This window comes from Thermobia domestica, chromosome 5 (assembly GCF_964235325.1).
Source record: "Thermobia domestica chromosome 5, izTheDome1.hap1.1, whole genome shotgun sequence".
In the NCBI taxonomy this organism is placed as follows: domain Eukaryota; kingdom Metazoa; phylum Arthropoda; class Insecta; order Zygentoma; family Lepismatidae; genus Thermobia; species Thermobia domestica.
In genome coordinates this window covers 194,419,298-195,572,730 of record NC_137458.1, presented here as the reverse complement: position 1 = coordinate 195,572,730, position 1,153,433 = coordinate 194,419,298, and the positions used below count along the sequence as shown (strand labels likewise).

General features: G+C 36.0%; 2 protein-coding genes, 1 long non-coding RNA gene and 1 other non-coding gene across 5 annotated transcripts in view; 3 read left to right on the top strand and 1 right to left on the bottom strand.

Moving 5' to 3' along the window:
• The window catches only part of LOC145686329 (thioredoxin-2-like), a gene marked incomplete in the record, with an annotated part of 476,938 nt that extends 460,041 nt beyond the window's left edge, over nt 1-16,897 (top strand). Inside the window, 1 exon segment of the mRNA XM_081759540.1 lies at nt 16,670-16,897. Coding sequence (XP_081615666.1) covers nt 16,670-16,741 — 72 coding nt within the window.
• A 223,668-nt stretch (nt 16,898-240,565) lies between these two features.
• g (adaptor-related protein complex 3, delta 1 subunit-like garnet) lies at nt 240,566-1,136,475 on the bottom strand. Of its 2 annotated transcripts, none has more exons than XM_081759537.1 (26): nt 1,136,214-1,136,475; nt 1,116,165-1,116,260; nt 1,053,591-1,053,719; nt 1,008,177-1,008,317; nt 987,954-988,083; nt 944,667-944,806; nt 862,269-862,342; nt 744,664-744,713; nt 644,855-644,904; nt 531,807-531,855; nt 500,465-500,610; nt 482,272-482,420; nt 464,820-465,050; nt 408,681-408,843; nt 395,671-395,885; nt 372,760-372,928; nt 357,927-358,077; nt 352,765-352,851; nt 343,544-343,706; nt 333,198-333,459; nt 316,461-316,808; nt 289,505-289,642; nt 271,052-271,186; nt 251,421-251,594; nt 249,648-249,767; nt 240,566-241,922 (listed from the first exon to the last, which is right to left on the bottom strand). In XM_081759537.1, the coding sequence occupies exons 1-26, from the start codon at nt 1,136,307-1,136,309 to the stop codon at nt 241,812-241,814; spliced, it is 3,717 nt and encodes a 1,238-aa protein (XP_081615663.1). In that variant the 5' UTR covers nt 1,136,310-1,136,475; the 3' UTR covers nt 240,566-241,811. The 2 variants fall into 2 exon arrangements, with proteins under 2 accessions (XP_081615663.1, XP_081615665.1); XM_081759539.1 differs by having other exon boundaries at nt 644,855-644,883.
• On the top strand, nt 888,853-888,926 carry TRNAR-UCG (transfer RNA arginine (anticodon UCG)). Its single transcript has one exon. It is a non-coding gene; the product is annotated as a tRNA-Arg (tRNA).
• On the top strand, nt 1,065,885-1,108,314 carry LOC145686328 (uncharacterized). The gene is made up of 3 exons (XR_014131589.1): nt 1,065,885-1,066,103; nt 1,101,736-1,101,976; nt 1,108,067-1,108,314. It is a non-coding gene; the product is annotated as an uncharacterized LOC145686328 (long non-coding RNA).
• Nucleotides 1,136,476-1,153,433: the final 16,958 nt, after the last annotated feature.

The window sequence follows — 1,153,433 nt, the reverse complement described above, 5'->3', positions numbered from 1 at the left end:
CAATACTTGAAGTATCATTATGTTTTTTTTTATTCATTCTTCTTTTACTTTCAATGTATTTAAATTCGTTAATATCTATACATATAATGTAGTAATTCCATACTGTCGTATCTGTGACTATTGATGACAAACATTTTTTTTAACTTATGCAATTGTAACTTATCTGTATTCTGCTAAACTAATATTTTTTTTAATAGATGTAATAAACTGTTTTGTAAATTGTAGTTAGGTTAGTTTAATTTAAATATACAAATCCTATACGCTGTCCTGTATGAGTATGTGTGTGGCTGGACATTAGATTTAGTTTGAATTGAAATATTTGTGTTTACCTATATGTAGACTTGCTCATTAATGGTAATCAGTGGCTGCAGTTTACTACTAATAAATACTAATGAAAACCGCTGATTCTATCTGAAATGGCTCTATGAGAGGAGCGAAGAGAACAAAAGAAGCCGGAACTAACCATTGTTTATTAATATTTTGGAATATTGAATCTCCAGAGACCAATTAAATATTTTTTTTTTTTCCTGCGACCAGTTTAACAGTACAATCGATCTCAGAATTTAAACCTCAAGTGTTGAATTAACATCGAACAGTTTTGAAATGATAATATAAAATTTCTCATTTATTTTCGGCGCTAGCCTGGGGTCATCCCCAAAAATGTGGTCATCCTGGTGCTAGGTCCGGTGTGTGTGAGTCGACATGTGGCTATCTCGACCATCGAATACCAAATCATTACCGAATAATCATTGAAATCAATTTCAATTCGACAACTTTTCAACTCCTTTTACCATATCCCCTAAATTAACCAATAACAGATTTTCTCTTTCCTCCATCTTCTTACTCTCCCTCTTTTACCTTCTTCCATTTTCCTTTTCTTCTTCTTCTTCTTTTCCTTTCTCTCCTTCTTTCTCCTTTTAAAAATAAAAACTGAAAAAGGGGGTCGTGACTGGGAACTCAAGTTGAAATAAACACGGTCATACATTTATTACATTTTTATTTTCTCTTCGGAAGTCCGATAATAAGAATTCTTTTATTTTGATGAAATCTAGAATACTCTAAGTTAATAAGATAATGATATATCATCCCCACGAAGGATGAAAGGTTCCCACTCACGACTTGACTTGACTTGGGTTTACACTCTATTTCCAAATACACTATGCAGTACCAGTACCATACAAAGTTTTTTTTCTTTTTCAACCAAACTATAAAAAATCTCACTTTTATTCTGTGGGTTCGAGGAGCCTCCCTTGTTGGACTTACTTGAGACCAAAAAAAAAAAAAAAGCTTGGACTTCCAGGGTTAATCAAACTTGGAAAACAATTCAGTTGGTATTTGACTCTGGAAAATCGAAGTCCCGGATACTCGACGCAAGAACAAACAGCAATGAAAACCATAACGTCAGGTCAGGCCCGTAGCCAGGGAGGGGCTAGAGCGGGCAATGCCCGCTCTAAAATATTTTTTGCCCGCTCTAAAATATTTTTTTCGCTCTAAAAAGGACGTTGTTCAGAAGTTTCAAATTGTTTCAGCAAATCCCAAATAGGAAAATCTTGTGATTTTATTTATTAAATAAAATTGAACTTAGAAGGCATTTACTACTACTAACAAATGAAATTGAACGTGGCGTATATTTCTACGAAAAACAGCAGTTATTCTTATTGCTAGATATACTCAATAATCTCCCATATTACCTTTCCTCACTCCAAGAGTTTGAAAAATCACAACCACGACAAGCATTCAAGGCGTTGGACAAGATGCCCTTCCAAAGAATACCCATATGAAAATTGACCAGAAAACAGGGTATGTTACATGAATGTGAGTGCCTGGCTTGGGCATGTGTAACATCCTTCACGATGCAATGAAGGCATATGCCTTAAACACTTCGATTCAGCAACCACTGAAACGCAAAGCACACTCCCCAGTCGCTTAGCTGATTCGGTTGTTGATTTGGAAGGCATAAATTTGGAGAAGGGAAAGGAAGACGAGAAGGAGCTGAAAAGATTATTTAGCGAAGTTCTCGATATCTCCGTCGAAGAAATTCGGAGCAGATTCAGTGAGACAGGGACAGCTGTGATTGGTGCCATTCACCACTTACTGAGCGAGAAAAGAAGTGAAGAAAATTTGAAACCTCTGTGTGATGTTGTAAAGTACAAAGACCTGCATTGCAAAGTGCTTCAGAATTTGAAGCAGGAAATAGAGCTAGCAAATCGACTGATCAAAAAGACATCATCTCTGGAAGAGCTCACAAAACAAATTGGAAAATATGGCGAGGCTTTCCAGGGCCTAAAGATGCTTACAAAAGCTGCTCTAATTATTCCGTCTTCTACGTCCACGGTCGAAAACTGTTTCTCACATCTGACAGCACTCCTCCGACCGCAACGTCTGTCTATGTGATATGAAAGAAAATCGGACCTCGTTCTCCTGGGTTACAACAAATATAGGAAAGGGGGGCAAGAGTACGCAAATTTCAATTAAACTTATATATTTTGGTAAAAAATAGCTACATCGGAAAACTTTTACATTTAACACAAAACTTGAACTTTGCTTTAAGAAATGTGATCTCAACTTTTGTATACCTCTATGCTTGGAGGAACTAGAACTCTTAAAATGAAAGTATTCAAATTCGTACTCTTACCCCTGTATGTACGCACCCAAATGAGCATTAACAATTGTGCCCACTCCTTGAACATTAACAATTGAGCGCTTGTAGTGAGGATCCAGCGTTAGTAGCTGAAGGTTTTTCACAGATGAAGGTGCCCACTTCTGCATATAATGTGCATTGTTCATGCCACCATTCATTGCATATTGCTCACTGGATCCAATCTGCTGTTGGAGGATCGCTGTAGATGATATTGCATAATGGACACTCGTACACTAGTTTCTCATTGACCTGAGGAGTTGTTTTTGATTGTAGTTTTCTTTGGTGCAAGTTGACGTTTGCCTTGGTGTTTGGAGAGAGCCATCTCAGAAGTAAGTTCTGTTTGAAAGAAAAGGATGTCAGAATCTCAGATTAACCTCAAGAAGATATGGCTTGGTGGCAGACAGAGAAGGACTGACAACCACCAGAAGAGTGCATGATGTGACTCCTGTTTAATTCCAGTGAAGGACCAGATTTACTGGTTGAAGGTTTGGACACAGACGAACGACCAACCAGCAGATGTGTGTTTGAAGAAGAGAGTCTGCATGAGCTCTTGCTTGCTTCTAGTGAGGATCCATCATTACTGGTTGAAGATTTGGTAACAGATGAGAAAGAATGAGCAACCGGCAGAGGAATGTTTGAAATGGACAGTCCGCATGAACTCCTGCATGCTTGTAGTGAGGATCCAGCGTTAGTAGCTGAAGGTTTGGTAACAGATTGAGAACAAGCAACTGACAGAGGAGTGTTTGATGTGGAAGCACCGCACGGGTTCCAGTGTACTTCCAGTGAATCTTCCGATGAAAGATTTTGGACTCTATTCGGGTCTTCTGCTTGATTCGTTGCTTCAGGAATGCTTTCATCTTTAGAGCTGGCTTCTACATTTCGGTCTACGACATCAACAGTAGAAGGAAGAAAATCTTTAGTGAACACATCTGGGTTCAGTGGGACAATTCCACATTCTTGAAAGCCGGACACTGCATTACTAATGGTTGCAGCTTTGTAATAAGCCTCAGTGAACAAAATCGCAACTTGGAATTGTGTAATTAGGCGGAATGGATGTCACACACTGTTGAATACCAGGATTTCAGTGGCCAAAAAAGGAGCAATCTAACGGTTGCAACTTAGGCTGGTATGGAGTGGTAAACTTAACATCACAATCCCATTTTACCTGCAGAAATAAATCACCTCGATTGAAATGTGAGAGGACTAATTGTCAAGATGTAACAATACCTTTTTCATGACCGGATACGATTCGACATGTTGGTATAAATGATGCTGTCATTCTTCGAAAAGTTGTGAGTTGATGAAACCAGAATCAGATATTCTCACAGAACTCGGCGGCGCTCCATCGAGTAACTCCTTTTTCATTCGTTCTCTGGGAAATATCAACGCAGGTGGAATAAAGGAATCAGATGCACTCACGCAGCAAACAGTTGTGGTACTAACTCCATGATCACTACGTACAATTTTATTCACAACTGATTTTCTTTTAGTCAACAACACTTTTGGAACTTTATGAGGAATCGTATTTATGTAGATCCTCTATATTGTAGATCTCCTGTGGAGGGAAACCATTTTCTCTTACAAGATCTTGTAGACTATTAAAACAGCGTTCAATTTGTGGCTTGCTAAAACCACGAGCTCTTCCCAGACCAGCTTTGAAGGCTGGCGCAAAGCAATGGTTGTATTCTACGACGGAAAGACTCTGTTCAATCTTTTCCTGCCATTCGATTCTTTGGCTAAAGGGGTGGGATAACTGGTTACGTTCAGCAAAATCGTACACAATTCTTCTTACTGTTAGATCATTAAAGTTAATCAATAGAAGAGTTGCTCCAGTAATGTGATATGTTCCACTAATTCGTTCTCCATTTCTTTGTTAAATACTGACTTCATTGTGCCCAAAGACGCTGTAGGTTCTCCCTGAGAAAACAAAGGAAGGAAAAATCCTTAATTCTCCTCATATCAGTAATGAAAACGCATAGGATACAAAAAAATCAGATAATATTTAGATATATAACAAAAAGTATATTTTCTAACTTAGGCTTATTTCATCAGTTTCTTGTTCTAAAGAATGCTTGTCAACTACGAAGGTAACATAGAAGCGAAGCTCTTCTTGCTCTCGCCCACTCCTCTCTCTCTCTTTCTCTCGCTTCTGTAAACTCTTGTTCTGTAAGAAGCCGCCTATTTGTTTCCTTCTGATAATTGCGCACCATGATTTGAAATATATATATATAGTCTTATTTTACACCGTAAAAGACACCTTCTAAATGGACAAGTTTATAGGATCATCTGGTGAGCAATCGTAGGCCCCCTGTCGTATTCATAATGCACCTAAATGTATTAATTTTACACTATGTCGATGCATTACTGACGCGATCGGGGCGTTACGATTGCTCAGAAGATAGTCTTCCTGACTTGCTCAATATCTCTAATGGCAAGCGTTATGTATTCATTTTACTCACTTCAGGCTAAGTAAAATTAGATGAGTTTGCTTTAGATATTGTTGTGTAAGAAGTGGTATTAAGAATAACAATTTTTCCCTCGTACATAAGAAAGTATCAGGATTCTTCAGAATTCTTAACGTTATAGGCTACACATGGGAACCAGTATTCGTAACACTTGCTGTCACTGTCTATTACAACGGAATCTATATTCTTTTTTGATTGTTGGACGTAAATTAAATTGGATTTTTTCTTAAAAACGAAGGGGCAAGAGTACGCACGCGTATCCTTGCCCCGTCGGTATCTGCGTACCCTTACCCCCTAACTACACAATGGACTTTCCCCTGATGTTGCACAGCCAACTGTTGGAAGAAAGTCAATTTACTTCATCTTGTCAAACAATGGACATGTTAGAAACTAATGCTTTACAGTACTTTGAAATCGTTAAAAAATTGTGTAAGTTATTCCTTAAGTACTTATGTCCCAATATTATATCAAACTATTAGGAAAACATAAATACTTACCTAGATAGCTTGTAGTTTTCCGCAGCACACTCAAATTTGTTTAGGTACTAGACGCCATTAACATCAAACTCCACGTGACGCATTATTGCGATGCGCGAATATATTCCCTCGTTTTTAGGGAATCGTATTCTTACCCCCCGCGTACTCTTGCTCCCCTTTACTCTATATTCTCCGTGCACTAGATCTAGACCAGTTTGTAATTGAATTTGCGAAGTGCTCACGTAAGCTCCTTTTGTACATAAGGACTGTAAAAAATATTTATTTTACTTATGTCAGGGTTGTTTCTTAATTTTTATACATAAAAATATTCCATAATCTACTTGTAATAAAAGTATTGTAGTTCTAAAATACTATAATTTAGATAACAGTTAATAAATGTTCCTAAAATAAATTATTGTTTTTTACCTTTAGTACTACTTAGTGTATTAAAAATATATGTTGAATTATATACCATCATTTTAACAAAAAATGTTAACGATGATATTTGATAGTCGTGGATTCGTACTGTAATATTTATCAGCATAAAATGTTTCAACTTTCTTACAGATTCCATAAATAATAAATAAATATATAAATGAACATAGACATTGACAACTACAAGCGCCTCAGGGAACAAAAACTATATATATATTAGAGAGAGAAAGAGTTTATGTGTTCCTTGAGGTCCCTGCCATTGCCCCCTCACAAGTAAACCTTACGTTTGGGTGAATCGAGTTGCTGACTGAGACACATATGAGAAAGTAGTACTAATGTGGTCAGTATTTCAGTGAAGTTATAGGTGCGAAGCTCCAGGGGTTTAGGAGATACAGCTATCAGAACATCACATGGAAGTACAGAATAGTCTTCATACAGTTGGAGGTAAAAGCTCTGTAAGACCTCTTGTAACAACAAAAGGTGAATAACAAATATATGGGTACATATTAGGACTAGAGGGAAGTCATATAGTAAGGGTATACCTGACGGCGGCCATCTTGAAATCCGCCATTTTGAATTAAGGTTAAGTTTTTGAAATAGGAATAGGGTCATGTGATACATGATTTAAGACGCAAATTTAATCAGAAGAACAATGGTGACGTTAATTTTGATTTACGCGCAATTGGTAAAAAGTTACAGGGAAATTAAATATTGTTGCAGCATATGTATTAGTCCTATACCCCACCTTGTAAATTTTGTGTTAATGATAATAATTAAATAAAAAGCAGGTGGATAAATATTAGGTCTATGCTAAGAGTTGCCTTGATGGCGGCCATGTTCAAATCCGCCATTTTGAATCATACAAAAGTTTTAAACAAAACGCATAACAGTGACACCTTATTAATAGCAATTTTTACCATAATTCCAACGGTATAACCATTTTTGCTTTATCATTAACCAGCACAAAATTAAATGGATCGCTCCATACGACTACTGCTTTGACGGAAATGTTAACGACAAATGTGTGAAGCAGTGTTGCCAGATCAATCAGTTGGAAAAGCAGGAGATTCGAAGATAAAAAACAGGAGAAAGCAGTAGACACATATAGTGGTGGCGTTTGAATGTAAATCCGGGGGAGTGGGGGGGGGCAATAAAATTTGCCATTATTAAGGGAGCAGTAGACAAAACAAGCAGTACAGAATTCATTTCCGATTAACTACGTTGAGCAAATAAAAGGGAAATTCCCGATTTATATTAATATTATTTGATACACACGTTTGTGAAGTAAACGTAGTGAAAGAGCAAAGTGGAGTGGGAAAATGTCTTTTCATGCACGTAGCGATAACGTAGCTATATGGTCCAGTCACACGTGACCGTGGCGTAAGACGATTTCTTGCTGACGATCGTGGAGAAACGATCTAAGCCACTCTTCAAACCCAAGTCCTACTCTAAATCTTACAGAAAGTCATAAAAACGCTAACCATAATGCATATAGAAGATGACGTACAGTTGTATTCTTTGGATTCATATTGTATACAGTAAAGCTCTATAACTACATGCTCGACAGAGCTTTGTGTATTATAACAGAGAAATTTCATCTTTTTATGTGAGGAAACATTAAAAATTCAATATTAATAATCTTCAACTTCTCGAAGTAAGGAAAAAGCAGGAGATTGTTCACTTTTCGTTTTATTTCGCAGTAGATCAGTAGAACGTAGAAAAAGCAGGAGATCTCCTGCAAAATCAGTAGATCTGGCAACACTGGTGTGAAGTGTAACTCGATTGCCTTTGTCAGGAGCAGAGCATTTGTGCAAGTCATGCACTCTTTTCTGAACTTCATATTGATTGTACTAATTGAGCATTTTTCTGGAAGAAAGACCGAAGTTCAATTATGACTCAATTCCACTTTGGTCATTTTTCTTTAAATTAGCAACTTGTTTATGCGATAACAAATGCTGGTTAATGATAAAGCAACAATTGTTATACCGTTGGATTTATGGTAAAATTTGCTATTAATAAGGTGTCAATGTTGTGCGTTTTGTTTAAAACTTTTGTCTGATTCAAAATGGCGGATTTGAACATGGCCGCCATCAAGGCAACTCTTAGCATAGACCTAATATTTATCCACCTGCTTTTTATTTAATTATTATCATTAACACAAAATTTACAAGGTGGGGTATAGGACTAATACATATGCTGCAACAATATTTAATTTCCCTGTAACTTTTTACCAATTGCGCGTAAATCAAAATTAACGTCACCATTGTTCTTCTGATTAAATTTGCGCCTTAAATCATGTATCACATGACCCTATTCCTATTTCAAAAACTTAACCTTAATTCAAAATGGCGGATTTCAAGATGGCCGCCGTCAGGTATACCCTTACTATATGACTTCCCTCTAGTCCTAATATGTACCCATATATTTGTTATTCACCTTTTGTTGTTACAAGATGTCTTACAGAGCTTTTACCTCCAACTGTATGAAGACTATTCTGTACTTCCATGTGATGTTCTGATAGCTGTATCTCCTAAACCCCTGGAGCTTCGCACCTATAACTTCACTGAAATACTGACCACAATTAGTACTACTTTCTCATATGTGTCTCAGTCAGCAACTCGATTCACCCAAACGTAAGGTTTACTTGTCAGTATTCATCATTGCCCGCTCTAAGCAATCAGGCTGGCTACGGGCCTGCGTCAGGTTCAGCAAATGTTAAAAGCACAGGAAAAATGGGCCGCTAATGGATTTACATATCACTATTTACAAATAGTAGGTTTTGCCAATATCAAAAGTTCAGAACAGAAAATAGCAAACAAAATATAACTATTTATAATGCAATAGGTGTTTTACATGTCCACTTTCTATTATTCATATCATTATAAGAAACAACAAGCAAAAATTTTTCAAACATTTAGTTCCAGTGTTATACGTTATGCACAAAGACTGGAGTCGTTTCTGCAAAATCTGAAACACTCTTCCAATTTTCTCTTTTGGTGGTTGACCCACAGCATCTTGATGAAGCGCAGTTGAAACCGTTTCTTCAACTTGTTGAATTACATGAATAAACTTCCAAATAGTTGGGTGGGACATTCCTACCAAATGATGAAACTTCTAGTTCCACGATTTACAAATATTATTTGTCCTAGTTGCTGTTCAGGGTGGCTTGGTGAACATTCCAAGTGTCTGGGGAATATAGAAGGGGCACATTACGTAAGCGAATATTCCCAGACCAAGCTTTAACACGGCAATACGCGCCGGACACGTAGTACTATCAAAATAGTCCAGAAGTTCCAGCTCTTCCTCTGAATTCTCTTGTATTAATTGATGCACATCTGCTATGAGAAGAAATGCCAATCCATTCGTTTTCTCGCAAAATAGACGAATATTTTCATTGCTCTTGTACCGTTCTGTGAGTCCAAGCTCTTGGACCTTCCTTCATGTTGACTGAGTCAGATGAAAAACCCAACGGTGTATACGACTTGAATTTCCAAAAGTTGCTTTTACAGCCGCATTTCCTCTATCTTGAAATCCATAACCACAGTTATAGGGTCTGGATATTCACTAAATTCATTGCACTGATGCACCACCACACGAAACAGTTCTTCATATGAATTTTGTGTGTTGCAGTGCATTAAGGCGTAGGCCTACACCTATAATAGTAAAGGAAGTCTTACCTCAAATAACATATACGTGATTTTTTTTAAGGAACCATTGAAAAAATGCCGTCCACCATCCATGTTTCACTTCTCAATAGCTCCATAAGGCTATATTTAAAGACGCTTATGCTTTGCCTCTATTTAGTTCAACAAAGGTGAAAAATAACCGTGACAAAATTTCCTATATGATAATATTTCTGTGAAAGAATTACTGGAAATTTAATCTCTTGTCTCAAATACGATATCTAAAATAGGGCTATGTAACTCATTATTTAATAATAGAGGAAGCAATTACAGTTTTAGAGGAAGCAACTACAGTTGCCCTGTACAAAAGCTCCAATTTAAGCAATACTTTACATGCAGTAAGATAACTAGGTGGTTGCGTGTTAAAAGGACATTAGAAGAACTTAAAACACCAAAACGGCGTAATCGAATTTTCCGAAGAGATAAAATTAATTTCGATTATTTTTTCCAAACCAAACTTTGACTTTCCACTGAATAAAGTCGAAGTCACTACTCCAAAAATGAAATGAAATGAAATCTCTAAGTTTTACATCCCACGGTTATGCTGGCTACGCTAAAAGAGGCAGTGATGAAGAGAAATGAATGAAATGGTGAAATGAAGAAAGTGTGAGGAAACGAGAGAATCCCGAGAAAAAACATGCACACGATATTTGTCCTCCAGAAAGCTCACGTGGCGCGAGTTGGGATCGCACCAAGAACCCCATGCACCAGAGGTAAATGTTCTACCACTGAGCCATTGCTGCCTCTATTAATAAAATTGCAAACCTTTATTCATGTTATAAGTCTACAGTATATATATACATTGTATTATTTATACCTTTTATAAACTATGAGATGTAAATAATGCCACGGACCTTCTAACGTCGTAAATATATTTCACGTGAATTACTTTTCTATATTGAAAGTATTTATGGCCAAAACCTATCAACACGATATTTTCAGATTTTGAACATCCAAAACTGGAACGTTACGCGCTTAAAAGTAGGTCAGATAAGCTAGTGAATTTGCATGCATAGTAAAATTAAGTGAAGTTGACTGATAGTAACTCCCCCTCCATCACATTTGGTCCCTAAACTCTCTGTGCTATTCGCCTATCTTCACAAAATTGATTCCCTCCCTTCACAGTGTTTCACGAAAAGCACTTGGAGCCAATAGAGCGCTCAACTCTTATGCGTTTGGTCCATAGGTCAATTTCGGCCACTGACAAGTGAGCTTTTGGTGGACAAACACTGTGTGCTTGGGATTCTCCTGTTGCATCCAACTTTATTCAACCATTATCACCTATCTCATCATCAACCATAAGTCACGTTAACATGTTACTAATATATTAAACTTAAAGCGAGTTATACTAAAGTAATCGGTAATTAAAGGAATATTTAATTGATGTTATAATAACTGTTGTACTTACTCAGGCTTTTGTTTCCTTCCTTTGTTCTTTTTAGTTGTAAACAAACCTCGTTCAGTAAATGACTCATCATCATCATCTTATTATTATTATTATTATTATTATTATTATTATTATTATTATTATTATTATTATTATTATTATTATTATTATTATCATTATTCACCAATTTAATGCCCGAGGCTACAAATATCGTTCGGTAGTTAGTAAATATATGAAGTTTATAATAAACTAATAAGAGCGTGTTGCGTAGTAAAGTATTAACAGCACGAAGTAGAAGATATAGAATGAGGGGTGTTACGACCTCCCATGCCATGATACGATATGCATAAACCGACTCGCAAGAAAACGACAGTTGTTCTTTGTTCAATGACGTCAATCATGCTGAAAGAAACAACTGTCCATAGGCGGTCAGAATCTCACATACAGATGGATGTATGAAATATATAGCTGACGTATATAATATACGTATACAAGTGTAGTATACGGAAATTTGTTAGATGTCAGACACCCTGCAGCGACATGATATAATGTCTAAATGAGAAAAAGGCAGTAACTATGTAGTATATGGATAACGTATGCTCCGTACAGATTTCCGTACTAATCGTAAGGATTCCATATATTTGTACAACATACCGCTGTCCGAATAACGGATTTTTCTCAGTGTACACATAATTCTATACTATATGCAATAGTATCATATATACTTTGATTTTCATATTTATATTGTCAATGTAAATAGCAGCAATACAAAATATCAATATCAATATCAAAATACTTGTATGTTTTTTTGTAGTTTCAATCAAATCATAGGGTCAGATAATGGGGGATCAGGGCCGTCTTACGCATCCTTTTGTATTGTTTGCTTAATATATGGCCAAACATGTCTTGAGGCTGTGAACTGTGGAACCTTTTACGTACTGCGAGCAGTGGCGGTTTTAGCGGGTAGACACGGGGCTACCCAAAAATATATAAAACTGAAAATATATAAACACTAAAAGATATAATAAAAAGTAAATATATTTTCACTTTTTCTATTAATGGTAAATAATTATTTAATAAACAGCATCAACAACTACTGTACAGGTAATTTCCTATTGTCATTAATCAATCGAATGTGCATATGTATCCATACGCGAGGAGCGGACCTACCCAAAATTAAAATCCTAAAGCCGCCCCTGACTGCGAGCTTTAGCATGTTGGAGGTGAACTTCTGGAAAACAATACAATTGAAATGACGTGATACTAGACCGAAGTAAGTTTGTTTTATCTTTGTTTCAGCTATAATGTCAAACGGTTTATTTGCAACTGAGTCAGTCAATTTTCAATTTCTATGCAGTTAGCTTTCTTACTTTTTTTTTCTTTTTCTTTAATCACATTCATTTTTACTGATATAGATGTGAATAACGCTGCTAATAAGAGAATAGTATCTAGGTATTTTTCCAAGAAGAACAAGTAGAATAACATCTAAAATTTATGATAAAACTAAAAGAAAGAGTTATTCTTCTTACAGAATTATTGCGAAAAAATGAAATAAAATCTTTAAGTTTTACGTCCCACGGTTATGCCGATTAGGCTAAAGGAGACGGTGATGAGATATGAATGAAATGGTGGAATGAAAAAAGTGGGAGGAAACGGGAGAACCCCGAGAAAACCCAGGAGCATGGTGTTTGTCCACCACAAAGTCCACACGGCGCGAGCTGGGATCGAACCAGATACCCCAAGCAACGGAGGTGAACGCTCTACCACTGAGCCACCGCAGCTTCTATCTACAATCAAAATATAGGCATAATTAGAATAATTGCAAAACCTAAAGATTTCTGCTCAAGTACAACCCTGAAAACTATGTACATCGGTTCAAATTTCCATTTAATCCATCATATATATATATATATATATATATATATATATATATATATATATATATATATATATATATATATATATATATATATATATAATATTATTTGGTGACAATCAGTTTATCGGAAAGACATTATTATTATTATTATTATTATTATTATTATTATTATGAAAATTAGTAATTGTGAAAGATAATAACTTCGATTAAAGCTGCTATGATTACAGAATTTAGCTTGCAGTACCATCCTGAATTCAGTATGCTATTTTCATATCTGTGAGGAAGTTAAATTATTTCGATGCCTACATTCATGGAACCGAGCTGTTAACAAAAGAAGAGAGACTTGTTTTCCCTGGCAGTCGTAAAAATGTGTATTTTGGCTCTTCCCCCTCCAGCCCAAAAGAAACCGTTGTTTCGGAAGCGGCGCAACTGGATTTTCTTTTATGTCAGCGAGAGGGCGATAGCAGGTAGCAAGCAAGACGGCCCAAAAAGTTGGACACTGTTGAACTTCTTGCAAGATGGAAAAAATGTTTTATGACCCTATCAAGACTATGTGTACACGGGGAAATATGGTAGGGTTTCAAGATTTTTTTTTATGACAGCTACAAGATCTTGTACAAGAAATTGCTTAATGCTCTAAAAAAAAAAAAAAAAAAAAAAAAAAAAAAAAAAAAATTAGGGGTATAGATCAATCCAGGACGAATTGCTGGTGGCTTTTTGTAAGTTAGCTAAAGAAACAACTAAGGGTGAAGTTGAATAGGCAAAGTATTATCAAAGTATTATATCAAAGGACATAAGTAAAGTGGAACAGCTCTCGGTCGTTGTACGATATTACTTTGAAGGAATAGTGCATGAGAGATTCCTTGGTTTCCATTCTGGTGAAAATTTAGATTCCGAGTCACTGTATCGGTATATGAAAGAAACTCTGTGCAGTTGGGTATTTTTCTAGAAAACTGTGTTTGTCAAACATACGATGGAGCCAACGTTTTGAGTGGGCAATCTCGTGGAGTCCAAGCACTAATTAAGCAAGAAGTACCTCAAGCCATTTACGAGTATATCCATTGTATGAACCATAGATTAAACCTTGTTATTGTGGATGTCTATATCCAGAACACTCTCATTGCCCCATTTACGTTAGTATATTATGACTAAGCAAATATCGGTTGAGGAAGAAGATACCCAATCGCAAGAAGACTACAGACTAGGATATTTCTTCCTGTACTAGACAGAATACTTTCAGAAATGAATGGGCGTTTTACAGAAAATGCAGGTAGGCCCTATTCTACGTGGGATAAGCAGTCTTCAACCTAAAAGTGAACACTTCCTCTCATTTGAGAAAATTGAATCACTTGCGCGTCATTATGGATGTGATGTCGATAGTGTAGAGGTGGAACTGAAACTTCTCCCGAAAGTTTTGAAACGTTATGAGGAAGAAAAGCAATGCAAATTACCTCCGTTTCTCAGTTTACTGAAGTGATAAATCGTTTCAAAATTGCTTTTCATGAAATTCCCAAATTAGCCATAATTGTTGTCACCATTACCGTATCTAGTTCACCACGTAAGCGTTCTTTCTCGTGTCTTACACGGGTTAAAACACATCTAAGAAATAGATTGGTAAACGGTCGCGTAAGCGATCTTTGTTTCCTTTCGGTAGAAAGAAAACTTGAAATGAATATTGCTGTAGAGGATGTGGCAAACGCATTCCATGCTGGACATAAAAATATACGCATTGCACTTCATTAAAGTGCAGGTATAAGAGTTTATTGTAAGCTTGTTCATACCATGTGATCACCCATTCATAGTTTAAAATACGTTGTTGTTTCTGTGGATCATGATAAAGTTTTGTTAATTGCTATTTACTTCTTTATTTTTATTTATTTATTTATTTATTTTTATAACTTGCTTCAGTTTCAAAGATTTCTGTATAAAGTATAATCAAACAATCATGCTGTCCAATTTCTCAATTCTTTTAGTAACATAGGTCTTTGCTGTTGCATATAGAGATCACGTCAAAAAATCTAATGTGCACAAATTAAGAATATATTAGAGAAAACATAAATGATTTTTTTTGTCTCTTGCTTTCTTGTAATAAATCCTTCAAAGATAAAAATGTTTGCAGTACCCTATTTTATCATTGCTTTACTTTACCTACTTATTGTGTATTTTAAGTTATTAACGAAAGGTAGAGTATTATCTGTTAGTCTGAGTTGTTTGAACCTTCTTTTATTTCTATGCATTCTTGTGCATTCTTGAAGAGAAAGGAGGTAAAGCTATCTTGAACTTCATCGACTACACAGCACACACCGTTATTATTGTTTTTAAAAAATTGGAAGTAGAGGTAGTGTGTCTTCCACGCGAAATTCGATAGGTCGAGCATATAGCTACGAGCTCCCGCAGCCCATCCTAAGTCCTGCATTTCTTCAGTCCCACCAGGCGAATGCCGGAATTGGACATTCTACAAGACCAAGACAGCTTTTTCCACATCCTTGTTCCTCCCTATTTCGGTCAGAGCCTTAGCTAACTAAAGAGTATAAAAAATTGAAACTCAATTGTCAAAAAAAATCTACATTGCCCAGTTCTCATTTTCATTGTCCGCCCACCCAGCAACTAGGTCCGCCTCTTTCCGCCCACCCCGTTAAGTGTTTCTGGCGCCGTCCCTGTCGTATGCCCATTTAAGACATTAGATACATCGTATCCATCCTTTACCACCTTTGTAAAGTTTATACGGCTGTTAACAAAACATTGAAAATCTTGGATACCTTGAGAAACAACATGTTCTTTTCCTTGACGGCAGCAACAGCCTGGAGCATAGCCTCAGACCCTTCGAGTAATTTTTGTCATCTGTAATAATCGAAAAATGACATCAGCAATACCGTTCCCTAATATCTGATATTCGATATTCGGAACCTCTGTACTGTCCGATATTTGGCAACATAGGTTGTGTGGCAACTTTCAACTATATACATCAAATAAACAGAAACAAACTACCAAAATATTATATCATTTAAAACTACTCTTCTTAGACTATATTATAATTATGGTATGAATATGATTAGGTTATCTTTATGGATGACATAATGCAATCAACTGCAGTATTAGAAATATTTCACAAGGTCAAAATCACAAAACACTTCACCAGACAAACAAACATGTTGCGAGAGATATCGTCTTTCAGGCATCTAATAGTCCACCGATTGGTGGCAGTTACGATAACGGCTGCTACGCTGCAGCACCTTACACGGAATATTTCTCGGTATCCGATATCAGGAAACCATCCGATATTCGGCATCTTAAATCTAATGTTTTGGTCCTTTTTTTTTTTTTTTTTTTTTTGAAGTTTTTATTGAATAAAAGAGAAAATAATTTTTCTGGATATCGTCCTTTGCTCCACTAGAGCGTGGCAATATCTGTATCACTTGTCACAATTGGGGCTGTTCCAGAAACCCCATATTCATATTCGAAAAAAAGCTTCTAGATACGTCTTAACATTTTTCTCCCATACCTTCATACCATGACGAGAATAAGATTAACGAATACATGGATATAATTGTTTTATAAGATTTCCGATACTTAACATAGCGTAGTTTGGGAGTATAAAATTAGGGGCTTTTTAAGTAGTAATTAAACAGTAAAGAAAATAAAAGTTCGATATCTACATTTTGTGGCATCATATGATTTCATTCAATATTTTTCTACTTCGCAGGTGGGCCAATTTATCGGTTCAAACCTTGACACGATGCGAAAAATTTTCGAGGAATGCAAACAGAAGATGTAAAGTTATATAAGCCCATATTGTTAATTTTTCTTTTTTTTTATTACTATTATTCTATAGTTTCTGTTAGAATGAAATAAGATTTAGTAATAACCACATTTTTGTTGTAGTTATATTTGCAAGATAATAGACAGGCACAAATAAAAGAACTATCACGTAGTCCTCTAATCGTTTTATTTAAGTAGCTTCATATAAGTACTTTCATTAAAAACTTTTGAAGACCTACTTTAAATGTAAACAAGTATTTGGGCACTTAAGATTAGAAGTTTTCTCGCAAGTATAATTTATTAGAAAAAATATGCAGATCAATAATCATAAGACTCGTCAGCATAAAACTACTGCTATTCTATAACATATATTTGATAGGGTTTTCGTCAACTTAGAGAAATAGTTATTTCAACTGATTTGCATTACATTTAGAAGATGCATTTTATTTCAAAAATGATCTTATTATGTATTTCGCTTTGAATTAGCTAATAAGAATGTGTCTAACGTTTTTAGCAGAAATCAGTTCTACGTATATCATGATACTCTGAATTAGTTTCCAAAAAAAAAAAAAAAGTATAAAAACTATTTGTCTAGACAGTTTAAAAGGGAGTAGGGCAAGAATCCCAATAGACAAATTCTCGAATTGTCAAAACGAATAAATGAAACCATCTTTCATTGTGGACAAATCCCCCTATGGTCTTAAACCTTAATGGACAAAAGCGCCAAATGCAAAAATAGGCAAATTCCAAATTTTATTCTGAATCGCGAATGTGCAAACTCCTAAATGTGAAAGTCAACAAATCTTTCAATGAATGTCCTTTTAGGAAGAGCAAAGATAATGTAGCTGGGAAAAGGAGAGGGTGATTATGTGTTTTTGTTTTGATTAATTCGTAACTGTTAAAAAATGAATGCTCCTTATTACTTTTGGTCAAAGTTTAGTGACTTTTCTCCACACCAAGTTTATGTGAGACGTGGAGCAACACTTAAGATGCAATGTCAACCATAATACATTTAAGTTTGAATTCCCTGTCAGGAATTGGTATACAGATCAAAGGACTCTGCATGAAGTTAATGCATTTTTATTTATAATCCGAACAAAGCAACGTTCATTAAAAAAAAAAAAAAAAAAAAACTATAACAGTTTCGCATACCAACTGAACATATTGGCTTCATCAGACACCGCAAAAACAAGAGAGAGTTGCATCTAAATAAACCAAGATCCCAGAAACCGGTTCTGAATGCTGATTGGCTGGTCAGAAGGGACTCTGCCCATCAGAATAAAAGTTGACAAAAGGGAAACTAAATACTATAAATCGCTTTCCCTCCGTCGTCCGGCAGAAAAATTAAGACTTTAAAATAACTTGTCGAACTATTCGTCAATTTTAAATCCTGCATTCCAATTCGTAGCACAACCCTGCTCTTTTTCAATAAATCTGGCCTTCTTACAATTCCTTATCATCATCCTTTGTTCCCATAACAACACTTCAATCTCGCACTAATTAATATTATTCCCGTGTCCCTCATGTGGTTAGAAATTGCATTTCTTTCTCTCTCTAATTCTAAGCCATATTTGTGTTGCTTTTACCGCTCTTTTAGCTTTTCTCCGTTTCAACAATGTAACCACTGTTACATTTACTACACCTTGTTTTGTAAACCAATCCCCTTCGTTCCATCAGCTCCCATCGTCTTTGCACTTACCCTTCTTTCTTCTTTTTCTTCATGCGTAACACATCCAGTAGCGTAGCGTCAAGTTTCGCAATGGGTAGACAGGAGGATATATATATATATAAATTATATATATATATATATATATATATATATATATATATATATATATATATATATATATATATATATATATATAGAGAGAGAGAGAGAGAGAGAGAGAGAGAGAGAGAGAGTTCAGTGCTCCACGATTATGCTCTGAGACTAAGGCAAATGGTGATGAGTTGGATGATAGTGGTGGAATGACGAAAGTGGGAGAGAACGGGACAGAATCTCGAGAAAATCTACACACATACAGTGTGTGTCCTGTATAAAACCAACTTGGTGGGATTTGGAATCTAACCAGGGACCCTACGCGTCAGAAGTGATTGCTCTGCCACTGAACTACCAAGGCTTCTCTTTAAATACTTGTTACAAAATTTTTCCATTTACATTATCCCATAATAACAATAGCTTTAGACTTTTCGATTTAACCCGACCATTTTCTTTATTTATTTTGGAATTATTTGCAGATTAAAACCTCATATCAGTATTGAGATAGTTTGACATCTCTTGTAACCTGAAATTCACGTTTATACTCCACATATATCCAAATATATGAAAATTATCAATTATATAATATATTATTTGTGGTCGCGGTGGCTCAGTGGTGCATGGGATCCTTGGTTCGATCCCAGTTCGCGCCAAATGAATTTTGTGGTGGACAAACACCGTGTGTGGGGTTTTCTTGTAGTTCTGCCGTTTCCTCCCACTTTCTTCATTCCACCATTTCATTCATTTCTCATCATTACCGTCTACTTTAACCCAGCCGATATAATGTGGGACGTAAAACTCAAAGATTTAATTTCATTTTTAATCTATTATTAGAAAGAGCAGACACATGGTGCAAAATATCGCATCAATATCTAGAACCTAATAAAATTATGAGTGTAAGGGTTTTACTTCTTGATGAAAACCTTTTAATGAGTAACATTATAGAAACTCTGTTTTAATAATAATTTCCGAAAGGAACATTTTTAGTGTAACAATTTTTACATTTTCATATACCGGTATATATATTTGAAACTCCTAATAAAATTTCGTTAGAAACTTATTTTCGCGAGGTTACAATACTATATATAATGTACAGAAAACTAATTTCGATAAACACATTCCTTAGCGATTATATTAAACAGTATATTGATATAAAATTATTCTGACAAATATCTGTATATACACTAAATACATTAAATTGAATTAATAATTTACTTTTATGTATAATCTTCCTATTAGCTTTGCACGATTCCTGATTCAAAAAGTAAACTCATAAATTGGCTATTTTTAAAGTTAATACTAATTTTTACATGTGAGCTTAGACATACCATTTAATAACAACTGGTGCAGTAAATCTATTTCCAACTATTTGATTTGCACATAATAACTAACTAACTCAGACAGACCCAAATACAAATTTACCTAACGATTTTAAAAACAACAACAAAATAGCAGACTACAAAAGCTCCTGCTCATGCTTTTACCTTTCCCAGTGTTGACACACTCTGGTATTGCGATTAAACAGAAGTTGAACTTAGATCGTGAAAGATTTATATGAATTACTGTATCGATAAAACATTCTTAAGGTAGTTATTAATTTAGGTTTTTATTTCCTTCTATTTCTTAATAATTTTCCTTGAAATATGATTGAATATCTAAAAAGAAGAATGTAAAGTATACTGGATTTAAAATGGTATCATTTCGCTAAGTATGGCATCACTGCTACTGAGACATTTTGCCCCATAATACTCTATATACATTGCAATGTCTCTTTGCTAGGTTGTTTCAGCGAGTGAGAAGCCTACAGCCACATGCGCGCGCTGCTTTCTTACGTGTATTTGTTTCAGTCGCGTTGAGACATATTTCTTGTTGTCTCTCTGCAGCCTGTTTGACGGAGATAGAACTTTTTTTCCCCGAGTTTTGAAAAGTAAAATTATTTAAAAAGACTCTACTACTATTCTTATTAACCAAGCTATCGCTGGCCCTAGTATTTCCATATTTTTCTTCAACATGAAATGTATATTAGTCCTTATTAGTAAGGAAATTCTAAAGCTATGTTCTTTTAATTTGAAAGGGTAGACACTGTCTCAATGTCTCATACCACACTACGCTACTGAACACATCCAATAGTCTCTCACTCCCTTTTCTGTCTCTTGAAACGCTTCCCGTTTTCTTTAGTGCTCTCTTAATTATCTACATATCATCCCCCATACTCTCTATTCTTCACCATGGCTTTTCCCCCTCCATCTTCTTTCTTATATTAGTTCTTACTATTCTGTCCTTTCTTATCCTTTCGTTTATCATAGAAAAAATATCCGTTGGTTTTCAATTGTTTGTGGAGTCCCTCTATATCTTCTGACTTCCTTCTGTCACTACTAATCCACATGATCCTATTATTTATATTTCCTATGAAATTTCTCTTTGTTGATCGATCAACATCGTTCCTTGTATGACCGAAGTTCCCTTATGCACACTTCTGAAACCATTCTGTGACCCGTCTTCCCACCTACTTATTGTTATATCTAGAAGTCTTTTTCCCTTTTACTTCCAGTTCGAGTTCTATGCCTCTATCCTGATCTCCTGTTTCCTTCACAAATCGCGTGGGTGGATAACTACAGTGAAATGGCGCCAAATGAATCTTGGAACCACAAGTTTATGCTATGTTGGTACCCCCAAGATATATTAATCCCTCACTTTCAAACCTCAACTCTGATTGGTTGATGAGGAATGGCGCAAAATCGGGAAAGTGGGATTACAGTAATTTATTTCTCAAGAATGGTTCGATCGATTTTATTCAAACTTGGATGCATGTATAAGTATATACAAGGACTTTGTCTGAAAAATTTAACATTTCCCCCCACCATTTCCCTCCCAAAAAAATTTGATTTAATATTTTGAGCCCTTTTGACCTATAATAGTCTGCGAGCACAATTATGAAAAATTAAATTTTAAATGTCGCTTTAACCCTAGAATCACATATATTTTCCAAAATTGTATTACGGGTACGCTATGGTCAAAATTAGCCAAAACCAATCAGGTCGCACCTATAAGGGGGCAATCGTAAAAAGAACAGCTATTGATGTAGCTTTTGCATATTTGCTATGTGAATGAATGAGAAATCACACCTGAAAAGTGCCAAACTCGCTGAGGCTCCATTTGATGTCCTGTGCCACCCCCATGTCTATTTTCAGCCGAAATGAAACTGTTGATATTGGTGTTTATTTCATATGAATCAATCAGAATTAACATTAATATGAGGTTAAAAATTACCATTAGACCCCGTGAGTACCCTCTTTGAGGATGCCTGAAATTTCAATGTGAGTGTCCATATATATATATATATATATATATATATATATATATATATATATATATATAAATCAGTTACCTATATCTACGGTGTCCAATCAAAGTGAAATAAACTCAGCTGGAAGAAGAATAACCATTATCAACAACATAATGTAATGCAATCTTCATTGTACTGTCCCTCATAATGTCCTAAGAGAGGATGTGGGGATAAGAAGGTCACTATTGTCAGAAGGTGCTATAAATTTATTATCTTCTTGTATTCCACAAGTCATGAAGTACTGGAAAACTGCAACATTGGAATAAAAAGTGCATTTCATCCAAGAAATATAAGAAAATATAATGCAAACGGAAAGTAAGTTATATGTAGGAAGTGCAAATATTTCACTGTGTAAAACAAATAAGGATGAAAGGAACATTATAGTATGTACTTCAGTCCTCGTCACTGTTTTCATTTATGATCACACAAATATTGTCGTGATCGAATATGTTGCTTAATATTTGCGCTAGTTTTGCCATCCTCGACAAATATGTTCCATAACTAAGGTAATAAATAATGGCTGAAACATGGGAGCAAGAGCCAACCGTTCGCAAACTATTTGTGGAGTCACAACAACACGTAATGACACTTCTGTAACCTTCTATATTTGATATTCGACAAAGCATTTGTACGTCTTGCTTTGTGTATGTCTCGAATGCACTATTGTTTTCAATATCTTGTTGTCTTTAACGTACTGCAAGCTAATATTACCTCTTTCATCCAATATTTCAGTCAAATAACAAATCGGCTGTTTATATTGGAAGGATCCACAAAACAATGCTTTCAAATCTTTTTCTGCCATTCGAGGATCCTCAAGATCCTGTGAAGAAATAGATGTAAACGGGATTTCTTGTTCGCAGTTTCTTCTGTTCAACAAAGACTGCAAAGGTATTTATTTTCGATTCCTGAAGTCTTCACAGATTTCATGATTGCGGTGATTGCGTAGTGGTTTTTATCTAGTGTCACACGTTTGGAGACTTTATTGTGTTGAGAACTAGCCATTCTATAAGACATACTAGCTATCATTTCATTGTCAAATATTTCATTCAACAGACGATACTTTTCTTCCAGCATTCCATATGTAATTTCAACTGCCCAACGAATTCTTATAACAAACCTAGTATCATTTGCTTTTGCAGTGGACAATTGCGACTTTTTGCATTTAAATACAGCCATAAGAACGTTTCAATCTTTATCCTCAATGTAAGTTTTACAAGGTCTATATTTTAATACATTATTACTATTAATTTACTAATATAAAAGGTACAATTCTATGTAGATGGGGGATCTTTCCCCCCAAGAAAAATTGCAACAGGCGCTCCTGATTGTCAGTATTTCTTTTTCTCGTGATAAATTCATACAATCACAATCACTCATTGTTACGTGTTTGTTTTTAGGTGACAATAGCAGTGTGACCATCCAGCAAAAATATTTCGTACCAACCTATGCAGAAAAAAGAACCAGATCTGGAAAAAAAAAGTACTAAAATTTTTATCTGCTCTCGTTTTACCCTATTTATGACATTTTGCGAAATTAATATCTTATTAGAATGTTTTCGACAGCTTCCCCCTTGTGACTGTGGGAGTTATCCCCACATTCCTGAAAGAATCCCTGAAAATAACTTTAGTCAAAATTCGATTCAAACCGTGCAAACCACTTACATCCTCCCAATTTTCACTTTATATCCCCAAAATAAATATCCTGACGGAATCCCTGCTTAATTGTCGTATTAGAACTCACTGTAAAAACACTAAAGTAACACAAGTATGACAAATATAAAGGATGTCGGGAGAAAACAAAAATAAAATTGGCTTATTGAGAAAATCGAGCCTTAATTCCTTAATAGCTTGGTGTTTAAACGGATAGCCAAATATATAATATTGTTTACTAAGGTCATTTATTAGTTGTAGGAAGCGACCGGACGGCACCTATGTCCCACTTGCGCTCTTGTAAATACAGTGAAACCTGTCTATGTTGGCCACCATCGGTTCCATCGAAAAGTGGCCAACTTAGACAGGTGGCCAACTTACAGAAAATAAGTGTGATTTGTGTATTTTTAGAATAGGATTTCTAGTATTACTTGATTGTAAAATTTTAATAAGCAGTGGCACGACAGCTACTTATAAATAATGTATATAGAGTAATCATAAAAATATACAGTACTAGAAAATATTACTATAGTATCCAAGAGCGCTGATTTCTCTGTAAATTTGGGGAGCCCATTCAGATGCAGAAGGTATATATATATGAAGATTTTAAGACGAATTGCACTCAAATTATACCAAATATTGTATACTCATAAATAAAATAGGGGCCACATGAGCTTTGGGGGGCCCGGTCCCCCTCGGTCCCCCCAGGATCGGCGCTCTTGATAGTATGTTTAATATATATGCATACCTTTTTCTTCCTGAAAACTAGTCTGGTACATTGGATTATTCGGGTTGAAAACTCAATAACACAAACAACTATGAAATAGAATTGTATGTACGCAGTTTATTGAAATTGATATTATAGCACACTGAGTTATTCAGATTGAAAACAAGAAAAGCTAAATTATAAATTGAGAAATTCATATGCAATTTATATGACTTCTTTTCAGTTGTTACTGAATAGTGTTTCATTCTAGACATATTTGCTTTATTCTTTTTGGCAGATATGCACATTCTAATATTGTAGTTAATTACCTCTTGTTAACCCTAGAAAGACAATGCTCGCGACAGCTACGTGAAGTACCAACGGGGGGTCAAATTTGCCCGCGCTCGATTCAAGTAATTTGCAGACCTTATTTATTGACTCATGGTTAAACTGTTGAACAAATTTCAAAACCGAGAATATTTCCAGCACTGGTAGTGTATATATACCAAAAATGCGTGAAATCACTGATATATTATACGAAAATGCTTGTTTTATTTATTAAAATATAAAGTTCAGGTTATATAAGGTTAGGCAAAAATTTAAAATTATTGAGATCTAAGTTACTCTCGTTTATATGCTGTCCCATTCATACTTTTGGCATACTTCTGAACATTTATCTATTAGTCTTTCTCACTATATAACAAAGGATCAATATATATACTTTATATTGTGTATTCTAGACGTAAACACAGTGGTCTTTTCTAGATTTTGCCCTTAGGCCTTTTACATATGCACTGTTGTGTGTGTATGTGTTACAAATAAGAAAAGTTATTTCTATGTGTCATCACCAGCATCACATTTCAAACACAAGATCTTATGGGTACAATGGGATTCACAAATAAAATGTTCACACCGTTCACATCTCGTTTTTACTTTCTTGAGATTGTCCTTCTCTTTCTTAAATGTTCACACCGTTCACATCTCGTTTTTACTTTCTTGAGATTGTCCTTCTCTTTCTTGGTCTGAGTTTCCCGAACACACAGATCACAACGTTTCCTTGAAGGAAGCTCATTTGGAGCAATTCTTTTCCTAAATTCTTTAGGACGGACATTCCTTCCCAGAACGCTTTCCATTGCTGATACTACTGGCTTTTTGAGTCCGTCTATGTTCAAGACCCGTTCTTCAATGTACGGTTTTAAAAGAGATTCCCCAAGTTGTAGCAGAAACAGTCGTCTTCTTTCCATTTTGTTGCTATTCCATTCGGGGAAATTTAGTAGAAATAGTGTGTAGCTATTTAGAGCAGCAACATCCATGAGTGTGTAAAAAAGCGAGAGAGGCCATCTTCTTGTTCCCCGCTTCGATGAATACTGTCGAACCATTTGGTCAATGATGTCCACCCCACCCTTTGTTTCATTATAGTAAATAATTATATCAGGTTTGTTGGATTCACTTGGGTTCACTTGATCGTCGTTATGCTGGGTGGAAAGCATAAGTATGTTTCGTAGTGGTTTTTTCGAAGCAATATATGACACTAGCGTAACAGGTGGCTTACCGGTATAAGGGTCACTGAACGCAAACTTTGACGAATGTTCTGCACGATCTCTAGTGTCCTTCAGTTCATTTGGTATGCCTTTCCTATTCAGTTGGAGAGTTCCAACGACTGTCAGATTGTTGTTGGTGTATAATTCGTCAGCTAACTCAATGGAAGTATAGTATCGGTCCATTGTGATATTGTAAGTAATGTATCACTTTATATAAAAGCGATACTTACTTTCATGGCCATTTGGTTATCTTATCCAATCAGAAAGATATCATGGTATTTTAGGGCCGGCTCTATGTAAGGCTAAGTGTTTATATAAAGGAAAATTCAATATAGTTTAAAAGAAATAAATTTTGGACATACAAAATCAAAATTAAGAAATCATCGAAAAATAAAAGAATGGGTAGCATCTATGACCAAGGAAGGGGGGGGGGGTCAAATCAGCCCGCGCAACATGTATGTTTTTTTTATATATATATTTATATAAAACCACACTGCTTTAAACATAGGTGGAAAAATTCCAAAATGATCTTCTAATCAAAAGTAACAATAACAAAAAAAATGAGAATCCGTAAAACATTTTAAGGTATTCAAATTGAACAAAAAAAGACGCGCGGGCAAAATTGCCCCCCCCCCCCTGGTATTTCTAGGGTTAATAAGATAGAGGTGTTTCCCTCGGAGCAAAAGATGTTTTGAGAAAATCTTGAGGGAATTCATATCTCAAAACCTCCGCTACCTTTCGACATGCAGTCGGGTGCCAATAAATGACAATTGAGCTTTAACCTTGAGAATTTTCCGGAATTACTAAAGCTTCCCACTGATGAAAGGAGCCGATATAGCTAATGGTTTTACCAAAACAGACATTAATATGTACGACCATTTCCTGAATTCCTGTACGTGCTTTTTCTTATTCACATCTTCCTTCACCATCCTTTCATGAGGGTAGTGTTCTGGCCATTGACCTCCAAGTACAAATCGTGCGAATCTATGCTTCTTTGTGTCCAGTCACAAATACAGAACATCTGCCTCTCATATGGGAATTCGAAAGAGTTAAGAAAAATAACAAAACTGTATTTTTCGTGGCCAAGATACGCAGGTAAATTTATCATAATCATCATAGGGTAGACATTGCTTCAGTGTGGCCAACTTCCAAGATAGACAGGTGGCCAACTTACAGAGTAGTAAGTAACGAATGTCTTATGGGAAAATGCAGGTTCAAGACGAACTAGGCCAAGATAAGCAGGTGGCCAACTTAGAGAGGTGGCCAAGTTGACAGGTTTCACTGTACCACCGTTGATTTGAAAAAAAAAAATCAGGCTGAAAAGTTACCGGAACAGTGAAATTTTAGTACATTGCCAAATTTTCGTGATATTTTTTCTTTCATAAATGTATTTATCAAAAAAGAAGAGGAGGAGGAAAGTACTAGATTTTTTGGTGAACGTACTGGAACACTAAATTATTATAATAGGTGCTAGATCTAGTACGAAAGTACTAGCGATGGTCACACTGGACAATGGTGTTCATTCCCAAATAAATTGATAAAAATCAACAGTTTCACTATATCCCAAACAAGGGATGGGGACGCCACAGGCCATCAAATGGGGGCCTAAGTGAATTTGGCACTTTTTAAGTGTGATTTCTCATTCATTCACGTAGCAAATATGCAAAAGCTACATCAATAGCTATTCTGTCTGCAATTGCCTCCTTATAGGTGCGGTATGATTGGTTTCGGCTAATTTTAACCATGGCGTAACTGTGATACAATTTTGGAAAAAATATAGGCTATGTGATTCTAGGGTTAAAGTGACATATAAAATGTATTTTTTTTCTATAAGTGTGCTCGCAGACTTTCATAGGTCAAAAGTGGTTCAAAGTATTGAATCGATTTTTGAGGGGGGGGGGGAATGGTGGTGGTGGGAGCTGTAATATTTTTCAGTCAAAGCTCTTATCGATCGAACCATTCTTGAGAAATAAATTAATCCCACTTTTCTGATTTTGCGCCATTTCTCATGAACCAATCAAAGTTGAGGTTTGAAACGTGAGGATTAATGTATCTTGGGGATACCTCTATACCACCAACTTGTTACCCAAGATTCATCTGGGACCATTTTACTATACTTATCCACCAACACGGGCGTCTCTGGCGTACTCAAATATTTTGAGTACGAGATAAATGGATCAATGCTGAAAGTATTTATACCTATATTTAAGAAGTAAAAACATAGGCAGAACAAATTAAAATTCGTCTGTTCTTAAACATTGGGTTAATGTGATTAGAATGTCCGCCTTACGTGTAACACCTTCAAAGATTTTTATTTATTTATTTATTCATTTATTTATTTATTTATTTATTTATTTATTTATTTATTTATTCTTCTTGGTTAGTCAAAGTAGTCTCGCCTGCAGGCACAATTTTTTTCATTGCTTAACCAGCAACAATTGGTTTCCATGACAAAGACTGACTGGAGAAGGAAAGGAAATGATATATAGAAAGTTTATCTACGAATTAAGAAGGAAAATCTACAAATACAAAGAAATATACAATAGAAGCGAAGGTGACAAGAATTGAAGAAGATAGAGAAATTTGGATATTATATATGGTAGTAAATTTCATGCAAATACCGTAGAAGGGCAGCAAGGGACAATTACTATGACAATATAGAAACTAAAGATAGAAATGAGTGTTTAATGAGTGAATTGAGTTTGAGGAAGATGGAAACAATACATTGAGTAGCCGGATGACAGCAAGAATAAACTTTGTACATTTAAGACATTAAAACGGAAAACGAAGTAATCGAGGATGGTTCATTGGACAAGTTAAAAACATACAGCGAAATGAAGAAAAAAAGGTAGATAATACACCTTTTGAGTTTATTAAGAACATAGAAGAAGAAGCAAAATAAAAATTCGAAATTCACGATCAAATCAAGTGTCAACGTAAGACTTCTTTCAAGATTTTATTCGCTAAAAAATCGAAATATATAAGGACTATAAAACTACACTGCTGCAAATGCGTTTATAGGGGAATTTACCTGTAGGAATGTCAATGTGAAGAAATTACCTAAGAACCATATTACAGTGGAGTCCCGCTAATCCGAACTAATTGGGACCAAACCCTGTTCGGATTACGTGATTGTTCGGATTAGCCGGAATAACAGTAAAATCGCGGGTCTATTGGGTTGTAATACATAGCGTATAGTATTTAAAAACACGTTTTCTGACTACAGTATATATAATGTACTGGAAAAGTGTTAAAAATATTGGGAAAACTTAATGCTTTTATTTTTCCAAGTACAGTACGTACAGTAGTTACAAATCTTTCCGTTAGGGGTATTATTATCGCTCTGCAGCGGTCGGCAGTTTGTCAGCTGGTGTCATCTTTTTAGTTACCGGTATTAATTTCCTAAAATTGAGTAATTTCACCACAAAAAATCCTCCTAGACCTGTTCGGATTAAACGTGTTCAGACTACCGGTACCCCACTGTATATATAAACTTTTTTTTTTCTCGGCAAGTAGTCTAACAGTGATGGAAGAAAATTATGATGAATTGTGTTGCTAAAGGTAGAAAGAGCGGATACAATTAGTAAAGTAGATTCCATTTTACTCATAATTTTGACGTAACTTTAGTTTGAGTCTACTAGCATTCTAGTCGTCCCCGTTCCCCCAATTTTAACATGCTAGAGACGCCCATGTCCACCAATGCCCTTTGTTAACTTGCGTATAGTACACTTTCATATCCCGAAGCAATTATCGACATACCTGCTAAAAAGCATAAGCTGTGTCCTCCTTTCCTTTTGCTTCCTTTTCCTATCAGTTCATAACTATCTCCACCAATACAGGACTCGTTCTTGATTCTGTGTTCAGGCCCTCCTTGTTAACTTCTTTCCTATAACGCAGAAACTATTTCTCCATATGGTCTTCAAAACTTCTTTGAGTTTTTCTACATCCCAACCTTGTATTCTCTTTTCTACCATTTTCCTACTTCATTACTTTCAATATATACTCCTTCTCAGGGGCATACGCACGGGGTGGGTCCTGGGGTCCGGTTCCCCCCGAAATCCCGACTTTTTTGTAAATGTAGTCTACTTTAAGGGGCAATTTTAGAAATTTTTATATAATTTAGCCTCAAATTGTATTTGGACCCCCCCCCCCCGAAACGCTTTAGACCCCTACCGAAATAAAGTCCTGCGTACGTCCCTGCTCCTTCTCCATGCTCGGGAACATTGGCTTCACATCAATGCTAATCAAGAATGTCCTACCATTTATACATGCTATGTTATCCAGTCTGTCCTTAAGCTCCTTAGAATTTTAACACTATAATCTTTTGCTCTCTTCTCAACTTCTCCTGACTTCCCCTCCAGCGGTTTACACCGATTCTCTCGAAAATCTAGCACCGATCTCAAGTTTTAACACTTCCTTATGTATCTTGGGAAATCCTTTCATTAATGGAATTCTTCCTCCCTCATTTTAAACCTGTTTGGTAACCTTCTTTCTTTAAAGAACAAATAACCTTTTCTTTTATTTCTCCCGTTAAATTCCCCCTCCCCCTATATAAATTTATATGTTCCATCACACAGAACATCTACTTTTGTGTTGTATCATTGCTTTTGCATCACTACCAGTATCCTTTTGTAGCATTCCTTTGTCTGTGTGCTGTCTGTTATTTCCTTTCTCTTACTCATTTTTTAAAAGTATCTCCCTCTCTTCTTTCGTAAGATTCCCACTTTCTATTTCATGTTCTTCTTACCATTATCACAGACTTTCTTCTAATTTTGTCTCTCATCTCTTCATCTTATACCTGGCTAATGGTCTGTTCAACAGAATAAATCACTTTCTCCACATTCAATTTGTCCTCTTTGATTTTGAAATTGTGTCCTAACCTTTGTAACTTCTTTTCTTCCTCTGACACTTATACTGTGCGTAATGGACATGAAGAATTCCAACGAAACTTTGTGTATAGACAATACGCAAAAGTAAAAGAATAGTTTTTTTTTTTTTTAATTTTCGACCAAAAATTGTTTTAGGGCGCCAAAGAACCCACACGAAAATTTTGAAAGTTGGCTCCCAAAAGCTAAGAAGAAATGAACCAAAGTGAATGAAATTTTGCACAGATATTGCAGATATAAAATGAGGGAATACGGGTTTCGTATCTTCCTTGAAGAAACGGCTAGGTGGGGCACTGACCCCTCCAAACCTATGATTACTTAATATCAAAAGTGCTAGTAACAGTATGTCAGATGTGTGTAAAGGACATTAAGAATTGCAACGAAACTTTTTGTATGAACAATACGCAAAAAATACACGAATACCGGTTTTTTATTTTCTGGGGATAAACAGTTTTAGGGGGCAAAAGCTCCCACTCAAAAATTTGAAAGTTGACGCAAGAAAGGCAAGAAGAAATGGACCGTAATGAATAAAATGTGCACAAGTAAGATGAGGAAATACGTGTTTCGTATTTTCCTGAAAGAAAAAAAAAACTGCTAAGTGGACCGAATTTTTGAGTGAAGGGAGGAGTGGATCGAAGCGAATGAAATTGTATGTAGATATTGGGTATGTCTTGTCTCCATCCGATTTCTTTAAATTTTTCAGATCAACTACAAGCACAAACAGTATAGCGTTTTTTATAGTATTTCAGGAGGCACTTTTAACCCTTACAATGTTTTTGCGCATAAACAAAAACACGTGTCGATTTATTTCCAGTTTGCCCTTGATCTGCCAAATTTGAAACAAAACGGATAAAGACACTTGAGAAACGCGAAAGGACTTATTTTACATAGACTCTATATAATATCTACACACTGATTTAATTTGCTTCGGTCCACTCCTTACTGCGCTATTACGGTAATGTTTACTTCTTTTTCGGATGTGGCTTAGGCCCCAACACTGTTTTTCCGGGATGGTTGTATAAGAATTTGTGATTAATTTTGAAGAGTTTTTATTTTGAATAGAAATTAACATAGGTATAGGGAGTAAAGACATAGATTTGAAGCATCAGTGCACTATCATCTTTGAAAAGATTCGTATTCTCAACATTTCTATTTATTGTTTTATATGTTAAGTTAAACACCACATGTATCACTGATATCGTAGATCGTATTATTTTTTTAAAATCGTGTCTGTAGCGTGTTGTCGAAACATTTATATCCAGACATGATGTAGAGAGAAGAGAAAGAGATACATCTGTAATATATGTATATATAATTTATGAAGTAAGTGTAGGAATTACGTAGTTAAAGGACACGTAAGAGAGCGAAAAGGAGATATAGAAGTCTGAACTTTCAGAAACTTCCTAAATAATTGAAAATATAGTTAAAAATTGCAAAAGATATCACTTAATTTATCTTTCCTTAGATTCTAGTATACTTCTTTTCACATCCAAGCATCTCTATCCAGAATTACGAGATAAAAGTCAATAGAGAAACATTTCCATTTGAAGGATTAAATCAGAAAAAATCTCTAGTTTTGAGCTCACAACCCTTGAATGCATGAGTCATCGCTCTACCGATTGAGCTAACAACTGCTGTTGCAAAAGACTCATTTCTACAACTACCGGTTGATGAATGGTGTATATTAACGAAATTATTGGCCGAGATAATTGCTTCATATAGCTATTGCTATAATAATAATAATAATAATAATAATAATAATAATAATAATAATAATAATAATAATAATAATAATAATAATTATTATTATTATTATTATTATTATTATTATTATTATTATTATTAGAAGAAGAAGAAGAAGAACAACAACAACAACAACAACAACAGAATTTTAAAAGTCGCATTTGTTAAAAGTTTGTCTTGCGGAGTAAGTTCTAATATGAGATTTTAATAAATATAAACGTAAGCGTGGTTTATCCGTGCTTGCTGCTCAAACTCCGCAATTCACTACCATAGTCCCATAGGGGTTGTACGCGTATGGTACAGTAGCCTTGCATCCTCCAACCATGTAGTAAGTTTCGGTTTGAACCTATACGTGTCCTAAGGAGGTGAAGAGGATTCAAAGAAAGAAAAGTGGTTTAGAAATTATAGAAAAGTAGAATATCTCACGAGGTGGGGTGATATAGAGTTTAGTGTCCCTTTCAGCTGCGAGTCTATATAAGACATGGTTCTACAACTTAACGTGGAACCCGAATTACACGACTCCCGCCGGGAATCGAAACCCGGCTGTCATGGCGAACCGAGGAACATGTAGAAATAATCGTAAACGATATTAACGATATTAATGTCATATTCATAGCTTTTGAAGTCTGACATAAATTCTGATACTCCCGATATCGTTCATATCAAAGTTTAGCATTATCGGCATAGAGGTTTAATGGGAGGGGTGAAAATTTAAAATTCCTAGTTGAAAGATATGAGTGTCTATTCAATAGTTTTTGGGGTCGCTGAAGTGAATAATGACAATTCCCGATACTATTAAAGCCCGAGGCTTTATTCTTCATTAGCGGCGAGTTTATTCATTTACTTAACTCAGGAGACCTTAAAGTTAAGGATATTAAACTCGATGCATATATTTCTAATTTAAAATTATTAGATACGTATTGTAGCTTAGAGTTGTAAGGAGGGGAAGGGACAATTTATACAACGATTTCCTTCACATTCGAATAAAATACTGTCCCATTATATTGCGAAAACTTAATTCTAGTAGTGTCATTGCTAATAGTGTTCCGTATTTGTTTAGACCCCTACTCATTTATAACTGTATCTCACTTTTCCTGTGACGAGAGCAACTCCTAAGCGAGCATTCTGTAAACTGAATGCCATTAAAATCTATATTCGTAGCACAATGGTGCAGATGAAGTTGAGGTTTGGCCATCTTTGGCATGGAAATCGAAGAAATCCACCACATTGATATTAAAAAGTAGTTAAGGTATTCCTCTCCCAAAAAGATATCCCACACATTTGTTTTACAGATGGTGATTTATAGGTTATAGCTATACTTAAGTTTGTTGAAATTTCTCCATAGTTGTGGGGGCGACACCTGAAGCCTTCCTAATCAGGGAGAAAATGCCATGCAAAAATAGTCAAATACGAACAATATTAGTGTCGAAATCATAGTTTTTGTGGTCGCAAACATGATACATGAGAGAGAGTGACGCTGTTGATGCTGCTTAATTTCAAGTTAAGCCTTCGTTGATATGGAGGTCAGAATGGAAGGGTGACAGGCAAAAAAAGAAAAAGAAAAGAAAGAAAGTAAAAAGAAAGAAAGTAAAAAGAAAGAAAAAGAAAACATCCTATATTTGTGTCGAATACATACATAGTTTTCGGGATCATTGACATAAATATTCCAGATATGGTATATGACCAAGGTCGGCCACATTGGCATGGAGTTCAGAGGAGAGAACCGATGAAGATTTCCGATCAATTCCTTTGACTTAGGTTTCAATATACTGAGAGTGAAAAGTGGTAATGCACAAATACTGGTGTCACATGGAGACCTATCAGGTATATGATTTCTGGGAAACTGTCGTTGCTCAGGGAGGCATTATATTGATCAGTCCCTAAAATTCTCACTGCTTTACAGGGGCGTAGACATGAATTTATTTCAGAGATCGAAAGCTTTTTTAGAAGTAAATTGTTCAGAGTGAAATTTATATGTATACTAAATTCGTTTGAAATTCCTCCAGGAGTCCACGTTGCATCGTACGTTCAACTGTACACTTTTTCTGAGTCAAAACTTTCTAAATATGTATACATATATTATAGTAACAATAGAATTTTGTATTATCGTCCGACTATTGTTGTGAAAACATTCATCATGATATGACGTAGGGAAATGAGTTGCATTAAGGTTGTAAGATCTAATATCAAAGTTGAAACATCGCAAGTAAAACAAAAACATGTAATACCAAATATATTTGAAAATAATTTCGGTTTAAACTAGCTGCGACTACATTTAATTCAAAATTGAACTTCCGTAATGCAACATATGAGCGTAGCTAAAGGAAAAAATCAATAAGAACGGTCGGAATTTGAACCTAGACCATATAAGTAGGAGACCCTTATACTAACCATTCGTCTACTATATTTTATTTACTAAAAATACTTTCCATGCAGCAAAATGCTATTTCACACTGAAATATTAGCAATATAATAACAAAGTTTCTAAGAAAATTTGTCAAAGCTTATGTATTAAAGGTATCCCAGCATTCGCCCAGTGGTACTGCATAATCACTAGTTAAGATGCCTCGTATAGAAATTTGAACCTGGAGACTCCCAATTACTAAGCGTAAATGCTAACCACTAACTTAGTTCGTTCAGTAAATGTCATCAAATTACTTCCCTGTAATTGTTTTTGTAAAATGTTTATTATTTTCATGAAGCAAAGAGTACATCTTCTATTTGGATTGAGAACTATATCTACTATACTTCTAAGAGTCAACTAATAGTTTAATTCATTATTTCTGTCGCTTTTCTGAGTCTATTATTTTAATTTATTATAAGTTTTCCCTTCGGGTTATGAAAATGATTAGAAATAGTCTCCTTTTGTTATTCAATTCTTGATGATTGTAACCTTTTTTGAGGGGCGGATCCAGAACGGACGGTGGTGAGTGGCGGTTAGTTGTAATACTGCTACTTAGAACCATTTTTAAGAGCTCCAAACTCTGGGATGGATTTTATTTATGTATAAAATAAGAAAGTTTATTCTTGTGGGGGACAATCGCCCCCCCCCTGCATTTTAAAAGTCAAAATTCTGAATTATTGGAAATATTTAAATTAATTAGAATGAAGAGGATAATACTAAATAACATGATAAAAAACATTGTTGTTTAACGAAATTGATAGAATCAAGCTTTTTCAAAACAAAAAATACTGTAGGGTATGGGATGATCGTGGAAAAAGTAATAAAAGCAATCGAGGATACACTAACCAACTACTGTACGCAGATAAGTCAAGGTTCGTTAACTTGGTAGACGTATCTGAAGAAACTACTAACAGAAAATGCCTGATCGCATTACGCCTAACCATCTCAGCGACCTCGAAACTATGAACTCTGCATTATCATCGGTCGTCTTTTCGATCATTTTATGTTACTACTCCCTTCCACTCTCCCAAGGTGTGCAATGTGTCTTACCCTTATCCCAATCCATAAAAAGCAAATAATATTCTCGCAAGCACAGCTACGGGCAGAGAGAGAGAGAGAGTGACACAGAACGCACACAGCTCTCTGTATAGCTTTAGGACAAATACCTAAAGGCACAAGCAATAGGCCACATGACCAAGAGCAATGTTACCAAACGTATTTTGCGATGAAAAATATCAACTATTAACACTCATGGTAGAAATAAGACAAGGTAAACCCAGGCGCAGCCTGTCTTTTCGCCTGACGTTACCTACGACAAAATCACTAATTCTTCGAAGAAGATAACATTGCCGCGCCCTCTCAGTGACAGGTTGTTAGTTGCATTTGTGTTAACGATACACGTTTTCTTTGTTTTTTAAACATTTGATGAATTTGCTATATACTCTTGTGTATGACACTTTCTATGTGGAATATTATTGTGTATTTTGTACTGTATATATATTGTGTAAATAGAACTTATCTATATTTGTTACATTGACTTTGAAAACTTTAAAAGTGCCTTCATGTAGTGTGTACGGCTTTAAAATGAACACACACAATAGAAAAGTTGGTGAAGAGAATGTCAAATCCCGTTCATTTCCAAAGCAGGAAGATTTACAGCAATTGTAAAACAATAGGGGAGTAATGTTGTCATCTGTGGTTGGACCCAAAAAGCCGTAGGTCCATCCTGCTTATCCCCTTAGCTGAGCTGAGCTGATTTTGAGCTTAACGTTCTGTTCAGCAGCGAGGCTATATGAGACGTAGACCTATTGATAACGTGAAATCCGAACCACATGATCTCCCTCCGGGAATGAAAATTGGTGTTTAGGTTTTTCATGTGAAACTGTTAAGGCATGTTTCTGCGTTTTTTAAACGTTTTCTTAGAAAAAGGGTTCAAATTGTAATTGTTAAAATAGAATGGCCATATTCCGAGATCCCTTAGGAGTAGAAACATCTTGATTAAAGATGTATTTCAGCGTTTTTTTTTATATTGCACTTAGAAGAAAAACAGCAGGAAGATAAAGTTGGGGGTTGAAATTGTTACAATAAGATAGCTATATCCCGAAACCACTTAAGATTAGAGACCTTAGGAATATGAGAAATGAGATTCCGGAGAAAGAGCAAATGCAAGCGTCAGATAGTAGGGTATGTATGTATGTTCTAGGACACTTTTCCCCCTCCACACCTAACTGTCAAATAATTATGAATCCACCACTGACCATAGTACTTTAACAAAGAAGAATAGCACAAAGTAGATTGAGTAATTGCACTGCACATAGGCTTGTATGACATTTAAAATCATAAAAATGATCTAAAAACTTATAACTAACTTACATCTACTTCTTTTCTATCCCATAATGCCCCCAAGCTAATGTATTTACACCATCTCGTAATATATATCTTTTATCGTCTGAAGAATCTAATGCTAGCTTATGAACGGTTATATTATATACATCATGTTTATAACTTCTAATGAGGTTTATATCTTTATATGTTTTGACATTTTTAAATAAGCTTTCTTTATAATCATTAAAGTGCAACTCCTTTGATATTACAGCTATAGTTACTCCTTTAGCCTTTTTCCTTTCTTTCTTTTCTACTTTAAAAGCATACATCTTCGCTCTTAACCGAATAAACTCCGTCATTATTTTACCCTTATTCTCTTCTTTCATCTTACCTATTACTTTCTTGTTTATTAGTGGTAGTCCATATATGTTATTTTCCTCGTATTCGCTCGTGTCAAATTGGTCAATTATTTCTACCATATCTTTGTAAAAGTCATCAGTCTCAATCTCATATATAAAGCTATGAGTATCCATGTAACATAAATCTATATTGTTTCCATATTTCGGCTTCATATTTGTTATAGTGAAAATCATACATTAATAGTTTTGATAATTCTAATACACTCATACCAACATATATTGGCTTATTAAACGTCGATCGCTCTTTTTTCATATGTATAGCACACATATTCTCTGTAAATATTGTTCTGTAATCAAAATTTGGTTTTGCAATTAATTTTTCTACTCTTTTAGGATCACATTCTAATTGTATGGGTTGTCTCTTTCGAATATTTTCCATTGTTTTCCCGAATACTGAGTTATTCATGAGCTTATAAAAATCTTTTTCAAACTCATTTTTAGTTTGCGTTCTCATATTTGTATTTAAATCAATGTATTTCTTTAACCAGTCTGATGGTTTGAATTCTAATACTCTATGCACTTTCTTTAATTTCATTCCAAGCGACATATGTAGTTTTAAGTTTCTATAGTGAATTACATATCTTTCCTTATTGTAAAGTGTTGTTAATAGTTTTGATTGTTTAGATTCTGGTGGACACATATTTTCTGGAGCTAATGGTAAATCAGAATGTTTGTTGTGTAAATACTTCGGATATTCTAAATCTACTTCTAATATGTAACCTGTTTCTGAATCATCTGGAATGTTCATTATATCTATGTAAGGTTTAAACCACTTAAAACCTTTATAAGGCATGTATTGACTCATTGCCCAACCATACAAGTTATATGCATCTAGATATGTTAAATATGTCGAACACTCATCTTTATTATAATTTGTCATGTATTTATTGTTAGCTTTTACATATCTTTTACTGCATTGTGAGATTCCTCCTCGTATACCCTTTTCTAGCATTAGTATTTTATCATAATCAGTTAACATTTCTAGCTTAATTTTAGTCATCGTTAACATTTCATCCCACGATAAGCCAGGAGCTGTATAATACCAAGCAGGATCAAATCCATATACCTTTAAACACACATCTCTAAAGTTTTCAAATATATCTGCTAATTGAAGGACATCTGTTTTGTTATAATGTTCAGTTAAGTCTCATACTAACTTAAGATCGAATTCTTTACAAACTCGTACATGAAACTTATGGCGTTCAGGACTCATTTTTTCTCCTGTTAATCTGTTTGTAAATTTGTCTGGAGATAATGGAACAGGTTCTTGTAATTTTTCAAATGAATCAACAAACTCAAATTGATAATCACCTTTAGTATTAACTAGATCAAGTTTATCAATCGGGAAAAACTTTAATGTTTCTCGAAATTGTTCTGGTTTTAAATTACTAGTTAACTGTGATAAACTCTTTGACATAAATCTAAATGAATCAACAAATCTTAAATTTATTTCATCTTTTGGTCCTGCTTTTATATATTTTTCATATGTTATGTACACCTTGTCTCAAAAAGGTTGAGCGCATTCTTTATTGGTGTTTTGAGGCAAAAATTTTCAAAGTCCAGCTTCGGGTATCTTCGGGAAAAAGTAAGCCAGGTTCGAACCTCCAAGCCAGCCTTTGCAAAAGGGTAAAAGTTTGCAGATGTGTTTTTCTTCTTTTAAATATAATAAGACTTGTTACCAAGTGTTTAAAAAAGCAACATTGATTGAAATACTAAATGATACAATATTTCGAAACGTTTTTATTAATGTGAGCACATGCTTGTTTGTCATTTAGCTCTCTATACGTAATGGAACATTTAAATACGTTAAAGAATCTTTCCATATGTAAAAGAATGCTCAAAATTAAGAAATAGAACATAATTATCGCCTGAGTACTAAAATAAAACTCAAAGTAGAACAGAAATTGCGTTTGTAATGGATATGAATGTCATAATTATCATGAGATCAGTTATACATCGCTAGAAGCTTAGTTCTAGAAGTCCTTGTGTTAGCTCATTGGTAAGCTGTCGGCTTTCAAATCATACGGTTGAGAGTTCGATTCTCGTCTGGGCCAATACTTTTTTTAAAATTATATTTTCCGCAATGCATGAAAAATTATATAAAATAATTACATTAAAATACACAAGTTGTTTATATATAACATAATAATTGCAGAACATAGTAAATATTATGTTTAAAATATAACATCTGAGATAATTTTCACAGTAGGTCGGTATTATATATGATAATGTTAAATACAAGTTAGGAAAATCGTTTAATAGCAATAAATAAGTTATGTAGTGTATTTATTTGCAGCTATTTGTCATACAGATTTAACTTCTCAATATTCTCATTACAGTATGTTATTTATATTCGTGAAATACAGTATATTCCTACGGATATAGAAAGTGTATAAACAGAGTATCCAAAGTCGTATCCTGCTTCAAGACACAACTTTTCCCGATCCCCTTAACGTCACGGGAAGAAACACAAATTCTCTTTAGAACGGAATGTCGTTACTTAGAGTCTCATTCGAATACGTTGAATATGCTTTTGTGTATTCATATCTCTCTCTCTCTCTCTCTCTCTCTCTCTCTCTCTCTCTCTCTCTCTCTCTCTCTCTCTCTCTCTTTCGCTTTGTTTATGTGTGTGTGTGTGTTGCGGAATATCCCAAGTTGAATACAACATTTGCAAAGTATATGAGCATCATTGTCATCGAATACCAGAAATTGAAAGTCGTGTTTCTTCAGGTTGGGTTTGCGTGTTCATGTTAGTTCACTGGTAGAGTACGGACTTGCCACTGAAGAGGTATTGAGTTCAAAGCCTACAGCTAATTATCATTCTTTTGTTAGTAGGATTGCACAGAAATCGGATACAAGGAGTGGTTTACTTCTAGAAATATTTTCAGAAGCGTTTAGGTAGCCCTGAAAAGGGCTTTTTTCGCGAGTTAAGGGGGGGGCATTAATATTGTGTCCAAGACCCTTCTGAATTTATTACACGCCCCATTCTTCTGGGCATGGAATCTATTACATGGGTGACAAATCTATCTCCTTCCCCTACCTCCAGCCATGCTTCGGAAACAAGATGCCACAGGTCATCCTGAGTTCTTGGTGGATCTGCCTCAGGCCAACTTTCCCTTAGAGTACGCTTCACTTCTGCCCACATATTTTCCATGAGATTGAGGTCTGCTCCACGAGGCGGCCAGTCGATTAAATCAATCTCAGGGTGCCCTGCGAACCATTCATGAACCACATGGGAAGTATGTATTGGCGACTGGTATTGCTGGAACTGAATTACACCATCAGGCTGAAATACTCGTACAGATGGCACCATGATATTACTGATAATGTCTAAGTACTGAGCATTGTCCAGATGTCCTTCAATTCTATGAAGCTGTCCTGCTCCGCGACTGGAAATCCAACCCCAACATAAAATAGATACATGGCCACTGCGATTGCAAGCAGCCACATATCCATGGTCATATCGGGTGCCTCTCGGACGATACACAAAACGGCGTCCCTCCTTTGATGTTGTGAATATGGATTCATCTGAGAAAACTACGTTTTCCCAATTGAGACCCACATTCGCCTGTGCAAACGCGAGACGGTAAATTTTGTGGTCGTCTGAGAGTTTTTCCTTCACGGCAGTAACACGGCCACGTAACCCAGCATGACGAAGCCTTCGCAGAGCTGTATGCTTACTACCAGGAAAGAGAGAAGCTTCCCTTAGCTGTCCAGACGTCCTTAGTGGGTCTAACCGGGCTTCGTTTACTAATCTCGCATCTTGGGCTTCGGTTGACACATGCGGACGACCAGGAGATCGTAAATTACCAGTCTGACCTGTAACACCATATTTCCGAATCCATCGCCTTCCTGTAGAGGCCGGGACACCTACTCGCCTGCTAGCTGCAGTTGCAGAATAACCTTCCAACTCCCATAAAGTAATTACTGCTGTACGTCTATCCATAGTTACTAATGTTCTGAGCTGTGAGAAGGAAGCATAAGGTAAAAGCTAGTACCTGGCGTGTGATTGGTTACTTGCACGACACGCCTATTGTGGGGAACAGCGTTGCCAGATCTAGCATAATGATGCTAGATCTAGCATAATTTGCATGTCTCTAGCATCTAGCATCTTGCTTTTAGCATCCTGCCCAAATCTAGCACAATTTCAGCAAGTTATCAAAAAGCCGTAAAACCTGGAGATGAGAAAGAAGTTGGTCGTGGGAAGAAAAAGAACGGCAGAAATGTATCCTCTTCCATTGATTCATACACTCGGTAAACCATACAGGCAGTCTTATTTTCCGAAGTAAGTTCGGAACGGCTTTGGGCTTTTTTTTTTGTGGCTCCACCCAGGGTTTTCTAATCCTTTAACTCCGAGGCATGGGCGGAGCTATGGGGGCCATTCTCCCCCCAACTTTTTGGCAACTTCACCATCTTTATTTCTGACTTCATGATCATATTTATTCCTGAAATGACAGCTCCGAGACCGACCAAAAATCTGCCCCCCCCCCCAGCAGATGATTCCCAACTCCGCTTATGCTGCGAAGTAATTTTCTTTCAAAATATGTAAAGAAAAACTTTGCATTCATTTATACGATATATACGCCATTGAGTCTGACAACGACTGCAGTAATTTAGTTGAGTTAAAATTTTGGTGCGTGAAGTATTGAGTTCTATCCATGCATTCTTGCTCTCTGTGTATTTTAAGTTACGTTATCGTATCTCAACTTCCTTTTTTTAAAACTCCTGAATTAGTAATTATGAGGATCTAGCATAATTTGACCGAATCTAGCATAAGTTCGATCAGGTTTTGGAATAATTCCGAGCTGTGAGTCTGGCAACGCTGGTGGCGAACGACTTGATCAACGACTCGCGAAAGAAATCTGAAAATGGTGCGCCGTAATAATAATATTAAAAACAGTTTTTATAAAGAAATATTAATACATACGAAAAGCTGTTTAAAGAATGAATTGTTATACTGACTTTACACGTATAAAAACATATACCATATACCAAACAGATTGAGCGATATGATGATAGCTGTTTTGAGACGAACACTTTCGAAGTCCAACTTCGGGTATCTTCGGAAAACAGTAAACTAAAGCTGTTGGTTCGAACCTCCAAAGCCAACCTTAGTAATCGGGAAAAGATGTACAGATATGTTTTTCCTTCTGTTAAATATAATAAGACATGTTGAAATGGTATTAAGTGTAGAAAAAAGTAACATTGATTGAAATACTTAATGATACAATATTTCGAGACTATGTATTCACACTCTCGTTTCGTCATTGTGATTTCCATACGGAAAAGAGCATTTACGTATGAGCTCAGTTATATTTCAGAAGCAGATTCCGAAAAGCGGTCATGTTAGCTCAGTGGTACACCACCGAGTGTTTAAATCGTGAGTTCGATACCCGTTCAGGTGAGATTATTTTATGATATTCTACTTTCCTCAATGCATGAAAATTATGTAAAATAGTTACATTACAATTCATCAGTTGTATATATATTTTCATACTCACTTGTATATATGAGTTGAATATATATATTCATATCATTTCACGACATAAGTAATTCTTATCTTTAAAATATAACATCTGAGGTATTCACAGAACGTCGGTGTGTTATGTGTGAATATTGAATACAAATTTAAAAAATCGTGTAATAGCAATAAATAAGTTATGTAATGTATTTATTTGCAGCTACTTTCATCGCAGATAACTTCTCAATATTCGCATTACAGCATTTAGGTCGAGCATATCGAAAATCGGATCGTGGTTCAAGACAAAAAAAAAACTAGCTAGCCCCAAACTGTCACGTAAGAAATTCACGAATCGCAAAAGTAAAGTGAAGAGATTGAGAGCGGTAATTCCTTAATCGCTCTCTCTCAACTCTCTCTTATCTGCATTTATGCATATAAAAGTGTATGTATGTATGTTCCATCATAACTCATGTGTGCCTAGAGCAGGGTTTCTCAACCTGGGAGTCGCGGCCCCTAGGGGATCGCGAAGATAGGCGGAAGAGATAAATATAGTTAGAATCTAATACCAGAAATTATTTTTAAATATTATTTTTAATTTTGTTCTGATAGGCATACTTTTATTTTTTATACACACTGTAAAGAACAATAAAAAATAAGTCTACTGAACATTTTCAAAGGGTGTAGAATTCGTGTTACTATTCGGTTCAAAGTATCTTGTCGTCGCGAATTCTGTCGAGAAATTTGAAGCTTAAAATATACAAAACGATAATCATGCCTGTTGTTCTGTATGGTTGCGAAACATGGTCACTTACTCTGAGGGAAGAACATAGACTGAAAGTATTTGAGAACAAGATCCTTAGACGAATATTCGGACCCAAGAGGAACGGGAATGGGGAATGGCGGAAACTTCATAACGAGGAACTACATAATTTATACGGTTACCCAACATTGTTAGGGTCGTCAAGTCTAGGAGGCTTAGGTGGGCAGGTCATGTAGCTAGAATGGAAGAAAGTAGAAACGCTTTCAAAGTCTTGACAGGAAGACCAAACGGAAAACGACCATTAGGAAGACCTAGGCGCAGATGGGAGTAGAATATTAAGATGGATCTCGCTGAGATAAGAATACAAATTAGAAACTGGATCCAATTGGCTAAGGATAGAAGTCAGTGTAGAGCTTTTGTGAACGCGGCATTGAACCTCCGGGTTCCATAGGCCATAGAGTTAGTTAGTTAGTAGAGTTGTTTAAAAATGAATTTAAATCAAAGAGGTATGATATAAAACTAATGAGAACTGTATATAGAAATACTAGAAAAATACACATGAAACAAAACCTGCACATTGAAATACAATTAAAATTAAAACCTAATGAGATACCTAAGCATGGTGTAATTTCACTAGTGCAGCAATGCCCGGTTCAATCTTCATGACGAACATTATCAAGCCATTTTCAACTGATAAGCGATTTCTTATCTTTGTTTTAATGTTTACCATAAAAAAAACACTTTCGCACAAGTACGATATAGCAAATGGAATTATTACTTTTAAAGCAGCAATCACCAGACCAGGATATTCTTCTCTCCTCATCAGGCAGAACTTGTCCAAGTCTTCGTTACAGAAAACCAGTTGCAAAGACTTGTCGCATGATCATTCTATTATTTGGTCAAGAAGTTGTGGGCTTAGATCGGATACGTTAATGGCCTCTTCAATGAAGGAGTTTAACATCCATCTTGAACCATCACCTTCGTCGTTGGGAATATAGATATTACAGTTACTGTATCCACTGTCAGTGCCGGACGCCTAAAAAAGGGGCCACACATTTCGGAGGAAGTGTGTTACTCATGTTAGGAAAGTGCATGTGCACATGTGTAAAATAGAAGGAAAACGTAATAAAATGTGCTCAAAATTAAGGAAAGGTAGGGTTTATTTTGAAAATGTTATTGAGCTTCGTGCCAACCATGGTGGCGCTTCGTAGCTAGTCTGTCGACGTCACTCATATATACGGTGACATCGTACTATACTCTCGCCCCGGGCAATGATTTTCCATGGCACTGTTCACTATAAACCAAAAAAATGGATTCTACTATTATAGAAGTAGGTATGTTAAAAATCCCACACAAGCTTATTATAAAACAAATTATAAAAGGGTCGCTGGCAAGAGCGTGTGATAAAAGGGGATCGTGATAGGAATTAGATTGAGAACCACTGGCCTAGAGTAATTTTAACCACATTTCTTATAGTTTCAAAAAGAGTGCTGTCGGGTTACCTATGGTGAATGGGAGGGGGATACATATAAAAGATTGCTAGAAAATGATCGATATTAGATTCATAGTTTTCGGGGTCGCTTAGATAAATAGTGAGACTTTCAATTTCGCTTAACTCCGATTAAGCTCTCATTAGTAGGGATGGGCACGAACGACTTTTCTTTGAAACTCGACTCGACTCGAAACAGACATCTTTGAGGTCTACTCTTGGACTCGGCGCGAAAAATATCTTCCAACTCGACTCGGATTAGAGTCAAGTCGAACCAAAACGAGCCAAATCCTGTGTGTAGTCCTACCTAGACAATACATAGACAATAATTATTCTATCATCAATTATACTACTGTTACTACAAATAATAATAATAATAATAATAATAATAATAATAATAATTATTATTATTATTATTATTATTATTATTATTATTATTATTATTATTATTATTATTATTATTATTATTATTATTATTATGACAACACCGTGTACAAACATGAACGATAGATGGTTAATAAAGGAATACTAAAAGCTAGTTGACTGCCGACGTCGGTAGTCATGAAGTCTACAAGGCAAGGACATCGTTCATTACCCTAAGCTGTAAGCGTCGGTGGAGTACAGATGGTCAACTATTAACCTCTCGCCAGAAATTGGTGGCCCCGCAGCGACGATCCGTGATGGCCCAAGTTCAATTTTGAAAACTTTACTACCAGCGGCAGAGACGCGATGAAACGCCAACGAACCACAAAAATTACTCTCCCAAAATATGTTAAAATGCCTATATGTGTGATTTGTTTATATTTAGGTGAATCAAAAAAACACAAAACAAATACGCCGGGGTGGACGCGAACTATCAATATTACGATTACTAGGCACGTGTTCTTCTGACTTCCCCACGGAAACGATTATAAAAAGCTTGGTTGTTGAAGGATAAATCATTGACGTCTTAATTTAGCCAATCAGACAAACCCCTACATCTCGAGTTCTAGGAGGTGATACCGTGAACCGTTTCAGATTTATTGCTTTCTGGTAAAGTACTATCCATGCGCAAAATTTGAGCATAATAGCCGACATGCATCTTCGGTGCCTCTTATCTTTAGTACAATTTTAGCCAGAGATGGTGTGGGTCAATGAAAATTTGATCCACGACCCACCATGACCCACTATCACCCACCACCCAAATGACCCATTGGCCCACTCTGACCCATCAACCATCGTGATCCACTCTGACCCACCACCAACTATGAACCACTCTGAACCATTGCGACCAACTCCGACCCACCAAAACCCATCGACATCAACTCTGACCGATGACCCACGTCCTCCTCTCCATTGACTAAAGAGATTACACTTGTAATAAAACAAGACTGTGAAATTATCACTTATCGGAGTTTGAATTTCTACCGTCATTGGCTCAAGCACCTCTTTGTTACAATACTGGTGGGTCTGACCTTTACGATATATAATGGCAAAGTGTTTCTCATTTTCCGAATTAAAATGAATTTAAATTTATCATATGTAATTATTTCTTTGTTGCCTTACAGACACATTCAGTAGAAAATAGGGTGAAATTTAAAAGTTTCGAATCAAGGAAAAGTAGACCAACGTAAAAAAAAAAAAAAATTGAAAATGCCCATGTAATTACGTTTAGAATACAAATTTTATGGCCATTTTCTCTAACTTTATGGCTTGATTGCCTTATGCTCGGAACGCTCCATATATTAAACACCAGCTTCAGCAATTATAAATAGAAAGCAGTGGGTATAAAATTCAAAAAGAACTTTAGTTTGCATTACTCAATTTTTTTCTCAACTAATATCAATCGTTTTCGATTATTTTTACAAATCAACCCACTATTAATTTCCACTATATAGAAAAGGCACCCCCGTCCCCCCGCTCATAAAAGACAATTTTAAAAAATGCCAGGGCATATTCTCTTTATTTTTAATAAAGAGTTGTATGCTGAATTTCAGCTCTCAGTTGAACGGCTTGTGAGATACCAAATTTTTCGCAAAAATTCGGACTTCAACTCCCCCTAAGGATATGTATTATAATGAAAGTGACACGCGTATGATAACTTCCCAGTTGGGATTGGAGCCTGATTATATACCAAACGTCAATTCATTTGACTTTGCAATTTGACCGTGATGATTACGCAGACATAGTTACTTTCAATTTTTTATGATACATATCCTTATTTCATATGTTACAGATGATTCAAAAATATTTTTTCAAGCAGTTAGCTCCTCTAGAATCTCACAGGCTGCATCCCAAAATCCAACTCCTACTATCCTATGACAATCCAAAAGTGACTGAACTTTTTTTATTAGGAACAAATGACAAAAGAAAAATGGAGATCTTGAAAGTAAAATGTAGAAAAGCTCGGTGCCGCCAATAACTGCATATTTCTCCGCCCCTTCATTCCGAACTTAAAAATAAAACTTAATTCGAATATGGTTAATTACTGAATTTATTACAGTTAAATTCCACTCACTACATGCTATAGCTACAACTATGTAACAAAAATAACAACTGTGAAACATGTTCTGAATTACTATTACATTTCTTACGCAATTATTAAACATATTAGAATAGTAAAAGAGGATTGTTCGTGAAATAGTATATTTGCTCATGATTTTTAACTTTTTCATACGGAAAAAATTAAAATATTATTCAAGTTTTAAAATTTGCACTCTGCAAATATGTTGCCCTCTAGGCAATGGGACTAATGTGGACTAATGGGAAATGCTACACTGTTAGCGGCGCTGAAAACTTACGATTCGATTCTAATATCGGTTGATTTCGATATCTTTATGTCGCTACGTAACCACCCTGGGTGCTAATGGGAGCTTAATTGGACTTGAATTGAAAGTAGAGCTATTCACCTAAGCGACCACGAAACTATGGATTCGATACTAATATCGAACCGTTTCTAGCATTTTTGATATGTATCCCGACAGTACTCTTTTTCCAGACTGTAAGAAATATAGTTAAAATTGCTCTAGATATATTAGAATTATGTTGAAACACACACATAAATCCACTTTTATATTCTGTATAAATAGAGAGTGAGCGAGCGAGCGAGCGAGAGAGAGGCGACTCAAGGCATCACCACTTCCACATTGCAAAAGCATATATCAGGAATTGAATTGAAAATCTATGTAAAGACTTTCTGCTGTGGCATGCTTCATAAGCACAATTCCAGTCTGCTCACGTGACCATTGGGGTTCATGAATTTTTTTTGCGAGCGTTCCGACTTTGGATTCTCTGTTTATACCCTCTGTTTATGCATCGAATAACTTTTCAAGAACATAAATGACATTCTCTATTATGAATGTTGAGAATTACTCTCTATATGACAAATAGCTGCAAATAAATACACTACATGATTTATTTATTGCTATTGAACGAGTTTCTTAACTTGTATTTACATCCTCATATATCATACCGACCTACTGTGAAAATTATCTCAGATGTTATATTTTAAACATAATAATTACTATGTTCTGCAATTATTATGTTATATATAAACAACTTATGTATTTTAATGTAATTATTTTATATAATTTTTCATGCATTGCGGAAAATGCAATTTTAAAAAAAGTATTGGCCCAGAGGAGAATCGAACTCTCAACCAGATGATTTGAAATCCGACAGCTTACCAATGAGCTAACACAAGGACTTCTAAAACTAAGCTTCTAGCAACGTATAACGGATCTCAAGATGATTATGACATTCATATCCATTACAAACGCAGTTTCTGTTCTACTTTGAGTTTTATTTTAGTACTCAGGCGATAATTATGTTCTTTTTCTTAATTTTGAGCATTCTTTTACATATGGAAAGATTCTTTAACGTATTTAAATGTTCCATTACGTATAGAGAGCTAAATGACAAACAAGCATGTGCTCACATTAATAAAAACGTTTCGAAATATTGTATCATTTAGTATTTCAATCAATGTTGCTTTTTTAAACACTTGGTAACAAGTCTTATTATATTTAAAAGAAGAAAAACACATCTGCAAACTTTTACCCTTTTGCAAAGGCTGGCTTGGAGGTTCGAACCTGGCTTACTTTTTCCCGAAGATACCCGAAGCTGGACTTTGAAAATTTTTGCCTCAAAACACCAATAAAGAATGCGCTCAACCTTTTTGAGACAAGGTGTACCTTTCTTCATTATTTGCAACCAATTTAATTTTCAGTGTGTCATAAGCTAACTCCTTAATAAACAAATGTGTATCATAGCCAGTTAAGTTGTGAAGAAATACTGGAACAAAATTAGGATTTTTATAGTTTAAATTGCAATAACTGTGAGCTGCACCTCTAAACTTTCCAGTTAAAGGATCGTGATCTCTTAGTTTAGCTTTATTTATCTGATACAAACATTTTCTTAATTTATATTTCCATGCTTTTATATTTTCACTCATATCATCTCTATCCTTGTAGAACCGTATTTTCTTCTTTAATATATTTATTTTTTCTCAACGGCTGGTGGTAAGTCATTTAAGTTTTTCTCACATATATGACAAGTATCCGAACTGTTATAAGCTTCTATTTCTTCCTCGGTAAGCGGGTTCATATTAACTATCCTTTTATATATTTTCATAATTTCTGTTGCTTCTTTTTGTAATATTTCAATAAATACTTTTGCAGCATCTGGACCTATATAACTAACAGGACTTTTATAATCTCCATTTGAATATTTGACATAACAACAAAAACTCATTGGCTCGTGCTTTTGATATTTTACTGTTTTAGTACAATTATGCTCTATTTTTAACTTACATAAGATACATTCAAAGTCAGCAATTATCACAAATGGAACTCTTAATGATCGATTATAGTTTTGAAACTCTATTTGATTGTCATATGATTTAGGAAATTCTATTCTAACAGCCTCATGCTTTTTACAATATAGCTCATAGTTTTGCAACTGCTTCTCATTTCGAAAGTGTCTTGTTAAACATCTATCACAAAAGTATAACTTCTCAGTATGTTATGTGACCTGACTCCTTATTAATCGTGATAGGTCTTTTATCCAACAAAAATGATTATTATTTTGATCATATTTTCCATATAATAAATTAACATGTATTTCTTGCTTTGTTTTTGTGATTTGAAGTGGATATACATTATAGTTCTTGTCATAGCTGTAAACATTGATAGAAATATTACTTCTTCTTTCAAATTTTGGAATATCTTTTAATTGTACTGGAAATTCAATGTCATCAAAATACTTCTTTTCTAACTTACCAACAAGTTGTTTATAGTGTGAAGGTCTTTCAGGATGTATTTCAACAGGTTTTAAGTAACTTGCAATAGTGTATAAGAAACATTTATTGTCTTCATTTTTAATATTAATCATTGCTTTCTTATCTTTAATTGGTTTAGGAAGTTCAATATAGGAAGATGCTCTTAATGGTACATACTTGTTTAATCTGATTTGTAAGTATCTAATTTGGTGTAATGTCCATCCTGATCCTCTACCTTCAAATTCTTCCATTTCTCTACGAAGCTTTGCTTTGCATGAGATATATATTCATTTAAGTCAGTTGATTCTAATATTCTCTCGTTTGATGTTTTGAAATTGCGCTCTTGTATTTATCTTTTATATAATCACAAATGAAAACAAGGTTAACTTTAACAGGGTGAAATTTTAATTCATCTTTGATTTTGTTAATAGCAACTCTTCCACTTGTAAATAAAAAAATTATTGGGTCTTTATATCCTCCTATATTTTCAACTTTAATAGTTTGTAAACGCTTCTTGAGTGCTGTTTCTTCTAATTCTATCTTAATTGGTATACGTGTTGGTTTCGGTTCTTTAAATACTTCTTGTTTAAATGGGAATATATTTCTAATCTTTCTTCTGCTTTGTTCATCGTCATGTTGTTTAAGAAGGTTTATTAGTTCTGCTTTTCTTAATCGGGAATATCTTTTGATTCCCTTTTCTTTACATTGTCGTCTTAACTCTACTACAGTAAATCTATTATAATTACTCATCTTATTTATTATACAGAAAATCAACGATCACTCTTAAATTTTTATCTTTCACCAAAAATTTTTAAATCATTTTCATTCATTTTTTCTAACACATCATTTAAACATCTGCACGCGCCTGACATTGCTTACATATGTTTACTCGATGTGTTACTATAGAGCTTTCACGGGAAGACCCATCGAAGTTACATATACACATTTTAAAATTGAATCATTTTTGTAAACTTACTCATCATCATAATCATCACTATCATATTCGTATTCACCACTATCTAAATCAGGTGTTTTTTGTTGTGTTATTAATAATTATTTTTCCTTTAACAGTATTTATTTCTCTATTAACAGTGCTTGCTTCTCTAGTAGTGCTGCTGAGTTTAAGATCTTCATGAATTAGTTTAAGTCTATCATGTAATAAATCAAAATGTTTCTCCATATTTATTATATAGAAAGCCAAAAATGAAATAAATTTTTAAAAACCTAAGAATATAAACGAACAGGTGAATATGACTAGTGCTAAGGAAATATTATCTTACAAACCTATATTTGATTGTGTATGTAAACATTTAGATATTGGTGGCTATAATGATGAAGACAAAATAATCTTTTGCGTGTCCATAGGTATGTTAGATCATTTGTTCAAGAAAGCTACTAAAGAAAAGAACTCGTATCTTATACAAAACATTCTCTATGCAAACGTTATGAACTTGTCCGATGAGATGTTAGATTCACTTACTGATGAACAATGGTTATCTATAGGTTATGATGATTATGAGGAGGAATATAACTATGATCACATTACAGAAGACTTCATACGTAAATGTCAGCAGAAAGTTAATTTGAGTGAAATATGTTTATGGAAAAAATTACCAGAAGAGTTTATAAGAGAATTGGCTGATAAAGTTGATTGGGAGATTATTTCGGAAAGCCAAGACTTATCAGAAGACTTTATAAGAGAATTTGCAGATAGAGTTCATTGGAAAGAAGTATCGTTAAATCAAAACCTATCTGAAGAATTTATTAATGAGTTTCTAGACAAAGTTGATTTTGAATCTATATCTTATCGAAGCAAATTCTCTGAAGCTTTTATACGAGAACATGCAGATAAACTTTCTTGGTGGCGCTTATATGGGAGCGAGCAATTATCAGAAAACCTTATAAGAGATTACGCTGACAAAGTAAATTGGACAATGATTTCAATGATTCAAAATTTAACAAAATTGCAGAGTTCACTGGCATAACATTTCAATTTATCAAAACCTCTCTGTAGAGTTTATATATTTATTTAGACATTTTGTAGATTGGAGAGTTATAATAAGATACCATAATAATTCCGATTTAGGTAGTATATTGAACTTAGCATTCGATGTTACAACAGATGGTTTGCTTAATGCTTAACTAATTACCTTTTATAGCTATTATACCATAAAAGTCGTAACTTTAATTATCAGAAATAGCCTATCATACAATCAATTTCTTTAACCAAATCTTCTTCTGATAGGGATGTCCAAAACTCATTGCCCTTACCTCTACGAATATCTAACACAAATCTTATTGTTAATTGTCTCTTATATTTAAAAACAAATCAATAACAAACTCATCATCTTCATCTGCATTCTTTAGGTCTACATGACAACCATGCGAAATAACACAACCATATTTTTCCTTTACTTTATTTAGGTTAATCGAGTTTGGGTCTTTGGTTTTAGACAATATAGTCATGTCTGGATATTTTTCTTGTAGACATTATAATCTTGTTTTTATATTACACTCTTGAATTCTTCCAACCCAATATCTGTAACTCTCATAGCTCTTTACTTGTTCTCTTTTGTCTGTTTCGTACTTTTCTAATATCTTTTGTAGTTGAATAGGGGAGAGATTCTTTTTAATAATAACTATTTTGTGTACTTTCCCTGGATCTTCTGTATGTTCAGCTGCTATCTCTCTAAGTCTTGTGTTTTCTATTCTTAAATCGTCCATTAATCGTTCTATCTCTTCTACTCTTGTTTGAAGCTCTTCGTTGTTTTCTTGAAGATGTATAAAATCTTTATTTACCTTTTATGGCTATTATACCATAAAAGTCGTAACCTTAATTATCAGAAATAGCCTATCATACAATCAATTTCTTTAACCAAATCTTCTTCTGATAGGGATGTCCAAAACTCATTGCCCTTACCTCTATTAATTTTGATAGAGGTTAATAATTATTTGATTGCATTTAAGATAAAACTCTAAAGATAACCATCGTGATATATCTAGAATCAATTCTTTACAAACATACGTTAATCTTATTTCATTCCATATTTCTCCTTTGTCACCTGCTACTTTTTGATAATTTCTACACCCGGAATTCTGGCACTGGAAATATAAGCTATTAGTCCTTTTGTTGCTTTATTTTCTAACCAGTGATCAAACCTTTTTCCACCATCTTTACATAACTTGACAGCGTTAAAGTATCCTGTACTCTTATCTATAATCAATTTGAAATCGCCAAAAATATCATACCAATAATTGTCTTTAATCTGTTCGTAGCAAATATCGTTTAAACTAAGAGAACTATCCATAGTACTCATATTTATTATATAGAAAATCATTATTTTTAACCTTATTTCGTTCATTACCCGTATCTCATTCAAACTAACCTACCGCCTTTGGCAGTCTTAAAGTCATCCCCACGAATTCGGTTCAATGACTTTATATAAGAAATTAGCTCTTTAGATTGTTTATTTTCTAACCATTCATAAAATTTCTTTCCTCCATCATGATACAACTTAGTTGCATTGAAGTATCCTGTTGTCTTATCAATAATCAATTTAAAATCAGTAAAAAAACATACCAATAGTTATCTTTAATCTGTTCGTAGCAAATATTAATTAAACTAAGAGTACTATCCATAGTACTCATATTTATTATATAGAAAATCATTATTTTTAAGTTTATTTCGCTCATTACCTTTATCTCATTCAAACTAGCCTTTTATAGTTGTTATTCCATAAAAGACAACATTTATATTTACATTACAACATTACTTTTATCTATCCAGCTATTATATGAATCATCAAATCCTAGCCATTTAACGTATACTTTATCACCTTTCTTTCTCAACACTTTTTCCACCAAGTATTCATCTTTGTGTTTCGTCTTTAATGGTTCTGGTTCGTAAAATCTACCTTGTACACCTTCTTCTAAATCTTTAATTCTATACGTAGGTGGATTAGATGGAATAACTTCGCTAATAACAAATACTTCTGTTGACCAATTAGGTGTATATCCTTTCTCAAATAATCCTTTCGATTTACTTATACGAACATGATCGCCTAACTTGTATTTAGGTTTAACACGCTTATATTCTTTCTTATACACTTTACCCAATATTGTTTGCTCATTCTTCTTAAGTACTTCTATAGGCTTTAAACCAATTCTTCTATGTACTCTATTATTATACTCACTAACCAATATCTCTATCCATTTATAATTTCCTTGTGTTGTAAACTTCTTCCACATGTTTTGTTTAAGTGTTCTATTAAATCTCTCAACAATAGAAGCATTCTTACTACTATAGGTTGAGTAATGATTAATCTTATTTTCCTCCATCAATTTCTTAAATTCTTTATTGTAAAACTCTTTGCCTTGATCAGTTTGTAAGCTACTAGGTTTTCTCACTCTTAAAATGGATTCAAATGCTTCTGTAACATTCTTACCGCTCTTATCTTTAACAAGAACAGCAAAAGCATATTTCGAAAACACATCTATAATCGTTAGCAGCTACTTATAGCCTTTGTTTAATTTGGAAACACCTTTTAATACTCCGCTATCCATTTCCACAAGATCAGCTTGCCAAAGATCATTGATACCTTTTATAACCACACTTAGTCTTTCAAAGTTTTTTCTAGATGGTTTGTAAATTTATTCTATAATGTCTTCTCTAATACCTTTACCTTCTTCTAGTCAATCTTTTTTTAACGAATTGTGTTTTATTAATTCCAGATACAAAACATATACCTTTCTTTAGATATCTACCATTCTTTGTTCAATTTTAATGGTATCTTTCTTCGTATCTGTTGATTTCTTACATTTAACACAATACATTATCATTATTATTTATTGTATAGAAAGTCAAGAAAAAAATTAATATTCATCATCATTACCTAATACTAAACTCTTAACATTATCATCAGCACTTGATTTGTTTTCATCTTCATCTTCTCTTTCTATATACATAATAAGCAATAATAATTTACCTTCTTTCAAATCAGAATCTTTGGATGGTCTTATTGTTAACTGATCATACATATTAAAGTGTAATGGAAAACTTTTAACTAGTGCTTCATTTAAAAATAGGTCTACAAAATATTTATTGAGACTTACTTCTATATGCATTATCCTACCTCTATAAAGAAATTTGTATGCGGCAGCTAAATTACATACAAAAAAGACTGGTTTCACCACATCATCTTCAGCCAATCCACATGGTAATTCTACAATTTCTTTTCGCGTAAATAAATTAAATTCTTCTTTTGCTAATTCAAGCTGTTCTAATGTTACAGCATCTTGTTTATCGATAGCATTAGATACATTAACCACTCTTTAGTTTTTAAAATAAACCCAGGATGTATAATTTGATCTAAAAACTTCTCTAGACTCTTCTTTTTTACTTTTAACATTACCAAAAATATCCATTTTTATTATATAGCAAACGTCTTTAGGAAAGCTCTCTCTCTATGTACACCTTGTCTCAAAAAGGTTGAGCGCATTCTTTATTGGTGTTTTGAGGCAAAAATTTTCAAAGTCCAGCTTCGGGTATCTTCGGGAAAAAGTAAGCCAGGTTCGAACCTCCAAGCCAGCCTTTGCAAAAGGGTAAAAGTTTGCAGATGTGTTTTTCTTCTTTTAAATATAATAAGACTTGTTACCAAGTGTTTAAAAAAGCAACATTGATTGAAATACTAAATGATACAATATTTCGAAACGTTTTTATTAATGTGAGCACATGCTTGTTTGTCATTTAGCTCTCTATACGTAATGGAACATTTAAATACGTTAAAGAATCTTTCCATATGTAAAAGAATGCTCAAAATTAAGAAATAGAACATAATTATCGCCTGAGTACTAAAATAAAACTCAAAGTAGAACAGAAACTGCGTTTGTAATGGATATGAATGTCATAATCATCTTGAGATCCGTTATACGTTGCTAGAAGCTTAGTTTTAGAAGTCCTTGTGTTAGCTCCTTGGTAAGCTGTCGGATTTCAAATCATATGGTTGAGAGTTCGATTCTCGTCTGGGCCAATACTTTTTTTTAAAATTGCATTTTCCGCAATGCATGAAAAATTATATAAAATAATTACATTAAAATACATAAGTTGTTTATATATAACATAATAATTGCAGAACATAGCAATTATTATGTTTAAAATATAACATCTGAGATAATTTTCACAGTAGGTCGGTATTATATATGAGGATGTAAATACAAGTTAAGAAACTCGTTCAATAGCAATAAATAAATCATGTAGTGTATTTATTTGCAGCTATTTGTCATATAGAGAGTAATTCTCAACATTCATAATACAGAATGTCATTTATGTTCTTGAAAAGTTATTCGATGCATAAACAGAGGGTATAAACAGAGAATCCAAAGTCGGAACGCTCGCAAAAAAAATTCATGAACCCCAATGGTCACGTGAGCAGACTGGAATTGTGCTTATGAAGCATGCCACAGCAGAAAGTCTTTACATAGATTTTCAATTCAATTCCTGATATATGCTTTTGCAATGTGGAAGTGGTGATGCCTTGAGTCGCCTCTCTCTCGCTCGCTCGCTCGCTCACTCTCTATTTATACAGAATATAAAAGTGGATTTATGTGTGTGTTTCAACATAATTCTAATATATCTAGAGCAATTTTAACTATATTTCTTACAGTCTGGAAAAAGAGTACTGTCGGGATACATATCAAAAATGCTAGAAACGGTTCGATATTAGTATCGAATCCATAGTTTCGTGGTCGCTTAGGTGAATAGCTCTACTTTCAATTCAAGTCCAATTAAGCTCCCATTAGCACCCAGGGTGGTTACGTAGCGACATAAAGATATCGAAATCAACCGATATTAGAATCGAATCGTAAGTTTTCAGCGCCGCTAACAGTGTAGCATTTCCCATTAGTCCACATTAGTCCCATTGCCTAGAGGGCAACATATTTGCAGAGTGCAAATTTTAAAACTTGAATAATATTTTAATTTTTTCCGTATGAAAAAGTTAAAAATCATGAGCAAATATACTATTTCACGAACAATCCTCTTTTACTATTCTAATATGTTTAATAATTGCGTAAGAAATGTAATAGTAATTCAGAACATGTTTCACAGTTGTTATTTTTGTTACATAGTTGTAGCTATAGCATGTAGTGAGTGGAATTTAACTGTAATAAATTCAGTAATTAACCATATTCGAATTAAGTTTTATTTTTAAGTTCGGAATGAAGGGGCGGAGAAATATGCAGTTATTGGCGGCACCGAGCTTTTCTACATTTTACTTTCAAGATCTCCATTTTTCTTTTGTCATTTGTTCCTAATAAAAAAAGTTCAGTCACTTTTGGATTGTCATAGGATAGTAGGAGTTGGATTTTGGGATGCAGCCTGTGAGATTCTAGAGGAGCTAACTGCTTGAAAAAATATTTTTGAATCATCTGTAACATATGAAATAAGGATATGTATCATAAAAAATTGAAAGTAACTATGTCTGCGTAATCATCACGGTCAAATTGCAAAGTCAAATGAATTGACGTTTGGTATATAATCAGGCTCCAATCCCAACTGGGAAGTTATCATACGCGTGTCACTTTCATTATAATACATATCCTTAGGGGGAGTTGAAGTCCGAATTTTTGCGAAAAATTTGGTATCTCACAAGCCGTTCAACTGAGAGCTGAAATTCAGCATACAACTCTTTATTAAAAATAAAGAGAATATGCCCTGGCATTTTTTAAAATTGTCTTTTATGAGCGGGGGGACGGGGGTGCCTTTTCTATATAGTGGAAATTAATAGTGGGTTGATTTGTAAAAATAATCGAAAACGATTGATATTAGTTGAGAAAAAAATTGAGTAATGCAAACTAAAGTTTTTTTGAATTTTATAACCACTGCTTTCTATTTATAATTGCTGAAGCTGGTGTTTAATATATGGAGCGTTCCGCGCATAAGGCAATCAAGCCATAAAGTTAGAGAAAATGGCCATAAAATTTGTATTCTAAACGTAATTACATGGGCATTTTCAATTTTTTTTTTTTTTTTTTTACGTTGGTCTACTTTTCCTTGATTCGAAACTTTTAAATTTCACCCTATTTTCTACTGAATGTGTCTGTAAGGCAACAAAGAAATAATTACATATGATAAATTTAAATTCATTTTAATTCGGAAAATGAGAAACACTTTGCCATTATATATCGTAAAGGTCAGACCCACCAGTATTGTAACAAAGAGGTGCTTGAGCCAATGACGGTAGAAATTCAAACTCCGATAAGTGATAATTTCACAGTCTTGTTTTATTACAAGTGTAATCTCTTTAGTCAATGGAGAGGAGGACGTGGGTCATCGGTCAGAGTTGATGTCGATGGGTTTTGGTGGGTCGGAGTTGGTCGCAATGGTTCAGAGTGGTTCATAGTTGGTGGTGGGTCAGAGTGGATCACGATGGTTGATGGGTCAGAGTGGGCCAATGGGTCATTTGGGTGGTGGGTGATAGTGGGTCATGGTGGGTCGTGGATCAAATTTTCATTGACCCACACCATCTCTGGCTAAAATTGTACTAAAGATAAGAGGCACCGAAGATGCATGTCGGCTATTATGCTCAAATTTTGCGCATGGATAGTACTTTACCAGAAAGCAATAAATCTGAAACGGTTCACGGTATCACCTCCTAGAACTCGAGATGTAGGGGTTTGTCTGATTGGCTAAATTAAGACGTCAATGATTTATCCTTCAACAACCAAGCTTTTTATAATCGTTTCCGTGGGGAAGTCAGAAGAACACGTGCCTAGTAATCGTAATATTGATAGTTCGCGTCCACCCCGGCGTATTTGTTTTGTGTTTTTTTGATTCACCTAAATATAAACAAATCACACATATAGGCATTTTAACATATTTTGGGAGAGTAATTTTTGTGGTTCGTTGGCGTTTCATCGCGTCTCTGCCGCTGGTAGTAAAGTTTTCAAAATTGAACTTGGGCCATCACGGATCGTCGCTGCGGGGCCACCAATTTCTGGCGAGAGGTTAATAGTTGACCATCTGTACTCCACCGACGCTTACAGCTTAGGGTAATGAACGATGTCCTTGTCTTGTAGACTTCATGACTACCGACGTCGGCAGTCAACTAGCTTTTAGTATTCCTTTATTAACCATCTATCGTTCATGTTTGTACACGGTGTTGTCATAATAATAATAATAATAATAATAATAATAATAATAATAATAATAATAATAATAATAATAATAATAATAATAATAATAATAATAATTATTATTATTATTATTATTATTTGTAGTAACAGTAGTATAATTGATGATAGAATAATTATTGTCTATGTATTGTCTAGGTAGGACTACACACAGGATTTGGCTCGTTTTGGTTCGACTTGACTCTAATCCGAGTCGAGTTGGAAGATATTTTTCGCGCCGAGTCCAAGAGTAGACCTCAAAGATGTCTGTTTCGAGTCGAGTCGAGTTTCAAAGAAAAGTCGTTCGTGCCCATCCCTACTAATGAGAGCTTAATCGGAGTTAAGCGAAATTGAAAGTCTCACTATTTATCTAAGCGACCCCGAAAACTATGAATCTAATATCGATCATTTTCTAGCAATCTTTTATATGTATCCCCCTCCCATTCACCATAGGTAACCCGACAGCACTCTTTTTGAAACTATAAGAAATGTGGTTAAAATTACTCTAGGCCAGTGGTTCTCAATCTAATTCCTATCACGATCCCCTTTTATCACACGCTCTTGCCAGCGACCCTTTTATAATTTGTTTTATAATAAGCTTGTGTGGGATTTTTAACATACCTACTTCTATAATAGTAGAATCCATTTTTTTGGTTTATAGTGAACAGTGCCATGGAAAATCATTGCCCGGGGCGAGAGTATAGTACGATGTCACCGTATATATGAGTGACGTCGACAGACTAGCTACGAAGCGCCACCATGGTTGGCACGAAGCTCAATAACATTTTCAAAATAAACCCTACCTTTCCTTAATTTTGAGCACATTTTATTACGTTTTCCTTCTATTTTACACATGTGCACATGCACTTTCCTAACATGAGTAACACACTTCCTCCGAAATGTGTGGCCCCTTTTTTAGGCGTCCGGCACTGACAGTGGATACAGTAACTGTAATATCTATATTCCCAACGACGAAGGTGATGGTTCAAGATGGATGTTAAACTCCTTCATTGAAGAGGCCATTAACGTATCCGATCTAAGCCCACAACTTCTTGACCAAATAATAGAATGATCATGCGACAAGTCTTTGCAACTGGTTTTCTGTAACGAAGACTTGGACAAGTTCTGCCTGATGAGGAGAGAAGAATATCCTGGTCTGGTGATTGCTGCTTTAAAAGTAATAATTCCATTTGCTATATCGTACTTGTGCGAAAGTGTTTTTTTTATGGTAAACATTAAAACAAAGATAAGAAATCGCTTATCAGTTGAAAATGGCTTGATAATGTTCGTCATGAAGATTGAACCGGGCATTGCTGCACTAGTGAAATTACACCATGCTTAGGTATCTCATTAGGTTTTAATTTTAATTGTATTTCAATGTGCAGGTTTTGTTTCATGTGTATTTTTCTAGTATTTCTATATACAGTTCTCATTAGTTTTATATCATACCTCTTTGATTTAAATTCATTTTTAAACAACTCTACTAACTAACTAACTCTATGGCCTATGGAACCCGGAGGTTCAATGCCGCGTTCACAAAAGCTCTACACTGACTTCTATCCTTAGCCAATTGGATCCAGTTTCTAATTTGTATTCTTATCTCAGCGAGATCCATCTTAATATTCTACTCCCATCTGCGCCTAGGTCTTCCTAATGGTCGTTTTCCGTTTGGTCTTCCTGTCAAGACTTTGAAAGCGTTTCTACTTTCTTCCATTCTAGCTACATGACCTGCCCACCTAAGCCTCCTAGACTTGACGACCCTAACAATGTTGGGTAACCGTATAAATTATGTAGTTCCTCGTTATGAAGTTTCCGCCATTCCCCATTCCCGTTCCTCTTGGGTCCGAATATTCGTCTAAGGATCTTGTTCTCAAATACTTTCAGTCTATGTTCTTCCCTCAGAGTAAGTGACCATGTTTCGCAACCATACAGAACAACAGGCATGATTATCGTTTTGTATATTTTAAGCTTCAAATTTCTCGACAGAATTCGCGACGACAAGATACTTTGAACCGAATAGTAACACGAATTCTACACCCTTTGAAAATGTTCAGTAGACTTATTTTTTATTGTTCTTTACAGTGTGTATAAAAAATAAAAGTATGCCTATCAGAACAAAATTAAAAATAATATTTAAAAATAATTTCTGGTATTAGATTCTAACTATATTTATCTCTTCCGCCTATCTTCGCGATCCCCTAGGGGCCGCGACTCCCAGGTTGAGAAACCCTGCTCTAGGCACACATGAGTTATGATGGAACATACATACATACACTTTTATATGTATAAATGCAGATAAGAGAGAGTTGAGAGAGAGCGATTAAGGAATTACCGCTCTCAATCTCTTCACTTTACTTTTGCGATTCGTGAATTTCTTACGTGACAGTTTGGGGCTAGCTAGTTTTTTTTGTCTTGAACCACGATCCGATTTTCGATATGCTCGACCTAAATGCTGTAATGCGAATATTGAGAAGTTATCTGCGATGAAAGTAGCTACAAATAAATACATTACATAACTTATTTATTGCTATTACACGATTTTTTAAATTTGTATTCAATATTCACACATAACACACCGACGTTCTGTGAATACCTCAGATGTTATATTTTAAAGATAAGAATTACTTATGTCGTGAAATGATATGAATATATATATTCAACTCATATATACAAGTGATGGTATGAAAATATATATACAACTGATGAATTGTAATGTAACTATTTTACATAATTTTCATGCATTGAGGAAAGTAGAATATCATAAAATAATCTCACCTGAACGGGTATCGAACTCACGATTTAAACACTCGGTGGTGTACCACTGAGCTAACATGACCGCTTTTCGGAATCTGCTTCTGAAATATAACTGAGCTCATACGTAAATGCTCTTTTCCGTATGGAAATCACAATGACGAAACGAGAGTGTGAATACATAGTCTCGAAATATTGTATCATTAAGTATTTCAATCAATGTTACTTTTTTCTACACTTAATACCATTTCAACATGTCTTATTATATTTAACAGAAGGAAAAACATATCTGTACATCTTTTCCCGAATACTAAGGTTGGCTTTGGAGGTTCGAACCAACAGCTTTAGTTTACTGTTTTCCGAAGATACCCGAAGTTGGACTTCGAAAGTGTTCGTCTCAAAACAGCTATCATCATATCGCTCAATCTGTTTGGTATATGGTATATGTTTTTATACGTGTAAAGTCAGTATAACAATTCATTCTTTAAACAGCTTTTCGTATGTATTAATATTTCTTTATAAAAACTGTTATTAATATTATTATTACGGCGCACCATTTTCAGATTTCTTTCGCGAGTCGTTGATCAAGTCGTTCGCCACCAGCGTTGCCAGACTCACAGCTCGGAATTATTCCAAAACCTGATCGAACTTATGCTAGATTCGGTCAAATTATGCTAGATCCTCATAATTACTAATTCAGGAGTTTTAAAAAAAGGAAGTTGAGATACGATAACGTAACTTAAAATACACAGAGAGCAAGAATGCATGGATAGAACTCAATACTTCACGCACCAAAATTTTAACTCAACTAAATTACTGCAGTCGTTGTCAGACTCAATGGCGTATATATCGTATAAATGAATGCAAAGTTTTTCTTTACATATTTTGAAAGAAAATTACTTCGCAGCATAAGCGGAGTTGGGAATCATCTGCTGGGGGGGGGGGCAGATTTTTGGTCGGTCTCGGAGCTGTCATTTCAGGAATAAATATGATCATGAAGTCAGAAATAAAGATGGTGAAGTTGCCAAAAAGTTGGGGGGAGAATGGCCCCCATAGCTCCGCCCATGCCTCGGAGTTAAAGGATTAGAAAACCCTGGGTGGAGCCACAAAAAAAAAGCCCAAAGCCGTTCCGAACTTACTTCGGAAAATAAGACTGCCTGTATGGTTTACCGAGTGTATGAATCAATGGAAGAGGATACATTTCTGCCGTTCTTTTTCTTCCCACGACCAACTTCTTTCTCATCTCCAGGTTTTACGGCTTTTTGATAACTTGCTGAAATTGTGCTAGATTTGGGCAGGATGCTAAAAGCAAGATGCTAGATGCTAGAGACATGCAAATTATGCTAGATCTAGCATCATTATGCTAGATCTGGCAACGCTGTTCCCCACAATAGGCGTGTCGTGCAAGTAACCAATCACACGCCAGGTACTAGCTTTTACCTTATGCTTCCTTCTCACAGCTCAGAACATTAGTAACTATGGATAGACGTACAGCAGTAATTACTTTATGGGAGTTGGAAGGTTATTCTGCAACTGCAGCTAGCAGGCGAGTAGGTGTCCCGGCCTCTACAGGAAGGCGATGGATTCGGAAATATGGTGTTACAGGTCAGACTGGTAATTTACGATCTCCTGGTCGTCCGCATGTGTCAACCGAAGCCCAAGATGCGAGATTAGTAAACGAAGCCCGGTTAGACCCACTAAGGACGTCTGGACAGCTAAGGGAAGCTTCTCTCTTTCCTGGTAGTAAGCATACAGCTCTGCGAAGGCTTCGTCATGCTGGGTTACGTGGCCGTGTTGCTGCCGTGAAAGAAAAACTCTCAGACGACCACAAAATTTACCGTCTCGCGTTTGCACAGGCGAATGTGGGTCTCAATTGGGAAAACGTAGTTTTCTCAGATGAATCCATATTCACAACATCAAAGGAGGGACGCCGTTTTGTGTATCGTCCGAGAGGCACCCGATATGACCATGGATATGTGGCTGCTTGCAATCGCAGTGGCCATGTATCTATTTTATGTTGGGGTTGGATTTCCAGTCGCGGAGCAGGACAGCTTCATAGAATTGAAGGACATCTGGACAATGCTCAGTACTTAGACATTATCAGTAATATCATGGTGCCATCTGTACGAGTATTTCAGCCTGATGGTGTAATTCAGTTCCAGCAATACCAGTCGCCAATACATACTTCCCATGTGGTTCATGAATGGTTCGCAGGGCACCCTGAGATTGATTTAATCGACTGGCCGCCTCGTGGAGCAGACCTCAATCTCATGGAAAATATGTGGGCAGAAGTGAAGCGTACTCTAAGGGAAAGTTGGCCTGAGGCAGATCCACCAAGAACTCAGGATGACCTGTGGCATCTTGTTTCCGAAGCATGGCTGGAGGTAGGGGAAGGAGATAGATTTGTCACCCATGTAATAGATTCCATGCCCAGAAGAATGGGGCGTGTAATAAATTCAGAAGGGTCTTGGACACAATATTAATGCCCCCCCCTTAACTCGCGAAAAAAGCCCTTTTCAAGGCTACCTAAACGCTTCTGAAAATATTTCTAGAAGTAAACCACTCCTTGTATCCGATTTCTGTGCAATCCTACTAACAAAAGAATGATAATTAGCTGTAGGCTTTGAACTCAATACCTCTTCAGTGGCAAGTCCGTACTCTACCAGTGAACTAACATGAACACGCAAACCCAACCTGAAGAAACACGACTTTCAATTTCTGGTATTCGATGACAAAGATGCTCATATACTTTGCAACTGTTGTATTCAACTTGGGATATTCCGCAACACACACACACACACATAAACAAAGCGAAAGAGAGAGAGAGAGAGAGAGAGATGAATACACAAAAGCATATTCAACGTATTCGAATGAGACTCTAAGTAACGACATTCCGTTCTAAAGAGAATTTGTGTTTCTTCCCGTGACGTTAAGGGGATCGGGAAAAGTTGTGTCTTGAAGCAGGATACGACTTTGGATACTCTGTTTATACACTTTCTATATCCGTAGGAATATACTGTATTTCACGAATATAAATAACATACTGTAATGAGAATATTGAGAAGTTAAATCTGTATGACAAATAGCTGCAAATAAATACACTACATAACTTATTTATTGCTATTAAACGATTTTCCTAACTTGTATTTAACATTATCATATATAATACCGACCTACTGTGAAAATTATCTCAGATGTTATATTTTAAACATAATACTTACTATGTTCTGCAATTATTATGTTATATATAAACAACTTGTGTATTTTAATGTAATTATTTTATATAATTTTTCATGCATTGCGGAAAATATAATTTTAAAAAAAAAGTATTGGCCCAGACGAGAATCGAACTCTCAACCGTATGATTTGAAAGCCGACAGCTTACCAATGAGCTAACACAAGGACTTCTATAACTAAGCTTCTAGCGATGTATAACGGATCTCATGATAATTATGACATTCATATCCATTACAAACGCAGTTTCTGTTCTACTTTGAGTTTTATTTTAGTACTCAGGCGATAATTATGTTCTATTTCTAAATTTTGAGCATTCTTTTACATATGGAAAGATTCTTTAACGTATTTAAATGTTCCATTACGTATAGAGAGCTAAATGACAAACAAACATGTGCTCACATTAATAAAAACGTTTCGAAATATTGTATCATTTAGTATTTCAATCAATGTTGCTTTTTTAAACACTTGGTAACAAGTCTTATTATATTTAAAAGAAGAAAAACACATCTGCAAACTTTTACCCTTTTGCAAAGGCTGGCTTGGAGGTTCGAACCTGGCTTACTTTTTCCCGAAGATACCCGAAGCTGGACTTTGAAAATTTTTGCCTCAAAACACCAATAAAGAATGCGCTCAACCTTTTTGAGACAAGGTGTACATTACAACAAACAATAATTGTCCTTCTTCCATAGCAGAATGTTTGTTTGGTTTAATCGTAATTATATCGTTCTTCTTAAAGCTAAAAGGTAACTGTTCAATTAAAGTATCACCTAAATATATTTCTAAAAAGTATTTATCCAAACTTAATTCCAGGTGCATTATTGTACCATTATAGAGAAATTTGTAGCCATTAGAGAGATTAAATATTTTAAAGATTGGCTCCTTAACGTTTTTAGCTCTCAATCGAAAAAAAGGTATAGTTTCTTTCTGCATAATCAATTTTGTAGTATCCATCTTAATCTTTTGAAAATCTTCTTTCTTTATGTATGTGTCTTGTAACGTTTCTAATACATCTTCAAATCGTTTTGTATTGTTTTCTAATTGAGCTTGTATTAACCTAAGTTGACTTACGCTAACAACATCATTTATATTCTCCGACAATTTTAATTTTTCTTCACTAATATCAACATCACGTTTTCTATTTACAACATTACCAAATATATCCATGCTCATTTATTATAAAGAAAATGTCCATCCTAATTTTTCAAAACATTTCTTTAACATCTCTATTTGTTTAGGTGAGTGTTTAAAATCAATATCAACATGAACATCATACTTTTTCAACAGATAATACAATACGCATTTTAAGTTAATAAACAATACTCTTTTCGGATACAGTTCTTTAAAGACCTCGTGTAAGTTTTCGAATTTGTTTATAAGTGTTTCTTCTATGTTCTAATTTTAATGGTTTTCGATCGGTAACGTGATAGTGTATTAAATAGACATCATCATAATATTCTATGTATTTGTTTTTTTAGTACTTCTAGAACATCTTTTGTTGATATTAAATCTTTTGGTATATCTTCAAATTCATCATTTAACACCTTGAACACATCTTTGGAAATAATACTATCCTGTAAAGCTTGTAAACGAGATAACTGTAACTTAAATCTTTTGTAGTATCATACCATGGTTTTCTTGCACAACCAGCTTTCATTTCTTCATTAATACTGTAAACCCAACCACTCTCTACAGAACAATCATTACAAATGTAGCTATGCATACCTTTTGTTAATGAGTTATTAGCACAATTACTGCATTCTAATGCTCTAGAGCTATAATTTGAGAACAACTCCTTTAAGGTAATTATTGGACGTAACTTTTTCAACTCTTCATCCGTGTACAAAAATTTAGGTATTAACGTTTTTCATAAATCAATAACTTTATATACGTTGTTTCTATCTTTTAAGTCTATCTCACTAACATACTCAAAATACTGATAAAAATTATATCTATCTAGTGCATCTAGTTCATCTAGTTCATCTCCATGCTTCCCAAAATAATCTAAAAATCTATTGTGTATAGCTTCCATTTTTATCTTAAACAAAACTTTTATGGATACAAACCATTAAAGCACTTAAACTTAATAATATTTAATCATTTTTAATCATATATATAACGTCACTAAAAGAATGCCCTTGATTTAGAAGATTTAAAACCTTAAAACAAAGATGACCACATATGACTGAATTCAAATCTTGTATTCGTTCGTCATTGTAAAATAAGTTTTCGGTACCAAGATATTGTGCTAGTTGTTTAGCAGGAACACCACCATAAGAAACGAACACGTACTTTTCGTTATTATCTTTCCAATAGCATATCCATTGAGTACCAATGTTTTCTGATTTATCGAAGTTAACTATACCACACTCATTTACATAGGGTTTTTGTAGAAGTTCGTCAGTCATTAATACACCTCTAAACAGTTTTATCTTTAATTCTATAACCAACCTCTCTATATCGAAGTTGGTCAATGGTTTTAGTTTTTTGACTTCTTTGGTTTACCTGCTCCTTGTTTTTCTTCTATAGCCATATTGTGCCTTTTTGTTCTTCAAGTTCTTGTTTATTTTTCTTAGCATCAAGTACAGTTTTAGTAATCGCTGCTGCACCACCTGCTAATGAACCAACTGCTCCTAAAGCTGCTAAAATGGCCGGAATTTTAAAGATAAAACCACACATATGCTCTTTCTTAATCTTTTTCATTTTTGCAGTAGTTAGAGTTAAATCCATTCCTTCACCTTCTTTAATTTTCTTGGATTTATTGTTAACTTGTTTCTTTGTTAATACATTATCGATATTTAAATCCTTTAGTTCACTGTAAGGAACACTAAACATACAACCTTTAATAGAACACATCTTCCTATTTATTTAAGAGAAAATCTTGGCTTGTAAAAGTAGAGTTGTTATAGCTCCACCAAAATCAATTAAGGAGTCATTCTCATCTGTTATCCTTATCTCAAAATTATCAACCTTGTGTTTAGATATAGGGAAAAATAATGGATAAGTAGGCTCGTAAATAATACTATGTTTAAACTCGGCATCTGTTTTAAATGATGCTATAATTTCTGTTTCTCTATGCGTGTACTACGTATCTTTAACAAACTTACCATCTGCTATATTACAGTGAACATTAATTGTATCGAACGGATAAAACTTTGGTAACATACTTCCAATATGTGTTTTGTTCTTTTCTAACAATTCATAAAACCTAAATGAAGAACAGTATTTAAATTTCCCATTCTGATATCAATATCACCTGTTTCTATTTTTACTCTATGTGTGATCCTCTTTTAACGTTATGTTTATGGAGCGAGATTTTAAATAATCATTAAGACTGTTTAAGCCGTATTGTTCATTTGGTATAATAACAATTTCGTTTCCATAGTAAAACGACGCATTATGTGTAAGGTTTGGAGTTAGATATGTACTGTAAAACCCAACTAGTCCTATACTTAAATAGTTGTTACTGTTGTCTAATTCGTAATGGAGTTTATTCTTTAAAACAGAAGTATCACTCGTTACCTTAAATACCTTAGCCATTTATTATATAATAAATGAACGAGTTTGATTTACCTAAAGATATTCCAAGAGAGAAAGTAATCAAGTTAATAGAAGATATTATTCAAAAGTTAGAATACAGCTTAAGGGAAAAAAGAGAAAATTACAAATTGTTGGATATGCATACTATACTTTGATTACGTTATCGGTTATACTTTCTGCAACAACTGGATTTATTAATATGATTATACCCGTAACAATTTACTCAATATTAACAACGTCTCTTGCAACTGGTAGTGCTATTATAACAGGTTTGTTTTCTAAGTTAAACATAAGCAAAAGAAAAGATGAATAAAAAACCATTTCACTTGTATTAATTCATTTAAAGAACAGTTAGAAATGATAATAACATTAAATGGCGAAATGGATGAAGAATATATAAAAAATACGTTGCATAAGATCAGAGAACAACTTAAAGATATAAAATCATAAAAGATGCTGGCATTCAGGGCTTAACTTATAATATAAGGATCCGACGATTTACCGGGCCTGAATCAGAATTTTCTCTATAATAAATGAGTAAGAAAACTATTAATTGGGATGTAAAAGAGATGATAAAAGAAACAACAGCTAGGAAAAGAAATGGAGAACTTATACCTGATGATATTCGATGTCTTATTGTAGGTCCATCTGGTTGTGGTAAGACTTTTCTGTTATTTAACTTCTTATTACAGCCAGGTTGGTTAAACAATAATTACTTTTACATATATTCTAAAAGCACGAATCAGTCAAAGTATGAACAATTAAAAGAACGATTTGAAAAAGCAGAACTAAAGTTCAAAAAGCAAATAGCAACGTTCTTAAGCAGTAATGACTGTCTTGTACGTATTGATGAATGTGAAAAATACTCTGTCGTTGTGATAGACGATTACATTTTAGAGAACCAAGATACTGTTAGAAATTACTTTATGAGAGGTAGACATAGATATTTAGACTGTTTCTATCTTGCACAGACATATTCAAAAGTACCTAAACAGCTTATAAGAGATAACGTTAACTTCCTATGCGTATTTAGACAAGATGATACTAATCTTAAACATGTGTATAACGAGTTTGTTGGAGGAGATATGCCTTATGATAAATTTAAAGAAATATGTTCAAAATGTTGGCAAGAAGATTATGGTTTTATTGATATGACAAGGAAGGTAAACAATGGTAAGTATAGGAACAAGATAAAACACTTTATAAACGTTTAATGTTTTTTCACGTTTGTTGACATTTGTTCGTTTTCTATATAATAAATGGATGAGAAAGAAATTAATAAAAATATTAAGTTAAAGGAGTTTTTGATAAAGAGCTTCAAATCTTGGAAGAAAGAAAGAGCAGGTATATACGATAAAATTAAGACACAAGAACAAGCTGTAATTGATGCTATCCAAAATTTAGGAAGTGAGATCAAAGAAGTAGCAGAACAAAATAAAAATCTAATAACTGAACTTGTTCCAGTTGTACATAAGACGGCTTCAATAGATCCTAGTCTACTAGAAACACCTAAAAAATAACTTATGATAGTCGTCCAAGTAGTAGTGATACACCTATAACAAGAGAAATAAAACAAATGAGAAAACAAATTAAAGACAAAGTTGAAGGAGTAGAGCCTTTAACAATAGCACTATCATTTGGTAAGATTGCAAAAAAATATTATAGTAGAAGAAATGATAGTGTATTTGGAATAAGAGCTGTTGAAGAAGATGGAAGAATAATAAATATGATAGGAAATTCTGAAGTTAAAGTAAGTGGCGATGATTTGATAATTAATGGTAAAACTTATAAAGGAACAGAAGGTCTATGAGAATTGTTAAAGATGAATACTAATAAAACCATTGGAGATTATGATGATGACGATTTGAACAGTACAAGGAAATAATAATAGAATCAGAAATTGGCTTCCAAAAATATAATCGAGATAAAAAAGTAGCATCTAATAGAGGTTCTAAGTATAATAATATTATCAAGCCTATTTGGGATGATTATATTAAACCATATTTACCTCCAACACCAACAAGAAAGAAAACTCCAAAGTCTGGGGAAGGAATAAAAATATACAACGAATTACCTGAAGAATATATATGGATGGATGATGTGAGAAAGTTAATTGATCGGTTAATAGTTATAGATGGAGAAGAAAAGGCTGGTAATAATAACTTTTATAATGAGAAAGTAGGTATAGTGAGTATGATTAATAACAAGCTTTCACATTTTATTCCTAATGATTCGAAAGGTATAGAGTATTTTATTAAGATCTTAAATGCGTTATCACCACTATTCTGGAATGATGAGAAGCTTGAAAAAGGATCAGTAAATGACTTAATTAATAAATTACCGTTTGAGCTACATATTCCTGGAATGTCGTACTGTGGTCCAGGCACTAAGCTACAAGAAAGGTTAGAAAGAGGTGATAAAGGTATTAACCTATTAGATGAGGCTAGTAAAGAACACGATATATACTACAGAGACAATAAAAATACAGAGTCAAGACATATTGCAGATAAGGAACTAGAAACTAAAGCATGGAATAGAGCATTTAGTAGTGATGCATCAATTGGTGAACGATTAGCGGCTTTTGGAGTTGGTACTGCTATGAAGGCTAAGGTTAAGTTAGGATGGGGATTATAAGTTTTTAAATGTTATTATGTATAATTCTTTTATGGGTACATTCCATAAAAGCGTTGTTTCAAGATTTTCTTTATAATAAATGGATAGTATTGAGAGTTATGAGTTACAGAGTTTTAAACCTAACACAAAAACATTTAATAATTTGAATGAAGCTAACAAAGATATTGAGTTTGATTTCGATGTGGGGGATGGGTTTATACATCCACACAAAGCAGATTCTAATATGACTTTTGAAGTTGTTGGTGCATCAGCTGGAGGAACATTTGGTGCAAATGATACTATAAAACTTGTAGATAACTTCTTACCATTCGTCTTTTCTCAAATTGAGGTTAGAAAGCATGGAGTTGTTATAGATAAGATTGAACTACCTGCAATAACATCTACAGCTATTGGAACATTAAAGATTTCCAAACCAGAAGTTGAATATCTAAAACAAGCAGGATTTGAAACAGATGATAAACTAGGTCTACGAAAGAACTTTAGCGTTTTGTACCCATTAAGATTAATTGCCGGCTTTTTAAGTGATTATAAAGAGGTTATGTGAAAAGGTGGATTGAAAAATACATTTACAAAAGCTAACAATAATAACGACGTCTTGTACAAATGGACTGGAACAGGAGCAGGTGCAATAGCTCCACATGATTGAAAAATAACAATAAAGAGTATAGAGATAAGTATGCCTATTATTGAATACGAATCTAATTATGAAAACAAGTTAAAGTTGAATATCCTTAAAGAATCTAAAATCATGTTTTCATTCCATAATTATCAGTGTGTTCAGAAGACTCTTATAGGTTATTTCTTGGAGTTCCGTGTTACTCCTCAATTTAATTATAAACAGTTTGATATGCGTGGTTGTTTCGTAGTTGCAATGTTGCAACTGATAGAAGTGGTAAAAAAAACAGCAGATGCAAGTAAGTTCGATCATTGTAAGGTAAGGAATATCTATTTTAAGAATGGAAGGAATGAGGTATTTCCAAAAGAATCAACAAACTTAGATATTGCTAACAAAGATTATTTTAAGATGTACGAAGATTATATTGCATTTAAAGAATAACATGTGGTAATACCGAAATGTACTATGATCCTAAAGAGCTTATAGATAACAGACCAATGTATGTGATTAATTGTAGTAAGAGGAAAAATGTATCGGTAAATGAGAGAACAAACATAAAGATTGTAGTAGACTTTGCAGAAGCTGTGGCTGATAATACTACGCTATGCGATTTTAATTGGACAAAAGAACTTTACATATGACCCTAAGAATGAGAAAGTAGTAGTAGAGTTTTAGATAGTTAAATGTATTTTTTGTAATGTTTATGGAGGTTTCCCATAAACGTTATACTAAAATTAGGAGAAATGATTAAAAGATTTTTTGTTAAAGATAAAATTTGAAGAGTGATCATTGATTTTCTATATAATAAATACGATAGCGAGTCATATTGAGCTTTTAGATAAACTTGTAAGTCTTGAGCAAAAACAAATTATTGGATTAAGAGAATTAGAATTAGATACAGAATATAAGATTGTGAAAATGGAAAAGATTAAAACTAGATTTGGAAAGAGCATTTTAGTTGAATGCGAAGAGTTTAAGGTCTTTCTTCCACCTAGATTTACAAAACACTTAACAGATAAAATGATTGATGAGATCATTAAAGATGGAATAAAAATCAAATACACTGGTCTAAAATATAATTATCAAACTGTTGAGTTCTGTATGTAAATTTCAAATGGGAAGCGGTTTTATGAAATTTTCATAAAACGAACATTTTCCTTATAACAAATAACAAGCTATGGCTAATTATTTGAATAAGAAATAAAGCATTAAAGCATTGAAGCAAGAATTAAAGCATTGAGATTCCTTCGCATACATGAGTTAGAAAAAGGTAAACCGTACGAGATGACATTATGGAAATTGATTCAGACACAACGTTATGGTCAAGGTGTTTTAGTACATTTAGATGAGAAATATAAGACGTTATTACCACAAAGATATAATGATGATACTGAGCAAGTGTTGAAAGATATGAAAAAATATAAGCTGTTTGATAAGTATGAAGGTTTAAAAGATTTAGATAATGGTTATAAAATACATCAGTTTTACTTTAGAAATGAATCCAAAAAATAACAAAAATGATTTAAAAAATTTTCTAAAGTAAAAAATGGAGTGGTTAGTATGGAGCCCCAAAAGAAAGTTATTCTTACTAATAATTTCATTGTAATCATTAAGAATGTTCAAGAAAGCACAGAAGTCGTCTTCAAAATTAATGGTTGTTTATTCAGCTTAAACTATGAACAATGAACTGAGTTTAAGAAATCATTGTTTCCCATAGAGAACGAAGTCAGCAGAAGATTCCATTATCAGTATCCAAACTTGTAATTTTAAGTATGTTCTAAGTGTATAAGTGTTTTATGGGCACAAACCTATAAAAGCTGAGATATTTAGACATACACAACGCTATGTAATTTGAATTTTAAAGATACATGCATAAATAAGGGATTTATTTGGGTTTTTGTAATAATATCCTTAGAGTTATGCAACCTACAAGACATTCGGAAGATAGCAGATTTATTTCTCTATTGATTGTCATTTGAATATTGAAAATCGGTTAATAAACAACGGAGATATAACGATTTAAAAAAACACCCTCCAATACGCCACTGATGACAGGGTTGGTTATCGTGTTCAAAAAATTATCATGTTTACCTTATTTGGTGGTAATTCATTGGTAATAGTCTCAAGGCTTAATTCGTAATTTTAGCACTTCTGGAAAGACATGTTAAAAATAATTAGTTTCCAACCCTGTTTTTTGATTACATGAACTCTCTAAAGGATTATATGCCAGCAAGAGATATTTTGTTGTGGATTTAATGACGTCATGTGTGATGAAGTCTAAAGAGCATTAGACAACGTCATCAATGTAGCGCCCTCTGGTGAAGACAAAGAGAGTGCTTGAATATGTATGTGTGACGTTGTCTAAGAGGCATTATACGACGTCATCGGTACAGCTCCATTTCACGATTGCCAGCTAGAAGTTCTGTTGAAGGAAAGAGAAAAGAAGGAAGGGAGAAACCAGATTGTGAGTCACGTCTAAGAAAGAAAGAAAAAGCATCTTGCTTTTCAACTGAATTGTATGTGTGTGCGTGTGTGGCGAGAGTATATATGTATGTAACAGCGAGTCAGATGAGAGACAATATATACAATTGACTGTGTTCATACTAAATTTTAACTTCTCATCATTCAACCATCTGTGGACCGATTTGGATCAAACAAAAACTATCTGTTCAATCAAAAATAGCACTATAAGTTATTAGTTATAGATGTAAGTTTTTATGATTTTAAATGTCATAAAAGCCTATTCAATCCCACTTTAGCATTACAGTTATCTAAATACTTTGCGCCTTCTATAGTTAGTTAGACCCTTCTGTAAAATGCTTTGTGCTTTCCTGTGTGCTGGTCAAAAAATATTGGGAGGAAGGAAAAGTGTCCTAGAACATACATCCATACCCTACTTTAGATGGCGGATTCCCCATCTAGCCGAAAGCTAGTTACACAATTAAAAATCTGCATCAGTTAGACTTTACACGGCGGTTTCTGGGTTTGGTTTTTGAAGCTCCAAGTTAATCACATAACTTCAATTTACATGTGTTTATTTTCTAAAATGCAGTAGTGGTTTACAAGAGGACATTCTTAACCAAATTTTACATTTAAATTCACATACTTTTCTCGTAATTTATATCAATTTTATTTTCTTTATCAGGAAGAAAGAAGATAATTTATTAGAATATTTTCATAGCTAACTCTTTTGTTATGCAATAGTTTCAATTTAAGTACCCTTCTTTAATATGTTACATGTTTCATTTTTTAAACATAATATTATTATTTCTAAAATTATTTATGCAGATCAAGCAAGGAAAAGAAAGAAGTAAAGTTTGCCTTTTCCCGTTTGTATTTCAGCTGCTATTTGTTCCTTTTGTTTTGACGAAGAATCAAAGTACAGAATTGTGCAGGAAAAATTGCTTTTGACAAGGAAATTAAATGAAGATTGTATAGAAAATTGAAAGGGCAACACTTTCGGTATCGACATTTGCGACACTGCAACATTTGAGTACTGCAATACTTCGAGTATTTGTATTGAGTTACTGGGACATTTGCGTAGTATTCGAAATAACTTCTCATTCTCCTTGATGAGAGAAAATATTTTCGAGTGTTCAGTTAGAGGATAAGCACGCAGTATAACTGCTACACAAAGAACAAATTTTGTAACATTGGTGTAGTCAGCACGTTGTTCTATGGGAACATAACGTGACATTTTTAGGGGACTCGGGGGATATTTTGCATACTAAAAGTAGACTAAAAATCTTTCAGAATATGAAACCATTATTAACTCACCATACACCCACGAACTTTAGAACCTGGAGGTTGGATATGTAAGAAATGCTAGCTTTTTCCAGTAGCAGAAAGCATTTCACTGTATGTCTGATAGTTGGACAACCATCATGAAAGCATATACATACCCGAAAACATAACATGCCAGGTTATCCCTCCACTTCGAGGGAAAAGTATTACTATCTGAGAGCATCACTTAGAGAAACAACCACGAGATAAATCTACAGAAATTCCATTCACGTTAAGTTCTAAGAGATAGGAATTAATGCCAAGAAAACGAAAATAATAATACGCATCATCAGAGACGAAAAAGTATGGTTGGCTAAACAAAATGAGACAAACAGGGAAGAGGGAAAGGATAATGCAAAAGACATGGAAATAAATTAAATTTTAACACTTAAGGATACAGTCTGCGTCTTTCCCCCATGCCCCCTGTATCTGTCTTGGTTGTTCTCCCATCATAGGGTATATCTCTTTCAGTATCAAACGCGAACATCATTTATATTATTTAATTCCTTGAAAAAATGTAACTCAGTCTAGGGTGAGACTCGAACGCAGAGTCCTTAGAACAACAGTCACACACGCTATCTACTTATCTATACACGCTATAACAAATGTGTTTATAAATCAGCTATTACACGCGTTGTTATCAAACGTGTTAAATCAGCCATTGTTGGTGAGTTACCCCAGTTACACTTGAAGTCTGAATTTCATTTACGGCTTTTAGCCATCTACGGCAACAGGCCCCTTGCTTTCATTAAAAGCATTTGTTCTGTAGATTAAAATGAAGAGACTGAAACCCCGTGGGTCGAAATTTAAAAGGAACGCCTCTAGTTCCCAGGCGATGGGAGCTGTATTTAGAAGCCAACACCTCTGAAAAAGTCACCATTTATTTCAGCGACCGTGAAAACTAAGGATTTGACGGTAATATAGGTCATTCTGGATTATTTTCACGTGTTGCGGTACCTCCGGTGACCCCGGCCCGCATACAATGGTTGCTGATTTTGAGTCATCGTTACTGGAAGTGTCACCATTGATTTCAGCGACCGTGAAAACTATGGATTTGAGACAAATATAGGTGATTTTTGATTATTTTTTACATGTCTCGGTAACCTCTCTCCTTTCGGTGACCCCGGCCCGCATATAATGGTAGCTGATTTTAAAAGTTATCGCTAATGGAAGTGTCACCGTTGATCTCAGAGACCATGAAAACTATGCATTCGACATTAATATCGGCCATTTTCTAATATTATTACATGTTCCGGTAAACGCAACCCTCCCCTAAGACCCCTGGTTCGAATTTAAAGAAAACGCTTCGTCCTGATCTGGGGCCTGGACAAAAGTATCCGTGAAGGCAAACTCGTGCTTCATACACACAACAGATAGAACAAACAGCGTCCTTTCGCATAGAACGTTGCTATGTTGCTTCCACTCAGTTAAGCCTTCTACTAAGTGTCGGAGGGCATTAGTCTTTTATACGTAAAGACGTCTGTTGAATTTGCCTCTTCTATCTAAGTAATGGGTCGCGTGTACTCCTAGTATTAGCTATTTGGTTGTTATTGACCTTGAAGAACCAACAAATGGCTTTTCATAAAGTCACGAGTCGCTTTGGTCCGTGAAGTTGATATACAGTAGAAATGACCTATGCATTACTAATCAGTTGTAAAATAGAAAGATTGTTGGTTTTACCTGAACACCCACAAATCTGTAATAGCAAGAGGCCTTTCCACAACTACTTCCAATCTGGATTAAATTTCACGGTTAACTTTTTGAATTATACACAAGAGTATCATTGATATGTCACTGTTAATAATATTTATGGAATCAAGGACAGGTTTTAAACTTCCAAACTATGCTGTGCATAAAAGTAGGAAAATTTCGAGAGCCCTACAAACTCAGACCCGAAGACTGTGCCCGGCTTCTTCTGTCTGTATTCTGTGCCCGGATCTGTATTCTGTGCCCGGCTCTACCCAACCCGGGCCGGGCTCTAACTAGGCCGATCACAAACGGGCCGGACCCTAAACTGCCGGGCACAAACGAGCCGGGCGTAACCGCCTGGGAACAACAAAATTGATAAGTCAAGTCAACCATTCAATATGCAATGGGAAAGGAGAAATGTGTCGTCATAATATTGCAATGTCTATTCGTCCTTCCCGAATAGGAAAATCGTGTGAAAGGTTAACCAAGGTTTGCTTTCTATGTCCCTATTCTGTTTGTCTATTTGTTATCTGTGCTTGCTCTGTCCAGCCTGTTTATTATACAATAATACAGCTCATGGACGTAAAAGTCTTATACTACTCTCATTAGTGCATTACGAGTAACAGAGAAGATATGTAAAACTACTTCACCGTATGAGATACTAATACTGCAACTACTACTGCTAATACTACAATTACTATTACGATTACGAATGCTAGTGTTAATTCCACTATTGCTGCCACTGCTACTACTATTACTACTACCACAACTACTACTACACATTACTAATACGACAGCGTATACCACTACTGTTATTACTAACAATACGAAAACAAAACAATGAAAATGAAATCTTTGGGTTTTACGTCCCACACTTATGCCGGCTAGGCTAAAGGAGGCGGTGATGATGAGAAATAAATGAAATGGTGGAATGAATAATGTGGGAGGAAACGGGAGAACGCCGAAAAACCCCACACACGGTGTTTGTCCACCACAAAGTTCACTTGGCGAGAGCTGGCATCGAACCAGGGACCCCACCCTCTAGAGAGAACGCTCAACCACTGAGCCACCGTTCCAGGAACACCTAATCGACCCTGGCGTCTTGGTGATTTATTTGATCATTATATTTTGTTATATTTGTAGTATCATACTATAAACAATACAGGTACATGTAACACTATTTGGTAGTTGCCTTGCTAATTGAACATTACTACAAATTGTACTGATCTTATGAGCACGCCAGTGCACGGTTTTGGCCTCCGTGGTCTTATGGTAGGTCAAGTACTTGACTCTATCATTCGTTCTTTAGGTAACTACGGCTCAGGCCGTATGGATGGTGATGAATTGATGGAATGAAAACTGTGTTAGGAAGCGGGACCACTCGGGAAACCCAGGCACACGGTGTTTGTCCACCACAAAGCTCACATAGCACAAGCAGGGATTGATCCGAAGACCTCTAGCACCAGATGTGAGTATTTTTCCTATTGAACCACCTTGTCTCTCGTAGATCAAGAATCGGTTAACATTGTATGCAGACCGGCCATAATAACTAGCATTTCTCCGTTTTTTCTGTACTTAGAAGGTAAATTCCTACCACCAGACATGTCAACTCTGACGCGAAGTTGTAGCAGTTGTAGTAGAATTAGCAGTGGTTCTAGTAGTAATAGTAGAAGTAGTAGTAGTAGAAGTAGTAATAGTAGTAGTATTACAGTACTTTGCAGTCTTGAATAAAGAGTCAGTTTCCCAAACACATTATGATTAATATAAGCTGACAATAAGACCGTACGAACACGGTAAAAAAAAGACTGAAAACATTAGTTTCCAATCCGTCTTTCAGAGTGACCGGGTCCGGCTCGGCCTGCAAGTACAGTGCCCAGTTCGACCCTATATCATTTGTGCCCAGCCCGGTTCGACCCGGAATGTGCCCGACCCGGTTCGGCCCGGAATATGCCTGGCCCGGCCTAGTTTGATATTACTTGAAACGGGCCGGGCCGTGCATATACCGGGCTGAACCGGGCGCGCCCGGCCCATGCAGAGCAAAGACAGTAAGTAATATAGAGAAATGATTTCCTGCCATCGATTCTGCATCCAACGAATAGCTTCCATCTCATCCATTAACTATATTCAACCCAAAAGTGGTTCAAATTAGCAATACCCGGTTCTAACATTTAACCCATAGATGAAAACAGCAACATACAGGGAGAAGACTTTTTTGTAACCGACTGCACGAGTATAGGCAACATATCATAGCCATCCACAATACTCTACTAAAATTGAAAATGGTTTAAATTTATTAATACTTCCGGTTTCAACAACAGTTTCAACTTTTATTGTCATAGCATGAAACGGTAACAGCGAGAACTGATTTTTGAAAACGAGCTATCATCTAGAGTCAATATCAAGAGTATCCAAAATATTCTACCGAAACCATAAATGGTTGAAATTTACTATTACTTCCGGTTTCAATTTCCAATTTCCGCCTAATAGAAATAGTAAATGCTTCAAGATGTGGTCTTTTGCAATTAATTCAGTGTCCAAAGAATAGATTTTATTTCCTCCGTTAACCTTCTACTCAAACTGGAAATGGTTCAAATTAGCCATTTCCCGTTTCAACGTTTGTCGATATATAAAGAAAATGATAACGGATAGTAAGAAGTGGTTTCTGCAAACGATTTAAAGTCTAAAGACAACATATCATGAATATCTACAATACTCTGCTAAATTCGGCTGTAGTTAGAATTTACTATAACTTCTGGTTTCAATAACGGTTTCAACGTTTATCGCTATAGAACGAAAATGGCAGCAGATAGCGAGAAGCATTTACGCAAACAATTCAGTCTCTCAACAAACATACCGTTACTATCCATATAACTCTACCAAATCTGGTAATTGTTCAAATTTACTAGTACCTTCGGTTCCAATACTGATTTCCGTGGAGCAAAAATTGTAAAAGATATTAAAAAGTGGCTTTTTGCAATTGATTCATCGTCTCAAGAATAGCCTCCTCGTTCTCCGTGGCAACTTTGGTCAAAGTAGAATTTGCTAAAATTAGCCATATTCTGTTTGAACGTCCTCGTCATAGAACGAAAACAGTAACAGATAGCGAGAACATCTTTGTCCAAACGATTTAGCGTCCCAAGGTAACATACCATAATTATTGTCAACACACTACCGGAACAGGAAGTGGCTCAAATTAACTATTGCTTCCTATTCCAATTCTTTTTTCCATAGATCAAAACAATAGGAGATATCAGGATACGCCTTTTTTTATGATCAACAAGAAGTGGTTCAAATTAACTATTATTTCCTATTTCAATTCCTGTTTCCAGGAATGAAAACAATAGGAGATATCAAGATACGTCTTTTTTACAATCAATTCAGGGTCGTAGGAAAATGTTCCTCCAAGAATTCAGAATCCCAAGAATAGTTTCCACTAATTCCTATTCAAACCAGAAGTAGCTGAAGTTAGCCAAGTTCGGTTTCAACGTGTATTGCTACAAGTTTCTAATCTATGACTAAGTGTGTCAACTTGTTGCATATATTAGACGAGTTACCAGTATCAATACCAAACTAAAATAAGTGAGTATCGTTTCACAGTGTGAAACGAAGATTTCCAAACTATATGAATTCAATAGTCAAACTTGAAATACTATTATCATCTGTCACAAAGGAAAATGCATGTTTTTCGAGGGATAGTATCTTTCTATCACCTCTCGATTTAATTAAATGTTTTAAAGGACCAATCCGTAACCATAAATCAATAAATGTATTATCTTTCGTTTTGCAGCTCAGATAATATACGATAGAAATGCCGTAAACCTTAATAGAAAGACAAAACAGCTACGTTCTTTTACAAGCTTAAAACTTACGTATATTAGCAATATATATTTACGGAGTAGGGAGTTTCTGCTACGTTATTCCGTAGTTCATTGAATCCGTACGGAACTACCACCCAGATGACACGTGTTCGAAACTTCGTGCTTTACTTGTGTTAAAAGAAAAATCTGATTACAATTGTAATTTATTCGACATTCTGCAAATTTTGTTGTTGTTATTAAGCGCAAAAGATGAAGTAGAATTTTACAAACGTAAACACCGTTCTAAATTTTAATATTAATAAAAACTATGACGAGGTTTACAGCTGAAAACTATATTGAATTATCTTCAATTTTAATCCAAGAACGGCTATGATGAACGAGATGGGTTTCAGTTATTTTGAGTGTGGTCAGCACATTGCCCTTCAAAATTTTTATTTCTGGAACTAAATATAACAAAAAAAATGTTTTCTTTCGATATTAAATACTCATATTTAGTTCTAAACAAAACACAAAGCGCAGTTCAAAATGTCCCTACGCCACATTTCTTTACATAAATTATTGAAACAAATGAATATGTTTATACGTGTAAATGTAGAATATAATGTGACAAACTCTGTAATAAATTAAATATTAGTTTATAATAAAGTGAACTGCAATGAAGTGCAAGGTATTGAAAGTTAGGGAAAATATTTGTCGTTATATGCTAAAACACAAGTTTATTCAATAGGTAGGGACACTTAACCTTCAAATCTATAAATTGAATTTGGTTATCGATAGAATCTGAAATATATATATGTTAAGAGCTTTAAATCTTGAAAACTCAGCACAAGTTTCAAGTTGCATGGTTGCAAAATTGTCCTTACAAATGACCAAACTAATGATAAATCCACGAGTGGTTTATTGAACTAGTTCCTGCTTCCTGTTTTGTCTATAAATCACAATAGCTAATTACATTATTACTACAAGCTGTATTTTAGGTCAAGAAATATTTTTTACTTTGTATATAGTTCAAGAAGAAAAGTAAAGTCAACATTTAGCAGATGTTGTTACTCATCTTTAATGTCAAAATTAGACGTCAAAAATAGCGCACTTCGCTTGCTAGAACCTATTTATGGTGGAAGCCCATATATTAAATTTTTAAAAAATTTTTTGAATGCTGCTGAATTTTTTACTGAATGTTTATTGTTATGTATAAATGTTTGTTCTGTTTGACATGAAGATAACTTTATTATGAAGAAAATGATATGCAGATCCCTTTCTAGAATATATGTTATTAGTTGTGGTAGTTGATTTGAGTTTAGCGTCAAGTTCTGTAACGAGGCCATATGAGACATAGAAGTACAGCATTAACGTCGGATCCGAACCGCATGAGCTCCCGCCGAAAATTGAACTCCGGTTTTAGAAAAGCATATCTATCTCACTATAGGCAATTCTCACTTGTTAGGATTGGAACAAACGTTGTATTGGGAAGTAGGGATGAAACTGGTTAAGAATTTTGTGACCTGGAATCAGTCAGACATGTGACTCGGTAAGACTCGAGCAAATCTGAGGAAAACAAAACTTCATACACACGAAGAATTTGTATGACATTATCAATAAGTTCTATCCTTTCCTGCTGGTCTAGCGGCTAGCGTGTGCGCATTTGGTGTATGTAGTCTGGGATTTGTCCTGTTAGAAAACAATTGAAACTTTAACTAGCTAACTAACTTTTATTAATTGTCCATCTCTTTTAGCCTAAAGGACTTGGTGCGAGCGATCACTGGTTCGATTCCAGGTTGTGACACTCGGTCGAAAAAATGTAAAAAGCTTTTTCAAGCCAGCCATCCTGAATGAGATATTGCTGGGTTTTCCTCATTCACACCAGGCAAATGCCAGAGTGGGACCTAACTTACAGGTCCGAGGCCGCTTTCTTCCTTCCCTTTCGCCGGATAGTGTGCTCGCCGTGGGACGTCATCCCTCAAACGTGACCAGCTAAATGGCCATAGATGCCGAAAGCCCAGAAATCTAAATCCTAAAGGACATAAACGTAAGACGTTAAACTAATTTTCCATTAATGTTCATTTAATTTTGAAACGTGATTCTAGAAATACGATTCTGCGCTCTTTTCTCACTATATCTATGTTTCGCTACCTCTCTTGATGTGTGTCGTCTGTCACATAAGTTTATGCATGTTTTCCGCGGGATAGTATCTTTTGTCCCTTGAACCGATGAAAGATATAAGAAACTCAGTTGGGTTAATGTAACTGACCTTAAAAACTTTTAAAACTGTGATCCTGGTAAAACAACAAAATTTATTACATTTGCCAATGCAATTTACACAACAAAGAACACAAATAGTTTAACAAGCGAGGAAAGCAGACTGCTATACGATAAGACGACAGAAACAAAAATCATATGCTGAATATTTAAAGTGTATAGCGAGAAAACAAGCACCTGAGTATGTGGTGTAGTGGGTAACGCTCTATCCTACCAATCAGCTGTTGCATGTTCGAGTCTTCAAGTGCCCTTTTCTCTTTTCGTCGAAAAAACAGCCATTACTTGTAGTATTAGAGTTTTATATATGGTGTCATTCTGTTAGATTTTTTAAATTCTTGTCTAAGCTAGTAATATAAGGCTGCAAGTATGATTCTACCTACGTATATCAAAAGTAACGATGTTCTAGATTTCTTTCCATTAATAAAATATAAAAATAATCTTACTTCCGAAACTAAATATACAAGTAATTGAAATGAAAGTAGCAGGTTGGCCCAAAATAACCTGAGGGCAGACGAGCAACGCAAATATAACCTGAGGCGCTTTCAAGTAGCTGTCTTATCTCTGTCTTAACTGTGAACTGAACACACCTTTTTTTTAAAAAAAAAAAAACACAATGTTATCAATGAAATTCTGATCTCTGTGAAAACATACAGAGAAAAAAAAACAATATTAGTATATTTTGCTTTTATTATTAGATGTTTCAGTATGTTGAAAAAAAGACATCATGTCCACAATTTAATGAGAATATGATTAATAAACTAGTGTTCATACCGAGTGGAAAGACAGTTTGTATTCTGGAAGGTCATATTCTATTTGGGAACATTCACGTGAGAGTGAAAAGAATGTAACATTTATGAAATCGGCCCTATCAAGAGATTGATTTCTGATGGGAGTTCATTTAGTTTAAGGTCCGAAGTTAAGTTGTAGAACCATGTCTCATACAGTCTCGGTGCTGAAAGGGATGTTACGCTCCCAATGAACCAAATGATCAGTCTTAGAACTATCAGTTTCAGGAAAAATGATTGGTTTGTGAACTGTGAAATGTCTCTATTAATCTACAAGCCAAGCTTGGACCAATTTCCATGCTACCCTAAATAGATTAAAGCCATAAATCTGCGTATAAAAGTTGATCGCTCGCTGAACTATTGTGACCCATAATTAAACTTGATTCTTAGCTTCCTAAAATTGTGCTTCTCGATTCACTGGAGCAAATCCTGGGGGATGAGAGGGATACGTCCCCTTTAATCTTGGAACTGAGAGGGACTGTCCCCCAATTAATCTGATTTTAAATGTGCTTTTGGGGCAGAAAAGTGATGATTTGTGTCAGATTGCCACAAAAGAAAGTAAGATGAAATTGAGGTGCCCCAGAATAAGCCTCAAATCTGCCTGCCTCCCAATGTTGAAGACAATTCTGTTCTTTTGATCTTCCACAGCATTGTTTTTCAACTTCATAAATATTTTGAACATCGCTTAAAAAAAGATTATGTGATCGGTCTTACCCCTCCCCAATGTTGAAGACAGTCTTGCGCTGATGTCTAGGTTCCTAATACGGGTTCAAAACACCGGTACATATATTCTAAAAATTAAAAAACTGAATACACAATTCGATTAAAAATATGGGCTGGAGCAATCTTTAAAGGTGAGACACAAACTAGTTGAAATGCTCATTCTTCGAACGAGAAGAATAAGTTTATGGAAATGTTATTTGCGAAATATTGAAACCTTTTCCCCAATAGAATAAAATACCAATAAAAGTAAAATGAAAAAGATCCAAGTGAATGCAACTGCTAAATATATTCTAGTTTTATTTTAGACAGCTAAAATCCTTACTCACTTTGGCCGGTTTATGAACACAAAATAGGAAATTGAGATATTGTAGCAGTTCCCTCACTTTCTCTGCTAGAGTTGGAATTTCCGAAAATGATGCACGACGTATTCACCGATTTGTAAGAAGGAGTTTAAATGCCGAGTTTTATCTTCCTATGGTAAGATATTCGTCAGAAACTGCCTTTCTTTATATTTTTAATACTCCTTTCCTCGCTTAGAACATGTATTGTATGAAAGTAACGTGAGGAAAGCCCACAGAGAGTGAACTAACAAGGGGAAAACATACTTTGGTAAAAAAAAATCTTTAAGGCCATCCTCCGCGAGGTAGTAGTGCACATTTAAAGTGTTAATATTACAAATTGGAGGAGCGCAATAGCCAGAAATAGTGGAGGAAAAGCGTCTTAAAGATTCCAACCTGCGCATGTATGAGACGAAGCGTAAAGTTATCAAGTGACGGCGTCTCAGTTAGAAAGATACACGTCTCATGTGGAAAGGGTCCTGGGTTCGATTCCTGCTCGAGCGTTTTTTGTTTTTTCCCTTAACCAACAAAGTAGCCATTTTCAGCTACGAGTAAAATATTAATTCATCATATATTTGTGAAGTTTTGTCAAGATTCCAGTAGACATCAGCTAATCATTTTCTTCCAAGTACGAAATGAATTCAAATATTCATTTTAAACAGTTCACTCGATTTCCCGTGATGATCGGACAGACAATCACGATGTCACTTTTACATATTGACCGCGTATTTAGAGCTTGTCCCCTTTTCCCCTCTAAAGCGGATTTTTAAGGACAACGGAAGATGAGCTCACATATTTGAAAATAATGTGTTTATGTTCATCTCTTTCTCTAATGATATATGCGTTAATGAATTATAGAAACTCGACTAGACCAAATGCTAAATACAATATATTAAAAATATTATTTCAAGTGCTTCATCCGTTTTGCTATGATGACAAGACAAAAACTCGATGTCATCATTCTTAACTATTGAGCAAAAATAATACAAATTACCCCTATTCTCCACTTAATACCGAAAGTTCTAAACACGGTCGGAGGTGTTATGTTTAATGTTTAACAATACCTATCATTTTTCATGTTGTCAACAGTCAAGTAGCGAATTTTGTGTGCAATATGTATATTACATTTAATTTAATGTGTCACGCTAGTAGCAAATTAAGCATGAATGCCAAAGCATTGTTCAGTTTCAGTTCTTAAGAGATCTTCTTTCCTGTCTTTCTATTATTTTGTCAATAGCTTACAAAACACTGGCACGTAACTTTTGTATGCATAGTCTTCCACATTTTAGTAGGAAAGCCGCTACTTCTATACAACAAAAGAATTATTGTCTGGTTAATTGCTTTATTACTGTTTACTTTTCATGTCTGTAGTGCCGCCCGGCCTTGGGGAGGTTTCTGGGGGAGGTGGTTTTCTTACCCTGTTTGTTAGGTAGTTACACGGGTTCCTGGAAAAGGTTGAGTGTTAGGAGGGATGGAGTAGTTTCTAGAAAAAAGTTGAATGACCTGTATTACGTGATTTTGATAGGGGTTGTTTCTAACAGCTATGCTGTGATCAAATTAATTATTTTGTATTCTTTCATTTTTATAGGAAACTTATTCTTATTTGCATTCTCGTAATAAATTACTCGGAGCAACTTATTGGATCGCTTGCAGTGGAACTTATATTTTGATGGATCGTATGTTAAAGCATTCTCCATAGAACAATCTTTGATTGTGAATATATTAATTCTTTCGTATTATTTAATTTGATCATTTGCATAGCAACTTGTATTTTGATGGTTCGTATCTTTTTTATTGTTTCGCTTCATTAGAAGCTCATTTTTATTTATATTTTCTTAATAAATTAGTCGGAGCAACTTATTTTACGAATCGCTTGCTAAGCAAGCTAAGAACAGCTACGCTGCGATCCTATGAAGAATGTGAGCATACTAGAAAGCTCGTTGTTAAATTTCATTGTGATCATATTAATTATTTGTTCTTTCGTATTATTTATAATAATACTCGTTGTTATAAATTGGAAGGAATAAACTTTATTCATGCGGGACTTTTTTCCTTTTAATTCGATTATTTGCTTAGTATACTCGGTGAACTTGGTAAAAGCTCGTATACGGAGTACATATACAGAGCGTGGTTCTTGTACGTCTTTCGCTGGTGAACTCAAGACGTGAACTGAACTTTTCGCGCGCTTTTTGGAAACTGGTTGGGCGAGAGTGAAAAATGGCGTTGTCGGGTAACAGGTGCATGTTAAAATATGAAGACAAATACAAAGGAAAACCGACTCCGTGTCGAGTATACATCACAGAGCGCCGACAGAGTAATAAAAACAAGTTTGGCGCCCGGGTAGGTGAACACAAAACATTGTCGGCGAAGAATACAAAGAAGATTGAGCTTGTGGTAGGTAAACAAGTTGAATCAAGTGCCTATGCTAATTGGTAATAGAAAAGAAGTTTGGTGCCGCGAATGATGAACACAAGACATTGTCGGCGGAGAATACAAAGAAGATTGAGGTTGTGGCAGGTAAACATGTAGAATCATGCCATTATGCTAAATGGTAATAGAAAAGAAGTTTGGCGCCACGCTAGGTGAACACAAGATATTGTCGGCTGAGAATACAAAGAGGATTGAGGTCGTGGCAGGTAAACATGTTGAATTATACCTGTATGCTAATTGGTAATAGAAAAGAAGTTTGGCTCCGCGTTAGGTGAACACCAGACATTGTCGATGGTGAATACAAAGAAGATTAAGGTCGCGATAGATAAACATCACAGAATACCGACAGAGTAATAAAAACAAGTTTAAGGGCATGGGAAATGAAAATAAAACATTGTCAGCAAAGAATACAAAAGAAATTTGGCACCACGAATGGTGAAATATGACGAGACACTGAACGGAAATACAAAAGAACTGTTGATCCTGTTGAAACATGAAGCGGTACTGAATGCGAATACAATAGAAGATTGTCACATTGATATGATACCGAATGAAAATACAAAAGAAGTTTTCCAGTATGAACTGTGTTGACCCTTTTCTTTGTACGTAGATAACATCTGATTGATTAGTACAGGATATGAATAACATTATTGAGGGAATACCGTTGTAAGATGTGAATGATAGTGGCACAATGTAAATAATATTGATGATGTTTCAAAAGAATGTTTGATCAATAAATGATACATGAGAACATAAATGAAATGTAAGTATATGTTTTCTCCGTTCCTTATACCTGTTGAAAATTCTATAGAGAATTGGGAAATTACATGTGAAAATATTTTAAATGATGGAAGGGGAGTGTTTTGAAGTACCATGTGATATGACGTCGACATAGGTTTTCCTTATATATAGGGTATGATGAGAAGACTGGCATAGTATCATCATGGACTCATCTGCCAGTATAGCACAACGAGAAATTCAACTTTGGAACGGAGTAGACTGGGATTCTTCATTTGACTATGTTGAATCTCCCAAGAAAAAGTTCAAATCGAATAGAAAATCTCCGGACTTATTTATTGATGAAGAAACTTGCTATTTTTCTCCGGCTTCCCCAAATCTTATTATAGAGAAAGAAAGTATTGATTTAAGAGAAGACCCAATACTAATTCCAACTTCGCCTGTTGGATCAAGAACACCTTGACCAGTACCAGTAGGAGGAACACCAGAGCAAAAGTTTCAAGTTCCATCGATAAAGTGGACACTTTCTGAAGAAGAAGAAGAAAGACCAACATCTGATTTATTTAATGAGGACGAGGAGGAAGAAATTTGTAAGTTATTCAGTGAGATAGAAGAGTGCAAACCCAGCACGCCATCACCAAGTGTTTCACCGTTGGATTTTATAACTTCACCCCAAAAGGCCCCACTGGATTTGCGTGTGCAAACGAAACAGTGCCAGTGCAACTGTAGTAGTGACTTTGTAAGTGAAACATGTGTTAAAGACAGTATTTTAAAGTGGGAACCGAATACAGTTTTACTTTGCGTGGGATGTACCCTAAAGTATTTCAATCAGTTTGGTCACAGGTGTCTTCTTGTGAATATATTAACTCTTGAAGCAGAAGCATGGAAACTTATGGCCAGCAAAAGTGTGAGAGACAAAGTGTATGAAAATTATGTGAAATCGCATTTCGCTAACAAAAGAAATGAACATTTATTTAATGAATACTATGACAACTTATTAAACAACCCAAATTATATTGAAGGACTAGTGGGCATGTTACTAGAAAAAGATAGAAACGCCGCAAAGTAATTTCTTTTTGTATATAATCTGTATATATTATTTTCTATAGTTGTGTGTGTGTGTGTGTGTGTTATTGTGTTTGTACATATATATATTATTTTCTATACTTGTTTGCTTGTATATATCTTTATATCCAAATAAATGTATACAAATTTCATTTCTTGATTTTTATTTAATAAAAAATCTTCCCTAAATAAAAGGTATCATTGGTATTTTACAAGGTGAAACTCATTTATGCTTTGTATTGTTTACTTTTGGAAACTCGTTTAAAAATTGGTATTTGATGAGTGTTTTATATTTTTCTTGATTTTTACTAATACTTTGAAGTATTGAAAAGTTTGATGAGTATTTTACATTGAATTATTTACAAGTTTGCGATTTTCGAAACATAGTTCCTCAAAGTTTGTGTAACAAACAAACATACCTTGAATAAGAAGAGTTTATGTAACGAAAGATCCACATAAATGAATAAGAACGAATTTGTGCAACAATTATTTGATGGATTACACTCTATGAGTATTGTGTTAAGAAAGGTAAGCAGAGTTTCTGCAAGAATTTTTATTATATTCACAATCATAGATTGTTCAGAGTTCCACAGAAAGAGAGAATAAAATATTCACAATAAAAAAATTAACACCGACTTTGCAATGAGAAAGGATTTTCTAAGTTCACACTTAAGTGTCCTTAGTATTTTACATAGTAACTATTTAACACTACATAACTATGTTGTTGTAAGAGTATTACTATAAGTAATACGAAATAATAAAATAAGAAGATTGTTCATCGAGTAAATTTTACGAGAGAGTAAAATACTCACAATAAAAAAATAACACCGACTTTGCAATGACAAAGGAGAATATATAAAAAAGACAGAAACTGATCTAATAATGAATTTTAAAAAACTCTGTAATATTATAGTGTGATTTAGATTCTTACCTTACAAATACAACAAGTTTTCACATGCATGCAATATAAAATGCAGAAAAGTGTTTTTTACAAACGCGAATCATGACATTTAGAAAGTTTTCCACATACGAGTAATATAAAATGCAGAAACTGTTTTTACGTACACGCATAAAAAACAGGCAGAAAGTTTTTCACATACATATTGTAATATAACATGCAGAAACTGTTTTTTTACAAACGCGAATCATAACACGCAGAAAGTTTTTCACATACATGTAATATAACATGCAGAAACTGTTTTTTACAAACGCGAATCATAACACGCAGAAAGGTTTTCACATACATGTAATATATTATGCAGAAACTGTTTTTACAAACGCGAATCATAATATGAAGAAAGTTTTTCACATACATGTAATATAACAGGCAGAAACTGTTTTTACGTACACGCATCAAAAAAATGCAGAAAGTTTTTCGATACATGTGGTATAAATGTCGAAAAGTGTTTTCAAAAACAAAATACAGAAACGTAAACTAAAATGCAAGTTGATAAAATGAAAATGTAACTTTCAAAATTAAAAATACAAGTTGTCAAAATGAAGATGTAGTTTCCAAATTAAAAAATGCAACTTGTTAAAATGAAAATGCAATTTTCAAAATTAAAAATGCAAGTTGAAGAAATGAAAATGGAACTTACGAAAATGAAAATGCAACTTTCAAAATTAAAAATACAAGTTTAGAAACAAAATGGAACTTATGAAAATGAAAATTTAATTTTCAAAATTAAAAGATGGAAGTTGTCAAAATGAAAATCCAAGTTTAAAAAGAAAATGCAACTTACGAAAATGAAAATCTAACTTTCAAAACTAAAAATGGATCTTACGAAAATGAAAATGCAATTTTCAAAATTTAAAATGCAACTTACAAAAACAAAAATTTAATTTTCAAAATTAAAAAATGCAAGTTGTCAAAATGAAAATGCAAGTTTAAAAACAAAATGCAACTTACGAAAATAAAAATGTAACTTTCAAAACTAAAAATGCAAATTACGAAAACGAAAATGTAATTTTCAAAATTAAAAAGTGCAAGTTGTCAAAATGAAAATGTATCTTTCAAAATTAAAAAATGCAAGTTGTCAAAATGAAAATGTAATTTTCAAAATTAAAAATGCAACTTACGAAAATGAAAATGTAATTTTCAAAATTAAAATGCAACTTGTCAAAATGAAAATTTAATTTTCAAAATTAAAAATGCAAGTTGTCAAAATTAAAATGCTATTTCAAAATTAAAAAATGCAACTTGTCAAAATGAAAATGTAATTTTCAAAATTAAAAATGCAATTTAGGAAAATGAAAATGTAATTTTCAAAATTAAAAAACAAGTTGTCAAAATGAAAATGCAATTTCAAAATTGAAAATGCAACTTGTCAAACAAAAATACAAGTTTAAAAACAAAATGCAGAAGCGTAAGCTAAAAATGTGAAAAGTTTTTTCACATCCATGCATTATAAAATGCACAAACAAATTTTATGTACGTGGATCACAACATGCGGATTTTTTTACGTTATAAAAATGCGAAAACTTTTTTCATATGCACATGTTAAAGTTTTTTTGTTGCATGAAATAATTTTCACAGAATATTTTAAGTACGATAATGTAAAACGCATTTACACATAAGAAAGTTTTAAAAACATGCATCTAATGAAATAAAAAATGAAAACAAGTAATATACAGTGATAAAATTTTATTTACAAATTACAATAAGATATATAGTTTACATACAGATACATTTGTGATTTTAATAATGTTAACATTCCTTGATATATTGTTTAATACAATCTATAATTATATTAGTATATGTACAATTACATGTTGGCCAATTTATTGCTGAAAGTCTTTTATCACTTGTTTTTGTTAATTTATACACTTTGTTTTTACTATTTTGTAATGGATTAACAGAAGAGTTTTTATTTTCCATTATTACTATTTCACAATTTATGCAATATTTAAAATTGCATATTATATTGTAAATTTTTGTAAGAATAACTGTAATCAACTGAATATTGTCTTTGTTGAACAATATGTTTTATAACGCGTATGTAAATGCCCAATCATCAATTTCAATATCACAATGCACTGTTGCAAATTCTTCATATAAGTCATCAAAAACTTGCACATTAACCATAGCACGCCATGCATTATAGCATAACATATCATTGTCTAAAGTAATACACTCATGTTCATCTAAATTAGCGCGGTTTTCAAAACAACCGTAACACAAAAGTTTATGCTGTGGTTTCCAGCGTGCAATACGTAATAACACGCACTGTTCATCTATAGAAAAAGAACAGTGATATTCGCAATGGTCGTACACATTTAGGGAAAGACATTGGTACTCACAGTATGAATTGTTGATACACATTTTTATCTTGCTCAAGATATGCTTCTCTTAAATCAGAAATATGATAATCATTAAATGTAATCTCCTGATATTTATAATTAAATTTGTTTATAAGATGTGGAATAATGTTTACGTCTATATATTTCACATGAATCTTTAGATATTGTTTTAATATTTCTTCACGTGTTGATTTCTTAAATAGGAAATTACACACAATAGTATTTAAATCTTCATCAGTTTCACGTACACATTTATGCTCAGTTTCTTTCTCACTACGAATTGCACAACTTTCACAAAGTAATGGTTCAGAAAGTTTATATTTTTCTAGTAACTGTTTTACACAAATTTCACTTACTTCATTTAGAGTACAAGCACACTTCACATCATTGAATATCAGAATGTCATTAGAAATTGTATTTTGATCTACCACTACTACTTTCTCTTCAAAGGGTATTTCATTTGGGTATCTGAAATCTCGTCTATACACAGCATCGTCTATGATAATTTCTTGTGTTGGATAAATAATCTTATATCTTTCAGCGTCTTCTTCAGGAATGTCAGGATCATTTGGATGTAAAAGAATAATTTTCTTTTGTTTTTCAAGTTCAAAACGTTTTTCACGTGGCGAAATGTATTTATACTTTACATGTTTACTTTGGGACAAGGAAAGATTGGTTTCAATTTCACCTTTCATTTTCTTATTATGAAAAGAAGAATATGTTCTTACTTGTTTAACATTATGCAGGTCTTTATTTATTTTTCGCTTTGCAACCGCTGAAACAGCTACCTTTTGACTTTACATCCTAACACCGTATCACTCACTTTATTTGTCCTAATACAAGTACACGCATGCGCGGGATTTATAGTGCAAGGTAGGAGATGCGCGAAACAAATGCGCAGAAAATAAGTATGAATATTTTAAAAGTTTTTCCCCTTTGCAATATTTGTTTACGTATTGAATTAGATTCCGTGTATTTTAAATATCAAAAAAATATTTAATTCGATACGTCAGACTAACTGCACTTTTATTTTGATTGAATATAATAATTTAAGAATTACATTATATACATGATCTTATGAAAATATAGTGTGAGAAAGCATGATTTTTATTCATACAGATTTAATTGGGTGACAATTCAGTATTTGGATGTTACAGTACTATATCCATTTGTAATGTTTCATGATACAACACATATACACAAAGTAAAGAATAATACATGTAACAGTATACATATACGTGTAACGGTTGACTTATGTTTGGCTTACGTCGCACGTGTATGGAAGAAGGTATCATTGATTGCACACATTGCGACGCCCAGCGTGCCTAAACAGAGATGTATTGTACCCCAGAACATCATAAAGCGTTTAATGCTGGATATAAAATTCTGCAAATTATTGAAGTATGGGAATTCGAACTGTTCGGTTCTGAGCTTAGTCATTTAAATACTTTGTCTACGTGAATTCTTTTCTTCAAATGAAGCAGGAATCTTCAAGATTTCTACCACATGTCAAACCAAAGGAGACAAAGAAAATTACATGAAAGAGCATCATGTACATGAAGGAATAGAATTAATGGAGGATAACATTAGGACGAACCCGTGCATGAAACATATTGGAAAAACATTCTACACTTCAATGTATGGAAAATGGATATAACGATCAGACTTACTGCAAAACAAAAAATTGTTTTACTTACTGTTAACGCAATGCCATGTTACGGGTGTGAGGGTAAACACTGTATTATATGTAAAGTTACTGCAGGCAGTATTCTTGCATTTTGGTTGTGTACCGGCTATTGTATTGAAAAGTTGCAAGTCCGCAAAAGATATTGTTGATTTGTATCGTGTGAACTTCTTTCGTTAAGACAATATGCTGGAAGCAGTGCGTGAAAAATTTAGTGAATTTGTGTCTGCAAGGAAGATTACATGCTTAACTGATGATGACTCCGACGAGTTATTGGGTGTTTTTCCGAGGGCTAGTACGAGTTTTGCACCTGAACATAGTACATGTTTTACATTGGATCCTACATTGTATTGTGCAGGCAAACGGGATTACTTTCGGATTGTCAATAGTAAAACTAAGCATTATCCTTATTTTGCTCTGCGTGGAAAGGAAGTTACCATTGAATGTATGCGCACTAGTGGAATCTAAGACCCGCAAACATATGTCTGCTCATTATTTGAATTTGTACAAGAGCATACGCTAAATGAGGTATTACTATTAAAAGTTCCGCGTCAAAATTAAACAAACCGATGTACATGATATGACGTCCTAAAAATTAATTGAACCCCGATATATTGTTCCATATAGTTGAAAATGTTTTAAATAGTAATGAACGTTTGGAAAGTAGGGAGATCACAATGCTAATCCATGCAAGCGAAGGAGTCAAACACGTGGATCAGCCAAATATGAGGATTATGCAACGCTTTTGGAAAAGAGTACGATCCCAATGGAGAAAAATGTCTATTTTCTTCCTAAGGCTATCATTTTCGGTAAGGCAAGGGTTGATCAAAAATATGAACAACTGTATAAACTAAAGAATCATCCTGAGCGATTGTTGAAGCAGGCCAAGGATTTGTGCAATGATACCAATGTTACTATTGAGCATCAAACTGGTTGTACTATTGCAGATGCGAAGAAGTTCGAAAACAAACTAACCTCTGAATACCAGATGGTCATTTATGAGAAGAACAAAATGAGTTAAGAGTATAATATAGCCGTGAATTAAAGCTGGCAAACAAAATTTACATCTTGTATGAGGACCAATTGATAACCAACATACATAAACGTTTGGAACCCAATGTTTTTTGTGGTTATTTTTTGTAGGATCTTAAATGTATTATAGTGAACATCTTACTATCACTTATTTAGTAAAAAATGTCTATTCATTCTTACATTATGAAACTTTTAACAGATGCTAACAACTCCTCAAGACTTATAAACACTTATTTCCCAAAATAATTCTAGCAGAGGAGTATCTTTCAATATTTTAAATTGGGTTATACATAGTTTTCATTTTGTATTGATGTTAATCAGTTCTTCTTTTGCAACATTTACCACTTTCTCCACATCATTATCAAAACATATGTTTAAAATTATCGCACTATACAGTAAGATTCATTCGTTATAAGTTTTTACGCTCACAGAAAAAAAAATAAAGTCATACCAAGTCCTTTTTTACACTTTGTATGTGTAATACGCCTACAGAATACTGGCAAGATCATTCAACGAAAAACAGTTCTATCATTTGATGGATTCTTTTAATCGTGAACACATTTCAAAGTTTTTTCTATTCACAACAATGTTCTTAACTTAAAATCTTTTTGCAAGAATATTTTTATCAATTGTTTAAGAAATGTATCATTATGAACTGTTGCATAAAGTACCGTCATGCATCTTCTGAAACTGAAGCACAATTTCATCTTGCATTCGTTTATATCCGTAATAAAACTTATCATATTTGTCTTCAATATATTTTTTTATCTAACAGAATACAGTCATGGTTTATTTTGCTCGCTTGCACATACACTGCAAAGTACGAAACTTCTTCTTTCAGATTCTCACATTTGAAACGTATTTATTAAACATTGAATGCTTATGCAAATGTTATTGCAGTAACAGACGCACACACCTTCACTACTAATTTCATTAGACATTTTTGACTTCTAATCTTCAGTACAGACAAAAAGATGTCTATTCAAACACTTTTTTTGAAAATATTGTCTTTTTATATGAAACAGTGCGAAGTTTTACCATGCTGCTTGAAATACAGTCACACAAAGATTCATCCTTTCTTATCTGCGGTATTTATTTACTTTACTGACTTCGTTCTAGAACTTTCAACCGATCTTTTATTGTTTTTTTTATTTGGAAGGCTTAGTTAAAACAGGTTTGAACAAGTATGACCCTGAATCTGACAGTTTGTATTACCAATAGGGTACACTCTTTCATGAATATGTTCACTTTAAAAATACTTTTCTAAGTTCAATGAAATATTTTGCGACCTAATATTCACATTTCCGCTTTTACAGTATTCACTTAATTATTTTTCAACGTATTTGTGTTCACAGGACGAATTCACATTATATGGTGAACCAGTAATATTATATTTTAATTTGTTTTCGTTTTAATAAGGACTATCCCACATATACTGTAATATAAAGCATTTAAAAGTTAAAGGAGAGGTTTTAATATTCTCTGTCTACTAGATTCTCCTATTCTTAAGTAGTCTTTGCTCTTGTCATTTTCCAATATTGATTATCTTAAGCTGTACCTATTCATCATTTTCTTACTTTTGACCATACTTAAGTCTCTCTGATGCTGAGTTTCCTACTTTGTCCACACTCGTCCTATCCTAATAGCCATCTTAGCGGATTACTCCCCTTTCTGTTTGCTTTTGGCATTGCCTGCAATACAATACGTCATTTCCTGCGTAAAATTCAACAGAGTTGTCACCCGGAGGGGGTAGTTGTTCTACTATTGCAGAAAAGTATGTGCACAGATAACTACAACAAACAATACCTGAAAATAATACTGGTCATAGGCAAGATCAAATGGTAATAATAAATTGTTTAAGGATCTGGGAAGTGAACTTTGTGCCGGACAATATTATGTTCGTAACTTTTCTTGGGAATTTTCCCGTTTTCCCTCACAGTTTTCTGCATTTCATCATTTCCTTTAGCCTAACCGACATAAATGTGGGACGTAATATTCAAAGATTTCATTTATTTTATTGTTTAAGGAGAACGAGAATGTTTGTTGGTATTGGTTAGTGTAGGTTGCGAATATATGTTGCAGTTCCATTTGCTGTCCAAATCAGCTATTGTGCTACAAACTCATACAAATTCTCATATTCAGTTGATAAATCTCCGTATACTAATATTGATCACAGTGCAGTACACTTTTTATAGATAAATAGATACTGAGACCTTCATAGCTAACATGTCCTTAAATACTGATAAGCTCAAACAAAGAAAGAAAAAATCTAATTCCTAATAATATTTATAGTAAACTGGGCAAGTTATAAAACTTTCCAACATCATCCTCTGCCCCCTATCCTTCTTACGTCCAAATATTTGTTTCATGAAATTGGAATTTATTTTTACGGATAAAGTGTAGTATATCGCGTATTTATCTGTTTTCTCAAACATATATGTTGTACAATCAAATAGATTTTTATGTAATAGGGTACACATCTCTGATGTGCTAGTTTGTGATTCGATTCCCAACACTCAGATTTTCCTTCATTTTATTCACCCACTTGTCTTAAGAGGAGTTCTTCATACCCATTAGAAACAAAGATTTCAGTTCAAGTATACTTTCTGACTTCAAGTTTTTGAGCCCATTCAGCTTGTTGGTATTTAATAGCTTTAGCTATATATAATGTATATTGTGTATTAGGTCTAACTTTGAAGTGTTTACTTATCATTATTTAGTGTTCAAGCAATTTTAACAAGGAGTCTACTAGGCATATGCAGTCTAAAATAATACGAAAAATTACAGTGAGAACTATGAAATTGTTGACAAATCTATCATTAGGTTAGCTATAGCTTCGTATTGCTTAGTCAAGGAATTCAATTGAATCTGAAGATCGCCATGTTGGGAAGAAATAAAATGATGTGAACTATCAAATTGTTGTAGAGAAAGATAGGAACATATTTCGCAAAACCATGAAGTTTACAAACTTCTTGTAGACTGCATTGGATCAGTGGTAGTGTACATCCTCTTTCTCTCCCTCTCTCTCTGTACTTCTCTCTCTCTTCCTCGAAATGAACATTTTGTTTTGTTTTGATTGTCAGCATTATTCATTTCTCTTAGCTTACAGAACATAGGGAAAGGAAAGGAGATTAAATGATAAGGTAGTCAGAATAATTCCACACACTATAACTAACCGCTTAGCGAACCACGATAAACCTGGCTTAGTTCCTGACAAAATATTAGATTTCACGTCTCATATAAGCTCACTAGTAAAAGTAATAAGAATAGTTTCTCTCTTTGTTCTCTAATGTCAAGCTTGCCTATGAGACGAGACGAGACGAGATGAAACAAAAGTTTGTATGGTTAAGCGGATAACGCACATGTCTTTGACATCTAAATTTTATTCGTACTTACATTTTCTAATATCACTTTCCATTTATTTAACAAATAGCTCTTAATATGTTCACAGACCTTAGTGGTTCGAAGCAATTTTAATCGGCTCTCAAATAAATTTGTTCAGAGCTTGAACTCTTAAAAATTGAAATCAGTAAGTCAAAATATATGCTGCAAAAGCAGATAATCCAATAAAAAAAATAAATACTCAAAAGAAGAAATAAGTAATAAAAGGATTCGATTCCCAAGTGGAAGGTTTAAAAGAACTTCAAAGTCTATCAGTTTACTGTCTAAGGACTACAAAGAAAATAGCTTTGATGATGGTGAACAGGATGCTAAACTCCAAACAAGTTCATACATATCAATGACTATCTTACGAGAAGTTTTCCTTAATCCTACCACGCAAATGTGATGTCAAATAAAATAAGATTGTTTTCACATTACGCTCACACATTCAAAACCAAGGGAGGTTTACACCAATTAAATGTTAGAATGAGACTTGACATACAACTTGTAGCTTACTGTTCACTCCTCACGAATACATATTTTCAAACTAATTGTTGAACCAAACTTCACCTTAGATGGTTGAGATCCCGGGTTCAATCCTTGACCAACTAAAATTATGGCTGAAAATATCGTGTCTGTAACTTTTTTTTCTTGAGCATTTCCAAGCGTTCCTCTCACAGTTTCTTCATTTCGCCATTTGCTTTAGCCTAACCAAAATAATTGTGGAGTGTCAGATTTCATTTCATTTTAATACACAGTCAAGGGAAATCATTTCAATACATAGCGAAGAGAGAACACTAATTATTTATTTAACTAGTAAAGAATCTGATTTCAAATTTCAATATGAGACAGCAGTGACTCAGTGGTAGTTTTTCCCATCGCTGCGAGTACCAACAGTTAGGCTTGTAGTGAACAACATCGTTTCCACTCACTTTTTCAAGATTTTCTTTTTATAAGACGACACAACATAAAATCATTCATTTCTCATAATTACTGTCTCCTTTAGCCTAACCATGTTTAAACTTTGATTAGTTTACCACAAGACAAAGAGAAATATTACTGGTGAAAAATCAAATAAGCAGTTAGCAATAAGAAAATACTGCTTCAATTCTCTCTCTCTCTCTCTCTCTCTCTCTCTCTTTGAATTGTTTTGAAATCTTCATGGTTTGTACAGTATAGTTTCGTGTACACTTTGTTTTCTACTGAAAAAAAATCATGTAAGTACCAATTAAAATTGTTTTCATGGCTAAGTGATTAGTGCGATCGTCTTGGCTAACTGGATAGTACAACAGTGTTGGACATTTAATATTTTTTTTATTTGTACGAAAACATTTTCTAATATCACTTCCTAATGTTCACACTCATCGAGGAATCGCTTCCCGGAGATAGGTCATGTGGCAACAGATTAATTCTTACGAGAAATGTTCTAATAATTTTAAAAAAATAGAGACTTCTTGCTGAAAAGAAGAATAAACTCAAAATTCATCAATTCATCAAAAAATAGAACTTGCATTAATTTCAAGTATATATAAAAGAAGAAACCTTATATGTTTTGCACAAAATGAATTTTCATTACACATTAGTTATTGAGACTATTATCAAAATACCTCAGCACTGTTAAAAAGTTAGAAAGGTTTTAAAAATTCATAGGGAAAAAAACACAAATTTCCCAGCACCCATCCAACAACACACGATTTATTTACAAAATATATACAACTTATTTTATTTAAAAAAATTTCTTTTAATTTTCTCGCCTTCTCTAATCTCTCCCATTTTCCCCCTGCCTTCACTATAGCCCAATCTTCCCCATCGTTCAAGAATATTTGAAGTTCATCTGCTCCTCCGCTATTACCCCGCTCCCCCACTATTTCCACTGCTACTTTTTCCACTGGGCGAAGTTCTTTTCTTTCTTGAACTACTTCTACCACTGGTGAGTAGCGCTTCTTTTTCTTCATTTGTAATGTCTCCTCATCTCTTCTCCTTTTCTTTCCCTCTGCTACATCTAATAAATTGTGTATTTTTTCAAACCAGTCGATGTGGTTAAGGGAGGAGGAAGAGGCGGATGATGATGATTGTGGTTGAGAGTCCATCTTTTCTGCAAAATAAAAAAATAAAAATGTTATTAGTACAATATAATTTCACCAAAATAGTGCAAATTATAATTAATGTTTTTAATGTGCACAATATATACTTAATAGAAATAGAAATAAAAAATTCTGTTATTCTATCCACGTACGAAAATCAGTTTCTTTTAGCGTACAAAACCTATAAAAATATCTTTAGTTTGCAAGAGCTATGTAGGATTCTGGAACAGTACTTCATACATTTTCGAATTCTCAATAAATCTGTACAAGCAAACTATCTGTGCTGTGTAAGACCCAAAGCTAAACGTGCCGTTAAACTTAAGATCAACTCTAGTGTTCCCTCACAATATAATCGTTAACGCTCTTGCATTCAGTGCAAGCACCCCCGGGTTCAATTTCCGGTAGGGGGAACTAGTGTTCCCTCTCACAGCGTAGTCGCTAACGCCTTTGGCTTTAATGCGGGTGGTCCCGCGTAGCGTAGTTGCTATCGCTTTTGCGTTCAATGTGAGCGGTCCCGGGCCCGATTCCCGGTAGGAAGGTGTTGCTACGGGGACGGACCCGAAAGGGCATGCGATGCAAACGGGTCCAAAAGGGCCTGCGGTACAAACGGTTCCGGTCCAATTACCGGCGGGGCATTCGGTCAAAAATATAATTTTTTAGGATATTCTGAATAATGTTTTTCTCATTTACACCAAACAAATGCCTTGCGTGGTACCTAATTTCCCTCTTTTCCCGAATAGTGTGCACGCTGAGGGTCGTCAGCCCTCATAACGTCACAGGTTAAAATGTTTAGAGGGCGGAAATATAAAATCAAGTCAATTTTTCACCAATGTATAAAAAAGACAAATCTAATTCGCCCATAAAAACTCTTGCACTTGTAAAAATCCTATATCTCAATCCCAATGAAAACTTATATGAGTCCACCTCAACAACAAACAAACAAAATTTTGATGCTATAAAACGGAATTCATACAAAATTATTTATTTATTTAAGAAGTGATAAGGCGTTCACTTCATATATTTGGGGGGTCTGTAGTTCAATCTTAGGTAATGCCAACTGAACAAGCACTATGTCTGCGGTTTTCTTATACTTTTTTATACTATTACTACCAATATTTTTCCAAGATAAAGAATTCAGAACCAGTACACTAGCAATAGTAATTTAATACTATTTTAATAGAACTACTAGTGACACCTAGCGGCAAAATTCAAAATTAAAGATTAGTTGTGCGTTGAAAGTCCACCACTGCTGACGCGTGTGTGACTGAGTTCCGTATATTTCTACATATTGTAAGGTGAGTATAGTATATTTGTATTATATATATATATGTTTTCAACGTGTAATAAAACCATACCGCGTATTCATTATTTCAATCTTAATGTCCCCTGTGCGTAAAGTTTTCTCTCTCACATATGTTTGTATATTCTCTTGGTCTTAATATTCTATGAAAGTATTGAAGATCAATACAAGTATAACTATTGGGTTAAATAAGGAATATAAACCCATGTCTTTCAGTAACGGAATGCGTATTTTTGTTAGGGGGCTCCCTTACCCACATCATTTCGGGGGCACGAAACCCAGTCTTTCAGTAATTGAATGCGTATTTCGTTAGGGGTCCCCTACCACATCATTTTGGGGAATATCCCCTCTGCCAGTATTGGGCCATACGTTTACTTTGAAATCCTAGTACCAAAAAACGGGGTAAACCCGCCATCTCTCACTGCGAAATCCATGTATAAAACAAGTAACGCTCAATAATGGGGGCATTACTCTTAAACACGGGCATAGTCTCCTCTTCTCCATGCAAAAGAGAGCGTTCACTAATTGGAAAGTTTAGGGGGAATTCAGTCTTAAACACAATGGTTAAAGTCTCGCTCTCTCACAGTCAGTCACACTGCATTGGATTCTCTTTTTGCACCCCTAAGAAGATATTTCGTATTTCATTTTACAAGTACGTTGCAATCATTTACTTTTCTGTAGTTCCAATATTTATTTTTCTCACTCGTTACCTTGCTTAATATAGAGTTAGTATGTACAAAAAAGCACGTGAGTAGCACATGATTAAAATTCTGAATACTGCAACACATGTTTGAAATACGCAAGTTCATATTTCTTACATTTTTCAAATATATTCTCAACACTTATTCAAAGATAAAGAACATCTAACTTAAATTTCTCTCACACAATTACATTCTTTTATTCGTCATGTCTTGGAAAAACAGTTGAGTATTCACTACGTTTCGCAAGATTTTCGATGGGCATACGCAAATTCAAAGGGAAAAGTCCACCGTACAGTTCTACAGGGTGCGGCACGTAAAACCGGCCCGTAAAGTGAACACATAAAATGAAATGTAATGTATTGAATATGATTAACTACAACACATAAATGAAATGTAATGTATTGAATATGACTACTCACCTTCACAGTAGCCTTCACAGCAGGTGCTGAAAGTGTCCTCCGCCCACTTCAACACACATGTGAGCACGATTGAGGAGATTCATATATACCCTTGTCAGTTCTTGTGTTGTAATGCTATTGGTGACATCCTGGATCCTGGTCTTGAGTTCTTCAATTGTGTGTGGATTTGTTTCGTATACTCTTCCCTTTAACAGTCCCCATAAGTAAAAGTCACACGTGGACAAGTCTGGTGACCGAGGAGGCCACAAGCCTTTGCTGATTGTCCTCTCTGGTGTAAACATCTCATGCACAAGGGACAATGATGCAGCTGATGTGTGGCATGTTGCACCGTCCTGCTGAAAGTAACAAAACTGACGCTCCTCTTCGGTCAAATGTGTATAAAACTCCTCCAGGATTCCCATATACACGTCACTGTTCACTATCGTCTCAAAGAATAATAACGCGTGTGGCGGAAATGGCACACCAAACACCAATCTTCTCATCATGCAAGGGTACCTGGTGGATTGCGTGTGGATTTTCTGTCGACCAATACCGGTTGTTTTTGGGAATTTACGTACCCAGACAGGTGGAACCACGCCTCGTCACTCATGATCCAAGAAACCACTGGCAAGATTGCTCAACAGCCATGAACAGAAATGCACCCTCTTCTGCAGGCCAGGCTCCTTCAGTTCTTGCACAACACTTATCCGGTACGGTTTTAACTTCAGTCCCCTTAAAACACGTCTGCAACTTCTCTCACTCGCATGAACCTGTTGACTCAATCTCCTGGTTGACTTTCGAGGACTTCTTGTCATTATCTCCTCCACCTGCATCTTTAATTCAGGTGTGCAGACAGATGGTCGTGTGTTCCTGGGAGCATTTTGAACCGATCCTGTACGCCGCCATTTTTCAATCAATTCGTGAATGGTGCTTTTTGCTGGCACAGAACGTCCTGGAAATTCCTCCCGAAACAAATTCTTTGTTTTCACAAAAGATCCAGTGAGAATGAACCCTTCAACAATGGCAACACGCTCGGGTATCGAATACGGAATTATCACACACTGACACTCACCCGGCTTAACACAACGAGGCCTTTTTCTCAACTGGTTTCGACAAGTTTCACTGGCTGCGGCTGCACGTGACTGCTGCAGGTCACGTAAGTCGACCCGACCTCTACACGCCATCTCTTGGTAGGAAGGTAGATTATTTAAGTGTTGACAAAAACACAATATACCAGAATATTACGACGAGCCGGTTTTACGTGACGCACCCTGTATGATCCAAAATGAATAAATGAACGTAGTTCTTTTCTTTCGAGTCTAACTGTGGAAAAGTGTCATACATCTAAAGGAAAAAGCCTACACATTTACGTAAAATTTGCAATATTCGCATGTATCTCGGGAAATTTCGTCCACTACAACTGTAAACTTTATATAAGTACATTTTTTCAGAATGGAAACACTTTATGAATAGATCTGTGGCCTTAATACTGACTGATTTTCTAAATATTAGGGAATCTTTTAAATCATCTTGTCATACAAACAAGACAAAAGTTTATCTTTCTGTTGAACTTAATTATTTTACACTACAGTAAATAAGACAATATATTTTGAACATTATCTGTAGTAAATATTGAATATCTATCTGTTCTAAAAGTGTTCTTTATGTGTAAATTGCTTATTTTCCGAAAAGAGTTCGCAATGTGAATACGGATTCTCGACAAAACATTCAAACACAATGTATTTATATAAAACCTACAATATATTTAAACAATATATTATATCTACAATCAAAAAATATTGGACAGTACCCAATTCTGTTTAATCGCGATTTCAGTTAGAAAGATTCAGACAAATTGCAGACTAGATTTTTGCCGTAAAGTCCGTCAGTGGTGGCTCTTAAGTCACTTTACCACGTATTTCTAAAAACACCAAGTATTCTGCCGTAAACTCCGTCAGTGGTGGCTCTTAAGTCACTTCACCACGCATTTCTAAAACACCAAGTATTCTGCAGTAAACTCCGCCAGTGGTGGCTCTTAAGTCACTTCACCACGCATTTCTAAAAACACCAAATATTCTGCCATAAACCTCATCAGTGGTGGCTCTTAAGTCACATCGCCAAACATTTCTAAAAACACCAAGTATTCTGCAATAAACTATAAGCCCCTCAGTGGTGGCTCTTAAGTCACTTCACCAAGCATATCTAAAACACCAACTATTCTGCCGTAAACTCCGTCAATGGCGGCTCTTAAGCGACGTCACCAGCCATTTTTCTCTAAAAAGATTAACACTACCAGGATATTTTCCGTGTAAATAAGACACTACTTAGTAAAGTTCCCCATATATTCTTAGCTAAAATAATAATAATACTAGTTCCATCCTTCACTCTTTTCTTGGTTAAGTTGTCAAACAAACGAAACGGAAAGGCCATTTTTCAGTCGAGAGGGAATCGAAACTCAGACGTAGTCTTCAAACAATATAAAGTATGGACCACCTATGAAATAAAACGTAAGTGAAAAAAAACATAGTCTTCAAACATCGATTTGGTGCTTAAGTTCACCACGACAAAAGTAAGGATTACTCTTCAAACAATAATTTAATTAATCGTAAAACAATTCAGTGGTAGGGGCGCTAACACCCTCAACTAATCTCTTTTAAAAGCAAATATTTCGTTCCTTCGTGGGGCAAGCCAACCCGTTCAGGAAGCTGGCTTTTCCCGGTGTTGGCAAACACAACGGGCAATATAAGTCAGGGGTGGTTCCCCCGATTTTGGCAAACACAAAGGGTGTTATAAGTCAGGTGAGTAGATATCCCCCTGTTCATCCCCGTGGGAAAATTTTGGCCCTAAACTGGCCTAAACCAGTATGTTGCTATGCTAGAATAAGGAAGTATACTCTTGGACGCCTACCAGATGAAAAAAACAAGTTAAAACATGCCTTTTTCGTCTCCTCATCTTATATTGTTTAGTTGTTTGAACCCCCACCACCCCCTGCTCCTTCTGGAAAGCCGAATATGTGGGAATCAAGTTTCGACAAGCCTTTAGTTGTTATGTGCATAGCCTTTTACGGCTACCACAGGAACCCGTGGGAAAATGTTGGTCTGTTTCTATGCTCATAGTCTTGGATGCTCATACTCTTGGACGGCTACCGGATCTTCATCAGAGTCCTATCAGTTATCACGATCGAAGCTTCCCATTTGATTGATTGATTGATTTTCGTCTTTTCGTTATGTATTGAATAGCTATTTTGCATAGCATTGGGTCGCTATTTTAGACCTTTACCCCAATCCTTTGATATTCAGTGATCGAAGCACTCCAATTTGATTGGTCTTCGTCTTCCCCGCGCAAGACCAGTACTTCACGATTTAGAGTTGAATTAATCCTTGCATGAAAAAAAAAAAAAGAATTTCACGTATTAATTTTAGCGTAGGTAGGGAGCTGGGATCGACACCCCCGCCACCCCCTACTCCTCATGGAAAGCCAAAGAGCATAAGCGATTTAGCCCCTTGGTCCTATTCCCACGACATGTCTGTATGTTATGAACTGAAGGCATGATAATCAAATGATCGCAGCTTCTCAGCAGATTGTATGAAATTGGTCTTAGTTGCTAAGGTAAATATTATATTTCATGATTTTTTAGAAACGTGGGATTAGAAACAATATATGAGTCTCATAACGAAACACAAACCCATGCAAAATCGTGTTGCTTAGCCCCTTGGTCGTATTTCCACGAAGTGTCTGTAGGTTATGAACCGAAGACGTGATATTCAAATGATCAAAGCTTCTCAGCAGATTGTATGAAATTGACTTAGTTGCTAAGGTAAATATTGTATTTCACGATTTTTTTTAAAAACGTGGGATAAGAAACAATATATGAGTCTCATAACGAAACACATACCCATACACTCCTCCCCCCAGACCTCCTGTGAATGGATTCCATTGATTGAGCATGTTCTAATCGCGGAAGCTTCTCATAGCATATCATATTGTTAAAAAACGTAGGATGTGAAATGTGTTATATGGATATTCACATGATGATGACTGTTATGACAAGTAATTAAAATCACTTATGTAGAGAAATTAAAGATCAGATTATGCCAAATGAATTTGCTGCTTATGTTAAAGCCGTGACGAGAAATTGCAATATATCATATTCCATAGCACAAAAAACTACGTCAACGAAATTTAGAATTGAAATACAGTCCCATATAGATACCTGTATAAGCAAATGAAACATGACTTTCCCAAGTCTTGATGTGAAAGATATCTTATGTATTGAAATCGTAACGAGATATGTTGTCGATTATGGTAGACATGATCGAACTTGTTATGACATGTTTCTCTAAGGCAAACACGTTGGTGTGTGTATGTGTGTGTTTGTATACAGAGAACATTTGTGATTCAGAGTTAGGAGAGTAAACGTGTGTGTAGATCCTCTTCCGCGTAAAAACTTTAACTTCATATTTGTAATAGTGAGTGTGTGCCTTTGTGCGTGGTTATTCCGTTGGATGACTAGAGCTGTGAATAAGTGTTATCATCAGACGATTTTATTAAAATAGGTAAGTAAAAAAATATAATATTAAAAATATTACGGTCTATGATTATTCCTGAAAGAATAAAACAATATGTTAGGTCTTCATTTAACTAAAAATGTACTTCAGACAGTGTATTTATTTTGCGTTTCCGTGTTTGATAGAGATGAAATTCTAACGTTAAAAACACATACATATAAGCGAGTTTGTATGATGTATGATGCTTCTGTTCGCTGCACATGGATTTCTGAGAAAATTATAAGATGGAATTCTTGAATGTTTTCTGACTCGCATTGCAATTAGATATCAGCTCACGCAAGAAATGTCTAGACTTGTATGAAGCAGATAGTAAATGTGCTGGTGAAGCCGTATCACTTATAATTTACGTTAAAATATTATAAAATGAAGAGGTATATTATGTGTTTTAATTTTGATAATATCATGCATACTGTCTGTCTTTCTGTGTGTAAATGAAATCTTTGAACAATGAAATGAAATTTTTGAGTTTTACGTCCCACAATATAGCCAACAAGGTTAATGGGAAATCTTTGAGTTTTACGTTCCACGGTTGGAAATATTTGAGTTTTACGTCCCACAGTTATGTCGGTTATGCTAATGGAGACGGTGATGATGAGAAATGAATGAAATGTTGGAACGGAGAAAGTGGGAGGAAATTCACGTACACGGCGTTTGTCCACCACAAAGTTCATTTCATTGGAACAGGATTTTAAACCTGCGACCTTCCATGTAACGGTGTTTGTCCACCACAAAGTTCACTTGATGGGAACAGGATATTGAACCTGCGACCCCATACACCAGAGGTGAACGCTATACCAGTGAACCACCGTCACCCCCAAACCCCCCGAGCTAAGATCGAACGAGAGAAACAATGAAATGAAATCTGAGTTTTACGTCTCACTCTTATGACGATCAGGCTAATGGGAAATCTTTAAGTTTTACGTCCCACAGTTATGTCGGCTATGCTAATAGAGACGGTGATGATGAGAAATGAATGAAATGTTGGAAAGGAGATAGTTGGAGGAAGTTCACGTACACGGTGTTTGTCCACCACAAAGTTCATTTTGATTGGAACCGGATTTTGAACCTGCGACCTTCCATGTATACGGTATTTGTCCACCACAAAGTTCACTTGATGAGAACAGGATATTGAACCTGTGACCCCAGAACCACCGTCACCCCCAAACCCCCCGAGCTAAGATCGAACGAGAGAAACAATGAAATGAAATCTGAGTTTTACGTCTCATGCAGGGTCGCTGTGTTCAATGATGATACTCTGAACTCAATAACCCATCATCTAAGGGGGGTTGAAGTTGGGGGTCTCCAGGGTTGATATCGAGACACGTAAAAATAATTTAAAATGAGCGATATTAGTGTCAAATACATAGTTTTCGGGGTCGCTGCGTTCAATGGTGATACTCTGAACTCAATAACACATCATCTAAGGGGGTTGATGTTGGGGGGTCTCCAGGGTTGATATCGAGACACGTAAAAATAATTTAAAATGAACGATATTAGTGTCAAATACATAGTTTTCGGGGTCGCTGTGTTCAATGGTGATACTCTGAACTCAATAACACATCATCTAAGGGGGGTTGAAGTTGGGGGTCTCCAGGATTGATATCGAAACATGTAAAAATAATTTAAAATGATCGTTACTAGTGTCGTGAGAGCTTTCGTAATCATTCAGACATCATACCATGTTAAAAGAGAGAGAGAGAGAGAGAGAGAGAGAGAAATATTTCAGTTTAACGTCCCACAGATATGCTCCTTACGTTGTAAAACGGACGATATTAGTGTCAAATACATATTTTTCGTTGTCGCTGAAATTCTGAAAGAATAAGTATAAAATTCACGTACAGAACGTTTATACATTAGACAACACACTTGAAGCAATCTGTGAACATGCATTTGTTTCACTCCCGTGGAATACGAAAAAAAGTTACAACTCATTTTAACTACTTAAAAGGTATTCTATTTTTCCCTTGAAATTTCCACTTTTTCATATAACGAATTGAAATCTATGTATATATATATATATATATATATATATATATATATATATATATATATATATATATATATATATATACTGTTTATATTTATAAGTAACGAGGTGCATTTCTTTTTTACTTTAGGTTGAATACAAATAAACGATACGTGTAATCCTTTCCTAATCATTACTTATACACACACACACACACACACACACACACACACACACATATATATATATATATATATATATATATATATATATATATATATATATATATAACCCTTTTATTTATTCTTATATTCTTTTAAAGCGCTTGTATTTATATTCTATTTGAAATAACACTTATATATCCACTATTTACATATACATATTAGAAAATTTTTGTTTTGCATTACGCATGGTGGAAAGACTACAAGGTGGATGCAATGCAATGCTACATTCTTGTCGCTCTGGCGCATGACGTCAACTTGGTCGCAGACGTGGCCAGCGAGAGTCAGATGAACTTTTAACAAGCGCTTGCTCGCTAGTATCTTACACGCAAACTTCTCTTCTATTTATAGTGATCTTCAACGAAGTAAAAATTATAGTACAAACAATAATTATATAAATGTAAAGTAACCAATGCTTAAGCTAAGTGAATTCAAAGGAAGGTATTTACAATAGCAAAAGAAACAGCAATATCAGTTCATATTAAACAACTTTGAAGCTTGAACAAGCCAATATTGCTCACTACATTTTGTTATTTTCTTCTTTTCTTTTTTTCTTTTCTTTTTCTTTCTTTCTTTTCTTTTTTAAACATCTGAAGTAATACAATCGAGTATGTATAGGCCTGAATAATCTATAACACAGTGTGTCGTTAATGCATTTCATTAATATATATTTATGTATGCTCAAGTATATTTTCGTAACGCATTGATCGGTTTTGATTTACTATTATTATGTTGCTTGAAAGAGAATTCTTTACTGATGACCCCATATAAATTTTGAGAATATCTCAAGGAAGAATTCATGGTTTTCGTAAACAGAAATGTACGTACGTATATTTTCGTTATGCTTGGGCAGTTTTTTAAGAGGTTGCTCTCACGTAAGTTTTGTCAGAATCTCAGGGGAGTTTAAAAACTTTATTGAGCAGGGACGCAAGTATTTAATATTTTAAACATCGTTTTAATTTTTGATTTATATAAAAAATTGACTTATTTGAAGTCGCTGATCGCTTATTTATAGAATTTGTATTTAAACTAAAAGTTTGGTGAAACTGACAGTTCTCTGAATATTAGTGTCAAAATTTACGCCATAACAAACTATTATTAAACATTTGTACGAAATAAAACGTTACATATACTATTGTGTTCTAAAAATATATAGAAATAAATATGTATATACAAAGCATCTCAAACAAAGAAATTGCAACTTGACTATTTCAAGCAAAAAACAAAGTACTAGGCGTAGGTGAAGACGATGTAAGGGTGTTACAGCTAGACTAGAAAACATATAAACCATTAAATTACATAATTGTCTTAATTTTCTTGATAAGTCTTCTCTTTTCTGTCCTGTGGACTAAAAAAGACAAAAGATAAATGCAAGTGATTGATTATGTGGAACTCTGTGGGATGAGAATGCGAGAGTACCCCGAGAAACTCACGGACACGATGTTGTCCACCACAAGCTCACTTGACCGAGAAGCGGACCAGTATCCCTAGCACCAGAGGTGAGAATTCTGCCACTGAGTCACTGTGTTTCCTTGATTGGTTGAGAATCTACCATATTTTTAAATTTACTGCAGTCATTCTTAATTTTGTAATTCTGGAGGGGACCCCTAAATATGTATATGTAATTATCCAAAGTTATGATTAAAATGAACAAAAAATTTCAAAATCTGAGTGTAAAAATGTCCCGACAATGTCGCCCTGACATGGTAGGTGGATACTTTATTCTCTTGATCTAATACATTGTTATATATCTTTGTAATCGTTAATCGTTATTACGAACCTTACATTCGTTAGTTAATTTGAAATGCAACATCCCGTTTTAGCACCGAGGCTACAGGGAATGCAGACTCCCAGAATGAAATGGGACCTGAATTACTTTAACGCGTTCAATGCTCTCCATTTGCGTAACTCGAGGGAGGTAAGCCTCCTAGATCATTGCGCCTCCCTTCTCGAGTCACATGCCTGCCTCTGTGGGGAAAATTTTGTCTCAATATCTTATGTAGAAGGAAATGATGGTAGAAATGATCACCTCTGTCGGTTACCCTCCCTCATGATTTCGAATCCGGGTCTTGCCTCAAAGTTCGTCTTTTTAAATCGTACTGTTGGATTTTTGTATGCAGAATCAACACAAGCTACTGTAGCCCTATATACTACTATTACATACTATTAATACTAAAAAGAAACTACATAAAGTAATCGCTTTTTTATAATTTCATTTAACATTGCATTTATTTAATACCCATATTTTAGGTTTATTTTGTCCTGTCGCCTGCAAGCTAAAATCCATTTCCGGAGATATTCCCCCTCTTTTTGAGGAAATCTAAAGTATTTTATATTAGTTCCCTTAGTTTTTCTGTAATAATTACTACAGCCGTACACTGCACAGTTAGGCATTATCGATATCATTTAAAATAACAAAGAATTTCCACTTGTCACTTAAAGCCGCGCCTTTTCATGTTCTCTTTTGCAAAGCAGATGACGTCACAGCCACGACAGCGCTCCAGGCGACATGCGCAAGCAACCACCTTGTAGTCTTTCCACCATGGCATTACGTATATACATCCGGGGAGAAAAATGGAAAACAAGTGTACGCAAGAGCTATTAAAAGAGATTACTGCATTTATTAACGATATAGAAGAAGAAGAAGAGGAGATTGTGATGAATAAAGAGACGCAAGTTCTTCTAAAAGAAATAGATGCCGTAATCGGAATAGAAGAAGAAGATCATCATGAAAGGAGGGAAGAAGATGAAATGAAGAAAGGTACACAAAAGGAGGAAGAACTCATAGAAGAAAAAGAAGAAGAAGAAGAGATGATTATCAATACCGAAGAAGAAGAAAGAGATGCAGCTAGTGAAATTCAAATTGCAGAAGAAAAAGAAGAATATGAAGAAGAACAACTATTAGAAATATTGGAAAGTGCAGGTAATAGAATGATAACAGAAGAAGAAGAAGAAGAAGAAGAAGCATCCGACCGTATTGCCCAAATTAAAAAACGGTTAGAAGAAGGAGCAAAAGAAGAAGAAGAAGACGTCGAAGAAAGAACAAAAGAAGAAGAAGAATTGCTAAATCTAACGTTCTCCCAAGTAATAGGAGAGACTTACAATGGGGAAGAGAACAATACAGAAGAAGATGAGTTCTACGAAACTGAACTAGAAAAATAAATTACCAATTTATTTCCTAATCCTGAAAAAGACGAAGAAAAGCAACATGAAGTAATATATCCATCAATTATGGAAATATTAGCTGAGGCTAATACAGAACATACAGAAATAGAAATCGATTTAGAGAAAATAGAAAAAAGAATGGACGAGTTGCTATCCGTATTTGAAGCAGAACGGAACTCAAATGTGCAAGTAGGATTTGGAAATAACAGACGTAATGATGGAAACAATAGATTTCATATAATAGAAGAACGTAGAAGACAATACAGAAGATACAATATGGAGGGTACAATGTTAAGATTCCGTCTATCCCCCGTACGTGCAGGTGAAATTCCTTTTACTGCAATTGAAACAAGTCTACGGTCTTTAATAGATTATTTGCTACGTAATGTGGACCAGCATGATTACGTAGGAATAACAATCACAAATGAGAGAGAAGGACATCGTCCATTTTGGTTACCGTTCAGAGAAGCAAGAAAACTCACAGCAGAAGTTCTATGGACAACTTATGAAAAAGTACTGCAAAGTAATGCGGCTTTTCTTATAAATGAAGATTGCATCGTGAATTTTCATTATGTACGCATGCCGAGAGGACAAGGTGGATTGAAATAACATATTATGAATACCGAGGAATATGTAAAGGCAAAACGTGGTATTGTTACAATTAAGAACAAAGCTACAAGGTGTTTAGCACATGCAATCGTCGTTGCCATTGGATTAAAAACTACAAAAGAAGAAATCAAGCCGAATACAGAAGATATGTAAAACAATATAAATATATAATTGAAAAAGAAGCAGAAGACCTATGTGAATCTGCTGATGTAGATCTCAGTCATGGTGGTGGAATTCCTGAAATTCGTAGATTTCAGGAATACTTAAAGGATTATAAAATTACAGTGTATAGGGGCTTTTCAGGAAAAAGATGTTATGTTTGAAGCACCACCAAGTGATAATGAAAGAACACCTTTAAACTTACTCTTCGTAGATAACCATTACAACGTCATTGAAAGCTTCACAGCATGCTTTAGCTGTAAGTTTTATTGCGAAAGTTGTCATAAGAAATATGAAAAAAAGCATGAACATTTGAAACATTGTACAGTTGTGTTATCGTTGTCATCAGAAGCCACCATGTGACTTTAAAGAAACCCATATTACTTGCAATGATTGTAATCGAGAATTTTATGGCCAGTCATGCTATGACTATCACAAGTCAGCGCCGTATCAAAATGGAAAGCCTTTATGTTCAACTGTGATATGTTGTGCCCAGTGTGAAAATTTATGTATTGAAAGAAAAACGTTCTCACATATGTGGAGAAACTTATTGCAACATTTGCTATGATATAGTACCGCCCAATCATGAATGTTACATGAAAGTGAATGAAAGAAGAAAATCAAAAAATGCCAATGAAAAAATTATCATGGAGAAGAAAGCTATGATTGTGTTTTACGATATTGAATGTACACAAGACACGAAAATAGAAGATAAGGACGTAAACATATATGAGCATATATCTAATGTCTTGGTTAGTCAGCATATATGTTACAGATGTTATGAAGACAACGACATCAAAAATAATTGTATCGTTTGTGGAAAACGAGAAAATATATTTGACGGAGAAAATGTAATAGAAGACTTTCTAAAACACCTTCAACAGCGACGTCCAAACATTAAATCAGTAACATGTGTAGCCCATAATTCTAAGGGCTATGATGCACATTTCATCATTAAGAGCATGGTTGAGAAGATGAATTGGACTCCAGAAGTAATCATGAATGGAGCGAAAATTCTATCTCTTAAAATAGGGAACGTAACATTCATTGATTCACTAAGCTTTCTTCCTATGCCCTTAAGTAAATTAAGTGGTGCATTTGGTCTTCAATCGTGCAAAGGATATTTCCCACACTTTTTCAATCGACGTGAGAACCAAACATGTGAAGGTACACTTCCAGACATTAGATATTATGGAGCAGATACCATGAAAGTAGACGAAAGACGCAAGTTTCTCCAATGGTATACTGAACATCGAAACGATACCTTTAAAATGAAAGAAAAACTCATCAAATATTGTGTACAGGATGTTGAAGCATTACGCCAAGCATGTATTTCCTTTATGAATACATTTGAATCTGAAACAAATGTAAATCCCTTACTTGAATGCATTACAATCGCCAGTGCATGTAATTTGGTATATCGTAGAAATTTCTTAAAGGAAAATACGATTGGTATCATACCAAAGAACGGGTATCGATGGAGAGATGTCCAATCAGTTGAAGCAGTACAATGGATAGCTTGAGAAGAAAAAACAAGAAACATACAAATTACCAATGCTGCTCGTAGTAAGGAAAAACGAATTGCATCAATGAAAGTAGATGGTGTATGGACAGATCAAAACACAGGAAGAATACACGTGTGGGAATATGAAGGCGATTTCACACATGGATGTATCTACTGTTACCCTAACGACAGAGATAAACCCATCTATAACAATGCTACAAATACCATGGAATTTCGATATGAAGCAACAAAGAAAATTCAAAAATTAAAAGATTTTGGCTGTGAAGTGCATGAAATATGGGGCTGTGAATTTAAAAAACAATTGGCAGGAAATGAAGAAGTATGTTAGTAATCATCCATATACAAAGAAATCACCATTTAATCTTCGTGACGCTTTTTATGGAGGACGTGTGAATGCCACACGCTTGAATCATAAAGCACAAGAATCTGAAGGAGAAACAATTGAATATAAAGATGTTATTTCGTTGTATCCATATATCTCTAAGACTAAGAAGTTTCCAATTCGTCATCCTACTATCTATCTGCCTGGAGATTCAAATATTCCCACCATTGAAGAAGTAGAAGGATTAGTTAACTAAGTATTCTACCTCTAAAAAATCTCTTACACGCAGTACTGCCTTACAAATCAAATGATAGATTGATGTTTCCAGTTTGTCGTACATGTTGTGATGAATTAAACCAGTCATCTTGTAATCACAGCGATGAAGACCGAGTTCTACATGGTACATGGGTAGCAGATGAAGTACGAAAAGCATTAGAAAAAGGATACAAAATAAGAGATATTCATGAAATTTGGGCATATGATGTTGTTCAATATGATGAAGAAACAAAAAGTGGCAGCTTATTTGCAGAGTACATAAACACCTTCCTGAAGGCAAAAACGGAAGCTAGTGGATGGCCAACATGGTGTGAAACAGATGAACTAAAGAAGAAGTACATTCTGCAATTTTATGAAAAGGAAGGAATACGTCTCGATGAAAATAAAATTCAACATAATCCAGCACTTAGGAGTTTAGCTACATTAAATGTTAAATTCATTTTGGCGAAAATTTGGACAACGTGAGAACATGGGTCATGTAAGCATTATTAATGATCCAAAGGAATTATATGAGAAATTAACATCTCATGATATAGACGTTCATCAAATATTTCCAGTAAATGATGATATATGTATATTGGCAATACACAGATGAAGTTCCTGTTTCACTACCAACAGTAAACGTCGTCATAGCCGCATGCACAACAGCACAAGCAAGATTAGAATTGTACAAGTATTTAGATCAACTGCAAGAAAGAGTATTGTATTTTGATACAGATTCAGTCATTTATACGCAAAAACCTGGTGAAACTACAATCCCAACTGGTGACTTTTTAGGCGATTTAACAAATGAAGTACTCGAGTATGGTAAAGAGGCCTATATTTCAAAATACGTCTCGGATGGACCCAAGAACTATGGATTACGTATTTTTGATCCCAGTACGAAGAAGGAGTTTCAAGTATGCAAGATACGGGGCTTTCCATTAAACTATGAATCTTCAAAACACCTACATTTTGATGTAATGCAGATAATGATAGTAGCTAATGAAGAGGATGCGGAAGAAGAAGAAGAATCTCGTCCCACGGAAGTCAAAATTACCAATGAGAAAAAAATTTGCCGCAGGAAAAACCATACAATTGTCAGCATGCCCGAAACAAAAATTTATAAGACAAATTATATTAAACGACGTAGAATACCAAATTCATATGATACTCTTCCATATGGCTACACTACTTCCAACAAAAGAAGAGAAATTTAATAAGGCCCTTTATAAATATACGTATGAAGAAAGAATGATCATACTCTTTAACATGGACACGACGTGGAAACATCCCTTTTCATGTATTGTTGCCGGACCAAGTGGATGTGGAAAAACTTCCTTTGTAATACGATTCCTGTCCAATTTATCACGTATGGTTAATACATCGTTTCGTCATATTTATTGGTACTATGCAGAATGGCAAAATGCATACAGAGAAATTTCGACAAAAGTACAATTTATTGAAGGATTACCTCGCACAAAAGACTTTTTACCTGAAACTGTACCACATATTATTATTGATGATCAAATGTGTGAAGTGAACCGCAATATAGTCGATTTCTTCACAAAGGGTTCTCATCATAGAAATCTTAGTCTACTATTTATTACACAAAACATATTTCATCAGGGAAAAGGAAGCAGAGATATGAGCTTGAATTGTTCTTATCTCGTATTATTTAAAAATCCAAGAGATAAATCACAAATTAAACATTTGAGTTATCAACTAACTCCTGAGAATCCAAAATTTCTTCAAGAAAGTTTCAACGACGGAACAAAGTTACCATATGGATATTTGTTTATTGATTTAAAACAGGATACGCCAGATGAACTTCGTTTTCAAACAAATATCTTTCCTGATGATATTTATCATTACGTTTATGTTCCAACGAAATAGAAGAAGATGTGTTTATAATGTTTGTTTTAAACTGTGTTTTTTCATTCTGACAATATGTCTATAAGAGTAAAACACGGAGATCTTCTTCGTACGCTGAGCAAAGCAAATCCTAAATTACGTAATGCTATACTGGCCAATGCACACTCTTCAGGGATTCGAAGTATTTGCGAATGTTGTTATAATGTATTAAAAGTGAATGTACCTCTTACAAAGGCACAGAAAGCAAGATTAAAGCGATACAAGAGGACGCTTCGATATCTTGTGAAGAAAGGAAACTCCATCGAAAAGAAGAAGCATTTATTAGTGCAACAGCAGGGTGTATTCCTACCGGCATTATTAGCTCCTATTTTAACTGGTGCATTATCAAGTTTACTATTCCATTAGTGCAATGGAACACGCAAAGAAGATGATTTTAGTTCCACCTGAAGTTCTTAATCGTATACAAACACCATCATCATCATCATCATCAGCCCTGGAGAAACGTGAATCTAATTTGGATCAAGAAATGCAAGAGATTTTACAGTTATCATCGCTTAGTGATGAAGAAAAGTGGAATCAATATAATAATATTCTTCAAAAATATTTACATTTAGTACGAAAACAAGAAGAACCTGTGACACTTTAAATTACGTCAACTAAATCAGACAAGCCTGAAGTAGAAGAAGAAATATTATTATCTATACCAAAAATGTTTCGTAAAAGAGATGAATTACTACTACATAGAATGAAACATGATGATAAATCACGTGGGATAATAAAGGAACTGTTTACATCAGAGGTGATAAACTAGAAGGATCTCACATTGTAGATTTAATTTCTGATGTGTCGCGACCCCGGAAACACACAAATCCACCGGGATGGGAGAAATTTTGTAATTATTTATCTTCTAATAACACACCTCAAGAACTTATTGGAAATCCAAAACGTTTGTCATATATTTTACGCTGAACTAAAGCATCACCAACAGCATCATCGTCAAGGGAAAAAATACCTCTGAAATCGTTTCCAGAAGACGACGAAGAAGCAAAAGAAGAAGAAGAAAAGGAAAAAGTAGTATCTCCTATAAGGAAAAGGAAACGTGCCTGTAAACGTCCAGTATGGTCAAGATGGAAACCGTAAACAAACCGTTAAGCAAGATTTACTACAACTCTTCACATCCTGCCTCGTTTTCAACTGTGAAAAAATTGTGGATAGCTACAAAGAAGAAAATTCCTATACATTGTATAAGAAGATGGTTACTGCAACAAACAGCATATACGTTACACAAACCTGTACGTCGTCGTTTTAAAAGAGATTTCTATGTAGTGAATAACATTGATGATGAGTAGGAAAGTGATATTAATGATCTTCAATCTCTTCATAAATTTAATGATGGATATCGTTATATTCTTACAGTGATAGATGTATTCAGTCGATATGCATGGGCTATGCCATTAAAATCTAAAAGTACAAATGATGTCTTAAAAGCATTGCAAATTGTGTTCAAAAACAGAAAACCAATTACATTCCGAACAGATAAAGGAAGTGAGTTTACTAATAAAACAATACAGAAGTACTTAGAGGACAACAAAATAAAGCATATTACAACTAAAAATCCTGATATAAAAGCTAGTATTGTAGAACGTTTTAACAGAACTCTAAAAGAAAAAATGTGGAAGTATTTTACAAAGTATCAAACGTATAATTATTTAAATGTATTACCTCTCCTTGTGAAATCATACAATGAAGGTTATCATTCAAGCATAAAGATGTCACCTGCAAATGTTTCTCAAAATAACCTATTACAAGTATGGCATAAACAATATGATAATAAAATAAAGAAGAAGAAGAATCCAAATTTCTCAAAACATCTTAAGATTGGAGATACAGTACGAATTAGTAAAACTAAATGTACATTTGATAAAGGATATATGCAAAATTGGAGTTGGGAAATATTTAAAGTGAAGATGATAATACCAAGAGATCCACCTGTATATGAAATTGAAGATTTAAACAAGGAACCACTGGATGGATTATTTTACAGAGAGGAATTACAACCTGTAACGTTATCAAAGACATTTTACATAGATAAAATCATACGTACAAGAAGAAAAGGCAGCAGAAAAGAATATCTTGTTCATTGGAAAGGATATCCTTCTTCTTTCGATTCCTGGATACCCGCATCATCCGTAAAGAAGATCGAGAAGTGCAATGGAACCTGATGGAGATTTTTATGTTACGCTTCCCAGTAATAATTCTATGGAATATTTCGCTGACAACACCTTAACATCATACACTACGAAACTTCATCAAAGAATGGAATTCCATGAAAAGTGGGAAGTGGCTATTGTTGAAATTCATTATCCTCATTCAATATTAAATATTAATGAAGAAAATAATAATTTTTACAAACCTGCAAAAAGTGATGAATGGAAATTCATAATTATTCCTGTACGTTATTACACTGACATATCAGAATTGATAAAGATAATAAATACGCACAGCAGATTCACAAATTTACATATTTCTTATACTCGTGAGAGTAATACCTGTTTTATACGACGTCTTCATAAAGACATAGACGTAAACGTTGCATTATCACCAAGTGTTAGTGCGATGTTGGGGTTTGATCCAAACGTTGATTTAAAGGATATGCAACAAGGCCAAAGCATTCCAAATTTACGTTTAGGACTTCCATTTACAATGTATGTGTACTGTGATATAATTCAATCTGTATTTGTTGGAGATACAGTAGCACCATTATTACGTATCATAAATATGAATCCTGTGAATCATACATTTGGAAGCAGTGTTATAGAAATTTTTAATCCTCCACATTATGTATTATCTGTCAGGAAAGTAAATGTACACCCATTTTTCGAGTCTGGCATTCCTGCGCTCCATCCGTGGAGAGTATGAGAATTAAATCAATCAAATGTTTACTGAGGGGCAAAAAGAAAAGTTTAATCTGAATAAGACATTGCAGAAGGGCACAAGCTGTGAATACGAATAGTGCATAGTGTAAATAAAGGACGACACCAAAAGAGAAAGCCAGAAACAGCTGTTAAACTTAGAAAAAAGAGTAAAAATTGTCGAAGTGGGAACATAAAACACAAATACAACAAATACGCTGACAACTAAACATTCACCACGCCATGATCTTGGTGTAGTGGTTAAGGTGCTGGCTTACAACTGCAAAGGACGCCAGTTCGAATCCCCGTCATGGACATTTTTAAAAGTTTTTGTTAATAATACATAAAGCTCATGAGAGATGGTAAAAGAGGTCGTATTTAGTCTTTCGTAGCAATTATTATTGGTAATGTTTAGTACTGATAATACTTTTTGTCTTTGCGTATTGCTTTTATTCTTTTCTTCATTTGGAAAGAGAAGAATATCCGAACAAGTGCCACCAAAATTCCTCATATCTTGAATGTAAACGCCATTTGCAATTAGTAAAGAATAAAATCGAACGTTCCGATATAGCTGCAAAAAGTAAAAAAGAAAAACATGGAAGTGGAGTGTTCGAATCCATACTCATGGTTATTAAAAATACAATTTCTACATGCCTTACACCTCCCGACCACGTTTCTACTTTAGCAAGAAAGAGGCTTGTGTTTAGGTTAGGCTGGTCAATACGTTTTGCAAAGGGGCTCGGTTTAGCTCTGACGCACCACAGGTGCGAGAAGGGAGCAAAACACATTTTCTCTCTCTCCCTCTGTGTGTCTATTTATCTATCTATCTGTATAACGCTATTTATGAATGACATAACCATCCTAATTTTCAGCGGATTGAGACGAAAATTGACACAAACATTAATTGTTGAAATATCTTGATGAGTTCGTTAACCAGAATAATCAGATGAAAATGTTCAAAATGGCGGCCCTTCAAACTCTTAAAAACTTCCAAGGGAACCAAATTTTGCCCATAAATAGGTATTCAGAAAGTTTGAATAACTTTTCCTATTTTACTGAAATATTTGTATGCAGGGACTTATTGAAATATTGGACCCGATTAATCGCCTAAAGAAGGTTCACGCCCTTTCGCTACAATCAGGCTTTTTTTTTTTTTTTGCAGGAGGCGGTTACTTTCCTATCGGAACAAGATGATTATTAGTGATGATATGGAATTACACATTGAAAGTGAAGTAACTTGTGAAACGTGTTATTTGAAAGAATAATATAATAAATGTGCCTTTCCCTAACACAGAGAACTGTAAATAATATATTTCGAGTTCGGGAGTGTGAATGGCTAGGAGTATTATTTGATTTGCTTTTTAGTAACACATTGCATTGCAAATAAAGGTAGGTAACATTAGTAGTAAGTAAAACAATAATAATAATAATAATAATAATAATAATAATAATAATAATAATAATAATAATAATAATAATAATAATAATAATAATAATAATAATAATAATAGGTGCTGTTTGTGGCAAGGCAATATCTTCCTCAATTGTTCTTCAAACGTAATGATTGTAACGCCATATCTCCCTTACAAACAAAATATTAGCAATTTATATCGAGAGAACGGGAAGTTGTAAGCTATAGTGATGGGAGGAACGTTGGATAGTATGCACTCATAGTACTCAGAAAAATATGCGATTTCAATCAAAAATGAACGGAGTCATTGTCATGGGTAGTCATGGGGCCACGGCAAGTCCCTCTTTAGGCAAAATGTCAATAACTTATATCAAGAGAACAGGAGGCGATAGTGAGATGGGACCAACGTTGGACACCGTGGACCCATAAGGCGCATCGAAAAAAATTAGGGGGAGGGCGCCAGCCAGCCTTACTTATTTCCATATAATAATATAAAATTATATTGTCGAAATACGCACGGGAGTTAGCTAGTAATATTTCATATTACAGTATTATTATTATTATTATTATCGACAGCGTCTTTTCATTACGTGTGCATGTTTGACATGAAGCCAAAGAGAAGATCCATCATTCGTGGAAAGAATAAGAATAGTCAGTTACTTTAACTGTGAACGACAGCGAAAAATACGAAAGGAGTGAGTGCCTGTAGCGAAAAGAAATAACACTTTCTCTCAAATGGATAAAATATCAAGCCGAGATAGATTCGAACTCGCATGGACGGCGGGACAAGCCAGTGCTTGGTCCACTTTTTTTTTAACTGACTCACCGAACGTGTTTCAGTAACTTACTTCTTGCTAATTTTAAGTGCTTCACTCGTTTAACTTGCATTTTCTAATAACTTATAACGACAGGGACACGAACAGAGAAACATCGAGAGCAGTTAAAAATCATAGATACTCTCCCGCCGGGAATCGAACCCGGGACACCATACACCAAAGCCGCACGTGGTAGCCACTAGACCAGCGGGGAGGCCACCGCTCGTTCTCTGTGTCGTTAGGGATTACGACCACTGTATTGCCAGCTATCACTTCTGTGGGTTGTATACTATGATCACATGTTTCTTCTTTGCTGGAAGAGTTAAACCTACATTCTATGTAATACATGAGGTATTTAGACCTACATGCTCTTCACATAATGTAATAAAAGGGTCATGCTGGGAATAAAAAAAAGAACATTCCTTGGACAAAACGGAAACTATTGGCATCAGAAATATTTATCTAAGAGGCATGCGCAGTAGTATATTTCAGAATAGTTATTGTTTAGTTCAGTAAACGAAGAAAGGGGTATAGAAAAGCAAATATGTCGCGTCAACGAGAGCGACCAGAGTAGACAGAGGAGGAAGCAGATGTGTAGTAATACAACAACTTGGTTAAATTGATAATTGGTTCTTTATTCTGTAGTAGATCGTATCACAACTTTACGGGAGAGCTGAGAAAGACTTACTAACGCTATCGTATAGTAAGCTTTAATAACACGATCATATAGATACAAATGGATGTAACTGTGAGTACTACAACTTGGATTTAACGAAAGCCGTTTAGATATTCAGTGGTTTGCAGGGTTGTATAAGACACAATACAATTCTTCATATCTCAGCTTCCAGTAGTTAGATACATGCAATTTCTGGTTAGATACTGAAACTGCTGTCGGATTTTAATACATGACATATTGCAGGATAGAAAATGCTTTGCATTACTTGTTTGTTTGTAGACAGCTACTAGCTTAGTGTTCTGAAAGGTTGTGTATAAACTAGGGATAGCCAATTCCGGAATTATTACTTTTCGGACTCCCGAAAGTAAAACCGGAGAAATTCCGGAATTCGGAAAATTCCAATTTTGGATTAATTCCGGAATTCGGAAAAATCCGGAATTTAGAAACTTCTGATTTCGTTAACATTCCGGAATTCGGAACGATCCGGATTTTTTCCGAAATCCGGAGTTTTTCTCAATTCCTGAATTTTCTAAATTCCGGATTCTTCCCGAGTTCCGAAATTCTTGTGAATTAGGGAGTTTAACTGAATTCCATAATTTTCCGAAATCCGGAAAGTGAAAGTTCCGCTTCCGAATAATGAATTTATTTTGGTTAATATGAATCGTGGCGGAAATAAGTCTTTGACCAGGTAATGGCGACTGCTTTGAAAGAAATAGAGAGTATGAGAATTCAATCTGTCATATTTGTAGTTTCGTGTGGAGAAAAAACAAACTTGTGAACCAACGGTTTAAGAAAAAACTCAAGTTATTAATGTAAACTTTGCCGACATCATAAAAGAAATATGAAAGACATTTTGAATCGAAGAAATATAACATACAAGTTTGCAAGTGGAGACAAAGAAACCTAACGTAACCAGACAAAAAACGAATCGTTTACCGCGTAGCAATCGCGGTTCAGTGGTCAAGGTGCTTGTGCGAATGCACGTTGTATTTTATTTTTTTTAAATTTAGGATTTTTGATGGCGATTGATCGGCGATAACATACGTTTTATTATATTCAGATATTTGAATACTCGTATGTTTGAATACTTGAACTATCAAATCTTCAGGAATAATAATAGTAGTAATAATAAACTAATAATAATAATAATTATCTCGTAGAAGATTAAAAGCTAGGAGCTAATTACAGCTCAGGTCATACCATTACAAGTGACATTTGGAAAGAATATTTCGGTTTGGTTTAATGTTGCCCACGAGAAGAGGAATTTCTCATCTCGTTTCTAAAACAAACAAAATAACATGAGAATTAACATTTTACATTCGAGACGGGGCAAGGCTAACTCAAAATTTTCGCCTCTCTTTGGAGATGAGAATCGAGACGAGACGAAAAGTATCGTAAACATTTCCCGTCTTGTCTCGATTCTCGAAATAGTGTATGTCCATTCTTTAAGTAACAATTGCTCTGTAGACTGAATCTCATAGGCTATTTCGTTACATTGTATTTGAGAGCTCATTGAATTATGCTCTGTGTAGATATTTTTGTAGCAAATCTTTTATATTTATCTCTCCATATCCTAAAAATTAGTTTATTATATGCCTTACTGTTGCGTGATATTCAGTTATATTTATTACAGTTATTTTCCTTAAAATATACAGTAGAATACTTCCTACATGAAACTTCAATCTAACGTTCTAGTTTAAAATGTTGGTAGCAGCAGAGGTGTGTCTTGAAGGTACGGAACCCTTTCCCCGAAATCTACTTTTAAGTAAGTTTTGCCAAATTTCAGGGCAAGTTTAAAACTTAATAATAATAATAATAATAATAATAATAATAATAATAATAATAATAATAATAATAAGAATAAGAATAATAATAAGAATATTATTATTATTATTATTATATCAACACCGTGTATAATCTTTAAAAGATATACGGTTTGTATCTGAATAGTAAAAGCTAATTGATTGTCGATCTCGGTCGTCGAGAAGTCTTCAGGAAGGAAGGACATCGGTCACGTTCTGGGTTTGAGTTCCGAAGGGGCAAGTATTCGGGCTCGAGCCAAAAGTGCTTAAAAGTTATAGGCTTCAGCCAAACATGTTCAAAACAGCTGGGACCGAGTTTAGGCTTCTCTGGGCTTTGAGCCATCGGCTTAGTTGAGCTGAGCCGAAACGTGCCGATGGACTAGTTTCAACTTAGCTGGCTCGAACCGGTTCATATGAGGCGAGTAGGTGACCCATCCCAACCGAGAAAGCTCGAGCCATGGGCTCAATTAAGCTGAGTCGATGGCTCGTTCCAACTGAGCCGGCTCGGGTCATGGGCTCATCCCAACCGAGCCGACTCGAGCTGTTCGCTCAGTTGATACGAGCCGAGCCGGTTGATATCAATAGCCGGGTTGGTCTTCTGCTTGGGCTCAAGAATTCGACCGTGCAGGTTTCAGCCTTGATTTTAAGGGGATACGGCCAAATCTCGCGGCCGAAACATCGCCTCCCAAAACCTCGCGGGACAAAATCTCGCTGGGCCAAAACCTCGCCGCTCAAATCTTTGCGGGAGAAAATCTCGCCGGGCCAAAACCTCGCCACCCAAAACATCGCGCGGCCAAAACCTCGCCGCGAATGAAACTTTTCTTTAACATTTACCCAATGAGTTTCTTAATGTGCAATTCCACATTACAAATAATAATAATAATAATAATAATAATAATAATAATAATAATAATAATAAGATGATGATGATACAAAACATCGTGTGCGTAGGCTTTCTCGGGTTATTCCGGTTTCCTCCCACTTTGTTTATTCGATCATTTCCTTCATCATGGTTATCTACGTCTCCTTTAACATACAGGACATAATCAAAGGACGTCGTAAAAACTCATATATTATTTCATATTTTCATAGATATTATTAGATTTTTGTTAAAATTTTAAGTTTTCAAAGTTGTTCAAAGGATGTTCCAAAGTTCACGAAACTAACCCCGTTAGTTGTCATTACTTTACTTATGCAGACTTTCTTTCCCTATAACCAGTTTAAAAACATCCTGTCGCCCTACCTTCACATTGAAATCATCTAATACAGAAATAGAATTTTCATATGGTATCGCGGGACTTGGTCAAATAGCCCGTGATACTTCTTCTGAAACAGCGTCTTTTATACCGTCATCCTTATCATCTGTTGGAACATTTACATTTTGGTCAGGCGAGATTTTGGGTATGGCGATATTTTGGGGCGCGAGGTTTTGGAAGACGAGGTTTTGGCCCGGCGAGATTTTGGGCCGCGAGGTTTTAGGCGGCGAGGTTTTGGCCAGGGGGTTTGGCCCGGCGAGATTTTGTCCCGCGAGGTTTTGAGCGGCGAGGTTTTGGCCAGGCGAGTTTTCGGACCGGCGAGATTTTGGGCCGCGAGGTTTTGGGAGGCGAGGTTTTGGTCCGCGAGGTTGTCGCCGCGAGGTTTTGTACCCAAACCGATTTTAAGAACTACAATATATACTTATATTGGTGATTACGACATTTGAGGCTGTCTCGTAATAATAATAAAAAAACTATTGTCTTCTCGTTATCTAGACGAGACGAGATACACTAAAATTGCCCCACGAGATGCACTAAAATTACGAGACGAGACGCACCCCTGTCGTGAGCAACACTAAAAGTATTCCACATTAGTGCTTACATTTCTCATGGCTTTCGCTTTCCAGTCTAATCAGGGCATTATTTCAAAACGAGTTAAAACGAGCTGAACGAGCGAGCGAGTCTCCGTTTACCTGCTATTTCTAGATTTCTCTTTCAGTGTCGTCCTTTATTTACACCTTGCACTATTCTTATTCCCAGCTTGTAACCCGCTTCAATGTCTTATTCAGTTTAGGCTTTTCTCCTTACCTTGACTACACATGTGATTGATTTAATTCTCACTTTCCGCGCAGGACCGATGAAAATTTTATTATTATTATTATTATTATTATTATTATTATTATTATTATTATTATTATTATTATTATTATACTATTGAACTTGCACGGCAAAATTACTGTATAATACGAGTAGTGAAAGTGCGGAAAGTGAGAATCGGCTCGGTTGGGTGAGCTGTTGGCTCGGCTCACTTCTCGGTTCGGTTCGATAGTGAATGAGCTGTGAGCCGAGCCGCTCGACCCGTTGTGAAGCCTAAACCCGGTCCCAGCTGTTTTGAACAGGTTTGGCTGAAGCCTATAACTTTTAAGAATTTTTGGTTCGAGCCCGAATACTTGCCCCTTCGGAACTCAAACCCAGAACGTGACCGATGTCCTTCCCTCCTGGAGACTTCTTGACGCCGAGATCGACAGTCAACTAGCTTTTACTATTCAGATACAAACCGTATTATACACGGTGTTGATATAATAATAATAATAATAATAATAATAATAATAATAATAATAATAATAATAATAATAATAATAATAATAATAATAATAATAATAATAATAATAAAAGTTTTGAACTTGCCCTGAAATTTGGCAAAACTTACTTAAAAGTAGATTTCGGGGAAAGGGTTCCGTACCTTCAAGACACACCTCTGCTGCTACCAACATTTTAAACTAGAACGTTAGATTGAAGTTTCATGTATGAAGTATTCTACTGTATATTTTAAGGAAAATAACTGTAATAAATATAACTGAATATCACGCAACGGTAAGGCATATAATAAACTAATTTTTAGGATATGGAGAGGTAAGTATAAAAGATTTGCTACAAAAATATCTACACAGAACATAATTCAATGAGCTCTGAAATACAATGTAACGAAATAGCCTATGAGATTCAGTCTACAGAGCAATTGTTACTTAAAGAATGGACATACAAAGTTATCCTTGTCCGGTCTCGAATGTAAAATGTTAATTCTCATGTTATTTTGTTTGTTTTAGAAACGAGATGAGAAATTCCTCTTGTCGTGGACAACATTAAACCAAACCGAAATATTCTTTCCAAATGTCACTTGTAATGGTATGACCTGAGCTATAATTAGCTCCTAGGTTTTAATCTTCTACGAGATAATTATTATTATTATTAGTTTATTATTACTACTATTATTATTCCTGAAGATTTGATAGTTCAAGTATTCAAACATACGAGTATTCAAATATCTGAATATAATAAAACGTATGTTATCGCCGATCAATCGCCATCAAAAATCCTAAATTTAAAAAAAAATAAAATACAACGTGCATTCGCACAAGCACCTTGACCACTGAACCGCGATTGCTACGCGGTAAACGATTCGTTTTTTGTCTGGTTACGTTAGGTTTCTTTGTCTCCACTTGCAAACTTGTATGTTATATTTCTTCGATTCAAAATGTCTTTCATATTTCTTTTATGATGTCGGCAAAGTTTACATTAATAACTTGAGTTTTTTCTTAAACCGTTGGTTCACAAGTTTGTTTTTTCTCCACACGAAACTACAAATATGACAGATTGAATTCTCATACTCTCTATTTCTTTCAAAGCAGTCGCCATTACCTGGTCAAAGACTTATTTCCGCCACGATTCATATTAACCAAAATAAATTCATTATTCGGAAGCGGAACTTTCACTTTCCGGATTTCGGAAAATTATGGAATTCAGTTAAACTCCCTAATTCACAAGAATTTCGGAACTCGGGAAGAACCCGGAATTTAGAAAATTCAGGAATTGAGAAAAACTCCGGATTTCGAAAAAAATCCGGATTGTTCCGAATTCCGGAATGTTAACGAAATCAGAAGTTTCTAAATTCCGGATTTTTTCGAATTCCGGAATTAATCCAAAATTGGAATTTTCCGAATTCCGGAATTTCTCCGGTTTTACTTTGGGAGTCCGAAAAGTAATAATTCCGGAATTGGCTATCCCTAGTCTATACACGACCTTTCAGAACACTAAGCTAGTAGCTGTTTACAAACAAACAAGTAATGCAAAGCATTTTCTATCCTGCAATATGTCATGTATTAAAATCCGACAGCAGTTTCAGTATCTAACCAGAAATTGCATGTATCTAACTACTGGAAGCTGAGATATGAAGAATTGTATTGTGTCTTATACAACCCTGCAAACCACTGAATATCTAAACGGCTTTCGTTAAATCCAAGTTGTAGTACTCACAGTTACATCCATTTGTATCTATATGATCGTGTTATTAAAGCTTACTATACGATAGCGTTAGTAAGTCTTTCTCAGCTCTCCCGTAAAGTTGTGATATGATCTACTACAGAACAAAGAACCAATTATCAATTTAATCAAGTTGTTGTATTACTACACATCTGCTTCCTCCTCTGTCTACTCTGGTCGCTCTCGTTGACGCGACATATTTGCTTTTCTATACCCCTTTCTTCGTTTACTAAACTAAACAATAACTATTCTGAAATATACTACTGCGCATGCCTCTTAGATAAATATTTCTGATGCCAATAGTTTCCGTTTTGTCCAAGGAATGTTCTTTTTTTTATTCCCAGCATGACCCTTTTATTACATTATGTGAAGAGCATGTAGGTCTAAATACCTCATGTATTACATAGAATGTAGGTTTAACTCCTCCAGCAAAGAAGAAACATGTGATCATAGTATACAACCCACAGAAGTGATAGCTGGCAATACAGTGGTCGTAATCCCTAACGACACAGAGAACGAGCGGTGGCCTCCCCGCTGGTCTAGTGGCTACCACGTGCGGCTTTGGTGTATGGTGTCCAGGGTTCGATTCCCGGCGGGAGAGTATCTATGATTTTTAACTGCTCTCGATGTTTCTCTGTTCGTGTCCCTGTCGTTATAAGTTATTAGAAAACGCAAGTTAAACGAGTGAAGCAAGTAAAATTAGCAAGAAGTAAGTTACTGAAACACGTTCGGTGAGTCAGTTAAAAAAAAGTGGACCAAGCACTGGCTTGTCCCGCCGTCCATGCGAGTTCGAATCTATCTCGGCTTGATATTTTATAAATTTGAGAGAAAGTGTTATTTCTTTTCGCTACAGGCACTCACTCTTTTCGTATTTTTCGCTGTCGTTCACAGTTAAAGTAACTGACTATTCTTATTCTTTCTACGAATGATGGATCTTCTCTTTGGCTTCATGTCAAACATGCACACGTAATGAAAAGACGCTGTCGATAATAATAATAATAATACTGTAGTATGAAATATTACTAGCTAACTCGTGTGCGTATTTCGACAATATAATTTTATATTATTATATGGAAATAAGTAAGGCTGGCTGCCCCCCCCCCTAATTTTTTGCGATGCGCTTTATGAGTCCACGGTGTCCAACGTTGGTCCCATCTCACTATCGCCTCCTGTTCTCTCGATATAAGTTATTGACATTTTGCCTAAAGAAGGACTTGCCGTGGCCCCATGACTACCCATGACAATGACTCTTCGTTCATTTTTCATTGAAATCGCATATTTTTCTGAGTACTATGAGTGCATACTGTCCAACGTTGCTCCCATCACTATAGCTTACAACTTCCCGTTCTCTCGATATAAATTGCTAATATTTTGTTTGTAAGGGAGATATGGCGTTACAATCATTACGTTTGAAGAACAATTGAGGAAGATATTGCCTTGCCACAAACAGCACCTATTATTATTATTATTATTATTATTATTATTATTATTATTATTATTATTATTATTATTATTATTATTATTATTATTATTGTTTTACTTACCACTAATGTTACCTACCTTTATTTGCAATGCAATGTGTTACTAAAAAGCAAATCAAATAACACTCCTAGCCATTCACACTCCCGAACTCGAAATACATTATTTACAGTTCTCTGTGTTAGGGAAAAACACATTTAATATATTATTCTTTCAAATAACACGTTTCACAAGTTACTTCACTTTCAATGTGTAATTCCACATCATCACTAATAATCATCTTGTTCCGATAGGAAAATAACCCCCTTCCTGCAAAAAAAAAAAAGCCTGACTGTAGCGAAAGGGCGTGAACCTTCTTTAGGCGATTAATCGGGTCCAATATTTCAATAAGTCCCTGCACACAAATATTTCAGTAAAATAGGAAAAGTTATTCAAACTTTCTGAATACCTATTTATGGGCAAAATTTGGTTCCCTTGGAAGTTTTTAAGAGTTTGAAGGGCCGCCATTTTGAACATTTTCATCTGATTATTCTGGTTAACGAACTCATCAAGATATTTCAACAATTAATGTTTGTGTCAATTTTCGTCTCAATCCGCTGAAAATTACGGTGGTTATGGCATTCACAAATAGCGTTATATATATACAGATAGATAGATAAATAGACACACAGAGGGAGAGAGAGAAAATGTGTTTTGCTCCCTTCTCGCACCTGTGGTGCGTCAGAGCTAAACCGAGCCCCTTTGCAAAACGTATTGACCAGCCTAACCTAAACACAAGCCTCTTTCTTGCTAAAGTAGAAACGTGGTTGGAAGGTGTAAGGCATGTAGAAATTGTATTTTTAATAACCATGAGTATGCATTCGAACACTCCATTTCCATGTTTTTCTTTTTTACTTTTTGCAGTTACATCGAAACGTTTAATTTTTATTCTTTACTAATTGCAAATGGCGTTTACATTCAAAATATGAGGAATTTTGGTGGCACTTGTTCGGATATTCTTCTCTTTCCAAATGAAGAAAAGAATAAAAGCAATACGCAAAGACAAAAAGTATTATCAGTACTAAACATTACCAATAATAATTGCTACGAAAGACTAAATACGACCTCTTTTACCATCTCTCATGAGCTTTATGTATTATTAACAAAAACTTTTAAAAATGTCCATGACGGGGATTCGAACTGGCGTGCTTTGCAGTTGTAAGCCAGTACCTTAACCACTACACCAGGATCATGGCGTGGTGAATGTTTAGTTGTCGGCGTATTTGTTGTATTTGTGTTTTATGTTCCCACTTCGACAATTTTTACTCTTTTTTCTAAGTTTAACAGCTGTTTCTGGCTTTCTCTTTTGGTGTCGTCCTTTATTTACACTATGCACTATTCGTATTCACAGCTTGTGCCCTTCTGCAATGTCTTATTCAGATTAAACTTTTCTTTTTGCCCCTCAGTAAACATTTGATTGATTTAATTCTCATACTCTCCACGGATGGAGCGCAGGAATGCCAGACTCGAAAAATGGGTGTACATTTACCTTCCTGACAGATAATACCTATAGAGAAGATGCATTTTGAACACATCAAAATAGATATAAGATTTAGTACAGGCTCTCCTCTGTCATTCACTTTCGGAACTGTATGCGTTAAACTACATTTTCGACCTGTGCGTCAACATCGACAAATATGAATAATCCATATTTACAATATTATCAAAAGCAAGCTCTTTCTGGAACTGGAAACGTTTATGTTGGATCCCCTTATCAAGTTGGACATGGTATTGGAATTTTCCTTGGAGGATTATTTCGTTCTGTTGTGCCACTAGTAAAACAAGGAGCTAAAACAGTAGGAAAGGAATTATTAAAATCTGGAGCGAACGTTATTACTGATGTCATCATCGATAGATAAACCTATTAACGAATCCTTTTACCAACGAATGGGTGAAGCGAAATCCGTCTTGCAAGACAAAGCAAGAAATAAACTGAAATCTATGCTAGGATCTGGATATCAACGAAGGAAAAGAAGAATTACACATCATTCCATCTTTAACCCTTCATCATTACACATCATCAAGCGCAAGAAGAAGAAGGGCAAGAGGAAACGTACACAGAAAACAAAGAAAAAGCAGTCTTATAAGAAGAGGAAGTTATCACACGATATCTTTGACTAAATCATCAACATCATGGCTTTCTTACATCATCAATCCTGCGAGTGTGTAAAAAGTGAACTAGATATTTTTTCTACAAAACCAACGCAAACCAGTATATTGGATAATCATGTTGTTACATACAAACCAATCAGTTCAATAGCTGATAATGCTCCTATAGAATTTGTCATCCCAGGAAAAAGTGATGAATACATAGATCTACCACATACTCTTCTTTATCGAAGCTCAAATCGTTAAGCTTGATGGATCAGCATTTGTTGAAAGTGATAAAGCTGTGGCTCCTATTAATGACTTTTTAAATTCTGTTTAGTGAAGTGGAAGTGTATTTAAATAACAAACTGATTTCATTTCCATCTCATAATCATCCATATCGATCATACATTGAAAAACTGTTAAATTATGATGATTCTGCTAAAAATACTCGTCTTCAATGTGCATTCTGGTTTCAAGATACTGCTGGACATATGGATGCAACATCTAGTGGTAATAGAGGATTTCAACAACGTTATGAATTAACAAAAAAAGTGCAAAATTCGACATGCTTGGACATTTTCATTGTGATATTTTTAATCAAGATAAATTTTTAATCCAAGGAGTAGAATTACGTCTCAAGTTAATTCCTGCAAAGCCAAACTTTTGTCTCAACGCTAGTGATTCGTCTGTTGAGGCTAAAGTGAATATTTTAGACGCTGCTTTACATATTAAAAAGATTAATGTTAGTCCTACAATAAAACTAGCACATAACAAGCTTCTACAATCAACAACAGCCAAATATCCTCTCACAAGAGTGCAAATGAAGTCATTCGTCATTCCAAAGGATCTTCAATCAAAAACAATTGATAATTTATTTATGGGAGTATTACCAACTCGAGTGATTGTGGCATTTACACAAAATGATGCCTATACAGCAACAATAACTTCAAATCCATTTCATTTCAAACATTTTGACATCAATTTCTTCTCTCTATACATTGATGGAAAACCTGTACCTTCAAAACCATTACAACCAAATTTCGAAAACAACCTCTATGTTTCCTCATATCATACCTTATTCTGGGGATCAGGTATTCACTTTTCCAATCATGGCAAGAATATTCCTCGCCTTGACTTTCCTCAAGGATACACTATCTTTGTTTTCGACATTACTCAAGATGGAGAAGCCAGCGCTGTGCAGCATTGGAACCTTATACGTCACGGCTGTGTTTGTCTGGAAGTTCATTTTACGAAGCCTCTACCAGCACCTATCTCATGCATTGCGTATGGAGAATTCCAATCTCTCTTAGAAGTGGATCATCAGAGGAACATCATCATGGATTTTTAAAGGTACGTTATTTAAATATCATATCATATATGTACATGTCTGCATATTCATACATGATGTCCTCTACACTAGATTTATTGAATGCTTTGCAAACAAATTCTTTATTTCACAATCATTTTGTTGGCGTATATGCAGCCAATCAATTACCAACACATGTTCCACTACCTGCAGCTATCATCATAAATACAGATCCCTCGAACAAACTTGGCACACACTGGATTTCCGTATATATTCATACTGATGGACGTGCCCACTACTTCGATACATTTGGATTTCCTCCATATGTAATGCAACATATTCAATTTCTACGTAGAAATTCCACTTCTTATACATTTAATAATAAACAAATTCAAAGTGTGAAATCGTCCCTATGTGGGCATTATTCATATCTTTTCCTATGCTTCAAAGCTAAAGGAAAGTCCTTAAATGAATTGCATTATACTTTCTCATCAACTCCAGAAAAAAATGATCGTCGCTTGCTGTATTTACTTTTACAGGTAATCATTTCTCCTGTATACATATCATGTCTTCATTCTTCTTCGTTTGTTTTGGTTACTTTTTTCATATTATTGCAGGTAATCATTTCTTCTTCTTCTTCTTATTTATTATTATGTGTTTGTATATATTATCATTTGTTGTTTTATTTGTTCATGATTATAGATAAAACAAATTTTAAGTTATGTTTTTCAATTTTTTTCATTTCAGAGAGTAAAAGATCGTCATCGTGTGTATGGACATCATCATTGTACAGTATGACTTCTATCTACGTTTCATCACCATCATCAACAGCAGTAGTATTATCTGTGAAGTTAGTAGCATTAATTGAACTGTGTAAAAAAAGACAGCATCAGTGAACAGTATATGGCAGCTGTGAAGTTATCATCACCTGAACAATGAAAAAAATCTAACGTTCTTTTAAAAATGTACTATACTTACCGTCGTTTTAATTGTGTAAATAGTTTCATCAGCAATAAATACTTTGTATTCTTTTTTCTCTTTGAAAACAAATGTTTTATTTCTTATTTTCTCCGTTTCCTAATAAATAAATGTGTTTTATGATCAATTATGTAATTAAATACACATATCATAAAACATATTTTTAAGTCATTGAATTAAAGAACTCCATAGTGTTTTTTTAAAAAAAGATTCTAAAACTGATTTTTTAATTCAATGATGTAATCACATAACTACATAATAATAATGAATTCAAATACTTAATCAGTTATTCTTTCATAAATTAAATCAAGTATGTGAATTCCATATTATTATGATAGGACTTCTGTTTTTAAAATTTTAATATTAATTATTTTAGTTCCTTTTTTTTAAAAAATAAAAAAGTCCTATCATACTTAAGACAAAGTTGTATAATAATAATAATAATAATAATAATAATAATAATAATAATAATAATAATAATAATAATAATAATAATAATTTCAAATACTAATTTCATTTTAACATTCATTTCAAGAATTTGAATTCATTATTATTATTATTATTATTATTATTATACGTATCACATAGTAACGAGGAAAAAAATATGTTAGGATTTTTTTCTTATAATAATTAGTATACTAATTAAAAATTCTATCATATTGAGGTGTATGAAACGAACACAAAACATACAAATAAAACATTTCACTTTCACTATATATTTTATTACATTTGATATTACGTTGTTTAGTATACATGTAAAAACAAATCAATGTTCTTGTTCTTTATGAAGAGACGTTCACTTCATTAATGCCCTCCGAAGGTTGAGTATCGGTTTCCCCCACCATGGCTGTGTCGATACACTATCAAATAAATCAGCCATAATTGAATCTATGAGTTTTTGTTTGCAAAATACTTTCATTTCCAATTTTAATCGTTCACCATCAATGTTCACATCATTGTTCTTATCAAGAGAGACACTTGGAAAATTGATGTTCATACCATTAATAATACTCTGTTCTTCAACACAGGTATGTATTCCGGCATGTCCTCTGCATGCAAGACACTGCAATTGTACATGATTACGAATAGTATCTGTACACAAGTCAAAATATTCACGTAACACAACACTACAAACTTTACTGTCTTCACAGCATGTTCAATACACGGTAATATTTCCAAGAAATAAAGCCAATCACTTGAAGTTAAGTACACAGTGTTTCGAGGATAATGAAGTGTTCCTTTCTTCTCTAACATCACTAATTTTTCACCCATTAGTTTTCGCACCAAAAGTTCGTTTTTCCGACCAAGAGATTTTATAAATGTAATTTCCACTTGAGAATTTAAATAGTCCGTAACAAATGGGGTCAAATGTACAAGTTTCTCCCACTCTGCCGAATTTAACTCCACTCCAAACACAAGTCCTTTGCCAACACGAATCACTGGTTCAAAAGTATCACTATCCAGTCCAATACAAATTAATTTGGTTTTCATTGAATTAAGTCCATATTCAACATTTAACAAGTACTATTTCTTGGTATCCATAGTTGATGCACAAGCACTCAAAGACATGTTACTCCAGTCGCTGGCCAACACAGAATAACGACATTATGCATACAGATGACTGCGCTTGCACGAAGAGGAAGGGGGCGAAGAGGAAAATTCATGTTTCATCTTGTTTGTACATGTTACCATACACTTACGATGAGTAAACCAGTTCAGTAAATTCAAGATCGTGCATGTTACGCCCAGATACATTAATCTTCATTCCTTTATATATTAAACAGACATTCCCACTTTGTAAATACGTTAATAATGCACCATTATCTGCTTCCAATTTTTCAGTAAAACGTCCTGGTAAAATCACTTTTTCGCCTCCTTCAAATGTCACACATGCCTTCCTACCATATACCGTTGTAATTATCTCACAGTTTACAATACGAAATGGTACTCGAATCTCCAAATCTCGCATTTTTGTAAAGGGTACCATTGATGGCTTATTAAGCTTATCTAATAAACTCATTGACGATGACATCTTTAAATTTTGACGTTTCTTCCTTTGCAACAGCTGCTAACAGAATGATCTACACAAGCACATACGTTCCGCTTACGCTCTTCGCAGGAGAGGTGGGGGGTTTGGGGATTCAAATTATTAGCCAATACACGACAAGAACACGAAAAAGGCATGTTTTATCTTGTTTTTTACATCTGGTAGGCGTCCAAGAGTATATTTCCTTATTCTAGCATAGCAGCATACTGGTTTACACCGGTTTAAGCCCCGTGGGAACGTTCCCACGGCCAAAATTTTCCCACGGGGATGAACAGGGGGATAACTACTAGGTGTTGTTCCCCCAGTTTGGGGCGCTATGATTCCCTCGCAAGTTTAAAACATATTGGCAAAAATTCTTGGTTCGTTTCTACACTGTGTTAATTATTTTCATAAGAAAAAAAACAATATGTATCAATTTTCTTGGGTGGGTCCCCCCACTCGATCCTTATGCAAATATATCAAATCAATTATAATAATATAAAACTTACTTGAATATGATATCTTCTTTGAACAGGACAGACAAAAATCCAGAAAGAAAGACTTTAAACAAACAACGTAACGCGTCGCAACAGTAAAGTAAGTTTACCAATGATTGTGTATTGCATTTATATAATACATTTTTTTATTTATTAACATAAGAGGAATGGAATAGGGGAGAAAAATAAAGTAAATGAATTTGCCTTGTAATACCGCATTGCATCAGTCTACAAAAGAAGAAAAGAATTGGGGTATTTCGTTTGTCGGTATCTTCCCGAATCGGAGGAAACATTTCTTTCTTTCTTTTTCTATAGAGGTAAATCTATAATACATTTCGTAAAGTAATAACTAATATCAGGGAATCTTCACACAATGCCTAAAGTTTGAAAAAAAATCGTCAGTATGTCTGAATTCGTGTATTAAAGGCGCCAGATTAGCGTATTTTCACAACATATGGTTGTTTACCAGACAGTCCAAAGAAATAACCATAAAGCGGGACTCAACCAGCAATTTTCATAGATTTTAAACGTAAAATGAAGGCCAATGTCGGCTTTATTCAGTTAAACTATATAGTTATCATTTTCAACATCTGTTTCAATAACTTGTATTTTTACCGAAAAGAACAGACCAATTATTTTATGTGTCAATACACAGAAACCATTCTACAGGTCTTTGTGTTATTTTACAAAAACTAGATATGCTGGCCGTCCGAAACAAATACAGAAACCCAAGCGTTTATTCATCAGGTTATTGGCATTCAATCCAAGGGTAAAGTATGCCAATCACCTTGTTTGTCAACCATCGTAATGGAAGGGGAGGTGGCGCCCGGAACCAACCATCAAAAGTGGTTAGAAAGTCGAAGGAAAAGAAAAAGAAGTAAACATCCTTTTGTGACAAGAAATGTATGTCAGTCACTGTGGAGGGAAGGAATGAACGTGTTCACACAAGAAACTCTGAACATTGATGGGGGCGAAGGGAAGGGGGAGGAATGTTCCATTCACTCAAACTAGAGGCAATGAGTGACAGGTAACTATCTCCCCTTGGTTAAACATTGGAGGCGGAACAAACTGGTCTTTGCTTGGCCAATCATATTGCAAGGTTGTTTGCGTAGGGTGTGAGAGAGCTGAGTTTCATTCTTCCCCATTCAATCATGCATTGGAAGCTGGAGAAAACAGAGCGCTCTGCGTATTTTCGATTTTGTACTGAGCAGCGTCGAGAAATAGCGAAGTTAAGCGGCAGAGTCTGTCATTTTAAGAAGCAAGCTATAACGAATGGACTGCAGTTCGCAAACAAAAAAATAAATGAAAAATAAATAAATAAATAAATATTCCTTCCCATTTCCTTATTTCCAAAGTCAGTGTAACTCATCTTAATAAATACTTTACGTAGTAAAACAAAGCAGCACTAAAAATCAATGCTAAACATAGGAAATTCATACATAATGCAGGAGCTTGAAGGGTAATGTTTCAGAGAGTCCTTCAACGGTGTAATCATATTCATTATTCATAATTTTCTAGTTCAAATAAACTGTTCAATTAGTTACGAGCTTTACAAGTAAGATCATAATTAAATTAATGGGAAAAAAAGCTTGTGGGAACTAGGGACCGCGTTTTAAGCCATACACTGAAGTTCTAATTATCTGAATCATAGTTTTAATTTTAATTTGATTATAATTGTTAAAATTTCGGTTAAAGAAACGTGTTGGATCATGTTTGAAGCTAGGGATCGCGTTCAAAGCCGTATACTGAAGTTCTAATTATCTGAAACAGTTTTAATTTTAATTTAATTATAATTTTTAAAATTTCGATTCAAGAACCGTGTAGAATCATGTTTCAACAAGAAAAGAGGTCATTCCACTTTCCAAAACAACCTCTATTGCACAACTAATAAAACCACCTCCAACAGAAACCTCCCCAAGGACGGGGCGGCACTAAAGACATGAAAAGTAAAGAGTAATAAAGCAATTAACCAGACAATAATTCTTTTGTTGTATAGAAGTAGCGGCTTTCCTACTTAATTTTTTCCCATATACTTTTCTCATAGTTTAAGTCCTTTAGGCTAAAAGAGACTGATGATTAATGAGAATAAATCCTAGTTAAAGTAAAAATTTAATTGGCTCTTAAAGGAAATCCACACGAGATTCTTTTCTGTCAAAAAATATGCATGCGTTATGCATTTTTCCGCGGGATAGTATCTTGCCCTTGTTGCTAGAAAATAAAATACTACACATTACCCCATATTATTTCGCCAGTAGCTTGCTATTTGCTGATTAGTTAAAACAGTATTCCTAGGCATCGTGGCGAAAAATGTATTTGCTTTTTCGTGCTGTCGCAACGCTACCACACCTATTTGAATTATTACGACTGTTTACCAATCTATAATGGGACAAGTTAAACTGAAGAATTTCAGATCCAACACAGAGGGCGGCTTTCTGAGGAGTCAAACGTACCAAAAAATACCAATAATACTTCTTGCCTTTATCTCAATTGATATCAATTCAACTGATAACGAAATAGAAGATATTTCATTAACACAACAATTTAAACATAGAACAGACTTTATGGTTGAAGAGTAGAAATGTAAACTCGCATAAACAATTGTATAAATTTATTTTCATTAACTTCAAATAGAAATCTAACAATATTAATTTTGACTTTAATTAACGAGTATAAATTCCTAGGTTCAACAAACAACTTGAAATTTCTTTAAAAAATTCAATAATTTAAATATTTTCTCATTTAAATATTTCTGATTAATTAAGTTCAACAACTCTAAAAACAATAATCAAGTAATGGAAAATTACCCTTTCACAATTTTTATTTAATTTATCAACCAAATATAACCAAACGCAACCAAAAGTCAGCCATCAATGGTTAGCCAAGTTTACTTTAGAATCACGATTCTATGCAAAATTATTTAGTAAATTAGGTAAGAAGTAATTTTGAATTTAATCATGTTTAGTAATTTCCTCGTCAGAGAAGCTTCAAAAATTTCAACTTTGATTCTTTAATCTTTAACTAATATGAGTCAAATACTAGTTTAAGTCAGTTATTCTAATCAACGAATAACGAGATCAAAATCCTAGCCATTCAAAATCGGTGCACAAAATAGGGACGTTAAATATGCTGAATTTTATTCGAAAGGAGAAAAACTGCTGAACAAATCGGACTGCAATTTATGTCAAACTGAGAATTCGAACAAACGACCACACAAACGTAAATTGGACAAGGAAAAGGAATTTCCACATGTTTTGCTACTTTACACTTACCGTAAACAGCTCCCAATGGTTTCCCTTTCTCTGGCTTCAAATGTAACATTCAACTAAAGGGTAGTTCGAACAGACAATCTTTCATGAACGGAGACAAACAACACCTCAGCAGCAAAGAAAGTTTCGTCCTTTTATACAGCTCACACAGATTACGATAATAACAACTCCGATATCGCCTTTAAATTCCTCCTCTATCAACTCAAAGCTTCTCAGCTCGACTCGGCAGCAACCTAAGTCCAGACAATGACAACGAACGTTCACGGTTGAAACAATCACAGGTTCCGTTTGACACCCAAACTATCCCGTTCCAATTCTGGCTTGCAACTGAAGCTACACGAAACGACCTTCAGCCACAAGGCAGAAGCGCACGGATACTCCATTGAGTGCTGACGTCATACATACAATCGTTCTTTCTTTCTCTTTGTCTTTCGCTCTGAACAAATTACAAATAGCATTTAATTTTATTCTTTTAAACATTCAAATATTCATTATTTCAATTCTCCTCTTTTCTTTTCTAAAAAAAGAACAAAAATAGTTACAGAATTATTTAGAAGAAAATTAACATCATTATTTAAAGGTCTCTCTCATCAAAGAAAGAACTATTTCTTCCTCTTTTTGTTTTTACATTGCACCCCCGATCATGGGCGTCGGCAGGGTTTCCAGGAAATCTGCATGGATACAACCATTTCTGATCCAAACTTCGTCCAAATTTATTTCCACCTCTTGTGGCTACGAAGGCACGCCACAAACCTCCCTGGCCGAAGGAGAAAAAGTCTCTGGAATTTTTCGGACAAATAACAATCCTCCATACTGTAAAATTCACAACAAACAATAAAAAGGGAAAACACATTAAAATTCGTTTAAATTTTCATAACATTACAATATACATATCACTTAGTTCTATTATAGGCTAGCCTAAAATTGTATTAAAATTTTGTTTTATCCTTTACTTTCATACTTTCTTCGAATACATATGACCATGGCCTAAAATTTAATCAAAATATTATTTACAAATACTCAATTTCTAAAAGAAACACAGAATTTACAATCTCAAAGATATAAAAATTTTCTTTTTCTATTCACTAACTATAACAGATCAATTTCAACTTAATTTCTCAATTAACAACCTTACATATTCAGATATTTCTTTATGAATGGATTCAAACTTAGATCGAACTTAGATTCAATTATTCTGACGCCTCGGAAAGAATTTCTTTAGATCGGTCACGTGAACTCTTTTAAAGGAATTCTGATCATTATTCAGATTCGACACTAAAACAGTATTTGGAGTTAAAAATCTTCGAATAATAAATGATCCATCACATTTATCACTCAAAGACTTTGTAATCTTCTCTGTCAACGACGACTTACCATGTGATCTTATGAGAACTTCATCACCAACTTGAACCACCACTGGGTCTCTTAATTTAGAGAGTACATTCCTTCTTTTAATCCATGCCATTTCCATATTTTTGAGAGCACTTTCCCAAGTTTTTGATTTATCAAAATTAAACAATTCTGGACTATTAAGCTGCCAGCGATTTTCTAAAGGGTTGTTAATCGGACGTCCTAAAAAATTTCTTTCGGCTTTCAGACCAGAATGCTCACAGAGATTCAGAGAAAGCTGTATCTCCGGAATATATTTCGACCAGATGTTTTGGTTATTAGAACAATAAGCTCTCAATGAAAATTTTAGTCTTTATAAATCTCTCCGCAATATTAGCTTCCGCATGGTAAGGACTTATTCTAATATGTTTAATACCCAGACTAAACAAAAATAATTTGAAATTCTCCGATACGAAAACAGAAGCATTGTCTGTAGACAAGGTCTCCGGAAAACCTAGTCTGCTAAACACTTCTAGTAGCTTATTACAAATAATTTGCGAATTCAATACTCTTAGTTTTTCTAAGAAAACAAATCGAGATGCGTTATCGACTTTTATAAGTATAAACTTATAGCCATTAGAGACAGGCATTGTCCCAATAATATCGATCATGTAGTTCTCACAAACTCGTTCAGAAAAATTTGAAATCAAAGAACCCATTTTTCTTTTATTATGATCTTTAACTTTCTGACACTGAACACAAGATCTTACATATTCTTTTACATCCTCCACAATAGTATCCCACGTGTATTTTTTCATGATTTTCTTAAGAGTACGATATGTACCAGAATGTCCACCTGACCGAACTTGATAATGAAAATATTCTATTACCAACCGTTGTAAATCCTTCGGAATATATATTTTATACGGACAATTAAATGCTCTACTCTTCTTCATTAATATACCTTTGTTCAGGATGAAATTTCGCACATTTTCTCCATAATTTATCCTCTCTATAATATTCAATAATTCCGGATCTTTTCTCTGTAGAACATCGATAGGTTCTTTTACTAAAGGTAAATTCCAAGTATTTGCGATCTTCATATTTCTTTTAATTATAGCCATTCCTACCGGCCCATCAACCTGAACAAATTCAAATGCGTCATATACTCTTGTTAAAAAATCGGCAACAATGTTATTTTGCGACCTAAAATGTTGAACTGTAAAAGATAATTGACAGAGTGTCTCTACCAATGGTCCATATTTAAGCAATCTTTTAGAGTTTCCCAATATCCAAGACAAAGCTTTATTGTCCGTGAAGACTACAAACTCCCTACTGAGATAATGTCTAAACCCGTTTATTGACTTAACCAAGCTAAGAAATTCTATTTCGTATATACTCCGGTGTATATCGGCTTCCGTTAGTTTTTTAGAATAAAACGACACGAGAACGAGTCGGTTCCCACTATCTAATTGTGACAGGCAAGCTCCAATCGCTTTCTCACTTCCGTCACAATGCAAATAAGAGGTTTTATTCAAATCCGGAGTTCTTAATATTACATTATTTATCAAAATTTCTTTTAATTTATCTAATGTTTTCTGGTGTTCTCTTGACCATACAAATTTTTTACGCTCCGAACGTAATTCACTTATGGGAGCCATACTTTCCTGCATCCCACTTACGAACTTGGAATAATAATTGAATAGTCCACAAATTTTCATAACACCTCTCCTATTTCTAGGAGGTGGTATGTTTTTAATGGCTGCTATTCTTGATGGATCTATTTCAATGGATTCACCATCCGCCACAAACCCTAAATACTTAACTTTCTTATAAAAAAATAATCTTTCATCCGGCGAAATGGTAATTCCATTTTCCCTCATTCTTTCCAATACCGAACGCAAAATTCTTTTATGTTCTTACACATTTCTACTAGCTATAAGGAGATCATCAAAATAACATCTTACACCCTCATCTTTAAGATCTCCAAAGACCTTTTCCATCGCACGAGTTAACAAACTACTTCCAGTCTTAATTCCAACAGGAACTCTGGTATATTGGTAACATCTTTTCGGAGTTACGATTGTAGTAATCTCTCGCGAATCCTCATGGAGGGCCACCTGAAAATATGCCTTACGGTAGTCTAAAACAGTAAAGATTTTCTTCCCTGCAAGGCTCGTTAAACAATCCTCCATATTAGGAGACGGATACACATCGTCTATAATCAAAGAATTAGCTTTACAGAAATTTCCTACAATACGATGCGTATTATTTTTGTTTTTTTTTACAAGAAAGCAACTACTTCCGAAATTAGAGTGATCTACCTCAACCAGAATTCCTTGTGAAACTAGTTCCTTAATACATTCATCAAAACTTTTTTCCTTGTTTTTTGGTACTGGAAACGGAGCTTCTTTAAAAGGTTTCTTTTCCGTTAGGTACAATTTAGCAACAAAATTTTTTACACACCCTATATCGTTTGAAATTACATCACTAAATTCCTTTCGAATATCATTCACGAATTCCTGAACGTCTTTATCCACATATTGTTCTAAACCATTCGAATTTTCCCTACTTTGTGACCTTTCATCTTTCTGTTCTAATTTCGTTAAATTTTCCTCAAAATCAGAAGCAAATTATTTTTTATTTTTGTTAACAAGTTCATAAAAGTTGTTAGATTGTTCAAGATCCATATCCGAAACTTCCGAATCACTTTCAGCTTTTTGAATAACATTCACAAAATTGTCTCCTGAATTTTTCTGAACTGACTCCTCATTTAACAACACTGCAGCCAAATGTTTATCTTTTTCCTCAGTTTCACTCCGATCTCGAGTTGCATTTGAATTATTATTTTGATCGTTCCTAATTTTTGTCCTTTTCTTTTTCTTATTCTTCTTTTTCTTAAATCTTCCAAATATCCCCTTATCCGAACAATGTCCATCCTTTCTTTCATATGAACCTTCCCTGTGCACTTCAATTCGATCTTCATTGCGCACATATCCTAAATCTAGATTAGTCACTGGATTTGGATTAACTAAATATTCAAAGTCTCCATCCAAATCCAAAAATGTTTTCACCGAAGAAAATTCCAGTTTAGGAACACCCACTAAACTGTCCTTAACAGAAGATCCATTTAACGATGACCACCTGATTCACTTCCAAAAGAAGTCGACCCAAGGTCTTGTTTTACGGTTTTATCAAACATTGTCCGAAGTTTCCTCAACTGTTCTTCATTAGGAGCATTAATCTCCAATAATTGTTTTTCGATATAGTTTATTTCAATATCGCATTGAATTGAACGATCACACTTACTAGACTTGTCAGGATTCCACTTCAAAAACAAAGAAACCATCTTCTGACCCTCTTTTGTATCTAATTCACGATGTTTACCAAACTGGCCAACACGGTCTCCGGAACTAAACCTTGAAACACCACCATACTTCCTGTCTAAATGTTTTTCCATCTTATCATCATAAAAAATCATAACTGATTTCCTGTTATTCCTTAACAAAAGTTTATTTCTAGAATAATCAATGACGGAAAACGTTGTTCTCAAAAAGGGTACACCAAGTATGCATTCACATGGTAGGTCGGCCACTACCTTAAAGGTTACCAATTCAAACCACCCTGACAAATTCACCATAACACAAATTTCCTTGCTAGCATGATATTCTGATCCCAAAGGAGCACGAATCATTTCAGGCAAAGTTTCTACAAGTTGATGCTCCAACTCACATGTCCGAACAAATTCTTCGGTTATCAGGTTATAGGAGGACCCACTATCCAAACAGATCATCACCCTTCTATTATTAATTCTTCCATCCACAAAAGAAGCTATAGAGTCACTCGTCTTCGGAGGAACTACCCGATTATTCGATCTATTAAGACGTTCAGGCATCGTCAATGGCATTCCTCTTTTACTAATTTCTTTTCGATTTTCATTAACCCCCGTACTAATTTTCTTTTTATTAAATCCCAAAGAACTATTATTTTCAGATTTAAAGGATGGCCTTGTCATTACTAAAGCAGATGCACCAGATTTAACCCCCACTTTTTTCATATACTCTAATTGTTCTTTAAACTGATTCGCATATGTGTTACACACTTGTCTCAATTCACTCAAAGACTGAGGTAATCGATTAGAAAACAATTTAAAGTTTATGGAGGGATTCATCCCATCCAATATAATTCGGATTATCTGCCCCTCACTACAACTGAAATTCAAAACCACTGAAAAGTAATAAACATCTTCTATAAACATATCAACCCCTTCATTTAATTTTTGCTTTCTAAAAATTCTCTCGGCCATTAATGAATGTCTAGCAGTACTTGATATAAACTTATCTACTATTCTATTCCGAAAATCCTCCCAAGAAATATTTGCACAAATTGCATGTTGAACTTCGATTTGAAATTCACCCTCACTTTTCGATAACAAAACTCCATACAAAACTCCAACCGGATAAGTACATTGTTCCATTAATTTTTCCAAAACCCCCAAAATTTCAAATGTTAAGTTACTGTTTCTTCCACCTATTTTGGTAAATCCCTTAATCTTGTTCTCCAATGATTCTAATAATTTCTAAAAAGTATATTTATCCATATACTTCAACGCTACTCCAGAACTCGCTACGTTCCCTTGACAATTCCTAGCATCTGAATTATTTATCGGAATTGAACTAAAATAATTATAATCTTGAGGTAAATGCCTTCCAGTCCTATACCTTCCTATAGGTGTTGAGTTCTTAATGGCCGAAACCCTCTTATAATAATCCGAAAGGCGATAAAAATTTGACCTAGTTCTATTTTGTGAAATTATTTCAGGATTTTCATCAGATAACTGAAACTCGACCTGCCTTGTTACGTTAGGAACACAGTTACCAACTCTAAATCTATCTCTATTCATAATTTCATTATGATATTCCGAAAGTGCCGGAGTTGGAGGTTGAGCAACACGACTAAGGTTGGGAAAACATGAATTTTCTGAAGGTCTTGAAGTTGGAGGTTGAGAAACACGACTAAAATTGGGAAAAGATGGATTTTCTAAACTGCTTCTATTACTGTTAGAATAAGAATCCAATGTATTAAATACTAAATTCTCTTCTCTATTATTTATCTGAAAAAAAAAATGAATTATGGGGGGGGTCAAACTCATCGGAATACTCGGAAAACTATTTCCAGATACGAATCCCGTTTGATCTAAGGTATATACACCATCTTCTATGTCATCCATATCTATTCGCACCGTTTCGTCTCGTTCCGCCATATTTATTTTTTGCGCCAAATTATTTAAAACACAACTGTACCAGAACACTATAATTATTAATTTCACCGAAACATACATTCATAAATAAATTCAAAATTTAATAAATTTCTACATTTATAAATATTAATTATGACAATTACTCTACCACTACTCCACTACGTTCTACTACAAAAAGAGAAAAGGTAACAACCCACCAAGAATTGCAATATACCAAATCTAAATTTGAATCCTTCATAAAAAAATTTACAGAAACGCTGACTTTTGGTTAATTCAGATTTGAACTAAAATAAATTTTCCACAAACAAAATTTTCTCAATGGATCTATTCGACTTTTCACGAAATTCCAATAGTTTATAATTAATGATTCTTTCCAAATGACAACCCGGAAGTAACAACGTGAACAAGCAAAAACTTGACTCAATACAAAAAACGTTGAAAACTTTAATAACCAATTTTTCTTTCCTTTTTTTCTAAGTGCAAAAATAGTGAGTCGCTGAGTTATCTCAGTTAAAAATCTACAGTCAAGAATAAGTTTAATATGGTTAAGTTGCAATTTAATAGAATTGAGTTGAATGAGATGAACTTGAGTTGCAAGCCAGAATCTTGTTGCAACGCTACCACACCTATTTGGAATCCGCAATATTACGACTGTTTACCAATCTATAATGGGACAATTTAAACTGAAGTATTTCAGATCCAACACAGCGGGCGGCTTTCTGAGGGGTCAAACGTACCAAAAAAATACCAATTATACTTCTTACCTTTATCTCAATTGATATCAAATCGACTGATAACGTAACAAAACTATTCCAGTAATACTTAACAATTCAAGCATAAAACAGTCTTTATGGTTGAAAAATAGAAATGTAAACTCGCATAAACAATTGTATAAATTTATTTTCATTAACTTTAAATAGAAATCCAACAATAATAATTTTGAGTTTAATTAACGAATATAAATCCTAGATTCAACAAGCAACTTGAAATTTCTTTTTTTTAAAAAAAAAAAGTTCAATAAGTTAAATATTTTCTCATCCCAATACTTCTGATTAATTAAGTTCAACAACTCTAAACACAATAATCAAGTAATTGCAAATTGCCCTTTCACAATTTTATTTTAATTTATCAACCAATATAGCAAAAAGCAACCGAAAGTCAGCAATCAATGGTTACCCAACTTTACTTTAGAATCAAGATTCTATGCAAAATTACTCAGTAAATTAGGTAAGAAGTAATTTTTTATTTTTATTTTTTTTAATCACGTTCAGTAAATTCAACGTCAGAGAAGCTTCAAAAATATCAAATTTGATTCTTTAATCTTTTACTATTATGATTAAAATACTAGTTTTAAGTCAATTATTCAATTCAACGAATAACGAAATCAAAATCCTAACAAATCAATGCCCAAAATAGGGACGTTAAATAGCCATTCAATATTAATACACAAAATTGGGACGTTAAATAGCAATTCAATATCAATGCACAAAATAGGGACGCTCAATAGCCATTCAATATCAATGCACCAAATAGGGACGTTAAATAGCAATTCAATATCAATGCGTTAAATATGCTGAAACTTTATTCAATGGAGAAAACTGCTGAACAACTCGGACTGCAAATTATGTCAAACTGAGAATTCTAACAAACGACCACACAAACGTGAATTGGACAAGAACAAAGGAATATTCTACGGGTTTTACTACTTTACACTTACCGTAATCAGCTCCCAATGGTTTCCCTTTCTCTGGCTTCAAATGTAACATTCAACTGAAGGGTACTTCGAACTGACAATCTTCCATGAACGAAGACTAACAACACCTCAGCAGCAAAGAAAGTTTCGTCCTTTTATACGGCTCACACAGATTACGGCTAACAACTCCGACATCGCCTTTGAATACCTCCTCTATCAAATCAACGCTTTTCAGCTCGACTCGGCAGCAACCTAAGTCCAGATAGTGACAACGAACATTCACGGTTGAATCAATCACAGGTTCCGTTTGACGCCCTAACTATCCCCTTCCCATTCTGGCTTGCAACTGAAGCTACACGAAACGACCTTCAGTCACAAGGCAGAAGCGCACGGATACTCCATTGAGTGCTGACGTAATACATACAATCGTTCTTTCTTTCTCTTTGCCTTACGCTCTGAACAAAATACAAACAGCATTCAATTTTATTCTATTTAAACATTTAATTATTCATTATTTCAATTCTCCTTTTTCTTTTCTAAAAAAAGAACAAAATATTACACAATGATTTAGAACAAAATTAACACCATTATTTAAAGTCTCTCTCATCAAACAAAGAACTATTTCTTCCTCTTTTTGTTTTTACATTTCACCCCCGTTCATGGGCGTCGGCAGGGTTTCCAGGAAATCTGCATGGATACTAACATTTCTTCTACAAACTTCGTCCACAATTATTTTAACCTCTTGTGGCCACCAAGGCACACCACAAAATATAATAAAGTGTTAATAAATTAACATAGTACCGTTCAGAATGTATATTTTAAAGAATCCTCTTTGGACAACACTAATAATATGCTGTGATATAAAAATTAATTCAACTTTGAAATCATAATATAGTAATAAAATGCCATTTTCTTTCTGATTGAACATAAATTCACGGATAAATTCCCAATTTGGGAATGTTACCGGGAATCTTCCCTGGGAATATTCCGGAAAAATATCTTCCCGGGAATTTACCCATTACTAAGTACGATCGAGTGACTAGACGTCACTTGAGTGAAATTTATATAGGAAGTTTCGATACAGCGTTCACCGAAGTGACGCAGGCGTGGTGTTGAAGCATCTGGTAGGTCCTATTTCGTAATGGATTTTACGTCAATGAGATTTCATTATACGTATCAGAAAGCTCTTTAACTCCATACTAAAGGCGTGTCGTATGATTTATTCAAACCGTCAGGTATTCGGACAACCATGAGCCCAATTCGTTTTGCTTCACTGCTCACAAGTTTAACTTGAAATAAATTCTTTCTTTTCCACGCAAACACAAACTGTTTGAATGCTGATTTTATTATGGGTGAAATGTATAATTCTGCAAGTAATAAACATTTTCATGTCCTTCTCCGAGATTCTATCCCTCGTTCCTTGGCTCAGCAGTTCGACACGTAAACAACTAGACTAATTGTCGTTGTGTAACAGCTTGGAGGAAAATTGGTTTCAACTGCACGAAGGAAATTGAGGGCATGGGTTATAGCTGGATGGAGACAAATACCATTTGCTCCCAAGTTCGTAGTGCCACTTGCTGTTTTCGGAAGATGAAGACAGCCTTAGGGAAATCACGTGTACTGATTGCAAGCACCTGGAAGATTTTGTCGTAGATTTGGCAGCTCCAAATCAATACATTCAGTGAGTGAACTACGAGTGCAATCATACCGGTACTCTATTTTACTTTGATTGGTGTTGTTTTTATAAAGATGGAGAACAAAAATATTTTACCGTTCGAACATTTGAAAGAATACTTTTTTCTTAAGAGCTGAGGATGATGGTGGACAAAATTTAAAAGTAAACAGTCTGAACTGCCCCGGCGGAAAATATTTATCAACAACTAGGGTGCCATAATTAACGATTTATAGTAAGGGGTTAATATGAATAAACTGTGTTCTGATGAGCAGGCCTACTTTATTACTAGAAAATAGTTTCCTGATGGTATGTAATATTGGGGTTCTTTGAGATCAGTTTGCTTATCCTAGAGTCCAGTTGATTATAGAGTTCGAAACTAGCTTTAAAAAGCATGTACCGATTTTAGAGTTACTGGCAAGTTTTGATTCACTCCCAGTTCATGTGTTCTCATTTTATTAGTTGTAGTGTAATGTTTCTCTATATTCTGTATTTTTAATTTTGCATATCAACATTGTTATTATTATATAATTAGTTTAGCAGAATAATAATAAGCAACATTTTTTTCTAACGCATAGGGATGACCACGAGTCAAGCTAAAACTCTACTCGACTCGAATTCAAATTGAGTGCGAGTCAAGTCAAAAGTAATAACCTTGAGTCGAGTTCCGAGCCGATTCAGTTTTTCGCGTCGAGTTCAGTCGAGTTTGAAAAATGGTTTGTTCGTTTTAACTCGTATTGAAATCATGGCCTGATTACACTGGAAAACGAAAGCTATGAGAAATGTAAGCTAAACAGTAATATGGAATACTTTTAGTGTTGCTCACGAGAGGGGACACTGTTTGCATCTCGTCTCGTCTCGATAGCGAAACCACAAGAGATTTTTCATAACAAACTCAGCTCGTCTCGGCTCAACTGAGAGGATGGCTCGAGCCGGCTCACTTGGGGTGAACCATCGGTTGGAGCTGGCTTGGTAGGGATGAGCCGTCTGCTCGGTTCGGCTCAACTGAGCCGAGGGCTCTAGCCGAGTCGTTTGGTGAGCTGTTGGCTCGGCTCACTTCTCGGTTCGGGTCGATAGTGAATGAGCTGTGAGCCGTGCTTCTCGAGTCGTTGACAATTCTAAACCCGGACCGAGCAGTTTTGAAGATATATGGTCAATGCCCTATAACTTTTAACAGTGTTTGGCTCGAGCCCGAATACTCAACCTAGACAATCAACCCAAATTCAGAAGCTAGTGAACAATGTCCTTGACTCCTAGACTTCACGACTAGCGAGGTTCTCATTCAACTAGTTTTTTAGCATTCAAATACAAACTGCCTATCTTTCACGTTTACATACAGAGTTGTTACAAGTAATAATAATAATAATAATAATAATAATAATAATAATAATAATAATAATAATAATAATAATAATAATAATAAATTGTTGTGGTAGTAATGTCATTGATAATAACACTAGTCAACAAGGTTTTTGCCACATGAAAGAGGAATGCTGATCTTTAAGGAACTTTGGCCGCTGAATTCGAATCTGCGATCCGTTTTTCTCTATCACGCACAGTTTTCCCGTGACAGAGGGATTTTCGGGAAATTTCTCCCATAATTTCCCTTTTTCTTCATTTTTGTACCTCTAGCTCGGGTACCCTTAGGCATATAAACATACAAATTATATTCTAGCTTAGCTTGATTTATACTTAGTAAACCCTTTAAGTTTCATCTGAGTCCCATCATTCTTCATTGAGAAATAAATATATTTCTATAAATATATGCTATGTTTAGTTTCTATTTTACCATATACAATAGGTGCAGAAAAATCACATGTAACTTTCACGGGAATTACAATATAAGCAAGGTTTATACTTCATTCGATTTGTAATGAAACATACTTTACAATGATGTATACACCATGTCCGCCATTTTTATAAGAGGGAAATTCTAGAGGGATTTTTCGGGAAATTCCTTAAAAAAAGTAGATTTTTTGCCTCATGTCACTGTTCATATAGTGATACAGAAACGGGAATTGCGCCAGATTAATCCTATTGAAATCTGATCTTTAACTCCAAAAGTTACAACAAAATTCTTAGTTTCCACGCCTTTTAAACGTTATTCAAGATAGTAAACAAAAAATTAATATTGACCTACAAAAACAAATATCAATAACTCATAATGGATCAAATGCACAATTGCTTTACAAAGTATGAAAATATAACATTTGTACTTACAATTAATTCTTCTTTTTGTAGTGCCAGTCACTTTCTCTAACTAAAAACCAGCAGTGGTCGCCCATCATATGAGGATTCCATTTACCTTGATAACGTTGCTCCATTTTTTGAATGTCCTGATGGAATCGTTCCCCTTGTTCGTCACTTACAGCTCCTAAATTCTCGGGGAAAATTCCAAGTGGGAATGAAGAAAGTGAATTTCAGGGACATTCTACATCCTAACCTTTGATAGCTATCCAAAAGCTCTTGAACGAATTGACGGTAATTTTCTGCCTTATGATTTCCCAAAAATCCATACACCACTTTACTGAAAGCTCTCCAGGCGGATAGTTCATCATTATTTAACTTTGTCTTAAAGATGTTGTCCTTTAATAGTTTCCGAATTTGGGGCCCGACGAATATCCCCTCTTTTACTTTCGCGTCACTAAGTTTTGGAAACTGACTTCTAAGGTACGCAAAACCTTCTCCATTCTTGTCCATGGCCTTAACAAAGTTTTTCATAAAACTAATTTTATATGTAAAGGCGGCAGCAGAATTTTTTCTGAATTAACTAAGGGAGAATACTTAACATTGTGTTTCCCTGGCATATATGTTTCTCTTGGGGACCATTCTTTTTTAATGTAGTGTGATTCAGTTGCCATACTGTCCCACAAGCAAAGAAAACAACAGTATTTTGTAAATCCTCCCTGAAGCCCCAGTAATATAGCAATGACCATTAAATCACCACAAATTTGCCAACAGTACTTGTTATAATGTATCACAGCTAACAACACAGACAAACTTTCATAAGTTTCCTTCATCTCTACGGAATATGCCATTGGAATTGATGGTTTAGTGTTCCCATTATGTAGCAAAATAGCCTTAAGGCTTGTTTTAGAGGAATCGATAAACAACCTCCATTCTTCAGGGATGTGTTGGAAACCTAGTGCATCCATTAAACCATCTATATTTGTACATGCACAGAGGGAATTTTGCATTATATAGTAACCTGAAAATTGTTTATGTCGGTTTCTGAAAATTGAAATTCTGGTGGTAGGAGCCAGTAAATTCCATTCTTGAAGTCTCGATCCGAGCAACTCAGCTTGTTGCTTACTCAGATTTAGATCCCTCACTAAGTCATTCAGTCTGGACTGGTTAACAAGAAGAGGTGTGTTTTTGGTTGGGCTATAGTTTGGATCAAAGGAAGTTGATGGTTCGGGCAACTCATCTACTTGCTCTTCTGCTCGAGAAGATTCTTCTGACTGTGCGATTGTTCTGAAACTTGCGAGGTTTCTTAAGTATAAATCAAAGTTTTATATGGTGTCATTTTTGTATTTATATTTCAAGGGCCAGTGGTACGAAAATTTGGAAAAAAGGTATATTTTGAGGGAATTTCTCAGCCCCCTCCCCTTGTCACGCAAAAAACTGTGGGTGATGGAGAAAAACGGATTGCACTTTCGAATTCAGCGATCAAAGTTCCTTTAGGATCAGATGTTTTCTTTCATGTGGTGTAGCGATTTCCAATACGCTACATTATTTTTATGATATATATATATATATATATATATATATATATATATATATATATATATATATATATATATATATATTAAATTGTGGTGTTGTAAAGTAAATTTACTGTTTAAAAAGGGCAGAGAAAGAAATTGATTAAAGTATTTTTTTTTAAAAAAAAAGAATTGTAATATGTAGGAAGGAATTCGTTTTGTTTTTCTTTCTTTCGCTCTTATTTCTGTAAAAGCTTGAAGTTGTAAGCGAAACACCTTTTCTTTTCGTTAGCTGTGTGTTTGAATGACGTAGCACGGGAAGACGAGATAGTGAGTGACACGCCCCCTTTTGTGGCTTCGGTTGCCTCGTGCTAGCTATGCCTCGTCACTTGGTTTGAAGGCGATACGGGGAACAAGTGGAAGATTACGTACATGCAGCAGTGTTTGGTTAAAGTCGGGAAATTCGTATTACATTTTTCTCTTCCTTGTCAGTGCAAAAATATAAAATATAAAATACCGTGAACTAATGTAGTGATTGTGGAGTGTTTTTTTTTTCTTTTTAAAAAATGTATGAAGAAGTAACTTAACGTCAATTTGCTTCAGTTTCTTACTGCAAAATTGTTAGGCTATGTAGGCTGTCTCAATTTAATCAAAGTTAAGTTAGGACTCCTCTTATACCGTCTTGTTGCTAGAAATTAACAAAGTTAACAATTAATAGTGAGATTAATTTCTAAAAGTGAGATTAAAAAGAAAGAAAAAAAAATTTTTTTAAAGGTAAGCTTGAAAAATTAAGTAATCTCTAAATGACTTTCCTACCTACTTCTAAGTTTTTTTTTTAAAAAAAATTGGAATTAAACTACGTAGTGGAATGGTAGTGCTAGTACGTAGAAGAGTGCCTAAACACGTTAGTGGATGTAAATTGAATTAGGTAGTTTTCGCTAGGAGTAGTGGTTAAAGAGGTCAAAACTAAATTAATAAATGGTAAATTCTAATTGAATAAATTTAACGAGACTACATAGGGTGTTTCAAGAGGAGTAGGGAAATAAATTACAGTACCAGTTTGATCGAATTGAGGCAGAAATTACGTTAAATTTAGACATTAAAGGAAATTATTTAACTGAAAAATTAACGCAATAAGATTATACAGGGCGTTTAAAAATTAATAAGCACTGAAATAATTAAATTTATTGCTAAATCGTGTTGCACTATAGTAGAAGAAAGAGAAGGTCTTAGACTGTGGAACCAGGAGATGATTGGAGCCTTTGGGGTAAAAAATAATCTCTCCTTTTCTGTTTCTAATTTTCCAAATGTGAAGTGGTAAGTACTTAATTTATTTTTTTTATTACTTAAAAACAGTAGAAATAGACACTGGGTGTTGAATGCACACGTTAAAAAAAATCTTAAAGTATACACTGAATCTTTTGAGCCAAATTTCTCCACATCGATTACATTTAAATTTAATAAATTTGTAACAAAGAAAAGGAGTTCGCAATTCAAGCTTATAATTTCTCTATTGGTCATTAAATGTTTGGTTTTATAGTCCAAATTAAACTGATTTAAATACAATGATTTTCACTCCTGATACTATATATATCGTTGAAAGATTAGTAATTGTTAGCTATTGTTATTGTTTGGCTACATTTAATTGTATATTGTAACTTAAATCTAAAAATTTTTGAAGCTAATTAAAACTGTCCCAAAAATTTAATTTATCTGTTTAATTCCTATGTTTTTGCATTCACAAACCAGTTTTTTTTATTGTATGAACGAGAGAGAGTGGAGTGCTATAATATTAACTATTTGCCTTTCATTATTTTTATTTTTGGGAGGTTTTCAGGTACGCTGCTGCTGTAAAGTTTTCACTGGTTCAGAGTCACTCGCGATTACTTTTTGGTTTTTGTTTGTTGTTTTTTTTAAATTATTTTCCTCAAGCCATATAGTAATTGCGATACCGAAAAGTGACGCTTCGAATAAACCAAGTCAATATTTTATTTAAAATTTCTTTTGATGAAGTTCTGGTTGATTACCTAGGAGATTTTTTTTAATTTGAGATGCTATTTCAATTCCGACCCAGTGGGTATATGGTATTATAAATTGGATCAGTCGAGATTCTTATTAATGTTTCACTAATGTACTAAATGCTACAACATTAAATTCAAACCAAGTCCGTTGTTGACGTTTTGGAGGTTGGGCTATTGTAATTAGTAATAATAATAGTCCCCCTTGTTGCAACGTAATAATAAGCATTACTGCTTTAGAATTTTCAAAATGGATAAAATTACTGTTAATTAGTGTAAGGATAGACTGGATGAGTAGAATATTGAACGAGAAATTTTATTATTTTTTTTAAACTTGCTTTCGGATAAATATGGAAATGGAATAGATGTTAGTTGTTCAGGATTTGATCATAGTGTTATATTCAGTATTATGAAATTTATTTGAATAAGTATCCCTTTAAGGTAGTCCGTGGAAGATTAAAAATTGAAGAAACCTCTATAAGTGAGTGACTTTATCAGTGACTATTGGGGCCGATTGCTAAATTGTAATTCAATAAAGAAAATAAAACCCAAATTTGTTACGACTTGATTTGTATGATATATTTATTGTATTTTGTGAATATTTTGTGTGGTTGTGTGAGTGAATGAAAGTCGGGTAGCTTGATAGTATTTGGAAATATTTGTATTGGTAGTAGTAGAAATAATTCTTAGATTTACTATCTGTTGCATTTCGTTGAATTTTTTTTAAATTGTGAAAATATTAGAGATGGCATTTTCCGACCACTCTGGCGAAACAAATTATTTGAGTTTAGAATTGGATCCGTTTTCTGAAATACAATTTCTTAGTGGTGAACGTGGTCCTGGACGGAGGAATGTTGAAGTGGTTCAGCATAATGCTAATGATTTACTTGAAAATAGGGATCAAGCGCGTTTTACTACGGACTTTGTACAGTTTGATAATTTGTTGCCTAGTAGTTTGGAGGCACAGTCTCCTCATTTACGCAGTGATGAGTTGAGGTCACATTTTTTTGAGTAAGAAAGAGGAAAGTGACTCGGATTCTGATAGTAATAATGATCGTAAAGCCCAATCAAAATATTTCAGGGAAACTATTAATGAATTTTGCGATTCGGTTAAATATGTAAATCCAAGATTAACCTATCAGCCAAATTTCTCAGAAATGTATGGTTTCCACAAGGGAATTTCGGACTTAGAAACTGAAGTTAAGGGAGTTCCTAGTCATCTATATTATGGGTTGGATAAAAGATTGAGTCGTAACATGGAATCGGAAAATACGGTTAGGAAAGTTGGGCGAACAAGTTCCATAAATGAAAAAATAAAAAAGGAAAGTAAATGTGCGGATTTATCGAATATTCAGGGTGAAACTATCCCAGACTCTAAAAAATTCAGTGATCTGTTATTTAATGCCAGAGAGGGTAAAAATATAACTTGTACGCAACTTTGTTGTGGAATTTCAGAAAATTCACTAGATCCTTTGATTAATAAATATGTCTTTGGGAAAATAAGTTCTATTGTTGATTCGAAACTTAGTAAGGTACAACCAACTGATGGAACTGATAGTTATAGGGTTTTTGACATGATGGTAATATTAAATGATTTAGTTGTGAATTACAAATATCCCCTGCGAATGTTGTTATACTCAGTGTCGGTCAAGACTTCGGGAATGTTATATTCTGAAATTATGGATGGATTACCACATAATAAGTCTTGGGAAGATCTTAGGCAAACGATTAGGGGTAGATTCATATCGATGACAGTGCGTGGTCACCTTATTGCTACCAGAGTATTTCGTCATATGAAACAGACGGAGAATGTAATTGAATATATTGATTCTGTTTATAACTCAGCTATAGTTCTTGGGTTTAGTGATAGTGGAAAGGATATTGTAAATCTGTTATTGCATGGGATGAACCCAGAATATAGGTTTCAGTGTTTTTCTTATCAAATACCAGAAAATGTTCAGCAAATGAAGGGTATGGTAGAAAACTTCGATAGATATAAGCATTCTAAAAGAGAGTATGAAAACTTAACTTCGTTTAAAGGAAAAAATGTTAGGTCTTGCCTTGTTACTAAGGGAGATTATAATTATATGGGTTCATTATTTAAAAAAGGCAGACTTTCAGAAAATTCTACTGAAACTTCGCGTGTTGAGGAAATTTGTGGGAAATTGAAAGATGTACAACTTGGTAAGCAAAAAGTTAATTATGGTAAATCAAATGATAATAAACATTTTAATCCGAAACAAATTGTAACTTCTACCTTTTCTGGAAAAAATAAGAAATATTCGACGAACGATGAGAGATTTAATAATAAAGGAAACCCTACTTCTCTCACTCATGGCAATTCGGGAGGAAACGGAAGGTGTTTAAGACTGAATAAACCTATGTCTGATAAGAAACTAGAGGTTCCGGCAAGTATGGATGACAGTTCGGCTACCTTTGTTCTAGCAACAATAGCAGGAGTTACTGTACCGTGTTGTATAGATTCTGGAAGCACTATAAATCTTATTAGTTCTCGTTTAGTTTCATTGTTGGATGAATCTAAATATAGTTGTAGGAAAACAGACTCAATTGCGATTAACTCCATGATGTGTTCTAGTAGAACTGAACCCCGCATGGTGACTGTAGAAGTAAATTTTGGTGTACTGCGATTCGACATAAGCCTCTTCGAAATTGCTGAGATTCCGTGTGATATTATTTTGGGAACGCCTTTTTTAAAATCAACGAGGGCTATCCTGGATGTGTCTAGGAATAGAATTTGTTTTAGAGACAGTAATAGATATCTAATATTACGTAAAATGTCATCATTGACTGACTTTTTTGAAAATGATAGGCAGCATATACCAGGAGAGAAACCTAATCGAAGAGAAAGAGACTTACCGGGAGAGAAACCAGATCGTGCTGACAGGAAACCTGTGTGTATTTATCTAACTGAAAATAAGAACCGGATTTCACATAGATGTATGAAGAAAGTAGATGTTTCTGTTCAGTGTGAATTGGACTCTGCTTCAGCGTTTGAGAATGTGAAGTCACGTGGGACAGCTAGATTAGATGAGACTTATCGAGACTCTTGTTGGATGACGGAGAGTTCTGTAAATCAAGGAAATAAGGGTGTCGACCGTATAGATCCAGTTAATGGGAGTGAAGACCAGTGGTCTGTCCTTAGAAGAAGAGTTTTCTCATCGTTTTGCGGAACTTAAAAGGCAGTTAGGAATGAGTAGTTCCAGTGACATTGTAATTGAAGAGCATACTGAGGAAGAATTGCCGAGGGACAAAAACGAAAGATCGAATATGGTTGAATTCAGTGATGTTAAAACTTCAATGGACGGAAGTGAATTTTGGACTGATTCGGATATTTTGGAATTTGTTCAATCGTTAAAACGTTCCTACCCGGATGTCGTGACTGAGAGGGTGGGCTGTTATAAAAATTTTCAGTGCAAGCTTTATCTTCGAGAATCTGGATACTTTAAGGATAAGCCTTTTCCCATTCCCAGGGAAAAGCGTCAGATATTTGAAAATGTAATAAAAGAACTTGTTGCTCAAGATGTTTTAGAGGAAGTAGATCATTCTAGTTTTGGGAGCTCGTGTTTCTTGGTTAGGAATCGTGATGGTTCGCACAGATTAGTTGCCAATTACGTTAAACTTAACAGTATGTTATCTGACTATGTGTATGCCACTCCAAACATGGAAGAATGCTTGGGAAACCTTGCGGGATGTTCTTATATGTCAATCTGTGATTTACGGAAAGCTTATTTCCAAATTGAGGTTGAAAAACAGAGCAGGGACTTGACTACTATTGTCACACCCCTTGGAACTTATCAATATAAGAAATTGCCTGCAGGTATAAAGCTTGGGTCAAGTATTCTGGCTCGTTGTATGAAAGATGTCCTTGGAGATTTAGAAGACCATGGTATATTTATTTATTTTGATGACATTTTAATAGCAAATCGTACGAAAGAAGAGCATATGAAAGCTATAACTTTGGTGCTTGATCGCCTTAGGGAAAATGGTCTCACGCTCTCGCCAGAGAAATCCTTCTTTTTTCGAAAAAGAATTAAATATCTTGGATTTATTGTAGATAGTGAGAACATTATTATGGACCCCAAAAGGATTGAAGCCATTCTAAATTCACCAGTACCGAAGACTCGTAGAGGAGTTCAGCGTTTTTGTGGAATTTTAACTTTCTACTCTCGTTTTGTTCCTGGGTTTCAGGAAGTAGCTGCTCCTATTTCAGAATTGAGGTCAACTAAAAAGAAGTTTGTGTGGGGTGAAGCCCAGCAGTTTGCCTTCGAAGAAATTAAAAGACTTTTTGCAGAAGAGTTAGTTCTAAAGGTTCCAGATCTTAATAAACGGTTCGTGATCCATGTTGATGCCTCAAGTCGAGGATTAGGAGGGGTAATTTCTCAAAGAGATGATAGCAATGAACTTCGTCCAGTTGGATTTTTTTCTAAGAGATTAAGTGAAGCTGATAGACATCGTTCTATATATGAGCTTGAGTTTTTAAGCTTAGTAAAAACCATTGTCCGATTTAAACATTATTTGTTTAAAGAGTTTGACCTTTATACAGACAATAAAGCCTTGAGTTGGATAATCAATAATTCCAAAAGGTTGTTAAAATATGGGTCTTTAATAGAACAGTTGTCTCAATTTTCTTTTAAGATCCACCATCTAAAAACAAACGAAAATAAGGTCGCTGACTTTCTGTCTAGACAATATGATAGTTTCAATTTTGAAGTTGAACCAAAACTTGAAGAAAAATCCGAGAGGAAAGATTTCGTTCTAGTTAACCTTTGGAAACTACCATTCTTGAGTGAACCTTTGACTGAGTTGCAGCGTAAGGACCCCGAGCTAAGCGATTACATTAATAGGATCGAAGGAGGTGAGAATATTGCGGATATGCAAATTAGAAGTGGATTCTTGTTGAAGAAAACTAAAGCCAAAAGGAATGAGTGGAAGATCATTGTTCCAAAGGACCTTCAAAGGAACCTAGTGGAGTACTATCACCTTCAGTATCTCACAGGAGGGCATTCTGGGATATACAAGACGATACAGAAGATTATGAAACGATTTACATGGACTGGGATAGTAGATTATGTCAAGGAGTACGTGAAATCTTGTCCAGAGTGTCAGAAATCTAAACCATCGAATTCCAAGAAAATGGGTCGTCTTGGTTCAAGTGTCGTTACTAGGATTAATTCGAACTGGATGGTGGACTGCTTAGGACCTCTTCCGGCTTCCAATGGATTTTCTTATTTGTTAATAGTGATCGACAATTGTAGTAGGTTTTGTATGCTCGAAAGGCTATGAAAATTGTCATCTAAGATAATTAGTGATAAAATAATTATATGATTTATTCACACGTTATGGATTCATTGAATCCCTGTCAAGTGATAATGCATCCGTTTTTACGTCCGATTACTTTCAAAAATTTTTGTATAGTTTGGGTATTCGTCACATTAAACTTAGCCCTTACCACCCAGAGGCGAATGTGGCGGAACGTTACATCAAAACGCTAAAATTCTCCATGAAATCGTATTTTGCTGAACGACAAAACCAGTGGAGTGGTGTAATACGAGATCTTCAATTTAACCTTAATATGTGTGAACATGAAGGTATGCGTGCAGTACCTTCAGAATTATTTTTGGGAAGAATTGTTAATAGCCCCTTGGAAATTAAATGGAAAGTTATGGAGATTGATATTTGTGGAGAAACTTCAGAGGACGTGTGGAAAAATGCCTTGGAAAATATGGTAAAAAGCTGGGAGAAAAGGAGGAAATTGTTTGAACAAACTAGAAGAGAAGTAAATTTGGACGTTGGGAACCTTGTATTAGTGAAAAATCATGAGAAGCCTTCGTTGAAAGATAAAGTTACCAAATCGTTAATGTACCAATGGGTTGGTCCGTTTAAAATAGTCAAGTTTCTGACTTCAAATTCTTTGTTGTTAGAAGATGTAAGCGATCCATCAAAGGTTAAACGTAGTCAAGTTACCGATGTTAAGAAATTCTTTCCACGTAGAAATTGAATTCTAGGTTAAGCTTGAACAACTGATTCAATATTTTACTCATTGCAGTTCAACCTTCAAAACAACATCAACGTAATTAGTGATAACTATAGAATAGAGATTAATTTAGATTAAGTTAGATTGTTAGGTTAGATATTAGATTTAGAATTAGTACGTAGAATTGTTAGAAATGTTAAATTTTTCAATTCATTCATATTCATAATCATCTCATCTTTCATAAATCATTTTCATTGGTGCTATTCATTAGTTGTTTGAAATTATTTGTAATATAAATTCTTTTTTTGTATAATTATAGGAAAATCTGTTGATGTACTAAAATTGATTTAAACAGCTGTTTTTCTACTTATGCTATGAAGATTAGAAATCTTGACCAGATATTGACTTCTACCAATGGAATTCCAAAAAACTCAGACATGTTACTTTGCTTGGCATTGATTCATATCCATGGAGGATGAACGAAGAATACTACTAATTCGCCTGAAGATCTAAAAGTGGAATAATTTTAAATGGTTTGTTATATAATTGTGAAATGTTTCTCGAGGAAGACTTAACGGCCGAAAAGACAATTGATATAAAATGTTATATAATGAATTTTAGAAAAGTTTCTAACTAATGAAAGACTTTTCAATTGTTCCAATATGCAAATTTGAAATATAAAAAATTCCGTTTAGTATTTTTTATATTTTTCGGGGCAGTGGTGTTTGTAGCGATTTCCAATACGCTACATTATTTTTATGATATATATATATATATATATATATATATATATATATATATATATATATATATATATATATATATATATATATATATATATATAATATATATTAAGTTGTGGTGTTGTGAAGTAAATTTACTGTTTAAAAAGGGCAGAGAAAGAAATTGATTAAAGTATTTTTTTTAAAAAAAAGAATTGTAATATGTAGGAAGGAATTCGTTTTGTTTTTCTTTCTTTCGCTCTTATTTCTGTAAAAGCTTGAAGTTGTAAGCGAAACACCTTTTCTTTTCGTTAGCTGTGTGTTTGAATGACGTAGCACGGGAAGACGAGATAGTGAGTGACACGCCCCCTTTTGTGGCTTCGGTTGCCTAGTGCTAGCTATGCCTCGTCACTTGGTTTGAAGGCGATACGGGGAACAAGTGGAAGATTACGTACATGCAGCAGTGTTTGGTTAAAGTCGGGAAATTCGTATTACATTTTTCTCTTCCTTGTCAGTGCAAAAATATAAAATATAAAATACCGTGAACTAATGTAGTGATTGTGGAGTGTTTTTTTTCTTTTTAAAAAATGTATGAAGAAGTAACTTAACGTCAATTTGCTTCAGTTTCTTACTGCAAAATTGTTAGGCTATGTAGGCTGTCTCAATTTAATCAAAGTTAAGTTAGGACTCCTCTTATACCGTCTTGTTGCTAGAAATTAACAAAGTTAACAATTAATAGTGAGATTAATTTCTAAAAGTGAGATTAAAAAGAAAGAAAAAAAATATTTTTTTAAAGGTAAGCTTGAAAAATTAAGTAATCTCTAAATGACTTTCCTACCTACTTCTAAGTTTTTTTTTTAAAAAAAAAATTGGAATTAAACTACGTAGTGGAATGGTAGTGCTAGTACGTAGAAGAGTGCCTAAACACGTTAGTGGATGTAAATTGAATTAGGTAGTTTTCGCTAGGAGTAGTGGTTAAAGAGGTCAAAACTAAATTAATAAATGGTAAATTCTAATTGAATAAATTTAACGAGACTACATAGGGTGTTTCAAGAGGAGTAGGGAAATAAATTACAGTACCAGTTTGATCGAATTGAGGCAGAAATTACGTTAAATTTAGACATTAAAGGAAATTATTTAACTGAAAAATTAACGCAATAAGATTATACAGGGCGTTTAAAAATTAATAAGCACTGAAATAATTAAATTTATTGCTAAATCGTGTTGCACTATAGTAGAAGAAAGAGAAGGTCTTAGACTGTGGAACCAGGAGATGATTGGAGCCTTTGGGGTAAAAAATAATCTCTCCTTTTGTGTTTCTAATTTTCCAAATGTGAAGTGGTAAGTACTTAATTTATTTTTTTATTACTTAGAAACAGTAGAAATAGTCACTGGGTGTTGAATGCACACGTTAAAAAAATCTTAAAGTATACACTGAATCTTTTGAGCCAAATTTCTCCACATCGATTACATTTAAATTTAATAAATTTGTAACAAAGAAAAGGTGTTCGCAATTCAAGCTTATAATTTCTCTATTGGTCATTAAATGTTTGGTTTTATAGTCCAAATTAAACTGATTTAAATACAATGATTTTCACTCCTGATACTATATATATCGTTGAAAGATTAGTAATTGTTAGCTATTGTTATTGTTTGGCTACATTTAATTGTATATTGTAACTTAAATCTTAAAAATTTTTGAAGCTAATTAAAAACTGTCCCAAAAATTTAATTTATCTGTTTAATTCCTATGTTTTTGCATTCACAAACCAGTTTTTTTTATTGTATGAACGAGAGAGAGTGGAGTGCTATAATATTAACTATTTGCCTTTCATTATTTTTATTTTTGGGAGGTTTTCAGGTACGCTGCTGCTGTAAAGTTTTCACTGGTTCAGAGTCACTCGCGATTACTTTATGGTTTTTGTTTGTTGTTTTTTTTAATTATTTTCCTCAAGCCATATAGTAATTGCGATACCGAAAAGTGACGCTTCGAATAAACCAAGTCAATATTTTTTTTAAAATTTCTTTTGATGAAGTTCTGGTTGATTACCTAGGAGATTTTTTTTAATTTGAGATGCTATTTCAATTCCGACCCAGTGGGTATATGGTATTATAAATTGGATCAGTCGAGATTCTTATTAATGTTTCACTAATGTACTAAATGCTACAGTGGCAAAAACCTTGTTTACTAGTGAGCTATTGATTTATTGAATTGATATAAATCTATATTCTGGCGCAATTCCCGCTTCTCTATCACTATATGAACAGTGACATGAGAAAAAATCTACTTTTTTAGGGAATTTCCCGAAAAATCCCTCTAGAATTTCCCTCTTATAAAAATGGCGGACATGGCGTATACATCATTGTAAAGTATGTTTCATTACAAATCGAATGAAGTATAAACCTTGCTTATATTGTAATTCCCGTGGAAGTTACATGTGATTTTTCTGCACCTATTGTATATGGTAAAATGGACAGTACACATAGCATATATTTATAGAAATATATTTATTTCTCAATGAAGAATGATGCGACTCAGAAGAAACTTACAGGGTTTACTAAGTATAAATCAAGCTAACCTAGAATATAATTTGTATGTTTATATGCTTAAGGGTATCCGAGCTAGAGGTACAAAAATGAAGAAAAAGGGAAATTATGGGGGAAATTTCCCGAAAATCCCTCTGTCACCGGAAAACTATGCGTGATAGAGAAAAACGGATAGCAGATTCGAATTCACCGGCCAAAGTTCCTCTAAGATCAGGTGTTTTCTCTCATGTGGCCGAAAAAATTTAAAATTTGTTGACTAGCGTAATTATACTGTCTATGTAATATACTTGAAGAATATACCAACTTTCACAATAGTAAATCCCCACGTTAAGCGGGTTTCCATATCCAGGCTTCTAACTATGAAAACATTTACGATCACTCCCCCAATCATTTCACAGATTCAACCTGTTGCATATAACTTATTAGGACGTAAAATTGAATATAGTTTATACGAAAAAGACCATTATGCATTGCAAGACCTTTAAAGCCCAAATAATCACCACAAACTTATTGCGGTATCGACATAAACACAAAAAAGTGTGGAGCAGGAAACTACTTTACACAAAACTCAAAAGAAACTCAATGAAGGCGTACGAACCGGTCGAGCGGTTTGGGTCAATAGTCTATCAATCAATACAAGTTTATGTGTTCAAATCCTGTAGGAAGTATTCGTTTTGTTTTTTCCTTAAAAGTGTGTTCCTTATTTTCATCAGAGGACTGAAAACATTTCTTTGAATAAATCTTTGACAACTACTTTTCTCTCAAATTCGATTAGAAGGGAACATTATATGAATTGCAAATTTAAAATCCAAAACTGAAAACAAAATATTAAGTATGTTCAATATTTCATTATTATCTTTTGATTTGTAATGAAAAGCTAATTATAAGCATTGATGATTTCAGAAGATTTTCTCCGTGTAATGGTCAATATATGAATGAAAGGGAATTGATAGAACATTATTAGTCCACTTTGAGCATGATCGAAGATATGGCCACGAATTTATGTCGACAGAGTCTCAAATTCTCCCACAGGTCATGCCCTGAAATCATCACTGTTTCAAAGGTTTCCTTAGCAAATACCTAGGTAGAATATTACATTTATTTCTCGTTCTATGTTTTGAAATGACAAAATAATAATTTTAAAGATAATTATAATACGATAAGCATAAAGGTTTATAGAACTAATGAAGTAAATAGAATTGTGTAAGTTATCGGTTTGTAATCGGATTAAAACTAGAATATTCATTTGCATCGCATTTCAAAGTAAATCCTCTCTCTATATATAATTTTTATTGGAAAGCATATTTAACTCCAATTACTTAATCAATATATTTAATAATATTTTTATTATAATATTTTTACTATTCAATGTCGTATACACTTCATTTCCCAAAGCAAATCCTCACAAATTTATAGTGGGCTAGTGAATATTATTTGGTCTAGGAATTAATACGTGTGGTTGGTACGCACACATTGAAGCTGTAGTACAAACACAAAATACATAAATACCTTAAGAAAAATATTGTCCATCGCTAGCCACCACTTTCGCCCATCTGTCAGGCAATGTACGGATTCCGTGGCGAAAGAAGTCCTCATCCTTGGAAGCGATCCAGTCAGAGACCCATGTTTCGATATCTTCTGAAGAAGTAAACCGCTGTCCAATCAAATCGTTGTTCATGCAATCGAACAAGTAGTAGTCCCAAGGAGCAACGTCTGGTGAATACGGCGGGTGGGGTAAAACTTCCCATCCGACATTTTCTAAATAGGTTTTGACCGGTTTTGCGACATGTGGGCGAGCGTTATCATGTTGAACAATAAGTTTATCATGTCTGTTCTCCCATTCTGGTCGTGTTCTGGCCAGAGCTTGCTTCAAACGCATTAATTGTCGTCGATAACGTTCTCCATTCATAGTTTCACCCGGTTGCAGCAGCTCATAGTACACCACACCTTTCATATCCCACCATATGCACAGCATAACCTTTGCACAGTGAATATCTCGTTTTGGTTGTGATGGACCTGGTTCACCTGGTTTCACCCAGGCCTTTTTTCGTTTGGGGTTCTCGTAATGGATCCACTTCTCATCGCCCGTAATAATTCGATGCAGAAACCCCTTTCTGCTCTGTCGTTGAAGCAGCAATTCGCAAATGGTTTTTCGTCTTTCAACGTCTCTGTCTTTCAATTCATGTGGAACCCAATGTGACATCTTTTGAATCATTCCCATGGCTTTCAAGCGTTTGGAGACTGTTGTTTGATCAACGCCTAATGCTGCTGCAAGTTGTTCCTGCGTTTGACACGAATCCTGCTCGAGCAATGCTGTCAATTCTTCGTCTTGAAATTTTTTTGGCTGTCCAGCTCGCTCTTGGTCTGCCAAGCCGAAATCACCACTTCTAAACCGTGCAAACCACTTCTGACACGTTCTCTCAGCTAGAGCATGGTCACCAAACACTTCCACCAAAATACGATGACTTTCAGTCGCACTTTTCTGCATGTTAAAGTAATGCAGCAGGACACCCCGCAAAAACACTTTATCAGGCACAAATTGCGCCATGTTCACTTAACTACAAACTGGTGTTGTTGACGCTTTAATCCACTGCCCTATACTACGAACGATACGCGATGACAGGGGTTTGCAACACATGTGTGGATACACGGAACTGTGGGACGCTCCGTTCGTTGCGCCATCTCTTGTCCACCCGCACGAATTAATTCCTAGACCAAATATCAAATAAATTATCATTTAGTTTAGGTAAATACTGCATCACCTGATTTGAAACTTCGTACTTTAACTAATAATAACAATAATAATAATAATAATAATAATATTAATAATGCCAGGTATTAATATTTATTTAAAGCAAGTCTTTAGCATACCCTCTTAGTACAGTATTATTTTTTAAACGGTCATTATAAAATTGTCAAGCTAAATTTTAAAGAGTCATTACAAGTGGTGCTTTATTTATTTCACAATTCATTTCTGCCAGTGGCTTTCGCCCCCCTTACTCCCTCTTATGCTTAACCAGGAGGAAGCTGCGCGTCCTCAGGTTGGGAACCACTGCTTCCGTTTGACAGCCTGTAGAAATTTGCATTGTGATTCGTATTAGTAATGACAGTAAAGTGGATTTTTCTACTGTGCATCATCGGCATCATTACATCAGAAGTATTCCGCCATTACCAGCGGGTCACTTACCGCGACTGAGAAATTGCAATGCTCCGCGATCTTCTATTAACCTTTCCATCTTCACATACGATTTTTCTATTTTGATATCGAAAATAGCCTAATTCTGTTTCTATATAGTCTAATTAATCCCCTTCCTCTCTTTCCTGCCACCATACCCTCTAGCACATCCCTCATGATACAGTTCCTTCTTAACCAATATCCCAACCAATTTTTCTTCCTCTTCTTAATAATATTTTTCTCCTTCCATCTCTAACGCCCTCTCATTCGTTTTCCTCTCGACCCAGCTATTCCTCTCCATTCTTCTCGACGCACATATTTCGAAACCCTTCAATTGTTTCTCATCATTTTTGCATAATGTTCATAATACAGTACACGAAACATTTTATGAGTCTTTTTCAACTCTATTCAAGGTCCCACAAAATAGTATTTTCTTCATCCTAAAGGCTTCTTTCGCAATTTCTATCCTTGCTTTTATTTCACGTTCGCATATCATATAATCACTAATAATACTACTCAGATATCGAAAGCTAGTCATTTTTTCTTTTCTCCCGCTCCTACTTCTATATTTCACACCGATCGCTTCGTTTCAATCACCATGGATTTTGCCTTTCTAACATTTATTTTCATCCCATATTCTTCAGAAACCTTTCTCAAGTTTTCTACATCGTATTAATTTTCTTTTTAGATTCTGCAACAACAACTATATCAACCACAAACCGCAAACACCTCATCGTTTCATCTCCTACCGAAATTCCATCTTCATTAGGTTTTCGCTATCTCTTCTATATAGCTATTAAATAATGTCGGCGAAATACATAATCCCTGTTGAACTCACCTTCCAATTACACTGTCCGTCTACTGTGCATGCACGAGCGAATTTCCATGAAAGATCATGAATAATTCTGATAATTTATATAGTATTTATGGACGAATACGTAATAGAACCTATATAAATAACATATATAGTTCCTCAAAGTAACGAATACGGTAAACATAAAAACACCAGTAGACATTACATCAGGGCGAAATAGGCATAAATTTCAGACACTTCAAAACAGATTTCATGCGTTCTTATCGCTGATCTAGTGGCTAGCACGTGTGCCTTTGGTGTACTGGGTCCCCGGTCCGATTCCCGGTGGGGGGATTTTAATTGAGCTAAATGATTTTGCATTCGTGTTCCTGTCGTTCAAGCTTAAAAGAAATTATTGTAAAACGTGTATAACCGAGTAGAAAATAAAGACAACTTACTCAGATACGTTCAGTGAATCAGTTAACTTAAAGACAACAAACAAAGTGTCTAAGGCATTTATAACTTGAAAGGAACTCTAAAGGTTAGTTCCAGTCCCACCAAAGTAACATTTTTCTTTCATCTTTTCTCGAAGTTTCTCTTTGTATTTCTATCGGATTCGAATAAATAGAACTTCGAATAGAAACCATGTTGAATTCATTTATTCAGTAAGCCTGAAATTATTATTATTATTATTATTATTATTATTATTATTATTATTATTATTATTATTATTATTATTATTATTATTATTATTATTATTATTATTATTATTAGTTAAAGTACGAAGTTTCAAATCAGGCGATGCAGTATTTACCTAAACTAAATGATAATTTATTTGATAATATTCACTAGCCCACTATACATTTGTGAGGTTTTGCTTTGGGAAATGAAGTGTATACGACACTGAATAGTAAATATATTATAATAAAAATATATTATTAAATATATTGATTAAGTAATTGGAGTTAAATATGCTTTCCAGTAAAAATTATATATAGAGAGGATTTACTTTGAAATGCGATGCAAATGAATATTCTAGTTTTAATTCGATTACAAACCGATAACTTACACAATTCTATTTACTTCATTAGTTCTATAAACCTTTATGCTTATCGTATTATAATTATCTTTAAAATTATTATTTTGTCATTTCAAAACGTAGAACGAGAAATAAATGTAATATTCTACCTAGGTATTTGTTAAGGAAACCTTTGAAACAGTGATGATTTCAGGGCATGACCTGTGGGAGAATTTGAGACTCTGTCGACATAAATTCGTGGCCATATCTTCGATCATGCTCAAAGTGGACTAATAATGTTCTATCAATTCCCTCTCATTCATATATTGACCATTACACGGGGAGAATCTTCTGAAATCATCAATGCTTATAATTAGCTTTTCATTACAAATCAAAAGATAATAATGAAATATTGAACATACTTAATATTTTGTTTTCAGTTTTGGATTTTAAATTTGCACTTCATATAATGTTTCCTTCTAATCGAATTTGAGAAAAAAGTAGTTGCCAAAGGTTTATTCAAAGAAATGTTTTCAGTCCTCTGATGAAAATAAGAAACACACTTTTAAGGAAAATAACAAAACGAATACTTCGTACACAATTTGAACACATAAACTTATGACTGATAAACTATTGACCCAAACCGCTTGACCAGTTCGTACGCCTTCATTGAGTTTCTTTAGAGTTTTGTGTAAAGTAGTTACCTGCTCCACACTTTTTTTTGTTTGTTTATGTCGATACCGATACCGATAAGTTTCTGGTGAATATTTGGGCGTTACAGGTATTGCAATTCATAAAGGTCTTCTTCGTATAAACTATATTCAATTTTACGTCCTAATAAGTTATATGCAACAGGTTGAATCTGTGAAATGATTGGGGGAGTGATCGTAAATGTTTTCATAGTTAGAAGCCTGGATATGGAAACCCGCTTAACGTGGGGATTTACTATTGTGAAAGTTGGTATATTCTTCAAGTATATTACATTAACAGTATAATTATTATCAATGACACTACTACTACTACTACAACTTTTATTATCATTATTATTATTATTATTATTATTATTGTTATTATTAATTGTAACAACTCTGTATGTAAACGTGAAAGATAGGCAGTGTGTATTTGAATAATAAAAAACTAGTTGAATGAGAACCTCGCTTGTCGTGAAGTCTAGGAGTCAAGGACATTGTTCACTAGCTTCTGAATTTGGGTTGAGGGTCTAGGTTGAGTATTCGGGATCGAGCCAAACACGTTAAAAGTTATAGGGCACTGGCCAAATATCTTCAAAACTGCTCGGTCCGGGTTTATAATTGTCAACGACTCGAGCAGCACGGCTCACAGCTCATTCACTATCGACCCGAACCGAGAAGTGAACCGAGCCAACAGCTCACCAAACGACTCGGCTAGAGCCCTCGGCTCAGCTGAGCCGAACCGAGCAGATGGCTCATCCCTACCAAGCCAGCTCGAGCCGATGGTTCACCCCAAGTGAGCCGGCTCGAGCCATCCTCTCAGTTAAGCCGAGACGAGCTGAGTTTGTTATGAAAAATCTCTTGTGGTTTCGCTATCGAGACGAGACGAGATGCGAGCAGTGTCCCCTCTCGTGGGCAACACTAAAAGTATTCCATATTACTGTTTAGCTTACATTTCTCATGGCTTTCGTTTTCCAGTGTAATCAGGCCATGATTTCAATACGAGTTAAAACGAACGAACCATTTTTCAAGCTCGACTGAACTCGACGCGAAAAACTGAATCGGCTCGGAACTCGACTCAAGGTTATTACTTTTGACTTGACTCGCACTCAATTTGAATTCGAGTCGAGTAGAGTTTTAACTTGACTCGTGGTCATCCCTATGCGTTAGAAAATATGATTGCTTATTATTATTCTGCTAAACTAATTATATAATAATTACAATGTTGTAGAATATAGAGTAACATTACACTACAATTAATAAAATGAGGACACGTGAACTGGGAGTGAATCAAAACTTGCCACTAACTTTAAAATCGGTACATGCTTTTTAAAGCTAGTTTCAAACTCTATAATCAACTGGACTCTAGGATAAGCAAACTGATCTCAAAGAACCCCAATATTACATACCATCAGGAAACTATTTTCTAGTAATAAAGTAGGCCTGCTCATCAGAACACAGTTTATTCATATTAACCCCTTACTATAAATCGTTAATTATGGCACTCTAGTTGTTGATAAATATTTTCCGCCGGGGCAGTTCAGACTGTTTACTTTTAAATTTTGTCCACCATCATCCTCAGCTCTTAAGAAAAAAGTATTCTTTCAAATGTTCGAACGGTAAAATATTTTTGTTCTCCATCTTTATAAAAACAACACCAATCAAAGTAAAATAGAGTACTGGTATGATTGCACTCGTAGTTCACTCACTGAATGTATTGATTTGGAGCTGCCAAATCTACGACAAAATCTTCCAGGTGCTTGCAATCAGTACACGTGATTTCCCTAAGGCTGTTTTCATCTTCCGAAAACAGCAAGTGGCACCACGAACTTGGGAGCACATGGTATTTGTCTCCATCCAGCTATAACCCATGCCCTCAATTTCCTTCGTGCAGTTGAAACCGATTTTCCTCCAAGCTGTTACAGAACGACAATTAGTCCAGTTGTCTACGTGTCGAACTGCTGAGCGAAAGGACGAGGGATCGAATCTCGGAGAAGGACATGAAAATGTTTATTACTTGCAGAATTATACATTTCACCCATAATAAAATCAGCATTCAAACAGTTTGTGTTTGCGTGGAAAAGAAAGAATTTATTTCAAGTTAAACTTGTGAGCAGTGAAGCAAAACGAATTGGGCTCATGGTTGTCCGAATACCTGACGGTTTGAATAAATCATACGACACGCCTTTAGTATGGAGTTATAGAGGTTTCTGATACGTATAAAGAAATCTCACTAACATAAAATCCATTACGGAATAGGACCTACCAGATGCTTCAACACCACGTCTGCGTCACTTCGGTGAACGCTGTATCGAAACTTCCTATATAAATTTCACTCAAGTGACGTCTAGTCAGTCGAACGTAATTGGTTTGTTAGCTAACTATATTGAAGGGGTATAGACGAACAAATAAAAAATCCATTTTTCAATTTTGTCAGGAAACGAATAAAATGTGACACCCTTGTGTTTCAGAATTGTTGAACTTTTGGGGGGGGGGGCGAGATTTCACTCATCTGCTGTAAGTAGTGACTACTGCTGTTAACCATTGCTTTCTTTAATTTTTCATTTACACATCGTATCCTCTTTCAAGTTCAGTTCCACATGCCATTCCATTTAGTTTCATATATTCTGTTCGATTACATACACATTCCTCAATCTCTTATAATATGTTCAAATTAACAAAACGGTTCTCTTGCTTTCTTTCTAATAATGATTATTTAAATTTCAAGAGAGTTAATTTTAAATAAACATGCAACCAATTTGTTAATTACTACGAGCATTGAGTTCTTCCTCATTGTGCGTTAATATATATTCTTCAGTGTTCCCATTCTCATAATAATAAATATTTATGCCAAACTTAGATATAATTGCAGTATACGAAGATTAAGTGGGTAATAAAGAAGTTCAAGCCAATATCTTACTTTAATCTGTATCGTAGATTACTATTATCGTTAAAAGAAATTGAATATTCGTATCCAAAATTGATTTTATGTAGGTAGGATGGATAGGGATGCGCGACACAAGATTTGAGGTCGTCTCGTCTCGACACTATGCTGTAAAAGTGATGTCTCGACTCGAAAAATGTATATTTTTCTATTGGAAGAGCTGTGTCCCGACTTGAATTTTGTCAGGAAAATTCTGTCTCGACTCGACTCTGCGAATCCCTAAGGATGGACAGTTTGAAGAGCCCAGTGTTACAAAGCTGGGGGGGTAACCAACTACACCATTACGCAACATCTATTTCAGATACAACCATTATTATACACTTCATTTTCACAAGTTTTTTCTTATAATAACTATATCGATTTCCTACTTAAATTCAATTATAGATAATTCTTTCTTATGTAGCAGTTTATATTCATGCTATACAGTATAAAACAAGTACACATTCAATGTCAATAAATAATGTAAGATATTACAGATTACTGGCATTGCGATTTAATCCGATTTTAAGCAGTACATATTTTCTAAATAATTGTTCAAATTGCTTTAAAAGAATCCAGATTATGAGGTACCCTAAGGTTTTGTAATGCAAAAAAAAAAAAAATGCATGCATATATATTCCCTGTGTATAGATCTGCGGGAATTGTGACGGATCTAGGCTCACTTTTTCGGACTTCGAAAAACAAACTCGGTTGTTTATCATCGCGACCACTGATTCACCCTCGCGGTCGACCTCTAGGGTCGCAATGTAGCGTACATATTCCGCATGTGCATACCCGTTTGAATCCATGTTTTTGTGCCAGTATCGAGAGTGACGCCTAGACCTCGATCGCGAGGTCTCTTCAGTATCTTTGTGCCCTTGGGCCTTATTTGAACAACTTGTGCACATGTCCGGAGGTTCCAGACCTCCTGGCTACGCCACTGCTTGGTAGCATGCATTCTTCGTAAACATCATCAGTCTCTCTGTTCACTTCTACGTTCAGCCATAATTTTATTCTATCAAGCCAAAGAAAATACATTCATTCTCCTTCGCATTTGGCGTTCTTAAAAATAAAATTGTTATAATTAAACGTGCGATTTTGCCATTTTCAATGTAAATTTCTGTCCCCTCCTCCGCAAAACAAATCTCATGGGCGCAACTTGCGTCTATGGTCCCCCTGTTCCAAATAGAAAAATTAAATTTCCATATTTTCTGCAAGACTATTGTGCAGAACAGCCATGAATAAATGTTTTGTGCTGCTATATATAAATGTATGAAAATTGTTAGGAAAGTTTATGGGGGGGGTGAAAATATTCTTCTCAGGCTGAGACAACAGTAATTAAGTTAGTGCCAGGGAAAGAAAAACTAGAGACGGGGAATTTCCTTAGTTTTGCCCCTTACAAAAACGTATTGTTAGTAACAAAGGTTCTGTGTCTGACGTATGACTGCCTGTCGTTCAGCGTAGTTCCGTGGATGAGTGAGTAGAGTTGTTGGTTGGTAATCGGAAGGTTAATAGTTCGAGTCCTGTTCAGGCCACTTCAATTTTTTCATTGTTTGTTTCCCATATCTGAAGATGTTTCTTCCCCTCTGTAATCATCTGATAGTCTCAACTGAGTTCTCCACTTGAATTCAACAATTGGTAGTGGGATGCTCTCAGGTTCGGGTGAGCTTTTAGATGTCTACTTACCAAATCAAACTTTTCGATAAAATATGGATGCTATTCGATCATTTTGTCTCAAATTCTAAATTTGCACATGTGACTGTATCATCTTTCATCATATTTGCATCTCTCGTTCTCCAAGCTATGACATAAGATGGCTTGGGAGCAAAAATTGAAATCATAAAAGTGCTATACCAATGGGCTCACTCTCACTAAGCATTTGATTAAATGTATGTGTTTTCACACTGATGGAGGGGGGTATCCGCTCTTCCTACCCTCCTGAAGTGACGGAATATTTCTGGAAACTCTGCAAAGTAATTTCAGATCAAACGACAAAAAGAGTGTTCATTCCCACAGCAACAGGATTGGACTTCAATTTTTTGTTTCAATTTATCTTCACAAATAGGGCAAGTATCAATAATATGTTTACCATAAGAACTACACGTCTAAGATTTATTTCATTTTGGAGAAATGATGCTGTAGACAGTAGTGGGAATTTCGCCCGTGTACGGGATTTTTCAGCTCCTGGCGATATGCCACCCGCCTTCCTTTACAGCTAATTTGGTTGCATACTTTCCGTTAAATGCTTGGGACTCAGTTGGTGGAGCACTATAGCTGTAAATCTCCATATGGCTGTACCATCCAGAAGTGTCCCTCACTGTACAGCGCAATTCGCAATACAGCCGGCCCAGTTTCCTGTTTCTTAATGACCTTGGCAAGGTTGCCATCTAATGAAGAAAACTCATATCTCCACACCACACCGAACTTCATTCCAATTGTAAGGTACACTGGCGAAAATTTGCTGTTTTTCCTGAAGCGTAATCGGTATTACCCCGGATGAATTTAAACCAGTAAACATAGTCCAATAAATCTCCCATTCTTCCTTGATCATTAGCCACAAACTGCATGAAAATTGGACTTCAGTTAGGAATTCTAGATCCAAATGAAATCCGTGAGTTTTAAAAGAATCACCCTTTATTTTATACTTTTGATAACTCCACATAAAACTGTATAATGGGAAACGTCAGATTAAATTTGGGACTATTAACAATGCTCGGGGACGCGGACACGAGAGAGGGGTCCACCGGGTTCGAACTTCCCAAAAATTTCCGAACTCGGCAAACATTAGTAGATCCTCTTGACGAACTATACTTGTTTAAGAGAGAAATTATTGATGTAGGCTAAATATTTTATTTTATGCCTCATCATATACTCTTTCTTTTCATATAAAAATAATCGTTCTATCATTTTGTTTCTAAAAATATAGGTGACAGTAATTAACTACTTATCGTCTTTTCGGCTGCAGAATAAGACAGGTTCGATATTACACAGACGTATTGAACCCCTTCAAATACTTGGACCCTTCCCAGCAAACATTTCTGGGTGTAGAACTGGCAATGCTGTTTGTTTTTACTTACTTTGACTTTTGGCTTCTGTTACATGCTGATTCTACCTCTGGCGGGTATCCAAGTTTGCTTTCCAGAACGTATCTGGAAGGTTTCAAAGTTTGTTTTCCAGAACGTATAACATTAATAAGCATTGTTTCACCTCGTGTGGGAGTATATTGTGTTCATCGTGCATTTGGTTGATTTGGAATGTAGTTTTTCTTTTACGCACGTATGTGGGTTGGTGTATATATGACATTTGCGATTCATATACTTCTTTTGTATCAGCTGCTTTTCCGGTTTAAATTCACAGGGCATCTTATGGCAGCAATGTTGTTTGCCTTAAATATATTTCTACAATTTGTTTTAAATTTTCCTAAATAAACTGTGAATAAAGTGTGTTCAATTTACACTTCTTGTAACACCAATCTCTGCCACGAACTGTCTTCAATCTACGCTGCAGAGGAATTTGGATCACTGTCAGAAACTGGGTTTGCTAGATTGAATTGTTCGCAATAATCTAGAAAAATTATTTAGTGAATTTACAAACCTTCTGAAATTAATATTAACTGTACAGCCACTCATATAAGTATCTGGGCCTCTGACTGTTATAATTCCATTACTTGAGGTCCAGGTCATTTGCAGTTTTGAGAACGCCTAGACAGATGCAACCCAACTTACACGTAACTTTTCTCGGCACTGACAGCAGTTGGTAGCCCTGATCCAGGTGTTTATGCAGGTAAAATTGTAAAGTAGGTGACTAACGAAACAGTTCTCCATACTAAGATGAATCTCTGTGGTTCGGATCGTCCTTATGAGTGTCACAATGACTTACTCGAGATTTCCTTGTTTAACTCGAAAACAAGTTATATAGACCTTCGTCAATGAGGAAAATATTACGAAACGTTCTTCAAGTTGAAGCTACCTCATCGTTTTTAGCTGCTCCCGATTTACATTACTACTATTCTTCCTCAACGTAACTTCTAATTTCCAAAGAAGAAAAGCCGGCAGCATTTACGCCCATCCCAAGAGTTTCAGTATTCGCGCGCTACCCTAGCCAGCTGTTTGAAGTTGGTAATGTAAAATGTACAGAAAAATTTGGACAAGAGAACCTAACCTATTCCTGCTCCTCCTCCTCCAATTATTATTATTATTATTATTATTATTATTATTATTCGTACTACTACTACTTTTAATATGGATCCGTATAGTAAAACTGTAAGCTTATTTTAATGAAAAATAGTTACGAAAATTTAAAAAATAATCGGTAAATCACTTTTTTGAGTATTATTTTCAATCCTATTTTAATGAAAAAAATGTTATGAAAATTTAAAAAAAGTAAAAAAAATCCTTGGGCATGGTTTGAACCCACGCTAAAAACGACTTCCATTACTAGGATGTTGCGCTGGGGATGCGGCACAGGATCGACACGGCACAGGATCGACACGGCATACGACCGACAATTCAGCTCAGAAACCTGTTTCGGTCCTGTGCCGTGTCGATCCTGTGCCGTTTCGGTCCTATGCCGTGTCGATCCTATGCCGTGTCGATCCTGTGCCGTTTTGCTCTCACGCCGCTGCTCTGAAATAATTTAACTTTTAATCATGTGCCTAAAAAAATAATATTTTTATTATCTGTTTAATCTTTGCTCTTACAAATTATAAACTCCTGTCGATTCTATGCCTGTGCAAGTTATATGCATAGAATACGTACGATCGAAACGGCATAGAGCCGACACGGCACAGGATCGACACGGCACAGGATCGACATGGCATAGGAACGAAACGGCACAGGATCGACACGGCACAGGATCGACACGGCACAGGATCGACACGGCGCAGGACCGAAATGGCATAGGACCGAAACGACGCACGATCATCCCCACTGCGTAGTATCTATAAAACCAAATATTTATTTCTCATAAAAGCAATCAGAGACCTGTCAATTGATTTTAAAATATAAGAATTATAAGATATTTACTATATGAATATTAATAATTGTGAGTGACAAAAGAATGATAGTGCTAAATGGACAAAATATAATTTCTTGTGTGCTTGGTCAAAAGCATTTCTATATGTATGGAATACTTATATTTATTATTATTATTATTATTATTATTATTATTATTATTATTATTATTATTATTATTATTATTATTATTATTATTATTACGTTTTAACTCGTTTTGAAATCATGGCCTGATTCCACTAGAAAGCGAAAGCCATGAGAAATGTAAGCTAAGTAGTAATATGGAATACTTTTAATGTTGCTCACTAGAGGAAACATGCTCGCATGTCTTCTCGTCTCGATATCGAGACCACAAGAGACTTTTTTAATAAGAAGCTCAGTTGGGAAGTAATAACTGAGCCGATGGCTCGAGCCGGTTCGCTTGGGGTGAACCATCGGCTCGAGCTGGCTTGGTTGGATGAACCATCTGCTCGGTTCGGCTCATCTGGGCCGAAGGCTCTTGCTGACACGGTTCGGTGAGCTGTTGGCTCGGCTCACTTCTCGGTTCGGGTCCATAGTGAGTGAGCTGTGAGCCCAGCTGCTCAAGTTGTTTACAATTGTAAACCCGGGCCGAACAGTTTTGAAGATATTTGGCCAGTGCCCTATAACTTTTAACAATGTTTGGCTCGAGCCCGAATACTCAACCTAAACCCTCAACCCAAATTCACAAGCTCGTGAACTTGACTCCTAGAATTCACGACTACCGAGGTTAGCAATCAACTAGTTTTTTAGTATTCAAACACAGACCGCGTTTCTTTCATGTTTAAACACAGTGTTGTTATAATTATAATTATAATTATTATTTATTATTATTAATAATAATAATAAAAGTTGTACTAGTAGTAGTACTAGTATCAGTAGTACTTGATAACCTATATTGTCTATGCAAGATACTTGAAGAGAATACTCGAAACTACAAACCAGATTTGGTTCGACTCGACCCGAATTCGAGTCGAGTTGAAGGAAATTTTTCGAATTGCGTTCAAAGATGTCTGTTTTTAGTCGAATCGAGTTTCAAAGAATACTCGCTCGTACTCACTCGTGCCCATCGTAGGATGACCACATTCTAACAATCGAAAAGTAGGACACAAGTATAATAGTACTGTATATGATATCTTACTGCGTCGGCAATACGCATATCATTATTTCAATTAATGTTAACCTTAAGTTAATGAACATTTTTGTTAAGAAGAAGCACTGAACAAAATTATTAAAGGAATTAAACACAACTCCAAATGCTTTGATGAATAACAAATTGGTTTATTTTATGAACGTACAGTCAAAGTTCGTGTTGGGCTAAATAATAATAATAATAATAATAATAATAATAATAATAATAATAATAATAATAATAATAATAATAATAATAATAATAATAATAATAAATTTCGAAGCGTGGTATTATTTTAAGAAATGAAAGAAAATTTAGACCGGCACAAAGGAACTTCTATTTAACTTGGTTAGCATCACTGTCATAAGTTCAATAAGAAACCTTTCCTACTTTAACGATATCTCAACAAGGCCTTCTCAGTAAAAGCGATGTATTGTAAAAAATGGTTTGTTGATTGTTCTCCATCCCTAGTCTTCTGAGGAGTGTTAAAAAACACAGCGGTTCATCATTCAGGAAAAGAGTGTGTTTGATTCAAAATATTGTGAATAAAGAATGAAACATTAAGATATTGCAAATAAATTAACTCTGGACATTTCGCAGGACATTTTAAAGAAGAAGGATATTTCTCGATTTCCTAGACATCTTCGCAACACGCAGGACAGCTCTTTGAAAAACAGTACTGTACTGCGAAAATCAGTACGTCTGGTTACCCTAGCCCATCCGTACGAGTAACGCAGTATGGCATTTTAGCCAATGTTACCTTATATGAAAATATTCATAACTTATAGCTGTCAAGTAAAAATGTGTCCTTGCATTTACATAAAGCAATTCAGGAAGGGCAATAATAATAATAATAATAATAATAATAATAATAATAATAATAATAATAATAATAATAATAATAATAATAATGCGATAGTAATAGTAGTACGGAAAATTGAAGTGATAACATTTGTTCACATACTCTAAGTTTCAGACCTAAAAGTAACGCGTTACTTTCGAAGTAAAGTAACAGTTACTTTTTGGGGGCAAGTAACGCGTTACATTTTAGGAAAAAGTAAAGTAACTTGTAACGCGTTACATTTTTACATGTAACTTACCCAAAACTGTCCATGGGAAAATTGTTCACTGCTCGGGCCAAGATTGTTTCTGACTGTCGACAGATGGATGCCGTTTATGGCAGACCTTTGCCTGAAGTACTGCCCAAAGTTTGTAGTCCAACGGGTTAAGATCCGGGCTGCTAGAAGGCCAATCAATGGTAGAAATGAAGTGAGGGACGTTCCGCGCCAGCCAGTCCTAAGTTGGTTTCGCTGTGTGGCCTGGAGCGGAATCCTGTAGGAAGGTCCACCTTTCTCCAGGGAACATGGTAGCAGATAGTGGTTACACTATAGGTGTTAGCACTGTGTTCTGGTATACCTTGGCAGATGTTTTAACACCTTGTTCGCAAAAATACAGCTGGGTTGTGCTTGAGTAGCTCACTCCCCACCAAACCATCACTGAGGCAGCATGATGTGTTGGGTGTCATCCAGAAGTCCTAAACGGCAGAACTCCTAAAAACATAGGCACTAGACCTGAATTTTAGTACCGGTACTTCTGCAGTTTAGGACTTGTGGCACGGTATGATTTTTAGGATTTCTGCCGTTTAGGACTTGTGCCGCGATATGATTTTTAGGACTTCTGGCGTTTAGGACTTCTGCCTTTTAGGACTTGTGCCGTTTAGGTTTTGTGCCTTTTTCATTCACTTGCTTTAGTTCTGAAATTCGCCACCACCCCACGAAATTGAGACGATGCAGCAACTAGTTGGCAATAATGTCACGAACGTAGCTAATTCCAACAATAACAACTATATTTGTACTACTAAGATTATTATTATCACTATCTGTTCTGCACTTATACGTGAATTACATAATACAACTTATTTCATTCTAAGAATTAATTACATAATTAGTTAAGAAATTCGTTTCTTTCGAATGGAGATACGAGAATCCCAAGACAAATTCCTAAAACAAAAATAAATAAATAAAAAATTGAAAAAATGTTTAAAAAGCATATTTTACCAGACTTCTGAAAGCAAGAAAACATTCAGAATTTCAATATATACTGTGTGGAGCGAATTTTATTAAGAGTAAGACAAAAATCCACCAAAGTTTACTTAATTAAGACAAAAGCTCACTAGACATTTCACGAGTGAACATTAAATACCAACGGTATACATAAAGAACGCAGTAGATTTAAAATTGAACAAAGAACATTTACTATGCAATACATTGGGTGACATTCATAAGTTCTAAACGGCACAAGTCCTAAAAATATAGGCACTAGACCTAAATTTTAGGTCCTGTGCCATTTTTGCAGAAATTACTACATAGTCATTTAGGGGTGTAGCCTGCAATTTTTTCTAGGGGAGCTTGATTTTTATATATTAAAAGCAAATCAAAAGTTTATTTTCAGATTACAAAAGCTTCAATAAGACAATAAATTTATACATATTACACATGTACATAAATACATAATATTATTGTATTTCCAGTTACTTCCTTTTTGAAACCTGGACCTTGACAGAGCGTAAATTTAAAACCACAGCTTGTGGGAAATGTACGAATAAGTTAGTTATAAGAAATCGGAAACTGTTCATGGAAGTCCATTTGTTTGACTGTATTTATCTTCTGTACTCTTATATAAAAGAGTAAAGATGAGTGATTTTTGTGCATACTACTACAAGTAGAGTCGATAAATTTTAGTTATAAAATATAATTTTCTTATGAAAGCAGTACATAAGAAAGAATTTTTGGAAATAAGTATCGTAAAAAGGGTGGGGTAAGATTTTTTTAAAGGGTAGTGTATCTCGCAAGTTTCTAAAGCTAGTAAAATAAAACTTGGCATATAAGCTTTCCTATTAAAAAAAACTGAAAATTGAAAATTGAAAATTGAACACATAAAAGGGAAAGAGCAAAGGGAGCACATTTTTTTATGTTCGATTTCCCCATTACTTACTCAGAAAATATGTAAATAAATTAAGGAAGGATTTGTTTAAGCTAGATGCGTGAAACTCGGCATTTGAACTTTTAACTAAAAGTAATAAAATACTATATGTTTCAGCGTCTTGAAAATTACACTTCTAAGCGAAAGGAGGGTCAGTTTCTATAATATTAAAATATCCCACTGCTTATGAGATTTGGGCAGAAAACTCTTTTTCCTTTAGGCCTCGGTTCATCCAGTTAAGCAAACGAGAGTACAAAGTGGCTGATTAATTAGGTTCTTTTAATTATTTTAACATGTTGACGTAGTTTAATTCTTTTAAAACTGTATTCTTTCACATTCTATTATAAACATATTTTATTTGCTGTAATTATTAAACACGTTTAATAAACATAAAACAGACTAACCTCCGGTCCCGGCCAGAATATGTTTTTGGTGTTAAGCCATCATTTGCCGTCCGTAACATAACCTTTGATTTAAACTTCACGTACTATCAAGACTCAAGTCTCAGAAATGTAGCATATATGAAATATACTACTTCTACTACTACTACTATACTACTACTACTACTACTACTACTACTACTAAATATTAATAACAATAATAATAATAATAATAATAATAATAATAATAATAATAATAATAATAATAATAATAATAATAATAATAATAATATGTACTTCTGAAATACATATGTATCTATGTGTTATTAATTCTTTCATAATCTTGAAAGAAAATTTTGATTTGTTTTTAGTTTGTAAAAATGAAGGCCCTCTAGAAAAACTTGCTGGCTATACCCTGAATGACTATGTATTGGTTTCTGTACACGTATTGTGTTATCACTTACTAGTCTAGTGTTATTTTTAGAACAAGACAATGGTTCTTGTCTTGGAATATTACTAGTTTGGTTTGGTAGTACAGTGATAGAGTGTGACCTATGATTTTATTTCCCTGTAGGGTATGCTATCTGCAATGCAATAAACTGTATATGCTTCTTCTTCCTAACAAGGCTGGGCGATAAGCCCCTGCAATTCCATTACAAATAAGGACGATATTATTTTATAAACTACTTGGTGAACCTTTGTTAATATAACGCTATTAGTTCTTACAACCTTTTGTTAATCTTATTTAACAATTGCAAAATGGAATAAGAGAGAAAATATATAATGATGATGATAGTTTATTTACATAAGGTATACATACAACAAAAGGGAATCTGTTGGTCACTACTGTGTATCTGCTAAACAGGGTCAAACTCTGTGTGTCACAAAGGTTAGTTTAACAGAGTTTAAAATAATAATAGATATTTTGTTTGACTTACAAAGATTATCATATTAGCAAAATGATTTGAAATAACACGCCAGACATAGGATAAGCCTTGGGCTATATCGCTTAGAATTGTTTTAAGAGTAAATATATCATTTATGCATTAAATTTCATTACTGGCTACTTACACGTTTCGGCCTCGTATTGGAAGTCAGCTTCTCGTGTTCTTTTCATATTCCACGATAACTGTTTTAATTGCACACTCCGCCAAATTACCTTTCCGACCTTACAATACTTTCTTGGAAAACTTCGGCTAACATATATCACCAGACGTTTGGAAAACCGACATCCTTTACTTCAGGATACAATGCGTTATTTAGCATTTCACCCAACACCTCACCGTTACTATCATTCTCCACTTTCGCTCCTATAATCTACCACCGTTAGATCCCTCTTTACTTATCATCGCCGATTACGTCATTCATGAACATCTTCCTCTCATTCACCCATCATTTCCAGCACAGTGATTACCATTATTTACTAACATGGGACTCATTCATTTTCATCATTGAATAGAGCAGCCTCTAGGCTAAAGATAAGCTCATTTGTCTAACTAATATCACCCACGTGTTGTCCTGTGTATGCATCTCGCCACATCATTCACGCCCATTACTATATCATACGTATCGTGCATTCTATACCTAATCCTTCGTTATGATCATTAATGTTCTTTCCTTATAATATACTGCCTGATTATTTTCTTATTTATCTTCTTACTAATAACAATCATATATATGTAAAGTAACTTGGCTTCAGTTATCGCATCCTTATTGGTATGCATCCGTGCACATCACATGGCATCAGTTTGAGGGAATATTATTGATGAATTGGCAATGGCTTTCATGTTCTTGACGCTAATCCTTACATTTCCGACGATTTGAACTCACGTTTACTGAGTATGAGTGCATTCTGGGGATTTTTCGTAAAGTGTTTCCACACATTTGAATCACCCTGCTTCACTGTTATGCTCTACCGACATTGCAGATGTCTTTCTAGAGCATTTGAGTACAAATTCGCTATACTTAATACTCAGAACATCACTGTTGTCCGGCATCCATACCTGGCGATTATGCAACCACACACAACGGGCATGGTGTCCGCCATTTTATATTTGTTCCAGATATCAACTTAACCTCCTGAGACCCAAGCAGTTATGGTAGGGGGGAAAATGTGCAACTCATATCACCTTTCATTCATTAGTGCCTCAAAACAATAATCAGTCGCCATTTTTCCCCTCCGTCGTCGGCAAAACACAAAGGTGGGACGTACTGCATGCAATACATTGGGCTTATAGTTACATGTATTGCATGCAATACAAATACTATATTTCATAATAAAAATACCTGTTTATTTTTTTTAAATCTACATTTCCCCGTATTTTTTATTTCAAAAAATAGATTACAATGCATTTTAAGATTTTGTAAAAAAGCCAGTCTTTTTTTAACGTTTCTATTATTAAAGTTTTAAACGGAACAATGTTTCAAATAAAAGTTGTACAAATATTTTATACAGAAATTGTAAAGTTTGATATACACACACTATACTCCTAAAATTGATGAATTCGTTTACTTAACACTGATGACTATTCCTGGACATATTGTTCTTCAGCTAAGAACTTTTCAACGACGGTGGTACTTCCCGAAACAATCTCTGTCTGGTGAAATACATAAGAAGACACTGCAGGTTGTGCATCGGAATCGCGAGTGGTAAGGGCAACCAACGTTTCTACATCGTGGAATAGCTTTACCTCTTTCGAATTTGACAGCTTCGGGCATATGCAGCACGTTTTTTCTTATGATCTCTGGGCTTGGAGAGGAAGTGTCTTTTATCCTTTTCGCTGGGGTCTCTTCTTCATGGCTGCTGTCGTCCATTATCTCTTTGTCTTCAGAGCAACGGATTAGCTTTCTCCCCAAGTATAATTTCACATCCAACAACTGGACATTCTTTGCTTGAAGGTTTAACGCTTCTGCCGTTTCCTTATATTGGATCCAAACATTAGAGCATATTAAGTCCACCATGTGAAGTATTGTTCTGATCGTCCATTTTTTAGTACGAGCCTTGGAAGGGAAAAAGCTGATCATTCTGTCACCTAGATCAACTCCTCCCATGTTAATATTGTATTTACGAACAACATTTGGCATTGGCACCTCTACGTGCTTTTTCTCTGATCTTGACCAACGTTCACAGGTTTGAAGAGGGTCGGGTCCGAATCCCGATGAAACTAGAAGTACGCTTCTGTTATCATACCACTTGGTTATGCACATATTGCTACCAGGATCAACTGCAGTTCCAAATGAACCTTTCCCTTTAGCTTTCAATGTTTTGTCGGAGGGTAAGACAGTCTTTGCCTCCGGAGGAACACGTGAAACCATTATTGTGCCTGTTCCCACAAATCCTGTGTCTGTAAGATGTTTTATCAACGGTATACTAGAAAAATATCTGTCAAAATATAATCTATAACCTGGGTTTAATGATTTTATCAAAGCCATGACAGCAGCCCCACCTAATCCAAAACTCTTCTGAATATCGCTGTCAAATGTATTCTTCCCCTGGTAACACACAAAATCAATTACCTTTCCAGAAGGACAAGCTAAAATAAACACTTTTATACCAACAGGGTTAGGTTTTCCGGGAACATACTGACGAAATCCTACTCTTCCATTAAAGCAAATTATTTGCTCATCAATTGAAAGGTCTGTAGTTTTTCTTTGCTTTACGCAGGCCTCTCGAATACAAACCATAATTGGGTCAATCTTCCACAGTCTGTTTTTCTCTTTCACAGCTTCCGGAATGTCATTATCAATAACAACTTTTAAATTGCTTCGAATGGAGAAGAACCTGTCTCTGGACATTGCATTAGCTACCAATGGAATTCTAGTGTCTTTCTGCCAGTACATTCGAATGCGAGGAAGCTGAAAAAAATAAGATATTTTGAAATAGTTAAAAAGGCAAACCTCTTTCATTTTTACTAATTGAACTAATAACTTTAGGAAAAAGAAATGAAAATTAATGATTAGTACTTACTTTTAGACAACTCATCACCATGTTGATTCCAAAGAATACTTTTATTTCTTCCTTCATAAAATTTGGGGACTTTCCATAATCCAAAACGCATCTCTGGTTTGTACAGAAAGCAATGGTTTCATACAATGAATCTGGAAAGTATTCCTCATACATTTTGAATGTGTCTTTCAAATCACATATATTGTCAATCTCCGATGATGGATACGTTGGGCTCTGTGGAAGGTTTGGAGTAAACCTGAAAATGAAAAGAAAAAATATCGGTTAAATGAGTTACTATACATAACGTAATTAAAAATTGAGATGGTTTAGCAAAAATATACTCATGAGTCAACATGTTCTTTACCAGCACGGGTATTTCAGGCAGGATTTCAGAAATTTGGAACAGTTTATCCAACATTTTTGAAATGTTCTTTTAGCCGTTTGAAGTTATTACTGAATATGTATTAAATTATACCCAAACAATAATTAAAAAAAAATGTTTACTGTTTCTTTTGGATCACTCGTAAATCAGTTTGATGAATTATTAAACACTATATCCTTTAGTTATAGCAAACACTACGGGAGATACTATTCGTAGAAAGTATCTTCATAGCAAATGAAAACTCTTCCGCTATCACAGCTTCTGCGCAAGACTTGGTTGAAATGCGTTTAAGAAAATCAACCAAGTACTCTGGTAAAATTATTGCAGATATTCCTGTGAAACTGTCGAGTCTCCGATTTTAAGATATCTTATCGGAAATATTAGTTACTTTTCAAGAATGTCTAGAGCTAGGCTATATTTTCCCCTAGAAAGTACAACCAAAAGATTATTTATTACCTTGTGTTGGCACTCCATTTCGATGTAGCTACCGGAACCGAAAAGACAGATATTTCCTCTGAACGTTCGTCTGTGTCAGAAAATCGTGATTCGTCAGAAGAGGCATCTAAATTTGGATCGTATTCGTCGTCGCTTCCGCTGCTTAAGCCAATATCTGAGTCGTCTAATTCATCGTAAAGCGCACTGGGTATTTCGTCAGCAGAAAGAGGCCGTCGTGTGCAGCGGCGAGGACGCCCTTTAAAACAGAACACAGAGTATAAGTTCAACAATGATATGAAATCAATGAATGTGTAGTGAATATTTCAAGAACAAAAAAGAAACATGTAGTATGACTCCAGGAGAATGATATTTCTTTACATAAACGAGATTTTTAAAAACAAATAAGTATAATCGAAAACTTATTTCCTAAACTACAATTATCAAAGTACTTCTAGCATTAAAATTAGCATGCAATACTACGTGGAGAAGTCCCAAAGTAATGCAGACAATACAAACATGCATACAATACAAATGCGAGAAGTCCCAAAGTAATGCAGGTAACACATACATGCAGGGAGTACAAGTGTTCGAAGTCCTAACGTATTGCAGGTAGTACATTGTAATTTGGCAAACAATAACTAAAATCTGAAAACAACAATAGCACAATAAATTCTCTAACAATAAACTATATACTTTTAAGAGTTTATACACATAAAATGAAGAGATTTGGAAAAAATGTGAAATAATAATTTGTAATTTACCTGATGAAGTTGTTGTTTCGTTCCTATCCATTGCGACGTCACATTTCATACAAGCGGGAAAAAGTAGGAATTACGTCATTTGCACAAACAACAGTTGCCAGATACAAAACGGTATCTCGTGGCGTGCTGTAACAAAAATTACCAAATTCCACGAAACGAATGAGTTGTGATATCGATTTATATAAAATGATGTTTTTGTATTGTATGCAGTACGCTGGGTTCCAGGAGGTTAATACAAACGAATTATTGTTACCTGGTACAAGCTTATCAATTCATATCCATTTAGACCAAGTTTCACTTGGAAGATTATCCGGGACTCCCTACGTTCCTTTGGGGAACCCTTGCGCGTGCATGGTAGGATTGTGAAACATGCAAAATTCAATGGAGCAGGTATGACTTCTTCAGTGAATTTTTTACCCGCCCTCTTTATGTTGGTTAGTTTCCGAACTATTGGCGTCCGAAACTCATTTTTCCACGCTTTGTAGATCCGAAACTATGTCCGATAGCCGAAAGTTCAAGAGAACTTTTTTTCTTGTCTCAGTGGCAGGAGTCACCTCTCAAGAGTTGTAACACTTATTTTGCAACACTCGATATCTATCTATCTATCTATCTATCTATCTATCTATCTATCTATCTATCTATATATATATATATATATATATATATATATATATATATATATATATATATATATATATATATATATATATATAGTAAGTAAAGATCTAAGGGTTTACTTGTCCCTACCATAAACCCTTCATTGTAACCAGATTCCGGCGTTGCCGCTCTAACTCAGGTAGAACTGTATAAAGCTCTCAGTATGGCTAGCCCCATTACGGTTATCATAGTAGCCCGAGCCCGTGCACACCTATAAACACATTACCCCACAGAAATGAGTGCCATAAGTCCATGCCTTCTAAAGGCTGTTGCGCCATGAATTTAGTTATCATTATTATTATTGCTAATATTAATACGTAATATTAGTAATAGGCTTAATAAAGATTCTCTGTATCTCTCTCACCCTATCAATTGAGTCAAGCGCTGCTAAGCGGAGGAATCCGTAACTATTACAGAAGCTGACCAGTTGCGGGAGAAAATGCAATCGCAAGAGAGCAATACGGGAAGATAGGAGCGATGCAAGAATAAATCCACTTCTCCATGTTAAGAAATAGGAGCTCGCTGCAATATGCTCAATGTTACTGCTTCCAGTGACAACGTTGGCTGCCACTGGAAATGTAAATCATCTCTTTCTTTCCGTTTTTTAATTGACTTTTATCAGAAATGCATCAATACTGTTTTGCGCTCAAGATCAAAGGTTTATTTTTCACTGATACACTACTTTAATACTTAAAAATATTTTAAGTATTAAAAAAATGTCCGGTTGCACAACCATGCAACATTAGTACCAGCCGCCGCTGCTATTTGGTATTCTATCTTACATGTTATATGCTTAATACTTATATAGAATGGGTCTGCGTCATTTATATGTATATTGAGAGATCGGATTTTGTCTGCACGTGCACGAAAAGAAAAGCAAATTTCTACATTTTGTGACTGAATTTTTTTGAATTTCTCCGGGGGGTATGAATTTTCTTCGGTGGGAGATTCCCCCGGGCCACCCCCTGAATTCACCCCTGCCTGGCTATATGTCCTGCCCACCTAAGCCTCCTAGAGTTAATGATCCTAACAATGTTTGGTAAGCCGTATAATTTATGTAGTTCCTCGTTATGAAGTTTCCGCCATTCCTCTTGGGTCCCAATTATTCGTCTGAGCATCTTGTTCTCAAATACTTTCAGTCTATGTTCTTCCCTCAGAGTAAGCGACCATGTTTCGAAACCATACAGAACAACTGGTATGATTACTGTTTTATATATTTTAAGCCTCAAACTCCTCGACTGAATTCGCGACGACAAGAGATTTTGAACTGAATAATAACACTAATTCCCTGTTTTAGTTGACATTTAATTTCTTCGTGAAAATGATTTTCGTTATCCTAGATATTTGAAAGTATCCACTTTATCAGAAGTATTATTTAATATTTTAACGCATTCATAATTGGCCGTATTACGTTCCCAACCCACTTCCATGTATTTAGTTTTCTCTGCATTTACTTCTAAACCCTTGTCCTGCAAGCGTTTAATAAGACCTTTGCATTTCTTTCTATTGTTCTCCCATCATCCCCTATTAAATTTACATCATCAGCGTACGCATAACCTGGTACCATTTCTTTCTTTACTATACCTAGTGCTCTCAACGGGTCGGGTCGGGTTCAAGACCGACCCGACCCGACCCGACTAGAATTGACTGACCCGACCCGACCAGTGATCCGATCCGATTGACCTGACCCGACAACCCGACCCGAGCTGACCCGACTCTACAACTCGACCCGACTAACCCGACCCGACAACCCGACCCGAGCTGACCCTATTGACCAGACCCGATAACCCGACCCGATTGGCCTGACCCGACAACCCGACCCGAGCTGACACGATTGACCCGACCCGACAAACCGACCCGAGCTGACCCGATTGACCCCGATCCGACAACCCGACCCGAGCTGACCCGACACGACAACCCGACTTGAGCTGACCCGACTGACCCGACACGACAACCCGACGCGAGTTGACCCGACCCGACCTGACCCATTTGAGAGCACTAACTACTCCTTACATATATGTAATAATAAGTAAGATGTAGTACCCAAATAGTATAACAGTTGAAGTACAATGACATTATATTTCTGTTCCCATGTTACCTGCTATTTAGTGGGGAGGAAAGCTTTTATATATAAATATTTCGATGGGGTAACTTGCAACATCTGTTGCAACATGCCGCATGCCATTGAAATAGAAATTTTTGCGGTTAAGCATTGTTATATGAACAATTGTTGTTGGTAATAAAACTAAGAGTATTATTATTATTCCATTATTATTATTATTATTATTATTATTATTATTATTATTATTATTATTATTATTATTATTATTATTATTATTATAGGACAACAGTGATGGCTTATTGCTTGCAGTGCCTAGTAGTAGTTGTTTCCTTTCATCTTCTCAGTTAGAACTTCAGACTGCAGGTCAAAGTGAGCTTCATGGATCACCTGCAAATGCATCTAAGAAGATAGTGTAGAATCCTTCAGATGATCGCCTGAACATGTATGGTTCTATCCAAAATCTGGAACTAGAAAACTGACAGCTCGGAAAAGGAAGAGATGTGCTATTCTTACAGACACTCTAGAAAAAAGTACTTTCGAAATGAAAAAGAAGCATCTAAAAGCAACCGAAAACGTAAAATCATCAGCTGAGAAGAATTTATTCTCAAGTCGTCTGTTTGGTTTCTGAAGAACCGTACGAAGAACAGGATACAGAAGAAGACTGGGTACAGTGTTTATGTTGTGAGAAGTGGTCTCATTGGTCGTGTTCCGAGAGAAATCCGTACTATTAATACATCTGTATAGATTATAGACATTGACTGCCACAGTGAAAATGAGTGAAGCGATGTTCAAGCTGTAGATTTGATAGCATTAAATTTCTGAATCAAGTCCGATTGTTGCAACTTACCGCAGATGATGTTGCAATTTACCCCATGGGTGGGGCAAGTGTCAACAGTCGGACTTAGTTCAAAAAGTGGATGCTATCAAAACTGCCGTTCGATGTTTTGCACTTCTCTTTTTTTGGTATGTAGTTAAGGCATGTACTTTTTAGTACACTCAATATAGTTTTTATATCTATAATAATTTTCGAGTAAAAAAACAGACCTGAAAATTGTTGCAACTAGCCCCATCTTCCCCTACAATCACTTTTTCAAAAAAAAAAAAATGTATAAAGCCAGTAAAGCAATTAACATGTAGGTCTATTTTCGAAGATAATATAGGAATTTTTCGTGCTGCTAATTATTTATTTTTGATGCTGAAACCAATCGATATAGCGCAGTTTAAGCAATTCAGTTTGTTTTATTTAAAAAGAAAACTCTCTATTTACAAATTTGATTGTTCCTATGTATTAGAGTAGTCTTCGAAAAATCAGTGCCTATTGTATTTCTAAAATATAGCTGGAGCCGCGGTGGGTCAGTGGTAGAGCGTTCACCCCTGGTGCATGGGGTCTCGGGTTCAAACCCTGCTCCCGCCAAGTGAACTTTGTGGTCGATAAACGCCGTGTGCGTGGATATTCTCGGGGTTCTCCCGTTTCCTCCCACTTTCTTCATTCCACCATTTCATTCCTTTCTCATAATCACCGTCTCCTTCAGCCTAACCGGCATAAGCGTGGGACGTAAAACTCAAAGATTTCATTTCATTTTCTAAAATATAGCTGTATTGATGTATTGGTATATATTTACCTTCAGTTTGTTTGAGAGAAAATTATTACCAGAACTAAAAAGTGTTTCTCTAGTAAATACGTTTTCATAGTTTAGCTATTTACGTTACTAAACAAATTTGGTTTTTTTAATACATAAAATGGCGCCCGTATATATATAGGGTGTAACTTAATTAATATAACAAACGTCGTTAGGTGATTCCTGACACCGAAATAAAACAAAAATTATACAACAACCTGGGTGTAACACACGAAAATTTGTCGGAAAAATGTATAAACCGCCATAACTCATGAACAAAACGTCGGATTGAAGTCGGGCAAAAGAATGTCCATTGTTTTTAGTCGTAGATTCGATTAGTGTACAGTGACAATGCAAGGATGACTTCCAAAGAAACTGGAGTATTCCTTTGAGTATTTTATCAAACGTTGAATGAAGAAATGATCAATCAAGTACAAGATTTAACATTAAAAAATAATAGTGCATCGTTCAAGTTAGAAGATCACTCAGAATTCGAAAGAAAGAGAGATACACATGTGTGATTCATCTATTTTGTCTCAGTACATAATGACGTCTCGGAAGAAGATTTTAAATGGAACAAAGTCTTTAACGTATCACACTTATATCTTCTAGGCTAATGGTAACGGATGATAAATGAACGGCTTCCTGTCCAAGAGTGTGTGAAAAAGGAAAAATAACTTTGATCCAGATTAGGTTTAAAACGACTGTGCATAGGACAGTCAGGCGGCATGTAAATAAATATAACATCGAAAAATGCAAAGATCATATGTGATGAACGAGTGTACAAGGAATTCTCCACATGACCCAGGGATTCAAAATATTGTGTGAATAGATATGGGGCAAAAGTAAGCTGCATTAAACGGTTTCTTCCTCGTAATATGTAATTCCGTGGAATATGGTACTTCTGTGCACAGAAGCAACAAAAGTGGGGAAACAAGGGATGTTGTACACGTTGCATAACGATACCAAGAAGTGCGCTGGAATAGTATACTTGATTTATCCGTTAGATGAATCTTCTCCCAGGAATACTTTTGATGGCGTTTTCCCCTTCCTTCGAGTTGGCAAACCTCAACTTTTCCCTGAGCTATGAAAAACTTCATTGCTATTGTGAATATACCAAAATACTATCCTAGTGTAGACCACTTACATTTTGATTTTATCATTGCCGAAGAAATTTTCTCAAAGGAAGCTCGTTGAAAGTACATTTTAAAAAAAGGATAGTCTTTTTTCGACATTCTAATGTACATACCTTAGAGCTGTATGGAATACCTACACGGAGGAATACCTACGGAACTATCGTCCCTTGTGTGCCAATTGCGAGTGGCTTACAGAAGGCTGTCTTGAAGTTTTATTGTGGAATGGCTTCAGTTAGCATGGCTGAGTTGTAATAAGCATCTACGCAACTTGTGAGTGATATACATAGTCAGATGCTCTACTGTTACACGTGTAATTGCTGTATAACAGGATGGGAAATGTTGTGTTCAACGGTAGAGGGTTGTGTCCAGGTATTTAAGGTCGTGTAAAAGAGTAGACGTTGGTGTTTAAGTAAAATTGATTGTGTTAACCTGTACACGCCTGCGCGATGGAAGATTACCCTGTCCACGAGCTGGCAGATATGCAACTCATTTATGGAGTAGCAAAGGGCAATAGCCCAGAAGTGAGGCGTTTACATCGTGACCGTCGCCCTCAAAAGAGAGTAACTTTCCTTGTATTTTTCCACGCCTCCATATTCGACTTCGAGAGAGGGGTCCCTTCGGTTTCTCGTACGTGAAATCGGAGGAAATAGCCCCATATGGACAGCTGAACTTGAAGACAGCGTACGTCGAATGATCAAAACCGTCTTGAAACTATCATGTGTATGGCATAAAAACCCACATGCAACTCTAGTAAACGATCAGCAGCAGAAATTTGGTGTGGTGTGGTGGATAATTTTGTAGTAGGATCTTATTTATTATCGGTCTGCCTGTGTGGGAGTACGTATCTTGTATTTTTACATAATTGTCTCCCAAAATTGATAGAACATGTGCCCTTGAACATAAGACAGCAGATGTGATTTCAGTATGATAGTACACCTGCACATTTTGACAGGAATATGCAGACTTACCTAAATGAAACATTCCCAGATTGGGAGAGAAAAACGTGTTATGACAACCTCGTTCATTCTACCTCACGCTGCTTGATTTTTTATTTCGGGGATACGTATGAAACTCTGGCCACGACAGTCGAAGAACTTGTAGCTCGATGTAATATAGCTGCGGCAATCATCTACGAAATTTCAGATGTGCTTGATCACAGGCGGAAAAATTTGCTTCGCCGATGTCATCTTTGCAATGCGGTCAACGGTCGACAATATCAGACTGTGAACTGTTATTCTTCATAGCTGTCTCGTGTACACATACTGCATTGCGCAAATACTGTACAAGGTACCTCTGAGTATTTCACAGTTATCCTACCTTGTACGAAACAGAATAAATCGATAATTTGAAATTGTATTTCTTTCTTTCCTTGTGCAACACGCGCAACACCTTGAGTATCGTCGAATTTCATTCCTTCTGTACTCGTAGTTATTATCTTCCACGGATTTACGCATTACGGGGAGGAAATCTTTTAATCTAGCTTACTTTGGCTCAAATTATATTCACATAATTTGTGGGAATCACTGTTGTTATGTGAAGAATCCCTTATACTCTAGTTCATCGTACATGATCTTTTGCCCCTGACTGTCTTATGCACAGTCGTTATAAACCTACTCTGGATCAAAGTTATTTTTTTCTCATTTTTACACACTCTTAAGTTGAACAGGAAGCCGTTGATTGATCATCCGTTACCATTGGCATAGAAGTTATAATTATGATAAGCTAAAGACTTCGTTTCATTTAAATTCTTCTTCCGAGTCCAGGAATCACCTCCAGACGTTCATTACATTAATGAAGTTACACACTATATATATAATGATAAAAAATAATACCGATATTAGTGTCGATGAAATAGTATTTGGAGTCACTCAGACGAACAGTAACACTCCCGATGCAGTTTAAATCCATACTCAGATTCCATTGCCCTTTATGCTCAAAATGAAACTATACTCCCCGTGCGAAGAACGGGTATTCTGTTAATAATTTATTATTAAACATCACACCATAAAATACAAAGTGTATCACGTAATGTACACGTTATACTGTTACTTGCTTAATGTATAAATGGAGGATGAAGGACTATTATTGGATCAAAAGATCCAATATATTTCAGACAATAAATTTCTTGTAGGCTTTATATCTGGAGAACAACATATAGTGTACCCAAACCTAAACTATGACTGAACTCAGTATGATGTGCTTAGTGCCTGAATAAAACGAAAGCTCGATTTAGGGGCCATTCAAAAATTCTGTTGCCCTTGATCCAAAAAATCTAATATATTTCATTCAATAAAAAAAAATCTTGTACGTCTTATATCTGAAGAACTACATATAGTGCAGCCAAACCAAAACTATCACTTAACTCAGCATGATGTGCTTATTCCGAAAGTAATACGAAACCTTGATTTAGGGACCGTCCAAACGTTTGTAGCCCCTGATCCAAAAAGTCCAATATATTTCATTCAATCAATAATTTTATTGTATGTCTTATATATGGAGAACTACATATAGTGTAACCCAACCCAAGATATCACTTAACTCAGTGGGATATGCTTATTGCGTAAAAAATATGAAAAGTCGATTTAGGGACCGTCCAAAAATTTTGTGGCCCGTTATAAAAAAAAAATCCAAAATATTTAATTAATCGAAATTTTTCTTGTACTCCTTATACCTGGAGAACTACATATCTGGAGAAAACTCGATTTAGAGACCGTTCGAATATTTTATGGTAACTGATCCAAAAATTAATATTAGCCAAGATCATAATACTTTGATCCATTTTTTAGATCATTCCTAAAATTCTTGTTTTTATCCAATCTTTCTTTTAAACAGTGTCACTCTCTTTGTTCTCAATTTGAAATGTATCAAGCAATTATAAAGCATTGCTTATTATCCAATTTGTATTCGGTGTAGAGCTTCAATTTTCTCAAAGTTTCAAATAAGATAATAAAATATGATTTACTATCGGAATTCGTGTCAGGTATTATTATTACTTTTATTGGTGTTTTCCTTTCTTTCAATTGTTAAAACAAGAAACTACCTTGCACTGTCATAAAATATGTGCTCTTTTCCAATAGCATAATAAGTGCTCATATAATTTTGAACTTTAAAATTAAGGATTGAATCAGTACAAGAAGTACAATTTGGATAACGAATGACTTATAATTGATGTTTAGTGGCGTACTGAAGTAAAGGGATTAAGGACTTTGAAACCCCCCTTGAGTAAGGTATTATGCAAAATTAAGCACGTTTATCATATTAGCACGTTTATATATATAAACACTTGATATTATATAAACTTGTGTTCCTAAAGCCCCTGAACCCCCTAAACATTTGCGTAGAGTACTGATTGTGTTTCTCTTATTATTTTAACCGTTTTATGCTTTGAACGAAATTTGAAGTGCAGGAACCCTGTGAAGGTGACCACCTTTACTATAAAAATTTCTTTAATGGTTCTTAGTTTTTCTTCAAAACAATCAATAACGAACGAAAAATAAATGATTGAGTTTGATTTTAAATCGAAATTTGAAATACCACCAAAAAGTTGGCCCACCCAACCTTATTTTGTAAATGACTCTTAATAATTTTCAAAACAAACTATTTCCTCTTCAAATCAATCAATAAGAAAGGAAAACATGTTATTAGCTTGAGTATTGAATCGATATTTAAAAGCAGAAAAAACAGTATGAAGTTGACCACCAAATGTATCCTGGAAATAGATATATTTTACTGGTTGTTTTGAAACAAGTGATTTTTTCTTCAAAATAAGCAAACCGCCTCGAAACAAATCACCTTCATCAACATTATTTCTTAATTATATTCTTATGTTTTTCGAATCAAATTACTTTTCTTCCAAACAAGCAACAACAAATCCATATCAAACGATTGATTTTGGTCTTGAATCGAAATTTGTAAGTAAAGGAATCAGATTGAATTTGATCACATTCTAAATTTATTTTGTAAATCTCTTTCTCTATTTTTTCGAAACAAGCGATTTGCTCTTAAAAACAACCAATAAGAAACGCTTGGCTTCGGTTTTGATTCAAGATTTTAAAGTGGAGCCAATATGAAATTCCATCACCCATTTCTCTTGAAAAGACTCTTTAAGTTTTTCGAAACAGACTATTCTTTTTCAAAATAATTAGTAGCATACGCATATCAAACAATTGATTTTGATTTTCAATCAAAATTTTAAGTGGAGGAGCAAGGGTAAATTTGGCCATATACCAACTTTATTTTGTAAACATCTCTTTATGTTTTAAGAAAGATACGATTTTTACTATTTTTCTTCAAAAAAGTCAATAACAAACGAAAAACAAACGATTGGCTTCCGATTTCAATTCGAAATTTGAAAGGAGGCAACTTAACATAGGTGCATTGCTTTGCTTAAAAAAAATCCAAACGCAAATTCTAAGCCTACAGTTTTAAAATTGCAGTTACATGTACATACTTCAACTTAGTATACATAAAAAATTACAGCATTATAAAAATATCAGACATATAATATTATTTATTCGGTATTGAAAACCTCGAATCAACTATTGGAGTTATTTAGCGTATTTTTTTTTAATATCACAAAATTAAAGGTGTATTTATTACGGCATGGATATATTACGCACAATATTTTTATACAATTTGTATATATATATATATATATATATATATATATATATATATATATATATATATATATTTTTTTAAAAATATACCATTTAGAATTATTTATCCTTACAATTTTTTATATCCACAAATTCAAGGTGAGGGATATGCGATATTGATATTTTCAGAAAGTGTTGACCACCCTACAGAATGTCGATCCTGTGCCGTGTCGATCCTGTGCCGTGTCGATCCTGTGCCGTGTCGATCCTGTGCCGTGTCGGCCCTGTGCCGTTTCGGTCCTATGCCGTGTCGATCCTACGCCGTTTCGTTCCTATGCCGTTTCGATCGTATGACGGTTCTCTCCTATATATCCTTGAGAAAATAATTGTTACTTAATATTGCGTAATTATAAAATAATGTATTTTTTATTATTTCGATCGTATGAAAGTTCTGCTGTCGATCCTATGCCGTGTCGATCCTGTGCCGTTTCGGTTCTGTGCCGTGTCGATCCTATGCCGTGTCGATCCTATGCCGTGTCGATCCTACGCCGTGTCGATCCTATGCCGTGTCGATCCTACGCCGTGTCGGTCCTGTGCATGTAACCCGTTGCGCTAACCTGCGCGGCTACAAGGGCCGAGTTACTTTCCGCTACATGTAGATCATGACTCTTGATGTCCTATCTGCGTTGGCCAATAATATCAGAGGATATCTGAAATTCTTGGAATGCGCGAAAATGCAAGCCGGCAGATATCATTTTCGCATTCTTTGAATTGCATCAACACGTGTAGAAAAAGAAAGTTCTATTTTTATCTTCCGTAACTACTAGTTTATTGTTTTATCTTTGTATGAGGAATTTGTGATAGATTGGCAAATTATGAAACTCGCATGGCAGAGAGACGAGTTTGAATCCCGTCGTGGCAATCACTTTTTCTTAATTGGAAGGTATTCTTTACGTAATTGATTTTGTAATTGTTATTCCTTTATTATTATTATTTGCAAAGTCGAGAATTGACTACATATTTTATATTTTATGAATTTTCAGATTGGATTTTAAGTCTTTTGGTTGAATAATCAACACACTCCATTTTAGGGGGGTTAGTGGCGGGAAATAGTATTCTGTTGCGTTTTATTTGTTTACTTACACGCTACATCAAGCCTGGATACTGCATTTCGCCTTTCTATATCTACTGGAAGTACCCTAAAGGTTTTAATGATCATAAGAGAGTAAGTGAATAAGTGATGAGATCAATGAACTTTCCGTATTAAGAACATTTGAAATATCAGGTTGTCGGAAAAGTCATAACGTATTTCGGTAAAATATCACAAATGATGATTTATGGATATACTAGAGTTATTCGGATCATGCAATAGTTATGTCATGATGCCATGTCATGATGTCATAACGTAATGTCATGATGTCATGATGTCATGATAGTTATGTCATAATAGCTAAGATGTTGAGCGTTTTGTGTATTAATAATGCTCTTTGTTTGGTTTGGTTTTACAGAATTGACCAGAGATGGCGTGGGTCAATGAAGATTGACCCACTACCCACTGACCCACCACCCACCGACCACCACTCACCATGAACCACTAACCCACCAAAACACATCGTCATCAACTCTGACACATGATCCACGGCTACTTCTCTACGGAACAAAGAGTTTATACTTGTAATAAAACCAGGTTTTCAAATTCTAACTAATCGGAATTTGAATGTCTACGGTCAATCGCTCAAGCACCTTTATGATGGATCTGACCTTTACGATATAAAATGATAAAGTGTTTGTCATGGGTAAAATTACGATAAATTTCAATTAAATTATCATAGTCCCATTATTTCCTTGTAAAATTATCGATACTTTTCAGTGGAAAAACGGATGAAATTTGAACGTTTCAAATCAAGGTAAGCAGACCAACATATAAAAGCTTACATTACAAAATTTATGTCTATTTTCTCACAACTTTATGGGTTGATTGCCCTGTGCTCTAAGCGCTCCATATAATAAAGAAGCTTCAGCAATTATTATAAAGCGCATGGTAAGCATATATTGATATATGATGCGAAGCACTGTACTTTTGAGTTGAGTTGAGTTGATTTTAACTTCGCTTTCAACGGTGAGGCTATGAGACGTGGACCTACGGATTAACGTGAATCCGAACCACATGAAGTCCCTCCGGGAATCGAACCCGGCTGTATATCTTTTTCAATTTGTTTCTAAACTAATATCGATCGTTTTCGATTATTTTTACAAACTAACCCTCTATCTATTTACCACATATAGAAAGTGCACAACTCCATATAAAGGAGAATGTTTAAAAATGCTACGAGACGTTGTGTTCATTTTCCATAAAGAGTTAATATACTGAATTTCAGCTCCGTAAGTTTAACGGCTTGTGAGATACTCATTTTTTTCGCAAATACTTGGATCCCCACTATCCCTTAGGATATTATTATAATGAACGCAATATGATAACATTACAGTTTGGATTAAGACCTAACTATATACCAATAGCCATTTTATTTGACTGCAATTTGGCCGTGATGATTAGGCACACAGAGTTACATTCAATTTTTTATATAATAATACTGGCCAACAAATAAAAACTGTTTTTATATCTCCGCGATCAAAATAGATAATTCTTAAGGAAATAGTCACGGTGATTTCGAAAATCACCATAAAAATATCCTGTCACGTCACGTTCAAAAGATATGAACATATTTAGTATTCGGATTATAAACAGTATAACCACGATCATCCGACAAAATTTTCGGAATATTTCTCAGCCCTTATTCAACCGATTTACAACATATTTGAAAGATTTGCTTCTAAGGATATCTAGTTATATTCCCCAAAATATGAAACGGATCAATTGAATAGGGACTGAGATATAGCCCACAAACTGTATCGGATAATCGAAATCCTGCTGTATTATACGTACATTAAAACGTTTCGATACAGACTGTTACATGGACACGCGTGTAAAGTTTTAACATACTTATAAAATCGTGCAATTCTGTTTCTAAATCAACTTACTGAACCATTCGTAACAATGGCGTAGAGAAGAATTGAAAAACTTTGGGGTTCACGTAGGTAACATGTTTACAAAAGCCTTGGAAATAACTATTCAAATTTATGATTATGATTTCATTATTAAGTGTCCCCTTTTGTCAGGCTATATCTACACAATTGATACCTTATATTGTAACGACATATGCCTCTTACTTTTCTTACAAACGCTTGCTTTTGTGCTGCCTCTTGTAATCCTCTTTACTCTTGCTCAGAAGGATCCAACAATAGCCTTCCATCATTGCAGGATCCTTACGATCTTGGCATATTCTCCATCACGGAAATGCCTTGGTGAAACTTTTTTCCTTGTTTATCACTAACATATTCTAGATTGCCAGGGGAAAAGTCTAGATGTGAATCAAGGAAGTGAATTTTGAAGAATATACTGCAACCCATGTTTTTGTAGCATTCTAAAAAAAATTCTGACCAATGTTTCGTAGTTTTCTTCTTTTCTGTTCCCACGAAACCCGCGCACGACACTTTTAAAGGACTTCCAAGATCCTAAATCAGCTCCTTGTAGAAAATTTTCAAACGTTTCGTCCAAACTGACTTTTATAATTTCGAACCCAATAAGAATTCCTTCCTTCAATTTAGCATACGTCATCTCAGGAAACATATTTTTCAGGTACGTAAAACCGTCACCATTATTGTTGAGTTCCTTCACGAAGTTCTTCATCAACGCAGTGGAGAATTTTATGATGAACCATACACGCGCGAAGAGATCTTGTCAACAACTCTAGATTCCTACACCTCAGAGTTTTTTCTTTTTTTGCAAGGTAAACTGAACGCGATAAGACGATGGTGCATATATTTTCTCACTTTGAATCATCGATGAGCTATAGAAACGAAAAAGAACATAATGATATGCTGCGCTACGGACCGAATAAATGAAATGTTTATAACTTAAAGGGCTAACAATTAATGTTGCTAATTAGAGATTTTGTCGCTAAATCTAGCGATTTGATAACATATTTGAGACGATATTTGTTTGTTTACTATTGTTAAACTAGGGATTTAGCGGCTTTTAAAATGTACAGCGAATAAACTAGCATCATTTTCATTACAATAAAGTTTGCAGAGACTTTTCGCAGTACCTTTAGTGGTATAGTTGATAACGTTGTTGGCAACACTGCTTATAATTGTTATCTACTTGAAAAAGAAATAAGAGGACCTTGAGAGGCACAATGTCCTTATGGCAAAGTGTTTTAAACTTCTACTCTTCAATTATTGACTGTTAACTGGGTTTACTTTACGTTCTTTGTTTCAATAAATTACACGCATGAGCGAAATATGTATCATCCAATATCTCAGAACTGTGACGTGATGTGCAAAAATTGTTATCATTTTCGTTTTCTACGCACGAAAGTCATTCAGAATCACATATTTTCGTGGAGGTAAAAATCATGTTGGGCAGTTTAATTTATATATTACAGTGATTCAAAAATTTATTTTTCCAGTAGTTAGCTCCTCTAAAACTCACAGACTGTATGTCTCGAAAGCCAATTAGTAGTATACGTCCTAATGCTATTATTACAATTACAAATATCAATATCCAAATATGCCTGAAGTTCTTTTTTCACTTAGAGGTACTCATCTCAGGTAAGTAAACAGCAACAAATGAAAAAGAGAAAAGGAGGACTTGAAAGTAAAACGTAGAAAAATTTACCAGTGTTCAGAAGTATATTTTTAAATCACGCTTGACCCTACTCATAGGGTCTAAATATGTGGTTCTGGTAAGTTGGAGTTATTCGTTTCTCGCCACGAAAAATAATAATAGCAAACATCAAGTGTCTGTTACTGGCGGTCTTCGTGGCCGAGCAAACTAGCACAATGGGAAAGTAATTATAAGTGCTTTTGGTGCGGCTTCAAACCCGGGCCAAGGGAAGTTTTTTTTATTTTTATATTTTATTTTTAAAATTTTCAAATCACTTCTTTTCATTAAAATAAGATGAAAATAATACTAAAAATGATTGCGTTATGTGTGCAGTTTTGTTATACGAATCCACAATATAAGTAGTAGTAGTAGTAGTAGGAGGAGGAGGAGGAGCGGGTTAGAAGCCCCGCAGGGCTTGTTTTGTTCCACCTTGACTGCCATGATATAAATTTAACCTCAATTGCTTCTTCAATTTTCTACTTCTTCAATTCCAACAAAGTGACAATTGTCTTTTATTACTACTATAATACACAATACATACACCAGAAGGACAATCGCAAGCTGCAACCAATCAGAAACGTGTTTTTAGTTTCTATGGCTAGTGTCGCGGGTGAAAAAAATATGCTGTCTACAATGCAGTGAGCAGAGTGGGTCGTGGGTCATAGTGAGTGGTGGGTCACAGTGGGTCACATGCTGTTGACCCATGACCCAGTCAGAAAACTCGATCTATATGACCCTCTGACCCACTCCAACTCTGGACTTAACACAGAAGATGGAGGACCAAAAATTACATGGTCACCATAGTTTGTTTTTCTTCAGGCAGGGGAAGAACGCGCGAATAGTGTTTGTGATTTTTACTGTCCTCAGCGTTTCTGTTTTTGTCCCTGTTCTTAAAGAGTTAATGGAAAAACTTTAAAAGTGAGTAAAACGCGTAAAATAGGAAACAAGGTACTGAGGAAGGTTCGTTAAATTAGTTAACTTTAAAAAAATAATCCAGAGCTCTGAAACATCAGATTGCAATCAATATGAGTATCTGTCCAATGCGGTGCTGTGAAAAATCAGGGCCCGAGGCGAGAGCTTACGTCAGCTTCTCCGTACATATGAGTTGTCAATTTAAAGTTGACTTCTCTGGACTATTCTTTCTGCATAATACTTTACTATTTTATCATACTGAAGTCAGAAAGTTTCAGCATTATTACACTGGAATCGTAAAAGTGTGTAATTACTGAATTCATTGCACATCCATTTTTTTCCTTCTCCCAGAACAATGATGTCTTAGAGTAGTGGCTTAAGCGTTAGTTTCATAATGTTGGGGACGTGGACTCGATTCCGACTGTGACAATTCAGGATTTTTTAATATATAATTTCCAATATTGATACTTCTGAAGTATACTAACATGAAAAATATTCAATTTCTCTGGGTCTAAGAGTTGAGACGACTTCCTTCACAGGTGAAATGCTAACAACACAAAATTACGTGATCCGTATCACCTTCATTCGTAACTGTCTGAGAAGTGACGTGTTTGGACAGGTTAATGAATACATAAGGGCTAAACACGTCCTTACTGCTGTAGTATTGGCCAAAAATGAGTTCCAAGGAATTGTTCCTAGCTGTGCACAAATTGCAAATAGTGATCGAACTTACAACGCTAGTCACGGGAATGATCCTACTTCAGATGTAATTTCACTTTTCTACCTAAAAGGACGAAACAAAATGCATTACTGCTACCAGCTAACAAATATTTATATTCCATTTCTTGTTGTCATAAAATGATAATTCTATCTGTAAATCCATAAAGGTAATATTATTATTGCGTTTATGTGTAAACCCAGGGGTGTAGTCAAGGGGGGCCCATCGGGGCCAGGCCCCCCAAATGGTTTCCTGGCCCCCCCAAATGACCAGCTTTAAAACATCATAGTAAAATTATCTCGCTTCATTCATTTAAAAGTAACAAAGTTTATTGACAATGAATAATGTATGGTAAAATAGTATGGAGAAATATTGTTTTTCCATACCGATCGAAAAATAGTATACAGTAGTATCTCTTCCTTATACCGATCGAAAAATAGGATACTTTTTTGTGACAGCAGATTACACAATTTACTGCGATTTATATTTGACAGTTTGAAGACAAACGTCTTAACAAGGTACTATAAATACAGCCATAAAACAAAAGGTACTAAACTGATTTGTAAGTACAGTATATTTTATATGCTTTAACAAGTGTTTTAAAAGACATAGAGAATGGAAAATTTGGTGAGAAACAATGCTTTTATTCAATTTGGATTTCATTCGCTCTCTCTTTTATTTCCACCTAGTTTAATAAAATAATTGTGTTTTTTTAGTCACAAAGAATAAATAAATATTTTTGTCAAGAAACCGTAAAGAAATTAATTGAAATTTCAAAGAAAATCAACCTTGTGTAGATAGGTTCTGTATACTAGGTCTTAAATTTAAATATAAAGGTAACCAAGAAACGTTTTGTTGCTTTTTCACACACCAGCTTCGAACATCGATATGTCATCTAACCTGGAAGATCAAAAATAGTCCCCATCAGCATCGATGACCTTCTGAAAACGTTCTGGAAGGCCATGGAATCCATCGCGGTAGAACTTGGTGGGCCGTGAAACGAAAAGGGTATCAGGTGCATTTTGGACTTTTACTAGGGATTTGAACTGGCGTCCTCTAAGGTGATTGTCCAAAGAATGGAACAGGTGATAATCGGACGGTGCAATACTCGGGGAATATAGTGGTTGCAATATTGTTTCCCATCCAATGCGGAAAATGGTGTCCTGAGTCATCCTAGCCACGTGAGACTTAGCGTTGTCCTATAAACGAGGACCCATTTGCAATTCAGAAGTGATTGGTCCAGAGTTTTGAGTTTTTGTTGAGCACAGCTCAATTGCTGACACTACACAGCTGCATTGATACTCTGACCAGCTGGTAGCAGTTCCCGATGCACGATGCACCAAACACACAAAAGGACCTTCTTCTGGTACAGTGCTGGTTTCGGCTGTTTTGAAATCGGTTCATGGGATGGTAACCAATGATGACGGCGCCGTGAAGCTTCGTATAGGACCCACTTTTTATCACATGTCAACGCCCTATCCAGAAATGACTTCGAAACAGTAAATAAACACAGGCGACTGCCGCGTTGCCTTCTGGCCAGGAGTCAAAACATTTGAGACCCATCGACCCAACTTGTAGTGCTTCCCAAGTTGATGGATGTACTGCCGAATGGTTTCTCCACACACTGAATTGTAGTCTCAATTCCTCTTTGTACATGTGTTGGTCTTCTGGCACGGTGTTTTCGGGTGTTTCGTCATAGTCCTTAAACTTGTTAAACCATTGCTGCACTGCAGGGGTGTAGCCAGCAGGTTTGTGTAGGGGGGCCCGTCGTTTTTGAGGGGGGGCAGCTACAATGTACAAAGCCAAAAAAATGTGTTGCTGCTAGTCTGCAAAACTAAAAACACTATTTTAGCTTATTATTATTATTATTATTATTATTATTATGCATAAATTATATTCAATATAGTTTTTATTATGCTTAATCAAGAACTACTGCCCGGGACCAAACGTTATACTTTTTATCCATAACTATAAAGGTAACCAAGAAAGTTCTGTCCCTTTTCGTGGAAGTCTGTGTTCAATTGGACCTCACATCGTGAGTTGAATGCAAGTGGAGATAAGACGAACGTCAGTTGTGGTTGTGGGTATATCCAACATACTACCTGGTTGTGGCAATTCAGACACATCGTGAACTTGCGTAAAGACAGAGGGAACATGGGACTTCCACAGAGCGTCATAGGAGCATGCTGAACGAGTTCAAGTGGAGGTCAAACGCCGCTGTAGAGGGACAGAAGATATGCCAGGCCTTTGTCAGGGTGTCGTGATGACGCGGACATTGCAGCGATGGTTTAACAAGTTTAAGGACGATGACGAAACACCCGAAAACACCACGTGCCAGAAGACCAACACATGTACAAAGAGGAACTGGGACTACAATTCAGTGTGTGGAGAAACCATTCGGCCGCACATCCATCAACTTGTGAAGCACTACAAGTTGGGTCGATGGGTCTCTCATAATTTGACTCCGGGCCAGAAGGCAACGCGGCAGTCGCCTGTGTTTATTTACTGTTTCGGAGCCATTTCTGGACAGGGTGTTGACATGTGATAAAAAGTGGGTTCTATACGAAACTCCACGGCGTCGTCATCATTGGTTAGTATCCCATGAACCGATTTCAAAACAGCCGAAACCAGCACTGTACCAGAAGAAGGTCCTTCTGTGTGTTTGGTGCATCGTGCATCGGGAACTGCTACCAGCTGGTCAGAGTATCAATGCAACTGTGTAATGTCAGCAGTTGAGCTGTGCTCAACAAAAACTCAAAACTCTGGAGCCATTACTTCTGAGTTGCAAATGGGTCCTCGTTTACGGGACAACGCTAAGTCCCACGTGGCTAGAATGACTCAGGACACCATTTTTCGCCTTGGATGGGAAACAATATTGCAACCACTATATTCCCCGGTATTGCACCGTCCGATTATCATCTGTTCCATTCTTTGGACAGTCACATTAGAGGACGTCAGTTCAAACCCCTAGTAAAAGTCCAAAATGCACCTGATACTTTCTTCGTTTCACGGCCCACCACGCTCTACCGCGATGGATTCCATGGCCTTCCAGAACGTTTTCAGAAGGTCAGTGGCGTATTTACGATTTTGTTTCGGGAGGGGCTTTGCTAACTTTCGAGGGGGGCTTTGCCTGAAAATGTGAAAATTCTGCAAGACATTTCATATACTTGACTGCAGTAAGTAAGATTTCAGGGGGGCTTAAGCCCGGAAGCCCCCTCCCTAAATACGCCACTGCAGAAGGTCGTCGATGCTGATGGGGACTATTTTTCATCTTCCAGGTTAGGTGGCATATCGATGTTCGAAGGTGGTGGGTAGGCATGGGCGCGAGACCAAACGAGACGAGAGCTGAAACAAGTCTCGTCTCGTCTCGCAAAATCAAAAGATGTTCTCGTCTCGCGTCTCGTCTCGTCTCGCAGACCTAAGTTCTCGTCTCGCGTCTCGCAAAATTTTGGAAGTCTCGTCTCGCGGTCTCGCGCGAGACTTCTCGCGTTGGTCTCGCGGTCTCGCAAATCAATACTGGAATAATGTAGTCTTCATTCGACCCTTTTAAAATAATGTATACTCAAAGTTTACATAGTTTTGTTTCATAGTTGCATTGTTATACAATGCTTATCCACTCATTCCTATTCACAATGCTTGATTTTACACCCCACATTCTTGGTATTAAAAAATGCCAGTTTTCTGTAGTCTCTGTCTATGTGAAGTATGAATGAAATCGGCATGTTACATTTGAGTACCTTACTTGCAAGATAAAAGCTTTCAAATAACTTGGTAAGAACGGTAACTCAAATAGGCGTATTTATAGTAAACATGCAGCGTTATTAATATATATTTCACAACTTAAATGCACTTTCATCTAAACGTTTTCTTAACAATTGAGAGTTAAGAGATTAATCTTTAATAACTACAAGAAAGACTACAATGAGCTTAAATAAAAATGTATTATTATTATTATTATTATTATTATTATTATTATTATTATTATTATTATTATTATTATTGTTGTTGTTGTTGTTGTTGTTGTTGTTGTTATTGTTATTATTTAGTCTAACCGAATTACATACAAGATTTCCAATGCTTGGAATTATTGTCACATGGAATTAAACAGTTACAATTTTAGATCTAACTTTGTTACAAGTAACACACGTTGGAGATACAGAAAGCAACAATGCAGAATCGATAGTCACCTTCAACAACTAACATAAATCTGAATCTTACTTACATACTCTACAAAGACAATCACAAATATTACCTAAGAAATTGAAATTTCACATTAATTCGTCTTCAATAAGAAATGAATTCATTTTCTACAAAACACCCTTCCCCCTCACACACACACCAAAACAATTGGTGAGAGGATCCGTCTTGCAGCCATAAATCCATTTATCCTAAATTTATGTTTACGGAAAGAAACAACTGTTTTATTTTGACTAAAAAAATTTCCTTCTTAAACAAGCCAATGGGCCCTTTTTCTGCCTTCATAAAACGTTACTGTAAGAAAACAATTTGGTGGGCAAGGGAAACAAATCTGTTCTAAACCCAGAGGCTTTACATCACATTGGAACTAAACACGTGTCTTTTTCCCTCATATATATATATATATATATATATATATATATATATATATATATATATATATATATATATATATATATATATATATAATGAATTGAAAATAGGAAGAAGAAAGTCAGAGTGTCAGAGACAGACAGAAACAGAGAGAGAGAGAGAGAGAGAAGATATCGTATCATCTGACCGACGCCTCGAATTTCTGCACTGAAGGAAAAATCAAAGCGAGCCGTATATTTTTGAACTAGGATATTTTTACCGAGGGTGCAATAACAGAAGACCGGAAACCGCAGCCGCGAATATGCAATGTTACGTAAGTTCATTGTTTCCGTCTACAAAATTTTCCGAAAAGACAGCTTCCAAATATGTCCTCAATAAAGGAATTTAAAAAAATGTATTGTACTGGTGTTTGCTATCCTGCTTTTATGATTTGTCAAGATGTTGTCTCATCATCAGGAGGAGGGTGGATACACAAGACAAAACGTGTCGTTTTTTTCCCTATTTGCCTCCCCCTCCTCAAGAACTTTATGACCAAAGACCTTGGCTCACGACCCCAAAGAGAAAATAAAGAAAACAGTGTAGATAATGGAAGGATCTATTTTATTGCATTTTGGGAAAGTAGTGACAAAAAAAAAAAAAAAAAAAAAAAAAAAAAACTAACGCAATCTTTATTTCTTGAATCTTTTGTCATGAGGAAATCTCCTAAAATAACTAGATTTTGATTAACCTTGTTAACTTAAACCTATCATGAAATCAGTAATTGTGACAACCTGACCAAACCATTTCAAGAAACAAGAACAGCTAACTAAGCAACTATCAGTGTTGCCGAAAAGTCACAAGACTTACCCCGTTAACTAGATACTTTGAAACTACCAAAATAACAGTAAAACATAAAAAAATCAATACAAATTTCATAATACAAAGGAAAATTGTATTTTTTTTTATTTCCACTAGTCGACATAATTTATAGTAAATGTTCAAATAAATGCTAGCCCAAAAGTTTAGAAATAAACTATTAGTTACTGACTTGCCTTCGTCTGCGATTGTCTCTACGATTTCAGGTGATGATGATGTGTAGAAGGGATGTTTCGATGAGAACCATGCACTTCTAAGGTATCAATTTTGTAGAACATTAACATCTTTGGGGGAATTCATAATTATGACAGCATTGTTCCGTACTGCAAAGTACAGCACGAACGCACAATATTGATTTACCTTTTCTGGACCCATTCTGTTCGAGGGTTGGGGACGAGCAAGTTCAAACAAATTTTCTTTAAATATTGGCTTCACTCGAAATAAAAGTATTTTATATCCACTCGAGAACTCGGTTCAAAAAAATCTCCAATTCGACTCGATATTTGCTCAAGTTTCGAGTAGTGTCGGGTCCAAACGAGTTTAATTCTATAGTATTAGTAGTTTTTATATTAACTAGTGATGCTCACGAGATGCGACAAAAGGAAAAATTAGTCTATCTTGAGATGTCGTTAATGTATCATCTCGAAACAAATGTGAACTGTTTCTTGAATATCACCAGTCCTGGTCACGAGGCGAGACAGGTTTGATTTTGTCTCGCCCAGTCTCTATCTCTCGCCTCAAAAACAAAAATGAAATCTTTAGTTTTACGTCCCACGCTTATGCCGGTTAGGCTAAAGGAGACGGTGATGATGAGTGAGGAATGAAATGGTGGAATGAAGAAAGTGGGAGGAAACGAGAGAACCCCGAGGAAACCCACGCACACGGTGTTTGTTCACCACAAAGTTCACTTGGCGGGAGCTGAGATCGAACCCGGGACCCCAAGTACCAGACGCCTCAAAAACAAGATTAAACAAAACAAAATACGGAAATTTAGCTGTTTGTTTAGGCAAATAGTAAATATTTTCACTTTCGGTATGACCAGGCCTGAATTCAATTAATTTTTGGTGTTTATTTAGCGTGGTAATGGTACAGGAGGAGTTATATAAAGAATAAACACACGAAATCAATGGACAATTTACTGAAGATATTTTCAACGAAACAATTGTTGTTGTTCTCCTTCTTTGGCGAAAGCCTCATCCTCAACCATATAAGTGTCTACACGTTCAGCCGAATCTTTATCGAATTCATCGTCTGAACCGTCTGAATTCTTGTCAGCTTGTCAGAATTTCTCTCGAAACTGTTTTCGTATTGAAAACATGGATGATAAGTTCCGAAGGCTTTTGGCAACAACATATTCTTTCATTTCTTCTTTGGGCAAATCATTTCATAAGAAAATGAAGAATTTGTCATCTGAAGCTGTAAACCTTTTAATTATTTCCAACACGGAAGCTGACAAAAATTTAGACGACTCAAACGAAGGTGATGAAGGGAATAACTTCCATGGAGATTCGGCTGAACATGTAGACAATACCTATAGAGTTATTCCATGTGGAAACAACAAATTATGCCAAAATCTTCGTGCGGTCGCATTCGAGATTTGAGTGTTTGTCTGAACACTTATCAATATGTGATAGGAAGGAAAATGGAATGGTTTGTAATGCACGTCATTCATGTTGAAGATACGGCCATAGTTAAATCTTAAGTTATGTTCATTTTCTTGGAGCTCTATCGAAAATGAAAAAATAATTAATTAAATAAATAAATAAATTCAAAATTGCACTATAGATATGTGGACAGTCTTTTTTTTTTTTTTTTTTTTTTTTTACCGCGTAGTAGTGACGCAAATACACATTTCGGGTTACGAAATATTTGGATCTTTTTAGTCCAAGTCGATGAATTAAACCAAAATTATATTTTCGGAAGAAATATTGAAAAAATTGCTGTGTCAAAGGGAACATAATTTTGAAAGAATAATAAGTATCATCTGTACTTTCTATAGAAAAAAAATCATCTTTTGTTTTTCTAATTCCTATTAGTGCTAGTGGTATAAAGTATATAGTGGATAGAGAACGGATGCTGAGCTATGCCCCCTCTAACTTCTGATCGGAAATGACTAAAACGCTCAAATTTGTGTTTCTGAGCCTCACTAAAGTATCTGTTTTCATGTTGTCACTTTATATTGTTGTTGTTGCTCAAAAATTCAAAAAAAGAAAAAGAAGAAGAAAGAAAGAAAGAGAGAAAGAAAGAAAGAAAGAAAAGAAAGAAAGAAAGAAAAGAAAGCAATACATATCAATCTCCAAAACAGATGTGACCATTACAGCCTTTTGAAGCTCCAACGCTACATCAAGATTGTTGTGTTGTCTGCATTCCAGGGTCTGAAACCGCTATAAACAGAATCAAATTTTGCAAGCAATTACAAACAATCGTGAACTGAGTCTACTAAAAGGAGTGAAAACAGAAAAACACGACTCTCGTTTGTGATTGCATTCCCTTTTACACCCGGACTTTGTTTACAAGAATGTTTTTGTGGAATTTTACAGTTGCTAAGGAACGTGAAACAGCAAGAAACGTGCAGCCACGTAAACGCATGCCGGGACAGAAGTAAGTTGAAATACAAATTGAAATTATCACCACTTGTGGAGGAAGCATATTTCTTGCTGGAATCAAAATATTGTTAATATTCCACTGTGCCTTTTTGTTCCACACGGTTTAGAACTTTACATATATTTCTGGTTATTATCATTCACATAATCGACCGTCTTGCCCGATTTTTCGCTTTCAGGTGGAATGACTCTATATGGTTGAGGACTAAGCTTTCGAAAAATAAGGGGGAGAAGAACAATTGTTTAACTGAAAGATTAAAATGACTTCATTAAGTTATATTTTAATTAATAAATGACTGGTAGATTGACTCTGTCCTAGCTATTGAAGTAGACAAAGTATCTTTCCCTCTCGAATCTCAAACTTCCGCTATATGGATCCGCCATTTTGAATTTTTAAATTTTAATGTCAAATTAGTAAGTTTGTAATCAACAAAGTCAAATACACCAATGTATCAAGTCCAGTTCGCCAATTTTACTTTCTCCAAATTTGGTCCTCCATTTTTTTTATTTGATGTCAAATTGATAATTAACAAGATCAAAAGCCTCATTAGAGCATTTTTTGTCCATTTTTACTGATTTTGAATTATGATCACGTTTCAAGCATTTGATCCATAGTTTATCGATCTCTGTGCGTCGCCCTTTTGGCCCGTCGCTCTCCTGGCTGTCGCTTTCTTTGTGCGTCGCCTTTTGACCCGTCGATCTCTTGGCTAACGCTCTCCTGGTCGTCGTTCTTTTGTCATCACTCTCTTTGCTGGCGCTCTACTGTCGGTACACCCATGTTTATTACAAAACTCGATCCTGACATTATTAACTATCTTCTCTTCAATATGTATGATGGTACTTGCAAAAGAATACCATATCAATATCACAAATGTAAACTATGCGAGACCGCGAGAAGTCTCGCGAGACTTCTCGCGCGAGACTTGCTCAAGTCTCGTCTCGCGTTCTCGTCTCGCAAAAAATATCAGGTCTCGTCTCGCGTTCTCGTCTCGCAAAATATTATAAGTCTCGTCTCGCGTTCTCGTCTCGTTTGCGAGACGAGACGAGACGAGACTTCTCGCGTTCTCGCGTCTCGCGCCCATACCTAGTGGTGGGTGAAAAAGCAACAAAACTTTTTCTTGGTTACCTTTATATTTAAATTTAAGACCTTGTATACAGAACCTATTTACACAAGATTGATTTTCTTTGAAATTTCACTTAATTTCTTTACGGTTTCCTGACAAATATATTTATTTATTATTCGTGACTAAAAAAAAACAATTACTTTATTACACTGGGTAGAAATAAAAGAGAGAGCGAATGAAATCCAAATTGAATAAAAGCATTGTTTCTCACCAAATTTTCTATCCTCTATGTCTTTTAAAACACTTGTTAAAGCATATAAAAATATACTGTACTTACAAATCAGTTTAGTACCTTTGATTTATGGCTGTATTTGTAGTACCTTCTTAAAACGTTTTGTCTTCAAACTGTCAAATATAAATCGCAGTAAATTGTGTAATCTGCTGTCACAAAAAGTATCCTATTTTTCGATCAGTATAAGGAAGAGATACTATACTATTTTTCGATCGGTATGGAAAAACAATATTTCTCCATACTATTTTATCATAAATTATTAATTCTCAATAAACTTTGTTACTTTTAAATGAAAGAAGCGAGATAATTTTACTATGATGTATTAAAAGTTGGTCATTTGGGGGGGCCAGGCCCCGATGCCCCCCCCCTTGGCTACACCCCTGCTGCACTGTCCGCGTCGTCACGACACCCTCACCAAAGGCCTGGCATATCTTCTGTCCCTCTACAGCGGCGTTTGACCTCCACTTGAACTCGTTCAGCATGCTCCTATGACGCTCTGTGGAAGTCCCATGTTCCCTCTGTCTTTACGCAAGTTCACGGTGTGTCTGAATTGCCACAACCAGGTAGTATGTTGGATATACCCACAACAACAACTGACGTTCGTCTTATCTCCACTTGCATTCAACTCACGGTGTGAGATCCAATTCAACACAGACCTCCACGAAAAGGAACAGAACTTTCTTGGTTACCTTTATAGTTATGCACAAAAGTATAGCGTTTGGTCCCGGGCAATAGTTCTGGATTAAGCATAATAAAAACTATCTTGAATATAATTTATGGATAATAATAATAATAATAATAATAATAATAATAACAAGAAGAAGAAGAAGCTAAAATAGTGTTTTTAGTTTTCCAGAAGGAAACCAAAATTTTCCTTTCTTTCAGGCCTCAAAAACACTAGCACCAACACATTTGTTTGGGCTTTGTACATTGTAGCAGGCCCCCTTTCAAAAACGACGGGCCCCTCCTACACAAATCTGCTGGCTACACCCCTGTGTAAACCTAAGAAATATCTGACATACTGTATATCTTTTCTGTTCCTATGAATGCCTTCGATTATGTTACTTTTTCTTTCCTTCTGTGGTAATAATAATAATAATAATAATAATAATAATAATAATAATAATAAAGGAATAACATTATTACAATACCAATTACATAAACATTATCTTACCATTCAGAAAAATTAATAATTGCCACGACGGGATTTGCACCCATGTAGCTGCAATGAGAGTTTCCTGCTTTCACAATTTTTTTAAAAACAAATCGCCCCAACAGGAATATTGTTCGCCACTGGCACCTCATGTCCTTTCGACGTATTCCAATCACTACAGGGACACGAGTACAGAAATACTGAGGACCAGTGGCGTAGCAGCTGCCCCCGCAACCCCGGCAGTGCGGGGGGGCCGAGGTATAGGGGGCCCCGAAGTCTTGCTATGAATAAAGATTTAAAGAAGTAGAACTTCAACCTTACTTCTGTCGGCTTTACAGCTAGGGCCCCTTCTCGGGGGGGGGGGCGCAAAAGTGTGCTACGCCACTGCTGAGGACAGTTAAAATTCCGACCTTGCTCTTCAGAGGAATTCGAACCCCTAGTGGATTGCGCCTCATGATCAGAAGCCGAACGCCCGAGATCACTCGGCTAGTGCCACCGGCTCAATTTCCACAAATTCCTCATATGAATATAAGAAAATAAACTAGTAGTTATAGAACATAAACATAGAACTATCTATTTCTACACGTGTTGATACAATTCAAAGAATGTGAAAATAATTTCTGTCGTCTTTTCTTTGGAAATTAGAAATTATGGTAAAGACAAAATGTAATGTAAATCGGGACCATCCCTGCAACCGATGACGTAGCCTCAACTTGAAGAACGTTTCGTGATATTTTCCTCATTGAGGAACATCTATATAACTTGTTTCTGAGTTAAACAAGGAAATCTCGAGTAAGTCATTAAGACACTCACACAAGCATTTGTATCTTGTTTATATTTTTCCATGAAACGATTTTAACTAGGTATTAGTTTGGGTGGAGGTTAAGTGGCGCGGTAGTTGAGTGGTTAGCGCATTGAACTTCTATTCGGTATCCACAGCAATACAGAGATTAACATATGATGTTCATTGGACAACACGCTCTGAATCAGAGAGATTCATCTCAGAATGGAGAAATGTTTCGTGTGTCATCTACTCACAATTTTACTTGCATAAAGACTTGACTCAGTGCTGCCAACTGCTGTCAGTGCCGAGAAAAGTTACGTGTAAGTTGGGTTGCATCTGTCTAGGCGTTCTCAACTGCAAATGACCTGGACCCCTAGTAATGAAATTATAACAGTCAGGGGTCCAGGTACTTATGTAAGTGGCTGTACCTATGACGTCAGGAAAAGGAGAAAGACATTTTTCCACATTGAAAAAAATTGACACTTTCAAGGAATTGAATGTTCCAAGAAAGGTTATCACCATTGGTTATGCTTTCCATCGAAAAAGGCCTGATAATGGGAATACCAGAGTTCAACCAGCATGTATTAGGCAGATTTGCTCCAGAGAGAGGACAATGAACTTACTAATTAAATAAGGCGACTAATCGGATAAAATGTTCTGCGTTATTTCTTATTTTTTTAAATCAGAATTTTATTTAATTTCACGTGTCACATGGCATTTGCATCTAAAGTTATGCTGATTAGTGCATGAGTCCAAGTTTATATTTTCTGTCTCTGATCGTTCGTACTGCAACACCCGAAAACACAATCCACTGCAATCAGTTTAGAACATTTATTTATTTTTATAGAAATTCTGCCATTTAAGTGGTGCAGAAAGCTAGTAGGCCCTATATTAGGCTAACCCGCATGATTAGGAATTTGCATCTGAATGATTTACAGCTGGTTGTAATATTAAAGGAAGATACAATACATTATAACGCATTAATCATGAAGGGAATTGCAGTTGGATGCTAAAAAGAGAAATATGTTAGATTAAACGATTGCTCATTATATTAGGCAGACATGAAACAACTCCGCAGGTGTTTAGGATGCATAACAAGGTTACGAATAATTCGTTATTTGTTTTGAAAACTGGCGGACAGATCCCGACGTATGATAGAGATCCCTTTTGAGTGTTTCCATGTATGATTTGGTGTAACATGTTCAATAACTAAAGCGCTTATCTCATTCCTTCGATACATCTGGATGGTACTCTACAACAATTGGAAACTCAGTATGGCACCACATACATTTACATTTTTTTAAAATTATAATGAATTTACAATGAATGTCTTACAGAGGTAATATTAATTTGTATTCCAGACAATAGGAGAGATGGGGCACAATGAAACAAGGGGTACAGTGAAACAAAGAAGTTTCCGCCGAGACTAAAGCGGAGAGATCTGGTATTTCTGTGTTGGCAACATTCCACACATAGCCACATGACATTTCAGTTTGCAAATGGCCGTCGTTAGTGGTAGTCGCGTAAGAAGGTAAAATAGGATTTCCATACCTGGAAGTAATTTTTCGGAGTCTTGGTTATCTCGTTGTTTTGTTTAACGGACGAAACTTGTCAGCACGATTTCGTGTGTGTTTTTGAGGAGGATATTTGTCCTTACAAGGTAAGTAAACAATGATGATTTCAGTCACTTTGTTTTGAAGCACAGAGCTCCTATTCTTACAAAAGTGAAGGAGGGGCACAATGAAACAAAAAGTTCTGGGGCGGAATGAAACGTTCCACTGTACTCCGTTGAAGTGTTTCATTGTACCTCGCATATAACAGTCACATAATAAATTAGCAAAAAATCGTGAGAATTACAAAGTAATGCCATAAATAATGAAGATTATTTCTCAAGTTACAAAGCGTCATTTTTCGTTTTGTACTGTTCGTTTTGTATATACAGAGTGTCTCAAAAGTTTCCTGATACAGGACAATTCTGTTATTATCAGAGTTAAAACAAAATGTAAGAGGAAAAACCGTTTCCAAATATGTTTTCAAACTAAAGTGAAGGATTTTTTTTTTAAATCGGACGAGCCGTTTGGGCTGTATACCCCTTATGGGTCCAATGTTAAATGAAAATGCAACGTTGCCATAGACCTAAACCCACAACGTAAGTAAATGAAGTTACTGTTTGAAATGGGGGATGACCATCGACACGTTAGTTTAAAAGACAGTAACTTTATTTACTTATGTTGTGGGTCCACGTAAATGACAACGTTGCATTTCCTTTAACATTGGTCGCATAAAGAGTGTACAGCCCAAAAGGCTCGTCCAATTAAAAAAAAAAAAAATCCTTCATTTAGATTCAAAATATATTTGAAGACAGTTTTCCCTCTTGCATTTTGTTGTAACTCTGATAATAACAAAGTTACCCTATGTCAGGGGAGTTTTGAGACACCTTGGATATAACAAACGTTCACTTTACATGTATTTTTTTTTTTTTTTTTGTTAAGAAATATATGTTTAATAATAACAGTTATTATTCAGTTCAAAATATCTTGTCGTCGCAAATTCTTTCGACGAATTTGAAGCTTAAAGTATATATAACGATAATCATGCCTGTTGTTCTGTATGGTTGCGAAACATGGTCGCTTACTGTGAGGGAAGAACAAAGACTGAAAGTAATTGAGAACAAAATCCTGAGACGAATATTCGGACGCAAGAGGAACGGGAGTGGGAAATGACGGAAACTTTATAACAAGGAACTACATAATTTATACGGTTTACCAAACATTGTTAGGGTCATCAAGTCTAGGAGGCTGAGGTGTGTAGTTCATGTAGCCAGGATGGAAGAAAGTACAAACGCTTTCAAAGCTTTAATTAAAAATCCAATCGGAAACCAACCATTAGGAAGACCTAGGCACAGATGTGAGGACAATATTAAGATGGATCTCGCAGAGGTAGGAATACAAAGTATAAACTGGATCCAGTTGGCTAAGGATAGAAGTCAGTTGGAGAGCTTTCATGAACGCGAAAAACCTTCTCGTTCACAGTAAACCGTGCCGCGTTGTTGCAGAAGCACTGCAACGACCAGAGCCTATAACTTCCGGGATAGGGGAAAGGAGACTTAACATTTGCTCCAATTGCCGCGCTGAAGAAATCTGGTCGTTGTAAGCTCGCTGCAACGCAATATAAATTAGATACTCTGTGAGGGATTTTTTTCGCTTTTTAAAACGGATTAATGGATTTTAGTTACAGAAGTAAAATATGTTATTGAAAGTAGCTATACGAGAGTATTAGAAAATATTTTTTTCTCTTCTTTACTACTACTGCTAATAATATTTTTTGTTGTTGTTGAAATACTTTGGTGCTTGCGCAACGCTGCAATACTAACATTAGCCACCACTGACCGATTGACTGATACACTTACTATAATCAAAAACCGTTTGAAATATTCCTGTCACGTATAATAGGCTAATGTACAGATACATGACCTAATGAAACGAAAGAGAAATGCATATACAGCGTTGGAACGTTTAATGCTTACCAGAGCTATTATAAACAATGAAAATTCTAATCAATTCCCTGCAAAACACGTAATAAGTTAACACTAGATTAATTCACTATACAATATCAAATTAATAAGTGCAACATAAATTAAAGAAGCTACCTACCAAGCCGTCTGGTCAGTTATTACAGCACCCTTCTCCAGCTATCGCTACTGCTTGGCTATTTGACTCATTAGAGGAAATTCCTATTGGTCAGGGGCAATTTAAACACATATTGGTCGCAGTGGAAATGTCAACACGTTACTGCGTTACAACGGTTGATAAAATTACAGCCGAAGCAATCGAGCAGTTTCTCTTAGAGATCATTCTTCGATATGGAGCTTTCTCATATCTATATCTTGAGAGATATCCTGTTCATAGCGCCAAATGACTACATAATTTATCAAAGCTCTACCATTTGAGTTTATTCTGCTCTGCATTCGATCATAAAAGTCTAGGTATAGTAGAAACATTCCACAGGATTATACAAAATTCGCCTAAATTCTTTGTTCAAGATCAGAAACAATGACCGTACAATTCCATATGTAATTTTTGCTATTAACTCTCTTATATAAACGGGAACCAAGTATTCGAGTATTCCTTGCTTCACCGATACGAACCGAAGACTGTTTCTGATATTGCAATTGCCTCGACACCTACTTTATGCATTAACCGAGAACACTTAAATAGAATTAAAGAAATTGTGAAAAGTAACAATTCTGCAAGTTATCTGCCTATCTGCAAGTTACGAAAAACGAAAGAAATATTACAATGCCAAACTTAACCAAACTAGCTTTGAACCAGGGCAGAAAGTACTCGTCTTCTATCCAAATCGCCTAATTAGTGTCCCGGATTCATTTTCCTCAAAATACGCTGGCCCAGTCACTATAATTTCGAAGCTCAACCCCAAACTTTACAAGATTCAGTTCCCGGATTCTTATCGCCATTAGACACAGGAGATTTCAGTAGAAAGGACCTTATTGTGACAGTTAGTATAAAAATGTATAACTTTCTTTCTCTGTACGAGCAAAGACATTTAAACGAAGGAAAAGAGAATAGAATAAGAAAAGAATGCACCTAAATTACTTCATTTAGTCACGAACATTTTATAGCATACATTTTAATCATTACCAGTTTTTACTTAAGAAACATTCACCATTAGAACCAATACGAAGACATGCTCAGTTGGACAAATCACTTTTTGTTGCGATACGAATACTTCCTATTGGCTGTTATTTACAAGAAGCTGATTCATTATTCTTCATTGCATTTCCGGACTTCAAAGGCACATGATCTCAGCAAGGCCAAATAAACTACAATTCTACATTCCTCAATCATTTTTCTTCCTCACTTTGAATTACTTAATTATTACTGACATTATCCCATATAAACACTATATAGGGTATTCAAAAAATCAGGATCACAGTTACATTGTACAGGATGTCCAGGAATTTAAGTTCATCATTATGATCATTATTGGCATTCAATATTGGATTATTTTGTTTAAATAGTTGTTCAGTACAAACTTCAAGAACATTATATCTTATACAGAATGTCCAAGAATTCACTCTGTTCGCAACAAGAAATTTCCAATATGGACCTTCTTTACATTCCAGTGATAATTACAACTTTTTAGTACTCACAATTCTTTTTATTTGACGCATATTATAAAGGTAACCAAGGAAGTTCTGTCACTTTTTCACCCACCACATTCGAACATCGACATGTCACCTAAGACGTACCTGTAAAGATCAAAAATAGCCCCCATCAGCATCGACGACCTCCTGCCAACGTTCTGGAAGACCATGGATTCAATCGCGGTACAACTTGGTGGTCCGTGAAGCGAAGAAGATATCAAGTGCATTTTACACCTCTACTAGAAACCTGAACTGGCGTCCTCTACGGTGATTGTCCAAGGAAGGGAACAGATGATAATCGGATGGTGCAATGTCCGGGTAGTATGGCGAATGCAATATTGTTTTCCATCCAAGGCGTAGAATGGTGTCCCGGGTCATCCTAACGTTGTCCTGTAACAGGACTACTCCTTTGCGATTCAGAAGTGCTGCCTCCAGAGTTTTGAGTTTTTCTCGAACACGGCCCAACTGCTTACAGTACGCAATTGCATTGATGTTCTGACCAGCTGGTGGTAGTTCCCGATGCACGATGCCTCGAACAGTCCACCAAACACACAGGAGGACCTTCTTCTGGTGCAGTGCTGGTTTCGGCTGTTTTGGAACCGGTTCATGGGATGCTAACCAATGATGGTGGTGCCGTGGAGCTTCGTACACGACCCACTTACCATCACATCTCAATACCCTGTCCAGAAATGGTTCCTTCCTCAGACGAGACAGCAAAGAAACACAGGTGTCTACTCGCGTTTCCTTCTGGCCCGGAGTCAAATCATGTGGGACCCATCGACCCAACTTGTAGTGCTTCCCAAGTTGATGGAGGTGCTACCGACTGGTTTCTCCACTCATACTGAATTGTAGTCCCAGTTCCCCATATGTCTGGCCACTGTTCGGCTTAATTCCTGCCTGAAGATCTTCATTTTGTACATGTGTTGGTCTTCCGGTAAGTGGTGTGTTTTCGAGTGTTTCATCACAGTTCTCATACGTGTTAAATTACCGCTGCACTATCCACATAGTCACGGCATCCTCGCGAAAGGCCTGGCATATCTTACGCCCCGCTGCAGCGGCGTTTGACCCCAGTTTGAACTCGTACAACATACATGCCCTTATGATGCTCTGTGGTCTCATGTTCACTCCGTCCTTACGCAAGTTCACGGTGTAACTGCACTGCCACAACCAGGTAGTATGTTGGATATACCCACACCAACAACTTACCTTCGCCTTATCTCCATTCGCATTCAGTTCACGGTGTGAGGGTCAATTGAAAACAGACCTCCACAAAATGCGATAGAACTTTCTTGGTTACCTTTATATATCGCCGTATTCGCTTGACACGAAAAACATCGAAACGACCCCGTCTAGATACGTCACCGCTAATTCCATTGAACACTTTTCCTGACAGTACTACTCTAATGAACATTCCGTTTCACAGACTCCACCACCTGTCACAATTAGTGAGTTAGTATACATATGTTAAATTATGAACGCCGAAGCTTCCTCGAGGGAAATGACGTGACATACCGATGCTGTCTGTGTTCAGGGAATAACTGTTTACTGATTTTTTCCACTACCTTTCTAGTGCTTCGACAGTAATATTTTTTTTAGCGCTTCCAGTGCTTTTAGTGTTTTAAGAGTGGTCCCTCAGCCTCTCTCCCCCTAAGAAGTAAAAATAATCCTTCAGCTTATTTTTTAAATTAGCCAGGGTGTGTAATGCACCGCGTGCTTCTGTATACAAACAACGCCATGTACTCTTGTTTGTAAAGATCACCACATGGATTTACTACACACCAGGTGAAATTACTACGAGCAGTAGACGATGGACCACTGGCACCTCCTACGAAGCACATGACGACAGGACAGCAGCACCACCACTGCTCTGGATGCCTATAAATTGGATAGCAAGCAGCGGACCAGTACCGGTTCTCTGGAGTTCCTCCTACTGCTTGCCTTGGAGCATTACGAGTAACCTACCCCCAAAGCCTCCAGTCTGCTTCGGGACTCTTGGCTATTCCTTTCAGTTGCTTAGCCTGTTTGGGGCTCTGTGATTTTTTAAACCCCTCACTGTTTGCTTCGGAACATTGGGGTTTCCTACGCCACTCGGCTTAGCCTGCTTTGAGGCTCTGTGGAGATTCTGGCCGCGACGTTACGGTGAATAACTACCTAATTTGTACCTGATAAATTAGAGAAAGCATTTTTGTAGTATTTTCTGTAAATACTATTATTATAGAGGATTTTTATAAAATAAAAAGGTAGTGGGAGTCGACTCCGGACCTTGATTTTATTAACCTAGCTCTACCCACCAAGAAGTTTTCCAATATAATCACAACGCATACACAACACTCCACTAAAAGCAGAAGTGGTTCAAATTTACTACTAGTTCTGTTTTCAATACTGAGTTCCATAGAGGAAAACCAGCAAGAGACATAGAGATGTCGTTTTCTGCAAACAATTCAGTCCCAAAAGAGTGTACAATCACAACCCACAACACTATATGAAAGTGAGACGTGATTAAAGTTTACTATTATTCCCTGATTCAATACAGATTTCCAGAGAACGAAAACGGTAAAAAAACATCGAGGTGCGGTTTCTTGCAATCAACTCATTGTCCAAAGAATTGGTTCCACCCTCAGGTTAACACTATTAAAACCGAAACACTCAGGTTAACACTATTAAAATCGAAAGTGGTTCAAATTAGTCATTTTAAGTTTCAACACTTAGCGCCGTAGAAAAAAAATGATAGTAGATAGCCACAAGCGGTCTTAAAAGTGCATATAATCACAACCTATAACACTCCACCAAAACAGGAAGTGGTTTAGATTTACTACTACTTCCGACTTCAATACAGATTTCCATAGAACAAAAACGGTAATAGATATCGAGACTCTTTTTTATTTATTTATTTAATTTTTGCAATTGATTCAGCTTTGTAATAATAGGATCTGCATTCTCTATTAACTTTTTATTCCAACCATAGGTGCTTCAAATTAATGATTTCCGGTTTCAGGGATGTGCACGAGACGAGTCGAGACAGGATTTTCCTGACAAAATTCGAGTCGAGACACGGCTCTTCCAATAGAAAAATATACATTTTTCGAGTCGAGACATCACTTTTACAGCACATTTTCGAGACGAGACATCCACAAATCTTGTCTCGTGCGCATCCCTAGGTTTCACCATTTATCGCTACGGAACAAAAATGGTAATATATAGCGAGAAGCAGGTTTCTGCAATCGATTTAGGATCAACAAAACATACCTTCACAAACTGCAACACTCGACGAAAACCAGAAAAGGTCGAAATTTACTACTAATTTCGGTTTTAATACTGATTTCCGTAGAGCAAACTTGGTAAGATATCGAGATGCAGTTTTTTGGAATCGATTCCGTGTCCGAAGTCCGGTCCCATCTCTTCCATTTACCCTCTATTCAAACTGGAAGTGGTTCAAGTTAACCATTTTCGGCTTCAACGTTTATTGCCACACAACAAAAATGGTAATGGTTAGCTGCAAGTGGTATTCTGCACTAGATTTAGAGTTTCAAGGGAACATAACACACCTACAACACTCTATCCAGGGGTGTAGTCACGGGGCGAGGGGGAAGATCGGGGCCAGGCCCCCCAAATGATTTTCTGCCTCCCACAAATGACCAGCTTTTAAAACACCTCGTAAGATTATTTCGCTTCAGTCATTTAAATATAACAAAGTTTACATATAATTAATAATTTGGCTGAGAGTTCTTTGCTGGAAAAATATGACACTGTCCTTGAATCAATTCTGAACTGCTCCTTAAATGACGACTCTTGGATGCAAGCATGTTTACCTGTTGGCTTGGGCTATCTCAGTATTCGACGAGCTGTGGATATGGCGATTCCTATATTCTTAGCTTCATACCAAGGATCTCTGGGTATAATCGAAGCTCTCCTTCCATAGGGTTATTGTTTGGACCCAGATGATTCAGTTTAGGAAGGCTCTAATAAATGGGCAAGCTTAGCAGATACAAACCTCCTAGAAATTAGCAAAAAGTGTTATCAGTCATCTTGGTATACACCAATTGCATCTCAATTACATAATCATCTGTTACAATCCGTTGTTGTTCCGGAAGATAATGCCAGGCTCCTTGCTGCCTCATCTCCCGAAGCGGGTGTATGATTGATGGCGATACCTTCTCCGCCTTTAGGCCTTCATTTGTCAAATGAAAGCTTTCGAATTGCTGTTGCCTTACGTTTAGGGTTAGCTGTTTGTGAGCCTCATCGATGTCCAGCTTGTGGAGATGAGGTTAACCAACGTGGCCTGCTTGGCCTTTCATGCATGAAGAGCGCTGGTAGATTCGCCCGACACTCTCCGTTAATGATATAATACTAACAGCCCTTAACACAGCTGGAATTCCTTCAATATGGGAACCATCTGGTTGCTGTCGTTCGGACGAAAAGTGACCGAATGGGATGACACGACATGACATGGATTAGAGGTAAATGTTTATTGTGGGACTTCACATGCGCTGATACATACGCTCATTCAAGTCTCCCTCTGTCAGTAAAGAACGCTGGAGCTGTTGCTAATCGCAGATTAGCTGAAAAGCAAAGAAAATACATAATCTCAAAATTTTGTTTTAACTCCAATTGCTATTGAAACCAGTGGTGCTTGGGATGCAAAAAGTCTTGAATTCATTAGGGAGATAGGAAGACGCATTTCTTGTGTTTCCGGCAAAGTTCGCTCCACATCTTATCTAATACAGCGCATATCTGTTTCTATCCAACGTGGTAACGTCTCGTCGGTCCTTGGCACTTTACCACCTGGAAAGGGACTGGATGAGGTGTTTGTACTCTAATAAGAGTAGTTTTATATATATATATTAGTCCCTGGACAATAGTTTTTTTTTTCTTTTGGCGTTATAATTATAAATTTTAATTCATATGAATGAAACATCAGTGTAGTTATGTCACTTCCCTGTTAAATAAAAATTAAAATTAAATATGTTGTAAGACAATAATAATAATAATAATAATAATAATAATAATAATAATAATAATAATAATAATAATAATAATAATAATAATAATAATAATAATAATAATTTACGGTAACATAGTATGAAAAATGCTATTTTACCATACCGATCGAAAAATAGTATGGTATCTCTTGCTTATACGGAGCGAAAAATAGTATGGTATCTCTTCCTTATGCCGATCGGAAAATAGCATGATATACTTTTTTGTGATAGCAGATTACACACTTTACTGCGATTTATATTTAACAGTTTGAAGACAAACGTTTTAACACGGTACTATAAATATAAAGGTGACCAAGAAAGTTTTATCGCTTTTTCACCCACCACCTTCAAACATCAATATGTCACCTAAGGCTTACCTGGAAGATGAAAAATAGTCCCCATCAGCATTGACGACCTTCTGCCAACGTTCTGGAAGGCCATGGACTCCGTCGCCATAGAACTTGGTGGGAGGTGAAGCGAAGAAGATATCAAGTGCATTTTGCAGCTCTACTAGGAATTTGATCTGGCGTTCTCTAAGGTGACTGTGCAAGAACTGGAACAGGTGATAATCGGACAGTGCAATGTCCGGTGAGTATGGCAGATGCCCAACCAAGGCGTAGAATGGTGTCCCGGGTTATTCTAGCAACGTTAGGCTTAGCGTTGTCCTGTAACAGGAGGACCCCACTGCGATTCAGAAGTTCTGACTCCAGAGCTTCGAGTTTTTCATGCACACGTTTCAACTGCTGACAATGCACATTGCATTGATGTTCTGACCAGCTGGTAGCAGTTCACGATGCATGATGCTGCGAGCAGTCCACCAAACACACAGGAGGACTTTCTTTTTCTGGTGCAGTGCTGATTTCGGCTGTTTTGGAAATTGTTCATGGGATGCTAACTAATGATGACGCTGTGGAGCTTCGTACACGACCAACTTCTCATCACCTTCAATACCCTGTAAAGAAATGGCTCCTTCCTTAGACTAAACAAAGAAACACAGGTGTCTGTTCGTGTTGCCTTCTGGATCGGAGTCAAATTATGTCAGACCCATCGATCCAACTTGTAGTACTTCTCAAGTTGATGGAGGTGCTGCCGAATGGTTTCTTCACTCACACTGAATTATAGTCCCAGTTCCTCACATCTCTGGCCGCTGTTCACCTCAATTGCTGCCTGAAGATCTTCATTTTGGACGTGTTGGTCGTCCGGTACGTGGTGTATCTTCCAGTGTTTGGTGATCATCTTTAAACTTGTTAAACCACCACTACACTGTCCGCGTAGTCACAACACCTTCACCAAAGACTTGGCATATCTTCCTCCCCACTGCAGCGGCGTTCAACCTCAGTTTGAACTTGTACAGCATACACGCCCTTCTGACGATCTGTGGAAGTTCCATGTTCACTCGGTCCTTACACAAGTTCATGGTGTGACTGAACTACCACAACCAGGTAGTATGTTGGATATACCTGCACCAACAACTGACCTTCGCCTTATCTCTGTTCGCATTTAACTCACGGTATGAGGGCCATTGAACACAGACCTCCACAAAAAGCGACAGAACTTTCTTGGTTACCTTTATACTAACATAAAACATTGATACTAAATTAATTAGTACGTACATTATACTTTTAATATGCTGTAACTAGTGTTTTGAAAAACATTTTTTATCAGACGGTAAATTTGTGAAAAAACAAAGTTTTTATTCAGTTTTTCAGTTAGGATTTCATTCGCTCTTTTTAGTGCTACTTAAAACAGTAAGTGAAATATACCAGTTAATAAAATAATTATAGTTTTTAGTCACGAATAATAAATAAATATTTTTGTCAGGAAATCTTAAAGAAATTAAGAGCAATTTCAAAGAAAATCAGTCTTATGTATAAAGGTAACCAAGAAAGTTTTGTCGCTTTTTCTGGAGGTCGGTGTTCCATTGGCCCTCCATTCTCCATTATCACCTGTTTCAATCTTTGGACAATCACCCTAGAGGACGCCAGTTGAAATTCCTAGTAGAGCTGCAAAATGCACTTGATATCTTCTTCGCTTCACTTCCCACCAAGTTCTACGGCGACGGAGTCCATGGCCTTCCAGAACGTTGGCAGAAGGTCGTCGATGCTGATGGGGACTAATTTTGATCTTCCAGGTACGTCTTAGGTGACATATTGATGTTCGAAAGTGGTGGGTGAAAAAGCGACAGAACTTCCTTGGTTAACTTTATAGATAGATTCGGTGTACAAGGGCTTAAATTGAAATAGTTATGCACAGAGGCAGGGACGGATTTAGGCATGGACCCAGGACCAGGGCGGAAAATTTTGAGGGGCGGCAATTTAAAAAAAAATATTTTAAAAAACGATAAAATTATTGAAAATACATATTTCACCAACGACTCAATAAAATAAGCGAAAACCATTTTTTAAATGGCCGTGACTACGATAATATCGTAGCAGATTAGTCGTAGCAAATATTATCATAAGTGAGTTGGTTATTATAGTGGTTTGATCAGTTGTCGGTGGATCTGCTCAAAAGGACGGCAGTAGGCACAGCTCAACACTCGTACTTTCACAAACTATCGTTCCCCTTGTTTCTCCAGAAACTTCCTTTATGGCAGCCTTATGGGGAGACATTCTCAGTACATTTAATTCTGTAAGTGAAAAGGTACAATCCCATAATATGACGGTAGCTACAGTTGTGATCTGTACACATCTCTCATTACATTTGTGGATGAACCAAAAGATATATTTAAGTCTATGAGATGGCTGGTGAGAAAAAACTAAAGACTGTCCAGACTGTTCTTGAAACTGATAGTAAATGCACAGGAAACAGGCCTAAAAGATTAAGAAAAAGGAAGAAATTCTTTGATGAATCAGAAGAGGAAAGGAAGATAGAAAACCCAGATCATCGTCTTCAAGAGACCTTCGTTGTGGTCACTGACAAGCTTCTTTCCGAATTGAACAAGAAAATCGCGGTCTACAATGAATTTCTCAGCAGATTTTCCTTCTTAACAAATCTATGCAGCTGACATAGAGGAATCTTCGTTTGTTGTTGAGTGCCTTCATTTAAAAGAACTTTTAGCTCAAGAGAAGTTGGGAAGTGCTGAAGAAATGTCATTATCGCAACTGTGCGGCGGAAATATTATTTTCCATACTATTTGAGATCTATTCTTTCTCAGAAGAGACTAATTCATCTAGCTGTTTTAGCAATCGAAAATGACTTCACTATTAAACTTGATTTTGATAACGTGAATAATGATTTTGTCAATGTCAAAGCCAGACGTAAACAATTTTGATACGCAAAAGTTTCAGAAACGTCATTTTGTAAATTTTTAGGTACAACAATATAACTCTTTATATCATTTAAGATTGCTTTATATTTTGCCGTCTTTTACATCATGTAAGCGGAAGCCAACTAAGTTTAATGAATCTACTCCAAATGCTGGCCAGATATAGGAATTAAAATATATTACATAAAATGAGTAATAAGAAATAAGAACAGTAATAACTAGTAATAGTAATAATTATACTTTAGTAGTAAACATGAAAGTAATGTTTTAAGGGAATCCAGGAGAATTGATGTTTGGTGTGGTTAGGGGCGGCAATTTCGCTAGGGCCCATGAGCGCAAAATATGGAAATCCGGCCCTGCACAGAGGTATAATGTTTGGTCCGGAGCAGTAGTTTTTGGTTAAACATAATGGGCCTTATGCAGTCGTTGTGACGCGTGATTAGGGTCATACTAAAGAGTTCAACTAACATGTTTTCCGCAGTAGTCAGACTTTTAATATGACGCTAATCATGCGTCAAAACGACTCTGCATAATGCCCAATATAACCTGGAATATAATTTACGGAGAAAAAGCAATAAATAAATAAAAAATAAAAATAATAAGTTAAAAACAGTGTTTTTAGTTTTCCGGATTTTTCAGGCCTCAAAAACACTAGCTATATTATTGTTGTTGTTTTGTTTTGTACATTATATCTGGTCCTCCTTTAACAACGACGGGACCCTCCTACATAAACCTGCTGACTACACCCCTGACTATTGAAAGCAGAAGTGGCTGAGTTTACAAAGTAGTTCACAACAATTCAGTTTTCCTTCATGTCAAATTTACAGGTGGCCTCACCAGCCAAAATGATCACGACCTTCCACTGAAATTGAATAAATATTTTTGAATCAGATTTTGTGACACCTAAATACCGAGCTTCTTTTAATAGCGAACATCCTCCAAATGGCTTAACACTGTTTGGTAACGGATGTTTAGATCCTTGGCGATACCATGACTTTACATGCCGGGTTTGCTTCACATCTTCCAGAATATCATACATTTTTGTTGTGATTGGTCGCCCACTACGTGGAGAATTCCGGACATCGAAATTTCCGTAACAGAAGCAACTGAACAATCTTTTAACTGTTGCTTTTAATATCATATTTTGCCCATAAACAGCACGAATTTCTCCAGGCGTTTGCGCAACATTTGCTCCTTTATCGAAACAAAACTGTAAAATGTAGCGAAGTACTGTAGAAAGTTCAAACATATTCAATATCTTACGTCTGACTACAGGAATTCCAATACTTTTTACACGTCTACCAGCTACAACCATCATATGTCACATAACGTTAAGCTTGACTCGCTGCAGCTCATATAACATGAGATTTGGGCCACTAACCAATCTCGTTCGCAGAAGTCATACTATTTTTTAAACTAACTGATATTAAAAGCTTGTGTTTATTAAACCAAATATTGGTGCCTAACACCCCTTTTCTCTTACCTAATTTCCCGAACATATGTTTTAGCTAGACTTTTTGTAGAAGAGAAATAGTGACGATTTGGCTACGTTACCGCGTTTACCGCCAGTAAACAAACAAACAAAAAACGTAATTTATTACGGAAATTCCTCGAAATACATAATAAAAATATCCCTATTACTTTCATGATATCCTCTGGGCTTCAGTCAACCAAGACAGAAAACATTAGCGGCTTCTTGCAGGTAAGAAACAATCACTCAAGTAAATCGCTACAGCACGGCGAACAACTATCTATACGTATGAACGCTACGAGACGCGGAAGAGCGTTGGAAACATGCAAAACGTCCCAACTAACAGGCACGTTGACCGCTACGTATTTGCGAAAACTTCGAAGATTCCTGCTCAGTTCTGACAGGGGAAAACAGTTTTGATGGTCTCCTGGAAATCATTTGAAACTGCAAGCAAACGATGTAACTATTTCTTCCGTTAACACAAAAGTAATTATATTTAGTATGTTGTATATTATTCAGTAGTTAAAATTTCTCCAGTATCAATTTTCAAAAATGTAAAAGGAAAGAATATAATACTTAATAGCAGTATTTTACGTTTTCCCTATGTTGTTTTGATACTACTTTGGTCACTTTTTGGATATTACCCTCCAAAATAGAACAGATGAGGTACGCTACAGCGAAACGAAACGAATGATTGATTTGCATTTACGGCCTGTATCCTTATTAAGGTCAAGAAAGTGAGATCTGCAGTTCACTGATCACTGTAGTGCGTTCGAACAGGGGCCCGATGAACTAAAAGAACGCAATTTGGCCACAAGACTAAGGAAAGGACTGAAAAGAAATAAACTACAGCATAATTTGTAACTAGCCTTGTGTTGCTTAAGTATTATGGGAGAGCTCCATTTTCATTAGTGTGTTCTTGTTTCAACCGAATCAAAGTGTTTCTACGTCAGCATACCTCTTCCAAATGTAACGTTAATTCTGATATGTTGTTCAGAAGATGGGAGGAAAAGGGTTTAGAGTATGCAAAGGTCTATCTAGGGGGAATGTTAAGGGAGAAACCCAACAAAAACAATTTCAAATTTATACTGCGTAAAACTGGATTCTAAGTCAGTTTCAAGTTACTTTTCTTAAAAATAAATACTTAGGTAATCATAATTATAGTAATAACAGATATATCCCTTCGGCATTTATTTTCCGAGTTTCAGGTAAGATGCGATAGTTTCAGGTAAGATGCTTAACTTACAACGTATAGTAGATAAAATACATAATTATTACGAAGACAGCATTAATGCATGCGTTATAAAATATTAAAATATGATACGTGGGCTATCGAGAAATGCTATTGCACCACTGGACAGAAAACAGGATGCTACTGTGAGCTTCTTTTCCTCTACAATTTTACAAAGACAAATTTAGGTTATTCATTTTAACCCTTCATTCGGCATTGTTACTCTCAAGCAACATCGCATTCTGTTGCGTTATCCGCACATATTATAACTTCAGTGATCATTTAATTAGCATTATTGCTTTCATACAATATTCATATACATGATTTAAGGGTCGCTTGTTTAGATATTTCTAATCTTCGTCAACAGGGAACAGTCAAATTTAGTATTGTAGAAGCTCTATCTCCTACGTTCTGCGAAAGTTCTTTTTTCATTTTTTTATTTGTGATTTCTTGCTCTGTAGGAAAATATTTCAACGAAACTGTTGCTAATTACTGAGAGTATTCTTATGATATTTTACCATAATAGCGTAATGCTGCTCAGTAGCTACACATAAGACCTATTTTATGGCAATGTTGCTTTGAAATAAACATCCTGTATTTTGTAACCAAAGTACAAAAGTACTTTAAAAATTTCGAAATTATGATCAGGAAGACATGGTTCAACCAAAAAAGCAAACTAAATATTCTAATGGTAATGCTATAAATGCTTGCCAATTAAACGGTTAAGAAGGTATGCTTTAAGGTATTTTAAGAACTCTATTTAACCTTCTTTCAGTCGCATGGATACTATTATTTTAGCATGGGATATTAACATTATTCTTGCGTTTTAAGTAGAATTGCTCTTTTTGACAAAAATACAGTTGCTATGAAATGTGGATTACAATAGTTTCTTGGGTCACAATTTAAAGGAGTTCTTCACAACAGTATTTACATCTTTATTTTCAATACTAATCAAGCTTGCAGTAGGAATTCTTAGAACTTATTTGATAATACTTACAAAAAAAAAAAAAAAAAAAAAAAAAAATCATCTTTTACTTCGCTGGACTGAGTTCCGACTTTTTTTTTCTAAAGTTGCTGTATCCTCAGCAGAGCTTATACAGGGTGCGGCACGTAAAACCGGCCCGTCGTAATATTCTGGTATATTGTGTTTTTGGCAACACTTAAATAATCTACCTTCCTACCAAGAGATGGCGTGTCGAGGTCGGGTCGACTTACGTGACCTGCAGCAGTCACATGCAGCCGCAGCCAGTGAAACTTGTCGAAACCAGTTGAGAAAAAGGCCTCGTTGTGTTAAGCCGGGTGAGTGTCAGTGTGTGATAATGCCGTATTCGATACCCGAGCGTGTTGCCATTATTGAAGGGTTCATTCTCACTGGATCTTTTGTGAAAACAAAGAATTTGTTTCGGGAGAAATTTCCAGGACGTTCTGTGCCAGCAAAAAGCACCATTCAGGAATTGATTGAAAAATGGCGGCGTACAGGATCGGTTCAAAATGCTCCCAGGAACAGACGACCATCTGTCTGCACACCTGAATTAAAGATGCAGGTGGAGGAGATAATGACAAGAAGTCCTCGAAAGTCAACCAGGAGATTGAGTCAACAGGTTCATGCGAGTGAGAGAAGTTGCAGACGTGTTTTAAGGGGACTAAAGTTAAAACCGTACCGGATAAGTGTTGTGCAAGAACTGAAGGAGCCTGACCTGCAGAAGAGGGTGCATTTCTGTTCATGGCTGTTGAGCAATCTTGCCAGTGGTTTCTTGGATCCACTAATGCTCATCATGAGTGACGAGGCATGGTTCCACCTGTCTGGGTACGTAAATCCCCAAAACAACCGGTATTGGTCGACAGAAAATCCACACGCAATCCACCAGGTACCCTTGCATGATGAGAAGATGGTGTTTTGTGTGCCATTTCCGCCACACGCGTTATTGGGCCCATATTCTTTGAGACGACAGTGAACAGTGACGTGTATATGGGAATCCTGGAGGAGTTTTATACACACTTGACCGAAGAGGAGCGTCAGTTATGTTACTTTCAGCAGGACGGTGCAACATGCCACACATCAGCTGCATCACTGTCCCTTGTGCATGAGATGTTTACACCAGAGAGGACAATCAGCAAAGGCTTGTGGCCTCCTCGGTCACCAGACTTTTCCACGTGTGACTTTTACTTATGGGGACTGTTAAAGGGAAGAGTATACGAAACAAATCCACACACAATTGAAGAACTCAAGACCAGGATCCAGGATGTCACCAATAGCATTACAACACAAGAACTGACAAGGGTATATATGAATCTCCTCAATCGTGCTCACACGTGTGTTGAAGTGGGCGGAGGACACTTTCAGCACCTGCTGTGAAGGTAAGTAGTCATATTCAATACATTACATTTCATTTATGTGTTGTAGTTAATCATATTCAATACATTACATTTCATTTTATGTGTTCACTTTACGGGCCGGTTTTACGTGCCGCACCCTGTATAAAGGTTCTTTAAATATTCTAACATAAAGAACTTTACTGTGTTATGAAGATTGTAATACCGACATTACACCTTGGTGGGCTTTTAATCAATTACTCCTTGGTTTTGGCTCGAAGAAAGGTAATCGAACAAGATCATATCGTGCGGACATTGGAATTGGCAGTGAAACAATAAACAAAACACATAAAAAAGGTAGGTATTATAGTCTATTTGTACTTTGTAAAAGAGATTATTGTCCCTAATTCCCTCTCTCTCATTTTTTAATCATTCTAGGTTTAAAATATAAATCATGCACCAAATTTGCGACTTGAAAACTACCATATCTTCCTGAACAGTAGCTACGTTTTGGCCTATAAGGTAAGGACAGTTAAATTCTGGTGTGTATACAGTAATTATTGTAAAATATTTGAGTCTGTGATAAAAATGGCAGTGAAAAAAATGTCAGGGAAAATCAGTCTCCCTGGAAGCAGACGGATCTAACCTATTTTTTTTTTTTTTCAGACTCGAAACTCTGGAAGGAACCAGAGTGACCAGAAATGTAGACCTCTGGAAGGAACCATAGCATTCTTGTGACCAGAAATGTACAGAATGCTTATAGGAATGACCGCAGTAAAATACCATGCGATCCAGAAGTCGCGCACATCCAAATTCAATTGGCTAAAAATAGTGTTATAGCTGAAAAGTTCCATCAGCTACCGCAAGATGGCACCATGATTATTAACAACACACCTAGATGCCATTACATGTGTATTGAGCACACGACGCTTTCATTAGTGTTTCGTGTATTCCTTGGTGAACATGTTGTTTCCCCAAGAGCAAAGAGTTTTCACTGTTCAACATTATTTTGGAAGTGGATTCTCTTACGCATGTGTTGCAGACGAATCTCGTAGGAAATATCCTGATGTAGCAGTTCCTAACAACAATCATTAAGAATCGTCCGGTTTCAAGAATGCGGATCTGTTGCAGAGAGACCGTTCATCTTTTTGACTGATACTAAACTGACTGAGTTTTAAGTGATGCAGCGTTCGCCTCAAAAAGCTATCAGTGCACTCTCAGATTTCATATTGAAGTGCTCAGAGAGTGGTGAAGAGGTTACACTTTCGTGCACATCATGTTCGCAGTGTTCACGAATTGAAAGAGTCCGACGTGTACTGTACATGGCTTCGCACATTTGTTGACGAGCATGAAATTGCAGAGCTTGGACATGTTTTCTTCACTGATAAGGCGTGATTTCACCTTAGTGGCTACGTGAACAGTAGGAACACCCGAATTTGATCAAATGAAAATCCACATGTGTTAGACAAACCCCCCCCTTACACTATAAGAAAATTGGAAAATTGGTTTAGTGTGCTATATCAGGTCGTTGTATAGTTGATTCCATTTTCTTTGAAACTACTCTGAACAGTATTTTGACCAAGATATCTTGACAAGGATGAACATGATTGTTGGTTCCAGCAGGACAGTGCCACATATCATACATATAACGACACCGTGAAGTCTTGTGCGCATTCTTTACGAATTCATCATCTCTAAAGGATTATGGTCCCTTTGTTCACTCGATTTAACGTCCCCTGATTTCTTGCTATAGGGTTATTTAAAGGTAAGGTCTATATAACAAAGGAAACTCACACACTGGATAAACTAAAGATGAATATTAATCATGAGACTAATATCAGTGTACACGTGCTACATAAAGTGGCCTCAAACATGGTAAAAAGCGTTCGTACTTGCATTACAGAACGGGGCAGCTGGTTTGAGTGTATGTTGTGAAAATATATCTCAACAAGAAAAATGAAATGAAATCTTTATAAGTTTCACGTCCCACGGTTATGCCAGTTAGGCTAAAGGGGACGGTGATAACGAGAGATGAGTGAAATGGTGGAATGAAGAAAGTGGGAGGAAACGGGAGAACCCACGAGCACGGTGTTTGTCCACCACAAAGTCCACACGGCGCGAGCTGGGATCTCAACAAGAGTTTCATATATTGTGAAAATATATAATACTATATCAAATAGTATGACTTAATGTCTGTTTTTTTTTAAATTATTTATTTTGATGTGTGGGACTTTTGGATCACATGTGTCTCTAATTTTGTCTTCCGGATTTTTTTGGAGGGGGGGGGGGAGAGGGCATAACTTTCAATACACCAGACCTTGAAATAAATATGAACTTCTTTTCAAAGTTACAAAACGATTTTCGGAACAAGAGATCAGGTGTGATATCTGTACCTACTCCCGTGCACACGACTATCACTCCCATTACCCTAGAGAAAATCATTCCATTATCTTGTTTAAGAGTATTATAGAAATAAAATAAAGTTGGAGTAGTCGTAATTTGAAGACGACTAAGATTCTTGAAATTTAGCTTTATCTCGTCAATGTCCTTCTCGGCCTTACCAAATTTCTAGGCATCACGCCAAAATCCCCTCTCTGTCGCTAACTCTATTCACCAGAATTATTTAATCCAGCATATCTCTAGAATCGCCGTGTATGAATTGTCTCTAGAAAACTTACATAGAGTAGACATAATTATTGATATCTGAGACACCATTTTTCCTGCAGATGATGAATGAATGATTCCCTCACAATGAATATTCGTTTATTTCCATTATCCACGAGGTTCATCTTTACAAGAAAAACGATTAATTTCCCCTTACTGTACTGTACGATTAATTTGCCCGTACTGTACACTCTCATAATCAAATTTGTTTGGAAAATACCTCACATTAAATTTCTTTCTACAAAATACTGTGGAATCTCCACCGAAGTTTTTTTTCTTATATATATATATATATATATATATATATATATATATATATATATATATATATATATATATATATATATATATATATATATATGTGTGTGTGTGTGTAAGAGAGAAAGTACATCCATACTTTGAAACAGGCTAAATTGAAACTAGAAGCTGACAATGAACTATGATCATTATTTATCTAAAATCTGAACTCATGACGCAACAGACCTTGGAGGACTAGTGCCTGGTAGCCGGTTTATTGCACCCATGCCTAGGGTGATATGTGGTCAGCACATAGTCTTCCCTCACCGTTAAATGCTGCCTTTCTAGATCGGAATTACTATTTACCTACACTATCCAAATTCAAATGAATGATAAAATGATTGACTACATGAGAAAGTGAGAAGAAACTCCATTTTGCAGTATTAATCCTCCACGAAAAATACTTGGTGAATTACAATGAAAGTCTCGACGATAATACATTGGGACAACAGGTAAGCACTATACCACACTAACTTTCGTATAGTTTGGCTCTCAACGTAATACTGATCTCTTTGCTTTAATTTGAAATAGAAAGGATAAAGGAGACATTAATGCATAATTTATAATGAATACATACAAAATATAAGGACTACTGATATTTATTCAATTATGACAAATGCATTTATTTACACATTATTTTTTTCTTTATCATAGAAAAATGCTTGGAATATTCTGTGAACTTATTTTTTATTTCACAATTCCACAAAAATAACATAAATGCTATATCATGTCTTAAAAATTTTATTTAGCATGACCAATATTTATAACATTCCCTTTATCCAGTTTTTTTATACAGTATATTCAAAATGAGTATGTACAAAGACAATCACCAAAGAGACTTTTCACATTGCATTCTATGAGAAGAGTAAATAGTATCATATGCTAATTCAAAATACCCATGTATATAAAATGAAAAGCAACATAAGTATCCCCTGCGTGCCTCATTTATAAATCTGCTTTTCTTCAAACTTCTTGAGATTGTCTTACTTCGCCTATGAAGAACGAATAATTTAAATAAGATTTCTAATAGTTTTGTTTATAAATAAATGCCTATTCTTAGTGTGCGCTGGACAACAATGAAATTTCTCGCATGAAGAAAGTCGATTTTCTTCTTTGCCTTTACAACTTCCACGTCCCATAAAGAAATTAACAACTCAGTGTGTAACCACAGTGCAATAGCTAATGATTAGATGTGCAAAGAATCTTGAGTATCTTGAGAATCTTGAGTTTAATGAATCTTTTGTATGATGTTCATTAGTGTTTTAGTGAAGGCAAGGCAGTCACGATGCAGACATAGCACTGGTAATTAACCAAATAAAGCAAGACTAGCAACTTACGTGAACTCATTGTCGAACCTCCTCAAACACTAATGAACGAGGTATTCAAGACTCACCAAATTATGTTTTAAACCTCTAGTAAATTTTACTGCCATCCATACTTTGTTTGCACAGGAATTTGCAATTACTCGTTCTTGCACTGACTGACCCACACTTATTTGCAGTCTTCTTTCTGACATACATGAATTTCTGTAGGAACGAGGAAAGTTATGTTCCATTAGTTCAAGATTCCATTGTTGCAAAATGTTAATAAATAATGGAAGTATATTTCCGAGCTAAATTACTAGAAACAAAAATAGAGGAAAAACTCAAATGTAATATCGTTACGATAGTAATTCGGTAGAAAAATTTTAAAGATAATACCTGGTTAAATCTGAATACTTGAAGAATGTGAGATTTCATTTTAACGACTATTGAAAATATTTTGATGTACAGCAGATTGCATAATGCACTTTACGATTTTCTGGTCCTCTTTACTCAAAACTTGAACGACAGATCACATACTAAATGAAAACATTTTTTTTTGTTGTTTTCATTTTATAAAATCTCACACATATTAATCAAATTACAGTACATGTCATTGTTCTGCTTTTGTGTATGGTAACAACAAAGTGGAAATTTCTTCCATTAATTGATTAAGAAGTTCTTCACTGTTGCTCTTCCCATCAATATTTAATCTCCGATCAGGCTGAAAGAAAATAATAATAGAACAAAATGAAAGAGTTATGTTAATGGCACCAACTAAATTGAACAAGCAAAATAACTATACGCTTCGAAGTCTCGGAAGATTCCAAGTTTATTTCCTAACTCATTTCTTTATATAAATACATTTTAAAAAACGGTGGTCAGTAGTCTATATTAGTACTATCACGCTTTCTTTCCTCTAGGCTTTAATGTGTTTTCCTTGCTAATACAATGAATTGGCCACCACAAATGAACACATCACAGAAAACAGATATACTCTGAAGCAAAATGTATTACAGATCGTAATATAAGACCCACAAATGAATGAATTAGTATCTAAATATTAGTTTTCATTTTATAAATAACATCTAGAAAAATTATTTCTGAAATCTAAAAACCACCGTATATAATAAGTTTCTACCTTAATTTGCTATTTGTCACAATTTAAATATTGTGATTTCCTGAAAGCCCGAAGAAAAAAAAAATCTTTGTCAATCTAAAATTGATGCTGTACGAGAATCATGCCACTCACTGATACTGAAATATACCCTCATAAAGCTCTTCATTATGAGATTAGCAGGATGACATTACATCAAAATATAACTTTAAAATTTTAATTTCTATCTAAAACATTGTTTAAGAATAAGACTTATGCTTATGGGAGCGCGAAAACAAGAGCTGTGTGCGCACGTAATAATACATATATATTAAGTATTTGATCCTTGACAAAACATATTTTAGCAGCACTTATATTGTGGTTGTAGGCTGCGGTGCTCAAGTTTCATATTTTGGTGCAATAGCAAAAATTTGTCCTTAGTAATTATTTAGTACTTAGGAAATGCCAGTTGGTGAAATAGTTTAAGTTGTCCATATATTCGACACTCTAAAAGAATAAGTCTTCAATTCTTTTAGACTTGAATTCAAGTCAGCAATTATGATTTCATTGCCTTAGATGACGAACTAAGCAAGAATGAAGCCTATGACGAACTAAGCAAGAATGAAGCCTATCTCAAAAACATTGATTAATTTACTAGGTAGTATCTGGTATGCTCTAGAAAACCACATAAAGAAATAATAATATATTTCTTCCATTTCTGAGCTATTTTGAAAAACTAAAGATGGGATTCATAAGTACCTAGGGTTTGAATTAACAAGTCATAAGTTGCTACAAAGACACTAATGTCAGACTGTTTTATGCAAGTAAGTTCGAAGTGAGTAAGCCTATTATGTCACAAGCACTTGTCGCTAGCTTTTGAAATACTACATACAATCAAGACACTCTCGATTATTGGCATACATAACTTGATGGATATCAACACAGAGCGGCCTCGTAACTATGTAGGTAGCACAAAACTCGCGTGCGATTCGCGTTAGTGTTGCTCACGAGATGAGATGAGACGAGATACAAGAGGAGATCAAGGTCTTCCATTAGAAATAATTTTCGAGATGAGACTGCATTTTCAAGATATATTATCGAGAGAACACAATGCTAAATTTTGTCTCGTGGGTAAAAATAATTCACGGAATTGGTTCATGTGGTTTCGATTCCACGTTAAGCTGTATGCCCATACCTCACGTAAGATTAGTGCCGAGAGAAACGTTCAAACCACCCAAGTAATCGACCTTCGCATATGAATATCACGTGGAAACTAAAATTAAAGCTATTTTATAGTGTATACCACTGATGTACACAGTTTTACCAAGTCGGTAGAAGAAACCAAAGTTCATATCGATAATACTCGTATTTTAAATAATAATAATAATGTAATAATACTTAAAGGTAAATTATTATGCGTAAGTTTTATATAATGTAACCAGAGATGGAGTGGGACAGTAAGTCGTGGGTCAACAGTATGTAACCCACTGCGACCCACCACCCACCATGACCCACCGACTCACTCTACTCAGTGCATTGTAGACAGCATCTTCTCAACACTGGTGAATTTGTCTACGTTTGTACGTTTCAAGGCCCCCATTTTTCTACCGTTTTCATTTGTTTCTGTTCACTTACCTGAGATGAGTACTGGTGTATCTAAGTGGGGAAAAAAACAAAACTTTCAGGTACTTTTAGATATTGGTATTTGTAATTGTAATAATAGGAATAGGATTTACTACTTGGCTTTCGAGACACAGCCTGTGAGTTCTTAGAGGAGCTGGCTACTGGAAAAATGTATTTTTGAATCACTTGTAATATATGAATTATTATATAAAAAACTGAATGTACGTGTGTACCTGATCATCACGCCAAATTGCAAAGTTAAATGAAATGGCTTTTGGTATATTGGTATATAGTTAGGACCTAATCCCAACTGGAATGTTATCAGATCTCTTTCATTATAATACATATCCGAAGGGGGGGGGGGGAGTGGGCGTCCGAATTTTTGCGAAAAATTCAGTATATTAACTATTTATTAAAAATCAACAGAAAGTGTCCTGGCATTTTTTAAAATTCTCTTTGATGGGGGTGGGGGGGGGGGGGCACATGTATGGGAAATTGGTAGTGGGTTGATTTGTAAAAGAACAATCGAAAACGATCGACATTAGTTGAGAAACAAACTGAGATGCAATTATTGAGAAATGAAAACTATAAAACTTCGCATTATATATCCACTGCTTTCTATCGTAATATTTGCTGAAGCTTGTGTTTATTATATAGAGCGTTCAGAGCACAAGGCAATCAAGCCATGAAGTCGTGTGAAAAATTGACATACAATTTGTACTGTAAGCTTAATTACACGGAAAGTTTTTAAGTTGGTACGGTATGCTTAATTATGTTGAAAATTTTACATTCTCCCTTTACGTTGGTCTACTGTACTTTACCTTGGTTTGAGAGTCTCAAATTTCATCCTATTTTCCACTGAAAAGTATCTAATTCGACAAGGAAACAATTACATGTGATAATTAAATAGAAACTCATCGTAATTTGGCCCCTGACATACTATTTTATACCGTAAATGTCAGATCCACCGGTATTGTCACAGAACGGTGGTTGGGCGAGTGACCGTAGATAATCAAACTTCGATTAGTAATAATTTCATAGCTTTGCTTTAATACAAGTGTAAACTCTTCATTTAGTGGAGAGAAGGGCGTGATCATGGGTCAGAGTTGATGACGATGGGTTTTAGTCGGTCAAAATGGGCGAGAGTGGTTCATGGTGGGTGGTGGATCACGATTAGTGGTGGGTCAGTGGGTCATGGATCAAGTTTTCATTGACCCACGCCATCTCTGAATGTAACTGCACGGCTCTATTGTTACACATAACTAATACAGCTTGATTTCGAAACGTTAACTATTATGTTTAGACATTTTCTGCTCTTTCAGAGTATTCACGCTGATATTGATTCCAAGACAGATAGCTCTTTCTGAAAGAATAATTCCTTCGAAATACTTTTTAGAGACTGTTTTTTTCGAAGACACTAGAGTCAAGATGAGACATTTCACGAGCAGCTTCCGAAAGGAAGAGGAGACTATACGTTGTAAAACAGGAGTCTACTGCTTCTTATTCAAGCTATTCAGTAGAGTATATAGACGAAACTTAAATAGAAGATATGATGGAAGTGGAGACGGAGGAAGACCAGCAGGACACCAAGGACGACGCGTCTTACACATTTGCAAGCAAATCCCTTCAGCATTCCTTATTGAGTGGACAAATGTGTTTAAAACTGGATCATACAGCTCTTGTCAGTCAAAGATATGGTGTGTCCAATAGTGCCACGGCTGCTATTACATCGAGTGTTATGCAACAGTTGGGTTTAATATCGGATTCAGACACCAGCCTGGTCACAGATAGAGATAAAATACGGAGGGAAAAATCGGGAATTAACAAAGAAATAGTCTTTAAATCAATGAAAATTTTCCCATTGTATCGGGCCTTTATTTTGATGGACGCCATGACAGAACTTTAACTGAACCACTTGAGAGCAATCAGTTCCAAAAAACAATTTTAGAAGAGCATTACAGTATTTTATCGGAGACTGGTTCCACGTACATGGGACATGTTACACCTCAAAGGGGATCTAGTCTTGACATTTCCAACAGTATATACTAATACGTGAGAAATGTGTTATTGGATGATTTTAGTAACCTTATTACTATCGGATAAGACGGCACGGTAGTGAACACAGGAGCATTTAATGGTGTAATTCGGATGCTTGAATTGAAACTTCAGAGATCAATCCAGTGGATTATCTGCTTATTACATTTCAATGAGTTGCCATTACGACACCTATTTCATTCAATAGACGGCAAGCCGTCCGGTCCCACGTCTTACAACGGAGACATTGGACGCAATATGAAAGAGTGCGAAAAGCTTCCGCTTGTTCCCTTTACTAATATTGAATGCGATTTGCCAGACATTGATCCTGCCACCCTAAGCTGTGATCAGAAATACTTATTAGACATTTGCACCGCCATTAATTCTGGCGTTTGTTCTTCAGGTCTTGCTAAGCGTGCACCGGGAATGTTGAATTTGTCCCGTTGGCTAACAACTGCCAATCGAATACTGAGATTGTATGTATCTACATCAGACCCATCAAATGAGTTACTGACTTTGGTTGTCCTCATTTTAAGAGTCTATGCACCCTCATGGTTCCGTATTAAGATTCATCAGTCCATAAAGGACGGTGCTAGACACCTGTGGCATTTTATCAGCTCATCTCGGTACTTGTCTAAGAAGTATCTTGACATAATCGACCCAGTAATTTCTCACAACGCTTACTTTGCAGCTCCAGAAAACTTGCTTTTGGCCATGTTAACTGATGAAAGATGCCATATTAGGACTCTTGCAGTTCGGCGGATTATCAAGGCAAGGGAAACTCTCCAAGATGGAAATTGTGTTCGAGGATTTGTTATTCCTGCTGTTGACTTTGAAGCTACAGACTATGTAGATCTCATTGATTCGCAAGCTTGTTATTTGACATCACTTTCAGTTCTCAGATATATGAAAAATCATGAACTTCTGAAGATGACAAAGGACGGTGTACCAATGGACGGCTGGGACTTTATTAAATTTCCTTCACACGCGCAAGCAGTTGAGAGGATTGTGAAGCTAATCTATGAAGCCTGTGGAAAAACAGTTGGAGCGCAGAACAGGGATCAACTTATGAAAGCAATACTAGAATCAAGAAAACGAATGTCAAAATCTGAGTCCAAAAAAGATTACAAACAATAATGCTTTTATAGTATGTGTACTTGAAAGATTGAGTAAAGTTTCTACTCTCATTAAAATGAAGTAAGTGCAACGTGTATTTATTCAAAAATTTGCTTTCAATTTCATTATTTGGTGCCTTTGAGGAGGCATAAGCTACTAACCTATAATTGTAAAATATTGTACAGTTGTTCTTGTTTAAAAAATAACTTTTAAGCAATATCGCAAATCGATCAACGAAATTTCTGATCACTATTTTATGTATTTTAAGTATTTTTAGTCCTACTTTCGAAATTTCGGCCTAATGAGTCGACAGAAGATCTCAGTTCAGAGCTGTAAGTCTTTGCACACTTTTTAATGATGGGAGTTCACCACTTTTCCTCTCTACCGCAAAAACATCTAACATAATTCGAATTTTTCCTCTTCCATTAAAATGAGGTAAGTGTAGCATGTATTTATTTGAAAATTTGCCTTCAATTTCCGAAATTCGGGGCCGTTGAAGCGACAGAAGATATTAACTTATAATTCCAAAATTTTGTGCAGGTGTTATTGTTAAAAAATAGGAACTTTCAAGCACTATAAGTAACATTTAAGCACTACCGCAAACTGATCAACTGACTTTCTGATTAGTTATTGATTTTTGTATTTTAAGAATTTTTAGTCCAATTTGGGGAATTTTGGGCCTATTGAGGCGACAGAAAATATCAATCCAGAGCTGTATAATTTTGCACAGCTTTTAATGGTGAGAGTTCACAACTTTTCCGCACTACCGCAAAAAGATGTATGAGACTTCGATTTTTTTGAGCCGCCCTAATATACAGGGGTTAGACAAAAAAAAATCTAAAAACACTTCATACAGGACACGTAAGTTTGGCCCTTCACTGTACAACACGTGTTGCGGTTGCCGATCGTTTTTTTGTTTTCAATGTGTCATATGGACTTTCCTCTTCCGTCAGCAGTAACCAGTTCACCTGTGAGTGTCGTGGTGTGAAAGTGGTGCGGTAAAATGAGCGACCTGACAGACTTCCAAAGAGGCACGATCCTTGGTGTCCGTCTGGTTGGAGCTTCAGTGGCAACAGTGTGGGAGTATCGAAAGGCACTGTGTCCAATGTCACGAGGGCATACATAATTCATGGGCAAACGACGTCTGCAAAGCACAACAGTGGTCGAAAGACAATCCTGTCAGACAGGGACCGGAGGGCATTAAAACGGATTGTAGCAGCTAAAAAGACCACTGCAATGAAAATTAGGTCTGAACTCAATTCCGACCTACAGAACCCGATTTAATCGAAAACAATGCGACGGAAACTTCATAAAATGAAAATTCATGGCAGGGCCGCTATCGCCAAACCCCTGGTTACAGCAGTAAATGCGAAGAGGCGTATCCAGTGGTGCAAGGAACACAAGGCGTGGACTCATGAGCAGTGGAAACACGTTATGTGGTCCGATGAATCGACCTTCACCTTGTTTCCAACAACCGGTCGTGTTTACGTATGGAGAACACCGTCGCAGGCCTATGATACAGACTGTCTGCTCCCAACTGTAAAGCATGGTGGTGGTTCTATTACAGTATGGGCAGTGATATCGTGGTTTTCCGCAGGTCCCATCGTAGCCCTGCGTGGAATGATGAATAATAAGGCGTTTGAGGCCATTTTGGGGGACCAGGTTCTACCCATGGCCCAAATATTGTTTCCTGATGGTGATGGTATCTACCAAAATGATTTGGCACCCTGTCACGCTGCAAAAACGGTGAAATCATGGTTTGAGGAGCATGACCAGGAGCTATCACATCTCCCCTGGGTCCCACAATCACCAGATCTGAACATCATTGTGGTCCGAGCTAGAAAGGCGTGTTCGGTCTTATTACCTCCACCAGCATCCCTTAAGGAACTGGAGCATGTTTTGGAGGAACAATGGTACAAAATTCCACACACCGCGATTCAGGAGCTGTATACGTCCATTCCACGTCGGATCCAAGCTGTTTTGGACGCAAATGGAGGCCCACACCATACTAGATATGATTTTCACATTTTTGCAAACGTTTTAGATTCTTTTGTCCAACCCCTATATTTTATATTATATATATATATATATATATATATATATATATATATATATATATAGAGAGAGAGAGAGAGAGAGAGAGAGATAGATATAGATATAGATAAATAAATAGATACATCGCAAAAAAAAAAAAAAAAAAAAAAATTCGCAAGCCTGGTAAGTTACATCCTGCCAGTGTTGTAAGATTTTCTTATACATTCGGAATCATGGATTGAACTTGTAAATTAACGGAATGTTATATCTTGTATTCTTTTCTCAGAAAAGCAGTGTTTGTAAAGAAGACAGTTAATAAATATTATGTTTAATATATAGTTAATAAGCACCGAACTAACCTTTAATCTCGTCACCTATGTCATATTACTATCAGTATATTTCGAACTAAAAATGAGCACCAAATATTAACATTATGTTATTTCCAATGATTTTCTTTTTTTTTAAAAAAAAAAAATTCTAAAAGAGACTGTTTACAAATATTATTTATTAACTTTTAATAAGTATTCAGTTAACCTTTTCACTTACCAGACCTTTAATAAGAAGGCAGACGTGATGACCCTGCAGAGAATGGCTATACATTGATGCAGTTTCATCAACTTGCTCGACAAGAGTGAAGTGGCATAAGAAACATATTTTGGCAAGTACCTTTAAAAAGATATAATACTAGTAATAGTCAATACGTTAATACGAATATTTTAGACAATGTAACTAAACAGAAGTACACTTATTGTCACAATAACCGTAATACCATTAACAAATACTTATATAGTGGCACAACTTTTAAAACGCATAGCTACCATTTCCCAATATATGATCAAGGTTGATACTTCTGTCCTACAGAAATAAATATTTTATTTGGTACATCTTTTGTACATTTTCGTACGCAATGCGGCAATTAGGAAAAAAGACTGAGTTTATAAAAATAAACGAATAACAAGTGGAATCAACTTACCTCGGTTTATTCAAAATATTGTTTAATACAGCTTTGCTCGATCCAATAAATAATGGAATGACTTCTGAAGGTCCTGGATTATAATGATGATCAAGATCGTCGTTATTTTTGGATGGTCGGAATCACCAGAAAAGGAAAACTTCCCGTAGTGTTTTTAATTTTGAGAAAAGAAAGTAATCAGACGGTACAGGTCTGGCAAGTATATGGCGTGTGGTAACACAGTATTTTTTTTTAATCCCAAAAACTCACTAATAATCACTGCCTTGTGTGCTGAATCGTTAATGAATGGGGCACCAAACGTACACACAGTTTTCGTTTCTCTAAATTTCCTGTTGTTATTTGGTGAACAGTCTCCTTGTTAATTCCCACGAGGTCAGGTATTACTCGAAACTTGTATTTTGGTCATTCGAAATGATGTCTCGAACTTCACTTCAGTTATTCTGACAGATCTGCTTAAAATTGAGTGATCGCAATCTTTCACAGAATCGCTACCAGCACTGAACCTCGTATATCATTCAAAACAATGGCAGAGAGAAAGGTCTCAGGACGGTCTTCCTTTTTATGGAAGGCTCCAGGTTCTGTCTGCATAAAACTTCTTCAACCCTTCAAATGTTTTCGTTGAGTTTTCCATAAGCGCGCCAAAAATTTAATACATACTCTCTGTTCCATTATTCAAACGGGGACGAGGTATCACAACACCAATCTATACTTTTACCACGTCACACGCTACAGTGGCAAGCGGCAAAGCTGGAAACGTGTGCACGAGTTTCCAAGGCTACACTCAAGATTCAACCACTACGAAGAACTTTCGTGCCAAAACTAACTTTGCACTAAAGAAGTCTAGTTTCCTAAATGCCGCACTGAGTAGTAGTACAAGTGATACATTATCGGCCATTTGATGAAAGGTTTGGTAACATTCTAACGTATTCACTTTTCCATTTCATTATTTATTCTACGCATGGCAAATGTGAAAAAATTGTCATTGCTATCTTACAATTGTATTTATCAGGATGAATACAGTAAAAGAGAGAGAGAGGAGATGATGAAAACTGTGAGAAGCTTTAAAAGTTATGGATAAATGGAACATGTGATAGTATGCTACAGAGAACTGTGCTTCACATTCGCCAGAAAAAAAAAAAAAAAAAAAAATCTCCGTTGATTTTCATTAATAATGTACGAAATTGAAAATGTGCTCGTGTGCATACTTTAGGGCCTCAGGGAGAGAAGCATTTCACTCTAGAAACATGTAGCCAATGATTTATTCATATATGGGTCAATGGTATACTGGGTTAGGTTTATTTAGACTATGATTATGTTGTAAATTAAATTACATAAATAAAATTCACCTGAGAGAAGTCACATGTTAATTCTTCAAGTTGAACTGAAGTACGAAACGTTAACTCTCCGCCGGAAAGTAAGTCAGCAAATGTATCTCGATGAGCCATTGTGCCAAGCATGAAGGAAGAACATGGAAAAATCAACCAGAAATCCAACTTTTCGTGAGCAGGTAAGTCGTCAGACTGCAACAAACATGTATTACGAATGCATATTATATATATATATATATATATATATATATATATATATATATATACCAGTACACAGAAGAAGTTCTCAAAATCCTAGACACTCAATTCTGAAGTACGGTTATCATATTGTATTTATTGCTTCTCGTGTAGCAAATACATGTGCGAACTGATTTTGGTATAGAACATAAACCATGGAACTGATTAGTAAATACACATCATTAACAGATTACAGTATACAAAAGTACATACACGAGTGTATTTACATTAATGATACTGTGTAGAACAAGTAATCGCAATATTTGTTTCAGGACAACTGTTTTGTGTTCTTCATCAAGAAACTTCTTGACAGATTAAAACGCACTATTTAATAGAAATTTTCTTACTGCTGTTTTGAACTTAACGTTTTTGTTCATTTTAATGCTGTGTTAAGTGATTAAATAATTTAATGGAAGTCAGTTGTATGATAAGCTGGTTCGGCGACACACCCTTTTTATGACCCCCACACTCATAATTTTTCATCCCTTAAAATTCATGTATGCACTACATTTCAGATCACTCAGGTAGTCTAAACTTCTGTTTTGGCAGATTTTGAAATGAATGAGTGTGATACCTAAGTAGAAATGAGTAAACCCGTATCTTTGAAAGTATGCGCACAGATAGACCAAAACATGACCAAGCACTAAACCCATCACAAAACATATATGCATTAAGTCTCGACCACCTACAACATGATAATCCTCCAAAATCTGACATTGGGCAAAAGAACGATCCATCTTAAAATTGGTCAAAAATCGCACAAATAGAAAAATTTTCCCCCTTGCATCAACCTGAAAAATTTCATGAAGGTATACATATGTTTCAAGTTTCAACCTCCTAGGTTAACATTTGTGATGTGTACCTTATAGGATGAAGATCCAAGTAGAGTAAGCATTACATTAGGTAGTCATTGATCGAATATTTCACCCGAGCGTTAACGACGAAACAAGTTATCACTAGAGTAATAGCTTCTGTCACCGCTAACCACACGTAGGCAAAAATTCAAACAACAGTCTTAGACTTGTGAACAGCATCGTTTCGACTGAAAAAGAACACAAAACAATAATTCGCTGGCATTAATATTCTGCACCATGCGCAACATTATGGAATAACATGAGGCTGCAATACACAATCAATCTGACACCGTATAATGAATAGAATAGTGCTCTATTTTGAATAATTTTATACTTACATTACCTTTAATGACAAGGAAATTAAATTAAAATTATTAAAATGTGTAGATGCACAAGATACGTAAAATTTACACCGGATTCACGTTTGTTAACTTTTCTATGAGTTTTTTTGAGCAGCTATTGTAAAGTGTTGGCCGTTTTTAGGAGTCTTGGCGCCGAATGCCGGCTACGTCACGCAGCTTCCGCTTTGTCCCCGCTGCTCACGTGAGTCCCACCTACCAAAGTGACGTAAGCACAGGTAAGACTGTGACTGGCTGTTGTCGATGACCAAGGCCGTCGGCTGCTTCGTCTGCCTCGTTGCTGATATATCAGTTGCAAGAACGTTGACACGGCGCAAGCTAACTTTGCACTTTGAAACCGTTACTTCCCGAGCGAGTGAGATGAAAATGAGAGGAAATGGTTGATACTACGCATGCGCAAGATATGTTGCCAACCGCGATTATCCAAACTTCTCAGTAGTAGATCCTAAATCGTTTATTTAAAAAAAAAAAAAAAAAAAAGTTTGTTTATTACTGAATGTTTGCCTCTTTGCAAAGCACCATACATCCTCTCCACTATTTTTGCAATTGGTACAATTGATAACAATAGACCATCGTTTGCTCTTTCTTTCTCAAAGTAAGCTTTGACATTGTATATCATTTCCCTACTTAAGGCTTCTGATCGTAGTACTGCTCCCGAATTTTTTAAAAAATATCTTTTATCTTCCATATCATAGCGTTAATTAACCAAAGTATAAGATAATTTGAAATCAATTATTAAAATTAAGAATAACTGAATGTATCAAACACCTGAACGTGCCGGCATAAAAAAAAAAGGGTAAAGAACTCATACAAATATATCCACACAATCCCAGATATTAACACACAAAAGAATAGATGCACACAGTATTTTAGTTCTACAAAACACAAAAATTCAGTTTTTTGTACACCACTATAACAATGCTAAGTAATACTGAGTGGAAAACATTCTTTCACCCTTCTTATTTTGACCTTTGGGTTACAAAAAAAAAGTAAGCCTCCCACACATCTGTTGGTCAACAGAACACATGGTACATTTTGGCAATCGTAGCATTCCATTCGCTTAGGGTCTACAACAAGAGACATGGCCATCTTACCTCTCGAAATAAGATATTTCTGATGCTTGTCGAGGTATGTTCTTTGGCTAGGTTTCGTGTAGTGTGCTGGTAGGTTGAAAATAAGGTATTTGTTGTTACGAGTGTGTTATTGTCGTATTCCGGTCCAGTGTAGTGTGGGTAGGATAGTGTAATAGTTTGTAGGTGTCTCGGTGTGTGTTGTAGTGAATTAACGTGACTATGAATGTTACAAACTCCAAAGTGAAGCACTAAAAGATCCATTCACAGGCTAGAGAGATTTGGAATGTTATGAAATTTATGGAGATGGAAGCTTGAGAAGGTACCTTCACACTTCCTGTTGGAAAAGCTTTAGAAAGAACAGCGAAGGCTGTAGGGGTATCGTTACGGGCGATCAAAAAAATTAAAAAAGAAGGGCAGACAGTTGAAGCTAAGAAAACTTGTTTTGAAACTCCGAATAAAATCCGGCGTGGTCAGAAACCTGTGGTTGGGGTAGATGAACTTGACTGTGATGTTATTCGGAGAACAATTTACAACTTTTATAAAACGGAACACAGAGTTCCTATGTTTCGACACTGAGGGAAAAGCTTTCAGAATCAATAGGTTTTCAGGGTGAGTGCACAAGCCTTAGAGAAAATCTAAAAGATCTTGCGTTTCGGTGGAGAAAGACTAAAACTAACAGAACCGTACTTGTCGAGTTTCAAGAAATTCGAGAAAAAAGAATTTCCTACTTGAGACGTATAAAGGAATATCGAAACCAAGCGCGAAATATAGTTTATGTAGACGAATCACACATATTATCATCTCACGTTTCAAACAAATCTTGGACCGACGACAGCTCTCACTGTCTATTAGCATCAGTCTCTCGGGGTCAGAGGTTAATTATGATTCATGCAGGAGGGAAAAATGGGTTTGTACCCAATGACTTATTAATGTGAAAAGCAAGTCAGTCTACAGGTGACTACCACAACCAAATGAACCAAGAGAATTATGAAAAGTGGATTACAGATACATTCATACCAAATCTCCCTCACAATTCTGTCGTGGTTTGTGATAATACATCCTATCATAACGTTATTTTGGAAAAAGCACCTACCCCTGGTTCGACTAAGCAACAAATGATGCAGTGGCTGACAGAGAAAAAACATTTCTTTTGATTGTAATATGCTGAAGCCGGAACTGTATAATTTAATCCAATCACATAAATCTAGATTTAAAAAGTTTGCAATTGACGAAATTTTCAAACGCCATGGACACTCTGTGCTTCGTTTACCCCCTTCCACCCGGAACTGAATCCAATTGAAAAAATTGAATCTTTGGTGAAAGGATGGGTTGCGTCACGAAACACAACTTTCAAAATTAGTTGTGTTCAAATTAGGTTCGGGCAAATCGGGAAGAACGAATGGATATCAGTTTCGAATAAACTTAAGAAAACCTGTGTTAATTTACCAGCTAAAGTTATTTCCCATATAAAAACATACAAAAGAATATATCAGAATGTTATTCGAACAGCCAAAAGAATCCACAATGGCACTATAATACACGGATATAAAAACAAAATGAAAGGTGCGTGGAACGTAATAAACAATTCATCAAAGACTGTTCCAATGCGCGAAATATCACAAGTTAATTATAGAAATAATTCTTTTGCTGATCCTGCTGCCATTACTGAAGTCTTTAATCAGTATTTTCTTAATACTAATTTACCACCTGGAAAGTTGGATCTCGCTGTAGAGTCAAATATTCCATGCAACAAACATAGTATGTATGTAACTCCGGTAACTGAAGAAGAATTGTTGGACTGTATCAAAAGGCTTTCTAGTACCCGTTCTGCAGGTATAGATGAAGTCCCATCCCTAATTATAAAAAAGAGTGCGCATTTAATAGTGAAACAACTATGCTTTCTTGTAAATGTATCATTTGAATCAGGCGTTTTCCCCGACAGATTGAAGACTGCAAAAGTTATACCTTTGCACAAAAAAGGAAATACTTATGATGTTCAAAACTATAGGCCTGTTTCTATTTTGTCTGTTTTCTCGAAGATTTTTGAATCACTAATGTTATCGCGCTTGAGAAATTTTATATCCTGCCATAACCTAATCTCGTCTTCTCAACATGGATTCCAAAAAAACAAATCAATTGATACAGCGTTGTTTAACTTTATTAAAGAGGTTTCTACAGTACTTGATAAGGGAAAATATGCAGTAGGTTTATTTGTTGATTTCTCCAAGGCATTCGACAGTGTTCAACATTCTCTTCTACTGGCAAAACTCCAGAAATATGGTATTAGGGGTGTAGTACATGAATGGTTTCGCTCGTACCTGACAAACAGAAAACAAGTAGTAAAAATACAAAAAATAATTAACAATAAACAAGTCACATTTTCATCCACAACTGCTACTATCTCTGCTGGTGTACCTCAAGGCTCAATTCTTGGGCCAATTCTTTTTTTATTTTACATAAATGATCTTGTTCAATATATGTATCCCCAACATATTGTACTATATGCTGACGATGTAAATGTCATAGTAACAGCGGACAATACACTTGAACTAGAAAGTAAATTAAAACAAACTGTGGAGCGTTTGATAAAATGGACATCTCAGAATCAACTGCTGATAAATGCAAAGAAAACAAAAGCACTAAATTTTCATTATTCATGTACACCTCGAACAGTACCACCCATTGTGATAAATTCAACTGATGTAGACTATTCAAAATCCACTAAATTTTTAGGTGTAACAATAAGCAATAGGCTTACATGGGATGCACATATTACTGAGCTAAACAGCAAATTAAGTCGTATCTGTTTTGTCATTTATAGACTACGTGGTTCAGTGTCAAAAGAAACTTTGCTGTTATTGTACTATGGTAAGTTTCAATCATTGTTAAATTACGGAATAATTTTCTGGGGAGCCTCCTATTCCAGTGTTACTACTTTTCGTCTACAGAAAAAGGCAATAAGATCTATTTTTAATCTATCACCAAGGTCCTCATGCAAAAGGGTCTTTCAGTCAAATAAAATTTTAACTGTGCCTTGTCTGTACATATACAAAAGTATCATATATGTAAAGAGAAATGAAAGTAGTTTTCTTCATGTTGACGATGTACATTCATACAACACACGACAAAAGAATAACATATTCACAGCATACCAAAACTATGCGTGCACCAAAAGAAGTGTTCTTCCTATGTCCGCTAAGTTGTTTAATAAGCTCCCAAGTTATTTGAAGAATATCAAAAACATACGAAATTTCAAAAATGAACTATTTAATTTTTTGTGTAACAAAATGTATTATCATATTAATGAATACTTGGGTGATAGTTTGTAAAATAATGTAAATCAATTATATTGAAATGTCTTATTATTATTTGACAAGTCCTATGTACTGGTCTCTGACCAATAATGTACGACATGGATGAATAAACAATGAATGAATGAATGAATTTGTAATCACGTGAAGCAAATTGAAACTCAGTATTGGGAAGCAGAAGTAATTATGGATGAAATTTCTGAGAGGGTCGTTATCAGTCTCGGTGGTGTCCATAGTGATAGCAACAGTGATTCAAAAGAGAATACTGACGGTGACTTATCCGGAATAGAAGAAATGTAGGTGAGTGTTTCCTTTATGTACGCATACCCATAGATGAAAAATATTTGACATTTCATTTTTATTTGTGGAATGCAACGTCTATTATTAATAGTAATGATCTAGATATACATAGATGAAAAGGTACAACGTACAAGTTATGAATAATACCTCACATTTCTAGATTCATGGCGAATATTTATTTCAGTTGGCAACGCTGATAAGTTCACTTTTCTGCCTCCTAAATCACGGTCAGATGGGAGCCAAATCGCGAACAGCATGACGTCACTCAAGTGCAGAGTTGTTGTGCGCCGTGTCTACAACGACTAGTTACACTGTGAATGGAAAAGTAGCAGCCTTTAAAATAAAAGGCGTAATTGTCTGAGCAGGGCCCACCAAAAATAATGCACAAATAAGTTTATTACATATGGCTCCCGAACAGCCGATAGGTAAAGTTCTGATGAGATACGTTTACCTTAAGAACCCTGGCAACATTTATCGTTTATACTTCCGTATGGTGGGGACACACTGTAAGTTATTGAAGTATACACTGGCTAAGTCATAGTCTGCGCAAGCACTAGAGTTAACACTGCACTCACTAATATAAAATGTTTATTCAGTCCTGAATTATATGATATACGAATAAATGTGTATTATATATATATATATATATATATTTTACTTGTTTGTTAAAATCATAATAATAATACTCTAAATGCAAATTCACTAGATTAATAATTGTAGAAATGAATATTTAACACATACACTTAAATATTGCAACATAATATAAATAAAATGAGAAAACACATCAAATACTGAATAAACTTCAACTTGTAAAAGACTTATCACTTTCGTTGGAATTAATTGAAAAATAAAAAGATAAATATTTAACAAGAACTGGTCGCAAAGAACTGGCTAATATTATCAAACATAGAACCCATCATAGCTAATTGGTACCACTTGAGCAGGAGGGTGATGATGTGTGACAACGTTATGGGAATTTTCGTGTTCTTTGAAAGCTTAGTTTTGGCTAAAACGCTTTGTCACAAGATCAACAACACTATTGTAACGCTTTGGATCGAACGGAATAGAACGCAAATTTTGCAGGCGCGTAACTTTCACATACATTCTGAAACTCTTATCACAAACTCTTGGAATGTTTGACACTTCTTACCGTGCAAATCATACCATTTCAACGCACTATCCTTACGAATGAGCGGCATAATTGGTAGATATTCACTTTGCGACACTCCAGCGATTGACATTTCTCTACCAAAATTTTCTAAAAATGCACTTGCACTTTCTTTTATCATGTCACCTGAAAATGTCGAAAGTTGTTTAATGTCAGCTAACCGTAACGAATAAGCCTTGCATTAACTTCACTGTTTCTCGCATGCTTATTATATGGGCCTTCCTTTTTAATTTTTATTCTTGACACAGTCCTCCGTATCGTATCACTTTCCACTTCGGCGTCGGACGCCGTTTGAGACTCGCTACTCGATTTCTTTTCACGTTTCATACTTCGAACGGAGCCGGTATTTCTTTGCGACTTATCACTTTCTGTATCTTGGCGCTCATTTACTAATTCTGTGCGGGACACTCGCTCTGTTAACCTTTCAACCTCTTGTTTGACCTGTTCACATAATTCACTAGCACGCAAACAAGTTTCGTAGGACTGGTGGCTTAACTTTCTTTGCTCATTACACACACGAATATATTTTTGCACTGCCACGTTATATTCACTCTGCTTTATTTCGCACTTTTGCAATCTACTTTCACGGAAATTGTCCAAACTTTCTACCAAGCGCAATCTCTTCTCATAATCGCTCACTTTATTATGACACTCGTTTATTTGTCGCTGTTGGTCATTCACTTGGCGTGTGTTTTGTTCAACTGTGCCCCGTACATCTGCATCGCTTCAGCTAATTCTCGGATACTTCTACGAACTTCTTCACTTGATTAAAACATTTCAGCTCCACTCCATTAAGTTGCTCCGTTAATTCCTGACGCACTGCTGAAAGACACTTGCTCAAATTCTTTATTTCACTTTGCATTATTTCATTCACTTCATTAATTTCATCAGTTAGGCCTTCTTTACATTGGGTTATATTTTCACGGCACTCGCTACGTAATTCCTTAAGATCATCTTTCATTTTCTCTTGATTTTCACTCACACGTTTTTGATTATCACTCAATTCATTCTGATTTTCTTTAACTTTATTAATTGATGCAGTCAATTCCCGCTGCATCGCGAGTATGACTATTCTAAGATCACCTTCAGCCATGACGACGTGAATACAACAAATTTGCTAATACAAACAATTTGCCAAATTCTCTAAAGAATCTAAGGTTGCTAATTATAAAATAATAATAATTCTCTAAATTTAGAAAGAATTTTAAGTTATCAAGCTTAGGATGAACGTATTAGAATTGGATTTCGCCACGAAATTTTCATGTACCCTAAAACACATAAAGATCGCGGCACACATTACGCAGCAAGTTTCGATCACCAAAAATACATAGGCCTACACCAATTAACACAAAAACTGAGAATTTACGAAAAAGTATACTGATTCGACACATATCCCGGTACCATTTTTGTGATGTTTACCCTATAGGATGAAGATTCAAGTAGAGCAAGCATTACATTAGGTCGAATATTTCGCTCGAGCGTTGACGACGAAACAAGTTATCACTAGAGAAATAGCTTCTTTCACCGCTAACCACACGTAGGCAAAAATTCAAACAACAGTCTTAGACTTGTGAACAGCATCGTTTCGACTGAAAAAGAACACAAAACAATAATTCGCTGGCATTAATATATTCTGCACCATGCGCAACATTATGGAATAACATGAGGCTGCAATACACAATCAATCTGACACCGTATAATGAATAGAATACGTGCTCTATTTTGAATAATTTTATACTTACATTACCTTTAATGACAAGGAAATTACATTAAAATTATTAAAATGTGTAGATGCACAAGGTACGTAAAATTTACACCGGATTTACATGTTTGTTAACTTTTCTATGAGTTGTTTCGAGCAGCTATTGTAAAGTGTTGGTCGTTTTTAGGAGTCTTGGCGCCGAATGCCGGCTACGTCACGCAGCTTCCTTTGTCCCCGCTGCTCACGTGAGTCCCACCTACCAAAGTGACGTAAGCACAGGTAAGACTGTGACTGGCTGCCGTCGATGGCCAAGGCATCGGCTGCTTCGTCTGCCTCGTTGTTGATATATCCGATGCAAGAACGTACAATCATTAATTACACTATGAATGGAAAAGTAGCAGCCTTTAAAATAATAGGATTAAGTTGTCTCAGCTGGGACCACCAAAAATAATGCACAAATAAGTTTATTACACATTAACGCCTCGAAATTTGGCCTGAATAAAAATGAACTATTTCTCCAAAACTATGAAGTATCACACACACACGCAGAAAAACAGACAGACCCTTCGGGTTCAAACACCGCCACAAAACATACGTAGTAAGCCTCAAGCTCGTACAATTGGGAACCCCACAATTTGGCAACGGACAAAATGATTCGTATCTTCGAAGCGGCTTCAAATATGACAAAAATATAAATATAAAAAAAAATCATCTACTACACCACACTATATGTTGCATTTCCTTAATATATACACATACCAAATTTCAACCTACTAGGACAAAATTAACCTCCTGAAATTTGGCACTGAAAAACTACGTGTCTATTTCCGAAACTACAATATTGCACAAAACTAAGATCAAAACTGACCGTTTAGGATCAAAACCCATATCAAATATATGTACTAAAGTCAACCTCTTACAACAACTTGGACCTCACGAAATATGACATTGAACAAAAAGGTCCACATTCCCCAAAAAATGGGGTCAAAATATCACAAAAATTACAAAAAAACTATTACAGCACCCCTGACGTATTTCATTAATATATATACGCGTGTATCAAGTTTGAACCTCCTAGGCAACATTTTTGCAAGAGCTCGCTCGTGGCTAAGCAGTTAGTGCATGTGCCTCTGAGCTCACATTAACCGGATCGCACCTTAAACTGTAGGTCCACGTCTCATATAGCCTCTTTACTAAAACAGGATGTCCACTCAAACTCAATTCTGAAATTCACTGACATTTCCCGGTTTTCCCTGACAAACCGGGAAGTTTTCATTGACATGCAATTTCAAACCTTTGAAAGACATTTTTAATATACAATATTAAACTCTATGATTAAAAGATAGAATGTTAATGCATACACTAAGAACGGGTATCATACAAGGATTGTAATTACATGTAAAATGACAAACTATTGTAAACTGGAAATATTAAACTTTTCTACTTATGTACCTTTGCCTTTATATCAGTTGAACACGTTGTCTTGGACTTGTTATAAATATTAACATGATATAGGTACGTACGCACTTTGTTTCATGTTTCTAACTGATGATCCTTAAGACGCTCTTAATTATGGGTTTTGCATCTTTCTTCCTTTCTCTTATGTAACTCTTACACACACACACACACACACAAAATACCTATTGGTATTGCCAGTAACTATATTCTGTTAATTAATGGGTGATATCAATAAAACGGAGAAGTTAAAGTCTTGTAGTAGTTGTAGACTAGTCTTGAAGAGTATATTGCCAGGTGTGAGAATGACATAAATATTAAAATCTTGAATTTACTGAATGAAAGTAATTACATTTAAAATTAGATAAATCATTATGGTCGTTTTCAAGTAAGTAACGAGGACTGAAAATTGCCTAAGAATTCTAAATGGAATAAACTGACAACAACTCCTTTCAAATTAGATTTGAATATTCTATTTAACTTCATTATTTTTTAAAATCATGATCTGAAAATCGATATTTCAAGGTACTTGCACTAATGTGAGTTGATTTAATCACTCCTGATGTTACTCATTATTCAATATTGTTCAATAAAAGTTGACCGAAAATTTCTTTGCGTTTGATATTTGTTTTGAATATTATTATTTAAATCAGAACTGTGCTATGCATATTGGTTATGAGTGACTGAATGCATGTGTACAGGAGAGTACAACTATTCTCTTTCAGCTGATTATTTGGTAGCTACAGAAATAAACAATCTTAAACTACTAAATTTGTAAGATCCTAGCATTGTTTGTTTAACAAATCGCGAGGTAATATAGCACTGGGTAGTTTCCTCTTTTAGAGACAGATTTCTGTAGCAATCATGGCCATAGAAAATGTTCAACCTCAAAGATATGTAACAAAGAAAGTAATACAATTGTACATGTAATAATTTTTCAATTAGTAAACAATGTTAGTTGTTTGGTTTTACACAACGGAATTTAAAACTGCCAATACTTTGTTCTGCATGTGTGAGAAGTGATAATGGAAAGGAACATTCATGTTTACTGAAATTTAAGCAAGTTTTAAAAACCATCACTTGGAACCGAGTAATAAAACTTGATACATGAAGAGAAAATTTTATTATCTATGTGGAGAAACATTTTAATTGTAAATGTGTATGTTAACGAAGAATTTTTTAAAAAGAGATTCGTGCTTATGAAGAAATTTATTTCAACAGAGAATATATTTCAAAATTAGTAAAATTGTTTTTACATATAAATCTTTTGTATATACTTCAGTGAATTTTAATAACCCTGAGCAAGTACTTTTGTAGTCTTGCGCGAAAATGTTAACCTCTTAATGCTTCTGCGTGAGTATATTTTTACACATGGGAAATAAACCTGTATTTATATACTACTATACTTAAATAGTTTCTTATACATGAAAATAACTAGCACTTAAATACTGCTTTCCGAGTAAATCTCACCGAAACAAAAAGAAATCACATTTCAGAAGCAAAACGAACTTCTGAGCTCATTTCATGGTGATACTGCCAAAAATACTAATGATGTTGAATTTATCTACACCTAGAATTAAATATTTCGTTTAGGCGTTTTTACACATATAGTGACGAAATTTCAAATGAAAAGCTATAGAATATACATATTTAAATACCAGAAGTGGAGTGAATTCAGGGTTCCCACTCTTTTTCCCCAAAAAATTCCAGGACAAACCACCAATTTTCCAAGACTTCGACACAGGAAGGTGTAACAAAAACTCAATTGTAGGTTCAAAACTCACAACAGTGAAATGAAAAGTACAGTAGCTTATTGATATTAAGTGAATATTAATGCAAGTACAGTATTAGTACACAATAATTGAATACCCTACGCGGAGCGAATGTGTTTTTTTTTTTTTTTTGTGGCTCCCAACTCCCCTTATAGTTACCCGATCCACCCACATCCAGCACATGTGTTTTCAATCTTTCTACCTAATATTTTAATTGTGCACCGAACAAATTTACGAACAAAAATTTATTTTTCGTTCGTGGCATCTTCATTGCATGACAGTGTGACATTAGGGGAAAAAGAGGAATTCTATTACAAGTTTTTCAACTAAGAATGAAGTTGTGTGATTTCCTCATCTATACACATAATCTCTTTCTTCTTTAGCGAAGCTGCTCTACGGATAGCATTTGACTTTGTCAATAAAGTAAAGCAAGACTTCTGGTCTGCTTCATGTGCAAGCTGGTTTGCTTCAGTCTCCAAAGTTTCGCTTGTTTCCATCAGTTTCCTTTTCTTTCTCTGCAGCTGCTGTACATTTTCACTTATCTCTTTCCTCTTGTTCTGCACTTAGACTTTCTCTTTTAACAGTCCTTATTTTCTCCAGCTCTGCCATATAGCGCTGCCTTGCATGGAAGGCATGATGCAGCATTTCTTTCGTTATATTGATTGAAGTAATGTCTTTATGGGAAATGTTATCATACACCAATCTTAAATCGACCAATGATTTCTCCTTCATATTTTCAACAAGCAGATCTTTATTATTTATGTTGTAGCCTCGTTCGACAGCAGCCGTCCATGAGACAAAACCTGAAGCTTCTTTATGATTAACAACAAATCTTTAAATTCTTCCGAACTATCCAACAGATTTGTGTAAAAACAATCCAGCCTCTTAGGGTCCAACTTATACCGTACCCCAAGTGCATCTTTAAACTGCTCAGTAACTTTTCCATACAAAACAAACATTCTTTGGGTGTAGCCCATTTCTTCTCTAACAGTGACTGAAGGACATCACGAAATTTTATGGATGACACACTATCTGGATCTAGGCATGTAAGGTCTCTCATAAGCCTATATTTCAGTGGACTCTTCTATATGACATACAACAGCAATATGCACAGGAATGCCTGGCATTCAACTCTAAACTGGAGTTTTTTCCTTTCAGTGAAGTTCTTCACTTTGAATGTATTACGGAGACCTTGTGAAGCTGCAAATTCCAAGTCCACATTTGATGCACTCACCATGTTGCTTTTTGATGGGATGAACTGTGATAGTTTAGCAGCAGAAGACAACGTCTCAAGAGCAGATTTCTGGATGATTATGGGTGCCACTTTCATTCCAACTTCATACATTTTTTTTTAGCTAGGAATGGAACCAGAGGTTCAACACTTTGGTACCGCTGGAGGAGTGGGATTAAGAGACTAGTTACAAACACAAAAAATGAAACTTAAACTGCATTAGACTATCAGCACAAGCAACTTTCAAACACTGGAATGCATTTGACTGGTTCAGAACTCTTCCCAGACATGCTCTTAATGTAAGTTTCCACATTTCCAGAGCTCTTTCAGCTATCACTTGCGTCTTCCAACCACCTGTGAGCACAGAACTTCAATAAAAACTTTTCGCAGCCAGTATCAGAAACAAAATCCTAACGTTTTGCCGGATAGTCTTTAAACAGTCGCCACAGAAAGTTAACATTGATTGAGGTCCCAGTCTGTTGATTCACACGCCACACGAAAAGCTCCATGTAAAGTGTGCAAACCACAACTTCCGAAGTTCACCAATGAAGAAGAGTCTTCACCAATGTGACATCTTAACAGACTCAGCAGTTTCCAGTTAACACGTGGCCCATCCATCGACACCTGAATTAACTTCTCTGTTCCTTTGAGGAAAGCCTGCAGTAAATCTTCTGCCGTTGTATGACCTAAAAACTGGGACTCAATCACCATATTTTCATCAGTATTTCAGTATCTCAGAGCCATATCCATTTGTACAGACTGAGATACTTTGTCCAGACACTTCAGGCACTCACTGAAAGATACCACTAAACCTTGACTCCTACACACACTGTTCACAAGAATCTCTAAAATATATTCACCGAGAGCCATAGCAAATGATTTAAGATAACTTTGTAGGCCCACATTTAATTTTTTGAGCAAGTGCACTGTCTGGGAACATGGTCCTAAATAGATCTCCAATGTCTGAACATGAGTTATATGAGTACTTTGATTTTACCACCTTCATTGCCCACAACAGTTCACTTTTACGCATGTATTTCTGCAGATACATGTTGCAGCAGAATGTTTTCTGTGACTAATAGCAATTCTGTTGTGGAAGGTTTCTCTAAAGCACTACACTGTTTTTCATCCACACTCACAAAATGTGAAATTAAACTTCCTTCTCCTGGCTGTGAAGATTTATACTTAAAATACAGACGAGCTTTGGGAAAGAGTTTCAAAGAACAACTTCAATTTTTGAATGTTAATTTGGCCTTTCATGTGGCTTCGAACAGCTGCTAAACCCATGTTTGAAACATCAAAATTTTTGCCACATACCCAGCCAACCACCCTGTTAAAAAAAAAAAAAAAGCCCACCAACCACCACCACATGCAGGATCATGACAAATTATTATTCAGCACAAAAAAGGAACAGCAAAGAATAATCAATTAAAATTTTCATTATAATTATGAAAAATCTGACGTTCAATATTTCTGTAAAGGACCGTACAAAAAGCATTGCATTTCCTCGTCTGTCAGATTTGGGTGATTTTGGGATATGTTGTAGCTGAGGACCCCCCAATCAATTGTTTATATGGGGCCAAATCCCTATGACCAACTCTGAGCTCCAGAGGTCAAGAAAAGTCACACCGTTATGAGGATTATCCTCATTTGACGTAGCCCAGTATAACATACAACTTTTTTTGTATGTCAAGTTTGAACCAGTTCCACCAACACCCGTTTGTGACCTTTAGTGACCTCTGGAAGTCACAGGGTTGGTCATAGGGACTTGACCCCATATACATAATTTCCCGGAAGGTCCTCAGCTGGAACATATCCAAAAATCTCCCAAATGGGGCGGATAAGGAAATGCAATACTGTTTGTACGGTGTGACCTTTGGTGAACTCTGGAGATCACAAGGTTGGTCGTAGGGAGTTGGTCCCATATAAACAACTGACCAGGGAATCCTTAGCTACAACATATCCAAAAATCACCCAAATTGGACAGACGAGGAAATGCAATGCTTTTTGTACGGTGTCCTTTCAAGGACAGAAATGCATTTTCAAGGGCATTCCAGGATGTTTCCAGGACAAAATCAATTCAAGGACGTTTCCAGGATTTCCAGGACAAGTGGGAACCCTGGTGAACTGCAAATGCAACCGATAAAAGGTGAGGGAAATTTGGGTTAAAGAATTATTTGCACAATGTAACATCGATTCACAAGTATTTTCTAATGATGTGCCGTTCTTGAAGATGAAAATGTTCATAAAATTCAATATTCTGAGAAGTTATATATGAGAGTTTCTAAGGCGTGAATTACAAAATGAGATTTTAGAGCTCGTCATGTTTATCTGTAATACGCAATTTGGACTGGCGAGAGTGGTGTAAGCTTACTGCTGAGTATCCTATTAATGTACACTCATGTCCAAAATGATTGTCGCATATTTATAACTGTCTTCTTGTAAGAATATAATTTGATCATGATTTTGCAGGGTACTTTTAATACTGATACTATGTGTATAATCGGGAAATGTGTACCGTATTTGTGAATTTGTAAATTTCATAGGAAAAGAATTATAAATACGAAAATTAGAATGAGTAAAACAAATTGTTGCTAAATGGACAAGAAAGTTTTCGTTTTATTGTTTCTTATTTACTACTCTTTTGACATGAAATTTGCCACATACATGTCTTTGCCGATTATACACATACTAACATTATAAGAAATACCGGGCGAATTCATTATCAAATTATATCCCTACAACAACATATTTATAGACATGCTACAATTATTTTGGACATGAACGTATATGACATCTTAGCAGGGTGGAAAAAAAAATCATGATTTTTTTTATTTAAATAAAATCTTTCTCCTCGTATAATACAAGTCGCGAACTGAAGAAAAAGCATTACGAATTAGTATTAAATGCCAATTATGCCATTTAAGTGAAAGTATTGGGGTTGAATTTTGAATTAATCCCCAATCGTTAACCTATATCAATCCCAAATAATGTTTCTTAACAATTTTAAATTATTATTATTATTATTATTATTATTATTTTTGGTAAATTATAGACTTTCAGTCAAGCATCATCCCTATTTATCCTAGGATCATGGTTCATACCTCATTCTCTTCAGAATAGAACAGCCTTTAAAACGGTAAAATTCACATTTTCCCCTATCATGTCCCTGAAGCGGAAAATTTTGAAAGAAGTCGGGATTTTTTCTGATTTTTTTTTTTTTTTTTTTTTTTTTTTTTCAAATTTTGATCTCCTCTGGACTCCACTGTGTTAACGCACAGATCTTAAAATCAACTGGGAAATACTAAAGGTGTACTACATGTGTGTACAAAATTTCTTGAATAGTAAGGGCGGGAAAAATATTTAACAATGAACTAAGAACATCCCCACAACACCCTAGATAACCCGGATGTAATATAAAAATTTCCTCGGACATCCCTATTTATCCTAGAATCATGATTTGTATATTATTTTCTTCAGAATAAAACAGAGTTTCAAACGGTACCATTCAAATGTCTCCATCGTGTAGACTATCTGGGACTTGGGGCTGGAAAATCACGAAAAAAGGGATTTTCTGTTAAGAAATATCCCCTTTTTTTTAAAAATTTTTACCTCTCTGTACCGCCTCTGTTTAAAGGAAAAGACATGAAACAAATCTGAAAAATACTAAGGGGTGCAGTGGATGTGTCCAAAATTTCAAACTTCTAGATGCAAAAGTAAACCCGCGAAAAATAATATCCCCAAATGCCCCAGATTCCCGTATAAAACAGGATCTCAGGTAACAGTTTCCTGAGACATTCCTATTTATCCAAAGATCATGGTTCGTAATCATTCTCTTCAGAACAGAACAGCCTTTCAGATGGTATTATTCATATGTCTCCATCTTAGGCGGAAAAATCTCGAAGCTTTTTACTTTTTTTTTTTTATTTAACATTTTTGCCCCACTGGATCCCGCTGTTTTCAGGCAGTGATCTGAAATCATCTAAAAAATACTAAGGATGCACTGAACGAGTGTGCAGAATTTCAGTCTTCTGAATGCAAAATGTAGGCCCGCCAAAAAATAAAAATAAGCACAACAAAAAAATATCTTTTTTAAATTTATGACGTCATTACACCCTATGTCTCGACGCAGAGAGGCGTGAAAGAATATGTAACGTGCTCTACAATGCCTTCCGTCCTGAAAAACGAAGTAAAAAGCTTTATTGGTACTTTTTTAATCGAATAATGAATATTTTATCCTATCATCTAAAAATAGGTGATATAATTTAAAAGGTTAAGCGTTAAGGAAAAAGTACAGCAACGCTTATCGAAGTGACACTTTTTTTCCACAAAAGTTACTGATATTTGGCAGAGGCATATTTTTAAGGAAATTGAACTAGCTTGCGACACGAAATACATAAATTTTGCTTTAAGTTATAAAATCTAAAAAAAAATCGGAAAGGGGATAGGACACTTCTAAATACGTCCTATTATCTGGGAACAAATATATAGACGAGCACACAAAAGAATCTTCGTCTTAAATGTGGATGGTGATTTCCCCGCTGGAATAGTTAACGATTTACAATATAAACCCTATGTTACGAAGAGAAGAAAACAGGATTGCCCTGTCACCCGTTCAAAACGGGATTTTCCTTAGTCATCCTCTGTATGACACTTGTTTTCATACTATGCTGTACATACTGTACATTTGAGTCTCATTGTATTATGATTATCATCTTCCATAATCGAAATAATAGAACAGAAACGGGACTTTACTTATTTTCACTTTAAATTATTTCGGAATTTGATTAAAATCAACGATTTTTATATTTAAAAAATCAAGTGATTAAAATCTTGATTTAAATCAGACTGATTTAAATCAATCCACCCTGTATCTTAGTATTATATGCATAAGAATTTCTGGTAATTTCCGTTGTGCATAACTTTGACTCTGTTGTGTCCTTTAAATGTGACGTTGCTATCGTTACCATGGCAAGAAAGTTGGTCAGTTATCAACGATTCTGTGAGTTGTAGGCTCATGGCTAAATATCCTATTATTATGTGCATTATTATACATGGGAATGTCTACCAACTTTTGTTGTTGGTAACTGATTCTGCTGTTGCTATTGTTGCTGATTACCTGTTGGGATTACAAATTATCGTATTATTAAGTCAATTATCAGACATATGCACTTTTGACACTTTTCATTGTTGCTATACTTGACTGCGTTGTGGCCTTTACAGATTTGTTTCTACCGTTACCAGGGCAACGAGAGTTGGTCAGCTATCAACGATTCTGTGATACACATTTCAATATACAGTTCGCACCTTCGATACTGGCACGTTACGCTTGTTAATAAAAAAGGATACATGCGACCTTTAAGAACTTTACAGAAATTCTTCAAGGCTGCTATAATGAATCAAATTCTTATAATCAATTCTCTTTCAATTATATTTAACAGTTTATGAAGGGATTACATTTAACGATCAATATATTTTGAACCTGGTCGAACTTTTCTTGAACATGAATAAAAATATGTACAGATCACAAATACAAACTGTTTTCAAGGTCAAAGTTAGAACTATTCAGATATACAACCAAAGATTGCTAGCTTTCGGTTGCACATAGGATATTAGATAACCATGAACATTCGTAATGACACTTGGGAACACAGTAGAATACGAGACCGGGAGAGGTGGTAAGACTTGGAAGGTTAATTACTCACTTATACAAATTAGAGCAAACCGTTTGTACTCTTATGTGCGTTAGAAAGAAAAATGTTTCACTGATGTGAATGTATCCCGAAGTACAACTGGTGTCTACTGTTTGCAAGATTGTATTAAAAATTTAACAAAATATTCAATGTTTACCTAAATAATACACAATTTAATATATATATTGGCATCTGGTGACATAATTGTAAAATTTAACATTGCATTCATTTTTATTTTATTTTTCCTTTTCTTTAAAAATCTATTAGTGAAACGTACTTACGGTATTAAGCTAACATCTTTGAAGGTGTTTACGAATCATTTTTATGTAAGAAAGTGGTTGCGTAAACAAATAATTCCTTATAATCTTAACTAATACAATATTCAGTTTGCCCCTTCTGTGTTACTGCAGGTATCAATGTATGTTACAAAAATTACATAAGGAAAACGTTAAAAAGCAACGAACACATTTTACTACTCTCAAATATATCTTTACCTCAACTATATAGGTTATAGTTCCTCGCATTTTCTGAGGCAGGGTTACTTCAGACACAGAGAAAGCGAACTGAGCTTCAGTGGAACAACCGGAAGGCAACTGGAAGTGCAATTTGATTCCATACTGGTGGCTGTACTGTGAAAACAAGTATTTACATACATCATTACGTTCTTCATTCATTTATATAAAATACATATGTAAAAAAATGTTGAAATGATTCTAGATCAATTTACATTCTAAAAACACATGTTTTTAAAGAATTGACGATTTCAGCTATTTTAGGACTAGCTTGTGAAATTATATCAGCTTAATCTATATTTCATTGGTTAACACTGGTATTTGTTAGTTTATTACAGAAACTGACATCTTGTGAGAAACCTGGAAAGCACAATGGCAGGTTGCACATTCACACCAGTCGTGTATTTAATGTACTGGAAATATGGTACACAATAAATGTGTTGTCTAACACCAGAAATGAAGGCGACTGTATTAGTGAAGTACCAGGATAAGAAGTGTACATTGTAATTAGTTCTATGGAAAGTTCATTTGTTGAATAAACAGTTATCTAAAGTAACTGGATCGTGTACAAATGCTCTTTTTCTTCTTCTTCTTCTTCTTATAATAATAATAATAATAATAATAATAATAATAATAATAATAATAATAATAATAATAATAATAATAATAATAATAATCATCATCATCATCATCATCATCTAACCTACAAATAACTGCATACATAAGAAAAATCTGTAATGTTCCGGCAGGTATTTTTGGCGAGGGCTGTCAATCGAAAATCTTGCAATGTACATCTCCTTCGCTTACACTCAGACTGTTAGTAAAATATCTTGGAAGGATTTCAAAACATAAATCATTCTTCCGATTTAGCCCGGGAATTCAATCTATAAGCATTCTCATACATCACCACTTGGAAATACAAGAGAACTTAACATATATAACGGTAGAGATGAACCGGGAAAATATTATAAAACATATTTATATAATTTTCATAGTTCCAAACTAAGCTATGCGTTAAGTATACAGAGCCTTTTAGAATGGTTATATTCGTCCGTCTGTCGACAAGTATCAGAGCACTAATGGTAAGAAGCAGTTTCTTGATATCGATTGAGTATTGCAACATTATGTTTTTTTTTTCTTTTCTTAATACTCTATATTCAAACCGGAAGTGGTAGAAATCAAACATTTCCGGGTTTAACGTTGATCGGCATGGAGCAAAAGCCTAATAAATAATGAGAAGTGGTTTTCTGTGATCAATTAAGCGTCTCAAGGATAGATTCTATTTCCACCCTAATTAAGAAAGCAGGAAGTTGTAGAAATTGAGTACCAATTCAGGTTTCAATATTAATTTCCAAAGGGCAGACACGATAAGAGAAAGTAAGAAATAGCATTTTGAAATCTTTCAATTTAATGTCCCACGATTAGGCCCCTTAAGCGAAGAGAGACTATGATTAAAGCAAATGAATGATGATGGAAGAATTGATGGAATTAAATGTGAGAGGAAACGGGAGTACCACGGGAAAACCCACGGACACGATGTTGTCCACCATAAGCTTACTTGGCCGGGGATCGAACCAGGGACCCCACGCACCAGAGATAAGCGCCCTACCACTGAGCCACCGTCGTCTCAAATAGTTCTCTGATATGGCTTGAGTGATTCAAGTATAGATTTCTTCTGTTTTTTATTCCTATATTCAACACGGAAGTGTTAAATCTACGATTTCCAGTTTCGACGCTGATCGACATAGTAAAAAAAAGCGGTAACTGACAGCGAGTAGTAGTTTTTTGATATGGATTCAATACTGGAGGATTTTGTTCCACTTTCAACTTTGTTGTTCTTTAAAAATCAACCACTTCCAGTTTCAATTTTAATTTTCATAGAACAAGGGCTGTAAGTAAAAATAAGAAATGATTTTTGTCAGTTTCGACGTCTCAAGAATAAATTCTGTCTCTAGCCTTCCTCTTCAAAAGTAGTGGATGTCATATATTACCTATATCTATCTATCTATCTATACACTATCTATCTATATATTACGTTTAAAGGAAATTTAAACTTTGCCACTTTCAGAAATTTCATATGTACACTTGTGCTCACTAAGCCTTGCGCATATACTATAGTTCTCGAATTTTCGCATTTGCTACATTTTTCCTTCCGTCTTTGATTAAAGTGGAGTGGTTAGTAACTGGAGATGATAGAAGCATTTCTTGTAAGAAAATGTTTCTTTAAAATACTAAAAAATAATTATAAGCAAAAAACAAAATTAAGCTCGAGTAAGTGAATCCTGGCAATTGTGTTTTCGATGGATTTGTATAGTAATAAAGAAAAAATTCATGAATTTCTAAAAAGAGTTCCACAAGGGACGAAAGAGAGGAAGGAAGGGAGTAAAATGTTGAATATATTGGTTTAAATCTGATCTCTAAATTGTCTGCCAAACATATATTAGCTTTTGTAATCAAGATTTCGTAAGAAAATATAGAAACAGAAAAACCCTTCTCTTGAGTTTCCAAGTGAAGCGTTACGGCTAGGAGAGCTTAATGTAAGGTATAAAGTAAGAAGCTCTTTTAAAAGAGTCCCCGTGGATTAATGAGTAAAATGGAAGATACAAACTTTTTGAACTTTCTGATACCGAAACGAATGCTATTATTATTATTATTATTATTATTATTATTATTATTATTATTATTTCTTTTAGAATAGTAGGATGCTAGTAATATTTTCATATTCCTAAAATCTTAAACAATGTAATAAGAAAGTAACTTTTATTAAGTTTTTCCTTTCATCTACTCAGAAGTAGAGTACTATTGGAAATGGCTCTTCTATACTTGCTCCTCCATTCCTTCCCCTTCGTTACACAGCAAACAGGCCGACTTTCAACTTAGGTTAACTCAGGGGTGTAGCCAGCAGGTTTGTGTAGGGGGGCCCGGCGTTTTTGAGAGGGGGGCAGCTACAATGTACAAAGCCAAAAAAAAAAAAAAAAAAATGTGTTGCTGCTAGTGTTTTTGAGGCCTGAAAGAAAAGAAAATTTTGGTTTCCTTCTGGAAAACTAAAAACACTATTTTAGCTTCTTCTTCTTCTTCTTAATATTATTATTATTATTATTATTATTATTATTATCCATAAAATATATTCAAGATAGTTTTTATTATGCTTAATCAAGTACTACTGCCCGGGACTAATACTTTTGTGCATAACCATAAAGGTAACCAAGAAAGTTCTGTCCCTTTTCGTGGAGGTCTGTGTTCAAGTGGACCTCACACCGTGAGTTGAATTGCGAGTGGAGATAAGGCGAACGTCAGTTGTTGGGTTGGGTATATCCAACATACTACCTGGTTGTGTCAATTCAGACACACCGTGAACTTGCGTAAAGACAGAGGGAACATGGGACATCCACAGAGCGTCATAAGAGCATGTATGCTGAACGAGTTCAAATGGAGGTCAAACGCCGCTGTAGCGGGACAGAAGAGTTGAGTTGAGTTGATTTTGAGTTTAACGTCCCGTTCGGCAGCGAGGTTATATGAGACGTGGACCTACTGATTAACGTGGAATCCGAACCACATGAGATCCCGCCGGGAATCGAACCCCGGGACAGAAGATATGCCAGGCCTTTGGTGAGGGTGTCGTGACGACGCGGATATTGCAGCGATGGTTTAACAAGTTTAAGGACGATGACGAAACACCCGAAAACACCACGTGGCAGAATACCAACACATGTAAAAAGAGGAACTGGGACTACAATTCAGTGTGTGGAGAAACTATTCGGCAGCACATCCATCAACTTGTGAAGCACTACAAGTTGGGTCGATAAGTCTCACATATTTTAACTCCGGGCCAGAAGGCAACGCGGCAGTCGCCTGTGTTTATTTACTGTTTCGGAGCCATTTCTGGAAAGGGCGTTGACATGTGATAAAAATTGTGTCCTATACGAAGCTCCACGGCGCCGTCATCATTGGTTAGCATCCCATGAACCGATTTCAAAACAGCCGAAACCAGCACTGTACCAGAAGAAGGTCCTTCTGTGTGTTTGGTGCATCGTGCATCGGGAACTGCTACCAGCTGGTCAGAGTATCAATGCAATTGTATAGTATCAGAAACTGAGCTGTGCTCAACAAAACTCAAAACTCTGGCGCCATCACTTCTGAATTGCAAGTGGGTCCTCGTCAGAGATGGAATGGGTCAGTGGGTCAAGTTTTCTGAGTGGGTCAGTGGGTCGTGGGTCAATAGCATGTGACCCACTGCGACCCACCACCCACCATGATCCACTGCGACCCACCGACTCAGTATGATCTACCGACCCACTCTGCTCACTGCATTGTAGACAGTATTTTCTGAAGACTGGTAAATTTGTCTTCGTTTTACTTTCAAGACCTTCATTTCCCTTCCTCTTCCATTTGTTTCTGTCTACTTACCTGAGGTGAGTAAATCTAAGCAAGTGAAAAAAGAACTTCAGGCACTTTTGGATATTGATATTTTTAATTGTAATAATAGCAATAGGACTTATACTACTACTTGGTTTTCGAGACCTGTGAGGTTTTAGAGGAGCTAACTACTGGAAAAAATACATTTTTGAATCACTGTAATATATAAATTATTTTAAAAAATGAATGTAACTATGTGTGCCTGATCATCACGGTCAAATTACAAAGTCAAATTAAACTACTTTTGGTATATGGTTAGGGATGTTATATTGCTTTCATTATAATGCATAATATCCTAAGGAGGTAGTGAGAATCCGAATTTTTGCGGAAAAAAATTAGTATCTCGCAAGCCGTTAAACTTACGGAGCTGAAATTCAGTGTATTAAATCTGTATTGAAAATAAACATCCTAGCATTTTTTTAAAAATTCTTCTTTATGGGGGGGGGGGGGCACTTTCTATATATGGAGAATTTGTAGTGAGTTGGTTTGTAAAAAGGGTCGAAAACGATCGATGTTATATAAGAAAAACAATCAGAAACAAAAAATACAGTGCCTGGCTTCATATATCCATTGCTTTCTACTATAATAATTACTGAAGCTTATATTTATTATATGGAGCGCTTACAGCACAGGGCAATCAACCCATAAGATTGTGAGAAAAATAGGCATAAAATTTGTACTGTAAGCTTAATTGCACAGAAATTTTAAGTTTGGGTTGTACGCATAATTATAGGGAAAATTTTACTTTTTTTCCTTTTACGTTGGTCTACTTACCTTGATTTGGAATTTTCAAATTTAATCCTTTTTTCCACTGAAAGGTATCGATAATTCAACAAGGAAATAATTATACTATGATAATTTAATTGAAATTCATCGTAATTTGGCACATGGCAAACAACAGTGTGGTAATTGAAGGGGAAGAAGGAAGGAAATTCCCATTCACCTCTGAACACTTTCCAGGAACCTCGTTCCCTTTCGCTTTCTAGACGGGGGAGGGAACTTGATAATGGCATCCAACCTTTATGTGTAATTACGAAAATTAAATTGGTAAACAAATAAGAAATCATCAGTTTATCATGCTTTAATTGATAATTTATTCACAAGATCCCCTATCGAAGGCGTGGTAGATGAAGTTTCTGTTCTCCATGTGTCCATGGGCGGCTATTAGGGGGAAGCAAAGGGGGGCAGTTGCCCCCCAACTTTTTTGAAGTGACCCATTAATGTATACAGAGTTTCATTTGGAAATGTAAAGTTTTTGTGTGTATTACTGGTTCATAGAAAAAAATGTGCCATATAATATTTTTCGTTGCGTGAGTAGGCCTATGTATTGGTTGCCTTCCCGTGGAGTTAAGAAACTACAGGAATTGCGTTTTAATTGCCACGGAAAATGGTCCAAAAATTATCCTATTGGAGCGCAACAATTCCAGGATACTTTTATTTCTTTTAACAAGGGTTCGATAATCTTAATCAGCCGCTTTGAAACTAATTCAGAGAATATTTCGTCAAAAAAAGGTCTTTCACGAGTTATTCTTTAATTGAACAAAAATCGAAAGTTCCTAAAATGTCTTTCATCTTTCTAATAGTAAGGAATATTGATTAAAAAGAGAGTAATAAAAAACAACTTCTACCTTCTCCATTGAGTTGTTGATTTTAAGCTTAACGTCCTTTTCAGCAACGAGGCTATATGAGACGGAACCTAGTGATTAACGTGGAATCCGAAACACATGAGCTCCGACCAGGAATCGAAGCCGGGTCTCGCATACTTTTTCCATTGTTTTGCAGTGTAATATACGAGTGAAGTGGTGTGTTTAGGGGTGTACGAGTGTATATACAATTAAATTTAGTGAATTCAATATAATTCTAGGTTTTAGGATTATTTTCTATAGCTGGAGTATGGAGTGATTCTAAGTATTGTGTTTTGGTGTATTCCAAGAAAGTGAAAACTGCATCTAATGGCAACGAACATGTTTCGGGAAGCTGCAAAAGCAAATATTTCTTTCAATGTCGTAGCATATGCTTGTAGTATTTACTGTCTTTAATTTTCTAAGAGTAATAACATACATTTAATAGCATGTGTGGAATTAAAAATGTAAGTTGTTCATTAATCCCCAGTTTCAATATAACTTCTACGGAACAAGCTTCATTATTCATTACTCTGATTAATATTATCCTATCTATTTATTTGTTTTGCAAATTTCTTATTAAATACTCTGATCACATAATTTTCCAGACAGAAATTTAAGATGTTCATGAGCAAGGAATCAAATCTCTTCTTACACCTTCGTTGTTTAAAAGTACAAAGGGCTAGTCCCTACTTGCGTTGCTCTTGTCAATTTGCTTAATAAAATATGAAATACGTTATACAATATTTTAACTGAAAATATAGTATCCTATTAGTTATACAACCTTTCGTCAAGTAGTGTTAGAAACAAACAAGGAAACTAACATTAATATACAAATATTCAGGTCTTGCCCCCCCACTTTTAACGTTCAATTGCCGCCACTGCATGTGTCGACATTACCAACTGACATGGTCGATATGGAAAAGATGTTGTATGGTGATAGAAAGATGATACTTCTTGCTGAGTATTTCAAAACTGACCCAGAAAAATTGTTATCAGACTTAAGTCTAACAAGCAGATTGTCGACGAGGAGTTGCAGAAATCGGGTAGAAGTATTATCAATTTCCACGACAGAGTGCGAACGGGGATTTCCCCTTATGAATTTACAGATGACTGATATTAGAAATAGACTAAGTGCTCAAAGATTATCTAACTTGTTGTTCATCAATGTTAATGGCCCACTGCTAGACAAGCTCAAAGCAGACGAGCTAGTTATTTCTTGGTTGAAGGATAGACATCGTTCAGCTGCGGATGATTTACCACGAAAAAGTTACCAACAGGAAATAAACCCGATTTCAGATTTGTTTTAAGGTGGAAAATTACGAGTTATGGAAAATGTATACTTGTATTACTAATTGCTTATTTGTGTTATTCAACTTTGTACCTAATTTTTAGTAAGTCTCTTCTTTGCTTTAGGTAAACTACTTTGAATAAATATTCATAATAATTGTAATTATGCATATTTGTAACTTAAATTTAACATGGTGTTTTAGTGATTACACAAATTACAATTATGAGCATACTTTATGGAGATGCTCTCACATAGGGTATCCGAGCACGTTTATATGCTATGAAAAACTGATTTTTCAAGTCTTTTGTGAGAAAAATATTGTAAACTGAGAAACCATAACCTTTTCCATATTGTACAGGGATATTTACCTGCAAATAGAAGTTTCTTTTGGAATGCGTTCAAAAATTAACACTTGCAAGAATACTCTTTTAGTAAAAGTATATTTTAGGCACACACTAATTTCCCCCCACCTCGAACTATTTCAATTTCCTCACTAACAAACACTTTACCATTTTATATCGTAAAGGTCAGATCCACCGTTATTATAACAGAGTGGTGCTTGAGCGATTGACTAGAAATTCAAACTCCGATTAGTGACAGTTTCACAGTCTGGTTTCATTACAAGTGCAAACTCTTTAGTCAGTACAGAAGGGGCCGTGGATCGTGTTCAGAGTTGATGATGGATTTTGGTGAGTCAGAGTAGGTCACAGTGGATAAGTGGTTCGTGGTGGGTGGTGGGTCACGGTGGTTCATGGGTCATGGTGGGTCACAGTGGGTCAGAGTGGGTGGTGGATCATGGTGGGTCGTGGGTGAGAGTGGGTCACGGTGGGTGGTGGGTCAGTGGGTCGTGGGTCAAGTTTTCATTGACCCACGCCAACTCTGGTCCTCGTTTACGGGACAACGCTAAGTCCCACGTGGCTAGGATGACTCAGGACACCATTTTCCGCCTTGGATGGGAAACAATATTGTAACCACTATATTCCCCGGGTATTGCACCGTCCGATTATCACCCGTTCCACTCTTTGGGCAATCACCTTAGAGGACGCCAGTTCAAATCCCTAGTAAAAGTCCAAAATGGACCTGATACTTTCTTCGTTTCACGGCCCACCAAGTTCTACTGCGATGGATTCCATGGCCTTCCAGAACGTTTAAAGAAGGTCGTCGATGCTGATGGGGACTATTTTTGATCTTCCAGGTAGTCTTAGGTGACATATTGATGTTCGAAGGTGGTGGGTGAAAAAGCAACAAAACTTTTCTTGGTTACCTTTATATTTAAATTTAAGACTTTGTATACAGAACCTATCTACACAAGTTTGATTTTCTTTGAAATTTCACTTAATTTCTTTACGGTTTCCTGACAAAAATATTTATTTATTATTCGTGACTAAAAAAAAATATTATTTTATTACACTGAGTAGAAATAAAAGAGAGAGCGAATGAAATCCAAATTGAATAATAGCATTGTTTCTCACCAAATTTTCCATCCTCTATGTCTTTTAAAACACTTGTTAAAGCATATAAAAATATACTGAACTTGCCAATCAGTTTAGTACCTTTGTTTTATGGCTGTATTTGTAGTACGTTGTTAAAAGTTAAAACGTTTGTCTTCAAAATGTCAAATATAAATCGCAGTAAATTGTGTAATCTGCTGTCACAAAAAAGTATCCTATTTTTCGATCGGTATAAGGAAGTTGCTCAGAGTTTTTGTTGAGCACAGCTCAACTGCTGACACTACACAGTTGCATTGATACTCTGACCAGTTCGTAGCAGTTCCCGATGCACGATGCACCAAACACACAGAAGGACCTTCTTCTGGTACAATGCTGGTTTCGGCTGTTTTGAAATCGGTTCATGGGATGCTGACCAATGATGACGGCACCGTCGAGCTTCGTATAGGACACACTTTTTATCACATGTCAACGCCCTGTCCATAAATGGCTCCGAAACAGTAAATAAACACAGGCGACTGCCGAGTTGCCTTCTGGCCCGGCGTCAAAATATGAGAGACCATCGACCCAACTTGTAGTGCTTCACGAGCTGATGGATGTGCTGCCAAATTGTTTCTCCACACACTGAATTGTAGTCCCAGTTCCTCTTTGTACATGTGTTGGTCTTCTGGCACGTGGTGTTTTCGGGTGTTTCGTCATCGTCCTTAAACTTGTTAAACCATCGCTGCAATGTCCGCGTCGTCACGACACCCTCACCAAACGCCTGGCATATCTTCTGTCCCGCTACAGCGGCGTTTGATCTTCATTTGAACTCGTTCAGCATACATACTCTTATCACGCTCTGTGAATGTCCCATGTTCCCTCTGTCTTTACGCAAGTTCACGGTGTGTCTGCATTGCCACAACCAGGTAGTATGTTGGATATGCCCACACCAACAACTGACGTTCGCCTTATCTCCACTCGCAATTCAACTCACGGTGTGAGGTCCAACTGAACACAGACCTCCACGAAAAGGGACAGAACTTTCTTGGTTACCTTTATAGTTATGCACAAAAGTATAGCGTTTGGTCCCGGGCAGTAGTTCTTGATTAAGCATAATAAAAACTATCTTGAATATAATTTATGAATAATAACAATAATAATGATGATAATAATAATAAGAAGAAGCAGCTAAAATGGTGTTTTTAGTTTTCCAGAAGGAAACCAAAATTTTCCTTTCTTTCAGGCCTCAAAAACACTAGCAGCAACACATTTTTTGGCTTTGTACATTGTAGCTGGGCCCCCTCAAAAACGATGCCCCCCCCCCCACACACAAACCTGCTGGCTACACCCCTGATCAAACCAAAACCAACTAGTCAAACAAACAGAAACTGTGCTGGGAAAATGATACTGGTGCGACTGAAACGTGTAACTGACATGTGTCACTGTCAGTTTCAAAGGTGAACAAAAAAACTGGAAATTACAATACCACTTAGTCTATAATCTCAGGCTAAAGCTACACTTTTTGTCATATTTCAACCAACGATTGGATTCCATGACGAGAGAAATCTGCGATTGAAAGAAATAGTGAACCTCATATTGCACCATCCGTCATCACGAGGTTCTTCCCTGACAAAAAAAGTGACCGAAATACCGAAAGATGTAATCGGTAGGATAGATAAGGTGAGTGAAGAAGGGTTTATTCCATAGATCATGGACACACTCTCTTGTACTTCTTGGGCGTGCATTGAAGTGCATAATGTAAGCGTCCATTGAAGTGAAATTAGAACATAACGTCTGTTCATCATCATTGCTAGTTACTTGCGGAGAGGTTTGAGGTGCATTTCACGTAGTTGAACATTGTAACGATACACAGTGACAGTTTCACTTCGAAATGAAATGAAATGAAATGAAATCTTTAAGTTTTACGTCCCACGGTTATGCAGGTTAGGCTAAAGGAGACGGGGATGAGAGATGAGTGAAATGGTGGAATGAAGAAAGTGGGAGGAAACGGGAGAACCCCGAGATAACCCACGAGCACGGTGTTTGTCCACCACAAAAAGTTTACTTGGCGGAGGCTGGGATCGAACCCGGGACCCCAAGCACCAGAGGTGAACGCTCTACCATTGAGCCACCGCGCCCCCAGTTTCACTTCGAATGTGAAAGACATTTTGCTACCATAGATTACGACAGTAGCAACAAAACCTTCTGTGGTTGGAGAGATTGTTATGAATTTTATCTTGGACGTTGATCACGATCCAAAAATGTCCTGTTGTTTTATGGTTGTCGTAGCAGATCCATTTTCATCAGATGTCACAACACAGACAGGAATCATTTCTAGTTATTCCGTACGCTTAAAGAATTTTACACCTTCAGATGGTGGTCTTTGTTAGCTGGTGTTAACACTTGTGGGGACTGTAAGTCCTTTTTTTTTTTTTTTTTTTTTTTCATCTTACTTGTTCCACAGATCTGTCAAACGACTGTCATAGTGTATACACATATCATCTTCAATAGCATGAATCTTCGTTTCTATTGTTCCTTAGAATCTCAGGCGGGAAGTGACAAAGTATGTAGATAGTGAGGTTTGAACGCATTGATTGTGTCTTCAGTCACAACGTTGCGTAGGCTTTTGTCTAACAATTACTTTGTTGGTCGGAAACCATGGACCTTAGTTTTCAATAGTCACAGGCACTAAATGTTACACATCAACGACGTATGGTGTGTTCATTCATTACTCCTGACCGAAATCCACTCTTGAGATTTCTTACGGCTAAATGTGCAGAATGTTCCAGTTTGAACTCCTACTACAGGAAAATCACTTGCAATTCTATTGTCTCCATTGTGCACTTTCACATGGCTCTCATCCAGTGTTCCCCAAACCAGTTTACCCCATCGTGGTGAAAGACGACGCAAAATTTTACCTTCTCCAAGAAATTAATTATCATGTTTTAATTAATGGCTCTCATCCAGTGTTCCCCAAACCAGTTTACCCCATCGTGGTGAAAGACGACGCAAAATTTTACCTTCTCCAAGAAATTAATTATCATGTTTTAATTATTATTATTATTTTATGCTAGCTAGTTTTACATACTCGTACAGTATTTTATTTACTTTATTTTCTGTAACAATATTTTCGTCGTTTGTTGGAACAAAAACAAAAAATGAAAATGTTCATGACGATTGCTTTGTTTGTTCCGGAAAACGTACAGGAAAACAATTATAAGATACTTGGAAGTGCGGTGGCCAGTAGAAGAGCATTCAACTCTGGTGAAAAGTCCAGGAATCGATTTCTAGATAAGAGAGTCTGTGGAGGACAATATCGCGTCTGTGAATTTTCTTGGGAGTTTTCCCGTTACTTTCCATACTGTTATTCCACCAATTATTTAATAATAATTTACTTACATTAATTATCAATATTGTTCAGATTAACAAGACATAATAGTAAGACGTGAAACTAGGTATTTCAGTTCATGTTTTATTTCATAAGGAGTCCGAGCTTATCGTCAGGCTGTCTGCAGATTGACCAGAGAAAGACCACCAATCGAGATAAAGAGAGGCAGAATAGGATATGCAGAAATACACATGAGTACTTACACTCAATACACTTCATGAAATATGCCAACAAACCGTAAGAGGGGATTCTCCACATTAACCCTTAATACCGCAAGGTGTGTCCAATGGACACATAGCTTTGAATTTTTGGAAGCTGTATCTTTATTATTTAGAAAATTTTCTTTTCCTTCCAGGTATGCTTCTAACTACTCAATAGCATTATATTACCTGAGTAAGTTCGTTCTAGGTGCTGATTCTTATTGCATATGGCGGGATTAATACTTTTAGTTCGTTAATGCCGCAAGATGTGTCCAATGGACACATATTTAAAATGTATTGAATAATTGTATTTTCAAAATTTTTGAATCAATAATCAGACGTTTTATCATCCCCTCGTTCTTACTTGAGTTCTCTTTTCGTGTTTTCTTTCTTTCTTTGTCTCTTTTTCGATATTTAAGTTGATAAAATTTAGTAAAGTATCTCTTGTATGTAGTTGCTTTCTTGCCAGATGTTGCTGGCAGTATTGGTATGCGCCTTTAGTAATTCATTTGTTTTCCCTTGCTTTTGTAGTGATGGAGGTTGTTCTAGATTATTTATCTTTTGAAATATTTTCCTTTGTGTTTATGAGTATATTTTATGTGTAAATATGGCAAAAAGAAAACTGAATGATACGGAAATCGAACAAATACTTGCTGATGATAAATTGTGTTCAGATTACAGTATAAACTCAGATGAAGAACTGCTATTCGATGAAACAGTTGAAAGTGATTCGAGTGAGGCGGATTACGTGAGTAATGTAAGTGAACATGAAGATGAAGAAAGTGCTTCGGATAGTGATAATGACATTCAAATACCTTCTCGTTCAAGAGTAAGTGAATATGCAAGTAAAAATAGAACCCGTTGGAATAAGGACATTCCGACTTCTACCAAAATAAAAGCACGAAATATTGTTAGAGGCAGTTGCAATAAAGTAGTTCTTCCTGCTAACTGTGAAATAAAGACACCTGAAGATATCTTCCACATATTAGTTGGGGATGATATTATAAGTGATATTGTTACAAACACAAATGCAGAAATTAATCGGGTCTATAGGGATAAAAAGAGGGAAAAGGTGTGGAAGATGTGTGATTCTGAAGAAGTTTTAGCATTTATTGGACTTCTTATTACTGCTGGTCATCTGAAATGGAAAAACATCAAGTCCCTATGGAATATGAGTTATAAAAGATTTATTGATATACTGTCTTTCATCAGGTTTGATAATAAAACTACTAGGTCGAAAAGAAGGAAGGACAAACTTGCTCCGATAAGAAACATTTGGGAAAAGATTTGAAAAAGTTAACAAAATATTATCTTCCTGGTAGTCGTCTAACAGTCGATGAACAGCTTGTTCCCTCTTCAAATAATACATGCCGTCAAAGCTGGATAAGTACGGTATGAAAATTTGTGACTCCAAAACCCATTATCCTTTGAAAGGTATACCGTGCTTAGGCAAAGAAGGAAGGAAAAGAGCAAATAAGTTAGCTACAGAAGTTGTTTTATCGTTAGCGGAACCATATTATCGAACTAACTGAAATATAACTTGTGACAATTTTTTCACAGACATGGAATTCGGAAAAACCTTACTAAGAAACGGTCTAACAATAGTAGGCACTGTGAGAAAAAACAAATTATTTGTTCCTGAAGAATTCAAATCAAGCAAGAACAGGGTTGAGCAATCATCTATCTTCGGGTTCACAACTGATTTCATATTAGTTTCCTATTGCATGAAACCGAAAAGGGCTGTTACTCTTTTGTCAAGCATGCACAACACTGACGATATAGTTGTTGATAAAGAAAAGAAGCCAGAAATAATACTGTAATATAATGAAACAAAAGGCGGCGTTGATAGTTTAGATCAATTAGTACACTGCTACTCCTGCAAAAGGAAAACCAATCGATGGCCTCTAGCGTTCTTCATGAATCTTCTGGATGTATCTGCTGTTGCCGCCTATGTCGTGTGGTTGAATATCAATCCTCAGTGGAACATAAGAAAAGCGAACTCGAGACGACATGTTTCTTGTGGAGTTGACGGAAACCTTGGTTCTCCCTCAAATCCATCGAAGAAAATTAGGACTTCAGAGACCTGTTCTTACTGCAATCGACGTGACACGTGATACTTCGGCAGCTCAGTCCAGTGTATCATCCACAGGTATTGGCACATTCAAATCTACGCCCAAGAGAAGATGTTACATGTGTAACCCCAAAAAGTGCAGAATGCAGAGACAAGTGTGTGATATTTGCAAGAAGAATGTCTGCCCTGAGCACTCAAGTGTTATCAGAAAGTGTCTGAAATGCTCCATGGGTAACTCTAAAGGGGAAATATACAAAAATGTAATGTCAATGATATATCAAAACATATGTACTAAGAAAATATTAAATATTTTCAAAGTTTTTCAAATGAGTCGCTTATCATATATTAGATACTTGAGGGTGGAAACCCTGAACAATATATATATATATATATTGTCTTGTATTAGAATGTAGAATGTAGTGATGTTAAATGTGTGAAGTGTTGAATGTTTTGTCAACAATACCAAACAAGTCTAGGAAGAAAACATTAGTGTTCAGTTTTTCAAAGTAGTTGTTTACCTTTGGTAGTACAAAGAGATGGAAACACTGAGTATTATATATTTTTCCTTATATTAGAGTATTTTGATGATCAATGTACAGTTTAATCCATGTTATGTCAATAATATACAAAAAATATATCTATGAAGAATACATTTGTCTTTATTTTTACAAATTTTTTGTGGCTTATCTTTCGTAATGCAAAGGGGTTAGAAACACTGAATATTACATTTTTGGCTTATGTTAGAATGTATTGATTTTAAATGCACATTTCTACAAATTTACAGTTAAGAAAAAATAAAATATTAAAGTATTGAAAACGAAATGAGGTGAAAAATCGCAATGTGTCCATTAGACACACCTTGCGGTTTTGTGTAACTAAAATACCTTGCGGTATTAAGGGTTAAAATAAGGAAACAGTTCATATCGATTTGTGGCAAAATTTCAGTTTCAGATCTAGAGCCGTCTGAGAGCATGAAAAAAATTACACGTATTATACACGTTATCCAATAACTAACAACCAACTATTCAGATATACTTACGAATTTTTAAGCATCACCAGTTAAACAGATCCTCGTGTTCGGAATACTGATGTAATATTTTTCGGTATATTTCGTGCTTTTTTACACTTATAAGTGTGAAACAGTACATCGCATTACCTGTTATTCTGAGCACCAGGAACCGAGGAACTGGCGGTCTCTAACACTCTTGACTTCCCGTCGACGCATTACATGTCCACTGTGATCAAGGCTTAGCTTTTACCACTTTGGACTCACCTTCAATTCAATTTCCCATAAACACATTACGTGTTCCGTGCAGTCACAGTTTACCTTTTTGCCTATATTGAATCCCCTCCATTTAAACGTATATCTGATAAATCTGTTGGAACATGTCTGGGAATTATGCGCTCTAGAGAATTCCTTATGCACTCTCTACACCTTGGTGAGATATGCATTTTTGGATGGCGTATGGATGACGTCCTTTACACTGATAATCACCGCCACTCCATGGTATACTAGTTTTTGAAATAACGCGTGTTGTAATAGTTTTCACCACGCTGCCACTGAATGCTAAAGGCTGGCACTCTGAGAACATGAGGGATTTTATTTCATTGTAGTTCCTGTATGATCTTGATTGTAACCTCAAAACGCTATTGTTTTTTTTTTTTTTTTTTTTTTTCATAATAGAAAACTAGTTATAGAATACATAACTACTAACAAAGAAAACAAGAACTCTTATAACTTTATATCTACTTTTGCATCCTCTGTGTAATTTAGCAACGTCAGGTAGTTGTAATGATGAAAACTGTTGTACCTACCGTTGCTACCTAATCAGGCATTTTCACTTAATGATAGTTACTCGTATTTAATTGTGCTTTTCCGTCCCCTACCTTCCCAGTTTTACTAATATGAGCACATGTTACCCTTTACATATTTATAAACCCTCTTTGTCTTTCTTTACAAGTTGTTACCCGCAAAAATTGTTGTACATGATTCGAAAAACTTTTCTATCCCATATATCTACTAACCATACTTTAATATAGCTTCGAAAACACACAGTGTAACGCACGTAGTATTTTTCGAACTACCTTACGTGCAGCCATATAGCTACTGCCCTGATAGGGTGCCTACCTCAAAAACAAAACTAATTTTCAGAAAATTTCTCCCGAATTTAAGGACGATTCATACGATATCACTTGAAAGCCTGATTTATTCTAAAGACAATGACGTATGAACGACACGTCAAAGGTATTATGAATACGAGCAGGAGTTTCGTAAATATTTTTTAAATTATTTTTTTAAAATGACATATTTGATACATATAGTTCGAAAATAATTTTTATCTTCATGCACCTACTAACCGTATTTCAATCACTTATCAAATAGCAGACTAGGACATGAAGTATTTTCTGAGATATCTTTCCTAAAGACATCTAAAAGTAGAACCCTAACGGGAGAATCAAAATTAAGAAAGAAAAATCTCTCGCGAAAACTTCAAGAATTTATGAATCATGACACATGGTACGATGCCATTCGAAAACCTGATTAATTATAACCCACAGTTTGTTTTAAAATAATGTGATTTTGAAAGGATATCCTCAAATTCTATTAGTACATCAATGCTTCGAACATTTTTTCGGTCCACGGAACTCTTACGTGTTCCATATATATCTTATAGTGATTTTTATTATGAAGCAATTTTTAAAACATATACTTTATTTGTGCAATTGACTCGAAAAGGTGTATTTAGTTTTCTGCATTTTCTTTCATTTTACATTACAATGGATTCTTTGTTCACGTTTAATCCTTACCCGTGAAAACTGAAGCGATAACGCACTCTCATAGACTTATACGTCATAATAATGCTCCAGCCAATGAGAGTGCATGTGGAGACGAAAATAAATAAATATTTATATGAATTCAAGGTTTCAAGATTACATTTTAGGCCAGGCTTCTAGACCTGTGGGCGAGGCTTCGTAAAAGAAGCGGGAACGGCGACATCCCATTGCGTAAGATGGCTGCTTGAGACTCAGACCTGCATGGCTTTTTTTGGGGGGGGAGGGAGGTAGTCACTATTCTTTTTCTTTTAATTCTTTGTGAATCTACACCAAACAAAGTAAGTATGTAGAACTATTGTTATAACATGTCAAATATAATTAACTAAACTGCGGATGCATTTGATTTAATGATTTCCTCGAGCTTTTATGTGTGTAGTCCGCCTACAATAGGTTTCATATTATGTTACTTAATCACATTGCTGAAGTTACTGTTTGTAAAATAACTCCTAATATTGTGGTTTATAGCGGTTGTTTGTAATGAGGTTGAAACAAAACTTCATTTAGTTTAAACGATATCACAATTTGCAGGGAAGCAGTATTTGTGTGGAGATAGCTTTCTAAGTATTCAGGTTGCCATTAGTGAAGCTATCAATGCACAGGTGCTGGAAGTTCCATTCCTGAGCTTGGTTATCACGTTGTTTTATTTTGTCTCCTGTAGTAATCATTATACATATATATAACAAAAATGAGACACATATGTTAAATACATAAACCATTTATGAAGAAAGCGCGTCAAACTTAAGATCACTGTTTAGTTTCGTGATTAGTAGAACGGATAAACCCGTTGCTTACTGAAAATGTTTCTGGTAGAATCAGAATTGGTTATAGTGATTCTCCTTTTCTGATTTCACGTAAATTTTTGATTGATACTTATCTTTTATCAGTAAAAGTATAGCCCAGCTCGACTTCCATGTAAGTCAGCCAGGACGCACACAGAATGTACATTAAAATTAACGATGATAGTTCTCGCAACAGTCTATTAAATCTGAGAAGCATTTTTTTTTTTAAATATATATAACGTATACAATCTTGATATTATATTATAGTGAATGAATATTATCGTCTTTTGTGAATAATTATTTCTGATGCAAGTTTTGGACTCGAATAAAGATCCAGATTTGCAATTCATTATACAAACCGTTGAAGTATTCATTTACTTCTCAGTATAACAAGCGTACTTACCCCTTTAAGTAGTCGTATATTTGGAGTATCTAGGACATTAAAATCTAACTGTTTTACTAACGAGAAGCTTCGGTTGGTAAATATTATTGAAACTACAATCTGGTCCCTTTCATGAGGAAGTAATCTCGTCTCATACATCTGAAAAAGAAATTGGAAATGATAATGTTACTATTTTATATGCGTACACTGAATTAAAAAGCGCTAGGGTGTTCTACAGTTTATCTTAAAATAACTACATTTTTGTTTCGTGTTTACAGTGAGACGTCAACAATTTTAAACTAGTAATAAACCTCGCTTTGGTAGTATACTCAATGTGAAGACCAGTCTACAGCTGGTATTACACTATCAGAAACTGACAATTAGCCCTAGTGATTCTCTCCGAACCTCAAAATCTTATTTAGAATATTTGATAAAGCTTCCTGAGCTCTATTTACAATGAATGCGTTATTTCTTTAACCTCTACAGTATAAAGTTGCAGAAAAATTGTATTTACAATTAAGGGTAATAAATGCCTCTACTGATACCCGAAAGGATATAATAAGAAACGAAAATTTACTCGATTTCTGACTGTCGGAATGAGCCTGATCAACTTACTTTTGACGTATAACCGTATGCATATTACAAATACAATGATAACATTGTTTTACAAGGGTTGTATTTCTGAAATGAAATTTTGTACTATGAAAGGAATGCGACATGAAAGTTCAAATGAGACATCCGATTTGATCCGTCAGGGATAGTTTACGAGTAATTCAAGCATTCATGTACATATATTCATATACATGCTAAACACAGTATTTGGTGACAAAAGGGAATTTGGAAAGTAAGACCTTGCAACATTGACAGCTTTCAGTTTTCAGAGGTTGGCAAAACTTGCCCGACAGTGTTTTGTTGTTGCAATGTGATGTTGGGAGTAGTTTGTGAATTAAACTGAGCGTGTGAATCTGGTATTTTATCGGGTGTTAGTACTACTTACTGTATGTAAATTGAATGCTGTGGATTAATTTTGTTTGTGTTTAAGTGAAGTAAAAAAAAAAAAAAAAAAAAAAAAAATGCTTCGCACTCGGGCTGTAAGTACGCAGCTAACAACTTCTGTTACGTTTGTGGCGAGTTCACCTTCGTGAGGAACAGGAAGAAAATCACACCCATCATCAAGAAAGCACATAAGCAGTACTTTGGCGTCGGAGCTGGTGATTTTGATAAGAAGTGGTCACCTAATATGTGTTGTGCTACATATTATTGTAAATTAATTAAGTGGTGGCAAGGAAAAAATGTTTCATTATTTGCTGTACCGATGGTTTGGAGGGAACCAAGGGACCATTTGACAGACTGTTATTTCTGCTTAACCAAAATTCAGGGATTCACGAACAGCAAATCAAAGAAACATATTGTTTATCCGGATCTGCCGTCAGCAAGACAACCTGTGGCACATTCTGAAGCTTTACTAGTTCCTTTAACGCCCACAGATATAGAAGAGATGAGTGATAGTGAAGAAAGTAGCACTACAGAACTTACATCTTCTCCGGAAGAAAGAAGGGATCCCCCGTATCAAGGCACGAGTACTCCCATGCCACGTGTATTACAGCAGGATGATTTAAATGATTTAGTGCGAGACTTAGGACTCAGTAAACAAAAAAGAAGGAACATAACCTCCACGAAACAACCAACATAACCTTCAGGAACAGAGAACGTGCTTTTGTGTCTTATTTTGCCAGTGATAGTTCCGTGACATTCTGCAATGATGTTCATGGATTAATGACAGCCTTGCACATAACATACGAACCTGGTGAATGGAGATTATTTTTGGATGTTTCGAAGAATAGCTTAAAAGGTGTATTGCTGCATATCGGGAATAAACTGCCTTCAATCCCAGTTGCATATGCCACTTTTATCAAAGAGAGTTATGGAATTTTCAGAAAGATATTGACCTTAAAAAGTGAATACAACAAAGTGAATAAGTACAGTGAACATAAGTCGAAGTTGTGTTGTGACTTCAAGGTAATAGCATTATTATTAGGGATGCAGCAAGGTTACACGAAGTATGCATGCTTTTTGTGAATGAGATTGTCGGGAAAGAACTTCCCACTATGTGAAAAAGGAGTGGCCTAAACGCAATTGGACAGCTGGTGAAAAGAATGTGCAACGGGACAGTCTTGTAGATCCTAGAAATGTTCTTGTTCCACCCCTACATATAAAACTTGGACTTATTAAACAGCTTGTTAAGGCAATGGATCCCAATGGGCCAGGTTTTGCATATCTTGCTGACAAATTTCCTCGACTGTCAGCTGCAAAAATAAGAGAGGGCGTGTTTGTAGGTCCGCAGATACGAGAACTGCAGAAAGATAGAGGTTTTGAGACATGTCTCACAGAGAAAGAAAAGCGCGCATGGATGAGTTTTATGAAAGTAACCCAAAACTTCCTTGGGAGAAGACGGGACCCTAAATACAAGGAGATGGTGGATGAAATGCTTGCAGCTTATCAGGATTTAGGGTGCAAGATGTCCTTCACGGTGCATATCATGGATTCACATCTGGATTACTTCCCCAGTAATTGCTGTGACATTTCCGATGAACACAGAAAGATTTCATCAAGATATATCTACCATTGAAAAATGCTATGAAGGGAAGTGGATGCTTACCATGCTGGCAGACTATTGCTGGTGTATCATTACAGACAAGAGAGACAGTACAAAAGAAAATAGTAAACCATTATGTACGGTCGACAGCTGTTTCGCATACCTACAATTCTATGTAATATATAGTGTCAACAATATATAGTAATACTTTACAAACACAAACATTACGTGCTGATTACTCCAAAACTATCCCTGATGCAGAAAAACTAAAATCAGATTTGAATTCAGGAGTGAAAATCCTTTTAGAATCACTACTTTGTTACCCAGGAATAGAACTTTTTTTTTTCTTGTAGAACAGTGTAATTAATACGGAAGTCAATGGGACACACTTCTGTTTCAGGTGTAACTGCTCATATCAACTTGCATCCAGGAACAAAACAAATGGAAAACAAACGTTCCTACACTCAATCGAGTTTGCCACCAATTCAGGCGCGTCTAACTGCTCTACTGGAACAGCGTCTGTTCAAATCATTGTGCATGGTGTAAAGGAACCCTCCTGAACTTGACTATTATCTCTTACTAGGACAAACATATACTATCTGTATTTTCAAATATGCAACAGTTAGCAAATTTCTGCTATTCTATATGACTACAATCAATACTATACACAGTGTCTACTGGAGTTGACTTGGATATTTCCAGTGTTTTGCTAAAAAAAAAATTCCAATAAAACATGATAAACTGGAGAAAAAATCGGTGAGTTAAAATCGACGAAAGAACAGTATTTTTTTTTTTCTGGACGTTATTTCTCCCAGAATGTCTGTCGTAATCCACACCAAACAAAGTACAAATTAAAAACGACAGGAAAGAAATTCTTGTTGAATTAACTTTTCCAAAGAAGCCGATTAACAGATCATCTGAAGAAAGAAAAAAATGGCGATGAAAGTAGTAGTAGAAAGGAGTACTAACGATGAAAGTCTAGAAGGCAGGTTAGTACGAAAAATGAAATAGTGATTACCCAAAAACAAAGTCCCAGATCGCAAAAGAATGTGTCTCTGAGAGAGCCTTTTAACACCATAGTCAGGATTGATTGATGTCAAAATTAAAGTGTTATAAATATTATTAATTTTCTTTCTCGAATTATATAGTTTTTCAATGACTGGTCAATTAGCTCTATCACCCAGATGATAACGGTGCAATATTGAAGGGTCTCAAAGGGAACTTTTACATTTCTCCAGTGTTATACAGTAATTTCCAATACATTTACAGCATCGATACAAATTTCCAGTTAATTTTAAGTATTTCAAGTATCAGTAGGCACCCTGCAATAGTAATAAATATATGTTTACTATTAGGATCTGCGACTCTATCATATGGTAGTGGATGTTATGTAAGAGATATAGATTGACATCTAGCAGTGATATCGATCCACATCTGAAATTAACGTCGATCAACATCTAGAAGGAATACCAATATCGATCAGACATCGAAAGCCATCATCGATCGACATCGACATCTATAATATTCCACGGCTCGAGGTTGGGCTTAGTTCGAATATTCACGATGCGATATCGCAATTTCATTTACCCATCAGCTGCCAATGAACATGTGCTACTGGGGTTGGAAAACCTAGTGCCTTTATACTAATCTCCACTACTATATTTCTTTGTACAAGTAATACAAAGAAATTTTTCATTTTAATAACAACTGACCACGTCCGTTAGAAGGGTCGAATGGTGTGTGTGTGTGTGTGTGTGTGTGTTCCCGCATTCCTATCCTTGTTGGTACCTACATATGGTTTAACACTTTATCAGTTGGGACAGGAAAAACTGTTGGGACATTTTCCAGTGCCAACAATTTTTAAGCCTACAGGGGCTTCGTGGCGATCCCCTGGGCATCCTGGGCGAATTTCGGGAAGGTCCCAATAATTATAGAAAAATGTGAGAATGTGTGTAAACCGTGTGTACGCTCTGCCGATTAGCTGCCTCCTGGTGGTCTCACATTTTAACTAAGGGGTGGTGGCCTGGTGGTTTAACTAAGAAACGGTGTGTAAATATGACGCATTCCGCATCTATTTGCACTGCCCTGCTTACGGGATGGAGAAGCGTAAAGGGAGTGGAAAGAGGATGTGAGTCGTGCGGGGGAATAAAAACACAGAAGTAAAATTGCACAGTACTCGTTGGTACCGATACAACCTTGAATTTTTCGTTTGCGCAGTCGCGTTGACTCTCATAAGCCTGCCTATCACATGACACACAGAGGCTGCTCAGTCTACATTTGGCCAATTTCGACTTATCTAAAAATTTAGAAGAATTCATTTTCCCAAAGCCCGCTCCAGCAATCTAAGTCCACAATAGTCCACAGGACTTGCATCTGGAGATTTAAAAGGTACCTCAATGAAAGGTATCACTTGTATACCACTTGCCTCCTCCATCTCCCTGTATAATACGAGGGACGATCGTGAGGTATGTGATGAGGCCTTGTCCATGTGAATGCGCACCAGATTGGCGTCATTTCCGTACATTGTTGGAATCTCATGTTCGTAGATCGGCTCTGATCTGCTCCTGAAAATACTACGAATTTACCTACGAATCTTCAGTTTACCTCGGTAACAGTAGTCAGTAACGACCATGAACCCTTTTGGGAAAGATTCTTTAGACACGGACCCACCTTCTGAAGTTCTTGGCGCCTTTCTCTCAGTGCATGATGGCTCTCGGTTTGCCGCAGTCGGAAAGGTAAATCCATGCTTCATCGAGCGTTACGACGTTTGCCAGATGCCGTTTGTACAGCTTCCGGACATTACACTTTTATTCCTTTTGGTGGGCATCCGTGACAAGATGGCCGCGAGCTTTCATGACTGTTTCCAGCTTGAGTTGATGGTGTAACGTCCGGCTTCCAGTTCCGAAAGACACGTCAAGACGATTAGCCATACACCTTGTGTTGGCGGATTTTCTTGCATTGCCATTTTGCGAAGTTTCCTCTGCATGGTGGAGGTGGCCTTGGTGCATTCCCGCTTCCTAGGCATCTTCGTTGGTGATCCAAATGGTGGAGCTTCGTTGCCCTTGTACTTTTTAATAACATTTTTTATTCCACTTAAACTGATGTTGCAACCATTCTTCTTGCACTGTTTTCTAATGATAGAAACACTAAAGTGGGCGTCATAAAGAGCCGCAACATAGCCTTCTCAAAACCGGCTTAGTTTGGGCGGCATTTTGGTCACAGAGCGGAAACCCACACACTTGGAAACAAATTTAACACAACATTCACAACAATGGTCCTGTTTTGTGCGTTATTGTCGTCCGCGCGGAAAAACAACTCCGTTCCCAGGAAGCCACTGTACAACACTGTAGGACGCCACGAGCTAGGTCGGGTGAGTCCACTCTGCCCGGGAGGGGGAAGGAACGAAATCGGCCAAACGTAGGCTGAACAACCTCTGTAAGTAAAGGAGAAGGTGGGTTGAAATCAGGGGCAGCATTGATCGCAATTGGAGAAACGTGTATGCATATGTTTGAAACTCGTACTTCCAGAAACGATGGGAACAGAAACAAAGATTGTGATAAATGAATGGAAGCGAGGCTAGCGTAAAACATATACAGCGCATGATCTTATCGGGACACAATTATTGTTTCTATCTGCACACGTATTTCGACCTTCTGTTGCTCCAGATAAAAAGGTCTGGGACCAGTGTCTGAAGCGAAAGTTAATTCATTTGAACAAGAGCAGAAACAAGTGTATGCTTAGAGGTACACTAGAATGGTCTAAGATTTAAGCCTTACAAACACATTTGCCAATCACAGATTCATACATAACTACATAAGGTGTTCCAAATTTCACACTATTTTATTCCCTTCTTTTGTCGAACAGAACTCATTAGTTTAAACATAATAAACTAAATATTTATTTTAACCTTTAATAAATAAAAAATTTACAATGGTAGTATACCAATATGTCGTATACGGATTCGTTAAATTAATTCAAACATATGGAGTAGGAAACACGTAAGATGTCGCGAAGGACAGGCAGCGACCGCAGTCCGTGATTGTTGGAGGTGGTGATAGGGCTAACTACGTATTCTGTGAGTCTCAGTAGAATAGTGTGTGCTTGTATCGAGCAAATGGTCATAAAGTAAAATAAGTTAACTCTAATTTCCAAAGAGGTCATATTAACGCTCGGCTATATGGTGTGAGCGTGGTGAAAGTAGTAAGTGTGCTGAGTGTGTCGCGAGTAACAACATTTAGGTGACGGTCAAAGTGATGAAATCTTACAAAATTTACGGGGAAACCACATCCTCGAAAAGGAACAGTGGTTAAAACAAAATAATCGGTGACAGGTCCCACCTACAGCTGTGCGATATTTCGATATGTCGATTGATAGATATTTTTAAGTATCGAAAACTTTTAAGATCGATGTTTTTAATATTTCGATATTTCAATATTTTTCAATATTTCGGTATTATTCAGTACTACGATATTACGATTCTTTGATACTTTTATTGCTTTAATATATTCATGTTTAGCAATATTTCGATATTTTCTATTTAACCTCTTCAATCCCAGGTATTCATCTGCAATCGTAAATTTATATATTTGTGCATTTGTATCGTAGAAAAAGCAAATTTGTATATTTTTAAATTGGAGTGCTATAAAACATACAAATGACGTTTTGTAAGAAGACAATACCTAGGTATATTTATGTTTATAACCCGAAGCTGTATAATCGAAAAAATAAAGAAAACCTGTGAATTTCAGTATATTATCTAGTGGACTATGTATTTTAGTATTATTCAACTGTCAAAATACGAGCACAATATGTTAAAGGTGTCTACCAAAGGCGGCTCGTAAGGTAAATTACGACAGTAAAAAGTAAAGTGGTATTGCTTCAAACAGACGAAAAATTTTCTTGTGTTCTAACTGTTGAGAACGAAAATAAGAACAGTAAGTAACACTTCTTCTCTCAGTTTGATGCGACAAAATTTTTAATTTTTACGGAAACGACTTCCCTCCTGAGCCGAGTCTGGTGTCTAAATGATAATATTTATTATTATTATGTCCCTTCTTTCTCCTTCTGTATTTCATATGTGTTTTACTTTGTATGCAAATCGTAAGGGCAATTTCTATTTTTCTCAATGCGCAAAAACATCTTTCACTTAGCGCACTTGAAACTTATTGATTTCGAACACCCAACCTTACTCCATCTTTGGTAGATTATGTCTTCGGCTTTTCTTTCTTTCTTCACATATCTGCATCACATTCATCCTTTTCTTCAGATCTTTAGAGTTGTTGATTGATTCAGGGTTTAGCATCCTGTACAACACCGAGACTATAGGAAACGTGAAATACAGGTTAACGCGGGATCCTAACCACATCAGCTCCCACCAGAAATCGAACCCGAGTTTCACGCACTTAAGGCGCGCATGCTAACCATGTAACCACTAGGGAATATGAAAGCGGAAATCCAGTATCCTTCTAAGAGTATCCGAAATTAAAATTCCTTTCTATGGGCTATCAACGAATTCACTAAATACACCTCCACTCAATGCCAATGTACCCAACACTACAAGAGAACTGAAGAAGAAAACTAAAATTATCCAAAATATTTGTGTTGGAAAGGACGCGACCCTAGCTGTGCAAAACGCAAAACGAAAGAGCCCATAGGGAATGAAATAAAATCGTTTACAGTTACGTACCACGGTTATGCCGGCTAGGCAAAAGAAGACAGTAATGGTGAGTAATAAATGAAATGGTGGAATGAAAATGGGAGGAAACTGAAGAACCCCGAGAAAACCCATGCACACGGTGTTTGTCCACCACAAAATTTATTTGGCGTAATCGAACCAGGGCCCATAGGGAATAATAGAGAAGAAAATAACATAACTGGAGACAAAAATAGGTTAAGCCATCACTGCTGAACAAATTGTATTGTGGGAGAGGCGATAATACATCGGACAGGGAAAGGGACAAATATTACAATTTATGGTGGTATTAAAGCTGACAATTCTCATATCAGGACGATAAAATTGCTGAGAATCGCAACGATGAAAATTCGTTTCAAGTGGTCTACTTGTGCTGGCAAAGAGATATAATGAATTATATAATACTGTAGTAGAGACAACAACAGTATTTCTTTTCACAATGTGAATACGGTAGACTTCGAAACTATGCACATTCAATATTAAAATTGGTTGCAGAAGATATATAGCTTTCGATTACAATAGAGGAATAAGATTAGAGATAACATGTTCTTCGGACGCTGAATACACAACAAAAAGTTTTATATATTATCGTTTCTGCTCTATGGATATCAACAACGAAACTGGAAGTAGTATTCGGTTTTACTCGTTTTGCTTTTAGTGCCAAGATAAGAGTAAAAAAAATAAATTCTTGGGACGATGAATCGAATACAGAAAACTGCTTTTCGCTATCAATTTCCATTTTGGTGTATGGAGATCAACGTTAAAACCAGAAATTGTCTACTTTGACCACTTCCTATTTAAACTGGTCAAAGATGAGATGGATCCTTGGAACCTTGAATCGATCACAGAGAACAGATTCTCATACATATCTTTCAGTTTTATCTCAATGGGGATCAATACTGACACTAGAAGCAGTAGTAATTTCTTTACCATTTCCGGTTTAATAGATAGATAGATAGACATAGAGATAGATAGATAGATAGATAGAGAGAGAGAGAGAGAGAGAGAGAGAAGATGGTATATTTTCTCGAGATGCTCAATTACTTCTAGAAAACCGCCTGTCGCTATCTGTTACTGCGTTCGTTCTATGGTAATCAGTGTTGAAACCGTAAAAGGCTGATTTATACTACTTCCGGTTTTAGAAAAGCGTTAACGGAGGAAATGGGATCTATACTTGGATGGCGAATCAATTCCAGAAAACCGCTTCTTGATATACCTTGCGGTTTTCTCCCTGTACGGAGATCGATATTGGAACCTTAATTATAACTTTCTTCAAACGCCAAGTTAAATAGCTTAGAAAAGGTTTCCTACTCCTTAAACAGCAGTGAAGCGACGTTGTCATTTTGTGGCACATGACGGTACAGACACACGAATTTTGTACTACTATGATTTTTGTCAATATCTGTCGCAGTACCTAGATATATGGCGTATGATTGGCTACCACTCATGTAGGTTCTAATCTTTTAAAAAAATATAGTAATAAATTTCTGTTTTTAGCAGACAGACACGGGTGATGATATCTTCCCTTGACACTCTCAATCCATTCCAGAAGACAACTTGTCGTTATATATTGCCGCTTTTATTCTATGGCGATTAATCATGAAACCGGATTCGGTTGACCGGTTTAAATAGAGACTTATCAGAGGTATTAAGTCTATTCTTCAGCCGCATAATAGATTCCAGAAATCGCTTCTTTCTATATCTTACTTTCGCTCTCTCTCTCTCTCTCTCTTTCTATGTAGATCAATACTGAAACCGGAAACAGTAGTAAAATATTACAATTTCGGATTATAGTAAGGAAATACAGATTTTTTTTGAGACACAGAATCGATTTCTGGAAACTATTTGTCAATATCTAGTACAGCTTTTGTTTCATGCCAATCAATGGTACCTGAAAGAATTTCTACCATTTCTGTTTGAACAGGATATTAATGGAGTAAAACGGAATCTATCTTGGGACGCTGAATCAATAAAAAAATTGGTTTTCGATATATCTTACCGTTTTTTCTATGGATATCAATGTTGAAACCGGAAGTAATAGCAAATTTATAATGCTTTCGGTTTTAATACCATGTGGATGAGGATTCTATAATCTTTCAATATTGAATTGATTCCTAAAAGCAACAACGTGTTCTGCAGCTCTTTTCAAGTGAGAAGTTACATGAGTGGTAGCCAATGATACGAGATGTTTCCAGGTAGCTCATCTGGCATTGACAATAATCATAGCAGTGCGAAAAGTCCGTGTGTCTATATACTGTCACCTGCTCCAAAATAAAAATGACGCTTCACTACTATTGGATGCAGCATAAAGTCCGCTCAAGGCCATGTAACTTGTCATTTGAAAAGATTTTTGATTATTACTGTTAGTTTTAAGGCGATCAATGTTGAGACTGCATAAGGTTGACTTTTACCACTTAAGACTTTAATAGCGGATTAACAGAGGATAAGATGGTACCTATTCTTGAGACGCTGAATCGATTTTCGAAAACTACTTCTCGATATATCTTACCATTTTTTGGTCTAATCCCCGTCGACAAATGGAAGGACGGTTTAGTCGTTCTGTAAGACTTCCGATATCAGGGTGTCTACTGCAATACCAGAAAGTAAATTCATGACTTTTCATGACCTTTTTGTTCAAATTTTCATGACCATGGCGATAAAAATTTACCATTAGTAATAATAAACCCCTACCATCAGTGGTGCATCGGTTAAGATGAAGATCACGTTATGTTCTTATTTGTCTAATGTACATAATGTCGATTAGCTGACAACTAATTTTAAAATGCAAGAGCAATTTAAAAGGCAGTAAACAAATTTTTAATTGCGGTTTAAAAAGACAAAACAAATTATAAAAGAAATTAGTTTTAAAAAAATAGATCATCAAATTTAAAATATGCAAACTCAAACGAATAGGATTATTTGCATACGTCTAAAGGCCCAAAAATACACAATTTACATTTCTTAGAAGTAAAGAAATAGCAGATCAGAAAATTGGACAGTAAAAAGTTGTTCCTATATTACAGAGACTAGAAGATGAAATGGGAAGCAGCTAGGAAGACAGTAAAGTACCAGTTAGCCAGCACTAACTGGTGGGGGAAATTCTCACAATTACTGACCTGATACAACTGTTTCAGTACATGCAATATGAGGTATAAAAGTATGAAGTATAAAAATATACTCTGAGATTTCAGATTTTCATGACCAGTTGGGTAAATAAAGGACTTTTTCATGGCTTTCATGACCACTAAGCAAAATATATGACTTTTTCATGACTTTCATGACCAGTAGACACCCTGGATATTTATGCATAGCATAGTTTGAAAGTTTAAAAATTGAAACTCACTAGCTTTTAATTCAAATATCCATCCAATTGCCTTATCATTTCAACAAAAATTTAGTTAACTCTACAGGCATTATAATTCTTTTATTGTGCCCATCAATTATAATATTCAAGAGACGCCCATGCTTATATAGAGTTACTCTATGCTCATCCGGTAACATTTTGTCTGTTATGAGAATTTTTTTTTTTTTTTTTTTAACATTTTCATATTTTTTGATTGAGTAGCCTAGAGCTTCAGCAGAACCCGTGTCATGACGCGCTCACACGTTCCCTCATTTTAGTGTTTACAGGAATGTTTCCCTTTATCATAAAATATTAGTCCATTATGAAGCATTGGATAATTCAATTATTTTCAAACACAAGCATACCTAAGAAAAAGGTATTTAAAAGTTTTGAGCATTTTGGTTTGGATCAAGTTTCAGCTGCCTTTTTATCATAACTTAATCAACTGAGGTATCAGCAGATTTAGCTTCGTATCATGAATAAGAGTATTCCTTAAATATTTCTCGTTCTACTCTATTCTATATTCTTAAGAGGAGACTAAGGCTACTTTGGTCATTAGTAACATGTAAACGAAAATAATAATAAATGGTATCTATTAAGAATGCCAAATTTTTGAGTGACTCAATTAAAATTTAAGCTTCGTAAAAAAATCTCAGATTTAGAAGGCAAAAATCCTCACCACCTGGAACGACATTTTGGGAGGGCATAGAGGGTAATTGTCACTCCTAGTTTTCACAAATACAGACCATTTAATAAATTATATACTACTATACTATATAAAGCGTCAAATTCTTATGTCGGTGAACGATCTTGCCCCACCCCACCGGCTAAAATCTAACACGATTTGAAATGACGCCCGTGCTCATCACTGAAACATGGCATTCAATAAGTATATTACAATATGAAGCATTTGATATAGGTTACAGTAACCGTAACACTTGGATTAAAAGCAATTGTAGCATAATTACAAGAATTCTTTACTGTTTTATTTCTGTAAGGTTAAATCTTGCGTCCAAATCATTTTGTATGGAATACTGTTTTAACAGTTGTGTTTACCTTTATATGTAGGTATGTATTGAATGCATGCTTTCATTTTTACTTTAAGTCCATGTACACACCAAATTTACAATCCTTTTAGAAAGTTGTAAGAAAATAATACACTCGTGTCCCAAACTTAAATGACCTAAGACCCTCATATATCAGGTTTCATGAATGTCGGTTAGGGTCAGCAATAGAATACATGAGGTAACATTATAGTCATTTTGTTCATGGTGTGTCTGTACTAAAACAGTGTATCAAATACTGCCAATATTTAAGGAAACCGCATCTTATGTCGAACCTCATGTCCAGAATGCAAAAAAGACTAGGACAGTAGAGCATTCACATGCAGGACTCAGTATGGAGTATGCTCTCCTCGAAGAGAAACGCACTACTAACATCGACGTGGCGTACTGGAAACGATTGACAAGCAGTTCTTGTTGCAGGGGCTGTCACTTCTCCGTGAGAGTTTGTCGAAAGTCTGGAAGAGTACTTGGTGGAGGTATATGCTGGGCAACACGTCTCCCTAGAGCATCCCAAAAGCATGCTCTATGGGGTTGAACTCCAGGGAATACGCTGGCTATAAGATTTAATGAATATCCTCATCCTCAAGAAAGACGGCCACGGCAGCTGTACGATGCGGACAAGCATTGACATTCATAAAACGAAACTTTGGACCGAAAGCTCTACGAAACAAACGAACATAACGGAGAATGACATCAATGCAACATCTGGCCTCTGTTATAGTCCCTCCTTCTACGAACTGCAGCTCACTAAGTCCGTTCAATAACACAATTGCATCTTTCGTGCCCTTACCTAGCTGAACACGAACTCGGAGACTGATTGTCAGCTGAAAGAGAAATTTTGTAATTTCATTATTAGCTGAGCCTAGGTCTATTCTCACCATCTTTTTACAAGTAGCATTAACAACGTTTCAGCTGTTGTGTGTGATCTATTGGTCTTAACAGTAAGTTCGGATATCTTATAACTAGCTTTCTGTAGTTTTTGCGAAACACCGGGGTGTGTGTAAATAGGCAGATATATTTCTGGAAACCCAGTTATATTTTTCTGTACCAAAAAACTTGTATTATAATTAGAGATGCGAGGGCTCGGAAAAAAAACCCGGCTTTTTTGGAAAAAAAACTCGGTTTTTTCTGCTTCGCTTTTTTTGCTTGGGAAATTTTGGGCTTTTTTGAAAATTCTGCTTTAAATTGATAAACCAGATTTTGTTTCGCTTCTCTACAACACAAAAAGTCATTTAATTAGTGGTTGATGCCGATAATAATATAAAACCTCGAAAATAAACCATGAATTTCGAAAAGATATTTCAAACAGTTTTACTTCTCAACATATTTACATTATGAATTCCAAAGGATTAACCAATGTATATAATAAGATTTTTTTTTAACCTCCTACATACAAAAGTAAGCAGGGTTGGCAAGAGCCATGGTTGTTTTTGAAAATGCCAAAAACCCGTTTTTTGGGGGGAGTTTAAACTAGGCTTTTTTGGTTTAAAACAGGTTTTTTGGGGTTTAGATATTTTGCTTTATGTATTTATATTAAATATTGACAGAAATAAGTTTGTTTCGCCTTGGTGTTATTATGCAACAACGGGGTTATGCTGGAAGAGGTCACATAAGCTTAAAGAAGTCCGGTCAGTAAATTTCTTAAATTGAGAAACTCCCGCCCTAGCCATCGGGAAAATCCCGTCATTACTCTAAATGTAAAACAATAACGGAAAAAATCCTGTTATTGCTTTGCATGTAAAATTTAAAGGTCAACGTATCATAATCAGTACGCTAAAACTGAGGTATTAAATTACAAATTTAGTGCGTACATATAATTGAAAATACAATCCAAGCTAATGTTGGAAGCTACGTAGGCAATCGATAAATTTTGTCAATTTATATCAGTATATTTAAGCAACCTTGGCTTCTTTATAAAACAACAGGCATTCAGGCATGCAGAAATATACAATTTAGTTTCGTTTCGTATGTTTAGGCTTAACATCCTTACGTAATACCGAGGTTATCAAAGAGAAGACTTTCGCTTAAAGTGACATCCGAACCGCTACTTTGTTTACGCATGAAAGAAAGGTTGTGGTTCGACCGAGAATTGAACATGGAATACCTTGATTAAAAGGTGAAAAGGGAATAAAACTAATACAGATGGTTTGATGTATGGAAACGTCACCATGAAGTTCACACGATTCGCATTTTTCGTACCTTTTATTTTTTTTTCGGTTTAAACCAGTTGTTTATTTTTTAAAAAAAGAAGAAAAACAGCTGGTGTAAACCAGCCAACCCTAAAAGTAAATACTTCTTTTTAAAAAATACTCAAATAAGTAGCAAAATTCTATGTAGTATTTTTACTTCAAAATATTCCATACCCTCTTTTTGGAACAAAATAAAATTAAAATAAAACATAAGAAAAATACTTAGATTTATATGATACACTTAAAGGCTGCACACCTAGAGCTTTTGGTTTTGTATATTCTTGAAATTCTACAGTTTTATATAAGCACCATCACGGTTTATTCAGTCCTCAAGTTTTCTGTATTTTTAACAAGAGGGATTGAACATGAAGGGTGTGAGATAAGAACATGGTAACCCATAATTTTACTATTTTAAGAAATTAGAAATTTTCTGCTGCACAATCCATTTTGAAAGTCGGAAAGCTGATTTTTCACATAAGTCTATACATGAGGGATTAAACGAAGCGGTATGCGTTGCTGCCTATCTGATGCTGCGTAACTCAGCAATTGAAAATTTGTTAGTTACCATGTTCTTGGCTCACACCCTTCATATCATTATGGAACTCTCCCCACCCCACCAACACACACACACACACAAAAAAAAAAGGACTACGGAATATATTTAAGTTAAGATAAATACAACTGCACAACAAACATGATTGACTGGAGCTTTTGCGCTTCTATCGAGAAGTCCGGAATTCAACTCAGCATTCGACCATTCTGACAAAACTTTTCTTCATTCCATCTATGAAGTAGAAATAGTGCGTGTACTGTGAGTTGGCTGACTTCATTTCTTATTGTTTTTAAATCATTATTATTACTAATTACCAGCAGTGACGGTTTTGCGAGGGTTAGGGGGGGCGGTCTTTCGGACTGAAGCCTGTTCCCCAAAATTACGGAATGTCTAAAACAAACGAAATATCTATTAGTTATGCCTTTACTCATTAACTTTTAAGCTGCCGTCAAATAAAAATTACGAATGTTTAGAAAAACTAAACATTAGTAAGAAAAAAACCCTCCCAAAATACTTTTCTAAATCCGCCACTGATTCTCAGTATAAAATGATCTTCAAGGTTGTATCCGGAAGATTATCGCTAAATATATAAACGAAACGAAATACAGTATTAGTTATGCCTGTACTCATAAACTTCAAGCTCCTCCCAAATAAAATTAGGAGATTTTAGAAAATGAAACAATCAGAGAAACCCGTCCCAAAGTACGTTTCTAAATCCGCTACTGATTATTTGTATAAATTAGTATTCAAGGTTGTATCCGGAAAATTATTGCTAAATCGTTGCACAGCTACAGTATAACAGAAATGTGGAAGTACGGTTAGACGGATATATTGAAAAACGTACGCTTTGACGGATATATAGAAAAACGTAAGTTTAACTTCTGCGTTAGAAGCTACAGCACTAAGCTCTTAGAAATGAAACAGACGACAAACTGAAATGATATCGAGAAGAAAAAATATCGATAAATCAAAAGTTAAAATAAAGGTAAATAGCCTCTAAAATTGCCCTCAAATACTACATTCTTCATGTTAGCTTTAATTCGTAAAACATGTGCTCCATCCATCTTGATGGTGAATTTTAGAGCGAAATATGGCATTTAGGTCATGGAATTCTTATCTAAGTACAGAATATACTATAAGAAAGCTATTTAGATCGAAAAATCATGAAAATGAAAAAAGCCAAAATTTCCAAAATTCTCGTTTTTTTCCCAAAAAAGCCGGCTTTTTATGTGAAAAAAACCATCGATTCAAAAAAGCCGGCTTTTTTGCATCTCTAATTATAATACAGCATGCCTGGGGAGGTTGTCACGAGGACAGATAGCGAACAATGTAATCGGAAGTCGACCGTTCTCCTGGTCCCCTCTAATGTCGTCACTGCGTAGCAGTCATAAACGTCTTCGTTTTTTGTTCCAACAACCGACGAAATTAATATATAGAGAATAAAATACGACAGAGAACGAAATACTGTACAAGCATATGAAACATATTGGAATAACAATAATAATAACTCTCAAAATAATTTCTTACGCAAATGTGATTAAAACTTTGCATCACATTTTTCACCTTGCCATAGCATTCTGGCGCCGCGGTACACCGGTTGCAGATCATTGGACTAGTATACTGGGTGCATCAAAAGACCGGAACTTTGTTATGATAAAGATACAACAGAAAAAGGAAAATTGTTGGAAATAGAATGTTTTCAGTCTAAAATCTCGGATTTATTCCAATTGCTCCAGCCGTTTACGCTCCACACAGTAAGGTGTCCGGTTTAAACGTTGACGGTATTTTTCTGTTTAATCTGAACGATATACGAGTATACCGTATATATCGTATATAATACTCATTGTCAGAGCTGCTTCAAGATAAATTCCTGGCGACATCACCAGCAAACAGGTCAGGACTTTGGAAATACATTAGTAAGGCGGGGATGGTAACTCACACTGCAATGTAAGTTCGATAACTCTTTTTATTTTCAGTATAAAGGTCGGAATCCCTAAATATATATCTTAGCTATGTCACTGATTTAGATACAATGAAAATCACCAGTAGGATTTTATGAATTATAAATCTCACGACCGCGGCTGAAAATTACATGATTGCTTAATTTGATGCATGATTATACAAATAATGGTTAATGCTTATGAACTAAACCTTAAAAAAACAACAGAAACGGTAATGAAAATGAAAAAATTATCATCTTGAGTAACTAATAAGGACAGAATTCTTATTTGATAAAGAAGGAGTACGGAGAAGTTATAGCCATGGTTTTTAAAAAAATTTATGGACCGAAAATAGCCTAGTAAATCTTCAATCTGAAATCAGTGTTAATTGTAATTTTACGCTACCAGAAAGCACATGCGATAGTGAAAATGTCTTTTCAAAAATTGCTGTCAGCCGCCAACATACACAAATTGTGCTCTGGCATTGAAAAAATATACTGGGAAATGAAGATTTTTCTATTTCCTTTTCTTGTTATTTCCATATTATTTTTTGTCATTGCATCCAGTAGAAGATGATGGCACAAAGGAGTGGCAGAAATAATAAGTTTTGGAAACAAAATATATATATATTTTTTAAACATATTAAATTGCTTCTTTCTAGGAAAATCGTTCTCTGAAAGCTATTCGATAAACGTAGAAAATCGATATTTGCGGATAATTATATGACGCAGAAAATAACATTTTGTATTTCTGTTTTTCTTACTTTGCAAGTTTCCTAAATTTATAATTAGCATAATGTGGGAAATTCAAGAGCAAATTGGGAATTTCTACACCACGAGATGGGATTTTGTGACGTTTGAAGTTAGCATAACTGACTTGAACCCATAGTCACAATCTGTCACGAAGGATATACAATGGCGGTAATTATGTGCAATTATTGGTAATGTGTGCGGGACAATGTATACCAAAACTCCATTCGCGGTCTCATTGTTAAGTCCCGTACTTCGAGGTCATATATACAAGGAATTTTGAAATGAAAAGGTACGAAACGTCGTAGAAACCAAACGTCGTATGTTGAAATAAGAATATATCGCTTTGGAATAAAGTACTACGACATCTAAGGAGAGAATGTAGTGTCCGGCCTGGTTGTGCCCATGCGTGGGTGCCTCTCACATGATGCAGGAGAGAATCAGGCAATTATGTATTCCGTCCAAGTCGAATTGACTTGGTAGTGCGTGTGAGAAAATAATAACATCGTGAAAAATTCGACGATTGAAGAGCAGCGAGGTATTATCCGATTTCTGACTGGGGAAGAGGTTTAATCGGTTGATATTGATCGTCGAATGGTGGCTGTATATTGGAGAGACTGTCTCTCCAATAAGTCAGTGAGAAAGTGGAGTGATTCTGCTCCACAACTACACTTGTCCACACGTCTCGCAGGTCACACGAAGTGTACTGAACAAGTTGAAGTGGGAGCAGTTTGAGCATCCGCCCTACAGTTTGGACATATCTCACTGAGACTTCCATCTGTTTGGTCCGCTAAAAAGACATCCCAAAGGCAAATGCTTGAACTCGGACGAGAACTGAAAGACACAGCGGAGGACTGGCTGCTATCATAGCCACTGGATTTTTGGGAACAGGGAATCCTGTGGCTCAAAGTACAGTGGGATAACTGTGCTCAGGCGTCTGGTAATTACTTTTCAATAAAGACTTCGATTATACCCACGGTGTCATTTTTCACCTTTCCATCTGAATACCCCTCGTATATCTTACTTAAATAGAATAAAATCAATATATTTTTTGTATCGGGTCAAGTTAGAGAGAACGATGAGAAGCAAAACTTGGCTCCCATTATGGTTCTCTCTTGTGTTTGTTGATAAGAACTGCTTCCTAACTGTTATATAACGATCCAACTTTTTTTTTAAAATCCCCAATTTTTTAATTCGATAAATTTATGTTCTTCTATCGGAAGCATGCATACTATTAAGTGAACCCACAGTGCTAATAGTATTATCAAGCAAGCAGGTGGTAGCAACGATTCTGCAGACCCCTGCTGAAGAGGTGAACCTCGAAACTGTTTTGCACAGGGCTTGGGTGTTATTCCAGTGATGAGAAAACTTATTTAGGGTCAAAAGATAAAAAATAAACACACTCTGGCGGGCCAATATTTAAAGAAAAACAATTAGGGGCGTATACATTTTCCTAAAAAAAAATCTTTTAATACTAAGTTCTATGATTGAAAGACTATAAAGTGGAAGTGGTAAATGAAATTTGTACAGCATTTCTACAAGTTTCTCACAATACTGATTAAAGTGGGATTCCTGGATTTGCAGAACTGAAGTTAAATTCTGTAGATCAGGACTCATATAGCGGACTTGATAGAATGCTTCAGCCTGTGGCATCTGGCCCGTAGTTTGCCCATCACTGTTTTAGACTACAGATGGAGAAGAAGAAACCGGTTCCGTCACCACTGTGCCAAGTTGCTGCATAATTAATATCAGCGCCGTACTTTCGTGATGTGCTGGAAACTTTTGTTTACTTTTGTAAAGTGTTGACAAGTCTGCACTCTGCACTCTTGGTCATAGAATGTTTTCTTTCTTTAACTGCAGTGACCATAACGATTCGCGAAGCCTGGGCTCTTCACCAATCACAGAAATGTTTTGCTTTACCTTTGATACATCGACAGATTTCGGTATACGATTCGTAGAGCCGTCTCTCAAACGCACGCTTGAGAAAACGTGAAACACCAAAAGTTCATCAACAATATTGCCAAACTTTGAAGACGTGTTGAATGATAAGGTTTCGCAAAAACACATCCTTAAAAAATCTAAAGATACTGTATCCTCGTGAGATATTCTCCGTACAGCACGGGAGACGACAGAGGCAAACTTTCATGGATATGAGTTGTCAACCGACCCCCCTTCACGTTCTTAGGGTGGAAAATCGGCATATTTAGGAGAATTAGACAATGTAGGCAGTGTTGAATGATATTACGAGGAGTGTTCAAGAATTCCTGATATAGAAGATCTTTCATTTTCCCACATAGTCCCCTTTCACTATAATGCATTTCTCCCAACAATGTTTTAGAGCATGAATACTAGCTTAAAAAAAAAAAAAAAAAAAAAATACGGAAGGCTGTGTTGGAAGCCATTCTTCGACAGCTTGCATAACATGCTCATCGTTGGGAAACTTCGTTCCTCGCGGGTGCTACTTAATCTTGGGAACAGGTGAAAGACACTTGGGGCAAGATCTGGAGAGCAGGGAGGGTGCTCAAGTATTTCATACCCGACATCGGCGATAGCGGTGGAGGTAAGGTGACTTTTGTGAGTAGAAGCATTGTCCTGCAGCAGCAGCATTTTCATGTGTAGCATCCCTTTGCGTTTTACCTTGATTGCCTGCCTAACTTTTGGAATCAGTTGTGAATAATAGTCACTTGTAATTGAATCAGTGAGTAGAAAAAGAACATTCCCCTTCACGTTACTTTTGAAAAACGAAAAGTAAAACTGCTTATCGGAAATACCATTGCTTACGTAAAAATATTTGTATGGGATATTTGTAGCGTTTGTTAAGACCTTTCATTTCCCAAAATTCCAAAAACGTAATGGGATTGGATATTTAGTTATGTAGAAATTGTTATCTTGGAATGTTATCCTTAATTTTTGGAATGATGTTCTTTTTCTACTCATCGATTCAATTGTCGTTGGACCTGGAGATAATCAATGAACTGTATGCTCTTACTATACCCCATTCCAGACAAAAATCTTGCCATAAGCTTGCCAGCTGATTGCATTATCTTGAATTTCTTGAGGGGTGGAGATCACGGTGCCGCTACTGCATGCTATGTTGATTGGACTCTGGACCACAATGATGTACCCAGGTTCCACACAGTCATAAGAATACATAGCCAGATCAATTTAATGCACTCTCTCCACTGTTCGGATTTTTGCGTCCTCGTGCTATGTGAAAGGAATTTTAAAGTTTTCAAGAGAAGAAGTATCTTTGTTTTAATTGAACGTTACTTCAGTTTCCGTATTTCAAGATAACACATTAAGAGTCTTGTTTAAGATAGATTAACTGTAAAAAGAATAGAAATATTCTTATTTTTCTAATGCTTTTTCGTAGTACGTAAGATGTCAGTCAGAACTGGATTAACCTATTTGTAGGAACGGGGTTAGAAAAAATATGTGGCCCCTGCTGACTTCACCAAATAAATTTCTGTCAAGAGTACAGTAGGAAAGTTAAGGGAATATATTTAATATTTTTAGTCATATTTTACTTTATGATGATAATTATATCTTCATGATTTTCTTTAGAAAGCCAGTTCAGATATTGATCAGATTGGAGGCCCCTATTTATCCGGAGGCCCGGGGCTATAGCCTCCCTTAATCCAGCCCTGGTGTTAGTGAATGTGCTTTTATGTGCATTGCTTAAGCTGCTATTCCGATCCTAGTACGTTCTCTAATTTAACACTAGAGGCGTTGAAAAATTTCGTATCCGATTTTCAGAAAAATATCGTCTATTTAGGTTCATATCGATAGTTACCGAAATTCATGTTAATTATTTAGTATCTGCCCTCATACTGATGTTTTTTAACATGCTGTAGTGGAAAGTCTGCATTTGATGTTTCGATTGGACTATAGGATATAAATACACTTACCAACTGGTCAATATTTGTTTTCATTTCATTCTTTCTTTCTTCTTCGATTTTGTAAGATTATTACATCGAAATTGTCGAACAGTGGACATACCTTCAGAAAATAGTTGGCTTTTTATTAAAAAGCTGGACTTTTTTACATGGAAATTTGAAAACATTTTACCTTATAATTGTGGGGATGAAGCTGAATCTGCATTGGTTCTTTGATCTGAATTGTACTTCCCCCAGCCAGCATTTTTTGACCGAAGTAATGCATTATGTTGTTGGAACAAGTATTTGTAAAATTCTTCATAATTCATGTGCATGAAACTACGTACATTTTAGTACAATGACCGATCCCGTAACTGACTGTATTAATGAGCTTTTTTCCACTAAGCATTGATTAGAGAAAACACTCTCTACTCGCTGCATTACCATACTGCTAAAATCGCAAAATAAAGTTGAGAAGTTGATAGTTCACTGGAGATTTCAATGCTATTGTTGCTTCTAAAAATTGTCCATCACCACTCTTCAGCAACAGTTAAATTTTCATTGTACACTAAGAACTCATATAAGATAAGGACATAATGAGTTATTAGGCCTAGGCTATATGCTTAACTACTTACATAACACAAACGGTTTAAAAACTTCTATCATTTATAGTTTCGTCTTTCATTGATTATTTTCTCAAACATGAAGGGGAGTTCTACAGTACGAATTCAACCAAATTCATCGATCTGAATCTAACTTGGCATGGTTATAAATCTTGACAAAGTGGTACTCATATGAAATACTATGATGTGCAGGCTTTTAGTTTCCGAGTTAGATGAGATCAAATTTGAAGTTTGGACTTCGACACATTTTCGATAATCAATTTTAATAAAGATTAGATAAAAATCAATGAAGGACAGCTTCCTAACGCAACTGAGAAACATACTAGTTTTTAAAGCAAAATATTGAACAAATAGAAATATGATTAAATGTTAGACTATTCAAAAATAATTGAAATGACGTCTGGACATATTGAAAAATCACAAAATGCCGGACATGCCCGACAAACGCCGAAAGGATGGCAACCCTAATTTTACTGAAAATATCTGTGAAATATTGATATGATCCAAATGCCGGAAAGAGATGGATAACTACTTATCTATTAACACGATGAAATCAAAAGAACTATATCTACAATTTAGATTAAATTCTAGTTCTCGGATACAAATTAAAAAAAAAAAAAAAATAGATTGTGAATCTGATCTGAACACTTCCACCTCACAAGTTGGCAATTTTCCAAGAGAAACGCTGCACATACACACGCTTTCGTTATTGTTATATAGAAGGCATATGCACGTTCGGCGCAAGACGCTGTTTTATTCCAGGCGGGAGCTCATGTGGTTCGATTTCCACGTTAATCAGTAGGTTCACGTCTCATATAGCCTAGCTGGTTAAAGAGACGCTAAACTGAAATCAACAACATTCCCAGTGGAAACTGAAGGGGTTCGGACATGACGATAAGGCGGAAGTTCGTTTCAAATGATTCAGTGCTTAAAAGGCATGTTAAAATCCGAACCAACCAAACAATCAAGCTGCAGAGGCACATGAGATGTCCATGTGTGTGTTCCGCACGACAAAAGATTGCGTTAAACAACTTATATTTTCTATGGCACGGGAGCAACAGTGAATATTGAGAAAAGCGTTATATTATCAAACATTAATAAAATACATATTTTAGATAAATTTTAATCTCAAAAAGTTAATTTCAGAGACAGATTAAACATTTATGGATAAGATGTTTATCTCAGAAGGAGACTTGCGGAAATTGAACTCACCGGTTTGAATGAAACTTTGTAGACTTGTAGAACATCGAAAAATAATCGACAAGCATTTTATTATTATTATTATTATTATTTCGACAATGTGCGGGTTTGAGGGTAGAAACAACCCTTTGAACGTTAGGGGTGGTCTTGAAGCATAGACAGAAAACAATCATTTAATATAGAAGAAAACATACTCCAAGGGGGGTTCAGGACAGCTGATACAGAATTTGAAGTCAAAATTAGAAAATTCAAAATGGCGGATCCAATATGGTGATTACAATTACAAAAGTCTTCTGGTTTGAAATGGTCTGCAGTTAGCAAAGAACATTTATAGTTGGCAGGGGTTACTGCGAGAAGGTTGCAGAACGATTTGAAACATCTTTCTGTACTTATTTTAACGAGATGCTTGATTAAAGTAAGTCTCTGCACCTCTTACTATTCGGGGTGCTTGTTTATAGTGAGTCCCCTCGCTTGTCAGTATGTCAGAGTTTCATATATATCTTCAATTGCTATAATTATGAATTTATTAAGAAAACGTTTTACAGTAATGATATTCCGTAAAAAGATGTGTTATGCATAAGCATAGTTTACACAACGCACACCTTATTACAGCAATAACTGCGCACAAATTGCAAAATGCTGCACAATCTTTGAAACAAATGTTACGGGATTGTCAAACGCAGATGGTTTTTATACCGGTTTCGTTGCACATACATCTAATAATATTTGCGAATGTGGGAGAAGAAAACTGATTATGAATCAGTGATTGGACCTTAATTACAGTATATTATTACGGATATGTAAATTTATGTTATGGAGAAGGACAATGTCAGAAAAATGTCCCAAGAAGTTTTTCCAGGGCCTAAAGAAGAATACATCAAGGTGCTGAATCCACTTGTTCCTGAAGGAATGATTTCTATTTTGGGATACTCTTTTGATTTTTAACACGGGACTCAAATATACTATAAATCACTTAAATAAGCACCCCGACTAGTGAGAGGCGACGGGACTCACTTTAAATAAGCATCCCAAATAGTGAGGGGACTCACTTTAAATAAGCATCCCAAATAGTGAGGGGACTCACTTTAATCAAATATACCGTTAAGATAAGTACGGAAAGGGGTTTCAAATCGGTCTGCAACCTTCTCGCAGTAACTCCTGGCAACTATGATTGTTCTTGGCTAAATGCAAACCATTTCAAACCAGAAGAGTTTTGTAATTGTAATCACCATATTGGATCCGTCAATTTGAATTTTCTAATTTTGACGTCAGATTCTGAATCAGCTGTTCTAACCCCCCGTACGAGTATGTTTTCTTATACATTAAATGATTGTTTACTGTCTATGCTTCAAGACCTTCCCTAACGTTCTAATGTTTTTTTTTTTTTTTTTTTTTTTTTATCCTTAAACCTGCACCATTGCCCAAATAAAAAAATGCATGTCGATTATTTTTCGATGTTCTACAAATCTGCAAAGTTCCATTCAAATCGGTGACTTACACTTCCGTAAGTTTCCTTGTTAAAGACGCATTCAGTAATGTAAGAATGATGACTACAAGAATGATGACCAGGATTATAACAAGAACATTTTCTAATTCTAGAATTTACATACAAACTGTGGAAACAAAGTTGTAACAGTCATTTTCTAATGTGCAATTTTTGTACTGAGTGCTCATGTTTCAATGTAATTAAGTTGTTCCTTAAAGTATCAAATGTGGTATACATTTAAATTCATATGTTGGATCTGGTCAGTACAAGAGCCCGATCAAATGTCCGGTTCATTTATCTGAAACCCAGTTTCAAATGCCCTAAATTGAACGTCTAAGTACTTAGCAAGGAAATACAGAAAATAGCTACGCGTTAAAATTCTCAGCAAGTCCTATTTATGTATCTGTGTTAATATTTTTCTTCGAAACAGTTGAGATCTTATTCTTTTCATTTCTATCGACGAATGATATAAAAGGAGTCTCACTGTCGTGAGAATGTTTCTACGTCATCGTCACGTAGAAGATAGAGGAACTGTTTGAATGGCGGGAGTGTAAATCGAAAAGGCGGGTACATCCTTCTGAGCGTTTATTAACAAATGCAGCGAGCAGTTGTGGTAATCGCAAACCTCGAACTGCCTCTCGCCAAGTTTACGACCGCGTTGTTTCTATCCCGGTAGAACTTGTTTTAAATACCCACTTCTACTCCGATAAAGCGAAGTGGGAATTATACAGTCTCCCGGTTTAACGTGGTTGCCAGATTTAAGGAGTAGTGTAGGAAGTTCAATTGACGAATATCTGGTAATTTAAATATAAACAACTACGTAGTTTCTTTCCATATACTTTCAAATTCTTGTAGACTTATTTCCCCCAAACTGCGTGTAATTTTCTACTTTGTGCTATTATTTTACACTATAGGTAACTGAAATATTGCAACACTGTAGAAATCCTCATAACGCCTAAAATTCTGTAGAAGAATGTTAATAGTATGTGTGTGTGTGTAACATTACATCATCCAGATATGTTATTGGTACCGGTACCATTTATGTCTTGCAGGTGATGTTGGCACCAGGATCTAATAAATATAGTACGATACCACACGTATTTCCGAAGAAACTGCCAGAAATAGCGAAATAAGTATTTTCTCACCGCAAATCAGAATAAAATTCACGCATTTTGACCTGACTCTCGTTTTTGTATCTCTTTTAGATTTTTATGCACATTTGGTTAAAACAAGTCGGTTTCCCAACTCGGAGCTAACAAGTACGCACATACGTACGTGTGTGTGTGTGTGTGTGTGTGTGTGTGTGTGTGTGTGTGTGTGTGTGTGTGTGTGTGTGTGTGTGTGTGTGTGTGTGTGTGTGTGTGTGTGTGTGTGTGTGTGTGTGTGTGTGTGTGTGTGTGTGTGTGTGTGTGTGTGTGTGTGTGTGTGTGTGTGTGTGTGTGTGTGTGTGTGTGTGTGTGTGTGTGTGTGTGTGTGGTGAGAGAGAGAGAGAGAGAGAGAGAGAGAGAGAGAGAGAGAGAGAGAGAGAGAGAGAGAGAGAGAGAGAGAAAGAGAAAGGAGAATAAACTAGTTCGTGTAACTGAAGTTCATGTATCAGACTTCTTCAACATATAATTATTTACTAAATGGCACGAATGCCTTAAGTACTTATCGTCTATGTTACTCACCATTTGCAATGTTTGATCTTCAGCTAACACTCGATAACGAGAAAGAACTGGCTGAGCTGGAATCATTTCAACTTCCGAGATTACTTCTTTGGAAGGTGTGGATATACCTGCAGCCTCTTCATATCCTTCCTTAATTTTCGAAGATTCTTTTCTACGATCTTTCTTCTCCCGCCCTTTCTTTTTTTCTTTCTTTCGTTTAGGTTTTGTTGCTTCCAAATTAGACAGATTTTTAGTATCGCCACTCGAATCTTTATTACACATGCTATGAAAGAGTTCCTTTTTATCATTTTTCATATTGCACGAAAGGGTTTCATCGTTACTTAACCAAAATTCAATGTGATCCTCATGCTGCAGAAATAAAACAGAACAATTATTTCTTTAACTGCAATATAAACATGATTAATAATAATATTCATTCACTAATATAGTATTTATTCCGTAAACAACCGATCATTTTGTTCCTCGAACGACATTACAACTTGCTACTACTTATGCGTGTGCCTTTGGTGTATGAGGTCCCGAGTTTCAATCTCGGTGGGAGTGCACCGAAAGCACAAAAAGAGTTCAAGTTCCATTTTTAAACTGTAGTTCTTACCCTGTGTGTAAATAATGGATGTAAATATAAATCAATCAATCAATTAATTAAATAATTAACGGTTTTCACACAATTTTAGAAGAAACTGATATTTTAACTTTGTTCTATATACACTAGTGATTATTCATTAGTGTGTTTATAAAGTCAGAGGTACAACTGTGAACAAAATTTAAACACGAAACAAGTAATTTGAGCATACAACAAAAGCAACAATTTCAAGATAGAAGCGCCGAGTGTTCTTTGTAGTGGACAAACACTGTGTGCATGGATTTCCTTGGGGTTCTCTCGTTTCCTCCTAGTTTTTTTCGTTCATTCATTTTCATAATCAGTTTCCTTTAGCCTACACTGCGTAACTGTGGGACGAAAAACAAAGATTTCGCTTCATTTTTTTAGGATGAAAGAATACAACTATGATCTACCGGCAAATTTATGCTAAAAAAAATAACGAAGAGAGGTAACTGGAGTTAATGGAAAGAAGGGATCATTCTATGGAAATGAGATCAATGTTTGTTTCTGAGAAATAGAATTACGCACAAAAGCACCGTTAAACTGGTACCCTGAAAATTCAGAACTGAATTTTTATATAGTACTTATCAAGGCTTTTGACACTGGGTCAGGTTTGCTATAGACAGGTACGGCGCCAAGGGTGGGCCGAAGTAGGCGATTGCCCAGCCGGTGTAAACACTCGCCCACTCCAGTAGAATAATATATGCAATATTATATACTTCAAAGTAAGTAATTTGTACTTTCAATTATAATGTTGAAATAGAAAATGAAGTAGGCGAGGATGATAAAGGATTTAGTATTCTTCGGGTTGAGTTTGAAAAGGCTATGTCCGAGATTAGGAATGGAAAGGCAACCGGGATAGATAATACATCAATCGAATTCATTAAAAATATAGGAGACAAGGGAAAGAAAGAATTGTTCCGACTATGCAATGAAATACATGAAACAAGGGAGTGGCCAAAAGACTTCCTGAAGACGATCATGATACCGATGGCTAAGAAATCGAACCCAAAGAGATGTGAGGATTATAGAACTGTTAGTCTCATATCTCATGCAGCTGAAATTTTGCTCCGAATACTAAACAGAAGGTTATATAGAAGAACAAATGAAGAAGTGGAGGAGGAGCAATTCGGGTTCAAAAGAGGTAAGGGCACAAGAGGTGCTATTGGATTATTAAGGGCGATCGGTGAAAGATTTATAGAAAATGAGAAAGAGGTGTGTGTTGTATTTATTGATCTATAGAAAATGAGAAAGAGGTGTGTGTTGTATTTATTGATCTAGAAAATACGTGTGACGGCTTTTGACCGCGTAAATTGTTGTTTGGACTTCTAAAGAAGATAGGGTTGGAATGGAAAGATCGAAGACTCATAAGAAACTTATACATGAACCAACAAGTAAGTGTTAGGATAGGGAAAGAATTAACGGAAGAGAGTGCAATTGGAAGGGGAGCTCGACAAGGATGCTGCCTCTCGCCACTATTTAATGTCTATCTAGAAGAGATAGTGAAAAAGAATTTACATGATGATGATGGCATTTCGGTAGGAGGTAGAACGATTAGATGCGTAAGATTTGCAGAGGATATGGCGCTTGTTGCAGAATCTGAAAAGGAAATCAATAAAATGTTAGAAAACCTGAGGATGGGTTTTGAAGAATATCCCATGAGATGAAAATAAATGTTAGAAAGACAAAAGCCATGGTGATTGGAACGAAGAGGTCTGTGTCAAATATAAAAGTGGGAGGGGAGCAAATAGAACAAGTGAATAGTTTTCGATATCTGGGTAGTATTCTTAGTAATAACACAGTGGGAACGTGAAATAAAAACAAGGAAGGAATAACGAAAGAAGCCTTTAGGAGGAAGAAAAGTCTGTTTTGTGGGACCTTGAATAGAGAGTTGAGGAAAAGACTCAAAAAATGCTTCGTGTGAAGTGTTGTACTGCATGGGGCGGAAACGTGGACATTACGTAAAAGCGGTGAAAAACGACTGGAAGCCATCCAAATGTAGATGTGGAGAAAAATGGGAAGAATTAGTTGGGTCGAGCGGAAAAGGAATGAGTGGGTGTTAGAAATGGTGGGGGAGAAAAGAACACTTTTAGATATTGTAAAGAAGAGGAAGAGAAACTGGTTGGGACATTGCCTAAGAAAAAAACTGTATCACGAGGGACGTCCTAGAGGGTATAGTGACAAGAAAGAGAGGGAGGAGGCGTACGAAACTACAATTAATGGATGATACAAAAAAGATCATACGTGAAGACGAAGAGGTTAGCGGAGGACCATGGGGCATGGAAGCTTCTCAGCTACTGCAAGTGACCTGCCAATAAGGGCAGAATACCTATGATGATGACTGTAATGTAGTTATACGGTTCTAGCACCATGTTTAGTTCCCCAATAATATAATCTTTCAGGTATTTGTGATAATAATGTCAGAAGTCGTGGTAACGACTGAGTAGAACATTCTTTATCACTGATATAAAACACAGTTGTGTTACTAGAGATGAATTTGTTGCACTGAAGGAAAGGACATTGCTTTTCAACAAACTGGTTGGACAATGGATGATGCCGAGCGGTATTGTCTTATTTTCGAAATAGAAGGAATAGTTGTGCTTTCTGTCGGTAATAGCATCGTTGGAAAAGGTTACAACTGTTTATAATAACATATCGCATGTCTTATCAGGTATCATTAAACAATAAACAAATGCGTGTAAAAATCCTTTATAGTAGCATTGTATAGGCGATCTTCGTTGTGCTCAGAAGTCTCTGTGTGTGTTCAGCTGAAGTGCGTTATATATATATCCTTTCACTGTTTTTATCATTTTCAACGAAGCGACATTTTCAATCGGTTCATGTCAGATATTTTCTTTTCCCTATAACAGGAATAAAAAACGACAAAAAATACAAATACTTGTGAACATAAGATTTTAGAACACAAAGTGCTCGATGTGGAAGAAGGTGAAAATCAGCCAGAACCATGTGAGCTGGAGAAAGCGAAGACAACATTGCTTCTGATGTCACTACTATGAACTTGGCATTGAAATCAGACGTGCCTTTGTGTCGAACGCAAGATCCAATATCAACACTATGTGCCGTGTCTCCGATTTAGTATAGTTCCCATTCAACGAACCCAATCAACCACATTTGCATTAATACCCTACAACAGAATACGGCAGGGACAATCGATCATTTAAAAGTGATTGTTATAAAGCATTTCCGTGGACTGAATACAGTGTAGGAAAAATGGAGCCTTCTGTTTTCCGTGTAGAATGTTTACGTTGCCTAGCAAAAAGAAAGGGGGGAATGATGTGTTGACATCAGATAGTTGCAAAACCTGGAAAAGAGGTATGGAAAGGAACAAGTTTCCAAAAACAGCGAGCTTCACAACTCTTCCCAGAGTGCCTCGGATTTGTTCAAACAAATGAAATCCAAAGGTATTAATATGTCTGCGCTACGTGTGTAAGTGAAGTGTATGCCAATCAGGTGAGGGAAAGCAGTCACCATGCATGTCTTGTGAATTTGTTAGGATACATCGCGGTGCAGGGAATTGCACAGGAGGGGGGAGACAGAGAAGGGGAAGATGGTGAAAATAGGAAAAATTTTCTTAGATTGGTTTGGTTGGTTATGAAGAGTAATGAGATACAACATAAGAAATTCTTTTAGTGCTTCAAAAAACGCAAAATATTTGCATCATTCAATCTAGAACGAACTGTTGGCAGATTTTCTGTAAGCTAGCTAAGGAACCACGTAAAGTTCAGGCAGAAAAGGCAAAATAATATAGTCTAATGATAGATGAATCCAAGGACATAGGTTAAGTGGAAAAACTCTTGAGTGTCGGGCGGTATTGTTTTGAAGGGATAGTGTATGAGAGATTCGTTGGTTTTCATCCCGTTGAAAATTTTTAATTCTGAGTCATTGTAGAACTATATTTTAAAAAAAAGAAGAAAAAAAAGCAGTTATCCTATTTTTCTAAACGTGTGGCTTAAGTCATTTATATCCATTGTATGAACTATAGCTTAAACCTTGTCATTGTTAATGTGTGTAAAGGAATGACTCACAGCAGAAACTTTTTTTGAACTCTTAGAATCTCTGTATGTATTTCTTTCTGGATTAATGTCACACAATGGTGCTCGAACTCATGGGAATGGTGCTCAAGTGATCGAAACTCATGTTCACGCAATGAGTGTGAGGTTGAGTGACCGTGATGTCGAAAGAACGTGAGCGTGGAGTCGAGCGATTCTGATGTTTGATTCATTTTGAAACTATAAGGTCAAGTTAGTGATACGTCAAAATGATGTGATGTGAGGTAGAGTAAGCGTGGTGACAGGATGGGACGTAAATGTGAGAGCGAGTGTGGACTGGTATTGTAATCACGGTATTAAGGACGTGCAATTAGCATTTCCGGCAAGCATTCACTCTGTTGTACACTATAGGTTAAAATCTTGTTTAATAAGAGGCTCTAATTATTTACATTCAGCATTTTATTTTTTTGTTTGCCCACAAACCACCCCAAACTCCATACCATATTTATGCAATTATTCAAGGATTTATGTATAGAAACAAGCAATAGCGCAGATGACAACATATATTAATGTCAGTATTAATTACTAGATTTGGAGTGATGCAAACACAGACGTCTGCCGTTTACTGTTGGGATGTCGATTGATGTGAATGTGATGGAATAATTATGTAAGCATGAGGAGTAATATGATGTTGAGTCGTAATTTATTGTAATTCGTTTGCGTGATGTTGAGTGAGCATAATCTGCACGTGATGTCAGCGATATTTAATGTCGATCTGAACAGACTGTACAGTTTGATTTTTATACCCATTCTAGCATCAATTACCCGTTTCGCTGGGTTAAATTTAAAAAAAAATAGTAATGGGTTCCGTTAGTCAATCATTTTTTACTATTACTAAAGCGCTCTTTACTATTACTTGAGATATCGGTCATCTTCGATCATTTTTATAGTTCTTCCCCCTCATCTTCCGCCATGTTATGTGGCTGAATTTGGATTTAAACGGCATCAGAGGTGTTAACTGTCCATCTTATGACCCCGAAAACTATGGATTCGGCACCAATATCGATCTTTTTCGATGATTTTATATCCTTCTCTCCCATGTTACGGAGCATGGCATCACAAGTGTCACTGTTCATCTCAGTGACCCCGAAAACTATGCATTCTAATGTAGTTAGGTGTGGCCACTATCTCTGCAAAGTAGAGGTAGAGTACCCGGTTTCCTTTTCCTAGTATTGCCCACGAAACGAGAAATGTATTTTCATATTCCAGACGAAACGGGAAACATGACAATTCTAGTCTCATTTTCGATATGAGAATCGAGATGAGACGAAAATTTCTCGTGACAACATTAATTTACCCAAGTCTTAGATCTGAAACATTGTTTGAGTGCTACGAAAGTCATTACAGAGTACACTTCAATAATAAACGCGTGCGTCTTCGGCGGGGGGACAGGGGGGACGCGTCCTCCCAAATATTTTGAGTACGAGATAAATGGTTCAATGCTGAAAGCATTATCTATATGGAAGAAGTAAAAACATAGGAAAGAATAAATTAAAGTTATGTCTGTTCTTAAACATTAGGTTAATGTGATTAGAATGACCGCCTGACGTGTCTGTCACTTTCAAAGAATTTTTTTTTTTTAAATTATGATTCTTGGTTAAAGTAGTCTCGGTTGTAGGCACACAATTTTTTCATTGCTTAATCAGCAACAATTGGTTTCCATGACGAAGGGAGACTGGAGAAGGGGAGGAAAGGATGTATTGAAAGTTTATCTGTGAATTAAGAAGGGAAATCTACAAAGACACGGAAATATACAATAGAAGTGAAGGTGACAAGAGGAATTTAAAAAGATAGAGAAATTTGAATTATGAGAGTAAATTTCATGCAAAGAATGTAGAACGGCAGCAAGGGATAACTATATGACAATATAGACTCTAAAGATAGAAATGAGTGTTTAATGATTGAACTGAGTTTGAAGAAGATGGAAAGAATACATTGAGGAGCCGGATGACAGCAAGAATAAACTACATTTTACATTAAAACAGGAAACGAAGTAAACGGAGATGGTTCATGGGACAAGTTCAAAAACATACAGCGAAATGAAGAACAAAAAGGTAGATAATATACCTTTTGAGTTTATTAAGAATACAGGAGACTTATAAGAATCAAAAACTCGAAATTCGCAATCAAATCAAGTGTCATCGTAAGCTTTCTTCCAGAGAGTTAAGATTTTGTTAGCTAAAAAATCGAAGTATATGAGGACTATAAAACTACAATGCTACAAATGCGTTTAAGAACGCTGAGCAGGAATTCACCGGTAGGAATGTCAAGGTGAAGAAATTACCTAAGAACCATATTATATATAAACTTAATTTTTTTCGGCAAGTAGTCTACCAGTGATGGAAGAAAATTATGATGAATTGTGTTGCTAAAGGTGGAACGAGCGGATGCCATTAGTAAAGTACACTCCAGTTTAGTCATAATTTTGACGTAACTTTAGTTGGGGTCTACTCGCCTAGTCGTCCCCGCCCACCCCCAATCTTAACATGCCAGAGACGCCCATGATAATAAATATTGTTATATCACAACCTTTGTAGACTTCTCGATTCTCGGAAAGATTCTGGACACATCAAGGCATAAGTTTTGTACTAAATTTACAAGATGAGAATGGAAAATTTCAATGTGGGATGAGAAAAGCTTTTTAAAGAACACAAGACGAGACGCGTATTCAACAAAAATTTACAAAAAGAGACGAGCAAACCTTTTTTTCTAGTCCGCTTAGCGTCGTGGGCGATTCTACTTTCCACTGGGTATCGAGTGATAAAGATAACGTGTGATGAAATTGAAGAATCCGGAGAAAATCTACAGACACGATGTTGTCCACCACAAACTCCCATGGACTGGGATCGAATCAGGGATCCCTCTCACCAGAAGTAAATGCTCCACCACTGAACCACAGCGATCCCAATTGAAAAAAAAAAAGTTTCTTTGTCCGTCTTTGTAAAATTATGGGCTGAAGTGCGGTCCAATTATAAATTAAGGAAAATAACAATCAATCTCACTGGTTCAATTTCGACAAGATGTAGCCCACAAATATACATACCGTTGAAGAATAATCCTAATCTGAAGGTAGAAAGAAAAATTTAGTGAACTGTAGCAGGAAATAAAGTGTATACTCACGAACGAATACATGGTTTGTTATTACTGCGATTTGAATAACAAATTTACTGTAATGAACTCTCAAAAATTTTTAAACTTTACATACGAAGTCAATCCAGCAAGTTGTATTTGTAGTGCAATAATTGAAAGTACAAGATACGTTTGACGAAGAATTCACAATTATACAGATCCTCGGAACTATTCAAAGGGTCTTCCTAACAGTTCTTTTTCAACAAAATATTAGAATAACACAATAGAGCAAATAAAGGGAGTACAGTGTTACTTATACATCGAATAATAGAATTTTGTAGTTCATATTATTATTATTATTATTATTATTATTATTATTATTATTATTATTATTATTATTGGTGCCTTCCATCTCAATTCAGGCAGAGCATGTACCATCACCATCTCAGATATTGTTGAAACTTTTTTTATAGCAACTAGACATGTTTTTAGGAGATCCATATTTTTTTTGTTTTGTCGAAAAAAATTTTCCCGCCAAGTAATGGGCCATCAAAGACGGGGAGTACAATTTATGAATTGTAAAAGACATGGAAAATGGTCAACTTCGGAGCCCCACCATTCAGCTATGGAGACAGGTAGAGTTATAATTCTTGTTGTGGTATGTACATAGGGATATAAATAAACTATATTTTATTATAGTTTGGTTTTCGCATGCGTATCTTTTTGTACATAAATTAACAAATGAACGTTAATTTATCTGAAAAGTCGAAGTTTGCGAATTTTTTTCGAGCACTTCCGGTTCGAATTTTAAAGTTCTGTTTTCACTGTTGGTAAGACCTAGTTACCCGCTTTTCGAAAAAAATTTTGTATCGCTTCTGTGTGCAACCGTTTTGTCGCAAAAAATTCGAGAAATTGTAAAATTCTCAAAAATCGCCATTTTTGGGCGCCATTTTCTCGAAAACACCATCTTTTAAAATTCTGAAATTTTGTCAGATGGTTTAACTTTACATGAATAATAAACACACCAAATACCATTCTCGATCAATGCTTCATGAATTAACTACAGCCTTTTGAAGTTAGCGAAGTTTCGTTAACTTTGATATCACAGTTAGCAACACTGGAAACAATAAAAATGCAATGATTTGATGATGTTTGTGGTTCACATTAATTAAATGAAGAATAAAAGGTTTTCCTGACTGTTTTTTTATTATTTTGATCAAAAAAGCTCTCTGGAATAGTAAAATGAGCCTCCCCCTTACTCGTCCGTTTTCTTAAACCGAAGTAATCTCAAATGGAAATTACGATTACGAAACACACAAATTTTAAGTTTACTTAAAATGGCCATCCAATAAATTCTGATGATCTATTAAAAGCCTGAACTATTACCTCAGTGATGACTTGGAATGATCCAGACAAAGTTTCAATTAAGTGCTATGACATTACAGTGATCGAAAAAGGACAAAAAGTTAAAAAAAAAAAAAAAAATCGAAACAATTTCTGACGCGTTCCATCAAAGATATTTACGGACTTTCTTTTAAACAGAACAATCTCAGCATAAAAATGGGTCACTTGGAATTTTATAGTATTCGACTAAAGTGGGTCAGTCCGCAATCTGCTAGAGAAGAGTGTGTGTGTGTGTGTGTGTGTGTATTGTGCAAATTTTAAGTTATCTGCTACTGCGTTGCAACAAATCAAAGGTGCAACCTGTATTGAAGCTGTCATGAGTGACCTATTTCCTTTAGTAGTATGATCCGCTGAAAATGACAGCTGTCTTCTTCAAGAATGTAGTGAATGTCCTGGAATGAAAGGAATAAGTGTGGAGTGTACGCCATATGGGAAAACAATGATCTCGTTAAAAAAAAACTGTGCCACTCTCCGTTTTCGTATCGTACATTGCTGGTTTAACTGTAAGAATTGTAATTCATGACTACATCAAGAGAATCCAAAGAGAATTAATTTCTACCGAAAAGCATCGTATAAAATGTCAAGATATTTCGTTGAAAACTGGACTGTTATTCTGCAAAGTGAAATTCAGTTATATCACCGACAAACACCGTGTGCGTGGGTTTCCTCGGGGTTCTCCCGTTTCCTCCCACTTTCTTCATTCCACCATTTCATTCATTGCTCATCATCACCGTCTCCTTTAACCTAACCGGCATAACCGTGGAACGTAAAACTCAAAGGTTTTCAGTTATATCACCGGAATATGGAACAACTGACAGTTTTGTTGTAATAAGCGACGACAAAACACACGATTCGGCTCATGTACTCATAGCCATTGACAAGATTCTAAAAATACTCGAAGAAGAGCGAAAATATAGGTTATAGAAAAAGGTTCGAACACGTGGAAATAAGTGTCTGCAATTTCGCAAACCGTGTCAGTGATTTATGATGGTGCTGCATCCCACTGTAAAAATCGCTTTCAGATGTTCGAGATGCAGACAGGTCCGATAAAGCAGTGAAACTGGCCATGCTATGGTCTCTGCGGCAGTATTAGGGGGGGGGGGGTTGTAAAGAATGTGGCAACGCGGCACAACCTTAGGCAAAAACTGATACACAGTATTAAAATCGCAGAATTCGTGAGTATAGTGCAAGTACAAACTCCGGGTATTACTCTCGTTTTGCTGCCTGGAACTGAATTCAACAACTTCCGGAAGAAAAAAAAAAAAAGAAAAGAAAAGAAAAAAAGCAAGAATAGGAAAGTATGCGACCGGTAACTGGTATTCAACGAAGTCACCTTTGGCTTTCGGAAAATAGCGAAGTTTTTATGGCAGTAACGGGTCACCATAAACTAACTTCATGCTTTCCCCAAAATTGAGCTTCTGCAATTCAAAGTGTAGATTTAAGAAGTCTGTAAAAAGGAACTTTTGTTACATACATATGCGCAAAGGCGCCGATTTGTCTGTAGATTGGGGGGGGGGGGGGAGATTCAGATGCAGAAGGTATATATATATATATGAGGATTTTAAGACAAATTGCATTCAAATTATGCCAAATATTGTATATTCATAAATACAATAGGGGGCCCACATCAGCTTTGGGGGGTCCGGTCCCCCCAGGATCGGCGCCCTTGCATATACTTATGATAACCAGTGGTGCGTAGCAGAATTATGAATAAATCATGAATTACCTGCAGTTGAAGTGCTGTTTATGCTTCCACATGGACTTTCAGCAGGGTACAGGTTTCCAGAAGATCGTAAGAGAAGTGAAAATAAGTGTTTTGTGATTATCTACAATGTGCTACGCAGGGGCGGATCCAGGATGAACTTCTGGGGGGGGGTGTAATACTGCTACTTAGAGCTACTTTTAAGAGCTCCAATCTGTGGAATGGGTTTTATTTATATATAAAATAAAGTTTCTTCTGGGAGGGCGATCGACTCCTTGGAACCACCTCTGGACGAGTTGTGAGTGTACTACTGCTATTAGCGAAGAAGACACCAAGCAAGCAAATGATTGGTCCATGTGAAAAACAAAATCAGTGAAATTTTGCTTCCGAAGACCATTTTAAGTAAGTGAACTTAAAATTTGTGTGTTTCGTAATCGTAATTCCCATCTCAGATTACTTCGTTTTTAAAAAAACGAAGAAGGGGGAGGCTCATTTTACTATTCCAGAGAGCTTTTTTGATCAAAATAATAAAAAAACAGTCAGGAAAACCTTTTATTCTTCATTTAATTAATGTGAACCACAAACATCATCAAATCATTGCATTTTTATTGTTTCCAGTGTTGCTAACTGTGATATCAAAGTTAACGAAACTTCGCTAACTTCAAAAGGCTGTAGTTAATTCATGAAGCATTGGTCGAGAATGGTATTTGGTGTGTTTATTATTCATGTAAAGTTAAACCATCTGACAAAATTTCAGAATTTTAAAAGATGGTGTTTTCGAGAAAATGGCGCCCAAAAATGGCGATTTTTGAGAATTTTACAATTTCTCGAATTTTTTGCGACAAAACGGTTGCACACAGAAGCGATACAAAATTTTTTTCGAAAAGCGGGTAACTAGGTCTTACCAACAGTGAAAACAGAACTCGAACCGGAAGTGCTCGAAAAAAATTCGCAAACTTCGACTTTTCAGATAAATTAACGTTCATTTGTTAATTTATGTACAAAAAGATACGCATGCGCAAACCGAACTACAATAAAATATAGTTTATTTATGTCCCTATGTACATACCACAACAAGAATTATAACTCTACCTGTCTCCATAGCTGAATGGTGGGGCTCCGAAGTTGACTATTTTCCATGTCTTTTACAATTCATAAATTGTACTCCCCGTCTTTGATGGCCCATTACTTGGCGGGAAAATTTTTTTCGACAAAACAAAAAAATATGGGTCTCCTAAAAACATGTCTAGTTGCTATAAAAAAAAGTTTCAACAATATCTGAGATGGTGATGGTACAATTTTATTTTTTTTTTGCCTGAGTTGAAATGGAAGGCACCTATTATTATTATTATTACCCAAACCTTATCTGCATTTGAAATGAACTGAAAAATAGTACAGTTTAATGTTATTATAATACCAGCTTTTGAAAACTGAAGATTCATTACAGGATGAATACAGAGGATAGCCATTCTTCCTAAGGGCTTGGGCTCAATCCCTCAAATTTATCATTCTTTCCCATCCAATTTAATCATTCTCCCCGTCTCCCCCAATGTACCTTTTTCTGCCTAAAATTTACCTTTCTCCAGTTTGATTGTACTATTTTAAAATAAAATTAAATCTCAGTAATTATTCTTTGAGGCAAAACCTGTGCCCTAAATCCATTTGTGGACATCTCTGTGAATACATATTACTATCGAATAAACAAAGTATTCTATGCCTGCCTGCAGAAGAGAAAACCATCAGGAATAGTAATATATAATGTTGCTTCCGACAAAACACTTTAATTTCTCAAAGCAAGAAATAAGTGAATCCATCCCTCTTCAGTAACAGAAGGAACCGTTGTCACGTTTAAGGACAGAATTACAGAAAATTCCACCATAACAGAGCGGTCAGTGGAATAAAGTAACGTTCTCTTAATGGAATAAGAAGCAGAAAAAAAAATTAGGTTCTGTGTTCAACTTTATTTTATTTTATTTTTTTATTTTTGTTTGCAGCGAAATAACGTTGCTTTCAAAGATCCCGATTCCAGATACAAAAATTCGAAGTACAAGATTAGCAACTTCTGTTCATATGGCATAACATGATAAACGCTACTCTTCCCTGTACGAAAGCTAATAGCAGCATCACTGTTGTAAATTATCACCGACATAAAGCTCATTTTTTGGATTTAAAAAGGACATTGGGAAAAATAGACTTAATTTCGAACTTTATTAACCAAGCCTCGTATATTCTCTACCATTCTAGAAACTCTTCCCTCATCGCTTTGGTATGTCTCTTCGTCTGTGTTGGTGGGCCTCAGTTCGATTTCATGGCTATAGATAGACATATGATGTGGACACAGCGACTCCCTTTGTGATTACTGTCCTGGGTCCAGAAAACGGGACACTTGCAATAACACCTACATGTTGTTATCGCCCATCGCTCGTTGGCCCATTCGAAGCATCCGCATCTTTTAAGCCAAAGAGCTCGAACTCAACATTATACGTCATAAGCGGGAAACTCCAGCCCCAAGCATTCATACACAATAGCCAACTGAAAAGAGCTTCAGTGCTTCGGCACCTTTGGGAGGATTACCTTCGTGTCGCTGTTTGCTCCTGTGCTCGTCGCACTTTATCGAAAGCAGTGTTCATGCTGCCTACAATCATAGCGTTACTATAAATATTTATGTGCATATAAACATTTTCTTTTAATACGCCGAATGTGAAAACAGAATTGGTTGATTTCTGTATGTGTTGAAAAAGGATAGTTCGTATTTTATCGCAGTAATCTTTACGATATGTGGACTTGTGTTATAAGGCGTCGTCTACAACCTCATGGATTAGGGATTACAGTTGTGGCGCCAGCTTGGGATATCCATTACAGAAGCAGCATTCAGGACTCAACCCCAGGACAGTGGTGGAACAGCACTATTGGCTAGCCGAAGAATGACGTGAGTTGTTTAGTTCGTATGTCCAGCCACCTACCTCGTTGATATAATAAGCAAAACATTGTTAACTCATTTGTTTCCTTGGTTAATGTGCATGTTATATGTGTGTTTATTAAGTGATATTATACATTCATTATTTAAATCTTAGTTTTATCATTTGTTGTAAATCTAACGCATAATTTAATCACACACAGTTCAGTATAATCTCTTTTACGTTGCCTGCATCCGAGTCAACTGCGTTCCCAGCTTCAGCATGACAAAGATGCTGGCATGGGTATGGACCGTGTCCGTTGTGGAGTAGCTGGGGAAAGAAAAGAGGCGAAATAATAAACTAAAAGTTGTTCCGAACCACAACGTACATGACGGTAACATAATTCAATAAAGAAAAGTCACGTTCTATACTTATCAAATGAAAATGAAAAATATAATTGTCACATTTATGATATCATATCCAATTTCTGAATTTTGACATCGATTTTAAAATATTGACTATTTTAAATACAGTAAAATCACGTCACACAGTACATAGACTTGATATTATTAACTATGTATTTTTCGTACTGCAAGATGGAATATTTTGATTTTTTCTGTTATTAATAAACCAAGGGTTGATTCACAAAGAAAATGGCAGTCCTGGTTACAAGGTAGAAGGACAGAATAATGTATTTGTTGTGATATAGAATTGCTTATATTCTTGCCTTTATTCAAAGTCATACTAAGTTATGTCGTTGGGGTCTAAGAGCCACAGCAATTTCTTCAGTGTCGAATGTTCAAAATACCGTTGTATGTACTGCATAGCCCTTATTAAAATAATAATAATAATAAGAAGAAGAAGAAGAAGAAGAAGCATCATTCGTTACTAGAAATTCGTAACAATTGTGCCTAAATCAGTAACTACAAATGTACAAAAATAATAAATACTACATAAGCATTATATTATAAGCAGAAACTATACTTTGGTGTCTGTAGACGTATTCCATATTTAATGCTCAAGGGTCCAATGCAATTAGTCCACATATCTACTGAGTATTGACCCAATGCATACACTGATTTGTCAAATTTATTAGCAACTTTCTCATAAACTCTAAAGCACTAAATTAAACTTCCTTGTAAATTAAAATATATTATCTGTAATATTCTCTATTATACCAGCTTTACCTATTAAACAGGGTGTTTCAGATAAAACGTCCAGTGCTTATAAATCCGAAACGGCTGAGAATAAAAAGATGAAACAAAAACTGAGATAGGAAAATGTCATAGGGCGCATTACATGGTGTTGTCGTGGTGACCCACAGGGCTCTCCTTCAAGGGGGCCCAGGGGCCAACTTCAAATTTTCAAATGGGAACATGTATTGAATCATACCTCATTCAATAGTCCTTGAAATACGAAAGAACTTTTGTAGGAAACAATTTTCGATTTGGGCCACCGTTCTTAAATGGCCGCAAAAAGTGGGTCCTATATCAGATAAAACGTCCAGTGCTTATAAATCCGAAATGGCTGAGAATAAAAAGATAAAACAAAAACTGAGATAGGAAAATGTCATAGGGCGCATTACATGGTGTTGTCGTGGTGACCCACAGGGCTCTCCTTCAAGGGGGCCCAGGGGCCAACTTCAAATTTTCAAATGGGAACATGTATTGAATCATACCTCATTCAGTAGTCCTTGAAATACGAAACAACTTTTGTAGGAAACAATTTTCGATTTGGGGCACCGTTTTCAAAATAGCCGCAAAAAGTCCTGTATCAGTTTGAAGTTAGCACCTAGGCCCCCTTCACAGAGTTTCCTGAGGGTCACCATAACAACACCACTTGATATGCTTTATCATCGTTTCTATCTCAGTTTTTGTTTCATCTCTCTATTATCAGCCGTTTCTGATTTAGGCCTATAAGCACTGGACGTTTTATCTGATACAGAACCCACTTTTTACGGTCATTTTGAAAACGGTGGCCCAAATCGAAAATGGTTTCCTACAAAAGTTGTTTCGTTTTTCAAGTACTATTGAATGAAGTATGATTCAATACGTGTTCCCATTTGAAAATTTGAAGTTGGCCCCTGGGCCCCCTTGAAGGAGGAACCTGGGGGTCACCACAACAACACCATGTGATGCGCCCTATGACATTTTCCTATCTCAGTTTTTGTTTCATCTTTTTATTCTCAGCCGTTTCGGATTTATAAGCACTGGACGTTTTATCTGAAACACCCTGTATACTACAATTAGAAGTAAACTAATCGCTGAGGAAAGTAAACCAATTTATTAATACAAAACTAATGTTTTGTTCTACCCGTATTAGTTGACAAGATATTAGGTTTATAATAATGGTTTGCTTTTTTCAACGAGTAGTTTATTTTTAATTTAAAATACATTTCAATGAAAACACATAAGGTCAAATATGAGCAACCGGATTTCAAAATCCTTTCATTTGTGTGATAAGTTACTTAATATAGGAAAGAAAATCCGATAACACCGAAAAAAAAAAAAAAAAAAAGTGGGAACGAAAAAGGAGAAAAGTTGGAATTATGCATGCGTCGAAGATTATTTTACCATCGCATCACTGATTAACTGAATTTTATGGGTGATTCAATTGCACAAGCGAAACGTAATGCGCACAGTTGCAGAACGTAAGTTTGTTACACATAGTTGGTGGAAAACATAGATAGATTTGTAAGTTCTAAATAAATAAATAAAGAAATAAAAAAGCACTCAACCATATCAATCTTAAAATTTTCATTTTTAAATGTCTTTAAAATCTCTTAGTAGAATTCCTTGATTTATTTTCAGAAGCGGTTTTCTAGGTTTGTAAACTTTGAAAATCGGTCGGAAACAAAACGATCAACCTTCTGTATTTCAGGTGTTATAATTGTCGAACATACCGTATCGAAATGTATTATTGGACTGTAATTGGAGGTCGTTGTTAAGTTCCTGTAAGTGTACATTTGAAATACTGTAAGAAGTAAGTACTAACCTTCGATTTGCTTTCTTTCTCTAATGTTTCTTCACTCGTATGTACCAACTCCATGCTTTTGTTTTCTAAAGTATGTTGCTTTTGTTTATTTATCTTTTGCTTCTTATGTGATTTCTTCTTCTTTTCCCTTTCCCCTTTAGTTTTCTTGTGTAGCTTTTTTGATTCTTCTAATGTATGGTTTGAGCGAGACGGTAGTCCCGAATCTAAAGTAATGGGAACTCTGTGTGTACGGACTGGTAACTTTTCTTCATCACGAAGTGGCCTGTAATATACAAAAATAGCTTTAGATTCTATATTTATTTTGAATACGTACAAATAGATACATCGATTACTTTTATTCTTCTATATTCAGTTATTTAAAATAAGCAATTGCTGAACAGAAAACCTGTCATTTTATTAGGTCATTTTACACATAATTTGAGGTTGAAATTCGAACATATTCTTACGAGTAAAAAATGCAATCCGATGAATTCCAAATACCTATTTATTTCTCTTCCTTATTTAGTTTTTGGAATGAACAGTTCAAACAAATCAGTATCCTACAGTTTTTGGGATAGCTGTATAAGAACTGAAGATCGTTTATCTAAAACCTGAAGTGTAGAGAAGCAAAAAGACTTCCATATAGGCGACTTTCAAGTGTTTCATCACTTACGACAGTCCGCTCTTCGACCACCAGTTGTATTCTGTCGCAACAAGTAGTCTTCGGAACTGTTTTATGGCACATCTTCGACTCAAGACATTTCTTTTCAGGTGTACAAAGACTATATTATTCTATTATTAGGATGTTTCCACTTGTCGTTGTCCGTTCCATACAATGTAAGGAACAACATTGATTTTTACAATACAATGAACAACATTGATTTTTACATTGTTAGTAACGTAACGTTGTTTTAATTTTCTCCAGTAAGAAAATCCACCCACAAGAATGAAACTGAATGAATAACTTTCGGTGCACGTGAAGAACATAACTGTTTCGTTCTTTTGGATCAACACTTCTGTACGTATTTGTTTGAATACTTTCCCAACTGCTCAGATGTATTTCACGCCTCGTATACGGTGACTACAAACCTTCACCGATCTCCTATCGTCAAGTAGAACTTGTACAGTTTTTTGTAGTTAGTTTTCCGTTGCACGACATCACTGGTTAAAATTCACCTTATGCACTAACTTGACACGTAGTATCTTCTGAATGCCACTGTGGATTCTCCGATTCTGTGAACCGTGTAATTCCCCGGTGGTGTAAGCTTCATAAGGTCCACCTCGAATATGGTTTAGTCAGGTTTACAGTCCAGGGTAGGTAGTGCTATACATCGTAGTGTAATGGTGTTCACAGTATGTCTAACATTAAAGACGTGTTTCGAGGCATTGTTAAGTTGGAACAACTATAGTGAACACTGAAAAGTGCTTTGCGGAATCGATCCACTTTCGATACCTATAAACTTCACGCAAAATAACTACTTTATTAGCAGGCTTCAGAGGGCAAAGTATGAAGTAAAGAGTATGAAAATCTGAAGTCCAAAATATGAGAAATATGAAATTTTAAGTACATAATTTATAAAACAAGAAGTATGCATGTATAAATCACCTTACATTTACGTAACGTATTCACTGATCTTTTGTGAGCATATTACATGAAATTGAAGCTTTGGAAAAATAATTTCCAAAGGCCAAAAAGGCCAAAGAATTGAAAACTATAATACTTGGTTAATTAAAATAGTCCTCATTTGCAACAACACAATTTTGTCATCGCTCAGCTAACGATTAGGTTCCATGTGAAACAAGTCTGGAGTCAATGAAGAGAAATCACCCTGTAAATCCTGCTCGAGTTGTGTGCAGTCATCTATTGTGCTTATTTTAGAATATAATTTGAGATCATCGGCAAACAACAGAAAGTGAGAGTTTTTAACATAGGTTGAAATATTAATTACAAGAGGAAATAATAGCGGACCTAAATGGGATCCTTGAGGAACACCTGATAATGTGGTAAATTTCGTGGTAATATATCCCTTGTAAGAGAGAGCTTGCTCTCGATTGCACAAGTAGGAAGCGAAGTACTCTATTGCTCGTTTAGAAAAATTGAAAGATACCAATTTCTGTAGTAGCACGTCATGGTCAACTCTGTCGGAAGCCTTACTGAAATCCGTATAAATGACGTCCACTTGACCGCCTTTGTCTAACTCTCTTGCTATGTAATCCGTTGTTGTTGCTAGATTGGTTGTTGTGGATTTATTCCTTAAAAATCCGTGTTGATCTTCAGATATGACAGGCTTTACATGGTTTAAAATTCTGTTGTATAATATGGTTTCAAGAACTTTTGCAAAGGGAGATAGGATGGCTACGGGTCTGAAGTTCTCTATCTCATTCCTGTTTCCAGATTTACGAATAGGACAAATGATACTTTCTTTCCATTTATTTGGAAATATATTGGTTTTAATGGACATATTAAAGATAATGTGGAGTGGATGCTTGAATATATATAAACAGCCCTTCACCACATACGGTGGAATATCATCTATACTACAAGATGTTTTGGATTTCAGCGCTTTAATAGCCTGCTCAATCTCCTCTAATTCTATTTCCTTTATATGAAAAGTGTCTAATATACTACATTCCGAATTATTTGTTATTAGATAATCCGTGTCGTATTTAGCGGGTACACTACTATATACTGACTGAAAATAATGTGCGAATGCCTGAGAAATTTCTTTGTTATGTTTTAACTCGTTACCATTATATGTTAGAGAATCTGACGAAAGATGCTTGGTTTTACTTTTAATAAAATACCAGAACTGCCGTGGGTCTTTTTCTATAGTAAATTCAGAATGTGAAATAAATGCCTTGTACGCTCTCGAAATTTCTGATTTAATTTCTTTTTGTAGTTCCAGGAACTGTTCACGATGGTATGCAATATTATTTAGCCCCTCTTTCCACTTTTTACGATGGTAAGATTTCCGTTTGATTTTTTTTATTATATCATAGGTAAACCAGCACGGAGATCCTTCTTTTAGGCAGAAAGCGTGCCAAGAAAAAACAAACGTACTCTAAGTCTCTTCAAAACAAACAAGGATTCTGTGACCTGAAGTATATCAGTTGATGAGGATGCACCAGCTATATCTGAAGCAGGTGCCGATGGGGATTTAAGGGACTGAGTGAAGGTAAATGTAGTAGCAAAATTAGTTTAAGTAGAGACCTCTACTGTCTGGGTATCGTGAGATTTGATTGCCGTCACTACCGAAGTAAAACTAACTGTAAACGAATAGATAGACTGCAACCGTCTGCATGCGTCAGCAGCAGGAGCGAGGGTACAGGAGATACCATGTTCAATCGACCGACCACAGTTATCACAGAGTCTGAGGCGAGCGATAAGATTCTGTAATGTGGCCAAAATATTGGCATATAAAACTATGTAATTGCAATAGAATATACGGTTGTAACTTGAGAACATAGTAAGCTGCACTCACCGTTGATGGGAGTTCAGAAATACCAAAGGTAAGAATATAGGAATGAGTAGGCGTGAGAACGCACATTAGTTTTCTGACTTCTTTTAACATCAATTACATGGTGATCGTGGAATTTGTCTTTTAACTGCTCTTCGCTGACATTTTGGAGATCAAAACGAGTAGTGACGTCTCCACTAGAATTCAGTTGACAGTGGGTTTCGACTAAGGTCCCAACGACGTGCAATTTAATAACAATTTTGATTGTCTGACGGTTAGGAAGTGCCATTTCGTAATTTCTTAATACAGCCAGGGAAAGAAGTACCCACAGTAACATACAAGAGCTCTTTATGAGTAACAAAAGGTGACAATTTACTTTAATTACCTGAAGTCATTTGATCGATCTTTGACTATTAAACACGGGGAGTAAACTCCACGGTCGGTATTTCGATATATTTACTTCCTGAGGACGGTAAATCACGATACGTAGCCATATAATGAAATAACCAAAAATCTCTATTTCCTTGTCATGGCTCAAAACTAGTGCAAACAGGGCTTTAGAATCCTGATTAGTATTAGTTGAAGAAACTGCCGTCCCATTGACTACGGAGATGAATCAAGCTTGATACTGGACTTTTACAAGGCGCAATCCCAGCTTTCCCTTTCAGGACATCAGGCAGTACAGATGGGTGCTACCAAAATTTCTGTTCGCAGTCACCTGACTCCGGGTCCGAACGTCAATGGGAAACATGTCCAAAGCTGTACCATTAATCATAAGCCAAAAGAGACAAACAAAATAAAACAGACAGACAACAAGACGCACAAAACAAACGAATCCGTCCAAATCCGAGGCTCTATTTATTACATGCTCGATGCGATGCTGCAAGATAGAGTTTTGCCGTGATTAGCCAAACACAGCCTCCAACCTGGGGGACCAGAGGTTATTGTAGCAGCTGGGCAATGAGAACGCAACTTTCCTGACCCCGGGAAAATTTACCTCAAGTCGTGGTTGAAAACATTAATATGACATTTGGAAAGGGCAATACTAATTGAGGACCATTCGTCGTTGATTTCAAGTATTTCTAACGGTGGCACATTCTTTCAAACAAAAGGTCATGAATACCCACTACGACTACACTCACTAACAATAAACGACCCACACGAAATGAAGGAAATTAAAACTTCAAAGATCGCACGACTACACAACTTTATTGTAGTGATTACAATATCAGATCAATCCGACAACGGATTTGGTTTTACGAGCGTAACACGTTGAATATCAGTAAGATCTAGCACTCCTCGGGCACGGATACGTGCGTTAATGCCACTTGGAAGTGAACCGTAGGATCGTCGTATCTTTGCCTGAGGCAAGTTAGTTCATAGCTGTTGTAACTGCGCCTTAGATTTCGCAGATTGGCAGTGGCGTGAAGTTGACGGGTATCAAGCTGGTCCGAAACGTGGTCAATTGAGGAGAGATTAGGTGACTTTATTGGCTAAGGAAGAACCTCAACATGACGCAGACAGCCCAGACACGTGCCGTATGTGAATGAGCGTTGTCTTGTTCAAAGATTGTACTAGCATGCTCTTGCAGGATGGGTAACATATGCGTACCGTTCACAGTATAAGGTAGATGTCACCTCTCCCCCTTCCTAGTGCTGCCACAGACGCACAACATAGGCATCTGTCATAACGCAGAATTGAGACTTTTCACTGAACGTAATCAGTTGTCATTCATGGGGATTTCATGTATGCTGCTTAGATGCGATACCACTTCACCAGTTTATAGACTGGTGTTAATGGCAACCTATAAAGGGATGATGAACTCGCAATCCAGCTAATATTACCTGACCAGGATAGCAGTGCGGTTTTGGGAGGATGGCGCTGCTGTTGTGTTTACATCAGTTTCTTGGCAAGCGCGGTGGGACAAGGGAGCGGAGAGTTGCACTCTGCAGTGTACCCAATGGTTTTTAAAAGTTGAAGTTTAGATGTAATGCATAGCCGAATCTCTTTACGCTTAGTAAAGAACGCCGTAAGTTATGTGGTCGTAGTGAACCATTCCTGCAGTAATGCAATGTATTGTGAATAGTGATATATGAATGGAAATTACTAGAGACAGTCACCAGAAAATAATGAGTACACATTCTACATATCCTCTCGTCAAAAACTTCGGAACGAGTCGAATCGACCAATTTTAATTCAGTTTTTCTTTGCCACAGAGAGCGTCTGATCCTTTGTACAATACTGGGGTTAGTTTGTTCGCAAGTTAATATGGAGTTTTTATTTATTTATTTATTTATTTATTTTGCTTGTTACTTAAAATGTTCTGCAAATAACTTCAATAAGTTTTGAAACTGTTTGTCATAACTTGAGCCAGGGGTTGATCCAGGCTGAATGTTTGGGGGCGGCGGTCGTTCGAAGTCAAATGAAGGTAAGAGTATATTGCAATAATAATAATAATAATAATAATAATAATAATAATAATAATAATAATAATAATAATATTAATATTATTATTATTAATAATAATAATAAAAACAAATTTAGAAAAGGAGAAGTAGCTATTGTTTGCAATTTCTAGAACAGAAATGGCACCTGCGATTTCGAAGGTGGATATTTTTTTGAACAAGAACGCTAAGGCAAGTAATTTCTTTCTATTTATTGCTTCATTTGGCTTCTGCAACGTAAAGCAATAAAGTAAGGCCTACCTATTTTAGGTTTTATTTTACATCTATAATACAAAGGTGAAAATTCTTAGGTTTTATTTTTAAAATAAAAAATATCCTAATCTGGGGAAGGGGCAATCGTCTCACTGGATCCGCCCCTGACTTGAGCATATGAATGAAGTGGTTTATTACGAACAGGACAAAAAGAACTGTGATAGATTGATTACAAGTAATCCGGTTAGAAACACCGCTGCTTGCATTTTAGTTCCAAAACCGGCTACCCGCACTCGTTCGCTGGCCAGATAATACCAGTCGTTGAAATACGGTGTGGGATAACACAAGGTGTTGTAAAGAATCTTCTAGTTTTGTCCGGATAGCAGGCGCAGAAGTTACAGGGTTACGTAATGCTTCATGCACAATGCGACGACCCTCCTGCATTCGACCGGAACCTTCGCATCATGCATTGGTGCCTTCAGGTATCCACGGGTCCCATAATCGGGCCACAGTGACATCGAAATGATCCACACGTCTGGCAATCGCACGAAATATCCAACAGATCTCGTGCAATCCCACCATGTGGCCCCTTTTGAATGCTGTCAAATATTGGTAATGCTGTCTAATGCGACGACGAGGTATTGTGTTTGTTTCTTGACCTTCCTTCACTGAGCTAATGCACCCTCCTACGCTTTGCAACTGATTGACAAGACCAGAGTTCAATTACTTACTCCCTTTTGTTAATTTACAATGTTCGCTATCTTTGAAACTAATAGTTACACACCCTCCAAAGCGCTGCAAAACTACCGAATTGCAATTGAATTTGACAATTTGTTTTTGTTGCTTTTTTCTTCGTCAGTGAGTGTATTTTCCTACTACATCCGGAAACGAAATGTGGAGGCTGATTCCTATCAGAATGTGTTTAATTTGCACGGATCATCGGTATGCATCATACAACAGTGGTTGGCACATGCACCTAAAAAGGAAAGTGAAAATGTTGTATACATGGATATCTGACGAACTTACAAAAAAACTCATATTTGAAGTTTGCTCTACTCTTAATAGATAAGGCACGATCTTGAACGAATAATATATCGTATTGTAACATGTGATAAAAATTAGGATTCTGATGACAATAATCCAAGGTAGAAGTCTGGTATGGATAGGTGACCAACACGATGTTCAAATCCATCTTTTCGCTCCACGAAGGTTACGCTGCTGATGTTTTGTTTCTTTGGTTTAACGTCCCATGATTAAACACCAAGCCTGACAGGAATGGTGAAATGCTGAAAGTGAGAGGAAACGAGAGAACTCCGAGACAATACACGTACACGGTGTTTGCCCACTACAAACCCAATTTGGTGGAACTGTGATTGAAATAAGGACCACACACGCGAGAGATAATTGCTCTATCACAACTACCGCGGCTTTCTTTGTTGTGGTGATATTCAGGTGGCATCATTCATGTGTCATCCTCCATCAAGGGGAAACTATCAATGCAGAATATTATGTTCGGAGCTAAAGCAAATGAAAGCAAACCTCATCCATATACTGCTGTCGCTGGTGAACAGACATGGTTTGCCCGTTTTATAATTTGAAATGCTTTCACTCCGGTAAGTGGTTTGACAACTATAAAGTTGTGTTTGATGTAATGGATGAGTTCCTAACTTCACAAACGCGATAGTTTTTTCACCATGGTAATCACCCTCTGGCCTAACAATGGAATACATGCCTTACTGCGCATGACTACTTCAGTTACATCTAGAACCTTTTTCCACATTCTACAAGCATTTAGAAAGCAAGTGAAGAACAGTAAGATTTACCCAGGAGACGCTGACTCAAGACCATAATTTAGTTTTGATGAAGAGCGAACTCCGACTAAAGAGGAAAAGAGTGGTAGCGCCAAACAAGATGGAACACAATCAAGCTAAGAAGAGATGAAAACATGAAAAGGAATTTGCAAATGCGACAAGAAGACGTCTAAGGTAGCTTTAGCAGGTGATGGCATCGACTCGAAATGGGAAGCCATGAAAGCAGGGATTACAAACGCTGCTGACGAGCACATAGGAGGAGAAACGAGAACTCAATATAAATCTGGATAACAGCAGAAATACTGGAAATGATGGAGAAAAGAAGACAATTCAAGATAACAAACAAAGAAGAGGAATACAGAAGTTGCAGAAATCACATCAACAAAGAAGTAAAGAAGGCCAGAGAAAACTGGATAGACAACTTGTGCAACGAAATTGAGGAAAATATAGTCAAAGACAATACAGAAACGGCATATAGAAAGGTTACAAAACAGTTCGGTGTAAAAAGGCACAGACATTATCATAGACAAGGACGTGACAACGTTAACAGAAGAGGAGCAGATAACAAGAAGATGGAAGGAATACATTGAAGAACTCTACAAAGAAGATAGAGTGAACAAAGAAGAGATAGAGAAGGAAGAAGACGTCGATTAAAATGAATTAGGATCATCAATTTTACAGTGCGAATTTGACAATGCTTGGGAGAAAATGTAACATAGTAAAGCCCCAGGAATAAATCAAATACCAATGGAAATGATTAAGAATCTCGAAATAGCAACAAAGAAGAAACTATTTAATCTTATTAATGAAATACATCTCAGGAAAAGTACCAAGAGACTTCGAGAAAAGCATATTGATACCTATCCCGAAGAGAAAAGGTGCACAGAAATGCGAAGAACATAGAACGTTAAGTTTGTTTCTCATGCATCAAAAATATTGTACAAAATTATCGCACAACGAATAGAAGAGATAATCGAAGAACTGCTATTGGAGGACCAGTTTGGATTCAGGAGGAACAGGGGAAGAAGGGAAGCAATATTGAGTCTACGGTTGATCATGGAACAGCACATCAGAATAAACAAACCAATTGTGAAAGGATTTGTAGGTATAGAGAAAGCTTCTGACAACGTAGATTGGAATATCATGCTCAGAGCATTGAAAAATCTGAAAGTGAATTAGAGAGACAGGATCATAATATACCAACTTTATACGAACCAGACACCTGTTATAGGAAGAGATCAGAAGGAAGCAAGAATAAGTAAAAGAGTAAAGAAAGGATGTGGATTTACACTTCTCCTGTTTAACGTCTATATAGAAGAGGCTATGAAAGAATTCTTTGATAAAAACGAGAAAGGCGTAAAAGTAAATGCTCAGGTTTTCAGCACAATAAGGTTTGCTGATGACATATCATTGATAGCGGAGAACGAAAAGGACTTGCAGGAAGCACTTTCAAACTTGAACGACTAACTGAAAAAAAAAAAAAAAAAGAAAAATGCAAAATCAAGATAAATAAGAAGAAAACCGAAGTGATAAGTGCACAAGAGCAGGACAGGAAGAGGCAAACATATGGCTAGTTCGTCAGAAAATCGAAGACATTAAGACGTTCCCCTATTTAGGAAGTCTAATATTCTCGGACGGAAAAAATAAAAAAGACGTAAGTTCCAGAACAGTGTAGGCTAAACAAGCATTCAATAGGAAAAGGGGACTACTAACATCAAGAAATGTGTCGTTTAACGTTCGTAAACAGTTTATTAAGACACTGGTATGAAGCGTGGTGCTTTACGGATCAGAGACGTAGACATTGAGAAAAGCTGAAATATCCACGTTGGAAGCATTTGAAATGAGATGTTGGCGCAGAATGTTGCACACATTATGGACTAAAAGGAAAAGAAATGAAGACGTAAAAAAGGAAGCTAATGAAGAAGATAATAGGAAAAAGATCATAAAGATAATAGGAAAAAGAAGAAACAGCATGCTTGGGCATCTTATTCGGCACTCCGATTGGATCACCGTGCTGAAAGAGGGAAAGACAGAAGGGAAACCTGGAAGAGGAAGACCAAGGATAGAACATCTAGATGCAGTTACGAAGAAGAGGCCTTATCAAAGTATAAAACAGCTCTCCCAAGTGAGAGGAAAGTTTTGAAGTTTCCATGTTGCCCACCAACCTATGGTTGAGGTGAACAAGAAGAAGATACACTTGTGTAAACAGCTGTCACATCCTGGACATATGAACCAATACGATACTTACATCTGTGTGTCCAATAAATAGTTAAGTACAAGGTACGTTGAACAGTAATTTACAGGACTTCGTGGTCTGGTTTATTGTAACTATCACACTCATCGTGTAGATGTTACACATCTCGTAAAAGCTGCCTACAGAGATGACATAGTTTTAAATAAAATAGAATATATGAATGTGCATAATATCAATAAGTTCTTACTCATCTAGATTAATATCGAGAGCTTTATGAGGATCGTCATTTGGCCTTTGGTCTTCTTCATCTCCTTCAGATAACAGTGCTCCTTCTGGCATTTCCCCAATATCTGTATTCACTATTTGAATAACTGGAGCATCTTCTTCACTGGATGACGTAACAATATGTCCTGGAATGCAGAAACAAATAACAGAAAATCAATATGGAACAATAAGGAAAGCTCTTGAAAACACATACACAACACTGATTATAGTTTAGCTATAAATTCTGAAAAGTTATTCCCTACTAACAGATTTATAACATATAAATTTTCCTAAGGAATAGTAGATATACGCTTCTAGACTTCTGGGAAATCATTTTATTAGGTGATGCTCGGAGCTGACCTATTACTAGTCTCCTCCCACTAGATGGTAGTGAAACTAAGGTTTTCTGCGAAAATGTGGTTTGCTAACGAATTCAATACATCAATCTGTTTGGGAATCAAGTTGTATTTGGGATAAGCATCAGAAACGTTCTGTTATTTGAGAAAAGAATAAAATATTTCACTGTGTTGACGAAGAAAGAACAAAAATTGCTTGATACTTTCCAATATCATCATATTGTTTTGTGAATATGACACTGTCAATGAAAGATCTCTTTAATGCCATTGTAAAGGAACGAAATATATGCAGCTATGCCGTAAGATTAGTCAGGGGATCAATAATTTTCTTCTATCCACGTAAGATTTCATCAAAGAAATAAATTGTAGTATTAAATTTCTTATGCATATACAAGGTGGACCATTTATCTTGATACATTCTTGTAACTCATTAACTAGTACACAAAACGCTGAAATTTCGTACAATGCCAACATCAAAAGGGGGACATTATTTGATATACTCTGCAATACTAGACTAACAATGTTGCCAACCCAATATGAAGCTCCATTTTTAAAATGGCATTAACGTCAGGTTATTTACACATTTCAAATTCACATGTAAAACGAAAACGTATAACACCAAACTTATTATACAGTGTTGTAAACTATAATATCACTATAGTATTAAGGACACTATAATATCAAAAACATAAAAAAAGAACCCAATTTTGAAGGGTCCTATAATAATACTAATAACGTAAGTGGCATGAACGGGGTAATGTACATCCAAATTGTTTTAGTGTGGAATACTACGGTTATCATTTGACTTGTTTCGAACAAATAGAAACAAAATTACAAGAAATTGAAAATTTGACTTTTTGATTTTTTTCAAAGCACTTTATTTAAAAAAAAATATTTGGATAAGTATCACATCCAATTTCACAGATAGATATATAAATATATATATCATAATGCCGTTTATAGCAATTTCGTATCTTAAATCATTCCGGGGTATGAAAAAAGAAACTGATATATCACTTAATATAGTGTATTAGGAGGAACTTTTTAAAACAAGTTTTGATTTACTTTCCTTCTATAATACAACAACAATCCTTTTTTGGTAGGTGTAATTACAAGTTGTCGGAATTATGTATTTTTTAAGCAATGCTGGAAACTTTAAGATTATTTATCATATCGAATTCCTATAAACGATATTCCGATCTTCACATTTATTGGAAGCCGTCTGTATAACTGGAGAAGGTACTCAATTTAAGCGGTTTTTCGAAATAAAGACCTTTAAAAAAAAGTCAAATTTTCAATACCTTGTATTTTTGTTCCTATGCATTCGAAATCTGTGATGATATGACCATAGTATTAGACACTGAAGTGTTTTAGACTTTAATTGCTCCATTCGTCTCACTTCGTTAGTACTGCTATAAAGATCATCTATCTATATATATAAAAGAGAACGCACAAAATCCTTTGTCCGCTCATCACGCTAATACGGCTGAACCGATTTCTTTCATTTTTGGGGGGTTGTTAGGATTTGGACCCTAGATGGTTTTTATCATATCACTTTAATTTTCAATTACCAGTGTCTTGAGATAATTGACCAATCAGGTGTCAATACGTACAAAAAATCCTTTGTCCGCTCATCACGCTAATACGGCTGAACCGATTTCTTTCATTTTTGGGGGGTTGTTAGGATGTGGACCCTAGATGGTTTTTATCATATCACTTTAATTTTCAATTACCAGTGTCTTGAGATAATTGACCATTCAGGTGTCCATACGTACAAATCCTTTGTTATTAGTTCATCATAGGTATAAAAATAAACGTATTTATATGCAACCCGCATGACCCTGTGACTCGGCGGGTTAACATAACTGACAGGCGCTATAAATCACTTGAAAGCGAAAAAGTAAAAATTATCTAAGTAACAAAGTTTATTGCGTTCCGGGATGACCGCAGCGAAGCGGGGCGGGTTGGGGTGAGCGCAGCGAAGCGGGGCGGGTTAACATAAATGACAGGCGATATAATGTTAACATTAGTGCAATCTTCTATGGTTTTTATCATATCACTTGAAAGCGAAAAAGTAAAAATTATCTAAGTAACAAAGTTTATTGCGTTCCGGGGTGACCGCAGCGAAGCGGGGTGAACGCTGCTAGTAATTTTAATATTTGTCATATTGTAACGTCTTTAGTTTGCAACTCTGGATAACAAATATGATACTGGAAGATTTTGTTTAAAACATAGATCTCAAATATGGAATTACCTGACGTATTCCAACGTAAAAAACATGTTGGATTGGCAACATTCAATCTAGTGGTATCAGAGTATTCAGATAATGTCGCTCTGTGAATATTTGCATGATAAAAGAATTCAGTGTTTTTTTGTCTATTACAAGTTACAAGGATGTTATCAATCCTGTCAATCCTGTATAGGGTGAACGGAAGTCTCTTTTAAACCCGAACTAAATGTGTATAACAATGTAAAATGTTACAATATTGAAGATTTGACCATCCCCTATCCTAATTATTGATATGGCAACAGTTTGCCTCATGTGAATTGCCACGTGACTGCCCGCGGAGGGAGGACAATAAAGTCTATACGTTGCCCGGTTTATTGTCTCGCATTGTCGTGTTTGGTGAACAACAATGGCAGATATCAGTAACTTCACTTTGGAGGAGCTTAATGGCAAGTGTGTGGGTTCATGAATGGAAGCACAACAACGAAAATATGCCGCAGGGATGGATAAGTTTCGTGAACGGTTCGGTAAGGAGCCACCAAGTAGTCAGATTCTGATCACACGGGAGAAGAAAGCTTTTCGCCTGGAAAGGGTTTTGGATGCCTCTCGTTCTAGTTATCCATCAATCCGAAAGAAAACGTGGGTAGAAGTTAGTGCATCAGTGATGTGTTCACCCTGCAAGTCGACCAGAAAATGTTCTGCAGAACTTGGAATTACAAGGAGCACAATGCAGCTCCACATGAAAATGGACTAGGCCTGTATGCATTCCCGCCAATGATCATCGTTGAACTAACCGACGATGATTTAAACCGCCAGCTAAGAAGCATGCAGAATCTTGTTGAAGGTCTTCCCCACCATTCCTCCTCGGAAATGCGTTCTTCTCTGATGAATGTGCTATATAGGCCTATCTGAGTTCGCGGGATAGGAACGTCTTATATGATGGTTTGCGGGATAAACCCTCCGGGGTCTCCTTCAGCCGCTATGGGGAATCAAACTTTCACAATGTGGCAACCTTCGCAGATTAACTTGGAGACATTAACATTACTCTATGAATACAAAACAGTTGAATCGACTGCTACATTAATAAGTGATGCTAGTGCCAATCAATATCGACTTTAGCTGCCATCTGGAAATTATCGATATAACTATTTGATAGATTGGTAGATCTAATCTATGGTTCTTTATTGGCGACGTTGCCACACAGTGGAATTTGTGTCTTCAGTTGAGGACTCGAGACTATATATTTTTTGTTTTGGCTTGTAGAATAATGTTTTGTAGTCCGTGGGCGCCATTTTTAGAACACCGATATATATTTACCAGGATATAGTAATACATGGTGCGGCAGCTATTTGAGAATATATAGTATAAGTGACACAGTATCCTGTATGTCATTGTAACAAACTCAGCCCTTCTTGTTGCAGGTAAATATGGCAAACCCTACGCTAACCGAGGAAATGAAGAGGCATGCAGTCATCGTCTCCTTGGCTACAGGGCACGCCGATTCCAACATCGCTGCTTTCCTGAAAGTCGCCCGGTCATTTCTATTCGGAGAGAACTCGAGGCCGCCAGTGGTGATGTGGAAACAGTTTCCCACAGGAAACGACATTGTCAGAGCTCGGACACGACCAAGACGCCCGAATTAATCGTTTCCGTTCAAACTGGTGTCTAAGTGGACCCAGGGAAGTCCATGAGGGCACTCGCAAGGGAGAAGCAGGTGGATGAGGCCACTATTCGACGTGTGGTGCATAAAGACCTCCATTACAAGTCGTACGTGATCCGGAGAGGCCAGTTCATGTCCGCGCGAACCAGGGAGAATAGAGTGACCCGCATCTTTTGAACAAGCTGAAACATCCGGCGTAGCCAGAAATGCTGTGGCTCTTCTCAGATGAGAAAATCTTCGTCCAGGACCAGAAGGTGAACCGCAAAAATGATCAGTGGCTGTGTAAAACACCCAAGGAGGTTCTGACCGTCATGCACAACAAGTTCCCTGCCTCCGTGATGGTTCTGGGGGTCGTGAGCAGTGAGGGCGACGTGATGCCTCCACATTTCTTTAGTCAAAGTGTTAGAGTCAATGCCGTTGTTTACACCGATGTGTTGAAGACGGTTGTGTAGCCCTGGATTACTGCTAAGGCACGTGGCAGGCCATATGTGTATCAGTAGAACTCCGCTCCCACCCATACGGCCCATTCAACCCAAGAATGGCTGGCCATAAATTTTCACGACAACGTCACCCCAAATACGTGGCCTCCCAGCTCCCTTTATGTCAATCCGTACAATTTTTCGTCTGGGGCGTCGTTGAGAGGGCCTCCAATAAGCATCCACACAACACCGTTGCGGCTCTCAGCGCAGCCATTGTGGATGCCATGACAAACAATCCCAGGACCCACCTCATTCATGCCTGTCGACGGTTTCGACACCGTTTAGAGGCTGTTATTGCTGCAGATGGCGGTTTAATTGAATGATATCATGTATTGGGTCTGGCTTTACGTGAACATAATGCTCAATGGTCATTAAATGCTCTATCTTCCGTCTCTGCTTCTTTTTCCGCGGATGTTATTTTGTTCTCAAATAGCTACCGCACCCTGCAGGTATCAGGAACATGAATAATATTCATTTTGGACGTATGGTTTCAGGTTGGTATTCTACTCAGAAATCTGCTCTCATTATAACAGTTTTAACGTTCCTCATTTTAGCATCTTCGGATATTAATGGTGGACATGGTGAATAAATATGGCTGAGCTCTGAAACGTTACAGTTAATCTGATTTTGTTTTATCAAACACTTCAAAATAGAACTTTATATTAAAAAGAAAAGAAAAACTTTCCTATACTGAAAAAAAAAAAACAAAAAAAAACCCTTCTGCAGCCAGGCTCGAACTGCCACCCTTTGATTTTTAGAATTTCAACGGCATTATTAAACCCACTTGAACACGGAGGTAACTTTTGAGAGAATGCGTTGTAGTATTGCCAAAGAATCGTTCCAAGCGCAGATTCACACTTGGAGTTTTAAATAGCCATATTAATACTACTGATGTCTTTTTGAGTAATTTCAGCTCAAGGTATTAATTGAGTTTGCAAATTGGAACTATGCATGAAGTGTAAATTGTATGCTCATCGCAAAAATACGTAGTTTCTCTTCTTTGAACTCCATATCTTTGTGAGCATTCCTAACACATGTGCAATATGTCGAATCATTTTGCGTCTAATTTTCCCCGGAATATTCTTCGCGCAGTAATTTATCCAACTCAGGTTTCATAATAGTCAAGGCTTTTTGCTTATACTTTTCTTAATATGCTTTATTTTTTCTCAAAAATCAAAAGTAATCATTCATTACTACACCGCTTTGTTAAGGAAAGCACAAAGTAATAGTATATAAAGAAAACAGTTATTAACGAAAATATGGAAGTTACATTATACGTGATTTTTTAAAAATTAATGAACAGAGGTTGTTCAGCCTACGTTTGGCCGATTTCGTTCCTTCCCCCTCCCGGGCAGAATGGACTCACCCGATGTGGCTCGTGGCGTCCTGTAGTGTTGTGCACTGGCTTCCTGGGAATGGAGCTGTTTTTCCGCGCGGACGACAATAACGCACAAAACAGGACCATTGTTGTGAATGTTGTGTTAAATTTGTTTCCAAGTGTGTGGGTTTCCGCTCTGTGACCAAAATGCCGCCCAAAGCAAGCCGGTTTTGGGAAGGCTATGTTGCGGCTCTTTATGACGCTCACTTTACTGTTTTTGTCATTAGAAAACAGTGCAAGAAGAATGGTTGCAACATCAGTTTAAGTGGAATAAAAAATGTTATTAAAAAGTACAAGGGCAACGAAGCTCCACCATTTGGATCACCAACGAAGTTGCCTAGGAAGCGGGAATGCACCAAGGCCACCTCCAACATGCAGAGGAAAATTTGCAAAATGGCAATGAAAGAAAATCTGCCAACACAAAGGTGTATGGTTAATCGTCTTGACGTGTCTTTGGGGACTGTGAGCCGGACGTTACACCATCAACTCAAGCTGGAAAAAGTCATGAAAGCTCGCGGCCATCTTCTCACGGATGCCCACCAAAAGGAACGAAATTCGTAGGGTGGCGAAAAACTGCAAATAAATTCGCAGTATTTTCAGGAGCAGATCATGCGGCCGATCTACGAGCATAAGATTCCAACAATGTACGGAAATGACGCCAATCTGGTGCGCATTCGCATGGACAAGGTCTCATCACATACCTCACGAACGTCCCTTGCATTCTACAGGGAGATGGAGGAGGCAAGTGGTATACAGGTGATACCTTTCAATGAGGTACCTGTTAAATCTCCAGATGCAAGTCCTATGGACTATTGTTGATTTAGATTGCTGAAGCGGGCTTTGGGAAAACGGCATGTGACAACTATGGAAGGACTTTGGAAAGCTGTGGAAAGAGAATGGGACAAGATTCCCCTCCAAGTTCTTCAGAGAAGCCTATTACAGTGGAAATTACGCTGTCGGGCTATTGTTAGGAGCCAAGGGAAACACATCGAGCACTTACGGACTTGGCGCCATGGATTCTTCTAAATTTTTAGGTAAGTCGAAAGTGGCCAAATGTAGACTGAACAACCTCTGTACAACAGTTAAAAGATATATCTTTCACTGTTTCAGATTTTGGCTTCGAAAAAGATATTGATTTTTGTGTGTGAGTGAAAAATGGAATACAGAAATGGAACTTCAGTAAAATATTATGCCGGTTTTACATTGGAAAATAGCTATTGTAGAAGTAAATATATAAGCGGTCTGTTGCTTTTTGTATTAATATCCATATAGGGATCGTAAATTAAGTTAGATATAACTTTTCTTAATGTAGAACGTGAATTTGAGTCAACTGCAAATTTTTTCTAGATTAGCAAAAGGTAGCAACTGTATTTGTTCATAGTTTACATGAAGGTAATCCAAATACTTTTATTTTTTAAGAGGAAAAGTGGAGCAATTATTGATATTTCAGAACAAGTAATATAATTATGAGATCGTACAAGAGGTGATGTAAACGCACATTTTGAAATCAGTACTGAGAAACGAACTGTATATATGCTGCTGACACTGCTTGGATGTTCGAGAGTTTAATTATAAAATCGAGTCCTTAACAAATAAAATATATGAAATGTTTGAAAATAAAGAGTTTTGACTTTAATGACATTCTGCGATTTCAGTAAAGAATTTGATTGTGTAGATCACTGATTTCCAAGTTTTTTTTCTTTTTTTTTCTTTTATTTCATCCGAAGTTCTGAAGCAAAAATTCCTTGTGAGGCCTCAAGAGTGTTTAGTTCTACGAGGGTCACTGCAAAAGCCATAGCCAATTACTTTTGGTTCTAAAAAAGAAAACCAGAAATTCTGAAATACGCAAACGTTACATGTAGGGAGCTTAATAAATATATATATTTCAAGTAGAAAACTGCATGGAACAAAAGTATAACGAATTGTTTGTTTCATAGTGCTTTACCTCGAATTATAATATATACCTCAAATCATTACAAGTACAATTATGTATTGTACGTAAACCCCAGAAACACATACCAATGGCACCTAGAGTCTCTAATAGTCTTCCAAAGAATCCACTAGATAGTAGGATCATGATGACAAAGTAACGCTACTAAACCAGAGATTATGAGCCAAAACTGAAACTCCAATCAATGGAGTAGAATCATTGAGGCTTGCCACGCAGGCAGAAATCTCGTCGCAATCCTTCCTCTGTCAAGTAAATGGTCATCTTAACATAGGATATTAGGGAGTAATTTAGGCCATTTCGTCCCATATGATCGAACCGACAACGCACTGTACTACCTCTGCACTTTCCTGTAAGACTCTTACATCGGATATTCGGGAGCAACACCACGATTTACTCACCCTTCATGATAACACGACAGCCCATACAGCAGCGTGTATGCATAATCTTGTTGCGCAATGGAAGTGGGAAGTACTCGAGCATCCATCTTATTCGCCAGACTTATCACCTTGGAATTTCGACTTCACACTAAAACTTAAGGATCTGAATACGAGAAGACGTTGCCACAGCATTTGAGTACTGAATCAGAAGACTCGCTCAGTGAGATCACGAGTATACGTTGCCTTCCACATCGTTCGGAGTAGGGGATAGATTTCTGGAAGACTATTATGCGTTTCTGGTTCCAACGACGAAATTTCAGAGGAGTTCCACTTGAGATCATGGGAGATCGGAAATTCCCAAATTTACAACTTCCAAAATTCCCAAATTTACTCGAAGTTATTTAAAACAGGCAGACGCAATTACTATGACTGGTTTAACACTACTGGCGATCTCGTTTAAATAAAGTATATTGGTGAAATTATTCCAGTAACAGTTACACCGATGTTATTCTTTTTGATAAATATATGCGTCTCTAAGAGAATTAAATGAATTTCTTCACGCAAAATTCTTACGCCGAAAGAAAAATATTTATTCAACTACGTAGATAATTGAAAGATATAAAACAAAAATAGTTAATGTTAAATTTAAAGCATTATCATAAGTCATTTTGTACGCTTGTAACTAAAGCAATAGACTAAACATATTTCTCTGATAAGCCTTCCACCGAAGCACGGATAAATCAAGATGCTAAAACTACCTCAGGAGAATACTTAACCTTTCCTTCCTTTTTTCTTTCTTCTTCTCTTAACCTGCTTCTTGACTTCGTTGTCTATGTTGAGATATTTATCTGAGGACACAAGACCTTAAAAGAAAGAAATATTATATCTATCTATCTATCTATCTATCTATCTATCTATCTATCTATCTATCTATATATATATATATATATATATATATATATATATATATATATATATATATAATCTATTCCAGGTTAACTACTGGGAGAAAACAGAAGAACTAATGTGAAGAAAACAAATTGTTCCAATAGTGAATAAATAGAAAAGTCATATTAATGTAATGGAAGTTTTAAGAAATGTAACCTTATAATGTACTCGAACTTAATCCAAGTTATGACATAGAAAATACAAGAATTAAATTGTGTTCTTCCATAGTGCAGATAACTAACTATGAAGAAAATTTTACTGCTTTCGACCGGCCGTCGTGAACATACAGAAACTCCAAAATCTGATACAGATAGAGTAATTTTTGTGTTGTTTCATTGTTAATGTGTATATATATATCTTTGTTTTCTTTTTAATTTATGTTCTCAGCAGGAATATTCAGTTACCAATATTTTCTTCAATAATTCTTTACAGAGATTCGATGAGTTTTAATGATTAAGAGAAAGTAGGAAAATTAGGAATCTTTAGTCAAAAATTTAAGTACGTAGGATCACTAGTATACATCCTTTCTATACGTACGCTTACGCAACTAGACCTTTTTCAAATAAAGTGAGGTTGTTTCGTAGTTCGCATCATCTTTATTAATTATTGTGTTTCCCCAGAGGTTATCAATTCTGGCTATTTTTCTGACGGGAGTTACGTAAGGAACTTCATGTACTACTTTCTCCTTTTCATCTTCTCTTTTGAGAACGTCATTCCTTGGCTAATATATATCTGTCTGTCTGTCTCTATGTGCGGCCTTTATTTTTCGAATTCCAATTTATTTTGAGTCACCTCCTATAATTGTTCCATATCAGATTGAAATATCCCATTTTAAAAAATTAGATCAGTTGAATAATATTAAATGGTGCTCCATGCAACTTTAAGTTTTGATCTATTTACAGTGCACAGTATGGCGGAAAGGTATATTGTAAGTTTAGAACAGCTGGAGAGTGTGACACCGTATCTTGGATAGGGGTAATGGAAGTAAGTCTACATGTATTAGTGTGTAGTACCATCACGGCGGCCATTCTGAAGTAAATCACCTTGGATTCAGGTCCTAAATTTTTAATAGAAATAGGGTCCGTAATATACCATTTAAGGATTGGTTTAAACTACCAAGACACAAATTATGTTATTTCTAAATTTGAAAGGTATCTTTGCTTCATATTGTATATTGTAAACGCAAATGTACACCTGAAGTCGCTCGGGACATCATTTAAAATTATTCAACTGAGCTAATTTTTCTTATGGGTTACCACGGTCTGGTATAGAATCAGTTTAGGAGGGAGACTAAAAAAATATAAGAAGCAGAAAAACAACGGCAACCCTGAGTGTATTTCCACCCTGAGTGGGAATTCTGGGAACGTGAATCAGGCTTTTGTCTACAAGTTACAATGGGCACAAAAGTAGATAGATAAGTGAGTTTGGCAGTGGTATACGGAGGCGAAAATGTGTAAACAATTCAAACTCCTTATGTTATACATATGGGAATTATACAATAAGAAGTCAGAAGCGAAATATTACGCTATTTATAAAAAGCTTTTACTTGGCATATTTTATATGAAGTTAAGTGATCAGGACAATGATGTTGTACCTCATATACTGTGTGTAAAGTGTGTGTAGAAAACCTGAGGAAATGGTACCACAGGTTACTGCCATCAAAGCCATTCGGAATTAACAACGATTTAGCGGGAACAAAGGGATCATGTTGATGACTGTTATTTTTATGTATGTAAAGTGTTTGGTTTCAATAAATTAAAAAAAAAATGTTATTTACGGTGTTATTTATACTGTTTTCCCAAACATCGAATTCTGATATTATCAATACAGCTATTATTTATCAATATAACAGCAAGTACTTGACAAAACATCATCTGATAGCTATGTTACATCAACTGCAACTGTCCAGCTTTAGAAATATTTGGAACGTGAACTGTTTTCAGATGAAATCATTTATACTCATTACATACAATTCTTTTCAAAAGTTATTTATTTATTATTATTATATCTCGGGTGTTTGTGCAGAGGGTGTTAAGTCAAAAATACACTTTTTGGGAAAATTGATTTGAAAGTTTAAAAAATCGTGCTAAATCAGGATGACGAGTAAACACTACTTTAATATAAGATTTATGAAGAGACATATGTGTACAAACAGTGTGTATTATATCACTAATATCATGTATTACGTTTTATGCTTATAAGAGAACAAAAATGTACCATTTGAAAAATTCTTACTTATCCCGTTTTGCACTTTTGAAAATCAGACCCCTACACCATACTATACAGACACGCACTTTCTATCTGCCTTACACACATACATTTTTGTATCAAACTAAAAAAATATTTGAAGTTACAGTTCTTCAGGCTCTGAAACGTTCCCCATTGTGTCCGGTTGTCAGAGATTTGTAAAAATCGTGAAATACATTTGACACAAATGGCAGAAGATCAAGAAGATCTTTCTTCTTTTCGGTGGTTATGGGTACTGGCCCATCATATGTAAAAGTTGGAGTCAGAGTAGAGCTCCTTCCTCTTCTCCTGAAACTAACTTGCTTGAAGTCTTCCTCTTCATTTAAGCTAGTTTTATATTACATTATTCCCAAATTCTTCTTTTCATAATGAAGCCACTTCATATCCCGCCACGTTATCTTGCAACCACTTTCATCAACTGTACGGAGTTGGAGGGGGCCCTTAAGAAGAGAAGAGAAGTTCAAAAATTCTTCGCGGGACATTTCTTTCACAACAAACTGCTTACTCTTTCCAGCCTGTCTGATAAGTTGCGCCCAATCATGAGGGTGGTCAATACTACCGTTGAATTTCTTCTCTCTCTTTTCTATTAAGCTGTGATCCATGTCGCTCTCCATATGAGTATGTCCTGGTAGTAGAAACTTATGGTCGATAACTTCTAAATGGGGAGAATTTTGCAAAGCAGTCATGCACATTACTGCTACATGGCTGTTCCTGTTTTGTCCATTGCAGGTGTCGGAATACATTGTGACATGTCTGACATCCGGTTTCAGGTAGTGAAGAAGAAATTGGTACAAGCAGGAACCGACATCATTTGCCCCCCTACCAGCTAAACCTTCATGCCATATGAAACAGTAACCTTGGCCATCATCACAATCGTGCACTGTTAGGTTAAAAGTCCATAGTTGCCTCTTATTGAACGCTATTGAATTTTTAACCAAAGGTGTCGGTAGGCATTGCTGCATGTCAAAAATTACGGTTTTCTTTCCTCGATCGTGTTTGGATAGTTCCTTGTCTCTAGCTTTAGCCTGGTAGGCCAGCTCAGCTTGCCTATAATGTTCATTTAGTTGTGTTTTTGAATCTTCATCACCGGTTGCTTTTATCCGCAATGACAACCTGTCGCACAATTGACATGTATCCGCATGTGGTTTCTTGATTTTTAAATTCATTTTGCGAAACTCTTTTTCATAAAGGGTCCGACTCACAGGAGATCCCTTGCAGGTTCTTTTGTACTCGTCATAAAGCTCCGAAATGGTGAGATATGATGGCAAGTATCTTCTGTCCGAATCTTTCCGTGAGTAATGGCTCTCATATTTAAGAACAGCTTGTAGATGTTTTCGAACTTCCTCCACTTCCTCTTCAGATTTTGCATTAGCAGGCTTGTGGACACCCCTTGCATCCGGAGCAACTATGTCCGAAATACTGGATCGTTTCTTTTGAATTACGGTTTCAATAAACTTCTTTGTTTCGCCAAACATCTTCATAAAGCAGCCTTTACAAACCTTTTTTCTTTCTCCATTTACATCGACATGATATGAAACTGTAATTTGACGGAAATGTTGCTTCAGTTCCAAAAAAAGAATAAATAAATAAATAAATAAATAAATAAATAAATAAATAAATATGTAGACTGATCATAAGGTGTGATATAGGTAGTACCATCTGTTGGTCAGCAGCAGCGTCACTATTAAAAAGGTATAATGTTTACGCCTGTGTGACTTACCCAATTCCGCACACAAGAACGGATTCTGCTTAGGGAAAAGGGGCGACTTAGCCCACTTTGCACACACACATTTGGGACAAACTGTGAGGGTAAAGAGTGCTAAGTCAGTTCAAACTTGACTTACAACTCTTTGCACAACCGTATTCGAAATTTATTGAACTACCTCATAAAACACAAGTTACTAACTTCGGTACATATTCGAATTTGACTTAGCCTCTTATACACATGTGTAGAGAAAAAAAATCTCTTTCCAGTGATAGTAAAAACTCAAAAATGGAATTTTGTGACTTAACACCCTCTGCACAAACACCTGAGATATATTGTTATTAGTATGTGATGCCGTGAGCCTGTATACGCAGACTAATGTAGATGACGAACGGATAGCTTTTCTCGAGAATTGAAAATTTCCCGTTTTGAACCTCAAAGACAGTAATGAAACGTTTCAGCAATAATTTTCCAAGTTGAAAAATCAGGTATTATTTTCAATATACTGGATATTCTACTTAGGGAGAATTATTTTAGAAATAAAGTTCTTTGAATCATACACTGTTTTAGGATAAATCGTTTTCTTAGCTCTACCTGGAATAAGGTCATATAGTAGGCATAAAATAACCCGCAGTCAAAATGCATGTCAGTAGTGTTTATGCGTACGTGTTTTCTTTTGAGTAGAATTCACGCGACAAAATTAGGTTGTGTGTAATGTTCTTTATAGTGTTGTTACACAAATGTGTCCACTTTTCAATCATTAACTGGAAAGTTGAACATGTCCTTGATGGAATAGTCTGGATACAGCTACACACAGTAACAAACTTATCATATCCCATTTGGTAGCTTCAAGATAACAACAACAATTTTTTATCTCTTATTTAGTAAGATATATAGCTACCTATATTACGCACATCAGAAAGCTATGGACTATTCTGGATTTAACAACAGAGCTTCGCATTAACGGGAACTTCTTGAAATCTTACACACGGACACATTCATTAAAATTGTAAATATATATATAAACAAACCTCATACCTGGTATATTTAAAGGAACTGATAGCTCTATTTCTGCCATAGGAATTTCTTCCAACTCTCCAGTGTTTAACTTGTTCAGTATCGTTGCTTTGCAGTCAGACTTCAAATAATGTGGGTTGTTTGCTTGCTCTAATTTCCTTGCCTGAAGGCGCTATTCAAAGCAACAGAAACAATTAAAAACCATGATACAGTGTTGTCAATTACATAATTATGGATATTACCGTTGTAAACATGGACATCGTTTTCTCTTTTTTCTTTCACATAATTTTAGGGTCTTATATTTAACTATTTATGTTACAAAGTACTTAGGTAGCATAGAACTTGACTGAAGGGGTGACACTCTTACCAAAAAAGAAGAGAGCTCTACTTAAATATATAATATTGATTTCTAGGTGCAACGGGTTTTCGGAAACGCAGAAAAAGTAACTTCGAAGTTCAATATCTCCGAATGTTCAACGTGTTTTGCGGCCTTCATTACGTTATTTTTCTAATGTGCAAAAGTCTGAAAGATGGGCGTGTCATTTTGCAGCCATGTAGAACTGCTACATTCAGTTCGTCTCCACTCGACTCGACTCATTCATTTTCATGTAATGTGGGTTCCTGTCACCACTGCATAGCGCGCCCTCAGATTGTAAATCGAGGAGAAGACTTTTAGATATACCTAGGTAGAGGTTAGCTGCAAATATATTGAATAAACAATCACGGACAGACAAGAGGTTGTCCTTCAGCTTGGAAGTTTGCGTGAGGCTAAGAGCATCATCCTGTAAAAAAAATGCACTAGTTCAGAAACATTCACAGAGGCCTCGGACCAGGACTGATAATTTAGCATGATTTCGGCAAAGTAAAATGGACATGAGGTTTAGAACATGGAATATAAGAAGACTTTACAGGGCAGGTGTGTTAAAACATGTAACAAGTGCGTTAGAGAAATACAGGACGGACCTAGTAGGAGTTCAGAACATTAGATGGGAAGAAACGGGAGCAGTAAGTCCGGAAATTTTACGTTCTTTTACGGGAAAGGAAATAAAAATCACCAACTAAGAACAGGGTTTTTCGTTAACAAACGAATATATTAGCAATTAAACAGGCTGAATTTGTTACTGATAACTAACTCAACTCTATGGCCTATGGCCTCAATGCCGCGAGATCTCCATTGACTTCTGCTCTTAGCCAGCTGGATCCAGTTTCAATTTTGTATTTCTATTTGTGAGATTCAACTTAATATTGTCCTCCTATCTGCGCCTAGATCTTCCTAACGATGGTCGTTTTCCAATTGGATTTCCAGTTAAAACTTTGAAAGTGTTCCTGTTTTCTTCCATTCTGGTTAAATGATCTGCCTACCTGAGTCTCCTAGACTTCACGACCCTAACAATGTTTTGTAAATGGTATAAGTTATGCAGTTCCTCGTTATGAAGTTTCCATCATGCCCATTCCCGTTCCTTTTAGGTCTAAATATTCATCTTAAGATCTTGTTCTCAAATACTTTCAGTCTACGTTTTTCTCTAAGATTAAGTATGTTTCGCGTCCATACAGGACAACAGGCATGATTATCGTTTTATATGTTTTTTAAGCTTCAAATTCCTTGACAAAATTCGCGATGACAAAAGACTTTGAAATGAATAATAACACGAATTTCTTGTTTTTAGACGACATTTAATTTCTTTGTGACTATGAGTTTGGTTTGTTGATAATGATCCCAGATATTTGAAAGTATTCACTTTGTCGAAAGTACTATTTGATATTTTGACGCATCCACAATTTGCTGAATTACGATCCCGACGAACTTGCATTATTTAGGTTTCTCTGCTTTTACTTCTATACCCATGTTGCTGCAAGCGTTTAAATAAGACCTCTGCATTTCTTTCTATTGTTCTATTATCTCCTGTTATATATTTAATTCATCAGCAACATGGGCGAACCATTTAGTTCTGGGCCCTAATTGCTGTCTTTGATTTTTCTTACAGCGCACTCTAAAACAAAATTGGAGAATAACGGCAACAACTCTTATCCTTGTTTCAGGCCATTCTGGATGTGAAAGCTCGTGGACAAGAATTTGCCTACTCCGATTTTACTCGGACTAAAGACCTACGACTCGGTTAGAAGGTAAACATTATACAGCATTTGTTAATGATTGATTTTTTTTTTTGTTACGGTTAAGAATCGGTGGTATGACATTATTGTCTTACATGTACATGCCCCAATAGAAGATAAAGATAACGATATAAAGGACAGTTTTTACGAAGAAGTAGAACGGGTATTTTACTAACTTCTATGATATCATATGAAAATTCTACTAGAGGATTTCAATGTGAAGGTAGACGAGAGAATATTTTCAAACCAATTATAGGAAATGGAAGTCTGCACGAGGAAAGTAATGACAATGGTACTGAACTCGTGAACTTTGCAATATCCAAAAACTGATCATGAAGGGTACAAAATTCCCACATCGCGACGTTCATAAATATACTTGGACCTCACTAGATAGGAAAACATGAAAAATCAAATTGATCACGTTTTAATAGACAGAATACAGTCTAGCATAATTAATGTTCGGTCGTTCAGAGGAGCTTACTGCGACACTGATCACTATCTGGTAACAGCGAGAATAAGACAGAGATTATCGTTAAATAAAGGAAATATTCAACATCTGAAAGAGGTAAGAGGAGAATACCAGACTTAAGTGTCGAATAGATTCTCGGTTTTAGAAGATTTAGAGCACACTAATGTTCAAGATACTTGGACTAAAATTAGAGATAGCATTAAAATTTCAGCAAATAAATAAATAAAAAAAAAAAGGAAGAAAGAAAAGGAACACGAGGAAATACACAGAAGCATACCATGTTTCACCAGGAATGCACTAAACTAGCGGAGAAGAGAAAACAGACGAAACTGCTATGGTAAGAAAATCAGAACGATATTACTACACAAAATTTTGTTTACACCAGAAGGAAATTTCCAAAACTTTTAAAACAAAGAAACGCGATTTTTTTTAAAGCTAAAATTAATGAACTTGAAGATAACAGTAAAAACAAAAACATTCGGGACATGTATAAAGGCATCAAGAATTTAAGAAAGGCTATCAACCACGTGGTTATATAATAAAGAAAGCCGAAGGAACAACTCTCACAGATACAAATCGCATCTTGAAAGATGGGAAGATTTCTTTAACGGTTTACTTAACACACAGCCAAAAACTAATGTTCATGGAGAAAGTGAAATACACAGAGCAGAATTGTATAATCCAAAGCCTAACCGAACAGATGTAGAAATCGCTATGAAGAAATCAGACTAACACAAATCTTTGGGTGTAGACGAAATTCTGGTTGAATTAATGTTAGCTGGAGGAGAAAAATTGTAGAAAAAGATATACAAACTCATTCTTCTTATCTGGAACAAGGAGAAATTGCCACAAGAGCGGCAAGAGTCAATCAATGCTCCAATTCACAAGGAGGGGACAAAACTGACTCTTCTCAGTTTGGCTGACAAAACCTCTGACAAATAATCATCGAGGCATTTCTTTTCTGTCAATATCCTATAAAATCCTCTCTAACATCCTATTAGCAAGATTGGTCCTATACAGAGATGAAACTATTCGAGATTATCAGTGCGGATTCAGGTGAATCGATCAAATATCGACCAGATATTTATCATTCGATAAATACTCGAAACGAAATAGGAATACAATACCCCGACACCTAATTGTTTATTAAGGCATACGACTCGGTTAGGAGGGAAACATTGCACAACATTCTTACAGAGTTTGGAATACCGAAAAAGCTAATTAGATTAATTATGTTAAATGAATCCGAACGTAAAGTCTGGGTAGGAAAATTTTTGTCTACTAGCTTCCACGTCGAGAATAGCCTGAAAAAGGAGATACGTTGTCGCCATTATTATTCAACTTTGTTCTGGACTACGTTATAAGGAAAATCAAAGACTGCAACCAGGGAATAGAACTGAATGATATTCACCAGGTTATGGCGTATGTTGATTATGTAAATACAATAGGGGACGATAGGAAAACAATAGAAACAAATGCAGAGGTCTTATTAAACGGTTGCAGAGACATGGGTTTGAAAATAAATGCAGAAAAAAACTAAATACATGGAAGTTAGTCGGGATCGTAATGCAGCAAATTATGATGCGTCAAAATATCAAATTATATTTTCGACAATGTAGGTACTTTTAAATATCTAGGATCGCTGTTAACAGGTCAAAACCATATCCACGAAAACGGTAAATGTCAACTGAAAGTAGGAAAGCCGTGTTATTATTCAGTTCAAAATCTTCTGTCATCGCGAATTCTGTCGAGGAATTTCAAGCTTGAAAATAAAATAATCATCATGCCTGTTATGCTGTATGGTTACGAAACGTGGTCGCTTACTCTAAGGGAAGAACGCAAACTGATAGTATTTGGGAATAAAATCCTGAGATAATTATTCAGACCCAAGAGGAACGGCAATGGAGAATGGCGGAAACTTCATAACAAGGTATTGCATAATTCATACCGTTTACCAAACACTATTAGGGTCATGAAGTCTAGGAAGCTTAGGTGGGCAAGTCATGTAGCCAGAATGGAAGAAAGTAGGAACTCTTTCAAAGTTTTAACTGAAAATCCAATCGGAAAACGACCATTAGGAAGACCTACGCGCAGATGAGAGAACAATATTAAAATGGATCTCACAGAAATAGGAGTACAAAGGTGGATAAGGACAGGAGTCAATGGAGAGCTTTTGTGAACGCGGGATTGAACCACTGGGTTCCGTAAGATATAGAGTTAGTTCGTTATGTTTCATTTCTTATAAAATTAGAAAAAAAAAAAAAAAAAAAAAAATCCGGGCAAGTTTTGCCTACACTGTAAATCTTAATAAATTCGATGAAAGTTGTTCATCTGTGTAACAGGTTTAATATAAGTATTTAATCTGATTTTCATAATGATTTCTTTTTAGTAAATTAAAATGTAGTTCGATAATGTCTACTACTCTATTATTATTATTATTATTATTATTATTATTATTATTATTATGAACCATATTTCTAGTAGGTTGAATCCTCTGGAAAATGATATATTGATTTTGGAGATTTCAACATATCCAAAATTGACTGGTTAAATAATGAACAGCTTCCAGGAATACATTATTATTCCAAATTGAAGTTTCAGCAATTGTCTGTTTTTTTGGAAAATACTAACCTGTGTGCTGAACCCTCAGTTTCTGCTCTTGATCTTGTTATCACTAATGCTACTTCTATGTCAAGAAAAACTAATCAGTGCATGGTGCATCCTGATACTTTTCATTATCCGATTGAAACCATTGTGTTTTTAAGGTTGTAAAGGTTGTAAAATGAATAAGTTCTCTGAACGTTTTCAATTTGTTAGAGGTGATTATTACGCATTATATCAGCAGCTAGCTAATACTGATTGGTATAATATCTTGTTAAAACCAGATATAAATGATTTTGAAAAAGCAATTGTATTAGCTATGGTAACAAATATTCCGAAATCTAGGCCAAGAACATCTAAATATCCTTGTTGGTACTCCAAAAAATCTGTTTCTTTATTAAAAGCTACGAATTTAGCACACAAAAAGTATAAAATTACATCAAATCATGAAGACTATTTATTATTTGTCAATTACCGCAAGGTTTTTAAGACACAATTAAAAGATGACAAACGTATTTACTATATTAAAATGGAAAATCAATTAAATAGTAATCCTGAGAAATTTTGGAGATATGTATCCAAGGGCAGAAACAAAACTGCATCTGGAATTGTAGTAAATGATTCTTTGGTTACTGACTGTGAGTCTTTGGCAAATTTGTCGAGTACTTTGCATCAGTCTACGAGACATTTTCAACTATTAGTAATACAAATAATTATTCAACATCACCAGAAACTTTCTGTGAGAGGAAACTATCTCCTATTACAACTAGAAATGTAAGAGATGCTATTAAATCCTTAAAGACTAAGTCTGCGTCTGGTATAGATGGAATACCTGTTTTTATTATAAAAGGTGTGGCTGAGGTAATTCCACCAGTGTTAGCATCCTTGTTTAATTGGTGTTTAAATGAAAATATTTATCCTCAAACTTGGAAAATTGTAGCCGTAACACCAATATCCAAGACTAAAGGTGACAAAATTAATGATTATATACCAATTTCTATAATGAATGTTATTACTAAAATTTTTGAAAAAATAATGTACAACTACTTGTATAATGCTGTATGTGATCAGTTAGACATAAATCAACATGCGTTTATCAATGGTAAATCAGTTATTACAAATTTGGCATGCTTTGTTCATAGTTTGTTCTCTGTTATTCGATCGGGTGGTCAGACTGATGTTATTTACTTCGATTTTGCCAAAGCTTTTGACAAATTATCTCATCACTTATTAATAAGTAAGTTGAATAAGTACAAATTATCGAATCAAATAATAAAGTGGCTAGATTCGTACTTAAATAATAGGAAATTCAAAGTAAGGTATAATGGCTATATTTCTTCTATTCATAATATAACATCTGGTGTACCCCAAGGTTTCAATCTCGGTCCCTTGTTGTTTTTGCTGTATGTAAATGACCTACCTGAGAAGTTAACTTGTAGATATTTGACGTATGCCGACGACATAAAATTTTTTAAGGAAATTAAAACACTTCACGATCAAGTTACGTTACAAGAGAATATTGAATCAGTTGTCAAGTGGTCAGAAAATAATTTTTTGTCTTTGAATATTACCCAAACTAAAGGTATAACTTTCTCAAGGAAAACTTATCTGCTTTTATATAATTACACAGTCGGTAAACAGAGAATCGATTTTGGAACCTATGTCAAGGATTTATGAATAATTTTAGATAACAAGCTATTATTTTGTAAACGGCTAGGCTAGGAAAAACTTAGCAATGTTAAAATAGCTTTGCCGTAATTTTCGAATATCAACACTTGTACAACTTTATACATTTGCAACGTGGTCGTCATTTGGAGTACGGCACTGTTATTTGGAATAGTGAAGCTAAGTACTTTATAAATGCTATAGAATCTGTTCAAAACAATTTTTTAGCCTGGTTACGATGGAAGTTTAAAAATTTCAAAGATATGAGCTTGTCTTGCATATCTAAAGAGCTACATCTGTTACCTCTAACGGATAAGCGGTGTATTTTTGATTTGAGTTTCGTTCATAATATTCTTCAGGGTGTTTTTTCTATTGATGGTCTATGGTCCATAATGTGATGATGTGCAGTCTCTTTTTTTGTTTACTTAGCTCGTTAAATTCCACATTCATTAGAGAACTGCTCACGCTATAATTTAGCGGGTGTCACAAAAGTATTATAATTAAATTACACCATGATTTCCATGGGAAAAGTGGTTTAACCTAGGGGAAATGACAACATAAAATTTAAAATATTTAAGTTTATTACATACCTGAATTTGAAATATACAACAACATTTAGTTGAATTATTCAATAAAGGTGATTTGATATCTGCTAGTTCATTAATAGTTAAGTACATTAATATAGATTGATTAACAGGTTGGACATTCGAGTATTTAAGTTATTGTAAATGGAAGATGAAATATGAATATGCGACTTTCAGTTCTCAATCTTGAAAGTTTTACTATAGGCTGATGAATCATTTTATAGTACTGCATGACATTCCTTTACTTGAAATTAATATTGCAACAAGTGTTTGTACATACCTTGTATTAGAAGTCTTCTAACACTTAGCAACTTGGCGTCCCGAATGTCTGAATTTCGATGCTCCTAATCTTTGCGTCTCTGGGCGTCCGAATCCGAATCAATCATTGAGACCTTGAGGTCCCTTTTTATTATTTTACGAGGGACACATCCTACCGCGTATCAATCAATACATCCGTTTTATCATCTCCACAAATATGGAAACTTATTGCTCTTTTGGAGCCGCGGTGGCTCAGTGGTAGAGCGCTCACCTCTGGTGCTTGGGGTCTCGGGTTCGATCCCAGCCCCCGCCAAGTGAACTTTGTGGTGGACAAACACCGTGTGCGTGGGTTTTCTCGGGGTTCTCCCGTTTCCTCCCACTTTCTTCATTCCACCATTTCATTCATTACTCATCATCACCGTCTCCTTTAGCCTAACCGGCATAACCGTGGGACGTAAAACTCGAAGATTTCATTTAATTTTTTATTGCTCTTTTGCATTCTAATTGGCTCTTAGAGACTGCCACATCCAAGATACGTGGGGTGACACACATGTACACACGTGTACTGTCACAGCCGGAAGAATTTAATAGCATGATTTCTAGACTTATCTATAGATTCTTAACTATTTAACCAATTTCAACATATTAATGCGGTGTCACGTTGCCAAAATCATGATTATGTATCCTGTAGGATGACTATGAGTAACCTTCGACAAGTAAACTTCCTACTAAATTGCGCAGCAAAAGCAACATTAGTCACCTTCAGAAAGTTTTACGTATTTCCTTTCTCTGTTGCTAGCTTGTGGCAAGTCAAGAGAGAAAAAATGTCTTTTAAAATGCATATTAATCAAAATAATCTTTTTCAATTCCTTCAATAAAGAGCAATGTAACCATATTTTTAAACTCAGCGTCACAATAAGAATTCCTTATCGTAATGTCAGAAATTTTGTACCTTTTGTTTCGAATGTTTCTACCTTGAAATATTCAATCTATAAAACTATAGATACAGCCAACAAGTATTGCTATGTTTTAGATATCTTTCAAAATAACTTTGCTAAAATCCGTTCACAATTAATTAAAATTCTAAAAGATTTATAATATTTTTCTAATTAACTTGTAAGATGCCATTTGAACGATTTTTTTTAGGTCTTTTAGGTTGCGTTTTTTCTTTCTTATACTTTATTTTCCTATCATCTTTTCTTCTTGTTCTTTTTTTCTTCTGATACTACACTTCTCTTTTTTTTTTTTGTCTTGGACATGAGTTTTTATTAATATGTTATATGCAATTCTTTTACTTTTTTGTATACTCATTTTATTTTGTTATCATTATTAGTCTTATGAATGAGTGTATTTTACTTGAAGTGTTATTTGAGATGATAATTACGCTTTTCTTTCCTTTTTTGGGGCACTTTGTGGCTGTAAAGCTGTTTGTTCCCAATAAATATATCAAACATTTTTCAAACATTATTATTATTTTTATTTCGAAAGGATGCAATTGATAGTTTTGGAAGTATTAACATATAGCACTCGAATGTCTTTTTCTCAACCTACCCGGTTTACTACTTACGTATGAACGTTCCGTTCAAAACAGCTGACTAGTTCATTGTATCATAGCAACTCACTAGTTCATTATAGCATTAGTTTTCTAGTAAAACCAATACTATTAATCAAAAAATAAAAATAAGATCAGTGCAGATCACTTTTAATAAATAATAGTGTTAATAAATTGTAACTCTACTATTTACTAAAAGAGATTTGGTCAGATTTTATTTTTTAATTAAGGCAAAGAAGTTCCAAATCTAGAATGAACGCCTTTCGTAACACCATTAAATGTTACACTACTGTGTACTTTTAATGTAAGAACAGGATCTGTTTTTTTTTTTTTTCTTTTCTTCTTCTCATTCAAATGTCATTACACGTTTTGTAAGGTAACGTATACTCAGCATGATTTTTATTTATTTTGTTCATGTTGCTCATTTCATGACTATTGAGAAAAACAAAAAATAAATAAATAAACAGAAATATTAAAACAATCAGTGAAATCACGTAAAGGAATGAGTTAACCTTCTTAAAGTTTTACATTTCCAGTGTGGCGGGACTAAAATTGTACTACTTTTTATACTATGGTTAGGAACTTTGAAGACAGTGTTATGTAAACAATATTTATTATTATATATATTTTCAAGTACCTTTTCTTTATAATAAAAAAAAAAAAAAAACCTTTATAATAAACTTTTGTTGTGTTTGTAAGTTGCTCTAAACTACAGTTATTTCAGTGTTCATAAGCATTAGAGTAGTAGTTCATTTTAAAATAATCTAATAATAATAATAATAATAATAATAATAATAATAATAATAATAATAATAATAATAATAATAATAATAATAATAATAATAATAATAATATCTAAATTTCCCTAGTCTATTGTTCTTCCTTTAAGTCTGATGGTGTAGAAATATTAACTGCGGGGATCAGGGTGTCTACTCAGTTTCAATTTCAAAATTCCAGTATATTCAGTATAACTATCAGCAAAATTTCAGTACCTAATACAATGATTTATTTTTTAAAGTTCTTTAGGAATAATCACACTCTTGATGATTTCAGGTTTTGTAATTGCTTTACCATCAAATAAATATTTTATTTTTAATAAATTTAGTTAGCCTTGATTTATTTAAATACAAATGATTAGGTATATGTAGCTGCTCATGAAAGCGCTGAAACCTTTACACATTCATACCAAGCATTAAAACTGGCCCTTAGTTTCCCATTATTGAGCATACTTCTACTGACTTTACTACCTAGGTTGCAACCCTGTATACTGTATTTGAAGCATTGCATATAATATAATGCACCCATTGTTATTATACGTGAGATATTGAAAAAAAATAGAAAGAAAAAAAGAAAAGAAAAGAAAGAAAGAAACGGAAACTGAAAACAGTATTAGTAGAAAGGGAAAAGTTGGTGACTATGTGCAATCCCAAGAGAGATGGTGTCACGTGTTAACGCCGCCACAATTTATTATTTCAATAACTGCAATGTATTACATAAGTATTGTTGTTCTTTAAAATAACTTTTTTCATGATCAGAAGCTCAATTTCACTACTTTTCTTTGACCGACAACCTCAATTCCTGACTTTCATGGCCCGTAGATACCTTGCTCGGAGACCTGATACAGTGAGCCAAGTGCATTATTTGTATTATATAAATGTATTATTAAGTTATAATATAACTTGTATATATAATTAGGTCATTCCACGCCAGTTCAACCAAGGCTTTTAACCCACTATCTCAGATTTGGATGAAATTTGGTACTGTTACAAAGCTTTTTTATGCTCATTACAGGTGTGTAAATTTTATTGAAATAACATGAGTCGTTCAGAAGTTATTGCATTTCAAAAATGAGAAGAAAATCTATTTTTAACAGTCGCGACACGATAGTGTTCCCGTTTTGGAGGAACACTAAAACAATCATATTTCGGTTCCTATTAATGACAAAAACATGATTCTTTTTTTATTCAGATTATCTTGAAGATGTTTACCATTAGAAACGTTAAAACTTTCCTTAGAGCTGATAGAAAATTTATAAAGTCATTTGAAAGGTAACATTTTGAGAAAAAAAAAAAAAAAAAAAAAAAAAACTAGAACGCCATTTTGTAAACTTCAAACCTTTATTTCTCAAAATCACAATCATGAATTTCAATGAATTTGTTTTTGTTTGAAAGCTTATTACATCTAGTTTCACATATACAAAAAATGTGATGGGCCATCCAAATACTGAGGAGATATCCCAGTTAGTGTTACCAACTGATTGCGAAATAAACATTTTCCAATAACTTCCATACGATTTAATATATCCACTCCAAAATTGGTGTAAGTACTCTTCGGTATCCTAGAAACACGTCTGTGAACATTACCACTCCTCCCAAGCAACCCAGTAGTCAGGGTTGCCAACCAGTTTCAGGCTTGGATGTCACAGCGTTAGACGTGTGTGTGCCACATCTTGCAGTAAGCTTATTACATCTATTTTCACTATACAAAAATTGTGATGGGCCATCCAAGTACTGAGGAAATAGCCCAGTCAGTGTTGCCAACTGATTGAGAATATAACTTTTTCCAATAACTTCCATACGATTTAACATACCCCCTCTCAAAACAATATTGGTATAAGCAGTCTTCGGTATCCTGGAAGTACGACTGTAGGCATTACCACTCCTCCTCAGTTATCAGGGTTGCCAACCAATTTCAGGGTTGTCGTCAGAACGTGAATGTACGAAATCGTGTGGACCAAATACCCCTAATTACTGAACTACCAATTTCGTAAAAACATAATCTATATATTCAATTAATACACAACGGTGTGTTCGACACCTTATTTATCTGTACGTAGGGCTCAAAACCTGTATTTACTCTGTTCTCATTTCCAAACAATAGCGAAATTCATCTTTTTCTTTCTTTCTTTCTTTGAAAATGTTCATGACACTAGAAAAAATACTACATGGTTCAACGCTCTAAATCTTTCCGAAAGTCAGAGTTAGTGAATGTATTTGAAGATCTTCCAAATATTGCTTACCCCGCACAACGGAGGGCGTATCAGCTAGTATATCTATAACAAGTAAAGTCTTATACTGCTGTTCTGATGTAGTATATAGTTACTGTTAGAATTAAGGGAACTATTGTATCTCAATGTGATTTCTCCAATTAATTATGACTATTCAACGGAACATGACGTACCAACAGTCTTTCGAACACAGAAACTGGTAATGTCGGATTTAAAGCAAAATTTTCCTTGCGTTACAAAAGTGGAATATTTCACTGATGGGTGTGGAGCCCAATATAAAAACTGCAAAGTCTTCTTTCTTAAATCTTTACTTCCACGTAAGTGATTTCCATGGTATGATTGCAAAATGGTCTTCTGCTACCAGCCTTGGAAAGTCCCCATGCGATGGAATTGGTGGGGCTTTTAATCGGGTTGTGACAAAAGCAAGCCTTCAGAGACCATTGTCTGATCAAATAAATACATGTGCCCTTATGTTCCATTTCTGTGAAGGAAACATCATTAGCACCATGTTTTTCTTTGTGTACAAAGAAGAAATGGCTGTTGTTCGTGCCACAGTTCAACAAAGATTTCTGAGAGCAAAAACTATTCCGGGAACACGTGCAATGCATCGTTTTGAAACAACTGGCCCATTACGTTGATGCGATTGAAGCGAAACGTACAGGTCTGGATGAATATTTTAGTTAGTGAATAGTGATGAAGGTGATGCATCAGTAAATTTCCTACATCCCCATGATCCATCCATCTTCCTTTATTGGGCTGAAAATGAAAATTGGGCTGTTGTGTTCCGTTTACTCACATCTTATGTAAAGTTGATATAATAACTGCTACTGGCACAACATACCAGTTATCTCCAAAGTCTCTGCAAGCAGTTACTTCAATGTGGGAAACGTTCACAAAAAGTACTTGATGTTAATATCTAATTACAGCAAAACCGAAGATTTATATTATGTGCCATAACATGTAGGCCTATAATACTATCAAGCTTTATTATATTTGCTTCTTTGGTAGTTATTCCGATTAACATTTAAAAATGCTAATGCTCATTTAGTGTTCAGATTATTGTATTTTTTCCCTTACCTATAAATTTTCGAAACTCCTTATTTCTCTTCAGTGCTTGGATGGCTCATCACAATTTCTGTATGGTGAAAATAGATGTAATAAGGTACACACTGCAAAATGTGGCACACATACGTCTAACGCTGTGACATCCAAGCCTGAAATTGGTTGGCAACCCTGACAACTAGGTTGCTTGGGAGGAGTGGTAATGCTTACAGACGTGTTTCTAGGATACCGAAGAGTATTTATACCAATTTTGGGGTGGATATGTTAAATCGTATGGATGTTTATTTCGCAATCAGTTGGCAATACTGACTGAGATATTTCCTCAGTGCTTGGATGGCCCATCACAATTTTTGTATAGTGAAAATAGATGTAATAAGCTTACTGCAAGATGTGGCACACACACGTCTAACGCTGTGACATCCAAGCCTGAAACTGGTTGGCAACCCTGACTACTGGGTTGCTTGGGAGGAGTGGTAATGTTCACAGACGTGTTTCTAGGATACCGAAGAGTACTTATACCAATTTTGGAGTGGATATATTAAATCGTATGGAAGTTATTGGAAAATGTTTATTTCGCAATCAGTTGGTAACACTAACTGGGATATCTCCTCAGTATTTGGATGGCCCATCACAATTTTTGTATATGTGAAACTAGATGTAATAAGCTTTCAAACAAAAACAAATTCATTGAAATCTATGATGGGGATTTTGAGAAATAAAGGTTTGAAGTTTACAAAATGGCGTTCTAGTTTTTTTTGTTTTTTTTTTGTTTTTTTTCTCAAAATGTTACCTTCCAAATGACTATAAATTTTCTGTCAGCTCTACGGAAAGTTTTCATGTTTTTAATGGTAAACATCTTCAAGACACTGAATAAAAAGAATCGTGTTTCTGACATTAATAGGAACCGAAATATGATTTAGTGTTCTTCCAAACCGGGAAAATATTATGTCGCGACCGTTAAACATGGCTTTTCTTCTCATTTTTGAAATGCAATAACTTCTAAACCGCTGATGCTACTTCAATAAAATTTACATACAGTATTTGCAATTAGCATAAAAAGTTTTATAACACTACCAAATTTCGGTTGAATTGACGTGGAATGACCCAATTGTGTATTATTCTATTCTAATTATAATGTAAGATTGTTATTACCCTGGACTTTTGCAGTTCAAAAATCCTGGGTAGATTATAAAGAATGATACTATTTATATATTTCATAATTTTTCCAGTATGTGGATCAAAATTTCAGTATTTCCAGTATCAAAATTAAATTCCAGTATAATCCCAGTATTTCAAGTACTTCCAGTATCAGTAGACACCCTGAGGGGTTGAATATTACACAGCGCAGAAGACGTTTCTTGCAATAGTGACACCTCATCTCGCTTCTGGGATTATTTGGTCTGCATTGTTTTCACTTGTCTTGTTCAGAAACGTTAAGGTATAAAACTGTTCCTAATTAACGTTATTGTTCTATAAGTAGCAAAATAGTTTCGCATTCAGAGTATGACGTAACCTACAAAAACATTCTCTACGCCAGTACATACCTTTTGAAGTTCTTCTTCGGTGGGTTCATATTTGTTTACATCAGCATTGTAATAATTATCGTTATTAAATTCTATCCTGTCAGACTTCACAAATATATCAGTACCAAGATACTCTTCATCCTCTGAACTTTCTGACGGTGGTTCATTAATCCAAGTATCAAGATCGAGGCTAGAAGAGAAATAATATATAATATAATACACACACACACACACACACACATATATATATATATATATATATATATAGGTAGATAGATACAGCCTGTTAATGAACTAGACCGACAAACTGAAACAGGTGAATCCTTACATCAGAATAAGGAAGAAAGTTCATATGGATCTGTGGTCAGAAGTGCATAGTTTCAGAGTTAGGGCTGCCTAAAAGCATGGGAAAATTCTTTTCGGGCAAATATCTCCAAAACTACTAACCATTAAACTGAAGCGGCATGTTAATGTCTTAGACTTGTAATCTGCTCTATCCAAAAATGCATTATTCTGAATCGTTCAGTGGAGGCGCAATGGAGTCCCTCATAGGAAGTGGGGGAAGGGGGGGGTCCGGGATATTCCGTTAGGACAGATTTATGACAGATAGAACGACGTCCGAACAAGTAATAAACAGTTGTTGATAGACCATCGATATCTTGAACATGAATGAAAAATCGCGAAGGATTTTTAGTGTGTTATGCGCGGTTGCATAACTACAGCAGGGACTGAATGTAGTGGATAAAATAAAGTGAAATAAAATCCTTACATCTGCAGGTTCTCGACCCACACTCATGACCTATGTGCTAAAGTAAATAGACATTAATGATACTTAATGATTTTGAAAGAATTGGTGCAATGAGAATTTGCTAGAAAATAGAAGTATCCTTCGAAAAAAAAAAAAAAAAAAAAATGATACAATGTTCATCACAAACTCACTTGGTCGTGGATCCAAGATCATATAGATGCACACTACCACTAAGTAACCATGTACCCCTTATTCCCCTCTAACGTAGCGAACAACAGATTGTTGACAACGTATGGGAGGTGATGACGCATAAAAACAATACTGGTTATGTGACAAAAAGAGGGAAAAGTCTTGTTAAGAAGGCAGATATCTCAGAGGGGTTGGTAATTAATTGTCCTAGATTTGTTTTAAACAAATTAACATTCCAGTGTTGAATGTTACGCTAAAGGAGGAAGCTGATTTAAAAAATATGAAAAGAGTTGAGGGAATGAAATATACTAGACAATCGGAGAACCGCGAGGAAACTCATGGATACTCCTTAAAGACACCTGCGTATTTCGGTGAACTAACATGGAAAGTTCCTTGGCCATGTGGACCACGTGGTAGGTAGTAATAAGAAAGAGACACATGGTATTGCCAAGCAATCATAATTGTGAGCGTGTCATTGAACAGATCAGACACTATCAAAACCAGCACGTACACAGTTTCATGGAAGAGAACACGGACATGTCTGGAAACAATAGTACAATCTACACTGAAAGTAATTTTCCTCTCTTCATCTTCCCCTTTCCGCCTTTGAAGTATGAACATGAGATTATTACAGAGGTAATGAAAACAAATTGCAAGTAAATGGAAAACTCGTTGTTTACGGGTGCACTCACATTGGCCACAGCAGATAAATAATATCACGCGGTGCCTTGTAACAAGGGATCTCGGCTTCGATTCCCAGAGGTTTAAAGAAGTTCAAAGCCAACAATGTATCATGACCTTATTTGTAATGGTATCAGTACTGAAAAAAGTTGTTAAACCATAACATAATGAGTGCAGTAACCAAAATACGAAAATCGTGACAGTAGTTGGCCTCTTCCCTCGTCGTGTGCCATAATGAATACAGCTGTCATGGGGCATAGGGAAATTACTGAAGATAAGTGTCAAATCCCTATAAAACACCCTTTGCATTTTCAATGTTGGCACAGCATGTAGCAGCAATGCATATGAACATGCACATGGCCACATAGAGTATTTCAAGGTAAAGTTGAGTAATTGTGCTGACTGTCATGTCCCTTCTTTTCTTACTATCGTACAGCGGCGTCATTTCGTAGTTTGCTTGGAAGTGCAAGACCCCAGTTTGATGCGTTTGATGACGCAAGCTTCTAAATTCGTGTGTGGGTCGGCAAGTCGCGACGGATTTATACGCTGTGCCTTGCTTTCTCGTAAGGAAATGCCAACATTTGGGTCGAAAAAAAGACTAGCCGACCCTTTAGAAAGGTAAAGAAAGTAAGTGAGAGCACAAGGCTATAACAGAAAATTAAACAGGGTGGGAGGGCGAAACTCGAAGTGCAGTCACCTCCTCGTGATGAGTTCTGGGTTATTTAGACCTAAGAATAAATGATCGAGAATGTTGGGCCTAAGAATAAGTGATCGAGAATACTTACAGCAAAAAATATACTCTACTCTTAGAATAAAAAATTAAATCCATTTTTTTTATTTTTTTTTAAATTTATTTAACAATCACCAGAAACTCTGAGGGCATTTTACACTGGATAACAACAACAATAACAATGGAAAGGATTTGGGAAGGTATCGGCCAGGGCCTGTTTACTAGGTACCATCCCGGCATTTGTCTGGTAGGACTGAGGGAAACCCTGGAAAACCTCAGTCAGGATGGTCGGCAGCGGGATTCAAACCCACGACCTCCCGAATGCAAAGCCAACGCTCTACCACTTGAGCTACTTATTCATACATATAAAAAACGCAACTTTCTTGCCTTAAGCGTTGAAATTTAGCCTATTAAAGCGAAGAACTGCACATAAGTGGGCTTTGGGAAGGTGAATTACGTATAGCTTAAGCAGTCTCTAAGGTTGAATCTAATAAAAAAAAAATTAAAAAAAAAACGAGAATATATGCAATTTACACAGCCAAAAACGTGAAATATGGTACCGTGTAGTGCGTGTTGCATACCTTTCAATAAAATCTCGATGCGGCACATGAAAGCGTTGACTAAAAATTTTGAAAAAAAAAAAAAAAAAAAAAATATGGTACACTTTACCCAGTAAAAGACTAACTTTAACTGGTTCGCCGAACCGATTTTCGAAAAAAGTTGAAATTCGGCCCACCCTAATATACACAATAGGTAAACTATTTTCGGTGTAGACATAGACAACAACGTAAAATATAATGGCTGCTCCACGTCTTGTATAGTCTCGCTCGATACTGAAAAGGGACGCTAAACTTCAACAAACAACCAAATAAAATTTTTTTCATCTTAGCAGTACAGGTATTCTTCTACTGAAGTTAGTAGCAGTAAAAACTAATACGAAAACGAAGACCCACCTGTTTAAAATTTGAATTCTCGTTTGATGAGATTATTATAGTCAGATTCTTATTTCTTTGTCCTACCGTATATAAAACATCGTTAGAACAAATAAACCATTCAATAGTATTTTGTTAGTATTAAATTGCCTATTTTTAAAAGCAATCAAATTGTTTCTGATACTGACTTAATTAGTTATAGAAAATAAGAGAAATGAATGGGGAATCTTAGTGAAAAGTCTTTAGAATCAGTATCAGTACATATAATCACTTCATGTTTCATATTTTGTTAAAATCAATTGTTAAAAGTCAATTTATTACAGAGTTGTCTGATACTATCACGATCAGTTTACTTGTATACAGGATCCTTCTATTTGGTAATTTGTTAGTCTTTTTTTACATTATAAAATATATTGTCGGGTTAACTGCTGTATCGCCGGACCAATTTTAGGAAATTTACCGAGTCAATTGCATAATTTATTTAAGTTTATTAGGAAGAGTGCTTGAAAGTCAGGTAAGGAGAATAGTAAAAGCTCAGACAGTGATTGTATTTGCTGGTTGCTTTTGATGTTGTAAGCGGCACTGTATGTGGAGGCGGATGGATTATTTCGCGGAGAGGTACACTTGTTTTACTATACGGATCCATAATTGTAAAATGTACAGAAAAAATTGGGCAAATTTTTAATTTGCCTATTTCATGTCGATAACAGAACCCAACCAACCCTTGCAGGGCTTCTAACCCGTTCCTCCTACTACTACTACCCCTACTCCTCCTCCTACTACTACTACCGCTATTCTTACTCCTACTACTACTTATACTATGGATCCGTATAGTAAAACTGCGCACCTAAGAACATAATCTAACGTAACTTAATGTAATCCAACCAAATATAGCCGAATGCAGTATATTTTGCTCCATTTTTTAGATTTTCAAATTGGTCCGGCGATACAGCAGTAATGCCAAATTGTCGATAACACATTAATAATCACTATTAGTAAATAATTATTTTTTAATATTCGATAAAATATAAATTTTACACTGTTTACCTTTGTGAATTATTATTTCTAATTTATATCCCTCAAGAACCGAGAACCAAAGCATCACAATATTTCGTGCTGAGCTCGCACGCGTACCAGACTCGTGAAAAGTCTATGACCATATTAACTTTGGCCAATATCGGACGAGTTTAACGCGATTTAATGAAATTTCTTGATTTTACTAAGTTCAAGTCCAAATTTTCTGGACAGTACTTTGAGAGAAAAAAATACTGCTACCAGCTAGTCAGAGTATCAATGCAACTGTGTACTGTCAGCAGTTGAGCCGTGTTCAAGAAAAAACTCAAGACTCTGAAACCAGCACTTCTGAATCGCAAAGGGGTCTTCCTGTTACAGGACAACACTAAGCCCCACGTGGCTAGGATGACCCGGGACACCATTCTACACTTTGGATGGGAAACACCCGGACCGCCATACTCCCCGGACATTGCACCGTCCGATTATCACCTGTTCCATTCCTTGGACAATCAGCTTAGAGGACGCCAGTTCAAATCCCTAGTAGAGGTGCAAAATGCACTTGATACCTTCTTCGCTTCACGACCCACCAAGTTCTACCGTGATGGAATACATGGCCTTCCAAAACGTTGGCAGAAGGTCGTCGATGCTGATGGAGACTATTTTTGATCTTTCAGGTATGTCTTAGGTTACATACGGATGTTTGAAGGTGTTGGATGGAAAAGCGACAGATCTTTCTTGGTTACCTTTGTAGTTACTAAGCTCGTCAAGATCTACCACCTTGCCAAGTTGGGTAAAAATTGGATGAGTTCTATCTTTCGCGCTTTAATGAAATTTCTTGATTTCACTGATTTCAAACCTAACATTGATAGCTAATAACTCAGGAACAAAAAGCCTGTACACCATAATATTTTATACTGAGCTTCCATGCATACCAAGCTTGTCAATATTTACAATCCTACCAACTTTCGTCAAGATCATTTGAGTTTAATCAAATGCGTCTTAGCGAAATTTCTTGATATCACTAACTTAAAACACAAATTTGATTAGCAATAACTCTGGAACCAATGTTCCAAACACCATAATATTTAATGTGTGTACTAAATACATCGCAGTCCATAACCATACTAATTTTGGTCGTGATTGGATTAGTTTCGTCAATAGTAGGCATTATACACTATCCTTTCATTAAATCCAAATCCAAGGTGGCATGGTAGTTCAGTGTTAGAACGCTTAGCTCTTTGCATTTTATCCCAGGTCAAGTAAGTTCGTGGCAGACAACATCGTGTCCGTGTGTTTGCCCGGGGTACTCCAATTTCCTCCCACATTATCATTCCACGAATTCCGAAAACTTTTTGAGAAACGAAAAATCATCGAAAAACGGAAAACGCATGTTTTCGATAAAACGAATTTTTTCGGAAAACGAAATTTTTTTCGAAAAAACGAAAGAAAAATTTTCCGAAAAACGAATTTTTTTTTCGAAAAAGCGAAAAACGAAATTTCCGAAAATCGAAAAACAGATTTTTCGAAAAAGGCCATCCCTAGTCGCTGCACCCCTGCCCTATTATGTACAAAAGGCTCCTTTTCTTATTTTTCGCAGAAATATGAGCCATCCAGGGACACTAAAGATTATCACACTGAAATTAAATTTGCAGAAGTCATTACAGGAAAAAATATGTTGTAAGTCTAACTTCTGCAATTGACTCAGAACTTGTAAGCTCAAAAACCACAACAACTTATTTTTCGCATACTAGTAGCACAATGAGTGGCTCTTACTCAAAATACAAATGATTTAAACGAAACCTACAAGATATGCTTCTTTATGTGTATTAACTAGTCCGAAAGCTAATGGGAGAGCAACTTTAAGTTTATGTGTTCGCCATATCGTAGACACTTCTATTGTAGAGATATTCGCGTTGCTGTACCCTTATACTCCGCAAAGGTCGAAGATATAACGGAAGTTATTGCAAAGGAAATCCATGATATTGGTTTGTCTCTGAAAAATTTGGTTACATCATCTGATAGCGTTTCTAACTTCAGTGGCATCCATAAAGGTGTGCAAGCTCTCTTGCGACACGAATCTTCCAAATGATATTCGTTCACTGCTGAGCTCACTTGCTACACCTTGCTTTCCTAGAGCTTGTGAATCTTCGCCGGTAATCAAAAAAGTAATAAGTGCAATGACTGACCCACTTGCATTGTTTCGATCCAGCAATAAAAGGATGAGTATATTATAGGAAATTGAAACGGTTCTTGATAAATTACTACATAAAGTTGTTCAGCTAGGAACGACACGTTGGTTATCTTATGAGGGTAGAGTGTCATTATTTGCAAAGACTTCACCGCTATCTGCTTGTTCCTTGAGCAGATTTATAGCGATGGTGCGGACTACTCTAGTTTGGCAGGAGGATTGCTAGCACTATTCAAGAAGCCTCCTACAGTGTTTGTTTTGACTGAAGCCATTAGCAAAACTGAGTAAGGCTCTTCAAGGTATCTCGAGTAACTCGTGGATCCATGTTTATAAATACAGTTGTATCGGAAGTTTCTTCCTACAATACAGAAGAAATTCTTGATGTGTCAAATGCAATGATGGCCTCTGCAGAAGAAGAAAATGTTACTTTTTGTGATGATATCACCAAACAAAAAAATAATCAAGATTGGGAAGTATTGTAGGAAGGCAATAGCGCAAAATATTAGAGACAGTTTTTTTGACTGTCAGGTTGTTGTTATTTCAGAAGACTCTTAGAGAGGAAGAGGAAAACCCAGATTTTAAGAAGCTCACTGTAGTATTGGACATATCTCTGGAAGACATTTCTTTTTAGATACGATTCTACTATAATTGCCAAATTTTTCGAATATGAAATTTCTGTGTAAACTCGTTTCGGCTGATCAGAAGAAACCGATGTTTCCACTGTTGTCCTTCGTAGTGAAATTGCTCCTACTTTTACTTGTTGGTACAGCTTCTGTGGAAAATGTCATTTTCCACGATGAACCGATATTCCGACTCCCTGATCATGTGAACGCACTGATGAAAGTGTCGATCGAGGGCCCGGGGAGATACCCGACGTAAGGGAACGAAATTATGAGAATGTTCGACAATTAAGTAACTTCATATCAAAGTCATACAAGAGCAGTTGAAAATACTACTACTACTACTACTACTAATAATAATAATAATAATAATAATAATAGCAATGAATCCATGACGGAAGCTCGCTACATGATGGTATGTCTGGTTCTTAATGTAGGAACTGGAGAACAGGCTTGTAAAAAACTCAGCGCGCCCAGCGTGTTACTTCCTGTGTGGTGTAGGAAACTCACGTACAAACCATGAAGTGCTCAAGAACTGATGAACTTAAATTTCATTGTTATTCCATCCATCTATACATACAGGCTATGGCAGCTTGGTGGTTTAGCCTTTCCTATTCCCTGCTTTGTTTACCTATTTTTCAACCCTTACCCGTGATCATATCTTGCAGTGAAAGCTTGCTATGTTATTTATTACTAAAGTGTTTGGATCTTCTAAAATGCTTGTTATAGGTACCTTTTTCTGTCTTATTTTATTACATATATAATTTCGTTTACGCTACATTGTTATCCATGCATCAATATCTAAACACCCCTCAGCAAAAAACAGACTGAAAATTCTCAAAAAACCACTGTCAAGAATGTAGCTTTGAGCGTACCGTAGGTTAAAGGTGAAGGGAGTGTGATCAAGATTATGTTATTTTCTACGCGTAGTGCGGTTACTTGTTGTCATATTGAAACTTTTTAGAACTACATGCAATGCATCTATAACAAACATTTGCAAAACAGTAAATTGATATTAAAACAAAACAAACCTTACAATCAAGTTACAGTTATGCGTACGAGAAAAACTCCAACGATAAGCCTTCATAACAAAGGAACACAATCTGGAAACAGTGCAAACTTACATCTCGTAATCGCATTGTAGTGTGAGAGCTGACTTTTTTATTACTCAATCTGAACTTTTAAATGTTATCGTTTGTAGTTCGCGCGGGGAAAAGTGTCCTTAATAATGTAATTTTGTCGCCTGCCGTAGTAAAGATCTTGAAAGAATACAGCAGTGCGGACAACTTATAAGGTGTGCACTCAGCTATGAAACAAAGCATACTACATAACATTCTTAATTTACATGATAATAAGTCTGTATAGAATATGACTGAAAATAATGGATTAACTAACTTTTCTCTCTACAATGTTTGTGCATCAATATAGCGGTTATCGTTCAGACGACATGTATAACGCATGCGGTTACTTGACATCAAAATTAGTGGGTGCTTGTTCTTTGTCCGGTATTCAAACCCTACCGTTGGCATGGTATACTTGTAGTAACTATATCAGAGATCTAATGCTGGAAGAACCCGTAGCTATTTACAACTGTTGATGCACATGCTATGGGGAGAAGTGGACGTTCAAACAGGAAGAGGTGGTTTAAAATGTATGGAAGAAATACGGTATGGAACATCTCAATAGCTCCTCATGTAAGGAAAATGAAACTCCGTATGTAAACTTATTTTTAAAAGTAAATGAACCTACATATATGACTTACTATCTGATAAAGATATTACATAAGTTAGACACCGCTAGCATCTCTAAGGAGTGAGAAGGAGGCAACGTAAAATAATCCAACACAACCAATGTTCGCCCTTATTGTGTTTATTTTGTGAATAAATAATTAAGTGTACAAGTGTATATAATATTGTTATTGATAAAGGTAAGTCTGGCCAGACATATATTTAATTACATATATCATGTTATGTGTTATATATATTTATAATTTCTTATTGGATATTGCTTATTTGCATGTGTATATCTGCTCAACCTATGTATTCCTGCTTGGATTTTCTTTTCAGCTATATTTAACGAACTCTACCTTCAAGTTTTTTTTATATAGATTTTCTTATAGTGATCGATTAAATTTTCCAGAGGCTAGCGACGGTTGCTCGTTTTTTCAAAACTTTTTTTGCGGGTTTTTAAGCGAAAATAAGTTAAGTAAACTAAAAAGGGAAGGGTCATCGACCATATAAAAGGAAGCCTCTCGCCGCATAGGTGGATACAACTGGGTGACTATGGCTGTTAGAGCCACTCTACGTTATTAAGGTCCTGCCTTTTTTTTTTTTTTTTTTTTTTTTTTTTTACTTTCCTATCTTGTAGGGAATGGTCTGAATGATGACCGATGATAGAGAATAAATGATTTCTTTGGAGCCTGAGTGATGGCATTAGAATTTTCTGATATTTAATGAAATAATAGGGACTGGCCTAAGTGATGGTCAGAGCAAGGAATAAGTGATTTCCTTTGGTCTGAGTGATGACCAAGTTGAGGACATTTAGCTAGTCAGGGTTATAAGCTTAAATGATAACTTATTGGGATAAGTGATTCCCGTTATCTTCTAGTGAGGAGAAGTAAGTTATAATTTTTTTTTTAACCTCAGAGGCAGAAAACACTTACGGTTTTTTTTCTTAGATATTATTATTATTATTATTTTTTTGCTAGGCCAGAGAAAACCTAAGTGATTGTCTTCTCTTAAGAGAAAGAGAATCAGTCACAGGGCTAAGTGATGTCCATTGACAACAGGATCTCTTACATTTATGACGGAAAGTTGTAGTCAGGCTTTCCTGATAGAGGTAGGCGTCAGAGGAAACTGTGAGGGAATGACGGATCGGTGGAGTCTGACTAAGAGATTTGTAGGAGTCTGTTGGACTGAGTGATGATCTTCCGACTTAAGGGATAGGGCTCTGAAGTGAAAGAGTTCCGTATTTCTTTTTTGCCTTAAAAGAATTTTCATCGAATCACTTTTATTTACTTATTATCTAAATAAATATTTATCTACCCTGATATGACTAGCAGTTTTCATTTGAGAATATAACAACCCATATATTTGATGGAAGTTTAGTAATTTGATTGTGGTTTACATTGTGAATTGATACCCTTAAAGAGCCGTAACAGATTAGAAGGAGGAAACCAAAACATGTTAGAGACGAATCCATAGTTTTTGAAGCCGCTGAGATGAATGGTGACCCATCGGAATAGGGTGAGTAATGCTTAAAAATTAAAAATTTAAAATGAACGAGATTAGTGTCGAATCCATAGCTTTCGAGGTTGCTAAACAGATTGCTGATAATCCTGGTAATTGAAAGGGGCAATGCTAAAGTAATTGTTTATTGTTTTCTATTCTATTTAGTTCTTTATTTTAACAGAGGCAACCCCAACAAATTTTCTCGTCGTTCTTCATTCTACTCGGTTCTCTGTTTTCAAATATTGTTCATTGTCATTATTCTTCACGTGCGAACCCGAGCACTTGTGCTAGTTTTATATATAACATTTATGGCACGATCATCTATTTCCTAGATATTTTGTTATCCCTAAGGGACAGAACAACGAGTGTCTCCATTTAGTCCCGCCTTATCCGGAGTGATTTTTACAAATAAATTACTGCGTACTACCACTCTCTAACTAGTAATATGCAAAAAAAAAAAAAAAAAAATTGTTACGCCGAACGTCTATTGAAGCGAGTGAGTGAATTATAAAATACGATCCTTTTCTTGGTAGTTACTATTCATTATCTTGGAGGCTTCTTAAATCTTTGTATACTCTGTTGAAGTTATGGAACAATAGCTTTAAAATTACTTGGTGAAACTGAGCCTTCCACTATCTTTATAATTATCTGAAAGGCAGTTAAGTGAAAGTGGAGTACTATACAGTTAGTGTAGTAGATATGAACCAAATAATGTGAAAATATTTCATTACTGGCTACAAGCGGGAAATTTTTCAGGATAAAAGTACATTTATAGGAAGTGTGAAAAACGCCGGGCACAAGCTGGTAGTAACGCCACATGGTCGCAGTGACGTCACAAACATGGCCGACGATCTGAAACTTTAAATAATCATAACTCAGAAAACGTTAATCCTACGGACTTGATTCATGCACCATTCGAACCGGAATCACAAGCTCTACAAATCATTATATCAGAGTCATATTCGTAAAATAATATCTTCATGGAGAAATTTGAATACAGTGAAACCTCTCTAAAGCGGACAGCCATGGGGAATCAAAAATTGTCCGCTATAGAGAGGTGTCCGTCTTAGAGAGGTTTCGATATTTTGTTATGTAAATTAGCAAACAAGGTGATATGTAATTACAAGCTATTGAAGGTAATTTATCAAACCGTTCTATTACTGTGGGCATGTCGAGGTTGCGGATTCTCTACAAATCGCTTTGAAAGAAATTTTGTCTAATCCGAAACTTCTCTAACCACTCGTTCGAGACCTTGAAATCTGAAACATCCATTTCTGTTGCTACCTCCAAATTCTTAGCTTTTAACATTGATCTTAACACAGGATTTTTTTTTTCATTCCGCACTCTACAAAACCATTCACTTGCACACCAACTTTGCTCAAAGCAATGAGACACTATTTTCATTGTTATTTTCACAATTTACTTTATTATTTTGTCTTGGTTTTATATTATCTCAGGTGCTTGTGTTTTACCGATACAAAAATTTTCAGCTATCCTTCGCACACCTCAGTATTCTTCGAAAATTCAATCAATTCGATTTTAGCATTAGCGCTTCTCGTGGCATTTCGAAAGCTCACAACAACTTACACCTTATTGTGTATTCGATGCAGAATGACTTAAAAAGATTTACTTTTACAAATCGAGGCACTAAGACAATATGCGTATACGCGGACAAAAAATACCAAACACGTCTTCTGCTTGATTCCAGCGGAACAGTAGAATTGTAATCCCAAATGGCAGGCAACTGTCAATCACTTTTGATGCTAACACAGGTTGGGTGGGAGTGGAACGCAAGCAAAGGATATGAGGATGTTGATAAACAAAGACGCTTCATCTGAGTTTCTGAACAGCCAGTTGACAAGGAAAAATGTTATTACAATGCTTCCTTGGTGATACATGTAAGCATTACTGAAAATGTACTTTTTCTATACTTTTCAACTTGTTTCTAGAAAAAGTGTCCGTAATATGGAGGTAAATAATATCTATAAGAGACAGAAAGGACTGTCCGTGTCCGTACTAGAGAGTGTCCGCTTTAGAGAGGTTTGTCAACATGGTTTTTCCTATTACAGTGTTTGGGGATTACAAAATATGTCCGTTATGAGAGGTGTCCGCTTTACAGAGGTGTCCGTTAGTAGAGATTTCACTGTATTTTCATTTTTTGTATCCATTTCAGTTACCCATTATTGCATTTCAACACACAGCGGACTCACAAATCAGAATATTTCAGAAATCTTCAATTACGAACACTTTAAAAAATTTCCAGAAAAACAAGAAAAATAGAGAATTAAATAGAAAATAGAAAAACAGAAAAAAGGAGGGAACAAATATTTAGACCAGTTCTTTATCAAACCTTTCAGTGCAACATTTACAAATCTTGATTTCAGCATGCTTATGCTAAACAGTAATTACTTTAATTCTTATGATAAACGTGGAACAGTATGTGGATCTGAAATTACAGTTTTCTTAAATTACGCTAACAGTTTTCTTATTTATTTACATATAAATATATATTTTTTTAAAATAGAAGTGATATTATTTGTTTTTAGCAAGTACACTAGTCACGGACAAACATCTGTAATCTTGGGGCAATGGATAAACGACTATTTTTCCTGGAAGAGGAATAACTTTCCTCTACCCCCTGTGGCTTAGCAACCACAAACTTCACTGGGGTTAGCGAAGGCGTCAATGCTGAAAAATTTCTAAACTGAATTAACGAAGGTTTCATTTTTTAAAAGGATCTTCTTTCCTTCAGAATGACATAAAAAAAAAAAAAAAAGAAAAGAACGAAGAGTGTAAATGCCTCTAAAAGGGTAAATATTCATTCTCCATTCCTGCATGCAGTAGTTCTTTCAGAAAAAATGTTCCGGGGGGACTGCTGGTACTATTCTATTTATTATTACATTATAGACATTATTTTGGTCTCCTCCAGGGGCACCCTCACAGCTCCGGGGGGAGTGCCTCCCCATAAGCATGTCTGGAAGAAACACTGCCTGCAAGAGTCTTTGGTGCTACAATATACAACTTAAGGCAGGTAGTAGGGTTATTTTCCGTTTTTCCTCTTGAGTTTTATAGTTTTCCGGATTTTGCAAACCATAATAAAATGAATCACATTCTTGTAAATTTAAACATGATTTCTTTTTTAATTTATATATAAAGGGGAAAAAAAAGACAGTTTGTCTTAGGTCTTCATCCATGAATGAGCAGTAACACATACAATGAAGTTAAAACAGTTTTTTCTACTGTTTTGAAAATTAAAGAAACGAATAGAAAGAAGGAAAAAAAATCTTACCTTAAAACGCTTTCTCAATAAACTTCGTTCCTTATAGAAAGATTGAATTTATTGTCTATAGCCAACAATAGTTCACTGACGCAAATCCCGGACGTATGAGGGGGACATGGCCCCCAATCTTGGAACTGGGGGGGGGGAATTTCCATCCTTTTTTTTTTTTTTTTTGAAACGTGATGATTTTTTAAGACATCCGACACTAACTATGAATTTCCTTATTCCATCAGAACATCACGTCGTCTGTTACATAGTATGGGGTTTTCGTATAAATCAGTGCCAAGAGAAAGCGCGAAATGTCAGTCCATTGAAGTTATTACTTAGAGATACCGTTATCTCGAAGAAATTAAAGCTTACCGTTCCGTGGGATACTGTGACGTATACCTAGACGAAACTTGGTACGATAGCAAAACGTGTAAAATCAAAAATTGGTCCGACAACTCTTGACAATTGCACAGTTGCAACCTCGGACAAAAAGGGGAATGGATCGTTATTATGCACTTTGGTGGCCGATTTGCTTTTGTGGATAGTTCTTTATTTATAACTCTCAATAAAATCTCTGATGCTCCTCCTGTTGATTATCATGGAATAATAAACGCGGAAAGTTTCGAACATTGGTTTGAAAACTCCATACTAAAACGCTTAAAGGAGGTATCTTCTATATACCGTATTTGTATAATGCTCCTTCCCCTAGTCGTGTAATTAATCCGAAGCCTAATACTTCGTGGAGAAAAGAAACTATTCTGAATTATATGCGAATCTACAATAGTGCCATATCTAGTCCGGTTCCGATAATACCTGTTCTCCGAATTATTGATGAACAACTGCCTGCGAACGGAAAAAGAAAAAGGTACGCAGTTAGACGAACTGGCAGCATCATATGGGCATGTTGTTTTAAGATTACTTCCATATCATTGCGTACTTAACCCAATTGAAATGGTGTGGTCACAATTAAAACAGACGGTAGCATCCCAAAAGATGAAAGGCGAACCCCTACCAAAACTGGTGTCTTTATTAAATAGTGCATTCAACAGAATTAGAGTTATCAATTCGGGAAATTACATAAGACACGTGGAGGATATTGAAGACAGTTACAGAAATCTTCAGTCAACTCAAGTAGAGTTTTAGTTGAAATTACAGATTCGTCAACAGACGATTTTGACTTAGATCAGAAGTAGCACTTTTCCAGGGAAGACAGTACTTCATAGTTTTTAATATTCTCTTATTTTCGTAGATCATGTACCTTATAAAATTTGTGGTTGGTTACTGTTTAATTTTTTTCTTGTACAAAATATTTGTATTCACGAATGGGCGAACATATAACTGCATGTTTTTACAGAATTTCCTATGTAAAAATAATTTCCCTATATATTTTTGCCTTAATTAAAATATTGATATATTTTATTGTACGTTTTTATTTTGTAATATGATAACGCTTGCTCTTGTAGAAAAATTTACATACAGTTACGTGGAAGTTTTATTTTATTACCACTGGTAATACAATATATTTCTTTTATCTTTATGATTCATTAACCGAAGACCGAAAATAACATAGAAGCAAAGTTATCTTATATACAACCAACAAAGAAGTGAAAATTTCAGGAGGGCTGAAAGTAGTCGAAGATGAACTAACCCTAGCTACAGATCTGATTTCGATATGAACATTGCATAAGAAACATGGGCGATATGTATCTTTAATTAATGCTAATTATTTTACACCTATCCCAATAAAGTATTTAAATTTCTTATTGCTAAATGTAAAAATTTACCAAGATTACTTTTAAAAGTAAAGAATATAAAATTACTGGACAAGATGACAATTTTTTTTTGAGACGAGGTGAAAAAGAATTCTTTGAGAATCGAGACGAGACTTCTTCAAACTTAAGACGTCTCTTCTCGTGGGCAACACTAGTCAAGATCGAGTTAAATCGTTTTCGCGCGTCCCAATCGGGATGATATACAATAAATCTAAACAACATTTCTTTAATATTGTCTATTTATTGGCTACCCAGCCCAAGCCACTAACCTAAGGATACGTTTTCATGTAAGACATTTGCAAGCAACTGAATTATATTGTTTTCAATACAATAGTAAATTATTTACATACAAGTCATCATTTTCACACTAGCCTGTTTTAAATTTAATTTTAAGTTTAGTTTACTAACGGCTTTATCAACCAAGTGCTAATCAAATTGCTATTTTCCGATATTTTGCACTAATGTTTGTTTTTAATTACCTGGGACTATTTCTTCAATAAATTTTCTATAATATTATATCTACCTATAATATTATAGGTATAATATTATAGAGGTATAATATTATAGAAAATGACTCTACTTACCCTTCTCAGCAACGGAATTTTTAAAATAAAATAACTTCAAGGATTAGTGAGATACTCTATTCTTAGCAAAAGCTATTTGAAACTTCTTTCCCTTTTACTCTCCTATAAGACAAACTTCTAAACAATCTATTCTTAGTCCTTGATTTTGTGACAAAGGAACATACATACAAATTCATATTTCTATCCATAAGTTATTGATGAGTAAGTCATTTTAATCTTTTTTATATAATAGTGTATATGTCTTTCTTTTTATTTTTTTTAAGAAAAAAAGAATGATTCGTGTTGAGTTTTGATATTTTCGCCCGATTTGAATTATGTTGTAGGCAATGAATCACACAACATTTTTCTCAGATCATTTTTTATTACACAATTCACGCGTCAATACGTTTCTACTACGCCTTTCTCTATGGCTTTCTCTAGAAGACAACATATGGTGTTCAGACATTTTCACGAGAAAAAAAAAAAGTGACAACCTTGTCCTCCAGCACGTGCGGAAAAGACTTTTGTGGTCATTTGTGGTTATGCTTGCGGAAGGGGCTTTTTCTTACGAAGGGTATGGGTAAGGGCCGTTTATCGGTGGCCGCGACTGTAGGTCACTTTGTTCCTGTATAATACCTATTACCATACTTTATACGAGGAGAAAGTGCATCAGTTGCTCCCAGAGCACTGAGCATCACATGCACATAAGACTGTACAAGGGAGAGAATGCTTTACACACTTGCAATTTGATGAATACTCTTTCTTACAACTGCACGATATGAGTTCTTGACAGGAGCATGATGCCTCAGGAATAGCAGAACATAGGGGTTAATATCCAGAAATCTCCTGGCAGCTATACTAAACAGGATCTTTTAATTTAGGGTTGCATACATTCCACTATCTCCATATATTTGCATGTAAAGCTGCTCTTTTTGTGTGCTGAATCAGACCAGCTTCGGTTGGTTGAATATGCTCTACTGACATTGTATTCTTCGTAAACAACATTCGTAGCAAATCGTTGTCACAGGTACTAGTTTTATCATACATTAGAATCGTGAACCGCTGAATGAGCTGAAAATCATTATATTCATTGGAACTGTCATCTTCTGATAGCCTATGGAATGCATCAGTTATTTCCAGAAATTGCTCCCGTATGGGTCATTCCATGTCAAATCACCTAGAGCACTGTGCTTTAATGTCTCAGATTCTCTTCAAAATTTTTTCATACATAAATACCAATGAAATTATGCTAAATTATTATTTTTTTTTCTTCTTTCGATTTTTTGAGTGAGAAATAGGCCGGTGAGAAATTTCTGAAAAATGTGAATTTTGCTTCAATTTCACTTTTTGTTACTCAGCATCATGGAATTAAATTACCATAACTTCCTTACTTTTGAAGTTATTGGGTTCATCCAGGTGTCAAATGAAAGCTTAATTTTTGCTCTTTAAGTAGATCTTAATTAACCTTGCAAAAGGTTACACTGTCAAACATTAAGGGACATACAAAGCAAATTTTAGGGTTTATACAAATTGTGCCGTTGCTCAAAAATCACAACTATGAAACTTTTGAGACTTTTTTTTGTACATTCACCCTAATACGTACTTCGTATGGTTAAATTAGGGTGTTATTTGTATTTTTGTAATTATTATTTTTTATGTACAGAAATATACAGTTTTAAGTATTGTTACAAATTGTGTCATTGCTCGTAAGTTACAACTATGAAACTTTTGAAACTTTTTAAATAGAATAATCTTAGCACATACATGATTGGTTAAAAAATAAAAAGGGTGCTTTTGGTATTTTTGTAATTATTGTTTTTGTACGTCAGAGTGCAATTCATGTATCGCTCTGGGCCTTCTATATTCTACTGGCTAAAAAATGAAGACTTTTGTTGGATACCTTTTGAAAATATCATCTGGGAAGTTCCTGTTCCATCTTTTACAAGCCAATCAGCCCGGACTTACGCAACTGAAAGCAAAGTTAAAAGAAGACACCATATCATCACTGAAAAGAATGAGCTGTTAAATATAGGACACAACATTTTGTATGTAAATCTATGTACATCTAAGAAGTATTACTGGTATGTATGTTTATTGTTTTCATCTATGTACATTAGTCTATTGTTTCTTATTTCTGTTGTTAGGGTTTGTAATAATCACTCAATCCCTTACATTGCTAGGCCTATATTTTTCATTCACAAAACTGCAAGATTATTACAAAAAAAAATCCTTTTTGTTATTTAATCATACCTAGTAAATGCAAACTAATCCAATAAAAAGTTATAAAAGTTTGAAAGTCGTAAGCGATGGTACAATTGGGAAAAAAGTTGAAAGTCATAGTTAAAGTACAAAAATATAATATTAGGGTAATACCACAACTACACATTACACCAGTTCTATTTTTAAGTATACCTAATATTTACTAAGATGATTATTTGAAAAAGTTTTAAAGTGTGACAGTTGCCACTTCAGAGTAGGGATGGCCGAAATTTTTCGAAATGGGAAATTTGACTTTCCGGAATTTTTCCGAATTCCAGATTTTTGCGAAATTGGAATTTTTCCGATTTTACTTTCCGGAATCCGGAAAGTAAAAATTCCGGAATTGGCCATCACTACTTCAGACAAAAGGCATAATCTGTTAACAACAGTAAATCTGTATATTTCTGTACATTTAAAATACAAATACAAATACAAATAATAATAATAATAATAATAATAATAATAATAATAATAATAATAATAATAATAATAATAATAATAATAATAATGATTTAATAATAAATTTTTTAACCATAGCATGTATGGACTAAAATGATACTATTTTAAAAAGTTTCATAGTTATAACTTACGAGCAATGACACAATTTGTAGCAACACTTAAACCTATATTTCTGTACATAAAAAATAATAAATACAAAACTACAAAAAACACCATCTTTATTTTTTAACCATACCGTATACGTGTTAAGGTGAATGTACAAAAAAGTTTCAAAAGTTTTATAGTTGTAACTTTTGAGCAACGGCACAATTTGTAATAATAATAATAATAATAATAATAATAATAATAATAATAATAAAACTAAGATTTGCTTTGTATGCCCCTTAATGCTTGACAATGTAATGTTTTGCAAGGTTAGTTAAGATCTACTGAAAGAGCAAAAATTAAGCTTTCATTTGACACCTGGATGAGCCCAATAACTTCAAAAATAAAGTAGTTATGGTAATTTTAGTTCCATGATGCTGAGTGCTGGAAAGTGAAATTAAAGTAAAATTCACATTTTTCAAAAATTTCTCCCCGGCCCATTTCTCATCCAAAAAATCGAAAAAAAAAATTAATTTAGCATAATTTCATTGGTATTAATATATGAAAAATTTTGAAGAGGATCTGAGACATTGAAGCACGGTCATGTTTTAAAATTAGATGATTTGACATGGAATGACCCATGTTTTCCATGCTATCGTTTTATCTATGCCTGCAAATGCAGACACAATATCACACCCTGTTAAAGCATGGGAGAATGGTAAACCTTTATGTATATCTGATGACATGCGGTGGGCTATAGCATGGATTAGAATGTAGTTCTTTTTCTTTCCAACTCCAAATTCAATCCACAATTCTTTCAAATTTGGTATGAAGTCATATACAAATACTGCTAACATTACCACGTCAGAATCTACCGTCACTATCATAATACGAGTATGGCCAGCAGCAACAGTATCTTTCACGTGAAGTAAATGTCTGATGTCTGCTTCCTCATGGGTGGTTGGTGATATTCTGCTTGTATGCAGAACATTTGAAGAAGTTTTTACCACATCATCGTATGTACATATAGTGGATTTCTCATGAGGTTGTACCTGCACTACACAGTCAGCCAGTAAATGAAATAACTGTTCTTTGTTTTCATCTACTGATAAAAAACTATTGAATTGTTTTGGCACGCAAGTCGTTGGGCGCACTAAAATTTTTTGACGTATCTCACGAGCACACGCTTCCAGTCTGTTTGTAAAATACCTATCAAACACACGATCCAGCATTGACACATGTCTTAATTGTTGCTGAACATACGAGACAAATACGCCAGAAGTATATTCAGCAAATGCTTTTGATGATTGTGATGGCAGCATGTGTACTACGGCTGCAGCATCAAGCATTACTGCAGTGGCATTATGTAGGTCATCAGTAACAATGTCAATGGAGGTGCTTTCTTCTTCATGCATTCGATAATATCTGATTTGTTGGATGGTTTTCTTAATCGTCCAAACTCAGATATGGATGGTGGATAGGCATGATTCTCGTGTGCGAAGAAGGCGTCGATGTCACATTTACGCTGCTAACAGGTAACATAGAGCTTGCAAAAGATGTTCGAATCATGGCGCAGGAAAGATATTTTTCTTTTTGCTTGGAGAAAATAGGGCTTCGTTTCACTTGAAGAGCTGATGGATTTGTTGAGTTCGGTTCCCTTACATATGTATCATACTGCTATTTACTCACTGCTGCTGCCTGACGAACAGAGATCTCTGCCGCAGTTGACATAATTACTTTGGTAATAGCTGTCATAAAACTATCTTCTTCAAACGGGTTTCCTTGTTCATGAAATTGCTCTACTACATCTGACGAGTGTTTTCGGTACCGCAAATCTAACGCGTGTGTGTGTTCTCTGTGCTCTGTATCTACACCCGTCTTATCAATTAAACCAGCCTCTTGTTCGTAGTCATAAATAATACTTGTGATTGCTGGGCCAGCCACCATCCATTTCAGACGGGAAGAAGGTTTATCCAACATATCTACAGCACCACCATCGGTTTTCACGATTTTATTACTTAGCTCATGTAGATGATCACTGCGATATATGAAAAGCCCTCTCACTTTTTCTACTTCAGAAATGATTTCGGAGTACATTTGGAGATATCTAGTTTGCAATTCAAGAATATTTTGTATGTATACTGGAATCCACCTGGCATATTGAACATGGGCACAGGTAAAGAACCGCGGACAAACCTAAAGAAGAGTGTCAAAGAATAGACTGAAAATTGCCAGCCGTATACTCTTCACAAGCTGAAGCAGCAAAATTTCAAGTTCTGGTGTTGTAATCCAAAACACGAATTGTGACGATTCGCCTATTCTCTTATTATCCCATTTACCAAATGCAATATCTTGATCACTAGAGGCTTTACAGTAACAACTATATACTTCTCGCTGAAGGATAGCTGATGACACTTGATGACGATATCTAGTTCTTTTAACATGAGAGGCTTTCAGCAGATTCGGCCTTCCCTGATGTGGTGACATCAGCGTTGATTAATATCTTATCTCATTCCGATCCTTCTAACCAAATCCCAATCATACTCATGATAGCCATTTCAATATGAAGCTCTCCCACCATGACCAAAATTTTGTCTTTTCCATACTTCTCTGGATAATTCCATTGCACTTGTTTCATCAGGATATACACTGGTTAATCACTTGTAATAACTGGTGAGAGTTAAGATGTGAAACTACTGATGAAACAATATCCATGGCATGTCGAACCATCGCTGGAGAATGAACGGCTTCCTCTAGTAACGGTAATAATGCGTGTTGAGATTTTGCATACTATGGTTCACATCCTTTGGAGTGGTAGGCTGCCTATGATATCGTCTCATCAGGATTCAGTTTCACTTATAATTGCTGTGTACACAGAATCAAGCCAGTCTGTTGCTGCATCTATAGGACTCGAAGAAGCTGGGTAAATAGGGTTAACTGTTGACATATGTGGATCACATATGAGAATAGGAACTGTGGTGTTATGTCTGTAAGACTTTTCTTTATTTTCCTGTCCATCTTTTCTGCACTAATACTGGGAAGTCTGTAGTATGAGAATTGTAGGTTAGAATGTAGCACGGAAAGATGTTGAATAATTGAAATGCTGGCACAGTGGAACCTATCTGTTGATATTAAAGATGAAGGATTTGTGGTCAATATTGTCTATAGCAGCAGTGCTGAAGACATCAGTGAGGAAGTTTGGAGAACACACAACTTTATAATTTTCAAATAATTCACACAAACTATTAGTTACTGTTGCAGAAACCTGCTGCACTCTGTCGTAGGAGGTACAAATTCCATGTTCAGAAAGCAAATCCATAATGCCATGTTTTCTAGTTTTGACATGGAGCATAAGACCTATGTGTTTCTCGTTCGATAGGATGATGCTGAGATTTTGTAAGATGGCGCCGTTTACGTTTAACTGTTAAATCGAATCAACTGTGTTATTGACAAGGCAACTGACTTTTGGCTGGACAAAGGACAACACTACGGTTGGCACTGATGTGGCAGGAGTGAACTGGTTGGAACCGTCAAATTTGAGGAACTTTGTTAAACTTATGACCACGAAGGATATTTGCAGTTCGAGCCGAACACATGCCAACACTCATAGAATTAAAAGAACAAGCAGCACGAATGGCATCTTCAAGTTTTTTGAAGTGTTCGTAATTGAAAATTTCTGAGATATTCTCATTTGTGAGTCCGTTGTGTGTTGAAATGCAAAAATGTGAACTACAATGGATGTAAAAAAAACAAAAATATTCAAATTCCTCAATGAAGATATTATTTTACGAATATGGGTCTGGTATGATGATTCGAAGTGCTTATGATTCCGGATCCAACGGTGCATGGATCAAGTATGTCGGATCAATAGTATCTGCATTATGCACATTTGAAATATTTGAAATTTCTGCACATTCAGGGCTTTTACCTAATTTTTACAACTGAGTATCAACAATTAATAGTATTTGTAATATATGATAGGTAGAGAACAGGAAGACCGTAACTTGACTGTTTGCTCACTATGTAAAGTAGTGGCCGAAACTGGGAAGGATAAAAACATTTCACTCGAAAGTTTCGGATTCTCTCTAGACTTACGAATTAACCCATTACCTATATATCTGTTAACAAGAACCTGAAATGCAATAACATGCAACAGAACATACATGCCAAACTTTTAAAATCAAATTATACATACCCATCTGGAACTTGCACCTTCTTTTGCGCTTTCGGGGCTACTGGATTTAGCTCCCCAATGAAAAGAGCGGATACTTCTTCCGACAAACTTTCTCCTTTTCCATGTTGCTTCTGTAAGAATTTGATCAGCTGAAGGGCACAACTTGCTCTTTCTTGGACTTCCAAGTAAGCACTCGAAACGAACTGCGGCATCTTTTCCACAATCAGAGAAGAAAGCTAAAACGTATTTTTAAAATAAGGTGCGAGTAATAGCAATTTATCTTTCCACTCATATATTAATCTTCAAGAACACATACAAACAATTAGAACACATCTCATTTCCTTTCGTGAAATTACAGGATGCGAATCTTTAAATGTGCTATCTGAAACTTTCAGGTAAAGTTCAATGTAATATTAACACTAGCGAAAAACACATTTAAGGATATCTGGCAGAAATCTTAAGAACTGGTGGACAGTTGATAAATGAACAGCAGGTAACAGTAGGTGGTTAGATCGAACCATGGCGGCCGTAGGACATACCATGATCTACAGAGTTTACAAAGTACGTGCAGTATTAACCCTCATAATACATGTAACCAAACTAAGTGACCACACAAGCAGATTTTGGAACAGGTATTATATATATATATATATATATATATATATATATATATAAGATTTATCAAAAGTCTGGGACCATAGACCAACGCTGTTGCTTTTTCATTCGATATAGGGTGCCAATTCCACTACTTTAGATTTAAAAAAAAAAAAAAAAAATCTAACAACTTTCTTTTCTTTCTATTTTGGGGGCGCGGAGGCTCAGTGGTAGAGTGTTCACCTCGGGTGCTTGGGGTCTCTGATTCGATCCCAGCTAGCGTCGTGTGGACTTTATGGTGGACAAACACCGTGCACGCGGGTTTTCTCGGGGATCTCCCATTTTCTCCCACTTTCTTCATTTCACCATTTCATTCATTTCTCATCTTCACCGTCTCCTTTAGACTAATCGGCATAATCGTAGGACGTAAAACAAAGATTTCATTTCATTTTTTTCTTTCCATTTTTTTTTCATATCTTTACTCATAACTTTCTATGGTTCCGTATTTTTTATACACACAGTATATATTGGTTTCTATTTGCGTTTACTGTTCCGTTCAGCAGCAATGCTCAACGGAGCTACACGTGGACCTACAGCATAACATGGGATTCGAACCGCCAGGAACCGAATCTGGCTCGCCGGCGCCAAATGCTGATACACCATTCACACAGCCACGAAATAACTCACTCCGTGTATATCTAACTTATTGAATCGTTTACGAGAGGTCCCATAATTTTTAAGTCAAGGCGCTTTAAAACGTGATGTTTCGCATTTTCAGTGGGTTATAAATCTGCAAGGGGACGTATTGTAACTAACCTTTATAAGTATTTTCCCGTTATTTGATATACGAAATCACCGTCTAAATTTATGACACTGAATTCATTAACATCCTATATATATATATGTATTAGCAGAAATCCATGAGCTAAGAACGAAGAAATATCGTAAAATGAATACTACGTTTGAATTCTCACCTGTGTGCCTCCTCGTGGCACACTTCCTACATTATCGGCAAACGTTTCCGGTTTCCACGAACTGGAGATGACGGTGTTTCGCGCACTCCACTTCCTTTGTACTACTTTCTATATCAAATAAAAAGAAACGCAGAAACACGAGTTTTAGTTACTTTAAATGAAAAGTGTAAATATCAAAATCGACTTGTCTAATCCTGAGAAATTCACAGCTTTTTTCTTTTCATGTCTGAATACTGAATTTCACGTGTCTTAAAGTACAGGATTCCGAAATATACACAATTTCTTATGATAATCGCAACCCTTGTTTCAGCCCCTTCGAAACTGAATTTCGAATAACAAAGCGTCCATCATCTCGTCCCTTTAGATTCGAGATATTAAATTTGAAATTTTGAATTTTCATTTGAAATAGAAACGTGTTTCAATGCTTTTTGATATCTGACCTACATAAATGAATTACATCCTGCTTCTTTTTCTTCTTCCCTTCTAGGTCAAACAACCATGCTGATACACTATTTTTTTCTGTATTTTAAATGTCTAAGAAAGAAATTTCGTGTTTGCAATCTTAAAAGATTCTGAGATAAAGCATCTTAATATAGTAATTGACATACTTCTTTTTCTTCCTTTGCAAGGCAATTAAAAAAAATCGAAACACTTGCGTAGTTGATTTAAACGAAAAGCCTATATACCAAATTTAGTGTATCTAAAGTTAAGGTACTCAGTGGTATGGGCATCTTAATATAATAATTGTAATTCCACTCGTTTTTCTTACCACCTTTTCTCTTCCATTCTAAGTTTAAATAAAAATAAATAAATAAATAAAAACTTTAAATGAAACGTGTAAGTACCAACTTTTATGTCTCTAACCTTGAGAGATTCTGAGATATGAACATCTTAAGATAGTTGAAATCAAATTTCAAAAAATTCTTCAATGCTATCTTACGTCCCAAACCATATGTATTGCCAAACTTTCGAGTTTCTAGTTCAATCAGCTTGGCTTGAACGGTGGTCAGTCAGCCAATTAATCAGGATAACTAAATATATTGGAAAAAAATAAATGACATTTCTATTTTACTTTCAACGGTTATACCCTTTAGGCTATGGAAGACGTACTCGTATGACTAATGAATGGGAATTATGGAATTTATTAACTCGAGGAATAAGAATATGAGACGGAAGTAGAGAACATTGAAAAAAGAAAAAAAGAAACAATGTTATTCACCACAAACTTGTGGAGTCGGGGATCGAATCAAGAATCACTCACACCAAAGGTAAGGGCTCTACTACTGAGCAAATCATACCTCATATCGCTCATTTGCTGCAAGAGTGACAACTCAAAAATCGCAACTTTTCAGGAGCGAGTTTAAAGGTTTCGACATGCTATAATTTCAACAGTAATTTATATAGAGAAACTGCTTTCTCTCAGCCAATTTTGCAATTTCAGACGGACCGCTCTAGCAATAAAAAGTAGATGCATAAAGGGCTTTTTCTTCCCATTAACTCAATAAGGGTCATTTCTGAGTTCTGTCACTGTTGCAGCAAATGAGCGATATATGTATCAAACAAAAACGTACTCTATTATATTATATTATATACATACTAATAGGCTGCATGAGAAATTCGAAGAAAAATACTCAAACAAGGAAAGAATAGGTACAGGTAGTAACAAAGGCGGAAACATATTAAAATTTGTATACAGCAGGCTGCAGAAGAACTAGTAGGTTACCACGAACACAAAACGGCTAAGAAACCATGGGTTACAAAACAGATGCTGCAGAAAATGAGGGAAAGGAAGATGTGGGAACAGGTTGATATAGAAGAAGGCAGACAGATGTATAGGAAGTTAAACGAGTTGCGAAGGGAACAGGCAGAGCAAGGAAAGAGTATTACAAAAGAAAATGTGAGAACATAGAAGAATTGGAAAGAGTTGGGAAATATGAGTAAATGTACAAGGAGGTGAAAATGTATTGAACTTCGGAGGGAACAAGGGGGTATTTCAATAGCAGTAGAAAACAAGAATGGAAAGGTAGTCAGCAAAAGAACTGAAGTCTTAGGAAGATGGAAAGAATATGTTGAGACTTATATGAAAGTAGGAATAGATCATGTGGCCTAGATGTTGAAGTAGAAAATGAAGTAGGTGAGGATGATAAAGGGTATAGTATTCTTCGGGATGAGTTTGAAAAAGCTATTTCCAAGATTAGGCATGGAAAGGCAACCGGGATAGATAATATATCAATCGAATTCATCAAGAATATGAAAGATACGGGCAAGAAAGAAGTGTTCCGAATTTGCAATGAAATATATGAAACAGGAAAGTGGCCAAGAGTTTCTGACGACGATCATGATTCCGATCGCTAAGAAATCGAACCCAATGGGGTGCGAGGAACATAGAACTATTAGTCTTCATATCTCGTTACGAAGTTTGAACAAAAGGATGTATGGAAGAACAAATGAAGTTGAGGAGGAACAGTTCGGGTTCAGGAGAGGTAAGGAGACAAGAGATGAAATTGAATTAAGGGTGAAAGGTTTATAGAAAGGTTTATAGAAAAAGAGAAAGAGGTATATGTGGTATTTATTGATCTAGAAAAGGCTTTTGATCGAATTGTTGTTGGAAGTTCTAAAGAAGGTGGGGTTGGAATCGAACACTCATAAGAAACTTATAAATGAACCAACAAGTAAGTGTTAAAATAGGGAAGGAAATGACAGAGGAGTACAATTGGAAGGGGAGTTCGACAGCGATGCTGTCTCTCGCCGAGATTATTTAACATCTATCTAGAAGGGATAGTGAAAAACAGTTAGGAGTTAGAATGATTAGGTGTATATGGTTTGCAGGTGTATATGGCACCCGCTGCAGAGAAAATCAATAAGATGTTAGAAAACTTGAAGAAGGGGTGTGGGAAATATGGAATGAAAATAAATGTTACAAAGGCAAAAGTCATTTTGATTAGAACGAAGGGATAGGTGTCAAATATAGAAGCAGCAGGGGAGAAAATAGAACAAGTGAATAGTTTTTGATACTTGGGTAGTATTATTAGTAATGATATGAAGTGTAAACGTAAAATAAAAGCAAGGATAGGAATGGTGAAAGAAGCCTTTAGGAGAAAGAAAATGCTATTTTGTGGGACCCTGAATAAGGAGTTGAGAAAAAGACTCACAAAATTCTTCATGTGGAATATTGTACTGTATGAGTCAGAAAAATGAACATTACACAAAAATGATGTAAAACGACTGGAAGCTTTCGAAATGTGGGTGTGTAGGAAAATAGAAAATTAGCTGAGTCGAGCGGAAAACGAATGAGAGTCTTAAAAATGGCGGGGGAAAAAAGAACAATTTTAGATACTATTAAGAAGAGAAAGGGAAACTGGTTGGAACATTAGCTAAGAAGGAATTGTATTACGAGGGACGTGCTAGAGAGTATGGTGGCAGGAAAGAGAGAGAGAGAGGGGACGAAGGAAACTACAATTAATGGACGATATCAAGATAGAAAAATCGTACGTAAAGACGAAGTTAGCGGAGGACCGTAGAGCACGGAAGCTTCTCAGTTGTGGCAAGTGATCCGCCAATAACGACAGAATACCTATGACGACGATGATACTAAATAGTGATTTTTTCGACTTTCCTTTTTCGTAACAGTAAGATATTAAAGAGCACTGCGATAATTTCGTTATTATTATAATTATTACGAATTTGTGCTCACCTACTGAATTAATAACTTTAATACACACAATATATTATATATATATATATATATATATATATATATATATATATATATATATATATATGCATGTATTGTAACGTTTTCAAAGCTCCACTTGTATTATTTTAAAATCTCAGGGAAAAGAATGACTATCTTCAACACAAGGAACTTAACTACACAAAGTTCACTGACTTGGCTCATTTTATTTTGCTCTCGATATTACAACTCGTGCCTTTTTTCTCATTCACACAACATATTTCTGTTTATAAAACGAATTATTTAACAACTACCGCCAAAATGCACTTTTTTTTTTGTTTATTTAACTTAATTTTATTTATTTATTTATTTATTGTCGTTTATACTGACTTACGGAGATTTAAGCTCAGTCTTCCAGAACTCTATATCACTCCCACCCTTTGATAATACACAATAATCAAAGCATAAATTAATTACAAAATCGTGACGGTAAGTTAACTCTTTGTCCACTTCTCGTAGTCAATGTCTTATTTTCGACCATCGCTAAGGCCTTCTTTAATGGTAACACTATTTTCATTTGCATTGGTGATGATGGGTCCACCATTGTAGGTAAGTCAACTGGACTTGACATTTCTAGAGGATATAACCTCTCAACTGGACGGGTTAAAATTCCAGCCATAGTCTCCCACTTTTGCTACTCGTACTTGGTCTTCACCAGCGAAAATTGCAATTACTTTTCCCATCAGCCAGTAGATTTTTGTCTTCTGAATCAACTAGAGCAACATCTCCAACTTTAATTGATTGAACACGTTTCTCATCCATTCCCTTTTGAACCAACAAATCTAAATATTCACTTCTAAACCTGCCCCTTAACCTTTGTCTTACCAAGTTCAGCCTCTGATATCTTTCTGTTAACAATACTTCATCAATCTTGTCCAAACCTGGTATTCCAGCCTTACACATATCTTGTAGAAACATTGCCGGTATCAAAGCAAGGAAATCGTCAGAATCTTCAGACAAATACGTTAACGGTCTACAATTTATAACTGCTTCACAAACACGCAATAATGTTTCTAACTCTTCATAATTCAATGAAGCTTTTTCTAATGTCTTTTTTGGCGGATTTTTCAGTGTCCGTATGATCTGCTCCCATCAACCACCCCACCAAGGGTGCTGGGCGGAATGAATTTCCACCGTATTCTCTCATTCGATGAACTTACCACAACTTTCTCCCAGTCTACTCTTTTGAATAAAATGTCAACTCCAACACACTCCCCCTCCCCCCCATTATCACTGTAGATAATTTTTGGTCTACACCTTCTGGCAATAAATCTTAAGGCTAACAGAAAGGTACTGGTAGACAATGAAAAAAAAACATCTCTAAATGTATAGCTCTGTACACAGCAACATGTAAATGAAACTATCCACGTCTTCGTCTTGTCCTTCAAAACTAAAGGTCTAGCCACATCAACATCTGTAATTTCAAATACAGAAGCATGCCTCACTATTTTCAGGGAAAGTAATTGGTGGCACTTCTGACCTTTTCACATCGTGTCTTCTGCACTTAACACACTTGGAAATAACTGAACGTACTGCTTTTTTTCCTTTTAAAATCGAAAATTTTTCTCTCAGTTTACACAAAAGAATTTGTGTACCAGCATGTAACATACACAAATGTTAATCCATAATAAGTAAATGTACTGACTTATGATTTGATCGTAACATTATATGACTCTTGAAGTATTCATCACCATCTCTGGGCAACAGCTTTGTTTTCAATCTGATCAGTCCTTCATTATTATGAAATGTACTTAAACATCTCCCATAGTCTATATCAAAACCTTTTAACTGCACGCCTCTAAGAAGAAGCAGAGAGGATTCTTTTATCTCAGAAACTGTTAATTCTCCCTTCTGTCTTGCATACGGTCTTAAACGACAGTTCCTAATAAACCTTTTCATCCATGCAACCATACGAAGAACTTTTCGGTACGTAGAGAAGTACTTCAAATACCAACTGACTTCACATTGTGTGGACAAAGACACAAGTCTTCTTCCTTTCTTTGTTTACCTCTTCTTCATCGTAAACTTCTACTGCAACAGACCAACAATCACTCTGTAGACGCAACCATTGTGGTCTCTCCCATCATTTAGTAGTTTTCAAGAATGTGGCTACATCACAACCCCTAATTGGTAGATCAGCAGAGTCAGAAATTCCTGGCACAAATCTCCAACTGGAAGGTCTGTGAGACTACGAGTTTCCTTTATTCTGTTTGCTAGAAATACACTTCACATCTCTTCTCTTCGTATTCAAGCTAGTGCAGTATTGGAATCACTGCAATAAAACATAGGGACATTCATATTCAAGCTGCGTATTACTGTAGAAGCTAGACGAGCACCAATACAACAAGCTAATAATTCAAGTCTAAAGATCGCGATTTTCTTCAACGGTGCAATTCTAGACTTACTGGTTATTAATTGTACTTCTGTTCTACTCTCATTTTCGCTTTATAAATGCACAACACAGGCATAAACATATTGACAGACATCACAGAATACGTGCAGTGTCCACGATTTCTTAGTGTCTCTATGGAAAACTGTCTATGAATAGCTATATATTTCAAATAATGTGGACTTCTCAATTTTTTCTGAAAATCCTATTTATTTCAGGCGACACTTCTTTATCCCAGCTGGCTTTTGAACGGTGAGACCCTTCCAATAATAATTTGGAATTAGTGTAACGGGTGACAGAAATCCCACTGGATCGAAAATCCTATAAACTATTGACAACATATTGCGTCTAGTGATAAGTTTTGAGATGTCGTCTACACAACTTGAATTACGATTAAGGGTATCTTCTTTTGTACTCCACAATAGACCTAGAGCTGGTGTAATTTCCTTGTCCTTTTCCATAACGCCATCAAAAACAGTATATTCCCAACTGCGGAGATCAAATTCCACTTTACTAAGTAATTTCACACTCAAAACTGCACCCAGAAGAAACAAATTACAATTAATCCCGAACGCAACTCTGCGGTGTTGTAGATTTTATAGCGCATCTTCTCAAAATTCTCCCACCAAAAGAATATTAAAAAATCACTGTCCTTTAACTCAATAGCAATCTGTAGAAAAGCTTTTCTTATATCTGATGTCACTTCTATTATCTTTTCTCGGAACCTCGACAGAATGCTTGGGATTTGTTCGATTAAATTTGGACCCTTTTCTAATTAATAATTTAATGAGCATGATTCTCTACTTTAGCAGGAAGCATCAAAGACTGGTCGTATTTTGATAGTAGAATTTTCCTTAAAAACTACTCGATGTGGTAAATATTTTTCTTCATGGCGTCATTTTCCGGAATTAGTACTATCACTCCTTCTTCTTCCTATTCTTTGAAGATTGCATCATATTCTTCATATTTCCCGGTTTGCGGTAACTTTCTCCGTAGTTGCAATGCATCTTCTTTCTGATAACACACTGTTGTATGATTGACGTTTTCGTCTCGCGCAAGTTCTTCTTTTTCTTCAACTTTGGTAGGCGTGAATAGTTTATTGAAGTTAAAAAGAAAAATAAAAAAATTTACGAGTTCCACAACAAACGATTACAAAATGTTACTGACTGTTCTTTCAGTAAAATTATTAAAGTTCCACTTTAAGTAGAAAATATAATCACCAGATACGATGAAATACAAGAATATACGATATATTAAGTACCAAGATGCTTGTTACTAAGATAGATGTTATAAGACAAGATGTTATAAGCCAAGTTACTATAAACCAAGATGTTATAATCCGAGATACAGACCGCAGAGCGAATAATAATATGTTAGTTCTTCCCCGGAATGTGCCAAACCTTGTATAGCAACTAGTATATAAAACTATCGTAAGCACAAAGATCAAATCATCACATGAGTTTAGGTCGACACGTGGACGCACGTGAAGACCTATCATACAGACTTTGAAATTGGACTTAGTAATCCATGCTCTCACTGCGTGATGTACACACGTGTACATTATCATACTGCCTTGAAAAAGAAACCATTACAAAAGTGATTATTTTGAAAGTACATACACTATCATCACATATGTGTGACCCTTCAGAGACCCTACATCCTGTTGTTTTTGGCTGGCACATTATCAATAGCTTAAAGAATAAAGATTCGTCTTTTATACAATATTAGCATTGCCTTCAAAAATAACATAACTATAAAATACACTAACTTATAATCGAACCCCGAACCTTTATGTACAATATATACAGTGACATTCCAGGTGCATCGAAGGTGATAAACAAAATAAGAAAAAGAAAAGAAAAAAATAACAATAAATATATGTTCATACAACAACACGATTCTCGGAAAGCTCAGAACAACTCTCAATCCAGGGCAAACGTACTTCATACCCTCCTTCTGGATTAATCTCCACGGTTTTCTTGATCTGTAAAAGCTTCTTCCATTTCCATACATTACTTAACTTCCACTGCATACCTAATACCCAGAATGTCTAACTTCCAAAGTTCTGCTACACTAGTATTTTGAATCAACAATGATACGGCTGTAGTCACTGATACATTGATGTGTGAGCTTTTGTGGAGGGTAGTCTGCCCATGACAATCCAGCCCAATAAAGTTTGAACAGCTAGGATGCTAGCTTTTAATTTAACTACCTTGGCTGTCAACGCTTTACCTGCTACGTGTGCACCTATTAATTCTATTTCTGCATCGTCTCCTCCAAAACCTAATAACCAAATATCATTATCTTTCATTTCTTTTACCCATGGACCAGGTTTCAAACTTATGCTGCTACTACACATCAGTTTTCTCCAATACTTCAATTTCACAGGAGTACTTCTCGAGATCACTTACTAATACTTGGAAAAGATTATATCTCTCTTTCTTCGATTGACCACCACAAACAATACATGCACTAAAGATTCTTCAGTGTTCTTGTTCAAACAAGACATGTTTTAGATGCAAATCATTGCAGAAGATATATTTTCTTCCTTCTTCTAACTTAAACAGATTATTCGCTGTATGAACTTTTCCCACTTACCAGATTGTTCTTGTCTTTTGGAAACACTCCTTCATTTTCTGTGTTATATCTTGTCTGTGCAAGTGTTATCCTTTCCTCGCTTTCCACTTTACCTCAAAAACTGCAATAAGTTATCGAGTTTTTCTGCGTAAATGTTGTTATTCACATCCTCACTTACTGTCCTATTACCGGTATATCGTAACCAAACACGTAGAACATCTGGTAAATATGACGAGAGGAAACAGAGTGGCTGTATATATATATATCACTTGTCATTCCAATTGACTAATCACGCAAATGTGACTCCAACTGATCATATAACCGCATAAGAAATAGTTTATTCTTTTGTGGAGACACATTTTGTATCACGTGGCCTAACAGTTCACGAACATAGTATTCAACTAACAGTTCTTCTCTACCAAAACGATTTTTTAAACTTTCAACTGCCTTATCGTAGTTTTCTGTTGTTGGTGGGTAACTGTATACAATGACCGCAGCCCCTGTACCAGTAACAATACTTTGAAGGAGACACTGAAATTTGTTCTCTTTTTTCCAGTTCTTTTTCTTCATCGATTCGCTTACATTGACTGCAAAAACTTAACAGGTCACTAATTTTATCTTCAAACTTTATTATTTCTAACTTTGGTAACTTTAGTTTCTTTTTTGTCGAACACGATTCTGAATTGCTGCCACTAGCACTAACATTCACACTAGATCTGTCATTCCTCCTTGCCTGACAAACTGATCGTATTTGACTTGCACTTCGTCCAACATACTTCTATATTCCTCTATTGCATTATATTCTCTTTTATATTGCTGTTCACTATCTGCACTTGTATCACTAAGCAACTATTCTAAAATTTTACCGTCTAATGCTGCGAACTCATCACCTAGTCTTTCTAACTTCTTTACATCCAGTTTTATTTTCTCAGCATCTGGAGATTCTTTTTGCAGTTCGGTACGAAAACTATTACAAGTTCTCGTTACAGACGCTCTTACTGGTTTCCCAGCTTTAATTAACTTCTTCATTATGTTCTACGCACGGTGCCAAAAATGTTACGTTTACAAAGCTCCACTTTTACTATTTAAAAAAAAAAAAAAAAAAAAAAAAAAAAAAAAAAAAAAAAAAAAATCAACATATAAAACTTAACCATACTAAGTTCAATATATATGTATATATAGGGTGTTCTGAAAATGGCGCTCACGGACCACAGAACAGTATCAAAACAAAGGTACGAGCAAAGACAACCTATTCTGCTATCAACAACTAATGAAGAGTGCTGAAACAGATATCAGCATGTTCGATATAATCCCCCGATACCCACAATATCACTGATATGAAATATATCATAATTTCCATTTACTCTCCACCTGTCAGCTATAACTTCATCTGGCGATAATCGATGTAACTATTTGATGAATTCGTAGAGTAAGTGCTAATGTTTCAAAGCTAATCTACAATGGTGCCACATAGTAAATTTTCAGTTCTCCATAGCGACTGAAGCAGATCGCGGAGGGTGTTTCATCATATAGCATTTTCGCTTTATTTTGACCTGTAGAATAGTGCAGCTGCTAAAGTGCTATTTCTTCATATAGAAGGTGTGAGTAAATATAATGTAGTATAAGCTCTCAACTTGGACGAGTCTCTAATTTGGAAACTTTTCGCTGAACCAGTGATTCTCATTTCTTTCTATTCATTCAAACCGTTGCACTTGGACTCTTTGCTATCTTGGTCGTTTGACATTATTTCTGAGAAATATGGACGGCCTTCTCTACTATTTTTCCTTGTCAAGATGCAAAGAGTAGGTAAAAGTGATGTCCAAGAAGCAGAATCCCCGCAGAGATGTGGGCTAATACAAGGGTCGTTCAAGGTCGATTTTCGTACGTAAATAATCGATGAATAGTCGGATCATGATGAAACTTGCGGGTGACGTAATGTATTCCTTTTCGAGTAACTAGCGCTCGGCATGACGTATTTGGCGCATGCGCAGCAGTTGCAGCGAACATGGCGGCAAGCAGAGTGTCTGTGGCTGTGGAGCTGAATCGGTTTCGAACCGAAGGTGATGAATTGTTGCAATCCATCATCACGTGTGATAAAACATGGTTGGACAATTCAACCCCAGAGACCAAAAGAAGCAGCATGGAGCGTCGAAATAAAGGTTCCCCGCAGCCCGTGGAAGTTGCATGTGACAGTGACAGTATTGACCGACTTTAACGTTGAAGCATGTTTAAAAAAAATCACTCGCTGGTTTCCCAACTCTGCTAGTTTCAAACGATTTATCATTACTACCCGGTTTGCAATTACCTTATTCCATTCTGTTTGCACAGCTAACGTATTTCCCTTTCTGCAGCGGCACTCAATGAATCATCGAACATTCCACCGACAGTATTGCAGCCTGTGGAACTGGATTACAGTATTTATGGCCAGACTTGGTAAATCTTGAAATATTCGGCACTAAATTCAGTAGGGAAATCAGTGGTAAGGACAACAGAATTTGAGTGGTAGGATTAGTATAAAAAGACTTTTTTTTTTTTTTTTTAATTATGAACAGTGTTTTACTACGAGTAACGCAAAAGCTATAAGGCCTGGAATTTTAAAATGTACTGATCATGTTCATAAAGAGTAGTTAATTGCAATTCAGAGTTACTTGAACTGATGCTACAAAGAGTTTTTGCACTCTATCTTGTAATTCTAATATACTGTAACTCCTTATACTTTGCAAAACATGAAGTTATTATTTAAACTAAATGATTTAACAATTACCTCTTCTATTTTATTACTATCCTCCTCTTCCTCGGCTTTGCTCAAAATACAAGCATACAGTTTAACAATATTCTGCACGTAAACAGCCTGAATGTGTCCTGGAAGAAGATTGATCCGGCCTCGTAACATGGCTTCTAACGTAGATTGTGGACTACTTAAATACCTATACGATAAAGTGAAAAACTCTCTTCATTATTTTTAAAACCGTTATATTCTCCTGAAATATTACTACAAACCCTCATTCCTCTGTTTCAAGCCTCACATTTTTACAATACCCTTGAACTAGAAGATTGTTTTTTAAAGACTACATTCAATTCAGAAGATTTCTTATTAAATTACACTTTATTTCATTTTTAGATTTTACCGTTAAATTACATAGCTGATAATCTCGTAACGCTTTCCTCCAAAACCACCATGATATAGCAAAGTAATGTGGCTGAGGCTAATAGTTACATTCTTATAATTTTGTATGTCAATATTGTACAATGGTATAGAACACAACGCACAATGTTAAATATTCTGCACATTGCATGACACTTGACTCCAGAGTGATTATTGATATGGATGTTATAATCAGTTTTGATGCATGCTCGTTAAATACCAAAGTACCTCTTCAAGACACACTGTCCCTCCTCAGTAGAAGCTTTAAAAAAAAGATATGAACGTAATTCAATCAGTATTAACATTCACATATGTTAAACATAAAGGAAATCTTCATGAATAGGTAAATGGTGTAGCTGAGATAATTTTTATTACTAGTCATAGCCAATTTATGCATGAAGTTTTTGTCCAAACTAAACTACATACTAAACTACCAACCAACAACTAAATTGCAACCAAAATATTTGTTTCGACATGTAGATGATACAAATATAAATTAGATGAATGTAATTGATATATTAATCGGATTTCAAAATCACCTAGACAACACAGACTCGGAGATAAAGATCAGAATAAAAGTAAATTTAAAAATGGTTTTTGGATATATTAATCTTGAGGAAATACTTGGGGTGATTAGGTCAAAGGCTAGACAGAAAACCAACTCTTACTGATATCTGTTTAGGAGCTGTTTCCTGTCATTGTTCACCCCACAAGAAAGTGTTACTACGTACACTATAAAGAGCAACGACTATGTGAGATTTAAAAAAAAAAAAAAATCACCTACAAGAAGAACTAAGTTATCTAAATTACGTTTTTCTATGAAATTATGATAAATGATACATAAATAAGACAATAGAAATGCCCAAAATTTAACAATAACCAGAATTTAGACAAGACTTCGGAAGAAAAACAATCTTTATTCACAATACTCTAAATGAAGCAATTCCTTCACTGAATATATATATGTTGGTGATCGTGCGTCCACTACAGGCTTGAAATAATAAGTTCCAATGTATACCAGTTTATTAGTTTTATATCCTTGTAGCTCTTTAGGACTGTTTTCCCCATACCAATTATATATTTATTTAGTGTCAACTTACAGATGGCCTACTTCTATCATGACACTCTCTTTGACGTAATGTAGGAAAATGAATTTTCCTGGATGCAGATCTGCGGGAGGACACATTTTCACCTTCTCGAAGTATGTAAAGAATACTGTAAATATTTTCCTTGAATTTCAAAGGTTGTTCTTTACTATTTCAATTCCCTTTACATGTACTTCCATGTGCTTAACTCAGGAAAGAAAGAACGATGTTAATGTAAACGGGGAAGGAGACAAACTTTTAGGATTAGGAATTAAATTTGTGAAGTATGAGCAGCTAAGGCTATGTTACCCAGTCACGTATGAGTGATGATGTACCTCGGCGATCACACTACCCGGAAAACTGAAAAGAGAAATGACGGGGATAGGAAGGGCAATGGGATCATTATGTTAGGTACCATCCGGACATTTGTCAACTATGAATGATGAAATGACTGGCTTCAAAAATCGACGGAGTGCCACCAATAGGAATCGAACCCGGAACTACTTTCATCAAAGGCGAGAGCATTAGCGACTACGGTACGTGGGGCAACAGAAAATTCTAGGATAATGTAGCGAAAAAATTAAATGTGTGCCCATAGAAACTATACAAATTAAAGCTTCTAGCATGTTGCAATACCTTTTGACTTTTTTTTTTTTTTTTTTTTTTTCCAAATGGCACTACGCCAAGTTATTACATATTTCAAATCTACATGTAAAACGAAAACATACAATACCACATTTGTATTACAGTTTTGCAAACTAAGGACGCTACAATCTTGGAGGATCCTAAAACAGTAATGACGCACGCGTGAGACGGGGAAAGGCACATATTAAATACTATTATGATGAATACTAAAATCCTTATATGACGTTATTCCTAAAAAAAATAGAAAAAAGTTAAAAGAAACTTAAAATATGACTTTTTACAAAGGATTTTATTTTGAAGAACTGCCTCGATAAAAATCATACAGAATTACCACATGGTTTTCAATAGACAAAGATAATAATGACGTGTACAGCAATTTGATATCTCAACTCATTCGGAACATACGGAAATATTATGAAGTTTGATGTACTGCTTACAGTGACGTATTGTGCGAGTTTTCTACACCAAGTTTTGATTTCCTTTACTTCAATAACATTACAGGAATACACTTTGGTAAGAGTAATTAAAATAAATTTTCGGAATTACATAATTTTAAGGAATGATGCAAACTTGAACAATTTTTACCATATCTTTAGTATGAATTAAAATATCAAACTGCTGTAAACGTCAATATGAACTTTACATTTAGTGAAAACTATTCATGGAATTGGATGAGGTGCTTAATTAAGCAGTGTTACACAATAAGTGCTTTTAAAATTAGTCAAATTTTCAATTCCTTGTAACCTTGTTCGTATTTATTTGAAATCAGTCATTTTATAATTATAGTACAACGAAACCTGTCTATGTTGTCCACCATCGGTTCCATCGAAAAGTGGCCAACTTAGACAGGTGGCCAACTTACAGAAAATAAGTGTGATTTGTGTATTTTTAGAATAGGATTTCTAGTATTACTTGATTGTAAAATTTTAATAAGCAGTGGCACGACATCTACTTATAAATAATGTATATAGAGTAATCATAAAAATATACAGTACTAGAAAATATTACTATAGTATGCAAGAGCGCCGATTTCTCTGTAAATTTGGGGGAGGGGTATCCAGATGCAGACGGTATATATATGAAGATTTTAAGACAAATTGCACTCAAATTATACCAAATATTGTATATTCATAAATAAAATAGGGGCCACGTGAGCTTTGGGGGGCCGGCCCCTTCGGTCCCCCCAGGATCGGCGCTTTTGATAGTATGTTTAATATATATGCATATCTTTCTCTTCCTGAAAACTAGTCTGGTACATTGGATTATTCGGATTGAAAACACAATAACACAAACAACCATAAAATATAAGTGTATGTACGCAGTTTATTGAAATTGATATTATAGCACACTGAGTTATTCAGATTGAAAACAAGAAAAGCTAAGTTATAAATTGAGAAATTCACATGCAATTTATATGACTTCTTTTCAGTTGTTACTGAATGGTGGTCCATTCTAAACATATTTGCTTTATTCTTTTTGGCAGATATGCACATTCTAATATTGTAGCTCACTACCTCTTGTTAATGAGCTAGAAGTGTTTCCCTCGGAGAAAAAGATGTTTTGAGAAAATCTTGAGGGAATTCATATCTCAAAACCTCCGCTACCTTTTGACATGCAGTCAGGTGCCAATAAATGACAATTGAGCTTTAACCTTGAGAATTTTCGGGAATTACCAAAGCTTCCCACTGATGAAAGGAGCCAATATAGCTAATGGTTTTACCAAAACAGACAGGGTAAACAAATACGTACAACCATTTCCTGCATTCCTGTACGTGCTTTTTCTTATTCACATCTTCCTTCACTACCCTTTTATGAGGGTAGTGTTCTGGCCATTGACTTCCAAGAACAAATCGTGCGAATCTATGCTTCTTTGTGTCCAGTCACAAATACAGAACATCTGCCTTTCATATGGGAATTCGAAAGAGTTAAGAAAAATAACAAAACTGTATTTTTCGTGGCCAAGATACGCAGGTAAATTTATCATTATCATCATAGGGTAAACATTGCTTCAGTGTGGCCAACTTCCAAGATAGACAGGTGGCCAACTTATAGAGTAGTAACGAATATCTTATGGGAAAATGCAGGTTCAAGACGAACCGGGCCAAGATAAGCAGGTGGCCAACTTGACAGGTTTCACTGTATTGGGCGCTAAAGTGTTTTAGACGTCCATTGTCCTTTGTCTTTTATGAATACCATTACTGAGTTTGGTGCTGTAGAGACCACCAAAGTTTGGATGTTTGTCATACGTACCGTCCTTAGTTTGCAAGAATTTATAATATGTGTGTACTTGTAAACTGACGTATTGAATGTGATTTGAAAATGTAATAACGTGACGTAGTATAATTTGAGGAAAAAAAAAACATGTTGGGTTGTCAATAGTGTTAATCAGGTGATATTGAAGAGTATCATATAATGTCCCCCTGTCGATATTTTCATGGTACGAAATTGTAGTTTTGCATTGATTAGTTGAAAAGTTACAAGGGTATATTATATATACAGGGTGGCTCAAAAGTAGGTATACAGTCCCGTACTGATCAACTCATTGCTTTTGATATCATTTCTTATAGTTACCCATCAGGTAGACTTAATTTCTTTATTATTTGTTCTTAATGTCCTTTTACTTATATCTTAAGCTCGGAACAGTCGAAGCAAATAAACCTATAAGCTAGAATGTTATACTTAATCAATCAAAGGGTGTATACCTAATTTTGGGCCACCCTATATATGAGGAAAGAGGTGGGCACGAAGTCTCTTTCCTCAATATGTGAAGAAGAAATAATAATAATAATAATAAATAATAATAATAATAATAATAATAATAATAAAACACCCCGATGATTTGACAGTCTTCATTTTATTTTCTACAAATACTGTTCAAACTGTCTTCAATCAAGTTCGATGCACAAGCTGTATCTCTTCAGTACTGATTTGCAAATATTTACGTAACCGATGACTTGCCATCCAATCTCTCAACTAAGTGATTAAAAGCTTTGGTTGCCCGGAAAACACCTCATCCTTGACAATACACCATGTGAAGAAATCGCACAGCGTGAGAAACAGGGTGCCCAATTTGTCGTACCACACCACTAATTCATTCATCGAAATGTTAATCCACTAAATCCCTCACAACACCATCAAACCGAGGCAGTGCTCCACCATGTTGCAACGTGAACTGAAAGTTTTCGTAGCGAGGGTTATTTTCAAGTTCTGGAATGAAAACTTCCTGCAACATCTGAAGGCATGTGACACTGGTAACAATTTCTTTATATATAAATATATATAAAATCAGTGGTGCCCACCCCTCTCATGTTCATGACGCATCCCCATCAATTGCCTATCCGTAGGTGTTCTTCCATGAAAGAAAAATCTTTTCGATTAATTTTTACACCTCCTCAAACATATTTATATAGATTTTTAACCCCCCCAAATATTTCAATGACGCAGTTTGCGCCCCTTTGTGGGCACCCTGTATAGGCACCCTGTATTTATTTCAGCGGGTAAATACCATGGGTAAATACCCGGGTATTTACCCAAAATGGGTATTTTATGTTTCAATTAATCATAAATGGATTTTATCGTTGTCAATGAAAAATATAATGGTAATTTATATCACCTGCAACAGGAATACTAAATATCCACTAATTATTTTTTCTAGTAATCATTTTTTTAACTAATATTAACTAATTACTTTTTCTAGTAATTAAAGAATGAATTTGATATTTATTAAGTAACAGAATACGGATTTCCTAGCTACTCACCATCATTTTTCTTTCTACTTATTACCCTTTACCCTTCTATTACGCTTCGCGCAAAATAATTGTCCATTCTATCCCATGAACTTTTACCTTGGTGTGCCCCTGAGACGTCCAATCAGCTATGCGGTAGAATTCGATAGTGGACCAAACCAACACGAAAATATAAAATTTATGTAGAACATAACGATGACTAACAAAAATGAAGTCAGTTGTCACCAAACCAATCACTATTATTAAGTATTCTGCCTACCAGCAGCTCCTGGTATTAATAACACGGAATTTAGGTTCTTCCTTAGGTTCGGGTCTGATATAACTGCTTTCTCCATTTTTCTCAATCTGGCGCATCTTCTTTTATCTTCCAATACCTTCTCTAGTTTTTCAAATTACCCACGAACTCACTAAGTAAACGATTTAAACAGCAGGATCTATATTACTAAAATAAACAAACACGTTTTCTTTTGGTTTGCCAAATATATTAATGACGGAAAATTAATTATTAATAAATACTTTCCTATTTTGAGGATCTAAAGTTTACAACAATTTTATTATACATTTTTAACATTACCTTAAAAAAAATTGAATAGTACAGATGAAAAACAACTTTTTTGATAATTAAGAAAACTGAAGTGATATTCCAGATACAGCTGGTTACTTTCTTCACGCAAAATAGTGTTATTTTTGGTATTTTATCTATAGATAATGAGATGTACAGAATTGTCAATTATGCAAAGAATTATACCAATAAGTTTCTTATCTTTTACTCCTGGTTCACTGAACTAATAAATTTAATTTGTTTAAGAAATTACATTGTAACAACTTAATTGTTGATATAGTTATATCCAGTAGCGTAGCGTGGTATTCCGAAATGGGGATGCCAAAGTTAGTCACTTGTGCGATACAATACTGCTGCAATCAGCAATACGAGGGGAAATATATGATACCGAGGAAATATGGGATTATAAAAAAATCACGGGGCCAGGCCACCCTAATTGGTGGCCTAGTGGGGCATACAGAAGCAAATGCGTGGATTACATTAGAAGCTAACAAGCAATTGCCTCAGCTCCTTCTTGCCACTACCGTTGTGACGAGAAAACTTGCCCCATTGTTGAATGAACATTGTTTTCAGTATAGTTAGTTCCCTTCATTTCTTTTTCGTTGGAAGCTTCTTTCTCTTTCTTCACATACCATCCCTCAATCTCGTTATACAGGGTGTTTAATAAGTAATGGTCATAAATTAAACCGTAGATAATACACGGCAAAACTAAGAAAAAAGTCTTAGTAAACATGTGTCCGCAAACGCTTCGTAACGGAGATAGGGGCTGTCGAAAGTGTGGGAAAGTGAAGTTTAGAGGCGAATATTTCAAAATGTATGAATCGGACAGAGGGCGGTCCCATGACTGACTATCGAAGTCAGACCTACGCTATGCACGCTTTCGTGGTACCAGGTCGAAAGCTCGAAAAGATACAAAATGGTGGACAATGTTTACGTGCCGTGTGTGGTTGCATAAAAAGCAGGAAATGAGAGAGACAATCGAAGTGTGGTGATGTACGTTGTAAATGGCTCCAGGAAGAATTCCGACAACTAATGCATACGTACAAGTGTGGCAGCACTTAGGTAAACCAAACGGTATGCAAGGCACTGATGAAGCCTTATGTGCTAAGCATTTAACGTAATGAATATCATCACCTTTCTTAGATTGCCTCTCATTTCCTGCTGGTTATGCAACCACACACGACACGTTAACATTGTCCGCCATTTTGTTTCTTTTCGAGCTTTCGACCTGGTACCACGGCTTATGAATTACTGGTGGATAGACGCGCCCTCGATGTTTATCTTGAGCCCCTTTTCCTCGGACAATTGTCCGGGAATCCCTCCGTTTCTTTGGGGAACCTTGCGCGCGCATTGAAGTTATCAACCATGCATTTCTGCATAGCGCAGGCCTGGCGCCGATAGTCATTCGTTGGACCGCCCTCTGTCAGATTCATACTTTTTGAGATATTCGTCTCTAAACTTCATTTTCTCACACTTTTGACAGCCCTTATCTCCGTTACGAAGCGTTTGCGGACACATGTTTACTAAGACTTTTTTGTTAGTTTTGGTGTGTACTACCTACGGTTTAATTTATGACCATTACTTATTAAACACCCTATATATATAATGTCGCCCCTAGAAATTTGTCATCTTGGATCCGGAACTCAGTGTATACGTATATCATTTGAAGATGTAGAAATCACTTAAAACAACTCAGGGGGTCTGTTTCTGTGTGTCTATTTTGCTGTCAGATATCCAGACTCGAAGGGTCCAAGCAATCTTTGTGAGGAGCGGGGAGTGCTGGCTCTCTTGGCCTACCAGATCGGTGACCGTGATTCTACATAATGCTTTATATCTATGCTTGTGTGTGAGCTCCCTCAGAGTTTCTGGCTAGGCCACTGGGCATACTATGTATTTGTGATGAAGATTAAAAGTTTGCGTCTAATTACGATTACAATTACGATGCATTTAATTAGGGCTAAAGCATAACTCTTTTTATACTATTATTTACATAACCGACGTGCTTCAAAAAGGCATTGAACTAGCCATTTCTGTTTTGTTCTATTTCCTTGCAGTTCGCACTCGTACGTTCTGTATAGCTTAGTTCAAAATAGATAGAGTTGGAAATACTTGAGAATATGCCAGCTTATATCTAAAGCAAAATGTAGAGTTGCGAGGGGTGAAGAGGAGTGAGAAAGCAAGTGGTTGAGCATGCGCATTCGACAGAAAGCAGACGAAAACCTCGATGCTTGTAGTAGGCCTGGATGCCCAAGGAACATAGCATACAAGAGGAAAGAATTAATGTGCATTTGAGTGACGCGCATGCGTAGGTTCCGCTTGTCAAAGTAAAGCGAGAGAGTGCATTCAGAAGATTGCAGTGGAAATATTTGTGATAATTACAAGCAAACAATTTATATATAATGAAATACGCACTTTTTTTAACAGGGAATGCCGGGCGTACTGGCGTTCCCTTATGCTACGCCGCTAGTTATATCAAAGTTAAGAAACTCGGCTTTAGTAAGTAATAACCTAGAAAATACTTAGAAACTAAACAAATTACACATTTACCCAATTTGCTTTACCGTAGACGTAACTGTATGATTACGAAAGTTGTAGAATAATCAAACTAAATTTAATAAATTGGTTGATCAAATTATTTACTAAATATGCCGTTGATAGAAAAGTATCCATAAAATGAGGAATAACAGTTCGTAAAACATTTAAATAACGAATTCCTGATTTTTCGAGTGTTTACTAAATGGGGTTTAACACTAACACTAATGCTTTGTGAAAGTATTTTATTGGATAGCATATTTAAAATATTAATGTGATGAACAACGTTAAGCTGTATAGTAACTCAGTGAAGGTAATATTTATACTTTAACTTATTCAGTATAGAGCAGCAATTAACGTCTACCATATTTGGAGTACTATAAAACGACCACAAATGTTACCGTCCTACTCAGAATCAACCCTAAGATGAGATTCGGAATCACCGCAGACTTAACATTTAAAGTCACCCTAAGGTTAAACAAATAGGGTTTATATACGATTTCTATGTATACAACCTAACCATCTAACCTAAGGCTTGAAGTCACTATGATTTCTTCATTTTGTAGGTCTTGGTGAAACGAATCTAAGTTTAAAAGCCGTTCACACCTTGGTGAAGAAAGGGCATAGGTGGGTAAGATAGTAAAATGGCTTCAAATCAATCTTTGGACGACAAGTGAGTCCCCTTGTAGGTACCCCCAGGAGACATTAATCCCTTATGCTTCAACTCTGATTTTTTCGTGAGCAATGACGTAAAATCGGAAAAGTGATGTGAATTATTTCTCAAGATTGGCTTGATCGATGTTGTTAAAACTTAGATGTGTGTATAGGTGTAGACGAGGGCTTCGTCTGAAAAGTGTAACAGCTAACCCCCACAATTTCCCTCTTTCAAAAAATTCAATTCAATATTTTGATCTCTTTACCTATGAAGTTCTTCGAGAAAAAAATTATCAAATAATAGGTTTTAAATGCCACGTTAACCCTAGAATAATATCTGATATCCACAATTGTTCCGCGGGTGCGCCATGGTCAAAACTGTCTGCAAACCTGCACCGCACCTGAACGGTGTTTGTTACAATAAAACGTTAATATTATAGAAGGCAAAAAATACTATTTTTATTCTAACATTAGCAGTTGCACTACAGCTGATAGAAAACGAGGGAAAGAACAAAAGAAGAACAAAACTCGGTACAAATGTTGCCATAACAAATCCAACATCCTCCCACCTTGAGTTACGTTGAGGGAACTAGTAACTCAACCACAACAAACATTATTTATTTTTAAGAATATTCAAAAGATCTAATCTGGTAGGAGGTTTCACTTTTCTACCAGTTCGAGTTGTAACAGTTTGAAGTTTTGTTTCACATTCAGTCTCTGTGTTTTTATCACTCACTCCGTCCATTTGTTCATCACTACGATACACTGCTGGTTCTTTCGACACCTGTGGTATCTCATTTGAATGAACTTCCAGGGGAAATACTCGTTGCACTGGTCTCATCATCAATCCGGTACGTGTCTTCAAGCGCACAAGTCGTACTTCAGCGTCACGTCCAGGTAATATTTCCACAACTCTTGCTAAAGGCCATTCTAAACGTTTCAAGTTCTCGTTTTCTACAAGTACAACATCCCCTATTTTTATTTCGCTATGGTTTCTTCTAGATTCCCAATGCTGCACCAACTGTCCCAAATATTCACTGCGAAATCTACTGCGTAACTGTTCCCTGAGTTTATGACAATATCTCAACCGTTTTTGTAGGTTAACGGATTCCAAGTTGTCGAGATCCGGTACTCCTACTTCTCTAACTTGTTGCAGAAACATAGATGGAGTTAAAGCTAATAAATCCGAACTATCATCAGAAACATAAGTTAACGGTCGACCATTCATGACAGCTTCACAGTCACACAACACTGTAATGAATTCTTCATAATTTAGAGAAGCCTTCCCAAGTATTCTTCTTAACAGTCCTTTCATTAATCGAATTAAACGCTCCCACCATCCACCCCACCAAGCAGCACTCGGTGGATTGAATTTCCACTTGATGCGTTTCACAGTTGCAAAAGATGTTATACATTTCCAATCCAGTCTGCTCAATAAATTTTCTGTGCCAACAAAATTCGTGCCATTGTCACTGTAAATGACCGAAGGTCGGCCTCGACGCGCTATAAATCTTCTAAGGGCTTGAAGAAAGTCACTCGTTGATAATCCGGAAACAAGCTCCAAATGCACTGCTCTATATACTGCACAGGTAAATATACAAATCCAAGCTTTTCCTCCATCTCGTAGTCTAACTGGTCCGGTAAAGTCTACTCCCGTTACTTCAAACACTGCTGCATCTCTGATTCTATCTTCGGGTAGGGCTACAGGGATTGGTTCCAACTTCTTGGCAGTATATCGTTTACATATGACACATTGCTTTATTATAGATCGAATAGTTTTTCTTCCTTTGAGTATCCAAAACTGTTCCCTAAGAAGACTCAACAAACCTTGAACACCAACGTGACAAGCTTCCACATGTTTATCGTACACTAACATTTTTACTACTGGATGTGTGCTTGGCAATACAACTGGATAACGGAAGGTTTCAACATCTGAAAGTTCTGTAATTTTGGTTTTTATTCTGATGAGTTTGTCATTGTCTTCGAACGGACACAAAGATTTCAAATTCTTGTCGCCAACACCCTCAAAGGAATCTGTTTGGACAAGTCAAATAACAGTCCTCTCTGCTGATATCAATTCTTCAACAGACAATTCGTTGCTTCTTCTTTGCTTAGAACGACAATTATGAATAAATCTTTTCATCCAACCTATTATGCGAACTAATTTTTCGTACTTCGAAGGATACCGATAATACCAGTCACTGTCCTCCTTTCCAACATTAAGCATAGCTGATGAGACCGTCTTTTTCTTTTCCTGTGTAATGATTTCTTCTTTGTACTCATACTTCTGTTCTGGCCATTGCTCCTTGGGTCGTCGCAGCCACGAAGGACCTTCCCACCATTTTGACTCAAGCAGTTGTTCTGAAGTACATCCTCTCGACGGTAAATCCGCCGGATTCATGGTTCCTGTACGTAATGCCAAGTTTCTTTATCACTTAATTTTCGGATTTCTTGCACTCGATTCCAAACAAAAGTGTTCCATTGCTCATCTCGTTTAATCCATGCAAGAACTGTTGTAGAATCTGTCCAATAATAAATCTGTATACCTTCAAGATTCAAGGCCTCAATCACAGAAGTAGCTAGTCTCCCACCAATAGTAGCTGCCAATAATTCTAATCTTGCTATGGTTGATTTCTTTATAGGAGCAACTCTTGTCTTGGCTTGTACTAACTGCACATTAATGTTTTCTCTAGTAACAGTTCTAAGAAAAACTGCCGTAGCATAGGCTCTTTCACTTGCATCACAGAACACATGTAGGCTACAATTTTCTGAATCTCCTTGGATACATCTAGGAAATGAAAGTTCTTTCAACAACGGCAATTCACCTACCCACTGTAAAAATTTCTTCCTTACTGCCCCTGGCACTTCTTCGTCCCAACTCAATTCCAATCGCCAAATTTCTTGCAAAAGGATCTTTGGATACAACGTCACTGGAGAAGTAATCCCTATAGGATCAAATATCCTGTTTGCAAACGACAAAATAACCCTCTTAGTAAGAACTTCTGATATCAACCCATCGCAGCATTCTGGTCTTATTGCCAAAGTGTCAGATTTCGTTTCCCACTGTAGACCTAAGACTGGTACTCCGTTGTCTTGCTCCATCTCGCCAAAAGAAGTGTGCTCCCACCCTCTCAGCTCAAATCCAGCTTTCGCCATTACTTGGGTACTTTCATTAATGAAGTGATGAAGCTCCTCTTCATTCCTTACGCTGGTAACGCAATTGTCCACATAAAAGCACTTCGAAAGCTGAGCGATGACTTCTCTGGAATATTGGCTTTTTCCTTCTCTTTGTTTTTCCATTTCTAACTTAAGATGATGTTCTATCACTGCACACAGCAAAAATGGACTACAGTTCACACCAAAAACTACACGCTTGTGACGAAATATCTTTTCGTTTCCCTCCTGGTCAACCCACAAAAATCTCAAAAAGTCACGGTCTCTTTTACAGACACTAATTTGTAAAAATGCTTTCTTGATATCGGATACAACTCCGATTCTATTTAACCTAAACTTTATCAAAATTGAGGGTATCATTTCGATCAAATTAATACCCTTCTCTAAACACTGATTCAATGAAGGAGAATTTTTCTCCCTGGCTGATGCATCGAAGACGGGACGTATTTTCGTCGTACTGCTTTCCTTGACTACATGGCGATGAGGTAAATAATGCCCTTCTCTATCCTTTTCTTCTGGTGGAACTTCTTCTATTACGCCATCATATATCCATTCATTCAACACTTGTTGATAGTCTTCGTAACGGTTTTCCTTCTTCAACTTAGCAATAAGTGTATTCAATCTTCTTTTGCACATCTCAATATTACTTGGAAGTGTAGGATGTCCTTCTATCCAAGGTAACATTACTTCGTACCTCTTCTCCTCATTAATAGCTACGGTCTTATTAAAGTAATCCATTACTGCTTGCTGAGCTTCCAATTTTGTCTTCTTTTCCGCAGGATCTGTGATACCAAGAACATCTAACCGCCATAAATCCGCTATAGATGCTTCTTTACAAAACATGGACATCGTTGCCATAGACGAGAATTTAACATCAAAACGTATTTTAACTTTGCCCATTAAAACCCAACCAAGCAATGTTTCCATAGCTACCAATCCGGACTTCAACACAATTCTTTTCCCAGTAAAATGTTTTCCTGCAATGTCAGAACCAATTAAAATTTCTATCGCGCCAGGGTTCCTGTCGTAAATTTCTACACCAAATTTTTCTAACTCCTGTATCCAAGGACCTTCAACTACTGACGTCACATTGCTACATATTATCTTGGTTCAGCGCTTCAAAATTGCATGCATAATCTCCTTTCAGACTATACAACCTAACTTGATAACAACTATGTTCATAAGGTGCAGAACAAATACCTCCGAAGAGTGCATGCGTAACACTTTCTTTTTTAACAATTTCGTATCCAATTTCCAATGCGGTAGCTGTTCGAATGTACGATCGTTGGGAACCGGTATCTATGATTGCTCTTACCTCCCTTTCTGTCTCTTGACCCCTTACTTTTACAACTAATGTTTGCAAAAACGTTTCAGCATACACGTTATTAGTTAATGTATTTTCAATAACCGGTTTCGTTACACTTTGTTTCACTGTACCGTCGTTTTCCTTGTTACCTTTTGGTCCCTTGCACATAATGTATGAATGTTGTCCCTTGCACTTGGCGCATTTTAATTTTACCCTACATCTACTGCTAACGTGCCCCGGTTTTAGACATTTGAAACAACAACCCTTTGCCTTTAACACCTTTGTTTTTTCCTCAAAAGACCAGTTACGTGCCTTCGAACACTCTTCGGTAACATGAAAATCACTACAAAAAATACATTTCTCTGGGTCACCTTTACAATTAACTAACTCTGCCGCTGTTGGAACAGTTTCTGTGGGACTACTTCGATCTTTCCTTTTCTTTATCGCACTGGAAGTATCTTTCAAATCAAAGCCTGCAACTGCAAGTGCTATCCGCTCTTCACTTTCAACCTCTTTTCTCACAAACAACATTAAATTTTCCAGTCTATTTTCCACTGTAGATTCTCCATAGTTCGTAGTTCCCCTTTGCCATGCTCGCAAAAGTTCCTCAGGTAAACACGATTCCACTAGTGGGTACAGCATTGCTGCGCATTTGTCTGTCGTCACTCCTAATGTACTTAATGCTCGTAATTCTGACTCAATTTTGTCGTACAAGGCACTGAGTTCTAATTGCTTATTACTGTTCAAATTGCTTAACACCAGTTTTAAAAGTTCCCTCACATACACTTCTACCAATGTATCTTCACGACCGAAACGTGACTTCAAACCTTCAATCACTTTTGGATAGTTTTCTTCACATAACGGGAAACTTTCAACAAATTGGCGTGCTCTTGAACCGGGTAGAGTGGCCTGAACTAAATACTGAAATTTGTCACTGTTTGCGATATTCGTGTCCGCATCGATTCGATTGAACTGACTCCAAAACGGTAACCAATTCTTTAAGTCACCATCAAACTTCTTCAATTCAATTACCGGTAACTTAATACCCCGTTTCTTACCTTCTGTCGAAACACTGTCTCTATCACGAGTTGAATTTGATGCATGCTTATCGATCAACTCTTGAACTTTCGTACGAAGACTATAAAATGTCAGAACATACTTATCTTGTGCTTCTGTTTCCTGAACCAAATCATCATCTTCGAATTCTTCTTTTAATAACAGTTCAATGTATTCATTGTGTGCTTCATCAACTGCCCTGTATTTATCCTCCAATAATTCAAAGTTCACTTTAATTTCGTCAATGTTCACATTCGCGGCATTACAACACTGTTCCACATTTTTTGCGATTTTTGTAAATACAGCTCTCGCCACTGTTCTAACTCTTTTTGCCTTCTCCATTATTTAAGTTGTCTCTCAGTCCTGTCACTGTCGCCAGATGTTACAATAAAACGTTAATATTATATTATAGAAGGCAAAAAATACTATTTTTATTCTAACATTAGCACTTGCACTCCTGCTGCTAGAAAACGAGGGAAAGAACAAAAGAAAAACAAAAGAACAAAACTCGGTACAAATGTTGCCATAATAAACCCAACAATGATGATTTTTTGTTTGTTTGTTTGTTTGGGCTGAAACACAATTGGTTGTGGGTTCCACGAACACCTCGTTGGTACCGTAAGAGTTAATATCCACCTTACTAAATTAAGCTATACTAAACTGTTTGCAGCTTACGTTTGTGATTCCTTCCATACGGTTCACAAATGGTGACAAAGAACCCAATTATTTACTTGAATGAGAACTAGTGGTTGTATTGCACATGAACACAGCGATAGACGTACAGGGATTTTTTTGACACTGAGACATCAGGAATATCTATTTTTAATAATTCAGCTATTTCTTTCGTAGATGATGTACTTGCAACGGTATTCGAAAAAGTACTTCAAGCCGTTTCACATGAGCTGGGCACTTAAAACACTTTTTCAAATAATTTGTCATTTTATTGACATTCGCATGTTTATATTCTTTATTACAGAACTTGCAAACACCACCTTTGTTTTTGGCTGTAAAGAATTCCATGCATGACCCTTCTTCTTTAAAGAATTCCATGCATGACCCTTCTTCTTTAAAGAATTCCATGCATGACCCTTCTTCCCCGTGTTACATTTCTAGTCTTTCAAAACACTGTGTAAATAACAGTGAAAGAATATAGTTTAGACAGAAACTGATGCAATGCCGTCTTGCAGAACAGTCAGAGCACAGTACAAGACTAGTATTGAAGGTAGAGACCAACCAAGGTAGAAGGTGCAACGATTATCTTTCCTTTTTGATATTCAAACCAGTTCTGTGGTGTTGCCAGGTCTTGTACTTCTGCAACAGTACAAAGTACTGAAAAAATCTCCATAAAACTAAAGAATGTTATGCATTTTGGTGTAAAATATCCGTAGTGTAATACTTGTAATAATTTCAGTAATTAATAAAATACAGAAAAAAGTACCGTATGGTTAATTATTCTTAAAATTTCATAATAATTGAGTTTTCGTAAAATACCCATTTTTGGGTAGGTAAATACAAAAAGGGTAAATACCCACTTTTTATTTACCTACCCACTGGGTATTTACCCGACTCACATCTCTAACCCTGTATATATATATATATATATATATATATATATATATTAGGGATGGCCAAAATTTTCCGGAATCCGGATTCCGGAAATTTTGTTTTCCGGAATTCGGAAAAAATCCGGATTTTGGAAAAATTCCGGAATTCAGAAAAAATGCGGATTTTGGAAAAATTCCGGAATTCAGAAAAAATCCGGAATTCGGAAAAATTCCGATATTCGGAAAAAATCCGGAATTTTTCCGATTTTACTTTCCGGATTCCGGAAAGTAAAAATTCTGGAATTGGCCATCCCTAGCTAGTAGCTGTTAAAAGAAAAACACAATAATGAATATATATACTGTATTAGTTTCTTGTAGTTGGATATGTCTTTATCACTTACGTAGACAATTGCTACTGCAGTTATTTACTGCTTTATGAGGAAGGTCTTATTTTCACACACAAAAAAGTCGCCGGTATGTCTCAAACATTATCGCGTTCCCACCTGCAGCTGCTCCAAAGCACTGCAAACTACGTTTTAACCAGACGAAAGGCAGTGAAGAAAAAGAAATCTTAACAAATATTCTAATAACATTCCCTTATTGTCAACATACCTATGTACAGTAAATACAAATTTATAATTTTTGACTTTACGAAGTATACAATGTAATTGTTCAATAATTAACATAAGCAGGCATTCATTAATTTATATTAATATAATAATTAATAAAACTAATAAGCGGGTGATTGATGACTCAGTGGTAGAGTTTTCATCTATGGTATTCTAACCCAGGACATGTGGGTTTTCAATGGCTAATTTTGTGTTCGAAAATTTTCCCGGTGGTACTCTTGGTTCCCTTTCTTGTATTTTTCCATCATTACTCATTAACGAATTTAGTTTATCAAAACTCTATAGCCATATATTCATTCTGTCCGTCAGTGAAACAAACAGTCTCAAGAACTATCTGATGAATTACCATCAATTTTGGCCATGATCAAGGCGACCAGAATTTTCACTTGCGAAAACGGGACGCATACGAATCGGCTACGGGGGGGGGGGGGGGGGCTGACTTCCAGATTGCATTTTGGGATTCAGCAGTGTTCTGAATTTACAAAATACGCAAGTAAGCGTTTCTAACTTTACGTGTACCACACGACAAATAATGGTTCCCGATTGCAAGTTCTACCCAACAATTCTTTTAACTAGTTGAACACTCAGAATTCCCACTCAATTCCCACTTGAACCACGAACACTCAATTCCCATTTGAAAGTTCAGAAGTTCTAGACACGGCTGAACCTTGGCAATGAGTGTTGGTACGGAAGAGAGTACAATTTGCATTGACAATTTATATTTTGAATAATAATTACGGGACACCTAGGTCATTTTTACTTAAAATCGGGACATTTAGACGTCCCGTTCGAGAATCAGAAAAAAACGGGACAACGGTTGGAAAAAAGGGACTGTCCCGGCTAAAACGGGACGTCTGGTCACCTTGGGCATGATGTACAGAGTCAATAGTTAAGAATCGAGTTCCCTGATGAATGTAATATTCAAACCGAAAGCGGTACAAATCAACCATTTCCGGTTTTAACGTTAATCATTATATAGTAAATACGGTAATAGATAGCGAGAAGCGGTTTCCAGTAATCGACGTATATAACATTCATGTAGATAGAATGCTACCCAATTTGTGCATCTGCTGAAAATAATGAGCTTAGGTATTTAGAGAGCATTTTCCGCTTTAGAAAATGTGTGTTTGGTAAAGAATGTAGAGAATTAGCTGAGTCAGGCACGTAGTTAGAATATGGTAATAGGGGGGTCTGTCACGAAATACTGTGGTTATTTATCAGGGGCTCAATCATTCTAAACTATTTTATTGGCAACATATATTGGTTCGTTTAGCCAAGATTTCTAATGGGGGGGATGATATGAAATACTGTAGTTACACACCAGGGGCTCGATCAATATAAATATTTTACTGACAACATACCCATATTGATTGATTAGGACAATAAAATGAGGATATGTTAGTAAGTATTTTAATAAGAAGCTATGAAAAAATCTCGAGTAAAAGAATATAAAAAAGTATTGAAAAAGATATAGTCTTCCGAGGTCATTTGAACGGTGTCGAGAATTTTGCGCCTGGGAAATTTGCGCCCTACCTCAAGAACGGAAAATTGCGCCTGCGGTGTACCTTCACCGGGAAGTTTGAGCCCTGCGAAATAAAAGAACCTATTCGAGCTTACGCATTTGCTCGGAGGGGCTGACATTACAGCATAAACAATCTTCCCCCCACAGCCATGCCATTTGTGATTTATTTTCATTGTGACTATATAAGGGGAGAATAATCTTCAATATAAGCCAAAAGAACACAATGGATCAACGCAATCGCTGCTTCTTCCAGAGATGATTTTGGGGGAACACTGGCCTCCCCAGAGCTCTCAGTATCCCCTCGGAGGAGACCAAAATAATACGTCTATAATATAATAAATAGAATAGTACCAGCAGTGACCCCCCTCCGGAATACTAAGTGTGCCCCCCGGAACATTTTTTTCTGAAAGAACGACTGAACGCAATTGTGGGTTTCAAGTGTAATTCCAGCAAGTAAACACACTGTACATAGTTTTCTTGATAATATTACTGACCTGATTTTACATTCATTTTACATTTTCTTTTCTATATTTTGTGTCCTGAAAAGTCAAACAACTCGCAAGGATTGTGAACAGAGATATCTGGGTAGAGCCAAACAGCCTTTTGTAGATTAAATTATACTCTTTGATTATATTAATAAATAATTATATATCAGTCATTTATTCTTTTATTCTAAATTTTGTAGTATAATGAAAAATTGTATTTGTATGGATTGCCCTTTAGTTAACTAAAATTGTATTTTTTTTTTCATTTGTTCGGAATATTATAACGGATGGAGTAACTCAATGAGACGATGAGAGGCAAAGCCTAGTTCAAGTGTGAGTGGAAGTTACTTTACACAATACAAAAATAAGTTGAATTGTAGGGCGAAAATATCCCAGTGCAAATATATTGCGAGCGCATTTTTCCCTATTTTTGTGGTAGGGCGCAAAATTCTCTCATTCAAGGAAAATATAATGTCCGTGAAGTTGAGAAGCCACTTATGTTAGACCCCAGTTTCGACTTTAAACGTCGCTAGTGCTACGTTAGTGTTCGATAGTGACGCAAATCGTTAGTACTCCACAGATAACGTGTGCTTTTTAAATAACAGACATAAGTCTTCTAACTGCATGCCAACACGCCCACTTCTAAGAATCATCTCAAAAATGAGGTTAACCGTTAGAGCAAGTAAGTGCTCATTAGTGCCATTAACATTAACGTTAATGCCTCTATCGTATTTTGAGTAATAATAACACCACGCTCTTTGCTAGAGTCTCAATGCGTCCCTATATTCTCGCGAACATAATGCGCAATGTGGATGTCCCCTGACGTGCCAAAGTTAGTTACTTTTTTTTTGCAACTATTGTTTATCTGTTATTGTTTATTGTTTATTGCTAGTCTGCAGAGTAGTCCTTACATTAATATGCCATTGTCCTCTATAATCATTGCATATTTACAAGCAATTTGTTATTACTGTTAGAAGATATAAAAAAACAACAGATAAAATCTACTACTTAACGGTTCATATTTTTCTTTTACAGTACATAAACGATTAATAATAATAATAATAATACTATTCCAGCATAAAAGTTATGAATTTTATCACACTGGCAACAAGCGACGCATATTTTAACTTCATAAAAATTCGTTTCTCACGATTTTCTGGAAAACTATGTATGATGACATCTTCATTATGTCAAGTTGTTTATCTCAGTGTGATATATGTCTTACCTCTGGACAATATCACAGTAAAACAAAAATTAAATATTAGGAGCACATCGTACTTTTGGACTACATCTCATTAACCATGGGAAGATTGAGTAGTGTATACTTTAGGATGTAAGTTTCAGCTTAACTTGCATCATACATTCTTAGAATTACAAAAAGGAAATTTGTTCGTTTGCATTTGAACAAAATTCTTAGGATTACAAAAAGAAAAAATATTTTTTCCGAATTCCGGAATTTTTCCCAATTCCGGAATTTTCCGATTTTACTTTCCGGATTCCGGAAAGTAAAAATTCCGGAATTGGCCATCGCTAATATATATATATATATATATATATATATATATATATATATATATATATATATATATATATATATATATATATATATATATATATCTTCTGACATTACTACTCCAAATACCAACTCAAACAGTGACACTAGGAATATTTAACTCTTCTGTCACAATTTCGTGTGGTTTGATACCACTCTAATAACTACAAATGTGTCTGTTTATGCGACCGTTTTAATACAGGCTCCAGCTATAACACCCGTACGAACGGCATGTCTCAAGACTGTTCTCTTCTAATTTGAAGTTTATGCTTAAAAACTAATAAAAAAATCGCGGGTAGACATTCTGAAAACCGGCGGTTTGTTGCAGTGTTGCCATCTCTTATCTCGCATTTTTCCTCCTTGCCGGATATTACTGAATGATTTAGGATTTAGGACTTCGATTTTTGGGCTTTCGGCATCTAAGGTCCGTCACGTTGTGAGGAATGACGTCCCTTGGCGAGCACACTATTCGGGGAAAGGGAAGAAAGAAAGAATTGGAGAAAGAAGGAAGCGGCATGGGACCTGTAAGTTAGGTACCACCCCGGCATTTGACTGGTGTGAATGAGAAAATCTCAGGAAAACCTCCTTCAGGGTGGCTGGCCTGAAAAAGCGTTTTACACCTTTTCGACCGAGTGTCCCCACCGGGAATCGAACCCGGGAGCACTCGCACCGATATTACAGAATAAAATTTCCTTGCTATGATCATGAATACTCTTCTAATCTGAAACTCACACTTCAAAACCAATAAAATAACCATGGGTAAACATTTTGAGAAAACAATTAGTTTGTTTGCAGTGTTACTATCTATCATATCACGTTTTTTACTCATCAGATGCTGCCTGGAAAATGTTTCTTGTTTTCTACCTTATTGTACTCTTCTGATCTAAAGCTTATGCTTCAAAACTAATGAAGGAAACGTGAGTAAACATTTGGAGAACCGATGGTTTGTTTACAGGGTTGCCAACTCTAATTTTTACTTCTTGTCAGATGCTGCTGAAAGAAATTTCCTTGCTTTGTACATTGATACTCTCTCTTCCGATCGGAAATTCGTGCTTCAAAACTGTAATGACATAACTATGGGTAAATATTTTGAGAAAATGGTTAGTTTGTTTGCAGAGTTGCCACCTCTTATATTATGCTTTTTACTCACCATATACTGCCGAAAGAATTTTCCTTCTTTTGTACTGACTGTTCTCTTCTGAATTGAAGTTTGTGCTTCAAAACTAATGTAAAACTTCTGATTAAACAGTGAGGAAACCGATGGTTTCTTTGCAGATTTGCCACCTCTTATTTCGCATTTCTTCTTCTTGTTGGATGATGCAGAATGAAAGTTCCGTGTTTTGTGCATAGACACTATCTTCTGAACTGGAATTCGTGCTTCGAAACTAATGAGATTACTATGGATTAAATTTTTGAGATAACAGTGGTTTGTTTTCAGTGTTGCCATCTTGCATGTTACGTTTTTTACTCATTAGACGCTGCCGCGAGAGTTTTATTTGTTTTGTAGCTGGCTGTTCATATGTTCAATACGGCTCTTACGTATAAGGGCTGTATTTTAAATAATGTACAATAAAACAATAAACAGATCCCAGAAGTCTCCAGGAGGCACAGTTGAACAAGCAAGGCAGAAGGATTATGCAGCTGAATGGGAAATTGTTTATCATGAAGTTCTTGCTATTACCGACACGTTCAAGGAAATGCTCGGAGTATCGAATGAAGATTATGAGCTCCAATTAAATCACGATTTACGTGGTTCCCATGCAGGAAAGTTAGGGACAATGTTGAACGCATTCAGAAACAATGCTTCACAATATCTTGACTAATGAACGCTTGCCAGAGGGATGCGCACAGAAGTTAATTACGTCACTGATGCAAAAGCAGAGTACTTAAAATTCAGGAAAGGAAGATTCATGACAAGAAAGAAGCCATTCTCTGCTGTGATACATAAACAGAAGCTTCCAACACTTTCAACAACTTGGGTAGTACCTGCAACAGTAGCTCAGGAACCAAAGAACATTGTTAGGGAAGTAACTCGCCTAGAAAGATCTATTTCTATTCCTAAAGAGAGAGGTCTGTCAATGGGAGATATTCTTCCATATGACTTGACATCCTATACTATCCTCATCAACAGTAACGGTGCGACAACTGAGCCTGTGAAATCTGCTCTGATGATCGAATTGCGAAAGATGCTTCAGGAGATTAAGACACGTCAAGTACTTTCTTCATCTACTTCCACTGCTGTTGTGATAGATCTTATGTGTGAGGTACAACGAACGCAAACAATCTCTTCAGTCATTTTCAGACATATCTGCAGTTTTCATAAATCGTGTAAGAAATGTCTGTCCACATTAACGTCAAGATTATATATTTGATAGCTACCTAGCTCATTCCATAAAAAATGCAAACAAACAGAGGGAAAGAAGAGCGTCTGTAGATCCGCTACCATTTACTGCGCTCACCCCAGATACTAAACTGCCAGTGCAGATGTCAAGGTTTTGGGCATCATCTCATCAGATAATAAAGTAATGCTAGAAAATGCACTAATGGAATGCCTTGACATTCACACGTCACATTCACCTCATACCGTAGTACTCAGGAACTTAGTTGGCAGGAAGTATTTAACTCCTGCGTTAGTACTTTCAAGCACTACTACATTACAGACTTCAAACCCCACCAAAGAGGCAGATTTACGAGTAACCCCATATATATTACACATTTTGAGAACTGGTATACAGCAAATTATAGTGATGTCAAACGATACGGATGTCCTTATTGTACTGTTTCATTTCCATTGAATGTTTACAGAATATGGCATGTCCGACTTGTGGTTCCGTAAGTCAAAAACAGATATTATTTCCATCCATACCCTGGCGACTTCATGGGGCGAATTATGTGATGTCATCCTTGCGACACGCACACTAACAGGTTGTGATGTGACTAGTAAGACAGGAACAAAAGCAGCAGCTCTGAGAGTTCATCCTGAGAGGTTTTTTTGAGATATGTTGGTTCCCGTATAGTAGCAACAGACGAGGAGGTTCGCGGCGGACTACTTGGTCCAAGTAATGAAACTAGGCACAGTGTGTGAATCCTGTGATTAATTACGTGTCCACACGTATCAAATCAGTAAGACTGTTAATCTGTTGACACTACCACCTACTTCATCAACATTGCATGGCCACATCAAGCGTTCGTTTTATCAAGTGTATACGTGTGCATCCGCTATATGGTCACCTGTACGATTGAATCCGGAAGATTTCGGATGGAATTCTGTAAATGCAACTCTTCCTCAATTCAAACCTAATTATCATACCTGACAATTTGACAGTACGTGTGGTTTGTAAACAATGCAATACAAGATGGTGTCAATGCCAGAAATCGTAAACATTCTGTGTATGCTACTCCAAGTGCGACTTCTTCTGCGAAAATAAGTAGCCTTCCATGTTCAGATCTATAGGCTCAAATGGAATATTAATAGTAATTTTCCCACCACAGTGTAGGTTTTGTAATATGCAGTAATACGTGTAGGTTTTCTAAATTGATACGTTACACACAAGTATCACAAACTATAAAATTATTCTTTATTTCTTTATTTATTCTTTCTTCGTGATTTTGTTACTATTCTCTATCTGGAACAGATTATTAGGTGTTAACATTTATATTACGTAGGTTCTGTAAGTGTCACTACAATTGTCACACACTTTACCACTATCATTTTGTTTTCTGAATTTTCTCAAGTCCCACATATAAAAGTTAAAAAGAAAAAAAAACGTTTTACGTCTCTACAATTTCATTTGTGTTGTAAATTTAATATAGCGTAGCGATTACTATTATATCGGTTATTATTATTATTATTATTGTTATTATTATTAGCTTGATTTCTTAATTTAAATTACATGTAAATGTCAGGATTGTTTCATCTATTTTCCAGTTTTTAATAACGTGTAAAATGTGACAAAGTGCCAAATTTTCCTACTGTAGAACTGAAATTGTATTGTGGACACACAATCAACGAAAGATTTAAATGAATATAAATAGTTATTTTCATCTTTATAATAATTTTATCTTAGTATAGCATATACTTTTCAACTGCTCAATCTAGTAAGGACATGTTTTGCGTTTCTCAATAGAATAATAGTTTCAGAAAGAAATTACGCTACTTAACGGCAGCAATGCACAAAATGATGAAAAATTTTAGTGCAGCATCCGACAAGGAGAAAATGCGAGATGAGAGATAGGAACCCTGCAAACACACCATCTGTTCTGCAAATGTTTACTCAGGTTTCCTTCATTAATTTTGAAGTATAAACTTTAGATCAGAAGGGTACAAAACAAGAAACATTTTCCAGGCAGCATCTGATGAGTAAAAAAGTGATATGAGAGATGGTAACAATGCAAACAAACTAACTGCTTTCTCAAAATGTTTAGTCATGATTATTTTATTGGTTTTGAAGCGCGAATTTCAGATTAGAAGAGAGTATCCATGAACATAGCAAGAAAATTTCGTTCTGTATTATTCGACAAGGAGGAAAAGTGTGAGATAAGAGATGGCAACACTGCAACCAAACCACCGGTTTTCAAAATGTCTACCCACGACTTTTTATTAGTTTCTAAGCATAAACTTCAAATTAGAAGAGAACAGCCATCAGACATGCCGTTCCTACGGGTCTTATGGCTGGAGCCTGGACTATTTATTTTGATTAAACCCTCATTTGTCCATAAAATGTGTCTCCAGAAATCTGTCAACTTCGTTCCAAAACTCACAGAACTCAACACGCTGGTATGAATCACATTCGTGGAACGCATGCAGAAGCTTTGGCCGGATAGGTAATAATAATAACGATAATAAATTTCGCTCATAGTTCGCCTTTTTTCTTTTCTTATTTGTTTTGGGAAAAGCGACTTCTTTGTGCTGACCTTGTATATGTAGCAGTGTTTGAAGTCAATTAGAATTTCTAACAACCTTACTTTATATATATACACTACCTGAACCTCCGCTCTCTACACAGCACATCATTCACATATGAGCATGAATCTCCTTGTCATTCATCACAACATATATACATGTCTCTTCACATACACAAGTGAAAGACGTCTTGATAAAAATCGGCAAGGGATACCATAAAGGGGAGACTTTTTTCGATTATTTTTTTTAATATCTCGCACCGTTTGCAAGACTTGAGCCTACTTCCGGTTGGAGTTTCTAATTCATGTATGACCAGTGTTTTCTTTCGTCTTACGTTCAGTACGTAATAAGCAAATACACTATATACACAATTAATTATAGTGTCAGTGATATATGGTGTTCATTGGGCAAAACACTCCAAACACCATAGATTCATCTTAGATTGGAGAAATGGTAATCCTTCGTTTTTCATTATCATTTGGCCATGAAACAAACGCCTGAGAGATAAACAACCCCTCTATACAACATTGTGGTGTTGGAATGTATAACTCGTTGACTATGATGCTTTACCTTTTTAAAAAAGTTTCAACACCTCCAGTGTATCCCTAAAAAATGTCATACAGAAATAACAGCCATGTATTTTAAATATTCAATTAGAACTGGACAATCTACACAAAATTTGGAACCGACCAGCGAAAACGGCACGTTTCTAGCACTTGTGGTTTTCCAGATATATATAGATAGATATAGATATATAACTGTGGCTTGGATTTAAAAGAGCAAATGTCACTTAGTCATTGTTAAAGGTCTGAGCACAGTATTAGCTTTCCAGAATTTTTCAAACAAAATACACCGTCCATACAAAACCATGATAATTGCACTAGTTTTTGAAAACAAACAACGTTGTTCGTATCAGGTTATGAAAATGCACGGCCTTACAGACATCGAGACAAATCTACCGAGGCTCTTGGTAATAAACAGGTAACTAATGAACAACTAAAGTCACATTTCGTTTGGTGACGCATCGTTTTAAGACACCTAATTGTGTAGTATGAACCGCTGTCACTAGCTGTCTTTTACATCAACAAACATAGTGTATGTGCTTATTTAATCTTGCCGTAATATGAGCAAAATAAGATGCAAATCTGTGGCATACAATTTTATTGTTTTTTATTCACCTGAACCAGTTGAATAGTACAGAGCATGGGTTCTCAGCCTTTTTCGCTGACGTACCACCATATTTAATATAGAAAATATTACGTACCAGTAGTCAAATTTACTCTGTAAAAGCATGATTTCTTTGTTCCAGGGGCAACATTATACACATATTGACTTATTTTGTATCTAACTTTTATTATTTAAATGAAGACATACATTGAAGAACATTAAAAAATCAACTATTCCTTGAATTAGTTATGAAATATACTTACGTTTAAAATAACCAATTAGTATAAACAGAAACAGAATTCACTTAATTTGTTTCAGGTGAAGGTTGTCCTTGTAACTAAATACAATTTCTTAATGCCTGGTTTAAACTTTAGTCTTAAATTGGGTTCAGTATTTAACTTATTCCTGTACTTGCTTTTGATATACACGAGAGCATCCACATTCACAAAGGTAAACAGAAGCAAACACCACTAAAATTAAAATAACGTTAAGCGAACACACATTTTGGATTATGGTACTTCAGTTTTTAAATAATCTTGCAGACAGGATAATTGTTAAGCAACGAGTGTAAAAAAGAAATGACACAGAATTCACTTAATTTCTTCAGTGTGTTGTTGGTTGTGCTTGTTTAACCAAACCTAGGTTTTTAATGTTTGGTTTCAACTGACTTAATTTTAGTCTTAAATCCGGTTCAACATTTAACTTATTCCTCTACTTGTTTTTGATATACACGAGAGAAGAAAACCCACACCCACAAAGGTAAGTAGTAGTAAACACCAATAGAAATTTTACAGCTTTGTCTGAAATTATTGGATATTCATTTGTCCTTTTCAATCAGAAATCTGTTAAATCCATTCATTTGAACGTTTGCTTGAGACTTTTTTCACATGAAATCTCGATTAACTCATCTTTCTCAGAAAAAGTTAGCGTTTCTGGTAAAGTGTCTTCAACGGAAAACGGATCCCTAATCCAAAATTCTGAAGCTAGATTTTCAGAGAAATATTCTTTGAAATTTATGATTAAGCTACCAAGATGATCCTTCATATTAACTGCGAGTTTAGTAGGAAGAACAATTTCATTCTCAGTGAAAAAAAACATCCAACACTGTGAAGGAACTTGTGTTGCCGGTGTTGATTTCTTGAATCATAAAGCGAAGTATTTTTTTTAAGAGCCACAATTTTATCATGTACCAAGAATAAATAAGTATGTGTACCCTCCAGACTCATATTCAGCTGGTTGAGGCGCCAAAATAAATCTGATAAGTAGGCTAACCGAGCAAGCCAGAGCTCATCACTAAAATAATTAAAATCTCAGGATGTGTCCAAGAGAAAAGCCTGCACTTCTGAACGAAGTTCAAAGAGGCGATTCAATACATTTCCCCTCGACAGCCACCGGAATACAGTATGAAATAAAAATGAATCATGCTCAGCACCTATTTCATTGCACAAAACGGAAAACAGTCTTGAATTCAAAGCTCTGATTTTGAAGTTGACAATTTCAACACTTTCAATTAAAACTGTTTTCAGAGGCTCAGTCATATTTCTTGTGGCTAAAGCATCACGATGAATACTACAATGCACAAATTTTACATCTGGAGCTGCTACTTTTATTTCCCAGTCATTGAACGTGCTCCATCGGAACAAACACCAACACACGTTTTCCAGTCTATGTTATTCATTTTAATGAATTGGTCTAATTTTGAAAACAGTTCATTCCAAGTTGTTTGAGCAGGTAATGGTTCACAAAACAAGAATTCTTCCTTCGCTGTCCCCCTCATCTATAAACCTTACATATGTAAGAAGATGAGCCATTTTGGTGATGTCAGTAGTTTCATCCAATTGAATAGAAAAATATTTACTAGCCCGAATTTTGTCAACTAACTGTTCCTTAACATTTAAAGACAAATCTGAAATTCTTCGTGATACAATGTCATTGGAAAGTGAAATCATTTTAAGTTGTTTTGCTGCTTTATCCCCAACATTATTCTAACCATATCTGTAGCTGATAGTAATATTAATGATTCTCCGATCGTGTGAGGTTTGCGTGCTTTAGCTATTCTTAAATTGATCTCACAGAATGCCCTAAAAACCTTTCAGTTAATTCCTGAAAACGAGGATATTTGTTTTTTCCTTGTTAACAAATCGGACAGTTTTCTCTCAAAACATTCCACAGGTTTGTGTTTCAAATCCGCATGTTTTGTTTCAAAGTGGCGTTTGAGAAGCGATGGCTTCAATGACTGATTTGATAGCGTTTCGCAACAAATTACACATTGAGGAATAGGGGCAGTTTCTTCTCCAATATATGTGAAACCGTATGACAAGTAACTGATATTGTACTTACGATGCGATGTACGACGCTTTTTGTTGTCTTGCATGGTGTCCTCCAGTGATTGTTCTGAGATGGAAGCGCTCTCTTCTGGTGAAGAAGGCTTGTCATCCCCGCTTGTGCTAATTTCTTCCTTCGATCTTTTTGACGGGCCAGAAATTAACCATTTATCCATGTTCTAGTTTCTATCGTCTGACAACTTCACAAGTAAAATATCACATCCCAAGACGTGATTTTCTTCACGACTCTTCACTGCTAAACACAGGATAAACTGTTTCTGCATGCAGTCTTATCCACACACACTCAAGTACAAAACTGGCTCTATAAAAGTATATCTTTTTCACATTAGGTCTTGACCTATTGTTTCGGCATGTCTTTTCTGAAAGGTGTGCTACAATAACAACAGTGTCAGTAAAAATAAAGAGAGAAATCTCGCGTTACATAGGTATGAAGTGAAGAACGCACACTAAAACAATAATCTTTAAAACCAAAACAAAACAAAAAAAGAAAAAAAATCGATTTGGTGTTACTGAAATCTACAAAACAATGCTTTGTGTCATTATTGTCATTTGGGCTTTTTTCTGGAGGGTTTATTGGCCGAGAATAAACAAAATTGATACTCTTAGTGACACATATAGCACCCTGTTATAGTTTCTATGTTTACATACAAGTAAAAAGAACAAAGAGACTTGAAGACAGCGACTTTCTTTGTTGTTAATAGAACGCTTATCGCCTGCTTTTCATGACTCGCTACTACAGCTTTTTTCTATATATTCAAACGGAGCTACAGTATTATTTTAGTATATTCTTATACAAATATATGTACGAGTATGTGCGTGTGTATATTTATACGCATAAACATGTCTCTCTGTGTGTATGTATGAGTATGTCCTTGATTATTTCGTCCACGATAACTCAGGGTAGTATGCATAGTTATTTTGCGGGCTACTTAGGGACTACGTACGGGACACTTGATAATATGCGTTGCAGAGTTCTCCCGCAGGGTCAAATAAGCCCGCAACCTCCCCGAAAATCAAAGGGATGGCTAGGGGTACTTCAACGCACAATTTGCTAGCCCGTAGCAGTCTCTGTTGTTGCATAAAATGCATGTGCTCCGTGCTTATAAAATATTTGAATATGTTAGTAGTACTCGCAACACCTGATCGAAGTTTGGACTTTGACCCCGACCGTTGAGACGTCATAGGTCAAAGGTCAATGACCTTGGCCCGGGGTCAATGACCTAGGGGTACTTAGGACCACCCCCTCTAAATTTTGGCAAGGGTAATTTGGCCCACCCCCTAAAATTTGGCAGGGGAACCTAGGACCACCCTTAATTTTTGGAAATTGCCAAATCTAAAAATTGGGTATGGTAGCCTAGGACCATAGTATGTACCTCTATTAGTATTGGGGTCTATGTCGTTCCCTTTCATGGGTAAAAAAATTGACAAAAATTCAAATTTCGTTTTTTTGACCTAATTTACCCCCTTTGATGAGGTGTTATTACCCTATATAGTTATATGGGAGTGTACAGGGATCCATTCCCTTTCATAATACATATGTATATTCATGCACCCCTTTAAATTTTTGGAAGGGGTACCTTGGCCCACCCCTTAAATTTTGGAAATTGCCCATTTTAAACATTTGGTATTATAGTATAGGACGCTAATATAGATCACTATAAATTTGGGTGGTCCACCTCGTTCCCTTTTAGGGATACAAAATTGCCAAAAATATAAACGTAAGCAATACGTAGTACTTCGAGTTTGGTTTCTGACCTAATTTATCCCCTTGGATGAGGTCCTATTACCTTATATGGTTATATGGTCATTTATAGGAGTCCATTCCCTATCATAAGACAGGTATATTTGTGCACTCCTTTAAATTTTTTTGGCGGGGGGTACCGTGGCCCACCCCTTTAATTTGGGAAATTGCCAATTTTAAACATTTGGTATTATAGTATAGGACCCTAATATAGATCACTATAAATTTGGGTGGTCCACTTCGTTCCCTTTTAGGAGTAGAAAATTGGCAAAATATAAACGTAAGCAATACGTTGTACCACATGTTTGGTTTTTGCCCCAATTTATCCCCTTTGATGCGGTCTTATTACCTTGTATTGTTATATGGTCATGTATATGGGTTCATTTCCTATCGTAAGACATGGGTACATTGATGCACCCCTTTAAAAATTTGGGAGGGGTATCTTGGCTCATCCACTCAGTTTTAGAAATTGTTTAATATAAGCATTTGGTTTCATAGTACAGGACTTCAATATGTACCACTATAAATTTGGATGGTCCACCTCGTTCCCTTTTATGGATAAACAGCTACCAAAAATCAAATTTCGGAGGTTATTAACCCCCTTTGATAAGGATTTAGCACGTTATATGGGTATGTACAGAGGTTTATTACCTTCACATGTTTATGTTCCCTTTTAAATTTGGGAATTATCAAACAAAATTTGGTAAACGTTTTCTAGGACCCATTGTAAATGTGGGTGTCCCTCTTATGGCCAACTATTCAAATTTTAAAGGTTATTGACCTATTTTATCTTCTTTGATACGGCTTTATTATTGAATGAGTACAAAGTATTCACCGTATTATTTACTAACAGAGCGTGAACCACGAACGTTCTTAGAATAAGACTTGGACATCCCTTGTGAGTATAAAGAGAATGGTGCGCGTATTCAGGCAGCACAAGAAGCAAGGAAAATTGCATATAAAAATTTACAAAAGAGATTTAAATCTTAAAAGAAACAAATTGAAAAGAAGTTTTCCCAACCAACATTATATTGGTCAACAAGTGTTCGGGAAATGCCGCGAGCTTGTATTTCAGCATGTTTTGGTGGACGATTTAACATCAAGGGAGTTATTCTAGAAAAGACGAATAGTAATTCCTATAAAGTAAAATATGAAACTGCAAAAGGACAAGAAAAAGTGGATACCGTTTATATACGGAGAATTAAGCCGTTTGTAGGAAGGAAGACAGAGAGGATGACGAGGATCAGGAATCAGATAGTAATAACTACGAGAGAAGGGAAAGTTGGATGGTTAAGGAAAATGGGATGACCTGTAACATTTCTTTAATTGGAAATAATTTAGGCTAACTGTAAACAAAATGTGGATATTGATGGTCAGCTAGGAGGACAGCCGATGATCAGCCAAAGTCCAATCCGAAATCAGAGAAAATGCTTTTTTCCCCACAATGAATTTTGAATCGCTATGCATGTTTTGTTTACAGTAATTAAGTCAAATAGAATCCTAGAGATTGCATGTAAATGGAATTAATATGGTATTAATGTGGTATATCTGAGGTGCAAATACAAACTTAAATAAAAAAGTGAATAAATATATAAGTATATAAATAAGTAAATAAATAAATAAATAAATAAATAAAGAAAGAAAGAAAGTAATTCAATAAGAGGGACAAAATTAGTAATTGGATAATTTTAATTAATTACAGAATACAACATGTTGAAGAATATTGTATGGTACATGGTTATGATGACGTTGACACTGGTGGATGATGATCACCAGCAGGTGACGTTACCACATATAGGGTTGGCATTAGTACAAGATGCCTATGCAGTACATTCGTCTAACGTGGTGTATACTACCATTAAGTCGCATCTGAACTTTCATGAAGCAGTGCCGATGCACAAGTGTACAAGTGTACCGAATCTTATGATATATTGAAATAGTATGCGATAAAAGAAAGAGAATTTAGAAATAACATTGTGAATTCATTGCCTTGTCATTTTGTATACGTAAATGGCAGTACTAAATGTATGCAAAGTAATAGAAATAAGAGATTTATATTTTCTTGGTTACTAGGCTTATCTTCGATAAGATTGTCAACGTACAATTTTATTCATACGGAGCAATTGTCGTCTTCGATTGGGAAATTAGCCCAACATGAAAATTTGTTAGCAGCAGAAATTAAAAATTTAAAATCCTCATTCAATAGTGAAATTTCTTTAGTGCACGGTATAGTTGTAAAAGTTCAGGATGTATTGCAGGTATTTAGATATAAAATACAAGGATTATATTGTTATTTACATCAAGCACAGCGGAATATATTAACTAATTTCTTTACGCATCTGGTACAAGACAGAGTAAATAAAGTCACAAATAATATTCTAAATAATCAACTATATTTTATCAAACGAGGACGTAAGAAGATTTGTAAATTTGCATGACGTACTTAAACATTCAATCTATAGACAAGATATTGGCATGTTCTATACAATGTCTAATATACATTTAATGCGGTATCATTATGGTGATAATAATGTTGACTTATTAAAGACACCAATAATTTATGATAATAGTATACCTATTATGTATAACGTTATTTCAATGGGTTATTTAATAAATAATACTAGGGTGTTCTGCGAATTACCTGGAGCAGTATATTTAGCTAATGGTAAATATTCTTTGGATAAGTCTAAATGGCAATTCGAAGTTTTCTTTACTTTTGTGAGAGTATTACGTTGGACGATGAAGCTAAATGCTTAAATAATAGCGTACTTAATAATTCATTGGAAGGATGTCAACAAAATTCTGAGAAATTTTTAGGTAGACTGATATATAAATATGCACATGCAGGAGTTACGTATTCTTCTTTGCAAGAGGGATATATAACAAAAGTAGGCGAACATCAAGAAATTACATCCACTAAATTAGAATATGGCAATAGTCGATCATATTTTGTTAATTATGATAAATTTGATATTATAATGGGTGAATTAGCTATACCAACAAAACAAATAATACAAGTACGAAATAAACACGTGAGCTTAATAGGTAATTGGACGGAAAAGCAAAGAAAAGCAAATAAATTTTTCAATGCATACGCAGGAACTAAATGTATTAACCAAAGAGCTGGTGGAAACGACTGTACCAGAATTAGTTTTAAAAACGGAATATATAACCTATGCAGTAGGCGGAATACTATCGGTATTAATAGCTACAACAACTGTGCTTATAGTATTATATTGTCGATTGCATAAATCAATACGCAAGTATAAAATGCAAAAGGAGGAAGCATGAAATAATAAACGTAAGAATATTAATAATAATAATAATAATAATAATAATAGCAAGGATAATAAAAGAAAGTGGGAGGAAACGGGAGAACCCCGAGAAAACCCACGAGCACGATGTTTGTCCTCCACAAAGTCCACACGGCGCGAGCTGGGATCGAACCAGGGACCCCAAGCACCGGAGGTGAACGCTCTACCACTGAGCCACCGCACCCCCCAGAAAAAAGAAGATAGTATGCATACTAAATAAATAAAAGAAGCTAGTCGTAAAGAAATTACTAGGAGTTATGAAAATAACGATATACCAAGGCAAAAGTAACAGTAAAATGTTAAAAAGAATAGTTAATAGAGTAGAAACTAATTAGAAATAGATTGATTCTTCATTCCACCATTTCATTCATTTCTCATCATCACCTTTAGCCTAACCGTCATAACCGTGAGACGTAAAACTAAAAATTTCATATTTTTCATTTGTATCTTCTGTTTCATATCTTCTAAATACTATTATTTACCATTTTGTCTATTTTCCAGCTTTATTGACATTTAGCTTAACCTATTTACGTTATTTTTCTAGCTTTTAGCTATTAGCCTCACAGGTGTTTACTTATTACTATCCCATGTTATATCTTATCTTTGTTCGGTGTTTACTAGCGTTATCCATGACTGTCTAGTCTTATCTATTTTCTATCTTTATTACTTTTTCGCGTAATTTGACTTCCGAGATGTTATCGTTTCCTTTCAACTCGCGTTTCTCCGCTCGGTTATTACCATAGACTGGACTAGTAGACTATACGACTCTAGTATATTATCTAGTCTTATCATACTATGGTTGATGACTGCAACTTGTTTCGTGAGTATTCTTGCATGTTTTCTTTCCATATTCTCAATTATTTATTGCTCTAATTTATCATTCAATTTCCAGGTTTTTAAAAATAATTTTCTTCTTCATAGTCTAAAATATTTTTTATTAATCCAAGATGCAAACACATTTGTTTACCTTATTTTATTATTATCCTTGCTATTATTATTATTATTATTATTAATATTCTTACGTTTATTATTTCATGCTTCCTCGTTTTGCATTTTATACTTACGTATTGATTTATGCAATCGACAATATAATATTATAAGTACAGTTGTTGTAGCTATTAATACCAATAGTATTCCGCCTACTGCATAGGTTATATAATCCGTTTTTAAAACTAATTCTGGTACAGTCGTTACCACCAGCTCTTTGGTTAACACATTTAGTTCCTGCGTATGCATTGAAAAATTTATTTGCTTTTCTTTGCTTTTCCGTCCAATTACCTATTAAGCTCATGTGTTTATTTCGTACTTGTATTATTTGTTTTGTTGGTATAGCTAATTCACCCATTATAATATTATCAAATTTATCATAATTAACAAAATATGATCGACTATTGCCATATTCTAATCTAGTGGATGTAATTTCTTGATGTTCGCCTACTTTTGTTATATATCCCTCTTGCAAAGAAGAATACGTTACTCCTGCATGTGCATATTTATATATCAGTCTACCTAAAAATTTCTCAGAATTTTGTTGACATCCTTCCAATGAATTATTAAGTACGCTATTATTTAAGCATTTAGCTTCATCGTCCAACGTAATACTCTCACAAAAGTAAAGGAAACTTCGAATTGCCATTTAGACTTATCCAAAGAATATTTACCATTAGCTAAATTTACTGCTTCAGGTAATTCATAGAACACCCTAGTATTAATTATTAAATAACCCATTGAAATAACGTTATACATAATAGGTATACTATTATCATAAATTATTGGCGTCTTTAATAAGTCAACATTATTATCATCATAATGATACCGCATTAAATAAATATTAAACATTCCATAGAACATGCCAATATCTTGTCTATAGATTGAATGTTTAAGTACGTCATGCAAATTTACAAATCATCTTACGTGCTCGTTTGATAAAATATAGTTGATTATTTAGAATATTATTTGTGACTTTATTTACTCTGTCTTGTACCAGATGCGTAAAGAAATTAGTTAATATATTCCGCTGTGCTTGATGTAAATAATATAATCCTTGTATTTTATATCTAAATACCTGCAATACATCCTGAACTTTTACAACTATACCGTGCACTAAAGAAATTTCACTATTGAATGAGGATTTTAAATTTTTAATTTCTGCTGCTAACAAATTTTCATGTTGGGCTAATTTCCCAATCGAAGACGACAATTGCTCCGTATGAATAAAATTGTACGTTGACAATCCTATCGAAGATAAGCCTAGTAACCAAGAAAATATAAATCTCTTATTTCTATTACTTTGCATACATTTAGTACTGCCATTTACGTATACAAAATGACAAGGCAATGAATTCACAATGTTATTTCTAAATTATCTTTCTTTTATCGCATACTATTTCAATATATCATAAGATTCGGTACACTTGTGCATCGGCACTGCTTCATGAAAGTTCAGATGCGACTTAATGGTAGTATACACCACGTTAGACGAATGTACTGCATAGGCATCTTGTACTAATGCCAAACCTATATGTGGTAACGTCACCTGCTGGTGATCATCATCCACCAGTGTCAATGTCATCATAACCATGTACCATACAATATTCTTCAACATGTATTCTGTAATTAATTAAAATTATCCAATTACTAATTTTGTCCCTCTTATTGAATTACTTTCTTTCTTTCTTTATTTATTTATATACTTATTTATTTATTTATATATTTATTCACGTTTTTATTTTTTATTTAAGTTTGTATTTGCACCTCAGATATACCACATTAATACCATATTAATTCCATTTACATGCAATCTCTAAGATCCTATTTGACTTAATTACTGTAAACAAAACATGCATAGCGATTCAAGTGGGAAATCAGCATCTTCTCTGATTTCGGATTGGACTTTGGCTGATCATCGGCTGTCCTCCTAGCCGACCATCAATATCCACATTTTGTTTACAGTTAGCCTAAATTATTTCCAATTAAAGAAACGTTACAGGTCATCCCATTTTCCTTAACCATCCAACTTTCCCTTCTCTCGTAGTTATTACTATTTGATTCCTGATCCTCATCATCCTCTCTGTCTTCGTTCCTACAAACGGCTTAATTCTCCGTATATAAACGGTATCCACTTTTTCTTGTCCTTTTGCAGTTTCATATTTTACTTTATAGGAATTACTATTCGTCTTTTCTAGAATAACTCCCTTGATGTTAAATCGTCCACCAAAACATGCTGAAATACAAGCTCGCGGCATTTCCTGAACACTTGTTGACCAATATAATGTTGGTTGGGAAAACTTCTTTTCAATTTGTTTCTTTTAAGATTTAAATCTCTTTTGTAAATTTTTATATGCAATTTTCCTTGCTTCTTGTGCTGCCGGAATACGCGCACCATTCTCTTTATACTCACAAGGGATGTCCAAGTCTTGTTCTAAGAACGTTCGTGGTTCACGCCCTGTTAGTAAATAATACGGTGAATACTTTGTCCCGTCATGAACTTGGGTATTCATCGTAAACACAATACATGGGAAGATTTCGTCCCAATTCGTAAATTCTTTGTCTATATAGTGTTTCATCACTTGTTGAATCGACCCAATTGCACGCTCAGCTGCCCCAATACCGCAATGAGCATTGGTATTAGCAAAATGTAACTTCATTCCAAATCTTTCCGCTAATTCCTCCATTATTCGACTTCGATGTCCACCTAGAGTATCTAAGTTCAACACCTCTGGCACTCCATGCTTAGTAATTATTCCCTCAAATATTACTTCCGCTATTATTTCAGCTGAAATAGCTGGACAGCCCGAGCAATAGTATATCTCGTAGCATTATTAACAAAAACCAACACATATTTGTTCCTGTGGTTTTTCGACCGTTTAAAGGGAAGTTTCGTCTAATGTTAAAAACTGAAACGGCATATAACTAGGGTAAGTTTGTGCATGAAGTGGTGTTCTCCCTGTCTTCCTTTTCTGGATCTGACAGCTCATACACTGACTGACCTTTTCCTGAAAGAACTTTTTCATATTTGGGAAATATATCGATTTTAATGCTCTTCTATAACACTTAGTGTAAGAATAATGTCCTTCAGTTTAAATAGAACAATGCAAATTACTAAATACTTGCTCTCTCAATGCAAAAGGAATGCATAAGAGAAATTTCGTGCCATCTCCAACTTTTGTGTTCTATACAACCTTCCTTCTTTAACTATATAGCATCGCGCCTGTTTTTCAGCATTTATATCCGCACTCTCGGATGTTCAATCGCGTTCATTATTGGTCCAAAGAATGAATCCTTTCGCTGAAGTTCTCCTATGTCTATATCATCTTCAAATGTCAAGTTTATTTCTAGGTCTTCCTTATTTACTGGTAACGCCTCCAAATCTACATCCTCCGATGTTGGTTGGATGTTCGTATTCCTTGACAATATATCACTTGGATTCTTCTCCCCTGGACAATGTACTGGTGTATATTTATATTGTGCTATCTCCAGACTATACCTTAATAATTTAGGTGTTGTCTGTAAATATTTTATACATCTGCAGTCTGTGAATAATTCAAATTCTTTATTAAAGAAATAGTAGTTAAACGCTTTAAACGCGTTCACAACGGCTAGAATCTCTAATTCCACAATGTGCTTTTTCGCTTCTTGTGTTCTTAACACCTTACTATAATAAGCAATTGGTGTCCAGTCATTATTTTCTTGCTTCTGCATTAGAACATCTATAAATTTCATTAAAGCGTCCGTATACACCCTAGTGTCTAAGTGTTTCCTAAACTGTGCGAATAACGGTGCATTTAGCAATGCCTCCTTTAACCTTTCAAATCCTTTCTGATGTTCCTCCAACCAAACTTGTGTCCCTTCTTCAACAACGGATGAAATATCGCCTAGATTTCTGCGTAGTCCTTATAAAATTTTCTAACATAATTTGTCAAACCTAAAAACGACTTCAGTTCCTTTACCGAGTTCGGTGCTTTTGCAAGCTTTAATTGCTTGTATTACCTTTGGACTTATTTCATAACCAGCGTCACATACCACGTGACCGAACGATAAACTTTGTTCCACAAACTCACATTTCTCCACTGACAATTTCAATCCGTAAAGTCTGTCTTTGAAAAATAGATTTCAATACCTTCACCATTTTCTCTTGTTCATTAACGTAGACAAAAATGTCATCCATGTAATATGACACCGCCTCTGGTCTAACGTTTGCGAATGTCATCGCCATGATTTTCGTATACACTGCTGGAGATTAGACATATCCCATGTGTAAAACTTTATAAGAATACGCTCTTATTCCCGGTATATTAAACGCTGTATACTGCCTTGACTCTAAAGTTATCGGTACTTGATTGTACGCCGAGTTTATATCTAAAACTGAAAACCGCTTGTGGCCCCCCATATATGTTAGTATTTGGTGTATAGGCGATAAAGCCACGGAATGGAATCTAACCTTTCTATTAAGGTACCTACAGTCCAAACAGGCTCTCACAGCTTCAGACAGATTTTTAACGAACAGCATTGGTGAATTATAAGAGCTATTACTTTTTTCTATAATATTCTGCTCCAATAAGATGTTTATCTGCTCTCTAACTTTCTCTTTCAAAGTTATCGGTATCGAATATTGCTGACGCCTAAACGGTACGTTTGATTCTAATTCGATCTTATGTTTCACATGTTTCACTCGGCCTAATTAATTTTCCTTCCAAGCAAAAACATCTGCATAATCATAATTTTTCTATTTTATTCTTAATTTCTGGTTCCGTTTTATCTCCGAATTTCAATCTCGACCTGTCAAATTTTTCTCTTGCTTCAAATATTTTGTCAATCTCTTCCTCAGACAACCCTTTCTGTCTCAATTCCTTCTCACTCATATATTCTTCTCCTTCACCAATCTTCATATTCCTTTTTAACATAATCAATCTATTAGATGGATTTATCAATTCTCAATTATTGTTTTCTTTCGACAATAATACCCTTGATATTAGCACGTTATATTGTTCTAACTTCCTGTCAGGTTCCAAAAAAAACTCATTCCCATTCCAAGAATTAACCAAATTCACTGTTACTACTGCCCTACTTCTTGGTGACAACCTAATTTTATGTTCTAACACCCATTTCGGTTTCAAACTCAACTCCAACCGCGATGTTGTCTGACATTGATCTTGGTTCCTGATCATTCTCCTGTTTCCTTTGAGGCTTCCCAAATCTCTGAACTATTATTTTGTAATTCCCATAGTCTGTCAATTTTGAGTTTTCAAAAAATCATTTCCTATCAACACCTGATACGGAAAATTCTTGATTACTCTAAATGATTAATTAAAAGTTTGATTTGCTATCTTAAACTTTATAATAGCCAATTTATTTATCACCAATACATTTTGTGTAATACTTCTTATTTCAGTTTGTTGGGGAATTACTTTAGCATTCGGTGGTATTAGCTTTTCATCTATTTTTGAGATCTGGGACCCACTATCGAGCAATTCTTTTATTTGCTTTTTCTCTACTTCAATTGGTAAAAAAAACATATTATTTTCCTGGACTACTGAGGATATCACTTCTCTAACTCTAGTATTCTTTTTCCCTGTAAATGTGCCTCGATCATTTACAGCACTTCCTAGTTTAAATTCTTAGCTATTGCCGGTTGGTAGTATGTCGTGCCATTTACCTGTGCTGGCACTACTTGCACGTATCTCTGCTGCTGACCTTGGATCTGTTGCCCTTGATCATGACAACACGCATGCTGACATTGATTTCCTCCTTGCCAATAACCTTGCTGCGATCTACCTCTACTATTCCGCCAGTAATTACCTCTATTGCCTCTTCTATTTTGGAAACCATTACTATTTCCACTATTATTCCAACTATTCCTTCTAACATTATTTTGACTTCTACCATTATTGTTATAACTATTGATCCACGTTTTATTGTTGTTTCCTCTATATTGGTTTCTACCTCTATTTCGAAACTGTCTATTGCCTCTATTATTTCCAAAATTCTGATTCCTTCCAGACCTATCCTCTTTACTATCTTGTTTTTCGCTCTCCTGCACTTTTGTCGACAATGTTAGCTGTGACATCTAGCTTCTTCTCTAGTTGTGCAAGTTGTGTCATACTTTGAGGTTCCTGCTTTACCTTTACTTCATCCTTGTTCTTACTATCTTTCCTAACCACTACTCGATCTATCTGTGTCACTATCATCTTCTTCTACCTGTTTTCTAATCTTTTTAACTAAATCTTTAACTGTTCTCTTCCTGTCTCTCTCTTTACCCTTTTATCTACATTACATTTATTTCGCTCTATCTTTTGTAAATCTTCTACAAATTTGTCTAAAGTCTAATAAGCTACGGTCCCTACTTTCTCTATGTAGTAAGGCTGTAGTCCACTCACTATTATTCCAATTTTCTTTTTGTCTGGCATCTTAGAGTCTATCCTCTCACACATTACTAGCATGTCGTACACGTAATTTATGATCGGCTCATCTTCCTGATGTAATCGTTTTCTAATTCTTTCTTCTATATCTAAGCTATCATTCGTACGAGTAAATTCTTCAACTATATCCTGTAATTCTTCAACAAGTTTTCTCATCCGTATGCTTCCTTTTTAAAAACAACTTTATCCACTGTCTGCCTACACCTTTAAACACGCTCGGTAGTAATTCTTTTCTCTTGTTTTCCTCCACACCTGCCATTTGACATGCTTCGTCGAACTCGTCAAAAAAGGACACGATATCACCATCGGCCTTTAAATCAAATTTCGGAAGCTTTTTCACATCCGCATAAAATGTTACATTTAACGCCATCTTTGCTTTACTATTATTACCTAAAACTTCTGAATTTCTTTCCTTACTATAATTTGCGTCTTTACAATTTACTAAATTCTCGTCCAACTGAATAATAGACGGAAAATCTTCCGAAAATGATGTTACCAACGGGCTAGTTGGAAAATTAAATACCGGTCCTTTCTCTACTTCGATTTGTGGACTTGCTGGCTCTACTTCTGTATTCTGACTATTCATTCTTACTTGTTTTCGCTTTTCTGGTGTTCTAAACCTAAACAAATTGTCAAATTCCACTCTACACCTCTGCTCGCTTTCTGTGCTCTGGTGCGCACTATATTTTTTCTCATTTATTCCTTAAATTTAACATCTACGAAACTTTACTTAACTAACCTAAGGTAAGGGTGGGCGGTGAGGGTTAATATTTTTCACTACTTATTCTCATTTCCTCTAACGTTTAAACTTAATATCTGCTTAAACTAATCATTTCAACTACAATTAACATTAAACCTAACGTGCTTCTACTGTGACTGGTAGTTTTTATATTTCTTTTAATTCGAATTTGTTTTTCGTCTCTCAGGAATCATACCTAAGGCTTTCTCCATCATAACAGAGTGGAGTATTAGCAATTGGCTAAAGCGCTTCCACCGTAACACGGCGGTTTCTACACACAATCTTATTTTAGATCTCCCGGTAATCGAATCTAAGGTAGCCTCTACCAAGACAATGGTGGACTCCTATAAAATCTGCCGGAGATCGAACCGTAAGCCTCCACCATAACAAGGTGGAGTATCACTCCAAAACACTAAATCGCCCGAGAATCGAACATAAGGCAGACCCAACCATGCCAACTTCCTCGCATCGTGCCTTTAATTTGGACACTTTTTCTTTAGGACGCGAGAAAGTCGCTTATGCCCATTATCTGCAATGGACAGGCTTTGAAACCAAATTATTCTACTAGTTTGCGAGAGGATTGATAAAATAACTAAACACTTCAATTCATCTAATGAACTTGTGTATTCTGATTATTCAAAATGTGTAAGATGTAGTGTATAAAGAATGGATATGACAACGCTTTCAGATCACAGTGCTCAAAGCTTCTGAGTATTTAGCCATAGGCAACAATATAGCTGAGGAACACATACCTGTTGTAGTTCTTGGGCTTATAATTCTGACGATGACCTGATCCACCTTCTGGCGTCCTATCTGGAAACGTCCAACAAATATCTCACAGCTATTGTTCTTGGAGCTCAATGATGGCCATTGGAATATCTCTAATTCACGTAGATACAGAGAACCAATGAAATGCAGTTTGTATCATTAGAGACAGAACATTGAAACTCGGAGCTTGCAGCTACTACTATTCACGTAGAATGCCCGGCTCTTTAACTTATAGCCGACTAAACGCCAACTACTTTCGAATGTCTCCTACTGGTTTCTCACCCAAGTCTAATCAACCTGTCGTCGACTTATGATGATCCCAATCCAACGAAGATTTGGTTTCTATCCTGGTTCTTCAGGGAATGGAATTTGTCATCTCATGTCTGGAACAACGTCAGTTACCTCATCTGTGGGAAAAACTTTCGTTTCTCCATTGTCACACCATGACTGAAATTCAAAGACAGTTGTTTCTGCAAATCTGAATATTATATCATATCCTAAATTGTGTCTTTGTTGACAAACTGATTCTACAAAACATCTTAATTTTAAGATTACATTGCCTTTTCTCAATTCTCTATTTACCACATACTGCAGACTTGTGTCTGGACACTGTTACATCAAAAGAATAACAAATCCATGTGCAATCACTTACCACGTGTTACTGTTTACATTCTTGCTTATTATTCTTCAAAGCCGAAACTTGATTTTAGTTTAATACATTTTATGCAAAATATAATTAAATAATTTATAAAAATTCTCTATTCTTCTACATGTATCCACAATGTATCAAGGTGTTTTAAAAAGGTCTAATTACTACATCTTAATTTTATAATACAATAAACAATCAACATTTCTTAGTGATTTGTTTTTTTCTTTTTTCTCTTTTAGGAAACTGGCGAAAATAAGCTGCTATTGTTTGTTTTCAAAATGCATCACGAGTTCCACAAATACTGAATTTCAATAACACATACATGCATGGTTCACATGTTCTTCAGAGTACTAATCTATATATATACGTAAGAGTTTTCAGTTACAAGACTGCAATGATATGCTTCTGGACATTATTATTATTATTATTATTGATAATAATACCCTGAAAGGTGTGAAACTTCTTAACCATTATGAACCTGAGATCCAGCGTACCGTCACTTTTATTTTTCGAAAAAAGACGTTATATATATATATATATATATATATATATATATATATATATATATATATATATACCGGGTGCACCTTTTACAATGTCCCACCTTTATAACAGAGGAACCAAGAGAGAGAGAGAAGCGAAACTTTGCACAAAGTAGCTAAAGGAAGGGGGACATCTATCCATGTATTGGGTAACATCACCAGGTGAACAGTGTGGCCAACCCAATAAAGTTATGATTTTTTAACTGGAATGACCTAAATTTAATTTCATAATTCGAATCAGCAATGAAAACAAAGAAGAAAGAGATGACACTCGCAGATCAGTGTTGCATACTTTTTGAGAAACATTGTAAAACATGTGTCAAATTTAAACACCTTTAACACACACAAGGAATGAATATGTTTGATATGTAAATAAATAAAGAATGTGTTACAAAAGATGAAATATGTAAATAGGATAGATAGGATAGGTGACGGAAAATAGTTGTAATTTGTATGTTTTATTTTATAGTGAGCAGAACGAAAGGATTAATACTATTTTAGGTTTTGGGAAAATGTTTTATAATAATTTGGTTATTATTTATTTTTGTAAATAGGTATATGTAGATCGATCTCCAGGGAGAGCTAGTCAATCGCGTAGCTTCTTCAGTTTCAAGGGGGGGCATGTGGATACATATAGAAGAATAGAGTTTTTATAAATTATTTAATTATATTTTTCATAAATTGTATTAAACTAAAATCAAGTTTTGGCTTTGAAGAATAATAAGCAATAACACGTAGTAAGTGGTTGCACATGGATTTGATATTGTTTTGACGTAACACTGTCCAGACACAAGTCTGCAGTATATGGTAAATAGAGAATTGAGAAAAGGCAATGTAATCTTAAAATTAAGAAAGATGTTTTGTAGAATCAGTTTGTCAACAAAGACACAATTTAGGATATGACATAATATTCAGATTTGCAGAAACAACTGTCTGGGAATTTCAGTCATGGTGTGACAATGGAGAAACGAAAGTTTTTCCCACAGCTGAGGTAACTGACGTTGTTCCAGACATGAAATGACTATTAACATCGTCTGGAGAACCAGGATAGAAACCAAATCTTCGTTGGATTGGGATCATCATAAGTCGACGACAAGTTGATTAGACTTGGATGGGAAACGAGTAGGAGACATTCGAAAGTAGTTGGCGTTTAGTCGGCTATAAGTTAAAGAGCCGAGCATTTTACGTGAATAGTTAGGGATGCGCTCGAGTCGAGACATGTCTCGAATCTCGACTCGACTCGACTCGAATTCGAGTCGAGACACACTTTGTAAAATTCGAGACGAGTCGAGACAAACGTATTTCTCGACTCGAATTTTCGAGTCGAGACACGAGTCGAGTCGAGACGGCTCTTAAAAATCTCGACTCGACTCGAATGTCTCGAAAATTTTTCTATAATTTTAATATTATTTTGAAGAAAGTATTCACTCAGAAACAGCCTTGAAACCAATTCCAGCTTTTATTCCTTCAGAAAGGTACAGAACGCATAAAATTAATAGTTAATGTTTAAAGATCAAGATTTAATTTTCAGCTCAATTCAGTTAATTAGAACTAATAGTTAATTGCAAATATAATGATAATAATAATAATAATAATTGATTAACTAGTTTGTATAAAACTATTATCCGTAGTCTAAATCTAGTTTGTATGAAACTATTGCGATAAAGTGAACTTCATAAATTCTCTGAATGAGCAGTTGGTAGTCTATAGTAATTTAGCATAGTTATAATTATTGTGTTTACGTTCCCATGAACGCAATAGGGTTACGTAACTTCTGGATTATTCGCTTGCCCAACTATTCTGAGGCTTTAATATGTTGCAGCATATCACGAGCTACGGATAATATATAATGTATTAAATAACATTTGTTGTAAATCACATATTATGATACGAGACTATTTTACATAGTACACTATATCTTATCTAATATAAATAAAATAAAGAGTTTGTTTGTGTGTTTGTCTGTCTGTCTGTGTGCGACCTGGGGACCAGACGAGTGGACCGAGAGTTCCCAAAATTTGGTCACGGATACCTTGGTCCAGGTCCCAGTCTAAGGCGAAGCGTTTTTGTCAAAATTGGAACCAGGGGGTCTCAGGGGGGCGTTTAGCGAGACATGTAGTAAAAGTAATCCAAATTGATCGACATTAGTGTCAAATCCATAGTTTTCACGGTCGCTGAGATCAATGGTGACACTTCCATCAGCGATGACTTGCAAATTCAGCTACTACTGTATGCGGGCCGGGTGTCAGCGGGTGAGGAATACCGAGACATGCATAAATAGCCCATATTGATTGATACTAGTGTCAAATCCATAGTTTTCGCGGTCACTGAAATGAATGGTGATACTTCCACAGGTGTTGACTTCCAAATACAACCCCATGCGAAGAATGGGTATATTAAGCTAGTATTACAATAAATAGACTGCTTGGATGCCAAGAACTAGTACAGATAAGTACCATTCATTTCTATGAATAGGTATTTATTAAAAGGATTTTTGTAAACACTAAGTTATAAAACAATGAACTACATACAGTAGTTATGGTTTTGGTTCCCAACATAAAAGAAATATGGATTGTTCATGAGATATTGAACTTCAACTTTCACTCCTGGAAAATTTCAATTTTGGAGTTAGGCCACTTGGCATCAAAGCAGTTCACTGTAAGATAAATACATTCCGCACATTAGTAACATAGTTGTTCAGGGGCCTTCGATTTCCATCCTCTCAAATGAAAGCTGAACGATTGCTTGATACATGCTGACTATATAGGAGAAATAGTGTATTAAGTTTTCGAGCTTTGGTGCGTATCCGTATTTACACTCTGATATAACTTTAAGTTCACACTCAAATCGAGCTAATTGCTTAATGCATTTCGAAAGCTTGTGTTTTTATGCAGCTCATTAAGGAAAATCTATTTCATAATCGTAACATTTATGTACTAAGAAACTATGAACGTAAAGTGGACTCGACCTAGCCCCGTGGCCGCTGTGACTCAGTGGCACAGCTCTCACCCTTAGTGTGTGAGGACTCTGATTCTGTGAGTGTGTGTGAACTCCGCGGTTAGTGTATGCGTCTTTGCCGTGGAAGACTCGGGTTCAATTCCCGGCGCGAGCTCATGTAGTTCGGATTCCACGTTAATCAGTAGGTCTACATTTCATATATCCTCGCTGCTGAAAGAGACGGTAAAGTCAAAATCAACTCAACAATATATATGTGTGTGTGCTTATGTGAATTTCCTCGTGGCTGTATGGTTAACACATACGCCTTGATCGCGGGAGACTCTGGTTCGATTTACGGTGGAAGCTCATGAAGTTGTTACCGGTATCCCACTTTAAACTGCAGATCCATGCCTCATATAACCATACATATAATATATATGCCTTTGATACACTTATTTTCCGACTTGGAAGCCATCGAAAATTTCCGGACACAGAGTCCCGTAGACCGAAAATGAGAAACATGGGTACAGAGTAAAACAGCCATAGAAATTTAAGCTTTTTAGGCTAACTTAATCCTTACATATAATGCAACTAGCTTGGCCAAGTTATAATGGAGGAAATGCTATCATTGCAACACTCTGAGAATAGAAAATGTTCGTCAGGTATTACTATCCCCCCCTCTCTTGTCGAATGAAAACCCTGACTAAAACTCAATATATATATATATATATATATATATATATATATATATATATAACTATTTTGTCTAATGTAACAAACAGTGGCGGATAGTATTCATGTTTCCTTGCAGAGGTCCTTACGACGGTTCGCTTCCATCTTCCTCTCCCCAAGAACTAAAATAAATTAAAAAATTGCTATTACTTGTTAATCTTGTACAAAGGACGCAATTAAAGTCCCAGTGTAACACCCCTTCACATTTAGATTTTTCCCCAGGAAGAAAACCAGTTATTATTGTTTCTTGATTTCTCAGTCTCACCTACATAAACATACGAATAGAATTACAGGATAGGACATGTTTAGATTGCTTGCACGTGACATCTAACTATATTTCTCATCAAATGTGTCACAGATGAAAATTTCCGTTTGTACTGCCTCTATTTTCTGGTACATATGTTTCATTTATGTTATGTTGCTAAAATTCGTTAGGAAACAAGTACAGACTGCGCCTGTGTGCCTGACAAAACGTAAATGTACTGGATAATTATTTCTTCACTTTCTTCCAGAAAAAAAAGTAACCCATCTCATGTCGGCTAACAAAAGGAGGTAGTGGACCAAAGATAGCCGTTGTTTACCTAAGGTCGTTACACAGCAGGGGTTTCATTCAGTCAGAGGGAAAAGAAAAAATAATTTAAGGTTTCTACATTTGTTTTGAACTGCAATATACTTCTTCCTTTTATTTTAAGAACCATTTCCTTCTCATTTGTCTGCATCAGAAAAAATGCAAAAAAATCACTAGAATGTGCCTATTTACCCAAAGTACGTACTAGATCACTAGTTCAATAGTAAAATCACTAAATCTAGTACGAAATCATAAATGTGGCATCCCTGGGTTGGAGCGAAAGTAATGGTTGGTGTAAAAACTAGTCCGTATTTCTACTGCGGTCTGTTGTTGAATTCACAGAAATGTTCAAAAATAAATTCAAGAAGTAAAACACGATCCTACAAAAGACTGTTTACTTGCTCACTGGTTTTCGTATTGTGAACTGAAACTCAAGTGCGCAGTCATGTTGAATACTTCTGTCCCTTTCTACTTTACAACTTGAGGTGGGATGAGGGTCAGGATAGATCTAGTGATATCCCGCTAAAGGAAGTGCTTCAGTACAGAGTCGGAAGCGGTATGTATTGTTTATACTACTTACAACGTTACCCCCCACATAAAATATAAATTCACCCTTTCTCCCTTCCCTTTTTCGAATACAATGAACCGACTCTTTTGCTGAAGAAATATGCTAAAAGAAAATTGAAACATCTGTGTCTAAACTTTCTTTGAAGCGCAGTCTTTTGTATTTGTAAGGTTTTGCGAGTGTTTTCGAGATAGCCAAATCTTTTACCATGGACTCCTGCTGCGAACTGACCGTGAGTAAACACCCGATCTCGCTGTGCTCAATTTCTCTCGCACACGTGAAATGGGTTTTTTGTTTCCAAAACAAATAGGAAGTTACCTTGTGCTTTTGCATTTCTGCACGCACACAGGTACCATTGTTGTTTTAATGATCAGAAGAAATATCAAAACCATCCGATATATATGATACGAAACAGCTAACAGAGGGAGGCAAAGATAAAAGTAGGCATATACCAAGTTTTCCGCGTGGTACCATTACGGAGAATAAATATTTGATAAAGTCACGTAGATGCGCTTAAACCTATTCCATCTGTCCTTATAACTTTTCTGGTCTCATCAATTTCTCAGGAGAATACGTACATCATATGTCCAAATTCCATATATGCTCTTTCTAAACTAATGAGTAAACTCATTAAGAACACCAACTGATATCAATAAACAGGAAAGAAAACAATACTTTATACTTCTATCATTTGGTACACATCTCTATGAAGCACAGCTTGTTTCTTTTCGAAATAGCTCCTTCGTGTCACAGCTGTGGTTAGTTTTGTTTTGTGTTAGGATGAAAGAGAGAAATGCAACATTTGCTTCGCGGTGAAGTTATATATATTATTAAGATGAGCGGTGATAAGCGAGGTTTAACAAAGAGTGCCTTTCGGATGCACAATTTAACGGGTAGTTGCAGTCCTTGTTGAGAATCGAACCAAAGCTATGTAAGACATGTTATGACAAATCCAAAAGGTGTGTTGTATCGGTGCAGTACCAGTTTTTCACGTTTTTCAAAATGTTCCAAAACCCAAAGAATAATCTTTAATTTCTGATATTTTAGTCGTCAAAAATTACAATTTTATAATGTAGTCAATGTTTATAATTACTGGGCAGTTGGGCGTTTAAACTAATGACATCATAATAAAGTCAAAACCATAATTTTCAGTTGAATTGATTCTGAGTTTAACGTCCCGTTCAGCAGCGAGGCTATGTGAGACGTGGACCTACTGATTAACGTAGAATCCGAACCATATGAACTCCCACCGGGAATCAAGCCCAGGTTTCCCACGCCAAAGGCAAGTACGCTAACCGTTAGCAACGAAGGAGCTCCACCATAATTTTAGTGGGCGTTAAGAAATATCTCGCCAGTGCTTTTACAATAAATAAAATTTTATAAGTATTAAAGAATAGTGGTAAGAGATTTTATAATAGCTCTTTTATTTATGAGATATGAGTATTTTGAAAAAAAACAACAACTAAAGAATAGGTTGGCGGAACCACAAAAGACTTTCTTATAAATACATACGCACCTTACTCACCTTTTATAATTGCCATGCTTACGTTCTCCATAAAAGCAGAAATTCTCTTTTAGTGATACTTTACACAAGATCATGAAGTGGGTTCAAATTTAATTAAAGGCAAAATACAATACAATAATCCACAAATATTGCCTCAAGTGAGTTTAAAGATTTCTAAACACTAGTGCGAAACCGGGCTCTGCCGTTGCGATCGATTTACAAGTCTTGAGACGAAAGTAAGAAGGGACTTACGCACACAGTAAGTAAAAACAATTAATATGCCTGTAACTTTCCCCCAAATGGGTGTATCTTAAAACTAACCTCACCATTATTTTTCTAATTAAATTCTAGCCCGAAATTATGTATCATATTACCCTATTCCCATTTTGAAAACTTGACCTTAATTCAAAATGGTGGATTTCAAGATGGCTGCCATCAAGGTCATATCTACCATACGACTTCCCCCCAGGACTTATATGTATCCACATGGTTTTTCTTCAGTTTTCTTCATTAACGCTCCGTTTACAAAGGGTAGTAAGGGACTTCTGTAGTAATCTCTAATAACCACATCACAACTCTTAAAAGTTATTAAAAAAAATAGAAAACATGCACCATGGCAAAAATTTGTCATCACAAGTAATGATGCATACATGCCTTCTATCAGCAAAAAAAGTTTCGTTGAAATTGGAGCCGGACATTTGAGTGATGTCCCTTGTGGGATGTGATTGAATGTGACGTCAGATCACTTCGCCCCCCTTCCCGGAATTTACGGGAATTAGGTGACCTGAGTGAGCACATGTGGTGCCAGCTCTCTCCAGCGACCTATCAAGGATCATTGCGTGTATGCCAAGACGTGTCGCCGTTTTTATCCATGCCAAAAGTCGACATACTGACAATTAGGTAGGTAGTCATAATGGTCTGGCTGATGTGTGCGTATATTTTAACTCGTACATTTTGTCTCGACTCGAATTTCGAGACGTCTCGACTCGAATTCGAGTCGAGTCGAGACAGAGACTGTCGAGTCTAGACAGAAACATATTTTCGAGTCGAGACACGAGTCGAGACAACATTTTCTCGAGACGAGTCGAGACAGGCTTAAATCTCGACTCGACTCGACTCGAATGCATCCCTATGAATAGTAGTAGCTGCAAGCTCCGAGTTTCAATGTTCTGTCTCTAATGATACAAACTGCATTTTATCGGTTCTCTGTATCTACGTGAATTAAAGAGATATTCCAATGGTCATCATTGAGCTCCAAGAACAATAGCTGTGAGATATTTGTTGGACGTTTCCAGATAGGACGCCAGAAGGTGGATCAGGTCATCGTCAGAATTATCAGCCCAAGAACTACAACAGGTTGGTGTTCGTAAGCTATATTGTTGCCTATGGCTAAATACTCAGAAGCTTTGAGCACTGTGATCTGAAAGCGTTATGTCATATCCATTCTTTATACACTACATTTTACACATTTTGAGTAATCAGAATACACAAGTCCATTAGATGAATTCGAGTGTTTAGTTATTTAATCAGTCCTCTCGCAAGCTAGTAGAATAATTTGGTTTCAAAACCTGTCCATTGCAGATAATGGGCAGAAGCGACTTTCTCGCGTCTTAAAGCAGAAGTCCCCAAATCAAAGGCACGATGCGAGGAAGTTGTCAATATATATATATATATATATATATATATATCTCAAGGTGTTTTAAAAGGGTCTAATTACATCATCTTAATTTTATAATACAATAAACAATCAACATTTCTTAGTGATTTGTTTTTTTTTCTTTTTTCTCTTTGAGGAAATGGGTGAAAATAACCTGCTATTGTTTGTTTTCAAAATGCATCAAGAGTTCCACAAATACTGAATTTCAATAACACACACATTCATGTGCTTCAGAGTGCTAATCATGCTACCAAAATGTTCTACAAACCTTTACTAAATTAATGGATAAACTTAGCGAAAACAATCTAGGGGACCTTTTCACGTAATTATCTTTCTAATAGTGAATTAAAAGACAGAAGGGCCCAAATCTTTGTAGTCCCATAACTGACTTCAAGAAGGAACAAAGATTCGATATTCTTTCTCTTGAAGAAAAGAAGGGAAAGGAAAACAACAAAAATTCTGATTTTCAATTATATATATATATGTATGTATGTATATTGCACCCTTGCTACAAAACTGCCACAACTCAAAAAAGGTAGTTTTGAGTAAATCGCATTTGGAAGTGTTGGTAATATATTCATTTCAATGTTATTCACTAGTGAAACTAGCGCTCTCACGCAGCTTCTAAAGCGGTTTTCACAGTCCTTTGCACCCTTCAAAAACAAACCGCGTAACTCGATGTTGTATTACTGCGCGCACGACTATTTACCGATTGGTGAAGAGGAAGTTGTTTCGTCTGTTTCCCGTAATATTTCTGCTGCAGCACGTGCTTGTATTTCTATCACTGCGATGTGCATCTCGTCTCACTCTCATACCATCGCCGTGATATGGGGCAAAATACCCAATACTATATAATCCCCCCTCCTTTAAGTGCAACTGAACACTGTTATTTTTCTCCAAATTGTAATTACAGATGAAACTACAATGACTTATGTCAAATTATCAACTGAACGATAAAGATATGGCGCTGGTATGTAACAGCAAGCATATTTATCATTATGGGAGGTTATTTCTGTTTCATCTATTACCTGAATCATTACGCATATCCATGAAAACAGATGGTACTTTTTCCCCGTAGGTTCAATTTCTTGATGTGCTTACTTACATTGTATAGCATGCGAACATACAAATAGTAACTTCAGTACTATAAAGTAAATAAATAAATAATGTATATATACACTATTCTATGAGAATAAGAATATTAGCTAGTTAAGGTCTTAATTTTCTTCAAGTGAATTGAACAACGTTGATATCGTTTGATAAACTGTTTGCATTTCTCTGCACTTACGTGTTTGCCTTGTTTAACAGAATAACTCGGAGCTGCAGGTAACCTGCTGACTTCCTTGGGCGACATCTTAAATTGTGGCGCGCACTTCGCGTGTTTTGTCATTTGTTGTAACAGTTTTCTCTTACAAATATGATTTTGGTTCAAGATTTCGATCCCATATAGATCCCACTTTGAGTCGAATTCCAATGTTCTTACTATGCCTTAACAACATATTAATTACCATAATATATTGTATTTGTTGTGTACTATTTGCTTATGGAAGAATCAACTGTTATTCGTCTCATTTCCAGTGTTGCTAACTTATAGTTATTTTGTTGTTGTTGTTGTTTTTTCACAAAGAATCGTCAAACAATTGTGTCATTTCATGAAAATGGACTAAGGAAAAGAGAAATAAAGTGTATTCGCTGTTCTTATTGAAGATAATAAGTTCCTTATAGTACTTTAAATTATTGTTTGACCTTTAATTAGAAATAAGGAAATAGTCAAATAAAATAAAGAAAAGAAGAGAAAAGGAAAGAGAGAGAGAGAGGGGATAGAGAGAAGTTAAAGAGGATAAAAACTGTTTTAGTGATTCATTACGAAGTAATAGGAGGTTAATCTTTTTGAGTTATAATTCGTATTTTGCCTTTTTAAAATGCGACCGGATTAAATGACCATTTAAGAGATGCAAAAACTGAATATTCGGTGCCAGAATTGACAAAATGTACAAAGGAACCTACAACATTTAAGAATTTTATAATACTGGATAGGAATATTCATAACTTTTGAGTCTTATTTGTTTTTCTGGCTGCAGCGAAATTAAGAGGAGGTATTATATACATGTTAAATAATGTGTCTTTATTCCTATGTAGAATCTAAAAAGTTTCTTGGAATTTGATGAATAAGATGTCAATATAATCTTCATACTCGTGACTGATATTTGTTTATGCCGTAACTTTTCTGTTATATATCAAACGAAAGGATAAGTTGCGATGATTCAAAATATATTTTATAGGTATTTTATTACATAAATAAAAAAGGAAATAAAATAAATATTCTCTATTAAATAAATAAGTAAACTCAGCAGTTTTTAAGTTCTTTAAGAATGAGCATTTGCTTGTTCCAAACACTCGCTGGTCTGTAATGGAAATGTACAATGAGTACAATTTTGAAATGAAATCTTTTGAGTTTTACGTCCCACGCTTATGCCGGCTAGGCTAAAGGAGACAGTGATGATGAAAAAATGAATGAAATGGTGGAATGAAGAAAGTGGGAGGAAACTGAAGAATCCCGAGAAACCCACGCATAGGGTGTTTATCCACCACAAGGTTCACTTAGCGCGAGCTGGGATCGAACCAGACCCCATGCGCCAGAGATTAACGCTCTACCACTGAGCCACCACGACCCCGCAAGAGCTCAATTTTGAATAGAAGTGGTGAGTACAACTTCACATTTTCTAGATCCGATAATTAACTTCTTTGTGGCTATATGATTCACGTACGCGTCATCGGACGGGAGACCCACATTCGATTTCCGGAGGGAGTTCATGTAGTTCGAATTGCTCGTTAGGCTATAGGTCCATATATCATAGAACTTTGTTGTTGAAGGAGACGATAAACTTTAATCCATCCATCAACCATAGATCAGCTAGTGGGACCACTAAGTCATCATGTAATATTGGCTCTGAATCGTAACATTTTAGATAGATTCTCAGCTGGAGGAAATGTTAGGATAGGGATAGTAAGTTTTAGTTGTAATTTATACTGGTAGAAGAAATTTGACGTTCTGCCCTTGTTCCTCCTGGTGCGTGTCTGCGTTTACATAGTAGTTCGAAGATTCAGGAGCGTAGTGCGTACGCCACTGCAAACGAGAGAAAATTGTTCCTGATTCTCTTATTACAAGCCCTGCCATTTCATTTTTAATCTCAATGTCCCCCCCTCCCCCCCTTCAGTTTGTTTATTCATTTCTTAGCACAAAATTACATATAACATTTTAGTTTAATTACTTGGCAGCATTTCTGCACTGCAGTCTGCATTGTTTACAAAGGGTGCAAAGGTTTGTGAAAATCAGAATAATAACGTTAGAGCCATGATTCTTATATTGCCGGATAGAGGACAGGTTCACAAATCTGAATATATACATAACTTAAAATTGACAATTTTTTGAGTTGTGGCATTTTGTAGCACAAGTGCGATCCTTGCATCTGTAAAAGTTTACAAAAAAAAAAAAAAAAAAAAAAAAAAAAAAAAAAAAAAAAAAAGCTACTTAACTCTTAATCCAATTACAACATATTAGTCTGGTATTAACTTAAGTGTTCTTCCCTGAAAGTAATAACCTCAGGCAATATTACGAGCTTTTTTGTATAGCTTACTGAAATGCAGGTTATGAGTAGTATCTGTGATATCATAAAACAGCAGGAGGCAGATCTAATATTGCAGAATAACACTTACTCAGAAAATTCACCACAGATCCACGCAGCAGCGTACAGAACCTCTGTCATTGACGATCGCTGAGCAGATCCTATCAGTAATTGACAATTTTCCAACAGCAAAGCCATTTGTGCAACAGCAAATGCACGAATAGCCTGGACACGAATAGCAACATCAAGCATCTGCTGAGCTACCAACAGGCCATGTTGCGTACCTTCCATTCGAGTCAATTCTACCAACACGCTAACGTACCTACAAGTAAGGTCATGAATTAATTACAAGATATAAAATATTTTCATTTACAAATTTCGAAAGTAAAGTATAGAAAATCAATTTTAACAAAAGAGACACTGACCAAAGCTTAAAACCCATTTTATTTTAAATTATAATTTGTAACTGTTTCGGATATCTAGCATATCCTTCTTCAGACACTATCGAAAATAAATTTTTATATTTTCGATAGTGTCTGAAGAAGGATATGCTAGATATCCGAAACAGTTACAAATTATAATTTAAAATAAAGTGGCTTTTAAGCTTTGGTTACTGTCTCTTTTGTTAAAATAATCAATCCAAAGCCATGAATAGTCTTACTATAGAAAATCAATGTAGATATGGAAAACATTTGACGCCAGTAAAGAGCATTCCACAATACAATTTTCTTTTTTAAACACTACCAACTTCAGAGTGTGTTCTCTGTAACCATACGTCAGAAACTAGGGTTCTTACTTAGCATACCAGGAAGTCCACATTCTCATTTTTTCTTTCTATTTCTCTCTTTCTCTCTCTCACACACATATATACATACATATCTATATATTAATAGCGGTGTCTGAACAAAAAAAACTTCAGATCCAAACTGAAAGTAACTATGTTTGTGACTCTTAATCCCTTGAACCATCCGATCGATCTCAGATCAAATTTTTGACGTAGATTCATTCTGGCCTGGGAGTGTTTTTAGCAATTCACTTTGACGGTAGAATTTAGGAGAGGTTGAATTATAAAAAAATAAATAAAACTTAATAACTCTAGAACCAAACGACCAATCACGACCAAACTTTCAACATAGATAAGGTTCGGACCTCGGATGGTTTTTATCATATCCCTTTGACGGTAGAACTTAGGGTAGGAAGAGGAGAGGGATATATTATATATATACCGGGTGCACTATTTATAATGTCCCATCTTTATAACAGAAGAACCAAGAGAGAGAAAAGCAAAACTTTGCACAAAGCAACTACAGAAAGAGGGACATCTATCCATGTATTGGGTAACATCACCAGGTGAACAGTGTTGCCAACACAATATAAAGTTATGATTTTTTAAATGGAATGTCCTAACTTTAATTTCATAATTCAAATTAGCAGTGAAAACAAAGATGAAAGAGTTGACACTCGCAGATCAGTGTTGCATACTTTTTGAGAAATATTGTAAAGCATATATCAAATTTAAACGCCTTTAACACACACAAGGAATGAAGTAGTAACTATTTGTGCACATTAAATGAAATACTGAGAAGAACTCTTTAAAATGACTTCAAGTTTAGAAGGACCACTTAAACAGTGTTGCCACAACAGAAGAGAGAAAAATTGAGTTTGGAAATAGTGCAATAACTTGGAAAAGATCCCTAGTACAGTATGGTTTAAAATTCATAGACCAAATAAGTATGTCATAAGGAGCATTGTCACGTTTATTTGAGATCGATAAGTCAAGTACTTACCAAGATATATGCTATTCTGTAAAAAGTGAGAATTTTGTCCTGTGCAAGATGGTAACGCTGTTTCAAAATTCCCTTTTCCCCCCTCTACGTTGGAGAAATATTAAAGTACTAATCTGTGAAACAAGTTAAATTCTGTGACATGACGAATTGAAGCAAACTATTTAAAATAAGGAAACAGAATATTTTTTCTGTTTCATGATTTTTGTAATGTGTGTTACTAATAATTGTTTCTTGACCATCATAAACATATATTTCTTTAATTTAATTTCTTTCTCCTGAATATAAGTTGGAAAAGACAATAAAACGTAGATATTAATAGTTGTAAAATTTGAATTGAAAATACATAGGCTAAGTTCTGTTAAATGGTAACAAAATTTTTCAAATCATCCAATATTTATACGTACTGTACCATTTTAAGGGACCTTACACAACTTATTCACCATAAATTAACTACAAATAACGTATAAATTGTTTTTTAAGAAGTGAGTTGCATTTATGGATTCATAGATGTCGATTCCCTTATGAATAAAAGTACAGCACGTAGAAATATGCCATAAAAGCTATAGTGGAACAAACACCAAACAACCCTTGTTAGGTGGCCACTAAAAACAAGAAATGTATCTGATCGGTTAAGAAACGGAGAAACTGGTGGGTCCATGAACGGTTGGATCCGTAGTGAGTTGACGAGTAAACGAGTAGAGTGTAAAAATAAAACTAAAATCTGTGCTAGATGGCCTCAAAATGCAAGGAAGTACTTAACCAGTCAGGGCAGGGCCAAAGTAGTAGAAACTCAAGGTGTCTATAGGGACCAGGCGCGTTAGCAAAGGTGGGTATGCTTGTAAACAAAAAAGTGTAAACATACTGTGTAAAGAATATTCCCTAGTTCTTCTGCAAACTATATACGAAATCGTATTCCTTAGCGCAGCAAAACTTTCTGTATAACGTCCCACGTTTATGCCATTTAGGCTAAGGGGACAATGATTAAGGCAAGTGACTGATGATGGAAGAATTAATGGGATGAGAATGTGAGAGAAAGCGAGAGTACTCGACAACCCTATGGACACGATGTTATCCATCGCAAACTTAATAGTTCGGAAATCGTATCAGGGACCCCACGCACCAGAGATAAATGCTCTACCAACGAGCAACCGTGTCCTCGCAGTTTAACTTTAAGAAGGCTTAACCACACAATTTTCCTATTATAATTCAATCAAAATCTTTTGTTTTTTATACAATGGTTCACAATAATTGAATACAGATTAATGATATACTGCAAAATGGTATGTCTGAAAAGCGATTATTCTCGAAAAAAAATACGTACAAACCTTCATGGTGGTCACTAGAAACTATCATTTCATCTATTTGAACTGACCGAAGTTGGAAACTCACACGGGTTTTTGTTCGTATGGAGGAGGCATGTCAGCGACAGTGTATATGCGCGTAAAGGAAAACAAGAGAGAGACAAACACCATCCTGTGCTACGTGGTCATTATTATATAACATATTTTGAAGTTCGTGATAAGCAAACGAGGAACTATGTCCGTAGAAAACAAACACGTCACCATGTGAAAGTAAAACCGAAAAGTGTTGACGCAAACCGTTACGAAATGAGAGGATCCAGGCATAAGTACACAGGCTATGCAAGACAGTTTGAGGCTGAACGATTGTCAGGGTTTGGGCTGAACGATTGTTTCTGTGCTTTCTGGTTTGCTTAGTTGTGTTGTGAGAAATTCAGTGGTGAACCTGACTGAGGTTCGGTTACACATGATGATAAGCGTTCCTATATCAAGATCAAAACTCTATGTGGAAAGAATCCAACTGAAATTTACAATGTTTTGCGGGAGGTTTGTCGAAATAGTGTAGTCGAACATAGCACTCTATTTCGGTGTTCAGCTCGTTTCCGTGAAGGTCGTGTAAGCACTGCGGACACCCCAAGATGTGAAAGACCATCAACTGCAACAGACTACACTCCTGACATTTTGAGAGAGGGTCGACGAAAATATGTAAGAAAACTGCATATGAGGCCACAACATCTTTCACTTCACTTTACAGAATCATTACTGAGAAGCTGAAAATTAAGATGAGATGGGTTGCGCATGATCTGAGTAATGAGCAAAAAGCATGTTGCAAAAGAATCGCAGAAAAACTGCTTCAACGTTATCAAACAGAAGGAGGTCAGTTTTTCCAAACGACTGTTGCAATTGATGAAACCTGGATACGAGAGTTTGAACCAGAACTGAAGTTTCAGTCGTCACAATAAAACAATTCAGACTCTTCACGCCCGAAGAAATTCCGCTAGCAACAATCAAACGTTTAACTCACGATGATCTTCGCGTATGATACGAATGGAGAGATGGCTACAATAGAGTGACACAGGGGACGTCTATAGCAGGCGTATACTACAAGCTGATTCTGCAAAATGTTTTGCGCCCGAAAATTATTGAAAGAAATCCCGACATGCTTGCAGCTGGTGTCCTCATTCTGAACGATAATGCAAGGCCGCATAGTGCTCTACAAGTAAGGGTTACACTTAACAAGTATGGATGGGAAATACTTCCCTTCCCAATATAGTACTGATTCGAGTCCAACAGACTTTGAATTTTTCCCAAATTAAAAGAACCACTCGGTGGAAAACGTTTTGATTCGATTCACGAAGCTTTCAGTGAGGTGACCCGACCTCAACAATCAAGATGCCCTATCCAAAATACAGAATTTGCCAAATGTTCGGAAGCTGTCATAAACAAGTATGGAGATTGTATTGATGGCCTGGAAAGGTATTTTGTACAATAAATTATTAGCTTGTATAACATCTTTCAGTGTGCAGAACTTTCGAAATTACTGTCGTACAATATATTGCAAAAAATTTTTCGAACTGTTGCTAGGACATAATATTGTAAGTAACGGTAAATCTAAATACTAAATGCAAACATTAGAAGCTATTGGTATATACCATAACAAATAACAGGAGACCTTAGGTTGACAAAACCAGAGCACTACACAATATGACCGTCACTAAATGTGATAGTAAGTTGAGCAGTGTTTGCACAGATTTGGTGTCAACTTACTAATTTTATACTAGAATAACAGACCGGTAAAGAAACTATGTTAAAAAATGATTATCTATTAATGAAATAATATACTTAAAGAGATATTTATACACTTGTATGAAAACATAGTAGCCTATCTCCACACGCGAAATTTGATGATGTACTCCGCGAAAGATTTGTTGCCACCAAAAATTTGGAGATCCACAATATATAATTGACATAAAAATTAATGATAGGCCTACATCATATTATTATGTGACAGGCCTGTATCCAGAGGAGCGGGCCCCTCTAAGTTTTTACTGGCTCCCTAAAATTTTCATGGTAGGCTTCCAAGTGAACTATAATATGATGATTAACTATAATACGTTTCAATCAGGACCCTCAAACTCTATCGGGCTCCCCCTACATTCTTGAGTTGGCTACCGGCTTGGTATGTGATAAGTGACAGGACTGTAACTAGAGAAGGGAGGGGGCAACTGCTTCCCCAGGGAAGCTCCCCGCCGTTCGAAGGGGCCCATTTTAAGACAAAATTTTCTTACTCCATATACGATATGAACATGAAATTATAAACGAAGCATCGAACAGGTCCACGATATTGTATAAACAAAGCAACAAGCAAAAGGTAAATAAAACAAAAATGAGACGTGGGCCCATATCAGTAAAAATAAGTCTACTATTAGGGGCCCTAGAAATAATGTTTATTCGTATGGCTTTGATATTTGTCAATGTTGTCCCCGTAAGTCATTTCTCATGTACGGAACGGGCCCAGAGGTGTAACTAACGACCCCGCAAACCTTGCCGTGCGGAGGGCCCAGAGCCTCCGGGGGGCCCATAAAGAGTAAGAGTAAGATGGAAATAGGAAGCCCAAGAATTAGAAATACAACTTTTTCTAGGAGCACCAAAAACGCTTATTAATGCTTCCCTCCCAAGAAAAAAAATCTAAGTTACGGCGCTGGATAAGTGGATGCAGGTATAGAATACATAAACACAAAAACTGTAATTTTATTAATGAAATGAATGACTGCGTGTGAAAAAGAACTGTACTACTAATTTTTAAAAATTGTATAACGTTTACTGAATGTAGAAAACGATGGTGCTGTCCCACTTTGTTTAAATTTGCAAAATTTACGAAAGAAGTATGTAATATATTTCTCGGGTTCTCTAGGATTACGGGGGACCAAAACTTAGTAAAAAACAGGATGTTTATAGGTAGAATGAGTTCAAGTTGCGGAAAGATAATTGATATTGATATATGAGTAATTTGTGAATTGAGTAGACTGGAAATGCCGTGTGCGGAAAATTTTGCAATTACTATTTGCTATTAATTATAATGGACGAATACAACGTGCATTGCGGCGCTCTAACCCGACTTCGCTTCCTAGCGCTCGCTCGTCAATACTGATTGATTTATTTATTGATACAAGTCATGGCCATTACCGGCCTTAAGCACGTCACGTTGGAGGGATAACACCTTCGGCGAGTACACAGTCACGGTACAGGGAGGGATATAAGGAATGGATAAGGAAATTAGCGGCCTGTAAATTAGATACCATCAACACACAAGTTGTCCGCATTTCAATATCGATTATGTGATCCTACTAGAGACATTCATTTAGTATACCCAGTTTCTTAGTGAGTCCCCTTGCACAATTTCAACTTATCCTCAGTTGTTGCATCCTTATTGGTATGCAACCGTGCACATCATATTGCGTCGATTTGAGGGAATATTATTGGTGAATTGACTTTCATGTTCTTGACGCTAATCCTTACATTTCCGACGCTTTGAACTCACGTTTACTGAATATGAGTGCATTTCTGGGCATTTTTCGTTACATGTTTCCTCACATGTGAATCACCCTGCTCCATCTGTTGTGCTCTATCGACACTCCAGATGTCTTTCTAGAGCATTTGAGTACAAATTCGCTACACTTAATACCCAGAACTTCACTGTTGGCCAGCATCCGTACCTGGCAATTATGCAACCACACACAACGAGCATGAAAGTGTCCGCCACTTTGTATTTGTTCCAGTTATCGACTTAATACAAACGAATTATTGTTACCTGTTAGAAACCCCATCAATTCATATCCATTTAGACCAACTTTCATTTAGCACATTATCCGGGACTCCCTACGTTCCTTTGGGGAATCCCTTGCGCGTGCATGGTAGGATTGTGAAACATGCAAAATTCAATACAGCAGGTATGACTTCTTCAGTGAATTTTTTACCTGGCCCTTTTTACGTTGGACAGTTTCCGAACTATTGGCGTCCGAAAGTCATTTTCCCACGCTTTCGGCACCTTGTAGATCTGAAACTATGTCCGATAGTTCAAGAGAACTGTTTTTCTTGTCTCAGTGGCAGGATTCACCTCCCAAGAGTTGTAACACTTATTTTGCAACACCCGATATATATATATTCCGTATGAATTGATATATCAAGTTGCTGTAAACGGCATTATGATATTTCTGTTTATTGGAAATCATGTACGTAATTCGATGAGATACTTATTTATACATTAAAAAAATCCTTTAAAAGCAATCATCGATTTTTTGTAATTTTGTTTTTATTTGTTCGAAATACGCCATATGATTAGTAGTTTTCGACACTATAGTACTTTGGCTAGGCGTGTTACCCCGTTCCTCTCACTTATGTTACTATTGTTGTAAAACCCTCCGAAATTTGGTTATTTTTTTTCGATGTTTTCGTTACTGTAGTAATCTTAGTTTCCAACATTGAATGACATGCGTGGTATTGCACGTTGCTTTCTTCATTCTTTTTTTACATGTAGAATAGAAATCTGTAATAATCTAACATAGTGCCATTTTTAAAAAAGTACAACTTTATGTTCAGCTGGCAATATGGTATCAGAAATTATCCAAACACCGTCACCCTGTTGATATTTGCGTGGTGCAAAATTCGTTTTTTTTTTTTGTCCATTAGTTTAAATATTACAAGGACATATCAAGATAAATGACCAACCCTTATAGATATATTAGAATGGTCCGTAAATTTGAATTTCGAGCTTACTTAAGTCTCACACCCTAAAATGTATTCATATCAGACCGAAGTAACCGATGAACAATCTGAATTGATTTATATAAAATGGTGCCTCCTGAAGTTTTGAATGCATTTACAGGATACAATGTGAGGCAAAGATTTATAATACACTCTAAATAAAATCAACAAGTTTAGACGCTTCATTATTCATGGGAATTTAACTATAACATATCACTCTAACAGCTATAAAGGTAACCAAGAAAGTTCTGTTGCTTTTTCACCCACCACCTTCGAACACCGATATGTCAATAAGATGTACATGTAAGATCAAAATTAGTCTCCATCAGCATCAACGACCTTCTGCTAACGTTCTGCAAGGCCATGCATTCCATCACGGTAGAACTTGGTGGACCGTGATGCGAGGAAGGTATCAAGTGCATTTTGCACCTCTACTAGGGATTTGAACGGGCGTCATCTAAGGTGATTTTCCAAGGAACGGAACACGTGATAACCGGGCAGTGCAATGTCCGGGGAGTATGGCGGATGCAATAGTGTTTCCCATTTAAGGCGTAGAATGGTGTCCCGGGTCTTCCTAGCCAGGTGGGGCTTAGCGTTGTCCTGTAACAGGAGGACCCCTTTGCGATTCGGAAGTGCTGGCTCCAGAGTTTCGATGTTTTCTTGAACACGGCTCAACTGCTGACATTTCACAGTTGCACTGATGCTATGACCAGCTAGTAACAGTTCCCGATGCACTATGCCGCGAATAGTCCACCAAGCACACAGGAGGACCTTCTTCTGGTGCAGCGCTGGTTTCGGCTGCTTTGGAACCGGTTCATGGGATGCTAATCAATTATGATGGCGCCGTGGAGCTTCGTACAGTACCCACTTCTCTTCACATGTCAACACCCTTTCCAGAAATGTGTCCTTCCTCAAACGAGACAGCAAAGAAACACAGGTGTCTGCTCGCGTTGCCTTCTGGCCCGGAGTCCGCTATGGGAATTATCGACCCAACTTGTAGTGCTTCCCAAGTTGATGGAGGTGCTGCCGAATAGTTTCTCCACTCACAGTGAATTTTAGGCCCAGTTACTCGCATGTCTGGCCACTGCTCGCCTCAAGTGCTGCCTGAAGATTTTCATTTTGGACATGTGTTGGTCTTCCGGCACGTGGTGCGTCTTCGAGTGTTTCGTCACCATCCTTAAACTTGTTAAACCAACGCTGCACTGTCCGCGTAGTCACGACACCATCACCAAAGGCCTGGCATATCTTCCACCCCGCTGCAGGGACGTTTGACCCCAGTTTGAGCTCGTACAGCATTCACGCTCTTATGACGTCTGTGGAGGTCCCATGTTCACTCTGTCCTTACGTAAGTTCACTGTGTAATTGAACTCCCACAACCAGGTAGTATGTTGGATATACCCACATAAATAACTGGCGTTCGCCTTATCTCTATTCGCATTCAACTCAGGATGTGAGGGCTAATTGAACACAGACCTTCACAAAAAGCGGCAGAATTTTCTTGGTTACCTTTACAGGGTATCTACTGAGTTGCATTTTCAAAATTCCAGTATATTCAGTATAACTATCAGCAACATTCCAGTACCTAATACAATCATTTTTTTAAATTCCTTTAGGAATAATCACACTCTTGATAATTTCAGGTTTGTAATTGTTTTCCCAAGAAAAGAATATTTTATTTTTAATTAGTCTTAGTTAGCCTTGATTTAAAAAAAAAAATACAAATTATTTTTTAACATTTTTAAAGGGCTCCCAACTCCCCTCACAGTCCCCCAGTTCACCCATTGCTTTAAATGTCTAATTACAAAATGAATGCAACTCTTGCTTTGGAAAAATTTATGATCTCAGTCAATATAAAATTGTTTCTAAGACTATTAAAACAATTACAAAAAAAGTATGGTTGATAAATTACCAGTTTTACATAAATGATGAAAATCGTTTTGTAAATTTGTAGCTTCATATATACAGTATAACTGTTTATTTTTAATTCACAATGATATAATACACATAAAATATACTTGAATAGTGCTATCTAATATCACAGCTTCTAAGTGACAATGCATTTTCAGCTACGTAGATTACTTCATTAACACTTACATCCAATAAACACAGCTAAAGAAAGAGTATCATAACACACACTGTGCAAGTAAATAATTCTTCAGTAGATTCTGTACCAGGCTTATTGTAAGTAAAAACTTGTTCTGAATAGTAAGTCATAAGGCAGATATATACATATATGAAATCAACCACTTTATATGCAACACAGAAAAAACTTTAATACATTAGCCTGTATACAGCATTTTATATGCTTTATAAAATATGTAACAAAATTTTATGTACTATGCTATATAGTTTACAGTATACATTTTGTAACAAATTTGTGAATTATTAATTCACAATGGTTATATCTTACACTCAAAAGGTACACGCATTTAAGATAGTATCTTTTTCAGTCTTTTCACCCCACCTCATTGTCCAGTTCTTCTGTTTCTTCCTTAGCATTCTGCATAATACATCATTTCTTCAATTCTAATTGTTTTATTCCTTCTGATGCTAACTTTCTTCTGGCTATGTTGTTATATACTTTTTCTTGTACTTTTCTACAGCATCACTTCTCGATGTTGGTGCATTTTTGGACGCATGGATCATCATCATCGCAATACTAATAGCTAATACCCCACTAACTATAGATACTGCATCATACACCATACGCTGTACAATCAAGCTATTTTCATGAAGATTCTCTACTAGGCATTCTTTGCTTGTAGAAAAGCCTCTTTCAATAGCAGCGTTGGCATGAAACAAAACCAGTACATTTTTTTGTGTGTGAAGTGTATCAGTTCTCTGGAAACATTATGTTGAAAATAGGTGGCGCTAAGAATGGTCCATTCGATCAGTTTTGGGATAAAAGTTGTTGAGATACTTCATTACTTCTTCCTTTGATGAGAAATCTAAGTAGTCTCGTTTTGCAATGTCAGCTTCCATACTAGATAATTGATTTGTCTCAATAACTTCTAATACAGCAGTTACCATGTAGGTCTTAATAGACAAATTGGTCATAATTGCAGGAGTGAAGCAGCTGGCACCTCTAACAAACTTGAAAGCAAGAGGGCTTTTGACAAAAATCGTCACGCATATATCAACAAGGAATTTTCTGTAGTCTTCATAGAACTGAAGAACTTTCCCATCTTTTTTACCTTACCTTTTCAAGCTGCTAGGCTGCAAATTCAATGTCAAGAGCACGGAAGCTCTTCAGTTTTCTGTCTTCTTGAAATCAATTGAGAGAAGCTTCTCACTAGCATTTGCCGATTTCAAAACCTGATTCTTTACAATTCTTGCCAACAGGTGTCGAAGCAGAGTGAACTGAGATCAGTGAACATAAAAGGCAAAAGAGGATCATTACTCTGATATTTGGAGAAATGCTTTCTAGTTCAAAAGAAACAGAACGCATGAATTCCAACTGTGCTGTAAGCAGGTCATTTCTTACAAAAGGTTTTACAATTACAATGTTTTCTGATGTATTAAGTTTTTTTTTTTTTTTTTTTCTTTCTTCAAAAGCATCAACATACTTAATATTTGACAGCATTTCCACAGCTCTTTTAATAACTTTGGGTTTTCCACCTATTTGATAGAGCAAAACTTTATAGGAAAGAGACGTGATCCTGTTATTCGTTTGTAATCTGCACGTCTACTTGGGTAGTTCTTGAAGAAGAAATACAGAGAGTGCAAAAATCTGTGAATGTATCATTTGGAGTTGTTATTTACCGTTTTATACGCACAGTGAATAGCATGCACGAAGCACTACCGAAGTCCAACAGCTTCGGATCTGAAGGTGAATCATCTAAGTACTTCTTTAGGACGTTCAAAAACTTCATGTTTACATTCGGCCCGTCCATTGATACTTGCAGCATCTTTTTCGTATCCAAACCAGTGTCTTTCAAGTTTCCAAAAATGCCATCAGAAGGTCCTCAGCAGTAGCATGACATAAAAATGCGGACATAAGATACCTTGTTCGTCCCAAAATCTAGAACTTCATCCATTTGACCCTTCTGAGCGACAGGATTTAAACTTTCATCACAAGAAATACAGATGATAGGACGCTCTTGAACCACGTTTGTCAATTCTTTTTGAAAGTATGGGCACAGTACACGTGTAACTAGGTATCCTTGTGCATCTTGAACTGCTTCGCAATTTCGCCGAGAAACAGCACTTTAAAAAGATCACTACAAATGCAAAATTTCTAGCAGAAGATGGGTCATAACTTGATTAATAGCCCATAATATTTCTGCAGTAATAACTTCATTCTTGATGATAAAATTGTTGAGTATTTCTAGGCATAAAACAAATATTGAATGTTGTGATTATGTTATCAATAACACAAGTATGTTCGTTATTAACAACTGAAGTTCGCACTTCACGAAGTTCAGTTTTCACCGAAACAGAGTTGTAGTTGATGGAGCAGCATCCACAGGAACAGTGTCTGTAGTTGCTGCCTTAGCAGGTACCATGTGAAACAGTTTTTTCCTCAAACTTGAAGAATTTACTCTTTTAATATGTATTTTGCTTGCGGCATGAGATCGAACTAAAGATATCCCATGTTGCTAATATAAAAACATGTCATCCACAAAGAGCAATCAATACCCATTATACTTATCGTTTTCTAACCTCTGAAGCCAATTCCAATTTGAATTTATTGTTCTGTCCAACCACTCATCTTTGAAGTCTTTCCTCTTATTTTACTCATTGTCTCTGAACAGGTAAGTGCAACACTAATGTAAGTAATTAAATAAATAACAATGGATGCAGTATATTATATACATAACATACTCAGGGGTGCAAACTAGCTGTAGGGCAAAATTTACTGACTAAAAATGTGGAAATGCTGACTAAATACCTGACAATACTGACATCAATCCTCATTTAAAATATGAAGCAGGCTAGGCTACAATAACAAATCAAATAATTAACTGCTTTTAAAATTGACCACCTTCCCCCCACTAAGCTGTGAAAATTGAAATTCGATCTTGAATGACAAAGAAACGCGATAAATAGCTAATGCTGTGCAATCATCGAAGCCCAAAGAAAATCACAGCTGCTTAGGCCAATTCCCTTGCCTCCTTCTTAATATACAATATAAAAACAAAGAAATACGTACACAAAAATTTGTACTGCATTGTATACGACAGAAAACCTTTCAACAAACAATTCGTAGACTTCACAAAATATTTCTTCAAAAATCAATAGATAATGTGACCTGCAACAAAAAAACAATTTAAAATAAAATAAATTAAAGACGAGTGTTTCTGTTAGGTGTATGCAGCTGCTCATGAACGCGCTAAATTCTTTACACAAGCAATGTGTCACATCCATACCAAGCATTACAACTAGCCCTCAGTTTCCCATTATTGGGCATACTTTTACTGACTTTACTATCAGTATACTCTACTTGAAGCATTGTATATAATATAATGCATCCATTGTTGTTATACGTGAGGTATTGAAGAAAAAGAAAGAAAGAAAAAAATACACGGAAAGTGAAAACAGTATTAGTAGAAACAGGGAAGTTAGTGACTATCTGCAACCCCAAGAGAGAGAGCAGGGTCTTAACGCCGGATCTTTGGGGAAAATTACAATTTATTATTCAGTAACTTTACTGAATCACATAAATGTCGTTGTTCTATAAAATCACTTTTTTCATGATCTGAAACTCAATTTCACTACTTTCGTGATCTCTTGACCGACAATCCCACCTCATGACTTTCATGTCCAGTAGACATCCTGCTCGGAGGTCTGATACAGTAAGCCAAGAGCATTATTTGTAATTATATAAATGTATTATTAATTTATATTACAACTTGTATAAATAATTGTATATTATGCTATTCTAGTTATAATGCAAGACTATTTCCCTGAACTTTTGGAATTCAAAAATCCAAGGTAGACTATAAAGAATGATAATACTTGTATATTTCATAAGTTTTCCAGTATGTGGATCAAGATTGCAGTATTTCCAGTATCAAAATTAAATTCCAGTATAATTCAAGTATTACCAGTATCAGTAGACATCCTGCTTTATATTTCTACAAGGGAAATCCTTTAGTGATCACCGCGAAGGTTTCGAGCTGAAGAAAGTTGTAGCGAAAAGAGCCAGATAGATACTTAGGCTGCCGAAAGAGCATCATACACCAGAGAAGTGCTCGAAAAATTTTCATCTGACCAAGCCGTTAGTTCTCAAAACTAGGGATCATAATAAAATAATTTGATACCTCGCCCTACATAATTTTATTTTGGATTTAGTTTATCTAGGCACCATACTCGTTATTTCCAATCGCGGTGACTACCTGATACCCAGAATTTTTCGAGCGTGAACAGGAAGAATATTGGCAGAAATTCATTATATATTACATGTATTGTTACTTTGAAACTTCTACTTTTTCTTTTCAATAACCTCACACGAAAGAGTGTTCTGAGCATACGAACATAAGTTTATTTATATTCCCTCTCTTTCGTGACCATAAGTGACGATCTTCCATGGTCTGCTCACATCTCCATTTTAAGCTAAGTAGCGTGTGTTTTGCCTTCAGGGTACGGTGTTGAGACAAGCACTTCTTAGTTTTTACTACGCCAAGTTTAACTCACTAATTAGCTTCAGAATAATACATTGGGGAATTGATGAACATAGTTTAAGCACTTTGCGATTGCAAAAGAAAACAAGTAGAATAATTTTCGGAATACCCACAAAGTCGTCATGTAAAAAGATTTTCATCTATATATTAAAATGCTACAATAGCAACGAAAGCGTTCGTTCGTTCGTTCGTTTATAGCTAGTCATAATGACTAGCACCCTTTTAGAGGGTTACGCCCTCTCTTAGGGAAGAGTGTTTTTTAAATGGCAGATTTAAGGGAATTTTTGACGGTCTCAGAGAAGTTCTGAATATAGTAATAGCTAAGGTCTTAAGGATCTTTTCGAACCTTAACATTTGGTAGGAAATTAACGAGGAAAGTGCGGTTAATTTAAAATTGTACAGAACTGGAACAACAGATATATGAAAGTAATAATGGGTACCTAGTGAGAAGGCATATCATACATAGATAGAGTATGAATGATGAGCATGAAGGATGAGGCGAGGCGTGCTATCACATCACTACACTAAAAGTGTTAGTCCGACAGATGAAGTCATATTCTAGCCTAGGGGCTGCTCTAGGCTTCAAAGTAGACATTGGGAGTCCTGTTAGTAGCAGATGGATTCAGCGTGAAAATGATGGAAATATGAGTGGAAGATGATCATGAACTTGATAGTCTATGAGGAGCTCCTGGTCTAAGGCATCAGGAGGTAGAGTGTAGCAATAGAGAGTATAGAGTAACGATAGCGGTGTAGGGCAATATCGAGATGGAGAAGGATGGAGAGCTAAGTGGTGCATAGTATTCAGAAGTAAAGGGTGTTGGGTGTTATAACGAGAGCATATGTATGTGAGACGTAAAGTTTCAAGATGACAATGAATATATATATGACGGTTAAAGAATTTAAACTCTGTTATAACAACATTTATATATATGTCTGTATTTTCATTAATTTCGATCGTGTCTGAAGAAGGATATGCTAGATGTCCGAAACAGTTACAAATTATAATTTAAAATAAAGTAAAGTTTTAAGCTTTGGTCAGTGTCTCTTTTGTTAAAACAATTAATCCAAAGCCATGAATAGTCTTACTATCAAGCTAATGAAACAGGCAAATAAATGAAATGAAATGAAAAATCATCCGTTTATCTTTGTCTGTCATGCATATTCGTTGGACATAAAAATAGAAATTTCATTTCTTTCTTCCCCCCGGTTTTTAAGTAATAGGCCAATTGTAACTAGTTTGTTTCATTACTGTGTTACTATATCTGTTTATTTTTTGGTTTAATGTTAACTCATGTCTTCAAAACATTTCAGTCGATCTGTAAATGCTCATATGGACTAATATAAATAATTTACAAGTAGGTTTCATGGGCAGCAGAAAACGACGGCAAGCATTAAGATGTTATGGTAAAATAATATTGTTAATGTTTAAAGTAGTCCAATAATAGCACTGGTGAATTCTCAAAAAGCTAATAGATATGCGTATCATCTTAAGTTTGTGCGTCCTACTGTTGAACCCAGTAGGACGCACAAACTTATGAAATGTTTTCTTATTTGGTGAAATGTTTTCTCATGTGTAGATTCCTCCCCCCTTGATTTGTACATTTAAATCCGAGGCTTCCCCCCAAAAGGAGCAATAAACACGTTCTGCTATACGAACCCAGTCGGCTTATACAGTGAAACCTCTGAATAACGGACACCAATGGGACATGAATTCTTGTCCGTTATTAAGAGGTGTCCGTTACACAGAGGTTCAGAAATTTAATTTCTCACAACGGTAATTGTATGCAGTAATATACAGTGAATTCATTATGTATGAGCGTACATACGTAAAATTCAATATGAAAATACTCTATTTAGTACGTATTTGAATTACTGGGAGGGATGAAAGAGAAATTATTTTTGTTAAATAATATTATTGCTGGGGGATGTGTTAATATATTCGTACACCGATACTGCAAAAGATAATGCGTGTGTGCTAATTTTCTTAAGTACATGTAATCACTCTGTAAGCATTTCTCATTTATTTCAAATTCTCAGAACCTCCTCAAAAGATGCGTTAGGAACCAACTAATCGGCTAAACTCTTTTGTTTAGCGAGAAAAGGCATAATTTCTCCTCTACAAGGGTAATAAAACTCATTAGCAAGTGTCCTCTGAGAATCCTCGGTACAGTTGCGGAAAAACATGTGTGCGCGCGTTTGTGTACTGGAGCGGTATCTTCGTTGGCGGAATGGGTGACTAGGCATATGGGAGTGCATATGTTTATTGACCCAACCCCAATCACTAAGATATCCTATTAGAGACAGTGAAAAAGGAAGCCAGCAAAACTCCAACCCAGACTTGTTCCAGTATCAACAGTGAAAGAAAAATGTTGCTTGTCAAAAAAACGTAATAAAGGAAACATTGCTCGTTGAAAATGTTATTGTAAAACAAACAATGTTTGTCTTGTTATCTATGAAACTGTCGGGAAAGATGCAAGGCCCAGAGGCAAAAGGACTAAATTTGTTAGGGAAGGGAAGATAGTTCGCATAGAATTCTTGGCCATACGAGTGACTCTGCATGAGTTTTATCTTGTATTGAAGGTTTTCTAGGATTTCCACCAGAAAGCAGTTTATTGAGGGCAAAAGAAAGAATACTTTGAAGTTCAGTTTGAAGCTGTTCTGTTTGATGGTTCACCAGGTCTAGATTCATGATAAATACGCTTGTGAGGAATAATATATCGCCGAACCAATAATAATTCCTGCCCGCTTTGAAGAGGTTATTGAAAGGTCTGGGGGTAAAAAGGACTGTTTGCGTCCGTATCTGAAAGGGTTCGTAAAAGAGAGGGTTTTGTTCCATAAGAGAACATATTTTTTCAGGGACAAAAAATGTGTCCGTATTATAGAGGTGTCCGTTATTGATAGGTGTCCTTTACGGGAGGTTTTACTGTATAAGTAAACTACAACTAAAAAGGGAATATTAAGAACATCGGCATCATGTCTCTCCAATAGACCTTATCGTCTACAAACTTACCAACCTTTACTGAGATTTTTTTTTAACTTACACAAGAAGTGCAAGTAATAAGAAAACTTACCATTCAAAGTTTGTTATGAACTGGTAGTTATTCTGAGAACAAATTTGAATTATTTTAGACAAGAGTTCATCTCTATATGTCGTCCCTTCCGCTTTATCCATGTGTATCATCAATTTTTTCACAATTTCCATTAGATTCTTCTTTGATACCTGTAAAAAGAAAGTAATGAAAATATCTGAATTAGACGAACGAACTCTATACTATAGCTTTTTCACAAAATGCAGTCTACTTAGGTATACACAAGAGTGTTAGTTAAAAAGTAAGGTCTCCTGACTCAAGTAATATTGTTAGTATCTATTACGAGCAATATAGGTAGAACGAAAATGCACCATTTCACTATTTCCCGACGCAGTCGTCTTTCTGACTCAGACAATTGTCAAGCAGAAGATTATTGTATCAAAACTGTGTCGATAGAAGATGGGACCATGACCAAAAAAACATGTCTGAATCCTATGCTTCATATCATTATGTGATGCAAATCCTTTACCACGTAATGTTCTTTTATTTCTTTGAAAAGATAGAAATCGGATGAAGCCAGATATGAGATGTTCAGTAGGTACGGAAGAGAATATAGTGTTCCCGTACATGAGAATAAGGAGAAAGCAAGGAGTGATATACACAGAATGATACCAAAAAAGTTGCTCGTCGGGAAACAAAAGTGACGTGGATCACTCGACCAAAATGAATTTCATCAATAATATGGAGAAAAGAATTATGAAAATAAGCAGTGAAAAAGGCAAAGCAAAACAAAGTATACAAACATTCCATAAGTAGCTAGAGAATAATGGATATGATAGAAAAAAGTTAAAGTACACAAGATGGGAGAAAAAAATGGAGAAAGAGAAGAAAGAATTAATGCAGTTAAAAATTTGTGAGAGATAACATGGAGGCGGTGAGATTACTGTCAAATAATGACCAAATTGAAAACCTATGACTTACAAGGAGAAGGCCGACTTTGGTAAGTGAACTTCGGGTCCATTTTTTGCGAGGTGGTAGTGCACATTTAAAGGGTTAATATTACAAACTGTGAGAGCGCAATAGGCAAAAATAACAGAGGAAAACCGTCTGCAAATTTTCAACTCGCCACATATACCGTACGTCGCGCAAACATATCAAGTGATGGCGTGGCAGAGTGAGGAAAGTGTGCGACTCATATCTAGAGGGTCCCGGGTTCGATTCCTGTTCGAGCCAATCTGTTTTTTTTGTTTGTTTGTTTGTTTGTTTGTTTTTTTTTTTTTTTTTGCTTCAACCAATAAAGTAGTCACTTGTAAGTATAAATAAAATATTAATTTACCATATGGTTATTGGGAGTTCTAACGAAGATAGGGTTGGAATGGAAAGATAGAAGACTTATAAGAAACTTATACATGAACCAACAAGTAACTTAGGATAGGGGAAGAACTGGCGGAAGAGAGTGCAATTGGAAGGGGAGTTCGACAAGGATGCTGCCTCTCGCCAACACTATTTAATGTCTATCTAGAAGAGATAGTGAAAAAGAGTTTACATGATGATGATGGTATTTCGGTAGGAGGTAGAATGATTAGATGCATAAGATTTGCAGATGATATGGCGCTTGTTGCAGAATCTGAAAAGAAAATCAATAAAATGTTAGAAAAAATGAGAAAGGGCTTTGAAGAATATGGGATGAAAATAAATGTTAAAAAGACAAAAGCTATGGTGATTGGAACGAAGGGGTCTGTGTCAAATATAAAAGTAGGAGGGGAGAAAATAGAACAAGTGAATAACTAACTAACTAACTAACTCTATGGCCTATGGAACCCGGAGGTTCAATGCCGCGTTCACAAAAGCTCTCCACTGACTTCTATCATTAGCTAACTGCATCCAGTTTCTACTTTGTATTCCAATCTCTGAGAGATCCATCTTTATATTGTCCTCCCACCTGCGCCTAGGTCTTCCTAATGGTCGTTTTCCGATTGGTCTTCCAGTCAAGACTTTGAAAGCGTTTCTATTTTCTTCCATTCTAGCTACATGACCCGCCCACCTAAGCCTCCTACACTTGACGACCCTAACAATGTTGGGTAAACCGTATAAATTATGTAGTTCCTCGTTATGAAGTTTCCGCCATTCCCCATCCCCGTTCCTCTTGGGTCCGAATATTCGTCTCACGATCTTGTTCTCAAATACTTTCAGTCTATGTTCTTCCCTCAGAGTAAGTGACCATGTTTCGCAGCCATACAAAACAACAGGCATGATTATCGATTTATATATTTTAAGCTTCAAATTCCTCGACAGAATTCGCGACGACAAAAGATTTTGAACCGAATAGTAATACGAATTCCCTGCTTTTAGTCGACATTTAATTTCTCCGTGAATATGATTTTCCTCTGTTAATATTGATCCTAGATATTTGAAACTATCCACTTTATCAAAAGTATTACTTAATATTTTAACGCATCTATAATTTGCCGTATTACGGTTCCGACGCACTTCCATGTATTTAGTTTTCTCTGTATTTACTTCTAAACCCATGTCCCTGCAAGCGTTTAATAAGATTTCTGCATTTCTTTCTATTGTTCTCCTATCATCACCTATTAAATTTACATCATCAGCATATGCCATAACCTGGTGAATACCATTCAATTGTAGGCCCTGGTTGCTATCTTTGATTTTCCTTATAGCGTATTCCAGAACGAAGTTAAATAATAATGGCGACAATGCATCTCCTTGTTTCAGGCCATTCCCGACGTGAAAGCTCGTGGACAAAAGTATTCCTACCCGGACCTTACTTTGGGATTCATTTAAACATATCTTAAATAATCTAATTAGCTTTCTCGGTATTCCAAGTTCTGTAAGAACGTTGTATAATCTTTCTCTCCTAACCGTGTCGTACGCCTTTCTAAAATCAATAAATAGTTGATGTACCGGGGTATTGCATTCCCACTTCTTTTCGAGTATTTGGCGAATGGTAAATATTTGGTCGATAGTTGATCGATTTCGTCTAAATCCGCACTGATAATCTCCAATAATTTCATCTGCGCACGGGGTCAGTCTTGCTAATAGAATATTTGAAAGGATTTTATAGGATGTTGACAGAAGAGAAATGCCTCGATAATTATTACACTCAGTTTTGTCGCCTTTCTTGTGAATTGGAACAATGATTGATTCTTTCCACTGTTGTGGCAATTCTTCCTTGTTCCAGATAAGGAGAATGAGTTTGTGTATCTTGTTCCACAATTTTTCGCCTCCAGCTAAAATTAACTCAGCCGGAATTTCATCTACACCCGGAGATTTGTGTTTCTTTAATTTCTTTATAGCGGTTTCTACTTCTATTCGGTTGGGTTCTGGAATATACGGTTCTGCGGTGTGTATCTCCCTTTCTCCACGCACATTAGTTTTTGGTTGCGTGTTCAGCAAATCGTCAAAGAAATCTTTCCATCTATTTAAGATGCTATCCGTGTCAGTGAGAACTGTACCGTCAGATTTCTTTAATATATAAGCACGAGGTTGATAGCCTTTCCTAAATTCGTTGATTCCCTTATACATGTCCCGGATGTTTTTATTTTTACTATTATCTTCAAGTTCCTTGATTTTAGCTTTCAGAAAATCGCGTTTCTTTGTTCTAAAAGTTTTGGAAGTTTCCCGCCTGATATCTGCGAAATTTTGTGTAGTTATTTCATTCGGATTTTGTAGCCAGCGTAATTTTGCTGTTTTCTCTTCTCTGCTAGTTTTATGCATTCCTGGTCGAACCATGGTTTGTTCCTACGTATTTCCGCGTGTCCCAATTTTTCTTTTGCTGAAATTTTAATGCTATCTCTAATTTCAATCCAGGTATCTTCAACACTAGTGCACTCTGAATCTTCTAAAGCCGAGAATCTATTCGAAACTTCAATCTGGTATTCCTCTTTTACCTGGCTCTCTTCTAATTTCTTTAAATTGAACCTCTCCGTTTTCGGACAATGAATATTACCTTTATTCAACGATAACCTCTCTCGTATTATCGCTGCTACCAGGTAGTGGTCAGTGTCACAATCGGCCCCTCTAAACGACCTGACATCAATTATGCTAGATTGCCTTCTTCTATCTACTAAAACGTGATCAATTTGATTATGGTTTTCCCGTCTGGTGATGTCTAAGTGTATTTATGAATGTCGCGATGTGGGAATTTTGTACTCTTCACGATTAGGTTTTTGGATGTTGCAAAGTTCACGAGTCTAACACCGTTGTCATTACTTTCCTTATGCAGACTTTCGTTCCCTATAATCGGTTTGAAAATGTCCTCTCGTCCTACCTTCGCATTGAAATCCCCTAATAGAATTTTCATATGGTATCGCGGGAGTTGGTCAAATATCCGTTCCACTTCTTCGTAAAAACTGTCTTTTATATCGTCATCCTTATCTTCAGTTTGGGCATGTACATTTAAAACAATAATATCACACCACCGTCCCTTAAGGGTAATAAAAGAAAGTCTGTCAGTAACAAATTCAACCCGTTTAATCACTGGTAATATACGTTTATGAACGAAAAACCCTGTTCCTAACTGGTGATTTTTATTTCCTTCCCCGTAAAAGAACGTAAAATTTCCGGAATTCACAGATCCATTTCCATCCCACCTAACTTCCTGAACTCCTACTATGTCCATCCTGTATTTCTCTAACTCACTCGTTACGGATTTTAACGCGCCTGCCCTATAAAGACTCCTAATACTCCATGTTCCAAATCTCATGTCCATTTTCTTTTGCAGAGGTCGTGCCAAGTTATCAGTCCTTGTCCGAGGCTTTTGTGAATATTTCTGAACAAGTACTTTTTTTTACAGGACGAGGTTGTTAGCCCGACCCAAACCCCCAAGCTGGAGGACCACTCCTAGTCGGCTGTCCGCGACTGCTTATTCAGTATATTCGCAGCTAACCTCTATATCTAGAGGCCTTCTCCTCGATCCGCAACCTGAGGACGCGCCATGGCGTCGTGACAGGAACCCACGTTACACGGAGAACAAGTGAATAGTTTTCGATATCTGGGTAGTATTCTTAGTAATAACATGAAGTGCGAACGTGAAATAAAAGCAAGGATAGGAATGGCGAAAGAAGCCTTTAGGAGGAAGAAAAGTCTGTTTTGTGGGACCTTGAATAAAGAGTTGAGAAAAAGACTCATAAAATGCTTCGTGTGGAGTGTTGTACTGTATGGGGGCGGAAACGTGGACATTACGTAAAGGTGATGAAAATCGGCTGGAAGCCTTCGAAATGTGGGTGCGGAGAAGAATGGAAAGAATTAGTTGGGTCGAGCGCAAAACGAATGAGGGAGTGTTAGAAGTGGTGGGTGAGAAAGGAACACTTTTAGATATTATTAGGAAGAGGAAGAGAAACTGGTTGGGACATTGCCTAAGAAGAGATTGTATCATGAGGGATGTCCTAGAGGGTATGGTGTCGGGAAAGAGAGGGAGGGGGCGAAAGAGACTACAATTAATGGATGATATAAAACCAGAAAGATCATACGCGAAGACGAAGAAGTTAGCGGAGGACCGAGGAGCATGGAAGCTTCTCAGCTGCGGCAAGTGACCTGCCAATAAAGGCAGAATACCTATGATGATGATGATGATGATATGGTTATAGTGAATATAATAATAGAAATTTTCAAATCATTTGTAAAATCTTTCAATGTTCCATGTTAACTAGCAAGAAAATTTAATTTATTCCGTAAATATACTGATATCACGAGTGATATTATGGTTACGACAGTAGTTGTGTAATAAATGTTCTTGACGCTTCATGCTACGTCTCTTGACAGTGTGCGAATTCAAAGAAGTTGAGAGGGAAATCCCCTTTGCTAATACTGGATATTGCTATAACCAAAGGAGATTTCCCCCTCATTCCCCTTGTAATTCGCACACTGTCAACAAATGTTGACACGAAGCTTCAAGAGTATCTTTTACACAACAACTGCGGTACCAATAATATTTACGGAAGAGATTAGATTTTGTTCCTAGATAACATGGATCGTTCAAAGATTTCACCAGTGACTGAAAATTTCTATTGTTTTAATTCATTATAAACATATGGTATATTAATATTTTACTTATGGTTACAAGTGGCTATTTTATTGGTTGAAGCAAGAAACAAAAAAAGTTTGACTCGAACGGGAAAAAGTTTGCACTTCAGTCGCAGATCCTTCTTATTCTGTCTACTGAGTTTCATTTTTAAAATTCCAGCATATTCAGTACAACTATCAGCAAAATTCGTACCTAATACAATGATTTTTTTAAAAAAAAAATTTAAACGAATAATCACACTCTTGATGATTTCAGATTGGTAATTGTTTTACCATCAAAAGAATATCTTATTTTTAATAAATTTAGTTAGCCTTGATTTTTTTGAAATACAGTGACTTTTTAGCATTTTATAATGAGCCACCCAATTCCCCTCACAGCCCTCCACGCCACCCATTGCTTTAAATGTCTAATTACAAAATGTATACAACTCTTGCTTTGGAAAAATGTATAATCTCAATGGATACAAAATTGTTTCTAAGACTATTAAAAGAATTACAGAAATGTATTCTTGAGAAATTACAAGTTTCATGACTTTTCCAGTATGTGGATCAAAATTCCAGTATTTTTTCCAGTATCAATATTACATTCCAGTATAATTCAAGTATTTCCAGTAATAGCAGACACCCTGTGTACTTTCATCGTTTATTGCCTTGACAATGCGTTGTAGTTTACTCCTCAAATTTATATCTATAATACAAATTAACGTTTCTTGCATTATATTCTTCACTGCAGTTGCGCTCAAACTCTCGAAAAATATTAATATTGTAAAACTCTGTTCCATATAGGTCGTAGGTAGAGCGTTAATAAAAAGAGCGTCCGGAATCAACTCCCACTACCGGCTTTTATTATAAGATTTCCACTATAAACAGTATTTTACAAAAATAGTATACAGATAAGTTTGAAAGTCATTGACCGTAAGGTCGTAGACAGAATCTCCACAGAGCCCCGTAGCAGGCTAAGCAGAGTGGTGTTAGGGATCCCAATGGTCCGTGGCAAGCAGAGGATTTGTTAGGTGACCACAGAGCCCGTAGCAGGCTAAGCGGTTGAGGTTAGGATTTCCCAAACAGAGCCCGTAGCACGCTAAGCCGGCAGAAAGGATAGACCAAGAGTCCCGCAGCAGACTAGAGGCTTGGGGTTAGGTTACTCCTAATGTTCCGTTGCAAACAGTAGGAGGGACACCAGAAAACTGGTACAGGTCTGCTGTTGTCCATCAAATTTATAGGGGTCCTCGGACGGCGGTGGCGCTGCTGCTCCGCAGTTATTGTCTGCTTCGTGAGAGGAGCCAGAAGTCCGTCGTCTGCAGGTGATAGTGGATTCATCTGGTGTGTAGAATCCTCTTACAAAACCGTGTAGTGGTGTTTGTAATTATAAGCGTGAAGTTGTTTGTATACAACACCACGTGGGACATTACAATATTTATGCCAGTAGCTATATTTTGGAGAGTTTCAAAGAGGTCATATGTACCGTCATCCGCAAAAAAAAGTTGGCATATACTGTAACTTCCACATTTTCATTAATAACTCAGTTTTCTTCATTTATTATGGCTTCAATGTGCTTTATTTAACAGTGTAGTAATGAATAAGCCGGTTTATTTTCTTCTTGTGGGGGTTGGCAACACTAAGGGATCACACACAAAAAATCACTAAAATACTGGTAACACTAAAAAAAAAAAAAACTTAACTTTTTCGAAGCACTATTAAGGCAGTGGAAGAAAGTACTAAATAGTTATCCCCTAAACACGGGCAGGATCGGTGCATATTACATGTCTCTTCATTTCCCTCGAGGTAGGGCTGTTATAAGCTTTGGCGTTAATATACATATATTAGCTCACTAATGGCGAGGGGTGTTCAAGTCTGTGAAATCATTTGTTCATTAGTTGTATGAATGCTATTAAATGTGTTTATTGGAATTGGTGTCTTCGTGTTTCTTCTTCCTAATGGTGAGTATTGTCTTTTTTTCAAAGTAAGAAGTGAGAATGATTAAAATGTTTTATGCTATCAGGGGCGGCTTGTCAATAAGTGCTGCAGAGCTGCAGAACTACCAACTATTTTAATGGAATAAATGTATTTTTAATTTGAATTGTGTTTTATTGAATCAACGTAATAACATGTAATGATGATATTTGGTCTAACAGTGTCCTAAAATTGTACTGTGGATATGCTACATAGCGTAGAATTACTGGAAACACCTTCCAAAGCTTAATAATATTGCAAGAGCTGTGCACGGATTGCCCTATGCTTTAGCATTGAGACCAAAATCTTCACCAGCCGCACAGTATTACGTTTTCCTTGTTTCTTAGATAGGATTTACCAGAGCTGCACTTCCAGCAGCTCAGAACTAACGAATACGTCTGAAGAAGCCGAAGACACACGACGTGATGTACATGAGGCACCCTACTTTTGTTTTTGATAACGGTGTTCAGTGTAATTGTTGTGCGCTCTAAAAATAATAGTATTCCATGTTCGAGTTTGTGCAAATTTTCTGAACAAACACAATTTGTGTAACAATTTTAAGCCAACCATAAACCTTTTGGAAACGTTTTCGAGAAGCACAATATGTCAGGAAAGAATCAGTGCTTTGGCTGCCTTTTCAATCGAGCGTGATTTCATATCCACCATGCCGAACTTTAATGATAGAGTACTAGGACATTTTGTACAGCAGAAGACACGTCGGATAGACTTTATTTACAAACGATAAAATATCTATAATTCAGTAGTATTAGTAAAATTTCTACCTATAGACATTACGTGAATCCGAAATTCTTATGGTATTTGAAAACAGTACATATGTTTCTTACGATATGGATATGGTATTTTTAAAGTTCGTTACACGCAACAGGGGCGTATTTAAGGGGAGCTATTGGGCTCAAGATCCCCCGAAATTCATTAAAACTTGTAGGCATCCCAAAGCAAAATTAAGTGATTATTCATATGTTGTGTATAGCTCCTCCCGAAATAAAATCCTAAGTACGCCACTGACACCCAATAATCAAAACAATAGTGTTTTGGTTGCGATACAGTAAAGTTGCATTGTTAATTTCAATTATGATTGTCATTTATAACGATTAGAGTGCTAAAAAGAAATTATGCTGGTGGTTGTACATTTTATAATTAATTGCTGTAAACGAGAAATTTAATATACAAAAAACAAACTGTGCAGAACTACCTCAGATTATGGTATCGAGCCGCTACTGTATGCTATACAATGCTTTTAGCCAATTGAGTTAAATAATTTAGATGGTATTTATTTTCTTATCCTGTTCTTTTCTTTTCGTGCTGCCAATTGAAGGAAGAGAAATATTTAAAAGATAAGCTGTTTATGCCAGATCCTATCGTGTATCTTGCGTTTTCGTTCTGCTATCGCTATTTTTTTTTCTTTTTGTTGTTGTTGTTGTTGTTTTTGATTAAATGTCTTCTCCCGTATAGGAAAGATAATAACTAATTATCCTCTTGCTGATTATCGTCTAAATCTTCATAATACGGCTTAATTCTGTCTACAGAAATTTCCTGTATGGGTTGACAATATGAATCAGGAAACTTGATTCTATAAAGGTTAGGGTTGATTTTTTCGAGTATCGTGACTGGACCTACAAATTTTGAGAACATTTCTGGTATTCCAATCTGACGGTTTGGATAGAATACAAGTACTTTCTATCCCTTGTCAAAGCTAGTCTGTTTATGCTTTGCGTCAAAATTTCTTCCGCTTCTTATAGCTTACAGCTAAATTATCCTGCACAATTCCCCGTGTCTTGTTCAAGTGTTTTTAATTATTTATTTATTTCGACTTATTTTACATGTCGAGGTTAAGGCTATATGAAGCCTTCTCTAATACTTAAACATGATACAAAATTGAAAAATCAAAAAAATATAGTAAACAATAGCAAAAGAAAAAAGTGAGAGAGTAAAAAGAAACATACAAGAAACAGACGGTCACTTGAACACACACACATACACACAGACACGCACACATAGCACACACAAATATAATATAGTGCTACACGAAAGTACATACATGTTACAATATGTAATAAATGTTGAGTTTTATATCTTTGTGACAAGCTTCTCTATTGGCTCTTCTATCTCTGTGTCCATTCAACCCTGCTTCGATAACAATAAATTATAAACTGCTCTTCTGAAAGATGCTAGAGAGTGACTCACGTACCGAGGTTGGCAAAGTAGTCCAATCACGACACGTTGAGATTATATATGATTTGGAGGAATAAGTTGATCTATGAATAGGAATTGCAAGTTGATTATTAAAACATGATGTTGTGTCCCTCTCGTGGAAATCGCTTAAAAAATTAAGGTGGTTTAGAAGATAGGAAGATTCTGTAAAAGTAAGTGTTTTATAAAGCAGTACCAACGAGTGCAATTTTCGTCGTTGCTGCATCTGCAGCTTTTTAAAGAATGGCGTTACATGATCGGAGAATTTTAAGTTAAAAATAAAACGTATACAAGCATTTTGTACTCGCTGCAAACGCTTTTGTAAATGTATATCAGCGTCAGTTAAGGCGGTGTCACAGTATTCCAAATGTGGTACCACTAGGGTTTGGACAAGAGTTTTTTCAACTGTGATGGTAAAAAGTTTTTTAATTTGCCGAGAGAATGAATTCCAAAAGCCTTCTTGCATGATGCGTTAATTTGATTAGACCAAGTTAAATATTTGTTAAGTATGACGGCAAGGTTTTTTCACAGAGGAAGAGAAAGGAATATTTACGTCTTCTAAAGTAATATTGGAAACAAGTGAGGAATCTATTAACGTCGTTGCACGTTTGGAAGTAATTAAAATTGACTTTGATTTGACTGGATTTATAATCAAACAATTATTTGCTGACCACTTAGCCAAATTACTCAAGTCTTCGTTCATCTTTGTTATACAAGTATCTAATTGCCTTGGTGAAGATAGATACAATTGAACATTGTCCGCATACATGTGATACTTACAGTGTTTTAGAGATTATGGTAAGTCATTAACATAAAGGCAGAAAAGAAGAGGCCCTAAAACACTACCTTGAGGAACCCCACAAGGCAAGTTACGCTGACCAGAAACTGAGTTGGCAAACACTACATACTGTTTTCTTATTTTGTTTGCTATATAAACTTTCATATTAGGAAAATAATACTTTCTCAATGACGATTGGTGCGTCTTGGTATATCCGAAATGAGGCGCCAATGGGTTGTTATGAATAGCATCAAACCATTTGTTTAGTAAAGATTTTGGTATACAAAGCAAATATAGCAGTCCTAATTGAGGATGTTTGTGAGTCCTATATAGCAATCCATTTTTTAGACAAAAATACTTCGTTGCACGGAGTGTAGACAATTTATTAGGTCCCTTATTTTCTAAAACAGTGATAATATCCGAAAATGAAGCGTTCCTCCTCTGCTCTTCAGCCTAATTGGGGAGTGTCACAGGTTGGTCAATTTGAACGATCTGTTCAATGAGTGAAGCAAAAACTTTAGCATCCTGCGTGTCCGAAAAGTTATCAGTTTCGTGTTCTTCGTCCCGGTATGTTTTGCTTTTCTTTTAAAGGACTAAAAATATCTGCAGGATGCTGTTGACTTTTAATGTGGCGAATTTCAAAATTATAGTCTGCTAAGAATATGTTATAACGGGTGAATTTTCAACCTTGTCGGGCTGTGTGGTCAATGAAGCCAGGCATTTAGCGTCTATGAATAACTTGAATTTTCTATTCAGTAAAAAAATAGCGAAATTTCCTAAGGACGTATATTAAGGCATATAATTTTTTTGCCATGTTGAGGCCCTTCTCGCTCTTGGTAAAACGCCTACTGCAATAGGAAACAACACGTTCCTGTTTAGTTTTGGCTTGTAACATGCTAAAATTCCTTCTGCCGAAACTGATGATGCACCAGGGTACACTCGGATTTCCAAGGATGGATCGAAGTGAAACAAGGATAGGGGCTGAATAATCTTCGTTTTAAGTTTCTCAAATAACTCGTCATGTTGAGTTGTCCACTTAAATTTTGAATTCTTTGCAAAAGAACTTGAAATGGTTCCACTTTCTCCGTAAATTTTTGATATGTGCCCTCAAATAAGAGCAGAGTCCTTAAAAAAAAAAAAAAAAAAAAAAAACTTTAAGGCCCAGTTAAAAGTTGACTTCTTAAAGTTCCATACTTGATTGGCAATATTGGGAGAAAATTTGATTTCCTTGCCACTAACTGCAAATCTTAATACATCCAATTTCGTATATAACATGTGTGTCTTGCTTGAGCTAGCTCTAAAATCATGTTTTCTTAGCCTCTTTTAAAGAGTAACTCCAAATTCGATAATTGCTGTTTCCAATTTTTGCTCCCTATTATGATGTCATCTGCAAATGCAGTTATACGAGGTGGTAAACCCTCTAAAAGCATGTATACTGTTACAGTCAGGGCTCCAGCTGAAGTGGAGTGTCCCATAAGGAAGCGTTGAAATTGATACGCTTTCCTAGTATGGTTAAGTTCAAAAGTCATGTATTTTTGGCTTTTAGGGTGCAATAATAACTGGAAATAACTGGATTTTATGTAAATAGTCGAAATGCAAGATTTGCCCCTAAGTACGTGTAAAATGTCTTCGGTGGACTGGAATGGTATGCTAAGATATTTTGTAAACTTATTGCATGCCTGTAAATTCAAAACTAAGCGAAATTCTGAAGTATTTGCTTTGCGCACTATGAGAAGTGGCGACGAAAACGAGCTGTCACTGGGCTCTTTAATGATATTAGCTTCTAAGAGTTCTTTAATTTGCAGATCAATTGTCGGTCTTACCGCCAAAGGAATAGGAGGCGACCTCTGGTGGAAAGAAGCTCCTTTGTCTATCCTTATTTTATGAACATAGAAACGAAAATATCCTATGTCTGTTGGTGAATATAAAAAGACACCTCTATTTACAAAGTAAATTATGTACAGCCTTTTTCTGTTCATCCGATAGATCCGGGTTTATGTCAAATAGTTTAATATCAAAAAGTGATTTAGTTTTGTCCAGTCTATCCTGAATTTCCTGTTCAAATCTATAAAATATTTCTTCATTTTGTTCGTATAATTGCTGATCTCCCTGTATTTCGACTTCCTGCAAGACCTCCTCGACAGATGCGATCGCTGTGTTTTTCGCTAACGTTACTGGCCTGTCAGTCGGATTAGATATAAGGAACGTGAAATAGTTTTTAGGTACTTTAGTAGGTAAAGTCTGTAATCCATATTTGTCTAATAAATTTTCTAGTGAAGAGACAATAAAATACTCCGTATCCATTTTTCGATTCCTATATTAATGGGTAAAAAGACATGTGTGCTAGCTGGTATGGTAACTTTACGTGTAGTAAATACGTCAGCTGACTGTTTTATTGAATGAATCGCACTTGCCGATAATTTTTCCTGAGCATTAACTTCAATTGGATACTGTGGTGGCTGCGGTTTCCTGTATACAGAAAACTTATTACTTTGTAAGCCAATTTTGGCTTTCAAACGATTTAGAATATCTTCTCCAAATAAAGGCAAGAATTCTCCGTGTTCTAAAATTTGGAAGTAGTCAGAAAATGCTGCTGAGCCAATTTCGAATTTAATTAGAGCTATGTAACGCAAATTTACGATGGAATTTTCAATTCCTCGAGGGTTGGTGTTAAGAGAAATTGTGTGTTTGGAGGAATCATTGATTTAGGCCACAGACTCAAAGAATTCCCTGTATCAATTATTACAGTGTATTTTTCTTTGTTAATTATTACATTATTAACAGCTTATGCTCCTGATTTAATAATTTGATGTTCTCCCTCCTGTCGGTCACTGGAGCCACAGTATAAAGTGATTTCAATGTTTGTTTGTTAGAGCTAGTACTTGCGACTTCTTGTTCATTTACTTATTGCGTTACGGCCCTCAGAACATGTTCTTGAGAAAAATTACCCCCCCCCCCCACCTATGCGTTTCCCTGTTTGTTGTTCCTGTAACATATGCTAGAAGAATGCCCTTGTTTATAACATGTACCGTAAACTGTGACTGTTTCTGGTTTAGGTGTATTATGATAATTTTTATTGTTACTTTTAGAATTGTTTTCCTTTCAATTTCTGTGCTGGTTATTACGGCCGCCACGTCTAAATTGAGAACTTTTAATAGCGTTCTGAGCTACTAAAAGAGATAATTCTGCCATTTGATTACCCTCATGAAAACTTTTGAGAAAACAGGCAATGTACAGTGCCTGTTTTCGCATGTTTTGCTCATGTGCTACAGGTGTTACGTATAAAGTAAATGGTTTGAAACAGAAACAGGTACTTATCCGGGAAATAACACCTGTTTTTGAATGTAATAATTCTTGTCCTGACATGAAATCACATGTGTGTACTGTACATTGACTGATCAGTACCTGTGCGACGCGCATGTACATGCAATGTTCAGAAGAAAATGTTGCGGACTGCAGACATGTGCAGATCAGCGAATGTAAGTTCATGTGTAGTACGTGGTATTTAGCGAAAACGTGTCTGCGTATGTAACGGTACCAACACATACACTGCACTCCACCGATATTGTAAACATGTACATTTGCGTTCCAGGCCGGCCGGTATTTTAAATGCTGAACGAAAATTTTCTGCGCATTACATATAATATGTTCCGTTGTTAACGTGATTTTCAGCTATGCTGAATTTCAAAAGAAATCTGCTGTGAACATGAGCTGCTTTTTTCCCTGTATTGCCGAATGTTCATGCAGGTTCCAAAGAATTGTTCATCTAGCAGGAGTTTGTCGTTTATATGTCTGGTACATGGTGTGTTTTTAATACGGAAAATAGAATTTCCAGGTGGTCTGTTTTAGCAGAAAAGGGTTGTATAAACATGAACTGTACATGGCATGTAGTGACAGCATGTATTTGCAGGTTACAGAGAAACAGTACACTGTCTGAAATATAAAAAGAAACATGCCCGGTAGACAGAATGTTTTAAATCCGAGAAAAGGCCATTTTCAGACGAGTTTCTCATTAAAAAGGAAGCTGTTTTGTTATTAGGTGTATGTTGCTTGTATCAACATCATCTACGATGCAGTGTCCAGCTACATGTTGCTTTCGAATAAATTCTTGAATTTCCAACAAAACAGACTAATCTCGACAATATTGAAAGGCTCACTGTGTGGGTAGAAATTTGCAGGTGCGAAAATTGCAGAAATTTATATTTTCCTGGACCCGCAGCAGATACTGGTATGTTTAGAAACACTGTGTTGCTGGAAATTCAGTCTTGATTCTTATTCCTTCAGCAGAATTTCGAACTCAAGTTTCATTCAACAGTGTACACATTTTATAATTACAACAAAATGGAAAATAGCTAGTAGGTCTAAAGACCAGGAACAGGTTAAAAAACCGAAAATTGTGCCCTATAGTGTAGATGCCCGCTAGTTTGAAATAATGGCTGCCATCTTGAAATTGGGACCTGTGCATTCAGTGTTAACTAATCGAAAAATGTAGTGTTCGTATCGTCTGAACCGCCTATTTCCAGTTCTCCTTTCACTGCATGTTTGCGATCCCTGTAAATTGCATGTTCAGTGCTCTCGAACAATACTAGAATAGCACTGGCCTTCTTCCGTTTACATGCAATGTTCAGCGGATGATCAGCTGCTGTTGAACAGAAAACACGTTAAGATCAGTTGTAAAACATGCAGTCCACAGATGTTCCGTTCGGCTATAGGTACAAAACATGTGTTTTCCAGGTATAAACCAGGTGTTCACTTCTTCCTTGTTTACCTGTGTTTTTCCGTTTCCAGGGACTGAACACGCAATGTTTTTAAAAAACATGAGCACATGATCAGGCGTAAAACAGTGTTCCAATTTCAAGGGTTTTCCAGGTGCATGTTGTACATGCGCATGTACGGTACGTGTCTTTTTCTGCTGGGTAGCTAATTTACTAAAATCTAATGAAAGTTTTCGTTGTACCAGATGTGCTAGGCGCAGGGGGGTCGGGTGGAGGTTGCGTACTACCCACTTGGATGGGAGGATTTGAAGGTAATTGAGTTTGTGAGGCACCTTGTAGTTTTGGTGCAGAAGGTACAGGAAGTACTGGAGCAGGTTGTTGGTAGTAATGCCAATTGGATATCTGATTACCTAAGGGATAAGTTGGTTGTTGATGATATGTGGGAAAGGAAGCGCTAGCAATTGGCGACGAATTTAAACTAATGGCTGGCGGATTTTGATCACAAAGTGAATAGATCGCTTGCTATAATTCTACATAATCAAGCTTTTTCATGACATTGTGCGCCTTTTCCAAATTATGCAAGTCTGACTGCAAAGATTGAACTGTTGTTAATGTTTCTAATGCGATTTTTTTTTTAAAAAAAAAAGTCTTTAATCACATTGGTAAGAAAAACACACTGCTGAGCACGACTGCACTTATATAATATAAAAACACATTTACACGTGACGTTTCGATCTTCTAGCCAAGATCCTCATCAGACGTACACTGAGTGATACAAAAAACTACTCAAGTATATATACAAAATTCATCTCCCTATCTGGTCTCTCATTGGCCCCATCAAAAAGCCAATCAGAAACGTGGAAATCTATCTGAACTGACCAATGGGAAAACATAACAGTCTACCAGAAAGAAACAACAAGGAGCAAACAAACCCAACTCCCTCCTTGAATACATTAATTAACATATATTTTTCTATATTTCTCAATAATATTCCTCCATTCTTTATTAATGCTGATACCTTTAGTCCAATTAATTAAGTTTACACCCCCTTCCTTTTCTACCCACCAGGCCCCTTTCCACTTTCTCGGCCACAACCTTTTTTCTCTCGTTCCAGCACAATAACTTCTTCCCAGTTCACATCATGTCCTTTTTCTTTTACGTGTTTAAAGATTGCATTAGTTTCACTGCCATATTTCACATCACTTTCACGTTGTTTAATTCTTTCTTTCAATAATTTCCTTGTTTCCCCAATATATTTCATATCACAACCCTTACAATTTATACAATAAATGACACCTTTCTGCTTTCTCTTTCCCTTATTTCTCCCTTTGGTTTTGACCATGTCCAACAATGTTCTGCTACCTTTTCTATAGACCTTGATCCCTTGCTTTCTTAACATTTTTTTTTTTTTAAATCTCAGTATCTTCTCCTAACCCTACAATGCCTTTCCATACCCCCTCATTGTCCTCTCCACTTTTACCTTTCCCAGAGACCACAGATACTTTAACGATATCCCTTTTACTATAACCATTCTCATACAGCTGTTCTTTAAAGATTTCAACATTCTCTTCTAGATTTTTGTTACAAATTTTGGTAATTCTTCCAAACATACTTCTTATGAAATTGACTTTCGTGCTTCTATCTACATTACTTTTTTCTTATTACAATAAATACCAGCATCACATTCTTTTTGATACCATTGAGTCTTAATGCTCTTCCTTCCTTGCTCATTAAAATGTCAAGATAACATAATACACCCCCCTGTTCTGTTTTTAGTTCTAATTCTATTCATTTCCCTTTATCTTCAATAGTAGAAAACTCCATCAATATCCACGCCGGAAGTTGCATCTTTACTGAAATTTTCGTTTTCTACCAATACAAGTATAATATGAATAAGAAAATAACTTGTTAAAAACAATTTGGTTACATTCACCAAAATGAATTTAAAGTAAATAAATGTTATCCATGTCTAGTAATTAGTGTTTATTACAGAATTTTTCTTCCTATATTTGCCGAAGTATTAGAGATAGCCATCAATTCTTATTGCCAACACTTAAATACCCTTCTCTATTTGTCGGACCTATTCCTTGCTTTGTGCATTTCGTTACAAATCCAACGCAAAATCTGCAAATCTCAGCTCCAATCGATGTTGACTAAGTTTAGGGCTGTTTAGAGCTCGCCAGTGATTTAATCCAGGACCTCTAATAGTTGCACACATACTAGTTACGACCATGCATTTTTGCGTTCAGCCAGCTAAGTACAACACAGTTTGTGTCATTCTTGTCTTACGTCTTGTCTTAAAACAAACATACCAGGAATGATGCGAACTGTTAATATCGAAGTAATTTATCCCTGTGCCGCCCTTCCAAAAACAATACAACGCTTACTGAATCTAACACTGTCGATTTGTTTGTCATATTTTACTTTCTCTAAATAATAGGTTAAACGTTACTTGTAAAAATACTGCACGGAATAACTGCTTTTCGATCATATTCCATAATCCTTAAATGAGAGTGAGATAATAGGATCTTACCATGCCATACAGAAGATCCAAGGCACGTAACCGTATTGATTCGTCCTTATCATCCAAGCACTGCAGAATCAAATCCTTGTGTGCTTGAACCGACTTGGGGTGAGTCTTCAAAATTTTCGACATTGCCAGCAAGCCCAGATATTTCACTGAAACAATAAAATGTCATTTAAATATCATTGTAAATACAAATATACATACAAGACAGATCTCGGATACTTATAAAAGCTGTTACAGAATATAGGCCAATAATAGCATTAATACTATTTATACATATGTTTTGAGTATTTTCTAACCATGCAAAAAACATGTTTAACGATCTGCTTTCTTATACCCTTTTAAGCAGCATGATTACTGAAAATTATTTTGTATGCTTTCCTAATGGGAATTGAACCAGGGATAGCACGCACCAAACACACAAGCACTAGCCACTAGACCAGTGGGAAGTGTACTAAACTGGTAGGTAGGTGTGTATGTGTGTGTGTGTGACATTTTTCCAACATTTCTAACAGTTACTTGTAATTTTATAAGTTGTATATCGTTATCATACCAGGAATATTACAATAATACCATTAGGATTTCTACGGCGCATAATAGGTGAGCACTAGTTAATCTTACGCAAATATACAGAAAGCAACGAAAGTACTGCTATAACTATATTATGTCGAGTCCACCATTTTTCTGGTATCGCAAACACCTGCATAGATGCAACCCAATCTACATGTACCTTTTCAAGCAGTTACTAAGCCTCTTAAGCACCGAAACATATTTTAGCAGAGAATATTTACAAACACACAAAAATCCACTTTTTGAATTTATCTCTAGTGTTTGGTGGGTGTTATTCAATAAGTCAAATACCGAAGACATTATAACTTATTGTGCGTATAATGTATTATTTTACCGCACATTCCACATAAGAAAAAACAATAGTCAGACTTGAGTTAGAAACTAGTTGAAACTAATTAAACATATAAACTCTAAAACAATAAGGATATACGATTATAAATCTTTGTCTCTATTCATGGTACTACCCCGATTCCCCTCAATTCTCATCATTTCAACATTTCTTCATTCTCCACATTAAAAGATTTTGCTTATCACATTGAATATGTATTACAACTGAAACATGTTAAAAAGTTCAGATCTGCCGGGATTCGAACCCAGATGTTTTGCTTGAGAGTCCAATGCGTTAACAACTCACCTAAGCTAATTGGTTCCTTGAGTTTATACAGAAACAGTTCAAATAATTTTATGTAACACTAGACGAGTCAAAAGCAGGGACGTCATTTAGAAGGGGGGGGGGGGCACGAGGGGGCAATTGCCGCCCCCAAGAGTTTGAGGAATACATATACTTTAGTCGACTGTCTACTAATATACTAGTACAAGACGTGAAAGTCTTATGTTGGTGGCGCTCTTGCCCCGCCCAAGCGAAGTCTGAAATGACGGCCCTGGTCAAAAGACACTACAAAGAGACGGTTATTAGTGGAGTTAAATTTTCCTCACCAAATTTTATTATTTAGGTAATTGCTATTGCAATTCAGTTATTACTTTAGTATGATTAACTATTAATCGGAACTATATCGTTTCAGAGATTCAAACTGTTTCACATCAGTTATTATGACGTAAAAGAAACTGACTTATGCTATTGTGCTAAAAATACGTCTTTGCATTGCAAGAGATGTAGTTTCAATTATTCGCCGTAAACTTAATCGTATTTTAAACTTAGTGTGGAACAGAAAACTGCTCTCCACAAAGCAAATTGGACGTAGCGTACGAGATAGTCGAGCGGGTTAGGTGAATAGTGTGTTAATGACGTGTTCGTTTGTCCAAACTCTGAAAAGACGTAGTTTTTTTTCTTTTAATCTAACCTAGTGACTGAGAACATTTTTTTGCATAATCATTTGTCAAATTCTTAACTATTCTTTTTCAAATTCAATTAAGAAACAATATTATAAGAATTGTAAGTGAAAAATGCCGTACCTGAAAACAAAGTATTAATTATCTTCAGTATTTTATTATTATAATCTAGTGCGAGAGACTAGGGAGACCAGGGTTTGATTCTCGGTAGAAGCTCATGTGGTTCGTATTTCACGTTAAGTTGTGTTTTCACGTCTGAAAAAAATAGACCCGATGCTGAGAGAGACACTAAATTCTAACTAACCAACTATTATACTCTGAATCGTAACCTAAAATGATTCCGCAAGTTTTCTTAAATACTAGGATAATTCATTTATTTCTTGTTATACGAGGGCTACTATTTATATTTTGAGTCTAACAATGAAGAAACAGTAATTTGTCATTGAAAATTGATTTATTGTTTTTCGAAATATTTTCCTTTATGATCAATACACTTTGTATTCGTTCGAACCACTTGTCAAAGCATTTTTTTCAATCTTCTTGGGATACCTTCATAATATGGTTTTTGAACGCATCAGCGGCTTCTTCCACCGACGAAAATCGTTGTCCACGCAATTTGTTCTTGACATTCGGGAACAAGACGAAGTGATTGAGTGCCAAATCAGGACTGTACGGCGGATGACCCATCAATTCGAATTTTTTAGTGTTCAAATAGTCAGTTGTTAGACGAGATGTATGAGAGCTGGCATTGTCTTTATCAATAATGATCCGACGGCGCTTGTTTGTTTTCCACATTTGACCGAAGATCTCCGGTGAACAAATTGTTGTGTACCATTAAGAGCTGACCGTTCTACGTTCCTCTAAAGGCACAGTTGCCACATCAGTAGTTTTCCCGAAAAAACAGGCGACCATTTGTTTCGATGTGCTTCGAGCACGAAGAACTTTTGTAGGATTTGGTTCATCTTGAAACATCCATACAGTCGACTACTGTTATGTTTCCGGCTCATACGTATATATATATATCCATGATTCGTCACGTGTTACAATTTTATATACGTCTTTGGAAAATCGTAATAAATCATCGCATGAAAATTTTCACGAGTTAATTACATTTTTCTGTTGTCACGTAATCTTCAAGTCAACGTAAACAACACAAATAAAGCTATTGACAAAACATTTGAAGTACGTTATGGTCATCAATGTCAAACGTCTCTATGCAAACAAAATATAGCGCCTAACTACAATCAGTGTTGCCAAGGCTCAAAATATAAATAGTGGCCCTCGTACCTTTTGAAATGAGAAGATGAATTTTTGCAGAAATGAACGAAGATATATTTATGTTGTTCTTTTTATAATTATACTGTCCATTTCCGCTTAACTCGAATTAGAATCCGAGGACTGCTTCGTATTATACTTTAAAATACCACATTTTTACAATTTTATTCGATGGGCTTCTGTCATTTTTTTTACGGCAAAATCATAACCCCGTCGGTATAGAACTTAACGTTATTTCTGATAATAATAATAATAATAATAATAATAATAATAATAATAATAATAATAATAATAATAATAATAAAAGTGACACGTTATTATTACTAGCTTTGTTTCAAACTGACACAATTCACAAAGTTCCGAAGAAACCGGAACAAATGATAGTCTGACGTTTTCAGGTCAGGGTTTACGATGGATGCATAAAGACTTCCCAGCCACGTTCTCGCAACTTCTGATGGTTTGCTCAAAATGCATGTGGTCTGATGGTGTCAGCATGATATACGACGCCCTTGATGTTGACCAGTTTCGGCCGCATTTTTGAATTGCTTGGTATACTCGCGTTAGTTATCGACAGTATCGACCCAAGTTTATTCTTCAGCCTGGCGGAAGCAGTTCGTGATGCACGATGACAAGCTATCAAGCGAACAGCATAAAACCTTTCTGAACGTCAATGTGGGCTTTGCCATAGATTGCAGAGTTTCTTCTCACTTCGACAATAATCTTTTTCGCACATTGTTTTAGATTCATTTTTAATCATTCGTGAATAATTGCTTTAGAAATTACTCTAGTTAATTCCGCTTTATTTGAGATCTTTAGATACAAATTCAACCCGGTACATGTTTTTGAGTCGGCTCATGTGGCACCGACTCAACGCCAAGCTTCTTTTTGTAGCCAGCTCTATTTAAATAGTTTATCACTGTTTGATAGATATTTACGTCACTGACGACACATGACTTCCCACACGCCAGTTTTGATTGTTTATTTCCAGCATATCATTCATTTTTTCTGTGATTTTCGACTATCTCAAGCAGCATTTTAGACACCGAATTTTCCAGAACGAAAACGACTTATTTTGTTTTCTCCATACCGTATCTTTCCCATAAACAGCGAAAACTTCTTCATGGGGCTGCCGAGCATTTGCATATTTATCGGAGTGAAATTGTAAAAGGTAGCGCAGTTTTGCAGAAACTTCACGCATCTTCACAGAGCAGCACTGTAAAAAATGGAACTCGTTTTGCATATAAACTAGAATCAACTCTCAGTTCTCAAAAGAAATAAAGCCTGAACCGCTGCAATTTATACCCTGAGATTCCATTCAGCAACGGAATCTTGTGACTAACTGCTCAATAATATTTACATTATGTGACATGTTTACTGTTCAATGTTGTAGACACTCGAGTTCCAAAATTAAAATCTCGCGAATAGACAACGCCATTTTCGAACATGAATTATTATTTAGTCTATTCCAATAGATTTTTTCTACTACAATTTTTCATAGTTAACAAATTCAAATATAAACTGAATATTGTTGTAAAAAGGGGACCTGAATTACATTTTAGAGGACTCTGTTATATTAACTTCATATCAGTAAATTTCCTGTGAAAAAAATGTACTTCCGGTACGATCAAATATCTTTCTGCTTCGCTTTCAATTTTGCAATATATCAAAAACAAAAACGAAATCATTGTGCGAATAGCAAGCAAGTTTCAGCTCAAGATCCACAAAAGGAAGGTTTAAAAGTTTAAATGAATCTATGAGACTTCACAAAACGTTTAATAAGTCAGTTTCCAACTTTATGCAAAGTATTGAACTCCCTGTGTAGGATTTATTTGAGTGGTGGAACAAATGAACGTCAAAATATTTGTAAATACTCATAAAATATTTATAATTAATCGTAGTACTCTGACAACAGCAGTTTTATTCAATTCCTGCTATCTCGTTCTCCCGTAATTTGTGTAACTTGTTCACTCTATCCTGGATACAGAAAGCCCACTGTTGTACCATATATCGACCAGATGGAATGACTATTCCAGACTTCGTAACTTATGTAGTCAATACCCTCCTCTGGCATCTCATTTCCCTAGACTGTTGAGAACATTCATTTTAAAGGAACTGGGTGAACATCACTGTTACATTGGGTCCAAGTCAGAATCACAAAAAATAACCCACTTATATCACGAATAGAACCCGGGTCTTCCAACTGGTAAGCAGACATCTTGACACCTTACTGCTTACTAACCGGACTATTGTACCTCCTTTTGCAGAGCAAACCGTGTGGTTTCTTGGAATCAAGGAAATACTATTGTTCGCTGGAAGTGCAAGTGGTCAACTGATATGCGATCTAAAAGTCAGTTTTTAATAATATGCTAATTTAGTAAACTGTTAATAAAATCACATGGCTGAAGCGGCGGTTCGTTCTCGATTTCCACTCGAGAGGCCATCATAGCCCACATCGTAAATGTATATTCATTCTAAAGACGAAATAGCATTTGACATTGATGAACAATCGATAAGTGCAGTCTTACATTATCAAACTTGTCACATTAAAGAAAACTAGCAAACCCGCACGTCCTGCGCAAGCGCAGGACACTATTGTCAATGATTAAATATAATACAAAATTAAAAATAGTTATGGCTAGCAAACCAGTTTTAATAACACTGTCATAAACAGTGCCAAAGCAGATTTAATATCTTTAATTAAGAATTTCTCGAATTTAAGACGTCCTCGAATCTAAGACGCACCCTGATTTCGCTAGGTTAAGGAAAAATAGTAATATGTTCCGTTTTTATTATTACTAAAGCGCTCTTTGATATTGGTCCTTTCGGAATTTTTATATATCCCTCTCCCCTCCCCATGTTGCGGGGCACGGCATCGGAAGTATCACTGATCATCTCAGCAACTCCAAAAACTATAGATTCGATATCGGTAATTTTCGATCATTTTAAATGTATCTCCCCCTCCCTTAAGTTACACGTCAAAGTGATGTGCCAAAAACCATCTCAGATTCGAACTTCATCTAGGTTGATGAAAATTTGATCGAGATCGGTCAGGTGGTTGAAAACTTGATCATCTCCTCCTCCCTCTCCCCTACGTTGCATCGTCAAAGTTAAATGATAAAAATTACCCCACGCCCGAATGTCATGTATGCTGAAAATTTGATCGAGATCAGTTAAATGATAAAAATTATCCCAGGCCCGAATGTCTTGTATGTTGAAAATTTGATCGAGATCGGTTGGGTGGTTCAAGAGTTAAGCTCTATTTATTTTTACATATTAATCTCCCCTCCCCCTCTCCTAGATCCTACCGTCAAAGTGAAAATATTTATATATCATATTATATATATATATAAATAAATAAATAAAGACTCCAGGCTCGAACGTCATCTATGTTATTTATTTATTTATTTGCCAAAGTTCCAGATACAGCAATGCAGCCATTTTACACTGAAACTATATAACATAGAATATAAAATTAACAATAACAAGTATAAACAAAAAGCTATATAAAAGTCCATAAGTGTAGCAATAACAAATTGAAATAAAACTAAGGTTTCATAAGTGTAGCAATAATTTCCTGTCGGAATACATTCTCAGATTTAAAAATATCCACGTCAGAAGCAATGGAGTTAAATTCAGAAGCCAGTCTATAGAACAAAGAACGCTGAATAATTGATAATCGAGGCGTGTTGCAATGAAGTAGTTCACTATTTCTAGTTCTTCTTGCAGGTACCCGAATATTAAATTTAGAGATTAGTTCTTCAGTTCTAAGTTTCCCATTTAGAATTCTATAAAGAAACATCATATCAAATAGCATGCGACAAGATGAAGGTGTACGGATGCCAAGAACAGTCAACAATTCAGGTTTACTTAAACAGCGTACAAAAGATATTCTTTTCCTCGCAATGGCAAGAAAGAAATTTTGAACTGAGTCAATGCGAGAGAGATTTGATATGCTAGCCATACTCCAAATGGTGGAACAGTACTCTATTTTGGTTGAAATAAACGTTCTATAGAATATACTTACAGGATGTCCACTCTCAAAGCGTTTCGAAATTCCCGGTTTTCCCGGCTCTACTAGATAAATTCCCGGTTATAACGGGCACTAAAAGACGAATATTTTACGAAAGAGGCGGAAGGATTATTATTTAGTTCCCGCCCGAACAATATAAAATTATGCTAACGAAATAAATTATGTTTTCTTACCTGTTTTCGTTACGTCCCGATAAGTGCATTGATTTTTTCTTCTAGAAGAGCAGATTCTTTTTTTTTGCCTCAGCAATTACCTTTGCTTTTTTAGCTTCCAATTCCAGTCTTTCTCGCGTTACACGTTTTCTCTCTCATTCCTTTTTTTCCTTTTCACTCAAATCCTTCGCCTTTTTCTTCAAATGTTCAGTATATCGAGCATGTGTATTTCTGGCCGCATGTATCATATCTTTGCTGATTTTAATTGACTCCAATCCACCTAATGCACTCACACCATCATACACTTGTCTCATGGCAATAAGGCTCTCCTGTTTGATTCTCAAAAATGCATTCAGAATTCACAGAAAATCCTCTCTTTACTTATGCATTTCCGTGTGACAGTATCAAAATACATTGTATAAAATCATTGAGTTCTCGTACACTGTCCTCACTGAATACACTAAGAAGTTGAACATAAAATGCATCCAGACGCTCCTCCTTTCTTTTAAACGTTTTGCCTGATTAATAGATTCGGATGACGAAAATACCTTCCGATATTGCCCCATAATTTTACCTGCTTTGCTTCCCGTAAACCATCGTTTAGCTACCATCTCCTCCAAAGATAATGTCAAACGCTTCTCCGCTAGGTCAGGCTGTAACCAAAAGCACAGGATCGAGACACGAAATAGCTCGAGTAAGTTCGTATTTCAATTGTGACCTATCCATTATTTTACTAATCATCGCTGTGATAGCTTCTCTGCACGTTCGTCGCAGTGTTAGCTTGTGTAGATCCGTTATTTCCTTGATTCCATGGATAGCATCCCTACTTGCAAAGCCTATGTCCACATCTTTAGCAGGAAGAAGATTGTTTGGATCTGATATATCTATTTTTTGAACAGATGCACCTGCTTTATTAAGAACATCACCCTTCACTACTTTTTCCATTAATCTTTGTACGAGAGAAGTGAGCTCTTCATGCAAAAAGGGTTCCATGGGTTGGTCTGTTTGAAATTCGGTCAGAAATGGTTCCACTATTGAAGCAATAGTTGAGAAAAATGCTAATTTTGGTGCTAGCATTTTGTCGTGCATTTTTTTCTCTACAACTAAGAACGTTGTCGAGCTAGGGGTTTTCTTGTCCTTCTTGACACACGCAATATATTTTTTTTAAATGAGGTACGTCATTAATAAGGCTCGAAATGCAACGTCACTGTAAAATAATAACTACTGCTAACTTATCTGGTGGTTAAAAATATCAGGAGATTGCAGAACCAGACGTATTACTAAACAAGCAATCATAACTGCCAACTAGACAATCTCATTCCCGCCATTTACTGCTCGCATTCATCTTTACATTGCTATTCATTTTAAACAGAAATAATAATAAAGAATATATCAAAGAAACAATTCGTGCTATTTAAAGTTGAATTATAGTTAAATAATTATCCACATTTTTTTTCTTAAAAGACCAAGGCCAAAACAAAAGACCGAACACATGATTGTTGACTACAACATAGCGCTATTTCAGGTTTCAAACAACCCCCTTTGACACATCACTACTCGTATTCTTTTTTCTAAATACAAAACTAACATGGTCGATAAGCGAACCTCAACATAGGATTCAAGCGATCGCCTGTTTCACGGTCGCCACGTTCACTTGCGATTCACCATTGATGCTGAATTCGGACGCCCCAAACGGTGGATACCGACAGGATGACGCTAGATCCAACCCAACGGATCATGAATTCAGAAGCGCCAAGTGACTTATCGGTAGAAAACAATTGAGCTACGCCTTTTGTTTTTAACTTTCGCCCTTCTTCAGCTATTATCGTTGTGTTTCCCGGTTCTTTGGAGAAATTCACGGCTTATTCCCGGTTTTTCCAGGTTCATGAAATTCCCGGCTATTTCCCGGTTTTTCCCGGTGGGTGGACACCCTGTACTTAAGGCTGTAATATCCCTAATCTCTGTAAACCTGTACAGGAGACCTAATAATCGCATAGCACTCTTTGCCATGGCAGCAATGTGATCAGTAAACAGAAGTCTTTCGTCGAACACAACCCCGAGATCCTTCTGAGATGAGACCTTAGCAATAGGATCATCTCCAATGAAGTAGGTAGAAAGGATTTTGTTTTTCTTTAATGAAAATGTAATAGAAGAAGATTTTAAGGGATTTACTTTTAGATTCCACATGCTACACCAGTCCAGAAGATCTGAGAGGTATTTTTGCAGTTCAATCACATCTTGAGCCGTCCTAATTTCCCGAAATAATTTGCAGTCGTCAGCAAAGAGAAGAATTTTGGTGTCAGATAACTTAAGATAAGACGGGAGATCATCTATGAAGAGAAGGAAAAGAAGTGGGTCCAGAACACTACTTTGCGGAACACCAGAGAGAAAAGGAACAAAATTCGAAGCAGAACCAGAGAGAACAACACATTGAAAATTTGATCGAGATCGGTCAGGTGGTTCAAGAGTTACTAAGTTTTATTTATTTTATATATCCCCTCCCCTCCCCTCTTCCTGCCATAAGTTCTACCGTCAAAAGGGATATGATAAAAACCACCGCAGGTCCGAACCTCATCTATGTTGATAATTTGATTAAGATCAGTTCGGTGAAGTCACACAGACAGTCACTGTTATTTTTATTTATTTTACATACATGTCCCCCTCCCCTACATTGTAAAGTCAAAGTAAAATTATGAAAACGTCCCAGGTCTGTACCTTATTTATGTTGAAAGTCTGATCGAGATCAGTCGGGTGGTTCAAGAGTTAATGGGCCTTATGCAGACTTATTCTGAGGTGTGATTAGTGCCATACTAAAGAGTTCGTCTAACATATGTTTCCTACAGTAGTCAGGCCTTTGGTATGACGCTAACCATCCGTCTTATCTTAAGTTATCTGACACCAAAATTCTTCTCTTTGCTGACGACTGCAAATTATTTCGGGAAATTAGGACGGCTCAAGATGTGATTGAACTGCAAAAATACCTCTCAGATCTTCTGGACTGGTGTAGCATGTGGAATCTAAAAGTAAATCCCTTAAAATCTTCTTCTATTACATTTTCATTAAAGAAAAACAAAATCCTTTCTGTCTACTTCATTGGAGATGATCCTATTGTTTTATTCATTTTCATATATCTACATCCTCACCTCTCCTTTCCTAAGTTCTACCATCAAAATGAAATAATAAAAGAACTTCAAGTTTCAACTTCATCTATGCTGAAAATTTAATTTTTTTTTTTTTTTTTTCGGAGGTGAAATAGAAACGTTATTTACTGAGTGGGGTGTAGTTGCACCCCGACACCAAAAACAACTATTTAAGTAAAGTAGATTTTCGAATGGAAAATTTATTTACAATCAGTGTTTTAAATACAGAAGAGTAATATTGCACTAGTGTACTACAGTAATACTGTAGTAATTCAGTGTCATATATAAAATCCGGTGTGTATATATAAAATAAAAACAAACACATCGCCATTCGACTGATGAAATGGATTCATAAGCATTCGTTATTTACCTTTCTTATTCCACAAAAGCGAAATTACAATCTTTGGTTACTTTTCCGAACAGTCTTTATACTATCTTCTTTGTTGAATGATCCTTTCAAACAAAAGTGCCGCACGTATCACACTTTGATCTAACTTTTCTGTCTCTTGAGCGGGGACACTGAACACATCTCCCTTGGATTGATGCAACAGGGTCACGCACGTCCTCGTTTCTACCTTTAGCAGCTGTGTTCTGTTTTACATCCAGGATCTTTCGCATGTCTTTCACCAACTCTCTAGGAATACTGATGGTTTGTTCTAATTTCCATTGAATATAGGGATACATAAGTTCTTTCCCCAATTCTAATAAAAAGTATCTTCTGTCCTTTTTATTGCAGAGCCAGTCGCTGTGTTTTGTGACAAAGACAATACGCATTCACTGCTCCTGTGTCGATGAGATTCATAAACAAAACCAGGGACCATCTTCTGTTCTTTCAACGTGTAGTGTATGTACTCTAAAACAATTTATGAAAAGTATCAACTGCTCCTTTTGTTTTGTTATCATGGAGTAAGATATCAGCTTTGAAATCATATTCAACATCGCTAATGGCATGCTCATGATGTTCTGTAGAAAGGAGTTTAAGCTCTTTTCCAACGTTTGGAGAATTCGACGCTAAACTATGCTGTCCAGTAAATCCAAATACAGAGGAATATTGGTGTCTACATTTACTTGGCAAGAACTCCTTAGGAATAAAAACGTTATTTTTACGAACAGTGCCACACAAAGTTAGGTTCTTTTGAAGACGTTCGTTGGCGAGATCAATGCTCGTGAAGAAATTATTAGTTGTTATACCATACCCAGATTCTAAGTGATCCGTCAAATCCAATACTACTCTTTTGCCCTGATCCTTTTCCGGAGTGTCTTTAGTTTTCCCGGTGTACACCTGTAGGTTGTGGCAGTATGCGTTAGCATTATCAGCAAGAACCCAAATTTTTATTCCGTATTTGTGTGGCTTGGACTTCATGTACACCCTGAAAGGACATTTGTTTCTTGTGGGGAACTAACTTTTCACCCACTGTAAGGTGTGTACTAGGGTTTAACTTACACGACACTGCTTGGCAAACAGATCTCCAATTTCTCTGAAAGCAGCAAACTTATCTTTCGCTCTTCTTTCTTCTCTTGTGTCACAGTCATCAAATCTGATAAATTTTAGTATTTAGATAAATCTGTCCCTTGACATGCTAGCCGGAAAAATTGCTCTTTTGAAGGATTCCTCTGTACTCCATAGAACACTAACTTGTTCTTTATTTGCATGGAGCGCTCCCATGATAATAAGAATTCCAATAAAGGCAAGTATTTCAGTATTATCCGTATCTTTCCACAAAATTTTGCAAGACGCGTCAGCTGATATTCTGCTTTGCACCCATTGTTGAGCTTTTTTGTTAGTGTAGGTAACAAGAGAAATAATGTCATCCGTGAAAAAACACTCGAAACACACGTTTCGTTTCAACATCTATGCCTGAAGCGGAAAGTCCTGCAGGTCTGTGGACAACATTGAAGCCTTGATGACGTCCTATTTTCGGTGCTCCACCTCTCCACACCATAGAATTTCGTGCCACAAATTCGGAACCACCTTCCATCGAACCTTCATCACCAGAAACTGTATCACTTGCTTCAGAAATCTCTTCAACATTATCTTCGAACTCTGAGTCACTTTCAGAATCAGAATCAACTTCAAATTCTTCAGATAACATATGCCTTATATTGTCTTCAGATAATCCTCTACTACTCGCCATTTTTATCCACCTTAGTAAAATAAACCAGTTATCACAAAATAGTGCAACAACAAAAATTAGATAGGACACATAATAGTAACTAAAATTTGTACCGACATACCTTGGAGAGATGAAGGTTTAACTAACATGTAAGACAAAGTTTTATGTTTGGAAAACACAAAAAATAGAAAACAGCAAATACACATAATTAAAAATTTTATGTGAGACACCGTGTGGTTTTTAACTGCAGATAAAAAGAGGAAGTACAGTAGAATTCGAATTTAACATCAGCCCCATCTAATAGCGACTGCGGAAAACATATTTTTTTAGAGTAACATTATTTAGGAAGTGCGGTGTATACACACCCCGCTCGAATTAAATTCAAATAACTGTAAGAAATATTATTGGATTTAGTTACTTTCTTTTTTAATATGCTAAGAATAAATAAATAATAAAAGTCAATAAGGGCCATTCTTCAGAAAGCATTTTTAATAGCGTAAGAACGAAATATATCGCACTGGTGTATTTGCACCCCACTCCGTAAAAAGAGGGTTAATTGAGATCGATCGGGTGGTTCAACAGTTATTAACTCACGAACATAGTCACTTTTATTTTTATATTTATTGATTTTCGTATATCTCCACCTCCTTCCCAACCTCTACCTTGTTCCATCAAAGTGAAATGGTAAAATCCATCCCAGGCACGAACGTCCTCTATGTTGAAAATTTGATCGAGATTGGTCGTTTGGTTCAAGAGTTATTAAGTTTTATATATATATATATATTTCCCACTCCTTCCGCTCCACTAAGTTCTACCGTCAAAGTGAGTAGCTAAAAACACTCCCAGGCCAGATCTACATGTACGTCAAAAAATTGATCAAGATCGGTCAGGTGGCTTAAGAGATTAAGAGTCACTTTCAATTTGGATCTGAAGTTTTTTGTTCACAGACACCGCTATTAATATATAGATAACATTACCGTCCGCATTACATTGAATTCTTATTAATTTTAATGTTACACGTATTCTTCTATTTTATAAAATAAATAAATAAATGAACAAAAATAATGAAGTAGGCGGAAAAAGCGGAATGGAACACAAACCGAAGTAAAAGCCTTATTTGAAATTTCGCTTGTAACATTACCGGTTACACATCGTTAACAACCTGAATTAACATCCTACGTTTCACAATGCATTCATGTTTTCCAGTAGCGCGTCGCTTCGAGTCTTAAGAGAGGGGTTTCTTCAGCCCGTTCCTATATTTTTCTACGAAATCAATTACAGAACAAATTATGTTTGGCCAAAAATAAAGGCATTAGTTTAAACCAGGAAGTGCTAAAACAGTGTGTAACAGTATGTTAGTATTAAGCAATTTGCATGGAATCAGTATTTCTATTAGTAGCTTTTCTGACCAGTTCCTCTGTGGAGGTATATGGGGAGGGCTGGGCTTTAAAAGGACAGACTAGTATTGTTAATAACAATCCCTAAACACAGAGGATACTCAGTACATCAATCACTGACGTGAACTGTACTTGAGTGGATGAGTGTATTCGTGTGGACAGAATAACATTACGCTCAATATCAGCTGGGCTGGAACTACCATGTGATATTGCGCAGAACACTGTGATTAATATTCTTATGTATAGGAAAATGTGCGCGAAATGGGTATCACGCGCACAATCCGAGAAGTGTATGACAACCAGAATGACGACATCGCTGAATATTCTGCAGCTTTACGCACCGGAGAGAAACAATTGTCTTCGCCGTGTAATGACGGTTGATGAACAATATTGCACATGCTCACTTCATCAAGGAAGTAAGCATTCATACGAATGGAAGCATACATCTTTCCCATGGAGGAAGAAATTCCAGGTAGTTCCTTCGAAATTTTGTGCACTGTATTTTGAGACGTATCAAGTGTACTATTGACTGATTATAAAGAAGAGGGAGTAATCGTTAATGCCAAGAGGTATTGTAGGGCACTTCCAAAGTTGTGGGGTGCCATCAGACCAAAACGCCATGATTTTCTCCGCCGTGGGGTCTCTCTCTTTTGGACGATAATGAGAGACTTCATTCAGCACCAAAAAGAAAGAAAAAAAGTGTATTCAGCGGTTACGCTGGGAACGAATAGAGCATCCCTCCAGCCCTGACTTAGCTCCAGTGACTTTCACCTTCCTGTTCTACAGAAGAAGATGGTTGGCCACGTTTATTTGACATGTAGTGTCACAACAGCTGGTTCACGATTGCTATAAGTAGTTGACGCAGATTTCTGTGCAATCGTTATGGAAAACTTCATCTACCGTTTGGACAAGTGTATTAAGAAATAATATAATTACTCGAGGAATAGTGGTGAGTCTCCTTTATCACCAGGTATAATTATCTTTCAGTTATGTCTCACAGGTAAGCCATAATAGGCACTACCTTTATTTCTTTTTTCTTTCATTTTTGGTACAGTCCGCAGCAAAATACCTGCAACATGAGCATGTAAGTTTGTTGTGAAACGACGAAGTCTTTTGCTCCAAAATAAGTGTGCAGGGGAGGACGCCGAGGTTTCTCCTGACGTGATTAGTTCCACTTAGATGTTATGTTGATTCCGTGCGCTGTTAGGCGTAGTTTCACAATAAACTTACATGCTCATGCTTCAGGTTTTTTGCTGCGGACTGTACATGAATACATATACATGCATATATAAAATTATTTTCCATATTTCATAGTAATATCAGAGAAACGAATCAGGAAAGTAAGTGATGAAATACTGTCTCCTTGCAAGTTGCTTTATATTAGGGATGACGAACTCAGATATACATATATAAGTATTCTGATTTTCTAACTATGTAGCCAAAAATTTCTACTGAAGGGTATTTTCTAATCGAATTTTTATTTGCTTGTTTATTTATTTTTCGTAAAATTCTGCATCACAGAAGATTGAGTATGGGGGAGACAATCTTCTCGGGAAATACATATGAGTATTTAGCACATTGTTTGATTTGTTCTGGGGCTACGGAATTAAGCGTTTTTTAAAAAAGCCACGAATAACAGTAACTGGAATCATGCTTACAACACATCATTCAACTACTAGCTGTTTAGTCGTTCATAACCTTTCGTCGCCGCTATCTCGTGTACTTTCTTATTCATTAAATAAAACTTGCTAATAAGTGACATGATAGAATGCATTTTATCAAAACAAATATGTAACCTCAAGAAACAAAGAATGTGGTTGTAATTTTGGAGTTCAAATCACTCGCAATAAAGAAGTTCTGGGTGCATGTGTGTCTGCCGACAATCTTGAAGGGAAACTTTTAGTATTAGTATAATTCCAGAACATAAAAGAATAGAAAAGACTGACTCATCATCCCTCAGGCTACATTATTATACGCAGTAACGTGAAATTTAGATAGAACGCTCCTTTTATGACGAAAGCAGGTGATAAGGATCTTCTTAAATATATATAGTGTCAAGAATAATGTATTTCACTAACCCATAAACTTAAAGGATCAACTTATCATCATTAGAAGTAAGACAGTACTTGCTTCAGCGCTTACGAAAACTGCTGCTAAGGATACATTTCTACAATAATCAAATTTCCCTTTGATTACTCGCAAGGTACCGGATGTGCGTATTCGCTTAAGTCAGAAGTCTCAAATTCGTTTATATATATTAAGGTTGAAAGCAAGTAGCAGTATCACGCCGAGAAGTTTTGTTAGTATGACAGGATATTTTCTCTATCACTGAAACCTGAAATGGTAGTAGATGTATACCAGTTCCGGCTTTACTTGAGAGATTAGAGATGGAATATAATCTTGGGACGCTTAATTGATTAAAAAAAAATCCGTGCATTACAGTTTTCATTCTAGAGCTATCATCGTTAAAACTGCATTTGGTTGATTTCTGCCACTTCTGATTTTAGTACGGAAATTTACGAGGAGAAGGAATATATTCTTAGGACGCTTAAAGTCTGCTTCAGGCAACCTGATAGGAAACTCCCCTACCTCCCACAACTTACCCCTGCACAAGGAGAAAGCAATCCGTTGAGCTTCACAGGGGGGAAAGCTTTTCTAATAAACAGAATTGTATAAACTGTAAATTCGTACAATTCGCTCCCACTTAATGTTGAGAAAGCACTACTGTTCCTTTGAACTCCGAGTAACAAGCAATTACTGTTTTAATTTTTGTCTTGTAGGAAGGTGTTGCATATTATTTATGTACTAAATTTTACTCTACTGTAAGACATCTTATTGTCTTAACAAATATCGAAAACATTAAAATCAATAAGATCTTAATCTGACCAATTTTGTATGAATGTGGAAGTTGATCCCTAATACGAATACAAGACGGGGAACAGCGGGATTTCGAAAATAAAATGTTGATAAAAATATTTGTAGCGAAAGAGGCAAACATTCAGGTGAATTAAAACGCTATACAAGCTTTTATTTCATAACAACTACAGGTCACAGAGTATTGTACCTAGGTAAAAATAGTGAAGTTAATACGTATAAGATAAGCATGACACGTTGCTCGTATGGGAAATACGCACTAAATCACCAATTCCTAATCAGAAAGCCTAAGAGAAAGAGACTATTAGCTAGGCGAAGGAAATAAACATGGTACATTGACTTTTCGCAGGTTACATCTAATGGAAAAGTTCGTTTCTGCTACGATGTGCCCTTGAGCTCTTTAAGTCAAAGCGTTCGTTATATTTGTATAATTGAACGAACTCTAATATATAATTACTCTTTCTTTCTTATACAATAATCAACTCTCATTACAACATTACACTATCCTGCACGCCATAACCGTATCTCTCTCCTGCAAGTTAATTCCTGTAAATGAGTATTCCTATTAATGGAGACCGATAACACTGGGTAACAAATTTTGACCAACTTTATGTTTATCTGATTTCTTTTCTTTTTTAATATCATTGGGTGGTACTAATGGCGTGCATAACATTAGTTTTTCCGAAATGTCAAAAATCGCTTTAAAATTCGTCTTTAACCCTTTGAAGTCGGGTAATTTGTCGAATTTTTCCTCCGTTTTTTGTTAAAGCGTAATAACTAAGAAACTATTTGCCCTAACACAACCGGTTATGCCTTGCTTTTTAAGTAAAGATACAGGCTTTTAAACTGTGTAAGTTTATTTGCAATATTACATGCGAAAGAAAATTTATTCAACAAATTTTGAGAAAATTAAGTATTTTTTATTTCTGGAGTTGGCAACACTGTTTGTACAGTTAGTCAAATTACATCAGATATTTTTTGATCAGAAATTGATTCTGTAAGTTTTAAATTGGTATTCACGAGACGACACAAAATGTTGGGGGCAAAATTAGAAATGTGGTTATGAAATCAACTGGAACTTGACAAAGAAAAATGAAAGAAGTCATTTTTTATTTTTGTGTAGTAGCTCCTAACCTCTATTTTCAACTAAAATATATTACATTTCTAACACTTTTCGTGCGCAGAAGAAGTGAATATTAAATGGCTAGTCTATATAAGCCGCAGTTTTGGCTCGGTTTTGATTTTTATCAAGAAATTTAAAGCTAATTGGTATCTTACAATATGCTTCACTGAAGAAATTATGCAGAATTAACTTAGTCACTATGGAGTACGAACACAGCGTACAAAATAAAAAAACAACTTAGCAAAAATATATCCACTTTCCCTACAAGCTCATAATGCAGAACATTTTAAAAATGAGCACGCTTTCCTTTTCGCTTGTGCGAAGCTGATTTGTCATCAGAAATCAATGTGAAAATGTAATCTCCCATCATCGCGGTGTCCCAGCGTCCTTGGTATCTTCTTTCCATTTGTTCAATGTCTTGATGAAAGCGTTCAACATGTTCTTCACTCACATTTGCTAAATTTGGACCGAAAAAATCAAGATAGGAAAACAAAAGAAAATGCAATTTTAACGACATTTTACAACCCAAATTGCGATATAGGTCAATCAAAGAATCTATTAACTACCTATAATTTTCACTCCTATTTTTACCAAGAAAACCTTGCACTACCACCCTAAAAGCTTCTCAAGCACTTCTTTCCTCTCGAGTCATTCTATTCTGAAGTTCTTCAGATTGAAGCATCACACGTATCTGTGGGCCAGTAAATACGCCAGCTGTGATTTTAGCGTAAGTTAACTGTGGAAACATTTGTCTTATGTAAGAAAGAGCTGCAGAATGTGGATCTAATGCTCTAACAAACTGTTTTATAAGTCCTAATTTTATGATGGAGTGGTGGCAGTAAGATTTTTTTCTCTTTCAACTGAAGCTTCATGTATGACATTGTGAGTGCCAGGAAGTAAATGTTTCCTTTCTGGCCACACCTTGAGTGTATGATGACGGTCAGTAGCTCTGCTATCCCAAAGGCAAAGAAAAACGAATATTTAGTATTGCACTCTGCAAACCTAGAAGAAAACCGATCATCTTAAAATCTCCACAAATATCACATTTATATTTTTGGTACTCAATCTTTTCCAACAATAATTTCACGTTTTCGTAGTCTTCCTTCATGTGGACTGAGTGTGCAACTGGTACGGAAGGATTCACATTTCCATTGTGCACAAGAACTGCCTTCAAACTTCTAGATGAACTGTCTATGAAAAGGCGCCACTCCTCTGGTTGATGTGGGAAACCAATAGCTTCAAATCACTAACGTCATGACAATAACACAAACTTCCTTCCATTTGAAGAATTGTGAAAAAGTCTTATGCTTTTTTCTATATTTTGATATTTTACATGTTGGAAGGAGAAAATTCCACTCATTTAAACGCGAAGCAAGAAGTTCTGCCTTTGATTTGGGAAGATCTAAATCTCTTATCAAGTCATCAAGTTCTTGCTGATTAAGCAAATGTGGTTCCTTTTTCCTAGTTTCATGCAAAAAACTAATATCAAGATCGGAAGATTCATCTGGCTCTCCTTCCGATGACAATATATCTGGTGGGTTGGGTACAGGAAGTTCGTAACTGTGTGGAACTGGAGCAATGGATGGAGGTAAACTGGGATATTCTATTTTTCTATTCTTTCTGTTTTTGTAGTGTGTCACGTTAACTGAACAGAAGTAGCAGTCATTATGATGATTAGTAGGCTCTCTTCAAATTCGAGGAATAGTAAATGGCATACACTTTCTGATTCCTCGTAACCAACCTCCTAATGTAGAGCGGCAACTACCACAACACACATATGGAGCCCAATGTTTGTCCAATGCCCATATGGAGCCGGTCTGTTCTTCCAAACGCGCCCGAAGTCAGTCTGCTGCGAGCAGTGACAGCATGTGGATGTCGATCCGCGTGAAGCACGTCTTTACAAGTTGTAACACGGCGCGATGGAGGGTTTGCTCGAACAACGCTACGCCATAAAATTTTGGGTCAAGTCGGGTTAGAATGCTACGGAAACTTACCAGATGCTGAAAGAGGCCTACAAGCAGGAGGGTTTGTCAAGATCCCAGGTCGGAAAATGGCACAAGTCGTGCAAGGAGGGTCGGGAGGAGGTCACCGACGAGCCCCGTTCTGGACGCCCAACAACGGCCAAGACCGACGACAACGTTAACCGTATGCGTGAAGTGTTGCGCTCAGACCGGCGTGTGAGCATTCAACAAATCGCGGACACCCTAAAATGTCAACATTTGCGGTACATGGGATAGTGACCGAGGACCTTCAAATGCAAAAGGTCTGTGCGAAGCTTGTGCCGAAGCTGTTGACGAACGAACAAAAAGAACTTCGAGTTTTGCGCTGCAAGGAGTTGTTGGGATTGTGTGAAAGTGATACGGACTTATTAGACTCGGTCGTAACTGGAGACGAATCCTGGATGTTCGAATACGATCCAGAATCCAAAAGGCAGAGTGCGGAGTGGCACACCTCATCCCCCCCGCCCCCAATAGGCGCGCATGAGCAAATACCGAATCAAAACCATGCTCATTGTCTTCTTCGACGTTCGAAGAATCATCCATTTCGAGTTTGTGCCACCAGGACAACCTGTCAACGCAGGATTTTATCTAGAAGTACTCAAAAGACTGAAACGCAGGGTCGCCCGCGTTCGAAGTGACATCAAAGACTCAATGAAACTCCACCACGACAATGCACCAAGTCACACCGCCTTCACCGTCGTCGACTTCCTGGCCCGGAGCAGAACCCCAGTGGTCCCCCATCCCCCTATAGTTCTGACCTGGCTCCTAGTGACTTTTTTTGTTTCCCCGTTTGAAATGACACCTTAAAGGAAAACATTGGGACTCCGTGCAGGACATTCAAGCCCATGTTACAAGGCTTTTAAAAGCCATTCCAGCCGAGGACTTTATAGATGCTTTCCAGGCGTGGAAAACACGTCTCCAGAAGTGTATTGATGCAGAAGAAGCGTATTTTGAGGAATTTTAAAGATTTGTAACAATCGGAACAATAAAACAGTTTTTTCTAAAGCAATGCTCATTACTTTCATAATGAACCCTGTATATATATATATATATATATATATATATATATATATATATATATATATATATAAAGTGGAACATTGAATTTCTAAAATACGAAGGTCATGGATTTATTTACCTAATCTTTAGATCCGAATACAGCTGCAAACACATCTTTTAATACATCATCGATAACTAAACCTTAAACTTCTCTTATTTTTTCCTGATTTTCATTTACAGTGTTAAGATCTACAGTGCCGTCTTCAAATATATTAATAATATATATAATAAACCCTTTGTTTTCTTTTTTGATCAATAAGTCTTGTTTTAGTTTACCTCTGGATGTATTAAATTCAGGTGCCTTAACTACTCTACATCCATTGTTTTCAAAATGTTTTTAGAATACGAGGTGCTACCTAAAATATCAGACATTTTTTTTTTTTACCGGGCAAACCAGAAACAGTACGGCATTTTGCCGCAAGATGTCTTGAGGCGCATATATTAGCTACTGCACCACAAAGTTCCGTCATCTTTGGGTCCTAGTTGTGCGTGTCAGGACGTGTTTCAGTGCTTCTGCGATTTGTCAAATGACTGACGTTAAGGTGCAACGGATTTGCACCAAACTCTGTGCCGCCGAAACTCACCGCATGTTGAAAGAGGCACTTGGTGAGAGTGCACTGAATCAAGCAAGAACAACTGAATGGTTCAAGCATTTCAAAGAAGGCCGCGAATCTGTGGAAGCAGACAAACGTTCTAGTCCACCGTCGAGATGTACAACACCGGAAATGATCATGAAAGTGCGTGATATGATTCGCAAAGACAGAAGGCGACAATTCACGACGTTTCTAACAAATTTCGATTGTCCTACGGAACATGCCAACGAATTTTATCTTATGAACTGAACATGAGACGAATTGAAGCGAAGTTTGTTCCTTGCCTTGTCAGCATCGGCGAAAAAAAAAAAAAAAACTTCAGGCTTCAGACGCGTACTGATCTGCAACAAAGAGTTCGAAAGTCTCCAAACTTCTTAACCAGAGTCATTACAGGTGATGAATCTTGGGTCTATGGTTATGACCTGGAAACGAAGCAGTAATCATCACAATAGAAGACGCCATGCTCTCCAAGGGCGAAGGAAAGCTTGACAAGTTCGCAGCAACATTAAGTCGATGCTGAGAATTTTTTTTCTATATTCGAGGAATTGTGCGTAAGAAGTGTGTTCCACCTAGTCAGAATGTCAACGGGAAGTTTTGTTGCAATATCATGAAGAGACTGAGGGAAGATGTTCGGCGCAAACGGCTAGAGTTGTGGCAAACCAAAGACTGGTTGCTACAAAATGACAATGCGCCCGCACACATCTCGCTCGTTGTGAGAGAATTCCTGGCCAAAAAAATGGCAACAGTCCCCCACACTCCCTACTTCCCTGACCTAGACCGATGTGACTTCTACATGTCCCCGAAGATGAAACTAGCGTTGAAAAGGTGACGTATTGACTCCATTGAAGATATCCAAGTGGGATAGTAACGGGTCCTGAACACCCTTCACCCTGCGGGCTTCCAGGAGTGCTTCCAAAAATGGGAACAACGTTGGGACCGTTGCATACATGCCGGACGGGACTACCTTGAAGGTGATAGAGGGCATTAGAGCGTAAGTGTAACTTTCTTATTCTTATAATGTCTTTTTACTTGTATCTTAAACTCGGTACAGCCGAAGCAAATAAACCTATAAGCTAGAATGTTATATTTGATCAATGCAAGGGTGTATACCTACTTTTGGGCCACTTTGCAGTGTTGTAAAAATGCTCCCAGTGCGCATACGAAGTACCTCAGAGGCCTGCTGTTGGCCTTAAAGGATTGCTATTGTTCTGGTCAACAATAACAATATTTAACATCTCATACTATCAACGCACTTAAGAGTAACAATTTCATCATACTACCATCCACAAAAAGCATTTTTAGAAAGACGGCCAATTATCCACTTTCGACTTTTTTTCTTTTTTTCCTTTTTTTTTATTATGAACAAGTGACGCAAGGATGAAAAATAGGTCTGTTCTATATAGAATGGACATTCCTCTACTAAAAGACTATAGACGTTCATTCCAAGATAGAGTTCATTTTTGGGGTTTTGTTCAGCTCTTTTTGCTATGTCGACCACTGTGCGGGGTTATCAATTGAGAATCGGATGGTCCAGTTGCCGAGGATTCACTGTAATCAGCATCTGCAGTTTCTTCTTGTGATGCTGATGATGTTGATGACTTCTCTTCTACACATTTTTGACATCCAGTACACAGTTTGGATCCAGGAATGGTATATATTTTGGGCTTTGTAGGTTAATGCTTGTTCTGTCGAAACACTTCTCACACCAGTTCTCATATTCTGACCAGAATGCCTATTGTACGGATCACAGCATTTCTCTTAATGTCCAGAACACTTGGTTACAAACTTTTGCGTGTGTTCACAATCACTCACTTCACTCTTTTCAATAGTTACACCGCTTCTCCACAAGAGTAGTTCCTTTTCTTCAGTACTGAAAGTGTTCATGTTTGAATTTTCCAATGCACACAGGATCATTTAGGAATTGACCAAAATCAAAAGACAACTGACCAGCTGGATCCATTATCTGAAACTTCCTTAACATGTTCACAAAACACAATACACAGAGACATGTCCTTCTTTTTCAAGACTTCTCGCCTTTCTGGTGTTTGGAGTCACTAACACCTGATTATCCCTGTTTATATACTACCATGGAACATTCTTGCGAGTTCCGGGCAAACATTATTCTAGAACATTCCATGGCAGATAGAATATTCTTGACTGTTCCAAAAATCTAGAATGTTCCAGACCAAGGAAGAACATTCTAGAAAGTTTCAGATTAACACAAGAACATTTTAGGTAGTTCCAGGCAAGGTCTACATTCTATCTACAGAGCTCCAGATAAACGTTATATTGGAATGTTCCAGACAACGGTTAATCTCGAATGTTACATAAGTCCAAGAACGTTCTGTTTAATCAGATAAACGAAAAAGATAAAGAACTAAGTCACCAAATGTAATAGTGCCAATCTCCTGAGGAGGTATTTATAAGATGCTTTTGCTGATACCAGTTATAAGATAATTCAGGACTAGCATCATGTGACATACTTTCAACTCATTACAAATTTATTTTTCTTACGGTTCTTATAAACTGCCCATCACCTTTTTCACTATTGAATGGGTATGTTGCTACGGTTCTTCACACAAAATTTCATGCAAACTGAGATGGGGGCTGGTGAGTTCTTGCAATTACAATATCAGGCGTTTTTTAATTTAATGATGATTTTCTCTTTTGCTTCCATCGTTGCAAGAATAACTTTTGTGTGTCTGTAAAGTGCATTTATAGAGGAAACAAACAAAGAAAGTTTATGTTTTTACGTTTACTTTGAAGAAAGTTATACTCTTTTTCAATGTGCCTATAGCTCTCACGACCACTATTTCTCACGTTACACGTTTCAACTTCAAAAGTCAATAAGTCCAGAACCAATGGGCCTATTTTCAAACGGATTCAGCATCAAAAACTACATAAGTACATGAATTTTCATTCCATTCTGCCAGGTGGGTGTCAAATGAGAAAAATTCTGGCTGAAGTAACGTGGAATGACCCTGCAGTGTGTTTTTACTATCCCAACACGAAGTTGGATTGAAGAAAACAACTCAGGATGAAAAGTATTCTTCATTTTTCAATTTTGAAACAAACCAGATGTAAGTCTGATAATATTATACGTAAACTGTATACCGGCTGCTTTGTTGTAAATGTCTATGGCGAAAAGTGATTGTATAATACGTAACCTCGCAATACTCAGAATGCAATACTCAGGTTAACTTCATGCAACTGCATGGTCCAAGTACTTCATTGTACTGACCTTAAACTCGAGATGGTATATTCTTGGTTACTTTCTCTCACATCCTTGCAATTTTGGAGACGCCATCAACATCGAGCTCTAGCCGCACATACCGTTTTTTGACAGCAGATTTAAAAGTGTGTGACACACAGTGAAAACTTCATCGGAAAAGCACTCTTACTACAACTGATTCTACACGAAGTAGGATCTAAAACTGTTCCTGAAGGTACTGTTCACTACATGAACTTCTTAATATACATACATTAAATACATTATATCAGTTTCTGTTTATAATAACTTGCCTTCATGATCAGTGAGGTGCAGAAATACAGTATGCCAAGTAACCAATTTCTCAAACGTCTAAAACAGTAGGTGTCGTAGAATGCCTAAATTAATGGAGATATACCTTAAGGTGCCAACACTGTTCACAACATTGCCTATATGTATTACTGAGCACCTTACATATTTGTTTATTTTAACAGCAATATTAATTTGCGTTGAACATATAAAACTTTTTTTTAAAAATAAATGCATTTATCTATTTATTAATATAAGAAGTAAGTGTCCGGGCACAATTCTTGGGATAGATATTTAATCTCCCCCCACACACACATACCACAGTTCAAGCATATAAAATGTAATTTGTAATTTAACAATTCATAAATTTACAAGATTTATTAATAATAATGCCAACATGTACTCAAAATCTCACTGTTTTTCTTTCATATTTCTTCAGAGCAGAGATTTGCACATTTAGCTGAAGACAAAAATTACCACCAAAACACTGTACCTTTCGTGATAATTCTTGTCTAGTGATGCAGTGTTTTCGCTCCATAAAAATGTAAGTTGTAATAATAATAATAATAATAATAATAATAATAATAATAATAATAATAATAATAATAATAAAGGACAGGAGTAAGTTATCTTGATGAAATATTTGTTTCTGAAATCTATAGACCTTGATGCCCTTTTGAGAAAATTTTCACGCAGCTGTGTTACTTAGATCTTGGGCTATAATAACATTTTTCAATTCATAGTGCAGTCTCAGAGCAGAATCTCGGGAGGTGCGCACATGTGCTATTTCACAAACCTTCATCGTCTCTAACTCCAAACCTATTAAGTCTAGGGAGTAAAACTTCACACAGGCACCCTTATACTAACAAGTGACAGAAGTTTCGTGAAAATCTGAGACGGTAGATTAGGAAAAGACATTTCGCTGGATGATTTGACGTGGAATGACCTTTCAACAAATAAAAGCAGATATTAAGGTAAACAGGAATGCAACTGTGGATTTTAGTTTAATATTGGTCTACCTTAAAAAAGAAAAGGAACGAGAAGAAACGTGCAAAATTTCTTTATTTGTCTTCATCGCCGCGACTGGAACCGTTCTTTAACTGCCAAATATACATAAATAAAAGCTACTGAAATTCTAATAAAAACAATGCTGTCATAATAATCCTATCTTTCTCTCAGTTGTCGAATTAATTAATTTAAAATATATAAGGGTTATGTTAACTTAATGAAACTTTTGTTATACGTTCTATTGAGTTTCATTTAAAAATAGAAGAACATTTTGTTTAATGTCAGACGACTAGGACCAAGACCAAAGGAGATGGCAATAACGAGGTGGATAATAATTCTAGAGTGAAGAAAGTGAGAGGAAACGAGAGAACTCCAGGAACACCCACTTTCTTTTCTTCAAAATTCACGGACTCCACGTATCACAGACGGAATTAGAAAGAAAATAATTACTTTAAAAGATTCTTCTTATCATGTTTGTATATATTTTGATATTTTGAATACTAATTACAAAGCTACTTGCTGGAAGACTTCTCACAAAATAAATTCCAGAAGTTTTCACCTGTTCTTCTGTATATTATATATATATATATATATATATATATATATATATATATATATATATATATTATATAAACAAAGATCAGTTTCCTCTCAACTTCCGATGCAAAACACAGTCCGATTGGATCACATGCTATACCAGAAAACAGCACACAGCAGAACGTTTTCAAATATTCTTCCCTTTACTCTGCTAATTTTGATTTCTTTTTTCATAAATTACTCTTTAGTTTCCACTACAAGGAAAGTAATCAGTCTAAGGCATATTTTGAGGACACTCGAAATGGCAGTGAAATAATCAACAAATCATGCGCAACAGATAGTTAATCATTGTACTCCATTTGTAGTTAATTTTTCATACTTCGATCACTTTCTAAATCGTTTTAAATTAAAGATATAAATAATGTACAGTAGAGCGTCGATTATCCGAACGTCGGTCAACCAACGACCACTTAACCGAACTGTGTACTCGCTCGCACCTGCTACTCTCCCAACCTACCGTCCATCATCCCCCTCACTCCCAAACCAAGTTTCCCACAGTAGTCGCCGCACTGAGCCACCGCTGGCGGAACATTGCTTCTAATGGGGCCTTCATAAGGCGCTGCTGACCGGCCAAGCCGCCAGTCGCTGTGTTTCAACAATCAGCACACTTCTTTTTATGAATATATTTTCTGTACAGTACTTCTTTTTGGCAAATAAACATGTACAGTTCGATTATCCGAACAAACCAGTTTTCCGAACACCCATGTCCCCCAATAACTTCGGATAATCGACGCTCTACTGTATCAAGTTTGCGACTTAAAATTACCATAATTTTCTGTATTGTAGCTATCTTGATTATTTACAAAAGTAATTTTGATATGTATACTGCAATATTATCAGTCAATTTCTATCTCTGATTGTGACGAAATTAAGTTAAAAGAGCCAGATATAAAACGAATTCATTAGTATCTAGAGTATTTTTTTTCGGACAGTCTCTAGAAGTCTTTCTAGGTTTTTGTGACTAGAAGTGTACCACAAACTGAAAAAAAAAAAGATCCTAAAGTCTGTTTCAGGCAACATGATAGGAAACTCTCCTACCTCCAACCCTTTCTACTACAGAAGGGGAAAGCAAGTCGTTGGCCTTCACAGGGGGGAAAGCTTTTCTAATAAACAGAATCGTATAAACTCTAAATTCGTACAATTTGCTCCCACTTAATGTTGAGAAGGCACTGCTGTTCCTCTTAACCCAGAGTAACAAGCAATTACTGTTTTTAATTTTTGTCTTGTAGGAAAGTATTGCATATTATTTATGTACTAAATTTTACTCTACTGTAAGACCTTAATCTGACCAATTTTGTATGAAAGTGGAAGTTGATCCTTAATACGAATACAAGAACGGGATCAGCGGGGTTTCGAAAATAAAATGTTGATAAAAATATTTGTAGCGAAAGAGGCAAACATTCAAGTGAACTAAAAGGCTATACAAGCTTTTATTTCATAACAACTACAGGTCACAGAGTATTATATCTAGTTAGAAATAGTAAAGTTAATACGTATAAGATAAGCATGACACGTTGCTCGTATGGGAAATATGCACTAAGTCACCAAGTCCTAATCAGAAAGCCTAAGAGAAAGACTATTAGCTGGGCGAAAGAGTTGATTTTGAGTTTAACGTCCCGTTCAGCAGCGAGGCTATATGAGACGTGGACCTACTGATTAACGTGGAATCCGAACCACATGAGCTCCCGTCGGGAATCGAACCCGGGCCTCCCACGCCAAAGGCGCGTACGCTAACCGCTTAGCCACGGAGGAGCTCAGCTGGGCGAAAGAAACGAACATGGTACACTGATGTCCAAAATTATTGTCGCATATCTATAACTGCCTTCTTGTAAGAATATAATTTGATAATGATTTTGCAGGATCTTTTAATACTGAAACTATGTGTATAATCGGGAAATGTATATTTGTGGTAAATTTCACAGGAAAAGACTTATAAATACGAAAATTAGAATGACTAAAACAGAATGTTGCTAAACGGACAAGAAAGTTTTATTTTCATTTTATTGTTCTTATTTACTGCTCTTTTGACATGAAATTGCCACGTATATGTCTTTGCCGATTATAGACATACCAACATTATAAGAAATACCGGGTGAATTCGTTATCAAATTATATTCCTAGAACAACATATTTATAGACATGCGACAATAATTTTGGACATGAATGTACATTAACTTTTCGCAGGTTAAATCTAATGGAAAAGTTTCTTTCTACTACGATGTGCCCTTAAGCTCTTTAAGCCAAAACGTTCGTTATATTAGTATAATTAAACGAAATCTAATATATAATTACTCTTTCTTTCTTATACAATAATCAACTCTTGTTACAACATTAGACTATCCTGCACGCCATAATCGTCTCTCTCTTGCAAGTTAATTACTCCAAATGACTATTCCTATTAATAGAGGCCGATAATCTTACTAAGACAATAAAAAAAGTCATTTTACCCTTTTCTGTAAGAAAGACTCAGCGAACAAACATTATTATTGGAACACTATTATCAGTGTATATATATATATAAGTTCTTTTTCTTCCTGTTCTTTTTAATGTAAGGACATCTGTTTATAAGGGAGGAAACGAGAAGTGTCTTTTTCTTCTACTATGTTCCTATTGTTACCATCTGAACGCTTTGAAAATTTACCCATATATATATATATATATATATATATATCTTGTACTTGGTTTTCGATTATATATTATTATAAAATTATTGTATCAATGAGTAAATACCCATTCAATTACCAACCCTACCATCCCTTGCCATTCCAACATTATGTCGCAAAACCGACATGCAAAAAGAAGGAAAATAAACAACACAACTGTTTAATAAAATTTCCATTATAGTAACACATGTGTAACTTGCATCACTAATACAGCTAAATGTAATACGTAGTGTTTTACAATACGTAGTGTTATTATGAAAGTTGTAATTTATTATTTAAACGTATCTAGATACATTCTATACTTCCGTGTGCGAAAACTGATCGTGGAAGACGTAACACCAACATTCACCTGTACTGGAGCGTGGTGGGAGTAAAAACTTCTTTTTCCTATCAGATTATGTGAAACAGATTACAGATACTTATGAATTCCTTTTATGTCTAGCTAATTTTCCCTGTTTGTACGTTTCCCGGTGGACAAGGTGAACCACACATTAAAAAAAAAAAAAAAAAAAAAAAAAAGTATATTCACTTAGTCGTATTTTTCAGCGAAACAGCATTAAATATACTATAAGACGTAATATAGTTCTCAAGATTAATAAATTATTCCTAACGTATCATTTTCCAAATATTGTTTTTGCTGATTTCTGCGTAAAACCCAAGAGTACTCCTATCTTTCACATATCGAATATTGAATACCATACGCTATACTATAGTTCCAAATTATTAACAGAACCTTAACGTATCCCTTCCCTGTATTTTTGACAATTTTTTACTTATTAAAGCGAGCAAGACGGAGCACATCATCATTTACCTACCAGATTGTATTCTTTTGAAAATTCCTAATTTTAATCGTGGCGAATAAATCTCTAATACAACTTGAGAGAGGTGCACCATAACTGTCATATCCAAGACAATAACACGTGTACTTATTCGGAAGACTATATGACGCAATAAAGCCTAATATTAGAAAATAAATTAGTACAAAAACTAACCACGTTGCGAAACATATTGCTTACGTTTATATGTTTAGTATTTGTCTTTCCTCATGGAAGAGGACAAGATGAACCCCCCAAATTTACACAAATATCTATCTTAGCTCTATAGAACAATTACCATGTTTTATTTATTTATTTACTTATTTTTGTCCTTTCGACAATTCTCATATTTCGGGGTGGGCCAATTGACAGCTCCCAAATATCACGAAAATACATAAAGGTACCCATATCAAATCAAAGACTGAGTTTCAGCATCATATATATGAGCATATTTTGCAATAACGCCGTATCTTAGGTGATAACTTAGGGGAAAAAAACACCCACGTGATACGACGTATTGCTTATATATAGAACTTCACTATACATAACATATATACGATTATATATATGGGACATTTATCAAATTTTATTTGACAATTCCCAAATTTAAGAGGTAAGCCAATGCACATTTACTGAACTTCAAGAAGGGTAAATCAAAGTGGCCATATCATATGAAAGAGAATGGCCCCATGTACACATCCATATAACCACATTATGCGACAAAGCTCATGAGAATAAAATAGGTCAAAAACAACTTAAATTAATTGTTGTTACCTTTTACTCACTAGGAAACGAGAAGAGTTCCTCCAAACTTAGAAGTACATACCATTATCCTATGCTACCCCACCAAAATTCTTAGCTCTGCATCTTTGAAAATTAAAGATGCTCCACCTTTCCCTAAATTTAAGAAGAGAGCAACAAAATATAGAGGAGTAGACCAATGTAACCCTGGACAAGAGCTCCAGTGCCACGCATCAAGGGGCACAAAAGTGTGATAAAGTTATCCAAGTATTACAAATGCCACTTAACCCAAACTCTCTTTTTTGAAAAATGTCAATCAGGGCGCTTGAAACCTCCGAAAACATGCATTAGAACTACGTACAAATAGTAAGAACAACAGCGAACACTTACAGTTTTGGTCTGAATCCTCAATAAGAATACGAAGCTTCTGGACGCATAACTAGAATAATGCATAAAAGAGATATCAGTTCCACAAACAATTTAATTTTCTTAACTAATACTCTCAAATAGTATAAAACAAAGTTACAAATTACTCAAACTGACATTATCAAAAGTAATTTAATACATATAAAAATTTATAATTACGTGATCAACTAGTCGCTGAGCGAAACAAATCTATCTATATTATAAAATTAACTTTGTGTAACAGTTTCTCCAACTAAACTCTTTGGCTTCAGACTTTATGATCTGCACCACTATTAATAGCAAATTAAGTACAACGAGACAGCTCCCTTTAACAACATCTAAAACATTAACAGCTCTCTACATCAGCCCCATCTAACCTGATTGGTAGTTGACAGCCAATCCCTTTACAATATACGCAAACGAATTAAAACAGATGAAACTGCTAAATTCCCTTCCCCTCCTTATATACACACATACATTTGCAATAAGGAAGTAATTAAAATCTATGCTGAATTTACAAAGTAAATAACAAATAAATATTTAACTATTAAGGCTTTTGAATAACTTAATCCACTGTTCATAAATTTTAATTCCTGAGTTCCAGTTCAAAACTTTATTCATCTCCCATTTCAGCAGATGATAAGAAGCAGTTATCAAGAAGCTTTAAGAGAGAAATATTTATTAGCTAAGTTTTAAAAATGTAACTATGTAACAATGTAAAAATGTATAATATTTATTAGCTATGTTAAGTTGGTGACTACTTCGTTATTGAGAATGTAAGGAGATTAGTGTTAATTGCGGCCGGGAGGCGTTTTAGTTCTTTTTTTTTTTTTCTGTTTTGGTTTGTGAGGTATAGGCTATCAGCTACCAGTCAGGTTATAAGCAGATACTTGTTATTTTATAGTATTTAATATAACATAGATAATTATGTCTGAAGTCAAATTATTTCATGAGAAAAAGCGGAATGGCTATTACTCACCGCATTTTGCGGTGAGTAATAACCATTCCGCTTTTTCTCATTGCATATAATCACCGCTCGCAATATTGTGATATTTATTCCCACGATGCTGGTGGAAATGCGAAAGTTCAAAAAGAATAGACTCAAATTAGAAAATAGTTCCTTGGACTTAAAATTTTTGCAACTATGTCTTCACCAAGAATGAACTTTTTGCGATGAGTAATAGCCATTTCGCTTTTTCTCACTGAATATAATCACGGCTTGCAATATTGTGATCAAATTATTTAGTTGGAGATATTGTTACACGATATTAGTTTTATAATAAAAAATCAGTTCTCTTTGCTTAGTGATTAGTTTATTATTCAATTATAGTATATACACAAATAAAGTTGGTACAATGGAGAAGATAAAAAATCTACAAGACTACAGTTCGCAGTTGGTATTCCAAACTGAGCCCGTTACAGTGTATATATATTTGATATGGTTATCCTGTAAGTTCTTCTGAAACTGTGTGTGTGTGTGACAAAATGATGCGTATCCATTTTGCACGGTCAGCGATGGGGATCTCTAAGACACAAATATCAATACTGGTTCGGATCCCACTTCATGCACTATTTTCAGTCTCATACAGTCCCGGTGCCGAAAAATGGCTTATATTCCAATTAAGCCAAAAGAACCGGTACACACACATGTAAATTTCAATATATCCAGTATCGTAAAGAATTTAAGATAAGTAGAAACAAAGTTGTAAGAAGACAAAAATTTTTGTAAGTTTAAATATTGTTAAAGACTTAAAACTCGGAAAATTACCTAACCCTTTTAGAATTTCTACTTTTTGAGGTAAATTTTAGACTTTCACTCAAACAGCTACTGCTTCTTCCTATTTATCGTAGGACCATAGTTCACACTTTTTTCCCCAGAGTATAGCATCCTTTCTAACGGTACCACTTGCTTGTAGGTATTATACACCAGAAACGGGAAACTCGTAGATTTTTTCGAAAGAAAATTCAAATTTTTTGCGCCCCTCTGGCCTGGGCCTGGGTTCACGTAGGGAACTGAAAATCTCTTGAAAGATATGTAGTTATCTACACAATACGTGAAGAAAATTTCAATCTTGTATCTTGAAAACAAAGGGCGTTAATTTTTTTGAAAGTCTACAGGTGATCCATATATAGTCCAAAAATTTACTGCGTCATTACTATTTGGCTTAGCGTCACGGTTTAAACGTCACTTTCTTCAGTATTACGCGATCTTTCCAACGATACCACTCACACGTCCGTATCATACACCTGAAGCCGGAAATTCTGCAGAAACTGATTTTTTTCTGGGGAAAAAAAAAATCACCCTCTCGGAACATTTAAACCCCTCGTGCCCGAGTACAGGTTCACGTAGAGATATAATAATAATAATATTAATATTAATAATAATAATAATAATAATAATAATAATAATAATAATAATAATAATAATAATAATAATAATACTTACAGATGCACACAATCCGTATGCATAATTTCAATCTGGTATCTTGAAAACTAAAGGTGAAAAAAAAATCTGTCTTAAGAAAAAAAGTCACGCTCCTCCGCCACCACTTAGCGTTGCCAAGTTGACCATCCGCTTTCAAAACGCATCTGGGGGTGTTCTTTGGTCCATGCTTGACTTGACCAAAAAGTCCAGTAAGTGTTATATGAGCTTAATAAGCGTTTAAACACAACACTACTCCATGGTACAAATTCGTACCAAAAATCCCAAAAGGGCTAATAAGTATTACGCTACGCTTTACTGCGTAGCAAGTATCCAGCAGACAAGGGGTCGTTCATATATTAAGTAACGCTATTTCTGATCAATTTTTACCCCTCCACCTTGTCATACTTCGCAACGCAAGACCAAACCCCTTCCCCCTTTTTGTCACGTAACACTTTTTGATATTTTTCACCAATTTTGCTTATTTGCGGGGGGGGGGGCATATTAATTTTAATAGCGTAACTTTCTATTACAAAATGCTTATACTCTGAATATATATATATATATATATATATATATATATATATATATATATATCAATGAATCATAGTGTTAGAAATGGTAGTACCGTAGTATTATTTTAACTCCATAAGGTTGTTTAATTAACAAGTCTTAATTGTTTGAAATTATATATTTTCGTTTACCCAAGGATATCGTAACCATTCTTTTAGGCCACTGATGATTGGAAAAAATGAGGTACTGCCGAAATAATAATTATAACGATAATAATACTAAGAAGTTTATTAGTCTCAGTACCTGCCAACAAGCAGAATTTTTAATAATAATTCCGTAACTGCCCACGTTTTGGTTTGCAATAAGAGGCACAGCAGTTATAACTGATATAGGCACGTTTTGTGCTGTGTTACGCTTCACGTTTACTGCCAAGGCTGGTACGGAATGACGTCCCTGAAACTGTAAGCATATAACATATTCGTCAACGTAAAATTAATTCCGTTTGATACAATTCATCATACTCAGTAATTTAATTTCTTAAGTGCCTGCATTAAAAAATACAAAGGAAAGAATACTTAAAATACAATGCAACTACGATAAAGTACAAGTTTTTCATATGTTGTTTTGATACTTTGATACTACTTTGATTTGTTTTTGAAAATTACACTCCAAAATGGGACAGGTAAAGTACGGTACAGTGGGGTGAATTAAATAAATGACTGATAGATTCGTATTTACGTTCTACGTCAGCAGCGAAGCTATATACGACGAGACCTACAGTTAAAATGGGATGGAAACGCTATAATGTGTTTGATCCGGAACCCGATGAACGACCAATAGTCTACGCTCTCTGGCCAATAGTCTAAGAAAGAAAAAGAAAGCCACTAGTCTAACAAAGAAAAAGAAAAAAAATGGAATTTGTTACTATAAGCTTGTCTCGACTATGAATTGTGGTGGTAGAGTTCCTTTTCATTAGTTCGTTCAAGTTTCAGTCCCGAATTTAAAGGTTTCTGCATAAGTGTTCCTCTTCAAAATGTAATATTAATTCTGATATGTTGTTCAGATGCGAGGGAAAAGGGTTTAGAAGAGTACGGTATCAGAGGCCTAACTAGGAAGGATGTTGCGAGAGGAACATGAAAAGTCCAAAATGAAATGAAATATTTAAGTTTTACGTTCCACGGTTATGCCGGTTAGGCTAAAGGAGACGGTGATGATGAGAGATGAGTGAAATGAAGAAAGTGGGAGGAAACAAGAGAAAACCGAGAAAACCCACGAGCACGGTGTTTGTCCACTACAAAGTCCACACGGCGCGAGCTGGGATCGGACCATCGGAGTTGAACGCTCTACCACTAAGCCGCCGCACTCCCTATAAAAACTGCACAAAACTACATAAAATAAGACATCATTTCGGAATTTATTTTCTTACTTTGGCATTGATAAAATTAGGTAAAATGCTTAATTTACATTTTATAGATGATATATGATCATTACGAAGACAGTATTTTTGCATGCGTTATAAAATGTCAAAATATAACACGTAGCCTACCGAGAAATGTTCTTGCATTTTCAGTATTCAGGAAAACAGATAAAGGCTTCTTGAATTTATTTTCTGTATAGTCCTTCAACACGTAACATTAATTAGTATTCAAAATAAACATAGAAATGAGATGAGAAGAACTTTTAATTATGAATTTTATTTTTTTTTTTTAGTTTTTATTTTTAGATATAATAATTTTTTCCTTATTTCTCTCTCCTTGGCGCCTGGGATTCGCGGAGTTCTTTCTTTCCCTCTCAATTCTTCATTACATCATTACCATCAATCTCATTATCACAGTCTCATTTAGTCTGAGCCTCTTCGTGGGACGTTAAACTACAGAAAAATCTCTCCTATATTTTTAAATTAGATAAAACTATAAATACTTTAATCTAAATTTCTATTAGTTCTAGAAATTCTAGGAATTTTAAAAAGATAGGATTCTTCTAAAAGCATTCTTTCTTAGAATTTCAAATATTTATGTATATTTATGTCCCTTTGGCTTAATAACGATCCCACTTGTAACGTTAATTCTGTCGTGAGCTACGTTACATATGCCCTGATTCTAAATGTTTATGCAATACACAAGATTATCTGGAATAACTCAACACAGTAATGCACTTCAAATATATATTATTATCCTTTAACTTATATCTTGTCCGACACCTTAAAATATTGTACATTCAGATTACACATGATGGTTCCTCGTTACATCTATATTTTTTTAGTTACTATAGCAACGACATGAAAACAGGTAAACAAATCGTCATAGCATCAACAACAAGCAAAATCTCTATATAATACAAAATATTTAAATTATTTCTTTATGTGACTTCTTCTTCTTCTTCTTCGTCTTCTTCTTGATAGCTTGTGCCTTTTAAATAGCTCCTTTTGCCCGTAAATAAAATACTTAAAAGTACAAAAGAAATATACATTATCGTAGTATAATGGCTCCCGAATCAATGCGACTTCTTTACATTGATCACAAAGAATCCTGGAACGTTAGACATTTCGTATACAATAGTTATCTTAGCTTTTGAATAACCCTCGTGTATATATAAAAATTACAATTCATAAAATATTATTTTCATTTTATCTCAATATCATTTTTATATTTATTTCATAATCAATTTTAAGTCTATAAAATTACCGACGATAAGGAGATATTCAAAATGTGGTACGGGTGTTGGTTATTTTTAGGTCCTAAATAGATTCTTTAATTAATTCGATGCCATTTATACTTGTTAACAGCAAAGTTGATGTAAGTTACGATACAATATAACATGTTTTATTTATTCGGGCAGTCAACATAAATTTAATAGACAATATTTGTATCGATGTATAGATGTAATTCATAGAATATGAACGAATATGAACGAATTACAATGAAATCAGAACAATATTCAAAGTGAAACGAAACCAAAAAAACAATTAATATTACAAAAAGAACAACACTTCAAATATATATTATTTGTTGTTATCATTTAAAGGATTTGAAACATTGTCATTTAAGTTTAAATTACTGGTTTTATATTCTTGCGAATACATTGCTAACGTGGCTTTAATCCAATCCACGTCAACCACATTTAGGTTAAGTGACATTACCAAAAGATTCGATTAGGTTGCATTGAATAGCACAATCTTGAGTACAGTCCTGCGTGTTGTTTACTTCAATAGTTCTTTGGTTTCTATTTCGAAAATTTCTGCCACCTAGGTAATTATTACAAAATCTGGGATTTCGTGAGAAATAGCTCGATTATTTACACTATTTCTAAAAACGGTACTATTATTATTTCTATTTCTTCTGAAGTTAGGTTCTGTCGTTAATGAAATATGCATTTTTGGATTGCGTATGCGTAACTTCCTTTACGGCGATAAGGACCACCATCCGCAGTCTCGAATTCGAAATAGGACCTCTTGAAGTCTGGCTTTTTCGCGATTTTAGATAGCCCTGGCTCTGAAATTATGCACTTTTCGCCATAGGCCTATATGAACTTTTTCTCTTATTTTTATGTGAGGAATCACCTCTTAAAGTTTGTCGATATAGTTCATTAACATCCTGTATATATATATATGTACAGGCAAATCTATATTACGGTAATATTCTTGCAATAGTGCAGGTATGATGTCAGAAAATTTGATGGCAGAAAAAGGAAAGTTAAAGAATTCATGAAAGAATGTCGTGGTTATGAGTAATTCTAACATTACCTCTTGTACTATGATTACAATTCTTTCTAACATGGGTATTTCGAATAGGAATCTTCTGATCTGCCACTTAATATAGTTAATGACCTTATTTCACTGAATTTAACCTTTAGATGTCGTTTTACGTGCGTATGATTCCTGTGAGGTGTCCTCCTTTCTACATTCTTCGTATCTGAGATGGTGTCCTCCCTATCAGAACAGATTTCGGATGAACTGTTGTCTTCTTCGCAGTGTCTTAACTCAGTCTCCTATATTCATCATGCACAGCATTGAGGGCAGGATCAGAATTACAGTTGACCGCACTGATCTTCTCTTTAATAGTATGGATTTCTTCTTGCAGTCTTTGAATTTGATTGGCATGTTCATTGACTTTGGTTTCGACTACGTCAACAGTACTTTTCACCAATGCAAAGCTATGAACAAAATGTTCCATCCTACTGTCAGTTACTTTCAATTTGGTATTTATTGTTCCAATCTGGTGTCCAATTTGGAATCCATTTGTTCCAATCGGGTATCAAACTTTTGTGTCACTCGTTGCAACTTAGTATCAATCTGCTGTGACATAGAATTTATTTGTTGTCCTAGCTGTTGTAAAAGTTTAATTACATCTGTTGAAGTTTCACTTCCAGGAACATCAACTTCTTCAACTCCGGTATTCACATTCATTATGGGTCTTCTGTAAATTTTTCTTTTATTACGAAGCAATAAATAGTCTGTGATGCTGCGAGATAGTTTACTAATACTTCTAACTGATCTCCAAGGTCCACGGTTCCGGTACAATATAATATGTAACGTTAATTCTGTCGTGAGCTACGTTACATATGCCCTGATTCTAAATGTTTATGCAATACACAACATTATCTGGAATAACTCAACACAGTAACACACTTCAAATATATTATTCTTCAACCTATATCTTGTTCGACATCGTAAGATATTGTACATTCAGATTAAACAAGATGGTTCCTCGTTACATCTATATTTTTCTAGTTACTATAGCAACGACATTAAAACAGGTAAACATATCGTCATAGCAACAACAAGCAAAATCTCAATATAATACAAAATATTTAAATTATTTCTTTATGTAATTTCTTCTTCTTCTTCTTTTTCTTCTTGATAGCTTGTACCTTTTAAATAGTTCCTTTTGCCCGTAAATAAAAATAATACTTAAAAGAACATAAGAACATATACATTACCGTTGTACACTTATGTCAGTAATAACTAATAAGAAACTTTACACTTTAGTTTTAAGTTCCTTTTCTTTTCTGAGGTAGATCAACGTTAAAATATAATCCAAAATTGCATTTATGTTTAACATAACAGCTACCTTTATTTGTTGAACTGTCTCAGATTAGCTTATCTACATAACATTTTCTTTATATTGCACAACTTAATGGAATGTATGAATTCAAAAGATGATTTCCAACCAGGGATCATCCGAACTTAGCATTTTAATGTTCTTTCATGAATTCTTTAACTTTCCTTTTTCTGCCATCAAATTTTCTGACATGATACCTGTACTATTGCAAGAATATTACCGTAGTATAGATTTGCCTTTACATATATATACACAGGGTGTTGATGAACTAGATCGACAAACTTTAAGAGGTGATTCCTCACATAAAAATAAGAGAAAAAGTTCATATAGACCTATGGCGAAAAGTGCAGTTTCAGAGCCAGGGCTATCCAAAATCGCGAAAAAGCCAAACTTCGACTCAAGAGGCCCTATTTCGAATTCGAGACTGCGGATGGTGGCTCTTATCGCCGTAAAGGAAGTCACGCATAGGCAATCCAAAAATGCATATTTCATTAATGTTCAATGGGTGTACAGATTATTCCCTGCAGGGTGAAATTCCCAGACATGCCATCAACCGAATTTTGAGATATGCTCTGACTTTATGATAGGTCCAAAGTAGACAAACGATAAGCCTTGATAGCAATGAACACGGAATCGTTTGGCGCTATGTCGGAAGTGTTAAGGATCGTAAGCAACACGGTCTTTCGTACTCGGGAAAACGCATGGTGGGATGTTTATTTTCACTTTTATAAGTGAAGAAAATGTGAAATATACCGTGAGGAAATACATATAATCACACGTTATTACGAACACAAAGAAACATGGAGCTGCCGGTTACTAACACTGCCGCCTTCCCTCCGAAGCACTGGATGTCCATTGTTGTCAAGGTTTACTCCTGCGTACTTTGGAACCTTCTTGAAATCAGGGTACATCTGAAAACTCTATTGAAAATATATCTGAAAAACTCCCTGTAGGGAATACCCTCTACACCTATTGACAATTGATGAAAATATGCAGTTTTAGATTGTGTATGCTAGGCTTCCTTTAAGCCGATAAGAACCACTATCCACAATTTTCGGAATTCGAAATAGGGCCTATTGAAATTTAGTTTTTCCGCGATTTTGGACATCCCTAGCTCTGAAACTATGCACTTTTCGCCATTAGGTCCATATGAACAACTTCTTATCTTTATGTGATTAATCACCTGTTACAGTTTGTCGGTATAGTTCATTAACACTATGTGTATATATATTTTATCATTTTAAATGAACTACAAAGGAAAGAATACCACACAACAATACAACAGTTGAATGGTAAAATGTGTGGGAAAGACAAAAATAATTGTACTGAATGTCGGTTTTATCGTCAGTGAATCTATGCAATGGTCTACTTTTTTTTTTTTTTAATTATTCGATTTAGTTAAACAATGGTAAAGAAACAGCATTAAGTGTTAATAGTATGTCAGATAACATTTAAAATTATGTCATGTACATCAAGAAACTGAACTTAATGCCAAAAGAATCAACATCAGGTATCAACAAATATGAGTACTTCCTACATCTGATTCTTTTAAGTTGTAATGAGCGAAGCTAATACCAAGGTGTTCTAGGTTGAGTTGTTAACTGTTGAACAACGAGTGTCTGCATAACAAATGGACTTTTTTTCTTAATGGATTTACTTTCTATTGTCAAAGTTTGTAGTTATATTTACTTAATGAAGTTATATTTTTTACTTTGGAGCAACGACAGGAGAAAAGAAGGGGAAAAAATCGAATGGGAGACTTCAACAGATTTACAAGTTCCATGACTCCTACAAGCCGAGAAAGTTGTTCTTGGATGTCTGTGCGCCTGTTTGTTCGTTTGTTCTGACCTCAATGAGTACTGTCGCTTAGAGTCCGCACCGCTCAACGCATCCGAAGCAAATTTTAAACTTAAGGACATTAAAGGTTTATCCAGGGTGTTTTCTCTAATTTTCTTCCTACCCCAAAATTCAGGATAGTTTACTAAATTGTGAAAATTAAAAAGAAAAAGATGCTTTTTGAGAAAACGGTTCTAATGATTTTTGTTTTATTTCATACATCATTATTTCATAAACAACCAAATGCTGTGGCATTATTCATTTCTCTGAGAAAAAATATTTTCTCATGAACAAAAGTGATTTTATTCATATTTCATAAATGTGCATTTTACTTACAACACTAAAATATTGTATAAATTACTTCTTACGTAAATATCCACAAAGGGTAAGTTACACTTGGGGTGTGTACCTTCATCAACTTGGAAAGCACTACAAGTTGAGTCGATGGGTCCCACATGATTTGACTCCGGGCGAGAAGGTAACGCGAGCAGACACTTGTGTTTTTTTGCTGTCTCGTCTGAGGAAGGAATTATTTCTGGACAGGGTATTGACATGTGATGAGAAATGGGTCCTGTACAGAGCTCCACGGCGCCGTCATCATTGGTTAGAATCCCATGAACCGGTTCCAAAACAGCTGAAACTAGCACTGCACTAGAATAAGGTCCTCCTGTGTGTTTGGTGGACTGCTCGCGGCATCGTACATCGAGAACCGCTACCAGCTGGTCAGAGCATCAATGCAACTGTGTACTGTCAGTAGTTGCGCCGTGTTCAAGAAAAATTCAAAACTCTGGAGCCAGCACTTCTGAATCGCAAAGGGGTCCTCCTGTTACAGAACAACATTAAGCCCCACATGGCTAGGAAGACCCGGGACCCATTCTATGCCTTGGATAGGAAGCACTATTGCTTCCTCCATACCCCCCGGACATTGCACCGTCCGATTATCACCTATTTTATTCCTTGGACAATCACTTTAGAGGACGCAAGTTCAAATTCCTAGTAGAGTGCAAAATGAACTTGATACCTTCTTCGCTTCACGACCCACTAATTTCTACCGCAATGGAATCCATGACCTTTCAGAACGTTGGCAGAAGGTTGTCGATGCTGATGGGGACTATTTTTGATCTTCCAAGTACGTCTTTAGTAACATATCGATGTTCAAAGGTGGTGGGTGAAAAAGCGATAGAACTTTCAATGGAAAAAATATTTACGGGGACAGCTGATCTCGCCTCGTTAACGAGAGGTATTTTGCTTAAATTCAATGGACAGTTATTTTGATTAGAATTTTTCTACCTTCTGCCTCGGTTTCATAAGTAAGGTAATGACGTTGCTACCTGCAATCTATATTTTGACCCGGATTTTTTTTTAAAGAAATATGCATTTCATCTTAAGTTCTTAAAGATTCTGATTGTTTTATACCTTTGAAAAATAATCACCATGGAAACTACATAAAACGTTAACTTACTGACTGCTCAGTTTGGAGTTTACCTTCCCCTTTGAGGGCCAAGGCTATATGAAACGAAAGAGGGACCTACTGAGCAAATACAAATCATTAATTTTGTGGCACTGTGCATGAAACCCATAACCAACACAAAACAAGTTTAGAGAAAATCAAGTCTAACTAAATACAGCAGGAATATATCTTGTACGACTTCGTTTATTGATGCCATACTTTGTCAATCAATGTGCGTATACGTTGAATTAAATGTTAAACTCTTACTGAAATATCATTATATTAGAAGCCATGATATTATTATTACAAAAACAATAATGTTCACATGTTGAAAGCACAGTGTACACTGTATGAAACTCATAACCCCACATTAGTGCTTACATCTCATACAACTTTGATTATTAATGTCATGCATTAGAGGTACTACTGTGTTGATAACCTGCAGTAAATGAAAACTTAAATGATCACTATATATTATTCAGAAATAGCTTAAAGATTAGGTTAGGTTAGAATCTTCCTTGTACGACTCTCTTAAACCCCTAGAAAAATATCTACATGCTCTCTGGTGTCTATGATATCCTCCATACATTAAATATGTTACGTAATAATAAGTTTATGTTTTCATTTTCAGAAAAGAAACAAACAAAGTGAAGAAAAGTTTCACAGAAGATGATTCACTAAGATATTAAACCTTTATTTTTTAAAAGTCACTAATCTTCTTCCGAATGTGATGTCACAACAGAAGTCTACTTCTGTTAAGTGGAATCTAGTTGTCTTGCTACGAAGTTTGATGGGACTCTTCGCAGTACTACGTAAACTAGTTTAAGAATTGCGGTACCCTTGTGAAATAAAAGCAGTTAGTTTTTGTAAATCTGCTAGTTTCGATGTTTGAACGGGCCTCTTATCGTTAAACAAGTGGAGCAGTTCTTTGTATGTCGCACTACCTATATTTATTACTATAGGTACACTCATGTCCAAAATGATTGTCGCATATCTATAACTGTCTTCTTGTAAAAATATAATTTGATAATGATTTTGCAGGGTACTTTTAATACTGATCCTATGTGTATAAACGGGAAATGTATATTTGTGGCAAATTCCGTATGAAAAGAATTATAAATACGAAAATTAGAATGAGTAAAACAAAATGTTGCTAAATGGATAAGAAAGTTTTATTTTTGTTTTACTGTTCTTATTTATTGCTCTTTTGACATGAAATTTTTCACATACATGTCTTTGCCGATTGTACACGTACTAACATTATAAGAAATACCGGGCGAATTCGTTATCAAATTACAGTAAAACCTGTCAAGTTGGCCACCTGCTTATCTTGGCCCGGTTCGTCTTGAACCTGCATTTTCCCATAAGATATTCGTTACTTATTACTCTGTAAGTTGGCCACCTGTCTATCTTGGAATTTGGCCGCATTGAAGCAATGTTTATCCTATGTTGATAATGATAAATTTACCTGTCTATCTTGGCCACGCGAATACGTTTTGTTATTTTTGTTAACTCTTTCGTATTCCTGTATGAGAGCCAAATGTTCTGTATTTGTTACTGGAGAGACAGAAGCATAGACTTCAAGGATGTTATAAAGTAGCATCCTTGAAAGATTTCCACGATTTGTTCTTGGAGGTCAATGGCCAGAACACTACCCTGACGAAGGGGTGGTAAAAGAAGATGAGAATAAGAAAAATCACGTACAGGAATTCAGGAAATGGTTGTACGTATTTGTTTATTCTGTCTGTTTTGGTAAAACCATTAGCTATATCGGCTTCTTTCATCAGTGGGGAGCTTTAGTAATTCCGGAAAATTCTCAAGGTCAAAGCTAACCATCTCAATTGTCATTTATTGGCACCTGACTGCTTGTCAAAAGGTAGCGGAGGTTTTGAGATATGAATTCCCTTAAGATTTTCTCAAAACGTCTTTCGCTCCAAGGGAAACACTTGTACGTCATTAACAAGAGGTAGTTACTACAAAATTAGAATGTACATATGCGTAAAAAAGAATAAAAGACATACGTCTAGAACGAACCACCATGAACAAATTTGTTATTAATGACTGATTTGCTACTTTTCGAAAGATATCTACAGAAAATATTTGTCACTGCCGAAAAAATCATATAAACTGCATATTAATTATTGAATTTATAATTCTGCTCTTCTTGTTTTCAATCCGAATAACTCAGTGTGCTACAATACCAATTTCAATAAACTGCGTACATATGTTTTGATTTTATGGTTGTTTGTGTGATTGTGTTTTCCATCCGAATAATTCAGTGTACCAGACTAGTTTTCAGGAAGAAAAAGGTACATATATTAAATATACTGCAGTATTTTTTCTATAGTACTCGCGCCGAGTCATGAAGCTTGGGCTCTAAACCAATTATAGAAATATTTTGCTTGAGCTACGATGCATCGGAAAACTTCAGAACAATTCGTGGAGCCGCTTTCCGAGCGCACACTCGGGGAAACGTCAAATAGCTTAAATTCACCAACAATGTTGCCAAACTTTGAAGACATAGTAAATGAATATTTAAAAAAAGCATTTAAATATCACCAATAATAGCACCCCACAACACTATCCCGTGTAACAATTATTCTAAAATGGTAACAATAACACAAATAGTAACAACGAAAATATAACGCAATAAAAACAATTAACAAAACGGAACTTGGTGCCAACCCGACAACACGGTACTCTCGAGAGATGTTTTCCGTGTAGCGCGAGAGAAGACACTGACAAAATTTGATGGGTGGGGGTTGACGAATGAAACACACCCTCGCGTTCTATTGGGTAGTGAAATCGGTAGATCTAGGTCAAGCTTCACGAGTCGGTGCGAATACTATAGTACTGTGTATTGTTATGATTGCATTATTTAAAAGTAGATGTCGTGGTATTGCTTATTAAAATTTTACAATCAAATAAAACTAGAAATCCTATTCTAAAAATACACCAATCACGCTTATTTTCTATAAGTTTGCCACCTGTCTAAGTTGGCTACTTTTCAATGGAACCAGTGGTGGCCAACATAGACAGGTTTCATGTATATTCCTACAACATATTTATAGACATGCGACAATAATTTTGGACATGAGTGTACCTACTACTACCTATATTTTATACTTGACAATATACGGCACAAATTGTATCGTTGCTTCTATTAAATTGAAATAAAGGACGTTTTGTGGGTTATGGGTTTTATGCATGGAAATTTCTTCATTAAAAATTTCCAGAATATGTTGACATCTCTGTTTCTCTTATATTACTGTATATGTAACATTAACGATTTTAGGGATGATGTGCTAAATATCTAATAGTGCATGGGGCACTATTATCGTCCATTTTCACAATTTCGTGAGTTATGAGTTTCATGCACGGTGCCACAGAATTGTAATGAAGTACTATAATAAATAAATTGCTGTTTAATGTGGAACTTAATCTATTATTTCGGCTGGTATCTAAGACAAGTATTCCTACTGCGAATCAAACGTTGGCAGACTCGCGCAGAAAGTTTACGTGTTAGCCCCTGAGCAGTTAAGGTATCCACATCGTTCTATTGTTTGATGTAGAATCTAAACAGCATGCATTCTCACAGAGAATGAACTCACGATTTCTATGCCCTAGGCGATGAAACTTATAGAACTAACAATTGCTTTTCCTCTCCAAGATATCGCGTTCTCTTTAAATTCTGTCCTCCATTTTATTAATAAGTACATAAATAACAATAAAAATGACGAATCATAGTGAGTTTTAATTTACTTGAATTCAAATCTCTGAAGCCCGTAATTTACTCCGTTTAATAACAAGTTCTCGATGCTTGGATTAAGCGATTTATAGATACACAAAGGTTGGTTTGTAGATGGAGTTTAGTGTTCCCCGCAGCAGCGAGGCCATATGAAACGTACTGCAAGCTAACGTGGGATCCGGATTACATGTACTCCCACCTGTAAACAGACCCTGACTTCTCGTGCTAAACATGCGTACGTTATCCATATAGCCACGAGGGAGGTCAGTAGACACAGAATGTCACATGTATTCAATTTCAGAAAAACATTTTCGCTGTTATTCGTCCTTCAATCTTGTTGATTGATTGGTTAATTTCTATTAAACTTTAGTAGTGAGGAGGAAGACTATGCAGTACGAGACTTGCAGTATGAAAAATATGCCAATTTGATATGGAAACAAACATACTTCAAGAAACAAAAATTTTAACTTTTCTCAATTCTCTGGAAAATTACATAGAAGATTTTGCCCACAAGCATGTTATTTTGATAAGCTCGATGTGATCTATCGAATGATACATGCCTTGTATGTGGACAATATTTAGATTAAATAAATTTAAGGGATCGTAATTTTAAATTATACCTAGTTAACAATACAATGTATTTTTGTCGTATTACTAGTACCGTAATAAAGAACTTAATGAGGGTGTATTTCAGTGTAAGTTTCATCTCCAAAGTGATTTAATTCCACTACAGCGTCAATTTTCGATTTACAAATTAATATTTTCTCTCTCTCTCTCTCTCTCTTTCTTCATTTTCTCGAAAACAACCTATGAGCGTTCACATTTTTAACGCAAGAGTGAGCTTCGACTTCAGAATGTTTACTTTGTCACTGGTTGGTCTGCCATCTGGTGGCTGAACAGTAAACCTTGACTAGCGGGTTTAATCACCTTAGCTCTAGTAATAGGTAAGTTAAGGACAGTTATCTTTTTTTTTTTCTTTCTTTCCCTTTTGAAATACTTTAACATGGGTTATATTGTAACAAAAGTGAACTGGACTTAGAATCCAAATAAGAATATTCACCTTTAGAGGAGGCTAACATTTTGGCTAACGTTAACTAAATTTAAACCTATTCTTTTTCTCATTTAAATGGTGAAAATAATTCTTCTGGCATTGTGATGTAAACTTGGGCAAATGTGACTAATTGTCTCTCATTGATATAATTGAACAAGAAGATACGTTAGATCGGAACTAAAAGTAAATTTAAATTATTGAAATATTCTTACATTTGAAGTATAATTATTGCATATTACATATTTTTGCGTTTATTTTCCATATTTCTTGTTACTTTATACCAAATTAATCAAAACGTGCAATTACAGAATATATTATTTGTTCTATGTTGTATGAAACTTATTAAGTTGTTTGCTCCTGTCCGTGAATGCCTTATATATGAGCAACCTCATGATAGAAATTACTCCTAAGTATGGAGAGTATTATTCGAGAAAAGTCACTTATCCATGTCATACGTATTATTTAGATACTTTAGAACCTCTATCTAGCAGTAAAGAATTTAAATATATCCTTGTACTAGTTGATGCTGCTAGCATTTTCGTCGATCCCAAGAGGTTCATCCAATACATGGCTGAAGTAGCACTCTTATTGGCTACGTACGGATGACGTCACAAAGTTTTAAGTTCAATCTGCTACTACGCTTGTTGCTTTCGTTTGTCTGTTTTCTGTCTGTGCGTTAAAAAAAAAAAAAAAAAAAAAAAAAAAAAAAAAAAAAAAGATTATCAATATCCTTACTTGTGAAATACATTGCATTATAATTCTTGATTTATGTTCACGTTATATGCGATACAAACACATTATCCTCAAATAAGTCTTCTCCTAAACAGTTTTAAAAAACGCACTACACATGAATGTTATTACTGTCTACAATAAATGTTAACAGTTTTATTAGATTACATATTAGCTGATGGTGCTCACAATACAATAAATACTCTTGCTTTTGCAGAAATCGTGCACTCTGTAATGCAGCACCTTTTGATTTCAAATTCACATCCAGAACTTGGGTTCCACTCACTTGATGATGCAAAATTAAAAACGTCTTGGCCTAGTTACTTTTACCATGTACAAAAATGGCTCTCACATTAACTTTACATTACACGCTTCAGTTCGTCTTCATTAGCATGCAAGAGTAGGTCTGGTTTAGAAGTATTTTGTGGCAAATAACGTTGTAGTGTCTTTATAGATAAGCCATATTCTGTTCAATTGCACAAGAAATGCCCACCAGCTTGAGCTAGATGGCTGAATCTGAAATCATAGATGAGTAAGACATAAAAGGCAATGAGAGGGAGGAAGGTTAGCAAGAAATAAAAAGGGTTTAAGGAGAAGGAGGTGCCAGGTAAATACGTTTGGAAGCCATTGCTTTAAACATTTTCACTTAAACTTTACAACCTCCCACTTGTGCTTTTTTCTTCGCCCTACTCTTGTGCGGATTGGATGCAAAACTAGCCTGTACAGACCACCCAGCACAGATTACGGACTTGATATAATTGCATCGAGAATCCCTTATCAATAAAGACACTACAATAACATCTGTTACAAAATACTTCTACACGTCGAATGCACGTACGAACTGCAGGACTATTTTTTTAATTGTCTTTATTGATATACATGAACCTATATGAACCTGCAAAAGCCAGTGTATTTATTGTATTGTGAGCACCATCAGCTAATATGTGATCTTAAAATTTGTTGTGGACAGTAATAACATTTATGTGTAGTGCGTTTTTTAAAACGTTTTTAGGACGAGGACTTTTGAGGATAATATGTTTGTATCGCATATAACGTGAACATAAATCAAGAATTATAATGCAATATATTTCACAAGTAAGAATATTGATAATCACCTCTCTCTATTTTTAAAACACGCGCACACGGTTGTCAACAACAATCTACATTTAGCACTAGATTAGAGAGTTGAAAATTACTAAAAATAACTAAATGTTAATACCGAACACACACAAATCTGAATTAACTTTATTAAACTATAATGGCTCTATACTATTCCTACTTCCTAGTATGTCCCGTAAAATTTCCCCGTACCCAGAACAGCACAGTGGGGTCGAAAAGATTTCGGGCGAATAACTCAGTTGTTGGCTCTCGAGAGAAATGACATTGGTAACAATTATAATTTTATTGCTACAAGCTAAGAAAAGAAAGCTCATCCCATGCGCTAATTCCTTATAATGTATACAAGAATAAATACATTACGTATTTCTTTCCTTAGAGATAAAATTTTAACATTTACTATTTGACCTCCCTCAAGAGCGTCTCTGGATTACTTGAGTTAACTTTACATCTGTAGTTCTTAATACAGAAATGCTATTATTATGTACTACGTAGCAGCAGATGATTTGAAATATATTGAACGATTAGCACAAACGTGACTTTAGCAACTTTTCAAAATTAAGAATTGATTACAAAATGAATACGTAAATCTATCAAGTGAATATAAAGCCTGCCTACCTGCAGAAGGCAAATCCATCTAAATCTTTTTTATGAAAGAAAACTGAAAGTTCTAGTGGAAATCACTGTAAATAGTATGAACAACGAGAACAACCCAAGTAGGTTTCGCACTCCACAAAATAAAGAACGAAATTGCTAACTAAACTAATGTAAGACTACAACGAATTGTTTTGAAAAGTACGTATATGCACCCACATGCGCAAAAGCATTGCGCGTATACTGTAATTCACGATTTTTCGCATTTATTCCATTTTCCTTACGTTTATGAATAAAATTCAGTTATTAGTATGTGGAGATGATAGAAAGCTATCCATCTAAGGAGATATTTCCAAAAAATATAATAAAATAATAAAAATATAAGCAAAAACAAAATTACGCTCGGTTTTGTGTATACTGGCAATCATGCTTTCGAGGGATTTTCAGCAGCAGAGCACGACTGCGAAGGGAAATTGACAATAGGCAGTGAACAAGGGGCGATAGGCGAAGGAAGGAACTGGAAAGTGGAGTTAAATATTGAATTTATTGGTTTAAACCTAGTGTCTAGATGGTTTGCCAAATATAAATTAGCTTCGGATGTCGTACGAAAATATAGAATTAAACAGAAAAACTCTTACCTTAAGGTTCGAAGCGATACGCACCTTGGTTATGAGCACTATTTGTCAAGAAAAAGAGAGCAAACAAAACGTAGTCTCCGTGGTTAGGTGGATATTTTAGTGGCGGACTAGTGGTTATTTTATTTTGACACGAGATCGAATCCTATCCTGTCCCATATATATAGACAAAACTTTATAGGAAGTGTATAATTTTGATGTTAATAAGAACCGAAACAACATAATAAGGAAATAACTTACTGATACTATCCTTTAATCGACGTATTTATTCAGTATTAGAATACGTGTAGGCCTACTATTGGAAACCGCGATTGTTTTCAGTTTATCGTCTTTTATGTTAACACCTCCCCTGCCCGTTTTGAACAGCAGACAACTCACTTCGGATTTGTGTGTCAGGAACAGGAAAAAGAACATATGTGACCTGTCTTTTCAGTCTTACCCCTTGTTACATCGACCTGATGTCAAATTATAGTTTGTGTGTGTGCCTGTGTTTTTTGCTTTTTAGAGTATTGAGTTTCTCTCTCTTTTTTTTCATATCCACAAGTGCAAGAATGCTTTCGTTGAACGTAAATACATTATACAGATCTATGTATGCGGAACACGAATATTTCTAAAAGAGAGCATGAATATGAACGATAATCATGCCATATTTCTACATTATATAGTAGCGTGAAAAACTGATATTAAAATGATATAATAAACAGGCATAAGCTTCCTTTTCTAGCATGGCAACACATTAAACGTAAATCATTAAATTTTGGGGATCTTCACCTTACGTGTCGTTGTATTCCTATTCGTTTTCACGTTCGAGCGACGAAAGAAGAAATTGTAGTGACAGTGATAAAAATCGAATTCGAGATTTCAATGAATTCAAGTTTCACGCCCCCACATATCCAAAAAGTTATTTTGATGTCTGTTCATCTGTTCGTCACGCTTTTACATGCATTCAAATAGAGGCCATATTGTTTGACGTATGTGGACCGAATTCTAGACATGAAGTTTTTATAAAACTCTATCGTTTCGAATTCTATATCCTCCGAGACCTAAAAATAAGGGTAGTTTACTGAAGGATGAAAATTTAAAATAAATTAATTGTCTCAAAAACAGCTGTAAATATTTTGCTTATTTTTTACAAATATATATTTTATTAATAACCCTTCACCGTAGTATGAATCATTGCTCTGAAAAAAATACATATGAGGTGTAATTTACTGTATGGGATGCGTTTTTTCGAACAATTTTCTCAATCACATTTCATAAATAAATGTAGCATTAATAACCTAACAATATGACACAACTCGTTCGTCCTGTAAACATTGAGAAGGGATAGTTTACTCTTCTCCGACGATTTTCTCATTAACGCCTGACGCAATTTTGTTCATATTTCATAAATACAAGTTACATAAATAACCTAACGATATGATATAATTCCATCATTCTAAAGAGCTACAAGTGGTATATCACTTTTCAGAGTAAGTTTTACCCTACGATTTTGTCGAGAACGGCTCACGCAATTTTGTTCGTATTTCATAAATAGCATAACTCGTTTGTCCTGAAAAGATATACAAGGGATATTTTATTCTTGGGGATGATTTTTTTTTGACGATTTTCTCAGATAGTACTCAGACGCTTTTGCTCATAGTTCACATACATTTATTTCCTTAATAATTCTAATATATGACATAAGATATTTCTAATAGAAATATGACCAATGGGTACTTTACTTTTGGACGTAAGTTGCTTCGAACAAAGTTTTCCAAAACACATTGTTTTATTTGCATTTCCTAAATAAATGTTTCAGTAATAGCTGCAGCCTAACACGAGTCAGTTTAAGAAATTCGAGCGAGAAAATTCAGTGCGTTTCATCCGCACCCATTCTTAAAATATATTTTTAAATCACAATTTCCCTAACAAAATCGAAACTTGTGTTTAAATGTGTCTCGTTGTGGCCAAATGGTTTAAGTGCATTGGTTCTGGATTTGATTCGCGGTGAGAGCTAGTGTACTTTTATCCAACGTTACGGTTTAGGTAATAAGTAAGTGCAAGGAGAAAAGTGTTTAAACAAGCCTAACCAAGCTAATGAATACAAAGAAATAATACAATATTACGAAGTTGTAGAAGAAATGTTGTTAATATTAGATATTTGCGTGTGAAATATCCAACCGATGACTGTCAACTCCAAAGGTAAGAAAGTTAAACATCCAATACCAGGTTAATCAGTGGTCTCTGGGTAAAGCTATTCTACTAGGTGATTGAGATACCAAAAAATGTTGTAATCGCTGGGAGACATGTTAGGAGAATACAGTGGGCGAGAGAGTTTAATACTGCAACTCATGAATAGTCTGCACCTTCGTTCAGTATTGAAATGAGTAGGCCTATGTAGGTTTGCACTGAAATGAGCATTAATACACAATATCTGTTGAACATTAAGGGGGCTTGCAGACAGGTTTGCAGTGCATTTCACGGGGTTCGATATTGTAACGATCCCAGCGAACTCCTGAGCCTTCCCCACTGTACACTATAAGTTAAATTCGTGCTTAATTAAAACTATTTGTTTAATACTGTTAACCGTTATCACCTGTGCGCTATGAGCAACAATCCGCCAGTAATTCTTTATTTTTGCCCTGTTTTAGCGCCATAAATGTCTTTGTTCATAAATTTCTTTGTCTATGGTTTTGCATATACGTAGCGTGGACATTAAATTTTGACTTCTACGCCATATGCATCTTATTACAAACACACCTATAACACCAACACAACGAACTTGGAATAGTTTTTGTATGGAAAATCATACACGAGGCACTGCACGCCGTGTGCATACATATGGCAGTCAACTTACTAAGAAATTAATAATAATAATAATAATAATAATAATAATAATAATAATAATAATAATAATAATAATAATAGAAAACGAAACAGTAATTTACATAATTTAATTATTTAAGCATGGAAGTGCAATGGACTCAAGTTATTTCTCTCTCTCTCTCTCTCTCTCTCTCTCTTTGAAGGCAACAACCCTTACGGTGCCAAGACGTAGAAAAGGACTTGTGGCAGTCACGACTATAGGGTGGTGTGTGGTTGGCACATGGGGTTCCTTTGTTGTTAGTTCCAGCTTTCTAGACCGGATGCAGTTATTCCCGGTAGAAAATACAAGAAAATATAGGTGTCTTCCATTTCAACTCAGGCAAAAAAATATAAAATTGTACCATCACCATCTCAGATATTGTTGAAACTTTCCTTATAGCAACTAGACACGTTTTTAAGAGACCCATATTTTTTGTTTTGTTGAAAAAAATTTTCCCGCCAAGTAATGGGACATCAAAGACGGGGAGTACAATTTACGAATTGTAGAAGACATGGAAAATGGTCAACTTCGGAGCCTCACCATTCGGCTATGGAGAAAGGTAGTTATAATTCTTGTTGTGGTATGTACATAGGGATATAAATACACTATATTTTATTATAGTTTGGTTTGTGCATGCGTATCTTTTTGTACATAAATTAACAAATGAACGTCAATTTATCTGAAAAGTCGAAGTTTGCGAATTTTTTTCGAGAACTTCCGGTTCGAATTTTAAAATTCTGTTTTCGTGGTTGGTAAGACCTGGTTACCCGCTTTCCGAAAAAAATTTTGTATCCCTTCTGTGTGCAACCGTTTTGTCGCAAAAAAATTCGAGAAATTGTAAAATGTTCAAAAATCGCCACTTTTGGGCGCCATTTTCTCGAAAACACCATCTTTTAAAATTCTGAAATTTTGTCAGATGGTTCAACTTTACATGAATAATAAACACACCAAATACCATTCTCGACCAATGCTTCATGAATTAACTGCAGCCTTTTAAAGTTAGCGAAGTTTCGTGAACTTTGATGTCACAGTTAGCAACACTGGGAACAATAAAAGTGCAATGATTTGATTATGTTTGTGGTTCACATTCATTAAATGAAGAATAAAAGGTTTTCTTGACTGTTTTTTTTTTTTTTTTTTTTTATTATTTTGATCAAGAAGGCTCTCTGAAATAGTAAAATGGGCCTCCACCTACTCCTCCGTTTTCTTAAACCGAAATAATCTGAGGTGGAAATTACGATTACGAAACATAGAAATTTCTAGTTCACATACTTAAAATGGTCTTCGGAAACTAAATTTCACTGATTTTTTTTTTTATTTTTTACATTGACCAATCATTTGCTTGATTGGTGTCTTCTTCGCTAATAGCATGTAACCGTGCAGGTGCTCCAATAAGTGTTGTCTCACTCACAACTCGTCTAGGAGTGGATCTAGGGGGAAGAAACTTTTTTATTTTATATATAAATAAAACCGATCTCAGAGTTTGGAGCTCGTAGCTCTAAGTAGCAGTATTACCCCCCCCCTTCCAGAAGTCCGTCCTGAATTCGCCCCTGCGTAGCACATTGTCGATAGTCACAAATGCTGAAGGTCCATGTGGAAGCATAAACAGCACTTCAACTTCACGTAATTCATGATTTATTCATAATATTTCTGCTACGCACCACTGGTTATCATACATATATGTATGTAACAAAAGTTCCTATTTGCAGATTTCTTAAATCTACACTCTGAATTGCAGAAGTTCGATTTTGGGGGAAGCATGAAGTTAGTTCATGGTGACCCGTTACTGCCATAAAAACTTCGCCATTTTCCGAAAGCCAAAGATGACTTCGTTGAATACCAGTTACTGGTCGCATACTTTCCCTTTTTTTCTTCCGGAAGTCGTCGAATTCAGTTCCAGGCAACAAAACGAGAGTAATACCCGGAGTTTGTACTTGCACTATACTCACGAATTCTTCTGCGGTTTTAGTGGTGGCGCGGTGGCTCAGTGGTAGAAAGTTCACCTCCGGTGCTTGGGGTCCCTGGTTCGATCCCAGATCGCGCCGTGTGAGCTTTGTGGTGGACAAACACCGTGCTCGTGGGTTTTCTTGGGGTTATCCCGTTTCCTCCCACTTTCTTCATTCCACCATTTCATTTATTTCTCATAATCACAGTCTCCTTTAGCCTAACCAGCATAATCGTGGGACGTAAAACTTTAAAGATTTCATTTTTTTCTTCTGCGGTTTTAATACTGTGTATCTGTATCTGTCTAAGGTTATGCCGCGTTGCCACATTCTTTACACCCCCCCCCCCCCTCAATACCGTCGCAGAGACCCTTGCATGGCCGGTTTCACTGCAAAACCACTGCTTTATCGGACCTGTCTGCATCTCCAACATCTGAAAGCGATTTTTGAAGTGGGATGCAGCACGATCACTGACAAGGTTTGGGAAATTGTAGACACTTATTTTCTCGTATTCAAACCTTTTTCTATAATATATATTTTCGTTTTTCTATCGTGTGTTTTATCGTAGTTTATTACAACAAAACTGTCAGTTGTTTCATATTCCGGTGATAACTCTGAATTTCACTACAGAATAACAGTCCAGTTTTCAGCGAAGTCCACATGAAATAAAATAGAATTTGTATTTGTATTTTATACGGTGCTTTTCGGTAGCAATTAATTCTCTTTGGATTTTCTTGACGTAGTCATGAATTACAATTCTTAAAGTTAAATAAGCAATGTACGATACGAAAACAGAAAGCGGCACAGTTTTTTAACGAGATTATTGTTTTCCCATATGGCATACGTAACACTTTCATTTTCATCAGGATCAATAATTAAGGACTCCACACTTATTCCTTCCACTCCAGGACATTCACCACATTCTTGAAGAAGACAGTGGTCATTTTCTACGGATCATATTACTAAAGGAAATAGGTCACTCATGACAGCTTCAATACAGGCTGCACCTTTGATTTGTAGCAACGCAGTAGCAGCAAACTTAAAATTTGCACAATACACACTTCCCTCGCAGGTTGCGGACTGGCCCACTTTAGTCGAATACTGTAAAATTCCGAGTGACCCATTCTTATGTTGGGATTGTTCTGTTTTAAAAGTCAGTAAATTTCTTTGGAACGCGTACAAAAACGTTTCGATTTTTTTAAACTTTTTGTTCTTTTTCGATCACTGTAATGACATCGCACTTAATCGAGACTTTGTCTGGAGCATTCCAAATCATCACTGAGGTAATAGTTCAGGCTTTTTGTAGATCATCAGAATTTATTGGATGGCCATTTCAAGTAAACTTAAAATTTGTGTGTTTCGTAATCGTAATTTCCACCTCAGATTATTTCGGTTTAAGAAAACGGAGGAGTAGGGGGAGGCCCATTTTACTATTTCAGAGAGCCTTCTAGATCAAAATAATGAAAAAAAAAAGTCAAGAAAACCTTTTATTCTTCATTTAATGAATGTGAACCTCAAACATAATCAAATCATTGCACTTTTATTGTTCCCAGTGTTGCTAACTGTGACATCAAAGTTCACGAAACTTCGCTAACTTTAAAAGGCTGCAGTTAATTCATGAAGCATTGGTCGAGAATGGTATTTGGTGTGTTTATTATTCATGTAAAGTTGAACCATCTGACAAAATTTCAGAATTTTAAAAGATGGTGTTTTCGAGAAAATGGCGCCCAAAAGTGGCGATTTTTGAACATTTTACAATTTCTCGAATTTTTTTGCGACAAAACGGTTGCACACAGAAGGGATACAATTTTTTTTTCGGAAAGCGGGTAACCAGGTCTTACCAACCGTGAAAACAGAATTTTAAAATTCGAACCGGAAGTGCTCGAAAAAAAATTCGCAAACTTCGACTTTTCAGATATATTGACGTTCATTTGTTAATTTATGTACAAAAAGATACGCATGCGCAAACCAAACTATAATAAAATATAGTGTATTTATATCCCTATGTACATACCACAACAAGAATTATAACTCTACCTGTCTCCATAGCCGAATGGTGAGGCTCCGAAGTTGACCATTTTCCATGTCTTCTACAATTCGTAAATTGTACTCCCCGTCTTTGATGTCCCATTACTTGGCGGGAAATTTTTTTTCGACGAAACAAAAAAAATATGGGTCTCTTAAAAACATGTCTAGTTGCTATAAGAAAAGTTTCAACAATATCTGAGATGGTGATGGTACATGCTCTGCCTGAATTGAAATGGAAGGCACCTATACCTTTCTATTACTATTAAAGTAAATAATTACACTCATTCCCTCAGTGTGATACTTGTTTGTTTAACTGTATACAGACAGCTGATCCGTGGAAGAATCGTTAATAATAATAATAAAAAAAATAAACTCGACAAATCCGCCAGGGTAAATAATAGGTAAAATTTTGCGTCACACTGTTCATTTTGCTGGGCACGCCAGTGTGCCGCGTTAGCCGATTATGGCACACTGGAATATAGGGTATGGCTTTCTAATTTTTCCCAATTATTTTAACTGCTTCAATTGGAATGAATCTATAATAATAAGAGAGTGAATATAAAAAATAATAATACTCAGAATTTTATAGAGTAGATTGTTTTATTCAAAATGACATACTTCCTGCAACTGTTTGGGTTGGAATTATTTGAAATCAAATCTTTTAAGTTTTACGACCCACGGTTATACCGGCTAGGCTAAAGGAGACTGTGATGATGAGAAATGAATGAAATGGTGGAATGAAGAAACTGGGAGAAAACGGGAGAACTCCGAGAAAACCCATGCACATGATGTTTGTCCACCACAAAATTCACTTTGTGTGAGCTGGGGTCCAGCCAAGGATCTCATGCACCAAGGTGAACAATTTATCACTGAGCCACCGCGGCCCCTCTGAAATTATTTATAGGAGAGAGTGACTACTTTATGAAAACTTGATACCGAACACATTTGTTTAAAAATACCATGTTTTTATGAAAGATTGCTTAATCAGGAAAACTTAAATCAATAAAATAATAATAATAATAATAATAATAATAATAATAATAATAATAATAATAATAATAATAATAATAATAATAATAATAATAATAATAATAATAAGAAACTCTCTGTACCTAGAGCATTGGCACAATTCCACGAATTAAAAAGAATTTGTTTACTTCTCATGTAAGTGTAGAAGGTCTTAATCCCTGTTGCTTTCAATATACGAAGAAAGTATCCAACTGTCAAATAATATGCAACATAAAATGCCCTATGCAACATAATGTAGTATAGAGTCATCATTTCTAGGTTGCCTAGTAGAAAGTTTGCAGATTAAAGGGAAAATGCACAGAGTTGTTGGATATTAAATGTAGTTCGGATTAGTGGAGTAAGACGCCGTAGTTTATTGTTTGAAATATACTGGGAGTGACGAAGCCATTACCTATGGAAATATCGAAAGAGATACGTTAATGGTGTTAGTTGCAAACTGTTGTAGAAATGAAAAATTTAAGGAAATCTCTAAATCTGAAATCATAGATCCAAATTGACTGACAGTTAAGTAAAACTAAATTTGACTAAAGCAAAAAAAAAAAAAAAAAAAAAAAAAAAAAAAAAAAAATAATAATAATAATAATAATAATAATAATAATAAAATAAATAAATAAATAAAAATAAATAAATAAATAAATTAATTAATAACCTGTGTTACAATTTCAGACACATAATTCTCATATCAAAAATACGATAGAAGTAAATTATGAATAAAGGTGAATTTACAGTTCTGGAATACCAACAAATGATTTTGCCAGATGTAAATTTTGGGAAAACTTTTTTTATAAGGCTTTAGATTTATTTATTGATTTGTTCGTTTATTAGCTTCCCCATGCCGTATACGTCGCCAACACCTAGTGGCCCACTTGCCGGTAAATGGCGATCGTCGATATAGCGACACGTCGAAGGATTGTCGCTAGTGTGCCACTAGTGGCAGGGATTCGTCGAGTCGAAGCAGATATATAGAATCGTTTTTTTTTTCCCTCCACACTCCCCTGCCTTTCCGTTTTCTTACGGTTTTATGGCAGTCTCATCTGCCCCTTTCTCTGTTCAATCTCTGTCATGACCTTTCTCTACTCTAATTTCTTTAAAACAATCCCAAAAGGTGGGAGTAGGGCTAACAATTTATTGCCTGATACCTTATTTTAAAATCAGGCTTTTTCTTCCACAACTTTATTGATAGTTCCTGTAATAATAATGAAATTAGTACAATTTTAAAATAACAATATACACACATACAATATTCACATAACATACTTACTGAAACACAACACATATTAATGAGATTAATCATATACATTAGAAAACATTTGGTTTCTCTCCTATAGTTTTTTCTCTAATGTGTATTAACAAAATTTGTAATTGATAACTTGTTTTCAAGCTTTCACCTGTATTTATTTGTTTTCCACCCTTTTTATGTATTATATATATATATATATATATATATATATATATATATATATATATATATATATATATATATATATATATATATAAAATTTTTTTTATTTTTTATTATTTTTTAAAAGGTTTTCCACCTGTTTTTTTTTTTTTCAGTACACCGGTCTTCCATTTTGGTAATCTAATACTACATGGTAGTCTGCGGTCCTCCAGCAGACATCTTGTTCATCATAACCTTATTAACAAACACAGAACAACACTTACACCACACTAACACAAAAACAAAATGAAATTGCTAATGATCTTGTGATAAAAATTTGTTTATGTTAAAATAAATGTTAAGTTATTGTTATATAAGATTTAAGATAGGGGTTCTTCACACTAAAACTCTCACTCATCTATTATGTCTTCTTCTGGCTAAATCCAACCCAATTTGCACTCGATTGATTTCCAAAATCTTTGTGCATAATCTGTTGAAGTTATGTATATGATCTTCATTAGTAATTAATTCTTGAACACCATGTGATACATTTATATGTTGCAATTCTCTTTTCAGCCGTAGGTCGTCTTCTGATAGATGAATTAGGTCGCAGTCAAACACTAGATGATCTGGTGTCTGAATCTGTCCACACTCACAAACATTAGTATCCATCAATCCAATTTTATGAAATGTTGTCCGGAAGGGTCCATGTCCACTTAAAAATTGTATAGCGTGTTTATTTATGTCTAAATTTCCTAACTGCAGCCGTTGTCTGACGTTTGGAAAAATGTCATGAACTCTTCTTGCTTTATTACTTGAATCCCAGTTTTGCTGCCATTTGTCAATTACATAAAAATTAAAGTCATTGTTTAAAAGTCCTCCTTGAAATATTTGCTTTAGTTTCCTAGGACAGGGTGTCTACAAAAATTCCAAAATAAAAATTCGTGACTTTTTCGTGACCTTTGCTTTACCCAATCATAAAATTTCCTAACATTTTCAAGAGCAAATTTGGGTGCGAATTAGGCCGAATTTTTACTCATGCGATAGAAACGTACTTTGCTTGCGATTTGGTAGCGTCTAAAGCCGACCATAAACATTTTGGTGGTGAATTTTGACGTTTTACAGAACAAAATTTTCTAATCTGTACTTACATTTGCACAGTTAAAAAAAATCGTGACCCAAAAGCTAAATTTCATGACTTTTTCGTAATTTTCATGACCGTTTTCTGATTTCGTGACATTCGTGACTTTCGCGACCGATAGACACCCTGTAGGATTCTGCCTCTGCAACCAATATTTTCCAGCTGTTCTTAGGATGGTATGGTGAAACGGTTTAATGCCGAGGATGACTTGTAAGGCTTCTACCGGAGTAGTGGCCATGGCCCCTAATATTCTGATGAATATTGATCTTTGTGCACTTTCAATTTTTCTTCTTATTCTTACATTTTCATTTATCCTATGGCTCCAGGCACTTGCTCCAATCGGGGGTATTGAAGTTACCACCGCGTAACAGCGAGTACTTCATTTTGATCAGCGCTCCTTTGATTTGCCACGGAGAATCGCAAAGGGACCAACACGAACTACCGCGTCATGTGCATGTGGTTATTATTATGAATTATCTTTCCCTGACGAATTTTTATTATAAGGACAATACTTGAGCTCCGGGCGTCAAGAGTAACTCCTGCCTTTACATCATGAAGTGAAAAATCTTGAGATGGGTGCGTATAATTGTATGAATTTAGATGGCAACTGTTGCCGATTACTAGCAAGTGTATATGGGAAAGCTATGAAAAAAGTAAATAGACGCTTGCCATTTTATTATAAAATTACATGGCGAGTGCATTTGATCTGACTCCAGTTATCGTCAAATATACACGGTTAAAAGGAGCACTCTGATTAGATTTAAAAAAAAAAAAAACCCTCAACGATTTATCACTCTACAAGCTGTCCTCATATATATATATATATATATATATATATATATATATGTTTTAGACTCACCTTAATCAAAACAAATTACGCATATAGGCGATTTAACGTATTTTAGGGGAATAATTTTGTGGTTCGTTGGCGTTCCGTCGCTTCTCTGCCGTTGGTGGTATAATTTTCAAAACGGAAGTGGGACCACCGCCTATCGTCGCTGCAAGACCGCCAATTTTTGGGGACATGTCGCCAGTTGCCTAACGGTGGTCCACCGACGCTTACGGCATGGGGTTGTCACCTCACAAGTGAGGCAGATTGTAATCGACCAAGAGTATTTTCCAAAAATGGGGAACATCTTCCGACTTCTGAATAATCCGTTTAGGATCAAGTCGAGTCAAGGCTGCCCCACGGGAAGGTAGAACAAGTGAGGCAATCGTTCGAAGCACTACGCTCGACATCCTCAGTCCCATTCAAGACTAGGACTCTTTAGGAAAAGTAGCAAGGTTATTTATGTAATTTATTCTTTGAGTCAAAGTATTTTGCAATAAACCATCGTTTAAGATATTTTTACGATCGTATACTATTACTTTCGAAAATTGTACTCATAATATAATTTCCCATTATGGGTTTGAAAAAATCAAAGTTCGAACAAAGAAAGATCTCCGATCCACATGTCTCTCCATGTTTGATATGGAAATCTCATCTCTATTATTGACCCTTAATTTATTTTAATCCTAGGCAACGCGAATGGATGGGGTGGCTCTAAGTGAAAACATCCATTTAAATGGTTAAGTAATCAGGAAATTGCTGCTGTTATTTCATGAAACACAACCGATCTTGAGGAAAAAAAAAAAAAAACAATTTTGCTTAACAGGGGGAGGGAGTAAACATCTGCTTACGTTCGCTTAACTATGAAGAAGGCAAGGGCGCCGATCCTGGGGGCCGGGAGGTCGGGTCCCCTCAAAGCTTATGTGGGCATCCTTTGTATTTATGAATATACAATATTTGGCATAATTTGAGTGCAATTTGTCTTAAAATCCTCATATATATATATATCTTCTGCATTTGAGTCCCCCCCCCCACAAATTTACAGAAAAATCGGCGTCCTTGGAAGAAGGTCTAGTGAAATGAATAAAAATGTGATAACGTAATACTTGAACAACTCTATCTAATGGAGGAAAGTAAATTAGTATTCAACACTTCTTTCAGTTTTAAGCATTTCAAAGATTCTCGTAATTTAGTAGCATCCTTGATTTGCATTTTTGAAATATGGGAACTCTATCTATACCTTAACGTGGGAATTGGTTTCGGACCATGCACTTAAGCCACTTTGCCGCAAGAGACACACAGTTTTTATTTTGATTTCCTTAGAAATATTGCGAATGGTATGACTTTTAAAACTATGTTTAAAAAAGAATACACATCGACACAATAAGATGATAATCTGATACCTAGGAAATATATTGAATTGTTTTTAATTTGTTCTCACGTTACCAAAATAGTACTTATGCTTTTTATTATTATTCCAGCCTTTCAATATATGCATTTCACACTATTGTCTGTTCTAGGACGATACAATTCTAGTTCATGTATATGCTAGCTTTGGAAATACAGTAAAGTTTTGCTTATCCGACATAAACAGGCAGGCAGAACGCCGGATAATATGAATATGTAAAGAAAAGAGCTATTAAAAGTAAAACTTATGATATAATTTTACATATTACGCATCTAATAATCATGTTTTATAAAAAAAATAAATACACTGCTGTATCCAGCGTGAGGGCCTGAGGGCTGCCCCCTCCGAAACTCAAGCACTTTTTAATAAACTTGATTTTACCCTTTTGAGGTTATTTTATATTAGTTTACTTGGAGTCAGTGTACAAACTTTGGGCAATGTGCTGTTGTATTCTTATAATTCTAAGAACATACCATAATGCCATTATACCAGGTGGGATTAAAAAACAGTTTTAAATAGAGTTAACATTTCGTTTCCGTTCTCCTTTTAACTTTAACATATTAGAACGATACACTCAATGTCTTCTTGCTATTTTTGTTATGTGATATATGTAGCAGACAGTTTTCTTTAGTTACATTTCTCTCGAAAATATGTTTCATTTTGTTTGGGCTATAACGCAGTTTCCAAAGTAAACCGGTTTATAAATGAAAAGTAGGAAAAAGTTTAAGAGAAATACAGAACTGTTGCATTATTATTATTATTGATATATTTTTAAAACATTAGAATTACGTGCTTACGAGGATTCGTGTTGGGCCTCTTCCGAATAGAAAACCTGGATACGTGTCTGTACTGAATGATGGACATATGAGTCAAGGTGTAGACGGGCGCGCTAAGCGATAAGACTCCAGAGCATAAAAATAGATTAAGACCACAACTTACAGTTCTTCTTGCCGATTGGTGCTATCTGCAATGATATGTCGGACCATACGGTGTGTGCAAAAAAGGAAGGTCAGATAAGCGAGACCATGGTGTATTGGTGTTTCACGCACCTAAATCTGTAAAATGTTTGTATAAACAATTATCTTTTACTCCCTAGCTAAATTTGTGGGTATGATCACACACCTTGCCTTATAAAGTTTAGTCTTATAAAGAAAAAAAATATTTTTAGCTAAAAGCTAAAGAGAAACCAACTTCAATAATTTACTTAGTTCAATTTTTTTTATTTTTATTTTTTATTTAATAATGGCAAACTAGTCCATTTCATCACGATAAATCACGTTTGGTACTAAGATGTCTTCTTCTGTCCGTATATATCCTTTGTTGGAGACAAAATTGTTCTTTTCCCAAGGAAACAGGATGAGAGAAGCTATACAACAGCATGAAATAAAAACAATAGCTATTACCAATAGCACTCTAATACTCGATAAATACGTCATTACAGCAAAAAAAGATTCGATCTAGTGTCAAAATAGTGTAAGAACTACTAATCCACCACGCTACCCACCTAACCACGGAAACTATTTTTTGCTTGTTCTCTTTTTAACAAATAAATGCTAATATTCATGGCGCATGTCACTTCCAACCTCAAAACCGGAAATTTTCTCTTTGTTTCTATATTTCCGTACAACATCTGAGTTACAGAAGCTAATTTATATTTGGCAGAGGATCTACACACTAGATTTTAACCAATAAATGCAACATTTTACTCTACTATCCAGTTCCTTGATCCAACTCCTCCACTTCCCTACTGAATTCACTCCGCAATCGTGCTCTGCTACTGAAAAAATCCCTAGAAATCATGATTGCCAGTGTACACAAAACCGAACATAAGTTTGTTTTTGCTTATATTTTTATTATTTTATTTTATTTTTTGGAAATGTCTGCTTAGATGAATTACTTTCTATTATCTCTACATACTAATAACTGAATTTTCCCATAAACGTAAGGAAAATGAAATAAATATGGAAAATCGTGAGTTAGAGTATACCCGCAATTTTTGTTGCACATGGGAGTACATAAACAATCTTACTTTGTGAAACGGTAGCAAACAACAGCGGTTAGCATTATTGATCTTCCTGTTTATTGATGTCTTACTTAGAAAATTAAAATTTACTCATTAGCTCAAGGAGAAGGTACAAGCGTCCATACTTCAAATCCCATATACCAAAACTTTTCTGGTGAGAAATTAGTGAGGTTAAGAATTGTACAGTTCGCGGCATAGAGATTGTTACAAAAATTCTAAGTCCAAATTAATAACAAACTCTTACCCCGTTTTCTTATGCATCCAGAAATACATGTCTCAATCCATTAGTTGCTTCTAGTACGATCCAACTCCAACTCCTCTCCTCCTCCACCTCTCCTTGTCTAAAGCAGTGTGGGTGACGTAGTACACTCTTTCCATTCAGACGAAAAAAAAAAAAAAAACAGGAATCAACTTTACATTTTTTTTTAACTCTCACAATCTTCCTATAGCTTCATTAATACATTTAGCTTCATTCTTTCCCTTCTTTAAAGACTGCAAGCTAGTAAGATGCTCCCTAAGAAATCTATGGAAATTGCCAATAACGGCAGTAAGTTTCGTGCTTCCTAAAGACTGTAATGCACGCATAGAGCTCGAGAATATCTACTGACAGAAATGAGTGTTATTCAATGATTCATTTCATTTCTTTTCAGTAATTGCAAGCAAATGTTCCAAGAGCGTCATTTCGGCAGGACAGGAGGGTGTAATTTCCCGTCCCTTGAGCTTCATAAATACATATTGTTTGAGCAAATGTATAGTAATACACTAATGAAAAAGTGAAAATTTTTTTGTCGGCGGAAACTCTCCCCCCCCCCTTAATAAAATCTAAAATGACACTGTTTTTAGCAACAAACCAATATTTAGAGTTACGATGGCACATTGCAAGAGAGCTTACATTTGGTTTCAAGAATCGAAGTTTTGATCTCAAGCCATATGAGTTCCTGGGCGACAGAGAGAGAGAGAGAGAGGGAGAGATTAAATATGGAGACAGAGAGAAATGATTTACATACACAGATTAAGAACTGGGGGAAAATGATCGGACAGCATTCTTATTATGACGAAAATTGTGATTTTGTGAAACAAAAGAAGGGAACTTCTCGAACTCCGAGGATCACATTAGGCAGTTGTCGAATTAAGGTGGAGAACACTTTTGAGAGCATCAGATGATTACGAAGGCAGAGAAAGATCTCGAGAACTGAGGAATTAAGAATTTAAAAAATCTGCAGCTTCCGAGAAGGGTTTCGAACCGCGAACCTTGTAGTTATCGAACGACAACTTTATGCATTCTCTGTACTCATGCACATACGTTTCGTTTAGCTACCTTGAAAGCTATCTTAATGGGATATTCCAAACGTTGACTTGGTGGATGCGCCGTTGTCATAGGATATAAACCTCTTGTAACTTAGTTACAATGTGCATATTGAACTACTTCTTGTTCAAAACACTTTTTACGGCAGTAAAATTTGTTACTATTGTGTTAGTTAGGTTACATTTGATAGAACCATCTGATAAAGTAGTGCCAAACCCTGTGCGTCATTGTCTGTTACGTGAATGTTTAATGTAAGTTACTCTTACGTGTATGTCCGAGCTTCGAATCAAGACCATTCTTATTGATTATTTTCTTTGAGCTACGCTCATACTATGCATTCCACAAGTTCAATTTTGAAGTAATGTAGTCACAGCTAGTTTAATACGAAATTTTTTTCAAATATGATATTTGTTATTAGATGCGTTTCTTTAACTTGAACGATGTTTCAAACTTGATATTAAATCTTACAACCTTAATGTAACTCATTTCCCTACGGCTTATCATCATGAATGTTTGGACAACGACGACAGTCAGGCGTTAATACAAAATTCAGTTCTTACTGTAATGTATGTATATATATATTTAGAGAGTTTGACACAGAAAATAACGTACAGTGCAACATTGACTCTTGGAGGAATTTCAAACGAATTTACTATACGTATAAATTACCATCTCAACAATGTACTGTGAGGGCTAAGACACTGAAACCATTCGAGGGAGGGAAAGAGCTTACAAGTAAATAAGTAAAAGAATACGAAAAATATTGGTGTCAAATTCATAGTTTTCTGGTTCGAAGAGATGAATAGGGGCTACCAGATGGCACTCCTCACTTGTTTGTAATCTTGCATAAATGGAAAATTGTTTTAAAAGTATATTTTACATTCAAGTATGATTGTTAAATAAAAAGCTTGTCCTTCAACATTATGTTTTATAATTATTTTCTACTGTATTTCTTATTTATAATAACATTTTCTATATATATTGTATCCTATGTTATACGTTTATTATCTACATTTTACGTCTTACACTTGAAGAGGAGCTTATGACAATTCAGAGCAGCCGAGACAGAGAGAATGAAGGCCTTGGCAATCCAGAGCTCCTGCCCCACGAAATCACTACTTTTCTGTAAATTATATCTAATTTTAGAGATGATAGACATTTTAGTAAAACATGCCCTCAAAAAGCCTTGTCTACGCCCCTGCAAAGTAGTGAAAATTTTAGAGTGCGAGCAGTTAGTAATGTTTCCCCAGAAGTTATATCTCCGATAATTCCGAGTGTGATATCAGTATTTGTGCATTATCACTTTTCACCCGCAGTGTATTGAAACACACTAAAAAGGAACTGTTCTGAAGTCTTCATTGATTCCCCCTATGACCTCATGCCTATAGGGTCAACCTTGGACATATCCACATCTGAAATATCACCTTTTATCTCAATGATTCCGAAAACTATCTATTCGACACAAATATAGGATATTTTCGAATATTTTTGCCTGTCACTCTCCCATTGTCAACTCTATGCCAACCAAGGTTTGATTGGGACTTACGCAGCATCCACAATATCACTATTCATATTTGCACATGAATTGGACACTAATATCGTTCGTATTTGACGTCTTTTACATGTCATCTTCACCTCTTGGTAGGGGTGGTTTCAGTGTCTCGCCCCCATAACTATGGAGAAATTTCAACTAACGTAAGTATAATTATAAATTACCATTTGAAAAATAACTGTACAGGTGATCTTTTTCGGACAGGAATTCGTTAACTACTTTTTTTTGCTTTCCATGGTAAAAATTGCCAAAGGGCTCAACTTCATCTGCACAATTGTGCTATGAATATGGGTTTTAGTGATTTCATTCACTGAATGCTCCCTTAGATGTTGCTCTCGTCACAGGAAAAGTGAGATACAGTTATAAAAGAAAAATGAAATGTAATATTTAAGTTTTACGTCCTACGTTTATACCGATTACGCTAATGGTGACATTGATGCTGAGAAATGAATGAAATCGTGGAATGAAGAAGTGGGAGGAAACGGGAGAAACTCGAGAAAACTCATGCACACAGTGTTTGTCCATAATAAAGTTCATTCGGCGCGAGCGGGGATCGAACCAAGGACCCCATGCGCCATAGGTAAAGTTATAAAAGAATAGGCGTCTAAACAAGTACGGAACATTACTATCAGTGAGAGTTATATAAGATTAGATCTTTAGCTACTTCATTCTATGGTAAACTTTCAATCAATCTTGTTCTTCATTACTGTTCGAAAACGTAAAGTTGTTGCTGCATGGACAAGATAAATCTTTTCAGTAGACTTCACAGTCTATAGCTCCTTCACAACTTCTTTTCTATCTAAGGCTAAAAAAGTTGCATTGAGGAAAAAGTGTGAAATTATATAAAAACCTCCAAAGTGGAATTACGAAACTTCAGTGGGCCCCTTTTCGCTGTAGGACTCCCTCACCACACTCCCGTTAGTTACGCCGGGAGCATGATACAGTTTCGCCCTTTTAGGAATATTTTCTAAGGCAGTACGAGTCTCTTTTTTTTACTGCTGTGTGAATTGAATTGTATTTGTTGGAACTGTTTCTCAAAGGAGACGAAATTTCCTATACTCAAACACAAATCATGTCTCTCAAAGCTCTAATGGAAAACGAAACGAATCGTCGTATACATGTTACGTTTTTCAAAAGAAAAAGAGCAGAACGATGATTGCACAAAGTTACACTGAGTTTGTGCATTCAAGATCTTCAAGCTCTAACCAAATCTAATACCAGTTAGTGAATTAAAAGTAGCTGACATTATCTTCAAACACGAGACGTTACTACATGCTTTTCATTAGCTTACAGTACTCAACTTTGATATCAACTCTTCCATCCTTTATTTAACTCATTCCTTGACGTGTTTTGTTACAAAATTCATAAATCCTGACGGAAAAATTGCTTTATCAGTTAATGGTGACCGCTTTGAAATAAAGTGCAAAATATGAGAATTACATGTCATATCTGTAGTTTCGTGTGGAGAACAAACAAACTTGTGAACCAAAGGTTTAAGAACAATCAAGTTATTAATATAAACTTTGCCGAAGATTATTCACTTATATCATAAAAGAAATACGAAAGGCGTTCTGAAACGAAGAAATACAACATACAACTTTGCAAGCGGAGGCAAAGAAACCTACCGTAACAAGACTGAAGACAGATCGTTTACGGCGTAGTGATCGTGATTGAGTGATCAAGGCATTGTATCAGTAATCTAGAGGTTCGTGGTTCGAATCCGCGTCGGGCACTCTTTTACTTCAGTATTTTTGATGGCGATTGATCGACGATGACACACGTTTTATTATATTCAGATATTTGAATACTCGGATGTTTCAATACTTGAACAATCAAATCTTCAGAGATAATAATAGTAATAATAATACTTATTATTATCTCGCAGAAGATTAAAAGCTAGAAGCTTATTATCGCTCCGGTCAAACCGTTACAAGCAGAAACGTGACATTTGGCAAAAATATTTCTGTTTTGTTTAATGTTGTCCACGAGAAGAGAAATTTCTCATCTTGTTTCTAAAACAAACAAAATAACATGAGAATTAACATTTTACATTTTAGACGGGACAAAGGTAACTCAAATTATCATGTCGATTTGGAGATGAGAATCGAGACGAGAGGAAAAGTATCGTGAACATTTTTCGTCTTGTTACGATTCTCGAAATTGTGTATGTCCACTCTTTAAGTAACAATTGCTCTGTAGACGGAATGTTATAAGCTTTTTGTTACTTTGTATTTTAAAGCTCATTGAATTATGGTCTGTGAAGGTAATTTTTAAGCAAAGCTTTTGTAATTATTATCTGCATATCCTAAAAATTAGTATATTATATGCCTTACTGTTGAGTGATATTCAATTATTTCTATTACAGTTATCTTTCCTAAAACATACAGTAGAACACTTTCTACATGAAACGTTAGTGCAAAGCTTTTGTTTAAAATGTGGGTAGTTGCAGAGGTGTATCCTCAAGGTACGGAAACTCTTCTCCAAAATCCCTACGTTTAAGTAAGTTTTTAAATTTTTAGGCCTACTTTAAAACTTGTAATAACATTATTATTATTATTATTATTATTATTACTGAATATTTGAGATCTAAATATTACGTCCTATTCCAATGCAAATAAGCATACTGAAGTTAAGAAAAATCAAAAGAAGTTTTTTGGACCCTCTATAAGGATGAATTGCCTTATAAGAGATACTTTGGAAGGAAATGAGGGGGGAAAAAGAAGCTGTCAGCTACTGGACAATATGAAAATCGAACCTTCAATTGCCTTAACAGAAACTAAATTTGTCTTCATCACGATACATAGTAACGCCCATTCTTTGGGTAAAAGACATTGGATTATGTTTGCGTTATATTGATATTTTAACAAAATATATATACAAAAATAGTTCGCATTTACCAATTTTGGTTGAACGAATATATGGAACGTGTTTGAAAATGATGAACGGAAATATTATTTTTAGTAAGAGTGGAAGAACGTATAAACAATTCCACAATGTCGTTTCAGACAAACTTATGACTCTTACTAGACCTTAAGGATAACCGTTTTGTATTCATGAATTGTTTGCAATACACGCCAAGTTTTCAGACAGTAGGAATCAACAGTGTAGACTGAGACGTCATGTTGTTAGTTTTCCCCCTGTGAAAGAAGTCGTTTCAACTCTAACTTGTAAGAACGAGAGAAATTGACTATTTTTCATGTTATAATACATAGAAATATCAACTTTGTAAATTATAAAATTTTTATGAATTTCGTCGGAGTGACTCCAACCGCGGATCCCTGACTCACGAAACGACTGCTCAAGCCACTACCCTAAGACTCCTCTTGTAAGTAAGAGTCAAGAAACACTCGTGTATAAAACAAATTGCAAACGTTTACGACTGCAATATTTTATTAACGATGAAACACTGATTTTGGTAATGATAAAATACTATAGTCCAGAGATTTTTTTTTTTTTTTTGAAAAAAGGTCGAATGTATCTCCGTAACTTACCTCTATTATATTCGGTTATTCTCGTTTTACATTTATTTGCAGTAACGTTGAACGACAGGGACAAGAACACAGATACATCGAGGACATTTAATATTTCAAAGCTTCTCCCATCGGGAATCGAAACTGAGACTCCGTCTACTGAACTATCTGATGCGTGGGGTGCCTGGTTCGTTCCCAAGGCAAATAAGCTTGAGACGGACAACACAGTGCTCGTGGGTCTTTTCGGGACACTTTCAATTTCTCATTCTACCAATTTGTCCATCATAGTTCACTTGCTTTAATCATAGTCTTCCTCAACCTAACAGGCATAATGGCGGGACATTAAACGTAAAGATTACATTTTCTAGCTGTTAACCCAAACCAATCCGAATCGGAAAACAGTTGCATATTTATTGCTCATTAAAATGTTTCCACAAAAAAATATGTAGAAAAAAACGGGGAATCGTAATCGTGTTTCGTTTTAGGTGAAGGTATTATGAGTCTTCTGTTTCAGTTTTGAATGGAATTACAATTCCCCGTTTCTTTTCTACATATTTTTGTGAAAACATGTTAATGAGCAATAATATGCAACTGTTTTTCGATTCGGATTGGTTTCGGTTAACAGTTTGAAAATATAATTTTTACGTTTAATATCCCACGATTATGCCTGTTAGGTTGAGGAAGACTATGATTAAAGCAAGTGAATTATAATGGACGAATTGGTAGAATGAGAAAGTGGGAGTGTCCCGAGAAAACCCACGAGCAAGATGTTGTCCATCTGAAGTTTACTTGTCTTGGGAACGAACCAGCGACCTCACCCATCAGATAGTTCAGTAGTGGGGTTTCAGTTTTGATTCCCGGTAGAAGAGCCTTTGAAATATTAAATGTCCTCGATCCATCTGTGTTCGTGTCCCTCTCGTATAAGGTTACTGGAAATAAATGTAAAACGTGAATAACCGAATGTAATAGAGATAAGATACTGAGATACTTTCGGTCTTTTTTTAAAATTTAAACTCGAATTCTCTGGACTATAATATTTTATCATGACCGAAATCAGTGTTTCATTTTTAATAAAATATCGCAATCGTAAACGTTTGCAATTTGTTATATACACGATTGTTTCTTGACTCTTAATTAAAAGAGCAGTCTTAGGATAGTGGCTTGAGCAATCGTTTCGTGAGTCCGGGGTCGGCGGTTCGAGTCCCTCCAACGAAATTCAGAAATATTTTATAATTTACAAAGTTGATATTTCTGATGTATAATAACATAAAACAGTGAATTTCTCTCGTTCTTACAAGTTCGAGTTGAAACGACTTCTTTCACAGAGGGAAAACTAACATGACGTCACAGTCTACACTCTCGATTCCTACTGTCTGAAAACGTGACGTGTTGAGCAAACAATTCATGAATACAAAACGGCCATCCTTAAGGTCTAGTAAGAGTCATAAGTTTGTCTGAAACGACATTGTGGAATTGTTTCTAAGTTCTTCCACTCTTACTAAAAGTAATAATATTTCCGTTCGTAATTTTCAACACGTTCCATATATTCGTTCAACCAAAATTGGCTATTTTCTTTTGTATATATATTTTGTTAAAATATCAATATAACGCAAACATAATCCAATGTGTTTACCCAAAGAATGGGCGTTACTATGTATCGTGATGAAGACAAATTTAGTTTCTGTTAAGGCAATTGAAGGTTCGATTTTCATATTGTCCAGTAGCTGACAGCTTCTTTTTCCCCCTCATTTCCTTCCAAAGTATCTCTTATAAGGCAATTCATCCTTATAGAGGGTCCAAAAAACTTCTTTTGATTTTTCTTAACTTCAGTATGCTTACTTGCATTGAAGTAGGACGTAATATTTAGGTCTCAAATATTCAATAATAATAATAATAATAATAATAATAATAATAATAATATAGAAAACAAATTCCGTAAGAGGACAGATTATATGAAAATCTGTAAAATCGTCCCTACCGTTAGGCAAAAGTTAGAAAAAAGTCGGGATTGGAGACAACTGTTAGGACCATCAGGTCATACGCTCTGCATACGTCCCTACAACTAGCTAAATGTTAACCGAAAGTTTACAGGCCAATTTCATGTAGAAAGTAGGGATACTGAACTCTCAAGAGCCATACAAAAATTTGTTTTTAAGTAATGGTTATGTCACCTAAGCTACAGAAGAAGTCGATTATGAGAATGAAAGAAATATTGAAATAAAGAAACTCGGAGGAAGCGAAATCCGGAGAAAATTACACACATGGTGTTTATTCAGCACAACGCCCACTAGGCGGGAGCTGGGTGGAAGAGGGTGAACCATTAAATTAACAACACTTTAATAATAATAATAATAATAATAATAATAATAATAATAATAATAATAATAATAATAATAATAATAATAATGGTATTAAAAGATTTAAAGTTGCCCTAAAATTTGGAAAAACTTACTTAAACATAGGGCTTTCGGAGAAATGTGTACCGTACCTTCAAGATACACCTCTGCAACTACCCACATTTTAAACAAAAGCTTAAAACCTACACAGACCATAATTCAATAAGCTGTAAAATACAAAGTAACAAAAAGCTTATAAGATTCCGTCTACAGAGCAATTGTTACTTAAAGAATGGACATACACAATTTCGAGAATAGTAACAAGGCGACAAAAGTCTACGATACTTTTCATCTCGTCTCGATTCTCATCTCTAAAGCGACATGATAATTTGAGTTACCCTTATCCCGTCTCGAATGTAAAATGTTAATTCGCATATTATTTTGTTTGTTTTAGAAACAAGATGAGAAATTTCTCTTCTTGTGGGCAACATTAAACAAAACAGAAATATTCTTGCCAAATGTCACGTTTCTGCTTGTAACGGTATGAACTGAGCGATAATAAGCTCCTGGCTTTTAATCTTTTACGAGATAATAATAATAAGTATTATAATTGCTATTATTACTCCTGAAGATTTGATAGTTCAAGCATTGAAACATCCGAGTAGTCAAATATCTGAATATAATAAAACGTGTGTCATCGTCGATCAATCGCCATCAAAAATACTGAAGTAAAAGAGTGCCCGACGCGGATTCGAACCACGAACCTCTAGATTACTGATACAATGCCTTGATCACTCAATCACGATCACTACGCCGTAAACGATCCGTCTTTAGTCTTGTTACGGTAGGTTTCTTTGCCTCCGCTTGCAAAGTTGTATGTTATATTTCTTCGTTTCAGAACGTTTTTCATATTTCTTTTATGACGATATAAGTGAATAATCTGCGGCAAAGTTTATATTAATAACCTGAGTTGTTCTTAAACCTTTGGTTGACAACTTTGTTTTTTCTACACACGAAGCTACAGATATGACAAATTTGATTCCCATACTTTGTGCTTGTTTTCAGAGCAGTCACCATTAACTGATAAAGCAATTTTTCCGTCACGATTAATGAATTTTGTAACAAAACACGTCAAGAAATGAGTTAAATGAAGGATAGAAGAGTTGATATCAAAGTTGAGTACTGTAAACTAATGATCTGGAATGCATAAACTCAGTGTAGCTAAAAGAGAAACGCAACAAGAATGGACGAGATTCGAAGGTAAGACCACCAACAGAAAACCCGTTCACTAACGCCTCATCTATCAAGCCAGCACGTTTTATAAGTTATAAATTTGGATGTAAATGATACCACTATTCGTTTGTGCAATCAATGTTCTGCATTTTTTCTCTTGAAAAACGTAACATGTATACGACGATTCGTTTCGTTTTCCATTAGAGCTTTGAAAGACATGATTTGTGTTTGAGTATAGGATCTTACTTTAAAAAAAGGCGATACATTGATATCGAAAAAGTAGTTAACGAATCCCTGTCCGAAAAAGATCACCTGTAAAGTTATTTTTCAAATGGTAATTTATAATTATACTTACGTTGGTTGAAATTTCTCGATAGTTATGGGGGCGAGACACTGAAACCATCCCCACCAAGAGGTGAAGATGACGTAAAAGATGTCAAATTCGAACGATATTAGTGGCCAATTCATGTGCAAAGATGAATAATGAGACTGTGGATGCTGCGCAAGTCCAAATCAAGCCTTGGTTGGCATGGAGTTGACAATGTGCGAGTGGCAGGCAAAAGTAATCGAAAATATTCTATATTCGTTATCTCTGACATAAAAGGTGATATTTCAGATGTGGATATGTCCAAGGTTGACCCTATTGGCCTGAGATCATAGGGGAAATCAATGAAGACTTCAGAACAGTTCCTTTTTAGTACGTTTCAATACACTGCGGTGAAAAGTGATAATGCACAAATACTGATATCACACTCGGAATTATCGGAGATATAACTTCTGGGGAAACATTGCTACCTGCTCGCACTCTAAAATTTTCACTGCTTTGCAGGGGCGTAGTCAAGGCTTTTTGAGGGCATGTTTTACTAAAATGTCTATCATCATGTCTAAAATTAAATATAACTTAGAGAAAAGTAGTGATTTCGTGGGGCAGAAGCCCTGGATCGCCAAGGCCTGCATTCTGTGTACGTCCCTGCTGCTCTGAGTTGTCATAAGCTCCTCTTCAAATGTAAGATGTAAAATGTAAATAAAAAACATATAACATAGACTACAATATATATAGAAAATATATTATAAATAAGAAATACAGTAGAAAATAATTATAAAACATAATGTTGAAGGACAAGCTTTTTATTTAACAATCATACTTGAATGTAAAATATACTTTTCAAACAATTTTCCATTTATGCAAGATTACAAACAAGTGAGGAGTGCCATCTGGTAGCCCCTATTCATCTCTTCGAACCAGAAAACTATGAATTTGACACCAATATTTTTCGTATTCTTTTACTTATTTACTTGTAAGCTCTTTCCCTCCCTCGAATGGTTTCAGTGTCTTAGCCCTCACAGTACATTGTTGAGATGGTAATTTATACGTATAGTAAATTCGTTTGAAATTCCTCCAAGAGTCAATGTTGCAATGTACGTTATTTTCTGTGTCAAACTCTCTAAATATATATATACATACATTACAGTAAGAACTGAATTTTGTATTAACGCCTGACTGTCGTCGTTGTCCAAACATTCATGATGATAAGCCGTAGGGAAATGAGTTACATTAAGGTTGTAAGATTTAATATCAAGTTTGAAACATCGTTCAAGTTAAAGAAACGCATCTAATAACAAATATCATATTTGAAAAAAATTTCGTATTAAACTAGCTGTGACTACATTACTTCAAAATTGAACTTGTGGAATGCATAGTATGAGCGTAGCTCAAAGAAAATAATCAATAAGAATGGTCTTGATTCGAAGCTCGGACCATACACGTAAGAGTAACTTACATTAAACATTCACCTAACAGACAATGACGCACAGGGTTTGGCACTACTTTATCAGATGGTTCTATCAAATGTAACCTAACTAACACAATAGTAACAAATTTTACTGCCATGAAAATTGTTTTGAACAAGAAGTAGTTCATTATGCACATTATAACAAAGTTAAAAGGGGTTTATATCCTATCAGAATGGCGCATCCACCAAGTCAACTTTTGGAATATCCCACTAAGTTAGCTTTCAACGTAGCTAAAGGAAACGTATGTGCATGAGTACAGAGTTCTCCGTAGCAGAATGGATAAAGCCATGGTTGGACAACTACAAGGTTCGCGGTTCGAATCCGGACTCGGAAGCTGCAGATTTTTTAAAATTTTTAATTCCTCAGTTCTCGAGATCTTTCTCTGCCTTCGTAATCATCTGATGCTCTCAAAAGTGTTCTCCACCTTAATTCGACAACTGCCTAATGTGATCTTTGCAGTTTGAAACCTTGCCTTCTTCTGTTTCACAAAATCACAATTTTCGTCATAATACGAATGTTGTCCGATCATTTTTCCCCGGTTCTAAATCTGTGTATATAAATCATTTCTCTCTGTCTCCATATTTAATCTCTCTCTCTCTCTCTGTCTCTCTCAATGTCGCCCCGAATTCATATGGCTTGAGATCAAACCTTCGACTCTTGAAACCAAATGTAAGCTCTTTAGCAATGTGCTATCGTAATTCTATAGGTTTGTTGCTAAAATCAGTGCCATTTTAGTTTTTATTAAGGGGGGGGGGAGTCTCCGCCGACAAAAAAATTTCACTTTTTTATTGGTGTATTACTATACATTTGCTCAAACAATATGTATTTTTGAAGCTCAAGGGACGGGAAATTACACCCTCCTGTACTGCCGAAATGACGCTCTTGGAACATTTGCTTGCAATTATTGAAAAGAAATGAAATGAATCATTGAATAATACTCATTTCTGTCAGTAGATATTCTCGAGCACTGTGCGTGCATTACAGACTTTAGGAAGCACAAAACTTACTGCCGTTATTGGCAATTTCCATAGATTTCTTAGGGAGCATCTTACTAGCTTGCAGTCTTTAAAGAAGGGAAAGAATAACACTAAAGGTATTAATGAAGCTATGGGAAGATTGATAGACTTAAAAAAAAAAAAAAAAAAGAATAGGCTCTTAAAAGATATTTCAGAACAAACGAATAAATGAGACTGCTTTAGAGCTATAACATTGTAAACTTGATTCCTGTTTTTTTCCGTCTAAATGGAAAGAATGCACTACGTCACCCATACTGCTTTAGACAAGGAGAGGTGGAGGATGAGAGGAGTTGGAGTTGGATCGGACTAGAAGCAACTAATCGATTGAAGCATGTATTTCTGGATGCATAAGAAAACGGGGCAAGAGTGTACTATTAATTTGGACTTAGGATTTTTGTAACAATTTCTATTCCGCGAACTGTACAGATAATAAGAAAAAAAAATTAGTGCTTGTACGTGACAATATGAAGAGATTTATGCTCAACAAGTGTGTTACAAATGGAACTTTCATCGGTACTGTGCTTATTTGCTGGTTCATTTTATTAATATGTATATTAGTATGGTTTCCTCCTGCCTTAAAATCATTGGGAAACAATCAAAGTTAATGATACTGCCAGCGTCTCTGTACGTGACAAGACGTAGAAGCAGATAATTATTATTTCTCCACTTACTTCAGAAAACTACCTGCTCACGATCAGTGGCGGAACCAGAGGGGACGATCGGGGCGATTGCCCCCCAGAAGAGGAAACTTTTTTATGTTATATATAAATAAAACCCATCCCAGAGTTTGGAGCTCTTAAAGGTAGCTCTAAGTAGCAGTATTACAACCCACCGCCCCCCCTAGAAGTCCGTCCTGGAACCGCCCCTGCTCACGATAAGTAACTCACAACCTCATCCCATATCGGTGAAGATAAAGAGGCAGAGGGATAAAGATACTCTCTGTTTACCCATGGTCATTTCACGGCAGGGGTTGCTCTCAGAATGGAACAAAAAGATTCTGAACCGAAACACATTTTTCCTTCTGCATGAGAAATTAAACGCCAAAAATCACTAGATTGTGCAGATTTACGCCAAGTACGTACTAGATCACTAGTTCAATGATAAAATCACTAGAAGTGGCATTCCTGCACGCACACACTGAAAACAGAGAAACGAAAGCAACAAGCTTAGTAGCAGATTGAACTTTAAACTTTGTGACGTCATCCGTACTTAGCCAATAAGAGTGCTACTTCAGCCATGAACCTCTTGGGATCGGCGAAAATGTATGCTGCAAGTAGATTTGTAGTTATGAAGCCTTTGAAAACTTTAAGCTCACGCCTAATTTGTGACAAATTAGACAAAATTTTCATGTTTTATGGTTATTGTAATAAGATTGTCAATGATCAAGGATCTTATTTCGTGGAAAGTACCTCTAAAAACTTCCTTTTTAGTAGAGGCATACAGAATGTTACAAAATCTAGTTATAACTTAGAAGCAAGGTTTTTCAAGTGTCACATTCCGGTTTGTTTGAAACTCCTGGAGTGAATAAAGGAATAAAAAGTAATTCATACTTTTTTTTATCGGTCAACGTGGGGGGTGAAGTGGGTAAAGAGTGCGAACAAAAAGCAATATGACACATTTTAGCAAGGCCATAACTAGTAACGCACAATAAGAATCTGCTTTAAACTCCTGGACTGAATAAAGGAATCAAAAGTAGGACATACGTGTTTTTTATATCGGTCAACGTGGGGGATGAAGGGGATAAACACACATCCCTAAACTGCAAACATTGGGCAATATAACACAATGTAGGAAAGGATATAACGAGCAACGTATTCTTTTGATTCGTAGACGCTTTTCAAATTCGTACAGGAAGAAACAATAAATGGAAAACATTGTAATAGTAGTCGATATATCTGACACAATTACAAATATTGTATCATCATCTGCATGCAATGTGAGAAGTGCTATGAATTCCTGTTGTTATGGAGAGATTTAAGAAAACAATAGATGGATCCCTTCTACATATTGACCAAGGTGAGAGATAAGATTAGAATTCGTTACTACAGTTTGAATTGTCGTTTGTACCTGTTTTAGAAAGCAATATCTTGAGTGTTTAGAGCATGATTACATCACACGATACTAGAAATTAAATTATAATTACGAACAATTCATAAAACCATTGCACACTGAATTCATTTTATCTTTGTTATCTCGTATTAATAAAAAGACAGTCACGCCAAAGTAAAGCGTCTATCAGAGCAATATATTTAAGTACAAACGTATTGATAAGTTATCAGTGAACAATGGTTAATGTGTTAATCGTATGCCTTATGTCCTATATATCATTGATGACGTGCACTGAACGGTATATTTTATATCTATATAACAATAAGGTATGTTTATTATTATGTTTATTGAGCCATAATAAGGCAACGCTATAGGGACCTATCCAAGATGGGTGTAAACCCATTGAATGTTATTCGTCTATTTGCAGTCTCTTTGGTATTGTAGACATTCCAGAACCACCTCTAAACAAGGCACAGATTCACCTTGCAAACTACTTCCGCGAAATGATCAATGACGCTGCAGATAGAACCATGTCAATATATAACGAAGACGTTACTTTACACTTAGATTTGGATAAGGATGTCATGGAACTAAATGATATCACTGGCTTTGGAGAAATGGATGAAACTTACGAGGAATATGTGCGAAGGAGGGCATCGGATACCTGTGGTGTTAAGAGCGGGTGAGTATGTTAACTTGGTATACAACAGGAACGGAATTGAATCACGGAAGAGTGAAAAACGTAAAAGATTGTAGTAACGTCCGTTATGCGTCACTACAAGAAAGTAACGTCCCGAAAACAGTCGTACCGTTGGGAAAAGCAAGTCTCTTCAGGTGAAACACGCAAAGACAAATTGCGTGAGGTGTCACTCGCCTTGTTACAAAACTTTCAAACAGCAGTAGGTGCATATTTACTGCTGCATGACGTAGAGCCTGCACCGGTGGGAACTCCAGGCAAGTCAGGAGCATAACGTAGCTTCATTTACGGCCTCAAAAATGTGGTTCTGAGCATTCAAGCGGGTGCTCAATAGTGTTTCACGTAAAGTGACCAAGCTTATAGCTGTTTTCTAACATTACCCAATGTGTATCTCTAACGGCGTAACTAGTTATGGTCTTAATAGGTGTAGTGTTGCGTATGCTCACAGTTTAGGGGAATATTTACCTCTTCATCCCTTACGTTGGCCTATATATATATATATATATATATATATATATATATATATATATATATATATATATATAGAAAGAGTTATGTCCTACTTTTTGATTCCTTTGTTCACTGCAGGAGTTTCAAGCAAATTTCCATTGTGCGTTGCTAGTTATGGCCTTGCTAAAATATGTCATATTGCCATATGTTCGCACTTTAGGGGGTGTTTATTACCTTCATCACCCACGTTTGCTGATATATATATATATATATATATATATATATATATAACGTATGTCCGTATGTCCCACTTTTGATTCCTTTATTTACTCCAGGAGTTTCAAGCAAATCGGAGTGTGACACTTGATAAAACTTGCTTGTTAGTGGAAAGGCAAAGTTATACGTCTTGTTGTGCGATCATATATTAATCAAAACCAAACCAAGTGGATTGGCTTTATTCGTCAAGTTCAGTATACTATGAATGTCAGTATTAATTCTGAAACTGCAAGACCCATAGTGAAGTTTCCTTGGGAAGAAAGGCGTTCAATCCCTTGGATATTTGATCATTGGATCTAGGGATTTTCGAATTCTCTACTAATAAGGAGGAACTCAGTAGAACAATAACTATCAATAATAAAAAGGCGTGATTAAGAAAAACTATATAACAAGAAAAGAGCTTGTTGTACTCTTCCCGTTGGAGGGCTTGTTCTTGTAAACAGAATAATGAAAGCTTCTTTAGATAAAAAGTTTAACCCGAAGTTTGCCTTGCAATATTCAGGGCCGTTTTGTATCCTAAGCTTCCCAACTAAAAATACAGTATGGTTGGAATCTGTTGAAAACCCAACCAAGAAATTAAAGTGTCAGGTTATGTTTATAAAAAAGTTCTATCCTCCTAGGACTTCAGATGATGGAGTTAATAAAAGTTTTTTTCAAGCTTAAAGTTATAAAGTAAAGAACGTATTTATAAAGAAAACGGGCTTCAAGAATCAAAACATAGAATCTCTGTACAAAGTGTACTTATTTCTGTATATTTTTGTGTAATTTTTTGTCAGGAAACTGTTTGTTTCTTTGTGTATCCTGCAGGATTGTCTTGCGTTTTTTACGAGTGTCATGTTGTTACCAGTCATATTGTTCTTGTTGTTTTCATGTAAATTCACGGAGCAAACTAAGAGATCAACTGTGAAGAACCCCTGATAAGTGGATTGCTAAAGAATTCCTCAATATGGAGAGAAAAAAGAATAAGTATCTAGTAAATTTTATCTAGGCCTGGGAAAACACCAAGTAAAAGTATATTTTTTTCATATTTTAGTGATTCCAAAAGATATGAACTTTAAAATTTCGATCAACTCAAATCCAATATGTTAACTTTAAAAGGGAGGCACATTATTATGTAACGTAAATTTTCGTTGATCTCAAAAGTACAACAAAAATGTAAAAGTATTTAAGAGAAAAATATTCTAGCATCTTGTAATAATGAGTGCTCGACTTGATTAATTGGTTCGCGTTTTCAACGCAAGGGTGAGCTTCGACTTCAAAATGCTTACCTTGTCACTGATTGGTCTGCCATCCGGTGGCTGAACAGTAAACCTTGACTAGCGGGTGTAATCACGTTAGTTCTAGTAATAGGTAAGTTAAGACAGTTAGCTTTTTTCTTTTCCTTTTGAAATACTTTAATATGCATTATATTGTTACAAAAGTGAATTCGACTTGGAATCCAAATAAGAATATTCATGGAGGATAATATTTTGGCTAATGTTAACTAAATTTAAACCTATTCTTTTTCTCATTTAAATGGTGAAAATTCTTCTTTTGGTATTGTGATGTAAACTTGTGCAAATGTGACTAATTGTCTCTCATCAATATAATTGAACACCACTCCGCGAATTTAGTGAGTTTTAATGAGTTTTTAATGAATGAATTTTTTCCAACATCTTTGGAAATGTGATAAAAGGTGTGATAGTGTAAAAGGTTTTAGTGTGATAGGATTTTCCAAGTCCAAACTTTTTATAGTTATCATCAGTTATTGTTGGAAGAATTCGTTACATTTCCTCAACTGATTTAATTCCAACAATGAAAAAGACATTTCAATTTTTCATTTATTTGCTGATAAATTTGATTTGCCGTGTCACGGCAAATATGAATATATCTGAAACTAATTTACAGTTATCGGAAACAGTGTACATACCTGTCCTTCATGTTTAAAAACGTTTCCAACAAGAAAAGGACTAAATATTCACAACACTCGTAAACATGCTGAACTAGAAATTGATAGTATTTGTGAACTAGAGGAATTTGCGACAGAACTGGGAAAGCTAAAATCTAATGTTTTCATTCTGAAAAGAATTCCCCGAGGAGCTCGATATGCTGTTGCTAAGAAGTTAGCGTCTATCATCGCAGATTGTGTAAACCAAAATGACACCTCTGCCTGGAAAGATTATTAAGTTTCTCTTATTATGGACTCCATATACCAACTGAGAGAAAGAATAAATCTCTCACAAACCTCGTGAAAGAAAACCTAAATTTGTCTTCCTCGCCAACAAATCGCTTCAAAAAGAAGAAAAATCAGAGATTTCCAAAAGAGTGGCAGCGAAAATTTCGGATTTTGCCACAAAAGGTGCAATTCGATTGCTAAGCTCAGATGACACATTGGCCCCAGTGAACGAGGAGACCTATAAGCTTCTCACCAACAAACATCCGATGCCACCTAGGAAACTCGTTTCCAGATCCTCCTTTAGAAAGTGACCCTGTTTTAACGGTGGATGCTAAGATGGTTTCGAGAGCTATCTACAGTTTTCCCAGTGGCTCAGCTCCAGGCATTGATGGCTTATCTCCACAACATCTAAAGGATCAGTTATCCAAATCGGTAGGGGAAGCAGCTGAAATATTATTGGATAATCTAACGAGGTTAATTAATCTTATTTTGTGTGGAAGAGTGCCCCAAGGTATACGAAAATATTTCTTTGGAGCCACACTTGGTGCACTCCGTAAGAAAGAAGGCGGAATTTGTCCAATAGCTGTAGGTGCACCTTAAGAAGATTGGCTTCTAAGCTCGCATTCTCCAGTGTTTATCAGCAATGCTCCTCCTATTTCCAGCCCAACCAATTAGGGTTCGCAACGAAAAGAGGGTGTGAAGCAATTATCCATTTACCGCGAACTTTTATCAAGAACCATGAAAATTCACAGCACGTCATTCCCAAAATAGTCTATAAAATTGCCTTTAATACAGTGGAACGTGATATCACGTTAAGTGAAATAAAGTAACAGCTCCCTGCCACCTATTTTTTTTCAACGTTTTGCTTATCCATCAATGCTGTTTTCTGGAGAGAAAACAATATTGTCCCAGGTTGATTGTCAACAAGGGGATCCCGCTGGTTCAATGCTTTTCAGCTTATCAATCCATCCTATAGTTCGCAAATTATCATCTGAACTAAACTTATTTTATCTGGATGATGATACTTTGGGTGGGTCCCACAATCCGTTTTTCAGGATGTGAATATTTTATTAGCGGAGTCTAAACGCATTGATTTAGAAGTTAACCCCTCTAAATGTGAACTGTTTTTCACATCTGGACACGTGGATCCCACTATTGTATCACAATTTTAACAGCTTCTTCCTGGCATTCGAACAGTTAATGCGAACCAGTTGTTTCTTCTAGGTGCTCCACTGCATGAAACTGGATACGAAATAGCTTTTAATGAGCACATAAATCAGTTTTAAAATGTTATTGAACGTTTAAAAATTTTACCATCTCACTTGGCATATTTCCTTCTAAAAAATTGCATGGGTATACCAAAGTTACAATATTTTCTTCGAACTACTCCAACATGGTATATGCCATCTCTACTTCTCCAAATGGATGCCTGCCTGAAAAAAGCATTAGAGACTATCGTAAATATATAAATGAATCAAATACAATGGACACAAGCTAGTCTTCCAATTCGTGTAGGAGGTTTGAATATCCGCAGAGTCTCCGACCTCAGTCTTCCAGCTTTTGTTTCCTCTTGTTATGGGGTGAAACCACTCATCTCGAACATTATTAGCATTCCTGTTGATGATGTGGTCATTCATCACTTGACAAAGGCAATTGACGTATGGAAGTTCTTATTTGGAAATGACATACCATCCACATTGGAAGTACAGAAAAGTTGGGACAAAATAATAATAAAATCAATAATTGAACAAGAGTTAGTCTTGGATAATGTATTTGATATAGCTTGCTTTAACACATTACAAAAAAAGGTTGCAATCAATTCCATCGAGGAATATTGGAACTCTGATGGATAAAAATTCTTTTTGTCTTTGTATTGCTCTACGCCTTGGCATGAACATGTCTAAAAAATTTACATGCATTTGTTGGGAGAAGGTCAATGAAAAGTGTTTGCATCCATTGAGCTGTTCCAAAAGCGCAGGCAGTGTCCCGACACGTTGAATTAAATGATATTCTAAAGCGTGCTTTGGCCAGCATAGAAGTGCCTTCAATATTAGAACCATCAGGTTTATCAAGGGATGGTGAGAAAAGACCAGATGGCATCACGTTAATCCCATGGGAAAATGAGCAACGTCTAGTATGGGATGTCACTTGTGTTGATACTTTTGCAGCTTCTCATATCGTATCAGCATCTAAGGAAGCTGGAAGTGCGGCAGAGATAGCGAGCAGACGAAAACATTTAAAATATACATGCTTAAGAGAGGACCATATTTTCATTCCCTTTGCTGTTGAAACAATGGGTGTTTTCAGCAAAGAGGCAAAGAATCTAGTGAAACAAATTGGTTCACAGCTGGTTGCGAAAAAGGAGATCCTCGGAGTAAACAATTTTTAATACAGAGACTTAGTTTAGCAATTCAGCGGGGAAACGCAACGTGTATTTTTAAATCATTCCCCTCTGATCCTATTATGGAAGAAGTTTTTTATCTTAAATAGTTGTAAGGGACACTGAGGATGAAGATCGGTCTAAGTAGCAAGAACGGAACAAGTTTGGACTCGAAGTGGTGTCTCTTTGATCTCAATGGTGCTGCAAATGTTCAAGTCATACATGGAAAGCAAATGTTAATAATTTGATTATTGTAAAACTATCGTATGTTATTCTATTTACTTATTTTAATTTATGATGTATAGAGAATTAAGGAAAATAGGTCTCCGGAAAATAATTAAAAAAAAGTAATTGCATAAATAAAAAAAGAACAAGAAACCACCAGTAAAAGTAAGCTTAAAATTATTAAAATGTTCTTACATTTGAAGTATAATTATTGCATATTAAATATTTTTGCGTTCATATTACGTACTTCTTGTTACTTTATACCAAATTAATCAAAACGTGCAATTACTGAATATATAATTTTTTCTATGTTGTATGAAATTTATTAAGTTGTTTGAGCCTAAATATTACGTTGCTCTAGTAATTTATCTATACAAACTTGTTTCACCTTCTTGGATGTTCGATTGTTAAAATTTCATTGAAATTATACATATATAAGAAAAAGGTTAAAAATAGAAAATTAGTTACACTTATATATGGAGTTCTCATTAATCGAACCGGGGTTTTTCTATGCATGCTTCTGAATTACGCTGCACCATGAACCTACAAACATTTCTAGTAGCGTGATACAAGCTTCCGTACACACTATGTAAAATCTGCCGCCCGAGAATGCAACCAGTTCAGATCTGATGTCTCGAACACCTAGTGATGCAAGGGCTCGAAAAAAAAAAAAAAAAAAAAAAAAAAAAAAAAAAAAAAAAAAAAAAACCTGCTTTTTTTGGGAAAAAAAACGGTTTTTTCTGCTTCGCTTTTTTGCTTGGGACATTTTGGGCTTTTTTGAAAATTTTGCTTTAAACTGATAAAGCAGACTTTGTTTCGCTTCTCTACAACAAAAAACTCATTTAATTAGTGGTTGATGCAGATAATAATATGAAACCTCGAAAATAAACCTTGAATTTTAAAAAGATTTTTTAAAATTCTTAACATATTTACATTATGAATTCCAAAGGATTAACCAATATACATAATAATATTTTAACCTCTTACATACAATAAGTACTTTAAAAAATGATACACAAATAACTAGCAAAAATTGTATGTGGTGCCTTCCATTTCAACTCAGGCAAAAAAATATAAAATTGTACCATCACCATCTCAGATATTGTTGAAACTTTTTTTATAGCAACTAGACATGTTTTTAAGAGACCCATATTTTTTTGTTTTGTCGAAAAAAATTTTCCCGCCAAGTAATGGGCCATCAAAGACGGGGAGTACAATTTATGAATTGTAGAAGACATGGAAAATGGTCAACTTCGGAGCCTCACCATTCGCCTATGGAGACAGGTAGAGTTATAATTCTTGTTGTGGTATGTACATAGGGATATAAATAAACTATATTTTATTATAGTTTGGTTTGCGCATGCGTATCTTTTTGTACATAAATTAACAAATGAACGTCAATTTATCTGAAAAGTCGAAGTTCGCGAATTTTTTTCGAGCACTTCCGGTTCGAATTTTAAAATTCTGTTTTCGCGGTTGATAAGACCTAGCTACCCGCTTTCCGAAAAATTTTTTGTATCGCTTCTGTGTGCAACCGTTTTGTCGCAAAAAATTTGAGAAATTGTAAAATTTTCAAAAATCGCCATTTTTGGGCGTCATTTTCTCGAAAACACCATTTTTTAAAATTCTGAAATTTTGTCAGATGGTTCAACTTTACATGAATAATAAACACACCAAATACCATTCTCGACCAATGCTTCATGAATTAACTGCAGCCTTTTAAAGTTAGCGAAGTTTCGTTAACTTTGATGTCACAGTTAGCAACACTGGGAACAATAAAAGTGCAATGATTTGATGATGTTTGTGGTTCACATTCATTAACTGAAGAATAAAAGATTTTCTTGACTGTTTTGTTCATTATTTTGCTCAAGAAGGCTCTCTGAAATAGTAAAATGAACCTCTCCCTACTCCTCCGTTTTCTTAAACGGAAATAATCTTAGGTGGAAATTACAATTACGAAACGCACAAATTTCAAGTTCACTTACTTAAAATGGTCTTCGGAAACCAAATTTCACTTATTTTTTTTTATTTTTTACGTGGACCATTCATTTGCTTGGTTGGTCTTCTTCGCTAATAGCATGTAACCGTGCAGGTGCTCCAATAGGTGTTGGGTAACTCATAACTCGTCCAGAAGTGGCTCTAGGGGGAAGAAACTTTTTTATTTTATATATAAATAACACTGATCTCAGAGTTTGGAGCTTTTAAAAGTAGCTCTAAGTAGCAGTATTACCCCCCCCCCTTCCAGAAGTCCGTCCTGGATCCGCCCCTGCGTAGCACATTGTCGATAGTCACAAATGCTGAAGGTCCATGTGGAAGCATAACAGCACTTCAACTTCACGTAATTCATGATTTATTCATAATATTTCTGCTACGCACCACTGGTTATCATACATATATGTATGTAACGAAAGTTCCTTTTTGCAGATTTCTTAAATCTACCCTTTGAATTGCAGAAGTTTGATTTTGGGGGAAGCATGAAGTTAGTTCTTGTTGACCCGTTACTGCCATAAAAACTTCGCCATTTTCCGAAAGCCAAAGATGACTTCGTTGAATACCAGTTACCGGTCGCATACTTTCCCTTTTTTTCTTCCGGAAGTCGTCGAATTCAGTTCCAGGCACACAGAACGAGAGTAATACCCAGAGTTTGTACTTGCACTATACTCACGAATTCTTCTGCGGTTTTAGTGGGGGCGCGGTGGCTCAGTGGTAGAGCGTTCACCTCCGGTGCTTGGGGTCCCTGGTTCGATCCCAGATCGCGCCGTGTGGGATTTGTGGTGGACAAAAACTGTGCTCGTGGGTTTTCTCGGGGTTATCCCGTTTCCTCCCACTTTCTGCATTCCACCATTTCATTAATTTCTCATAATCACCGTCTCCTTTAGCCTAACCGGGATAAGCGACGGACGTAAAACTTAAAGATTTCATTTCATTTTTTTTTCTTCTGCGGTTTTAACACTGGGTATCTGTATTTGCCTAAGGTTATGCCGTGTTGCCACATTCTTAACACCTCCCCCCCCCCTTCAATAACGTCGCTGAGACCCTTGCGTGGCCGGTTTCACTGCAAAAACACTGCTTTATCGGACCTGTCTGCATCTCGAACATCTGAAAGCGACTTTTAAAGTGGGATGCAGCACCATCAGAAATCACTGACACGGTTTGGGAAATTGTAGACACTTATTTTCTCGTATTCAAACCTTTTTCTATAAAATATATTTTCGCTTTTCTTCAAGTATTTTTAGAATCTTGTCTATTGCTATGAGTACATGAGCCGAATCGTGTGTTTTATCGTCGTTTATTACAACAAAACTGTCAGTTGATTCATATTCCGGTGATAACTCTAAATTTCACTTTGCAGAATAACAGTCCAGTTTTCAGCGAAGTCCACATGAAGTAAAATAGAATTTGTATCTTGAAATTTTATACGGTGCTTTTCGGTAGCAATTAATTCTCTTCGGATTTTCTTGATGTAGTCATGAATTACAATTCTTAAAGTTAAACCAGCAATATACGATACGAAAACAGAAAGTGGCACAGTTTTTTTTAACGATATTATTGTTTTCCCATATGGCATACCTAACATTTTCATTTTCATCAGGATCAATAATTAGACTCCACACTTATTCCTTCTACTCCAGGACATTTACCACATTCTTGAAGAAGACAGTTGTCATTTTCTACGGATCATACTACTAAAGGAAATAGGTTACTCATGACAGCTTCAATACAGGCTGCACCTTTGATTTGTAGCAACGCAGTAGCAGCTAACTTAAAATTTGCACAATACTCACACAAACATACACACTTCCCTCGCAGGTTGCGGACTGACCCACTTTAGTCGAATACTGTAAAATTCTGAGTGACCCATTCTTATGTTGGGATTGTTCTGTTTAAAAAGTCAATAAATTTCTTTGGAACGCGTAAGAAAACGTTTCGATTTTTTAAACTTTTTGTCCTTTTTCGATCACTAATGACACCGCACTTAATTGAGACTTTGTTTGGAGCATTCCAAATCATCACTGAGGTAATAGTTCAGGCTTTGTGTAGATCATCAGAATTTATTGGATGGCCATTTCAAGTAAACTTAAAATTTATGTGTTTCATAATCGTAATTTCCACCTAAGATTATTTCGGTTTAAGAAAACGGAGGAGTAGGGGGAGGCTCATTTTACTATTTCAGAGAGCATTCTTGATCAAAATAATGTACAAAACAGTCAAGAAAATCTTTTATTCTTCATTTAATGAATGTGAACCACAAACATCATCAAATCATTGCACTTTTATTGTTCCCAGTGTTGCTAACTGTGATAACAAAGTTAACGAAACTTCGCTAACTTTAAAAGGCTGCAGTTAATTCATGAAGCATTGGTCGAGAATGGTATTTGGTGTGTTTATTATTCATGTAAAGTTGAACCATCTGACAAAATTTCAGAATTTTAAAAAATGGTGTTTTCGAGAAAATGGCGCCCAAAAATGGCGATTTTTGAAAATTTTACCATTTCTCGAATTTTTTGCGACAAAACGGTTGCATACAGAAGCGATACAAAAAATTTTTCGGAAAGCGGGTAGCTAGGTCTTACCAACCGCGAAAACAGAATTTTAAAATTCGAACCGGAAGTGCTCGAAAAAAATTCGCGAACTTCGACTTTTCAGATAAATTGACGTTCATTTGTTAATTTATGTACAAAAAGATACGCATGCGCAAACCAAACTATAATAAAATATAGTTTATTTATATCCCTATGTACATACCACAACAAGAATTATAACTCTACCTGTCTCCATAGGCGAATGGTGAGGCTCCGAAGTTGACCATTTTCCATGTCTTCTACAATTCATAAATTGTACTCCCCGTCTTTGATGGCCCATTACTTGGCGGGAAAATTTTTTTCGACAAAACAAAAAAATATGGGTCTCTTAAAAACATGTCTAGTTGCTATAAAAAAAGTTTCAACAATATCTGAGATGGTGATGGTACATGCTCTGCCTGAATTGAAATGGAAGGCACCATGTATTATTTTTATTTCAGAATCTCACACACCCTATTTTTGAAGCAAAATAAAGAAATACATGAGAAGAATCTGTACATCAAGAGCTTCGTTTCGGGTGGTTGTGTACATTCTTGAAACTTTTCAGTTAAGTTTTAACTTTCATATACATTGTATGAATATTTCGAACAAAGTTTTCACTGATTGATCACATACGTAATAATGTTACCAGCTATCAGGTGCCTGAGATCTGCAAAATCGGTAATGCTCCAAATTCTGTAATGCACTGACTGTTCCTTAAGCTTGTTCAGAATCGGGAAAGTATCGACTTTTCTGTTCATGGATCATATTACGTAATAGAGGGTTCATCTGAGGTATGGTTTCCTAGGCTGTAAAAGATATAACCACCATCATGGTTTACCCAGTACTGAAGGTTTCTGAATTTTTAGCAAGAAAATTCAACATATCGTTACGAAACTTTTTTTTTGTAAAATATATATATATATATATATATATATGGAATACAGATGGTGATCAGAAAAATGAAAGCACCTGAACGAAATTGCAACTTACGACATTAATATGGTGTCGGGCCACCTTTCGCCTTCAGAACAGCCTTGATGCGACGTGGGATAGAGGCATAGAGGTCGTGAATGGTAGCAAGTGGAATTTTACACCATTCCTCGTGCAGGGCATCGGCCAGTTCTGTGAGAGTGGAAATCGTCGCCGGAGTCGTGTTTCCAAGATGGACCACAGATGTTCAATTATGTTGAGATCTGGGGATTGGGCGGGTCAGGGGAGGTATTGAACTTCATCCCAATGTTCCTCAAACCACGCTGCAACAACGCCAGATATGTGAATGGGTGCATTATCATCCTGGAAGATGGCGTCATTGTTCGGGAAGAACATCCGGACCATAGGATGCAAGTGGTCTCCTAAAATTGCGACATAATCGTTGGCAGTGATTCGTCCACTAAATGTGACCACAGGACCCAATGAAAACCATGATATGGCGGCCCACAGCATCACTGAGCCGCCGCCATGTTTCACACTTGGGCGGAGACACTGCAGATAATAAGCTTCTTTGGGCGTTCTCCACACATAAACACCGCCCGTGGTTGGGAATGTGGTGAAGGATGACTCATCCGACCATATCACACGTTTCCAGTCCTCAACGGTCCAAGTTGCATGGTCGCGGCACCATTTGCGGCGTGCGAAAGCGTTATGGTCCCTGATGAGCGGTTTGGCCCGTGCAACACGACCCCGTAAATTCATGTCATGTAATTCGCGGCGGACTGTGATTGCCGAAACAGGGTGGAGGGGGTGCTGATTGAGTTCCTCCGTCACTTGCTCCGCAGTGGCACGACGGTTCTGCGTGACAATGCGCTTTAATACCCGGCGTGACCTGTCACTCATGATTTTCTTCCGCCGACTGTTCCGCTTCCCCGATGTGGTTTTCCCGTGTGTTGTGTAGGCCGTCATCACCTTCGACACCGTCCCACGCGACACACCTAACACAGTAGCCACTGCCGTCACACTCACTCCACATAACCAGCACCAACAATTTGCCCTCTTTGAAAATCTGAGAGGTCTCCCATTTTACACTACCTCCATCTGCTGCAGCCACTGGACACTGCTGTTCCACTGCACCTGACGTAGTATGGAGACCGACCTAACACACCACCACCAGCGGTCCGGCGCTGCGGGCGCCACAACACCACTGCCAACCGGTGCCGGTCTGGCTAGGTCGGCTGCTCGGCAATCGCAGAGGGCCCAAAGGGCCCGAGAGCCTTTGGGAGGGCCCGAACGCATAGGAAAATAAATATTTAAAACTTAATTATTTTTTAACTTCAATTATTAGATGTTTAGAATACAAAAACAGAATGATGGCATCCTCGATGATGGCAGTGCCACACATTTTACTACTGCTACTGGTATCTACTCTCATTTGGACCTCTCCATTTGCAGTCCTAACTAGGTGCCCACCTTACTTGGCGCGTGCATGACGATCTCTGTGGAAGTGATCACTTTCCTATTACTGTCAATGGCCTTCCGCTCATCCCTGCTGCTCCGTTCACTGCCTATAATCTACGTCAAGCAGACTGGGTTCATTTTTCCGCAAATTTTTACTTCACTTTAGAACCTCGTTTTACTGTTGATGGTCCTTGTGAGGCCTTTCAGCAGAGTATCCTGCCAGCTGCACACGACTCTATTCCTATCTATGCTGGTTCCCGGTGTAAACGCACCGTTCCCTGGTGGTCTGAGGAGATTCGTGACGCTATTCTGGCCCGACGTCGTGCACTCCGTACTTTTCATCGTGCTCCTACAGCTGACAATTTGGCTCAATTTCGTCTTCTTCGTGCTCGCGCCCGCTACCTGATTAAGCAAGCTAAGCGTCATAGCTGGCGCACTTATGTTTTTTCTCTTACTGCTGGCAGCTCCATGACAGCGGTTTGGTCGGAGATTCGTTGTCTCCAGGACCATGTTTCCTCCGTTGCAGTTCCATCCCTTATTATGTAATGGTCACTGATCAGGACAGAATTCGTGCTGACATAGGTCATCATTTTTGTGGATGTATCCAGTTCTACTCACCACTCAGCTGAATTCCTTACTTATAAACAACGCACCGAACGTACGCCACTTCAGTTCCGCTCTGCAACCGCTGAAGCTTATAATCTGCCTTTTACTGCTGCTGAACTTGCTGCTGTTTTGGCTTCTACGAAGGACACGACACCTGGCCCTGATGGCATCTGTTATGCTATGCTCCGGCACCTTCCTGACGATGGCAAGCAACATCTTTTTGACCTGTACAATCGCATCTGACTTGAAGACTCCTTCCTTGCTGCCTGGCGTGAAGCATACATTATTCCTATCTTGAAGCCAGCTAAACCTGCCACGTCCAGTGAAAGCTACCGCCCGATCGCCTTGACTAGCTGTCTGTGTAAACTTTTCGAGAAGATGATCAATACCCGCTTAGTCTGGTTTCTTGAACACCATGGCCTCATTTCCAATCTTCAATGTGGCTTTCGGCGCTTCCGTTCCACTACTGGCCATTTGGCGCATCTTGAAAGTGCTATTCAGGATGCCTTTCGTCATCAAGAACATCTTATAGCCATCTTCTTTGACCTTGAAAAGGCCTACGACACCGCTTGGCGATATGGCATTTTGCGGCAACTCCACCTCTGGGGCTTACGTGGCCACTTGGCTCTCTTCATCCAGAACTTTCTCCAACAACGTTCTTTTAGAGTCAAGCTTGGAGCTACTCTTTCTGCTCCGTTTCCACAAGAGAATGGCGTTCCACAGGGTAGTGTGTTGAGTGTCACATTGTTTGCTGTAGCAGTGAACAGTGTGATGTCGCAGCTCTCCCTTTCTGTTAATGGGCTGCTTTATGTGGATGACTTTACTATGTACTGTCGCTCACGTGATCTCCGTACAGTTACTCGCCAGTTGCAGTTAGCGCTCAACCGCCTTCGCCGATGGTCTACCACTACGGATTTCAGCTTTTCTCTCACCAAAACACACTGCAAAATTTTTGTCGCCTTCGTCACTGTCCCTATGATCCTGAGCTGTTCCTTGGCTGTTCTCGATTGTCCTATGTGGATCATGTTCGTTTTCTAGGCTTGGAGTTTGACCGAACTTACCTGGGCTGTTCACGTTCGAGACCTGAAGTACCGCTGTCTCCGCTCCATGAACTTACTACGTTTGGTGTCCCATCTTTCTTGTGGTGCTGACCGTGTGGTGATGTTGCGTCTATATCGTAGCCTCATCCGCTCCCAATTGGATTATGGCTGTGTTGCATATGGTTCTGCTCGACCTTCCATCATACGTTATCTGGATTCTGATTCTGTCCATCATCTTGGCCTTCGTTTGGCGCTTAAAGCTTTCCGAACCAGCCCTATTCCTAGTCTCTATGTCGAGGCTCATGAACCACCTCTTTCCCTCCGTCGGGACTGCCTGCTCCTGCGCTATTACATCCATATTCGTGCCGTACCTGACCATCCTTCGGCCTTTGCCCTTGAGGCTGGTGTTCGCTATGACATATATCAAGCACGACCTACTGCTACTCGGCCTTTTGGTATTCGTGCTATAGACCTTGGGGCTTCTCTTGGACTCGATGTCCCTGCCCTCTATCCATTGGGCCTCCTGCCCATTCCTCCATGGACAGTTCTTCCACCCGTTGTCAACTTTCATCTAGCGCATTTTAAGAAGTCTGTCACCAGCAGTCAACAATTTTGTCAGGAGTTCTTCTCTTTTCTGGATGCGTACCGTACCTACGCTGTCTTCTACACGGATGGTTCGAAGTATGAAGATTCTGTTGGCTGTGCCTTCGTCACGGATGATCATAGCGCTGGCTTGAAGCTCCATCCTGCTTCCACTGTGTTGACTGCTGAATTGGTTGCTATTCTGGAGACTTTGCATTATATTCGTCGACGCCATCTTCGACATGTTCTCCTGTGCTCTGACTCCAGCAGCGTGTCACTGATGTGTCAACTGTGCACCCTATAGTTCAGCAAATTCTATTCTCCTGCCATTCCTTACGTCTTGCAGGTTGCGATGTCCAATTTTGTTGGGTGCCTGGCCATGTTGGTATTCCAGGGAACGAGCGTGCTGACCGTGTTGCGAAAAAAGCTGCCCTTACAGGACCTGAGTATCCGTCATCGCTCTCCAGCTCTGATCTTCGTCCTGTAATCAACCGTCTTCTCTTTCAGCGCTTGCAGACAAACTGGGATGAGCACCTTCAGAATAAATTCCACGCTGTCAAGCCGCGACTTGGTGTTTGGGCCACGAGTTCTCGTCCTTTCAGACTGGAAGAACGACGATTGGCACGCCTACGTATCGGGCACAGCCATCTGACCCATGGCTACCTGTTACTTCGCCAGAATCCGCCTTTCTGCACCCATTGTGGTGCATTCCTGACCATCCGTCACTTTCTTGTGGAATGTGTTCTTCTTGCTCCTGTGCGAGCCCGTCTTGGCTTACCAGCTGATATGTCTACCTTGCTTGGAGACGATGTTCAGATAATCCAGCAAGTTTTCACTTACTTGCAGCTTTTGCACGTGTTGACTGATTTGTGAGTGCATTTCTCACATTTCTTTTAATTAATTTATTTCTGCTTTTATCTACTGTTTCTGTGTGTTTTCATGGTGGTTTTATGCTGGTCACAGTATTTCCTTGCTTTTATCTTCTTTACTGCACTGTCATATTCATTACTAATTATGGGCTGCCCCACGTGTGTGCTCCTATTGCCGAGCTGCCCCGGCAGAGAAGATTAACATGCCATTGTGTACTAACCGTCCTTGTGTTTGTGTATCGAGTTTTCACATTTCTTCAATGCTATGACATTTTAATTCATAAATGACCTAACACCTTTTACGTACTCCAGACTTTGCTTTTAATTTATTATATATGCGATGCTGTGCTTTTTTGTTCTTTAGGTACTTCATTTTTCCTGTCAGAGACGGGTGCAAAAGACCTCGATGTCGACGCGCCCATATAAACCCTTTCAATCAATAAATCAATCGACCATCTTGACACAATTTTTTCTTAATTCCATCTGTGAATGTAGAGATAGTGCGTGTACTGTGAGTCCTGGCCGACTTCCTTTCTAATCGTTTTTCAATCTTTGTTATTACTAATTACCAGCAGTGATGGATTTGTGAAGAGGGTTAGGGTGGGGATGTCTTTCGGATTGAAGCCTCTACCCGGAAATTGCGGAATTTCTAAAACAAACTATATATTAGTTTTGCCTTTACTCAAACTTCAAGCTGTCCTCAAATAAAAAATTAGGAATTTTTAGAAAAACTACGCATTAATAAGAAAAGCCCCTCCCAAAATACTTTTCTAAATCCGCTACTGATTATCAGCATAAAATGGTCTTCAAGGTTGTATCTGGTAGATTATAGCTGAACATACAAACGAAACGAAATATTTGTTATGCCTGTACTCATAAAGTTAAGCTCCTCTTAAATAAAAGTTAGTAATTTTTAGAAAAAAACAAACATTATTCAGAAAAAACACTCCCAAATATTTTTCTAAATCCGATACTGATTATTTCTATCAAATGGTATTCAAGGTTGTGTCCGGAAGATTATTGTTAAATCATTGCAAAGCTACAGTATAACGGAAATGTGGAAGTACGCTCTGACAGATATATTGAAAAACGTAAGTTTAATTATGTGCTAGAAGCTAGAGTACTAAGCTCTAAGAAGTGAAACACGGATGACTAAAAAGAAATAATCTAGAAAAGAAAAAATGTCGATAATTCAGAAGTTAAAATTAAACAGCTTCTAAAATTGCCCTCAAATACTACGTACTTTATGTTTACTTTAATTCGTAAACCATGTGCTCCATCCATCATGATGGTGAATTCCAGAGCGAAATATGGCATTTAGGTCATGGAATATTGTTTAACTTTAGAATATACTATAAGAAAGCTATTTAAACAGAAAAGTCATTAAAATGAAAAAAAGCCAAAATTTCCAAAATTCTCGTTTTTTTCCAAAAAAGCATCGATTCAAAAAAGCCGGCTTTTTTTGCATCTCTACGAACACCTCTGTTGTTGAAACGCTTCCATGCAAGTACCTTTTTCTGATGAAGAAAAGCTTTAAAAAACATTAGGGCAAGGTCGTAGCTTTGATGATTAAATAGTTCCCATCGAAATCTTTGAACTGTCTCAATAGTACGAGCAGCTGAGTTCAGTTGTGCGTTTTCATGGATAAGAACAATAATAAGCGCAGAATTAATCTCAGCCGGTTTTGGACAACGTGCCACACATTATTCAGTTTGGCAACACATATCTGATGTAATTGGGTTTAGAAGTAAATGCAGAGAAAACTAAATACATGGAAGTGCGTCGGGACCGTAATGCGGCAAATTGTGGAGGCGTTAAAATATTAAATAATGCTTTTGATAAAGTGGATACTTTCAAATATTTAGGATCAATATTAACAGACGAAAATCATATTCACGAAGAAATTAAATGTCGACTAAAAGCAGGGAATTCGTGTTACTACTCGGTTCAAAATCTCTTGTCGTCGCGAATTCTGTCGAGGAATTTGAAGCTTAAAATATATAAAACGATAATCATGCCTGTTGTTCTGTATGGTTGCGAAACATGGTCGCTTACTCTGAGGGAAGAACATAGACTGAAAGTATTTGAGAACAGGATCCTGAGAAGAATATTCGGACCCAAGAGGAAGGAGAATGGGGAATGGCGGAAGCTTCATAACGAGGAACTACATAGTTTATACGGTTTACCCAACATTGTTAGGGTCGTCAAGTCTAGGAGGCTTAGGTGGGCAGGTCATGTAGCTAGAATGGAAGAAAGTAGAAACGCTTTCAAAGTCTTGACTGGTAGACCCATAGGAAAACGACCATTAGGAAGACCTAGGCGCAGATGGGAGGATAATATTAAGATGGATCTCGCAGAGATAGGAATACAAAGTAGAAACTGGATGCAATTAGCTAAGGATAGAAGTCAGTGGAGAGCTTTTGTGAACGCGGCACTGAACCTCCGGGTTCCATAGGCCATAGAGTTAGTTAGTTAGTTATATCTGATGTAATTGTTCCCTCCTGATTCCAACACATTCCACAAGAATCACACTATTTTTGCTTCACAACTCAGCTGCCATGATTTTGTGAACTGATTGTGCTTGTTTCAATTTTTTCGCTTTCGGACAACCAGAGTGCAACCATTGCGTTGACTGCTGCTTCAATTAGACAGTGCCGTAAGATAGATTTCATCCCCCGTCTCTGTATGAGAAAAGAGGTAATCTCCATCCTTCCCAAAGCAGGCCAAAAAATTACGTGTAGCTGTCATTCTTTGCTCTTTGTGAGCGTCTGTCAACATTTTTGGCACCTGCGTGACACACAATTTGTGATAACTCACCTTGTCAAGTCACAATTCGATGCATCGTTTTCGCAGACATTTCTGGTAACTCACTGACGAGTTCAGGTATTACGAACCGGCGATTGGATCTACTTTCTTATTAATGCATCACCAGATCGTCCATCTGAACATTAAGATTTCGCTGCGCTCATCATCATGAAGATTTCAACGCACTTCTCGAAACTCTCTGCACTAGTACCTGACCTTCCTCTCACTCATTCCCCTCGGTTTGTAAATGGCACAAAAATCCGGATTGATATCATCCGCATGCTGTTCTTTGGAGTTCAGAAATCGTATGACAGATCTTACTTCATATTTGGCAGGATTTTGTATTATGGCAGTCGTTCATGTTACTGCAACTCGCACGTACGCAACATCACCCGCACCGATTCTATCTGTATTGGAGCACTGAATACTACGGCATGATTAACTTCATCATCACTGTCAACCCGGCATAAAAAATCAAAGGCCATTTCTCGCCCATGTGCCTCGTGTATAATTTATAAATCATGTATCCACTGACTGACCCACTGATACACTCAACAATTCGATTTCAGAAACTACTAAACCTAGAACCTACAAATCTTGTCGTAAAATTTCTCCTGCATCCTAGGCTGTAGATGAAATTAGAGATTATGCGAAATATGTATTCTAATGAGGGATGAAGGGATTTTTTTTTTTTTTTTTTTTTTTTTACCTCTCGTTACATCTTCGAAATTATAAGACGTAGATTCCTGAAATTTTCTATAAATATTCTCCTTGCACCCAAGGTAACAAATAAGGTGAGGTTTCGGGAATTGCATATTCAAGGATGGGGGTGGAATGGGAGCATAAATACTTTCTTTTGGCGTCCCCAGATAGTTAATTAAAATTAATTTTGAGTAGAATCTTGCAATTTTGTATAAATGACATTCTAGGACCCTACGCTGCAACTAAGGCCACGCTTTAAGCATTGGAAATTTTAAGAGGAATGGGGTTAAAATAGATTTTTTTGCTTATTTGTATTATTCACTTGTCTTCAATATCGAAGCCGAAGAGAAATGGAAAGCAAAGAGAGGAAGAAATGAAAATATTATCCGTGAGATCACGCGTGAATAGACGATAATTAATATCTATACATCAGAATATACTGTTTGTAATCGAAAACCTGAAGAACAGCTGAACCATTTAACATGGTTTATAATTATTTTTAACCTATCTAAAACTGGATTTTTTTTATCGCATCATTTTGGTTATAATGCATACCTTAAGGAGGGTATAGGGATGAAAATTTACGAAAAATTGAATATTTCACAAGTCCGTTAAGTTATGAAGACAACATTCTGCACATAAACTGTCATTACAAATAAGCGAATACATGTCTGGGGTTTTTGAAAATTCCAGTCGTAATGAGGGGGTAGGCATATGCTATATTCTTACGGCACATTCAAAGCAACAATGGCTGTTGTTTCTGTTAGTAATATGGAATAAAGCTTAACAGTTTGGAATTAATTTTGAAACACAGTTAGTACCTTCTTCCGGCTAAGATTCTCCCATAACACTTTCATTAAATGAGTCATCTTAAGACGAGTAAGAAAGTATCAAATTTTATGCAGAAAATGGAGCATTTCACGATTCAAACGAACTAGGAAGATAAAGCTTGGTATATAAACTCCTCATGAAAACCATGTGGACATGTATTCCAGCGTCCGCTTATAGAGGGAAGATAAACCTTTATTATACTTTTTCTCCATATTGAAACCACATTGTGTGCGGTTTGTGATCGCATCACAGGGAAGTGACCAAACAATTAAACATGAATTTCGGAACTAAGTGTATATTTTATATATATATATACACAGTGGCGGATCCAGGATATGACCAAGGGAGGGGCTAAACCATAATTTTCCGTTTTATCTACTTTTAATGAAGATCGTATCTTAAGGAGACTAGGGATTCTTTAAAATTTACGCAAAAAAAGAATGTACGACGAGTAAATCAAGTTCAGAACGTGAAACAGCACACAAATTTCTGATTACAGATACAAGCACATATGTTCTGAAGTTTACCAAAATTCCCGATTTTTTTTCTGGGGGGCGAAGGTTTTTTTTCCCCACAGTAAAACTGACTACTTTTTGTGTTTACATCACACGAAAACGGCTGATCCGCTTGAAATCACCTTTGCAGCTTACGTAGTATCTTATCTAAAGGTTTTTACTAGCGCTGTTCACATTTCATGACGTATTCGGAAAATTCAATACCCGTTTATTTCAGTTTCAAAATTCGAAACAGATTTTCGGTTTCAAAAATTAGAAGCTGATTTTCAGATTTTGAAATCCGACATCTGTTATGAAAATCTAAATTTAATTTCGGTCTTGAAATAATAAAATGGTTCTAAACCCAATATGAACTGGCATCCCTCCATTACAAAAATATTACTTTCAAGTAGATAAGGGTGCTTGAATTAAGAGGATCCGCATTCTTTTCCTTTCCATTTGTTTAAGTTTACCATTCCACAGCGTTTAGTAATATTCTCTATGTACCAAGTGATCAAAACAAGAAGTGTCAAACGCTGGCGCTTGTAGCCTCTATATTTTTTGCATATGAATTTTCCAGTGCAAAAACTGCATGTACCATCTCACTATGAAAGGTATCCGTATAAAAACTAAATGGGAAAGAAGTATCACACTGGAGTGTATGACCCATTTCGAGCACTGGATAACATACTAAGCTTCGTAATAAATTTCTTCGGGGTGCTACGCAGGAAGTTATTTTTAGTGTCCTTTAATCGGGGAGTTGGTCAAAGTGTAGGAAGGTATTTTTACTCCTCCTTAGTCAGAGTTATTTGAAGAATAACAGTTGAAATCTGATCTTCTTATCAGAAACCATAACAACGGACTCCATTAAATCGATTTTTATATATATAGTTTTCAGATTGGTTCTGCAATACCTTGTTTCCTCGGGCTCTTAGTTCTCTCTTTGTGAGAGCCACGAATGAGTAAGACCATTAAAATAAAACAAGTCAGCCCATTAGATGTTCAACAAAAATGTATTGCATAAAATGGATATTTATCTACTGACAATTTATTAGTATATATTGTTGACCATCTTCGCTGTTTCTGTGACTCCTTTGCTCTATCCCATTCAGGAGCCCAAACATGTATCTGTAAAGCAATGTGTATTGTACAATGCGATGCGAGCTTTGTTAGTTGTTTCCTAATACTTAAATGGTTTCTACTTTCTAAGCATTACTTGCATGTTAGCAATAGGGAGGGAATCGAATCAAGTTTGCTACTAATATCAAACTTTAAAATGTACAAATCTCACACAAAATAAATAAAGTAGCTTAGATATTCAGCAATTATGTAATAAGAGCTTCAAATAGTGATTGAGGGGCGGATGACAACCCCAGGGCCTGGTGCGTTGCATCACTTGCGCCGCCGAGTATTGAGTTTCCGAACATACTTCTACTACTGGTTAATACTAATCTCCGGATGATCAGATGGAATGGTAGACAGAACGAAACGAAATATAAAGTATGTGTATTTCTTTTTCCTTCTTTCAGCACCTTATCACCTCCGGAAGTGTAACTCATGACTGCATAACAAAAGCGTGCGCGCTAGCCACTAAACTAGTGGAGAGTGCAATCTTGTTGTATATTTTAGATAATGCAATGTAAACATGTGCAAATACCTTGAATTCTGTTTGGATAAACCGAATTTATCGAATTGTGATTTTGTTTCACAAAGTCAGTATACCCGTGAATATTAAATCCGTATATAGATATTTTCTAGAACCTTGTTTCTGAGATATTTCTTCTATATTCGTGCAATTTACTTCAAGTGAAAGTATGATATGAGATAATCGATCCACTAACTTAAATTACAGGTGACATTAAAATAACTAATGACCCTGCCATATTTTCCATACAAATCGGAAAAATTCTGCAAAGAGTGGTGTAGCTAGGATTGCTTCTAGGAAGCAGTAATGGAGCCATTGAAGTTCTGAGGCGTACTTGTGTTCAGTGTGATTTGCTAAATAAAGAAAAGTAACACACTAACTGTATACTGAGCAACCGTGGGTCAGTACGAGCAAGTACGTGGGGAGTATTAGCACGTGTCAACAAGGTGATCAGTGTTCAAATGAGATTTCTGGATTTTTTTTTTTTTAATTATTTATTTTGAAACTGTCATTCCATGCAAATGCAATATTTCATGTGGTGCAGATAACCGTTTGGAATCTGCAGTCACTATGTTCAAACGTACTAACCTCCAGACTCAAACTAGGACTTTCGTGCAATGAGGGAGAGCCTCAAAGCCACATTTAACGCAAAGAATGCGAATATCATGAATATGTATGTAAAAGGTTTGTGCGTTCCGGAACATTACTACTGTATATATTTTGTAGCACAAATTAAATCCGTTCAGACATTCAAGTTTACTATTTATGTTCATGTACAGTTCGCAGCAATGGAAGTGTTCCACAAAGTAAGTCCAAATTACCAACAAACTCTTCCACCGTGTGCTTATGTATTCAGAAACATGTCTCGATCGACTATATACTGCTGGTATTCAAGCCAACTCTTCCTACTCCTCTCTTGGTCCAAAGCAGTCTGTGTCACGTAATATACTCTTTCCATTTAGACAAAAAAAAAAAATCACGTTTACAAGCTTTATAGCTCTAAACCCGCGTCTTTCATTCATTTATTCTGAAATGCTTTTCTACAGTCTGAGTAAGAAAAAGTCACAAAATTGTTTCATAGCTTCATAAACGCCATTATCTGCATTCTTTCCTTTCTTCAAAGACTGTCACATCAAATTAGGAAGATGCTCCTTGTGAAATCCGTGGAAACAGTCAATCACGGCAGTAGGTTTTGTGCTTCCTAAAGTCTGTAATGTGAGCACAGAGCTCTAAAAACTAACAGAAATGAGTGTTACTCAATGATTAACTTCACTTTGTTTCTCAGTAACTGCAAACAGATGTTCCAGAGTCTTCATTTGGGCAGGACAGAAGGATGTAATTCCCCCATGCCTTGAGTTTGATAAATACATATCGTATGATCAAAGATATAGTTGAACACAGGTATAAAAAGTCAAACTTTCATGTCGGCGGAGATCCCCCCCTTCCCCTGAACAAAATCTAAAATGACGCTGCTTTTAGCAACAAACCTATAGAGTTACGATAGCACATTGCTAGAGCGCTTACATTTAGTTTCAACAGTCGAAGGTTTGGTCCAAAGCCATGTACGTTAATGGCGGACGACATTGAAAGAGAGATTCAAATATGGAGCCAGAGAGGGATAATTTACATATTCAAGTTTAGAATTCGAGAAACCATGATCGGACAGCATCATATTAAGACGAAATTTGTGATTGTGTGAAACAGGAGAACGAAAGTTTCCAAACTATGGGGATAACATCAGGTAGTGATGTGAGGTGGAAAATTTTCCGCTATAGTTTTCCGGAAAATTTTCCGTTCTAAAAAAAATATCAGTAATCAAGTAACAATTCCTCAGCAATCATAAAATTTGTTGAATTCATGTATAGAAATGTAAAAAAGTGAAAGATCATTTAACGAATATGAAAAGTTTCATGGCTCAGACAATTTTCAGTAGAATGTAGGAACAAGTTAAACAATTTTTCATGAATCGAAATGTTTTCTCTTAGATGGAAAAATTGAAGAACTTTTTATGAGTTGGAAAATTTTCATCATTTTGAAGCAAAAAGTAAAACGACTTTTTGTGAATCGGAAAGTTTTATTGGTCTGTAGAAACAAGTGAAAGGAATTTTCATAGATCGGAAAATTTTCATCACGATGTAGAAACAAGTGGTAAAAATTTTTCATAAGCCGGAGAATTTTGGATATTATGTATAGTGATGTTTAGGTGGAAAATTTTCCACTATGTTTAACTGCACATTCAGCTACAAAACTGAATTTCTGTAGAGGAAAGTTAGTCAGCAACAAATTATAATTTTCCAATTAGCTTTCGGAAAGCGGAAAATTTTCTAATACTTAAGTAAAGTTTTGGAAGTAAGCTTTTACACAGTGTTTCTCTCTCTCTCTTCATCTGCGAGTTCCTTCGTTGCTAAGCGGTTAGCATACGCGCCTTTGGCATGGAAGATCTGGCTTCGATTCCAGCGGGAGCTCATGTAGTTCGAATTTCACGTTAATTAGTTGGTCCCGTCTTATATGTTCTCGCTGCTGAAAGGGGCATTAAACTCAAAATCAACTCTCTCTCTCTCTCTCTCTCTCTCTTTCTTTCTTTCTCTTTCTCTCTCTCTGTGTGTGTGTGTGTGTGTGTATGTATTCAAAATGCAGGGAACATGAGTTCGTCGAGTAAAAATATCCCATTCTATTATTTAAAATTTCAATTTATTAAAAGTCATGAATGTTTTCCGATTCATAAAAACATACTTCACTAATTCCTACATCGTTGTTTAGCCGTAAAATTTATTGGTAATAAATATTGTCTTAAAAAGTTTTATGAAGTGAAAATCTAACGATTCTTCATTTCAAGAATGTTTCAAAAACTTCAATGCGTTTTTCCCTCAGAATCGACCTTCCCTTCAGAGAGAGAGAAACACTATGTAAATTTTTACTTCCCAACTTGAAATATTAGAAAATTTTCTGGTTCCCGAAATCTAATTGGAAAATTATAATTTGTTGCTGTCTAATTTTTCTCTACAGAAATTGTATATCTCAATGTGCAGTTAAATATAGTGGAAAATTTTCCACCTAACATCACTATACATAATATCCAAAACTGTCCGGATTATGAAAAGTGTTTTCACTTGTTTCTACATCGTGATGAAAATTTTCCGATTCATGAAAATTCCTAACATTTGTTTCTATAGAGCAATACCCCTTTCCGATTCACAAAAAGTTCTTCAATTTTTCCATACAAGACACAAAATATTTCGATGTATGAAACACTGTTTCACTTGTTCCTACATAGTATTGAAAATTGTGTGAGCCATGAAAATTTTCAGATTCTTTATACGATCTTTCAATTTTTAACATTTTTATACATGATTTCAATCAATTTTATGAACACTAAGGAACTGTTACTTGATCACTGATGTTTGTTAAGAACGGAAAATTTTCCGGAAAAATATAGAAGAAAATTTTCCACCTCACATCACGGCTAAACAACGATATAGGAATACGTGGAGTATGTTTTTCGGAAAATTTTCATCACTGACATCAGGCAGTTATATTCAGGTGGAGAACTCTTTTCAGAGTATCCAATGATTGCGAAAGGAAAGAAAGATTTTAAGATCTGAAGAGAATTTTAAAAATTCTCAGCTTCCGAGAGGGGTTTCGAACCACGAACCTCTCAGCTATCGAACCATAAATTTATCCATTCAGCAACGGAGATCAGTCACCCATATACTTTTCCTTTGGCTACACTAAGAAACAAATAGAATGGAATATTTAAAAAGCTGGCATGGTAGGTGCGCCGATTACATTAAACGTAGACCTCTGGTATCTTAGTGATAAGGTGTAGAATGAACTTTCCTTTGTAACTGAACACTTTTTAAGCCAATAAAAGTTTGTTACTACTATGTTAATTAAATTGTACTTGATAGAACCGTCTGAAAGGGTAGTGGCAAATACTCAGACAATCATATTTTGTGATGCTTTAGTGGAAATGAAACAAATCGTCGAAAACATGTTATACTTTTGAAAAGATAAAGTAAAGTAAGTATTTAAAAAAAAAAGCAATGGAAATGCGCATAAGAGTGGCACTTGGATGCGAACCTCTAATTTTAAAAAATAACGTGTTTACGTCAGTCTGTTAGACGAGTTGTTAGTGTAAGACTCCTTCGTGGATGGTCCTAGGTTCGAATCCCGATCGTTCTTATTGATTTTCTCTTTTAGATAAGCTTATACTGTACATTCAAGAAGTTCAAGTTTGAATTAAATATAGTCGCAGCTAGTTTAAGCCGAAATTATTTTCGAATATGAGATTTGTTAGTACAGCGGGGGACACTTCTAAATGGTACACCTTAGCCGTAAATCTCCATATGGCTGTACCATTTAGAAGTGTCCCCCGCTGTACATATTTTCTTTAACGTGTGATGTTTCAATTTTGATATTAAATCTTGCTACCTTAATTTTAACTCATTTCTCACAGTGTTTCGTTACAAAATTCAGAAACATCCAGCAGAGGGCGTACAATATTATGTACGGCAATCAGCAAAAAGCTCAACGTGACGTCACATGAAGCACCTTCCATCATTTTGCTTCTGGTGTAAAAATGGCGCATTACGAAGGTTCTGTTAAAAGCAATGTAATTGCTTTAAATGAGCATGCGAGCATGAACTATACTGAGCCAGGAGCGGGATATGGCGTTAACCGTGTAACAGCACGGAGGTAGTAAAAGAGATATAAGGAAATAGGAGATACAAGACGTAAAAGAGGAACTGAGCGACAAAGAGTTTCTCTACCGAAGACGACCAGAAGTTAATTGCCTAATACCGTGAACAGCCTTTCATGTCTCCAAGGTGATGTTGCGGCTGTCCGACGTAGACTCAAATCCTTTGGTTTGAAGTCATACAGGGCAGCTGTTAACAGGTGGCTAACAGAAGACCACACTGCTGAGCGCCTGGCGTTTCCACAGGTAAATATTTTACGTCTGTGAAACAAGATCGCTTTTACAGACGAAAAAATATTTTCCACTGCGCATCGGGCCGAAACGTGTTTACCGGCTCTCTGGAAAAAGTATACCTTTGAATAAGTTTCCCGTTCAGGTCGAATGGCACCTGTAACAATTCATTGCTGAGGAAGGATATACAAATTTCCGCCGAATCTACACGATTCCTTGTCGCCTAAAAGCCCACAAGTGTGTGAAACATCTGGACAAAACTTCCGAAAATAAAAGCTCATGTAGGTGACGGCATATTATATTCGCAACAGGACAATAGCTGGATACATAATTCAAATGTGGTTCAGACATCTCTACAGAGGCAGCCGGATGTACAGATAATTTATTGGGTTCCTCGTGAAGCAAATCTGAACCCTATTGAAAATATGTGGGCCTCTGTTACAAGAACATTACGAGAATCCTGGTCAAATAATCCTCCACGAATACATGACGAGTTATGGGAGCGTGTTCAAGATGCGTGGTTAATCTGTTGCACAAAACGTTATATCTGTAACCTGGTGGATTCAATGCCACGGCGTATGGCACCTGTGATCGTATCCCAAGGGGATTGCACACACTATTAATAAATGGTCGCCCATAACATCAAGTCCTCTCAAGGGCTATCTAATTGGACCCACTTTATTAGTAAAGTTTTATCAAATACATTACAAGACATCAGTGAATGTGTCTCAGTTAGTTCTGCACTAATAAGTAAACTAACCTGTGAGACTTGGTGGCCGAGTAGTATTATGCTTGCTATGTAAACGAAAAGAAGTTGAAGCAGTAGTTTGAATCCCGTGAGGAAGACCCTTAGGTTTCATCACCGCAATTATTTGAATTACGCCTTCGCTACGTCCGCCTTCGTATGGTCCTTATGATACATTGTATGGTCCACCATACGTTTTTACTTAGTAAACATTTTATAAATATGTGGATAAGTACACGATTTTTCACAAAGAATACACGTATTTCAAATGCATGTATTTACTAAACTTTAAGACATACGAATATGAAATTTTACACACATATTTACGAACCTCTCAAGTTCAAATTACAGTTCAAAGTTCAAATTACAGATGTTCAATATGTCCTCCATCAGCGACACGAACAATATCACATCGATACTCAAATTCCTCCCATACTCTGGCAAGCATGTCCTGCGTCACTGATGTTATGGCAGTACGGATCCGGTTCTTCAACTCTTCCAGGTTCTGTGGGAGTGGTGCTACATAGACGTTGTCTTTAACGAAACCCCACAGGAAGAAGTCACAGGGTGCCAAATACGGTGACCGTGGAGGCCAGCTGAGTCATGCTAAGTCGCCAGTTCCTTGACGACCAATCCAACGGTTCGGTAGAGTTTCATTCAGGTATTCACGTATTTGCCGACTCCTGTGAGGGGGTGCCCCGTCTTGTTGAAAAATTAAGTTGTCTTCGTGCAGCCTCGGAAACAACCATTTTTGTAAAATCGCAAGATACTACTTACTGACTGTTAACCGTGTTTCCATTAAAGAAGAATAGGCCGTAAACAGATGATCGGGATATCGCACAAAACACAATGACTTTGGGCGAATCTCGTACATGTTCAATGACTGTATGTGGGTTCTGTAGGCCCCAAATTCGAACATTTTGTTTGTTTACCTGGCCACGAACACGGAAAGTCGCTTCATCACTGAACACGATGCGTTGTGCAAACGTGTTATCATTGTCAATAACGTCCAGAATCTCGTTACAAAATGCCACATGTTTGCGTTTGTCATCAGGACGCAGAGCTTGTAACAGCTGTAAGTTGTACGGCTTCATAACCAACCGACGTCTCAAAACACGCCAAATTGTTGTTGTTGGCACTTGTAACTCCTGACTGGCACGACGAGTTGATTTTGAAGGACTACGTTGGAAAGCAGTTTGAATTCGTGCAACGTTTTGTTCAAGAACACGAGGGCGGCCAGGACTCTTTCCTTTACATACACATCCTGTATCTACAAACTATCGATACTATCTGTGAATGTTCCACCCATTCGAAGGATCAATCTAGTACCTCAATCTGAAACGTCTTTGCACTGTAATTACGGAACTGCACCTCGCAAACTCGAGAACACAAAATGATTTCTGCTGCGGAGTGGCCATTTTAAACATATGACAGTTACCAAGCAAAACAGAACACAACTGACATCTAGCGTCTACTGATATAAACTAGACTATGCATTCGTTTCTCCACTAGCCGAGCAGAGGCGCAGCGATCAATAGTTTGGACAAAGTAATTCTTCGTAATACGTATATTCTTTTTGAAACAGGGTGTATATTAGAGTAAATATGGAATATAGTATTTTCAATCGACTGACGTCACTGTGTAAAGTTTCATCATTGTATTACATCCAAAGATGACTTAAATTTAGATGGCAGGATTTGATATCAAAGTTGAAACGTTGTTAACTCACAGAAAAACATGTAATAATAAAGTATCATATTTGAAAATAATTTTGGCTACGTTAATTCACGAGCTTCTATTAGATTTAATTCCAACGTGAAGTTCTGGAATGCACAATTTACGTATAGCTGAAAGGAAAAAAGTAAAACGGAATGGCCGAGATTCGAATCTAGGACCAACAGCGTAAGAATCCCCTTCACTAAACCTTCATCTAACAAGCCATGACGTAAACATGATTTTTTAAAGTTACAAATTCGCATCCAAGTGACAACATTAATGTAAGTGCAATAACTTTTTTGCTCTTTTTTTCTTCAAAAATTAACATTTTTACGCCGATTTGTTTCATTTTCCACTAGAGCTTCAAAAAGCATGATTTGTGTCTGAGCATATTGTGTCTTTCATCAGACGGTTCTACCAAAATACAACTCAATTCACACAGCAGTAAAAGTACTGTCTTTGAAAATATTCGTGGAGAGGAAAAAGTGCATTATATACCCTGAATGGTGTCGTAACTAACGGGCTCGCAGTGTGGGAGGCCCAAGACAAAAGGGGCCTATTCAAGTTTCGTAATTCCACTTTGCATGTTTTTATATAATTTTATACTTTTTCCTTAATTTCTAGAATTAATACGACTTTAGCCTTAGATGAAAAAGAAGTTCTGGAGGAGCTATAGATTGTGAAGTCTACTCTGATAAGTCTGAAAGATTTATCAACTCTTTGCTGCAACAACTTTAACGGACAGTAAAGAAGCAAAAGATTGAGTAAAATTTCAACTTGGATTGAATTACCTACATTTTCAATCTTGGATAACTGTCACTGCTAGTAGTGTTCCGTATTTGTTCTGACCTCTACTTTTTTATAACTGTATCTCACTTTTCCTATGACCAGCGAGCATTTAGTGAACTAACGGCCATTAAAACATACATTCATAGCACAATGTTGCAGATGAAGTTGAGCTCTTTGGCAATCTTCAGCATTGAAAGTGAAGAAATCCACCACCTTGATATTGAAAAAGTAGTCAACGGATTCCTCCCAGAAAAGAATCACCCGCAGAGTCGTTTTTCAGATGGTAATTTATACGTATACTTAAGTTGGTTTCAATTTCTGCATAGTTGTGGGGATGACACACTGAATCCACCTTACGAAGGGGGCAAGGTGGCACGTAAAAGTAATAGAATACGAACGATATTATTGTGAAATTCACTGTTTTCGGAGTTGTAAAGATGAATAGTGACACTGTCGATGCTGCTAAGGGTGCTAGCCCTGGTTGGCATGGAGATCAGAGTGGGAAGATGACAGGCAAAAATAATCGAAAACATTTTGTGTCGAATGCATAATTTTTGGGGTCAGTGACGTAAATACTGATATTCCAAATGTGGTATATGTCCAAGTTCGACCACATTCGCATGGGAGTCATTGGGGAGAATCAGTGGAGATTTCAGAACAATTGCTTTCGTGTGAGTAACAATACACAGTGTGAAAAGTGGTAATGTGCAAATATGGGTGTTATATCGAAAACTGTCAGAGATATGACTTCTTGGGAATTATTGTACGAATCCTGCCTCTCCCTAAGACTAAGGATGTCCAGTCTTTCAATATTACCTGCCCTATCTAACGCTCTTGAATATATTGTAAGTGACCAAATATGTGAGCGCCTTCGAACTTATAACCTTTTAGACACTTCTCAATCCGGGTTTCGTAAACATTGCAGCACTTCTGCAGCCTTTACCAGCATTACTGATGATATACGTTCTGCTTTGGACAAGAGAGAGATAACTATACTTACCTTACTGAATTATAGCAAAGCATTCCAGTCAGTAAACCACGACATTTTGCTACAGAAACTTGTACAAAAATTTAGTTTCTCTACTTCAGCTGCTAAGTGGGTCCAAAATTACTTATGCGACCGAAAACAGTAAGTGGTGGTTGCCAACTTACTTTCGGGTCAGCGTAACCTCCCTTGTGGGATTCCTCAAGGTAGTGTTTTAGGGCCTCTTCTTTTCTGCCTTTATATTAATGACTTACCACAATCTCTAAAACACTGTAAGTATCACATGTATGCGGACGATGTTCAATTGTATCTATCTTCTTCACCAAGGCACTCGTTGGTACTGCTGCAGGGTGTCTACTGGAATACCAGAAAGTAAATTCATGACTTTTTCATGACTTTTCATGACCTTTTTGTTCAAACTTTCATGACCATGGCGATAAAAAATTTACCATTAGTAATAATAAATCCCTACCATCAGTGGTGCATCGGAACTATGCGGGTTGCTAGTCTTAAATATCACTTATTGTGAATCTTAAAGAAAGAATCTAAAATTCTGCCGCCTTGTGCTCGAGCACAGAATAGCACTTACCTAAATACGGGCCTGCTCTTACTAGTGAATCACTCTATACTGTATTTGAAGTTTTAGTTCTGAGTATAATTATCCGTCTAGCAGAAATTTGTCTGAAATTAAGCACTCAGAGAACTGCCCAAAGACAAAACAAATTATAAAAGAAATTCGTTTCAAAAAAATAATCATCAAATTTAAAATCTGCAAACTCAAACGAATAATATTATTTGCATAAGTCTAAAGGCCCAAAAATACACAATTTACATTTTTTAGAAGTAAAGAAATAGCAGATCAGAAAGTTGGACAGTAAAAAGTTGTTACTATATTACAGAGACTAGAAGATGAAATGGGGAGCAGCTAGGAAGACAGTAAAGTATTGGTTAGCCAGCACTAACTGGTGGGGGAAATTCTCACAATTACTGACCTGATACAACTGTTTCAGTACATGCAGTATGAGGTATAAAAGTATGAAGTATAAAAATATACTCTGAGATTTCAGATTTTCATGACCAGTTGGGTAAATAAAGGACTTTTTCATGGCTTTCATGACCACTAAGCAAAATATATGACTTTTTCATGACTTTCATGACCAGTAGACACCCTGTGCTGTATAAAACGCTTACTTTTACAGAACCTTCCTATCTTCTAAAACACCTTAATTTTTTAAGCGATTTCCATGAGAGGGACATAAGATCACGTTTTAATAGCCATCTTGCAATTCCTATTCATAGATCAACTTATTCCTAAAAATCATATATAATTTCAACGTGTCGTGATTGGAATACTTTGCCAAACTCGGTACGTGAGTCAAACTCTTTAGCATCTTTTAAAAGAGCAGTTTATAATTTATTGTTATCGAAGCAGGGTTGAATGGACACAGAGACAGAAGATCCAAGAGAGAAGCTTGCCATAAAGATATAAAACTCAAATTTATTACATATTGTAACATGTATGTACTTTCGTGTAGCACTATATTATATTTGTCTGTGTGTGTGTGTGTGTGTTCAAGTAACCGTCTGTTTCTTGTGTGTGTGTGTTTTTACTTTCTAACTTTTTTTTTTTTTTTTTTTTTTTGTATTGTTAACTATATTCTTTAATTTTTCAATTTTGTATCATGTTTAGGTGTTAGATAAGGCTTCATATAGCCTTAACCTCGACATGTAAAATAAGTCGAAATAAATAAATAAATAAATAAATAAATTGTTGGTCCAGGGAGGCATTACCCCATATCACTCCCTAAAATAGTCACTGCTTTGCTGCTGTGCAGGGGTGTAGGCAGTAATTTATTTCACTGATTGAAAACTTTTTGAGGGGTTCAAACTCAATATGGGGACATACTGTACTAAACTGTCTAACATTATCTCTAAAATTAGGCAAGATTTACAGAAAGGTAGTGATTGCGGGGGGCTCTGGACCAACAGGACCTACATCATTTGTATGTCCCTGCTGCTCTGAATTGTCATAAGCTACTTTTCAAAAGTGTCAGTAAGACATAAAATGTAAATAATAAATTAATAACAGAATAAAATATAAATAGAAAATATATATAACTAAGAAGTAGAAAATAATTAAAAAATAAAGTTGAAAGACAAGTTCTTTAAGAAATAATACTTGAAGGGAAATATATAATTTGAAACCATTTTCCATTAGCTAAAAAAGTGAGGAGTGTTTCTCGGAATGGTTTCAGTGTCTTAACATCCCCACAGTATATTTTACGATGGTAATTTATACGTATAATAAATTCGTTTGAAATTCCTTCATGAGTCCATGTTGCATCGTACGGTCCACTGTACGTTTTTTTTTTTTTCTAGTCAAAAATTTCTAAACATATATATTACATTAACAATAGAATACTGTTGTACCGGCCGACTGTCGTCATTATGCAAAAATCCATCATGCTATAATGTAGGGAAATGAGTTAAATTAAGGATGTAACATTTAATATCAAAATTGAAACATCGCAAGCTAAAGAAAAACATGTACTAACAAATCCCATATTTGAGAATAATTACGGCTTAAACTAGTTGCGACTACATTTAACTCAAAAGCGAACTTCTGGAATTCACAATCTGAGCTTAGCTAGAAGGAAAGAATAAGAACGGTCGAGATCCAAACCTAGGACCGTCCAAGTAGGAGTATCTTACACTAACTATTCATCTAACAGACAGTGACGTAAACATGTTATTTTTTAAATTTATAGGTTCGCATTCATGTGACACTCTTATATGCATTTCTATTGCTTTTTTAAAACTTTGTCTTTTCAAAAATCTAACATGTTTATAATGATTTGTTTCAATTTCCTCTAGATCTTCGAAAAACGTGATTTATGTCTGAGTATTTGGCACTACTTTCTCAGACAGTTCTATCAAATTTAACTCAATTAACACAGTAGTAACGAACTTTTACTGACTTAAAAAGTGTTCCTGAACAAGGCGAAGTTCATTATGCACCTGTAACTAAGCTACAAGACCCTACGTTTAATGTAACCGGCTCACCCACCGAGATAACTTTTGAAATATTTCATTCTATTTGTTTCTCAACGTAACTAAAGGGAAAGTATATGAATGACTGCATCGAGTTTTCCATAGCTGAATAAAGTCATGGTTCAATAGCTCAGAGATTCCTGGTGACAATTATTTTATTCAGGCTCTTCGAAGGCATTTCAGAACAAACGAATGAAAGTGACGGTTGTAGAGAAATAAAGGTTGTAAACATGGTGCCTGTCTCGGAAGCTAGAGATTTTTTAAAATTCTTAATTTCCCAGATTTTAAGATCTTTCTCTAGCTTCGCAATCATTGGATGCTCTCAGAAGAGTTCTCCACCTTAATTTGACAACTGACTGATGTGATCCTCGCAGTTCGGAAACTTACTTTCTGTTTCACACAATCATAAATTTCGTCCTAATATGGACACTGTTATTTTTTCACCAATTCTAAACTTGCATATGTAAATCATCCCTCTGTTTCCATATTTGAATCTCTCACTCTCTTTCTCTCTCAATGTCGTATACTATGAACGCATATGGCTTGGGATCAAACCTTCGAGTCTTGAAACCAAATGTAAGTGCCAGGGGAATTACACCCTTCTGTCCTGCCCAAATGACGACCCTGAACTTGTTTACAATTACTGGGAAACAAAATGAAATTAATCACACTCATTTCTGTCAATAGGTTTTAGAGCTCTGTGCCCACATTACAGATTTTTGGAAGCACAAAGCCTACTACCGTCACTGACAATTTTCACGGATTTAAAAAGGAGCATCTTCCTTGGTTAATGTGATATGCAGTCTTGGAAGAAGGAAAGAAATGCAAATAACGACGTTTATGAAGCTATGGGAACGTTTTCTGACTTTTTATTTATTTATTTAGGCTCTAGAAAGACATTTCAGAAAGGAATGAAAGGGACGATTTTAGAGCTATAACGCTTGTAAACATGGTTCCTGTTTTTTTCCATCTGAATGGAAAGAGTATATTGCATGACATAGGCTACTTTAGACAAAGACAGGAGTTGAATTGAAAACCAGCAGTACCCATAGTCTATCGAGACGTGTGTTTCTGAATGCATAAGCACATGGCGCAAGAGTTTGTTAGTAATTTGGACTAAACCAGGGGAAAAATTACATCGATTGAATATTAAACGGACTCAAGCGACCTAAAGTTTTGAATCCGATTACAATACATAGTATATGGAAAAAATCTGGATAAACTCTTGTAATTTAGAAACGGTTTAAGATAATGCGAAGATACCCTGAAATGGAACTAGACAAAGGGACACACCTAATTGTGTATTGGATTGTCATGGCGACCATCTTGAAGTCTGCCATCTTGGATTCAGGTCAAAATTTTCAAATAGGAAGAGAGTCATATGACATAGTCTTGAGGTAGTATTTCACAAAAGCACAAATTTGGCACTATTTTAAAGATAGCTTTAGTCGTGTAAGAATTATTATTTGTGAAAAGATTTCTCCAGGCTAATCATTCTGACACGACTAAAAGTATTCTTAAAATAGTGCCAGATTTGTGCTCCTGGCACTGTTGTTCAATCATATATTAACCTTAGTACATACCGTAACAATGATAATTGTATTAATACGTTTAATTATTGAACTAGCATATTTAATTGTCATATTTAATACACTGCAATTATTTCCTAGTTAATTTGGTTTCTCATTTGGTCAACAGATGGCATCAGCAAATGCTGTGTTTATATTTTGTAAGTTCTTTTTTAGTTGTCTAAAGTGTAAATGCGTAAATACAGAAAATATTTTGATTATAATTTTGTAGGCAAAGCGTTTAGTTTGCTTACAATATATTTGCTGCCTGACATTCGACTTTTAATATTAAATTGAAGCTCACTGAAACATTTTATATCTATTTGAGTATTTCATGATACCGGACGTTCATCGATTTAAGCGTTTTCAGAACGAATAGTCTAAAATAGATTGCACAAACTTTATTCCAGGAATTGATGATGATGATGTAAGGAACAATATTTCCGATGTAAGAAATAAAGTGTTAAATTTTGCTATCAAACTTGTAGAAGCAGGACATCGCAGATATTACAGGGAATTTTTAGAACTGACCATCATGTTCTTGGGTGGTATACCACCTCGAAGCGTTTTCTTTCGTTTGCCTGGGTGGGAAAAGCTATCTACTATTTAAAAATACTTTTCTTTCGCCAACAATTTCGTTTAACGAAGCAAATAGGAACGGGTCTTCGGAGAGTATGCATTTTTCTGATACGACTATATGTGCAAGCTTGGTTTAAATGTGATCAAGCATCCCATTCACCATTACTAGACCAGCAATTTTTGAAGGGTTTTTACAGTTATAAACAAATTGATGCTGAATTATCTGAAGTGGCTCTTTCTAAATTTTCTCGCCATCTCTGGTACTTGACGGAGGAACACGTAGCGTTGGGGTTTTTTGAGGATGAAGTTAGCGTAATGGAAAAACAAAAAATAGTTGAAAGAATTAAAACTGTAAAGGGAAACCGTGAAACAGCAAAGAGGCTTGACGCAAAAGGTGATTCGATAAAAATTCTTGTGAAAAGAGAAATCAGTGATTTTGTTACAACAAACACACAAATTTTCCTCGATAGATTTAAAATACCCAAAGGGTTTCTTGCATCTGATCAGATTTCATGGTCAAATAACAATGACTATTTCAAGGAAAGACAATAGTTAAATTCATCCACGTAACAAACGATGCAGCAGAAAGGAGAGTGAAACTAATAGAAGGTTACAAAAACGTTCTTACGAAAAACGAGGAGCAGAAACAGTTTCTTTTGCAGATAGTGAAAGCCCACAAACAATCTCTTCATAGATGTGACAAAAGTGAACTATGTAGCAAATAAAACTGAAGACTTACCATAAAGCTACTATATAAATAAAGGATATTACAACTTCTTCCAAGTTATAATTTCTCTTTTTCCTCATAATGGTCTATGAATCATCTTGATGGAAACCTATTTGCAGTTCATAGCGAAACAATGATTTCCCATTCTCTAGCAGTTTGTTTCAGTTTATGTACAAGACTTCCAACATTCTTACAAATCTGTGGTACATAACTACAATAAAATAGCATTACATCGAAGCGTTTCGTATTTCACACGTAATAACTCTTAAATGATTATATGTAAATTGAAAATAATGTCAGATTTGTTCTTCTGATGAAAAGCTACCTCAAAACGATATCTCATATGGCCCTCTTTCTTCTTGAAAATTTTGACCTGAATTCAAGATGACGGACTTCAAGATGGCCGCCATGATAATGCTGTACAAGATTAGTTTGGTCTCTTCCTCTAGTCCATTATCCAGGGTATCTTCCCATTCCCTTAAGCCGTTTCTAAATTGCAAGGGTTTATTCCAGATTTTCCCCATATACTATGTACTGTAAACGCATTCAAAACTTTAGGTCGCTTGAGACACCATTTAAAATTATTCAATGGATCTAATTTTTCTCCTGACTTAATTTTGTCCCATACGGAACCATTTTAGGGCATTCGTCCAAGGAAATTACTAAATTTATTTTTCTACACATAAGTAAGGACCACCCTAATTACACTAACTTTGTTATTACTTGAGTTACAACAAAATGTACGAGGGGAAACCGTCTAAAATATGATGTTTTCAATCTAAAGTGAAGATATATATATATATTTTTTAATCAGACGAGCCGTTTGGGTTGTATACTTTTTATGTGGCCAATGTTAAATGAAAATGCAACGTTGCCTTTGCCGGGAGCTGGGTAACTTTTACCGGTGAATGGGGGCATGTTTGAAATGGGTGCTGGTCATCGTCACGTTAGCGTAAAAGGCAGTCACTTCATTCACTTATGTTGTGGGTCTAGGTAAATGGCAACGTTGCATTTTCATTTAACATTGGGCGCATAAAGAGTGTACAGCCCAAACGGCTCGTCCGATCTAAAACATTTCTTCACTTTAGATTGAAAATACCATATTTGGAGACGTTTTCCCCTGTTATATTTTGTTGTAACTCTGATAATAACAGAGTTACCCTCTGTCAGAGAACTCTTGAGACACCCTGTATATATAATAGATGAAAAAGATAGAAAACGCAAACCGGTAGAGTATAAAAATATAATAAAAGATGTAAATGTATAAAACACACACACAAAATAATGAAAATAATACACGCAAATTGTGAGGAAGAAGGTTCACTTTCTATGACAACAACAAATAAGCTATTTTGGCATATATTATATTTTTTACTGACATATTTGTTAGTCGCCTAAAAGAATGCTTCGTCTAGGAAATCCTTCATAATGCAACTAAAAAATTATGAACTGAACAACATATAACGACTAAAATGTAGTACCCTTAAGCATATATATTTCCTAATAAATTACGATTCTCTCTCATGTATATCCCTGAACAGAAAGCAATATAAGAAAGCTTAACTCAAATACAAGTTCTTTCTACAAGAATAACAAGTTTATGAAAAATATTTGAAAGAGGTACATTTGAACTCCTTTCCTCCAACTTAAGCTCATAATCTATACTAGTATATACAAGAACAGAAGTAACTCATTCATCCTCGGCCAAACCATACTATAGGTAGGAACGTGAAACTTGAACGCACTACTCCTTTAGTTATGAAATAAACAGGGCAAAATGATTTATTGAAATATCTATCCTAAAAGCAGTTTAAAAATTTCTGCCAAAAATCGAATATTTCAAGAATCCATGAATTGGGAGGTGAAACTCGGCGTACAGTGACGAATATTTTAGTGTTTTCCGAAACTCTGCTCCTAAGTGTTGTCGTTCCTATAATATTCAAATTTATTTTTCTTAATTCAGGAAGTACAAAACGTAAAACAAATGTTTAAACTGGAGATGTAAATTTCAACATATAGGCTCTCAGTTAAAAATATTGAAATATGTTTCAGCGTGTTAGAAAGTTCCGCTTCTAAGGAGGTCATTTCTATATCCAAATTTTCCCTTATTTTCTTTATTCTGGAAGTTGTGAATGTAGGGATACTGTTAACCTGCAGGTATGAAATTCGATAAATTCTCAATTAAAAAATAAGTATGTGAAAAGAAGTGTACGTAGGATTTTTCAAATATAAAGAATGACTCAATTGACTTCTGGAAGCCAGTCTAGTTTTTTGACAACAGAAGTGTACATAGGAGTGTCCAAACAAAGAATAACTGAACTGACATTTAGATGCACAATAGGATAAAATAGTATTTATTAGTAGTAGAAAATGGATCGATCTGGAACATATGAGGACAGCATTGGCCAACTCACGAGCCCCTGAGAAATTGAGCACCGTACACCCTGAGCCCACGGTCTTTTACAACCTCCATTTTAGGGGTGAATTTATTCCCTTTTATGAGCACTTTTTAGGGGGTGTATTCGTTCTCTTTTATGACCACTTTTTAGGGGGTGAACTCGTTCCCTTTTATGAGCATATTTTCCAACCCCTATAGCAGAAATTACACTGAGACTATGAACAGATAGAAGAGCAGATAACACATAACACTACGTAACACACAGCAGAACAGATAACACATGAGAGTACGTAACATAGCAAGGGTGTACTCGTTCCCTTTTATGAGCATATTTTCCAACCCCTATTTTAACATAGCAGAACAGATAATACATAAGAATACGTAACATAGCAAGGGTGTATTCGTTTTTACGAACACACAGCAGAACAGATATACACAGCACAGCTAATAAAAGAGCATGGCTTATTTTCCAACCCTTATTTTAACATAGCAGAAATTACACTGAGACTATGAACACATACCAGAGCATAAGACTACGTAACACACAACAACCTCCATTTTAGGGGTGGACTCGTTTTCAACCCCTTAGCATAAGACTATATAACATAGCAGTTACGAACACATAGTAGAGCAGATAAACACAACAACCTCCATTTTAGAGGGTGTATTCATTCCCTTTTATGAGCATATTTTCCAACCCCTATTTCAACATAGCGCATCAGACAGAGACTACGAAACATAGTGAAGATTAGATAACACATAAGAGTGCATAACATAACAAGGGTGTATTCATTCTCTTTTATAACCACTTTTTAAAGGGGTGGACTCGTTCCCTTTCAACCCTTATTTTAACATAGCAGAACTAGTAAAAGAGTATGACTTATTTTCCAACCCTTAATTGAAGATAGCAAAGAACACATAAGACTACGGGGGTGTATTCCACCCCTATTTGAACATAACGAACATAGCAGAGAATAGGGGTGGTGAACACACAGCAAAGGTATATTCGTTTTCAACCCCTTAGCATCAGACTACATAACATAACAGAACTAGTAAAAGACTACGGCTCATTTTTCAACAACACATAGCAGACATAAGACTATGGGGGGGGGTTACTCGTTTTTCAACCCCTATTGTGACAGCAGATAATACATTTGAACCCTATAGCAAAGATTCTTTTAACAAGTGAACTTCTTCTAACCTATATTTAAAGACTGCAGAGGAATGCGAACTTCCGTGTTTTGTTATCAGTTACATAATAACTTCCGCCATATGTGGATAATTCTCATTACGTCATTCATCCGGATTTTAAAAACATTGAGCTAGTTTTCTCTTTAACAGACAATACGGTCATTCAAGGTTTGAAAAAAAAAGGAATCCCTGAACGTAATGCAATCAATTACAAAGGTATAACTTGTCATTCAACGATAGGATTAAAAAAAAGAGGGGAATCCCCGACCGTGACTCATCCCGATTGCGCAATATGACGTAATGCGATCACACAGGTATAAAAGACTGACCGAGATGTTTTTTTGTAATCACTTCCTGTTTGGTGTTTGAAGTGTAAAGTTCAGATTTTTTTTGTGTGTGCGCTTATATTATTAGTGTGGTTTTGTTTTCTTTTTTAGGTAAGACATTTTATAATAATAATATTATATTATAAAAATTCACTTCAGAATTAGTATAGTAACTTTGAGTTATTTTAAAAAATGGCAACCAAAAAGGTTAAATCAAATACTATCAATTCACCAACTGATACTCTATTTAATAATAATTTGAAAAAAAATCATTTTAAAATGTGATACTGTTTTAAATGAGGATAGTGGATGTTTTTTAAATAATAAAAGAAAAGACAGTTTAGATATATTAAAACAAGAACAAACTAATACATCGTTTAAAGTAAATTTTTCTTTGGCTACAACTTTTGTAAAACCAGTAGATTTAGAAACATGTAGATTCTTTGTAAATAGTGGTAACGAAATTATTTTACCGAGTACAGATGTGAATTCTATAATTAAAAAACTATTTAATAAAATTTTAGTTGAACAAGAAAATAGAGCAATTAAGAAATCAGGGTGGTCTTTATGTTCTGAACCAAACCATCACTTAGAAATTAAAATCAGTAAATATGATCCTCTGTCAGCTTCATCATTTATAAAATTACCTCAATGGATTTTATCTAAAAAGAATTGTGTTCTAAATATTCAAAATAATGATAATAGATGTTTTATGTACTGCATTCTAGCTGCGTTGCATCCCGCAAAAGAACATCCACATCGTGTGAATAACTACATAAATATAGTAATACTTTATTACCGTTATTTGAAAAAACGAATATAAAATTTCCAGTTGAAGTAGAACACATAAGCAAATTTGAACATATGTATAATTCCGTATTTACTAAGGAACAAATTTCTATTAATATATATGGCATTGATTATGATAATGAAACAATTTTTCCGTTACGTATAAGCGAAAACACATCTGTATTTAAACGTATAGATTTACTGTATTGTGAAGAAAATTGCAACAGTCATTATTGTCTTATAAAAAATCTCAATTCGTTATTGAAAAGTCATAAAGAGAAAACTTATGTAAAATTGCCTCAATGGATTTTATCCAAAAAGAAATGTGTTATAAATATTCAAAATAACGATAATAGATGTTTTATGTATAGTATTCTAGCTGCTTTATATCCAGTAAAAGAACAACCAAATCGTGTGAATAATTACATACAATATAGTAATACTTTATTACCGTTATTTGAAAAAACGAATATAAAATTTCCAGTTAAGTAGAACACATAAGAAAATTTGAACATATGTATAATTCCGTATTTACTAAGGAACAAATTTCTATTAATATATATGGCATTGATTATGATAATGAAACAATTTTTCCGTTACGTATAAGCGAAAACCAATCTGTATTTAAACGTATAGATTTACTGTATTGTGAAGAAAATTGCAACAGTCATTATTGTCTTATAAAAAATCTCAATTCGTTATTGAAAAGTCATAAAGAGAAAACTTATGTAAAATTGCCTCAATGGACTTTATCCACAAAATGTGTTATAAATATTGAAAATAACGATAATAGATGTTTTATGTATAGTATTCTAGCTGCTTTATATCCCGCAAAAGATAATCCACATCGTGCGAATAATTACATACAATATATTAATACTTTATTACCATTATTTGAAAAAACGAATATAAAATTTCCAGTTGAAGTAGAACACACAAGCAAATTTGAACATATGTATAATTCCGTATTTACTAAGGAACAAATTTCTATTAATATATATGGCATTGATTATGATAATGAAACATTTTTTCCGTTACGTATAAGCAAAAATACAGGTGTATTTAAACATATAGATTTATTATATTTAAACTCTCATTATTGTTTAATTACAAATTTAAATGGTTTAGTTAGACATCAGTTAGGTACTCATCAAACATTTATTTGTAGACGATGTTTAGTATCTTTTTATAACAAATCATAATTAGATGAACATGACAAATTATGTAAAGAACACACTCCAACCAAAATTAACATGCCGAAACAAGAAGTTTTAAAATTTCGAAATTTGAAATTGTTATTACAGAATGATGTGATAATAGTTGCAGATTTTGAAAGTTTATTAAAACCTATAAGTAAACAAAGTGGATCTCATACAATACAAATTCAGCAACATATACCATGCAGTTTTGGTTATATTGTATGTTGGGGTAACAACTATATGAAATCAGATTTAGTTATTTATCGGGGAGAAAATGTATCGATGAAGTTTATGTCTGCTATGGAGAATGAATTAAGAAAAATCATAAACATATTAGATCAACAAAAACCATTAATACCATTAAATAGTTCTCAGTTACAGGAGTTTAATCTATCCACTGAATGCTGTTTGCTATATTAAATATACGAGTAACAATAGAAAAGTTAAACATCATAACCATTTAACTGGTCAGTATATTGCCACGGTGTGCAACAATTGCAATTTACAAATTAAACGTCAAAGTAATTTTATCCCTGTATTTTTCCATAATTTGTCTGGGTATGATGCACATTTATTTGTGAAAGAATTAGGTTGCACCCCTGGCAATATTTCGGTAATTGCTGAAAGCACTGAGAAATACATCACATTCTCTAAACACTTTAATTTTAATGGTAGACCTATCGAGTTACGTTTTGTAGACTTATTTAAATTCCTGCCGTACAGTCTCGAAAATTTGGTGTCAAAATTAAAACCTGAGCAATTTGTCTATACAAAGTAATATTTTTCTGATGATAAGTTCCCTTTAATTCTTCGTAAGGGAATTTATTATTACGATTACATAACAAATTTAGATACATTTAATGAAATTGAATTTTCTGAAAGAGAGGCATTTAATAGCAAATTGAATGGAACACAAATTTCCGAGACTGATTATCAATATGCAAAACTGATTTGGCGTGTGTTTAAATGTGAAAATTTAGGGGACTACCACGACCTATATTTAAAATGTGATGTACTTCTCACAGCAGATGTGTTGGAGAATTTTAGAAAGACATGTTTAAATGCTTTTTGCATTGATCCGATTAATTGTTTTACTGCACCTGGGTTGGCATGGCAAGCCATGTTATATAGAACAAAAATTGAACTTCAACTTTTATCAGATATCAATATGTATATGTTTGTAGAAAAATCGATTCGCGGAGGCATTACACAAGCTGTATTAAGGTATGCCAAAGCTAATAATCCTTACGTACATGATTTTGATGCGGAAAAAGAAAAATCCTATTTACTGTATATTGACATGAATAATCTGTACGGACTATCAATGATTGACTATTTACCATATGGTGGTTTTCGGTGGGAGGATAAAATTGACAATTGGCAAGACAAGAATAAAATTATCAATTGGCCCACTGATAGTGAATGGTTTTTTTTCTAGAAGTGGACTTAGAGTATCCAAATTATTTACACGAATACCATTCTGATTTTCCGTGTGCTCCCACTAATGAAGTTCCACCAAATGGTAAATACTCAAAATTACTATTGACACTTAAATCGAAATCGAATTATATCTTGCATTATAGAGTATTACAATTTTATCTAAAACAAGTTTTAATATTGGTAAAAGTACATAAATTATGGTTTCGTCAATCTAAATGGCTTACATCTTATATACAAGAAAATACTCAACGCCGTGCAAATGCTACAATTGAATTTGAAAAAGATTTCTATAAGTTATTAAATAATTCTGTATACGGAAAGACAATGGAGAATGTACGAAAACGAATTGATATAAAATTAATTAACAATGAAAAAAGTGTAAAAAATTAGTAGCGCAAAATCAGTTTCAAAATTGGGTAAAATGAGGAGATATCTTGCATTATTCCATATGTTAAAAAAATCTGTAACTTTAAATAAACCGATCTATGTAGGAGCTACAGTTTTGGAATTATCAAAATTAGCAATGTATGAATTCCATTATAATATAATGAAACCTCGATATGGAGATAAGATTAGTATTGCTTATATGGATACTGACTCTTTCATTTACTATATTAAAACCAACAATATTTATAAAGATATAAAAGACATGATTGAGTATTTTGATACCTCAAATTTTTCTCAACCTAATCCGTATGATATTCCATGGAAAAATAAAAAAGCTTTAGATAAAATGAAAGATGAATTAGGTGGACTTCCCATTATTGAATATGTTGGTTTACGAGCAAAAACTTATGCAGTTCGCACTAAATCTGATAAAAAAATAAAAAAAAATTAAGGGTATAAGAAAAAATGTAACTAGTATGATCTCTATCGAAGATTTTAAGGATTGCTTAAACAATAATCGAACTATTAGAAAGAAACAAACACAGTTGCAATCTAAAGAACATGAAATCTTTACAGTATCTGTTAATAAAATTGCTTTAGATCCTCATGATGACAAGCGATGTATTCTTAATTGTAACATTCATACATTGCCATGGGGACATTATCAGTTACCATTGAAATATTGTAATAAGTGTAAAATGTAAAATAATTCTTTTTTTTAAAGAAAGTTTTTCAATCGAAAACAGCATAATGATAATCAATGTAAAATATGTAAATAATATTTTAGGAGAAATATATAGAAATGATGTCACTATCAGTTCGAGAACAAATAGTTGCAGAATTACATAAAAGTGCAAGACGAAACTATCCTCGAATACCCGTTATAACGAATGGGATTCATGATTTATGGCAAGCTGATTTAGTTGAAATGAATTGTGGAAAATTGAAAGGTCTAGCAAAAATTAATCGAAATTTCAAATATTTATTAACTGTGATAGATACATTCTCTAAATATGCTTGGGCTATTCCTGTGAAAAATAAAACTGGGAAAGAAATTACACAAGCATTTATAACAGTACTGAGAAAAGCAAACAAAAGCCCTAAATTTTTACAAACTGACAGGGGTCGAGAATTTTATAATTCAGAGTTTCAGAAGGCGATAAACCAAAATAACATTAAACATTATTCCACGTACAGTGATGTGAAAGCAAGTATTATTGAAAGATTTAATAGATCATTACGTAAGTTAATGTGGAGACAATTTACACTGCAGGGAAATTATAAATGGATTGGCATTCTGCCGGAATTACTACATAAATATAATAATACTATTCATTCCACTATTAAAATGAAACCTATCGACGCTATTAAAAAAGAAAATGAAAAACATCTATTGACAAACATCTATTGCAAAAAGTTTTCTGTGATAAAAAGAAAAAGTAAATTTAAGATAGTTGAATATGTAAGAATTAGTAAACTTAAGCGTCCTGGTTTTGATAGAGGTTTTACACGCAATTGGAGTACAGAAATTTTTCGAATTGCTAAAGTTTTCTTCACTAATCCTCCGACATATCACTTAGTAGACTCAAATAATAAACCTATTGAAGGAAGATTTTACGGACACGAATTACAATTAACGAAATTTCCAAAAACATATTTAATTGAAAAAGTTTTGCGAAAGAAAAATAATAAGGCCTATGTGAAATGGTTAGGTCTGCCAAAAAGTGAATTTTCTTGGACTGATTTAAAACATACTATATTGTAAAAAAAAAGTCAAGAATTTATAGGTGAAGCATGTCGTCACAAGTATTTCTTGTAGATTTTATAATTTTAAAAGGTGAATTTTATATTTTAAATTCTAGCAACACTGTAAATTTTCGTTGCTTAGTTAAATTGTCATCATCATCATCATCACGAGGTCTATCAGTATCACAAGTAAAAAGTATATTAAACCAAATTTGATCTTCCACAAACGCTGTTTTTTTATGTAAAGGAGAAAAGAAAGCAAAATATTTAAAAACGCTATTTAAAATAAATGCAATATATCTGTAATAGAGATGGAATGGAAAATTCCTTTTACATGTATGGTAGCAGGTCCTACAGGCTGTGGAAAATCATATTTTGTTAAAACATTTCTTAACCATTATAGTAAGTTATTTAAAAATATTGTATGGTGTTATGGTGAATGGCAACCATTGTATGATACTCTTTCAAACTGTACCTTTAAAGAAGGTTTACCTCAAAATAATGAATTTCAAGCACACGAAGGTCCACATCTTGTCATTATTGATGATTTAATGCGTGAGTGTGACCATCGGATTGTAGATATTTTTACTAAGGGTAGCCATCATAGAAATATAAGTGTAATATTTATAACACAGACTATTTTCCATCAACAAAAAGGAATGCGGGATATTTCGTTAAATTGTCATTATATTGTTTGTTTTAAAAATCCTAGAGACCAAGCTCAAATTAATTATCTCGCACGACAATTGTATCCAGGTAATACAAAATTTATTCAAGAAGCATATCAAGATGCAACTCGAATTGCACATGGTTATTTACTCTTTGATTTAAAACAAAATACTCCTGATGAGCACCGAGTTCGAACAAATATCTTTCCAAAAGATTCTCTTAATTATGTTTATGTGCTTGTAAAAAAATAATTGTAATATGGTTTATATTCTAACAACTATTTGTGCTTTAATAGCCGTAAAAGAAAAAATGATTAGTAAGGAAAATGCACATTTGTTAAAACTTTTAGCAAAGTCAAAACCGAAAGCACGTAAGGCAATTTTACAAAATGCAGATCCTGATTTAATTCGCTCTATTTGTGAATGTTCCTATAACGTATTACAGGGAAATGTTCCATTAAATAAAACAGAGATAAATAAGCTAAAAAAATATAAAAAGGAACTGAGATATTTGGTGAAAAAAGGTCCGTCATTAAAACAAAAGAAAAAACGAATAATTATACAAAAAGGTGGTTTTCTTACTGCATTGCTTGCACCTATTTTAGGAGGTATACTATCTAGTTTAATTAAATAATTATGCAAAACGCACAAAAACTTATTTTAATCTCACCAGAAAAATTACATCATTATCAAACGATATCTAATCTTGATGATGAAATGAAAGAAATTTTAAATAATAAAAGTTTAAATGCAGAAGAAAAATGGACAAGATATAGAGAAGTCTTACAAAAATATTTAAATATAATTCAAAAACCGGCAGCAGTTACAACAACAGCAACTACTACTACTACTACTACTACTACTACGGAGGAAGAAGAAGAAGAGGATGAGGAGGATGAAATAATATCTACTCTCCCTGAAATTTGTAAACGTAAAGCAAGACCTTTATTACGTAAATTGAAACAAAATCCAAATATTCAATGGGACGATAAAGGAAATGTGAATATTAATAATAAATTAATTCCAGGTGCAAATATAGTGGATTTGATATCCGATTTTGTTAGATGTCGTAAGAAAAATATTTCAGTTGCCGGCTGGAAACCTTTTGCTACATTATTAGCAAAAGCCAATATACCCTTAGAGTACATTGGTAATCCTCAACGAATAGATTATATTAGAAAACTAACAGAAGACGAAGAGGACGAAGAGAAAGGTCCTCCACCCCGTAAACGCAAATGGTGTACTTATAAGCAATAATAATAATATTCTATTGTAATCGATTGATATTTTTAAGTATATAGAAAGAAAGAAAGATGAATGAGTCCTACCTTAATTATTACACACATCAAGTAGGAGGTGATTATAACGTGTAGGTACAGCATATCAAGAAGGTTATGGCATTGGTAGTTTTCTAGGAGGTTTATTTCGTACTGTATTTCCTTTATTAAAACAAGGTGCAAAAACTGTTGGTAAAGAATTGATACGTACAGGAATTAATGTAGCAGGAGATGTACTAGATAATAATAGACCTATTGAAGAGTCTTTGCATGATCGATGGCAAGAAGCTAAAACAAATTTAAAAAATAAAGCTCAAAATAAATTAAATCAGGTGTTGGAAGGATCTGGAAGAAGAAAAAGAAAGTTCATTTTAGTGGTGGTGGTGGTAGTGTGAAACGGATAAAAAGATCCAAAGATATTTTTGATTGATTGATTAATTATGGAGCAAAGTGATAGTTTTTATCTCACACTTCCTAGCAATAGTTCTATGAAATATTTTCCTCAAAATACTCTTGCTTGTTATACTACTAAATTATATCAACCTATTGTACTGGAGAAGGGAGTGTGGGAAACAGCTGTTGTTGAAGTACATTATACAAGTTCATTTCAGAATGTTTCCAAATATACAAATAATATTTATTACCGTCTCATGAATACAAAAAACTGGAACATAACTCAAATCTTACCAGGACACTATTATCATGCTGATGATATTCTATCTCAAATTAATCATAAAAGTGATATATTAAATTTACAATTAAAAGTCAAAGCATCAGTGAAACGAATTGAGGTTAATAGAGTAATAAAAGATCAAGAGAAGCATATACAAGTACGCCTATCTCCTGAACTAGCCAGAATACTAGGTTTTGATCATATTCAACAAGATATTGCAGTTGTTCATCATGCTCGTTATCCACCTGATTTACAAAAAGCGCTACCTACACTTATGTATATTTACAGTGATATTGTAGAACCACAAATGGTGGGTGACACCGTAGCTCCATTGTTACGTATTATAAATACAAATATTACAGAGCATGGTATTAATAATGTACACCTTGTCTCAAAAAGGTTGAGCGCATTCTTTATTGGTGTTTTGAGGCAAAAATTTTCAAAGTCCAGCTTCGGGTATCTTCGGGAAAAAGTAAGCCAGGTTCGAACCTCCAAGCCAGCCTTTGCAAAAGGGTAAAAGTTTGCAGATGTGTTTTTCTTCTTTTAAATATAATAAGACTTGTTACCAAGTGTTTAAGAAAGCAACATTGATTGAAATACTAAATGATACAATATTTCGAAACGTTTTTATTAATGTGAGCACATGCTTGTTTGTCATTTAGCTCTCTATACGTAATGGAACATTTAAATACGTTAAAGAATCTTTCCATATGTAAAAGAATGCTCAAAATTAAGAAAAAGAACATAATTATCGCCTGAGTACTAAAATAAAACTCAAAGTAGAACAGAAACTGCGTTTGTAATGGATATGAATGTCATAATCATCTTGAGATCCGTTATACGTTGCTAGAAGCTTAGTTTTAGAAGTCCTTGTGTTAGCTCATTGGTAAGCTGTCGGATTTCAAATCATATGGTTGAGAGTTCGATTCTCGTCTGGGCCAATACTTTTTTTAAAATTGCATTTTCCGCAATGCATGAAAAATTATATAAAATAATTACATTAAAATACATAAGTTGTTTATATATAACATAATAATTGCAGAACATAGTAATTATTATGTTTAAAATATAACATCTGAGATAATTTTCACAGTAGGTCGGTATTATATATGAGGATGTAAATACAAGTTAAGAAACTCGTTCAATAGCAATAAATAAATCATGTAGTGTATTTATTTGCAGCTATTTGTCATATAGAGAGTAATTCTCAACATTCATAATACAGAATGTCATTTATGTTCTTGAAAAGTTATTCAATGCATAAACAGAGGGTATAAACAGAGAATCCAAAGTCGGAACGCTCGCAAAAAAAAATTCATGAACCCCAATGGTCACGTGAGCAGACTGGAATTGTGCTTATGAAGCATGCCACAGCAGAAAGTCTTTACATAGATTTTCAATTCAATTCCTGATATATGCTTTTGCAATGTGGAAGTGGTGATGCCTTGAGTCGCCTCTCTCTCGCTCGCTCGCTCGCTCACTCTCTATTTATACAGAATATAAAAGTGGATTTATGTGTGTGTTTCAACATAATTCTAATATATCTAGAGCAATTTTAACTATATTTCTTACAGTCTGGAAAAAGAGTACTGTCGGGATACATATCAAAAATGCTAGAAACGGTTCGATATTAGTATCGAATCCATAGTTTCGTGGTCGCTTAGGTGAATAGCTCTACTTTCAATTCAAGTCCAATTAAGCTCCCATTAGCACCCAGGGTGGTTACGTAGCGACATAAAGATATCGAAATCAACCGATATTAGAATCGAATCGTAAGTTTTCAGCGCCGCTAACAGTGTAGCATTTCCCATTAGTCCACATTAGTCCCATTGCCTAGAGGGCAACATATTTGCAGAGTGCAAATTTTAAAACTTGAATAATATTTTAATTTTTTCCGTATGAAAAAGTTAAAAATCATGAGCAAATATACTATTTCACGAACAATCCTCTTTTACTATTCTAATATGTTTAATAATTGCGTAAGAAATGTAATAGTAATTCAGAACATGTTTCACAGTTGTTATTTTTGTTACATAGTTGTAGCTATAGCATGTAGTGAGTGGAATTTAACTGTAATAAATTCAGTAATTAACCATATTCGAATTAAGTTTTATTTTTAAGTTCGGAATGAAGGGGCGGAGAAATATGCAGTTATTGGCGGCACCGAGCTTTTCTACATTTTACTTTCAAGATCTCCATTTTTCTTTTGTCATTTGTTCCTAATAAAAAAAAGTTCAGTCACTTTTGGATTGTCATAGGATAGTAGGAGTTGGATTTTGGGATGCAGCCTGTGAGATTCTAGAGGAGCTAACTGCTTGAAAAAATATTTTTGAATCATCTGTAACATATGAAATAAGGATATGTATCATAAAAAATTGAAAGTAACTATGTCTGCGTAATCATCACGGTCAAATTGCAAAGTCAAATGAATTGACGTTTGGTATATAATCAGGCTCCAATCCCAACTGGGAAGTTATCATACGCGTGTCACTTTCATTATAATACATATCCTTAGGGGGAGTTGAAGTCCGAATTTTTGCGAAAAATTTGGTATCTCACAAGCCGTTCAACTGAGAGCTGAAATTCAGCATACAACTCTTTATTAAAAATAAAGAGAATATGCCCTGGCATTTTTTAAAATTGTCTTTTATGAGCGGGGGGACGGGGGTGCCTTTTCTATATAGTGGAAATTAATAGTGGGTTGATTTGTAAAAATAATCGAAAACGATTGATATTAGTTGAGAAAAAAATTGAGTAATGCAAACTAAAGTTCTTTTTGAATTTTATACCCACTGCTTTCTATTTATAATTGCTGAAGCTGGTGTTTAATATATGGAGCGTTCCGAGCATAAGGCAATCAAGCCATAAAGTTAGAGAAAATGGCCATAAAATTTGTATTCTAAACGTAATTACATGGGCATTTTCAATTTTTTTTTTTTTTTTTTTTTTTTTTTTTTTACGTTGGTCTACTTTTCCTTGATTCGAAACTTTTAAATTTCACCCTATTTTCTACTGAATGTGTCTGTAAGGCAACAAAGAAATAATTACATATGATAAATTTAAATTCATTTTAATTCGGAAAATGAGAAACACTTTGCCATTATATATCGTAAAGGTCAGACCCACCAGTATTGTAACAAAGAGGTGCTTGAGCCAATGACGGTAGAAATTCAAACTCCGATAAGTGATAATTTCACAGTCTTGTTTTATTACAAGTGTAATCTCTTTAGTCAATGGAGAGGAGGACGTGGGTCATCGGTCAGAGTTGATGTCGATGGGTTTTGGTGGGTCGGAGTTGGTCGCAATGGTTCAGAGTGGTTCATAGTTGGTGGTGGGTCAGAGTGGATCACGATGGTTGATGGGTCAGAGTGGGCCAATGGGTCATTTGGGTGGTGGGTGATAGTGGGTCATGGTGGGTCGTGGATCAAATTTTCATTGACCCACACCATCTCTGGTTAAAATTGTACTAAAGATAAGAGGCACCGAAGATGCATGTCGGCTATTATGCTCAAATTTTGCGCATGGATAGTACTTTACCAGAAAGCAATAAATCTGAAACGGTTCACGGTATCACCTCCTAGAACTCGAGATGTAGGGGTTTGTCTGATTGGCTAAATTAAGACGTCAATGATTTATCCTTCAACAACCAAGCTTTTTATAATCGTTTCCGTGGGGAAGTCAGAAGAACACGTGCCTAGTAATCGTAATATTGATAGTTCGCGTCCACCCCGGCGTATTTGTTTTGTGTTTTTTTGATTCACCTAAATATAAACAAATCACACATATAGGCATTTTAACATATTTTGGGAGAGTAATTTTTGTGGTTCGTTGGCGTTTCATCGCGTCTCTGCCGCTGGTAGTAAAGTTTTCAAAATTGAACTTGGGCCATCACGGATCGTCGCTGCGGGGCCACCAATTTCTGGCGAGAGGTTAATAGTTGACCATCTGTACTCCACCGACGCTTACAGCTTAGGGTAATGAACGATGTCCTTGCCTTGTAGACTTCATGACTACCGACGTCGGCAGTCAACTAGCTTTTAGTATTCCTTTATTAACCATCTATCGTTCATGTTTGTACACGGTGTTGTCATAATAATAATAATAATAATAATAATAATAATAATAATAATAATAATAATAATAATAATAATAATAATAATAATAATAATAATAATAATAATTATTATTATTATTATTATTATTATTATTATTATTATTATTATTATTATTATTATTTGTAGTAACAGTAGTATAATTGATGATAGAATGATTATTGTCTATGTATTGTCTAGGTAGGACTACACACAGGATTTGGCTCGTTTTGGTTCGACTTGACTCTAATCCGAGTCGAGTTGGAAGATATTTTTCGCGCCGAGTCCAAGAGTAGACCTCAAAGATGTCTGTTTCGAGTCGAGTCGAGTTTCAAAGAAAAGTCGTTCGTGCCCATCCCTACTAATGAGAGCTTAATCGGAGTTAAGCGAAATTGAAAGTCTCACTATTTATCTAAGCGACCCCGAAAACTATGAATCTAATATCGATCATTTTCTAGCAATCTTTTATATGTATCCCCCTCCCATTCACCATAGGTAACCCGACAGCACTCTTTTTGAAACTATAAGAAATGTGGTTAAAATTACTCTAGGCCAGTGGTTCTCAATCTAATTCCTATCACGATCCCCTTTTATCACACGCTCTTGCCAGCGACCCTTTTATAATTTGTTTTATAATAAGCTTGTGTGGGATTTTTAACATACCTACTTCTATAATAGTAGAATCCATTTTTTTGGTTTATAGTGAACAGTGCCATGGAAAATATTGCCCGGGGCGAGAGTATAGTACGATGTCACCGTATATATGAGTGACGTCGACAGACTAGCTACGAAGCGCCACCATGGTTGGCACGAAGCTCAATAACATTTTCAAAATAAACCCTACCTTTCCTTAATTTTGAGCACATTTTATTACGTTTTCCTTCTATTTTACACATGTGCACATGCACTTTCCTAACATGAGTAACACACTTCCTCCGAAATGTGTGGCCCCTTTTTTAGGCGTCCGGCACTGACAGTGGATACAGTAACTGTAATATCTATATTCCCAACGACGAAGGTGATGGTTCAAGATGGATGTTAAACTCCTTCATTGAAGAGGCCATTAACGTATCCGATCTAAGCCCACAACTTCTTGACCAAATAATAGAATGATCATGCGACAAGTCTTTGCAACTGGTTTTCTGTAACGAAGACTTGGACAAGTTCTGCCTGATGAGGAGAGAAGAATATCCTGGTCTGGTGATTGCTGCTTTAAAAGTAATAATTCCATTTGCTATATCGTACTTGTGCGAAAGTGTTTTTTTTATGGTAAACATTAAAACAAAGATAAGAAATCGCTTATCAGTTGAAAATGGCTTGATAATGTTCGTCATGAAGATTGAACCGGGCATTGCTGCACTAGTGAAATTACACCATGCTTAGGTATCTCATTAGGTTTTAATTTTAATTGTATTTCAATGTGCAGGTTTTGTTTCATGTGTATTTTTCTAGTATTTCTATATACAGTTCTCATTAGTTTTATATCATACCTCTTTGATTTAAATTCATTTTTAAACAACTCTACTAACTAACTAACTCTATGGCCTATGGAACCCGGAGGTTCAATGCCGCGTTCACAAAAGCTCTACACTGACTTCTATCCTTAGCCAATTGGATCCAGTTTCTAATTTGTATTCTTATCTCAGCGAGATCCATCTTAATATTCTACTCCCATCTGCGCCTAGGTCTTCCTAATGGTCGTTTTCCGTTTGGTCTTCCTGTCAAGACTTTGAAAGCGTTTCTACTTTCTTCCATTCTAGCTACATGACCTGCCCACCTAAGCCTCCTAGACTTGACGACCCTAACAATGTTGGGTAACCGTATAAATTATGTAGTTCCTCGTTATGAAGTTTCCGCCATTCCCCATTCCCGTTCCTCTTGGGTCCGAATATTCGTCTAAGGATCTTGTTCTCAAATACTTTCAGTCTATGTTCTTCCCTCAGAGTAAGTGACCATGTTTCGCAGCCATACAGAACAACAGGCATGATTATCGTTTTGTATATTTTAAGCTTCAAATTTCTCGACAGAATTCGCGACGACAAGATACTTTGAACCGAATAGTAACACGAATTCTACACCCTTTGAAAATGTTCAGTAGACTTATTTTTTATTGTTCTTTACAGTGTGTATAAAAAATAAAAGTATGCCTATCAGAACAAAATTAAAAATAATATTTAAAAATAATTTCTGGTATTAGATTCTAACTATATTTATCTCTTCCGCCTATCTTCGCGATCCCCTAGGGGCCGCGACTCCCAGGTTGAGAAACCCTGCTCTAGGCACACATGAGTTATGAGGGAACATACATACATACACTTTTATATGTATAAATGCAGATAAGAGAGAGTTGAGAGAGAGCGATTAAGGAATTACCGCTCTCAATCTCTTCACTTTACTTTTGCGATTCGTGAATTTCTTACGTGACAGTTCGGGGCTAGCTAGTTTTTTTTGTCTTGAACCACGATCCGATTTTCGATATGCTCGACCTAAATGCTGTAATGCGAATATTGAGAAGTTATCTGCGATGAAAGTAGCTGCAAATAAATACATTACATAACTTATTTATTGCTATTACACGATTTTTTAAATTTGTATTCAATATTCACACATAACACACCGACGTTCTGTGAATACCTCAGATGTTATATTTTAAAGATAAGAATTACTTATGTCGTGAAATGATATGAATATATATATTCAACTCATATATACAAGTGATGGTATGAAAATATATATACAACTGATGAATTGTAATGTAACTATTTTACATAATTTTCATGCATTGAGGAAAGTAGAATATCATAAAATAATCTCACCTGAACGGGTATCGAACTCACGATTTAAACACTCGGTGGTGTACCACTGAGCTAACATGACCGCTTTTCGGAATCTGCTTCTGAAATATAACTGAGCTCATACGTAAATGCTCTTTACCGTATGGAAATCACAATGACGAAACGAGAGTGTGAATACATAGTCTCGAAATATTGTATCATTAAGTATTTCAATCAATGTTACTTTTTTCTACACTTAATACCATTTCAACATGTCTTATTATATTTAACAGAAGGAAAAACATATCTGTACATCTTTTCCCGATTACTAAGGTTGGCTTTGGAGGTTCGAACCAACAGCTTTAGTTTACTGTTTTCCGAAGATACCCGAAGTTGGACTTCGAAAGTGTTCGTCTCAAAACAGCTATCATCATATCGCTCAATCTGTTTGGTATATGGTATATGTTTTTATACGTGTAAAGTCAGTATAACAATTCATTCTTTAAACAGCTTTTCGTATGTATTAATATTTCTTTATAAAAACTGTTTTTAATATTATTATTACGGCGCACCATTTTCAGATTTCTTTCGCGAGTCGTTGATCAAGTCGTTCGCCACCAGCGTTGCCAGACTCACAGCTCGGAATTATTCCAAAACCTGATCGAACTTATGCTAGATTCGGTCAAATTATGCTAGATCCTCATAATTACTAATTCAGGAGTTTTAAAAAAAGGAAGTTGAGATACGATAACGTAACTTAAAATACACAGAGAGCAAGAATGCATGGATAGAACTCAATACTTCACGCACCAAAATTTTAACTCAACTAAATTACTGCAGTCGTTGTCAGACTCAATGGCGTATATATCGTATAAATGAATGCAAAGTTTTTCTTTACATATTTTGAAAGAAAATTACTTCGCAGCATAAGCGGAGTTGGGAATCATCTGCTGGGGGGGGGGCAGATTTTTGGTCGGTCTCGGAGCTGTCATTTCAGGAATAAATATGATCATGAAGTCAGAAATAAAGATGGTGAAGTTGCCAAAAAGTTGGGGGGAGAATGGCCCCCATAGCTCCGCCCATGCCTCGGAGTTAAAGGATTAGAAAACCCTGGGTGGAGCCACAAAAAAAAAGCCCAAAGCCGTTCCGAACTTACTTCGGAAAATAAGACTGCCTGTATGGTTTACCGAGTGTATGAATCAATGGAAGAGGATACATTTCTGCCGTTCTTTTTCTTCCCACGACCAACTTCTTTCTCATCTCCAGGTTTTACGGCTTTTTGATAACTTGCTGAAATTGTGCTAGATTTGGGCAGGATGCTAAAAGCAAGATGCTAGATGCTAGAGACATGCAAATTATGCTAGATCTAGCATCATTATGCTAGATCTGGCAACGCTGTTCCCCACAATAGGCGTGTCGTGCAAGTAACCAATCACACGCCAGGTACTGGCTTTTACCTTATGCTTCCTTCTCACAGCTCAGAACATTAGTAACTATGGATAGACGTACAGCAGTAATTACTTTATGGGAGTTGGAAGGTTATTCTGCAACTGCAGCTAGCAGGCGAGTAGGTGTCCCGGCATCTACAGGAAGGCGATGGATTCGGAAATATGGTGTTACAGGTCAGACTGGTAATTTACGATCTCCTGGTCGTCCGCATGTGTCAACCGAAGCCCAAGATGCGAGATTAGTAAACGAAGCCCGGTTAGACCCACTAAGGACGTCTGGACAGCTAAGGGAAGCTTCTCTCTTTCCTGGTAGTAAGCATACAGCTCTGCGAAGGCTTCGTCATGCTGGGTTACGTGGCCGTGTTGCTGCCGTGAAGGAAAAACTCTCGGACGACCACAAAATTTACCGTCTCGCGTTTGCACAGGCGAATGTGGGTCTCAATTGGGAAAACGTAGTTTTCTCAGATGAATCCATATTCACAACATCAAAGGAGGGACGCCGTTTTGTGTATCGTCCGAGAGGCACCCGATATGACCATGGATATGTGGCTGCTTGCAATCGCAGTGGCCATGTATCTATTTTATGTTGGGGTTGGATTTCCAGTCGCGGAGCAGGACAGCTTCATAGAATTGAAGGACATCTGGACAATGCTCAGTACTTAGACATTATCAGTAATATCATGGTGCCATCTGTACGAGTATTTCAGCCTGATGGTGTAATTCAGTTCCAGCAATACCAGTCGCCAATACATACTTCCCATGTGGTTCATGAATGGTTCGCAGGGCACCCTGAGATTGATTTAATCGACTGGCCGCCTCGTGGAGCAGACCTCAATCTCATGGAAAATATGTGGGCAGAAGTGAAGCGTACTCTAAGGGAAAGTTGGCCTGAGGCAGATCCACCAAGAACTCAGGATGACCTGTGGCATCTTGTTTCCGAAGCATGGCTGGAGGTAGAGGAAGGAGATAGATTTGTCACCCATGTAATAGATTCCATGCCCAGAAGAATGGGGCGTGTAATAAATTCAGAAGGGTCTTGGACACAATATTAATGCCCCCCCCCCCTTAACTCGCGAAAAAAGCCCTTTTCAGGGCTACCTAAACGCTTCTGAAAATATTTCTAGAAGTAAACCACTCCTTGTATCCGATTTCTGTGCAATCCTACTAACAAAAGAATGATAATTAGCTGTAGGCTTTGAACTCAATACCTCTTCAGTGGCAAGTCCGTACTCTACCAGTGAACTAACATGAACACGCAAACCCAACCTGAAGAAACACGACTTTCAATTTCTGGTATTCGATGACAATGATGCTCATATACTTTGCAAATGTTGTATTCAACTTGGGATATTCCGCAACACACACACACACATAAACAAAGCGAAAGAGAGAGAGAGAGAGAGAGAGAGAGAGAGAGAGATGAATACACAAAAGCATATTCAACGTATTCGAATGAGACTCTAAGTAACGACATTCCGTTCTAAAGAGAATTTGTGTTTCTTCCCGTGACGTTAAGGGGATCGGGAAAAGTTGTGTCTTGAAGCAGGATACGACTTTGGATACTCTGTTTATACACTTTCTATATCCGTAGGAATATACTGTATTTCACGAATATAAATAACATACTGTAATGAGAATATTGAGAAGTTAAATCTGTATGACAAATAGCTGCAAATAAATACACTACATAACTTATTTATTGCTATTAAACGATTTTCCTAACTTGTATTTAACATTATCATATATAATACCGACCTACTGTGAAAATTATCTCAGATGTTATATTTTAAACATAATACTTACTATGTTCTGCAATTATTATGTTATATATAAACAACTTGTGTATTTTAATGTAATTATTTTATATAATTTTTCATGCATTGCGGAAAATATAATTTTAAAAAAAGTATTGGCCCAGACGAGAATCGAACTCTCAACCGTATGATTTGAAAGCCGACAGCTTACCAATGAGCTAACACAAGGACTTCTAGAACTAAGCTTCTAGCGATGTATAACGGATCTCATGATAATTATGACATTCATATCCATTACAAACGCAGTTTCTGTTCTACTTTGAGTTTTATTTTAGTACTCAGGCGATAATTATGTTCTTTTTCTTAATTTTGAGCATTCTTTTACATATGGAAAGATTCTTTAACGTATTTAAATGTTCCATTACGTATAGAGAGCTAAATGACAAACAAGCATGTGCTCACATTAATAAAAACGTTTCGAAATATTGTATCATTTAGTATTTCAATCAATGTTGCTTTTTTAAACACTTGGTAACAAGTCTTATTATATTTAAAAGAAGAAAAACACATCTGCAAACTTTTACCCTTTTGCAAAGGCTGGCTTGGAGGTTCGAACCTGGCTTACTTTTTCCCGAAGATACCCGAAGCTGGACTTTGAAAATTTTTGCCTCAAAACACCAATAAAGAATGCGCTCAACCTTTTTGAGACAAGGTGTACATATTTTTGATAATCCTCATTATGTGCCAGTGCAACGTAAACAATTTGATCAAATTATTATTGATTTAAGAGATAGTACAGGTAATCCACTTCCTTTCCAATATGGCAGTGTATGTGTAAAATTACATTTTCGTAGACGTAATATGATATTGTAAATTTTACCATGTGTGAATATTAATAGTAAGAAAAGAGAAAATGCAGTGTGAGTGTATGAAATCAGAATTAGATTTATTTGCTGGTTTACCCACTCAAACCAGTATTATAGGTAATAAAATAGTTCCATATAAGCCTGTGGCTTCAATAGCTGATAATGCACCAATAGAATTTGTAGTCCCCGGTCATGGGGATGACTATATTGACTTACCGCACACAATGTTATATGTTAAAGGTAAAATTACTAAATCAGATGGTTCTAATTTAACTTCTGCCGATAAGAAAATCGGCCCTGTAAATGATTTTCTCAATGGAATGTTCAGTGAAGTGCAATTATATTTAAATAATCAAATTATTTCCTACTCTTCACATACATATCCATATCGATCGTATATTGAAAAACTACTAAATTATAATGCTGAAGCTAAAACAACGCATCTTCAAACATCAATGTGGTTTAAAGATACTGCAGGGCATATGGACAGTGTGGCCGATGCTAATGTAGGATCTAAACAACGTTTTCTTCTCACTACTTTAAGTCAGTCATTTGAATTATTGGGTTATATTCATGCTGATATTTTCAATCAGGAGAAATTTTTACTGAATGGTGTACAATTGCGTATTAAACTAATTCCAGCTAAACCTACATTTTGTCTAATGGGTGACGCAGATGCTGATGGAAAAGTTGTAATTACAGATGCAACATTGCTTGTGAAAAAGGTTGATGTATCACCAGCAGTTAAAATAGCACAAAATAAAGTATTACAAAATCCTAAATTTAGAATAAAATATCCTATAACAAAAGTGCAGGTGAAGACAGAAACTCTGCCACAAGGAATTATGGATATTACACTTCCAGATCTGTTTTGAGGCATAGTGCCTAAACGTATTATTATTGGTTTTGTTACTAATACTGCTTTCAATGGTACTTATCAAACAAATCCATTCAATTTTCAACATTTTAGTATGTCAATTTTTACATTGTATGTTGATGGAACTCCAATGCCCTTCAAACCTTTACAACCGGATTTTAATAATAATCTATATGTACAAGCATATTCTACGTTATTTACAGGTTCAGGTATTTATTATTCTAATCAAGGTAATAATATTTCACTCGCCGAATATCCTAATGGTTATACTCTACTGGTGTTTGATTTAACTCCTGATTCAAGCGCAAGTGCTGCATTTCATACTAGTCCACAACGGCAAGGAAGTGTACGTTTAGAGGTTCATTTTAAAGAAGCACTGCCATCTCCTGTAACAACAATTATTTATGGTGAATTCTCTTCAGAATTAGAAATTGATTTCCAGAGAAAAATATATATTAACTAAAGAAAAAAATGTTAAATACAATTGAGCTTTATGAAGCATTACAACAAAATTTGCCTAAAGATCATTTTATTGGTGTATATGCTGCTGATGAGTTACCTTTGTTTATTCATACATTTCCAGCCGCCATAATTATAAACACTGATTCTAGTGATAAGCCTGGTGAACATTGGGTTGCTGTTTATATATCTAATATGTGTGTGGGAGAGTATTTCGATAGCTATGGTATACCTCCCTATATAGAACATCATATAAGGTTTTTAAAACGAAACTGTCTGTATTATACATGGAATAATAGACGTATTCAAGGTGATTTATCTCAATTTTGTGGACATTACTGTTTTTTATATCTAGCATGTCGTGCATCTGGTTATTCACTGCACGATTTTTTAAACAAATTCTCACTTACCACTATTGATGCTAATGATATTATGCTTTATTCATTTATGAGAGTATGATGATGTTATTTTTTTAAACTCCGCCATTGCCGCTCCCTAGCCCTGGATGAGAAAGGAGGAGGGTTGGGTGTGTTGCTACCCCCGTAAAAGAAAATAATCTCTGCCATGTTCAAATAGGGGAGGCTCCCTGCTATGGTAAAATATGCTTATGAAAGGTAACGAGTAAACCCCTATTCTCTGCTATGTTCGTTATGTTCAAATAGGGGTGGAATACACCCCTGTAGTCTTATGTATTCTTTGCTATCTTCAATTAAGGGTTGGAAAATAAGTCATACTCTTTTACTAGTTCTGCTATGTTAAAATAAGGGTTGAAAGGGAACGAGTCCACCCCTTAAAAAGTGGTTATAAAAGAGAATGAATACACCCTTGTTATGTTATGCACTCTTATGTGTTATCTAATCTTCACTATGTTTCGTAGTCTCTGTCTGATGCGCTATGTTGAAATAGGGGTTGGAAAATATGCTCATAAAAGGGAATGAATACACCCCCTAAAATGGAGGTGGTTGTGTTTATTATCTGCTCTACTATGTGTTCGTAACTGCTATGTTATATAGTCTTATGCTAAGGGGTTGAAAACGAGTCCACCCCTAAAATGGAGGTTGTTGTGTGTTACGTAGTCTTATGCTCTGCTATGTGTTCATAGTCTCAGTGTAATTTCTGCTATGTTAAAATAAGGGTTGGAAAATAAGCCATGCTCTTTTATTAGCTGTGCTGTGTATATCTGTTCTGCTGTGTGTTCGTAAAAACGAATACACCCTTGCTATGTTACGTATTCTTATGTATTATCTGTTCTGCTATGTTAAAATAGGGGTTGGAAAATATGCTCATAAAAGGGAACGAGTACACCCTTGCTATGTTACGTACTCTTATGTGTTATCTGTTCTGCTGTGTGTTACGTAGTGTTATGTGTTATCTGCTCTTCTATCTGTTCATAGTCTCAGTGTAATTTCTGCTATAGGGGTTGGAAAATATGCTCATAAAAGGGAACGAGTTCACCCCCTAAAAAGTGGTCATAAAAGAGAACGAATACACCCCCTAAAAAGTGCTCATAAAAGGGAATAAATTCACCCCTAAAATGGAGGTCGTAAAAGACCGTGGGCTCACGGTGTACGGTGCTCAATTTCTCAGGGGCTCGTGAGTTGGCCAATGCTGTCCTCATATGTTCCAGATCGATCCATTTTCTACTACTTTTATTCTGTAATTTTGTAATGTCCTATAACAGGTTTAGGCACCTGACAGTGGTTACGTATACGGGAGTAGATAACGAGTACGTCAATAGGCTAGTTAGCATACAAACTCAGAAGTGTTGAACAAAATTGACAGAAATGTACCACGAAATATTCTGTGCCAATTTTTCCACTTAAGAGTTTGTGGTGAAATACACTAATGTAACCATAGACCTGCGTCAAACCTTTCCTTGACAAGGGTTCCAGGGAGAATATCGTGTCGAGTAATATCCATAACGGGAACAGCAGTTGAGAGTACAAGGTAAGATTTTGCATAATCAAATTATACTCTTTCCACCTGTTATTTTCTTGATACGGCTACGACTTTATTTACACTATATCTACCTGAAAACAAAATGTACATAAAAAATATACATTAACTAATAAAAATAAGTATACTATTCCTAAAGGCGAACAAAGCTTGCACACTAATGCAAAAATATTATACATGTCCACATATATATATTATTAGTTACATGCAACACAATCCTAGTAATTCGACTACGAACTAAAGTACACTTACATATATAAGCACATTCATAAGCGATTTTAGAACTAGGTTAACAGCAAAGGAACACTCCTACCAAAGCAATAACAAAAGGAGGACCCATGCACCCATCACTACAGGATCAAACGATGCCATACCTGAATTGATGCGCTGTGGTTGGGCATGCCTGAAGATATAGAAATAAGTACTGTAAGTGTAAAAAAAGAAATTCCATTAGGACTCACGATTTAGTCAACACATTAGTTTCTTTAACAAAAAATAGATTAAGAAAAACACTTCAAGTTGTACACTTCTCCAAGATATAATTGCGTGCCTGAATTTTTCTACGTCCCTTAAAATTATAGGTTTGCCAAGAATGCGCTTGAAGTTATAGAAGGGGAAGTTATAAAGAAAAAAAAAAAAAATAAGAGTTGTGAAGCATTACCAACACACATTCTTGTTTGCTGTTTCAAATATTCAGATTCTTTTCCATTACTTAATTTAATGTTAAGTTTCAGAGCAGAAAATTTTCTTTAGTTAAAGAAATCTCACACGTTTTTTAATCCAAAGAAAATCGTTAAAAAAAAAGAAAAAAAATATCAAGTAGGATTTTAAGGAATTCCATCTCTATCAATACAACTGAAAAGTAGTTTTACAGTGTGTTTTGATAGTCGTGCGTTTAGTCCTTTCGTTCTACTGAAACTGAAATTCTTGAAACCTGGTTCGAATCCCACTGACTGCTTTTATTTCTTTTCTTTTCCTTTTATAACATTTTTTTCTGCTGGTCTTAATTTACAGTTTCTGATTTATTTCCTTCTTTCTTTCTTCAGGAGAAGTCATACTTTAGAATGTCCCTAGCTGATTACTATTTGTATGAGAAGATTTCCTAACACAAAGGAAATGAACAATCAGAGCATTTTTTTTTTTCTTTTCCTTAAAGGGTACACGGATACTACTAAATTGTTACTAAAATGAGTTAAAGCTTTTACTCATCCCATTTGGGATACTGATAGGAAGATACTAGTGATTTCACCCTGATTAAAATATTGCCCCTTTGAAGAAGAAAGTTATCTCTGGCACGGTTAACTCAACCCCCTCCTCTACAATGTTTTTGAAACTTCATGAGGATAGAAACAAGGAACAACTTTTATCTTGTACGCGAAAATACCTCTGTATTACAATTAGGAACAAATCTTGTTAAGCAAATTGGTTTATTAAAACTCTCGTACATTTACCTTTTCTCTCTGTTCGTCCGTCCGCAAGACGAAAACATCAAGGATTACTTGATGGATCACCACCAAATGTGTTCAGTATGTAGAGGGTCAAAAGTTAGGAATCGAGTTTCATTACGTGGGCAATGATCTAATTGACAATAAAAGTAAACAATTACCGGTTTTTACGTTGATCAATATACAGCAAAAAAGGCAACATATACATAAGGAGAAGCATTTTATATAAAGCATCCCAAGAATACATTTCATCTATATCCTTTACTCTGTACTAAAACTGGAAGCAGTAGAAGTACACTACAACTTTCGGTTTCAGTGTTGATCTACACATCAAAAATGAAAATAGTTATTTAAAAATCGATTTAGCGTTCTAAGAATAGAAAATATCTCCCTTCTTACCCCTTATTGAAACAGGAAGTTTCAGATACAAACCCTTTTCGAATTTTTACGTTGTTCGCCAAAGAATGAAAACCCGCAATAGATAGCAAAGCGGTTTCCTGTGGCAGAAAATTATCCACTTCCAGTTTTAACAATGATCGCTATAGAGTAAAGGCGGTCATAGATAGCAAGCTGCAATGACTGAAGCGTCTCAAGAATATATTCCGTTTTCAATCTAACCTCTCTACTACTACCAGAGTGGTAAAAACCTACGACCACTTTCGGTTTCAATATTGGGAAAATATCACGCCAAACAAATCAGTATACATAGATCGCAGAAGAAGGTGTATGTTTGCCCGCCAAACTCAGTACAACGATACTTTATAAAGTAGTAGTTACACGTGTATTAACATGCGAAGGTGTGTTTTGTGTTAGCATATATACTACATATATAATATGTGATGGCTGGGCGTATATGGGTAAATTCATCCTCTCTGAGGAAAATATTCAATTTGCACTTGATTCTCCTTCCTTTATAATAATAATAATAATAATAATAATAATAATAGCCTAAGAACATACAGAAAGCAATGATGTTCTAACTAACTGGTATCTATTCAAATGCAATAATAAAGAAATCAACAAATATGGATTTGTCTTGGATTTATTTAAAAAGACGACGACTACGACTAGAAGTTCACTTTTTTAAGGTTAGGTCCTCTTGAATCAAATAAACAATACAGTGTGATTATGAAAGCAATGATAGTGGTAACAGAAATAAATAATTGATTTTTTGAAATTCATTATTCGTGTAAAATTAAATATTTTCAAGTCCTATTAGTATTTTAACAAAAGAGACACTAACCAAAGCTTAAAACTTTACTTTATTTTAAATTATAATTTGTAACTGTTTCGGATATCTAGCATATCCTTCTTCAGACACGAAAAAAAACAATTAATCCAAAGCCATGAATAGTCTTACTATCCTATTAGTACTATTAACTGCCAATATAAATTATTGTTTAGTTCATTTTGTTTTTCCTTCTAACAAACAAGTGAATTGTGTTACGTGTTGTGAAACAACGGCAGATTTTAATATTAAAACTGAAAGAGGTACATCTATAGTTTTCCATCGTAACAGAGGGATAAGGTCGAAGATGGAACCTGTTCTTCATACACTAAATTCATATGAAAGAATTTTCTCTATCTATTACAGTTTTTGATCTAAGAGGATCAGAATCGAAACTGGAAGGTATATAAATTTCTAAAACTTCCAGTTTTTCTATAAAGATAAGGACGGAAATAGAAAATATTCATACCATACTGAGCCCATATATCCATTTTGATTTAAGTTGAATTGATCTCAGGCAATGTATAAGGTAGCGAATGCTATTTTACATATACTAAGTACTATATTATAATGTTATTGAGTGGATATTATTATTATTATTATTATTGTGGTGGATATTAATAATTAACAGGTCAGACAGTATGCGAGTATACGGAAACTAACTTAAGAATCTCTTGAATTGTTTAAAGCCAGACTTCCGTGTAAAGAAATCGGTATATGCATATTACTCCATAGACTTCATAATCAAGGAAATACGTAGAAACATTTGTAAAAGTCTAGAGTCAGGTATAAGGAAGTATTACTACAGGGAAAGACAATTGAGTCATCTCCGAAGTACTTGTAGTGGCAGGAATCTAAAATATTGCAAGAAAGACGGTAGGTAGTTTTCAACCTACATGTAGAACACAAGGAGAGCAGTCTCGGTTAAATTCTCGTCTTAGAAAGGTTTCGGTAATTCGGATCCAAATTTCTATATCTATAATTTCAACACCTCTATAACAGGACTGGAATACATCAGCAGCAACCAGGTCAGTAGTTTCTCTTGAGACGTCTAAGTTAAGCAACTATTGTCAGAACCAGACGATCATTAGCTTCAACTAAAATCAACTAAAGTTAACTATAATTAAATATTTGTACTTGCGTTCACACCGTAAACTTAAGATCGTAAGAAAGAAATAGCAAAGTAGCTAATAGCCACACTACCCATGCAAGGCCCTAGGTCATTATTGATTTAACTGTAATGAGGATTTAGAATAAATGACTTACTAACATACGTTAAGTGTAGTCATTTAGTTGGTTGTTGGTTCGCTATCATCGAACCCAGATTGACCAGATTATAATAATATTAGCGGCCATTGATTAACCTCTACTATAAATCATCAACACCGAACCAGACACTACATTATTATTATTATTATTATTATTATTATTATTATTATTATTATTATTATTATTATTATTATTATTATTACTGTCCCTTTGTGCTAAATATTTAGCGAAATATCACTGTAACTGATATGGATAGTTCAACTAACACAAAAAATATTCATAATGGATACAGCATTCTCATTGACATCACTGACTCTACAATTTACTTTTGGCCCAAGCCCCGCAAATCGACAATGTACATGTGAATAGGTACGAACAAGGAGCAGGAAAAACCGACCTGTTATTGCGTACTTCTACAATAAGGGTTTGACCCCAAAAATCCATCTTTGTGTGTGTCAATCGTTGAGGAACCGTGCAACTTATAATGCCAGTGTTAGAAATTGAGATGCGGAGTTCCAAAAGTGTCAAATGCTCATTGATGATGAACTTTGTTCCGGTGCACATTCAACAATACTGACCCAGAAAACATTGATGTCATCCATGACATAGTATTGCAGAATCGACGACCTCTGATGTATTATAGAAACTATTGACATTTCGTATAAGAGAGAGAGGTTCTCAACCTGTGGTACGCATACCACCGGTGGTACACGAGACGTTGTTGGTGGTACGTACGACTTATGGTAGTACGCCTGTGGTGGTATGGCAGTGGAAAAGGTTAAGAAACCTTAGTATAAGAGATTACAACACCCTCTGACGAAGTGCTGAACACACAAATCTGTGGCAGAGCATGAAAAAGATTTTGGCGAGACCAGTTTTCAAATCTAAATGCTGAACACAGTCGGCAGCAAGTTCAGTGTTCTTTCCAAATATATTTCTTTTCCTCTTCCCTCGGAGTTGAAACGTCGCCCTGGGCTGAATATATATATATATATATATCAAATAGTTTCAACGTGTGGCCCCAACTCATTTTGATTTTTCCCCGGACAAACTTTTCTACAGGAAAACGTAAATTATGTGCTCACAAGTGAGCACACCCTTTTCTTTATAAAAAAAAATACAGTCAGATTGTATTGACATTAGTAATTCAGGATCTAACTTACATACATCACTTTGAACCTGAAACAAAACCTATTTGAAAGCAGTAGAAAACACGCTTTATCTCCACTCCCAAAATACTCATATGAAATTGTCTGAGGTAAGGTGACGCCCAGAGTTTTGTTGAATTCTGAGAGAATTCTTATGATGGACCCTGTAGCAAATGGCGGTGTGACTGGAGTATACTATTGAGAACTACTAAGGCGTTTAAGTGAAAAAAATGTGAGATCGCTGAAAAAAAAAAAAAAAAAACTGTCTAAAATTGTTCTGATGCACCGAGACAACATACAGTTCATAAGTGTAACAACAAACTACGAAGAAATAAAATGTGTCACCAATTTTATTACCCTTAAACTTTTTTCTGTGTCTTACTTTAATAATAATAATAATAATAATAATAATAATAATAATACGTTCTAGCAATAAGGAAGGAGTTCTTAGGGCTAATAGTGATTTCCTGAACACTGGAATTCCGTATTTACATTCAAATTAGGAAATTTTATGGATCGATGTAAGACGTGATTCCCTTAAGAAGGAATCACATTGGGATATATAGGAAAGAGTTAATGCCTGTACAACTTATTATTCTTGGAAAGGTTAGCTGTCGATTGCTTCCGTGTAATAATACATATACTATAAAACTGTACGGCAAGAATAACTGAAAAGTTAGAAAAAAATAAAAGCATCCAGTGGGATTCGAACCAGGTTCAAAAGTATTGAATCCATATTATATATATATATATATATAAGGAACTAAACACGCGTGGCTATCGAAACAACTACGAAGCTTTCCTGCAGTAGTACTGATACATAACGATCTTCGTAACAACTCTGCTTGTTTCTTCTAACGAATTTTATGGTTGAGAAGCGTATGTGTTATACCTACAACTAAGTTTTCTGCAATTGCTACGGTACTATTTTGATAAACATCATTGCATTAAATAACAAAACAGAAGCTGAGCATTTCAAACAGCAAACTGTGAGCTGTGTTCGAAAGTCTTGCTATTTTTTTCTATGATTTCCCTCCCTTCCTATTACCTCAAATGCGTTACTGCCAAACCTAAAATTTTAAGGGACGTAGAAAAATTCAGGTGAGTAATTATACATTGAAGAAGTGTACAAACTTGATATACTAGAATACTCGCTAACTCTAAAAGATAACATTAAATTTTAAACAATTAGGTGATTTTTTTATATTTTTTTTTTTAATTTTTGTCCATATACCAAAAGGTATTTGCAGATGCAGACGTGCACCTGCAGTACAAATTAAATTTTTTCCCTACTAACATCTATGTTTTAACATATTCAAATAACCTGAGGATACTTCTCGTTAGTAACGAGAGCAATCAACAATATTTTCATTTTTCGAACAAACAGTACAAAACATACTAAACAGCTATACTGGCACAGTAACTCTCAGAACACCGTTTGGTATTTCTTGGTACTAATGCGTCATTTGCCATACGGAACCAACTCAAGTCGACCCTTCGTGGAAATAGCAGCCAGGGCGGCAAAGAGAAAATGTTCTTTGAACAGACAAAACTCGCTGAAACATTGTCATAAGCTCTGAAGTACCAATTGCAAGGAGCATATCGTTTGAAGTGACCATTACCACGCAGAGGAAAACTTAACGGTCAGAAATCAGGAAAAATGAACAGTACCCGAAACTCCCCCACCACAGTTTCTCACTACTGAAAAGTATCAGATAGCCATTAGATCAGCGGGCAGGTAGTTAATGAACTACAAGCGAGGGTTGGTTCAGAAGTCAATACTGTACACAGACAACGCAGACTAACTCGTACGGTGTGTTATCGTCCATGACGTAGGCATAGTAACGTTACTGTCATTTTTTGAGCCATCCATATAAAGCACACTCTAAACGGAATACTTTTCTAACAGCACTCGAACTCTTACTAATCTTCCTGGTTCCCGGCGGGCGCTCGTGGTTCGGATCCCACATTAAGCTGTAAGTATGTCTCGTAGAGCCTTGCTGCTGAACGGGACGCCAAACTTAAATCCAATCCAAACCGATATTCCCGGGTACTCGTGTTACAGGTGTCAGACATTACTGAGATTTCATTATTGACTTTCGAAGTTTTCCAATCTGATAAATAGTAATACCAAGAAAATAAAGTAACGAACAATACCGAAGGGAACTGAAATATAAAATTACATCAAAATGATGAAACAAGATCAAAACAGCACACGGAGAAAGGTAATATGAACGAGAAAAAAATGTGGCTTTGGGCTATCATACAACAGACTGAAAATCGTAAACATTGCAAATTTTGAGAGATTGTACAAGTCTTAAAACAGTAATGAGATATTATAGTATGACAGGGGTACTATAATATCTCATTAAGAATATAAGAATTATTTCTGTTGTCGTTCAAATGCTAAACAACCTGGTGGCATGATATTATTTCCTAGGGTCAGAGGCAAATCACTAAAATGGAACTTTACGTGTTGAGATACATTTGCCTATTCAAGGCTCCCTTTAGCTGTTATGAATCCTGGAGCCGTTGCTAGTCGTAGAGAGATGAAAAGAAAAGGAAATATAACCGCCTCCTTGATAAATTTATATTTGCTCCAATTGCCATCGAGACTAGGCTTGGGGATCTACAAGCCTTGATTTTATTAGATAGGCAGATGCATTTCTATTGTTATTGGAGATGCTCGTTCAACATCTTTCCTAATTCAACGCATAGCTACTGCTACAGAGGTTGTTCAGTCTACATTTGGCCAATTTCGACTTATCTAAAAATTTAGAAGAATCCACGGCGCCAGGTCCGTAAGTGCTCGATGTGCTTCCCTTGGTTCCTAACAATAGCCCAAAAGCGTAATTTTTACTGTAATAGGCTTCTCTGAAGAACTTGGAGGGGAATCTTGTCCCATTCCCTTTGCACAGCTTTCCAAAGTCCTTCCACAGTTGTCACACGCCGTTTTCCCAAAGCCCGCTTCAAGAATCCAAATCCACAATAGTCCATAGGACTTGCATCTGGAGATTTAACAGGTACCTCATTGAAAGGTATCACCTGTATACCGCTTGCCTCCTCCATCTTCCTGTAGAATGCGAGGAACGATCGTGAGGTATGTGATGAGGCCTTGTCCATGTGAATGCGCCCCAGATTGGCGTCATTTCCGTACATTGGGTGGAATCTCATGCTCGTAGATCAGTCGCATGATCTGCTCCTGAAAATACTGCGAATTTATTTTGCAGTTCTTCGCCACCCTACGAATCTTCAGTTTCCCTCGGTAACAGTAGCCAGTACCGACCATGAACCTTTTTGGGAAGGATTCTTTACAGACACGGACCCACCTTCTGAAGTTCTTGGTGCCTTCCTCTTGGTCATGGGCGTCTCAGGCGGGGGGACGAGGGGGACGCGTCTCCCCAATATTTTGGAGTGCAAAATATTTAATATTTTATTCTAATTTAATTTATTTACTAACGACAGAACTACATATAAGTAATAATTATTTTATTTATTTGCAATATAATAGGTAACAGAATTCCTGATATACCTCAGGGGGTCCGTGAAGGTAAGCAGAAAGGTAACACATGGAATCAAAGATAATAAACAGGTTGGGCTACGTAGTACCATTTAAATCAGTTTCTTTGATGTCCCCCCAAATTTTACATGCCAGAGACGCCAGTGCTCTTGGTATATGATGGCTCTCGGTTTGCCGCAGTCGGAAAGGTAAATCCATGCTTCATCGAGAGTTACGACGTACATCCACCTTTGTTTTGCCAGATGCCGTTCGTACAGCTTCCGAGCGTTACACTTTCGTTCCTTTTGGTGGGCATCCGTGACAAGATGGCCGCGAGCTTTCATGACTTTTTCCAGCTTGAGTTGATGGTGTAACGTCCGGCTCACAGTCCCCAAAGGCACGTCAAGACGATTAGCCATACACATTTGTGTTGGCGGATTTTCTTTGCATTGCCATGTTGCGAAGTTCCCTCTGCATGGTGGAGGTGGCCTTGCTGCATTCCCGCTTCCTAGGCAACTTCGTCGGTCACCCAAATGGTGGAGCTTCGTTGCCCTTGTACTTTTTAATAACATTTTTTATTCCACTTAAACTGATGTTGCAACCATTCTTCTTGCACTGTTTTCTAATGACAGGAACACTAAACTGGGCGTCATAAACAGCCGCAACATAGCCTTTCCAAAACCGGCTTAGTTTAGTCACAAAGCGGAAACCCACACACTTGGAAACAAATTTAACACGACACTCACAACAATGGTCTTGTTTTGTGCGTTATTGTCGTCCACGTGGAAAAGCAACTGCGTTCCCAGGAAACCACTGCACAACACTGCAGGATGCCACGAGCCAGGTCGGGTGAGTCTATACTGCCCGGGAGGGGGAAGGAACGAAATCGGCCAAACGTAGGCTGAACAACCTCTCTATGCAACGTGGCAACGTGTCGTCGGTTCTTGGCACCTTACCACATGGAAAGGAACTGGATGACGTGTTTCTTCTCTAACACAAAGGACAACACAGAACATTTATACAATTGGACGGCATACTGTACTAATAAGATCAATATGGTAATTGGAAAGTAAATGATTATAACACAGTGAAACACATATGCTTGTGTCGGGGAGGCGCAAAAAGATTATATAAGAGATCGAAGACGGTTAATTTAGTGGAAATTTACTGTTCTATTGTCTGATTGAAATATATATATATATATATATATATATATATATATATATATATATATATATATAGCAATAATTGTAATAATAATTATTTTGAAACATTATTGTGCCAATTATGTGGAACTTACAGATAATATTTGATTCTTCCAAAATTAATACTTGTTTACCTATTTTCTTTGTGAATGTCTTGTTTGTGTGTTGGTACACTTATGTTGTAGTGTAGTATGTATTTGTTATTGTTCCAAAAGCAGTGTATGTGAGTGTGGTAAATAGCTGTTTGCAAAGGTGTGGATGCGAAGAACATGTAAATTTTGCTTTATGGTGATAAATGTTCATCATATACAGTTTATTTCACAAGAAAGCGATGTAAATACTGAATCTAAATACATAAATAAATTTTCGTAAAATAATTTAATAATAAAATATGATATATTCTAGAATTATTTTAAATTTCAGAAATATGTATAGAACTATGTATTGAAGTTAAGAGAAAATCCTGGAATTACGTGTCGATGACGTACTATAAATGTTACAGAAATTTCGTAGAACAGGCAATTATGAGTGTGTCAGTTTATTGAAAATTTACAGTAGTGACAAGGATCTCGAAACCATTCGGTGTTCATCCTGGCGAAAACAGGTGCGTTAGAATGCATAGAATATAAAAGAATAACGAACAATTACTACTTAAAGCAGTTTATATTTTTGGCTGGAATGTCCTTGAATTCTGCGTCGTTAGATATGTCCATTTCGAACGACTGATTAGTATTTTTTAAATAAAAAAATATCGATATCCATTAATCAACGTTTTCAAATATTATTCCTTTTCATGTACTTTTATATGTAAGTGTACTTCAACTTTTACTAATCAATAGTAAAAGGAATGTAATAACGCACTATCAAGTGATTGATTGTCAAGCATAATTACATTTTGTAAAAGTAACTTTCTTGATATCAGAAGTTTTCTTCTTTGTCTACAATTTGTTTTATTTTGTTATTATTTAAAGGCAAGCATGTTCTTTTTAAATTATTTTATACTAGAATACACTTTTGTGTGCAACTTGAGGCTGATAAAAGCACATTATATAATTCAGAAAGACAAAACAAACAAATATAGGCAAAAGGAAAAACAAACTCATACAGCTCATGTTTCGTTTTTTCACATAAGGATGCGCCGTCAATCATATACGTAAATGCGTGCTAGAACACTGCTTTTAAAGACAACAGAAAAACAAGTTTTTATCTTTCTCTTCCATTGTTAACACAAAGGTGCCAGTCCTTCCACTGAACACAAAAATACATCCTACGAGAATCTGCCAAGGAAATATATCTAAAACATTTTTTTTTTCTCTTTTTGGCGGGTGGGGTTGGAGCTTCAAATGTTCTTGATAGTTATGAAAAATACATCTGTGGTCTTGTTGTTCCTTTAAAATTTTCATTTGCAGAAGGGCGCGCCGCATAAGTCATACCTTCTCTAAGGCCATATAGGTACAGGTCGCGGCTCAGAAATCGTTACAAAAATTCTAACTCCAAGTTAATAACAAATTCTTGCCCCGTTTGCTTATGCATTCAAAAACACGCATCTCGATTGACTGCTTCCTTCTAGTATTCAATCCAACACTCCCTCCTCCGCCTCTCCTTCTCTAAAGCAGTGTGTGACATAATATACTCTTTCCATTAGGACGGAAAAAACAGGAACCAGGTTTACAAGGTTAATAGCTCTAAAACCATCACTTTCATTTGTTTGTTCTGAAATGCCTTTTTAGAAACTGAATAAAAGATGTCAAAAAATGTTCAAATAGCTTCATAAACGCCTTTATTTGTCTTCTTTTACTTCTTTAGAGATTGCAAGCTAGAAGATGTTCCTTTTGAAATCTATAGAAATTTTCAATCACAGTACTGGCTTTTGTGCTTCCCAAAGTCTGTAATGCGGGCGCAGAGCTCTGAAAACTATTCATAGAAATGAGTGTTATTCAATGATTAATTTCATTTTGTTTCTCAGTAAATGCAAGCAAATATCCCAGAGGCATCATTTGACCAGGACAAGTTGGTGTAATTTCCCCCTGCCCTGAGTTTCATAAACCCATATTGTTTGATCAAGTGTACAGAAATCCAAAAGAGAAAAATAGAAGTGAAACTCTTATCTTCACCCGGGCAAAATCTAAAGTGAGACTACTTTTAACAACAAACCTAAAGAGTTACGATAGTGCATTGATAGAGCGCTTACATTTGCTTTCAAGAGTCGAAGGTGCTTTCATATTGGACAATATTGAGAGAGATTCAAATATGGACAGAGAGAGGGAGGTTTGCGTACAAAACCTCGTCACGACAATTTCTTCGATGTAGAATGCTCTATATATATAGTAACACATAACTTAATTAAAATAATGACAGGAAAAAATTCTAACGCGTGCTTTGTAAATCTATATATATAAAAGTGAAAATGACTACGTTTGTGACATCGAACTTCTTGAGCCACCCAACCGATCTCGATCAAATTTTCAACATAGATGAGGCTCAGCCCTGGGATGTTTTTTATACTTCACTTTGACGGCACAACGAAGGGGAGGGGGAGATATACAGTGTGCTAGAAAAAGAACTCCCTAGCTTTAATGTGTCCTAGAATCTGTACAAAGTAACATACACTATTCTAGTTTGTGGTGTTTGATTTATCAACTCTCCAAGTTTGGCTCCCCTGCAGTTGGCAGGTCTGCTTGACCTTGAGACGGCACCAGTGATTTTGTGTGTGTGTGTGTGTGTGTGTGTGTGTGTTTCCTCAGTTCAGTCCAGGCAGGCGTGCAGTGCAGAGCAACTCAGCAACAATGTGTACTCCGCAACAGAAAGCGCAGTGTGTTATTTGGCTTGTGAAAACTGAGTCAGTTATAAACAGTGAAACGTAATTTTAGACGTCAGTATGGTGGTGAACCACCTACAGCAAAAATTATCCGTCATTGACTAAAGTCTTTCAAGGAAACCGGTAGTGTTTCAAAAGCAAAATCACCAGGTAGACCGAGAACTTCTGAAGATGATGTTGAACAGATCCGTGTTTCTTGTGTTCGGAGCTCGAAGCAAGTCACTGGCCAGACGTAATTTACAATTAGGAGTGCCTAAAGGTACTGTGTATGATGTTGTGCGTAAAAGACTTAAGTTGCGCGCCTACAAATTGTAACTGCTACATGAAATTAAACCTACTGATAAAATCGAAAGGTATGAGTTTGCTGCTGACTTTCTATGCAGAATTGATGATGATGTCACTTTTTTTAAAAGAAAGATTCTCTTTTCTGATGAGGCTACATTTCATGTCAGTTGAACAGTTAATCGTCATAACTGCAGAATTTGGGGGACAGAGCAACCACATGAAGTTATTCAGCATCAACGTGACTCTCCCAAACTCACGGTTTGATGGAAGATCGTGTGATTGGTCCTTTCATTTTTGTAGAAAAATCAATAAACGGGGATGCTTACTCTGACATGCTGACAGAGTACGTCTTTCCCCAAATGGACGATATTAAGGCAGAAAAGGGGCTTGTGCTTCTCCAACAAGATGGTGCCCCACCTCATTACAGTAACCATGTGCGTGCGGCTCTTGACACTTGCTTTCCAGGAAGGTGGATAAGCAGGGCTAGCCCAATACCTTGGCCACCACGAAGCCCAGACTTAACCCCACTTGACTTTTTCTTTTGGGGCAACGTAAAAATGTTGTGTACAGTGAAAAGATCAGAGACATCAACAATTTACGGGAAAGAATCGACGCGGCGGTTGGGACAGTTACACCTGAAATATTGGTGAATACGTGGCGAGAAGTTGAATATCGTCTCGACGTGTGCAGGGCCACAATCGGATCCCACGTTGGTCTACCACCATTAAACAAAACTTGAAGGAATTCTCTTTCATGATATGTACTCATTGATGTAAATTTTCATTCATTTCCCAATTAAATTTATACTTAAAAGTAGTGAGTTCTTTTTCAAACAGCCTGTATATATATATATATATATATATATATGAATTGAACTTAATAACTCTTGAACCACGAGACCAATCTCGATCAAATTTGCTACACAGACCAGGTATGAGTCTGGGATGGTCTTTATCATTTCACTTTGACGGGAAGGAGAAGGGGAAGACATATAGAAATACATACAAATGAAAGTGACTCCGTTTGTGATTTAACCCCTGAACCACCCGACCGGTCTCGATCAAATTTTCGACATAGATGGGGTTTGAGCCTGGGATGGTTTTCGTCATTTCACTTTGACGGTGACCCTAGGAAATTCTAAGAAACTCGAATAATGTTTATGAAAGTATGAAATAACATCTGAGTTTTTACGCCTCTCGATTATGGCTTGTAGGTTAAAGGAGACGTAGATGATCAGGACGAAGGATGGAATGAAGAAAGTGGGAGGAAACGGGAATACCCCGAGAAAGCCCACACACACACGATGTTTTGAGTCATTATAATAATAATAATAATAATAATTATTATTATTATTATTATTATTATTATTATTATTATTTGTAATATGCAATTGCTTATTAAGAAACTCGCTGGGTCAATTTTAAGAAAAGGTTTCATTCCGCAAGATTTTGGCCAAGTGAGATTTTGGTCCGCGAGGTTTCGACCAGGCGAGATTTTGTCCCGCGACGTTTAAGGCAGCGAGGTTTTGGCCACGCGAGATTTTGGGGGGTGAGGTTTTGGGTGGCGAGGTTTTGAGCGGCGAGGTTTCAGAAGCGAGAGAGGGATGATTTACATATGCAAGTTTAGAATTGGAGACAAAGTGATCAGACAGCATCCATATTATGACGAAAATTGTGATTTTGTAAAACAGAACAAGGAAAGTTTTCGAAGTGCAAGCGTGACATCAGGCAGTAGTCGAATTAAGGTGGAGAACTCTTTAGAGCATTACATGATTACGAAGGGACAGAAGAATCTTAAAATCTGAGGAATTAAGATTTTTAAAAAATCTACAACTTTCGAGACGAGTTTGGAACCATGTTGACAAGTTTTGAACCACGCTAACTCGCAAACCATGACTTTATTCATTCAGCCACGTTGAACTCTACGCAGTTATTCATATACATTGCCTTTAGCTACAGTGAAAAACTAATAGAATGGAATGTTTCAAAAGTTGACTTGGTGGACGCGCCGTTTACACTTCTTGTAGCTTAGTTACAGGGTGCATAATGAACTTCCCCTTGTTCAGGAAAACTTTTTAATGCAGTAAAAGTTTGTTATTACTGTGTTAATTGATTTACATTTAATAGAATCATCTGTTAAAGTAGTGCCAAATAATCAGACGTAGGTCTAATTACCCTTTTGCAAAGCTCAAGTGGAAAATAAAACAAATAATCGTAAAACTGTTAGACTTTTGAAAAGAAAAAGTGCTTTGTTAAAAAAAAAAAATAACTTTAAAAAGTACCGAGTATTGGTGATTATGTGTAGGTAAAAGGTTGGTATAAGGGAATTCTATGAGGATGGCTCTAGATTAGAATCCCGATCGTTCTTATTGTTTTCTTAAATTGACGCTTCGCTCATACTGTGCATTCCAAAAGTTCATTTTTGAATTAAATGTAATCGCAGTTAGTTTAAGCTGAAATTATTTTCAAATATGAGATTTGTAATTACATGCTTTTCTTTAACTTGCCATGTTTCAACTTCGATATTAAATCTTACAGCCTTAATTTAACTCATATTCCTACGTCGTATCATGATGAAGTTCTGCACAACGCTAGTTGGACGGTAATACAATATTACATTGTTACTGAATATACAATATCTTTATAAGTTTTTGACTCAGAAAACAGCACACAGTAGGCCGTACGATGCAACATGGACTTCTCATCTGAAAAATATACTGTGGTGGAGGTAAGACAGTGAAAGCATTCGTAGGAGGGGAAGGGGGATATGTAAAAGTAATCGAATATCAAAGATATTAGTGTCGAATTCATAGTTTTGCGGTTCGAAGAGATGAACAGTGGCACTCCAGATGAGCGCTCCTCACTTCTTTTTAGGCATATATAAATGGAAAATGGTTTTAAAATTATAGTTTTCTTTTCAAGTATGATTTGTTAAAAAAATAAATAAATAAATAAATAAAAATTTGCCCTTCAACTTTATTTTTAAGTATTTTTTACTTCTTAGTTATAATTGCATATATTTTCTACTTATATTTTATTCTGTTATACATTGATTATTTATGTTTTATACATTTGAAGAGAAGTCATGATAATTCAAAGCAGCAGGGACATACCCAAGATGTAGGTCCTGCGATCCAGAACCCCCGCTCCCTAAAATAAAATTATTAAAAAAAAAAAAAAAAAAAAAAAAAAAACTTTTCTGTAAATTTTACATAATTTTAGAGAAGTTAGACATTTTAGTATAATATGCCCTCATATTGAATTTGAACCCCTAACCTTTCGATCCCCCCCCCCCAAAAAAAAATTCTTGCCTACGTCCTTGGAAAGCAGTGATGATTTTAGAGAATGGTCAAAAGGTGGCGGGGGGTAATGCCTCCCTGGAACAACGTTAATTTCCCAAAAGTCATATCTCTTAGTTCCCGATATGATACCAGTATTTGTGCATTACCACTTTTCACTCTCGGTGTACTGAAACTTCCCAAAGGAAATGTTCTCCCCTGTGACCCCCAATGGGGCGAACCTTGAACATATACATCTGGAATATCATTATTTATGTCAGAGACCCCAAAAACTATGCATTCGACACAAATATGGGATGTTTTCGATTCAATTTGACTGTTAGCCTCCCACTCTGACCTGCATGCCAAACAAAGTTTAACTGGACCAAAGCTCCATCGGCAGTGTCAATATTCATCTTTGCGACCCCGAAAACTATAAATTCGACACTAATATCGTTCGCATTCTATTACTTTTACATCTCACCCTATCCCATCCTAGAAATTGTTTCAGTTTCTTACTCCTCCCACACTATATTTTTCAGATGGTAATTTATACGTATAGTATAATCGTTTGAAATTTCCCCAGGAGTTCATGTTTCAACGTGTGATAAACTGTACTATTTTTTTTTTTTTTCCTGAGTCAAAAAATTTCTAAAGATGTATAAATATATCACAGTAACAATGAAATATTGTATTACCGCCCGACTGGTGGTGTTGTGCAAAGCTTCGTAATATGACGTACGGAAATGAGTTAAATTAAGGTAGTAAGATTTAATATCAAAGTTGAAACATTGCAAATTAAAGATAAGCATATAATAACAAATCTCATATTTATAAACAATTTCGGCTTAAACTAGCTGCGAGCACATTTACTTTCATTTCATTTTTAACAAAAATACCTGATCCACCTGTTGACAAATTAGCTCTATAATATCTTGATGCACAGGTACAGTTTGGAATTGCAATATACTCAATTTCATTATCTCTATGCCAATGTTCTGTTATACATCTCTAAACGAATCATGTAATTGTACTACTAATTGGAGTTGTTTATCTGTATTAAAATTCTGTGTATTTCGATGGAAGAGTGTAAGTGTATAGTTTTTATTAGTAGAAAGTTTATTATTGTATTTCTTTGGAGGCTGATCTATATTTTTACATATTGACGTGTTTTGTCGATTATTGATGTTCAAGTTAATTTTTAATTTGTTAGAATTCGTACCTTGACTGTGATATTTATTATCTACTTGTGCAATGTTACACATAAAAAATCGCCATTACTGAGTTTGGAAGAAGGATGTCTAACTCTGACTGTCGTAGTGGACACGGTATTTCGCTATTATTTACAGAACTTTTCTTATGTGTATCGACCTTCGTTTTTTCAGTAAGTTCAATTACTGGATAATATATATTACTAACATTACTGTTAATTTGACCTTGCACTAAAAGGTCATTATTATAATCTTCAGCTTTGTGATCTACGCTATGATCTGTTTTCTGTACTAAACAAATCATATCCACATCTTTCACCATAACGGTTTACATTTTCATCGGCACCTATGTGCACTACATTGTCTACATTGTCTACATGGGTAGCAAATTGGGTAGATCATCTATTTCGTATGAAAGCGGAATTGTATTGGAATTTATACTATCAGCTACATTAAGGACCGTATTTAGGTAAGTACTATTCTGTGCTCTAGCACAGGGCGGCAAAATTTTAGATTTTTTAAAATGGAATCTTTAAGTTTTACGCCCCATGGTTATGCTGGCGAGGATAAAGGAGACGCGAGGATGATGATAAGAATGAATGAAATGGTGGAATGAAGAAAGTGGGAAGAAACAGGAGAACCCCGAGAAAACCCACCTACATAGTGTTTGTCCATCACAAAGTTTACTTGGCGCGAGCTGGGATCGAACCAAGGACCCCCATGCACCAGAGGTGAACGTTATATCACAGACACCGCGGCCCTCGAGATTTAAGATTCACAATAAAGTAATATTTAAATCTAGCAACTCGCAGAGTCCCGCACTCGCGCAAGAAAATATGTTAATGTGTTTAATTCGCTCTAATTACAGTAGTTACAAATTAGTTAGCTTATATGATTATTTTTAAAAAGTCATCCTCCTCCACCCCCACCCCCAGAGATATTAACAGATTTAGCTTCTCTTCAGAGATATTAACAGATTTATTGAATTTTTTGATCTAACTGTAGTCCACTTATTGTTTACCCGCTGCACTTCCTTACAACCTTCTTGTTTAGTACAAATATTTGTTCTGTCTTGCACTGGATTAACTTTTTGATTCCTAGACAATTTCTCTACACTAACTAGTTTACCCTGTCCTTCGTGATAATTTTGGGGCGCTGACTTGACTAGCAGCGGAGGATTATTTCTAATACTATTTGTGTTCGTGCACTTTCTGACAACGTCACTCCAAATAGGTTGTTGATGTTTTTCACACACTGTTGGTATCAGGCACTTGTTGTCTTTGTTTATTGAAAGATGATATCTTTAAGTTTTACGTCCCACGGTTATGCCGGTTAGGCTAAAGGAGACGCTGATGATGAGAAATGAATGAAATGGTGGAATGAAGAAAGCGGGACGAAACGGGAGAACCCCGAAAAAACCCACGAGCATGGTGTTTGCCCACTACAAAGTCCATACGGTGTGAGCTGGGATCGAACCAGGGACCCCAAGCACCGGAGGTGAACGCTCTACCACTGAGCCACCGCGCACCCTTTGTTTAATAATGTACACATATCTTCCCTTAATATCATTATAATTTCACGAAGTGTTTCGATTTTTCTTCATGTAGTTTAGAAATCTCCAAACACAGAGAATCACAACCACTCTGTTACGCTGATTGTCTTTTGTTTCATTTATACACAAAAGGCAACTCCAAATTTGAGACTGTTTTTCATTACTTACATCGCTGCATTTACCAGAACTAAATGCTGCTTACAGATTGAACACAGTAAGGTTGATTCTTAAAGATTTTATTTCTTAATATTCCATTACACTTACTACACATTATTTCTTCATTATTAGAAACATCTTTACCAGCTTTATCTATATGGGTCACACTTTCCACCATCTTAAAGAAAAATCTAGTCCTAGTTAATTAATTACACTACTGACTAACGAACTTGAGAGATTTTAAGAAGGACTCCCAAGGATTGTTGTGAACCTGGCTCCGAACCACTACGTTAAAAACAAGGCCCCTACGAGGTTTGAATGTGGGTCCACGCTCACTGTAAAAGAGCGCAAGAACTATGTAATTCGGGTACCCTAGGGCCATTCTCCACTGTTTCAACGTTATTTCTTTATTTATGTCAAAGAGTCACAAGAACTGAAATTTCCCTAATTAATGAAGTCACTGATACAAGTCTGAAATAGTGTCTCACTTACTGCTTTTATTGAGGTGTGCTCGCGTGATCGTTAATGAATAAACCACTCTCCAATCAGCTCTAGAGTCACCAGATTTTAATCGATGATCATGGTCACTGAACTTAAATCAACTTGTCTCTGTCTTTCAATTAGGTGCTAGAATACAATTCTTAAAATGAAGAGAGCTAACCAAACGGAAAAGACTTGCTAGTTCCGGAGTAATGATATTAAAAGTGAATACGAAAATTAAATGAAATCTTTAAGTTTTTTGTCCCACGATTATGCCACCTAGGCTAAAGGAGACGGTGATGATGAGAAATGAATGAAGTGGTGGAATGAAGAAAGTGGGAGAAAATGTGAGTACCCCGAGTCCACCACAAAGTGAACCTGGATCGAACCAAATATTAAAAGTGAAATAGTAAATTAATATAGTGAAGAATTCATGTCTCACGCTAAACCAAACAAAAGAGATCAGCTCTATTGTTAATATTTATCAATTTCCAAAGGGTGTCGGGTTCTACATACACGTGTTTCTACGTTGAACTAATGGTCCCAAAGTTAGAAGCTCAAAACTCTCTCCGGAAAGAACATCTGTCATCATCCATTTATTCGCAAAGTAAATTCGTGAACTACGCATTATGTGGTTTCGCTGTTTAGTGTGTATTTCCAAGCGTCCTTATTGGATAATCGGCTACTTTCGCTTACACGCTAAAAATGCATTTATTTCCGAATATCAACAGTAGAGCCGCGACACATAACTGAGTCTGGATGACCGATCAGTCACGAATCTAAAGAAATTGTCAGTAGTCTGTTGATCTAACATGAGCACACCATTGAGACTTCTCATTGCTGTAGTTATTCTTTTTACCATGGAAAAGTTCTAAAGTCTGTTGGCACAAATTAGCAGAAATCCCTTGACGATTGTACTCTCTCAAGGATACTGCTTTTGAGACTTCTCTCTGAAAGGTTTCAATGATTCTTCAGGATTACTTATGAGCCTGGACACAAAGGTAAGAGCGTTAAGGTTGTCGCAAAACAGCATGGGGTGACAACCACTGCTCGGTTTAACCCCAAATCTCGGATATTCAACGCCTGATCTTAACGTGATATTCCTGGAATATTTTGTGAAATGTGCGTAGTTTCAATCAGGACGAGCAGTGAGTAAGACCAATTTCGAAACGTTAGCAGCTAGACCACAGGACAGGATAGTACGGTTTGATGTTTGTAGGTTCTTTAGGCGACATTGGCTCAGACCACACGGATGTTGAAGAGATGCAATGAAGTGTGGGGGGAAACTGGAGAACTTCGAGAAAACCCACGCACAAGGTGTTCGTTCACTGCAATGTCCACATGGATCGAACCGATGACCCATATCACCAGATGTGAGCTCTACCATTGAGCGACTACCGCCCTACAAGGAATCGTCTAAGATCTTACTATTACTGATAGAATTTTGAATTTATTTTTGACCTTTAGGAAATTTCACCATGAGAAACATGTTCACCATGTTTCGGGCTGTTTTCAATTCTCAAAAGACTGTTACACAACGTATTTTATGTAACTTCTGTTTTTTCTTCCTACGTTGGTTTCTCTTTCTTCCGGAGGCTAAGAATATGTTACTGTCGTTTGAACACAAACCGAAGTTTAATAAAGATCTGACAACTGCTTTCGAACGAAAAGTAAAATTAGATTAACCCGCCATTATAAGTGTTTCATAATGCATCGCTTCACACGTAACGGTGATGTGACTTGATTTGCTATAAATTATAACCAATAAATTATTTACATCAGTAAGACTGAATTTAATCTATATTACACTTTCACCTTTAGTCTATAAGTAATAAAGGAAGCAAATTACATATATAGTATATGTATATATTCAGTTGTGGTCTTCTGCTTTTGACATTGTACAACATTGCTTCTTCTGAAGTAAAAAATATGAACGAGCGACGGCGACTTGGCTTCTTATATAATTCAAGTCCCACTGCCATTTTAATTTATTATTGTAGTTTCTATTACACTATTTTCTGTTTGATTAATTCTCAATTATTTATTTTAGCTTTTACGCATTTCTCTACCTAATTCTGCATGTATGCAGACACTAAACAATGGCTTAACAAACCCAAAATAAGGCTTTGAAATTAGGTTAACACATATTACGTTTTTCATCTCATATACAACGCGCTGTTGCGTATCATAAATTAATAATAGACATAGTATTCGTAAATCTCGGCGTTTAAACAAAAGACATTAAACTTTAACTTGTAACTGCAGTATTATTAGTTATTTTTCAGTTTATATTAATGCTATAGCATTATCTATTTCCTGTATCATGTTTAAAGCCCTTTCTTTACCTATCACACATAGGTGTATGTTTATATATTTATATTAGGGTGGGTCGAAAAATATTATTTTCTTTTTTTTTTTTCGAAATGCTCTAGTGCGAAAAATTCGCCTATTGTAATAATAAGAAAATTGACATAAAGAAAATTAAAATCGGTTAACATCTCCCGTTCGCGCATCGCACTTAAATTTTTTTGAAAATTTCAAAAAATGCGTTTTTTATAGATTTTTAAAATTACTTTGAACATTTAACATAAGGACGCTATACCATTTTTAGCTTTTTCTAAGGTTTAAAGACTCTAAATAAGTTGAATTCTTATCAATAATGTTACGTTTTCCGTTCGCGCAAGGTCTGAGAAGAAGCTGAAATTTCACAATTTTCGGAAAATTTCACTGTGCAATTCTTCGCTCCTTTTTCTAAAACAAAACGACTCAAAACTTACCATGTGAAGGTTGTTGCACGCCGAGTTCCACCAACACCCTACCCAACCAACCATCCAATTGTTGGATGTGCTATTTAGATTATATTTACAACTATTTACATTTTATAATATACTATATAAAAATATTTTTCATACAGTAGAAATTTTGACCTACTGTATATTTACTCTTTCTTTTTTTTATATCTACACACATTTAAAGTTTATATATATATATATATATATATATATATATATATATATATATATATATATATATATAGAAATGAGGCATAACTGATCTAGACTTTAGTGTTGCTATGATATAGCAATCTCTACCTTCATGTCCACATACTTTATTCGAGGCCTCTGTCACATGTTTGACACACCTTTGCACAGCCTGGATGTGATAAGGAAACTTTCGTATTTCTCTGATGAGTACAGTGTCATACTTGATGAATGGTTTTGTATCATCTTCACTTATGTTGCGCAGAATTGGAGGAGGATACAACACACAAGAATTCCAATTAATAATTTCCAAGTAATCGGAAGCCTGAAATTTATCTTGGGTGGTAGAAAATTTCGAACAATCTTCTCTTTGGAAGCAGTTTGTTTTGCTTTTAAGATCCTTCTATAACCGAGCTTACGAATATGTTCTCTGTCATCAACTAGCATTGCCAACAGAAGATTGTCTGGTGTGCAAAAAACGCATTTCGTTCTATTACTGGGTCGATAACTAGAAGTAATTCGTCAGATAAATATCGTGTTGCCTGAATTAATTCAAACACATGTTTTGGTCCGTCAGTAAGGTATGAGTTCCTTTTATGGCAAACCAGACAGGCATGTATGATTCAAAATGAACCTAGCTATTTCTTTTAAGTTTTAAGATGGATCTGACGATCTTACATACAATCTAAGGACTCCGATTGCTGAAGTTAGCCTCTGGAATGGGACAAAGAATCAGGTTACCGTTTGTCAAGTCTTCTGGACAATGTCCCGAAGTAATTGCTTTTGAAATGTCCAACAGATATTGTCGGTCTTTGCTGAACAAATTCCTGTCTATAACAGAAATCGAACAAGCTATGGGTTCATAATCGACCACAGGGAGTTTTTTCACAGCAAGAAAGATGCTGTCCTATTGGTCCAGTAAAAGATATTGGCCCTGTAGTATGACCATCAATATATAGAAAAATGTGACTAAAAGGAAGCTCAATAACATGCAGGAAGCATATGCTTCAGTGTAACGGGCGTCCTACATGATTTTGTACTCAGTGGATGACACCGATCTTCCATCCAGTGTTAGTACAGTGCCATCACACCCTACTACTTCTAGTTTTTCAATTGATATTGTTAGTTCAGACAAACAAGAAATTATGCTTTGAGTTATATCATTTGACGAACTCGAGAAAGGAGATACATGTCTAATATAAATTCATCCAGATTCCTGGATAAGAGAATAGTGGTGTTTTTGCACAATTTTATGAAATTGCTTGGCATTTAATTTTTCTATGACCAAAGTATGATCTTTCAGTCCATCAAAGAAGCGGCCCCGACTTTTTTTTTTAGGAAGGTCTGAATTCACTTTTCAAATTAGTTCCAATATGACTCTGTTCTCTTTTTATTTTACACTTATCAACTACACAGGAAGAATCTGTATGTTATCATCCCAACGTCTTGTAGAACACTTGACGCTATGACAGCTGTTGCCCAATCAGACTCCGAACCGATAACTGTTTAGCACTGTTGGCCTAACTTGAATTCGCTTTTGCCATTGAAACTTTCCAGTCGATGTCCTTGGTTTGCATTCATCTTCCACACACTTCGAAACCTCAGATGTCAATATTCATCAATTTCTGAGGACCTCTCAATTTAGGAAACTCTTCTCTACTCAGTACTCGCTGAAGATTACGAGTTTCCCACTGATCCTTCAAATTTATTTTCTTTGTAACTGTTTTGTCAATAGATTCAATCCAGTTCAAATCAGTTTAATCAATGTCAAGTGAGTTCTGCTACTTACTTTCCTAGCAAAACGAACGAAGAATTTCGCAATGAAAATTGAGAGATATTGATAAATTTCTGTTTCTTCTCAGACCTTGCGAAAACGGAAAATGTAACATTATTCATCTGAATTTAACTTATTTAGGTTCTTTCAACTTTAAATGACGTTAAAGAGCGTCTTTATGTTCAAAGTTTTAAGTGGCATTAAAAATTTACAAGAAAAGGGCGATTTTTGAAATGTTCAAATAAATAAATAAATAAAAATAAAGTGCAATGCGCGAACGGAAGACGTTAACCGATTTTAATTTTCTTTATGTCGATTTTCTTATTATAATAGGCAACTTTTTTTGCACTAGAGCATTTCGAAAAAAAAAGAAAATGAGTTTTTTGACCCACCCTATTATATACATATATGGGAGACAGACGGGGAGAGGGGGAGAGAGAGAGAGAGAGGGTGTTCCCGCATTCCTATCCTTGATGGTACCTGCATATGATTTAACACCTTACCAGTTGGGACCGGAAAAATTGTTGGGACATTTTCCGGTGCCAACAATTTTTAAGCCTACAGGGGCTTCGTAGCGACCCCCTGGGCCTCCTGGCCGAATTTCGGGAAGGTCCCAATAATTATCGAAAAATGTGAGAATCTGTGTAAACCGTGTGTATGCTCTGCCGAATTAGCTGCCTCCTGGTGGTCTCACACTTTAACAAAGAAACGGTGTGTAAGTATGACGCACACCGTATCTATTGGCACTGCCCTGCTTACGGGATGGAGAAACGTAAGGGGAGTGGAAAGAGGAGGTGAATTGTGCGGGGGAATAAACACACAAGTAAATTTGCACAGTACTTGTTGGTACCGATACAACCTTGAAATTTTCGTTTGCGCAGTCGCGTCAACTCCCAGTAGCCTGCCTGTCACATGATATAATTAAAGAGCAGAAAATGGGTTGAAATCAGGGGAGGTGTTGCTCACAATTGGAAAAGCATATATGCATATATTCACAACTCGTGCTTCCAGAAACGATGGGAACAGAAGCAAAGATTGCGATAAATGAATTGGAGTGGCTAGCGTAAAACATAAACACAGTGCATGATCTTATCGGGACACAATTATTGTTTCTATGTACACACCTAATCCGACTTTGTGTTGCTCCAGATAACAAGGTCTGAGACCGATTAATCCATTTGAACAAGAGCGAAACAAATGTATGCTTAGAGGTACAGTAGAATAGTCTAACGAGGAAGGTCCATAAACCGTGAGAGTTGAATTTTGATGAAAATTAGTGACAAGATTCAGTTCAAGTTGCTAAGTAACGTAGTAATAGTCACTCGATGCGCAAATGCTTCGTTGAGCTGCTACACCGACGCCATCTTGAAATCCAGCAGGCAATGTCCAAGAATACCCTTTTCGCACAAAAATAAAAAAAGTTTTTGATAGATCTGACTTCAGTATTGTAGACCAAGGTAGAACATTTATATGTGGGAGTACGGTACTTCCAGTGCTTGATCGCCATCTTGAAAGGCGCCATATTGAATCGCCGTGAAATATGATAAATGGCAAGGGGGTCACTTGGGGTATCAAATAGCACTGGAATTTACTTCTGAATCCATTTCCGTAACAAAAGTTTACATATCTGTTTTCACTTCAAAGTTAAGAGCTCTCTCGCTCACTGGAACATATAAAAACTGAGCAATAAAATTTGTGTTATGAAATGCGGTCGTACGAGCACTTGCAGGATTTTAACTAATGCAGTAATATTCACTTGATCTACAATAACCACTATACCAATCAGATCTTGAGACTAGTGAGAGAAATTGTTAATTAAATTGAAATGCCTGTAGTGAAAAATGGAATAGCAGCACTGTAACAAATTATACATATTTCAAAATGCGCTATATATATATGAATCTCTCTGAGTTGCGATTATGCATAGCATTTAAATGCTGTAATATAAGTTAGGTGCAACGGCACATATGACTTTACAAGAATATGTCTTGAAGGTATTAGAAAATTAATAGAAAATAGAAAAAAATGTTAGAAAAATAATATAAACTGGTGCACATAAGCAAATATTAACCTACTAACGTCTTGCTCTTCAATTGTGATGATGGAGATCCAAAACGTAGTGATTACACATAGCATCATGGAGCAGTGAAAACACTTAACAAATGCACTTTCGTCACAATCTTCATGACCACAGACACTATTTTCTACTAGTCTCCAGAACATTTGTAAATGCACCAACTATTGCTCCTGTTACGTACCCACATTTCTGCCATGCATAAGCATGTTCTTTAGGACTGATGCACAAAATTGATGATACACAACAGAATGCATTTTCTTTATGAAAATTCTGCCATATAACTTGTACACAGAACAAGTGAAGACCTGCTACAATTAGTTATTTATTACAGTTTTGATATGAAAACTAGTCTTGCCCTTATTATAAGCAAGTGTTTTATCGTTAAAGTTGGAAAGATGCAGATATTTAATTATTTAATATTGAAGGAAAAAGTAAGAAAGAGGCTTGTTTTATGGATTCCAACTTGGTATTGACTCTTGTAATAATCTTTATTCCTATCTATTCTTAGCAGGTGTGTATGCATTCTCTTATCACTAATAGCAGAACAGACACAAGAAAAGTGAATTCTAAGTTTCCAGGTGTATCTTCTTCTAAGAATTGGCTGTGAACTAATAATTTAAATCCCCTTCATTGTTCAATGCGGCAGCAATAAATCGATTGTATTTAGACAAACTGGCAATAAATACATTAAAGTAATTTAACTTGGTAATGTACACGGTAAATTATATTTTGGGAAGTATGAGTATTGGAAAAGAACGCAATATGCTGCAACAATGAGAGTCTTTGCGTAAGGTTTCAAGATTGTAGTAGAAAATTTAACACTATAATGGACCACGTAAAATTGCCTAAAATAGATTTTTGGTGTGATACAGTTCAACGTCCCACAATTATGCCTGCTACGCCAAGGAGACGTGTACCTACTGATTATAGTGGAATCCGAACCATTTTGGTCGTTCAACTAATATGCACCAATTTATATAATTTTTCTAATATATATCCGAACAATCCCTTTGGTATTCTCTGCTCATCAGTACTATTAGGCATGTGTTTCATCGACCAGCAGTCTATTCCATCGCACTTTGAAATAGGTATAACTTGTAGCATGCTGCTATTCCATTTTTCACTACAGGAATTTCAATTTAATTAACGATTTCTCTTACTAGTCTCAAGATCTGATTGGTATAGTGGCTATTGTAGATCAAGTGACTATTACTGCAGGTATAACTTGTAGCATGCTGCTATTCCATTTTTCACTACAGGAATTTCAATTTAATTAACGATTTCTCTTACTAGTCTCAAGATCTGATTGGTATAGTGGCTATTGTAGATCAAGTGACTACTACTGCATTAGTTAAAATCCTGCAAGTGCTCGCACGACCGTGTTTCATAACACAAGTCTAACTCACACAGTTTCTGTGGATAAGAAAGCTCTTAACTCTGAAGTGAAAACAGATATGTAAACTTTGGTTGCGGAAATGGATTCAGGAGAAACTTCCAGTGTTATTTGATACCCCACATGACCCCCTTGCCATTTATCATACTTCACGGCGATTCAATATGGCGCCTTTTAAGATGGCGATCACGCACTGGGAGTACTCCCACATATAGATGCTCTACCTTGATTTACAATACTGAAGTCAGATCTATCAAAAGCTTTTTTATTTTGTGGCAAAAGGGTATTCTTGGACATTGCCTACTGGATTTCAAGACGGCGTCGGTGTAGCAGCTCAACGAAGCATTTGCGCATCGAGTGACTATTACTACGTTACTTAGCAACTCGAACTGAATCTTGTCACTAATTTTCATCAAAATTCAACTCTCACGGTTTATGGACCTTCCTCGTAAGATTGAAGATTCACAAGCACATTTGCAAATCACAGATTCATACATATCTGCATAAAATATGTTTCAACTTTCACACTATTTTATTTCCTTCTTTTGTCAAATAAAACCAGTTAGTTTAAACATAATAATAAACTAAATATTTATTTTAACCTTTAACATATAAAAAAAACTCACAATCGTAGTTTACTAATATGTATTTGGTCTAGGAATTAATTCGTGCGGTTGGTACGCACACATTGAAGCTGTAGTACAAACACAAAATACATAAATACCTTAAGAAAAATATTGTCCATCGCTAGCCACCACTTTCGCCCATCTGTCAGGCAATGTACGGATTCCGTGGCGAAAGAAGTCCTCATCCTTGGAAGCGATCCAGTCAGAGACCCATGTTTCGATATCTTCTGAAGAAGTAAACCGCTGTCCAATCAAATCGTTGTTCATGCAATCGAACAAGTAGTAGTCCGAAGGAGCAACGTCTGGTGAATACGGCGGGTAGGGTAAAACTTCCCATCCGACATTTTCTAAATAGGTTTTGACCGGTTTTGCGATATGTGGGCGAGCGTTATCATGTTGAACAATAAGTTTATCATGTCTGTTCTCCCATTCTGGTCGTGTTCTGGCCAGTGCTTGCTTCAAACGCATTAATTGTCGTCGATAACGTTCTCCATTCATAGTTTCACCCGGTTGCAGCAGCTCATAGTACACCACACCTTTCATATCCCACCATATGCAGAGCATAACCTTTGCACAGTGAATATCGCGTTTTGGTTGTGATGGACCTGGTTCGCCTGGTTTCACCCAGGCCTTTTTTCGTTTAGGGTTCTCGTAATGGATCCACTTCTCATCACCCGTAATAATTCGATGCAGAAACCCCTTTCTGCTTTGTCGTTGAAGCAGCAATTCGCAAATGGTTTTTCGTCTTTCAACGTCTCTGTCTTTCAATTCATGTGGAACCCAATGTGACATCTTTTGAATCATTCCCATGGCTTTCAAGCGTTTGGAGACTGTTGTTTGATCAACGCCTAATGCTGCTGCAAGTTGTTCCTGCGTTTGACACGAATCCTGCTCGAGCAATGCTGTCAATTCTTCGTCTTGAATTTTTTTGGCTGTCCAGCTCGCTCTTGGTCTGCCAAGCCGAAATCACCACTTCTAAACCGTGCAAACCACTTCTGACACGTTCGCTCAGCTAGAGCATGGTCACCATACACTTCCACCAAAATACGATGACTTTCAGTCGCATTTTTCTGCATGTTAAAGTAATGCAGCAGGACACCCCGCAAAAACACTTTATCAGGCACAAATTGCGCCATGTTCACTTAACTACAAACTGGTGTTGTTGACGCTTTAATCCACTGCCCTATACTACGAACGATACGCGATGACAGGGGTTTGCAACACATGTGTGGATACACGGAACTGTGGGACGCTCCGTTCGTTGCGCCATCTCTTGTCCACCCGCACGAATTAATTCCTAGACCAAATAGTATACATATTCATTAAATTAATTCAAACATATTGATTTGAAAATACGTAAGATGTCTGGATTTGCCAAGGACAGGCAGCGACCGCAGCCCGTGACTGTTGGTGGCGGTGATATGGCTAACTCTGTATTCTGTGATGAACAGTAAAATGGTGGTGTGCTTGTATCGAGTAAGTTGTCATAAAGTAGAATAAGCTAACTCTAATTTCCAAAGAGGCCAAATTATTAATGTTCGGGTATGTGATGCAAGCCTAGTAAAAGTGGTAATTGGGCTCAGTAAGGCGCGATGAACATTTAGGTGACGGTCAAAGTGATGAAATTCTACAAAATTACGGGGAAACCACATTCTCGAAGAGGAACAATTGTTAAAAGAAAATCCTCGGTGATCGGTCTCACCTACAGCTGTTCGATATTTCGATATATCGATCGATTGATATTTTCAAATATCAAAAAATTATAAGATCGATGTTTTTTAATATTTCGATATTTTAATATTTTTCAATATTTATTTTTCAGTATTACCATATTACGATTCTTCGATTCTTTTGATACTTCAATATGCCCATGTTTCGCAGTATTTCGATATTTTCTATTTAACCTCTTCAATCCCAGGTATTTTTCTGCAATAGTAGAAAAAGCAAATTTGTATATTTTTAAATTGGAGTGCTAGAAAGCATACAAAAGACGTTTTGTAAGAAGAGAGTACCGAGGTATATTTATAACCCGAAGCTGGATAAAAGAAAAAAAAATAAAGAAAATCTTTGAATTTCAGCATATTCATTATCTAGTGCACTATGTATATCAGGGCCGTGCTGGGATACTAATGAGGGCGGTGGACAAGTTTACTAAAAGGGCGCCCATACAAACGGGAATATATAAAATACAGAGAGAGAGAGAGAGAGAGAGAGACTTTGAAAGAGTATGGGTGCCATTTTATATCAAAATCACCACCAAATTTGTTTTAATATGCACGTAAATAGCTAACCTCGAATTGAAATCCTCTTTACTACAGAAAAACTTTTGATTCCTGTAATAACATTTCTGTCAAATAAAAAGAAGATAAATCTATCAACAACTTAATATAGCACGCCTATGGACGCAGGAGGCTCATTGCCGCGTTTACAAATGCTCTCCATTGATTTCTACTTTATATTTCAATCTCTGCGAGAACCATTTTAATATTGTCCTCCCATCTGCGCCTCGGTTTTCCTAACGGTCATTTCCCTATTTGGATTTCCAGTTACAACTTCGAAAACGTTTCTAATTTCTTCCATTCTGGCTACATAACCTGACCATTTGAGCCTCCTAGACTTGATGACCCTAACAATGTTTGGTAAACAGTATAAAATTATGCAGTTCCTTCTTATGAAGTTTCCGCCTTTCCCCATTCCCGTTCCTTTTGGAGTTCGAATATTGGTTTAAGAATCTTGTTTTCAAATACTTTCAGTCTGCGATTTTCCCTCAGAGTCAGTGACCATGTTTCGCAACCATACTCGCATGATTATCGCTTTATATTTTGAGCTACAAACGCATCCATAAAATGCAGTATTACGATCCCGACGAACTTCCATTTATTTAATTTTCTCTGCATTTACTTTTAAGGCTATATCCCTGTAAGCGTTAATTAACATTTCTGAATTCATTTCTATTATTCTATCATTACCTATTAAATTTACATCATCAGCATACGCCATAACCTGGCAAATAAAATTCAGCTCTAGGACCTGATTGCTGTCTTTGATTTTCCTTATCGTATTCTCCAGAACAAAGTTTAATCATAATGACGACAACGCTTCTCCTTGTTTCAGGACGTTCTCAACGTGAAAGCTCGTGAACAAGAATTTCTCTACTCGAACCTTACTTTGGGATTCATTTAAACATACCTTAATTAATCTACCTTTTTCGGTATTGCAAATTCTGTAAGCATATTGTACAATGTTTCCCTCCTACCAGAGTCTAAAGTCAATAATTGATGTGCCAGGATGTTGTATTCTCTTATTTCTTTTCAAGTATTAGTCGAATGGTAAATATCTGGTCGATAGTTGATCGGTTTTACCCAGGGTGCGAATTACCGGGGGGATGAGGGGGATTTCCCCCCTCAATCACATTTTGTTCCCCCCAAAGAAGTCAGCTGAAGTATCCCCACCGGGGATGCTCGCTTTCTCACTCAAACTATGCTTAGTATAACGCCAAATTTCGCTGCTTTTTGTCATTTCTTGTAAGTTTAATCTTCTATCTGTATGTCGAAATGAGCGATGTAAACTATTCACTTTTGGTAATAGTAAACTATTCACTTTCTAATTTCCCCACTTTTTTCACCGTTGTTTAGTTGAACTATGTTACTATGACTACAGTTGTTACTTGCAACCGTATCCTCGTACCCTTCAGTTCATCATCGTTCGTGAATTTGAATGTACTAATTGCGGATAACAAACTCACATATGGATTTATAAGTGCTCTTAGCGGTTGGCCAAGAGAAGTCAAGAAATAGCTTCTTCCACCATACTTAGCGAAGTTCGGACATATTCATTCCCTACATTTGTATCGATTGTCATCTTATTTTTGATTTTGTTATATTTTTTCCATTTTCCAGTGTATTCTTTGTTAGCACATGGTCCTCATTGTAGTTTGTGTGGATGCAACTCAAAAGCTGAAGTTTGATTTGTGGTAATTAGCATAGTAATCACTGCCTTTTATAGTTTACGCAAATGCACTTTTGAAACTTACTCAAAATCTGAGATATATTCTCTCGTGGCTATATGTTAACATACGCGCTGGGGATGCGCCCCTAGTGAGCAGACATGTGAGGGTGAGTAAGCGCATAATTGAATATTTGTTTCAGCATTTGCTAATACGACTGGTTCTCCATGTCATTGTCTGTCTGTGTCTGTATAAGCACTTCAACTGGAGGGGGCTTTTTCCATCTTTCTTTTCGCTGTACAGTTTGCTGTCGCCAATAATGTTGTCTGGAAAACTTCAATTTGGCGTTTTACTTTATTTGAATAACGTAGCACATAGCGAATCAACTCATCTGTAACCTAAGAGTAAAGTAATTGTAAGTGTTGACTTCTTGAGCTGTCACGGAATCGATATTAAAAAAAAGCATGAAAAGTGCAGCTTTAGCGGGGAGTAGAAGCGCAAGCTCGAAATTTGAATTGAGATTTTTCAAATATTTGGCCTTCGATTTGACTTTGATGCTAGACATCGGGACCAACAACAATCCTTTTCTCGTATGAAGATTTCAATATGAGTAGAAAAATTAACATATGCTTGTGATCATGGCTATCGCTTGGGCCGAATTATTAAGTAAATGAACTTTAGAGGACTACGGGCACAAGAGTGAGTACATTTAAACACGTTCAGAAAGATTAGGTGTGGTGTGTGAATGTCAGACAATAAACCGGGTGCACCATTTATAATGTCCCACCTTTATAACGGAAAAACCAAGAGAGAGAGAGGTACGAAACTTTGCACAAAGCAACTGCAGGAGGGGGGACATCTATCCGTGTATTGGGTAACATCACCAGGTGAACAGTGTTGCCAACCCAGTATAAAGTTATGATTTTTTAAATGGAATGACCTAAATTTAATTTCAAAATTCGAATCAGCAACGAAAACAAAGACGAAAGAGATGACACTCGCAGATCAGTGTTGCATACTTTTTTAAAAAAAACGTTAAACATGTGTCAAATTTAAATGCCTTTAACACACACAAGGATTGAAGTAGAAACTATTTGTGCACATTAAATGAAATACTGGGAAGAACTCTTTAAAATGACTTCAAGTTTAGAAGCATCAGTTAAACAGTGTTGCCACAACAGAAGAGAGAAAAGTTGAATTTGGAAATAGTGCAATAACTTGGAAAAGGTCCCTAGCACAGTATGGTTTAAAATTCATAGAGCAAATAAGTATGTCATAAGGAGCATTTTCACGTTTATTTGAGATCCATAAGTTAGGTACTAACCGAGATATACAGTATTTTGTAAAAGCTGAGAATTTTGTGCTGTACAAGATGGTAACGCTGTTCCAAAATTCCCTTTTATCCCTCTGCGTTGGAGAAATAATAAAGTAGTAATCTGTGACACAAGTTGTATTCTGTGACATGCCGAAGTAAAGCAAACTGCGTACAATAAGGAAACAGAATATTTTTTCTGTTTCACGAATTTTGTTATGTATGTTACGAATAATTGTTTCTTGATAATCGTAAACATATATTTCTTTAATTTAATTTCTTTCTCCTGAAAATAAGTTAGAAAAGACAATAAAACGTAGATATTAATAGTTGTCAAATTTTAATTGAAAATGCATAGGCTAAATTCTGCTAAATGCTAGCAAAATTTTTTTCAGATCATCCAATGTTTATACGCACTGTCCAATTTTAGGGGAACATACACAACTTATTTTGTATTTCATTCACCACAAAATTAAGTACTAATATCTTTTTTAAAAAGTACAGCACGTAGAAATATGCCATAAAAGCTGTAGTGGAACAAACACCAAACAACCTGTGTTAGGTGCCCATTAAAAACAAGAAATGTATCTGATCAGTTAAGAAAGGGAGAACCTGATGGGTCCATGAACGTTTGGATCCGTATTGAGCTGACGAGTAAACGAGTACAGTATAAAAAAGAACATGATCAAATCTGTGCTGGATGGACACAAAAAGCAAGTAAGTATTTAACCAAGTCAGGGCGGGGCGGAACTAGTGGAAACTCAAGGTGTCTATAGGGACCAGGCGCGTTAGCAAAGGTAGAAATGCTTGTAAACAAAATAGTGTAACATACTGTGTAAAGAGTATTCCATAAAACTTCTGCAAATTATATGCGACATTGTATTCCTTAGCACAGGTAACTTTCGGTATAACGTCCCACGAGTATGCCATTTAGGTTAAGGGGGACAATAATACATTGATTAAGGCAAGTGACTGATGATACAAGAATTAATGGGATGAGAATGTGAGAGAAAGCGAGAGTACCCAACAACCCCATGAACATGATGTTATCCACCACAAACTTACTGGATCGGAAATCGTATCAGGGACCCCACGCACCAGAGATAAGCGCTCTACCACCGACCAACCGTGCCCTCGCAGTTTAACTTTAAGATGGCATAACCACACAATTTTCCTATTATAATGACAATCAAACTCTTTTGCTTTTTATACAATGCTTCACAATAATTGAATACAGATTTATGATACACTGGAAAATGATATGTCTGAAAAGTGATTATTCTCGAAAAAATACGTACAAACTTCAAATCATTTGATCTATTAGAAGAGAACCAAGTTGGAAACTCACACGGGCTTTTGTCCGTATGGAGGAGGCATGTCAGCGACAGTGTGTATGCGCGTAAAGGAAGACAAGGGAGAGAAACAAGCACAATCCTGTGCTACGTAGTAATTATGATGTAACATATTCTTGGAGCTCAGGATAAGCAAACGTGGGACTGTGTCCTTAGAAAACAAACACGTCACCACGTGAAAGTAATACCGAAATGCTTATTTCCGCTTTGTCTTGACGCAAACAATTACAAAGTGAGAGGGTCCAGGTATAAGTACGAGGGTCATTTCAAAAGTCTTGCACACAGCCTATGCACGACCGTTTGAATCACTTTTAGGTTAGTTGTGGGTCAGAGTTTGGGCTTGACGATTTTTCTGTGTTTTGTGGTTTGCGAAACTGTGTTGAGAAATTCAGTGGTGAACCTAACTGAGGATGTGTTACACATGATGATAAGCGTTCCAATAGAAAATCAAAACTCTATGTGGAAAGAATCCAACTGAAAATTACAATACTTTGCGGGAGGTTTGTCGAAATAGTGTAGTGGATCATAACCCTAAGAAGTGAAAGACCATCAACTGCAAGCAAGGATGTTATAAAATAGAGGATCTGCCCATACAACAAAATCGTGAAGCCAAACGTCACAGCTTCGCCACACCTACTCTGCCCCCTTCGCAACACTAAGATCACAATTTTTCGAGCCAACAATCATGGGAAACGAGAGTAGCCAATCAAACTTGCCGACTGAGATGATGCTTTTTTTTTTTTTTTTTTTTTTGCTTCATTCAGTTCATATGTTGAAGATAAGTATGGGCAGATCCTCTACTTTATAACATCCTTGACTGCAACAGACTACACCCATGAGATTATTGTAAATGGCATTTTAGAGAGGGTCGACGAAAACATATAAGAAAATTGCATATCAGGCCAAAATGTTTGTAACTTCACTCTACATAATCATTACTGAGAAGCTGAAGATGAACATGAGATGGGTTCCGCATGATCTGAGTAAAGAGCAGAAAGCATGTTGTAAAAGATTCCCAGAAAAATTGCTTCAACGTTATCAAACAGAAGGAGATAAGTGTTTCCAAACGACTGTGGCAATTGATGAAACCTGGATACGACAATTTGAACCAGAACTGAAGTTTCAGTCGTCACAATAAAACAGTTCAGACTCCTCACATCCGAAAAAAATCCCGACGGCAACAATCAAACGTTTAACTCACGATGATCTTCGCGTATGATATGAATGGAGAGATGGCTACAATAGAGTGGTACAGGGGACGTCTATATCAGACGCATACTACAAGCTGTTTCTGCAAAATGTTTTGCGCCCGAAAATTATTGAAAGAAATCCCGACGTGCTTGCAGCTGTTGTCCTCATTCTGAACGATAATGCAAGGCCGCGTACTGTTCTACAAGTTAGGGTGATATTCAGGCCCGTATCCAGGGGGGTCTGGGGGCGGGCCCCCCTAAAATTTTACTGGCCCCCTCTAAAATTTTCACGGTAGGCTTGGAAATGAACAATGATATGGGATGAACTAATATTTTTGGATCGCCCCCCCCCCCAAACATTTTCGGGCTGGCTACATGCTTAGTGATATTTCACAAATATGGATGAGAAATACTTCCCTTTCCAATATAGTCCTAATTTCAACCTGCCAGACTTTGAGTTGTTCCCCCAAATTAAAAGAACCACTCTGTGGAATACGTTTAGATTCGATTGACGAAGCTTTCAGTGAGGTGACCCGAGTGATCAGACACCTCAACAATGCCTATCCAGAATACAGAATTTGCCAAATGTTGGGAAGCTGTCATAAACAAGAATGGATATTGTATTGAAGGCCTGTAAAGGTATTTTGTACAATGAATTATTTACTTGCAGAGCGTTTGAAATGACTGTCGTACAATATATTGCAAAAAATATTCCGAGCTGCTAGGACATAATATTGTACGTAACGGTACATCTAAACACTAAATGCAAACATTAGAAACTATTGGTACCATAACAAATAACAGTTTATGTGCCACGCTAAATAAGAGTATATGAGTCTAATTTTGTAATAATATTCGTAAAATTTGCGGGTCGCAAACGAACTCAAATAATGCAATAAATATTATAATTGCATACCGAGTATCGCAAAAAAAAAAAAAAAAAAAAAAAAAAAAAAAAAAAAAAAAAAAAAAAGCCAAACTAACATTTCGTTAACACAATATACTGCAGAATGAAGCCGTATAAAACATTTTAAGACATTCATTAATTACGACCAAGCAGCTGTGTATGCAAGAGAAAATTTGAAGCTGTGATTTTTGTGATATTAATGCACAATTCACAAATTTTTACGTTTGCTGCAGTATCATAAGAGTTTACCAAATGTATACCGAACTAAGCTAACCAAAGCCAACCTACATATCCTAACTCATATTTTATGTTCAAGGGCAAAAATAAAGAAAAAACACCTAAGCAAAATGTTAGTGAACCCCATCAGCACTATATTACAAAAGTTAAACATATCAAGTATTGTTGTACGTGAGCCTGTGTATAGTACATTATGTCTGTCTTACTACTTCCATTTTGATCAATTTATTTAGCTTTCAATTTATAATATATATGGTGCTGGTTGACTTTTGGCGCACCAAATTTTGAAAAAATTACAGGTAAAATTCCGTACTTCGCATGAAAAGACATAAAGAACAATTTTCTGCAAGCGATAGAGTTAAATACAAAGTAATACACCTGTATTTTATGTTTACAAGTGTAGGTTACTATAGTTCGAGTCCCTCGAATTGGCGTGTGGCATCAGCCAACAAGCTCGCAGTGCGCTGTTACTATACCTTCAGGGAGGAACCTAATCATTCATAATTGTCTACAAATAGAAACAAAATTAATTATGAATGATTGCATTCCTCCCTGGAGGTTTAGTAACAGCGCACTATGAGTTTATTGGTTGATGCCATATGTTAATTCGGGTGACTCCGAGTATAGTGTAAAATCCTTACGAGTACTTTATTACGGATAAAATAAGTGAGTGCACATAAATGATGGTTCCATTAAAAACTATTTTCCACCGATGCTCTATTTGTGCACAGTGTACAAAAGTTGTGTTTTATGTTTACAAGTGGAACGCTATATGTATGAAACTGTGACAAGTATTATTGAAACTCATATCATTGCCAAAATCCACTCGTTTTCACTATCCTCAGTTTTGCATATACCAACCTTCGCTGACGCAACCCCTCTCTAGAGCTCACGCCCTCCAGCATCGCTCTGCCGTGACTCAGTTAGGTAGGATTCGTGCTTTTTAGTGGCCTACTAGCACGGGTTGTTTCTTGTTTTTTGAATTGCAGTTTTTATGCATACATTTGGACGACGTATTTACACGCAAATCCTAGAAGAATTTTAATTTTTCATCAAATGATTATGATGGTCCACTTGAAATTTAACTATGCCAATTGTCATGTTTCCATGCCGGCCAGCGCAAATAATTTAGTAAACAATAAGAAGGAATTTGTAATTTTTTGAACAATTATTTCGAGTGGTGCGTCTAACGTAAAGGTGCACGAGAAATATTCCTAAATATGTGCTTAAAACATTATATCGAGCTTCACATGAAAAGCAGTAGTTCGTTTCAAACTTATTCGTTAAATTGTAACTACACATTCAAAAAATGAACTGACAAATACAGAAGATAACGTGCAGTTTGACAAGTTGGCGGCATTTGACAAGTAGAAATTTAAAAAATACACGAATTTTATGGTACATATAATTATGTATTTCCAGAAAAATGCCTATTTCATTGGGGCTGGGGCATATAGGCTACAATTCATACAGCTAACCTTTGCAGAGATTTATAATATGGTAGCAAAATAATAATAAATAAAAAAAAATTCTCAGTTAGGGCCAATGACTAAAATTTTAAGTTCCTAAGTGAGAGCTCATATGTACAATGTATACCACACAAAGAAATTTGTTTCGTGATTTAATGGGTAATGTGGGAAACTTTGGGGAATAATTCCTTTATGGATTGCGTCAACGCAAAGCAATATTTAATATTTTGTTAGTGATCATTGCCATACAATTTCTTGAACACTGCTTCCGAATGATCCTCTTAGACGTGCAAACGAAGGAAGTGAGTAATTATCTTGGTTACATCCACACAGACACCGGACTGAATTTACAAACAAACTCACTTGGAGAGGGTCTCCTAGACGCAGAGTGTCAGTACCATCTAAATTATTTGAATGTGCATGTGCTGGCAAAACATCCTTTGTATTGCTTCAATTGCAAAAAACTGTTACTTATTTCATTCATTCGTGTTTTAAAAAGAAATTGTAACTAGTCAGTAATATTTGCAGATAATATTGAATTGTTTCGATATTACTCCCCTAAAGTTGCACGAAAATAAATATATTCACTGCACGAAATTGCTATTAGGTGACTCTCATAAACATATTTCTACCATCTTCTTCAAACGTGAATTACGTTTAATTAGTCCCTTCAAAAACTCAAATGGGTTTCATTTTATTGTATGTCCATTCATTAATGTTTTATCTCGTTTTAATCATTTCTTCACGATTTCTCCAACGCTGAGGGAAAAAAGGGAATTTTGGAACAGCGTTACCATCTTGTACAGCACAAAATTCTCAGCTTTTACAAAGTACCGTATATCTCGGTTAGTACTTAACTTATCGATCTCAAATAAACGTGAAAATGTTCCTTATGACATACTGATTTGCTCTATGAATTTTATACCATACTGTGCTAGGGACCTTTTCCAAGTTATTGCACTATTTCCAAATTCAACTTTTCTCTCTTCTGTTGTGGCAACACTGTTTAACTGATGCTTCTAAACTTGAAGTCATTTTAAAGAGTTCTTCCCAGTATTTCATTTAATGTGCACAAATAGTTTCTACTTCAATCCTTGTGTGTGTTAAAGGCATTTAAATTTGACACATGTTTAACGTTTTTTTCTCAAAAAGTATGCAACACTGATCTGCGAGTGTCATCTCTTTCGTCTTTGTTTTCGTTGCTGATTCGAATTTTGAAATTAAATTTAGGTCATTCCATTTAAAAAATCATAACTTTATACTGGGTTGGCAACACTGTTCACCTGGTGATGTTACCCAATACACGGATAGATGTCCCCCCTCCTGTAGTTGCTTTGTGCAAAGTTTCGTACCTCTCTCTCTCTTGGTTTTTCTGTTATAAAGGTGGGACATTATAAATGGTGCACCCGGTATACATACATAGTTATTGTCCGTAGATTATTGAATAAATAAATCTCTTATTTATTAAAGATGTCATATTTATGTGTGTGTGTGTGTGGGGGGGTAAGACAATACTGTCTCATTTTGAAGTATTGCACCTTCAGACTTTACGTCCTGTTGGCCTAATTTTATCGACCCCCCAATAAAGATTATCTAATTCGCACACTGATTTTACCTAAATCCGTTTTGATAATCTCCAATAATTTCATCTGCGTATGGAGTCAATCTTGCTAATATAATATTTAAGAAGATTTCTTGGATGTCGACAGAAGAGAAATGCCTCGATAATTATTAATTAGTTTTGTTGCTTTTCTTCTGAACTGGAACAATGATCGATTCTCTTCACTCATGTGGTAATTCCTCCTTGTTCCAGATAACGAAAATGAGTTTGTGCATCTTGCTCTACAATTTTTCCCCTCCAGCTAAAATTAAGTCAACCAGAATTTCGCCACACCCGGAGATGTGTGTTTAATTTTTTTAAATAGCGATTTCTATTTCTGTCTATTTCTATTTCTGGAATATACGGTTATGCTGCATGTATTTCACTTTCTCCACGCGCATTAGTGTTTGGCTATGTGTTAAGCAAATCGTGAAAGAAATCTTTCCATCTATTTAAGATGCTATCTGTATCAGTGAGAACTGTTCCTTTAGGTTTCTTTAATATATAAGCACGAAGTTGATAGCCTTTCTTAAGTTCGTTGATGCATTTATACATGTCCCGAATGTTTTTGTTTTCACTATTATCTTCAAGTTAATTAATTTTAACTTTCAAAAGTCGCGTTTCTTTGTTCTAAAAGTTTTAGAAGTTTTCTGCCAGAAGACAATGAAATTTTATGCAGTTATTTCGTTCGGATTTTGTAGCCAACGCAGTTTCTTCTGTTTTCTCTTTTCTGCTACCTTAGTACATTCCTGGTTGAACCATGGTTTGTTCCTACGTAATTCTGCGTGCTCCAATATTTCTTTTACTGAAATTTTAATGTTATCTCTAATTTTAACCAAGTATCTTGAACACTACTGCACTCCGAACCTTCTAAAACCGAGAGTCTACTCGACACTTCAATCTGGCTCCCCTCTCACCCTCTGACTCTCCTTTATTATCTTTTTTAAATAAACCGCTCCGTTTTCAGATATTGAATATTTCCTTTATTCCACGATAGTCTCTCTCTCACTATCATAATCAACTCCTCTGAACGACCGAACATCATTTGTGCTAGACTGTTCTTTTCTGTCTACTAAAACAGATCAGTTTGAATATGCGTTTTTCCATCTGATGAAGTCCAAGTATATTTATGAATGTCGCGATGTTGGAATTTTGTAATCTTCACGATAAGGTTTCTGGATATTGCACAGTTCACGAGTCTAACGCCGTTGTCACAACCTTCCTTATGCAAACATTAATTCCCTATAATTGGTTTGAAAATACCCTCTGGTACTACCTTCGCATTGAAACAGCCTAATAGAATTTTCATATGGTATTGCAGGAGATGATCAAATACCCATTTTACTCTTTCTTTAAACTGTATTTTTTAATCACCATCCTTATTTTCTGTTGGGCAGTGCATTTAAAACAATAATATTACATCCCCGACCCTTAAGAGAAGTGAAAGAAAATCTATCATTAACAAATTCAACCTATGTAATTGTTGATATTACGTATTCGTTTGTGAACGGAAAGCCCTGTTTCTAGTTGGTAATTTTTAATTTCTTCCCCGTAAAAGAACGTAAAATTTACCGACTTGACTTCTCCATTTCCTTCTCATCTAACTTCCTGATATCCCACTAGGTCCAACCTCTATTTCTAAACTTTTTTTTTTTTTTTTTTTTTTTTTTTTTTTTTTTTTTTTTTTTACAAATTTTAACGCGCCTGCCCTATAGAAACTTCTTATAATTCATGATCCAAATCTCATGTCGATTTTACTTTGCGGAGTTTGTGCCAAGTTATCAGTTCTGATCCGAGGATTCTGCGAACTTATCTCAACAATCTTTTTTTTCACAGGATGAGGTTGTTAGACTCACACCATATTCTCAAGCTGGATTATCACTCCTTGTCTGTTCGCGACTACTTACTCAGTATATTCGCAGCTAACCTCTATATCCCAGAGGCCTTCTCCTCGATCCACAACCTGAGGACGCGCCGTGCCGTCGAGACAGGAAGATCACATTTTACGGATATTAATACAGCTATATTTCAGAAATACAACATGTAGAAAAAATACTGATTTTCCGAACACTGCTTTAAAACACACAGGAACAATCAATATGCTTGGATATATGGATGCATATTAAAACTGTGAAAGCTTCGATGCTGTAAAAATCGTAAATTAGAGACTAGTGTCAGTGTAGTATTACATAAATGCATCGTATGTTTGACTATCCGAACTATTCTTGATGTATGACATTGTTTTGTTTTATAGCTATATAACTTTATAATATTTTTGTAGCTGATTATACTCTTAACCGTTCTCTGCCAATAGCAACTGTATGAATTTGTAATACAAAACTGAAATACAGAAGAATACATTTTTTTAAAAAATAATGTGATATTTCGCAGGGCATCTTATGTAAAGGGCGTCTTGTATTCTTCACAGGTTCTGTACTACCAGTCAGTATTTGAATTTATTAAACAAAGCTGGTATTCAGGATAATTAAAACCACTTATCTGTAATGTGATGTTTCGTAAGGGCGCCTTATGTAAAGGGCGCACTGTACCTTTCACGGGTTCTTCGCCAACAGTAACTGTATTTATTGTACAGAACTGTGCTATACAGAAGAGTAAATAAAATGGTTCATCTTTGATGTGGTCTCGGAAGGGCGCCTAATGTAAAGGGCGCACTGCACCTTTCACGGGTTCTTTACCAATAAAACTGTAAGAATTTATTACTAAAAACTTGTACCTTTATTTATACTGTGACATTTCGGAGGGTGCACCGGGACACGTCCCGGTGTCCCGGTGGGCCAGCACGGGCCTGATGTATATTAGAGTTTTTCAACTATCAAAATACGAGCACATTATGTCAAAGGTGTCCCCCAAAGGAGGCTCCTAAGGTAAATTATGACAGTAAAAACTAAAGTGGTAATGCTTCAAACACACATAAAATTTTCTCGGGTTTTGACTGTTGAGAACAAAAATAAGAACAGTAAGCAACATTTCTTCTTTCAGTTTGATGTAACAAAACTTAATTTTTACGGACATGACTTCTCTCGAGTCGAATCTGGTGTCTGCATGGTAATATTTATTATTGTTATGCCCCTTCTTTCTCTTTCTGTATTTCCTCTCTGTTTTACTTTGCATGCAAATCATCAGGACAGTTTCTATTTTTCTGAATACACAAAAACCTTTCAATTAGCGCACTTGAAACCTTTTCATTGCGAACACTCAACCTTACTCCATCTTCGGTAGCTTTTGTCTTCAGCTTTTCATTTCTTTCTTTACAAATCTGCATCACATTCATCAGTTTTTCAGATCCTTATGTAAGAGTTGTTGGTTGGTTCAGGGCTTAGCATCTCGTACAGCACCGAGGCTATAGGAAACGTGAAATACAGTTTAATGCGGAATCCTAACATGAGCTCCCAACAGAAATCGAACCCGGGTTTCACGCACTTAAGGCGCGCATGCTAACCATGTAGCCACTAGGGAATACGAAAACGGAAATACAGTATGTCTTTCTAAGAGTATCCGAAATTAAAATTGTATTTTCTATGGGCTATCAACGAATTCACTAAATACACTTCCACTCAATGCCCATATACCCAACGTACAAATATTTGTTCTTCCAGATCTACAAATACTTCCCTATTTAACACATGGAGCTGGAAACACGTCAGATATCTGGGTTACCAAGGACCACGCGGCCACCGCAGATCTGAGCCGATGGCAGTGGCGTGTTATGGCCAACTCCGCACTGCGTGAGGAGTAGTAGAACGTGAATGGACAATGAGCTGAGCAGATAGTGATAGTGTAAAATGAGCGCTCTATCTAGCTTTTAAGGAAGGAAAATTGCTGCTCCGTCAAGTTCTGCATGCGCGATAAAACTTGGAGGTCTGTTAGGTGCGCCGCAAAGGACAGTGTCCAAAGTGATTACAACCTACAAAACTGACGGCAAATCCTCATAAGCAAAGTGAAACGGTGGAATAAACCGTCAGGCATTGCGGTGTTTGTCACTCAGAGTCCTCGTGTGACTGCGGCGCAAATAATGGAGAAACATAAGTAGCACCTTCCTCAACCGGCGTCGACAATCACAGTCTGCCAAGTTACATGACATGAATATAACCTTACATAGATGGCCTTCATAATGGACCATGACGCTTTAGCACAATGTCAACAATGAAACATGTCGACGGCTCTGTGCCGTTGTAGGCTCAAATATCCTGCTTTCAGTAGGTTCTGTACTGATGCATACCGGCTGATGCATACGAGTGCCCGTGATTGTGTCGTAAAATTTGAGAATCATCTACTTTCTGGTCCAGTTGTCTTCGTTAGGAAATAGAAGAACACTCAGAAAATCCATGGAATACAAAAGTTTCCCCGCACCTGTAATATGGGTGGGCAATGCAAAAGCTCACCCCAACTAGCATCCTGCAGACAGAGCAAAGTGACATTAACCCGCTATTACAAATCTTCACATGAAAACTAAGAGAAAATGAATAATTTCTTTGAGAACTTGTACCAAAATTAAAACCCATGTATTCCGATTCTCGACTATCAACGAAGGTCATGATTTTTCAAAACGATTTCTTCACAGCTGAGGAATTTAGAAACGAAGAAAAATGTTATTTTATAGAAAAAACTCTATTAAATAAAAGATAGCATCCGTCTAACATTTGAAGAGTTCAGGAAAAATGGGGGATGTCCACTTTTGGGAGAAATTTATAAAATATAAATAAAATATATCAATAATGGGGAAAAAGGTTTACGGTTAGCTTGCTATAGAAGTTTAAAAAATTCTTCTAAAATGGAAGAAGTATCGCCATAACTTACTGTGGAAGAAAGGGGCATTCATTTTACTCGTATTTTTTGCCTCTTTTGTTAATAGCATTCAACTGTTTATGTTCCAGTGTTGATTGGTGATACATCTAAATATAGCTTCGACAATCTATTTCTTTAAAAATTAGTAAAACAAAATATCTCCCAACATCCATCATCTTAAGCTCTTCTGTGTCTCTTGCAGTGGTCAAAATAAGGATTATACTTTATTCCGATGCCTTCATTACATTGCGCATGAAAGGCAGAGGTTCATTTCCATTTAACTAACATTTCCAGTTCGTGTTATTCCTACCTTGAACGTGATAAGAACATGGGACTGGCAAACATAAAATCAAGAGCAGAAATAGCAGAGTATTGGAATAATGTGGTCAAAGGCAGCAGAGTGAAAACTACGCCATATCAAGTAAGTGAATTTGACAGATTCATGATTCGAGATTGGATATCATTCTTACAACCACTGTACTTGAGAAAATGTTCATTTCACTCTAGACCAATCATGGAGCTTCGAATAGAGAAAAGTGACCCAAGGTTTATGATACGTAGGGACACTTATCATGGCCTTCGGTTTTCTTCTGTGATTCACCTACTATTAAGAAAAGGCCCACCACAATTAGATTTATTGGAGGAATAATTCTTACATCCAGAAATGACTTGCGTCGGAAAGCTGGACGCTTATACGACAAATTACATGAATGTTGTAATTTACTACAATAACACTTTACAATAAAGCGTAAAGGCCTGCATATACATTACAATCAAATTGGACGAAAAATCGAATGAAAAATCATATTATACATCCGTGATATTGTTCTGTCACGGTCATGCGTGCAATACAGGTATATTCACGAATTATTATACAGGGTGGTCCATAAGTCTTAGTACAGTAAATTATTTTGAAAACAAACATGACTAAAGCTAATCTGACTAGTGGAGGGCGGACTTGGGTAAAGGAGCTACCGATTGACGCATGCGTGGTGATTGACGGCCATCTTGGATCCAGATTATTTTTTAAATAAGAAAGTAGGCACGTGACACATCAATTAACATTGTTTTTGTAGAGGAATGCAGTCCTGGAAGCAGAAATACGTTATCATATTCTGTTCCAAAGTCATGATGCCCCAAATTGACGGTTTTCTGTTTACTTGCAGGGAGAGCGACATGGTACAAACGCTGCAAGAAAGTCGTGAAACCTCAAATTTGACAGGTTTTCTTCTCGTTGCAGGTAGAGCGAAATCGCACTAAGGGAGAAGGAAAGAATTGAGATCATCCTAATGTCTGGGGAAACAAGCCGTCGTGTGATTGTTAAGGACTTCAAAACGCGCGCCACTCCGAAAGTTCTGTACTAAGTCACAACATCGTTAGCTATCTCATTAGAAAATTCAGTGTAACTGGTAATGTTGCCGACAGACCACGGTCAGGTCCTCCACGAACCGCGACAGATGAGGAAACATCCACAATGGTGCTTGCTGCGAGTGTGAAAAGTAAGAAGCGCAGCATAAGACAACTATCAGTGATATCCGTGATGAGGATTCTCCATACGAACAAGTGGCATCCCTTCAAGCTGCAGCTTGTCCACAACCTTTCAGAGGATAATCCAGACCGGCGCATGGAATTCGCCAATTGGGCTTTGTCACAATACGACCGAGATCCGTATTTCCCAGTCAGCGTTCTCTTTACAGACGAGGCAAGCTTATTTGGATGGGGCAGTGAATCATCAGAACACGCGATATTGGTCGGATGCAAACCCACATGCGATCAATCCCTGCAAGAGGGTTGCCTCTGCTCATATCATGGAGTGGTGTGGCATATGGAACACGTCGATCATAGGACCCTTATTCATTCCTGGTACCCTAAATGGTGTCAGATATCTCGACATGTTACAGGAGTTGGTGTTTGCGTTGCTTCTCCGCCCTGATGTCACCTTGACGCGATATTTTCAGCAAGATGGTGCCCCACCGCACTATGCGCTGCCTGTGCGGGAATGCTTGGATCTTCGTTATCCAGGACGTTGGATTGGTCACCGCCTAGGCCCTGTGGAGTGGCCAGCACGGTCGCCGGACCTCAGTCCTATAAAATTTTATGGGGGCACTTAAAACACCTGGTGTATCAGAAGATTCGGGATGTTGCACACCTACAGGGACGTATTCAGAATGCCTGTGATAGCATCACCCCCGCTGTGTTGTTAGGGTTCAGGAGGACTGGATTAAGAGACTTCGATTGTTTTACAATTGATGGGCAACATGTGGAGCATCCTGTAGGTGGGACTTTGGGGCGTCATAACTTTTGAAGGGACACGATGACGTATTTCTGCTTGCGGGACTGCATTTCCCTGCAAAAAACAGTGTTAACTGATGTGTCACAAGGCTACCTTCCCATTTGAAAAAAATAATCTGGATCCAATTTGGCGGCCATTCACAACGCATGCATCAACCGGTCCGCCCTCCGCTACTCAGATTTGTTTCAATCATGTTTGTTTCCAAACTAATATACTGTACTAATACTTTTGGACCATTCTGTATATTAAATAGAGATGCAAGGGCTCGGAAAAAAACCGGCTTTTTTGGAAAAAAACTCGGTTTTTTCTGCTTTGCTTTTTTGCTTGGGAAATTTTGGGCTTTTTTCAAAATTCTGCTTTAAATCGATAAAGCAGACTTTGTTTCGCTTCTCTATAACACAGAAAGTCATTTAATTAGTGGTTGATGCCGATAATAATATAAAACCTCGAAAGTAAACCATGAATTTCGAAAAGATATTTTAAACAATTTTACTTCAACATTTTTACATTATGAATTCCAAAAGATTAACCAATGTATATAATAAACACATTTTAACCTCCTATATACAAAAGTAAGCAGAGTTGGCAAGAACCATGGTTGTTTTTGAAAATGCCAAAAACCCGTTTTGGGGGGCAGTTTAAACCAGGCTTTTTTGGGGTTTAAACTAGGTTTTTTGATTTAGATATTTTGCTTTATGTTTTTGTATTACATATTCACAGAAATAAGTTTGTTTCGCCTTGGTGTTATTATTCAACAACGGGGTTATGCTGGAAGAGGTCCCATAAGCTTAAAGAAGTCCGGTCAGTAAATTTCTTAAATTGAGAAACTCCCGCCCTAGCCATCGGGAAAATCCCGTCATTCTTTTAAATGTAAAACAATAACGGGAAAATCCTGTAAAATTTAATTTGCATGTAAAATTTAAAGGTCAACGTATTATAATCAGTACGCTAAAACTGAGTGACACACAATCATAGTCAACGTCTTGCGAATAAAATCAGAAAAATAAACACACTGCTGAACAAGACTGCACTTATTTAATATAAAAACACATTTACACGTGACGTTTCGATCTTCTATCCAAGATCCTCATCAGACGTACACTCACGTCTGATGAGGATCTTGGATAGAAGATCGAAACGTAAGGTGTAAATGTGTTTTTATATTAAATAAGTGCAGTCTTGTTCAGCAGTGTGTTTATTTTTCTAAAACTGAGGTATTAAATTACAAATTTAGTATGTAGGTATCATTGAAAGTCCAATCCAAGCTAATGTTGGAAGCTAAGTAGGCAATCGATAAATTTTACCAATTTTAATCAATATATTTAAGCAACCTTCGCTTCTTTATAAAACAACAGGAATGCAGAAATATATAATTTGGTTTCGTTTTGTATGTTTAGGCTTAACATCCTTACGTAATACCGAGGTTATCAAGGAGAAGACTTTCGCTTAAAGTGACATCCGAAAGAGTACTTGGTTTACACATGAAAGAAGGGTTGTGGTTCGACCGAGAATTGAACATGGGACACCTTGATTAAAAGGTGAAAAGGAAATAAGACTAATGCAGATGGTTTGACATGTGAAACGTCACTATGAAGTTCACACGATTCGCATTTTTGTTCTTTTATTTTTTTTAGTTTAAACCAGTTATTTAAAAAAAAAAAAACAGCTGGTGTAAACGAGCCAACCCTAAGAGTAAAAACTTCTTTCAAAAAATACACAAATAACTAGCAAAATTGTATGTAGTATTTTTACTTCAAAATATTCCATACCCTCTTTTTGAAATAAAATAAAATTAAAATAAAACATAAGAGAAATACTTAGATTTGTATGATACAATTAAAGGCTGCACATGGTTCTGTATAGATATTCTTGAAATTCTACAGTCAAGTTTTTTATAACTACCATCAAGGGCGCCCATCAGGGGGGTTAAGGGGGCGCTTGCCCCCCCCTAGAGGAAAATGTACTTCAGAATATTGAAAATCCAATAGGATTTTTACATTAGTTACAGCAAAATTTGAAACTATTTTTGAAACGTCGCTTATACTTCCCCTCCTTGGAAACCACAACATGGGCGCCCTTGACCACCATCACGGTTTACCCAGTCCTCAAGTTTTCTGAATTTTTAACAAGAGGGATTCAACATATCATTACGGAACAAAAAAAAAAAAAAAAAAAAAAAAAAAAAAAAAAAAAGAGTACGGAATATATTTAAGTTAAGCTAAATACAACTGCACAACAAACGTGACTGAGTGGTTGGCTTTTGCGCTTCTATCGGGAAGTCCGGGATTCAACCCAGCATTCGACCATTCTGACAAAGCCTTCCTTCATTCCATCTGAGAATGTAGAAATAGTGCGTGTACTGGCCGACTAGGAGTGTAGGAGTTGGCCGACTTCCTTTCTTATTGTTTTTAAATCGTTATTATTACTAATTACCAGCAGTGACGGTTTTGCGAAGGTTAGAGGATCGGTCTTTCGGACTGAAAGCCTGTTCTCCAAAGTTGTGGAATGTCTAAAACTAACGAAATATCTATTAGTTATGCCTTTACTCATAAACTTTAAGCTCCCGTCAAATAAAAATTACGAATATTTAGAAAAACTAAACATTAGTAGTAAGAAAACCCCTCCCAAAACACTTTTTTAAATTCGCCACTGATTCTCAGTATAAAATGATCTTCAAGGTTGTATCCGGAAGATTATTGCTAAACATATAAACGAAACGAAATATTAGTTATGCCTGTACTCATAAACTTCAAGCACCTCCCAAATAAAATTAGGACTTTTTAGAAAACGAAACAATCAGAGAAACCCCTCCCAAAGTACTTTTCTAAATCCGCTATTGATTATTTGTATAAATTGGTATTCAAGGTTGTATCTGGAAAATTATTGCTAAATCATTGCACAACTACAGTATAACAGAAATGTGGAAATACGGTTTGACGGACATATTGAAAAACGTATGCTTTGACGGATATATAGAAAAACGTAAGTTTAACTTTCGTGCTAGAAGCTGGAGTACTAAGCTCTTAGAAATGAAACACGGATGACAAACTAAAATGATCTAGAGAAGGAAAAAAATGTCGATAACTCAAAGGTTAAATTAAAGTTAAATAACCTGTAAAATTGCCCTCAAATACTACATTCTTCATGTTAGCTTTAATTCGTAAAATATGTGCTCCATCCATCTTGATGGTGAATTACAGAGCTAAATATGGCATTCAGGTCGTGGAAATCTTATCTAACTATAGAATATACTATAAGAAAGCTATTTGGATAGAAAAATCATGAAAATGAAAAAAGCCAAAATTTCCAAAATTCTCGGTTTTTTTCCAAAAAAGCCGGCTTTTTATGTGAAAAAAACCATCGATTCAAAAAAGCCGGCTTTTTTGCATCTCTAATATTAAATGATTTAAAAATATATGTCTTGCCCCAGAACCTGATATTTCAAATTTTAACGTCGACAAACTAGCTTAAGCAACTGCACCTTTCCCTAAACAATGTCAACTAGTCGTTTTTGCGACCTTGATTATCAGGTTAACAAAGTCAATCAACGTTTGTACCACAATTGTTCTCCTTGCCTCACTCTCCCATAATTGATACTGATTAGAGGACAAAAGTAATTTCCAAAATTTTCATTGTACATTAAAGAACTGATATAAATCGGTTGAGAAGAGTTTGAATAGAATGCTATGAAAAACATCATAATTATTGGTTTGATTTAGATTTTCCCCTTTCTAAAAGGAAAGTTGCCTATCTCGAAGAAAAATGGCAGGATCTGCAAGCTTTGAATGTCTTATGCAGCCCATATGCTCAAGCCTTCTATATGTAACTCCTAAAGAAGTAATTAGCGGAGTAAAAGAGAATAAAAATGACAAACGTAGAAACCAATCTATTTTTAATAATATTGTTTATAATTTTAAAAAAACAATCGCCTCTTTTATCCATTGTTTTGCCTGAAATAGACCCGTTTTTTCCCCAGTATATACCGACCGCATGTCAGTTTTCTTGTATTCTTTTACTCACAATAATATACGTCGAACATAAGATTTTGTAAGATTGTTCCCATATAATAAAGAACTTGTAAATCAAATTTGAAGCATTTTTCACGATTAGTTTAGGAAATAAAATGTTTTGAACTTTAAAAATTGTTTCCTGAAAAAAAATAGTAAAAATGGACATCCCCTCTTTTCCCATGGACTCTTCATTTATGACAATTTAAGAAGAGACTACTCGGTCGTCCTATACAAGGTCATGCAAGCGATAAGCATACCTGGGACATGCAGGGATTCGACTTATTTTTGCGCCATGAGTGACAGTATTTCTTCTCGAACGGCCTTGCCGTCTGATTGTCTTCGTATGATGGTGCTATAAAACTATTTGTAGGTAGCGCTTATACGTAATAGTAGCCTTGGTTAATTTAGTTTATTGAGTTGTATGAGTCATGTTTTTAGAACCCAGGTTTTCGGTATCGAAGACAGTGACGACAGCGATTTACCTACAAGGGAACTAAAGAAGAAAACTAAAATTATTGAAAATATTTGTGTTGAAAAAATGCGACCGTAACTGTGCAAAACGTAAAACCAAAGAGCCCATAGCGAATGAAACGAAAACTTTCACTTTTAAGTACCATGGTTAGACCGGCTAGGCTAAAGAAGACAAAAATGTGAGTAATGAAGAAAATGGGAGGAAACTGAACAACCCCGAGGAAACCAATGCAAACGGTGTTTGTCCACCACAAAGTTCATTTGGCGTAATAGAACCAGGGACCTCACTCACCAGAACCCATAGAGAATAACAGAAAAGAAAAGAACATAACTGGTGACAAAAATAGGTCACCACTGCTGAAAACATTGTATTGTAGGAGAAGCGGTAAAACGTGGGAGAGGAAAAGGGACAAATACTACAATTTATGGTGTTATTAAAGCTGACAATTCGCATATCAGAACGATAAAATTGCTGAGAATCGCAACGATTAAAATTCGTTTCAAGTGGTCTACTTGCGACGGCAATGAGCTACAATGAACTTTATAATACTGTAGTAGAGAGAACAACTGTACTTCGTTCACAATGTGAATACAGTAGACTTCGAACCTATGCACATTCAATATTAAAACCGGCTGCAGGAGATATATTGCTTTCGATTACAATAGAGGAATAAAGCTAGATATAACATGTTCTTCGGACGTTGAATCCACAACAAAAAGTTCACTATATATTATCGTTTTTACTCTATGGAAATCAACAATGGAACCGGAAGTAGTATTCGGTTTTACCAGTTTCGCTTTTAATGCCGAGATAAGAGTAAAATATATATATATATATATATATATATATATATATATATATATATATATATATATATATATATATATATATATATATATATATATATCCATTTTTGCTCTTTGGAGATTATCGTTAAAATCAGAAACTGTCTACTTTGACCACTTCCTATTTAAATTGGTCAAAGATGGGATGGATCCTTCGGACCTTGAATCGATCACAGAAAACCAATTCTCATAAATATTTTTCAGTTTTATCTCAATGAGGATCAACACTGACACTAAAAGCAGTAGTAATTTCTTTATCATTTAAGGTTTAATAGTGAGAGGGTGAGTGAAGCATAGGTGTCCAAACTCGCGAGCCCGACGCTCGTGAGCCCGGCACTCACGCTCAACCGGGCTCGGGTTCAATAATTGAGCGCGAGCCCGAGTGAGCCCGAGCCCCAATGAAATAAGTGAGCCCGAGCCCACTTGAGATTAGTGAGCGCGAACCCAATCGAGAGAAGTGAGTGCGAGCCCGAGTGAGCGCGAGCTCAGTTAACAGAAGTGATCGCGAGCCCGAGTGATCGCGAGCCCAGTTAAGAAAAATGAGCGCGAGTGCGAATGAGCGCGAGCCCAGTTCAGAGAATTGATCGCGAGCCCAGTTGGGAGAAGTGATCGCGAGCGCGAGTGAGTGCGAGCCCAGTTGGGAGAAGTGATCGCGAGCCCGAGTGAGTGCGAGCCCAGTTGGGAGAAGTGATCGCGAGCGCAAGTGAGTGCGAGCCCAGTTCAGAGAGATGAGCGCGAGCCCGAGTGAGTGCGAGCCCGCGCTCACTTCACACTCACGTGGACTGATTTGCTTTAGAGTCAAAAAATAGGAAATTCATTCCATGTGCAGAATTGTAAAGGAAGAATTAAACAACTTTACAAAATGAAAAATCACATTCTTGAGGTCTGAGCTGTCATTTTATTGTCCAGAGAACTTCAAACACCTTTCGATAGAGAACCGACTTTTTCATGGCTATTATGAGAGGATGGTATTTGAGGCAGGTATTTGTTTTTGTTGTTTTAGTAACAACTTACATGACCCAAGCTTTTTGTGTGTGTGCGAGATCATAGAGTAAGGAAACTATTTGACCTTGCGAAGTAGGAAATTTATTTACTAACAACTAATGAAGCTGTGCGTTCATAGAAAAGTCGAGCGAAATAATTATGTATTATTTAATTATAGTTTCTGTAAATCCCAATAAACAAGAGTAGCTCTTAAGAATGTTGATAACTTGCATCGTAATGGTTATTCAGCCCATTAATTTATATGAGGAAACAAAGAATTTAAGCCAGTTAATTTTACTGACTACTTCTTCTTGAGATCTTTAAATGTATTCTATGCGAAATTTAACCACTGTATTATGTAATTTTAATATATATAAATAAAAACTAAAACAATATAACATTAAATATTTTTAAAGCAAGGAACCCTTAAATAGGCCAGAAGAAGAAATTATTAAAATTGAATGAGTAAAATCTCATCTATTTAAAAGAAAAATACTTCCTCATATAAGTCAATGGGCTATTAAAAAAAGAAAGATAACAATTCAACATCAAAAAAAAAAAAAAAAAAATTAAAATACACACACACACACACACACACACACACACCTCCTTTCATTAAAGTCTTTTTTCGAAAGCTACCGTACCCTGAAACGATGGCGTGTCGTTTGTTACAACCAGAGTTAAAAGTGAAGGAAAACACGGGGGACGTCATCTCCCACTTCCAAAAATATCTATGGCGTCCCTCCACTTCCTAAAAAATATAGTGGACAAAGATAGGCACAAGGGATGACATGACGCCATGCGTTCCTCAACCTTTTCAGATCAATTTTTACCCCTGGTTACAACTCGATTTTGATGTTGTTTGACTTTTATTAAAAACAGACTCCAAAATGAACTGAACCCGCTTGATATAGACCGAGCTCACAGAATGGGTAAGGGCAAAAATAGACCGATCATTGTTAAATTTGTATACTACAAAAGGAAAGAGGCCATACTGAAAAATGCATATCGTGCCAAGGGGACACCTGTGCGTATAAGTCAGAATTTTTCCTATAGTATTAGAGCCATTAGAAGAGAGCTCAATGAATACCGGGTTCAAGCCAAGGCACGCGGACAAAGGGTGCGAATGCAATTCGATAAGTTGTATATTGATGGGAAATCTTATACTATCGAAGACCTACGAAACACAGATGACAAAAATCTAAGTGATACAGTTGGTGTGTGTTCAGTGAGTGTGAACAATGGAGACGCTTCAAAAAAAAAAAAAAAAAAAAAAACAGTTGCAGGTGCTTCTTGTAGTGTGTGATCACCTGCAGAGCCTGTGGGGGTGAGTGATGAAGAGTTTCCAGCTTTGAGACAAACAATGAATGCAGCTCGAAGGGGCAGAGGTCAACCACGCCCTGGAGGAAGAAGCATCCCTTGACAAACAAGGGAGAATGTCCTTCAACAAGGTAAGACTTCTGAAAGTGAGTGCAGTGATGTGTTATGTAATAATGACAGCACGTGTGTTGTAGATGTCAATGATAATTTTGATAATTTTCTAATGTATTATATGAATGCGAGATCATTTAGGAACAAAGCATGTGAGTTTTCCAGCAACATTTCATTGAACAATTATGATATCCTAGCAATAACAGAGACCTGGTTGTCTTGTGATTATTTTGATTCAGAGTATTTCGATAACAGATACCTAGTGTATCGTAAAGATAGGGACTATAATACAAGTGGTAAAGCAAGAGGGGGTGGGGTGCTGCTGGCAGTACAGAACCTGGAAGTGAGTCAAGTGACTGTTACTGACCAGAACCCAGAAGGCATTCTAGTGAAAACTATGGTTAATTACAAACCGCTTTATATCTGTGTTGTGTATTTTGAACCAAACTCACATCTATCATTATACGAATATATTTTTCATTTTATCGAAAGTAATTGTACGATAGGTAGCACTATTCTCCTTGTAGGTGATATGAATTTGCCTGAAATAACTGGAACAAACTTTGATTTTCTGCAGTCAACGAGTAAATCCCAAAGTCTCTATCATTTTATGTTATATCATGACATGGAATCACTCAATAATGTTACAAATAGCTTAGGGAGAACATTAGATTTAGTAATAAGTAATCTTTCCAATGTAACAGTAATAAGAGAACCACAACCATTAATTAAAGAAGATAATTACCACCCATCTATTTGTATAAGCTTTCCGCATGTTAAATCATCTAGAATAAAAAACAAAAGAAACATATTTGGTTTCAATTTTAAGAAAGGAAATTATGATAATCTCTATAATGAGTTAGCGAGAATAGATTGGCAATATCTAAACTTATATACGGATCCAAATAAAGCAGTAGAAGAATTCTATAAAGTAATTTATGACATATTTGAGAAGTGCATTCCCATGAAAAGGCCAACGCAAAAAAGGTACCCTTGCTGGACTCAAACTGATGTTATGACGTAAATTTCATTCATAAACATCTTTATTGAGCTTTCATTAACTTCTAATTTTCTTTGGTGTTGTTTTAACAAAATACAGGCTATAATCAACGCATACTTTCAAATTTTCAGTTTTAATACTCTTAAACTTGGCCTAAATTAAGAAATATTCATATTTAATGTATTTTAGCAGGACAATATCCTTTCAAATACATAATTAAAAGTAGTGGTTGCTCCTGAGGGAAGTCACAAAGTCAAAAAAATAAAGTTTTCTTGCTTCAAGGTAAGGGGAAAAAGTAATCTAATGGACTTAGAAGATGCAGGCCCGAATGGGAACACTATTGTGGGACTCCCGATTCCAGAAAAACAAGTAAAGAAATCTAATTAAGACTATATCATCCTGGTATTCATTGAGGTGTCATATCTCTTAATGGGCCTATTTTTTCATCGGAAGTTGGAAACGTAAAGAAATAAAGAAACTACTCCAGAATTAACTTTAGAAAATATTGCTTGTTTGTTAATACAAACTATTCACTCCCTGAAATTCTAGACAGAGGCCAACAGGCTATACGCTCCCTTGTTTATGTTCATGAATGTACATGTATTACAATATGTTATTGTATTTCACAAGCCAAGAGTAACAGAGCCATCTAACAGTCTGATGATCACTTGGCAGAGGGACCCGCGAGCAGAATGTATTAATTGCATGTATTACTTGCAGAATTTAGTCATAGGAGCCACACTGGTTTTCACAGGGGAACATTATGCTGCTAAGACGGCACTGTATTGTAGATTACACTCTAGCGTGGGACCCAACTGGGAACAATCGGTCCAATCCGCTGAAGTCCGGCCCTGATTGTTGTATACAACAATTAATATAGTAGGGAAGTTTTCTTCTTTTAGTTTGAAGCAGCAAAAAGTCTCTTAATTTTTATCGGTGTTACTTCTCTTACAAGCCCCCTCCGATTAAAAGTACATTTTAAAAAATTTAGAAAATATTTTTCTACTTTTCCTTTTCTCTATATATAAAAGTTATTGCTCTGGAGGTATACACTACCAACATTTCTCAAAAATCTCTAATTTTTAGTGCTTTGATTAGCACATCCCTGTAAGATAGGCCGGAACTCCTGCAAGTATTACTGGAGCCTATGAGACCATTGACATTTCAATGCCCTCTGAAGTACTATCATTTCGTTGTGTTACATTCAAACCGATATAAAGGGATCAGATAAAGTTCCCTTTTACCTTTTGGTTTGCTTTTAGCTTCCGCAGAGGTAGCTGTTTTATTATAAAATGGTTTTAACAAACACTTAGAGTCACTGATATCAGATCCTGTTACTTCCTTTACCAAACGTTTAGCAGATTTTCGGGAAACGTTTAGCTCATGTTATTGTAAGTTCTGTAATTTCATGAATGATGAATACCTGTAATGTCTCCCTAAATTTCTACTTCTAATTTTACTTCTAAGCATGTCTTCTCACAAAAATATAAATAAATAAAAAAATTAAAACCTAAGAATCTTTGTGTTAGTTAAAAACAAGAGATATATATGCGTAATGTGGGTGTTGGACATAAGCTCACCGGCAAAAAGCTCACCGACAGTCTCATATTACAGTGATGGACAAAAGCTCACCGATAGCAAACATAAGCTTCCTTGAAGGACTTGTAATAAAATTCACCGAATATTGAAATTCAGGTGTTAGTTACTTCCTAAGCAGAAAATGGAGTTACTATCTAATATGACTTATCTATCAGGTATAAAGTAATAATAATAATAAGGACGTTGCGGAGTTGCGTTGTATTAAACGTGGGCAGACCTTGAGGAACTTGTAATAAAATGCCCTGGATATTAAAATCTAGCTTTTGACTACAATTACAAATAGGCCAAATAACTAGGTACAAAGTAGAGCTACTAATGTCGTATAGCAGTTATCAGATATCAGAATAAAATAGGGATGTTGCAAGTTTAATGTGTGAAGCATGGGCGACAGTAAGTCTAATTTTGGCCCTGGAAATTTTCGAACCAAATTTTTCTTATAAGCCTGACAATTCATCAACTGCATTAAAATAATTTCATGATAAGGCATGAGTACTTACATAATAGAATTTTCTTGCTAACAGGACTGGTGATTTTTTTTTTTTTTTTTTTTTTTTTTAATTTTACGAAATCATCATACTCAGATAGGCTTTGCTTCTTAATGCTGCCGTCATGCTTGCAGATAAAAACTCAAACAAGTTTCTTTCGTATTTACTAACACTAAGCTTTTTTTGTTTGTTTGTTTGTTTGTTCATAAGTTGTTTTGATCTTAGTAAATAAGAAAGAGATTCATTTAATGAGTATTGGTCTGCAAGTGTGATGATAGCCTTAAGACTTGAAGTCTGCAACACACTTAATATTTTATTCTGATGTCTGGTAACTCCTATATGACGTTAGTCATATAGCCTATTTTCTATTGAGGAACTAGGCCTACTAGTAGTCAAAGCCCAGATTTAAATATCTGGAGCATTTTATTTCAAGGTCCGCCCACGTTTAATACATTAAACCCTGCAACATCTTTATTATTTTTTTTTTATATCTGACAACTGATATATAGCATTAATAGCTCTATTTTCTCCTGAATTAGGCCTACTGCTAGTCAAAGTCTAGATTTTAATACCTCTTTATACTCATCATATACCCGCGAGCCCAGTTGAGACAAGTGAGCACGAGCCCGGGTGAGTGCAAGCCAAGTGGACAGAAGTGAGCGCGAGCCCGAGTGAGTGCGAGCCCAGTTGGGAGAAGTGATCGCGAGTGCGAGTGAGTGCGAGCCCAGTCGAGAGACATGAGCGCGAGCCCGAGTGAGTGCGAGCTCATTCGAGAGAGATGAGCGCGAGCCCGAGTGAGTGCTAGCCCAGATAAGATTAGTGAGTGCGAGCGCGAGTGAGCGCGAGCCCAGTTGGGAGAAGTGATCGCGAGCGCTAGTGATCGCGAGTCCAGTTGAGACTGGTGAGCGCGAGCCCGAGTGAGTGCGAGCTCAGCTGAGACAGGTGAGCGCGAGCCCGAGTGAGTGCGAGCCCAGCTGAGACAGGTGAGCGCGAGCCCGAGCGAGCCCAGTGGAAAATGGCCACCTTTGGAGTGAAGAGGGTATACTTTCTTCAGATGCTCAATTAATTCTAGAAAACCACATGTCGCTATCTGTTACTATGGTAATCATTGTTGAAACCGTAAACGGTTGATTTCTACTACTTCCGGTTTCAGAAAATCGTTAACAGAGAAAATGGGACCTATTCTTGAGATGGCGAATCAATTCCAGAAAACCGCATCTTGATATCCCTTACGGTTTTCTCCCTGTATTGAGATCGATTTTGAAACCGGAATAATAGCTCTTTTCAAATGACGTTACATAGCTTTGAGAAGGTTTCCTGCTCCTTCAATAGCAGTGAAGCGACGCCATTTTGGGGCTGATGACAGTGTATAGACACAATCTAGAAAGCTAGAAGGCTACTCTAGTCATTAATAACATGAAACGAAAACAATAATAAACGGTATCTATTAGGAATGCCAAAATTTTAAGTTCATTACTTAAAATTTAAGCTTCGTCCAAAAAAAATCGTGGATTTAGAAGGGAAAAATCCTTACCAACAGCGACGACATTTTGGGAGGGCATAGAGGGTAATTGTCACTTTTTTTTTTTTTTTTTAAACAAATACATACCATTTAATAAATCGTATTAATCGCGAGGAAGATTCTGGAAAAGTCTCCAAAATAAGAAGTTGGATCAACCCGAGAGAGTAAAAGCAACCGGTGGTCCTAAATTATCAAGTCTCCTATCCTTATCATTTCTAGACCGCCGGTCGCTTGATGTGAGCGGAAGGTCCCCCGTACGCCCCCTCCCTCCTCTACTGAAGCTAAAAAAATGAGCATTTCAAATAAGAAACATATCTTCGAAACTAATAAAGATATTAATGAATTTCTTTTTCCGGTTTCATCTCTAAGGTGTGCTTTACGCTTTGGTCTATTCATGCTTTGGATAGATCCAACGGGTTTTCGGAAAATGTAACTTAAACATTAAAAACTGACATATTATGTAATTAATATTTTCTTTCTTGCTCAGTATCTCCCCAATGAGTTGTGATATGAAAACAAACATCCCTAATTAACTGTGTAGAGTATTAAATAATCTTTCAAACGGTGCCTATATTGTTAGGTTTACTTCCAAAAACAGCCGTACAGCAAGGTAATTTTGAAGGAAAGTGCACTTTGATTGGAATGCTGATGCTCCGAATGGCACCACTGAATTTCAGCTCATGTCAGTCAATAAAGGTTTCGTTTCCGAGATAAAAGCGGATTTCCCCCCCAATATTTGAATAACAGTTCAAACCCTTCTCCCCTGAGCTCTCCTGCACTGTCATGATCATTTCTAGGTCTCCGGTCACTTGATACTAACGTGTGTTAAGGATCACAAAATTTTGAGGTAAGTAGAGATATCTTTTATAAGTGTTAAAATCCATTTACAGCTCATATTCAGGTTGATTCAGATTTTTCAACTTTATTTGTGTGCAGTATTTCCACCGGTCTTTGAAAATAGTTCCTTATTTCTTTAACAAAATTGTTTATCTTACCATAATGAAAAAAGCAGAAAATATAAGGTAAGAACATATGTAAAGATGTCTTAAGTGAGGGCAAACACCATTTACAGGTGATATATAGGGTGACTGATAACATCGTTGTACACCTAAAGGGTATTTCTAAAATCAAGAATGATCTGTATTTTCTCAATGGTCACTAAAAATGTTTTTGCAGAAATCTCAACAACTCTATTTGTATGTAATTTGAGAATATTACATCGAACTTCATTAAATACTTACTAATTACTGGAAACAAGCAAAACTATTATAATATACTACATTATTGTATCAACTCTGCGCAAAATTACATGTTTCTTTAGTTTTTTAAATCCTCATCAGATGAATCATTTTCTGGTACATAAGTGTTTACAAGTAAGTTATAACTAGAGACCGGATGTTAGGCAAAATGCCTGTTCTTTAATATTAAGGATATGATCAAAAATAACGTTTTAAAGTTTATATAGGGAGTTTATAGTTTCGATTTAAGCCAATTTTATTTTGCCTATTTTCCCTATTTCGACCTTTACTGCCTAAATAATTGCTTTAGTGCCTAATGTTGCCTATTCTATGCATTTTCTTCAAAATAAGCCTTCATTGGGAAAAAATATAATTTATGTAGGATAAATAATACATACATATATACGTATATTAGGTGTTTGCAAATACAACACGTGGTACGTTACAACATATATACAGGGTGAACTTCAAAGATGTGTACATATTTGCGAGGTGATTAATGATATCAAAAGAAGACAAAAAGTTGTGTTGTAGTTTGTCGAATTCCGTGTCGTTTGCGAGTGATAGAGATGCCAACTTGGAATCGAAAATCGAATCTTGACAATTGGAATGGAACAGTTAGTTTGGAATGAAACAGTTTGCACATACATTGGGAGGTGATTCGTGACATGAAAAGAAGACAAAAAGTCATGTTGCATGTGGAATTCCGCGTCGTGTACGAGTGACAGGGGTGCCAACTTGGAATCGAAAATCGAATCCTGACAATTGGAACGGAACAGATAGATGTGCACATATGTTGGGAGGTGATTCGTGACATGAAAAGAAGACAGAAAGTCCTCTTGAATTCACGAATCACCTCCCAAAGTATGTGCACACTTTTATGTCTCGCTCCAATTGTCAGGATTCGATTTTCGATTACAAGTTGGCCCCCCCTGTCACTCGTATAGGACGCGGAATTCCACAATATGCAAGAGGACTTTTCGTATTCTTTTGATGTCACGAATCACCTCCCAAATTTATGTGCACCTCTTCCAGCTTCACCCAGTGTATATGGGATGCATAACAAGCTTCGTTTTTATATATACAATAAACGAAGATATTGACAAAGAAGTATGTTTGTATATTCTCGGAGCATTATTTATTACCTGAATCTATTTTTACTGGTATTGAGTATTTATCTTCATTATTTCGATCTACATTTTAGTGCCTATTTTACTGCCTATTTTTTAAATTTTTATTGCCTATTTGCCTGCCTGTTTTTTAGGTTTTTAGTGCCTAAACATCCGGTCTCTAGTTATAACACTTGTTACCATTACAGCTACAGGTTTCCATGCACTCCACTGAAGCCTGCACATACTTGTAATTATTTATGTTCCACGCATGTTCACATGTACAAGACTAATTCTCGGCAACTTTTAGCCATAGACTCCTGAGTGGTCCATTTGGGCACCAATTTTCCATTCGTAGTTTGCCAACCAAAAAGTACGACTTTAAGGAAATCAATATTCGAGTCGCTGACGTATCACTAACTGTATGTTTGAAGGTGTGCTCACTTGGTGTTGGGCATTAGAATATCCTTTGTTGGTGGAAGTTGGTCTGAGTTTTTGTAACCGACCAAATCATCACAGACAGCATTGATCGAGATTTTTTGTGAGTCTGTGTAGAGTTTCATCGCAAATTCTTCTGCACGTGCTATCGCCTCATCCACATTACCAGATCCTATTAGCAAGTATGATTATTTTTTACAATATACATTCCAAGTTTTTTTTTCTTCAATTCCTGCGAACTGACTGGTGGTGTCGCTTCCACTCAGTACAAGGAACGCCGGCAAGGAATGGCATTTCATCGTTGAGCTCATTCACAATTGTGTGCATTGGAATAAATTGTGATTTTATTGCTGTTCTAATAGACACCCATATTCCTCCGACTTAATTGTTTTAAAAAATGTATAACGAGAACAAGAACATCGGTGTCTTTGGAGTTAATGAGCAACTGCTTATAACCGCAGCTGAAAGTATGGTATGCGCGATGTATTATCCTCGTATCACCATATTCTTGATTATATTTCAGAAACGGTAGGTCTTCAACCTGTGATGAAAGTAAGTCTGTAAATCCACCCGATGTGATAACTAACTGTTTGACTACAGAACCTAATCAGCTCAAAAAAAACCTGCGAGGTCAGATTTGTTTTCAGACAAATCAATAGAACATTTCCAATGTTGAGGAATAGGACCAATCTCGACCTTCATTATTTCTCCTGATTTGTCATCAGTAAATACTTGCTATTCGTATAAATCTTGTATCTCCTTTAATAGAACATGGACTGTAATAGTCAAATTCGTTTGCACGCACTGTTTAGAAAATTCATCACACATTTTACAAAAATATCCGCCAAATCACCACTAGTCAGTTCGCAGACATTGGGAAACAGAAAGCATGGAATGTATATTGTAAAAAATCATACTTACTAAGTAACATAGGATCTGGTAATGTGAATGAGACGAAAGCACGTGCAGAAGAATTTGCGATGAAACTCTACACCGACTCACAAAAAATCTCGATCAATACTGTCTGTGACGATTTGGTCGGTCACAAAAACTCAGACCAAATGATATGTTGTAGATATTGTGTTTCTAAGAAAAAGACCCAATGGCACAACCAGCCAGCAAACAGTGACCGTTTGACCACTACAGGGCCACTTTTTTGAAAACAGCCGAAGATAACGAAATTCTAGATTTCGGTAAAAATGACTGAAACCGTGATATGTTATAGCTATTGTGACCCTGAGAGAAAGTCTTAATGGGCATAATCACCAATCACTGATCATTTAGCCACTACGAGGCCGCTTTTTTGAAAGCAGCCGAAGATTGAGATATTCTGGATTTCGATGAAAATGACTGTAACTGTGATATGCTGTAGATGTTGTGATACTGAGAAAAGTTTTAATAAGCACAACCACCAATCACTGACTGTTTGGCCACTACAGGCCCACATTTTTGAAAACAGCTGAAGGTAACGTTATTCTGGATTTCCGTGGAATTGCTTGAAACCGTGATATGTTGTAGATATTCTGATCCTGAGAAAGAGTCTCAATTTGCACAACCATCCATCACTGACCGTTTGGCCACTATACGACCACTTAAAAAAAAAAAAAAACTGAAGGTAACGGTATTCTGGATTTCGGTGGAATTGTTGAACCCGTGATATGTCTCAGATATTGCAATAATTCTGAAAAAAATCTCAATAGGTGCAGACACCAACCAATGACCGTTTGGCCACTTAAAAAAACAGAAGATAATGGTATTCTGGAATTCGGCGGAATTGTTTGAAAGAGCGATATGTTGTAGATATTATGATTCTGAGGAAAAGTCTTAAAGGGCACAAGTACTGCTCACAGACCGTTTGGCTACTACGAGGTCACTTTTTTGAAAGCAACCGAAAATAATGATGTTTTTGATTTCGGTGAATATGACTGAAACTGTGATATGTTGTAGATATTGTGATCCTGAGAAAAGTTCTTAATGAGCACGACCACTAATCATTGACCGTTTGGTCCCTATGAGGCCACTTTTTTGAATGCAGCCGAGCCGTAAATACTGATATTCTGGATTTCCGTCAAAATGGCAGAAACCGTGATATGTTGTAGATATTGTCATCCTGAGAAAACATCTCAATGAACACAACCTCAAATCACTAATCGTTTGGTCACTACAGGGCTACTTTCTTAAAAACAGCCGAGTTCAATGTTGTTCTGGATTTTGGTACGATTGAGTAAAACTAAGATACGTTGAAGATCTTCTCATCATGAGAAAAAATCTTAACGAACACAACCATCGAATTATCGAGTTTTGACCGTTTGGCAACTACAGATCCAGACTTTTTAAAACAGCCAGGTATAACAATATTTTTGATCTCGGTGTAACTAACTAACTCTATGGCCTATGGAACCCGGAGGTTCAGTGCCGCGTTCACAAAAGCTCTCCACTGACTTCTATCCTTAGCTAATTGCATCCAGTTTCTACTTTGTATTCCTATCTCTGCGAGACCCATCTTAATATTGTCCTCCCATCTGCGCCTAGGTCTTCCTAATGGTCGTTTTCCTATGGGTCTACCAGTCAAGACTTTGAAAGCGTTTCTACTTTCTTCCATTCTAGCTACATGACCTGCCAACCTAAGCCTCCTAGACTTGACGACCCTAACAATGTTGGGTAAACCGTATAAACTATGTAGTTCCTCGTTATGAAGTTTCTGCCATTCCCCATTCCCGTTTCTCTTGGGTCCGAATATTCGTCTGAGGATCTTGGTCTCAAATACTTTCAGTCTATGTTCTTCCCTCAGAGTAAGCGACCATGTTTCACAACCATACAGAACAACAGGCATGATTATCGTTTTATATATTTTAAGCTTCAAATTCCTCGACAGAATTCGCGACGACAAGAGATTTTGAACCGAATAGTAACACGAATTCCCTGCTTTTAGTCGACATTTAATTTCTTCGTGAATATGATTTTCCTCTGTTAATATTGATCCTAAATATTTGAAAGTATCCACTTTATCAAAAGCATTATTTAATATTTTAACGCCTCCACAATTTGCCGTATTACGGTCCCGACGCACTTCCATGTATTTAGTTTTCTCTGCATTTACTTCTAAACCCATGTCCCTGCAAGCGTTTAATAAGATCTCTGCATTTATTTCTACTGTTCTCCTATCATCCCCTATTAAATTTACATCATCAGCATATGTCATAACCTGGTTAATGCCATTCAACTCTACGCCCTGGTTGCTATCTTTGATTTTCCTTATGGCGTATTCCAGCACAAAGTTAAATAATAATGGCGACAACGCATCTCCTTGTTTCAGGCCATTTTCGACGTGGAAGCTCGTGGACAAAAATTTTCCTACCCGGACTTTACTTTGGGATTCACTTAAATATCTTAATTAATCTAATTAGCTTTCTCGGTATTCCAAGTTCTGTAAGAACGTTGTATAATGTTTCTCTCCTAACCGAGTCGTAAGCCTTTCTAAAATCAATAAATAGTTGATGTACCGGGGTATTGTATTCCCACTTCTTTTCGAGTATTTGGCGAATGGTAAATATTTGGTCGATAGTTGATCGATTTCGTCTAAATCCGCACTGATAATCTCCAATAATTTCATCTGCGTATGGGGTCAATCTTGCTAACAGAATATTTGAAAGGATTTTATAGGATGTTGACAGAAGAGAAATGCCTCGATAATTATTACAGTCAGCTTTGTCGCCTTTCTTGTGAATTGGAACAATGATTGCTTCTTTCCACTCTTGTGGCAATTCTTCCTTGTTCCAGATAAGGAGAATGAGTTTGTGTATCTTGTTCCACAATTTTTCGCCTCCAGCTAAAATTAACTCAGCCGGAATTTCATCTACACCCGGAGATTTGTGTTTCTTCAATTTCTTTATAGCGGCTTCTACTTCTATTCGATTGGGTTCTGGAATATACGGTTCTGCGGTGTGTATCTCTTTTTCTCCACGGATCTCGGTGTAAATGAATGAAACTGTGATACATTGTAGATGTAGTGCACATTTGAAAAATTGTCTAGGCTTTCCAGGGTTTTCCTTTTTTTCTAGATCAACATCTGAATGTTGTCTATGCTTTAATGATGTTGGCCGCTACTCTACCCATTCCTTTTCCAGGCTGTAGGATAGGACATTTCAGGGTTTCAAACAATTCTACCAAAATTCCAGAGTATCCTTACCTTCTGCTGTTTTTTAAAAAAAATGTGGTCCCGTAGTTGCCAAATAGTCACTGATTGGTGGTTGTGTCCATTGAGATCATTTCGCAGGATCACAATGTCTACAACATATGGCAGTTTCATCAATTAAATCGAAATCCAGAATACCGTTACCTTCTGTTTTTAAGTGGCCCTGTAGTGGCCAAACGGTTATTGATTGGTGGCTTAGCCTGTTGAGACCTTTTTTTAAGAATTACCATATCTACAACATATCACGATTTCAAGCAATTCCAGCAAAATCCAGAATACCGTTACCTTCAGCTTTTTTCTTTTTTTAAAAAAGAAAACAAGTGGTTATGTAATGGCCAAACGGTCAGTGCTGGATGGTTGTGCAAATTGAAACTTTTTCTCATGATCAAAATATCTACAACATATGACGGTTTCAAGCAATTCCACCGAAATCAAGAATAACGTTACCTTCTGCTGTTCTAAAATAATGCCCTGTAGTGGCCAAACGGTCAATGATTGGTGATTGTGCTTATTGAGACTTTTCCTCAGGATCACAATTAGGGACGCGCACGAGTCGAGACGTGTCTCGAATTTCTACTCGAATTCGACTGAGATTCAAGTCGAGACACAAATCGTAAAATTCGAGACGAGTCTAGATAAACGTATATATCGACTCGAATTTTCGAGTCGAGTCGAAACTGCTTGTAAAAATCTCGACTTGACTCGAATGTCTTGGAAATCTTTCTATAATTTCGAATTCGAGTCGATCAGAAACAACATTATGACCACCTACCTACTATCCATATAAACCCGTCCAGGCGATAGCAGAGTCACCTGCCGAGGAATGCTTGCTAGTCAGACACGGGTACTGTACATGTAGTATCAGTGAGAGTGCTGATCGTGTGTAGAATGGGGAAAGCGCGCGATCTATCTGAGTTTGACCGAGGGCAGGTTGTGATGACTCGAAGACTCGGCACGAGAATTTTGGAAACTGCAGGACTTGTCAAATGTTCGAGGAGTGCTGTGGTGAGGGCCATCAACAAGTGCCGAAACCAAAAAGAAATGACGTCCAGAGGTCGAGGGGTTGGGCGCCCCCACCTCATTACAAATGTCGGATGTCTTAGGCTGAGCAGACTGGTAAAACAGGACAGGCAGCGAACTGTGGTGGAACATAAAACTTCAATACTGGGCAAAGTACAAGTGTGCCTGAACACACAGTGCATCGAATACTCCTAACAACGGGCCTCAGCCGACGACCCTCCATGAGCGAATGTTAACACCATGACATAGGCAGCTACGACTGAAATGAACACGTGACCATCGCCACTGGACCTTGGCGCAGTGGCAGTGTTGCATTGTCTGATGAATCCCGATACCTTCATTATGACGATGGGAGGGTGCGAATCCGCCCTGTTCCAAGGGAACAGCACCTTGACACCTGTACTGCGGGACGGAGACAAGCTAGCGGGGGCTTAATTATGCTCTAGGGAACATTCACATGAGCATCCACGCTCTAGTGGAGCTCGAGCAAGGCACCGTGACGGCCGAGGCGTATCGTACACCTCTTCATGACGACCATGTTTCCCGACGGTATGGGCATTTTTGGACAAAATAATGCACCATGTCACAAGGTCAGGAGTGTGGTTCGAGAAGCACAAGGGCGAGTTCCAAGTGATGTGCTTGCAGGCTCGTAGCCAGCCCCAAAATTTAGGGGGGGATAGAAGGTACGGGGACTGATCCAATCATATTATACTTTATCACCATATTATAGTTCATTTGCAAGCCTACCGTGAAAATTTTAGGGGGCTAGCCAAAGTTTAGAAGGTGCCCGGACTCCCTAGCCCGCCGTGGATACAGGCCTGTATGCTTGGCCTCCCAACTAGCCGGATCTGAACCCAATCGAACACATCTGCGATGTAATTTACCGTGACATCAGAGCGCATCGCTCCCTTTCCAGAATTTCCGGGAATTAGGTGACCTGTGTGTGCACATATAGTACCAACTCTCTCCAGCGACCTACAAGGATCATTGCGTCCATGCGAAGACGCGTCGCCGTGTTATCCGTGCCAAAGATAGACATACTGACAATTAGGTAGGTAGACATAGTGTTCTGGCTTATGTGTGTGTATATTTTAACTCGTATATTTTGTCTCGAGTTGAAATTCGAGACGTCTCGTCTCGAATTCGGGGTCGAGTCGACACAGAAACTGTCGAGACCACTAGCGGATCCAGAAGGATCGTTTGGGAGGGGCGGTTCGCTTCCTGGAAGATGAGCGTAGCTTCAAGGTGACCAGAATTTTAATTTACAAGAATGGGACGCATATGAATCCTGAGCTGAAGCGGGGCGGGTGTAAACCTGATTCCACTTTAGAATCCGAATTTTTAATTTATTTATTTTTTTTCTTTTTTTTCTTTTTTTTATAATGGAAGTACATTCTTTCTGTACATTTAAATGAAATACGTACTTCCGTTTCGGAGGCGTGGCGGTGTCATGATTCACTTCACAATCACCGCAACATATCAGATGCATTGTCTGCCACAGTATCTACTTGCACAGAAGAAAATACTGTATTGACGATAACATTCATTTTAACGAAAGAGTGCACAATTTGCTCTAATCATTTATATTTTGAATAACAATTGCGGGACAACAGTTAGAACCTATCGTTCTTTCAGAAAAAGTGTTCCGGGGGAGCACACGTAGTATTCCGGGGGTTCACTGCTGGTACTATTTTATTTATTATTATATTATAGACGTATTATTTTGGCCTCGTCCGGGGGGGCACTCTCAGAGCTACGGGGGCAGTGCCCCCAAAAAACATGTCTGGGAGAAACACTGGAGGCGCGGGCTACGTAAAAATAGATATCAAAAATATATGTGCATAATGAATAATACAAAATTAATCTATCTCTATATTTGTGTGCGGTTCACGAAACAGTATAATTATAGCTATGCTTACAAACAACAATAAAATTATATTAAACTAGCCTTCGTCTAGGTTGGGCTTCGTCCCCAGATCCCCAATTTGCTCGGCATACAGCCTTGCACAACATAGCGAATGCTCTTACGTGCCACTGTGGCACAATATTTCGCGTTCTTCTTTCTATCTTTCATATAGAATTGGATTGAGCTAAAACTCTCTCACGAAATTCAAACATCACGTAAGGCACTTTAATGAACCACCCCCATTTATTTTCCTTCTCTTCTACGTTAAGTGAAAAAAATCCAGATACATGTTGAATTATGTTAAATGAAAAATCAAACTACCAACTTTCATGTTTCTAATCGCAAGGGATCCCGAGATACGGGCATTTTATAATAATAATAATAATAATAACTCCCACCCCTTTTCTTCCTTCTAGGTAAAATATCAAAAACGCTGGAGCACCACGCGGCTTAAAACAAAAATCAGAATCTCGAAACCCAGACTGCTTGTTTCATCTAAGTACGGATTTTTTTGAAAGCCGGATTTCGGAAATTTTTAGCCTAGTATTAATGCCTTCAATGCATTTTTTTTTTTTTCAGTTTTGTGATGTATCATTCTTGTCTAAATCGTATCAGTATTCAATAAGAAATGAAAAGTATTTAATATTTTCTTGGTATGCCATAGCAGAGTTCTGTTTCATCTTGCATAATTGTGGAACGTTTCATGTATCTATACAGGTAGTTTCTATGAGTGTAATATAAAATTATTTTTCACATAAGACTCTTTTTATTCCTTGGTTGCACGAATTGTTTTCACGTTGTTTCAATACTTATCAGGAAACCTTTCTCGCATTTGAGAATTTAAAAAATAAAAATGAGACCATCCATATTGCGCCATCCGTATAATCTTTTCAAATATTGTAAAATGACATAGTTTTAGGACTTCTGAGTAATAAGCAAAATGTATATAGTTATCACTAAAACGAAAATGTAAATGGTTATCAATGAAAGAAACAAATGTTTTCATTGGTTATCCGAATAAGCATAATGGCCTTCAAAGCATAACTATAGCTTTTAAAGGTTTTTAAATACTAATTGTACGACAATTTGACACCATATATAAATTACATTGTGTGTATGTGTATATATGTTTTTTTCCTTCAAATTTTTGAATAAAAACTGTCCGCTCAAATATACCTCTTTGGTTTTCTTCTGGTCCTTGGAAGTCATGTGTGAAATATGACTGGCTTTTTTTTTTTTTTTTTTTTTTTAACAAACTGCCGAGGATGTTAGCTTCCTTTGTCGCAACAGGAGAATGACGGCATTGTCACTAGAAAAGAAAAGTTGAACTTTATTTATAACCTTTAGATATCAATACTTAGGCCGATATGGGAGGGAGAAGAATGTGCGAAGGTAGCGCGGCTCTGGATTTGCACAACTCAGCATCCGGGTATTCCCCAGGTGGGACTGAGGGAACCCAGAGAAAGCCCTGCCGGAGAAGGGTTCGTGGTTACGCTCGACCTAGGCGAATGCCACTTGGCAAGCAGGCTTGCTACCCGTACACCACTGGCTGCGTCAGTATTGTCTGGTTCTTTACAAGGTACAATGCCGTTATTCTCCTGCTGCGACAAAGGAAGCTACTATCCCCGCCATCCAGTCCATGTTGGTTGAAATATCGTTGTTACCTATCGTTGGCCCAACGTGGGACCAACGTTGATAACTGATTGGAAGTTGAATAATGGTTGTGTTATCATGTGTCCTGTCGTTGGCCCAACGTCGATATATGGTTGATATGTGTATAAAGTTGAATAATGGTTGTAATTACGGTTGACTTTTTGTTGGGCCAACGTTGTAAAATGCTAACCGTTGTCAAACTGTATAACGAAATACTTTAGTTTGTATAATATTTACCTGTACCGTGGGCAAAAAGTGCTCATAAATATGTAATATACTTAGTAGAATGTTCATTTTAAATTAACAGAAAAGAAGAATGTTTTTGAGATATGTAAGAGATTATTATGGGATAGTTGTGGCTATGTACATGTTATGTGTTGACCTAGTCAAGTAAATTTATGTATTTTACGGTCTTAAAAGGAATATTTAAGACATATCAAGCAATAAAGGTGAGACTAATGATCTTTGAATATCTGAGTTGATTCTTGCATAAAGAAAAGTTATTATCGCTTCGTAACTTATATTTTAGCAGACGGACCAGGTTGACGACGCTTTTCTATAGAGTCGTTATAAAAATTTGGTTTACCAAACCCGGGACTTTTGAAAATTCAGTTCCCGAAGAAGGAAAGTAGGGCTGAATTTACTTGGATATTACCATTTATGAATACGAACTTAACCGTATTACGAAGCGGTAAGGTCATCAAAAGAAAAATGGATAGTGAAATAGTGCAACAGGAATCTAATACCAGTAATCCATGTGAAATTAGTGCAACACCAAGTTTGTCATCTGAGGATCGACTTTTGTTAGCTGTGCAGCGACAAATTATGCAAATGACGACTGAGATAAAACAAACCATGGAACAGAAGCTCAATGAATCTAACACAAACATGGAACAGAAGTTCTATGAAGCTAACCAGACCATGGAAAAGAAGATAGAACTGAAATTTAACGAAGCTAGCAAGCAGTATGAAGAATTAAGTAAACGAATAGAACGGATAGAACTGAAATCAGACGATACGAAACAAACAATCGTCCAGGTGATGAACGACATATCCTCGCAGTTTGAAGTGAAGTTAAAAAGGTTAGCCGATGAGTGTCAAGAAAAGCACGATCATCAAAATCATGAAATCTGTGCTGTAAAAAAGGATTTAACGTTAATAGAATCTTCCGTTAAACATCAAAAGATCCAGTTGGCTACTATGCAGGAAGAAATTAAAACGTTACAGGCTAGTGACACCATTTATCGCAATAATCTGGGCAGTGATCGCTTCGAGTTTCCCCAATCACCGGATATAAATACGCCTTCGCCGGAATCTGAGGAGGATATTATATTAGAGGAAAATTGTCCGAAGATCACTGATGAACGAAATATAAATGGTATCATGACACAGCACGCTACGGACCGGAACAATCACACCACAAGAACAAGGAGTGAGAAAAGAAAGGTAAAGCTAAGTGTCAAGATGAGCGAAATCAAAGCCATGAGTAAATTTAGTGGTAAGTGCAATGAAAATGCTAGTTCTTTCTTAGAGAAGTTCCAAGACGAATGCAGTATAATGTCTATCGACCGATCACAATACATGAAATTAATACCCCATGTATTACTCCCACCTTCCTTATGGTTAAAGGCAATACGTGATCACATTAGTACATATGAGGAATTTAAAGCGGCATTGATCGCGAATTACGAAAATGACTTTTTGCTGGCAAACAGAGATGCCACTCTTAGAAATCAACATTTCAATCCTCGATTGCACAAATCTATTGTAGAGTTTGTTATAAATGTCTATAATGAATTAAAGGTTGTTAATCCCTTGCAATCGGAATCAAGAATAATTGCATCGATTCGCAATTTGCTTCCATTTAAATTACAGCAAATCTTATTTTCCACACAGTGTATGAGTTTCAGTCATTTATTAATGCTTGTACAATGCTACGAAACTCAATACCATGCTATGAATCTAACACAATCAGGAATGGGTAAAAATAAGAATAATTCAGATCATTTGGTCCCTGTTTGGAATTTGAATATCCGAAGTGTAAATAATAATGAACCGAACCTAAGACGAGTATACTCTAGCAATCAAAATGAACAAAATAGACAAGGCTATGTAAGGAATCCGCCTAACCTAATCAACCGAAGTAGACACAAAAATAATAGAAATACATGTCGAAATCCTAGAGATGCTATCAATCCTATGTATAGACATAATCATTGTTCACGAGATGGTACTTCGTATCCAAATTCAAATCACGATGAAAGACATGTACAACCTAATGTAGAACCTAACCACGATTGTGCGGTACAATGCACTTTATTAGATTCATATGCCAGTGCGAATGTAACATGATTACCGTTAACGAAATTAGGTTAAACCCATGTTGGTTATTGATTCTTGTGAATTTTCGTTTTAAAGTTTGTGTTAATATTAATAATGAAAACGACGGTTATAAATATTTGAAATGCATCTAGTTAAAGAGTTAGTAGCACCCAACATTCATGATCAAATAATTAAGAATGAAAAATAACAATAATAATGAAAAATGTGTTTATTTAATAACAAAAAGGTGTCTTTTGTTTCTGTAAAATAAATTTATTTACTTCCATTTGATTATTCAAACGTAGGTTATGTTTAATTTTTATTCTTTCTTATTAATGTGAAGAATCATAATTCAATTTATAATTAGTTAAAGGCAAAAAAATTACTTTATATCAGATTGATTTGTGTTTAATTGTCAAAGATTATGTTAAGAATAAGATCCATTCTATAAAATCCATTATTCAATTACTACCTTGAATGAAATTCTTCTTTATTTATGACATCTTAGTGCTACTATGTATACATTACAATTGCAACATCTAACTTATTTGTTATACAATGCGCCCGAAAAGAATAAATATTATTTGTCACATCATCGTTTGTAATAATGATCGAAACTAGTAATCTTGATAATTTGTGTTTCACCCTCGTTAATTATATTTCTAAGCGACGATGTTTTTAATGATAAAGAATAAATAATAATGTAATAAAAGAGAAATATTAATGAAATCAAAGATTTATTGTAAATGTATTTATGTGAATGATAATAACTAATATTTTATATATATATGAGGGTTAACAAAAAAAAATAATGAAGATATATACGAGGTGTGATCACAATATAAAGAACATATGTAATGTACGAACATTAATCTAATCAGACCAGTGGTTCTTGAATATAAAAGCCAAGCCTACTCATGACTTTTATATTCAGTCCCTTTATCGGGCGACATTTTCTATAACGAAATACTTTAGTTTGTATAATATTTACCTGTACCGTGGGCAAAAAGTGCTCATAAATATGTAATATACTTAGTAGAATGTTCATTTTAAATTAACAGAAAAGAAGAATGTTTTTGAGATATGTAAGAGATTATTATGGGATAGTTGTGGCTATGTACATGTTATGTGTTGACCTAGTCAAGTAAATTTATGTATTTTACGGTCTTAAAAGGAATATTTAAGACATATCAAGCAATAAAGGTGAGACTAATGATCTTTGAATATCTGAGTTGATTCTTGCATAAAGAAAAGTTATTATCGCTTCGTAACTTATATTTTAGCAGACGGACCAGGTTGACGACGCTTTTCTATAGAGTCGTTATAACTGTTGCGGTAACGGTTGATCTTTTGTTGGCCCAACGTTGACATAAACATTAACGGGTGAAACGTGGTTGAACAAATGGTTGATGCGACATCAACGGTTGGGAAATTGTTGAAAAACTGTTGTTTTCTTCGTGGGACCAACGTTGAGAAATGGTGCGTTGGCCCAACAAACGCAAAGCGGACATGCCCAACCATCGTTTCAACGGTTGATAATTGGTTATGTCAACTAAAAATCAATATTGGGCCAACCATTTTTGGTAACATGGGTACTGCAAGAAATTATGGTCGATGGACAAAAACAATTCTAGACAGGATACCACGAGATAGAAACAGCCTAGGAAACGTCCTTATACAAGAAGGTTTGACGAAATCAAGAACAACTGGGGAGTGATCTGAAAAGGAATTGGTCAAGATAGATAGTTGTAGAGAAGACTTGGAAAGACCTTCATCCAGCAGTGGATTGATTATGATTATGGCTATGACTTTATTATATCTGGACCTCAGAGGTAAACTAAACCAAGTCACAATTTCACAATTTTGCAGGAGAAGCGAAAATCCGGTTCCTTAACTAAGACCTATAGTACTGTTTTCAAACTATACTAAGCAGTTACAAAGTAATAGGTTGATTTTAGGCTTACATTATTACACCACTGGAAAGAACATAGTATATTAAAAAAAGTATAGTTAACTCAATTTCGACCAAAAAGTGACTTAGCATAGTCTACCTCTAAAATTTAAAATTCATATATATATAACTTTTACTAGGTAAGGTAGGGTAAAAACGTAACGAAATTCGTACAGCGAAAAAAAAATATTGTTGATCCTTCATATTGCAACAAAACTACGAAAATTAATAGAAAAGAAAACTAGAAAGTTAAGAATCACTTCTTTTGCCGGGACAGAGAAAATAGATACAGATAGCTCGAATTACCTATATACTTATACAATATGTGTGTCCATGTTTCGCAAGTAATTTTCAATCAATATAAAATTTCAGCGTAATGAACGCATGATTAGTTTTCTCTAATAAAGATAACATGCAGCGCTGAGAGCTCAGGAATAAGCTTAATCTATGTTACGACACTGAATATATGCTTATGTAATACATTACGACATTATGAACTTGTATAAGAAACAGAATGTACTTAAAGTGAGACGCATACTATACGAAGCATCGGACTTTGAATCTAACTTGTTTGGTGATCCAACCAGAGACCACAGACAGCAAAGATGAGTGTCGTAGCTTCCACCACAAGGTTAAGGAAGTGCCTGTTTTAAAGTGTCAATTAAACACTGAGATGTGAAACGGTAATAAAGCATTTGATCAATTTGAAACAAAATATATTGTAGTAATAATTTACTTTATTTGTTAAGATAATGACCGTTATATTCTGTTTTTAAAATGACAGTCAAAGCAGAATGTATTGGATAGTAACTGAGAAATTGTAAAATTTCAATTTCGGTACGATTAAATACATTCGTGTTGCTATGTGTTGCGTTATCCGTTAGGAGGTATTGAACAACTCTGTTTCAAAGGAAGGAAATAAACTACTGTATAGTACTGGAGTTAATTTAATAGATTTTAATTGTACAGGCAGTACTGAGGCTATATGAGACAAAGTCTATTACTGAAAGTGAAATATGGGTTACTATTAGGGTTTTGTCCCAGGTATATTATACCCACACTGATGATTGAACCTGGAACACACGCATGGAAAGCATTAGCGATAGCAAATTAGCTACGAAGAGGTACATCATACCATAATTCTAAATCAAGAATGAAGGCAAAAAATAACAAGCGAAAACGACAGACTGTACGATAATAATACTTTCACAATTTTAATTTCACACTATTTATTTCGAGACTTTCGAGTCGAGACCCGAGACGAGACCGAGACTTGGCCTTCGAGACCGAGACCGAGACAAGCATCTGCTGACCGAGACGAGACCGAGACGGCGATTTTTGACTCGAGACGAGATCGAGACCGAGACCGCTACTTATCTACCGAGACGAGACCGAGACTGTACAGTCTCGTCTCGTCTTGTCTCGATACCATCCCTACCCGATGTAGTTTTCCCGTGTGTTGTGTAGGCCGTCATCAACTTGGACACTGTCCCACGCGACACACCTAACACAGTAGCCATTGCCGTCATACTCACTCCACATAACCGTGCACCAATAATTTGCCCTCTTTGAAAATCTGAGAGGTCTCACATTTTACACTACCTCCGTCTGCTGCAGCCACTGGACACTGCTGTTCCACTGCACCTGACGTAGTATGGAGACCGACCTAACATACTACCACAAGCGGTCCGGCGCTGCGGGCGCCACGACACAACTGCCAACCCATACATCTGACGTGTTGCCAACTACAGGTGTTTCCATTTTTCTGATCACCATGTGTACATTAGAATATCGAAAAAAGACTATCCTTTTTTTAAAATGTACTTTCAACGAGCTTCCTTTTAGAAAATTTCTCCAGCAATGACAAAATCAAAATGTAAGTGGTCTACACTAGGATAGTATTTTGGTATATTCACAATAGCAATGAAATTTTTCATAGCTCAGGGAAAAGTTGAGGTTTGCCAACTCGAAGAAAGGGGAAAACGCCATCAAAAGTATTCCTGGGAGAAGATTCACCTAACGGATAAATCAAGTATACTGTTCCAGCGCATTTCTTGGTATCCTTATGCAACGTGTACAACATCCCTTGTTTCTCCACTTTTGTTGCTTCTGTGCACAGAAGTACCATATTCCACGGAATTACATATTACGAGGAGGAAACTGTTTAATGCAGCTTACTTCTGCCCCATATGTATTCAGACAATATTTGGAATCCCTGGGTCATGTGGAGAATTCTTTATAATCAAGTGTGCAGGCGGGACATAGAGCCCGGTTCCTCTATTTACACCTAGAATTCTTTTCCTTTGCTTCAAGAAAGCTTGGTTTCTCCTTTATACCAGCGTTAGCGTCGAGTCGAGCCAAATCTGGTGTGTAGTTTCGAGTATTCTCTTCAAGTATCTTGCATAGACAATATAGGTTATCAATGATACTAGTACTACTATTAGTACAACTTTTATTATTATTATTATTAATAATAAATAATAATTATAACAACACTGTGATTAAACATGAAAGATACGCGGTCTGTATTTGAATACTAAAAAACTAGTTGATTGCTAACCTTGGTAGTCGTGAATTCTAGGAGTCAAGGATATTGTTCACGAGCTTGTGAATTTGGGTTGAGGGTTTAGGTTGAGTATTTAGGCTCAAGCCAAACATTGTTAAAAGTTATAGGGCACTGGCCAAGTATCTTCAAAACTGTTCGCCCCTAGTTTACAATTGTCAACAACTTGAGCAGCTCGGCTCACAGTGCACTCACTATCGACCCGAACCGAGAAGTGAGCTGAGCCAACAGCTCACCGAACCGAGTCAGCTAGAGCCTTCGGCCCAGATGAGCCGAACCGAGCAGATGGCTCATCCCAACCAAGCCAGCTCGAGCCGATGGTTCACCCCAAGCGTCGGCTCGAGCCATCGGCTCAGTTATTACTTCCCAACTGAGCTTCTTATTAAAAAATCTCTTGTGGTCTCGATATCGAGACGAGAAGACATGCGAGCAGTGTTTCCTCTAGTGAGCAACATTAAAAGTATTCCATATTACTACTTAGCTTACATTTCTCATGGCTTTCGCTTTCTAGTGCAATCAGGCCATGATTTCAAAACGAGTTAAAACGTAATAATAATAATAATAATAATAATAATAATAATAATAATAATAATAATAATAAATATAAGTATTCCATACATATAATTTCTTGTGTGCTTGGTCAAAAGCATTTCTATATTTTGTCCATTTAGCACTATCATTCTTTTGTCACTCACAATTATTAATATTCATATAGTAAATATCTTATAATTCTTATATTTTAAAATCAATTGACAGGGCTCTGATTACTTTTATGAGAAATAAATCTTTGGTTTTATAGATCCTACGCACTGGCGGTGATCGTGCGTCGTTTCAGTCCTATGCCGTTTTGGTCCTGCGCCGTGTCGATCCTGTGCCGTTTCGTTTCTGTGCCGTTTCGGTCCTATGCCGTGTCGATCCTGTGCCGTTTCGGTCCTATGCCGTGTCGATTCTGTGCCGTTTCGGTCCTATGCCGTGTCGGCTCTATTCCGTTTCGATCGTACGTATTCTATGCATATAACTTGCACAGGCATAGAATCGACAGAAGTTTATAATTTGTAAGAGCAAAGATTAAACAGATAATAAAAATATTATTTTTAGGCACATGATTAAAAGTTAAATTATTTCAGAGCAGCGGCGTGAGAGCAAAACGGCACAGGACCGAAACGGCATAGGATCGACACGGCATAGGACCGAAACGGCACAGGATCGACACGGCACAGGACCGAAACAGGTTTCTGAGCTGAATTGTCGGTCGTATGCCGTATCGATCCTGTGCCGCATCCCCCAAATTTTACCATAAATCCAACGGTATAACCATTTTTGCTTTATCATTAACCAGCATTTGTTATCGCATAAACAAGTTGCTAATTTAAGGAAAAATGACCAAAGTGGAATTGAGTCATAATTGAACTTGGGTCTTTCTTCCAGAAAAGTCCTCAATTAGTACAATCAATATGTAGTTCAGAAAAGAGTCCATGACTTGCACAAGTGCTCTGCTCACAGTGAGCACACCTGACAAAGGCAAACGAGTTACACTTGACACATTTGTCGTTAACAATTCCGTCAAAGCAGTAGTCGTAAGGAGCGATCCATTTAATTTTGTGCTGGTTAATGATAAAGCAAAAATGGTTATACCGTTGGAGTTATGGTAAAATTTGCTATTAATAATGTCTTACTGTTATGCGTTTTGTTTAAAACTTTTGTCTGATTCAAAATGCGGATTTGAACATGGCCGCCATCAAGGCAACTCTTACCATAGACCTAATATTTATCCACTTGCTTTTTATTTAATTATTATCATTATCACAAAATTTACAAGGTGGGGTAAAGGACTAATACATATGCTGCAACAATATTTAATTTCCCTGTAACTTTTTACCAATTGCGCGTAAATCAAAATTAACGTCACCATTGTTCTTCTGATTAAATTTGCGCCTTAAATCATGTATTACATGACCCTATTCCTATTTTAAAAACATAACCTTAATTCAAAATGGCGGATTTCAAGATGGCCGCCGTCAGGTATACCCTTACAATATGACTTCCCCCTAGTCCTAATATGTGCCCATATATATGTTATTCACCTTTTGTCGTTACAAGAGGTCTTACAGAGCTTTTACCTCCAACTGTATGAAGACTATTCTGTACTTCTATGTGATGTTCTGGTAGCTGTATCTCCTAAACCCCTGGAGCTTCGCACCTAAAACTTCACTGAAATACTGACCACATTTAGTACTACTTTCTCATATGTGTCTCAGTCAGCAACTCGATTCACCGAAACGTAAGGTTTACTTGTGACATCCGGATTTCGGACGCAGATCCGAATTTCGAACCGAGATCCGAGATCCGGATCCAGATCCGAAATCTGAGATCCAGATCCGAGATCCGGATCCAAAGGATCCGGACCCACTCAGATCCGGATCTTGGGATCCGGCCATCCCTAATTCAAATCACATGATAACCGTTATACGATATCGGACATAGTACTGCCTTTGCTAAGATCTTGCTTTAATTCTGGTCGTCAGCATAAGAAAGGAAATTCACACCAATGGTGTCCGAGACTTATTCAGTGATTCCAACTCTTCACTTCTTTTATCTTTTAGAAGCTTTTAAAATGTAATGTTCAGTCTGAAGACATATGTAAGACAGTTTGATTGCTTGCTTGCTAATTCTATACCTTGATGAAGAGCAGTTATTATTAGGCCGTATTCATAAAGTTGAAGGATATCCTTCCAAGTATAAGACTGAAGTAAAAGGTTGTGCTTTAGAGTATAAGGTAAAAGTATAAGCATATCCTTTTTTCCGTATTCATAATGATTATCTTATACTTGCAAGGATATCCTTCATTGTTTAAAGTAAACGATGTCAAAACAATTGAACCTCTAGATACACAGATAGCTCGCTTATTAAAAATACTACGAATAGAACTGAAAATGATACAGCATAAGGAATCTTCCTTACAAACTATAGTAACTGATGAAAATAAATTGCTTGTGAAATTATAGTGTAAGGTGTATAAACCCTTCGTTAACGAATTTACTACTTGTAAAGTTAAACTTCATGTGCACGTGTAATTAGTTATACCACAGTAATCAATACAGGCTATTTACAATAACACTCAAGTTCCTTTTTATTTCTTGTCCTTGACGACGAAGAGCAACTTCATTATGATCATCGAGTTCACAATGATCATCATCTTCTGGTACTTCCTCATCTGGTTCGAAATCCGGATCGCCTAAAGTTTTTGCAATATTATCTAGCACAAAACACGTAGTAATTATTTTTGGAACATTTTCCAACTTTGCACGGCAAACGTACTGTAAGATCGGAAATCGATATTTCACTTCGCCAAAACATTGTTCGATTATTACTCTCCCCTTCTCCAAAAGTTAGTTATATTTGAGTTCAGCACCAGGAGCAGGATTTGTAAACAAAGTTATGAGTAGACTTCGGAATTTTTCATATTTGCATGTTTTATTCTTGATGTGATATTGGTATGCTCTTTAAACAGAGATTCGTTTCAGCTGTTTTGGGACAAAATAGCAGAGTTTTATAGTGCATATATTTGCATATTTCGGAGGTTAGTGCATGTTTATGTCGTTATTGCATATAAATGTATATTTAAAGGAACGAACAAATTAATAATTTTTTAACGTTCGACAACTTTCTTTATAAGTGGAATTTCAAGTTTCTAATATAAATAGACTCAAAATCTTTAAATGGTTCATTATTGTAGGTTTAGAATATCTTCCGAGGTCATGTGAAAGAAGAATAACAAAAGATTTGGTGATTCATCCTACTAGCAATAATGCATGAATGTCAGCTTTTTGGAAGAAGATATAAATAAGGATGTCAAATCACCTACAACAAAATTTCTATGTCACTCATCTCGGCAGTTAAAGTTGCTACTGTTGTGTGTGTGTGGATTTGAAATTGTGTGGTCGTGTGGCTGTATAGGAACACCAAAAGAAAAATCCATTTAGTTGAAGTGCGACATCTTCAAATTCGAATTTTAACTAACTCAGAATTTTGTCCACTTTTTGCCCATTTTTGTCCACCCAAGAAAAAAATTGGTACCATTTAAATTAACAAAGGAGGGTCATTCCAAAATTTCGGCCACTTCGATCACCTGTAGTGCAGTATCTTTAAATTCGAATTGTAACTTGCTCAGAATTTTGTTCAATTTTTGTCCATTTTTGTCCACCCAAGAAAAAACTGTACCATTCAAATAACCGAGGGAGAAACATTTCAATTTTCGGCCACTTCGATCACCTGTAGTGCGACATTTTTAAATTCGATTTTTAACTAGCTCAGAATTTTGTCCATTTTTGTCCACCCAACAAAGAAATTTGTATCATTTAAATAAACGAAAGAGGGCCATTTCAAAATTTGTCCACATCGATTACATCTTGTCCAATTTTTGTCCACAAAAAAATGTACCATTCAAATAAACGAGGGAAAGCCATTTCAATAAATTCGGCCATTTCAATCACCTGTAGCGCGACAGCTTCAAATTCGAATTTTAATTAGCTCAGAATTGTGTCGAATTTTTGAACATTTTTGTACCACGAAGAATAAATTCTGTACTATTGAAATATACCAGGGAAGGTCATTTAAAAATTTGACCACTTAGATCACCTGTAGTGAGACATTTTCAAATTCGAATTTCAAGTATTTTGGTGGTACAAAAACGTACAAAAAATAGGGAAAATGCTAAGGTAGTTAGAATTCTAATTTAAAGATATCACACTCCTGGTGATCGAAGTGGCCAAAAGTTTGAACTGGTCCTCTTTGTTAATTTGAATGGTACAAATTTTTTATGATACAAAAATGTACGGAAATTGGATAAATTCTGAGCTAATTAAAATTCGAATTTGAAGATGTCCCATTGCAGGTAATCGAAGTGGTCAATTTTTGAAATGACCCTACCTCGTTTATTTTCATGGTACACATTGTTTTGTTGGTGGTACATGAATGTACAAAGATTGAACAAAATTTTAAGCTTGTTAAAATTCGAATTTAAAGATGTCGCACTACAGGTTATCGAAGTGGCCAAATATGAAATGACCCTCCCTCGTTTATTTGAATTGTACATTTTTTTCTGGGTGGACAGAAATGGACAAGCATTGGATAAAATTCTGAGCTAGCTAAAATTCGCATTTGAAGATGCCCTACAGGTGATCGAAGTGGCTGAAATTCTGAAATGGCAAGGGATGCGCACGAGACGAGTCGAGACAGGATTTTTCCTGACAAAATTCGAGTCGAGACACGGCTCTTCCAATAGAGAAATATACATTTTTCGAGTCGAGACATCACTTTTACAGTACATTTTCGAGACGAGACAGCCACAAATCTTGTATCGTGCGCATCCCTAAGTTAATTTGAATGGTACAAATCGTTTTCTTGGGTGGACAAAAATGGACAAAAATTGGACAGAGATGTCGCACTACAACTAAATGGGCCCGAAAAATCTGAAACAGTGGATTGAAGTCGAGAGACGTTAACAATTCAAGAAGAAAATATATGATGCAAAGTGTATGCTAAACAAGTAATATTTTCAAAGTAAGGAAGCTTGATTTCAGAAGATGACATTTCTATTATTCTTGACAGCAAAAGCTCAAACGTCAGCAGCGCTCAATTGTTTGGCCTTCTTGTATTTTCATAGCAGTTTCAAGCCTAATGAGTTTATACAACTGTGAAACAACTCAGATGTGGCTTTTTCTAAATACTCGACAGAGTTCATCCTAAATAAACCGTTGAAGAATGTATTTCAGGAAGAAATGAACCCTTTAAAAATGAGCTCTAAATTAATTAAAATATTTGCTTTATAAAATCTAAAACTTGTCACAGCAGTTACTTTCTGAAAGAAGGAGATAAGTTCCCAAGTTTTCCCTTAAGGAGTTTATGAGAGTATTTAAATATAAGCTTGTGTTGATTTGATACACACTTCGGTTTCTCGAAACGTAACTTTCCTAACTTTCCTACTAAGCCTTCTGTTATGTTTTCGATAACTATACCTTCTTCCTATTCATGCTCCATGTCTCGCTCAAATCACTTTATTCCATTTTAAAGTATCAATATTATACATTGCAAATTATTACCGTTTGAAACGGCCAATGTACGCTAGAAGAAAATATTTTGAGATTTACACATAATTGGATACAAAAAGTAATTTCAAGTGGATTTATTTTCTTTTAAACAAGAAGATAAGGTTTTTGAATACAGGTTTTTAATACAGAAAAACTGCCTTCAAAAGGTCCCTTTTTAAACGGAAATATTTTACCGTCCCATGAATTTAAAGGTAAAATAACATGGTTAAATTCTCTTGATTAGGCGGAACCTGTGTTGCGAAGAACAGATGTTAAAATATATTTTTAATGGAAAGTTTAAATTCCGGAATGTAGCCGGAATTTTCAAGCGTTTAGAAAATTTTTCGACATTTTGTAAAAGGTTACATATATGAACTACATTTCCTGTAAAGGTCTTGGTTTACATGTTACAAGACCCAAAACCAGCTACAGATGTTTGGGGAGGCATGAATATGTTAGGGGGGGGGTCAAGTCATCAAAAATTCTCTTACAAATATCTAAATTGTGTTTTTTGTATTGAGGTCTGGAGGGGCCACGAAAAGTTTAGGGGAGCCAGGCCCCCTAGCCCCCCTCTAGTTGCGAGCTTGCTTGTTACCCTACTTATTTAACCTTTAGTCCACGCCATGTAAGGCCCTAAATACAGTGCTACTTTTTGAACAAAGTGCAATTTACATAGTAATTTTCAAATACCAATAACTCGTTCTCTAGCTGGTTTAGAGACATGGAACAAAGAGCATAATATACACAATAGTTCAAAAGGGAGCCAACAGTAGAGGGAAAAGCGCTGAAAGGAGCACAGCATCTACTTTTTGTCTTGGCCTTTGAAACCGTAGGTAGGCTTTTTTTTTTTTTTTTATTGTAAGTTTTATGTGTATTAATTCGTAGCACAAATAATTACTGTAATTGAACACGGTAGGCCTATGTACACCATTTTATTTTATCTCGCTATATCCATTATATGTATGTACATCACTTAATTTTTTAAAACATACATCTATCTTCGTTAACTTTAAAACCTTTAATGGACATTCTTGAAAGTCCTGTTCAATTTCGCTAGGTAGGTTTTATTATATGCTTATGCCAGAAATGTTTATTAATATTAATTTCACATCCAGACTGTTAACTGTTTGAACCCGAAGAAACCTAATTTATCCAAGAAACCGTGGACGCTTGCGGAGCTAAAAACATTAAAAGCGACCATGCGTTTATCAATACTCATTTCAGTTTGATTTCAAAGATCATAACGAGATTAGAAGAGCGATGATTAGGACTTCGTAGTGCATTTCAGCAGTTTGATTCAACAACGAAACAGACACCACCAAAACCAAAGCATTTTTTCGAAATGCACAGTCAATAGATGCGAAAAATCCTGGCATAAAATTCTTGTCTAAAGCAAATAAAGTGTTCATGGGAACAACGACGCACGAGTTTCAAATTTATCTGCAAGTAACATTGCTTCTTTGAAATACTGTCTCTTAACGACTCGTGACACGAGAGGAACATTTTCCATGCACAGTAATGTTTTGACTGATAAATGCAGAGTTTTGCCAAAAAACACGGAAAACTACATAGTTGTGTATTGTAGCATGAATGCATCATAGTTATACACCAAGTATAGATCATGTAATACACCTTTTTTCTCTTTTTCCTTATTTAACTTTAGCTTTTTAATGGTGCATACTTACTAATTTTACTGCATATTTGCATATTTTCAGTGCATATTTTCGTCATTTTTAGCGCATATTTTGCCGTTTTTTAGTGCATATCGATCCGAAGTCTAGTTATGAGACATGGTTCCATCCCATACCCATTGTCACCAAGTAGTACAACATTCGCTTTGTTTCTTAATAGTAACCTAACCTGTGAATTTTCCATATTCCGCAATCATACACAGATCCAGGCCAGTTAACATCAACACTCGTGAACATTTCTCTGGGGTCACAAGTTGCATGTACTACCATGAGCAAAATAAATGACGCGTCTCTTTATTTTGAAGTTTTTTTGAAAATATCTCCGTTTTCTTTATATGTTCGAAATTTCGGAAGGTTTCCCCAGCAGGACAGGTTAATAACAAACCCGTTTTTAATATTTGTGTTAGATATTAGCTTAAAATAAAGAAATTAGAAGCAAAAAACATTAAATCGACAGAAATCTCGAGAATTACCAACTCTGCTAAAGTGGGAAATTTTCAAGAACACGAGGGAATTCTGCATTTCAACACGAAGCAGCGACATCTATGTCATTGAGAGAAATGTGGATTAAATCTACAAACTAAACTTTTAACGAATATTTCTAGTATGTCTTATTATATGCATTATCTGCAAACTCCAAATATATGAATATATGCTAAGTATTAACATAAAGATAGAGCAAATAGTGGAAATTATCTATGGAAAAGGACGAATTGGTAGGACGATCGTAATGAAATATCGTCTTTACCGGAACAGGCTCAGTTCACGTAAAAAAACAAATAGCTCAGTTAGTTAAAGCAAGGAGTCTGTATGCTGAAGGTAGCGGGTTCAATCCCGTGGAAGTGCCGTTATCATTTTTATCACTACACTACGGTTATTTTTTTTTATTTTTTTATTTGGGAAAGAATCAAATTGTAACGTATGTGTAAAACTCATTACGATACCAAAAAAAGAAAAAATGCTGTTGTCGCACTTGCATTAGCGTCCCTAATTTTGTTTGCAAACAGTTTCGTAATTATTTCCCTTGTGCTCACTGCTCACCATATGCTCGCTGGCGCATAACGAATGTTTCCCAGTAAATGTTAATTCTAATTTGGAGAATTTTATAAAGTTTCACAATATTTCTCACTAGATAGTCTTCTATCTAAGTGTTTGGATATTTTGATAACAGATTTCCCTATTAAATGTTTAATTTTCCCTAGATGTTTAATTAGGGAAAAGTTTTACAATGTATTTGTATTGAATTGAAATTGTTTTGAATTTACTACATAAGGTAAGTAGACCGAAGGAGGAGAACTCAAGTAATTGATATTCTACGTAAAAGCAACCTATTGTAGAATGATGATGCTTCTTACCTTCAGCACACAATCTTTACGTTAGAGTGTCAGACAGAGAAAAATCTTGGTTTTTCCTCCTCTATGACCACCCATCTTAAACCTCTACATATCATTGTTCGTCTCACAAAATTTCGGTGCTCCAAAAACATTCAAATAATAATAATAATAATAATAATAATAATAATAATAATAATAATCCTGAATATGTCATCCTTACATAATGTAGGATATCTTAGATTCCTAGTTTAAATCTTAAATATCTTAGTTTAAAATGCTTTCTTTAGTACTTATTTGAGCAACCATGTAGGAGGGGGTACGACTTTTTATTTTGCCCCTCTCATTTCAGTAGCCTTCCAACAGAAAGTAATTTTTGATAAGCAGGACAGACAAAATGAATAAGAAATATATTTACAGCATCCTTTCCCCTTTCATGATTGGAATATCACGTAATATTTTTTATTCTACGAAAGATGGCCCTGTGCGGTTAGGGGTAGGTAACTAAAAAAAATACCTAATATATAGCGCCCCTTGATTGTAATATTACCGCTTCTTTATTTGTACGAGGGAGCCCCTACACAATCAAGGGTGACAAAAAGAATAGGAAGAGTGTCTATTGATTCCAGTGGTGGATCCAGCACGAACTCCTGGGGGAGGGGAGGGGAAGTGAAACATTCTTTTGATGATGTGAAGCTGTCACAAATTACCACTTAACTAAACTAAACAATAGTGGGGGGAACTGGAACCCAGTCAGTTTAAATTGATGTAAAAGTTTAATTTTTGGATTCATATTAAAGTTTTGGTTTCAAATGAGAATTTCAGTCCAAGTGGTCAATGATCAAAGGCTAATACGGCCCCCTTATGAGAAAAGGAAAAAATTATTATTAACATGTTTATAACTTTCGAATTTTTCGTCTATTTTAAAGAAATATTTTGCTTCGTATTAAAGTGTTGGTTCCAAATGACAAACTCAGTCCGAGTGGACAATGATCAAATCTCCGGGGGGGTCTTCAGTATAGGGGGCTACGGCTCCCTTATGGGAAAAGGCAAAAATATGAAAATGCTTATAACTTCCTAATTTTCCGTCTATTTTAAAGAAATTATTGGCTTCATATTAAAGTTTTGGCTTCAAATGACAATTTCAGTCCGTGTGGACAATGATCAAATCTCGGAGGGCTCTTCGGTGTAGGGGTTTCGGCTTCTTTATGGGACAAGATTCACGTAGTTGATATTGCAAAATTGTTTTGTATATATAAGTGGAAACTTGCACCATTTGGTTAATTTTACCTCTTATGTTTTGCAGATTCATATTCCAAGCAATAGTTACTTCGCAGAGCTAAAAGAAGGCACTTACTAGTTTCATTAAAATGAAATGTCTTTTATGAGAGGAGCAGACGAACGATCTGACACCCAAACGTTGGTTGAGTCGTACGGTTGAAACTCGTTAAGCTCGCTTCAATTATTATTATTATTATTAATAATAATAATAATAATAATAATAAAGCATTGCAGGGACCTTTGGTGCAGGGGGTCCGTGGCTCGATTCCACTTCGTGCCAAGTGAAATTTGAGGTGGACAAATACCGTGTGCATGGGTATGTGTTTTCTTGAGATTTTCCATTTTCCTCCCACTTTCTTCATTTCACCATTTCATTCATCATCATTCTCCCTTAGCGTAGGTGCATAATCGTCCAACGTTAAACTAGATATTGCAATTTCAATAATAATAATAATAATTAATTCAACTGAAAGGACTGTAATTTATGTGGACAGCAATTATCATAAATATGCAACCATTATAAAAACAATGCTTTGAGTAGAAAGATAATCCTTCCCAAGTGTTAACGAATGCGCACGAGATAAGACATGTCTCGAGAAAGAAACAAGACGCGCTTTGTGACATCCAAGATAATACGAGGCAAATGTTTTGGACACGAGATAGCTTGTAAAATGTCTCGTCTTGTCTGGAATGTCTCGAAAACAAAAGTCTAAGTTTTAAAATTATTTTTCAAGATCTATTCTCTCAGAAGTAGTTCTCTGCCTTAAAATTAATAACGACATTTGTGATTTAAAAAAAGATAAATAATGCCTAAAGTTAATAGTTAACTTTTCGAAAAGAAGCTTCATTAAGGGTGAACCTGAAAGATGTCCACAAACTTCGGGAGGTGATTCGTGACATCAAAAGGAGACAAATGGTCCTCTTGCAGTTTTCGAATTCAGCTTCGTTGTCGAGATACAGGGTTGCCAACTGGTCGTGTTTGAGAAACTCACTGGGAATAAATTCAAGTCCAAGAATAAACTACTACTCATATATTTTTCAGGTCAATTGACTTATACCATGTTGTAAGGTCAAATATTTATTTATGAAGTGTGTACAAAATTCGCCAGGGTCTTTTCTGAGAAAATCGTCGAGAAAAAGTCACCTCCAAGAATAAACTACCCCTCGTAATTTTTTCTAAGAGAAATATCTGATACTGCAATATAGGGTTGTTAATTAAATACTGATTAATGAAAAATAAACAAAATTGTTAAAACCATTTTTGAGAAAATAGCGTTTTTCGATTTTCGGCTGTTTGTAAACCACACTTATTTTAGGTGGTAGGAAAAAATGGAAAAGCTCCTGTAAGAATACTAAGTAAACCCTAAGTTTAAAATTTGGTGTAGATAAGTTGAACGGTATGGCCTCTAGGCGAGTGCATATAAAAGTGTGCCGAACGGACGGACCGGAAGGACGGGTGTCGAAAAGTCACATTTTCGGTATGTAGACGCCATGAAACATGTAAATCCGTTGAAATCTGAATTTGATATTATTTTCACAATCACTATATTTTCTTCTCTCTTTTGTCGCTCGAAAAAGAAAAGCCTGAGTTTACCACAAAAAGCTAGGGAGTTTCTCAAAAAATATTCAATTACAGGGCCGCCGCACTAAACTTTTTCAATTCAATTTCTTAACTGTGTTAGGCCGCAGTTGTTACTGAAGTGTGTATTTGGATAATACGAATAAAATTATCGTATTATTCAAATACATCGAATGTCAGATTATCGAATAAAAAACTTCGATTGAAGAAAATCCACACTACAAAACTAACTCACACTTTGAGCACATTTTCATTAGACATATAATAGACCAATTAATGCAATCATTGTTTATGAAATATGCAAAAATAAAATGAGTCACTGGGAAAGTCGTTCAAAAAGAACACGTCAGGAGTAACCTACCTCTTGTGAATTGTTTCGAACAATGAGTTAAGATATACTTTCGGTTATTAATGAAATATTTATTTGCGAAATTTGAACAAAATCGCCTGTCGTTCGAGAAAATTGTCGGGGAAAAAACCTTGACCCCAAAAATAAACTATCCGTTGTAATTGTTTTTCATAGAAATTACTTATACTAAAATATAGGGTTATTAATGAAATACTTATTTATGAATTATCAATAAAATTGTCCGAGTAATTTTTGAGAAAATCGTGAGGGAAAAATAACTCCCCGAAGAAACTATCTCTTGAGGATTCTTTCAGGGTAAGCGAGTTATTCCATATTACTAGGTTTTTAATGAAATATTTATTTCTGAGTACGAACAAAATTGCTTGACTCATTTTTGAGAAAACCGTGGAGGAAAAACACCCCCAAGAGTAAACTACCCCTCGCATATTTTTTCAGGACAAACGAGTTTTGCCATATTGTTCGGTTATTAACGAAATATTTATTTTTGAAATATGAATAAACTCTTTTGAGTCGTTTTTGAGAAAATCGCCCAGACAACACTCCACCAAGAATAAACTACCCCTCGCATTTTTTTTTAGGACAAACGAGTTATGCCATATTGATAAGTTATTAATGAAATCTTTCTTTATGAAATATGAACGGAAACATTTGAGTCCATTTTGAGAAAATCACTGAGAAAAAACTCACCCCCTTAGTATAAACTACCCCTTGTAGATTTTTCTCAGATAAATGCCTTATACCACAAAATAGGGTTGCTAATTAAATATTGATTTATAAAAAAAAGAAAGAAAACAAGATCGTTAGAGCCAGTTATGAGAAAATATCTTTTTTTTATTTTCATCGTACAGGAAACTACCCTTGTTTTGGGAGTAGGAGGGAAATAAAAAAAAACTATAGGAAATACTATGAAAATCTTAAACTAAAATTTGTGCAGATAAGTTGAACATACCGTAAATTTTTCAACTAATTTACGGTATGTTCAAGTATGGCTTCTAGGCGAGGTATGGCTTCTAGGCGAGTGCACAGAAAAGTGTAGCGAACGGACGGACGAACTGATGGACATGTATCGAAAAATAACTTTTTCGGTGTTAGGGGCTATAATACGTATAAATTCGTTGAAATCTCAAATTTGATTTTTTTTTTCGAACACCATACTTTCTTCTCTCATTTGTCACTTCAAAGTAAAAGGAACTCAGAACTACAGATAAAAGACACCTACTTTTACACATAGACATTTATTGATTTAAAACTGTTTTAGTTTGTGTCATTTCACTTCCAATTGAAAGGTTTTACAATGATTAACGGCATACCAAAGACGAGACGGAAGTTTTCAGGAAGTAAATGCATTCAGAAGTCTAGACTGCATTACAGCCTGTTTTTATTTCTGCAATTGTTAACAGCTGTAATTTCGTCCAAACGCTACATGAAATAATTTTTGGTTGACGTCATTGTATTACTATTTTAGTATTGTTCTCTTCAGACTTGGTTGAAGTTTTGTCTTAACGGTTATACATTTTTTCTTTCTTATTTCATCGTTACACATAAGAACAAAATGTTATGGTGAGTGGATAGATTCGAACCTACGAACATTGAGTTTATATTCTTCCAACACTTTACCAATGGACCAAGCTTTGTCTTCACGTTAACGCCCGGTTACAGGGTTTACTACGATTTAAATAAAATGGCTGGCTGTTAGAATTCTCTGCTCACATATTTCGATAAATAATTTTCATTGCTTCGAAGATACGTAGAGCAGTGTTTAGATACACATTTTAGGAGAGTGAATTTTGGTGTATATAATAATTTCATGCCAGGTAAAAGCTAGATAAGTTTTGATAAAATGTTTCATATGTAGTTCTCAATAATAAGCTTGCTGTTCGGAGTGAAGTTCCAAGGTTCAGCATTGCCTAGCAGTTTTTGCTATTAATATCCCTTCTAACAATATTGGCAGTGGACAAAAGTTAGCCCGTGTTGAAGCTTTTTGCTCCTAATTTAGTTATTTTACTTATTTAAGGAATATATTGAAAATTGTCAGCAGGCACGTATGCAGTAATTTATTTCGGGAGAAGTCCGACTTCAATATTAGGATAAATTATAATAAAATTTAAAAAGATAATCCTTAAATTTAGGCTAAATTTACAAAGAAGTTGGGATTTCAGAGGGGAGTCCGGACCACCTGGACCCACCCCTAAATGCGTCCTTGTTTGTCAGTAACGTTTCCTCATTTTGAAACCCTCAAAAACTTCGGATATATAAAGGAAAACGAGTTATTTTCGATAAAATATCACTTCAGAAGACGCGACAGTTTTATTGCACATGGTGGTATCCCAAGTTCACAAGGGCAAGAATTCATTAATTTTGATTCTCTGTCATTGTGCTCTATCGAAAGGTTAGGTTTGTAACATATTACTCCTACGAACAAGCATGACTGGCAGATAGGAATACTGAACACAACAGAGAAATGCATGCTGAACTTACGTTTATAGCTACGCTTTGGTGATTTGCCCTCAAGGTCAATCGAGTGGTAATTCAGTTCCGTCTCTGTTCTTAAGCCATGTTCGTATTACTTCGAACAGTTTTGATAATGAAAAGCATGCCTCTTAATATAACAGACTTCTTTCGCGTAAGAAATCGAAACTCAGTTAGTCAGAGCAACTAGTCTGTAAGAATTAGGTTGTTAGTTAAAAGCCCAGTACGAGTAAGGGTTTTTATTACTATTGTTTTTATCTTTTTTATGTGAGGAAAAATAAATTGTGACATCGCGATATCAAATGTATTTGATTAGGTAGCTTTGTCTTAGCTAAACTTTAAACATCAGTAACCGTCGAAATTATTTCACCAACTGATCACTTACTGAACATTTCAAACACGTCAAACCAGTGGCATAACATGAAGGTTAACCTCTCCTCCGCAGTCCTTAGTTATGCGTCCGTACTTTCAAGGGCGGACTAAGGGCCGGGCGACTGCCCGGGGCGCCAGAGAAAGAGGGGCACCAAAACGAGCCTCAAAAAGTAAATTTTATAATGTGCTTTCTACTGACGTTTTTGGTTTATATTCTTGTAAAGTAGTGGCAATTATATGATCTTTTTCCATTTCACTATGGAAGAAGAGAGTTTCATAGTACTAAGGGGGCTGTATCGAAAAATTGAGAGATGGCATGTAGAATAAAGAGTGCCGGGAATTAAGTATTGTTTGTTTGTTTGCTTGAGTTTAGCGTTCCACGGTTATGCCTTAATGGGCAAGGGAGATGTGGATACTAATTATAGTGGAATCCGAACCACTTTTATCGTTCAACAGTAATCCACCGGGAATTGGACCCGGTACCACAGAAGGCAGGCGTGCTAGCCACTAGACCAGGGGGGTGGAGTTGGTATTGTTTATAGCGGGCCATATTCTTTGTGAACTTTTCCTAGGTAATGGATTTCTTTTTGAAAATGGGTTTAAAACAGGGGCGTCATTTAGGGAGGGCAGGGAGGGGCATTTGCCCCCCGTGAGTTTGAGATGTATATAGATTTTATCATTAGAATAGTAGTAAATCAGTGAAAAACGCGAAATTTTACTTATATCAAGAGGTCTTGCCCCCCCCAAAGAAAATCTGAAATGACGCTCCTGGTTTAAACTATTAAAAACACTATGATAAAATGTAAAATATAGGCTACTACTAGGGGAAGGGCGCCAAAAAGTCACTTTGCCCATGTGAAAATTTGGCCTGCTCCGCCCCTGCGTACTTTCTGTATATTTTTTGGCCTTGCAGCTTGTGCGGTCCCCACGCCACATTGTTGCGGGGGCGCTATTTACGCCTACCCTTCGAACGTAATTCAATAACTGTTTAAGAAATTCTACCATCAGCGTGAAAACGGGAATATATTTTTCTAATAGTCTCATAGAACTTTCACTCAGAATGCCAGATGCAATTTTTCAGAGTGGGCTCTGGCTAAGTAGAAGGAAGATCTGTTTCCTAAGTAAGTTCCTTTCAGAAAGTTTGCTATTTCTTTAACAGTGATGTAAATAAATATACTTATCCTTATTAGCTCGACACCAAACCATCCTGGACAAATCCCTCTAGAACAATGATCGGCAAAAGTTATTCTGCATAATTTTATAAGCGACTCAAGGGTGAAACACTTGTTAACGAAAGCAATGTTGTGTATATACTGCCTTGTTTCTGACAAAATATAAAGTCTTTTGTAATCTTTAGACACTTTTCCTATTCTTTTTGTCACCCTTGGTTGTGTAAGGAAGCCTCGAACAAATAAAGAAGAGGTAATATTACAGATAAGGGGCGCTATAAATATATTAGGTATTTCTTTTGTTACCTAACCATAACGGCTTAGGGTCGTCTTCAGTAGAATAAAAAATGCTACGTGATATTACATTCACGAAGGAGGAAAGGATGCTCTAAATATATTTCTTATTCATTTTGTCTGCCCTGCTTCTCAGAAATTATATACCTTCTGTTGGAGGGTGCTGAAAAGAGAGGAGGGGAAATAAAACGTCGTGCCCCCTCATACATTTTAAATTTTGTGACGTGGTTGCTCAAATTGTTACTAAAGAAAGCACTTTAAACTAAGATGTGTAAAGTTACAACATTATGTAAGGGTGGCATATTCATTAATAATAATAATAATAATAATAATAATAATAATAATAATAATAATAAATATGAATGTCTTTGGAGAGCCGAAATTATGAGACGAACAATGATATGTAGAGGTTTAAGATGGGTGGTCATAGAGGAGGAAAAACCAGGATTTTTCTCTCTCTGACTCTCTAACGTTAAGATTATGTGCTGAAGGTAAGAAGCATCATCATTCTACAATAGGTTGCTTTAACGTAGAATATCTATTACTTGAGCTCCCCTCCTTCGGGCAACTTTGCTTATGTAGTAAATTCAAAACAATTTCAATTTAAGACAAATATTTATAGAGAAAATTAAACATTTAATAGGGAAATCTGTTATCAAAATATCCAAACACGTAGATAGAAGACTATGTATTGAGAAACATTGTGAAACTATAAAATTCTCCAAATTAGAATTAACATTTACTGAAAAACATTCGTTATGCATCAGTGAGCACAGGGGAATTAATTACGAATCTGTTTGGAAACAAAGTTAGAGAGACTAATGCAAATGCGACGATATTTTCTCTCTCTCTCTTTTTTTTTTTTTTTTTTTTTTTTGGTATCGTCATGAGTTTTACACATATGTTACAATTTGATTCTTTCCCAAATAAAAAATAAATAAAATAACCTTAGTGATAAAAATGACAACAGTACTTCCACGGGATTCGAACCGTCTACCTTCGGTATACAAACTCGTTGCTTTACCTAACTGAGCTATTTGCTCTCTTACGTAAGCTGAACCTGTTGCACAGTAAAGACGATTTTTCATTACGATTGGGCTAACAATTCGTCTTTTTCCATAGGTAATTTCCACTATTTGTACTATCTATACGTTAATACTTAGCATAGATTCATATATTTGGAGTTCGCTGATAATGCATATAATAAGACATACTAGAAATATTTCGTTAAAATTTTCGTTTGTAGATCTAATCCACGCTTCTCTCAATGACATAGATGTCGCTGCTTCGTGTTGAACTGCAGAATTCCCTCGCGTTCTTGAAAATTTCCCACTTTAGCAGAGTTGGTAATTCTCGAGATTTCTGTCGATTTAATGTTTTTTGCTTCTAATTTCTTTATTTTAAGCTAATATCTAACACAAATATTAAAAACGGGTTTGTTATTAACCTGTCCTGCTGGGGAAACTTTCCGAAATTTCGAACATATAAAGAAAACGGAGATATTTTCAAAAAACTTCAAAATAAAGAGACGCGTCATTTATTTTGCTCATCGTAGTACCTTCAGACTAGATTTACCTTTCCGGTTTATATACTCATCTCCATGGAATTTTGGTTTCAGCATTCCTACGTAAGTACAGTAAACTACAACAATTGCTGTGGTAAACATAATTTGCTTGCATTATTACTATTTAGCCTGCATTATTTCACTGTTGGAAGAAGAGAGCTTTATCCATTCACGTGCTTGCGCAACGATGTTGTCAACCACTGCATTTACAGTCCGAGATACAGTAGCCTGACTAACATTAAGCTCCTCTCCTATTTCTTTTTGATAGCCGGGATCAGCGAGATAGCTGCGCTGCGAGCGAGATAGCACTGCAAAATTTGAACTCGATTGATGAAAGTATGGAAGTGCCGCATCGGACCTAAAATTTTAGAAAAATTGGTACTTTTGATGAAAATTTTCAAAAATAGAAATGTAATCTGGTGATGGCATTTTGCATGTTGGTTATCCCTAAATGATATAAACAATGCTACAAACAATATTAATGGGCATTGTAGGGTCTCTATAGAAATACTTGAGCTCGAAGGTTTTGCCGAAATTTGCTTAACATAAACAAAAATCGTATATTTCTTTATTACGTTTCTTATTCCGATAAAAAATAACGCGCATTCATTTTGACAACACGTATGGTTTACAATGTTTAAAGTTTATTCGAGAATAGCTTAGAACTCTCAAGGAAGTGGCAGCAGGTCGAATTCCGCCCTCCCGTCCACCCTTGCATAATTGCATATATTGGTTTACTATGAAATGTTAAACAAGTTGCTATGTTTTTATGTAGTAAATTTTTACTCTGTCATAGCAGAAAATCGTGGAATGTGGTCACGAGATTTAAGTGTTGCAAAACAAATTTATGGCGCTCTTCTTTGACACACACTGACGCTGCTACCTCCGGTACAATTTTCACATGTCTTTCGACTGCTTGGGTATGAACAGGAAAACAAGTGATATCTTCTCCCGGATAAGATGCTGAGTTAATGTTATCTTGTATCTGTTTCGCACTTAAGTGTCGTGTTAATGATGGTTCAGGCAATTGGCACTTAAACCAACCAATCATATCAATATAGTTGACTGCGTCGACCAGAATTTCCGGAACTATGAATTCTCGGGTGACATTAGGAGATGAAGAACTTTAAGATCATGCTTTTAGAATTCTCCTCCATCCAAGTATCCTCACGTTTGGGTCGTTATCAGAAATTATCGTTTTAAGAAGGTTTTCCAGGTGGGCAAACCAGGCGTTTCTTTTCAACATAGGATCGATTATGTTTCTATACTTGTCGTCCATGTAGCGGGAAGCAGATAAATGAAACCATAGGTGTCGGACACCTTTATATAAGCACGATTTTTTTTTTCTTGATAAAAAACCAAATAGGAGCATACACGTTGATAATGTACTGGATGAATGCCTACAACGTTTCAGACGGATGCAATGTACAGACTTAGTACTCTATCGTCAGCCACCTAACATGATGTAACTTCCTAGGATATCTGTCAGTCAGTCCAGTGTCACAATCGCCGGTTGAAACAACTTTACAGATGCAGAGAAGATATTTTTGGTTAAAGGTTAGGTCCTCTGTTAAGTCAGCAGTCCAAGACACTTACATAGGCTGAAACTGTTGTACCGGCATGTTTTGGCAGTCTTGTAGCGCCACTCCAATTGGTCCTGCGAACGTAGTAGGTCCAGCACTTTTTCCATCTATTTCATCGATGACGTGCCGCAAGGGAAGTTAATTTCTGTGCAAAAGATAAACAAATCCTTGAAGAGGCTTTTTGAGATAATATTCCAGTTGGGCTATAAGACTATTCTTCCGACTGGTATTAATGGACGTTGCATCGCAACCTACTACGACGAATCCTGACGTATCGATATCATTTTCTAAAAGAAAATTTCGGATGGCTTCACGTCTTCCGTCAAAATATAATCCTTTCACTTTACTTGACATAAGTGACGACGGAGCTTCCTCTGAAAATATTTCATCTACTTTCTTAGTTAGCGAAAACTCCGGAGTGTTAGGGAAAACTCCGTACTTTGTGGGGAGCAGTAAAACGGCAATGTGCAATGAGCTGAGCAGGCAGTGATGGTATAAAATGGGATAACCCCTCTGATTTCCAAAAAGAGCAAGTAGTTGGCATTCCGTTATGCGGTGCAAGAGTGATGAAACTGGCAAATGTGTTTGTGTGTCAAAAGGGCTAGTGTCCAACCGATGACGACCTACAAAAAGCACGGTAAAATCACATCGGCGAAGAAGAACAGTGGTCGGAAGAAAACCATCCGTAACAAGTAATAGTTGCTCAAAACTGTCGAGGACAGTAGTGAAAGTGACAGAGGAACTCAAGTAGCATTTCCTACAGCCCGTACTGCCAACCACAGTCTGTCTCGAGTTACGTGACATTAGAATACATGTCGGGTTGCAAGAAAGAAATCGCTGATAACGGATCACGACGACTTAGAACGACACCAATGGTGCAACGAACATACAACATTAGCCGCTAATGACTGGGAACTTGACACAGTCGGCTTAGTGTGGGCACATTATTTTAAACAACAGGTAGTGTTTATATATAGCAGACGCTCAAAAAAGCATATCTTCTGCTGTGTCTCCGCCTAACGGTGAAACTTGGCGACAGCTCTGATGTGAGCAGCAATATCCTAATTTTCAGTTGGTCCTACGCTGATTCTTACACTCGCGTCACGATGCCGTGATAATGTCGTCATTTTAGGTAACCATGTGCATTATACGGTTCAGATATTACTTCTGGCCAGTAACACTGATGATGTCCATTCACACAGCTGGAGTTCTTGTAGCGTGGTTTGAGGAACATCAGGATAAAACTGAAGACCTTCCCTAACATGCCCAATCCGAAATGCCGAATTGCAATGTGTACGTTTTAAAGATGCGAATCCGGCGCAGATTTCCGCTTCCTTTATCTCTCACGAAATTCAGTGATGATCTGCACACCGAATCGTGTAATATTACGACATCTAAGACTTCACGTCACGTCAAAACCGGAGCTGTTTGGAGGATGAAACGAGTTCCAACGCTATATCCCTCTAAGTTATGCTTTTTTCAGGTTTCTCATTGGATTGGTAGAGCTCTGTGTATGTCCTATGCTCAAAGATACAAATGGACGAATAACTGAATTACAATATACGCATCGCCTTAGTTTGCATCAATATTTTTAATCAAACAGAGTTCAATGATGAAGGGGCGAATTAAAGTAAATTCTAGATTGTATGCTGAGAGCATTGGTATGCTGAGGTTCCCGTTCCATCTACGCAAAAAGAAGAAATATTGCGCACAGCTTATGAGGTAATACAGAGAAAATCCCCCTCATATTTAAACTGAACAAACCAAAATCCTGTTCGTTGTGGCTGCAACATGAAAGCATGAAAAGATGTTATCAAAATAGAGGAAAGTAATATATGCCAAGCCAACTAGTTTTCACCGTTTTCATTAATTACTTTAACGTCCGTTTTCAACACTGAAAAGGGAATCAATACGGAAGAGGGATCTAAGGTTTAATGTGTCATCTGGAAACTTACTCGAGTTAGTATTCGAGGTAGGTATCCCCACTGGAAATCGAGTTTGTGACCGCGCACACAGAAAAGATGACCGAGATTGAAGAATCGTTAAGTAAAGAACAAAAAGGAGTAACTCTACACTTAGCTTTCCTTAGGGAAAAATAAATAATAAACGTACCTGCAATAACGGTGTTGATGCACTCATACAGGAGAGACATCGCTGACGTACTGCAAATAAAAAACAGTGTTTTGTAATCAGATTTTAGTTCCTTTGTAATCAGATTTTTAAACAGTAACATGCAAGTTGCAATATATAACTACACCTGTAACGTGTAGAGATACTAATATTTCTATATCATTAATAGAATCCGCGTAATAATTATACACTTCGTATTTTCTCTCTGACTCGATTTCTCAGCATACTTTATGAACAAGTGAAACCCTTTAGAAATAATAAACACTTCTGACCAGAGTATATACACTTGTTTATTAAAAACTAAATTACAGTGTACGTTTTCGACAACTTAACGTTGTCTTCATCAGACATTAACTCAGGAATGCTGGACCCAATGTTGCCGGCGGGAACTCATGTAATCTGAATTCCACATGAAGCTGTGAAACGGACGCACAATTTTAACTGAACATACCAACTAACTAATTCACTGTGGGATCTTCCTATCTTGAACTACCCTAGAGGAATTGGTGAAACATCGTTTCTTGGAAATTTTAGTTTTGTTGAATTCAATGACGAAATTCCAGAAAATTGCTGATACACACTTCATCGGTGCATTTTCTTAAAAACTGATGTAAAGTTGAAATATTAACTCAAGGCTATAAAACTTGAGGAAAGTAAGTGAGTGATAAGTGAGGAAAGTAATGAAAACCAGAAAACTATTGAATACCTTTACACTATACCACACCATCGTCTTTAAAAAATAAGTTGCAACCTCTAAAGATTAACACTGATTTTGTGAGTCTGTGCATGACAACTGTGCTGAATTCCCAACTATAGCAAGGAAGCAGGTAGGCAAGCAGATAGATAGACACTCACTCACTTTCTCACACATTTTATATATGGGATAACGAAATACATATTCACTAAATGTAAAGATAGTAAATAATATCAACTTCTTTATTTTACAGGAATTTCCGATTTGTTGGTAGAACAAATGAGAAGTGATCACCGTACAAAACAAGTTTCTAAGCATTATGGATAAAAAAAATTACACTTCCAGTTGAAGTAATAAACAGAATTTTTGTTATGAGTCTGAGTTTTTCAGTTGCAAAAAACGTCACCCCATCTGATCAATCTGTATATACAAGTGTGCAGATGAGGCATAGAGCCCGGTTTTCCTGTGTCCATCAAGCTTTCTTTTCCTTTGTTCACTCGAGCTCGATTTCTCCATTTTTAGCGTTCTTGTATATATAAATAAGAGAGTTTTGCTATTTCCCTCTGTACCATAGTGTTACTTGTTCTTTAATTTTCTTAAAGGGTTTTTTTTATTATTATTTGTTCACTCTTTTGATTTATGCCGATGTGGGGCCACTAGCATGGTTGTTCGTTCATGAGTGTGGTTCTGTTTTCGTTTTTTTCGTAATTGTGTATGTTCCCGTATTCCTATCCCTGTTGGTACTTGCATATGGTTTAGCACCTTACCAGTTGGGACCGGAAAAATTGTTGGGACATTTTCCGATGTCAACAATTTTTAAGCCTACAGGGGCTTCGTGGTGACAACCTGGACTTCCTAGACAAACTTCGAGAAGGTCCCAATAATTATAGAAAAATGTGAGAATGTGTTTAAACCGTGTGTATGCTCTACCGAATTAGCTGCTCCTGGCGGTCTCACACTTTAACTAAGAAACGGTGTGTAAATATGACGCATACCACATCTGTTGGCACAGCCTTGCTTACGGGATGGAGAAACGTAAGCGGAGTGGAAAGAGGTGAGTCGTGCAGGAGAATAAACACACAAGTAAATTTGCACAGTACTTGTTGGTACCGATACAACCTTGAAGTTTTCGTTTGCGCAGTCACGTCGACTCCCAGTAGCCTGCCTGTCGCATGACATAAGTAAAGAGGAGAAGGTGGGTTGAAATCAGGGGAGGCATTGATCACAATTGGAGAAACGTGTATGAATATGTTCACAAATTGTATTTCCAGAAACGACGGGAACAGAAACAAAGATTGTGATAAATAAATGGAAGAGAGGCTAGCGTAAAACATATACACAGCGCATAATCTTATCGGGACACAATTATTGTTTCTATGTACACACCTAATCCGACTTTCTGTTGCTCCAGATGAGAAGGTCTGGGACCAGTGTCTGCAGCGAAAGTTAATCCATTTGAACAAGAGCAAAAACAAATATATGCTTAGAGGTACACTAGAATGGTCTAAGAGTGAAGACTTAAAAACATATTTGCAAATCACAGATTCATACATACCATATGTTCTAACTTTCACACTATTTTATTTCCTTCTTTTGTCAAACAGAACGCGTTAGTTTAAACACAATAATAAACTAAATATTTATTTTAACCTTTAACAAAATAAAAACTGTCAATCATAGTTTACCAATATGTCGTATACAGATTCATTAAATTAATTCAAACATATTGATTTGGAAATACGTAAGATGTCTGGATTTGCCAAGGACAGGCAGCGACCGCAGCCCGTGATTGTTGGTGGCGGTGATATGGCTAACTCTGTATTCTGTGAGGCTCAGTAGAATGGTAGTGTGCTTGTATCGAGCAAGCGGTCATAAAGTAAAATAAGTTGAAGCTAATTTCCAAAGAGGCCAAATTATTAAAGCTCGGGTATGTGGTGAAAGTGGTAAGTATGCTGAGTGTGTTCCGAGAAACAACATTTAGGTGACGGTCAAAGTGATGAAATCCTTCAAATTTTACGTGGAAACCACATCCTCGAAGAGGAACATTGGTTAAAAGAAAATCTTCGGTGACAGGTCCCACCTACAGCTGTGCGATATTTCGATATATAGATCGATAGATATTTTTAAGCATCGAAAACTTTTAAGATCGAAGTTTTTTAATATTTCGATATATTTCTATATTTCGGTATTTTTCAGTATTACTATATTACGATTCTTCGATACTTTAGATGCTTTAATATGCTCATGTTTCACAATATTTCGATATTTTCTATTTAACCTCTTCAATCCCGGGTACTTATCTGCAGTCGTAGAAAAAGCAAATTTGTATATTTTTAAATTGGAGTGCTATAAAACATACAAATGACGTTTTGTAAGAAGACAGTACCTAGGTATATTTATGTTTATAAACTGAAGCTGCATAATCGAAAAAGTAAAACAAACCTGTAAATTTCAGCATATTTATTATCTAGTGCACTATGTATATCAGTGTTGTTCAACTATCAAAATACAAGCACAATATGTTAAAAATGTCTACCAAAGGTGGCTCTGCTTCAAACTAACAGACGTAAAATTTTCTCGCATTCTGACTTGAGAACAAAAATAAGAACTGTAAGTAAAATTTCTTCTCTGAGTTTCCTGCGACAAAACTTTTAATTGTTACGGACATGACTTTCCTCCCGAGCCGAGTCTGGTGTCTACATGATAATATTTATTATTATGTCCCTTCTTTCTCCTGTATTTCATGTCTGTTTTACTTTGCATGCAAATCATTAGGAAAAAATGAAATGAAATCTTTGAGTTTTACGTCCCACGCTTATGCCGGTTAGGTTAAAGGAGACTGTGATGATGAGTAATGAATGAAATGGCGGAATGAAGAAAGTGGGAGGAAACGGGAGTACCCCGAGGAAACCCACGCACACGGTGTTTGTCCACCACAAAGTAAACTTGGCGGGGGCTGGGATCGAACCCGGGACCCCACGTACCACAAATCATTACGACAGTTTCTATTTTTCTGAATATACAAAAACGTCTTTCACTTAGCGGACTTGAAACTTTTTGATTTCGAACACCCAACCTTACTACATCTTTGGTAGTTTTTGTCTTCAGTTTTTCTTTCTTTCTTTACATATCCCCATCACTTTATCCGTTTCTTCAGATCCTTACGTAAGAGTTGTTGGTTGATTCAGGGCTTAGCATCTTGTACAGCACCGAGGCTATAGGATACGTGAAATACAGCTTAACGCGGGATTCTAACCACATGAGTCCCACCAGAAACCGAACGCGGGTTTCACGAACTTCAGGCGCTCATACTACCAAGTAGCCACTAGGGAATATGAAAGCGGAAATCGAGTAAGTCATTCTAAGAGTATTCGAAATTAGAATTGTCTTTTCTATGGACTATCTACGAACTCACTAAATACACTTCCACTCAATGCCCATATACCCAATGTACCAATATTTGTTCTTCCAGATCTAAAAATGCTTACTTATTTAACGGTTGCACCTGGAGTTGGAAACAAGTCAGATATCACCTGTGGGGTTACCTAGGACCATGCGGCCAACGCAGATCTGAGCCGATGGCAGTGGCGTGTTACGGCCAACTCCATACTGCGTGAAGGGTAGTGGAACGTGAATGGACAATGAGCTAAGCAGAAAGTGATAGTATAAAATGAGAGTTTTATCTAGTTTTCAAGGAAGGAAAATTGTTGCTTCGTCAAGTTCTGCAATCGCGACAGAACTTGAAGGTCTTTGACTTTGACATCTTTAGGTATGGAACTGACTAGTTAATATATAATGTACTATAGTGCTACTTATGCTCGTTGTCTGGATTATCAAGTATAAAATGATTCAAACAAAAAATTTCTTGCACCAGGAACAGCGAATACGTGCAAGTGTCTCACAGTGACAAGTGCCGATTGCAAAATGGAAAGCGAATGCGCTCGCAGAACAATTTTAGAGAGTCGAGACTTGTTCTGTTTTCTTTCATTTCCCAACAGCTTTCCAACGATATGCTACTTCATCCCCCTTACCATTTGAAAATTTTAAGGATAACCCCGTCTAGGACCCTAGGGAGGACCCTGGGACAAATATTTTTACTTTAAATCATTGTACTTTTGAAATGGTGACAAACGTGGTTTGCTGTTTTGACATCTGTCTCACCGTTTCAGGCTTTTTGGAGTGGCCATAGATTTTATAATGACGTTTTTACTGACAGTTTGACCGGCCGCCATTTTCCACAGTGTAATTTTAGAGAGTCAAGACTTGTTCCGTCTTCTTTCATTTTCCAACAGCTTTCCAACGATATGCTACTTGATCCCCTTACCATTTGCAATTTTTGAGTTGGATCCCGCCTGGGACCCTGTGAGTGACTCTGGGAGAACACTTTTTACTTTATGCGTTGTACTTTTGAAATTATGACAAACGTGTTTTCCTGTTTTGGCATTTGTCTCACCGTTTGCGATTTCTAGGGGTGCCAATGGCTTTCTGGACACCCTGTATGTTCATATAACTAGTACTGTATATGCATGGGGAAAATTTTTATTACAGTTTCATAATAGATGTCATTAGTGCTTTCGATTGGTATATGAACCATCTTCCACTTCGATATATAATTTCCCTCTCTTCCCTTGTTAGTGCATGAGTATTAGTGAAATTTGTCTACTGTTCTTTCTTTTAAGAAGTAATTTGATTAAAATTAACAAAATTTCACTAAATCAGAGAGCACATTTAAGAACTCAGTTTCATTCAAGAGCCCTATTTATTGCAACAGAAACTCTTCATGATGGTAGATATGTATGCAATTATAAAATTTCTGTAATTAATGCACAACCAGGAGTAGGCCTAAACGACAAAAAGGCTCATAAAGAAAATGAGTGCAGACTATTAATTTTCAAGATGATTTACAAGTTTTATTTTTGAATGCTTCTTTTTTAAATATTCACAATATTGAAATTTCTCAATTCAGATTTTTCACACGTTCGAAAAAAATAGACTTCCATTACTAGTAAAACTAACCTAATACAAAGATTTTTGTTATTTTCCCAATTTTTCCACATTTTCCGGAAAGAAACAAAAAAAAACTGTTTTTTACCAGCCGGTTCAAAATTTCCGGATATTTTACAACACTAATCTTGATTTGACCCTAGTTTTCTCTCTCTTTTAGTTTTTTATGCACATTTGGTTCCAACAAGTCGGTTTCCCAACTCGGAGCTAACAAGTACGCAAATACGTATATCTATCTATCTATCTATCTATATATATATATATATATATATATATATATATAGGGTTATGACACTATATATCGAACACTTAAGGGCATTTGTATAAATATTTAATCAATATTTTCTGTTAGTGAGGAACAGGCCCTTGTATGAGCGATAGAACTTTAAGAGTATTATTTATTGGTTGAATCAGCCCATTATGACAATTATAATTAACAATTTTGAAGTTCGAGGTACACTCATGTCTCAAAGGATTGTCGTATATCTATAACTGTCTTCTTGTAAGAATATAATTTGATAATGATTTTGCAGGGTACTTTTAATACTGATACTGTGTGTATAATTCGGAAATGTATATGTGTAATAAATTTCATAGGAAAAGAATTATAAATACGAAAATTACAGTGAGTAAAACAAAATGTTGCTAAATGGACAAGAAAGTTTTGCCACATACATATGTTTGTTGATTATTCACATACTAGCATTATAAGAAATATTGGGCGAATTTGTTATCAAATTATATTCCTATAACAACATATTTATAGACATGCAGCAATAATATTGGACATGAGTGTACATTTAAGTAGCAGAGTTGTATTACTTCTTGTACCGAACGGGGTGGTGCTATATATCGATCAATGAGATTTCAATTGTCGAACAGGATGTTTTAAATAGTGAACAGCGAGGTTTAAATATCGAACATAATATTTTATTTTTAAACAAGTTATAAGATTATAACAACATTGTAAACACATTGCGATAATATTCTAAAATAAAAAAACTAAGATATCAGATGCAAAGAGAAATACATATTAAAATGTTCTAAGCTACAAAATATTTGTTTCCTATCGCCACTTTTCAGCAAAGGGAGAAGCATGTCTTATGTTAATCTTTTTTGTTGCCTTTCTTCTTCTTGTGTTCTCTCCGGTATTCCTCGAAAGATATTGCATACGTTTTTTTCAACCTAAATTTATAAGGTTTCTCCGGAACTTCAGTAAGTTTGAGAAACTGTTTGAAAGAATCATCACTACCTTGAGGAAGGCGAGCATGCTAATTCCGAAGTGATGGTGCAATAATTTTGGCTTGTGAAGTTTTACCCCACTTCTCGAAATTCGCATCTAGCAGATCCTTCTTGGGTGAAAGTGCGTACACCTCTAATCGTTCATAGTTCCATGTGAATTCATGATTATCCCTGTCTTGCTCTTCGTTTTCTTCTTCTGAGCTTGAATTACTTGTTGTTTCGTTTTGATCAGCCAATTTAGTTTAACCCTTTGACTACCAATTTTTTTTAATGTGAACATTCTTTTATATGTACGACTCCTTTAATGTTGGATATTCCTGATATCTGTACACAGTTTTGGAAACTAAACACAGTCTCCTAGTCACATCTTACCCGATGGCAGAACAACATGTATTTTTTTAGAATCTTCTAAAAACAAATTCCCAACGATGTTTGAATTATTCGAATGGGACGCATGTATCCCGTTGGTAGTCAAAGGGTTAATGTGTAATACTGTACCGAGTTTTAACACTTTTCCAATAAGCATACAAATCTGAGTCATCATCACTCTGTTCCTCTTCATCACGTCTTAGTTTGTCACGGAACATATTAAGAACACGAAGAGGCAGGAATTCTTCCAGATCATCAAGCACGAATTTCAGGTTCTGATGCGGGAACAGGGCACTCTGGTCACTCTCTTGCTGTGGTTTTCCCACTGCGGTCTTCAGAATATTGACAACGCACTTGCTGTAGACCCCAGCAGCAGAATTCAATGGACACTTACGAAATGTCCTTTTCACATTTTCTGGTTTGATAGCATAATACCAAACTTCCTTCAAAAAGGGTGCAAACTTTACCTTTGTTACCGATGCTCCGAGAGTTTGGATTTTCTCGTCCTGAAAAGCATTCTCCCATGCTTGTTTTAAGGGTGAAAATATACCTACGTTTGCTGGTTGCAGAAGATGAGTTGAGTTAGGAAAAATACAATACAACAGTATTCCGTGAACGTGATAATATTCAATGACCTAATGTAATAGATGACTCCTCTGCCCATCAAGAAAGAGAAATAGAAAGTGTGATTTTCTGTCTTTAGCCACAACCTAAACTGTTGGAGGTAGCTCAAAAATTCCGTAGTCTTCATCCAGCCACTGAAGTCTTTTTTCGTAGATTCATGGCTCAGGTACACTATTCTTGATAAGTTGTTGAAGTCATATGCTGCTGTAGGCGATTATGTTTGGGGCGCAACGCTCGTCAGCACAGAAATTGCCGACTACTGTTATGCCCTTTTTTCCTTTAGATGTCACTGTAATTTGAAGCTGCTCTGTCACACCAAGGTACTATCCTGAAAGCTTTTCGAACAGGAAGTTTTTTTCGTCTGCGTTGAAGATCTTTTTTCAGTCTTTCATATTGCACTTGATCCCTCAGATCAAGATAGCTCGAAAGTTCAGCAAACCAGCCGCGTATTCTCTCTTCTGTAACTGCAGCCCTGCCCTTCCTAATACAGCCTTCTTCTGAGGCAGGCAAGGATTTCGTTCCATAAAACACCTAAACCAAGTTTTCCCTAGTCTTCCACGCTTGAATGGTTGCTTCTTCCTGAAGACTGCACAATTTGCTGAACAGTGTCCAGTAAATAACTTTTCTTCAACGGAAATCTTCTCTTTGCCACATTTATCACCTATTGAGAAAATCCCTCTTCTTCTTGTGGGCTCAGAACGGCTTCCAGCCAAGAGCAATCTCAATTTTCTGACGCACAGATAATTTATAATTTAAAGTTGCTGAAGAACCTGGAAGGTTTTCGATGCGTGCCTTTGGGATATCATACCGGATCCCAGCTGCAGAACAGTTCCAGTAAAGGCAGATAACGAATACTGGCAATCTTTTTAATTTTTTGACAGGTTTGGTTCTAGTTTTGTGGACATCTTCCTTGTTGGAGTTCTTAGCTTTGCCCATTGTCAAGTTCTGAGCAGTAGTTAAGGAAACTCAACAAAAATGTTTAAAAAATCATAATTAACTTCTTTTGTGTTTACTACCCTATACATTGAGGAGGAGGACACCCCGGGGACAAAACTCTGAAATAATGCCATCAGCACGACGTAAAACTTCTATTAGATAGGCTCTCTATGATGAAACATTATTAGAAAGGTAACTAAATATTTTTATAACGATTTGAACCCATGAACTAGATAAAAGGCGGATGCCTTTCAGTGCAAAGGAAATCAACAACTCAGTTAAATTAATATTTAAATCACCAATAGCCTTTCAATTACAATAAGGTTTGGTGCAAAAGAACATTTTTCCTTAAAGAAACTTCTTTTATCGAACGGCATTTCGATATTATGAAACGGGTCTTGAATATCGAACACTATTTTCTTTCCGCGTCAAATAAGATAATAGCTGATAAATAACATTATAACAAGTAAATATATATAAATTGATATTAATACATCGTATCATTAAAAGGATACTTCATGATGACACCATCACACAGGGAAGAAAGATAATTACTGCGGTACTGTGCCTTACAAAAAATGTAGTAAATTTTTCGATCTATCGCCAAAACCACAGATTAGAAAACGTTCCCGCATTCGATAATATTGGAACGTATCAATCTATCGATTTTCATAATGCGAGGTTTGGAAGGGTGTGTTCACAAATTTCAAATAGTGCTGAACGTTTTTGGTATCCTTATTTTTTAACGAAATCAGCAAGGTGTTCGATATTTAGAGGCCGTTCGATATTTCCTGCCATTACACTATATTATATATATTAGGGTGGTTCAAAAATTAGGGAAAAATATCTTTTTTCGAATTTCATCTGCGGCACCCCTAATATTTATTACACGACTGAAAATAGATACACTGGTATAATTTTAAATTTTTAGAATAATTTTTAATGGTTGCGCAAGCCGATTGAAATTTTGATTACTGTAGGTATATACACACTGTTATATATATATATATATCGGGTGTTGCAAAATAAGTGTTACAACTCTTGGGTGGTGACTCCTGCCACTGAGACAAGAAAAAAAGTTCTCTTCAACTTTCTGCTATCGGACATAGTTTCAGATCTACAAGGTGCCGAAAGCGTGGGAAAATGACTTTCGGATACCAATAGTTCGGAAACTATCCAACATAAAGAGGGCGGGTAAAAAATTCACTGAAGAAGTCATACCTGCTCTATTGAATTTTGCATGTTTCATAATTCTACCGTGCACGCGCAAGGGATTCCCCAAAGGAACGTAGGGAGTCCCGAATAATCTGCCAAATGAAACTTGGTCTAAATGGATATGAATTGATAGGCTTTCTATCAGGTAACAATAATTCATTTGTCTTAAGTCAATATCTGGAACAAATACAAAATGGCGGACACCTTTAAGCCCGTTGTGTGTGGTTGCATAATCGCCAGGTACGGATGCTGGCCAACAGTGACGTTCTGAGTATTAATTGTAGCGAATTTGTACTCAAGTTCTCTATCTGGAGTGTCGGTAGAGCATAACAGATGAAGCAGGGTGATTCACATGTGTGGAAACACTTAACGAAAAATGCCCAGAAATGCACTCATACTCTGTAAACGTGAGTTCAAAGAATCGGAAATGTAAGGATTAGCGTCAAGAACATGAAATCCAATGCCAATTCACCAATAATATTCCTTCAAACCGATGCAATATGATGTGCACGGTTGCATACCAATAAGGATGCAACAACTGAGTCCAAGTTGAAATTGTGCAATCGACTCACAAAGAAACTGGGTAAACTAAAGAAATGTTACTAGAGGGATCGCATGATCGATATTGAAATGTGGCCAATGTGTGTGTTGATATCAACATGTAGCTAATGGACAAATGTCAAGATGTCGCACTACTGCTGGGACACCATCTCACGTGCGAAAACTAGGAAAATAACGTTGTACATTCTGCTATTACATCTGGTGCACCTTTTGGTAGAACGTAACTAGAAAACGACAATATCAATGTCCCACTTTGTTTGGGACATTGTCTCACAGTCGACACATAAGAAAAGAAATCTCTTAATGCACTGTTCAAATTTTGATAGAGCGTGAAAATAACAAACTTGTATCATGTCCCACGTCTTCTGAGATATATGACGTATTCCAAATATAGGAAAATACCTGCAGAAATTTGTATCTTACACACAGTGCACATGCCAAAACAAAGACGACAATGAACCGATTTGGCACATTTAACACTACAGCTGGAACACCATACATTTGGAAAATAAAACGACATGAGAAATAAGAAGAAACGTCTTAAAGCTCTGAGTGTTTACAAGTGTGCAGTAGGAGTAACAAATGAAACACACAAGTATGTGGGGAGGCTGTACAAGAGGGCTTGCCAAACAAAGTGGGTACTCCTCAAAGAAATGAATACAGATAAAGTGAGGCTCCCTCGAACCTCAGGGCTAGAGCGCTCGCTTTTGCTCGCGTGGTCGCAGTTTCCAATCCTACTGGGAGCCCACGGTCTCAGATTCAAGACCGAGTAGTTATTTTCCTATTTTTCGCACGTGGGACGATGTCCCGACAGTAGTGGGACATGTTGACATTTGTTCATTAGCTACATGTTGATATCAACACACACATTGGCCACATTTCAATATCGATCATGCGATCCCACTAGTGACATTCATTTAGTTTACCCAGTTTCTTACTGAGTTCATTGCACAATTTCAACTTGGACTCAGTTGTTGCATCCTTATTGGTATGCAACAGTGTATATCATGTTGCATCGGTTTGAAGGAATATATTGGTGAACTGGCAATGGCTTTCATGTTCTTGACGCTAATCCTTACATTTCCGACGCTTTGAACTCACGTTTACTGAGTATGAGTGCATTTTTGGGCATTTTTCGTTAAGTGTTTCCACACATGTGAAACACCCTGCTTCATCTGTTATGCTCTACCGACACTCCAGATGTCTTTCTAGAGAATTTGAGTACAAATTCGCTACAATTAATACTCAGAACGTCACTGTTGGTCAGCATCCGTACCTGGCGATTATGCAACCACACACAGCGGGCATAAAGGTGTCCGCCATTTTGTATTTGTTCCAAATATCGACTTAAGACAAATGAATTATTGTTACCTGATAGAAAGCCTATCAATTCATATCCATTTAGACCAAGTTTCATTTGGCCGATTATCCGGGACTCCCTACGTTCCTTTGGGGAATCCCTTGCGCGTGCACGGTAGGATTGTGAAACATGCAAAATTCAATAGAGCAGGTATGACTTCTTCAGTGAATTTTTTACCCGCCCTCTTTATGTTGGATAGTTTGCGAACTATTGGCGTCCGAAAGTCATTTTCCCACGCTTTCGGCACCTTGTAGATCTGAAACTATGTCCGATAGTAGAAAGTTGAAGAGAACTTTTTTTCTTGTCTCAGTGGCAAGAGTCACCACCCAAGAGTTGTAACACTTATTTTGCAACACCCGATATATATATATATATATATATATATATATATATATATATATATATATATATATATTGTTATACACATTATTTATACATATTACACAATTATACATAAAAGCGCATTATTGTTGATTGTATTTGCATTATTAAAACTTTGTTACGTCTATTTCTTTACTCTATTTTACACTTCATTTTTACATGTTTAGTTTACTTAGTTAAGGTATTCTTTGAACAGTATGGATATTGGTTCCTATGTTCCATAACAATTTGAAATAGGTATTGTTTCTTTTCCTCGTCCTTTGTCATAATACCGTTATACTTTTGTATGAGGCCAACTTCACGTTCTGCGTAGTCTTCAACTTTAAAGGTAACCAAGAAAGTTATGTTGTTTTTGTGGCGGTCTGTGTTCCATTGGCCCTCACACCATCAGTTGAATGCGTATGGAGATAGTAAGGCGAAGGTCAGTTGTTCGTGTGGGTATATCCAACATAATACCTGGTTGCGGTAGTTCAATTACATCGTGAACGTGTATAAGAACAGAGTTAACATGGGTTCTCCACAAAGCGTCATAAGGGCGTGTATGATGTACGAGTTCAAACTGGAAACAAACAGGCTGTAGCGGGGCAGAAAAAATGCCAGACCTTTGATTGGGGGGGGGGGGTCGTGACTACGTGAACAGTACAGCGGTGTTTTAAGGAGTTTAAGGTCGGTGACGAAACACTCGAAGACGCACCACGTGCCGGAAGACCAACACATGCACAAAATTAAGATCTTCAGGCAGCAATTAGAGGCGAACAGTGGCCAGGTATGTGAGGAACTGGGAGTGGAGAAACCATTCGGCAGCATCTCCATCAATTTGGGAAGCACTACAAGTTGTGTCGATAATTCCCATAGCGGACTCCGGGCGAGAAGGCAACGCAAGCAGACATTTTTTTTTTTTTCATCTGAGGAAGGAGCCATTTCTGGACAGTGTGTTGACATGTGATAAGAAGTGGGTCCTATACGAAGCTCCACGGCGCCGTCATCATTGATTAGCATCCGATGAACCGGGTCCAAAACAGCCTAAACCAGCATTGCACCAGACAAAGATCCTCCTGTGTGTTTGGTGGACTGCTCACAGCATCGTGCATCGGAAACTGCTACCAACTGGTCAGAGCATCAATACAACTGTGTACTGTCAGCAGTTGGAGAAGTGTTCAAGAAAAACTTAATACTCTGGAGCCAGCACTTCTGAATCGCAAGCGGGCCTCCTGTTACAGGACAACGCTAAGCCCCATGTGGCTAGGATGAACCGGAACACCATTTTACGCCTTGGATGGGAAACACTATTGCATTCGCCGTGCTCCCCGGACATTGCACCGTCCGATTATTACCTGTCCTATTCCTTGGACAATCACTTTAGACTACGCCATTTCAAATTCCTAGCAAAGTGGCATCCTATAGTGAAACAAGAGCATTTCAAGGTATATGCTGGCCTTTTGCAGGCTCATCATTACCGCTATCTTGGTTATATATATATATATATAACCATTTCTTGCTTTGTTTCTGCGGAGAGTTCGGCGTCGAAGAACACCATCCAATGAGTTCTTCGCTTAAGTACCAGAGATTACCACTTTTTTTTTTTCCTGAGTTTTGTAAACAGCTGGATTTACTGTTTTATATTTAAGAAGGATTTTCACGAACTCGAGATCATTTCTTGGAGCAGATGCTGCAACTGGTGATAAGAAACAGGATTTCACATAAATTTTATCAAGGACTGTACCCCAAGTAATCAACCCTATTTCTTCTGATGAGTTCGGTTGAATTTGCCTTTAAGAAGCCATATTTTGAATGCAAAGCGTTTCTTTGCCATCCGCTTGTCATGGTGAATAGCTCCGGGTGCCGCAAATGCCACTAAATGTCTCACTAACAAATTCGTTATTGCAGTGAATATTGTTTAAAATTTGTAAAGTTAACATTGTTTCTAATCAGGGGTGGACTAGCCATAATCAAGTACCGGCCCGATGGCCGCTGCGCCCTCCTCGGGAGGGACTAAGACCCGTCTTAGCCTCGGGAAGGCGCACAGTTTCCTCTCTGAACACATTTTAAAAAAGCAAAGCTACATAACTATTTTATAAATTCGCTAGCCTTTGGCCAGCTAGGGCCCCGCCCCAGACCCTGGTATTTGCTCGGCCTGTGGCCTCGCTCTTTCTGTTTTCGCCGTGGGAATGCTATTAATGATATTAGATTTACCCCTAAATATATAGATTTGACTGTAATATCGGTCATTTTGGACGATTTTTACATATCACCCTTACCAACCCCACGCTCCGCCCCAAATCCCAGTATTTGCTCGGCCTGCGGCCTCGCTCTTTCTGTCTTTGGCTTTGGGAATGTCATTATAGTGATCTTAGGGACCCTAAAATTTATAGATTTGACTCTAATATCGGCCATTTTAGATGGTTTTTATATATCAACTCTCCCACCCCCACTGCTCCGTCCCCAGATCCCGTCTTTACTCGGCCTACGGCCTTGCCCTTTCTGTTTTAGGCTTTGGTGGTACCATTAATGATCTCAGCGACTTCGAAATATATTGATTTGACTCTAATCTCGGTCATTTTGGATCATTTTTACATGTCTCTCCCTCCCACTCCCGCAGTTAGGGGCGCTAGTGGCGTTATATACCAAGGCTGTTTTATGTCACACTATAACCTATATGTTTCCAAAATTTCGTTAAATTTATTTTTCTCGTTCTTACGTTATACCATTAAAACCATTCCTACTGTTACAACCCCTATTTAAATAGCATTGGGTTCAAGTTTCCACCCCCTCCCCCTCTGCAAAGGGGAGAGTTGGGGGTTGCTAACCCCGACAGTGTTGATTACCTGGTACCAAAGAATATTTATGCCAAGTTTGCTCAAAATCGGTTGAACCGTCTAGGAGGAGATGTGGAACATACTCATACACACATACAAACATACAATGGCATTTATAATATAGTAGATACACAGTATTATTTTACGTATATATGCACATTGAAAAAGTATACATATACAAAATTATATATGCCCAAATACATAATGTATATAGAATATACACTTGAAATCAAAACAGCAATTGCCAAAGAAGTTAACCAAGCTGGAGTTTTTTTCTGTCATGATGGACACGACCCTAGATGTCTCTTCATATGACCAGTGCTCCATAGTGCTTCGGTATGTGTACAATGGGTTTGTTCAGGAAAGAGTTATTGCCCTCAAACATGTGATTTCAACAACAGGAGAGAACCTCTTTCTAACCCTCGAACAGTTTTTGGCTGAAGTAAAAATACTTATCGAAAAATGTGTGGCAGACGCTTTTGATAGGAGCATCAAATATGAGCGGACTATATAAAGGTGTGACAGCAAAGCTGAAAGAGGTCAGTCCGAAACACATTCACATATGGTGCTATTCACATGTGTTGAACTTGGTGATAACTGACATCGTCCAGAGTTTGGGTGTTCGTATATCTTTCTTTGGGCTTCTCCAGGAAATTCAGATATTTTTGAAAGAATCCCAGAAACGACTTTAGGTGTACTTGAAACAAAACCCAAGCGTCCGTCTTCAGGCTATTGGGATAACTCGATGGAGAAGTAAAAAGCAACGCTGCTGTAAAAATATTTGGACACTTTCATTTACTGGGCACCCGACTCAAAGGATATCAGACCAAGAAAATCAAAACCAGTATATGTATGTGGAACTCGTAGCAGCTTTAAGTGTGATTGGCAACTCGCAAGAATTCAATTCCAAAGTCAGACATGATACAATGTCTCTCATTCAAAAGTTGTGCTCCTTTGAGACTATCATTGTGGCTATGATGTTTTTATTGATTTTTCAGCATAACACACCTTTATCAGACTACTTGCAAACAAAAAACCTTAGACTATGTCCAAGCATGGCGCCTAATATCCTTAACGCAAAATAAGTTGAAAGAAGCTAGGGACCAGTTTGACAGAGTCTACAAAGCAGCAGAACATTTTGCAACAGAAATGTCAAATAGTATTGAAGGACTCATTACAAATGTTCCTAGTCTAGAACCAGTTATTATAGAAACAGAATTACATGAGGTAAGATGTAGAAAAACAAAGAAAATGGCAGGGGAATCAGCTTCTGATGAAGTAATTGAAGACAGTAAATACAGATTTGAAGTAACCGTTTCTAACTGTCTTCTAGACCAAATTTCTAACAGCATGCAGGAACGATTTGCTGAAAATCAAAGCTTATACTTAGATTTAGAGTGTTTTGATCCTAAGAAGTTCAAGAGTTTAAGTTTGGCTTCGTTGTCACTGAAAAGAATCACTGAATTAATTCCTGATTGTGAAGAGGGAAAACTTAAAGAAGAGCTTCTTTCGTTTTCATCAATATGGAAAGAGTTTTCAAAATCCTCTTATGAGAACCAAGAAAAGAATCAAGAAGCTGTTGAGATTCGTACGATTGAAGATTTGATTGAAGAGGACAAGTTTTCTGAAGATTTCATGAAGGATGAGGAGGAACATTTGGGGCCGACTGACGATACTGTGGATTTAAGGTCTATAAAATGTGATGTGCAATTCTTGCTTTAAGTGCGCTTTCGATGTGATTCTGCAGTACAATATGTACTCAAGCCTCTACACAGAATTATTCAAAGTTTATAAGTATCTTCTTACATTACCGGCAACATAAGTGTCCTGTGAGCGAGCACTTTCAAAGCTCACATACATAAAAACAAGACTCCGTTCAAGACTTACAGATGAACATCTGGAATCATCGTTCTCAGTGCGCGAATTAGATAATCTATATTGGGGGGGGGGATAAGATTAGGCCAACAGAACAAAGTCTGAAGGTGCAAATTTCAAAATGAGACAATAATGCCTTAACCCCCATCAGGCACGTAGCCAAGGGGGGGGGGGTCCGGACTCCCCCCCCCCTTCGAGACCAGAAATGAGAAAAATAGGGAACGATGAAACGAAATGAGAAAAAGGATCAGCGTTAAAAATAAACTACAGGAAGCTTTTGGTTACTCTTTCTTATGAGGAAATTTGTATTACTTGCAATATATGGTTATGAGGTGAGCGGTATATCCTGGAAGAGTCAGTGAATTTGAAATTTCTAGAAAAGTTGCGGAATTCTCAGAATTTCTGCTACTAGCCAGGGAGATTTCAAGCTTCCGAAAGCATAGTGCCGTTGTGTACCAGCGTGGACATTTCTTTTTATCATAATTTTTCGTCATCGCATTCTTGCAATATCAAACATGTTATTTCAAAAACAATTTTCTATTGCTCCTTTAACCTGCCATTTGAAACAGACAGTAGTTGACGGAATTGTAAAAACAAAAATATATATGGAAAGAAAGTTCTGTTAACATTTGATTCAACAGAAAAAGGAACGCAGATATTGCAAAATATTTTACAAGACATTATTGAGTATGTACTTTTTATAATAGTGAATATGTACTTTTTATGATAGTTGAGGTCATAATGAAAGGAAAATTGTTATATTTGAATAAACAGAGGAAGGATGTAAATATTGTATAATCTTTTTCAATACTTTTTTTTTTAAAAAATTTGCTCGATATTTCTTCATAGTTTATTAAAATACTTACCAACATATCCTCACAAACCAATATGTTGATAGTAAAGTAGTTTAGATTGACCGAGCTCTTGGTCCTTCAGACTTTCATGTCACTCCCCCTTCCCCCCCGCTACGAAATCCTGGCTGAACGAACCAATATATGTTCCAGTAAAATTGTTTAGAATCATCGAGCCCTTGGTGTGATGACCACAGTATTTCATGTCACGGACCCCCCCCCCCTTCACGAAATCCTGGCTATGTGCCTGCCCCTATATATATAATAAATCTACCGACAATAACTATGCACGTATATATTGTCTGACATACACACACACCTCACCAAACCTTTCTGAACGTGTTTAAATGTTGTGCTCACTCTTGTCTCCGTAGCTGTCTAATGTTTATTTAGTTAATAATTCGGCCCGAGCGATAGCCATGATCACTAGCATATGTTAATTTTTCCACTCATATTAAACTCTTCCACTTTGCGTTATTACATACAGGTAGAAAAAAAAAAACATCAGTCTTATGAAAACCACTAAAATTATCAGTTAAACCGGACATATTTTTAAAAAAAAGAAAATCTAGATATTAGCCTATCAAACAAGAAATGGATTGTTGCTGTCCCGATTTCTGACATCAAGGTCAAATCGAAGGCCAAATATTTAAAATCTCTCAATTCAAATTTCGAGCTTGTGCTTCTACTCCCCGCTAAAGATGCGCTCTTCACGACTTTTACTCTCCAAATATCGATTCCGTGATGGGGCTCAGGAAGTCAACACTTACAATTACTTTACTGATAGGTTGCAGATGAGTTGATTCACTATGGGCTACGTTATTCAAATAAAGTTTTTCAGACAACATTATTAGCGAGGACAGCAAAGTGTACAGCGAAAAGAAAGATGAAAAATGAAGGGTTAACTTTTTAAAAAACCGCTACAGTTGAAATGCTTATACAGACACGGACAATGACACGGAGAACCAGTCGTATTAACAAATGCTGAAACAAATCTTCAATTATGCGCTTGTTCACCAAAAAAATCACCTTCACTAACATGTCTGCTTACTAGGATCGTATCCCCAGCGTGTACGTTAACATATACTTAAGAGAGAATACCTATTTCTCAGATTTTGAGTACAGTTTCAAAAGTTCATTTCCGTAAACTGTAAAAGACAGTGATTACTATGCTAATTATCACAAATTAAATTAAACTTTTGAGTTGCATACACACAAACTACTAGGGAATGAAGACTATGTGCTAACAAAGAGTACACTGGAAAATGAAGTAACATGTTATAACAAAAATTAAAATGAGATGATAATCGATACAAATGTAGAGGATGAATATGACATGTCCGAACTTCGCCAAGTATGATGGAAGAAGCTATTTGTTTACTTCCTCTTGGCCAACTGCTAAGAACATTTATAAATCCATATGTAGCTTTGTTGTACGCAATTAGTACATTCAAATTCACGAACGATGACGAACTGAAGGGTACGAAGGTACAGTTGCAAGTAACAACCGTAGTTATAATAATAAAATTCAACTAAACAACGGTGAAAATAGTGGGTAATTAGGTGGTAAGTAGAAATGACCAAAACTGAATAGTTTACATCGATCATACCGAAGAAATTTGGAGTTATACTGAGCATAGTTTGAGGGGGGGGGGGAACCGAGCATCCCCGGTGGGGATACTTCAGCTGACTTCTTTGGGAGAACAAAATGTGATTGAGGGGGAAAATCCCCCTCATCCCCCCGGTAATTCATACCCTGGTTGTTCTTCATGAGCTCAGAAAGAGACATTCTGACCAAAATAGACAACAATCTTATTATTCACAAAATGTGTGAGAAAAGCAAGGAGATGCGAAGGCTCCTTCAAGCATAAAGCAGTGACTTTACTTTCATTTTCCAGTTTTGTTTTTGAATTTCTTTTTTTCTAGGTAGGTATATAATTCTAAATTTACTTTTGTTAATTTGTAGTAAATGTTTCATGTATACTTTTTATCAACGGTTTTAAAAATAGATGAAAAATAAGTTAATGTTATGATGAACGTAGCTTTAAAAGGACAAAAGTATGAAAAATAGCATAAGCCCCAAACTTAACTCAAATCTTCAGTTATAATTAGGCTGTTAACAAATGTAGCCGAAGAATTTAAACAACTGGTATGATTTTTGTAGTCTCAGTTAAAGTGTGCAGATTTATATAGGCCTAATATATTTAGTACTCAAAGTCTCTTTGTTTATGAAAATATTGAATTTGTATAATTCTATCGTAATTAACTCCAATAGCTACTTAATCTTTTGTTGTTTTTTGTGTACTACCGGGGTAAGCCCCCGGCTCTTCCTCTTATTAGGAGAGGGTATTCCATACAAGCGAAAGCCTCGGATGGACGGCGCTCTCCCAGAGTATGTGACCGCGCCCTTTTTACATAGCCAGTCCATCCCTGTTTCTAATGGCATGATAAATGCAAAATGCACCAAAGGGAATGATAAGGTAGTCTTTGTTGATCATTGTTGGAATAATACCTCCTACAATGGCATAGTTGATTTGTAATAAATAATTACATGAACTGGGTACAGGAAAATAAATACACAAAACCAGAATGTATCCCATTGTCAACATAGCGAAAATAAAGCACTAATTTTGTTAAACTTTAAGTCGATTGCGCAACCTCTAAATATTGAGCTATTGATTTGAAATTTTGCATTTATTATTTATTTGTAAGGGGGAACAAATTTAGGGGTTGCCACGGTAAAAATTTTAAACTTTCGAAATTTTGGACCAAACTTTATATATATATATATACTGTTATCGTGCCGTATATATATATATATTACGCTGCCAAAACAGGCAAAATTACGCTGGCTACAAAATCCGAATGAAATAACTACACAAAATTTCGCAGATATCAGGCGGGAAACTTCCAAACTTTTAGAAGAAACGCGATTTTCTGAAAGCTAAAATTAAGGAACTTGAAGATAATAGTAAAATTAAAAACATCCGGGACATGTATAAGGGAATCAACGAATTTAAGAAAAGCTATCAACCTCGTGCTTCTATATTAAAGAAATCTGACGGTACAGTTCTCACTGACACGGATAGCATCTTAAATAGATGGAAAGATTTCTTTGACGATTTGCTTAACACGCAACCAAAAACTAGTGTGCGTGGAGAAAGAGAGATACACACCGCAGAATCGTATATTCCAGAACCCAACCGAATAGAAGTAGAAACCGCTATAAAGAAATTAAAGAAACACAAATCTCCGGGTGTAGATGAAATTCCGGCTGAGTTAATTTTAGCTGGAGGCGAAAAATTGTGGAACAAGATACACAAACTCATTCTCCTTATCTCGAAAAAGGATGAATTGCCACAAGAGTGGAAAGAATCAATCATAGTTCCAATTCACAAGAAAGGCGACAAAACTGACTGTAATAATTATCGAGGTATTTCTCTTCTGTCAACATCCTATAAAATCCTTTCAAATATTCTATTAGCAAGACTGACCCCATACGCAGATGATATTATTGGAGATTATCAGTGCGGATTTAAACGAAATCGATCAACTATCGACCAAATACTTACCATTCGCCAAATACTCTAAAAAAAGTGGGAATACAATACCCCGGTACATCAACTATTTATTGATTTTAGAAAGGCGTACGACACGGTTAGGAGAGAAACATTATACAACGTTCTTACAGAACTTGGAATACCGAGAAAGCTAATTAGATTAATTAAGACATGTTAAAATGAATCCCAAAGTAAAGTCCGGGTAAGAAAATTTTTGCCCACGAGCTTTCACGTCGGGAATGGCCTGAAACAAGGAGATGCGTTGTCGCCATTATTATTCAACTTTGTCCTGGAATACGCTATAAGGAAAATCAAAGATAGCAACCAGGGCCTACAGTTGAACGGTATTCACCAGGTTATGGCATATGCTGATAATGTAAATTTAATAAGTGATGATAGAAGAACAACAGAAAGAAATGCAGAGATCTTATTAAACGCTTGCAGGGACATGGGTTTAGAAGTAAATGCACAGGAAACTAAATACATGGAAGTGCGTCGGGACCGCAATACAGCAAATTATGGATGCGTTAAAATATTAAATAATACTTTTGAAAAAGTGGAAAGTTTCAAATATCTCGGATCAATATTAACAGAGGAAAATCATATTCACGGAGAAATTAAATGTCGACTAAAAGCAGGGAATTCGTGTTACTATTCGGAGCAAAATCTCTTGTCGCGAATTCTGTCGAGGAATTTGAAGCTTAAAATATATAAAACGATAATCATGCCTGTTGTTTTGTATGGCTGCGAAACATGGTCACTTACTCTGAGGGAAGAACATAGACTGAAAGTATTTGAGACCAAGATCCTCAGACGAATATTCGGACCCAAGAGAAACGGGAATGGGGAATGGCAGAAACTTCATAACGAGGAACTACATAATTTATATGGTTTACCCAACATTGTTAGGGTCGTCAAGTCTAGGAGGCTTAGGTGGGCAGGTCATGTAGCTAGAATGGAAGAAAATAGAAACGCTTTCAAAGTCTTGACTGGAAGACTAATCGGAAAACGACCATTAGGAAGACCTAGGCGCAGATGGGAGGAAAATATTAAGATGGATCTCGCAGAGATTGGAATACAAAGTAGAAACTGGATGCAGTTAGCTAAGGATAGAAGTCAGTGGGGAGCTTTTGTGAACGCGGCATTGAACCTCCGGGTTCCATAGGCCATAGAGTTAGTTAGTTATCATGCCGTTGTTATTGATTTTATTCCTTGTTTCTTCATCACTTCGGCTCATGGTTGGCCTGCATGTATACAAATTCACACTATATAGATCTTTTTCCTGGTTTAGGTTAGAGCACAGACCAGAGCTTTTCCTTGGTTTGATTTGATCTTTTTATTGTGGTCTCTGATTGAGATATGGGTATGTTTTGGTTGGTGTTCTATTGTCTCATAGGTTCTAGTTTCTTTTTCTATTCATTCTGTGCTTTCCTTTTTACGTTGGTGCATAGGTTTGTGTCTTCGTTTGGTGTGTCTTCTTTCCCTTCTCCCTTACAGGTTTCCTCTATTTTATTATTTTCTTCTTTCTTTTTCTCTTTATTTTCCCCCTTTTTTGTTTTTCCTTTTTCTCTTTTAGTTTCATCTCTGGTTTCGGTCTCTCAGTACTTAATCTCGCCTCTATTTTGTGTGGTTCCTTGTCTTTTAGTATCCCCCTAGTGTTGTGGTGGGGTTGTACGGCCCCTCTCCTTTTAATTTTTTGTCATATGTGGCTCTGGTAAGGTGCTGTTTAAGGTTTTTGGGCCTCCTGTATGCTTCCTGTGGCATCTTTGGCCACCATTCTTGTTATATATTCTGTTTTCATTCGTTTCCAGAAATCGTTGGTGATGGCTTTCAGTTTGTTCTCAAAGTTTAGGTGGTAGAGGGGTGGGAATAATATTCTGTCCTCCCGTTTTCCCTTTCTCTTGTTTTAGTAGATCCTCTATCTTGGTCCTGATAAGGGCCTTTTTATATCCCCTTGCTATGTATATTTTGCCTACTAATTTTAGTCTGTTTTTCATTCTCTGTTTTCAATAATTCTTGTTAAGCGTCATCTTTGGCTTATTATTAGTGAGTTTTTTTTTAGTGCCATGGGGTCTAAGTCAGCTCTCAGGAATTCCTATTTGTTTGTGGGCTTGTAGTAAATCTCAGTCTCTAAGAGACCGCATGGTCTTTTCAATATTGTTACATCCAGAAGTTCATTCGGGTTTGGTTTGTTTCCATGGTGAATTCCAATCCACCTATATTTTTCTGTTAAGTTCTCAAATATACGTTTCAAGTCGTTGCATAGTGCCTGGGAATATTCCCATGATGTCCACAAATCTGTATTTATTTAAGGGTTTCTTGGGGCCCATTTCTGTCTGAGTTAGTTCCATGTGTACGTCAATGTTCCCATAGGCTAACGATACCTTTGCGTTGGAGAAATATTTTGTCACCAAATCTGATGTAGTTATTACACATCTGAATTTCCAACCCTCTCCTTACTAGTGACGGAGCTGGTGGTTCCAGGATTTCTCCTTTGCATTTTTTTTTTTTTTTAATGATATCTCGAGGTGTAATAGTTTGATACGAGTTCTATGCTTCTTTTGCTTTCTATGCTTGGGTTTGTAATATATAGGAGGTCAGTGGGATTTATTTTTCTGATCTACCTAATTCTTTGAAGAAAGTCTGTGGTGTCTTTTAGCCATTCCGGCAGTGTAGGTAGAAGCTTCATAAGAAAGTGTGCCAGATACTTGTCTAGGTTTTTTGTGGGACTGTTGTATGCTGATACTACTGGTCTTCCCGGGAGAAGACCTGTCTCTGGTTCTGGTTGTTTGTGTATTTTCGGTAGTAGGTAGAAGCTGGGCAAATTTGCCCCTCTGTTTATTAGTCTTCCTTTTTGGAAGTGTTGCAGTGCCCCCGTTTGTATCAATATCCTTTCAAAGAAGGTTATTTTCTTCTCTATCATTTCTAAAATTGCTTTCTGATCGTTTTATTTCTCTGAATGTAGTTTTGTCCTCCAGTTGTAGTAGTGATTCTTTTTCATAGTCTTTTATGTTCATTATCACCAGGTCTCAAGATTTGTCAGTGAGTTTTATACTTATATCCCTTTTTGATTTTAGTTGGTAAACTGTCTCTCTATGGCGTAGTTTTTTTTTAAGAGCTTAGGGATTATTTCTTGTAGGCGACTTATGTGTTCTTGTATACAGTGGATATTAATGTCTGGTTCTTTAATTTTCTCCCGTTATTGGCAGGAGGGCCGATGTTCTATTTTTTGTTTGGGTTTTTTCTCTGTTTAGTGATATTTGGTAGAGTTTGTTTACTTTTTGTGTGAGATTCCTCAGGTCTATTTTCAGGGTAATGGGATTTGTTCCGTATGTTGGGGTAGAAGGATAGTCCTTTTCCTAGTACTTCCAGCTGGTCGGGGATTAGAGTTTTGTCTGAGAGGTTGTGTATGAGTGATTCTTTTCCTTTCCTATTTTTGTTTTTCGGTCTGCTTTTTTCTTTCTTTTCTTTTTGTCGTTATTTTCCCTTTTTTTTTAAAAATGGCTTTTTCAGTTTTATTAGATTTAGGTATGCCAATTTTAACACACTACAATTTTTGGTGGTCCTGAGAAGGACCTTTGTTTTTACGGTGCTCGTCTTGTTTTCTTTTATTTCTGGAAGTTCTTCAGTAACTCCATGAAGACTTCTATCGATTGTCTTCTTGGTTTCCTCTGCAGTGTGTTTTGTCTTATCGTCAACCGGGAAAACGATGATACACATTTTGTGTAAAAGGTATGTAACTTCAAAATGATTACAGCTGGAATTGAAAAAAAATAATTTTATATACACCCTGCCTAGATCTTCACATTAATACAAAAATGGGATTAATTAGTGTTAACATATTACAGAAATAATAATAATTAGTACTATATCAGCATATGCTGATCCAGTCAGTTGAATAGCCATTATCTTGACGTAGGTGTCTGTCAGTGGGGCAATGCTGATACAGCAGGAACGTGCTCTTTTATCTGATTCTGTAGATATGTAACTTGACACATTTCTGGTAGGTTTTGTTCGTTTACATACAGGCCACATGGAAAATGGAAGTTGTATTATCTGTCAGAAAAGTAAATGTAGGCCCTACACCTATTTTTCGAGTCTGGCATTCCTGCGCTCCATCCGTGGAGAGTATGAGAATTAAATCAATCAAATGTTTACTGAGGGGCAAAAAGAAAAGTTTAATCTGAATAAGACATTGCAAGGGGCACAAGCTGTGAATACGAATAGTGCATCGTGTAAATAAAGGACGACACCGAAAGAGAAAGCCAGAAACAGCTGTTAAACTTAGAAAAAAGAGTAAAAATTGTCGAAGTGGGAACATAAAACACTAATACAACAAATACGCCGACAACTAAAGTTAAACATGCCATGATCTTGGTGTAATGGTTAAGGTGCTGGCTTACAAACGCAAAGGTCCCCGGTTCGGATCCCCGTCAAGGACATTTTTAAAAATTTTTGTTGATAATACATACAGCTCATGAGAGGGTAAAAGAGGTCGTATTAAGTTTTTCGTAGTAATTATTATTGGTAATGTTTAGTAATGATAATACTTTTTGTCTTTGCGTATTGCTTTTATTCTTTTCTTCATTTCGAAAGAGAAGAACATCCGAACAAATGCCACCAAAATTTCTCTTATTTTGAATGTAAACGCCATTTGCGATAAGTGAAGAATAAAAATTGAACGTTCCAAAGTAGCTGCAAAAAGTAAAAAGAAAAACATGGAAATGGACCGTACTCATGGTTACTAAAAATACAATTTCTACATGCCTTACACCTCCCGACCACATTTCTACGTTAGCAAGTAAGAGGCTTGTGTTTAGGTTAGGCTGGTCAATACGTTTTGCAAAGGGGCCCGGTTTAGCTCTGACGCACCACAGGTGCGAGAAGGGAGCAAAACACTTTTTCTCTCTCCCTCTGTGTGTCTATTTATCTATCTATCTGTGCATATATATAACGCTATTTGTGAATGCTATAACCACCCTAATTTTCAGCGGATTGAGACGAAGCTTGGCATAATAATTAATTGTTGAAATATCCTGATGAGTTCGTTAACCAGAATAATCAGATGAAAATGTTCAAAATGACGGCCCTTCAAACTCTTAAAAAGTTCCAATCGAACCAAATTTCGCCCATAAATAGGTATTCAGAAAGCTTGAATAACTTTTCTTCTTTTGCTGAAATGTTTGTGTGCAGGGACTTATCCTCTTTTATTGAAATATTGGACCCGATTAATCGCCTAAAGAAGGTTCACGCCCTTTCGCTACGGTCAGGCTTTTTTTTTTTTTTTTTTTTTTTTGCAGGAGGGGGTTATTTTCGTATCGGAACAAGATGATTGTTAGTGATGATATGAAATTACACATTGAAAGTGAAGTAACTTGTAAAACGTGGTATTTGAAAGAATAATATAATAAATGTGCTTTCCTCTAACACAGAGAACTGTAAAGCATGTATTTCGAGTTGAGTTGAGTTGATTTTGAGTTTAACGCCCCGTTCAGCAGCAAGGCTATATGAGACGTGGACCTACTGATTAACGTGGAATCCGAACCATATGAGCTCCCGCCTTGAATCGAACCCGGGACTCATGTATTTTGAGTTCGGGAGCGTGAATGGCGAGGAGTGTTATTTGATTTCTTTTTAGTAACACATTGTAATACAAATGAAGGTAGGCAACATTAGTGGTAAGTAAAACAATAATAATAATAATAATAATAATAATAATAATAATAATAATAATAATAATAATAATAATAATAATAATAATAATAATAGTGTTGTGTGTGGCAAGGCAATATCTCCCTCAATTCTTCTTCAAATGTAATGATTGTAACGCCATATCTCCCTTATAAACAAAATATTAGCAATTTATATCGAGAGAACGGGAAATTGTATAGTGATGGGAGCAACGTTGGACAGTATGCACTCATAGTACTCAGAAGAATAAGCGATTTCAATGCAAAATGAACGAAGAGTCATTGTCATGGGTAGTCATGGGGCCACGGCAAAGCCCTCTTTAGGCAAAATGTCGACAACTTATATCGAGAGAACAGGAGGTGATAGTGGGATGGGACCAACGTTTGACACCGTGGACCCATAAGGCGCATCGAAAAAATTAGGGGGGCGGACGCCAGCCAGCCTTACTTATTTCTACATAATAATATAAAATTATATTCTCGAAATACACACACGAGTTAGCTACTAATATTTCATATTATTATTATTATTATTATTATTATTATTATTATTATTATTATTATTATTATTATTATTATCGACAGCGTCTTTTCATTACGTGAGCATGTTTGACATGAAGCCAAAGAGAAGATCCATCATTCGTAGAAAGAATAAGGATAGCCAGTTACTTTAACTGTGAACGACGGCGAAAAATACGAAAAGAGTGACTACCTGTAACAATACTTTCTCTCAAATGGATAAAGAATCAAGCCGAGATAGATTCGAACTCGCATGGACGGCGCGAAAAGCCAGTGCTTTGTCCACTTTTTTTTTTAACTGACTCACCGAACGTATTTCAGTAACTTACTTATTGCTAATTTTACTTGCTTCACTCGTTTAACTTGCTTTTTCTAATAACTTACGACAGGAACACGAACACAGAAACATCGAGAACAGTTAAAAATCATAGATTCTCTCCCGCCGGGAACCGAACCCGGGACATCATAAACTAAAGACGCACGTGCTAGCCACTAGACCAGCAGGGAGGGCGTAGTTCACTCTCTGTGTCGTTAGGGATTACGACCACTATATTGCCAGCTATCACTTCTGTTGGTTGTATACTATGATCACATGTTTCTTCTTTGCTGGAAGAGTTAAACCTTTATTCTATGCAATACATGAGGTATTTAGACCTACATGCTCTTCATATAATGTAATAAAAGGGTCAAGCTGGGAATAAGAAAAAGAACATTCCATGGACAAAATGGAAACTATTGGCATCAGAAATATTTATCTACGAGGCATGCGCAGTAGTATATTTCAGAATAGTTACTGTTTAGTTCAGTAAACGAAGAATGGGGTACAAAAAAGCAAATATGTCGCGTCAACGAGGTCGACCAGTGTTCACAGAAGCGGAAGCAGATGTGTAGTAATACAACAACTTGGTTAAAATGATAATTGGTTCTTTATTCTGTAGTAGATCGTATCACAACTTTACGGGAGAGCAGAGAAAGACTTACTACCGCTATCATATAGTAAGCTTTAGTAACACGACCATATAGACACAAATGGATGTAACTGTGAGTACTACAACTTGGATTTAACGAAAGCCGTTTAGATATTCAGTGGTTTGCAGGGTTGTATAAGACACAATGCAATTCTTCATACCTCAGCTTCCAGTAGCTAGATACATGCGATTTCTGGTTAGATACTGAAACTGCTGTCGGATTTTAATACATGACGTATTACAGGATACAAAATGCTTTGCATTATTTGTTTGTTTGTAGACAGCTACTAGCTCAGTGTTCTGAAAGGTTGTGTATAAACTAAGGATAGCCAATTCCGGAATTATTACTTTTCGGACTCCCGAAAGTAAAACCGGACAAATTCCGGAATTCGGAAAATTCCGATTTTGGAATAATTCCGGAATTTAGAAATTTCTGATTTCGTTAACATTCCGGAATTCGAAAAAATCCGGATTTTATTCAAAATCCGGAGTTTTTCTCAATTCCGGAATTTTCTGAATTCCGAATTATTCCCGAGTTCCGAAATTCTTCTGAATTAGGGAGTTTAACTGAATTCCATAATTTTCCGAAATCCGGAAAGTGAAAGTTCCGCTTCCGAAAAATGAAATTATTTTGGTTAATATGAATCGTGGCGGAAATAAGTCTTTGACCAGGTAATGGCGACTGCTTTGAAAGAAATGTTGAGTATAAGAATTCAATCTGTCATATTTGTAGTTTCGTGTGGAGAAGAAACAAACTTGTGAACCAACGGTTTAGGAACAACTAAAGTTATTAATGTAAACTTGGCCGACATCATAAAAGAAAGACGAAAGACATTTTGAATCGAAGAAATATAACATACAAGTTTGCAAGCAGAGACAAAGAAACCTAACATAACCAGACTAAAAACGAATCGTTTACCGCATAGCGATCGCTGTTCAGTGGCCGAGGTGCTTGTGGGAATGCACGTTGTAATTTTTTATTACTTTAGGATTTTGATGGCGACATACGTTTTATTATATTCAGATATTTGAATACTCGGATGTTTCAATACTTGAACTATCACATCTTCAGGAATAATAATAGTAATAATAATAAACTAATAATAATTATTATTATCTTGTAGAAGATTAAAAGCTAGGAGCTAATTATCGCTCAGGTAATACCATTATAAGCAGAAACGTGACATTTCGAAAGAATATTTCGGTTTGGTTTAATGTTGCTCACGAGAAGAGGAATTTCTCATCTTGTTTCTAAAATAAATAAAATAACATGAGAATTAACAATTTACATTCGAGACAGGTCAAGTCTAACTCAAAATTTTCGTCTCCCTTTGGAGATGAGAATCGAGACGAGACGAAAAATATCGTAAACATTTCCTGTCTTGTCTCGATTCTCGAAATAGTGTATGTCCATTCTTTAACTAACAATTGCTCTGTGTACTGAATCTCATAGGCTATTTCGCTACATTCTATTTCAGAGCTCATTGAATTATGCTCTGTGTAGGTATTTTGTAGCAAAGCTTTTATATTTACCTCTCCATATCCTAAAAATTAGTTTATCATATGCCTTACTGTTGCGTGATATTCAGTTATATTTATTACAGTTATTTTTCTTAAAACAAACAGTAGAATATTTCCTACATGAACTTCAATGGAACGTTCTGGTTTAAAATGTTGGTAGTTGCAGAGGTGTGTCTTGAAGGTACGGAACCCTTTCCCCGAAATCTCTACTTTTAAGTAAGTTTTGCCAAATTTCAGGGCAAGTTTAAAACTTTTAATGTTATTATTATTATTATTATTATTATATCAACACCGTGTATAAGCTTTAAAAGATATGCGGTTTGTATCTGAATAGCAAAAGCTAATTGACTGTCGATCTCGGTTGTCAAGAAGTCTTCAGGAGGCAAGGACATCGATCACGTTCTGGGTTTGAGTTCCGAAGGGGCAAGTATTCGGGCTCGAGCCAAATTTGTTAAAAGTTATATGCTTCAGCCAAACATGTGCAAAACAGCTGGGACCGAGTTTAGGCTTCTCAACGGCTCGAGCGGCTCGGCTTACAGCTCATTCACTACCGAACCGAACCGAGAAGTGAGCCGAGCCAACAGCTCACCCAACCGAGCCTATTTGAGCCATCGGTTTAGTTGAGCTGAGTCGAAACTTGCCGATGGACTAGTTTCAACTTAGCTGGCTCGAACCGGTTCACATGAGCCGAGTAGGTGACCCATCCCAACGAGAAAGCTCGACCCATCGGCTCAATTGGGCCGAGCCGACGGCTCATCCCAACCGAGCTGACTCGAGCTGTTCGCTCAGTTGATACGAGACGAACCGATTGATATCACTACCCGAGTTGGTCTTCTGCTTCGGCTGAAGAATTCAGCCGTGCAGGTGTCAGCCTTGATTTTAAGAACTACAGTATATACTTATATTGGTGATTACGACATTTGAGGCTGTCTCGTAATAATAAAAAAACTCTTGTCTTCTCGTTATCTAGACGAGACGAGATACACTAAAATTGCCCCACGAGATGCACTAAAATTACGAGACGAGACGCACCCCTGTCGTGAGCAACAGTAAAAGTATTCCACATTACTGCTTACAGTTCTCATGGCTTTCTCTTTCCAGTCTAATCAGACCATTATTTCAAAACGAGTTAAAACGAACTGAACGAGCGAGCGAGCCATTACCAAACTCAGCTCAACTCGAAACTCGATCTCGAAAAGAGCGACTTGGCTCGGAACTCAACTCAAGAAAATTACCTTTGACTCGACTCGAGTCGAATTTTGGTTCGACTCGTGCTCATCCCTATTCGTATTGGTATTTTATGTTTCCACTTCAAAAATTTCTACGCTTTTTTCTCCGTTTACCAGCTGTTTCTGGAATTCTCTTTCGGTGTCGTCCTTTATTTAGACCATGCACTATTCTTATTCCCAGCTTGTGACCCGTTTCATTGTCTTATTCAGTTTAGGCTTTTCTCCTTACCTTGACTACACATGTGATTGATTTAATTCTCACTTTCCGCGCAGGACCGATGAAAATTTATTATTATTATTATACTATTGAACTTGCACGGCGATATTACTGTATAATACGATATCATTTCTGTAATTTTACTCCATTGTATGTTATTTAGTTTATTAATGGGCACTAAATTGTCTCCAGACAACTACGGCATGCACTTTGGTGGAAATATCATTACAGAAAAATTATTGGTTCGTTCCAAACATGTTCATGTAATGATATAAGTATATACTATAGTTCTTAAAATCAAGGCTGAGACCTGCACGGTCGAATTCTTGAGCCCAAGCAGAAGACTAACCCTGGTTGTGATATCAACCGGCTCGTCTCGTATCAACTGAGCGAACAGCTCGAGTCGGCTCGGTTGGAATGACCCGAGCCGGCTCAGTTGGAACGAGCCATCGACTCAGCTCAATTGAGCCGATGGGTCGAGCTTTCTCGGTTGGAATGGGTCACCTACTCGGCTCATGTGAACCGGTTCGAGCCAGCTAAGTTGAAACTAGTCCATCAGCACGTTTCGACTCAGCTCAACTAAGCCGATGGCTCAGATCGGCTCGGTTGGGTAAGCTGTTGGCTCGGCTCACTTCTCGGTTCGGTTTGATAGTGAATGAGGTGTAAGTCGAGCCGCTCGAGCCGTTGAAGAGCCTAAACCCGGTCCCAGCTGTTTTGAACATGTTTGGCTGAAGGCTATAACTTTTAACAATTTTTGGCTCGAGCCCGAATACTTGCCCCTTCGGAACTCAAACCCAGAACGTGATCGATGTCCTTGCCTCCTGAAGACTTCTTGACGCCGAGATCGACAGTCAATTAGCTTCCACTATTCAGATAAAAACCGTATATCTTTTAAAGCTTATACACGGTGTTGATAAAATAATAATAATAGACTAATAATAATAATAATAATAATAATAGTAATAATAATAATATTAAAAGTTTTAAACTTCCCCTGAAATTTGGCAAAACTTACTTAAAAGTAGAGATTTTGGGGAAAGGGTTCCGTACCTTCAAGACACACCTCTGCAACTACCAACATTTTAAACCAGAACGTTCCATTGAAGTTTCATGTAGGAAGTATTCTACTGTTTGTTTTAAGGAAAATAACTGTAATAAATATAACTGAATATCACGCAACAGTAAGGCATATCATAAACTAATTTTTAGGATATGGAGAGGTAAATATAAAAGCTTTGCTACAAAATACCTACACAGAGCATAATTCAATGAGCTCTGAAATAGAATGTAACGAAATAGCCTATGAGATTCAGTATACAGAGCAATTGTTAGTTAAAGAATGGACATACACTATTTCGAGAATCGAGACAAGACGGGAAATGTTTACGATACTTTTCGTCTCGTCTCGATTCTCATCTCCAAAGAGAAACGATAATTTTAAGTTAGCCTTGACCTGTCTCAAATGTAAAATGTTAATTATCATGTTATTTTGTTTGTTTTAGAAACAAGATGAGAAATTCCTCTTCTCGTGAGCAACATTAAACCAAACCGAAATATTCTTTCCAAATGTCACGTTTCTGCTTCTAATGGTATGACCTGAGCGATAATTAGATTCTAACTTTTAATTTTCTACGTGATAATAATACTTATTATTCCTGAAGATTTGATGGTTCAAGTATTGAAACATCCGAGTATTCAAATATCTGAATATAATAAAACGTATGTTATCGCGGATCAACCGCCATCAAAGTGAGTTGTTCTTGAACCGTTGGTACAAAGTTTATTTCTTCTCCACACGAAACTACAAATATAACAGATTGAATTCTCATACTCTCCATTTCTTTGAAAGCAGTCGCCATTACCTGGTCAAAGACTTATTTCCGCCACGATTCATATTAACCAAAATAATTTCATTTTTCGGAAGCGGAACTTTCACTTTCCGGATTTCGGAAAATTATGGAATTCAGTTAAACTCCGGAATTCAGAAGAATTTCGGAACTCGGGGAAAATCCGGAATTTAGAAAATTCCGGAATTAAGAAAGACTCCGGATTTTGAAAAAAAATCTGGATTTTTTTCGAATTCCAGAATGTTAACGAAATCAGAAATTTCTAAATTCCGGATTTTTCCGAATTCCGGAATTATTCCAAAATCGGAATTTTCCGAATTCCGCAATTTTTCCGGTTTTACTTTCGGGAGTCCGAAAAGTAATAATTCCGGAATTGGCTATCCCTAGTTCATACACAACCTTTCAGAACACTAAGCTAGTAGCTGTCTACAAACAAACAAGTAATGCAAAGCATTTTGTATCCTGCAATACGTCATGTATTAAAATTCGACAGCAGTTTCAGTATCTAACCAGAAATTGCATGTATCTAGCTACTGGAAGCTGAGGTATGAAGAATTCTATTGTGTCTTATACAACCCTGCAAACCACTGAATATCTAAACGGCTTTCGTTAAATCCAAGTTGTAGTACTCACAGTTACATCCATTTGTGTCTATATGATGGTTTGCTAAGCTTACTATATGATAGCGTCAGTAAGTCTTTCTCTGCCCTCCCGTAAAGTTGTTATACGATCAACTACAGAATAAAGAACCAATTATCAATTTAACCGAGTTGTTGTATTACTACACATCTGCTTCCGCTTCTGTCAACACTGGTCGATCTCGCTGACTCGACATATTTGCTTTTTTATACCCCATTCTTCGTTTACTGAACTAAACAGTAACTATTCTGAAACATACTACTGCGCATGCCTCGTAGATAAATATTTCTGATGCCAATAGTTTTCGTTTTGTCCAAGGAATGTTCTTTTTCTTATTCCCAGCAACAACCCTTTTATTACATTATATGAAGAGCATGTAGGTCTAAATATCTCATGTATTACATAGAATGTAGGTTTAACTCTTCCAGCAAAGAAGAAACATGTGATCATAGTATACAACCAACAGAAGTGATAGCTGGCAATATAGTGGTCGTAATCCCTAACGACACAGAGAGTGAACTATGCCCTCCCTGCTGGTCTAGTGATTAGCACGTGCGCCTTTGGTGTATGGTGTCCCGGGTTCGATTCCCGGCGGGATAGAATCTATGATTTTTAACTGTTCTCGATGTTTCTGTGTTCGTGTTCCTGTCGTAATAAGTTATTAAAAAAACAAATTAAACGAGTGAAGCAAGTAAAATTAGCAATAAGTAAGTTACTGAAACACGTTCGGTGAGTCAGTTAAAAAAAAAGTGGACAAAACACTGGCTTTTTGCGCCGTCCATGCGAGTTCGAATCTATCTCGGCTTGATTCTTTATCCATTTGAGAGAAAGTATTGTTACAGGTAGTCACTCTTTTCGTATTTTTCGCCGTCGTTCACAGTTAAAGTAACTGGCTATCCTTATTCTTTCTACGAATGATGGATCTTCTCTTTGGCTTCATGTCAAACATGCTCACGTAATGAAAAGACGCTGTCGATAATAAGAATAATAATAATAATAATAATAATAATAATAATAATAATATGAAATATTAGTAGCTAACTCGTGTGTGTATTTCGAGAATATAATTTTATATTATTATGTAGAAATAAGTAAGGCTGGCTGGCGTCCGCCCCCCTAATTTTTTCGATGCGCCTTATGGGTCCACGGTGTACAACGTTGGTCCCATCCCACTATCACCTCCTGTTCTCTCGATATAAGTTATCGACATTTTGCCTAAAGAGGGCTTTGCCGTGGCCCCATGACTACCCATGACAATGACTCTTCGTTCATTTTGCATTGAAATCGCTTATTTTTCTGAGTACTATGAGTGCATACTGTCCAACGTTGCTCCCATCACTACAATTTCCCGTTCTCTCGGTATAAATTGCTAATATTTTGTTTGTAAGGGAGATATGGCGTTACAATCATTACATTTGAAGAAGAATTGAGGAAGATATTGCCTTGCCACAAACACTTATTATTATTATTATTATTATTATTATTATTATTATTATTATTATTATTTTACTTACCACTACTGTTGCCTACCTTTATTTGTATTGCAAAGTGTTACTAAAAAGCAAATCAAATAACACTCCTCGCCATTCACGCTCCCGAACTCGAAATATATGATTTACAGTTCTCTGTGTTAGAGGAAAGCACATTTATTATATTATTCTTTCAAATACCATGTTTCACAAGTTGCTTCACTTTCAATGTGTAATTCCATATCATCACTAATAATCATCTTGTTCCCATAGGAAATAACCCCCTCCTGCAAAAAGAAAAAAAAAAAAAAAAGCCTGACCGTAGCGAAAGGGCGTGAACCTTCTTTAGGCGATTAATCGGGTCCAATATTTCAATAAAAGAGGATAAGTCTCTGCACACAAATATTTCAGTAAAAGAGGAAAAGTTATTCAAACTTTCTGAATACCTATTTATGGGCGAGATTTGGTTCCCTTGGAACTTTTTAAGAGTTTGAGGGGCCGTCATTTTGAACATTTTCATCTGATTATTCTGGTTAACGAACTCATCAGGATATTTCAACAATTAATGTTTGTGCCAAGTTTCGTCTCAATCCGCTGAAAATTAGGGTGGTTATAGCATTCACAAATAGCGTTATATATATACACAGATAGATAGATAAATAGACACACAGAGGGAGAGAGAAAAAGTGTTTTGCTCCCTTCTCGCACCTGTGGTGCGTCAGAGCTAAACCGGGCCCCTTTGCAAAACGTATTGACCAGCCTAACCTAAACACAAGCCTCTTACTTGCTAACGTAGAAATGTGGTCGGGAGGTGTAAGGCATGTAGAAATTGTATTTTTAGTAACCATGAGTACGGTCCATTTCCATGTTTTTCTTTTTACTTTTTGCAGCTACTTTGGAACGTTCAATTTTTATTCTTCACTTATCGCAAATGGCGTTTACATTCAAAATAAGAGAAATTTTGGTGGCATTTGTTCGGATGTTCTTCTCTTTCGAAATGAAGAAAAGAATAAAAGCAATACGCAAAGACAAAAAGTATTATCATTACTAAACATTACCAATAATAATTACTACGAAAAACTTAATACGACCTCTTTTACCCTCTCATGAGCTGTATGTATTATCAACAAAAATTTTTAAAAATGTCCTTGACGGGGATCCGAACCGGGGACCTTTGCGTTTGTAAGCCAGCACCTTAACCATTACACCAAGATCATGGCATGTTTAACTTTAGTTGTCGGCGTATTTGTTGTATTAGTGTTTTATGTTCCCACTTCGACAATTTTTACTCTTTTTTCTAAGTTTAACAGCTGTTTCTGGCTTTCTCTTTCGGTGTCGTCCTTTATTTACACTATGCACTATTCGTATTCACAGCTTGTGCCCCTTGCAATGTCTTATTCAGATTAAACTTTTCTTTTTGCCCCTCAGTAAACATTTGATTGATTTAATTCTCATACTCTCCACGGATGGAGCGCAGGAATGCCAGACTCGAAAAGTAGGTGTACATTTTTTTCCTGACAGATAATACAAGATATAACTTCTATTAGACGAATTGGGAAATAGTGTAGCTGAACCAAAATACTTTCAGCATGAGACCTTAATGTAGCAAGGAGCATAACAATTATCCAAAAAATAAAACCTGAGAAAAAGGATACATTCCAAAAAACAACATTGAAAATAAACACTGAAAAACAAACAAAATTAAATACAGGTACTCTGCTTCTGTGAATGCAGTACATATATTAATGAACTTTTGCTGCTGATGCGTTGTGTACAATACCCGTACCTTATCAAAAAAAACTTGCAGTTCTCACAGTAAGTGAAACAAGCAGCATATTACTCGTGCTTGTAAAAAATAAACCAAAAAATTAAAAAATCAATGCTTAACAGAAGCATAAATGAAACAAACAGGTTTGCCACAAAAACATTGGGCTACCTATAAAAAATAATCTTATGAAAATCTATTTACTATACATTCAGACCCTCAAATGAAACTGAAAAAGACATAGTAGTGCCTCTTCTGTAACGCACAGGCTGAGGCAACAGCAGGACCACATCAGCGGAAACAGTATCCATATCCTCTTGTTCTGGCCAGTAAAACATAGTACCATTCATATTTCTGCGAACAAATCTGATATCAAAAAAAATCAACTACTTGAATTACTTGATGAACAAAATGTTTCACTGATTGCTTTCAAAGGTACGTAACCAATAACCAATGTCCAACTTTAATTGCGGTACCATTTTCATGATCATCATCAAAAGAAATATCAATAAATATAGTTGTCTATGTACTCTTTTTTATTTCGTTATGGATTATTATCAGGCACAAAACGAGTGAAGTGAATTAACTACCTATGAATACAATATTATTATACAGCATTCCCCCATTCCGATATCATTTTGCCACTCTTTGAATAAGATCATTTTTAGGCAATACAACATGGGTGACCACTACAGTAATAATTGCAGATAGCAACACTGATAAATTTCCTACACCAATCTGCCTGAAAAATATTTTCAAATTTCATGTCAAAAAGTACAGACTTTTTAAATTGACCCACGAAAAATGGCGAAAATAGACCCCGTACGAAACTATTTATTTTGGCAAAGTGGGGTTAAAATACACAATGTAAAAACTGTATTACCTTTTTATATGTACAGGGTTCCGACAGAAGTGTGAAGATAGATTTCCCTGACTTTTCCGGACATTCCCTGACACAAATTCTTGTTTTCCCTTACATTATTTCTTGAATATAAATGAGAAGATATGAAATAAGTTCTATCATACACTTTTTTCAATGGCCTCCTCCATCCCCATACCCGTCCAATACACTCTTTTAATTACCATTTACATATTTCTTATGTACAATATGAGTAATTGTAATTTACACAAAATTTATCATGTAAATAGGGGGTCTAACAATAATATATGTATGATACAGTACCACATATTTGGTCTAGGAGTTAATTCGTGCGGGTGGACAAGAGATGGCGCAACGAACGGAGCGTCCCACAGTTCCGTGTATCCACACATGTGTTGCAAACCCCTGTCATCGCGTATCGTTCGTAGTATAGGGCAGTGGATTAAAGCGTCAACAACACCAGTTTGTAGTTAAGTGAACATGGCGCAATTTGTGCCTGATAAAGTGTTTTTGCGGGGTGTCCTGCTGCATTACTTTAACATTCAGAAAAGTGCGACTGAAAGTCATCGTATTTTGGTGGAAGTGTATGGTGACCATGCTCTAGCTGAGCGAACGTGTCAGAAGTGGTTTGCACGGTTTAGAAGTGGTGATTTCGGCTTGGCAGACCAAGAGCGAGCTTGACAGCCAAAAAAATTTCAAGACGAAGGATTGACAGCATTGCTCGAGCAGGATTCGTGTCAAACGCAGGAACAACTTGCAGCAGCATTAGGCGTTGATCAAACAACAGTCTCCAAACGCTTGAAAGCCATGGGAATGATTTAAAAGATGTCACATTGGGTTCCACATGAATTGAAAGACAGAGACGTTGAAAGACGAAAAACCATTTGCGAATTGCTGCTTCAACGACAGAGCAGAAAGGGGTTTCTGCATCGAATTATTACGGGTGATGAGAAGTGGATCCATTACGAGAACCCTAAACGAAAAAAGGCTTGGGTGAAACCAGGTGAACCAGGTCCATCACAACCAAAACGAGATATTCACTGTGCAAAGGTTATGCTGTGCATATGGTAGGATATGAAAGGTGTGGTGTACTATGAGCTGCTGCAACCGGGTGAAACTATGAATGGAGAACGTTATCGACGACAATTAATGCGTTTGAAGCAAGCTCTGGCCAGAACACGACCAGAATGGGAGAACAGACATGATAAACTTATTGTTCAACATGATAACGTTCGCCCACATGTCGCAAAACCGGTCAAAACCTATTTAGAAAATGTCGGATGGGAAGTTTTACCCCACCCGCCGTATTCACCAGACGTTCCTCCTTCGGACTACTACTTGTTCGATTGCATGAACAACGATTTGATTGGACAGCGGTTTACTTCTTCAGAAGATATCGAAACATGGGTCTCTGACTGGATCGCTTCCAAGGATGAGGACTTCTTTCGCCACGGAATCCGTACATTGCCTGACAGATGGGCGAAAGTGGTGGCTAGCGATGGACAATATTTTTCTTAAGGTATTTATGTATTTTGTGTTTGTACTACAGCTTCAATGTGTGGGTACCAACCGCACGAATTAATTCCTAGACCAAATACCTTGACACTGACAATTAGACTTTTTTTGCTTGAAAAAACAATAAAAAGCAATATAACCTGCAGTCAAGAATACATTGCATTGCATACATTATGTGTCTCCCTGAGACATATAATTATCCGCCCTAAAATGAAATGAAATGAAATCTTTGAGCTTTACGTGCGACGCTTATGCCGGTTAGGCTAAAGGAGACGGTAATGGTGAGAAATGAATGAAATGGTAGAATGAAGAAATAGGGAAGAAACGGGAGAATCCCAAGAAAACTCACGCACATGGTGTTTGTCTACCACAAAGTTCGCCTTGTGCGAGTTGGGATCGAACCAAGGACTCCATGAACCAGAGGTGAATGCTCTACCACTAAACCACCGCAGTCTACTATCATCCTAATATTCTCAACTCTGAGACATGTTAATCCTCACATTTACATTTTTTAAACAGAATCTTGTTTTGCTTTCAGGTTTTGAATTTGTTCTACGAGAGCGTCTTGTTCTTGTTTGTAACATAATTCCATTTGTTACTTCTTTGCTTCCAACTTCAGTCTACTTTCTTTTTTCTCAGTTTTCTTTTTTCACCTATGATTTTACTTTCCTCTGCACTTTTGATGCGTTTCTGTTTAAGGTATTCATCATAGCGTGTCCGAGCTGAACGAACTGAGACAAGCCTTCTTCGATCAATAGGAAGAGATTCTACCCCTCCATAGTACATAATTGCATCATGCACCGGCCTCTGTGCTATCAGAGAATCTTCGATTTGGTTTTCTACAATAAGTGTATTATTGACTAAGAACTCGCCCTCCACTGAGACAGTGCCGTGGGATGAAATTAAACATTTTCACAACATTCCACAAATCAGAATAATATAGTTTCTTGGACATTACGTTTGCAAAGAGATCATCTGCCCATCTTCTCTTCGTATTCTCTCAAGTCATTAAACCCCTGAATTTTAGTACAGAAATACCTAAATTGACACTTTGCTTTCTCAGGTACAGAATCAGATTTTCTGTTATGTTTATGCAGAGTTCGTAGGATGCGTTTTGTCCTAGTCTGAGCAAATTCTGAATTGTTCTTTCCTAACCTGAGGTCCAAAGCTGGCAGAGCACGTACCAGTTTCTACTTCAGAGGGCTCATTTCCACAGTCTTCTTGATTGTGCCCAGCAAAGAGTTTCGACAATCAAGCCTGGAAGTTAGTTTATCTTTATTTGATGTTTTCAGTTCTTTCAATAGTTCTTCTGTCTTAACACCAATGTCCATGAAGATGACAAGTCATACTTCGATTTACATGATCAATTATCCTCCTATCTTTCTGATACACAAATTGACACACACACAGTACCTCAATCCCTCAGCACCCAATAGCAACACTGCATCACTGTCATCATAGGAATGCTGTATTATTGTGATTCTCTTCACATGTCAATCTATACAACTGATGGAGAAGGAACAGTGTTAATTGAAGAAAAAAAAAATTTTACTCTTGCACATTTACGTTCCCTGACTTTCCCTGACACTTTACGCAAAATCCATGATTTCCCTGACTTTCCGTGACATGTTTTCATTTCCCTGACATTCCCTGACTTTCCGTGATTTTCCAGAATGTCGGAACCCTGATATATCTGCAGAACGGATGTGTATTTTTAATTTAAAGATTTATTGCATATTTTACATTTTGGGTAAAAACGAAAACATTTTCCCTTTTTGTTCAGGTTTATCCTGTGGGTTCAGCATTGCCCCGGTCGACGGTATATCCTTGTGTGGTTCTGGTTTTCTTCCGGTTTTTTTTTTTTTGGGTGGTGGTGGTGGTGGTTTCTCCTTTTCAAGAAGTCCAGAACTTCTTTTTCTCTCCCTCTCTGGACTACCTCCTTTGTATCCTCTGGTCCAGAACGGGATTTGCACTCTTCTACGGCAAATTCACACTTCTTCTCTAGTTTTGGTTTCAGTTTTTTGTAGTGTTCAATGATTTCTCTGTGTTAGCATCAGCTCTTTGTAGTATATTTTGTATGTTTGTTTGGAAATTGGTTGGTACTTTGGCATATTTAAGCAAGTTCATATCCAGTTTTTGAAGCCTTATCAGGGGTTTGCCAAGTTGTACTCCCTTCTTATGTTCGGCTTCGTAGTGTTCCGCAAGGTCTCGTTTGTAAAGTAGCTTATGTAGCGTTTTAAGGCTCTCTTCCCTTTCCGAGCTCAGCCTGTAGCTGAGTCGAGGGGTACCGGGTTGCTTCCACCAGCTTGTTGGGGTCTGGTTGTTGGCTGGTATTTGGAGTACTGCTCCTTTCTTCTTTTGTTGTTTGGCCTTGGTTCTCTCCCTCCAGTCAATGGATGTCCTCTAAGGTGTTCCATTCAGACAGGTCCACGGTAAGTTCGTCCACTAATAGGTTGTCTACTTTTTCTTTCATCATCTTCATTGTACTAAAGCATACCCTTTGTTCTAGGTTTTCCAGTGTTTTATTCTGTATTATTTGATCCTTTCAATGAAATTTTTCTCCATATCTTATAATCCCGTATTTTGTACTATTAAATATTCATTCTCGTATATTTCATTTTATAATCATCATTTTTATTCTGTAAAGTTTCTTTCTTTATCAGTATATTGTTACATTCCATGTTTTAATTATGTGTTCGCTAGTCTTTCAAAATAACCGATTCGCTCAGTTCTATTACTGTAAGTACAGGATTCTTACCAGTAGCTTTCCAAAAATAGCACCCACGCCATCTCTTAGCACTCTCACTACTCGTGCCGGTTCTAAATTAGTCGTTTTAGTTTTAATAAAGAAGTATTTCCTTTTCTTAATACAGTATATATTTTTTTATAAGATTACTTTGTATAATACTAAATATTATTTTGTAAATTATTATTATATTTGGGCATCTCTTGTCATTCAAAGTTTAGCGAAAAATGAATTTTAAGAGTTCCGGAATTTCAGCACCTTTATAAATAAATATGGCGTTTAGCTAAAAAGGAATGCATAAACGTGCTGATGCATTTAAATCTTCCATATTAAAATATACCTCTCTCTTCGCCAAGCCAAGTGTGTAAATAACCGTAAGCTGCCCAGTCAAAGCTAGTTATGCTATGTATCCATAAGTGGTAATCAAGAAGCCAAAAATAGATTTATTTTGCTAAGAGGCAAAAACAAATCCGGTCTGAGTGAATATTTAGCATAACTGTTTTCTAATTTTTTTTCCCGCTTCCTTGGCTTTCCGCATTTTTAACACTATTTAATTTCGTAGTTATTTACCTAGGTAGAAGGTATATTCTTAGAAATTTCCTATTGTTATATATCAGAATAGTAAATGTAGGTTACTATTAAAAAGAAACACCGATTGGAATTATTCTTCTGTTGGTTTTAAATTTAAAGTAAGTTTGTTAAAAAATGATATACACTGTTCACGTTCGAGCATATAATGTTGTATTCTGGGGAAATTTTAAGTCTCAATTCGTTGCTCCGGATGCTGTGTATATTGTTTATTTGTTCATGAAGTAATATAGCTCGGTGATACTCGAAAAGATTTGATTACGTCACTTGAAGCTAGCCATATAAACAGTTACCATGCCGTTATTAACGTTAAACTGCTCCACATAATTAAATTTAGTCCGTTATAGTTAATCATGGTTGCATTATTCGCATCGTATTGTTCACTGTTTTCTCAAGGATGTATTTTATGTTTTCTTCCAGCCTCGTTCCGTGTTAGCCTACTATATATATGCAATATATATTTTTTCTTTGTTGAACGTAGGGTAATTACTGTAGACGAAATAGTCAATGCTTTATAAAAATATATTATGAAAACGAGATACACGTTGTTGGACTAACTTAAACTTTATCTGGGTGCTACAAGAGTAAAAGAAACTTAGAAATTCTTGTTTAAAAAACTGAAAAAAAAAATATTGCTACCCTATGACTACATAAGACAAATTTTAGTCAACAAAAGCATAAAATAACAATAACGTTGATATTCTACGTACATGATTTTTTTTCTCTCCGTCCAGGAGATGTTAACAGAAGATATATGTTACATCCAAATAATAAAATTTTAAAAATACTGTCGTTTTACGTATTACATTACTAAATCACTTAAATAACTGTGTTGGCAATAACATAGAATACACTTCTTCTGTCTTATGTTGTCTAAATTACCTCTTGTGTTAAAATTTTCTTTAGTATTATTTAAACTCATATAATCATTAAATTAGCTATTAAGTTACATTTACACTTGTATTTTTTTTATTTTCTAATTTTTTTTAACAAAGTCGTCGACAAAGAAATTTTTGTTAGTTTTGAGGAATACTTATTATAAGAATTTCCGTTACTCGTTAAAAAAAAAAAAACTATCCACTAGTTTAGTTCTTATCCTTTCCCCCACCCCGGGGTTTTTAAAAAACCCATTTTAGTCGTGGTGTTTTTGAGGCATTTTGCACACTTTCACTGAATCAGCTATTGCTCACGACTATTTATCGAAGGATTTTTTTTTTAAATAAATAAAGCAATGTTTTTAACTGTACCAGTCAAACTTCCCTATTATGTACTTCAGGCAATAAACTTCCCGCCCAAAGTGGGGAATTTCCCGCGAATTTCTGCCCTCAGGTTCACGACAGAGACATGCGAATGTTACCAAAAAAACTGCTTCATTCCGAACAAAACGAGATATGAACCATGATCCTGGGGTAGTCTTGCTGCTAGAATTCATTTACTAATTTTTCCCAGCGCATTTTTTCCTAATAACTACTAATCTATTGTTATCCAATAAGCTCTAGCGGCAAGACTCTTTATCGAGGATCATAGTTCGTACCTCGTTCTTCGTAATGAAGCAATGTTTCCAGCTGTACCACTCAAATTTCCCTATTATGTACCAGAAGTGGAAAATCCCGGTCAATTTGGGAAAAAGAGATTTTGTGTTAGGAAAAATTCTTTTTTGGGTATTTGTTTCCCCAGATACATGCTGGCGCCTTGTGAGTGGTACCGTTTGAAATGTTGCATTATTACGAACAAAACGAGGTACGAACCATGATCCTACCACAAACAGAGATGACTCTGTAGCTACTTTACTAAACGCATTGACTAAAAGTGCGTAATAGGGGAAAATTCAGAATTCTTTTGAAAAATCTCAATTTACCTCACGATTATGGTTCGTACCTCGTTTTGTTTCGAATGATGCTACGTTTCAAACGGTACCACTCATATGTCCCTATCGTTTACCTGAGAGGAGAAATTCCAGAAAGGAAAAAGTCCCGAAAATTCTCTTTTTTCCACTTTGGGCTAGGTTTTCCCGCTTCTGGTACATAATAGGAAAATTTGAGGTACAGTTCCAAACATTCTTTCATTAAGAGCACAACGAGGTACGGACCATGACACTATGATTTATAGGGATGTGTCAGGAATACAAAAAAGCTCTAAAATTTACCCTTTTCTATTTTTCTTCGTACATGTTTGTGGCGTCACTGCCCCCAGGCATCGCATGCGTGACTGCAAAATGCCCATGAAACATATTCTTTAATGCTCCCCTCTTGCTCCCTTTGATGCTTTTATCTGCTAGAGCCCAAAAACGCTCTATGCGTTTAGCCTGAGGAACTTTTGGCGCGTTCTTGCTTTTGCCGGCAAACTCGATACCAGCGCCAGTAAGCGCGTCGTGCACTTTTTTTCAAATAACGCGAGGATGCCATATCAGGCCAAAACACAATGGCATGTCTGATGAATTCCTTTTGTGTCCATGGAATCAAAACTTCTTCAATGCATTCTAAATAGCGGTCACCGTTGATTGTTCCATTTTGAACAAGAGCAGGCGAAAGTTTTCCGTTTGCTGCGATCGCATGCCAGATCAAAAACTTTTTCGCATACCTGTTTTACGAACTTGCTAGCTTGATGTTTATCAATGTACAATACGAACTTGAAAACTGGCGTGAACGTTAAATTTTGTTAACAGTAAGTTTCATCATTAATTATCACAATCTTGTTCGCGAACTTCTTGTCGGAGAGTTTGCGGCAGTTGATCTTAACGCGCTTCTTCTGTTCATCTGTATAAAATGGTACACTTTTACATGTTTCAATCATGAATCCGTGTTCTTTCTTGATCTTCCTTACACTGGATTCAGAAATTCGATATTTTCGTCCTATAAAACGGTTTAGGGTAAAGAAAGTTAGGGTTTTTCAAGAGTTCTCGTCTAATCGCACTTTTACTTTTTTGTGTACATTCTGAAATTTGGCGACCAGACGACTTCTTTCTTGATGTTTCACCAGTCTCCACATTAATTTTCAAGATTGTATGCACTGTACTATAAGGATATTTACATTTAAAATGGTCTAAAGCAGCCGTAAAGTCACGCGAGCACTGGTTCTCATAGAATTGGATAAGCCGATCGCAGACAGTCTTGGCTTTTCGGCTGTCATTCGGTTCCTGTTCATGTTTACGCGCGCACACTTAGCATACATTCGTGAGATACTATGATGAGCAAAGCGTGAAACTTTCATTGAGATCGAACGAGTTGTTTTCGTTTTATCCATGCTTTTTGCCAGTAACCTTAACTTAATTGCACTCCTTATCTCCACTGCCTGAGTTCACCATTGGTCAGACAAGATCCAAGTGTCTCAATGTCAAACCATTTTATCTTAGAGCTTAGTGCGCGCGGTACACAAGCACGGTACATAACTACAAAGAACCTTGTGCACCATAGACCTGCGCCCAAGTTATTATACCACTGGGAAGATTTAACTAAGGTTACATGATTATTATTTAATAACTTCTCGCGATTATATTCCGAGACCTTCAATATACACTAACTAACTCTATGGCCTATGGAACCCGAAGGTTCAATGCCGCGTTCACAAAAGCTCTCCACTGACTTCTATCCTTAGCCAACTGGATCCAGTTTCTACTTTGTATTCCTATTTCTGCGAGATCCATCTTAATATTCTCCTCCCGTCTGCGCCTAGGTCTGCCTAATGGTCGTTTTCCGATTGGTCTTCCAGTTAAGACTTTGAAAGCGTTCCTTCCTCCTTCTATCCTGCCTACATAACCTGCCTACCTGAACCTCCTAGATTTGATGACCCTAACAATGTTAGGTAAACTATAAATTATGTAGTTCCTCGTTATGAAGTTTTCGCCATTCATCATTCCCTTTCCTCTTTGGTCCGAATATTCGTCTCAGGATCTTGTTCTCAAATACTTTTAGTATACATTCTTCCCTCAGAGTAAGCGACCATGTTTCGCAACCATACAGAACAGGCATGATTATCGTTTTATATATTTTAAGCTTCAAATTTCTCAACAAAATTCGCGACAAGAGATTTTGAACTGAATATTAACACGAATTCCTTGCTTTTAGACGACATTTAATTTCTTCGTGAATATGGTTTTCCTCTTAATATTGATCCCAAACATTTGAAAGTATCCACTTTATCAAAAGTATTATTTAATATTTTAACGCATCCATAATTTGCCGTATTACGATCCCGACCAACTTCCATGTATTTAGCTTTCTTTGCATTTACTTCTAAGCCCATGTCTCTGCAAGCATTTAGTAAGACCTTTGCATTTCTTTCTATTGTTCTTCTATCATCCTCCAATAATTTACATCATCAGAGTATGCCATAACCTGGTGAATACCATTCAACTCTAGGCCCTAGTTGCTGTCTTTGATTTTCCTTATAGCGTATTCCAGGACAAAGTTGAATAATAATGGCGACAACGCATCTTCTTGTTTTAGGCCATTCCGGACGTGAAAGCTCGTGGACAAAAATTTTTCTACCCGGACTTTACTTTGGGATCAGTACCGGATCTAGAAATCATACCACCTCCCCCCCCCCCCGCAAGAAAACTGAAAGGGCCTCCTCTATATTCAATACTTTTTAATAGTGTATTTGAATGAAATACCTCTAGTGTTCTATTTGCTATGGACATTCAAATACTTTCGTTTTACTAGAAATCATTTCTCCTCGACCCCAAACTCTCGTATAAAACCTCTCTTCTCAATGGTCCGCAATCTCTCATGGTTGGTTGTCAGCATTCTCTTCTGTGTTATTGAACACCGTAAATAGTTCTTGATCCTCTTTAAGAATGAGAATGACTTTTCAGCGGAAGCCACTGCCACGGGAAAGTCAGATATATATGGTGCCTTCCATTTCAATTCAGGCAGAGCATGTACCATCACCATCTCAGTTATTGTTGAAACTTTTTTTATAGCAACTAGACATGTTTTTAAGAGACCCATATTTTTTTGTTTTGTCGAAAAAAATTTTCCCGCCAAGTAATGGGCCATCAAAGACGGGGAGTACAATTTATGAATTGTGGAAGACATGGAAAATGGTCAACTTCAGAGCCTCACCATTCGGCTATGAAGACAGGTAGAGTTATAATTCTTGTTGTGGTGTGTACATAGGGATATAAATAAACTATATTTTATTATAGTTTGGTTTGCGCATGCGTATCTTTTTGTACATAAATTAACAAATTAACGTAAATTTATCTGAAAAGTCGAAGTTTGCGAATTTTTTTCGAGCACTTCCGGTTCGAATTTTAAAATTCTGTTTTCACGGTTGGTAAGACCTAGTTACCCACTTACCGAAAAAAATTTTGTATCGCTTCTGTGTGCAACCGTTTTGTCGCAAAAAATTCGAGAAATTGTAAAATTTTCAAAAATCGCCATTTTTGGGCGCCATTTTCTCGAAAACACCATCTTTTAAAATTCTGAAATTTTGTCAGATGGTTCAACTTTACATGAATAATAAACACACCAAATACCATTCTCGACCAATGCTTCATGAATTAACTGTAGCCTTTTAAAGTTAGCGAAGTTTCGTTAATTTTGATGTCACAGTTAGCAACACTGGGAACAATAAAAGTGCAATGATTTGATGACGTTTGTGGTTCACATTCATTAAATGGAGAATAAAAGGTTTTCTTGACTGGTTTTTTATTATTTTGATCAAAAAGGCTCTCTGAAATAGTAAAATGGGCCTCCCCCTACTACTCCGTTTTCTTAAACCGAAATAATCTGAGGTGGAAATGACGATTACGAAACCACAAATTTTAAGTTTACTTGAAATGGCCATCCAATAAATCCTGATGATCTATAAAAAGCCTGAACTATTACCTCAGTATGATTTGGAATGCTCCAGACAAAGTCTCAATTAAGTGCGATGTCATTACAGTGGTTTTGCAGTGAAACCGGCCATGCAAGGGTGTCTGCGATGGTATTGGGAAGGGGTAAAGAATGTGGCAAAGCGGCATAGCCTTAGGCTAAAACAGATACACAGTATTAAAACCGCAGAAGAAAAAAATGAAATGAAATATTTAAGTTTTACGTCCCACGATTATGCCGGTTAAGCTAAAGGAGACTGTGATTATGAGAAATGAATAAAATGGTGGAATGCAGAAAGTGGGAGGAAACAGAATAACACCGAGAAAACCCACGAGCACGGTGTTTGTCCACCACAAAGCCCACACGGCGCGAGCTGGGATCGAACCAGGGACCCCAAGCACCGGAAGTGAACGCTCTACCACTGAGCCACCGCTTCCCCACTAAAACCGCAGAAGAATTCGTGAGTATAGTGCAAGTACAAACTCCGGGTATTACTCTCGTTTTGTTGCCTGGAACTGAATTCGACGACTTCCGGAAGAAAAAAAAGGGAAAGTATGTGACCGATAACTGGTATTCAACGAAGTCATCTTCGGAAAATTGCGAAGTTTTTATGGCAGTAACGGGTCACCATGAACTAACTTCATGCTTCCCCCAAAATCGAACTTCTGCAATTCAAAGTGTAGATTTAAGAAATCTGCAAAAAGGAACTTTTGTTACATACATATATGTATGGTAACCAGTGGTGCGTAGCAGAAATGTGAATAAATCATGAATTATTTGAAGTGCTGTTTATGCTTCCACATGGACCTTCAACAGAATACAGGTTTCCAGAAGAGCATAAGAGAACTGAAAATAAGTGTTTTGTGACTATCGACAATGTGCTACGCAGGGGCGGATCCAGGACGGACTTCTGGGGGGGGGGGGGTTGTAATACTGCTACTTAGAGCTACTTTTAAGAGCTCCAAACACTGGGATAAGTTTTATTTATATATAAAATAAGAAAGTTTCTTCTTCTGCGGGGGGAGGGGCAATCTTCCCCCTAGATCCACTCCTGGATGAGCTGTGAGTGAACCAACACCTATTGAAGCGCCTGCACGGTTACATGCTATTAGCGAAGAAGACACCAACCAAGCAAATGATTGGTCCATGTAAAAAAAAAAAAAAAAAAAAAAAAAAAAAAAAAGTGAAATTTTGTTTCTGAAGACCATTTTAAGTAAGTGAACTTGAAATTTGTGTGTTTCGTAATCGTCATTTCCACCTCAGATTATTTCGGTTTAAGAAAACGGAGGAGTAGGGGGAGGCTCCTTTTACTATTTCAGAGAGCCTTTTTGATCAAAATAATAAAAAAACAGTCAAGAAAACCTTTTATTCTTCATTTAATGAATGTGAACCACAAACATCATCAAATCATTGCACTTTCATTGTTCCCAGTGTTGCTAACTGTGACATCAAAATTAACGAAACTTCGCTAACTTTAAAAGGCTGCAGTTAATTCATGAAGCATTGGTCGAGAATGGTATTTGGTGTGTTTATTATTCATGTAAAGTTGAACCATCTGACAAAATTTCAGAATTTTAAAAGATGGTGTTTTCGAGAAAATGGCGCCCAAAAATGGCGATTTTTGAAAATTTTACAATTTCTCGAATTTTTTGCGACAAAACGGTTGCACACAGAAGCGATACAAAATTTTTTTCGGTAAGTGGGTAACTAGGTCTTACCAACCGTGAAAACAGAATTTTAAAATTCGAACCAGAAGTGCTCGGAAAAAATTCGCAAACTTCGACTTTTCAGATAAATTTACGTTAATTTGTTAATTTATGTACAAAAAGATACGCATGCGCAAACCAAACTATAATAAAATATAGTTTATTTATATCCTTATGTACATACCACAACAAGAATTATAACTCTGCCTGTCTCCATAGCCGAATGGTGAGGCTCCGAAGTTCACCATTTTTCATGTCTTCTGCAATTCATAAATTGTACTCCCCGTCTTTGATGGCCCATTACTTGGCGGGAAAATTTTTTTCGACAAAACAAAAAAATATGGGTCTCTTAAAAACATGTCTAGTTGCTATAAAAAAAGTTTCAACAATATCTGAGATGGTGATGGTACAATTTTATATTTTTTTGCCTGAGTTGAAATGGAAGGCACCATATATATATATATAGCAAGAGTAGTCAAAACTTCAGATAACTTGGGGCAATAGTATTAAACTCGACGCATAGAAATATTACCAATCAAGAACAGTGTTGATCTTTGAAATATCGTTCTTAGTCGAGTGCGAAGGGAAATTAATACTAGTGGTAGCGACGCACCAATGTCTAAGTGGTACTTCTCTTGTTTTTTTCACCTAAATTTTTTCATCTCAAAGGGTCACAAGTACTTTCGGGAATATAATTGAAAATTAATTGTATTTTATTTCTACTGATAATTAAAAATGATTTATTTTGTACTCTTTATTACAAAATAAATACAAATATTATTTAAAAAGTAGTTAACAAGAAACATAGACAGCATAATAAGTCATCAATTGCCGTTGAGTTCATTTTTCTAGTCACTGCCATAACCTAGATTTTTGGGTAATTCAAATTCTGGTCACACTGTAATTTCTATGGGTGGTAACACTGAAAATTCTTCCGATTCGTATTTTCGGGTGTAGAATAACATTATCTATTATTGAGGCAAGTTACATTTCATCATCTCTTTTCACTTACGAGAAACTGGCAAAAGAAAAATTGTTAGCTTTTGAAAAATATTTACTAGTCTCCCCTTAACACTAGAGTTACAAGTCCGGATGCAGTGGAATTTCTTAAATGTAAAAATCCTAAAAACACTTCATTCTCGACCAGTTTAGAAACTTCCTTTTCTAAGCTATCGTTTACTCCTCTAAAATTTACATAGCTAATAATGAAACTCATTTGATTATTATATATATATATATATATATATATATATATATATATATATATATATATATATATATATATATATATATATATATATATATATATATATATATATATATATATCTTGAGTCATATCAATGATTAATGAGAAAAATGGCACACTTTTAATTTCCTCCACCAAATTAGCTTCGAAGTTTGAAGACAGGTAATGGATGATTTGATATTAAATATCATGGCTAAGATACTTAATCTGGCCTTTGGGTAGACTGATTACCCGTGGCATTGTAGGATCATATTTAGCAAACAACTGTACGAGAGAGAAAAATTTCCATCGTAGCTTCCATCATGCTCTTTACTGCCTCTAAATACTAATGTGAGTGTAATATCGAAAAGTCTTTCCAGAGCCTGGGGCCAAAAATTTCCTTTCACCCTCCAATAAATCATCAATGGTTTCATCCATTTTCCACTTATCAAAAACAAACATGCTGAAATGTGATTTTGAGATTTGCTGTGCTGCTTTATCTATTTATTTTACTTATTATTATTATTATTATTATTATTATTATTATTATTATTATTATTATTTAGGATAATCCTTGTCAGTGTGTGATCCCTGTTGACCATATACTTTTACTTTCACCACCAGAGAATAACCAACATGGCAAGCAATACGGATAATCCAGTTTCTTTCAATAATTCAGCCATAGAATGTTTGAGAGAATTTTGTAGGATGTTGACTGAAGAGAAATGCATCGATAATTATTACAATCACTTTTGTCGCCTTTCTTGTGAATTGGAACAATGATTGGTTCTTTCCACTCTTGTGGCAATTCATCTTTGTTCCATATAAGAGGAATAAGTTTGTGTATCTTGTTTCACAATTTTTCGCCTCCAGACCTTCTATATAATACTTAAATTTATTATGTTTCTCTTCATGTATAAGACACAATCCAAAAATTGTGTATATGTATTTAATTTTTAGTGTTACACTGTAGTATAGCTCATTCGGTTAAAAGTTTATTCTGTTCCATTATTACTTTTACAGAACAATATGGTTTTATTTAATTACAGTTCCCACTCGTAAGTTTCACAACACATTTTAAGACCAAAGAATGTTAAAAGAAAAGTAACTTCATTGTGAAAGTAGAAATGTCAAGTTTAAAAGTACAATGAAAAAACATTACTTAAAAGAAAACTTCTTTCCATGTTACGCAAACACTGTGATTTAGCACATTTTTCGTTCTTTAGCAATCAAATCTTCGATCTTTCATGCATAGCAGGTTTAGGTTGTCTCAACATTTAAACAGAGAGACTGCTAACTAGGGATGGCCAAAATTTTCCGGAATCCGGATTCCGGAAATTTTGTTTTCCGGAATTCGGAAAAATTCCGGAATTAGAAAAAATTCCGGTATTAATTTCTTGTAGTTGGATATGTCTTTATCATTTACGTAGACAATTGCTACTGCAGTTATTTACTGCTTTATGACAAAGGTCTTATTTTCACACAAAAAAGTCGCCGGTATGTCTCAAACATTATCGCGTTCCCACCTGCAGCTGCTCCAAAGCACTGCAAACTACTTTTTAACCAGGCGAAAGGCAGTGAAGGAAAATAAATCTCAACAAATATTCTAATAACATTCGCTTATTGTCAACTACCTACAGTAGGCGCAGAAAGTGTTCGTACACCGTGCATACTTTATATTGAAAACAGCTAACATGAGAACGGGAGGTGGAAAATATATATATAACCAGAATTAAGACTACACATTCATACAATTTTATTTCTATATACAAGAGAAAGGCCAAACAAACACAATCACTGTTTTGTTCAGAAGAAAAGAGAGAATTCCTTTTTTGTAAACGCAAAAAGTCACCGTACACTTATGCTTGAATTAATGCTTATAAAGTATATTACGTTATTTAATATTTTGTGGGATTACCCTGTGCGTTAATGATTGTCTGTAGTCTTCGTGGCATTGATTTCACCTGTAGTAGTCTGTAGCTTCGGGACTGATTATGTCCCATTCTTCTTGAATAGCTTTTCTTAGGCCTTCTTTAGTAGAGAAGCTGTGCCTTCTGATTCTTGTCTCCAGAACAGATCATAGATGTTCTATGGGGTTCATGTCTGGGGATTGGGGAGGTGTGCGAAGCTGTTTCAAGGTATTATAGAGTCAGGGGCGGATCCAGAGGGGGACCATCGGGGCGATCGCCCCCCCCCCCCACAAGAGGAAAATTTCTTATTTTATATATAAATAAACCCATCCATAACAAGTTTGGAGCTCTTAAAAGTAGCAGTATTACTGCCGACCGCCCCCCCAGAAGTCCGTCCTGGATCCGCCCCTGGCAAACCTTGCAGACAGGCCTCGTTCAACAGTACAAACAATAATTGCGATGTATAATGTTTCTATCACTGTGCGAAACCATAAAAAAAAATAATAAAATAAAAAAAGAACTGGAAGACCAAGAATGTTGAGTGAACAAGATAAACGTTACATTATTAAGGAAAGAAAAAAAGTTCCAAAAAGTAGTGCTGTGCAATTGGCAACGGATCTGGAAACACGCGGTGTTAAAGTATCAGCCAGTACAGTGCGGAATATTTGCAGGGTATCATGGTCGGATAGCCAGGAAAATGTTCTGGGTGAACAAGACAAATCGTATAAAGAGACTAAAGTTTGAAAAAGAGTATAAAGATAAGGGATCAGGCTTCTTTCTGGAATAGGGTCATATTTTCGGACGAAAGTAAATTTAACTTTATCGAGTCCAATGGGAGGCGTATGGTATGGCGCAAGGTGACTACAGAGATGAATCCTCAAAATCTCGTCCCTAAAGTAAGACACGGAGGAGGGTCCGTGCTCGTCTGGGGTTGTATGAGTGCCTCAGGAGTGGGTCGTCTCCACCTTATCGATGGAGTGATGATCCACAAAGTGTATATTAACATATTAAAGGAATATCTCCATACTAGTGCGCAGAAGATGGTTCTTGAAAACAATTTATTGTTCAGCAAGACAACGACTCCAAACATACAGCGGAAAATACTCGATTGTGGCTACTCTATACAAGGGCGGATCCAGGACGGACTTCTAGGGGGGGGGCGGTCGGCAGTAATACTGCTACTTTTAAGAGCTCCAAACTTGTTATGGATGGGTTTATTTATATATAAAATAAGAAAGTTTCCTCTTGTGGGGGGGCGATCGCCCCCTCTGGAACCGCCCCTGAGGTTTGCTATCTTTCTCAAAGACTTACTCTTCTTATGCACTTTAATAATTACTTTTCTTGTCTCCTCATTTGTTTCTGTTCGGTTGCTTCCCATTTCGACAGCCCACCGTGCAGTTTTTTCACTCCTATTCACAACTAAACTCATTCTGTTACTCGTCATGCTATACAGAGGTGTATAATCAGGTGAATACTAGTGAACCCCAGTTGTGGTATCTTTGCTTCGTATTCGTACGTCAGGTGTACGATCACTTTTTGCGTCTACTCTATACACTTTCTACGGAATTTATTTACTTTCTGACCATTAAACTTGTCTTTGTGGTTCTTTATTGATATATTCATAAAGCTTAGTTTTCATTATTCATATTGTGTGTGCTATTACACTTCTTAAATTTTCTGTTTCTTTTTCGCAGGCATTCTCGTTTCAATAGCATAGGTGTACGAACACTTTCTGCGCTCACTGTATGTACAGTAAATACAAATTTATAATTTTTGACTTTACGAAGTATACAATGTAATTGTTCAATAATTAACATAAGCAGGCATTCATTAATTTATATTAATATAATGATTAATAAAACTAATAAGCGGGTGATTGATGACTCAGTGGTAGAGTTTTCATCTGTGGTATTCTAACCCAGGACATGTGGGTTTTCGATGGCTAATTTTGTGTTCGAAAATTTTCCCGGTGGTAGGCCTACTCTTGGTTCCCTTTCTTATATTTGTTCCATCATCACTCATTCTCGAATTTAGTTTATCAAAACTCTATAGCCATATATTCATTCTGTCCGTCAGTGAAACGAACAGTCTCAAGAACTATCTGATGGATTACCAATCAATTTTGGCCATGATGTACAGAGTCAATAGTTAAGAATCGAGTTCCCTGATGAATGTAATATTCAAACCGGAAGCGGTACAAATCAACCATTTCCGGTTTTAACGTTAATCATTATATAGTAAATATGGTAATAGATAACGAGAAGCGGTTTCCAGTAATCGACATATGTAACATTCATGTAGATAGAATGTTACCCAGTTTGTGCATCTGCTGAAAATAATGAGCTTAGGTATTTAGAGAGCATTTTCCGCTTTAGAAAATGTGTGCTTGGTAAAGACTGTAGAGAATTAGCTGAGTCAGGCACGTAGCTAGAATATGGTAATAGGAAGGGGGGGGGGGGTCTGTCACGAAATACTGTGGTTATTTACCAGGGGCTCAATCATTCTAAACTATTTTATTGGCAACATATATTGGTTCGTTTAGCCAAGATTTCTAATGGGGGCATGATATGAAATACTGTGGTTACACACCAGAGGCTCGATCAATCTAAATATTTTACTGACAACATGCCCATATTGATTGGTTAGGACAATAAAATGAGGATATATTAGTAAGTATTTTAATAAGAAGCTATGAAGAAATCTCGAGTAAAAGAATATAAAAAAAGTATTGAAAAAGATATAGTCTTCCGAGGTCATTCGAACGGTGTCGAGAATTTTGCGTCTGGGAAATTTGCGCCCAACCTCAAGAACAGGGAAAATTGCGCCTGCGATGTACCTCCACCGGGAAGTTTGAGCCCAGCGAAATAAAAGAAACTATTGGAGCTTACGCATTTGCTCGGAGGGGCTGACATTACAGCATAAACAATCCTCCCCCCACAACCATGCCATTTGTGATTTATTTTCATTGTGGCTATATAAGGGGAGAATAAACTTCAATATAAGCCAAAAGAACACAACGGATCAACGCAATCACTGCTTCTTCCAGAGATGATTTTGGGGGAACACTGGCCTCCCCAGAGCTCTCAGAGTGCCCCCTCGGAGGAGACCAAAATAATACGTCTATAATATAATAATAAATAGAATAGTACCAGCAGTGACCCCCCTCCGGAATACTAAATGTGCCCCCCGGAACATTTTTCCTGAAAGAACGACTGAATGCAATTGCGTGTTTGAAGTGTAATTCCAGCAAGTAAACACACTGTACATAGTTTTCTTGATAATATTACTGAACTGATTTTACATTCACTTTACATTTTCTTTTCTATATTTTGTGTCCTGAAAAGCCAAACAACTCGCAAGGATTGTGAACAGAGATATCTGGGTAGAGCCAAACAGCCTTTTGTAGATTAAATTATATTCTTTGATTATATTCATAAATATCAGTGGTAGAGCGTTCACCTCCGGCGCTTGGGGTCCCTGGTTCGATCCCAGCTCGCGCCGTGTGGACTTTGTGGACAAACACCGCGCTCGTGGGTTTTCTCGGGGTTCTCCCGTTTCCTCCCACTTTCTTCATTCCACCATTTCACTCATCTCTCATCATCACCGTCTCCTTTAGCCTAACCGGCATAACCGTGGGACGTAAAACTTAAAGATTTCATTTCATTTTATATTAATAAATAATTATATATCAGTCATTTATACGTTTGTTGTAAATTTTGTAGTATAATGAAAAATTGTATTTGTATGGATTGCCCTTTAGTGAACTAAAATTGTATTTTTTTCATTTGTTCGGAATATTATAACGGATGGAGTAACTCACTGAGACGATGAGAGGCAAGCCTAGTTCAAGTACGAGTGGAAGTTACTTTACACAATACAATAATAAGTTGAATTGTAGGGTGCTAACATCCCAGTGCAAATATATAGCCGGCGCATTTTCCCCTCATTTTGGGGTAGGGCGCAAACATCCCAGTGCAAATATATTGCGAGCGCAATTTTTCCTATTTTTGTGGTAGGGCGCAAAATTCTCGCATTCAAGGAAAATATAATGTCCGTGAAGTTGACAAGCCACTTATGTCAGACGCCAATTTCGACTTTAAACGTCGCTAGTGCTACGTTAGTGTTCGATAGTGACGCAAATCGTTAGTACTCCAACTGCATGCCAACACGCCCACTTCTAAGAATCATCTCAAAAATGAGGTTAACCGTTAGAGCAAGTAAGTGCTCATTAGTGCTATTAACATTAACGTTAATGCCTCCATCGTACGGCCCTTTGAGTAGTAACACCACGTTTTTTGCTAGTCTCAATGCGTCCCTATATTCTCGCGAACATTCTGACGTGCCCAAGTTAGTTACTTTTTTTTTTTTTTTGGAACTATTGTTTATCTGTTATTGTTTATTGTTAGTCTGCAGAGTAGTCCTTACATTAATATGCCATTGTCCTTGATAATCATTGCGTATTTACAAGCAGTTTGTTATTACTGTTAGAAGATATAAAAAAAAACAACAGATAAAATCTACTACTTAACGGTTCATATTTTTCTTTTACAGTACATAAACGATTAATAATAATAGTAATAATAATAATAATAATAATAATAATAATAAGACTATTCCAGCATAAAAGTTATCAATTGCATCACACTGGCAACAAGCGACGCATATTTTAACTTCATAAAAATTCGTTTCTCACGATTTTCTGGAAAACTACGTATGATAACATCTTCATTATGTCAAGTTGTTTATCTCAGTGTGATATATGTCTTACCTCTGGACAATATCACAGAAAAACAAAAATTAAATATTAGGAGTACATCGTACTTTTGGACAACACCTCATTAACCATGGGAAGATTGAGTAGTGTATACTTTAGGATGTAAGTTTCAGCTTAACTTGCATCATACATTCTTATGATTACCAAAAGAAAATTTGTTCGTTTTCATTTCAACAAAATTCTTAGGACTACAAAAAGAAAAAATATTTTTTCCGGATTCCGGATTTTTTCCGAATTCCGGATTTTTTCCGAAATCCGGATTTTTTCCGAAATCCGGATTTTTTCCGAAATCCGGAATTTTTCCGAAATCCGGAATTCTCCGATTTTACTTTCCGGATTCCGGAAAGTAAAAATTCCGGAATTGGCCATCCCTACTGCTAACCAATTTGCTAGTCTCTGAGGTAGACGATGAAGCTTTTGTCTTTGGTGTAAATTACTCATTATTAGACGTTTTCATTTCTGATCTCTGTGAATCTTTCGAATCAACCATGAATATATTTTTCCTTATTTCATAATTTCAGCCCAGAAGAAATTACAGTTCTCAGAGTGAATTCGAACCTTCGACGACGGTTTATAGTTTCCTATAATTTCCACGCAATTTACCACTGGACTATTTATTCGGTGAAAAAAAACTACTCTTGATATTCCAGCAGATAAACTGTGAGTAAAGAAGTTCGCAGTTCGTCAAAATCGCGTTCAATTTTTCTTCATTTAATTTATATATATATATATTAGCAGAATACTCGTTCTTCGTACGGAAAGATTAAGTTTCATTTCGGACATAAAGTACTAATAAGGACTGTTTAAATAGCATCAAAAGTGTCACTGTTCATCTCAGCGACCCCGAAAATTATGGAATCGACACTGTCATCGGTCATTATCACTCCCCCACCCCTAAGTTGCACCGTCAAAGTGAAATGATAAAAACCTGCCCAGGCCGGAACATCATTTATGTGGCAAATTTGATCGAGATCAGTCTTGTAGTTCAACAGTTATTAGGTTTATATATCCCCATCCCCATCCCCTACGTTAACCGTCAAAGTGAAATGATACCATCACTCCCAGGCCCGCACTTTATTATGTTAAAAATCTGGTCAAGTGTTACGATACTATACGTCGGAGGTCCCTGGTTCGATTCCAACAACAGACTTTTGGATTTACGTCATCTACTTCGCTGGATTATTTTTATTTTTTTTTTTTCTTTCCTCGGAAAGTTCAATTATGTAGTCTCAAGCTTCCTAGAAGCATTTTTGTATACCTTTGTGTTTTATTAAAAGATAAGTGCAATAGCAGATTCCTTTAACCTCATATAAAGTCACTACCCTTGTTTGTTTTCCTACCTTTGTGCAACTTATCAACTTTCTACTTGTGTCTGGCTACGTTTCCATTTCTTGGCAGTGTCACTGGTCTGCGTTTGAGGACATTGCTCACATTCAACTTATTTGTAAATATTTCGAGCGCCCAGTTAGCTCTTCTCTAGCTGACTCAATGTATTGCCTCAACTAAAAGTTATTGTCTGGTAACTACGTCAACGATTATTAAGTGTGTATTTTGTATTTTCTACTTTTCGCTGAGGTTTAGCTTTGCACTTGAAATTCCTCAGAATGTACAATTCAGGATCAGGAGGTGAAGTCCCCAGCGTGTGAGGTCTTCGACTCTCAAACGTTTTGACTCATGTGACGTCACGAACACGGTGTTAGGAGAAGGTGAGTTATAGAGTGACCATATTTGGTATTGAGGAAATCAGGAGGTGTGGTTTGAGGCCTCAGTCCGGGAAACAAAACTGGATGGTGGGTGTTTCTCGGGGCACTTCGTTTGGAGTTGGAAGAACAGCAACGAGCCAGCGAAAGAGAGGGAGGAGAAGAATGGAGTTACTAACTTTGAAGAAGGTACTGTTTATTTCGTCGAAACAATAAGTGACTACGCCGGACTATTTACACTTATACTTAATTTTCCTTTCCTTATCTGCTGCACTTTTAAAAGCTAATTTGAGTATGAGTTATGATTTCTAAATACCATGAGTTACATTTCCCACATGCTTTAGTTGTAGAATTATCTTTCAGATGAGATTTATTTTTATTTTCCAGCGCTAGTTGCTGGTGGTGGAGAAGATACCCCAAAATCTAGTCAACTATCGGTCACATAATGACCAAAGGGATAGATGAAATCTAGCTAAACATAACTACTATTTAGTCATGTTTCATGATGGAGATGCTTTAGGTTTGATCTCTGTAGTACCTGTGCAGCTGGGTTAAAAAAAAAAAAAAAAAAAAAAAAAAATTGGCGTTTTCACTTTTTTGTTCTGACTACATTTATTTGGAGATTATTTTTATATGTTGCGTTACTTTGCTGAGGACAATGTGTTTTTATCTGATTTTTGTGATGATTTAGATGCTACTGAATTTTTTGAGCCGATTATTACATCATCTCCGGGTCGCATACATTTTACGCGACAATGTTTTGATAAGATTAAAAAGCAATTACAATTTACGCATTCGCTTTCGAGTATTGACACTGTTTCTTCATTAGATTCTGACAGGTTTGAGTTTACTGTAGACATGGCTGTTGGGGGAAATCAGGATAATATTGGCATTTTGAGTCATATCCTTCGGCCAGAACCATTTTTTGGACGTATGGGCGATGATATTGTTCGCTACATCGATCAATTCGAAGTATTGGCTCAGGTAAATAATTGGACAGACGTAAAGAAAAAATGGATTCTGGGTTCGCTTTTAAAGGGGTCAGCAGCCTATTGGTTTGACACTACGTCAAAACAAGCAGATTTTCCGGAGTTGTCATACGAGCAGTTTAAACAGAAGTTAATAGCTGCTTTCAAGGACGCGCTTTTGCCTCAACTTACAGAACAGGAAATGCGGATGCGAGAACAAAATGAGGGAGAGAGTATTCTATCATACGTTTACGCCAAGCGTAATTTAATTTTACGTAACGATAAGGACGCGCCAGTAGCTAAGCAAGTGCAGTTAATAATCGATGGATTATCTCCGGAGTATATGAGATTGGCAATAAAAAAACAATATGTTACTGTTGAAGCTTTAGTGCAAGATTTGTTGGACGAGGAGAAGGCGCGCGTGTTGTTGGAAAGAAAAGCAATTGAAAAGCTGATTAAGAAAAATCCGTTGTTAGCTAATTCTCAATTAATGCAATGTAATCCGCCTGAGAATACTCAAGTTCAATCGGCTTCTGTTCCGTAAAGTCAGCTTTCCCAGGCTGCAGTACGGATTTTGCCCTCTCAAGCTACGAATGCACAGGAAACTGATCAGGTTAAAGATCAGCTGGCTGCTATACAAAAGCAATTAACGCAATTGTCTTTGCAAGCAGAAAATAAGAGAACAGATGATCAACGTTCGTTTTCGAGACGTAATACTAATAATAACAATAGTAATAACAATTATGGATGTAATTATAATAGACGGGGCAATGGCCAACGGTTTCAGCAAAATCGTTCCCGGGGTGGTCAGAATAACAATGCAGGGAATAGGACACAGCAGAGGGGTCCTATTATTTGTCATAAATGTGGAAAAGAAAACCATATTGCCACCCACTGTAGAAGTAATTTAAACTGATCAATAGAGTTGATGACGCAGGGCCATCAGCTCTTCAACGTCTTAAAGTCCCTATTCAGATTGATCGTGCGCTTCCTCATGTTAATGTTACTATTAATGGGAAAGAGAGTCCTTTATTATTGGATTCTGGATCACAGGTGTCTTGTATTGGTCAGGCCATGGTCCCGCGTTTTGCTAAAGTTCAAGCAACACATAGTTTTTTGAAAGGCGTGACAGGGAATACTTTGTCTGTTAACAAGATAGCTTTGGTTCGATTCAAGCTTGGATCTCAAGTTTTTTGCCATCCTTTCCGGGTTATCCCAGCGTATTCCCACCCACCCCTATTGGGGCAGGATTTTTTATTGGCCCATAAGGCAAATTTAAATTTACATGATTTGTCTTTGGAAGTTACGCGGTTTGGTAGGATTCCTAAATTTACTCTGCCCACCGATAGTACAGTTAATTCTGTGTCTAACGAATTTGCAACGCTCGTATCTCCTGTGTATAAGGTTTTTTCGTCTGTTTGGTTGCCCCCACGTTCGCGAACATGTGTTAAAGTGAAGAAATGTTTTGATTTATTGGGAAATTGAGATTATTTGGTACCTAATAAGTTCGTAGTGGGTGCTGTACATGTTTTATTAAGAGATACTGCGGTTGACAGCGTAAATTCACATATTTGGGTTTCGAATCCTACTGACAAGCAATTTTTGCTATGGAAGAATAAAGTTTTAGGGCATGCTGTTCTGAATAGGGAAGAACATTTTTGTAGTAATGTTACAGAAGATACTGGTCTTCAAAAGACTCAATTTGATAAATTTGATTGTACCAGGGTGGATGTGAACCCTGAACTCTCTGAACATGACAGACAACGATTTTATGATTTAGTTACGGAGTATAGAGATGTGTTTAGTTGGTCCCCAGACGATTTTTCAAAGGCACGGGACTATGTTCACGAATTTCAGTTAAAGGATGAAGACCCAGTATACATCCGCCAGTTTCCCATCCCGTTCCATCTTCGTGATGCTGTTCACGAGCAAGTTGAACAGTTACTTAAACAAAACGTCATTCGTCCTTGTCATAGTAGTTACAATAATCCCATCATATTAGTGAAGAAAAAAAATGGATCTTGGAGGTCCGTGGCAGATATGAGATTTACGAATGCTAAGATAAGGCCTATTAATTTTCCTGTACCACCAATTCAGGACATATTAGTGCGTTCTAGTGGTAAAAACCTGATTTGTTCGACAGATCTCTCGCAAGGTTTCTTTCAAGTGCCTTTGTCTGAAAAAAGCCAATTAGTAACTGCTTTTTCAGTTCCTGGACTTAAGCAGTACTGTTTCACTTCCATTCCTATGGGAGGAGTTACTTCTCCAGCGGCGTTAAATGATTTAATGAAACTAACACTAGAAGGATTAGATGAAAATAAAGTATTTTATTATCTCGATGATATTTTGTGGTCAGACGATACGATAGATGGCATTATTAATACAACACGTGAACTATTTGAACGATTAAGACGTAGAGGTTTGAAAATATCTCCTGAAAAAAACAAATTAGGCCATTTTTCATTGGAAATATTGGGTCACCGCGTCTCTAAGCGTGGTATTTCTATTTCTGAACGTATTACTGAATCGATTCAAAATTATAGACGTCCAAGAACACAAAAACAATTGAAAGGTTTCTTAGGGTTGTGTTCATTTGTTAGAAACCATGTTGCCAACTTTTCGTCTATAGCGGAGCCGTTACAGCGTCTATTGAAAAAAAATGTTCCATACAAATGGACGAGTGAACAACAACAAGCTTTTGAAAAGCTCAAAGAAGTGATCTTGTCTGCGCCTACTCTTATGAAATTTCATCCAGAAAGAGACGTGTACGTCGTCACGGACGCCTCACAACGCGGTCTAGTTGGGGCAGTCCTGCAACCTAAAAGTGATGAAAAAGATGCTCCTTTGGTTCCAATAGCTTACTGTTCTCGTGCTGTAGGGCCACACGAGAAATCATATCACCCATTTCATTTGGAACTTGCAGCGTTGATCTTTACGCTAAGACGCTTTAGATATTTTTTATTAGGACGTCACTTTTATTTGCGTACCGATTGTAGATCGCTGGTTTATTTACGTCAAACTAAGAATGTGGCTAAATTTTCTCGAATTCTTGCGGAGTTGGAGACCTATAATTACACTATTTCTCATATTTCGGGTGCTTCCAATAGTCTTGTAGACAGTATTAGTCGCCATGTAGATTGCACAAGAGACGAAGCGGATGAACAGAAGAATCTCGAATTGGTTGAGTGGCTCAAGAGTTGTCACGAAAATAGTGACTTTCATATTATGTATATATATCTCTCTCTATAATATATATATATAAGGGCCATTGCAAAAGTCATGGCAACTATTTTTTTTCTCGCAAATGGTAAAGAATTTTTAAAAAATCTGAAATATGCAAATGGAAGGTTAGTTCATATGTAAACATTATAGGTAGGAAGATGGATGAACACACACACCACTATAAAGATATAGCACGAGAAAAAAGACGAAAAAATATGTCGTTCGAAAAGTTTTTCTGTCAATTGCAACTGTATACAATAGTACATTACAAACAATGTGCATTCCATGGCATCAATAGTCTTCCCAAGAATCCACAAGATGGCAGGCACTCTTAAGATTTCACAGGTACGCGTTCTTGTCCTGTACTATTGTGTACTGTTGCAATTAACAATAAAACACGTTTGAAACGACAAGATTTTTTTCGTCTTGTTCCTCGTGCTATATATTTATGGTAGTCTATATGTTCATCCATCTCCCTACATGTAATGTTTACATTGAACTAACCCTCTATTTGCATATTTCAGAATGTTTTAATTCTTTACAATTTTCGAGAAAAAAAATAGTTGCCATGATTTTTGCAATGGCCCTCATTTACTTACACACACTCTCTCTCTCTCTCTCTCTATATATATATATATATATATATATATATATATATATATATATATATATATATATATATATATAATTTATTGGGTGAGGAAAAAATCCCGGAACGGTCCAATATTTCGCGAATATAAAGATCAGCAAAGCAAAAATAACACGTGATAAATAGTTTTAAAAAGCTATCCAATGATACTGAACACAAGCCCCTATCCCCACCCCCTTCGGCGGTACGGGAGGTAACTTTAAAATTTTAAATGAAAACCCCAGTTTTTTATTGCACATTTCGATTCTCTAGAAAAAGTGACAGTGATTTGACCCAAAATTGAAAACAGTGCCTTCACGGATCGTACTTGTATCGACACACACACAAAAAAGGAACGCAAAACGTTATGAAAATGTGGTATCTAGGCATCGTACTCTGTGGCAATACGGTTAGCGTACTGGACTGTGGAACCAGAGGTCGTGAGTTCGATTCCCGCGCAGTGTAACATTTTTTATGTGAATTTTTTTACACCCAAATAATGAATTCATACATTTTAACTTCAATAAAAAAATCATGTATTTGTCCATATTTGCAAGAAGACACAAATGGCGACAAAAATGATTTTTGTTGTAGTAACCCTATTACTGAGAACTACTTCATAAAGCTAGTTTGCAAAACTATCATGGAAATTTGTATTCTATGTAACTTCAAAAAAAGTATTAATTGAAGTTAAAACATACGGAATTTATTTGGGAAAATAAAAGAAAGAAGATTGCCTTGAACGCGGATCGAACTCTCAACCTCTGACTCCGTAAGCCAGTACGCTAACCGTACGGCCACAGAACACGGAACTGACAGTTCGCATTTTCATAACGTTTTGCTGCACCACCTTTTATTCTGTGTCGATTCAAGCGCCATCTGCGAAGACACTGATCTCAATTTTGGGTTAAATCACTTACTTTTTTCTCGAGAATCCAAATATGCAATAAGAAATAGGGGTTCCCATTTAAAATTTTAAGTTACCCCCGTACCCCCGAAGGGGGTGGGGATAGGGGGTTGCGTTTGGTATCATTGAATAGATTTTTAAAACCAATTTAACACGTGTTATTTTTGTTTTGCTGATCTTTATACTTCGCGAGATATTGAACTGTTCCGGAACTTTTCCCGCACCCTGTATATTATATATATATATATATATATATATATATATATATATATATATATATATGGGTTGGACAAAAAAAAATCTCAAACGTTTGCAAAAGTGTGAAAATCATATCTAGTATGGTGTGGGGCCTCCTTTTGTGTATAAAACAGTTTGGATCCGGCGTGGAATGGACGTATACAGCTCCTGAATCGTAGTGTGTGAAATTTTGTACCATTGTTCCTCCAAAACATGCTCCAGTTCCTTAAGGGGTGCTGGTGGAGGGTAATGAGGCCGAACACGCCTTATAACTCAGACCACAATGGCTCAATGATGTTCAGATCTGGTGATTGTAGGATCCAGGGGAGGTGTGATAGCTCCTTTTCATGCTCCTCAAACCATGATTTTACCGTTTTTGCAGCGTGACAGGGTGCCAAATCATCTTGGTAGATGCCATCACCATCAGGGTACAATATTTGGGCCATGGGTAGAACCTGGTACCCCAAAATGGCCTCATACGCCTTAGCATTCATCATTCCATGCAGGGTTATGATGGGACCTGCAGAATACCACGATATCACTCCCCATACAGTAACAGAACCACTCCCATGCTTTACAGTTGGGAGCAGACAGTTTGTATCATAGGCCTGCGACGGTGTTCTCCATACGTAAACACGACCGGTTGTTGGTAACAAGGTGAAGGTCAATTGATCGGACCACATTACGTGTTTCCACTACTCGTAAGTCCACGCCTTGTGGTCCTTGCAACACTGGATACGCCTCTTTGCATTTACTGCTGTGACCAGGGGTTTGGCGATAGCGGCCCTGCCATGAATTTTCATTTTATGAAGTTCCCGTCAAACTGTTTTCGATGAAACCGGGTTGTGTAGGCCGGAATTGAGTTCAGACGTGATTTTCATTCCAGTGGTCTTCTTTTTAGCTGCTACAATTCGTTTTAATGCCATCCGGTCCCTCTCTGACAGGATTGTCTTTCGACCACTGTTGTGCTTTGCAGACGTCGTTTGCCCATGAATTTTGTATGCCCTCGTGACATTGGACACAGTGCCTTTCGATACCTCCACAATGTTCGCCACTGTTGCCACTGAAGCTCCAACCGGACGGGCACCAAGGATCATGCCTCTTTAGAAGTCTGTCAGGTCGCCCATTTTACCGCACCACTTTCACACCACGACACTCACAGTTGAACTGGTTACTGCTGACGGAAGAGGAAGGTTCACATGACACATTGAAAACTAAAAACGATCGGCAACCGCAACACGTGTTGTACAGTGGAGGGCCAAACTTACGTGTCCTGTATAAAGTTAGTTTTTTTTTTTTTTTTTTTTTGTCTCTCCTCTGTATATACAAATCTATGCTTAAATTGAACTATTCAGATTCTGCAGATTACTTTATGAAAGAAAAAGAACGTTTAAGAATTCATGAAATAATGTTAAAACGTTGTTCTGATGATCTGTGAACACAGGGTTGGAAATTATTACCAACACAAAATTCATACAAGAGAATGGATTGCATTAAGAATATTTGCATTAAGACAATATAAAAATATTTTTAAAATTGTTATTGTTATTGTTAAACGATATGGACGTGCTTTTGAGCCGCTCCGTGAATTTACTTCATTTTGAATGGAAAAGTGTGGTTTATTGCTGAGGAGTGTGTTTGGATTTAACATTCTACATGCCCCGGTGACTCCGAGGACATGTCATTATTTGCAGGCACTGGTCGGCACTGGGAGTGAGTCTGGTGTTTGGTGTCATCTGCCTTTTGTCGTTCATTGCATTTTTGTGTAATTGGAGTTGTCTTCTTCGTGCAGTGCTTTGCCCTGTGTGGGTGATTGAGGGAACACAGTGGATTTTGTTCATTTTGTGCTGTTTTCGTGTTTTGTTGCATTGTGCAAAATGCGTGTCAGTTATTATTCGTTAAACTGCATGTCAGTTTAAAAAAATTCGAATTCTTCAACAATAACATTATCTATCAAGCCTAAGTTTAAATAATCCAACAATGAAGATAAATGCAAACTGTTCACAAGATTTATCCATCTTATCCGAAAATGAAATGTATTGTTCTCAATGCGATAAAAAAATTCCCTACAAAGAAAGGATATAACATACACAAGACTAGAAAACACGCTACACAGGAACACTCAATTACGGAAGACTTTACGCACGAGTTGGCTAAATTAAAATCAAATATATGGGTAATAAAAAGGATTCCAAGAGGCATACGAGGTGCTGTAGCAGACAAACTTTCTTCTATAGTTAGTGATTGTGCCAACAAAAATGATTTAACTTCTTGGAAGAAATTGTTTGGATTTGCTTTCCATAATCTACGAATCCCCAGAAACCGAACAACATCCTCAGTCACTAACATAATTAAGCAAGATCTAAGAGAGTCTTCTGTAGTAGAATGTCCTGCAACTTCAAGTAAGAAGATCAAACTCAACTTATCTAAACTGATTACAGCCAAAATCGCTGATTTTGATACAAGAGGTGCCTTAAGATTACTGATATCTGACGATTCTCTGGCTCCTTCGAGTGAGGAAACTTTTGCTAGTCTACAAAACAAACATCCGTCTCCTTCCAGAGTTTTAGAAATGCCGGAGCAACCAGAATGCTTGACATCTTCTCTCCTTGTAAATGAAGACATGGTATCAAGAGCAATCCATAATTTTAAGAGTGGCTCCGCTTCTGGAATCGATGGCTTATCCCCTCAACACCTGAAAGATTTAATTTCTAAATCTACAGGAGCATCAGAGTCTGTTTTACTAGGCGAAATTACGAAATTGGTTAACACCATTTTAAATGGAAACGTAAATCAAGACGTGTGGCAATACCTTTTTGGAGCCAATTTGTGTGCTTTACGAAAAAAGGATGGCGGAATCAGACCTATAGCAGTTGGATGTGTTTTTCGACGACTAGTATCCAAGATAGCTGTTTCGCTCGCTTACAACCAATGCTCTCAATACTTACAACCACACCAACTGGGGTTTGCAACTAAAAAAAGGTAATGAAGCTATTATACATGCCACACGGACATACATAAAGAGAAATGAAAACGCAAACAAAGTAATCTTAAAAATTGATTACAAAAATGCATTTAATTCGGTGGAAAGAGATTCAATGCTAAAAGAAGTGAAATCTTCTATGCCACATTTGTATCCTTTTTTTTTGGCAAAGCTATGCTTATCCATCATTATTATTTTATGAAGAAAGAACTATCTCATCGCAAGTAGGATGCCAACAGGGAGATCCTGCAGGTCCAATGTAGTTTAGTTTGGCTATTCATCCGATAGTCCAAGCGCTTTGTTCTGAATTGAACGCCTTTTATCTGGATGATGGAACCCTAGGAGGATCGCCGAATATAGTCATAGAGGACATGAAGCATTTAATTGCAGAATCTAAGAAAATTGGGCTAGAGGTGAATCCATCGAAATGTGAACTCTATTACACATCGGGTAAAATAGACACAGACGTAAGATCATAATGCATAAATAGGTTATATTTTTTGATATCTGTAATTTCTTGCTAAGTATCTTTATAATATCATTGTGGGTTTTATATTTCCCATCTAAATGTAATTTTTAAAACAGTTATACGACACGTAAATCTCACGAGTCCTATATTACAGTTTCTGTAGGAACCGCAAATAAAAATAAAAATAAATTTACTGAAATGGACCATTTTGACAAAATCTTTCGTCGAGGTCCTGTCGGTTTATTCTATTGGGAAAAACTCACCAAGATCGACTAACGAACTTTTAAAAAAGTAGCATCATACGGTAGACATGAGGTGCCATGGGATATAGCTGCGTGGCCTTTACAGAAGTTTTGCTACAGGCCCCGCGGCGAGTCTCTTATTAAATAGAGAACAAGTACCTCACCAGGGAGGGGGTTGTTTCTCGTGCCTAAACCCTCATAATCACGACTTTTCCGCAAATTTTGCCTAATTTTAACGGCAGTTCTACAAATTTCAATACAATTTGTCGTCATATTGAATTTGGTCGCCCCGGAGAAGCTTTCGATCCTCCCTTCCGAAATAAATTACTGCGTAGAATGATTCACATGTTACCAGGCAAGAGCAGAATACTTTTTTTTTTTTTTTTAATATTCTTCCTTTTATCCTGCTAATTTCTTTAGATTTTTCATAAAGTGCCCCTTAGTTTGGCTTCAGTGAAGTCAACTAAGCAAGAGAAACTTGAATCAGCAATGAAACAAGAAACAAATCGCGTGAAACAGATGGTTAATCATTGCACTCTATTTGTAATTCTGATATTGCCTCTGCTTCAATGTCGGTCTTTTGAATAGTTCTAGATTAAAAATATAAATCATATATTAAATTTATGACTTAAAATTACCGTATTTTCCTGTATGGTAGATACTTTTGTTCTACACGTACAGGAAACAAAATTACATTATGCGTTCAGTAATATTATCATTCAATTTTCATTCCTGTCTGCAACAGAAATTCAGGGAAAATGAGCCAGACAAAGGGAATTCGTCAAGATCTGGGTTCATCTTTTGATTTTTTCCGCATGTGCTACTATTATCAACTTACAGACAGACAAGAACACAAAGAATATAACAAATTATTTAATATTACAACAATTAAAAAACTACATATTACATATTAGTATATTAAGTGCGATTATCTGTGTGCACATGTAATAGGAATACATGCCCTACGCAATAACTTCGAGAGTTGTTTGATAACTTCACATATCAGCAGACATGTTTGGAAGTGTATTCATTGTACAATATCAGAACAAGTATTTTCAAAGGAACATAATGTAACCGCACAACAGTTAAAATTATTGCTTTGAAATTATTTATATTATACCATAGACGAACAAATCATAAAACCTTCCTGCGGGATTTCTCGGTACTGGGAATCTGTCATAATATAACGAATGAGAAAACCAACTAAAATAATTTGTATCACTTGTTTTCTATAGAAAAATAAAACGGAACATTGACACAAAGTCACACTCATACTTCGATGAAAATCAATTATGAAAATAGTGAAGACTATAAAATACATGTTTCCTCTGCTGCTATTTGATGGATCAAGACGAAAGTTTCAGTTTAAGTTGAACATAGAATAGGGCACATAAATACATTTTATTATTCACGTAGCTTGCAGTGTTGCCACGTAATAATTGTACATTGACACAAAGTCATACTCGTACTTCCATGAAAATCAATTATGAACCCTGTGACGACTATAAAATACATATCTCCTCTGCTGCTATTTCATGGATTAAGACGAAATTTTCAGTTTAAGTTGAACATAAAACAGAAGACCTAAATACATTTTATTATTCACGTAGTTAGCAGTGTTGCCACGTAATAACTAAAAAATCGCGAGACGGGACGTTTTTAGGGGAAATTTTCTTATATATCTCTCCATTAGTTTTCCTTTGTACAGAGAAATGTACTGTTCATAACGTAAACTGAAGGCCTACAGTCTTACAAATCGATCGAGGTATAACTTGTTCCAGTGCTGCACTAACGGTCTGATCAACGGTCATTTGAAGAGATCCCATGGATGTCTGTAAATATACACAGGTGCTAAAGGGTTAAGGGCTCCACGACTCTGGTGTTGCACTTATATGTTGACCAACAACTATTTTTTGATTCTAAGGATCCTAAGGAACATTTCTAATATAGTGGCAAAAGTTTCCTAAAGGGAGGTTATCAGTCCCTTGGCCCCTGGTGTATATAGCATAGTTGTCCAAACGCGCGAGCCCGACGCTCGTGAGCTCGGCACTCACACTCAACCGGGCTCGGGCTCAATTATTGAGCGCGAACCCGAGTGAGCTCGAGCCCCAATGAAATAAGTGAGCGCGAGCCCACTCGAGATTAGTGAGCGCGAGCCCGAGTGAGCGTGAGCCCAGTTCAGAGAAGTGATCGCGAGCCCAGTTCAGAGAAGTGATTGCGAGCTCAAGTGAGCGCGACCCCAGTTGAGGAAAGTGATCGCGAGCCCGAGTGAGCGCGAGCCTACTTAACAGAAGTGATCGCGAGCCCGAGTGATCGCGAGCCCAATTAAGAGAAATGAGCGCGAGTGCGAATGAGCGCGAGCCCAGTTGAGGGAAGTGATCGCGAGCCCGAGTTAGTGCAAGCTCAGTTGAGAGAAGTGAACGTGAGCCCGAGCAGGCGCGAGTTAAATTGTCCAGAGGACTTCAAACACCTTTCGATAGAGAACCGACTTTTTCATGGTTATTATAAGAGGATGGTATTTGTTTGAGGCAGGTATTTGTTTTTGTAGTTTTAGTAACAACTTCCATGACCAAGCTTTTTTTTCTTTGTGAGATCATAGAGTAAGGAAACTACTTGACCTTGCGAAATAGGAAATTTTAGCAACTAATAAAGCTGTGCGTTCATAGAAAAGTCGAGCGAAATAATTATGTATTATTTAATTGTGGCTTTAAATCCTAATAAACAAGAGTAGCTCTTAAGAATGTTGATAACTTGCACCATAATTGTTATTCAGCCCATTAATTTATATGAGGAAACATTGTTTTAATTTTTTGAAATAAAAGAGTTTTACCCTGTTAATTTTACTGACTACTTCTTCTTAAGACCTTTAAATGTATTCTATGCGAAATTGAACTACTGTGTATGTAATTTTAATATATACCGGTATAAATAAAAACTAAAACAATATTACATTGAATATTTTTAAAGCAAGGAACTCTTAAATAGGCCAGAAGAAATTAGTAAAATTGAATGATTAAACTCTCGTCTATTTAAAAAGAAAAATACTTCCGCATATAAGGCAATGGGCTATTTAAAAAAAGAAAGATAGCAATTCAACATAACACAAATAACAAACACAAACAAACAAACAAACACACACACACACACACACCTATCTCCTTTCATTAAAGTCTTTTTTCGAAAGCTATCCTGAAACGATGGCGTGTCGTTTGTTACAACCAGAGTTAAAAGTGAGAGAAAACACGAGGGACGTCATCCCCCAGTTCTAAAAATATCTATGGCGTCCCTCCACTTCCTAAAATTATAGTGGGCAAAGATAGGTACAGGGGACGGCATGACGTCATGCTTTCTCCAACCTTTCCAGATCCATTTTTACCCCTGGTTACAACTCGATTTTGATGTTGTTTGACATAATATTTTCATTGCGGATTTATCAAATCTTATTACCGTGAAGATTAGCACATACCTGACGAAATAGCTAAGGGTTGCCACCACTTATTCATAGTGATTCACTGTGAATAAGTGGTAAGTATTCTCATCTTCCAGACGAGCGAGATCTCATATAACCTCACTGATGAAAAAGAATATTAAGCTCCAAACAAACACAAAACATTCTAAATTTCAAGATAGCTTCGTAAATTGACATAATTACATTTCCTCTTTTAACATAGTCCTTAATATTACCTCATTTTATATAAGTACTATAAGTACTATTTTTCCGTTATGTTACGACATTAAAGAACCGGCTTTTAATATACATAAGGAAATGTAAAGATGAATTGAAAGCTAGAACCACAATATGCTTACCATTTTCGAAAGTATTAAACATAACTTCTCGACTCAAACTGATGTTATGACGTAAATTTCATTCATAAACATCTTTATTGAGCTTTCATTAACTTCTAATTTTCTTTGGTGTTGTTTTAACAAAATACAGGCTATAATCAACGCATACTTTCAAATTTTCACTTTTAATACTCTTAAACTTGGCCTAAATTAAGAAATATTCATATTTAATGTATTTTAGCAGGACAATAGCTCCGAATACTGAACAGAAGGTTATATGAAAGAACAATAAAGAAGTTGAGGAGGAGCAGTTCGGGTTCAGAAGAGGCAAGGGCACAAGAGATGCAATTGGATTATTAAGGGCGATCGGTGAAAGATTTATAGAAAAAGGGAAAGAGGTGTATGTTATAATTATTAATCTAGAAAAGGCTTTTGACCGCGTGAATTGGGAATTGTTGTTGGGAGTTCTAAGGAAGATAGGGTTAGAATGGAAAGATAGAAGACTTATAAGAAACTTATACATGAACCAACAAGTAAGTGTTAGGATAGGGAAAGAATTAACGGAAGAGAGTGCAATTGGAAGGGGAGTTCGACAAGGATGCTGCCTCTCGCCAACACTGTTTAATGTCTATCTAGAAGAGATAGTGAAAAAGAGTTTACATGATGATGATGATATTTCGGTAGGAGGTAGAATGATCAGATGCATAAGATTTGCAGATGATATGGCGCTTGTTGCAGAATCTGAAAAGAAAATCAAAATGTTAGAAAAAATGAGAAGGGGCTTTGAAGACTATGGGATGAAAATAAATGTTAGAAAGAAAAAAATGAAATGAAATCTTTAAGTTTAACGTCCCACGGTTATGCCGGTTAGGCTAAAGAAGACGGTGATAATGAGAAATGAGTGAAATGGTGGAATGAAGAAAGTGGGAGGAAACGGGAGAACCCCGAGAAAACCCACGAGCACGGTGTTTGTCCACCACAAAGTCCACACGGCGCGAGCTGGGATCGAACCAGGGACCCCAAGCACCGGAGGTGAACGCTCTACCACTGAGCCACCGCGCCCCCCAAAATGTTAGAAAGACAAAAGCCATGGTGATTGGAACGAAGGGGTCTGTGTCAAATATAAAAGTAGGAAGGGAGAAAGTAGAACAAGTGGATAGTTTTCGATATCTGGGTAGTATACTTAGTAATAACATGAAGTGCGAACGTGAAATAAAAGCAAGGATAGGAATGGCGAAAGAAGCCTTTAAGAAGAAGAAAAGTCTGTTTAGTGGGACCTCGAAGAAAGAGTTGAGAAAAAGACTCATAAAATGCTTCGTGTGGAGTGTTGTACTGTATGGGGCGGAAACGTGGACATTACGTAAAGGTGATGAAAATCGACTGGAAGCCTTCGAAATGTGGGTGTGGAGAAGAATGGAAAGAATTAGTTGGGTCGAGCGCAAAACGAATGAGAGAGTGTTAGAAATGGTGGGTGAGAAAAGAACACTTTTAGATATTATTAGGAAGAGGAAGAGAAACTGGTTGGGACATTGCCTAAGAAGAGATTGTATCATGAGGGACGTCCTAGAGGGTATGGTGTCGGGAAAGAGAGGGAGGGGGCGAAGGAGACTACAATTAATGGATGATATAAAAACAGAAAGATCATACGCAAAGACGAAGAAGTTAGCGGAGGACCGTGGAGCACGGAAGCTTCTCAGCTGCGGCAAGTGACCTGCCAATAAAGGCAGAATACCTATTATGATGATGATGATGATATGCTTTCAAATACATAATTAAGAGTAGAGGTTGCTCCTGAGGGAAGTATAGAGTTAAAAAATTAAAGTTTTCTTGCTTCAAAGTATTGGAGGTGTCATATCACTTAATAGGCCTATTTTTCATCAGAAGTTGAAAACGTAAAGAAATAAACTACTGCAGAATTAACTTTAGAAAATATTGCTTGTTTGTTAATACGAACTATTCACTCCCTCAAATTCTAGATAGAAGCCAACATGTTATAAGCTTCCTTGTTTATGTTCATGGATGTATATTACAATATGTTATTATGAGCACTTCACAAGCCACGAGTAACAGAGCCATCTAACAGTCTGATGATCACTTGGCCGAGTGTCCCGCGAGCAAAATGTATTAATTACATGTATTACTTGCAGAATTTAGTCATAGGAGCCACACTGGTTTCCACAGGGGAACATTATGCTGCTAAGACGACACTGGATAGTAGATTACACTCTAGCGCGGGACCCGGCTGGGAGCAATCGGTCCAATCTGCTGAAGTCCGGCCCTGACTGTTGTATACGACAATTAATGTAGTAGAAAAGTTTTCTTCTTTTAGTTTGAAACAACATAAAGTCGCTTAATTTTTATCGGTGTTACTTCTCTTACAAGCCCCCTCCGATTGAAAGTACATTTTAAAAAATTAGAAAATATTTTTCTACATTTCTTTCTCTCTATATATAAAAGTTATTGCTCTGGAGGTATACACTACCAAAATTTCTCAAAATTCGCTAATTTTTAATGCTCTGATTAGCACGTCTCTGTAGGATAGGCCGGAACTCCTGCAAGCATAATCCGGAACTCCTGCAAGTATAATCTCCTGGAGCCTATGAGACCATTGATATTGCAATACCCTCTGAAGCACTATTATTTCGTTGTGTTACATTCAAACCGATATAAAGGGGTCAGAGAAAGTTCCATTTTCCTTTTGGTTTGCTTCTAGCTTCCGCAGAGGTAGCTGTTTTCTTATAAAATGGTTTTAACCAACACTTATAGTCACTGATATCAGATCCTGTTACTTCCTTTACCAAACTTTTAGCAGACTTTCGGGAAACGTTTAGCTCTTGTTATTATTATAAGTTCTGTAATTTCACGAATGTTGAATACTTGTAATGTCTCCTTAAATTTCTACTTCTAATTTTACTTCTAAAGCTGTCTTCTCACAAAAATATAAATAAATAAAAATTAAAACCTAAGAATCTGTGTGTTAGTTAAAAACAAGAGATATCTATGCGTAATGTGGGTGTCGGACATAAGCTGACCGGCAAAAAGCTCACCGGACATAAGCTCACCGATAGCAAACATAAGCTCCCTTGAGGGACTTGTAATAAAATTCACCGAATATTGAAATTCAGGTGTTAGTTACTTCCTAAACAGAAAATGGAGCTACTATCTTATATGACATATCTATCAGGCATAAAAAAATAAGGACGTTGCGTAGTTGCGTTGTATTAAACGTGGGCAGACCTTGAGGAACTTGTAATAAAATGCCCTGGATATTAAAATATAGCTTTTGACTACAATTACAAATAGGCCAAATAACTCGGTAGAAAGTAGAGCTACTAATGTCGTATAGCAGTTATCAGATATCAGAATAAAATAAGGATGTTGCAAGTTTAATGTGTGGAGCACAGGCGACAGTAAGCCTAATTTTGGCCCTGGAAATTTTCGAACCAATTTTCTCTTAAGCCTGACAATTCATCAACTGCATTAAAATAATTTAATGATTAGGCGTGAATACTTACATAATAGAATTTGCTTGCTAACAGGACTGGTGATTTTTTTTTTACGAAATCATTACACTCAAGATATATTTCGGCCTTGCTTCTTAGTGTGCCGTCGTGCTTGCAGACCAACACTCAAACAAATCTCTTTCTTATTTGTTAACACTGTTTCTTTTTCCATGAGTTGTTTTGATCTTAGTAAATAAGAGAGAGATTCATTTGATGAGTATTGGTCTGCAAGTGTGATGACAGCCTTAAAACTTGAACTCAGCAACACTCTTAATATTTTATTCTGATGTCTGATAACTCCTGTATGACTTTAGTCATATAGCCTATTTTCTATTGAGGAACTAAGCCTACTAGTAGTCAAAGCCCAGATTTAAATATCAGGAGCATTTTATTTCAAGTTCCTTAAAGTCCGTCCACGTTTAATACATTAAACCCTGCAACATCCTTATTTTATTTTTATATCTGACAACTGATATATAGCATTAATAGCTCTATTTTCTACTGAATTAGGCCTATTGCTAATCAAAGTCTAGATTTTATTACCTCTTTATACTCATCATACGTTTTTCTAAAGCGAAATGAAATATATCTCAGATACTTTCAGCCATAGCGGAAAAAAAGGAGATACCGTTTCCCCAAAATCGTTTTCCGATATTTCTGTGCTGCAAAATTTCTTGCACCGAAAGTTTCAGCATAGGAGACGGGGCTGGATTGCTTTCTTCAGTAAAATGAAGTAATATTCTTTTGTTTGTCCAGATCCGTTTTCAATTTATATTTTAATATTTAAAATCTACTTCATATCAATATTCAAAGTCTAGTTTTCATTTTTGTCATATTTTCCGTTTGCCATTTTTCCATTGCTTACTTGTATTTATTTTATTCAGGTTTATGTTCCTTTGCAATTAAATTAATTAACCTATAAATGTAGTTAGTTATCATTATTGTATTCTTTATTGCATTAATTATCTTATAACACAATTATATTATTACTGGTGAGCTTATGTCCGCGACATTTAAAGAGGATCGCAAACGATATGCAGGAAAAATTCTTCTCTCTTCCTGGCTTCTTTCTTCCCTACTTACAAATGTTATATTGCTTTGCTTCGTGAATCCGCTTCCTTGAAATTCAGAAAATCAACTTAAACTATTGCTTTTCCAAAACTCCTCTTTCTTTTAATCCCCAAACGGAAACATAACGGCAGAAAGTTTTGGAAAGTGTTGCTATTTTCACTGCTAGTTTCCCATTTCAGATAGTGTATATTTGCAACGAAGGCGGTACACATGCACCGGTTCACCCCCCCCCTAAATCCGGCCCTGTACATATATGTCTGTTGTATACGTCCATTTGTATATGAGATCCTGACCGCCCATATTGTTTCATACGGAAAGTACGTACACATGGAACACTTACAGAAAGTATTATAAAACATGCATTTTCAGTTATACGTTTGCAGTCTCAAAACTACAGGATTTTCAAATGTAACATACGATTTTATGTACGCCACGTACACATTTTTCTCAGTGTATGGTGTTGAAGCATGGTCTCGGATACAAAGCTATTATCTACAGAGCACGACAATGAATGAGCCTCGAGGCTTGGCAATACAATAAAACTTTAAGGTGAATTTCTGCTTTTAACATACCTGGGAGTTACTAATTTTGTTGTACTTACTAATTCATGCAGTTCCTGGGCAAAAAATTATCATCGGCCAAGGTCGATTTCCGCTTCACTGACTCAAGGTTGGATAGTTGGTTTCTTAAAAACGGGGATGGAACGGGGGGAGGGTTAACATTCTTCAGAGCACTAACATTTTCACTTTAAATGCCTTGGTGACAGGGGTTCAGAAGGTATATACTGGATTGTGGATCACACAATGGTTCAATACTTGCACTATCACATTCACAATCAGTATATCATACTGTAATTTGGACATCCTTGTTACGCTGACTAAACGATAAAAAAGTCACCTATAATTTATTCCTAATAAAAATCATTGGGCAACAGTATTACAAGCCCTTCCACTGGTCTAGTAGCTAGCACGCGCGACTTTGATGATCGATTCCCTGTGGGAAAGTATTGAACGACAGTGGTTCAGATTCCACGTTACAACTATAAGTCCATATCTCATATAGCCTCGCTGATGAAAGGTGACGGTGAAAGATAATCAATTAATCAATCAACAGTATTTCAAATTTCAGCTGCATAAACAACCCATGACTTGTAGGACTAGTTCATTTTGTTAAAGCAGCTGTTTTAACGAAGTTTAGTATTAACGTGTCAGGTATTTCTATGAGATAAGAAAAAACATTATTTTGTAACTAAATGATAGTTCTATCCACGTACATTCTGCAAACAGAAACAATGAAAATCGATATAAAAGTGACTCACATTATTTGAACAAAATTCAATTTAGATAATAGTTTGGGCTGCCACAAAAATAAGAAAAGTTAGAAAACTCCGATTAATTGTAACAACTCCATCAGGGTTGAAATTGGAGGGGGCATACGCCATTAATCAGCCCATTAAGGTGTACAAGCTCGCGAGCATGGCTCTTGCGCTCAACTGGGCTTGGGCTCAATAATTGAGCCCGAGCCTCAATTAAACAAGTCAGTGCGAGCCCAACTCAGAAAAGTGAGCCCGAGTGCAAGTGAGCTCGAGCCCCAATGAAATACGTGAGCGCGAGCCCAATTGAGGGAACTGAGCCCGAGCACGAATAAGACTGCGAGCTCAATTGAGAGAAATGAGCCCGAGCGCAGTCGAGAGAAGAGAGTGTGAGCCCAAGTGAGCGAGAGCCCAGTTGAAACAAGTGAGCGTAAGCCCGAGTGAGTGCGAGCTCAGTTGAGGGAACTAAGCGCGAGCCCGAGTGAGCGCAAGCCTAGTGGAGAGAAGTGAGCGTGAGCCCGAGTGAGTGCGGGCTCAGATAAGATGAGAGTGCGAGCACGAGTGAGCGCGATCCCAGTTGGAAGTGATCGCGAGTGCTAGTGATTGCGAGTCCAGTTGAGACAGGTGAGCGCGAGCCGAGATAAGATTAGTGAGCGCGAGCCCGAGTAAGTGCGAGCCCAGTTGAGACAGGTGAGTGCGAGCCCGAGCGAGCCCAGTGGAAAATGGCCATCTCTGGTCTATAGTGGTTTGCAGGAGAAGATTGCAAAATTGGAGCAATACCAACGGAAGGAAAACCTTTGGATCTTCGGAATACCGGAAGGAAGAAATGAAGATACTGACACTATAGCCATCAAATTGTTTGAACAGCGACTAGGTGTTTCCATGGACATAAAGGACATTAGTCGAAGTCACATGATCGGTCTTAAATTAGAGGGAAAACTGCGTCAAATAATTGTCAAGTTTGTGAGCTACTGAACAAAGGCTAAAGTGTTCAGCAATAAAAGAAAACTGAAGGGCTCGAACATCACCACCAAAGACGACTTGTGCCATCATCGACTGGAATTGTTGCGTTCTGCAGTTCAGAAGTATGGTTACAAGCAGGTGTATACTCAAGACGGAAAGATAGTAGTCCTTAAAAACGGAAGTAGATATTTCATCTCTCTCAAGGATGAACTTAACAGCTTGTGAGGAAACATAGAAATAGCGAATATCGCCAACAGTAAAATCGTGGTACGGAACGTGTACATATTGTACATGTGAAGTGTTAGAGATTTGTTTTTCTTTTACTATTTTATTAATACGTATATATTCTTTTGTTATATGTATATCTAAGTATAAATATTGTGTGCATCTGAATTGTTTGTGTGCGCATGCCTGTGTTTCAATGTCCTTTCTCTCTTTATGTGTGCATAGTTGTCAGTGTTTAAATTCTACAATACACAGAAGTGATAACTGCAATAGCTATGTGATTTATCAACTTTCTATTTATATAACAATATTTTCAACAAGTGTGGTGTACTCGCTTTTTTCTGAAATGTGTATGGTTGTGTTGCTATTTTTATTTGTCGGTAATATTTTGTGTTGGATGTGGTTATCAATGATGCATTTACATGCATTTGCGAAGCACAATACAAGTGAAGCTTCTACTGATTCTAATCTCAGAATGGATACAAAAGTGTCCCCTCCCACCATCAGCATAGGAAGGCTGTGCGCTTTCATCACTGTTTCCAGTTTCGGCTCGCCTCCTCCTTTAGGTCAGTGCTATGTTTTTTTCTTTTCTTCCCTCTCTCACCCCCAAAGACACCAATAGCCACTCCGTTTCAAGAGCAGCAACACCCTCGTTCGAGGCAAAATCCGTATGTTATGAGGCAATGGAAATATTTTCTTTTTTTAAACATAAGCAACTAGGAAACAGTAAATCTACATTCTTTTTATTTTTTCTAGTCGATGTTTTTTTTCTTTTTTCGCAATACCTGTCATTTGTCGTATCTTCGCACTTTTAGCTACCTTTTTGCGTATCATTTTTCTTTCATTTTGTTCTTTTTTCTCTTCACTAATTAGTGTTCTGTACATTACATATAAAAAAGTCTACTAATGTCAATAACTTTCATGACAGAGGCATCGGCGGATGTAATAAACTCATTAACTGATAAGGAAGTGTAGCATCATAGAGCAGCAACCGGATTATGGAAAAGCAATGACGCTAGATGTGTGTATGGTTAAAATTATTGACCGATGCATGTGAAGAGGCTGTGAAGTACTCAGAGATAAGAGGTACAATTATCTTAAATTTCTTTAAGTTATTGCAGAAAGATGGTAATGACATGTATCATAATCATGTAATGTACGAACACTGGACTCTCACATGAGGCTTACGTCAATGATATCCAAATAGGAGAGTATAAAACATCCAGAAGGGACCTTCTCTTCACCCCAATTCTCGGCTCGTCAACTTCGTAATTTCACTTCATTAGAAGAGGTCCGGTCTGTCACCTGCGGTTGTGTCTAGTTGGACTTAAGTCTGTCAAACGCTATACCATTCACGTATACCTCTCAGTGAGAGTCTGCGTTCAATCAGCCTGTGTATTTTCTGTGAATCTTTACTATCTGAACTGTACATCTTCATCTATTTCCGACTTCTATCAAGTTTACATCTACGTTTCATTTCTCTGGAACATTGTTGTACTCTATCCGGGAGTCGAACTAGTGATCGCCAGCCGACGCCAGAAGAAGAGACGCCGTCCAAACCGCTCGGGGCGCTACACATTGGAGTATTCAATATTACATGAATACAATGACTGAGAATATAAGCAACAAACATAGCCCCTCTTCATTCGTTTTAGCCAACTAAATAAAATGTCCCTCTGTTTTTTAGGACAATAAATCTTTACAGCTACCCGATCTTCAAGTGTCTTATGAAGGCCCTCAGTATTCATTGCAAACAGAACTTAATAAACCGAAGCGACCAACGTTTAATGCTGTGCACATTAATGCGCAGAGCCTTGTCAGACATTATACTGAGTTCGAAGTTCTTTTTCATACTGGTGAGAATCTACATGCAATATTAGTTTCTGAGATTTGGTTGAAGCCAACTCTTTCTAATGATCTGGTATTGTTAAATAACTTCAAAATTATCCGCAACGATCGCAATAACAAAGGTGGTGGTGGGGTTGCAATCGTTCTGCAAAATGACATTGACGCTAAAATTCGTTGCCCATCAGCTGGTCATTATTTATTTATTTATTTATTTATTTATTTATTTATTTATTTAACGGCAGAGTTAAGGCTATATTTGCCTTTTCTTACACTCAACCAACTAAAATGTATACAAGATATACGTACTACCAATGTCGTCTAATCCATAAAAATTACAATTACTACATTAATGCATATGTACATACACATATATACCCCTACACATGAATATGCTCCCTTACATACCCCCTCCCCCGCCATTCCCTCATACTATTTATCATAAAAACAAGAAAACTATACATACAGCATACACAGAACGATATATGTATTCTTAAAAGTATACTACCTTACATTCCACCCTCCCCCATACCTTCCCACAAACCTACTATTATAGATACATACCTCAAGTTTCTGTTTACATTTGGTTGCTACTGCTCATCTTTGTGAAAAAAGAAAGAAAAAAAAAAAAAAAAAAAAACATCATTCCCGAGATTGATGTACATTGGCTAAGGCTATCAGATATTGCTTCAAATTTCTTTTGAATGTGGCAATTGAGAGTGAATTCCTTACATCTGGTGGAAGTCTGTTCCATTCTCTAATACCAGAGATTGTGAATGAATTAGCCATTTGATTCGTATTATGACGAGGTATCGACAACAGTGTTGATCTGCTAGAGCGAGTATCACAATTGTGGCTATCTCTAACATACTATAGTTTATTGTAAAGATATATAGGCACACCAAATGTCAAAACTTTAAATAAAATTGTCATTGATTGGTATATCTAGTAGGGGTGTTCCGGATTCCGGAATTCCGGAATACTTCAAAATGAAAATCTTAATTCCGGAATCGGAATTAAAAATTTAGTTATTAAGGAATTCCGAAATCTTGGAATTCCGTAATTTCGGAATCTCGGAATTCCGTAATTTCGGAATCTCGGAATTCCGTAATTTCGGAATTCCGTAATCTCGGAATTTCGGAATCCAGGAAGTTCATTCCGAAATTTCGGAATTCCAAAAGTTCACCTCGAAATATCGGAATTCAGGAATCTCGGAATTCCGGAACTTCAGTCAGAAATTTCGGAATTTCCAAAACTCGGAATTCCGGAATCTCGAAACTTCAGCTAGAAATTTATGAATTCCAGAATATGAGGACTTCGGTTCAGCACTTCTGAATCTTTGAAATTCGAAATTCTCAATAACGGTATGTCGATCCAGCATATCGGAATCTCGGAATGCTGAAACGCCAGCATCTGAAATCTTCAAGTAACATGATTATGAGATAGACATCAACACTCAGACAATGTAATGGTGAAACTTACTCTTTTTTACTCATTGTCAGTGGCGGAAATACTCCGTCTTTCTGCAGAACGAAAAGAGCTGAGCAGAAGGACTCATTGTCAGTGGCGGAAATACTCCGTCTTTCTGCAGAACGAAAAGAGCTGAGCAGAAGGACTCATTGAACAAAGTGTAAAGACTTCATTTACTGGTTCTTGTCTTGTTCTAATGTTCTACCCAAGGGCAGGCTCTAACATGTTTATACATCGTTGCTAGATGGTTACTAGTGCAATACGGATAGAGTATCGACCAGTTTCTTCCCTGCGTGGCTTCAAAATGACATATAGAAAATGAAAAACTTAGAAACAGGGTGAAGCCATAGATTGCGAGTTTCGTATTCATTGCCTATATATTTACTTGCACACTTGAGCCGATATTCACCCTCGTACACCTTAATGTTTAGAAGCCAGATTCTGGATACGTAGCTGAAATGCTCGTTCTGCGCATGAAGAGATTTTAGATTTTAGAAAGGCATACGACTCGGTTAGGAGAGAAATATTATACAACGTTATTACAGAATTTGGAATACCGAGAAAGCTAATTAGGTTAATTAAGATATGTTTAAATGAATCCCAAAGTAAAGTCCGGGTAGGAAAATTTTTGTCCACGAGCTTTCACGTCGAAAATGGCCTGAAACAAGGAGATGTGTTGTCGCCATTATTATTTAACTTTGTTCTGGAATACGCTATAAGGAAAATCAAAGATAGCAATCAGGGCCTACAGTTGAACGGTATTCACCAGGTTATGGCATATGCTGATGATGTAAATTTAATAGAGGATGATAGGAGAACAATAGAAAGAAATGCAGAGATATTATTAAACACTTACAGGAACATGGATTTAGAAGTAAATGCAGAGAAAACTAAATACATGGAAGTGTGTCGGGGCCGTAATACGGAAAATTGTGGATGCGTTAAAATATTAAATAATACTTTGGTAAAGTGGATAGTTTCAAATATCTAGGATCAATATTAACCGAGGAAAATCATATTCACGAAGACATTAAATGTCGACTAAAAGCAGGGAATTCGTGTTACTATTCGGTGCAAAATCTCTTGTCCTCGCGAATTCTGTCGAGGAATTTGAAGCTTAAAATATATAAATCGATGATCATCCCTGTTGTTCTGTATGGTTGCGAAACATGGTCGCTTACACTGAGGGAAGAACATAGACTGAAAGTATTTGAGAACAAGATCGTGAGACGAATATTCGGACCCAAGAGGAATGGGAATGGGTAATGGCGGAAACTTCATAACGAGGAACTACATAATTTATACGGTCTACCCAACATTGTTAGGGTCGTCAAGTCTAGGAGGCCTAGGTGGGCAGGTCATGTATCTAGAATGGTAGAAAGTAGAAACGCTTTCAAAATCTTGACTGGAAGACCAATCGGAAAACGACCATTAGGAAGACCTAGGTGCAGATGGGAGGACAATATTAAGGTGGATCTCGCAGAGATTGGAATACAAAGTAGAAACTGGATGCAGTTAGCTAAGGATAGAAGTCAGTGGAGAGCTTTTGTGAACGCGGCATTGAACCTTCGGGTTCCATAGGCCATAGAATTAGTTAGTTAGTTTAGTCATATGTGTACCAAGTTTGGTTGAAATTGCTTCAGGTGTTCCAGAATTATGCTGGAACAAACATACATCCATTTTTATAAGACAAAGCATCTAGCTCTTCTCCCTCATAGTTTTCTTAGTTTTTATTTTCTTGTATTAGGAAATCAACTTTTCAACGAAAACATGTGGTTCGGAGCTCACATACGTAGTCGGTCCCGTAACTAGCTGATAGCAAATAGTTTTTCATAACGTAGGTTTTGCATAATGCTATACCATAATTATGTAATTTTTGTAGATAGCATGGCACAAAAATTAATTCAATTATACCATACCTTTTTCAATACACAAAATGAAAACTTTCCTTAATGTCAAATGTATTTTGCGTTAATATAAAGAAGAAATAAAAATATGATAGATCTGAACTGCGGAAGATTGGAAATACAATGTAATATATTTGTAATAACTGTATTTAATATTTGTAAAAGCAGTGGAAAAATATACAATCAATCTAGCTTTCAACATAAAGTAATAATGAAATACCATATCAATAGAATGTTAATCCTCTCAAATTTCTTTAATTTAAAGAAAACCTATAATTTTAGTTTCTACCGTAATTTTTTCTATCAGAGCTTTACATAATAGCGGATTCTTACTCTTATAAGTTAGGCTACCTGTTCATAAGATCAATAAAATAAACAAACAAAAAATACCTTATTATGTTTAAAGATGTTGGTTAATGCAATATAAATTTCGTATACATTTTCATAGATTAGAATATACATTATTACAATTAATTTACAAAAACTAAAAAAATACACATTACCTCAAATCCAATACTATCATTGTACAACATTTTAATACTTTTCTGAACACGGTACTCGCGGTTATAGAACAACCTTTATTTCGTCGGACTCTGATGTATAAAATCAGTTCTTCGATCCCGACTCGTGAGAGGACAGTTATGTTCGCGACAATTTTCAAAAGAATAAATGTTTTAAAAATTAGAAATAATATCCTATATATTTGATGGATGCCATTAAACCTAATTGTATGTGTAAATTATTTCTACTACAAAATGTTACCTTTGAAAATTCTTTTATCCTTTCATAGCGTTTTCAGTCTGGTTAGTTTTACTAGGACATATGTAAAAGGCAGAATGGAAATGTACATTAACTACAAATTAAAATAAAAAGTACTTATCATGATGAAACATAAGGAAATGTTATACAAATAACATAATAACAATATATATTACGCATATTTAATACGTAACACTAGAAAACTAAGAAAATGTTATGCTGTACAAACAACATTTTAAATACGAAATATTATGAAACTTAAGAAATATATTAATTGAAATATTATACTGAAATAATGTATTAACATTATGAAATCAAAGGGAATGTTATTTGAATAATATACAGATATATCTATGCAGTGATAATGACACTGGTAACTATGCCCTTCTCAATAGCTTAAATTTACCGTACCTTTGAAAATAAGAAAAAACAGATACAGAGACCGACAGAAGTATTGGAATAATATAATTAATACTTTATTTACATTGTATGAATTATAAACAACATACATCATATTTGCTTAGTAGTGTTGAATTTGTAAACATATAAACGTTACCATTATGTGTCTCCGAAACTATATTTAAAATATCATAATGCATGTATTTAGTACACAATATATAGAGTCTGCTATATTTCTCCTGCGGTCTCACTTATAGGACGACATAACGTCTCCAAACGAGTAGACACATGACTGGATGCATGTTTTATGCCCCCACCACACAGTCGTTGATTTCATACTGTGCACACTGGTCCGGAATCAAATTCTAGGTGGCCAAAAACGAAAAAATAGAAATGCAATTCTTAGGCGCAATTTGTGCTACAGTGTTTCTTTATTATATACCTGAATAATTCTGTGCATTTTTAAGTTTTCTTCTCTTCGCCGCATGGCGCCACTGTCGCTGAAAGAAAGAGCAACGGATGACGCGTTCGCTTAGTCATGATTTTCATTGTTGTTGTGACTGTGGCTTGTCGTTTACGAGTCGAATGTAAGCGTTTTGTGATTTTCTTTAGTTAATAAGTTTCTAAAGCTTACAATTTGTGTTATCAGTTTGCTTTTTTGTCAAGTTGCTTTAAAGGATGGACGAGTGATGTAAACATATAGCGTTTTTGTTTACATTTCGTAATTATTAGACTGAGAAAAAAAGTGCCTATTACTGCCAAAAGATTTCGACATTTTCATATTGTTCTGTCAATATTAACTGCAGTGAAGTGGGTTTCGTTGCCGCCGTGCGCCGCCGGTGTCAGATAAATGGACATAATGCAGCTATATGGGAAAACCGTTGAGGAAAATTATATGTAATCGACTTTGTATGATTATTGTTTAAAACTGTGTGACATAAATCTTTTTTTTATTATTTGATCATGGAAGAAGTTATTACTTTTAAGACTCTTTTTGAGCAGTGGAGGAACCAAATTAACCCACAGGGGCCTGCTACAAGAGCCACAAGGGATTATCTTGTCGCCTATATACAAAATTTGAACACAGGTGTAATCGACGAAGAACTTTTAACATCAAAAGTAGCTAACTTTTGTGCAACACTACACAAATATTGGAAAGCAGCAGATCACAGCAGAAACAAATTTTTAGTGAAACATTCGGAGTGGCTAGAAACAAAATTCGAGATAAAACCGAACGTTGCAGCGTGTCCTGGAAGACCTTCAAAGAGTTTCGAGGAAAGTAGTGAGCGCTCGAAAAGGCGAAAAATACGAAAATTGAAAGTTGATGTGTCAGTGGAAGAGGCGACTACTTTGTCAATGTCTTATCTACGAGACGAGGAAAAGCGAGCAGCCACCGATTTGTTAAAAGATGTGTTGCAAGGTTCGCCTACGAGACCTATAAAAATCAGAAGAGCATACAAACAAAGCATGGATAGGTCAACCGAAGTGACTCAATACACAGATGACCAAGCCCTGGCATTGGTGATGGATGGTAAGTTGTCAAAGCGTCTACATCACATTACGAAAAGGGGCCATAGAACATAATTTGAAAAACTTTTACCCTCCGTACAACAAAATAGTGGAAGCAAAAATCGCTGCTATCCTGAAGGGATTGAAGTGAGTCTAGAAGGAGCCAGAATTCCTCTTCAAAAGTTATTAGATCACACTGCCGTAAGGCTTATAAAAATAGCAGACTGTATAACAGTGGAAGCGCTCCCACATTTAGAATTAAAGAAAGTGGTTTTAACTGTAAAATATGGCTGCGACGGTAGCTCAGGACACAGCGAATACATGTATGTACCTCCAAAAAATGTACATTCTAATGAACTCCCGCCAGACGATAAAGGCAAACCTCTGGCAGCCGACACGATGGGACAAAAGGAGAAAGGAAAAGGGCGGAGAAAACGACCACATGCACCAGAAGAAACTCCGGATGCAGTACAAGACCAAGATGAAGCACTGGATATCGATGAACATGAAGAAGGTGACTCTAAAACTTCAAGTCTCCAAAGTGGAAATCTGTTTTTATTTTCTATGGTCCCTTTAAAACTTGAGGTTACTTTAAGTAATGAAGAACAGCAGGTCATCTGGATCAATGATAGGCCATCGTCAACAAAATTGTGCCGTCCTATAAAATTTATATATGTTAAAGAAACTGCCGAAGTGATTAGAAACCAAGTGAATCAAATGAAAGCAGAAGTAAATGATTTGGTTCCTTTTCAAGTGTATGTAGAATTCCAAAATAATCCTATTTTAGTTGAATATAAGGTCCTTTTTACTATGATAGACGGAAAAATTATAAATGCATTGACAAACACTGGAAGTCAAATATGTTATATTTGTAAATGCACACCGAAAGAGATGAATGATTTACAAAATTTAAAAAAAGTTTAATATTAATCCTGAAACCTTAGAGTATGGTTTATCTCCTCTTCACAGTTGGATTAAATTTTTAGATTTAGTGTTAAAAGTTTCGTATAAAAAAAACTTAAAAGCTCCGACAATAAGAGGAGCTACTGAAGCTCAGCGACAGGAAATGAAGATGATCAAAAAAGAAATTCAGACCCGATTCCGGAATGAAACAGGCCTACACATAGATAAGGTGCTAGCAGGAAAAGTTGGGACTTCTAATACCGGCAACGTTGCCCAACGTTTTTTTTCAAAATGCTCAACAGTCTTCAGATATAACAGAGTTTGATGAAGACTTGATTCGAAGATTTGGAAAAATAATGATTGCAATTTCAAGTGGAGAGGTTATCAATGGAGAAGCCTTCGCTAAATATACAGAGGAAACGGCAAGGAGATTTGTCAATCTATACGGGTGGTACAGAATGCCTGTTAGCGTTCACAAGATTTTAATGCACGGAGCAGAAGTTATTAAAAGCGCTATCTTTCCAATAGGTACACCGTGTATGTTATCGAAAGAAGCTCAGGAGTCTTGCAATAAAAAATACAAACAGTTTCGTATGCATCATACTCGAAAAGATTCATGCATGCATACCACGACAGATTTAGTTCATCGGTTACTCGTGGATTCAGATCCAGTAATAACCACCCTTAGGAGAGCAACAAGAAATAAACGTACAACTCTACCGGAGGAGGTAAAAGCTCTGCTATTGCTCCCGAAAGAGTCAAACACGAGAACAGAAGGAGATAGCAGTGAGGGTGAAGAACTATGAACAATCCGAGGACGAAGAAAATATTTTGGACAACTGAATAGACGATGATTTATGTGATATATTTTTTCTTAGTTAAAATTCTTTAGTGATCTTTATTATCTCATTTTAGAATAAATTATCTTACTTCAAATTGTTTGTTTACTTTCTAAAAGTTATTGTTGCAGTTTCCAGTAACATTTATTTATTTTCAATAACCTTAACTCATATTCAAGGAGCCATATAGTTAATTTTACGAATAGTCCGCCATCTTGGATCCGCCATTTTGAATTTTAAACAAAAAACAGTTATCAGATTTGAAATTAGCGACCCCGAAAACCCCCCGACACTCACTCTTGAGCGATAGAAGGAAATGTTTCAATTGTCCGCCATCTTGGATCCGACATCTTGATTTTTTAACAAAACTTTACCAGATTTGAAATCAGCAACCCTGAAAAGCCCTCTGTAGCAATTTTTAGCCACCAACTATTTGAAATGAATTTTGGCCACCTAGAATTTGATTCTGGACCAATGTGCTGTGCCTCGCAACAGCAGCTCGCAATTGTAGTGTAAAGCTAAGCATTCACAAGTGACATGGGGTGTAAAGGTAAGGAGACAACAGTCGAAGAGAGAAATGTTGTAATTAATCTGTACTAACAACACAAACCCCTCTCCGAAATTGATAATACAGTCAACAGAAGCAAAATCATGGTGTTCTTCATCATTCAGCGCTTCAAACAGACTAATAGTGTTGTGAATAAGCCGAGATACGCCGCTCCTTCTAAACTTACTACTAGAGACAGGAGCCAAACAAGCAGAATCCGGCATCTGAGATTAGAGGAAGCCATGTACAATATTCTGGCACTGTGATGCACACAGGAACAGTTGGACAGGTTTTACATAGTGCCGGTTACAATGCCAGTTTTCCTAAGAGGAAACCATATGTCAATTGTGTGAATCAGAAAAAGAGTCTAAAATTTGTTAACCTGTATAGGGGAAGCCAACAGAATTGTGGGATCACGTTCTCTGGTCGGATAAAAACAAATTCTGCTTATACAAGGGTGATGGACGTGTTACAGTGTGAAGGCTATCAAATACAGCTAAGAACATGGTAGCTACAGTGAAACATGGAGGCAACAGTGTGATGGTATGGGGATGTATGGCTTCATCAGGCGTTGGGGAACTGGTGCTCATAGATGGAATCATGGAAAAGTTTGAATACAAGAGAATTCTTGAAAACAATCTTAAGAGGAGTGCACAGAAGCTAGAATTGGGAAATGGTTATTACTTCCATCAGGACAATGATCCAAAGTATACTGCGGAAATTATGAGGCTTTGGATGAGGTATAACACTCCTCACACTTTGAACATACCGACCAAATCACCAGATTTAAATCCTACAGAGAACATCTGGAACGGGCTCGAAGATCGTGTTAGGAAACATCACATTGGAAGTAAGGACCATCTGAAAGAACTTCTTCAGAGTGGAGAAATATGAACTCTGCAGCCAGCACAAAAAAGTACAGTCATGTTAAAAAATTATCGTAGTAATGCATAGAAAGGGGAACATAACTAATTACTAGCTGTTCTCTGTTGAATGCTGATATCCAGATGTAAACAAACTATTTTCATCCTTTCTGGTAGTCGAAATAAGTATCCGATTCTTTTCATGAGTTTATATATTTAGTAGAAGACTCAAAGTTATTTTGTAGCAGTTGTAATTTTGTCTACTTTCTTTGCATACTTATAGAAATGATAAATCTAGTAAACATGTTTATGTTAGAATAGTTATGTCGGACTCTGTACTTCGTGTTGATTTATGAATCCCCTGTTATACTAAGCCAGAGATGTGAAACAATGAGAAAATTTAGCTTATATTCAATAGTATTTTAAAATGTTTTTGGGACAATAGCTTTGTTCATGGACAGAAATATTAACTGCCCAGCATGCTCAGCGGTAAGATTATTTGTGTACACAAATATTTTCTCGCTAATTTTGTTAATCTTGAAAGATGGTGGGAATGATTATTCCACCAAAGTAGTGGTTCTTCCTCCAAATCTGTATCCCTAAGGCTTAGGTACAGGTTCAATTATTCTATTTGATTGCCTTCTTTATCCTGTCACCAAATGTCCTTCGTTTTAGGCAACTGTCTAATCTTTTAGTACCAACATTCCCTCGATTATCTTTTTTAGGATTTCCTGCTGGAATAAGTCTCAACTTATACAGTACTCTACCTTTTGTTATCTCAATATTTTTACCCAAATTATCTTCTTTAAACCTGAGATCTAAGAAAGCACAAATTTTCTACAGAATTCTGCTTCTTTCATCCTTCTCGAATCGCGATTTCAGAAGAGACAAAATTTCCATTTTCATGCTTCTTTCATCTTCTTTGAGGCTGCTTCTAAGATCTGTTCACTATCTCCCTCTTCAGTCAAAAAGTCATAGAATGAAAGATGTGTTTTCTGCGTACTTGCTTCATCTTGTTATGATATATCGTCTATCAGTTGAGATTCTTCGACTTGAAATTTGTTCATATGATCTTTTGAAATTTGTTCATATGATGGCCATATGTCCGACGCTGTAACAGATGTTTCTGCTGACACACTGTCACAAAGCATTTGTAAGGACGATAATAGTTAATAATTCTAATTAATAAACATAGTTAATAATTCTGTTTCTTCGTTCTGAAGGATAAGATTTTTATATATTGTTTGAGACAGAACTTTTGCTATTTCTTCTTGGCGTGTTAAAACTACCAGCAACAAAAGGAAAGTAAACAATCATCTTGTTGGCGTGCATGACGGAAGTATTTTACGTAGAAGGCCTAATGCATCTTACTCTTCTTGCAGCGCATGTCTCATTTTCCTGCTTTGACTCATAATTTGTCTGTTTCCGAAGGTCCTTGTAGCTCAAGGGCTTTGTTTACTCTAATATTCAAAGTATGGCCGAAACAACTCAAATGTTGGAAATCGCTCAAGTCAACAATGGCCTTTACAATATTGGCACTACTGTTGTTACACAACGAACATTTTCAGTTGGTATTTCCCACATATCTATACTAAATTATAAAGCCTCTAACAGATTTGATTTCGGAAAATCGGAATTCCGGAACATCATCGCAAATATCGGAAGTGCAGAATTCCGGAATCTCGAAACAAGATCTGAAATTTCGGAAGATCGGAATTCCGGAATCCAGAACACGATACTAAATTTCGGAAGGTCGGAATTCCGGAATTTTAAAACTCCATCGGAAATTTATAATAATCGGAATTCCGGAATTTTCGGAATTCCGGGATCTCGGAATTTCGAAATTCCGAAAAACGGAATTCCGAAAAATTCCGGAATTATCGACATTCCGAATTCCGGAATTGAAATCTCAATTCCGAACACCCCTAATATGTAGCGAGCTTGGATATTTAGCCAGCCCAATTCATTAAAAAATGGCGTCAAGTCATGAGAACGTTTAAGATTAAAAACAAACCGAACGCATGCATTCTGAACCCTCTGTAACTTTCTTAGCGCTTCTTTATTTACACTGCGGGGCCGCGGTGGCTCAGTGGTAGAGCGTTCACTTCTGGTGCTTGGGGTCCCGGGTTCGATCCCAGCCCCCGCCAAGTGAACTTTGTGGTGGCAAACACCGTGCGCGTGGATTTTCTCGGGGTTCTCCCGTTTCCTCCCACTTCTTTCCACCATTTCACTCATTTCTCATTATCACCGTCTCCTTTAGCCTAACCGGCATAACCGTGGGACGTAAAACTCAAAGATTTTTTTTTTATTTACATTGCCATAAGCTCCAATACAATAATCAATATGTGATAGTACGAGGCTTTGTACTATAGATGCCTTAATTGGATAAGGCAACATATTTTTCAAACGGTATGGAGAGTGCAGTGCACCAAACGCCTTTTTGCATACATGATTTATATGATCTGCCCATAGAAGATTTTGATCAAATATGAGGCCAAGATTTTTCACTTTTTCATCAAAAGCTATATGTGTGCCATTTAATGTAATTTTAGGAAGTTCGGTGCACAGTCTGGAAACACAGTCTGGAAAGGATATTTCTCGAACCAATTATGATACAGTTAGATTTATTGGGATTTAGATATAAATTATTAGATTGGGCCCAGGCACTTATGCGTTCCAGGTCTAAATTTATGAGTGAGATAGTGTCATTTATGTCTCCAAGATCTATCGAAGTATATACTTGAACATCACCTGCATATAAGTGATATTTAAGGTGGCGAATTTGTTGAGACAAGTCATTTATGTATATAGAGAACAGGATCGGTGCTAAGACCGTTCCTTGACTAACTCCACAGTGCACTGTTGTCCATGAACTTTGATTGTCCAGAACAGAAACACTCTGATATCTATTTTGAATGTACGAACAAAACCATTTAACCGAAGTATCTGTGAAATGAAAGAGTGACTTAAGTTTTGTTAAAAGAATTTCGTGATCGACCGACTTGAATGCTTTAGTGAAATCTAAAAGTAAAAGTATTGTGAGTTGTTTCTTGTCTATGCTTTCTCTAATGTCATCTGTAATTTTTATAAGAGCCGTATGTGTGGAGTGTCCTTTTTTAAAACCAGACTGATATGGACATAAGAGATCATGGGAAGTTATAAAATCAGACATTTGATTTAATACAATATGCTCCAAAACTTTCGAAATACACGGCGTCACGTTTATTGGGTCTATAATCGTTCACCATTATTGGTTGTGCAATTTTCTTGAGGGGATGAATGAGAAAATTTCCACTGGCTAGGAAAACAACCCGAAAGTAGAGAGGAATTACATATGTCCATTAAAGGGAACAGAATATATCTCATGATCTTCTTAAGGAATTGTAGTGGAATGTCATCAGCCCCTATTGAATTGGATGTAAGTTTTTTCAGAGCTACCTTTATTTCTGGGACAGAAACCGTTCTAGATTTAAATTTTTCGTGAATGCTTGGGTTTTCGCGTATGTTTTTTATAGTAGATTCTTTTGTAACACCGTCTATAGTTGGGACCTGAGCAAAGTGATCATTTAGTTCGTTAAGCGGAATGTGTATAGATTGTACGTCAGTCTGACGGTTTCCTATACCGAACATGCGTAACTTATTCCAAAGATATTTGGGGTTATTGCTTTGAGTGCATAGATCAACCGCAAATCTAATTTTAGCAGTTCGAACTTTTTGTGTACGTTTATTTCTGAGGATCCTATATTCTTCAAAAGTATTGGCAGAACCACTAGGATTAATTTTCTTGGACCATTTAAATTTCTGATATGTCAAGTCCCGTTCTTCCATGAGCTGCAAAATGTCTGGTGTGATCCATGGGTTAGCAGGTTTTTAAAATCTTTTGTTTTTTTTAGGTGCATGTTTATTGAGGAGAGTGTGAATAAAGCATTAAATAATTCTAGCTTGCCTTCAGTGGAAGGTATAATTAGGATGCCATTCCAGAGTGTTTGCGCTGCGTCCCTATCTAATGCTTCATCATTTGTGTGTTTTAAATTTCTAAAAGTGGAAAATTTAGGTCTATATTTAGGAACTTTTAGTGAATAGCTAGCGTATATTAAGTCATGACGTGAAAATCCAGGGCCAGGAAATTGCCCATGACTGACAATTCTAGAGGGGTCTGCAGTTATATGATCTAGGAGGCTTTCACTATTGATTGTATGGTGCGTTGCCTTCAACGCACACAGTGAAAGGTTAAGTGAGAGAAGGGATTCTTTGTACTTTTTACACTCATCTTTCATCGAAAGTAAATCATAATTCGTATCCCCACAAACTATGATATGTTGGTATACAGGAATATATTTAGATATCTCGTTTAAGAAGTTGTCAAATTTTGCTTTAGGTGGTCTATACACCACTGCGAAGAGCACCTTTTGGTGGTTTAAATTCACTTCTAATATAAGGAATTCACTCTCGCATGTATAAATGTTAGGCGATTGACTCATCACTTTCACTTTTAGGTCGTTTCGTAGATACGCACATACTCCTCCCGCCCCCTTCCCCGTGCGATCGACTCTCAAAAGTTGATAATTTGGAAGTTCGACCAAAGTGTTACTCAACGATGGTTTCATCCAGCTTTCCGATATTAAGATGGCATGCATGTTTAAGGAGATAAAAGTAGCTTTGAATTCGTCTATTTTTTTCAAAAGAGACTGAGCATTTAGGTGACAAATGTGCATAGCTTGTGGATGTTTACCAACCACCCCCTGCAGTTGGAGAGAGAGGCTCAGAGCGGGAGGGTTTACGGTACAGCCATTGTCTCTCGAGGGGGATTCTTCTAGGTCATTCACCGTGACATCACCCAATTATAACCATTATAACTTCGAATCTGAGTACATCATACATGAGATATGTAGAGAACCAAAAATTACTTTTGGCTTGTGTGTACCGCCCACAAGGAGCATCATTCAAGAATTTCGAAGAAAATATTTCTCATATCTCACCACTTAATATGCATAGTCTGATACTTGGAGACATAACTTTGATTTATTGTCTTCTAACTGTGAAGTAGAAACATTCAGCGAAATTACTACATCATTAAATTTTTCCATCTCTCAGCTCGAAGCTACGTTTCATACTACTATCTCAGATTCACTGCTCGACTTAATCTTAACTTCCGACATTGATAGAATTTTTCATTTCGGTCAATATTCAGTACCTGGCATTTCGCGTCATAATCTTATCTTTGTTTGCTATTCTATTAAGACTCCCAAATTAAAGCCTAAAGTTGTTTTAAACAGAGATTTAGCCAACATTAACAATGAAGCACTCTTGCGTGATGCTGCGTTATTGCCTTGGCATCTAATGAATTCTTTTCTTTCCGTGAATGACCAACTATGTTATTTAAATGACTTAATTTTATATGTCCTAAACATTCATGCCTCCTTGAAAGAAAAATGTGTTTCTCGTTCTCCTTCGCCCTGGATTACAGATGAAATTCGATCTACCCAACTCAAAGGACAAATTTGAGAAATACAGTATCCTTAGTAATAGATGTAATCAAGCCGTGCGTAATGCGAAATTAAAATTTTCCTACACCCTGATCGAGAATAAGAATCCCTCCCATCTTTGGAGAAATTTGAAGCTGCTTGGCATTCGTAGCAGTAAAAGAGGCCAGCCTGATGTAGTTGCTTCTTTCTCTGCCGAATAATAATTATTTTTGTAGAATTGACACTTCAAGCGTACAGATAAATGCAAGGTCTGATAATACTGGACAAATCCCTAGTTTTGAAGAAAATGTTCTCTCTTTCACTTGTTACCCCACAGTATGTAATGAAAGCGATTAAGAGAATAAAATCCACTGCTATAGGTACAGATGAGATAAGTATAACATTGACCAAGAAAATATTACCTTTCGTTCTCTCCCCAATTACCAATTTATTTAATCTTTCCCTTACTACCGGCACATTCCCAGTCTTGTGGAATACAGCATGAGTTCTGCCTCTCCCTAAAACTAAGGATGTCCGGTCTGCAGAAGACTTAAGGCCTACTTCAATATTACCTGCCCTACCTATGGCTCTTGAAAAATTGTGACCAAATACATGAGCACCTTCGAACTTATAACTTTTCAGACACTTTTCAATCCGGGTTTCGTAAACGTTGCAGCACTTCTACAGCCCTTACTAGTATTACTGATGACATACGTTCTGCTTTGGACAAGAAACAGATAACTATACTTACCTTACTGGATCATAGCAAAGCATTCCAGTCTGTAAAACCACGACAGTTTACTGCAGAAACTTGCACAAAAATTTAGCTTCTCTACTTCAGCTGCTAAGTGGATTCAAAATTATTTATGCGACCGAAAGCAGTACGTGGTAGTTGCCAACTTCCACAAAAATTTAGCTTCTCTACTTCAGCTGCTAAGTGGATTCAAAATTATTTATGCGACCGAAAGCAGTACGTGGTAGTTTCTGATCAGCATAAGCTCCCTTGTGGGTTCCTCAATGTAGTGTTTTAGGACCTCTCCTTTTCTTTCTTTATGTTAGTGACTTACCACAATCTCTAAAACACTAAGTATCACATGTATGCGGACAATGTTCAATTGTATCTATCTTCTTCACCAAGGCAAATAGATACATGTATAACAAAGATGAACGAAGACTTGAGTAATCTGGCTAAATGGTCAGCAGATAATTGTTTGATTATAGCTCCAATCAAATCAAAGTCAATTTTAATTACTTCTAAACGCGCAATAACGTTAATAGATGCTTCACTTGTTCCCAATATACCTTTAGAAGGCGTAAATATTCCTTTCTCTTCCTCTGTGGAAAATCTTGAAGTCATACTTAACAAATATTTAACTTGGTCTGATCAAATTAACGCATCATCAAGAAAGCTTTGGGAATTCTTCATTCTCTCAGCAAATTAAAAAAAAAAAAAAAACTTTTTACCAACACAGTTGAAAAAAAACTCTTGTTCAAATTATAGTGGTACCACATCTGGAGTATTGTGACACCGCCTTAACTGACGCTGATATACCGTAAATACGCGCGTAATTTTCGCCCTCACATAATTTTCGCATCCCAATTTTGAAGGGCATTTTCTGTATATTTTAGTTTCCTCGCGTAATTTGCGCACGTGAGGATTTGACAGTGATTTGTAAGGAATGAAACCACACGACTTCTTAATCATTTTTTTTAATGTTATTTTTCTACAAATTTACAATTAGTTGTTTGTTGGCAATTCTTGCTACAAAGAAAATGTGTTCCGGTAAAAAATGAAATGAAATCTTTAAGTTTTACGTCCCACGGTTATGCCGGTTAGGCTAAAGCAGACGGTGATGATGAAAGATGAGTGAAATGGTGGAATGAAGAAAGTGGGAGGAAAAGGGAGAACCCCGAAAAAACCTACGAGCACGGTGTTTGTCCACCACAAAGTCCACACGGCGTGAGCTGTGATCGAACCAGGGACCCCAAACACCGGAGGTGAACGCTCTACCATTGAGCCACCGCGCCCCCTGTGTACCGGTATTTTCGTGTTATTTTGACTGGGGAAAAAATTAGATGATGTTCACTGATGTGGCTAATTTTTTTCCCCGCATAATTTACGCCCCCTTGTTTCAAAACAACTTTTTTCCTCTAAAAAAGTGCGAAAATTACGCGAGTAAATACGGTACATTTACAAAACAGTTTGTAGCGAGTGCAAAATGCTTGTATAGTACGTTTCATTTTTAACTTAAAATTCTCCGTTCATGTAACGCCATTCTCTGAAAAGTTACAATGGCTGAAGATGCAACAACGGTGTAAATTGCACTCGTTGGTACTGCTCTACAGGGTGCGGCAGAACTGACTAAGCAGTTTCTATCGATTACCGCGAGAGCTGTGGTTGGGGTAGGCGGTTGCCCGTGGTCTGCCTTTGTTCAGTCGTTGACCCCATTTCAGTAGCTAATATGGTCTGGACCGGTGTACATCGTGGTTTTGCCGTTCGCGCTTATTATGAAAACAGCAGTTCTGTGATCGCCCTTACTTTTTTGAGGAGGAAGGGGTGTCCGTGACAGTGAATTCCACACGTTATGTTTCAATGTTGAAAAATTTTCTGCAACCCAGAATTTACGAGATTATTGAAGAACATGGACTGTGGGACTTGTGGATCCAACAGGATGGGGCTACTGCTTACACAGCTCGAATTTCACTTGATGTTTTGAGAGAAATGTTTCCGGGACGTCTCGTCTCTTTGAGGGGTAGTGTCGAGTGGCATGCGCGGTCACCAGATTTGAGCATTTGTAATACTTTCTTTGGGGATATCTGAAGGGAAAGGTTTCCAAAAGCCGCCCTCACACCCTACCAGAGTTAAAACAGCGGATTATTGACGAAGTGAATGCCATACCCCGCGATATGTGTGCAAGAGCTGCTCGAAACTTCAAGGATTGTCTACAACAATGTATTGATGCTAACGGCCGCCATCTTGAGGACATTATTTTCAAAACTAAATGTATGTAAAATGGTATATTGTACTAATTTAGAAAATAAAAACATTTTTTCTCTATATATCCTGATTTAGTTTTTATTGTTCCTTAAAACTGCTTAGTTTGTTCTGCCGCACCCTGTATAAAACACACACTTTTACAGAATCTTTATACCTTCTAAAACATTAATTTTTAAAGCGATTTCCAAGACAGGGACAAGATCACGTTTTAATAGTCAGCTTGCAATTCCTATTCATAGATCTACTTATTTCTCGAAGCTATGCATAATTTCAACCTGTCGTGATTGGAATGCTTTGCCAACCTCGGTACGTGAGTCAAACTCTCTAGCATCTTTCAAATGACCAGTTTACAATTTATTGCTATCGAAACAGGTTTGATTGGATACAGAGACAGAAGAGTCAATAGACAAGCTTGTCATAAAGATATAAAACTTCACATTTATTACATATTGTAACACGTATGTATTGTAGTGCAGCACTATAATATTTATGTGTTACATATATATATATATATATATATATATATATATATATATATATATATATATATATATGTATGTATGTATGTATGTATATGTATGTATGTATGTATGTATGTATGTATATGTATGTATGTATGTATGTATATGTATGTATGTATGTATGTATATGTATGTATGTATGTATGTATGTATGTATGTATATGTGTGTGTGTGTGTGTGTGTGTGTGTGTGTGTGTATGTGTATGTGTGTGTGTGTGTGTGTGTGACGGTGTTTCTTGTTTTGCTTTCTTTTTTTACTTTCTAACTTTTTTCTATTGTAAATTATAGTATTTGATTTTTGAATTTTGTATCGTGTTTAGGTGGTAGGTAGTGTTTCATATAGCCTTAACTTCGACATGTAAAAGAAGTCGAAATAAATAAATAAATAGTACAACAATTAGCACAATTTCCAAGCACAGACAGAGTTCAAAAGCTCAGTGTTACCTTTAATGGTAACAAATTCCTTTTTTTGAGACGACTGTGTGATACAGTGTAAAAGAATTCAATGATTTTCGTTATTTTTCTCACTTTCGGGAAATTTTGCAATTTGGGTGCTAGTATTTTAACATCACATTTTAAGAAAAAATGTCTGAGATGTATAGGTAAATATTTTCTGGAATTTCGTCGCTGAATTCAACAAAATATTTTTTTTTATGAAATGATGTTTCATCAGGTCTTCTACGGTAGTTCTGACATATAAAAATTTTACAATGAGTTCAATGTACCAATTTTCTAAGAAGTTAGTACAAGGAAGGAGAGAGACTAAAATAATTTAATAACTAAACACCCTAGCTGGAGATGAAGCTAAGAATTTTATATTTAATATATATATCATATAGAATCTATCAGTAAATCTTTTGTGTTTTTAGTTTTCTTTCTCTTCTTCTTGTATCTTCAATTCCAATAGTTCAAGAGATCTTTGCAAACGTTTTGTGAACTATTCAGTTATCCTGTACTACAAACCCTATTGGTATTCACATGTTTGGTCTTCCATTGTTCTCTTACGTTTCGGGATAGTTGTTTGTATTTTTGCAATTCTGTCTCTCGGTGCTTTCTGCAGGCTTCCTGTGTTTCGTACTGTGATGTCCAGTAGGCGTACATCTCTTTTTCTTTTCTTTATTACTATGATGTGCTTCTTTCTTAGTTACTACTGTCCAAGTAATGCTTGCGTTTGTTTTTAGTATTGCTGATACTTGTGATACGGTACTTATTCTAATACAATTTCCTGTATCACCTTTTCTTATTCTAATTTCTTGATATTAATAGTTTTTGCCCTTCCACCGTGTCTTTCCTTGCGTGATCATTATGCATCCACCTGTAATATGTTGCTGTTTCTGGATAATTAACATCAATTGTCATTAATTCGTTAATTTATTCCCCCTTCTTCAAAAGAGGCTCCTTTAGAACACGCACAATTGTGCTACTGCTCCTGCCGTTGCTGGAAACAACGCTGAAAGTTCTGTTTTGGTATGTTCCGGAGTTCATCCGTCACGTTGATTTGAACGTCTTCTACGGTGACAAAACTGTTACCTTTTACGCCTTTTTGGATTTTGGGTAAGACAGAAAAAAGAAAAAGAAAAAAAAAGAAAAAAGAAAAGAAAAAGAAATAAAAAGAAAAAAAGAAAGAAAAAGAAAAAAAGAAAAAGAAAAAAAAGAAAGAAAAAGAGGTAAGAATGTATGTATGTGCATGTATATACATATGTACGTAGTTTAGGCAAGTTATCCTACTATAGTTGGATCAGCTGGCTGTCATTTTGTTTCTTCTGGATTAGGTATGCTATGCCTGTGTGAGAGACTACGAAACATTTTCAGGGTCATCTACAAACATTTTAATATATATGCAATTATACTATCGAGTGTTTCGAACTGCTTATACCAATAATTATGGATTTAAATCTTTTCCGGAGTTTTCCAGATGCGTATTTCTCTTACTTCTTCAACTTTTTGATCTACAATTTCGTAGTTTCCCACTGCTTTCCTTCCTTTGGTTATATAGGTGTCTTTTATCCATTTTCCTTTAATTCCTGTCGGTGTTCTGTTTTCAACAGCTGTTTACAGTACTTTTCTATCGCTTCTTCTCGTGTTTGTCTTGCCTTGTTTTCAGTTTCTTGTAAAACCTATTTTCCTGTTTGTGTAAGTAGTATGCTATCCATTCCACTTCTTAGACCTTCTCAGTCTACTATTGTAAACATTAAATTCTACGTATGGTATAGTTCTAAGAAACTATTATTATTATTATTATTATTATTATTATTATTATTATTATTTACCTTAACGCCTCACGGTTATGCTCTTTAGGCTAAAGGAGATCGATGATTAATAAAAGTGAAAGATTGTGAAATTAAAGTTCTTGTGTTCTACCAGGAATCAAACCCAACACCACGTGCACAAAAGGTACATGCACTACCTACTAGACCTACGAGGAGACCTTGCAGAGAATAGAAACTAACATACAAATAAGATTTTCCACAGATTACAATGTTATCTTTAGATTCTCCTATACTTTTTCATGTCTGTCGCTCAGATTTCGTATATAGAGGGTGTTTCAAAACAACACTGACAACGTTTGGGATGTGATTCCTAACACCAAAATAAGACCAAAGTATAGACCAACCTGGGTGCACAAATGCTTCCTTTCGGAGTTATAGGCTGCCGAAAACATGAAAAAATGGACTTCAGAGGTCCATAGCTCCAAAACTATGGGACCTACCGTAGTCGGATCAAGACTTTACTTAGGAACCAATATGTGTTCTATGCAAAAATACATGTTTTAGAATCCTAAGGTAATCACGCAACAATTTTTGTACAGGCAATTTGGTTACGGAAGTACTTACTAACTACTACTATAAAAATTGTTGCGAAAGTACTGCAGGATTCTGAAACATATATTTTTGGATAGAGCACATATTACTTCCTTAGTAAAGTCTTGACCCGACTAGGGTAGGCCTCATAGTTTTTGGAGCTATTGGCCTTTAAATACATTTTTTCATGTTTTCGACAGCCTGTAACTCTGAAAGGAAGCATTTGTGCACCCAGGTTGGTCTATACTTTTCGTCTTAGTTTGGTGTCAGGAATCACCTCCCAAACGTTGTCGGTGTTGTTTTGAAACGCCCTGTATATGTCTACAAACTCGATTGTTGGGTGAGAACGTTTATCTTGTGAGACTCAAGAAATTCAGACGCTGAACTTTCTCGCCCACCATGCAACTTAAACATTGTTTCTTCGACTAATACAATGTGTATACTAAATAAATATAGTAATAGAAATAAGAGTATATTTCCAATGTGCACGCCTCAAGAGTATTGGCATTGTGTGAGAAAAAACAGGATTTGTCAAGTAGTATTTCCCATGCGTGAGTGGTTAAAGTCGTGGCTTCATAACCGAGAGAAAGTTGGTTGAAATTCGTCTAAGACAGTTGTGCATTTTTTAGTTCTTTATTCTCCAAATGTTACGATCTTTCTCTACCTGCGCAAACATCTGATTCTCCAAAAACAGTTCACCTTAATTCGACTACTCCGGGTGTGATACTTGCAGGTTCGACTGAGAAACTCTGATTCTTTCCCTTTACAAATCCTCAGAATGTTGACAGTGACTGATAACTTGTTTCTCCAATTCTAGCTTTACATATATGAATGTACCTCTCTCTGTCCCATATTTGAATCTCTCTCCCTCCCTCAATGCCGATACGAACTTACATTGTCTAGAATCAAACCTCGAATTCTTCGAACCAGATGTAAGTGCTCTACTAATAAGCCATTGTGATTCATTACAGTTGGTTATTAGTAGATTCCAGATATTTAAGCCCTTCAAACATGAGACAGACATAAAAATCAGCAAAATAGGCAATTTAAAATGGGCATATTAACGTAGCCACAATACATCAAAAGTATTCAATAACTATATCAACATTTGTACGTAATTACGGAGAATGAAAATAAATTAATCATTACAAAAGAGTCATTTGTTTCAGTAATTTGTACGTAAATGAGTTCAACATCGAACCAGAGATGTAGCTAGGCCTTACACGCTATCTAGAGAGATTACTCTGATTTTTTTTTTCCCTGTGAGTTCACATTTTTAATGGGCGAAATAACTGCGATTATAATTTTCCAAATTTAGGGCTTCGCGCCTGCATTAAAGACTGAATCCCGCTATACCTAGTGCCGTTATTAACAACTTCCATAGATTAGAGATGGAGTAATATTCTTGCTTGATGTGATATGAAGTCTTTGCAGAAGAAAGAAAATAAACGCAGCTCTGAAGCTATGTGAACATTTTCTAATATACGTTTACTTAGGCCCTAAACAAACATTTGGCTCTAAAGGCATTTAAGAACGAACAATCGAAAGAGAGATTTCTAGACCGTACAGAAATGTTAAACAATTTTTCATAACTTTTCTCCGTTCCTTTTCAGCACCAAGGCCATACGAGAGGACATCTACTAACTAAATGTGAGATTTTAATCACACCCAATCCCAGTAGGAATCGAACCAGGGTCCCCTGTACCTGAGGCGAGTACATTAAACATTTCATCACGGGTAAACCAAAACAGATTTATTACCAAACAGATTAAATTTGTCACCCTTGAAACGAACTAATCATTTCAACTCTATTCAGTTTCTTTTAACTCGTATCCTCGGTTAGACACATATGCTTAGTAAATGTGTACAATAACTTAAGTTTCTTCTTGAGTTTATACTCCAAGTAATACTATCTTTTTTAAAACAAACCTCTTTGTTCGGAAATAGATTCTCAAACGTGCGGAAGTCTGAAGGATACACTGTAACGTTCGATTGCATCGTTCCAGGTGAATTTCTTTCTCAGTAGAAGGAGAATACTACGTCACAGTAGCAATGAATTGATGAAGATTGCTTTAGACAAAGCAAGGGAAGTGGAAGGAACTGAAAACCAGATATAACTAATGACTTGAAGATCTAAGTTGGGTTGCATATGCACCTGCAAAACAATATATTTTAGCAATTTCAACGCAAAGTCCTGTATCAATTTCCTTCTGTAGCGCGGTCTCTACATCTAAAAGCATTTTTTTCTCTTTCGTTCTTTTCTCCCGAGGCAAGATAGAGGCAACAATGAAGAAGTTAAATTTGTAATGCAACCGTTTCAAGAAAGGAAAATAAGATTTCTTTTACATACTGAGTAATTTCATTGACATCAGTGGGCAACCTTTTTCTGGTGATGTTACTCAAAGTGTGATTGAACATTTGACGTCATTAGCGTTTCAACTACGTATGTATTCCGTCCGATTTGTCCTGAAGGAAAAAAAAATGTTCGGATGAAAACTGGCTCTCTAGGCTCAGAAAATGGACTTCCTTCCACTGAAGAAAAACAATTTATCGAGCTATCTTGTGATTCGATGTTCAACATGCTGCTATTATTATTATTATTATTATTATTATTATTATTATTATTATTATTATTATTATTTCTTTTATTAAGTGGTGCTTTGATTCCAGTTCAAAGCTGTTCTTCCTGAAATTTCCAAAAGAACTGTAAGACATCTGTTACCATTTTCCATTACATGTCTGGGCGGGACATTCTTCTCTCGCATGTACGAAAAATGACAATGTATTTATTTTTAATGTAGTCTGAAATTATCCAGTTTTGATCCAGACATACGGAAGCTGTGACCTGAAAAACAGCATTACCCATCACATTATGTAAGTATTGCATTCATGTTAGGCCTAATTGGTAGAATTGTACTTTTACGAATATCTTCATTTATAATGGTATTTCACTGTTATAAATGACACATTTAGTATTGTAATGTTACGCGATATGAAGTAAGGACCCGCTAGGACATCTTTATTTCATGTGGAAATTCAATCAGTCATCAATGAAAGCCAAGCAGCCTTCAAGAGTTCACTGTCTTATGTTATTAACACCGATATTCTGTTGTACGTCGCTAGCTAACTTTACATTGAAAGATAAATTCACTATTGCTTTGCTGTTATTGAGAAAGTCTATACTTGTAGGTAATTTGTAATAAAAAGTGGTAGTGACCTTTAAGGACCTTCACGCGACGCTTTCAGTTTGCTTTGTTAGATCAATTGCTTCTCTCAATTGGTTCGACCTTACTGGCCCCTCACAGTCAGGCTACTACAAGACATTGTTCGTTTCGTTCGGTTACCCACTAAACGATGTTACAACAAGGAAGTAATGAATATAGAAGTACTTTGTCTCAGGTGAGTCTCTTTTTGGTACGCTTATTTGTCAACGTTAGCAAGCTCATGAGGAAGTTTAAGAATTTTGTGATGAGTCGACGACATGCGGAAACACGAACTTTGTCAATGTCACTTTTGGGTAATCGACCACGCTCAGGAAATCTTGTAGTGTCACCATCTCATTCTGACGTCAGAGGAACAATCCGGTCAAAACCAATTGAGAGAGCACGATCTAGGTCTTGTAAGCTTAAATACGACGCGGGACACATCGGAGTCTCCCTGCCTTTGGTCCGGCATGGTTTTTATCGGAGAAGTCTTCATCATGGATATCATCAAGACGTCCCGACCTGCAAGTTATTGGCACTTCGTGGACAGCGCCTAAAAGTTATTGGCACTTCGTGGACAGCGCCTAAACATTGCCTATGGGTAAGAGGGAGAAGATTGAAACTATTTCGAATTAGCGTGAAACTGTTCTAAATTAGTAACTATTCCTTTACTCTACCATCAAATCCTTTAACGCCCTTATTGCTACCAATTCTCAATGAAAATGCATTGGTCATTTTCAAATTATTTTAACACTAAATTCATATTAATTTTCCTAACTAACTTAGCTCATGATTCTAGTCGCCAGAGACTAGTGGTGGAGTCCTTCCCATTAAACGTGTTTTATTTCAAACAAATTTGGTATTGTTATCCCGCACCGCTTACGTGCCTCTCATTTATATACAGACAGTCAAGTCGTATCGGAACAGTAAAATTGTAATTTATCAGTTCATTTTATGATGTATAAAATATATTTTAAAAAGTAATTATTGATTTCTTGGGAGGCCTCAAAGAATCAGCAGCTGCTACAAGGGATCCGTGACATCAGAAAAACTGAGAAACTGATACATCTTTGGTGGTATATTCATAGAATATAATATGAAAAGAGCAACGAGAAAACTACGGGTAACTAAAGCGATGCTTAAGAAGATTGAAGAACGCAGAAGGGCGAAAAGCACGGACATCAAAGAATACAGAAGACTGAATAATGAATTGAGGAGAAAGACATACAAAGCCAAAGAAAAGTACATGGAACAGATATGTGAAGAAATAATGGAACTTTAACGGCGCGGCAGATATGATTTGATGTGTCTGAAAGCACAACAATTAGGAAGAAAAGCCAACAAATGCATATGCATATGCATATTTGGAATCGAAGATCAACAAGGTTATGTAGTCACTAACCATCAAAGAATTCTTAGTTCGGGAGGAATACATAAAAGATATATATGACCAGAAGAACCGCCCCACAGATATTGCGATCGAAGCTGAGGAAGAGGTGGATGATGAAGAAAAGGGGCGACCAAGTATATTGAAAAGTGAAGTAGTACAAGCCACTGGAGACGACGACATACCAACAGATTTGCTCAAAGGATTAGGAATCAATGCAATGAAAGTATTGACTTCACTTATTAACAAGACTTACCTGAGTGGAGAATGGCCAAAGGATTTTCTTGATGTTACAATGATTGCATTACCCAAGAAAAAGGAAGCAAAGAAGTGCAGCGATCACAGAACCATTAGTCTTATTTCCCCACATTGAAAAGACAATTGCACGCATACTAAACAGATGGCTGGAAATTAAGATAGAAGAGATGTTGGACGAAGATCGATTCGAATTCCAGAAAGGAAAAGGCACCAGAGGTGCCAATGGGATGATGAGAATTATCTTAGACCGAGTTCTGGACGTAAAGGAAGAGTTGTGTTCGTTTATGCTTCATAGACTGGCAAAAAGCTTTCGATAGGGTCAACTGGACGAAACTTTTGCCAATACTTAGAAATTGGGATCAACTGGAGAGACTGACGGCTAATTCGCAACCTATACATAGGACAACGAGTCAAGATGCGCTTGAATGACGGAGAAACCAATAGTATGGAGATTGGAAGAGGAGTCAGACAATGATGTAGTATGTCGCCCCAATTATTCAGCATTTATAGCAAATGGTTGATGAGGGAAGTATCAATGGGAATTGGAGATTTCAAGATTGGAGGACAGATGAAAGCGGTCAATTTTTCACTATAAGAAATGCTGATAAATAATCATGTATTATTCTTAACTGCACAGAAACAAATTATGGCTTGAAGAAACCATTTTAAAACATACTCAAAATTTTGATTTACTACTTTGAAACCCAAATTGTTTTTCAAGCTCAACGGTTATTTATTCAGATGTATAAATGAATATTCCAGGAACATGCGGCAGTGCCACTCCGAACAAGAAACCTCAGCGCATCTTACTTACTATAATATTAAGGAAACGCAATTCTTTTACATTATATATATATATATATATATATATATATATATATATATATATATATATATATATATATATATATATATATATGTAAAATTCTATCTAGCCTACTTTATTCTTCGTTTAAATGAAAACATTTCTTTGAAAATCTATTACTTTTGGTGTTTATTATTTTCAAGTGCATGGTGCAGCTCGTAACATAATGAAATTAATCGGTAAATTTATAACAAAATCATGGATAATTTATATCCAGGTTAAAGATTACATTAAAGAGATTTATTATGAATCATGTTAGCATACTTTATATAAGTTCCAGTTATGTAGCTAATCTTTTTAATGAAGAATTTTTTCTGCCTTCAACGCATGCTTATTCATTTATTTATATATTTATATATGTCATACGTTGGAATCTATGCCTGGTTTTCTGCATTCAGTTAGATTTCTGAATTGAACACTAAGGCTAGTTTTAGACGGAAGCATTTATCGTAGCATTTCTCGTAGCAAAAATCGTATCATCGATATCCTACCGTGTAAAGTAGCAAATGCTATAGCATTTCCCATGCCATGGCATATCCTATGGCATTTCTTGTCGATAGAACCTGCTCTATTTCGTAGCATTTTCCACAGAATTTCTGCTCCGATTGCAGCGCCGTGGTGTGTTAAAAGGAAGCGAAAGATTGTGTGTCAAATATCCATGCTCTTTGTTTTGTGTGGGAAATTGAATTGTAATAAAGAAAAATGAGGGAGATGGGATACGATTATTATGTTGATTAAAAAATACGAGAAACATCCTTGTTTGTACAAATTAAAAGCGTACAGTTTCACTATACGAATCCACACAGAAATTCATTTAAAAAAACTTTTCGTTTCATTTATTGTACCTTCAGCAATCATTTCTGAGGTGTGCTCTTGCATTCTCCGGTGCAGGTTCACTTTAACAGGTGGCAACGTGTAGTTTTACTATACGGATCCATAGTATAAGTAGTAGTAGTAGGAGGAGGAGGACGAGGAGTAAGTAGTAGTAGGAGTAGTAGTAGTAGTAGAAGAAAAAGTAGTAGTAGTAATAATAGGAGGAGGAGGAGGAGGAGTAATAGTAGTAGAAGTAGTAGTAGTAGTAGTAGTAGGAGGAGGAGGAGGAGGAGGAGGAGGAGTAAATACTAGTAAGAGTAGAAGTAGGACTACTTAGTAACAGTAGCAGTAGATGCAGTAATAGTAATAGTAGTAGTAGTAGTAGTAGTAGGAATAGGAGTAGGAGTAGGAAGGGGGAGTAGTAGTAGTTGGAATAGGAGTTGTAGTAGTAGTAGTAGTAGTAATAGTAGTAGTGGTAGTGGGAACGGGTTAGAAGCCCCGAAGGGGTTGGTTGGGTTCTGTTCTTGATACAAAATGGGGAAATTACATACTTGCCAAAATTTTGTGGCAGCTTATTGAAGATTACGTGCATTTCAGGTTCGACTTTAATTTCTATATTTCCACGTAAATACGCATTTCAGATGTAAGTGCACACCATATCTCCATTACTTATACACTACTCTATTAAAATATTAGAAATTTCTTCTGTAAATTTTAAAATCTATGGATCTGTATAGTATAACTGTACCGTTAAAAGTCCTTTGTATCATAATAAGCATATGCGAAAAAGGGTTTTAGAAGAAATAGTGACTGAACTATCTGTTTTTAGTTTTGGAGCCATAATTGCGCTCTTCTGCAGTGATTTGTTTCCTACGTCACGACAAAATGCTTATCAAGATGCTACCGTGTAAAAGCACAATATACTTTTGATGCCATAGAATATTATACGAGATTTTTGGCAGCACATCTGCTAAGAGAAATGCTATGATAAATGCTTTCGTCTAAAACTAGCCTAAGAAACATCCCTTGCCAATTAATGGCAACAACTTAAAGCGCATTTCACGTTACTTTCTCTATAAATCATAAAGATTTTAAAATAGTGAGCTCGACAACACATAAATGCCCATTTTAGATAGGAATAATTGATTCACATTCGCTCCAACATAAACAAAATGATTAACATTATTTTTGAACGAGCAATATAATCATATTCACTAGTTATGTTCCATATTATCATAAATATACCTTGATAATAATGGCTTTTCGATCCTTACATCCTTCCAAGCACATAAAATTAACAATAATACAGTTAATAATAATAACGTACCTAACCTGACATACTATACTTATACTAGACCTAGAATATACCTAACCTAGCTAACTTAACCTATTTTTTGCTACAGAAAATCCCATTTATCACTTATACATACAATAACCAAATGCTGCTCATAGTAGATCTTATTGTTCCGTAATAATGCATAACCAGCGCATAGATTACATGAATCACACACATACATATTATTACAGGGCAAATAAGAAAAGGTGATATTGCTTAGTTTACCGCTACGATTCGATTTCATACTGATTAATGATGAATCCTAATACTCAAATTTTCTTCGCATGAATCCCAGATCAATGGGAAACTACTCTATCGAGAACGAGCTGCAAGTGTGGAATATCAATTCTACCTAAAGTGATCTGGTGAGTATCGTTATCCTATTTCAATAATTTCGTTATGTAACCGCTTGTGTGCCGTTGTAGTTACGTTCCTCGCATGATTATATAGATATGAACTGGTCTCGCTAGATCATATTCCGCAACATCTTAATAATTCAGTGATAGGGTGTTTAGCCTATCGCTTAAGAAGCAAAAATTTAGACATGTCCCCTTTATAGTCTACCCAGATATGTGCCACCGCGAATGTAACTTAATTAGCCATAGTAGCACCACATACTTCCTTTAAACTTCAAAGGAACACATACAATAAACTTATAGTGAAGTACTTCAAGTTCACCTTTACGAAGCTAAAAAATGTAAGAAACAGGTTCTTTCAAAAACATTACCAAAAACGGCGATCTTCATTTCTTTTAACTTCTGGTTTTCTGCCCCTTAAGTCTAAATTTATATTACCTTCATCATCACCTTGGCCCTTTTAAATTTCTAAAAACACTATTAATATCGAAATCAGCTTTTAGCAGGTTGAGTACAAATATATTCTTTCTGAGATTAAAAAATAGATTTTCCGGGCCCGAGCTAAACGACGAATTATGTATGTAAATGCATATTCTTCTCTAACTGCACTCACGCCATCTAGTGACTCGAACAGTATAACTATGGTAATAATAATTTAGTTACTTATCATTAATTGTTATTATGATATTTAAATCCTCCTTTCTTATTAAAGAAAGTTATCCTTACCTCCATTTCAAGTTTACTATGCTAATTTTTGGTAAACAGAATCATGCTGTATTTCGTATGTCATTTGTTTAATGTAGCGGATCGAGTTCCTGCTATGGCCATACACACGTAAGTTACATACTATCGTTTTTGTTTACGAAATCTCATGTAGTATTAAAAAAAATCGTTGCTTAAAACTATTGACTATATTAAGAATTAATTTTCGGCATCATATATTATACAAATCTTAATCATTTTCCACTTGAGTGACATTTTAGATATGTATATCAAATTTGTTTACATTCTCAAGTTAGGCTTGTATATGATAGATCGGTACGTGAAATTTACATGGTTATCTTTTCTTATACGAAGGTTTATGTATTCATATTTTTTTTATTGGCATACAAAATAGCGTCCTATTTAAAAAAAAAATAATTTAGAGTGCAACGGATAATTATTCATATGTTTTCCCAACATATCAATGTAATGTCTGCATACGTATGGCACATCATCTATCACGACCATTTCATATCTATACCGTATTCGTACAATACCTTTAACTAGATTTATATCTTACCTACTTCTGTATTCACTTAGCGCAGGTCACCATTACGCACTCAACAAATAAACAACTTGTATTAAGTGCAGGTCAACATTAAACGCGCAAAGATAAACAAACTCTTATACTTAACCATAAACATACTTAAGATTACTTATTGATTTTGAATGATACGATTTGCTTTTACCAAAAGCAGGTCATAACAAAATCATTAACAAGGTCAGGTATGCAGATGATACGGTTATTTGCTAGAACGGAAGGAGGACTACAGGAGACGATTGACAAAATAGTTGACACTGGAAACTATATGGAATGGAAATCAACGTCGAAATATCGAAAGTCATGAGAATATCCCGTGGAAATACGCCCTTACGGGTCAGAGTAGAACACAAAGTACTTGAAGAGATCGACCATTTCAAATATCTGGAAAGTATTTTGACGAAAGATGCGTACTGCATCAGAGAGATCAGGTCGAGAATTATCATTACCAAAGAAACATTCAACAAGAAAAGGCACTCTTAACTAGCAGCCTTAATATTGGACTAAGGAAGAAATTGGTCAAGTGCTATATATGGAGAATTGGACTTTATGGTTCAGAGACTTGGACATTACGAAAGTTAAAGAAATGTTTAGAGAGCTTCGAACTGTGGTGTTGGAGGAAGATGAAGAAGATAAAATGAACAGAAAGAGTAACAAAAGAAGATGTTTTAAAACGGATAGGAAAGAAGAGGACGCTTCTAGCCACCACCCTTCGTAAAAATGTCAACTGGATTGAACACATCTTGCGAAGAAATTGCCTTCTTCATACCGCCATAGAAGGAAAGATGGAAGGAATGCGAGGAGTGGTGAGAGAACACAACTGATCGATTATTTGAAAAATAGAAGAAAATACTGGGAGTTAAAAGAGGAAGCTGCAAATCGAGAAACATGGAAAAAACATTTCTAGGCCCAAACTGAAAACTAACACGAAAATAAAAAAATAAAAAATCTCATTAGCCCCAGGACCTGCCAAAAGGCAGAATACTAATACTAATACTAATACTAATACTACTACTACTACTACTACTACTACTACTACTAATAATAATAATAATAATAATAATAATAATAATAATAATAATAATAATAATAATAATAATAATAATAAGCAATCATCTTATATACACTATGTAGTTTACTCCATGTAACTGAAGATAGGGAAAATTCATTTCCCTGTGTAAAGAACTGTAGGAATTGGCAAGGATTTCTTGTCAACGAGAATTCACATTATGTTTCAAACATTTAACTGGGACAGGCCTGATACATGTTCCACATGCGAAATAATGCGTATGGTGACTCATCAACTGAAAAATAATTGTAATTAGGTTATATTAAGGAGAAAACTGCATTAACTATTTCTATCAATTTGTGCGCGCAATTGTCTAAAGAAAATATATAGTACTTCTCCTCAATATTTCTAGCCATTTATGTATCACAGCTGATTCTCTACCGCCAGAAACGTCCGATGACCTAACTATTCTTGCGAGTACTTTATGGTGGTAGTTGAACTAACCGACCATAGCGTATGAGTAGCATGAGCTATTATGCGTAACAATTCGTAAAAAGAATGTTCAAGTATACCTTGGCGACCAAGATAAATGGAAAATTTAAAAACAATTACATTTTCACATCTCACGCATAGTTTTGAAACACATACTGAGGGAATAAAAACTGAGAAAATAATTTTTAACCTAATCATGAGCTTATTAAAAATAAACTTCAAAAAACACTGAATGAAATCTTGAACTTTACTAATAAAAAAAAAAAGTTCCTAAAGAAATAGTTAATATCAAGTTAGTACCAAAAAAATGTGTTAAATTTTCGAGCTTAGATATAGAATTGTATGGGATAATATATTGGATTAGTGCGGCTGAAATATACGACTAACGAAATATGTCATTTTCGAAGTTCAAGAGAAACTACAATTTTGGTTAGTCCAAGTAGTTAGTGGTATACACTTTTATTGTCAGCCAGCCAACGAATGAAATATATGACGAAAGAAGTCTGTCATCTGCGATGCGAAGGTCTTCAACTGTACGTTAGACCATCCGGTCCTCAAGAAGTTCCTCCTTCGGTCACTGGGAAAGGTGTCAGGAGGTAGTACCGGCCCTTATGGCCTTAAATCCATCAAACATATGAGGAATAACGTCCCTCGGCGTCGCCGAGTTAGCAAGCACACTATTTGCGGAAAGTATTTTCTAAAATATAAAATAGCAAATGGGCTATAAGGATAATCCATACATTAATTTGTTCTATAATTATCTCAATTATAAAGTTAAGTTTTTTATTCATTCAGTGCATTTTGAACTTTATGAAGGTCTTACGTTGAATGTTGTTGTATATCTTAACGTAAATTCATCTAATTCGTCCAAGAAAAGTCCAAAATCTGATAAACATCACTTTCAATGTGATCACCTCAGTTGTGCCAATAATATACTAACAAAAAGCTTAAAAACTCAGGTGGGTTTTAAGGTGGATTTTTCAGGTGGGTTCAACCCCGGCGGGATTTTTCGGGTTGGGCCCACCTGTGGAAACCCCGGTGGCTCCAAAGGTCATTTTCTAATATTGCTTTACAGGCACGAAATTTCACAAACAAATGGGATTCTAACTTCATTCACCACTTCTGGTCCACTGTTGCTGTTTCTTGCAGCTTGATTTGAGAATGTCTCAGTGGTTATTCATAAAGAAATATCCCTCACAATCATCTGTTCTGAATACTGCACTTTCAGAAAAACTATTCAACAGCACACTCTCTCGAGTGACTGAAAACCACAGACCGTTTTCTGACCATCTGCGGAGTTTCTGAAGCCATACGTGTGACAACAGTCCACTCATTTCTTGAGTGACAGAGTGTGGTTACCGATCAGACACCACACGACGTCTTAATTGCATCAATCCAATAATATGAAATAAGTCATGGCAAAAGTCATGGTTGGGGCAAATGTCATGGCAACTATTTTTTTTTTCCTTCCAGATATGTGAGCGGATTACAAACTTCTATGTGTCGTGTGGAAGTTCTGCGGGCATAGTGTGTATGCAGAACAAAAGATGGCTCTGTGATAGCTGGTAGTAGCACAGCGAGGACTGTGAAATCAGTCAGTTGGTGAGTGTCGTGCGAGATAGAAGTAACCCGTATTGAGCAGCGCGCTTACATCAAAATAGCCGTTCTCCGAGAGAGAAATGCGATGGAATGTCACAGTGAATTAGTGGAAGCCCTTGGGAATAATGCCCTACCATACCGGACAGTAGCACGGTGGATAGGAAAGTTTCAGCAAGGACGTGTGTCAACGTTCGGGACGTCCTGTCAGTGAGCGGACCGACATGGCACGTGCCGTCATCGAGCAGCTCCTGGATGAAGACAGACGATGGACGCTACTGGAGTTGGCGGAGGCAAGTGGCATCGAGAAACACACCGTCCACAGAATATTGCGTAATGAGCTGCAACTATGCAAAATCGCATCGCGGTGGGTACCGCATGCACTGACGGAAGTTCAAAGGTGGATGCGCTATGCAATATGCTCCGACAATCTTGCACGCTAGCAACAGGACGGCGATCAATTCTTGTCACGGATAACGCCATCGATGAATTTTGGGCCAGGGCATACGAACCAGAACTGAAACGTCAGTCCGCGGAATGGCAACATACTGCATCACCAAGGAGGCAGAAGTTCCGTCAGAATCCTTCCCCAGTCAAATTGATGGTGATTGTCGCGTATGACGTCAGGGGTGTCACTGTTTGCCGCTTTGTTCCACATGGCAGAACAGTGACCGCACAGTACTATAGGGACTTCCTGGTGTGACAGGTACGACGTAGCGTTCGGAAGAAACGTCCGGATCTTGTGGACAGTGCAATAATCCTGCACGACAATGCAAAACCACATAAAGCAGTGTGTAGGGCAGCTACTGCAACGTTGGGGATGGGAAGAATTGGAGCACCCACCGTACTCTCCTGACATTTCGCCCTGTGACTTTGATCTCATTCGAAAGATTAAGAAACCACTACGTGGTAGGCGGTTTGCAACACGCGAGGACATTCTTAATGCTGTGCGCGAACAGGTGACCCGATTCACACATGGTGCGGCAAATGCTGAGGCGGATGGTATTCAGCGCCTCCCACATCGTTGGCAGCGTGTGGTGCAAGTAGCAGGGAACTGCTTTCAGGGTCTTTAGGCCCAGGTTTGTCATGTCAACTGTATGCGTACTGTGTTGTCATTCTTTTGCACCGTGAAGGCCATATTGCCCTGTGTACTACCGTAATAAATTAGTGTTACGATATTTCATTGCTATTCATTGTGCACACATGTAGATAATACCTTGTCCTTTCGTCTGTATATGTCACATTTTCCAACCGGACTGGTATCTCAAGAAAAAAATAAAATAGTTGCCATGACTTTTGCCCCAACCCTCGTATATAAACAAGCACATTTAATAGATATTTAACACATTATGAAAGTTAGAGAAGTAACATATTTTAAAAAAAGATAAACTGATTGAAAATATTATATTACCTGTGAATGAGGTTCGTCAGTGGCTCAATCAATTTTTTCCCCAATCTCGGCTCTAGAGGCGTAAGAGCACCAAACTTGAAAAACAAAAATAAAAACATATTATATATATAATTAAATATAACTTGTGTAAATTATAATACTCTTAATTATTATTTTATTTGTAATCTTCATCACATTCATAACCAGTGTAAGCAGTGCCTCATGCAATTATTCACTTAGTAATTATGTTATAGTCATACATTTCTAGAATCCTTTATGATGTAAGTCGCTTGAATAAGAGTCTTATATTGTCAAAACATAGCTAAGAAAAATAAAAGGCTTTATTGGAACATGATGTATGAGAATTTAATTGCATACAAAAAAATAAAAATACTGACAATATTTACACTAGTAAACACAAACTCCTTAAGGCTTTACACTGTACAAATCTGAAATTCTTCTAATTCATTTTGTGTTAGAACGAAGGTGAAGATGTTCATGATGTTTTTCCAATTTCTTTTCAATATTTAATTTTGATTCCTTCGCTCGAACGAAAAAGATTTCTCGTATCTGTTTTTCTATGATTGAAGACTTTTGGATCAAATGTACTTTATCGATGTTCTGTTTTGTATCTTCTAGGTGTTTTGAAGATCCGATGTTGTTTCATAGTGTGTGTTTGTGTGCTACGTATCGTCAAGTCTAGGGTGCAAATATGATTAAAATTGTCAATATGATAATGTAACTTTTCTCTCTCTTCTTATCTTTTACTATACTTAAGTGGGCATCCTGATCTGCCTCTATTGAAGATTACGAGATAAAAGAAAAACAGAAGCCCTTCAAGATTTAAATCAGAAAATTGGCCTGTTTCCAGATTGGGACTGAACCCACGACGTTTCGACTGCGAATCAACATTCTATCACTAAGCTAAACACAACTACTTTGCGATAATTACAATAAACAGTATTTCTACAACGTGTAATACTGGCTTATTAGATTTAGGAAGCAAGATATACAAACAGCTCTCCGTTGACAGCTCAGTTTTCCTATGGTTGAACATCGCTCATTGGTATGTGGTATAACCATGAATGTCCAAATCAAGCGGTTTATTTAATGTTATTTTATAAGGTTAAATGTTTGTTTATCCTCCATAACCGTGAGTTCTCTCAGAGTTCTCCCGTTTCCTACCATATTATCATTTCACAATTTTTTTCCGTTGCCATTCACCTTCATTAATCATTTGTTTCCTTTAGCCTAAAAGGTATAAGCATGGAACGTAAACCAAAAAAATTCCTATCATTTCATTTTTTGCCTTTTATAGAAATTCACACTGTTGGCTTGATACACTTATAGGATAGGTATGTCATCCTTCTAAGTAGCTTTATCGAGGAGATCATATAATTCACTAATAATTAAAATAAGCGTATTAAGGGAACTAGATGAAATGCAAATACTTCGCACGGGAAGAATAGGTTCATGGGAAATTTTGAAAGGTCTATTCGAAAACCTTTCCTTTTTACGGTCGGAAAAAAAACTGAATTCGACCAGTTATATTCAAAAATACACTTCACATGACGAAGCTTTTATTCTTTGCGAGAAATTATAGCAACTTTCTTTTCGCATCAGGATGGTGACTTCATTCAAGGCGAGTTGATTGAAAAGCACCAAGCTAGCCAAATGCTAATTATGTTCAAAAATTAATTTGAACTGTTCAAACGTTTTCAAATTTTGGGCATTTTATGAGTACGAAATGGGAAATTAAAATATTTTACGAATTCATCCTTTAACAACGTTTAGAACAGAAATTTTCGAAAACCCTGGAACATGTGGTCACTTTTTTCATCATTCTAGCATGAGATGCTTGTGAGATATTTAATCATGGATGTATATGGTAACTTTCTCAAGATACACACTTTAAAGTGATGTAAAAACCCGGATAGGGTAAAGTGCTACGTTCGATAGTCTATTTCACACGTTTCTATAGTTTTTTTGTAATGATGAAACAAACAACGTCAATGCCAGAATTATATACTGACTAAAAGTTATACGAATTTCTCGCTCAGAAGTGGAATTTCCGATGACGCTAGGGCACATATCCAGTTGCATTTAATAAGAATTTTTAGCAAAGTTTAATCTCTCTAGAAGTGGAATTTCGAAATCGCTGAACCACGTAACCCATTACTTTTAATTAGGAGTCTAAATGACAATTGTTACCTCCAACTTCAACGAATCCCCATGTTTGAAATTTTCTGTTTAAGTTTTACGTTCCACAGTTATGATTCTCTGAATAGATATTCAGTAATTTTAATAAAAGGGATCATAGAAACAGCTCCCCTTAAATATTTGAATTTAAAAAAAAGTCTGCTTTCCAATCAGGATTTGAACCCACGTCGTCTTGATGGCAAATCCAACACTCTACCGCTGAGATCAATATAATTTCTTTGCGATAATTCATGAATTAGTATTCCTGGAACGTCTAATGCTCGCCTATCAGATTAGGTAGCAAGGTATAGGGTGCGTTCACAAAGTTCCAAGACTGACTGTTACCCGAGTATGGGCGCGCGCGTAGACCCATTCTACCGACCGGGTGCGGTAGTGCGGGTGTCCAGCTAACCAACCACACGAACGTCAGTTGCCACCAAGACGCGGAAGTGAGTATATAGTGAGTGAGTGAGAGAGAGAGAGAGAGAGAGAGAGAGAGAGAGAGACCCCGTAGAAAACAGTAGAAAATGCAGCGGCATTTGGAGCAGCGTTATGCTGTAAAGTTCTGTGTGAAACTAAACAAAACAGCTACAGAGACTTTTTGTATGATTCAAGAGGCCTACAAAGGCAACGCCATGTCACGTGAAATGGTTTTCATCTGGCACAAGAGGTTCAAAGAAGGCCACGAGGACGCTGAAAACGATTACCGCTCTGGGAGACCTGCAAGCAGCCGAATGAAGAAACTCTGGTGAAAGTGTGTGAACTCTTAAACACTGATCGTCGTCTTAGTGCTAGATTAATTGCCGAGGGTCTACGAGTACGATCCAGAAACGAAACGACAAAGTGCGGAGTGGCACACCCTTTCATCTCTAAAGCCAAAGAAAGCTCGCATGAGCAAGTCACATGTGAAAAACATGCTCATTGTTTTCTTCGATGCCAAAGGACTGATCCACAAAGAGTTTGTTCCTGCCGCACACAGTGTCACACGTCTGTTTTACGCTGGAGTACTCCGCCGCTTGATGGATCGTGTCCACCCAGACATCAAAGCTGATTGGGTTCTTCACCACGATAATGCGCCCTTTCACACGTCGCTCGTCGCCACCGAAGTTTTGGCGCACTTCAAAGCGGCAACACCGGCGCATCCACCCCCATCCGTCCCCACCTCGCTCTCAGCGATTTCTTTTGTTCCCTTGAATCAAGAAAGACCTGTAAGGGAAGCGATTCGACACGATTCCAGCGATTATGCAGTAAGCATATTGAAAGTATTGCTTCTAAAGAGCAAAGAAACTTGGATTTAATCAAATAGATTTCTAGGAATTTTACAAGTCCAAAAACTTGTTCACTATTATAATTTGCAAATGTAAGAAGTCATCTAAAATATTATTCCAATGGTGGAACAGGTACTTAATATTCTTTCAGTAATCTAAAAATCTACTCAAAATTAATTTCGTTTCTGGTTAAGAAATGGAAATTTAAGGAACATGAGTGGAAATCAACTAAGGAAGCTAGACTGGCACTAGGTTTATTATATTTAGCCAATAGAAGGGAATTATTTGAATTGAAAATGTTACATAAGATCTTAGTACGTAAATTGGTAAAATACGCTATTAAGAAACAATATCTTTAATATTATTTACCAGTATACATTCAATTTCTCTGAATGATGTGTGTGTATTGTTTAAGTTGTATTCAGTGGCGTAGCAACAGGGTAGGTAGGGTAGGCATTGCCTACGGGCGCAGAGCGTTTCGGTATATTCGGGGGCACCCCGAGCCCCAAGTTTTCGCTGTCCATTTCCGTACATAAAGTTTTCCTGCGCAATAAGCTTTCAACAGTAATGACAAATTGTATGACCTATAAGATCTGGATTAAAACGAGTTAAAAAGTGTTGCCATGATTATGAAAGACAGCACAATTGCCAGGTATCGCGTCTACACAGAACCTATAGCACGGCCAACAAGAGATGGTCTCTGACGTTTCTTACCACATGCAATGGGACATTGCAGCCCCTACTTTGATACCAGTGTTACCAACCACGATCACTCTGTCTTATACCATTAATTAAATTGCCACTACAGTTGCACCGAAAAAAACCTTGACACACGAGTAGTGGCAATGTCACTGCGAGCTGTCAGACGTTCTCTTACTGGACGCACTATAGCACAAGCACCAAGGGTCGGGCAAACCGAGCAACTGCCCAGGGCACCAACGTCAGGGGACGCCCAAATGAGCACTCCAAAATAAATTTTCGAAATTATTTTCTAATAACACTGTAATAAAATGTAAAATATATGCCAGGACTAGGTGAGAAGGGGCGCCAAAAATACATCTTTTCTTCTTTTCCCACAGTTCGAAATTGTAAAAAGATTCCTTGGATTTTATGATATCGACGAACACTGTGCAGAAAATTATAAAATTTAATACTAAAAGTCCTATTAGAAATTTGATTGACATTAAGAAGTGCAGAGGGTAAGGCTACGATGGAGCAGCAGTGATGAGTGGTCGTATTTCTGGCTTGCAAACATGGATTCAGTAACATGCCAAGAATGCCATATATGTTCACTGCACAGCACATGATCTGAACCTCGTGTTATCAGATGCTGCAAAGTTTACACAGAAGCTGTTATTCCTGTGCTACTCTACAAGATGTATGTAACTTCTTCGGTAGCAGCGGGAAACGCTGGAAGGCTTTACAAGACTATTTCCAAGGATACATCTCCGGAAAATAAAACGACACTGAAGAAACTCTCTCAAACACGCTGGGATTCAAGTCATAATGCCGTGTTCGCACCAAGAAAGAGGCATGCGGACGTTATGAAATGTCTTAATGTCATGTGCCTTACGGGAACAGAAAAACAACTGACAAAAGGAGCTCGTTATAAACGAAAAATGGAAAGGTTCGATTTCATGGTAATGCTTGAGTTGTGGGAAAACGTTTTAAGAAGCATTAATGTGTCAAAAAAAAGCATCAGAGCCTTCGTATGTGCTTGTCAGAGTGTCAACGAAAACTGAAACTTTCTGTATAGTGGTGCAAGATCTTAGAAAGAATGTGTCTCAAGTATTCGAGGAAGTCAGTGCTTGTGCGCACAAATTTGTGCGCACACCTACCCTAACATCTGAATAAGTTAGAAGAAAGAAAGAAGCCAGTGCCGAAAATATTTTTTGATGAATTGGCACAAGATATGCGATTTACTGATCCTGTCAAAGAATTCGAGATCAAAATACTATTGCCTATCCTCGACTCAATAATAGTAAACATAGATTTTAAGTAATAGTAGTAAGAAGATAATAGTAAGAAGAAAGTTTTTCGTTCTTATGCCTGTCAATGTTACGAACCACTCCTAAAGAAGAGGTCACCAAGCAGTCTTACAGCTTTGCGTTTCTGTGTGCAGACGATTTATTCCCGCCTTTCCACGAGAAGTGTTGACTTTCAGAGACTCTTTTCGAGACAGACTTTCAAATCTTTCAACCCACGAAGAAGTTCTTCACTTTACTACTTCTGACCTCAGCTCAACATTTCCAAAGCTGGTGACTGCGCTTTGTTTATATGTAACTTTCTGATACAGTTACAACTGCTGAGCGATCATTCTCACAAACAGTATGACCGAAGAACGCCTTTGGGATGTGGCCATGCTAAGTATTGAGCGAGAAAGAGCTCATGAATTGGACATCTCTGATCTGATACAAGAATTTGCAGAAGCAAAAGTGAGAAAGAATACTTAAAGAAACTCTTCTTTTGTATACAATATCTCGATTTAAAAAAAAATTTTAAAAAAATACCTGTAAGCGGTTTCACAAAACTTATTATTTTATAATTATGTAAAATCGTAACATATTATATATATTCATTTGAAATTCTCTTGGTAATACTGTTGATATATTACTGTTTATTTACACCACTGCAAAAGAGTCCGAATTTTACATGAGTATAGTTTTAATGAGGCACTATTTTGGGTAGCAAAGTGCACGAAATGACGGATTTTTTTTTTTTTTATTATGAAGTCTCACATCTCTCCTACCCAAGTCCTACTTCACCTTCTCGTAGTGGTGCTGTCAACTCTTGCTGGAGACAGGGTATGAAACCCCTGTGGAAGATAAGAGGTCAAAAGAAGTGGACCTGGTCCTCCAGGTCAGGGGTTGAGCAACAGGCCAACAACCTATCCTCGTAAAAAGAGCAATGTTCAGAAACCTAACAACAAGCCTCGGAATTGGACGGAAAACAAGGAACAACAGACAATGAGATGTAGAAAGGACAACGACATTCGTTTGGCAACTTGGAATGTAAGATCAATGCTTCAACCTGGTAAAACGCAGGAAATCGCAGATGAATGCAGAAATATAACATTGAAATACTAGCAGTACAGGAATTAAGATGGGCAGGTTACGGAAGAATCGATAAGTCTAATTACACTCTTGTTTACAGTGGGAAGAGAAAAGAAGAGCTAAGGGTACCGGATTTTTAATTAGTAAAAAATGTAGAAAGTTATTGCTAACTTTTACTCCAATAAGCGAAAGAATATGCAAGGTTAGATTAAAAGGGAAATTTCAGAACATATCGATAGTTTCAGTGTACGCTCCCACAGAAGATGACGATGACAAAGAAAAGGAAGAATTTTACGAGCAACTACAAACTGTCAGGGAAGGAACTGGCAGACATGACATCACAATAATAGCAGGAGACCTCAACGCAAAAATCGGCAAAGAACCACAAATAACTCATATCACCGGGAATAACTCACTTCATAATACAACTAGCGAGAATGGATGGAGACTTGTACAATTCTGCGAAAGAAACAAAATGAACATCCGCAGTACATTCTTCGAAAGAAAAGAAATACACAAAGGGACATGGAAATCACCGGACTATAAAACTGTTAACCAAATTGATCATATAATAATAGATCATAGGCACGCAACCTCAACAATTGGCGTACGGACACTTCGAGGGGCAAACTGTAACAGCGACCATTATTTAGTGAGAGCAATAATAAGACAAAGATTAGCAAATATAGCAACGAGCAAAGGAAGAAAGAGAACTAAATGGAACACTGGTAAACTAAAAGAAAGCGGCAATAAGAAACATACGAGAAAATCATGAACGAGAAACTCAAAAACACTCGAAACAGAAAATATTGATAAAATGTGGAACAGAGTGGAGAAATGCGTTGTAGAAATAGCAAAAGAAGTACTCGGAGAAAAGAAACACGAAAAAGAAGAGTGGTTCGATGAAGAATGCGAACAAGCCATAGAGAAAAAGAACGAAACTAGAAAGAAAATGCTACAACGAGACACAAGAATGCACTACCAGCAATATAACGAGAGAAGGAAAGAAGCAATAAAAATGTGCAGAAAGAAAAAAAAAGTGGATGGAGAACAAAGAAATAGAGGAGTGCAGGGTAGAACAACACACAAGGAGAATGTACAAAACTATCAAGGAAGAAGCAAGTGGTTCTGCACCAAGAATGCAGATGTGCAAAGACAAAAGGGCAAGATAACAGAATCAAGAGAGAAATGTATAGACAGATGGGTCGAATACTTCAGGGAACTTCTGAATGCGGAGGAGCAAAATATCATAGAAAACTAAGAAGTAGGTGAAATCACCGACGAAATAGAGAGTAATGATAAGGAACCTACCAGAGAGGAATTAGAGAAAGCCATCAATATGCTAAAGGATAACAAAGCACCAGGAGAAGACAGCAAGTGAAATGATTAAAGCAGAAGAAGAATTAAAAAGTAAAATCTACACTCTAATTGGAGAAATCTGGAAAAAGGGACAAATACCGGGAAAACGGGAATGCGGAGTTATCTTCCTTATTCACAAGAAAGGCGATAAGCTTAACTGCCATAAATACAGAGGAATCACCTTACTCAACACAGCATATAAAATATTCTCTAATGTATTGTTCAAGAGAATAAAGAAAATAGCTGAAGAAAAAATTGGAGAGTATCAATCTGGATTCAGACCTGGAAGAAGCACAATAGACCAAATATTTGCAGTAACGCAGGTCTTGGAAAAATTCCATGAGCACAATATTGACTTACATTTACTGTTCATAGATTATAGAAAAGCATTCGATAGTCTTACGAGAAGTAAAATCTACGAAGCTCTGAGTGGGATTGGCATACCAAGAAAGATAGTGAGACTAATAAACTCACACTGAATAGAATAACAGCAAGGGTATTAACCCAAGGAGAAATGTCGGCAAGGTTTAGAATTAAAACAGGAGGCAGGCAAGGAGATGCGCTATCTGCATTAATTTTCAATCTAGTGCTTCAGGATGTGGTTGGACAAATAACAGGACAGAGTAATACTTTACATAAATCAGTGCAACTGCTAGCATATGCTGATGACATACAGATTATAGCCCGAACCGTACAAAGTCTAAAAGAAACTTTTGAACAATTGGACCAACTACTCCGAATCAAGGTGCTCGAAATTAATGCCGAAAAAACAAAATATATGAGAATTTCCCGTACAGAAAAACACGCCAATGAACAAGAACTAAAGATAAATAATTATAGTTTTGAGAGTGTCGAACAGTTTAACTATTTAGGATACTTAATAACGAGTGACCATGATGTAATGAAGACTATAAGACAGAATACAGGCTGGCAACAAATGTTATTACAAATACGAAAAACAATTCAGAAGCAAGATACTATCTAGGGAAACAAAAGTGAGAATGTACAAAACTCTAATAAGACCGGTAGTGACTTATGGGTGCGAAGCGTGGAAATTCACATGCAGGTCTGCAGAGCAGCTGTTCATATTTGAAAGGAAGATTTTAAGAAGAATTTTCGGGCCAATTAAGAACGATGATGACACATACAGACAAAGATACAATCATGAAATAGATCAGCTAATCAACAACAAAAACATAGTACGCATCGCAGTCATATAGAATCAGGTGGATAGGACATGTCATACGAATGAATGATACGAGAATCCCAAACCACATGACCAGCCAAAATATAATCGGAAGAAAGATGGCGAGGACGACGACCCAGGAGAAGATGGTTACAAGACGTCGGGGAAGACCTACGTGTTATGGGTATTCGGGAAAGGAATGACAGAGATAGGGACAGGATCCAATAACGAGGCGTTGTTTAGGATGCTCTAGCCCACAACGGGCTGTAACGCAAAAGAAGAAGATAGTTTTAATGAACAAGGCACTCTGTACAGTTTTTCTTTTAAAAGAAATACCACAACGATATAAAAAGAAAAACGGTCAATACCGTTCCACTGATAATTTTCGGTTTAAGGCTGTTTCTGCGCGTTGTAATATGTCATTAAATAGCTAAGGTTTTGAATTTTCGAAAATAATTATAAATCATAATTAGTCTCGATTTTTCTGTTATTAAAATGAAAATAATAAGTTTTCCACCAAATTGTAATAATAATATCCTAATTGAGATTTAAATAATTTCAAGAAAATTTATGGCTCTCTATAACCTCTGGTGGTACTTTTCGGAATGAAAATTTTGTTTAAGTGCAGCGCTACCTGGGATCGTCAGATCACAGGCTGCTATCAAATAGGAAGAAAAACAATTATCTTTGGTGTCAAAATTGAATCTTTTTCAACCTAATCGGTTTACAAATTAAATTAAGTGTTGGCAGTGTATATGATGAATGTGAATATACGAGTTTATTACTGTGAATGCTATGGTTTATAAGTGGAATACTTACTGTAAGTAATTTATTTTCTAGAATTTCTCTTTGCAAACTAGTACGTCATTTAACGCTGTGGTTGTTTCTGTTCTGTTATCGCTGGCCGATATTGAATGATAATGACTTTTATAGTTGAGTTCTAAGTGCAATTTTTGGTCTAGATTAAATTCATTTTGTGTTATTGTTTGTATCATTATAATTTTGAAATTAATCATATTGTTCAAGTTCAGATATATAAAGTTGATATTATCCGATTTAACTCTATTATTTGACTAATGTAGACCATAGATATCCTTCCAAAATAATTAATAGTTATATATATATATATATATATATATATATATATATATAGGATATACGTTACAGCGTACATATAAGTACATATAAGTTATAGATGATCACGCATGGGGCCTATTCGATGGGTGAGTAGGGCGCCATTAGGGATTTTGCCTAGGGGCGCCAAATGAATTGTTACGCCATTGGTTGTATTTGTCATTTACTGCATGTATTTTTATTTATTACGTGAATTTTATGTACTTACACTCACAAGTTGTCGCTAAAATCTGATTTCTACATAGCACATCTGATAGAGCATCATAAGAAATGAACATGAGCAAAATTTAAGGTGCTATGGACAGAAAGATAGGGGCTACGGGGATTCAAAATTTGAATATCCAAAGGATTTTTATCATGAAATTATGTATGTTTAAAGTAAATATCTTGAAAACCGTTAAAGCAATCAAAACAAAAGTTTCACAATATAATGAGAATAAAATGCCCTATCGAAAACCATAAACAGTGTTGCCATAGATGAAGCAGTGTTGCCAACTCAGCATAAAAATATTTTATTATAAATAGCTCCATATAGAAGTGTGCACAGATTTAAAATTCACTATTATCACTAAACGTAACAGTGAAGTCTAGTGGTACAGTGTTGCACACTATTGGAGCTACATGTGCTGAAAATGTACAATGGAGAAGTGTGATTATGTGGCAACACGTGGTAATAAAGGATCTGGGTCTTATACTATGAAATTAGTTCAAATGCACAACACAGATAGTATAACAGCAAAATGTCAGCAGTGTCACAAAATATTGATGCATTTGGAAAACGAAATTGAGTGATGAAATTTTTATGCCCTGTGTCATCTTCGAAGCTATATAGGAGTGCAAAGTGGGATCCGAATCACTATGAAAGAGAAAGATAACAATGAAATGTAAGGTGAAAAGTACAATAAAAACATGTCCGAGACGGGATTGGAACCCGCGATGCCTAATATGTCTGTTGTCTAGCCTTCTAGACTACAGTGCTATCCGGGCCGACTAAAAGTGAAATGAGGTAGTAATAAAATAATTATATTTCCAATGTGAATATGGTACTATTACAGTGTACAAAGATAATCATAAGGTATGTAGGAGAAGAAGTAAAAGAATATGTCACTTAACACAAAAGACACAAACCAAGAAAATATTGATAACATGGAGAACCAGTTTACAGAATTAGAAAACACGTGTTTCTTTCCTCGCGTGTATCATTTTCTTTTCGCGAGTTGTCTACTTATTCATCGGGGCTACAGAAGTATATTGCAAAATCCTCACTTTTTTCTAATGCATTCCTTTATTACCCTTTGTTCCCGCATATCAGACTTCTCCATTGTACATTTTCAACACATGTAGCTCCAATAGTGTTCAACAATGTACCACTACACTTCACTGTTACGTTTAGTGATAACAATGCATTTTTAATCTGTGGACACTTATATATTGTGCTTTTTATAATAAAATATTTTTGAGCAGTGAGTTGACAACACTGCTTCACCTATGGCAACACTTTATGGTTTTCGATAGGGCATTTTGTTATCATTATATTGTGCAACTTTTGTTTTGATTGCTTTAACGGTTTTCAAGATATTTACTTTAAACGTACGTAATTCCATGATATAATTCTTCGGATATTCAAATTTTGAATCCCCGTAGCTCGTATCTTTCTGGTTCATAGCACCTTAAATTTTGCTCATGTTCATTTCTTATGATGCTCTATCAGATGTGCTATGTGGCAATCAGATTTTAGCGACAACTTGTGGGATCCTCCCGTGTTAGGAAACTAATGAGATTCCTTCTGTAATTTTCATATTCAATAAATATTATACAGGGCGTTCATTCATTATGTAGCAAAAACTCGCTTGTGAAATCACACTACCTTTTATCATTATTTTGTTTTGGACATACTCTTGCTATCATTTACGTTTAACTGAAACTGCAAAACAAGGCTGAATTTTGCTCTTAAATGAACAAACTGTAAAGTGCTCTTTAGTACCACATTTCCAAAAATAAGTAAATAAATAAATAAAATAAAACCAGACTATCAAAGGTAAAAATAAAACAAAACTTTTTTAAGTTTCTGTTTGCTTTTTAAGTCAAAAATGATTTGCAAAGCAACACACGAAGACAATTTTTTGTTAATTTTTCGGGGAAGGAGCCCCGGACGAACGCTTTCCTGGGGTTGTTCCATACACTCGCCCTCTCCATTAGTCTGCCCCCCAAAGTTAATGTGCTGCTGACGCGAATGCACATAAGTAGAACAAATTGTCATCTTAAATACGCTTTTTTCGTTTTTGTTCTTAATAATATTTTCTTGTTCAGTTTGACCGCACGCATGTCCATACCTTATGAACACGATCGTAGCATCCTTCTGAGCTAAGAATCTACTGTTGGATAGAAAAAGTGATGTGTCAGTTAAAGTACCATGCTAAGCCCTCTCTTCGGTAAATAATTGTTCGAATCATTTACCCTGATATTCGTTTTAACAGCATTTCCGATTTCTGTATCTCTGCAATCATTTCTTTAGTATCTTTTGTTTGTAAGAACGTTTTCTTCTTTAGATCACCATAAGTAAATGTTATTTCAAGTGAGAACTTGGTTTTCAGGTGTTATCAACCACTTTATTTGATGTGAAACTGTGCTATGTGTGGTTGCATAATTGCGGATATTAAAATTGGTGATAATGTGCACTTGACAAATGATGATACTCATTTACACAACATAACAGCCTAATAAACCAATAATTAGACATTTTCTATCAAAACATGTTTCTTTTCTCTTATCCATACTTAATTAGGGTTTTGATACCAGTCCCTCTATAAAATTCGATGCCCATGAAGGACCTAATTAAAACAGATATTTAGATAGGGAGTGTACTAGTTGCTCTGATATTTCTTTAACCGCCTTTAATATGTCTTATAGTTTTTGAGCTAGGCACCCTCAAAGTTATACTTTCCTCGTTTTCGGCATCGCGTGACTTTGAAACAACGCGGTTTTCATCCTATGTTGACATGGACTTTTTTTTTAAAATGTTTAGGTGTAAGGATTTCACCAGTGTATTTTGGCTATATATATATATATTACCTCTATACACGTATTTGCGTACTTGTTAGCTCCGAGTTGCGAAATGCGACTTGTTGGAACCACATGTGCATAAAAAACTAAAAGAGAGACAAAAACGAGAGTCAGATCAAAATGCATGAATTTTATTCAGATTTGCGGTGAGAAAATACTTATGTCGCTATTACTGGCAGTTTCTTGGGAAATGCGTGTGGTGCCGTACTATATTGGATCCTGGTGCCAACACCACCAGCAAGATATAAATAGTACCGGTACCAATAACTTATCTGGATGATCTAATGTTATATATACAGGGTGTTTAATAAGTAATGGTCATAAATTAAACCGTAGATAGTACATGCCAAAACTAACAAAAAAGCCTTAGTAAACATGTGTCCGGAAACGCTTGGTAACGGAGATAGGGGCTGTCGAAAGTGTGGGAAAATGAAGTTTAGAGACGAATATCTCAGAAAGTATGAATCGGACAGAGGGCGGTCCAATGAATGACTATCGAAGTCAGACATGCGCTATGCAGAAATGCATGGTTGATAACTCTGCAATGCGCGCGCAAGGGATTCCCCAAAGAAACGGAGGGATTCCCGGAAAATTATCTAACAAAAGGGAGCTCGAGATGAACATCGAGGGCGATTCTCCACCAGTAATTCATACGTCGTGGTACCAGGTCGAAAGCTCGAAAAGATACAAAATGACGGACAATGTTTACGTGCCGTGTGTGTTTGCATAACCAGCAGGAAATGAGAGAGGTAATCGAAGTGTGGTGATGTACGTTCAAAATTGCTCCAGGAAGAATTCCGAGAACTAATGCATACGTACAAGTGTGGCAGCACTTAGGTAAATCAAACGGTATGCAAGGCACTGATGAAGCATTATGTGCTAAGCAGTTAACGTAATGAATATCCGCAAACTGGATTGCGATGGGAAAAGCATGACAACGTTCGAGTATGTGGGAGGCGAATCTGAAATATTCCGCATGTTGAACAACAAGCAAAAAATGATGGACATATCATGTTTCTCCATATCAACAAACAGAAATCGTCTTTTTGGTAATGTGTACAGCATTGATCATAAGGTAAACAGTAAATACCCAGATGTGTAACCACAGAAGAGATGCGTGGGAAATTAACTTACCTCTATCATTAAAGTAAATGTTGGAAGTGTCGTCCATTCATGCGAATGCATGCTCGTATCCGTCTTTGCAAAGATCCACGTACTCGTGATAACATGTCGGCATCCTGTTGAATATGTCCGCAACATTGTTCCACCCTTTCTCGAAGGTCTTCTAATGTTGCAACAGGGGTAAAATAAACTTGCGATTTCACATGGCCCCAGAGAAAGAAATCTAAAGGATTTAAGTCCGGGGAGCGCGGTGGCCTAGCAATAGGAAAACCCCACGTCCTATTCACTTTCGTCCGAACTTTGCATGTAAATGTTCTCTGACAAGATTAAGGAGATGTGCTGGCGCTCCATCATGCATAAACCACAGTCGCTGACGCCTATCGAGAGGTATATCTTCGAGTAGAAGCGGCAAACCGTGTTGGAGAAAAATCCAAATATGAGACTGCAGTTAATGCATTAGGAAAAAAGAATGGTCTTACGAGCTGATCACCTAAGAGTCCTACCCACACATTTAAGGAAAACCTGAGGTGATGTCCTAACTCCACTATTGCATGTGGATTCTTAGGGGCCCATACATGAGAATTGTGAAAATTAACAATGCCATTCTGGGTGAATTGTGCTTCATCAGTAAATAGGACGTCATCAGTGAAATGAGGATTGCCAGTAATTTATCTGCGAAGCCACTGACAAAACTGCATTCTCGTCGGAAAGTCTGTGGGAGGGCAGAGGTTGGACACGTTGCAGATGTTATGGGTACTACTGCTGTTCATGGAGAATGTGCCATACGAGAGCATTGGATACGCGTTCGGCAAGTCCCACACGTCTTGTGCTCGTTCCTGGGTTTTCGTCCACTGCCTGTAGTACGGGTTCTTCTATTCAAGGGTACGTACTGTCCTTGGCCTTCCCGGCCTGGAACAATGTGTAAAGCTCCCATGTTCCCGTAGCCGCTGATGTATTCTGAGGAATGTTCTTTGGTCTGGTTGTTGTCTCGTATGGAAAGTCTCGTGACATAACCTAACGGCCTCTACCGCATTCCCGTTTGCTTTGCCGTACATAAAGTGCATGTTAGCATACTCAATATTTCTGTACATTGTATCAATGGCAAGGTAAACAATAATTTAGTAACACATTAATAGCACTAATTAGCACTGCACAATAGCATCCCCGTGGCTCTGCAACACTACTGAAACTAATGCACTGTTCCCCGCAATACGATGAAGTAAGTACATCCACAACACTCTAAAGGCACGCGCGTTTGACACCTCTTCAACACACAGAACTACTACATTCACTGTAGGCGAGAAAGACAAGTGAAGACAACGAACCTCTACACTCTGAATCATTCTCCCAAGCGACTACTCCGGTACGACGAAAGCATGTAGACCTGTAGCAGAACCCTTCAGGCAACATAACAAACAAACGTGGAAAGCCAAGCGTGTTTCCAATTCACGTCTGTAATCGAAACAATGTAGAGTTCTTCCTTTCCATATTTCCTGGTTTACCAGCTGATTGACAGAACTGCGTGTACAGTTTTTTTTTCTTTACGTATACGTACAAGGGATGAACCAAATAATGAGCAACCTACAGGCGCTCGATTGATTGAGTTATTGTTGTTGTAAACGAGCTTAGGAGCTTCGAAGGACAGGACCTACGATTTGAAAAATCTGAGATCAGAACCACTGCATTCAGTGGGCACTTCAGCGGATTTGAACTCGTAACATCATGCACCCAAGGTGAACTCAACGTCTGTTGCAACCCCGATTCAGAATTTCCAGCTGGCTTGCATGTTCTACCAGTGTTCCTTTCGGCCATTCCATTCATTTTTGCGCATCGTTTGTTTTACCTTGGTATTGGTACAGTAAAGGACTACTCTGTACATGTGCATTCGCCTTAGGAATCTGCTCTGAAGTAGTTCAAAACATGTACCACCAACTTTCTTCGAATGCCTCTCATTTGCTGTTGGATATGCAACCACACACGGCACGTAAACATTGTCCGCCATTTTGTATCTTTTCGAGCTTTCGACCTGGTACCACGACGTATGAATTACTGGTGGATAGACTCGCCCTCGATGTTCATCTTGAGCCCCCTTTCCTTAGACAATTTTCCGGGAATCCCTCCGTTTCTTTGGGGAATCCCTTGCGCGCGCATTGCAGAGTTATCAACCATGCATTTCTGCATAGCGCATGTCTGACTTCGATAGTCGTTCATTGGACCGCCCTCTGTCCGATTCATACTTTTTGAGATATTCGTCTCTAAACTTCATTTTCCTACACTTTCGACAGCCCCTATCTCCGTTACGAAGCGTTTCCGGACACATGTTTACTAAGGCTTTTTTGTTAGTTTTGGCATGTACTATCTACGGTTTAATTTATGACCATTACTTATTAAACACCCTATATATATATATATATATATATATATATATATATATATATATATATATATATATATATATATACTTACTTACTTACTTACTTAAACATTCTTCTACAGAATTGCAGGCGTTATGAGGACCTCTACAGTGTTACAATGTTTCAGTTATCTATAGTGTAAAATAATAGCACAAAGTAGAAAAGTACACGCAGTTTTGGGGAAATAAGTCTACAAAAATTTGAAAATATGTGAAAAGAAACTACATAGTTGTTTATATTTAAATCACCAGATATTCGTCAATTGAACTTCCTACATTACTCCTTAAATCTGGCAACCACGTTAAACCGGGAGATATTATGTATGTTTGATCTCCACTTCGCTTTATAGGAGTAGAAATGGGTATTTAAAACACGTTCTACCGGGAAAGAAACAACGCGTTCGTAAACGGGGCAAGAGGCAGTTCGAGGTTTGCGATTACCACAACTGCTCGCTGCATTTGTTAATAAACGCTCAGAAGGATGTATCCATCTTTTCCATTTACTCTCCCGCCATTCAAACAGTTCCTTTACCTTCTGCGTGACGATAACGTAGAAACATTCTTACGACAATGAGACTCATTTTAAATCACATTCGTCGATAGAAAGGAAAAGCATAAGATCTCAACTGTTTCGAAAAAAAATGTTGACACAGAAAAACAAATAAGACGTGCTGAGAATTATAACGCGTAGCTATTTTCTGTATTTTCTTGCTAAGTACTTAGACATTCAATTTGGGGCATTTGAAATTGTGTTTCGGATAGATGAACCGGACTTTTGATCGGGCTCTTGTAATGACCAAATCCAACATATGAATTTAAATGTATGCCACATTTGATACTTTAAGGAACAACTTAATTACATTGAAACATGAGCACTCACTACAAAAATTGCACATTAGAAAATGACTGTTACTACTTCGTTTCCACAGTTTGTATGTAAATTCTAGAATTAGAAAATGTTCTTGTAATAATCCTGGTCACTGTGTAAGATAATTCTTGTGGCCATCATTCTTACATTACTGAATGCGTCTCTAACAAGGAAACTTACGGAAGTGTAAATCACCGATTTGAATGAACTTTGCAGATTTGTAGAACATCGAAAAATAATAGACTTTTTTTTCCGATGGTGCGGATTTAAGGGTAGAAACAACCCTTAGAACGTTAGGGAAGGTCTTGAAGCATAGACAGTAAACAACCATTTAATGTAGAAGAAAACATACTCCCAGGGAGGGGGGGGGGGTAGGACAGCTGATTCAGAATCTGACGTCAAAATTAGAAAATTCAAATTGGCGGATCCAATATGGTGATTACAATTACAAAAGTCTCTGGTTTGAAATGGTTTGCAGTTAGCCAAGAACAATCATAGTTAGCAGGAGTTACTACGAGAAGGTTGCAGACCGATTTGAAACCCTTTTCTGTATTTATTTTAACGGTATGTTTGAAAACGTGAGTCTCTGCACCTCTCACTATTCAGGGTGCTTATTTAAAGTGAGTCCCCTCACTATTTGGGATGCTTATTTAAAGTGAGTCCCCTCCCTTCTCACTAGTCGGGGGTGCTTATTTAAGTGATTTACAGTATATTTTTAATCCCGAGTTAAAAATCAAAAGAGTATTTCAAAATAGAAACCATTCCTGCAGGAACAAGTGGATTCAGCACCTTGATGTATTCTTCTTTAGGCAGGTTATTTGGAATAAAAACTACCTGCGTTTGACAATACCGTAACATTTTATTTCAAAGACTGTGCAGCATTTTGCAATTTGTGCGCAGTTATAGCTGTAATAAGATGTGCATTGTGGAAACTATGTTTGTGCACCAAACATCTTACGGAATATCCTTACTGTAAAACGTTTTCTTAATAAATTCATAATTATGACAATTGAAGATATATGAAACTGATATACTGACAAGCGAATGGACTCACTATAAACAAGCACCCCAAATAGTAAGAGGTGTAGAGACTCACTTTAATCAAGCATCTCGTTAAAATAAATAGAGAAAGATGTTTCAAATCGTTCTGCAACCTTCTCGCAGTAACCCCTGCCAACTATAATTGTTCTTGGCTAAATGCAGATCATTTCAATCCAGAGGACTTTTGTAATTGTAATCACCATATTGGATCCGCCATTTTGAATTTTCTAATTCTGACGTGACATTCTGAATCAGCTGTCCTAAATCCCCCTGGCAGTATGTTTTCTTCTACATTAAATGATTGTTTTCTGTCTATGCTTCAAGACCACCCTTAACGTTCAAAGGGTTGTTTCTACCCTTAAACCCGCACCATTGCCGAAATAAAGAAAATACGTGTTGATTATTTATTTATTTATTATACAAAAGAGATGCTACAGAATTTAGACCAGTGCTGGAAGATTTATACAAGATATCTACATTTGTTCTCAATATATTATACCATTACAATCAAAACATATTTTTACTAACACAAGTCCTTTTAAAAAAATAAGAGGAAAAGAAAGAAAAGAAAAAAAACAAAGAGTAACATAAATACCATACTATACGGATATTGGAAATCCAAATTTTCTACAATTCATTTTGATAATATCCTAATTTCTCACACTTAATATACTCATTAATAGGGAAATCGGTCTTCCAAATTTCCCACACTTAATATTTCTAAATTATAAAGGGAACTGGTCCTTCAAGTTCCCTATGACTGACAGGTATAACATGTTGATAGTAGAAGATGGAAAATGTTGTCCCAACGAACAATAGCTCACTTTAAGTGACTATTTCTTTTTTTCTTTTTTTTTTCTTTAATGCAGTAATGTGTCAGTATCCACTGTCTTCATTTATCATTTTTATGGCTACTTGAATATTCAGCAAATTTATTTCAAAAGTGTTTTTTGATTTCTTTTTTAAATAAAGGTATTGGTTTTGTGTCCTTTATATATTTTGGCAGACTATTGTAACTTGGAGTAATGTTATGCTTAACGCTATTTATACCATACTTTGTGTTATTAACATTATCAATATCAATATCATTCTTCTTTCTAGTATTATAACTATAAAGATCTAGTATTATAACTATTCTAGTATTATAGTATTCTAGTATTATAACTATAAAGATCGACAGGCTAACAAATTTCATCTTTTGGGCCAATATAGTTAATAAGGTGTGAAAACCAAAGATTTGGGGCGCTAACTTAACGTGAGCCCTTAACTTTTTGGGCAAGTTGAGATAATGCGTGTACCAGGTAGTACACTTCATGGGCCTTTCAACCCATTATTATTTAGCATTTGGGGCACTCAAGGAACACAGATACAGGGTCTCCAAATGTGAAAATGAAATCTAAGTTTTATGTCAGACTGTTATCCCGGGTAGGCTAAGGAGACGGAGATGATAAGAATAAATGGAATGGTGAAATGAAAAAGTTGTGGGAAAGGGAAACTCCGAGAAAACCCTCACACACGGTGTTTATTCACCACAAACCCCACTTGGCTCAAGTTGATATAGAACCAGGGCCCACGCATCATGTGTGAACCCTCTGCCACTAAGCCACCGCGGCCCAGAAGTCTTTGAGACGAGACACATAGGCGTATACCTACGTGTAATTTGTTCGTAGCGGGAATTTCTGTTATGGTATAAGTCAATTACAAACAATGAAAAACCGAAAATGTAATGTGGACAATCGCGACCGAAAATGTAATGTGAACAATCTCGAACAAGCAATAAACAATCTGCGTGATTTGTTTTAGATCTCGGAAAATAGGTTCTGCCAGATTTACGCTTATCGACTGTAATCGTTTATTTATTTATTTATTTGGGAGGGAAGCAAAGTATAATACATTTCAGTCATTACACATGCAAATAGATGTTTTATGGTAATTGTTTTTTGCTGAAATATAACTTCGATATCTTTTATACGTGTTTAGGAGCTGAGATTATTATCTAATAATTATAAGGAAAATACAAGTTTTTCATCACCCTTGTACAACAATTCATGTTTAATAGGCGTATAGAAGGGGCTCATGCCCAAAACATCGGGACCCCATTTCTGGGACCTCATGGTGGGGGCCCGGTTCCTGACCACCACTGTGCTGACGAGAATCGGATCTTTCCAACGTCACCATCTGTATGCAACAACTCCATGCTTAATCGAGAAATAGAGTGGACTCGAGCCCAACATTTCGGAACCACATTTTCTGGAGCTCCGAGGCCAGGGCCCAATTTCTGACATTATCGCTTTCGTTAATCGACCCCAACCTTTCAAACGTTAACACTATAGTACAACACCATGTTATATAGGCAAATAAAAGAGACCCGAACCCAAACTTTTGGGACCTCATTTCTGGGGTCTCAGACCCCGGAGCTTTCCAACACCACAATCTGTATCCAATAACTCCATGCTTAAAAGAAAAATAGAATGAAGCCAAGCTCAAAATTTCGGGACACCATTTTTGGTCCTTTGAGACAAAGGCCCAATTTCTGACGTTACCATTGTGCTCAGACGACCCGAACCTTTCCAACTTCACCACCCACGTACAATTCCATGTTTAATAGACGTATAAAAAGAACCCGCGCCCAAAACTTTGGGACCCATTTTTCTGGAGCCTCATGGTTGGGGCCCAGTTTCTGATATCACCAGTGTGCTCGGGAGATCCGGACTTTTCCAATGCCACCATCTACATTCACTAACTCCATGTCTAACACGGCTGTCTCATTGTAGGAGGATTTTGATGGAATTTTCTCCAGGCTCTTTACAACTATTTACAACGTTTCAAACTATTCGTAAGATATGAAATTTCAATACATTAGAAACCATGTTCTTTTAAAATGTTCAAAATGGGTGACAGCATTGATTTCCACTAATAATTGTTAACTTTCGTAATTTTCTTCTCTATTTGAATAGTTGTTTAATTTCAAATCTTTTACGGTAAAAAAAAATTTTTTTTTGTGAAATGTAACGGAATACATTGAAATGCTCCTACTCCCACGGGTACGTGTTCCAATTATAAATCGATTTGAGGTTCGATGTAGAAATGAGAAACTCTCAAAGCTAAGTACAATGTTGTAACGTTGTTGACATTCATATGAATAACTGGTGATTAGGTCGTAAAGCTGTACATAAAATCATATAAATTTTCATTCATATTACGCAGACAAGTACACACAGATTCAGCATATGAATGTTTATCTGACTTTTATTTTGTTTCTTCTAACTTTCTGACAGCCTTTATTAAATAATATCTTTACATTTCAAATATTCGTTAAACATTATCATTATTATTATTATTCAATATTCATCATACAGCACATTCTTCATTACTTTAAATTCTTCATATTACATAATATTAACTATTTTACATTATATTCCGTCGAAGCTGTTTCAAAGTTAGTATTACACTTAAAACATAGTAAACATTACAAATCATAATTGATTCTCAATCCATACGCCTGTAACTTGTCCATTCTTTGAAACGAAGTTTGCAATAGTTTCTCAATATTTAAATATTCATCTGGTCAGTTAATTCACTGTTATCCATTTATAAATACTACAATAGTCGGAATTAGCATTCGATATGTTGACCCGAGGTTTGATATAATTACAGCCACATATTTTAAAATAAAATTACCGAACACAAAATGACAAACTCACATATTTATAATCAATCCGGTTATATTCTATTATCGATTCGAAAAAATTTCCTTAGGTTTTAATTTTAATATCCGAGGGTACAGACCAATATCCGAATCGCCCCTTGTCCAAATATGAAGTAATGCACTGAGGTACAGGTACAGATTAACGGCGCATTACAACATACGATATATCATGTGTGTATATTTTGTATGTATGTAGATAGGTAAAAATATCACAACTAGATACATATGCAGAAAAAATATCCATGGAGAAATGATTCGAATAAAAACATTCAAATTGGAACCAATTCATATGTCAATTGAATTTTTAAAAATCACTGGGAGTGATCAGTCTTTGGAGAAGACAAAATCGTTGGTTAAGTTCTGACCTCTTAAGCCTCTATTTTACAACTTCTTCAAGTTTGAAAATGTTATTATTCTTGTTTATTTTCATTTTTAATATTCCCGCGCAAACAGCAGCTTGCATGTTCTCTTCACTTCTCTACTTTTTATACCTTCATTCTCACTATCGTGATAAACCCGATTGGATAGAAAGGCGTGAATAACTAAACAAATTCATTACGATCACAACACATTTTAGACTTTGACCGTTTGACTTTGAAAATGCTCGTGCATAATCTATAAGACTACTCGGCACCTTGATATCACATCGTCATTAATAAACCATATATGATAACTTTCTTTAATAAGTGAAAAACTTGTGACTGTTATTGAAACGTTTGAGTTGCGAGCGGAGCGAGCAAGAAAATTTTTAACAAATCCATTTCTTTGCTAACCGACAATATTGATTTAATAGGGCGCCAGAACTTTTACGGGGCGCGCGTCATTTATTCATTTTCAACACTTTTCCTTTCTTCTTGCTCGTTCGATGCTCCTTGTTAGCTATGGCTCTGACTGAACGTGACGACAGTCTTGAAAGTAATAACTGGCATTTTAATTTGCCAACTTGTTCAGAAGTTGGTAAATTTGGGACGAAGCCCCACCTAGCCAAAAACCTAGACTCTCCATAATCTACATAAATCTAGACTCTACATAAATCTCCAATTGTGCCAACTGCCAAGTCCGTAAAAGAATTGATAATTCACAACAACTGAGTAACTAAGAAAATGCCAATTCGATCAGAAGTCTGACTTGCTTCCCCCTTCCCTCCTTTAGCGACGGTCCTGGTCGTATGCAGTGTGGATCGTACGCAGTTTAGGTCGTGCGGAGTCCATAAATATAACCCTAATTGATAGCTGCACAGGTTAAACAAATTAAGAGATGATTTAAAAAATATATATTTTCTGAGCGCATGGTTAAAACTTAAATTATTTCAGGGCAACGGCGTAGGACCAAAACTGCGTAGGATCCAAACTGCGTAGTATCCAAAAAGGTTTTGAGTTGAATTTTTTGATCCTACGCAGTTTGGATCGTACGCAGTGTGGATCCTATGCCGCATTCCCTTTGTATGAAGTAGTTTCTTATAGATTTCATTGAGTCCTTCAATTATCAAATGGCACCTGGTGTCATTCTTTGGTCCTGTTCTGAATTTCGGCTTTCCTTCTTTGCCAATTCCACATCATTATCTTCCAAGTTTTGCTCAATAATTGTAGACACAATATCTGCGTCTTTCATTTCTGCCCGTGCTTTGTATATAATGGCCAAGGATCTTTTCTTCCTTTTTTTCTTCAAATTTTGAATTCTTCCATCGCCTTTTTATTTTTTGATATTTTTTCTATATCTTCTTTACTTTCTGTTTCGAGTATCATTGATCCACCCACCGGCTTGACAGAAACAACTTTAACTCTTTCCTTAATTGGATTAAAAGACTTCACAAGCTTGGTTTGAAGATCTTTGATGGACTCATTCTCCTTCCCTTTTAGAAATATGACTGGCTTTTGTTTGGCCATTTCATCTTTAATTACTCTTGCTCTTACCGTCTTTTTTAACGTCGAGTGTATTATCAATAAACTTGGGTGCTTCTGGATAATTACTCATACCTATAAAGCAACTGTTAACCTAACTCTGAATACCTGAGTTTTCTTGTTCACTTTCTTCTCGTGATGTTTGGGGGGCAACTGACACTACTTCTCTTTTGTTTGCTGCTCGCAGACGTTGATTTAAGTTGGCCATAATCATCTCTTCATAACTACCAAAACTACTCTTGGGTCTTCTTTCTTCCGACTGACTCATGTTAGTCTTCTAGTGGAGATTCCCAAACTGTTAGGAGAGATCCTAAGAGTTGGGTCACTGGTTGTTACTAGTTCACCAAATATTGATACCAGTTCGTACTTTATTGTCATACTATACCTACTATAATGTTCTTTGCCTAATCCCCGCCTAAAGAGAGTTTTTTATTAAAACCATACATGTGTTTTTACTATGATGTTTAATATAGTCTGTTATATATATGATGTCTCTTTTCGATGTTCTACAAGTCTATAAAGTTTCATTCAAATCGGTGAGTTACACTTCCGTAAGTCTCCTTGTGAGATAAACATCTTATCCATAAATGTTTAATCTGTCTTTAAAATCAACTTTATAGATTAATATTTATCTAAACCATGAATTTTATATAATGTTTGATAATTTAACGCTTTTCTCAATATTCACTGTTGCTCCCATGCCATAGAAAAAGTAGGTTGTTTAACGTAATCTTCTGTCATGCGGAACGTACATGGATATCTCATGTGCCTCTGCAGCTTGATTGTTTGGTTGGTTCGGATTTTAACATGCCTTTTAAGCACTGAATCATTTGAAACGAACTTCCGCCTTATCGTCATGTCCGAACCCCTTCAGCTCCCACCGGGAATGTTGTTGATTTCAGTTTAGCGTCCCTTTTACCAGCGAGGCTATATGAGACGCGAACCTACTGCTTAACGTGAAAATCGAACCGCATGAGCTCCCGCCGGGAATCAAACCCACGTCTTGAGCCGAACGTGCATATGCCTTCTATATAACAATAAGGAAAGCGTGTGTATATGCAGCGTTTCTCTTCGAAAATTGCCAACTTGTGAGGTGGAAGTGGTTGGATCAGTATCACAATCTAAATCGGTTTTTGAATTTGTATCCGAGATCTGAAATTGAATCTAAATTGGAGATATAGTTCTTTTGATTTCAGCGTATTAATAGACAAATAGTTACCCATCTTTTTCCGGCATTTGAATCATATTATTGGTAAATGAAAAGTACAGGTAACATACCGAAATAGAACTTTATATTTCTTCACAGATTATTTCAGTGAAATTAGGGTTGCCATTTTTTCGGCGTTTGCCGGACATGTCCGGCATCGTGTGATTTTTCGATATGTCGTCATTTCAATTATTTTGAATAGTCTGACATTTAATCATATTTCTATTTGTTCAATATTTTGCTTTAAAAAGTAGTATTTTTCAATTGCGTTAGAACGCTGCCCTTCATTGGTTTTTAATCAAATCTTTATTAAAATTGATTCTCGAAAATGTGTCGTTGATCTTCTCTAACTCGGGAACTAAAAGCCTGCAAATTATAGTACTTCATATGAGTACAACTTTGTCAAGATTTACAACCATTACAAGTTTGATTCAGATCGATGAGTTTGGTTGAATTCGTACTGTATAACTCCCCTTGATCTTTCAGAAAATGATCAATGAAAGACGAAACTATAAATGACAGAAGTTTTAAAACAGTTTACGTTATACAAGTAGTTAAGCATATAGCCTAGGCCTAATAACTCATTATATGCTCCTTATCTTATATGAGTTCTTAGTGTAGAATGAAAATTTAACTCTTGTTGAAGAGTGGTGATGGGCATTCAGGGCCGGCCTTAAGCCGATTGAACCGATTGTTTCCAATCGGGTCTCGCGCCTAAGGGGGTCCCGTGTTGTGGTTTCTATGACTAAATTGTGCTCCTAATACATGTCATTCTGCTCGCGGAGCCCCCAATGCCTGCCAAGTGGCTATGGTACCGTTAAGATGGCTCTGCTACTCTCGGTTGTCAAGCACACACAACAACATATTGCAATACAGGTACATCCAAGGAATCCACAAGGGAAATGGCCTCTCCCTAACACGTAAAAAATAGTTTTATTAAGTTTCCAGACATATGCAAATATTTTCTGAATTCAATGCTACAGTAGTTTCTTATTATCATTATCTGCGTTTACAACTTCTGTTGTAAAAGTAGATGTTATGTCCAGGGAGTATTCTGCACACCCTCAACATCCCTAATGATGGCCCCGCGTAGCGCAGTCGCTAACGCTCTCGCCTTCGGTGCGAGAGGTCCCGGGTTCGATTCCCGGTGGGGACAATCGTTCGAAAAAGTGTAGCATGCTTTTTCAGGCCAGCCACCCTGAATGAGTTTTTCCTGAGTTTTCCTCATTCACACCAGGCAAATGCCCTCCTTCTCCCAGGACGCTTCCCTCCTTCTCCAATCCTTTCTTCCTTCCCTTTCCCAGGATTGTGTGCTCGCCGAGGGACGTCATCCCTCAAAATGTGAAGGACTAAATGGCCTCAGATGTCGAAAGCCAAAAATTCTAAATTCTCTAAATCAACACCCCTAATACTCAAATTTCCTTACACACACACCCCTAGGCCCAAAAATATTATTTTCTTTGAGTTTGTGTAAAAATGTATATAATTATTCTGGGTGTACACTATTTTGAACACTCCAGTAAGTAAAATTTCCTGGTGTACTTACTGATTATGTCATGTAAAACCAACGGGAATACCGAGATGGTACTAAATAAATCAGCCTCAGTGCTACTTCTTATTATATCGTTTCTATTATTACAGCTAAATTACAAATACAAAACCAGAGGACAAACTTTGCCCTCTCCTGCGCTTTTTTAAGCAAGTCAGGAAAACCGAATGAAGAACTAGTGTGTACTGAATAGCTGGCTGCTTATGAAGGTTTGTCTTCTAGCTCAAATAATCCAATGGAAAATATGTCATCCATCTTCCATCAGTTTAAGGTTTGTGATCGCTCAACACCATTTCATTTTGTCTGCAGTCGATAACGATTTCAAACTGATTATACCTTCATAAGTACCTACCTACTATGTTCTCACTAATGTACATTAGCTTCTCCTGACTTGAATTCTTTTCAAAAAGATACAGCTGTTAAGAAATCTTTGAAACAACGAATTCAAATCAATGTGTATTTCATTATGTCTTACAAATATAAACTTAAGGAAACATAGACTTGACCACTGTATTTCTCGTAAAATTCTAGCCTAATTTGATACATTACATGACCCCTTTTTTTTTTTTTTTTTTTTTTTTTTTAAGCTGAGCGAGATACAAGATGGCCGACTTCAAGAGTGTGGCCATGATAAGCATAACCTTAAATAAATGCCTCCTTCCTTCCGGTGTTGGTTAATGTGTTTTTGTTTTCTATCCTTTTAACTATTTTACAAATGAAATTTTCTAACTTGAAACACATTGTTATGGCTTATTCTGATCAATCAGATTTTTGGGCACTGTGGCCGTCCCTATGGACGGAAGCACTTTAAATTTTGCTTACGCTCGTTTCTTGATATTCAACATTTCTCTGCCAAATTTGCTCAAGAAACTAGATTTCGACCTCAATATGTTTACTTCTACCAGAAGAAAACTACGAAATACAGATACGGAACCTTCTTGAAAAAATGCAAGGTACAAGGGTAAAATATGTATTTTAAAGGTCATTCACTGTCTGCATTTCCATTCGAGTTATTTCTCTGAAAAATTAGCTGCTATAACCAATGAACAGAGTGAGCGTTTTCACCAAAACGTTTTGCACATGGAAAAGCATTATAAAAAGAAATGGGTATAACCACTTGACCAGCAAGGAGGTAACTATATATATATATATATATATATATATATATATATATATATATATATATATATATATATATATATATATATATATATATATATATATTAAGATCTTCATCACACGTTAATATACATACTTTTTCAGGAACTTTTAAAGAAACAGATAATTTTGGCCAGGTTTTTGGTGCAAGTATTCCTCTGTGCGTCCTTTAGAAGTAACACACGCAAATTTTAACAGCGATAGCAAAACAGTAAGCAAAACAGCAAAAAATAAAAAAACAGACATGAACAATTTTACGCACAGAACCCACTTCTAGTAAATATATATACACGTTGGTCTTTAATTTTCAATATCCAAATTTCTTTCTGACATTGAATTATCCGAATTAGAGGTCGGTTAAATATTCTTCAATTGAGATAATTTTTTTCATGGGTTAATTTTGTCTGACATGGAACCAGTTTACGGGTTGGGAGAAAGAAATTCGAAAAAAAATTCTCCATATACTTAAGGACCAACCTAGTATATATGGTTATATAGATCTTGGTACAAGTTAGTTGTAAATTGGGGCCCCGCACTACCTAAGAGTGGCCTTATGGGCATTTTGCAGAAGTAACAATAGCGTTGAAATCTCCAGTGAACTTTATCAACTTTATTTTACGATTTTAGCAGTATGGTAATGCAGCGAGTAAAGAGTTTTCTTTAATCAATGCTTAGTGAAAATTTAAAAAAAAAAAAAGCTCATTAATACAGTTAGTTACGGGATCCGTCATTGTGCAAAAATGTATGTAGTTGCATGTACATGAATTATGAAGAATTTTACAAATATTGTTGCAACAACATAATGAATTACTTCGGTCAAAAATTGCTGGCTGGTGCAAGTACAATTCTGATCCAAGAACCAATGCAGATTCAACATCATCCACACAATTATAAGGCAAAATGTTTTCAAATTTACATGTAAAAAAGTCTAGCTTTTTAATAAAAAGTCAGCTATTTTATGAAAGAATGCCCACTGTTCGACAATTTCGATGCAATAATCTTACAAAATCGAAGAAGAAAGAATGAAATGAGAACAAATATTGACCATTTGTTAAGTGTATTTATATCCTATACTCCAATCAAAACATGAAATTCAGACTTCCCACTACCGCATCAATAAAAAATAAATAAATAAATAAGTAAATAAAATAAAATAAAATAAAAAATAAAAATAATAAATCACAGTATGAGGGCAGATAATAAATAATTAACATGAATTTCGGTAACTCTTGGGATGAACCTAAATAGACTATATTTTTCTGAAAATCGGATCCGAAACTTTTCAACCCCTCTAGTATTAAACCAGAGAACGTACTAGTATCGGGATAGCAGCTTAAGCAATGCACAAGGGGCTTAGGGGGTCTAAGACCCCGGTCACCAGGTGAATAGGGGCCTCCAATCAGATCAAAATCTCAACTGGCTTTCTAAACAGAATCATGAATATATAATCATCATCATAAAATAAAATATGATCAAAGAAATTAAACTAATTCCCTTAACTTTCCTACAGTACTCTGACAGAAATTTATTAGGTGAAGCGAGCAGTGGCCACATATTTTTTCTAGCCCTGGTCCTCCAGATAGGTTAATCCAGCCCTGTCTAACACCTTAAGTACTACGGAAAAGCATTTAAAAAATGAAAATATTTCTATTCTTTTCACAGTTAATCTATCTTAAACCAGACTCTTAATGTTTTATCTTGAAATACGGAAACTGAAGTAACGTTCTATTAAAACAAAGATTCTTCCTCTCTTGTGAACTTTAAAATTCCTTTAACATAGCACGAGTGAGCAAAAATCCGAACAGTGGAGAGAGTGCATTAAATTGATTTGGCTATGTATTCTTATGGCTGTGTAAAACCTGGGTATATCATTGCGGTCCAGAGTCCAATCAACATAGCATGCAGTGGTGGCACCATGATCTCCATCCCTCAAGAAAATCAAGATAATGCAATCAGCTGACAAACTTATGCCGTTTTTTTTTTTTTTTTTTTTTTTCCTTTCTTCTGGGAGGAGAGTATAGTAAGGACATACTGTTCATTGATTATCTCTAGGGTTCAACAACAATTACAAGTGACTATTATTCACAATTGATTCCAAAAGTTAGGCAGGCAATTAAGGGGAAACGCAGAGGGATGGTACACATGAAAGTGCTGTTGCTGCAGGACAATGCTTCTACTCACAAGTCACCTTACCTCCACCGCTATTGCCGATGCCGGGTATGAAATATTTGAGCACCCTCCCTACTCTCCACATCTTGCCCCAAATGACTTTCACCTATTCACCAAGATTAAGTAGCAACCGCGAGGAACAAAGTTTGGGAACGATGGGCATATTATGCAGGCTGTCAAAGAATGGCACAGTCGTCAAGGATTTTTTTAATACTGGTGTTCATGCTCTAGAACATTGTTGGGAGAAGAGCATTATAGTGAGAGGGGACCATGTACGAAAATGGGAGATCTTCAATATCAGGAATTGTTGAACACCCCTCGTAATATCATTTAACACTACCTATATTGCTTAATTCACCTAAATATATCGATTTTCAACCCTATAGAACGTGAGAGAGGTTTCGGTTGACAACTCCTATCCATGAAATTTTGCCTCTGCCATCTCCCGCGCTGTATGGAGAATATCTCACAAAGATACAGTGTCGTTAGTTTTATTTAGGATGTATTTTTGCGAAACCAAATCATTCAACACGTCTTTCAAGTTTGGCAATATTGTTGGTGAACTTTTGGTGTTCGGCGTTTTCTTTTGCGTTCGAAAGACGGCTCCACAAATCGTACACCGAAATCTTTCGATGTATCAGAGGTAAAGAAAAACATTTCTGTGATTGGTATAGAGCCCAGGCTTCGCCAGTCATTATGATCACTACAGTTAGAGAAAGAAAACATTCTATGACCCAAGACCGCAAACAATAGGAGTGCAGACATGCCAACACCTTACAAAAGTAAACAAAAGTTTCCAGTGCATTACTAAGGTATGGCGTTGATATTAATTATGCACCAACTTGGCACAGTAGTGACGGAACCGGTTTGGTCTTCTCCATCGGTAGAGTAGAACAGTGATGGGGCAAACAACGGCCCACGGACCAGATGCCACCCGCTGAAGAGTTCTATCAGGTCCGCAATAAGAGTCCTGATCTACAAAATTTAACTTCACTTCTGAAAATTTGTGAATCCCACCTTAATCAATATTGTGAGAAATTTGTAGAAATGCTGTACCAATTTCATTTACGACTTCCACTTTATAGTCTTTCAATCATAGAACTTAGTATTACAAGAAGGTTTTTTTAAAAAAAAAGAAGAAAAGAAAAGAAAGAAAATGTATAGAACATCTAATTGTTGTTTTTCTTTAAATATTGGCCCGCCAAAGTGTTGTATTTTCTTTTGGCCTCTTCCTAAAATAAGTTTGCCTGTCACTGGAGTAAAACCCAAGCCCTTGCAAAATAGTTTCAAGGTTCACCCTTCCTCCAGGGGTCTGCAGGATAGTTGCTAATAATACTATCAAGCAAGCAGGTGGTAGCACTATGGATTTTCTAGTAGTATGCATGCTTGAGATAGAAGAACACAAATTTATCGAATTTAAAAGTAGGCGATTAAAAAAATAAGAAAAAAAAAAACTTGCATCATTATATAACGGTTAGGAAGCAGTTCTTATCAACAAACACAAGAGAGAACCATTATGGGAGCCAAGTTTTGCTTCTCATCGTTCTCTCTAACTTGACCCGATACAAAAAATGTATTTATTTTATTCTATTTAAGTAAGATATACGAGGGGTATTCAGATGTAAAGGTGAAAAATGACACAGTGGGTATAATCGAAGTCTTTATTGAAAAGTAATTACCAGACGCCTGAGCACAACTACCCCACTGTACTATGAGCGGAAGGATTCCCTGTTCCCAAAAATCCAGTGGCTGTGATAGCAGCCAGTCCTCCACTGTGTCTTTCAGTTCTCGTCCGAGTTCAATCGTTTGCCTTTGAGATGTCTTTTTAGCAGACCAAACAGATGGAAGTCTCAGTGAGATATGTGCAAACTGTAGGGCGGATGCTCAAACTGCTCCCACTTCAACTTGTTCAGTACACTTCGTGTGACCTGCGAGACGTGTGAACAAGTGTAGTTGTGGTGCAGAATTATTTCACTTTCTCACTGACTTGTTGGAGAGAGTGTCTCTCCAATATACAGCCACCATCCGATGATCAATATCAACCGATTAAACCTCTTCCCCAGTCAGAAATCGGATAATACCTCGCTGGTCGTCAATTGTCGGATTTTTCATTGTGAACGCCATGATTTCCTCACACGCACTGCCGCGTCAATTTGACTTGGACGGAACACATAATTGGCTGATTCTCTCCTGCATCATGTGAGAGGCACCCACGTAGGGCACAACAAGGCCGGACAGTACATTCTCTCCTTAGATGTCACAGTACTTTATTTCAAAGCGGCATTCCTATTTCAACATATGATGTTTGGTTTCTACGATATTTCGTACCTTTTCATTTGAAAATTTCTTGTATATATGACCTCGAAGTACGGGACTTAACAATGAGACTGCCAATGCACCTTTGGTATACGTGGTGCCGCACACATTATCAATAATTGCACATAATTACCGCCATTGTATGTCCTTCGTGACAGATTGTGTGTGTTTATGGGTTCAAGTCAGTTATGCTAACTTCAAACGTTATAAAATCCCATCTCCTGATGTAGAAATTCCCATTTTGCTCTTGAATTTCCCACGTTATTCTAAATTATAGATTTACGAAACTTGTGAAGTAAGAAAAACAGAAGCACTGAATGTCATTTTCTGCGATATATAATTAATTATCCGCAAATATCGATTTTCTACGTTTATCAAATAGCTTTTAAAGAATAATTTTCCTTGAAAGAAGCAATTTAATATGTTGACAAAAACAAATATATTTTGTTTTCAAAAGTTATTATATCTGCCACTCCTCTGTACCATCATCTTCTACTGGATGTAACGACAAAAAATATGAAAATAACAAGAAAAGGAAATAGAAAAAAATACCCCTCACGCAGTATAGAGTTGGCCGTAACACGCCACTGCCATCGGCTCAGATCTGCGGTGGCAGCGTGGTCCTTGGTAACCCAGATATCTGACGTTTTTTTTTAACTCCGGGTGTGACCATTAAATAGGTAAGCACTTGTAGATTTGAAGAACAAATATTGGTACATTGGGTGTATGGGCATTGAGTGGAAGTGTATTAAGTGAAGTCGTAGATAACCCATAGAAAAGACAATTTTAATTTCGGATACTCTTAGAAAGTCTTACTGGATTTCCGCTTTCCTATTCCCTAGTGGCTATATGGTTAGCATGCGCACCTTAAGTGCGTGAAACTCGGGTTCGATTTCTGGTGGGACTCATGTGGTTAGATCCCGCATTAAGCTGTATTTCACGTTTCCTATAACCTCGGTGCTGCACAGGATGCTATGCCTTGAATAAACCAACAACTCTTACGTAAGGATCTGAAGAAACAGATGAATGTGATGCAGATATGTAAAGAAAGAAAGAAAAGCTGAAGATAAAAACTACCAAAGATGGAGTAAGGTTGGGTGTTCGAAATCAAAAAAGTTTCACGTGCGCTACGTGAAAGATGTTTCTGTGTATTGGGAAAGATACAAACTGTCCTGATGATTTGCATGCAAAGTAAAACAGATATAAAATACAGAGGGAGAAAGAAGAAGGGAGATAAATATTACCATTTAGGCACCAGACTCGGCTCGGGAGGGAAGTCATGTCCGTAAAAATTAAAAGTTTTGTCGCAGGGAACTCCGAGAAGAAATGTTACTTACTGTTCTTATTCTTGTTCTCAAGTCAGAACACGAGAAAATTTTACGTCTGTTTGAAGCAATACCTCTTTATTTTTGACTGTCGTAATTTATCTTAAGAGCCACTTTTGGTAGACACCTTTAACATATTGTGTTCGTATTTTGATAGTTGAACAATACTAATATGCATAGTGCACTAGATAATAAATATACTGAAATTCACAAGTTTTCTTTATATTTTCGATTATGAAGCTTCGGGTTATAAACATAAATATACCTAGGTACTGTCTTCTTACAAAACGTCATTTGTGTTTTATAGCACTCAAATTTAAAAATATATAAATTTGTTTTTTCTACGATTGCAGATAAGTATCTCGGATTGAAGAGGTTAAATACAAAATATCGACTAAACATGATCATATGCAAGCATCAAAATTATCGAAGAATCGTAATATCGTAATACTGAAGAATACCGAAATGCTAAAAAACATCGATCTTAAAAGTTTTCGATACTTAAAAATATCGATCGATCGATATATCGAAATATCCCACAGCTGTAGGTGGGACCTGTCACCGAGGATTTTCTTTTAACCACTGTTTCTCTTCGAGGATGGGGTTTCCCCGTAAATTTTGTAGGATTCCATCACTTTGTCACCTAGGAATTTTAAAATGGAAGAAGGGGGTATCGTCGTCCCCTACAGTGGAAGAAAGGGGCATTCATTTTACTCTCATTTTTCTGCCTCTTATGTCGATAATGTTCAACTGTGTTTATGTTCCATTGTTGATTGATGATACAGCTAAATGTAGCTTCAACAATCTGTTTGTTTAAAAAATAGTAAAACAAAATATCTCCCAACATCCATCATCTTGAGCTGTTCTATGACTCTTGCAGTGGTCAAAATAAGGATTATACTTTATTCAGATGCATTCATTGCATTGCACATGAAAGGCAGAGGTTCATTATCTTTCAAGTAACATTCCCAGTTCGTGTCATTCCTACCTTGAATGTTATAAGAACATGACACTGGTGAACATAAAATCAAGAAATGAAATACCAGAGAATAGGAATAATGTGATCAAAGGCAGCAGAGTGAAACCTACATCATATCAACTAAGTGAATTTGAGTTTCATGATTCGAGATTGAATATCATTCTTACAACCACTGTACTTAAGGAAATGCTCATTTCATTCTAGGCCAATCATGGAGCTTCGAATACAGAAAAGTCGCCCAAGTTTCGTGATACGTAGGGACACTTATAATGGACTTTGGTTTTCTTCTGTGATTCACCTACTATTAAGAAATGGCCCACCACAACCAGATTTATTTGGAGGGAGAATTCTAACATCCAGAAATTACTCGCATCGGAAAGCTTGACGCTTATACCGTAAATTGTATAAATGTTGTAATTTACTGCAATAAGACTCCGCAATATTGCGCAAAGGACCGCATTTACATTATTATCAAATAAGAAGAAAAATCGAATGAAAAGAAGATCAGGATTGTAAAAATCACATTATGCATCCGTGATATTGTTCTGTCACGGGCATGCGTGCAATACAGGTATATTCAATGAATTATTATTAAATGTTAAAAATATATAACTCTTGCTCCAGAACCTGATTCTTAAAATTCTAATATCAAACTTGCTTAAGCTACAGCACCTTCCCCTAAGCAATGTCAAATAGTCGTTTATACGACTCTGGCTATCAGATCAACAAAGTTAATCAACCATTGTACCCCACTTGCTCTCCTTGTCCCACTCTCCCACACTTGATACTGATTAGAGGATAAAAGTACATTTCCAAGATTTTCGTTCTACATTAAAGAACTGGGTTAAATCGGTTGAGAACAGTTTGAATAGAATGCTATGACCAACATCATAATTATTGGTGTGATTAGAAGATCGTTTCCTCTTTCTTAAAGTGAAGTTGCCTATCTTGGAAGAGAAAATGGCAGGATCTGCAAGCTTTGAATTTCTTATGCAGCACATATGCTCAAACCTTCTATATGGAACTCCTAAAGCAGTAGTTAGCGGAGTAAAGAAGAATAACAATGACAAAGGAAGAAAGCAATCTATTTTTAATAATATTGTTTATAATTTGAAAAACAATCACCTCTTTTTTCCATTATTTTGCCTGCAATAGACCCGTTTTTCCCCAGTTTATACCAACTTCATGTCAGTATTCTTCTATTCTTTTATTCACAATAATATACATTGAACATAAAATTTTGTAAGCTAGCTTCCAATATAATATAGAACTTGTAAATCAAATTTGAAGCATTTTCCACGATTAGTTTCGGAAATATGTTTTGAACTTTAAAAATCGTTTCCTGAGAAAAATTGTAAAAATGGACATCTTTTTCCCCTCGACTCTCCATTTATGACAATTTAAGAAGAGACTACTCGGTAGCCCTATACAAGCTCATGCAAACGATAAGCATAGCTGGGATATGCAGGCATTCGACCTATGTTTGCACCATGAGTGGCAGTATTTCTTCTCCAATGGCCTTGCAGTGTGATTGTCTTTGTATGGTGGTGCTGTAAAGCTATTTGTAGGTAGCGCTTATACGTAAGAGTAGCGTTGGTTAATTTAGTTTGAGTTATACGAGTCATGTTTATAGAATCCAGGTTTTCTGCATCGAAGACAGTAACGACAGTGATTTAGCTACAAGGAAACCAAAGAAAACAAATTATCCCAAATATTTGTGTTAAAAAAAAAAAAAAAAAAAAAAAAAAAACGCGACCTTAGCTGTGCAAAACGTGAAACCAAAAAGCCCATAGGGAATAAAACGAAATCTTTCACTTTTACGTGCCACGGTTACTCCGGCTAGGCTAAAAGACAGTAATGGTGAGTAATGAATGAAATGGTAAAATGAAGAAAATAGGAGGCAACTTAAGAACCCAGAGAAAACCCATGCACACGGTGTTTGTCCACTACAAAATTCATTTGGCGTAATCGAAGAAAAGAACATAACTGGAGACAAACATAGATTAGGGCATCATTGCTGAATAAATTGTATTGTGGGAGAGGCGGTAATACATGAGAGAGGAAAAGGGACAAATACTACAATTGATGGTGGTATTAACCCATATGTGCTTAACGCCCTAAATATAGGACGGTTACTTTTGTTCTCGCCAGTAGAATCTTTTAAATTATTTGGAGCTGGCAATATTGCAGTACGACAAATCAATGCCTTAAGTGTTCGCGGACGATTGCATTGTCCTGCTACATAGCTTGAGCGCTTGCTTATGCGTAGTTTAAGAAGCACATTCCAGTATTTTTTGTGTTTTGCAGAACATAGACCCGGAAAGGTTAGTAATGATAAATTTATTTTAATTTTATCCTCGGTATTACTGTTTGTTTGTGAAGTAAACAGACTAATTTTTGCCTCGATACCACAAAACCGGGAAGTTGTTTTAATTTGTAAGTACGGAGAAGGGATTCTATGTCCCACATGTAGGATGTTAGGAACATGGGACATAGAACCATGCACCTTTGTAAGAATCCTTTAGGGGAAGAAAGATTTACTTTTTTCTACAATAATGTTTGGCTTTCTTGTTACGCTAGCTTTGTAGCTAACACATGATGCCATATTTAATCTTTTTCTAGTATGCAAAACTAGACATTTCTTTAGGAAATTGCTTGACGAAAACAATGTTTTAGACGTGATGTAGAAAAAAACTTACAATCATGTAAGATTTATAATGAAAAACTATAGTTTTTTGTGTTGGTACTTTTAATTGTTGCGATTTTTTTTTTTTTTTTTTTTTTTTTTTTAGCCTTGCACTCTTTATCAGTTTGTTCTTTTAGTCTGAACTATGTTAGGTTAGGCTCATGTTTCTGAAACGCAAAATATAGTTTTATTCTTTGCGTACTAGAGACGTCCTTTATTAAATGCCAAATGGCAGTATCAGCTTATATTTTTATGACCTCCTTTAGTGTTTATGTAAGTTTATTTTATAATTGTGTGCAAAGGAATGCAATAGTCTAAAGGAAAATTGGTATTTTTTTTTCTTTACAGATGTCTCAATCTTCACGAGATTTTAGCAGAACTTGAAGCTGAAGGTTCCGATTGTGAAGGTATTGACTCTTAACAATATTACAATTCTGCCACCGGAAAATACTGATAACATTACAGATGAAAATAGTGGTGACGAAAAACATGTGTAGCCTAACAACCTTCCTGCCCGCTAGTTATCCTCTCTAGCTGAAGTTAAGACTTTACGTAGAAGAGAAGCTCTGAGTGAGAGTGAAGCTCCATTAGTGCAATCACAAGACCAAACTAAGAAGTAAAGTGTGAAGAAGAAATGTAAATCATTTCATTGGGTAAAGAAAGATCTAACAAATGACACAAATGTTGAAAGTGAGTTCACTAGTGATATATCTCATGAAGAATCCCCGTATGATATATTTGCCAAATTCTTTGACGATGAGTTGATGAACTTGTTTATGCAGAAAACTAAGAGATATGCATCTTTGAGAAATAGAATTGGTGATGTGTCTCTGAGATGAAAGCTTTTTTCGGTATACTGTTACTAAGCGGGTATGTACAATATCATAGCCGAAGACGGAGAATTCTGTGGACACTAAACATGAATTGGTTAGTTCGGCTTTGTCACGTGACCGATTTGAATTATGTCCAACCTGTATATCTGTGATAACGACAATTTGAAGAAAGATGACAGATTTGACAAAGTGACACCTTTGATTGAGTTCTTGAATAACAAGTTTCAAAAATATGCTCCTACAGAAACTGAGCACAGTGTTGAGGAATCTATGGTACTATATTTTGGAGACATCCATGTAAACAATTTATAAGGGGTAAACCAAATCGCTACAGGTATAAGATGTGGGTTGGAGCAACAGGCTCCGGGTACGTTGTCTAGATTGAGCTATATCAAGGAGCAAATACTTTTGTGGATGAAGATTTTAAGGAAATGGGTGTTAGAGGGAGTGTCGTCCTTCACTACATAAAAGTTCTGAGAAAACTGAATGAAGGTGTAAGGTTTCATTTATTCTCTGACAATTAGTTTACATCTGTAGATTTGCTGGAAAGGTTATCAGAAGAGAACATGAATGGTACTGGTACAGTTAGAGAAAATCTGACTGGAAAATGCCCACTGAAAGTACGAGAGAATTGAAGAAAGAGGAGAGAGGGTATTTTGATTTTCGTTCTTCAGGAAATCTTATTTTGCTGAAGTGGAACGATAATAGTATCGTAACGGTTGCGTCAAATTTTTTTTGGTGTCCATCCTGTTCGTAATGTTGCCCGTTACTCTCAGAAAGAGAAAAAGAAGATTGCGACACAGCAGCCTAATGTAGTTCACATGTATAACAAATGTATGAGAGGTGTGGGCTTGAGTGATGAAAACATCAGTTTGTACCGAACAACAATAAGAGGAAAGAAATGGTATTTTCCTCTTATTGCTTATTTCCTTGATTTGGTTGTTCAAAATGGATGGTTGCTTCATCGCAAGGCTGGTGGAAAATTGGACCACGTTGCATTCCGTAGACGAATTGCACAATGTATTCTACAGAGTAACCAGAAAAAGACTACGAAACCAGTAGGACATCAGAAGCAAACAGAAAACACTGATATTAGATTTAACCGCCTAGATCATTTTGTCGCGCCACAGGAATAGCAAACGGGATGTAGAGTATGTCACAAGAAGACAACAACAAAGTGTGTGAAAGGTACGGTTGGTGTGCATGTGAAATGCTTTCCTGCTTATCACAGCAAATGAGGTATGAGGAATCGACCGTGAAACGCGAAAATAAAATGTGGAAAGTGCTGAGGAAGGTAATTTATGTAAGAGTTTTTATTATTGTTCAAAATGATAATTGATATTTCTAACGTGCCACATCATTGACAGGTCACATCTGAACCAAGCTTATGTATGTTCCTAACGTCCTATGTGTAGGACGGTCCATTTCTGTCCCAAAATATTTAGAAATATATTTTGATGTGAAAATATGTTCAATTGACTGCTTTTAATCCAAATTATATAGAAATTATTCAAAAAATATATTACATGTGCTTTTAGGCATAAATGGGTTATAGCTGACATTCGCATATCATAACAATAAAATTGCTGAGAATCGCAACGATGAAAATTCGTTTCAAGTGGTGTACCTGTGATGCCAGAGAGCTATAATGAATAATATAATACTGTAGTAGAGACAACAACTGTATTTCTTTTCACAATGTGACTACGGTAGACTTTGAAACTATGCACATTCAATATTAAAACCGGCTGCAGGAGATATATTGCTTTCGATTACAATAGAGAAATAAAATGAGAGATCTTTTCAGACGCTGAATCTACAAGAAAAATTTTACTATATATTATCGTTTTTGCTCTATGGAAAACAACAATGAAACCGGAAGTAGTATTCGGTTTTACTAGTTTCGCTTTTAGTGTAAAGATAAGAGTGAAAAATATATATTCTTGGACGACGAATCGAATACAGAAAACTGCTTTCCGCTATCTATTTTCACTTTGATGTATGGAGATTAACGTTAAAACCAGAAATTGCCTACTTTGACTACTTCCTATTTAAATTGGTCAAAGATGAGATGGATCTTTGGAACCTTGAATCGATCACAGAGAACGGATTCTCATACATATCTTTCAATTTTATCCTAATGGAGATCAATACTGACACTAGAAGCAGTAGTAATTTCTTTACCATTTCCGGTTTAATAGAGAGAGAGAGTGAAGATGGTATATTTTCTCGAGATGCTCAATTAATTATAGAAAACTGCCTGTCGCTATCTGTTACTGCGTTCGTTCTATGGTAATCAGTGTTGAAACCACTTTTGCTCTAATCCCCGTCAAGAAACGGAAGGATGGATATAGCCGTTCTGTAAGACTTCCGACATTGATGCATAGCATTGTTTGGAAGTCTAAAAATTGAAACTCGCTAGCTTTTAATTCAAATATCCATCCAATTGCCTTATTATTTCAACATAAATTTAGTTAAGTCTACAAGCATTATAATGATTTTATTGTATGCGTCAATTATAACATTCAACAGACGCCCATGCTTATATGGAGTTATTCTGTGCTCTGTCTGTTATGAGGAGCTATTCTTCTTTCACCTTTTTATACATTTTCATATTTTTCGATTGAGTAGCCTAGTGCTTCAGCAGAACCCGTGTCACGACGCGCTCACACGTTTCCTCATTTTAGTGTTTACAGGAATGTTTCCCTTTATCGTAAAATGTTAGACCATTATAAAGCATTGGATAATTCAGATATTTTCAAACACAAGAATACCTAAGAAAAATGTATGTAAAAGTTTAGTTGATCATTTCAGTTTGGATAAAGTTTCAGATGCTTTTTTATCATAACTTAATCAACTGAGGTATCAGCAGATTTAGCTTCGTATTATGAATACGAGTATTCTATAAATATTTCTCGTTCTACTCTGTTCTATATTCTTAAGAGGAGATTAAAGTTACTCTGGTCATTAATAACATGTAAACGAAAATAATAATAATAATAAATGGTATCTATTAAGAATGCGGAATCTTCAAGTGACTTTATTAAAATTTAAGCTTCGTTAAAAAAAAATCGCGGATTTAGAAGGCAAAAATTCTCACCACCAGGAACGACATTTAGGGAGGGCATAGGGGGTAATTGTTACTCCTAGTTTTTACAAATACAGACCATTTAATAAATCGTATACTAATATACTATATAAAACGTGAAATTCTTATGTCGATGAACGATCTTGCTCCACCCGTCCCCGCTAAAATCTAACATGATCTGAAATGACACCCTGCTCACCACCGAAACATGGCATTCATAAAGTATATTACAACATGAAGCGTTTGACATAGGTTACAGTAACCGTAACACTTGGATTAAGAGCAATTGTAGCATAATTACAAGACATTCTTTACTGTTTTATTTCTATAAGGTTAAATCTTGCGTCCAAATCATTTTGTATGGGATACTGTTTTAACAGTTGTGTTTACCTTTATATGTAGGTATTTAATGCATGCTTTCGATTACAATAGAGAAATAAGATTAGAGATAACATGTTCTTTTCAGACGCTGAATCTACAAGAAAAATTTCACTATATATTGTCGTTTTTGCTGTATGAAATCAACAATGAAACCGGAAGTAATATTCGATTTTACTAGTTTCGCTTTTAGTGCCGAGATAAGAGCGAAAAAAAATATATATTCTTGGGACGATGAATCGAATACAGAAAACTGCTTTTCACTATCTATTTTTATTTTGGTTTATGGAGATTAACGTTAAAACCAGAAATTGTCTACTTTGACTACTTCCTATTTAAATTGGTCAAAGATGAGATGGATCCTTGGAACCTTGAATCGATCACAGAGAACGGATTCTCATACTTATTTTTCAGTTTTATCTCAATGGAGATCAATACTGATACTAGAAGCAGTAGTAATTTCTTTATCATTTCCGGTTTAATAGAGAGAGAGAGTGTGTGTGAAGATGGTATATTTTCTCGAGATGCTCAGTTAATTCTAGAAAACCGCCTGTCGCTATCTGTTACTGCGTTCGTTCTATGGTAATCAGTGTTGAAACCGTAAAAGGTTGATTTCTACTACTTCCGGTTTTAGAAAAGCGTTAACGGAGGAAATGGGACCTATTCTTGGATGGCGAATCAATTGCAGAAAACCGCTTCTTGATATACCTTACGGTTTTCTCCTGTACGTAGATCGATATTGAAACCTGAATTATAGCTCTATTCAAGTGTCAAGTTAAATAGCTTCGATAAGGTTTTCTGGTCCTTCAATAGCAGTGAAGCGACGACGTCATTTTGGGGCAGATGACAGTATATAGACACACGGAATTTCGCACTACTATGATTTTTGCCAATATATGTGATAGTTCCTAGAAATATCGCGTATCATTGACTAGCGCTCATGTAGGTTCTCATCTGACAAAAGGTATAGTAATAAACTTCTGGTTTTAGCAGACACGGGTGATATCTTTCCTTGACACGCTCAATCTATTCCAGAAAACAACTTGTCGTTATATATTGCCGCTTTTTATTCTATGGCGATTAATCTTGGAACCGGATACGGTTGACTTCTACCACTTCCGGTTCGAATAGAGACTTATCAGAGCGGATTGAATCTATTCTTTATCCGCATAATAGATTCCAGAAATTGTTTCTTTCTATATATTACTCTCTCTCTCTCTCTCTCTCTCTCTATATATATATATATATATATATATATATATATATATATATATATATATATATATATATATATACATAATGTGTGTGTGTGTGTGTGTCCGGTTTCAATATTGATCTACACACACAAACAGTAGTAAAATATTACAATTTCGTATTATAGTAAAGAAATACATGTTCTTTTTTTAAGACACTGAATCGATTTCTGGAAACTGTCAATATCTAGTACAGCTTTTGTTTTATGCCAATCAATGATACCAGAAAAGCTTAATTTCTACCATTCTGTTTGAACAGGGTATTAACTGAGTAAAAAGGAATCTCTTGGGACGCTGAATCGATAATTAAAAAAAAAAAAAAACTGGTTTTCAATATACTTTACCGGTTTTTTCTATGGATATTAATATTGAATCCGGAAGTAATAGTAAATTTATAATGCTTTCGGTTTTAATACCATATGGATGAAGATTCTATAATCTTTCAAACATTGAATTGATTCCCGAAAACAACGTGTTCTGCAGCTCTTTTCAAGTGAGAAGTTACATGAGTGGTAGCCAACGATACGAGATGTTTCCCGGTAGCTCATCTGGTATTGACAACAATCGTAGTACTGCGAAAAGTCCGTGTGTCTATATACTGTCACCTGCCCCAAAATGATAACGACTCATCACTGCTATTGGATGTAGCATAAAGTCCGCTCAAGGCCATGTAACTTGTCATTTGAAAAGATCTTTGATTATTACTGTTATTACTGTGTTAGTTTTAAGGCGATCAATATTGAGACTGCATAAGGTTGACTTTTACCACTTAAGACTTGAATAGCGGATGAACGGAGAAAATGGTGCCTATTCTTGAGATGCTGAATCGATATTCGAAAACCACTTCTCGATATATCTTACTATTTTTGCTCTAATCCCCGTCGACAAACGGAAGGATGGATATAGCCGTTCTGTAAGACTTCCGACATTGATGCATAGCATTGTTTGGAAGTCTAAAAATTGAAACTCGCTAGCTTTTAATTCAAATATCCATCCAATTGCCTTACCATTTCAACATAAATTTAGTTAAGTCTACAAGCATTATAATGATTTTATTGTATGCGTCAATTATAACATTCAACAGACGCCCATGCTTATATGGAGTTATTCTGTGCTCTCTGTCTGTTATGAGGAGCTATTCTTCTTTTACTTTTTTATACATTTTCATATTTTTCGATTAAGTAGCCTAGAGCTTCAGCAGAACCCGTGTCGCGACGCGCTCACACGTTTCCTCATTTTAGTGTTTATAGGAATGTTTCCCTTTATCGTAAAATGTTAGACCATTATAAAGCATTGGATAATTCAGATATTTTCAAACACAAGCATACCTAAGAAAAAGGTATTTAAAAGTTTTGAGCATTTTGGTTTGGATCAAGTTTCAGCTGCCTTTTTATCATAACTTAATCAACTGAGGTATCAGCAGATTTAGCTTCGTATTATGAATACGAGTATTCTATAAATATTTCTCGTTCTACTCTGTTCTATATTCTTAAGAGGAGATTAAAGTTACTCTGGTCATTAATAACATGTAAACGAAAATAATAATAATAATAAATGGTATCTATTAAGAATGCGGAATCTTCAAGTGACTTTATTAAAATTTAAGCTTCGTTAAAAAAAAATCGCGGATTTAGAAGGCAAAAATTCTCACCACCAGGAACGACATTTAGGGAGGGCATAGGGGGTAATTGTTACTCCTAGTTTTTACAAATACAGACCATTTAATAAATCGTATACTAATATACTATATAAAACGTGAAATTCTTATGTCGATGAACGATCTTGCTCCACCCGTCCCCGCTAAAATCTAACATGATCTGAAATGACACCCTGCTCACCACCGAAACATGGCATTCATAAAGTATATTACAACATGAAGCGTTTGACATAGGTTACAGTAACCGTAACACTTGGATTAAGAGCAATTGTAGCATAATTACAAGACATTCTTTACTGTTTTATTTCTATAAGGTTAAATCTTGCGTCCAAATCATTTTGTATGGGATACTGTTTTAACAGTTGTGTTTACCTTTATATGTAGGTATTTAATGCATGCTTTCGATTACAATAGAGAAATAAGATTAGAGATAACATGTTCTTTTCAGACGCTGAATCTACAAGAAAAATTTCACTATATATTGTCGTTTTTGCTGTATGAAATCAACAATGAAACCGGAAGTAATATTCGATTTTACTAGTTTCGCTTTTAGTGCCGAGATAAGAGCGAAAAAAAATATATATTCTTGGGACGATGAATCGAATACAGAAAACTGCTTTTCACTATCTATTTTTATTTTGGTTTATGGAGATTAACGTTAAAACCAGAAATTGTCTACTTTGACTACTTCCTATTTAAATTGGTCAAAGATGAGATGGATCCTTGGAACCTTGAATCGATCACAGAGAACGGATTCTCATACTTATTTTTCAGTTTTATCTCAATGGAGATCAATACTGACACTAGAAGCAGTAGTAATTTCTTTATCATTTCCGGTTTAATAGAGAGAGAGAGTGTGTGTGAAGATGGTATATTTTCTCGAGATGCTCAGTTAATTCTAGAAAACCGCCTGTCGCTATCTGTTACTGCGTTCGTTCTATGGTAATCAGTGTTGAAACCGTAAAAGGTTGATTTCTACTACTTCCGGTTTTAGAAAAGCGTTAACGGAGGAAATGGGACCTATTCTTGGATGGCGAATCAATTGCAGAAAACCGCTTCTTGATATACCTTACGGTTTTCTCCTGTACGTAGATCGATATTGAAACCTGAATTATAGCTCTATTCAAGTGTCAAGTTAAATAGCTTCGATAAGGTTTTCTGGTCCTTCAATAGCAGTGAAGCGACGACGTCATTTTGGGGCAGATGACAGTATATAGACACACGGAATTTCGCACTACTATGATTTTTGCCAATATATGTGATAGTTCCTAGAAATATCGCGTATCATTGACTAGCGCTCATGTAGGTTCTCATCTGACAAAAGGTATAGTAATAAACTTCTGGTTTTAGCAGACACGGGTGATATCTTTCCTTGACACGCTCAATCTATTCCAGAAAACAACTTGTCGTTATATATTGCCGCTTTTTATTCTATGGCGATTAATCTTGGAACCGGATACGGTTGACTTCTACCACTTCCGGTTCGAATAGAGACTTATCAGAGCGGATTGAATCTATTCTTTATCCGCATAATAGATTCCAGAAATTGTTTCTTTCTATATATTACTCTCTCTCTCTCTCTCTCTCTCTATATATATATATATATATATATATATATATATATATATATATATATATATATATATATATATACATAATGTGTGTGTGTGTGTGTGTCCGGTTTCAATATTGATCTACACACACAAACAGTAGTAAAATATTACAATTTCGTATTATAGTAAAGAAATACATGTTCTTTTTTTAAGACACTGAATCGATTTCTGGAAACTGTCAATATCTAGTACAGCTTTTGTTTTATGCCAATCAATGATACCAGAAAAGCTTAATTTCTACCATTCTGTTTGAACAGGGTATTAACTGAGTAAAAAGGAATCTCTTGGGACGCTGAATCGATAATTAAAAAAAAAAAAAAAACTGGTTTTCAATATACTTTACCGGTTTTTTCTATGGATATTAATATTGAATCCGGAAGTAATAGTAAATTTATAATGCTTTCGGTTTTAATACCATATGGATGAAGATTCTATAATCTTTCAAACATTGAATTGATTCCCGAAAACAACGTGTTCTGCAGCTCTTTTCAAGTGAGAAGTTACATGAGTGGTAGCCAACGATACGAGATGTTTCCCGGTAGCTCATCTGGTATTGACAACAATCGTAGTACTGCGAAAAGTCCGTGTGTCTATATACTGTCACCTGCCCCAAAATGATAACGACTCATCACTGCTATTGGATGTAGCATAAAGTCCGCTCAAGGCCATGTAACTTGTCATTTGAAAAGATCTTTGATTATTACTGTTATTACTGTGTTAGTTTTAAGGCGATCAATATTGAGACTGCATAAGGTTGACTTTTACCACTTAAGACTTGAATAGCGGATGAACGGAGAAAATGGTGCCTATTCTTGAGATGCTGAATCGATATTCGAAAACCACTTCTCGATATATCTTACTATTTTTGCTCTAATCCCCGTCGACAAACGGAAGGATGGATATAGCCGTTCTGTAAGACTTCCGACATTGATGCATAGCATTGTTTGGAAGTCTAAAAATTGAAACTCGCTAGCTTTTAATTCAAATATCCATCCAATTGCCTTACCATTTCAACATAAATTTAGTTAAGTCTACAAGCATTATAATGATTTTATTGTATGCGTCAATTATAACATTCAACAGACGCCCATGCTTATATGGAGTTATTCTGTGCTCTCTGTCTGTTATGAGGAGCTATTCTTCTTTTACTTTTTTATACATTTTCATATTTTTCGATTAAGTAGCCTAGAGCTTCAGCAGAACCCGTGTCGCGACGCGCTCACACGTTTCCTCATTTTAGTGTTTATAGGAATGTTTCCCTTTATCGTAAAATGTTAGACCATTATAAAGCATTGGATAATTCAGATATTTTCAAACACAAGCATACCTAAGAAAAAGGTATTTAAAAGTTTTGAGCATTTTGGTTTGGATCAAGTTTCAGCTGCCTTTTTATCATAACTTAATCAACTGAGGTATCAGCAGATTTAGCTTCGTATTATGAATACGAGTATTCTATAAATATTTCTCGTTCTACTCTGTTCTATATTCTTAAGAGGAGACTAAAGTTACTCTGGTCATTAATAACATGTAAACGAAAATAATAATAATAATAATAAATGGTATCTATTAAGAATGCGGAATCTTTAAGTGACTTTATTAAAATTTAAGCTTCGTTAAAAAAAATCGCGGATTTAGAAGGCAAAAATCCTCACCACCAGGAACGACATTTAGGGAGGGCATAGGGGGTAATTGTTACTCCTAGTTTTTACAAATACAGACCATTTAATAAATCGTATACTAATATACTATATAAAACGTGAAATTCTTATGTCGATGAACGATCTTGCTCCACCCGTCCCCGCTAAAATCTAACATGATCTGAAATGACACCCTGCTCACCACCGAAACATGGCATTCATAAAGTATATTACAACATGAAGCGTTTGACATAGGTTACAGTAACCGTAACACTTGAATTAAGAGCAATTGTAGCATAATTACAAGACATTCTTTACTGTTTTATTTCTGTAAGGTTAAATCTTGCGTCCAAATCATTTTGTATGGGATACTGTTTTAACAGTTGTGTTTACCTTTATATGTAGGTATTTAATGCATGCTTTCATTTTTACTTTTAGACCATGTATACACCTAATTTATAATCCTTTTAGAAAGTTGTAAGAAAATAATACACTCGTGTCCCAAACTTAAATGACCTAAGACCCTCATATATCAGGTTTCATGAATGTCGGTTAGGGTCAGCAATAGAATACATGAGGTAACATTATAGTCATTTTATTCATTGTGTGTCTGTACTAAAACAGTGTATCAAATACTGCCAATATTTAAGGAAACCGCATCTTATGTCGAACCTCATGTCCAGAATGCAAAAAAGACTAGGACAGTAGAGCATTCACATGCAGGACTCAGTATAGAATATGCTCTCCTCGAAGAGAAACGCACTACTGACATCGACGTGGCATACTGGAAACGATTGACAAGCAGTTCTTGTTGCAGGGGCTGTCACTCCTCCGTGAGGGTGTGTCGAAAGTCTGGAAGAGTACTTGGTGGAGGTATATGCTCGGCAACACGTCTCTCTAGAGCATCCCAAGCATGCTCTATGGGGTTGAACTCCAGCGAATACGCTGGCCATAAGATTTAATGAATATCCTCTTCCTCAAAGGCGGCGGCCACGGCAGCTGTACGATGCGGACAAGCATCGACATTCATAAAGCGAAACTTTGGACCGATAGCTCCAAGAAACAAACAAACATAACGGAGAATGACATCAATGCAACATCAATCTGGCCTCTGTTATAGTCCCTCCTTCTACGAACTGCAGCTCACTAACTCCGTTCAATAAAACAATTGTATCTTTCGTGCCCTTATTTAGCTGAACACGAACTCGGAGAATGATTGTCAGCTGAAAGAGAAATTTTGTAATTTCATTATTAGCTGAGCCTAGGTCTATTCTCACCATCTTTTTACAAGTAGCATTAACAACGTTTCAGCTGTTGTGTGTGATCTATTGGTCTTAACGGTAAGTTCGGATATCTTATAATTAGCTATCTGTACTTTTTGCGAAACACGCACCGTGGGAGCAGTGACGACACCAGCTTTACTTTCTTGGGGGTAGGGGTGTGTGTGAATAGGCAGATACATTTTTGGAAATCCAGTTATATTTTTCTGTACCGAAAAACTGCTGTTTGATAATACAGCATGCCTAAGGGGGTTGTCACGAGGACAGAAGACGCCCGTTCCCCTGGTCCCCTCTAGTGTCGTCACTGCGTAGCAGTCATAAACGCCTTAGTTTTTTGTTCCAACCGACGAAATTAATATATAAAGAATAAAATACGACAGAGAACGAAATACTGTACAAGCGTATGAAGCATAGTAACTGGAATAATAATAGACTCTAATAACAATAATAATAACTTAAAAAATAATTTCTTACGATGTCTAAAATTTTGCATCACATTTTTCACCTTGCCATGGCACTCTGGCGCCGCGGTACGCCGGTTGCAGATCACTCGTCCAGAGTTGGCGTGGGTCAATGAAAACTTCAGCCACGACCCACTGACCCACCACCCACCATGACCCACTCTGACCCACCACCCACGGTGACCCACTCTGACCCACCATGAACCACTCTCATCCACTTTGACCTACTCTGACTCACCAAAATCCATCGTCATCAACTCTGAACACGATCCACGGCCTCTTCTGAACTGACTAAAGAGTTTACACTTGTAATAAAACATGACTGTGAAATTGTCACTAATCGGAGTTTGAATTTCTAGTCAATCGCTCAAGCACCACTCTGTTATAATAACGGTGGATCTGACCTTTACAATATAAAATGGTAAGACTTGAAAAATCAGTTGTTCATAGGGTATAAAGGTGCTCGGGTACCCTATATGAGAGCATTTCCATAAAGTATGCTCATAATTGTAATTTGTGTAATCACTAAAACACCACATTAAATTTGTTACAAATATGCATAATTGCAATTATTATGAATATTTATTCAAAAGTAGTTTACCTAAAACAAAGAAGAGAGTTACTAAAAAGTCGGTACAAAGTTGAATAACACAAATAAGCCATTAGTAATACAAGTATACATTTTCCGTAACTCCTAATTTTTCACCTTAAAACAAATCTGAAAACGGATTTATTTCCTGTTGGTAACTTTTTGGTGGTAAATCATCCGCAGTGGAACTAGCTCGCCTACTTTGAGCTTGTCTAGCGGTGGGCCATTAACATTGATGAGCAACAACTTAGACAATGTTTGAGCACTTAATCTATTTCTAATATCAGTCATCTGTAAATTCATAAGGGGAAATCCCCGTTCGCACTCTGTCGTGGAAATTGATAATACTTCTACCCGATTTCTGCAACTTCTCATCGACAATCTACTTGTTAGACTTAAGTCTGATAACGATTTTTCTCGGTCAGTTTTGAAATACTCAGCAAGAAGTATCATCTCTCTATCATCATACAACATCTTTTCCATATCGACCATGTCAATTGGCAATGTCGACCCATGTAGAACAGAAACTTCATCTACCACGCCTTTGATAGGGAATCTTGTGAATAAATTATCAATTAAAGCCTGATAAACTGATGATTTCTTATTTGTTTATAAATTTAATTTTTGTAATTACACATGAAGGTTTGATACCATTACCAAGTCTAGAAAGCGAAAGGGAACAAGATTCCTGGAAAGTGTTTAGAGGTGAATGGGAATTTCCCTCCTTTTTCCCCTTCAATTACCACACTGCTGTTTGCCATGTGCCAAATTACGATGAATTTCAGTTAAATTATCATAGTATAATTATTTCCTTGTTGAATTATCAATACTTTTCAGTGGAAAAAAGAATGAAATTTCAAAGTTCCAAATCAAAGTAAGTAGACCAACGTACAGGGAAAAAAATGTAAAATTTTCCATACAATTATGCGTACAATCCAAACTTCAAATTTCCGTGTAATTAAGCTTACAGTACAAATTTTATGCCTATTTTTCTCACAACTTTATGGGTTGATTGCCCTGTGCTGTGAGCGCTCCATATAATAAACATAAGCTTCAGCAATTATTATGGCAGAAGGCAATGGATATATGAAGCAAAGCACTGTATTTTTTGTTTCTGATTTTTTTTTTCTGAAATAACATCGATCGTTTTCGATCATTTTTACAAACCAACTTACTACAAATTTTCCATATATAGAAAGTGCCCCCCCCCCCCCCGCACATAAAGGAGAATTTAAAAAATGCTAGGACATATTCTGTTTATTTTCAATAAAAAGTTAATGCACTGAATTTCAGCTCCGTAAGTTTAACGGCTTGCTAGATACTCATTTTGTTTCGCAAAAATTCGGATCCTCACTACCTCCTTAGGATATTATGCATTATAATAAAAACAATATAACATCCCAATTTGGATTAAGGCCTAACTATATACCAAAAGTAATTTCATTTGACTTTGCAATTTGACCGTGATGATCAGGCACACACAGTTACATTCAATAATTTTTTATAAATAATTTATATATTAGAGTGATTCAAAAATGTATTTTTTCCAGTAGTAAGCTCTAAAAACTCACAGGTCTCGAAAGCCAAGTTGTAGTGTAAGTCCTATTGCTATTATTACTATTAAAAATATCAATATCCAAAAGTGCCTGAAGTTCTTTTTTCACTTGGTTAGATATACTCACCTCAGGTAAGTAGACAAACAAGTGGAAAAGAAAGGGAAATGAAGGTCTTGAAAGTAAAACGGAGACAAATTTACCAGTCTTCAGAAGATACTCTCTACAATGCAGTGAGCAGAGAGGGTCGGTAGATCATACTGAGTCGGTGGGTCGCAGTGGGTCACGGTGGGTGTTGGGTCGCAGTGGGTCACGGTGGGTCACATGCTGTTGACCCACGACCCACTGACCCACTTAGAAAACTTGACCCACTGACCCACTCCATCTCTGCACTCGTCTAGTATACTAGGTGCATCAAAAGACTGGAACTTTGTTATGATAAAGATACAACAACAGAAAAAGGAATGTTGTTGGAAATAGAAGGTTTTCAATCTGATATCTCGGATTTATTGCAATCGCTCCAGCCGTTTCCGCTCTACACAGTAAGGCGTCAGGTGTTAAACGTTGACAGTGTTTTTCTGTTTAATCTGAAGGATATGCAAGTATACCGTATATATTGTACGAGGGCAAGTCAAGAAAGACTTGGACTGATTTTTTTCCCGGCAGTTCTGTTAACGCTGGAGCTTCATAGTTTGGCATACAAGTAGGGTGGGTCTTGCTGTGCATATATATAAAATGTTGTTAAGGAATCATTGCATGTTTGGTAACCACGACTTTTTATTGCAGGTGATGTTCTGCGCCGCCACTAGAAGTCGCCTGTAGAAGAAATGGAGTCATTACGAGATGAACAATTTGCAGCTATACGGTTCTGCTATCGCATGGGGAAAAGTGCAACAGAAACTCTAGGAATGTTGAGAGCAGCCTACAAAGATGACGCTCTGCCACGAAGTACCGTGTTCTGGTGGTTCAAAGAGTTTAAAGAGGGCCGAACGACAATCACGAAAGCTGGTGGACCAGGTGTATCAGCGTCAGCTGTTACTGAGGCGAACATTACCACGGCAGCAGTCATTGTTAGAGAAGATCGCCGCATCAGTATCGACGATCTGGCAGCCGCACTACGCATATCTCATGGCAGTGCCTTCAAAATTTTGCATGACCACCTCCACATGAGCCGAGTGTGTGCGCGATGGATTCCGCGACTCCTGACACCAGAGCAGAAGGCCGTTCGAGTGGAGACATGCAGGGAGCTGTTGCAAAGGTTTGAGGATGGTGGAGACGCCTACCGCACCGTGCGACTTTTTTCTATTCCCTGCCCTAAAATCCAGACTGCGTGGACGCCGCTTCTCCGATAATTCCGAGGTTCTGAAGGCATCGGAGGCGGTTTTGAAGGACCTCTCAAAGAATGGCCTGCGACACGTGTTTGAGGACTGGAAGACTCGAATGAAAAAGTGCATTCAAATGGGCGGGGACTACTTTGAAAAGAATCATGTGCCTGTTGCTGAGTAATAATAAATTGCCTAGAAAAAAAAATCAGTCCAAGTCTTTCTTGACTAGCCCTCGTATATAATACTCATTGTCAAAGCTGCTTCAAGATAGATTCCGGGCGACATCACCAGCAAACAGGTCAGGACTTTGGAAATACATTAGTAAGGCGAGGATGGTAACTCGCACTGTAATGTATGTTTGATAATTCTTTTTATTTTCAGTATAAAATTGAAATCTCTCAATATATATCTTGGCTATTTCACTGACTTACATACAATGAAAACCACCAGTAGGATTTTATTGATTATAAATCTCACGACCGCGGCTGAAAATTACATGATTGCTTAATTTGATGCATGATTACAAAAATAATGCTTAATGCTTATGAACTAAACCTTAAGAGAACAACAGAAACGGTAATGAAAATGATAAAATTATCGTCTTGAGTAATTATTAAGGACAGAATTCTGATCTGATAAACAAGGAGTAGGGAGAAGTTATAGCCTTGACTTTTTTTAAAAAGAAAGGTACGGGCCACCGCACTACACTTTGTCGCTCCAATTTCCTAAACTGTGTTAGGCCACAGTTACTATTGAAACTTGTATGTAGGAAATAGGAATAAAATCATCTGTCTTGGAAAACTCGATTGAATAAACTTCACTCTTCCTCGCAGAATATGTACCACCCCTTCAGATATTTTCATTAGACGTATGTCAGACTGTATATTAGAGCAATTAACAAAATAATTGTTTTTGCAATATTAACAAAATCACCTGAGCCATTTTTGAGAAAATCGTTAAAAATCTCATCCCAAGAGTAAACTACATCTTGTAGATCATTTTCGATTATGCGAGTTTAGCCTTATTTTTAGAATATTAATAAAACATTTATTTACGAAATTTGAACAAAATCGTCTGAGTCGTTTGAGAAAATTGTCAGGAAAAAACTAACAACTTTGAGTAAACTATGCCTTGTGGATTTTTCAGGAGAAACGAGTTATTCAATGTTATTAGATTACTAATGAAATAATTATTTATGAAATCGCTTGAGTCATTAAAACCAAAAGTAGCCGAAAGATACAAGAATAAACTACTCCTAGTATATTTTTCCCAGGGTAATGATTTTTACCGCAATATAGGGTTGTTAAAGAAATATTTATGAATTATCAACAAAATTGTCTGAGACATTTTTGATAAAACCATCGATAAAAAGCTCAACCGTAAGAGTAAAATACTACTCGCAGATTTTTCCCAGAGAAATGTCATACCACTATATAGGGTTTTTAATTAAATATTGATTTATGAAATATAAAAAAGAAAATTGTTGGATGGAGCCATTTTTGAGAAAATCGTGTTCTTTGATTTTTACTCTTCAGTAAACTACTCTAATTTGAAGAAAACTTAGCGAACGGATGGACGGACATACATTTAAAAAAATCAGATTATCGATATGTAGAGTTCATGAAAGATGTAAATCCGTTGAGTTCTTGATTTTTTTTTTTTTTTTTTTTTTTCACGATCGTCATACTTTCTCTCCTCCGTCGTTCAAAAGTAAACAGTAAAAAAATGACCGTTTGAGATGGTTTTAGAGGCGAATCGAAAATTGAAGAAAGAAAAGTAATGAAATGGACATACAGGGAAATGGAAAAGAAAAAGAATTGCAAGCAACTGGAAGATACCTAGGTATAACAGATAATTATAATGAGGATGACGTCATAGCAGAACCTAGAAGTGTAATAGGTAAATTGTGGAGAAACCGGGAGGATGATCATTAAAAGGAAAATTTTATATTAAAAATAGAAAGTTGACGTAAGTTTTCATGTAGAAAATTATATTATATTATATTATTTTATATATATATATATATATATATATATATAATTTTTAAGAAGTTAATTTAGGTGTTTGTATAACGATAAACGTCCTAATATTACAACCCACGGAGATTTACGGCAAGACAGATAACTTTTATAATGACATTTCATTAGCACTACGGTTTCAATCGCAATTATTCTTGGTTTTCTGTACATTAATGTATGAAGATTACCAATGGCTTACGACGCTCATTGATCGATTGGTTGGAGTTAAATCTCCCTTTTTAGCACCTAGGCTATATGGCAAGGGGCACACTAATGTAATATCCAAAACGCATTGCTAATTACAATGACAAAACGCATTAATGTAATATCCAAGAGTTTTGTCAAAATTTTGTTTTTTTCTTACTTATTCTACGGACTTATTCAATGACCCGTTATTTGAAGCACAACCACCACTAAAACTTGAACCAGTGATACCAGCTCGTGAGGTAAATCCATATTGTAGGATCTTTTTTTTTTTTTAACATTCGTTTTTAGAAGGGATAAAGGAAATTTTCGATAAAATTGGCAACGTAGGTTTATGTGGCATTTTTACGCCAACAATTATTTTATAGACCGAAAAGAGCCTAGTAAATCTTCAATCTGAAATTGGTGTTAATTGTAATCTTATGGTACCAGAAAGCACATGGTAGAGTGGAAATGTCTTTTTAAAAAACTGCTATGAGCCGCCAACAATCGCAAATTGTGCTGTGGCATTGAACAAATATACTGGGAAATGAAAATATTTTTTTCTATTTCCTTTTCTTGTTATTTTCATATTTTTTGTCGTTACATCCAGTAGAAGATGATGGTACAGAGGAGTGGCAGATATAATAACTTTTGAAAACAAAATATATTTGTTTTTTTCAACATATTAAATTGCTTCTTTCAAGGAAAATTATTCTTTAAAAGCAATTTGATAAACGTAGAAAATCTATATTTGCGGACAATTAATTATATATCCCAGAAAATGACATTCAGTACTTCTGTTTTTCTTACTTTGCAAGTTTCGTAAATTTGTAATTTAGAATAACGTGGGAAATTCAAGAGCAAAATGGGAATTTCTACATCAGGAGATGGGATTTTATAACGTTTGAAGTTAGCATAACTGACTTGACCAAGTATACCAAAGGTGCATTGGAAGTCTCACTGTTAAGTCCCGTACTTTGAGATCATATATACAAGAAATTTTCAAATGAAAAGCTGCGAAATATCGTAGAAACCAAACGTCGTATGTTGAAATAGGAATGTCGCATTGGAATAAAGTACTGTGACATCTAAGGAGAGAATGTACTGTCCGGCCTGGTTGTGCCCATACGTGGGTGCTTCTCACATGATGCAGGAGAGAATCAGCCAATTATGTGTTCCGTCCAAGTCAAATTGACGCGGCAATGTGTGTGAGGAAATCATGGCGTTCACAATGAAAAATCCGACAATTGACGACCAGCGAGGTATTATCCGATTTCTGACTGGGGAAGAGGTTTAATCGGTTGATATTGATCGTCGGATGGTAGCTGTATATTGGAGAGACTCTCTCTCCAACAAGTCAGTGAGAAAGTGAAGTGATTCTGCTCCACAACTACACTTGTCCACACGTCTCGCAGGTCACACGAAGTGTACTGAACAAGTTGAAGTGGGAGCAGTTTGAGCATCCGCTCTACAGTTTGCACATATCTCACTGAGACTTCCATCTGTTTGGTCAGCTAAAAATCCATCTCAAAGGCAAACGCTTGAACTCGGACGAGAACTGAAAGACAGTGGAGGACTGATTGCTATCATAGCCACTGGATTTTTGGGAACAGGGAATCCTTCCGCTCATAGTACAGTGGGATAGTTGTGCTCAAGCGTTTGGTAATTACTTTTCAATAAAGACTTCGATTATACCCACGGTGTCATTTTTCACCTTTCCATTTGAATACCCCTCGTATATCTTACTTAAATAGAATAAAATCAATACATTCTTTGCATCACATCTAGATAGAGAGAACGATGACAAGCAAAACTTGGCTGCCATATGGTTCTCTGTTCCGTTTGTTGATAACAACGGCTTCTTAACAGTTATATAATAATCCAACTTTTTTTTTTTTTTTTTTAATCGCCTACTTTTAAATTCGATAAATTTGTGTTCTTCTTTCTCAAGCATGCATACTACTAGAAACTCTATAGTGCTAATAATACTATCAAGCAAGCAGGTGGTAGCAACGATCCTGCACACCCCTCAAGGCGGGGTGAACCTCTAAACTACTTTGCACAGGGCTTGGATTTACTCTAGTGATAGGCAAACTTATTTTAGGAAGAGGAAAAAAAAAAAAAAAAAAACTGGCGGGCCAATATTACACCTCTGTAAAAGTCATATAGTTAACGTTAACAGTCGCCATATTCAGTCGTAATGACATCAAGTACTGTAAGTTAACAATGTTTCACAATAGTAACACAGTATTAAGAGAGCGTAAGGATAAACTATCAGGTCTATAGTCGGGATCTATTGGAACTAGTGGTACGCAAAAAACCGGTTTTTCAGTTCTTACGAAAACCGAAAGCGGGTTTTGAAAGGTTTCAGAAAACTGATTTTTCACCGAAATCTGCTCAGTTTTCTTCAAAGCCGGTTCCGTTTTTTTAATTGGTTCTATCTCTGACCAGAATAGTGTTCCGTTGTTCTCCGGAAATCGATTGTTTCCACAGAAATAGTTTTGTTTTCCAAAAGTTTTCACAGAAACCAGTTTTGGTGAAAAACCGAATCTGTTTTTGGATGAAACCGGTTTCGAAGACCGAAATGTCGGTTTTTCTAGAAACCGGTTTCCGGTTGTTTTTTTTAAAAAAAACGGTTTTGCGCATTCCTAATTGGAGCTAGGCTATATTTCTTGCGACGACGAGATGAGACAACCCTAAAGGTCTCGTCTCATGGCCACACTAATTATATATAGGTAACCCAGTGGCCTATGATTTGGGCAAGTTTCTTTGAAGCATAGATGCCTGCATCACACTGATGTGTTCCAATAGACCGTGACCATAGGCCTGATAGTTTATCCTTACGCTCTCTTAATACTGTGTTACTATTGTGCAACATTGATGATTTAGAGTACTTGATATCACTACGACCCGAATATGGCGACTCGCGACTATTAACGTTAACTATATGACTTCTACAGAGGTATAATGGAAATGTATGACTGAGAAGCCAGACAGAGTGCCGTAACTAGAGGGTTGTATCCGGGGGCAGACCACCCTCAACGCCACTTTACTTGTTGGTTGAAAACGCTCACCTTTGAGTCTAGTTTTTTTCTTGCGTTATGTTATACTCGTCATGTAGTTCAAACTAAGCAAGAGAAAAATATATCGCAGTCATCACGTTTTCGAGATATGCGCATGCGCACTACTTGCGCATTATGCGCAGGTGCAGACAATTTGTTTTAATTTCGTTTTAAAGCTATCATGCATCTACTACGGCTTGCAAATTTTGCTTGATCTCGGTGGAGCCGTTCCCGAGATATCACGACAAATGTAATCTTTAATGAATCGACTGTATCACAGAAACTACAGCTTTTTCGACAAATTCCTGTCAGATACATTAGTTTTGCAAGGTGTCCTATTAGTGTGCCAAGTTTCATCAAAATCGGTTGTTGTGGCCCAGTCACAGGCCCTTTTAAGAGCAAATTTCTGAAAAAAGGAAGCACATTGAAAAGGAAGGAAAAAATTTGAAATTTTGCGCTAGATATTTCTGCTAGTTAGAATAGAAACTTAGTTTCATTTTGTGGTTTCGACAACTGATTCAAAATTTACAGGTTCTCTTAAAATCCATTTACATATTTTATCTGATTAGAATATCATGATTCCAGAAATTGCAGAAAATAACGCATTTTCAAGTGAAATTTTAACTGACGTCAAAATTCGAACTTTACTGTGCTCTGCACACATGGGAGGCTACGAATGTCTTTGGTTCATCGCGCATGCGCAAAATTATGACTATTTTTAGACGCTCCTGGCTAGTAGCACAGAACAGTATGGTGACACGGCAGCGCTCAGCGAAGCGTATGTTATAGCGCCCATCGAATTGTTGTTGGTTGTCGCTTGTTGTGCCTGGTGATTTAAGTGAAATGGCGTCATGATCATATTCAAGTAGTTTTCAGCTTCGATCACAGGATAATACTAGTATATATTTGGTTGGCTACGTATCAAACCAAATTGCTGGAAGCACACTATCTTTAAACAGACAAGTTCTCTGTTTCGACAAATTCTACATCCTACGAAATGTTAAGCTGAACTTACGTGTAAGTGCTAAGCTGGTTATTCAAGAAACTACAGTGTTTTGGCCGTATTCCCATTCGTGATGAACAGCACTGTTTCAAAATTATAAAACTAAGTTTGGAGGAACCTTCAAAAACACCCGCAAGAATTTTATGAAAACCAAAAATGAATCAAAAGATTGAGATCTTGGCTAATAATTAGTTCTTGGATCAGAGGCCATAAAATTTTTGAACTACCCCTAAATCGAGTTCTCGTATTTTCTACGGAATAAGCACATCATACTTCCGTAGAACTTGTGGATATTACGTGATAGTTTGGGTTTGGCTACACTGAATGTATTTCTCCAGATATAAGGCCTAGAAGAGAATTTTTGAATGAAATATATTGGATCTTTTGATCCAGAAACGTGCATCACACACAACGAGACCATGTAACAATGTTTGTACATGTGCTTGACGATCTGTCTGATACTGCGCATATGGAAGCGTTATATTTGATTCCCCTTGAAGAAGACGGATTATTTTTACAGATGCAAAGACAGAAAGGAAGACCTGGATGCATGATGGGAACCGATAGAAAAGTGTTGCAAAACGAGAAGAGTGTAGCAGATAGTCTTCAGATGTTTGAAGAACGCAGAAAAAGGACTTATACGGAAGTGGAACAAGATAATATATTTTTCATTCCTCTTGCTACATAAGCTACTTGCTATAAAGAGCCGTTTGTATTTAGTTCACTTAAACACACTGGCTTAGTCATAGGGTGGGGAGGGGGTATGTTGTTGACACACAAGAGGCAAAATATTGTACCTCAAAATAGGCTGTTTTTAATCTTTTGAAGTATTTTGGGGTTAATTCTAATATCACTTACTGGAAACCATCGCAGAAACAATGTCCGACTACTCCACTGCTTTAATATAAATGGCATATTACTTATGTTACAGTAATATTTTTATATTTTTATTATATAAAATACAGTCTTTTGCAAATTTTTAAAATTCTGTAACTTATTGAAATAAAAATAATGTAAAATCACAAATTACATGAAAACATTCTATACTCTGGTAAATGTAGTTCATAATATTTCGTTACTGCTAAATTGTGTTTACCAAACGTTCACGAGAAATAAACAGTTACTTAGAAATTTTTAATTTCACGGCCCTAACATTGCATTTTTTTTTTAAAAAAATTAATACTGCCATTTAGTATTATTAATCTATATAAATAAAAAGTTTGTGTCTCTCGCCTGGGGGCCAGACGAATGGACATAGAGTTACCAAATTTTGGTCATGGGTGCCTTGGCCCAGGACCGAATACAAGATGAAGCTTTTTTTTTTTTTTAAATTTCAAATTAGAGGCGTTGCAAGGGGTTTCAGAGGCACATGTAAAAAAAAAAAAAAATCGAAAATGACCAACATTAGTGTCAAATCTATAGTTTACGAGGTCGCTGAGATGAATAATGCAAAACCTGATGGCGTTTACTTCTATTTGCGTCACGAGGGATTCACAGAAATATGTAAAAATATTCTTCACAAACCTTTTTTCCCCGTATGAAGAGCGCGCATCACAGCTAGTAATATTATTATTTTGCAGGTACATCTTTGGTAATGCAATTTATCATTATTATTAATATTATTATTATTATTTCGTAGGTACTCCCATGCGCAAAAAAAAATTGCGCGTATACTGTAACTCAAGATTTTTCGCATTTATTCCATTTTCCTTACGTTTATGGGTAAAATTCAGTTATTAGTATGTGGAGATAATAGAAAGCAATCCATCTAACGAGATATTTCCAAAAAATATAATAAAATAATAAAAATATAAACAAAAAACAAAATTATGCTCGGTTTTGTGTATACTGGCAACGATGATTTCTAGGGATTTTTTCAGTAGCAGATCACAATTGCGGAGGGAATTCAGTAGGGGAGTCGAGAAGTTGGACCAAGGAACTGGATAGTGGAATAAAATGTTGCATTTATAGGTTAAAACCTAGTGTGTAGATTGCCTGCCAAATATAAATTAGCTTCTGTAACTAAGATGTCGTACGAAAATATAAAGTTAAACAGAAAAACTCTTATCTTAAGGTTCGAAGCGATACGGACCATGGTTATGAAGATAATTTCTTTTTAAAAAAAAGCCAACTTAACCTAGCCTCCGTGGCTAGGTAGATAGAGTGGCGGAGTTGTAGTTTTTTTTTATTATTTTGACACCACATCGAATCCCATCCCATCCTTTTTTTTTTTTTTTTTTTTTTTTACAAAACATTATAGGAAGTGTATAATTTTTATGTTAATAAGAACCGAAACAATATAATAAGGAAATAATTTATTGGTAGTATCCTTTAATCGACGTATTTATTCAGTATTAGAATACGTGTACTATTGGAAACAGTTATTGTTTTCAGTTTATAGTCTTGTATGTTACTTCCCGTTCTTGAACAGCAGACAACTCACTTCGGGTTTGTGTGTCAGGAAGAACATACGCGACCTTGAAGTCTGTCCAGTCTTACCCCTTGTTACATCCACCTGATGTTAAATGATCGTTTATGTGTGTGTGTGTGTGCTTGTTTTTTGCTTTTTAGAGTATTGACTTTCTCTCTCTTTTTTTTCATATCCACAAGTTCAAGAATGCTTTCGTTGAACGTAACTAAATTATACAGATCTATGTATGCGGAACACGAATATTTCCAAATATAGAATGAATATGAGCGATAATCATATCATATTTCTACATTATATAGTAGCGTGAAAAACTGATATTAAAATAATATAACAAACAGGCATAAGCTTTTTTTCTAACATGGCAACACATTATACGTAACTCATTAAATTTTGGGAATTACAAATTATCACCTTACGTGTCGTTGTATTCCTATTCTTTTTCACGTTCAAGCGACGAAAGAAGAAATTGTAGTAATAGTGATAAAAATCGATTTCGAGATTTCAATGAATTCAAGTTTCACGCCCCTACATATCGAAAAAGTGATTTTGATGTCTGTCCATCTGTTCGTTTGTTGGTTCGTCACGCTTTTACATGCATTCAAATAGAGGCCATACTGTTCGACGTATCTGGACCTAAGTCTAGACATGAAGTTTTTATAACACTTTATCGTTTCGAATTCTATATTCTCCGACACCTAAAAATAAGGGTAGTTTACTGAAGGATGAAAATTTAAAATAATTAAATTGTTTCAAAAATAGCTATAAAGATTTTGCTTTATATATATATATATACAAACATAGTTTGAATCATTGCTCTGAAAAAAATACGTAAGGTGTAATTTACTGTATGGGATGCGTTTTTTCGAGCAATTTTCTCAATCACATTTCATAAATAATTGTATCATTAATAACCTAACAATATGACACAACTCGTTCGTCCTGTAAACATTCAGAAGAGGTAGTTTACTCTTCTCCGACGATTTTCCCATTAACGCGTGACGCAATTTTGTTCATATTTCATAAATGAATGTCACATAAATAACCTAACGATATGATATAATTCCATCATTCTAAAGAGCTACAAGTGGTATATCACTTTTCAGAGTAAGTTTTACCCTACGATTTTGTCGAGAACGGCTCACGCAATTTTGTTCGTATTTCATAAATAGCATAACTCGTTTGTCTTGAAAAGATACACAAGGGATATTTTATTCTTGGGGATGACTTTTTTGACGATTTCTCAGAAAGTACTCAGACGCTTTTGCTCATAGTTCACATACAATTATTTCCTTAATAATTCTAATATATGGCATAAGTTATTTCTAACAGAAATATGACCAATGGGTACTTTACTTTTGGACATAAGTTGCTTCGAACAAAATTTTCCAAAAACACATTATTTTATTCGCATTTCCCAAATAAATGTTTCAGTAATAGCTGCAGCCTAACACGAGTCAGTTTAAGAAATTCGAGCGAGAAAATTCAGTGCGTTTCATCCGTACCCATTCTTAAATATATTTTTAAATGTTACACCTAATCACAATTTTCCTAACAAAATCGAAACTTCTATTTAAATGTGCCTTGTTGTTGCCAAATGGTTCAAGTCCATTGGTTCTGGATTTGATTCCCGGTGAGAGCTAGTGTATTTTTATCCAACGTTAAGCTATAGGTAATAAGTAGGTGCAAAGAGAAAAGTGTTGAAACAAGCCTAACCAACCTAATAAATAATACAAAGAAATAATACAATATTACGAAATTATAGAAGAAACGTTGTTAATATTAGATATTTGCGTGTGAGATTGTCCAACCGATGACTGTCAACTCCAAAGGTAAGAAAGTGAAACATCCAATACCAGGTTAATCAGTGGTCTCTAGGTAAAGCTATTCTACTAGGAAGTGATTGAGATACCAAAAAATGTTGTAATCGCTGGGAGACATGTTAGGAGAATACATTGGGTGAGAGACTTTAATTCATGAATAGTCTGCACCTTCATTGGTGTATTGAAGTGCGTAGGTAGTGTGTGTTTAGCACATCGGGTTCCTTTGTTGTTAGTCCCAGCTTTCTAGACCGGATGCAGGTATTCCCGGTAGAAAATACAAGAAAATATACATTTCTATTACTATTAAAGTAAATAATTACACTCATTCCCTCAATGTGATACTTGTTTGTTTAACTGTATACAGAGAGCTGATCCGTGGAAGAATCGTTCATAATAATAAATAAAATAAACTCGACAAATATTCTTGTAAATAATAGGTAAAAGTTTGCGTCACACTGTTCATTTTGCTGGGCACGCCAGTGTACCACGTTATCCGGTTGTGGCACACTGGAATATAGGGTATGGCTTTCTAATTTTTCCCAACTATTTTAACTGCTTCAATTGAAATGAATTTATAATAATAAGAGAGTGAATTTAGTCTTCTTACCCTTCGATTTAGAAATAAGGTGCGATAGAATTGTATATATAAAAAATAATAATACTCAGAATTTTATAGAGTAGTTTGTTTTATTCGAAATGACATACTTCCTGCAACTGTTTGGGTTGGAATTATTTGAAGTCAAATCTTTAAGTTTTACGACCCACGGTTATACCGGCTAGGCTAAAGGACACGGTGATGAGAAATGAATGCAATGGTGGAATGAAAAAAGTGGGAGAAAACGGGAGAACCCCCGAGAAAACCCATGCACATGGTATTTCTCCACCACAAAATTCACTTGGTGCGAGCTGGGGTCGAACCAAGGATTCCATGCACCAAAGGTGAACGCTTTATCACTGAGCCACCGCGGCCCCTCTGAAATTATTTATAGGAGAGAGTGACTACTTTTATGAAAACTTGATATCGAACACATTTGTTTAAAAATACCAGCTTTTTGTGAAACATTGCTAAATATTCAGGAAAACCTCAGTCAATAATAAAATAATAAAATAATAATAATAATAACTATTATTATTATTATTATTATTATTAATTAGCTTAAATTAAAAACTCTCTGGACCTAGTGCATTGGCACAATTCCACGAATTAAAAAGAATGTGTTTACTTCTCATATAAGTGCAGAAGAACTTAATCCCTGTAGCTTTCAATATAAAAAGAAAGTGTCCAACTGTCAAATGATATGCTACATAAAATGCCATATGCAACATAATGTAGTATAGAGTCATCATTCCAGGTTGTCTAAAGAACACTTTCGTCTTAGCAAGAAAGGAAGAAAATAGAAAATACTCAGTTTTAACCTAGTAGAAAATTTGCAGATTTAAGGGAAAATGCAGAGTTGTTGGATATAAATGTAGTTCGGGTAAATGGAGTAAGACACCGTAAATATTTTATTGTTTGAAATATACTGGGAGTGACCAAGCCATTACATATGGAAATATCGAAAGAGATACGTTAATGGTGTTAGTTGCAAACTTTTTTAGAAATGAAAAAATTAAGGAAATCTCTAAAGCTCTGATATCACAGATCCAAATTGACTGACTGTTAAGTAAAACTGCTAAATCTGAGTAAAGAAAAAAAAGTATTAATGACCTGTGTTACAGTTTCAGACATATCATTCTCATATCAAAACTACGATAGAAGTAAATTATGAATAAAGGTGAATTCACAGTTCTGGAATACCAACAAATGATTTTGCTAGATGTAACTTTTCGGAAAACTCTTTTATAAGGCTTTAGATTTTTTTTTTTTTTTTTTTTTTTTTTTTTTGTTGTTGTTGTTGTTTGTTTATTAGCTTCCCCATGCCGTAAACGTCGCCAACTCCTAGTGGCCCACTTGCCGGTAAATGGCGATCGTCGATATAGCGACACGTCGAAGGATTGCCGCTAGCGTGCCACTAGTGGCAGGGATTCGTCGAGTCGAAGCAGATATCTAGAATCGGGGGTATTGAAGTTACCACAACGTAAGAACGAGGACTTCATTTTGGTCCGCGCTCGTTTGATTTGTCACGGAGAATCGTAAAGGGACCAACATGAACTATCGCCAGTCATGTGCATGCGGTTATTATTATATTTGGTCTAGGAATTAATTCGTGCGGGTGGACAAGAGATGGCGCAACGAACGGAGCGTCCCACAGTTCCGTGTATCCACACATGTGTTGCAAACCCCTGTCATCGCGTATCGTTCGTAGTATAGGGCAGTGGATTAAAGCGTCAACAACACCAGTTTGTAGTGAAGTGAACATGGCGCAATTTGTGCCTGATAAAGTGTTTTTGCGGGGTGTCCTGCTGCATTACTTTAACATTCAGAAAAGTGCGACTGAAAGTCATCGTATTTTGGTGGAAGTGTATGGTGACCATGCTCTAGCTGAGCGAACGTGTCAGAAGTGGTTTGCACGGTTTAGAAGTGGTGATTTCGGCTTGGCAGACCAAGAGCGAGCTGGACAGCCAAAAAAATTTCAAGACGAAGAATTGACAGCATTGCTCGAGCAGGATTCGTGTCAAACGCAGGAACAACTTGCAGCAGCATTAGGCGTTGATCAAACAACAGTCTCCAAACGCTTGAAAGCCATGGGAATGATTCAAAAGATGTCACATTGGGTTCCACATGAATTGAAAGACAGAGACGTTGAAAGACGAAAAACCATTTGCGAATTGCTGCTTCAACGACAGAGCAGAAAGGGGTTTCTGCATCGAATTATTACGGGTGATGAGAAGTGGATCCATTACGAGAACCCTAAACGAAAAAAGGCCTGGGTGAAACCAGGTGAACCAGGTCCATCACAACCAAAACGAGATATTCACTGTGCAAAGGTTATGCTGTGCATATGGTGGGATACGAAAGGCGTGGTGTACTATGAGCTGCTGCAACCGGGTGAAACTATGAATGGAGAACGTTATCGACGACAATTAATGCGTTTGAAGCAAGCTCTGGCCAGAACACGACCAGAATGGGAGAACAGACATGATAAACTTATTGTTCAACATGATAACACTCGCCCACATGTCGCAAAACCGGTCAAAACCTATTTAGAAAATGTCGGATGGGAAGTTTTACCCCACCCGCCGTATTCACCAGACGTTGCTCCTTCGGACTACTACTTGTTCGATTGCATGAACAACGATTTGATTGGACAGCGGTTTACTTCTTCAGAAGATATCGAAACATGGGTCTCTGACTGGATCGCTTCCAAGGATGAGGACTTCTTTCGCCACGGAATCCGTACATTGCCTGACAGATGGGCGAAAGTGGTGGCTAGCGATGGACAATATTTTTCTTAAGGTATTTATGTATTTTGTGTTTGTACTACAGCTTCAATGTGTACGTACCAACCGCACGAATTAATTCCTAGACCAAATATATTATTTTTTCCTGACGAATTGTTATTATAAGGACAATACTTGAGCTCCGGGGGTCAAGAGTAACTCCTGCCTTTACATCATGAAGTGAAAAATCTTGAGGTGGGTGCGTATAATTGTATGAATTTAGTTGGCAACTGTCGCCGATCACTAGCAAGTGAATATGGGAGAACTATGAAAAAAGTAAATAGACGCTTGCCATTTTGTTATAAAATTACATTACGAGTGCATTTGATTTGATTCCGAACAGTTGTCTTCAAATATACACGGTTAAAGAAGCACTCTGATTAGAAATATTAAAAAGACTTCAACGACTTACCACTCTACAAGCTGTGTCTTCATAATAGCCTCCGTGACGAATTCGGAAGAACACGCAATTAGTAACCCTAAGGTTGATGGTTCACGCCCAGCTCAGAGCACTTTCGTTTTATTTTTTTAAAAATGTTTTTAGACTCATCCTGATGCAAAGAAATTACGTATATAGGCGATTTAACGTATTTTAGGGGAATAATTTTGTGGTTCGTTGGCGTTCCGTCGCTTCTCTGCCGGTGGTGGTATAATTTTCAAAACGGAAGAGGGACCAATTTTCGGCTGCGGGGCCGCCAATTTTTGGGGACATGTCACTAGTTGCCTATCGGTGGTCCACCGACGCTTACGGCATGGGATAGTCCCTTCACGAGTGAGGCAGATTGTAATCGACCAAGAGTGTTTTGGAAAAATGGGAAACATCTTCCGACTTCGACTTCTGAATAATCCGTTTAGGATCAGGTCGAATCAAGGCTGCGCCACGGGAAGGTAGAACAAGTGAGGCAATCGTTCCAAGCACTACGCTCGACAGCTTCCGTCTCATTCAAGACTTAGACTCTTCAGGAAAAGTAACAAGTTTATTACTTGTAATTTATTCTTTGAGTCAAAGTATTTTGCAATAAACCATCGTTTTGTAAGATATTTTTACGATTGTATACTATTAATTTCGAAAATTGTACTCATAATATAATTTCCCATCATGGATTTGAAAAAATTAAAGTTGGAACAAAGAAAGATCTCCGATCCACATGTCTCTTCATGTTTGATATGGAAGTCTCATCTTCATTATTTACCCTTAATTTATTTTAGTCCTAGGCAATGCGAATCGACGGGATGGCTCTAAGTGAAAACATTCATTTAGATGGTTAAGTAATCAGGAAATTCTTGCTGTTATTTCACGAAACATAACAGATCTTGAGGAGAAAAAAAAAAAAAAAAACAATTTTGCTTACCAGGGGGAGGGAGTAAATCATCTGCTTACGTTTGCTTAACTAGGAAGAAGGCAAGGGCGCCGAACCTGGGGGGCCGGGCCCGCTCAAAGCTCATGTAGGCCTCCTTTGTATTTATGAATATACAATATTTGGCATCATTTGAGTGTAATTTGTCTTAAAATCCTCATATATATATATCTTCTGCATTTTAATGCCCCCCCCCCCAAATTTACAGGGAAATTGGCGTCCTTGGAAGATCTAGTGAAATGAATAAAAATGTGATAACGTAATACTTGAACAACTCTATCTAATGGAGGAAAGTAAATTAGTATTCAACACTTCTTTCAGTTTTAAGCATTTCAAAGATTCTCGTAATTTAGTAGCCTCCCGGATTTGCATTTTTGAAGTACGGGAACTTTATCTATACCTTAACGTGGGAATCGGTTTCGGACCATGCACTTAAGCCGCTTTGTCATAAGAGGCACAAGGAGTTTTTCTTTCGATTTCTTTAGGAATATTGCGAATGGTATAACTTTTAAAACTATGTTTAAAAAAGAATACACATCGACATAATAAGTTGATAATCTGATACCTAGGAAATATATTGAATTGTTTTTAATTTGTTCTCACGTTTCCAAAACAGTACTTATGCTTTTTTTATTCCAGCCTTTTAATATAAACATTTCAGACTATTGTCTGTTCTAGGACGATACAATTCTAGTTCATGTATATGCTAGCTTTGGAAATACAGAAGAGTTTCGCTTATCCGACAAACAGGCAGGCAGAACGCTGGATAATATGGATGTGTTAAGAAAAGACCTATTAAAAGTAAAACTTATGATATAATTTTACATATTACGCATATAATAATAATGTTTTATAACAAATAACTGCACTGCACTGAATCAGGGACGTATTCAGCGTGAGAGCCTGAGAGCTGTCTCTCTTCGAAACTCAAGCACTTTTTAATAAACTTGCCTTTACCCTTTTGAGGTTCTTTTATATCAGTTTACTAGTAGTTAGTGTCCAAACTTTGGGCAATGTGCTGTTGTCTTGTTATAATTCTAAGAACATACCATAATGCCATTATACCAGGTGCAGTGGCGTATTTAGGGGGGTGGCTTCCGGGCTTAAGCCCCCCACGAAATCTTACTTAGTATAGTAAAGTAAATGAAATATCTTGCAGAATTTTCACATTTCCAGGCAAATCCCCCCCCCCCGAAAGTTAGCAAAGCCCCTCCCGAAACAAAATCGTAAATACGCCACTGACCAGGTGGAATTAAAGAACAGTTTTAAATAGGATTAACATTTCGTTTCCGTTCTGTTTTTAACTTTAATATATTAGAACGATACACTCCATGTCTTCTTGCTATTGTTGTTATGTGATATACGTAGCAGACAGTTTTTTTAGTTACATTTCTCTCGAAAATATGTTTCATTTTGTTTGTGCTATAATGCAGTTTCCAAAATAAACCGGTTTATAAATGAAAAGTAGGAAAAAGTTTAAGAGAAGTACAGGACTGTTGCATTATTATTATTATTATTATTATTATTAATAATAATAATAATAATAATAATAATATTTAAAAACATTAGAATTACGTGCTTACGAGGATTCGTGTTGGGCCCCCTCCGAATAGAAAACCTGGATACGTGTCTGCACTGAATGATAGACGTATGAGTCAAGGTGTAGACGGGCGCGCTAGGCGATAGACTCCACAGCATGCAAAATAGATTAAGACCACAACTTGCAGATCTTCTTGCCGATTGGTGCTATTTGCAATGATATATCGGATCATACGGTATGTGGAACAAAGGATGGTCGGATGAGCGAGACCATGGTGTATTGGTGTTTCACGCACCTAAACCTGTAAAATGTTTGTATAAACAATTATCTTTCACTCCCTAGCTAAATTTGTGGGTATGATCACACACCTTGCCTCATAAAGTATAGTCTTATAAAGAACTCCCGCCAAGTGAACTTTGTGGTGGACAAACACCGTGTGCGTGGGTTTTCTCGGGGTTCTCCCGTTTCCTCCCACTTTCTTCATTCCACCATTTCATTCATTACTCATCATCACCGTCTCCTTTAGCCTAACCGGCATAACCGTGGGATGTAAAACTCGAAGATTTCATTTCATTTTTTTCTTGTAAAGAAAAAAATTTTTTTTTAGCTAAAACCTAAAGAAAAGCCAACTTTTTTTTTTTTTTTTTTTTTTTTTTTTAATAATGGCAAACTAGTCCACTTCATCACGATAAATCAGGTTTGGTACTAAGATGTCTTTTTCTGTCCGTATATATCCTTCACACTTCGTTGGAGACAAAATTGTTTTTTCCCCAAGAAAACAGGATGACAGAAACTATACAACAGCATGAACAGAAAACAATAACTATTAACAATAGTTCTCTAATCCTGGATAAATACGTCATTACAGCAAAATATCAGTAAGTTGTCCTTATTATATTGCTTCGGTTCTTATTAACATAAAAATTATAATGTTTTGTAAAAAAAAAAAAAAAAAAAAAAAAAAAAAAAAAAAAAAAAAAAAAAAGATGGGATGAGTTTCGATGTGGTGTCAAAATAATAAAATAACTACGACTCCGCCACTCTATCCACCTAGCCACGGAGGCTAGGTTGTGTTGGTTTTTTTTTTTTTTTTTTTTTTTTTTTTTTTTTAAGAAATAATCTTCATAACCATGGTTTGTATCGCTTCGAACCTTAAGATAAGAGTTTTTCTGTTTAATTTTATATTTTCGTACGACATCTTAGTTACAGAAGCTAATTCATATTTGGCAGGCAATCTACACACTAGGTTTTAACCTATAAATGCAACATTTTATTCCACTATCCAGTTCCTTGGTCCAATCCTCGACTCCCCTACTGAATTCCCTCCGCAATTGTGATCTGCTACTGAAAAAATCCCTAGAAATCATCGTTGCCAGTATACACAAAACCGAGCATAATTTTGTTTTTTGTTTATATTTTTATTATTTTATTATATTTTTTGGAAATATCTCCTTAGATGGATTGCTTTCTATTATCTCCACATACTAATAACTGAATTTTACCCATAAACGTAAGGAAAATGGAATAAATGCGAAAAATCTTGAGTTACAGTATACGCACAATTTTTTTTGCGCATGGGAGTACATCCTCCACAGCCGGATGGTCCTCTAGCACAGATGAAGATGAAGACACTAGAGATGGCCTAAAATGATGCTGATTTTGTTCAATTACCTTCGAGGAGCAGACGAGGAACGACACATTTCATTACAGATAAGTTATTAGCAGCCCTCGATAAGTGCAGAATTAGTGATAGGGATTCCGCTAACGTGATAAGAGCAACTGTTGAGGCACTGAACTACGATCCGCGAACACTGATTTTAAGTAGGTCATCCATAAGGCGTTAAGGAAAGCATATAGGAAGAGAAAAGCCAAGAACATTCAGGACCAATTTCATTTAAACACGTAAAAGTAGACAGATTACCAATCGCAGTGTCATTTGGTGGGAAAACACAATTGTTTGGTGTTTTGAAACTGGACAATGGTACGGCTAAACATCAAGCAGAGGCAGTGTTTAACATAGTAAATGAATGGAGAGTCACAAAGATATGTTGCGACACAACGGCCTCCAGCACTGGAAGCGTTAAAGGTGCCTGTGTTCAGCTGGAACAACTTATCGGACAAGAGCTGCTTTACTTACCTTGTCGAAGGTATATTTACGAATTGGTATTAAAGAGTGTGTTTGATACGAAGTTTCAATTGTCAACATCAGGCCCAGATGTGCATTTATTCAAGGAGTTCAAACAATAACTTGCAACATTTAACTTGACAAAATATGAGCCTGCAGTGAAGGACAGTTTTGTGCAGTCACGTGCTCAGAGCACTCGTGACAATGTGCTTCATTTTACTTTCAGTACTCTCAAACAGCAACAGTGTAGGGATGATTTCAAAGAATTCTTGGAGCTCATCATAATATTTCTGGGAGGTACATTACCGAATGGAAATAATTTCCGCTATTCAGGTGCCTTACATCATGCAAGATGGATATCAAAAGTTATCTAAAGCTTGAAGATATTCATGTTCCGAAAACAGTTCCTTCTTTCAAGTGCTGGAAAGAAATCCCTACTAGGCATTTAACTTGTACGTCCAACATTGATTCACATGCAGCAATGCTATTGCTGCACCACACAATGATTTCCAATTTTTAAAGAAATTCTGGGAATATCCGGACCAAGCCATGTCCCAGATTGCATTGCGCAAGTTTTGTGGCCAGCTGTAGTACCTGTCACCCGAAATCATCGGCATTTCTTTATTTGATAAGAGTACACCGAAAGAAACCACAGTGAACATAGTGAAAGCAATGAAATCATGTGATGTATCCGAAGAAGCTTATTATTTTTCAGATGGATCAGCAGCACAATATAAGCATGGAAAAAGCTTTGCTAACTTGTGTAAGCGCTAAGACAGTTTTGGTAAATGTCGTGTGCATTTCTTTGCCACAAATTACGATAAGGGTCCCTGTGATGAAATTGAAGGGACAGTGAAGAGATTTACTGAAAACACAAGCCTTCAAGCGACCAACTGACTAACAAATTCTTACTCATCAAAATATGTTTTAAGTTTTTCGTTCAGAACTTCAAAGGAATTAACTTTGTTACTGTAACTGCATACGAGATTAAGAACAAGAACATCTCGAAAGTCGCTTCAACAAATCACAGATTTGATGGAACATGAAATCACTATAGCTACATTCTAAAGGACTTATCTACTCTCCTGACAAATGAAACATTATTTAATACAAATCATGTGCAGTTCAGAATTCAGGAATGACATACACTGAATAATGTTAATCAAATAACTTTGAATAACTATGTTAGTAAGGTAATTGATCTCTCAGAGAATAATAGTGAAGTTCAAGTGATATTTTCCAAACCAGCTTAACCATCCACCACCATTACTTCGCAAAGAAATGACATTATTTGGGTGAAACTGCACAACATAACGGTGTTCTATATCCTGACCAGCGAACGAGTGCGGGCGGCCGGTTTTGGAACTAAAATACAAACAACAGTGTTTCTAACCGGATTACTTGTAATTAATCTATCACAGTTGTTTTTGCCCTGTTCATAATAAACCACTTTACGCACATGTTTAAGTTAAGACAAACACAATTTCAAAAGTTATGTAAGTTATTTTCAGAACATTTTAAGGGACTGCAAAAAAAAGTACATACGCCCTCCATATTAATTTGGCAATAACTTGCGAATAAACTAACCTCAGTGTTGTACAAAGGAACACTGAGAACTTCGTAGCATTAGAGTGTAAGGAATTCCTACTTTATCTGTTAACAAAACCTCGAAGTTCATCTTTGTGAATCAAAGGTATCTTTGGCAACTGCGCTTTCATTGTTTAAAGCAAGTTTTATTGTGTAGTTTTGAGATAAGGCTTTTTCGAAATTGCTTCCAATTTGGACCATGTGATCGATCGATTGACAGTACCTTCAGTAAGAAATTTTCATTGAGATCATTTTCGGATGTGCTGCAAAAGACTGGTGACAGAGAAACTGATAATCTAACCGCCTCCGAAGGAGATTTGGATCCGCCCCTAATTAAGATGGTAGATAAAGATAACTTTCTCTGATATCTAACCTGTCATTATTTATCATAGTTTGCTAATTTAAAAATCCAGTATTTCTACCATATTTTGAAAAATTTATTTAAAAAAAATAAACCCAATGTTACATTGGGGGCGGTAGGGGAGCGATTAAAATTTAAAGTGGGGAGCCTGACAATTGATTTCTTATAGCTCCAGTGAAATTCAGAAAAAAATGAATTTCATATTAAAAAAGAAATACAAAATACATTTTCATGGTAACTCTTACATTCATTATGTTATTATAAAGTTAATGGTACGTTTGAAATTGATTAGAGTGAATAGATATGTATTTAAGTAACAAAACCACTTGCGTAAGTTTTTCAAAATATCAAGTTAGAAGAACGAAGTTTGTCTTCCATTGCCATCTCATTGCTCAAAGATACCGGCGATGAAACAATTGGCCGGAAATCATGCGGCCGCTTCTTACATCAAATCATGTAGAAGAAGATGAGTGCCGGCGTTAGGGGCGTAAGTTTTTTTTTTTTTTTTTTTTTTTTTTTTTTTAAAGGATCCCCTCTTGGAACTATACGTAGCACATTTTAGTACTTACGCTTGAAATAAAAACACAGCTGTTTAAAGACGATTGATTGCCTTTGTCTTTGAATTTCATATGTGCACACAGGATTTGTTAAACAAGACCGTACATCTGATATGTTCGAACTATATGCAACTTATGCTCACGGGCTAAACTCAGTCTTCTGAAGTCAATCGACAAATGATTATGATTACGGACACAAAGACAACACTAGACTCCCAAGTTTCAAAATTATATTGTGTATGAAAACAGATAATAGAATTAATTCTTTGTCACAAGAGACCTAGGGTCTGAAAGAAATTCAGAGGAAGTTCAAAGGGAATTTCTATACTCATAAATAAAAGTTGTGAATTTATTGTGTATTGAACCAATGATATTTATGCTTACATTACCCATACGCTGATGTTTTATCGATACTTTTATTTCACATTTACCAAAAGGCTGGATTACGATAACAATCCTAAAAGAAAGATGCATTGTAATCAGGTTTTACAAGGCAATCCCGAAAGACAAGCTATCCAATCCCGTAGCCCTTTAAAAAATTAAGAAAAATTTCTTCTTCATTTCCTTTTCCCCCAAAGGGTTCACATTCATCGAAAAAATGAAATGAAATTTCTTTAGTTTAACGTCCCATGATTATGCTCTTTATGCTAGAGGAGACAGATGATTAATGAAAGTGAAAGATTGTAAAATTAATTGTTGAGCTTTCACAGAACCACGTACAACAATGACACATGCGCTAGCCAATAGACCAACAAAGAGAATTTCCACAGTTCTCGAGTGGAAACGTATCGGAATTCTTTCTTGGCTACAACTTAAGAAAATAATTTAGTTGTCAATCGATAGACCTACATTAAAACAAATAGAAGCATCGCGAGCCTTAACTTGATTTAAACTTACAGTTACAAGATATTGCGCAAGTATCTAAGCTACCAACCCATAATTAATCTTTTAGTCATTAACATCTTATTATTGAGTTTTACAGGTTTCTACTGTTTTATAATGAAATCAAATAAAACGTAATCATTTTTTAAATATATAATCTGCTTAATACACGGTAGAAATTCACTTGTGTGCTATCTTGTTCTTAAATTGTTAATTTCCATGCATATGCCATTATCCACAATACATCTGCATTACTGCAGGAATAACAATTACTGCATTTAATAACAACTATATAATTTATGGAGTTCTTTATTAAGCGAAACAGATTAAGCTACTTATAACATGTAAACTGCAACTTTTGAAAATCGTTGGATACACTGCAGAGTGACGCTCTCCGTTCCCCTGTCCCACCGCGCTTACCTAGAAACTGATGTAAACACAACATTAGCGCCCTCCACGAAAAACCGCACTAATATCCTGGTCAGGTAATAACAACACGTGAATTTACCAAAGATATTGGGAGAATGTATCACATTACTCATAAGAAAAGCACAGAACTTGCACCGAAATGATTAACCTACTTTAAAAAAAAAAAAAAAAAAAAAAAAAAAAGTTTATAATGTAAAATGAGTTACGATAAATTATATACACAGTACGTAGGAAAAGTAACGGAACTATTTTTCTTTACAGATAACCACTAGCCTCATCTATTGAAGCAACATATCACCGGTAAGCTGGATATCTGCTCAACAAAACGAGACCATAATCATGAGAACCGATTAACATAGTGTCAAGATATTGCAGGAAAAGTGAGTGTATCTGGTGTCAACTCGTCACAAAAACACGATGGAGCACAGAGCCAATATTAAATTTTGTTTCAAGCTAGGTAACACATTTACACAAACATTGGAAATGATAAAGTGAGTGTATAGTGACGAGTGTTTATCTCGTACACGTATGTTCGACCGGTATACAAGATTCCGGGACAGTCGTGAGTCCTTGGAAGACGACTCAAAGCCATGCAGACCGAAAAACAAAAATCGCGATGAGTTGGTGGAACAAGTGCGTGAAATGTTCGCCCACAACGCGAATGAGATGGATGTCGGAAGAACAAATACGACGAAAGACATGATTCACGAAATTCTGACAAAGAAATTAAAGAAACGAAAAGTCTGTGCTCGATTTGTTCCGCACACCTTAACTGACGACCAAAAACTTGCTCGCACTGGACATTGCACGAACCTGATTAAAACAGTCAAACGGAACGGAACAGAACATTCCTGGAATCGATTATAACTGGTCATGAGACTTGGTGCTTCAAGTACGAGCCGGAAAAAAAAAAAAAGCCAAAGTGTTACGTGGAAGTCCCCAGGTTTTCCGAAAGCGAAAAAACTGAGTTTTAAAAAGTCACGTGAGAAGACAATCTTTATTTGTTTTTACTATTCCAAAGGTATTATACATCGGGAATTTGTTCCGCAAGGTCAAACTGTTAATGGTGAATAATATATGGGTGTTATAGAGGGTTTGTGAAAGCGAATCGTATCGTGGAACCATTTTCAGCGGCCATTTTGAAACAGGCTTGCCGAAATCAAAACAAATTTTGTGCTAACCTGTTTGGTTTTCCACGATCTATCAAACAAGATATCACTCGACCTATATTCCCATTTGAAATTTTCAAGTTTGTCCCGGGGCCCCATGATGGGGACCCTGGGGACACCGCGACACCACCATTCCACGTTTCCTATGGAGCTTTCCTTTTTCATTTTTTGTTTCATCTTTTTCTACTCAGCCGTTTCTGATTTATAAGTACTGAAATTGTATCGGATACAGGACAATTTTTGAGGGCCATCTTGAAAACTGTGTTCCATATCAAAAATTGTTTCCTACAAAAATTGTTCAATTTTCCAAGCTCTTTCAAACTAGGTATCATTCGACCTATGTTTTCATTTTAAAATTTCACGTATACCCCTCTCGCCACAAATTGGGCTGTGGGGGAACTTCGTGTTAGGCTCATATTTTAGGCCCCTCTGTATTGCACATTGATTCTTAATATTTTTCTTATTTGATGTATAGTTCGCGAGATATTGGCTTGTAACACTTAGTTTGACCGACCCTGTATATATAAAAGATTTATTTCAAGAACTGTTCGCAATAAAAAATATGGTGACTATTTCATTCCATAACATATTTTCAAAAGCAACTCTTGTGCACTATATCTTGTTATTTTTGTTTTACAATTATTTGAAACACCTACAGATTGTTTGCACAATTTATTTGTGGTGTAAAAATAAAGATGAGGTCACATAAAAATATATGTTTTAACATATTACAATATCTTTCATAGAAACCGTGCAGTAGCTTGCTTTTTTTACACCACTGGTTTCACACACGACAGAAAAAAAAAATGAGTAAAAAAATTGAGATGGCGGTAGATTAAAACAGATATGATATTCTTTGTCAGCATGTCGTTACTGAGGTAACTTTTAGTGAATATAATCACAACGGACAAGCAACCATTATATTTAACGTGACCATTTCACATGGAATATGCCATCTTTGAAAACAGGAGAGAGACCAATCCATGGAGTTTTCTCGTATGTTGTGGAAACTGCTCTCATACTTGCTACTGTCTGGTTATCGAATTTTTGGTTGGTTAATAGTTGATTTGCTCGTATTTCATTTAGCATAGAAGCTATATGAGACGTGGAACTACAGCTCGATGTGGGATCCGTGTATAACACGAACTTTACACCGGAAATGAAACCCGGGTCTCTCGCACCGAAGATACGTACGCTAACCATATATCCATGAGTGTATTCTATCCTATTTTTGCAAAATGTCGTTATCGTATCTCTCAACTATTCTTGTTTCATACATGTACTGCAATTCTGTTTATAGATTCTTCTCTAATGTAATTAATTCAGGATATGAATTGACGCATGTATATAATAATTTCTAAACGTACCCTTACTTACTCCTATAATATTTAACTTAATATTACTGTTATTTAATATTTCTTCGTTCCCTGAGTTCTTCTTCTGCCCATTGGAGAACTCACTGGTATTTTATCTCACTTCTCAGAACTCTTCTTGTACTATTTTTAATAATACTGTAAAATCCTTGCATTGGAACACTCTTCTGTTGAAATTGTTTACTGCTGTGAAAAACTTATGCACAAGATTTTCTATGAAAACTTGTGTAATATTTTAAAAATTCTGCACATATAACATGCATTTTGTGAAGATGATGTTACAATCTTAAATCTATGTTAAACATTAATTATACATTCAACTTCGAAGAGTACGCACTTCTTTTACTGGCTATAGTATTATTCAAAACATATAAATATTTACATTACATAGGAAAATACACCACATATAAATATTTGCACTAGGCTTAACTAGCCTAGTGCAAAGCACCAGTGTGACCGTTTTGAATGTTTATCCTTCCTCTGTTTCTTGGACTGCCGGAAATTTTTTTTCAACTACTTATGTTCCCAGGTGTCCTTGTGGTTTGATAATAGGTAGTAATAAATCTTGAGCATTTTGATTGCTGTTCCTGAACCTTACTGTAAGACGTGTGCTCGGCTTACATAATGACTCAAATAGATAATTTTGTCTTGTTTTAATTGTATATGTAGTTTCTAATTATGTGATATATTGAGTTAAGATTATTACAGTGAAACCTGTCTATGTTGGCCACCATCGGTTCCATCGAAAAGTGGCCAACTTACAGAAAATAAGTGATTTGTGTATTTTTAGAATAAGGTTTCTAGTATTACTTGATTTTAAAATTTTAATAAGCAGTGGCACGACAGCTACTTATAAATAATGTATATAAAGTAATCATAAAAATATACAGGACTAGAAAATATTACTATAGTATGTTTAATATATGTGCATACCTTTCTCTTCCTGAAAACTAGTCTGGTACATTGGATTATTCGGATTAAAAACACAATAACGCAAAGAACCATGTTGGTTCGATCCCAGCTCGTGCCGTGTGGACTTTGTGGTGGACAAACACCGTGCTCGTGAGTTTTCTCGGGGTTCTCCCGTTTTCTCCCACTTTCTTTATTCCACCATTTCACTCATCTATCATCATCACTGTCTTCTTTAGCCTAACCGGCATAACCGTGGGACGTAAAACTTAAAGATTTCATTTCATTTCACAAAGAACCATGAAATAGAAGCGTATGTACGCAGTTTATTGAAACTGATATTATAGCACACTGAGTTATTCAGATTGAAAACAATAAAAGCTAAATTATAAATTGAGAAATTCATATGCAATTTATGACTTTGCAGTTGTTACTGAATGGTGGTTCATTCTAGACGTATTTGTTTTATTCTTTTTTGGCAGATATACACATTCTAATATTGTAGTTAACTACCTCTTGTTAATGAGCTAGAAGTGTTTCCCTCGGAGCAAAAGATGTTTTGAGAAAATCTTGAGGGAATTCATATCTGAAAAACTCCGCTATCTTTTGACAAGCCGACAGGTGCCAATAGTTGACAATTGAGATGGTTAGTTTTAACCTTGAGAATTTTCCGGAATTACTAAAGCTCCCCACTGATGAGAGGAGCTGATATAGCTAATGGTTTTACCAAAACAGAGAGGGTAAACAAATACGTATAACCATTTCCTGAATTACTGTACGTGCTTTCTCTTTTCACATCTTTCTTCACCACCCTTTTATGAGGGTAGTCTTCTGGCCATTGACCTCCAAGAGCAAATCGCGGGAATCCTTGCTTCTTTTCTTCAGTCACAAATACAGAACATATGCCTCTCATATGGGAATTCAAAAGGGTTAAGAAAAATAACAAAACTGTACTTTGCGTGGCCAAGATACGCAGGTAAATTTATCATTATCATCTTAGGGTAAACATTGCTCCAGTGTGCCCAACTTCCAAGATAGAGGTGGCCAACTTATAGAGTAGTAAGTAACGAATGTCTTATAGGAAAATGCACGTTCAAGACGAACTAGGCCAAGATAAGCAGGTGGCCAAGTTGACAGGTTTCACTGTATTTGAAGATTTAAAATTGTTATTATTGAGAAGGAATTCATATTAATTATGTAAGTTCCTCCTGTCGAGATTCAAATTTGGGTTCCTCATTTTAACGAAAAATAACTCAATGTTTCTTTCCATGTAAGACAATGATCTGGTCTAACGTTGTTAATCTACAGGTTGTTAAAAGAAAAAAAAAAAGTAATTAGTCTAAATGTTTGTTTCCCTCTCCCACGAATAACAAATAGTTGAGCTTACGTGTATATTGACAACTTGAGGTAAGCTTCACGTACACTTTCATGACCGCGCTGAGTATACATTATATCTCCTTGGATGTCTATGTTTGTTTGTTTATGGCTTGTTTTATATATCTCTAATGTTTACGTTTGTCGTATTGCAGCCAAAGGATTCCTCATGGTCAATTGTTATTGTCTGAATCCTATTGTAATACTTTTGTCTCTGAATCTTTACTTCAAGATGATTTAATATGATGTTTGTCAATACTGCAGACAAAGGATTCGCCTTTCTGTTTCAATTCTGCTTTTGAAACAACATAATTAGTATTCAGACATATTTTTAACAACTTAGTAATTTCATACATTTTTTCTAAATCTGACATTTTGTTCGTTCTAAGACACAATTGCATGTCAGAAAATAGCTAATAGTAAGAGTGTTAGGCTACTGGAAACGAACAGTTTCTACAGCACCTGAAAAACTCACATGGATCAATCTCTCCAATCTAGAACAAATGTCACGAGGATTAACTTATATTCTTAAGAAATAGAATGTAAGTCCTGCAATGAAACCACAAACAAATATGAAGAAGTCATTGATAAGTTTAGAATTATTTTGCAGAAAATAAGATTCTATCAGGAAAATACTAGGTTGCGAGTGAATGTACCAAGGGATGACATAAAATAAAACAAGAACAAGGATTAACAAGCACGTTTAAGATTCCAAAAATAATGACACCGCTATTTCTGTTCTTTCGAAACTGCAGGGAAAAGTCAACACAAAATTAAATATATGGAAGTCTTGTGTAAATCCAAGTCACACACTGAAAGAAAACGTCATGAATCGATACATACAGAGAATTCTTTCTTGAACACAGATAACGGAAATTTATAAACGAAACAGAAAGTTAGTTGTACAATTAATGGATCATACGTAGAACAGTAAAACTAACTTATAACTTACGATTATTTATTTATTTATTTATTAATACAACTTCAAGCATAATTAAATTTTATATGTATAAACTAGCAGAATACCCGTTCTTCGCACGGAAAGAATACGTTTCACTTTGAACATAAAGGGCTGAATTTGGATTTAAACGGCATCGGAAGTCTGTTCATCTCAGCGACCTCGAAAGCTATGGATTCGACACTAATATCGGTTATCTTCGATCATTTTTAAAAATCTCCCCATAGAATATAGAAGATTTCGATGGGGAAAACTGAAAATCACTAACATCTGGCAACATTCAATCTTGCAAAAGAAGAAACTGTGGGGGAAAAGTTGGGCAAATTAATGTTTTATTCATGTTAACTGATAACTTTCTCTTATTATAAACCTAAAATTTACAAAATTCTATTTTATTCTTAGCTATAGGTTCAGCAGAAGCAGGCAGTAAAATCTAATCAACAATTCAATAAAATTAATGAACGCACATAAAAGACGAAAATAAGGTGATAAATCTGTGTGCAATACTATAAAACTCATCTTACCAACTTAATGATTTTAATTAGCATCCAGTTATTAGTTGATGTCGTCATTAACTTAAAAAATACGGGCGCCAAACTGAGGTAATTTTTGGGGTTCTTCCTTGCTAACTCACAAACAACATTCACAGCTGCTGACTGAACTCCTGAAAATAAAAGCAGAGTTCCAATAATTAATTTCATAATTTTACTGTCCCAAAACACTGGACTTTAATGTACGATATTCACAGATTGGAAACGAGAATGAGACAGAGTGCTATACATCAAACTTTCTCAGGGAAAAAAAGAAAAAGAAAAAAACTGAGAGGAATGTCAAAATAATTCAACTGGAAACGAAAATCAGAATTTCCAATTTAATTAATGCTTGTTTTAAAGAGGTACGAAATTCAACCCAAACTTCTCCAAATACAACGATTAATCTATCCAATATTGACGTCTGGTATTGTTTGCGGCGTGCATGTCACATAACCGAAGTAGTTCAAATTCGAAGATGCTCCTTACCATGAAATAGATAGTGATAGTTCGAGCCCTGTATTCTGTATTGTTTGTGTGACTTAGCAGCCGCAAAGATGAAGGTGTACGAAAGGCTAACTCGGGAACTTACGACTTATAAATTCAAATTGGACCATAAAGTTGTGGGAGAAACCTGGGTATTTGTTTTCTGCGAATGATCAAGGCGCAATTGATCATAGCACAGCGATGTCTCAATAAATTTCGTTCACGTTAAGAACTTTTCCAAATATCGACTTTTTACCGTATATTTGCGTAACTCCGATGAGAAACAATGTGGTAATGAGGACTTAGTCGACCGACAGAGCAATAAATTGATTATATATGAAAACTGCATTGCCATTAGACAAATTGCAAACTGCGTCTCCTCATCTCTACTAGACTATGTCAACCTTGGTTTGAATAGTACTAAACAGCTTACCATATAAAAATAATTCAATCAAGAATCACGTAATTGAACTTACAGACAAAAGAGTAATCCAAAGTTTAGTCTAAACCTAAGAATAACGTCACAGATGACGGAAGTTAAAGATTATGATATTTAATTTTCTATTTCAGGTACTGCAAAACTCCTAAATACTAAACTGATGAAGCAATACAATACCGGTTAACAAGTTTCGAACACCACGGCTTTGTGCCGTGTGTCACGAATACTTTTGTCTAAAGCAAGGATGGCTAAGTAAAAGACCGCGGGTCGCATGTGGCCCGAGGTCTTTCCATGCGGCTCTCGAGAAGTGTTCTTTATATGTTTGATTGGTACATAAACATTTTAAAACAGTTAAATTGTAATGACTTGGACTAATATACAAAGTGGATGTATGTTTTAGGCGCTGAAATAAAAAATACATTTCAGGTTAAGCTTAGTTAAGCTAGTACTTTACTTCGTTTATTTGGGTACGTTAGGTACCTAAACATCTAAGCATACCATTTCTGTTCAGACTGCAACGTAAAAAATTGATAGTTTCTTAACATTTTTAAACGTCGGTATCATTGAAGGTAGGTATACGTTTTTATTTGCTATTTAAAATATTTTTTCTATTTCTTACATATATCTCCACGCTTGAGAAATTATCCAAGATATTTTTACCAAACCTTGAGAATGTAAGGATATTTTTCGAGCAGAAGGAACTTTTAAGACTCGTTGGAAGAATTTCGTCACTAAGAACGTAGTAAATCTGTGTCCGAGACTGGTGCATTATATCAGCACACTTTAGTGTTGCAAGGTGTTTCCTCAAGAATTAATTATTCTGAAGTACCACTGAAGTATGAGTAAGAAAATGAAGATTAGTGATGAAAACCACAAGTTTTAAGATAAATGGGAAAGTGAATTCCTCTTCATGAACAATCGAAATAATAAACCGCGGTGTTTTGTGTTTTTACGAGTTCTCTCGTATCACAAGAATATAATCTCAGTCCCCATTACAACCAGAACCATGTAGAAAAATACATAAGTTACTGCGGACAGGTACGTGCTACAATTGTCGCTAATTTGAAGGAAAAGGTTAATGCTCAATTTTTTTTTTTTTTATATATATATTATTATTATTATTTATACAAAGCTACGCCAATTCAAAGTCATTATCTCCGCACTTCTTCTGTTGTAAGTTCAGGAATAGCAAAGGTAAAATAATGCTTATCTGATTATGGATTTATGAAAAAATGTTCGATAGAAATGGTCAGAGCTCTTGGAAAAGAAAAATTGCCTCGAAACTCAAAAGACGTTCCCCTATCAAAACAAATTATTACCAGAAGAGTTGAAAAATTAAGTGTTCATGTTCACAATAATTGAAAACTATCATTTCTCAGTCTGAGTATTTTTCATTGGCCATCGATGAACTGACCGATGTTACGGATACAGTTCACATTTTAAGCTGCATTAAAACTATTTCTTAGGATTTTGATGTTCATGAAAATCTTGGTAGTACTCCATTTCATGGTACTGCAAAAGCCAAGGATATATATAACCGATTCCATTTCAAATCGTCCAGGCAAAGAAATATTGGTCTCCATCATACTTTCAGATTTCATTCATTTTCTATATATGGGGTCTACATGCAATATTATTAGATCCGTATTTTTTCTCTTTGCTGAAAAACATTTCCCCGATATACAGCCTTCCAAAATGGCTGCCCTCCTCTCGGATTGCTCGAAGAACTGAAAAACATGTCAAATTAAAAGTTTTATTGTAGAGAAACGAGTGTACTTAGTAACATCATCGCAATAGCAGGAAGAATATAAAGTAGTGTGTTTCACTGAAAGGAAAAAATTCGTCTTTGGGTCCAATAGGAATCGCGCAATTTACTCGCAATGTTGCCAACTTTGGTGAAATTTTTGCTAACTTCAAACAGTTTTATTTCTGTCCTCACGAGACATGTCAACCATTTGCTTCTAGCATCGAAATCTACTTGATAAGGTCTCTTGAAAATTTAAAGGACTTATGTTTCTGATTATTACATCGTACGTTATACTATGATGAAAAGCTTAAAATTTCATTAAGACGCCACGTTTGGCTGCCATTTTCTCAAGAAACCCACCTTTTAAAAATCTGAATTTCTTACAACTATTGAAGAAGTACCTAAGCATTTAATACCCGTTAATCCTTCATGGGGCAGCATCCCCTAACGTTAGCAATTAATTACTGAAATTTCGATTTTTGTACTTGGAACGTAAATATTTCTTATGGGTATTTAAATCCCATACACAAGGCGATTTGAAAAACAGTATGAAAATTTTGAGAGATGAATCCTGACATCAAATCAAGTAGAAAAGTTCCCATAAACATGAGTCAAATTCCGCTTCGTTTTCGAGTTACAGGCTTTCCAACTTGGGACCCAAAATAGGCTCGCAAGAATGGAAAATAAAATATATATTTCGCGTTAAATCAGAAACTATGCGTTAAAGTTATAGTGAAGTTCTGAAAGTTGATTTGTATCAATATCATGATTTTTACGTGCGTAAGGGCGATGCAATTCGGTTGGTAGTGTTGCCAACTTGGTAACTTTTATTTGTTTCCAAATGACACTACGTAGATTTTATTTGATATTTGGTATTCATTCATGATTGTAAACATCCCATGAAAAACAAATTTCTCCACGTCACCACAGTTTGTGAAAACTTACATGTATTTCATTAAAAGGTTTTATCTCGTGCATTATTGATAATATGAAACATTGAGTGTGAATTTCACTTTATGTTTACCATCATGAGTAAAACCAAAATGTTGAATGAAAACTACGTCTGTGTAATTTGTCACAGAAAGAAGATTTCTTTTTTATTATTGCAGAACCTCTCGTAACTAAGCATGAAGTTCGAATTTGTTCAAGAAGTTCTACTGCAACCACGAAACAGTTTGTTACGTGATTCGGTGCCGTGAACATCGTCCTAGTGTTCTCTGGAACCATGAAAATTGTTTTCACTGGTAACATGACATTGTAGTGCACTAATTACAGTGTTTGTGTGAATAACAATGGAGAAGTTTTATTACAGTAAGGACCGGATTAAATGTGTTGATTATGTTAAAAGGCATAAGAGGATTGTATACTGAAAGAATTCTCGACAAAAATTCTATCTTGCTGTAAAATATATGGATTGCGTACAGCGTGTCTGCCCAAACGTACTATTAGGGGAGGATGATTATTTGTGTCCTGTACATAAGGCGATTTGAAAGGCAGTATGAAAAATTTTGACACGGTAAATCCTTCACCGTAGTCGAGGTTTCACCGATAACAGCCGTTTTAATGGCGACACATTCATGTTTAGTACGTTAACTGTTTGGTTAAGGTTCCAAATCTACATTCAGAGGAACAAATTCTTTATCTTGCTGGTGCATAATTTCATCTTTACAATTTCTTCCGTAGTCACCAATATAATACACATTCGCGCTGTTTACAGTAAATATTCAAAGCACCCTTTAAACAAATAATCACTCTTTCCTAATACTACGTTTTGGCAGACACGCTGTACAAAATACATATAATTTACCGCTTTCTGTACACAATTCTCTTATGCCTTTTAGCATAATTAACACATTTATTACGGTCCTTACTTACCGTAAAAGGACTTCTCCATTTGTTATTCACACAAACACTGTAATTAGTTCACTATGTCATGTTATTAGTGAAAACAATTTTCATGGTTCTAGATAACACTAGGACGATGTTCACGACACCGAATCACGTAACAAACTGTTTCGTGGTTGCAGTAGAACTTCTTGAACAAGTTCGAACTTGATGCTTAGAGTTACGAGAGGTTCTGCAATAATGTGCAGTCGCCCCCTGTCGGTCTGAAAACTCAGATAATGCGCTTATAAACAACGTAATTGGGGATGTCAGAACCGACAAGTTGCGCCCAGGATGAGCTTGACAGAATGTAAGGTACGCAATCTAACCTGGGTTGCATTTAAATAAAATCAAACATGCAAAAGAACTAGACTGTGATGTTAAAGGGGATGAGAGGGGTGAGAAGGGAGCACGTCCTAGGACAGGTTAACCTACTTGCACTTACTTGTAGATCTGGATGTTGCCTCCTTGATGATGCTACCAATGGGCTGACGTCCGTCCATCTCTCTATCTGGCTGGCTGGTCGTCCAAGTAATCGAAGGTTAAGAGTTAGTGAAACCCGGACAGGAAAACCAATTTTATGAGGACCGCAAGTTCAGTCCGAGTCGAAACTTCTTTTCAGAAAACAATTCATCGTCGTTAACAGCTATGTAACGTTAGCTGAAACAAAAGTGCTCTTTAGGATAGAGCAAGGCTAAATTTGTCGCAACTTGAAAATGAAGTTCGCGGTCTACATCTTAGCTCGTCTCTAATTCCTATCGACTGTCGCTTCCAAAAGTCTATCAATCGTTTTTGTTTAGGGTCCCTTCCGGGTTCATATCTTCGGTTATTCACTATGTTTTCTGTCTTGATGAAAAAGTGCATGCTCGTAGATTAACCAAGGTAAGGTGATGGTAGGAATGCGGACGGGGAAGCAATCTGTTGTTTTTATTAATTGAGAAATTACAAGTGTAAGAAGGAAATAACAGACAGCAATAAGACTTCCTAGTAGGAAAGGCAAATGAACTTAGAAAAAAAATCGAAAAGTGATTTAACATTAAATGAGTGATTATCCTTTTCACTGTAATGTTTTTTTTTAAAATAAAATGTCCCATAGTCCAAAATAAAATATTTTGTCATGTGTCTAAATACACATATCTTCACAATAATAAAAAGGAAATCATCTTTTTCTTATGACAAATTACACAGACGTAGTTTTCATTCAACATTTTGGTTTTACTCATGATGGTAAACATAAAGTGAAATTCACTCAATGTTTCGTACTATCAATAATGCACGAGATAAAACCTTTTAATGAAATACATATATAAGTTTTCACAAACTGTGGTGACGTGGAGAAATTTGTGTTTACAATCATGAATAAATACCAAATATCAAATAAGATCTACGCACTGTCATTTGGAAACAAATAAAAGTTCTACCAAGTTGATAACACTGCCAACCGAATTGCATCGCCCTTACGCACGTAAAAATCATGATATTGATACAAATCAACTTTCAGAACTTCATAACTTCATAACTTTAACGCATAGTTTCTGATTTAACGCGAAATATATATTTTATTTTCCATTGTTGCGAGCCTATTTTGTGTCCCAAGTTGGAAAGCCTGTAACTCGAAAACGAAGCGGAATTCGACTCATGTTTATAGGAACTTTTCTACTTGATTTGATGTCAGGATTCATCTCTCAAAATTTTCATACTGTTTTTCAAATCGCCTTGTGTATGGGACCTAAATGCCCATAGGAAATATTTACATTCCAAGTATACAAATCGAAATTTCAGTAATTAATTGCTAACGTTAGGGGCTGCTGCCGCATGAAGGAAAACGCTGTGTTAGTTTACATATAGATACAGTCGATAAATTAGATGAGATGCATGACCGTATTGAGGAAATTTCCGAACGCGTAGGAAGGCAAGGAAAAGACATTTAGATGGTGTACGAAGAAGCGAAACTCATACATTATAATATGAAGGTAAAAAATGAATAACGCAGACTGTCGCACTGAAATACGGGCAATAGATAAGAACATAAAAGAAATTAGGCGTGATATGGTAGAGCTCGCTCAGAGAATAGAAAGTACTGAAAATAGAGCGCCAGAATGTGAACCCCAGTTACAGTCAGATCTTCCTACTAGATACAAAACACCGGAATTTGAATCTCAGTTAGTGATTGATATTCCTAGTGTCAACAAAACGTCGGAATTGGAACCTGAACCAGAGACAGACGTCTTGAACCACCCTCGTAACAAACCTGATAATGACTTTGCTTATTCAGAATCCAATGACACCGCTAGTATTAGTAGTAATAGTAGAAAAAATTATGAACATATGATTGTAGACGACAGAGGTCGTAAGCGTACAAAAACAACTACCTCAAACCACAGAGAGAAAAGGCGCAAACGAGGTTATAGTTATAGCAATAGGCAAAGATACGCAGACCGGAACGTAAACAATACGACATTTAAAGGGATTCAGAACCAAGACTATACACGAAAGAATAACAGATACAAAAGGAGTCGTAAATCATGGTCACGTAACCTGAGTTATCACAAACTAGCTAGAAACCGCACCAAGTGTGACAACATCAAGAATAGATTTGTACGTAGAGGTAAAAGTTCTAGGAATAGACGAACAGATGGCAGTTATCAACATAGAAATAGTAACCATAGGAAAAGAAAAAAAGGTAACCAAGACTTTGTATATTGATACAAATTTTTCTTCCAGGAAAGCCACGCATTTCTTTTAATCCTTCTTTCAATGATATGAATAGGTGATACACACGTATTCATTTTTCTTCCTTTTTGCTTTTAGTTTCGATGACTCACGGAAAAAATGAAAAGAGGACTACGCATTGTTTTTAAAGTTCTTTTTGCTTCCAGCTTTTAACTGTTTAGCGAAGAGCAGCTATTATGTTTTTCTTTCTCTTTCTTGTTTTGATAAGATAGCCGCTGCATTTTCGACCACCTGTTTATGTCGATGAATAACGGGCGACACACAGCTGATTGATTCTTTTTCTTTTTTCTGTCTTTGCTCAGCGTCGTATTTCATACATTTAATTATATATCAACGTTGCAAACCTTAACCCATTTTTTCCCAGTGTTCCAATATTGGAACAACTTAAAGATGACACAAATACCTGCTCAGCTGGCTACATTGTATCGCGATTAGTTGGGAACGTGCCAACTGCATTCACAAGAAATGGAATGAAGAGGTGATGTACTTGTTTCCTGCTCTATTAGCTTTTGCACCTCGCGGTGGAAAAGTCATTGTCAATTTTTTTTACATACATCGTGGAGGAAAGAAATTAAGAAAATATTCTTTTATTTTTATAATTTTGTCAGTTTATTGCCTCAGATACCTTGATTAATAGTAGTTTCGAGTCATATTAAAGATTTACAAAGAAAGTAATAATTATAACTTTGTACAGTGTAATCTAAAGTACAGTGTTCCAATAATGGAACACCAGGAACGAATGGGTCCATTATTTTCATTATTGTAAAATTTCATTTCTGTCTCACAACTTGAAATGTATATTACCCTTTTATTAAAATATAGAATTTTTGCTTTCGGTACGATTTCTCTGTTTATATTTACTTTGTTTCCAGCTGCGGCGCAAGCACTCATTCTAAAAGTATCGAAAATAGCTCATATTATTTGGTTGTAATTTTGTGCTATTTACACTACATATATATTATAAATTATTTTCTGACAAGGTATGGAGCATTGATTTATGCTGGATGTATAATTCTTCACTGAACTAGTTAGTATCACGCATGTATTTGGTGCACTGAGTCCGAGGTTCAATTCCCTTTGTAGTAGGATTGTACATTCTACAGAGATACCTGATGGTTTAATGATTTTTTGATTTAAAGAAATACTTTCCTCCAACACTAGACTTAGAGCTTAACATGGGACTTGAATCATTTATGCTCTTGCCGGGAATCGAATTAGGGCCTCTTGCAAAAAATGCGAGAACGTTAACCATTTAGTCATAAGAGATTATTATTATTATTATTATTATTATTATTATTATTATTATTATTATTATTATTATTATTATAGCCGGTTATTATTGTGTAACAATTCATATTTTATTTGTCTGGTGTGTGTGTGAACCTCGAGGATACCTGGATACAGTTTCAGCCATACGTTGGACGAGATGTAAATACGCCTAAAGACACTGGCTTGGGAGATACGCTGTAATACAGTTGTCAAATTAAATTCCAAAAGATATGCACTTCAAGATATACGCGGATAGACTATTTTCATCACTTTTATTAGCAAGTGAGTTAGCCGAATTGGGTATTGGTTTCACTGGAACGATTACGAAGAACCGAATATAGAATCGCCCACTAAAAGATCTACAGGAACAAAAGAAAGAAGGAGGGGGCATTTGTTTCAAACCCGACGCAGCTAGCAAATGCATGGTGACGGAATAAAATGACAATTGCGTAGTTCATTTGGTAACTACATGTAATGCTGTGAAGCCTGCAAAGAGATGGATTGCTAGGGAGAAGAAATTATCAGTTCCACAACCTAATACTGTTTCAAAGTATAACAAGTTCATGGGAAGAGTGGGTAGGATGAATGAAAACATTGAAAGTTACATAATTTCAAGCAGATCCAGAAAATGGTGGTGGCCTGCTTGTGCATTCTGTATTGAAATCCCTTTCCACAATGCTTGGCAACTCTACAAGAAAACAGAAACAAACCCATCATTAGATTATCTCGGTTTCACAAGAAGTATAGTCGAAATATATTTGCAGAAATATAGTTCTCTACCATCTTCAAGCTGAAGGGCGAAAACAAGCAAGGAATTTCTGTCACGCATCCGTAGAGGTCTAAGACATGACATTTCCGATCACTGGATAGCTCCGGCTTCACACCTTACCACATTCAAATGTAATTTTAGTTCTTGAATTGGTCAGATCTGTCGGGAAGACAATAAAACATTATTTCCTAAATATCACTCTATATTGATTTTGCATATATCTGAAAATTTAACGTGTGGATATTTTATTCCTATACCTCCCTATAAGAACTATAGGATACATAGTTTAGAATCATTAAAGAATATTTATATTCATATTCTGTAGTAAATATTTATATTTTATACTGTTTGTCGTGTATTTCATACTATAATATTCGTACGAAGTATATTTGCAAAACAAAAATATGAAAATTGATCGCTTGTTTTATAACGACATTTCTTTCTAGAAAAAGTAGAAATATAGAGGTGTTATATTTGTAGAATAAATAACATATATAACATACATTACGGTAACGTTCGTTCGTAATGTCAGAGTTTAGAAAGAAATCTTACTGGTACCGTTCGTTTCTGGTGTTCCAAGATTGGAACAAATATTACTGGTCCCATTCGTTCCTGGTGTCCCAATATTGGAACATGCCAAAACAGCCGCATTAATTACGAAAAGTGGCAGAATTTAATATTAATCGTACATATAGAAGTCTCATTCAGAAAAACAAAAAATTTCAAAAAAATTCGAAAGTAAAAAAATTCGGGCAAAAACGGGTTAATAATATTTTTTTAGATGCTTGAATTTAAGATTTTAGTAAACAATTAACGTATCATAATACGCAGGGGAACCGTACTTATCTAAAAACGGTTTGAACTAGTAGCGCAGTTCCGTACCTCAGCCACTGGGAAGATATTTTGGGCTTATATTTTTATCAAGTGTTTTAAAATTTTCAATTCTTTTTAGGATCTCTTCCCACTTTCTAAATTCTTAAATGTTATTACATATGATTTACATTAACGTTTTTCTTTTTAGAATTAAAAAAAAAGAAGAATGTATCGAGATGCTCAGGATGAGAAAATTTTTAGTTGTTAATTATATATACATCTGTATATTTGTAATTGAAACTTAGTACGTAATCTCATGCGTAGAATATGAAATTTTACACTTATAATCAATGTTAAATTTCTTTTTCAGTGTTAATCTTACGTTTTCGTTTTCATTTTAATAGTAACCCGTAACTAAGTATGTGTATTTTTAGATAAGATTTTTTCAGTATATTTATCGTCTAGTGATATATCAGTAAATATTTTAGTGTTTATGAATCGTAATTTTATTATGTGCATCTGTATGCTAATGTGTTATACTGTTTAGTTTATATACTAATTTTCAAGAAGTTATATTATAGTCACAGTATGTCCCAAAATTATTCGGAATTTATTAGCTAAATTGCTATCGTTTGGAGGATTTGTATAAATCAATATGGCCGAAGGTCTCTTGATACGAGTCTTCAGGTTTCAGCCATAACAAGCAGTATGGAGGATTTCCTTCCAGAAATCAACATGGCCAAAAGTTTTGGAATTCAAATCTTTAGGTTTCAGCCATACTACCAACGACGGAAGATTTTCTTCAAAAATCGACATGGCCCATTATTTATGAGGTTTCAGCCGTCTTACAGAATTCGATATAGATCCCGAAAAATAATTTTTTTTTCTTTCCAACAGCATGAAGCCATAAAGTGTGATGTTTACTCCATAGGATGGTAATCCAAGTAGAGCAAACATTACATTCCATAGCCATTAATTGAATTTTTCTCCCGAGCGTTAACGAAGAAACAAGTTATCACAAACGATAGCTTCTTCCACCGCTAACTACACATAGGTGAAAATTCAAATAGTAACTTTAAATTGATAAAACAAAATTTCAGCATCATTTAACGTGAAAATTAATTAAACACTCTAAAAATTCACTTGTATCAATATATTGCACCATGCACAATAAGGCGAGAGCACATGTAAGGATCAACCCCAAGTTACATTAACATCAATGATACCCACAAATTTGGAAATTACGTTTAATACATGTATTGCTTACATTAATTATCGACACAGGTACTATTTTTACCAATAATGTGTATAGATGTTATATGTATATGTATATATATATGTATGTATGTGTGTGTGTGTGTGTGGATGCAGTGAGTTTATATTACTAGTCCATTTTTTCTATTGCAGAGTTGTTCGAAATGATCCCTACTGCTCTTTCTTTTCGGCGTCCAATGAAGGCTTCTTCCCGCGGTTTCTCTCTAGTTCTCGCTGTTTGCGCGAGCGACGCCGACGAAGCTGACGTAATCACAGGTAGGGCTGTGATTGGCTGCCGTTGGTTGCCAAGGTCGTCGGTCCCTTCGTCTGCTGGATGTTGCTATCCGTGCGAGAATGCATAGCGCTGGTGTAAATATAGCAGTCTTTTTAAAATAAAAGGGAACTAAATTGTCTGAACTAAATACACCAAAAATAATGCACAAATGAGTTTATCACAACTGGCTTCCGAACAGTTGAATGGCAAAGTTCGAATAGGATGTGTTTACCTTAAGAACCCTGGCAACACAGTTTGTGCTTGCGTATGACGAGGACACACTAAGTTTTTGAAGTATACTTCGGTTGGGCCATAGTTCACAAACACTTGGTTAGCACTGCACTCACTAATATCGAATGTTTATTCAGTCCAAAATTAGATATGTGAATAACTGTATATATATTTTTATTATAGTCATAATAATTCAAATGCAAATTCACTCTAATAATTATGAAAATTGAATATCTGACACATACACTAAAATATTGCAAGATAATATGAACAAAATGAGAAAACACTCCAAATAATGAATTAATTTCAGCTTATAAAACACTTTCACTTTGTTACTCTTAATTGAACATTTAAAAATGATTTCAATATATATATATATCTCAATTTGAAGAATAACACTTCACTGTTCATTTAGAACACACTGTTTATACTTTTAGTATATGCACACGCAACACTGTCCAGATTGTCCACTATCCACAGTCCACACTATCCTCCAGAACAATGTCCAATCCCATAGACTGTCCTCTTCGTTCATTATCTTCCCATTGAATGAACACTCGACGAATCAATTTTCTGCTCCTATCCTCTTCCCATTGGATAGGGCTAGGTCCATCGGTGGAAGTTCTTGAAGTTCTCAGCAGGCCATAGTCCTCTACATTAACTTAGGACTACTTTCCAAGTATCGGGCGCCGATATAGAGATGCTTATTGTGCAAATGATTTGCATCTTTTTTTAAAAAAAAAAATTGCTGTAGCTGCTGCTCTTGCATTCGTGTTAATTGGAATGTGAATAGAATGTGTATTCTTCTTATTGTTTGACCTACGTGTGTTCTTCCTTGTGTTATATTCTTCGTGTATGTATATCAAGTGTATATTCTTTACGTGTTACATGTAATTATTACAAAAGGGAAATTACTCAATCGTGGTTAAAAGGAAGTTGACCTGGGATGGGTTAACAAAAGAAATGTAAGTATTTCTTTCTTCATTACACTCCCTTCATGCGTATCAATCACGATAGATGCGACTCAACTTTAGCCGCCCACATGCAACTTCACCAATTTAATACATGATACACAATATATGGATACTTGATACCTAGATGCTGAATAGGAATATATATATAGGAAACATAATATACCTACACATGTACTCTTACTGATGATTATTATATGAATGTTAATATGAAGACAGAAATAAACCAATATAAACTCGAATGATGGAGTATTATATTGAGGCAATGTCAGATGTCTACAGATGCCAACCTGTATCCATCTTAGGGATGGTCTGACGACTACGTGAAGAAGAGCCAACCCACAAAAACCAAATAAACCTACCCACTATAAGTACGACCACGAAGACACAAGAGATGTGGCTAACTAAAAGAAGTTACACTAAGGAAACCCCATAAAGTTTTTATAGAAGAAAAAAAAAATATGCACATGAAATTCATGGCGAAACGTGGTCGTAAGTTTTAAGGTAAAACTTCAATGTTGTTCCGCTAACAACAAAAGGAATACTCTAATAACTCCTAATATATCTTTGATGTTATACTGACGTAAAAAAACTAAATCACCTTCACACAAGGTTCTTCTAGTTCTTTGAGAAACATTTAACTTTTCGTTTCGATGCTGAATGATTTTCTTCCGTCGTAAGTCAGCCATGATTAATTTTCCATTCCAGTCTATGCCTTCCTTTTCGTCAATCACTTCGTTGTCCTGCACAATACCAAAATGTGATAACGTAAATTCTTCTGGTTTGATATTAAGATGTAATTCTGCTGGCGCTATTCCCAAACTGGCACTAATAGTATAATTCAACAACAAACACGCTTGCACAACATATTCTGGCCATGAAGAATGAGAATCGCAGCACAAGACACGCAAAATTCTTTCTAAATGAGCATGAAATCTTTCGATGACATTTCCTTGTGCGTGGTAAGGCGTAGTGTAATGTATTTTGATATTGTACGCTTCCATGGCTTGCACAAATTCTTTATCAATAAATTGTGGTCCATTATCTACCAAGATGTTCATAAAAATACCAAGGTGAAGCATGTATGACTCAGTAAGACATTTCGCTATATTTGCACTTGTTGCACGTCGAAGTGGATATGCTACTAAGTAACGAGAGGATACATCACACACTGTTAACAGGTGAGTTTCACCATGTTTACCTCGAGGAAGAGGGCCTACTACATCTGATGAAAACAAATAACAAACGTTTTTCGCTGGCACTGATTGCATTAAACAGTCCACTGGGTGATGATCAACCTTCGTTCTCACGCAGACCTCACAATCAAGAATATACGACTTAATGTCACTACGCATGGTTTTCCAACAGAACATACGTGAAATGATATTAAACACTTTCATAAATCCAAAGTGACCCTTGTGATCATGGTAACCAATTAAAATGTTTTTCACTAAACATGGAGGCGCACACAATTTTAATCTGTCTGGAAGTAGAAATCTCTCACCATCAAAATACCATTTTCCAAAGTGTAGTTTTGTTTCCAATTTCGAGCACTACTACGGAAAGAACTTTTATTTGCACTACTTTCGCTTTCATTTACTTACATCTCCTTGTAGGTAACTGATGATAGGATGGTATTCGTCACATTCCCACTGTAATTTCGCAATTGTAGACGGATCTAAGTCGAACACTTCTGATTGAACAGACTGTATGTGACACATTCACCATTAGATTTTCCTGTGTTGGTAACATACGAGATAAACAATCACTTAGTGTGTTAGTTTTGACATTGATGAATTCAATTTCGTAATCATAAGATTGGAGTTCGAGGGACCATCTCATAAGTCTTGCATTCCAATTACGCATGCGTCTTAACTGTACCAAACCTTTATGATCTGTTCGTATGTATGTTTTTGATCCTTTCAGCCAAACATGCCACTTACGAATACACCACACGAACGCTAAACACTCAAGCTCAATAATTCCATAATTTCGCTCATGTTTATTAAGGGTTCGACTCCCATATTCTAACACACACTTTTCACCATCTATAATTTAGTAACACACACAAGCCAACATAAGTTTGCTTGCATCACTTTCGAGGTAGAAAAGCTTATCGAACTGAGGATGGTGTAATTTCACGTCTTTCACTAATTCAGCCTTTAATAACTCAAATGCCTTTTGATGATGTTCTTCCCACTTCCATTTCTTTTCCTTTAAAAGTTCATAAAGGGGCTAAGCGATAACACCGTGACCTTTGACTGTTCGCGAATGCCACTGAACTGCACCGAGGAACGAACGTAACATTTTTAAATTCTTCGACACCGGTAATTTTTCAATTGCTTTAGCTGATTTCGGATCCTTTCGTATACCTTCCGAATAGCCTAAATAGTTAATTTCACTTACACCAAAAATGCACTTTCATAAGTTTAACGTCATATTCGCATCACTCAATAAACTAAGCACTTCATCTAACTGCTGTAAAAATTCGGGGACTGTTTTACAAGCAAGAGCTACGTCATCCATATGCCTGATTAATTTCTCTTGTAATGGCAATGGGAACACTTCATTCAGGCACAACTGCAACACAGATGAGCCGTTTTTCACTCCGAAACCATACCTGTGTATTCATATAATGTTCCTTCAAATAAAAAAGCTAAATATGGCATAGAATCTTCTGTAATTCCACACTGTTGATACGAACTGGTAAAATCGAGAGTTCCTAGCACACGTTTTCCACTAAATTTAGCGAAGAGGTCAGATAACTTTTCTACACGAAGAGGTGGATTCTTAATGTGCATATTCAAAGCTCTACAATCTGTTACTATTCTCAGTGCTCCCTCTTTTTTAACACTACGTGCAACGGTAATAGATGACACGATGAACTAGGTCTAATCACACCCCACTTTAACAATTTTCGGATCTCTTCACGCACTCCTTCCTTATATTTGCGCGGGATATCGTAAGGACGAGCAACAATAGGTTCACTTGTATCTACTTCTAATCGGTATTGAAATTTATTACACAGGCCAGGAAAACGAGCAAACACTCTTCTGTGTTTCAATAACTGAAATAATAATTCTTTCTCGTTCTCATTAAACAGCGTCGCGCGTGTAACTGCATCCCTTATTTCTTCTACAGTAAAATATAAATCTGGTGGGAAGTCCTCCATTTGGTCACTAGCTTCGTTTTCTTTTATCGTTTCGGCGCACCCATTGCGAAACACATTCACTCTTTTCGCGTAAAACTCATTAAGGTCCTTTATTTCGGACAACACAACAATAGGGGCTTCCTCACGCTTAATTTCATTAACGTTAGCTACAATGACACATTCATTATTTGTCTGAATCAACGGCACTTCACCACACTTTCCTTGAAATTCAACACGCAAGTTACTTCGCTTAAAACCTATGACACTAACTTCTCAAGGAAATTCCCACCAAGTATCACATCTTCATGTAAATCTGGTAGTTCGAGAAATCCAACTAGCACTTCTACGTTTTCAATTCGTACCGGTAAAATAACTTTTCCTTTCACGCTCTTTTTTTTTCTTCCAAGGAAATCATACAAAACAATATGCTCTCCTTTCTGCAAATGCACATTCGTTACGCATTTAGTTACATCTCGAAAAATGTTATACCGTAACAAACACAACTCTGATCCACTGTCTAATAAGCAAATTTTGGGTTGTTCGTTTAAAATCTTCACTCTCATAGTACTACGACCTGATTCACATGTAATCACTACTTCTTCGTTAACATTATCTAAGTCATCGTCTGCGTGTATATCTTCTTCGTTGCCCATGTGTGGAAAAGTAATCCTGTTTACACTATTGAAATCCCTCCCCTCTGCAGCAACCAAGTGGGACGGCGCTACTAGTTTAAAGGTACAGCACTCTGCGGATAAAATCCACCCTGTTGGTACGTATATTGGCGTTGCTGATTATTACCGTTGTTTACATTGGGACCCCTATTAAACGTTGGAAACCAATTACCATTCTGATTCGAAGTGTTCGGAAGATTTTGTGCACTACTTTGATTTTCTTGTGTTCTCGCACCCTGCGCCTCACTTCTTCTTTCATTTGCACTTAAATTTTGTTGTGTATTACTTTGTGAATGATTACCCCCGTTTGCATTATTATTCCTGTTAAACTTTAACACGTCGCCCACGTTTATAAAATTTCTTGTTCCAACCCTGTTTGAAATTCGGACGCGAACTATGATCACTGCTCACTTCACTGCCTTGTTCTGCTTTCACATTATTCACACTAACACTGGCACCACCTTGCTCTTTCTATTTATTACGCTGATTGTCATACATATTAGTTATACCCGACAATCCTTTAATAGACTGCACACTCGCAAGGAACTGATTTATTATCTGGCATAGAGCCCATCATAGCTAATTGGTACCGCTTGGGCAGGAGAGTGATGACGTGTGACAACGTAATAGTAGGGTTTTCGTATTCTTCCAAAGCTTGGATTTGCCTAAAGCGCTGTCACAAAATCAACAATACTACTGTAACGTTTTGGATCGAACGGAATAGAACGTAAATTTCGCAGGCACGTAGCTTTCACTAATGGACTCTCGAAAGCATTCTGACACTCTATCACAAATTCTTGGAAAGTTTGGCATTTCTTACCGTGCAGATCATACCATTTGAGCGCGCTATCTTTAAGAATAAGCGGCATAATCGTTAAATATTTACTTTGTGGCACTCCTGCGAACGACATTTCTCTACCAAAATTTTCTAAAAACGCACTTGCACTTCCTTTTATCATATCACCCGAAAATGTAGAGTTGCTGCTTGTTGTTTGCTAATCGCAATGGACAACGCCTTGCACTAACTTCACTGTTTCTTGCGCGCTTAGTATGTGGACTTTCCCTTTCGCTTTTGATTCTTGACACTGTCCTTATTACATCACTTTCTACTTCGGTATCGGACGCCGTTTGAGACTCACTGCTCGATTTCCCCTCACGCTTCACACTGTGTACGGAACCTGTAATTCTTTGCGACATATTGCTTCCTGCGTCTTGGTGCTCATTTACTAATTCTATACGGTACACTCGCTCTGTTAATCTATCAATATCTTGTTTGACATGTTCACCCAATTCACTAGCACGTAGGCACGTTTCGTAACACTTGTGGCTTAACTTCCTTTGCTCGTTACACACTTGAATACATTCTTGTACCGCCGCTCTATATTCACTTTGCTTTACTTTGCACTTTTGTAATCTACTTTCGCGGAAACTATCCAAGCTCTCCACCAGACGCAATCTCTTCTCACAATCACTCATTTTGTCATGATACTCGCTAATTTGTCGCTACTGTTCTTTCACCTGGCGCGTGTTTTCTTAATTGTACCCCGTACATCCTGTACCACTTCCGCTAATTCTCGAACACTTCTACGCACTTCTTCGCTTGTATTAAAACATTTCAACTCCACTGCTTTGATTTGGTCCATTAATTCTTGACTCACTGCTGAGATGCACTCACTCAAATTCTTAATTTCACCTTGCATAACATGATTTACTTTAATGATTTCATTAGTTAGGCCTTCTTTGCACTGGGAAATATTTTCACGGCACTCACTACGTAATTCTTTAAGATCATTTTTCATCTTCTATTGGATTTCACTTATTGCCTCAACACTTTCACCAACACGTTTTTGATTATCACAATTCATTTTGACATTCTTTGATTTCGTTAATTGATGCAGTTAATTCTCGCTGCATGGCGAGAATAACCGTTCTAAGATTACCTTCAGCCATGACGATGCCAATACAACAAATTCGCTAACACAAACAATTTCAAAAAATCTAAGGTTACTAATGATAAAAAAAATCTCTAAATATAGAAAGGGCTTTTAGGTTATAAAACCTTAAAATGAATGAGATGGATCTGGATATCGCCACGAAAATTTCATGCACCTAATGTTACCTTAAGATGGTGGCAAATATTACGCAGCAAATTTGACTCGCTTAGAAATCATAGGCCTACACCAGTTAACACAAACTGAGAATTTACGAGAAAGAGAAACGTTATTGGTTAGACATATCCCGGCACCATTGTGTGACGTTTACTCTATAGGATGGTAATCCAAGTAGAGCAAACATTACATTCCATAGCCATTAATTGAATTTTTCTCCCGAGCGTTAACAAAGAAACAAGTTATCACAAACGATAGCTTCTTCCACCGCTAACTACACATAGGTGAAAATTCAAATAATAACTTTAAATTGATAAAATTTCAGCATCATTTAACATGAAAATTAATTAAACACTCTAAAAATTCACTTGTATCAATATATTGCACCATGCGCAATAAGGCGAGAGCACATGTAAGGATCAACCTCAAGTTACATTAACGTCGATGATACCCACAAATTTGGAAATTACGTTTAATACATGTATTGCTTACATTAATTATCGACACAGGTACTATTTTTTACCAATAATGTGTATAGATGTTCTAAATATATATATATATATATATATATATATGTGTGTGTGTGTGGATGCAGTGAGTTTATATTACTAGTCCATTTTTTCTATTGCAGAGTTGTTCGAAATGATCCCTACTGCTCTTTCTTTTCGGCGTCCAATGAAGGCTTCTTCCTGCGGTTTCTCTCTAGTTCTCGCTGTTTGCGCGAGCGACGCCTACCAAGCTGACGTAATCACAGGTAGGGCTGTGATTGGCTGCTGTTGGTTGCCAAGGTCGTCGGTCCCTTCGTCTGCTGGATGTTGCTATCCGTGCGAGAATGCATAGCGCTGGTGTAAATATAGCAGTCTTTTTAAAATAAAAGGGAACTAAATTGTCTGAACTAAATACACCAAAAATAATGCACAAATGAGTTTATCACAAACGATCTATGAAAATTACTTTCTAACAAATATTCCATACGCTCGATGGCTGAATTTTAATATGTTAATAAGACCATTTTAAACATTTTCTAGTGAAGATGCCTAAGAAAGTTTCTCTTGGAATGAGAACTGTTTCGTAGGGAATTTAGTTTGGATGTTTCAGACCGACCAGAGTTGTAATGTCGTTGACTATATTTTCATGTTTGTATCCCATGTTTTTCTTTTCATAGGTCTCATGTATTTTGTCTTATATAGACATATTTTAACAATGCTACGAGAGCATTTTTGTGCGTTTACACATTTTTCTAGATGGAAGACATACATTATGTTCCAGGGAACATACGTGTATTTTACTGAATGTTAATGTTTATAATTCAGTTTTGTATAGAAATATTTTGTAAGTGCCTATGGTTGCAGGCCTTTTCACGTTTCTAGTTTTGCATCGTAGGAAACGATTGCATATTTTGTCTGTAAGTACGTGTAGTATTACACATTTTCCCACATAGTTTTGGTCAATTCATGGCGTAATGACCGTTTATTTTGAGGAATGTTTGGACTAGTGAGTCAACTTCCTTTATTGAGACCTTCGAAAAACTTGGATCAACACTGTATAGTTTTCAACGTTTTATTAATAAGTTTTTGTGCAGATAGTAGCCACCTATTCTGGTAACCCTACAATATTTACGTTTTTGGAAGTTAATAACAATTATTATTCTAGGCCCAAGCTAATAATAGCTTTAAGAATAAAACCATTTTTTGTATTGAGCATTATTGAATTAAAGCCTCGATTGTTTCATGGCGAGCAGATGGTATTTTGATCTTATGGCGTGCCGAATTTTCTTCATACACGTCAACGAAATCACAATCTTTTCTTTGATATATAGAATCATGCTTATTTTTTGGAATTACTATGAAGGTCATTTGACACTTAAGCTTATTTTTTTATTTTTGGAAAACGATTTTTCGTTCTTTTTCGCTAAACAACACAAAGCACTATTTAAAAAAAAAGGACATACAGGTGAAAATCTTATTTTGTTTGTATATTGTCAGTTTATAATGTTTACATTTACATTCATTTTAGTTTTTCAATGATTTTCATATTTTTCAAATATATTTCAATAATATCGAAACTTCAATAATAATTTTAATATTTTAATACGTTTAACATGTTTGCTATTTGCATATTCATTCATATTCTAATATTTTAAATACAGATATCAGTATATTTAAAAAAAACATTTACTATTTTTTATTGAGATGTTTCATACTTATTGAAGTCAATAATTTTATGAATAGTTATTGAGTGTGTATATTTACTTCATGTAATATCAAGTAAAGTGATTGAAACGGAACACTTCAAACATTTTACGAAAAGTATTTACAAAAAGGAAAGAGAAAAAAATAATTTCAATAGCCCTATAAACGCTTTCTGCGAACCTAAAAAAAAAAAAAGGTTATACAGGTGTTTAAACCATACCTCGTTTCTCACACCAGTGTTAAAAAAAATCTCCCCTTCTCCCCTCAACAACTCATCGTTGGAGAACCATGGAGGACATTCAACACAGGAAGATAGCATGGTTTCAACATGTGAAGAAATGGAAGATAAGGAAACTCAACTGCAGCAGACATTTTAAAGGATTTTATTACTTCATGGAACAATTGGATAGGACATTGCTCACACAGGAACCTCATCATATTGTAGTGAGTGAACAAGTTGTTTAATTATTCCAAATAGCCCTTTTTCAGGTTAAAAACCATTCATCTTTTATACACGTAAGTCTCACACCACATCACAGTGTTGCCAACTAACTAATTTTAATTTTTTGTGAAAAACAATTTTATTCAAATCTCATTATACGGCCAGGAGTTCTCAACCTGATACGTGTGTACTTAACAGGTCGTTCCTCTTACGGACGTCAAAATCTATAACCGCCACCAGGTTATAGAAGTATTTTTTTTTTTTTTTTTTTTTTTTGTGGACGCTTTGTATATTTCGTAAAGACAGTGATCATTTTTTCGATTTATACTATATTTGTGACGCAAATAAGTTCTTTCTTCGGTGTGAATTGCTTCCTTCCCACGGAGCTGGACAAAGAAGTCTCTCATTGTTTTTTCATACATATATTTAAAACATTGCTTTTTGGTGAGAACATTTCAGTGAGCTACGAATCTTTTCAGTGTTTCTCCCTGACTTATTATTATGCACAGTATATATTTTGCAGTTATTTGGAACTGAATTAAGTGCTTTCTTTAATCATTTATGGAGATACTAGTTGACAAGATTTTCAAGTGACCAGAGTGACGCCAGTCACATTGCTTTTGCAGTTTCTTATCTGTACTTTCTCACGCCCGAGTTATCACAATGTCTCGTGCATCGTAGCCAGTTGACTTAACACAAATTATTTTCCGTATTCTGTATGTATGCGCATACAGGTGAGTTAACTGAGTGGTTTTTAGAATGAACTACCAACACTCTTCAGTCAACCATTGCAGCTCGTACCTTGAGCATTGGCGCTCAGGGAGTTTGACTCCAGGTTTAGAAGCCGTAACCACGTACGTTGCGTCGGTAATCAAGTATGGTTTTGTGTCAAGGGGCATAAGCTATTAGCCAGTGAAGGACGTTTTCTTACGGCAAGCCCCAACTAGTGAAGTCCCAGGTTCATAAACCTTGTGCGCAAAAAAGTTATAAACGCGCCCTCCAACATCAGCATTCCACTTCGGAAATTATTTCGCTGAAAACTCACGTCGACTCTTCAGGACTGTTTGGAGTAGCAACCAGGATACTACGTGGGATTACACCGGCGATCCTTTCCCCAGTGCTAATCCCCCAAGTGCATCAATGGTGTGAAAAAAGTATTTATACTGTAATTTCAGACAATCTCATATATATAAAGCGCTACAGTGCATTAAAAAGGCAAAGTGTTATTTTAGTGATGAAGATTATTGTACATATTCTGTGTTAAGTGATGTGTTCATTTCTCTTCGCTATTTTTTTTTATATAATAGTATTCTAATAAATAAGTATAGTGTTATTTAATCCAGTGTGTTTTCGTTGTTTGTGTGAGTGATGTTTGTGTGCGTTATGGTATGGATGACCGTCTGATCGTCCGTGAGGTTTTCGGGACGAGACATCCGAATCTCTCGGCGCCAAATGCTCATCTCATCATTGAGACCGACGAGCGATTTGGAAACAATTTGTAACCCCTTCTTGGAGAGGTCCTTCATCGTCCTATCCAGGTAAGTTCTGATCTCAGGAGAATACTTATTGGCAGGACCACGGAGGACAACTACGAACACCGAACTCAAGTTGGTTATAAATAAATGTCCGTCCGAACACAGACTTCGGACGGTTACAAATAAATGTCCGCCCGAACAGAGACCTCGAACACGAAGTGGTTATATCCCTAAAACATGTATTTGTCCGGTTACCCTTTTTGGAAACAAAACCCCCAAGAAACTTATGAAAAAAAATCGATATCAGCAGCGTGAAAGCAAGAATACTGGAGAATATTCAGCTGTTTTCTGATCTCATAAGTGATTCATCCGACCTGTCTTTTGCATAGGACGCCAAGAGGAAACTGGTTTGCTACTACAAGAGTTGAAGATTTCAAGAATTAAAGTAAAATCACAATTACTTGCAATGTCAGTATTAGAATCATCATGTTACAGTAAAACTTCTTTATGTTTTAGTATATTACAACAGAAAATAAACCAAAATCCGAATAAATTTTGCTGTTATTATTCTTTATTTCTGTTTTATAAGCTGATCCTTAAAACGATACTATTAGGAAAACAGAAAAGAACTGTAATTTATTTTCTGTAAAGTCTTTTAGCAAGTAACTCTATAATAAGTTTTCAAAATAAGCAAAGACGACGAGAAGAACCTATAAAATTATGAATCTTTATTAAAACCTACAATTTGTTTACTTCTATCTGCGGCGAATGCGGTCCCTGGACTTCGTGGTGGATTAATATTGTCAGTGTGAGTGTTCTCGGAGTTTTCTCGTTTCCTCCAACGTACTTCATTCTATCATTATCACCCATCTCATTATCACAGCCCAGGACCTCGGTGCATAGCCAATTACCCCATTAGCCTCGGTGCATAATCGCAGGACGTTACACTAAACAAAAATATCTCCTCTATTTTTAAATTAGACTTAGAAATCTATTTTAAGCTAAATTCATGAAAATTCTATCTTTTGCCAGGAAGAGAAATTTGAATTTTAAACATGCAAGAATAATGCTGATGTTTCACTCCGTGTAAATAACCCTTACGCATTTTCAGTTAACAGTACCGACAACTAAAAGAAAGATACGAAATATATTTGTATACCTTCCAATTTTTGACGAATGATTGCAGAGTTTTGATTTTTGAAAATATATGCAAAGAAAGCTGAATGGCAACTCGTTTGTACAGTCTTCATCCGAACAAAACTTTTATTTCTGGCCCTGTATGGGGATTGACTTCTTTCATATATATTTACATAATCCATAATTAGATATACATTTCAGAAACATAAAAAAATAAATAGACAAAGCATTCTCACTTGAGTAAGTTTCACAGTGTATTAAAGAATGCTGTCTGAGAGCATTTCTCTTCTTTTCAACACCTTCTTGATACCCTAAATGTCTTTGTGCATTCCTTTTCTTTCAAAGACACGATATTTTCCAATATCCCTTAAACAATAAGCGCCTACTTCTAGACCCAGTTTTTAAGCGCCTTTGGAAGTAGGGAAATGATAGTTTCCCTACAAACTGGTATTAGAAACACACGTAGATAGATATAGATAGATAGATAATCTACAAGTGGTCTAATTGCGGAAATTTGTCAGCAAAAAGACTACTTTTCATTATCTACTTTTATGAAAGTGGCCTATTTTCAGATTGAGGTGGTCTATTGGCGGAATCTTGGTGGTCTATTAGATGACTTGAAAAATTTGTGGTCTAAATGCGTATTAAGGCTTGCCAACCTTTGCATTCTCTACAATATAACCATGCACAGTAGATAGCCTCATTGCTTGGCAATCATGCGATTTTAGGTTTACCGCTAGTCGGCCATATTGGCTTAGGTTTTCCTGCGTAAATCCCATTTCAAGGGTAGACATATCTTATTATGTCCATCAGAATATATACTTTTCTGAAAATAGTTCCAGCTTACTAGTTAATCGTATTTTATTTTTCTCACGCTAGTGACTACGCCTTCTTCTACTCATTTGACATAGTTCTTATCAAAATAAGCCGCTAGGCGGTAAGACTTAAACATTTGAGGGCTACATATTTTATAAAGGTAACCAAGAAAGTTGTGTCGCTTCTTTACTCACCACCCTCGAAAATCGATATGTCACCTAGGACGTACCTAGAAGACCAAAACTGGTCCCCATCAGCATTGACATCCTTCTGCCAACGTTCTGGAAGGCCATGGATTCCATCGCGGTAGAACTTGGAGGGCCGTGAAGCGAAAAAGGTATCAAGTACATTTCGTACCTCTACTAGTTATTTGAACTGGCGTTCTCTAACGTGACTGTCCAAGGAATGGAACAGGTGATAATCGGACGTGCAATGTCCCGAGAGTGTCGCAGATGCAATAGTGTTTCCCGTCCAAGGCGTAGAAAGGCGTCCTGAGTCATCCTAGCCACGTGAGGCTTAGCGTTGTCCTGTAACAGGAGAACCCCTTTGCGATTCAGAAGTACCAGCTCCAGAGTTTTGAGTTTTTCTTGAACACTGCTCAACTGCTGACAGTACACAGCTATATTGATGCTCTGACCAGCTTGTAACAGGTCCCGATGCACGATGCCGCGAGCAGTCCACCAAACACAGAGGACTACCTTCTTCTGCTGCAGTGCTGGTTTCGGCTAGTTTGGAACAGACTAAATTTGTTAAACCATCGCTGCACTGTCGGCGTAGTTACGACAGCCTCACAAAGGCCTGGTATATCTTCAGACATGCTGCAGCGGCGTTTGACCCCAGTTTGAACTCGTACAGCATACACGCACTTATGACGCTCTGTGGAGGTGCATTGTTCACTCTGTCCTTAAGCAAGTTAATGGTTTAACTGAAATGCCACAACCAGGTAGTATTTACATTTCTAATACAGTACTTAATTCATTTTTCGTTAAATATTTGGTCTAGGAATTAATTCGTGCGGTTTTACAAAAGATGGCGTAACTAGCTTATTGTCCCATAGTTTCGTTGATCCAAACATGCGTTGAAAACTACTGTCATTGAGCATCTTGTTTAGTATATGTCAGTTGCTTGAAGCGGAAACAACAACATTTTTTCTTCAACTGAAAATGGCGCATTTTGTGCCTGATAAAGTGTTTTTGCGGGGAGTTATTCTTCATTGCTTTAACATGAAGAAAAGTGCTACCGCAAGTCATCATATTTTAGTGGAAGTGTTTGGTGACCATGCTCTAGCTGAGCGAACGTGTCAGAAGTGGTTTGCACGGTTTAAAGGTGGTGATTTCAGCTTGGAAGACCAAAAGCAATTTGGACAGCCAAAAGAATTTGAAGATGAAGAATTGAGAGCATTGCTTGATCAGGATTCGTGTCAAACGCAGGACGAACTTGCAGAAGCATTTGGAGTTGAGCAAACAACAGTTTCCAAACGTCTCAAAGCCATAGGAATGATTCAAAAGATGTCTTATTGGGTTTCACATGAATTGAAAAGAAAGACGTTGAAAGAAGAAAAACCGTTTGCGAATTGCTGCTTCAAAGACAGAAAAGGAAGGGATTTTTGCATCGAATTGTAACTGGTGATGAGAAGTGGATTCATTACGAGAATCCTAAACGAAAAAAGGCCTGGGTGAAGCAAGGTGAACCAGGTCCTTCACAACCGAAACGAGATATTCATTGTGCAAAGGTTATGCTGTATATATGGTGGGATTTGAAACGTGTGGTGTACTATGAACTTCTGAAACTTGGTGAAACTATTAATGGACACCGCTATCGACAACAATTAATGCGTTTGAAGCAAGCTCTGGCCTGAAAACGACCAGAATGGAATAACAGGCATAATAAACTTATTTATCAAGATGATAACGATCGACCACATGTCGCAAAACCGGTCAAAACCTATTTGGAAAATGTCGGATGGAAAGTGTTACTCCACCCGCGATATTCACCAGACACTGCTCCGTCTGACTACTTCTTGATCGATTGCATGAATAACGATTTGATTGGACAGCGGTTCACTTCTTCAGAAAATATCGAAAAATGGATCTTTGATTAGATTGCGTCAAAAGATGAGGAATTCTTTCGCCACGGAATCCGTAAATTGCCTGAAAGATGGGAGAAAGTAGTGGCTAGCGATGGACAATATTTTTGTTAACGTATTCATTTACTTTGTTTTTGAAATAAAGCTTCAATTTTTATTAAAAACCGCACGAATTAATTCCTAGACCAAATAGGTAAAAAAAAACTCAACTATAGATGCTCAATGGTAAAACTTATCTATCATGCAGAGAGTCCCTGGTTCGATCCCGGTTTTCATTAAGTTGTTTTTATGGTGGCAAAAAGTATGAATCGAAATATAAAGGGGTTCTGTTCTCGCTCATCTTCATTCCACAATTTCGTTCATTATCATCATCACCGTCTGTCTTAATCTAAATGCATAACGTGAGACGTTAACTAAAGAAAACATCGTGTTCGTGGGTTCTCTTGGGTTTTTCCTTTCCTCCCATATTCTCCCTCTACATCCCTACGAATAAGTCTCTAATCTCGAACAATTCACACATTATGTTTTATAAAAATAGAAGACTTATAAAATTACCGTGGAAATATTTTATTTACAATCAGGAGGGATTCACTCCCTCATTACTGACATTGTGTAAAAATATATCAATGTTACGTATGTAATTGTAGAACACTTATTTACTTGATCACCGGGGGAAGCAGATAATTTCAATGTCTAGTTCTCCATTGATTTTAAATTCAGGTAGTAGGGAAGATTATGAAGCCTCAAAAAATATGCACCATATTGAGTCAATTTTTTATTATTATTATTATTATTATTATTATTATTATTATTATTATTATTATTATTACGAAAGTTACAGTGTAACTTATCCTGCAAAATTGTTTTAAATGTTTACCACATGGGGTTGCTTTGATCCACCTTTCTTCCCTTTAGGAGGTATTCACCCTATACTACGGGTAAAGCCATCGATTTATTCCTAACTGATCTCAAGCACTAAAGGCTGTGAAAAATCCTAAAAGAAAATAGTAACTAAAGAACTTTTATCAAAATCGATTAACATTTACCTGATATCTTGGATGTTTTAAAAATCGTGGGATGGGATGTAATCAATCTCTATATCTTTACTGATTTCAGTTACTCCAAGGGAGCTCAAAGAAAATATACACTATATTGCGTTATTTTTTTAAATCAAGATTATCGTGGAACATTTATTTAAATGAGATATAAATTCACCCTTTCATTCTTGGCAAATTTTATTGGAGAACTGGGGTATCATCGGAATCCCCTAAGAAAATTTTACATTGTGCTTCTCAAAATCGAATAATTATTAATAGTATTAATGTAGTAATATTACTTCCATGGTTGTAATTATAATGAATATATAATATAAAATATTATTAATACTATAAATATTAAATACATATATCATTATTAATATTATTATGTACGTTATCATTCTTACTATTTTATCCTGATTTTTTGTATGTTTACAACATGAGGTGGCTTTCACTTTTTATCGTTGCAACCCTAAAAATTTGGATTATTTAGGAAAGTTGGAGGAAAGTGTATATACTAACAGTAAGTTTTATTTGAATTAGGTAAGTTTTACGATAGTTCTCGTGGAACAGACAGACACAGAAATTCCGGTCGAATCGAATGGTAAAAGCTCACTACACTCTCTTCAATAACTAAGCATGAATGTTTTCGGTAAAAATAGGGCCTACTAATTACTAAAGAGAGAATTCTCTCGTTTAGGGACATGCACAGTCTTTTTCTCTTCGTAGTTTTATTAATCTCTTCGTAACGAAGAGAAATTACACTCTTTTCGTTCGTTCTTAACACAGAAAGACTCTCGAAAGTTTAAAGGCAATAAATCTCTGATGCAAACAGCAGACAGAATATGCCTTCTCCGTAAAATGTGTCGTAAGTCGACTTATTAAACCAGTATCCAGAAGTGTTACATGCTGAAATGTAATTCTTTTCTTTGTCCATAATATATTTTCAGTATTTAATAATAATAATATTGAATGTTTTTATTACATTATTTTTATTTTAGTACAGTCTGTATGCGAAGTATGGGAAACCTAAATGAGAATAGCATGTATTGGAGAAGAAAATTATTACACTTGTATCACACAAGTATGATATATTGCAGCTCACATAAAACCCCCTTCCCTGCACTATCTTTGTTTCTTTACACAGGTAGATATTCCCTTCAGCTCCCCAGTAATTCCAATGCCGAATACAGTGCTTCGGTAGTAGCCTATATTTATAACTAATGTAATGTACTGAACAAAAAGGAGAATATCGTTAAAATAAGCTACTAAATGTTTTACAAAATGAATTACGTTACAGTGAGATTTTGCAGGGAAGAATTTGCCATTACTATTACTCCTAACAAGAATATTTTGTTCTATGAGCTGGCTTTCACTCCTGTATAAACTGATACTGATGGAAGGATGTAACTACAGGAAATTTTACAGTAATTTATTCATGTAATAATCTACTTCTACATTTAAGGTTTATAAAATGTTCGTATTAATATGCTTCTAAAACAACTATATTATATCTCTAAATTCTACGATAGATTATTGTACAATAATTGTCCAAAGATGAGATAAGCATATCAATCGATAAATCTAGTTGAACCTAAAAAATGACACGCGGGAGGATAAAACCTTATGTGTACTTTTCGAGAAACACTGCAAAAATAAATATTTATAGTGCTAAAAAGTGTTGTTAGTGGCCAACAATAGCAGGCTTAGTGACATTACACCTATTAAAACGAAATTCATTAAAAAAAAAAAAAAAACTCCATAAATCCTTTCATTATGACACTAGCAAGAAGGCAGTACACTCTTTGGTTAAAAATACATATAATGACTTAAAATTATCATTAACTTTAATATTAATATATCAAAAATCCAGGATTGTAATTGTAATAATGTCTCCCCTTAAACTGGGATCATATGAGTCTTACCCCCTCGGGTAAAGCGCTGATAATAACTGTAGCAAATAGTGGAAGACGTGTGTGAATTGACCACCCAACACTTTCTAATCTTCATTCGGAACCGAAGCCAAACATTCAGGTCCGTGTTTACGTAAGTGATATTCTGTGCTCGAGCACAGGGCGTCAGAATTGAGTGAACTGCAGAATTTTGGATTTTTTTACTGTTCACAATAAAGTAATATTTAAAACTAGCAACCCGAAGAGTCCCGCCAAGCGCGAGAAAATATCTTAATGTGTTTAATTCGCTCTAATTACAGTAGTTACTAATTAGCTAGCTTATTTGATTGTTTTTAAAAAGTCACCTCTCCCACCCTCACCCCAAGGAATGAGGATGAACTTGAATATCACGAAAACTGCTACCGTTAAACTCAGCGACCTCGAAAACTATGAATTCAACACTAATATCTGTCGCTTTCGATTATTTGTAAAATCACCCCCTCCCTGGGGAGTGGAGTATGACCTTAAAGTTGAATTGGATTAAAACTGTCACTTTTCATTTCATCGTCCACAAAAACTATGAATTCAACTGTAATATTGCTCGTTTTCGATTATTTTAAAAATGCTCTGTTTTTCTTATTGGGACTTTGCACCCCCATATCTCAGCTCCAGTGTAACCTAGGAACATGGAACAGTCATTTGGATCATTTCTCTTAGAGCTTTAAAACATGATAAAATTTCATGTTTCTATCTGTTATGGTTCTCGAGTTGGAAAGCGCTACGAAGAGACAGACAGACAGTATCATTAATATAAATGCTATTTAACCATTAGTGACGGTGAATAATGCAAACAGTTATTTTTCTTATCAGTTATCACCAATAATTATTGGTGTCTCAGTGAGAGATGTCAGCCAATCCCAGCTTCAAAATCACACCCCCATTAGATCTCTAATAGACTACTCTCTCTCTAGAAATTAATAGAATATATTTTCTCCGGACATTGAATTAAAAAACACATGAATAAATTACATGCCAGTACTGAGAGATGTGCCCTCAATGAATGAATGGTTAAGCTAATTGCCTTGTAATCAAAGAGTCCCGGGTTTGATTCCCGGTGTGGACACAAGAGGTTCGGATCCTAAGTTAAGCTGTAGGTCCCGTGCTTGGTACGTCATCATATGGAAGGCAATGGCATTATCCATAGGTTCACCTTGCCCAGGGACCTTCGCTTTCGTCGCTCATAAATAGCAGCAATGTAAAGCAGATGTAAATCATCGATTTCTTTGGTTCTTGATCAATTCATTCATTTTTTCACCTTTTCTTGTTTCTCAAAATGCCATACTACAATCGAATGATCAACGCATAGTCTCTTTGCAACTTCTCGTGTTGTTTTCCGCAGAACAGCTTCGGGGATCAGCTTCAATTCGTAGTGTCCAACAACCGAACAACGTTAGTGATCTTTCTTATCCTCCAAAAGTACAACATAATTTTTAGAACCAACCTTCTATTGTATGTTCGCTTACATTACCATAATTTATATTTCATTTTCATTAATGTTTTTGTTTGTTTTGGGTTCTCTACGACCGAATTTAAATAGTTACGATGCATTAGAGAGTTTGGAAAATTTTATAATATTTTGACTTCCTCAGGCATGAAAATAGATCAATACACATACATTTCCTATGACATATTTCTACAATCTGCTAAACATAAGCTTTCAGACGATATTAACCGGGGATACAACCAGTGTATTTTATTAGGGATTAGATTTCTGAGCTGTCTGCATCTATGGCCATTTACCCCATCACGTATGAGGGTGACGTCCCTCGGAGAGCACACTATCCGGGGAAAGGGAAGGAAGTAAGCGGCTTGGGATCTGTATGTTAGGTACCATCCCGGCATTTCCCTAGTGTGAATGAGGGAAACTCAGGAAAAAACCTCACTCAAAATGGCTGGTCTGAAAAAGATGTTACACTTTTTCGACCGAGTGTCTCCACCGGGAATCGAACCCGGGAAGTCACACCAAAGACGAGGGTGTTAGCGACTACGCCACGCGGGTCCAAAGCATATTTTATTATCACTGATATGTGTCAAAATAAAAGTTCCCGAATTCTTACATTAATTTTGTGCAAACCAAGTGAATAGTACACGGGGATATCCTACAGTCCATCAGAATATTGTATCCAGATAGTTTTAAAGCAAATTGCTACTTCATTTTGCGGATATCATGCTGGGTTTAGAAACGAGCCGCCACTGGTCCTACTAATAAATTATTCCACAAAGGCTACTGTTTGTGTTATTTGCAAAAGTCAAGTACAGTAGACTCTGCATCATCCATAGGTTCACCTTGTCCAGAGACCTTCGGGTCAAACATTACCTTTGGACAGAATACCACATCGTAATCATCATTGAGAGAACTAGGCCATTAAAAATTACGTTGTAACTTTTGTAATTTGTAATAACTAAACAGCTACTTAACAAGAGCTATTATGTTTGCAAAATTGCGGCTTGTTTTCTTGTTTGAGAGATAAGTGTGTGGGAGGGCGGCAAATTATGTAGAGCACAGGGGCGCACAATATATAAATACGGGTTTGCAAATATATGGTTTTCGTTTGTTATTGTTTTGAATAATAAATAGTTTGTTTCGAAAAACATAGATATATATAAACAAAATCAAGTTAGAGTGCCAATTGCACACTGCCCCCCCACCTATCAAATTTATATTCAAAACCACAATCAATCGCATGTATTTTGTTTGTTATCGATTCTTTTGGAGAAAAAATCATTTGTTTCAAAAACCTTCAAGAGATATTTACAAAATAAAGTTGAAGGCAACTTCACAATGGTCCCCCACTTTCAAATTTTGTTTTAAAACCGACGTCAATCGTTTGTTTCTCGTTTGTTATTGATTGTTTTGAAGAGAAAATAGTTTGTTTCGATAAACGTACTGAGATATTTACAAACTGGGGTGTAGTTAAACTTTTGGATTGGGGTGTACGTAACTTTACTCTCGACTCTCACATTTCAATTTTAATTCAAAATTCAAGCTAATAGTTTGTTTTCCGTTTGTTATTGATTCTTTTGAAGAAAAATAGTTTCCTTCAAAAATTATGAAGAGATATTTACTCTTTTACTGTCTTTTCCCTACTTTTAAATTTTGATTCAAACCCGGAGATAATCATTTGTTATTGATTGTTTTGAAGAAAAAATATTTATTTCGAAGATCATAAAGATATATTGACAAAACAAATTTGGAATAAGGCCAAATTTACCCTGGTCCGTCTACTTACAAATTTCGATTGAAAACTAAAATAAATCGTTTATTTGTTTTTAATTACTTTTTTTAAAAAAAAGAATAGTTTATTTCGAAAACCATAAGTAGTTTTACCCCCCAAACACCAAAAAATGGGTAATGCAACTTTACACTGGTCTCTCACTCAAATTCTGATTAAAAAGTTGAGTTAATCGTTTGTTTTTTCCTTGTTATTTATTGTTTTGAAGAGAATACCTTTATTTCGAAAACAGGTATTTATAAATTAAATTTCGAATGTGACAATTCGGCATTGTCTCTTTACATACAAATTTCGATTGGAAACCAAATCTATTATTAACTTTCGATTCGAAACTCAAGTCAATTTTGTTTTTCGTTTCTTGTTGGTTAGTTTAAGAGAAAAGTTTGTTTCGAAAAATATTAAGAGCCATTTATAAAATAAAGTTGGGTGGGCCAACTTCATACTAGTCTTTTAAATTTCAAACTTCAATTTCAAAAATCTCAAACATTTGTTTTTTGCGTGTTATTGATTGTTTTGAACAAAAATCGAAAACATTAAATATATTTTGATAATAAAGCTGGTGATCATCTTCACGCTTGCCCTGCACTTCCAAATTTCATTCAAAGAAGAAAGCAGTAAAAAATGAGAAGAGGAACACAACCAGTAGCGTACGTAGAAATTCATCAAGGGGGGCCCGGACATACAATTTCAACTATACACACACATGAAATTATGTGTCTTAGATAATAACACTTTAAAATTGCTTTATATATTACAAATTGAGAAGAAAGAGAATAATACTATTTGATGGAACAAAGATTGAATAAAAATAGTGCTTCATTCTTCTTTTATACATTAAACAAGTAACAGTGTCACGTGTACACAACGTGATGGTGTTTGGCTTTAATGGCATGATATTTTTTTCAAATATTATTGAAATCATAACTGGTTAAAATTTATATCACTTCTGGTTTTAGTCGAGATATTAGAGTGGAGACCCAATATATTCTTGGGATGCTTCTTGCTGTATAATACCGTTTTCATTTTATGACGATCAACGATGGAACCGGACTCTTATCGTTTTTGTTATATGTAGAGCAATATTGAAACCTTGAAGTCGTAGGGGAATTCTACCACTTTCGGTTTGAGTGGATACTTCAGGAAGGAAATGATTGTATTCTCCCGACTTTAATTCGATTGAAAGAATTTGCTTCTATTTATTACCGTTTTTACTCTATACCGATCAACGTTAAATTCAGAAGTAGTTAGATTACAGTGCAGAGGAATATATTTTTGGAACGCTTAACTGATTACAGAAAACCGCTTCTCGATATCTACGTGTTACAGTTTTTGTCTATGGCAATCAATGTTAAAACTGGAAGTGATGATTTCTGTCACTTCCGGTTTGAACAGAGGGTTGGGAGAGAAAATGGTATTTATGTTTAGAACACTTAATCGATTAAACAAAAACTGCTACTCACTATTTGTTATCGTTTCTGCTCCATGTATTTATATTGAAACCGGAATTTGTTTTCAAATTTAAACACATTACGTCTCCACCCTTAGCTCTGCTACTACCGGAAGTGTTTGAATTCCACAACAATTCTTTCTTCTCAATTTATAATATATAAAGTTATTATAATGCATTACCTTATTATCTAATCTATATTCATTGTAGTGTTTGAATTCTCATTTTCAAAGTTTAAGATAAAATAATGAACTACTGGTTCATTATCAAATCTGTATTCTTCCCAGGTATTATTATTACTGTTATTGGTCTTTTCCTTTTCTCAATTTTTAAAGGAATAAAATGTAATGCACTATCATAAAATACGCGCTCCTTTCAAAGAATATTATTCTGTTCAGTAGGGTACGCAAGAGGAGGGATCTCAGGGTATGAAATCAAATTTGAGCAAAATTTTTTGTAAAAGAAGTAAAAGATATAAACACTTGAAATTATATGAACTTGAGAGTCTGAACCCCCTTGAATTTCTGCGTACGCAACTGATTGTGTTCATCTTTTCGTTTTTTACTGCTTTCTGCTTTAAATGGAATTTGGAAGTACAGGGCAAGCGTGAAGATGATCGCCAGCTTTATCATCAAAATATATTTAATGCTTTTCGATTTTTCTTCAAAACAATCGATAACAAAAGAAAATAAATGACTGAGTTTGGTTTTGAATCGAAATTTGAAATTTTAAAGACTAGTGTGAAGTTGGATCACCCAACATTATTTTGTAAATTTATCTTATTATTTTTCGAAACAAACTATTTTCTCTTCAAACCAATCAATGAAAAACGAAAAACAAATGATTGGTATGAGTTTTGAATTGAAATTTAAAAGCAGAATAAGTAGTATGAATTTGACCATCAAATGTATGAAATATCTGTTTTCGTTTTTCGATTTTTTCTTCAAACAATCAAGAACAAACGAAAATTAAACCACGTTCGTTAACTTTATTTCGTAAATATATCCTTATGTTTATCGAAACAAGCTACTTTCCTTCAAACCGATCAATAACAAACCGATATAAAGAAAACTAATTTTGGTTTTGAAGCAAATTTTCTACGTGAAGGAACCAAGCTAAATTTGGCAATATTCCAGCTTTATTTAAATATATCTTTATGATTTTGGAAACATATATTTTTCTTTAAAATCGATCAATAACAAATTATTGACATCAGGTTTGGATGTAAATTGAAAACTAGGGGGAGGGCAGTGAAAGTGTAAATATGTCTTAATAATTTTCGAAAGAAACAACAGCGTTCCTTTTAGTAGAATCAGTAATAACTGAAAAACAAACGATTGGCTTCGGTTTCGAATCAAAATTTGAAAGTGGGGGCCAGTGTGTAGTTAGTCCCAGCTTTATTTTTAAATATCTCCTAAAGTTTTTCGAATTAAGAAATTTTTTTTATTCAAAACAATCAATAGAAAACGAAAAGAAAACGATTTATTTTGATTTCGAGTCGAATTTTGAAACTGAGAGAGAACGTAAAGAAGCCCCAAACTTTATTTTGCAAATATCTCTTGAACTTTCTCGAAACAAAATATTTTTTCTTGAAAACAATCAAAAACAAAAGATTGATTTTAGTTTTAAATCGAAATTTGAAAATGAAGGAATCAGTGTGAATTTGCCCCCCAACTTTGTTTTGTATATTGAAGAGGGTGTGTAAGATGGAGGAAAAATCGGCAAAAACTCCTCCTACACCATAATCCGTCAGAAGAAATAAGCGGGGAATCTAGCTCAAGATGACAGAGTACTAGGATCGGACGGCTGTTCTCTGAGGTAAAAGCACGGTTATACAGTAAAGGATTAGCAAGATGATTTTCTAAAAAAGAAAGACTGGGTTTGGAAAGGAGGTTAGGTGAGTGATAGGAATACCTTCATTTCGACGTCTGGATGTAAAGCTGTCACTCCTCGAAGATCAGGTCTTGTATCCAAAGGCTCGGCTCCTTACTCTCTCAAAAGCCCTTGTCGTCAGCTGGTCTCGAACCGTTGTCGAAGTTCCCTCTTGCGGATCAGACTCTCGTCCACTGGCTAAATGCAACTGCCATCCGCCAGCTCGCAATCCAACTTCAGCTCAAAACTTCCCAAAGCGGAAGTCTCTGGTTCTATTTAAGGTCGGGCCCAGGGCTCGATGACTATTACAGGTGAGCCAAGAAGCGAGTCCCAGACGTCACGAAAGGTGTGATATGAGATAGTGGGAGGAGTTAGGAAAAAAGTCTCACACAATTTATTACAAAACGCAAAAGCAATTCCATAAATTATATCACAATTACAAAGTGCTGATTCAGCAGAACACAGAACAGTCGGTTGCTGGTTCTTCAGAGAATTAGTAAACGCAATATAAACACACAATAATATTGCAAAGGTCTCTGTCCTTTCCCGAAATACACTAAATCTAACAAACCCAAACAGCACGGACAAAAATAGCGCCCCACATCATTGTTCGCTGAAAAATGTGATAGGTACAAAATCAATCAATCAATGATAGTTCGATCACTGACAGTCTTTAATGTGGGCGCCAGCACAGACACACAAATCCCTTTACAATATATATCTATGTTTATCGAAACAAATTGTTGTTTCTTCAAAAAGTCAACAACATACAAAAAACAAACGATTGATTTTAGTTTCAAGTCGAAATTTGGAAGTACTGGGAGAGGCAACTTCATAGATTTATGTGAAAGTGGTCTCACAAATATCAAGTATGACTAACTGGTCAGATAAAGAAACTCTGTCTGTCTGTGTAATTCTTTGCATCTTCTCACTAATGTTGATAAATATTATTATTATTATTATTATTATTATTATTATTATTATTATTATTATTATTATTATTATTATTATTATTATTATTATTGTATAAGGAACAGGGACGACAGCACAATGGTCATCCCTATACTGACGAAGAATATTAGGACACAAATTAACAGCCAAAGCAAGAATTCAGACTCTGAAATAAGTGATTATGAAGATGATGAAAATGCAGGTACAGTCTTAAATAGAAATAATGTAAATTGTTCCACGTGTTGTGACACAGTGAAAAATAAACTTTGTCAAGTGTTATCAATATTACAGGACATGAATGAAAAATATGATTCATTGAAAGCTGAAATAATATCAGTTAAACAAGAAAATATAAAATTGAGTGAATTAATATTGCGTGGAAATACAATCAAAACATTTGCTGAGGTAGTGAATAGTCCATCGCCAAACAAACAAAACGGTGTACAAAGTGAAAATCTAAACACAACCAGGAAGGTCAATGAATCAGCTTGCAGCACATCACAAGAAGACAGAAGTGTGGGTGATAGTGAGTGGCAGGTTGTTACAAAACGCTCGAAGCGTAATATCCAAGCAAGACAGACAGAAACAAACCAAATGCATGAGTCAGGTTTACCTAACAGAAATCGTTCCAATTTAATGAAAGGAAAAATGAACACTGATAAGCTGAAAGTCAATAAGAAACCCTTTCATATAGCTGCTTTATTCGTTACACGGCTTGACCCAACTGTTTCTTGTAATGATGTGAGTGAGTTCGTGAAAGAAAGTATAAATATTGAAGTTGGAAAGTGCGTAAAATTAAAAACCAAACATAAGTTACTCTTCATTTTATGTAAGTGTACAAGAAAATGAGTTTGATACTGTATGTAATGCAAATGTGTGGCCACATGGTGTATTGTTTACTAGGTTTATGGGGTCGTCTAAAACGTGAAATAGTTGTAGAAGAAACTGAAAATGAATTGAGCGAAAAGGAAGAAAAGTCAGGTAATTAAATTTGTCTTTCTTTGTAGCTTAAACCACATATGAGTACCCTGCGCTTATTTTATCAAAATGTAAATCGTATTAATACAAAAGAACAGTCTTTCACGGACGAAGTAAATTGTGAAGATTACGATATCTATTGTATTACAGAAACATGGCTAAAGGAAACAAATGTACATTTCGTACAATTATCAAATAAGTACAATATCATTAGGAAAGATAGGAACCTGACACTAGAAAACAAATCTATGGTAAGGGAGGTGGGTGTATGATTTTAATAAACACTAAATACTCGTATACAATGATACAAGTTCCTGACGATAGGTTAGACGTAATGGTATTAAAAATTTTAACTAACAATAAACCCTGACAATAAACCATTTTTACTATGTTTGCACTATTTTCCACCTACACTACCGTTAAAGAATTTTATAGACTACTGTGATTAGTTGTGTTCCTACTTATTGGCGATTTTAATGCTGAAGGATTTGACTGGAAAACAGGGACTGTAACTGCTAGCAATTTTTATGCTAAGAAAAAAGCAGAAAAGGTAATAGAATTAAGCAACCTTCTCCAATTAAACCAGCTAAATAAATCCTATGATGCCGTAAATAAAAATAGAGTACTTGACTTGTTGCTGACGAATATAGAAAACAGTATAATAAATTTTAATGTTGAACCATTAACTAAAATCGATCGTTTCCACCCACCATTTGTATATTCATGGAATACTATAAGAAACAAGCTCAAAAAAGAATACAAAACAGACCAGTAATTATGACTTCAGAAAAGCTGATTTCTTGCAGGTTTATTATGAAATAAAGAAAATAAATGAAATTAATGATCCTACCAACAATGTAGATAAAATGTCTAAAAATTTGTATGACAAAATATAGAAGTTTTCGATTCCCATGTACCGAAGAAACTGTATAATAATATGACATATAAGTACCCGTGGATGAATAGAGACCTTAAATCATTAATAAATAAGAAAACAAAATATTCTATAAAGGCCAAACAATCAAATAATAAAATATGGTATCAGAGGTACTCCGATTTAAGAAAGGTGGTTAAAAAGAAATATCTGGAGACTAGAAAATTTTACTTTTTAACGTTGGAGAACAGTATTTGTAATGACAGTTTGTACTTCTGGAGAACATTCAAACAATCACATAACAAACAAATGCCAAAACAGATAAAATATAATAATACATCAGTGTCAGAAATGTTAGATATAGCAGAATGTTTTAAAGTTGTATCTCATAATTCTTTTAATTCTGATTCCAACCAAAATAAAAAATGTAAGGTTCTGAAAGTGACAGAATATAATGATAATTATGTATTGTACTCCATCTTTCACGCAAAAAGAAATAATTGAAACAATCAGTAAAATTAAGGGAAGCACTACACCTGGGCCTGATAACATTCCATATTATATCATTAAAGCCTGTAGTAATGAAATAGCGTCAAATTTAGCTATTATATGTAACGCATCGTTAAAGACTGGAGTATTTCCTTCAAAATGGAAGCAAATATATGTTGTGCCAATATACAAATCTGGTGATAGATATGATGTTAAAAATTGTAGGCCTATTAGTTTGGTAAGTGCATTCTCTAAGATTTCTGAATTAATCGTACACCAACATTTATATTTTAATGTAAAGAATATTTTAAGTGATACGCAACATGGTTTTTATAAAGGTAGATCGATTGCAACGAATCTCATTCATTTTACAGATTTTACGTACTTTGCACTAAAAAGTAATTTACAGGTTGATGTTATATATATTGATATGTCAAAGGCCTTTGACTCTATTGATCATAAATTACTTCTGAATAAATTATCAAACATTGGCCTATCACTGTCTTATATTAAATGGTTTGAAAGTTACTTATCAAATAGAACTTTTAAAGTAAAAATTGGCAAGGTAACATCTACTCAAGGTCAAATAGGGAAGGGAATACCTTAAGGGTCTTCCCTGGATCCGCTTCTTTTTTCTCTATTCATCAATGACCTACCAGGAAAAGTAAGGTATTCAAAAATACTATTATACGCAGATGAGATAAAGCTCTTTAGAATAGTTAATAATGAGTGTGATAATTATCTCCTGCAGAAAGACTTAGATGCAGTAAACCATTGGTGCGAGAATAATTTATTAACTATTAACTCTGGAAAAACTAGATATATGACATTTACTAATAAAACTCAATACTTCGTCAGTAAATATAAAATTCATGGAGTAAGAATAAACAAAGTAGAACAAATTAAAGATCTTGGTATTATTTATGACAGACAATTGAAATTTAGTAATCACATAAATGATTTAGTGCAATCAACGAGAAAAACAATAGGTTTTATCTTTAATCAATGGCCTGATTTTTAAAATGGTAGTTCTTATGTGTACTTATATAAGACACTTGTTAGATCCAAACTTGAATTTGGTTCAGTCGTTTGGAACAGTTTGTCTAATATACTTATTAACAAACTTGAAGCAGTACAGAAATGTTTTATACGACTACTATGTTATAAAATGAAAAAGGACTACTATTCACACGAGTATGAATATTGGTTAACTTTTTGGGGACTTCAATCTCTAGCAGAAAGAAGAAATTTTATGGATAAATACTTTTTTCAAATGGTATTGGATAATAAATATAGTAGTGATTACTGCTTGGAAAATATAAGAATAAGAGTGCCGTGTTATAGTGTAAGAAGTCAGTCAACATTGGTAGCACTAAATTCAAAACGTGAAATATTGAGAAGAGTGGCAATGTCTTATAACAGTTTAAACTGAACATATGTTGGGGGAAACAATAGAGCAATTATTTTATTTTATTATATTTTTTTTTACAAAGATTAATCTGTTTTAACTTCACGACAAGGGTCTTGATTTTATTATTATTATATATCTTCAGAATACCTTTAGTTATAACATTTTATTCAAAGAACCAATATTTTATGTGGAAATATTACAATAGGTAACCAGGATCTTTTACATAGAAGATACGAAATTTTAAGCAAAGTTGACTCATTATTTTAACGATAGTTAAATGAAACTAATTTCCATAGTTCTGTTAATAGTATTTTATGATATTGACTGTATCTTTTTTAATCTTATTTTATAATCAGCTTTAATCTTGTAATGTGAATATATTAAACTTCTGACAAGGGTCTTAACCTACTAATATTAATTCTATGTCACAAACTTTCTGGTCTGTTTTAAATGATTGTATAATAGTCTTAACATAGTGCTGTATTTTTGCCAATGAGCTGTTCACGGCACTGAAAATAAAGTTGTTATTATTATTATTATTATTATTATTATTATTATTTTTTTTTTTTTTTCTTTAGCAATATAATTGTATTTTTCCATATTTAAGCGATTGAAAACTACTTTATCTACTGTGCAAGATTGGTAGCCTCACTCCGCATTTAGATAACAAAAACACAATGTTGCAAACTAAGTAGCACGTAATAAAACATCAATTGGGCAAGAACATTAATCATGTGACGATTAAAAGGCACCGTATGGTGCATTTTCTCATGTCAATTAGGAATTCGTGTTTATAAATTGGATGTCACCATTAACTTACACTCGGTTTTAAGTATTTGATTTAAAACACCGATCAAATGACAATGAAGTTTTCAGATAGGAGATAGTGACACTGAATTCTGCAAATAGACCACAAGCAGCTTTAATTATTGTATGTGCATTATTAAGCTTCTTAATGAAAATATTGAAGTAAAAATTGTCATGTACAATCTAACCCTAAAGGGAAATATATTTCAAACCTTATTTTCCTTAAACATTTACGGGGCATTAGATTATTCCGGTTTTTGGCGAAATCTGGTTCTTTTTTTCGCATCGTAGACTACTTTTTTTGGTTTATAATAGGTTTATCCTCCTGACGCCCAGAGGAAATCGCCTACATGAAGCAGAAAGACTCTTAACTGCTGCCCAATTGCACAACATAAGGCGCTTCTGCTATTGTTTGTTTGCCGAAGCTAAATTTGAAGTGTAGAAATTAATCTACAAAAGGTTTCATTCAGCAAAGCTCGAGATATCCGGAGGAACGAACGGGCAAATGTCATCATTTTCCTGTAGAGCCGGCTCTACGCGGGGTGTCAGGAGGTTATAATAAATATTTTCATATTAAATGATCAATTAGGATGAAAAACCTATTTTAATAGCCAATAATACCACACTAAACAATTACAAATACACACAACAGTTAATATCAGAAATTTTAAAAATTCAATTTTTTTCAGTTTTTCCTCTGATGACTGAACATCATTCTTGACTAACATATTGACTTTTTTGTCCCAAAAATACAAACTTCTTTATTTGAAGGTTGATAATATAGTTGATGAAGATTAAATTAATCATTTCAGCTCTTTAATGCCTATCGAACATCAATATTCTAGAAATAAAACACTTTTCTTTGTGATTTTCATAGTCGGCAAATAGACCACTTTGGAACATTTTTTCTCAGTCGATAATATAATTTTGCAATGAAACGCTAGTCGGCTTTTAATTTTTTGGTTAATTCTAAGCAACACAATGTACTTACAATGATTTATTATGCCGACATACTATCTTTAGACCTATAAATTACGAGTCCAGCAAACAAGCCACTTTCAAGCAGCTATAGATAGATAGATAGATATTATGTGTGTGTGTGTGTGTTTTCCTCACACATTGGAACAAAGATTGAAACAGTGAGCATGCACTGACACCATGTAGCAATTTGTCAAAACATTATTGGTACTTAATAAATTTTCGTCCTCCATGAACGACGTTCTCGATTTACTTTATTAAAAAACCTAATAGAAAAACCAAGATAGATAGATATTAACAATACCTGAATCTGTATCTTCAAGTTTCTCTTTCAGTCTTGGAAATGCTGGTCTAAGCGCTTCAGGAAATCTGAGAAATACTTTATACATCATCAATACTGCTTTCTTCCTCAAATACGGCTTTGTAGATGTTAGCTAGAAAAGAATAAATTTAAATAATAAAGTAAATTAGGAAATCTACTAATATCATATCTATAAATTATCTTTTCTTAAATGTAATATTTCATTCAAAGACAGGAAGATATTATGCATATAAATATATAAAAAGTATATACAACTACCTACAAGAATCCCACCGTAAGTGTAGTGTATTCTTATGTATTACCGATTTAGTTGTTTATGAGAAAACAGTAGCTGGAATTGTCGTACCTCCTATATAAGCAACAAGACGAATTATTTTGCTTGGTGAATCAGTCAATAGGAACAGAGTTATATACTTTAGTTGTAATATGCAACATTACTGGTACTTTTACCGACTTAATTGTAGTACCGAACACCAGAAGACTGAAGAGTAGTCTACAATAATAAACTTCTTCCAGAGTACTCCCACTGCTTCCATACACTATTTAACTTTAGAATTAAACTATTATAAAGTCAATCTATAAAGTGTTCTGACGTTCTGTTTGAAACAAAAAAAAAAAAAAGTATCGAATTATACCTGAATTAATATAAATATATAAATAACAAAATAAAAAATCATACGTCTTAAGCAGATTTGGGAAATTAATGTACACTGAAAAAATAGGACACAAAACTGTTTATAATTAGCATTAGAAGTTAAATTTTATTTTAAAAGTTTTACTATTGTTTTAATAAATAAATTTGTCAGCAAAAACATCATAAAAGTCATGCTGAGCAGAAACTGAAATCTTAGTACATACATCGAACAGATAAAGCTACAAAACGTTACTTTTTACTGGACTAGCGAAAATTAATTTTTACAGCAATTACAATATATCTAATAAAAAATAAACAACCACAATAAAACACGAAGATTTCTCCCCATTCAAAGCCTTCAAATTTTTGCTTTTTAGGCAATCTGCTTTCTTTGTTCAACTCCAACCTATGCTTTCCTGTAGTAACGTCAATAATTCACCCTTTCAGACTTGGTGGTAACATTTGTGTACATCATATTTTAAGATTAATATAATTACTCTGGAGGACTCAAAATGGCTGGGTTTTCATGTCAATGGTCCTTGAACTTGTCTAAATCTCTTTCCGCTATTTCTGTGGTGCTTTCATCTGTTGTCAGGAAGCTACGCACATTTCTTGTAGAGTACTTACAGGGGCTATCACGATGGACGAAGCTCAGCCACGTAGGCTGTTTTATTCTTGGCGAAACAAACTATTTGCAATAAATCCTCCTTCTGCTTTAGTGATGTGTTTTGAGTTTCTAAGCTATGTAGATCACTATGATCTTTTGGATTAATGCATTTTGTATTTTACATACGTACTTCAACCCTAGTACATGCAAAATGTTTCATCCATAATTGTCTATGTATGACATCCGCAAACAAATGGACGGTTGTATTTAATTTCTTAAGTCAAAAAGAATAATAAGACAAAATAAAAATAAAATCTGAGAGTAAACAAAAAATCAGGTCTAAAAGGGTTAAGACAGTTTCTTTACAGCACTTGTAAGCCTCGGTTCGATCCAAGACCTTATTTTGATTGGTTTTCCAACTTGCATTGCCTTGTTTCGCTTCAAAGTTAAATTGCACAACAAACTTCTCATTGGCGCCGAACAAATCAGAGCCAGACAGACGAACTAAATTCATTATTGCGGGGCTAAATTCATTATTGCAGATAAAAACCTTGAAGAGGTAGATATAAAACCAGTAAAGTAACATTTTATATTGGTAGAAAAGTATGCTCATATCGTATTCTCAGTTTAAAACCCTTTTCTACAAGATCTTAACATTTCGTTCGAAGTGCGTAATGTAGTACCGTTGCAAAAGTAAAGAACGTTTTGGAAATGTTGAAACCCAATGCTAATTAACGGATAGTTTATTCTCAAAACTTCTCCCTTCTGTCCTATTAAACTGAAATGGATACCTTAGAAACAGTATAAAATTAACATCGAATATTACAATTCCATAAATGCTTGTTTAGTCTAAGCTCTTACGTGAAATACGACTTAGTTCCAGAAATATGTGATTAGTTTCTTCTATAGTACTTAAATTATAAATGCAAATCTTCACTCCTCCTTTCCTTTAATACGCAGATTAAAAATTGTTTTACAATGAAAAACACATGAAGAGACAGGGATAGAATAGATCGTTATTTCTTTATTCTTTCTTTTTCAGAAAAAAAGGGGGGGGCAAGAATTCCCAAGCAAAAAGGCTATGAGCAAAACTTTTCCTTTTGTTTAGAAAGCATTTTTTTTCTCAGGTACTTGCATTCCTAACAGCAATCAATACTAACTAGCAAATCGTGCACTGCTGGCATTACAGAATAATGAATAATAGAAGAAAGAAGAAAGATAGGATAGAGAAGAAAGAAAGGATTGAAGAAAGAAAGGATAGGAAAAAATGGAGTTATCCAATGACTTTCACTAAGTACCAAAAGTTGTGTATTGACTAGTCTTCATTCTTCGAATGAGTTTTAAAATTGTAAAATGTATGGTAAAAGAAAATTTCACTTAGCCTAGTTCCATAAATTTGCAAATATAAGTATGAAATTACTTTAAAATGACATCTCCGTGGTTTCTGTAGCCATCCTGAATTTATGCAGAGTGAAAAAGTGTTTGCATATCCGTTGCGCCTGTGTCCAAACCATTCAATCTATCTCTGACTATTTTTCATTCCCAAAATCCTTCATCTGATGAATTCATCTCAAACTAAAACACTACCTGCTTCTACAGCAACTTCAGCAACTCCTACGACCATTTTTTCTGTCTTATTGTGACATTCTACGTCCAAAACGTGCGAACCTTCCTTTATACATTTCCTCTGCAATCTGATTCTCCGAATCAATAAATATTTTTTCAAAAAGTAAATTGTAACAAGGACCGGTAATTTCCTATTACTTTTAGTTGATAAGGTCATGTAGTTTTCAGTGATCAAGTTTATTACTCATCCATTACACTTATTTACAGATGATTCGACACTGTTGATTTCGCAAAAACTTGTATGAAACATGTCTCGAATAACTTCGTTTATCGATGATCATGGTTAACAGTAAATTATCCCGTTCTGATTGTAAGTTTAGCATCCCTTTTCGGCATAGATGTTGAATCTCTCTTCCTGCTTTACAGATACCCACCATGGTTACCCTATTTTCGTTTGTACCACACTCCATCTACAACAAGCAAAGGCAGTTACAGCACTGTGATCTCAAACCATCCTATTCTACACTATCTTATCTAACACGTTGCGTTTTACTTGCATCTAGCTATTAAGATAGCATACAGTTCGTATTAATATTTTTGTCTAGATAAGGTATAACGATATTATCAAACTCAAAATGCACAGGCTTTAATGAATACTCTTTTTACCAGACAGAAACTTCCAGATAGTTCTATATATATATTTAATTCTATGCTGTGTGAGATGCTCGTAACATACGCTCCAGTTGGTTACCGGGATCTTGTATCATCGATGTGTGTTCTTCTAGCTACCAGCAATGCAAACTGCCATCTTTTGTTTTCCATACTCACAGTTTTGTCTTTTCAGTCAACGTAAAACGCATTAATTTCCTTCATTCTCTTCAACTTTACTTCGAACTCTATAATCTGTGAATCACTTCCCCCTTTATTATCGTTCCTAGACGCTTTAAAAACAGCATATCACGGTGTGCAGGCCTTCTGTTCTCGAGTTGTGGGACAAAGATCAGCTTTGGATTTAGTTAAATTTTATAAAGCTATAATTGCTTGTTAGAACAAAATATATGGAACAATCCTGTAATTAAATGTTAATTTGAGACGAACGAAGGTAAATGACGAGACGGCTGATTAGTTATGTCGTATACAAATTTGATTCTGCAAAACTTAAAAATCAATGAAAGACTATTTCTTTCCGGAACAGAGAAACTTACTAGCATCTGCTTAATTTGTATCAATTTCCCGTGATCCTTTAAAACATCAAAGGTCATAGTCATTTGCACGTAATAATGTCGAAGAGTTTCTTCGCTTCCCCTGAGGTTTCCTTTCCCGCTGTAAAATTTCAGATGATTGTAATAGTAGTAGTACTATAAACTCTTGTTTTAAGGTATTTATTCTGATATGATGAACAACTGGAATTAAATCTTTATTTTACATTTGCTCGCGCTTAGAAGCAATCTCTATATAAATTTTCCCATAACTTGGGTTTATATTGTATTGGATTCTCTTTTTCAATCATCATACAATTACAATGTCGTAACGTACCTTCTCGAGCCGGCAAAATAATGTTGATTTCCTTCAGACTATCAATAATGAGACAGTAAACTTCTCTCTTGTTTGGGTCACATTCAAATTTTGCCTTCCTATATTATATATGTCTTCCTAATTTTGCTAGAACGTCATACTAATGTAATCTCCAAATACAAAGAACAAAAGCTGAGCGGTTGTCGGCAGACGTAAATGTATCTCACGAATTACCGATGTGTTTCAACTTTTCCGAATGCGTCTCAATACTATTCTTGACTTGGCATTTTGTCGTTCAATTCTAACAGATCTTGCAATTAGCTTAACATAAAAACTACTAATGTGAAATAAATGTGCGGCCCAATAAACTGTTCTACCCTCATTGTGAAAAAGGGTTCTTAAATCATGTCAAACTGCACAGTTTCCTAATCTTTTTGAGTGACGTCACACTTTACTGAACTCGAACAACTGATGTGTTTTGAAGACTATAATAATCGAACAGTAATTGTGAAATGATCGATATGAATTGACAAAATATGATTGAATATAACTGTAAAGCTTGAAATCACATTAATGATTGTAATAATTACGGTAAATCATTTTATCTGTCAAACTATTGGTATTACAGAGGAGCAATTGTTTAAAACAAGATATAATCAATGAAATAATAGTAATTAATTTCCCTACACCAAACAATTTACTTTGTTTATTGACATATCGTTTTTAATTCATAATGACCGACAATCCAAGAACATGATTACTGAATAATCTGAAAAGAACATTAACACGAGAGGTAACTCAATTTGCTGTCACGTCAGTATTATATCAGAAAGACAAAGGAACAAGACATATTGCTTTTAAGCATGGTAAGAGTTAGACATATCTTTAAAAGACTGAACATTTTTTCACCTAGTGATAATACTTGTAAAAGTCAGAAGGCTATCATAGAACCAACAAGCCACCAAGACTGATTACGATAAGACTGAAACTAAGATCAAAACGGAGATCCTAAAGTGAGATGTTTCAGTTATATGAACCACTGTTTATATAATCCCGTTTTAGTAGGTCAAACGGCTTTGTATAGAACAGTACATATACGATATTTAACAATAACTTGCTGCCCTCTTTTAAAATAGAAAAATTTTGTTTCTTTACACTATTTGTGCTGAGAATTCTTTCCTTAAATTACGAGTAAAAATTTACCTTTTCAGCGCTATCATTTTGAATTTGAATTCCACAAAACAAACATCAAACTTTTCCTTTTAATAGCTAATACATATGAGTTCAGAACATTGTAACAGACTTAGGTTAGGTTAGACTTGAGCATAGTTGCTATGGTAGACTTCCACTGGTATAATTTTTCCCAAAATTAATTTTAAGACTTTACAGTAGAGTTTCAAGAAGTCAAACTCACCTGGGTCATTGCAGGATTTTTCGGGTTTAATTAAGTTTCTTCACCTTTTAATTTTCTTTGGCGTAAAAACGTTAAAATGTGATTCTTATATGAAAAATTTTCCGTTTTTCTATTCTAGTGGCTGAATTCGTTTCTTCTCTCGTGTTCGTTTATTTATTGAATTGTAAAGTTCCTATTCAGTATCGATGCTATGTGAGACGTGGATCTACAGTTTAAAGTGGAAACTGAACGACAGTAATGCGCTTCCATATCCACTCCCACCGGGAATCGAAGACAGGGAAATATGCACCATAGGCTTGCTAGCCACTAGACTAACGGAGAGAGCTGTTCAGTCTAAGTGCATGAAGAAATCACTAAATTGGTTTCTTGGTTTGTTATTACTTTAATATACAGGAGTTGGACAAAAAATCTAAAACGTTTGTGAGAGTGTGAAAATCATACCTAGTATGGTGTGGGGCCTCCTTTTGCGTTCAAAACAGCTTGAATCCGACGTGCAATGGACGTATACAGCTCCTCAATCGTGGTGTGTGGAAGTTTGTACCAATGTTCCTCCGAAACATGCTCCAGTTCCGTAAGGGATGCTGGTGGAGGGTAATGAGGCCGAACACGCCTTTCTAACTCAGACCACAATGGCTCAATGATGTTCAGATCTGGTGATTGTGGGAACCTGGTCACGCTCCTCAAACCATGATTTCACCGTTTTTACAGCATGACAGGGTGCCAAATCATCTTGGTAGATGCCATCACCATCAGGGAACAATATTTGGGCCATGGGTAAAACCTGGTCCCCCAAAATGGCCTTATACGCCTTAGCATTCATCATTCCATGCAGGGCTATGATGGGACCTGCAGAAAACCACGATATCACTGTCCCTACTGTAACAGAACCAACCCCATGCTTTATAGTTAGGAGCAGACAGTCTGTATCATAGGCCTGCGACGGTGTTCTCCATCCGTAAACACGACCGGTTGTTGGAAACAAGGTGAAGGTCGATTTATCGGACCACATTACGTGTTTCCACTGCTCATGAGTCCACGCCTTGTGGTCCTTGCACCACTGGATACGCCTCTTCCCATTTACTGCTGTGACCAGGGGTTTGGCGATAGCGGCCCTGCCATGAATTTCATTTTATGAAGTTCCCGTCAAACTGTTTTCGATGAAACCGGGTTCTGTGGGCCGGAATTGAGTTCAGACGTGATTTTCATTGCAGTGGTCTTCTTTTTAGCTGCTACAATTCGTTTTAATGCCATCCGGTCCCTATCTGACAGGATTGTCTTTCGACCACTGTTGTGCTTTGCAGACGTTGTTTGCCCACGAATTGTGTATGCCCTCGTGACATTGGACACAGTGCCTTTCGATACTCCTACAAAGTTCGCCACTGTTGCCACTGAAGCTCCAACCAGACGGGCACCAACGATCATGCCTCTTTCAAATTCTGTCAGGTCGCCCATTTTATCGCACCACTTTCACACCACGACACTCACAGTTGAACTGGTTACTGCTGACGAAAGAGGAAGGTCCACATGACACACTGAAAACAAAAAAAAAAAAAACTATCGGCAACCGCAACACGTGTCGCACAGTGGAGGGCCAAACTTACGTCTTTAGATTTTTTCTATGAAGTGTCTTTAGATGTTTTTGTTACTACCTGTATATCCGGGTGAAGCATTTAAAACTGTTTTTGGAAATATCTGGTAAACTACAAATCAGATTTTAAAAAAGTTGTAACAAAAGTTTTGTGTCTCGTAGGGGTACATCCAATGACCACACTCGACCCCCCTGCCCCAACCCGCAGGGACGGGACAGTCAACTTTGGAATCTTAAATAGGAACCCGCATTTCTTATTGCAGATTCGGATTCTCCGGGTAAAAAGTACAAATTTTGTATTGAACATTTTGTTCGTTGCGTGATAGATATCGCTGTAATCGACAAAAATCAAAATGGGTAAACATCGTTGACAAATGACAGGCAAATGTTCGAAAAGTTGACCATTTTCTGATACATTTTTTACCATTCAAATTACCGTCTATGGAGCACGGATTGTGACCATGCGTTGCAGTCCGTAGGTAGACTCTAGCTGTAGGTATAACACTCGAATGTGTATTGCAGAAAACGGGCATCATTTCAAACATTTGTTTCAGTAACAATCGAGATGTGTGAGAGGCAAAGGGAATGGGGAACGCAAAGACTAATTTTAATTCATTGATAAACAAATCAATGAATGTTTCCAACTGTTGTCCATTTCAGAGACATCTCTGACAGAAATTAGACCAATAATGTGGACTAAGTAATGTATTATGTTCTGGAGAATCAAGTGTTTTTGCTATGAAACATCGGTTTCCCATTACAGATTTTAGAACTGTCTTTCTAACCTCCTGAGATGGCGGGGGATGAATAACTATGGTGTAATTTGATGGCATTTGAGAATATATCAACACTATCTACTTTAATTTTCCTAATCTGATGTGCATTTTTTTAGATATAATTTTTCAACTGTTTCTAACCCATTTTGAATTTTGTCATTTACAGCGCTATCTATCACGCAACGAACAAAATGTTCAATACAAAAGTTGTCGTATTTTTTTTCGCGGAGAATCCGAATCTGCAATAAGAAATGGGGGATCCTATTTAAGATTTCAAAGTTGACCTCCTTCCACCCCCGGGGGTGGGGCAGGAAGGTCGAATATGGTGTCATTGGGTGTCCCCCTTTGGGACGAACAACTTTTGCTACAACTTTTTCTAAACCTGATTTGTAGTTTTCCAGATATTTCCAAAAACAGTTCAAAATGCCTCATCCGGTATATATTCCGCATATTGTTACCCAGTGCCAAACTCTAATTTGATCAAACTCTATTCAGAAACGATAAAAAACAGTTAAAAACTGTTTCCGTTTGATAATATAGAAGCCTGCTTATGTTGGACATCATTGGTTCCATTGAAAAAGTGCAAACTTACAGGAAGTGAGTGCATTTTCCAAGCCTTAGTAACATACGTATTTCTAATGCAATAATTGCGTATTACTTGCGTATCAGTATGTATTTTATGAATAACAAATACTAGGGGTACTTCGTGATATCCGGTTAATAAACGGAACTTCACTGATTTGAAGATTCAGCCTCCTCAGTAGGCTGATTTAATGTGCTTCTGTCCCCACATATATATCATACAATCTCAATTTTGCCATATACATACCCCGTTTCGTCAACCATCCCCTGCGTCAAAATAAATATATGAAATTTTTCCAAAGCTGAAGGACATGTGACAAAAATGCCCCAATTTGGTCAGACTGTTTTTGCGTGATGCTAAGTATGAATATCGGGCGCTCTCCATCGCGTATCCGTTTGTTCACTGCGTCAAATACGAAAAAAAAAAAAAAAAAATTAGACTTACATTTATGCCAAAAATATCCCTAACCAGTTTTTTTTTTCCTTCTTTCTTTCTTTCTTCAACGCTACTGTGTTCACAAATTGTGATTGACACACACAGAACTTACGATGAACTTAAGAATGCTGGTTATGGCTTTTGCATCAGGTACACGAATCTGGCAAAAGTGTTTAGATACTATGTTCGTTATCGCTGGAACTCACATCATGCATGTCCACTGTTGAGAAGACACATTGAATTTTATAGGCATACACATTGAACTGTCAGAATACATTGAAGATATTGAAAAACTCAGTCAAAAGTAAATTTACTTTTAAACACAAGGAAATCGAAGTGGAAATATTTGATTCATCTCCGAAATAGCTTTCTGGGGCTTCAGCCTAAAAGTTTTACTGATCCAGCAGTTACGGGATAGAATACCTAGTTTTCAACCACGCAGTATTTAAACGAATATTTTCATGTTGCGTCACTTCATGTTGTAATGTGATAATCTATGATGTTATGTTGTAATGTGGCAATTTGGAATCGCAAACTAAAACACTGAAAAGTTGTGTTATAATATGTCCAAGAATATATTCATCACTTGTGATGTGCCCTATATAACACGTATATGATATAGTATGTTCCCTCTACTATCTTATATTTCGCTTCCAAACCTGAAACTTAATTCATGAGCCACTCACATAATATAAATAAATTTGTTTACTAATCGTTAAGGTAACTAGCAAACAATAAGCTTAATATCAATACCCAAGGTTCAGGGAATTTTATATCAATCAGACTTTTCCAAGTAGACTAGTTTATTCAAAATTAAAAAAAAAAAAAAAAAAAATTGTTCTCTGTGATTAATGTTCCTTAATGAAAATGATTTCACTAATCAAAAAAAAAGTCGTTCAGGTACACCTCTAGACCCAGAGGTCCCCACCTATTTAAAACCTTAAATAACAGTTCGCTCCAACATGAAGCTTCCTTTAAAATTTGTCTAATATTCCTTAAGAGAGGTTCTGAACATGCGTCCTCGTACAAGCCATGAACCTCACATACTCGAAAGACAGACCCAACATTCTGAGTACTGTCTGGCCTAAGTCCCTAATTCAGGAATCGCCCTTTATTGGACAACCCTTAAGGAAATAGCTAGGTAACAGACTTTAAAAGGTAAACGGAAAGGGAAATTTCCTTCATTTAGGAATAAAACCCCTCCACTCAGGCTCGGTAGTATGAACAAAATTCAAGCAAACAACAGCCTATCATCCCCTTATGTGAGGAATTAGCTGTGAAAAATCTAATCGGCTAATCAAATGCAACTAACCGAGAAGAGAGAAAAAAAAGAATATATATTACTCATCCGGCCCGGATGCAATAGCAACGGCCTTCCCTAAAAATCAAAAGAAAATTTCTGAAAACAGACAGCGTCCGAAAGGAACGTTGCCACAATAGATCTAGAGATCTCTACTAAATTTCATTTCCTTAAATATTCCTAACCGGGAATCGAACCTATCCTTAGACTATAAACCCAAGGACATACAATCAGAACTTAAATATTCTGATTCGTATTCCACTTAACAAGTCTAAAGGTTGACCCTATACACAACCATCTCTTTCGGCTGTACCCTTGCTCTGACTTAAAAGAAAGCAGCGAAGCAAAAGAGACCCAAGGAGCACGAAAGCTCCTCCCGCAAGAAATTCCGTCTCGACTCTATCAAAAGAATCCAAATTCTGCCTCCCCGCTGCTATTTCCCTTTTTACTTATATACGGATTTAACAGCTTCCCCCTCTCCGCAACGACGAGAAGAAACTGTCACTGAGCTTAACAGTGTTTCCAAATGAGCTAGCAAGCTACTAAACTTTAGCCTTAATTAGAATTATTTTTCTAAAACTGAAAAGAATAACTTTCAAGATTAACATATACATATATATATATACATTAATTAATACATAAGTACACAGGAAATATATAACATTATATAAAGATTAATAGACAAAAACCAATTCTACAATAATTTTACCAGCGCTGGTCCTTACTCTAAATAAATATGCATTAATAAACAAGAAATAATATAAAAATTAAAATTCCTTTAAATATATGCATATATATACAAACTAGCAATGGGCCTGAAAGTGCTCATTGCATATACCGCGACCTTTAAAAAAAAAAAAAAAGCTGTGCTTTCCACTTAACTTTCACAGTTAATAGTCTCTTCCAGTCTTTTTCCCCCGAATACATTAAGGGAAAAAATCACTTTCGAAACACAAACACAAATTTCACATACACTCACTTAAACTTTGATAATATATGCATTTGGGACTTATGAATGCCCAAAAGTCTGAAGTCCGGAACAGTTTTCTCCCCCGTTCACATTAAAGGAAAATTCACTTCAAAAACACTCACTAAGCACAATTATTAACAACACACAAAAAATCAGAAATTGATAATTTATCACGAGGACTTATGGCTGCCTCGAAAGTCTAATGCCTCGTACAGTTCTATGAATCAATTTGAACCAATTACACTTTCCTGTAAATTAAATTATATATATATATACCTTGGTGCCGTGATGGCATGACCTTGGTGCCGTGGAAAAATGGAAAAGCACTAGTCTGGGATTTCACATGTTCCGATACGTTTGCTCCTTCCAATTTACCCCATTCTTCAATTCAGGCAGGTCTCGTCGCCGCTCACAGAGAATCAGACAAAAGACTAAAATACTCAAACCTATTGGACAAATATTGGTTTGTAACAGTAGCAATAGAAACCAGTGGGTCTTGGGGTCACGAAGGATCTAATTTAATTAATGAAGTTGGTCATCGAATAGCAATCAAAACTGGTGACCCCCGAGCTACTGCATTCCTTTTCCAACGTATCAGTATCGCCATCCAGCGCGGGAATGTGTCATCGATCCTAGGCACATTACCTCCTGGTAAAGAACTGGACGAGATTTTTCTTCTATAACACACAATAAGACGGAAGGAGACATATCCGAGGAGGCTGACAACCACTTTGACTATGTTCATGAAGAATGTTTTGAATCCAGTTTGGATAAATATACATTGTTGGAAGTCATGGCTAATACCGGATTGATGGCAAGAAACATCGTGTGATGTCGAAGAAGCGCCAAGAGAAAGAGAAGCTTCTTCATAAGTATAAACGAGAAATGAAAGGTGCAATTAGAGAGATCAGACGAGACAGTGCTTTCTTAGCTAAACACCAGATCAAGGAACAAATCCAGAAGGATATGGAGAGAAAGAAGAAGGTGAAAGATCTGTTAGGATCATTGGCTTCACAAGAAGGAGAGTTTAAGAAAATTAAGAGGAAAAAGAAGTAACTAAGTGTAAAATATTAAATGGATATTTTTGGTATATATATATATATATATATATATATATATATATATATATATATATATATATATATATATATATATATATATATATATATTGACTTACAACTTCAATCCTTACAGATCCAGTTTCCTCCTGATTTGGGATGCTTCTTTTCTCTCCGGAAACCTGATGTTTTTCCCTGGAGTCCTTGGAATTCCCAGTCCTTCTCCGTCCGTAAAAAGGTCTATGAAATCCTCGTCCTCCTGTTGCGTTCTTGAGGGACCCGGAAGATGCTCAAAAGAATGGTGCCCCTCCTCTTTAAGCCGCTCGCACTGCATGTCACGAATATCTTTCAGTGTCATTTCGGCCGCTTCCACTCGGCTTCTTTTGGAACTTGAAGCTTCATCTTGAGCAAACCTTGCTCTCCTTTTATTTTTTTCGGTACATCAACGTGGCATAATAATTGAAGCCTTAACGGGTTTTCAGGGTTAGGTTTGGCACCTACATATACTGACCTACTCTGGCGAGACATGCCGGCTTAATGTAACTCTAGAGAAACTAAGGCTCTGAACTTTATGGTCTCGTCTCGCGACGTGAACTGCTCTCGAAGCGAACTAAGCTTGAACTAGCTAAAATAAAAACATCTCTAAGGAAGGTTGTTGTTTAAAAAATTCCAACTTCGAGGGTAAAAAAAAATCAAACTACAGGGTCGGTGGGTAGCTTTACTCTCTCCCCATCTTCTTTATTTCGTTCGGACTGATTTCCTTCGCGTACTCCGCTTGTAATTCGACGACGTGTCTAGCAAAGTCGAGCGCTGTAAAAACAGGTTTCATCATATCTGCATTGGTTTTTACTGTCCTCCCGGACCACTTGTTCCTCACCAAAAATGTGTTGGTGGCTACCTGACTGTATCCGCCACGGACCAGAATATCGATTCGACAACGATGCGCTAATATTCTGAGTGAGAGAGGAAATCCTAATGACTCTCAGCCATATATCTCGTCCTACTTTAAAAGGGCTTGGGCGTCTACCCTTATTATACATCTTCCCATGTGTTTCTCCTGAATTTTGTTCGCCCGTTGGTAAGCTTTTTCCAACCTGTTCCTCAACTCGGCCACATATTTCGGGTGATCGACATTCAAATTTGTTTCCTTTTCTTTCTTGGTTTCTAAATCTAATCAAGGATGTCGAAGCTCCCTGCCAAAATGTAAATAAAATGCAGAGTACCCAGTGCTCGAACATTTCTTTGAATTCAGAGCGAATTCAATTAATTTCAAATCCTGATTCCAGTTCTCGTGCTTTGCATTATATATGGCTAAAAGACACTTAACGTCTTCTATTGCCTTTTCCGCCTTGTTAGCACGCGCCCTATACGAACTAATAAAGCTGTATCTAGCACCTAAGCTCTCCATGGCCTTTTTCCAAATTTCACTGTTGAAAATACTGATTATCTGTCACTATCTTTTTATATGTTCCAAATTCTGAGAAAAAAATCAGAATACATTCGACCATAATCTTAGCTGTAAGTCTTCGAAGAGGGAAGATTCACTAACCTTGTGAAAGCATCTACTAATACTAAACAATACCGATACCCTCCTACTTTAGTTTTGGTGATCGGGCCTAAATTGTCAGGCATACAGGACTTCTACGGGTGCTTTTACTAAGGAACTCTCCATATATCCGAACTTCGTATTGATATTTTCCTTAAAAATGCTACACGGAACGCAAGCTTTCGTGAAATCTTTAATATTCTTCTTCATTTCTTTCCAGAAAAAACGATTCCTGATTCTATCCAAAGTCTCTATGAAGGATGGATGCCCTGACTTCTTCTCAATATGTGCCGCTTTACAAACTGTGGCCCGCAGATTATCGGGTACCCATATTACATCCTTTTCTTCCCCCTTAATTTTGACAGTCCTCATCAAAATATTCTCTTCATTAAAGAAGGCAACTATATCAAGCTGTCTCAAAGTCTAAGTCGCCTGGAAAAATTTATTTTCTCTCCGCATTTATAATCTACCAATTTACCAAGAAGCGTGTCAGCCCTTTGTAGTTGTCTCCATTTTTCAAGATCTTGTAAATCATAAGAATTTGGAAATTCCTCAACTTGTTCGTCCTTACTTACAGCCAAAATATTAAAGGGTAACTCAGACATAAGCTGTATCTTCTCCCTGTCTGTAATGTGGCACGACCTACCACTCAGAGGAATTTCATCGTTTCGCTTCCTCTTAAGTTCCTTCTTCAGAGTTTTTATCTCTTTAGTCCTCTGAACATCTATGAAAAATAAATCATTAGAAGGAAGATCCTGAATATCTATCAACTTCTGGCCCTCTACTTCTACCTTCAGATAGCCCTTGTCACTCTCTGATTCAAGAGGAAGTAAATCATTTGCTTCAGGGGAACCCTCAAATTCTGGCCCTTCTGTAAAATTTCCTTCTAATCTAGAAAGCATATCAACTGGCTGTTTCTTTCCCGGCAAGAATCTCAGAACCACTGGAAATCGAGAAATTCTCGCAGCCCAGCGACTTAACATCGGAGAGATTTTACTCGACTTAAAAATAGTCTAAATAGGTTTGTGGTCAGTGTACACATACACGACAGGTGCATGCATCAAGAAAATTTCACTTCTCTAAAGCTAATACCATAGCCAAAAGTTCGAGATTTGTTGCGCTGTACTTCGCCTGTACCGGTGATAACTTCATGGACCCATAGGCCACTACCCCCAGTCTCCCCTGGTCATCTTTTTGACACAGAGTGTACCCCGACGCGATACTAGAGCCATCTACGAACATGTGGTACGGCTCCCCCATTTTAGGTAGGAGAAGCATGGGGTCTTCTGCTAGAGCCCCTTTAATTTGTTCAACGCTTGCTCATGAACTTGAGCCCATACAAACGGTCTATCTTTCTTCAAAAGATCTGTTATTGGCGCTAAAATTTCAGCGATCCCTTTGATCCGAAAATGAAAAAAATTAAAAAAGCCTAAAAGCGCTTGGACTTGTTTTACATTTCTTGGTCTCTGAAACTGTTTGGCCATTTTGATTTTTTCTTCAGTACAAGAAATATACCCAGGCCTAATACGATGGCCAAGAAATTCAATATCTTGAGCGAAAAATACCGTCTTATCCGGATTTAGGGTTAAACCAGCCTCTTTAATTCTCTTTAATGTCTCATCTAAAATTTCGAGTTCTTCCTTTGTTTCTCCGCCACATAGTATATCATCATAGTATACTATAACTAGTAAAATAAATTTCCTTAAGCACCAATTGCATGAGCTTAGCCAGACTATGGGGAAGATCCTTGATGCCGTAGCACCCTCGGGTGAACCTAAATAAGTCCTTATGCGTAATAAAGGTAGTAAATTCCTTACTCTGTTCTTCAAACTCTATTTGTGAGAACGCAAAGATAATATCAAGGGATATAAAATAACGTTTATTCCCTAAATAAGAAAGAGCTTCTGTCATACTAGGAAGACTGTATTTTTGATCTTGTCATGGAATTCAAAACTCTCGAGTCCATTATTAGCTTATAATCCCCATTTTTCTTTTGGTGTAAAATAGGAGCACTGATATATTTAGAATGAAGTGTCTTTTCAATGATCCCATCTTTTTCCATTTGGTCAAGAATTTCTTCCATAATCTTTCTCTTCTCAAAAGAGAGCGGCCTCAATTTAGATGAAAATGGTTTTGGATTCCGAACATTTATCTTATGTTTTATCAGATGTGTAAGTCCCGGTTTATGGCTAAAGGCCTCTCTATGTTTTTCTAAGATTCCTTTCAACCTCACTTTTGTATCTTTATCAATAGCGACACGAGACGACATCTGTTCTATAACGGTGTCCTTTCCCTCTTGAATATACAAACAGTCATCCAAGTGCGACCTTTTTTCTTTCTTCTCAGAGTCAAAACACAAACAGGCTGTAAACCATCGTCAATATTCCAGCCATTCTGAGAAATATAAAGAACAATTTTACTTTTCTGGAGGAAGTCCCTACCCACAATCGCGTCTTTTATAAGGAGGGGGAGGAGATGGAACTTCTGTCTTATACGAATACCCCTAATAAAAACATCGACAATAGTGCTCTTGTGAGAAATAGCTGTCCCCTGGGTTAGAGACAAAAACAAAGTGTCCTTTCTGAATTTGCAACCTTTGGCTTCCCACCTATCTGCTTCTTTTTGCGAAACATAGGAGAGGGAGCTCCCGCTATCCGCATAAAGATATGTTTCTCCCCCCAGAATCGTAACCTTTATTAGTGGTTCCCTGGCCCAGGAGGTTTTGTCTTTGGCCGACGCGGCCGTAAAAAATGACCTGATCCTTTATTTCTTTTCTTTTCGTTCCAATCGGTCCTCAATTTCCTCTCTCTCTGAGGAGATTCCGCAACGCTACAGACCCTTGTTTTTCTTCCTCCATTTTAGAAGAAAACGCTGAATCCATGTCTGGTGCTCGCATATTTGCCCTCTTATTGCACCTACTTTTGTTAGTGTTATGTCTTTGTAGCTCAATAAATCCTGTTAGTTTCTCTTCATTCTGAAAACGCCAACCATTTTTGCACATGTGTGATTCTATTTTGGCTTTCGTTAACATATCATTTCCAACTATAACGGGAATGTTAGACGACTCTAAAACATAAAATGGATGCGACAACTTCTTTTTCTTTATACAGAAAGTCGGAAAAACAAGCTTGTGCGCGAAAACATGCCCTGAGGCCAACGAAATTTCCTGCTTTATTTTCTTACTTCAAGCACCTTCTTCTTCCCATCTCCTAGCAGTGTTTCCATCCGTGATAGATATTTAGCTCCCAGAATACAAGAAAAGTTCTGTCGGCTGCCTATAGAAATAGCCAAATATATATGGCGGTGCATTTTTACTTGTCGCTAATTTCCTAACAAAAGTGGCTGCAAATACGTTCTCTTTTCCTCCATTTTTCTCCCACTTTTTATACTTTTCGCAGACAGATTTGCAAAAAAAGCATTTTATCGCCTGTTTTTCCTTAGTATTCTCGCCTACAACTTTATCTTGTCTTTTAAAAACAGCTGGGTTTAGAGCTTCTCTAATTTCCGGCGCACGGTGTAAAACCGTCCCCTTTGTAGCGACTACAGCTAAGTCTGCCCTTTTTTGTTCAACCTCATGAGACTACGTAATTCAATTCCTCTAATAAATATGACTGTATTTTTAAAGCATACCCTTCTAGCTGTTTTAATCCAGAAAACTTTTTCATGTAAATAGACCTTATACTTCGGGTGTACTTTGGTCAAAATTTTCTTTACTTGTTCGACTTCTCTAGGAGGATCAGGCAATTTCTTATACAACAGTGACATCTCCCTAACAAAACGCGCTAGAGGTTCACTTGGTTTCTGAATCCTACTCACTAATTGCGATTTAATTTCTTCCTTATAATTAAAACTGACATATTCCTTAAGGAAGCTATCTTTGAACTCCGCAAAATTTGCGAATGGTTTCTTAAACTGGAACCATTCCTTACTTTCTCGCTCTAAGACTTTTGGCACAACTCTTTCTAGAATAATATCTAACGAGACTTGTTTATGCGCCGCAGTCTTCCAAACTAGACAAAAACTCAAATGGATCTTGCGACGGATCCCCAGAAAAATGTGGAAGCTGTAATTACACTTCCTCAAAATCCTGTCTACACGAGCAACTAGCATTTTCACTTCTCCGTGCATTTTGTGAGTCTTTCAAATTCCTAATAAAATCTAATAGAGACTCAGCGCTCAATTGTTCGGTTCTTTCTATTCCCAGAGCTTGTCTCAAAGCTTCCAATTCTATAGAATTGGACTCCATGTTTCTCAGTATCTTCCCTGATCTTAAACGCATATACTACTTAAAAGAAAAGCCTAATATCCCGGACGAGCCCCCAAAATTTATGTGATGTGCCCTATATAACACGTATATGATATAGTATGTTCCCTCTACTATCTTATATTTCGCTTCACAACCTGAAACTTAATTCATGAGCCACTCACATAATATAAATAAATTTTTTACTAATCGTCTAGGTAACTAGCAAACAATAAATTTAATATCAATACCCAAGGTTCAGGGAATTTTATATTAATCAGACTTTTCCAAGTAGACTAGTTTATTAAAAATTACAAAAAAAAATTGTTCTCTGTGATTAATGTTCCTTAATGAAAATGATTTCACTAATCAAATAAAAAAAAAGTCGTTCAGGTATACCTCTAGACCCAGAGGTCCCCACCTATTTAAAACCGTAAATAACAGTTCGCTCCAACATGAAGCTTCCTTTAAAATTTGTCTAATATTCCTTAAGAGAGGTTCTGAACATGCGTCCTCGTACAAGCCATCATGAACCTCACATACTCGAAAGACAGACCCAACATTCTGAGTACTGTCTGGCCTAAGTCCCTAATTCAGGAATCGCCCTTTATTGGACAATCCTTAAGGAAATAGCTAGCTAACACTTTAAAATGTAAAGGGAAAGGGAAATTTCCTTCATTTAGGAATAAAACCCCTCCACTCAGGCTCGATAGTATGAACAACATTCAAGCAAACAACAGCCTACCATCCCCTTATGTGAGGAATCAGCTGTGAAAAAAATCTAATCGGCTAATCAAATGCAACTAACCGAGAAGAGAGAGAAAAAAAGAATATATATTACTCATCCGGCTCGGTTGCAATAGCAACGGCCTTCCCTAAAAATCAAAAGAAAATTTCTGAAAACAGACAGCGTCCGAAAGGAACGTTGCCACAATAGATCTAGAGATCCCTACTAAATTTCATTTCCTTAAATATTCCTAACCGGGAATCGAACCTATCCTTAGACTATAAACCCAAGGACATACAACCAGAACTTAAATATTCTGATTCGTATTCCACTTAACAAGTCTAAAGGTTGACCCTATACACAGCCATCTCTCTCGGCTGTACCCCTGCTGACTTAAAAAAAAGTCGCGAAGCAAAAGAGACCCAAGGAGCACGTAAGCTCCCCCCGCAAGAAATTCCGTCTCGACTCTACCAAAAGAATCCAAAATCTGCCTCCCCGCTGCTATTTCCCTTCTTACTTATATACGAATTTAACAGCTTCCCCCTCTCCGCAACGACGAGAAGAAACTGTCACTGAGCTTAACAGTGTTTCCAAATGAGCTAGCAAGCTACTAAACTTTAGCCTTACTTAGAATTATTTTTCTAAAACTAAAAAGAATAACTTTCAAGATTAACATATACATATATATATATATACATTAATTAATACATAAGTACACAGGAAATATATAACATTATATAAAGATTAATAGACAAAAACCAATTCTACAATAATTTTACCAGCGCTGGTCCTTACTCTAAATAAATATGCATTAATAAACAAGAAATAATATAAAAATTAAAATTCCTTTAAATATATGCATATATATATACAAACTAGCAATGGGCCTGAAACTGCTGATTACACACTTAATGAATTCCTGACCTTTAAAGGCTGCTCTTTTAAAGATAAACCAGCAACTCTCTCAAAGTTCAGATACGTTCATTAAATCAAAAATATATTCTGGGACACATGATAACACTTATTGACTTAAATCTGAACTCCTTCCATCCTATTCAGACATCTAGAAAAAGTTAAAAACTCGCTTGAACTTTCGAGTAAAGGCACTTTTAGACTAGTACAAACGAGGTGGCCAGACGATCCACCTGCACAAAAGGAAACAATAAACTAAATCATTAATCGGAAGGCACAAGTCTCTAGTAACAAAGCACTTTTACAAGTAATTCTGAAAATCTATACTTACCAATGTCATTATATCATTTGCCAAATCACGAGCAAGGTCAGGACTAATAAAGCATGACAAACCCGACAACGCAACTCCAGCATCATATTGGTTTTGACTGTTAAGATCTTTCCTTACCATGTTTGTTGTTAACATTAGTAACTGAAAAAAGAAATATAAATATTATATATATCTGTATTATATATGCATTTATATTTTGTACGAACTTGTATTAGTACGCTATTGAATGCATTTATACAGGGTGGTAAGAAACTATTTGAACAAACTTCGGGAGCTGATTCCCGACTCCGAGACTAGCAAAAAAGTCATCTGGTACTTTGGTCAATGAGGGATAGTTTCGGCGATATAAGGTGCCGAAAGCGTGGGAAAATGAACTTCAGAGGGCTGTAATTCAAACACAACGCAACGTAGAGAGTGCGGTATAGAACGTGACACTCGAAGTCATACCTGCTCGACTGAAAAATGTATGTTTCAAACCTCTGCAATATGTGTGCGAAGGATTCCCCAAAGGAACATAGGGATCACTTGCCAGGTTATAGGAAATCCATAAGCACCTTTGGAGAATATCTCGCACATATATTGCAGAGGTTTGAAACATACATTTTTCAATCGAGCAGGTATGACTTCGAGTGTCATGTTCTATACCGCACTCTCTACGTTGCGTTGTGTTTGAATTACAGCCCTCTGAAGTTCATTTTCCCACGATTTCGGCACCTTATATCGCCGAGATATCCCTCATTGACGAAAGTTCCAGACGACTTTTTTGCTAGTCTCGGAGTCGGGAATCAGTTCCCGAAGTTTGTTCAAATAGTTTCTTACCACCCTGTATATTGTTAAATCTTTTCTTACTTAACTAGTGAATACATTATACTGACATTTTACTCCAATTATTTAACAGTCAAGTCAATTATCCGTGCCCAGTACTCCTAGCATTTTCTTCCTGATGACAATGTTAGTTTAGCAACATCTATAAAAACCAACATAAGTCTGTCGCATGACATTGTTCAGTAACATTTCATCTTAATGCACGATTACGTATAAACAGAAAGGAGAACTTAAAATATGAGAGAGACAAAAGTTACATTCAATTTTATGAACCCTTATTTTTTACACCCACCCCTTTACTACCTAGTGTATATGCATTTCGTGCACTAGAACTAAAAAATACCGAAACTGGCATCGATATTTCTGAAAATCGAAATTTCGGTACTACCCATACCGAAATATCGAATCATGCCGAAAACTGAAATATCGACAAAGATCTGTATGATTTTATTTACGATTTATTATTATTATTATTATTATTATTATTATTATTATTATTATTATTATATTTTCTCTCTTTTTAAAGCAGGAACCTGATCTTCCTTTTCTTTCTACTTTACATAAAAGTATATTATAGACCTACACTACAGTTTTTGTATATCATCTTGTTACAGATTTTGTACTCACAAATGACTTATCAGAGTGAGATTCTTGGTTCTTTCTTTCTCTTCATTTCCAAAGGAATTGTGTATTCTCAACAAACGTTCGGTGTTGTAAAAGGACGAAAAACATGAAGCTCAAATTTGTGACTACAATTTTCTCTGCTGCATTAATAGATATAGCTCTAAACTAAAGTATGAAAAGTGATATTGTAGGAAATTTCCACTTAAAAAGAGGAAACACTTTCAGGACATACTGTAATATTTTAGAGACTGATTTAATTGTTCTTTCAAGACTCGTCTTTATTCAATTAGCAGGTTACATTTATTTTGTCGTGGTTGCTGCGTATCTCAATTTGCTGGTTTTGTCCTCTTTCGGTATTTTCGGTACATTTTATTTTATTCAGCCATGTAATTCGACAACTTAGGACATAACTTAATGTTATTAATTTGCTCTTTAGCTGTTCATATATAAGATTAACCCGAACTGATTTTTTTAAAATTGAAGAACTAAGTTTAATGCAAAATTACGTATGTACACTCATGTCCAAAATAGTTGTCGCATATCTATAACTGTCTTCTTGTAAGAATATAATTTGATAATGGTTTTGCAGGGTACTTTTAATACTGATACTATGTGTATAATCGGGAAATATATATTTGTGGTAAATTTCATAGGGAAAGAATTATAAATATGAAAATTAGAATGAGTGAAACAAAATGTTGCTAAATGGACAAGAAAGTTTTATTTTCGTTTTATTGTTTTTATTTATTTCTCTTTTGAAATGAAATTTCCCACATACATGTCTTTGCAGATTATACACATACTAACATTATAATAAATACCGGGCTAATTCGTTATCAAAATTATATTCCTACAACAACATATTTATAGACATGCGACAATAATTTTGGACATTAGTGTACATAGAATAACTCCTCCGCAGTGCACGACTGAAGTAATAACAAAAACAATAGGGATCCTCGGATATCCATCCGAAGTATTTTGTTAAATGTGGAATATTAAAGGGTAGTGTAGAACTCTGTTCGGACATATTTTCTCTATTGCCTCTATAAGTCTTCTTGCCAGATCTAGTCTGTGACAAAGTCGTGCCAGTTATAATTTTAAGAGAAAGAAAAAAAGAGTCTATAGCACGTACTTAATGAGCTGTAAGTTTACTTTTTGGTTTATAAAGAAAAGCGTCCTGTAGGGGAGTGTCCAATTCCAACGCTTCGCATTGAGTCCAATGCTTCTATCATGTAAAATACTCTGTCAAGGTAATGAATAGGTAGAGCAATTGGCACACAAGATTTATTATGAAAATCCAGTTATCTACAAACATAACACAAATCACTATAGTTATGGTCTGGAAACCAAATCAACGTTCTCCAGATGATTTTGTCAGTAAGTGGATGGTCTCAAGGCCCAGGCAGTCAAGGAAAGGATACTCCAAAGCTCCAGGTAGGCAAAGGATTTGCAGTTAAGAAATCTCAGTGCTTTAGGCAAGTTAAATGAACAAGGAACCTCCGAGCTCCAGGCAAGCTAAGATGTTTAGATTAGGTCAAGTCCCTCAAAACTCCAGGCAAGCTAAGAAGTTCCGAATAGGTAGTCTCTCAGAACTCTAGGCAAGCTAAGCGAGGATTGGTCAGTCGAAACTGATGCAGCTGGAGGTCCTGCGGCGTCTTTTATATCCTCTTCGTGGGTGGTAGCAGTGCTAGTGTTCCTCTTCGATGCGTTGGTGACGGTTATATTCGATTCTGCTTGTTTGTAGTAATAGTAAGCAACCACGTGGCCTTGATTACAAATATGGGGCACGTGTAGGGTATAACACTCGCCAGACCGGTTTAAAAATTAAGCCAGAGGGTTACGTTTTACTATTTATAAAATTGCACTTGTTATGAATAATCAGCTCGGGAAAGGTGTACTCAAAAAAATATTTCATTGTACACGAACACTAGCACTGGGAGAACACTAACATTGTTGCAATAAAAGGAGCGACTTAAATTGCGATGAGGTTTGTAAGATAAGCATTAAACAGTTAGTCCTTTGCCTAAGGCAGGATCGGTGACACACTTCTTTTCCCTCAAAGGAAAGGCTTGTTTAAGCTTTGGTGTAGATAATATAAATATACTAACCCACATATGGTGATGTGTGGAGTATTTGGGGTGATATCTGAATATCAGTGGTGGCACTGTTATTAAAAAATAAACCCGTTATGGCCGGTTCCAAGCTCGTGCTATGAAAGGGGGAGGGGCATCGTCCTGCCACTTGTTGAGGTCGCACGGGAAATGTGAGAAAACTCAGTCCTATATGGTCGATAAATGTAAGGTCGATAAACCTAAAGAAGAAACAAAAAATATAGTCACTCAAGTTTCTGACACAAACATTAAATTTACATCACAAATTAGTTTTCGTAATGCAAGTTAGCAAAGTTCAACAGAAATGCAGACAAATCCAGTTAGTGTTTGTTAATGTTCAGACAAAATTATGTAAATTGCCGCGTTTTGATATTAAATCCGGAAATGATATAGTTTCATATTTTCAGGACTTTGATGCTTGTTGTAAGGAAAACAGATATGACAAATGATGCGAAAAAGCGGTTGTTGCTAGTTGTATTCGAAGGTCCGGTAGGCAGTGAATTAAAATGTTTTCTAGATAGAAAAACTAAATATTTCTAGACAAAAAAAAAATGTAGGCGAAACATCATACAATGAGTTGAAGAAAGAGCTAATAGATGAATTTAGAAATTCTAGCTTTGTTTTATACATAGAAGAAAGAATTAGAAACAGGTTACAAAGAGGGTGAACCTAAAATAAAATCTACGACATGCTAGCGTTAAAATAATTTGATAAGGGCATGACAGACACTAAGAAAATAGAATTAATTGCATCAGGTCTTTTGCCATACTACATACATAAGGTAGGACAAAATCCTATAATAATATAGAAACATCCATAAAAGATTTACTAAAGGTTAAAAAGAGTAATTTCAAAATTGAACGGAGACGACAACGTTCTAAAGGTAAAGAAAACTCAGACTTAATTTCAGTACAGTAAGCAGAATTAGAAAACTAGTGAAAGTAGGCGACTTGTCAGGTAGTGATTCGGACGATGATTTAGTAGTAGCGAAAGAACCTATAGCTCGTCAAGAGTTAAGTCTGTACTGTGGTTGCTTATGGGCTTTTACGTCTGCGTACTTACCCCCTTAAATAGAACAGATTTCACTACTGTAGTTTATCTTAAAGAATGTTAAATATTTACCGACGATAAAAAAATAATTTCCATAATTCCTTATAGTATTTAATTAGCTTTTAATGGCTAGTTTTTTGTTTTTAAAACTCGAAGGGAGAAGGCACGATAAGCGTAACGGCTGCTAAAACGTTGCCGGTGCATTTTCACGTGACTAAAACTGTCTGCTTAAAGATACCGTTGCCAACTGACGAGAAATTTCACCGTAGTGTCAACCTACATTCGTGCGCTCATTAGTATTGTACCTTCCACTGATTTCAAGTACGAAAAAAGGTAGCTAAAAAGGAATAAAAGTACGACCAGAAAGAATTGAATGAAATCTTTCTGATTTTAAGAAAAAGTAAAATTTTACTTCAATCTCCTTTTCTTCCTTTTTTCCCCTATCTCAACCAAAGAAAAATATTTTAATCAAAAAAAGAAAGATAGCGGACATGATGTTGCAGCTTAACGCGAGATTCGAACAACTTGTGTCCCCACCGAGAATCAAACCCAGGACCCTTTGATTACAAGTCGGCGAGCGTAAACCCTCATCCACGTGGGCACTCTGAATAAAAAGCCAATAATAATTTCAGGGGATGGTCTGCGGGATGTTTTTTTAAGTACTTCAGTTTTATTAGGTCTATTATTATTATTATTATTATATTATTTAACCAAGCTACAGCCATAATCCATATCTTTCCATAACTATTAACTTATTTGTATTAAATATAAACGCTAAGTGTAAAACTTCTTAGGCCAAACACTGATTCATGAAGTGTTTCTCGGAACATCTGAGTTCGATTATTAATTATACATAGGCCTATGTATTCCTCGTCGGGAAGGAAATTTCAGCGAGAATTGCTGCAGGACGCATTTCATATTTCTTTTATCTTTCGTGCATTGAAATTTCTTTAGGAGTTCATAACTGACTGTGATTTCTGTTGGGTTTCATAATAGCATTGGTTTCAGAAACAACACCAGGAAATAGGGAGACCGTTTGGTGCGGTGGATGGGGCCAATAACTTACCTACTGTATCGTCTATTGTCGCGCTAAATGACTCATGTCAGATTCCAGACGAAATTCTTCTCTGTTGTGTGTCTGCTATTGTGGAGTGTGTGGCGGAGTGTGGTCTCTGAACATTCGGCATTTTCTTGGTTGTGTTAATTTACTTACTGTGCTGTTCTGGGAACAAAATCGTGCCGTCTGTGTGTGCATAGGTGCGTGTGTGTTAATATATCAAAATGGAAGAAATTACAGCCAGCACCTCTTTTAAGTGTAAGAGTGGTCAGGTGTTGAAAAGCAAATAAAGGGCTATTGTTATAAACGTGTTTAATTATTTAAAGCAGAAAAACCCGGGTAAAAGTATAAGTTGGGTTGGGTTGGGTTGGGATGATGATGATATGGAAGAAACTGATTCTTTGGAGTGCGATTGATTCAACGAGGTAAGTTGTTTATTATTATTATTATTATTATTATTATTTGTTAATCGTTGTGGTCGTCGGGACCGTAATACAGCAAATTATAGATGCGTTAAAATATTAAATAATACTTTTGATAAGTGGATAGTTTTAAATATCTAGGATCAATATTAACAGAGGAAAATCATACTCACGAAGAAATTAAATGTCGACTAAAAGCAGGGAATTCGTGTTACTATTCGGTTCAAAATCTCTTGTTGTCGCGAATTCTGTCGAGGAATTTGAAGCTTAAAATATACAAAACGATAATCATGCCTGTTGTTCTGTATGGTTGCGAAACATGGTCACTTACTCTGAGGGAAGAACATAGACTGAAAGTATTCGAGAACAAGATCCTGAGACGAATATTCGGACCCAAGAGGAACGAGAATGGGGAATGGCGGAAACTTCAGAACGAGGAACTACATAATTTATATGGTTTACCCAACATTGTTAGGGTCGTCAAGTTTAGGAGGCTTAGGTGGGCGGGTCATGTAGCTAGAATGGAAGAAAGTAGAAACGCTTTCAAAGTCTTGACTGGAAGACCAATAGGAAAACGACCATTAGGAAGACCTAGGCGCAGATGGGAGGACAATATTAAAATGGGTCTCGCAGAGACTGGAATACTAAGTAGAAACTGGATGCAGTTAGCTGAGGATAGAAGTCAGTGGAGAGCTTTTGTGAACGCGGCACTGAACCTCCGGGTTCCATAGGCCATAGTGTTAGTTAGTTATTAATCGTTGTGGTGTGGATTTCTTGTTTTACTACGTGAGTTGGCAACATCAGTCGGCAGTATAATAGAAGCGCGAACAGTTCTGCATTTGCTTTTAATGCTCAACTTGGCATCGCTGTTCCTATAAGACCAACAGTCCACTCTTAAGTCTGGATAAGCTGTAAGAGAAAATCGTATGTTAGTCAAAAACCAGAAGAAACGGAAATTAAAGCAGAACCATCGACTAGTAAACAGATGGCTAAGGTAGAGAAAACTTTTGAAGAGCTAAAACTATTTATGACAAGTTAGATGCAGGCCATTAGTAACAGCAGCAATACTAACAATCAAAAGAAACAACAGTAACAACAAAACAGTGTTTGCGGGGGTAAGCAAAAAACTTTCAAGATCAAAATGGTAAGAACGGACAGTATTGGAATAACAATAGAGATTCAAATAACGAGGGGAAAATGGTCAAAATAAAGGAAACTATATATCGAACAGAGGTAGGAGTAGAAAGTACTATAATAATAACGGAAGACAAAGGTGGAATAATTAGAATCCACAAGCTTTTCCAATGTATTATCAATAGAATCAACCGTCTCAACCAAATTTAAATTACAATGCAGCGACTTTTGATCCGTATATTCAACCTATGTCTGCATGTCAAAATTGTCAAAGACAAAGTCAATCCCAGAATTTAAACCAGAAACCTATGTAAATGAACGGGGCAAATTTACAGTGTATAGGGCACTGAAACAAACAAATATTGGCCTCAATTCAATGTGAAAATGACATAATATCTTTAAATGTACATATAGCAAATAAACCAATTACAGCTATAATTGATTCTGCCAGTCAGTTACTTATTAATAAGAATTTAATTCCTACAGGAGCTATAGTCAGAAATAGAGACCACAATTAATGGAATAACTCAGAGTTCAATGTCAGTAGATAAAATAGCTGTAATTAGGTCTACTAAAGCAGGTTTTCCATCGTATCTTTTGACATACCCAGAACTTTGCATACTCTTTATTGGTTGGAAATGACTTTCTATTTTCACACAGAGTAAAATGAGGTTATGGAAACAAAACAATAGCTTTACACAAATCTGGAAAACCACCATCCAAATTATCACAAGTAGATGTCACAGTACCTATATCAGAGAAAGTCCATAGCACATTAAAGACCTGCCTAGAGCCAAAGTTCGCAGTTAGCAAAATTAATTTTCCACCTAAGGCAAATGTATATGTGCCAGTAAAATTACAACATTCTTCGTCAGGAAACGAATATTTGTTGGAGCCTAACAGAAAATTAGAGGATCAGTACAATATTTTAATTCCTAGAACATTGCTCACAAAAGATCAAAATTTGTTAGAAATAACAAATCCATTACAAAGAAAGTAGTGTTAAAAGTAAACACAGTAGTAGCCTATGATGATTACATTACTGAGAAAGAACGTAATGTATCTAATACTGTAGTCCGATGATGAAGAATTAGAAAGAGAAAAATTAAAATTACGAAAGTAAATTGGTCATAGGAGAAAAAGCAGACCCAGAAGTTAGGAAGCAACTAATAGAAGTGATTGAGTTTAACGTCTCTTTCAGCAGCGAGGCTATATGAGACTGGACCTACTGATTAACGTAAAATCCGAACATGAGCTACCGCTGGATATCGAAAGCGGGTCTCCCACGCCAAAGGCGCGTATGCTAACCACTTAGCCACGAAGGAGTTTAAGACGAAATTAGCAGATCTTTGCTACGAGTACAGTAATGTTTTTGCGTGGGACTCCAAATCATATAGAATTAAAAACTAAAGTTCTCTTCCATTGATCTCAGTATACCTGTACAATCCTAGTAGCTCTGAAGCCATTCGAGAGCAGCTCAATGTTTTGTTAGAACAAAAGATCACTGAACCGACCGTGTCACCATTCAATAATCCCATGTTATCTATAAAGAAACCTTTCCGGTGCGTGCTAGATGCGAGAGTTTTGAATAAGTATGCGGTATTTCACACGGTATCATTACCACCAATACATGTTTTATCTACAATGGGAGGACATTTGTGGTACAGCGTTTGTGATATAAAATCTGCATACCATACAATTCCTATTACTGAAGAATCAAGGGATTACACGGGATCGAACATCCCAGTCGAAGGAAGTTCTAGACTTCGAGTTTTGCCGCAGGGATATCTATCAGCGCCTGCTGTTTACACGAAAATAATGTCCATTATTTCAGCGAATGTTCTACCAGCACACGTTTCTCTTTACATGAATAACATTTTTAACTTTACAGATAATCAACACCAAATGGTTGACATTTTAGGTGCTGTATTTGAAAGATTAAGAAACGCAGGTTTAAAATTGTCAGTAGAAAATTGCAAATTTTTGGAACAACAAATACTTGAACTTGGGACATAGTTGGTTCTGTTCGTTATCAACTTAGTGACAAAATAATAAATGCTATTCAGACTTTTAAATCGTGTAAATTGCCTAAACACCTTAAATCCTTCCTCGATCTCACGATTTACGTCCGGAGATTTATCAAGGACTATGCTATTTTGGTCCAACCCCTACAATTAATGTTCCGAAAAGGAAAAAGTGTGTGGACTGAACAATATCACGCTGCTTTTCAAAAATTACAAGATGGGTTAATGAATGCTTTACTTTCATCTCCATATTTACCAGGTAGACCTCTGAGACTATCAACAGATACTGATATCAAATCGATCGGCAATATTATGTAAAAACAAGAAAATGGCTCGACTAGGTTTTACGGTGGTTTAAGATCGTCCGAAAGTTCGCACCATATTGTAGAGCTAGAACTTTTATTAATATTATCGACTTATAAAGCATTTAATTTCTAATTACGGAAATGAATTTGAATTGTACATGGACTGTAAATGTCATATATTTTAAGGCAGCACGAAAATAGTCACCTAAATTATTTCAGTATGCGTTAGAATTACAGGGGTACTGTTATATTTCAATCCATGTAAAAGGAGAAAATAATCCCAGTCCCTACTCAGGAAGCGGATACCACCTGACGCACTTGGAACCGCCTTGAGGGATCCCATCTGATACCTATCAGCAACTGGTGGAAAACCTTCCTCGAAGGATACATGCTGTGATCTAGGCCAAAGGAGGCCCTACCCAACATTAGGTACGTCATGATTTGCTTCATTCTGAAAGTTGCGGGGTGTCCGGTGACTTTTTGGTAGACAGTGTATATAAATATGACAATCCAATGTGTGAGAAATGTGGGCGAATGTATCAATATTTCCCACGTCGGATAATGGTGCCACGAATGATTTTCGCAACACATAGCTTTGATTTAGCCCAAAGAAGAATAACCCCTTATAACATAAAAAAGGGTCGTTGTATGCGGTTCACAGACAGTAGTTCCACAGTTCTAGATTTTCTTTCACGCATAAGTTCCAACTGCTGCAAGTATTCTGCGTAACTGCAATGACTCTGGACACTTGACAAAAAGTTATTATGCACGGTATCCCGAGCACTCCACACAACACACATCCGAGCAGAGCAGTCCTGTTCATCCAGTGGAGTTCTAGTTGCTTGAGGGTGGGTTTACGTAATGTGAAGTTATGATAATCGCATCAAATATCGTTAACAGCGTACTTATCGCTCTTCCGTACTGTTCAGAAACAAATGCTTCTTCACACAAGACAAAGAAAGAAAGGCCTCTTACTATCATTTTCTGAGCAGCCGCAGTCAACTCAGGGTTTCACTTCAGTTTTCGAGATTGGTGAAGGTGTTTGTGAACAGCTTCTGTACTGTAATTTAATGATTCCTCCAATGTCTCACATGTTTCGCTATTGTGCAGTCGCCCCTTGTCAGTCTGAAAGCTCAGATAACGTGCTAATTAATTGTGTGATTGGGGATGTCAGAACTGACAAGCTGCGCCCAGGAATTTGTAAACATTGAATTTGGTAGAGCATAAAGTACGGGATCTGACCTGGGTTGCATACAAATAAAATCAAGCATGTACAAAAGAAACTTATTGTGATGTCGAAGGGGTTGAAAAGGGCGAGAAGGGAGTAACTTTTAGGATTGGTTAATCTACTCGCACCCACTTGTAAATCTCGGCATTTCCTTCTCGACGATTCTTCCAATTGATTGATGTCCGTCCATCCTTCTCTCTGGTCTACTGGGCGTCCAGGTAGTTGTGTGTTAAGGGTCTGCCAAACCCGGGCAGGAAAACTAACGTTGCGAAAACAGTAAATTTAATCAAAATCGAAATCGCTTTTTAACGAATTGTCCATCGTAGCTAATAGCTTATAACGTTAGCTAAGTCAAGGTGCTCTCTGGGTTCAAGCAAGGTAAACTTCTCGTAACTCGGAATTATAGCTCGTGTTCCTACATGTTGACTCATCTCTCATTCGATCCGGACTATCTCTTCCCAAAAGTCTCTCAGTCGGTTTGTTCGATGTCCCTTCCGGGTTATTATCCTGGGTCGTTGACTATTTCTTCAGTCTCGATGAAAAGTGCGTGCTCATAGATTAACCAAAGGTAAGGTGATGATAGGAATCCTGACAGGGAAATAATCTGTCGACTTTATTGATTAAGAAATTAAATGTGTGAAGAAATTAACAAACAGCAAGAATACTTACTTGTAAGAAAAGTAAATGAACTTAGAAAAAAAATGAAAAGTGATTCAACTTTTAATAAACGATTATGCTTTTTACTGCATATAATTTTAAAATAAAATGTGCCAAAGTCCGAAATAAAATGCTTTATTGTGTTCATTTACACATATCTTCACATCCCCCCTGAAATCGAAGTCCCGATTGAAAACATTTCGGAAACAAAAAAAAAACACTTTAGTTTTTGTACAAAAAAAAAAAAAAAAAAAAACATCAGCATCTTTGTAGTTCCATTCAGTCTTCATAATAAAAGTCACAGCAGCAAATATAGTCTGGAAAAAAATCATATGGAGAAAAATGATGAGTACAGCATAAATGTTCACAACACTAACAGTTGATAGCAGAACAGTCCAGCCAAATGACGTAAACCCATCAACGTCGATGTTGTAAACACAGCATCACTAAGCACAAGATGTAGGTCTGGAAATCACAGGTACAATGTCCTTACACATAACATAACTGGAAAGTTCATTCAGTACAAGTAGATCATAGGAGTAGGGTAGACAGGTTTATTATTGTAACATCACAAAAAGTAGGGAATACAGCCAATGACTGACTAAAACACGTAAGATATGAGAGTAGGAAAAGTAATTGGATAAAATAATGAAATGAATAAAATCGACGAAAAATCGGCGGGGGGGGGGGCTGCAAAAAGTAATAATTTAAACCGTAATCCATACATATATATCTATATATAGTAAATAAAAGCTCCAATACCAATAAAATTTAACTCTATTATCAAAATAATTATTACGCAGAAGAAAAAATAATCTAGCTACCCAAAGAAAGAACAGATAAAACAACACAAAAGAATGTTGATTTCAGGTTTTAGAAAAAAGGAATTGTGGAGAATTTAGTTCCACAATGACCGACATATTGGCAGAGTTATAGCCCTCTGCATTGGCTATTAAAACCTTAAAGAAATCAACATGACAGACTATCACCAAACACATTCCTAAATCCCTAACTAAAATATGCGATAAAAGAGAAAAAAATAGCTTCTTTCTTTTTGCATGAAAGTAAAAGTACGTGCACCCACAGCAAAATGTGGAATCAAGTCCATTCTTCAAATACACAGAAATACATATCAATAAAGCACAAATCTTCTTCATACATAAGTCCCACGTCATATTCATGACGAAATACGCAAGTTCACTATATACACTGCAGGCAATGAAAAATTGACCATTCAAAAAAAAATCACTAAAAATTACACAAGAGGATACGACAGTCTATATTCCTTTCAAAAGAATATATTAACTGAGTATGTTTCCAATAACTAATAATAAATCGTAGGATCAGATCAAAATAATCCAGGAAAACTTCATTCTTCTTTACATCCACATTCGGATCATAAAATGCATCTCGAAAATGAAAAAAAAACGTAAGAATTCCTTCTTCATTACTATCATAACATAGACAGCATTCAAATATCAATTCACAGTTGTGTCTGACTCCCTTTTCTTTCTTCCGCAAAGCATAGTGTGTTGGGAAACAGATTTTGCAAGAAAAAGGATAAGACCGACACACACATAAAGGTGTTGTTCGAGTTATGTACTGATACAGTGGGGGAATGTGTTGGGAAACAGATTTTGCAAGAAAAAAATGGATAAGATAATCTCATATGTACTAAGAAGAAGAACTATTAAAATGTTTTTTTGAGAAAACACCCTGTCTAAGGGACAAGAGAGACTTCTTAATTTGATTAATAAAAATGAAAGAATTTTATAGTATTAGTAATGATGAGTATCCGCCGCTGTCAATTCAAAAATACTGGTTCTTGTCTCTTCTCTATGGAAGTAAGTAAAAGAACCGGAAGGATTACTTAAGTCAGCAAATTTTATTCACACTGAGAAAGATTATTGAGAAATGCAAAAAACAATAAGATTACATTGAAATAACGAAAATTTTGTAATCACAAAATATTTTACACAAGAGACCTTACTTAGCTCAGATTCTTTTCCAACTGAGATTTACTAACAGAAAAATGTCTTACATGTGTATAATGTGTCCTCTCACCCACATGACTCTGAAATCTCCTCTCGTCTTTGGCTGCTTCCGTTCCCCTTTTTGCCAGCCTGTATCCTCCTTATATCCCTCGTGTTTATCACACTTTAATTATGTTTCTAATAATTAAGAAGTCTCTCTTGTCCCTTAGGCAAGGTTGTTTTCTCAAAAAAAAATTTTAATAGTTCTTCTTCTTAGTACATATTAGATAATCTTATCCATTTTTTTCTTGCAAAATCTGTTTCCCAACACATTCCCCCACTGTATCAGTACATAACTCGAACAACACCTTTATGTGTGTGTCGGTCTTATCCTTTTCCTTGCAAAAATCTGTCCTGGCAGTGAGCCACTTAACACTGTCACAGAATGTATTAGATTCAAAATAATGTGAATCATGTTTAAAAAAAATAATAAAAAAGGAATTCATACATGAATAAACAAGAATAGGAATCACAATTCACACTCACAACATCTCACTGTATCACAGTATAACGATGTTCTACACTACAACACAAATTCCATGAACACAAATATATGGCATGACCCAGTCCTCCAGTCCGCTGAAGGGGGGATAGACTGTCGCCCATTGGGTGTGAAAATTTCCGGGTGCTCGTCACTTGGACATCCTCATCTGTAATACAATCCGCCGGAGGAAGGAGTACGACAACCCGTTGTTGTCTTGAAATGCCATGATAGTCCATTGGCAAGTCTGTTCCTATCAGAAATCACTACACTAGCTTGGCAGTAGGTTGAATGGGTGTGGGAACCATCTTCTTTGGAGTTTTGGAGGAGACGTCTGTGTCATTCAACGGAAGCAGAATCCAGCATGGAGAATCGAACCAATGTGCACCATCCTGTACGGTCCTCGATGTTGCTTGAGGAGATGTCTGCGTCGTTCAACGGAAGCAGAATCCAGCATGGAGAATCGAACCAATGTGCACCATCCTCGATGCTACTTGTGGAGGCATCATTGCTTGAGAGGATCAATGGATGAGAGGTATGATGAATGACGTGAAGGAAGGAGATAAAGGAGAGGCTTGTATGTTTGTTGTGTAGGTGGGTGGGGTATTGTTTTTATACCAGATTTATTCGATAGAAAAAGACATGCTTTTCTCAATTCAAGGCAGAGACATGACAGCAAATTCCCAGTGCAATTTTAATTGTATATTTTTATATATTTTGTCGGTATGCGTGTGAATGGGTTATATAGAAGGATTATAATTAGATGCAGCAAATTACAGATCTGTGGGCTAAGAGAAGGTTAATATGTGGATTAGAGATAGGTTCATAAAGGACAAATGTAAAAAAAAAATTAAAATCGAAGTTTCTTTTTTTTTTTTTTTTAATGGATTCACCAGTACTGTGTGCCCCGTACCTGGGGAAAGGTACTGTTTATATAACACAATTACCAATTCTTTGTGGAGTATAGTATGGATTAGCGATCGGAAGGGGGGTTAGAAAATGGGGGGTCAATCTCTGGTTGAAGGGGAATAGCCACATGCTGTCTAACTTGTTGGTAGGTTTTGTGGGCCAGGGATTTTTTGTAACAGCATAGTCCTAAAATGATTAGCAGTAAGAATGAGAGAGGAGTAACTGTATTGTTATTATTATTATTATTATTATTTATATTCTGTTTATCTAGAAGCTTGTGGTTATCTATGTCTTCTTGTGTGGCAGCGTAAGTTGCTGGGTGCTAATACTAGGATGTTACTGTGAAAATGACCTCTGGTAAAAGTTAGAGACTGAAATGCTTCATATTGTGTATGTTCTTTCAATGACATATAGTTGTTTAGTTCTGGGAAGGAAATGAGTCCGTGAACTTCTTTTTTCCTCTTCTGTATTGTTTCTCATTGACGGAAAATTGGATGATGAAAACATGTCAGACTAGTAGCTGCTGGGTAAATCGTTTTAAAGCTTTCTGTATTATTCAGCATTGTTTTTAAAGTGCTGTATAAGACTATGAAATTTATCTTTCGTCCAAAGGACATAAGAGCTGTTAAGTGTATTACTGTAACCGAAACTTCCTTGTTATCAGATTTACTGAAGATGATTATCTAATTGTTACTTTCACAATTTTTCTTGTTATTTCTGCTCTTTATTTTTTCTCTTTTTTTCTTTTAGTTAAGTATGAGATAAAGTGAAGTGAATGTTAGTTAACGATGAGATAAAAAATTGTCCTTAGAGTTGTTTGTAAAAAGAAATTGAAATGAACTGGAAACTTGTGTCATTTGCAGCCTATTTATCAATGAAATTTCAAGGTTGGTGTAATCTACAACGGAATGCTGGAGCGATTTGTTGCCTACCGAAAAAATAGTTTTGCCGATTTTAATCGTATTTTTACCTTGTAGACGTTATGTCTGACGTGTATTTTGTTATTGATCTGTTCGTCATTTATGTTGCCGAGGGCGTATATACGGAGCTAATGCGTAAAAAATTGCCTTGATAAAAGGTCACAGCTCCGTGAGAATATATCAGTATCAATTAGGAATTCGTGTAAAGCATCGACATCATTTAGAATATAATAGGTATGTTTTGTTCTTTTGTTAAATTTGAATTTTATGGTTTCATTATGAGAATTGGAGTTAATGTTGGAACGTGACTTTATCAATATTGCATGAATTTCATTAGCTAAATGCTAGCTTCCTGTGCATGATTTCGCTTAGGAAATCGACATAGCCAAATCTCTCTGAAAAGAGACTTTAGGTTTCAGGCACAGGAAAAACGAAAGGAGCGGATGCCTTGAAGGCGACATGGCCCACAATGAGATTGTGAGGTTTCAGCCGTTCCTATTAGGTCTTAATAAAGATTCGTTCAGAAACGATATAGAATTTCCATTTTGTTAATGAACTGGTGTAGTTAATAACGCATTTCTCCTATCTGATTAGAGTTGAATTTTATATTTCTTTTGTGATGTTTGTCAATAAGAACAGATGTCTCCAATCGAATTGTAATAAGTTTTAATGAATGGTTAATGATGTTCGAGATGGTTAGAAGGAAGAAGTCGTTGTTCAAAATGACCGCGAATATTTTGTCCATGAGATATTTGATAAAGAAGGATGGATGCATAAATGTTAGTGATGACGTCACAATTAGAGCCTCTTAAGTAAATGATAGTGCCGAACTGCATTTGTGATGCAGGTGAGTTCGGCCGTGAGTTTAACAGCGTTGTACGTAAAGTTTACAATACATGCGTATGTAAAATGGCTGAATATAATCCGGTGCTCTGTAATGTGAGGTTATTAAGGGTGGGTGTTGGTCTCTTTTCAACCCCTATCTTTTTCTTTCTTCTTCTTCTTTTTTTTACTTAAGATTAGAATCCTGCTAAAGTCAATATTTCATTCTATTTGTGTTACTGAGAAAAGAGAACAAGAAGTTATGTTTTGGTAGTTTTTTTTCTTTTTTGTACGTTGAAGGGAAACAACTGGTGATAGGAATCGGTGTTCAATTTGGGGAGGGGCTTTCGGACCAATCAATGAGAGTCAATTCCTCTTCTTTGCACATTCTCTTTTATTACTTTGAGTTCGTCGGGTGAAAGGGGGGGTTCCCCCAGTTAAAAGTATTATTGTTCTTTGAAAATGTGATCAATTGCGGATTGAATGACTTATGCCTGAAAGCCACCGTAATGCATATGTCTGTTTTCAGGCTGGATCAATTCATAAACGTTAGATACGTGAGGCTTAGCCTCTGTCATTGATGTATCCCGGTCTCTCACTCGGTACTTACGTAATCCATCGGGACGTAATTTGTGTCATGCAATATTCGTTCTAATGTGTAAAATGAATTTAATCTTGTACTATTGGGAGAAGGGTAGTTGCGTAATGTAATGATTAGTAGCATTTAATATGTCAATTATCATAATAGGATGTGTCTAAAACTTATGGGGTGGTCGCGAGTGTTGACCTGCTGGGTAGGCCCGCATGTTAGTGGCGGTCTATGTCACTTTTTTTTGTTTTTTTTTCGATGTATATGTAAGGAGTATGATGTTGAAATGTTGGGTTTGGTTCAAGGCAAAATACTGAGGGTGGGGAGTAGGAGTAGGAGTACCCTTTCACCGTAGAATTTTTTTTCAGAATATGAATACCTATAACTCTACAGTTCGTTGTCCTGCTATACGTGTTGTATGTTATCAGCAATCCGCGTGAACCTCAGCTGCATGGCTTATTATGTGTGTAGTACAGAGATTTTTTGGAGGGGGGGAGAACTGCATTCTTGTTATCTTTCAGAATTCAATTTAAAGGTGCAGTGTATATTTTCATAGGAGGATTAAGTGAATCATGCGAGTGGGAGACAAAGGCGGCAAGCTTGCATGAGTGTGTGTTAATGAATGGGAAGGAAAAGGATAAGGGTCAAATGTGAATGAAGGATAGAGTGAATGTAAATCACTAATCCTATTGCTAGACCGCTTGGAAAGGGCAAAATCATGACTGTTTGAGATATTAAATCTCCTTAGGGATGTTTGTTAACAATTTAGATGGGCTAAGGAGGGACACTTAATGAATGGCAGTGATCTTGTTCTAGACTAGTGGTGCTCACTTTTTGTGACTGAGTATATGCTTTTATTCCATGCACCTAAAGGGCGTCAAAAGATACATGCAGCGTGTGCCTTTGTAACTTATCTATGATGCTTTAGTATGGTGAAACTATAAGTATTGCTGCAGGAGACAACATAGGTAGCAACACACTGGTTGAGCACTACTGTTTTAGATAATCAGAATATGTGCTTGGCAATGTGGTTGAAAAAAACGCGTGGAAAGGATGCAATGAAGTTATATGAGTTGTCTGCAACGGAGATTGCGTGCTTTGTGGGAGTGGATTGGGCTATAAGTTTGATTTGGGTGGGGTTGTATGCCATGTCTGCTGCCTATGCCTTGATGCCGCGCAGGTATTTGTTATATTTAGTTTCAAAAACGGTATTTTTCTCTGTCTGGAATGTATAGTTTGTCTGTTCTTTGCAACATTAATTATTTTCCCTCCAACATCAATCTGATATGAATTTTCATAGAGTTCATTCAGAAGTGTGTGCGGGCCTGTATAAAGTTGCCTCAAAGGTCCACTTTCATCCTTCTTTGTTCTGAGTCTTTTTAAAAGAACTTGGGAACCGGGAATGAATTGTGTGGGGGGGTGTCTGGCTTCCCCTTTTTCTTTCTGCTTTTGAAAAAATTGTTCCCTCCTGAATTCTATTAGGTCCCGTAGTTCTTTGAGCATCACTAGCCTGTCATTGATGTCAGTAGGAGTTTTATCATCATGAAGAAAGTTCTGAATTGGGAATCTCACTTCCTTTCCAAATAAAATGTGAAACGGTGAAACTTCAAACTGTGTTAATGGAGTGTGATTAATTGTAGCCGTAGCCTTGTGTAAATGCAATGGCCACTGTTTGTGGTCCTGTCTGGTAAGAAATTTGAGGGCTGTTTGTAAATTGGAAATTTCTTGATTCAACTTGTCCTATAGATTTGTGCAAATTCGGCAACGCGTATATGGCCTTAATGCCTAGAGGATTGAGAAATGCTTTTGATTTGGAGCTCATATGACTACTTTGCTGGTCTAAACGTAAATTTTTCATTACGCAGTAGGGTATAATTATGTCAGTTGTAATGAAATCTATGAATGCATCTGTAATAGGAGATTTTATAGGTTTAGTGACCGTAAATGATGATACTTGTTCTACACCTACGTAAAAGTGTGTGTATTCGTCACGCTGTGATGGCTTAAGTTTGCCACATATATCTATGGTCCACCAGTCGAAGAGGTCACCCGACGGTATTCTTTGAACTGTGTCAATGTTTTGTTGGCAACTCCGTTTAAAGTAGCCACAATCTAAGCGTGAGTTTACTTTGTGATGTAACCAATTTTTCAGATTCGGTACATGATACTTGCTACGAATGAGGTAGTATAATTTCAGGTATCCAGGATGAACTAAAGAGTTATTGTGAAACTCGTTAAATACCGTATCACGCAGTACCCTCGGTATGCATAACAAGGTGCGCGGTTGTGTTGGTGAATACATGTTACGGTACAGTAAATTCTTTTTGAAAACATAGCTTTTGCCATGTTTTGTAGTTTTTATCGTTTTCATTGTCCGTGAGTAATGTTCGCACTATTTTAGAGAAGAATGGATCATCCCTTTGGAGTTGCGCAATGTCAGTGTTTCCATCTAATGCCAAGAGATGAAAGGGATGAACTTCGGTGTCGAGAAGTTCCATGTCACGTTCATCAAAAGGCAAGGGGTTCCGATTTAATAGGTCAGACAGAGAGTTTTGATTAGACCTTACGTGAACTATTGTGAAATCAAAGGTTTGTATGTATCCCAACCACCTCGTAAGTTTAGGAGTTAATTGGGTAGTAGTCTTTAATTCTAGCAGACTCTTATTATCCGTTACCACTGTAAAATGTTTACCTAGTAGATATTTCTTTAACTTCATGAGAGTAGAAAATCGCAAAAAGTTCTAAATTGTGAATTGGCAGATGTCTAATTCTTTGGGGATGACGAGCAGAGACGTAGCATACCGGATGATAATGTTTTTCTCCTAGTTTTCTCTGAAAGAGGCACGCTCCTATGCCTTTAGCCGAAGCATCCGTCATTAACATATGTTCTGTATTTTGTGTACTATATAATTGTAAGATTGGAGGATTGACCATAGCTATTCGCATTTTTTCGAATGCTTCATCCATATTAGAATTCCAAGTTAATGTTTTTGGATTTCCCCTAAGTGCTTTGTACAGTGGTTCTAAAGTAAGCGAAATATATGGAAAGAAGTTACGAAAATAATTTACACTCGCTAGCCAACTACGGAGTTGTTTTATGGTTTTAGGTTTTGGTATTTTAGCAATGGCAGCGATTTTGTCAGGGTCTGGCTTAATTGTACCATTTTCAACTATGTGTCCAAGACATTTAACAGAAGTGATCCCAAATTCTGATTTGTCTACATTAAATAAAAGTGAATGTTTTTCAGCAATAGCTAAGACTTGGTCCAAGAAAATGAAATGAAATCTTTAAGTTTTACGTCCCACGGTTATGCCGGTTAGGCTAAAGGAGACGGTGATAATGAGAGATGAGTGAAATGGTGGAATGAAGAAAGTGGGAGGAAACGGGAGAACCCCGAGAAAACCCACGAGCACGGTGTTTGTCCACCACAAAGTTCACTTGGCGGGGGCTAGGATCGAACCCGGGACCCCAAGCACCAGAGGTGAACGCTCTACCACTGAGCAACTTGGTCCAAGAGTTCCAATAAATGCGTGTATGAAGAAGAATAAAGAAAAAAGTCATCAACATACAGAGAGAAATTTTAAGCTGGTATATCGCGATAGATAGTGCGTAGTATGCGTTGCAAGTTAAGCGTACTAGATTTATGTCCTTGCGGTTGCACTGTAAGTTCAAATTACGTGTGGGGCAAATGAAGATCCCGAACAGAGAATGCCGTGGCCTTGTGATCTTCAGGAGCCAAAGGACACTGATAGAAAGATTGTGCTGTCAAGATGAATAATCCAGCGAGCAGCCGACATGTCATCCAACACGTCTGTCATGGGCTGTATGGGATCTGCTAATGTTTGGCATTTGCTAGACGAAGTTCTGAGATCCAAAACTAGACGAATGTCCGATTTACTGTTTGGTTTCAGCACTGCAATAATATTATTTCTATACTGACTGTTAGATGGTTGGATTATGCCCTGTTCAAGAAACTGTAGGATTTTTCTTTCACCACAGGCCTAAGGCGATTTGGAATTACAAATTGTGGCATAACAAAGGGTTTATCATCGATTAAGTCCAAAGAAACTTCAAAGGTTTTTATTTTACTAAAATCAGTTTTTGTCCATTTAAAGGTAGTGACCCGCTTTTCTAAAATTTCCAACATTTGTTGCCTCTGGGATGGAGAAAGTGCAGGATTAATGTTGAATTTAGTGAGATCAATGTGATCCTTAATTTTTCCCATCCTTTCCCTTCTATTTTGTTCCGCATGTTCTTCTGTCCGTTCAAAAAGTTGCCTAACCGAGTATGCCTTGTAGGTACGAGGCTCTGTAGGGAAGATTGTGCCCGAGGCAATAGGTAGGCCCTTGAAAAAAGTTTGATCGTAGGGAGAGAGGTTAATAATTGGTATTTGCAGGTTGTCAATTGAGGTTGCCGTGTGAACCGTGTAACACCCTTTAAGATTCGCATGTATAGGGGAATTTATGTAAAAATGTATGTATGTTTTTAGAGGAATTGTTAATCTTAGCATGCCAACACTATTTGCCGGAATGGTTTGTGTTTTAGCAATTTGAAAAACAAATGTGTGGGTTTTCTTAACTGCCAGTAAATTTGAAAGAAAACGAACCTCCTCAGGTTTATATGATATGGGTTGTGCCGGTTTGCGCCCAAAATATGTTAAGCTTAGTGTGCCTGTTTCGTAATCTAGTTTGGCCAGATGCTGTTTGAGGAATTGATTTCCTAAAACGGTGGGGAATGACTGCCGGGGTGAAATGCGAAAAAGAACCGAAAATGTACGTCCCGCTATTGTAATTGGTAATGTGACTGCGTGGGTAAGGGTAAACGGGAGGTTAGAGACACCGTGAAGAACCGTGGCCAAAGGAAAAAGCCGCGCTTTTTGAGGAACTAAATAGCTAGGAATTAAATTTAGCTCTGCTCCTGAATCAAGGATTATTAATTGTCGTTTTGAAGCAATAGAGCCCTCAATGTAAGTTAAATGTCTTTTAAAGATCAATGGGACGGTCAATGCACACTGTTTACCAGACTGGTTAATAAGCCCGTCCGTTAGTATGGTAGGAGGAATATGATTATTTTCAGCAACGGGAGAAGGTTGTTGAAGCTGTGTATTCTTGTGTGGGTTGGATGTTTGTTGTGATTGTAAGTCATTGCGGAAGGGAGAGTTGGAGGTGGAGGAGGAGGGTCCTCTAAGTTTAGCCGTTTTTTGGCGGCTGTTCTGGTGAGGGTAACGAAGGTGAAGTTGGAACAATAGGGGTGGTACCACAAGGAGTTTGTGACGTTGTAGGTAGAGGAAGCTGGAAAGGAGATGGGTATGGTGGTGGGTAAAACTGTGGGTAAGGCATAGTATATATGGTAGCCAAGGCAGTCTCATTATAGTTTGCACCATTTTGATTTTTCCCACCTTTTCTAAAACGAGGACGACTTTTTCTGTTAACAGACTTCTGAGGAGGGGTCTGAGTGGTGTGCTTAAGAGTCTTGTTGTTGCTTTGTAGTTTGGCAAGAACATTTATGGGTGTAATCTGAGGATGGTGTGGGAGTAGGAGGTGGGGATTGAGGTGGGTTTCTATCATTCCGTTCCCTACTGTGTGATCGTTGCCGTGGACATTGAGTGTGGTCATCCCGCCCCCGGGAGAAATTTCGAGAGTAGGAAGGAGACGGTGAACGATCTGAGTTTCGATGCCTGTTCTGTGGTTGACTATGTTCCATGACAGTATGTTGTACAGGTTGAGCATTTAGATGTGTATTAAGTTGTACCTGAAGGGAATCTAAACGAGAAATTATATTGTTTAAAGGGTCTTGCCGATTGGTTTGTGGTGGGGGGTAGGATTGGTGGTTAAGCTGGCTAGGCGTCACTGGGCTAACCTGACTGCTCTTTCCCTTGTTGCTGCTAGTTCTATGAGTTCGTCAAAAGACAAATTCTACGATAAAGTGAGGTAATAATCCCGTAATTGAATCCAATAGAAAATCTTCAAATGAGGGTGGGTGATCTAGTTGGGTAGACAAGTATTTCTTGGCATATAAATAGTGGAGGAATGATTCTGTAGGTTCCTGAACTCTTGGATCTATATTTTTCAGCTGCGGAGAGAGGTAAATTGTTTGGTCCAAATTGCTTTAGGAATTTATCTTTAAGTGTATTCCATGGCAGGGTGGAAAGTGAATCGGTACTTTTGTACCAATATAGAGGAATGTCTGCAAGACAAAGGGAAGATAGAACGCATTTTGTCTTCACTCCAACCTGCAATTTTGGCTGTGCGCTCAAAGTTAGTAATGAATAGGTCTGCCCGTTCTAAAGGGGTAGCCGAAAATATGCTGAGTGAATTTGGATGAATGGGAATGGCGATATCAGCTGAAGTTCCTTGTATGGGTGGGGAAGTAGCCGACAATGTCAGCTCTGAGCTGTGAGTTTGTGGATGAACAATAGACTGGTGTGTAATATTTGCTAAGGGCGACCCATTAACTTGAGGACTTGATGTAACATTGCTAATCTGATGAGAGAAGGGTTGTGAGGTGGCAGCTGGTGCGACTGGGAGGTTGGAATGTAACCAGGAATTAGTAAGATTGTTTGTAACCGACTGCATCTCGGTGAAGTTTACACCTAATTTCCGTGATTGAACTCCATTGCGTGTTAACAGCATACGGAATCACTCAACCAAACAAAAAGTATAAGGATATTGAAGTTATAAAAATAATTGCACTCAGAAAAACCATCAGCCGTAACCAAGAAAGAGAAAAAAATTAAAACAAAAAATAGAATCTAGTACAAAATATGTAAACTCTAGCCGAAAGAGAATCTGAGCATTAGCATGTCGCCAGGAGAGCCATGATTAATAAAAATGAAAGAATTTTATAGTATCGGTAGTGATGAGTATCCGCCGCTGTCAATTCAAATACGTTGGTTCTTGTCTCTTTTCTATGGAAGTAAGTAAAAGAACCGGAAGGATTACTTAAGTCAGCAAATTTTATTCACACTGAGAAAGATTATTGAGAAATGCAAAAAAACAATAAGATTACATTGAAATAACGAAAATTTTGTAATCACAAAATATTTTACACAAGAGACCTTACTTAGCCCAGATTCTTTTCCAACTGAGATTTACTAACAGAAAAAAGTCTTACATGTGTATAATGTGTCCTCTCACCCACATGACTGTGAATTCTCCTCTCGTCTTTGGTTGCTTCCGTCCCCCTTTTTGCCAGCCTGTATCCTCCTTATATCCCTCGTGTTTATCACACTTTAATTATGTTTCTAATAATTAAGAAGTCTCTCTTGTCCCTTAGGCAAGGTTGTTTTCTCAAAAAAAAATTAATAGTTCTTCTTAGTACATATTAGATTATCTTATCCATTTTTTTCTTGCCAAATCTGTTTCCCAACACAATAGTGTATCAATAAGATGTTGATTTAGCGTCAAAACACTAACTATTAAGGTTTTAAGCTGTTGATAAAATAACCAAGAAAAAGAACGTGTTCTACAAAGTTAACCAACTGTTCTAAGTGACTAAGAAAACAATGATGTCTATATGAGTAGGCCTACTCCTTTTTCTTCTTTTCTTCATTATAATTGTTATTGCCGGCAAGACTTAGAAAAACAATCAAACCAAAACAAATTCCATAATGACATGGCCATTGTCAAAACAAAATTCGTCACCAACTTCGTAGATGTTTCTAATTCATTAAATCTGAGAACCGCCTCTTTTTTTCCTTCTTTTTAAAAAAAACTTCATTGCAGAGAAACAGCTTCCACTTCTTTTCCTTCTTTCAAGGAAAAATACACAGGTAAAAGACGCTGATAGAGATCCCGTTTCTCCTTGTCGAAAATACACAATACAATACGGTCTACGTTGTCCAAATGATCCTGTAAAAATTTTCGTGTACTTACTACGCAATTATCGCAGCAGGTTCCTTAGAAAAATGAAATGCACCGGCAGCGACGTAGGGAAAAGCCACAGTTAAAAACAATTGTTATAACAATTCTCCAAAGTTTTCTTGTTCCCATCTCCGAGACCACATGTCAACAATACATGATCAGCGGGGAGATTTAGCCTGGAGCAATCTTCACTTGTCCTGATTTCAAAGAACGTATTTTCCCCACAATCTTTACGAAATTATTCTCCTGCAGCTTCTTGGATACTTCTATCTCCTCCTCCTAATGGACTAAGTAATTCATTCGTAGGGTTGAAACAGCGTCAGCTTTAATCATAGCGATATCTCCTCGAAGAACACTAATTTTCTTGATTGCAAAATTGGGACCAAACTTCGGTTTCAAATCGGAACAATTCTTCCCTGTTTCAGCTCAAGTGGGTAATTGATTGGCAATAACAACCTCACGAAATTTCACAGATGGAATATCTTCTTTTTCTCTCATCTTCACAGCAGGATTAAAATCAATTTCACAATCTTTTTCTTTCTCTCTTCTGTTTCTCTTCCTGTACTTCGGCACGACAGGCATTTGTAGTAGCATTCTCCACGTCTTGTATATCCAAGTCAACGTGATATTTTCCCTCTTCCTCGTTTTCCTTCTGCTTCTCGTAGTACTTTTTCAACCTTTGTACTGCAATCGAATCAACCTTGAATCTTCCTCGCGAAGACTTGAACTTAAAATAGGAATTTGGGTAGTCAATATCCCGAATGATTCCTGGACCAAAATAAAGTCCACCAAAAGCTCTGGAGGATCATTTCTTCATGGTACTTTCTAAAATCCATACCTTGTCTCCGACTTTGAAATGGGGTTTCGAACGACGTTTGTCATATAATTTCGTTGCTGTCTTGTCTCAAACTATTTCTCATGGGTTTTGTCTCGTATTTATCCAAGTTGCCTCAAACGTTCAGCATTGTCATGAAAGTGACAGGGGGTGTCCAAAATTGCTTTGTGTAGCATTCTACATAGGAATCCACACAAAAGTTCAAAAGGGCTATATCCAGAGGATAAATTCACAGTTAAATTGTGGGCTAACACAACAGATGGCAGCAGTTCGACCCATTTTCCTTGATCTTTATTACACAAGGCAAATTTTAGTCTCTGTTCAATGTTTCGGATAGCTATCTCAGCAGTCCCATTAACGTAATGAGCTTGAACATCTCAAAATCGAATCTTAGCTCCAATCATTGCACACAACTCCTTGAATAAGTTACTAGTAAAGCATGTACCTTTGTCTGTGATTATTTCTTTAAAAATACCGTATTTCAAAATTACGTTTTCATAAAGAATACTACTTACAGAAGACGCTGTTATATCTGCTAGTGAACCACAAATAGTATAACGGGTAGCAGCATCGACAACTACAATCAAGTATCAAAATATTACTCGGAGTGCCCCCCTTTGATATCGATGAAAAGGCGATAAAAGGGCAGCACTTGGGGATACGTTTGCAATGTACCATAAGCACAACCAGGTTTCTTTTTGCTTGTCTGACTAATTAAACATTCCTGGCATTTCTGATAGATGTATCGTTTCATCTTAGGGAAATACACAGATTTCACTAAAAGGCCATACGTCTTAGAAAAACTTCCGTAACCTGAACCAACGGCAGAAGTATGAGCCGCATCAAAAACTTTATAGCGCAATGAAACAGGTACAGCAACTAAAAATTTCATACCAGATGTTTATTTTCTATGCAAAATTCCTTCTTTAACCGTGAAATAAAATGCTTGTCTTTCAATTCTCGGATTTTTCTTTTCCTTGTTTCCTAACGAATCAAAAATATCCTTATAAAATGTATCTTTCATTTGTTCCATCTCTGAGAGAACAGTAAAAGAAATTATTCGAGGATCTTCCTCATTCTGTTGCTCGTCAGAAATGTCACTGGGGGCACAAGAAAAACGTGAAAGAGTATCGGCCTCTACGTTAGACAACCCGGATACATGTGTCACAGTAAAGTTATATTGTTCAATAAAACTGAGCCACCTCGCAAATTTACCTACCTTTTTTTCTGTTTCAGAAACAATAAGCTCTTACAATCGGTTTTCAAGTAAAAGTGACGTCCTAGTGAAAAATAACGAAAGCATCGAAAGGCACATATAATGCTCAAAAGTTCAAGTTCATAAGGATGTCTAGATTTTTCACTTTTACTTAAGCTATGACTACGATAAGCAATGAGTGCTAACTCTGGATCATTTGGAGAACTTATAGGTTGTTTGAGCACGGAAGCTAGGCCGTAAGTTGATGCATCACAGAACAAATACACAGGGTGTTTCGGATTATAATGCATAAAAAAAGGCGATTTTATGATACGGTCTTTGATTTTCTCAAAAGCATCTTATTGTTTTTGTGTCCACTTAAACGGTACATCTTTCCTGAGAAGCAAGTTCAAAGGCTCCGCGATTCCAGAAAAATTAGGTAAAAAAAAGTCTTACAAAGCTAGCTAATCATAGAAAACTTCTCACGTTTCTCGTCTTCGGACGTTCATAATTACTAATAACTGACTATTCTTTTGGAAATTCGCAAGCCATCGTACGAAATATCGTGTCCCAAATTGTTAATGAAAAATAAGCCAATTTTGTTTTTTCTGGAACAAGTTTAGGTCCACGTTCTCTAATTTGTTGAAATAACTTCTTGCTGAGATTGATAACGTCTTCGAAAGTGTTTCCACCCCAGATAAAATCATCAAGGTACCCAAAAACTTGTTCACATTCTAATCCTTCCAATGTCATTTTCACTAATCTGTTTAAACCAGCGGAACTAGTGATAAGATCCTGTGGGAGAGCTGTAAAACAAAAAGAACCAATTCCTGGGATTGAAAAGGCAATGACATGTTCATATTTCTCAGCGATTCTCACCTGGAAGAAATCGCTGAATAAGTCAGTGCAGCACAGGTAGCGACACTCACTAAGACGCGAAATAATGTCCTCTATCGACGGTACAGGAAAGCTGTCAGGTGCTATATGGAGGTTAATGCTTCTGGCGTCCAAAACAAATTTGAAAGATCCAGACTTCTTTTTCACGAGAAGAATGGGTGAATTGTAACTAGATACACACCTAATTGCCCCTTGTTTAAGCGAAGTATCAACCTGTTTTTTAACTTCTTAAGTGGAAGGGAATTGGAAACTGATTGGTGTGTACAGGGACGTCATCTAGCATTTTAATTTCATGTACGTAACACTTAGCCACTCCAAAATCATCCTCTGGCCAAGAAAAACAATCCTTATACTGCTATATAATAGAATAAAAATTTTGCTTCTGATCGTCAGAAAGTTGAGGGTTAATATCCACACGCTTGACGTCAAAACCAGAAGAAAAGTTACTGTTGTCTTGCTTACTGACTAAACCATGATTTTGAGCACTATCTGTATCAATTGGGTAATGTGCACCCGGCCTAATGTCAATAGCAGCACCTAAGTGAAGATTTTTCTCTAAACACATTTTGTTGGTTGGATTGACTACTCAAATGACAGGATTGACAGAATCTGCTCTAGACTCATTCACAAAAATTTCAGCTTTAGAACAGATCTTTTCATTGGGTTCGGGACCTTAACTCCCACTAAATCATTAATTTTACGAACAGGCACTGAAACACTAGATGGTAAAGTAACAGATTTCGCTGTTATGAAATACGTTTGCATTAAGTTCGCCGTTTCCTCGGGAACTGTGCCTATAGCATGACTCTCAGGTAGCGCGTAATCAGTGGGTTTCCCAAACCTAACTGTGTAAACTACGTGGATGTCCTGGTTAATAGTAACATGCCGAGGAAATAACCAATCGTTCCCCAACAAAACAGAAGATGTAAATTTGTCTACAACTCTAAAAGTATGCGTAAATGAACAGCTGTCAATTTTAAACTTTAACACAGCTAAAGTGTTAGTTCCAAGTCCTTTACCCGACATGCCACGGATGATAGTACGTCTTTTAACAAGTCTAGTGTTAGGAGGAAGAAGCTTCCTAGTACAAATAGAAATCTGACTACCAGAGTCCAGCAACGCTTTATACTCTTTATTTCCAATAGTAATTTTGATACAAGGCAGAATCCCTAACAGGCGTAGTTATTGTGTGGGTCTTGAGAGCAGGTCTCCCACTATACCCAGAATTACTTTCGCTATTCAAAACACTAAAATTATCACTTCTCTTAAATTGAACCATATTGCACACTAATATTTTAGCTGGATAGTGTGTATTATTCGCGTGAAACGTACTATAATTCCCGTTATGCCTGTTCTGTTGGTTCTTAGCAATAACATAAGTATTCGTGGGAGAACTCATTCTGTTATGCGTATTATTAATATTCATGTCATTCAGAAGTACAAAGAGAAGAAAAAGTTACATTTCTGTTGATGAAGCGGGATAGAATCTACAGACTGTTGATTACCGCATTCTTTCCCAGCGGATAAAAGATCATGATGATGTAAAACTGCAAGCTTTTCGTTCCTCTGCTGTCGTTCTTCGAAAGGAAATGGAACATGAGAATTATCGCGTAACGAAACATCAGCTATATTTGCGGTGAATTTCGGTGTGCTATACTGCAAGATTTGTTCTTTAGACTTAGCTTCAACAAGCGTCTTATAATTCACAATTTATTCCGTTGACTGTTCGTGTAGCAAAATTCACACAACGCATCAACCGACGTAAACGGTTTATTACATGAGGCAGTAATCCTTCGACTGGAAAATTGATTTGTTGTTGTATAGGCAAAGCTTTATCGAAACTAAGCATGAGATCTAGCTTGTCATAAATATATGTCATGATGGGTTCCCCTTCTTTTTGATCTCTAAATCGAATGGTGTGTTCCGTAACATTCTTCACTACAAAACCTCCAAATAATGTAATCATACGTCTCTTTATCTCTACATACGATAAGTTCACAAATTCATCTGTTCTAGTTAATGCTAAAAGCCACGCCAGGGCCTCATCCCTTAATAGATATGGAAGCAAATGGCGCTTCTTGACTGCGTTGAACTCATAAATTACGCGGTAAGTTTAAAATACTCAAAAAAAAAAAAACGAATAACTTCTTCCCCATACTTGCCATGAAAAAATGTGAAGCGCACAATCAAATCTAGAGACGTAAGTCGAGCTTGTGCCATGATGACAGAATTCACCATTTTGTCTAAATATCTATAAATAGTGTGTCTAAAAATGCACACACAAAAATATAACAACAAATTGAGAGCGTGGAGGGAGGGTGGTAAAACAAGAATTTCATCAAATTCTAACGGTGGGCGGCGAACAAACTAATGCAAAAATAAATCTTTATTTTCTTCAGCTAGTAAGGAAAAATCGAGGGTTACAAATATGTGCATCCACATAATATTAACAGTTAAAACCACATCTCCGCCATGTGCAGTCGGCCCTTGTCAGTCTCAAAGCTCAGATAATGTGTTAATTTCGTGATTGGGAATGTCAGAACTGACAAGTTGCGCCCAGGATTTTGTAAACATTGAATTTGGTAGAGCACAAAGTACGGGATCTGACCTGGGTTGCATACAAATAAAATCAAGCATGTACAAAAGAAACTTATTGTGATGTCGAAGGGGTTGAAAAGGGCGAGAAGGTAGTAACTTTTAGGATTGGTTAATCTACTCGCACCCACTTGTAAATCTCGGCATTTCCTTCTCGACGATTCTTCCAGTTGATTGATGTCCGTCCATCCTTCTCTCTGGTCTACTGGGCGTCCAGGTAGTTGTGTGCTAAGGGTCTGCGAAACTCAGGCAGGAAAAATAAATTTAATCAAAATCGAAATCGCTTTTTAACGAATTGTCCATCGTAGCAGACAGCTTATAACGTTAGCTAAGACAAGGTGGTCTGTGGATTAGATCAAGGTAAACTTCTCGTAACTCGGAATTGTAGCTCGTGTTACATGTTAACTCATCTCTCATTTGATCCGGACTATCTCTTCCCAAAAGTCTCTCAGTCGGTTTGTTCGATGTCCCTTCCGGGTTAATATCCTGGGTCGTTGACTATTTCTTCAGTCTCGATGAAAAGTGCGTGCTCATAGATTAACCAAAGATGAGGTGATGACAGGAATGCTGACAGAGAAACAATCTGTCGTTTCTATTAAGAAATTATATGTGTTGAAGAAATTAACAAACAGCAAGAAAACTTCCTTGTAAGAAAAGAAAAAGAACTTTGAAAAAAAAATGAAAAGTGATTCAACCTTAAATAAACGATTATGCTTTTTATTGCATAGAATTTTAAAATAAAATGTCCCAAAGTCCGAAATAAAATGCTTTATTGTGTGTTCAAACAGCCTCAACAGCGAAGGCTGTCTCCGTATACGATTTGTGAATTTTCGTACCTAATGTAGAATGGATGGGTTCATCGACATTCTTACATTGTTAAAACTACTCTAGTATTGTATGAACCTTTGCAACACCTAGCTGATGCCTAGATTATTTTCCTTCTCGTTTACTCGTTCTTGTTCTTTATTTGGGCTCCTACAGGGTATGAGTTCGTATAATTATTTATACGAGTTTCAAGCGTATTTCGAGTTCCCACGTCGTCAGCAAGACAGAAGGAAGTAATCACTTAACACATTACTTTTTTCTTTAAACATCTCAAAACGAAAAGGAGCAGGTGAAGTGCGTGGAGTATCATCAAAAGAAAATAAGATATAGCCCTTTTAGATACCTATATTTGTAAGTATGTTTTTATTTCGAATCGTGTCAGTTCCCGTCAGTTCCCGGACTTGTGTAACAGTGATAACATCCAAGGTGACGATGACACAATTTTACTAAATGACTATGAAGAAATCACTGATTGTGAATTAGGTCAAAATACTATGCGCATTAAGATTTTGCTAAATGATAAGCCCAAAATCTGTTAGATACAGTATGCGACCTAGGATTTGTCGGAAATAATGTGTTTCGTGATGTCACCATGTGTATTTCTAATGTATGATTACAAAAGGACGGAAATACTGTATGTGTGACTTCTTAGGGAAAAAGAAACGTGGTGTTACGGGATACACAGTGTTACGAATACATATTGATAATGTGGAAGTATTAGTTGAATTTCCCGTATTAAATTAGCTTGGGTGTTAATATTTACGGAAAAATTGAACAGTGTCATACATTTCGGTAATAATAAGCTACGAGCTGAACATGACGGCGTACGCGGTGTAGTTCTTCTCATACAACGAAATAGTGATGTTATTGTGAGTGCACAGGAAGTGTAACTTCGTGCCTATTGTTATTATGCCCAATATAAGGGATCTTGATTAATTTTGAGAAAACATTAAAGGTTTGCAGTAGTAGTTGTAATTTACCTAAGTATGAAAATGATGTGAAAATATTTGTACTTGATTGAGTGCTTGTATTATTGAGTGACGCAAACATGACGCTTAATTTGATGAAATGTATTTTTGGTGTTTGTGAAATTAATTAGGTTACTGTGTGTCAGCTAAAGGTATTAGGGGGAGATCCAAAATCTGTAAAGACAATTGCTAACTTACCGATACCAAATTTAAAAACGATTCGTTCATTTTGGGTGCAGTTTAGTTGCATGCTCGTACTATTAGGAACAACCTAATAATTGCCCATCCTCTTTACGAACTTTTACAGATGGGAAAGAAGTGCAAAAGCGAACAAGTCCACCAAAGTGCGTTCGAAATGTTAAACCAGTAAATCATGCAGGAAGTGATGTTACACCACCCCAGTTTGATCAACTATTTTATGTAGAATACAATGCTTCAGATCTGCTAGCTTTTATTGTCTATCAGTACGTTAGCGGTGAAAAGTATGTTTTAGAATACTCTAGCCGAACCCTCAGTGAGAAAAATTATCTACCGTCGAACTTGAGTGCATATGTTTGGTGTGGAGTATGCTGATTTTTCACGTATGGTTCAAAGGAGCGAAGGTGTGCATTAGTAGTGATCATAAGGGTTTGACACATTTAAAGCGCATGAGTAATTGGAACGTGAAGTTAATGCGGTGGTCACTTGAATTGCAACAATACAGTTATGAGATAGAATATATTATTGGAAAGTCTAATGTATTGACTGATTGTTTATCACGATGTTTCCGACAGAAGTCATAGTGAACTATAACCCCATACAGGCCAGTCTGAAGTGTATAATTTAATTTCTGCAACTTTTTCGAAATTACAATGGGAGTGTGATGTTTATCGACCCATAATTAAACATTTACGTGGCGACGATGAAGAAAATTTGTCGTTTTGAAACAGTTCAAGAAACTGGAAGCAAAATTATACGTTAAAAAAATAAAAAATGAAATGAAATCTTTGAGTTTTACGTCCCACGGTTATGCCGGATAAGCTAAAGGAGACGGTGGTGATGAGTAATGAATGAAACGGTGGAATGAAGAAAGTAGGAGGAAACGGGAGAACCCCGAGAAAACCCACGCACACGGTGTTTGTCCACCACAAAGTTCTCATTGGCGGGGGCTGGGATTGAACCCGGGACCTCAAGCACCAGAGGTGAACGCTGTACCACTGAGCCACCGCGGCCCCACGTTAAAAAATAGTTTGTTAATGGTTCGCGATTTTCATTTTCCAGATAGGCTGAAATCGTGTATTCCACCAAGTTTACTGAATCATATTTTAATTGGTTTTAATTTTCATTATGGATTTTTAAAGGTATTTAAAATCATATGTACAATCTGCGGCAAAAAACCTGCAACATGAGGATGTAAGTTTACTGTGAAACTACGCCTAACAGCACAGGGAATGAATATAACGTCTAAATGGAACGAATCACGCCAGGATAAACCTCGGCCTCCTCCCGTGCACACTTATTTTGGAGCAAAAGACTTCGTCATTTCACAATAAACTTATATGCTCATGTTGCAGGTTTTTTGCCGCGGATTGTACAATGTTTTACTGGAAAAGTGTGAGAAGTGACAAAATCATACATAAATTACTGAAGTATGTAAGCGCACAAAGGAAACAATCAATCTGTGCAGTGTTTAATGCGAAGTGTACAGGGTGTCTACTAAAATTCCAAAATGAAATTTCGTGACCTTCTATTTACCAAATCATAAAATTTTCTAACATTTTGAAGAGCGAATTTGGGTGCGAATTAGGCCGAATTTTCATCCATGCGATAGAAACGTACTTTGCTTGCGATTTGGTAGCGTCTGAACCCGATCATAGGCATTTTTAGTGGTGAATTTTGACGTTTTATAGAACAAAATTTTCCAATCTGTACTTACATTTGTACAGTTTAAAAAAATCGTGAACCAAAAGCTAAATTTCGTGACTTTTTCGTGACTTTCATGACCGTTTTCTGATTTCGTGACATTCGTGGGCGATAGACACCCTGGTGTACCAGCTATAAAAGTACGATACGTCATTTCAGCAGATCTTGTCGGACTTCTTCCTTGGGGTGAACATGGCCAAACTTACCTTCTTACTGTATGTGATGATTATTATCGACGTTTGGTAGCTTACCTTTTACAAAGGCAACAAGTGCTACAGTTGCTCGATGTTTTACAGAATTTTATTTCATGTATGTGTTGTGTTTAAACATCTCAGTTGACAACGGACTGCAGTTCATTGGAAAACAGCTTGTGCAAGCGAAGGAATCCTATTAACATCAAAATTCATTATACTACACCATACCACCTCCCCGATAAACATCACCTTTACGAAGACACTTATATGTCGGGTGGGGAGGATTGCGTGCTACAGTGAAATTTAGAGCTGTGTCGGTGGTAGTTCACTACCAGAAGGGCCACCCCTACCGAATTGGTCTAAATGGAGTAGCCAGAAAAAGAGTGTTCTGGGAGAAGGCAGCAGTTCTCCAGTAGCCAAGTTGGCGGAAATCATAGTGATTGGTATAGCAACTTGGACATTAATCCCAGGCGTGGTCAGAGTGACTTTAACGGCTGGGATACTACGGGGTGGAAGGCAACGGGAAACCACCACTCTATTTTCCCTAGTTTACTGGGAGCAAAAAGAGAACATATGAACAATGGTCTTTCGCAGGTCAAAATGTAGTTCCGGAGGTAAAATATCCCCCCCCCCCATTTGGATCTCCGGGAGGGTGATGGCTTGGGAAGGACTATTGGACGAGAAAGTAATAATGGGGGGAAGACAGATAGAGAAAGAAAGAAAGTCAAGGAAGAGCAAAAGGTTTAGGATAGGGACATGGAACGTACGTACTATGTTACAGGGACAAAAATTAGAAAATCTTAAAGAAGAAATGAAACAAAATAATTTAGATTTGGTAGGCGTTTGTGAAGTTAGATGGGAAGGTAATGGGGTATTGAACAGCGAAGGGTATAAATGTTTTATTCAGGTAAAGAAAAGGGCGGTCATAATGGCGTAGGAATAATTCTTGGAAAGCGCTTAAAGGAGAAGGTAGTGAAAGTAGAATTTATTGATGATAGAGTTATGATGTTAAGACTTAAAGGGAAAACGAAGGATCTAGTGGTGATACAGACATATGCACCGACGACTTCGCATGCAAATGAAGAAGTAGAGGAAAATTATGAGAAAATAGGAGAAATTATAGATAGGGAGAAGAACGGTGCATGCATAATTCTAATGGGAGATTTCAATGCAGTTGTGGGAGAAAAACAGAAAGGTAGTATCGTAGGCAAAGATGGTTTAGGCGAAAGAAATGAGGGGAGAGGGACTGGTGAATTTCTGTAGATAGAATTCACTAGTAATTAGGAACACTTGGTTCAATCAGCACAAGAGAAGAAGATATACATGGAAATTACCAATAGACGGCGGAAGATATCAGATAGACTATGTTATAATTCAGGACAGGTATCGGAATAGCTTAAAGAACGCGAAGACCCTTCCCGGAGCTGATATTTTCTGTGATCATAATCTTGTGCTGGCCGAAGTAGATATTCAACTGAAAAATGTAGGCAGTAGAAAAGTAGGTAACAAAGTGTTGAATACTGAAAAGTTGAAAAACGAGGAAATAAGAAATCTTTTCGTTAAAAAATTCGAAGAAAAATGTTCAACCGAGGAAAGAATAGGTGCAGGTAGTAACGCACAGTGGGAACATATTAAACGTTGCTTACAGCAGGCTGCAGAAGAAGCACTAGGTTACCGCGAACACAAAACTGCTAAGAAACCATGGGTTACAGAGCAGATGTTACAGAAAATGAGGGAGGGGAAGATGCGGAAACAGGTTGATACAAAAGAGGGCACAAAGATGTACAGAAAGTTAAATAATGAATTACGGAGAGACAGACAGAGCGAGGGAAGAGTTTTAAAAAAGAAAATGCGAGGACATAGAAGAATTAGAAAGAGTTGGGAAATATGAGGAAATGTACAACGAGGTGCAATCTATGGAATTTCGGAGGAAACAAGGGGGTATTATGATGGCAGTAGAAAATAAGAATGGGAAGGTAGTCAGCGAGAGAAATGAGGTCATAGGAAGGTGGAAAGAATACGTTGAAGACTTATATGAGAGTAGGGATAGACCGTACAGCCTAAATGTTGAAGTAGAAAATGAAGTAGGCAAAGATGATAAAGGATTTAGTATTCTTAGGGATGAGTTTGAAAAGGCTATATCTGAGATTAGGAATGGAAAGGCAACATACCAATCGAATAGATAACATACCAATCGAATTCATTAAAAATATAGGAGAGAAGGGAAAGAAAGAATTGTGGCGACTATGTAATGAAATATATGAAACAGGAGAATGGCTAAAAGACTTTCTGAAAACGATCATGATACCGATGGCTAAGAAATCGAAACCAAAGAGATGTGAGGATTATAGAACTATTAGTCTCATATCTCATGCAGCTAAAATTCTGCTCCGAATACTGAACAGAAGGATATATGAAAGAACAAATAAAGAAGTTGAGGAGGAGCAGTTCGGGTTCAGAAGAGGCAAGGGCACAAGAGATGCAATTGGATTATTAAAGGCGATCGGTGAAAGATTTATAGAAAAAGGGAAAGAGGTGTATGTTATATTTATTGATCTAGAAAAGGCTTTTGACCGCGTGAATTGGAAATTGTTGTTGGGAGTTCTAACGAAGATAGGGTTGGAATGGAAAGATAGAAGACTTATAAAAAACTTATACATGAACCAACAAGTAACTTAGGATAGGGGAAGAACTGGCGGAAGAGAGTGCAATTGGAAGGGGAGTTCGACAAGGATGCTGCCTCTCGCCAACATTATTTAATGTCTATCTAGAAGAGATAGCGAAAAAGAGTTTACATGATGATGATGGCATTTCGGTAGGAGGTAGAATGATTAGATGCATAAGATTTGCAGACGACATGGCGCTTGTTGTAGAATCTGAAAAGAAAATCAATAAAATGTTAGAAAAAATGAGAAAGGGCTTTGAAGAATATGGGATGAAAATAAATGTTAGAAAGACAAAAGCCATGGTGATTGGAACGAAGGGGTCGGTGTCAAATATAAAAGTAGGAGGGGAGAAAATAGAACAAGTGAATAGTTTTCGATATCTGGGTAGTATTCTTAGTAATAACATGAAGTGCGAACGTGAAATAAAAGCAAGGATAGGAATGGCGAAAGAAGCCTTTAGGAGGAAGAAAAGTATGTTTTGTGGGACCTTGAATAAAGAGTTGAGAAAAAGACTCATAAAATGCTTCGTGTGGAGTGTTGTACTGTATGGGGCAGAAACGTGGACATTACGTAAAGGTGATGAAAATAGACTGAAAACCTTCGAAATGTGGGTGTGGAGAAGAATGGAAAGAATTAGTTGGGTCGAGCGGAAAACGAATGAGAGAGTGTTAGAAATGGTGGGTGAGAAAAGAACACTTTTAGATATTAGGAAGAGGAAGAGAAACTGGTTGGGACATTGCCTAAGAAGAGATTGTATCATGAGGGACGTCCTAGAGGGTATGGTGGCGGGAAAGAGAGGGAGGAGGCGAAGGAGACTACAATTAATGGATGATATAAAAACAGAAAGATCATACGCGAAGACGAAGAAGTTAGCGGAGGACCGTGGAGCATGGAAGCTTCTCAGCTGCGGCAAGTGACCTGCTAATAAAGGCAGAATACCTATGATGATGACACCTTACCATCTCTCCAGTAAGCTATTACATGTTTTCATAAGAGATCTAGAACGTATTTTACGTGTGCTGTGTCGTGAATCTCATTCATTGTGGTCAGAATATGTAGGCCAAGCTTGCTTGTTATTAAATTTCACCATTAGTGGCAGTTCGGGTGTTGCTCCAGCAGAATTACATTTAAATGTAGAGATGCAAGGGCTCGGAAAAAAACCGGCTTTTTTTGGAAAAAAAACTCGGTTTTTTCTGCTTTGCTTTTTTGCTTGGGAAATTTTGGGCTTTTTTCAAAATTCTGCTTTAAATCGATAAAGCAGACTTTGTTTCGCTTCTCTATACCACAGAAAGTCATTTAATTAGTGGTTGATGCCGATAATAATATAAAACCTCGAAAGTAAACCATGAATTTCGAAAAGATATTTTAAACAATTTTACTTCAACATTTTTACATTATGAATTCCAAAGGATTAACCAATGTATATAATAAACACATTTTAACCTCCTATATACAAAAGTAAGCAGAGCTGGCAAGAACCATGGTTGTTTCTGAAAATGCCAAAAACCCGTTTTGAGGGGGCAGTTTAAACCAGGCTTTTTTGGGGTTTAAACCAGGTTTTTTGATTTAGATATTTTGCTTTATGTATTTATATTACATATTCACAGAAATAAGTTTGTTTCGCCTTGGTGTTATTATTCAACAACGGGGTTATGCTGGAAGAGGTCCCATAAGCTTAAAGAAGTCCGGTCAGTAAATTTCTTAAATTGAGAAACTCCCGCCCTAGCCATCGGGAAAATCCCGTCATTCTTTTAAATGTAAAACAATAACAGGAAAATCCTGTAAAATTTAATTTGCATCTAAAATTTAAAGGTCAACGTATTATAATCAGTACGCTAAAACTGAGTGACACACAATCATAGTCAACGTTTTACGAATAAAATCAGAAAAATAAACACACTGCTGAACAAGACTGCACTTATTTAATATAAAAACACATTTACACGTGACGTTTCGATCTTCTATCCAAGATCCTCATCAGACGTGAGTGTACGTCTGATGAGGATCTTGGATAGAAGATCGAAACGTCACGTGTAAATGTGTTTTTATATTAAATAAGTGCAGTCTTGTTCAGCAGTGTGTTTATTTTTCTAAAACTGAGGTATTAAATTACAAATTTAGTATGTAGGTATCATTGAAGGTCCAATCCAAGCTAATGTTGGAAGCTAAGTAGGCAATCGATAAATTTTACCAATTTTAATCAATATATTTAAGCAACCTTCGCTTCTTTATAAAACAACAGGCATGCAGAAATATATAATTTGGTTTCGTTTTGTATGTTTAGGCTTAACATCCTTACGTAATACCGAGGTTATCAAGGAGAAGACTTTCGCTTAAAGTGACATCCGAAAGAGAACTTGGTTTACACATGAAAAAAGGGTTGTGGTTCGACCGAGAATTGAACATGGGACACCTTGATTAAAAGGTGAAAAGGAAATAAGACTAATGCAGATGGTTTGACATGTGAAACGTCACCATGAAGTTCACACGATTCGCATTTTTGTTCTTTTAATTTTTTTTAGTTTAAACCAGTTATTTAAAAAAAAAACAGCTGGTGTAAACGAGCCAACCCTAAGAGTAAAAACTTCTTTCAAAAAATACACAAATAACTAGCAAAATTGTATGTAGTATTTTTACTTCAAAATATTCCATACCCTCTTTTTGAAACAAAATAAAATTAAAATAAAACATAAGAGAAATACTTAGATTTGTATGATACAATTAAAGGCTGCACATGGTTCTGTATATTCTTGAAATTCTACAGTCAAGTTTTTTATAACCACCATCAAGGGCGCCCATCAGGGGGGTTAAGGGGGCGCTTGCCCCCCCTAGAGGAAAATGTACTTCAGAATATTGAAAATCCAATAGGATTTTTACATTAGTTACAGCAAAATTTGAAACTATTTTTGAAACGTCGCTTATACTTGCCCCTTCTTGGAAACCACAACATGGGCGCCCTTGACCACCATCACGGTTTACCCAGTCCTCAAGGTTTCTGAATTTTTAAGAAGAGGGATTCAACATATCATTACGGAACAAAAAAAAAAAAAAAAAAAAAAAAAAAAAAAAAAAAAGACTACGGAATATATTTAAGTTAAGCTAAATACAACTGCACAACAAACGTGACTGAGTGGTTGGCTTTTGCGCTTCTATCGAGAAGTCCGGGATTCAACCCAGCATTCGACCATTCTGACAAAGCCTTCCTTTATTCCTTCTGAGAACGTAGAAATAGTGCGTGTACTAGCTGACTAGGAGTGTAGGAGTTGGCCAACTTCCTTTCTTATTGTTTTTAAATCGTTATTATTACTAATTACCAGCAGTGACGGTTTTGCGAAGGTTAGAGGATCGGTCTTTCGGACTGAAGCCTGTTCTCCAAAGTTGTGGAATGTCTAAAACGAACGAAATATCTATTAGTTATGCCTTTACTCATAAACTTTAAGCTCCCGTCAAATAAAAATTACGAATGTTTAGAAAAACTAAACATTAGTAGTAAGAAAACCCCTCCCAAAACACTTTTTTAAATTCGCGACTGATTCTCAGTATAAAATGATCTTCAAGGTTGTATCCGGAAGATTATTGCTAAACATATAAACGAAACGAAATATTAGTTATGCCTGTACTCATAAACTTCAAGCTGCTCCCAAAGAAAATTAGGACTTTTTAGAAAACGAAACAATCAGAGAAACCCCTCCCAAAGTACTTTTCTAAATCCGCTATTGATTATTTGTATAAATTGGTATTCAAGGTTGTATCTGGAAAATTATTGCTAAATCATTGCACAACTACAGTATAACAGAAATGTGGAAATACGGTTTGACGGACATATTGAAAAACGTATGCTTTGACGGATATATAGAAAAACGTAAGTTTAACTTTCGTGCTAGAAGCTGGAGTACTAAGCTCTTAGAAATGAAACACGGATGACAAACTAAAATGATCTAGAGAAGGAAAAAATGTCGATAACTCAAAAGTTAAAATAAAGTTAAATAACCTATAAAATTGCCCTCAAATACAACATTCTTCATGTTAGCTTTAATTCGTAAAATATGTGCTCCATCCATCTTGATGGTGAATTACAGAGCTAAATATGGCATTCAGGTCGTGGAAAACTTATCTAACTATAGAATATACTATAAGAAAGCTATTTGGATAGAAAAATCATGAAAATGAAAAAAGCCAAAATTTCCAAAATTCTCGGTTTTTTTCCAAAAAAGCCGGCTTTTTATGTGAAAAAAACCATCGATACAAAAAAGCCGGCTTTTTTGCATCTCTATTTAAATGTTAAACCGGAAGAATTCATGTTAACTCATTTTGGTTATCACACCGAAAATGGAAGAAATTGATGAACAAAAAGATATCAATTGAAATGGTAAATTAGGTATCAATTGAAATGGTAAATTGATTATGTCCAGTAGCCACACTTCACTTCCATGTGGAATACAGCTTGGCGCATCGTGGGAAATTTGGACACTTCGAAGTCATCCTATCATTCAATTTCATATCGATATTTTCCATTCTTCTGTCAACTTTGTTGATATTTTATACTTAATAGTTGGTGTGTCGTCATTATGTTACTATGTATATACTAAAATCTTCGTAATATACTCAACTTCTGCAATCAAATTTCTTACATATTATAATGTTTTGCTTATATGTATATTTTTGACTATGCACATTATATAACATGTACGAGGAATCTAATGATGTCAGTGCATGTTAGTGGTGCGGTGCTAACTTATTTTTTTTCTTTTTTAGGAAATAAATAAAGCAGTCTACATGTTTGGTTAACCATTCCTAAGTTAATTCTTCTATCCAAATCCCTGAGTTATTTTATCTTATAAATACAAGTCACATGAAGAAAGTAAAAGAACATTTTCGTCTTTTAAAGTGAAGAACACTATTATTTTTATTATTACAAAAATAAATATACAATTATATTACACAGAATATTAATAAACTAACATTTGTTGTCTAAAACTTTTAGACTAAGAGTTTGAATGTTGTCAAGTTCAGCACAACATTTATGAAGCAGGTCACACTTACTTTTAGTCATGTCATCTTCATTTATTCTGGAGACTAATAGATATCTAATTTATTCTGGAGACTAATAGATATCTCGAAAGTTAATGAAATGGAAACACTTTATTTTATTTCGATCACAATACTATTATACGGCATCCGTCATATATATGTCATATATCTACAAAACCTTCCAGAACTTTAATCAACAAAGGAAGCGTTTTGTCTGTATGGGAAGAGGACAAAACCGACCTTCCACCGAAGGAATCCTAGCCCCATTCGTATGGAAAGAGAACGGGAGCAGATGTCTGGAGTTTGTGAAAAAGGAAAATGTGAGAACTGATGTACTGAATATTAGTGACGGACTTCGACTGTGAACCGTGTTATTGAACGAACAATGTTAGTGACTTAGTGATATATAACAGTGATATTCATTTTTATATATATTAATTCATCACTTTTTTTTCTTCATATATTTATACGTATATGTATCAATATTTCAAGTTAATCTTCGCGTCAGTGATTTTCTTCTTTTAACACTTGAATATGCAGGTGAACTGAGTGAACTCTCAATATTCTGTTTATTGTGTCATTTCTGCTATAATGTGTTTTACAGTGATCCAGGGTTCTGAATGAAAATGAATCTTTATTATCATATAATTTTAAGGACATTCATTTTATTTTGTGTAATGAACTTAAAGAAGTACATTTAATTTTCATTTCTGCATTTTCTTTTCTTTTACGTCACAATAGATTCTCTATTCAAATTTGAACCTCATCCGTGGGAACTACAGCGATAACGTTCTCTAGACTTTGCTTATACGTCATAATAATGCTCCAGCCAATGAGGAATAAAATTTCGTATGAATTTAGGGGTTCGAGATTACATTTTACGCCTGGGGCTCTAGACCCGTGGACGGGGCTTCGTGAACGAAGCGGGAAAAGCGGCATCCATTAGGTAAGATGGTGCCTTGAGACTGATGCCTGCTTGACACCATGTCCAATTTTTTGGTAGTGAATATTTTTTCTTTTCTTTTCCTTTTTCCAACCTGTATGTATACCGTCTGTAAATAAGTGGAATAAACTTAGAAACATATGAAGAAATATATAATGAATTAGATTGTATGTGTAATTTCTCCGATATTTTCCTCGGGGTTAATTATTAATTAGTCCGCCTATACTATTTTTTATATGTTCGTCATTTATTTATTTCTTTTTTAGGAAATAAATAAAGCAGTCTACATGTTTGGTTAACCATTCCTAAGTTAATTTTTCTATCCAAATCCCTGAGTTATTTTATCTTATAAATACAAGTCACATGAAGAAAGTAAAAGAACATTTTCGTCTTTTAAAGTGAAGAACACTATTATTTTTATTATTACAAAAATAAATATACAATTATATTACACAGAATATTAATAAACTAACATTTGTTGTCTAAAACTTTTAGACTAAGAGTTTGAATGTTGTCAAGTTCAGCACAACATTTATGAAGCAGGTCACACTTACTTTTAGTCATGTCATCTTCATTTATTCTGGAGACTAATAGATATCTAATTTATTCTGGAGACTAATAGATATCTCGAAAGTTAATGAAATGGAAACACTTTATTTTATTTCGATCACAATACTATTATACGGCATCCGTCATATATATGTCATATATCTACAAAACCTTCCAGAACTTTAATCAACAAAGGAAGCGTTTTGTCTGTATGGGAAGAGGACAAAACCGACCTTCCACCGAAGGAATCCTAGCCCCATTCGTATGGAAAGAGAACGGGAGCAGATGTCTGGAGTTTGTGAAAAAGGAAAATGTGAGAACTGATGTACTGAATATTAGTGACGGACTTCGACTGTGAACCGTGTTATTGAACGAACAATGTTAGTGACTTAGTGATATATAACAGTGATATTCATTTTTATATATATTAGTTCATCATTTTTTCTTCTTCATATATTTATACGTATATGTATCAATATTTCAAGTTAATCTTCGCGTCAGTGATTTTCTTCTTTTAACACTTGAATATGCAGGTGAACTGAGTGAACTCTCAATATTCTGTTTATTGTGTCATTTCTGCTATAATGTGTTTTACAGTGATCCAGGGTTCTGAATGAAAATGAATCTTTATTATCAAATAATTTTAAGGACATTCATTTTATTTTGTGTAATGAACTTAAAGAAGTACATTTAATTTTCATTTCTGCATTTTCTTTTCTTTTACGTCACAATAGATTCTCTATTCAAATTTGAACCTCATCCGTGGGAACTACAGCGATAACGTTCTCTAGACTTTGCTTATACGTCATAATAATGCTCCAGCCAATGAGGAATAAAATTTTGTATGAATTTAGGGGTTCGAGATTACATTTTACGCCTGGGGCTCTAGACCCGTGGACGGGGCTTCGTGAACGAAGCGGGAAAAGCGGCATCCATTGGGTAAGATGGTGCCTTGAGACTGATGCCTGCTTGACACCATGTCCAATTTTTTGGTAGTGAATATTTTTTCTTTTCTTTTCCTTTTTCCAACCTGTATGTATACCGTCTGTAAATAAGTGGAATAAACTTAGAAACATATGAAGAAATATATAATGAATTAGATTGTATGTGTAATTTCTCCGATATTTTCCTCGGGGTTAATTATTAATTAGTCCGCCTATACTATTTTTTATATGTTCGTCATAATAAAATCGAATTGCTGAGTATATTTCTTTCAATATAACTCCTAATATTGTTGTTTACTGTGGCTGTTTGTGGTGAGGCTGAAACAGAACTTCGTTTTGTTTGAATCATATCACAATTTGCATAATAACAGCGTTTGTGTGCGGATAGTTGTGTATGCATTCAGTTTGTTATTGGCGAAGCTGTCAATGCACGAGGGCTGGACAGATTGCAAATGCGATTCTCGAGCTTAGTTGTTACGTTGATATCCTTTACCATCCAAAGTGATCATAATACAAGTTGTATATAATTGTTAACGTATTTAATCTTAACATGAGGAATTATTATAAGAAACAACAGAAATTTTGAACTGTCATAAGAATCTGTAATATATCACATATTATATAATAATCATGCAATATAATGGAAAACTATATGTATTGTTATTTTACCAGAATTATGGTTGTTAGGAAACAAATTTCATCTTCTCTTATAAATTTTTACTTCCTATGAATTTTTCGAACTTGCTATAGTAATTTAAACTGTATTCCGTTATCAGCGACCCAACGGAGTTTTCTGACAAATTTAATACTTACATCCGTATCCTGATGGAAGCTTTGTGATGCAGCAAGATATCCAATCCGCTTGTAAGTAAATTTAGACGAACTCATCACCTCTATGATATTAAATCCTGCCCAACTGATGTCGTACCCCAACATTTGTAGCTGCAATAAATTCATAAACATATTACACATTATATAATCACAAGACTATGGACCAAGTTTATGAAATGTTAACCTTCATCCGCTCGCGCCCGCGGCAAATTGGCCGTCATTTTTATAGTTTTTGTGCCCTTCTTCCCAGAGCTCTAGAATTATGGCTGGAGGGGTGTGATTCTCTATTTACACTTCCACCCTCTACATTATGTGCGGTTACAGTCTAACGAGCGATTACTTGCGGCTCAGTACAATCCCAAAGTTGGTAGTGGAGGGTGGACGGCCAATCTGCCGTCAGCGCGAGCGAAAACGTGACTTTTTTTTGTTTGTTTGTTTCGCATTCACATAAAAATGTGTGTAAAAGTTTCATTATTTTTCATTCGCTGTTATATTTTTAACTGCCTTAACATCATAAATAATACAAGACCATATCTCTACGAGTTAGCATTAGAACTAATAAATGAAAACCTGAAAGTTAAAATCTCAACTTTACAAAAAAATTTGCTGCTGTTCTTGGCACAATACAGAAAGCAAACTACCTATGATGAACCAGTGTAACCAATCCGAAGAGGAATTTGCTATATCTGCGGGTCAAGATTAAACAACAGAACTCGCCTTGAATGTAATGATTGTAGACAAAACGTGTCCAGAAAGCACTCAACCATTACTACTACTTGCATGCCAGCAATCTCAGAACGAGGGCAATGACCTGGATGTTGATTAGTTTAGATTCTGTTATTTCGTGTTTTGTTCAGTGTGTGTTCATTCATATTTAGCAGTGTTGTAATTTAATTTAAATGTATATTTTTGGTCAACAATGATTGGTTTTAATTTACTAAACCTAATTACTCGAAAACATACACTTTGCATCATGCACAATGCTGAAAAATGTGAATGATCGATGACGGTCAAATTGCCCTCGGCGCGAGCGGATGAAGGTTAAGAGTACTTTTAGATAGGCAACTTAGGATCGGTGCAGCTTAAAACACAGTTTGCAAAAGCCAAAACAGATTTCATGTAACTGGAAACATGTGAGCAATAGAGGTAGCTGTAAACATATTAATTTGGATGGGAGGAAATGTTATCGATATACATCAAGTACCGTTCGCCATCTTTGTATAATTTCATTTTAAAAAAATGGACACGGTTTAACAAGTTTTAGGATTAGCAGAGAAAATTATCGGGGAATTAAGTTTCGCTAAATATGCAACACTAACAAATATTTTTATCTATAGTTTCCTACCTGTAACAGATTTGTAAAATTGATTTTACCAACAAGTTTTATTCCAAATTTTAGCCGTGGATGTATCTGAAATATGCATCTCATGACCCTGTTCAGTTTGAAATTTTTGAAATGACTCCAAAATGCAGGCAGGTATGCTCCCATAGTATTTTCTTCTACCCACATCTGTGATTTCTACCCTACAGTTTAGTTTCCGAATAAAATATCCAACGCAACTTGTGGAACACACTGTATACTTCTTTCCTTTTGCCATGCCGATACTGAATTAAATTCTTAAAATCTTTAATAAGACATATTACACATAATACGAAACTAGTCAAGAATTGGTACTTTGAAGGAATTCTACATTAGAATAAAAATCAGTCATCAAAGTCAAATATTAGACAATGGTACAACAGATTTTCTTACATATTTCAAACTTAACTCTTTCTTTCTCATTGAATGAGTTTGAACAAACAATTGCACCTGTTCGAAAATTATATAAGATCATTCCATATCAGACCAGCCAACATCAAATATAATAGTTGCATGACTATTTTCAATTTACCTTTAAAAAAAAAATATTGAAACGCATATCTCAAGAATAAGAAAACTATCTTGCCACTTTCTTTTGTACAAGGCACACGTCAAAAAGGATCGATAAATTTTAGTGGCACTGAAGAAGTTGAGCATAAGCAGGAACATGGCCCAGAACTCTGTCCTTGCAACAGAGATAGAATCATTCAAGTGGAGTTGGGTACGTGCGAGTAGCAGTAAGGTAAAGTGACTGTCGTAATACAAAATCGCGCCGATTCTGAAATGAGATCTGTCATACGATTTCTAAACGCCAAATCAAAGAATACAGTTGACATCGATTGGGAGTCGCGTGCCATTTATGGACTGATAGTAATGAGTGAAGGGAAGATTAGGTACTGATGCAGAGTGTTTCCAGAAGAGTGTTCAAGAATTCATGATGAGCGTAGCGAAAGATCTAGTGTTCAGATGGACGATCTGGTGGAACGTGTTAACGAGAAAGTGTAATCCAATCGCCGGATCGTAATAATTGAATACAACAAAGAGTTTGCAGGAGTGTCTGCATCAAATTGTGACTGACATGCTGAATTATCACAAATTGTGAGCGAGATTGGTGCCAAAACTGCTGAGAGACGCTCACAAAAATTAAAAAATAACAAATGCATGTGAAATTTTGGCCCGCTTGGCGAAAGATGGGGATGACTTCTTTTCTCACATAGTGACGCGAGATGAAACATGACTATCGTACGTCACTGGAGAGTTAAAGCAGCAATCAATGCAATAGCGCCACTCTGGTTCTCCTAAAGCGAAGATATTCAAACACCATCAGTTAAGAAAATTACGGCAGCCGTATTTTGGGACTAAAGGGTTGTGATTCTTGTGCAATTCTTGGAACTAGGACAACAACAGAAGATGTGTATTGCCAAACACTGAATAATCTGCCAAGTCCCATTCAAAATCGGCAAAGAGGAAGGCTACGCTCTAGAATTCCTCTGATCCATGACAACACCCGCCCGACAACTGTTCGTACTTGCAAATTTCGTGAGACCCAGGTTTCCTAGCCACACAGGAACGGCGAGCATGTCACTAACAATCTTTTCTTACCTCACCCCGGAACGTACGTATGTAGCAGAGAAAATAGCACTAACTCTATAAACTTTCTCTGTATTTTTATAAACAATAATCAATTGCAATAACTTCGCTTAACGCAAATCTAGGCTACTGAACTTTTAAGAAGTGCGTATTTAGACGAATCGTATTTAACTATTCCTTTCAATGAGTGGAATACTATTATTTCGTAACATGTATGTTCATAACATGAAAACTTGATATTATGCTTGAATTGAGGTGAGTTGATTTTGAGTTTAACGTCCCTATCAGCAACGACGCTATATGAGACGGGACCTGCTGATTAACGGGGAATCCGAACCACACGAACTTTCGCCAGGAATCGAACCCGAGTCTCCCACACCAAATGCGAGTATGCTAACCGCTTAGCCACGATGCAGCTCATAAAATGTAATGAGATGTTCTGATGAAAGATAAAAATTTAACTTAAAATGATTTATTTAAACAGTGGCGTAATATGTATATAAAAATAGTGAAACGATATGAAGTTAGAAGCTTGAAACCCCTGTTGAAATTCTGCGTCTGCGTAACTATCTTCAAATAGGAATTTAATTTAGCTTTGGCTCCTAATTTGAAAACAAATCAAAAATAGATTCGTCATTTCAAACATTTATTCACAAATTACTTTTAAAAAATAAAAATAATAAAAACTAGCTGCGTCCGCGGCAAAATATCTAACGCTCATGTTGTCGCTTCAAATTCTGGTTTACTTTCTACTTTCTGATCTATTAAATTTATATTTTAACAAGGCAATTTACCGTGTCTAGGGAATCGGGTCGGCAGTGAAACTATTAGCAATACATGTAACACTGATGGATCGTCACCGAAGCTATCTTTTAGTTTTAAAATATAAATCAAGTATCAGATTTGCCACTTCAAAATTACAGCAATTTCCTGTGCCGTAGCTACATTCTGATCGTATATCATATAGGCTGCAAAATTAAGGTATGAATACGAGAGTAATTGCCATACAATTTCCAACCCTATTCGTAAAAAAAGTGCAGGGAAACTGAGTCAGACTTAATGGAATTCATAAGGATCTAGTGTCATTCTTTTGGATTTAAAATCTGGAAGACAGGCTCGGTTTTCGTATCCGGAATTTTACACATCTGTTAACAAAAACCTAGAAACCCTTTCACAGATAATGCTTTCTCTATACAGTCAAAGAAAGCTTTAACAAGACTTGTTCAAGACCATTTAAGACTATTTAATAAAGACGCTATCACTGACGTCATTTTTGTCTTTAATACTTTCGTTCAAGAGATTTCGTTCCGGTCCTGTTCTAAACAATTCAATTCAAGAGCAATCAAGCCGATCAGAGCCATAGTTGATTACAGGAAAATACAAAACAACTATGTTGCGTCGTGGGATAGAGTGGCAGTTGTTGAATAAATATCTTTTATTAATTTTTTCGTAAATAATTAATATTTTTCTGACCAGAGTATGTACTTCTTTATTAAAATTAAATTTATTCGTAACATTTTCCATAACGTAACGTTATCTTCCTCAGACGTTAACTGGTATATATATATAATTAATGTAGATTAATTATTCATATTAATGTAGATACTAATACACAATAACACACTGAGCAAGGCTATGTGATAATATGTAAAAAACAGTATCACGTAACAGTTTCAACATAATAACTGTGTCTTCAGACTTCCACTCCTCCAAGACAAGAGAAGGAGTGGAAATCTGATGAAGACACAGTTATTGTATTGAAACTGTTACGTGATACTGTTTTTTACATATTATCACATAGTCCTGCTCAGTGTGTTATTGTGTATTAGTACAAAATGGAAACAAGGCTTGATAGAATAGTTAATGTAGATAATAGACATCATAATATTCAATTATTGATATACATATACAATAATATTTTAATTGTTGCTTTTTATATAATTTTGAACTTATAATACATAACAATCAGCTATTTTTTTTAATTTATAGTTTCATTTTCAAATTTTATATTATAACTGTTTATATTAATATTTATATACATACAATCACTATTATTTTTCTCTTTCTTTTCTTCTTAATTCCAAAATCAATTGAATTAAACGTCTCCTCTTCATTCTATGTTTCATAATATACTTTTTCTTATCCGTGAATTTTTAATCTCCAATTTTTTTTTCTAACAACCTATTCCATAATTCATGAACTTGAAGTCCATTTGTCCAATTCATTAATCATTCTCTTTTTTTCTCTCTTAATCCTTTTCGCTTCTTTCCATTTTCTTACTAATGTTCTACTCTCTTTTTCTAAACCTTGTACCCCTTCCCAATCTATATCATGTCCTGTTTCTTTTACATGCTTATATATCGCATTATTCTCTTTTTTAAGTCTCACGTCATCCAAAACATCATTGTATATATATATATATATATATATATATATATATATATATATATATATATATATATATATAAATAATTGATTATTATGATATATTTATTCTATTACCTACATTAATATGAACATACATATACCAATTAACGTATGAGGAAGATAACGTTACGTTAGGGAAACTGTTACGAATTAATTTAATTTTAATAAAGAAGCGCACACTCTGGTCAGAAAAAATATTAACTATTTAAGTACTAATCTTTTCGATATTTATCTAATATTCAGTGTGCATTATCATAATAAACAAAAGCAAATATTATGCTAGAAGATATTGTTAGTAATGTTGTTGTTAATATGCACGATTTATGTATTTACAGTGCTTATATGCTCGTGACTATTGTTAAATTTTGAGGCAATGATAGGTATAAATATTAATTTGATAATATGTAAGAATATCGAGCGTAGGTTAAGAAAAAAGGGTCTATCAAATTAAATATATATGATTTAACTTACTTTAATAGAACGTTCCGAACTGTTATTACCCTGGCACATGCCCAAATAAATTACGTCCAGATTGATAATTTTGTGTGCAAACTGAATTGCGCTGTAAATGATTACATGTTATCCTGCTATAATATATGTAATTATTTCATCACCAAATTCACTCATAGTCCCTTAAAAGTTGCTCTTAGGGTAGGTAGGGGTTGCGTTTATGTGTGCAGATTACCATCACGAGGGCTTCACCGTACAGGTACAAATACGCGTTCAGACGTATGCCATAAAAAACTGTGGGAAAAAGACTGAGAACTAAAAGCGAGAATGCTATTTAACCAAGTCAGGGCAGTAACAGAGGAGGGGGACTCACGAGGGGTCTGTAGGAAGAAGGAGCGTCATCAACGGAATGTACGCGCATTATCAGAATAGTACAAGTAGTACTTAGTTTCATATTTACTTCCTTTAACTCTACTAAATTCCTCATATTGGTTTGACACTATTAAAATTAAACTTTTAAGCATAAAACGGTGGTTTCCTACATTGTGCAGAAAACCACTGACAGTGAAAATTAATATCCCAAATAACACTCTTTTGTACTTACTTATTTTAACCGTAAAATTACCACTTTTAAGACGGGGTATTCTTAACCAATACCGAATATCTGCTAGGTTTGTTAAGAAAATCTTATGCAGGTGTGGTTAAAATTCGTATTTTGTTGCTATTTTTCTGTATTTTTGATGGTTTAGATTGTTAGGATTTTTGAATTGGGGGCCAGAATTCTTTGCCTAAAATTTCTACTTAGTTGTTATATTTTCTGTATTTTTTGATGGTTTAAACTAGGTTAGGTTAGTTACCCCTACGTAACATCAACTTCTTTCTCCTGTAAACATGGTGTTTTTTACCTAATTTTGGCCCCCGTTACAAAACTAAACTTTAAATTGATTCGCTTACTTTCCCGTGTTTTCAGTTTCTTCTTTAAAATAGTTTTCGATGCCATAGCATAAATAACGCCAAAAGACACTCATCGTGATTCTGTTCTCCATACGCCATATGAAAAGTATTTAAAAACTTAGTACGGAGAACTTTTTTTAAATGTCTAAGTAGAATTGTAGTCTCTCAAAGTAAGCTAACCTAAACTGTATTTGATGTTGAAAGCCCAAAATATTTAGTGAAAATTTGATGGCGTACCTACAAAATCAACTGACATGTTTTCTAGGAGGTTGACTAGTATGCCCCATGCTATGAAGCGAAAGACAGCCGGAACGGACTACGAATTCCCACATAGCAGCAGAACACTAAGCAGACTTCTGCATAGCATGGGTTTGAAATACAAGACTAATTACGTAAGAATGTATACATGTTAGGGGCCTATATAATTCTGTAAACAACATGTTCCGCCAGGGGTCCCATCATAGGGCCCCAGGGGCCACCAACTTGAAAGTTTTAAATGGAAATTCCCTATTTTTGTTGCAGACTGATTCTGCGACCGAAAATACACAAAGTTTACTTGAAGTGCTTTTCGTTATCCGCCTAGATGACGCTGTAATCACAAAAAGAAATATCATCGTACGCTACCTGGGATGGATAATAAACTAAATATCTCCAGAAATACACGTGCAATTAAAAAGCACGAAATACGTGTCCAATATTTTAAAAAGGCTTAGCATAAAATAAAATTGCTTTTATTTACATTTCAATGCGAGCGTGGGAGGCCAATACGATACGAAAAGGAAAGTTTTTGTGTTTTGCAATAAGAAACGTCTTCCCTAGAATTGTAAAGCTCAAGTAGACAAATATGTTTGATAAATATCACTGGACACGGACAGATTAAATAAAATCATTATTTCACAATAGTAGGAAAAGCAAAAATGACAAAAGAGATTTCACAGAAGAACAAATTTAGAAAACCAGATAAAGCGCAAAGAAACTTAATTGATATACAGGGCTATTGTAAATGATCCTCCCGATTTCAAAAGTTAATAACTCACGTGTGTTTAGTAACAATGACATGCTGCTTATGTTAAGTGACAGAAAACTCAAAATTATTTTTTGTTTATAAATACATGTTTGTTGTGTTTCTTGTCAAAGTTGCCCAAGATGAGTGCCATTTGTAATTCAAAATACATCAGTTTGATAATCTCATTCTTGGCACAGTCTTTTTTTACATTCCACAGCCAGGAGATCCATTTGCTTCTTAAATGCATTCTCAAAGGTTAGTTTAATTGTTAGGGATGGGTGACATACACCTGGATTTAACATAACCCTAACTTCGTTGAAAATTCCATTTCACATGATGTAGAGAATGAAAAAAAAAAAAAAAAAAAAAAAAAGAAAGAAAGAAAGAAAGAAAGAAAGAAACATTGTGCTCTCTTCGTTTCCTGGTATCTAGATTTACTGTTACCCTAGTTACAGAATGCGTAACTACACATCACCTTTACTAGCCACGTAGTAAATCTAAAATTAGCAGATGAACAAAGTGTAACTGATGTTTTACAGCATGTGATCAAACTGCGCACCTTTCTTGGTATGACAGTGACCAATTCGATGGTAAAACACAAATACTGCATTCCTGATGACGCCCTGTTCAATAAGAGCAAAATCATCAATAACCCTTTGACGAAGTTTATCCAAAGTGGTTGGCACTGTTTGATATACTTGGGTTTTTAGATAAACCCAGAAAAAGTAGTACACTGGCGATAAATCAGGGGAACAGAGAACCAGAGGGCTACCCAATATAACCTCTTCTGCAAATCCACTATTAAGGAAATTCCGTATTAAGAAATTGCCGCATATTTACACGGTTGTGCGGTCCTGCACATCTCGCTGAAACCATCTGTGGCAAAATTGTCTCCTGCAGTGTCTCTTATTGTTGCAACTACTTGATTTCGAAGCATCTCCTCACACGGTTCAGAAGTCAAATTGTTATTAATAAAAAAGGGACCAATTATTGTATATTTAGAACTACCGCCCAGATATTCAACTTTTCAAGGTGTAGAACGTGTTTGAAAGGACCAATGAGATTGCTGTCAAATCAAAACCTGCAATGACTTCTGTTAATGTAACCGGTTAGGTGGAACGTGACTTCAGGGAACACATTGCTAGTAAGAGAAGTAGGATCATCATTGATTTATTTCATCATATCTTTACAAAATTCTACATCCCGATCAAAGACATTCATCCAGCTGGTATATCAGATGAACTTTGTACGGGTGGAACTTCATTTTTTTTTTTTTTTTTTTTTATTCTTTTCGCAGAAATGTGACTAATGTCATGTTGCTCAGCAGTTTTATGAATGCTAAGTTGAATATTTTCAACAAATAACTGCAACATTAAGCTGTTTGTCGCCGATTTCGGTCAACCAGGAATGTTACAATCCTTTACAGTTACCGTTTCCTCGATGCGTCTTACAATGCACTCAACAGTAGATCTTGAAATGGGATTGTGTGGAACGCGATTTTTTTTTTTTCCTTAAATATTATTCTTACTTCAGCACATGACCTTAGGTGATTGCTCCATCCTCGTATCATCGAGAGCGTTAGAACTTTACTTTGAGAGCTCTAACACAAATCAGTTGAAATGCAGTTTGAGAGTTCAGAGGTTCTCTGTAATAATGCCTACTGCTACCAATATCTAATGGCTTCTACGTTGCTGGACTTTAATTTACAATCAACCATAAGAATTTACAGTACATGACATATTGGAATTGACAGAACATGATATGTTATTTATTCCACTAAGCTTATAAGAGCACATTTGCTCTTTAGATGTGCGGATCAACTTCACATGTTCATATTTACTTTCACTTGTCAGATGGAATTACATGCAGTTTCAAATTAAATCGTAATTATGGACATCTACATCACTATAACAACAAAATGATAATGTCCTTTTAAACTTTAATAGATCCACCGATCAACCTTACATATTCACTTTCACTTTTGCCTCTCATGTTTATACATATCTACATAAACGTGACAAAAATTAATAACATAATTCTCTTTTGACACTATGTCCCATTATCAATTGAAACTTCATGTCTCAACAGAGACCTAGAGTTAATCAACTATCATAGTGTCCACAAGCTCATAGAAAAAATCTCAGTACTTGAAGAATATTGTTACAAACATGTTCATAACTTTATTTGTTTGCAAGTCTTAGCACCATCATCACACAGCATGTCCAGTTCTTGAACCAGGTTTTCATTTATCAACCTCAGGTGACATACAATGTTATTATTATTATTATTGCGATTTATGTGTTACCTAGGAGCAGCGGCGCAAATCTGTCCTCAACATTGGGGGAAGGAACGGGTTACCATAATCATCATCATCTTTTTTTATAATGATGTTCAAAATATTTCTGAAGTTGAAATACAATGCTATGGAGGATCAGAGGAGCAGGGTTGTCTTCAATATTGGAAGGCGGACAGATTTGAGGCTTGTTTTGGGAGAAATCAATTTCACCCCACTTTCCTTTCTGGCAATCGGACACAAATCATCACATTTCTCCGCAAAAAGCAGATTTCAAATCGAATTATTGAGGGGGACAGTCCCCCAAGTTCAAAGATTGGATGGGACATATCCCCCTCATCCCATGATTTGCGCCAGTGTCTAGGACAACGAAAAAAAATACATAAACTAAAAGTTGCGTATTTTCGGTCGCAGTATCCGAGTCTGCATTAATGTAGAGGGTTTCTATTTGGAATTTTCAAGTTGGCCCCTGGGGACCCATGATGGGACCTCTGGGGCACTTGTTGTTTACAGATTTTATAGGCCCCTGACATGGGTACATTCTTACGTAACTAGATTTGTTACATTTTTTGTTATTTCAGAGATGCAACTATTTCCTTCCATGAAAAATGTCCAACTACGAGAAAATGGCGTATGTCTTGTCTCTATGAGACGATTTTTTCTACATAAACCTAACCGTGTTCATAATTGTTTACTACTAATACTGCTGGAAATAATTTTTTTCGTTCGCCATTTCCATTACGTTCCATATATACATTCAACCAAAATTTGTAAAACGGAACAATTCTTTACTATATTTGTAAGAATACTTTCTTAAAATATCAATATAACGCATAAATAATCCTACTTAAAGAAAGGGCGTTACTATGTATCGTGACGAAAGCAAATCCTACGTCTTTATTATGACCATCACTATAATCTTATCATCATCATCATCATCATCAGTTCTGTCACAACGACAGATCCTTACAGCAAACTAATATTTCTGCATTCATTTCTATTCTGTCTTAGTTCTTGTTGAACCATCTTCATATCGTCCTGAAACTGACACTTTCTTCTTCCAAAAGTTAATTCTTCTAAAGTGTCTCTTATAAGGAAATTCATCCTTAGATAGTATCTTAACCAATTAATTTTCCTTTCGCTATCAATTTCAGTATTCTATCTTCATTCACTCTTCTTAGAACTTCTTTATTTCTGATTTTCTCTTTCCGGCTGATTTTCCATCCTTCTCTGTATCTTCATCTCGAACCTTCTTATAACTGTAGTAAAAACATGTATGAAAGTACAACAACGTGAGAATGGTTGTCTAACTCAACATTATAACACTGGATAGAAGACTCAGACCCCGTTCTTACAGCTACTTTCCCCAAAGGTGGCATTTACTAAATATGTCGTGAAATAGGTAGTATGAATATTTACCTTTTATTTCATTAATGGTCCATTCCATCTCGATTCAGGCAGGTATATGCAAAATTGACTAGGTGGCTATCTCTGATTTTTTTTAAAAAAAAATATATTTGGTAACCCTGTTGGAGATATCAAACCTGCAAAGAGGTTTTCCCAGAAACGATAGATATTCAGAGATGTCTGCCTTACTTCCGTTAAAGATACCCTCCTCAATTCTTACGACCACTATAAGGTGATAAGATTCTTTTCTCTCTCTTTTCCCCTTTTGAAATAACTTCTCTGTTTTACGGTGAATCATCAGTCTGACATTAATGTTACCAAACCCTCTTAGAATCTTACTCCTGATATTAATCCAGATTCTATATTTAGCGCTGACTTCATACTTTCGCAGCTGCTAAGCTGACCTTTGAACCGAGCACTGTGGAGACTTGTGTCACCCCTCTTCTTGTATAATGTTGTGTAATCTTAACTGGTTTTAGTTGGAACCCATGTCTGTATTTTCTTCCTCTTTTTACTGAAATGTTACCCTTGTGAAGGTGTGTGCATTTTGGAAACTTCATAGTCATCAGAATCGTCGCGCGCTTATCATAAGTAGTATGAGATCACCTTTAGCCAATCAGAGTTCACCAAGTGGTCCAAACCATTACATCATCCACATCCAATCAGCTTCTAAAGAATTTTTTCTAATTATTGCACAATCTGGTGTAAGATTGATACACCCAAACTCGAGACACATAAAACCTCTGGAATGAGCTCGCTTGAAATTCATTACCTCCGAACGACGCGATGAGCACGTAGTCCGTGCTCTAGCTCCCCTCGTGGGAGGCAATCCTCTGATCTTCTTGCAGAGTTACATTAAATTACGTTAGTGATACTGGATCGTCTCTCCTGGACTTAGTGTTGTATAGTGAAGTACGAAAGACTCAAAAGTGCTGTGTCAAGTATCCGGCGTGTTGACCGTTACCACGCCCACCGTTATAAACCAAACTCACATTTTGTTTAAGCTGAGTAAGTATGTTTTTACTAGCTCACCCAGAGAGCTGTTGTACACTTACTTACTATCTGAATTCTTCTGTAGACTAAAATATTTGCTTCGAACCCACTTCTGATGTCTCCCTTTCTAAGATACCACGCCTATACCTACAAATCATGGATCTGTAGGGACCTGTAATTTAATCTTGAGTAGTGATTTACTTGTGATCCTTCAAATGTCTGATCTTATGGTCTGTAAAGAAACTGAACTCTTCGATAATAAATCACCCGCAACACACTCGTAATATGTTCATATTATTATTACTATAACAGACCGATAGAAAATCCCAACCTCTCCTTAAATCTAGAGAGACGCCTCCACTCGGACCACACACTGCGATTTAAGTGGTAAGTCACCTTACGGTGGATCGTCGCGAGAGTGAATCTACAAGTAGTCTAGATCGTAGTCCTGTTGGCTCCTGGGAACTCTCGTCCCCCTTCGAGGGACTGCAATTGGACCAGGTACGTCAAGATCCTGTCTCAACTGAGACGCCTGTGGCTGACCTCTCCTCTGCATCCGCCTGCAGGTAAGAACTAACATCTTTCAGCCAATCCGCTCGGGCTATCAACTATCGCTCCTTGTTTTCTGACTTCAAGAGATTACTGTAGTGAGAACTAATTACGTCACCTGTGACTAATTTGTGTAATTCGATTTGCAGTAGTGTTGTGTGTCGCCAGTGAATAGTGTAAGAGGGCTTTGGTAGGAAAGTTCCTTTTAGTGTAAATCATGTGTTTGGTATTCTCTTGTTTAACTCGACGTATTGTCTTCCTACCCTTGCGATTTCTCAATATGGTATTTGTACTGTAATATTTCATTTGACCAAGGGGAGTCGCTTCCTCAATTGGCTTAATACTTAATACGTAAGTGAATATTCTTTAAGCCCTAGTAAATTGAGTTAAAATGATCATTGGTTCTAATTGTTTGGTCGTTCAACTATTCTCTAGCTGTAATTGCCCATTTGCTTGAACCTCTCAATGCTAACGAGGCGCACTCAGTTTATTATTTTGTCCGCCCCTCTTGATGTAATTATTGATATCGGGATGTATTTGAACTCCCCTCTTTTGATGCGCAAAACCTTGATGTGTTTCTTATTGCCACTAGTGTGGCCCCACCTTAATTATAGATATTTATTAGGTATTTAACTAACTATACATGTGTATAATTTGACAACATGGCGGATAATTAAATTCTAAGTATCCTGTTGTAATCTTGTAATATAACCTCTGTCGGATTAATGATCCATTGCGCCACTCTTAGATTGAACGACCGCTCTCTTGCTGAGGCCGTAGCCTCAGACCTTAGTATCATAAATCACACCGCTCCGTGTTCAGACCACTGCTATCGGTGTGATCCACAGAACAATTACTTATTCGTATTGACTGCGTTTATTGCTTTGGCGCTGTCTCAGGAACCTCGTAATATTTTGTGAGATTGAGGAAGCGACTATTCGACGAGCTTTTGCCTTTTACGCAAGGATAGGGGTAGCCTTATTAAGATCAGAATGTTATCCGAAAAGCCCTACCGGTGGTTCGCTTGAACTCGACCCCTACGGGTTCTCGACACTACATAAATTGGTGTTTCAGCAGTGAGATTCGATTATTAGCTCGTCATCTAATAATGTGTTAATTGGTATTGCTTGATACAATCCTATGTTGCTTTTGTAAATGAAAAAGCAAGAGTTATTTATATTATTACTTTCATTTGTGTTATGTAGTTTGCTTAGGGTCTCATTTATATTCTAAATGAGTTTCGTATAATTTAATGTTCAAATGTGTGAATTGAAATGACAGGTTTCCTATTAATTTGCTTGAAATTTAAATCTAAAAGTAAACATTTTGTGTTGATGTGTTGCGTTGGGCAAATGCCCTCTTCTACCCTGAAAGCTGAGCTATCTTTTTGCTTGTTCTCGAGAAGTCAATAGGGAAGGAAAAAGAAACAGTCCATATATCAAAAGAATAGTTCGTTCCTTTTTCTTCCGCACAGAGAAACCATCTGTTCTCTGTCAGGTCCCCCAGCTGGGCAAAACAAAAACAAAAAATAGGAAAGAAAAGAACGAGAAAAAAAGAGGTGTGTTGGTTAGCGTTCCCCGGTTGTTGTAATGCGTTAGTATACTGAAAACTGTAGGGAGTAGTGTTGTAAAAAAACGGTTTTTTTTCTGTGAAGTTTTTTTTTCAATAAAAAACATCGTTCTTTTTCACGTTTTTTTTCAAATGTCTGTTTTTTTTTCTGGCAACTATTATTTATTGATTTATGTTTCAGATTATTGAAATAATCAACAGAACTTGAGTCGAAGCCCTCGTAACTTACAAATCGTTTGTTTCTTTGCACCTATATACTAGCAAAATTGTGTGATTATTCCTTTCGGCCCCAGGTCATTTTTGGCGTTTTCCTACATTTCCAGTTAATGACTTATTGCTCAAAAACTATTCATTCGATTGATATGGTTAAGGCCTTGCTTTTTAGAAAATGGATGTGGCTATATTTTGGTGTAAGTTACATTGTAGTCTTGCCAACAGGTGGGAAATTATTGAAGAAAATGTAGGGGTAAAAATTTACAAAAAATTCCCTAACCGAAGTTCAAAATTCTTTGTATCTAGCACCACTGCTGCCATATGGGTTCAAGTCACCTAAAAGCATTCTTTGCTGTGTTGACAAGGTACAGTGAAATCCTGAAGTCACTGGCTTCCATTCAAAGAGGGAAACAAAAAATTCTCTTTCATCATTCACATAAAATTTTGACAGTTTTTATGCCTCCGAATCAAAAATCAACAGATATGCCGCGGCTACAGCTTCTCTAATTATCCCATTGAAACTTTTTATGCTGCGTTCTGTAGGCCAAAGAAAAAGCTTTCAGGTAGTGGTACGTTTGTTTCAATGTGGCCAGCAAGAGGAAAATAATAGAGGGAAAAAGGAAATTTTCCAAAATTTTCACTTAAAATTGGGAATTAATTGTTTTGGCTGGAAACACAGCCATCAGACAGACAAAAACTATCTAAAAATAAACCATGATACCCCAAGAATATATCCTACAAGTATCATGGTGATATCTAACAAAGTAAGCATAAAATTTAAAAAAAATCTCATTCTACCTCAGAAATTCACCTTCATCTTGCCATTTAAAGAACATGGTTTATTGTAAACCTCAACTGTACTTTCTCTAATTACTCGAGTGAAACTTTTTATGGTGCACTGTGTAGGCTAAGAACGAGGCTTTTAGACACTGGTACGTTTGTTCGACTGTAGCCAACATGAGGGAAATAATAGAGACAAAAATGGAATTTTTCAAAATTTCCACTTAAAATCTGGAATTAAAATTTTCTGTAGCTGGCAACACTGCTATCAGACACACAAACTATCTTAAAATAAGCTTTGGTATCCCTTTAATATATCCTACAAGTATTGTGACGATATCTAATAAAGTAAGCGTGTCAATAAAAATATCTCATTCTACCTTAAAAAAAAAAAAAAATCACTTAGAGAACAAGGTCTACTGTAAACCTCAACTATACTTCCCCTAATTATCCTATTAAAACTTTCTATAGTGCGTTGTGTAGGGCAAAGACGAGAATTTCAGATAGTGATACGTTTGTTCCGATGTAGCGAACAAGTGGGAAATAATAGAAACAAAACAAATAATTTTCCCAAAATTTCCCCCTAAAATCTGGAATTACATTTTTTTGTAGCTGGCAACGGTGCTACCTGACAGACGAAAACTATCTTAAATTAAATATTGATACACCACTAATATATCCTATAAGTATCATGCCGATATTTAAGGAACAAAGCTTCTAATTAACAAAAAATACATTACGGTAAACAGAAAAGTAGGGAAAAACTAGAAGAATTAAGGGTCAGAACCTAAATACGAATTTTCCGTGTGCCCCCTAATTACTCCATTGTAGCGATCTGTATCCACGTTTATTCAGTAAGGACAAATGTTCGACTGGCGTAAGCTGACTTGCACTCGGACGTGTAGATACGGATTTATAAACAAAAATTTCGAATTTTTTGTCCAAATTTAGGGAAATTTTAATTTACCTAATTGGAAACACTACGCGCAGGCCCGTCCAATTGATGTCAACAATTAGGTGTCCATCCGAGGTATCTACCTGGCAAGTCTTAAGGAGGTCTCTCTACAATGAAGGAAGCTACAGGGAAAAGAGAAGTAAAGGAAATTCGAAAATTCTCGAATTTTTGACTGGGCTGAAATTTGAGAAGGAAATTCGACCCCGAGAAGAAAAATAAATTAATATGATAAACTATGGTCCAATCATATTTAGCAAAAGTAGTATCTCGATATCTTAATTAGTGTCCACACAGGAGCGTATTAAAAAAGTGCCACACCCGTATGTGCCACATTGGCCACCTGGATCCGAAAGGGTTATGAGTGTACATTTGATTATATATATATATATTTTTTTTTGACTACTAACTCGTGTTGTTGTTGTAGTTATAGTATCGACTAATTATAATATCGTTGTTGTAAACAATCACTTTATAAGGAAATTTTTCTCTCCATTTTACGTATTAGTTCCAATATTGTAGTTGAGAAATGCAGGGTGTATCAAAATGAATATCGGGGTTTTAAGTCTTCGTAGTACTTATTACATGTTACGTACAATTATATACAATACGTCAAGTAAAAAGAGTACCTCAAACAGTCTTTGCTACAAGTGTTCGACGTGAGCTTCATTCGTCACACGGGACACATCTAGTCGATAGGCGAGAAAGGCCAATAAACTTTCCGCCATGTGGCATAAAACACATTCAATTTAGGGGAGTCTCGTTTCAAGTGTATCATCTCCTTAGGATTTGCAGACGGCCAGAACCGAACATTATGAGTATTCACATTAGCTCTTAGTTAAAATATCGATTTATCTCTGAAGATGACATGATCTAGAAAATCTTCATTGTTATGCAGCAATATTTCATCTGTGAAATTGGCACGTAAGCCGTAGTCTGTAGGTTTTAGACCTTTAGCAACTGCAAACGATAAGGACATAGTTGCAAACGTCTCCTTAATATTCTTCACACAGACGGTTGCACTGTAACTACAGATTCAGTCTTTATTAAAACACAAACAGCTTTCCGCTCTCTAGTCCCATCTTTGTTACTAGCTCTTTCTAACGGCAGACAGAGGAAACAATGCATGTACATGTGTGTGTACAAAACTGTTTGAGTTGCTCTTTTATTTGATAATATTTATAATTGAAGCGCTTGGAGGACAAAGGTATTATGTAACAAATTGAATATGATGGGAAAATTGACTTTCACAACTTTGTCCGTTAACATACCACCTTCATCGTTTCTAAATATCTGCACCAGGACGAGGACTCACCAAATAATATGTTAGGTAGCATGAGTAGCATATAACACGTGCATGAACAGCCAGAATGCAACATTTTGAAAAATGTAACATAACACCTTTATCCTCCAAGCGCTTCAATTGTAAGTTAATTGTAATAGATACTACAAAGTTTCAAAGCTCTAATATTCATTTTGAAACACCCTGCGTTACTTCAAATTGAGTCATCCTATATTCATGTCTTGTATATACATATCAGGGCCAGCCCTAGGCAATTTGTCGCCCCCCTGCAATGGCATAATTTGCCGCCTCCCCCTTTCTCCAGAAAGAACAAATCTTAAAAGTCACGATTTTAAGTATGCTACTCCAGCATGAACAATGAAGGGAATGGTAAGTGCAGTCCCACTCAGAAAGGCTTAATTACTTACTTGTACTAAAAGTACAATCTCCTTGTGTCTGTTTTTTTTTTTTTTTTTTTAACATTAATCTGTAATGATAGTGAGAGATAAAGGAAACACACCTGCAGAGGAAAGATGGTAATCCTTTTTACAGAATTCAATATCGAGCTTCAATCTCAATGTATCAGTTTGCAATTCCAGTGCAACTAGCTCTTTTATCTTTATTTCTTGATTTTTCTTCTACATCTGTGAACATTTAAAAAAAAACAAAAAAAAAACTTGTTTCTATCTTCAATGATAAGGAACTTGTTTGTGACAAAAACAAGACGAGTTGTCATATCAAAACTGTTATAACTAACTAAATGGAACAGATATTCGCTACTATTCGAGAATTGAGTTCTTGCATTTGACAACAATCAAGCAATTTGTGTTGGGATTTATTTGACCATTTGCTTTAGCATTGCCCATGTGACCTTAAACTAATGCAACCTAAACACAATTTATGAATGTAGTATTCAAATATTAGGTCAGCTTAGTAAATGTAACTAACATCATCATGAAGTCTGTTTCCAACAAGAAATATTTAATTTAAATAATATACTTATGACATATTTTGCCGGACTCTCCATACTTGTCACTCCATGCAAATGCACGTCTTGCACATATGGTAGAGCCGGTTCTGCATATAATATATATCTAGTCGGCAAATTATTTAAATATTATATTTAGAAAAATACTAGTAGGCAAATTAGTATTAGCTTTTACCTTTTGACAAGTTATTTGAATTTTATACTTTCGTGACATTATTTTTATACTTATTAAAGACCTGCTTTCAGGGAAAAACAAAATTTCATTTCCACTTTTATTTCTAACTTGATATTGATGAAAACTGCTGAAACCCGAATTGTTAGTAGGTATGCTATTCATATAAATTGTAAAATATTTGTAGCGTATCAATATCTATCGTTTAATTTATGTTGCATATTACGGTAATTACACCTACATAAAAATATTTTATACTTAAATAAACGTAAGATGCATTACAAATGACTATTTGAAAAAAAACGAAATTTAGAAAAAAACGAGAGGCAATGTTTTTTTTCTAAAAAAAACGTACATTTCTGAAAAAATACGAACGGTTTTTTTTCTATTTACAACACTAGTAGGGAGAAATATCAACACGATACCTTGAGAACGTTTGTGGCGCCAAATATGGGACGGTTACTTTCTTCTCTACCTATCGAGATGAAAGCTATTTCGTTCTATATTCAAAGCTTCTTAACGTATTCCGAGTTCGATTCTTGAAATGAATTTTCGCGAGGTTCATTTCTTGAATCACTGGCCGTGTGGCTGGTGTATGAACTCCAGGTATTCAAATTCTGCTTGTGCAACTAATGAACAAGTCAGTCAAAACAAATATCCTTGAAATTTTGAAATTTTCATCCTGTGAGTCCTTTTACTCACACGCTGTTAGTTCTTTTGATTGTGGGTAAATTCTTGATCTTTCCCCGTCTGGCTTCTCAGCGTTAGAGGTAAATTAAATATTATGTTAGGTGCTAAAGAGGTTCCTTACACGAACTATACGAACTAAGGCCTTAATATGTTTCGTTTCTAAGTAAAAGTTCATAATGAGATTCATTATTGTGATTTTAAAGTTTTCAAATTATTTTAAAATTTCTTGGAGGCCAATTTAATTTTATTGTTTATGAATGGACGTGCTTTTTGTTAATTATGAGGGAATTAAGTATACCAAGATTGAAAGTTTAAAAGGGCAATAAATTCAGTCTAGTAATTTGTTTTATATAGAGACCATTCCTAATAAGTTGTAACATTAAGCCTAACTCGTTTATTTTATTTTAAGTCGTGTCTGAATAAAGACAACACTAATGCGAGACACCCCTGAATTATTGTACCCTGTATTCTAAGACCGCGAAATCCCTTGTATTTTGATTGAATGATAAGAGCGCAAAGTATTGATTGCTTTTTGAAGTCCATGGCATCAAAGTTTTGTAATCTGAATAAAGCTATTGTAAATTTTAATTGTCAATGTAAGGCTATTTTTATAAGGAAGAAATACGTTAACTGAATGTAGTAGACAGACTAATCCTAACAATTCCGTTTGTGCTTAGCTATTGTTATTACTTAAGGAGACGTTTAAATAATTTATTAGTAGACATTATTAATCAAAGAATCTTTTCTTATTCATTATGTTAGGAGTTGTATTATCTATAAATTTATTACTTTCCGGTCACGATAAATTCGACCGTAGTCATTTTGTTTTTAATTTCACTTGTTCAGGACGTAAAACCGTGCTCTGTAATTTTATTAATTTTGCTATTCCTTTACCGAGCGCTAATGCCTCGAGTTGTGTAATTATCTTGTAAATTCTAGCGAGCTATCTATTTTGGAACGTGTCGTTGGGAGACACACTGTCGGAAAATGTTTAGATAGTGAATATACCTCTCCCTTGTTCCAGTAGTAATTTATGGAGTCTATATTAGGTTAGGATGCGTAAATTCCCTTTCCTAAAAAGAGTACCAATTCCATCAAACGTGATAATTATGATAATTATCAGCCCCAAAGCGTAGATTGGTCGTCCCAGAGTATTGTCGCCTGTTTCTATCGCTTGTATTAGCTGAGAACCGCGCAATCTCTGATGTTTATCCTCTGTTGTATCGACCTTATTGTATAATGGTGCGTCCGAGTAATTGTAAGAATGTTAAGCCGGATCTTTGAAAGGGTTTACTTCTTAAATGTACTGGACCCTCCTATTACATTCCAGGTCGCTATGGACCCCCCTAGGTCCCGAAGCTGCTTATTATCGTTCTGTTTACTAACGAACGACCAGAGAATGTTTGGTTCTTTCGGAAGGAAGCCAAGTGTTTCGTTCGAAAGACACATTGTGGTTTTAAAGTGTTAATTATGTGCTTTTCGAGATGGTAATGATATGTATGGAAGCTAATGTTGTATTTGTTAATGGTCATAAATGTTCTTGCTCGCGAGTGCCTAATTTAATCAAAGGTGCGTCTGTGTTATATCTAGTAGACCTGATCCTCTTGAGCACTCTTACTCCCTAATGAGTCCAGGCACGAGTCCTTAAAAATCTAAGGTTGTCCAAAGAGATAATTAAATCTGCTTGCTGAATGTATCAAGTATTGTTATGTTTTCTAGCTTTCGAGTAAATTACTGTTATGTTATATTATCATGAGTAAAAGAAATTCTTTTGCATGTCCAGGAATCGAGTTATTTTCTAGAATAAAATCCTTATTTGGCCTAAATGTCAGATACAGCCGCCCTGTTTAGTAAACAAATGCGTTATTGACCATTTTGTAATTGCATATAAACTCTTCCTTGTCTCCTCTTTGAAATTATAAATCGTTCTTTTGTGCATCTAGATATTTCAAAAGGTCTCTAAAATGTAAATACGCGGTTAAACTCCTTAAAGTTAAAGTATTAATAAATGCGAAGTAGATGCAAGTCCCAGGGTCGTATGAGTTAATGTTAGAAAATAGGCTAAAAGTAATCATCATATCTCTCTTGCCTCCTGCCGTCCAAGTGCAAACTTAAATCATATCTAAAAGTCGACATCATGTCTCCTGTAAGGAATTCTCGTTGAATTGTATTAATTATTCTTAAATGTATTTAAGTAATTATGGTCCATTCCATCTCAATTGTATTTCTATAAGGTTGTGGCAGATTCTATTTTATCATTCGAAGACACTAATTATTGTAATTACTTGGAATAGACATGCTAAGCTGTAAATCTAATAATATTTTAACGTGAATATACACTATAATAATTATGATAATGTATGTTGATATTTATAATGTGTTACTATGAATATGATAATTTTATTTTGATATCTACTATATGTTATAATGAATATGATTTCTGGTAAATATCCAGGTTGAAACTAAGATCTACCAATTGAATGATATCAATATTTTACTGTAAAAGGTAGCTGTTATCGTAGTAAGGCAGCAAGATAATCGCCTGAAGCTATATTTAAATTTATTGTTAATTTCTAAACGTCAGTACTTCAGTTATATTGGTTCTTTTGTTAGTAAATGGCGTAAAAGCGAAGTACATCTGTACGAATTTGTACAATTAAACATGTGTTGATTTAAAATTCCACATTGTAACTCTACCTCTTGTACCAATTAATTGGTTGTGGTAATTCATTCTATAAATTGAGATGATTTATTTGATTAAGTTTATTGTTAAGCGTTTGTTCAACTGCGTGACATTAGTCACTAAACAATAATATTGAACCACGCATTAATTGGCGTATTGTTAAGTGAAAACGTTGAAAGTTTAGACGATAATTGATCTTGTATATTGATGGTTTGCGTCATATTGTAATTTAGGTATTTTTAGACGTAACTATAAAATTGTCATCTAATTTATGAACACCCTGTATTGAGTAGTGTTCCTTATAGAATCTATCAAAAGGGTTCAATTGGAAAAATATCATACGCTATTCCGTACTCAATTTTAATTGTTTAAAGGACGAATGTTATAAAGTGTTTTTTTAAAAAAAGAAAGTATATGCGAATCTATCCATTTCGCGCTAAAAGAATTCAGCCTTAAAGTTTGGATGAAAGAATAGAAAATTCTTCTTTTGGCCATTCTCTATTTAAAGGAAAACCAGACCCTTACTAGAAAGGGCTGTCGTAAAATTTCTTTTTCTTTACACCCCTCTGACCGCAGCGTGGAGTGTAGTAGCAAAAAAAAAAAAAGAAAAAAAAAAGAAACATCTGAGTGTCAGTTTCCAACTAACCTTAGGGAGTGGATGACCTTTCGATTTCAGGGAGTCCTAGTAACCCAATTTTGGTAAAGGCTCACTGTCTGCAGTTTAAAAAAAGAAAAGAAAGAAGAACATAAAAACAAACTAGCTCCCTTTCTTATCGTATATTTAATGGTTTGTTTTGATGATTTTGGAGTCTGTGATAATGTGCAAATTTTTAATTAATGTATCCAAAAACAAAACGTAGTTTGAAAAAAAAAAGAAAATTTACATATAATAATAATAATAATAATAATAATAATAATAATAATAATAATGGATAAATAAATAGAAAGAGATGAATTAAATATTTCATTAACTAATGTAGTTATTCTATATACGGTAGTCTTGCGATTCTATGTAGTGTTTATGATCTCTAGAATTTTTAAGTAGTTGATTCTTGTACTTTTTAATAATATAGAAGTCACTCAAATCTTTTGCTAATTCAATAATTCTGTATGTATACCTGTTAGAATTTCATTCAGGAAACGTGCAGTTCCTTGAATGTCTAGTTAGGTTAAGAACAAATATCGTGAACGATTGTAGATTAGTAAAAAATGTGTATAAATACTTATTATCTATATATACTTCATTTTTGGTTATAATTGATTTGTGTAGCATAATTGCATGTTCCTTGGGTTTAGTATCTAATTATATTAATTTAGTATGTGTCATCCATTTCCTTTACATATATGTATATCCTTTGTATATATAGGAACTCGTATCATAATAATAACTATAAAACTGAGCAAAAAAACTATTTTGCATGTGTACTGTATATATTTGAGGTCATTTATGTTATCCCTCGATATAGTGTTTTAATAGGTATCATGTACATATATGAAATCATGTTGTACTGGCCTTGTTCATCTTCGTACATCTCTATAGACAATATTTAGTTTTGTAAATATGTAGGGACAAATCGTAGCAACTAGGGTATTCTTTGTATTATCCGTATATAACCATTTGTAGAGCCACGTAGTTGTTTCTTAATTTGTAATTCACTTACAATCGAGATTTTATATCTAAATAATTGTAGTAGGTAGTAAGTGTATACTATAATCATACTCTATATTAATCTTGTAACATTACTATGTTTGATACTATCTTACTGTAGCCATTTTAATATATATTTGTCATTTGAAGTAGTCATTAATGATTTAATTTTACTGTGTGTGTTTTGTAATTGATGAGTCCAACTACCTATATCTATCTATATATATAATCTTGATTTTAATTGATATTGATAATATGTGTATCGTTAGTGATATTGAGTTCACTCTAACCTTTATAAATCTCTCACCTAGTTTGTATATATATATATATATATATATATATATATATATATATATATATATATATATATAACCTTAGATAAGTGTTTTAAAAGTTATCCCTATCATCATATCTATATATATTAGTTACGTAAGTGTTTTAGTTAAAATTGCAATCATGATCCTAATCTTATATTTGGTCTAGGAATTAATTCGTGCGAGTGGACAAGAGATGGCGCAACGAACGGAGCGTCCCACAGTTCCGTGTATCCACACATGTGTTGCAAACCCCTGTCATCGCGTATCGTTCGTAGTATAGGGCAGTGGATTAAAGCGTCAACAACACCAGTTTGTAGTTAAGTGAACATGGCGCAATTTGTGCCTGATAAAGTGTTTTTGCGGGGTGTCCTGCTGCATTACTTTAACATGCAGAAAAGTGCGACTGAAAGTCATCGTATTTTGGTGGAAGTGTATGGTGACCATGCTCTAGCTGAGCGAACGTGTCAGAAGTGGTTTGCACGGTTTAGAAGTGGTGATTTCGGCTTGGCAGACCAAGAGCGAGCTGGACAGCCAAAAAAATTTCAAGACGAAGAATTGACAGCATTGCTCGAGCAGGATTCGTGTCAAACGCAGGAACAACTTGCAGCAGCATTAGGCGTTGATCAAACAACAGTCTCCAAACGCTTGAAAGCCATGGGAATGATTCAAAAGATGTCACATTGGGTTCCACATGAATTGAAAGACAGAGACGTTGAAAGACGAAAAACCATTTGCGAATTGCTGCTTCAACGACAGAGCAGAAAGGGGTTTCTGCATCGAATTATTACGGGTGATGAGAAGTGGATCCATTACGAGAACCCTAAACGAAAAAAGGCCTGGGTGAAACCAGGTGAACCAGGTCCATCACAACCAAAACGAGATATTCACTGTGCAAAGGTTATGCTGTGCATATGGTGGGATATGAAAGGTGTGGTGTACTATGAGCTGCTGCAACCGGGTGAAACTATGAATGGAGAACGTTATCGACGACAATTAATGCGTTTGAAGCAAGCTCTGGCCAGAACACGACCAGAATGGGAGAACAGACATGATAAACTTATTGTTCAACATGATAACGCTCGCCCACATGTCGCAAAACCGGTCAAAACCTATTTAGAAAATGTCGGATGGGAAGTTTTACCCCACCCGCCGTATTCACCAGACGTTGCTCCTTCGGACTACTACCTTGTTCGATTGCATGAACAACGATTTGATTGGACAGCGCTTTACTTCTTCAGAAGATATCGAAACATGGGTCTCTGACTGGATCGCTTCCCAGGATGAGGACTTCTTTCGCCACGGAATCCGTACATTGCCTGACAGATGGGCGAAAGTGGTGGCTAGCGATGGACAATATTTTTCTTAAGGTATTTATGTATTTTGTGTTTGTACTACAGCTTCAATGTGTGCGTACCGACCGCACGAATTAATTCCTAGACCAAATATAATTTTGTATTCAGCAGTGTTGCAATTCCACTTCAACAATTTCTTACTATTTTTACATTACTGAATATTACAAGATATTGTTGTCAACTCTGCATACAGTTTAATAGTAGTTAACAGTGTTTCCAACTCACTGTACAAAATGTTTCTTCTCTTCCAATCCAAATATGATTCCGTAACGAAATTCTGTTGACTACATTTTAACATTAAGTACAAAATTTCTTTCCCAAGGGGCGTCGAATGTCGTGGCTAATATTTCGACCAAATTTTGCGGTGTTTTTGCAAACACCCTGTACAACCACAAGTTCTCCAATACATACATTACGCAAATTTGTTTAAATCAATTGTTATTTGAGTATCACTCATTCTCAAACTTCTTCATTTACGAATCCAGTGGAACAACTTTATTTCTTAAACCTCTTGTAAAGACGATAGATATTCAGAGATGTCTGCCTTACTGCCGTTAAAGATACCCTCCTCAATTCTTACGACCAACTATGAAGTGATAAGATTCTTTTCTCTCTCTTTTCCCCTTTTGAAATAACTTCTCTGTTTTACGGTGAAACATCAGTCTGACATTAATGTTACCAAACCCTCTTAGAATCTTACTCCTGATATTAATCCAGATTCTATATTTAGCGCTGACTTCATACTTTCGCAGCTGCTAAGCTGACCTTTGAACCGAGCACTGTGGAGACTTGTGTCACCCCTCTTCTTGTATAATGTTGTGTAATCTTAACTGGTTTTAGTTGGAACCCATGTCTGTATTTTCTTCCTCTTTTTACTGAAATGTTACCCTTGTGAAGGTGTGTGCATTTTGGAAACTTCATAGTCATCAGAATCGTCGCGCGCTTATCATAAGTAGTATGAGATCACCTTTAGCCAATCAGAGTTCACCAAGTGGTCCAAACCATTACATCATCCACATCCAATCAGCTTCTAAAGAAATTTTTCTAATTATTGCACAATCTGGTGTAAGATTGACACACCCAAACTCGAGACACATAAAACCTCTTGAATGAGCTCGCTTGAAGTTCATTACCTCCGAACGACGCGATGAGCACGTGGTCCGTGCTCTAGCTCCCCTCGTGGGAGGCAATCCTCTGCTCTTCTTGCAGAGTAGCATACTTAAAATCATGATTTTTAAGATTTGTTCTTTCTCGAGAAAGGGGGAGGCGGCAAAGTATGCCATTGCACGGGGCGACAAATTGCCTTGGGCCGGCCGTGTGTATGATGATGAAAGTTAGTAGTTGATAATAATGGCACTTCTTGTATACAAGACATGAATATAGGATGACTGAATTTGAAGTAATGCAGGGTGTTTCAAAATTAATATTAGGGATTTGAAACTTTGTAGTATCTATTACAATTAACTTACAATTATAAATATTATATCAAATGAAAGAGCAACTTAAACAGTTTTGTACGCACGCATGTACATGCATTGTTTATTCTGTCTGCTGTTAGAAAGAGCAAGTGGCAAAGATGGATACTAGAGAGCAGAAAGCTTTTTGTGTTTTAATAAAGATTAAATCTGTACAGTGCAACCGTCTGTGTGAAGAATATTAAGGAGACGCTTGCAACTACGTCCTTATCGTTTGCAGTTGCTACAGGTCTAAAGCCTACAGACTACGGTTTACGTGCCAATCTTGCAAGTGAAATATTGCTGCATAACAATGAACATTTTCTGGATCGTGTCGTCTCCAGCGATAAATCGACATTTCACCTGAGAGCTAATGTGAACACTCATAATGTTTGCATCTGGCCGTCAGCAAATCCTCAGGAGATGATACAGTTGAAATGAGACTCCACTAAATTGAATGTGTTTTGTGCCATCTGGCGGAAGGTTTATGGGCCTTTCTCGTCTAGCGACTAGATGTGTACCATGTGACGAATGAATCTCACATCAGACACTTGTAGCAAAGACTGTTTGAGGTGCTCTTTTACTTGATGCATTCTTATAATTGTACGTAAAGTGTAATAAGTACTACGAAGATTTAAAACCCCGATATTCATTTTGAAACACCCTGCATTTCTCACCAACAGTGTTGGAACTAAGATGTAAAATGGAGAGAAAATTTTCCTTATAAAGTTATTGTTTACAACAACGATATTATTATTACTCGAGACTATAACTACAACACGGGTTAGTAGTCAAAAAAATGTAATCAAATGTACATTAGGTGACCAAAGTGGCACACACGGGTGTGTGACTTTCTTAATCCGCTCCTGTGTGGACACTAATTAAGATATCGGGATGTTATTCTTGCCAAATATGGTTCGACCATAGTTTATCATATTAATTTCTTTTTCTTCTGGTGTCGAATTCCCTTCTCAAATTTCACCCGTCAAAAATTCGAGAATTTTCTAATTCCGAATTTCCTTTAATCCTTTTTTCCCGGTAGCTTCCTTCGTTGGAGAAAGACCTCCTTAAGACTTACCAGATAGATACCTCGGATGGATACCTAACTGTTGACATCAATTGGACGGGCCTGCGCGTAGTGTTGCCAATTAGGGAAATTAAAACTTCCCTAAATTTGGGCAAAAAATTCGAGATTTTTGTTTATAAATCCGTACCTATACGTCCGAGTGCAAGTCAACTTACGCCAATCGAACATTTGTCCTTACTGAACAAACGCGGGTACAGATCGTTACAATGAGGTAATTAGGGGGCGCGCGGAAAATTAGTATTTAGGTTCTAAACCTTGATTCTTCTAGTTTTACCCTACTTTTCTGTTTACCATAATATATTTTTGGTAATTAGAAGCTTTGTTCCTTAAATATCGCCATAATACTTGTAGGATATACATATTACTGGCGTACCAATGTTTAATTTAAGATAGTTTGTGTCTGTCCGGTAGCAGTGTTGCCAGCTACATAAAATTTTAATTTCAGATTTTAGGGGAAAATTTTGGGAAAATTATCTGTTTTGTCTCTATTATTTCCCTTTTGTTCGCTACATCGGAACAAACGTACCAGTATCTGGAAGTCTCGTCTTTTTCCTACACAACGCACTATAGAAAGTTTCAATAGATTAGGGGAAGTACAGTTGAGGTTTACAGTAGACCTTGTTCTCTAATTGGAAAGATAACTGAGATTTTTTAAAGGTAGAATGAGATATTTTTTATTGACATGCTTACTTTATTAGATATCGTCACAATACTTGTAGGATATATTAGGGGGATACCAAAGCTTATTTTAAGATAGTTTGTGTGTGTCTGATAGCAGTGTCGCAAGCTACAGCAAATTTTAATTCCAGATTTTAGGGGCAAATTTTGGAAAAAAATCCCTTTTTGTTTCTATTATTTCCCTCTTGTTAGCTACACTCTAACAAACATACCAGTGTCTAAAAGCTTCGTCCTTAGCCTACACAGCGCACCATAAAGTTTCACTAGAATAATTAGAAGAACTACAGTTGAGGTTTATAATAAACCATGTTCTGGAAATGGTAAGAAAATGGTGAATTTCTGAGGTAGAGTGAATTTTTTAAAAAATTTCGTGCTTAGTTTGTTAGATATCGCCATGATAATTGTAGGATATATTCTTAGAATACGAGGGTTAATTTTCAGATAATTTTCGTCTGTCTGATGGCAGTGTTTCCAGCCAAAACAATTAATTCCCGATTTTGGGTGAGAAATTCGAAAAATTTCCCTTTTCCCTCTATTATTACCCTCTTGCTGGCTACATTGAAACAAACGTACCACTACCTAAAAGCTTCCACTTTGCCCTACAGAACGAACCATAAAATGTTTCAATAGGATAATTAGAGAAGCTGTAGCCCCGGCATATTTGTTGATTTTTGTTTCTAAGGCGTGAAAAGTGTCAAAATTTCATGTGTATGATAAAAGAGAATTTTTTCTTTCCCTCTTCGAATGGAAGCCAGCGACTTCAGGATTTCACTGTACCTTGCCAACACACCAAAGAATTTGTTTAGGTGACTTGAACTCATAACAGCAGTGGTGCTAGATACAAAAAAAAATTGAAATTCGGTTAGGGAATTTTTTGTAAATTTTCACCCCTACATTTACCTTAATAATTTCCCACCCGTTGGGAACACTGGAATGCAACTTACACCAAAACATAGCCATATCCATTTTCTAAAAAACAAGGCCTTAACCATGTCAATCGAATGAATGGTTTTTGAGCAATAAGTCACTAACTGAAAATGAAGGAAAACGCCAAAAAATGACCTGGGTCCGAAAGGAATAATCACACAATTTTGCTCGTATAGGTACAAAGAAACAAACGATATGTAAGTTACGAGGGCTACGACTCAAGTTCTATTGATTATTGCAATAATCTGCAACATAAATCAATAAATAATAGTTGCCAGAAAAAAAAACAGACATTCGAAAAAATCATGAAAAAGAACAATGTTTTTTATTGAAAAAAAACTTCACAGAAAAAAAACGTTTTTTTTACAACACTAAGTGTGTGTCACACTAAGAAAACAAATGCTGAAAGATAAATATATCCGAGTACTGTACATGCACAGTACATTTTGGATGTACAGTGCATATATCGGTGATGGCAACAGTACATGTCTGGAGTTGAAACACATACAGATCAAATGTATTATGTGTTATGTTTCAGGCAAATGAAACGTCATAAAACATATGCTGTAAGATAAATGTATGCGAGTACTGTACATGCACGGTACATGTTGAATGTACACTGCATATATCGGTGATGGCAACAGTTAACGGCGTAGTCGTAGTTGAAACAACTACAGATTACATGTTTCAGGAATGGAAAGCAAAACATATGCTGTAAGATAAATGTGTGCGAGTACTGTACATGCACGATACATGTGGCATGCACAGTGCATGTATCGGTGATGGCTACAGTTAATGGCGTAAAGCTTATCTTCAACATTGGAAGGAAGTAATTTGCAGCTTATATTCTGGGGGAGATTAGACTGATGCTTAGAAATCATCACACTTCTCCCCAGTGTTGAATCTATGGGTGTTCCGGTGGTATTTTTTTCCCACGGAGATAAAAACATCCCCTCAAAGATACATAAGAAAACCACAAGTTATTAATACTGTACGACTTTCTCCGACATATCCCCAACATGTAATTATTCCTCCGAAGAAAGTTCCTGAATTCAATATTGCTTCTCACCGACATGTTTCTGGGGGGTACTGCCCCCCGGAGCTCTGAGAGTGCCACCCGGACAAGATCAAAATAATACGTCTATAATATAATAATAAGTGAAATAGTACCAGCAGGGCCCCCCGGAATACTACGTGTGCCCACGGAACACATTTTCTGAAAGAACGACTGACCATAATAGTTTTGAAATTGGATTATTGGGGGAAAGTTTCTCTCAGTTCTAACTTTTGGGCGGACATGTCCCCCTCATCTCTCCCGGAATTTGCGGCTGCAGTACAATATGTAGTTTATACACATGCAGAATATCTGTGGCACGTAAGCACACATTTCATTTTAGGCACTTGGTTTTGAAGACCATTAATGAAAAATGTGTTATAATCTTCAAGAAGTTAAACAAACGTAAAATAACTTTATAGGCCTACTTAATAAAACTAAGGTAACATCCATAGTGTAAAAAAGCATAGTGAAAGCAGAAGACAAAAAAATAATAATATAATAAGTTTTACGTCCCACCGAAGCAGAAGACAAGATTTTCCGCTCTTCGGCGTGACGTCACATATCCAGGAGCCAATGGTGTACGGAATCGCGCTTTTTAAAAATGTGTTACATTCTTCAAGAAGTTAAAGAAACGTGAAATAACTTTAGTAGGCCTACTTAATAAAACTAAAGTAACATTCATAGTGTAAAAAAGGCATATCGAAAGCACAAGACAAGATTTTTCGCTCTTCGTCGTGACGTCACATATCCAGAAGCCAATGATGTATGGAATCGCGTATTTGCTGTTCCCAACAAAACAAGTTAGCGGGAACGAACAAAGGAAAACGCATTAGCGGGAACGAACAAAGGAACACGCATTAGTGGAAACAAGGCAACGATTTGTTGTTTGAGACGATCACTTAGCTTCGATCAATGGATACATCTAAAGATACCTGTTTAGTTAAATGGCCTAACGGCCAAAAATCTGTTCTCCATCGTTCAAAATACACTGAAGAAACGGTTTTGTCTGTGAATAAAACGTACCAGTTCAGGTGGCGCGGCCAGAAGTTGTACTACTATGAGCAAAATAAATGACGCGTCTCTTTATTTTGAAGTTTTTTGAAAATATCTCCGTTTTCTTTATATGTTCGAAATTTCGGAAGGTTTCCCCTGCAGGACAGGTTAATAACAAACCCGTTTTTAATATTTGTGTTAAATATTAGCTTAAAATAAAGAAATTACAAGCAAAAAACATTAAATCGACAGAAATCTCGAGAATTACCAACTCTGCTAAAGTGGGAAATTTTCAAGAACGCAAGGGAATTCTGCAGTTCAACACGAAGCAGCGACATCTATGTCATTGAGAGAAACGTGGATTAGATCTACAAACGAAAATTTTAACGAAATATTTCTAATATGTCTTATTATATGCATTATCAGCGAACTCCAAATATATGAATCTATGCTAAGTATTAACGTATAGATAGAGCAAATAGTGGAAATTGCCTATGGAAAAGGACGAATTGTTAGCACAATCATAATGAAAAATCGTCTTTACTGTAGAACAGGTTTAGTTCACGTAAGAAAACAAATAGCTCAGTTAGTTAAAGCGACTAGTCTGTATGCCAAAGGTAGTGGGTTCGAACCCCATGGAAGTGCTCTTGTCATTTTTATCATTATGTTATTTTATTTATTTTTTATTTGGGAAAGAATCAAATTGTAACATATGTGTAAAACTCATGACGATACCAAAAAAAGAGAAAATATCGTTGTCGCATTTGCATTAGTGTCTCTAATTCTTGTTTGCAGTTTCGTAATTATTTCCCGTGTGCTCACTGCTCACTATATGCTCACTGATGCATAACGAATGTTTTTCAGTAAATGTTAATTCTAACTTCGAGAACTTTATAAAGTTTCACAATGTTTCTCACTAGATAGCCTTCTATCTACGTGTTTGGATATTTTGATAACAGATTTCCCTATTAAATGTTTAATTTTCCCTATGAATATTTGTCTTAAATTGAAATTGTTTTGAATTTACTACATAAGGAAGGTTGCCCGAAGGAGGGGAGCTCAAGTAATTGATATTCTACGTAAAAGCAACCTATTGTAGAATGATGATGCTTCTTACCTTCAGCACATAATCTTAACGTTAGAGAGTCAGACAGAGAAAAATCCTGTTTTTTCCTCCCCTATGACCACTCATCTTAAAGTTCTACATGTAATGATTCGTGTCACATAATTTCGGCTCTCCAAAAACATTCATATTATTATTATTATTATTATTATTATTATTATTATTATTATTCCTGAATATGCCACCCTTACATAATGTAGTAACTTTAGATAGCTTAGTTTAAAGTGCTTTCTTTAGTAATAATTCGAGCAACCACGTCACAAAATTTAAAATGTATGAGGGGGCACGACGTTTTATTTCCCCCCTCTCTTTTCAGCACCCTCCAACAGAAAGTAGGTAATTTCTGAGAAGCAGGGCAGACAAAATGAATAAGAAATATATTTACAGCATCCTTTCCTCCTTCGTGAATGGAATATCACGTAGCATTTTTTATTCTACCGAAGACGACCCTAGGCCGTTATGGTTAGGCAACAAAAGAAATACCTAATATATTTATAGCGCCCTTTGACTGTAATATTACCTCTTCTTTATTTGTTCGAGGCTGCCCTACACAACCAAGGGTGACAAAAAGAATAGGAAAAGTGTCTAAAGATTACAAAGCACTTTATATTTTGTCAGAAACAAAGCAGTATATACACAGCATTGCTTTCGTTAACAAGTGTTTCACCCTTGAGTCGCTTATAAAATTAGGCAGAATAAACTTTTGCCGATCATTGTTCTAGAGGGATTTGTCCAGGATGGTTCGGTGTCGGGCTAATAACGATGAGTATGTTTATTTACATCACTGTTAAAGAAATAGCAAACTTTCTGAAAGGAACTTACTTTGGAAACATCAGATCTTCCTTCTACTTAGCCAGAGCACACACTGAAAAATTGCATCTGGCGATCTGAGTGAAAGTTCTATGGGACTATTAGAAAAATATATATTCCCGTTTCCACGCTGATGGTAGAATTTCTTAAGCAGTTATTGAATTACGTTCGAAGCATAGGCGTAAATAGTGCCCCTGCAACCCTGTTGCGTGGGAACCGCACAAGCCACAAGGCCAAAAAATATACAGAAGGTACGCAGGGGAGGACCAGGCCAAATTTTCACACGGGCAAAGTGACTTTTTGGCGCCCTCCCCCTAGTACTAGCCTATATTTTACATTTTATCATAGTGTTTTTAATATTTTAAACCCATTTTTCAAAAAGAAATTCATTACATAGGAAAACTTCACAAAGAATATGGCCCGCTATAAACAATACGAACTCCGCCCCCCCTCGCTTGATCTAGTGGCTAGCACGCCTGCCTTCTGTGGTGCCGGGTCCAATTCCCCGTGGATTACTGTTGAACGATAAAAGTGGTTCGGATTCCACTATAATTAGTATCCAAATCTCCCCTGGCCATTAAGGCATAACCGTGGAACGCTAACTCAAGCAAACAAACAAACAATACTTACTTCCCCGCCACTTTTTATTCTACATGCCCGCTCTCCATTTTTCTATACAGCCCCCTTAATACTATGAAACTGTCTTCTTCCATGGTGAAATGGAAAAAGATTATGTAATTGCCACTACTTTACAAGAATATAACCAAAAACGTCAGTAGAAAACACGCTATAAAATTTACTTTTTGAGGCTCGTTTGAGTAAGTGATCGGTTAGTGAAATAATTTCGACGGTTACTGATGTTTAAAGTTTAGCTAAGACAAAGTTACCTAACCAAATACATTTGATATCGCGATGCCACAATTTGATTTTTCCTCACATAAAAAAGATAAAAACAATAGTAATAAAAACCCTTACTCATACTGGGCTCGAACTAAAAACCTAATTCGTACAGACTAGTTGCTCTGACCAACTGAGTTTCGATTTCTTACGCGAAAGAAGTCTGTTATATTACCAGGCATGTTTTTCATTATCAAAACTGTTCGAAGTAATACGAACATGGCTTAAGAACAGAGACGTAACTGAATTACCACTCGATTGACCTTGAGGGCAAATCACCAAAAGGTAGCTATAAACGTAAGTTCAGCATGCATTTCTGTGGAGTTCTGTTCAGTATTCCTATCTGCCAATCATGCCTATTCGTAGGAGTAATATTTTACAAATCTAACCATTCGATAAAGCACAATGGCAGAGAAAGGGAAGGAATTCTTGCCCTTGTGAACGTGGGATACCACCATGTGCAATAAAACTGTCGCGTCTCCTTGAAGTGATATTTCATCGAAAACAACTCCTTTTCCTTTATATACCCGAAGTTTTTGAGGGTTTCAAAATGAGAAAACGTTACTGACAAACAAGGACGCATTTAGGGGTGGGTCCAGGGGGTCCGGACCCCCTCTGAAATCCCAACTTTTCTGTAAATTTAGCCTAATTTTGGGGGTTATCTTTTAAAATTGTATTATAATTTATCCTAATATTGAAGTCGGACCCCTCCCGAAATAAATTACTGCATATGTGTCTGCTGATAATTTTTAATATATTCGTTAAATAGTTGCCTAAGAAGAGATTGCATCATGAGAGACGTCCTAGAGGGTATGGTGTCGGGAAACTGAGGGAGGGGGCGAAGGAGACTACAATTAATGGATGATATTAAAACAAAGATCATACGTGAAGACGAAAAGGTTAGCGGAGGACCGTGGAGCATGGAAGCTTCTCAGCTGCGGCAAGCGACCTGCCAATAAAGGCACAATACCTATGATGATGATGACGTTAAATAGTAAAGTAAAATAACTAAATTAGGAGCAAAAAGCTTCAACACGGGCTAACTTTTGTCCACTGCCAATATTGTTAGAAGGGATATTAATAGCAAAAACTGCTAGTCAATGCTGAACCTTGCAACGTCACCCCGAATAACAAACCTATTATTGAGAACTACATATGAAACATGTTATCAAAACTTATCCACCTTTTATCTGGCATGAAATTATTATATACACCAAAATTCATTCTCCTAAAATGTGTATCTAAACATCGCTCTACGTATCTATGAAGCAATGAATGTTTTTTATCGAAATATGTGAACAGGAAACTAACAGCCAGCCATTTTATTTAAATCGTAATAAACCCTGTAATTGTACATTAACGTGAAGACAAAGCTTGGTCCATTGGTAAAGAGTTGGAAGAATGAAAACTCAATGTTCGTAGATTCGAATCTATCCACTCATCACAGCATTTTATTCTTATGTGTAACAATGAAATAAGAAAAAAATGTATAACCGTTAAGACAAAACTTCAACCAAGTCTGAAGAGAACAATACTAAAATAGTAACACAATGACGTCAACCAAGAATTATTTCATGTAGCGTTTGGACGAAATTACAGCTGTCAACACTTGCAGAAGTAAAAACAGGCTGATAGGTGTAGTGCAGTCTAGACTTCTGAATGCATTTACTTGCTGAAAACTTCCGTCTCGTCATTGGGATGCCGTAAGTTATGGTAAAACCTTTCAATTGGAAGTGAAATGACAAACTAAAACTGTTTTAAAACAATAAATGTCTATGTGTAAAAGTAGGTGTCTCTTATCTGTAGTTCTGAGTTCCTTTTACTTTGAAGTGACAAATGAGAGAAGAAAGTTTGGTGTTCGAAAAAAATCAAATTTGAGATTTTAACGAATTTACACGTATTAACTTATACGTCCTAACACCGAAAAAGTTATTTTTCGATACATGTCCATCTGTTCGTCCATCCGTTCGCTACACTTTTCTGTGCACTCGCCTAGAGGCCATACCGTTCAACTTATCTGCACCAAATTTTAGTTTAAGATTTTCATAGTATTTCTTATAGTTTTTTTATTTCCCACCTACTCCCAAAACAAGGGTAGTTTCCAGTACGATGAAAATAGAAAAAAAGAATTTCTCATAACTGGCTCTAACGGTCTTGTTTTCTTTCTTTTTTTATAAATGAATATTTAATTAGCAACCCTATTTTGTGGTATATGGCATATATCTGAGAAAAATCTACAACGGGTAGTTTATACTAAGGGGTGAGTTTTTTCTCAGTGATTTTCTCAAAATGGACTCAAGTGTTTTCGTTCATATTTTATAAATAAGTATTTCATTAACAACGTAACAATATGGCATAACTCGCTTGTCCTAAAAAAAATGCGAGGGATAGTTTATTTTTGGTGGAGTGTGTTGTCTGGGCGATTTTCTCAAAAACGACTCAAAAGAGTTTATTCATATTGCAAAAATAAATATTTCGTTAATAACCGAACAATACGGCAAAACTCCTTTTAATCCACGGTTTTCTCAAAAATGAGTCAAGCAATTTTGTTCGTACTCAGAAATAAATATTTCATTAAAAACCTAATAATATGGAATAACTCGCTTACCCTGAAAGAATCCTCAAGAGATAATTTATTCGGGGAGTTATTTTTCTCTCACGATTTTCGCAAAAATTACGCGGGCAATTTTATTGATAATTCGTAAATAAGTATTTCATTAATAACCCTATATTTTAGTATAAGTCATTTCTATGGAAAACAATTACAACGGATAGTTTATTTTGGGGGTCAAGGTTTTTTCCCCGACTATTTTCTCGAACGACAGGCGATTTTGTCCAAATTTCGAAAATAAATATTTCATTAATAACCAAAAAGTATATCTTCTCATTGTTCGAAACAATTCACAAGAGGTAGGTTACTCCTGACGTGTTCTTTTGAACGACTTTTTAAAAAAATGACTCATTTGATTTTTTTCATATTTCATAAACAATGATTGCATTAATTGGTATATTATATGTCTAAAGAAAATGTGCTCAAAGTGTGAGTTAGTTTTGTAGTGTGGATTTTCTTCAATCGATGTTTTTTATTTGATACTCTGACATTCAATGTATTTGAATTATACGATTTTATTCGTATTATCCAAATACACACTTCAGTAACAACTGCGGCCTGACACAGTTAAGAAATTGAATTGAAAAAGCTTAGTGCGGTGGCCCTGTAACTGAATATTTTTTGGTAAACTCCCTAGCTTTTTGTGGTAAACTCACGCTTTTCTTTTTCGAGCGACAAGAGAGAGAAGAAAATATAGTAATTGTGAAAATAATATATCAAAATCAGGTTTCAACGGATTTACTTGTTTCATGGCGTCTACATACCGAAAATGCGACTTTTCGACACCAGTCCTTCCGGTCCGTCCGTTCGGTACACTTTTCTATGCACTCGCCTAGAGGCCATACCGTTCAACGTATCTACACCAAATTTTAAACTTAGGGTTTACATAGTATTCCTACAGGAGATTTTCCAATTTTTTCCCTACCACCTAAAATAAGTGTGGTTTACCAACAGCCGAAAATCGAAAAAAGCTATTTTCTCAAAAATGGTTTTAACAATTTTGTTTATTTTCTATTAATCAATATTTAATTAACAACCCTATATTGCAGTATCAGATATTTCTCTTAGAAAAATTTACGAGGGGTAGTTTATTCTTGGAGGAGACTTTTTCTCGACGATTTTCTCAGAAAAGACTCTGGCAAATTTTGTACACACTTCATAAATAAATATTTAACCTTACAACATGGTATAAGTCAATTGACCTGAAAAATATATGAGTAGTAGTTTATTCTTGGAGTTGAATTTATTCCCAGTGAGTTTCTCAAACACGACCAGTTGGCAACCCTGTATCTCAACAACGAAGCTAAATTCGAAAACTACAAGAGGGCCATTTGTCTCCTTTTGATGTCACGAATCATCTCCCAAAGTTTGTGGACATCTTTCAGGTTCACCCTTAATGAAGCTTCTTTTCGAAAATTTAACTATTAACTTTAGGCATTGTTTATCTTTTTTAAATCACAAATGCCGTTATTAATTTTAAGGCAGAGAGCTATTCTGAGAGAATAGATCTTGAAAAATAATTTTAAAACTTAGACTTTTGTTTTCGAGACATTCCAGACAAGACGAAATATTTTAAAAGCTATCTCGTGTCCAAAACATTTGTCTCGTCTTATCTTTGATGTCACAAAGCGCGTCTCGTCTTTCTCGAGACATGTTTTATCGCGTGCGCATTCGTTAACACTTGGAAAGGATTATCTTTCCACCCAAAGCATTGTTTTTATAATGATTGCATATTTATGATAATTGCCGTCAACATAAATTAGTCCTTTCAGTTCAATTAATTTTTATTATTATTATTGAAATTACAATTAAATGCAATATCTAGTTTAACGTTGCACGATTATGCACCTACGCTAAGGGAGAATGATGATGAATGAAATAATGAAATGAAGAAAGTGGGAGGAAAATGGAAAATCCCAAAAAACCCATATCCATGAACACGGTATTTGTCCACCTCAAACTTCACTTGGCGCGAAGTGGAATCGAGCCACGGACCTCATGCACCAAAGGTGAATGCTTTATTATTATTATTATTATTATTATTATTATTATTATTATTATTATTATTGTTGCTATTATTGTTAATAATAATAATAATAATAATAATAATAATAATAATAATTGAAGCGAGCTTAACGAGTTGAGTTGATTTTGAGTTTAACGTCTTGTTCAGCAGCGAGGCTATATGAGACGTAAACCTACTGATTAACGTGGAATCCGAACCACATGAGTTCCCGCCGGGAATCGAACCCGGATCTCCCACGCCACAGTCGCGTACGCTAACCGGTTAGCTACGGAGGAACTCCGAGCTTAACGAGCTTGAGTTTCAACCGTCCGACTCAACCAACGTTTGGGTGCCTGTTCGGTCGTCTGCTCCATGACAACTTCTCATAACCCTTAAGAGATCCGGGGTTTTTGGGCTATTTTTTTGACTTTCAGTCAAGCAGCTACTGCATCGTCACTATTTATCCTAGGATCATGGTTCATACACCATTTTCTTCAGAATGGAGCTGGCTTTCAAATGATACCACTTGCATGCCCATACCATATACCAGGAGTGGGAAAAAGTTTGTCAAAGGGAAAATTTCGGAGGGATTTTTTTTCTCGCACTTTGGGCCAATCTGGAGCGGCCCTGTGTGAACGTAGCCATCTAAAAAAAAATCTGATAAATAGTACTTGGTATACTGAATGTGTGTGCCAAATTTTAAGTTTCTATCTTGAATACCAAGGGCGGGAGAAATTTTATCAGGAATTCCCACCATGCCCCAAATTACCGTAAAACACCATGATCTCAGGTAAAAAATTTCCTGAGACATCCCTAATTACCCTAGGGTCATGTTTCGCCCATCATTCTCTTCAGAATAGAACTGCCTTTCAGGCGGTATGACTCACATGTCTCCATCATGTATGTAAGGCGGGAAAATGAGGAAAAACGGGATTTTTTGGGTCTAAATATCCTTTTTTCAACTTTTAGCCCCCCTGGACCTCCCTGTTTTAACGCAGAGATCTGAAAAAAATCTGGTAAATACTACTCGGTGGACTGAATGTTTGTGCAGAATTTCAATCTTCTAGGTGCAAAAATAAGCCCGCAAAAAATAATACCGAAAATGTCCAAAATTCCCCTATACAGAAGTACATTTTAATAAAAAATTCCCTGACACTTCCCTAATTACCCTAGGGCCATGTGTCGCACATCATTCTCTTCAGAATAGAACTGCCTTTCAGGCGGTACCATTCACTTGTCTCAATCATGTATCTAAGGCGGGAAAATGAGGAAAAATGAGATTTTTTGGTAAAAATATCCCTTTTTTCAACTTTTTGACCCTCTGGATCCCCCCTGTTTTAACGCAGAAATCTGAAAAAAAAATCAGGTAAATACTACTCGGTAGACTGCATGTTTGTGCAAAATTTCAATCTTCTACGTGCAAAAATAAGCCCGCCAAAAATACTTTACATAACCCCCCCCCCAAAAGGTATTACACGAAAATATAAATTTTAGACTTATGACGTCATCACCTCGTATGTCTCGACGCAGGAAGGTGTGAAACCATACGTAATGTCTTCTACAATACCTCTGGACTTGAAAAAGAAAAAAAAAAACCAAAAAAAAAAAAAAAAAAAAAAACGGACGAAAAAGCTCAAATAGGAGAGTTATAACGCAATGTACCATGAAACACCCAGTATGGTACAAATTGTACCATGGGATCCCCAAAGGGATAAAAGACATTTCATTTTAATGAAACTAGTAAGTGCCATCTTTTAGCTTTGCGAAGTAACTGTTGCTTCGAATTTGAATCTGCAAAATATAAGAGGTTAAAGTAACCAAATGGTGCAAGTTTCCACTCATGTATACAAAACAATTTTGCAATATCAACTACGTGAATCTTGTCCCATAAAAAAGCCGAAACCCCTACACCGAAGAGCCCTCCGAGATTTGATCATTGTCCACACGGAATGAAATTGTAGTTTGAAGCCAAGACTTTAATATGAAGCCAATAATTTCTTTAAAATAGACGAAAAATTCGAAAGTTATAAGCATTTTCATATTTTTGCCTTTTCCCATAAGGGAGCCGTAGCCCCCTATACTGAAAAGCCCCCCTCTTCCCCCGAGATTTGATCAGTGTCCACTCGGACTGAAATTGTCATTTGGAACCAACACTGTAATAAAACTAACTCTATGGCCTATGGAACCCGGAGGTTCAATGCCGCGTTCACAAAAGCTCTCCACTGACTTCTATCCTTAGCTAACTGCATCCAGTTTCTACTTTGTATTCCAAACTCTGCGAGATACCAACACTTTAATACGAAGCAAAATATTTCTTTAAAATAGACGAAAAATTCGAAAGTTATAAACATGTTAATATTTTTGCCTTTTCTCATAAGCGGGCCGTATTAGCCTACACTGAAGAGCCCTACGAAATTTAATCATTGACCATTTGGACTGAAATTCTCATTTGAAACCAAAACTTTAATATGAAGCCAAAAATTAAATTTTTACATCAATTTAAACTGACTGAGTTCCGGTTCACCCCACTACTGTTGAATTTAGTTAAGTGGTAATTTGTGACAGCTTCACATCATCAAAAGAATCTTTCACTTCACCCCCCCCCCCCCAGAAGTTCGTGCTGGATCCGCCACTGGAATCAATAGACACTTTTCCTATTCTTTTTGTCACCCTTGATTGTGTAGGGGCTCCCTCGTACAAATAAAGAAGTGGTAATATTACAATCAAGGGGCGCTATATATTAGTTACATTTCTTAAATTACCTAGCCCTAACCGCACAGGGCTATCTTTGGTAGAATAAAAAATGTTACGTGATATTCCAATCATGAAAGGGGAGAGGATGCTGTAAATATATCTTATTCATTTTGTCTGCCCTGCTTATCAGAAATTACCTTCTGTTCGAAGGGTACTGAAATGAGAGGGGCAAAAGAAAACGTCGTACCCCCTCCTACATGGTTGCTCAAACAATTACTAAAGAAAGCATTTTAAACTAAGATACTTAAGATTTAAACTAAGAAACTAAGATATCCTTACATTATGTAAGGATGGTATATTTAGGATTATTATTATTATTATTATTATTATTTGCATGTTTTTGGAGCACCGAAATTTTGTGAGACGAACAATGGTATGTAGAGGTTTAAGATGGGTGGTCATAGGGGAGGAAAAAACAGGATTTTTCTCTGTCTGACTCTCTAACGTAAAGATTATGTGCTGAAGGTAAGAAGCATCACCATTCTACAATAGGTTGCTTTTACGTAGAATATCAATTACTTGAGTTTTCATCCTTCGGGCTACTTACTTTATGTAGTAAATTCAAAACAATTTCAATTCAATACAAATACATTGTAAAACTTTTCCGTAATCTAGGGAAAATTAAACATTTAATAGGAAAATCTGTTATCAAAATATCCGAACACGTAGATAGAAGACTATCTAGTGAGAAATATTATGAAACTTTATAAAATTCTCCAAATTAGAATTAACATTTACTGGGAAACATTCGTTATGCGCCAGCGAGCATATAGTGAGCAATGAGCACAGGGAAATAATTACGAAAGTGTTTGCAAACAAAATTAGGGACGCTAATGCAAGTGCAAGAAATTAATCATATTCACGGAGAAATTAAATGTTGACTAAAAGCAGGGATTTCGTGTTACTATTTGGTTCAAAATCTCTTATCGCCGCGAATTCTGTCGAGGAATTTGAAGCTTAAAATATACAAAACGATAATCATGCCTGTTGTTCTGTATGGTTGCGAAACATGGTCACTTACTCTGAGGGAAGAACATAGATTGAAAGTATTTGAGAACAAGATCCTGAGACGAATATTCGGAACCAAGAGGAACGGGAATGGGGAATGGCGGAAACTTCATAACGAGGAACTACATAATTTATATGGTTTACCCAACGTTGTTAGGGTCGTCAAGTCTAGGAGGTTTAGGTGGGCGGGTCATGTAGCTAGAATGGAAGAAAGTAGAAACGCTTTCAAAGTCTTGACTGGAAGACCAATCGGAAAACGACCATTAGGAAGACCTAGGCGCAGATGGGAGGACAATATTAAAATGGATCTCGCAGAGACTGGAATACAAAATAGAAACTGGATGCAGTTAGCTAAAGATAGAAGTCAGTAGAGAGCTTTTGTGAACGCGGCATTGAACCTCCGGGTTCCATAGGCCATATAGTTAGTTAGTTAATGCAAATGTGACAAGGACATTTTTTTCTTTTCATGGTATCGTCATAAGTTTTACACATATGTTACAATTTGATTCTTTCCCACATAAAAAATAAATAAATAAAATAACCATAGTGATAAAAATGACAACAGCACTTCCATGGGAACCGAACCCACTACCTTCGGCATACAGACTAGTTGCTTTAGCTAACTGAGCTATTTGTTTTCTTACGTGAACTGAGGCTGTTCCGGTAAAGACGATTTTTCATTACGATCGTGCTACCAATTCGTCCTTTTCCATAGATAATTTCCACTATTTGCTCTATCTATACGTTAATACTTGGCATATATTCATATATTTGGAGTTTGCAGATAATGCACGTAATAAGACATATTAGAAATATTTCATTAAAAGTTTAGTTTGTAGATCTAATCCACATTTCTCTCAATGACATAGATGTCGCTGCTTCGTGTTGAACTGCAGAATTCCCTCGCGTTCTTGAAACTTTCCCACTTTAGCAGAGTTGGTAATTCTCGAGATTTCTGTCGATTTAATGTTTTTTGCTTGTAATTTCTTTATTTTAAGCTAATATCTAACACAAATATAAAAAAACGGGTTTGTTATTAACCTGTCCTGCGGGGGAAACCTTCCGAAATTTCGAACATATAAAGAAAACGGAGATATTTTCAAAAAACTTCAAAATAAAGAGACGCGTCATTTATTTTGCTCATAGTAGTACAATGGAAAACTAATCTACGTAGGTAAGTGTGTTATTTTTTAAAGAGTATAATATCCATAGACTATTAAAGAGTATACATATATATATGTTGTACATAGTTGTAAGTTGAGTTTTTTACGCGTTGTATCTATTAATTGTATATTTACACTTCATACAAGCATGAAGTTTTATCAAGTAAAACAAACGTAGGCCTACTTACTACAATGTCAATAGATATGTCCCAAAACAAAAGGATTTAATCAGATTCTTACGTTTTTCTACAACAAATAATTTCAATATTTCATTCTCAGTAAGTTCAGAGAATGCACTTGTGTCATTTGGAATTAGTGGAAAGTATTAACCAAACAGTGGATATGATTAGGCTATCTGATGTTAAAATGCACACCCATTAACTCTTTGCCTATCGAAGAATAGGTCCAAATATACGAAGAAAAATGTAAAAATTATGAGAAAAGGCCAATTATTGAACTTCAGTGAAATTGGTAAAAGGAAAATGCTAGTCTTTACCTTGGCTCAGCTAGTGATTTAATGACATCCACTATCAACAATCCATTAAAGTACAAAGGCGCATGCAAGTGCTTATTAACGTCCTTTCCATCTATAATCATAGTTTTCTTGTTTTTAAGTACTCATGCGCCCTTTCACTTTAATGTACTATTAATAGTGTGCCACTAAATCAAATACGAGTGCCGAGTCAAGGTAAAGAGTTTCTAAGAAAGGAAGTGAATGGTGATATCAATGTCACAAAGCGCATGTTACCGGTCAGTGATATATATGACGTGTGTGTGTGTGTGTGTGTGTGTGATAAAAAGGTATATGTAGCAATAGTGTAAAGCGAAACCGTACAAGTAACTAACTGCGATGACTATTTTACCTGCAGGTTTACTTTTGCCACATCACTCAAAATAATTGTTGAAAAAGTGTAATTCTTTTTCTAAAGCCCTTCTTTCTGTTTCTTGAATGGTTTCTACTCGGCGACACGAAAATATCTCACATGGCATAGCTAAAATTCAAGGGCGCCATCAGATGTGATTATTGAAACATTACAATTCTTTTACGATTTGCGTATATATATATATATATATATATATATATATATATATATATATATATATATATATAACGTCCGGATGTGCGGCATAAAAACTACAGTGCAGAAAACCAACCTAGCGTAGAAATATCCGTGCTACGTGGCTACTACATACAAAGCATTAGAATGCTATGTAGCCGAATCAAGGTAGGGGGCTGTCACTAGCGAGGGGGTGCGTCCGAAGTAGGCGCGTCAGTGACGGTGGGTATACGCATAAGCGAGAGTACTAAAAACAGGTTTTGACAATAATAATACGAGTTTCAATGGCACTTGTCATGGTTTCATACTAGTAGCGCTCCACTTTTGAACGAGGAATACGGCTTCTGTATATTGTGCTGAAATAAATGCCGGTGGAAAATAGCATCTGATACATTCAGTCAGTCATCAACGGATTTATTTTATCCGTTGTAGAACACTTGTAATGATTTTACAGTAGTACCCCTACACTTTTAAATCTAAAATACTGGTGTATTGCCTTGTATTTAATTCTATCGCCTGCAGAAATATAGTCTCTTTAAATATGTCTTTTGAAGCAAAGTATTGAATTTTACCCGTAAATCTTCCAAAACGTGATGCGGCAAAAGTAAACCAGCACCGTGTTTTAACTTAATGTAACCTAACAAAATCTAAGCTACCTTACTATGAGACGAAATGGAATTTTATGTTTTTATGCGGAAATTAAAACTTGATTCAGTTAGACTGTTCTGGTATCGAATGTCTTAAATTTATTTAGCGTTCATTATGATCTGATTATTACGTTACAGGTACACAATCTGACTGTGCGTAAAAACTACATGAGTCATCTGAACGTGCTGATGAAAACAGCAATGGAAGTTTGGGTGAAAAGTCCTAAGATGAAAATTCACCACCGAAGCAACGTAGACTACGGCAAGAATTCGAAGAAGCATTTTGTATAGGTGATAGATTTCCTCAAGAGCTTCCTGAAAGTCCCCTAAAAAGTACCAAAAAACCAGAAGCAGATGAGTCGAATGGAATCGATGAGTGTGTGAATTGTAAAAAAGTTAGAAAAGCAGATCGAAGACCTGAAACAGCAAGTACAACAAGAGAAATGTGTTTTGGCAGCATTGAAAAAACAGTGCGTATCAACGTCCACTGAAAAGCGTTTGACTGTTCCACCGGTTGTTAAAAAATTTCTGTTGGATCTCATTGATGCTGATTATTCTAATGAATCTATAGGTGTACAGTCAAATTGTTCAAGTGCGAGTAGCTTTTTTTTTTTTTTTTTTTTTTTTTTATGAATATCATTTATTACCATTAATTCATTAGCTGTATTAATTTATAGTTTTATGACGTTTCACAATGTAATATACCAAGAATACTACTGTTGAAATTCGTATATTTATCATTTTTTTTTTTTTTATTGTCGGTAACACTCGTACACAAGATGGTCTACTGAATCACATATAGAAAATCTTACATGTAGTTTGAGTTATTTCAAGTGGTAATAGTTATACAATCTAGCTTTCTGTGATGAAAGTAATGTGCAAGCACGTATCCGTCATATGTAATAGTATGGAAGAGGGTCTTCTGATCTATTTGCCACGAGACAATTAAATACGTGGCATACTTCTACACATTTTGTGGGGGGGAAAAGCTATGGTGTGTGCATTGTGATTTTATCTGCCGGTAACAGTTAAAGGAGCTCTTGTGATTTAAAGTGACCCACGTACCTATAATAGTACATTAAGCATAAGAGCGCAAAAGTCGTCCAACTAACAAACTATTATATTAATGCTGTGGAGTTAAATACACAGATGTGCCCTTGTAATTAATGTACTACTGTCACTTTAAATCACATGAGGGATCGCGGTGGCTTAGTAGTAGAGCGTTAACCTACGGTGCTTGGGGTCTCGGGTTCAATCCCAGCTCCCGCTCAAGTAAACTTTGTGGTGGACAAACACCGTGTGCATGGGTTTCCTCGGGGTTCTCCCGTTTCCTCCCACTTCATTCATTCCACCCTTTTATTCATTCCTCATCATCACCGTCTCCTTTAGTCTAGCCGGCATAAGTGTGGGACGTAAAACCCAAAGATCCCATTTCATTTTTAAATCGCATGGACCCCAGTCCGGAATTATTGGTATACGTAGAGTGATTTAACCACTGTCGTGCATATTAAAATACAAGGTTTTATGTACAGTACAGTGAATGAAATCACAATGCGTATTGCATAATTATGTTCTTGGAGCCACAGCATGTGTTGAAAGCACTATTTTTAAGAATCAGGTATTAAATAGACCAGATGCTTCTCTCCCATATTACTAACCTGTAATGCACGTAGTGTGACCTCATAGTCTCGGAGTACATCTACTAATATAAAAGTATTTTTAATTCGTCTATGCATTATTTACAAGTAGATTTAGTCAAAAAGGTTTAGAAATGCGTTTGCTAGAGCTAATTTTATAGACGTAACCCCGTGAAAACAGATTAGCTTCTGAAAAGACTGGTTTGGGTGACAGCCAACTACTTGATTTGGATCCGCGTCTCTTGAATACTAAAATAACGAACGTTATGCGGTCGTGGCATTGCCATTTAATTGTTATCATTTATTAAAATAACTATTACTAAGGTGGGAGTAGATTTTTTTTTAAGGATCAGCGGTGCATTTCATTTCAGCCTTCGCAGCTCCAGGGTACATTTCTATTTTGATAGGTAATAGAGCTGTGTATGAATCATAAAATGTAGCTATGATATCGTAACCTAAGCCGTTAGGGTTCTTTATTTTCTAGAAACATACCACTGGAAAGGATCATTATTTGTATTATAATGATTTTCTTTAAATCCACAGGTCACTGACCCATGTACATCTCTTTCAAATGAAGTTACATTGAGTGCAGATTATCCGGATATAAGAATTAAAACATCAGTACTTGTAAAGTGTCTAGCTGCTGCAAACAAGTGCCCAACAAAACTGACAAGAAATTTGATGTCGGTTCTTTTCACTAAAGAAGAACTTGGTACATCATCAGTGAGTGGACATGGATCAATAAAAAACACCCTTCGACAAGATGTTGTTTGTGCCATTAAAGGTAACGTAAAGCAATTTTATGTTTGCATGTATGTATGTATGTATGTATTTGACATAAAATATGCCGCAATTGTTGAATATCATTTCACCAGCTCTTTTGAAAGGCGTTCATTACATCATGTACTTCGATCATAATGTCTTTTCTTTGCATAATTTCCTTCGCTGCAATGCAAGCTATAATGAGTAAATTCAGATATATATTTTATTGCTGTATCTTTACTGTGGTGGCTATCAAATACATGACTTACATTGTCGCAACGCGAACCAAATTTCAGGAACCGACGGTCTGTAACTGTGCCTTCTGCTCGTAAAATTGTTAACTTCAGAATATCTCTTGGGGGCTTATTCTTTAACTCATTTCCAAAAAAAATTTGGAAAGTTGAAAGTAGCCAATGGATATTTGAGATTCACATACGTGAAAATGGTGTCTTTTTCGTTCCGGTATTTCCACATTTTGCTGTTAGAGGGTGCTAGAGGACCGGGACAGGACGTTTGGGCGCGGACGTTTGGGCGCAAAGCCGTTTAGGCGCCAGACATTTGGGCGCGAGGTACATAGTAAAAATCACAATTTACGACATATAAAGTAAGCTAGGCACTGAAAACTAAGCGCCAATCAAGATATATACATTTCCTACACTTCTATCTTTATCTCACCTCATTTATCTGTATATTTTCTATCTCTATCTTATTTATTCATCTAAATTAAATAGTTTAATGCGTTTGTGGCATTTGTTGCCTAACCTCGTCATGGATTGATTTTTCGCTTGTTCACGATTCTTGTACTTCTGATCTAATTTTTGTATTATATAAGAAAGCTAGGAAATAAAGGAATCAGACGAACTGTTAATTTTCTTAATGTTAATTAAAACATATTGATTTAATTTTTGTATTTTTTTAAAGAAAGTTAATAATTACACATTTATGAATATTAAAATTTGTTTTCTTTCGTATTACGTTTTCCAAACTCTTCTCTTCCTTAAGTCCAATAAAGAACTACCAATAAAAGATTGCAGCGTAGTCGCTAACACTCTCGCCTTCGGTGCGATCGGTCCCGGGTTCGATTCCCGGTGGGGGCACTCGGTCGAAAAGGTGTAACACGCTCTTTCAGGCCAGCCACCCTGAATGAGCTTTTCCTGGGTTTTCTTCATTCACACCAGGCAAATGCCGGGGTGGTACCTAATTTATAGGTCCAGGCCGCTTCCTTCCTTCCCCAATCCTTTCTTCCTTCCCTTTCCCCGGATAGTGTGCTCCCTCAAACGTGACGGGCTAAATGGCCTTAGATGCCGAGAGCCCAGAAATCTAAAAATCCTATATCCTAATCAAGTTGAGGGAAAGATATTTTGCATACATGGTGTCTAAGACATATTTTGCATACAGGATGTCTAACACATTGAGTTTAGGAACTGTAGTATGCCGTATTTCTGGTATCACTTTTTTTTATTAACATTCCAATATAAAAATCAAAACTTAACACACATTTTCTTCGTCCCATTGTAAGCATTTAATCCGCATTAAAGAAAGTGGCGAAAGAAAAAAAAAACAACGATTTCAAAGTGAAAAATAATAGTTAAGTGTACATATATTGGTCATTTAGCCACTAGAAATGTGTTTGACAATCACACTTATTGCGTAACTACAGCAGAAGGCCTGCTTTAAGTTGTTTAATGGAATAGGCTCACTATGCATGTAATGCAGTCAATCATATGTAGTCTGGTCGACTTACATTTGGCTTGAAAAGTTATCAAATAAAAAGCACACTTAACTATCGTTGAAACTTAAATTTACAAAATTTAATTGTTAATTCAGTTTTTATAATTTTGAAATTCCAGTATTTCTAGTATGTAAAACAAAATCCAGTATAATTCAAGGACTTCCACTACAGTAGACACCTTGTGATATCTTGATTCGAACTTAGTACTCAGCGCCTAACATAACGACTTTCTAACTCGCGCCCAAATGGCTTCGCGCCCAAACGTCCAGTGCCCAAACGGCGGGGCCCATACGTCCGCGCCCAAACGTCACGTACCGCTAGAGGACATGTTGCTAAGATATCATTATTTCTCGATTTCATTTATTTGTGGCCATGATAGTACAATCATTCCTCCTTCAATTCTGATTGAAAAATGTAGTTTTCTCTCGGTACTCAGGTTTCCATTCCATTTAATAGGTGGCAAGTAATGTTTGTGTCAGTGAAAGTTTTGAATTGACATCTTAGGGACGTTTTTGAACAACTATTACACTAGTTAAATTTAAACTTTTTGTTTGTTACATGAGAAAAATCACCTGATCTTAAAGGAACTTTTTGTGCTGAATTTGAATATGCACTCGGTTTCTCTCCATCACGTACAGTTTTCCCATAACAGAGGGATTTTCGGGAAATTCCCTCAAAAATTTACCTTTTTCAGATATTTTATTCCCCTAGCTCCTGTCCCCTTACATATAGTAACATAGAAATTATACCTAAGTATACCTTGATTTATATTTAATAAACCCTAAAAGTTTCGTAAAAATCGCTTTGTTCTTTCTAGAGAAATAAATATATTTGTATGTATACTGTGTGCACTGTTTATTGCACCTGATAGTAATGCTTTCAGATCTCCTAAGTTGGGGTAAAAACGATTTGCTTTATTACTACAAACACAGACATGAAAATGAATATTTACAATAGTCAACAACACACTTGTATTGCTCTCTGTAAATTAGAAACGTGTATAAAAATAGAATGTACTTCCAACGTATATTTTTTTAAACGTATAGTATATGTATATCTTAATACATATATATATACAATTCTCCAAGTTTTTTCGTTTTGTTCATGAAATGGTTATCAATATTTGTTATCAAATGTAACAGAATGCAAAAGAAAGAAAGAATGGAATACAGACTCATTGTTGACAACAATGAACTAATGCAGTCTGAATTTTCCACTACGGTATCGTTTCCCCCCTTCCCCCGCGCATTTCTTTCTTTCTTGTGTTCTTGACACCTGGTGAGGGAGTTTTGTACATTTTTATATTGACGTGTGGTTTAACACTACTTCACTTTCAAAGTTGTCTTTGCTGCTAAGAGTGCTTTCATGTTTGATCTTAACGGCATTATACCCAACTAAGACCAGAAGTTTAGTTTGTGATCAGTACAATGGCGTCAAGAGGACGGCGTTCGTGTGTTAACTCACCAAATAGTTTTTGTTATGTGTGTGGCCCGTTTGTACTTAAAGGACAGTGTAGATCCATTACGCCATCGGTGAAACTAGCATATTATATATATTTCGGATGTCGTGTGGGAGGTCAGGACAAAACTTGGGCACCCAACATAATTTGTGCGTCGTGCTACGTCACTTTACTTGCATGGGCCAAAGGGAAACGGAGGTTCATGAAATTTGCTGTACCAATGGTGTGGAGAGAACCCACCAACCATCTGGATGATTGTTATTTTTGTCTCACAGTAGTTAAGGGACATTCTAAAAAAAGCAAATACACAATAAGTTATCCCAACGTTAAATCCGCAATTAGACCTATTCCGCACGGGGATGAACTTCCACTTCCCGAGCCCCCTACCAACTGGGAAGAGATATGGCCAAAAGACTCTGATGATGATCATGACCTTGATGAACCATCGACATCAACATGTACATCCAAGGATCCAACGTTCATCCCTGACTGTGTTCGCGAGCCACATTTCATCCGGCAATGTGAACTTAATGACCCAGTCCGTGATTTGCACCTGACAAAACAAGAGGCGGAACTTCTGGGATCAAGGCTCCAGCAGTGGAACTTATTGGATGCAGAAACGAACATATCAGTGTACAGGAAAAGGCATGTTCAATTTTCAAGCTATTTCTCAATGCAAGATAATGTGTGCGTATGTACGGATATAAATGGGTTGATGGCGGAGCTAGGAATTCCTTACGTTCCAGAAGAATGGAGGTTATTTATCGACGCGTCAAAGGTCAGCCTTAAAGCTGTCCTTTTACATAATGGAAATAAAAAACCTTCTATACCACTTGCGCACTCAGTGAAGATTAAGGAATCCTATGACACCATGTCAACTTTGCTAAATCTTATAAATTACAAGGACCATTGTTGGCAAATATGTTGTGATCTCAAGGTAGTTGGTATTTTATTAGGACTGCAGTGCGGTTACACGAAGTACCAATGTTTTTTATGTTTATGGGATAGCCAAGCTGATGACAAACATTATGAAGTGAAGGAATGGGAACCTAGAGTGAATTACGTACCTGGAGAATGCAACGTCAAATACGCTCCTTTGGTAGATCCTAATAAGATATTACTACCCCCCCTTCATATCAAGTTAGGACTTATGAAAAACTTTGTCAAAGCCATGGACACATCTGGTGAAGGTTTCAAGTATTTGCGAGATAAGTTCCCTAACCTGAGTGATGCTAAGATTTCAGCGGGAGTGTTCATTGGTCCCCAAATTAGGAAATTAATGCTTGATGATAGCTTTGACAGCAAGTTAAACAGTGCTGAGCTAGCTGCCTGCACAGCATTTAAGTGTGTTGTGCGCAACTTTCTGGGCAATAACAAAGCTGAGAGTTACACAGAAATCGTACAGGACATGATACAGAAATACAAAGAGTTGGGTTGTAGGATGTCTTTAAAAATCCACTTTTTGCACTCCCACCTCAGCTTCTTTCCTGCTAACCTAGGTGCTCTCAGCGACGAACAGGGGGAAAGATTCCACCAAGATATAATGGCAATGGAGAAAAGGTACCAGGGACGATGGGATCCTTCAATGATGGGGGACTATTGTTGGGGTCTTGTTAGAGAATGCAACATTTCTTACAAAAGAAGGAAGTAGTGTACGTTTTTGTAACCCAATGGAAGTTTCATATATTGTGATAGTTTTGATTGTCTTTTCATGACCTTTTGGTACATTTGTATTATTGTTTATTGTAAATTGTCACACTTGTAAATTATATTGTATTATATTTTATATATGTGTTTGTGGTAATAAAGCAAAACGTTTTACCTCAACTTAAGAGATCTGAAAGCATTACTATAAGGTGCAATAAACAGTACACACAGTATACATACAAACATATTTATTTCTCTAGAAAGAATAAAGCGATTATTACGAAACTTGGAGGGTTTGTTAAATATGAATCAAAGTATACTTAGGTATAATTTCTATGTTAGTATATGCAAGGGGACAAGATCTTGGGCTGTAAAATAAACGAAAAGGGAAATTTTTGAGGGATTCCCGAAAATCCCTCTGTTACGGGAAAATCGTAAGTGATGGAGAAAAACCGAGTGCATATTCGAATTCAGCGCAAAAAGTTCCTTTAAGAACAGGTATTTCCTTTTATGTAACAAAACCTTTGTTAACTAGTGTTATTAGAAGGTGTTCTTCTCCAACTCTTAACTCTTTCAAATATTTATACGAATACGAGAAAAGCATAATTGAATTCAACAGTAACCTTATTGTAGCATTGCGGTGCATCTTTCACTATTACTTCCAAATCAGCCCTAAAATTATATTTACAGTACCTAACATTGTAGTTTCCTAAGGATCAGTTTTATGCTATTGGTAGAAGATTGTTTTTCCTTATTATTCTTGTAGGACATTTTTGATAATCATTTCTTTCTCCCTCATGTGAGTGTAGGTGAAGAATGTGTGTGTTATGAAAGGATAATATTCTGTCTTTTATCGTGTTACTTTGTTAAAAAAAAAAAAAAAAAAAAAAAATGAATTCTACAACAATATTTAAGTCAAAATGAATACTTGAAAATATGTATTTTACGTTCTATATGTCGTTTGATTGTGTGAAATTTTACGTTACATTGGAAAAAGTAATTTTGAATACAATATGCAGTGCAAGGGAAACAGATATATTGTAGATACTGTTTATTCCTTTTAATCATTTTTTATACTTATCAAAAATCAAACTTGTAATAAATGGAAATAAATACGTAACTATGTAGAAATAGTAATTGACTAAATTAGCTGATTCATTGTTTCTTTCGATGAAAAAGTTCTGTTGTTGTTAGATCATTTGTAGTAGTTTTGATGTACGTTTTATTCACGTGTTCCTTTCTATTGTTAATTTGAATATTTTTTTTTTCTAAAGATTTTGTTCTGGCAAAGTTTCCTGATGTTAAGTCGTCTAAGATTCATGCTGCTATGACGGATAAATGTGTTCAAGAACGAAGAATGGCAAAGAAAAATTAATTTCATGCAGAGGAGAACTAAACGGATATATCATAGGTCCTAGTTTCTTATATAGGGAGTGATATTTTGTGTATTATAGTAGGTATAAGTATCTGAAATGGAAGTTGTAAATTTCTATGTATCTGTTGCAATGGAAACCTTGTATGTTGTAAGTATAGTTATGTACCTGTGTTAGTATTGAAATGTTACAGGTTGTAAGTAAATATACGTATTGAAATGAAACGTTCTTACAAAGAATACCTCAGTAAGGACTTAGTTAATCCATCACAATCCACGAAAGTTCCACGAACTACTGCTTTTCGATGGCGTAGTAGACAAAATAGGGTAAACATTTTTACTCACACAAATGAGAGGGTTAGCCATCACGATGATAACTCTTCGAGTTATTCTGAAAGTGAAAACGAAATCTTAAGGTTAATTGGGGTACACCATAGTTGTGTTTTAGCAGGAAATCAAGATACCATTTCATCTGCAAATAACTCACCATTAGACGATGGAAGAGAAGTCGTCGCACATCAGAATGTCGATATATGTGAATCGAGAGAAAGTATATCTGAAACTGACATAATTAAAATAGTACAATTTATTAAACGCCATAGATTATCTCAAATTGCTGTGAGTGATGATCTTAACTTGGTGCATTCTGTTAACATTAATAATATGCCACACTCCAAGCATATATTGCTTAAAAGATTCAACTCAACGCAAGCACTTAATACAAAATTTTACTTTTGTTGCAAATGTGGCGCTCTTTTCAAATATCCGAACAATATCTGTGAAAAATGTAAGCAGCACACATGTGGAGATTTGCATTCTTTCGTAATGCTCGACCTAAGATCTCAAATCGAAAACCTATTAGCACAGTCTGGTTTTCTAGAAATGTTATCAAAGCGTCAAGTCAGGGAGACTGACTTCAATACGAGATGGAAATATTTACAGTACATTTAGACGTAAGTATCCTGAGTTGGTTTCTGATGAGGGCGCACTAATTTTGACTGGAATTATAAACAGAGATGTTCAGTGTTTTACTAGTTCAAATACTTCATTTTGGCCCTGTTATATGCCAATTTTAGAAATAAATGAACCGGTTCGATGGAACATTGAGAATATATTGTTAGTTGGTGTCTTTATATCGCATAATTTTCCAGAAGATTCAATGAACAAAGGTGATCTCCTACATTCAACTTTCTATAAAGCAGTAGTTTCACACCTAAGAGAGCTAGAAGAAGGAGTTCCTTTGTTTTCCACTTTCCAGTTATTGGGTAAAATTGTATATAGTGTAACATTGTGTACCTTAATGGGTACATTTGATAAAGTAGCAAAATGTACTGTGCAACAATTGGCACAATTCAATGGCAAATATGGATGTAGGAAGTGCTTACAACCCGGCATTTGTTTCCAAAGAGGTCTCAGGGTATATCCTTATATAAATGGAGATCCGAAGGGTCCCGTACGAACTGATATTGATATTCCACAGTATGCGGAAAAAAAAGCAATATTGAGTCAATCAGAAATCTGTTTTTTCAGAACTACCTTCATTCAAAATTATACAAGTTGCTTGGGGGTTTTTCGAATGCTTCTTATGATATGGTTTGATTCAAAGAACAAAGAACAACCTTGGTATTTAGGACGGAAAACAACTTTGTTTGATAAAATTCTATTAGCAATCAAACCTCCATCAAATGTAGCACGAACACCCCGTTCCGTGAAAGCAAAGCGTAACTGGAAAGCCACTGAATTTGAACTTTTTTTTAATGTATTATTTGCCTATTTTTAAAGACATTTTTAGTGATGCTAGTTATTTCAATCATTTGTGTCATCTCATAATACCACTAGCATCTTTCTTAACTGGCAATATCAATAGTAGTGATATATCTGATATGGAAAAATGTATGCATTCCTTCGTATTTCAAATGCAGCATTTGTATGGGGAGAGGTTTATGTCTTCTAATATCCATGACATACTTCATATTAGTGATTGCGTTAAAGATGCGGAACACCTATATGCATTTTCCTGTTTTCCTTTCGAATCTTTGAATGGCAATTTGAAGCGACAACTGCACGGTATTCAGCGTATTGGTGAACAATTAGTCACGGGTTTTGCTATTGAACGATTGCTTGATACTCAAACCATTAATACTTCAGGAAGTAATGACAGCGAATTTTCAGTATCACTTCCAAACTTGCGTAAATTACCTGACAGTGAAAAACTTAATATTCTTTCTAAGTGTGATCGTATACCTTTGACACATAACTGCGTTCATAATGCAAAAAGTGATAGCAGCTGTTCACTCTACACTTGTAATCGAATAAGAGGCGGTAAGAAGGGAAATAAGATACTATATTGTACAGCTAATTATTCCTCAAATATGAAACATAATGATAGCTATTTCCTCTTACTCGACAGTGACAAATCTGAAACTTTTGCTTGTCACATATTAAAAATAGTTGTAATGAAATGTAATACTTGTAAGAAAAGACATTTTCATGAAAGTTCAAAAGAGAGCAGTGAATCATGCTTTTGTAGAAAGTTGGTCGGGGGTCTAACTCATTTTACGCTATACAAGCACATCAATATTTGAAGAAGATTATGTCGCACTGACTAGGGATCTTGTACACTCAAAATTATTTTGTTTTAAAGTTGGATTTTTTTTTTTTTAAGTTTCTAAATTGGAAAGTGTATAATTAAAAGTCATGTAGTTTAAGAGGCAGGAGATAGAAAAACTGTGTAAAGAACAGTTCTGAAGCAAACAAACGTTTTTGATGCTCAACCTTTATATCAAATTTGTAACGAATTTCTAAGTAGTAGTTTCTATTTCTGGCTTCTTTCAGCTGATGTAATCACTTCTTACAATACCCAGGCAGCATGCTTGCTTGCCGCAAGCTTGCCTGTTGCTTTTTCGCTTTGGCTTATACACAAAAGCTTATTTCCGCTTAGCGCAAGCTGTGGTGCGGGCAACCCATGCATCACTTGCGAGACGCTCTTCTTTAGATTGAAGTAAAAAGCCAGCGGGCGTTCGATTTTCAGTTGTTCTCAAAAACCACGTGACGCTGATGTCTTAACTTTCGGCGACAAGATAGTGTTCGCGTTGTTAGCGTCTTTTTAGCATTCACCTTGAATAAAGGACAAACTTAATTATTTCTTTAATTGTGCCGTCTAGTACTCTCGTCCCACGTACATATAATGTTTTATTTCCTTATGTTTCGGTAACCATGAGGCATAACGAATTGTAGTATTTATGTATAACGCATAAATGTGAACATAGATGGCAGCAGATTTGAGCCTAATTATTACGCGAAAGAATACAGAATTGTTGCAGATATTTTAATATAAACTTAAAGTTTAACTTACAGTATAAACTTCATTTGAACGTTATGTTTAAAGTGTAAACATTTTTCTACGTTTGTATATAAATAGGTAAAAATTTCAAGTACTCGCGGCTAACATATCAAGATATTGGATATTAGTAAGAAGTAACGCCGCATTGCTTGTCACAATAAAACCGTTTCAATTATATTTATTTTAATGTTTTGTACAAGCACATGAGAGACGTGGGTGCTTTCACGGCTGTGTATTTGCTTCAATAATTTGGAAGGTGAGGGAGGAATATATTATAGCATAGATTTAGTAAGACAGTCGATATATACGGATTTCTTACTGCTTTGTTTTATCTAAATTCGCTTACCGCAAGCTTCCATATGGCTTGTTTGGCGTGTCTTTCGCTTGCATTTAGCTTAATAAGGCTTGCCATTGATGAGTTTCGCCTATACTTGGCTTGCGTTTGAGATAATTTGACTTGCGTTCCTCTTGTGAAGGCAAGCTTGCCGCAAGCCTTACCCCGATGTAACTAACTAGCTTACCACAAGCTTGCAGCAAGCTAATTGGCTTGCACAGTACAGCTTGCGACAAGCTATTTGACCTGCAACAGCAAGTTTGGGCAAACTTGCAGCAAGTTTAAATTGCTGTCTGGGTATAGCTTATTAATTAAAAACATTCAAAGTACTCATAGTACAGAGAAATGAAGGAAGGTAAGTATTAAATAATCATTATTCAAAAAGAAATACTACAGTGCAACATATCTGTGTATGAGCTATACATACAGGTAAAAGAGGGTTGTTTTACAAAATCTATTGTAATTAACTGTTTTCTACAATGTGTTTTTATAAAAGTAGATAACATCTCTTTGACCTTTTTGTTAAACGGTGCTGTTCAAAAAAAAAAATGTAGACATGAGTGAAAGAGTACAACAGTGTATATTTACTTTTCAATACTTGACTAAAGATCATCATTAACTTACTTTTGTCAGTTTCAGTACACTGTTATTTTGAAATTAGTGTGAAACTGTCCACTAAGTTTGGTTGTATAATGTATATCCTTTTGATGAAATTCCTTAAGGTAATAGCTGACCATAAAAAAAAAAAAAAAAAAAAAAAATATTTTAATAAATATACGTTAGAAAACGCTCCTTTACGGAGCTAGGGCATCGAAACTGGCATTTTTGCTGTTTTTGAAAACACTTCTAGAACTATTGACAAAACAAACATTTTTGACATGATGGTCGCCTTGATAAATGATACTCAAAAACTTCATTTTGTCATTAGAGACCTCATTAGAGTCAAACATCTAAGCAGTTTTCAAACCAGACCAAATTTAGAGACAACCTGTGCTGTTTAACGAGTATTTTTAACTTCTTAGGGTGCTTATTTTGTTTGCTCTAATGTTTCTCTAATGAAGGTGTTGTTTGCTGTAATCACCTTCCAAAAGTTTTATTCTTTTTAATTTTTTTTTCTTTTAGATATCTGTTAAAGTACGTTATCTCTGGAGTCCCAAGCTTCGTAACGGAGTTCTTTTATGGTCTGTTATCATTCCTAAAGTATTAGTGACAGAGTCTATTTCATCCTGTGTAGAATGAGCGACTTTTATAGGTGTATATATGCTTACGTGAACACTGTGTGTCATACTTGGCTACACTTTTGGAACAATTCCTTTTTACTTTTTCAAAATCATGCGTGAGACAAGAAACAAAATGGCGAACTAATCCTTATTTATGCGCCAGCCTTCGTTCATTAGTTTGCGATTATTTTTAATTCAGATGTTCCAATTTCTCCACAACGTAACGATATTTTGATCCTTTCGATGTGAGTAATTTGGCTGCCTTACAAGTATTAAGGAATATTGTTCTGAGAAGGTCCATCAAAGAATATTACCTACCCATATTTAATGAGTGTCACGCATATTTATTTACATTTATTTATCAGACACACTGTAATATGAGACTTCAAAAAATTAATATTATCTTCCCCTAATCTTAATAGTCATATTTCTTAAGGCGATGACCCGATGCATATTAAATAGTGGCATACCTATGGTTAAATCCGTTATCTCTGGTTGACCGATGGTGTAGTTTGATTAACATAATGTTGTGGTCGATCAGAGATTACTAAAGTAAGATTCAGAAACATTCTCAGGTTGAAGCTACTCTTCGAATGGGTGGGCACTAACAATAGTGTTTTGTTGAACTGCAATGTTGGCATTCTATCCTTTATCATCTGTCGATGAATCGAACAGACACTATCATAACGGTAACAAGTGTGTATTTGCCGAAAATAATCATATAAGGAGTTGCCTCACCCGCCAATATTTTTGAATCCTACATTAGTTCGATTCTAGGTCAGATGTCAAAACTTATCCTGCCATCAGTAAAGTCTTAAGGCTACCTTAGAGAGTGAGTGGACTTCAAGAGTCACATCGAAACAGTATGTTGTGATTATGCTTGTTTTCAGAATTCTATGAATTACGGGAGCATTGTGGGTAGCTCGCTAACCTATGGTGCGTGAAGTCCCTGGTTTGATAACTTCTGATGTTGTGGACAACATGGTTTCGTGTGTTTTGCCCGAGTTCTCCCATTTCCTCCTACATTCACATTCCACATTTTTCATTCGTCCGTTTCCTTTAGCCTATAGAGCATATCCATTGGACATTAAAATTTAAATTACATGTTAGTTATATCATTTGATTTGTGTTAATACCTCCTAATATCGACTTTCTCCCTTCAAACCTTATAGAGACAGGGTAAGTACTTGTGTTATCACTTATGTGACGAATAAACTCGGATGTAAGTACCAGTTAGTATATTTTCTTGCAACCCATCAGTTATGCATTTCTTTGGCGTCTACCTTTTAAAAAGTAAATAACAGTAATTAAAGATTGGTTTATATATTGATAATTATCTTGAGTTGAGTTGAGTTGATTTTGAGTTTAACGTCCCGTTCAGCAGCGAGGCTATATGAGACGTGGACCTACTGATTAACGTGGAATCCAAACCACATGAGCTCCCGCCGGGAATCGAACCCGGGCCTCCCATGATAATTATCTTGTATTGATTCAAAGGGTACATAGAACTATTTTTTGAAATAATACACGAAATATTGATTATTAAATAAAATTTTTTTTTTTTTTTTTTTGAATTTTTCCTTCAATAGCTTCTATGCTTAATGTATATCTTTACAAGCATTGCTATAAATATTGTAATTCATTACGGATTCTCCTTTAATCTTCTACTTGACAGATGTATTAATAGCAGAAAAGTTTATGTTGCAATTTAAGTTGAAAGTTGTACTTTTTTAAAAGAAATAAAACTGAAGTAGTTTTAAATCCCTCATTTTCATTTTTTTTTTATGCCAACACCTAAAGCAAATATTATTATTCTAATTAAAGCAAATCAACAACATACAACATAAAGTAAAATGACCCTATAGGGCAAGTTCTACAAATATTCTAAATTTGTACTATAAAACATAATTCACATTTCAGCACGATCATGATTTCAAGGACTGACAAGCCATGAAAAGGAGGACATTTTTGCTGTTTACGTCCAATGTAAACGTTCAGGACGAACGGATTGATACATGTACTTGCTTTACGAGACATAGCTCTGTTCATGCTGGCCAGCAATATTACTGTTCATATATAATGAATGACTAGTAACAGCAATATCCTGCATGCAGAGGGGTGTGTTCCGTACAGTAAGTAAATGTACCAGTCTGTTCGTCATGGATGTTTACATTGCACGTAAACAGCAACATTGTCCCCTCTGTACATGCAATGTACTTGAGAGACGTGCATGTGTTCTGTATGTATGCAGTGCATGTACATCGGATCTGTACAGAGGAGATTTTGTGCGTCAGGATCAGTAACTGATATGTACATGCAACATGTACATTGCTTGTGCCGAATGCCTGTTCACTGCATGTACATTAAGACTGTTATTGCAGTGTGCACCGAACGTGTATCTTTGATGTTCTGCTATCATGTACTTGCACTATTCACGTTGCGTGCACATTGCATGTACAGAAGTCAGTGTCAATTCATGTTCATGTGGTATGAACATGTACTATACAGTTCATGTTAATCGATTATCATGCGATTAACATGCGATACACATTACAAATTCGATTTTCTCTTTTCTCTGTCTTACACCTGTTCAGCACCTGTTAAACACCTGTGGAGCACATGTTTTGCAACTCTGTACATACAATGTACATGTGGAAAACAGTGTTCTAATTCCAGAGCATTACAGGCGCCTGTAACACATAACATGTAAAGGTGCCTGTTTTTTTCGCCTATTCCCATCCGAGGATGTGCGGGCCGTAGAAAGTAATATCTTCTGTGGCCAGATATATTTTCAATTTTATGGAGCGGTTAATGCTGAAAGTACCGATCATTTGAAAGGCTCTGAGATAATTGATGGCCAGTGAGCTTTACTCCAGCTGGGATCAAGGTAAACCACAATGTTTCAACAGAAGTGTACTGTAAACTCCATGAAAATACTATTTTCATATACTTATTTCTGCTTTAGAATTATGAAAAGAAGAAAACTAATTTTCCGCTTGATACCTTTTCATTACACACTCATTATTTTAATGCTGAATTTCAATTATTCTACTTGATACTGTAATAGAATTAGTCAATTTAAATATTTAACTTATTTACTTACATATGTAAGCTTAGCCACAGCATTCGCCTTCACGGCAATATTATCTTGTCGAAGTTCTTGTTTAATTTCTTCTATACATTGAGCTATATATTTCGCCTGTAAAACACAATACAGTAATTAATTCCTATACCATTCTCGAGTTACACATTAAGTCTACTGTAACTAAAGGAATAAGATGAACTTTTGAAATCTTTACAATTTTCGCAGAAAACAAGTGCCTTATGATCTTCCAACTACCTACAATTTATTTGATTTTTATTACTATCATAATCGTCATTAGAAGCTATCAATCTCATCCTAGATAAATACGTTAACTTCAGTAACTCTCTTACCTGTAAAAATGTATTGTATGTTATAATACACATGGAATTGACGTTAAGAACAAGGCGGTTTTTCTTATAGCCTCAGTGATGAAAGTTCTAAAGAAAAAGAAATAGTGCAGTCGCTTGGCACAAAAATATTTCTATTCTGGATACCAGTATGAAACTTGGCATATTTATTAATTATAACATGTTGAATGAAAATCCGCCGGGACATAAAACCGATGTTCACCCCGTCGGACAGAATTCAAGATGGCGGCACAAACTGAAAATACTCCAATTTTGCCGTTCTTCGGGCCAGTTTATATGTTCATTGGCATGTTAAATTTAAATAACGCGCTTTTACAAATATTAAGGTAATAGATTTACAAATATAAAGAATTATGGCATATTTACATCCATTTTAATGCAAAATTAAACATGCTATTTACTGTAATACGAGGGTCAATACGAACGTTTTGAGATACACATTGTTGTGGCACAGTATTTGAATTCCAACAATTGCGTTCGGTAGTGGTATCCAGAGCGAAGAAAGTTTCAGCTTACCTCGCTTATCGGCGTGGCCGTAACGCCTTCATTTGTTTGTTGATGTGAGCTGTATTCGGCTGTCTAGAATGAAGCTCGAAAGGCAACATTTTTGGGCAATGATCCTTTACGATTTCAAAAGTGGTTTGAACGAGACAAAACCTTGACCGTTTACAGGGGACATTTGGGGACCTTGCTCTTTCCCGTGCTACAATTTTTCGGTAGTTTGGTGAATTCAGAAGAGGCCGGACATCGCTTAAAGATGAAGACAGAGCTGGACGTCCGGCAACAGCTGTGTCAGATGAAAACATTGCCGCTGTGAAACAAATGATTCGAGAAAATCCTCGAACAATTTTCAAGGACATTGAACCTACAGTGAACATTGGATCGCCACCAGTAACAAAAATTTTTCATTATAATCTTCGGCTCAGGAAGGTTTCATCTCGCTGGGTGCCTCACACTTTGAACAGCAGAAGCGAATGCGTGTGGAATGGTGTGAAGAAATGCTTGCAAGATTTGATGGAGGCAATTCTCGACACGTCTCTGACATTGTTACTGGTTATGAAACTTGGATCTATCAATTTGACCCTGATAATAAACGCCAGTCTACAGTTTAGATCTTTCCAGACAAAAATCCACCCACGAAAGTGAAGCGACCGCGAAGTGTGGGGAAGAAGATGGTCGCAACTTTCTTGCCCAAATCTGGCCATGTTGCAACTGTTCCACTTGAAGAACAAAGGACTGTTACTTCTCAGTGGTACACCACTGTTTGCCTAACAAAAGGTTCCAGAAGCTTCGGGAACGGCGTCCAAGAACTGGATTGCGTGGGATCCTGCTTCATCATGACAACGTGTCCGCACACACGGCCAACATCACAATTCAGTTTTTAGAATCTACGGAGGTCAAACTTATAACTCATCCGCCGTATAGCCCTGCCCTGGCCCCGTGTGATTTTTTCTGTTCCCCAGGATCAAAGATCGCATGCGTGGTAAGAGATTTTGCAGCCCTGAAGAAGCTGTAGTGGCTTACGAGAATGAACTTTCAACACTTGAAGAAAAAGACTGGCAACACTGCTTCCAAAAGTGGTTTTGGTGGATGCAAAAGTGTGTACAGTGTAATGGTGAATACCTTGAGAAAATGTAAGTGTTAAATTGACTTTAAGTGTGTAAGTTATTTCACATCTCAAAACTTTCGTAGTGCCCCTCGTAACAACGGAAAAATCGTTTATAAAATTTTGAATGACGTGTTCAGACCTTATAAGTAAATCCAAAGGTATTATTGTAGTTAAGTGTTAACTATGTGTTTTTAAGTAATCTCATGTTGTAGAACACTTATATTAAAGGTAATAAATATTTGATAGTTTGATATTTTCCCAATGTTTTGCTATTTATAGGGCTTGTTAACTTATTATTATTTTGTTCTTGCAGATTGAACTGAAATACCAAGATGTCTAAAAAAAGAAAACTGGCATTAATTGAGTTTGATTCAGCAGTTACGCCAATCCGGAGATTAAATGGGAACAATGTATAATCTGTCAGGAAGAAAATGAATCCCCTCTCGTATATGCAACGGAAAGTGGACTGAAATCACTTGGTGAAGACTTAATAGAATTCTCTAACCTTGGAGCTTTGCCGAAACCTGTTCCAATTGTTCAATTACGAGATAGTTGTGGTATTGTTCAAAATCTAGTGTCAAATTCAGCAAAATTTCATGTCATGTCGTACAAAATTTGACAAACAGAAACTTGAGCGTCTGAGGAAAAAAGAGGCAGCAAACAATAGTTACCTCCTGGGACATCTCAGGAAGTTAATACAAGACCAAGTACACCAACTGTGGGCATTAAAAATACGTCTTTATTTTGTGATGGAGCGGAAGAAGACAAGTTAGTATCTGCGCAAACCTTAGAAATTGGTTCAACAACCATGTTTTTTTAGCAAAGGAGGTAAAAGATGACAAAATACTAATGAAATTATCTTCAACTGATTTAGTGGCACAGGAAGCAAAATACCATAAGCTGTTACGTACGATTTAGGAACAAAGTTAGAAGTGAACTACGAAAAAAGGGACCCGAAAGTGATATTAACATCTTTGATTATGGTTCTGCGTTAGCTCAAATGGTAGAATATAATGAAAACATTTATTTGCTCAGTGATACTTCACCTGTATTTAAGTTAGCAACACTTATGAGTCAGATGGAATGGAAAATGCGCAACCTAGGAATTCCAAATGCACAAGTGAATCGGTCAAAACTAAAAGAGCAGCTAATATCTTTAATTCCAGGTTTGACTGTCACTAAGTCTGGAAGAGAAGTACTGTTGTACTTTGAGGATGTAACTGGAGAGGCTATACGTGATGCCATTGCATAACATTGATCATAATTCTTCTTCTGTGACAGTTAGGGACTCATTTCATGGCACAAGCATTACCTTGATACAGCACGTTAGCAAGGAAAAGATATTTGCATATTGCAACTTCACAATGGACCAGCGAGGTAAAGAATGCGTTACCTTCTTCCTACACAACCGTATCCCCAATACGTTTTAACACAAAGTATTGTGAAATACCCCTCCCATCTGTTATTACACCACAAGAAATTGAAGGTTCTAATTCCACAGATATAATAACTTGGTTAGAATCAGTCAAAGGAAGCATCAAGAGCAATTTTACTTGTGACAATGACTCTTCAGATGTACGTATTTCTTGGTCAGCGTTTGTATCAGAACATAGACAATCACCTACACTTCCAAAATCTAATGATGTTTTACTTCCATTGTTAAGCGAAAAGGTGCAATCCCCAGCTACAGTAGCACAGTGTATGGAAGTACTTTTCAATATTTTTGATAAACTCTGTTTGAATGACGGAGTTCCGATCCTCACTGGAGACCAACCAATATATGCCCTGGCAAATGAATATGTTGGCTAACATCGATTCTATTGGAAAGTGGCCAACTTACAGAATAAAATGTGTTTGAAACAACTATTACAGATTTTACTATACATTTCTATTACAGCTACTAATTATTATCTTTAAATTAGCTTTGTATTTTATAAATAATAAGTGGTAAACTTAATTACTGCAATATAAAACATCCTACAAAATAAGTATATGTTAGTTTATAATTTGCATGTTTTATAAGTACAGGCTAATTAGGTACACGCTTTCCTTTCTTTTATTTCACCTAAGACGACAGACAAGATACTTAAAACATCCACATTGTACATATGGAAAATGGTTGCTGACCAAGCAACAACGAAAAAGATGTATTCTTTTTTTTTACTTTGCAAAAGTACCGATCATTTGTTCTAAATATCCTGTAAGCTACCCACAGAGAAATAAGATTTGAAGACTGATGAAAACAACGAGCATATTAATTCTTCTGGACTGAACCACGAAAGGATCTGTAATGGGGAACATAAAATGAGAAGCCTTAACGACACCAATCTATTGAAACACTCGCCCACAATAGTAATAAAAGAAATAAAGATTATCTCCGTCTGCTGCATTTATGGAGAAGTTACTTCCAGATCAAAAGTGTTTCCTTTTCCTCCCTTTGGTTTACTGACCACCTGGAACATCAACAGTAAAATATGTTCTGAAAGGGCTTCTAACATTATGTGGGTGTACAACATACAGAGATAACTTGAACATTAGCACCATAGGAGCAAAGCTGCTTCAATGAGGTCAAGTTCCAAGATATACATGTGGGTAATTTATAGTGTTACAAGTAATCCTTGCCTTATGGGAGAACTCAGGCTCCGTAAGAAAGAAGCCAACATAGGCAGGTGGTCAACTTAGAAAAGTGACCAAGGTTTTACTGTAGTTGGGAAAATCCATGACGTCAGATGCAGCAGTGCTCGTCATGTCTCCCCTGGTTCCCAACGATGGAACAGTAACGTACTTTCCATTGCAGAAGTGTCTGTTGGAGAACTACGAAGGGGGAATATTGTTCCATTCCTCTCTTTCAGAGCTTTCCCGAAGGTATTGTATGTATGGGGTTGTGATGAAGCTATGTCCTGATGGATGTGGACCATGTTTAATCTCGTTTCAGCACATCTGTGGTACCTCCTGCTCATAGATCAGCCTCAGGATCTCCTCATGGTTGTACTGCGAGTTGATTTTGCAGTTTTCCTTCACAATGCGAACTTTCAGCTTGTTTTAAACACAATAACCGGAAACCATTTTGAAAATCTCTTTGCATGCTCGTACAAACTTTGCTTCGAGTCTGTCTCTGTACATGATAGCACTTCGTTTGCCGCAGTCGGAAAGATATACCCACCTCTCATTTAATGTAGTGACGTATCGCCACCTTTATTTTGTCACATGCCGCTCGTACAGCATTCCAGTCTTATACTTGCTTCTCAACGGTAAGATGATTAGGCGTGAACACCTTTTGAAGTTTCAATCGTTGGCATAAAGAGCTATTGTTTTTGGATCGGGAAATTCTCCTGAATAACTATTCTGCGAAGTTTTGCCTCCATAACGGCTTGTGTGCACGACCATGTTCTCGCTCCCTTTGTTGGAGAACAGAAGTTGAGGCCATAGAATCCCTATACTTGCCGATCACATTCTTAATAAGTGTCACGACCTTTGCTCTTACAGTGCTTCATCTTCACTGAAACACTAAACTTCGCGTCGTGAAGAGCTACAACATAACCCTCCCAAACGCTACTGAGTTTTGACATTTTAAGCCCAGCGAGGAAACACATACCTCGAAAAGTTATGAAACGTACTTCTTCCAAAAGCGGCAGTTTGTGCCTGATCTTCAGCCCAGTAAGAAAATACACACATTCTCTCACATCTCACATGGTGTACTGAATAACGTATCTGACCAAAATTGGCCGAGTTAATTTTTCGTAAGAGGAAGAGGAAAAAGGAATCGCATATGATAAAAAAAAAAAAAAAAAAAAAGTTCGCGCAACAGCCTTCTACATACGTATATAGGCCACTGGTTTTATTGGTTTTGCATCAAAATAGTATTACTGCGCAAAATTATAGTATCTTGGAACTGCTAAGTGTTGCAACCTACACACTACTCATTAATGACTAAAACAATAGAGTCAATCAAATATCTTGTCTTCCCAACTTTGCGATTGCAGTGCAACCTAAAACCTTCTGGCTTCGCAAATTTACTTTACAAAGTATTAAATATAACTACGTTAGTCACTTCACAAATTGCATTTAGTGTTGTTTGTCGCAATTTGATCTCAAAGTTTGCGTTGCGATTACGCAAGCCAATATTTTATAGTGCCCTACTATTTTTTTACTGCCATGGAGGATATAGCTTCGAAACTGTATTAAAAATCCGTGAATGATATCAGTCATTCTTTTTGCGTGTTTTGGGGACGTTTCCTATCAAAGACATGCCCCACGACATGTACAGTACAACATTCATACGAAAATACTTCTTTCCTGCGTGCTAACCATTCAATGGAAGAATATTTACATTCATGAAAACCTAATTTTCTTCCAGCATCACATATACTCTCACTGCCTTAGAAAGCATTTCTTACAGAAAGAGCTCCACTAATAGGTGCAGATTGACTCCATGAGAGTTGATTATAAATAATGTGTGTGGATACATGGCATAAGAACTACAATGCATAAAGCACAAATCAAGTTGTGTTAGGTGGCCACTAAAAAGCACGAACTCTACCTAAAAAGCACGAAAAAAAAGCCCACCTCAAAAATATACTTCAAAACTTGGATTGAAATAATAACCTTATTATGATTATAATTATTTTCTTTAATCGTACTTCTTAGTGTATGCATAGTTTCAAAATTGGCTAAAAATACATATTTACCACCAGAACAAAACACCACTGAAAACAAGAAAGGTTTGGGAATAATTCATAATGAATTCTGATTGCGCTCGATTTAATTCGCTGTAACACCGTTCAACTGTAATCAATTATATAAAATGAAAAGGATCTTTCTTGTAATCGCATCACGGGAAAACGGTTAAACCGTTTGGAATGAATTTTTGGATATAGCTCTCACGTACTTCGAACTAAGTTTTTAATCAGGCTACTTTGATTAAAATGCGTGTTCTACGAGAGAAGCGGAGGTTTAAAATATGAGACAATCTTAGTATCTCACGATTCTGTCAAGTTAGGAAGAAGACATTCTTTACGTGAATTTCCCATTAAAAGTAAGTTTACACGTGTCCAAGTCTTTTTGAGAATTTCCATTTTAAGTGGGAAGGGGGGCATTTTCTGTAATTTGAAAGCGATGTTGTCTGTTGTTTCTGATTGCATCGCATGGGGAAATGGTTAAGCCGTTTGAAATGAATGTTTGTACATATAGTAGTAGTTAGTACCTACCCTGAGATGGGATATTTCTTTGATTCAAAGGCACCTACGAGGAATGAAGTAAGTTCAAAATTCATGCCCGCTAAGTTAGGAAGATGAAACTCGGTATATAAACTCCTCATTAAAAGTAAGTTGGCATACGTTGCAACGTTCTTGAACATTTTCGTTTTGAGAGAGCAGGTGATTTTTAATAATTCGTTTGTTTCCATTGATAGCGATGTTGGCTGTTTGTGATCGCATCACGGGGAAACGGTTGAACAGTGTAAATACATTTTGGAACAGTTCATTATTATTATTTTTATTTATTATGTTACTTTAATTAAAGGGCACATCGCAATGGAAGTAAAGAGGGTTCAAAATTTCAGCCAAAATTAGACAGTATCTCGTGAGCATGTCAAGTTAGGAAGACTAAATTCGGTATTTAAATACCCCACTAAATATGAGGAGACACGTCACTTCCTGTTTTTGAAAATTTCAATTTGAAAGGAAGAAAGATGTTTTCTATAATTTCTTTCTTCACATTTAAATCGATGACGTCTGTTTGAGATCGCGTCATGTGAAATGGCTGAACAGTTTGAAATGAGATTTAGAACATAGTTAGTACTTACCTCAAGCTGGGATATTATCATGTAAATTTCCTTAAAAGGCGTATCCTAAGGGACAATGGAATTAAAAATTCATGCCACAAATAGAATATCTTACTGCACTTTCACTGATATGCGTATCCTAAGGGGGAGCGGAGGCTCAAACATTTTCCTTGAACCTATTTCTTCCCGTGCGAAGAACGGGCACTTCAGATAGTATGGAATCAGAAGTAATACGGCTACAGTTTTTTTGTGTTTTTTTACATACTTGTGTATCAATACAAACAGATAAAATGTTTGCCCACGTACCAGTTAATTACAAATCGAGAACGCTTCACTTGAAAAACGAAATTACCAAAGATATACTTCTATCTTCTCAACTCTAACGGCAATCAGATCATGGGAACCCCCTAATTCTTCTTGCGTATCTGATGGATCATGTGGAGCATAGAACACTTATTGTATGTCACAAAGCCCCTTTAATCGTAAAATGTATTGTAAGAAACCAAATTGGAAACTGAAAACGAGAAAAAAAATCCATTTTCAACCTTTTAGTTCTTAAACTAAAAATATTTCTATTAGAAAAACAACATCCATTCAATAAACCCATTTCTTATTTCTGGCTCCTGAACTTGAGGTACTATCCCAGTATTTGCTGGCATGTTTTGAGTGAAACCCAGGACGACTGTCTCAGGGATTTGAATCAAGAGAGGATTTTATTCCTATTCTATATCACAAAGTTATCCATCTCTTTCTAACTCTAGAAAATGTGTATTTCCTCCTTTCTAGAAATTGAAACATAGACCTAAGTGAGTTTCAATGTTGCATAGTGTGTCCCATGGAGCGCGTATGGAACTTCACGGATTCCTTGTGCATTTTTTCACTCTTTTTTTATTATTATTTCTAAGGTTAGTTCAATGTCTCATGATTATGCACCAGGGCTAATGGAGACTGTGATGATATGGATAATAATGGTGGCATAACGTAACGAAAAACGGCAGAACCCCGAGAAAATCCATGCACATGATGTTTGTCCACCACAAAACTCATTTGGCGGAAGCTGAGATCAAACTAGGAACCCGCGCCAGATGAGAATTACGGCAACCCCACAGGGGAATGTCATAGTTCCATGTGTACAGTAGAACATTTATGCTTAAATGGAATTCTAACTAGGAATATGGTTTTAAATAAATGTACAAAATTTTATAAAACCCAATATTACCCAATAAAACCCTCTGGGCTGAGTTTTTCACAACCCTGATTATGTGTCGCAAAGTATATTTTTCATTTCGTACGTCTACTTTATTATACAACTCGTAAAATCAAATACAAAACTTCTTTTGTCGATTTCACAAATTTATGCCACTATACCATGGGTTGCCCCAATTCATTACATTCCTCACATTCAACTCCCCTCTTATTAGTTTTCAAACTACATTTATGTATTTTCCTCCATTACAGCATCATACATATCGTAAGTTAGTTAGTAATACAGTGGGTTTGAAAGTCATATTATGCTCTACTGCCTCCTCACCTCATACCGTATCAATCCCAGAATACATAAGTCTACAATTTAACTTTTCTCCCTTATTAATCAACCTACAGTGATGACCTTTCTAACGTTTCTTACTCTCATCACTTCGCCTGATTCTGTTCATTTCTCCGTAAATTATATATTTCAAGGCTACCATCTGCGGCAGTAAACCCCACAAATTGGTTGGTGTTTCATTCAGCATCATTTTCAGCGTGTCTACACGCTGTATTTACACCCATGCACTTCACTTTTAGCACACCACTCGAAATACTGCAATTGTTGGAAAATTACAGTTCTTTCCCGTTTTACGTACAAATACGGCGTCCGGATGCATGGCATAAAAACCAGAGTAGAAAAAAATAATTTTTGATGATTTTTTTGATATAAATCAAATCGTTCTCCTCGTATAATAGAAGTCGCGAACTGAAGAAAAAAACATTAGGAATTAGTATTAAATGTTAATTATGCCATTTAAGTGAAAGTATTAGGGTTGAATTAATCCGCAATCGTTAACCTATATCAATCCCAAACAATGTTTTTTAACAATTTTTTTTTTTTTTTTTTTTTTTTGGTAAATTACAGACTTTCAGTCAAGCATCATTCCTATTTATCCTAGGATCATGGTTCATACCTCCTCCTCTTCAGAATAGAACAACCTTTAAAACGATAGCATTCATATTTTCCCTATCATGTCCCTGAAACGGAAAATTTTTAGAGAAGTCGGGATTTTTTCTGATTTTTTTTTTTTCAAATTTTGATCCCCTCTGGACTGCCCTATGTTAACGCACAGATCTCAAAATCAACTGGGAAAACTAGGGTGTACTAAATGTGTGTACAAAATTTCAAGCTTGTATCTTGAATAGTAAGGACGGGAAAAATATTTACCAATGAGCTAAGAACATCCCCACAGTACCCCAGATGACCCGGATGTAATATAAAAAATTCCTCAGACATCCTTATATATTCTAGAATCATGATTTGTACATTATTCTCTTCAGAATAAAACAAAGTTTCAAACGGTATTATTCAAATATCTCCATCGTGTAGGCTATCTCGGGCTGGAAAATCACGAGAAAATGTATCCCACTTTTTACTTTTTACCCCTTTGCACCGCCTTTGTTTAAAGGCAAAGATCTGAAACAAATCTGAAAAATACTAAGGGGTGCAGTGAATGAGTGTCCAAAATTTCAAACTTCTAGACGCAAAAGCAAGCCCGCGAAAAATAATATCCCCTGATTCACGTATAAAACAATCTCAGGTAACAGTTTCCTGAGACATCCCTATTTATCCTAAGATCATGGTTCGTACATCATTCTCTTCAGAATAGAACAGCCTTTCAGATGGTACCATTCATATGTCTCCATTTTAGGCGGAAAAATCACGAAGAAAGCTATTTTTTGCTAAAAAAAAATATCCATTTTTTACATTTTTGCCCCTCTAGATCCCCTGTTTTCACGCAGAGATCTGAAATCATCTAAAAAAAAAAAAATTACTAATGGTGAACTGAACAAGTGTGCAGAATTTGTCTCCTGATGCAAAATGTAGGCCCGCCAAAAAATAGGCACAACAGAAAATAAATTTTTTAAATTTATGACGTCATCACATCCTATGTCTAGACGCAGAGAGGCGTGAAAGCATATATAACATGTTCTACAATGCCTTCGAGAAAACGAAGTAAAAAGCTTTATTGGTACCTTTTTAATCGAATAATGGAGATTTTAGCCTATCACCTAAATATAGAAGATATAATTTAAAAAGTTAAGCGTTAAGCAAAAAGTACAGCAACGCTTATCAAAGTGACACTTTTTTTTTTCCCCACAAAAGTTACTGATATTTGGCAGGGGAATATTTTTAAGGAAATTGTGACTAGCTTGCGGTACGAAATACATAAATTTTGCCCAAAGTTATACAATCAAAAAATTTCGAGAGGGGATAGACACTTCTAAATACGCCCTATTATCTGGGAACAAATATATAGACGCGCACACAAAAGAATCTTTGTCTTAAATGTCGATGGTGATTTCCCCGTTGGAATAGTTAACGATTTACAATATAAACCCTATGTTACGGTTCCAATTGTTCAATTACGAGATAGTGGTGGTATTGTTCAAAATCTAGTGTCAAATTCAGCAAAATTTCATGTCATGTCGTACAAAATTTGACAAACAGAAACTTGAGCGTCTGAGGAAAAAAGAGGCAGCAAACAATAGTTACCTCCTGGGACATCTCAGGAAGTTAATACAAGACCAAGTACACCAACTGTGGGCATTAAAAATACGTCTTTATTTTGTGATGGAGCGGAAGAAGACAAGTTAGTATCTGCGCAAACCTTAGAAATTGGTTCAACAACCATGTTTTTTTAGCAAAGGAGGTAAAAGATGACAAAATACTAATGAAATTATCTTCAACTGATTTAGTGGCACAGGAAGCAAAATACCATAAGCTGTTACGTACGATTTAGGAACAAAGTTAGAAGTGAACTACGAAAAAAGGGACCCGAAAGTGATATTAACATCTTTGATTATGGTTCTGCGTTAGCTCAAATGGTAGAATATAATGAAAACATTTATTTGCTCAGTGATACTTCACCTGTATTTAAGTTAGCAACACTTATGAGTCAGATGGAATGGAAAATGCGCAACCTAGGAATTCCAAATGCACAAGTGAATCGGTCAAAACTAAAAGAGCAGCTAATATCTTTAATTCCAGGTTTGACTGTCACTAAGTCTGGAAGAGAAGTACTGTTGTACTTTGAGGATGTAACTGGAGAGGCTATACGTGATGCCATTGCATAACATTGATCATAATTCTTCTTCTGTGACAGTTAGGGACTCATTTCATGGCACAAGCATTACCTTGATACAGCACGTTAGCAAGGAAAAGATATTTGCATATTGCAACTTCACAATGGACCAGCGAGGTAAAGAATGCGTTACCTTCTTCCTACACAACCGTATCCCCAATACGTTTTAACACAAAGTATTGTGAAATACCCCTCCCATCTGTTATTACACCACAAGAAATTGAAGGTTCTAATTCCACAGATATAATAACTTGGTTAGAATCAGTCAAAGGAAGCATCAAGAGCAATTTTACTTGTGACAATGACTCTTCAGATGTACGTATTTCTTGGTCAGCGTTTGTATCAGAACATAGACAATCACCTACACTTCCAAAATCTAATGATGTTTTACTTCCATTGTTAAGCGAAAAGGTGCAATCCCCAGCTACAGTAGCACAGTGTATGGAAGTACTTTTCAATATTTTTGATAAACTCTGTTTGAATGACGGAGTTCCGATCCTCACTGGAGACCAACCAATATATGCCCTGGCAAAACAGATTCAATGGAAATATCCTGGTAAAAATGGTAAAGACAAATTTGTAGTAACGATGGGAGGTTTGCACATTGAAATGGCTGTAATGAATATGATAGGAAGTTGGCTTACAGGATCTGGGTGGACTGATATATTAGTTGATGCTAGAGTAACATCATCTGGACGAGCTGAATCGCTTCTATCGTACTCTCACGTCAAGCGCGCTCGCTATGCTCACTAAGTAACAACAGTGGCTGCACTATATATTTTGAAAACAGAAGCATACAAAGCATATAAATATATCAATGTCTCTGAAGAAATGTCATATTTAGATTTTAACAAATGGTGTAATCTACGCAATGAAGAATCTCCGCAATTTATTTTCTGGTCAATAACTATGGAACTACATATTCTATTGCTCCCTTTCTTACAAAGTGTGCGTGAAGGAAATTTTGTATAATTCATAACTATTCTGGAGGCTATATGTCCCTGGATGTTTGTTCTAGATCACACAAACTATGCCCGCTGGTTACCAGTTTTCATCAAAACACTGAAAGAACTGGAGATGCACCATCTGTTTCTATATACAGAATTCATGAAAGGCAAATTCGTAAGTCAGAAAAGCAATCGACCATTTTTCAGCAATGGCGGATGACCATTTGCATGAGCAAAATAACAAACAAGTTAAAGGAATTGGTGGAGCAATAGGACTTTTTGACAAACCTGCTGCACTTTTGAAATAGATGGTTGCAGGGCCAGATGTTGTAAAAATGATATCTGATTTTGAAGAACAGTTTTCAGTTTTCGATGGTGAAGAAAATGCAGGGGATGACAATGGCGTAAAGCATAAGGAAAGCAGCAAAGCTTTTGAAAAGAGATATAAGGAACACGTTTTAGATGTTGTAGCTTTCTTTAGAAACTATGGTAACCCATTTGAAGAGATATATTAACAACAGCAGTTAGCAAAATATGTGCAACAAAAGATGCAGAGAAGTCGGTCAGAGAAGCCAGGAATCTTGGAAGATGCCTGTATGAAAATTTTGTACAAGAGAGTTGAGCACATTCATTCAGTAATTAAAAGGCGTAATTTAGTGTTATTTAACAACAGAATGACAAAGGGGGAATCTAAACTTCAAATGCAAACAACAGCCCTTAGAAAGGACGCAAATATATTATGCAAATTGTATGTGGTGAGTCAGATTAGGCAACCTGACGTTACATTTTTTTCTCACGAAACTCACCCATATCCTCCCTCCATTAGCGAGTTCGGCAAACTTCGCAAACCATCAAGAAAGTCTGACATCATTACCTGTTTATCCTCAGATGTTTGTGAGAATCACGACAGTGACTGTAGTATTTCATTTTGCTCGGCTATTGTTATAGATGGTGCTGCCCTTGTACATTCTCTTACTCCATGTTCATCTAAAACATTTGGAGAATTTGCAACCAAAATATTTCGACCTGCCGTAGAATCTCACCTGCAGAAATTTGATAGAGTTGATGTAGTATTTGACAGATACTTGGCAAGAAGTCGTAAGGCTGACGCTCGTTTGAAACGAGGTTCTGGAGAAAAAATGTTAATCAAAAGAACAACACCATTCCCAAGGGTATTTAGGAAATTTTTGCAAGTTGATGAAAATAAAAATCAACTTTTCCACTTACTTGCTTCTGAAATTGAATCACTGGAAGTTGGTTGTAAGGTTGTTATTTGCACTGATGAAGACCTCATAATTTGCGTAGGATCCTACCATAACAACAACCAACTGTCTCCTTGTTCACATGAAGCAGCAGATACAAGAATTCTTCTACATGTGAAAGATGCAGTTTTATGTGGCCACAAAAATGTTGTAATTTCAACAGTAGATTCAGATGTAATAATAATTGCTGTAGGGGCCCTGAAGGAGTTGCAGGCTCTCGATTTGCAGAATTTGTACTTTATTTACGGTGTTGGGAAAAACAGGAAACAGTTTTCAGTCTGTGAAATGTTACAAAATTCATGTCCTGAAACTTGTGAAGCATTGCCGTTTTTCCATGCTTACACGGGTTGTGACACAGTATCTTCTTTTCATGGGATTAGTAAAACTAAAGCTTGGAATGTGTGGAAGACACTGCCAGAACTAACGGACGTCTTTATTCGATTGTCTACCTCATTCATTTTATCTGATGATTTTGATATGATACAGTATTTTACAACGCTTCTGTATGACACAACTAGCGCAACAAAAAGAGTCAATGAATGCAGAAGGATACTTTTCACACAAAAGAATAGATCCCTTGAAAATATACCCCCTATTGAAGATGCTTTAAAATATCATTTGAAAAGAACAATGATTCAAGCCAGTGTTTGGAAACAGTGTCTACAGCGTCAGCCTGACATTCCTGGTGTTACCGACTGGGGATGGAAAGTCTCAGATTCCCCACCATGGCTTACACCATTATGGACAATTCTTCCAGAAGTATTAATGAAATGCTCAGAATTAATCTGTTGCCACAGCAAAACAATGTGTATGAACAAATGCAAATGTCAAAGCTTGAACAGGCAGTGTACCGCCTTATGCTCTTGTGATGGACAATGTATACAGTGAGTTATTGATAGATAAGACTTAGACAAGCATTCCATCTCTAGTACAGAACGATTAAAATATAGTACTCTTTAAAATTGTTCGCAATTTCTTTTGAAAAAAGAAAGAAAGGAATGAATATTCATTAAGGTTACACTCTTATTTTAGCAATTTTCGAAATAAAAAAGAATAGATTTGAAACACACTTTTGTACATATAATTTTATTTTTAATATTCTACTTGATGATGATGGGTGTTCTGTCCGAGGGCAGGTAGTTGGCCAGAAGGTCCCTGGGCAAGGTGAACCCATGGTGGTCTTGCCATTGCCTTCCATGGGATGATGATGACGTTCTAAGGACGGCTCCTACAGTTTAACGAAGGATCCGAACCACTTGTGTTGCTACCGGGAATCGCACCGGGAATCCCTTGATTGCAAGGCAACGAGTGGTGCCACTCATCCACCAGGGACACTATATTCTATCTTAACACGCAATAATTTAGTACATGCTCCCATATTATTTAATTTTACTCCGTTTACTTTCTATTTATCAATCTACTGCCAAAGAAGTTAATTGCAATCATTATCCCCCTCCCCTCCTTCTATAGAAGTTCATATGACTTGTGTCCCGGTGATTTTTTATTGTGTATTACCATCTAAATAACCATGCTAAACTTTATTCTGGTATCCAGAAAAGAAATACTCCTATTGAAATTTGTACCAAGCAACTGCACTAAAAAGGACTACTATCCTAAAACAAAATGCTGACTACCACCCCTCAGAAAGATGCATATGGTATTTGTTTCATTTTTGATCACGATTCAACGAATATACAAAGTGTTCTGCATATGTGATCAAATTGTACTTACCAAATACAATGAATATGTTGGCTAACATCGATTCTATTGGAAAGTGGCCAACTTACAGAATAAAATGTGTTTGAAACAACTATTACAGATTTTACTATACATTTCTATTACAGCTACTAATTATTATCTTTAAATTAGCTTTGTATTTTATAAATAATAAGTGGTAAACTTAATTACTGCAATATAAAACATCCTACAAAATAAGTATATGTTAGTTTATAATTTGCATGTTTTATAAGTACAGGCTAATTAGATACACGCTTTCTTTTCTTTTATTTCACCTAAGACGACAGACAAGATACTTAAAACATCCACATTGTACATATGGTGTACTGAATAACGTATCTGACCAAAATTGGCCGAGTTAATTTTTCGTAAGAGGAAGAGGAAAAAGGAATCGCATATGATAAAAAAAAAAAAGTTCGCGCAACAGCCTTCTACATACGTATATAGGCCACTGGTTTTATTGGTTTTGCATCAAAATAGTATTACTGCGCAAAATTATAGTATCTTGGAACTGTTAAGTGTTGCAACCTACACACTACTCATTAATGACTAAAACAATAGAGTCAATCAAATATCTTGTCTTCCCAACTTTGCGATTGTAGTGCAACCTAAAATCTTCTGGCTTCGCAAATTTACTTTACAAAGTATTATATATAACTACGTTAGTCACTTCACAAATTGCATTTAGTGTTGTTTGTCGCAATTTGATCTCAAAGTTTGCGTTGCGATTACGCAAGCCAATATTTTATAGTGCCCTACTATTTTTTTACTGCCATGGAGGATATAGCTTCGAAACTGTATTAAAAATCCGTGAATGATATCAGTCATTCTTTTTGCGTGTTTTGGGGACGTTTCCTATCAAAGACATGCCCCACGACATGTACAGTACAACATTCATACGAAAATACTTCTTTCCTGCGTGCTAACCATTCAACGGAAGAATATTTACATTCATGAAAACCTAATTTTCTTCCAGCATCACATATACTCTCACTGCCTTAGAAAGCATTTCTTACAGAAAGAGCTCCACTAACAGGTGCAGATTGACTCCATGAGAGTTGATTATAAATAATGTGTGTGGATACATGGCATAAGAACTACAATGCATAAAGCACAAATCAAGTTGTGTTAGGTGGCCACTAAAAAGCACGAACTAAGGGCAGGAGCGCAGCAGAGGGGCCTGTGCGGCAGCGAGGGGTGCATCGGTAGAAGAAGACGTGTCAGCGACGGTGGGCATACGTATAAATGAGGATAGTGGAAAAACACAGTACATCCCCACAGTACCCCAGATGACCCGGATGTAATATAAAAAATTCCTCAGACATCCTCATATATTCTAGAATCATGATTTGTACATTATTCTCTTCAGAATAAAACAGTTTCAAACGGTATTATTCAAATATCTCCATCGTGTAGGCTATCTCGGGCTGGAAAATCACGAGAAAATTTATCCCACTTTTTACTTTTTACCCCTTTGCACCGCCTTTGTTTAAAGGCAAAGACCTGAAACAAATCTGAAAAATACTAAGGGGTGCAGTGAATGAGTGTCCAAAATTTCAAACTTCTAGACGCAAAAGCAAGCCCGCGAAAAATAATATCCCCTGATTCACGTATAAAACAATCTCAGGTAACAATTTCCTGAGACATCCCTATTTATCCTAAGATCATGGTTCGTACATCATTCTCTTCAGAATAGAACAGCCTTTCAGATGGCACCATTCATGTGTCTCCATTTTAGGCGGAAAAATCGCGAAGAAAGCTATTTTTTGCTAAAAAAAAAAATATCCATTTTTTACATTTTTGCCCCTCTAGATCCCCTGTTTTCACGCAGAGATCTGAAATCATCTAAAAAAAAAATTACTAATGGTGAACTGAACGAGTGTGCAGAATTTGTCTCCTGATGCAAAATGTAGGCCCGCCAAAAAATAGGCACAACAGAAAATATATATTTTTAAATTTATGACGTCATCAGATCCTATGTCTAGACGCAGAGAGGCGTAAAAGCATATATAACATGCTCTACAATGCCTTCGAGAAAACGAAGTAAAAAGCTTTATTGGTACTTTTTTAATCGAATAATGGAGATGTTAGCCTATCACCTAAAAATAGAAGATATAATTTAAAAAGTTAAGCGTTAAGCAAAAAGTACAGCAACGCTTATCAAAGTGACACTTTTTTTTTCCCCACAAAAGTTACTTATATTTGGCAGGGGCATATTTTTAAGGAAATTGTGACTAGCTTGCGGTATGAAATACATAAATTTTGCCCAAAGTTATACAATCAAAAAATTTCGAGAGGAGATAGACACTTCTAAATACGCCCTATTATCTGGGAACAAATATATAGACGCGCACACAAAAGAATCTTAGTCTTAAATGTCGATGGTGATTTCCCCGTTGGAATAGTTAACGATTTACAATATAAACCCTATGTTACGAAGAGAAGAAAACAGGATTGTCCTCTTACCCGTTTAAGACGGGATTTTCCCTAATCATCCTCTGCATGACACTTATTTTCGTACAAAGCTGTACACACTGTACATTTGAGTCTCATTGTATTATGATTATCATCTTCCATAATCGAAATAACAGAACAGAAACGGGACTTTACTTATTTTCACTTTAAATTATTTCGGAATTTGATTTAAATCAACGATTTTTATTTAAAAAATCAAGTGATTTAAATCAATGCACCCTGATAAAAACTAGTGCAAAAAAATCAACCAATGCTAGGTGGCCTATGTGCGATAGCGTAGCAGTGCGTGCGAAGAGAGCAAACGCGTTAGCAACAGTGTATACGCGTAAGCGAGAGTAGGGAAAACAAGTGGGTTCTGGCAATGATACGAGTTTCATGAGCACCTGTCATAGTTTCATTCTAGTAGCACTCCACTTGTGAGCATAAAATGCTGCTTCAGTACACTGTGCAGAAATACACTACCAGTGGAAAATAGTATCTTACTAGAATATCTTCCATATGCGCTCACCCATCTTATTTCTCATAAAGCACTTGCACATTAGTAACCCTACACTTGTAAACCTAAATTACAGCAGTATTACTTCGAATTTAATTTAGCCCTCCTAAAATAAATCTTCACCTAGGAATGCAACTTTTGCAGGGTATTACAAGCATATTTCTGTACAAAAAATACAAATATTATGGTTTTACGTATGGACCCCTAAAATGGACCTGCAGAGATCTTTATACGGGTTAAGTGCCGTATCGCCGGAGCAATTTTAGGAAATTTACCGGGTCAATTGGAGAATTTAAGTTTGTGAGAAAGAATGAGTACAAGGGAGGTGAGGGGAATAGTAAAAGTTAAGAAAGTGATTGTATTTGTTGATTGTTTATTATGTTAGCGGCGGAAGGACTATTTCGCGGAGAGGTACACTTGTTTTACTGTACGGATCCAAAAATTGTAAAATGTACAGAAAAAAATTGGCAAGTCTTTAATTTGCCCATTTCATGCCGAGAACAGAACCCAACCAACCCCTGCCGGGCTTCTAACCCGCCACTCCTACTACTATTACTACTATACTGTAAACCAGCAGAGATTTTTATACTGTAAACCTACTTCATTTCCGTGCATATATCTTGTTCATGCAGTATTGCAAACATAAACCCTTTAAAGAAACAATAATAATAATAGGGTTATCTTTACAATGCCCGCCCCAACTGGTGTACTCTCAGAAATGAGAAATAAAATTCAATTAAATTTAAAATACACTCTCCTGCTGCGCATTGATAAGTAGGGCCGCTTTAAAAGGATTAGTATTGTAGGGCAAGGTACAATAGAGTAAGATAAGTAGGGTAGGAGGATAGGAACGAGTTAGCTTATGGTTAGGGAAGTTTTGACACATTTTCTTTACATTCATAGAGTGTAAGGGTTAATTTTACAATGCCCGCTCCAGGTGGTATACTCATTCAGGTATAATAATAATAATAATAATTTACTAATCAGTTATGCGAATTAAAAAGTGCTTGGCAACACAAGTCCAATAATGAGTAATGAATTTACAATAATGAAATACCTCATTATCCTTATTGTTCCTAATTCCTCGCACCAAATCTGTTAAGTTCTTATCAAACATTCGTTCAAAATTTCCTTTCACCTTGCGTAAGGCCATTGCTGTTCAACTTTCTATTTAACAAAATTCACAACACACTTAATGCTTGCAACTGTTACGATACCGCAACATTCCAAAGCCACTACTGAAAATACTGTCAAACGTTAGCTACTCAATTCTCACATGACCAGAGACTATGTCCCTATGAACCACAGACGTCTGTGCAATATTGCCAACCCAAGTCTTCAAAATATCAATAGAAAGCACTCCAAAATTTCAGTAGATTTCAGTAGATACCTTAAAAATTTGTGAAGTATCGAATAACTAATCTATAAGCACATTTTCTAAGCTATTTAATTGAAGAAATTTCCACGGTAAAATTTAAATCCAATGTACTCCTTTGTATCGGTATATTTTGATTTAAACTAAAGACCATTACCCTCTTTGTAAGTCTATAATTAATTAAGAATTTAGGATAAAGTTTTAGGGAATATGGAATTTTTTATTTACTTGTTATTTCCATCATACCTCTTTCAACTTATTCTTCATCGTTGCTGGTCTTATTTAATTCTTCTCTACCCTCTTCTTTCTCAGTGCCTCATATATCAAGTTTACTATTTTCCTTAGTGAGTTTTGTAACTGCAAAAGAGTGACAGCTGGAATTTGAAAACAGTCTCTTGTTACGAGAATGTAGTGTTTATTTTTACATATTTTAGTTTGCCAGCAAGTTGACCACACTAAATGCATAGCCTACTCTATCGCAGCACTTGAGTAAGAAGGGCTTAATACACACAAATGATTTTAGATGAAAGGGGGAAATAGTGGTTTAGTGTACCCGTAATTTTGTTTAGCTACTTGTAACACTATTCCAAGTCTTCTGTGATGTTATTACCAAAAATGGAATATTAGCGTTTCATAGTAGGGTCAAGCTGTTGAAGTTGTTCAGATGCAGGACAGGCACGTATCCAAGAGTGTCTAGGGGGGCCGGGCCCCCTAAATTTTTACTGCCCCCTAAAATTTTCACGGTAGGCTTGCAAATGAACTATAATGGTTGGATCGCCCCCTAACTTCTACCCCCCCCCCCTACATTCTTGGGCTGGCTATCGGCCTGATGGAGGCACACGTGAACAGGAGGTTCACCGGGTCTTGACCCACCAACCAAACTTCGTAAATCTTTTTAAATAATATACTTGTGTTTTTATTTGTGGACCAAGGGTACACTCACGGAGGGTCTACCCGGTCCGAGCTCCCTCTAATCTTTTGATTTTGGACACAAAACACAACAAAAAATTTCTGATTGCGCGCCTCTTCAAATGTCAAAATGGAAATGCTGTTACAAAAGAAATAATAGATTTATGACTGCATCGTTGTAAGATCTAATATATCAACTTCTCTGATTATATATCTTCAAAGGATCTACCTTATGTAAAAGTCCCAACATCTTGCTTTGAAGATGTTTTTATCTTATATCGGAAGGTTCATTAACAGTAGAGATGTCAATCCTCGCACCAAAGTACATTTGTCCTAGAGAGAAGACACTATAGGGTTTGAATTGTCCACCCTGTCGATTCCTGAACTCTATAACTGTTATGACTTCACGTAGCAATCAGGAATGTTCCTCTAAGAAGCCGTAATATTTGTACGTAACACGAAAATCTGGGAATTTTCACCCTCCATCTGTCTGTTTAAATTACAAAATATAAGCTACACAAATCAAGAAATTGTGTGGGTGCACGAGAATTACCGTGAAAGGTATGAAGGTCCACATAACTTCTTCCGTTGTTGCCAGTGTTCATATTTTAATAAATTTTAAGAATGATAATGGCAGAAAGCTACTTGCTTTGGTCTACCTTTAATATATTTTTAGTCATGTAACAAAGTATCTTTTTATAGATTCAATAATTGTGTAATGGAAATGGAAAAGGCTGAAAGTGCCACAAAGTAAAATTTCCAGTATTCAATAAAAACTTCCTAAAACTGTACTTTATCCTTTAAGGTGCTGCTCCTTGCGAGTGCTCTAGAAACTAGTAGGAATTTTTCTGGCACTTTGGACCTTCTCTAGGTTATTGGCGATGTCGTTTACAACACATTCCATGCAAAAAATCGATTTTTTATTTTTTTGGCACTTTCAGCCTTTTCCATTTCCACTACACAATTAGTAATAATAAGAAATAGTAGTTACAATAGTAACAAGATTTAACAAACAGAAGACTCAGAAAACAAACAATGTTTTCTTTGTTCTTATTAATATTGCTTGTATCAGGAGAAATGAAACCTTCTGAATATGTCTTCAACCAGGCTCGTAGATAGCCCAAAATTGTAGGGGGGCTGGCTGAAGTTAGAGGGAGCCCGATCCAACCTTATTCTAGTTCATCACCATATTATAGTTCATTTGGAAGCCTACTGTGAAAATTTTAGGGGGCCAGCAAAAATTTATGGGGGGATTCCCCCCTTAGACCCCCTCTGGATACGGGCCTGTCTTCAACTCTCCATACATGGGAATCCCGTTTCTCGCTTCTACTCTTTCCAAATCTCCCTCAACACTGGGAAAACGCTTCGCGATAATTTCAAAACTGATTACTTCGAATGAAAGGAGTAATCACATTGGAAAGCCATATGGGAACTCAGAATAACAACTCATCGAAACCAAAGGATTCCATCCAGAGAGAAACGAATGTTTGGAGAAATCAAATTGGAAAATCAAGGTACTCATAATCATTAAAAGTGCTTGGCGAAAGCTAAGGATTCGATCTGGAGTAACGAATCCTTGCTAGGAATTGGTTGAAAGGAATTGATTCTGCCAATAGAACCAAACTATCCAGAACTACTCAATTGTCCAGATAATGGGCCTTATTCAGAGTCGTTTCTAGCATTGTATTAAGAGCTTGACAAAAGCGTGATCCTAACTTCCGTATTTAGTAACACGTAAATGAAGTTAACAATGATTTATATCGAAAAAGGCCAATGTCGACTTTTCGCAGGGTTGTGCAAACGCTTCTCGCACCTAACTAATTTAAGGTGAAACCATGTTCGCCTATGTATCAATTGACCGCCGGTCGGAGTTTTCGATCACCAAGTCGCCATTGGTGACTAAATATTTCAGTTTGGGGATAGACAGTCGCATTGTGTTGTGGCCATGATATATAGCAAATTTTTATATAGAAGCCATTACATACATTCTGGACACGCCAGAAATGTGGTGTTTGAAGCGAATAACTGATCACGCACAGGGTCAAATTAACACATTCTCACACCCAAGACTATACTTCTTTACCCCTTGTCTTGTAAATTGCAATGATCAAATTGTCATCACAATGAATTCTGTTCTTATCGCGACTGCAGAAAATTTCACATTGAATGCACGTTTATAGGCTCGATCACTCTAAAAGATAATAATGTATTATAACATGTAATACGGAAACGCCCACACAGGAAATTTTTAGTACAATGGGTTCATTTATTTTGAAATATACAAGGCGGGGAGAGGGAGTCAAATATGTGGTCCTCTAGGTTGGAGCCTAGGTGCTAATTTGAGCCTGACTACTATCATCGGCACTTAGAGTCTATGTGCACCATGAAGCTTGCTAGACTAATATTCTTTTCAATTTTCTTTAGTTACACGGTATCGAGAAACTAATGGAATTTCATAACAGGTAGAAGAAAGTTTATTAAACTTCCTTTCTCTACAGCCCATAAAGATCTCTGGCCGGAGCGTTCTATCTACTCAGTGATGCGTGGTTAGCGAATCACCGCCCAGATGGCATTGTTCTTGGCTTTCTGAACCTGAGTTCGGTAGATCTTGATTCAGATAGCTTTCCAATTGCCTCATGATACTGAGTCAACACTGGATAATTTTAGTGCTACCACTGGGAGTAATGATACGATGCATGTACGTTTTCAATATTTATTAATAACTGCATTGATATCTATGCTGATACGAGTTACTTTCAGGTGCAAGGAATTGAACACTTGCAGTTCCTGAAAGCCCAGCTTCACATAAATAGAAATAATTAAACTGAAGTAGCACCTTCAAAGCTTCAGTAGAAAGTTGTGGACAGGTTTGCTGAACGAACAGCCAGAACAGAGCCAGCTTTTCAAGGTTGAAATTCATACGAAGTGAGATACCTTGAGATAAGTCGTTTAGTTCCTCATCAACTAGTGATGAGCAAATGCAAGACCAAGACCAAGACCCAGGTGGTCTTGGTCTTGCACCTCCAGTCTTGGTCCTGGTCTTGCACTGGAACCCTTCTGCCGTGTCGTGACAAAACGCTGTAACTTTGGCGGAGCAGTTTTGCGAAAAAGATCCGTAAAGTTTTCATGCGAAAATGTGATCTGTATCGTGTAGAACCAATGTATCTTGACTTTGGAAACACGTGGTTACATGTAATGTTACGTAAATGCATGTTGTGTGATTAAATTTGGTGAAAATTGATTGGTTGACCATTATTGCCTAGTTACACTGGTTCTACACGATACAGATCACATTTTCGGATGAAAACTTTACGGCTCTTTTTCGCAAAACTGCTGCGCCAAAGTTACAGCGTTTTGTCACGACACGGCAGCCTTGGTCTTGGTCTTGGTTTTGGTCTTGCACACCCAGTCGTGGTTTTGGTTTTGGTCTTGCTTGCGAGAGTCTTGCAAGTCTTGCTTTTAAGAAATCTTATGCTTTTCATAGATAAATTTTTCTCTGTATATAAGAGATAATAAATTCTACAATGCGCCAGTAGTAACGGAAATACAATGTATGTTTCTAAATGTAATATAATTTACCTTCTTGTAAGTATGATGATAGTGTACAACATATGCGGTGACATTTATTTAAAAAAAAAATGGTGTCCACGCTTTACTACTTCTAAGATAAATCACAACGTTTCGTAATCTTATATCTTTTAACAGATCCAACACTCCATTTGTTCCCAAACTGGGGAGGTCACCCCTGAGACGCATGAAAGGCAATCCAGACGGCACAGATTATTGAAATACCATGAATTGCAAAATTATTTTTATAGCCTAAAGACATCAGGTTGCTTTTTCCTTTTCTACCACGATTAGCTAATCTTTGTATTGAACAAACTTCTTTGGGTTGAACAGAAAACGAATTAGAAGGTGTTACAAATAGTAGCAGTAGAGAAAGAAAGGAATTTTAGATATTGTTAAGAACAGGAAGAGGAACTGGTTAAGATGTTGGCTGGGGAGTAACTGTATTATGAGGAACGTGCTAGAGGGTACGGTGAAAGGAAAGAGAGGGAGGGAAAGAAGGAAACTAGTTGAAGGAAGGTATTAAAACTGAAAATTGCTACGTCAAGACGAAGAGACTAGCTAAGGACTACCGTACATCGAAGCTTCTCAGTTGCAGCAAGTGATCTGCCAATAATGGCAGAATAGCTATGATGATGATGATATGTTTAGCAATGTTGGCCAAAAAGAGGGAGAGAGAAATTAAAATAATAATTATTATAATCAAACCTCGTAAGATTTTAGAATAATTTGAGTGAAAACTGAAAACGACTCAGCTGTCTATGTCTTTTGTGTGAACTCTATATAAATACTTTTGACCTGTATTAGAAATACAGAATAACGGTATCAAACTCCATGTCATTTGAAATAACTATACAAAATCACTCTCGCTTCTGAATATGGATTATTTATTGTTATATGTTATATCGCTCAATCCTCGATGTACCATATCGCGGCCTTAGTTTGAAAAGGTTTTAACTAACATATTTTTCAAAATTGAGTTATATACACCTGTACAGTACGTAACACTAGAAATTGAACTTTATTCAAATATATGACTTTTATTGTTGTAACTTGAAAAATAGACTGTCCACTAATTTGACAAGGTTCTAACTGCTTCTGGCTCTGATACAGTATTCAGTTTGACAAGGTTCTAACTGCAGCTTGGAAAGCTGTAAGTTACGGAAGTATTCCTCCTTTTTATAATTTACGTGTGTACTTTCTATGTTACTTGCCTTACATTAAAAAGATAATTAAAATGTAAGATTTATTCTTTTAAATTACCTTGAGAAGTAAATAATGATACTTTTTTCCCACTCTTTTTTCATATTTTTGGCATACCAATTCTGAGAGTACTACTTTGTTCCACTTCCTGAACCGTGCTATATAAAAAATAACTAAGTTGGTAAATCGTACAGTTAAACCAAATTGATGAAAGTTTAATATAAAATTACCTGTAACAAGGCAGGATTTACTGCTATCTGTTGGTGTAAAATATACAAAATTTCAAACTTGGTCTTCGTAATTCAATGTGTGTTTAGGATAATGAAGAGGGTTCAGGCAAAAATGGAGACAAGACTAAAAATCCAAAAACAAAGAAAGCTAAATCTCGTTGGAAGTATTGTATTCTTTTCATTACTTCTTCAATATTAAAGGAGAAAAGATTCAAGTGTGCAAAACATTTTATTTGTCGACTGTCCACATCCAAAAACCTGAGTATACTGCACACAAAACAATGACTATGAATACAAACACATCTATTGTAGACAACGGCGACGGCGCCGACTTTCCAAAATTTTTGTGGGTACATATCAATGGCGGAAGGTGTTAGTCTATATGTTTTCATGGAAGTCTTGATAATTGATCAATTTATTTTTAGTTAAAATCTTTTAAGAACACTGTCTTAAGGTCTGTGCTGTTATAAAGTAAAATATACTGGCACTATAAAGATAAGTTAGGTCTGCCCTAGTTCAGTCGGTAACAGAAACAGGTTCAAACCCGGCTCCAAACTAAAAGTCTTGTGGGTGCGGCGCACTCATAAGATTATTTGTGTGGGAGCCGGAGCCCCGTCGCACCCACGTAGGCGGCGCGCATGATTGTAGATCAGATTGGGAAAAAAGTAATGGTAGTCGGAAGCCAGAGGGTGAAACAGATTTTTGCAAGAAAACATAAAATCTTTCCCAACAGTGGAATTCCACCACTGCCGAGCTGATACCAGTAGATTGTACCTAGGAAGTCATCTGAACATTGCAAAAATGTATTGTCTCTATATTGAAAAGTGCCAGAATGAAAACAAAACACCAATTAAGAAAGCAATGAAGTACCGAATATTTGGAACGGAGTTTAACTTAGATTTTAATTTGCCAAAAAGTGACAGATGCGATGTGTGTGAGGCGTATAAGGTGGTGGAAGAGACTGAAATCTTAAGTGGTGAGCAGACACACTTAGGCCCAAATGAGAGAACACAGAAAAAGTGAAAAAGAGAACAAAGATCTTCCAATTCTTCCCTTCGATTTGCAAAACGTTATAACATGTTCCCAAGCGTGATATATTTTATAAAAAAAGTTAAATGTTTACAACTTCACCGCATGTTTTACCCTAACAAAAAATATGTATCATGTTATCTGGAGCGAAACAATGGCGGGATGTGCAGGGAATTACATTGCGAGTGATTTTAGGAGAATGTTGAACGCTGTACTCAAAGAAAATGAGATCACGAAACTGATTACTTGGTCCGATTTCTGTGTGCCACATAACCGTAATTCCCATATATCATATACAGTTTTCGACATTTTGAGAGAAAATCCGAATATCGATTCTGTTTCAATGAAATACTCTCTTCCAGGACATTCCTGTGTTCAGAAAGTAGATCTCATACACAGTGCAATTATTGAAAAATTAATGAATAAGACGGACTTTTACTCTCCTTTGTGTATCGTAAGAATATTGAAGACTGTAGACCGTCACAACCCATATCGTGTTACTCAGATGAGGCCGAGTGACTTTAAAGACTTTGGGATGATAGCAAAACTTCTAAATTACAAAACAATTTCATTCACTCAAGAAGCTAACTTGACGTGTACTCAAAAATTCAGTATCGTATTGTACAAATCAAGCCATGACAGCCACGATCCTGTTAATGCAGCAAATATCACATTTCTAGATACTCCAAGACGACAGGCTAAAGTGTCATATTTCAGTAGTAGTTTGAGTGTTTTTGATATCAAACCAAAGCAACAAAAACGTTGTTTGAGGTTTACAGAATTAATGAAAAAAAAAAACATAAAAAAGTCCGTTCTGTTCATGCCCCTGAAAGACATGGAGTATTATACTGCACTGTTAAACTTGTAACTAATATTCGACACACATTTCATGTAATTAAAATATGATTAGTTAATCTACTAAATTGGAGTTACACCCTTATCGTTCTATGTCATGCCTGTTTTTCTCGTCATTTTGGTTTGACATGGTTCTAAGTGCAGTTAGAATTTTGTGCCTCTGAAAATGATCGTTTCAGTAAGACAAGGTTCTAACTGCATTTTACTGATTGCTCAAAACAAAAAAAAGTAAAGCCTCATTTCCAACGTTAAATATTTAAATATAAACCTTGCAGGTACTTAATCATTGTGTAAAAAAAAAACATCATAATGATCAGTTTATAAATAAAACAAGTATAACCTAATAAAACTTTAAACGCGTTTTTTTCTCAAAATATAGTCACGTGCAGTTAGAACCTTGTCAACCAAGGCCACGATATACCTGAGGAGGCTAAGTTATATTGATAAACGATTATTCAACGTATAAGCATCCGCCATGAATTCAAACTTGCGGTCACATGCACTAAGTTTTTGTCAAAGCCATGAAAATGTTATTTCGAGTTTCATTTTATGAGTACACATTAAACATTTCCAACGGACGCTTCAGCCTCGGAGCCAAGGCCATACCCATGCTGTCAGCATTTATGGTGTACGGAATTACCGATGTTCAATACTACATTTCTCTTTAGTTTTGGAAGAAGAACACCACTAAATGCTTTAAAATGAAATGAAATATCTAGTTTAACATCCCACGGCTATGCACCAATGCTAAGGGAGACAGTAATGATGGGAAATGACTGAAATGGTGGAGTGAAGAAAGTAGGAAGAAAAGAAAAAACAGAAAATCCATTCATACGGTGTTTGTCCACCAAAAAGGTTCACATTGCGCAAGATGACACCTGTGTGGCTTGAAAACGAGTAATAACTACAGAAAACGCGAACAAACCGATTCAGAAAACGACGTACTGTAGCTATATGCAGCTATGTGTTACAGAGGCAGATCGACTCACACGGATTGCATAAACTATTGGGAACACATTCACTTAAGCGGCATTTTTACTGAAGCCAAGAAATTCAAGTGAAAGATATAGTGCTTTTTCCCCTTTCTTTCCACATTCTATAAAAAAAAAAAAAAAAAGAAAAAAAATTCGAGTAGTACCGGTACTTCTGCAAGACTCTTGACAAGAGTCTTGGTCTTGGTCTTGGTCTTGCATGGGGATTCCTGGTCTTGGTCTTAGTCTTGCATGCAAGACCAAGACTCTTACGCTCATCACTATCATCAACAGGGTGCGAAATCGTTTGAAAATGGTGGGAGGGAAGAAGTTCAGTGATCCACATTAATGCCTCACTGTGCTTCACAAATGAAGTGAGGTATCCAAAAAGTTGAAATATTCAATTATTATTATTATTAATAATAATAATAATAATAAATGTTCAAGCTAGTCGTCATTGTTATTTAAAATAATTTAATAATGTTATTTATTAACATAACCTAAATTGGTACACTTATCTACTGCATTTAAGATACACTTCGGTGCGTATGGTCCAGGGTTAGACTCCTGCGGGAGATGAGATCTAGAAGTCAGAAATAATGGCGCCTGAGAACCGATGTGCCAACCAAGCATTAGACCTACGAAGTTGATGCGCTCCACCTGGCTAGTCATAGATCTCCATAAGCTGTAGAGTCAGAGTATACTTTTTATAATTATTAATTATGAAATTTCCTTTTCTTCGTTAAGTATTTATTTCTTCGTAGACATGAAATGTGTACATTACGATGGTTTTAATTTGTCTTAAAATGGAGGTCCACGTTTAATATAGCCTTCGTGGCAGAAAGTGGCAAACTAAAATTTCCTTCCAGTGATTTATAACACAACTAAAAAGGTGCTCGCAAATCTCTTTTAGTTGGTTGGTTGGAGTTACGTCCTTTCCAGCACCGAGGTTATATAAGACATCAACTCGCAGTTTCACTAATTACTTGTACACAAAACAGGCAGTAAATATTCACATGTTTTATTTTGATTGTTTTCTCTCACACTTCCTGTCTCGAATGTAAATTGAGAGGCCACGGTGGCTCACTGGTACAGCGTTCACCTCTGTTGCGTGGGGTCCCACGTTTGATACCAGCTCCCGCCAAGTGAACTTTGTGGTGGATAAACACAGTGTGCGTGGGTTTCCTCGGGTTTCTCTCATTTACTCCCACTTCATTCCACCATTTCATTCATTTCTCATCATCACCGTCTACTTTAGTATAGCCGGCATAACCGTGGGACGTAAAACTCAGAAATCTCGAATGTAAATTGAGTAGTAGTTCTGAAACCACTTTAAACATTAGGTGCTGTCCCATTCAGCTTGAGTGCTGGAGAGGGACACTAAACAAAAATCAGTCCAAACCAATAACACACTACATTACTGAAATATAAATCACTCTGTAATAATTTTTAATTAATCTATTTTGAATATGCTAGTTATTGGCAGGCCCATGCTGGCCCACCGGGACACCGGGACGTGTCCCGGTGCGCCCTTCGAAACATCACATAATAAATAAAGGTACAAGTTTTTTATATAATAAATATTGTTGGTTATTGGTAAAGAACCCGTGATAAGTACAGTGGGCTCTTTGCATAAGGCGCCCTTGCGAAACATCATCAAAGATAAATGGTTTTATTTATTCTTCTGTATAGCACAACTCATACAACGAATACATACTGTTACTGTTGGTAAAGAACCCGTGAAGGGTACTGTGCGCTCTTTACGTAAGGTGCCCTTGCGAAACCACATCAAAGATAAATGGTTTTATTTATTCTTCTCTGTAGCGCAGTTCTGTATAATAAATGCAAACATAGAATGAACATAGTTCTGTCACTGTTGCTAAAGAACTCGTGAAGGGTACGTGCGCCCTGCGAAACATCACATTAATCAACTATAGATAAATGGTTTTAGTTGTTACTCTATACCAGTTTTGTATAGTAAATTCATATAGTGGCTGTTAATAAAGAACCTGTGTAGGGTATAGTGCGCCCTTATAAAAGGCGGCCTGCAAAATATCACATTATAAATATTTTTAATTCTTCTGCATACCAGTTTTGTATTACACATTCACATAGTTGCTAGTAGCGAAGAACAGATAAAAGTAGAATCACTTTTCAAAAGATATGTATAAAGTCAGTAAAGCAATTCGCATGTAGGTCATTTGGTAAGATAATATAGAATTTTTTTCCGTGCTGCTACTCATTTATTGCCAAAAAAGAACTTTCAGAAGCTAAGCGTAATCGATGTAGCGCAATTTAGACAGTTCAAATTTTTAAAGCTCTTTATTTAAACATTGAATTGATCATGTGTGTTTTAGAGCAATATTTGAATAATCAGTGCCTATTTCTAAAATATAAATATGTTGATTTATTGATATATATTTAGCTTTATTTTGTTTGACAAAAAAATCAATATAAGAACTACAAAGTGTTTCTCTACTAAAGACGCTTTCACAGTTTAGCCATTTACGTCACTAAACAAATTTGGTGGTTTAATACATAAAATGGTGCCCGTATATATACAGAGTGTAACTTAATTAATATAACAAAGCCAGGAGGTGATTCCTGACACCGAGATAAAAGGAAAAGTATATACCAACCTCGGTGCAAAACTGCCTCCTTTCTGCGCCTTGATTACCCGAAAATTTGTCGGAAAATTGAAAAAATGACAATAACTCAAGAACAAAACGTAGGATCGAAGTCGGGTAAAAAAGAATGTCCATTATCTTTAGTTGTAGATTCCAATAGTGTACAGTACAATTTGATATAGTGCAGTGACGAAGCAAGGGTGACTAAAAAAAAAAAAAAAAAAAAAAAAAAAAAAAAAAAAAAAAAACTGGAGTATTCCTTTGGGTATTTTATCAAACGTTCAATGAGGGAAATGAACGACAATCAAATACAATATTTCAACAATCAAAAGTAAAGTAAATCATTCAAATTAGAGGAACACTTAGAATTCGAAAGAAAGAGAGATACTCATGTCTGATTGATCTGTTTTGTCTCAGTACAGAATAAACTCTTAAATGAAGTACAGAATTTAAATGAAACGAAGTCTTTAACGTATCACAGTTATATCTTCTAGGCTCATGGTGACGGATGATAAATGAACGGCTTCCTGCGCAAGTTACGAGTGTGTGAAAATGGAAAAAGTAACTTTGCTTCAGATTAGGTTTAAAATGGCTGTGCATAAGCGGCATGTAAAAGAAAACATAACATATTGTATCCAAAAATGCAAAGATCATATGTGATGAACGACTATATAAGGGATTCTGCACATGACACAGGGATTCCCAAATATTGCGTGAATACATGTGGGCAAAATAAGCTGCACTAAAGGGTTTCCTTCTCGCAATATGTAATTCCGTGGAACATGATGCTTCTGTGCTAAGAAGCAACAAAAATGGACGAAACACGAGATGTTGTACACGTTACATAATGATACAAAGAAATTCGCTGGGACAGTAGGCTATACTTGATTTATCCGTTATGTGAATATTCTTCCAGGGATACTTTCGATGGCCTTTTTCCCTCTCTCCGACTTGGCAAACAGCCCCTTACCCTTGGGCTACGAAAAAATACATTGCTATTGTGAATATATCAAAATAGCGTTCTAGTGTAGCCAACTTACATTTGATTTAGTCATTGTTGGAGAAATTTTCTAGAAGAAATCTCGTTAGAATTCCATCCCAAATTGGGGGGAATATATTTTCGACTTTCTAATGTACCTTGAGTTGGATGGAATATCTACACGGAGGGAAGAGAATGTGGCACTTTTGCGTAGCAGCACATATGTAGCTCACAGTACTTTCACTAAGGGCATGAAGCTTTGGTCGCACACTACGGAACTATCGTTCCTTGTATGCCAATTGCGAGTGGCTCGCAGAAGTCTGTCTTGCAATTTTGTTGTGGATTGGCACCAGTTAGTGTGGCTGTGTCTACACTGATTGAGCAAACCTAATTGGATACCCACCTAATATCTGGTCAGGCGCACTGTGGAGCGCACTGATACGGCGTGGAATGGAGTTTGAAAGTCCCTGGTACATGTCTGGAGGCAGTTGACACCACACAGTCTGCAGAGCGGCAACTAATTGTGGCCTGTTCGTGGGTTGAGGATCCAATGCCTGGAGCCTGAGTTCTAGAGCACCCCAGATATGCCCAATGGGGTTCATATCAGGGCTTCTGGCTGGCCAGTTCAGTCGTTGGATCTCACCTGCATGTTCGTCAAACCAGTCACTGACGATATTGACGCGAGGTGACTCCGCATTGTCCTGTTAAAAGACCGCAATGTCATCAGGGTGCTCAAACATCACAAACACACTCGACACGGGTGAACGTGGGAAGCCGAATTCCTGCACCACCTCCGAAATCGAATGTCCTATACGTGAGCACTCACCACCATGCAACGTTCGAATGACGTCAACTCACGACGACGTTGCATTTTACTGGATCACTCACACAGCCAGTTCCCACAACGTCTTATACACAACTGAAACCGTCCCGGAGCCCTTCTGGTGGCGTTGAGCACACGTGTGTCCATCCGCGAATCAGTGACCTGCTATCCCATCAGTCAGTGTAATAGGCATCTACACAATTTGTGAGTGATATAAATAGTCCGATGCTCTGGTGTTACATGTGGAATTGATGTATAACAGGATAGAAGTTGTTGCGTTCAACAGTAACGGGTTGTGTCCAGGTATTCACGGTCGTGTAAAAGTGTAGATGTTGGTGTTTAGGTAGAATTGTGTTAATTTATACATGCCTGCGCAATGGCAGATTACCCAGTCCACGAGCTGGCAGATATGCACCTCATTTATGCTGAGGCAAGGGGAAATAGCCTAGATCCGAGGTGTTTATATCATCATCGTCGCCCTCAAAGGAGGGGAATTTTTCCTGTATTTTTCCATTCCTCCATATTCGCCTTCGAGAGTAGGGTCTCTTCAATATCCCCTACGTGAAATCGGAGAAAATCACGCCACGTTGACAGTTGAAATTGAAGACAACGTATCGGGAATGATCAGATACTGTGCTGAAACTATCGTTAGCCATGTGTAGGGCGTAAAAATTTACATGCAGTTCTAGTGAACGGTCAGCAACAGACATCGAGTCTAAGCGAGCGGTGCGGTATGGTGGATAATTTCGTCGTAGGGCCTTATTTATCACCGACTAGCCTGTGTGTGAGTACGTATCTTATATATTTTTACGTAATTTTCTCCCAATTTTTTTAGAATGCGTGCCCTTGAACATAAAACAGCAGATGTGATCGCAGCATGACACTGCACCTGAACATTTTGACAATAACCTTGATTTATTTTTGCGAGTTCTGAAACGCCTTTTGTATGCAACACTAGCCACGACAGTCGAAGAACTTGTTGCTCGAATTAATATAGCTGCAGCAATCATCTCCGAAATTTCAGGTGTATTTGACGGCACGCGGAAAAAATGTCTTCGCTGATGTCATTTTTGCAATGCGGTCAACGGTCGACAATATCAGACTGTGAACTGTTATACTTCACAGCTGCCTCGTGTACACATACTACATTGCACAAATACTATACAAGGTATATCTGAGCATTTTACAGTTATCTTACTTTGTACGAAACAGAATAAATCGGTAGTGAGGCATTGTATTTCTTTGTATCATTTTGCATCATGCGCAACAGCTTATGTTTCTTTGAGTTTCATTGCTTCTGTGTTCGGAATTATTTTCCACGGAATTACGTATTACGAGAGGAAATCTTTTAATGCAGCTTACTTTCGCCCAAATTGCAGTCACATAATTTGTGGGCATCACTGTAGTCATGTGAAGAATCTCTTGTACTCTCGTTCATCATTCAGGATATTTCCCGCCTGACTGTCTTATGCACAGTCGTTATAAAACTAATCTGGATCAAAGATATGTTTTCTATTTTCACACACTCTTAACTCGGATATGAAGCCGTTCATTTATCACCCGTTACCATTAGCGTAGAAGATATAACTGTGATATGTTAAAGGCTTCGTTTTATTTTAATTCTTCTTCCAAGAGTTTATTCTGTGCAGAGACAAAATAGATCAATCACACATGAGTATCTCTCTTTCTTTCGAATTCTAAGTGTTCTTCTAACTTGACTGATGTATTTTACTTTTGATTGTTGAAATCTTGTACATGATTGTTGTTCATTTCCCTCATTCAACGTTGACAAAATACTTTAAGAAATACTCCAGTTTCTTCGGGAGTCACTCTTGCACTGTCACTGCACTACATCCAATTGTAAACTAATGGAATCTACGACTAAAATTAATGGACACTTCCTTTTATCCGATTTCGATCCGACATCTTGTTCTCGAGTATGGCTGTTTTTGCATTTTTCCGAAAATTTTCGGATGGTCATAGCTCTGAGACATTTCTACACACAGATTGGTGCATACTTTTCCTTTGATCTCGGGAACAGGAATAACCTCTCGACGTTTACTACATTAATTAAGTTTCACCATATATATATGGCGCCGATATACGTTTGTATCGGCGCCCTTTTGGTAGACTTGTCCACCGCTCTCGTAAGTATCCCAGCACGGGCCTGGTTATTGGCATATGTTTTGAGAGAGGAGAGACGCTCCAATACAGAATAATGAAAGCATTGTGATATGGTACGGCTGTTTCTGTTATGTACTGTTTCACTATATAATATTAAAATAAACATCCATAATTTGATTTCAGTTTTGGGTCTATGCTTAAATTAGGGTCTATATTTCTTGTTCTCTTTTCTGTCAGCAAACGCTCCAGCACAGATAAATTTGGCACTACAACCCTGTTTATTGGGAATAAAGTCTACTATTGTGGCCTGTATCCACTGTGCCTTTTGATCAATGTCAATTAAAACATAACTCCGAGAGATCATGAAACTGGAATTGACCAGATAATTTCAAAAGGAGGATCGAGGATTTGACCAGATAATTTCAAATCCACAATATTTCAAAAGGAGGATGGGGGATATTATAATTCAAATGCAGTAACCAGTTTTACAGCAAAACCAGAACAATGTGACACAGGAAGCGAAAATGTCGCCCTTGAACTTCGATTAAACATTATAGTAATAGAATAGTAAGTACTGTATAAATACAGTAGTAACTGGCTTAGCAAAACAAAGAAAAAAGTTCTATAATAGACGCATAGGCCAAGATGTTTGGTAAACGTTTTAGTCTATTTTGAAACACAGATTGACTAATATATCTTAATAATAAATATGTACAGTACATCCTAACAATAGAAACGGAAAATTATTCTTAATTAGCTCTGTAGAAAGGACGCAGAATTAAAGCAAAAATTAAGCTAGAAATCTTAAACTGCAACATGAAACAACAACAAAATTTGATACTTATACTAAGTATATAATAGCTTTCTACAATATTTCGCGATTTGGAACATGTGAAAAACTGCATATCAATGTGTCGCACTGGATGTGAGGACACTGCCATTGAGCCACCGTGCCCTCTATTCTATATTAGTAATTTTGCAACTGTTTGTTCATCTTAAGGAAACAACTGTAGAAAAAACAGGGAAAAAGAAATGTGTCAATAAGAAAACTGTCAGCCTCAACCATCCTCATCGACTCTCCTCCGACAGGTCGTCGGCATAGGACAAACATTGTATCATCGTCGCCAAAAGTGCCTTTACATCGCCGTGACGGGTATGTGACAGCGCAGTACTCTAAAGAAGGGATGGTTGCATAAGAATTTGTGATTAATTTTGAAGAGTTTTTATTTTGACTAGGAAAATAACGTAGGTATAGGGAGTAAAGGCACAAATTTGAAGCATCAGTGCACTGTCATCTCTGAAAAGATTCGTATTATTGCCTTATATGTTAAGTTAAACACCACAACATCTGTCACTGATAGCGTAGATCATCTTACTTTTTAAAATTGCCTCTGTAGCCTATTTGTCCATACATTAATCTCCAGACATGATGTATAGAGAGGAGAAAGAAAGAGATACAACATCTGTAAGATTTATGTAATTCACTAAGGGACTATAGGAAACGACTAAGCTAATTACTGCTACTAGCGCTTTTTAATCTTCAGGGATTTACTACATGTTCGCAAGACATTATTCTAAGTCCTAA

Excerpts from the sequence above, each read along its gene's own strand:
- g (XM_081759537.1), bottom strand. The coding sequence starts at position 1,136,309 with ATGGCCTTACGCAAGGTGAAAGGAAATTTTGAACGAATGTTTGATAAG. Across the intron at positions 531,856-644,854 it reads ACCACAGCGCATCAATTCAG|TTATGCGTCCAGAAGCTTCG; the intron begins GTATGGCATCGT and ends GCATTATTCTAG. Across the intron at positions 343,707-352,764 it reads AAAGAAAAAAGGAAGGAAAG|GACATATTGTTACGTCATCC; the intron begins GTTAAGTATTCT and ends TCTGCATTCCAG.